The 1153433-nt window shown below is 41.5% G+C and overlaps 2 protein-coding genes and 1 pseudogene across 5 annotated transcripts; 2 read left to right on the forward strand and 1 right to left on the reverse strand.

Moving 5' to 3' along the window:
• Positions 1 to 122930: 122930 nt before the first annotated feature.
• On the reverse strand, positions 122931 to 939530 carry NBEA (neurobeachin). 4 transcript variants are annotated; one of them, XM_065403529.1, is made up of 59 exons: positions 939270 to 939530; positions 819670 to 819901; positions 811735 to 811835; positions 811391 to 811486; positions 798510 to 798631; positions 779569 to 779695; positions 755653 to 755772; positions 745146 to 745292; positions 727915 to 728112; positions 725071 to 725204; positions 712326 to 712434; positions 706156 to 706308; positions 705520 to 705688; positions 677016 to 677095; positions 676028 to 676090; positions 675823 to 675920; positions 667502 to 667594; positions 659636 to 659744; positions 638392 to 638473; positions 638065 to 638188; positions 637464 to 637656; positions 636172 to 637191; positions 629742 to 629959; positions 627679 to 627832; positions 616232 to 616240; positions 612628 to 612808; positions 610008 to 610138; positions 608561 to 608668; positions 606727 to 606895; positions 604330 to 604425; positions 585271 to 585709; positions 566677 to 566831; positions 561804 to 561930; positions 552832 to 552959; positions 527494 to 527555; positions 514687 to 514751; positions 495330 to 495438; positions 491117 to 491283; positions 422817 to 422941; positions 397781 to 397924; positions 375032 to 375168; positions 295849 to 295966; positions 292914 to 293016; positions 274060 to 274175; positions 260631 to 260743; positions 250735 to 250875; positions 220326 to 220445; positions 203661 to 203813; positions 184195 to 184362; positions 157491 to 157553; positions 157079 to 157168; positions 155126 to 155318; positions 150326 to 150397; positions 145898 to 146053; positions 144494 to 144664; positions 129632 to 129733; positions 125568 to 125764; positions 124323 to 124474; positions 122931 to 123021 (listed from the first exon to the last, which is right to left on the reverse strand). In XM_065403529.1, exons 1-59 carry the CDS (start codon positions 939528 to 939530, stop codon positions 122931 to 122933), a joined length of 8874 nt encoding a protein of 2957 aa, XP_065259601.1. The 4 variants fall into 4 exon arrangements, with proteins under 4 accessions (XP_065259601.1, XP_065259610.1, XP_065259619.1 ...); XM_065403538.1 differs by lacking the exon at positions 616232 to 616240; XM_065403547.1 differs by lacking the exon at positions 157491 to 157553.
• Positions 371320 to 372399, forward strand: MAB21L1 (mab-21 like 1). The gene has a single exon (XM_065423744.1). The coding sequence runs from the start codon at positions 371320 to 371322 to the stop codon at positions 372397 to 372399; it is 1080 nt and encodes a 359-aa protein (XP_065279816.1).
• Positions 409781 to 410406, forward strand: LOC135891834 (apelin receptor B-like; annotated as a pseudogene).
• Positions 939531 to 1153433: the final 213903 nt, after the last annotated feature.

Genomic DNA, 1153433 nt, shown 5'->3' on the forward strand with positions numbered 1-1153433 from the left:
ATATTTTTCTGTATATTTTACAAAAGGCAAAATTCATGTAGACAGAATTATGGTTTCCTTTGACTATCTTTTCCAGAGAAACCATTCCAATACCTTTGTGAATAATGTATATATTAATTTAACATTGCTGGCTCTTCTATGCTACTGCAGCAATGATTTGAGCTATTAAAGGAGGTGAGTGGGTCAATTAGGTCATTTGGTAACTAACGAGTGAAGTACAGAAGATAAATGTATTTCTTTGTCAGGTTTACTAGATCAGATTTGACTTCAGAAAAGTGTGGTTAACAGTATGTTGCCTGACATTTAATTCAGCCAAGATGGAGGACTGGGGGCTACAGGGAACTGAGGGTTTGGTGGATCTTGAGGACAGAAGGGATTCAGAAGCCCAGATGGGGTTGGCTGCATTGAGAGCATGATCCTGCTACAGAGGAAGACAAAAAAAGCCCCAAGGTCACTGCCGAGGGGACCGACAGGAAAATTCCTTCCTGACCCCAGATATGGTGATCAGTCAGACACCAAGCCTCTGAGCAAGAGCCAACCAACCAGCCAAGCACCTGAGAGATGAATTCTCATTATCACTGGCTCGTTCCATTCAATGTCCCATTTCCAGTTGTGGCCACCTCTAATATTTCAGAGGAAAGAGACCTTCTCCCCCACCCTCTCCCCAAAATACATCCTGGATCTTTCCTCTCTGCTATCCCTGCATAAGAACCAGAAAGCTTTCTATATGGCTTTTTGTCGGGCCAATGCTTATGTGCCTGTTTATGTGCCTACTATGACTATAGCTACTGTTTTAAAGGCCCCAAGGGCCATAACAGGCAATAATGAACATGCACCCCAAGGCCCAGTGTCTTGTTACAGGGCCGTATAAATACTTAAAGTAGATAGAAATATTACATTTGTGAATAGTATGCCAACAATCTTCAGCAGGGAAAATAAAACCAACCTTTACCAGTGTGAAATGTGTGAATTTCCACCTAGAGATAGCATCCAGCAATGTAAGAAATTATGCTTTTATTGCAGTCAGAGTTTGCAAAGCCAGTAATAAATTCTGGATTCACTGCATGTGTGTAAAAGGCAAGGAAAAGAGAGTTTGGGAGCCCTCTCCCTCCTCTTGTATTGCTGCATGGAGGCCATCAAAATCCCAGGGCTTGTGCTCCCAGAAGGTGATGATAGGGAGGTAGAGCAGAACTACAGCCCTTCCACACTGGCTGCGTCCCTGGGGCTAATGAATGCTGCACCTACACAAAGGGAGGGTACACAGAGGGCTCACCTCAGCACCACCTGAGGTGATTCCCTTACTGGTGAACTCAGTAGGCAGTCTGGAACTGCACCCTTGCTCTTGCAACCAGAGGTTTAAATGCCACGGAACAACATAGTCTCAAAGACGTTTTCCATGTCCTCTCTCAACGTGTTCCTTTCTGTCCCACTCACCAGCTCCAGCAGTGCAGTATTCTGATTTTTAATAACTGTTCTAGTTTTCACATTCCTGTCAAGGCCGCAGTTTTCCCTCACGTGTGTCAGAAAAGCCTTCCATTGTTTCCCTACTAATCTGTAGAGAATCACAATGTTTTACATTTGGGGTTTTCTTAATTGAAAAGCTGAAAACATCTGTGGATGCTTAATTATAATACATACATCCAACAGTGTCTCTGCAAATTAGAGAGTGTCATCCTGTTCTCAATACAAGCCAGAAGAAATTACTCCTCTGCCCTCAGTCTTTCCAGGCACACTCAAATTGCTCAAGTAAAGAAGAGAGAGCCCTCATTGAGTGCATGTATTAATATGCTCTATAGCCTTGTATAAAACTTAGGTGGTTGCCATTAAAATTCACCCTGGAACCTCAGGTAGGGAAGCTTGTAGGACCCTGTCTAGAATTGGAAGGGGATGTTACTGTGACTGCCTAAACTGGCAATTATTAAAAAGTCAGTATAAAGCCTGGAAAGGTTTAGTTTACAGCTGCATCCCTCTGTATGAATACAGACTGGCAAGAAAGATGCTAGAAACTCAGTATGTTCCAGAAGCTTGTGTGGGATGGAGACCAGTATGTAAAACCGCAGCCAGAGAAAGCCAAGCCACAAATAACAATGTGGGATTGAGATTTCTTAAAACCAGCAGTTCACAAATCAAAGAATATACCCAATGAGGAGTTACAAACTGAAACAGCACGAGAGAAGTCTGGAGAGCTATGAACTGGAGAAAAGAGTTCAGGCTGCAAAATTCTAGTAACCACAGGTAGTGGAACTAGGGGTGCAGGGGGAAGGGGGAGGTGCTGTAGCACCCTCTGACTTGAAGTGGTTTCCATTATATACAGGATTTACAATTTGGTTCACTGGCTCACAGCATGCCCACTATACAAATTGTTCCAGCACCCCTGCTAGTGACATACAATGCTAAAGCTTTTGCAGTCCAGTAGCCAGTTAGTGTGATACTGTTTGTTGTGTTGAATTCCTGGGAAGTCTTCAGATGACACAGTCATGGGTGCTATTAACAACCTAGAGAGAGAGGGACTGCCATCCAGTACCAAAGCCCTCTACCACATGGGAAGTCTGTGGCAGACCCCAGGCATGGAAACTAGCTATCTTAGGTCCCAGTTCAAAATAACACTAACTGTAAGAGCTGAGATTAGAATTAATGGATTTCTCCTGACTCCCAAAGTAGTGCACCTCTCTCTAGTCCAAACCTTTTCCAGACCCTTCTGCCCTGATGGATGGATGTGAGACTTTGGATGGAACAAGAATTCAGGTGTCCAATAGAAAGACGCTTGCAGTTTCTTATTTTCAAAATTATAAATTTAAAAAGAAATAAGACAGACAAGAGCTTCAGGCTCCATCCTCTGTGGAAGTATCTAGACCTCACTGACCACAGCATGTTGATGTCATGAATCTAATAGAAATTTGGCTAAATCAGGAACCTGAGTGGGATATTAAAAGACCAGGTTATTACTTTTATATACTTCATCAGGAAAACTGGCCTTTCACCTTTCTCTCAGCTTTGAGTGACTCCCCTGGCTGCAAGGTTTGTTCCTCAATGACACAGGTTCTGGCTATTGCATTCCACATTCTCTTTACCAGACATTCATTTATTAACTCAGCTTTGGTCAGATTCCTGTTTGACCACATAATTCATACTTACTCAAGATATTGCTTTTGCTTGTCTGTAACTTCCTTTATGAAGTTGTTTGGATTGTCCATGGCCAGTGTTTGAGTTATTGGAAGAGGAAGTAAATTAACTGAAATTACCCTATCCAGCCCCAGAAGGAGAGCATTCAAACAGGAATCCAACCTCAACCCATTTACTAACATATTTATTTGAACTCAAAAGATGTCCTAATGTGTATAAAAATCACCTGAAGGACTTATATTCGGTTTCAGGTTTCATGGTATATGCTATGTTACAGACAAATTTGGCGCCTTGCCCCAGTGCACTGCCAGCATTCCACAGCTTATTTGTACATGTACCGAAAAGTACCTTGGGCTGGATAGCAGAATACTATTAATTCAAATTTATTTCTTCCCCAGAGTGAATTGGTATTTCACAGCTGAACAGAACTTCATGCGCCTTTCTCCTAAGGCGGGGAAGTGTCATTCCCCAGTTTTACAGACAAGGTAATTTAGTTGGGGTTGGTCCTGCTTTGAGCAGGGGGTTGGACTAGATGACCTCCTGAGGTCTCTTCCATCCCTGATATTCTATGATTCTAACTGAGAGGACACAAAATGTCAGGGTGTCACAAGGCAGGTGGCCCTCAGATCGTCTATTAAACACATCAACCAACATAATAACACACACATTCTAGACAATCACAGTCAACAGCAATAGCAGAATCCTCACAGTTATTACACAACAGGGTACTCCATACCCCTGACAAACTGCTCTCTGAGATACTTAGAGTAATGCCAATGAACCATACGTTTGGTCCAGCATAATCCCCACCACCAGGGCCGGCTCTATGCACCAGCAAAGCAAGCAGGTGCTTGGGGCAGCACATTTGCAGGGGCGGCATTCGGGCCATCTTTTTCGGGTGAGGGCGCTCACCCACGTAGACACTGTCCCGGCCCCCAAGCTGACGCCAAAGTCCAGGTGGAAGAGCCGCAGTGGGGGGCAAAACCGGCCCCAAGACTGGGGTCCAGCAGCAGCAGCGCGTCATACATGGAGGGCACCCTGGGGCTGCTGTGGTTCGTGCCGCTGGGCCCGGGCGAGCCATCCGGCGGGCTCTGACACGTGAAGCACGGGACACTTGGGCTGGAGGCTGCCCCGCGGGGCGCACGGAGCCGCCTGCAAGTGCCGCAGGGCGGCCGCCCCGCAGCGGGGTCTGGGCGAAGCGGCCCGAGCCGCCCAGAGGCTGCATCAGGGCGCCAGGAGCAGCAGTGGGGCCATAGAGGGGACCGGTGCCCGGGGCGCTGCCGTGCGGGGCCCACGTCCCGCTCTCCGGGACTCCGTTCCCCGCTGGCCGCTCCCTCTGAGGCTGCCCTGCCCCGGCTCCTCAGCCCCCTGCTGGGGCGGTCCCCCAGCTCTGCCCTCCCAATTCCCGGCCAGTCCTGGAGGCAGGAATCCCAGCTGGAGGGACCCTGGGCTGAGGCACTGCCCGGGAGCCCCGCTGCTTACCCCAACCCTGCCAGCGCCAGACCGGCTGGAGGTGAGGGGTGAGCGGGCAGAGTGAGGGCCCCCCTGGGCGCCGGGAAGGAGTCGGGTGGATGCAGCCTCCGCCCCTGCTAGTGTCATGAGCGGGATGCTGATGACCCGTCCTGGGAGTGAGTTACCAGTGACCCAGGGCTGGGGCAGCAGGAGGGTGCAGGTGGTGGGGGGAAGCCCAGGGCTGGGGTGGGGGGCAGCCAAAATTTTTTTTGCTTGGGGCGGCAAAAAATCTAGAGCCGGCCCTGCCCACCACCACCCAACAAGCTCTTTCCAATTCCTACCGCATCATGAGCAAAAACACTCCCCAACCTCCTCTTACTTCTTCACCCATTTGCCCAAACATACTCCCAAAAATGTCTGGGCCCAGATACTGGGCTCCTCCCCCATCCTCAAAGGAGAGAGGCCAGACACAAACCCAACCCATATTAAACTTGGATGTCCCTCCACCATTGCCTATCATTCTTCAGCCAGCATTTCCTCACTGCACAACTCAACCCTCTTCTCCCCCAAAGCTCCTTCCAGATGATCTGCACCAGCTCCTCCAGGGAAGGCTGTGTCGGGGGCTGTTCTGAAATACCACCTCACACCCTGCCTTACAGACAAATGTGCAAAAGACCACACCTCCTGTTGCTGATATGCTGGACTGGAGAAATCTCCATATCCCCAGTGGGCCCTCTCTTGACATAAGATAATTGATACTTTCAGCATCCTCGCTAACTCCGCCTGCATCTACTAAGCCCATGGGCATTTCACCAGCAGATGCTCCATTGTCTCCAGGAGCCCCCTGAACACTGCTCTTGTCTGGGACACACACGGTCTTGTGTTTTCATGATTTTTCCGGACTTCCCTCACAGACATATCTTTATAATTAAAAGGGAAATTCTTGGACTGTAGAAGTCTCAAAACTCCCTAAATGACTGAATCATCTGGGCAACCGGCCAACTGCAAGGAGTCATATACCTGAGACTTCAGTACCTGCTGATACATCTTCCCCCCCGCCCGGTCTAGGCTTCTCTCACCTCCTCTCAGCATATCTGCCATTTCCATAAATATTGGAGCACCCCATCAGGTATTCAAGAAGCTGGTTCTGACTACTCTGCACCCATTGAGGTTGCTGCCTCCCGTGGCTCCTCCCCGCTACTGTCCTACTTCTCCCTCCTTGACATCACAGGCTTCTCTTCCCACCCACCCTCCAATGGTGCTCATCAACCCCTCTGCTGTAGGCACTGAGTCCAAACTAGAACTATATTCTGAATGTGACCGTGTTGATTACTCAAGAAATGCTGCATCCTTTGCAGATAAAAATGTAGTCAAGGTCCTAAGAAACACCGCTGCATGTCTCATCCCCATGCCCCTGTGTTCCTCTCCTCAACAGACCAAAGACCTCTCAATAACTAGATACGTCTCCGACCCCACTGAAAAAGAAAAAACAGCGTCGTCTCTCTCCCAATCAACTATGGCAAGGGCGCCGTATATATGCTGACCAAGTGAAGGAAGAGCGGAAACAGGTATTGATGTATCATTTGTACTCTGTAAAATATGGAGGGGGTGTGCCTGTTCCATCACCACTCCACTACCCACTCACCTGACCCACGCTTCTCTCCCAATTCTGTTTTGCAGTCACTTCTACCAGGCAGTACTCTAACCCAAGATTTTCAAAATGCCTGCCTGCTGCCTACTTTGCAGCCCTTCCAGAGACCATTGCCACCCATCCCCCTTATTAACCATATATGACACTTTACTCTTCATCAAATTTAATTAGCCCCCAACACTTGCTCATACAACTGAAGGCAATTCCTCAGTCTGGCATTCTCCTCAGGGTTCATGACTATGATTGATGTGACATATGCAAAAGCTACAACCAGAGGTAAAATAACATGGCCCTGACCCCCAGCTCCAAAATTTTCTCTGCCAAGAGCCTAACAAGAGGATCTACTGAGAACACAGAGCAATGGGCTCTAAGGACAGCCCCACCTCACTCCTGACTCGGGGGGATAGCCAGGGCCGGTGCAAGGAAGTTTCGCGCCCTAGGCGAAACTTCCACCTTGTGCCCCCCCCCAGCCCTGCGGCAGCTCCCCGCCCACCCTGAGGCGCCCCCCCCCCCGTGGCAGCTCCCCACCCGCCAGCCCGGGGATCCGTGCGGCAGCTCTGACCCGGGGAACCCCTGGGCTGCCGGCGGCGCGCTGACCCGGGGGTTCCCCTGGGCAGCCTGCCGGTGGCTCAGACTCCCTCTCCCTCCCAGCGCAGTGGCCGCTGTAAAAATAAATAAATAAATTGGGGGCGCCGCTTTTTGGCGCCCCCAAATCTTGGCGCCCTAGGCAACCGCCTAGTTCGCCTAAATGGTAGCACCGGCCCTGGGGATAGCCCCCGGCCCTAGCCAGCCATTAACCAAAGGATAGGAGGCAGCCCCTTTATACAAAGGTCTGCAGCCTGTCGATGAAGAGCCCGTAGTGCTATAACACATCCCACAGATACTCTTGCCACACCCAATCAAAGGCTTTGTTTTCATTGAAGGCATCACCCTTGCCAGGAACCTACTTCCCCTGCCTCAAACACCTCTGGAAAATAACATTGTAAGTCCACTATCAGCCTAACCGTGACTGCCCTGGCCTGTGCTGGAGGGATCATTACTGGAGCCACCCCACCAGGCCACTTCATAAAAACCTTTGCCAAGGACTTAGAGTCTGTATTCTGTAGGGTGAGGACTCTCCAATTTTCTAACATCGACCGCCCCCGCCTTTGCTCAACAAGATCAACAAGCCCTCATTAAATGACCTCTCTAACTTCCTCCTTCCCAGCCCCTGATTATACACAGCCATCAACACCTGAGCGAAAAACAATGGGAAAGTCTGGTACAGTTCACTCTTCTGCCCATCTCTACCTGGGGACACCCCTTTCGGGAGATCTTGACTTTCTTACAGAAACCTCCTGATACTGAATCATGGTGCACAAACCTTCTGATTGATCTACTGTGACTTTGTGGACTACCACAGAATCCAACAACGCTGGCTGCTCTCTCTTATCCCTCTGTACTGATGTCTGCTGTTGCTGCTCTTCTCCCCCAAGAACTTGGTGTAATAAATCTGTATCACATCCAACATCTGTTCAGGGTCTCTTTCATACCTCCCTTCTGCATTTTTCAAACGGAACATATCCCTCACCTCCTTCCTCTCATTTTTATAGGCAAAAATCTGGTGCCAATTAATCTTGGCTCTTACTCTAACAGCTGCTGCTATCCCTTTATTTTTGGTCTTATCCCTGACATGAAGACTCCTACATCCTCCTCCCCATTCCTGAGACTGTCACTCTTACCTCTGACATTTGAGTTGGAGTGCTCCTGCCCCTCCCCTCCCACCGCCTGTCCCATGTTCCTGACGGGGGAAGAAGGTGTGGTCGAGGCCAGGACTGTGAGGAAATCCTCCCCATAGAGTAGCATCACTCAAAGACTATGCAGCTGCTCATGATACTGGCTCAACACTTCTTTTAACTCCACCATTTCCTTTTCCCCCTTTCCATCCTCCCCCGGCCTTCCTGCCTCTGGTGTGCTAAGTAGTTCAACCTCTGTATGTACAGTTGATATCTCTCCATTTTCTGAATCCGCCTGTCCTTAGCAAGATTCATGAAAAACTGATTCACTTCCTCCTTCCTACTTGCCCAGTAGCCCGCCAAGGAGGAATATACTCTGAATCCTTAAAATTAGAAAGGAAGTGAAAAACCCAGTCCTCTTCCCCGTTCTCCATCCAGTCACTGCCACTCATTAGTTCCAAGAGCCTCAGATTCAATATCTAAAATCCCTTCCCAAACCAAATGACTGTATCAAAATGCAAAATTACCTCCACCAATAGATGATACTTGGCAGTCTGGAACCCTAAACGTTTCACTCCTTTCTGTGTGTACAGTTGGTCAATTGTACTCTTCCTTCCCCCTCAAAAAATATATACCCACCACCCTTCCCATCCCCTTTCTTCTGAGACTTGCCCTTCAAATCCTCTTCCAAAAAAACCTTTCAGTTCAGCTTTTTACACTAATGTACACCGCAGTTGAACATCTTCTCCCCTAGTCCATCACAATACCCCTTTCCATCCACCTCACTGCTTCCACTATCCTGTACCTGAACAAGCCATCGCCAAAAATAATGGGAGCGGTAAAGAGTAAAGCAGTAACATCCTCCAACAATAGTGTTCTCTTCCTTCCCGAGTTAGGGTTTCTGTAAATATTAATGAGCCTGGACCTCGTGCCATCCTTATAGTCAAAGTCTATCATTATCAGTCTCCAGGGTGCCAGCTCACAAATCTGCAGCTGAGGAATCTTGAAGGTGTGGAATGCTATACCCATGCCGTTAGTTACACTTTCACCCACTGACTATACAGGCCACTCTCTCCTTCAACTAGATCTGGGCTGGTCTACACTGAGAACTCACATCAGCTTAGCTATTTTTCTCAGGAGTGTGAAAAATCCATATCCCTGAGAGAAGTAGCTATGCCAACCTAATCCCCAGTGTAGACAGTGCTAAGTCAATGGAAGAATGCTCCTGTTAAGCTAGCTACCACCTCTTGGGGAGATGGATTATCTACGCTGACAAAAGAACCCCTGCCATCAGCACAGGTAATATTTACACTGAAGTGCTACAGTGACACAGATGCAGCACTGCAGCTGTAGTGTTTTAAGTGTAGACATACACTTTTCACAGCCTTTTCACAGTCTATTTCAGCGTGTAATCGAGTTTCCTGCATCGACACATCCAAGTGATGCAGGTCTTGTAAAACTGCTAGCTTCCACACCTGTGCTTTTGTGTTCTAATATTATTTGTACTCAATGCTCCCACCATCACAGAGTCCAGTTCCCCCATGCACTCTGTGGGTCATAGAATCCCCACACACCAGTCAAAAGAGGCCATCAGAAATGCTCAAAGGAAGTTTAATAGACAGCCCCCAAAATCATGCACTTTTCCATCCCCCATCCTCAGTCTCATGAATTTTTCTCCTTCCTTCCCTCTTCAGTTGGCTACCAACTCACCCGCTTCTTACTCTGTGCTTTCTTATGAGAGCTTTTCAACTGTTTATGTTTCCCCAACGCTTTTGGATAACCTGGGAGCGGGGAGGTAGGCTGTGCCAGTCATACAGTCTCCTTCACTGGCTGGCAAATAAGTGTTGATGGCTGTGATTCCACCACTGGACAGGATCAGTCTTCAGCAACCAAGCCAAATGCCCCAGCCAACTCCCCCAGTCTTTTTCCCCAACCACCCACATTTTTCTCCTCCTCTTTTCCATCTCCTCTTGCTTACCTACCAATGCCTCCCCATTTCTAGCCCCTTCCCAATACCCACCCACCACTGATTCCATAGCCTCTATTGCTGTGATCAGGGTGCTGTATGCCCCTGTACCTTTTGCTAGCCCATGGGCCTCCATCTTCTCCAACCACTTGGCCTGAGTGGGAGTAGGGTGACCCGACATCCCAATATTGGGTTTTTTTCTTATATAGGCAATTATTATCGCCCCCCACCCCTAGTCCTGATTTTTCACACTTGCTATCTGGTCACCCTAGGCCTGAGGAGAAAATTTATTGCCCTGTCCAATAGGTAAGAAAGCAGATCCTGGAAGAAGAGGAGAATAGCAATAACCCAGGACTCCTGCCCCAGAGAATCCCCTTCATCCAACTAGGACCCTCCAATAATCCATCAACCTCTACCCCGTTCAAAGCTCCTCTGTATGATGGGGCCTCTGGTGGATGCCCCTCATCCAGAGCACAAGATGGAATTAACTGCCCCTGGGGTGAAGCGGGGAAGTGCCATCAGGGGAATAAGTAACAGGGAAAGATGCATAGAGAGCAGCCTAGAGGGAGATAGAAGAAAGGAAACCCCTCCCTCCCCACAAGGCACCCAAATCCACTGCTGGGGTTCTACCAGGAGAGCTCTCTCCTTGGGGCCCATCACGGTCCACCCCACTTGCTTCTGCTCCAGCACTGAACCCTTCTCCTTCCTCATCCCACCCCTTTCTCCTCCTCTGCTTCTAAGACTCACTGGAGTCTTGCTCCCTTATCTCCCTTCTCAGCTGCCTCCTCCCCAGTCCTACAGCATGCTCTTTATCACTGCTCAATACCAATGTCCTCTGTCGACTCACAATCTTCCCTAATATGCACTGAGGATAGTCCCACACCACAACATTCCCCCTCTGCTTTAGCTCCACTGCCCCAAAACTTTCCATCAGAGTGTTATTCCTACAACAGAGGTTGATTTCCCTTGACCCTGGTGGCTGAGCTGGGTACAAAGGCACAAACCCCATGGCTTTCAAAATGATTTTCTATTAAGAGATCTCTCTCTCATATGGGTGGTGTTAGGGAATGTGGAGCAAATGAACCAGGTACCTCCTCGCCCATCTCAAGTTATTTGTCTCAGTGCCCCCACTTCCCTTTCATCCATCCCGTTTCCATCCCTCCCCCTCCCAAAATTGGGCCCCTGTTCTGAATGCTGACTGCCATCCCTTCCTCCTATTTGCTTCAAAGCCTCTGCATAAGATCCCACCAGCCCTGCATCACCCCACTTAGTAGTGGCAAATGCAGTGTTTGATTGTAACCTCTTGGCCGTCATCGTCCTTTTTTGCATTCGGGACCTTGGCTCCTGAAAAGCCTGAGACTGTTCATTGCTCTGTTGCTGCTGCTGGGTCCATACCACAACAACCTCTGCAGATGTCCTGCTGTCCCGGAGAGCCTGAGCAGTAGAATTCTCTGTCTCAGACCCATCTTCCTGGGTCAGTTTTTTTGTAACGCTCCACTTCTGCTTGGCAGACTCTTATTCCCTAATCTAGGCAATTATCCTCTGTTTATCTAGTTGCTCCTCCTTCTCCAGCCCCACTGCTTCTCCTCCTCCATTTCTATGTCCACTCTGGTTTGTCCTAACCTGTTCACTTTCCTCTGCTCCACATCCATGTCTCTCCTCAGTGTCACTCTCAAACCAAGCTCCGTATGAGCAGCAATCACCTTCATCACCACCTCCATGCTGGACTTCCTCCGGTCACTGGTGACTCACCCGGCACCTGGGATGCAATTTACCGCACCCCCAGATCTCTGCAATTCCTTTGCCGGTCTCCTCTGCCACCACCACGTCACTGCTTCCTCCATCATCTGTTACTGCCACACCTCACGATGCCATCTCCACCATCAGAGGAGAGAGAGGGGGGCCCAGCTCAAGTATCTTCCCCCCCCACACACACACTCCCTGGCTCTACCTGATTCAGTTGCTGTTGCAAACCCTGCCCCACTATGGGATTTGCTGCAGCCAGTGATGCCCTTCTTCCAGCCCCAAGTCTTGTGGCTATTACTGCTGTAAAGCTCTTTGCCCATTCCAGGATCTTCTTCCCCAGCCTCTCTAAACTACTAGCCCCCATGAAACCTAACATCCTCCCTAGTCCCCTGAACTGTTCACTGCTCTCAGGAGCTCTCTGGTTTACTGATTCCAAGAACTCTCCCTGATATGGCAAGCTCCCCAGAGAAACTCTTCTCCCCTCCCCCAGGCTTGGGAGCCCCAGCCCTCCTGAGCTGCCCCAAACTGCTCTCCATTACCTCCCTTTTGTGTCCTTCCATAACTGCAAATGCTTCCAATGCCTCCTTTTGTCCTCCTCCTTCTTCCCTCCTCTGCTTGAATGACAGTCTTGCAAGAGGGAATCAGGCCTTCCCTGCAAATCCCCTGGGTCTCCAGAAGCCATCTTGTCCCTCTCATCCAAGTCCATGGCATTCACCCAGCCTATCTGTGACAGGCTCTGCTGGGCATATAAGCCAACCCAGTTCCACCTTGAGTAATTAATTGCCTTGGTGTCTGGGCAGCTAAGGAATACCTGGGTGTAAAAAAGGGTTATGAGGGCAAGCACCTAAGGAGCAAGACTTCTCAGCGGAGCTCATTGTTTCATTAGCAAAGAGAGAGGCTGAATGCAGGATATGTGGAAGTGAACTTTATTAAAACCTGTGGACTTTTAATAAAGTGGAACGTTATTAAAGCCTGTGGACTGTTCTGTCCATGTGGCTGAGATGCTTCTACCCCAAGGCCTCACATTCCCTGTTTTCTTAGTGTCCCCTCAATAACAGTCCCTGCAGGGAACTTGGGCCCTCTGACTCCAGTTCCACTGATCACGATACACTCACCAGGAAAGGGGATCTTAGGAAAGGTGCTCCTAGAAGGAAGAGGTTCTGCAACAGAAGTGCTATGAGTGTCAAGTCCTTAGGGAGACATGGTCCCAGTGAAAAGGCCTTACCAGACAGCAGCAGCAGGTGCTACAAATCACAAAGGAACTACACTCTGCTCTGGGGAAGAGCTGCAGTGATTTGACCTCTTCAGGGGGTCTTGGTTCAGAGAGGGAACAAGAAGCCTGACTACAGCGAGGGAGCCTCAATCTAGAGAGTCTTACTAGTAAGGATGGAAGAGATGGATAGATTTAAGTGGGGCAGACACTAAATTAGCTCCTTTGCCTACGGTGCTGGGGGCAAAGATTTGCTTTCATAGCCGCTTGACCTTTGGCTAAATAAATTAGATCCCTGAAGGGGGCGCTGTTTACTACATAAAAGCCACATTGAACTTATTGGAAGCTGAGGCAGGGACACACCCATGGTTCTGCACCATGTGGCATGGCACACCAGCCTTGACACAATGGAGCACTCCAGGGGTAAGTAACACATAACACATGGGTCATTTCTGGCATAGCTCAGAATAGAAGCTAAGTCTTTAATATGGTAGAGGCAGCTCTCATCCCCCTTGTCAAACTGCCTTCAGAAGGAGTGTGCCAAATTATGTGCTGGATGACACAGCCAGGAAAAGAGCCCAAGAATCATGATTCTTGATATTCTTTTGCTGTCTAAAAATAGTTGGGTAATCACAGGCAAACATTTTGTGATTAATCATCATATAAGAGATTATCAGGATAATTTCACATGGTCATTACATCAAGATTTGGTAGAAAGATGCAGGCTGTCCAAGAATGGAAGATTAGCTGAAGAAAACAAATTAGATAGGTTCTGAAAAAAACATCCTGGAGAAATAAGCTGAATGTTTTTTAAAAAGGGTAAGGGTTTTTCCTGTTAAACTTTGCTGCAACAAAGGAAGTATCCATAAGTGACAGTAGAAGCCACAAGAATATCATGGAAGTGCAGTAAACCCAGAAAGATTTTAGTAGAAACAATATATCAGGAAAAAGTGTCAGAGTTGATATATTTATTTTAAAAATAGCTGGAAACAAATATTGAGAGCAAAAGGTCCTTTTGGCACAGACTGGCGGATAATGCTTTAGTCTGTGTTGCCTCTTCCCACCAGAAGGAATGCACTGCTCCTACCCTCCCTCTACCTTCCCTTCCCTGCCCTGATGCAATGAAATTAGAAATAAAAATGGCCAGTAGTGGACTTCCTGTTCTGGGTCGAAAAAAGTCAAAACATTTATTTTTGATATTTTGACACAAAATGTTTTGTTTCAACATTTTTTGACACAAAATGTGTCAATCATCAAAAAGAAACGCTTCAATGTTTCCAAAATTGAATGGTTTAGCATTTCAAAAGGGCAAAAAATCTTTAAAATTTGCCTTTTTGTCTCCATTTGGGACAAAACAAAATTCTGAAATTGCATTTTTTTATACAATGGAAATTTTATTTTCTAGCCAGCTCTAATCAAAACCCTACTATCTTATCCTTACCAGGAATAAAAGCATGGGAAAAACTAATATTTTACACATCCTTTTTAAAAAAAAACAAAAATCCCTCACACCCTTGATATAGGCAAAAAATATTATTTTTCAAGCCTATATGAGCAGTTGCCTGACTAAAGACTCGACAGGCTCTCTCAAGAATGATACCCTGCAACACACAGTTGAATACTGGCCGTGCTGCCTGTCCACATGCCATATGGCAGCAGAAGCTGGCATCCTCCTTTGGCACTTACATCAGAAATCGCATTTGATCCAACCCACCATGACTGACTGTGTTTATCACCATAAACCATGTGTGCCAAATGACAAAAACCTAACCTGCAGTAACCCTGTAACCTGATTCACAATATGAATATTCTGAGAACAGACCCATTGTAGCTTTTAAATGAAAGCATCAAGTTTGGTGCGGTCTAATTTATTGCAAATGAGTGAAAGGAATTCTGCTTTATTTTTAAGTAAGAAATTAGGCTGCAAAAAACTGTAGCTCTGTCTTGTCAGTCCCATGGATTTTGCCAGGATGAAACCACCCCTTACAGTAATGTTATGAGCCTCCAGCTGCCCATCTGTTCCAGTCTTAAATTATTTGATAATTGTGTCTTTAACTACTTCCCTTGGTAGCCTATTCTTTAACCCAATAACCCTTTTAGTAGGGAGATAGAAAAATATTGCAGATATTCAATCTAAATCTCTCATTCTTACATTTTAATTCATGTCCACGTTTTTTCTCTTTGCTTTTCTTGCTGAGCCCTCAAGTTTGTGGCATAAGTCATTATTAATCATAGCTCCCTTCCTTTATTGGCATTCTTTTGTTGTAATAACTCAAGAGCCTTTTTTCTTTTGTTTTATCTGTATGCAGGACTTTACATTTTAGGATATTTGTCATATGTTTGCCCACTTCCCCAGTCTGTCTGGTTCCTCCTGTAATTTAATATAATAATACAATATATGGAGATATACCTATCTCATAGAACTGGGAGGGACCTTGAAAGGTCATTGAGTCCAGTCCCCTGCCTTCACTAGCAGGACCAAGTACTGATTTTTGCCCCAGATCCCTAAATGGTCCCCTTAAGGATTGAATTCACACAACCCTGGGTTTAGCAGGCCAATGCTCAAACCACTGAGCTATCCCTCTCCCCTTTGAGTCTTTCTTCAAATGTTTCAGTTGATCCTTCATGATATCAATGACTATGAATATCCCAAAGCTTGTACTAGCTTCAAGAGTATAAATATAAATGTTAAACCAGAACTGGTCTCAGCATTATTACATTTTGTGATGACTTATTGCCAATATTTACAACATTCTGTAATCCTTCCTCCCACTAGCTTTCTGACCAGGTCTACAATCCGGCATTCATCTCGATACCTTGATCATTTTTATTTTGTTAGGTTATGGTTCAGAAGTTTACCAAGTGTTTCACTAAAAACATTGTTGGGCAACTTTTGATGAACTATCAGTTATATTAGATAAGATCTGTCTTTGTGGCTTTCAGTCAATTCTTTTCTTTGGAAGCCTGATCCAGCAGCTAGAGGAATGTACAGTCTGAAGTACTTGGGTCTATCCCCAATTTCAGCAGACTTGCTGAGAAACGTTGGGCATTTATGTAACCACTCTCTGCCTTAGTGCTCCCATTTGTAAAGTGGGAATAGTAATGCATACCTAATTCAAAGAGGTATGTTGTGAGCAGTGGTATATAAAGATTAAATGCATCCTGGATTCAATCTAACCAGAGGGGCAAGGGGAGGGATAGCACAGTGGTTTGAGCATTGGCCTGATAAACCCAGGGTGGTGAGTTCAATCCCATTTAGGGAACTGGGGTAAAAATCTGTCTGGGGATTGGTCCTGCTTTGAGCAGCGGGTTGGACTAGATGACCTCCTGAGGTCCTTTCCAATTCTATGATAATCCCATCCCCTCACAAATGTCCATAACTCATGTGCATTTGCAATGTCTCTCCCAGTTATCATTAAGGTTGAGCTAGAGTGCAAGCCAGAACTCAGCCTCCAAACTTAGAAATAAATAAACAAACATTTCTAAAAATATAACCTTACCACTCCTGGGAAAAAGCCAAATAACCCAAAATTGCCATTCAAAAGAAAACCCAAAAAAGTACTTATGTTTAAGCAGGGTCTGAATGAGCTCTCACTGGACAGCTGGGGGGAAAAGTTGCACTGGGGAAAAAGATTTCAGGAGAAGACTGTGTTTGCATAGACATGCCTACTCTGCTTAGGTGCACAGCATGATGGATCTGCTTTGCCAAAATGATCAATCCTAGCTGGTTTGGGGTCACAAATCACTCTAGTAATTAAATGTTGTTATATTTATTTTATGAGTAGAGGGCAGCAGAACTGTGCTTAGTATGCCCTCATTGAAGGGGATCACCCTAAACTGAACCTTACTTGCTGAGCAGGGGGAGTAGAGATGACAAATCCCAGTGAAGATGAGAGTAGGAAGAGACATGTTCCTTTTCTGTGTTGAATGACAGCACTGATTAGACTCAGTTGAGAGTCCTTGGGTATGTCTACACTACAAAATTAGGTCAAATTTATAGAAGTCGATTTTTTAGAAAGCGATTTTATACAGTCCATTGTGTGTGCCCCCACTAAACGCATTAAGTCGGCAGAGTGCATCCACAGTACCGTGGCTAGCATTGACTTTCTGAGTGGTGCACTGTGGGTAGCTATCCCACAGTTCCCGCAGTCTCCGCCACCCATTGGAATTCTGGGTTGAGCTCCCAATGCCTGATGGGGCAAAAACATTGTCGCAGGTGGTTTGGGGTACATGTTGTCAGTCGCCCCTCCCTCCATGAAAGCAACGCCAGACAATCGTTTCACGCCTTTTTTCCGTGCGGGTGCCATACTGCTTTCAGCAGACTGTGCAGTAAGACTGCTAACTGTCATCGTTGAACAACTGCTTCCGCTGCCACTCTGCTCTCCTGCTCTCCTGGTGCCATGAATCTACCTCGCAGGTCCTCTATATGACCGTCGTCATTCACTGCTTCCACTGCAACTCTGGTCTCCTGCTCTTGTCTCACCATACCATGGCAAGCGTGCAGCCCGCTCTAATCAGCTAATGGACACCGCCACTGTTGTGTCCTGGCAGCAGATGGTGCAGTAGGTCTGCAAAACTGGTCTTCCTTTCAGTGTGGGAGGACTGCATGAGCTCAGAGAACATTTCATCGCGAGTGCGTTTTTTTCGCCTTCTTATCTGCGCTAGCCTCTGGGATGGAGATGATGGGGGAGCATTGAAACATTTGCAGCTGCAGGAGGGAAAAAAAGGGAGAATAGTATTTAAAAAGACACATTTTTTTAGAGAACAATGGGTACACTCTTTCACGGTGAACCAAGCTGTTAACATTACATAGCACATATGCTTTCGGTACAAGGTCACATTTTGCCTCTGAATGTCCCCTTAATAAAATTCCCCTATTTCAACCAGGTGACCATGAATGATATCACTCTCCTGAGGATAACACAGAGAGATAAAGAACGGATGTTGCTTGAATGCATTCCAGTAGCTGTACTGGCCACGAATGCATCCTAAGTCTTCAGGGCAATTTAATCATTAAACACGCTTGCTTTTAAACCATGTATTATATTTACAAAGGTACACTCACCAGAGGTGCCTTCTCTGCCTTCAAGGTCCGGGAGCCTGCCTTGGGAGGGTTGGGAGGGTATTGTCTCCAGGGTAATAAACCGTTCCTGGCCGTCGGGGAGAACGCTTTCTCCGCTTGCCTGCTGTGCGCTACCCTCCTTCTCCTCCTCATCATCTTCCTCGTCCCCAAAATCCTCATCCCTATTGTGTGAGACTCCCCCTTTGCAGGAGTCCACGAACAGGGGTGGGGTAGTGGTGGGGGCACCCCCTAGAATTGCATGCAGCTCATCATAGAAGCGGCATGTCTGGGGGTCTGACCCGGAGCGGCCGTTTGCCTCTTTGGTTTTTTGGTAGACTTGCCTGAGCTCCTTAAGTTTCACACGGCACTGCTGCGGGTCCCTGTTATAGCCTCTGTCCTTCATGCCCTTGGAGATTTTTTCAAATATTTTGGCATTTCGTCTTTTGGAACGGAGTTCGGATAGCATGGATTCATCTCCCCATACAGCGATCAGATCCAGTACCTCCCGTTCGGTCCATGCTGGAGCTCTTTTGCGATTCTGGGATTCCATGGTCACCTCAGCTGATGAGCTCTGCATGGTCATCTGTGCTGATCAGCTTGCCACACTGGCTGGCCAAACAGGAAATGAAATTCAAAAGTTCGCGGGGCTTTTCCTGTGTACCTGGCCAGTGCATCTGAGTTGAGAGTGCTGTCCAGAGCGGTCACAATGGAGCACTCTGGGATAGCTCCCGGAGGCCAATACCGTTGAATTGATCCACACTACCCCAAATTCGACCCGGCAATGTCGATTTCAGCACTAATCCGCTCATCAGGGAGGAGTACAGAAATCGATTTTAAGAGCCCTTTAAGTCGACAAAAATGGTTTAGTTGTGTGGATGGGTGCAGGGTTAAATCAATCTAACGCTGCTAAATCCGACCTAAACTCGTAGCGTAGACCAGGGCCTTGTTTCCAATTGCTCATTCCTAGATCTGACATCATTGCTGAGCAGCAGTAGGAGCTAAGTCTTAGACCTCGTGGGGACAGTGAAAGACAACATAAAGACTGTACTGGCTGTAAAGTCCCCCACTACCTGCTGAAATCACCAAGAGCTGGGTAAAGTGGCGGAACCTCAGACTGTGGTGTGGGAACACCAAGCAGCGATGGCAGAAAATTACCACAGTGAGCAGCAGCCAGCAGCGGCAAAGAAGCAGTGGCCAGTGGTAGCAGCACGGAAACAGTGGCAGCTGTGAGCCAGGTGCAGAGGCACTGCTTGAGGGCCACCCCTCCTGGGGAGGGAGGTAAACCCTGTGAATGTACCTCTGAACTCTGGGTCTTTGCTAACCAAGGAGAGCCAACTGTGAGTGGGGTGCAGCATAGGGAGGAGTGGTGTGTTAAGAGACATTCGTTCATTGGATTTTCCCACCACATGGTGGGAAACTGAAGCAAAGGGCACTGCTCAACTCACTGTGGGTTTTGGTTTGCTTATGATCACAATGTTTTAAATGTGGTTGTGGTGTTTTCCCAAATTAATGCTTGGTTCCCGTTCCCTTTTAATAAAAGTTCTTTTTTGTTGCCTACAGACTCAGTGCTTGTGAGTGGGGAAGTATTGCCTCTCAGAGGTGCCCAGAGATGGTGTTAGGTTTTCCCAAGTTACTGGGTGGGGGCTTAAGCCAGTTCTGTTTTGTAAAGTTAAGAGGAATGCCTAGATATTGAACCTGGCCCTTGCTGCTGCTCGCTCCACCTGGCAAAAGGGTTACAATTGTATGACAAGGCACAAAACAGGTGAACAGTCAGCATCAACATTCCCCCCTCACACCCCAGAAAAATCCATACACAATATGTGAAATAACAGTAACAACTTCTTGCTTATTAATCTCACAGAATTTAGGAAATGCATGAGAAACCTGCATCAATGTTCGCTGGCTTTTGACTCATCGCTACGCCTTCAGTGCCTTTCTCCTTGTGCCCCTCAAGTCCTGAGAGCTTGCTCTTCTCCTCCTACCTTGGCCCCCACATGATCTCTGAGGGTCCACCCTCCTTTTCCATAGCCCACCTCTAGGCTCTGTAGCCCATCATTCCTCCTCTTCTCTCCTACTTCAAACCCTGATGTGTTTTTTCCTGATCCACTGTCCCCTCTTTTGAGCCATGGGTCCCTTCTGCCATCAGCATACTTTGACTTCTATGTCTGAGGGGGCAGGGGGACTTTGGAAGCTATGGCTGGAAACCACCCAGCCTCCGGGGTTCAGGGTGGGGCCGGGGCTGCTTCACTCCCACGTTTGGGTTTCCTGTTGACTCAGAGCTGGACCCACTTGGTAACATGCTGCTGCCAGGCCCCTTCCCTGCATGGCAGCTGGTGGCGCTGAGCCAGTCAAATGACCTCGGAGGCCAGGCAAGCTGAGCCTGGCAGGGAGAGGCAGGAGCAACAGCTGGTCACTGCAGGGAGGAGTCTTTACTTTCTGGGAGGGCCATGACGTGAGCTGTTCAGGGAATGGCTGAACCTTTAAATTGTGTCCCCCCATTATCAATGTATACAGTTTTGGGGGCAATGCCCCCCCAAATAGCCACGCAATCTTACCCGTGCCTTCTGCTCTGATTTCTTCTTAGATCCCTTTTTTTCTAAGGCTCCTCGGGACTGTATAGAGCAGGCGGAAAGGACAAGAGACCCTGCAAGGGTTGTGATTAGAGTTGTGTGAATAACCGATTTACAACTTGCAAATTGAAAAAAAGTGTTTTGGGTTGAACGAAACGTATTGTTTCATTTCATTTTCGGTTATTAAAGCTTTAAAAAAAATACAATTATAGGAAAATCTGAACTGAAAAGGCATATCAAATTAAAATATCAAAACGTTTCATTTTTGGAAATGTCAATATAAAATATTTCATTTTTTTTTCAGATTTGTTTCAGTTTATGTTCAACCAAACCAATTCAGTGAATTTGACCTGCATTCACTAAATGTTTAGGCTGACCCAAATTTTTCATTTTTCATCAATAAAAAGTTTAGATCAAAACATTTCATTCAGCGCCAGTTGTGATTGAGACACTTAGATCAGTTACATGCAGGGCAGGCTTGCTGATGCCTGAATAACTGTCTCCTCTCCTCATGCCCCCAGGCTTACAACTTGTAAATGTGACCATGGCAGGGGAGTGAGACACCAACCCTAAGTCGTTTCCTCCTCTTCTGGTTATGACAGGCTAATAAAATAGAGAAGGAGTCATAGGAGGGAAGAGACAAAGGAAGTTCTACTGCTTCTGCTTTGGCTTGATGACAGTCTGCATGAGCTAAGCCTCTCCCGGCAACTGCTGCCATCCTTCTAAAAACAGGCAGCACCACTGGCAGAATAAATTGTGAGGCTAGGTCAGGGCCAAAAAGCAGCTCTGCTGTTGTGGATGACACACTGGTAACTGAAGTGGGGACCCCCCAGTGCTAAAAAGTGGTGTTGCCAACTGTACAATATTATTTCTGAACGTGCCTGGGACTGGCAGTAGTCTTGCAATGACATCATAAACTCCAGCTTAGCAAATCTGAGCCTCCCCCACCTGCCCACCTCCTGGGGCTGATCAGCTAGAGAGAGCACACACTCTCTCTCTTTCTCTTCAGCAACTAGAAGCTATTGTTGCAGGAAGGGAGGAGGAGCAAAACCCAGCAGCTCAGGGTGGCTTAATCCCATACCCCATGAGCAAAAGGGACAGAACCTTTATCTCTCCTCCTCCCTGGCCAGAGGATGGTGAAGAGCCCTTGGAGCTGTCCCTCCCAGCCTGGAAGTGGGGGTGAAGAGGAGGAGGAGAGGTGAGGCTGGGTGGTTGAACTGATGGGAAGTGAGGGCTGAGTGGGGGCAGAATTAATTGCTGGACATGGGAGTGGGATGTAGTGTGAGTGTGATGGAGTGTCACCTTCACATGGGAGTGGGATGTAGGAGTGAGGCTCCTGCAGCAGGGGTCAAAAATCACCTTACCCAGTATATCTGGGAGAGTGGGAAACACTAATTGTCTCACACATCCACTGTGTATGGGCAGGGAGAGTTCAAAACTCAAAAGAGAGATTAAAAAAACACTATCAAATCTTATCTGATGGCTTTTTGGCCAGTCTCATGGGGATTGATCTGTTGGCAATGCTGAGCATGAGCCCCCTACAACTTGCACTACAGGGACAGGTGCTGTTGGTAGGGCTGCAACAGACCCATATTCTCTGTGGTTCAAGCACAAAGAGACACACACTGGCCCATGGATTAGGTGTGCTCTGGCCCTCTGGCCTGCCAATTCTTTATTGTACTTCCCAGTCCTGCATGGGGCACCCTTAAAGCTCTTTGGTTTCTAACCTTCTGGGTCCAAGAGCCCCCCCTTGCAGTCTTGGGCCCCGCTCCATGGATCGATGGTGCCTGAGTTAGACTTTCTCTGGTTGGGAATCCTAATTCATGTCTCTAAAGTAAGCATTTTCAAACCCTCAGATGAAAGGCTCTGTATGTAAAAATTAGTAGCATTGTTTGTGGTATTGTGACTGGAAGCACTAGTGGGGGTGTTAATACTTTTGTAAGGCCAATATTTTCAAGTGTCCGCTCACCCTGGGTATCCAGTATGAGAAATCTAGGTGTCTCAAATTCGGGCACCCAGAATGAACGGCCATTTTAGAATGTGAGCATCAGTTCCCCTTGTGGGATAAAGCCTTATTTTTGCATCATGCCTCTAATTCTTTCTTGTTATTGCCAGGTAGTGCATTTTAGGGGACTTAAAAACCAGGAGGAGCATCTGAAGTCTTCAGCTTCATCAGAGGAGCTGGTGAGGAAAGGCAGGGATGGTGAATCAGTGATTCTACAAGCTGTTGGTCAGGCCTATAAACCTCTTGGCCAGCTCAACCCATGTTTTGTGCTGTAATGTCACAGAGCAATAAAAGGTGCCACCAGCTGTTTGGTTAGGGAGGTAATCCATAGCACCGGGTCAGACCTAATGCCTGAGATGAGTTTGAATGAGCAGGATTTAGAAAAGAGGGGCAGACAGAGAGCTGCTGAGAGAGAGGGAGTCAGTGAAGTACAATGTAGCATAGCATAGTATGGATTGGAAGGCGGAGCTTAAGGGAACCAGAGGAGCCAAGGCAAGGGAACAAAGGAGGTTTGTGTACTCTTTGTCCTATTGCTCCTGTCCACAGAACAACCCCAGGTCAGGGTTAAAGCTGACCCTTTGAAGCATAGGAGCTGTTTCAGAATCAGGGGTTTGTGAGAGAGGCCAGAGAACCAGAGGGAAATACGCTGGTGAGATTGTTCCTGTTAGCTGTGAAATATGAAAGGACCCTCACACACATGGACCTTTTAACATAGCCCCTGTGTGATACAGTGGGGAGAGCCAGCAATGCTCTAGGGAATTGAGCAAGTGCATTTGCAGGGTCGTGTCTTGTAAACCTTTGGGCCACTTAAAGTTAGGCTCCTTAATCCATATTTTTTGCTGTAGTGTATACATTTGTAAAATGAAGTGTAATGCCAACGCCCTTGGGTGGGTCATCAGTAAGGCTAAGATTTTGTCACGGTTATTTTTAGTAAAAGTCACGGACAGGTCACAGGCAATAGAGAAAAATTCATGGAAGCCTGTGACCTGTCCCTGACGTTTACTGAACAAACCTGTGACAAAATGGGTGAGCCTGAGCCTTGTGCCCATGTGGAGATCTACTGTGAGAGAGAAGGGCGGGAGTCCAGCACCCACTGCCACTGCAGCTGGCAGCTCTGGGGTGTGTCCCGTCCCCCCCAGTGCCCGCAGTGGCTGGGAGCTCCAGGGTCCCCCAGCTACCTGCGACGGCTTGGAGCTGCAGGGGCAATGCCCCCTGTGGCAGCTCGGGGCACCAGGATCAGTGGTTGGGGGCTCCAGGGTCCCCCCCCCACGGCGGCTGAGAGCTTTGGGGGGCTGCTGACCCACCTGGGGTGTCAGGCTTACAGAAGTGTTCATTGAATTGCCATTATTGTATGCATTGGTAGCAATCTTGATGACATTTCATGTATCTTTGGTGTTACTTCATTTATCTTTTTACCCTTTGTTTTGGTTTCTGTGTCATTCTTATTTTCCTAGGCCCCAGCCCTAGAAAGAGAAATGCATGAGCAGGGAGCCTTGTGCCCATGTGGAGATCTAATCTCTTTGCAGGATTGGGGCCTTACCATGTTGATGGGAATGCTCTTAACTAATGGGCAAATAAACGGTTATTTAATGGACGCTGTTCGAAAGAAGTGCTGTCTATTGTCTTGAAGTTGAACCTTTGCATGTGTTGTAATGCCCTGCTAGGAGTATGCAGTGGATTACAAAATGGGGCATCTGATGTTGCTGGGATTTGCTCTTTGGGGCTCCAGTTCTGCAGTGGACTTCCCACAAGTTCAGGGATCGGCCAGCACAGAACCCTTCTGACTTCAGTAACATTCTGTGTGGGTGCAGGGATCAGCTCCCACCGAGGATCAGAGCCATAGAGCCTTTCTGGAAACATCCCTTCCAAACATTTCCTGGTGAGGTGGGCTGTTAAAGTCCTTCAGCTGAAAACTGGCATAGAGGAAGTTTTAGTGATAAAACAAGAGAGGTGATCTTTATATTGCTTTCATAAATAGCATACTCAATACCTTCGGCAATTACCATGAATGTATTACCTTGTTATTATGGTGATTCAGAAATGGATGGTTTTGGTGTGATCTTGCAAAGTGCATGCCCCCCCCCCCCCCTTGTGTCTGCACTAGGGTGACCAGATAGGACCAGGTATAGTTGTGTACATAAGACAAAGCCCCTAATATCGGGACATATGGTCACCCTAATCTGCACAGACCCAGTGAAGTAAGTGGTTCTTATATGGGGTTCATCCACACAGAGCAACTTGCAAGATGGGAGCAAAAAATAGCAAGTATCAATAAGGGCTTTATTTGCTAGAGAAGCTAATGATTTTGTGGCAAGATATCAGCATATTGTACAGTATAAGAAAGAATGTTTTATGTGAATGTAAAGAAAATAAGGTTTAAGTTTACTGTACTGATCTGGGATAACCCCCAAGTGATCTGCAGTGCAGATACAGTAAATGAAACATTTAGAACCCCACATGATCTAGAACATGTTATAAATAATTTCAGAAAAATTAAAAGAGGTTTTGTTTCTGGCCGGCAAGTCCTCTGAGGATATTGATGAATGGGTGATCTGGGTGACTCATCAATTTGCTCACTTTTACTGTTAGCTCATCCTCATCCGGACCTACACCCCCCTCAGCTGCCTGCTGGGGGCAGGGGCAGAGCGAGCTGGAGCCCTTCTCCCAACCCGCATCCAAGCCTGGACAGGCAGAGGGCCACCGCTGCCTCCGAGCCAGGCCTTCTCAGGCAGAAGTGGCTCTGTACCGCTCCCAGCAGAACGTACCAGGGGAGAGGCGCAGGGAGAGAAGGACAGGCCAATCTGGGGGAGGAGACGTGACCCCCCCATACCCTGCCTACGTGTTGCCGGGGTGTGAGGATAAATACATTAACGATTGTGAAGTGCTTTGAGATTTATTGATGAAAAGTGCTATATATGAGCTAGGTATTATTACTATATTACTGCACAGACTGGTTGTGTTAGCAGCTAAGTTGTGCTAACGAACTGTAGCCTATAGCTACTGACAAGCCAGCCAGCTCAAGTTAAAAGCACCACCACACTTGAGTTAAGGGATTTTGTATGTGGCTGGGACTTGAATCAGGGGCCACAGTTGAGTTATAACTTGAATTAACTCTGCAGTGAACACGAGACCTAAAACAGCCTGGTCTTGCCCCCATGGAAGTCAATAGCAAAGCCCTTTAGTACAACATGAAACAATGTTGGAAAGTGAAGAATGCTGTATACAGTTGAAGCTGAAAAGGGAATTTGGGCAGGAAAAAGGAAATTGGGATCTTGTCAAGACAACAGGGCTACATTATACCCCCAAAACGTGCCAGGGGTTCATTAATGACCACAAGGAGTCAGTCTCTCAGTTTTGCATGTTATCGAAAAAAACAAGGGCTGCTGATGGCAAAACAACTTTGCTGCCCCTGCCTCTATTGGTCCCACTAGAGGCAGAGGAGTTGTAGCAACCTGTTAGAATTTGTCCTGGCCCTACAGGCAGGACAGATTTGGCAGGGTTTACTTGATTAAATAAACCTCTGAATGGATCCTCAGCTGAGGCCATCTGGCACCAAAACTGGTAGCTAATTGGTCCAGAGAAGTAGACATACAAATCACCCAACTAAAACTGCATCAGTGCATGGAAGCTTTTGAGTATTCGCTAGTTTTATTCCTGACCCTGTTGATTCTCAATTATCACCCAGTTTTGATGTCTAAATGCTTTCATTGATGTTTTCATTTCTGCTCTGGCTGACCTGCTCTATTTTGCTAACCCTTTCTTTCCCTGTAAACAAAACCACAGGTTATTAAAACAGTTTCCTAGCTAAAAGTAGGCCTTTTAACATAGAGTTAAGCAGTTATACCCTCTATGTGGACAGATACGTGTGTGGTACTTATTTAACTTCTAAAACCAGGCAGCAGTTTGGGCTAAGGGGAAATATTGAACTTAGGTGGTCACAGACAAAAGCCTACCATCTAGTAATACTAGGGTTTGCCCTACCAGGATGATCCAGGTACTGGGCACATGGTACAGGCAGTTGGCATCAAGCTGGTCATACAAATTCAAGGATGTGTTTAGGGTCCTATTTAACGAATAGGAGAATGTTAGGTTTTGTTTTTTTTTCTTATCATTAATAAAGTTGTGAAGACCATGTGCTGTGTCTTCATTTGGGGGTGTCCTCAGCAAAGGAAACATTTTGAAGAGGGAGGCTTTTATTTAACAGCTCAGATGGGAATTATTCTTCCTAGCTTGTCATTCCCTTGTTCATCTTTTGTCAATTTCCATTTGATCACAATCTCTACAGCTCCATTCCGTCCTCGCCCTCTGTCCAAAACAAAACAAGATTTCCAAAAATGGAAGGCGTGAGGAGAACGACAGACACAAGAAATGATTTTCTTCCAGTGTTTCATGATTTTTTAAAGTGCTTCTTTTGATTTCTCCGCCTCATACCCATGCAACTTCCCCCTGTAAGCAAGAACAGATGTTGCAACAAGCAGAGTTTGCCCTTTGACCTTAAAAGTTCGTTCCTCCTATTCTATGATGCATGTTTGGATTCAGAGTGAAAACCTGCAAGATACACCAGGAAAAAATACTGATTTTCCTTAATGTTTTTTGCAAAATGCCAAATTCCACTTGCTTCATTTTATTTACAGACTTCTAAGTTCCAGAATTTTCATACCTCTAAAAGGCACACAGATACCATGGTGATGCATGCGGTGTAAATATGCAAAGAACATGAAATAAATAGGGATCTCTGAAGTTATTCTCAGAAGAGTCAACCTATTCTCCTTTCCAATGTGAACATTAGACTATGGATGATTACGTATTATCTGCTCTAATATACTTAAACACACCCTTGTAGATATAGATATGTGTGTCTGACAGAGCTGCACCAGTTTCTTCCACACACCTAAAATGATTTGAAAAAGCATCAAATTTAAAATAATGCTGCTTCCCTTGCTACCCCATGCTCCTCCCTATGGTTTTCCTTTTCTCATCACATAGATTCCTTCCCTCCTGTGGCTTCCTCCATCTCTCCCTGGCAACTGGCCCCTTTCTGCTTGCAGAGTGTGACCTCTCCTCTGCTCAGGGCCCCCCTCTTTTTCTGGCTGCCTACCTCCTCTGCCTGCATCTAGTTCTAGGAAGGGGATGGGACAGGTTGAAGCTAGGATCCAGCTGCCTGCATCTAAGAAAAGCAGCTGGCAGGCTAGGGTTGAGGGGTCTGCTGCTGAGCAGCGGGCAGACATGCTGTCCTGGGATGCTGGATGAGAAAGCATTTCTGTGGGAAGAGTTTTCAAAATCCTGGATTGTCCCAGCTAAACCAGGACTATTGGCAGGAATGCTGGTGGTTTCCATTCTCCTATTCACTTATCAGAAGGAACCAAGTGAGAGCTGATGGGGTCAAGATTCCTTGGTGCTTCTGTTTGATAAAAAAACATGAAGAAAAGCCAGGCAGGCAACTTAAAAGGTGCTCTGGCCAAATTCTGCTTCCTAGCATCATCCCCTATGGAGCACTTTTGCAGCCAGGGCAGGAGTCTTACAGCTTCCCCCCAATTCCTCTTGTCTTATCTCTGCTCATCTCTCCAGCTGCTACACCCCACCTCCAGTACCATGGAGTCCAATTAGAACACTGAGATGGAAAGAGCTCAGAACCTCGACTTCCCCCATCACTACCACTGATGGTGCTGGCTGAATAGCATGGTCAGTCACATGCAGCTGGAAAAGCTGTTCCCTTTCCCCAAGTGATATCGTGTACTCTAGGGAAAATGTTGGCCACCAACCACCGTCCTAATATTTGAGTGTCTAACTCATGGCACTTTTTCTTGTACTTTGTCCAGTCTAATTTTAAATGGCCCAAGCAATAGGGCATCTGCTCCCTTCCCTTGATAGACTAGTCCACAGCCTAATATATTTATCTGTCAGGAACGTTTTTCTGATGTTTAGCCTAAATTTCCATTCCATCCTATTACTCCTAGTTACACTCCTTTATACCTACATAAATAATTCCTCTTTATTCTTTTTGTTTTTACCTTTCAAATATTTATAGACTGTAGCATCTCTCCCCACCACACACCACTCCCATCTTCCTCTCCCCATACCCGTACTTACCCTTTTGCCAAAATATATACATTATATATGACATAATAGGCAACATATATTAGCTAGATAGATCTCTTGATGCTAAATATATTTCTTCCAGAGTTTTAAGACCCCTTTGAATATGTATGTGTTCTTTGTTTACATGTGCGCCCTGTTAAAAATCAATACTTAACAGATGCAGCAGGGCACCTTGGAAACTAATTTTCTTTAAAATAAAAGAGCCCTTTTTGAAGAAGAAGAAGAAGAAGAAAAGGCTAGAGATTAGAGTTGGCAGCTCTCCATTGTGTGACCATGCATTGTCAGGGAACCCAGCAAAATACTTTCTTGCCATTTCCTTTTGATTTCTCTGTGTAAATCTGCTCTCACCTAAAGCTTGACCGCATGATGGTACATACCCACATTAAACTGATTATTTCTGTCTGAGCTGGGTGTAGAATAGGCACTCTAACTACCACATAAAAATGTTCCTCTTGGAAATAGCACCATTTGACTGCAGGAATATATATTTCCCCCACTAACACAGCAATATTTTTTCAATTAACTTCTTAAAATCCAGGCAAATTATAGGCGAGGATAATGCATTCTAACATTCATCTAAATGTCTGGGTAAGCGAACCCTTGTGATTCACATCAGAACACATATATACTCTACTCCAAATTCCACAAACTCCAGTTAAAATAAACTGGATTCAGCACTTCCCATCCTATAGGGATCCAGGCCATTTCTTGCAAAATTTACTCTTCAAATATTTACTTACCTTGAAAGTAGCTTATTATTTATTGAGCACATTCAGGATGCAGGACCATGTACAAGAAAGGAAGACATGATCCAGGGTCTGTGGAGTTGACATTCTACAGTAAGTTAGATCAACAATACAGTTCAAGCACAGAATATAAGAACAGCTGAGTTGGCCACTAGAGGATTCCCCCTGCACAGGCGAATTCTCTGGTTGCACAGAGCTGCCATCATGTCTACTACGCCACCCTATTCCTGATGGCCGGAGAATAGGCAGAGTGGCCTGTGTGGCTCCAGGATGGGCTATAGGGAACAGACACCAATTAAATAAGCTTGGGCACCAAATAGCCAACTGGATAAATCAGGATCAAGAAGAGACACAGGACATCTTTGCACTTCCCCCTTCTCCAGCTTCTCAGCAACAGGCAAGGATCTACACTTTCCCCATCCCTGGAGCTGCTGGAGCAATGGGTACCTAAAATCCACGAAGGGCTTGTCTATACCAACACTTAGTTTGCACAAAGCTGTGATGTAAATCTAAGGCTAAGTCTACACTATACAGTTAAGTTGATGCAAGTTATGCTGACGATCATAAACTGCTATTATTACATTGCTTGTGCATGTTCACACAACACTCCTTGTGTCGGTGGAGCACATCCACAGTGGGTGCTCTAGCATCAAGAGAGAGAGCAGTGCACTGTGGGTAGCTATCCCACTGTGCAACTCACCACCTTCTGTTGCTAGGAGTTGTGGGAATGGGAATGCACTCACAGTGCATCATGGGTGTGGGCTCACCATCCCAGGATGCAGTTTTCTTCAGTCCCATCATTCCATGGGCTTCCGACTATGTTTCACACTGGTTTTCAACAGCCCCTGTAAACTGTGTGCCCGCCATCTCTGCCTGAAAGCATGGATCCTACATTGCTCTCTAGTCCTGGGATAAGTGTTATGAACACAACGCGGCTGATCACGCAGTATATCATGAGTTGCGAAGCTGAACAGGAATCTGTGGTGCCTGCCCTGCTGCGTGCCATGGAAGGAAACAATTTCAGATTACGTTTGGCATTCCTGGAGCAGTTTCACATGGTGGACCGTTCCTATTGGGTTCAGGAAACAATCTACAAGTGGTGGGATCTCATCGTTATGCAGGTATGGGATGATGAAGGGCTTGTCTACACTGGTGAAAAAACACCCGCCTGAGTGCAGCAAGTTTCAGCCCCATGGAGGTGGTTTTTTTAGAGCGCTGGGCGAGCTCTCTCCCAGTGCTCTGCCGCGACCACACAAGCGGCAGCGCTTTAACGTTGCCAGTGTAGACTAGCCCAAAGAGTGGCTGCAGAACTTTCAGATGCGCAACCTGGAACTTCCTCGAACTGTGTGTGGCGCTCGCCCCTGTCCTGCAGCACAAGGACACCAAAATGAGAACTGCCTTCTCGGTGGGGAAGTGTGTGGCGATCGCCGTGTGGAAGCTGGCAATTGCAGACTGCTACTGATCAGTCACGAATCAGTTTGGAGTGGGGAAGTCCACTGTGGGGATTGCATTCATGCAAGTTTGCAAGGACATTAATCGCATCCTGCAATGAAGGACTGTAACTCTGGAAAATGTGCATGAAATAGTGGATGGCTTTGCGGCAATGGGATTCCTTAGCTGCAGCGGGGCGATAGATGGCATGCATATCCCAATTTTGGCCCCAGACCATCTTGCGAAGGAGTACATCAATAGAAAGGGGTACTTCTCTATGGTATTGCAGGCGCTTGTGGATCACCATGGTCATTTCACTGATATCAGCATGAGGTGGTTAGAGAAGATCCATGATGCATGCATCTGGCCTGGACAGAAAGCTGCAAGCAGGGACTTTCTTTCCAGACTAGAAGATTCCAATGGGGGATGTTGAAATGCCCATAGTGATCCTGGGAGACCCAGCCTACCCCGTATTCCGATGGCTCATGAAGCCTTACACCAGAAACCTGGACAGCAGCAAGGAACACTTCAGTAATAGTCTGAGCCAGGGCCGCCCGGACGATTCAGGGGGCCTGGGGCAAAGCAATTTTGGGGGCCCCTTCCATAAAAAAAAGTTGCAATACTATAGTAACATGTATTTGGAAATGTAAAAAATAACTAGTGAAATACATTCAAAAATTAATTTGTAATAATTTGAAAATACACTAAATACATTATTTAAAAACATTAAATGCTTTAATGGTATGTATACATTTGCAATTACATAATGGGCTGTTGCTGGGTGATGGTGATGGTTGGTGCCAATGGGCTGTCGCTGCCTGGGGGTGGTGCTGCTGTTGCCCAGGGCTGGGTGGGGAGCTTGGCTCTGGGTTGGGGGGTGCCTGGCTCACAGGGGCTGGGCTCAGGGCTGTGGGGAGATGGGGTCAGGGGGGTGTCCGGCTCAGAGGGGCTGGGCTCGGAGCTGGGGGTCAGGGCTGTGGGGAGATGGGGTCAGGGGGTTGTCCGGCTCAGAGGGCTGGGCTCGGAGCTGGGGGTCAGGGCTGTGGGGGGGATGGGGTCGGGGGGTGTCCGGCTCAGAGGGGCTGGGCTCAGAGCTGGGGGTCAAGGCTGTGAGGGGGCTGGGGTTGGGGGGCTACCCGGCTCAGAGGGGCTGGGCTCGGAGCTAGGGGTCAGGGATGTGAGGGTGATGGGGTCGGGGGTGTCTGACTCAGAGGGGCTGGGCTCGGAGCTGAGGGTCAGGGCTGTGGGGGGATGGGGTCAGGGGGGTGTCCGGCTCAGAGGGGCTGGGCTCTGAGCTGGGGGTCAGGGCTGCGGGGGGATGGGGTTGGGGGGTGTCCGGCTCAGAGGGGCTGGGCTCTGAGCTGGGGGTCAGGGCTGCGGGGGGATGGGGTTGGGGGGTGTCCAGGTCAGAGGGGCTGGGCTCAGAGCTGGGGGTCAGGGCTGTGGGGGGGATGGGTCCGGGGGGGTGCCCGGCTCAGAGGGGCTGGGCTCGGAGCTGGGGGTCAGGGCTGTGGCGAGATGGGGTCGGGGGGTGTCCAGCTCAGAGGGGCTGGGCTTGGAGCTGGGGGTCAGGGCTGTGGGAGATGGGGGGTGCCCGGCTCAGAGGGGCTGGGCTCGGAGCTGGCGGTCAGGGCTGGGGGGGGGATGGGGTTGGGGGGTGCCCGGCTCAGAGGGGCTGGGCTCAGAGCTGGAGCTGGCCCCGGGGCCAGGGCTGGGGCCGGCTCCAGCTCTGAGCCCAGCCCCTCTGAGCCGGGCACCCCCCAACCCCATCCCCCCCCAGCCCTGACCGCCAGCTCCGAGCCCAGCCCCTCTGAGCCGGGCACCTTACCATGCCGCTTACCCCCTTTCCCAGAGCCTCAGCGCACCGTGTCCAGGAGTGGCCCCGGACAGCGCTGCAGCTGCGTGGTGTCTCCAGCAGGGCCTGAGTTCCCGCCGCTCGGCCGCAGCTCACAGCCCCGCCCCCTTACCAGCTGAGACGCTGGGGGATGGGGGAAGACAGAGGTGGGGGGAGCCTCCAACATACTCGTGGGGGCCCCTGCAGGGCCTGGGGCAAATTGCTCCACTTGCCCCCCCCGGGCGGCCCTGGTCTGAGCAGCTGAAGAATGACCATAGAATGTCCGTTTGTCAGAGTAAAGGCTCGCTGGTGCTGCCTTTATGGCAGATCAGACCTCAATGAGGAAAATATTCCCATGGTCATAGCAGCCTGCTGTACGCTGCATAATATTTGTGAAGCTAAGGCTGAAACATTTCTTCAAGGGTGGAGCATGGAGGCGGATCGCGTAGCCACTGATTTTGAGCAGCCAGATACCAGGGCTACTAGAGGGGCACAAACAGGTGTTATTTGAATCAGAGAGGCTTTGAGGCACCATTTTGATAACGAGACCTAGTAATGTCTCTTTCTCTAAAGCATTCTGCCATGCTTTGTTTACTTGCCGCCTGGAATGAACTTTTTGATGATTGCTTCCTGACTCTGATTTGTAGTCTACAAGTGTGCCAGTTGCCACTGAGTATTAATTCCAGCAGCAACCACTGTGTGTAGGAGACATATAAAGATTAATAAAAATGTACTCTCTGAAAGAAAATCAAACAGCAATAACCAATACACAGAAAATGCTTTCTTGATAGGGGTGTGGAAGCAGAGCAAGGCCTGACAGGGATTGGAAGGGAATTTCAAATGCAAACAGTCTTTTCTCCGACAGGGACAAAACACTGAGAGGAGCACCCTCTTGATGGAGGCCCTCATAGTTGTGTGCAAGTCATTGGGGAATCTGTCCAAAGGGGTGGAGTGAATGGGGTACTGCGAAGGGCTGAGAAGATGCAAGGTATCTGTGGGAGGAGTTTAGGGATGGCATAGCAATCAGTTCTGTATGGGCTGCAGGGGGGCGAGCATGCAAGTGTTCTGCCTGCAGCACGATTAGGGACTTCAGCATCTCTGTTTGGTCCTCCATTTCTTTTATCATTCGATCCTGGCCCTCTAAAATTTGCTGCTGGCCCTGCTTCCTCTCCTGGCTGTCTACTCTTAATTTTTCATTAATTGCCTCTCTCCACGCCCTATGATCTTGATCTGCGGTGCCACACAATTGAAGCACCTCTCAAAACATGTCCTCCTTACTCCTCCTTTATCTGGCGGAGGCACTCCGCCAGTATGTATGGGGTTGCCTTCAAGGCCACATCTGCAAAAGCACAAGAAACAATAAACAGAGGCGTGATTGTGAGTGCACTCTCAGAATTAAATCATAATAGTTAAATACACCTCTTTCTCACTGTCCCTTGGAAGCACAGAGCTTGGCGAATGAGCTAAACATGGTGAGTTTGGCCCCAGGGGGCGGGGAGGGCAGATCCAAGATGGGGGGAAAGATCTAGATTTTTTTTATGGGGATCACTGAAAGCAACTAGGGACAATATTGTAAATCCTGCCACCATTTTCCACAGGCAGGGGTCATTGAAGCTGATATCTCACTCCTGAGGTTAAGCAAGGATGCAAGGGTGTATTTCCTGCATGCGTGCAGCTTCAGACCGGGTCCCTATGCTGCTCACCCGTGTGCCACTTTGGTCACTGCACAAGTGATTGCCGACTGGCGTGGGAAAGTTTCTTACAGCAGGGAAGGAACAAAGCAGCTCTGCCAAGGAACCTTTGGCATAAGATTAGTGAGTACCTCCAGGAAAGTTTCCTAGAGATCTCTCTGGAAGAGTCCCATGAAATCTCAGCATGCATTAACACACTTTTCTGCAGGGCCCCCACTGTGTAGTTGCATAGGGGAATGGGAAGCAGACACAAACATAGCTAGTCTTGTACATTTCTATCCCTTAACCCACTTCTAGCATATAACAAAGCAAAGGAGAGCTCTTCCTCATGTAACCGAGCAGTATCAAATAAAAAAGATCACTTACCAGAGCTCCCCTCTCCAGCATCATGTGTGCCATAGACGAAGTGCTGGGACTGGCTTGAACCATCTGGGGTTGAGAAAAGGTCCTGGCTCACCACAGTCCCTGATGACCCTTTTGCCTGTCCCATCTCATCCTCCAACTCCACTTCCTCGGCCACCACTTCAGCCTCATGGTTGAGGTCACTGTCTACTGTCTTCAGTCCCCTCGAAGTATCCATGGGGCTCTTGGCGGTGGAAGTGGAGTCGCTGCCAAGGATGGCATCCAGCTCCTTATAGAAGCAGCAAGTCTTCAGAGCAGCACCAGAGCGATGATTTGCCTCCCTTGCTTTCTGGTATGCCTGCCTCAGCTCTTTGAACTTCGGATGGCACCGATTCATATTCCATTTGTAGCCCTTTTCTAACATGCCCCGAGAAATCTTCCCGTAGGTGTTGAGGGTCCTACAACTGGAGCGAAGCTGGGACTGCACAGCCTCCTCTCCCACTGAGACAGCAGATTGTTTAGTACAGACACACAGGAAATTGTTTAGTACATGGAGCTGCCATGGTCAGCTGGAAAGATGCAATGTGAACTGTCCATGCCGAGCAAACTGGAAGTGGAATTTCAAAAATCCCCGTCCCTTTAAAGGAGCAGGAGTGGATGCCTGTGTACCTGGCTGCAGGGCAGCGGGGTTCAACTGCTGACCAGAGTGGTTAGGATGGGCATTGTGGGACACCTCCTGGAGGCCATTTATGGTGATATAACCAAGCACAGTGTCTACACTGACACTGCATGGCTCTAACTTTGCCGCAAAAAGCTCTATGCCACTCGTTGAGGTGGTTTTATCTTGTCAGCATAGCAGGAGAGTTAAATTGGTGGGAGGAGCATTGTAGTGTGTACACTTCCACTGTTTTGCCAATGAAAGCTGACTTTTGTCAACAAAACTGTGTAGTGCAGACAAGGCCTAACTCAAACTAATTGTGCTGTGAAGACAAACCCTCAGTGTCTGTGTGGACCCTGTTGCCACACACCAAACATTCTCTAGTGCACAATAATCTACTCCCATTTCAAAGTGAGGTTCAAAGCGCACAAGAGAACTTTTAGTTCACAATAGCAGGGTCTGTGTGGACATTTGGTGTGCAGCAGACCAGCATACTCACAAGGATTGTTTGTGTCAATGCAAAGAGTGGTGCACCAGGAGTAGGTGTGGCAATGTGCCACTGCCATCTGGCACAACACCTTTTGGGAACTGTGATGTTTTGGGGATCACCCAGAGGTGCCTGCCTTGTAATTTTGCTGTTATGGTACAGTACTCTGACACCAGTAGCCTACAAGCACAAAACCCTACCCTGGCTTCCACCTGCCTAGTTACTTCTTGCATGGTGACCTCAACAAAACCTTCTGGTCCTGAGTCTCCCCATTCTATCTCCCCAAGTTTTTAACTACCAGACATTCAGACTTTTCTCCTCTGGAGTGAAACCTGCCCCCAATTATCAGTTCACGTTCACACACACACACACCACAGAATTTGCACAACAGAGACCTGCAAAGATGAAATAGTAAGGAAAAGCAAACATATACAAGTTAACAGAAAACAAATATAAAGACGTAATCTCAGCTTTACGCTTCTATATTAGCAAAAATCCGCGACAGTTGTGCTGCTGTAAGGTCTCCCGTGTAGCCACTCTTTGCCAGCACGAGAGAGCTCTCCTGCTGGAATAATTAAACTACCCCAACGAGCAGCTATATCTATGTTGACAGGAAAGCATCTTCTGCCGACAATCTGTCCACAACAGCACTTTTGCTGGTGAAACTTATGTTGGTGAGAGGGGTGTTTTTTCACACCCCGACCGATAAAAATTTTACCGACAAAAGTGGTAGTGTAGACAAAGTCTACTACAAGTTACCTATGGCCTCTTAACAGTTTCCCAACATGCCCTCTGTCCTAGAGGTGATTCAGGCTTTCACAGACAGCACCCTGGTTAGATGTTGGTTCTCAGTTTCTTGATATGAAACCTCAAACCCAAGCCTGGTTTTAAGAGTTGTTTTTCTCTCCTTCCCCCCCCCCCCCCTTTCTCCTGGCATGATAATTCATGGTTGTTCAGAGTAGGGTGACCAGATGTCCCGATAAAATCGGGACCGTCCCGATATTTAGGTGTTTGTCCCGCGTCCCGATCGATCTTCGGTCGGGACACTGCACTCCGCATTTTTTTTTTTCTCCGCCGGCAGCACTCGGCTGTTCTCGACTTTTTTTTTCTTCCCCTCTCCTCTGACTGCCGGCAGCACTCAGCTGTTCTCGGTTGGTTTTTTTTCCCCCCACTCCTGAAAACCAGAGGCTGAAGGTATGCATAGCTAAGGGAGGGTGCATAATCTCCTCTGACTGCCCGCAGCACAGTAGGGAATTGGGAGAGGGAGCTGTTTGTGTCGTTACACCGGCAGCACTCGGTTTTTGGGGTTTTTTTGCTCTGCCGGTGACCCCCCCCCTTGTGTCCCGATATTTTCTTCCTGTCATCTGGTCACCCTAGTTCAGAGTGAGGGAAACTCCCTTCTTTCCAAGACTGGGGTTTTCATTTGTTTCAATGTTTTTCCATTAATGGTCCACCATTCCGTGTTCCTAGCCTGACAATGGACGGATACTTTAAGTTTGTTTCATGTAAACAACTAGCCTGGGAGATGCCTCTCCTTGCCTGATTACTTCACCCCCTGTTGCAAGGTGAAGCTGTAATTGCGCCACAATTACTATTACACTTTTCTACACATACGCTATGTCTACACTACCACATTTACAGTAGCGCAGCTGCAGATGTCGCTGCACCATTGTAGCGCTTCTGGTGAAGACGCTCTAAGCCAACAGGAGAGAGCAATCTCCTGTCAGCTTAATACATCCTCTGCAAAAGGTGGTAGCTATGTTGGCGGGAGAAACTCTCCCGCCAACATAATGCAGTCTACACTGGCACTTAGGTCGGTAGAACTTATGTTGCTCAAGGGTGTGGATTATTTATGCCCCTGGGTGACGTAAGTTATATCGAAGCAATTTGTAATCTTCAAAGTCTTACTGTTTTTTCCTAATGCCCCATCAAGGCCGATGGCCTGTTGTCTGGTGGGTTTTTCCCAAGGACCCACTCAGTTGTAATTGTTACATAGTCATTATTCCTAACTTTAGCTACAGAAAAGATGCATGCATACAAATTGGATGATTACATTCAGTAAATTATAACCATTTCAATGTTACCTTACAAGACCCATCTTACATAAAATATATCTCAGTTATGCCATATCCATATCATAAGCGTATTTCCATAAAGAATATGGGGTGGAGCGTCACATGCATATCCTTATTTTGGCACCAGCCCACCTTGTCACAGAGTACAACCACAGAAATGGCTACTTTTCTATGGTTATGCAAGCATTGGTGGAGCACTGCAGACTCCTCACTGCTATGAGTGTGGACTGGTCAGAGAAGGTGCATAACACTCTCATCTGTAAGAACACGGGACTGTTCAGAAATCTGCAGGCAGGGACATTCTTTCCTGACAGGTGAATTACCATGGTGATATTGAAATATCAATAGTGATCCTGGGGGGCCAACCTAATCCTTGCTCCCCTGGCTCATGAAGCCATACACTGGCCATCTCAACAGCACCAAGGAAAGATTCAGCTACCAGTTCAACAGGTGCAGAATGACAGTTGAATGTGCCTTTGGTTGACTGAAGGGATGCTGATGGTGCTTACTCACTAGATTGGATCTCAGCAAGAAAAATATTTCAATGGTTATAGCTGTCTGTTGTGTCTGCATAATCTCTGTGAAGGAAAGGTGGAGAAGCTGTTGCCTGGGTGGAGGGAGGAAGTAAAGCAACTGGCTACTGACTTTCAACAACCAGACACACCAGCCATTACAAGAGCTCAGCATGGAGCTATGCAGTTGAAGGAGGCTTTGAAAGAGAATTTTAACTGTCAGTCACTGTAACGTTCTGCGTTACACTGTTCCGTAGACCTGGAATTTGAGTGCTGCTAGGAATTGTATAATTCTTGCTATGCATTTATAAATATGACTGGATATTTGCCAGAAGCTATGAGCTATGTGGTGTTTCCTGTACATTTACATGTACTATGTGCTTTAAGTATTGCTATGCATTCTACAATATATGTTGTGAATTAAGAAAGATACTTTTATTCTCCAAAAATAGAAATTTATTGAGTGTCAAAAACAGTGCAGAAGAACAATGTGCAAACTACTCCCTCCCTGCAAAACAGGCAATGTGATACAAACTTTTAACATAAGTTAACCGAACGGAATTTTAAAACTGGAAAAGCAGCAAACATGTCTGTCCATTTCATTCCACAAACGTGGTCTATTGTGGATACACATACACCATCTGTGGTTCTCACATATGTGAAGCTATGGTTTTCCTTGCTTTTCCCTGGTATGGCATGGTAGTAGGGTGACCAGATGTTGCGTGGAAAATATCGGGACCGCTGCAGGAGGGTGTCTGTTACAGCTGTCCCCCTGTTGGATTCCTTTTCCCCCCTTCCTTTCTGTTTGTGCTGAGTGGCCGCCCCCCCCCCCCCCCACCATGGAACTGACCAAAGTCACAGCCTGGCCCTGCTCATGAAAATGGCTTGTGCAGACTGACTGAAGCCATTGCTCTGCTCAGGGAGGTGGGGGCTTTTTCGCTCCTTTGTCTAGCTTCTTTGTTCGGACCCGGCTCGGTGTAGGGTGCTCTGCCCAGGTATGCAAGACCTAAAGTGGCCACATAGCTGAGCATATGAGTCATACCTGTGACTCAGAACTTGCCCAGACATGTCCTGTGCCTACCTGCAGTTTTCCCTGCCTTCTCTCCTCCCCTGGATTAAGGGGAACCAATCAAAGTTATTGGCGGGAAACTTTGCCCTTAAAACCAGACATTTTCTGATCAGACCCCCGGAGAAGGTCCTTGCTTTGCCACCTGGTCTGATCAGCTAGGGGTCTTTGGGGGGCCCTCCCCACTCTCGTTTGTTTTTGAGCGTACCCCCGTTTTTAAACTCCCCTCCCACGAACAACGAATTTGTGCCTGGAGATCTCCTGATTATTGTAAGCGAATCGAGTCCTCTCTGCGTCCTCTGATGCTGAAACTGCTGTTCCTGCTGCTGCTTTGGGGATTGGTAAGGAAAAACCTCTTGCACACTCCCCTTGTTCTGGCTGCTGGCTTTCTTTCCCCAGCAGGCAGACCCAAGCTAACTCCTTGGTCTGTATCTGTAATCTGCTTCCAGCTCCGCAGCGCCTTTGCTGCTAGAAATAAGCCTGCTTGCAGCCACCACTAGTTAACTCCCCCCCCCCTCCTTGAAGCTGTATCCTGGGCACACACCACTCTGCCCTCTGGAACTACCCCTAGTATAAGGTGCACCCATTAGGTTAGATTTAGCCTTTAGTCTAGATAAATTGTAATTTCATTTTGCATAGTTGTGGTTAAGTTAGGTTTAGAAAATTGCTTGCATTGTACTCTGTAAGTTAGGCTTAAATAATTGTTGCATTGTGTTTTGTTACTTGCTAATTTGTGTAGTCTTGGTTAAGTTAAATCATAGATAAGATTTTGCTGTGTTCTGTATAATTGTCTCTCTGCAGTTTAAATTTGCAGCCTGTCTGCTCTCTGTGTGTGTGTCTCTCTCTCTCTTAATCCCTTCCCCCACATGCTCACCCCGCTCCTACTGCTGCCAGACCTCAATTGTATTACTGAAGTCTAGCATAAAACCCCATTGGTTACCCTTTTTCTCTCTAACACCCCTCACATTTTACATTTACACCACTGTGACACATTTTTACCTAGAGTTGTTGGTTATTTAACACATTTTACCCCTAATTGTTAGTTGGTTATATGCTGCTGTGACACACCCTTTACATAGAAATTGTTAGCTACCTGTTACATTTATACTTCAGTGTTAATTGGTTACCAACTGTATTGTACCCCACTGTATTGTACCCCACTATTGAAACCCCCTATCCTATTTACTAAAAGAAACCCCTCCCCAATTGTCTACCTTAACAAACCCCATACCCCTCACTATTAAATTTTCCCTGTTTTTGCATTTTCTTAATAAAGTTTATTTTGCACCCCACCAGTGCAGTAGTTGTCCCCCAAGATCCCCTACCTGCTGGCAGGGTCAGAGAGACACCCTTTTAATTGTTACACTCACCCATCCGGGTCTTCAGTGGCAATTCGGTAGCGGGTAATAAATCTTGCCGCCAAAGACAGAAGCACCCTCCGCCAAATTGCCGCCGAAGACCCGGACGGGTGAGTGTAAAAAAAAAAAAAAAAAAAACGCCCAAAACAAAATAACTGGACAAATGGCATCCTGACCGTACTTTGGTCAGGACGCGGGACAAACTCCTAAAAATCGGGACAATCCCGATTTTATCGGGACGTCTGGTCACCCTACATGGTAGGGATAAGGATGGAGCCTGTGATTCCACATAGTTTGTTGGGGATGTTGGGAGCCACTACCATGGCATTCTCCAAGGACTGCAGAGGGCGGGAAGTCTGGGATTTTTGAACCTATAGATCAACCAGGGAATGCAGCATTTGTATTTGCTGCCTAAGAAGGCCCATTATGTACTGATGGACCTCCCTCTCCTTTTCCTGCTGGGACTTCCAGGCCTGTCTCCTGTCTGCTCTTTCCTTCTCAATACTGTCTGCCATATTGGCCTCCCAACCCTTTGTTCAGTGAACCTTTGTTCTTGCTGAACATTTCCTTTCTAATACTCTTCGTTTCCCTCCACATCAGAGTCAAGCATTTTGAGGGTGCATAGGGGGCACCTCTCAAGGCTGCAAAGGCAGAAGCTGCTGATAAAAGCAGATGGATGTATCATAGGATTTACAATCACAATGGAAAGGGAACAATAAGTTTCAAAACTCCCTTCCTCATTCCCATAAATACTTTTAATAAGACATGCTTGTTGACAATACAGTTTTGGAGCACCTCTGCTGAGCATTGCTTTCCAGCCCCAGCCATGGTAAATGTAGCCTGCCAGGACTGGAGGGAGAGGGGGGAAAGGATTTTTGGTTGCATGAAGCAATAAAAATTCAGTCCCTATTCCACAGATAGAAATATAGGGCAATGGCACTCAGTATTGGCACTATTTTCCACACAGGGTGGTAGTTTTAGCTGATATCCTACTCCTGAGGGTAACAAAGACATGAGAACACAGCTGTTACTGGCATCCCAAAGCCACCCAGGCCTTCATGTCACTAGCCTGTTTATTTAAATGGTACCAGCCTCACTCATCGCAGAGTGGTGCAGGAAAGTGTTCTATTGTGGAAGAAGAAATAAGGCAGCCAGCCCTAGAAACCTTTGAGAGAGGATTGCAGAGTAGCACCCCAAAAGTTTCATCAAGATCGTTCAGGAGGACACAAGGGATATCCCTACTGCTCCGCGGTAAAAGGCAGATGCCAACTGTACCTCTGTTTGTTGTACTTCTATCACTTCTCATATGAGTAAAACAATGAAAAGCCTTATTAACTTGGAAAAAGAACAGGAGTACTTGTGGCACCTTGGGTGGGGACATCTTTAAATTTAAACATTGTAAAGAAAAATGCATGCTCATTATGACACGTGATGATTACCTGTTCTGTTCATTTCCTCTGAAGCACCTGGCATTAGCCACTGTCAGAAGACAGGATACTGGGCTAGTTGGACCTTTGGTCTGACCAAGTATGGCTGTTCTTATGACATTTGGGAGTGCAATCCAGATAAGTGAGAGACTGTTTCACCCTTGCCCCACAACCTGAAGTGCCTCACAGTGCTTTGCTGCTGTAGTTCCCAACCTGGGCTGCTCTCAAATAGACTGTCAGCCACTCAGGTTACACCCTGAGTGTCTGTGTATAGCTACAGCCCTGGTCCAGCAACTCTGACCCCAGCAGCTTGTTAACAAACACCAGCCACAGTCTGGCTTCCAGCAGCCTTGGTTACTATCTGTAGGGTGATCCCAACACACTCCCAGTCTCAAATTTTCCCCCCAAAACACATCTGTTCTGCATCACCGAGCCCTATCTTGGACAGTTCAGATATAAAAGGTCTGTTGCCCCTCTAAGGGGATCAATATACAAGAGTTTGCCACCTTAAATGGAGTTACCCACACAGTTCACAACACTGACTTAGTTTTGATTAAAGAATAAAAAAAATTATTTAACTACAAAGAGTACAAATATAAGGCCCAAAAGTCAGATATGGTTAAAGGACTAAAATTTAACAAGCTAGACTTGGTTCAAGATACAATTCTTACCACATGCTCTCAGCAACAGGGCTGACCAAATTTCAGGTCAGGATCTCTCCCAAAGTTAAATGGGCTGCTTTCTTTTGTTGTCTTAGGTGAAAGAGCGAGAAATGGATATGGAGAGATAAATTGAATGTGTTTTTGCCCCTCACTTTTATAGTTCTGTCATGCTTTGAAATGTATGTTCCTGAGGGATACCCCTAGAATAAAGTTCATTCCCACTGTGAGGATGGAGACGAGGAGTTTGGCAGTGAAAGAGGGTTCCATCTTGTTGTTTGTTAAGATTCAGATCTGTTTGTTCCTGCCCCCCCCTTCCTTGGCAAAGAATGGCCATTTAATAGGTGATTGCTCATCAACTTTGATGCCACCTGGCTAGAGGTATCTGCTTGTCCTTTGTTTTTGAGAAGCAGGTTTACCTACTCCCCAGGCTTGTCTGCTATATACACTTCAGTCATGCTTTCAGCTTATGTTTATACCTTTACATACAATGTTACTACACACATTGCCTCACAATATTACTAACCAGTGAGTTACTAGTTTTCAAATGATACCTCACAGAGATTATTACAATCGTGTGTATGTTGTGAATACAGGGGCTTATTCCGGCATAGACACACTCACTTACCCAAGGTCCCTTCCCTTTCATCAGGCTCATCCATTCTTGCCTGGTGGGACTGGCTAGACTACAGCAAAGTCTCAAACAGGCCCTGATTCATGGCATGACTGGAGCCCCCACCATGTCTCCCCCCACCTCTTCCTCCACACTGTTTGTAGGAGGGATCTCTGTCTCAGGCTCCTTCAGGGTATGCATGGTGGTGTGCTGGTGGGGTCTCCCCCAAGTAGGTAATGCAGCTGATTGTAATAGCAGCAGGTCCAAGGCTCAGCAACAGATCTGTTGTTAGCTTCCCTGGCTTTGTGGCATACCTGGCGAAATTACTTCACTTTTGCACGGCACTGCTGCTGATTCCTGTCATCCCTTTGCCTGCATCCGCCATGCAATCTGTTTATAATTGTCCATGTTTTTATGGCTGGTTCGTAGCTGTGCCTGCACAGCCTCTTCTCCTCACAGGCCCAGGAGATCCAGTGCCTCTTGCCTAGTCCTGGCATGAGTGCATCTAGGGCATGGAGTCATCATTGTTGGTTGGGTAGTTGCACGCAACAAGGGAGAAGGGAGCTAGGTGTGCTCACCAATCTGGGCAATCAGGAAAAGGCTTTGCAAAAACGTGCGGGGTTTAAAAGGGATTGGTTGCTTCTAATCTCTGTAACCCATGGGCAGTGGAGTTTATAATTGTGACCACACACTGTTACAGGGAATGGATCATTGTGGGACAGCTGCTGGAGGACTGTTAGGGCCGATACATCCCATGCAGTGTCTATCCTCGCACTGTGTCAACATTAGTAGGAGGACCACAGCTCCACACTGTTCAGGGCGATGGTTGTACTGCGTCACTGTAACAGGGCATTTACGTCAGCTGAAGACAAATTTGAGCATAGACACATGCACAAATAGGGCAATGCAAGGTGACTTATTTTGACCTAACTTTGTAGTGCAGACTAGGCCTGTGTGTTTGTATAGACAAGCCCTAAACAAATAAAACCCTATCAAATGTATGTTATTAGCCCATTATAATATGTGCTAATGTCATGGAATTGCAGTATTGCAGTTGTATATTTGGGAAATTAAGTTGTTATAAAACAAAGCATCCAAGTCTGTGAGCAAGACAAAGCATGTGAGCAGTACCAACATTTTGAGGAGAAGGATGGTTTATTTACAATGTAAACAAGACTCAAAATCATTTAGAAAGTCCTAATAATAAGGCCACAACACAACATTTCAAATGGTTTACCATATATGGTAGTGGCATAAAGTACCACAGGAACTCACAAAATGAACTGTTCACATCACTGATTAACGTTCAGCTTAGAAGCCATAAAGAAGCATCTGTCAGCACTGAGAAGATTTCTCTATTTGGCTGGCTTTCACTCTCAGCTACATGGTTTGCTACTGGATTGACCACAAGAATGGGATCCAGAATCTCCTAAATCCTAATCCCATTTTTGTCACTGACTCGCTGTGCGACATTTGGCAAGTCACTGAGACCCACATTTTCAAAGATGTACATGCCTCAGCACAAGCGTGAAACCCAGATTTGCGATCATCAGTGCATTGGATACTCAGGCCATGTCTACACTACAAAGTTAATTTGACTTCATGTAAGTCAACATCGAGCCTCCGATTTAAGTAAGTCGATCTTGCATGTCCACACTATGCTCATTGTGTCGGCAGAGCGCATCCTCACTAGCAGGGCTTGCATCGATGCATAGAGCACTGCACTGTGGGTAGCTATCCCACAGGGCACACAGCCAAATGGAATTTTGTGTGGGGCTTGCAATGCCTTCTGGGACCAAAACATTGGTGCGGGTGGTTATGGGAACATGGCATTAGCCTCCCATGATGCGCTTACCTCCCTCCCTCCCTCTCTGAAATGAACGGCAAACAAACCAAGCCTTTTTCGTGCCTTTTTTCAATAGCCTGGGTTATCCACGCAGACGCCATAAGCACGGACCTCGCTTAGCTGTACACTGTTGTTGTGAGCATTATAAACACCTCACGCCTTATCCTGCAGTATTTCCACAGCCGAGACAGGGCCTACCGCGCAGAACAATGCGATGCCACGCAAGTAGCCCTGCCATAGAGTGGAACAATTTGCAGTTGCTGGCAACAGTCGCACATCACCTTGATGTGGTTGTGCACTGTTTCTGGTCCCGGGAAACAAGCACTGACAGCTGGGACCGCATCATTATGCAACTATGGGATGACAAACAGTGGCTTCAGAACTTTTGAATGTGTAAGGCCACTTTCCAGGAACTGTGTGAAGAGCTTTCCCCAGCCCTGAAGCACAGCAATACTAAAATGAGATCTGCTCTGACAGTGGAGAAGCGAGTGATGATCGCTGTGTGGAAGCTTGCAACACCAGACAGCTACCGGTCAGTGGGGAATCAATTTGGAGTAGGTAAATCTACCATGGGATCTATTGTGATCCAAGTTTGCAGGGCCATTAACAGACTACTGCTAAGAAGGGTAGTGACTCTGGGCAACGTGCAGGACATAGTGGATGGTTTTGCCATGGATTCCCTAACTACAGTAGGGCAATAGACCAAATGCATCTCCCTATCTTGGCACCAGACCACCTTGCCAAAGAATACATAAACCGAAGTGGTACTTCTCAATGGTGTTGCAAGCACTGGTGAATCACAGGGGCCGTTTCACTGACATCAACATGGGATGGTCAGGAAAGGTGCATGATGCACACATCTTAAGGAACACAGGTCTGTTCACAAAGCTGTAAGCAGGGACTTTCTTTCCAGACTGCAAAACAACCATTGGTGATATTGAAATGCCAATCGTGATCCTGGGAGACCGACCTTACCCCTTGCTCCCATGGCTCATGAAGCTGTACACCAGCAGCCTGGACAGCAGTAAGGACCGGTTCGACCATAGGCTGAGCACGTGCAGAATGGTGATGGAATGTGCCTTTGGATGTTTAAAAAGTCGTGGCAGTATTTGCTTATTCAGTTGGATCTCAGTGAAAGCAATATCCCCATTGTTATTGCTGCCTGCTGTGTGCTCCATTGTATCTGTGAAACAAAGGGAGAAACGTTTCTGCCAGAGTGTGTGTGTGTGGGGGGGGTTAAGGCAGATCACCTGGCAGCCAATTTTGAGCAGCCAGACACCAGGGCAATAAGAAGAGCACATCGAGGGGCTCTGCATCTCTGTGAGGCTTTGAAAACCAGTTTCAGCAATGACCCTATGCAATATCACTCTCCTGAGGCAGCAAGGGAGCAGATGCTGCAAGCATCTGGGTACAGACCTGGTCCTTATGCTGCAATGCTGTGTGCTGCAATGATGCCAGCAGAGTTAATATTGGAGTGGCGTGGGAAAATGTCCTACCATGGTGGATGAAATAAGGCAGCCTTTCCCAGAAACCTTCTGCAAAGAATTGCAGAGTACCTCCACGAAAGCTTCCTAGAGATCTCCATGGAGCATTCCCAGGCCATCCCCGTGCACATAAACAGTCTCTTTCAGAGAGCACCCTCTGCATAGATGGAGTGGCCACCGATACCTACTTTTTTATTCAGATTAAACATAAAAATAATAGCACGTAACCCCTACAGTTTGATTGGAAATGTGCACTCACCAGAGGTGCCTCACGCTCCGCCACCAACTGTTCATGTGAAAGGATGGGCTCCAGGGTTAAAAACAGTTCTTGGCTGTTGGGGTGAATGGATCCTCCACTTGCCTGCCTCACATTCTCCTCCTCCTCCACTTCCTCATCAACAATGTCCTTCTCTTTGTTGCTCGAGGTCGCCCGGGGCTCCTGGGAGGTATCCATAGAGCGTTTTGGGGTAGTGGTGGGGTCGTTGCCGAGTATCGCATGCAGCTCCTTATAGAAGCGGCATGTCTGTGAGCAGAGCCAGAACAACTGTTCACCTCCCTTGTCTTCTGGTACGCTTGCTGAAGCTCCTTTATTTTCACGCGGCACTGCTGTGTGTCCCTGGTGTAGCCCTTCTCCCCCATGCCCCGCGTGATCTTGGCATAGATGTCAGTGTTTCTTCTGCTGGATCGGAGCGCTCCCTGCACAGAATCTTCTCCCCACACGGCAATAAGATCCACCATGTCCTGTGTACTCCATGCTGGAGCGCATTTGCAGCCTTGAGTCTCCATGATCAGCTGTGGTGGTGAGCTCTCCACGCTGATTAAACAGGAAATGAAAATTCAAAAGTTCCTGGGGCTTTAACAGGGGAGCGGCTCTTTCCTCTGTACCTGGCTGACGTGCAGTGGAGTTGAAAGTGCTCTCCAGAGCGGTCAAAGCAGAGCACTGTGGGACACTGCCTGGAGGCCAATTCATTCAAATTACACAACGCAGTGTCTACACTATCCCTATGTTGACCCATAGATGTTGAATCAAGTGCTATGCCTCTAGTGGATGTGGAGTACAGAAGTCAACTTTACAGGCCACTTAAATTGGTGGAAGGGATTTGGTAGTGTAGACACATACATTATTAGATCAACTTAACGCGGCATCTGTCAACCTACGTTTGTAGTATAGACCAGGCCTCAGTTTCCCCAACTATAAAATGGGGTGTAGAAGCAGAGGTAGTACCTCTGAAAGCCAGACAGTAGCACTCTTTGTGTGGTTCTCTTTTATGGGTCCTCATTCCACAGCCAGCTGTCACCTGTGCCTCCAGGTAGACACTAGAAAATGGCAGCAGCCACATCCCGGGACACTGCTTTGGCTGGCGGGCTAAAGCAGGTAGAGGGTAGCCATGAAGGCTAATGCCTACTTCAGCATATTAACTCCGCTTTGATGGATTGGGCAGAGGAAACCTCTTTGTCCAACAGTTGGAAAGGCACTGCAACAACATATTGAGGACTATGGAAGGCTTGACAAGGCACCAAAGACATCAGTGGCTACCACTTCAGCTAATGAAGGCCCCAGTTGTCATGGTCTTTCATGCCCACTGATCTTCGACTTCTGCAGCCAAGAGAGTGAGACTGCCCCCATGCAATGGTCGTCTCATTTTAAAACCCTCATACTCAGGCATTCGCTCATCATCATGATGGATATTTGTAAAACACAGTATACAGAAAGGGCAAGGAGGTATTATAGTGATTTACAGTATAAACTAGTACATGAATCAACTGCTAGAGAGTCTGCAGGTTTGGTGAACTGGTTGAATCATTACTTAAATTTATGTAGTTACCTGACTAATTAGGTGAAATGTTGCTACAAATAACTATTTTAAAACCTGCACTAAGAGTAGTTCTTTAATGAACAGAGCTCTGATGATTAAGATACACAAAACTAAACTACTCTTTTCAGAATAGATTGTCATGGTAAGGGACCGAGGAGCGGGATAAATTTGGACTCTGTGTCGCAAAGCTTCATTTCCTTTCAACACCAATTAGAAAATACCCTATACTTTTCTTATGGGATAAGCAACACTAATTCTTTCCCAGTTACAGATCCGATTTCCAATTTCTAGAGAAACTTTGTTAACAGTGATTTTTAAATAGCCTTGTTGCAAATTAAGGATGAACCATAGGTTTGTTTAAATACAAAATAAAAAAGATTTTGAACATTTGCTTTTAAGCTGGTTCTAAAGTTTGTGATTAGAAGAACTACTATAAAAGAGCAGCTTATACTTGGGCACGGTCATTTTAATATGTCACAATGCTACATTTACACATACCTTCCATGTTGCTCACCACTTTTATTTATGCTTCAAACTTGACTCTGTCTTGATTGAGTGAACAAGATTTCTTAGATTTTTTACTCCTTTTGCTTACAGGAGATGCCTGTGTAATTGCAAACAGATACGGTGTCCCTTTTTCAATTCTCAGGCTCAACTGCTGTGTAACATTGCTGTGCACTGTTCTAAAGTCGTTATGTTCCACTCTCGAGATGGCTGTGTTTCAATTTATCTATACATATGAATATAGTTGTTTCAACTGTTGCTTGTGACAACTCCCAATTTTATCCCCCTCAAAATCTCTTAGAAGTTCAGAGCCCATCAGTGTATATAAGAAGTTCTGTTTATGTTGGGCATGTCCCTTACCTCCTACTTATTAACATTATATTTAATCTGCAATTTTGCTTCCCAGTCCCACAGGGTATGTAAATCCATTAGAGTTCCTCACAACTTCTCTATAGTATTTATTCACTTCCACAAATATGTATTTTCTGCAGATTTATCCAACTTCCTATTGACGTCTTGACATTAATGAACAGCCATTCATTACTGTCTTTTCCTATGCCTTAACAAGCTGATCAATCCTTTCCCACTTCCTTTTGTCCCTCCATAGGTTAAAGAATATAGATTTTCCTTTACAGAAACCTTACTGGTTTAAACTAATCAAGTTATGCTTATCCAAATGCTGTACTATTCTGTCTTTACTATTCCATCCCAGAAACTGAAAGGAGGCTTCCAGCTGGTATATCCTGGAATCTCCCCCGCTTTTTTGAAGATAGGCATTACATTAGCGACTTCCAATAGCCAGAAACAGTTGCTTTACATTGTACAGCCTCATCAGTAGTTCCACTCTTTCACACTCTATTTCTTTCAGACTTCTCAGATTAATACCATCTGCTTCTGGTAATTTACTGCATGTGACTTTCTCAAGTTGTTTCATAATTTGCTCCTTAGAGACTTCAATCTTGGTTAAGGGCATAGTCTGTTTTCCCATGGAAAGTGCCTTGGAATAGAAACTCCTCAGACAGATGCAGGGAACTTGTTTGACTTCTTTCTTACTCAAACATTTATTCAATTTACTCATTTTCCGATGGCCTATAGTCACACACCCAGCTTTCTTATTTCTAATCAAATAAATAATTTTGAATTCTTTATCTTGAAATCTTTAAGTAGTTATTCTTTATCTCATCTCTTTCAACCTTGAAAGCTATTTGGGTTCCAGTCTATTCTATTTTGAATAGGTTCTTATACCACACTCAGCACCATCGAACTAAGTGCCTTCCAATAGTGCATTATGCAACCTGACTGAGAGCTATCATGTATTGTTTGCCCTCTCATCTCTTCCCAAGGGGAAAATCGTGTGCAATGGAGTGTCAGGTTTTGGTAGGATTTTCATTTTTTTTTAAATATATATGTTGCTATGTACGTATGTTAGAGAAGGCAAGGTCAAAGAAATGTGCCTTACACTTGGAACAGAAGGTGGTGAGGTTTGTGATGCTCCTTAGTTTCTGGGGGAGATCATTCCACAGTCTCTGACTGCTCCCCAAGAAAATTCTGTCTTCTGCCCAGATGAGCTTCACCCTGGCTGTAGAAAGTTCCATTGTACTAGAGGAGCGTAGTTGTCAATCCGGATCTTCCTCCTAGAACTTTAGGCAGTTTTTAGATTCCTTGAGCCCAGGCTATGGAGCACCTTAAAAGAAGGACCAAGCCCTTGTACTTCATTCAATATTCTATATGAAGCCAGTGTTGAGAATAGAAGACAGGGCAGATGTCACAGAAGCCATTGTTGCTGAAGAGACGTGCTACAGTGTTCTGGACTAACTGGAACTTCCTACATGCAAAAGGCTTCGCGCCCAGGTATAGCGCATTGCTGTAGTCCAGCTGAGAAGTGACAAAGGGATTAATACCTGAGGCCAAGTCATCTCTGCCAGGATGGGATGGGGTCTCTCAGTGAACCAGAGATGGCAGAAAGCATTACTCACAGATGCTGTTATGTGAGAGCTTAGAGTCAGCAAGAACTACAAGCATATGCCTAAACTATGGATGAATTGACGAATTGAGGGTATGTATCTTCAGCCAAAGGAAACTGCATGGTGTCTGCAAACTCTTCAAAGTGCTTTCCTCTGCCCACCATATCACCTCCGTCTTACTCAGGTTTAGCTTCAGCCAGTTATTCTTCATCCAGGAGTTAATCTCGTCCAAGCACTTGGCCATCTTATTGGTAGTGGTATGGTAATATGTGGTGAAGGAAGGGCCTATTCATAGAGTTTATCCAGAACATCCACTTTTTAAATAGTTTCTTCTCCTCCAATACATTTGTGATTTACCTTCCATTCAATATGCATTTTGATTTTCAGTCTGAAGCATGCAAACTTTCTGCACCTCCAATACAACATTCGTAAATATCCTTTAGGCAAGCTGATTGGGGAGTTTTCTTTCTTTGCTCCCAATTCCCTACCCCCATGTGGTGGGGGCAGATGCCCCAACCCCGTAAACAGGGGTTAAAAGCAGCTGCAACTAGAAAAGCTGGGCTGATTAAGGAAGCAGCCACAGCTGTGGCCAGCTCAATCAGGGCCCAGCTGGCCCTTATAAGATGGCAGTGGGCCAGGAACTAGAGACAGACTCGCTCTCTAGCTTCTGAGAGAGAGAAGGACCTGGCTGCCTGGGAAGCTGAGGCGGGTACCTAGGGTGGAGCAGTGCTGGGGAAGGGCAGAGGGAGCTGGGGAGCTCCGGCCTAGCAAAACCCCAGGCTGCAAGTCTAGTTAAAGGCCTACAAATAGGTACTGGGGCTGTAGAGAGGCAGCCCAGAGATAGGCAAAGGCAGCAGGTCCTAACCCCCTTGCTGATGATGAGTGGTTTACAGACTGCAGTTGGCCCCAGGGAGTGGGGGCTAGATGATGACTGGCAGTAGCCATTGTGGCAAGGTGGGTTTGGAGGGTTGGGGGTTACCCAGAGTGAGGGGGTGCTGCAGTGGGCAGAACCCCAGGGCAAAGGGCACCGGGGTCCGGGAGGGACACGGGGGCCAGTGGCAGGCGAGACATCAGCCGGCCTGCAGAGGGTGCTCCGTAGCTGGGAAAAAACTAATTCCCTAAATGACCAGCAGAGGGTGCCACGCCGGTGAGTCATCACCCCGCCACACCCCGTCTTTGCCTTTAGTTGACTGCCCTTCTGTCTAGATTTTCCTAATTTTAATTCTTTTAAAATGTATCATTTTCTTATTATTAAAAGCAAGTTTAACTTTCTATGCTTTAGTGCCTCAATGAACTCCTGGAATTACATGAGGAACTTCTTCCTTTCTCATAGGCTCCAGAATGAACTGACCAAATAATTCAGTCACTTATGTTCTCAGTAAACTGCTTATATGTGCCACTTAACTAATTAATATTGGTTTATTAAAATCATCCAGTTTTATTTCTGAACCAGACAATACTGCAACTTCTTTAATCCTTTTCTCCTTTCTTAAAAACCAATAATCAACCACATGTTAAGATACTTTATGATGTCCTGTATGCATAACACTGCTGCCTTCTTCTCCTCACAACCCAGCCTGTCCTTCCTGTATAATGTGTAGTGTGGTAAAGTACCTTCTTCTCCTCAGCAGGCTCAGTCCTTTTTAGCCTTGGAGACACAGGCTTGGGCAAGGCAAATCCTTGCAGGTAGCCCAGGATTTGGCTATTCCTTTTCTCATTCAGCCCCTTGTGCTTGTTTATCTTCCCTTCTGGGGACAGAGTGCAGCCTTCCTTGGGTTCAGAGCCTTGCTGCTCCTAACTTACCAGCAGCTTCCCTGGTTCTCTCACTCTCTCTTCCCCCTCCTTCCACGCCGGGAAGGGTCTAAAAAGGTCCCAAGCAGTTGGAGCCAGCTGAACCTAATTAGTTCCCTAGTAACCCCTTGCCCAGCTGAACCTTATTTCCCCATGGTTCTCTCTCTTCAGTGGCTTGGGAGAGGCCTTTTTAACCCCCTGGGACTGATTACTACCCCCCTTGTAGCTGTTTGTCCTGGGTTTGCCACAGTAGTCAGGGATAACATGTTCTCCATGGAGATAGGAGCTAAATTGTTCTCCACTGCCAAAGCCAGGTTTTCCAGCTTGATTCATAGCTTTGAGTATGATCATAAATGCATTTTATTCCTAACAGCCTGGGTATTACTACTAATCTCATTTAGTTCATCTCTTGGTCATGCTTATATTATCTGCTATCTAACCTGATGCCACAGCATCTACTGACTGCTTAGCTGGCTTGGAATCTTGAGGGAAACAGTGAACCATAGCACGAGACACCTGACTTTAGAAGCAATTTGTATTGTAGAGAAACCTCAGGACTCCTATTATCTGAGATGGTGGAACTTAATTTTCAAGTTCATACAGGTGTGTAACGAACATCCACACTGGGAGCACTCTGCTAGCTCATCCTTGGAACTGTGCACTGAGGTCAATGAGAGCTCTAGCTGTTCAGCAATTTTCAGGACCAGGAACTTACAAAGCTGCATAGGCCTTGGGCGTGGTGCACTGACTACCCACTCTCACCGTTTGTACTGTGTTCGGTATCTTACAAGGAGATGGTTTTCTCCATGACAGCGTTTTGTACCCACAGATGGAGAAGGATTCCCAACCCCCAAAAAAGAACATCTTAACAAACCACAAATAAAACCATCCATACCCCACTCCCTCAAGACAAGCTTTGGAGAACACACAGGTTTTTCAATATGGCCTGAAAGTCAACAAATCTGGGCTCTAACAGATCAAGAGGCAGGGTGTATGTTCAAAGTCAAAGCACCCTCATCAAAATCTTTGTCACCACCAGCCATCTCTCACTTAAATGGGGAGATGAAGGGGACATTAGTGTTTCAACTGATCACAGCTGTAGTGGTATCAGATGGGGAGAAAACCAGTCTCCAAGTTAACCAGAGTTCAAGCCACTTAAAGATTTATACCATCAAATCCAATTCCTTAAAACATTACTCAAGCAATTTGGAAGCCATCAAGTGCTCCAGAGAACAGGTGTAGTGTGATTCCTGCAAGAAGTACCACTTAAATAGGCAGCTGAATTCTGAACTACTTCTGCTTTACAACTACAGCAGATTAAATTAGTGAGCCTTGCTCACTAATTACTATGTATTAGGGGGTTTCACTAATTTGCATTCTTTACTTCTTAACTAATTGAAGGCAGGATTGAATAAACACTAAGCAAAATGCAGGCAGCTACTGCCAGAAGAACAAAAATTAAAAAACTCAAAAAACTGAATAATACTGAATTGAAGTAAACCATAGAAATGCAGGGCTGGAAGGGACCTCAAGAGGTCATCTTCCCCAGTCTCCCATGCAGAGGCAGTACCAAGTATACTTAGACCAGCCCAGAGAGGTATTTCTCTAACCTGTTCTTAAAATTCTACAATGATGGGGATTCCACAACCTCCCTTGAAAGCCTATTCCTGTGCTTAACTCTCATTACAATTAGAAAGTTGTTTTTTTAACTATCTAACCTAAATCTCCTTTGCTGCAGATTAAGCCCATTACCTCTTGCCCTACCTTCAGCTAACATGGAGAACAACTGATCACAGTCCTCTTTGTAACAGCCTTTAACATAGTCGGAGACTGTTATCAAGTCCCCCTCATTCTTCTTTTCTCAAGACTAAACATGCCCAATTTTTTAACCTTTCCTCACAAGTCAGGTTTTCTAAACCTTTTATCATTTTTGTAACTCTCTTCTGGACTCTCTCCAATTTGTCCACATCTTTCTCAGTATGGTGTCCAGAACTGAGCACACTACTCCAGCTGAGGCCTTACAAGTGCTGAATAGACCAAGACAATTATCTCCTGTGTTTTACATATGACATTCCTGTTATTACACCCCAGAATGATATTTGCGACTCTATATTGCATTGTGGACTCATATTCAATTTGTGATCCACTATAACCCCAGACCCTTTTCAGCAGTACTACCACCTACGCAGCTATTTCCCATTTTGTGTGCATTTGATTTTCCTTCTTAAGTGTAGTACTTTGCACTTGGCTTTATTGAATTTCATCTTGTTGATTTCAGATCAGTTCTCCAATTTGTCAAGGCCATTTTGAATTCTAATCCTCTCCTCCAAAGTGTTTGAAACTCCTCCCAGCTTGATGTCATCCACAAATTTTATAAACATACGCTCCACTCAATAAAGGAATAATAAATTGTAGGGCTGGAGGGGATCTTGCGAGATCATCTAGTCCAGCCTCCTGCACTGAGGCAGGAACAAGTAAACCTACATCATCCCTGACAGGTGTTTGTCCAACCTGTTCTTAAAATCCTCCAGTGACAGGGATTCCAGCACCTCCCTTGGAAAGAGTGTGGGTCAATCCAGAAATAATGTACTCAACATAAACACAATGAATCATTTATAGAATCCTTTTCTACAATGCCAGGCATTATTCACGATGTGTTACCAATTGTACAACCTTGGGGTCAAATGTGGTCCTCAGATACTCCACTGAACTCCCTGAAATCAATGGGGTTGCATGGATCCACTGATGATAGAATCTAGCTTATAGGACTACAGTATACTCTCGACTATCCGAATAGTATGGGGGACGTGCATTTTATTTGGCTAATCGGGAGTTTGGATAACCGAGAAGGCTGGAGCAGCAGCACAGGGATCCTGCTGCAGCTCCGCTGTCACGGACCCACTCACTCATTCCCGTGACAGCAGGGCTGCCGAGGGCTCCCTGGGCTGTTCCTCCTGCCCTCAATTATTTCAGGTGCAAGATGCGGTGGGGAGGCTGTGGTCCTGGCTGGGCAGAGGAGAGACTCCCAGCTAGGACTCTGCTTTGCCCCACCAGGACCGCAGCCTTCCTTGCATCTGCAGGAATCAGGTGTCATCAGCCCTGCAGCAGCACAGGAAACCCCCTGCAGCACGCTGCCACAGCCCCACCCACTCACTCCTGTGACAACTGAGCTGCAGAAGGCTCCTTGCGCTCTGTCACAGGAACCATTCAGCAGCAATATGGCCTCCTCAGCAGCTGGGGGGTCTTTGCTCTATTATCTGAACCTCTGCATTTGCAGTATCCAAATCCCTTCCTTGTCCCCCAGCATGCCCCCCCCAGATAACAGGGTTCAGAAAATCAGGAGTAGTCTGTATACAGCGATTGCCATACAGCTCATCAGCTGTCCATCTGTTCGGTATCTGATCTCAGGCACTGACCAGTACAATATGTTTCTGAGGAACATACAAGAAGCCCTGGAGGAGGCAGTTATGGCATAAATTGCTTGCAGCTGAATTTTTTTCCCAACTCCTACTATTGAAAGGTTGGTTTATGCTTTGAGCTATGAAAGGATATAATCCTTCCAAAACTCTTTTAAAAAATGTTTATTGGAACGTTTTGGATGCTCCTGTGTCAATAGTTATCCAAGCCTTTTCTGGATCTTGCTAAATTCTTGCCCTTGTGCTAGCTTGTGGCAAAAAATTTGCAGATTAAGGAATACTTTTCATGTATCATTTTGAAATATGCTCCTTTCAATTTCATTGAATCTCCCCTTATGCTTGTATTATTAGTAAGGGTGAATAATAGTGCCTAAACTACCTTGTCTATACCATTCATTGTTTTATATACTTTTATCAAGCCCCTTCACATTCATTTCTTTTCTAAAGTAAACAGTCAAATACTTCCAATCTCTCGCCCTATAGACTTTTCCCTATTACTTTAATTTTTCTTGTCCATCTCTGGATCCCCTCTATTTCTGCTATATCCTTTTTTTAAATGGGATAACCTAAGTTGAGCACAATATTCCAGGGGAGGACATCAAGTCGATTGACATAAAATGGCATTATAATATTTTCAGTTTTATTCTCCATCCCATTTCTAACATATTGCTTACTTTTTGACTGTTGCTGAACATTGGGCAAAGGTCTTAATTGTGTTCTCCATAATGATGCCCAAATCTTCTCCCTGAGTGTGCTATAGTTCATTTAGAATCCAGCAAGGTGTATGAGTAATTCAAATTGCATTTAAGAAACAGATATTCTTGAGGACTCTGTATAAATACTGTATAACATACAGATAAATGTTCTGTAGAAGGACAATCACATGCCCCAACTCTCTAATTTGTGAGAATTAATCCAAAAACCAAATACCTGCCTTTATTATGCATCTCAAACACCTTACAGTAGGGCTGTATAAGAAACCTTCTCATCTGAGAGATGCAAAATCACATTAATAGTTAATGAGGAAATTACAGCCCTAGCTCTGGGACAAACAAAAGGGCAATTACTTTAATGGTCAAGGCAACCTTTAAGGGGATAAAGCCAGGGATATTCATGTTTTATATTCCCTTCCAAAGTCAAACTGATGATGGACACAGTCATTCTGTTCTTTCCTGTTCTCTTAGAACAGAATGAAGTCTACAGGTAACAAAACATAGCTCTGAAATTAAAAGGAGTATGAAGTTATAAATTGAAAGTCAGTGTCAAATACTTCTCCAGCATCAACCTAGACACAGACAGAGAGAAGATTAAATCTGTGGGAGAACTGGAGTATATTAATTAAGTGTCTGACATTTCAGAACATGTCTTGGGTGAATATAACCAATCTAGTCTTCATGGATTGATTTTGTGATCATGTGTTGAAATCTAGTGACCAGTATCCTAGATAAAAATCTTTACATGTATATTACTTAGAGAAATCAGGAAATACGCATCATATAGATCTATGCATTTGTTAGATTTAGCCAAAATGCTAAATTTTTGCACTGTAAACCATGGCAAACAGCCATTCTCTTTCTGGAGTTACTGAATTTATCCTGTATCAAATGGAAGAGCAACTGTGAAAAATCTTTACATAAACCTGACAGGATTCCATCAAAGCCAGGTGCTTTGGCAAGAGAAAATTTGTCATCTGTTCTCTGAGTTTCTACAACATTAATGCCATTTTGATGTAAGATAGAACATTCAGCAGAGACAAGAACTGCCGTTTAACTTAGTAGGAATGGAAACCAAAGGTGTTCTGGGCATTGTAATACTATTTTTACAACACTTCAAAAAGAGTATTTATTATACATACATATATATGATAAACATACATTCAAAAAACTATCCTAGAAGAAGCTGCAAGGTGGGGAAGTATAGTTATTCCCATTTTTACAAATGTGGAACTGAGGCATGGATGGTATGTCTACACAGCTGTGGGAACAAGGCTCACAGCCCAGGCTGACAGACATGCTAGTGGGGCTCATGTCAGCCCACTAGATATAGTAATTTGAATGTTTGGGCTCAGGCTCTGAAGTGCACCCCTTCCCCCACTCATTAGGCTTCAAATTCCAAGCTAGAATATCCACATGGACCCAAGTCCATCCACCCAGACTTGCTCCAAACAACTGTGTAGATATCCCCAGAGAGGTTATGTGACATGCCCAAAGTAAAACAGGAAGTCTTGTGGTGGAGCGGGGAATTATGCATGGGTTTCCCAAGTCCTAAACTAGTGCCCTAATCAGTGGACCATCTTTCCTTTCAATCACTCTTTGCAGCTCAGGTGTTATTTCACAACATGGCTGCTTTCACTAGAGCTAGGCTAACTTGAGAGAAGTTAACTTGAAGGTCGATAAGTTAACTCTTCAGTAAAGACATACTCTCACTGTAAGCAGCTTATAGACTCATAGACTTTAATGCCAGAAGGGACCATTATGATCATCTAGTCTGACCTGCACCTTGTAGGTCACAGAACCTCACCACCCACTCCTGTAATAGACCCTTAGCCTCTGGCTGAGTTACTAAAGTCCTCAAATCATGATTTTAAAATGTCAAATTACAGAGAATCCGCTATATACACGAGCTTAAACCTGCAAGTGATCCAAGCCCCGTGCTCCAGAGGAAGCAAACTCCCCTGCCCCTCGGGTCTCTACCAATCTGACCTGGGGAAAAATTCCTTCCCAACCCCAAATATGGCAATCAGTTAGACCTTGAGCATGTGGGCAAGCCCCACCAACCAGACTAAGGCTACTTATGTTAAGGTCACTATTGTTCATTATTCGGAAGAGTTTTATTTTCTTTGAGCCACAGCCTTGTTTGGATAGTAATTTTAGAACATATCTATAGTGTCTTGGCTAGCTTGTCACTGACCTTGTTATAGCATGCCTTTGGTCTTGCCCAGGTAGTAGACCCACCAACAGTCACACGCATTGCATGATACTTACATATTTGGCAGCCCTGTCATGTCTACCCAGATAAGAGAGAGCCTCCCTGAGCTCCCCCACCCCTGTTGAGAGGAAGTTGTGCTAGGCTGGGAGTCAGGAGGTTGTGAGTTTATGTCTCCTTTCCCACTAACTTAGTGGTCCCCAACGCGGTGCCTGCGGGTGCCATGGCGCCCGCGTACTGGCTGGCGGACGAGCATCCGCCGAAATGCCGCCAACAAGCAGCGTCATCCAGAGGCGTCGCCGCTGAAATGCCGATTTTCAGCAGCGATGCCTCTGGATGACGCTGTTTGTCGGCGGCATTTCGGTGGCGACGCCTATTGACGTTGCCACTTCTCGGCGGCATTTCGGCGGATGCTCGTCCGCCGGCCACGGTCCGCGGTGGCTCGTCGTTTGGCGCCTGCCAGAGAAAAAAGGTTGGGACCACTGCACTAACTGCTATCAACATTTCTGTGCTGTTCACAGCCCTTATTACTGAATAAGGCTACATACCCACTAGCTGGCAAGTATCATCCACCTGTTTTACAAATAAGGTAGCTGATAGGTTACAGGTGGTCACTCCTAGCAGTACTGGGAATAGAATCAAGGTCTCTAATATGGCCCACCAAATTCTTCTCCACTTTGCTACATTGCCTTTCAAAATAAACATTCTAAATCTGTGTGCTTGACTTTACTATCCTCAAACACTGCTCTGCCAACTTGGCCACACCCTGCTCCGAGAGCCAGGAACAGTGGAGAATGGATTCCTGGCGCCTATCTCAAAAATAGTCCTGTGGCAAAGCGTGTGTTGTGTTTCCTCTAGTGACTGTAGCATATTTCTATTACCAATCATTCCTTTAGCTCAGATGGAATAGGTCAGCTGTGTACCTTAGATGCTGCTGAATTCAAATTCTACTGATGACCCTTCTGGTAGAAAAAGTAGTATCTGCTCATGTAATTTAAAGACTATCATAATGCATATTTATAAAGAGGCAGAATTAAAGTAATATGTATGACCTGGATTTTGTCATTCTCTAATTTATTTAAAACTTTTTATTAAGGCAAATTATAGTAATAAGAAGGTAGCAGACTACATTGTACATTACTTATTCAGGATCAGGTTAATATCTTGTGTAAGTAGTTGGTGTGAAAGCTTTTTCATTACAAGGACAGTTCATATTTTACAACACCACAATTCCATAGGAGGAGAAGTCACATTTTCCCAATAATATGCAATAAAATGTCTAGTTGGTCACAATAAAGAAGAAATGAGTCTGTTTAAAATGCAGATCTTTTACTGGAGCATTAAGAAAGCAAGTCAGGGGATCTCCAGGAAGATGGCATTTTGTCATAAGATGAATCTCTTTAATAATTTTGTCCCCAAACCATCTAATTCCTAGACACAATCACCACATGTGCAACTATGTTCCCCTTTCCCTGCACCTCCTCCAACAGAGTGCCTCCCAAGTAGCAAAAGTATGATGCATCTTAACTGGAGCCACATGACATTTAGTCATTTAGACATTTAGTCACATGACAAATAGTCATTTCTACATTTTTTCATTATGAGCTACACAATTTGAAGATGCCTATTCCCTTTCCCATATAGAGATCCACCAGATCAATTTCTTTGTCCAAAGCCCTCTCCCGTCTTTTCATTTGGGTTGTTCTTGTTAACATCTTTTTTAATCAAAACTGTATATATCTTAGAAATGAAACCTTTTGTTACAGCTTACTTCTGTGTCAGCTCGTCATATGTGGGATAAAGGTCTGTATAAAGCTATTTTGGATGCAGATTTCACAATAAAGTGTTTGACTTGTAAATACTGAAGATATGATATCTTTATATTATTTACGTTATTACATCTCTCTTGGTATGATTTCTAATCAGGATCTAGGAACAGCTGTCCGAACAGAGTAATGTCAGCTCCTACCCACAACAAATAGTCACTTTGATATTTCCTAGGGATAAATTCCTGATTACTAATGAAAGTAGCTAAAGGAGAGGGCCTCAGTGATGGGAATTTAGAAAATTTATCCAAAGCTGCTAAGGTGGTCTGGATGGATGGGTGTTTTTAGTTTTTATTTTATTTTTGGTGACCTAAATTGCTTTTTAACCCAACAATTACTATGAATAGCTATATTTGAGCTCCAGCCTTGTTCATGTTTTACCCAGTGTTTGGCTGGTCTATTGTTAATCCAATTGATCACATCTTTTAATTGTGATGCATAATAAATACATAAAATAATAATAGTATAAATTAGGGAAAGCTAGTCCACACCATTTTGTAGGTTTATACAGAACTTTAGAACACGCCCTTTGACTTTTTATATTTCCATATTAATTTTAATAGCACATCCTGCCATGTTTTTTTAATGTCATGTCTGGGACACCAACAGGGATGCACTGAAGCAAAAATAACAACTTTGGAAGGATTTTTGTCTTTACTGCGGCTAGCCTAACTAGCCAAGAAATTTCATATTTGTTCCAGTCCTCCAAGTCTTTTATTATTTTATTCCACATCGGAGGGTAATTTGTTTTAAAAGATTTTTATGTTTCTCCACAATATTTTAGAGTCCTTTACCCATTTAAATGTATGTAGCAGACAACAGCTTGTTTTGATCCTTTTGGGAATATTAATTTCTAAAATTTCAGATTTATCAGTTTAATTTGAAGCCTGATACCTGCCCAAATTCCAACGTCAGTTGTTCTATAATTTTTAACAAGGCTTCTGGATTTGGCTCCATTGTCAAAGCAAACATTGGGTGGGGGGAATAATGAGCAACCCTGTCTTGTACCCCTGGACAAATTAAAATGAGGGTATTGATGACCATTAACCAAAGCAGATGCACAAGGATGAGTATAGAGGGCATATATGCCCCTATAAAACTGGTTTCCAAAACCAAACCTTACAAAAAATCTGTCTGATATATTTCCACTACAGCTGGTCAAAGGCTTTCACAGTGTCCAGAGAAAGCAGTGCACAGGTAGAATTGCTAGAATTAACAATACAGATCAGATTCAGAGTTTTTCTGATATTATCAGAAAGTTGGCTGCCAGCAATGAAAAGGGACCCTGGCGGCTCCGGTCAGCGCCACTGACTGGCCATTAAAAATCCGGTCAGCAGCGCAGTGGGGCTAAGGCAGGCTCCCTGGCTCTGCGTGGCTCCTGGAAGCGTCCAGCATGTCCCTGTGCCCCTAGGTGCAGGGGCAATCAGGGAGACTCCATGCACTGTTCCCGCCCTGAGCACCGGCTCCACAGCTCCCATTGGCCGGGAACTGCGGCCAATGGGAGCTGTGCGGGCAGCGCCTGCAGGTGTGGGCAATGTGCAGAACCCCCTGACTTCTCTGCCTAGGAGCTGGGCATGCTGGCTGCTTCCGGGAGCCGTCTGAGGTAAGCACCATCCAGCCAGAGTGGAACCCCGAATCCCTCCAGCACCCAACTCCCTGCCCCTGCTCGGAACCCCCTTCTTCACCCAAACTCCCTCACAGAGCCTGCACCCCCTCCCACACCCCAACCAGCCTGGTAAAAATGAGTGAGAGTAGGGGAGAGCGAGGGGGGGGGATGGAGTGAGCGGGGTGGGGCCTCAGAGATGGGGCAGGGCAGTGGCGGGGTAGGGATTGGGGTTGGGGTTGGAGTGTTCGGTTTTCTGCAATCAGAAAGTTGGCAACCCTATTTATTATCCATGTTAATTGAAGAAACGAGTCTGTATGATGCACACTTTTTAAGCTCTTTTTCTTCTTGAGGAATGACCACCATTTTTGCCTCTTTCCACGACTTTGGAATCTCATTCCCCTGCAATACGTAATTAACAATTCAGTTAAAATAGGGACCAACACTTGGTTTGGAGCTTTGCTATACTCCCCAGAAAATCCATAGGGACCTTAAGCTTTATTGGATTTTAAATTCTTAATTACAGTTTCAACTTCCTCTGCAGCAATTTTCCTATCAAGAGCTGCCACATCATCCTCTGAGAGCTGAAGTAGTTTCACACCTCTCAAATATCTATTTTTAAGTTCAGGATTCAGCTTTTCGGAATCATACAAAGGATGGAAAAAGTTAGCACACATTACTAAATTTCCCTTCCTATTTCTTATTAGAGGGATGGCTGATTTTATCCTGTTTCTTTTTTAACTTTTGGACTAATAGCCTATCAGCTTTATTGCCCTTTTCATAATTTTTTTTTAATATATTTGTCTTTGCTCAGCTGTACCTGTTTGTAACATGTCCATGTTCCTTCTCATCTCATTTATTTTCTTCTACGCCCTTTTACAGCCTGTAGGTTTATGTCTACTTTCCAAAACAGAACATTCTTTAACCAAACTCTCTTTTTCAAGAGTTCTCATCTCTGGTATGATGCTTTATTTATAAGGATCCCCCTTACTACTGCCTTTCCAGCATCCCAGAGAAAACTTTTATTAATCCCTTTCTTATCATTTTCTTCTATACATGTCTGAAAATTTTCATCCAGCTCTTGGATTCTAAAGGAATTTGTGACATTATCCAGTGTACAATCTGAACTTATGGATAGTTGGGTCCCCTCAATGCTCCAACAAGGGATGCCTTTACCTTGCTTTGAGAACAACCACTCCTGGTCTACTCACACACAGCCTCCAGCATGTAAATCACTCCCAGTTATGAGTGCTTGGGCCAGCCACTTGTGAATTATATTAAAGGGCAACACTAGCAAACTCCCAGACTTTCCCCCAGAAATGTGTGTCTTGTACTGCCCAGCACACTCCTGGACAATACAAGCTCATATAAAGTCATTTATTAAGAGAAAATGATATGCACCAATCTTGTTATCCCAAATGGAGTTTCCCAAACACTTCAATCCAAACACACTGGTTTAGATAAAACAATGAAACAAATGTATTAACTACAGAAAGGTAGATTTTAAGTGCCTACAAGTCACTGGGTAGCAGTGACCATGAAATGGTCGAATTCAGGATCCTGACAAAAGAAAGAAAGGAGAGCAGCAGAATACGGACCATGGACTTCAGAAAAGCAGACTTTGACTCTCTCAGGGAATTGATGGGCAGGATCCCCTAGGAGGCTAATATGAGGGGGAAAGGAGTCCAGGAGAGCTGGCTGTATTTTAAAGAAGTCTTATTGAGGGCGCAGGAACAAACCATCCCGATGTGCAGAAAGAATAGCAAATATGGCAGGCAACCAGCTTGGCTTAACAGACAAATCTTCAGTGTGCTTAAACACAAAAAAGGAAGCTTAAAAGAAGTGGAAACTTAGAAAGATGACTAGGGAGGAGTATAAAAATATTGCTCGAGCATGAAGGGGTGTAATCAGGAAGGCCAAAGCACAATTGGAGCTGCAACTAGCAAGGGATGTGAAGGGTAACAAGAAGGGTTTCCACAGGTATGTTAGCAACAAGAAGAAGGTCAGGGAAAGTATTGGATCCTTACTGAATGAGGGAGGCCATCTAGTGACAGATGATGTGGAAAAAGCTGAAGTACTCAATGCTTTTTTTGCCTCGTTCTTCACAGACAAGGTCAGCTCCCAGACTGCTGCACTGAGCAGCATAGTATGGGGAGGAGGTGAGCAGCCCTCAGTGGTGAAAGAACAGGTTAAGGACTATTTAGAAGTCCATGGGGCCGGATCTAATGTTTCCAAGGGTGCTGAGGGAGTTGGCTGATGAGATTGCAGATCCATTGGCCATTATCTTTGAAAATGTGTGGCGATCGGGGGAGGTCCCAGATCATTGGAAAAAGGCAAATATAGTGCCCATTTTTTAAAAAGGGAAGAAGGAGAGTCCGGTCATCCTCACCTCAGTCCCTGGAAAAATCATGAAGCAGGTCCTCAAGGAATCCATTTTGAAGCACTTGGAGGAGAGGAAGGTGATCAGGAACAGTCAACATGGATTCACCAACGGCAAGTCATGCCTGACCAACCTGATTGCCTTCTATGATGAGATAACTGGCTCTGTGGATATGAGGAAAGCAGTGGACATGCTACATCTTGACTTTAGCAAAGCTTTTCATATGGTCTCCCACAGTATTCTTGCCAGCAAGTTAAAAAAGTATGGATTGGATGAATGGATTTTAAGGTGGATAGAAAGCTGGCTAGATCATTGGGCTCAACGGGTATTGATCAATGGCTCAATGTTTACTTGGCATCAAGTGGAGTGCCCTAGGGGTCGGTCCTGGGGCTGATTTTGTTCATCATCTTAATTAATGATCTGGATGATGGGATGCATTGCACCCTCAGCAAGTTCGTGGATGACACTAAGCTGGGGGGAGAGGTAGATACGCTGGAAGGTGAGGACAGGGTCGAGAGTGACCTAGACATATTGGAGGAGTGGGCCAAAAGAAATCTGATGAGGGTCAACAAGGACAAGTGCAGAGTCATACACTTAGGACAGAAGAATCCCATGCACCGCTACAGGCTGGGGACCAACTGGCTAAGCGGCAGTTCTGCAGAAAAGGACCTGGGGATTATAGTGGACAAGAAGCTGGATATGAGTCAACAGTGTGCCCTTGATGCCAAGAAGGTTAACGGCATATTGTACTGCATTAGTAGGAGCATTGCCAGCAGATCGAGGGAAGTGTTTATTCCCCTCTATTTGGCACTAGTGAGGCCACATCTGGAATACTGCATCCAGTTTTGGGTCCCCCACTACAGAAAGGATGTGGACAAATTGGAGACAGTGCAGCGGAGGGCAACGAAAATGATTAGGGGGCTGAGGCACATGACTTATGAGGAGAGGCTGAGGGAACTGGGGTTATTTAGTCTGCAGAAGAGAAGAGAGAGGGGGGATTTGATAGCAGCCTTCAACTACCTGAAGGGGAGTTCCAAAGAGGATGGAGCTCAGCTGTTCTCAGTGGTGGCAGATGACAGAACAAGGAGCAATGGTCTCAAGTTGCAGTGGGGGAGGTCTAGGTTGGATATTAGGAAAAACTATTTCACTAGGAGGGTGGTGAAGCACTGGAATGGGTTACCTAGGAACGTGGTGGAATCTCCATCCTTAGAGGTTTTTAAGGTCCAGCTTGACAAAGCCCTGGCTGGGATGATTTAGTTGGGGTTGGTCCTGCATTGAGCAGGGGGTTGGACTAGATGACCTCCTGAGGTCTCTTCCAACCCTAATCTTCTATGATTCTAAGTCATGAGGCATATAAATCAGAATTGGTTACAAAGAAATAAAAGGTAAAATGCAACTAACACCTAATTTAACAAGCTAAGTAAATACAAAGCAGAGGTCTCTCTCGCCACATGTTCCAGCAGTCCCATTGGCTGAACCTCTTTCAGTCAGTTTTTCCGCCCCAGTCCAATGCTGCTTCCTTTGTTCTTCAGGTGTTGATGATGCTGTGGTAGAAAGCAAGGGACGGATTATTTGGGGCCTCTTCCCTCTCCTCTTATAGCCATTTCTGTTGGGCAAGAATCACCTCCAGTTGATGTTCAGGAGACAAAAAGTTCATGTGACCAGGAACCTTAAGCTGCTTCTTTGTCAAAATGTAAATTTTTGCCCACATCCTCTCTCCTGCAGAAGAGTGGCCATTTAATCAGGTGGTGGTCCATTTGATCTCATTGGCACCTGGCTGAGGCGTTGGCTAGCCCTTTGTCTCTGGGGAACTTGTTTGTGACTGCCCTCTGGAACATGTTGGAACATGTCTTGGTAATATTATACAGTGGAATCGTCTATCTCGGGGTTCTCAAACTTCATTGCAGTGTGACCCCCTTCTAACAAAAAACAATCCTACATGACCCCAGGAGGGGGGACCGAAGCCTGAGCCCATGTGAACCCTGCCGTCTGCATTGGGGGGACAAAGCCAAAGCATGAGCCCCATGCTCCGGGCGGGGGGGGGGGGAGGGGGCAAAGTCCAAGGACTTCAGCTCTAGGCAGGCAGCCTGTAACCTGAGCTTCACCACCCAGGGTTGAAGCCCTCGGGCTTTGACTTCGGCGGTGGGGCTTGAGCTTCAGCCCCAGGCCCCAGCAAGTCTAACACCAGCCCTAACGACCCCATTAAAATGGGGTCACAACCCACTTTGGGGTCCTGACCCACAGTTTGAGAACCACGGTTCTATCTTTACAGATAATGTTGCCACACTTATTTTACCAGGACAATAAGGATCAGCAAATCATGAATTTTCAAATGATACCTTACACAGTAAGCTTTGTACAAAATTTAACATAGTCTTGTAAAAGGGATGAACATATGGGTACAGACTGTCACAGGGTCATACAAAAAACCTCTGTTCAACTGCCAGTCCCTTTGTTTTTCCAGTGAGTTCCAGTCTTTTAATCTAATATAGGCAGGGGCATGATCAAAGCAGGTTATAAAATCCCAGATTATTTTTGACTAAATTATCCAAGGACCTAGAAATAAAAATTATATCAATCCTAGAATAAGGTCCACGAGTAGCAGAATAATATGTAAACTCCCTGGCATCTGGATTCATTTCCCACCAGGCATCCACCAGACCCTCATTTCATAAGTGAAGGAACAAATTTCTCCTTGCTCCTCCTGAAATCTCTCATTGTATATTTGATCGATCCAAAGTGGGATGAAGTACCTCACTAAAATCTGCCCCCTAGAATAATATGCCCTTTCCTAAAACTTCCTAATTACAAAAATTAGAACTTGACCCTTGATTGGGATCATGCACATTGGCTAAGGTGAACAGTTTACCTCTCAAGGTCTCCTTAATTAAAATATACCCTCCGTATCTATGAGTTGTGCTGAAATAATAAAACAGAAGTGTTTAGCAAAGAGTATTGCCACCCTTCTTCTATTAAATTGCCCTGGAGAGACACATGGTAGCTGTGTCCAAGAAGTATCCAGATATTTATCATAATTTTTCTTCGTGTGTTTCCTGTAAATATATTACACTAGAAAAATCCTTTTTCTGTGAGCATAAAACCCTTTTCCTTTTTGTTGGGTTGTTCATCCCTTTAACATTAGCAGACATGACATTAATAAACTCACCCATGAGTACCAAGTCTGCTCTTGCCAAATATATTACCTTTTATTAAAAGCATTGAGACCACCCAGCCAGATTCCATATATTCCTTTATATTTGTTCCTCTTTTTTAAATAAGACATTTTTTATACAGTTCCCACCATAGGAACAGTAATTTTAAAACATTCACATATATAGTTTTTTTCCTTTCCTTAACACCTATGTTGTTGTACCCTGATCCTGAGTCTGATTTATCATAATATTTCTAATTTTGAGCCCCATTTTTAAATTAATATATTTTCTATGAAAACTTATTACAATATTCAACATCTGTTTCTGTTCTCTTATTCCCTGTTTGCCTGCGTCCTCCCTCCCTATGCATTCCTCCATTGTCATATGGTGCCTTTTTGCTGTGGGAACCCAGGCTCTCCATACTTCCTTCAGGGGCACATTGGTTCCCTGCTGGAAGGGGATTTCTTTCTTTCTTGTTTTCTTTCTTTCTTTCAATATATTCTTAAGAACCAAGTCTTATCTAATCTTATCAAACCTCTGTATAACATTGGGCATTATAATATTATTATACCACCTTTGGGTTCATTATTCTTAAAATTTTCCACCATTAGTGACCCGTCTCCAATGAATATACATTTTGGAATGTTTGTGGTAACTGTAAAGTCAAACTTGCTTCAGTAGAGGAAATCTGGGTCTGCTGTTATTTTGTTATTAACTTCATTTATAAAGCACAGCATTAAATTAGTTATAATGTTATACTATTTAAGTATACTGTAGCCTCATAAAGTGAAATATCTTGGGTGCTATACAGTCCAGCTTCCATTTAATTATATCCCTTTATCATTATAACCACATGGATAGAATATCCATTATGTATTGTAATGTCTTAATCCATATACTAATCTTGTTCGTCTGGCTGAGGACTGTTCCTTCTGCTCTCATCTTCGTTCTGTAGTCTTGATGATCCATCTTTTTGACCTCTTGTGGCACTCTTTGATCTCACTGATTTCCAGTGAGTTCTTAGTGACCTGTAGGAGTCGGACCACTGCTTTTGGTACCATTCAGATTATTCTTGAGCATTCTCTAATTCTTCTGGGTTAATTTTGCAACCTTATTGTTCTTGTAATACTTTTTTATGTTATGGATAGAAACATATAACACCCCCTCTTAAATTAACACATTTGTTGGTGGACTGGATACCGCTGATCATTGTTATCAGGCTAAGGAGCCTTTCATCTGTAAGTCATCAGTGCTCGATAGGGACTGAAAGTTGTTCCCATCTAATGGATGTCTGCTGTATGAGATGATATTGAAGGGACTCAGCTCTAGGTCCCACATCACCCTCCCCACAATAAGCCTTGTATAAACTGACAGGCTCCACAGAGGAGCCAGAAAACACACACACACACACACACTCTCACTCTCTCCCCAGAGGCATACTGACAAGGCATTGGGTATGGGACGCTTGCCTGCTTCTGGCTTGTAGATAAACAGAGGACTTCCCTCACCAGGACTGTCAAGCCGATGCCTTTCATCCTCACTAAATCACACACGTTTTTAAACTGGAGATTACGGTTGTATTCAAATTTTAAATATGCAGCTGAACTGATTTCCATAAGATGTCACACATGGAGCTGTAGGAATCTTGGCAGCTATGGTGTAGCTGGGAACATGCCATGTTGTAGTGTAATGGGTTTTCCATGCCTCACTGCAGGTTGGACGTGAAGGTGGTTTGAGAGAGGCTGGAGGAAGTAGAAAGTGAATGAAACAGTATTTTGGGGTGTGGTGGTGCCTGTGGCCAGCTCTAGGGGAACAGACACTCCGGGGGGGGGGGGCGTGTATTAAAAAGGAATTTGGATTTAAAGACAATGAGGTCTGTTAAAGGGGGGTCACTAGTAACTTTCACACCTTAGAGCATGTAGTCATCCATAAGACCTTTCATAAAGGCAGAGTGTCCAACACCGTATATGGCAGGTAATTATTTTTAATTGTAAACTTTGTTCCAGTAGGACACAACTAATGCAAGTTGGGACGGAGTGAGGAGTTGTACCTATGAAACATGTATCTGTTAAAAGTGTGTCTTGAACAGCAAATTTTAATTTTAGTGATTTCACTGGTCTGTCTTTGTAAGTAAAACCAGCTTGATAGCTTATTAGCTGTCTGTTGTGATGAGACTAAGTAGTTCCAGTTGGAGTGTTCATTGTCCCACACTGGCACAGGGGAGAGCTTTCAACAGCCCCATAGCTCTCTCCCTGCCTCCTTTCCATTCTACAATGAATAACGCCTCTCTTTGCTTTTACACCGATTTTATGCACGGGAGGAGGGAGTTCAGTTAATAAAATGAATGAGGGCCAAGTTTCCAAACAAGGAGAGACCCATGATCAATACTCCAAAATGTGCATACATAAAACATCCCCCTTCCTTTGTATGCTAAGTGCAGTTGAGCATATCAATGGGTAATAATTTGCTTAACTAGTCATTTGTGGATGCAGTCATCCAACTTGACTCTGCAGCTACTCATTATGTGTGCAAGTTTAAATGCACAGGTGTATGTATTTTACATATGGGCCTCTGTTATCCTTTTAAAAAACAAACAAACGGTCCCTGAATATGACAGATTAGATATCAGTTTCACCCAAATGAGTATTTTTTCTACAAATACATATGAAATTTCACTGTGGTGCAGTGCAACTTTAGGAAAGTTTTTTCCAGATGTATTAATGATGAAGTTCTACAATATTTCCCAACCATTTGTGAAAATATTTTGCTCTACACATGAACTTTTTATAGTAACTAACATGTCAAAAATGTTTAAAACTATCAACATAAAATGAAAGCAGAAAAAGGTGGTTGATGTACAGCAGAGACTGTACAAGACACAGATGAGAATGGGGTAGGATAGTTAACTGCAGCCCTTATATTAGAGCAAAAGTGAATTTAGAATCCCTAGGTAATACATAGTGGAGGCAACACAGATTAGTAAAATTATACCATGAACTCTAAGTGGCTGCCTTGTACACCTCTAGAGTCAGAGCTGATCTGAGGCAGGATACTGTCACTGCTGCAGCACTGGTTGAATGAGCTCCATTTTGACCCTCAAGTGACAACTCTACAGGGAGTAACACTGAAAAATGCATGAAGACAACCATTTTAATGTCGTTCTCTTGGACACAGGGAGACCTAATGTGTCGGTGTCACAAGAAATAAAAGCTGCATGGACTTTCTTAAAAGGCTTTGTGTGCTTAAGATAAAAGCCAAGGACCTGATTAGATACACTTTGTGAAATAAGGGACTATAAGGGCTGCACAAAGATTGTTGGATGAGACTTCACTACTTGACTGTATTTGCCTGGAACTTGCATATCAGTCACAATGTCACTTTTCCTATATGTGCGCACACAGTTCACACGCAATGTCACTTCTTAACATTGTAATTCTGCCAGTATTCCCCCACCCCTCCTTCACACACTCTGAGGCATCAGAGTTCCCCTAATCATTGGGCTAGACACAGGTTTTGCTACTGTACATTTCCCTGACCTCTCTAAAGATGGTGCTACAAGTACTGCTACCACATATTGTTCCTCCTCTGGTTGGGAGAATGCTATGCACAGCTTCTCTGAGACTGACTGGTTTGTTAATATCTTTCCAGTTTTATGTCTCATCTTCTTGGCCCCAGGCCTCAGGAGGTCATCTAGTCCAACCCCCTGCTCAAAGCAGGACCAATTCCCAACTAAATCATCCCAGCCAGGGCTTTGTCAAGCCGTGCCTTAAAAACCTCCAAGGAAGGAGACTCCACCACCTCCCTAGGTAACGCATTCCAGTGCTTCACCACCCTCCTAGTGAAATAGTTTTTCCTAATATCCAACCTAGACCTCCCCCACTGCAACTTGAGACCATTGCTCCTAGTTCTGTCATCTGCCACCACTGAGAACAGCCGAGTTCCATCCTCTTTGGAACCCCCCCTCAGGTAGTTGAAAGCAGCTATCAAATCCCCCCTCATTCTTCTCTTCTGGAGACTAAACAATCCCAGTTCCCTCAGCCTCTCCTCATAAGTCATGTGCTCCAGACCCCTAATCATTTTTGTTGCCCTCTGCTGGACTCTTTCCAATTTTTCCACATCCTTCTTGTAGTGTGGGGCTCAAAACTGGACACAGTACTCCAGATGAGGCCTCACCAATGTCGAATAAAGGGGAACGATCACGTTCCTCGATCTGCTGGCAATGCCCCTACTTATACAGCCCAAAATGCCGTTAGCCTTCTTGGCAACAAGAGCACACTGTTGACTCATATCCAGCTTCTCGTCCACTGTGCCCCCTAGGTCCTTTTCTGCAGAACTGCTACCTAGCCATTCGGTCCCTAGTCTGTAACAGTGCATGGGATTCTTCCGTCCTAAGTGCAGGACTCTGCACTTGTCCTTTTTGAACCTCATCAGGTTTTTTTTGGCCCAATCCTCTAATTTGTCTAGGTCCCTCTGTATCCGATCCCTACCCTCTAGTGTATCTACCATGCCTCCCAGTTTAGTGTCATCTGCAAACTTGCTGAGAGTGCAGTCCACACCATCCTCCAGATCATTAATAAAGATATTAAACAAAACCAGCCCCAGGACCGACCCTTGGGGCACTCCGCTTGAAACCGGCTGCCAACTAGACATGGAGCCATTGATCACTACCCGTTGAGCCCGACGATCTAGCCAGCTTTCTATCCACCTTACAATCCATTCATCCAGCCCATACTTCTTTAACTTGGTGGCAAGAATACTGTGGGAGACCGTATCAAAAGCTTTGCTAAAGTCAAGGAATAACACATCCACTGTTTTCCCCTCATCCACAGAGCCAGTTATCTCATCATAGAAGGCAATTAGGTTAGTCAGGCACGACTTCCCCTTGGTGAATCCATGCTGATTGTTCCTGATCACTTTCCTCTCCACTAAGTGTTTCATAATTGATTCCTTGAGGACCTGCTCCATGATTTTTCCAGGGACTGAGGTGAGGCTGACTGGCCTGTAGTTCCCCGGATCCTCCTTCTTCCCTTTTTTAAAGATGGGCACTACATTAGCCTTTTTCCAGTCATCCTGGACCTCCCCCGATCGCCATGAGTTTTCAAAAATAATGGCTAATGGCTCTGCAATCACATCCACCAACTCCTTTAGCACCCTCGGATGCAGTGCATCCGGCCCCATGGACTTGTGCACGTCCAGTTTTTCTAAATAGTCCCGAACCACTTCTTTCTCCACAGAGGGCTGGTCACCTTCTCCCCATACTGTGCTGCCCAGTGCAGCTGTCTGGGAGCTGACCTTGTTCGTGAAGACAGAGGCAAAAAAATCATTGAGAACATTAGCTTTTTCCACATCCTCGGTCACTAGGTTGCCTCCCTCATTCAGTAAGGGGCCCACACTTTCCTTGACTTTCTTCTTGTTGCTAACATACCTGAAGAAACCCTTCTTGTTACTCTTAACATCTCTTGCTAGCTGCAACTCCAAGTGTGATTTGGCCTTTCTGATTTCACTCCTGCAGCACTGAGCAATATTTTTATACTCCTCCCTGGTCATTTGTCCAATCTTCCACTTCTTGTAAGCTTCTTTTTTGATACCACTGCACCACAGAGGCAGCTCCTCAGCTTTGTTTGGTAATTCCTGTAGCTGAGTAGACCAGTTAAACAGAAGTTGCTGATTATTTGAACCCAAACTACTGCCACTAGAGAGATAACTTTATGTAATCAATTAGGGTAGACTCTGTCACCCTTACTTATGTTGAGTAGCACATCAGTGTAACTACTTGGCAAGTAAGGTACTACTCAACATACTTAATAAAGTTGGCACAATCTATCTTTTAATGCAGACCTTGGAAGATTTAAATGCTAGGGAACATACTTTAAAAGGGTAATGTCAATTTGACAGAACTGAGTATTCACTCTCTTTAAAAGCTGTTTCCTTTGTAGACTTGAAGATGAGAATTCCCTTAATATGCTTTCCCCATTTTCCAGTCACTGCATGGGGGAATTATTTCATATTGAAAATGTCCATGACTTCTTTTATGACCCAGATATAAACAACTCCGTGCATAAGTGCTGTGGGAAAGAATGTGTCTGCACAGATTTATTTGTGAGTGTAACAAAAGATGACAGTTGCACTATTTTTAAAATACCTTTTTTTTACTTTAAACTATCATGTCACAGGAATTCTCACTTTCATGGCTGCAAAGAAGAAAGCTGTAGCCCCAAAATAAATCAGTGAGTTTTCAGTCATTGTTAACTGCTATGACATGAAATATATATTGCAGGACATAGGTGGCGGTGTTAGCCCCTTTGTGATAAATTTATGATGTGACTTAATTTTGGGAAAAATATCTGTAAAATGTACAGAGAATGATATACTCAATAGGTGTTTTAACAGTCCTGATGAATTTAATGGGGAATTATTTCTCTGCTTCAGAGTTCAATAGGATGGTTTAAAATCACTTATAAAGAGGGATATTATTTTCTGTTAAAGTCTATAGGTGTTTAAAGAAATTACATGCAGTCTTACTGATTTCATCTAAAGTACTTTTCCATAAGGGTTTGACTGCCTCCCCTGTTTTCGGCCAACTATTCCATCTACCTCAGACTTATAGAAACCTATCCCTAAGCAGCTACAAACAGCTTTAAAATAAACAAATAAGCAAAGCTTTCAAAGAGAAAATTCTTCCTCCTGCCTCCAAATCATAGAAATGTAGGGCTGGAAGATACCTCCAGAGATCATCTAATCCACTCCCCCACTCCCCTGTGCTCAGGCAGGACCAAGTATACCTACACCATCCCTGACAGGTGTTTGTCTAACCTAGTCTTAAAAAACCTCCAGTGACAGTGATTCCATAAGCTCCCTTGGTTACCTATTCCAGTGCTTAACTATCATTATAGTTAGAACGTTTTTCCTAATATCTAACCTAACTCTCCGTTGCTGCAGATTAAGATTATTACTTCTTGTCCTACCTTAAGCTGACATGGAGAACAAGTGACCCCTGTCCTCCTAATAACAGCCCTTAACATGTTTGAAGACTATTATCAGGTCCTCCACTCAGTCTTCTTTTCTCAAGATTAAACATGAACAATTTTTTTAACCTTTCCTCATAAATCAGGTTTTCTAAACCTTTTATCTTTTTGTTGCTCTTCTCTGGACTCTCTCCAATATGTCCACATCTTTCTTAAGGGGTGCTGCACAGAACTGGAAGCAGTATTCCAGCTGAGGTCTTACCAATGCTGAATAGAGTGAGACATTACCTCCTGTGTCTTACATATGACACTCCTGATAATATACGCCAGAATATTAGCCTTTTTTGCAACTCCGTGTCGTATTGACTCAGATTCAATCTGTGATCCACTATAACCCTCAGATCCTTTTCAGCAGTACTATCACCTAGCCCATTATTCCCCATTTTTAGTTGTGCATTTTCACTTGTCTTTACTGAATTTCATTCTTTTGATTTCACAACAATTCTCCAATTTATCATTTTGAATTCTAATCCTGTCCTCTAAAATGCTTGCACCCCTCCCAGCGTGATGCCAGCCACAAATTTTGTAAGTATACTCTCCACTCCATTATCCAAAGCATTAATGAAAATATTGACTAGTACTGGGCCAGGACAGACCCCTGTAGCTCCCACTAGTAAAGTCCTCCCAGTTTGACAATAAACCATTGATTAACACTTTTTGAGTATGATTTTTCAACCAGTTGCGCACCCACCTTATAGTAATTCCATCTAGAACACCTTTCCCTAGTTTGCTTCTGAGAATCTCATGTAGGACTATGTCAAAAGCCTTACTAAAATAAAAGCATCTCATCTACTGCTTCCCCCAAATTCACTAGGCCAGTAACCCTGTCAAAGAAGGAAGTTAGATTGGTTTGGGGAATTATAGACCAGTATCTTTCCAGGTATCAAAGTTAGGCTGACAGGGCTATAATTCCCTGCAACTTCTTTGTTCCCCTTTTTAAAGATAGGTACTAAATTTGCCCTTCTCCAGTCCTTTGCGACCTCACCCATTCTCCACGAGTTCTTGAAGATAATCACTAATGGTTTTGAGCTTGCCTCAGCTAGTTCCTTAAATACCCTATGGTGAATTTCATCAAGCCCTACTGATTTGAACACATCTAATGATGCTTTAAATTGTTCTTTCCCTGTTCTGGCTTATGTTCCTTCCCCCTCTTGGTAATATTTATTTTGTTAAGCACCTGAGTACAATTAACCTTTTAAGTGAAGACTATGGTGACCAGATGTCCTGATTTTAGAGGGACAGTCCCGATATTTGGGGCTTTTGCTTATATAGGCACGTATTACCCCCCACTCCCCGTCCCAATTTTTCACACTTGGTATCCGGTCACCCTAGTGAATACTGAAGCAAAATAGGAATTAAACACCTCAGTTTTCTTAGTGTCATCTGTTACTAGCTCCCCTTCCTGCTAAGTAGCAGATCTATACTTTCCTTAATCTTTCTCTTGTTTCTAATGTATTTCTAAAACCTCTTCTTGTTGTCTTCTATGTCCTTTGCTATATGTAACTCATTTTGTGCCTTAGCCTTCCTGATTTGGTCTCTACATGCTTGTGCTATTCTTTTGAGGAAGTTCTCCCACAAGGAACACGTGTCAAAGGCCCAAGATGGTCCAAATGTAGTCCTGGGCTAGTAACAGACTTCCTAGATATGAAAGTGTCATAACTGTAAAGTCTGATACCATTGTGGTCACCAGGGCTAGAAAGGGAGCTTTATAAATGGGGTAGTCTCAGTAGAAAGCATTTGCCTCTAGCCTTGGATGGTTCTGATATAAGGTTTTAACGTCTTGGCATTCAGAGTATAGAAAATATATTCTAGGTCATGGTTTTAATGGCTCCTTCTGGATCAGGTACAGATGGACTCCTAGTAACTAAAGGACCAGGGTTTTCAGCCAAAGAATATAAGAAATAATCCCATTTTAAAAATAAAAACTCCCTAAAATATTCCTTAATGTTTTTTTATAATATAGGTGATGTGCGTGGAGTACATTGGATGTACTATAACGGTTTCATTAGTATGTATTTGGGATAGCCGAATCATTCACAAGTGGCAAAACTGCAAGTGAGTTTATGGAAATCATCCCAAATGATGGGGATACCATTGGTTCACTATTGACTCAGAGAAGAGTGCCATCTACTAAATTACCAGTATCACTTCCTTCAGTACATAGGCATTGTAGTGAGTCGGTGTGGCTCCCCTCCTGCCCAGGTGAGGGAGAGCCCGTACAGACGCCCAAGTGGGCGGAGTCACCGATGCCTGTTCCCGCCCCCCGGAAGTCAAGGGGCAGGACAGGAAGTATAAAAGCTGACCGCCAGAGCTCAGTGAGAGCCCAGCCACCGCAGGGAGCAGACGTACGGCCGGGAGACCTCCGAGGCCGGAGGCCGTTGCCCTAACTGGCCGGAGCTGCCCCGGGCCCACTACGAGGAGGAGCCGCCGGAGCCCTCCCGCTCCCAGTATTGGGAGGAGCCGTTGGGACTCCCCCGCACCCACTGCGAAGGCGAGACACCACCAGAGCCCCTCCGCCCCTGCTGTTACCCGAAGGAGCCGCCCGAGCCCAATTACCCGGACTTCCCCGAGGAGCTGCCGGACCTGCCGCCAAGCCCCGGCCGAGAGGAGCCCATGCTAGTGGACTGGCCTGGATCCGGGGCCACGGACGAGGTAGGCCCTGAGGGGGGACTTGGAAGTAGCCCGGGGGTAGCCGACCCCGGTCAGGCTGCAGACACATGTGAGCCGATGTCAGTGTGTTTCGATCAGGATACCCCACTGACTCGCAGCGGCAGCAGCCGCTACTAGGGCCTCGGGCTGGGACGCAGTGGAGTGGGTGGGCCTGCGTCCCCCCCTGCCACCCCACTCTTGGGTGGCAGGTTTCCCCCTCACCCAACGCTCAGGTGTAGGAGCCTGGGCTTACCCCAACTGGTATATTGTTGCTCAGCCCCTGCCCCAAAGGGCCTGAGCTGTGACTGTTTGTGCCCCGCCCTGATCCAGGGCCTGGGCCTCCCCAGCTGTTATATTGTTGCTCAGCCCCTGCACCAAAGGGCCTGAGCTCGCTAACTGTTTGTTTGCTCGGCCCCTGCATCAAAGGGCCTGAGCTCGCTGAACTGTTACTGTTGCTCAGCCCCTGCACCAAAGGGCCTGAGCTCCCTGAACTCTTTGTTTGCTCAGCCCCTGCACCAAAGGGCCTGAGCTCCCTGAACTGTTACATTGTTGCTCAGCCCCTGCACCAAAGGGCCTGAGCCCCTGAACTGGGTATTGTTGCTCAGCCCCTGCACCTAAGGGCCTGAGCTCCCTAACTGTTTGTTTGCTCAGCCCCTGCTTGAGGGCCTGAGCCCCTGGACTAATTGGTTGTTTATTCCCTCAGTAGTGAGTCAGTGTGGCTCCCCTCCTGCCCAGGAGGGTTGAGCCCCGGCACGAACCTTCCACAGGCATACTTTGGAGGACCCATCCTGATACTAATTTGTGAAACTGACAGGTTCATAATGCAAGGTGGAATGGATGTAAGCCTCACTAATTTATTATTGATTCTGAATTAGTGCTGAAATAGAAATGCACTCTTTGACCAAAACAAACAGCTGTTTTTCTTGCAAGGCTATCTATTTTCTCATTTAAATACCCCAAATACATTCCTGTGTATTTCCCCTCATGGTCCAAAGGAGGAAGATTAGTTACCCGTATGTGTGAGCTGCACTGGAGTGTGTTTTGACCAGAGCTTATGCTAGGAGAGGCAGCAAAGAGTCCTGTGGCACCTTATAGACTAACAGACGTATAGGAGCATGAAGTCACATAATACGCAAGGGGTGAGATTCTGGGCTGCACCTCAAAGAGGCATGGCATGCAACTCACAACCCAAAGAGGAGGCGGCTTTTAAGGCAACTTTGTGCCCTTCTGATCCTGGGCTATTCCAGGGGCTGGAGAGGCCTCTGGTATAACTTAGACATCTCTGGGGGACTGTCTAAATTGTGGAAGCCTCCCTGGGCTGCCCTATGGGCTGCAGAGCAGCCTGGAATCTCTGCAGTGCTGTGTGATGCTGCAGCCCCACCCTTGAAACCCCCTTACAGCCCAGCCCCCAGTATGCCTGCTACACTGGGACTTGCAAGGGACTCATCAGATCAACAGCTTTTGGCTGTCTTACATAATGCCTGCGCCAGGAATTGTCCAATTGGCTGGATATGGAGTTTTTAATGGTACTCTGGCCCTCTTACATGACATATATTGTTAATGTACATTCTGCTACACTAAATATAGAAACCAGTTGCTTACGCATGCATCCGAAGAAGTGGGTATTCACCCACGAAAGCTCATGCTCCTATACGTCTGTTAGTCTATAAGGTGCCACAGGACTCTTTGCTGCTTTTACAGTTGCTTACCCGTAACTGCAGTTCTCTAATTGTAGCTTCTTCTCACTTGCTCCTTGCCAAATATCCCCAAACCTCAGAATATAATTGAAGAAGATTCAGAACTGATTGCATATCCAGTATCAATAAATACAGTTCTTCAACAAAATATGAATATGAGAACTTAGAAGCCAGTTGTTCAGATCTATACTCCCCTTCTTGGGGAATTACTGTATTTCTAAAACCAGGGAAGAGAAAGGCGAATGTTTTAGTTTCCCCCCCGAGCGCACAGAGGGACCAGGATTTCATTAGTTAAAGGACTGAGAAACAGCTTTGCTGTAACAGTCATCTGGTCTGACTTGGTAATATGCTGGATGGTTTGGTGGTGATCTAAGCAAGATGAAGGAAACAGAGGGTAATGAAACTTAGGCTGAAACATACCATGTAAATGCGGCACTACTATGTCCTGAAAGGTAGTGCAGGAAATATGAATAAACAGTTCTTGTAACTCACAAAATGTATCTGATCTAAGAGTGAGCATTCGGAAAAGCCACCTTGAAAGACAACAAATTCAGAACAGTCATGCAGAGATGCAAAAAGTGAATTCACTTATTTGTAGGTGACCTTGTTTACCTACCTTAAAGGTGACATTCCAAACTGGAGACTTGCGGTATAGAAGAAACCCATGCAGAAATAATATGCAAAATGAATAAGCAAATTGTTTTTTTAATTAATACTCATCTTCACAGATGAAGAAGATATTCAAGTGCAGACAAATATTTACTGGTCATTGTCTTCATTTGGTATTCAGTAATCCCCAACTTTTAAAAGTTTTTCATCCATTCAAGAAAGAGAAACAATAGCATGCAATTTAGCTGGTCAGTCTCACATCAAGAAAACCAAATAGCAATCAGAATAGTCAAAGGTAAACTGTTTTCAAACACTGCCTAGGTTGAAAATTATTTATATAAATTATTTGGTTAATACTTAGAGGTAACAAATAAATTCACAGATGTCAGGATTGGTTCCCACATGATTTGTGAAATGGAAAAGTCCCCACATTTACCCAATACCTTATTCACAATAAATACCTAATGCATTGCTAATGTTAATCACATCCAGAGGGATCTTCCTCAATATCTTAGATTTACGGGGAAATGACAAGAAAAATATTCAAAAGACAGAGGTGCTTCGTTTGTTCTCTGCTGAGGCAAAAGCTTCACTTACAAGGCAAAAAGACCACCTGCAACCAATGAAGCTATTTGCTTTGGGAGTGGTACTGCAGTCCAGCTAGATGGACCTTTTGGTTACTTGGCAATACAAGGCTGAAGATATGAAGATGGAGTCCACCATTGCAAATAATGGGTTTTAGACCAGCATTGTATATCAGCCTTTTATACGTGAGAGAGAAAAAAAAAATCACAAATTCTGGCCAATTAAATTCCTTGTTGGAAAAACAGCATTCTTAGCAGCATGATAGCAGCAGGCACCATATATAGCTATCTGTCATTCATGTTCTACACCATCGGTCCTGAAATGATTCGATCAAGCATTGCAACCTTGAGTAAGGTACCAAGATACTAAATGAAGAGGCTAGCACAGAAAGTGTGACTGACCCTTAAAAAAAAAAAAGAGTGAAAATGTAGGTCCAGATCCTCAAAGGTATTTAGGCACCTAACTCTCATTGATTTCAATTGAAGGAGCCTAATACCTTTGAAAATCTGGGCCTTAATTACTTAGCATATGTCCTTTCTCTGTTTTTTCCCAGAGCAAGCAGGCAGGAAAGAGAAATCATTGATGGGGTCTGTGGGTGAAAATATTTCAACATCGGATGTTATAAATACTATAACCAAAACATTAGTGAGATCAGATTAAATTTCTGTTGCAAATGCTCCCAAGTGCTACAAGAATGAGGCATGAAATAAAGAAATAAAATACTTTGGCTTAATAGTCTTCAATATCATTGAAGGAAGAACTATATCTCTCCATTGTCAGTTTCTTCAGGTTATTTTAAAGTTGAGAAGTTGGTTTTATAGTTTCACTCAGAAGGTAGGAATTCTTTGCAAATTAATCCACACAAGCCATTTCTATCATGTGTGGAAAAGATGCTTTTCAAAATGAGTTTAGACCTCTGTTGTTTGTTAAGGTTGAACAAAGTCATTGTGCTGTGGCAGCAAAATATTTTATATATTTCCTATTAGCAAGGGAAAAAAATAAGGCGAATAGCAAAATTAAAGTTAATTTTATATTGATTTTCATTCCTTTCACTTTTACAAAAATGTATAAAACTCATTTTGACCGCACACAAAATCTACTTTAATTCTCATTTTTGTGAAAGTAATTAGGCTTGCTGCAGTACCATAATTATTTCATATACACAAAGGAATTGGTTAGCAGTCTAATATGTGCTTTTGATAGGGGAATAACAGAATTACTATGGTCCATATTTGAAGACTTACAGATGCTGTGTGCTACATGGCACAGGAGGAAATAATTTTAAAGAAAAAGAAATTGAATGCTTCAGAAGAGTCCTTCATTAGGGAAATGCTGCAGACCCACCACACTAGTGATTTTGGTGCGTCTATTCCTGGTAATGGCTATCATGACATGAAAATCCATCTATTTGATTAAAGTAATAGCATGATATACAGCATTCTTCCCTGAGGCCATATAAGTGCTGCTTATCTGGATGCATGCTCTAGATCCCAAGGCCCTGAGCGTGGTTAAGCCAGAAACAGTTGACTGCTGTTTTTGCTAAGTGTATACACAGCACAATGGACATTGGCTTTTTATTCAAAACTTCATTTTCTTGCATTATAATATTTTGCATCTCTCCTTTTTCTTAATTTTGCCTCTTTACCTCATCTTCCTCCTCATGTAATCTTAAAGTGAAAACACATGATTGCAACCCAGCCCCTGTCCATTTACTCAGCTGCACCTACTTATTCAATTTAAATTGGAGGGAGAGTTTACCAACTTTTAAAAATAAATCCAGGATCAGTGCAGAGTATTGTATAAACAAAGGTCTAATTTCATTTCTGCTTGGCTTTAAAGATTTTTTGGAGGGAGAGGGGGGATTTACAAATGACCTTTCTGCTAGAAAAAACAGAACATGGCTGTTCTTTACTTGGAATCTTCCCCTTCGAAGGCCATGATAAAATTAACAGGCCCGGAAACAAAACTGAGAGTTTAAATTAATGGCTTCTGGCAAACTGTCAGCTGATATTAACTCTATCATTCAACACAATGTCAGTTTAAGAAGCTTCAGGATAGGGCATTTGAATGTTAGACTCTTGATTAACAGATTAAATGAATTCCACTTTATCTTTCAATGCAGTGCTGTAAACCAGGACACCTGATTGGCTAATCCTCACTGACTTTTTGGTAACTATCCCTGCTTTTATCTTGGATTGCGAGTGCCAAAATATATAGTAAAGCAGATAGTTACTAGAAAATAGTAGCTAGACATCTGGTATTCCAACTGGCTAATTTAGATTCCATTTATGTTAATACTGGAATAGGCTCACATCACAGAATCCTGATTTGGATTTCAATACACCCTACATTTTGGATGTGGTTATTGTTAATATTTATATCATGGTAGAATCTAGAGGCTCCGCTGAGATTAGGACCCTCTTGTGCTAGCTACTGTACAACACATAGTGCAGGCAGTCTCTTCCCTGAAGAGTTTACAATCTAAATAGATAAGATAGAGGAACCAGGCATGGATAGAGAAAGTGACTTGCCCAGGCCTAGTCCTGTGCCCTAGGCCAGGGCTCAGCAACCTATGGCACACGTGCCAAAGGCGGCACGCAAGCTGATTTTCAGTGGCACTCTGCTGCCGGCCTGGGGTTCCGTCTTTCCGGTTTTTGCAGTGCACTGTGCAATCTTGTAACTTCCTTCTGTAGCTTTGGCTGTAACACCTGGTCTAATTTCAGTTGCTGATGACTAATGACATGCAGGAGACCAGGCTAAATAAGCTGGTGGTCCCGTCCGGCCCTGGATCCTCTGGCTTATCTGGCCCCCATCACTGCAGTAGCTGAGTAATTCACTATTTTTTAAGACACTTACCCTCCCGGCAGCCATGCAGGGCAGGGCAGTTGTTCCTGTTGTATAGAGGGAAAACTAAGGCACAAAGGAGACATCCGCACAGTGATAAAAAACTCAACGCACCAAGTTTCAGCCTGGGTCAGCTGACTCAGGCTTGCAGGGCTAAAATTAGCAATGTAGATGCTGCGAGACCCTTTCTGGGATCTCAGAGCGTGAGCATCTAAATCACTCTTTTCAGCCCCGCGAGCTGGAGCCAGTTGCTGCCTGTTTATTGCAGCGCAGACATATCCAAACAGGCTGAGTGACTGGCCCAAGGTCACACAGGAAGCCTGTAGCAGAGGAAGGCAGGGGCAGTGAGTTGTATGGGCCCGCGGTGCCCGGCTCCAGGAATATTCTGGGCCCGGGGGCCCAGCTCCACCAATGTGCGGAGAGGTTAACAACTGATCACTCGGAAGCCTGTGTGCAGCTTAAAGTATCCAAATACGTGCCAGACATTGGAAAACTCAGCAAGGAAAAGCAAGGGCAAGGATCACACTAAGCTGATAAGATCTGCATTTTAATTTAATTTTAAATGAAGCTTCTTAAATATTTTTTAAAAATTATTTACTTTACATACAACAATAGATTAGTTATATATTATAGACATAGAGAGAGACCTTCTAAAAACATTAAAATGTATTACTGGCATGCAAAACCTTAAATTACAGTGAATAAATGAAGACTTGGCACACCACTTCTGAAAGGTTGCTGGCCCTAGCCACTGGACCATGCTGACTCCCACGACTATATCTGTAAATCTCAAATGCAAGCATTTTTCCATAGTTAAAGATGCATTGAGGTTTGCAGATATCATAGGGATTAAATTATTTACATAGTGAGGGCCATTTTCAAAATTCAGATCTTAGTTTGGATTTTGAACACCCTAGGATTTGGGTGTGTGATTAGATATGGGAGTTTTGTACAAGTGTCTAATTCCTTGTACATCAGCACAAACAATTTACGGGTAGACTTTGATGTATTTTGGAGGAGCAAACATCAACCTCTCATGATTGAAATAACTAATTTTTAAAAATGTTTTCAGGGGACAAAACTTTAATTATTCCTGTGTCCAAAAAATCCATGTTGCAAAACATATTTTAAAATCATTTGCTTTCATTTTCCTTTCCTTCTGTGGACTAGAATATTCTCCCAAATCACTTCATTTCTGTCTTTGGGTAATTTATCATGAACTTGCAGGATGATTAGGGATCTTTCTCTGGAGGGGGAAATAAACATTTGCTCTCTGTGATTTATTTAATATTCCCAAATGTACTACAGCCAACCTACTTCTCCCTCTCATCTTTTCTTTCTGGCTTGATCAGTTGCACAAGGCAACAGATGTATATTTGCAGGTGCTAAATGCAGATTTGTTTTCTGCAGGTCTGGTGAGTGGGATCTTCCTTTCCATCAGTCTTTATGGCTTTAGTTTCTACTGAAGAGCTCCTCTTTCAGTCACCCCTTTAAGTATTTTTCTTTTCCTCCCAAGCAGGGTAATTTGTGTTGGTGAGGCCACGACAGTTCATTAACTCCTATCATAAAAGTCATTCCTCTATTCCTGTTAAATCTCTTCAAGATATGTTCTCAGTGGGAAGCACATCACTTTGAAGAGCATGCCATCTTACCTCACTCCTTAGATCTTGTGACCAGATGTGATTAGAAAGTCATTTTCATGCATTCCCCAAGAAATGTAACTCTTTTGACCATGCTTCAAACCTGTAAAACATTGAATACTTTAAGTCCCTTTGTCATGGTGTATGCACATCCCACCCCCGTTTGGGGCAGGACAGGGTGGTGATATCACCATGGTTAGACTCTCGGGCAGCCCTTGGGGAGACCGCAGTACGGCCCAGAAGCCGGGGTTACAGCCTAATGGCCAGAGACAATATGGCGGCCCTCAGACACAGGGCAGCATGGCCTAATGGCCAGAGTCAATATGGGTAGGGAGGCCCAGGCCCACCCAACTCCACTTGGCCCTGACCCAGGGCCCTAACAGTGACAGAGAGATCTGTCACTAGGTCAGCAAGGAATCCCACCAAAACACGCTGACCTCACTGGGGTGGGAGATACCACTCACTCACCCTTCCTGGGTCACTTCTTACAGTAGTTCCAGAAGCTGCTGTTTGTGGGGTGCCAGAGTATCTGAGCTCCTCAGCGTGGATGCTCCTCTGGGGCTCCTTGGGCTCCAGGCCTCCAATCCAGCTCGCAGGGTCTCCGGCTCTTGCAGGCAAAGGCTGAGGCAGGTTTTCAGCTGGAACTTCGGCCAAAGGTCCTTTCCCTCTTGCAGTCAACCCAGAATGATCTGGGCTGCTCCCTTTTATACTGAGGCAGCAATTGGAGCATGCTTAGCATGGTCTGAGGGGCAGGACTTCCATCGCCCACAGTGTGGGGTTAACTCTTTCTTCTCCAGTGTGGGGTATGCACACCCCATCACACCCTTGTTGAATCAAAAAGCATTGCAACACTTGACACTTCTGTAGTGCTTTACATTTAAGAATGTCAAGGTACTTTACAGACATGAATGAATGTGTGGAAGGGAAGTTACCATATTCATTTAGAAGATGGGGCAGCGACAGAACCAATAGGTTAAGTGAATTGCCAAAGATCACACAGCAAGACAGTGGCAGTACAGTAACTTCAGTCTGATACTAGTCTTCTGACTGCCACTTGTCTTGTCTTAACCACAAAGCCCCATAAAGGGGCATTCCTTTGGCCTTTCCAAGAATTGATTTATCTCATAAAGATGGTTTGTTATTTATCCTCGTGCTCTAAATCTTGCTGAGCTGATAGGCGGTAGATATCTGGCACTGTGGTGAGTTCCTGCTCATTGAATCTATGGAAAACTCGTACATTACTAAGAATAATTCCTGGTAAGTCTCTCGCTCCTTGCATAGAAGCGTCAGAATCAAATAATTCCATTCTGCTGGGATTCTCTCACTAATCAGTGCTGTGAATGGTTTCACAGCTCTTTGTTTCTGTCAGCTTAATTGTTATTGAATTTCAAGCTCACGGGAAAGTATTGTTGCTTTCTCAATTAAAAAAAATACTATGGGTAACCAAGCCACTACTATAAACTGTTTCAGCAACATTGTTTGGCCAGTACAAAGTAGTATGCTACTAATAGAGAAGCAGACATGCTTTCAAAGTGACCAGAGACGCAATTTTATTACATTGCTTATGTCTCATTCAATAACCTTCCGTGGCTATATCTAAAGTGGGAAAGGTTTACAGGTTTACTTACCTTAGACGCTTGTTGTAGATAATGTTACCTAGGTATTTGCAGTATCCTATATACTATATTGGCCAAATAATATTATAGAGAGATTGTCCAATACCCTGTAAAAAGCAACAGAGGGTCCTGTGGCACCTTTAAGACTAACAGAAGTATTGGGAGCATAAGCTTTCGTGGGTAAGAATCTCACTTCTTCAGATGCAAGAAGTGGGTAAGAACCTCCCTTGCATCTGAAGAAGTGAGGTTCTTACCCACGAAAGCTTATGCTCCCAATACTTCTGTTAGGCCTGGTCTACACTAGGAGCTTATATCGAATTTAGCGCCGTTACATCGAATTAACCCTGCACCCGTCCACACCAGGAAGCTACTTAGTTCGAAATAGAGCTCTTTTAAATTCGACTTCTGTAATCCTCGAAAACGAGAGGAGTAGCGCTAAATTCGAAATGGCAATATCGAATTAGGCTAGGTGTGGATGGAAATCGACGGTAATAGCTCCGGGAGCTATCCCACAGTGCACCACTCTGTTGACGCTCTTGACAGCACTTAGAGCTCGGATGCTCTGACCAGCCACACAGGAAAAGCCCCGGGAAAATTTGAATTCCTTTTCCTGTCTGGCCAGTTTGAATCTCATTTTCTGTTTGGACAGCGTGGAGAGCTCAGCAGCACTAGCAACGATGCAGAGCTCTCCAGCAGAGTTGGCCGTGCAATCTAATAGAAAGAGGGCCCCAGCATGGACTGATCGGGAGGTCTTGGATCTCATCGCTGTGTGGGGCGATGAGTCCGTGCTTTCAGAGCTGCGCTCCAAAAGAAGGAATGCAAAGATCTATGAGAAGATCTCTAAAGCCATGGCAGAGAGAGGATACAGCCGGGATGCAACGCAGTGCCGCGTGAAAATCAAGGAGCTGAGACAAGGCTACCAAAAAACCAAAGAGGCAAACCGACGCTCCGGATCCCAGCCCCACACATCACGTTTCTACGAGGCACTGCATTCCATCCTAGGTGCGGCCGCCACCACTACCCCACCAGTGACCGTGGACTCCGAGGATGGGATATTGTCCACGGCCGGTTCCTCCTCGGAAATGTTAGGTGACGGGGAAGATGAGGAAGGAGATGAGGAGGACGAGGCAGTCGACAGCGCTTGCACCGCTGATTTCAACGACAGCCAGGAGCTCTTCATCACCCTTACCGAGATCCCCTACCAACCGTCCACAGCCCTTACCCCGGACACCGAATCAGGGGAAGGATCAAGCAGTGAGTGCTTTAAACATCTAAACATTTCATTTTAACATAAGTGGAATATTTATATTGTTAAGAATGGGCTTTTCAGTCACTCAGTTAAACATAGAAACTTTTATTTATAACAAAACAGGAATAATAACTATATCAGTAATTTGTTGTTCATGATTTAGTTGGCTTAGTAAACTTTTTACTACTAACTATGTATAGAAAATCAAGTACTGTCCGGATATTCATGATTAGTCCACAACACGGCCCCTCCACTCTGTAGTCCGTTATGCTCAACTTAAAGGAAAAGGCGGTCAATGTGCCCGGGAATGGACAGACAGTCCTCCTGGGATAGCTCCGCATAGCTCTCCTGGAGGTACCGCTCCAGCATGCGCACGAGGTTCAACGGCAGGGCAATCTTGTTTGGTCCCCCGTGGTAGCACACGTTCCCACGCCATGAGTCCATGAGGTAGTCGGGGATCAGTGCGCGGCACAGCATGGCGGCATATGGCCCAGGCCTCTGCATGCATTCACGCAGCATCCTTCCCCTCTCGGTCTCCGAGATCCTCATGAGGGTTATGTCACACATGACGCCCTGCTTTAAATTAGGGAGGGGAATGTTAGTATTTGGACTGCTTTACAGCCACGCGGTGGAGGCGGCAGAGGGGCAGCATACAGGGATCTTTCCCGGGGACAGCCGCGAGGTGGTGGGACAGGGGCAGAGCTCATGCTTCCCTGATTGCTGCCAGCAGAGAGTGGCCTTGCATTCAGTGCGAAAGGAGCCCAGTGCTACTATTACATGTTTAAGCTGCCACAAGTCTACGGCTTACCATGTTTTCCCGCAGCAGAAGTAGAGGTGTCCTGCAACGCTTCTCTGATCGCAACTGCAGGACCCCAGACACATAAGGCGAGGGCCGAAAATTCGACCTTGTCCTGAGTGCGCATGTGAAAGGTGCAGTGCATGGTGTTGTTCACAGAGAAAGACTATGCTCTTTGTTAGCAACTTCATTTATCTGTCTCAGGAATTTACTCCCTTTTTCCCATTCCCACAGACACATCTGCGACTGTCTCCCAACCCAGCCTGGCATCACACTCCCAGAGGCTAGCGCAGATTAGAAGAAGGAAGAGAAAAACTCGTGAAGACATGTTTTATGAACTTATGGAGTGCTCACGAGAGCAGGCAGCCCAGACGACACAGTGGAGGGAGAACTTGTCACAAATGCACAGAGCAGTCATGGAACGGGAGGAGAGGTGGCGCCAGGAGGACCAGCAGGCTACTCAAACCCTGCTTGGACTAATGAGGGAGCAAACGGAGACGCTCCGGCGCCTAGTGGATGTTCTGCAAGACCGGAGGCAGGAGGACAGAGCACTGCTGCTGTCTATCTCTAACCGCCCTCCCCCGCCACCAAGTCCCACACCCCCCTCACCAAAAGTACAAAGAAGGAGGGGCGGCAAGGGCCGTTAAAACTGTCAGTCGGCCACTGCACACTGCTGCAGCAATGGAAGGCTCTCGTTCCAAACTTTGAAAAGTCCTTTCCTACCCATCTCACACTAGCCCATGTCCAAGTTTCCTTCCCCCCCCCCTTTTCATGTGCGGTTCGTAATAAAACATCTGTTTCTGTTAAGTACTGTTTCCGAGAGTGTCTTTTGGAGGGGATTCTGTCTGAAGGGGGGGAAGGGGTTTGTTACTTGGACAGGACAGTCACCTGTAGCAGGCTACAGAGGCGGGGGCAGGTCCAGCATCAGGACACATACACAGCACAGTCACCAGTTACCCTGGTCAGTCTGGGAGGCGGTTTTCTTGTTCTGGGGTGCGAGGGGGTTGATCTGTGACTTTGTGTCGGGGGAGGGCAGTTAGAGATCCTATGCCGCGGTCCTTATCCTGGATCACAGAGCCACGCAGCAGGGGATCTGTTACCCTCCACCCCCTGCCAGAAAGTCACTTGGCCGACACATACATCCAGTCCCGCCCAGGACTGCTGGCAGGCTGCGTTGAAACAACCAATGCAGCACTGCGGAGCCTGTCATTCCCGGACTTTAGAAGCATCATTTGCATCAAAACAGTAAGCCCGCCCCCCGCCACAGTCTGCGTCCCCGGTTTAAAACATTCCCGCGAAAACAGTAAAAAAGAGAACCTTGTTCATTAACAGAACAGAACAGATTTTATTTGTTGGGAAGGTGGGGAAGGGGGTATGTAACTTGGAAGGATAGTCAACAGTAACTGGGTAAAGAAACGGGGGCAGGTTCAGCATCTGTGTCCACAAAGTAAAAAGTCACTGGAGACCCTGTTCAGTCAGGAACCTGGCTTTCAAAGCCTCCCTGATGCACAGTGCGTCCCGCTGTGATCTTCTAATCGCCCGGCTGTCTGGCTGGACGTAATCAGAAGCCAGGCTATTTGCCTCAACCTCCCACCCTGACATATAGGTCTCCCCCTTGCTCTCACACAAATTGTGGAGCACACAGCAAGCAGCTATCACAATGGGGATATTGGTCTCGCTGAGATCACAGCGAGTGAGTAGGCTTCTCCATCTGCCCTTGAGACGGCCAAAAGCACACTCCACCACCATTCTGCACTTGCTGAGCCGGTAGTTGAATAGTTCTTTCCCTGAGTCCAGTGCGCCAGTGTAGGGCTTCATGAGCCAGGGCATTAGCGGGTATGCAGGGTCCCCGAGGATGACTGTAGGCATCTCCACATCCCCAACAGTTACTTTGTGGTCCGGGAAGTAAAGACCTTCCTGCAGCCGTCTACACAGACCAGAGTTCCTGAACACCCTAGCGTCATGAACCTTGCCAGGCCATCCAACGTAGATATTGGTAAAACGTCCCCGATGGTCCACCAGTGCTTGCAGCACCATGGAAAAGTAGCCCTTCCGGTTGATGTACTGGCTAGCCTGGTGGTCCGGTGCCAGGATAGGGATGTGAGTCCCATCTATAGCCCCACCGCAGTTTGGGAATCCCATCTCGGCAAAGCCATCTCTGATGAGCTCCACGTTTCCCAGGGTCACTACCTTAGATAGCAGTAGCTTGACGATTGCCCTGGCTACTTGCATAACAGCAACCCCCACGGTAGACTTGCCCACGCCAAACTGGTTAGCGACGGACCGGTAGCTGTCTGGCGTTGCGAGCTTCCAGAGGGCTATGGCCACTCGCTTCTGGACAGTCAGGGCTGCCCGCATCCGGGTGTCCTTTCGCTTCAGGGCAGGGGACAGCAACTCACACAGTTCGAGGAAAGTCCCCTTCCGCATGCGAAAGTTGCGCAGCCACTGGGATTCATCCCAGACCTGCAGCACTATGCGGTCCCACCATTCCGTGCTGGTTTCACGGGCCCAGAATCGCCGTTCAACAGTATCAACAAGACCCAGTGACAGCGAGATGTCCTGGGCGCTGGGTCTCATGTTCTCAGAGAGGTTGGAGCTAGTGTCCGACTTCATGCCGTCACGGTAGTGCCGTAGCCTCCTCTCATGATTGATCTGCAGCTGCCTCTGGTACAGGTGGAGGAGAAGCTGCGAGGCGTTGAGAACTGCCACAACTGCAGCGATGGTCGCAGCGGGATCCATGCTCGCACTGCTGTGGCGTCCGCGCTGTCAGTAATCAGAAAAGCGCGCGAAATTATTTCCCGCCGGCGCTTTCAGGGAGGGAGGGAGGGAGGGAGGGCTTGAGTGACGGACGGATGACGACAGGCGCCCAAAAGCACCCTCGACACATTTTTTTACCCAGAAGGCATTTGGGGCTCGACCCAGAATTCCAAAGGGCAGGGGGGACTGCGGGAACTGTGGGATAGCTGCCCACAGTGCACCGCTTCCAATGTCGACGCTTGCCCCGTTAGTGTGGACTCACAAAGTCTCACAAAGTCGAATTACTGTCCTTAGTGTGGACACACACGTTCGACTTAGTAATATCGATTCCACATAGTCGAATTAACTAAAATCGAAGTACTCTCGTAGTGTAGACAAGGCCTTAGTCTTAAAGGTGCCACAGGACCCTCTGTTGCTTTTTACAGATTCAGACTAACACGGCTACCCCTCTGATACTTGACTCCAATACCCTGAGGATTGATCCACATAGGGTCAGGTTCACAAAAAGACTTAGACACCAAAATCCCACATGTAGACACATAAGTCCCAGGTTTCAGCATCACTGCCGTCCACAAAACCCCTGCTTAGCTGCAACCTAACCCTGTAGGCACCTAAACTCACTTGTCGCCTAAATTTCTGCTGTAAACGCTCCCTAAGTACCCAAGTTTCTGCCACTGAGCATGTCTCCTGCACCTCAGGCAGTCATCAGGACACCTAGCTCTTGTGAAAGCCTCAGCATGATCCTTAAAGGCAGGGCAACATCAATCTTGCCTGCAGAGAGGTGTGAAACCCAGATTCAACTCTCTTCTCCTCATCAGGCAAAGGGAGGAAGGGAACCAAAGGGTCTCCCATATTCTGGATGAGTACCCTACCCACTGGGGTAAAGGGAAACTGCCTCCTTTGTCATTTTGTGTGTAGTTACAAGAATGGCTTAGGTACCTAAGTTGCCTGACTCCAGGAGCCGGGTTCCCAATTGTGGATTGCTAGCAGAAATAGGCACCTCCCTGAAGCCTGTGCTTATGTGCTGAACTCCCTGAGAGTGGTGGGGCTTAGACCACAGCCCTCTCATTGGTATCTCCCATTGGTTAGCTTAGATGGCTCCACCTCCTCCCCCCAGCATGTTGGCTTTTTTAGAATATAGATCCTAGGTGCCTATTTCTCCTCAGGTGCCTATTTCTCCTCATGCACTGCATAGGGAGCCTAGGCACCTAAATCAGGCTTTGTGGATTTCAGTAATTTTCTAGCTCAGCATCGCAACACCTAAGTCCAGGTGGATCCAGGCCATATGGCTTAGTGAAGTGATTTGAGATCCTTAGATTGAAGGCACCACTGAAGTGCAAAGTGATACACCTCAGGGACACTACAAATGCTGAGGCAACCCTTAATTAGTTATCAAAGGCAGTTTGAAAAATTGTAAGAGTCATCACTGTAATTTGAAGGGCAGTCTGTGCCAATAATTCAGTCCTATGGCCTAATTCTGAATGCTCAGGCACTCGTATTCTGTGGAAACCACACTGGGCTGCCTGCGATGGGCCCTATCCTTTCCTTTGTGCAATGACACGGCCCTTAGTACTCTTAAGGGCAGTTCCCATGCTAACTAAGCAGTCAATGCAGAGAACCAGCTGGGTGGCAAAATGGGTTATTGAGCAGGCACATCTCTCCCCTCAGCTCTGAGCTATTTGAGCCTTACTCTGCCACCGTCACCTGCACTGTAGTCCCTACTCACAGCATATGCAGTTTAAGGAGCGGCTAGTATCTCCTTCTGGTTTTCTTGCATTTGCCATTCTTGACAGAGACTATCCACTATGGATGCAATCAACTCCAACCTCGGGGTCTACATGTGGTGTTTGGAGCAGTTGGTGAGACAATATGGGTAAAAGTGCCAGCAGTATGTGGATGCCCTCCCACTTTTCATCTCCTTTATATCAAATGTAAATAGCACCATCTCCAGCTCTCTCAATTCCTATCATCAGCACCTGGATGAAGAGCAGCTGGCTAACGTTGAACCCCAGTAAATTGAGGTGATGCTAGTAGCATGAGGGAAACTCCTCTGTAAAATCCCCTCTGTTGAGGGCTACTGCCCTAAGTTTATTAAGTTAGGTTCCGGTGGACTCCTCAGTGTTACTGGATCCCCAGATAACCATGGTGTTAAGAAATGTCTGTGTCCATCTGTGACTGGGCAGTAGATTGTGCCTGTCCTATCAGACACAGATCTAACCAGAGTGACCCATGCATTTGTGGTCATCAGGCTCGATTATTACAATTCCCTGTACCTAGGAATGAAACCACACATCCTAAAAAAGCTCCACTTGGTACAAAATGCAGCAGCCAGCTTAGCAAAATGCACGGCTGTGAACACATCACCCTGGCACTTAGCAAAATGCATCACTCTGGTGCTTAGCTTAGCTCTCTGCACTCGTTTTTTATTGTTTACAGAGTACAGTTCAAGTGTCTGTCTTGTAATCAAAGCCCTCCTTGGGAATGGCCCTGGCTACCTGAGAGTTCACCTCCCCCATGGCAGCTATATTCCCCTGGAACAATTAGACTGTTGACTAGTCTGGGAAGGCATGTGTGCACGCTCTCGCTCTCTCTCACACACACACAGTGGCTGGACTTGGCCTTCGGAACACAATCCTGCAAAATGGAGACCTGCACCTGGACCACACCATTCAGAACTAAATGCAAAATTCATTCCTTTGACCCTGCCCCTACTCTCCCACATTAGGGAATTCCTGGCTCCCAGGGTTGTACTTATTTGGTGTGGGAGTAGGGCATTGTAAATGGTTGGTTCATCCTCTAGAAGTTGATCCTGTGATATCCACTGCAAATTGGGGTGTCTCCCTGTAAGGCAGTAGTGTCCCTCATTTCCATCAGATTACCTTATTTTACCTAGGTCTCCCCAGAAGGAGGGCTTCTTGGTTGCTGTTGTGCAACCTGAGCTGAGCCCCGCCTGTTCTGTTTCTTGACCTTGTCTCCAGCTTGCCTTGCTTCAGCCCTGAGGCACTGAAGCTCTCGTGCCCCTTTTAGGGTCCCTTGTAAAGTAATGTAGCTTTTCCATTCAATCCACAGCTTGCATACAAGTGCACTTTACACTCTTTCATATGCGAAGAGCCACCATATACTTCCAACCTGAATAGCTTTTATTTAAAGTGATGGCCCAGCACACATGGCCCTGCCATGCTTATAACACACCTGTGTCCACACACAAAAGAGCTTGCAAGAGGGAACAAGCATTATCAGCATTATTGCAAAGGCCCTTACTCAGAGCATGGCTCACCCATGTAGTATGTTGCACTGGGTCATTCGGCACCCATTGTAGTGCTGGAATAGACTGAAAGCACTAGCACTTGTTCTTGGGACGCCTAACACAGTCTTACAATGCCCATTCAGTTACCCCTCTGTAGAGTGTATCCTGTACTCCTGAGTGTGTATTTTATTTTGAACAGCTTATGTGACTTTATGCACATGAGATTTGTTTTACAAGGTGCAATGCTTAAAGAGTTAAGGATTTTCTTGTTTATGAACATAAACCGAAGCAATTTATTTGACAAAATCCATGGTATTTTATATACAGTACTGACAAATTCTATACTCATTAATTGGGTTCACATTTAAAAATGGCTTGGTACTGTATTTTGCTCATTATGGCTTGCTAATCCCACAACCCGCTTGCTTTGGGGCCCCATTTAGAGAACTGGGAGATGAGTATGCACAATACAGAGGAACTTGAGGAAGTGATGTGTGGGAACACCCTACATAGCTACAGAGGGTCAGCTGAAATGTTGTCATTTGCAGTGGTCCAAGTCCCTAGTGTAGACAAGTGTAACAGTGTGGGCCTGTCTCAACTAGTAGTTTAATCATTTTCAGCACCGGGTGAAGGGGACCTGCTGCTGACATGTGTCTGCTACTCTCTTATATCCAGGGCCATTATGAGCAACAATATATCTAACATGGAGATTATGGATAGACTCGAAAAAAAGTGGAGAGGTCAACAAATCTGGCAGCGTCTGCACAAAAGAGTGAAGAAGTCAGCAAATCTGCCCCTGCATGTACAAGTTTCAGATTGCAGCTATCACTTCTTTTGGACATGAAAACCCCAGATGTTTAATATAGAGAGCAGTTTTATCCTTTCGTTGCTAGCCCTCATTCTCCCATGCCAGCAAATGTGGTTTATATTGTCTGTAGCACTGAACATTGTTGACTCCTAATAATGTGAGGAAAGAAAGAAGGGGGCATGTGTTGTGTTTGGGGTTTTTGTTTTTTTACTACTCTGCGATAATGTTGATAAGGCTACTTTCATCTTTAAGCAGTTTGACTGGATGAAAGAAATTCTGACTGCGTGTATGTCTGAATAACTAGCATCAGCTCATAAATGTGAATAATCCTCATCCTCTCCTACTGGTTTTATGATCCCTTAAATTATATAGCCTCAAGTATTTTTCAAGTATTCCATGTTTCTAACCAGGTACTTGGTGATGGCGAAATGTCCTGTTTTCATGACAAGGAGGGTCCAGGCAGTAGTGAATGGATTTTGCTTTCCTAGGCCTGTATAAGTAAAGATGGTTTTCATCCACTTTTTTCTAGGGCAGAAATATGTCACATTCTGCACCCCTTCTCCTTTATATTTACAGTAATGAGTACTTAGGATAAAATTCTCTGCTCCACAAACAGCCTACACAATGCCTCTAAAGCAGGGAAGTACTACTTTAGCTCTCAAAATACTTAAGTGGTACACAGACCTTTGTCAGTAGAGTTAATGGAGGATGACACTTCTGGTTTGCAAGATCTTTTGAGATTTCAGGATCTGTCTTTGTTCCATTCTGGAATGAAAAAAACCTTTCAAATATTTGAGTGACAATTCAGTTGTGTCATTGTCCATTTCCAGACCAAAACCTGTGCGAGTGCACATCTGGGCTCTGGTCTGGATAGTGCAGTACCCAAGTTTAAAGCCCTGATCTCCCTGAATCAGAGCAGAATTTTTCTTCCCAGATTACTCTGAATCAGGGCTGGCTCTGGCTTTTTTGCCGCCCCAGCGCAGCAGGGGAAGGCGCCGAGCCCGGCCGCGGGCCGCTCTCCCCGACCGGCCGGAGCGCCGGGGGGAGGGCGGAGAGCCCGGCCGCGGCTCCGCTCTCCCCGGCAGCCGGAGCGCTGCGGGGAGGGCGGCGAGCCCAGTCGCGGCCCCGCTCTCCCTGGCGGCCGGAGCGCCGGGGGAGGGCGGCGAGCCCACTGTGGCTCCGCTCTCCCCGGTGGCCGGAGCCGAAACGCCGCACCGCGCCGCCCCCCTCCAGGTGCCGCCCCAAGCACAAGCTTGGTGGGCTGGTGCCTGGAGCCGGCCCTGCTCTGAATTAGGTAGAGTAGGGTCTTGAACTGGGGTCTCCTATATTCCAAGCCAGGGCACTATCTGCCAGGAATAGCAGGAATTCCTTCTACTGATGAAAATGTCACCGAAATTGATATGTTTAGATGAAACAGCGTATTTCAGCTAAGAAACATCATTTTATGGAAATGTTCTGATCAGCTCTATTCGGCAGACCCTCATCATAGGATGAGCTCATCCTTAGAGAGTAGGTCATGCTTCCCCTCCAGGGCCGGTGCAAGGAAGTTTCGCGCCCTAGGCGAAACTTCCACCTTGTGCCACCCTCCCACCCAGCTAACCCCGCCCCCCCGCGGCAGCTAACCCAGCCCCCCACCCGGGAAGCCCGCCACTCCGCCCGGGGAGCCCCCCCCCCCCCCACAGCAGCTACCCCCCTCTGCAGCAGATAACCCCGCCCAGGGAGACCCCCCCCCCCGCGGAAGCTAATCCCGCCCGGGGAGACCGCCTCCACGGCAGCTAACCCAGCCTGGGGAGACTCTCCATCCGCCCCCCGCCCCGCGGCAGCTAACCCCGCCTGGGGAGATTCCCCACCCCCCTGCGGCAGCTAACCCTGCCTGGGGCGCCCGTCCCAGCTCACCTCCGCTCCGCCTCCTCCGCTGAGCACGCCGGCGCCGCTCTAATTCTCCTCCCCTCCCAGGCTTGCGGCGCCGATTGGAGGAGACTTAGAGCGGGGGCTGAGTGCTCAGCGGAGGAGGCAGCATGGAGGTGATCTGGGGCAGGGAGCGGTTCCCTTGTGCGCCCCTCCTATCCCCCGATACTGCGGGCGGCCCTCCCCGTGCCCCCCCCAGCTCACCTCCACTCCACCTCCTCGCCTGAGCGGGCTTTTAGGCGCCCCCCAACCACTAGGCACCCTAGGCGGCCGCCTAGTTTGCCTAAATGGTTGTACCGGCCCTATTTCCCTCCCATAAAGGATTAAGACAATAATCAACCGGGGTGTTCTGGGCCCCACAGTCCCAGCAATCTGAGGAGGAGGAGCTTCAAATTCAGTCCTCCTTTTCCTTTGATTCCAGAATAGAGAACTGCTTTGTGAGTTCTTCTGATTTCATTCAAGCCCAAACATTTTTTTTGGCCAGATATTCTCTTTTGTCAGGCTCTTGGTAGAGATTCTTTATTATACTGTATATCAATGGATAAAATTGCTAAGGCAATCTGTCAGAATTCAATAATAACTATCCTCGCTTTCTTCTCATCCAATTCCTTTGTGGCCATCAATGGAGTTCTGAAGCCAGAGGGAACTAAAAAGCCACTGCTTTCAGTGTACGCTTATGTGTGGGGGTATACTGATAGTTTGTTGTGCTAGGAAGGAGAGCTTATGAGTGCCTCTGGCAACTGGCGATGTGTCCTGAGCTTATATAAATTTAAAGATAGCAATAGCAAAGAAAGGGTTTTCTTTAGCTAAGCCCTGTGGTAATAGTAGAAAAAATAAACTGTGCTACTAATGTATAACCACAAAAGGAACCTTCATTCCTAAACAAACAAACAAATACTACAAAGCCCACCAGCCCAAGCTATTTAATAAAATGCCAGTAGAGTAACTAGAACTAGCAGTAGGAATTGTGATGCATTATTCTAGGTCAGCTTTTATACTAAGCACAACCATTAAGTGAGAGGATTGGTCTGTAAGCAATAAAAGTCAAATCGTCTATTTTGATAATCCCTCCTGCTTTTTACTCCTGTTATTCCTGCAGCTAAGAGGGAGACAGTTGGCGTCCATCACAATAACACAAATCTATTTTTTGTAAAATTAATGTATTTAATTTTAAAATGATATAAAGAAATATTGAAGACATGAAAGTGGATTTCAATGGAGTTATTGTGGATTAAGAATAGTGTATCTGAGGGAAGAATCTGACCTTAGAGATTTAGTGGCAGTCCTAACCTAAGAACAGGCAAACCCACTAATAACTTTGTGGATACCTCCCTAAATGTTGGGTTGAATTCAGGTAACTGTATCCCCTACCCTTCTCCCCCCTCCCACACAGTATGATTGGTACAACAAATAAAAGTAATGTATAACAAAGGTTTATATAAGACAAATAATTATTAAAACAGCACATTAGATTTTGAAATTCTTTATTTAACTTTCTCCAGCTATTTAATGCATGGGATCCACTTTATCTCTGAGGCCACAATCTTGGAATGAGTTCCGTGTGGAAGGATCCTGTAACAAAGATAGGTTATAAAACACAAATTCAATTGTTTAACCGATTAATCAGTTATCTCTAGTAGGTCACTGTTCTTTGGATTTGTTTTCCTTAGGTAAAGTATAGCCTGGAGAATTATTATAAATCTATGGGTTAGCCAAAACAGCGTTTAAAGTAGAAAAAATTACAGGCAGCAAAATAAATATAGTTAGATCATGATGTTCACACTGTCAAAAATTGAATTTAACCTGGAATGTTACAGTTTTCAAGACAAAATAAATCAGTGCAATTAATTGAATGTCTTATCGCCATCTTGTTACAGGGACAAACTTTTATCCTTCTTCTATACTAGTTATTGTAGGTGATTTTTTTAGGTATTAGCAAGAAACTACGGTTCCTTAAATGATACTCACTATTTATTTCCACTCAGTTTTATGTGCCAATGGAAATATGGCACTGCTCATAGCAGCTCAATCAAACAACTCTACAGTAGAATTTAGAAATTTAGGCAAGTTACTTAATTACCAAAATGTCATTTCAATTCAAAATTATCTAGCTCAGGTGATACTCATAGCCAAGCTTTGCCACTTGTACACACACGAGACATTAAACCCAAACCATAATACACCTGTCATTATTTTGAAGCTAGTCTAGTTTCTCTAAATTTCAGCCAGTACCATTATCTCTAATGCCACTTAAATCACACACATTCAAATAGTGGTAAAATCTTTAGTTTATGGGCCAGTTCAAATCTCTTTTGGTCATAAGAACGGCCGTACTGGATCAGCTCAATGGTCCATCTAGCCTGGTATCCTGTCTTCTGTCAGCAGCCAGGTGCTTTGGAATGAATAAAACAGGCAATCATCCCCTGTTGTCCATCCCCTGTCGTCCACTTCCAGCTTTTGGCAACCAAAGGCTAGGGGCAGCCAGAACATGGGGTTGCATCCCTGACCATCTTGGCTAATAGCCGTTGATGGACCCGTCCTCCATATGTCTAAGAGTATGTCTGCACAGCCTGCAGGAGTGAGCCTCCCAGCCAGTTTGATAGACTAGTGGTAGTAGGGCTTGCACTAGTGTGCTAAAAATAGCTTTGTAGACAACCGTTTGAAGTTGTGGCTTGGGCTGGAGCATGGACTCTGAAGCCCATGCTGCAACTTCAAAGTGCTGTCTACATGGCTATATTTAGAAAGCTATCTAGTAATTATACTTTATGGTCCTGTACCAAATATTATAGCTTGATCAACTGTATTTCCAGTACAAATGTAAGCAGTCTGAATGAGCTCTCCCCTGACATCTAGTGATGAGCTGTGGAAGAGGACTTCAGGAGCTGTGCATGGGCACACCCACCCTGCCTAGGTGCTCAGCATGATAGGATTGCTTGCCCAAATTATCACTTTTGGCTGGTGTTGGTGTGACATTGCACTCTATATGATTTTATAAAAATATGCTAATGAGTGTGAATATAATGTAACTGGAATATGCGTCATGCAAAAGGTCTCTTGTAAGGTATCATTACTAAGCTTATAATCTACTGAGTGTGGTCATCCTATTTGTATAAATGTATCACTCTCGTATCTGAAACTATGAAGATGAAACATAACTCTGAGGTCCTACTGTAGTTATGCAAAGTGTGGGTCATTAATGGTGGTTTGGAATCTTAATGGCTCCCATTAACCAGCACAATTGACTGTGGATGGCTCTGTTTTACTTGTAAGTCTTCCTGTATATGTGTGTGCTGGCAAGTGAGTAATGAAGTCTTACAGTGACATGTGATCATGTCACCTGAACTGAAATCCATCTTTAACCTGGTGCTTTTCCATTGAGAAGGAGGGGTGGGAACCCAGAGGGACAAAGGATTCCCGCCTTATGCAAAAGATATATAAGTGGGTGGAACAAAACAAATGGGGCAGCCATCATGAGAAATCCCCTAGCTACCACCTGAGCTGGAACAAGGGCTGTACCAGGGGAAAGGATTGTGCCCAGACTAGGAAGGCGTCCAGTCTGTGAAAGAAACTTATTGAAACATCTCTGACGGTGAGATTTTATCTGTATTCAGTTTTATTACTGTACTAGGCTTAGACTTGCATGTTTTATTTTATTTTGCTTGGAAATTCACTTTATTTGGGGGAGGGATAGCTCAGTGGTTTGAGCATTGGCCTACTAAACCCAGGGTTGTGAGTTCAATCCTTGAGGGGGCCACTTAGGGATCTGGGGCAAAAATCAGTACTTGGTCCTGCTAGTGAAGCCAGGGGGCTGGACTCAATGACCTTTCAGGGTCCCTTCCAGTTCTAGGAGATGGGTATATCTTCATTTATTATATTATTGTTCTTTCTGTTACTACTTGGAACCACTTGAATCCTACTTTTTGTATTTAATAAAATCACTTTTTACTTATTAATTAACCCAGCATATGTATTAATACCTGGGGGCGGGGGAGAGCAAACAGCTGTGCATATCTATCAGTGTTACAGAGGGCGAACAATTTATGAGTTTACCCTGTATAAGCTTTATACCGGGTAAAACAGATTTATTTGGGGTTTGGATCCCATTGGGAGTTGGGTGTCTGAGTGCTAAAGACAGGAACACTTCTTAAGCTGCTTTCAGTTAAGTCTGCAGCTTTGGGGCTCATGGTTCAGACCCTGGGTCTGTGTTGGAGCAGACTGGCATGTCTGGCTCAACAAGACAGGGTGCTGGAGTCCCAAGCTGGCAGGGAAAGCAGGGGCAGAAGTAGTCTTGGCACATCAGTTGGCAGCCCCCAGGGGGTTTCTGTGATCCAACCCATCACAGTTGGATCCTCAGTCTCCTTGCTATTGGGCCGTGAGTAATACGGGGTTGTTATCCTTGTTGTGTGAATCAAGGGCTGCAGAACTGTACTTGGCATACCCTGATTGAGGGACTCACCCTCAACTAAACAGGCCTCACTAGACAGGGGACTTGGGTGCCAAAGCCCAGTGAGTTGAGAGAGGGTGGGGACAGGTACTTGGTGGTGTAGGCTGTGCTTAAGGTCATGATACCATTTGACCATTCCTCTCTCCACTGTATAATAAAAGAGCTAATCTAGGGTCAATTGAGAATTTTATTATACACTGCAGAGCTGAAGCAACTGATATCTAGTCTTAGCATTAGACCTGCTTTGGGACAGTGTCTCTGATGCAAAAGACTGCCCAGTGTGCACCAGCAGTGAGGCTCCCCCACTAACAGCTGAAATCACTGAGAGCTGTGTTAAATGGTGGGACCTGTGATCGGCTGGCAGGACAGCCAATGGAGAGGCACGGCAATCAGCCAGCAAGGAGACCATCGGAGAGGACCAGAGCGGAGCCCTACAGGGAGGCGTAGCTATCAGCCAACAAGGCGGCTGGTGGAGGGGTGTGGCAATTGGCCAGCAGGCGGAGAGGAGCAGTGCATAGGCTGGCAGAGACGTGTAGCAATCAGCTAGCAGGGTGGCTGGCAGAGAGGTGCGGAGCGCTGATCGGCCAGCAGGGCGGCCGGTGAAGAGGAGCAGCAACCAAGTGCCTGGGCAGCAACGCGAGTAAGGTGCCTTCTTAACCCCGCTCCATCCAGGGTGGGAGGTGAACTCTGCAGCTGCACCTCTGAACTCTGGGTCTGCACTGACCAAGTGGGGTGCAGAGAAGGGATGGGCACGTTAAAGGGACTTTTGGTTACTGGACTTAAGAACCCAAGAGAAAAGGACACTGCCCAACTTACTTGGGGGGTAGGTCTTTTGCTCATGATTTATGTTTACAAACCCTGTTTGCCGTGTTTTCCCAAATTAATGCCGAGTTACTTCCGTCCTTTTTCCCCCTACACTCAGACTCCGTGCTTGTGAGAGGGGAAGTATTGCCTCTTAGAGGGGCCCAGGGGGTGATGTGTAATTGTCCCAGGTCAATGGATGGGGGCTTGAGCCAGTTTTGTGTTGTATTGTTGAAAAAGAACCCCTAGATACTGAACCCGGCCCTTGTTGCTGCCCACTCTGACTGGCAGAAGGGTTACACAAATGTATAGGCATAAAGTTTACCCACAAACCCTTGCTGAATTGCGGTCTAGATACTTAGCTGTTGATTCCATTCAATCTACATCTCCTGGGTGTGAAGCACAGAAGCAGCATCAGATGTTTGACATATTTCAAAGGTTTAGGCCTAAAGTATGCCCAGGATCTGATTTATATGAGAGTGTGTATAACAATATTATTCATAAGCTCTATATTTGCTGTGTAATCACTACAGCCCATTTGCAGTATCTGGGATTTATTTAACTGTGACCTGTAGACTGGTAATGGGCGTGTTTGAATTTTGTACAACCTTCTGTAGGTTGATGGAATGTGGTCAGGAGAGTCTCTGGTCTTCATATAGCAACTGTTGTTTTGTGCTAGGAGAAGAGCCACATTATCACGTCTTTTCATGTTGCTCTCTAGTTCATCATTATTTAACAAAGAATACATTATTTCAGGACATAGAGGGATTTTATTTATAATCATTTACATGTGTTAGCATCTGATGCCAGAATGATGTTAAATTTGAACATTCCCAGAGCATATGCAAAAGATCTCCTGTCTGTATGCATCATATTTGGCACTTAGGAGGCTCATTACACTGGAAAGTAGCCATTCTTTTTGGGGTAATCTACATTCTATCCAGAATATTGTTGAATATTTATCTGCTTGACATTTATAAGATTGCTTGTTGTATCTTCAGTGTTTTCTCCAAAGCCACTTACTTTTCAATCAGCCCAAATGTACATTTCCTTTATTATAGGGCTTAGCTAATCTGTAAAGCCATGACTTCTTTTATTTATTTATTATTATTTACAGTCTGAGGTGCTTGAAAGTCCAGAGTTTTTTCAGTAGATCCCTTCCAGACCTTATTATCAAATTATGCGTAACCATTCATAGAGCGAAAATATGTATTTGATGATTGAAGCTCACTTTTAATCTTATTCCAAGGTTTTACATTTATTTTCAATTAAATCACTGAATAATAAAGAATTGTCTTACTTTTTCTCTCATTTTGAATACTGCATGTTGTGGAGCTGAGAGTATTTCTGTGCGTTATCAAATTAACAACAGATTGGGTCATACATTTGGAGGGTTTCTAGAATAGCATTTGATTTAGCCCAGTGATACTCAGACTGAGGCTCGCGAACTGCAAGTGGCTCTTTAATTTGTCTCTTGCGGCTCTTTGCAGCATGTGATATTAAAACACTGTGTGATTTAATTATTAACCAATCTAAGTTATTAATCAACCAGGCTGCTTTTATTACGTTATTAAGCATCTGTAGGTGATAAAATAATAATACTTGGTCAGTTATTTTGCTGTGAGTCGTGTATGTGTGTGTGTGAGTGAGAGAGAGTGTGTGTAGATATAGATAAGCTAAATATTTCCCCGTCATACTGTTTAAATATGAATATATAGTACTATAATAAATGAAAGAATGAATTCACATACTGTGGCTCTCTTGGGTAATGTTGATCACTAATTTGGCTCCTGAACCACTGAGGTCTGAGTTTCACTCATTTAACCCAAGTATTTGGGTCCAAATCCCAATTTTTCAAGTACAGTAAATTGTCAAGGTCATTTAGGCTTGAGTGCCTTTTCTCTAGCTACTGTTATAATGCCTGTAAGAACAATACCCTAATATTATTAAAGATGGATTTGTCTGTTGTTTAAATCTTGGTTTAAACTTGGCTGAGATTGGGATGTGTAACCTGGGACATCATCCCATCAATATTTGAAGCACTTATAAAGTGAGACCAGTTGGGCACGAAGTTGGAACACCACAGTGGCCTCTTTATGTTTCAGAATGGAACCACATTTGTCTAGCTTCCCTTTAATTTGCAGTTACTTCATAAGCTACTGTACTGTATTGCTTGCCCTCCAATCATGACCATAAATGGCTTCCAATCTAAAATTTGGGTTTAATTTTCTCTGTTCTAGTTAATATAGTGAGCACTTTTTAATTCTACAATTTTCTACATTTCTGGACATTCTAAAAACCAATTTTGCACTGCCACAATCTCCCTAGGCACCCTGGGCTACATTCATGAAGGGACTTAGGCCTTGCAATGCTGAGCAGGGAGTCACATAAGCTAGCCAGTTGGAAATGCTGAGGAGTGGGGGATGGGCCTATCAAAGGGAGATAGGTGCCTAAGTCGAGGCAAGAGGGAAGCACATATCTTTGCTTGGGATTCACAGCCAGGATCCAGATTGATCTCCTGGACTTAGGTGCCTTAGCCAAGGGCAGGCTTTTGTCATGAAGAACAAAAAAGAGCGAGCCATGTCATGAAAAACACCTTTATTCACATAAAATTACATTAAAAACTATTTAAAATGTAATAACATTAAAATAAACAAACAAAAAAAGATATGAATAAAATGGAGCAAAACATGTTTGAAGTGAACGTTAAAACATAGATCACTAAAGCATCAGCATCACCAAGTTCACTCAAAGTACTGTTAACACACCAAGTCAACCGAAAAGGGTCCAGGTTACATGGCAATTTAGAAAAGGTGTAATCAGTCCACAGCTGCACCACAATCAGTGTGTGGAACACACTGCTCTACCCCAGCCACCCTGTTCTGGAGAGCCTTCCAAAGGTGACCGTTTTGCTTGACCCAGCAAAAAGTTGGCCGGGCAAGAAACCTGCTGAATGTGAGCAATGAATCTTATTCGTTCTGAGAACAAACAGGCTTGGAAAAAATGAGTCCCAAACTCCTGAAAAGCTGCTGTAAAATAAAAACCAAAAAGCAGAATCAATATAGGGAAAAAATGAAACACCGTGTCTGAACCCAAGCAGAAGGGGCACACCTCCGAGATGCACAAAATGATTGGTTGCTACAGTGCTATGCAGGACCCTCCACTGTAAGTCACTGAAGCATTTAGGAAGAGGAAGCATTCCTAGGAAGAGGAAGAGCATTTAGTATTTGTACAGTGTCCTCCAAGCTGGAGACATGGAATCACCCAAGGACAGGGGCAACCTCCAGGCTGTATCAGGGTAGCGGGATGTTGTACCTACACACGTGCCACAGAGCTGCTTTTTGGTCATGGTTGCAAAAGGAAATCCTTCCAGGGCAACAATCTGCCTGGTTGCACAAGGATCTTGTCCACAGAAAGGGAGACAACTAGTGAGGGGAACACAGGATTCCCTCTGGAAGAAAATCCCTGCAACAACTTTCTGCAAATGCTGAACGGCTTGCTAAGGGAGTGCCCCTTGGAATGTTCTCAAGTTGCAATGGTCTCAAGTTGCAGTAGGGGAGGTCTAGGTTGGATATTCGGAAACACTATTTCACTAGGAGGGTGGTGAAGCACTGGAATGGGTTACCTAGGGAGGTGGTGGACTCTTCATCCTTAGAGGTTTTTAAGACCCGCTTGACAAAGCCTTGGCTGGGATGATTTAGTTGGGGTTGGTCCTGCTTTGAGCTCTGGACTAGATGACCTCCTGAAGTCTCTTCCAACCCTAATCTTCTATGATTCTAATTCAGTGAGGACATTACACAAAAATTGCATAGATTGGCTTCTGGTCTGAACAGCAAGAGCTGTCACCGACTTCTGGCTTGACTAACTAGGAACAACCAGTTGGGGCAGTTTGGACGACCCAGCCTGAGTAAAGGCTGAAAACAGTCTCCTAGAGGAGAGAGCTTCAGCTGGAAAAAGTTGGTTAAAAAACAGTGGCTCTTCCGAGAGCCATAAACTGGAAAATGCCTGGTCTGGGCATGCATGTCACAGAAATCACCAGGCATTAAAAAGACCATTATAGAATGGATGCAAAGGTAGACTCTGTAACTGGCCAAGTGTCAACAAAAATAGGTGAGCGTCAAAGCCCATCCCCCCCAACAGTACAATGGAAGAGAGAAAAAGAAAGGGACTTCCAGCCAGCAGGGAGTCAGAATTCAGAAACCTCTGAACAGACTGGGGGCAAAAGCCACTCTGCTGACTAAATCAATGAGCCCCTGGCCTCCTTCATCTAATAGCAGGACCCCAAAGCAGGGCAAAACCAGTGTAACTGTTACAAAAATGGTAAATGTGCCTCTGAGTCCAGTCCAAAAAGCCTGGGGGAGGATCCAGACACAGTAGCCGATACCACAACATTGAGGCCATAAGGTTGTTGGCAATCAAAACCCATCCCTGGAAGGATAGTCCAGGAAGGAACCAGTGCCATTTCTGCAGGCGGCCTTGCATCTTCTCCTCTGCTTCCTCCCCGTTCCATAACATTTTTTGTTCAAATCTGAAAAAGACCACCAGGATCTCCCCCATTGCACTTGTTGGGGCAACAAAGGGGGACCGCTACACTGCCAGGAGCCCAGTAAGCTCAAATTGCTCTTAACCCAGTTAATGCGGATAGTATATGCCTGTTCATACACTTGTAAACAAGTGCAATGTGCCTGCATGTCACAGTCAGACGTGATAAAAACTGGGATATCATCAACATAGGCCGACAAATGAACCAGGAGAGTGTCCGGCATCCCAACACAAACGCCAGTCAGACGGCTTTTGAGGATGTGCAGGAATGGCTTTAAACTAAGAGCATACAGCATTCCAGACAGAGGACACCCCGATGAATGCCTCTGAGAACTGGAAAAATAACAGGAGTACTTGTGGCACCTTAGAGACTAACAAATTTATTAGAGCATAAGCTTTCGTGGGCTACAACCCACTTCTTCGGATGCATATAGAGTGAACCATATATTGAGGAGATATATATACACACACATACAGAGAGCATGAACAGGTGGGAACTGGGAAGCAGCAGCTAAGGCCTCCACATTAATTTTTGGGACACTAAAAATGTTAAAGAAATATATGAAGATTTTGGATTTTTTATGGAAAGTTGAGAAGACCTTTCAGCCACTTGATTATGGCTAAGTGAGTGTGTGTGTGTGTGTGTGGTGTGGATGGCGACTACTCACTGTAAAAGACGTTTAAAACACGCTTTAAAAATGGCCACAGCAAAAACAGATGTTTGAAACTTGAGATAGACACAGTCCCCATTAAGGCTTAGGGCCCCAACTCTGCAAGGTACTTACATACATGTGCAATGAGGCTAAGGAGATGTTCCATAGAAGTTGGTGGACCTTTATCTGCTTAAGTACCTTGCTGAACTGGGTCCTAATGGCCTTTGGCAAATCAAAGCCAATTCTTTCAGTGCAGCCCATCAACCATACCACGCAATTGTGACATGACCGGTGGGGCATAGCACCGAACGACCAACTACTGCAATTCTATCTGTGTGGATGGACTCCTCCACTGGTCAGAGCCTCACTGTCACCATCTGGGCACAGGATCTGTGTGTGCAAGATTAGGGCCATGATACGAAATAATTTTGAGCTGCTGTATTTTATTTCCAAGCACAGCACTGGAAAACATTGCTCTGCCGCCATTAACTGAAAAGAGGGCAAAAACTGAAATAAAATTAATTAAATTGGTAAGAAATGTGGTGGCAGCGGTAGACCATAATATTAAGATGCATAAGTTAACAAATAAGTATATATTAAAGAAATAAGGTAATTGTTTATAGTTTAAAAGTTTGGTAATCGTAAGTGTGCCTACAATGTTGGCACACAGCCAAGGACAGTGACTTGGCAGTTTAAGCAGGTTAGCCTATGGCTGGTGTGTTGGTAGGCAGAGTGTGGACTGAGGTCAGATAAAGGTCACTTCAACACTGCAGGGAGGGGTTGGTCAGGTATGCTCAGTAAATTTGTTGTGCAACAGCTTTGATTGACCGCCAGCATTAGCAGCTCTGATTGGCCTATAAGAACATAAGTATAGACTTCTCAGAGAGGGTCTGAAGGTGATTGTATGATAGGTATGCTAATGCTAGGATTGAAAAACAAGCCAACCAAAACAGGCCATAACGTGTATATAAGGCAGAGAGCAGGCAGGCAAAAGTCAGGTTAGGAGCAGGAGAAGAAAAAGGTGAAGATCAGAGAAACCTAAAAGAGCAAGGAACAGCAAGGCAGAAGACCTGAAAGAAGAAGCAACTGCAGGATGATGGCAGTAGCAGTGGGCTGCTGGGACAGAGCAGAAAAGGATCCTGAGACAGAGCAGAAGGATCCTTAAGACAGAGCAGAAAGGAAGAAAACTACGGCGAGTAAGCATGTGAGCCATAGTATAGGACGGGGTCGGCAACGTTTGGCACGCGGCTCGGCAGGGTAAGCACCCTGGCGGGCCGGGCCAGTTTTATTTACCTGCTGATGCGGCAGGTTCGGCTGATCGCGGCCCCCACTGGCCGCGGTTCGCCGTCCCGGGCCAATGGGGGCGGCGAGAAGCCGCGGCCAGCACATCGCTCGCCCGCGCCACTTCCCGCCACCCCCATTGGCCCGGGACGGCGAACTGCGGCCAGTGGGGGCCGCGATCGGCCGAACCTGCCGTGTCAGCAGGTAAATAAAACTGGTCCGGCCCGCCAGGGTGCTTACCCTGGCAAGCCGTGTGCCAAACGTTGCCGACCCCTGGTATAGGATATAGAATAGAAATAGGGTTAATGAATGTTTATGATTGCGATAATAAATGTGTGTTTGTGTTATCAATGTTACATTGTACTATATGTATAAAGGTTAGGGTTTATTAAGATTATCCTGCATATGACTGATCACCATGTGCAGAACATACCATTCAAGCCATTCCAACAGTATGATATTATGGTCTTGGGTTCTTTAACTTGTATACCTTTTTAAGGGATTCATATTTATATTTTAATTTAGATTTAGATTAATTATATGAGGAAAGGTTGGTTATATTAAATAAAGAAAATACTTTGTTTTGGAAAAGTACTGCATTGGTGTCAATCCTTTAAATGGAGGGCTCTATCCGTGTCCTCCTAGGGGTGAACAGATCTAGTCTGTTCTGGGGAGTTTCCTGAAGGGCATAAGGAGATCCTTGGGCAGGCCCCCTCCTTTCACCTTGCAGGAACAGATTAACATGTCAACATCTTGGAAACCCAGAAGTAAGCAAAAGGATGGCTACTCCGGGATCCTTGAGTCTGTTCTCTGGGTAACAGCCACAGCATGTAATTTTTACAAGACAACTACCTCCAGTTTTTTTCATTAACTCTCAAATCTTGGAAATTAAATATAAAAGTTGCAAAACTGGGTATGCAAAAGTCAGGACATTCTGTTAACACTGCTACATTGCACATATGTAATAACTGTAATTCCACTTTCCTTTGTTGAAGTGTAAGCCTAAGTTTTATCCAGTATATATATATATATATATATATATATATATATATATATATATATATATATATATATATATATATATATATATATATATATATATATATATATATATATGTGTTAGTTTTCAATGTCTATTAATACTGAATAATACTCTAATGTTCTGAATACACTGCTCTACAGCCAAAATGCTTCTGAAATAAATGTAGTCAAACTTTACTAATTCTGGGTCACTGAGAACGAAAATGATGCTTAAAATTGTTGATTGGCTCTAGTTTTCAAGATATGCTATTGGGTCAGTATATACGACCCTTGACTTGGGAATGGCGGAGAATAAGTGAGTTATAAAGGGAAGGGATCTCAATTTAAACCAGAAATGACTAAAATACATCTTTGACTGGATCTAGGAATAAATCTATGACTGGGTTTGGACAGTACTTGCTTTTTAGGCAAAACAATGAATGATGCAATCTGAAGCTGGTATTGCGTCATACATGACATGAATTGCATCATGTTATTCCTAGAAGTCATGGATGATGCAATCATAACGAAGCTTACATCACTCTGCTGAACAAATTGCCCTATATCAGCTCTAGAAATCATATAGTGTCGTGCTCTCTTATTTGTCAGTGTTTGATTTTGCAAAGGGACACATTTCTGTTTAGCCAAAGTGAGCAGAGATGCCTCGTACTTGTGTGAACAGTGCAGATAAGTTCTGCTATGTTTGTGGTGAAGTGACTTTTGCATCACAAAAGCGCAGTATAACCACTATGGTTAAGAAAGCCTATCACCTTTATTTTGGCTGCAAAATTGGAGATCAGGACAAGAGGTGGGCCCCACACATATGCTGCAACACTTGTGCAACAAATCTTGGCCAGTGGTTGAACAGGAAAAGGAAATCTATGCCTTTTGCAGTGCCAATGATTTGGAGAGAGCCAACAGATCATACCAGCAATTGTTACTTCTGCATGGTGCCTCCAGTTGGGAAAGGTGTGTCAAAGAAGAAAAAGTGGACTGTGCATTATCCAAACATTCCATCAGCTATACGCCCAGTACCCCACGGAGAAGGACTGCCGGTTCCTGATGCACCAGAATCATTCTCACTTGAGTCAGACGAGGAAGAGGAAGAGGATGAAACTTCTGGTCCTGAACCATCAATGTCACAGGACCCACATTTTCTCCCATCCTCCTCCTCTGAACCACACCTCATAACACAAGGTGAACTGAATGACCTTGTCAGGGATTTGGAACTACCCAAGAGTAAGGCAGAGCTGTTGGGCTCCAGACTACAGCAGTGGAATCTCCTGGCAGGTGATGTTAGGGTTTCCATGTTCTGTGACCGTCAAAAGGATCTTGTCCCATTCTTCTTCATGGAAGGTGATCTTGTAGCCTGCAACAACATCGATGGTGTGATGGTAGCCCTCAACATCGTTCACGATCCAGATGAGTGGAGACTGTTCATTGATTCATCGAAGACGAGTCTTAAAGCTGTTTTACTGCATAATGGCAATGTTTTGCCATCAATTCCAGTTGGTCATGCAGTCCATATGAAGGAAATCTATGACAACATGAAACAACTTTTGAGGTGCATAAACTATGACCAACATCAGTGGCAGCTTTGTGGCGATTTGAAGGTTTTTGCTCTCTTGCTTGGTCTGCAGAGTGGATACACAAAGTACTGCTGTTTTCTCCGCAAATGGGATAGTCGTGCAAGAGATTCCCACTACATCAAGAAAGATTGGCCACTCCGACAGTCATTGGAGCCTGGGAGGAAAAGTGTTCAGCATCCACCACTTGTTGAATCAAGGAAGATTTTGTTACCACCCTTACACATCAAGCTGGGTCTGATGAAGAACTTTGTCAAGGCCATTGACAAAACACAAGCAGCTTTCAAGTACTCCGTGGAAAATTTCCAAGGTTAAGTGAAGCTAAGATAAAGGAAGGTGTCTTTGTTGGTCCTCAGATTCGTGAACTTCTTCGAGATGATGCATTTGACCAGGCACTGCGTGGCAAGGAAAAGACGGCATGGAAAGCCTTCCAGTTAGTGGCAATAAATTTTCTCGGAAACAACAAGGCAGACAACTACAGGTTGTTGGTGGAAAACCTCCTCAAGGCATACAAAAGCCTTGGTTGCAACATGTCACTCAAGATACATTTTTTGCACTCTCCTCTAGATTTTTTTCCACCGAACTGCGGAGCAGTGAGCGACGAGCACGGCGAGCGATTTCACCAGGACATTGCAACAATGGAGAAATGCTATCAGGGCAAATGGAGCCCATCAATGCTTGCAGACTATTGCTGGACAGTGACAAGAGATGCTCTATTTAATGAATACAAGAGACAAGCCAAGAAGCACCGAGTAGACACTGAATAGGACTAAACTATGTACAGAATAGTTTTTTGCCTTTTGTTTCATAATAAATTTTATTTATATAACCCTTTTGCTGATTTGTAAAGTGTTACATAAACAGGACAGGTGAAATATTATCATGTAAAGCAACCATAAACACATGAAAAGACCTAGGTTTACAATTTATGATTAAAACTCTACTATCTACACAATATACATAGACATCAAATGTAAAAACTTAAATATCTTAGAAACAGTAGCCAATCAGTTGTTTTAATTGTCATATTTGAATTCAGCACATCAAAATACATAATAAATAGCACATTTTATCTCTGAAGCAGACGACTTCTCAAAAATTGTACACCAGTGATATCAGCAACTGAGCTACAATTAGTGGATTGAAAAATGTGGGTGTAAACCACATAGTGAGGCTGTTAATAAAAACTCATGTGCATGAATCTCCTTTAACTTATTTATATGTACTAGTTTTCTTGTAACAGGAGGAGGGTTCTCTTGATGTTATCAAAAGTCAGCCCTTATCTTGATGTGTCTGTTCCAGATGCTGTTATCCCTGGCAGTCTGAGGGCTTGCTTCAAACATCCTGCTTTCTTGTCAGCAGGGCTGAGGCAGTATATTATAACAAGCATTCTCCGTAACAACTGTTCACAGGTAGTGTTTTTGGATTTACAAGAACAGTTTGTGAGAATCTCTGTCGGGATAATGATTATTCATCCAAAGTGTTTTCAATAAATTGGGTCTAGCTAGTCTTTCCAAGGGTTCAAAAATGAGGTGTCTTCACTTTCTTCTCCCCTTACTGGCTTAAGGGAAATAGATAGCATGCTTCCGTAACTGCCCCAGCCCTGGTAGGATCTGGACAAAGGGTCTAATTCTGGTAGCTATTGCACCATTCACTAGCTACAACTTTCTTTTATAATCTGAATCCTTTTTCTAGTTACAGTATCTAATGTCAGAAATGTAGCCAATTTTGTAATATGTTCCTTGTGGTTAGTATACTAACTACATCTTTCTGTACACAGCTGAGAGACAGCCGTGCCCAGTCCACGGACTCAGAGTCTCAAAGGTATTTTGGTGCCTAACTCCCACTGAAAAAAGCAGTTACCTACCTTCCACTGTAGGTGTATGCAAGCCTCCTGCACAGTTGTTGGATTTTTCCCTCAGCTGCATCCGTTAAGGCAGCGTGAGTGCCCCCTGGTGCCTTACACTGCTGCACACAGGTATAAAAGCCCCACTGCCCCAACCTCCCCCCCAGCTCCTTCCTGCTGGAGAGGCTCTGATAGAAAGGGGAAGGAGGGTGGGTCATGGAATGGAAACGAGCAATACATCTCAAAGAACAATAATTCTGGAAAGGTAGGTATCCATCTTTATCCTTCGAGTGATTGCACATGTATGTCCAGTCTACCATAGGTGACTCACAAGCAGTTCAAACTGGAGGCAGGTTCAGTGTCTACTTGAACAGAGATTGTAGAACTACCCATCCAAATCTGGCATCATCATGACTCATGAGTGATGGCATAGTGGGAGGTAAATGTGTGGATCAAAGACCAGGTTACCGCTTATAAATGTCCAGGGTGGGCACCCAGCCCAGAAAGGCCGCAAAAGCTGCCTGTGAGCTAGTTATGTGAGCCACCACTTTTGATGGAGGTTCCATATCTGACGAAGGTTAGCATAGATTAATACAGCCCGTAATCCATGAGGAGATTTTCTGCATGGACACCAGGTGGTCTTTTATTCTGTCTGAATAGCTGTGAGGATGACCTGAACAATTTACTCCGATCCATATAAAAGGCCAAAGCCCTTCTAATGTCTAGAGAATGTAGTTTCTCTTCACATCTATTTGAATGAGGTTTCAGAAAGAAGGTTGGTAAGTAAATTTCTTGATTAATGTGAAAACGGAAACTATCTTAGGGATTTAGGATGAAGCCAAAGGAAGACCTCATCCTTGGAGTATACTGTGTAGGGAGCGTCCAACACCAGGGCTCCCAGCTCTCCTACTCTTGAGATAATCGTGACCAAGAAAGTCACTTCCATAGATAAGTGTAATATAGAACAAGTTGCCAATGGCACAAAGGTGGGACCCATCAACTTTGTTAGATCTAAATTTAAACTCCATTGTGGAACAGGACTATGAACCTGTGGGTATAATCTGTCTAAACCCTTTAGAAATCTAATGATCATAGGGTTAGAAAAAAATAATCTGTTATCAACCAGAAGGTGGAAAGCTAAGATAGCCACCAGGTGAATGCTGATGGATCTTCCAGCAATCTCTTGTTGTTTCAGGAATAGGAGATTGATTCTGCATATCCTAGCCTAAATTTGGGCTGGGTGAAAGCCTCTTTGTACAGATCAAATGGAGAATCTCTTCCATTTTGCAAGTAGAGCTGGTTGAAGGCATTCTGCTATTAAGGAGAATTTATTGTACTCCTTTAGAGCAAAGATGTGCCAAGGAAATTAGCCACATAGCATCCACACAGTCAGGTGGGGAGGGCCTGTAAATTGCAATGGAGGAGGTCACTATTGTCCTGGGAGATCACATCCGCATCTCTTGGGAGTGGCATAGGGGGTCTGACTGATAGGGCTAGTAGTGATGAAAACCAATGTTGGCAAGGCCACGCTGAGGCTATTAGTATGATGTGAGCCCCATCTTGTTTGATTTTGGGCAGGAGCAGAACTGAAGGGAAGGCATACAGCAGGCCTTTTGACCAATTCAGGAGGAACGCATACAACAGTGACCCCTGTGCTATGACCCACCAGAGAACAAAAAAGATGACATTTCTTGTTTTCTTTGGTGCAAACATGGTCACTTGGGAAGTATCCCACGGTTGGAAAAAGGCATTGGACACATCCAGAGACATGCTAACAATCTGCCCCCTGGAAGGTAGGCTGCTTTGAGGTTAATGGACCTGGCTATGCAAAAGTTCCAGAGTGAGACTGTCTCTTGTTATAACCTCGTTGACTGAGCTCCCCGATCAGTTTACATGAAACATGGCTGTTGTGTTGCCTGTGAGTTCTAACAAACTCTGCCCCTGATACACAGAAGGAATGCCATACAAGCTGAAAGGATGGCCCAGAGTTCTTTGATATTTATGTGGAGAGCGAGGTCTTGGGACAACCAAACCCCCTAACTCTGATGGGGGCCAAAGGGAGCTCCCCAACCAAGATCTGATGCATCTGTGACTAGGGTGAATGTCTGCTGAGGAGGAGCAAAGGGAACTCCTGTGCAAACATTTGATGGGTGTGTCCACAGGTCCCAGGAGGAGAAGACTTGAGCTGGTACATAATCTACCCTGTCCATGTGATGGAGGGCTGGAGTATAGGCTGAGGTCACTATACTCTCTGACGTGCAGTCTGGTGTTCTGGAATACGCAGGTGCATGCCACATGTGCCCTAGAAGTGTGAGGCACTTTTTAGCCATAGCGAGAGGATGCAGCTTTAGGTTTAGAGCAACGATCTGCAGTGCATCGAACCTTTTTGCAGCAGGAATGCCCTGGCATGTGTGGAGTCTAGCATTACCCCAATTAACTTTATTCTCTGAAGCAGTGTCAGGATAGATTTTTCTGTATTGATTAGGAGCCCTAGTGAATGAAAGGCTGACTGGATAGCAGCTTCATGGAGAGCACATGAGATCAGGATCGGCTCCTCACTTGCCCATCATAAGGGAATACATGGATTTCTGACCTGTGCTGGAAAGCTGCCACCACCACCATCCATTTCATAAAAATGAGGGGCTGCTGCAAGCCTGAAGGGGAGAACTGCAAATTGATAGCGTGGATTGTTGACCATGAATCTGAGGAACTTTCTGTGGCTGCGATGAATTGCCACATGGAAGTAAGCATCCTTTAAGTCAAGAGTAGTGCACCAGTCCTTACTCTCTAAGGAAAGGATAATGGAAGCAAGAGTAACCATCCACAATTTCATTTTCTTCAGACACTTGTTTAATTGCCTTAGATCTAAAATAGGCCTGAGGCTTCCCTTTTGCCTTCGGAACAAGGAAGTATCGAGAATAGAATCCCTCTCCTTGGAAATGCAGCAATGAAGAGGAAGAGGCCAGTGGTTGCTGAGGGCAGCCCTTGTCCAATTCTTGCACAGGAGAGTCCCAAGTAACTGATTCCCCTTATACAGTACTGGTACTGGCAGAGGGGGAATAGCAACCGTGATGCTCATGCCCACCCCCAGTATCTACTACATGCTGTAGAGTGTGGGATAAAGCCCCAAGGGCACCAAGATGGGTACTGGTATAATGGTGGGACCCAGCTGTGCACCAGCCATTGAGCCTTAGGTTAAGATCTGGACCAAGGTGGGTAGACAACCAACTGGGTTTTCTGGGGTTACTCTGTTCTGGAGGCATAAGATCCAACTTTAGAAACTGAAGAGGCAGATGAGTCTACTTCCTCTGACCACGAGGGAGCTGACCCCAACAATACTGGGGAGACCAGTTGCAAATCAATGACAGAGGCAGCGTTGAGCTCATTGCAGGCTTTCCCCTTGATGGACTCTGCTGAGATGCTGCAACTGTAGAAGCCACCAGTACTAACTGGTGCACCAATACTGGAGGAGGCACCTGTGGATCCAACACACCCATTCCTGGTGCTAGGTGGGAATTTTGTCCCACAGGGAAACCGGTACAGACAAGTTCAGTAGTTCCTGCACTGCCTCGACTACTTTGGGTGTATACAGAACCATCAAAGGCTCCTGAGCCTGTGGTACTGGGAGTGCTACTGATCCTGGGATCAGTCTCAATGGGCTCTTTGTAGGCTATGGAGTCAGCAATACCTCTTTGTGGGGTGGTTATGCTTGGGGGTCCCTCTTCTTTGAGTGCTCCTCTGTGTCTTTTGCAGCACCCAGTGCCTTGCTTGCAGATCATGATAGCGCATGGTACTGAGGCCTTTGAAGATTTATGAAGCCTTATAGTTGGTACCAGTGAGGCTGGCTTGCCTGAAGACTCAGCTACAGTGGGCAGAGCACTCCTGACCGACTTGGACGTGCTCGGGACCCATTCAGTGTTGGAAGGTTCCAATGGAGGGCGAAGCACAGACTCCATGAGCAAATATTTCAGGCTGGCTACCCTGTCCTTTTATGAATGGGGCTTGATCCCTCTACAGATGTGACATTTGTCACCTACATGTGCTTCCCCAAGACATTTCAGGCAGCTGGGGGTTGCTGACTGGCATTGGCTTGCCACAGGCCTTGAAGCCAAGAGAGCACAGCATGAGTCCGTTACTGGACCCACTGCTCAAATGAGCCCCAGAGGGCAGGCTACACTAAGAACTAGACTATACTTATGATAAGCTAAACTACCACAAGAGGACCTACATACATAAGAAGGTGAAGAAGATTTTTGAATCACAAAGCTCACAGCTACAACAACTGTCATTGGTGGTAGGCTGGACTAGAAGGGGGTTGGGGCATGGGGAGGCCCTTTATATCTATGTGCAGTGGTGCAAGGCACCAGGGGGTGTTCACGGTGCCCCAACAGTACTGCTGAAGGTAAAAAGTTCTGACAATTGTGCATGAGGCACGCATACACCTACAATGGTATGGACATGCACAATCACTTGAAGAACCAAAGTCTCCTCATCTTCCAGGGAACAGCTATGATTGGCCAGCTATACGGGCCCCTCCGTGATGTCAACCACACCTCTTTTTATTAAATGAAAAGTAAGACTTTCCTAATGGAATGGGGGAGATTGTGGCCCGTGAACCCAAGGAAAGGCATTGGTGAGAGAAAGTGGGGATCTGTTGTGAGGCAGTGGTGTAATGTAATTGTAAGCCAGTGTCTGGATGAGCTCTCCCCTGACATCTCATGATGAAGCAGGGGGAAAGACGTCAGGAGCAGACTGTATTTGCATAGACAAACCTACTCTATCTAGGTGTTCAGCAGACAGAACTGCTTTGCAAAAGTGATAAATTTTACCTAGTTTTGGGTTCCAATTCACTTAATATTGAATGCAGGAGTAATTAAATGTTATTCTTATTGTATGAGTAAAGGGCAGCAGAAATATTCCTAGCATGCCCTGATTGAGGTGGCTCACCCTAAACTGAACCTCAGTTCCTAAGCATAGGGTAGCACTTCCAAATGCCTAGGAAAGGAGGAATAAGTATTTCTATGTGAGGATATGGATTTTAAAGAGTTTCAGATACCATTTTACTGTCTCCTTTGCAGTGTTTAAAGGCACAACTGATTGGATTCAGTTGAGAGATCTTGTTTTTTTTTTCTAAATCACTGATGACCAGGGCTGTGGGATAAGTCTTAAATGTGGTATGAGGACAGGGTTGCAGTGAAAGAAAATGAAGAGGCAGCAACAGAGAAGTTCCCCCTACTCAGTGAAATCACGAAGAGCTGAGCTAAGTGGTGGATACTCAGAGTGAAGCATTGCAGAAGTGGCAGAGAGTGGCAAGCAGCAGTAGTGATTACAGCAGCAGAGATAGCAACAGTGAACCAGTTGCCAAGGCAGTGGTAGCAGCAGAGACATTGCGTGATGTGCCCCTCCCATTTTCACAGCTGGGAGGTGAATCCACATGAACTCATCTCTGAATTCTGGGTCCTCGCTGACCAAGGACAACAAACTGAGTGGGGTGCAGCAGAGGGAAAGGGAAGTGGTGTGTTAAAGGGACATTCAGACATTGGACTTTTACGCTGCAATGTGGGAAAGTGAGGCAGGAAATGACGCTGTCCAATGTACTGTGAGATGGATGTTTGCTTATGGTAACATGCTTTCAAATCATGATTGTGATGTTTTCACAAATTAATGATGGGCTCCCTTTCCCTTTTAATAGACGTTCTCTTTTGTTATCCACAGACTCACTTCTTGTGAGTGGGGAAGAATTGCCTCTAAGCTGGTTTTGTTTTGTATTGTTAAGAGGAATCCCTAAACAGAGAACCTGGCTCTTGTTGTTGCCAACACCCCCTGGCAGAAGGGTTACATGGTATAAAATGTGGGTGTGTATTAAAAAAACAAAGCAGGAGCAGGGGAAATCATCAGTGATAAAGGAAGGCTTTTTAAAAAAAAAGAAATAATATAGAAAACTTAAGAAACAAAACAACACAACACATTGAACCAGAAATCCCGTAACCTCGTAATTTTGTTGGTATTACCCTTTTCCCCTTCTTCCACCTTTTGTGAAACCCACTTGTGTCTGGGCTCATTTGGATGGTTTTTCAGGACAGGAACTTCCATTCTGTATTTGCACAGAGCATAGTACAGTAGGGTTTCTAGGCACTGCTGTAACAGTAAGAATTATTGTTAAATGGTCTTTTGTTTTATCACTTTCCTCCTAATGGCACACAGTTAACTCGCTGACTATGAAAATGATTTTTTTTTCAAATAAATCTCACCTAATCTAATGTGGACAGTCTTCTTGTAACAACATTCAACATTCATAGGAAATCATTAAATCAGAATGTCAAGTAGCTGTAAAACTACAGTATATTTTTTAAGGACTCAGCTTAATAAACGAAATAGCAGTTGACTTTTTTTACTTGATGGCACGCTGAGGCTGTGATTTTGGGTACTTTTTTGTGTTCATGTAACCAGAAGGTTACCACACTTAAAAAAAAAAATCCAGCCTCAGAAAGGCCTACCAACTTTTCAAAGGGTTGATAAAGGAAGACAATTACCACAAACGTGTACTATATTGTAATAAGGTTTTTGACATGACTCTAGTTTAGATAGATCAGGGGTTCTCATACTTCATTGCACTGGGACCCTCCTTCTGACAATAGTTACTACTTGACCCCTGGGTGGGGGGGTGTCGGAGCCTGAGCCCCTCTCCCCACCCCCCCGGGTGGGGGGAAAGGGAGCTGCAGCCCAAGCCCCAGTGCCCTGGGTGGGGGGGAGGGGAGCTGCAGCCCGAGCCCACTGTCCTGGGTGTGGGGAGAGGGGTGCTGCAGCCTGAGCTCCACTGCCCCAGGTAAGGCCAGAGCTCGGGCTTCAGTATCAGCTCTGGGTCCCAGCAAGTCTAATGCTGGCCCTGGCAACCCTGTTAAAATGGGGTCGTGACCCACTTTGGGGTCCCAACCCACAGTTTGAGAACCACTGAGATAGATAATTGCTTGCCAGATATTTCTGTTACAGTTGTCTATTGTTTTTATGCTAACTGTCAGGTATTGAGAGATGCCAACATGGCCTTGATCAGACTCCATTGAAATGCATGCTATCTGCTCACAAGGATCCAAATGACAGGACTGCAGCCATAGGCAGATTTTTAAATCATAAGTTTACTTTCTTCAAACTTTTCTATTTCTTCTTTTTGCTGTTCAGAACAACTTTATTATTTTCTCTTTATGTGTTGGTAATCTAAAGGATTAGAAATCAAACTATGTATCTAGAGTTCTTCACTCCCTTCAGAGACTGAGACCACAACCTCCAAGATATCCATTTTTATAGACACTGATTATAATAGAGAACATTTCTTAAAACTATTATTTATTTCCAGTGACGATGTGGATGTTTTGATGAAAAGTTCAATGAAATAAAAAACAATCACTGAATTCTTTGCATATTTTATTTTTCTTTTTTGGATTTCCAACTCACACACATCTGGCATATTTTACATCTTTGCAATAAAACATGGTTACAATAGCTTAAGGAATTTATATATCCAAAATATTTCACCATGATCTCAAGATGAAATGAACTTGTCTTCCAGATGTTCAGTATTCTCCCAATTCTAAGCTATAAACTCAAGATATTGCTTACAGACTGGTGATGAATAACTTAATCATTACGTTGATTCCCCATGATTTCAGAATCTTTTAAATACAAACAACAATGAAGAAGGAATTCAGTGCTAAAACTTACTAATACAAGGTGGATAACAAATAAGTAATCACATCAATAAATAATGATATGTTTCTGGTGCAAAGTGCCAATACAAAGAATCCATTATCATTTTAAATAAATGACTGCAAGTGAGTGTAAATTCTGAGAAAATTACATTCCTGTTACATGCCTCATAGCCCTACCGACACAATATGTACATCTATGACAATACAGTCACCAAATATACAAAGAAGAAACATGAAATAAAGTGTATATACCCCTGGGTGTGTAATTTGATCAGTACAATGTGTGGAAAATTTTTCTGATAGTCATCATTACAGTATTGTAAAACATGAAGTGCCTTAGGCTGAGAATGTGACTTCCGGTGAGATTTTCAGAAGAACCTAAAAGAATAACTTATCTTTGCAATAAAAGCTAAGGTTGTTAAACAAACCAAGCTATTCAGAGGAAAAATAAGAGAAAAATGTAACTGAGGCCCTCTTCCCTCAGTGGACCATATGCCAAATGTGATGAATCCAGAAGTATAGCACTCTTGCCTTGTTGGGAGTCATTAAGCACTATAGAGCATTACAAGACTCTTGATATAATGAAAATCAGAACCTTTCCACTATGCTCCCTTTCTGACTTGTCTATAAGTTTAAAAGGGAAGAATTTAACTTTCATTGTATAAGTATGGCAAATGATGGCTTCTTATCCAAATGCTTCATGAGCAAAACTCCACTTGGAAGAGAATGAGTTTAGATTTAAAAAGTGAAAAACATATTTTGGTGAAAATGTCAAAATTACTGATTGCACCCAAATTCAACCCTTTAATGCAAGCTGCACCCTTAGACAGATCTCCAGTTTGATTTGTGTGAATACCCCTGTTCCATCAAGACATCAGGTTTAAAGTACATGCAAGTTGTAACTCCACAATAAAATTAAGAAACATTTTTGTTCTTTATACAAGGTTTTACTTTTACAAAAGTATCCCTTCAAAGTTAAGATGTGCATCTGATGTACAAAGTATCAAACATATTTTTTTTTTCTCAGCTTGAAAAGAGACTGGAAATGGGATGCATGTTAGATTCACAGACTAAACATCGTAACAACTGGACACAAGGTTCCTCAGAATTTTCGAAAGTCTCTTGTGGCGCATCCTACTACCTTTTCTCAATAAACAAAGATATATGAAATAATTACCAAAACATCTCCTAATTCATATAATTTACATGATACAAGCTTGCTTTTCAGCAGCTGGTGTTCAGTTGTGAAAAAACACACAAAATAAAATGGTTGCTGACTACAATGTACAGCTATTGCTGGGTGTAATGGAATGTACAACGGAGGTCAATGCAGACGTGTTTTTCCACCAGAGATTACGCCTTTCATTGTAGCACTTGTGCTCTCAGCTTTACCTTGGCTTTCAGTTCTTCATTCAGCTTCAGTATCTGTTCTGATGCTCATAATGCCACCGATTGAAATCTATATTAAAAGCTACAATGCTACCAGAAGCCATGCCAGTAATCAGAGTTCTGAAAAAGGTAAAAAGATAGATACTGAACTTGTTACATTTTTTACCCCTATATTAGTCATCTTTTAACTTTCAAAAACTGCAGGTTTTGAATATTAAAAATAGCAACAGAACAGGGGCTTCTCTTTGACAGTTATATATAAATGCATATTGCACTAATTAGGTGTTCTTAAAAAGTTTCATACTGAATATACTCCTAGTTTCTTTCTTTAGCAGAAGTAATTGTGATGAGTTTCTAGTTACAACTGACTCCTTTAATTGTGAGTCTGAGTTTTTCTTATCTGCCTCCTACAACTGGATCTTGGATGTCAACCAACTGCTGATACCAAACAATACAAAATGCATTCTATCCGTCCCACTTAAATCGTGCTGAAAGTAAGCCTGTGCTTATGTGCATTGCTGAAATGGGGTTTCAGAACCCAGCATTAGAATCAGAAGATAGAGAAATTAGTCTAGTAAAAAGAATCTGCTATATTTGCTTATTGTAAACAAGAAGCTATAGAATGCTGTACAGCACTGTAACATAAACTGGCAGAATTCCAAGAGTAAATAAGCCTCATTTTGTAAGTTAGTTTTGATTTGGCTGAGACAGAAATCTTCTTTCAGATCATCAAATGAAACACAAATAAATTGAGTAGGTATTTGATGTATGGATATTTTTGGTGTTGTATCAAACAGTGGCGCATAGTATAAAAATTCTAAAAAGTGTAAGAAAAATAAGCTGAAATGAATACTATACGATTTTTAAAAATCTATGTATTCTTCACATTTCATGAGTGTGAGTTTTGCTGACAAACACCATACTGGCAAATGATGCAAAAACTAAACCCACTTACAACCCGGTATAAATACATCATTAAGACTTACATTTTAATCACACTAAAATAGGAGATTCAGAGATCAGGCTCATACATCCCTGCACTGGCCAATGATAATACAATACTCACTCAGGCCCTGATCCTGCAAACACTTATGCATATGCAATCAAGCCAGATCCTTAGCTGCCATAAATCAGTGTATCTCAGATGAAGTCAATGTAATTTTCCTGATTTACACTAAGGGAGGAAATGGTGCATGGGACTATGTGTCTGCTTAAAGTTAAGCAGATGTATAAGTGCCTATAGGATCAGAGCCTAAAATGTCAATTCAGCTAGATCAACAGGAAATAACTGAGAGCTTAGTTGTATCACATATTTTAAATTAAGTATAACAGTAGTTTGACATGCTAACATCAAGGAAACAGTATTTAATAGTTTTGTTTAATATTTACCGGATGATTTTAATTCTAATGCAGCAACTCACCTCTGATCATGAGACAAGTCCATTGCTCTAATGCCAGCATCACAGCCAGGGTAAATATAGAGCTGTTTAAAATCACAAGCCTGCCACACTTCCACTACTCCATTGTCCCCCCCAGTCACCAGGTTCTGTCCATCACTGCTCAGGAGGATGGCCTTCAGAAGAGACAAACAAAACCGGTAACTTCAGTTAATATTGGGGAAAACTGACAAACAGCCCCACAAATAGCTTTCACTAATGGAGTGTATGTTTATGTTTCTACCCACATTTAAAGGTTAAGAAAAATACTTAAAAATAACAACAACTGTTTAGGGACCCCAAATCTTCAATAAATTACCTGTGTGCCTTTAACATGAAAAATAAATAAATTTCACCTGCGACCTACAAAGCTTTTAAGTGCCAAGACTTGAGTCCAGCATGCAAAACTTGTGTTTGCCCTGCAGTATTTGATGCCATCACTAACACCTAAGGCAGAGTAGAGATCTGCATTCCTTACACTGCTTCAAGTGCTACTGATAGAACAGGGCCTGAATTCATGTCTTTGCTAATAAGTAAAGAAGGAATTAATTTCAAACAATTTTGTTTTAAAGACATATTTCCCGCTGAAATTTAAGTCTGAACTTAAATTCCAGGAATCATCTGGTATCATAAACAATTTGTTCTTACTTATTTTGAAAAAGCATGAGTTCACTGCTGACTTGAGATGGACATAAAAGGATATCTATTTGAACATTACATTTTCTGAGAACAGCAATTTTATACGTGTTATTTTCTCAGGGGTGAAAGTAAGATAAAAGACTTACCGACATGGGCCCCCGGAAGGGGCGGGGCCTCGGGCAGAAGGGGTGGGGCTGGGGTCAGCCTCCCTAAGCCAGCCCTTCCACGCTGCCCGGTCTGTGCCGACTGGGGCTCTGGCGGCGATTTAAAGGGCCCGGGGCTCCGGCCACTGCCGCGGTAGGGGCAACAGCGGCCGGGAGCCCCGAGCCCTTTTAAATCGCCAGGCCCCAGGGCAGCTGCCCCTTTTGTGCCCCCCTGTCGGCAATCCTGCTGGTAGGGTGCCTACCCGTCGGTGCTTTAACGTGGGCTGTGTACGGGCCGGTACCGGCGGCCACTTCTTACCGGTATGCCGTACCAGCCCATACCGGCCCACTTTCACCTCTGTATTTTCTCTAAGTAACATTGCAAATACATTCCATTTATTTTAAAAAAGGAGTGCAGTGTCAAATGGTTGTTTGCATTTAGATTTACCCTGGTTGAGTCACTGATCTCCATCTGAGCTAAGAGTTTGCCATTAATGCTGAAATTGCTGAACCGTCCTCGCTCATAGTAGATGATGCAGTGGCCTTCACTAGATACTGAAATTAAGCGAGGGTACAAGCAGTTTTCAGTCCCTTCAAGTGCTCTCAGCAAATCTCCAGTAATTGTGTGTACCAGACAAGGACCTTCTGTACATTGAAAACAATAAAATATATTATACAGATGCTCATGTCACAAACTATATGCAGTATGCATACAGACAATATGTACAGACATAGGAAGACATAGTCCTTGACCTAAAAAGATTACAGTCTACAACAACAACAACAACAAAGCAGGTGGCAGCAGATGGAGGAAAAAGATACAGCATATCAGCAGAGTGCTATTTTTTTTATTTACTTTACCTGTTAACTACTTTCAATTGTGAGTATTTTTACCCCTTTTCTAATAATTAATCTTTGCAAACTCATCCCTTCCTCCTCCTAGCTGTTCAGAAGTCTGTTAAGCTGCATTCCCCCTTGTTAATGTGAACTCATTCCATCCCACCCCCATCAAACAGCCAAACAGATGGGGCCCTATCAGTGTAAGGTAGAGAAGGCTCCCTGGGGACAAGGTAGCCACGTCACCACATGTTCCTCCTGCAGTATCTGGCAGTTCCTGTAGGTCTCCTCCCCGCATGGATGTATAACATGCACAGATTTTAATACTGAATTATTATTACAGTGGATGTAATAAAAAAGTCAACATTTGTGACTCCCTAGTGATGGTGGTAGATGGTATTTTCTAAAGAATTTTTAATGGTGTGCACTAAATATGCATTTTCTTCAGGTAAATTTTATTTAATTTGTATGCCATTTTTTACTGTTGTTGGTAACAAAAAGAAAAGTATAAAAGCAAGAACATACTTTTTAAGTGCTGGGCTCATCAATTTCCATTTAAGCAATTTTTTTCCAAGTGAGGTGGTGAAAATCTCTTTGGGAATCTAGATATCGGTTCTGCGCTAAGAGAAATAGTCTCTTCTGTGACAAGTGTAACAAGCCATACTCCTTAAAAGGAGCACAATCTTTCTCTTAAAGAACTTGGGCCCTGATACAGCAGCTGGATTCATGAGCCCCACTAACTTCAGTGAGCTCCAACACATGGGCCCATGGGTCTGCCCATTTAGATCCAGTTGCAGAATCTGGGACCTTGTTTGTGAATTCTTTGGGAAAGGGACTATGTTTTCCTCGATTTTTGTATAGGATCTAATACAATGAAAGTCCAATCCTTACTGAGGCCATTAGACACTACCTCAATAGAAAAAATAATAGTCTCAAACTGCTGTTTGTCAACTTCAGAAACAGTAAACGAAATGCAGGAAAGTTGTGAGATGCAGACAGAGCCAGTTTTAGAACAATTAAAAACTAGATTACTCAAAAGAAAAGAGCAATACATTAACATTTAAACAAACTGACAAACTGGCTGTTTCCTTGGCCCACATGATCCATCAGGGAAGGAGAAGAAAGAAAAGAAGGAAATCATGTGATTCAGGAATCTGGCCTAAAGAAATGCAGACAGACCACTCATGTCTATGCTTGAATAAGAACATAAGCAGATATAGGGAAATTCTCTCAACTTGATGTGGAGGACTTTGGTTGCTAGACTCCCATTAACTCTGCCTCCTTGCCTAATCATGCCAGAGTGCATTATTCTCTAGGGCTGTGTGTCTGTTACTATAGTGAAATGGAGTGCTAGACAGGGACATGTGAGATTTAGCGAGAGAGCTGAGTCCATGTAGTGTTGTTGTGAAAATGGAAGCAGAGAAACCGGAAAGGAGGGAAACTGCAGGGGAAGCTTGAGAAGAGGAATCAGTGAGAAAACATAGATGGGAGAACTTGAATGTATATACCATAGGGGCTGGCGTAACTAAGGGAAGACCATGAGAGAGAGCGCTCAGGAGAGCAGAATTTGATGGTGGGTTTCTGGGACTAACAGTGTAGACCCCAATTCCTCTTAATCAATGAGGGATATATTCTTTATTTGATATGTAGGTCTTTAGTTGTCCAGCACCCAGTGCCTCTATAAAGAGCTGCATTACTAAAGCCTTACATTTCCATTAGTGTCTAATGAAGCTGCGGATAGTCTACCACAGACCTCAGCCATAATAATAGGAGGTTTGCAACAATACAGTTCAAAAGGGTACAGTCCTATGGCATTAAAGCAATATGAAACTGGCTTATGGGCTAAGAATTTACATCACATCATTTACATCAGCAAGAAAAAACTTCAGGGTAGGTTCCTAGTTACTGTGCTTTATCTCATGAATTTCTTGACCTAGCCTACCCTTCTTATATAATAAGTCATTATTATCATTAATGACCCATTAGCATTTCCTGTTAGAATCTACAGTATTCAGAGGTTTCAAAGTCAGCTATGAAAATAAATGTTGAGCTCAAAGTTGTCATAAAATGTATCAGTCCAACAAGCTTAATTGTGAATGTATGGGGCAGAGTAATCAACCTGGCCTTTTCGCCCTCAGAAGCAACAACCCTTCTTAGGAATTAGTGGAAGAATAAATTCCTATGAGGAGACATGGATGAAAGAGGCATCATCATGAGGCGAAGAGGAAGAGGGTTGGATCTGTGGGAGAAGGAATATAGGAATTCGAGGAGGAGGTGATGGGACAGAAAGAGAAATGAGGGAGAAGGGATCATGAAGAATCAATAAAATAATGTGGAGAGAAGAAGAAGAAAGAACAAAAAAAGGGAAGTAAGGGAGAACACATAAAATAACAGAGGTGAATAGGAAAGGATAAGAAGAAAAAATATGCTGCTTTTCAAGTCAAGAAAAGAAGATAAATGAGAGCGAGCCATGCAAAAAAGATTGTAGATGGAAATGAGAAAGTAAGAAAAGGAACTGAGATAAATGGAATGAACCAAATGGAAAGAGTGAAAAATAAAGGAATGCAATAATACAGTGTTTCCCAAACTTGGGACGCCGCTTGTTTAGGGAAAGTCCCTGGCGGGCTGGGCCGGTTTGTTTACCTGCCGCGTCCGCAGGTTTGGCCGATCGCGGCTCCCACTGGCCGCGGTTCGCTGCTCCAGGCCAATGGGAGCTGCTGGAAGCGGCGGCCAGTACGTCCCTCGGCCCGCGCCGCTTCCAGCAGCTCCCATTGGCCTGGAGCAGGGAGCCGCAATCGGCCGGACCTGCGGACGCGGCAGGTAAACAAACTGGCCCGGCCCGCCAGGGGCTTTCCCTACACAAGCGGCGTCCCAAGTTTGGGAATCACTGCAATAATGAATTGTCAAGCGAAAACACTCAACATTTAGATTAGAATGTTTATTCAATTTGATTACTGTAGTTCTTTGGCAGACATCTCTTCGGGGATGGGGGAAAAGGACGGGATGGCTATTTTGAGAACTTATATTCCGGATTCTACAGACAAGTAATTGGAGAAATAGGCAAACAACTGATAATTCAGTAGATGGCTCAAAACTTTCTAGTGTAAGAGGGCAAATAGGAATGCCCAGGCTCCTGCTTCTTTGGAGAACTGCCCACTGAAAAAAAGAACATTCTACATGTTGACATCTATGCGTGGACCCATGCACAATCCAACAGGCTCTACTTCTCTTGCCCAGGAGAATGGGGACAACCCAAATATGCCTAACTTTTATTTAAAATATGTCAACTAACTTGGGGATAGGGGCATTCCTAGCTGGCTGTCCCCACAATCCTACGTTTCTATCTGATCTTTTTTATCATTATACCATTGTGTACAGTGCTACTATATGAGTTTCTACCTACTAGTATTCTAAGTCTGTGCACTGGAATAGGGGATGATGGCTGGAGAGTAATGTTTTCTGATATACTAAGTGTGTTTGTGTCTAAGTGTCATATGTATCGATAGAAAATATTATGTTCAGAGTTAGCAACTGCTGAGACTATCAGAATTAAAATGTCTTGGTTGAGGAGACTTAAAATAATTAAATTGCACTTGGTTTAAGGGAACACTGAAAAACACTCACTGAAGGAGACTTTGAAATTTTTAAAACTTAAACTGTAAAATGACTTCTGACCTTTAGCACCACTGATAACAAGTCCCAGCTCTGCACAGACCGATACACAGACAACTTCATGGTCATGACCAGTTAGAACAGCTCTAGGAGCAGGATAATCACCTGTAAAGAAACAATAGTAAGGAATTACAAACCATAAATGTTTCAGCAACAAAGGAGGAGTTTTGCTGCAATTTGTTTTAAATCATTAAGCATCAGAGGAAGGTGCAATCTGCATAAGCGTCTAATTCTTGGGTTTTCTGTGCAGAATTGCATTTAAACCTCATCAAGACTCTCATAAAGCAACACTCCAGTGCTCACTTGTTCACATAATATACCTCTATTATTTAGTAACAGTGGGAGATGTGCTGTGTATGCTGCACAGGAGGACGATAAGGTACTGGAAATCTGTGCTATGTATTCTAACTATACTGAAAAGAGAAATGCATTCCAGAGACACATGGAGTATGGCACTATTAAAGGTAATAGTAACACAATGACATGCAATGTAACAAAGCACATGCTTCTAGAAAAAAGAAACTTAGAAAAATTATGGTGGATTTCTGAATCCCTTCATGATTTTGTAATATACGTATTTCTGAATGCCTATTACATCAAGATTTAAAATACAGGAAAACAAACAGCTGGACGTGTAATTATGAATTTATTTACAGACGTGTGTGTGTGTGTGTGTGTGTGTGTGTGTGTGTATATATATATATATATATATATATATATATATATATATATATATATATATATATATATATATATATATATATATATATATATATATATATATATATATATATATATATGACACAGGTACTTCACACACTGACAGTCAGCTACACATATTAAAAAAGAGGTTACTTACCTGTACAGTAACTGGAGTTCTTTGAGATGTTTTGTCTCTGTGGGAGCTACACCTCAGGATCTGCAAAGATTTTTTGTCAGCAGTGCCCACAAGTTCATGCCTGCCCCCTGCATATCCTCATGCTCCAGTGTGAGGGTATATAGGGATGGGCAGACCCACTGCTGCTCAAGTTTCTTCTCAACCATGAAGTCCAGAAATAAGACTCTGCAGCAGAGGGGAAGAGGAGCAGATGAGGAGCACCCATAGGGACAAAACATCTTAAAGAACTCCTGTTACTGAACTGGTTAAGTAACCTCTCTTTCTTCTTCCAGTTGTTGTTCCAATAGGTGCTCCACCTCATAAGACTCCTAAACAGAGGAGGCAGATTCAGTAGATCGAAGAACAGCTTTGCTACAGGGTCACATCCACCCTGGAAGCAGGTACGATAGTGTAGTGCTGGGAAAACGTTTGAACAGATGACCAGGTGGTGGATGTGCATATGTCCATGATGGGTATATTCTGAAGTAGGGCTCTGGAGTTGGATTGAGCCCTAGTGGAATGAGCAGTCACTTTAAGTGGGGGATGCAGTCCAGAAGCTTCATAACAAGCTAACATGCACCCTGAAACCCATTTTGAGTAGAAATGGGCTGTTCCATCATTCTTTCTGTGAAAGAGACAGTCTGGGAAAGCCGTGAAAGACTGAGTGCTATCAAGGTAGAAGGCAAGAGACCTACATGCATCCAGGGTATGAAGACGAGCCTCCTTTCTTGAAGACTGAAGCTTGGGGTAAAATACTGTCAATTGAATGTCCTGACTGATGTGGAATTCTGATGAGACCTTAGGCAAGAAATGACGATGGGGACATAGAGTTACTTCATCATAGTAGAAAATTGTGTAAGGAGGGTCAGCCATGAATGCCTCAAGCTCTTTCACCCTCCTGGACAAAATTATGGTTATAAGGAATGACTTCTTGAAGGATAAATGAAGGAATGAACAGCTCCCCAGGGGTTCAGATTGAGGTTTTCTTAAAGCACTGAGAACTAGGCTAAGGTCCCAAGGTGGAATAGGCTGCTTGAGGTGAGGAAAAAGGTTAGACAAACTCTTAAGGAACCTAAGAGTGGTAGGGTGTGCAAAAACTGAAACCCCTTGACCTGTGGATGAAAATGGCTGTGGATGAAAGTAATGACAGCTAAATGCACCTTAATGGAGCTCATTAACAAACCCTGTGTTGTTGTTTTTTTAATTCAGCTGGTAATTGAGTATGTTCCTGAGGAGAAACTCGTGAAGGATATATAGATCAATTGGCACATCAGGCTTGGAAACGCCTCCACTTTTGCAGGTAGTTTTTCCTCCTGGTGGATGTTGCTACTGCTCAGGAGTACAGTTTTAACTTTGAGAGAACAGTCTAATTCTATGCCTGAGAACCATTGAGGAGCCAAACCTTGAGGTGCAGTGATGAGAGGCTGGGGTGGGTTATGGTGCTTGATTCTTGTGCTAGGAGATCTGCTGTCAGAGGCAGATGAAGAGGCAAAACTGATACGGGAACCATGCTTGCCTCAAGCTTGATGGTGCTATGAGGATAGCTAATGCTTCCTCTTGTTTTACCTTGTTCAGAGCCATGAGGATCAATGGTGTTGGAGGGTAAGCATACTGCAAGGTGCAATGTCAAGGAACGAGGAGGCTGTCCCCCATCAGGTTGCGACTGTAATCTCCCCTCGAGCAGAAGCATTGGCACTTTGTGTTGGATGGCACTACAAAGAGAGCTATCTCTGGGATGCTCCAAAACTAACAAATCATCTGGAAGACCAAATTGCTGAGTTCCCACTCACAGTCATGGCAAAAGTGTTTGCTCAGGGAGTCTGCCATGCTGTTTTGCAGTCCCATCAGATAAACTGCTGAGATGTCTATGTGCTGGGACATGCAACAGTTCCATAGCCTTATTAACTCTGAATGTAGGCACTGGTATCTTGCTCCTCCTTGATGATTTATATAGTACATGGCCACTCTGTTGTCCAACATTATTTTGGCTGAGTGGCCCCTGACGCTGGGTAGGAAGTGATCAAATGCACAGCAAACTGCCCTGAGTTTGAGAATGATGATGTGGAGTGACAACAATTAGGGAGTCCAATTGCCTTGGGCTGTGAAATCCTGGAGATTTCTTTACCATCCTGAATTGCTGTGTAAAGATATAGGTGTTCAGAGCCTGAGGTCCAGGACTGGTCTTCAACCTCCTTTTTTCTTGGGAACCGGGAATGCGCTTTTCTTCCTTGGCTGGAAATGGAAGAGGTGAGGCATGCTGGTTGAAACTGGGGACAAAGCCTGGAAGCAGCCAGTGTCTGTAATGTGATTCTTTGTGAAATGGGTTTAAAGTGGAAAAAAAAGCTGCAAGTAAGGTATAAACTCACCCTCCACAGCATTAACCTCTCCTATCAAAGGGGGAGGTGTACAAAACTGGCAGGTGATCTGGCTTTTCAGCTAGGGAGAGCAGATATCTGCGAGAAGCAGAAAGAGGCATGTGCTGGGTGTATCTGACCAGGGATTTGCTAGAGTTTGAGGTTGAGTTTCAGTGGTTTCTTTGTCTATGTGGCTTTTATATCTCCAAGGGTATGATGTGTGGGGTGGAATAATCTGAGGAGATGATGCAACAATCTTATGGATTTTCCAGTCTGTTTTCCCCTTCTGTGGGTTCTTCTGTGAAAGAGGACGGTGACAATTTGGGTAATCAGCATATGTACAATTCACGAATTTTGTTTGAGATTATGAACTGCGGCCCAGATTTTCAAAGGTATTTAGGTTCCTAACTTCCACTGATTTCAATAGCTCCTAACTTCCATAGATTGATTTAAATGGAAGTTAGAAGCATAAATATATTTGACAATCTGGACTTCTGTATATATAGTTGTGTCAGACTGCAAACTCTATTATGAATTTGGGCTTTGTCTGCCTTCTGTCTTTGTACCTCCAGGTTGGACTGGACTTCTAAGGGATGGTGACAAAGGGCTAACCACAAAAAAGTCATTAAATCTTGATAGTCTTCTATTCCAGTGCAAGCACACTTAGACAAAGAAGGTGGCCTTACCAAGAAAACTGGTCCACCCAGGTAGATGGTAACTGAGCAACAGCAATCATCAACCTAGAGGATGATGATTACCTGACAAGTGGGGATTGGAACTGTATAAAAGGAAGCTGAGAGAGAAAAGAACAAGCAACTGCATCCATGCGCACAACCCAATGATTCAGAGGAGAAGTCAAGTGAAGGAGATGAGATCCTGGACACTCTCGAGGACTCTGACCAAATCCCAAAGAACACCCAACAGCGGTGAGGAAACTAAAGCAGGGAAGGGCACATAGCATATTTATTTCTGGACCTGTTCATCTCTTGTGCTCTCTAAAGGATAGAGTAATTGCTTTAGAATTCTTTTAGCAAAGTCTGTCTATTATGTGCTTCAACCATCATTAAATGTAAACCAGAGCGCTCACAGGGATGGAACTCTGCGAAAGGGTGTGCTTAAACTACTGGAGAGTCTGAGAGATCAGCACTTGTCCTGGGTGCAAGGTCCCACATCTGTGAGGGGAAACAGACAGAGTCTGTGCCCATGAAGAGTGCCATGGAGCTAAAGACACAGCAGCTGGAGCCTACCAAGATCAAGGAAAGTTTAAAAGCATGCGGGCCCGCCGTGTGGGACCCACACACAGCAGCCTGGTGAGTGTCCCGCAATCTAGGCCCAAGTGTTTATTTGGTTGAAAAGTTACTGTGATTCAGTATTGCCAACTTTTGCGATTTCATTATGACTCTAGTGATTTCAGGTGTTTTTTACCCGTCTCATGAAAACATGAGGAAAAGATGCCAACTCATGAATTTTCCCTTATTCAAGATGGCCACCATCTCCTATTACTGTCAATGGGGCTAAAGCCAGCAAGATACCCACCATTTCCCGACAGTTTATGTGCATGTGGGAGTCCGGCTGCCTTTAATAAAGTTGGCTGCTACTTTCTACTATTTTCAATGAAATTGAAGCCATGCCCACATGGCTTCCATGCTATGATTCAGGAGGATAGAGAGGACATGGACTGTGAGGAGCTGCGGAGACACTATGAAAGGTAGATGAGGAGAGTGAGGGAGAGCAGGACCCAGGGGGAGCAGAAGGCAGATTTAGGAGGTGCAGAAGGGAGGTTGAGGATGTGGGAGGCAGGAGGATGCAGATGACAGTTCCCCAAGTCATGGGGTAGTGGTGAGTAAAGGGATTCCCCTCTGAGCAGCCAGGGTAGGCAGTCTGGAACAGACTGAGAGTCACAGGATTTTGGCACCTGCAAGAGGAGCTCTTGCAATGGTACAAGAAGCAGCTCTGATCCCTCGATTTCTCCTCTACTTGGGATCCAGGTAGAGATGAAGCCCCAGGGAGCAGTGAAGAGGGAAGTGCTACTGGGTCTGGGGAAAGGGAGAAGCACTTGGGGGCAGCAAGACAGGGGATCGGGGGAGTCAAGACAGCAACAGGAAGTGTATGGCAGTCCCCCTGTCTTAAGGGTGAGGCGAGGGTAAGTGGAGTCTCCATCTGAAAAACCAGGGAGAGGTTTGCAGTTTGTGTGCATTAAAGGTTGACTTTCAACCTGAAATTATCACACACACATAGCCAGAAGAGCAGAGGAAAGTTAAAAAGTCAAAAGACAGACTAAAAATATGGCTTGATGACGTTTTTAAAATGTTTTATGATTTATGGTGCCAATCTCATGGGTTTTTTGGGGATCTGACTCATGATTTTTGATCTCTTGATCAAATTATTATAAAGTATTAAAGGTAAGGGGAACTACACAATATCATTAGACTGTGACCAAACTAATAAATGATTAAGTTAAATGATCTCATGTGCTTTTAAATTCTGAAAGAAAAGCAGAACACAATTTGTAACAAGATTTTTTCCTCATACTTTGCCAAAGACAGCAGTATATTATCTGTAACATGTTATTCTGGAATAGCAAAACATAAGAACACACTGAAGCTACAAACATTTAATTTTAAATCAGCAAGACAGAATTAAATGTAGAAAAACAAACATTTTTATAATTAAACTGGATGTGATCTATGATCCTTTTGATTTGCAAACATTAAAGCCTATACAGACTGACAGTGTCCCTAACTGCAGATTTAAAAAATCCTATTTTTGAATATACTTCATAAATCTGTAAAATGAAGTCACCGAATTTTATTATTTGGAGTAACAGTTAAATGGTTACAAAAACTACAATATTTCCCCTTAGGGCTCAAAGAAAGAAAATAAAATTATAGTCAGTGATATTTTCTACTGGGAAAACTGCAACATGGAGAAGAGAACCTCACCCACATTACATTTCATTGCAAAAAACAGATGTCATGAACCTCAGCAATCATTCAAAATCTAGGAAAATATTCTGTCACTGTCACATCACAACTGATAGATGCAGCTAGAGGTTAAAGGCTATGGCACAGAGGGAGCTGAAGGTGAAACTACCCCACTATGAATTGAAACACCATCACTATAAGCTCATAGTAATTTTCCCAATGTGGCACCTCTGCAAAAGAATCATTATGGGGTAAACAAAGATAAAATGCACATAAGACTGAGTACTCTCTTCAGGCAACTGAGTTCTTCAGCAAGGTTTAAAATAAAAGACATCTTCTGTTCTCTATAACAAAAATGCAATGCATAATGCATCTGTAAAGCTCTTCTGTGGAAGATGCCATGCTCTTACAGTAAAAAAAAGAAATATGAACAATGTCATTATTTGTTCTGATGCACTGGGTTTTCTCGCCATTATAATGCCACTTACAGGAAGTAATATATACCTATTGCTATGGGGAAATGTCTCCTACTCTTCTTTTGGAAAAAAGGCCTGATTTAGAGATAGGGTCAAATTCTGTTCACATTTCATCACTGACTTTGATGGGAACAAGACCAGGCCTATAACCGAGCTATAGATGTTGAATTCAATAAATACGCGTATGATACAGAAGCATCTTATCGCTGATGCCTTTGTAGAAACAAACCACATAAAATAAATGCATCAAAGGTGCTGTTTTGGAAGTTGATAAAAATAATCATCTTTAGTTTTTTTAGTCACAAAAGATGCACACATTTTGATAAAATTACCAGGCTACATCTGAAAATGATGCAGCTATCAAGTTAGGGAAAGTTGCCCAATTACAATGAGTTGATGTTTTAGGAAGAAAGATTTTTGATAGTATTAAGTTCAAGACAAGCTTCACAGTATCTCGGCTTGGCAGAACTGTTCCATTACTTGTTCAGAAACATGAATATTGTAGAGCTTTAGACACCCACAAAAATCACCATAGGCAATGGACTGTGAATATTGCATAGGTGGAAGAAAGCTAAAAAGAGGAATGTAGTGTGCTCCAATACAGAGAGCACAGGTCTCGGAGTCAGGACAGATGGCTTCTGATCCTGGCTGTGCCACTAACTTGATAGGTGAATTTGGGCAAATCACTTAACTTCACTGTGCGATACTGTCCCCATCTTTAAAATGACAGGTAGTGATACCTTGCTTTGAGATCTATTGATACAAATATTATATAAATGCTAAGTACTTTTTATTGCATTACTTCTGATGTGTGAGATGGAGCACTGAAATTAGTGGCTTATCTCAACATCAGAGCCCCAAAAGGGCTCACTTACCATAGTATATAGGACAATGGTGGAGGCATATTTTGGTCACCATGCGAAGATGAGACTAGGTGAAGGTAAGCAAATAGCTTCATGCCAACCTTCTTTGGATTGACACAGTGGAACACTGAAGGGGCCTGATTTACAATGAGGTTCTGAAGCCTAGTTTCTGTTATAGCCACATTTTGGATGAACAGAAGCAAAAAGCCAAGTTCAAAAACTGGGATTTAAATTGCACTAACATGTAATCATTTAAATAAACATTTACACATGCAAGCAGATAATACATATACAAACATATCTGTGCAGGCATCTATCTATTTGTGTCCACATGATGCAAGATGTTTTGGGATATGTTTTTAAAATTCTGCCCTTTCAAGATTTAAACATTGCAAATATAGGGTATTAAAAGAATCAAAATATAAAGGAAAGTTTTAGTGGCTCTTCTGAGTCTAAAATAATTCCTCTTTCAGATATAAGTTCACAGAACCTTTTAAATCTGGAACGTTCATCTAGAAAGAGTTTAAAATTTCCATTTGTGCATTAAATCAAATCAATTTGGTGCATAAACGGAAAATTTAAAACTCTCCAGTGTGCGACTGTGGTCACCCAGAACAGACTATGGAACATATAACAACTCAGTGCCCAATTCACAAATACGAAGGAAGCATCACAGCGATACACTCCACTATTCCTGACGCAATTATCTGGCTTATCCACCTAAATGTGAAATTATAGTTGCTGCTCTACATCTACATCAGCCATATGAAGAAGTTTAAAATTGTTGCAGAAACGTTAGTTCTAAAGTCAAAGATTATAGCTTGAGGAATTCTCTATAGAGCTAAATAAGAGTGCAGGCTAATTTGCCTAGGCTCCTTTATTGAAGTTCCCAGCATCCCTTTCAAGCATATGTACAGATACAATGTATACTTAACACTTTTAAGAAGTATACATTATAAGAGGTGCACAAATTGAGCTCTGGGCTGATAGACACAATGTATTTATAATGGTCAGTGCAACCAGAGTTAGAAAAAAGCTGGGTTAACTCACACTTCTTGTAACTATCCTGTTGGAAGCTACGGTATGTAATGAGAAATGTCAAGTCCCAAGATCAATGAAATTTCAGGCCCTAGGGACAAACTAGGAATAGCATTGATCCTTTTAAAGAACACCAGTCAGAGGCTGAATGTAATATATTGCACAGAGAGGCTCAGGAGGATAAGCGGCCAAGTCCAACCTACCTACCTGACAAAAAATTCAATCAGCTTTTAGCACTAGCTGCCTGCTCTGCTCTCCTTTCTTTCATGCAGGAGTGTGGTTCCAATTAAAGTGTGCAAATTAATTTTTATCACTTCCAAATTAGTGTCTGAATTTGTGTCTGTTTCAGATGAAATCATCTGTCCCTCACTTTTCTGAAATTCTATCATCTACTTAGGTCTCTATTCAAAGACAGATAATTTTCTATTTTCAAAATCACCTGTTTGAAAGAGACATTCAATAAAGTCATCATAGCATATACAAATAAAACAGCGGTAACAATACATATTGAACATTAGCGTGTATCACATAGTCTTTGGTATGCCTTTTATGAGGAATAATACAGTTACAGTAGCAATAAGCCAAACAAATACCCAAAAAATCATAAAAGAGAAAAAAAGAACAAACTGGTAATTGGATTTAATGCTGTCCTACAACAACTCTGCAGTTATGAGAGACTAAACACAAGAGGTTCACATTTGTTCTTTATGTTTTTAAAACATGAATATCTCTGCTGTATTGTACATGTAAACAAATCTTTACCATTAAATTAACTGTACCTTTACAAATGAAAACTTAACTAATAGATTTCTCAACCCTAATACTAAACATTAATGGAGAAGATTTTCAAAGGCAGTTAGGTGTCCATCTCACAATTGTGCCTTCTCGCCTTAATCTATTTGACGTATATAGGGCCTGATCTTGCACATACTTAACACTCAGGCCTGGTCTACACTGTGTGGGGGGGGGGGGGGAAGGGAATCGATCTAAGTTACACAACTTCAGCTACGTAAATAGCGTAGCTGAAGTCGATGTACTTAGAACTACTCACTGCGGTGTCTTCACTGCAGTGAGTCGACAGCTGACACTCCCTCATCGACTCCGCCTGCACCTCTCACTCCAGTGGAGTACCAGAGTCGACAGGAGAGCGCTCGGCGGTCGATTTATTGCGTTTAGATTAGACGTGATAAATCAATCCCTGCTGGATTGATCGCTGCCCGTCAATCCTGCAGGTAATGTAGACAAGCCCTCAGTGTAGTAATGAGTAATTTTATGAGGTCACTGAGATTGCTCCACTTACCTTGGAGTAAGTGTATGAATAATTTGGCCCATATTGGACCAGAGTTGGCTCTCACTCAAACCCATAGACAGACTCCCACTGAGTTCAGTGGCAGCTGGATAGCCCATAATGAGTGTTTCAGACCCATTTGAAAACAGTTTGGAAATATTTCAGACTGTCCTGAATCAATTTTCTTCTACCCACAGACATATATAATGTGATGATCCTTAAAAACTTGCTACTTGCCTCAGATAACTAAATAAAGTTACTTAGTATTTATAGTATTCACTATAGTAATTTTAGGGAGGGATAGGGAATAATGCAGATACTGAGGCAATTATATTTATTATTTCTATTTTTATGGGAAATCACTGCATTTAAAACTTTGTAAAATTTCATTTTCCTGACAACACAGAAAATAACTGTGACAAATGCAAATTTAAAGCAAAAAAAAAAAAAAGCCTTTTTGTTATGGATTGCAGCAACATATTCTAAGTTATAAATTACTTAATAAATTTTGTGTAGTGAAATCCTTGTAAAATTGTAACAGAGATCCCCATCCCTCTTTCCAAGTGAGCAAGTTCTTAACCACTGAGCTGGAGCAGCACATTTCAAGACTCTTACCCAAACCAATTATTTCCCATTCCTCTGATTTAAACCAGAGCTGATCTACTAGTTCCCACACAGACAATCATGAACTGAGGTCATCTGCTAAGCACAATGTCTATATAGATTGTTTAGTAAAGAGTTCTGCACGAGTTTGACAGGTTTGACTATTGACATATGTGATGTTTACTCAGGATTCCAACTAATACATTAGATTCTTATGAACTGTAGCCAAACCAGTAAGGAGTTCATCCTGACAATCTATTCTCACAATACATTTGGAAATAATCTATTAATTGCCATAGATATGTTTTCTTTAAGTCAAAACATGGTTTATGTTTTATATATAAATACACACACAATGTTTTAAAATATATAATTGAAAATATTTAATAAAATATGGTGCTTTAGAAAAGAATGTTTTTTGAAACAACTAAAGTTCCTTTTGGTAATTGGATGCACTGAAGCTGAAATTGATAATTAACTGTCTTTCAGTTTAAGAGATCATTATAAAGTCAAGCACCTAGCCCACAATTACAATAACCTGACATTTTTCTTTGAATTCTTCACCTCCTTACAGTCTGTGATATAAAATATCTTATCTGTGTCTCCAGATGACAGCTCTTAAGAAACTAATCCTTTTCTGAAAATATCATCTACATCTTTCTAGGGAGCCATTCTAAAGATATTAACTAATTGGATTTAACCTACACTGAACATCTTACTTTCATTTTTCCTACAAGATAAGTCCTAATCTACTGGCAATAAATGTATAAGAAATGTTGATGCAACAAAGAAATATTTCCTAACAGAATTATTTCATTAACTTAACCCTTGTATCTCCAATAACAAGAATCTTTGAGAGGATCGTAAAATGTGTATAAAACACCATTAAAGAATTGTGAAAATTATTAGTGGGAAACAGTAACTTATTTGACAACTTGAAGTCATGGCTATAAGGGATAAAATCTTTCTTGCTAGAGACCTGAATATATGATTGTGAATGAAAGCACCCTGCATTCACATTCTATACACTATTTGTACAAAATATGCCTTGTGAGGTATCATTTGAAAGCTAATAACTTGCTGGTCAATAATATCATGGCGAAACCGACACAGCCCCGACTAGGCAAAAATTATTAAACAGGTCTAATCTGGACAAAGGAATGTGTGTTTACCTCAATTTACATGGAATTAGTAAACAGGGTCCTTGAGACAGCAAGAGGGGAAAATGGCAGCAGACAAGCCAAATCTGCATTTTAGCTGTAGGATTTGATATGTAAAATATATATATATTAGGTGTTGGAACATGTGAAAAGATGCCTGCTTGTCTGTCAAGGAAAGAGAACAGCCAGGTAAACAACTTGATCAGCAATGGGATCAGATAAACAATTTGGCCAGCAGTCCAATCAGGTAAACAACTGAGTTAGCAAACTAATCTTAGTGGTAGGCAGAAAAGTGTTTATACAGTATATAATGAATAACTTTGTAACAATGTATTTTAGGTAAGCAGCCGAATGTGGGGGCGCACTTGCATTTAACCCTATTGGTGGACTGATCACTCACTGAAGCAGCAAATAAACAACATTTACTACTTCAGCTCAAGAGTCTGTCTGTGAACTTGTGCGTTCTGGGTAGTGAGAAAAAGAACTGGTCAGCATACACAAGGGAGAAGAAAAAGCATGGAGACACCTTCACCACCAGACTCCATTTCACCTTCTTTACTGTTTGAAAAAACCAGGGGTAATCCTTTGAGGGGTAATCCTCAGAAGACTCTACTTCAAAGGGTGACTGGACTATAAAAACGAGGGGCAAAACCACCCTGAGGGCTCTTTTCCTATCACTCTTTCACCTAAGAAGACAAAAGAACCAGCTCTTTGACTTCATGGGAGATTCTGACCTAAGAATTTGGTCAACAATATTGCTGGGAACGTGTAGTAAGGATTTTACCTTGAACCAAGTCTAGCTTGTTAAGTTTAGCTACTAGAAAGCATTCTATCTTTATTTCTCTTGTAACCATTTTTGAATTTAATGCCTTATACTTGTACTCACTTACAGCCTCTCGCTTTGTAGTTAAATAAACCTTGTCTCATTCTTTAATCAAAACTAATCCAGTGTTAATCTGAACTGCTTAGTAACTCCATTTGAGTTAGCAAACAGTTGTACATTGACCTCTTATAGGGCAATGGAGCTCCAGTATCTGGATTGTCCAGGAGAGGGCTGGACAGTGCAGAACACACATTTGGGGGGACAATTTGAAACTAGGAGTGTGTTGGGGTCACCCTGCAGGTAATAACCAAGATTGCTGGAAGCCAGAGTGTGACTGGAATGTTGCTGACGGGCTGCTGAAGTCAGAGTTGCTGGGCCAGGGCTGTAGCTATACACAGACACTCAGGGTGTGACCTGCATGCTGTTAGGCTGTTTGTGAGTGGCCCGGGCTGGGAGCTTCAACAGCAAAGCATTGTGAGGCACCCAAGGTTGCATAGCAGGTGGTGATACAACCCCTCACTTGTCTGGATTGCACCCTGGAATGTGACATTGCTATCTGGATGGTTAAAAGAAGGATTCAGGGACTGTGTATAGAGTTTTAAAATGCAATAAGCCCTTTACCAAAGGGCAGAAACTGATTTATCGCTTACCGACATACGTTCAGGAAAAACCAAAACAACTGTCAAATGGACTCTTAGGGAAGTTGCCTGTAACCCATATAGGAGAAGATGTAGAAGGCAATCAATTTTTCCCCCCAAGAAAGGATTTCCATTAGCTGAATCATATTAGATTAGATTTAGATTTTGGCCTCCTCTAGTGTCTCACAGGTTTGGCAGCTAGGCCAAGTATTTTACCATCTGTGCAGTCTCTTTCATACATCCAATGATACTGTTGTATTCAAATTAGCTATGGAGTAGGGGTGGTGGTTGGTTGAGTTATCTATGATATCTGAATGGTCTAGGACTAAAGACATGCCTTACTGTAGCTGTACACTGCATGCGTTTAATTCATAAAGTCAAAATGACTGAGAACTTAAAACTGGATGGTAATAGACTCTGAATTCCAGTGATGGTTGAACCTGATGATATTTGAACAAAAACAATTCTCAACCACACTTGTAGCTCTTTCCATCGCTGCACAATAACTCAACATTCTACATTTCAGTGACACACAGAGTGACAATCCTCGAATAGTATTATATAGATAATGCCATAGACATCTTCACAGATTTGTCCCTTCCATTTTTATCTCTGCTATCAGACCTCTACAGTGACATTCCCTGGACGAGAATGTGTGTATATTATATATGTACATACTAGCCTCCACTATAGTTCCAAATCTGAGATAATTAATTCCTTCCTTTTATTTAACATAACTGTGTAAAACTTTTTAAAAACTCAGCAAGTAACACAAGCAGAATAAAAGTCTGGGAAATGCACAAATATTGTAAATATTTTCACTTTGGGCTCTTACCATATTCAACAAAATGTCTATGAAATTCTAAAGAACACTCACAGAACTGTTCTACAATTTTACAAATTGCATCTTGGAGTCCATTAGTTTTTAGCTGACAGAACAGTAAACATTTTTGCTCCCATATTGAAACATCTTGATTACCTGAATGATCAACAGAAAATTCCTCTAATTGCATTCTTAGTATACATTTTAGCCTTTTATTATCTATTTTCTCAATAGGGACACAGCAAATGATTACTGAATATTTATCTCTATCTGATTTACTCTTGTCCCAAGCTGTTCTGGTGCACTGTCAAAAAGCTGCCCTTTTCCACCACAGAAGAATAACATAATAATAATAAATCTAGCCTTCCCTCACAAATCACATGGAAACTTTTACTGACATTTTATTTTTCCCTATTTTTATTCAAACACACCACTTCTATAACAATACTGTACTCCCCTTTAAGACTGTTCCTCAGAGTTACTCATTTGATTCCCCAATATGTGTGACACCTTTGTTTGTGCAGATTAATATCTGCAATACGGCGTAAAAAGAAAAAAAGGGTGGGGGAGGAGATGACCTTACAAAATAAGAAAAGTTAATTAATTAAAATGGAATGGAAACAGTTACGGGGAAGGAGAAATCAAAATATGGAGATACATGTCCTGCCTCTTAAGGGTACAAAGCCAACTCTTTTTGTTCCAGTATGTTGCAACAGGATGATAGAGGTGATAGGAATAATTATGAATTTAAGAAAATGCTCTCAAGTTATGATTAGGCCTTGAAATGATTTATCAGAAATATTTTTACTACACATAAGCCCTTTAAATATCTATAGTCACTTTTTTCTGAACTAATTTCTCATCACTATTATACTGTACTTGCAATTCACAAGAATAACATATACATTTTATAATTGTTATTGATGTTAATGGAACAGATTTAAAAATCAAGGTACAGAATATAAAGTTAGCAGGTGTTTATCACAATATATACTTACTGCTATTTGGATTATCTCCTATAATATGGTGTCGGCCACTCCAGTACCAAAGAAGCAAGGTAGCATCACGAGATCCAGAGACAATATAGCAATCACCACCAATATAGGATTCTGATCTGGCAAGGCAAGTAACTACATCCCAGTGGCCAAAAACAATCTGAGTTAATTTTCCTGCAGTAAAGAAATTACAAGTTTGGTTTCTGTGTGTATTCGTATTCTTTTTTATACAACTGACAACAAGCAAATTTAAATAACAGTGAAACCAAATAAATTTAATTCAACCATGTTTTTGGCCCTTTGGGACATTTGTAGCCAGCAGTAATTTCAACAGCCCAAAGGCTGCTCTAACTTGATGCAGGATGGATGGCCCCGTACAGAGGCTGCTCAAGGATCAGGAAAGTGCAAAGGTGAGCTTTAAACTATTCACCTTTGCACTTCCTGGACCTTTGTTCTGTGCAGATCAGCCACACCCCAAGCCCTGATCTTAAATGTTAAAAGAACATAAAAACATAAGAGCGGCCATACTGGGTCAGACCAAAGGTCCATCTAGCCCAGTATCCTGTATTCCGACAGTGGCCAATGCCAGGTGCCCCAGAGGGAATGAACAGAACAGGTAATCATCAAGTGATCCATTTCCTGTTGCTCATTCCCAGCTGCTGGCAAACAGAGGCTAGGGACACCCTCCCTGCCCAACAGTCATTGTTCCATGAGCTTTTAACTTCCTGCTGTGCAAAATGATTTCACCTAGTCTCATGAATGATTGTCAATATATATAATCAAATGAACTGTTCCATAACGATATTACAATATTATACTGAAAGAACCTATATTTGTTGCACATTAACATCAACTGCAGGCCTACAACGTTAGTCATCTTTTTCTAATACTCCAATCAGTTTTTAAGTAATACGGGCTCCAAATATCTTACAGTGGAAATTTGATCAGAACACAAAACAAAAACAAAGAAACAAAAAATTCTACTGACTATGGGTAGTATATTGTGTAAATTTGCTTTTACATTAGATCAACGAAACAAAGAACCACTCACTATTACTAAAACCAAACAACTGAATGTAGAGTACATGTAAAACAAATCAACCCACCCAATCAAAATAATATTGTAATATAATAAATAGCTTTGGTTCACCTTTTTACACAAGGAAACAATTAATTGATATCACAGTGTATATCTTTCATTAGCAAAACAGTAAACTTTTTGCTTTTCTATTACATCCATTATCTTCAAAATAATATCCGTAAGCTATTACAAGCAGATCTTTATAAAGAAGAGTTTCTATAATTTCTTGGGTGGTAAGCACTGTACATTAAATACAGTTACTGTGACTAACAGCCATATAGTGACATAGGAGCCCATAAGAAACAGGATATTGTGTTTACAGTCACCTGTTTCTGTAGAATAAACCCGAAAGCTCTTGTCCCAGAAGCCACAGATAAGAATGTAGCGATTATCTGCTGTGACCACGAAACAATGTGCATTGATCTGGATGCTCTGATCCACAAGGTCTGTGATCTGCCGTTTGTTCACACCAGAGTTATTGGCTGTAAAGAAATGCAAAACACATTTATGAATAAGCCATTCCAACACCTTCCTGTCATGCACTTAAGGGAGAAAATGAATACATTTAACTTTCAATGAACTGTGAATCTGTTGTTCAGTAAGCATTCTGAATATAAACATTTGGAGCTGTCTATACTGGATGTCAGAAATATAAAATTATTGTGAGTCTTCAGGTTTTCCTTTGAATAAGACAAAAGATTTTATATGCTGTGAAAAACTGATTCTTGATAAACTGCCTAACACATTGTATAATATGTGCTAATATTTTAAGTACGTTGCAGAAGTATTCTCCGATAAAACAGCTATACACTGAACTATGGGAAAATGAAGGCGGTCCATTTATAATCCCAATCCTAACAAAGAAAATGTATGGAGTCAATTCTTACATAAGAATGGCCATACTGGGTCAGACCAAAGGTCTATCAAGACCAGTATCCTGTCCTCTGACAGTGGCCAATGGCAGGTGCCCCAAAGGGATTGAACAGACAGGTTATCATCAAGTGATCCATGCCCTGTCACCCAATCCCAGTTTCTGGCAAACAGAGGCTAGGGACACCATTCCTGCCCATCCTGGCTAATAGCCATTGATGGACCTATCTTCCATGAATCTATCTAGCTCCCTTTTGAACCCCGTTAGAGTATTGGCCTTCACAACACCCTCTGGCACGGAGTTCCAGAGGTTGACAGTGTGTTGCGTGAAAAAATACTTTCTTGTGTTTGTTTTAAACCTGCTCCCTATTAATTTCATTTGGTGGCCCCTTGTTCTTGTATTATGAGGAGGAGTAAATAACACTTCCTTATTTACTTTCTCTATACCACTCATGATTTTATAGACTTCTATCATATCCCCCCTTAGTCATCTCTTTTCCAAGCAGAAAAGTCCCAGTCTTATTAATCTCTCCTCATATGGAAGCCATTCCATAACCCTAATAATTTTTGTTGCCCTTTTCTGAACTTTTTCCAATTCCAATATATTTTTGGGGGGGATGGGGTGACAACATCTGCATGCAGTATTCAAAGTGTGGGCGTACCATGGGATTATATAGAGGCAATATGATATTTTCTGACTTATTATCTATCCCTTTCTTGATGATTCCCAACATTCTGTTCGTTCTTTTAACTGCTGCTGCACATTGAGTGGATGATTTCAGAGAACTATCCACAACTCTCTCTTTCTTGAGTGGTAACAGCTAATTTAGACCCCATCATTGTATATGTATAGTTAGGAATATGTTTTCCAATGTGCATTACTTTGCATTTATCAACATTAAATTTCATCTGCCATTTTGTTGCCCAGTCACCCAGTTTTGTGAGATCCTTTTGTAGCTCTTCGCAGTCTGCCTGGGACTTAACTATCTTGAGTAGTTTTGTATTATCTGCAAATTTTACCACCTCACTGTTTACCCCTTTTTCCAGATCGTTTATGAATATGTTGAATAGGACTGGGCCCAGTACAGATCCCTGGGGACCACCACTATTTACCTCTCTCCATTCTGAAAACTGACCATTTATTCCTACCCTTTGTTTCCTATCTTTTAACCAGTTACCAATGCATGAGAGAACCTTCCCTCTTATCCCATGACTGCTTATTTTGCTTAAGAGCCTTTGGTGAGGGACCTTGTCAAAGGCTTTCTGAAAATCTAAATACACTATATCCACATGCTTGTTGACCTCCTCAAAGAATTCTAGTAGACTGGTGAGGCATGATTTCCCTTTACAAAAACCATGTTGACTATTTCCCAACAAATTATGTTCATCTATGTGTCTGACAATTTTGTTCTTTACGATAGTTTCAACCAATTCTTGGTGGTGTATCCTCTGCGGTGAACATCTCATCTTGTGTTGTGTGGCCTTGATGTAAACCACACTTCCACACCCTGGATAGCTAGGTGGGATGGGCATTGGTGCAGTTGCAGAAGGGGAAGATGGTCTACGCCTATAACCCCTATTCCTTTTTCTCTGTAGGTCCTGACAGGTAGACATGGCAGAGTAACAGAGGGATTATTGAGGCCTGTAGTGTTTCCTGGAAGGGACTGGGGTGTACAACTCAAGGGACTTTAGAGTCATCCTTGAGTCCTTTAGCCCATGGAGCTTTGTCTCTCTCTGTTCCGAAAAGAATGAGGATCACTCAAAGGGCAGGTCCTGGACAGTCTGTTGGACCTTGTGCAGAAGCCCAAGGACTGTAACAAGGAACTCCTATGCATGGAAGCCATGTACCTAGCAGCCATATGAGCCGCATCCAGAGCAGCTTATAATGAGACCTTTGCCACCGATTTTCCCTCGTCCACTAGGGAGGAGAACTATTGCCTAGCATCTTGTGGCAGCAAGTCTTTACATTTCTGCATGGAGTCCCATGTATTAAAGTCATGTCTGCCCAACAACATCTGCTAATTTGCAATTCTGAGTTGTAACCCCCACCCACAGAATAAACTCCCCTATCAAAGAGGTCTAATCTTATTGAGTCCTTTGATTTTGGGGTTGCACCCTGATGTCCCAGCCTTTCTCTCTCATTGGCTGCTGATAGTATTAGGGACCTGGAGGTGAGGGGATGGGTGTAAAGGAGCTGATAACTTTGGGCAGGTACATAGCACTTTTGCTCAGCCCTTTTTGAAGTGGGGGGAGGGGATGCAGGGATCTGACATAGACTCTTAAACAAGATCCATAATGGCCTCATTGAGAGGAATGACTTTAGAAGGACCTGCAGTGGCTAAAATATCGAGCAGGCTGTGGGAGGACTGTTTTACTACCTCCATCTTTATGCCCAGATTTAAGGCCATCCCATTTGAACAATTCCTGGTGAGCCTTATAGTCATCTGGAGGAGGCAACATGCCACCTCCTGAGACTGCCGTGTCAGGGGAGGAGGATGAGGAGGCCAGCACTGGTTTCTGATGCTCTTCCTCCCCTTCTTGATCTACGGGATCCTGTTGTGCCTGCTCCTGAAGTCTGGTAGCAGCTCAGTACCGGAGTTGGGAAGAAGTGCCCACCTGGTGGGAAGGTGAAGGACGCCTTTTTTGAAGCCACTGAATAGGAGCACCTGGCATATGCTCTGGAAACTGGGGAAAAATACCACAAATTCCAAAAGGGCCACAGGATCAGTGTAAGACCCCAGTGACCTCCTGGCCCACCACTTGATGGTACTCCTGTGACTGGATCCATGGAAGGGTGGGAACGTTTGGAGGTGTAATGAGTGCAGATTTGAGGACAAGAGACCCAATCTCCTACTCAGAAGAGGATGACTCTTTTTCTAATGACCACGGGGGTGCAACCCCTGATGGTGCCGGTGATTGGTGCCCAGGTGGAGAGGTTCGTAGTGAGGCCAGCATCGCAGGTTTCCCCTCTGATGGTACTGTTGGGCGAGCTGTCATGGGTAGGTGAAGTTTGTCCAGTACTGAGAGTTGTAATGATCCAGCTGGTTCCCCTGTGCCCGCTGACAACAATAGCAATAGCTGTTTTACTGCCAGCCAAACCAGTACCAACAGCGAGAGGAAATCCCTGGCAGCCGCAAATGCCTCAAGCATAGTGTTGGTACAATGCAGTGTCGCAGATATGAGAGCTTCTTCTGGCTCTGGACTCGATGGTACCCGTGTAGGTGCTGGAGTCAACGTTACCAGCTTCTGCGGTAATGAGGCAGAGGAGTGTTGTGGATCACCCTCTTTTGGTAGTCTGCTTTTTATGACTCTTCCTAGGCACCGGGGGATTTGGATCAGTGCTGGGACTCTAACACAGTAGAAGCAGCACTCCTTACTGACACTGGGGCATTCAGTGCTAAGTGTGACCAGCCTGGCTCAGATGGAGATCTCAGTCCCACCTTCATGAGCAGAAAGTTTAACCTGGCTTTCTCATCTTTTTCTATGTGAGGCTTAAGTCCTTGCAAATTTGGCAATGGTCCCCAGTATGAGCTTCCCCAACGCACTTGAGCGCGAGTCACTCAGGGGCATAGCTTTATTACAGGAAACGCAGGGCTTGAAGCCCAGTGACTGAGGCATCCCTTAGCACCGGGGATTGACAAAAAAGCAGATAAACACAGAAAATCTACCCTAATGGGTACCACTGAGAAATAAATATTTCTGGTGATTGTGCCTGGGGTGCGCACACACCAATAGTTGAATGCACATGTGCAAACACTCGAAAAAGAATTAATATTTGCCTGTTTTCTGTGTAAAATGAAGCACAACATACAAATATAACTTAATCAACAATTCTTGAAAACACTGTTTTCAAATATATAACCATACTTTTATTTTTGACATACCAATCAATGGATCCATTTCAATGGGAAGATGATGGGCTTGATCCAAAGAATATCCTGGGGCTCCCCTGAGGCCTACAGATGAAAGGAGGAATAAAACAAATATGGAACTTGCTTAAGAAATTTTCACATTGTTTTTCCAGTATTAGAATTGTAAAATGATTATACCCCATAAAAATGCTTAATCTCCTAACAATTCTTGTTATATCTATTTTTAAGATTCCTTTTTCCATGTGACAAAATATATAAGTTATTTACTCAAATAAATAAATAAAATTAAATACATATATATATGCTAACTTTGAGCCAACATCTGCTGTTGCTCACTTCAGCAAATCAACTCCTGATTTACAATGGTGTAATCGACCATTATGTTATATATAAATACTGGGACAGAGCCTCACAGCGCCATCACAGTGGTACAAAAGGGGAGGGAAACTGGCTTAAACAGCCAACTGGAGATTCCTTTTCTGAAGGGAAATCCATGAGTGGTGTAAAACTGGCATAGCTACCTCTATTCCAGCCACTGCTAGTATAAGAGATATTTCAGGGGCCTAGCCAGGGAGTGCCGCATTTAGCAAACCTAGTCCACACAAGTGCTACTAGAGAGTCATTACTGTTGGTGCAATGTAGAGCTATAATTAAAAAGTCATTATTTGCCAAGCATCACCATTCAGTGTATTGGACCAGAGTTTCCTCCTATGCTTAGAAATACATATCTTGAATATGTGTGGTTAACTGTTGGTAGTTCTTGGCTTTTACAATGATGACCCCATATGTGTGTGAAGAAGATAACATTTACACATTTCTCTGAACTGATTGTTCAATAGTGAGTGATGGAGCTAGTAATAAGATGAAGCCCCTCTCCCATCACACATGGATAGTTTATATTAACATACTATTCTGACAGAGTAGATCTATCTTAAATGGCAGTATAAAAGTACAAGTGCATAAATTCCATCCGTTTGGGGAATAACATTCTAAACCCATGTTGGGTGGAAATGTTCTGCTCATTGAAACTGCTTCATTATTTTTTCAGTTTACTTAAAAGAAAACTATAATTAAAAAGAAAATGATATCTAATTTGCTTTGTGCTGCAAACTGAAATTGTGTAAAGAAAGCAGCACTTATCGTCTATAATCTGTGATGTTTTAATCAGAATTGACATTTCAGAGTTTTCTACTATTTGTGGCCAATTTACTGAAAATACATTTATCAAATCCTCTAACAAGTACAACTCTGGACCCAGCGAATCAGTCATGTTGCAAGATCTCAAGCTTGGTATCCACAATTGATTGGGAGAGGGGACTAAGATTTAAATTGGGATATAACATGACGATCTTTTCCATGCCAGACCACTAGACTGTTTGCCCTTACAGTGTATGTAATTTATATTTATATATATATAAAATGTCTGGAAAGTGACGTATAAATATATATATTTATTTCCTTTTCTTCCCAAGTCTCCATAAGAGGAAATGGAGACTACTGCAGAATATGAATATACACACATACTATAACGGGGTTCAAAAGGGAGCTAGATAGATTCATGGAAGATAAGTCCATCAATGGCTATTAGCCAGGATGGGCAGGAATGGTGTCCCTAGCCTCTGTTTGCCAGAAGCTGGGATTGGGTGACAGGGCATGGATCACTTGATGATAACCTGCCTGTTCATTCCCTTTGGGGCACCTGGCATTGGCCACTGTCAGAGGACAGGATACTGGGCTTGATGGACCTTTGGTCTGATCCAGTATAGCCATTCTTATGTTCTTATGGTCTAGGCAGGGGTCAGCAACCTTTCAGAAGTGGTGTGCCGAGTCTTCATTTATTCACTCTCATTTAAGGTTTTGCGTGCCAGTAATAGTAAATAAGGTTTTTAAAATGTTTAAGGAGCTTCATTTAAAATTAAATTAAAATGCAGAGCCCCCCGGACTGGTGGCCAGGGCCCGGGCAGTGTGAGTGCCACTGAAAATCAGCTCGCATGCCGAAAGCGGCACGCGTGCCATAGGTTGCCTGCCCCTGGTCCAGGTATACTTAATCCTGGTTTAGCATGGGGGATTGGACTGAGTCACCTCTTAATTACCCTTCCATCCCTACATTTCTATGATTCTATACAAGACTTAGAATATTGTGCCCCAAGCCCCTGAGTGTTTTAGCTTGGGTTTCTTTAGATGCATTCTGAAGTGTATCTGCCTTGGTGAATTAGATATGGTGAGGTAGTTTCAGAGATAATATACCAGTAGTAGTATTGCTGTGGAGTCTCTTAATATAGAGCGAGTTGCAATGGTCTAGTCCTGAGGACACTTCAGTGGTAAAGTCCTAATCTGATAGGGAGAGGAAAAGTCTCCTGATCAACCAAAGATGGCAGAAAACACTATCTGCTGGTGTTGTGATGTGTGTATCCAGGAGCATGGTATATCAATGTCAGACAAATCATCCTCCTTTCTTATACAGGAGTTTGCTATACCAGGCTGCAAACATTAATGATTTTTTCTTTTCTATATTACTGAGCCACAACTTTTAGGCCCTATTTATCACTGCAAATAATCCTCACAAAAGGGGTGGGATGGAGAGGCAAAATTGGTGGAGCAAGACACTTGTGACGGAGGTAGCACAATTTGGGTGCAGGATAGTTGGTGGGGGGAAGGCAAATGACTCTTTCCAAGGTCAGAAGACAAACCCAATCTTCTGTAATGTCAACAGACATTTGAAACTTACTATCACCATACCTTTTAAATTAAGAATCTTCCACTGACAATCCTTATATTTAGTAATAATATAGTCAGTTTCTACTAATGAAATAAATCTCTAGAGTAGCATGTCATAAAAGTAAGAGGGTCCTCAATTAACCTTGTAAAATCAGTTTCACAAATCAGTAGTTTAACACCTCACCTTAGAAAGCTAGAGACTTAGTATTAATGCACAATGCACAAACTATTATGGAAAAATTAAGCTGTGTTTACATCTTATGATGGTACCTGAGTATCTCTGTGCAGTTTTATGTTCATGAACCTATTCTAAATGCTAGATTGTTGGATTATTATTGTTGGAATAATTAAGTAAAAAACACTACAATTAAATGATGTCACAGTTTTATAATAGAATACACACCTTTAAAAGTTCTTTTATAATTTAAATCTAAGTAGGCAAGAGAGACTTTTTAAGATTGTAAACCAAACCAGCAAGAATTAGAAAATTCAGCATTAAGACTGATACTCTGTCCTAAATTATGCAGTTGTGAAGTAACAGAAAATGGCACATACAGTGTAAAAGCTAAGAACAGTGTAGGATTTATTTTGGATTTCTTGACTGTTTTGTGTACCCTTCTCTTTTGCCTTATTTATTCAAAAAGCATTGTGGTATTTTAGATAAGTACCAGGGTCGCACAAAGGATGCATGGTTTAGTTCACATATGGTTTGTGAACTGAATTCTGCATGTTAGCAAAGAGGTTCATGTTTTACGTGGATGTAAGTGAACAAAATAGTTACATGAACCTCAAGGAAAAATCAAGGCCTATAAGGCTTCTCTTAACTAAAGCATGGTTGCTAGGGAACACCTGAGGTTTCCTTAGCTACCGCACCAGCTATTATTTACCTTTGTCTCACTAAAGTGGTGGGAGCGGGTGCGTTTCACTACTCCCACTGTTCTACTGCCCACTAAAAGATCCTTTTAAGAAATGGAGGAGTCAGTAACACATACTAGGAGGTTCCCCAAGGGGCCTGCTAATGGGCAAGGGTGGTTAGCCAATGTCCCCAGAAGACTTGAAAAACTTACAGAAGACTAACAGAACAATGTTATTAAAATTAGTATTAAAGTACTGTAGGAGACTGACTTGTTTATGGTCTCTTACACTGGGTTTCTCAACTGCCAGTGTCACAAATGATTGTAAGCAAATGACTCTTTTAGCCACATGGCCACCACCTGTAGCAGGCTTAGATTACTAATTCTGAACAGAAAACATCTTTTAAATACATTTCCATTTCACAATTTATATACATCAATGACTACTTCTTACCCTTCAAACTTTTACGCTATAGGGCTGAGCAAAATTAATATAATTCTCTTTTAAAAAGAGATGTGTAAAACTCTGGATAAACTTTGGGTACCTCTGAATGTGGAGGTACCTGATATAATACTCAAAGGTAATAATAAGTCAGATACCTGGATTTGCTTAAACTACCTCTAACCAGATAGCTGTGCAACACCATTTACATGTGTATTGCACAGTGTCAGAGCACAGAAACATTTAGAATAGAAGGGAATGTTGAAATAGATTGATGACCACTTAGTTGTTCACAGGGGTAATGATTAAGTTCTTCTACTTCATCCATACTGGACACTCTGTAAGTGGAGCCAAGGAACATAGTCCTTTAGTTTTTGCTTGTACTATTGGCTCTTGTGACAGACATCTGAATATAGCTGACACTCCCTCAAATAGTGAACAGTGATATACACATACTAGCTAGCCCAGCACTATGTATTCCTGAAAATTGTGGCATATTATATATGTGGTGTCAAGAATAATAGTACTGTCCCAAAAATGTTACATTAAAGACTGATACCGATGTAGCAACAAAGCAATTGGCTGCCAAGCTGATGTGGTGGCTTTAGGGAGGGTGCTTCTTGGAGTGATACCATGGAAAATGGACACTGTGAGTACTCAATATACAGAGGGATAAGTGGGTAAAAATTTGTTGCCTATCTGTAGGCGAGTGGGATTAACCCAGCTACTCTACTTGAAACTTAAAAGATGCACTGCTTACAGAATGTTTAAATAAGAGATCTATCTATGAGCACATACCTACTGTGTTGTGCCATCTATTCACTGCAAAAAGTCTGCTGCAAGTCACAGTTACCACTGCAGGAATGGTAAGGTGGGGAAGCGTGTTGGCTGCCACGTGTGTGACAGGAGAATTTGATGGAAATTTCAGCACCATTATAACATCCTGCTGCATCTGATCTTTAAACATGAGTGGACTCTGTGGAAGGAAACACTGTTGAGTAGAAAGGAGAAGAGAGCAGAAGAAAACAGAAGGGATAACACAATTAGTGAGGAGGTCTGAGGGAAAACAAGGTTAAAATGAGTAGGCAAACGTGTACATACAGGGAAAACAATGCTATCTGCACTAGCAATATAGGAGGGAAAACTATTGCTGGATCATTACATGAGGACAAATAGAGAAAAGGTTTGGTTAAGGTCCATTAGGTTATCATTGCAGGTTGTAAAGTGATAAATCAGCATTAATTCAAAAAATCAAAATACAAAATGATCAGAACAGTTAATATTCATACACTGTAGAGAGGAGTCAAATAGAAGAGTCAGTTAACCCAATATTACATCAAAAACATAAAATTATATAAAGTCCAATGGCTGAAACAAGAATTTTTAGAGGAGGAACTCAGAAATCCCACAGATGATTAGTTATTTTTCTAGTGCATTGTAGATTTAAGTTAATCCTTTAGAGAATACTACATGAATTGACTTTACTTTTTATTCCTTACAAATCATATTAAAAGATATAAATGATTATAAAATCAGGGTGATAATTCTGTATGTAAAACATAATTTTTTCTCATGGCTAGTAACATTTTTATCATCAGTGAGATTATATGAATCACAGAACTGGAAGGGACCTCGAGAGGTCATCTAGTTCAGTCCCCTGCACTGGTAGCAGGACTAATTATCTAGACCATTCCTGACAGGTGTTTGTCTAACCTGTTCTTAAAAATCTCCAATGATGGAGATTCCACAACCTTCCCAGGCAATTTATTCCAGCGCTTAACCACCCTGACAGTTAGGAAGTTTTTCTTAATGTCCAATCTAAACCTCCCTTGCTGCAATTTAAGTCCACTGCTTCGTGAAGCCCAATTTGCATGTATTAGATGTCTTCATAAATTAACTGCTGTATCAACTAGGATGAATTCTAGGAATTTTCTGAATCTACTGATTTAAACTGCTGTCTAAAATACATTATCTACATTTTTAAGATCTAAAATATCTAGCTATCATGTAAATTTGCAGGTACTGTTTAATTAAAAAAAGAGCAAAGCTGAAATTTCAGAGGAATTGCCATTTGCACAATGTGATTTTCCTTATGGGTAATAGAAACTATGAAAGCTAATGAAAATATTATGATCTGTTTACTGAAACTTCATAGGAAGTTTCTTGCCCTCAGATGTTTAAACCAAAGACACTAATAGGGACAGATATCAGTATTTTTCACTTTGGCTACATAATATAATTCTTTGTAATGAGCACATAAAAGAGTGCGTTGGTAATTAATGCTGAAGTTCAAATTGAAATTACAAGGACATGATGTGTTCTTTCACAGGAATGGACAGAAGGGTTCTAGCATGATTTGAACTACATTTCTTCATTCCTGACAAGCAGCCAAGGTTCATAAATCACCCTGGAACGTTTCCCCCTTTTTTTGAAACAAAATGTTCAATATGAGAAAAGCATGCAGTCATTTTTATTTCATGCAGTTATACTCAGCAAATACATATTTATGAAGATAGTTTTTAAATCCAAGATTGGGCAACAGAAGTCAGTGACTGTAGGAAGTTAGAGCTATTCCAACTTCCACCGTGCTGTTTAAGAGCCTGCATGCAATTTCTGCACAGAGTAAGGGCTATGGCATTGTAGGCAACTCAGGGCATGAAAAGAAAGTGTTACTTAAATAGGTATTTTATGACCTATAAAGGATCCTCAGGTTGAAAGGAAATAAATTCTCAACCAGCAGTTATATCTCACCAGGTGCATGGCAGAGCTCCGAGGCGGATGTGGCTCAATAAGCAACTGAGATGGCGTCTGTCCAAAGTTCTGTATCTGTGCCTCCATGGCCTGCAGGGAAAGGAGAGTGATTGTCATAATCAATATGCATCAAAGAGATAGGTCAACACACTATTTGACAATGCAAGCAAATCCTAAGTCAGCCATGAAAAAAGTCCAGAAAATTCACCGGGTGCTCTTCTCTCAGGCTGCAGACTCATCCAAGTGTTAGTATTTTGTAGACAAGCTTTGCTTCTCCTTTCAAGCATGCTTCAGTTAACCAAATAACCGTTCTTATTTCCAATAGCTGGGGTTACATGTGAAAATGTTAACCTGTGAGGACATGCAGTTAAGGTCTTGAGAGATTTCTTTGCACCAAATACAACACATATACCTTAATAAAGTCCTTTGTAAGGAGGAAAGTATGAGGATCTCTAATAAAATACGCCTCTGGGATCTTAAAGGGGGGGAAGCAAATTGAGAAATAAAATTCATGGATAATGTATAAGAAAAAAAATAATCACAATTTCACTAACACAGCAGTTAAAAATAAAAAATACTGGAAATATATCATTTCAAGATACACTATAGCTACAAGAGTTACAATAAAAGTCTTTAGATAATGATCTAACTTCTAGGTAGTATTCTTTTACCAGATAAGACAATATTTAGTTTTCAGTTTATTTTGGATGAGTTTTCACACGACAGAATATCGACTGTTGTAAAACCATGAAATATATACCGGTAATTAGTAATTTCAACTTTAAATTTCAGGACCAAATGCTGCTCTCAGTGTACGACACAGAGTAACTCCACAAATAGTAGAAACTGGCCCACAGACTGAGATGTTTCAACCACCTACACAACCCACTCAGACATCTAAGTGTTTTTATGATATATTTAAAACAATTGCTGGCATTTTTTTTTATTACTGCCTCCACTAATGATACTATTTAAGAACTCTACGCACCTTTCAGATACCCAGGCTGCATTTCAGTGGATTTCAGAAAATCCAGAACTACACTTTAATTTAAGCAGCTGATTTTAAAAAATACTAAGTAGTATATACCCATATATTCAAAAGGACTGTGCCATAAATAATTTTCTTGTTTGTGTCAATGAGTTTCTCACCTTAGCATGTAAAGAAAACAGCACATGAAAAAGCCCCCTAAAATATAAACCACATTGATAAATTATATTATTTCTTCTAAAACAATTTAAGAGGCAGTAGAACCTCTTCAATGTGCAGTCTGATTAAATATACTCTTTATAATCCACACAAAACAACTGCTGGCCTCTCCCCATTTCTCAAAAAAGAGGTTGTAATAGATGCCATAGGTCATCTCCTAAAATGTCGGTAATATTTAAAAAATATATTACAATATATTTGCTAATATTCAATGAATTATGACAAATAAAATACTGACGAAATAAGAATCTAAGACAAAGATTTATGATAGCAAAGGATGGAGAAAGGAAAACCAGGATGACTTGTTCAGATGACAAGAGATGGACACTTAAAATTTACCTGTCAACAGTATCCATTATTTTACAACTAAAGATATCCTAGTAAATGCTCACTACCTTTACTTTATGCTACTGATCTTGAGAACAATGAAGTTACTGGTAATCCTGGCAGTGAACTGAATGAGTACCGGGATCAAGACCTTAATCTGTAAACAGGCAATACTGGGTATTGTTGTCAGCTTCTACTCACAAAGATATTAAGTACAAAAACCCCAAACAATCCTAAATTCCTTTATGAATGATAAGTATTATCTTTTTCTTGTGAAAATGTCTTTTTTAAAAACATTTGGAACTTTTTAAGGAAATGAAACTATATAAATAGCTTTATTTAAAATGTATGTAACATTACTATGCTACTGCACCAGGGGCACCATAAATAATAAGAATTTGCAGGTCTGTAGCTCTTGTTCTTCTACACAGCTCAAAATACTTTAGAAAGGTAAACAAGTCTTATCATCCCCATTTTATATATGCGGTGAAAACAGACACAGAGAGGTTAAATGACTTGCCTAAGGATACACAGCATATCTGCAGCAAATTTGGGAATAGACCACAGTTCTCTTGATTCCTAGCCCTGGGCTCAGTTTACTAGATCAGTGTTTCCCAAACTTGGGACGCCGCTTGTGTAGGGAAAGCCCTTGGAGGGCCGGGCCGGTTTGTTTACCGGCCCCGTCCGCAGGTCCAGCCGATCGCGGCTCCCACTGGCCGCGGTTCGCTGCTCCAGGCCAATGGGAGCTGCTGGAAGCGGCGCGGGCCAAGGAACATACTGGCTGCCGCTTCCAGCAGCTCCCATTGGCCTGGAGCAGCGAACTGCGGCCAGTGGGAGCCGTGATTGGCCAGACATGCGGACGGGGCAAGTAAACAAACCGGCCCGACCCGCCAGGGCCTTTCCCTGCACAAACGGTGTCCCAAGTTTGGGAAACACTGTAATAGATCATAGCATACACAGATCAAAAGCAGATTCCCTAGAACTTCTCTAGTAACTCAAGCAACAGGCAGGAATAGGAAATAGCTATTATAAACAATTTTTGTATAACTGGTGGGGCACTTACAGTATTTCAAATTAATCACAGGACCTGTACAGAAAAAATAGAATTGTTTTTTCTTAATAATCACATCTCTTGCTTTGTATAATGTTCCTTAAAATTCTATTCCAATGCATCATTTTCCTTTCTCCCATCCACCAAGTCCTCAGTACCAATGTACAAAGCACTACCATCACTCCTTGAAACACACAATCATTCTAGCTAATTTAATATTTTTCTTATAGAATTACATTTACTTTTATTTCACCTTCAAAATGTCCTCAATGTAGAAAGAGCATTAGCTCTGAAAGCACTAGCTTACCAAATTTAACGTCTTTGAAACAGCAAAACTACAATTATATTAGTGTTAGCTTACTTAGTAAGGCATTGCAGGAAAGCAATTTGAGGAACTGAATTGAGACTCCCTGCTGTTTTTCCACACATAAAACAAGATTTGTACTCAAACACTTCAGGGAGTATTTGGTAGTGTATGGCCAAGCTTTTATATCACAGAAAGCAAGGTCTTATATAAAAGAAAACAAGGTCTTAAAGGAAGGAATTAGGGGATACCTGTCCCAAAGCTGTTAGTTGTATTTCACAGGAAACAAAATGAATCTGCTAAATTACATGCAATTTGCAAGTTGAAAAGGACATCCAGCTCAAACACCCTCATTTATGTAACCAGGAAAAATACAACTTTATAACGTTCAAAATAAAAATATTGCTTCTCATAAAGTAGCTAATGGTTAAACATGCTGTACATATATTGTACATCAATATAGATACATCTTAGTTACAGTAAGTAATACTCTAAAAATTATGTATTTTGCTCATGAGCAATAGATGCTTGTGTTTATATTTTCACATTTACAGACATACTTGACATCTGCCAGGGCACTGGGAAGCTGAAGGTGCTCTGCACCTTTCAGGATCAAGCCCTATTGTCACCTTCCTGAAGAATGAACATGCAACTATGTTTGTCTCTCTCTTAGTGTGGCCGCTGACTTTGGCATTTTGGGTGAGTATTTTATTTTCACATAAAAGAAGCAGATTTCTATTCTTCCATTAAATGACAGAGGGAATCTTTGTTTCTTCAGGTGTAATAGGTAAAAAGGGCACATTTATTAAATGTCAAAAAACCCAAAAACTCAAGTTTTTCTTTGACATTGGTTTCTTCATTACTGACTGAACTTGTAAACACAAACAGAAACATTTTATGGTATAATGGCTTTTTATTAGTTATTTTCCTCCTATATATTTTTAAGATGAACATGGAGAAACACGGGGACTATTATTCAGGAAGAAGCCACTGGTCCATCTAGTCAACTAGCCCCTCTTTGATAATAATGACCAACGCTGCCTATGTAAAACATGAAGCATAAATCACTTTAATGCATGTAATTACGGATAACTAAATAGCATGGAAGGAGTGGGAGAATTTCTTAAAATTACTTATATTTTTATTTACAAATAATAAAACAATGACGTTTCTGGCTACAGAGCCACTTCATTTTCTTCCCATTTGTCAATTATTCTAATGTCAGAAAAGATTACTGCCATGTTCAGTTAAGCTTTCTAGGATATATTATTTCACCAAAACTTCATTATGTTTCACCTAATTTTTCTGCACTTCTTTAATTGTTAATTCCCATGATACTGGTGAGTCCACAGAAATTTTGTCCTACATGATCCTGTTGCAAAGTACCTTCGCTTATGCCAAAATCCAGTGCCCATCTATTGCATAGAGAAAGGGAAGGATATCTGTCCCAAAGGTAACTTGAAAAGGTTACTTGTCCTTAGGCATGGTTTGTTGGGTAGGTATTATGTTAATAAAGTGGCATCCGATGGAATGACTGGGACTTCAGCTAATACATTTGAGCAAACCACTAATAATGCAGTGGAATTAATCTGGAATCTGAAATTAATCCTACCAACACTACAAGAAGAAGAATTCAGCGTGGACTCCTCCTGACGGTCGAAATGACAGACTGGACTTCTACATAGAGTGCTTCTGCAGACGTGCACAGGCTGAAATTGTGAACAGCCAGCATAACTTGTCCCATAACCTCAGCTGTACAGAACGCAATGCCATCCACAGCCTCAGAAACAACTCTGATATTATAATGAAAGGGGCCAACAAAGGAGGTGCTGTAGTCAGAATGAACAGGTTGAATTATGAACAGGAGGCTGCCAGGCAACTCTCCAACACCACATTCTACAGGCCACTATCCTCTGATCCCACTGAGGGGTACCAAAAGAAACTACACCATTTGCTCAAGAAACTCCCTGCTATAGCACAGGAACAAGTCTACATGGACACACCCCTAGAGCCCCGACCAGGGGTATTCTATCTGCTACCCAAGATCCATAAACCTGGAAACCCTGGACGCCCCATCATCTCAGGCATTGGCACTCTTACAGCAGTATTATCTGGCTATTTGGACTTTCTCCTCAGATCCTACGCTACCAGCACTCCTAGCTATCTTCGAGACACCACCGACTTACTGACGAAACTACAATGCATTGGTGATCTTCCTGAAAACACCATCCTGGCCACCATGGATGTAGAAGCTCTTTACACCAATATTCCACATGAGGATGGACTACAAGCTGTCAGGAACAGTATCCCTGATGAGGCCATGGCACACCTGGTGGCTGAGCTTTGTGACTTTGTCCTCACTCACAACCATTTCAGATTTGGGGACAACTCATACCTTCAAGTCAGCGTCACTGCTATGGGTACCCGCATGGCCCCACAGTATGCCAACATTTTTATGGCTGACTTAGAACAACGCTTCCTCAGCTCTCATCCCCTAGCACCCCTACTCTACTTGCGCTACATTGATGACACCTTCATCATATGGACCCACGGGAAGGAGGCCCTTGAAGAATTCCACCAGGATTTCAACAATTTCCACCCTACCATCAACCTCAGCCTGGACCAGTCTCCACAAGAGATCCACTTCCTGGACACTACAGTGCAAATAAGTGACGGTCACATAACCACCACCCTATACCTAAACCTACTGACCAATTAACGATGTGCCTCCAGCTTCCATCCAGGACACATCACACGATCCAATGTCTACAGCCAAGCCCTAAGATACAACCACATTTGTTTCAATCCCTCAGACAGAGACAAACACCTACAAGATCTTTATCAAGCATTCTTAAAACTACAATACCCACCTGTGGAAGTGAGGAAACAGATTGACAGAGCGAGACGTGTACCCAGAAGTCACCTACTACAGGACAGGCCCAACAAGGAAAATAACAGAACACCTCTGGCCATCACGTACAGGCGCCAGCTAAAACCTCTCCAGCACATCAACAATCTAGAACCTACCCTGGAAAACAATCCCTCACTCTCACAGACCTTGGGAGGCAGGCCAGTCCTCGCTTACAGACAGCCCCCCCAACCTGAAGCAAATACTCACCAGCAACTACATACCACAGAAACACTAATCCAGGAACCAATACCTGTAACAAAACTCATTGCCTACTCTGTCCCCATATCTACTCTGGCGACACCATCAGAGGACCCAACTGCATGAGCCACACCATTAGGGACTCATTCACCTTCACATCTACTAATGTGATATACGCCATCATGTGCCAGCAACGCCCCTCCGCCATGTACATTGGCCAAACCGGACGGTCTCTACGTAAAAGAATAAATGGACACCAATCAGACATCAGGAATGGTAACATACAAAAGCCAGTAGGAGAACACTTCAAGCTCCCTGGACATTCCATAAAAGATTTAAAAGTAGCTTTAAAAGTAACAAAAAAACTTCAAAAACAGACTTCAAAGAGAAAATGCAGAACTAAAATTCATTTGCAAATTTAACACCATTACTTTGGGCTTGAATAGGGACTGGGAGTGGCTGGCTCACTACAAAAGCAACTTTCCCTCCCTTGGTATTGACACCTTCTCATCCATTATTGGGAGTGGGCTACATCCACCCTGATTGAATTGGCCCTGTCAACACTGGTTCTCCACTTGTAAGGTAACTCCCTTTTCTTCACGTATAATAATGCCTGCATCTGTAATTTTCACTTCATGCATCTGAAGAAGTGAGTTTTTTACCCACGAAAGCTTATGCCTAAATAAATCTGTTAGTCTTTAAGGTGCCACCGGACTCCTCATTGTTTTAATATGTATTTGTTTTCATACACATTTATTTTTGTATTCAGTGAATAGTGGCACAGTATTTCTTAATGTGTTCTCTCACACAGCCAGCATGCTTAACAGCCCCTAAGCACTCTGTTCTGCAGAGCAAACATGATTGACAGCCCATTGGTGGATAGCATACACAGCCTGAAAATGTTATTGTTTTGTACTAATGGTGTGAGATATTGCTTTTTTATTTGTGTCTACAGCTGTTAAATGGCATCAGTATCTTCAGGACGTTTGATAAATTAGGTTAAGAATATTGATTTCTGTTTTATTATTGCACATTTGGAGGGGAAGAAGGGTTGCATTTTACAGACAAGCAGTGACTCAGCTAGTCTGGATTCTTCAGTGCAGTTGGTTATTTGATCAAGTGAATGAAACATGGGCACAGGGGTGGATTTAAGTGACAGGCCACAACTTTAATAATTTAACAGTGGGAAGGGGCATTATCTGGCCCTCCACTCTTCCTCCAAATCAGATATTTTATTGGATATAGTGTGAGATTAAATGGCCTCAAACCAAATAACCAATAATTTGGGATTGAGCCATTTCAGCCTAACCTGTAGTGCTCAGTCCACAACTAAATCCCCTTGCCATCCCTTTGTGAGTGGAAAAGAGGGTACAAAGAGGGACCTCAGTCTGTGAAGATTAAAGTCTTCCCTTCTCCTTACAGGCAAAAAGTCCATCAGCCACATCCTGGGTCTCTGGAAGCTGTCTCTTACCACCTTTATCTGCACTGGATACTGGCATAGGCGGTGGGTGGCTAAGGTTATGGGGGGCTCAGACCCTCCAGTCTCAGGAACATTGCTACCAGAGTGTTCTGGAGTGCCACTCCTGCACTTGGAATCCAGGATGGCGCTATGCCCTGGCACTTCAGGAAGTGGTCATTCCCCACAACACACACACACGGGCAGTCAAGCCCAGAGACATTTCTCCCTCTCCCTCATGCTAATTTGCCAACAAGGTAAAGGGTAAGGCTAGAACACCACCTTAAAATGCTCAACGTCACTCTTCCTCCCCCTCCATGTGATGCTGGAGACCCTGAGTGAGGCCAATAGGAGTGTGCTGAGCTCTCAGGTGAGTAAGTCATTATCTGCCCCCAATGGGACAGCCCTCTTCATCCTGATTGCTCCATGGGGAGGGAAGGCAACCTCATGAGAGGGGGACTTGGGAGAGGGTTCCTCTTCCTGACAGCTTTAAGGGGGTGGGAATAGTTCCATGGAGGTGCTCTTCTTCCTGACTACTCCATGAGGACTCCCCTTCAGAAGAAATGGCATGTTCATACTCTGATAATAATCATGTCCCACTATTTCCTCCACCACATCATCCCCCTGCTTCCTCAGACCCTATCATCCTATCATGTCCCCTGCTCCATCAACCCCTCTGCTTCCACCAAACCATGTTCCCATCAGCCCTCTGCTCACCCCATCAGCCTCCGGCAAGAAACAGGATGGGGCGCTGTCTGCATGCACATAGATGTGGTGGGTTCCTCCAAATCTGTGAGCAGTGAGAGTCCACAGGTTGAAGCAGGGAGCGGTGCAGACCCACAGGACAGAAGAAATGGCTGTGGGGTGAGTGGGGGGGCAGGCTCAACTCCTCCCAAAAATATTTTCACCAGCTGCCTATGGATACTGGTGGCAAGTTACAACAAAGTTAACATTCCTATATGTCTTTCCTACCATTAAAATTTCCATTCTTACTCTTTTTAAACTAGAAGGTGCCTTCATGATGCTGCAAAGGTGGTGAAAAACCTTCTGGACACCCTGCAGTTTGGCCCACTGGAAAAAATTCCCTCCTAATCCAGAAGAACAGCGATTGGTCAGATCCACAGCATCCTAGAAACACAGGTCAGCATACCTGAACTACAAGGAGAGAGAGTGAGGCAGCAATGGCAGCAAGATGCCCCCTGGACACCCAGGACGGCTTTTAATTGACAGGGTGAGGCTGTGTGAGAGCCATTTAGCTCTCCCAACTCTCCATCCTTGAGGATCACTACTACACACACTTTGAGACAGGAGGAAGAGCTAGGCTCCACCATGTCTGAGTATGAGCACTTCCCATTTTCTTCCCTGGCTGGCTGACTGTACAGAAGATAGGTTTCAGAGTGGTAGCCGTGTTAGTCTGTATCAGAAAAAAGAACGAGGAGTACTTGTGGCAGCTTAGAGACTAACAAATTTATTTGAGCATAAGCTTTTGAAGTGAAGAATCAGATTGACAGAGCCAGAAGAGTACCCAGAAGTTACCTACTACAGGAGAGGCCCAACAAAGAAATTAATATAACGCCACTAGCCGTCACCTTCAGCCCCCAACTAAAACCTCTCCAGTGCATCATCAAGGATCTATAACCTATCCTGAAGGGCGATCCTTCACTCTCACAGATCTTGGGAGACAGGCCAGTCCTCGCTTACAGACAGCCCTCCAACCTGAAGCAAATACTCACCAGCAACTACACACCACACAACAAAAACACTAACCCAGGAACCAATCCTTGCAACAAAGCCCGTTGCCAACTTTGTCCACATATCTATTCAGGGGACACCATCATAGGACCTAATCACATTAGCCACACTATCAGAGGCTTGTTCACCTGCACATCTACAAATGTGATATATGCCATCATGTGCCAGCAATGCTCCTCTGCCATGTACATTGGCCAAACCGGACAATCTCTACGCAAAAGAATAAATGGACACAAATCAGACGTCAAGAATTATAACATTCAAAACCAGTCGGAGAACACTTCAACCTCCCTGGTCACTCAATTACTCCAACAAAAAAACTTCAAAAACAGACTCCAACGAGAAACTGCAGAATTGGAATTAATTTGCAAACTAGACACCATTAAATTAGGCTTGAATAAAGACTGGGAGTGGATGGGTCATTATACAAAGTAAAAACTGTTTCCCCATGCTAATTTTTCCCCCTACTGTTACTCACACCTTCTTGTCAACTGTTGGAAATGGGCCATCCTGATTATCACTACAAAAGTTGTTTTTCTCCTGCTGAGAATGGCTCACCTTACTCTCATTACAACTGGTATGGCAACAGCCATTTTTTCATGTTCTCTGTGTATATATATCTTCCTACTGTATTTTCCACTGCATGCATTCGATGAAGTGGGTTTTAGCCCACGAAAGATTATGCTAAAATAAATTTGTTAGTCTCTAAGGTGCCACAAGTACTCTTCTTTCTTTGTACAGAAGATGGAACCAAAGAGTCCTGTTGCCAGCTATATAAGTCATCACAGAATCCACCCCTACAAAGGGGGCAGACTTGGCTGGAAGTGTAATGTTAAAGCATACATTATGTAATTGCTTCTGAGGGAGCAGTGCCTCTACAGAATATGGTGCAGTCTCAGTTGTCACGCAACCATGAACTCTCAATGGGTAGGCCATCCATGAGGCTTGTGGACTCATTGTCACTCAGCCACTAGGGGGGCAAATTTGAGCTAGAAAAAGTTGTTCAAAATTTTGAAGAATTCTATTCAATTTTTTAAAAAAATTCCTCTCCAAAGCAAAAGCAATTTGCTTTTTCTAAAATGTTACAGAATTATACACTTAGTGGGTGCTATAAAAAAATCTGAAGCCATAATTTATATTATGCTCATGTATAATTCCTGTCCCATGATAAAATTTACTGAAACACTTTTCTGTTCATTGCTGCTGTGCCAAATGAAAAAAAACCTGATCTTTCAACATCCACTCGAATGTGTGTTAAGTTTATAAAGGAAAACCCTACTTTCTTTGACCATTCAATGGCTGAGTACAGTACATTAGCGGAGGATTTCTCTGCTAACTCTAATACAAGCTAGATAAAAGAATTCATTAATGCTATATCCTAGTGTCAAGAACAGGTAAGACTGTGAAAGTTGGTCAATCAGAATATTCCATTTTCAGATAATCGATAATTTTGCCCAAAAATCACTTTCCTCTTGTTATTCAAATCAGAAAGGGAGGATTACCTTGAAATTTGATTTTAGATGAATGTAGGTGGCAGTTTCTCATCACCCAGCCTGCACCTCATCAGACAACAGACTTCAAAATCCTCCTCATTGCCCTGGCTCCAAAACTTATGGTTATATTCCCAGGGCTCGATGCAGGAATTACTAGGGGATGCTCTATGTTCCATGTTGTGCAGGTGTCAGACTATATGATCTTTCCCTTCAGGTGTTTAATTCATGAATCAACTCCTCTTAAAGGTCCTCATCCTTCAATGCAATCTACACGCGTGGACATTGTTTCACTGATGTGGATTGAGAATGGGGCTTATTACTTTTTGTGACTGTAATGAATGGCAGAAGGCTCCTAGAACTACAGAAAAGCATCTTTTTGTATTTACAAATCAAAATAAAATAAAATAAAAATATTCTTTGTGTCCTCCCTGCTGTACAATTCCTGCGAGTTACTACTTGAGTCCCTTGGTCATTAAAAGATGATACTTGGAACATCATCCTCCCTGGATGCTCTGATTACTTCTGCCTTTCCTGGCTTTTCTGCAATTCCACATCAAATTCAAGTTCCTCATCTTTAATTCCAAAGTCCTGCATAACATTGTCCCTGCCTATCTCTCTCCTCTTTCATTTTCTCCCTTTCTCCCCCTTAACTTCTTAGGCCTGGGCTACACTAGCAGGGGGGTTCAAACTAAGATACGCAACTTCAGATCCGGCAGGTAATATAGACGTACCCAACAGTACTTACTCCTAGTGACACTCTTTTCACCTGCTTCTATTTGCTGAACGACTGAAGAGATAAATGGCTAATAGTCTGGAATGGGGTGAGGAGGTCTAAAAAATGTCTGCTGCCACATTTTTCTCAAAGCCACCTCCTCCTATTTGTCTTCCAAGAGGTGGACTTGCAGGTCGGTGTAGTCTAAAAAAATGGCTGTGCTGGAGCTGCCTCCTCCCCACTTGTTCCATCTTCCCCTCACACTTTTGGAAGAGAAAGAGGAAGGAGCAGAACTGAGTGCCACTTTCCCTTCTCCACTCACTTTAGAAAGCAGCAGCATTCATCTTTACTTTCACCTTGCTGGATGCTGGTCCAAATGCTGCAAGAAGCGGAAAAGATGGCCACAGATGAAATGGGAGAGTGACAGTCTTTCTAAAGACCTCCAAGATACTGCAAGCTGGGTGACTGAATGCCTCTGCACTCCTGAGGCCAAAAAGGTCAGTGAAAGCCTAGCCCTGCTGTTCCCTCAATTGTTGCATCAGCAAGAGCCAGGAAGACAAAGAACTCTAAGTGCCCTGATCTTGTTTCAGGCCCTTAATGAATGGTGGGAGTGAAGCCAAGGCTCTGGCATGGTGTTGTCTCTGCCAATTTGAATGGAGTGTGATGTTACCAAAAGTGTCTATGCCCCTAGATTTGTATTAAACTGAACCAGGGATCCCTCCCCATGCTGCAGATTAGTGAGGTTTTTCTGTATGCTGTCCGAGAGCTATTTAATTGTATGTTTGGGGCTGAGTTAGAGGGAGGAGTTTTGTTTTTGGTGTCTGCACCAACTTTAGTTCCATTTAATAGACCCTATTGCCTTTGGTTTTGCTTGAGACTTTTTTTTTAGGAGCTCAGAGGCCTTTGGGAAGGGGCACCCTACCCATAAAAAACACAATATTATTATAGTAATACCAGCAGGAGGTTTCAATTAGACTTTGAAACTTTACCCACTCTTTTCTAATTAAAAATGTTTTTCAGTGGCTGTGAGGTTTAACAGTGCTTGCTCATAGCTGTGCTATTTTTTTATTTTAAAAGCATAAATGTGAGCTTTAAAAATTATTTAAAATTAACCATAAAAATATGAAAAGTTTCTGCAGGACAAATTTGGAGAGGAAGTCACTTTCTTTTTTTAATTAAAACAAATTAAATGTCTCCATACCTTTGCCCCTTTCTTTGATCTTATCTCCATCAACTCTATTCTTCATTCTCCTTTTCCTTTTCCACTATGTCTCCAATTCAATTTCCCCCATGCCATTTCAATGTTCTATTTCTCTTTCAATCTTCTTTCCTCTCTTGCCCATCCTTTCCTCTCCCCTCCCCACTTTTGAAGATGGTCATGAACCTGAGTTAATATGCACTAATTAGTTTTTCAAAAAAGAATAAGAGACAGGACAAGTGTAGGGGATATAAGAAAAAAAAGAGATGGGTGAGTATTGCTGCCATTATTTGTTTAACATCTGTGACTAGCTCTAAATTCCATGCCAGTTGTTGTGGTAGCAAAACTGCAATAAACTAAGGCCCTGATAATAATATATAAATAATGATTGCTGAGCATACCTATTAACATCATTTGCATCATATTTTTATGGATTCCAGTCCATTCAAATAAGTAGAGGAACCTGAATGTATCAGATTTTCCAGACAGACTACAACAATGATGATCTTCTAAGGAAACAATCAGGCCATAATGAAAATTTTCCCCTGATAATGAATTCAGTTTTTTAACGCAGCCCTATAAATAAACCGCTAATTTAAATTTATACACAAAAAAGTCATTGGCCTGAAAGCTAAGGACAACCTATAAAAAAAGAAAAAAACAATTCTAAAAATGCAATGGATCATGATGGGAGCCAATCTAATTACAATGGTAAACTCATCACACAGACTGACATTGTGACAGAGTTACTGCCAATACATTTGGATTCACACTATGGTCATTACAGGCTTGGCAGTGGAACACAGCAAAATAGATGTTACTGATGGAAAAGTTTTAGATCATCCAGTCTATCTTCCTGCCAATGCAAGATTGTTCCCTATATTTTCTAGTGGTTGTTCATTCTAGTTTTAAAAGACCCAAATAATGGGGATTCCACAATTTACTTTGGAAACTATTTTACAGCCTAATTACATCTAACTGTCAGGAAGTTTTTTCCTGAAGTTCAGCCTACATTTTCCTTTTTTGAATATCTTTCCAGATGGTGATATATACTTCTGGTGGTACAATAAATAATTCCTCTACCTTACTTGGTTATAGCAACCTTCAGATATTTCTAGATTTTTACTATGCCCCCCCTTTACTCAGTCACCACTTGTCAAGCTCTTTAAATCTTTCCCATAAATCAATCTTTCCTGTCCTCTCATCATTTTGATGCTCATCAATGAACTCCCTCCAATCTTTCTAATAAGATTACATCCAGAACTTAATAAAATATTACAGATGCTGTTGCACCACAGCAGGAGAGAGAGATGGACTATTAACTAATAGGGACTTATTCACCTCCATTGGCTAGGGCAGCCAAAGAGGGCATGAATACAACAGCTCTCTTTAGAGAGCCCTGTTGGTAGAGTTTGCATGGAGTCCCAGCAGAGAGGATAATAGAGCCGCAATTGTGAGTAAACAATGGGACTGATTTTTGTGCTAGAGCTTTTCTGGTAATTTCTATAGGGAAGGGAATATTTTGTTCAAATCAGAATAATATTATTTTACACAGTTTAATTTTACTTCAGGTGGTCATAGGCCAAGTACATCTTTGAATTTTTGGTATACTATAATCTTTAGATGTAGATATATAAATAAATGAGGATACAGTGTCAAATCTAGAGAATACTTCCTTATGGGATAAGAGATTAATCTAATATCTAAACTAATGAGTAATGTCTCCCGTCATGAGTTAAGTAACTTATATATACTTTGGAAAGCTGTATCGTATGAGATATACACTATATTTTATTCCACTTGCTTTACAATTAAGAACATACTCTGTGGGGAAAGCCAAGAAAACAGAGAAGCAAATAAGAGAGCTGGCCTTTTGAGAGTTTGCAGTAATACAAAAGAAATGGTACTTATTCATGAAGGAATGTATTTTAACTGTGATTTTTTCTCTTCTGGTTTATTATTGAAATAAAACATGATCACCAAAGGCATTATTTTTTAATGCTTGGAATACACAAACAGACACAGTTAGTAAATCAAAGTATATAATAGCCATATTTTAGTATTTTTTGGTTTATAAAATAAAATTATATAAAAAATGAAAATGTGATTTAATGTTCAACTGCTTCTAGTTGCTTGTTGAAAGAATAGTAGTAAAACCCATGACTGAAAACTTTTTCTTGCTAATGAAATCCAGTAAATCACGATAAAAAATGTGGCTCTCCTACTCTACTGTTTTGCTAATCTTTCCTCTCCATTTTGGTGACAGTAAACCGGAGTGAAGATAGTCTATAGTTTTGGAGTATCAATATTTGCTGTAGGTATATGGTATAAACTGAAGGGAAGGAGAATATTAGGGCATTCTTGTGGGTCCCATCCTCTCACTAGTGCAGGGGTCAGCAATCTTTCATAAGTGGTGTGCTGAGTCTTCATTTATTCACTCTAATTTAAGGTTTTGCGTGCCAGTAATACATTTTAACGTTTTTAGAAGGTCTCTTTCTATAAGTCTATGATATATAACTAAACTATTGTATGTCAAGTAAATAAGGTTTTTAAAATGTTTAAGAAGCTTCATTTAAAATTAAATTAAAATGCAGAGCCCCCCGGATCGGTGGCCAGGACCTGGGCAGTGTGAGTGCCACTGAAAATCAGCTCACGTGCCTCCTTCGGCTCACGTGCCATAGGTTGCCTACCCCTGCACTAGTGTTTTCCTCCCACAAGTCTCATCAATCTTTCCTAACACATCCCTTAAATCTTGCCTTCGCCTTTCTCTCTGACCAAAGTGCTGAGACTGTGTCAGATCCTACTGTTTCATGTTATACTGGCAGAAACACCCAAATCTGGTAGTGCTGGTAAGGCATGAGTCAGCCCCCAGCCTTAAATTCATGTATCACAGGCCATAAAAGCTATCTTAGAAAATAGGCAAACCTTCAAAACAAAAAGCCAAAAAGGGACTACTTGGGAAGTGCTACAGAGTTACAAATACTGAAAGGTCAGTCTTAAATATTCGATCTGTGAGACCAGAATTGTAACTTTTCTGTATATTTATTATAGTTTTATGGTTTCATTTTTTAACGTAGGCTATACCGTTATTTTAAAAATAAAAGCACACAGTAATTTTCAGGGAGCTTAAAGAAATAATTACATTTGGATTATTTCCAACAAAACATTCTTCAGAAAATCCACTCTCTGTTCTTGACATAAATTGAAAACTATAATATAGATATGCTCTACCCAGGCTTCAAAATGGCATTAAAAGGGCACATTATCAATATGTTTAAAATATTTTAAAAGTTCATTTTTACAGCTCCGTAACTGAAATTGCTATACACTTAGACTGAGTAATATCTACTGCAACAAATTAATATATGCAAAATGTGTTGAATAATAGTTAATTTATGCTGTGGTAATGACTGTGTAATATATCTGAAATCTGTGCTAATCAAGAAAAAGGAGCCCCTTCTAGCTATTTCCACTACAATCATCAGTCAGTAATTTTCACCCCACCCACCTTGAGTAAAATATGACTTGAAGTGTCTGGTAAAGTATTTGCTGCTAATTTCTCAAATCAATAATTAGTACCTCTCAACAGCATGTAATAAAAAAATCTAAAGATGAAGAAGCAGTTTTTATATATAAGATCTGAATTGTTCATATTTTTGTAGTAAAAGCTGGACAATAGTGGAATTATCTGTTTCACATTGATTGTACTGATTATAAATCTAATTTTGAGATAACACGCTAAGATGGCTCCAGAGAGGTATAAGAAGTGGAAGATCAATGATGCTCTCTAGAAGTGGTCATTTGTTACATGACTATTCATTACAAATAATATTCATTATAAATTAAGCCCTCTTTTTGGTTAGTGAAGAACTCTTTTCTTCACTTCTTAATTCAAGAACTCTTCCTGATTTTCTGCATTAATTCATCTGCAAATAACTATCAGCTACATGAGTTATGTGCAAATTCTTCACTTGGAACATTTCTGTGTTATTTGTGTTGTGTGGTGGGTCATCTAAGTCAGATAGCATTGCTCACTTTCCTCTTCTGTGTGGATGACAAACTTTTTAAACAGGGGAATAATGAGTAGCAAATAAACTCCATACTTTTGGTTTAACTTTTTGGATAAAATCATGTGTGCTACAATTTGTGAAATTATTAGGAATCGTATATTTTCATGACTACCTCAGTTCTTTGAATACTCAGGAACAACAGGTAATAGGATTCAGGAATTACAGTGAATTGGGCTCAGTGCTTTTATTCGTGAAAATATTCACAAATCAGTATTTTTCATTATTTGACCATTTCTAATGTACTCAATAAAGGCACAATGGAGAGTCACTAATTAGTGTGAATTAATGTATTCATACTAGAATAATATTTTGGTTTTAAGGTTATTTTGTGTTCTGAACTCTATGGATCAGATTCTGATTCACTGGTGTAAATGGCCATGTGTTACTTATACTGACTCCCCATTGAATACAGAGACTGGTTTGAGAAATCTGTCCTGAATTCAAAGTCTTCTATGGGACTGTGCCTAGCAACAAGAGCAAATACCATTCCTTCTGAGACCACGATCCCTTTAACCAGTGAAGTTCCACCAGAACAACGTAACTATGGATTGATAAGAAAAGGCTCATAAGTGCAGGAGGCAGATCTTTCACTGGAGCTGGACCTAAACTTTGGAACTCACTCCCTGAAGAGATAAGAATGATCACAGACACAACCACTTTCATAACTAAATGCAAAACTCATTTGTTCAATTTGGCTTTCCCTGGATAATTTCTTCACACTCACATGCAAACACACACAAAACACTCTGAACTAATAAAGGTATTTCTCCTACAATCTGGATGTATGGTGAAAGAAGGAAGGTCTATTTCAGGTGCTTGGAAGACACAAATTCACAGTGATTTGGATGTGGAGCTCTTGCTAAAGTCAACAGGATCCACGTATACATTCCCCAAAGCAGAGCTTAGCCCTTAGTGCAGGGGTGGACAAACTATGGCCCGCAGGCTGGATCCGACCCGCGGGATTGCCACCCCCAGGGCATTGGCCCTGCGCCGCTCCCGGAAGCAGCCGGCACCATGACCCTGCAGCCCCTGAGGGAGTGGGGGGGGCAGAGGGCTCTGTGCGCTGCCGTCGCCTGCAGACACCACCCCCCGCAGATCCCATTGGCCGGGAATGGGGAACCATGGCCAATGGGACCTTTGGGGGAGGTACCCGCAGGCAAGGACAGCACGCGGAGCCCTCTGTCTCCCCTCCCCCAGGAGATGCAGGGACATGATGCCGGCCGCTTCCGTGAGGGGCACGGCACGGGGCCAGGGCAGGCAGGGAGCCTGTCTTAGCCCTGCTGCGCGCCGCTGCCACCCTGGAGCCGCTCCAGGTAAGCGGCACTGGGCTGGAGCACGCAACCCGAACTCCTCCTGCACCCTACACCCCAACCCGCTGCCGCACCCCAACCCCCTGCCGCACCTCGCACCCCTCCTGCACCCCAACCTCCCGCCGCACCCCGCACCCCTCCTGCACCCCAACCTCCCGCCGCACCCCGCACCCCTCCTGCACCCCAACCCCCTGCCCTGAGACCCCTCCCGCACTCCGCACCCCTCCTGTGCCCCAACCCCTTGCCCTTAGCCCCTTCCTGCACACCGCACCCCCTCCTACACTCCGCACTCCCTCCCACACCCCAACCCCCTGCCCCAGCCCTACATTCATGGCCCTGCATGCAATTTCCCCACCCAGATGTGGCCCTCAGGCCAAAAAATTTGCCCACCCCTGCCTTAGTGCATAACAAAATAATTGCCATTATCATTATGGCTTTTGCATGTATAAGGGTTTTTCCTGTACATCTTCCTTCAATTAAGTTGGAAATAAGTGGATATTGACACCACTGACAATCTCTCGGTTACTTCACAACTATCCATAATCGTTTCATACAATGACTGCTCCCAGAGAGGAAGCAAGGAGCATCCCTTGTATGGAGGCAATTAGGCAACATTGAACATGTAAGTGAACAATATTGTGGGTACAATTCAATGAAGCAGATCCAGAGGGGTGGTTTTGATATTCTGTCAGATCAAAGAAAGAGATCACAGAAGAAAAAAGAAAAGAAATAAGAATAACTCAGAACAAGAGCAAGAACAAGCACATGCTTGCAAGGGTTAGCAGTGGGTGTCGTTATGTAAGTCTTTTATTTTATTCGAATGGTAAGTGTGTTAATTTTTTCCTCATAATTTTTCTAGGTTCAGCCAGCAGGAAAGGCTACCATTCCAACTCTTTGTTAAAGATATATCTATCTTGATGGTTCTTGACAACCCTATCATGTCAGCTCTCTGTAGTAGCAAAGAGTGTTTCAGCAAGAAAAAAAAAAGTGAAAACTGACATGCTCTACTCTGCTTCCTGTGGGCATATTTCACTATAGCAGATCCAGAGGGATGCTTTGTTGTTCCTGTCAGATCAAAGAAAGAGATAAGAGAAGAAAATATCATCTAAAATATAAAACCCAGAAAGGAGGGTAACTGAAAAGCACTGCAAGACCACCACATCATTATGACTTTTTTAATCATTTAAATACGCTAACTATAAAGTCCACAGTAAAGAAATAAATATTGTATAGGCCGTATGCTCTACTAGCTGCCAGCAAAACTGTCCTTCTAGGATTAGTTTATGGGCATGGAAACTGACTGTCAAATGCTAGTCATTTTAATCATTTTTCAATTTGGCTGTGTGGGCTGCAGGTATGCTCAGGTATTTTGACAGGTGACTGCTCAGAACAAATATCTGAACCCAGTAACTTCTTCATATTCGTTTGTTTTTTCTGCAAATGTACAATTCATCTTTTGCTGAACATGCCGTACACATAAAGGCTAGCAGTTGTAATGCACTGCCTATCTACATTTGCGACTGAGTATGAAAAAAAAAAAAAAGAAGAAGAAAAACCAGCTAGAATGTGCATACAAACCAAAAACTGTACAGTATAATGCTTCACTTGGTTTTTTAAACACTACTAATGAAGAACAAATTGTGTGCTATCAAAGTAGATGGAGATCTGGCAATAATTTTAAACAAAAAAAATAAACAGTAAGCCAAAAATATTAACTTTCTGTGAGTTTCTACAAAAAATGTGCTTTCGATGTTACATGTGACTAGTTTAATTACATTTTTAGTCATCAAAATGAGTATCTCCACTTAATCATTTTCAGTTTAATCCACAAGGCAGTACTGAAAAATTATTCACATGGTTATGTTCAATGTTTTTTTTTTTTTTTAATGAAATGTATATTAGTGTGCTGTTCACGCTTCAATCACACAATAATTTATGAAGTGGAAGAATAAGGCCCTGGCTTTTCAAAAATAACTAGTGCGTTTGAGTTCTCCCACGTCTGGGTACCAAACTTGAGACACATGTTTTCAAAAGAATGGGTGCTTGGAACTTCTGAAAAATCATGTCCTTTCAAAGTTTCTCAAGTTGGGCACCCAAAAACAGAGGCACCGAAAATCCCTAGTCACTTTTGAAAATTTAGGCCATGAGATTTATATTGATTAGCCTGTGAAATGGTCATTCCTAGGAGAATATACAAGTACAAATAATACAGTAACAATTTTAATTAGTGTGCTTTAGGTATCATTGTTTTATGCATTAGCATTTTTAACATCAGCTCTTTGAAGTCAGCTGAACCTGTCCAGAAAAAAGAGTTTGGATTATGATCTAAACCAACAGTAAAGACAATTCCAAATAACATCTAATGTCCAATATAACTGCTGTTTACATATTAAAAAGAGATACAGACTTTGTACCGGAGATGTTCTGTCATGTTTCTCCACAGGAGAAGGCTGTGATAGTAAAGTTCATTATCAATTACAGCTTTACACGTACAAGATGAGTTAAGCTGTCATAATTTTCTCAGACAGAGATCCTGTGCTGTCAAAGAATGTCAATTTTTAATCTGACACAAGGAAGAAAATTATCTGTTATTCTGACCCCTAATTTCTTGACATTTTAATGCCATAATTGCTGTGGTTAGTGCTGCAACCATGATTTCACCTGTCAAGTAAGAATGAATCAATATCCTTAAGCTGTTCCTCAAATTTTAGCATTTATTTCACAATTTAAGGTTTTTTTTAATACAATAGAGATCAGTGATATACAGGCACACCTGCAACTGAGAAATATTAAGATTACAACAACAAAAAAATTTCCCCTTAATTTGGGCCTGACAATGTTAATTTTTACTACATAGTTCTTCCTCTTCTCCTTTTATTATAATATGAATACAATTTTGCAATGTGCAGAATAAAAGAGAAGCTACTCAAATTGCTAAAAAGACTCTCTTTCAAGTATTTTTATATTTTAAAAGTGGAAGACTTCCCACTTCAAATTCAACAGGGCCTAAGCCAGAAATTTAGGACTTGGATTCACTTTGGGGCATCCAGGGACACAGTTTTGGTTTGAACTAATTACTACTTGTAATGCATTAGGGTGATTTCTCTCTCTCTCTCTCTTTATATATATATATATATATATTTGGTGGCACCATAAAATCTGAAGAATAAGTTTCAGTAAATGCAGCATGTATATTATTGAATAGTAATTCCTCTAATTCAGTGCAGATCTCAAGTTCTCAAAGGCTTATTTAAATGAAGAGACACATCTTGACATAGTTATTGTTAATTTAAATTTTAAAAATCAGAGGTGGGCCACACCCATCATGATATTAGGGTGACCATCTTTTCAAAAGGCAAAAGCGGGACACATACAGGAGCCCTGCCCCCTCTGTGACCCCACCTTCTGCTCCTCCTCTTCTCCCGTGGCCTTCCCCCAGCTCCTCCTCTTCCACTCAAGGCCTCACCCCTTGGCCATGCTGGAAGCCAGAGTCCTGGTAAGAGCTGCCCAGGGAGCCTGGGCTGCTGTGGGGAGCCCTGGAGCCTCCACTTGCCCTGGATGGGGTGATGGGGTGCCCAAGAGTAGCCCCGGCCCATGTCCTCGCCCCTCGGGGTGCACAGCCCAAGGCAGGTGGAGGGTCCAGGACTCGAGGGCTCCCCACAGCAGCCCGGGCTTTCTGGGTGGCTCTTACTACTGCCCAGCTCTGGCTTCTGGCCTGGCCAGGGGGCGAGGCCTCAGGAAGAAAGGAGGAGCAGGGGGTGGAGCATCATGGCGAGGCGGGGCTAAGGCCCACCTCAGCTCCCCCACTAGAAAGAGGCTGGCGCCCCCCTGAGCCTCGGGCAAGTACTGAGCAGTGCCGCAGGGAATCCAGGACAAATGCTGTCCTGAAGTCATTCAGCCCAGGACCAGGATTTGAACTCTGCACTTCGGGACTGTCCCACCCAATTCGGGATGGGTGGTCACCCTACATGATATTCATAAAGGGGCAGATGGAGGGACCACTAATAACGGGGCCAGGGAGGTTCTTCTGCACTAGATGGTGATAGAGTATGGGGAAGATGCATAAGCATGTGCCTTCTCCCTGTGCTGCATGGAGCACAACTTTCAAGGGGCTCCGAGTGTAGCCATATTTGTCTGTGGGGAAAAGGGTCGCTTAAAGACAAGGATGGGCCATGGTTTTCTCATTGCATGTATCCTCTGGGGTTTTTTCACCCCGATAGAGGAGTGCTAAAGCTACTCTCTAGAGAAGGCTGAAGCAAGACCGCCTTCAAATAACTCCACAGGATTGCCCAGTTGGTATATACAAGGATACCAGTATTTAGGTGTCTAACTGCCACTTTTGGCACCTAAGTCATTTAGGTGACACTGGGATTCACAAAACCCCTGCTGAGCAGCTGCCCAACATCCCTAGGGATCTATGTTTCTGCTATTAAAGCCCCTGAGGAGGCTAAATTTCAGCAGCTGGATATGCACACAGTCACCTCAGTTTTGATGCTCCCCAGCAGCTCAGTGCCTAACTCACACCTACGCCCAATTGTGATTCACAAACTAGGCACTCCCCTCCCAGTTTAACTCTGGGGCCCCATCTGGTAGATGTGCTCAGAACATACTTAAACTTACATAAAATGTCCAGAATGAGGAATAAGAAGTGGTGGTGGCCCAGTACTTAGAGAATTTACCTAGGAGACCTGGGGTTCAATTCACCCCTTTGCCTGATGTACAGCAGAGATTTAAACATTGGTTCTTTCACCTTCCAGCAGAGGCTAGAGCTAGGCTATAGATGCATTTTAATTCTCTCTCTGTGAGTTATTACTGGAGTATTTATACACAGTGGAAAAAATTCAGCTGGAGAGATTTAGAGAGCCCTGTCATAAAATTCCCCATAGACCACTCCCTTAGGAAAAGGGAGATCCAAGTTCTAATCCCTGCTCTGCAAAAGGGAAACTGAACACAGGTCTTCCAAGTCCTGAGTAAGTGGTCTAACCACTACGCTAAAAGTTATTAAAGGGCTATTATTACAGCTCCCCATCCTTTGCTTTTCTTGAAAAAGTGCTGACCTGTCTTAGGCACCTAACTCCAGGAAAGGGTTCATGGCTGAATCCCAAGTGGAGAAAATCACCTCTCTTTGGCCCAGAGTTAGGCACCTGGCATCCTTTGATGGATGGGGTATAGGCCTCACCCCTCTCCTTGGCATTTCCTATAGGTTAGCTCAGGCAGCTCTCCTCTCAGCATGACGTTTTTTGTGAATCCCATTCTTAGGCACCTAACTCTCCTCTTGCCTTGCATACATAGGTGCTGGAACTAGGGTGTGTGTGTGCTGCCACGCTGCCTGGCTTGAAGTGGTTTCCATCATATACAGGGTTTACAGTTTGGTTCAATGGCTATCAGCACCCCCACTATAAAAATTGTTCCAGCACCCCTGCTTGTATAGGGGGCCTGGGCACCTCAGTTTGTGAATTCCACTTGGCGACAGGGCACCTAAAAGTTAGACACTGCAATGCGGAACATGGCAGCACCCAAGTCCCCCTTGTGAATGCCACCCCCAGCGTTCAACTGAGGCACTCAAGCTGGGTGCTAAGCCAGGATTTCTGCAAAATAGCAAATATGTGAAAATAGTGTGCTCAGTTGTGTGCACAAACTGGCAACTATATGGTCAGTTGGGACACTAATGTACTTTCATAAGAGTGAACATTATCAAAAGGTGACAGAGTGCTAACTTTGTTGTGTTCCCAAATGACAGAGAGGGTCATGGATTTGGGTCTGGATCTTGAACCCTCCTCTAAAATTGGGGGGGGGGGGGTGTTCAAATTTGAGGCATTGGGCCATCTATACTGAAAGATAGCACAAAAATAATTAGTTAGGTGTGGGGATCTGGTTCTCTCTTGCTGAACACAAAAGTGTTTTTACCTAGAAGATATTTTTTTCCCTAAACAAAGGCAGGAGCCGGGGATGCAGGGCAAATGATGATTTAAACCCCCAGCTGGGATGGAGGGGGAAGAATGATTGGGAGGTTTTTATCTCACCCCACCGTTCTGCTGATTTGCTGCTCTCACCTTTCATTTGTGGACAAATTGACATCAGGGGGTGGGGAAGGCAGTAACGAATGATCTTTTATTCAGCCAACCTGTGTTGATTATGTTGCTTTGTGATCAATGGCAGCTCCACTGGGCTAAAGTTTCTGGTTGACCTGAGGTCCGAGGCATCCACCATGCATCCTTTCATGCTCTGGTTTTGGCTGATCACCACCTGGCGTGAGGAACTGTTTCTATGTGGTTGGATGGGGACTTGACTTTTACAATGATAAAGATTAGAGATTCATGCCCAATTCTTCCCATGAGTTGGGAGCTTGCTAAGGGACACTTATTTGGAGCCACATTTCATTGTGAAAAAACTGCTGGGTTCCCTGTCTGTTTTGAGACCTGTGATGGCCATTGTTTTAGGAGGCAACCATAATAATCTAGTCTGTTTCCCTGATAACAGGTGACGGGATTTCAAGCTAAAAGTAATGGTCATTTGCTTAAACCATAGCCGATGCTGAAGTCTGTTCACCAACCTCCTCGTTGCAGCAGAAAAACTCAGTATTTCCCTTTATTTAGAAAATGAAATAACTAGAGTATCTCCGACATTGTGGGGTCGGGATTACAGGTATAGCCTGACTTTTAACAGCAGATATTGTATTGAGAAAATGGTCAACTTTTCTTTAAAAAGATCTTTTATATTCAACTATTACCAAGTTAAAATATCAAACACAACAGTTCACAACCTGCTGTGATATAATACATATGACAAAAAGGAATTTGATTTTCTAGTGTTTATATATTTATATTTTATGGGGTTTAAAACACATTTAAAATGACCTTCTTGCTTATATATTGTTTGGTGGACTCTCTGCTAAAATCCATTGTTAAAATAAGAAAAAAGTATTTAGAAACATAAAAAGTCCATTTTTTTACAGAAGAAAGCAAATCATAACTAAAATGTGCAGTTGTAATAAAAACATATCATCCATGCCTGAACCACTAATAAATACTGATCCAGATATCAAACACCATTTTATTGGACAGAGAACCTATATACCATTTATACTTATAGTTCAAATAAATCTGAAAAGCCTCCAAATCTGCCTGTATAAATCCATATGATCTTGTATGTATGATCACATATGGGCGAAAATTGAACAAGAAGGTATTTTTACTCTGCAAAGAATACAGAGCAGGATTAGTATTTGAAGTCTTTTAGAGGAACATGTTATGTGTCTAGATATTACAAACTATTTATGAAGAACTGAAGGGCATTCAGATTTCTTTTCTATTTTAAATTGAACATTTTGCTCTCAGTATCACTAAAAATAACCTTTCACGTGAAAATTTTCTTCTTGTATGTGGAATGAAGAAGAAAATGGAGCTGTGAGAAGCGGTTTAGAGTGCACAGGGAAGCACAAGAAAGAAGAGACATATATGTTAATGACTAAGGGGGCATGGGTTAGACATGCATGTGGGAGCACAAAAACATCTCCCTGATTTTAAAAAAAAATCCTGACAATAAATTGTGCATGTAACTAAGCTCACAAGAGAGTTGAAGATGCTCATCATGTCACAAGATGTTAAGCAAAGCACACTGACCTCAATCCTACAAGCCACCCTTTGTGGGGAGGCCCTTGAAGTCAGACACATAGGTCTGTCCATGCAAATCAGGGCCTTAAGTATTGCATTACCTCTATTATTGCACAGTTACTAGTCATATTGAACTACTAAGTATTGCACTCCTTTGCTTTCATTGCATAAGCATCTTATTTATACTTTCAAAAATTATTGTTCTTTTGTGCATGCAGATCTGCATTTTATTGCCTCTAATTATGCTCTAAGTCTCTGGAATCTGCAAACAAAATTATGCACGTACTTAATTTTAAGCACTTGAGTAGTCCCATTGGAGTCAATGGGTCTCATCAAATGCTTAAAATGGGGTATTAGAATAAATGTTTGCAGGATCTGGTCCTTAAAATACACCTTCTGAAGTTCTAGCTCTAAGAATCTAATGATCAGATTTTTTAAATGTCTCTATTCTTGGTTAGCAATCTAAATGGTAAAAAGACATTAAAATGCATTATTCCAAAAAATTAGCCTCACTGAATCCAAATGTTTCTTTGATGGCTGTTTCTTTTTCACAATCTACTAGTTTTCTGTCTTCAAGATTAAAACAAAAAAACACAAAACAAAACAAAAACAACTCATCTCCCCCCTGAAAAAAACAATTCCAAAGCCTGGTAGTGTATAAATTATTACTGTTTTGCATACAACAGATGGTAGATATCTGGGGGAATGGACGATTGTGTGTATAGCTTCATCACAGCAGCACTCATCTAGCAGCTGTTGTATCTTCACACTTTTCACCTAATTTTTAATCATTTTACCCAATGCATGAATGATATTTATAGCAATAATTCTTAATAATTTTACTAAAAACAAGCACATTGACTGTAAATAAAACACATATGAGGATAGCAACATGATTCTGCCCAGATGGCTAGTGTAAACATATTTGAACAAAATACCCGCACAAAAAATCCCACAAAACAACCCAACACACAAAAAATTAAACCTAAAAACATCCTTTAATGGCAACATTTGATTGTACATTACAAGAAAAACTAAAGTAATTTGAACTAATTCTATTTGTCAGCCTGTAAAGTATAATTCTATTGATGCACATAATTGGTATTGCATTATCTGGAAATGTTAGGCGTTTTCCTCTGACTCATGACCACAATGCAAAGTAATCTTTTTATTTCAACTTTTCAGTTTTACTAAGTGATTCTATCAGATGCTAATTGTAAAGATGGTTAATTTTGTAGAGCAGAACTTGCACTATAATAAATGGATTGCATATTAACTGTATTGTATATGATAGTGCTTCTTAGCAAAGAAAATACTGCCCAGCATCTACACCTCTTTGACATTTAAACATACTTGACTTTCCTTTTTTGGAATCACCTAGGATCCCAAGTTCTGAATAAAGTCAATAAAATCAAACCAAAAAGGATTTTTTTTTAAACTAAAAAAAGATGATACATTAATGATGCCTGGGAGATGACGGCAGTTTTTAGAATGACATGATAGTAAATGCTTACCTCCCTGAGGACAGGATCAGTGATACTGTCCAGATTCACAGAGCCTTCATATGTTAGATAGTGGAAAACATTGAGTGCACGCACTGCTTCTGGTCCTCGTTGCTTGTAGCCAAAAATAAGGTCAATCCATTGATGAAGCTGGCATGATACAAACTCACTTTCCAGCGCCTGGAAATGAAATTCAAAGTCAGGGAAAAATACTGTTTCTCACATTTACATGCTTAAATTCTGTTTTCACTTTTCTTATTGCCTGAAGAAACTGTACTGTACAGCGCTACAATTCTTGTTCATATTTACAGTATATATCTGAAGTCCTTCAAACAAACATTAAACAACCACTCAATGAATTATATTGTGAAAAAAATTAAAGGACATTACTCTTATTTGTTCAGTTGTTAATTTCCTTTTCAAAAACAGGGTTTGGCTAACTATGATTGTTTTAATTAATTCTAGAGCTGTCCAATAAATTTCTTGCATAATCTGTCTAAAAAATTGATGGAAAACGGGGGAAATGAGCAAAGATATCCTGACCCACAGCTCATTTTCCAACCAGCTCTAATTAATTTTAAACCTATAATGGAAAAGACAGGAATACAGTATTAGTTTTAAACAGCTCTATAGAGAAAATAAGATGTTTTTGAACTCCAAGTGGGGGTTGTGGCTCACTGAGCAAGGGCCCTCTTTTCTAAGTAGTCTCAAAGAAAAAAATCGCACCCACTCACCAATGTCTGTCCAACATAAGAAAGATGGGTTATGATTGGTAACCCCTCTGTGCAACACAAGTGGTGAGGAGAAGGTACTAAACTGCAGCCATAGAAGTGATGATCGCAATGAAGGTTGAGCTTGGCCTCTCCATTACAGAGAAACATCTACTTACCTTTAGATGCCTGCATTGGAACTTTGAAAGGCTCAGAGAAGACATAGGGTGCTCTTAACTTCCTTCCCCTAGCAAACCACTTACCTTGCTTGCCCACAGGCTATTATCTGGAAACATATACAGTTCTCTTCTACAGGTTCTTAGTGTGTATGTAAGCATTAAAAGGTTACATTAATGGATTTGTTATACCAGTTACTAGGACTGGTTGAAAATTTTCCAGTAAAATTATTTTTGAGGGAAAATTGTTTTCAACTAAACAAATGGTTTTGCAATAGTTGCCTCCTTTCTGTCAAAATTTTGATTTATTTTTGTCAAAAACAGTCAAAAAGCAAAATATTTCAATTTGGATATCCTGCCATGGTGCCTCCTTGGAGTTATAGTTTGGTATCATCAATACTAGTGTAACCATCCTGAACTTTGACTTCAGAATAAAATGTTCAGTTGTTGAAGGTCCAGAAGGGGTCTCTGTCTTTTTGGGGGACCAAGAAGTAAGCAGAATAGAAACCTCTTCCTTGATATTGAGGTGGCATTCACTCTATTGCCACTCACAGGAGGATGGAGTCTGCCTCCTGGCGAAGAATCACCTCATGACAGTGATCCCTGAAGGGGATCCAGGAAGGAAGTTTGCATGGATGGAGGGAGGGAAAGAAACTCTATGTAGTATCCTTGATGGATAATTTATAAGACCCAACAGTCTGTCGTTATGGAGTCCCAACTGTGTGCAAAACCTGCAGGGCATCCCCCAGAATAATGTGGGTATATTGGATGTCACCAATATCGGTGGGTGGATCTTGACCACGACATCAAAAAGCAGCCCTTAGCAAGTGGCTGGGAACGGGAAGAGTTCATGGCAGCAGAGGTGGCTGAAAACAGAGGCCTCTGAATCCTTTGTGGTTTACACAGGAGGTTGGCTGGGCGTTGCTGGCAGAATGCCCAAGTCGCCGGTATGGGGAGAAAAACTACCTATATTAATTATACTAAAACTTTAACTATGCTAATATGTACAATAAACTATTTACAAATTTGTTTAGAGAGTAATAATAAAAAAAGCTGGAGAAACGTGTGGATGCAGGGATTCTAACTCAGGCCATACAGCAGTAAGAAGGAACTGGAGAGGTGTCAGCGTGCATTGCTTCTTATGCCCTCGGTCTGGAGCATGAGGTGAATTACTGTGCATGTGCAGGCCAACAGACACTGCTTGCTAGAATATCCAGACTTGCACACATGGCACGCACACGCACCTACGTGTGGAATACACGTAGAACTCAAAGAAGAATGTTAAGTTTGGATGCAAACTTCTACAAAATTCAGATCAAGTGTTCTGTTTCAGGCCCATCTTATGAGAACATGCCTGAGTAGGGTTGCCAACCCCCCAGGATTGCCCTGGAGTCTCCAGGAATTAAAGATTAATCTTTAATTAAAGATGTCATGTGATGAAACCTCCAAGAATACGTCCAACAAAAATTAGCAACCCTATGCCTGAGCCACAAAATCCAGAACTGGAAAGTTTTTGGAGATTTGGATCTGACGATCCAGTTCATAACCATTCTTGTTATATATGTGATCTGCATTCACTACTGTAGCTCCAGTAAAGGCCATTGGCTTGTCCTTGCCAAGAATGTTAATGGACATAGTCTTATGAAATTGTTATCCATTACCAAAACTGCCAAAACATAGGTTAAACGCAAAAGGAAAGTGAAAGTCATACTATAAAGCTCAACAAGCCTATATGTGAAAGAGTGGTTGATGCTAGAATGGGCCACTGTTTGAACAAACATAGCTACTGTCATTTGGTGCTCGGGAATCTTTTGTGCAATGTCATAGCCCTGGTCCAGGTCAAGCAATCCCGTGCTAGAAACTGTGCTTGGGTGTTAGAGACCCATTGATCTGAAGCAACTTCTTGTTAGCCCTGGAGATCTACAGGACATAGGAATTAACATTATTAGCGATATGACAAAGGTGGTTCTTTTATTCAAGCAAGCACATCTGTCTCATGATGAGTGTTGTGCTCCATGTTGGCACTATACATTCTCTCTCTCTCTCTGCCCAAACCTAGATATGGCGCTCTAGCGCAGTTAAAAATATAAAGCATTGTGATAAGGCTGTTGCGTACATTAAATGCTGCACTGATTTATGCTGATAATCTGAAAGTGGCTTGAGGATGTTTTTCACTGTATGTTTTATTCCTTTTTGCTTAATATTTTGAATATTTTATTCCTTATTCCACATACAGAATATGAATTTGAAGAATTCTTCTGAAGAAGAAAATGTAGAGGGCAAGAACATAATAGTTTTAGACCCAGCTTCTCAAAATGCAACATTAGTATAGCCACATTAAACAATTTTTTAATATATAGCTGCAACTCAATGAATTGTGTCATTATCTGGCTGAATGTGTCCGGCTAGCTTTAAAAGTGAAGATATTTACTTATCTGGAGTAAAGGAATTAGGCTCTTAAATTAGCAATTCTAAATAACCTATAATCATCTTTAATTTCTTGAAAATAAAAACAGCATCAACATAATTTGTTAACTAAACACTTAAATCAGGTTTTCAGTTAATCACTAATTATAGGGGGAGCTGGCAGCAACCCCCTATATTTAGGTTGCTTAACATTTTCCTTTGTCTGACTATGCCGGAAAAAAGACAGGAAGCACCAGATGTGGTTTTAATTAGGCCACAAATTTATTCTTAAAAATCTGGGAGTACTCAGAAGATAAAAGTGCACAGTGCAGGTAATTCCACATACATTTCTATATACTCAAGGGGCTGCTGTCAGCCCTCTCTCTTTCCAATCCTGGTCCCACCCATCCTGCTGCTGGGACCCTTCCACCACTTCCCTCCCTTATGAGGGTTAGGGGAGCTATAAAAGAGGGGTGTTTGAATTTTTTTAAGTACATCAGAAGCAGGAAGTCTGCCAAACAATCACTGGGGCTACTGGACGATCGAGATGCTAAAGGAGCACTCAAGGAAGACAAGGCCATTGCGGAGAAACTAAATGAACTCTTTGCATCAGTCTTCACTGCAGAGGGTGAGGGACATTTCCACATCCGAGCCATTTCTTTTAGGTGACAAATCTGAGGAACTGTCCAAGATTGAGGTGTCAATAGAGGAGGTTTTAGAAAAAATGATAAAACAAACAGTAATGCACCTCTACCCCGATATAACACGAATTCGGATATAACGCGATAAAGCAGCGCTCCGGAGGGGCGGGGCTGCGCACTCCGGTGGATCAAAGCAAGTTCGATATAAAGTGGTTTTACCTAGAACGCGCAGGGCCGGCGCGTCCATTTAGGCGACGTAGACGGTCGACTAGGGCGCCAGGATTTGGGGGGACGGCAATTCGGCGGCGAGGGGGTCCTTCCGCGCTCCGGGTCTTCGGCGGCAATTCTGCGGCGGGTCCTTCACTTGCTCCGGGACCCACCGCCGAAGTGCCCCGAAGACCCGGAGCGCAAAAGGACCCCCCCGCCGCCGAATTGCTGACGACGACCGGGAGCGCGGAAGGACCCCCGCCTAGGGCGCCAAAAACCCTGGCGCCGCTCCTGATAACGTGGTAAGATTTTTTGGCTCCCGAGGACAGTGTTATATCGGGGTAGAGGTGTAAATCACTAGGACCAGATGGTATTTACCAAGAGTTCTGAAGGAACTAAATATGAAATTGCAGAACTACCAACTGTGGGATGTAACCTATCATCTAAATCAGCCTCTATACCAGATGATTGGAGGATAGCTAATGTGACACCGATTTTTAAAAAAGGCTCCAGAGGTGATTCTGGCATTTACAGGCCAGTAAGCCTAACTTCAGTACCAGGCAAATGGTTGAAACTATAGTAAAGAACAGAATTATCAGACACATAGATTAACACAATTTGTTGGGGGAAGAGTCAACATGGTTTTTGTAAAGGGAAATCATGCCTCACCAATCTACCAGAATTCTTTGAGGGGGTCAACTAGCATGTGATGTGGACAAGGGTGATCCAGTAGATAGAGTCTACTGAGACTTTCAGAAAGCCTTTGACACGGTCTCTCACAAAAGGCTCTTAAGCAAGGTAAGATGTCATGGGATAAGAGGAAGGTCCTCTCATGAATTAATAACTGGTGTAAAGATAGGAAACAAAGGGTAGGAATAAATAGTCAGTTTTCATAATGGAGAGAGGTAAATAGTGGTGTCCCGCAGGGATCTGTACTGGGTCCAGTGCTGTTCAACATATTCATAAATGATCTGGAAAAAGGGGTAAACAGTGAGGTGGCAAAATTTGAAGACAATACAAAATTACTCAAGTCCAAAGCAGATTGCAAAGAGTTACAACGGGATCTCACAAAACTGGGTGACTGGGGAAGAAAATGATAGATGAAATTCAATGTTGGTAAATGCAAAGTAAGTCACATTGGAAAACATAATCCCAACTATATATACAAAATGATGGGATCTAAATTAGCTGTTACTGCTCAAGAAAGAGATCTTGGAGTCATTGGGGATAGTCCCCTAAAAACATCCACTCAATGTGCAGCAAAAAAAGCTAATGGAATATTAGGAACCATTAGGAAAGGGATAGATAATAAGGGATAAAATATCGTAATGCCACTATATAAATTCATGGTACACTCACACTTTGAATACTGCATGCAGTTCCAGTCACCCCATCTCAAAAAAGATACAGAGACGGGCAACAGAAATGATTACGGGTATGGAACAGCTTCCATATGAAGGGCTGTCAAGGCTCCTTCCCCACTCTGAACTTTAGGGTACAGATGTGGGGGCCTGCATGAAAACTTCTAAGCTTAACTACCAGCTTAGATCTGGTCCGCTGCCACCACTCCCAATGTGCTAATTCCCTTCCCTGGGTAGCCTTGAGAGACTCTTCACCAATTCCCTGGTGAATACAGATCCAAACCCCTTGGATCTTAAAACAAGGAGAAATTAACCATCCCCCTCCTTTCTCCCACCAACTCCTGGTGGATCAAGATCCAACCCCCTTGGATCTAAAAACAAGGAAAATCAATCAGGTTCTTAAAAAGAAGGCTTTTAATTAAAGAAAAAGGTAAAAATCATCTCTGTAAAATCAGGATGGAAAATAACTTTACAGGGTAATCAAACTTAAAGAGCCCAGAGGAACCCCCTCTAGCCTTAGGTTCAAAGTTACAGCAAACAGAGGTAAACACCCTAGTAAAAGGTACATTTACAAGTTGAGAAAACAAAGATAAAACTAACACGCCTTGCCTGGCTGTTTACTTACAAGTTTGAAATATGAGAGACTTGTTCAGAAAGATTTGGAGAGCATGGATTGATGTCTGGTCCCTCTTAGTCCCAAGAGCGAACTCCCCCAAAACAAAGAGCACAAACAAAAGCCTTCCCCCCCACCAAGATTTGAAAGTATCTTGTCCCCTTATTGGTCCTTTGGGTCAGGTGTCAGCCAGGTTACCTGAGCTTCTTAACCCTTTACAGGTAAAAGGATTTTGGAGTCTCTGGCCAGGAGGGATTTTATAGTATTGTACACAGGAGGGCTGTTGCCCTTCCCTTTATAGTTATGACAAGGGCGATTAAAAAGACTGGGAATTCTCAGCTTGGAAAAGTGGGGAGATAAGGTAGAGATCTATAAAATCCTGACTGGTGTGGAGAAAGTGAATAAGGAAGTGTCATTTACTCCGTCACATAACACAAGGAGTAGGGGTCACCCAATGAAATTAACAGGCAGCAGGTTTAAAACAAAGATAAGGAAGTATTTCTTCACACAACGCACAGTCAAGCTGTGGAACTGGTTGCCAGAGGATGTTGTGAAGGTCAAAACTATAATGGGCTTTAAAAAAGAATTAGTTAAGTTCATGGAGGATAGGCCAATCAACGGCTATTATCCAAGATGCTCAGGGATGCAACCCTATGCTCTGGGTGCCCCTAGCCCCTGACTGCCAGAAGAAGGGAATGGATGACGGGGATGGATCACTCGATGATTGCCTGCTCTCAGGAGTGGCGCCAGGGTTTTTGGCGCCCTAGGCGGGGGTCCTTCTGCGCTCCCGGTCGTCGTCGGCAATTCTGTGGCAGGGGGGTCCTTCCGCGCTCTTGGTCTTTGGGGCACTTCACTTCCCAGACCGAGTGAAGGACCCGCCACAGAATTGCCGCCGAAGACCCGGAGCGTGGAAGGACCCCCCGCCGCCGAATTGCTGCCCCCCCAAATCCTGGTGCCCTAGGCGACCACCTAGGTCACCTAAATGGAAGCGCGGCCCTGCCTGCTCTGTTCATTCCCTCTGATGCACCTGGCATTGGCCACTGTCGGAAGACAGGATACTGAGCTAGATGGACCATTGATCTGACCCAGAATGGCCATTCTTATATTCCCTGATGTACAAATCAAAGGAGCCCCAAGCCCCCTTTTCTCTGCTCCTTTAAAGGATGCCTCCTTTAAATCTTTTACCAATTAGTTTTATCTGATAACTGTATGTGTGCCGTATGGAGTACCTGTGCTGGACATCTGCCACAAGCTTACATAATGAGTTGCGACATTAAAGCCTCACCACCCTTTCTTAACCTAACAGGTCTCTAACCTGCTGTGGGTTAATATTCAGCAGGGGGACTTTTCCTGGGCTAGAGAATTGCCTTTTGTCTGTCCTAAGAAATTTTATTCACATTTTACTGAGAGAGAAACTTTTGAAAATCATCACTTTTCTTCTCTCACTTGCGTTTCTCACGAAAATGGTGGCAGCCTGCAAAATGAGAACTGAATACAAACATTCTGAACTGCTGTGCTTGTGCTTCTGTCAAACCAGTTGCAGCAGCCCCACCACCACAAACTGCAGTGGCCAGAGCAGCTATAGCAGGGGGAAGGGGAAGAAATCTGGGCCAGGCTCTCCCTGACCATCCCACAAACTCAGTACATGGCCCTAATAGCGCATCTCCCCTCTGGTGCACCACATGGGGCAGGAGCTCCCCCATCTCCTGGGGAGAGGGAAAAGGAGAGAGAGGTGGCCCCAATTCCTCCAACCCAGCACTTCGCCCTACTAGTTCAGCATTCTAAACCAGGTCTTACTGACAATGGCAGTTTTGAAGAGATACTATTTTCATGTGGATGGCTTGTTCTTTAATAACTTCTATATCATACTAAGCATAAATGAGCTTTGTTTTAACAGGATAACTACCTTCTACTGCAGCCAGTTAATGTACTTAATCCTGGAGCTCACGTTGCAGAAGTATGTGCTGCAGTGCAGAAAATTCAGGGTTCAAACCAAGCTAATGATGTAAGATGTGATGCAGCTAAACAAGAGAATTTTGTTTTTACCTCTTTCATTTGAAAAAAAAAAATCCTAGGAAGTGACATAGAAAAATACATTAAAAGAATGTTATTTAGGCTGCAAATAACTGTCCGCTTGTTTGTAGGCAGTATGATAACACACTATTTTTTCCACAGGTCCCTTGCCTTACTCAGTGCACAGGATGGATTCACAACAGGACAAAATTAAGGTTGCACAGGCATCCATAAAATTGGCATTTCATAATGTCTGAGTGCTTGACTTCGCAACATAAATAACATTCATTTAACTTTTTTGCGTGTAATTATATTTCAATCACATATTTCCCTATCTCTTTTCCATTTGCTAGTTCTACATATTTACATTTTTCAAAAAGACTGTGGTGTGTCTGTATCTGCACCTTACTTATTTAATAACAAAATAGTGATACTAGGAGTCTGTTTTATTCACAATAAGCTGATTATCCTGGGGTACTGAAACTAGGAGTGCTCGAGGTGCAGCAGCTTGAAGTGGCTTCCATCATATACAGGGTTTACAGTTTTGTTCAATGGCTCTCAGCACCCCCACTATACAAATTGTTCCAAAGCCCCTGTGATCATCTCAGGGGAATTGGCCAGGTCTGAGAAAGCAGCAGAGGCTGTTTAAAAAGGGGACAGTAACATTATAAAATGGAAAGGACTGGGCCAAATAAGCATATTTGACATATTACCATCTCTACTATTTTCCCCTCCCCCACCATTGTTGGAAGAGTTGGGTGTGTATGTTTTAACTCGCATGGTCAGTACTTACTCAGCAGCTCATCATTCCAGAGTAAGTCTTACTAACACTGGCAGTTTTGATGAGGTCATATTTTCACATGGATTAACTGTTCTTTAATAATTTCTCTATTTTACAAAGCACACATGAGCTTCTTTTTAATAGTAGAATTTTATATCTTTTGTCTGCTTTTTTTAAATTCAACAAGCATAGTTATTATACTGAGTATGTGAGAAATCCCATTAAAGTGCTGTATGACTAAATGTGATAGGAGCTTGTGGGAGATTTGTGAGGACTTGAATCTTTCATTATTTTGAATTAGAGACTTTAGAGTTCCCAAAGGATTGTAAGTTTTCAAACAATTCCTAACACTATTGGCATTGGATATATCTGTGTCCCTACATTACAACACCTTATATAAATTTGAATTATAATAATATAATTCTTCTACTAGTTAGAGATGGGCAAAACATTGATTTTTTGGTTTGGTGGCTAACCTGAAAAATTAGAAACAAAAATTTGTGTTGATCCAAAATAGCTAAATTTTTAAATGAAACATTGTTAGGTGTTTTCAGAATTACTTCTCCTCCCCATTTTTTTTTTATTCAGATGAAACTATTTGCTGAATTTGACCTGAATACACAAATATTGTGATCAAACTGAAACTGGAATTTTTGGCAAATAGACTATTTTTTCAAAAAAAAAAAAAAAAGCATCCAGCTTTACTACTAATACCTTTAAGTTAGAAAAGTATGAGTAGAGATTAATTCCAAATACATGACATTTTCAGTGTGAAGAATTTGGGGACTTCTGTGCCCTAAGTCAGCACTTGCATACGTAGCTCATTTAGATATTTTTGTGGTGGCAGATCAATATCTGGAAGGGACAATACAAGGCCGAATTCTGTCCATTTTTTCTCAGTGAAGTTCTAGAGATGCTGTGTGGCAACTTCAACCTGTATTCATGTATAATATAATCAAGTGGGGAAGTACTGGGTCCATTGTTCATTGACATTAGTAATGCCTCCCTTTGGGAGGGCAGGGTCTCAATTTTCCTTGAACAAGCAGATGTTAGGGCCTTGCTCAACAAATGTACTATTGACTCTGACAATTTCACCAGTTATTGCCCTGACTACAGTCTTCCCTTTTTGGTACAGATTATTGAAATGGCTGTGACAAGGCAACAGAGGTATCCTTTGGAAACCTCAGATATCCTTTCAACCTTTTACAATCTGGATTTGGCATAGGGATGACTTTTTCCACTGTCAGTCTTGATGTCCTGTTTGTCTACCTCTCTTTGTACTGTACCTTTACTAATGCTATTCACGACACAGACTCCTTTTCCCTAATTTGGTCTACCAAACCCACAACCCTTTTCTCTTTTGAAAAGTCACTACTTATGTAATACCAACAATGTGTGTGCCAGTTTCCTGGAGGATATGTGAAATAGTGTAGGGAAAACAGGGTGAAGGAATTTTCTGTGTTAATGTAATCATTAATTTCCAGGTACAACTGTAACATAAGGAGTTTGGAGCGCAGGTGGTATTCTCTTCGATTCTTCCTGTCAAAGGTAGGGGCCCGGGCAGAGACAGATGCATCATGGAGGTGAATGCCTGGCTGCGAAGATGGTGTCGCCAGGAGGGCTTTGGCTTCCTAGACCACGGGATGCTATTTGAGGAAGGACTGCTAGGCAGAGATGGCGTTCACCTTTCGAGGACGGGAAAGACCCTATTTGGACACAGACTGGCTAACCTAGTGAGGAGGGCTTTAAACTAGGTTCGACGGGGACAGGTGAGCAAAGCCCGCAGGTAAGTGGGGAACATGGAGACCTGGGAGATGGGTCGGAAACCAGAGGGAATGTGGGCTATATTGGCAGAGAGAAAGGAGGGTCAGGACAAAACTGGGAGGAAAGATCAAACCAGTATCTTAGATGCCTATATACAAATGCGAGAAGTATGGGTAATAAGCAGGAAGAACTGGAAGTGCTAATAAATAAATACAACTATGACATTGTTGGCATCACTGAAACTTGGGATAATACACGATTGGAATGTTGGTGTGGATGGATACAGCTTGCTCAGGAAGGATAGACAGGGGAAAAAGGGAGGAGGTGTTGCCTTATATATTAAAAATGTACACACTTGGACTGAGGTAGAGATGGAAGTGTTGAGAGTCTCTGGGTTAGGCTAAAAGGGGTAAAAAACAAGGGTGATGTCATGCTAGGAGTCTACTACAGGCCACCTAACCAGGTGGAAGAGGTGGATGAGGCTTTTTTTAAACAACTAACAAAATCATCCAAAGCCCAAGATTTGGTGGTGATGGGGGACTTCAACTATCCGGATATATGTTGGGAAAATAACACAGTGGGGCACAGACTATCCAACAAATTCTTGGACTGCATTGCAGACAACTTTTTATTTCAGAAGGTTGAAAAAGCTACTAGGGGGGAAGCTGTTCTAGACTTGATTTTAACAAATAGGGAGGAACTCGTTGAGAATTTGAAAGTAGAAGGCAGCTTGGGTGAAAGTGATCATGAAATCATAGAGTTTGCAATTCTAAGGAAGGGTAGAAGGGAGAACAGCAAAATAGAGACAATGGATTTCAGGAAGGCGGATTTTGGTAAGCTCAGAGAGCTGATAGGTAAGGTCCCATGGGAATCAAGACTGAGGGGAAAAACAACTGAGGAGAGTTGGCAGTTTTTCAAAGGGACACTATCAAGGGCCCAAAAGCAAGCTATTCCGCTGGTTAGGAAAGATAGAAAATGTGGCAAAAGACCTCCTTGGCTTAACCACGAGATCTTGCATGATATAAAAAATAAAAAGGAGTCATATAAAAAATGGAAACTAGGACAGATTACAAAGGATGAATATAGGCAAACAACACAGGAATGCAGGGGCAAGATTAGAAAGGCAAAGGCACAAAATGAGCTCAAACTAGCTACGGGAATAAAGGGGAACAAGAAGACTTTTTATCAATACATTAGAAGCAAGAGGAAGACCAAAGACCGGGTAGGCCCACTGCTTAGTGAAGAGGGAGAAACAGTAACAGGAAACTTGGAAATGGCAGAGATGCTTAATGACTTCTTTGTTTCGGTCTTCACCGAGAAGTCTGAAGGAATGCCTAACATAGTGAATGCTAATGGGAAGGGGGTAGGTTTAGCAGATAAAATAAGAAAAGAACAAGTTAAAAATCACTTAGAAAAGTTAGATGCCTGCAAGTCACCAGGGCCTGATGAAATGCATCCTAGAATACTCAAGGAGCTAATAGAGGAGGTATCTGAGCCTCTAGCTATTATCTTTGGAAAATCATGGGAGACGGGAGAGATTCCAGAAGACTGGAAAAGGGCAAATATAGTGCCCATCTATAAAAAGGGAAATAAAAACAACCCAGGAAACTACAGACCAGTTAGTTTAACTTCTGTGCCAGGGAAGATAATGGAGCAAGTAATTAAGGAAATCATCTGCAAACACTTGGAAGGTGGTAAGGTGATAGGGAACAGCCAGCATGGATTTGTAAAGAACAAATCATGTCAAACCAATCTGATAGCTTTCTTCGATAGGATAACGAGTCTTGTGGATAAGGGAGAAGCTGTGGATGTGGTATACCTAGACTTTAGTAAGGCATTTGATACGGTCTCGCATGATATTCTTATCGATAAACTAGGCAAATACAATTTAGATGGGGCTACTATAAGGTGGGTGCATAACTGGCTGGAAAACCGTACTCAGAGAGTTGTTATTAATGGTTCCCAATCCTGCTGTAAAGGCATAACGAGTGGGGTTCCGCAGGGGTCTGTTTTGGGACCGGCTCTGTTCAATATCTTCATTAACGACTTAGATATTGGCATAGAAAGTACGCTTATTAAGTTTGCGGATGATACCAAACTGGGAGGGATTGCAACTGCTTTGGAGGACAGGGTCATAATTCAAAATGATCTGGACAAATTGGAGAAATGGTCTGAGTTAAACAGGATGAAGTTTAACAAAGACAAATGCAAAGTGCTCCACTTAGGAAGAAAAAATCAGTTTCACACATACAGAATGGGAAGAGACTGTCTAGGAAGGAGTACGGCAGAAAGGGATCTAGGGGTTATAGTGGACCACAAGCTAAATATGAGTCAACAGTGTGATGCTGTTGCAAAAAAAGCAAACGTGATTCTGGGATGTATTAACAGGTGTGTTGTGAGCAAGACACGAGAAGTCATTCTTCCGCTCTACTCTGCTCTGGTTAGGCCTCAGCTGGAGTATTGTGTCCAGTTCTGGGCACCGCATTTCAAGAAAGATGTGGAGAAATTGGAAAGGGTCCAGAGAAGAGCAACAAGAATGATTAAAGGTCTTGAGAACATGACCTATGAAGGAAGGCTGAAAGAATTGGGTTTGTTTAGTTTGGAAAAGAGAAGACTGAGAGGGGACATGATAGCAGTTTTCAGGTATCTAAAAGGGTGTCATAAGGAGGAGGGAGAAAACTTGTTCACCTTAGCCTCTGAGGATAGAACAAGAAGCAATGGGCTTAAACTGCAGCAAGGGAGGTCTAGGTTGGACATTAGGAAAAAGTTCATAACTGTCAGGGTGGTTAAACACTGGAATAAATTGCCTAGGGAGGTTGTGGAATCTCCATCTCTGGAGATATTTAAGAGTAGGTTAGATAAATGTCTATCAGGGATGGTCTAGACAGTATTTGGTCCTGCCATGCGGGCAGGGGACTGGACTTGATGACCTCTCGAGGTCCCTTCCAGTCCTAGAATCTATGAATCTATGAATCTATAACACACACAACAGTAATAAAATATCTTTAAGATATATCATGCTTATTATTATAAAACACAATTTTCAAGGGCCATTTCAGCATAATCATTCTTTTATGGCTGGCACTGCCATGCATGTTTCCAGCCTGAAATACAAGAAAATAAATTTAAAAATAAATAAATAAAATGTTCATGATTTTTGTCTAACGGGAACATAGCAATAATTAATAACTATTATAGATGTTTATTCTTAAATGACAACCAGCTATTACCCAGTGCGTTCTCTGTCCATAATTCAAAAATACACATAAACAAAGTAAGATTTTATTTGAGGGAGGTCTGGAATTAAATTTGTTTGGGGCTCTGCTACATATGATGGAAGCTTCATCCTCAAATGGAGACAGTCTACCGCCCAGTCACATTTTTTTCTTCATGTTTTGTTCTTTTTGGTAAAAATATTTTTTAATTTTTTAAAAAAAAGATGGTACACCCAAATGGTGTACAAATTGTGCTGATTCCTCCTAGTCAACATTTCTAAGATCCAAACTTTTCTCTCTTCAACACAGATAACACTCTAGGTTCAGACCCCAGACATTTCCTGTCTTGATTACTATAATAACCTCTTCTCTGGCCTTAAAACATGAAACATATTGCAATTTGAAAAGAATTGGTTGTTTAAGGAAGGTGATTGTCTAATAACGGTTGAGCAGAATTGTATTCAATGCATTTGGAATATTTTGGGGTCATCTCTTTCCACAGGAGGATGTTTCCTCAATGGGTTTCTCTATATAGTAAGGTTAATTAGACTTCTTTTGCTATGTAAAATGTGTTTTTTCAATAATAATTGTGTGCAACTGCAGCTGTCATATTTAGATTTAAATCACTCTGAATTAGATGTGTTTATTTTGTGTTAAATAAGAATCCTGACAATAATACAAAATAATATAAAAAAATTACCAACACAGCAAAATGAAATTTTTTCATGTTCTATTTACTCAGTTCAAAATATTGTCAACTCCTATCAATAGATGAAAAATAGGCACTGAACCACCCTACCTACCAAAACCCTAGTGCACCAAGGTTTCAATTTATATATTAAATGTTTGTTAACCATGAAATAGTACCCAAGCTTCTGAGTAGTCATGAAATGATTCAGAAATGTAAATATTAGCCAAAAATTGTGTATATAAATCATTCTACAGAAAGGATTCATCCTTAATAACAAACATAGAACAGTAACAAAATATGAATTACAAAAACCAGAAACCGAGTGGTCTTTCTAAAAATGTCATTTATAGAAAGTGCATTTTATGCAACGCTATTTATAATTTGTAATATAATACATACATGTTCAACCATCAAAATATCATTATAATTAATGTAAATTACAGCAGATCACATCTTTTGTTTTTAAACTATGAAATGCTTATTAAAAAGTCTTTGCTTCACTGTTTCACAGTAGAGTTCTTTGCCTCAATTTAACATGCCTGACTTACTGGCTGAATATGTTCTATTTCTGGCTCTCAGAACCCCCAGAAGTCTGCTGGGATTGAGAGGCTGAGTAAGACTACAGATGCACATCTGTGGAAGTTTTTTTTTTTTTTTTAAATGGTAGATTATGATTGATGAACCCACCATTAGGGTAATGTTATCAGGGACACTTACTGCTTCTGTCCTCTGTGACATCACTGAGGTCAGACCATAATCATGTTAGCATTGAACACAATGCTTTATTAATGTTTCATGAGTAAGTCAGTAGTAATCAGTCTAGCTATGTATGGATAAATTAAACTGGTACAACAATCCCTGATGTATAAATCGAGTGCTTTTAGAATGTACCACAACAGCTCTTAAAAGTAACCTGACAATCACTTTTCCAAGCTTTCTAATTAGACCAATTTTCACAAGTTTCATGGCATTTCTTTCAATGGAAAGCCATTTCCACCACAGTGCACATATTTAGTAAATATGAAAAACCCTACAAAAAACCCTCATTTCCCAATTCTAAAAAGCCTATTAACCAATAGATTAGATGGGAGCCATCTCTCTAAGTCAAATTCTGTGTGTAATGCTGAAATAGTTGATTTGTTTATTTCTATTTATTTTAACAATCTATGAATGCATAAGCAAGTTGTAAATAAGTGTTTCTGTCCACATACATAGAATTATAATTTATATATGGCTATGGTGAGCAAAATGTATATGAATATCTATAATGCTGTCAACTAGAAAATACTGAATACCCACACTATGGTTTGTGGTATCACATAAGGATCAATCCAACATAATGGAAAGACTCCCCATTGACTTCAATGGGCTCTGGATCAGGATCATAGTGTCTTGAAATAGCCTCCAGATTTCTGTGGCTTCCCTGTAAATATGTGCAGTAACAATTTTGCTAAGCCTGCTGAACAAATTCCAGCTCTTGGGGCAAACTCACCAGAGATAACGGTGCCACCCTCATGCTATATTTTTCTTTAGACAGATTTTTGTAAGACAAGCCAAAGTTTTGGGCTAGAGATGGGCAATTTGAATAATAAATCTGCTGAACAATCCAAATACATGTAGAATCAGACAATAAAGATGGGTCTCCTTCCATTCCTCTCACAGTTCAGAATTGTTTTCTACAGTACATTTTCTTGTACACTGTCTAATCCAGTTTTATAAGTGCGAAGTTATAGGGGCATTAGAAATCTATTCCATAATCTAATAGATTTCAATATCAAGTTTTTCTGATAAATCCATCTGCTTTTTTCCTTTCTAAGCTCAATCCTATTATTTCAAATTCCTTGGTGTTTATACCATTTTTGCAGATGTTTTCCCTGCCTTAACTATTAGCTAGCCCACTACACACATTTAGCTTAAAAAAAAAAAAATCTCCTCATTCTCTTTAAATAGTCCCACCCTCATTCATGTTGTTTCTCTTCTCTGAACTCGCTCTGATTTGTCAATATCCTTCTGCCTTTTAGTTGCCCAGAAATGAATGCAGTATTCCAGGTGCAGTCTCACCAGAGTCATATAAAGGGACTATCTATGTGCTCTATGTGTAATGATTCCATAGACAGGGCTCAAAATTGCACTTGCCTTTTTTGGTGCCGAATGGAATTGCATATCAAATTTGCTGTTCATTATCACCCCCAACTCCCTTTTGGCATTACTGCTTACCAGATTTTTTCTTCCTGTTGAATATCTATTTATCCCTTTCAAGATGAATGTCAAATGTATTTTCTGCCCGTTATTCAAACTTCTCTACCCCCCTTTTTATTCTTTTCTTACATCTCCCAATTTAGTATTATTTGTAAATTTCATTAATATGCTGTCCTGCTACTTCTGGTTCATTGAACTGTATATGTTGGGGCTTGAGAAACCCAGGCTGACTAAAGATTCTTCTCCATTAGCATTGGCAATCCAAGACTATTTCCTGCCATGCTATTGCCAAATAAGGACGAGGAAGGCCTGCTATCTGAAAAACGGTATGGATTTGTGGAGGACTGGACTTAATCTTTAACAGCTATTAAAGCACTCACAGTGGAATAGATGTTGGGATGAATAAAGGTCATCCAGAAAATATCTCCCATCAAGAATTGGATAAAAACAGTAGGATGCTAAAGTCAGGGGAGACAGGTAGGTTAGGATGATATGTGAATTGGATAATTCTTGGATTTAAGAGTCTGATAAGTATTCAGTCAATTTAAGTCCCTAATTCAACTAATCCATAAATCCTAAAATTAGCCTATCTAGTAGTCTGAGCATACCTATGGATGTACAGAGTTCATTTTTTTCCTTGGCAAGCCTAACATTTGGAAGGTGTTTCCAACTTTTAGCTCCAATCCTTTATTAAATTCATAGCTTTGTAAATGGCATAAATACCATACTTTAAATTCATGCAAACAGCTGTTTTCTCCAACAACCATTAATATCCCAGCACAAAACCTCTACAGAGAGCACCCCTTAAGGTATTTTTCCAAAAGCAGAAACAAAATGGCAGCATAGAAATCACAGTTTAGCACATCATGCATACATTCAATCTGTTTCTCATCACATATTGTCTTTGTTCCCCATTTAAAATTTTACACCTTTAAACATACAAAATGAGAGACAGATTTTAATATAAAAGAATAAAAATTATTTCTAAAATTTCATGTAGGAATTGAATAATGTGTGTGTTTAATTATTTTCTCCAAAAGGTGGCGGTTTGTTTATTTTCTTTCAGTAAGGAATCAAAGAAAACGGAACTGCTGCTACTCTCATTGAAGTCAATAGTTAAACTCTTCTTGACTTTGATGAGATTAAGATTGGGACCCATATATTGCCATTGTCTGTGGTAACTATTAACTTTTATAAAGAATGTTAAAATAACTATGTCTATAAAACAAAAAATTCAGAGTCAGATATTTTAGAAGGAAAATACCACTTAGTGTCTCCCTAACAGTGCAAGACTGTCCTCTTTCATATGTGTCTAGTGTTTTGTTATAAGATAGGATAGGTGTTTTAATATTCAGTTATTCTTTTGAACTTTAGAGGGCTGTTTTTATGTGAATCCCAGAAGCACTGTTCCCTAAAAGATATATTTCTAGGAATTAAATTGCAGCATTGGTAACGTCAATAAGCTGATGGAGTGGCATTCCTGCTAAAAGGTGTTTTAGGCAATGGTCTCCAAGCAGATAGATCTATACACCTCTTGGGTACACATATATTGAGGGAATCTGTAGGCACAGGTAAGTAGTGGGTATTTTGATTCAGATCCATTTCAGGAAAATAGTCAGGAATTAAGTTGTTGAGAACTGTGATATAGTGTATGAAATACCATCCTTTTAAAAAAAATGTTAAAATATATATCTTATTATTAATTTTATCATTAACAAATAGTAACATATGTAAGAAAACCTGCTAATATAGGCAGATGAAATAAATATAAATAATTTTAATTAACATAGATTTTAATTCTAGGAGAAAATGTGTGTCAAAGGTCAGACTACGTTTCGAAGGCTCGGTTTATTATGAACAGCCTTGCAAAATATAAACAAGTGTTGATCATGTATGCAGAGAAAACACAGATCTAGGTAATGGAAAACACTACTGAATATGCACCACTAAAATTCTATTATTATTTCATGAAAAAGCATAAATACACATATCAATACTACTAATCAAGCCACTTTGTCACCAACATAATTTGACAGACACCCAGAAGGTGAAATACCATGGCTGAAAACAGAGAAGAATAAACAGTCTCCTCTTAAAACCCCTATATCTTTTCCATTGAAAGTATGTTAATTTATTGAAAAATACTTTTTTTATGCAAAAAAAGTATACATTATAGATTAAGGTGTTTCATAGCTACAATTCTGCACACTTGGTAGTGATTTGTGTTGGAAGGGTACTTTTGCAAAACCCATTCAGAAAATATAGTACTTGGCACAGTAGCTCAGTATTCCTGCATAAACAATTAATTCCTTTTGAATGGAAACTGAACAGCGTCCAATCATGCAAGGAGCTGAGTACTTCCTGCAAACTCCCTTTGTGTTTATTTGCAGCAAATGTTCAGTATTTTGCAGGACTGGGCTCTTAATTCTTCAGGATATTTTACATTGTCCAACTGAGGCCCATCAAATTGCTTTCTCCTGAGGGAGCAAATAACTGAATTTACAATTCCATTATTGGTCCTCATTAAAGAAAAATCATTGTACAATAAAGAGTCCTATTAAATAAGAGCTGAATGGAAACTCCTCCCTGACTTTTTCTTCTTGCATTTTAACCCTAATTCTGCAGAGGTGAAAAGCCAATGATATGTTAGCTTGTTAAAACACTGAACTTGTTACTAAAGCTTAACTAAAATCCCTCTTACCATCCTGTTGATCCGGACAAAGTCTTCAGGCTTCTTTGCCCAAGGGGGAAGCTCAACATCATTTACAACAACTTCATCCTCTCTGACACCTAGATTATATCCGTTACTGTTGACAAACATCTCTGGTAGGTAGTAAAACTCTGGAATTAACTCCTGGCAGAGAGAAAGCATAGCGTGTTACCTTGCATATGTACAGAACAGCTGCATGATACTTAAAATTTTCAGAATTTCTGTTTCTCATACAATAACCTTATAAGAAAAACAATCTTTCCTATTTGCACAAAATCATACTTGCATTATTTATATTTCTGTGGACAAGAGATGTTTAAGGAAGAATTTTTATAATATTTTTTCTTGTACTTAACTTTGAGCAGACATTTTGTTATAATATATTGAACAGTTTTTGTCTTCCTTAATCTTGTTTCAATAAATGATACGAGTCACCATTTGTTAAATTAAATAGGTTAAAAAGTAATCAGAGATCTTCCACTTCTGTTTAACAAAACTATTTAAAAAAGGAAGAACCTGTGAAATCTTTGTGAAAAAGGAGGTTATATTTTAATCCTAATTTTTCTTTGCTTTTTTTTTTTTCATATTATCCATTGCATTAACAGATATAACACAATTTTATGGATAAAAAGATGGCACATAATGATAAACAAAAACAGTTTCAGGTGAGTGGACTTTTCTATAGTCAGCAACATTCAAATATGGAAAGGAAGCTGTCAGAATGGCAAAATGTTTTTAAAATGTAAATACATGCAACTTGAATTATGAAAGCTCAGTAAACAGGAAGCAAATCTGAGCTGGTATTAATATTTAGGTAGTGCCCACTGTGAAGTTTATCACCGTTGGAAGGAAGTCCTAAGCTGAAATTCAATGATTTTGACACCATAAATATCTCAATTTGTAGGTGCCTATTATTGAAGCAGCTGGTGCTGAATTGCAATAATAGAAAAAGCTACAGCTTTAAACCCCACCATCTTTTCTCTAATATCTAGATAGGGATTAAAATCACTAAATTACATTATTAAAAGCATTAGGGCATTCTGTTGTGTAACATGATCAAAACTGATGACACAGCACCTGAAACCTTAATCTCTTTGTGGTCTTTTCAAAAGCTGCAGACACACAGAGCATAAAAAAATCACTGCAGACACTAAAGTATCTAATTAAATCTGATCCGCCACTCTACAGAGAATAGAGCAGTTAAAGCACTGAAGGCCCTTTCAAGTTTTACCATTAAAAACAAATATATGAATATTTACATAAAAATTTTAAGTATTTTTAGTGGAACAACTTATTTGGTTCTCTTATACCATTCATGCTGTATGACAAACAGTATGATTCAAATTAGACTAAAAAACACAACACTAATTAATATTTAGCCAATGTAAAATAGTAATTAAATGAGACATGCCTGAACATGCAATATGCTCATTATATAGCTTGTAACTACATAAAACAATAACATTTTAAAGAAATATTTCACACAGTTAACAGTAAAACAAATAACGTAAAAAAGATAAAAATCCTGAATATCATACTGGCTTAAACACAGACTATTTGGCTGGGAATCCTAACTTGTTATATTACCACCTCTAGTTTGTTTACTTGAAGAGTTTTCTAAAAATTCACTCTGATATGGTTGAAAACAAATTGTCCATTCTCCTTCTGACTTTCATCCCATTATTTCTTAGATTCTTGAAGAACCCCTATTTGTCCATTCTCACAGGGACAGCACGGGGCCTGATTATCTTTCCAGAGCTCAGCAAAACTACTCCTAACTGTGGACTAATGAGTTGCCGCAAAGCAGCGCATGCTGTAGTGCAAATCACAGCCCTCAGAGGTCCTCCAGATGCCTGCTGGCCTAAGAGTGGTGAAAGTATGTCATCTCAAAATAATTAAAATGAAATGGAATACAACAATGGAAAAACTGACTTCTAATTTTAAAAAAGTCTTCATTTAAATTTTGAACAAAATCCATGCAGTGCATATTGCTGATTTTTTGACTGGCTATAACATTTTTATATAGTTCGCTGTTCTATTAAAATATAAGAAGACATATAGTCTCTGCAGCTTCTCAATCGTAGAGCCAGACTGGGAAACTCTTGCAGCTGATGTAACTGTACATTTTGCATTATCCAAATGAACGTCCAATCTCTTTTTGAACCCTACTAACCTCTGGCCCTCAATGATACCTTGTGGCAAAGAGTTCTACACAATTATATATTAATAAATTACCAATTTAAAATGTGATGCCATTCACATTAATTCAATGTCTCTTTGTCCCTGTAGGGTGAGAAAGGGTCAACAGGAGCATCTTATTTACCCTTTATACAATTTATTATTTTGTAGTCATTTAGCATGACCTCTCTTATTTATCTTCTCTGGAAACTAAGCAGTCACAGTCTTTTAATCTTTCTTCATATGTCAGTCTCTCCAGGCTGCTAATCCTTTTCTGTTGCTCATCTCTAAACACCTTGTATTCCTGATAAATTCTTTTTTGAAACAAGGTGAGCGGACTGATCATAGTATTTCAGGTCAGGGAATAATATCCATGTATGTAACAACAGTATGATATTTCCAGAATTATTTTCATTCCTATTCATTATTTTGTTTGCTTTCTTGACCACTACCTTGTGGCATCCCACCCACTCTTAACTTTCTGCCATTTTGAAAACTGACCATTTATTCCTACTTGTGTGTTTTTTACCTCTTCATCAGTTTCTAATTTAGGACAATATTTTACCTCTCCCCATATAACTATTTAGTTCCTTCAAAGCACCTTCTGAGGAACTTTATTAAAGGCTCTTTGAAAGGCCAAATGAATGCTACCTTGTTTTCCTTTGCTCACTATTTTGTTGACATGGTTATAGAATTCTAGTAGATTAGAGAGGTAACATTTTCCTTTACAAATGTAATGCTGGTTTGTCCTTATCATATCATGTTCATTTATGTTTTATAATTCCATTTTTAAATGTTGTTTCAACCAATTTTCCTGATAGAGAAGTCTGGTCTGTAATTCCCAAAGTCACCCCTAACAGCTTTTTTAAAGACAGATGCAACATTTGTTACACTTCAGTCCTGTTCTTTGTTATTTGGATACTAGACATATTCTAAAGTCTTCTATCCTTTGTGATAATTACTTTCTATATTGTTGGCAGCTAAAGATAAAACCTAGCTAAATTTATCAAATGCTTCATCCCAAATTTCTAAATAGTTTTCATCTGGAGAGAACAACTTGGAACTCAAAGAAACATTTGAATTTTTATTTCAGAACCAATCATATGTTCCATTTTAATACAATGTTCTTCCGTGTTATATTGTACACATTCAACTTGAGCATTTAATTGTCATACTTGGTAAAAAGCTTTTAACTGTCCTTCCCCATTTGAGATTATAATTCTGCTTGTTGAGGACTAGACAGAAACTCCATTTGGAGTCTGTCAAGATTAAACAAGATCATGGCCAGAAAGCAAAATCAAGTATACCATTCAATTAAGGTGAGCACATCACCCTGAAGGACATGCCCTAATCTGCTAGGATGGAGATCAGGAGAGGAGTAACTAAACCCAAGTCTTGCACGTGGTAGTACAGAATACTATCTACTTGAGTTGTCCAGTGTCAGACTAGGATATACCCTTTTAGTTTATTACATGTGGATATTGGAAGCAGATTATTTCCAAGATGTGCATATCAAACTTTATAATCACATGGTTTGGACCTATTAAGCCCTGTTACATTTTGTCAAATATATATCACCCAGAAAGAAACTAAATACGAGCATTTGTATTGACTTCAAGGGGCTTTAGATGGAACACTAAAACCTTAGCTAAACCAACAGTATCTCCTGCTTCTCATTCATTTGTATGGATTCTGTAGTTTTCCATCAAATAATGGACTGCTACAAACCCCTATTTCTGCCCAGTAGAAAGGGAGCACTGGGGAAGAAGTTCATGTTTAAAGTATCTTGGAATACCAGTCAAAAGCATCTGGCAGATCAGCAACGGTGTATCTACCAGAAGTTGGCACCAACGGCTCTGTTGTCTGTTGATGCTTTCTATAAACAGATTGCTTCAATCCAAGCTATGAAGTTTCTCACTGTTCGAAGAGGCCATGGTTTAAGAAGTTGATCTTTTCAGAAAAGCCACGAATATAGGATAAAAATGCTGATAAGAGCCAAATCTAAAAGTATTTTCTTCCTAAACCAAAGCAGCTTCAAACAGTACATGAGCCTATATAGATCAGGATGAAATGGCAAACATGATATACTGTAACACAAAAAGCTTCCCTAACACCTATACCAGCTTGTAGGTATCAAATGTGGCAATAGGGGGGAAAACATTCACAAATCATAAATATTAAATAAAAATTGACTTATTAAAAGTATTTATATACCTATGGATTTCCTTTACAAATATGTTCTTTATTTTATTTTGTACAACTGAAATATACTTTTTCATAGACTAACATATGCAGGATAGTTACTGGCTTCTTGACTATTGCCAAAATGTAAAAGGGTCCAAACAAATTTTTCAGATGGCATAATCTGTCATGTATTACTTCTTGCCAAAATAAATATCTAGCGTTCAAAGAGTTAATAAAACTAGGGATTCTAGTGATCTAAATCCATTTGAGGTCATTTCTATCTAGTACGCCTTGACATCTCAGAAACTGGTAACCTCCTCTGCTCCTCTTTCATTCACACATCTAAGAAGACAGGTTAGCTTTCTATCACTTAATAGCCAGCTACCTTTTAAGCAGCTCTAGTAGCTTAGATTTTCTCAAATGAAGAATGATGCAGTAAAGCTATGAAGGAGTGTAAAAATGGTAAAATAAATTTTATAACAGACATTTCATGTCTGTAAATGTGATCTCTAGTTTATTTTAATAGCTATACTAAAACCCCGAGGTATATTTAATAGTATTATATGCCTTGTGTCTTTGTATGAAAAAACATCCCCAAACACATTTTCTAATTTACTAGCATGTGACAAATCCAAGGTGCTTAGGAATTAAACTTTAAAAGTATGTCTTGGGGTGATAGAAGACCACTATTAACACTATCATAATTGTATACCACTTGCATCAAATCTGACATTTCAGTTTAATATGTTTTGCTAAGAGTATACCATTTTATGGCCTACTAGTAAAATCAAATCCAACACAGACGTTTTCACTTTTCTAATATAATTCACTTCAAGATTTTAAGCTGCTATTTCTTTCTTTCTTTTTTTCCTAAATGGTTGATCCCCTGGCATCCATTAATTCCACAACCGCCTCTTATTGGGTCAATGAGTCAGTCAGGAGTACCTCCATTAACTGTATTAATTTACACTATGTCACCTTAATGACATTTTGTCATAGCTACCTTTCCTGACACCTACATACTCTATTCAAAAAGTAATATAACAAGTTTGAGAGGCAGTAGGAAACATTAGTGTCTGAATAGTAAGTTCTTTGGATGTCAGTGTTACCAAAAACTGGAGGGGAGGAGGGAAGGGGAAAAAAAGATGTGAAAGTTGACTGGCCAACTTATGGTCATTTCCGGGTGACTTGTTTCCTGAAAGGTCATTCTACTAACATTCATTCTTCTTCCAGCTTGCACTGATTACCACAGGAGAAGGTCGACATTAATAAAGAGAGACACAATAAAATAAACTATTTTATCCAGGTTCTCCCTTGTGTGTTACCATGCTGATATAGCACATGCTGTATTAATTCTGTTCTATTCAAGTCAGGTGAATGGGTCTCTTTGAAAATGAACCCAAACAGTGCAAATACACTGAGCAAAAAATGTGTAAATAAATCTTTAATCATGCATTTCACATAATTCTACAATATGTTAGCTTTTTCAAAGGTATTGCACCTAATCCACGGGATAGCATTAAGTGCAAATTACTATTTGCTTTTTACAAACTGATCAAATTACCACAGCCTTATTTTCATTATCTCAATGTGAAACAATTTAGCTATTGAAGAAACTGCGAGAAAGAAAGTGTGTCATAACTGCAGTTTTTCAAATAAATACACATTGACAGGTAAATGTCAGATGGCTATTTGGTGTGATTTAAGCACTATATTTTTAAAAAGAGATTAAAATATATTTTAAAATATTAAGGTTGCACCTGGAAAAGTAGAGCAGGCTAATGTTGTGGGCTTTCTTTGTTTGTTCTGCTTTAGAATTTCAATTTACAAACCTACATTGACAATTAAAAATTACCTGATTCATCCTCTCTCTCAAAATAAATCTCAATATCCTATCAACATATTCATAATATAAACTGTTAGACTTTTTATCAGACAGTGTGATAAAGAATTTTTAAACGCATGTATTTTTCTGAATGTACATACATTACATGAAAGCCAAAGCTATGGTAACATTCCAGCACATACTACTACTAATTTTAAAGGATATATATGCATATATACGTTATTTTTGAAGAATTTTGTAATCTCTGCCATTTTAATTTGCTCAGACCAATAGGTTTTCAGCTCAGATTCATTTAAAAAAATGAAACCGGTGCATTTACTATAGTTACATTTAACATTACTACCAATTTTCGAAGATTTTACTGGTTTGAGAGGTATTTTATATCTAATACACATAATGGTGAATATCAGTAGAATTAGTAAAACTTTTATAGTGTGCCCATTGTATGGTAAGTGGGATTACATTAACAAGTAATCTCCTCCAAAGAGCCACATATGGAACTACAGGGATCATAGGTGGAGCTAGAATGAAGTTTTAGAGAAATTTGTTGCAAACTCTGATATAGTACACACATTAAGCATCATATTTATTGTACATGCAGATACATTCACAAAGAATTTTTGCCTCTTTACATGCTATTTATTTTCATCCCACCTCAGTCCAATGACTTTCAGACCTACTGTGTAAAGAGTGGAAATTATGAAGCAAGAGAATGGGGATGTTTAGATATTTCAAATTGAGAGAACTCCAATTACTTTTAATAAACCTAGTTTACTTCTACTAGAAATCTCCACCTCCCATCTTCCCCCCCGAATATATGAAGACTAAAAAACAGCATCTTAAGAATGTGACAGTAAGACTAACAATCTAAATTAAAGAATAAAAATTCTGCAAGAGTACTTGACAACATGGGCCAAAAGTATGCAAAGAGATCCAAGCAGTAACAAACAGATCTCAAGAAATGGGATATTTCTAGAATTAATAACAGTTCAGCTTCCTTTCTTTTCGTAGAATACACCTTGAGTCGTCACAAGAAATTCATCCTGATGTCATGGCATTGAGAAATGCACCTCATTAAGGTCTTAAGCCATAAAAAACAGCAACAATTAGCTGCTACATTCACTCTTGATTTATCACTAATAAACAGACTTTAGAGATGGAAAGGTCCTAGAGGATCTATCCTCTTGCCAAGTCATGATTGCTCTAGAATATATTTCCTAATGCTTTGCCCAGTCTCTTAAGAAATAGGGCCTTGTACTACTTCCACTGAGAGTCTGTGGCACAATCAAATAAATTTCACTGTCAGCAAGTTCTCATATTATGTTGCCCAAATATTCCTTTTATAAACATCATCCCATTACTCTTACTTATATCTCTTTGTCCATGAGAAATTCCTCTTTTTCTCTGAAGTTTTCACTCTTTATCTGAAGTATTTGTATATGTTATGCCCCTCCCTTTAGAATCACTTAGCCAAACCATATACATATCTTTTAATTTTTCTCTGTAAATCAATTTGTCCAGCTCCTTAAACATTTTGCTGCTCTTCTTAGTACTTCCTGCAATTTGTCTGCATAATTAAAGTAATGAGTTGTCCAGCAATGAAAGCATAACAGTTGCTTTATTCAGCATCTATAAAAAACTCTTTTCTCTAGAACCATAAGATCTGTGTAACAGAACTGAAAGAAAAACAGACTACTTACGGTGGAATTTTGATACAGTGATATGTTAGCTATTATAATGTTAATCTTATAACTTGGCTTCATTAAAAGCCCTCCTATTGAACTGGACAAAGTCTTTGGACCAGGAAGCTCAATATTGTATAACAAGGAATTTTTACACACTGTTTACCCTAAGGACATGTTTTGTACTGTAGCACCAGTATTGGCTTTATGTAAGTCAGGGGTCTCAAAGTCCCGGCCCACGGGCCATCTGTGGCCCGAGAACCTCCCCACTTCAGCTGAGACCCATGCAGCCACACTGCCGGTTCTGTATGCTGCAGGCACCGCCCACCACAGCTCCCACTGGCTGGGGGAGAGGGACAGGAGATACCATCACTAGTCGCCGGGCAGAGTCAGCATCATTAGTTGCCAGGCAGAGTCAGCCATGGAGGCAGCATCACTTTTTTCCACAATGAATATAAACAAATCAAAACACCGAACACAACTATCTGATGCACACCTTGCTGCAATCCTGAAGGTTTCAACTGCTCAGTCACTGAGGCCAAACATCAACAAACTGACAGAACTGAAGCATTGCCAGGTGTCTGGCAAATATTAAAAACTCTCTGGCAGGCGAAGAATTGTATAATTATTTCTAAGAAATTCAAAATAAAAAATATAATATAAATGTTTTCTTTTCTGAACACCATCCTCAGTGACATTATTGGCCCACTGGGAGGATTTGAGAACTGGCACTGGCCCTAAGGTAAATTGAGTTTGAGACCCTTGGTGTAAGTATTCTATAAATACATTGGGTAAAGCAGTATATTGAATAGTGGTACCAAATATGCCAGCAAGTTTGGCCCAAAGTATGTCTAATCTAACTGTAAAAGGCTTTTATCACTACACTATCAAACTAGTGTATTGTAATTTACTAAATATGCTCCTCTTAAAATATCATCATATTCACGAACTATGTGAAAAACACCTCATGTCAATATGTACTTTTAATATCATTTGAATACTTACCGGGCAATTCTACTTAAACTAAAGATGGAAAAAATCAGAACTCCAGATCTGAAAACCTTGAATTTTGAGTAAGTTCTGGTCCTCACTTCACAGAATTGGCTATCATCTCTGTAATGGGTGGAGCGAAAACCCCAGGTCCCACTCCCTCCCCCCTTCCCAGATTCTGGGGGAAATTTCATTTTGAGTCCAAATTCAAACTTTGCAACTCACAGGACCATCTCTTCTTTAAAGTACATAAATAGGATTCCCAAATGTAGTGACAGTGTGTAAGAAATATTTGGCACAAGCATTAATAATACATTTTCATAAGGGCATGCTAGCAGTAATAGTTTAACCATAAAGTTACTAGAAACTAAAGAGGATTTAATAGTAAAAGAAAAAATTGAATGTTAAACATTAAATTTTCAAAGCACCTTTATGGGATTTTAGCCACATAATTTCCATTTGCCTTTAATTTGGGAATTGTATAGCTAAACCTCTGTGCAACTCGATGACATTTTAGGTGGTAAACAAAAAATATCCGTATTTTGAAACTGCATTATGTTTTCTATAAACTAGAAGAAAAGGTTACTTGCCCTGTGCAGTAACTGTGGTTCTTTAAAACTTGTGTCCTTGGGGGAACTTGACTTCAGGTGCAGATGCGCCTCTCAAGCCCTTGATTACAGATTTTTTTGTTGAGTGTGTACTGGGCCTGCACATGCATCCTATACATCCTCATACTGTGCACCGACATGATATGTGAATCACCGTCAGTTTCTTCTCTATCCAAACCTCCCACAGAGAAGAGTCCAAAGCAGCGGGGAATGAGGGCAGGTAGTAGAGCACCCACACAGACACACATCTTGAAGAAAAACAGTTACTGCATGGGGGAGGAATCTTGTCTTCTTTGAGTCGTGTCCCCTATGGGTGCTCCACTTCAGCTGACTCCGAAGCAGTATCCCACAGGGAGGAGGGAGCTTCGGAATTGAGTCCAGAACTGATGATAGAACCAGAATTCCCAGTGCCACATCAGATCTAGCAGCATGGATCAAGGCACATTGACTTGAAAATGTATTTATTGAAGCCCATGTATTGCCCTTACATATCTCAGATACTGGAATATTTTTGAGTAATGCCATGGATGCTGCTTGCAACCTGGTAGTGTGCACTATCACCCTGTGGGAGCGCTGAGCACTGGCTTCATCATAACAAGCAACAACAGACCCAGAGATCCAAACAGACAGTTTCTGGGTGGAGATTGTGAACCTTTTGGATCTGTCTGCTATGGAAACGAACAGTCTAGATAACTTCTGAAATTGCTTGGTTCTATCTACAAAGGAGGGTCAAAGAGTGTTTGACATCTAATGTATGAAAAGAGTTCTCCTACTGAGACTTATGTAGTTTGGAGGAAAACATCGGTAGATAAATGGTTTGGTTAAGATGAAAGTCCAATAATATCTTAGGTAAAAATTCAGGATGGGATCATAAAGAAACCTTGTCTTTGAAGAACACCATAAAGGGGGGTCTGCCATTAAGGCCTCAATTTCCCTGACTCTATGGGCCAACATGTAGCCACTATAAAAGCTGTCTACATGGATAAGTAAAGCAAAGAATACATTGCCATCAGTTTGAATGTAGGTCTTGTGAGGCATCTAACTACAATGTTGAGATTCCACTTCATTGGGGAGGGGTCTTTGACTTGGGGGTAGAGGTTCGCCAAATCTTTAATAAAGCTTGAAGACACAGGGTAAGCAAATATAGAAACCCCTTTTTTCTGGAACATGAAAAGCTCACATTGAGATCAAATGAACCTTGATTGAGCTAACTGATCATGCTGATTTCTTTAGGTCCAACAAGTTAACCCATGGTAGCTGAGAGAGATGAGGATTTGGATACGAGCTGCTGGCATTGATACCAGTGGCTGCATCTCTTCCACTTCTACAGGGAAGTGACTTAGGTTGATTCCTTTCTATAGATCAGTAACACTTGTACTTCCACAGAACACCATCAAGGAACCATGCTCTGAGGTGGAGGACCCCCTAAGTTGGGGTCACGTAACTGACTTGTGTTTTGGGAGAGGAGATGGGAGGTGGATCCTGCTCTCCCATGCTTGTTGATATAGAACATGCAGACTACATTGTCCATCGTGATTCTGATTGATTTGCCCCTGATGAGGGGTAGAAAATGAAGGCAGGCATTCCTGACTGCCCAGAGTTCCACCAGGTTGATGTGGTGACTGGTTTCCTGAGGTCACCATCTGCTCTGAGCCATGAGAGTACTGAGGTGAGATCCCCATTTCAACAGGCATGCATCCACTGTCATGGTGATTGTCAGAGTTAGATGAAGGAAAGGAATGCCTGCACCAACAATGAGTTGATCTTTCCACCACTCTAGGGAGTCCTTTACATGAAGGGGAACCAAGACTTGTTTGTCTAAGCTGTTGCTGATCAGTGAACAGACCTTTTTGACAGTTCCTTACTGAGGTACAAGGACTCCCTTAAATGGTCCTGACCAGATTTAATAATGTTATGAATCTGTCCCTGGGGAGGTGGGCTCTGGCTGTCAATGAATCCTAGGATGCCCCTATGAACGGTATTTTCTATAAAGGGCTTAACATGGATTTTCTTACGTTAAGCTGAAGACCCAATTTCAGGAAACGAAAAAGGGCCATCTGAGTGGATTACAGTACTGCTTCACATGATCAGCCCTTGATCAGCCAGTCATCAAGTTATGGGAAAACTAAAATTGCCTCCTGATGAAGGTAAGCAGCTACTACCGCTAAGACCTTTGAGAACACCCTTGGAGCTGAGGAGAGGCCAAAGGGAAGTTTTCGGTATTGAAAATGATCTTAGCCTATCGCAAACTGTAGGTATTTTCTGTGAGATGCATATATCACTACATGGAAATGGGCATCTTGTAGGTTGAGAGCCAATACCCAGTCTCCTGCCTCTAGTGAAGGGATGATAGCTGCCAAAGTCACCATCCTGAACTTTTGAGACTTTATAAATTTGTTTAGTAGTCTTAAATCCAAAATTGGTCTCCACTGTCTGTATTTCTTTGGCAAAAGGAAATACCTTGAATAGGTTTCAGAGTAGCAGCCGTGTTAGTCTGTATCCGCAAAAATAACAGGAGTACTTGTGGCACCTTAGAGACTAACAAATTTATTAGAGCATAAGCTTTCGTGGGCTACAACCCACTTCTTCGGATGCATATAGAGTGAACCATATATTGAGGAGATATATATACACACACATACAGAGAGCATGAACAGGTGGGAGTTGTCTTACCAACTCTGAGAGGCCAATTAAGTAAGAGAAAAAAAACTTTTGAAGTGATAATCAAGATGGCTCAGTACAGACAGTTTGATAAGAAGCAAGTGTGAAAATACTTACAAGGGGAGATAGATTCAATGTTTGTAATGGCTCAGCCATTCCCAATCCCTATTTAGCCCTGAGTTGATTGTGTCTAGTTTGCATATCAATTCCAGCTCAGCAGTCTCTCGTTGGAGTCTGTTTTTGAAGTTTTTCTGTTTTAAGATAGCCACCCGCAGGTCTGTCAAAGAATGGCCAGACAGGTTAAAGTGTTGAATAGAACTCCTTCCCTTGTGAAGAGCGTGGACCAGCTCTAATGGTCCTAATTAAAGGAGGGAGTCTATTTCTTGTCTCAGTGAAAGCTCGTAAGGAAGGTCCCTGAAGAGGGATGGGGAGGGGGGATGGAATGGAGAGAGGGACATAAAGTGGATGGTGTACCCTAATGTTATGACCTCTATGTCTCTGATGATCTGCTTCCATGCCTGATGGAAATGGGAAAGACAGTCTCTATATTAGGGGAGATAGGCAAAAGTCTGCAGCTGTTGAACTAGAGACGTGGGAGGATTTGAACCCTTGGCTGATGAATCAAAACTTTTTGATGATGACTGGGTACTTGCAGGAGGATGGGCAGCTCTCTTCCTCTGGAACTTATGTCTCTTGCTGGGGGATTCAGTGGGTCTTTGAAACCATGAGAATTAAACCAAGCAAAATATCTGGGCAGTTTGTGACCTACTAAATCTTCTTTTATTCTTAGGTGTGTAGAAAACCAGAGATAGTAAATTTTAATGTGCGAAAAGACTCATCCATGGTCTCTGAAAATAGCTTCAGACCATTGAAGGGGAGGTCTTCTATAGTGTTCTGAACTTCTCTCAGGAACTCAGAGTTGGAGCCATGACGCCCTGCACATAACTACCACATGGAAATGGATCAGGCTGCAGTGTCTGAGGCATGTAAGGATGCTTGAAGCAATGATCTAGCTAGTAACTGATCCTCAGTGATGATGGCCTGAAATTGTTCCCTTTGCTCCTGCGGAATATGATCAATAAAAGCTGTAAATTTATTGTAATTTGTGAAATTGCATTTAGCCAAGATCGCTTGATAGTTTGTGATCTAGCATAGTGAGGTTATGGACTTCTGTCCAAAGAAGTACAAGCAATTTTGGTCATAGTCATATGGGACAGACTTGCTTATCTTATTCGTTATTTGCATTCATCACTATAGAATTGGAGGTGGAAGAATAAGAATTTGGAGTCCTTGGATGGGACAAAATACTTTTTATCCACCTGTTTTCAAGTAGGCAGAACCATAACAGATGTTTGACAAACAATCTTTGCCGGGTTCTCGTTAATAGGTAATGCAGCTCCAGATGGTGTTTCTCATTGTAAAATGTCAAGCAACTTGTATTGTGAACCCTTGATTCTTGCTATTCGAAGACTATTTTAATGAGGTCCTGAAATTGCTGGAAATCATTGGCCATAGATGGTGGTGGACGCATGACCACCTCAAATTGTGATGATGATCAGACAGGAGTCTGAGGGGTGGCCCCTTTATCTGCCCTAGCCTCCTGTTCCTCAAATGTCTCCTTGTGCTGGGGTCTCTATTGAGGAGAAGAGGACTGAATATCACTGTTGGAGCTGGTGGTCTGGCAAACTGTCTGCACATATCTCAGGGACACCTATATGGCCATGCAGGGGCCCATATGGGAGATGAGGTGGCATCCTTGGTTGATCCCACCAGCCATGCTGTTGTCCACAAGTCTTCTCTGTGGGTATCAAAGAGTGGGTTCCTATGTAGATGTGTAGGACAATGGACAAGACTGAAGGGAGGTTTACCTCCTCCCCCTCAGTATCCTTGAACGGGAAGTAGGGGCACCGGCAGAAAATGCTAGTGAATCAGGTGTTACTGGAGAGTGATGGTAGCCTCAGAACTAGAATCTTGGTACCGAGAGGTGTTTGGTACCTACGAGCAGTGGAAATTCTGTTTCATCTGCCAATTTCAAGTCTTCCAAGCACCTAAATTCCTGTTGTACCATATGGAGGACTGGTACTAACACAGTAGTCTACTTGGGTATTGCCACAGACAATACCATACGTTTACAACATACTAAAGTTGGTGCCGATGGTGTCTGATGCTTCTGTTTGCATGATACCAAGGGCCCTGACTGGGCAGGTACTGATGATGGAGCTGTGCTTGATAGCCCTGGTCTGGAGGAGTTCTTATCCCTACCTTCCTTGTAATGTATAGATGGTACCAAGGATCAGTTGGATGGATCAGTCCTTCAAGCTCCAGGATTTTCCAGCCCCATCAGTACCAAGAGGAATCGGTTTCCTCTATGGAACTGAGCTGAGAGGTCAAGCCCAATATAGCCTTGGTGCATGGCTCGAGGATGTATAGGACGCATGCGTGAGCCAAAGAGACTCTGCTAACAAAAAAAAATTCTGATCAGGAGAGGCACATGCACATATGAAGTGGAGCACCCCAGGAACACTACTCAAAAACGAGGGCCTGATCATGGGTTCTGGTGAAGAGTCTGGTTGCAGCTTCACAGTCTGGATGCAATCTACAACCACAGAAACTTGAGTCTTGGGGCAGCCAGGTAGCTTTCACCTTGTGGCAAAGTCTCTTGGACTTAGCCTCCTGACTGTCATATACATTAGATATACTAAGATGACATTATGGGAAGCATTCCTTCTACAGTGATCTAGTGGGATGGATTCCTCGAATAACTGAATGACAGACAGATTGCTGGGGACAAGACTGAATGACTTGTGTGGCCCAAACTCATCAGTTCAGACTGACATCTCTGAAATCTTGTGACTAACCTGAATCTCAAAGCATAGAAAAGTTTATTCCTTGAACTTCCTGAGTAGAGAACTGATTGGAATGCCCCAGTACAATGGTGTACCAAAGTGGAGGTTTATATATATTATATATACACCGTTCCTGCTCTTTGCAGGGATGAAAACATCTGTTTAGTTTTGGTAATAACTTAAATTAATAGGCAAATATAAACTCATGCTTCAGAACACTAACATAAAAGTCTTTTAAAGTGTTTCTGACTTCAACATGTTTCAGGTCTCTATCACCAATCACAGGTGGGGAAACTGAGACACAGAAAATAACTTTCCCAAGGTTACACACAAAGAACAAGAAACATAACTGTGTAAAGTGAAATATTTGAGGACTTAGTCAACTTAGACTGGGTTTAGTTGAAAAGACAAAAGCAAAACACACTTTAAATTTGAAGAAACTGCTACATATTTTTATATAGAAGAAGCTCATTTGAGATTCCAACCCAACAAGCACTATGTTCCTCACTTTGTACTATATAGTATCTAAAACATCACAGATATCCAATGGAACACACACAAATAAACTAAGCCTCTTCCATCTCATTGTATATTTGTTTCCTCAAGCTAAGGCAGAAATCCAATCCATAAAGAATGTTGTAGTACCTAGATGTGCAGAACAAATGGTATATAAGATCACACACTCTTCTGAGACACTTGTAATGTTCACGCAAAAAGAGGTCCAGAATAAAAAGAAACTAGCACCTCTATAATTCCTTTGTTTTGTCAGGTCAATTCAGATGCCTAATATTAATGTAATCTTGGTGTTTATACTTAATAATCTCAGTGGCAGTAATGGAACAATAAAACCACTTTAAAAATTGCTTTAAAAAGAAAAGAATGCACAATTAATATGGATGCTCCAGCCTTTGAATACAACCTTATTACTAGAGAAAATGAGAATCAGGAAAGGATCTTATTGTTTAAAATATTGGAAGATATGGGCTTCCTTTTGACAAGGTCCCATGTATATGTACAATAACCCTTTGTATTTAACAATAGGTAAGTAATAACAACAGTAAAATTACCCTGCTCTCCAGCTGTTTCTGTATATTGTGTAGATGTTGGTTTAATCTAATGCGTATTGTTGCATAATATCCCCAGGCATAGTCAAGTAAAAGCTAAAGCTGTACAAAAAAGCCTACATTTTAAATGGGTCTTGTCATTAATGCTTTATTAATTGCCCCAGGCAATGCAAACCCAGAGCTAGGCGAGCTATAACAATATGACACTTTAAGGTCAAATCCAATTTCTGCTGCGTTTTATGGACTGGGCCAAATATTGAGTTAACAGCAGGAAAGAACAATTTATTGGGCTTTTTTCATATTCTGATTAACTGATCTAAATTAGATCAGATTTTTTTGTGGAAACAAAACAACTTTAAACCCTCAACATAATAGAATTGTTGACTGTTTTCTATTATGGCAACTGTATTTTCTAACAGTCACCTTCTACTTAAAGTGTGTATAATATACTGGGTTTTTATATAAAGGGACTAAATAAAAAAAGCTTCTATGAGCCTATGTGAAACAAAACATCAGAAATGAAAATGCATAAACTATCGCTCCATGTTATTTAACACAACACATTACATGAATTAATATATGTAAAATTAAACCTACCTTCACATCTGAGGTATCTCTTTGGCTGTTTCTCCAAGATCTTGCCACTGAAGAGAAGGTTCGATCTGGATGGTCAAATTTTGCATCATTTGCATTAAGAAAGAATGTTGTGAAGGGCTCCTATGACCAAACAAATGAGTACACATATAATACAAGAATACAGCAGAATGGATCACACAGCAGTTTCCTAATGAAATATGAGACATTTTTAAATTTATAATTAAAACATGAGTAGAATAATAATTGGCATTTCATTTTACACACACACACACACACACACACACACACTCTCTTATATTGATAATGAATTTTGCACCATGTAAATCTGATTGCTGGAATGGAAGGATACAATATTGCATACTCTGTCATAAGACTACTGTTGCCATGATAATTGGCAGGCAGGTATGCTCTGGTACTACTTCCATTGAAATCACCATTAAACACTCTCTTTGTTACATATATAAGTATGCCTGGTCTGATCAGCACAAGACTGTGCATTCAAATTAAATCACATGAAAGCACCTATAAAGTTTTTATTTTAATATAATGCCACAGTCTACTCTTGTTTTCTTCTCAGTTGGTAGGATTGGGTGGAGATATGGGGACTCTTTTGACAGGTTGCTAAGATGGGGGGAGGTCTGGCTTTATTGTTATTTTTTGGGCAGCTGATTGAATGAGGTATGGATTTTATTTTGTTCTATGAAATATTGATTCTTTGTTCATGGTAATGAGTGAAATATAAAGATAAATAACTCAGAGCCTAGGAAGGACACTAACAATGAAAATAAATGAATGTCATCATTTTATTTTTTTTATATTATGCTATTCTGAACAGTTATGATACACCCTACCAAACCAGGATTCTACATCTTCAAGAAATATGCTACTAAGGGTTAGCTCTATTTGTTATCAGTACGTTATCTGTGCTGTGGAACTTGCATCAGAACAAGACTTGTGTACAACTAACTCATTGTGTAACCTATATACACATCTCCCTAATTCCCCACTTATTGTTTGTGCCTCTGACTTGTGTCATATCAACCATTAAATAAAATAGCAACTATTAAATTTAAACATTTTTACAAAAATGGACTGCATCCCAGAAAAGCACTAATTCTCAAAATGTGTGATAGTAGATAACTGTTGGGGGGGGGGGGGGGAGGGGAGTCACGATTGAACATTACATTCTAGTGTGATGCTACCAGGGCGAAGATTTCCTTACTGGTTCTCAGCCTGGGAGCCTTGCCTTACTCCTCAGTGTCTGTGAAGATGAGTATGAAATTAACCCATCATACTAAATAATATATGATATTCTTGCTGTTGTCTAGCAAATAATTCCAAATGATGGAATTTTTATTCCATCTTTTTTCTCTTTTAAATGCCTAGGAAATTATGCACACACAAGAAGACATTAAAATAATGCAGGTTGCAAAGTGAAGGCACTCTAAAGCCTAGTTATGGCAGGTTTCCCCATGCATCTATGAAGCTCCCAATAAAGTCTGAATTAAAATAATCACATACTGTTTTGGTTGCAGGACCCTAATACATGTTGCACTCTAAATGGTCCAGAGGATTCCCCACCTAGTTACTGTGGGAGTCAGACAGCATGCGGCAAGTGAGGCAGAGAACCACATATTACAGCAGGGGTAGTCAAAAGGAGGACCACAGGCCAAATACGAACCGCCAGACACTTCTGAAGGGACCTCAAAATCTTTTTATTTATTTATTATCGTTATTATTTTTGTATTTTCTCTGGAATCTGGACCTTGACTACACCTTGACCAAAAAATTTGGACTTTGACAAAATTGACACCCACATATTAAAGTGAGGATAAAAAATATTCAACACTGGCACATTTGCTGAGCATTGTCATAACACCAGACTGAATCAGGATGCAGATAGGAACAGAGTTAAACTTGGGAGGGCAACTTTAACTTTGATGTGCCCATCAAAGCACTTTGGATTGCTTTACTTGGCGACCTTCATGTATGAAATAAGTACCCAGTAGATTAACATTACATGTTTTAATTAAAGAAAATTCTTATTTTGGTTTATAATTGGAAAAGCATTCTGTAATACTTACAATGGCAAGTTTTGCAAACTATGTCACTTTCCATCCTATTGACCCTGTGAACTTTAGATCTGATTATCTCTGCTTTCTAAAAGCCCCAGCCTATCTTTTTTTTTTTTACATTTATACTTTAATTTGATTTGAAGACCATTGAGAAACAGTTTACCGATGGATGCTGAAATCCGAAGCAGCTGATGGATTAAAAAAAAAGCAGAAGCCAGAAATATGATATAGTTACAGTAAATTATGTAAAAAGATTAATCCAAAATTCCATGACAACATTATTTTAAGCATCTGAGACAAATATACAAAAGCAAGAAAATTCAGAGTCAAGGATTAAACCTGTAATAGTTGAGCACTACAGGGTGCCCTATTATGTTATCCTGCTATGACCTGTTGTGCCTATCTTTTGGATTTTTAATTCTTAACTGGAATTCAGAGCTTTTCCTAGGCTTATTTCAGATGCTTCACTTAATTTTAAGGTGATTTTTATTATCTGGAAATACATGTGGTTAGAAAATATAAATATAGTTCATATCTGTATACAATACGTTCATTCAAATTTTGTTCTGTGCTACAGATTACTATTTCATTTAAAATTTTTCTGTCTGTGAATGCTACAAAGTTGCAAAATGTATTTCATTATAAACCCATTTCAGTTGTTCGTAGTATTCTGAATAAAATTGATACCACATTCACTGGCGATGGGATAAGAGACTTCTGCAGCACTTGATTTCCACCCTGTGGACCACTCCCTTTCCCCTCCAGAAGTTCAAGAAGATGTGTTTTGAGCAGACCCATTCCCCTCCAGTGGACAGACACTGGTGTCTGGGTCATGCAGGGGAAGGCAAGAGGAGGGACAGGGTGAAATCTTGTCCCCACTGAAGTCAATGGGAGTTTTGGCATTGACTTTAGTGTGGCCAGAATTCCACTCAGGACACATTTAGGCTGGAAACAGGCCCAAGGGTCATCATTTTGGCCATCACTATTTCCCAGCTCTCTTCCTAATGGATGTCATTGGGTATCATCTGCTACATGACTCATTGCTCATTGGTGGTTTGGGGAAAAACTGGCCAGGTTTTCAGATCCACTTAGTGGATTGCCTATTGGGGTTGGGAATGGATTTTTCCCTACTACAGGTTTCCAGTGCCCACTGGGATTTATTGCTTTCCCAAAGCAGTCTAGACAAGGGGTTTTGGATTAAGTTTGGATGATTATAGGGATACCTGGCAGCAACCACTATATTTCCATTTTAAAGGATTACTGAGACCTTTTCATTTGAGAAATGTTAGCAACTCCATTGCTTGCAGAAGGTCGTTGATATTCAGTTGCGAGAAACCCCTAAGGTTATTGCAGTGCCTTTTCTTTGTCCCATTACATTTCAATCAGATTTAGCTGTGTTGTGAAGTGTTACAAATCACCATTTCCTTTTCCTCTCTTGTGTTCCTCAGAACAATTCTGGCAGCCTGACAAAATCACTAAACATTGTAATAGACTGGATCCTACCATTGCCATGCTGCACTGTGAATGCCTGAGAGCTGCCAGAGCAGCTGTGGTGTGGGGGTAGGAAGAAAAGAGTCAGGGTGGGCTTCCTTCAATGACATCCCCACTTCCCTGGACCCAGCATCCCATCTCATGTGGCATGCACTTTCACAATTCCCGGGGATGAGGAGATGACAGAGAGCGAGCGAGCTGAGGCAGGCTCCCTCATCATCCCCCAGACCCAGCCATTGCCCCAGTGTCCTATCTCCCACACAGGGACTTGATTTGGGACAGGTGCTCCCCCACTCCTGGTTGGAAGGAGGTAAGAGAGCCACACCAAGATCCCCCATAATCTCTCAGACCCAGTACATGGTCGCAGTAACTCATACCCACCTCTGAGGGCACCACAAGGACTAGAGCTCCCACGTCTGGGAGTGGGAGAAAAAGAGGCAGGCCAAGCTCCTCTTGTCCACCCTCTGAACCAAGCATATGACACAAGTGTTCCATCCCCCTATGCCAGGATAACAGCTTTTTTATGCTGCCAGCTAATGTAGTTAGTCCTGAAACTCAAGTAGTAGACGTCTGCCACAGTGCGGAAGGCTCAAGATTCAAACCACACTGATGATAAAAGGGGCTGGGGGACGGTTACAGTCATACAGAATAGAAATTATTTTTACCTAGGAAATTACATGTAAAAAACTATGTTAAAAGAATATTATTTAGGCTGCAACATAAAATACTCAAAAGTTAGGGAATCTCAGGTTCATGGTGACCCCCACAACCTAAGTTCAGCTCACGCTTTAAGTATATGATCATAGACTATTTTTTCCAGAGGTCTCCTGCCTCATTCAGTTCACAGATTGGACACACAAAAGGGCCAAATTAAGGTTGCATCAGTAACCATTAATCTGGCATTTCCTAATTTTTTAGTGCTTGACTCTGCAACCTCAATAACACTCCTTTAATGCAGTTCCTCACAGCATCATGGAGGCACAGTTGGGGCAAAGAAGACTAGGATTTATAGTTATTGGTTGTATGGTGGGAGTCCCCAAAACCTCCATTGGACACAGTTACTTGAATAGTGTGAGAGTTGGGTGGGTGTATATCACCTGTATCTTGTGTTAAGGTAATAAAGTTGTGGCCCGCCATTTAAAATCCATTCTAATGTCTGCCTTTCAGTTACCTGCATATCCTGAGCAATTCTGTGGAGCTCAACAACATTTACTTGCAAAATCCTACATCTCCCTGTCTAACACAGTGCAAGCCATTTTAATGTAGTGCTTAGGTTGCAAATCTACACACACAAACATCAGGACATTAAAAAGTTAAGATATATTGTCCATTTCACACATATGCACTCTTTTTGATTACTGAATAGGCTATTGTTGTACACTTTCTACTGAGAGTACAATATGAGGAATTTAAAGATGCTCTTACTGACTTAGGCCTGATCCAATACCCACTGAATTTAACTTAAAGCCTTTTATTAGCTTCAATGGACATTGGATCAGGTCTTTAACTTTTCCAAATACCCTGTCTTATTTGTTTACTGATAAGAATCAACTATTACAAAACAAATTTAAAATTTTAATTTCTACATCTGTTCTACTGCATTACAAACAGAAGGCGAGATCTACACTATCTGGGGAGTCTCTTTGTGTTAAAGCTAACTTGCACCACTGTATTATATCAATGACACCACAGGTGCACATATTCTAAGATCGACTCATACAAACTGGCGCTTTTCCACCATAGTCAGATATGAAAAGAACTTGCAGGTTAAAGGTCAACTCCAATGAGAACAACAGGGCTGTGGACCTGGGAAAGGAAAACTTTTTATCTCATCATCCCAATGGTCATCACAGTATATTTCATACAGAATAATGGATTTTATTGAAACATGTCCATAAATTGTGTTAATTTGGGCTGATTTTTATTATACTAGTAGTATGTACCTATAAAGCTGGTGGGTTGTTTTTTTCTGAAACCTATCGTTAGGTTAGTTAAATCTCTATTCAAGAGCACCTAACTACAGCCTATACTTACATTTTAATGAAAACAACACAAAAAGACCAGGGGCTGCTAACAGGGAGTTTCGCAAGGGAGTTCTCCAGGTGAAGGAGGAGCTAATACAGCATCTGTGGGGTAAGTGACTGTCTGTAGTGTGTGTTTGTTTGTGTTTGGGGGTTACTTGCTGTGTGCTGAGCTTGTGTTTGTTTGTTTGGTTGTTTGAGGGACCGTGTGCTCTGGCTGGCAGTTGGAGGCAGGTTTGAAAGCTCGAAGCCTCTGGTAATTGGCTGAGCCTTACTCAGTGGGCGGGGCATTCACTCAGGCCAGGGCTTTATAAAGCACCTAACATTTATAGGTGCTTTATAAAGCCGCGCACAAGCGACCAGGGAGCTTTGCGACCAGGGGCTGCTAACAGGGAGTTTCGCAAGGGAGTTTAGAAGGGGAGTGGGAAGGGAGTGCGAGTCCCTCGCCAGCCGTAACCCCATCCCCGTGGCCCCCCCCTAAAACCTATAAACCAAACCACATTCCAAAACTTCCTTCTGTAAACCACCCTTTCATTAACTAGGATACAATGCAGGCAGAAGCCCAGCAGCAGAGTGGGGGCTATCCAGTTTATTGCACCGACTGTTGCATGTATGATTACCTGCCCTGTGGGCGGGTGGCGTATGTGTGCAGTCGGTGCAAGGAGCTCCTGGCCCTCAGAGACCATGTACGGACTTTGGAGGCCAGGGTGGCGGAACTGGAGGAGCTGAGAGAGGCAGAGAGGTATGTTGATGAGGCTTTCCAGGACACTGTAGAATTGTCCCACCTCCGCTTAGACAGCACCTGTGCTGTTAAGGAGGAAGAAGGGCCCAGGGAAGTAGAGCAGTCAATGGGAGCAGAGGGAAACTTTCCCGTAGTTGGGACCCTCCTTCCAGATGGTTCTGGGGTTGCCTCTCGCACTGAGGTTGCCTCTCCGGGGGAGGGAACTCCAGTTTCTAGGAAAAGGCAGGTGTTAGTAATGGGAGATTCGATTATTAGAAATGTAGATAGCTGGGTCTGTGATGACCGGGAGAACCGTATGGTGACTTGCCTGCCTGGTGCGAAGGTTGCGGATCTCTCGAGGCATCTAGATAGACTTATGTGTAGTGCTGGGGAGGAGCCGGTGGTCGTGGTACATGTAGGTACCAATGACATAGGGAAGGGTAGGAGAGATGTCCTGGAAGCCAAATTTAGGTTGCTAGGGAAGAGACTGAAATCCAGGACCTCTATGGTGGCATTTTCAGAAATGCTCCCAGTTCCACGCGCAGGGCCAGGTAGGCAGGCAGAGCTTCAGAGTCTCAATGCGTGGATGAGACGATGGTGTAGAGAGGAGGGGTTCACGTTCATTAGGAACTGGGGAAACTTCTGGGATGGGAGGAGCCTATACAGGAGAGATGGGCTCCACCTAAACCAAAGTGGAACCAGACTGCTGGCACTAAACATTAAAAAGGTTGTAGAGCAGTTTTTAAACTAGGAGATGGGGGAAAGCCGACTGCTGCAGAGGAGCGTGTGGATCGGACACAGACTTCCCTTAGGGGAGAGTCTGATGATAGAGAATCTCCAGGTTATAGTCAGGAGCAGAGGACTGAAAAGTATAATGTAAGGGCCGGATCAGATGATAAACAGCCACATAAAAAAGAATCTGGCACATCAGAAAAAGACAGGCTAATAAACAGGGACAAGTTTTTAAAGTGCTTGTACACAAATGCCAGAAGTCTAAATAATAAGATGGGTGAACTAGAGTGCCTTGTGATAAAGGAGGATATAGATATAATAGGCATCACAGAAACCTGGTGGACTGAGAGCAATCAATGGGACACAATCATTCCGGGGTACAAAATATATCGGAAGGACAGAACAGGCCGTGCAGGGGGAGGAGTGGCACTATATGTTAAAGAAAGTGTAGATTCAAATGAAGTAAAAATCTTAAGCGAATCCACAGGTTCCATAGAGTCTCTATGGATAGAAATTTCATGCTCTAGTAAAAATATAACATTAGGGATCTATTATCGACCACCTGACCAGGACAGTAATAGTGATGATGAAATGCTAAGGGAAATTAGAGAGGCTATCAAAATTAAGAACCCAATAATAGTGGGGGATTTCAATTATCCCCATATTGACTGGGAACATTTCACTTCAGGACGAAATGCAGAGATAAAATTTCTCGATACTTTAAATGACTGCTTCATGGAGCAGCTAGTACGGGAACCCACAAGGGGAGAGGCGACTCTAGATTTAATCCTGAGTGGAGCGCAGGAGCTGGTCCAAGAGGTAACTATAGCGGGACCGCTTGGAAATAGTGACCATAATACAATAGCATTCAACATCCCTGTGGTGGGAAGAACACCTCAACTGCCCAACACTGTGGCCTTTAATTTCAAAAGGGGGAACTATACAAAAATGAGGGGGTTAGTTAGACAAAAGTTAAAAGGTTCAGTGACTAAAGTGAAATCCCTGCAAGTTGCGTGGGCCCTTTTTAAAGACACCATAATAGAGGCTCAACTTCAATGTATACCCCAAATTAAGAAAAACAGTAAAAGAACTAAAAAAGAGCCACCGTGGCTTAACAACCATGTAAAAGAAGCAGTGAGAGATAAAAAGACTTCCTTTAAAAAGTGGAAGTCTAATCCTAGTGAGGCAAATAGAAAGGAGCACAAACACTGCCAACTTAAGTGCAAGAGTGTAATAAGAAAAGCCAAAGAGGAGTTTGAAGAACGGCTAGCCAAAAACTCCAAAGGTAATAACAAAATGTTTTTTAAGTACATCAGAAGCAGGAAGCCTGCTAAACAACCAGTGGGGCCCCTTGACGATGAAAATACAAAAGGAGCGCTTAAAGATGATAAAGTCATTGCGGAGAAACTAAATGGATTCTTTGCTTCAGTCTTCACGGCTGAGGATGTTAGGGAGATTCCCAAACCTGAGCTGGCTTTTGTAGGTGACAAATCTGAGGAACTGTCACAGATTGAAGTATCACTAGAGGAGGTTTTGGAATTAATTGATAAACTCAACATTAACAAGTCACCGGGACCAGATGGCATTCACCCAAGAGTTCTGAAAGAACTCAAATGTGAAGTTGCGGAACTATTAACTAAGGTTTGTAACCTGTCCTTTAAATCGGCTTCGGTACCCAATGACTGGAAGTTAGCTAATGTAACGCCAATATTTAAAAAGGGCTCTAGGGGTGATCCCGGCAATTACAGACCGGTAAGTCTAACGTCGGTACCGGGCAAATTAGTTGAAACAATAGTAAAGAACAAAATTGTCAGACACATAGAAAAACATAAACTCTTGAGCAATAGTCAACATGGTTTCTGTAAAGGGAAATCGTGTCTTACTAATCTATTAGAGTTCTTTGAAGGGGTCAACAAACATGTGGACAAGGGGGATCCGGTGGACATAGTGTACTTAGATTTCCAGAAAGCCTTTGACAAGGTCCCTCACCAAAGGCTCTTACGTAAATTAAGCTGTCATGGGATAAAAGGGAAGGTCCTTTCATGGATTGAGAACTGGTTAAAGAACAGGGAACAAAGGGTAGGAATTAATGGTAAATTCTCAGAATGGAGAGGGGTAACTAGTGGTGTTCCCCAAGGGTCAGTCCTAGGACCTATCCTATTCAATTTATTCATAAATGATCTTGAGAAAGGGGTAAACAGTGAGGTGGCAAAGTTTGCAGATGATACTAAACTACTCAAGATAGTTAAGACCAAAGCAGATTGTGAAGAACTTCAAAAAGATCTCACAAAACTAAGTGATTGGGCAACAAAATGGCAAATGAAATTTAATGTGGATAAATGTAAAGTAATGCACATTGGAAAAAATAACCCCAACTATACATACAACATGATGGGGGCTAATTTAGCTACAACGAGTCAGGAAAAAGATCTTGGCGTCATCGTGGATAGTTCTCTAAAGATGTCCACGCAGTGTGCAGAGGCGGTCAAAAAAGCAAACAGGATGTTAGGAATCATTAAAAAGGGGATAGAGAATAAGACTGAGAATATATTATTGCCCTTATATAAATCCATGGTTCGCCCACATCTCGAATACTGTGTACAGATGTGGTCTCCTCACCTCAAAAAAGATATTCTAGCACTAGAAAAGGTTCAGAAAAGAGCAACTAAAATGATTAAGGGTTTAGAGAGGGTCCCATATGAGGAAAGATTAAAGAGGCTAGGACTCTTCAGTTTGGAAAAGAGAAGACTAAGGGGGGACATGATAGAGGTATATAAAATCATGAGTGATGTTGAGAAAGTGGATAAGGAAAAGTTATTTACTTATTCCCATAATACAAGAACTAGGGGTCACCAAAAGAAATTAATAGGCAGCAGGTTTAAAACAAATAAAAGGAAGTTCTTCTTCACGCAGCGCACAGTCAACTTGTGGAACTCCTTACCTGAGGAGGTTGTGAAGGCTAGGACTATAACAATGTTTAAAAGGGGACTGGATAAATTCATGGTGGCTAAGTCCATAAATGGCTATTAGCCAGGATGGGTAAGATTGGTGTCCCTAGCCTCTGTTCGTCAGAGGATGGAGATGGATGGCAGGAGAGAGATCACTTGATCATTGCCTGTGAGGTTCACTCCCTCTGGGGCACCTGGCATTGGCCACTGTCGGTAGACAGATACTGGGCTAGATGGACCTTTGGTCTGACCCAGTACGGCCTTTCTTATGTTCTTATGTTCTTAAAAGAAGCCAGGAGGCTTCAAAAATCAGCTGAAGGAACAAAACAGGAAGATCTAGCTTCACAGGATAGAAGTTTGAAAACAAATGTCCTGCATTTCCTTTGTTTTTATGTTACTGTACATTGTCTGGGTACACCGCAAGAAGGACAAGAGACTTCTTATGGGTTTTAATCAGGCCGCAACTTTATTATATAGATGTCTGGGACTACCTGGCAGATAAAGTGTTCAGTGCAGGCAAATCCATGCTTATTTATATCAATTCTCTGGGGCTTTCACCAGCCCCCCCTTTGTTTAATCCATGCTTATTCAACTCAGTTTTCCAGGGCTTTCACCAGCCCCCATTTGTTTCCATCCAGGTCCCCCAGCCGACCCATGGCTTGGACCTTACCATCCACCAGCCTCGTGAGAGGGTTTAGGAGGTCTATGAGAACGGAGGCGGTTGGCTCCCTGCCGTTCCTGTCAGAGGAGTCCCCGAACCCCCTCCCCCATTCTGTTCCTTTATCCAGGACCTCCTTTTAAGTCTTTTACCAGGCCATTTATCTGGTCACTGGCTGTCTTCCCTATGGAGTACATGCACTGAACATCCGCCACAAGGAGGCGCCAGCCATTTGCTTGGCTGCCTCCCCCCCCGACCTTGCCAGGTTCCCAGACATCTGCCAATGGCCTCTTGGCTAGCAGCCCTACTGGAGAGAAAGAACCCATTGTCCCATGTGTGATCGTCAAGGGGCACCAGCAGCTGCATTGTTCTTGACCTGGTACTGCAGCAGTCGCCCTTAACGGAGGGCTGCATAGGCGACCCATTTTCTGGATCTTTGAATTGACAGGACTCCTTAAAACAAAACAAAATAAACAACTTGTAAGCTGGAGCCAATAATGTGCATTCCGCCAACCACATGACATTCTGAGGTTCCAGAGAGCCCGTGGCTTATGTAATCTGGCAAACTGGAAATGAGATGAGGCGTCTGCTATGCCATTATCCATGCCCAGCATGTGCTTGGAAGAAAAAACAGATGTTGAAGGTTAAGCATTGGAGAATGCCCTTACCAAATTTCCAATCCTGTGCGATTTGGAACTGTACCACTGCCATGTTATTGCGCCAGAGGCACACCCTTATATTGGCCCCAAATTAATAACCTTTTTTACCTGCACAATGATACCCCATTAAATTGAGTTACAAAACTTTTCCACACCCACAAGTCTTACTACATCTGTATAGTGACTCATACACAATTGTGTGGTCTGGCTATGCCAGCTGTTGCCGCTGCCAGCCAGGCACAAAAACGCCTTCCCCGGGACAACAACCCTGCAAGCAAAGTTCAGCTCCAAGCCCTGATAGGTTAATGTAGTGTAAAGGTTTTTGTTTGTTTAACCCAACTGTTTAGCCAGGGCCTGAAATGTGCCCAACAGGTGAAAACAGTCATTTGACCCAGCTCGCCCTGCGAACAAAATTATGCAAATAATGCACTATTTGGTTTAGTTCTGCTGGCCACACCACTGCCCAGTGCAACATTGTACTGAATTTTTGAAAGGCTGCACAGGATACTGAACAGCCCATGGGCATAGCCTTGTGGAAATAAAATTGCTGGTGGCAGGTGTCTTGCAAACATGCCTGTATTTACAGGGGTTGCGGAAACGGCCACCATTATTAAATGCCCAGCAAATACTATTATGGGCCCGGGGCCCCTTTTGAGCTTGTTGCGGTATGAACAAAGCCCTGGTGTCCTTGGTGTTATGCCCTTGAACCACAGTGTCTGATGCCGCCTTATTCCAGTTTGTGTTGCTGCCCTTAATGTAAACTGCTTATGACATGCCCCCAAACATATTGGGTGCCCGCCTAATCATATTCGTATAATTAACAAAGGCCGGCTGCTGTCTGGGTCGGCCTATACCATAACACCCACCTACATGACGAGGGCAGCCTCCGAAATTTTTTCATGTTCTAGCCACCCTTGGCCTCTTGGGCAGTTCGCTGTTTTGCTTGCCTTGTCCATGTTTACTGTCTGTGAACACCTTTCTGTGCCATAGGGATATTACCTACACAAATTGCCTGTGAGTGAATTATATATTTAGTTGCACTGAGTAGGTGAACTCCCATCAGGTAAACTACCCCGGCATAACCGTACCGAGGACTGCATGTAGTGAGTTCTGCAGAGCCCTGCTCCCCCATAGTCCCCCCGGGAGTGTCTACTCTGTCCCCTGCGGTTACATGCCCTGATGGCCGATGATTTACCATGTGCCCCTTCCCTGTCCTGCTGCTGAAACTTGAGCCCATGTTGGGCCTACCCTGTCACCCTGTGCCGACCCCTCACACCTAGCTGCCTGAAGCTGCTGTTGTAATTGCAAATTAGCTTGCAGCAGCTGTGTAATACCGTCAGTGCCCCCCACTGAAGGTGACACCCCTAGGTGGGTCTGCCCAGGCTTCTCAAACTTCCACTCCTGGGCCCAGAGTATTTAATACCCCAATGGGCTGACTCTTGTTCCCCTTAGTTGAACTCGCTGAGTGACTGGTTGAACACGGTCCCTGCACCTGGCTGTGGCCTCTACAACTGCCACCCTTTGCCAGGCTGGAAGGCCAGATATCACCTCTGCCCAGGACCGGCTCTACCATTTTTGCCGCCCCAAGCAACAACAACAACAAAAAAGCCGCCCGAACTGCCGAAGCAAAAAAAAAAAGCCACCCAGATTGTGCCGCCCCAAGAATGGACGAAATGCCACCCCTTAGCATGTGCTGCCCTGCCCCAGGCACATGCTTCCTCCGCTGATGCCTGGAGCCAGCCCTGCCTCTGCCACCCATTTCCCCAACCTCTGTGTGGTTTAGATTACACTCACCCCCAGGATCAGCATTACCACCATCCCTTGTGTTAGGTGGAAGAAAACATCCTGTTTTTAGGTGACCTTGTGCCCTTTGAAGTGTTGTAATGCTATGGAGAAAACCTCAGAAACACTGTCACTGACCATTTGACCACCCCATTAATGCACACAGCCTGCTCACCTGAGTGCGTGGACACTTTCCTATGATCATTTGCCTCCCTTAGTCCATGAGGCTGCCCTGGGTTATGCCTTGGGTTATTAAACACACCACCCTGGGCAGTAGCAGTCCATGTACTTGTGAGCCCCCTTGCCTCTGCTGCAGTACTGTCTGTCTTGGGTTTCCTTCCAGTCCATGGGCTCCCTTGGGGCTTCCCTGCCTGTGCCTGTCCCCTTTCCAGCAAGGTATAGGCACGTGAGCAGCAAGCAGCACACAGCCATGAAACAGTAAAAAAATCCCCCCCCCCTGCTCTGTCCCTATTCTCCACCCCCCCCCCCCCCCACGGTAATTGTCCCTTGCCTTGCTCCCTCCCCCTCCCAGGAGATGCCCAGCTTGTTCCAAGTGAAATAGAGACTTGCCCCACCCAGGTTTCATACCTTTATGCACATTCCTGGGGGAGGGAGGGAGGGTGAGTCATCGCGGCAAAGCACCTTTTGCAGCAGTTTCTGTCCTTTCTCTCTTCCCCTCCTTCCCCCTCCAACCAACCACAAAGCAGAGCTGCCTTCTTTGGGTAAGCCCAGACAACTTTTGCCCCACCTTTAGTTGTGGTGCAGTCATTCTTACTGAAGCAGATAACTTATATGGCACAAAGTCTATGAAAATATCTAGAGCAAGGTCTGACAAAAACAAACAACTGGGATCTGGGGCAAAAATCTGTCTGGGGATTGGTCCTGCTTTGAGCAGGGGGTTGGACTAGATGACCTCCTGAGGTCCCTTCCAACTCTGATATTCTATGATAAAAGATAAAAGATAGTCTGGCTTCAAATACAGGGCTGAAAACTCTTAGCTCATGTATGAGATAACTTTGTGGTGCTTGGTGTACTATAAATATCAATGCTTCTGTGATGGAGATTTGTACCAGCTTTGTTTCAGTTTTTGAAGAATGACAGGCTGAGGAGGAACACAGTAACAGGGAAAGAGTTACCCACACAAATGTATGAGTTTTTTTATGCCCCTTAGTAGTTGGGATGCATGTGCTCATAACAAAGACAAGTGTGCATCATGACCTGAAATACATGGGTTCAGAACAAAAGATAAAGGGGTACACCATGATACCATAAACAAACATGGTAGAAAGTTGATTAATTAAATCCAATTTCAAATGCTATATACGGTACCTTTTACTGGTAAACAAATAGGGAATGAAAGGATGGCTTTAGAGGAGTAATGTCGGGGAGCACACTTTCTACATAACATGACTGTAACATAGCTGACTGGGACTGTCCTCAGAGATTGGTATCATATAGAACCTTTTTCTTGTAGCACATTAATAAACCTGACTGAGACTGGTTCTTTGATCTCTTGAATATATTCATAACAAAATAACATACTAAAGTGTGGTCAAGAAATTGACTAACAACAGATTTTGCTGAAGTGTCATTATAAGAATTTTATTTTATGAATATTCTTTATATTTAAATTACCAAAACATGCAGTTCTGTATAGGAGTTATTCAACTCATTTGTCACACCTAGAAGTGAAGCCATATAAAAATCCATGAAGTATGAGAATGGGGCCCTTCTACAGTTTTTCACACTGAGCATCCTCTGCCTTTATCAAAAATTTAAAAATTGATCATGAATTTCCCTAATACTTTCATACAAGTGCACTTTATAGATTTAATCATAATATCTGGAAATATCTTCATTATGGCCAGAAATTTCTTCCATGAAACCAACTAAACCTACCTTCCATCATAAACCAGCAAACAAAAAGAACCAAGGCTACACTTGAAATTCAGGGCCACAATGAAGACATTCAGGATGTATGTAAAATGCATACTCTACGCTGTCTGATTTTTTTTTTTCTCAAGGCCAATAAAACTCAGGTAATAAAACTTGACATTCACCCCAACAGAAGTCTAGATATTTCAGATTTTCATATTGGGTAATATTGCTATTTCTCACAACCACTTTAGGCTGTGCTTTTCCCCCCTTTGAATAACAAGTGCTTCTTAAGTTAACTAATAATTTCATATAGAAAGATATGAGCTATTTTTGTTACTGTGGTCCAATAGTTTCCATCAAACTGAACAGTACTACAGTAATTCACTTTGCAATTACTATGTTTACTAATTTAATCATTTTATTTTAATAGTTGCATTTGAAAAACAACATTTTATTACACTCTATACTGTTGACTAATATATGATTAGCATACATATATATTATGCTGATAAAACTACCCACAATATATATTCCAAGCATTTAAGTAAACATGTTATTATGCATTAGTATAGCAGTTATAAAGCCCAAATTGGCCTGTACCTTTGTTGTAATCCTGTATACTTATGCTAAGTATCCCATAACACCTTGCATTAGCTGAAGTAAGCCTTGGCTTGAGTAGATAGGAAAACTCTCAGGATATTATCAGAATGCAGTCTAAAATGTACAATGTATTAGTTTAAATAGAAGTTAACTAGACATTGACTGCTTTTATTCTGTTTAGCATTAAAAATTCTTAATTGTATAACTTTTCTTCTACATTATCTTGGCTTGGGAGAGTTTCTGGGTCAGCTGCACCACTCTCAAGAGTGGATGTAAACAACTCTGATGAGGCCTCATCATGCTGAACTGCTACTCTGAAGCTGTATCGATTTTTAGAGTGTTCTTGGGAGATGGGATGAAGTGTCCCAGAGTTTATATCAAAAGCTTTTAAGGTGTATCGGGGCAGTTGTTTTTACTATAATATGTTCCGCTTATTAGCATCCCCTTGGTTTCCAGCAAAAAGTTGCTATTATCCGACAGTTGCCCAATAGGTGCAAGACAGGCTTGCAGGGCTGCAGCCAGGGAAGGAAGCACTGGGACTTGCCTTCGTGGGCTGCCCGTGGGTGGGACAGCAGGGAGGAAGAGGCTGCAGCTCGGATAACAGGGCCTGCCACAAGAAGGGGAGACCGTGGGCAGGGCAGCAGCAGTGCCACTGGGGGTCTACAGAGCTGCACAGAGCCTCTACCTGAGGGCTGGGAGGGAAGGTTGTGGGTAGGACAACAACGAGGAGAAGTACTGTGCAGCTCTGCAGACTCCCAGCAACCCCAAGCCTTGTGGAAAGCCCTGGCACCCAGGCTATATCCTCTTTCCCCATTGCTGCACTGCCCAGAGCTTCCCCTCCCAGCCCACAATGCCAAGATTCTGTCCGGGGCTTCCTCACTGGGCAGGATGTAGGTACTCGAGGGCCTTATCTCCTGTGCAGTCCCAGGGCACAGGCAGGTTTGCAGGGCTGCAGCCAGGGAAAGCATGTCCCACTGCTTCCTTTCCTGGCTGCAAACCTGCCTGCAGCCGGGGCCTTTCTTCCTCCAAAACTTCCCATAAGCTGCATGCCATTGCCAATATCTGTATGCCATTAACACTAAAGTCAATGAGATGGGATTAGTTCACAACAAAATGCTGGTATTAACTGGAAGTTGTGAATATCAGACTTGCTCTGAAGTGGCATCTACTGTCTTGTACTGCAGAGGTGTCTAGTGGCCTCAGTCAGGGAGTAGGCCTCATTGTGCTAGGTCCTGGCAACGGGAGAGGAAGAGAACAAACTACTATTTATAGGCATCACTGAAGAGTGAGTTTTAAGGAGGGATTCAAAGGATGACAATGTAGTAGTTTTACACACTTTTACAGGGAGATCCTATCATGCACAAAGGTACTTGAGAGAAAATTGGACTACCAATGAAGGTTTGGATCATTACCAGAATGGAGGTGAAAGCTATTGACACCATAAGAGTGGATAGAGTCAGGGACAAGATCTGAAGGACCTTGAAAATAAGAAAAGTCCAGTATATTAGAGAAGGGTGAACCAGTGGTGGAATGCAGAGAGGGGGTGATTGTCACAGTGATGAGCTAGGGAGATTTTCTTAACAGCATTGTTTTGAATTGACTTGAGGGGAGCATGATTGCATCTGTCAGTGCCAGAAAGGAAGAGGTTGTAATAGACAGGACACAAGTAGAACACTTACCATTTCAAAAAATGAATTAAGGATAATACCTAAAAAGAATAAAACAAAACCCAAACCATTGTGTTCTGCATGCAAATTGCTAAGTCCAGAAGTCCCAATACATATCTGATGCCCCAAAATCATAGTTTTATGGCAGATTCTCTCCTCAACCTCTCATACAGTCTTTGATACTGTGGACCTCTCCCTCTTCTCTTTTCTTTCTTTCCTTTTATTTCGCTAGGTTTCTGCTACTCTGTACTATCTTTGTTCTTTTCCTACTTTGACCACCTCATTCCCAGCACACTTTGGTAATTCCTCTTCCTCCTCCTTCCCCCCTCATTTGTTTCTTCTTTTTCTTGCCGTATCCATTCCTTGGGCAACTCAATCTGCTCCATGGATTTAGCTACCACATTCACCTCTCTCTCTCTCTCTCTCTGTCCCTTCTGTGTAATCCTGTATCTCCAACATCTCCTCCTGATGTCCCGCCAATTTTTCAATCTACAAACTGAGCTCAACTTTACTCCCTGTGACCACAGACAACTCATTTACACTCCTTGACCTAAGATTACAAACGCCTTGGTATATTTCACTCTTACCTAGTCTTCTTCCCACACAAACTCTTGTCAAATCTTATCCCCATCTCCCCAAAACACCACTTCCTCTATGTCCTAACTAGTAAACCCGTTTTATCCCTTATCTATCAACTTAAGGCTCTTCTTCTTTGGTTCTATGCTACAGCCAAAATCATCTTCCGCAATTACCATTCTGACCATATTACCCCTTAGTCCTAATGCCCTTTTACTATCTCTTTACACATCTGTTCCAAAGACTTTATTCTTACTTTCAACACTATAGAGAACTCTGTTTGATCACAGTTTGAGTTTCTTCTTTCTCTTCTCCCTTTTCACTTTCCCCTCTCTTCCCTTCACTTCCTTTGTTTCCTTTCATTCATGACTGTTTTTTTGTTTTTTTGTTTTTTTTGGCATCCCATTCCCTGTGCTGGGAACACTCTATCATCCCTATATGCGCTCTCTTCTCTAAATCTGTCCTCAAAATTCACTTCTTTTGGCTATCTTGACATCACTGATCTCCTCTTTGGCACTATCTGCCCCCTCTCTAACATATAACTACATTAAATATTTTAAAACAAGAGAAAATCATGAAACAAACAAAATAATTATCTTAATCCTTGAAAATAACTGTCCTGTGAGCAGTTTTTTTTCATTCTTTCCCTTGTTTCCTCTTTCTCTTCCTTATGGTCTTATTATTTCTCACTATGTTATTTGTCAGAGTTATATGGCAAGACCATCAAGGCAGGTACCTGGCCCTCTTCTTTCTTAGTTAGTGCTAAATAAACAACAACAATAATAATAATGATAAGATATTAGCTTAATATAAGAAATGAGTACTACTTTGTGTATTGTACATTCAGTCAATAAGAGGAAGTTACTCACCTTGTGAAGTGATGATGGTCCTTCGAGATGCGTGTCTCTATGGGTGCTCCACTGTAGGTGTATCTGCGCCCCTGTGCCTCTAATTGGAGATTTTTGGTAGCAGTGTCCGTTGAGTTGGCACATGTGCTCTCCCTCCCTCATGGTCTGTCTAGAGGCTATCAAGCGCTGCATGGTTGAACTCCCCTCAGTTTCTTCTCTATTGCAGAGCCCTTATGGAGAACTCTGAAGTAGAGGGGAGGAGGGCGGATACACACATCTCAATGAACCATCGTTACTGCACAAGGTGAGTAACTTCCTCTTCTTCTTTGAGTCGTGTCTCTATGGGTGCTCCTCTGTAGATGACTCCCGAGCAGTACCCACCACTGGAGGCTGGGACTTCGGAGTGGAGTCTGTTACTACAGAGAGTACTGTGGAGTCAAAGATGGCATCAGATTCTGAATTTCCAGTGATCGCATAATGTTCTGCGAGAGTGTGGGTGGAGGCCCAAGTTGCTGCTCTGCAGATTTCCAAAATAGGGACATCTTTAAGGAATGTGACCAAGATAGAAATTGACCTCATGGAGTGCATACAGACTCTGGGCGGAGGCAGTAGGTTGCACCCTTGATAACAATGATTAATGCAACCAGAGACAAATTTGGATAGTGTTTGAGCCAATACTGTGCAGCGTTTGAATCTTTCCACAAATGAAAGGAAGAGTTTATGGGACTTCCTGGAGTCCTTAGTCCTGTCCAAGTAGAATGCTAGTGTTCTTCTAACAGTTAGCATATGCAGAATCGCCTCCCTGATGTTACAATGAGGTTTTGGGGAAAAAACAGGAAGATGGATCTGTTGATTTATATGGGAAGCAGAGGCAACTTTAAGGAGAACCTTGGGATGCGGCCTCAGAGTTACTTTGTCTTTTAAAAAGACTGCGCATGGTGGGTGTGCCATCAGGGTTGGTATTTCTCCTATGCGGCTAGCTGAGGTGATGGCAATTAGAAATGCTGTATTCATGGACAGGTGTAAGAGAGAGCAAGTTGCAATGGACTCAAAGGGAGGTCTAGTCAAAGCCCTGAGAACTAGGTTAAGATCCCAGGCTGGAGTGGATGGTCTCACATGTGGGGGAGAGATTTCCAATGCCCTTAAGGAATCTATGCGTCAGTGGGTGAGCAAACACACAGTATCCATCTACCTGGTGGTGGAAAGCCATTTTCGCTGCAAGATGTACCTTAAGGAGATGAGTGAGAGTTTTGATCTCTTGAGTCTAAAATGTAGTGTAAAATCAGAAGGAGAGAAGATGAAGTTGGGTTTATGTGCTTAGGATGACAACAGACTTGGAATTGTTTCCATATTGTAGGTAAGTACATTGAGTGGTCAATTTTCGGCTGTATGGCAACACGTCTTTCACCTCATCAGAGCATTCTGCCTCTAAGCCTTGGAACCAAGGAGCCAAGCTGGAGGTGGACTCGCAGGTTGGGGTGAAGCATCATCCCATTGTTTTGAGAGGAATGGGCCGAAGAGGAACCAGAGGATATATTGCCTTCTGTGTCAGGTAAGGGAACCAGACTTGTCTTGGCCAGGAGGGGCAATCAGAATAACTCTCGCTTTGTCTCATTGAATTTTCAACAGATAGAAGAGGAAACTGGGGAAAGGCATATAAGAGGTCCCCGTGATGGTAGGATGAGGGCATCTCCCAATGAATGTTTCCCCAAGCCGGCCCTGGAGCAGTAATGAGGACATTTCTTGTTCCAGTAAGTAGTGAAGAGATCTGTAAGTCAGGGCTCCCCAAGGGGTGAATATATCTTGAAGCACTTCTGAGTTCAGTTCCCATTCGTGGTCATGAGAAAAATTCCAAGTGAGACTGTCAGCAGTCACTTTCTGTATCCCTGGCAAATAGACCACTGAGATGAGCACACTGTGATGGTTGCACCAATTCCAAAATTTGAGCGCTTCCGTGCAGAGGGAGGGAGGGAGATCTGGTACCCCATTGCCAATTTATGCAAAACATACAGATTATATTGTCCATCATGACCTTTGTGTGTGTGTTCTTGATGAAAGGCAGAAAGGTGCACAGGTGCTCCTGACAGCCCTTAGCTCCAAAAGCTTGATATGGAGGGTCACTTCTGTGAAAGGCCACTTGCCCTGAACCTTGTGGTTGTGTAGGTAAGCTCCCCAGCCTATTAGGGAGACATCCGTCTGTGAGTCTGTTTAGTGGGAGGAATGTTCTCGCTTGTACTGCATCAAGGTTGATGCTGATAAACTCCAGTCACTGTACTGGGGTTAGTGCACCGCTACAATGGAGAGAACCCTAGAGAATATCCTGGCTGGAGCAGTCTGTACTGATAATGGTCCTGTCCAAAGGTTAACCGTAGGAATCTACTGTACGATGGTTGTATCGTGATATGGAAGTAGATATCTTGTAGGTCGAGGGCTGGAAATCACTCTCCTTGCTCTAGAGCTGGTATAATGGCTGCTAGAATGACCCTCTTGAACATCTGCGCCTACACGTATTTGTTTAATGCCCTTAGATCTAGAATGGGCCTCCAACCTCCCTTCGCCTCGGGGATCAGGAAATAATGGGAGTAAAACTCCTTGCTCCTGAGTTGCACCAGGTTCTATGGCCCATAGGCATAACAAATGATCTATTTCCTGATGAAGTAAGTTATCATGAGAATGGTCCCTGAAGAGGGACGGGGAAGGAGGATTGGGATGGGGGAGGGACATGAATTGAATGCCGTAACCCTTCAAAATAATCTCTAGGACTCATCTGTCAGAGGTGATATTCTCCCAACTGCTGTGAAAGAGGGCCAAGTGACTTCTGAAGGGGCGTGACAGTTGTGTAGATGGCAGCTGTGTTGCAAGGTATAATTGTTCAGGCCCTCAACCAACCCGTCAAAAGAGCTTATAAGAGGCGGTCAGAGGTTGCAGATTGGGGTGCTGACTGCTTCTGCTTTTGAGCCCTGATCCTCTTACGCTGCAGCTCGTAACAGTGCTAAGATGGTGGGTATTGAGGAGGTTGTGACCTGTGCTATGGCTGAGAGGTATATCTACTCTTCTGTCCCGCAGTGTAGATTCCTAGGGAGTGTAATGTGGCCTGTGAATCCTTCAGGATGTGGACAGAAGAATCTGTCTTCTCGGAGAAGAGGTTGGGCCCTTCAAACTGGAGATCTTCTGCAGCTCTTTGGGCAACCCAGAAATGTATAGCCAAGAAGCCTGCCTCATTACCACTGTCATGGAGACTGGGCAGGCCGCTGTATCAACTATGTCCATTGCTGTCTCTAGCACCAGCCTGGGTATTAACTAACCCTCTGTGAAAATGGCCTGAAACTGCTCCTTTTGTGTCTCCGGTAAATGTTCCAGAAACACACTGAGTTTCCCATAATTAATAAACTCATATTTGGCCATGACAGCTTGGTAATTTGCAACTCTGAATTGTAATGTTGCAAACAAATATGCTGTCCTCCCAAGCCTGATCACATGGGGTCGACTTGGCATAATGTTGCTTGCCTCGTGCATTAACCACATCCACTATGATGGAGTTGCGTTGCAGATGTTGAAACAGGAAGTCTGCTTTTTGGGGAGGGATGTAGTATTGTTTTTTCATCTCTCTTGCTCATAGACTCATAGACTTTAAGGTCAGAAGGGACCATTATGATCTTCTAGTCTGACCTCCTGCACAACACAAGCCACAGAATCTCACTCACCCACTCCTGTAACAAACCCCTGACCTATGTCTGAGCTATTGAAGTCCTCAACTTGTGGTTTAAAGACTTCAAGGTGCAGAGAATCCTCCAGCAAGTGGCCCGTGCCCCCTGCTGCAGAGAAAGGCGAAAACCCCCCAAACCCTCTGCCAATCTGCCCTGGAGGAAAATTCCTTCCCGACCCCAAATATGGCGATCAGCTAAACCCTGAGCATGTGCGCAAGACTCACCAGCCAGACAGCCAGGAAAGAAGGTTGCTGGTTGATGCGAGGGAGGCTGGTGTCTGCCATATGACTCCGGCAGGATCTAGAAATGCCTCATTAATTGGGAGGGAAATTCTGGATAAGAAGGTGGCGTGCAGAATATCCACCAACTTGTGATGTGTATTTGCCACCTCCTGTAAGGGAACCTGCAGCTCATCTGCCATCCTCTTGATAAGATCTAGAAAGTTCTTAAAATCATCACTTAGTGATAGGGGCAAGGCATTACAGCCTCATCTGGTGGAGATGAGGAGAAGTTTGCTGGAGGGGTAGCTTCCTCTTTGAGCCCTTTGTCCTGTTCTGAAAAGCTTCCTTCTCCCCAGGCTCAGGAGCTCTGGACAGCCAGGCTGTAGGATACCATCTGGTGGATTCTTTCTGAAAGCCACTGGACGGCCGTGACACTGGGATGTGTATGTTGCCCAAGGATTGCAATATGGCCATTGGGTGAGGGAGGAGAGAGCAAGAGCGGTGGGGTTACGCCAGAGGGCCTGTATCATAATCATGGGTCGGCTCAATGGAATTGAGGAGGACCCTTGTATTGTGACGGTGGGCCACGATGAGGAGCCAGGGAAATGACCTCCTGGCTGCTATCAGACTCGGCACTAGGTAACGGCAGCGCTGACTTGGATATTGGTGGTACATGGCCCAGTGCGGAGAGTGATTCTGGGTGCCAGGATGTTCTCAGTACCGAGGCCCCGGTACTGAATAATGGGAATTGCGATTCTTCCCCAACCATCAGGTCTCCAGGGTACTGGAGCTCATGCGGTACCGTGGCTAACTCGGTACCACAGAGGAGTGTCTGTGGTACGTTGTCAGTACCGATGGTTGAGAAGGTGCAGAGTACTCCCTAGATGGGAGTTTTGTCACAACCGGTACCGAAAGTTCTCTCTGTGCCACACATTTAAAGATGGCATGGTAACTGTCCTTGTCCTTGGGGGATGGTACGGCTGCCTCAGAGCCTGAGCCCCTGGCTTCTCCAGGCGGTGCGGCAGAGCTCATAATGGAGGCCCCCTTCTGGGTACCGTGCTTCAGAGCTGCCGGTGTCGTCGGTACCGAGGTGGCCGCACTGGGGAACCCCTCTGGCTGGCCAACGACTCAGAGCCCTTTTTTTCTAGACTTTACAGGGGGAGACTGTTGGGTTTTTTTCCACGACTCTACCCCCTTTGAAGTTAAAGGCTCCGGGGATGATCCGGGGTCAGCACCAGAGTCCCCTGGAGACTGAAGTGCCTTCTCCATAAGGAGGAGTTTTAACTCCAGCTCCCAGGTTCTGCAAGACTGCATCTTTAGCTGGTGGCAGGGGAAGCATTTCTGAGGGATATGGGAGTCTCCCAGACACCAGTCACAGTGGGAGTGCCTGGCTGTTATGGGAATTGACTCCTTGCAGGAGAGACATCTCTTGGAGCCCAGAGAGCTGGGCATGCCCCTGGGGGGCATGGGGCTATCACCCTCTAGCAATGAGGAATGCAAAAGAAAGGTCTTCTTTCCTACTCTTCTTCTTTTCCTCTTTTTTTGTTAACTGAAAAAACTTAAGAGTCTTCTAAATTCCCTCTCCCACCCCGGGGAGGGGGGAATCCCCCCAGACAGGGCAGGAAATTTAAACAAAAGTTCTTTCCCCCCCCCTTTAATCCCAACGGAATAAAAAGGAAACACTAACTTTTAAGGAGAACAAAAGAAACAAAAACAAATACTACTTATGCTGATTATGCAGATAAGGAAGGGACAACTGCTTGCTCTGTTTGAGGCCAAAGGTGGTTGAGAAGGAACTGAGCAGGGGTTCACCCGCGCAGTGCTAGATAGCTTGTAGGCAGACCATGAGGGAGGGAGAATGCATGTGCGGGCTTAATGGACACTGCTACCAAAAAATCTCTGGTTAGAGGCGCAGATACACCTACAATGGAGCACTGTAGCGGGGTGGTCACCCGCTCCTGCCCTGAGGGGTTTAAAGACAGCCCTGGGAGAGGGCTGTTGCAGGGGGAAGCAGCTACTAGACTGATTGGGGAAGCAGCCGCAGCTGGGCCACGCCCCAATCAGACCTTAGCTGGCCCTATATAAGAGGCTGGGAGCCAGAAGCTCATCAGTCTCTCTCTAGCTGTAGAGGGAGACGGACCTGGCTGCAGGGACCTGAGCAGAGTACCTGAGTAGAGCAGGGCTGGGGAAAGGCAGAGGAGCTGGGGAGGCTCCAGCCTGGAAAGCCCCAGGCTGCGGCCTACCAGAAGGCCAACAGGTACTGGGGGTTGCAGAGGGCAGCCCAGGGGTAGGCAAAGGCCACAGGTCCAAACCCAACCTTGCTGGTGATGAGTAGGCTGATACTGCAGTCTGCCCCAGGGCCCGGGGGCTAGACGATACTGGCAGTAGCCTTATACTGAGGTGAGGTGGAGATAGTGGGGGGGGGTTCCCCGGGGAGGGGAGACCCTGAGAGAAAGGGGTTACTGCCAAGGGGGCACCACCCCAGATAACGGGGCACCGGGTCACTGGGAGGGACACGGGGGCCAAGCGGCAGCGGGACACTGGCCTGCAGAGGGAGCTCCGGAGGCTGGATGAGCTAATTCCCAGAGACGACCAGCCAGAGGCGCCGCAGGGGTGAATCCCACTCGCCTACAAGCACCCATAGGGACACTACTCGAAGAAGCAGCAGTCTTCAGATTAAGAACTTTCAAACAAACAAAAGGAGCTCTTTTCTTGAATACAGGCCAAAATTAGTAGGCAAACATGTTTTTAAAACACTGGAGGAAGACAGTGTACAGGAACCATATGTGAATCACAAAATATATTCACAGTACATGAATAATTTAGCAACATTTAAGAAGAATATAGCGATCATCAAATATAGCAGTTTAATAGCCAACAAGTTCTTTCCCTGGGGTTTGGGAGAACTATACCCTGAATTTGTAGTGAGATGAACTCTTTGATCTAATATATATTAGGATTTTAATTTAAGATATATTAAAGAGGTTATTTGGTAAAATAACACTCAAGACTGGCCTCAGGTAAATTGCTTTACCCTAAGCAAAGATAGATTTTGGTATCTTCCCTACTAATTGCTCCCTGTCTTCCTTTTCCCACCAGCTCACTCAGAAACTTACAAGGTCCTCTGTCTTCATTTCCTTCTCAGAACAATATCTCAGCTTTTGATCAGTCATGTGTAAGAAGTACTCTTCAAGTTCTTGAACACACTCCAGAATGCTAAAGATTCTTGGGCATATGGGAGGTGGACACTCATTGCTCATGACTAAGCAGAAACCAGGATAACACCTTTTAGAAGGGAGTTGGTGGAATAGACCACCACCAGAAAAAAGTATGTTGGAGCTGGCCCAACTGCAATGGCCAGTGCAGCCTGAGCACTATTCTAGTGTTTCTTCCCCAGACATATTGCCTTAAGTACCTGACTACTTAGCCTATGCCTAAGGCTACTCTTGATTATAATGATAAATGAAGTATGAAAAACGTTCAGGAAACCCTGTCATCACAAGCAAATGAAAAAAATATAAAATAAAAATACCATTATTTTCTGATCACTTCATATAAATGTATTAGTTACTCCCATCTTAACTCCCTCCAGCACAAAAATGATAATATTTAGAAAAAGTAGAAGTACAAGGAGAAAGAGAATAATATTTCAGTGATTGTATATTTTTAAAAAGTATAATAGTGGTCATCTTGAAAAAAGTATAGCTTTTAGGTTTTTTTCCTCTGTGGACTGAGATTGTGTGACAAGAGTGTATATTAAAAGTTCTACAATCAATTAATAATTTACTGCTAAAATGGCACAAGGAAGTGGGTGTTTGTTTTTAAATAGAACAGTATGTGTGCGTTGGTTGTTTATGACTGAGTGTGGGTAACTTCATTGATTAAAACAGTACGTAGAGCAGACAGGCCAGTGCAAGTTTCTCAGGCAGCTCTGCCAATGCACCTCAGTCTCAACATGCAACAATCCACTCTCATTTGAACAGAGGCTGCCAAACAGGCAAAGTCATGTGATGGTTTGGAGATCATATAAAATTGACTACACAGCTTATGAACATTGGTTGATCACATCCGATGTCCTGATTATGACAAAGAGGTCAATGCAGCATCCAAAGTTTCAGAAAAAGGTGTAACTTCCCCAGATTGCATCAAGTCAACTGTGCTGTACTGTATACAGGGTGAAAGCGGGGAGGGGATATATTTCCTGACCCCTTCAGAAAATTATCTCAAGTCACAGAATTTGATTACTTTCGTTTACATAACTACACATTATACTCATAAAATTATCCAACCCTTTAAAAAAATCCAGTTAAAGTTTCTTTCAATTAGAAGGGCATTTAATCTCACAGGCTAATTATGTGCTATGTCAAATAGCATTTATTTGTTCTAAATTTGCCAGCTATTAATTTCATTGAGTAACTCATTAGCCAGGGAAAAAGGAAGGCCAGTGGTTTTTTTTTTTTTTTTTTTTTTTTTTTTTTAACTATCGCCTTTGTAATTTGGAACACAACTCTTCTCCTTTCTAAACTAGAAAATCCCAGTTTTAAAGCTACCATATTTTAATCTTGCCATATCTCTTTTTCTGCTGCCCTTCAACATTTTACTTACTGTAGAATTTTCTTAGGGCCAGAGGACCAAAACTAGACCATGGCTCCTGAAAGTAGCATACCATTACCCAATGGAATTTCACTGTTCCCTTTTCTATCCACTGAGCATTCTATTTGCTTTATTAACTGCTAATGAACATTGGATACAGAGCTTCATTGAGTGATCCCCAATGATATCTAAATCTTTTTCCTTAGGGGATCTAGCAAATTCATGGCCCGTAAGTATATATAATAGAAAGTTTAGAGTATTTTTGCCAAAGTCCATTTCATTGCATTTATCCAATTTGAACTTCATTTGCTGTTGTGCTGCCCAATCTCCCACAGCATTTATGCCTATCTGGAATTTTGCACACTCCTTCACATTTTTTATTAATCAAAACACTTTAGTGTCAGCTGCAAATTTCAACAAACTTTTATCCAATTCTCCAGTCAAATCATTAATTGACACTACTTCCAAAGCTGAAACCTGGAGAAACAGGCATTAGAGGAAAGATGATAAATATTTTCACTCGTAACCTAAGCAGGGATGAGTCCTATAACCACAAATCTGAACACCCTATCATTGCCAATATGGGAAATGCACACCCTAGTCAGCAGGGTTGGATTTTGATGGTGGCAGGAGCAATAAAGGCACCCCTTTGGCTTAGGGAGGTCTTTGGGTCAGGGAAGCATCCTCATCCTGTTCCCCTGTTCCCCTCCTCCCCTCACTCTGCTGCTTGGATTTGGGTGGTGCCTGGTATTTGTGTTGGGTGGCGAGGGAGATAGGGTACATATCGCAGTAGTGTCTGGGATGGGACAAACTTTGGGCCATGGTCCCTGACTGATTTGTTCCCACCACCCCATTTTGGACCATTTAGGGAGCTTCCTGGATTTGAGCTGCCAGCTTCTGATGCCCTTAAGTTGCTCCACTCTTTCCTTCCTTCAGATAGATTAACTGGATCTCCTGGGATGTCAAGGGCTCAACTAATCACTTTTTTCAGGCCTTCAAGAGTTTTTCCCACAAGGCAGAACTGGCAAAATGTTTTGTGGGTGTTTTCAACTTCTTCTTGACACAAAAGAGGCCTCGCTGGTTCAATTAGAGTACTGATTAATGCAAATTGTGGCTAGTTTCTAGTGAAGATTGCAGGGTAGCAAGGTCATTTTGGGAACCTTCCAACTGTGGAATAACCAATCATTGTTCTGGGGCATTGGCATGGAATGGCGGATATATGCAGTCTTCCATGTTTGTGCATCTTGAAGCACCTCTTAACTCAAGTCTCCAATTTCCTTCAAGGAAAGAGGGGAGTAGTCTGGCTTTCCATGTCAGGTCCCATTGGCTGGCTGTGACACAGGAGTGGCAGCGTCTCATTTCCGATACATTCTACACAATCTGTTTTTGTTGGGATGGAGTGCTGTTTTAACTCAAGTTCAGTAATTCTATAACAGGGATCGGCAACCTTTGGCACCCTGTTCTATAATAATTTAATTTTATAGTAATTCAATGAAGTTGAAGCCGTTAATCCATATTTCTATGTCTATGCCTCATTGCTCTAGTGTTCAGGCTGGATCCAAACTTTGCAGTTTGGGCCCATTGCTTGATCCATTTATAAAGATTTATTTAATTTATTTAATGCCAGGTTTCCAGAAATGAAAGAACATTTCAGTACCCTAATGTGCTGTGCACATTTCAAAATATCCAAAAATATACACTTGTTTTTGATTCATTTGGAAACATAAATTTTATTTTTCTGTCAATGGGAATAAACCTTCAATTTCAGTGGCCCATAATTTTATGTCTGTTTTAGTATAAAACTTGAGTTCTATAATGACTGCACCACAGTTAAGGTGGGGCAGAGATTGTCTGGGGCTTACCCGGGAAGGACAGCTCTGCTTTATAGGGGGGGTGGGGGAGGGAGGAAGGAGGTCAGAAACTGCTGTAGAAAATGTGCTCAGTAGTCAGCTTTGCAGCAATGACCCCCCCTTTCCCGCCCAGGAATGTGAGGTCCGGAGGGCATAAAGGTACGAAACCTGGGTTGGGCAAGTCTCTTTGTTCACTTATACGGCCCTCCATGGAGGGCAGTTGTTGCAGTACTGGGTCAAGGACAATGCAGCTGTTGGTGCTCCTTGACGATCACACATGGGACAATGGGTTCTTTCTCCCCAGTAGGGCTGCTAGGCAAGAGGCCATTTGGAGATGTCTGGGAACCCGGCTGGGTTTGGGGGGGAGGCAGCCAAGCAAATTGCTGGCACCTCCTTGTGGCAGATGTCCAGTGCAGGTACTCCATAGGGAAGGCAGCCAGTGACCAGATAAATGGCCTGTTAAAGGACTTAAAAGGAGGTACTGGATAAAGGAACAGAACGGGGGAGGGGTTTAGGACTCCTCTGATTGGTACGGCAGGGAGCCAACCTTCCCCCGCCCCGTTCTCATAGCCTACCTTAACCCTCTTACGAGGGTGGTGGATGGTAAGGTCCAAGCCATGGGTCAACTGGGGGACCTGGATGGAAACAAAGGGGGGCTGGCGGAAGCCCTGGAGAATTGATTTGAATAAGCATGGATTTGCCTGCACTATACACTTTATCTGCCGGGTAGTCCCAGACATCTATATAATAAAGTTGCAGCCTGATTAAAATCCATAACAAGTTTCTCCTGTCCTTCTTGCGGTGTACCCAGACAATTCCCCCACTGGTCTGACAAAGCCTAAGGTGTTTATTGTTGTTGGGTATTTTTTGTTTACTTTATTTTTTAAATTTCCTGACATGTTGCAAAGCCCACCAGTACCTAAGTTATTAAACTGAGAGGGTAGCTTGAGTGGGTTGAACGTCTTTTACTGTTACATGCATCTGACGAAGTGGGTATTCACCCACAAAAGCTCATGCTCCAATACGTCTGTTAGTCTATAAGGTGCCACAGGACTCTTTGTCGCTTTTTACTGTTTAGGAACTTTTCTTTGAGTTGACTTTTCTTTATTGAGTTAGTTATTTGTCCTAGTTCCCTCCACACTTCAAGTTCTAAGCATGCATCTGATTCTTAGGGCAGGAGGACCTAGGGATGTGGCTAGTGATTAGCAGACAGAGTGCAGATGGAAAATTTGTGAGGCTTTTACATGACTAGACATTCATCGGGAGGATCTGATTGGAATGTATTTATATAACTTGAAATATAGGTACCGGTACATATATACTAGAGAAAGAAACACAAGTAAACATATTAAATGAAAAGCAGGATCCAAAAAACTACTTACAATACGAACAAGCCAGGACAGCGTAGAAGTAGATGTTGAATAATGGGTGTTGTAGTGATAAGGTGGAGTCTGATCATCTTCCCAAGTCTCGTAGCGCTCGGCATAGAAAACTGCTCTCTTTGGGTTCAAAGCACCAATGGGCTGCAAAGAGATGAAAAGATGAATAATTATAACAGATGAAGGGTAGTATGCTTTGGATCAGTGTGTCACTTTTATTCTGCATACATTAGCTAAGATTCACTGTATATGAAATTCAGCAGCCAAGTGTAGATAACTTATTCCACATTGTGCTAATCCATTTAGATTACTGAGATGGATTTGGAATTTTATTTCAAAGGCTGGATCTACTAAAACTCTCATAACTTTTCTTTTCTTTTCCTTTTATTAATTGACAAATATATGTGATCCACATCTGCAAAGTTTCAAAGACTTTCTTGAAGTCAGAGTTGTTTCCCAATTAATGCAGTAACATTATTCTGGAAATACACTTTTAAATGGCATTTAAAATGCATTAAGACCAAACTAATATTTCTGTTATTGTCATTCACCATAATGATACAGCTTAATGAAAAGTGACTTTTGCTCACACGGGATACTTTGTAATGCACATTTCATGATGAAAAGATTTCACGCAGAACTGGTGGGTGGTGTTTGGTGATCCTAAACAGAAATACTTGAAAACATTCATAGTCCTGCAAGACAGCAGCTACACTCTGACTGAACAGAACCAGGTTTCACAGAGAGAAACCAACAATCTTCTTACTTAAAAGAAATATGAATACTTTGTGAGTTTTAATTTCTGTCATAATCCTTTGTAAAATATACTTGTTATGGCTGCCTGTCTATATTATGTGGCTACTGTGGGAAAATACAGAAAGGTACTGGGATAAAGAAAATACATTGGGATGGAATATATATCAAACTGTGAGATAATACATGTAAAGTGATCTTAAATATGTATTTTTCAGATAAGATGTTACTAAATTATTTATCTAAAGTATTAACTGTAACAACAAAAGCAATAGTAATCTGCTAAGAACCGTCAAGGATTAAATTTTAGTATTAAAATTACTAAAATGTGGTTTCACGTTCAGAGGAACACACATTACAACACACTAGGATGAATAGTTCCAAAACGTATTGACATTTTTATTTATTAGAATCCCAAAAAACTACTTCATGTACATTACAATGATACAAATAATTAAGAGTTTTGGTGTTTTTATAATAAACCCCTATTAATCAGCGATTTACAACTTGAACATAAGTATTTACTCATGGATTTTGTAATATTTTTACAAATATTACAACTAGAAGTTGTTCAACATTATTTTGAACTAATCAGCACATTTCAATATATACTCAATATCCAATATTTTATATCAAAGCTATAACCTCAAACTTATTTTACTTTATTATTACACTTGTATCTTTTATAGAAAATTGGTCTGGCCATTGGAAAAATGAAAAATGTGTGCTCCAAATTTCATTCTGGAGCATATTTTTCATGGTTAGTTTAAAGTCATCTTACATTTGGAAAGAGTAGACTATCAAACCAGTACGAATGCCATCATCATTATGTTATGTATATCACTAAAAGCTATTACTAGCAGAGTTTTAATTAAGTATTTACTGGTTCTGAATTTCCCGGGTCTTTTGAGATGTCTGCGTGTTAATAAGCCTGAAGTAGAGCACATTTGTTTCACAATTTACATAGTGTAACTAACTTCAAAGATAGTTAATATTGTTCAATTCTGTGAATAATTATACTTCGAGTCAATGCTGTACCAGCATTTTGGTTTACCCTAAACATTCTGAGTGCTTAATACTTTGCTGTGTCATGGGTATGCTAATAGCTTTCTCATATGTGTAAAATGTCTGAGTAATCCCTAAGGATCAGCCTTATCTGATACAGATTGCACTGCAAGGCCTCACATAACATTCTTGAAAGAGAAGCATGACCCATTCCCTAATCTCTTCCAGCCGTCTTAAACTACTGAAAAAAGAATAAAATAAATATTTACATTTTGATTTTACTCATGTGTCATCAGTTATTCAATCTCTTCAGTCTTTTACAGTTTAGCTCTTGTGTCTAAAGAAAATGCTCAGACATTGTTACAGTATATAATTTGCAAAAATCTTTGCTTAAACAATTAATTTCTAGAAAGAGTAACTTACTAAATGACTATTTTCTTTTCCTATTGATTTGACATACTATAAAAATACACTTCCAGTCACCACAGAACTTTACTAATTCTCACTAATGTCCGGGGTCACTTTGTGATTAAGTGAATTCTGCAAAAGGGTGAATGAAATAAAAAGGTACTGACTAGGAGCAATCTCACTGCTGCCAGTTAGGGTTCACTTCCCAAATCCCTATGGCTATTTGAAAATTTTAAAAGCTTTATTTTCAATTGCAAGGGTATAGTTGATGATGCTTGTTAACAATCAATGCTCATTCCTTCTGAGAAGCAAATACAGAATGAGTTAGTGTGACAGGATTTTGTATCTTCCACAATGTAAAAGCCAGTGAGAGTTCTTAATCCACTGTAACAGCACTGGCAAATATTGGGGGCTTCAAATGACAAAGATGTGACATATCAAGGTTTTATTATAAATATGTGCAAGATGGCCTAGTTGGGAGTGAATGTGTCGAATGGTTAGCGTAGGTTGGGAATCAAAGCTCTAGAGTTCTAATCCTATATTTTCAACTGATTTGCTGTTGCATAGCCTTCACCAAATGAATCACAACCTCTTTTGCCTCAATTTCTCCATCTGCAAAATGGGTATAAACACAAGGACTTTTGTGAGACTTAAATGATGCTTGAAAACTATTTTGAAATATTTTAATGGAAACAGTTATACACTAGCAAGATGCTATTATTCTCTTTAATGGAGATTTACACCTATATTTCAAAGATATATTTTTGATGTGAGCTTCTATGTTTTTGTCACATTTAATGTAAAATGTACTGATGCTTCCATTTCTCCAAGCAGCTGACAATATGATTTCCAAGCATCATAGAAAACATTGATGCAAACACCACTGTGCTTCTGCGGTCTTTTACGCTGAAGAAGTGATATTTCAATTTAGCAGTCTGATATTAGCTATAAGGTTATACACTATTATTTTCATGTCATAAAGAGACAAGCTACTGCTTCTAGAAGATACATATTCAATCTACTTCATTAAATTAAAAAGCTGTGTTCTGAAGACTACACTTATTCTCGTCAATATTCTTTTCAGACTTAGAATTCAGTTTTCTTTCAATTACCTTAAGGTTCATTGGATTGGGAGGATCTGAATCACACCTAATGTGTTTGCTGAATAAAATGGATAATTTAGGCAAAACCCGATTGTCACTTCCTGCATGAAAAACCATGGAACAGAACTTCTCATGTAGAAATCTCCATGAGGAATCCCTTGTCCCAGAGAGGGAACAAAGGATGGAGGGAGAGAGATGGGGTTTGCTTCCATGTGGAAGGTGTCAACTTGACTCTCACTCTCTACCCTTTACAGGTCACAGACTGCATGGTGGAAGGATGGGTCAGTAGTTGGGGAACTAGCCTGGTACTCTGAAGACCCATATTCAATTTCCTACTGCATCACAGACTTCTTGTATGGCTATGGATGAGTCACTTGGTCTTTTTCTTTGCCTCAGTTCTCCATCTGTAAAATGGGGATAGTACTTCCCTACCTCAGTTGGTGGTGCAAAGATAAGTCCATAAATACTTGGGAAGTGTACAGATTATGCCGTAATGGGGGTCATAAAAGAACCTTGACAGTTGACTTTGTGTATTGACAATGCCTCCATGAGCTCTGGGGAATGTGGCCAAGCACTCCTATATCTTTCGAATGAGTGTAGCATAAGCTTCTCACTCTCACTAGGCCATCTCTGCTGACCAGTGGAGAAGGCACAGCAAGGACATGGCCCTGACCATATCCCTCTCATTATTTCCCTCTTTGGGGATGCTAGCACTGCTGTGAAAACTACCCTTGAGAAGTTCTAATGCTTGCTGAGTGTAAGAACGGGATAGTTACTAGTCTAGATTATCTATGCAAAGGGTACAGTTCAGAATCATCTTGGAATTTGCTCCAGGGTAGAAATCTGCCATTTATTTAAACAAATTTTCTCTTGAAGAAAGTCTCTTGATTTTGCTAACACAAGCTAAAATTTTCAGATGAATCTGCAGAACACTTAATGAAACAACAAAAATATGATTTAATATCACTTCCATCCTTAGATTCCCCCCCCCAACATGTCTAATAGTCATGCAGAGAGAGATTACACACCATAGCTGCATATGTGGCGAGGTCCTCCAGACATGGATCTCCCCTCACCGCACAAGAGAGGAAGTGAATGGGATCAGTAACTTCCTAGGCATTGCCCCTACCCCAGATTTCACAAAGAGTATCTATAGAGCCCCCATTATCATGCCATATGAGCATCTCACAACATTTAATCAATTTATCAGTAACAGCATCCCAGTGAGTTAGGGAAGTAGTATCTCCCTTTCACATACAGGTCACTGAGGCACAAAGGGATTAAATGACTTTCCCAAAGGTCACACAGGAAGTGTAAGGCAAAGCTGGGAACCCAAATATCCTGAGTCCCAGTCTAGAACCTTAGATGCATGCCTAGTCTAGCAGTCTAATTTACTCGAGGCTAATTCATTGTTCTGACACTTCATGTGAAAAAATTTATTATAGAAATTGTTACAAAATGGCCGTTTCATTTAAATATATAGTTTCCTTTGTTTTATAAAAAGAGCGTCTTCATATTTCTTTAACTTTCTATGTTTAAAAACCTCTTCTGCATAGAGTCAGATCAAATAATATCTAATTATTCACTCTACATGATGTGTTTCTAAAATCTACCAACAAAGTAATCCACTATTTTACTACAGCCAAAATCTTATCTCTGCAAGTTTGTAAAATAAAAGATACTATAGCCAACTAATGTCCAACCATTTTACTTTTAATGTACTATACTGCACAAAAAGCTGGTTGTTACAACCTATTTTAGTCAACACAATTTGTGCTGAATTTTTTCCATTAAAAACAAAGTGAGTATTTGGTTTAACATCAGAAAATTGCTGCTATTTGCTCCATGGCATGTTACCTGGATAATTGACTAATCTCTTTTGGTTTCCAGTCTTTCAACCAGTGTATTGCTGATAAATTTAATGCTTTTATCCATTGGACATGTTATGCTAACTCATGTGGTATTTATAGAAGTACATTCCTCAGTACAGTAGTGCCAAATTTATCCTCCTATTGGTTTGGTCACTAAAATATTGCTGTTATATGGTCCTGACCTACACAGTATCTATGTTATTTATTTATCTGCAGTTCTAATGCATGCAACAATGTGGTATTTGATTGCCAAGGAAATAATACCATGTGTAGATTTAATTTGGCTCAGTCTAAACCAGTTGATTTTTTTTAATTGATGTAAACAACACTTTAAGGTAGAAAATTTTAAAACTTAATTGAAGAACTTAAATGCTAAAAACTACTTTAAATTTATCCAAAAATATAAGCTGTTTTATGGCTAGTAGATTAATAAATACTTTTTTCTTTCAGCATAAACAACTCATTCAGATTCTGAAGTATAGGAGTTTTGTTCAATACATTAATTTTTAAAGTAAGAAAGGTAAATGCTTAATTTTATGGCTTATACAAGACTGAAATTTAACTCATTTCCCTGTTGGTGGTATATTTACATGTGGTAAAGGGCAAAGTTAAAAATAAAATGAAGAAATTTGTGCAGCTTAGGTCTGGTTAGAAAGGCTTTTGCTAACCACATAAACTCCATTACATAGTATACAGACATTTGGCTGTATTAAGAGTGGTTTGCCTTGAAATACTCACACTTGGGTGCGTTCATTTGAATTATTACATTTAGAAGCCTTGAGGCATTATCACTTCCTTTTCTTAAAGTGGCACAGTAATATGGGAAAGTGGTTATGCTTATCATTATCTGTCAGTCAAACACCTTCCGCATTAACAAAATATAATTTTTTCCATTCAATGAATGGGCGTGTGATGGCTCAAACACATGTCAATATTAGTAGGACTTTGCCTTAAGAAGAAACCATTTTATTTAACAGGATGCATGACTGGAAGTAAATGAGGAAAAATTCCCATTTACACTTTAATGAGCAGGGACAATGTAGCTTGTCAAACTCATGCACTCACTGTAATTTAGGAATAAACGTCATATAATTTTACACAAACAGATCACATTAAATTCTAAGTGCTATCCTTAAAGAAATTCAGTGTACAATATGACCTGAACACACATTTCTCATGTGAATACTCACTGCCACTGGTATTTTTGCATGGGAAATCTCAATAAATGGGAAAAGAAACAGATCACCTGATGGTTTGGTAGTGAAAAGATAATCTATGTATCTATGACAGCCTCTTTCATTAGCTTTTCATCCTGTCAAACAATAAATATAACCTTTAACCTTGTATATGTAATGAATAAAACTTGAGCTTACACTGTCTAATCAAATGAGGGGTCCAATATATCTTACAGCTACAGCACCTTGATTGCCCCCATGCCCTTTTTTATAAATCTCCAATTAAGCATATAAGGAAAAAAAAAACAAGGCATAGAAAATTTGACAAAATGCTATGAACAAAGAGAATGTGCCTATTTTTAAAATAGTATTTAAATGTAATTGTTTGTGACTGGACAAGCAGTTCTTTAAACGTACGAAGATACTATAATGATAGGTGCAATACAGCAACCTGAACAATACAGAATGGAAACACTGACATATAATGTAAGCTCAAAATTATTTCGTTTTATGGAAATGTAAATATATAACTATGGTACTAAATAAATGTAAAAACAAACATGACTTACTATAATACTATTTATACTTGTCACTTATATGGTGAGCAAATTACCCATATAAAAATTATTTTCCACAAAATATAAAACATTAATATTATATAACATACCTGACTCAAAGCAACAAAGATATGGAAATGTAAGGTAGCTGAATTTTTATTTCCTTGCTTTTGTGGGTTTGTGACAGGTATGTTAAGTGTGTAGCAACCGTAATGGCTTGTGGAAGAAAATTTTAGGGTATTAATTTCCTACAGGTTTTTTTTTTAAAGGATGGGGACTTGGGCAATGGGGTTGAGGGCAGACCTGTGAGAAGGTAGAAGTGCAGCTGCTACCAGAGAAGATTTTATCCATCGGTGGCTATGCAGGAAGTCCTAATTTGCCAGCAGCAGTGCAGGAACACTTCTTCCTTGTAGATTAAAATCTGACAGAAAGGGATAGCTCCTGATGGAGAAGATTTAACATGTGCCCAGCTCCCCATCAATCTGACCTGTGTGCATAGCACAACCTTTCAGCTGTAATGTGAATAATGACTAAAAATTAGCAACTCAATTTTTTTAAACCCTACCCATTGCACTAGACCTACTCAGGATCCACCTCTCTACCAAATTTTGTGGAGACAGACAATGAAAGTAGGATTGCCAAGAAAAAATTTCAGACACAGTCCAATGACAGACTTCCTACTGAAAATGTTTGAAGAGTAACGAGACAAAAACTACACAGAATATTCAAAAGGCACAAAAACTAACCATGTGTGAAATTTCACATTGGCTAGTCAACTACCTTCACAGAAAAATAAAAATCTATGCTCCATTTTAAGACCATTTTGAAATGCAACCTATTTAGTTGCTACTAGGCGCCACCAGAATAATGTATTAATGAAATCTTATAATTACTTTCCTTTTATCCATAAGAACCCCAAGTGGTTTGCAGATTACATATAGGGATGGCTTTTCCACCACTGATTACACCCCACATCTTGGTTGCAATGCAGCAGCTATTCTGCTTCAACAACACTATATACAATGGATTTCAACAGAGGAACTGCTGAGCACTCTGAACTTTTCCAGTTTGAACTATAGGGTAATTTTAGATTAACAGGATATAATTATCCAATTTGGGCAGTATAGGATTCTGGGGTAAAGTATTATTGTGAAAAGTGGGAAAAGATTCTTTAATATGAACACAAGTAGTCAGGGACTTGCTTTTGAATCTACTCAAAAAGAACAACACAGCACTCCCTAATACCACAAAAAAATGCTAATTCACTAACAAGTCACTACTGACTCAGAAAGAAAAATGAACCTACTAAATCAGTAAGCTACTCCTGGTAACACCTATGTTCCTTGATGAGATCCCATCCAAATATGGACTCAATCAGACCTAAATTGTTTAAAAAAATCTCATGAAACCATACTCTGGAGTAATCTCAGTGCATTGTACTATGCAAACTGCTGCATGCTGCTGCAAATATTAAAAAAGGAAATCTGAGAGATTTTGAAGAGATGAAGACTCTTATTCATATGTTTTATCATTATCATAAACAATATTGAAAAGTGAAAAACTATTTTCCCTTTCTTGGGAATGACTTGACATACTGGTACTATCAATGCTGATATCCTACTATTGTAGATTTTGTTGTCACTCTTGATATAAATTACAATCTCATTATATACTTGCGAAGAATTTCTTTGGAAAATTTTAAATAATATTGTGAAAGAGCAGAGTGCCCTGCAACCAGTTTGTTTAGATCTGGCCTTTTTAAAATTTAATTTAGGTATTTATGTTTTTTTAAGAAAAAATGGGATTATATGCAGGTTTACCATCAAATCAGTCCCTCCAGCTGCTTTATCTATCCAAGTACTATCCATACATGCCAAGTGCAAAATTAGTCTAGACGTGTCATGAGAGCAGGCTTCCCAACAAGATTACAGTACTTCTGGCTTCTAGAGGTACTGCAAGGAAAGTCCTTCTAGCATTTATGCTTCCAATCCCCTCTGTATCAAGGAAATTCAGAGATTCATGGAAATGAAATAAATATTTAAAAGTTAACTACATGTGTCAAGATATGTTTATTTCTATTTATCTTTCTCTCATTTTGTAAAATTGCTAATAAAATATCTTTTGTTTACAACTATTTGGATGAGATCTTGATATCTAGGAATACACACAGCTACCCTCCTGTAGCCAATCAATAAAGGACATAAAAACATCATAATATAAAGATTCAGTCTAAAACAGAAAAGTCTTATCTAGGTGACATCCTAAAAGGACAAATTATGTGCCATAGAAATCACCTTCTACTTATGAAATTATTTTGTCATTTACTCTTTTAGCGTGCCGTGTAATGGCATCCGAGGTAAGGAAATCTATCTTTATAAACCTGAACCTAAAATAACACAAGCGCAAAAATGGTTCTGACACAAGTGCCAAATGTTGTCTTTAACAGGGCATGTTGGGGACTTTATGCTTGCTTTCCTAAATCTATATTTGAATTTTTACACAAGTCCATAAGGCTGAAAACTAATGATTTCAGGAGCTATGGAAACCTTCCTTTTTATATTTACAGAGGTTTAATATGTCTCAAACTAGTGTTGCCACTGCACTCATAAAATACATCAGACACCTTAAAAATAAGTTCCCATTTAACACTTATTTGATATAACAAAACAATACCAACCTTCCATAAGAAAAAATATCAAAATAACATAGATTCATAGAATATCAGGGTTGGAAGGAACCTCAGGAGGTCATCTAGTCCAATCCCCTGCTCAAAGTAGGACCAATCCCCAGACAGATTTTTGCCCCAGATCCCTAAATGGCCCCCTCAAGGATTGAACTCACAACCCTGGGTTTAGCAGGCCAATGCTCAAACCACTGAGCTATCCCTCCTCCCATGAGCCTTCATAAAATAATTATCTTTTCCTGCCAAACTTATTAATTCCACCTATTTAGTAACAAAAATTTTAAATATTCTATTTCATTAAGAAGTTTGGCTAGATTTCTTTAACATAAATGGTTGAAAATTACCTTTGAAAGATCCCTGAAGTTGCCTGGTAAGGTCAGGTCCAATTCCTCTGATTCGTAGTTCGTTAACACCCATGGAAATACAGGGTATTGGTTTAGATCATTGTACGTTCGTCCTAATGAAGAAAAAACAATCTTGTAAAAGTTATGAAATATTGCCTATTTATGCTACTGATAAACAATCCAGTAGTAAATTATCTTTATATTTGTTGTATCTTATGTTCCCAATTATCTGCTATTATATTAATACAGTTATCACCTGAAGGGAAAAACATGCTCCCAGTTGCATGTATGTGAATTAAAATTGAGAAGACAGCAGCCACATAGGTTATGTGTAAGAAGAAGAGACGAATGTTCAGAGGTGGCAAAAAAACAACAACCACATGCCACTTAATCCTATTTGATAGCCTCCGTTAGTAACACTAAACAACATTCTTAAACATCAGTTGAAATTTAAAGTTGGAAAAATCATTTTTGTTTTTGCATAAGTGTATCCGTTGTGAGGAGTGTGATACAGATGGTAAGTAACAAATAAAAGAAAGGGGTCCACGCTGCAAAGTTCAGAACTGGATCTAGTCTCTTCCAAAGTTTGGGAGTTTGAATCTCAGGTTTTGAGGTTTGGGCCCATTTCTCATAATATTGGTTTATCCTAAGGGTTAATTGCACTCCATCTCCCACGATGGTGGAGGGTGCCTTTCCTGAGAAACAGGTGAAATTCCACTGCAGTGGTAGGAATGGGACTGGAGGTAAGTCTGGCACACTGCCTGCCCAGCATGAAGCCCTGTTCTAATGAGTTTTTTAACATAGTAGTGCAAAGGGAGTAGGAGATCCGCAAGGAGCTAGGAGGATCTGCTACTATGCAGATTCTCTTATCTTCCCACCACTGGGAAGATAAGCCTCATGGAGGCTCCTGCAGCCTGCAGGCTTAAGTAGCTTCTGCAAGGCAGCTCTGTGCTTGCTTCTCAATTCAGGGACAACTGCGCTCCACTCCTTGCCCCCAGTATATGTCCAGCATCCAGCCCATCTACTCAGGCTGGGTATTAGGCTCGTGATTTGAGCCTTAATAAATTATATATTATCCTCTACACGTTGGACTTAAAATCATGGAAGAACATTGTGGAGAACTATCTGGACTACATACACAAAGTAATGTCAATACCATACGCTGTAGTTTAATCTAAAGCATTGAATGGAAGGAGGGAGGGAGGGTGGGTATGTATAGGTGTGCATGAGTGTGTTGTAACCCAAGATATCAACCAAACTTCTATTACAATAATGTTGATCTGGGCACAGTGGCAAATGAGAACAGACACAGGAATGGATTTTAAGCAGCAGCCCACAACTTCATTAAACTTAATGTAGGGGAGGAGCCCTATCCTTCCTGTCACACATACTCTCACACACCAGGCACTTTAAGTGGTTCCAGTGTGGGGGTTATAGGGCTCCTATCATATAATCCATAATTCAGGATAGCTTCTCGTCTGCCTATCCCAGGACTCAACTCACTCATCTGAGACCTACCACCCTCACCCCCAATCTCACAAGTGGGACAGAGGGTATTAAAGGGGGACCTCATCTTGTGAAGATCAAGGTTTCCCCATAATCCATGAGCACAAGGCCCAACAGAAAAAATCCTAGGTCTTTTACTTTTGCGAATCATTTAAACCACACTGGAAACTGACCACAAGTTGCGACGAACTAACGCTGCTACCACAAATTACTAAATCTTTATTCCTATTTAACTTAACTGCACCTCCAGGATGCTGAGGGAGAACGGTTGCTGAAACAGAGCAAAGAGAGACTCCACATGGCCAGGATTAGGGTTTAAACTAACGAAAGGAGAGGAGCCAATCTGCTCCCTTTCTCCCACAGCTGGTCAATGATTAGCTAGAGATTCAGGAGGAAGAGGGAATACCCCTGCATCTCCCCAGCATGTATTCTCCTCCTCCCATCATCTGGAGCTGTCTCAGTCACCACCAGCCCTATCAAGTTTCCCATCCGTTGAGATGGGTGGGTGGAATTTGTTTTAATGTTACTTCCTAACTATTGTCAAGATTAAAAATCTCCTCAAAAAGACTGAACTTTACTCTAGCCCCAAAGCATCTCCCCCAAATCTAAGAAACAAATCCCCATTACCACAAGTAAGCAGTTCAAATTAGCAAAAGCAATTTGTAGATCCAATTTATAACAATAATTTGCAGTTAAAATCAATCAATTGGAAATTCTGAATGAATTGCCAACTAGAAGATGGTAAATATGAAAGAACCTTATATCCATGTCAACTAGCAGCTAGTAGTAGTAAGAAAACCCTCAATTATATGAAACATTAAAAAAAACAAGTCTCTTAATCCTGCACCAGCTCCCATATTGACTTACTGAGAATCACATAATATGCAACATGATTCTTTAAAAAAAATCATGTAATAAATACACGTGTGTGTATGTATGTATTAAATTAACAGACTGAAATAACCTACATTAACAATCCCCAGTCCTGCTGCAGATTTACAGCCCTGTCTCACTAACTGCTTCCTTCCAGATTCTGGACAGATTCCTGGGATACAAAAACCAGCACAGGGAAACACAGGCTTCCTTGTTCTGGGCAGTCCCACAGAAAAATCATGTCTGCTTTAGTGAAATATAAAACTTTCATTGCTCCACAAACACCCTATTTTTTCAATGAATGTTGATGAACAACAAGCATTTCTCTATTTTTACATACAGTCTCACTGATACCAATAAAAGTAGGTATTAACAGTTTTGTGTTATTTTGTACTTTTAATAAATCAGTGTTATATCAGAAAATATAAAATTAATTTAGCTACAAATAGAAATTGGAAAGGAAAATTGATCTAATGCCTATATATGTGCAATGTACAAATAAAGAGGAAATAAATACAAATATAGTTCTCACATAATCTCAACAATTACTACATCAGTGAATATATGCTCTGATAAGACTCCTAGAGCAGATGAACATTTATCAAACATATGATTCAAGGAGCATACAAGAATTATCAGCATAAAGGAGAGAGGGGAAAGGTGCTCAGTGGCTAAAGCACAGGAGTGAGTATTAATAGTTTTAGTTTTTCCTCCCTGCCTTTGCCAAAGTTTTGAAGCAACACCCTGGTATAGTTGCTTGACTTTACTGTGCCCTCATTTTCCACATTTGTAAAATGGGATATTAATTTCCCCTCCCTAAAAGGGTTTAATTAATTAATATTTGTAAAGCTCTTGGAGATCCTCAAATGAGAACATAGGAACATAAGAGTGGCCATACTGGGTCAGACCAATGGTCCATCTAGCCCAGTATCCTGTCTTCCAACAGTGGCTGGTGCCAGGTGCTTCGGAGGGAATGAAAAGAACAGGCAATCATTGAGAGATCCATCTCCTATTGTCCACTCCTAGCTTTTGGCAAAGTAAACAGAGGCAAGGGGCACTCAGAGAATGGGGTTGCCATTGATGGACCTATCCTCCATGAACTTATCCAGTTCTTTTTGGAAACAAGTTATAGTTTTAAAAGAAAGGTGCTGTAGAACTGCAAAGAATTTTATTATTTTAAAATAAATGTGCTGATGTTGTATTCCCATATCATAATCTTGATTGAAGCCAATGGGACTACTTGCATGAAATAGTTAGCAGTTTGAGCCTGATGTTGGGCCATCACAGGAATCTTTCTCCCTGCTTTCCTCTGAACTCTCTGTACTTCAACACTACTGTACGGGTTGTTCTTTCATAAATGAAGAGGAGTATAATTATGCCATCCATAAAGCAACTCAAGGAGCAAGACTACAATAAATGATAAAATATTTAAAATAAAATAATTTAACTACTGAATCCATAAATCACTCATATAATTTATTCTAACATTTATTTATACATATTCACTGAGAGGTAGTATGGCCTAGTGGATTAAGAAAAGAATCGTAAATCAGGAGACCTGGGTTATGACTTGCCGTGTGGTTTTGGGCAAGCCACTTAATCTTTTTTTGTTTGTTTCTGATCTGTAAAACAGGGAGGATAATATTTCTGTCTCACCCTCTCTGGGGTGTGTTGTATTAATTAGTTAATATTTGTAAAGTAGTTGAATATATAAAATACTATATAAACACTAACCATGGCTGGTATAAATGTTATTTATAAAAGGTTATTCAATACTCATTCAACAATTTTATACTATTAACATATAAAATAAATTGGATAAATGAATGTTAATATACATTGTGACTGTAGACATAGTATGTACAAGATGTTATAGGGTACTGTATTTATGGATATCTGGATGGACAACAGTGATTTAGTGATATTATGGGATTATATATCCATAATTCTAAACATGCATAAATATCACTCAACTCCACAAGGAACAGTCTCCTGATTGATTTTGATCCTGCTATTATCATTTACTGACTATAAAGAGCAGACAATATTTCATCATACCACCACTTGTTTGGTGTTTGTACATAAGAATTGCCACTGTTTTGTTGAATAATTATAAAACATAAACCTGTACTGCTTTTGGTAGACATTGTACCTTTTCAGCAGTTGCAGATTTTTCACCAGCTAAGCTTTTAGAGATTAATGTTAAAGACTGAATATTAAATATTGCAAGCCTATGACACTAATCTACTTGAACAATAAAACTGAGGTACAGTAAATGAGATCTCAGAAATACTGGATATGTTTCTTTATTAAAAAAAACTTTTTAATTAAACCATCCAATTTAATGTTTTTATATGGCACTTTAGTTTTGAAGGTAAAGTGATCTAGAGACAGCTGACAAAGAAATTATAACTGCAATTCCGTGGTGAAAATGTTAATGACAGCAAAATATTGTTTAATTAGATGATTGCAGCATCTGGATTAACACTCTTTAAGAGCGATGTTCCTGTGCTTGTCTGCTTCTTCACACTTTACAGACATTTTGTCATCTCTAGGTCATTAGGAAAGAATTTTTAATGATTTTTCTAGAAGCAAGCAGTTCGAGTTACATCTAATTAGATGACAATAATAAGCCCAACACATGCAGTAGCTAAATATATACATAATTAACCAGTGAGGGCTTGTACATCACAGGGTAAAAAAGTGGAAAATGCTAAACAGGAGAAAAAAGAGGAAGGGGGTAGAAGTTGGTCTACATTCATTACCTGGATGTACCATTTCCCCCCACAAACCTTCAAAAAAGAATAATCCCCAGTCTTTACAGGAAATCATTTAAAAGGAACTCTGTACATAAGTACTCCCCATATTTGTTAGAAGCCATGGCATACAGGAATTTTTTTTTTTAAATGTACGGTAATTTACATACCTTAAAAAAAGCAAAAATCAGTTAAAAGTCTGGGGATTAGATTTCAAATTTAACACGTTAAAACCTGGGCACCACAGAGAGACCACAGCACAGATTTGTAGTTATAACACTCTCTCCCCAATTCTGATTCTTGTATCTTATTTTTTTTCATTATTTGAAAGGTTCTCCCACCTATATTCTTACCAAGTGAGAATAGTAAGAAAAGACTTTTTTGTGTGTGTGTGTGTGTGTGTGTCATCTAGAGTGGTCAGTTTACACACATTCTGTTAATATATCATAAGGCCTTTTTTCCTGTGAATCTGGAGAAAGAACACCAAGTCAATTAGCATAGTTACTACTCCTTCAAAACTAAGGAATCCTTGAGAAGGGGTTGGAGGGAGTTTGACCAGGAAGGCTTATGTCTACAAAACTAGGACAAAAACCAGGGGCACGTATAAAACTGAGACTGATTGATAAATAGCAGAGTGCAGTGTTTACCTTTGGAGAAAAAAAATCCAAACTCCCTTAAAAAAACCAAAAAAACCCCTAGAGCTGTAAGCATGATGAAATATGCTCAAGTCAGAAGAGGGGGCAGGGAAGAGGTGAAGACCTTAAAAATGAATAAAAAGGCAAGAAAATAGGCGGCTTGGAGGTTACAAAGACAGGTTGAAACAAGACGTTGGAGATTTTAGAAAATGAAGAGGGCAATTTTGAATTGAATTTCCAGAGGGACAGGAAGCCAGAGAAAGTTATGGAAATCATGTGTCCTTGAATGTGAGTGCTCTGGACCACTTAGGCTTAGAGAACAGTGATTTAGGAAGAGAGAGCTACAATAGTTGACACAGACAGTGATTAAGGTCTGAGTAAAGATTGTAAGAGAAGCAGAGTTAAAGATGAAAGTGGACAGTGTTTCAGAGGAGGTGATAGGCAGACTTACAGATAAGAAATAAAGTGGCACAATGAAGGCGTTTCAACGAAAAGTAATCAGTATATGAAGGATTGATAAGGAAATTATGCAATAGCTAGGAACTGAGAATGTGAAGACAGGCATATTGTTTCATCAGGGAGAGTGTTGAGGATCAAGTCGTAGATTTTGGTGTTTGGTTCAGTGATTCTGTTGCAGAGACAGCAACCAATTATCCAAAGCTAACAGTATTACAAGTGGGCAAAGGAGATCTTATGTAAAAGGCAGAGTCACAGATGTCAAGAGAAAGGAAATGGGTTTGTGTCAGAAATCCCACTGGTGAATGTATCCAGCAGTTCCCAAGGCTACTGTGTTTGAATTATTGCAATGAAGGATAATATGAGAACATGTGGATGATTTCTTATGGTTTCATAAAGTGCTAGATGCCAAAATTGGTATAATGGCAGGAAGAAGGATAAGCTACAAAAGAGTGGACAAAAGAAGTAAGAAAAATACTTGCTAGTTGAAATCTATTGTTTGTGAGAAGAGGAAATATAACCAAAAGAGCTGTGAACTATTTACCAGGATACAATTTGGCAAACATCCATGCTACTTAAGTGGCTAACGTGTGACTCAGATGAAATGAACAAGTCAGTTAGCAGATGCACAGTGACAGAAAAAAAGATTTAATGGGGGGTATATCTCTCAGTGGTTAAAGATGAGGATATTAAACAGGATGGTGCCATTTAAACAAACAGCTAATGGTCTAAAACTAGCCCATCACTGTCTGCATGAACATTCTGGGTAAAAAAGCTTACACCTTTAAAACAAATATTTCATATTTGTTTCCACTGTGAAGGACTATAAATCTAAAAGTAAAAGAGAGTGTTAGAAATCACACTTTCAGAGAGAAAGCAAATAAAATATGCAATGTCTCTATTTAGCAAGACATCATCTTTACCACAAGATTTTATAATTATATTAAATGTTCCAAAGTTGCCTATGAAATTGCACACATCACATTTTGTTTTAATTGACTGACTCACAGAGCTTGTTGAAGGTGCTCTCCTGCCAGCATTGGCTATACCTTTTGCTTGAACCTTGTGCATTTGGACAGTTATCATCTCTACTGTTTTCAATGTAGAGAAAATGTTTTGTAGGCAAGAGCATTCCCACATGTTTTTAAGTCTATAGTTTCTTTTTGAACTGAGCAGTTGATTAGGCTGTCAAAGATAAATTTTATTCTCTCTTTCAAGACAAAACATTGAGAACATTCTATGAGCAGCAGAAGAGAAGGCAGAGAATATAACAGCTTTTGGAACTGAAATGTATTCTGTAAATTAACAGTTTTGCTACTTACTAAATGAACTTTCAAAATGTAAGAAAGCAAGATAAACATGATTTCACAATGATGCAGATGCATTTGTGGTTTTTCATATGTACTTTGCATGGAAGGCCGCGCCTATTTCATAATAATTTTGCACCATTTGACAGCTGTTATAGAAGAGATTAAGAAGATTTATCATGTCGCAAGAGTTATAGGACTATAAGAGGTGATAGGACTACAGTGTATGAAGGCTGGAATGAGCCATTTTCAACAAAGAAAACACTAGTAGGAAGGATCTGGCCTTTTCTTAGGTACCTTTGGGGGGGTGGGAGGGCGCGTTAGGAGACGGTATGGTGGTACTACATTTCCAGCACAGCACAAAGGCTAACATTACCCAACTTGGAAAAGTGAAAAGTGATTAGAGAATTTGTAGATCATTAAGGAAGACTCTGGTAGTAGTTCCAAGCAATGCAGACAGGTTTCAGAGAAGGAGCAGCTTTAATTAATGTGCTGCATGAAACGGGAAAGCTCCTCAAACATTAATTGCTTAACACCCTATTCACATCCTACTCTGGGTAGTGTGCACAGGAGCTAATGAAGGGAACTCATTTAACATAACATGCATTATGGTCTTCTTTGAATCCTTTACTAATCAGCACATTGGCTCCCCACGTGAAAAATACAAATTGTGTTAACATGTGTGGCATCAAGACGTCATCAGCAAGGGTGAGAGAGTTAAGAAATACATTAGTCAATCTAAGATTGACCAAAAGGATCAGGGAACATAGCTTATCTTCTTCTGAAGACCAAGATCTTTACACAGGTTAGGCAATATTACATGCGGATGAAACATCCCTTATCTAAATTTTAGTTTGAATGTCTATTACAGAAAGGCTTAATTAAAGTTGGATATTAATCATCAAAATGTGGGAAACATTTGGTTAGACAAGAAGCACTGCATCTACTGCACAGTGAGATTGTGAGGCTATGTCTACACTGGCAATTGAACGAAAAAACTTTTGTCTTTCAGAGGTGTTAACCCCTCCCCCCACCCTGAAAGACAAAAGTTTTGCTGCAACAAGCACCAGTGTGAACAGTGCATTGTCGGCAGGAGCGCTCTTCTGCTGACAACGCAAACTCCACTAGTTGGGGGTGGACGTTTTTTGTCTGCAGGAGAGCCGACAAACGGCGCATGACTTTTAGTGGCATGGTTGAAGAGACACAGCCATGTCACTAAAAGCTGTGTAGTGTAGACATAGCCTGAGGCAGACAGAATTTGCAAGCTTTCAGAAATGTGATGAGTTCACAGCTGGGTGAGTACAGGTGTGTCACATCACAAAAAGACACCATCAAAGTAGCGATCAATTCTGTGTTCAAAAAAAGGAAAGAAGAAGATAACAGAAGCACACAGACAAGCAAAAATAAGAAAAACAAACCAGTATTTCTTCAAATCTTGCATTCAGTAGCAGCTGGGTATCTAGAGTGTAAATGTAGGGCCACACTGTTACAAGGGAGTTGAATGATGTGAAACCAATTACAGAGAAACCTTCCTTAAGTCCCCACCCAAATGACTAATAAAAAAAGCCTGTCTAGCTGAGGTAGTCTTTAACTACAGGTTAAATAACAACTTTACTGGAAACCCTTGGGATACTTTAAAGAGGTCTTTGAAGTTTGGAGCTTGTCTACTGAGGGAGACAACTGTCAGTATAAGTATCACTGTGATTTCTATACCACTTCAGACATAATCATGTCTTCCAAGTCTGGATGTGTTGGTGATATCTGTAAGCATAAATGAGTGGGCATTTCAAAACTGATTAATAATGTACAGTGATTTATCAAGAATATGCTTTAAAAAGGAGCTTTGGAGTGTGTCCACTATCATTCTTTGACAGGGTAACAAGCCTTGTGGATGTGGGGGAAGCGGTAGACATGGTATATCTTGACTTTAGTAAAGCTTTTGATTCCATCTCGCATGACCTTCTCATAAACAAACTAGGGAAATGCAACCTAGATGGAGCTACTATAAGGTGGGTGCAAAACCGGTTGGAAAACCGTTCCCAGAGAGTAGTTATCAGTGGTTCACAGTCATGCTGGAAGGACATAACGAGTGGGGTCCCGCAGGGATCAGTTCTGGGTCCAGTTCTGTTCAATATTTTCATCAATAATTTAGATAATGGCATGGAGAGTACACTTATAAAGTCTGCAGATGATACCAAGCTTGGAGGGGTTACAAGTGCTTTGGAGGATAGGATTAAAATTCAAAATGATCTGGACAAACTGGAGAAATGGGCTGAAGTAAATAGGATGAAATTCAATAAGGACAAATGCAAAGTACTCCATTTAGGAAGGAACAGTCAGTTGGACACACACAAAATGGGAAATGACTGCCTAGGAAGCAAGTATCAGAGGGGTAGCCATGTTAGTCTGTATCCACAAAAACAATGAGGAGTCCGGTGGCACCTTAAAGACTAAGGCTAGGTCTACACTGCAGCGGGGGTCCGACCTAAGATACGCAACTTCAGCTACGTGAATACCGTAGCTGAAGTTGCGTATTTTAGGTCGGCTTACCTGGCGGTGAGGACGCGGGAAAGTCGACCGCTGCCGCGCTGCCGCCGACTCCGCTGCCGCCTCTTGCCGAGGTGGATTTCCAGAGTCGACGGCAGAGCGATCAGGGATCGATTTTACCGCGTCTTCACTAGACGCGGTAAGTCGATCCCCGATAGACCGATTGCTACCCGCCGGATCAGCGGGTAGTGAAGACAAAGCCTAACAGATTTATTTGGGCATAAGCTTTTGTGGGTAAAAAAATCCACTTCTTCAGATGCATTGAGTGAAAATTACACATACAGGCATAAATATATATTGGCACATGGAGAGAAGGGAGTTACCTTACAAGTGGAGAACCAATGTTGAAGGCCAATTCAGGGGTGGATGTGGTCCACTCCCAATAATTGATGAGGAGGTGTTAATACCAAGAGAGGGAAAATTGCTTTTGTAGTGAGCCAACCACTCCCAGTCCCTATTCAAGCCCAAATTGATGGTGTTAAGTTTGCAAATAAATTGTAGCTCTGCAGTTTCTCTTTGAAGTCTGTTTTTGAAGTTTTTTTTGTTGAAGAATGGCTACTTTTAAATCTGTTATTGAATGTCCAGGGAGATTGGCTCACTACAAAAGCAATTTTCCCTCTCTTGGTATTGACACCTCCTCATCAATTATTGGGAGTGGACCACATCCACCCTGACTGAATTGGCCTTCAACATTGGTTCTCCAATTGTAAGGTAACTCCCTTCTCTTCATGTGCCAATATATATTTATGCCTGTATCTGTAATTTTCACTCCATGCATCTGAAGAAGTGGGTTTTTTTACCCAGAAAAGCTTATGCCCAAATAAATCTGTTAGTCTTCAAGGTGCCACCAGATTCCTCATTGTTTTTGCCTAGGAAGGAGTACTGCGGAAAGGGATCTGTGGGTCATAGTGGACCACAAGCTAAGTCTGAGTCAATGGTGTAACGCTGTTGCAGAAAAAGTGAACATCATTCTGGGATGTGTTAGCAGGAGTGTTGTAAGCAAAACACGAGAAGTGCTTCTTCCGCTCTACTCTGCACTGATTAGGCCTCAACTGGAATATTGTGACCAGTTCTGGGCACCACATTTCACGAAGGATGTGGACAAATTGGAGAGAGTCCAGAGAAGAGCAACAAAAATGATTAAAGGTCTAGAAAACTTGACCTATGAGGGAAGATTGAAAAAACTGGGTTTGTTTAGTCTGGAAAAGAGAAGACTGAGAGAGGCCATAATAACAGTTTTCAAGTACGTAAAAGGTTGTTACAAGGAAGAGAGAGAACAATTGTTCTTTTTAACCTCTGAGGATAAGACAAGAAGCAATGAGCTTAAATTGCAGCAAGGGAGGTTTAGTTTGGACATTAGGAAAAAACTTCCTAACTGTCAGGGTGGTTAAGCACTGGAATAAATTGTCTAGGGCGGTTGTGGAATCTCCATCATTGGAGATTTTTAAGAGCAGGTTAGACAAACACCTGTCAGGAATGGTCTAGATAATACTTAGTCCTGTCATGAATGCAGGGGACTGGACTAGTTGACCTCTCAAGGTCCCTTCCAGTCCTATGATTCTATGATCCAAAGGGGCTAGAAACAGATGTTATTTACAAAAGCTGTTGACAGAGTGATACTAAAAACATAAGAAGGAAATTATGGAGGAAGGATGGTTTTGTGGTTAATGCACTGGACTAGGACTCAGGATATCTGGGTTAGATTCCCAGTTCTACAACAGACCTTCTTGCATGGCACAGGGCAAGTTACTTACACTCTGTGTCTCGGTTTTCCAGCTATATCATGATAACACTTCAATAGGTCACAGGGGCCCCTCACTCTCTTCTATTGAAGCTGGTGTACTTTGTGTATATATTTTAATATTTATTGAATCATAGAGAGACTGACAGAATGACACTAGAGCCTGGTGATTAGGGCACCCACCTGAGAAAGGGGAGACACAGGTTCCATTCCCTACTCCAGTTAATATTTAATTATTTATACAAAGAAAGTGGAAAAGTTTCAACAGGAAAGATTGAGACCTACTCCATAATATCTTCCTATAGCCTAGCAGTTAGGGCATTCACTTAGAAGGTGGAAGATCTAGGTTCTAGTCTTTGCCTCACGTCTGGCAGAACTGGGATTTGATCCTGGGATTCCCGGATAAGTGCTCTAATCACTGAACTATTGGGCAAAAGGGGCACACAGTATAACCACCATATTTTCCTCCTTCTTCTCCAGTGATTTTGTGAATGGTGCCTACATCTCCTTGTGAATCTAGCCCTCCCCCCCCAAAAAAAAAATTTTGGAGCCAAAATTATTTGGTGAATTCATGTTGGATTTGTGAATGGTTTTGGTCGGCATTTTTTTGGCAAATAGATTATTGGTGTGAAAAAATTCACCCAGTTCTAGTCAGAGGAAATGAACAGGTGAGGTGTTAAACCTGGTTTTAGATACATGAGTTCCTTCAGCTCTCTGGCCTGAGGAACATATTAGGGAGGACCATCTCAAGCATGAAAATGAAAACTAAGTCAAGCGGTGTGTCAACTGCAACACTGGAGTACAAAGTGATGTTGATATGCTCGGTGGAGTTAATTTTATTCCCAATTAGAGCTCATTGCTGTGGGATACATGAGAAAGTTTCCCTATGGTGAGATTCATGAGCAATTTATATGATATGCTGCTGGAGAAATAACAATGACCAATGTTCGGTACATTTTTTGTATATCATTCAGAAAGCTGCATCTTTTTTACTTTTCAAATCACTCCTGTTACCAATATATAGAAAACAGGAAGATGGAAGTGGGATTGCCACAATTACTGTTTAATTAGTGACAAATGCCAGAAAAACTCTTATTTTACTAATAAAGAATGGCTATGGAAGTTATTTCTCATTTTAAATACCTAATCTGATATTATAATTCAGTACAAAGAACTAAAAGAGAAAAGATGCTGTAAACTAATCATACCACAATCCAGGTGACAACTGTACTAGGCGGAATACTGTTGTTATTCTGCTGTCTAGTTGCTGTTGCTGAGAATGACGAAGTAGCGAAATTACATTTTCCCATTATTATTTCCAGACACTCTCTGGCAATGGTTTGTTGACTCTAATAAAGCTTCAGACAAAGCTGTCAGCAGAGGAAATGGCAGAAGCAGAGCAAGGAACAACCTTCACAACAATAAATGAATCTAAACCCTCAGTGATAGGTTGTGCATTTTCTGATAAAATTTAATGTGAGTGTTTCAGAATCTATCATAAAACTGCAGCTGAATTCCAGAGGGATAAATATATTCTATCAAGTCACGGTACTCAAGATTTTGACAAACATAAACATATTATGAGGGATTAAAGAGTTAGAACCTTACCTGCTATAGTATTGAGGAACATCAAGTATTCAAAGTTAGAAATCTCCCGTCGCTGCCAGCGCTGAGTCATGTTGGAGGACTTATAAAGCTGTCTGGGAGTTGCCAGAGATATTCTCCTGGGAATTAAATGTAAAGAATGTTTATTTTAAGAGACTCGTTAAATTTTAAAATACAGAGCAAACTTATTGGTAGGATTTACTTGACAGTGTCTCAAAGCCTTTTTATTTTGTTTAATGAAGTCAACAAAACACTACCACTCTTATTTGAACAATGAATATTTATTATATAAAAATCTCTATATATTTTATTTTAGCAGTGCTATAGCATTGCTAAAAATGCTAAACCCTCTGAGCCTTGGTTTTCCAGTTTTAAAATAGGATAATACTATTTCCATATATCACAGGGTTATTTTGAGGATAAATACATTAAGGTGAATGAAAGATGGCTTGGAGTGCAATATATTCCAGAACCACAGATGGAGGATATTTACACACCAATGAAGTTAGTGAATCCCCTCCCTGAAGCCTGCCTATCCCTGCTTTCAACCCCAACAAGCTCCAAGAGCACCAGAGTCTTTATCTTATATTTACTGTAATGGGGGCAGGGTTTGTTGAGGAAAGAAAAGAGGGGGCTGTGGAAGAAGGCAGGAATTATTCCTTTTAGCTGTTGGAGTTAACCGAATTCAAAATTAAGAGTGGTGTTTGCTTGCAAAGCCTGAGAATTGAATTCAGGGCAAGCATTTATTAATTTATTGTTATTATTTATTATTATTATTATTATTATTATTAAACTTTTATGCTGTGGTAGCATCCACAGCCCAATTCAGGTTCAGAGCCCTATTATACAACACATTGTACAGACAGAGTTAGACACAGTCACTGTCCCAAACAGAGTTACCAAAGTATACATTTTAGCTCCAATACACAGCCATAATAACCCCCATATTTATGACTTCCAGACTTTATTACTGAGATTCCTATCTAGTAATGAAGCTACACCTCATAAAGCTCTGTTGGTATGTCTATAGTCAAAACTCTGGTGTGGTTTCCACCGCCAGGAGAAATATGCTAGCACTCATTGCCAAAAATTGTAGTGTAGCCATGGTAGCAAAGGCAGCAGCTTGGGCTAGCCATCCAAGAACATACTCACGGGGTCTGGACAGGTTTGTACTCAGAGCTGCTACTCCCTCCTGCTGCTGCATGTGCTACTGCAGCTACACTATTTTTAGTGCACTAGCTCGATGGGAGCTAGTGCACATATGTCTCCTCAAGCTGGGAATCACACCCCAGCTCCTAGTGGAGACACATACTCTAAATGGTATAAAACATAGCAGACCATCAGCTTAGCAACACATACAGGTTGCCACCGTTAATAGTCAAGTCTGAAATCTCTGTCCCTCCATAGGAATAATGCTAGCTGTCTAAGAGATCGCTTTGTGCTCCATGAGCATGAACGTCCACAACAGCTACATTTCAACAGAAAAATAAAAATTGTTGACTAAAAGGAGGAGATTTGAGAGTGCAGGAAACAGAACTTTCACAGCAGCTTGACCAAGTCTCTGGAACTTACTCCTACAAAAGAGTGTCTGTGTACCTCACCACTTTCAAATTTAACTCAATACTCCTTTCTTTGACTTAATTTGTCCTGAATAAGTTCTTTACATACGCAGATACACATGCTCTTTCACACAGAAACAAATAAATCCTATAAACTAAGCAAGCTATGTCTCCTACAAGCTAGAAAGGAAGAATGAGATTGTTATTTCTATTCTTAAATACTTTGGAAATGCTCAGGTATTACAGTTCTAAGGCCCATATTAATAACTAGGCATATGGAAATATTGTGTACATATATTTTACAAGTGAAGAATATAATTATGTATTTACAGATCTCTAAAATGAAGATATTGCTACTTGACAAAATATACCTTTTAGAAATACAGTATGATCACATTTATGATAGACCGTTTTATGGTACTGACCTCAACCTTAGCTATATTGGCCCCTGGCTTTATGGGTGTTTGTATAAGTTTATACTTAGGGACTTTTATATTACAATTTGTGACATCTAGGCCCTTTTGGACACAGTTTAGTATATGGATTCTTGACTCAAACACTAATATCTCTGCTACTGTAAAGAGTCCCGCTCAGAGATTTCTCAGTCTGTAGATGGCTGAAATAATAGTCCATAATGGCTCCAAAGGAACCAGTCAGGTCTAAAGATGTTAATTTAGCTAACGTGTATTCAGGCTTATGTGTATGCTGCCCTTTTAAAGGAACAAAAGGCAAAAAACTCAAAAAATTCAGTGCTGCCAAGTCAGCAGAACATCTATTATTTATTCTATTAGGTTGAGGAGCATCCGGATCCATGAGCAATTCCTGGACAGTGTCCATGTGGAGACAGCTGAGGTAGCTGTCCCAGTACACAGGACTGCTGACACACCACTGGTGGAGGAGGAGATGGCTCAGGGTGGACACTGGCAGCTGGTTACTACTGGCAGCGGGCAGTGCACCACCCCTGCCCCGAACCCTCCCACCATGGTAATAGGTAACCGTTATGCTCTTCTTGATACAGGAGAGAAGGAATCACCCCCTACAGTAGAGGAGGAGAAGCCTCGTACCCCTAAGGCTGGGAGGTCTGCTGCCACCACTGCGAATAGAAACGTAGGGTAGTGGTGGTCGGAGACTCTCTTCTGAGGGGGACGGAGACACCCATCTGTCGCCCTGACATTTCATCTCGGGAGGTATGCTGCCTGCCGGGGGCCCGTATCCGAGAAGTTACGGAGGCATTGTCGAGGATTATCCAGCCCACTGACTACTACCCCATGCTACTCATCCATGTGGGCACAAATGATACTGCAAGGTGTGACACTGAGCGGATCAAGAGCGACTACAGGGCTCTGGGAGTACGGGTGAAGGAGTTTGGAGCGCAGGTGGTATTCTCTTCGATTCTTCCTGTCAAAGGTAGGGGCCCGGGCAGAGACAGGTGCATCATGGAAGTGAATGCCTGGCTGCGAAGATGGTGTCACCAGGAGGGCTTTGGCTTCCTCCACCACGGGATGCTATTCCAGGAAGGACTGCTAGGCAGAGATGGCGTTCACCTTTCGAGGAGGGGAAAGACCCTATTTGGACACAGACTGACTAACCTAGTGAGGAGGGCTTTAAACTAGGTTCGACGGGGACAGGTGAGCAAAGCCCACAGGTAAGTGGGGAACATGGAGACCTGGGAGATGGGTTGGAAATAGGAAGGAACATGGGCCATAATGGCAGAGAGAAAGGAGGGTCAGGGCAAAACTGGGAGGCAAGATCAAATCAGTATCTTAGATGCCTATATACAAATGCGAGAAGTATGGGTAATAAGCAGGAAGAACTGGAAGTGCTAATAAATAAATACAACTATGACATTGTTGGCATCACCGAAACTTGGTGGGATAACACACGATTGGAATGTTGGTGTGGATGGGTACAGCTTGCTCAGGAAGGATAGACAGGGAAAAAAGAGAGGAGGTGTTGCCTTATATATTAAAAATGTACACACTTGGACTGAGGTGGAGATGGACATAGGAGACGGAAGTGTTGAGAGTCTCTGGGTTAGGCTAAAAGGAGTAAAAAACAAGGGTGATGTCATGCTAGGAGTCTACTACAGGCCACCTAACCAGGTGGAAGAGGTGGATGAGGCTTTTTTTAAACAACAAACAAAATCATCCAAAGCCCAAGATTTGGTGGTGATGGGGGACTTCAACTATCCAGATATATGTTGGGAAAATAACACAGCGGGGCACAGACCATCCAATAAGTTCTTGGACTGCATTGCAGACAACTTTTTATTTCAGAGGGTTGAAAAAGCTACTATGGGGGAAGCTGTTTTAGACTTGATTTTAACAAATAGGGAGGAACTCGTTGAGAATTTGAAAGGAGAAGTCAGCTTGGGTGAAAGTGATCATGAAATCATAGAGTTCACATTTCTAAGGAAGGGTAGAAGGGAGTACAGCAAAATATAGACAATGGATTTCAGGAAGGTGGATTTTGGTAAGCTCAGAGAGCTGATAGGTAAGGTCCCATGGGACTCAAAACTGAGGGGAAAAACAACTGAGGAGAGTTGGCAGTTTTTCAAAGGGACACTAAGGGCCCAAAAGCAAGCTATTCCGCTGAGTAGGTGTAATGATGCTGGTTCTGGCGGGATCCAACTGAGAGTGCCAATTCAGGATAAATTGCTTAAAGCAGGGCAGTTACAGCCCAAGGCTGGGGTTTTTCCACCTCTAAGGCAAACCAAACCAGCCAGACAAAGAGGACTTTGGTCTCACCCCACTGGCTAACCATAAGTCACACAAGCAATTCCCTTAGACACTCCAGTTTCCCAGTATCACCACCAGTGCCACTCGTTATGGGGATGAATGGTTATGAAAACCAATACCCCAGTAAAAGAAAAAAAAGGTTCTCTCGATCCCAAAGGACCAAGCCCCAGACCCAGGTCAATATACAAATCAGATCTTACCCACAAATCACGCTGTTGCCAATCCTTTAGAATCTAAAATCTAAAGGTTTATTCATAAAAGGAAAAAGATAGAGATGAGAGCTAGAATTGGTTAAATGGAATCAATTACACACAGTAATGGCAAAGTTCTTGGTTCGGGCTTGTAGCAGTGATAGAATAAACTACAGGTTCAAATCAAGTCTCTGGAATACATCCACAGCTGGGATGGGTCATTCAGTACTTTGTGTAGAGCTTCCATTTGTAGCAAAGTCCCTCCAGAGGTAAGAAGCAGGATTGAAGACAAGATGGAGATGAGACATCAGCCTTTTATAGTCTTTTCCAGGTGTAAGAACACCTCTTTGTCCTTACTGTGGAAAATTACAGCAAAATGGAGTCTGGAGTCATGTGGGCCAGTCCCTGCATACTTTGCTGAGTTGCAAGGCGTACTGCCTTCTCTCAATGGGTCAATTGTATAGCTGATGGTCCTTAATGGGCCATCAAGCAGGCTAGGCAGAGCTAACACCAACTTGTCTGGGATGTCTCCCAGAAGCATAGCATAAGTTTGAAATACAGACAGTATAGAGCCAATATTCATAACTTCAACTACAAAATTGATACACACATGTAGACAGCATAATCATAACCAGCAAACCATAAAGTTGTCTTAGACACCTCATTTGACCCCCTTTATACAAGATTTGGTGCCACTACAAGACTTTGGTTGCAACCATGTTCTAAATGGTCCCAGTTCAAATCAATAACGTGACAGTAGAAAAGATAGTAAATGTGGCAAAAGACCTCCTTGGCTTAACCACGAGATCTTGCATGATCTAAAAAATAAAAAGGAGTCATATAAAAAATGGAAACTAGGACAGATTTCAAAGGATGAATATAGGCAAACAACACAGGAATGCAGGGGCAAGATTAGAAAGGCAAAGGCACAAAATGAGCTCAAACTGGCCACGGGAATAAAGGGAAACAAGAAGACTTTTTATTAATACATTAGAAGCAAGAGGAAGACCAAGGACAGGGTAGGCCCACTGCTCAGTGAGGAGGGCGATACAGTAACAGGAAACTTGGAAATGGCAGAGATGCTTAATGACTTCTTTGTTTCGGTCTTCACCGAGAAGTCTGAAGGAATGACTAACATAGTGAATGCTAATGGGAAGGGGGTAGGTTTAGAAGATAAAATAAAAAAAGAACAAGTTAAAAATCACTTAGAAAAGTTAGATGCCTGCAAGTCACCAGGGCCTGATGAAATGCATCCTAGAATACTCAAGCAGCTAATAGAGGAGGTATCTGAGCCTCTAGCTATTAACTTTGGAAAATCATGGGAGACAGGAGAGATTCCAGAAGACTGGAAAAGGGCAAATATAGTGCCCATCTATAAAAAGGGAAATAAAAAGGACCCAGGAAACTACAGACCAGTTAGTTTAACTTCTGTGCCAGGGAAGATAATGGAGCAAGTAATTAAGGAAATAATCTGCAAACACTTGGAAGGTGGTAAGGTGATAGGGAATAGCCAGCATGGATTTGTAAAGAACAAATCATGTCAAACCAATCTGATAGCTTGCTTTGATAGGATAACGAATCTTGTGGATAAGGGAGAAGCGATGGATGTGATATACCTAGACTTTAGTAAGGCATTTGATACGGTCTCACATGATATTCTTATCGATAAACTAGGCAAATACAACTTATATGGGGCTACTATACGGTGGGTGCATAACTGGCTCGATAACCGTACTCAGAGAGTAGTTATTAATGGTTCCCAATCCAGCTGGAAAGGTATAACAAGTGGGGTTCCGCAGGGGTCTGTTTTGGGACCAGCTCTGTTCAATACCTTTATCAATGACTTAGATATTGGCATAGAAAGTACGCTTATTAAGTTTGCAGATTATACCAAACTGGGAGGGATTGCAACTGCGTTGGAGGATAGGGTCATAATTCAAAATGATCTGGACAAATTGGAGAAATGGTCTGAGGTAAACAGGATGAAGTTTAACAAAGACAAATGCAAAGTGCTCCACTTAGGAAGGAACAATCAGTTTCACACATACAGAATGGGAAGAGACGGTCTAGGAAGGAGTACAGCAGAAAGGGATCTAGGGGTTATAGTGGACCACAAGCTAAATATGAGTCAACAGTGTGAAGCTGTTGCAAAAAAAAGCAAACATGATTCTGGGATGCATTAACAGGTGTGTTGTGAGCAAGACACGAGAAGTCATTTTTCTGCTCTACTCTGCGCTGGTTAGGCCTCAACTAGAGTATTGTGTCCAGTTCTGGGCACCGCATTTCAACAAAGATGTGGAGAAATTGGAGAGGGTCCAGAGAAGAGCAACAAGAATGATTAAAGGTCTTGAGAACATGACCTATGAAGGAAGGCTGAAAGAATTGGGTTTGTTTAGTTTGGAAAAGAGAAGATTGAGAGGGGACATATCATCAGTTTTCAGGTATCTAAAAGGGTGTCCTAAGGAGGAGGGAGAAAACTTGTTCACCTTAGCCTCTAAGGATAGAACAAGAAGCAATGGGCTTAAACTGCAGCAAGGGAGGTTTAGGTTGGACATTAGGAAAAAGTTCCTAACTGTCATCGTGGTTAAACACTGGAATAAACTGCCTAGGGAGGTTGTGGAATCTCTATCTCTGGAGATATTTAAGAGTAGGTTAGATAAATGTCTATCCGGGATGGTCTAGACCAGGGGTCGACAACGTTCGGCACGCGGCTCGCCAGGGTAAGCACATCGCTCGCCCGCGCTGCTTCTCGCCGCCCCCATTGGCCCGGGACGGCGAACCGCGGCCAGTGGGGGCCGCGATCGGCTGAACCTGCCGCGTCAGCAGGTAAATAAAACTGGCCCGGCCCGCCAGGGTGCTTACCCTGGGGAGCCGCGTGCCGAACGTTGCCGACCCCGGTCTAGACAGTATTTGGTCCTGCCATGAGGGCAGGGGACTGGATTCGATGACCTCTCGAGGTCCCTTCCAGTCCTAGAATCTATGAATTTCTGTGGCTGAGGTTTCAGATCCACCTTTCTGCCAAATAGTGTTAAACCCCTGTTTTATAGTGTCTACTATATGCCTTATTCTTGTCCAATCCACAATTTTCCCAATCACATTTTATTAGTGAAAAATAACAAAACATTATATTAAGTGTTACTTTTAAGTAAAATAAACAATATGCAATCAAAGTGGGAGGCTCTGAAAAGTTTGACCAATCTATGAATAAAGATATGTACATTTTACAACAGTGACTAGTGATCTGATGTGCCACAAGTTCTGGATGCCCACCTTAAGACACTTTAAAGTGGCTGATTTTCAGAGGATGGTTGCTCAGCACTTTCTGAATATCAGGCCTCTTTAAAAGTGTCAAGTTGGGCATCCAAAAATATTAGTAATTGAAAATGTGAGCCATATATTTGCACACAGAGATATTTACATACCTGCATATAGAGTGGACTCAATTTACAAAAGCAGAGAATGAGCATTTGTATGCTTAATTTGAATGCACAGTTACCCTGACTTGTGCATATAAATTACCAGTGGTTTGCGAAAAATGGTGGTGCTTACAAATGCAAATTAGACATGCAAATGTCTGTGCAACTACCTGCATACTTATTTGAAAACCTTAGCATCCATCTCTCTACAGCAGCTGCTAAACTGTTGCCAGTTTTTATATCCTTATTTCTCTACAAAATCCAGGGAATCCAATGTACAGTACATCTAACAAATATGCAGCATACAGCGCTCAGATTATTTTATAAGTGATTTCCATTCTGTTGTGTGTTCCCACACACAGCCTTCTGAAACAATGTGAAGAATTGATTAAACATATTAGTAACTTATATTAAATTATACATAGATTAATAATTAGTTTGTAAAGTGTATGCTCAAACCCTAAGACACTGTGTGTACTATCAGACACAAATAAATATATTAATTAATTAAAATAAATAAATAAAATATTACTACTACAAATAAAGATCAGTACAATCTACTAATTTATTTTAGACTTGACCCAAAGTCCCCAAGGGATTCTCACAAATCTACAAAAAGTCCACGAGTGCTACATTTTCCATATCTGATTCAACTGAAACATGTAGGAAAGCAAATGTACCCAGAAAGCTCCCTATTGACTATATATCTGAGGAATTTCAAAGAGTGTAAGTTATTTCAGCAGGGGCTGAAATAAATTATGCACAATAAATTGGTTCCATACCTACTTGTTTCAGGTAGCACAGGAAGAACCTAATGCTGTATGTTTTGCTAAATCCATTCATCTTTGATCAAACTACACCTCTTTTCGGAAATGCTATCACAAATGTGGAGATGGTTATATGGATCTGCTATCCTGGCTTTTTGGAAGATATTAAATTCCCATCAGATCAATACCTTATTGTGCAGATTGCAGGCAGACCACTGATATACAGTAAGATATTCCAACTTTTAGAGCGGTACCATGTTCTAGATAGATTTACTAAATATCCTTATGACACTTTGTAGGAAAAAAGTTACTACATAAGTGTGGTAGAGGCTCTTTTATTCCATTCATTTTCCACTTAATTATCTCCAAAGCTGTCTGATACAAAATCTCCATAAGTACCTCACCAAAAAGACAACACCTGGGAAGAAAAGGCTTGGAAATGTCACAGGCTCTTTCTGACTGAGGAATAGTCAATATTCACTCTTAATCAAAGCTGTAAAAGGCTCTTTATGCTAAGATGACATCCAATTTGATTTTTTCCACCTCTCCTTTCACCAAAAGCAATGTCTACAACTAGCTTGATTGAGGTTTGGAAATCCGTCACTAAGTCACTGATGCAGAACATGTGGCAGCACTGAGCTGACAGTGAATTGAGTCACCATGCCAGCTGAAAGAGATGTTGTTCTTCATCAACATCTGTGATGACTTTATCATTTGTATTTTCCCCCTAACAACTGGAGGTATTGTTTTATATTATGGACTATGACCCATACAATTTCAGCTTAAGGTGCAAGGACATCTTTAACAGTGAAGTACAATAAAGCATCTCTTATCAATTCACTTTGATTTTTGCACTCTTACAAATTAAAAGTTACTAAATCAAGTATTTCAATTCTGAATTAAAAGAAAGCTTCCATGCTGTGACATTACAGTCTAAACAACTTGAAATAAAAACTGCAACAACAGTCTACCCAATGGTATCAGACATCTGCGCCACAAAGAAATTATCATCTTGGTATCATATGTGAGACTCTCGGAGCACAAAGAAACTGACTGTATCAGAGATGGGTGACCTTGGTCTCTAAACCAGAGGAAGCAGAGTGACCATAGTACTCAGGATTGACATGTAATGCTGAGTCCTTAGAAAACATGTGAACTTTATTGATGCTTCATGGACAACTTTGAAACAAAACAAATACCCCCACACATGCAATCATCATTATTAGTTATTGTTATAACATTTATTAATATGATTTACTGATATTCACAACATTTACTTGTCACATAACACATGAACCAGGGATCACCTAATTAAATTAATAGGCAGCAGGTTTAGAAACAAACATAAGAGACGGTTATTCACCCTGTGCAATAACTGTGGTTCTTTGAGATGTGTCCCCCTAAAGGTGCTCCACTCTAGGTATGCTTGTTCCCTAGGTGCTTCAGATTGCAGATTTTAGGTAGCAGGGTCTGTTCATCCCAGGCATGCGCTGCCCACAGCCTCATGCCCTGCCCCAAGGCTATAAAGAACTGCCTGGACAAACTGTCCTCAGTTCCTTATCTATTGCAGAGCCCATTGTAAAGAATTCCGAAGCAGAGGGGAGGAGGGTAGGTATTGGAGCACCCATAGAGAGAGACATCTTGAAGAAAAAATTACTGGACAGGGTGAGTAACCTTCTCTTCTTCTTTAAGTAGTGCCCCTATCGGTTCTCCACTCTGTGGAGGGGTGTGGCTTTGGAGTTGAGTGTAGTACTGAAGATAGAACAGGAGAGCCAAATATGGCATCAGAAGCTGAGGCATGAGTAACAAATGTATGAATGGACGTCCAAGTCATGGCTCTACATATTTCTGTGATGGGAACGTTCTTAAGAAAGAGAAGTACAGAGGGATCTTGTGTTTGCTTGGTGAATAAACAGTCCTGAGCCCACTTGGAGGCAGTGCATGTGAAGTCTCATGTGATTTATTACAAAGGTGCCAGCTGCCATATATCCCAATATTCATGCATCGGTAACTGGTTGAAAGATAGGAAACAAAGGGTAGGAATAAATGGTCAGTTTTCAGAATGGAGAGAGGTAAATAATGGTGTCCCCCGGGGGTCTCTACTGGGACCAATCCTATTCAACATATTCATAAATGATCTGGAAAAAGGAGCAAACAGTGAGGTGGCAAAAGTTGCAGATGATACAAAACTATTCAAGATAGTTAAGTCCCAGGCAGACTGTGAAGAGCTACAAAAAGATCTCACAAAACTGGGTGACTGGGCAACAAAATGGCAGATGAAATTCAGTGTTGATAAATGCAAAGTAATGCATATTAGAAAACATAATCCCAACTATACATATAAAATGATGGGGTCTAAATTAGCTGTTACCACTCAAGAAAGAGATCTTGGAGTCATTGTGGATAGTTCTCTGAAAACATCCACTCAATGCACAGCAGCAGTCAAAAAAGAGAACGGAATGTTGGGAATCATTAAGAAAGAGATAGATAGAAAGACAGAAAATATCATATTGCCGCTATATAAATCCATGGTACACCCACATCTTGAATACTGTGTGCAGACGTGGTCACCCCATCTCAAAAAAGATATATTGGAATTGGAAAAGGTTCAGAAAATGATTAGGGGTATGGTACGGCTTCTGTATGAGGAGAGGTTAATAAGACTGCGACTTTTTGGCTTGGAAAAGAGACGACCGAGGGGGAATATGATTGAGGTCTATAAAATCATGATTGGAGAAAGTAAATAAGGAAGTGTTATTTACTCCTCCTCATAACACAAGAACTAGGGGTCACCAAATGAATTTAACAGTTAGCAGGTTTAAAACAAACCAAAGGAAGTATTTTTTTTCACACAACGCAGTCAGTCAGTCTGTGGAACTCTTTGCCAGAGGATGTTGTGAAGGCTAAGACTATAACAGGGTACAAAAAAGAACTAGATAAGTTCATGGAGGATAGGTCCATCAAGGCTATTAGCCAGGATGGGCAGGGATGGTGTCCCTAGCCTCTGTTTGCCAGAAGCTGGAAATGGGCAACCAGGGATGGATCATGTGATGATTACCTGTTGTGTTCATTCCCTTTGGGGCACCTGGCATTGGCCCCTGTCAGAAGACAGGATACTGGGCTAGATGAACCTTTGGTCTGACCCAGTATGGCCGTTCTTATGTTGTTATAGCTGGAGACAATTTCTGGCTCATGTGTGAGGGCTGACTTGGATTGTAGAGACTAAATTGGCTAAGGTTATGAACCTGTGTGAAGGGAGGAATGCTTTAGCCGTTACTGCACAGAGGTAAGCTCCTATGAACTCCGGACCTTGCTCGGGGGTTAAGGCAGACTTTCAGATGTTTAATTGTAGCACAGTCTAAGAAATAGGTCTATGCCCCTCTGAGTGGCCATTAAAGCTGCATTGAAGGACTGACTTTTGAGCAGGCAATCATCGAGTTATGGGAAAATCAGAGTTCCTTGTTTGCAAAGATGAGCTGATACCACAGAAAGAACTTTTGAGAATACTCTGGGCACAGATGAGAGACCAAATGGGAGCACCATGTATTGAAAGTGCTCTTGAGACAGAGTGAAGTGTAGGTTCCTTCTGAAGGAGGGGTGGATTGCTATATGGAAGTAAGCATCTTGAAGGTTGAGGGCCGAGAACCAGTCCCCTGGTGCAATGATGGAATTGTTGCAGCAAGAGTTACCATTTTGAACCTCTGAATCTTTACAAATCTCTTGAGTAATCTTAGCTCTAGAATAGGTCTCCAAGCACCATTTTTTTTTTTTTTGGAACCAGGAAGTACCTGGAATAAAATCCTTTCCCTCTGTGTTACGTGGGAACTGTTTCTATAGCACCCAGATTCAGGAAAGGGTCAATTTCCTGTTGCAAAAGGTGCTTGTGAGAGGGGTCCCTCACAAGGGATAGGGAAGGAGTTGGTATGAGGGGAGGGAGGTAAAGTGGATAGAGTATCCTGTTAAAATTATCTCCAACACCTACTTGTCCACAGTGATATGTTCCCAGTTCTGATGGAAATGAGAATGGTGGTCACCGAAATGAGGCAGACGTGCAGATTTTTGCAGCAGATAAGAATGGGGATGCTAACTGAGCACCTTGATCAACCCATCAAAATTGGTATTTTGAAGTTGTGGGTTGTGAAGGACATGCCTGAGAAGTTGCTGGTGGGATGAGATCTCTGTGCTATCTGGGACTTACTGAATTCTAAATTCCCAGAGAGCACAAGTTGGCTCTAGAGTCTTTTAAGGTATGCAGGGATTCATCCATTTTTTCCCCACAAACAACTTCAATCTGTCAAAAGGAAGGTCCTCAACTGTATTTTGGTCTTCCCTTAGAAAACTAGAGAGCTGAAGCCAGGAGGCCCTCCTCATGACTATCGCCATGGAGACAGAATGAGCAGATACATCAGCAGCATCCAGAGAGAGGCCTGCAGAGATGTTTTTGTGAGCAGTTGACCCTCAAAGATGATCACCTGGAACTGCTCCCGCTGGTCTGTTGGAAGATGCTCAATATATGCATTCAACTTTGAACAGTCAGTATAGCTGTATTTCACCACGAGGGCTTGATAATTGGCAATCTTTAATTGTCAGGTAGCCAGTGAGAATGACTTACACCCAGACAAATCAAGATGCTTTAAGTCTTTATTGTATGGAGTCGATTTAGCATCATGCTCTCTGCCATGTTCATTCTCAGCATCAACCACAAATTCAGAGTCCTTGGAGAGGCCATAATATTTTTATCTGCCTTCTTACAGGTGGGTGGTACCGGACCCGGGCTATGCCAAATTATTTTTGCAGGGCCTATCAATCCCTCATGAATAGGTAGCACAATGCAGGCAGGTGATGAAGTGTGCAGAATGTCAAGTAATTTATGCTGCGACCTCCTCCAGTGGAATTTGCAAAGAGTCTGCTATCTTTTTAATGAGGTCCTGGAATTGTTTATAATCATCAGCCAAAGACAGTGGAGGAGGCATGACAGCTTCATCTGGGGAGGGGGAAGAGATGTTAGTTGTAGAGGTATTCTCTTTGTCCAATCTCACTTCCTGCTCCTCAAAGGTCTCCTCTTGTATGATCAGGAACACTAGAGAGGGAGGCTGGTGGGGACTGCCTGCTCTTCTCCTGGCGAGAAACAGTAGGGGCCCTAGAGATAAACTGTCCAAGGCACCCAAAGGTGGCCATATCAGCCAGGTGGAGCATGACTCTCACAAGGATCGCCCAACTCCTTAGAGGTCTCAGGATAGAGATTTCCTTGATAATGGAAGGGAGAGTGCTGGACAGAAATGTGGGAGACTGAGGAAACGTCCCCATTGTCTTCCTCATCATCATCACTTAGTGAGGTGGAGCAATTATAGAGAAAGGCAGAGAGTCGGTTGGTACTGGGCAAATCTTCAGGGATTGAGAGGTAGGTCAGTACTGCAACTGGGTCGGTACCGAATAAGAGATTCAGGTGTTTCTGTTACTGCCAAGTCCTGAGGAAATTGAAACTCTTGAGGTACTGGAACAGTGGACGGTACTAATGAGACAAGCTGGGCAGAGGTAACTGTGGCAGAAGGTGCTGATGGTACCAAAGGTCTCATGCACTATGATGAATGATCAGTAGGTGTCGGTCTGGTCTTTTGCAGAGCCAAAGTGCTGCGTACTGAGGTCCTAGTAGACTCTGTTAGTACTGATTTAGAAGAGCTGGTCTTCTTCTCTGCGCCAGTCCAGTCACCTGATGGTACCGATCTTTCAGAGCAGGAACCTTTAGAATCCTAGGCATGCTGGTGGTCACAGTAGCTGAGGAACCTGCAGCCTTGTGGGTACCAAGTCGGAGATGGGTAGTTGCCAAAGCAGGACTGCTTTCTAGAGTCCTTTTGAGAGAATTCCAGGGATTTCCTCTTTGATGCTCTAGGGGAGTGTTGCACCGAGGAGGTGGAAGCAGTCAACCTGTTTGGAGATTGTTTTGTGGGGGGAGTACCCTGGTTGGAGTCAGAGGCTGATCAAAGCAAACTCTTCATCATGAGGAGATGTAGTTTAAGTTCCCAGTTCTTTCTGGCCCTCAACTTTAATTGCAGACAAAAATTACACTTTTGGGGAATGTGTGACTCCCCAAGGCAGTGAACTTACTGGGAGTGTCCATCACTGATTGGGATAGCCTCTCAGCATGAAAGGCAACATTTAAACCCAGCAGAACTGTGGACACCCTCCCAGGGTTTAAGCTCCCCTGACGGGGAGAAACAAAGAAAAATAGATGGAGGGACAATGGTCCTTATCCTAAAAGTATAAGTACAATCTTTTAAAGTTTTTTTAAATTATAAAATTACTACCGCTAACTAACACAAAGGAAACTTGAAGAACTAATACTAACTATTAAGAATGATAGAAAATTACAGTTAAGGTAAGCTCAACTCAGATGCTGCTGAAGCTCCGTCTCAGGCTGAGGCAGTTGAGAAGGAACTGAGAGTGGTTCACCTACGCAAATCTACATAATCTCGGTGGAGGGCACAAGGTTGCGGGGGGTCCATGCATGGGCCAAACAGACACTGCTACTTAAAATCTCTGATCTGACACACATGGAGCACAAGTGGACCTAGAATGGAACACCCATCGGGACACTACTCAAAGAAGAAGGAAGAACTTCTTCACACAATGCACAATCAACCTGAGGAACTCATTGCCAGGGGATATTGTGAAGAAGTTTCTCACTTTGTGACGTAACGATGGTTCTTCAAGATGTGTCCCCCTATGGCTGCTCCACTGTAGGCGTATCTATGCTAGGCACAGGGGTGCAGATACACCTACAGTGGAGCACACATAGGGACACTACTTGAAGAAGAATGCCAAAAGTATAACTGGGTTCTAAAAAAGAATTAAATAAGAAGGATAGGTCCATGAATGGCTATTCGTCAAGATGGTCTGGGATGCAACCCTATACTCTGGGAGAAATAACAGGATCCAAGATTTTAAAAAGTGACTTCTCTTTTATCCTCAATTAACAGGTGCCCAACTTGAGATACTTTAATGGAACCAGATTTTCCCAGGTGGGTGCTCAGTACTTTCTCAAAATCAGGCCCCATTAAGGTGTTTCAAGATGGGCACCCAAAAATTCAGCCACCTGAAATCACTAGTCACTTTTGTCCTAGTCATGGTTAGAAATGTGTGAGGAAGGAAGAGTATACATCTTGTTCATTCCTATGGCTATTGGGGTTTTTGTTTTTAATTATCTTATTAACACTATACATCCCTGCTCTGTAGGTGAGGACCTTAATGACTGGGCTATTGGCTGTTCTGGAGTGGGTTCTATTTCACTTCAGCCACCAGGCTATATAGTATTGTGCGGTGGGTCTCTCTCAATCTCTCTTTTTGAAGCTGCTCTACTTTGTCCACAATGCTTGCATAGTCATTGGGCCAGAAAAAAAGAGTAAGAAAGACTACAGCCCCGATGGTTGGGGCACTCACCTTGGGTGAGGTGGAACACCTGGGTTCCAGTCCCTGCTTCAGTGTAGGGATTCAAACCCAGGTCTCCTACCTTCCAAGTGAGTGCCTTAGCTATGGGGCTATTACATAAAGAAGGGGGAAGGCAGCATCACCACCTCTTCCTCCTCTATTTTTGTGAATCTTCCCCTTCATTTCCTTTGCTTTTATTAAGAATACTCAAAATGAAACATTTTGTTTCAGATTAAAATGAAAGGTTTTGTTTGACCTGAAACAAAAATTTTCCAACTTTTTCGATTCACCAAAAATCCAGAAAAAAATTGGTTCAACCCAAACCAGTTGTTTTCCCCATTATTTTTGAATAATCAGCAAACTGAAAATTAGTTATTTGCACTTTCAGGACCTTAATTTTATACCTCATCCTCATTGTAACTCCTGGTAACACAACGCCTTCTGATACCATATTGCATTGATTCAGTGCTGGTTAAGAGGTAAGAGTTTCATCTACTGAATTACTACTACTACTTCCTGCTGCACTTATATAATAAATGATTATGGACAACGTTTGCAAATCTGAGTGCCTAATTCCATATTCGGGTACCTTAATAAAAGTGACTTATTTTCAAATATGTTGAGAACCTGCAGCTTCTACTGACTATGTTTGGACATCACTTCTGAAAACCATGCAGCTGAGCTACTGTACTATAAATATTCTCCTTCATTCCAGGTTCTCTCATATTTCCAGATAATGACTTTATTATTATCAATATGGCCTGATTTTTTAATAGAAGGTTGAAAATATTTGCCAATATGATTTTCACATTGCATTAGTGAATTATGTACATATAGTTTTATAAGATAAAGACAAATACTCCAACAAAGTGCACAGCTAAAATACATGAGTTGTGTATTTAGGGAAATAGATATGCATGGATCTGAAGACTGCAACAGAATCCTTAGCCTCAATCAGTAGTGGGCTTGGTTCTTTGGAATGATCACTTCCCTGCTCCTCCACCCAAGATAGCATTATGCTTTCTCCGCTCTCCTCCCACATTGAGCTCTAGGGTTTAGAAGTAATTAGGAAAATCACAGATTCCTCTAGTACTGTACAAGGGCTTCAAGGGCCTGTTTAGGCTCTGTAGCTCAGAGTGTGCTGATAATGGAATCTGCCACTCCCAGATCACGTGTGTGCATGTATTGCATACCAGACCATTAACAAGTCTTCCCTTACAGAAGACACTCAGGATTCAGGCGGGTGATGGAGGATAATTACCCTCTGTGGCTAATCCACCCGAGTACTCAGTGTGGGAGTAAGCATTTTATCTGGCATCCTCCCAGAAGAGGTTGGGAGAGGACAAAAGACCCGGGCTGCACTCCGTAAAGGCAGAGGAGGGAGCAGGCTTGGAGTATCAGAAGCTAGGACTGCAAAGGAGTCTGGTCAGGCGGCTGCAGCTCCCAGCCCCAGAAAAGCAGGTGAGTCCCTCCTGACCCAGGTGGGGAGGGTGGGAAGGGAAAAGCAGCGAGCAACCGGGGGGGGGGGGAGTGGATTGTGGTGGAGCCTCAGGGGAGAGGCAGAGCAGGGGCAGGGCCTCAGGGGGAAGACATGGGGCAGGGGAGGTTCCTGCACTCCTGCTGGAGTGTCTGGTTTTTAAATATTACCAAGTTTGCAAACCTAGGAGGCCTGGATGTGAAGGCAAAAGAGCATCACTCCCTGGTGTGAGGGTTGATGCATGCATGCAATCAGGCCCCAGAAAATGCCAGAGGGAAAGATGAACATTGGTCTTTCCACAGAAGACAACAGCTGGTAGGAATGATGGGGAGTTTTGAAGGAGGGTGAGTTGTCTCAGAGGCTTAGTGGAGCTCTTCAGATAATGTAGGTAGTGGAAATGGAAGGCTCCTCTGTGTGTTTTGACAATGCTGTGAACCTACGTGCAATTTGTTAATGCTTCGAGCTGGTTTTACTATGTATTTTTATACAGCATGTAGATTTGTAAACCTGAGCCTTGAGTTTGCATATTTTTAAATGTATTTCCCTCTTAATCCTAGAAGCAGGAGAAGAATAATTTAGTATAATCAGAATAAGATGGGGAAACTTGGAAAGTGCAAAATACTTTATATACTGATGGATGGTAAAACCAAAACCAAAAATGTTTTTTGCCACTGGAAAAGGCAAAAAAAAAAACCAAGCAAAATTGTTTGGCAAAACCAAAACATGCCCAACCTCAGTTCATATCTTTAGTTTTAATACTCAAAGCAGCACATTAATTTTTGCAAAAATGTCACCTCAAAAACAAACAAGCACACAGTTCTTTCAATGACAGGTTTCAGAGTAGCAGCCGTGTTAGTCTGTATCCGCAAAAAGAACAGGAGTACTTGTGGCACCTTAGAGACTAACAAATTTATTATACTAATAAACTTGTTATTATTATAACTAATAAATTTGTTAGTCTCTAAGGTGCCACAAGTACTCCAGTTCTTTCAATGTTTAAATAACAAACAATTTCAATCAGCTTTATTCTGTTTGCTTATTGGAGTGCGCTCATTTGCTAAAATGGTAAAAAAAAATTGCTGATTTAAAATACTTTTATATAGTGCTGATTTTCTATAACATATCACATAATTAAGTTAAAAATATTGCTGCTCAAGGGACCCTGAAGTGATGGGAATTCCAGACCCCTTGCAGTAGTAATGTTTTAATATTCACAAATATCAACCATTCTGAGTCTGCAAGCATATAAACACAACACAGCATCAAATATTTTAATGACATTACCTTGCTTGTGGCAAACCATAGCTGGTCCCCACTCCAACACGAGGTAAGCTGTACACAACTTTTTTTACTGTTGCTTGGTCAGGAAAATTAAACATAACCGAGGCTGTGATAAGAAGAAAAAACGTGACTTAAAACACCACAAAAGAACAGAACTCTGTTTCTTTACCAGATAATTCACAATATATTTTCAAAAGGCTTCTCAGAATTTATTTGGAAGGGTAATCCAGCTACACACTTATCTTCCTGTGAACCAAGGGTCTTTAAAACTTTCAGTATTCTCAAGGCTGGAGAATGGGTACTTCTGAAAATGTTCTGTGCTCTGAGTAACACAGTGTAAAGCTAATTATCTTCTTTGGCACTAATGTGTATCCCCATCTTGCAGGAAATATAGATTGTGTGTTGCAGGAGAAGGGTGGTATGTCACACATTCAAGTCTCTCGTTAGGTTGTAGAGCCTTCCAATGGGTTGTATGGAATTTAGTCCAGTGACTAGTGCATTCAAAAACTGCCAGACCAGGGACTGGCTGACTACCTCCCCTCTTCAGTTGAAGGGCAGAACTTATATCACTGCTCCCTCATGGTGACAAGACTGTTGACACACCTCACCAACCATCTGTTCCTGAGTCTGCTTCAAGGTAGCATTTACACCTTCAGGAAACTAATTGTTTGGGCCCATGCATACTGTTTGTTGAAGGGGAACTCCTGACATGATTCCAACACCTATTTTTAGGTTTGGCAGAATTCTATTTTTATTATTTTATAATTTCAACACATAATATCAATGTTGAATTTTAAGCTTTTTTCTATTTTTTTCTCCTTACATTTTTACCGTTGTGTAAAATTCATGCATTTTTTAAAAAAAATTATACATTTTAACTTTTACAAATGTGGTAAAGTATGGGGAGATCAGACAATTATTTAATGACAGAAGATGTTGAAATTCAAAAAGTTAAAGCTTTATAACCATTAAAATACAAATTATCAACATCACATGTCAAAACATACAAAGTAAACAGCCTTAAAATCAAAGTCTAATAAATTCTCAAGAAGCACTTTTCTTACTTTGCCTATCTGTAAATTTTGATTATCATCAACAGAAATATTTTTCATTAATGTGTGTGGGTCCAGTAAAATTGATGTTTACCAACTTTTATTGATAAAACTCTAATCCTTCCAAGCCTAGCTATGTTCAGCATGAAGGGAATTTTCCCCCTCAGAAGACTGGTGAGACAGTGGTGTTTTAACACTTTGCAGTAGAGAGTCTAATAGGTGCTACTGATTATATTATGCTTTTGTGGTAAAATCATTGTATATGGTTGCTCTGTGTGCATTTGGGGATTGCGTTCTGGAGACCCACTTAGTGGGAAAGATTTTTCTGGTTTGTCAAAATAGCAGGAGTCCACTGGAGGTATTGTATCCCAAACGTGAACACAGAGCTGGAAATGAGATAGCTATGGTATGCAGTGAGTATTGAAGTACAGTTGGGCTTTACTATTGTGCACAGTTTAAAGCATCCGTAAGTCTGAGTTCAGTTCTTCACATGAGAAATGCATTGGTTAGGGGATTTTGGTCTTTTTCCATTGGGTTGGATTCCAAGTTGGTTTCTGTTACTTTGGGAGATCAATATGTGCAATATCACAGAAGTGGTATGAAAAATGATTTACTTTCATATAAATTCTGAAACTCTACATCTTTATTTATTTCAATAAAGGTTGTGGGCCAATCAAGCTAACTAGACACTGTGTGGAGCAAACCTAGCCAAATAATTCAAAACAAACAATTATTTGACAAATGTCAACTCTTTTACTGTTTTTGAATTATTCATGAACAGAACTGCAAATATTTCCAATTTATTCATTATTCAAAATTATTCACTTTTTTCAACAAATAAATTCTAGGTCAGAAGATCTTTCCTTAACAGTTCATTGTGAATTGTCAACATTTGTGCTGTTATTGATTAGCTATGTAAATTACATGCTATTGTGTTCACTAAATAGGCAACTTGGACAAATAACAGTACAATTTTCAAACTGTATTTTAAAATATAAAATTTGAAAATTTCACTTTTGGCATATATCAGCCATTCAGGCTTAAAATTCCCTTTTTTGAGTATTTGCACTAGTAAAGCTATTGCACTAGAATATTTTCAGAAAATGAAAGCAAAGGGTATGAGGACATAGCAGAAGCAAATCTGTTTAAAGTTTTGAACAATGATGCATGTGTGACCAAGTGCATGGAGTGAACAGATGAGCCTGCACTCTGGTCACTCAGCTGTTAATTAGTTCCCCCTCCAGAGGAAGCTGACTGGGGTAATCAGACTGGCAGGTTGGGTGAGATAAACATTCAATTAGCCATCAGCCCAAGTCTCATAAAGAGGCACAGGAAGGAAATGCCAACGAGGGGGAAAGAGAGAGAGAGGAACAGGGCTAGCTAAGCCCAGTCATATAAAAGCTTCAGAAAAGGGAGACCTCTATTCCACCCAAGTCCTGAGGAGAGGGCCAAAAGCACTGCAGATATTGTAAATAGATTGTAGCATGGGGACTAAAGTGATATTGGTGGAGGGCACTTGAAATAAAAGGTCACTGAGTGCACACCTCGTGCAGTCTGTGCAGCTTCTGCTGGGACGAAGATAGGAGAGGAGCCATGCTCTGGTACAGTATGGGAAATAATAGCAGCATTTACCAGCTTCAGTGTGTAGTCTTTATTCATCAAAACTTGCTGTCAGAGTGCCAGATTAAAATCCATATTAATGGCCTATTGGCAAATATTTTCTATATCAAATGTAGTGAATAAATACAAGTGTGAGGGATTACTGAAGGAAAATAGCATTTTTCAAAACAAACTACAAAGTTTTAATTTGGGGATGAATGGATACCATCCATAAAAACTACCAGCAGATACCTTATACCAAATAAATGAACAACATAAAGACATACTTCTATTTGCCATAAACACTTCCAAAGCAGTGTTCTGGAGAAGATAACGTCTTGAAAAAACGGCTCGAATCTCGCTGAACATCCATTTTCCATGAAGGCCTTCTGTGTAGGCAAGAACCTAAAATAAATAAGGGAAAACAGACACTTGTTAGAAGATGTTTTGACAGTACCACAAGTTTTATGCTTCAACAAAGTCAGGGTAAGCTTATCTTGTTGAACTTTATGGCACTCAAAAACATTAAGTTCAAAGGTGGACTGAAATGTTTTTAAAAGATAAAGCCTGGTTATAGTCAGAGATGTGGCTGTAAACATGGCACCTTCATAATGTGTATATATGCTTCTCATGCGTCATATTAACTTATTTTACTTAGGCAAAAAATGTCCTGCAGTCAAGCACGGGGGAGTGAATAAAGTTCACTTGCAGATAAGCAAGTTATAGTCTATTTTGCAACATGCATGAGACAGAATTGCCTGTTAAGTTCTGAATCCACAGTTTTATTGTTGATGATGTGTTGTATAAAATAAAGAAATAATATGACTTGACAGTCAAATCTCTAATTTGAGTTTACAGGGCTATGAGTTAGAAAAATCCATGAACCAATATATGAGAATAATTGAAGTGCAGATGTCATTGTTACAATAATTTTTCTAAGATTAACCACATTTTATTATTCAAAATCATTAACAAAATATGGTGACATGTATTTCTCTGTAATTTTAAACACAATATGAAGATATTTTAAAACATGAGCTGGAAAGTAGCACTGCTTTTCTAACTTGCCAAGTCCCAAATTTAAGGTTCTGTTTGCTGTAACACTTATTGACAAGATACCTAGACCATTTCACTTTTCTGTCATTCCTCAAACTGCTTGAAGTGATGTCTCTTCATATTAGTGCTTAGATATTAATGATGCATCTTCATATATACAAAGCTGCTTAGTTCAGTTTTAGAATATTCCGTTTATGTTCAGGTTACATATATTTTATTAGAATACCAGAAACTAACAGATTTTTGTTAAGCATTTCTTTTCTTCTTTGCATAATAAAAATGACCATCCATTTCAGAAGGAATAATAATAATTGTAAATCAGCTTCTGAAACAGTCTCAGATATTAGCTGTTTCTTAGAAGAAAGCTGGACAGGAAGAGCAGTGAACTATGATGTTCTTCATGGTCCGTGTAGGGTTGATTTGGCGACAAGACCAAGTGCTGATGGTACTGTTCTATTTTAGCTCAGCTGTGCACAATCCCTAACACTCAGATTCACAGAGAGTTGGAGCAGTGGCTTGTTGGGCTGACTTTGCTTGGCGTTTCCCTGGATGGATGCCAGGGGCTCCTTGCCCCTTCCAACCAATAACAGTCTTGCTTGGTGTCAAGTCCCGTGGTAAACTTCCAATGGTTAATTACATTCAGTGTCAAAAATCTGCATTGTATTTATACTTTGATCTTCACTGACTTCAACTTCCAGCTACTGGCTCGTCTAACTCCTTTGTCTGCTAGATTAAAGAGCCCTCTAGTATCAGATATTTCCTTCCTGTATAGGAGTTGTAGACTGATTAAGTTGTCTCTTAACCTTCTCTTTGATAAGCTCAATAGACTGTGCTCTCCTTTTGTCTTTCATTGAGATCAGATGCTAGGGTATACTTGACATCATGTATGTGGAAGCTAAGGTCACCAAGAACAATACACCTCAAAGATTCCAGCACCACACTCATTTTCATTTACTTGCATCTACCACCCTATAATATACAATTTTTGTTAAATATGTGTGTACTCAAGACTCTGGGAGGAGATAAGGAGGCAAATCTTTGGATTTTAAAAGCTAAAAGTAGCTAATGGACAGTAGCTACTATAACTGGAATATTTTTTTATCGGATGTGTAAAATGTGTAGAGTTGTAATGAGGGCCCTGTATATGCCGCAGCTAGTGGCTTTGCCACAGAACTCATCCCTTAACACAAAATTGTGCTCCAGCACTTCAGCTTTCACTAAAAAAAAAATAAAAAAAAAATTCTAGCCCTCACGTGAGACTTGTGGTGGGGCAGAGTTAGGAAAAATATTTTATTTACTGATATTACTGGTCATTTAAAATAAAATATTTCAGTTACTGTGTCTTGGCATATATAAATATTCAAAATATTACAATATTTTGTACAATATTAACAATATTTATCAGCATATTATATATTGACCATACCTTGATATAGCATTACTCCTTTTTTTCTTCTTCAAATTATTCAAACACAACCACACAACTATAACCTGATATACATATATTTAACCATTCCTATTAACTTTTTTTATTGGGAAGCTGAATGTTCTCTTGGGGCAAAGGTGTTGAGTGTCAGGAGACAGAAAGCATGGGAAATTAGAGGAAAGCAGGATGTATTCAATTATTGTCCTCTATTTCCTTCCTATCTATTGTTGTTATAAACATAAGATTATTGTGTCCATATCAGAGCATCTCAATTATTTAATAGACAAAATCCCACCATACATGTCATCAGTCCTATTCGAGTTCTAGCTCAAGCATTTTATTTATTTCTTTCAGGATGGACTTCCAAAACATTTTTACCATCTAGCATTCCGATATCATGTGTAGGAAACATGGCTGTTTTGCATTTCATACAAATAGCTGGGGCAATATTGTATTTTTTTTATCTAGAGATGGAGAAGAATAGTACCAGATAGTACTGAACGTGTACTTTCTGGCTAGTGCTGGATCCACTACTTACTGTCTGCATTATATCATTCCAGCCATTCTTTTGTTATTTCACATTTACAGTCTGCAATTCATAACTTAACAGATTCATGCAGTTTGTCTCCTAAAAACAGAGTCATGAAGTTGGAGAGACAGGGTGGGTGAGGTAATATCTTTTATTGGATCGACTTCTGTTGGTGAGAGAGACAAGCTTTCTTGTGTCACAGAGCGCTTGTCTCTCTCACCAACAGAAGTCGGTCCAATAAAAGATATTACCTAATCCACCTTGTCTCTCCAATATCCTGGGACCAACACTACTACTATAACACTGCACAGTTATGAAGTTGTATGTTCTAGAGAGACATGTTGATTACTGAAACTTCAAGCCCTTGTATGAAATTTTCAAATGAAGAATACTTTGTTCCTTTCTTTTCTGAAAATGTTTTTAATAAGGTAAACAATCAGTATAAACTCATTGTGCTTTTTTTTTAATATCACTTACATCAATTTGTTTTAAGGATAGTCCATTCCTGAAGAAATCATAGACTCATAGCCTATAAGGTCAGAAGAGACCATCATGATCATCTAGTCTGACCTCCTGCACATTGCCACAGGAGGCAACAGAACCTCACCCACCCACTCCTGTAATAGTCCCCAAACCTCTGGCTGAGTTACCGAAATCCTCAAATCATGATTTAAAGACTTCAAGTTACAGAGGATCCACCTTTTACAGTAGTTTAAACCTGCAAATGACCTATGCTCCATGCTGCAGAGGAAGGCCAAAAAACCCCAGGGTGACCCAGGGGAAGATTTCTTCCTGACCCCAAATATGGCAGTTAGCCCCTGAGCATGTGGATAAGACCCACCAGCCAAACACCTGGGAAAGAATTCTCTATAATAACTCAGAGCCCTCCATATCTAGTATCTCATTTTTCCTTCAATTTATGTGATATTTGTCTCAATATTAAAATAATTCCTTATGTAGACCATGCTTGAAAGCACAATTTTTTTTATTTCTGATATTACTGAGATCTGCTCTTTTTATCTGGTCAAGTGCCTCACACATGCTTAGGTTTGGAAAGGTTACATTTTTATCACTGTATCGATTTCACTGTACACACAAACTGACAAAAATTATTTACATCAATAATAATTGAAATTTACAGACAGGCAAAATAGAAAAATGCTGCTTGAGAACTCACTAGTTTCATTTAAGAGTATTTACTTTGTATATTTTGACATGTGATGTCAAAAATTTGTGTTTTAATGGTTATAAAGCTTTATCTTTTTGACTCTCAATGTCTGTTGTCATTAAATAATTGTCAGATCGTCCCCTAATAATTTCCTACAATTGTGTAAATTTAAACCAATAAAAAGACAAAAATAGACTTAAAAATAAACTTCAATATTATCTACAGAAATTAATTTAAAAAATAAAATACTGCCAACCCTACATACGCTCAACTACTATGTACATTTTAAAATAATAGGCATTGTCTTATGGGTGCTGGAATTTTGAACTATGTAACAGAATTATATAATGAGATTGTTTGTCAGTTTCAGTTCTTACCCCCAATGGTTTCTCCTGATTAGAGATCCATTCTAGTTCTGCCCTGATTTATGCTGCTCATAGTATCTCTTGAAATTTGGTAGCACCAGGCCTCCTATCTCAGTTGGACATCCCAATAATTCCATTTTGATTCATGGTTTCTGTTACAACCATCAAAATCTCTGAATAATTTTTAATTGTGGTAAAATATTGTTTTCAGTCTGTGAAGGGAATCATGGAAAATGTATACAGGACCATGGGTAGGACATTCATTTTAAGTACTTTAATTCTATCAATCAGTGTCATTGGTAATCATGTCCCCTTGCCTAGGTCATAGTAAATAATTTTCATTAATGGCTCAATATTTAGTTTAAACAGCTCCACCACTTTAAGTGATACATTAATGCCTAAATATCTAATTTATTATCCACTATTTTCAGTGGAAATTCTTCATTTTTTATGTATCTTTTGCAAAGGCACAGTATCTCTGATTTAGAATAGTTAGTCTGTTCCATTGATTCCTGACCAAACATGTCAATTATTTCTAGTAATATTGGAAATTTATATCTTATATGAAAAGCATAAGATTGTCAGCATATAATGCAACTTTGTTTTCTATTCCCAATACACTTATTACCTGAATTTCTTCAGTATCCCTGAACTTTTGTGCTAATGGTTCGATAATTAAGTGAAATAAGGTTGATCAGCGATAATCCTTGTCTTGTTCCCCTGCATAATGGTATCAGCTCAATCTTTGTAATACTTCCCCAGATACATGACAGAGGGTTTTTATAGACTATTTTAATGCACTCCTGAAAGTACAAAACATTTCTCTAACATTCTGAATAAAAATGGACATTCTACTGTTAGTCCCATAACATTCCAGGGGGCACCAGATTGTTTCTGATTCTATTTTACCCATTTTTCAGAATATTCAGTATTGTCTTTACCATGTAATACCTTCCCCATCTTTCCCCACCATAACCCCCAGATGTCTGTATCCTACACAGTATTTGTTTATCAGCTGCCCTTCAATTACATTCAATATCACCCCTAATTATAACAACCTTAATTTATACATTTCAAACAATCTAGTTTCCATTTTCTCTTTATATGTTGTGCTATATTTTCTGATATTATAATTATTATTATCCTTAATAATTACAAACATTAATATTACTTTTGTACCGTTATTTGTTGAAAACTCTTACCTAACAATATTCCTTCTAATACATGTAACAAAAAAATTACTCTATATATGTTTGCCATCAAGGCAGTACTTTTCTTACAACACAAACCACTGTATTTTACCATATTCAAAAATCATTCCGGTTCCCCTTCCCCAATATTTAGTGAGCCCTCAGTTGAGATATACTTATCCTGAATCTAATCAGTTCCCCCTACTACGTGGTCTACCATATTTGGTTCTGGGACTGAGGTCAGGAACTTTTGGGCTTCCCCTGTGTGTAGAAAATGTGGGTTTGACCCAGCTGAAATATTTTTGAGATTGCTGGAAACATCAGTGCAAACTTAAGCTTCTTCCTAAGGAGCTATTTGCAGACTTTTGTAAATTAAGCCATTGTCCACCATACATTCATACAATAATCTTGATAGAAGAATCCTCGTTTGCCCTCCACTCTTAATTCTGTCAACTTCCTGGCTGTATGTAAAGAATCAAAACCACGTCTTCTGAAGTTGTGTAGTCATACTATGACTGGATGTAGTCTAGCTGGATTTCTGTTGTGTGCTGGTATGCTGATCCGGTGTGCCCTTTCAATCAAAGCTTTAAGGAGCCATGTTTCTAAGTACCATATGGAGTATTTGCCTTTGGTCCCCATTGGCAGTCCTAGAATCCCAGATCATCTGTTTTTTCGGTCAGTGTTTTAACGTGAGACTCCAGACCACAATTCTCTCCACCCAACCTTGCATGTTCTCCTCAATGTTGATAATTTGAGAGTCCATATCTGTAGTGGCTACCACTACATCATTTTACTACCCACCAGGGCCACTTTGTCATTTAACTTTTCTTTGAACTTGCTGAAACAGGTTTCTAGCACCACATTTAATTTGAAAGTAATCAGTGCTACTATTTTACTAGCTATCCCCGCAACTGCTGATTCTTCTGACTCCGACTCCTTGGCTTTTTGTTGCCCTCTTTTCTTTTACTCTCTTTCTCCCTTCTTTGTGTTTTTCATCCAGAGCTCCCAACCATCACCCAAATTTCTGGGATACACACATTAACTACAAGTTCAGGAGGAAGGATGGGGAGAGACAGCCCTCAGTTCCTGTTCATTCCTCTTTTCAGCTTCTTGGCAAAAGAGGAAAACTTGTCTCCTGTTGCCATGTTACCAGTGTGCTTGGTTGGGGAAAAGTGGGGGTAGAAGTGGGGGAGAGATGGCCCCAGGCCTGCAGCTTTGCCATCTTCTGGCAAGGGTTGGGGATGGGCCGCTGTAACAGAATGCCTCCCTATATTCACACTCTACATATCTTTGTAATAATCTTTGTATAAAATATGCCTTGTAAGGTATCATCTGAAAACTAAACTCCCTGGTCAATAATATCATGATGGAATGTGTGTAGCAATATTATATGGAAAGTTATACATTCCCCTTGAATGATGTTGGTAGCACATGTTCAAACCCATGTAGCCCCAGTTAGGCAGGATGCGTCAAACAGGTCTTAAAAAAAGGACTGTGTGTTTACCTCAATTTACATATAAGTTATAAACAGGGTCCTCAGACAGTGAAAGGGGGAAGACAGGTGACAAGGAAAATCCACATTTCAGCAAACGGAGGTGAGACGAAACAGCGTGCAATCTCTTTCACCACCAGACATCATTGTTGCCTTTTTTACTGTTTGAATGAACTTTAACTAGGGGTAATCCTCAGGAAAATGCATTTCAAAGGGTGACTGAATTATAAAAGTGAGGGGGAAAAATACCCCAAGTTAGCTTTCCCTGTCCATCTCTCTCTTTTTCACCTAAGATGACAAAAGAAACAGACAATGGAATTTAGGAGCAGATTCTGACCTGGGAGCATGTGATAAGAATTTTATGTGAACCAAGTCTAGTTTGATAAATTTAACATTAGAAAGCATTCTATCTTTATTTCTCTAGTGACCATTTCTGACTTTAACACCCTATACTTGCACTCACTTTGTAGTTAAATAAACTTGTTTTATTCTTCAATTAAAACTAATCCAGTGCTGTTAATTGTTTGGGTAACTTCATTTAGGATAGCAGACTGTTGTATACTGATCCCCTTAGAGGTGTAACGGGCTTAATATATCTGGACTGTCCAGGAGAGGGCTGGACAGTGCAGAACACATGTTTTGGGGGAAAATATGGGACTGGGAGTGTATTGAGGTCACCCTGCAAGTAGTAACCAAGGCTGCTGGAAGTCGGAGTGTGGCTGGTATTTACTAACAGGTTGCTGGGGTCAGAGTTGCTAGACCAGGGTGGTAGCTTTACACAGATACCCACGGTGTGACTTGCATGCTGTTTCGCTGTTTGTGAGGTGCCCAGGTTGAGAGCTACAACAAAGCATTGTGAGGCACCTCAGGCTGCAGAGCAGGGGCGATACAGCCCCTCACTGGTCTGGATTGCACCCATTCCTTTTCTCGTCTTCCCAACAAATGAAGTTTGTCTCCAGCAACTGTGTGCTACCAGTGAGTTCGGAGAGAGAAAGAGAGGTGTGTGCACGTGCGTGTAACCACTGCCTTTCATGCTATATATACCGGCAATGAGGCAACGACCTCTCATTCAGCTCTCCAACAATACTGATGCCATTCCGCCAGTGGGTGGGGCAGGGAGTCGCTCAATCCACTCTCATTGTCATCTCCACTCTTGCTCCCTTCTGCCCTATTCTCACTTGCCCCGTTCTTCTGGGCTCCCCTAGGTCTTAAGCTTAGGTATGAGATCTAGTGGGGGGCTTTGCTGAGAATGCTACGGGTAATTAGGGAAGGGGAGAATGGGAGCTCACCAAGTGTGCTTCCTCACTTGGCCATGACAGGCACATCATCTCCTAGCCCTCATGGTTGTGAAGATAACCTTGAAAATATGAATGTGGTGTAAACTAATGCAGCAAAGTTTGCCTGAGTCTGAAACAATAACTCTGATAGGTGGGAATGGCATCATGCATTTCAACAAGGGCCCCATGGACTTCACAATTAATGAGCCAGAGAATTTGGCATTTTTCCAAGTTGACACAAAATGTAGCACCTTTGCTGTGGAATTTGCTATTTTTCTGTAGCCAGGTGGCTATCATTTCCCCTCACCTCTCTGCCTTGTTAGGACCTGCTTGCAGCTGCCTCTTTCTCTTCACATTTGTCCATAAGAGTGAGTTAATTTGACTACAGTGCCTGAAGCCAGAACCAGAGTCCAAAATTCAAGAACACCTTTTTTGTGCATGCATAAGCAGAAAAAAATGGGTGGAACAAGGGGAAACCATCACAATCACTCAACGTCATGACCTGACTCCTATCTTCTAGGTACAACAGGAAACCATAGACAACAAGGCTTTTCAGTCACAGAAGTAACAATCCAGGGTTATGCATCCGAAGAAGTGGGTTGTAGCCCACGAAAGCTTATGCTCTAATAAATTTGTTAGTCTCTAAGGTGCCACAAGTACTCCTGTTATTTTTGCGGATACAGACTAACACGGCTGCTACTCTGAATCCAGGGTTAATCATTTCTTAAATTGCTGGGAGGCCTAGTAGGACCAAAATGGCCAGCTGACTCTAATCTAAAACCAGAAGACCATTCATAACTAACAAATATGACCAACTCCAAGGAAGATTATACCCCAGACTGGAACCTACCCAATAAATCACTAATGATGAACTGTATCTGGAATTGAATAGATACTGCTTCTCAATCTCCTGCTCCAGAAAGAGAAGTTTGTGACTTGGTGGTAATTGACATGAATGTTTGTTCTAAAAGCTCTGCTCTAGAAATTATTTTAGGGAAGTTCTCTAGCCTGTGTTACACAGGAGGTCAGAGTACATGATCACAATGGTATATGGTTGCCAACTTTCTAATTGCACAAACCGAACACCCCTGCCCAGCCCCCTGCCACATCCCTTCCCTGAGGACATGCTCCTACCCCGGCCCTTCTCTGAGGCCCCACCCCCCACTCACTCCAGCCCCCCTCCCTCCGTCGCTCACGCTCCTCCACCCTCACTCACTTTCACTGGGTTGGGGTATGGGGTTGGGGTGAGGGCTCCAACTGGGGGTGTGGGCCCCAGGATGGGGCCTGAAATGAGTTCAGACTGTGGGAGGGGGTCTGGGGTGTGAAAGAGGGTGAGGACCTTGGATGGGGGTATAAGAGGGGGCTCTGGGCTGGGACCAAGGGGGCAAGGGTGCGGGCTGTGGCTGGGGTTGTGGGCTCAGGGGTGGGGCTGGGGATGAGGGGTTTGGGGTGCGGGAGGGGTCTCAGGGCAGGGCAGGGGGTTGGGATGCAGGCTCTGGGATGAAGTTTGGGTGCAGGAGGGGACTCAGGGCTGGGGTAGGGGATTGTTTGGAGGAGGGGGTGTGGGCTCCAGGAGGAGGCTCAGAGCAGGGGCGGTGTTGGGGTACAGGCTCCGGGAGGGAGTTTAGGTGTAGGAGAGGGTTACGACCTGGGGCAAGGGGCTGGGGTGTGGGGGGGTGTGCGGGGTCTGGGAGGGTAAGGAAAGGGGTTATGACCTGGGGTAAGGGTGCGGGGTCTGGGAGGGAGTTTGGGTGCAGGAGGGGGTTCCGACCTGGGGCAGAGGGTTTGAGGTATGGGCTCCTTACCCCAGGCAGCTTCCAGTCGGTGGCACAGCGGGGCTCTACCTTGGCTCTGCGTTGCTCCCGGAAGCGGCCGGCATGTCTGGGTTCCTACATCCCTGCAGCTCTCATTGGCCATGATTCCTGGCCAATGGCAGCTGCAGAGCCAGCGCTCGAGGTGGGGGCTGCGCGCAGCGCTTCCCTGGCAGGTCCTGTGCCTAGGAGCCACACGGACATGCCAGATGCTTCTGGGAGCTGCGCGGAGCCAGGGCAGGAAGGGAAGCCTGCCTTAGCTCTGCTGCACAACTGACCAGACTTTTAATGGTTGAAAACGGGATGCCTGGCAACCCTACAATGGTCCCTCTTGGCCTTAGAAACTATGAATCATTCCAGAGTCAAGAGTTTTTCTTGAAGAGAAAGAATATTTAAGGATCACTGACATTCTCCCCTTTTTGAGACATATTAGTAATGCCTGTCAATAATGACATCACATCTGCACTAATGGATTTGATAAACAGTTTATGATCCTAAATATTGTATATACTCTTAAAAATCAGAAACAAAAACAAGCAAAACAGCTGAAAATCATTTTATCCATCATCTCCCAAGACACTGAACAGACTTAAGTCTTTAGGTCTAGCAAGAAAAATACAAATACTCTTAACTAAATAGAGAAAATAACTGTACTAATATATGTCAACATATAAGGGAAACAAAATATATATTTTTAAAAGACAAAAATAATTGCTGAATAGATGAAAACATCATATGAATAAATTCCTGGAAAAGGGAGAATACAAATGCAAGCAGCCAGTAACCACACAGCTTAAATGAAACTAGTAAAACTGCTCTTTATTATCCAGAATGTTTTCATTGCCATTTCTGGATTTTCCAGGCTTATAAAATGTATTTGGGCCATTTTGGGATCATCCAATCTTTTTGCTTCAGTTCCCAGTCACAATAAAAATAACTGCTTGTAAGATCTCACCCATTATATTGTTTTATTTTCTGTACATATTTTTCAGTCCACAACTGTTTTATATCTACATATATTTCTAAATCTGCATATATTGACCTCACTTCCTTTTGATCAGATTGTGTTTTTGCCTTTCTGAACTGCCTGGGTTTAAGGTTTTTTATTATCAGCAAACCTTAATAGCCTTACTCCAATAGTCTTGGAGGACTGTGATCTCCAAGATGAGCATATTATACTATGTGCTATTGCAATTCCTCAGTCCATGTCAGTTTTTAAAACCTCTCTCAGAACGTTTTTAAACAAATATTGGCACTGTTGCTTCATTTTTCTCCTCCTCTTTGGGGTTTTAAAAAAATGCAGATATTTTTGTGGTTTTGGTTCTTTTTTTCCTTGCCAAATTTTACTCGGCTTGTGTTTCTCCTTCCAACACTATTTTTTTAAACTTTCAAGAGGTCACCTCCCAGTGTTAAAATATGAGGCTCTGCTCACTACATTCTTTTATAAGTTTCTTTGATTGCCATGTTCAGAGTACTTATCCTTTTATATCCACTAAAACAAGCCCACTTATCGGATAAATTCAGTACTGGTGACTGACTTTCTCTAATACCCACATTCATTTTTCAGTGAGTCTGAGAGCTACCACCATATTGGCCATTTTTATCTCAGGCTTATTTCCTCCTTTTGTGAGCAAGGTGTTTTTGTTAACCTTATGATTGTATGTTCTGTGGAAACATTAGCTAGGATATGGTTGGGAAGCAGCAGCAGCATGTAACTAAGTAGATTGCCCTCATTTGAATTATTAGACTAAACGTCTATTTCTAGATGTGCAACAGTCTTCTTGAACAATAAAATCCTTGTCAAAATAGTCCACTTACATATCACTAAAAAGAAGATCTTAATTATTCTAAAGCCATTATTTCTAATTTAGCTGCCACTGTGAAACACTGATGTATGGTACAAAACAAGTGAATAATTGTTACTGACCTTGGGTGTTATTGTCCTTTCGAATACTGTGGATTCTAAAGAATGATTTTGTAGTTTAATTTGTGGGCATTACACATCTGTGTGCATTTGGAGCTTTTGCCCTCTGTATGATCGACACACAAATCACCAATGCAGATAATTCTTGGAATGCTGGGTATGGTATGAAATTCCTGGAAACTCTTAGTATCACCAGAGAAAGATGGAACAGTGTGGACATCACCACCTCAGGGAAGGGAGATATGTACTGTTTTTGTTTCCTTTTCCAAATCAAATTCTAACAGTAAATCCTTCAGACAGACCTTTAGTAGGATCTTCAGCTTAAGAATTCTGGAGGAGGCTATGTGATAACAGCACATGTGGAGAAGCAGAGAACAACTGGATCCAGCTAATGGCATAAAAAGCTATATGGCGCATGGTCAAACTTTAAACAGAGGGGTTGAGGGAAAGGACTGTCATTCACAAAGTGCAAAACAGAGAGGCTTGAGGAGGATTAGCTCAAACCGAAGCAAGTTGTGTTCACACCCCAAAAGGATTTTGTACTGGGATCAAGAGTACAACATTAAGTTGGACTCAATTCTAGTCAGAAATTTGAAAAGATCAGACATTTCAGTTGTGACTAAACATTCAGTGCTGCAAGGATGACTTAACGGGCTAGTGGTAGGTGCTAGACTTGGGATCAGTAAGGCTGCATGGCTGTCAAAAAGGTCACGGATTCCGTGACTTTCCACAGCCTCTGTGACATCTGCAGCTATAGTGGGTGGTGTGACTGACCCTGGGGGCCAGCTGCTCATGTGGCCTTGGGGAAAGCCACACCGCTGCTTGGGAGGCCCCGGGCAGTTGGCCCCGGCGACTGCTCAAGCAGTGGCCGGTGCGGCTGGCCCCAGAGACAGCTTGAACAGCGGTTCTAGAGGCGGCTGGAGCAGCATCCACGGGGGCAGCCGGAGCAGCCTCTGCTTGAGCGGCCCTGGGGACTGCCTGAGCAGCAGCCGGTGGGGCCGGTACCAGGGACCCCCAGAGCAGCGGCGCCCCAGGGCATCTAAGATTTAGTCAGGGGTATTTATAGTAAAGGTCATAGACAGGTCACAGGCCTGTGAATTTTTGTTTATTGCCTGTGACCTGTCCATGACTTTTACTAAAAATACCCCATTACAAATCGTAGCCTTAGGTATCAGTACACACCATGCAACTCAACTACACTGAACGCTTCTGCTTCAGCATCACATTTTATGAATCACACCCGAGGTTATTTCCAGATCCTTCCCAATATCAAGGATTTATTTTTCTTTTATCCCTTAGATAATATTGTGACCAAGTGGGAATTTGCAGTAATATTTTTGTGAATGATATGCATGGCATGACTTACTTGCCTAGGGATTGCTACGCAGCAGATGCAAAGGGTTTAAAAAGCTGCTCTTGGGGCACAGCAGGATACATGAGATGTATGTGTCATGTAGCTCTACTGTCTGGGGCAGTATGATTGGGTCATTAAAGGACTGGCTGACTTGAAGGATCCAGAAAGACAATGGGAACCCCAAGGACTGAACAATTGACACCTAATAACAGTAAATTTCAGCAGGCCGAACTTGTGAACTCTGCAGGGATCCTGCAGGAGAACAATGAACCAAAAGGTGTCAGATGACTGTCTTAAGAGTTGGCCTTTGGAGAGACACAGAAGCTCTCACCTGGGACTGAGAGAGAGCAAGGGTGCATGCCAAAATGGATTCCACTTCACTGTGGCTGGGTAGAGCCCTGACAATGGATATCTGTCTTAACCTTTCCTTCTCTGTGCTAACCTAAGGACTTTCCAGTGCTGCATTCCAGTTGACTAAGTGTGTCCACACTGCAATGTAAGCCCAGGCTCAGACTCAGGCTCAGGCTCAAGCTGTAACCACTCTTCTGTCAACATACAAATTTCTTGGACTCGGGTTTAGACCCAGGTCCTAGGATACTGCCAGGGTAGAAGATCCAAGTCAAGGTGGGACCCAGGGTTTGAACCCTATCGTTTTGCAGTACAGACATCTCCCATGGACTCAGGTCTTTAGAGTTCGCTAAAAGTATCCCAGAATGCTATGGGCCAACTTCCTTTGTCCCCTATCTTCCAAGAATCACCAATAGACTCCTGGTAAACAGAAGCACCTTTCGCCTTTCTAGAACAGCAGCTTGGCATTTAACCCTTCCATTTTATTCTGACTGCAGAGCTGCAAACACACCTTAGGAGAACCTTCTGCATTTGCAATGGATAGCAACCAGAAAAAAATCCTTTAGAAAGCATGCTGCATCGTGGTCGTGGGAGCACAGCCAGATTTTGGTTAATCTCTGGTGCAAGGTCAGCCAAACAATTGATTTTAGTAAGAGTACCAGGAATGACCATGCACACCAGCAAACAGTGAAGAAGCTGACAGTGTTGGAAATTTACCAGGCTGATGACTAGTACAGGGAATGGATTAAGCAACTCAAGATTGAGGATTAGAAAACCAAGAACCGGAATCACGCTTCTGGCAACTCACCAACACCATACCCATTTTATGACTGGGTGCCGGGGACTGTGCTGAGCACTGAGCTGGTGGTGCACAATGACCTGGTCAGCTGCAATGGCAACCAGCTAGCCCCAGAAACCAGCATGGGAACCAATGGTAGCCAGCAGCAGGCCCTGAAAGAGGCAAATGAAGTAAGTCTGCTGATGAAACCAATTCCAGAGGAGGCTTTGCCTCAGGAGTGGCTGCAGCACACCCTGAGGACCTATTTGGAAGAGCTTTTTGATGCACCCCAGGAGGAATAGCCCGCTGTGAAACCGGCAGCAGAAATGGAACAGGAAGAAGCTGCCCTGGACCCTGATAAGTTTCTGGTTCCATTTTTGGGTTTACTAATAGGAGTGGGAGGGATTTCCATGCTATGATCCAACGCAAAATATGTTATATAAACCCCAGGCAGCAGTGTGTATCTGCTAATGGAGAACAGGAAATGCAAACAGTCAAACAAGCATGTAAAAGTGAATTTTTTTACTGGCAAGGTACACATTTTTGCTACTATATTCCAGTCTGTTAAAATAAGAAACTTACATTACCTTCTCTGTACATATGCTGCTAAGAGCTTCAAATATATTCATTTTGAAATGCAGTCCATTTCTGTTAAATGTAGCCCCTGCATTCTATGGGTGGCAAAATCATTAATCCGAAATATAACCAGGCACTTGAATTCAGTCTAGAAATTTGCAGCGGGGCAAGGGAAATGGCAATGGAGTTCTGTGCGTTTGCATGCAGTCCTAACAGGCTGTATCGTCAGCTGTGGAGAAGCACTAAACCATGTGGATGCTAACACAGCATCATGTTGATTCCCTCATGAATTCTGACCAAATCCTGGGTGCTGAAAGCTTCATACTCTTCCAGTAGCAGGAACTCCAGATAGGTATGCACATTTCGGGAAAGGGCTTATTTTTCAGGGCCACCTCAGTAGCTCATCAACCCACTGCACTTGTAGATGTTCTATTTAGTCACCAACTGGGCACTATAAGAACTGTTATTTCGTCCAATATGTGCAATGCCTGAAATAATAGAAAAAGCTTATATAGCACAGTGTGGCCACCAACCTACACCCAAACTCAATTTTTTGGGGGGAACCCCTCAAAGTTGTGATTTTTAACTTACCATTCTCTCAGCACTTCCTTCACTGTGATTAACCTGGCCGTGTCCAGGGAGCTTTTGTGGTCTGAAGCAGCCCTCTGCCAGCATAGTGGAGTTCAGTTGTAAAAAGTAATGTTTTCTGTCCCTGAAATTCCAGAATGATTTTTTCTGTGCTCCTGCATTGAGCTACTTTAGACAATAACCCTGTGTCTTGTTCTACTCCAGGCTCCTTCATCTCTACAAGCTGCAATACCTCCAAAGCTTGCCCACACTGCAGAAGTCTGGCTCACCGTACCTTTGTGGACTGTTCCAAGAGGAAGTGTTTTGTGGTTAACTTATTGTTGAAGTTCTGGACAGTGCCAACAAGCAAGCTGAGTACCAAAAGCAAAGGGACTTGTGGTAAGAGGAAAGACATGCCAAGAGGCAAGCAGAAAGGCTCAGGCTGGCTTCACAGCTTGAGGACAGGGTAGCAGTGTGGAGCAGACACTTGCTTCACAGTTTCTGGAACAGGAGCGGCAATTAAGGGAGGAAGATATAGTGCAACAGAGAGAACAGTTAGAGCGGCAGCTGTCTCTTATGACCACAAGAATGCAGACTCCTGCTGCACCCGCACCATGGGCTGCATCCCCTCTGCAGTGCCCTGCATTCCAGGAACAGGTTGGACAACTCCATGGCTGGGAGGCCCATACAATCAGGCCCTAAAAGCAACCCCATACAGGTCTCAGTGCTGAAAACCTCTCGTGTGGGCGCCTCCACCCACCTGCCCTAGAACCAAGTACGTGGCAAATATGGAAAGAAGGGAAAGGTGAATGCAATAGTAGGGGGCTCTTGTACATAGTGTCACTGTTTTCACTTATTTATGCACTTTGTTCTTGGTTATGTTTAACGCTTTTGGTGTTGCTCGTGTGCTAATGGCAGCTAGCCTGTCAGGCAATGGTTTCATATTGTACTTTTCCAATAAATGTGTAAAAATAAAGGGTTTTATTTTATAAAGAAATATTACTGCCATCACTGCAACACACCATATAGTGTGTATTTCAGATAATAATGGTAAACACATGATCACGGACAACTGGGAAGTTGTATGCAAAATCCATATCTCAATACAGCTGTATACATCAATCCACACATCAATTACTGACATCAGACCATACTGTTTCCACCACCCACCCCTCATTTCATAAGCGGTCATGTCATTCATAAGTACAATGGATGGCAATCAACCTCCCATCTCCTCTCCCCCAAGGAATCAACGCCCCGTCCCAAACACACACACTCATAAAGGTACTATTCTCCCTCTTCCGTTGGCCCATGCAAGTCCCTAACATGGGAGCACAAAGCATCCCTGATTTCTGTTGCCTGGGGGCATCCAGCTCCAGGTGTGGTAGATGCACTTTCTGGGTGAGTGTACCAGTTCAGTGGCCCCTCACTGATAGGTCCAATCAAGGGGAAATGGCTCGCCTTTGGCTTCACAAAGATTGTGAAGAGCACACAGTAACGTGGAGAGCATTAATGGCACTGGAATCCAAATGGGTGTGTAGACATTGCCAGTGGGATTTCAATCTAACAAATTCACATTCAACCATCATTCTACACCTGCTGAAAGTGTAATTAAACCTTCTTTTGCCAGGGCCTCTGAGATCAGGGTACAGTTTCAGAAGCAAAGGCAAAGAGGGTACATGGGGTCCCCCAGAACAATAGTAGGGACAATAACTCCATCTATGACAATGTCATGTGGTGGGAATAGTGTCCCAGCCTGTCCATGAATGTAGACTTCTGATTGGCAGAAAACCTTGGCATCACGAACTTTTCCATTGATATTCATAAATTGAATATCTCTTTGGTCCACAAGTGCCTGCATAAGTATGGCGTCAACATTCTGGTTTATGTACTCATGTTCTTCTTGAGGAAGGCAAACTATGGGCACATGAGTCCCATCCATAGCCCCAGAGCAGCTTGGAAACCCCATTCTCTCAGGAAGTACTTCAGGAATATCATTTGTCTCTGCCACCTTGGGGTAAACCACATGCCTGATTGCCTCAGAAACCTCCACCACCACTTTACCCACAGTCAACTTTCCAAAACCAAGCTGGTTGGCAATGGGCCTGTAGCAGTCTGGGGTAGCCAGTTTCCAGATGGATATAGCAACCTGCTTCTGGACCAGCATGGCCGCCCTAATGCTGTCTCTACACTGGGGAGGGTTGGGGCAAGTTGCTCACAAAGCTCCAGAAATGTATCTTTCTTCATGTGTAAGTTCTGGACCTAGTCCTGGTCATCCCGGGTCTGCTTGTGGCCTTGCTCCAGGAGCATCAGGCCATATAGGTGGCATCAGCCGCTATACCAAGTCTCATACGCAGCATCAGCCACTTTGAGTCTGCGATGACTGTGTCCTCCTTCTCCTCCACCATTAGCTCTGTCAGGTGCCTGTGGTGGGTCAGAGGACACCACCAAACTGTCCACTAGCATCTCACAGAAGTTCTGTCTGTCTCCTGAAACAGGTGTGAAAGCCCAGGCAAGAGAAATTCTTGAAATGGTGACTCCTCCATGTTGTTGGCTCCAGTTGCCGGAAGCACACAGACCAAAATGATGTGTTGGTGGGCCAGTCAAACTTCTTGTAATGTGCAATATGGATATTCAAGTTTTCACACACTGCACCATAAACAAAGGGCTAAAACAGCCATATTTCAGGAGCGTGCTAGAACGTCTGGGGTCTGGCTGACTGGACTCAGGTCTGTCTACTGCACTGGGGACACCAGAGCCCTGGGTTTGGGCCCAGGTAAAAAAAAATCATAACCTAGGGTTGGTAATAAGTGTAGATGCTCAAGCCTTGGATTCTCAAAGCCAGGATTCATCGACTTGAGTTCAACTAACCTGGGTCTTACATTGCAGTGTAGACATACTCTAATAAACCCTACTCTGTTTTGAAAGGCTGCCTGGTGTCACTGCATATACTTGCTGAGGTGCATAGATCCCTAATAAGGGCAAAAAGTCTCTGGATAGGAGTCTAACTCTGTTGAGCTGGCTGGGTAGAGCTCATGGTATCAAACAGGCGTGCTGGAGCCCAGAGGCTCTGTCTTGGAAGTGTTAAGGCTATATGGCCTACCCTTAAGGAACAGTGAGATCCATCAGGGGTCTGGCACACTGAGGGGGTTTCTCCAAGGGACTGTTTAAAGGTTGGGGCATAGCACAGATCCTGTGGAGCTGTCAAATGCCAGGAGTGCAAAAGGAGCAGACACAGATATACTTGTGCAGAGGGTGAAGATACCAAGGTAGTTATAAAATCTGGCATAAAAACACTCCCAACTAGCATCAGTAGCTTGAGAAGTAAGGAGGTATGTGATTCTCAGAATGTTCCTGTCCCAAACACAGCAACTACAATGAATGCTAGTCTTAGAGGAACAATGTATTCTACATTTTTGCAAAACTTGAGTGCTAATTTATTTCCTTCAGGGACCAACATGATAAAGGAATTTCTAAAGACCCAGAAGTTTACAATTATGCAAACTTTTAAAAATTATAATAAAAGAGGACAACTAGACATGAATAAATATAAGAAAAATGTGAAAACTGAGTTTGGTGAAATATTAGCAGTTTCAAATCAAGACAGATAGTAAAAAAAGGAATTGAGGAATAAGGGTTATTTCCCTCCTTCTATAGTTGTGGTCTTGATGCTGCACAGCAGATATTTAAGTCAGATTTAATCAGTGCAGGGCCCCCAAGAGCTGTGATCTATGGATGCAATTTGGAAGCAAGCTGAAGACAGCAATTTTTCTACTGCATAGGCTAACTTTTTCAAAATTATGTTGATACCATCCTTGCCTATATAATATTTAACACCCCCCCCAAAAAAAAACAACAAACAACAACAACAACAAACATTCTCTGTTGTGTTGACTAACTTCATGTATAAAAGTAAATGCACTTGCTTCACTAATCCCAAAATTTGGGACTACCTTGTGATCAATTTCTTTCTTTCTAGATTGTAGCTGTTTTTAAAATTATCACATTTGTTGTACAAAAACAAATGCAATACCTAATTTATAAAGAGACATGATGTTAGATACCACATATATGAGATCATCCTTACCAATCCCCGATCCACAAAACAACTTCCTCCAATGCAATGTAGCCAAATGCATGAATGGGGAAAAACTTAATTCTGCATAATGATTCATAATTGAGATCCACAAAACTCAGAAAATTCAAAGTTCTGTGGTTAGAACCTCAGTTACACCATAGATCTGCTCATCTGAGAGAGGAGAGGGCAAAGATGGCCTTTGCTCTACTACCACGAGCTGTTGGAGGCCTGTTTCTGTCCAGTGTAATTCAGAGCTGCTTCAGAGCTGCTCTAAATTATGCCAGCTTGTAATGGACCCCAACAAACCATTATGCTGACCACAAATCATTGGAATGAAGGGCATTCCAGCTACACCTCCTTCCCCTGACTCGTCCTTTAGTTCCCCATTTAAAACAACTCCATAGCCCATTTTGCACTGCTAGAGGAGTACAAAGAATGTCTAGCATGGGAGGAAAGCTGGACTATGGCTCCTACAGCAAAACTCAGTGGTATTTTCTGTTACTGTATATGCTAATTATTTTCATGCCTTATTAAATTGTGTGCAAGAAGACAAAGCAATGAATATTTTGAGACTCTGAGTATTCTGATATAAGTGCTAGTAAATTTCCAAACCATAACACAATTATATTTTGCATTTCATTTTCCTTGTTTTGCTTAAAAAGGAAATAAAAATATGCATACATACACATTTTTAACACACATTTACCATATAAAGCACCAATCACACTGCAACTAAGCACTGCACAGTAAAATCAATGAAAAACATTGTAACCTCAATATGCAGAAATCAATATATAATATAGAACCAAATGATTACATGAGGAAACACTACATGATTTTATTTCAATGTTCTCAGTATGTAATCAGTCAAATAAATCACTCAAATTAACACAGCTGTATTTATGTGTTTGTACAATAGGGTCCTGGGCATGATTAGGCACTATCGTAATATAAGTAATAATATTTGTATGTACAGATATCCAGATATACTGTTTGTACACTCAGATATTAATTTATCAGCTTGGTGTTTAACCTGAACCACTGAAAAGGCCAGGCTGCCTGGATCCGTGAAACATTTTCTTCAGGTCCAATCCTGAGCCAGGCTTTACTCATGAAAACAACAAGGGAGTGCTGCAAGGCTGGTGAGAAGGGTGGAAGGAATTCTCTGTCTTAAACCAGAAACAAATTGCAGGGCATCCATCCAGTCCAGCCATGTTCAGCTACTTATAGGTATGGATGGGGAATAGTACAGATTACCTATTACTCCCTCCTGTATGCACTTGTAACCATGTGGAAGTGTGCTATGTGCAGATCCACAGGCCATAACCTTTGGCATACTCATGACCTTCCCTGTGGTGAGCTGTGGAGCTCCAAATGTGCAGATTACTGCAGCACCTGTCAGGATGCAGAATTACTTTGCATGATCTCTTCTCTGTTTATTCCCACTCTCAGACCCTCAGCAGAGATTCAGCTTCTTAGTAGCTTTTGGCTCTTATGTGCCTTTGAGCAGGTGTGCTGTTCCCAAACTTCTCTCAAACATAATCCCTACATGGTGTACAGTACAAATTCACCCTTTCCTAGGGTTTGATTTTATAAACACAGAAATTAGCAAAACAAAGTTCAGCTCAAACCTTCTCCTGGGCTTGGCTTTTCCTAGCATTCCTACCTTGGGACTGCTGAAACTCACAGCCTAAATTCTCTCTCAATGGCCTAGATTCCCACCTTCCTTCTATCCATGTGGGTAACAAGCCAACTGGTTCAGTGAGTCAACAAAACCCCTAACATTGTATGGGAAAAATATACCATCTGCAGAATAACTGGTTCTAGCTATTGATATTAAGTCTCTGACTTTGATGAGCACTACATTCACTCTAAGAAAAGAATAAAATGTACTATGCAATAATTTACATACTGTAGACCTAATTCTGAAAGGTGCTGAGCATCTTCAACTCCTACTGACTTCAATTGGAGCTGAGGGGGCTCAGCAACTCAGAGGAAGAACTCAGCATCATGCAGGATCAGGCTTCACGTTACTGAAAGACAAAGAAATCTGAACACACAAGAAACATTAAAATATTTTGGTTATGTCAGAAGTTAAAGACAAGAAAATTGACCTGTAGTAAAATGTCTTATACCCTTCAACATATGAGGGTATGCGCCTCTAAACTATTTGTGCCTAGGTGTTTGAGGACACATAGCATTTTCATTTTGTGATTATCTTTGCTTTTGTTTTATTACTGTAATGTTATTCCATTCTAAGTTTTATTTGTATGTGTGAATGTCATTATTACTAATGGAATACTCTAATACAGGTCAATTACATAAGAAAAATCTATCATAACTAAAGAGATTTGAATCAATTATTTGAATGTTTACAATCTATTAAAGAGCTGCTATTCAGTTTCCCACACACACGTGCATTTTTTAAACATACAATTCTGATTGCTAATTGCCATTCTCATGTGACTATTCTCAATCACTATACTCCATACACAAAAGTCTTGCTGTGCATGTGGCTCTGGGAGAAATGTGTTTTTGTTCATAAAGTCTGTCTTCAAATAAATGCCTATCTACTCATGCATAAAAAGAAATCCATGATAAGTCCAAACTAAAAATAATTACCACTTCCCACTCAACATTTTAGCACCAGGACAGGTTACTTTCATAGCAGTCTTAAAAAGAAAATCCAACACATGCCAGCTGACAATTGCAAACTAATCCCTAGCCTGCTTTCTATTTCTTTTTATGAACTGCAAAGCAAGGTCCAACAGACAGCCTCTGATGCATCTCAGGTCCAGTACATGCTTTTCAAACCTAATCAAGAGGGTGTAAAAATGTATATAAAAAGATGAAAGTGCCTTTGCCGTTATACATATGGCAAAACATAGGGAAAGGCTGAAAAAGAAGTGAGATGTTTCATAGGGGAAGGTTAAGTCTGATGCTAATGCTTATTTAAAATGGTGACAGTCTGGAGTAGTGAAGCCTTGCTGGGCTGCTTTAATTTCTCCCTGGAATAGCTCTCTCCCAACCTTCTGCAGCACATCAAAGTCTCTGGAGCTCAATTAAAATTGGATTATATTGAAATGCTCTATCTATGGGACTGTGTGCTCACTAACACTTTTCTCTCAGTAATACTCCAGATGACAGTTGCCCATCCCAATTTAAACAGTTGTCATAGAGACCATGAACTAAAGCAGCAGTAACTAACGATACAAAGGAAAGGTAAATAGTAGGATTTCTGTGAATGAAGGGATTGGTTTTCAGCAGCACTGTTTACACCATAAATGGCTAAATACACCAAATATAAAAGGCTGTAACGCTCTAAGCAAAGAAGCAAAGTAAATGAAATAGCACAGATTTTCATTTGTTTTCCCCCCCAATAACTAGACAAGTGTCTTGCATGTGGACATGTTTTAACTACTTAAAATATCCAGAATTAAATGACTCTCTCTAAGGAAACAGCAGATAAGGTTGTAGACAGACTATAGACAACGGTCTGTAAATTAAAGATGTCAATAGCTACTTTATAATTACAGGTTCAACATGATAAGAATAATCACCAGGTAAAGTATTTCAATAATAGATTATAAAAGATTATTCATTTTTAAGAGGTACAAAGGCTTTGTTTCCACGACTAACTATAAAATTGGTAAACCTTTGATACAAATGTATGAAAATTATAAACACAGTTTGAATCTACTTAATTAATTTTGTTAGTAACACACTGAGCTATACAAAATACAGCAACTACTGATAAAGTCTAGTGTTTTGAAATTACAGATCACAAAACAATTAAAACCAATTAGAAAGATACTCTAGTTGAATTTTGTTACATTCTATCAAAGCCTGTCAATGCCACCAGCAAACTCTGGAAGCTTCCAAAAAGCAAAATAAGGAAGACAGTTTATATTTCTGGCAGCACCAGAGAGCAATGTATTTAACAGTGTAGATTTCTTGTCATTATACTATTTTCTCATGTACATGGCATGTTTCTGGCACTATAAAAATCTTAACCTTTCTTGTAATTAGTTTATTGAGAGTCCTAAGGTTGGTTTTTTACTCCCATTGTTGTTGATCACCATGGAAATGAACAATTATTGGTATTTTTCTGTATTGCTCTATTTTTCTTGCAAGCCCTCAGTAAGCATGCTTCTTGCTCTCTTGGGAAGATAGTGTTAGGATTTTGAAGCCGCAACAAGGCAGAGTACAAAGAGTGCAGGCCAAAGGGGATGAAAACAAAAATATGTCAGAAAATCTAAAAACTGCACAGATCAAAATTTGTCAAAACAAGGCCTTGGTTTAAACCAACAAGAAGGGCCCCTTCAGCTTGGGCCTTGACAAAGCACAGCCTTTTTTATTTTATTTTTATTATTATTTTTAGACCAGCTGCAGAAAACACCATCTAATGAACCTGTCTGGGGCTGCTGTCCCCATCCTGTCAGGCATGTCAGAAAATGACAAGCACTGGGGACAGGCCGCCGCCAGTCATAGACAGGTCTGCCAGCTGGAGAGTTCAGCCCCAATCTAATCACACCACCAGAAAATAACTTTCACGCTTTCAGCCTGACAGGACGGGCTCCAGAAAAAATAATAATAAAAATTAAGATAGAAATAATGCTTTTTGTTTCAATTACATACCTTTTCCACAAAGAAATTAAACAGAAGATACTAGGAACCAGCATTTATATGGCATTATACTAGAACCAGCCAGCATTCACGCTGGTTCATATTAATGGAACCGCGTGTTCTTGACTTTATTAAAACAGAAGCATATGTACAAAAGCTAACCATAACTATCATACAAGAAGTCAAAATAAGACTATATATACACTGTATCTAGACCTTCAATTGCCTCTTCCTCTCTCTACATGCACATATGTGTGAGTGAAAACACACACACATACGTGCTGTCACTGGTGAAGCTCGACTTTTGAAAATTTGAGAGTACTCATATTTGTATAATTTCACTTTCTACAGATAGTGTTTCTCCAAATGCAAGGATTCCTACCAGGAATGGTGGCTCTTTGAGTATATTGCCACTGCAGATCCACACTCTGGGATGCAAATGCCCACAATGCCATTGAGTCAAAACATTCTAGAAAGTAATGATTGGAAGGGCTGTTTGAGCTCCCCAAGTGGAACAACATTTACGCCTAATAGTAAAAATGGGAGTAGAGTCCCTACCCTGAACATTCTCAACTCTTTCGCACTCGTTCAAAGATTCATTCAAAGACTCTGAAGAATTGAGGCATGAAGGTGGGGAGTATCTCTTTAAGGCAATATACTCTCAGAGAACCACAGTTACAGGTAAGTAACGTTTCTGTCTACTTCAAAAATTGCCTCTGCTGATCTCCACTCTGGGAGATTAATGAGCAATAAACCCCCAAGAGGAAGAGCTGACAAGTATTAATTTAACAAAAATTACAGAAATGTTCTGCACAAACAAGCCTTAGACTGAAATGCTGAATAAAGAGTGTAGCGCCTCAAACTATATGAACAGAGCAACATGTAGCCGTCTTGCAAATCTCTACTCAAGACACGTTGCAGATGTGCCACAGAAGCTTGCCTTGGAACTGGTGAAGCAGGGGTCTAGCTAAAAGAGACTAGCTAAAAAGCAATAGGTCTAAATAAAATAATCTATTTAGAAAATCTGTAGATGGAGATAGCTTCCAGTAGTCATTAAACTAGGGTGACCAGACAGCAAGTGTGAAAAATCAGGACAGGGGGTGTGTGGGGGGTAATAGGAGCCTATACAAGAAAAAGACCCCAAAATCGGGACTGTCCCTATAAAATCGGGACATCTGGTCACCCTACATTAAACACAAAGAAAAATCTAGAGATTACTGAATGTTCCCACTCCCAAACAGTAACTCTATGCTCATTTAACATCTAATTCTATACATTTTAGCATTTTCAATTCAGCAAGCTGGTTACATGGTTTGGAAAAGAGAACAGGGAGAAAAACTCACTGGTTCAAATGAAACTCAGTAACTACCTTAGGAAGAAATATGGAGTGAGGAGGTAGGACCTCACTCCCTTTCATGTAGGGGGGAAAAGAGAAACATGCTGCCTTTAAAACCTGTGACTCAGATTGTCTGTCAAACAAGTAACCTCTGAAAGATTCTGGCATGACATCCATCTTCAAAAAGATGGAACACCATGGCATTATGTGTTTTTCACAAAAGTCAACAGTGTGTCCTCTATTTTGTTCATGAGAAGAACCTTATTAAGAGATGTCATTCTGATAATCTTGAGTGCGAGGAGGTGGTTTGCCTTTCTTCTTCTCAGGAAAGAATGAGATGAGAGAGCCTGTGCTTTTTAAATTGTTATGACTTTATCTGATCAGTTTTGGTATTCAGATCTTTTGGGCAGGCCCTGAGAACCTCCAATCCTGTTACTGATAGTCTAGATCGGTTGTCTCAGAATCATAGCAAGATTTCTATCCAGTCATGAGGGGTGTCCATTTAGCAGCTTGGATTCTTGAACTTTCTGAGATATAGGTACTGAATGGTCTACAGAGATACAGCAGATCCTTCTTTAGATATACAAACTGTTAAGAAGAAAGTCTTATGCATTAGTGGAGGACATTTTCTGACTTCTTGTCAAGTGAAAATATATTGCCATTTCTAATTGGTTTCCTAAAATTTTGAATTATCTCCTTTATTTAAGAGCATTATTAGCCATTTTTTCAGTCAGTGTATATACAGCTGCTGATTCTATATACCTCTACCTCTCCTGGGTCATGTTTTTTGTTAGAGGAGTTAAGCATGCCGTTCCTCCAATTCATTACTCTCCACTCCATCTTGGTATCTAAACGTAGGTTTAACAAGATTATTATAGCCTGTTTCAATCCAGGAAACAAAGGTGTTATAGACAGCAAGCTTTAAAAGTGGCCTTTCTGGTAGCTATCCCATCAGATAAGAGAGTGAGTGAACTGCAGATTCTGATGGTTGATCTTTGCCTTTCATTATTTTATGGATAAGTCTATGCTCAGAGAGTAGGTGACACTTCCGGTGAAGCCTATAATATAGAGTAAGACGTGAACTGGCCTTTAAGAATGATACAGGAGAACAAGCATGGGATCCCAAGTCCTGAGACCTCTCGTTCAGAGGGGACAAAACTGTCTGTATCAGGAAGCCACAGGCAGACTGAAAGTAAAAACTCAAATGGGAATGGCTATCCTCAATTTAAAATATGAGGCACAGTCTGTGAGCAGTCTAGATGGAACTGTGGGATTATGCTTCCTTTTGGGTGAAAGTGCCAATCACATCTGAGAACCCAAAGAAGGGACAACAGAAGATTTTCAGTCTTTGGATGGGTATGTTCAAGTTTTTGAAAATACAGATTGAGAAAAAAAAACCTTCCTTTTGGAGATTAGGAAGTAAGAAAGCAGAAAGCTGGATACTTCAGAGGAATCCCTTTATATTGAACTCAGTTGAAGAGGAGAGCAGCTAAAAAGTTGCCCACTTAATATTTTTAGGAGATAAAATGATGCTGTACTAGACAGAATGACATGGAAAGCAGATAACCTGCTGTACATGTTGGCTGGTGCAGTTTGACGTGCTGAGGGCTAGCAAATATTGGTGGATTTCAAAACTGCTGTACACACAGATATTCTCCTGTGATTAGATGTGAATAATGGTACTTTGCATTACTGTTTAATCACACACAGGAATCACCACTAATCCACCAATGAAATGCATTCACCACTGGGGTAGAACTCAGCAGCTGCTGAACAGTGTGTAACACCACTACACACAGGAGCGCCGCCAGCTTTTCTGCCGCCCTAGGCAGCGGAAGGTCCTGCCCCGAAATGCCACCTCCCACAGAGGCGGCGGAAGGTCCCGCCGCCAAAATACCGTCGCGGTTGCCGCCCCCCAAATTGTAGTGCCCTAGGCAACCGCCTAGGTCGCCTAATGGGTTGCGCCGGCCCTGACTACACAACAGTGTGGGTCACAAAGTGATAAAGGATATTATATCCTTCTGAAAAGGCGGGAACTTTAGGTAGGCAGAATATAATTACTAAAATTGGAATTTGGCCAGAACATCAGAACTAACACCTCTGTAGTTGTGAAGGGTACTATGGGATCTTTAATGTCCGCAAGTGGTCAGAATATCCATTTTATGTTCTATCTGAAAAACAGATGAGACATAAAAAGGCATTAGTTTGAAATAGCATTTATAGACGCAATCTATTTTTCCGGTACACGGTATCTTAATCTAAAACTTCCATGTACTGTTTTGTCATTAGCTTCCGTGCTGCTGCATTATGGTAGCATTATTTAATTCATTTCATTCAGCTAGAAGAAAGGAGAGCTCTGGCCTCCTGACCCCAATTTTCACTTAAAGAAACAAATTTCTTTTTTGCAAACTAACTCAATTTTTCTCCTGTCAACCTTTAGCCTCGCTTTAAAATATTAACCTTTTTTTAGCTTGATAAGCACTCAAGTGTCTACTATCCAAATTTAATGTTAATCACTAATTTTTACCTTTTGATAATGTGATTTTCAATGTTAGCTACCTCTCTCAAGAACTCTGAAGTAATTTAAAAAAGAAATGTCCCTTTGGAACTTAGTAATATTTCACCATTTTTGTACACATTCAAAATATGTAAATCTAATTTAATTAATAGTATTTCTTTTGAGCTTTATTGCTTTTTTTATATTTTGTTCTCCAGAAAGTAAGCTAGAAGATACGCCATTGCTATGACGGAGGAAAACAGGCAAGTGGAGTCAAAGTCTGAGGACATATTTCCAAATGGATGGTTCTGCAGTGAAAATAACTCAACAGCATGGGAAAACAACATCCTTACTTTCCCGCCCTTATGCCCGCAGTCATTATCCAAAATAAGCATATATTTGTATAAAAGGGAGCAGGCATAGCTGGAGGAAGACTGAAGAAGTAAAGCAGCCATTAAATCAGCAAGCAAGTTTTCTTCTCACTTTTACGCTGGTGCTGCACTACTGATTCATTAGATGAGCATAAGCAGTATAACTGAGAGGAGAATTCAGCCCATGTTATTGCTATGCTTAAATTATTTAATCTATGCTCATTTAAGTCCACAGGTAACAGATATAACAGCAATTTTCTCTAAACCTCTCACAAATGAACAACTCCTTAATATGCCATATCAATTACTGCAAATATTAGCGCTGATTTAGGGTTTGATCCTGAAAAGTGTGGATCCCATTGACTTTGGCAAAAGCTGAGAGTACCTTGAAGGATCTATACTGAATAAAACCGTAACAGGAACACTTTGATTTGGAGAAAATGCCCAGTGCTAGAAATGTGAGAGGGGCAATTTTGTTTTGCCTTTTGACAGTCCAGAGAGAACTGCAGAGCAGATACACCCATTTGCTTCAGAAGGCAAGGATATGCAAATTTCTCTTTACTGGCAGTGGCCTTTTACCCTTGAAAGCCAACATTAACATATAGCTTAAAGATTATAGCTCATAATCAAAAAAGCGACCTAATATTAATTTATGAAATAGCTCACTGAGTCAAAATGGAGACTCACTGTTTGGACAGCTTAATCTTCCAATGTATGTATACAAATGAAAAACACGTGCCACAACAATGATTTGTAATGCATTTACCAAGAAAAGTGGAAACTGTATTTTAAAAATAAATGATATAAAAAGAGATTATTTTTAGAAAACTTTGAAAAAAATCAGGTTGTTTGCCATTGGAGCTGCTTAAACAAACAGTAAAAAAAGGGGAAGGGAATTTTTACAAATTTTTAATGAAAAATGTTGAAGTTTCATTTTTTTCTTATTGTTGAAAACTTTCAACCACCTCAGTAAAAGACCTGAAATTTTTTGATGATCTTTTTGTCAAATTTAAGGGTATTTTCCATCAAAAATGGAATCTTTGAAGGCAAAAATCATTCAAACTCAAAATTCAGGAAGCTTCAACAAGGTCTAGTTGCAATCTTTCTTTATGGTCTTAAGGAGGACAACATTCCCTGGACAGTCTCTAAATTTTTATATCTTTCTGTCGCAAGATCCTACACATAGTGATCTGTCTTTCTGCAGCAACAAAGGCAGCTAAATAAACCTAGGTGAATGTAAATAATGCCCTTATACACATTTTAAATGCTGTAAAAATGATCATGGGGAATTCCTGTGGATGAGCTGTGTTTTAAGCTGAAATAACCCATCTGTCCATTGGGGAGGTAGAGGTGCTCTTCTCATGGGAAAAAATTATGAACGGAAACATCAGCAATATACACAAATATCATAATATAAAAGTATTCTATTTTAAAAATTAACCCAAAATGTGAACATTGAAATAAGGCTAGGAGAAACCTGGCAGCAGTATGATCTTGAACAGGTTTTTGGAGACAAATTCAATGGAAGGAGATGATGGTTATGGCAGACTATCAGTATGCCCAAGGTGTGGAACTAAGGGGTTTGTATTCACAAAGGATGGGAACGTTTTCTGTGATGAGTGACAACTGTTCAAATTAAAACAATGATTCTCAGCTTGTGGCTTCAGCTTCTGGGCATTATACATAGCTCTGCTCAAGTTCATTGTTTTGATCAAAATTCTTAGCCAACTTGACTTCCGTCATAAAAGGCCTGATCCAAAGTCCACTAAAGTCAGTGGGAGTACTTCCAGTGACTTCCATAAACTTTGCATTAGACCCAATGAGAGGAACGTTGATTACAGAAACAACCCCTAACACAAATAAAGCAAAAGTGTGGGAAGCAGCACTAAGATCCCTACCTGCCTTTCTAAGCAGAAAGGGAGAAAAAGAAAATACATCACCCATCCTGTTCAGTAATCAGCAGGGCTAGGAGGAGGAAAGGGGCAATTTTATAGTATTGAATGGAGACGCAAAGGAATCTTAATACAATGCCCTGACCAGGCCTCAGTGTTTCTGTGATTTATATCAGATCAAATGCCTTCAGTTTACAAGTAAAAGGATGAGTTTTTTCTAAAGACATGCAAACTCAATGAGGAATCTGAAAGTCAAACTGGATTCTTTCTTGCTTGCAGATCATCATGAGTAACTGTGACCCAACTGACATGTATGACACATGTACCTGTGGTATAGCGGAGATGCACAGAATGTACAGTAAATTCTTAGGGATGACAATTAGGGGGAAAATAGTTTTTTGATGTTTGATTTTACTTGTAAGCTGAGTAAATGTATTTCTCTGTGACTCCAGGTCAAAGAGACAAACATGGAACTCCATGATGCTATTTTGTGTGTCACTTTTCGTAGTAGAAGGGGGGGAATCCTTCCCTCCCTACCAACTCACAGGCCTGGAGGATTTTCTTTGAAGTCAGAGAAATGTGGTTCTGCTGGGTGGTGGCGGGGAGAGTGAAGCAGGATTTGGGGAGCCCATGCAGCAGGTGCTCACCCTCTGCATGCTCTAGAGTCTGCTATGCAGGGGCTCCCTGCAAGCCAATGTGCTGTAGAGCTTTGAGGATGGGATGAAGTAGGCCATGGGACAGGCCCGGGTGATGAATCCACTGGCATATCTCTTTCCAGAAGGGTTGGAGACATCCACTGGCCTCTCTCTTTCATGAGAGTTATGACTAAGGAGCAAGATTCTTTCCCACCCAGCCCCAAGGAAATCTGCTGGATACAGCCAAATACTCAGGATGTGTGCTGGGGGAAAGGTTTTGGAGATTTCTGCAGCCTAACCTCCTTGGCAAAACATTAATTTGGCTTTAAAAATCTGGCATGTCTCTCCAATTTGAATTTGTTTCTGATATTTAGCTCCAGAGTTAAATGAATTCTTGCTAGGCTTAGAAGGGTTGTTTGATTGTGCACTCGGGATGGATGTAGTTTTCGGCCTTTCAAATATGGAAACAGCATTCCAAACTATGAACTAGTAACTGAACATAAAACTGAAAATAATCTTAACTACTGAGCACAAAGGGACAACTTGTCTGAAGGAGGGCCCAGTTTCTAAATGAAAGAAAGAATGGTTTCAGCAAGGTGTTTTGATTGATGTCTGAGCGTGTGACCTTGTGGACTGCTAAGGAAACCAATCAAGTGATGGAATTTGAGCCTTCGGTCCTGTCTGGACCTCATTTGGTTCCTTGACTGGTCTAGTCTGCTAGGACTACCTGCCCATAGACTCTTACTAGTTTAATTATATGGAATGGTAATACTGAATACCATTTCTGTCTGGTGTTTCTATCAGTGTCTGTCCTCGTTCAAACATGTCCTCAGCAATATAATGTTAAAGGAATCCAAGAGCTAGCTTACTTTCCTTTCTAAAATTATTTATTTATTAGTGTTTGCCCTGCTATTATGGAAGCTGTTTCTGAATAAAAACCTCCTTCCTCACCACTCCTAAAAGCTTCTCTTACAGTCTCATTCAGTGAACGTGGTGTTGGATGCTGGAAATCCCATATTTTGCCCTGATTCCTAGGGTGGATGCTGTACTCTAGATTTGCCCATTACTACACATGAACAGAGTGCTATTTGTAAAGGTGCATAACTTGATCAAATCAAAAACAGGTTTCATCAAAGAAACCCCCCAAAAGGCACCTTCCTCATCAAGGGCTGTTTCCCTATCAAATTTCAACTTTCCACTTGCAGCAATTCCAGTGCTGAAGCTCGTTGGAAAATGTCATTTTTTAAATAGTGGGGAAATACATTTTCACTCCACTCTCCTTATACTTCAAAATGTCAGAATCATTCTTAATCAAACTTCCCAACCACCCTCCACTCCCCCTCCCAAAATCCACAACCCCCTCCCCTCCCGCCCCACAAAAAATAGCACTCCATCAAACTCAAACTCACCTTAGGAAGAGACCAAGTCTGTAAAATTTCAGCTTGAAAGATGAAAGTTTCGGAAAGTTATGAATGTTTAAAAATAGTATCATGGAGTGGAAACTATTATGTAACCTTAACTAACGTGGTCACTGCCATTCTAAAGAGAACCTTATTTACTAGAAAAAAATATGCATTTGCACGGAGCAAAAATTTAAGTTTCATAATATTCACAAACATTTAAAACAGCAGAGAAAATACTTGGTGATTTATTTTATTCTGTGATAGAAACTGTTGCTATTTTGTTAGAAATATGCATACCGAAATTAAGAAGGGCAACTGAATCTATTGGTCTAATGCTGGCAACTCTTACTTAAACAAAAATTTTCATAGACCTCAGTGGAAATTTTACCTAAGTAAGGACTGTAGTTGCAGAATCATTTTCTGCCTCTTCATTTTTACAGTATATGTTTAAAATAATAGAAAATGCTTAATACTATGACACAATTTTGTCTTTCATAGCACTACCATCACTAATACTACAATAGGTCCCTGACTACCTTTGTGTTCAGAAGAAGGTCTTCTACACACAACTATTATACATACCAGTGTTACACTTAGAAGGGTGCAAATGCAAACACTGTGTACAGGACAACCAATACATTTCCCTCCCATCAGCCGATAGAGGCATCTAGTGTGAAAGCTTGGGGGGGGGGGGGGGGGAACAGTAGCTCCAAAGAAGAAAGAACCTACCATTGGTTTCATGTTGTGGCTGCTGGAACACTCAAGGAGTAATAGCCATTGTGTGTTTATGGAAACTGGGAGTTGACTAAAAAGTGCCCTGTCAGTTTTCTGCTCATTCTTGCCAGTTGCATTAAAATGCAGCCCTGAGCAATTTTTTTTTGTCTGGAATTTCAGGAGCATGGAGTACAAAAGAGCTGATGAGCAATGAATGCTTCACCCTTCCTCAATTAATCTTGTCTCCCTACCTTTGCTTTTGCTTTCCCTCTACATGAAGGTAATAATGACACCCTCATCCATTATCCTTTTATCCCTGTTATTCTCGTGAAATTGCTTAATAATATGTTACAGATTCGTCTTCACTCACATAATTCTTCCTGTCATTTGCAGTATATCATCCTGCAAACATACAGCCCACTTTCACTGGCCGTTCTTTGAAGATTATTGTCAGTGACATCTTCAGGATGCGTTTGGAATCTGGAGCATCATTTCCGTTGTGATGGGGAATTACACTGACTTATCTGTCATTGCCAAAAGCACAACAAGCAATTCAGTGTTAATGCAAAGGTAACACAGGTTTTTATCATGCCGCCAGAACAAGAGCGCTTGTAAATTTATGCTAATATGGCCCTTTTATAGTTTAATAACCTTCTTCTCTACTGGAAAAAGGCACATATACATGCATGCACACACACACACACACACTGGTAGTTTAATAATCTGTGTCAGAGTGTAGTAGGTAATTGTAGCTGATCCTCTTGTAATTATTTATTTTAAATCTTTTTATGAAGGCTAATCTCGTAGCACAGCAGATCCCCAGTTTTGTTATAGAGAAGTAGTAAGAACCAACAGAACAGTCTCTATTTCTAGTGGCAGAAATTAACTGTAAATTGTTCCTGGAGCATGAATTCTTTATCTCTTAGTAAAATGATGACAGACCAGGAAGAAGAAAAAAAAATGTCTATGGCTGCTGATTCAGTTTGCTTTCCTCACCAGAAGATCAGCAATACTAGAAACGAGCAGTTTTCCCTGATCCAGGGTGGCATTCCAGAGGGACCCAGGCTATCCCGCATGCATGCCAAATCTGACAACACATGACAAGCCGGTCGGCGTGCAGTAATTTGACTAATTATACTGGATTAGAGCATATTAATGCAAGCTGTTTTCTCCAGAGTTAATGACCTGCTGACTGGGTTCTGTAAGGCCTCACTAGGTCTACAGACAGCTAAAAAACAAAACCCTGCTTTCTAAGCCCTCGTCATTTCACATCAGCAAATGAGTATATCAAACTACTGAGCAGCAAAATTCAAGCGACATTTTGTCTGCTACAGACCCATGCCGTCTTCCCTAACTTTCCACCTCAAGGGTTTCTTTGATATAAAATTAAAATCAGCTGGGGGGGGGGGGAGTGAGGGGCTCTGCAAAGCAGAGTCCAGAAACTGAGGAAGAGATGCCTTTCTAGATTTTTTTTTTTTAAAGGAGTAGGAGTGGACTCTGGATATAGTGAGATAAAAATAACTATCAGCCCATATTGCATAGACATGTGATTTCACTATGATGTTAAAGTCTACACTTTTCCTCATATAACTCAGTACTTCAGAAAAATTTAACTATATAATATAGTGTTGTCACCACAAGATATTATTAATGGCTCTAGAGACACTTTCATTATAAGTCCCTTTTTTGCTTGTAACTTTTGGGGAAAAAAATATTCTTTGGGCTGAATTTTTTATTTGCTTGTTTTTTCTGAGTGCAGTGTTTCTGTTTTGTTTTTGTAAATTGTTTAACCATTCTGAAGAATTGAATATGAATTAAATACATTTTCCATACTTGACTGGATCATTTGAAAATAGTTTCATTGTAAAATTTAAAACTTGCTATACATTTAGATCTTAATGGTGACGAGAACTTTTGATACATCGGAAATAATATGATTTAAAATTCAGTTTTTTCAAGAACCACATACTGTGCATGCACGCTAACTGATTTTTCAAAAACTCAGTAACACAGTTAAGTGCAAAGCCCCAGTTATGCACCTACAATATGGAGCATCACATACTGAAATAAAGAAATGTGCCTTGCATGATTAGACTTAAAATAAACATTTGACTCAATATCTTATGTATACATGTGAAAACAAATCTGAATCTCACATAATGCACAGTGAAAGGCTATTGTGTTTATATTCAGAGTTTTGAATATTTTAATCTTATATTGCATATTGAAAAGATGGATGTACAATATGAAAGTGCAATTGGGTTTGTTGGGAGGATTATGCTTACATCCCATACTAAAATAAATGTATGTATCATCACTCACTGTTTTACTTTTCTTTAAAAAAAATAAAAAAGCTGTAACCTATTAATGCAACATTATGCATTGGACTATACATGCACAGAAGTAAGGAAACTGAATTGCAACACAGACACATTGAACATATATTCATGGCATAAATTTAACAGTATATGCATTGATTCAAAATATGGAATGTACATGTGTGCAAAGAACCATAACTATGAAATTCCTGACTTTTACACATTTAAATTCACATCTTTCACATTGCATGATTGAGTAAAAAGTGTAAAATAATTAATCACATCTTTAACATATGTTGTACACAGTAGGCCAAATTCTGCTCTCATTTGTACAGGTGTAAATCCACTATAATGGAGTCAATGGAGTTACTCCAGATCTACACTGGCATAAATGGGATCAGAACTTATCTAATGATTTGAGTTATGCCATTGAAAGCCTTTCAGCCAAAGTCTCTCCTGATTTAAACTTACTGCAACTCCCACTAAAATTAGAGGAGCTTTGCGCTGCATAAGCCAGAGGAGAAATTGAGCATTTGCGACTTCCATTTGGAAAAGGCACTGAGCTATTCTCTGCTTTTAGTGTGTGACAGAAGAGGGGTCAAGGAACATCTGAAAAAAGTCCTAAGAAAATTAGATGGTTTGGGAGATTGCTAATTGGGTAGGGAATTTCACATTTAACTTATTAGTTAAAATACAGCCAGGGAGCCAAATCCTGATCTTGCCATTGACCACAATAAGACCTACTGACCTTGGTCTGTAGTGACTGAAAATCATCATCATCTGATTGGTGTTGACTAGTCTGTGTAAAATGAGTTGGCGATTATACTTCACTTTACAGTAGACAGGTGTCCACAACACTAAAAGTACTACCACAAGTGGCGTGGCACTTTTTTGCACTCTTAGCAGAGAGTCCAAGGATTGAATAGGTATGAAGACTACTAAACTCTTACCCCAAAGGGGGTTCCTTCAGATCAGTGGTCAAGCACATTGGTAGGGAAGTGTGGGAAAGCTTGCTCTGCTGCTGCTCAGGCATAAATAAAGGACATTGGTCTTTGGGGCTGTCAATCCAGTACCTTTCAAGAGAACTAAATTAGCTGTACACACAAAGTGTACATATTCCTTCCAAAAGGAATTAAAAAAATTATTCATCCAAAGCAGACATTTAACACTCCTCTACATAACTATGTAATCAATTTTATACACAAGTTACTATGACAGCAATAAATTGTAATTACTTTTTAACATCTGATTCTGTATATTTAGAAAGAAAAAATACTGCAAAAGAACAAGATACATGATGGCTAAAAATGAAAACATAATTCAAATATCATAATATCTAAAAAGAACATGTATAAACTTATAAGAAAAGCTCAGTATTAGATACCATTAAACATTACTAGAAAATCAGACACAGTAATACAGGATGTTTATAGAAGTTCTGAATGTGAAGGCACTGTTAATCTAAAATTCAAGCTTTGTAACGGACTGAAATTTGGTGGCTGCACCCATGCAGCCTGATTACCATTGATACCTTCAAATCTCTGTCACATTGGCCCCAGATGATGTTCCTGAAACTTGCACAGAGGCATAAATCATGTTGTTGTCTTTCCTCCTGTGTTGTTATATAAATTCTGGCAGAGGGACCCAATGTTTGTGACACTATGGGCTGCAGTGACAACTTGCCAAGAGCCCAATGCCTGAGTCTAATTTACATATAAATTTCCATGTTTTACTTACATATATTTTATTTTATTTTAATCTTCCTTGATAGATAAATAGAAATTACTTGCTGTTTTAGTTCATCAGCAAAAAAAAAAAAAAAAAAAAAAAAAGGGCAGTAGATTAGCTTTGTTCCTAACATGTAGTGGCTGAGGAACCCACTTTTGTTCTGCAAATCACACGTGGTCCACAGGGGACACACTGCATTGACTTGGAATATGAGGATCTCTCTGGAAGTCAGTGATATGCACTGAGCATGTTCAGGAAATCCATTATTTTATCTGAGGATAAGTTATGTTCATAAGACCCCATGATATCTTGAAATTGATAAGCTGCAGAAGGCCATACAATTTTTCTGTAAAAGGCTAACTTATGAGTACTTTTGTCTTTGAATTTACTGATATTTTGCCAGAAGCACGGCCAGCTCATAAGCTGCAGGTCCTGAAATCTTAGAGTTGGGTTACCATTATAAATTTAGAAAAAGAGCCTCCATATTCAGAACAACATTTTGGGCCATCATGAACATGGTGGAAGGTTCCTTTAACAGGCAAATGCCTGGAACCAGTCTGTGCCACAGTAAAGTTGATTTTTCAAAACAGGCCTACTGAAGCGCCAAGATTTGTGACTTTCTGAAGTCTTACATTATGTGGAAGACCTGATTCATTTTGGATGAACAAAGGTCATAATAGCTTGACTATCCTAAGCAGGCTGCTATCTACTACAATTTGCCACTTATTTACTTAAAAGTACTTCATTCACTAGAGGCACCAATTTCTGCAAAAGACCAGGTTAACTGGAAAGAAAACATTGTTCCTGTTGTAGCCGTTCTAATGTAGCATCTGGCACAGTGGACCTTTAAAATCTCTATCAAAAAATAAAATACATAAAAGTAGAGAGAGACAAAAAGGTTTTCCAGAACTTAATTTCAAGAGACATCACAAATGTAACAATCAAAACAGAAAATCAAATCCCTTTTTGAATGAGAAGTTGACAGATCGAGTTTAAAGTTATTTCTTGTCAGTTCAGAGTACATTAATACTTCACAGACAGTTGAGTATTTAAAAAAACAACGTAGATTATTTAAGGATGTTCAAGGCCTTGGAGCTACCCTTGTCCAAATGTAAATAAAGATCTGATTGACTACACACACAGCCAACATTAAAGCACAATAACCATTTATTATGCAGAGTTTACTATTGGAGCTAAACTCTCATCAAATTAGATTCATAATACAGGTAAAGGACTTAAAAATTAATGTTCTGAGTGGGATTTTCAAAAACATTAATTCAGTGGACAAACAACACATGTAGAGTTTTTTTATCTGGCTTAATAATGAGGGCAATAAATAAAAACCACTAGAAAGTTATAGCATCTGAAAGACAACAAAAAAGACTCACAGCAGAGACTCCATTAAACATTTAGCTGGTATTTTCCATACACTGATCCAGTGAAAAAGGGCAAGCTGTAAAAATGTGCTTCTGAGAGTTTCAAACCATATTGTACAGAAGTCACATCAAATTAATACTGAGGACCATTTAAAGCTTTTATTCTGAAAAGCTTTTGAAAAAGGATTAAACTATGAAAACTCACATGATACTAAAGTACCTATTAATGGGTTTAGGGGGGGAGGAACAATGAAAGTGTTATTTTTAGATAAATCGTTACTTTGTATGTAGCAGCACAAAGCATTTGCTAAAGAGATACTGCAACAGCTCTCTAGCAATATCCCACACATTTAAATACTGGTTAGAAAGAGAATTTTTGTTGTTTATTAGGAACAATCTTAAATGAAAGAAGTGCCATTTTTTGTTAAACAATAACATAAAAATATTGACAGTTCATTTATTAAATTCACTAGCACTCATGTTCAAAACATGCACAAGCAAAACCAGTGTAGTGTGACCTTTAAACAATTGCATATTTATGTAGAAAATACTACTGGATGTTTGTAGCCTCGAGTACACACATGATATTCTCAAGACTTCTAACAAACTACTCTTATTAAAAAAGTTCGCACTGCACAATACATTTAACATGCAGAAAATTATGTTTTCAAAAATACAACAGAAAACAGCATGAGCAGTGAGAAGAAGGAGCTGGGTAGTTGTCATCTCATCAAAAATAATGAATGCTCAAGAGGTTTCTAACTTAATGTCTTCCCAGTCATTTGTCCAATAACAATGGGCTACCAGGAAAGAAAAGAGTAGGCGTAGAACACACTTCTTCATCAGCTCTAGCTAGCACCTGTAACCTCTAAACAACTATGTACCAGCTGAAATCTACATCACAACATCCCCAAAAGACAACTGGAAATGTTGTTCCTAGCCTGCTGTGCCTCCATTCAGTTAAGGGATGCACCACATGGTGGATGACAGCTTTGTGTCTACCCCATCTTGCAGCCTCCCCTCCTCTCTCAACACAGTCATGCACACACAAAACAGTCTTATGGCTAATGATGCAAACATGAAGTGTAAAGTCTCCTTAATTTGACCCTTGTTAAACTCCTAATTGGATTGAGGCGGGCTCAGAGTGGAAAGCAACCCTGGATTATTCAAGAAAGCTTTTACAAAATGAAGACCAAATTACAAAAGGCTTCCACTCTGGCTGCAGGACACCACAAAGAACAGGCAATGAATTGCAGCTGTCACTTAAGTTAAAAATCTAATCAATTGCCTTTTTTAAACAGGTAACTTTTTGAACAGGTTCTTCATTGTGATACTCTTCAGAGTGTGCTTGACCCAAATTTAATAAGCTGCTATTAAAGCAGAAGAGCAGCTGTAGAGCAAACACTGTAGAGTGATACTGTGCATTCAGAGTCTTAATGATTTTAAAATGACTACAACCACTGCTTCATTCAGGAGGAACAAAGCTCAGGGCTCTTTGCTCAACAATGTCTTAACACAAACTGTCTGAACAGACAGCATTCATTTGTCCTTCATGAACCCAAAAGGTCAGCTGCATTGCTGAGAACATCTCAACAGTTTAATTGTTTCTTCTGTAGGAAGACAGAGGAGAAACTTGGAATTCCTTATATATGAAAACTAGCCTTTTTCCCCAAGGAAATATACAGCTTAAGTACAGAGACAAGGGGTGCATGATATGCAGACAGGTGTAAAACATGAAGTAATTATAGAAGCTCAAATTAGTTCCTAGGCCTGAGGCAAAAAAGAGAACAGTGCCTTGACAAAAGGGAATAGCAAATAAGGATAGCAAACAAAAAATGGCTTGAATGTGTAAATTAGCAAGAAAAATGAGACAGAAAAGCAGCTTTACTCTACTATTATTCACCACATGAGAACAGAGCAGCTGAACATGATCAAGAGGGCTTTGGAGGAGAGAGGCAGGCATCAACACTGAAACGAAGCCAAAGAGTGGCAGGCCCGCACTTTCTAGTCAGTCACTCATTATGTGGTGAAGTGCTCTTGAGAAGTGCCTCTTATACTTGACCTATCATATTACTTCTTCTGTAAACACATAATCCCTGCTTGTTAGGTGGTGTCAACACTAGCATTCATTCACTGTGGTAGTCCTTTTGTGTATAGACACTTTAGAAGTGCTGCCAAAACCAAAGAATTGACACCATAATAAAACAATTTGAATTTCAACCAGGTAAACAGATCCTATGCATTTCTGTAAAAAGCAGTGTGTAGAGCAGTACATCAATTTTCCCTTATTTGAGACCAAGGTGTTTTCTTTTTGCAAGACTATTTTCTCTGTGTGTCTTTTTAGAAGTGATAATGAGTGCCTAGTAATTAAGATGTCCTAATGAACAGATCTAAGGCCAAGAATAATATCCAGCGCAACTTATTTATATTGTGTACGTAAATAAAAAGAATTTAAATATTTTCAGTGGGGGAGAAATGTAGAAAACCCCAATAAAGACGAGCTCAATGAGTTTGTGAAGAACTTAATGTCATCAACATGATGTATGTGGCTGGCATGAAAATTATGAGAAAAGCAAAAGAGTGATTGAGATTTTGTCACATAATTTCATCAGATCAGCCATGTATCATTTAAACTTAAACTTAGATTTAAACTTCCATGCAATGAATGAATCAATCATTATAAGTAGGTATATAATGCAATATTGTGCAGTTATGAGTATTTTGTTTCTTGCTACAGAACCAAATTCAGATTTAAATATCAGTTCAATTTCTTCTTATTTAATCAATTTAAAATGATAAATGATCAGTTCTGTGTTTCTAACATAGGATAGGATACTGTAGACAGGATAGTGCCTTGTAATGAGTGAAGTGCCCAGCACACTTTTGGGTACCATATAACGAAGGCTGCAAGTCTGTCATGGAGGTCACGGAAGTCATGGATTCCCTGACTTTCCGGGACCTCCTTGACTTCTGCAGCGCCGGTGTGGCTGACCCCAGGGCTGCCCAGCTGGGGCAGTCCCGGGGCCCGCCGCACCTGCTGCTGCTCAGGCAGCCCCAGGTAGCTTGACCCGGGGGATCCTGGGCAGCCACCTTCACTCCGGAGCAGCCGCCTTGCCCCGAAGCAGCCGTGGGGCCCCGGGCTGCCCCCCTCCTCCTGGGAGCAGCCGCGGGGCCCCGGGCCACCCCCCACAGGAGCAGCAACGGGGCCATGGAGGCCCCCCCAGAGCAGTAGCAGTGCCCTGGAGGCTCCCAGAGCACCTAAGATTTAGTCTGGGGTATTTATTAGTACAAGTCATGGATAGGTCACAGGGCCATGAATTTTTGTTTATTGCTCGTGACATGTCCATGACTTTTACTAAAAACACCCATGATTAAAACATAGCCTTACATATGACTAATCAAATTATCATTACCTTTCACTCAAAATATGATAAGAGTTAAACTCTTCTTTTGTGATAGAATAGCAATGAAAAGCACTGTTACAATAGAAGTATCTGGTTTTATACAGAGCCTTTTACAAGAGATCCCAAGAAGATTTACAAAAGGGTAATGAAAATCAATGGTACTCTATTTTTCACAGCCACTTCATCACTGAATACATCTGCACAGAGCCACAAAATAATCACACAATTGTTCCAATTTGCATCAGTCTGGTATGATATGCTATTGTGACATATCATTCAAGAATAATATATCATACGTTGAACAAATGTCATCATCCCCTCTCCTGGCCCCCCCACATCAACACTAAGGCAGGGGAAAACTATGCATCCTCCACTCCTATCTGCAGGTGGATTTAACAAGTACATTTCTTTATGCACATCCACTTGGGTATGCATTTGAAGGGAACTTCAACAACTCCAACACTACCGATCTGTTTGGTTAACGTATTTATCAGGCAACACAGAAAGCTTTTCTGTGTTTGGTCTTCAGTTTGCCCTGCCTGAGATCCACAAAAGTGAATGGAATGTCAATGAGATGTGCACACTCTGCAGTAGCTTCTGCATCTTGTTCAAATATCTTTGACCAAATTCTCTGCTGGCATAACTCCACTGACTGCAATGAAGCCATGCCAGCAGAGAGTTAGACCATTAGCTTCGCTTCCAACATAGATGTGCCTATCCTTGCCTCGTCGAACGTCTGTCGTTATTACTTCCTAACTTCCACCTCGCAACCTAGGCCGTTCTTATCTTGCAGCTATTTCTCATTTCCTCCCCATTCTTCCTATTTTCTTCTTTTCTGGAACCACCTAATATGGACCTTCCTTCTTTGTATTCACCAAGCATCTTCACTTTCCTCCCACTTTTCTGCTAGCTTTCTACTGCTGGAATTTACTTCAGCATCAGGATGTACAAGCTTCATATATAACATAATACCAATCAGATTATTTACTGTAGCTTCTGTCCCTTCCCCAATGCTTTTCATTCATCTATTGTCATGATTCCTTGCATTTGTCTAAATTTGACTAAAAACTCCTCAAGATTGGGATTTTGTCTTTTTTATTTCTGTGAGACAATGCAGAAATGTATGCTAGTCTATAAAATTAAACAAGGACAATAATAAATAATGTAGGATTGAGAGTGGATGGCTCACAAGCAGTATGTTTAGTAACACTAACTTAAGTACCTGGTAGTGTCAGGCAATACAGGCAAATACAGCAATTTACAGACTCGGCAATAGCTCACTCATTATTGAGCATTAGAACCCATTTTAGTGAGGCAGGGACTGTTGGCCAAGATTGTCAGTTTTATTCTCTACCTTTTGTGTGTGTGTGTTTGTTTTTAAGAAGTGACATGACATTTTCCCCAGTCATGAATCTTGTCCCTTCCCACCTGATCCTCATTTCAGTCCCCCTTTTTCACCTCTCTCCACTTTCAAACACATTCTTTCCCCCCATTCTGATAAAGTCTTCCCCTACATTTCCTGCTCCTCCATTTCTCTCTCATAACTCTTCCCTATATTTCCTTCCCTGGTTTCATGCTTTGAGCTCACTTTCACACATACTCTCCAACCTAAAATTGGAACAGTCATCTTTAGCATGCTGCCAAATGCCTTTTCTCCTCCTTCAAACACACATATCTCATTAGGTGTTCCTATCTTGATTTTATTGACAATGTTTCCATAATTTCCCACTCTGCAGTTGTTATCTCATGTATGTCTGACTTACCCTGTAAGCTCGTTGGGGTACAAACCTTATCTTTTAACAAGTTTCATAAAGTGCATTCTACACAGTGCCTCATAATTAACAACCACTATTTAACTTCTACCTGCACAGTCTCCAGACATGGACAGATGAGGGTCTCAGCTTAACATCTTCTCTGAAATAGCAGTCTCTAGCAAGCAGCAGGCAGCCACCTGAACTTAAATTGGTTTAGTTAAACAGATGCAACTTGTATGTGTGGACTTTTTGTATTGGTTTAAGACTAGTTATATTGGTTTAACTGGTGCCTGTAAATTTACCAACATAAGCTACATTAATGGAAGCCGGGTTTAAACTGATCTAAGTGTATCCACACACAGAAGTTGCACCAGTTTAAACTAAATCAGTATAAAATCATACCTTTAGTTAAACTGATACGTTATGTCCACATCAGGTCTTAACACGGCACTACAGAGTCAGTTCTAGATGGGAGTTCAAATAGCAGTATGCAGTTTGAACTTACTACATACTGTCCAAGAAACAAGCATGCTACTGATCTTCAAGGTCATTGAAACTAACTGCCAAGTTCTGATTAATCACAGTAGGTGAATGATCATCTATTTTTACATTTAACTACTTGTATGTAAAAACTATTTTACATGAAGGTAAGTTAGAGAGTAAATTATATGCACTGGCCCAAATGCAGCATGGTGTAAGTGGTGCATCTCCCATGTAAACATCTGGGTTAAATTAAGCGAGACATAAAAAGGGTTCAATAAATGTTAGGTGTATGTTGGTCGTAAAGTGGTAAATTAGTGCACATGCACAAAACTATTATTATTGTTACAAAATAAGAAAAGCAGGAAAAGGACTACAGAGTCATTCAAACTCTCTCGTGTTTAATGATTTATCCACAATGGAATGCGGGGGGAGGGGGAAGAGAGAGAGAGAATAAATGACTATCGTCCAGTCACTAGGGCACCTACCTGGGAGGAGGGAGACAAGGGTCCAGTCCCCCTGCTCCAATCAGTCTTTCATTATTAATCCACACTGGAATAGCTGCAGTAGGAGAGCTAGATGGAGCCCCATATCAGAAAACCCATAGTTCAGAGATTAGAGCATTCTCCTGATATGTTCAAATCCCTTCCCCCCAGCTGATGGGGAAGAGCTGAACCGGGGTCTCCCATAACCCAGATAAAGACGCTAACCACTGAGTTTAATGTTATAAAGTAGGAGATGGCTGCACCACCACCTCTTTTGCTAGCCATACTTTGAATGGGCCCCAATCTGGTATGCAGCCTCTGAGCACCCCCAATGGATCAGGCCCCACATGCAAATTAGGTGGAAAATGCCTATCTTCCCCCAGTTTATGAATTACTCTGGGGCAGGGGTGGGCAAACGTTTTAGCCTGAGGGCCAAATCTGGGTATAGAAATTGTATGGTGGGCCATGAATGCTCACAAAATTGGGGGTTGGGGTGCGGGAGGGAGTGAGGGCTCTGAGCTGGGGCCAGAAATTGGGATTCAGGGTGTGGGAGGGAGCTTCAGACTGGGACTTAGGGGTTTTGCGGGTGGGAGGGGGATCAGGGTTGGGGCAGGGGGCTGGGGCATGGGGAGGTTGAGGGCTCTGGCTGGGGGTGCAAGCTCTGGGGTGGGGCTGGGGATGAGAGGTTTGGGGTGCAGGAGGATGCTCCAGGCTGAGATTGAGGGGTTCGAAGGGTGGGATGGGAGATCACGGCTTGGGCAGAAGGTTGGGGTGCAAGGGGGGGCTCAGGGGTGAAGGCTCCAGGTGGCACTTACTGGAAGCAGTGGCATGTCCCCACTCCAGCTCCTACGTGGAGGCGCGGTCAGGAAGCTCGGCGTGCTGCCCCATCTGCAGACGCCGCCCCCGCAGCTCCCAGAAGTAGCGGCATGCCCCCGCTCCGGCTCCTACGCAGAGGCGTGGCGCAGGGCGGCTCTGTGTGCCACCCCGTCCACAGCTGCCGTCCCTGCAGCTCCCAGTGGCCACGGTTCCTGGACAACAGAAGCTGCGGGGGGCGGCGCTTGGGGTGGGGACTGCATGGAGAGCCCCCTGGACCTGGCTGCCCTACGTGTGGGAGCTGGAGCGGGGACATGCCGCTACTTCCGGGAGCCGAGTGGAAAGCCCCCGACCCAGTTCCCCAGCGGGAGCTCGAGGGCTGGATTCCGGACATGGCCTGTGGGCCGTGGTTTGCCCACCCTTGCTCTGGGGTTTATGCAGGAGTTAGGCATCCATTTGCCTAGAATGAGGCAGTGGTGCACATGCCCAGAAGCAGAAACTTCGGCACCAAGTGAGTTTGGTTGCCTATAACGTTCAGTGACAGTTTTGTGGATTGCAGTGGAGCCTATAACTAGGATTTAAATGCCTAAATCTGGGGTTTAGGCACTTAAGTATCTTTGTGGATCCTGGCCTTAATCCCCTAACTATTCCTAACACAGAAAAGGACCAAATTCAGCCTTCACATAAACAGGTGCAGTTCCCACTAATTTTAATTGTACTGACTTAAATGGGAGTTTAATTCAATTGATTAAAATTTGGTTTGCACAAAATACTAAATTGGTATAAGTTGCACTGACCAATTTAAACCTGAAGTAAATGAACCCCACCATTTAAGCTGCTGCTTACATTAAATATCACTTTTTCAAAATGAAATTTGTAACTGTAGAAATATTTTATAGAATGTTTAAATCCTGACATATGTAACAGCTGAAATTCAACTAAACAAGAGTAGATTATTAAAAACACAAAATTACATTACATTATTTTAATGAGGACCATTTAATTACAATTATTTTTAAATATGTAAAGTTCTCTTTCCAACTAAGAAAAAAAATGATCTGTACTAAGCATTTCTAATACACCCATTGTTCTAGTATTACATGCCATGTTCTTTTAACACAGGAAAACACAAAAACGTTAAAGAACTCCCGCAATGGACCTTATGAAATGTGCAAAATATTGGTTTTGTCTGTGAAATGAAATGAAGTTCTGAGGAATTCAATGTCAGGTATGTACTGCTAAATAAATGAACCTCTTGTAATACAACCTACTTTACCTTTTAAACACTGTTCCCGGCATCAGTTTAAGAAGGTAATATGAGTCTGATCCCCAAAAATAAAAACCTATTACCTTTGTTTTGCCAGTGAAGGTCAGATTTCACACCAATCATTGTACCAATGATCTTGTGGAGAATGTATTCAGAACACACAGTTTTATAAATGGATGAAAATCAGAAAATGCCACCAACCAAAATATCCCCATAGCCAGAAAACAAAATCTACTTATTGTAAACATTTTAGTAGAGCTTTTAATTATATTTGTGAGCCAATACAATAAACCAGTCAATCAGCTTTTACATCTTATTTTTATATACATCTCCTACAGCTTTGATTCCCAGCTATCTAATCTATCTAAAGGTTTTATCTATCACTCAACATCTTAGTATCTAAGCACCTTCCACATACAATCAACAGCAATAGTGAAGTCTGGACTTCATGGAGTCTCTAACATTTCTCTCCTCTCAAGGTCAAACTCTGCTTGGGATAGGGAAGTTTTGTTTGCTTTTGGGGGCGAGGACCACCTTGGGAATGGAATGGGATGTTTATACTGTCACTTACTGTGGAAAGGCAAGGCCATGAGCAGACTGGAGATTTGTTAGAGAGGTACCCCTGAAGGGGTAGCTTAGGAAAGCCCTCTTCTACAATGCACTTGTGACCTAAAGATTTCTCTTCACCCATGATGAGCTAGCATGGTCCTGTGACTGTTCATGTGCTCAAAAAAAATGTAGATGAGGACCACTCTTATTGTGGTTATACATGTAATAATAAGAATATGAGGTATATTTCTTTAACAGCAGGTTTTCTTTCCTGTCTGAGTAACAGTGTTCATGAAGTGCATACTGAAATGAATTTTTGGTTCACTTCCCCCAATCCCCTCTTTCCTATATACAGAATTACAACTTTCAGACTCACATCCTCTGCATCAGGTAAGCTTTGCAGGACCATCTCTTTAAGCACTGAGGTGGCAAGATTTAATAGATTCGTCAATTATAAAACCAGACGGGTCCACTGTGATGATCTAGTCCAACCTCCTGTATAATGCAGGCCACAGAACTTCCATGAATTAATTCCTGTTGGAACTACCACATATCTTTTAGAAAAAAACACCCAATCTTGATTTATAAATTAGCAGTGATGGAAAAGCCACCACAACCCTTGGTAAGATGTTCCAATGGTTAATTATTCTCACTGTTAACAATTTGGACCTTATTTCTAATCTGAATTTGTCTAGCTTCAGTTTTTTAAACCTTTTCATGTGTGCCATGTTTATTTTGTATCATTATTATTTCTTAATCAAAATGTGTGGTACCAACTCAACTGCCTTACAGAAGTATATTACATAAACACTGTTACCTTTATCAACCTCAGCAAATGTACTTTGATGTAAAACCACAAAAGTTAGTTTGATGGGGTCTATTTCTATAAATCTGTGTTGACTGACATAAAATATATTACCTTCCTTTAAATCTTTTAATCAAGTCCCATATCAGCTGTTACATTATTTTGCCCAGGATCAATGTCAAGCTGTCAGGCCTGAGTTGTTCTGTTTACCCTTTTTAAATATTGACATAACATTAGCTTTCTTTCAGTCTTCTGTAACTTCTCTTGAGTTCCAAGAGTCACTGAAAATCAACACTGAAGATCTAGTGAGTTTTTCACTCAGTTCTTCTAAATGTCTTGGATGCAAGTTATATAGATCTGTTGATTTAAAAATATCTAATTTTGGTAACTGCTGTTTAATATCCTCCTGAGTTACTACTGGAATTGAAAGCATTTCATCATCATCATCACCAGATGATAAGACTCTATAAAACGGTTACTCACCTTCTCATAACACTTGTTCTTCGGGATGTGTTGTTCATGTCTACTCCAGTCAGGTGCGTGCGTGCACATGTGCACAGTAGCCAGATAATTTTTCCCTTAGCAGCATCTGTGGGTCGGCCTGCTGGGTGACCGCATAGTGCATGGTGAAAGTGTGGATGGAGGACCACGTCGCCGCTCTGCGGATTTCCTGAGTGGAGACCTGTGCCAGGAACGCTGTTGATGAAGCCTGCACCCTGCTAGAGTACGCAGTGATTGGGGGTGCGGGAACCCCTGCCAGCTTGTAGCACTCACGGATACAGGATGTGATCCATGACTAAATGCATTGTGATGACACAAGCAAACCTTTTATTCTGTCCACCACTACCACGAATAACTGGACTGATTTTCTGAACGGCTTCATTCCCTCGATGTAAAAGGCTAGCGCCCTGCGGACATCCAATGACTGAAGTATCTGCTCCCTGCCGCTGGAGTGCGGGTTAGGGTAGAATACCGGGAGAAAGATGTCCTGGTTGATGTGAAACTGCGACATCACCTTCGGGAGGAAAGCATGGTGAGATCTGAGCTGAACTTTGTCCTTATAGAACACCGTGTAAGGGGACTCTGAAGTTAGGGTCTTGAGTTCAGACACCCTCCTGGCCGAGGTTATTGCTACCAGGAATGCCACCTTGTAAGAGAGGTAGAGCAGGGAGCATGTCACCAAGGGCTCAAAGGGCGGTCCCATGAGTCGGGACAGGACCAGATTGAAGTCTCAGGCCGGGACAGGCTGACAGATGTGAGGGTATAGCCCAGGGGTCGGCAACCTTTCAGTAGTGGTGTGCCGAATCTTCATTTATTCACTCTAATTTAAGGTTTTGCATGCCAGTAATACATTTTAACATTTTTAGAAGGTCTCTTTGTATAAGTCTATAATATATAACTAAACTATTGTTGTATGTAAAGTAAATAAGGTTTTTAAAATGTTTAATAAGTTTCATTTAAAATTAAATTAAAATGCAGAGCCCCCCAGACCAGTGGCCAGGACTCGGGCACAGTGTGAGTGCCATTGAAAATCAGCTCACGTGCCGCCTTCGGCACGCATGCCATAGGTTGCCTACCCCTGGCATAGCCTATTGAGCCCTTTTAAAAACTGGCTAACCATGGGGTTAGCAAACACTGACAGGCCCTCCTGGCCCAGGTGGAAGGTCGAGATGGCGGCTAAGTGTACCCTTATTGATGACAAAGAAAGTCCCTGCTGATTGAAATGGAGGCAATAGTTGAGAATGAGCGGTACTGAGGTGAGCGTCGGGGACAAACGGTGCTGTGTCGACCAGATTGAAAATCTCTTCCACTTGGCAAGGTAGGTGGCTCTCGTAGAGGGTTTTCTGCTGCCAAGGAAGACCTGTCTAACCTGGTCTGAACAGGAAAGCTCCATCGGGTTCAACCATGGAGCTTCCACACCGTGAGGTGAAGCAACTCGAGGCTTGGATGTTGAAGACGACCGCGATCTTGTATCAGAAAGTCCGGGAAGAGCAGCAGGGTGACTGGAGCTTCCATGGACATATCTAGGAGAGATGTGTACCAGTGCTGGCAGGGCGAGGCTGGAGCTATCAATATAACCTGAGCTTGTTCCCTTCTCAGGTCTATCTGGGGAAGGCCCCAGTTCCGGAAGATTAAGTTCACGACATCCAGTCGAAGAGACCTCTCCTGGCCGTGAAAGCACCTGCTGAGGTGATCCACCAGTTCGTTCTGTACCCCGGGGAGGTGTACTGAATGTTCTACACACAAGTTCCACAGAATGAAGGCTTCCTGGCACAGGGGAGAGATTGCACCCCCCCTGTTTGTTGATATAGAACATTGCTGTTGTGTTTTCTGTCAGGACTGATACGCACTGTCCCGTTAAGTATGCCCGGAAGGTCTGGCACGCTAGGCGCACCACTCTCAAATCTCTGATGTTGATGTGGAGAGCCAGGTCCACCTGAGGTCAAAGAACTTGAGTCCTGCGGTCTCCTAGATGTGCTCCCCAGCCCAAGTCTGATGCATCCATCACTAGCGAAAGAGACGGTTGTGGACTGGCAAAGGGGACCCCCTGAGCATACCTCCTGAGGGTCAAGCCACTACAGGAGAGAGTTGAGGACCGGGTAAGGCAGGGTCACTATCCTGTCCAAGGTGTCCCGGGCTCGGCTATACACTGACGCGAGCCACGACTGAAGAGATCGAAGCCTGAGTCTGGCGTGCTGTACCACATAGGTACACACAGTTATGTGTCCCAGAAACTTCAGGCAGTTTCTTGCTGTGTTGGTGGGAAACTGTCTAAGGCCTGGAATTATGTTAGCCAGGGCCTGAAACCCCGCTTCCAGCAGGTATTCCCTGGCTTGGGTCAAGTCCAGTACTACCCCTATAAACTCTATCCTCTGGACAGGGGAAAGTGTCAATTTTGCTTCGTTTAGAACGGGGGGGAGGGACTTTTTGGGCCGAGGGCCACATCTGGGTGGGGAAATTGTATGCAGGGCCAGGGCAGCAGGTTGGGGTGCGTGAGGGAGTGCGGGGTGTGGGAGGGGGTGCGGTGTGCAGGAAGGGGCTTAGGGCAAGGGATTGGGACAGAGGAGGGGTGCGAGGTGCAGCAGGGGGCTCAGGGAAGGGGGTTGGGGTGCAGGAGGGGTGCAGAGTGCAGGAGGGGGCTCAGGGCAGGGGATTAGGGTGCAGGAGGCATGCGGGGTGTGGCAGGAGGTTGGGGTGCACAGGGGTGCAGCAGGGAGCTCAGGGCAGAGGGTTGGGGTGTAGGAGGGGTATGAGATGCAGGCAGGGGGCTTAGGGCAGGGAGTTGGGGGGCGGGGTGCAGGAGGGGTTCGGGCTCCGGCCCAGCGCCGCTTACCTGAAGTGGCTCCGGGGTGGCAGCGGCACGCACCGGGGCCAGGGCAGGCTCCCTGCATGCCTGCCCTGGCCCCACGCCGCGCCAGGAATCGCTGCGGCCCCTGGGGAAGGGGGGGCGAAGGGCTCCGCGTGCGCTGCCCTTGCCGCGCCTCCAGGTACCTCCCCCGAAGCTCCCATTGGCCACGGTTCCCCGTTCCCGGCCAATGGGAACTGCGGGAGGCGGTGCCTGGAGGCATGGGCAACGCACGGAGCCCTCTGCCCCCCCGCCCAGGGGCCACAGGGAAGTGGTGCTGGCTGCTTCTGCAGAGCGGTGCGGGGCCCGCAGCGCCATGGGGGGCAATCCCGCGGGCCAGATCCAAAGCCCCGAGGGGCCGGATCCAGCCCGTGGGCCGTACTTTGCCCACCCCTGGTTTAGAAGGAGACCCAGGCTGTCAAAGGTGGCTCTGATGAATTTGACATGAGTTTCCACTTGGGTCCTGGAGCAGCCCTTGATCAGCCAGTTGTCGCAGTACGTAAATACCTGTCCCTGGTGCCTGCGCAAGAACGCGGCGACGACTGCCATGCACTTGGTGAAGACTCGAGGTGCTGCTGACAGGCCGAATGGAAGGACTGTTATTTGGTAGTGAGTATTGTTCACCACAAACCTGAGGTACTTTCTGTGGGGCTGAGTGCTTGTGATATGAAAATATGTCTTTCAAGTCGAGGGCAGCATACCAGTCTGCTGGATCCAATGAGGGGATGATGGATGCCAAAGAGACCATGAAGAACTTGAGTTTCTTCACAAACTTGTTGAGTTCTCGCAGATCCAAGATGGGCCTGAGGCCGCCCTTGGCTTTCGGTATTAGGAAATACCGGGAATAGAACCCCTTGCCCTTCTGCTCCTGAGGAACATCCTCCACTGCCCCTAGCAATAGGAGCGACTGCACCTCCTGTATAAGGAGTTGCTCGTGGGAGGGGTCCCTGAAGAGGGTTGGGGAAGAGGGGTGGAAGGGTGGGAGGGCACAGAATTGGATGGAGTATCCCCTCTTTACCATGTGGAGCACCAAGCGGTCCGAAGTAATACGGGACCATGCATGGTAGAAAGGGGATAGTTGGGAGGAAAAGGTGGGATGGATCCAGATCTCGCTCTGGTGCGCCGTTCTCGACCGCCCTTCAAAAGGCTGGTTTGGCCCCTGAAGACAGCTTGGATTGTTCCGAGTCCTGGCCAGAGGGTTGACGCGGCCTTCTCCTGCCGCTCTGATTCCTCCTTCTGGAGCCATCTTGGTGGTTCTGATGACCGAACCGCTGAGGAGGCTGTGGACAGAAGTGTCTCTGCTGCATTGCAGGGGTATAGAGGCCCAGGGACTTGAGGGTGGCTCTGGAGTCTTTAAGGCTATTTAGCCTTTTCTCAGTTTTCTCTGAGAAGAGAGTCTCACCCTCAAAAGGCAGGTCCTGAATGGTTTGCAGTACCTCTTAGGGGAGGCCAGAAACCTGCAGCCATGAGCCCCTTCTCATAGCCACTCCTGTGGCCATAATCCTTGTGGCCGCATCTGCCCCATCAAGTGCCGCCTGAAGGGATGCCCTTGAGATCAATCTCCCTTCCTCAACCAACGCCGAAAATTCGGCACAGGAGTCCGAGGGGAGCAACTCCATGAATTTAGCCATCACCAAGCCGATGTTGTAGGAGTACCTGCTGATGATGGCCTGCTGGTTGGATATTCGGAGTTGTAATCCCCACATGGAGTAAACCTTTCGTCCGAACAGGTCTAACTTTTTTGCATCCCTATTCTTGGGGGAAGGGCCCTGGAAGCCTTGTTTCCCCCGCTGATTAGCAGCATCCACCACCAGAGAGTCAGGCTGTGGATGAGAATAGAGATGTTCATAGCTCTTGGAGGGAACAAAATACCGGTGCTCATTACGCTTTGCGGTAGGTGGCAGCGAGGCTGGGGTCCCCACAGGGTCTTATTCATGTCTGTAATTGTTTTAATTAATGACAAGGTGATACGGGAAGGACCAGAAGGGGCCAGGATGTTGACCATAGGGTCTGCATCATCTGCAACTTCCTCAGCCTTAATGCCCAACCCCTGGGCAACCTAGCGCAGCAGCTGCTGCAACACCCTGGAGTCTTCCAGAGCTGGGGCCACTGAAGTGCCTGCCAGGGCCTCATCTGGTGAGGAGGAGGCCACCAGGGGAGGTGGTAGCTCCCCACCATCCCCACCCGAGTGATCTCATGAACCCGGAGGGACTGCAATAGGGTAGCCTGGTCCCAGTGCTGCGAGAGGCACAGGGCTGGTACTGGCGCTGGGCCCCACGACAGAGCTGGTGTCGGCACCTGGTGCAGCATGTGCACCGGGGTTGTTGTAGGAGCCATTGCAGCCAGCACCAATAATGGAGGGGGTGCCCACAGAGTCCAAAAGGGCCACTGAGCCAGATTATGCCAATGAGAGGGCCACTGCATCAGGCCGGACCACCTATGGTGCTCCTACTATAGTCAGAGCTGTATGAGTCCGACTCCAATTCGGAATAGGAGGACCAAGGTGGAGCAGCTCCTCCCGAGGTAGAGTATTGAGAACCAGGAGACTGACTGCTCTCCTGTGATGGAGGCACTGCCATGGCGGGGTGCCGAGATGATGGGGATCAGCGTGCCATCATCGCAAGCTTCCCTTTAGACTGTCCAGGGTGCCAGGATGGAGCCTTCGGTGCCAGCGTGCCCTCCTGTCTCAACGGCGAGAATGGTGCTGTGAGGCTGAGCAGGTCCTGCACCGCCATGATAGCCTCTGGGATGGACGGAAGCGGCAGGTGCTCCAATGGGTTTGGTGAGTGAGACAGGCCCAGACTCAACTGCCTCGCCTGGGCAGGAGTCAACGTGGCCGCACTCTGAGCCTCGGAGCCGTTGCCCGACTGAGGTGCCACTGATGGCTGGTCCCTGAGTCTTGCTGAGTGGGATCTGCCTCTCTCTGACCTCTTTTTCTTCTGCGCCAGCAATTGGGACCAGTGCCGAAGGCTGGAGTGGCCCCGAGGGGCTCCATGACGGTGCCGAGCTTCCTTGCCAGTATCTTTCTTTGACGCCGGAGCTTTCAAGGATGGCACCGGCGTGCTTCTCACCGAAGATGATGTGCTGGAAGCGAGATCCCAGGCACCTAGGTCTGACTGAGGTCAGAGAGCTGCCTCCATGAGGAGAATTTTTAGAGGCTGCTCCCTCTCTTTAAGAGGAATTCCCGACAAATCTTGCAGTGGTCTTTTTGGTGACCCTCATCCAGGCACCGTAAACAAGAGGTGTGGGGGGTCACTTTTGGGCATGTGCTTTGCGCAGATCTGGCAAGTCTTAAAGCCCAGGGATCGTGGCATGCCCTGGTAACAAAAGGGGGCGAAACCGGGGAAACCTCCTGTAACTGAAACTTATAGAAGAACTAATATACCATACTAACTAACTATACTGGAAACTAACTATGTACAGCGTAAGTAATTAAGGAACTGCTAAGCCGCTCGCCGAAGCAAGAGCAAGGGGAAGTTCGAGCTACCGTCACTGGTGATAAGAAGGAACTGAGGGGGTAGTGGGTCAGCAGGGCTCTATATTGAGCGCCATGAAGGCACGACTCCAGGGGGCGCCCAGGACAACCCACGGATGCTGCTAAGGGAAAAATTCTCCAGCTACTGTGCACGTGCGCGCGAACACATCTGATTGGAATTGACGTGAACAAGCACTTGAAGAAGAACATCCATTTTCTCCTGAAATACAGAACAGAAATATTTAACGACACTTCTGCTTTTTCTGCATTACTGACAATTCTACCATTTCAATCTAGTAAAAAACCAATACCATTGTTTTTGTTCCTAATGTTCTTAAAAAGTTATTGTCCTTAACTCTGCTGGCCATAGATTGCTTTCGTGCTTTCCTTATCAATCTTGAGAATTCCCAGCTTCTGATTTATATTCATTACTATCAACTTTCCCTTTCTTCCATTTGTTATTATTTTTATAACTGCCTCACTTCCCCTCTAAGCCAGGTTGGTTCTTTAACTAGTGCAGCCTTCTCTCTTGATTGTAGCTTTTTGGGTTTCCAATACAAAGTTCTTAAACATTTCCCAATAATCATTCATATTTTTTGTTAAAAGTCTTTCTCCCAACTGATCCGGCTCATAATTGTTTTCAGCTTTGTGCAATTGGTCCTTTTAAAGTTGCAAGTATATATACACATTATTGGTTCAGACTTTATTCTATTTTCACTCTGTCATTGGGCCAGGCTTCTCCCCAACTTCAAAGCACGCGCTGCCACACCCAGTCTTTTTCAAGAAGGTTTATTTTCTTAACAGAGGATAATGAACAAACAGAATGACTTGTGACTCCTTCCTTAGCCTTAGGTGCTTCAAGGCCACCTCTTCCAGGGGTCTCTCGCATTCCTGCTCCTGGCACCTTCCCAGTTTCAGTCAGCTCTGCTCCCTTCCTGGAATGACAGCCCCAAAACTGCTTCTCTGAGCCCTGGTTCTTACTCCAGGGACCCACCACAGGAGCTAACTCCATTCCAGTGTGGCTTTCCATCCCTAGGGCGCAGCCTATCTCTGTCCATCTTCTCCAACTGCCTACTAGCAGCCCTTTATAGACCTAGGTGTAGCCTCTCCCTCTTTAATTGTTTGGATAAGACTCACCTGCTCTAGTTCAGGGGAACTGGGCTTATTCTATCCACAGGGACCAGCTACCCTATGACATCCCCTGCCCCACTTTCCAAAAGAAAAAAAAAACATTTATTTTCCTTCCTGTGAGATGGACTCCTCGGGCTACTCTCATCTTATTCAGTGCAAAAAACACCTTGCTGCCCCGACATTCTGCAACATCATTCATTACAACATTTTAGGGCCCAATTTCCTTTCTTAAACTAACCAAAATATTCCCCTTAGTGGTTTAACATAATACCAATATTTCAACCACCATTTCCCACAAGTCCCGCCCAGTCATAGAGTGTTCTCTGAGTCCTAGAGGGCATAGCCAGGTCCCTCTCCCCAAACACAAACTCTCAGTCTCAATCACCCTGTGTTTTGTGCAGTAGGGGCTGCATGCCTAGACTCTTCCATCTCTGCAAACAGAGCCTCTATTTCAGTCTGAAGTTCATGAACCATCAGGAGTAAATGTTCTCCTTCCTCCTCAGTGAACTAGAGATGTGTGGCAAGTTGTTCTTTCTCGAACTTGAGGTTCTGCAATTCACTCTCCACTGACTTGAGGTGGTCTGTAAGCTTGCTGGCCCTTAGGAGGGGAGCCATAAAACAAGTCCATGTTATCTCTCTTCCTGCATTGGACTCCTGGTTCCCACCTCCATCCCCTATCTGGGCCTCCACTTGTTGGGGTGGTCCTGTTTAAGTCCCCAGGCTCACTTGTTTAACAGATAGTTCTGCCTGGGTTCCCACAGTCCTCAGTTAAATTTGGGATTCTGTTTAGGTGCCCAGAGTATCCTGCGGGGTTTGAGATTTCATTTGGTTCCCCATGATGTCCTGACAAGCCAGGGACTCTGTCAAGCCGGGGACTCTGTCTAGGTCTCCATCGTACCCGGTTCATTTTTCCTTATCTGGGCCTGGGCCAATTATTCCTGCCAGGCCAAACACTGTTGCTTCTCCCCCTCAACCCCCACCCAAACCTGTGCTAACTCTTGAGCTAACATGACCAGTTAGTTGATGATTTTCCCTCATGAGGTGCTTAGATCATCCAACTGATGTTAGAACTTTCTAAACTGATCCTTCAGTCCTTGGAGAAGGTCATGATTTCCCTCTCAGCCTCCCTTTGACATCCTTACTCCAGTCACTAGCCCTTCTTACTTCCTTTCCTAGTCGATTCTGGACCTTCTCAGTCTTGGGCGGTTGTTCTAGCCCCTGTTTCATGAAAGTCTCTTCCCAGAACTGTGGGCCACAGCAGACACTTGATAACCCAACCCCTGAACCTCCAGCTCAACTTCTGTGGTGGGGTAGATGTAGGTCTCACCCTGGATACAGGAGACATATACTGGGAGGTGTCAGTCGAGACTATTTACCCTCACCTGATCTGCCTGAACCAGAGTGTACCCATAACCTGAGTCTACAAGTCACTTAAACTACTGTTCCCTCCACTTTAACTGCTACTACCACTGGCGGGGCCCCCTGATTTTTGGTTCCACTATAGTAATAGTTTAGGTAACTGGGTAAGTTACCTAATGGGTAAGTCCTTTTAATAACATATTAATGTTACACCTGAAGCAAATCATGGGGCCCCCGGTCCCCTCTCACCAGAATTTCCACTAAACTGCAGGGCTATTCAGGTTCTTGTAGGTTCTGTGTGTCTCTCAAGTTTTGGCCACTCAAGGTCTTTTCCCCTGGAGAGCTCCCCTCAGTTTACCATACTGCTCTGGTTGCTCGTCTCCTTTGGCCTCAAAGAAGGCTTCAGCTCGTCCCACAGCTTCCCCAACTGAGGCCGCTGAAAGTGGCGTATCCAGCTCTGTGCCCCTCCAGGCAGAACCTTCAGGAACTGCTCCAAAATGATCTGATTCAGGACTTTCTTCACTGAACTGGTCTCAGGACAGAGCCACCATGTTGAGAGGTCCTGTAACCACTCCCCATGGTCATGCCCCTTGTGGGAACGTTTCTACCTGAAACCTGCATCTATATGCCTTAGGAATCAGCCCTAATTGGTACAGGATGGCTGCCTCCTATCTGCACTAGATAGGAGTTCACCTGTTCATCACTTACTGACCGGTTTGCTGCCTGTGCCTCACCCATCAGAAATGGGGCTATGATGGCCACCCAAGTCAATTCTTCCCAGTCCGCTGCCTTTGCCACCAACTTGAATGTCAGAGGAAGGCCTTCGAGCTTTGCTAGTCCCAGAGCCAACCAGTCCACAGTCCCATCACCAAATGTGTTACCGGTGTGGCTTGGTATCCACTCCTGTAATTTGGAGTTGACTTCTTCCCACCTTGGTTGTGCAGCAAATTAGGCCTCCTGCTGTTTCTGTTGATTTTCCATCAATTGCATCAGCAGGGCCTGGGGCTGCTGTTGTTGCTCTTGCTGCTGTCCTGCCACTAACAGGCAGATTACCAACTTCATCTTTCCCCTTATTACAGGGCAGGTTGGAATCTAGCTTCTGGTACCAAGTGTCATTAGCACCACAGGAGCTAGCTCCATTCTAGAGTGGCTTTCCCTCTCCAGGACACAGCCTGTCTCAGTCCATCATCTCCAACTGCCCACTAGCTGCCTTTTATAGGCCCATGTGTAGCCTTGCCCTCTTTAACTGGATGGATTGGGCTCACTTGCTCTGGTCCAGGGGAGCTGGGCTTAGCCTCTTCACAGGGACCAGCTACCCTGTGACACACTAACAAATGTGGTCAAATTATGATCACTGGTACCTAAGCAACCTCTAATTTTTAGTTCTGTGGTCAATTCCTATTTATCCATTGAGGCGATTTACCTGTGTTGCGTGAAACTCTTTTTGAGTTAGGAAATTGTCATCTATAATATTTAGAAATTCTGAGGAATCTCTAATACTGACCACATATGTCACTCATATTGCAGTCCCCCATGATCGTGCAGCTTTTTCCCAACAATATATAGATAGGTGTTTCAGGAGCCAGTCACCCTACCCCCTAGTGTGGTCTCTAGGAAATATCAATTAGTACCTCATCATATGCTTTATCTGTAAGGACGTGGATCTATAAACAGTCAGATAATTTTCTTCTGAGTTGTCAGTGACTGAGAAACAGTAATGTAATTTTTGACATTGTCACTCCTCCTCCCCTTTTGCCCCTCCATCCTTCCTAAAAAGGTTATAACCATTGATTTTTAACATTCCAAATGTGCAAATCATAGCAGCAGGTTTCAGTAATACCGACTAGATCAAATTTTTTGTTAATAATGAGCAATTCCAATTCTCCTTGTTTGTTACCCAAGCTCCTAGCATTGGTGAATAAGCGATTAAAGAGCATGTCCTTTGTTTTCTTGGTTAACTTTCTTCTTAGTATCTCAATTTTGTGCTAAATGAATTCTCATTTGACCACTCTTTTCACCCTCACCTTCTGTTATTGCTTTAACATCCTTCTGACTAGTCTAGCCAGCCCGTCCCTGAAGAGATTGGTTTCCCTTCCCCATCCAATTTGTATATTCCCTGCTCCCCACAGAAGGTGGACTATTGTTCCAAAAAAACCAAAGCCTTACACCACTCACCTAGCCAGTGATTCACTTCCAGAATCTTCTACCGTCTGTCTTCGTTCATGGGGCAGGAAGTATTTTGGAGATCACTTGGACATTCTTCTCCTTCAGCACCTTTCCAAGTTCCCTGAAGTTGTCTATAATCTGAGAGATATTCCGCAACACAGTTCCATTAGTACTGATATGCACCATCACCAGTGGATCCTTGCCTGTCGACTTCAGAAGCCTATTTCAGCCTTAGAGTGACATCCTGTGTCTTGGCTCTGGGAAGACATCGGCCTGTTGTCTGCCTGTTCCTTGAAGAATCGTTCTTTTCATTCTTCTGAGTATTGACTCACCAACAAGGATCATCTGTCTTCTTTGGATAGTTGGAGGTCTCTTTGTGGGCAATCTTGATTTTCTCACAGGCTGGGATGAGCAGCCATCCACAGGTGCATCCCAGGAAAGGAACACCTTTCTGTTCCTTTCAAACATCTGGATCTTCACATATATTCTGCAGTTTCCACACTGAGGACCTGGTATTGATTGGATGCTCATAGCTCTGTGGAATTCCTCCTGGTCCTCTTCCCTCTCGTACTTACAAGCTGTACATCCTTATCTGCCTCCAGCCATGTAAAATGCCCCCTAGTCCTCTTTCTGGTGGTTACAAACTGCCAAGCCTTCTCTCCGATTTCCTCTCGCTTTGATTCTTTGGTGGCCAGTTCCTGTCTTTCTTGAATCTGGGGCAGCAGCGCTTCCCAAATCTGATTGTCCTGGAATTCTTCAGCTTCTCTAATGCTTTTCAGTGTCTGTACTTGCCCTTTTAAGCCAAGAATCTTTTCTACCAGAACCACCATACAAAGGAAGTCCCTTCTGGCTTCAGGGAGGAAAGTAAACATCGCACTTGGGTTGCAGGTCATAACCACTGTTCCAACACTGGCCATCACAGCATTGAGCATAGAACTGTAACTAAAAAGAAAGCTTCTCACACTCGCTCTCCAAACTCTCTCTGAAACTCTCCAGTTTACTACCCCTGTTCAGAGCCCCTGAATAAGCACCTGAGACAGGTTTTTTTGTTGGTTTCTTGGTAAGAACCATGTGGCTCAGACCCTCAGATTTTTGATCAGTTCCATTCTTTGACGTCTAAGTGGTTAATCTCTCCCTCGTCATGGAGGGGTGGAGCTGAGCAGGGAGGTTTAGAATAAAAAAGTCAGTTGCTTGGTGAACCTCTGAGCTGTAAACAGGGGCAGGAATCAGGAGTTCTGGAGGGAGTCAAAAACTTCCAAATCTGAGTACAGAGTTTGGAGGTGAAGAAAGGGGAAGCAAGCATTTAGTTCAATGACTGAGTACCAATGATAGTGTTCCAGCAGGAGTGACTAGTCTGTTAGGGCAATAAATGGTGGTTCGGGCAGACTATGTGACAGGCCCTGGGGCTACTGTACCTTACAGTCTCATGACTGTGGAGGCACCTTGGGGTCTTTGACAAGAGGCTTAGAACCAATCCTGAAAACTTATATACAGCTTACAGGAGTAGTCCCAATGATGTCAGTGGAATTACTTTCATAAGGGACTGATGAATGAAGATCTTAATTAGGATGGGTGTGGAATCAGATCAGTTTGACACAGGACAGAACCCAGGCTTCAATGAACGGTTGTTTGTTTGTGTGTAAAATTGCAGGGTATTTTTCTTCCAACCAATGGGTCTGTCCTCACTGAATATACAATCAGGTATCAGAACTTAGCATGCCCAATAAAAGTACCATTCACTAAAAGAGCTATAAAAGGAAACTAAACCAAACTGGTGGAATTCAGATCAACCTTGAGGTACTGAACCAGTAAAGCCCCCTGGACCACTGCAAAGCCCATGACAGCATGCAAGAACCACATTAAGGAAAAAAATACCCCAATAAATTACAGTTTATTTGTAATTGAGATTTCATTTATTTTAATTTCTTTTACAATTCAGTACAAACAGAAAACGTAGAAATTTCTCATTTTACTACTTATAAGTTTTACACAAGAATTTCTTCAGTGATTTAAAGATCAATGATACACATCTATTCCTTCCCTAAAAGTTTACCAACATAAAATTCAATTATTTACATACAACTTCCTTATAAATGGGGCTTTCATGAATTCCTGCTAATTGTATTACACAACTCTGGAGAATCAATGCTGTAAAGTGACATTCCGCTCCATTTTGGGAAATGGCAACACATTTTACTTTCCTGTATTTTTCTTTTTTTACAGGCATGCTTACCCAGTCTCTTCAGCCTCATAATTAGTTTATGATACACTGAAAATCAAGTTGACTCAATCTGTCTAAGAAAACTGAAATAACGTCAGATACCCCCACACTTGTCCAAAAAGGTATGCATCATATAACCGTTTTACAGAAATCTCAAGAATCAGACAGGAGCAGAATAAATCATGTTGTGAACAAGCTGTGTTCCAGGCTTCATTAGTTATAATTACCCCCAAAATATGCTCAGCAGAATGCACACGTGTCATCTGGGAGTGACACACAATAGAGCGGGCAACTTATAAACTCCTCCAAGCACAGAAACAGTCCATAAAACAACTGGCTTGTGCATTTGGATTCATGTGATAATACCCCCTATTGCATAAACCACCAGATGACACAGATGGGGCAAATCCAAACATGCAAACGTTTCTTTTGTATAGACACTGGACTTCATTTTAATCCATTCAAGCACCAACTGCATAAAGCTGTGTATGAAACACTATGTTTTGTCCTTTTTATTCTCCAGATTGTTCCACGGTTGCATAAAATATATGAAACATGTATAGTTACTAAATATTTAAAACATAATGCTTATAAGAAAAATTAAGAATTGCTAAATATCCTTATGCGGCAACAAAAACATCCTAAAAAGGAAAACATTTCTAGTATCTATTAAGCAGCATGCACATTTAATTAAAAAAAATTACCAAAACAGTTAAGTACTAATTGACAATATTCATAAGCAGTGTTCTCTCCTCCTACCCAAAAAAGAATTGGAATTGAAGAAATATAGTACTGGTATATGGGTTTACAACTACTTAAAGTACTATTAGGGGGCCAAACTTACTAAAACACTATAACATTAATTTCATTTTCAAATCACAACATAATCCAGTTCAAATTTCCCTGCCTGTTTCTATATTTATTCAGTGTCTTGTGCTCCAGTCTACCTCAGATACCTCCCATTCCTTCTCATCATCTGGCACATGACTTTTCTCTCTTCTTACATTTTGGCCACTGTTTCTGTGAAAGCTTTCTCTACAGCTCTTACAATTTCTAGCGGGGTGGGCAAACTACGACCCGTGAGCCGTTTTAAGCCAGCCCGCAAGCCGCATCAGCGGCTCGGCCCCGCTCTGGCGCTCCGGCCGGGACGCTGGGTTGAGGCTGCACCACGCGGTTTGGCCCCGCTCTGGCTGGGGCACTGGGTCTGGGGCCACACCATGCCACTCGGCCCCGCTCCGGCTGGGGAGCTGGGTCTGGGGCCGCACCACACCGCTCGGCCCCGCTCCAGCCGGGGCACGGGGAAGAGGGCCACACCATGCGGCTCCTGGAAGCCGCGGCATGGCCCCGCTCCGGCTCCTACACATTCCAATGGGAGCTGCAGGGGAGGTGCCTGCAGATGGGGCAGCGTGCAGATCTGCCTGGGCGTGCTCCATTCTGGGCGTTGGGTTGGGGCTGCATCACGTGGCTTGGCCCTACTCCGGCCGAGGCACTGGGTCGGGGGCCGCACCACGCAGCTCGGTCCCATTCCCGCGCTCTGGACGGGGCGCTGGGTTGGGGGAGGTCGCACTACACTGCTCGGCCCTGCTCTGGCTGGGGCCGCACCACGCTGCTCGGCCCCACTCCGGCTGGGGCAGTGGGTCGGGGCCGTACCACGTGGCTCCCGGAAGCCACGGCTTTGCCCCACTCTGGCTCCTATGCACTCCAATGGGAGCTGCAGGGGAGGTGCCTGCGGAGGGAGCAGCGTGCAGACCCGCCTGGCCATGCCTCCATGTAAGAGTCGGAGAAGGGACATGCCACTTCTTGCGGGAGCCGCTTGAGGTAAGCGCTGCTCGGAGCCTGCACCCCCTAAGCCTCTCCCCATGCCCCAACTCCCTGCCCCAGCCCTGATCCCCCTCCTGCTCTCCAAACCCCTCGATCCCAGCCTGGAGCACCCTCCTACAGGGCAAACTCCTCATCCCCAGCCCCACCACAGAGCCTGCACCCCAACCCCAGTTTTGTGAGCATTCATGGCCCACCATATAATTTCTATTCCCAGATGTGGCCCTCGGACAAAAGGGTTTGCCCACCCCTGATTTATAGTATCCTCTCTCAGTATCCCCATCTCATTTACTTTCTAGGTCTATTCCAACCTCACACTGAACACACATTTTCTTTCTCTCTTGCTTATGTCTCAATTTCTCTAACCTGTCCCCTTTTCCTGTTATTGGTCTTATTACTAAATGCTTCAGCATAACTGTTTACTGTAATTTCCCATATACTGTCCACTGTCTCATAATTTTAATAATGTAAAGATTTTCTAAAAAAAAAAAATGCTTAAATATTTTTACTACAGTAGGTTAATACATTTTCAGAGTATTCATGACAATTCAGAGGTAATTTAATATTCTCATGCAAATATAGTTCACAACACAAATTGATTTTACTGCAAAAGAAATGTGCACATTAAAGAGTTTTCCAATATATTTTAATTCTTTTAATAGAAAGTAAACTAGAAAAATACAAATGTTTATACATGTGTGTGCGCGCACACATTCACTCCTATATACAAATCCATATGCACCCCAGTATGCAAATATATGGATATACATATGCACACACTCATATAAAGACGTGTGAATGTATGCATGTGTGTATACATACACACAGATATATAGAGATATATAGATATATTATTTTTGCCTCTAGTGTGTTATTCATTCATTCTATAGCACTGTGAACCCATTTCCCCTGTAACATAAATTACAAAATTTCAAGACATTTTAGAGATGCTTTATATTAATTCTTTCATGTTCATTTCCATTAAGAACATTCAAGTTTACACTGGAAAATTAAGCTCTAAGATTTCAGTTCAACAATGTACATATACATATGCTTAACTTTAAGTACATGAGTAGTCCCACTGAACTCAACAACACTACTCAGGTCCTTAAAGTCAGGCACTTGCTTAAGTACCTTGCTGACGTGGGTCCTAAATCAGAATCATATGTTTAGAAATGGTCACATGAAATACTAATTAGATAAATAAGTGTTCCCATGCCTTTTCATAATATTTAAGCACAATCAAGGTTTATTTAAAATATCTGGGGCTAAATTCGGCCCTCAATCACATCTGTGCATCAAAGGGATTGCACGGGTATAAACAATGGCAGAATATTGGCTCTCTATATCCATTTAACAATACAACTGAAGGGTCAGTTTAAGAACTCATGCACTCATTCTGGCAAACTGCATATAATGCTCACAGGCAGAATGGTGTCAATTTCCTATTTTTAAAGCAGCAGAGAAGCATGAACAATTTATGACTATGAGCTTCTATGGCACCGTTTGAAATTTTAGCTCTCCTCCTCCCTTTTTTTAATAAAAGAAACAGATATTGAAACTCTCCTGGCTAATAATTTCATTCTGACACTTGAGTTTAAAAGGTTAAGTTACTATCTGAAGAAAGGTAATCTGCCTGCCTTCATAGCAGCCTACAAGATCTGCAATCTGCATAGAGAGGGGCATTTGTCATCATTAGCTGAGCAGTGACAGCTGGCACCCAGGGTGTCCCAGATTCAAGAAGTGGCAAAGAAAAGCACTCTCTTAGTTTAAGTTGCCAGTAAGTATAGCATGCTTCATAAGGAGCAAGACTTTCTTTTTGTAATACACCACGATGTAACAACAGTGATACATCTGCATTTTCTTCAACACTGGGAACACACTGATATCATACAATCACCAGATGCCTTTAAACAACAAGATACAAAGTTTTAATATGAACAAACATGAAAATGGCTAAATCTTTTTCAAAATTAGGATACTATGCTTTTCTTCAAAGATGTTTTAGACTGGTTCATAAATTCCATATACAGGAATAATACATTGTGGATAAAACCCAGTTTTCAGAGAGATGTATATAAATGTGTCTTGAAAGCACTAATGTCCAGTCACTTAAGTCAGACAGGTTAGAACGTATGAAAAAAAATTGGTCTCACACTTGGAATACAAGTGAATACAATAGCTGAAAGCTTTTATGACTACTTGATCGAGCACGATTTTAATAGCATTATTAGAAACTAAAAACATGTTCTTAGTGTCTATTTAACAACTTGCAACAAGATTTTTATCAAACCGGTTACATGAGATTTCGGAAATGTACTCGTGTTTAAGATTATTTTACTAACAAATGTATGGATGTAAGCTCTAAAAAAGAAGTCCAATTCATACCAGCATCAATAATTAAAGTTATGAAAGCCTAGAGAAAAGGTACATAAACATTAAATGTTCCTGAACTGATGATTTTTTAAAAGTAAAGCTATATAAAGTAAAAACTACACACTAAAATGCCTTAACCTTAAAAAATATCTTTGCAAGAAGAAGAAAATTACAATGCTCTACAGTTTCCTAGGTTTGGCAACATAATCCATAATGCTAGGTTTTGCATTATTATGTAAACTAGTTTTTCACAAATAAAACTAATTTTTGTGTTAATGTAAAATCTATGCAAATACATGCAGTCATTTATCAGGAAAGCTGACAAGCATTCCATATTGGAGAGGGGAAACGAAACTGCCTCAAGAATAGAGGCAATTAATTATTTCTGTATTTTCCCTTCCTCTGTCTTGAGGCACAAAAGTTATCCATCCAGTTAAAACAGCAAATGAAATAAAGAGATTTTTTTTATTTAAAACACATATGGCTTTTGCCTGCAATACTGATCACCACAAGGTCTACAGATGCCCGTGGCTAAATTGTACACTGGCAGATGCACACAGGGGAGAACTGTGCTAATGCAGCGTGGTGAGCAAAACAAATGAAGTACTGAATTTTCTGGGGGGAAAAAAAATCTTTTTTTCCATTGAGATATGCAGTTTGCCTACCAAGTGTAGATTAAGTTAGCAATAAATTTAACCTGAAAAATACTCCCTTAGTCTAGTACACCAAAACAGCTAAAAGAAACCTAGCAAAAAAGTGTGTGTGAAATGAAATAAAATACACGTACACACACTAGTTGTAAGGAAGGTACAGTCTCTACGTAATGGGTTTGCCAGGATAAACAGTTATACAGTTTTATTCTCACAATTAAAGACTAATAACACATAATGAACACACTCAATGAATACAATGAGACAACTGTTATCGTACATATTTGCCGTTATTTTTACTTATTTGAGGAGCAATCTCTTGAGGTGCTGTTGAAAATTGCAAGCATTAAGGCTCAATCTAGCTGATGTGATATTACTTACATATACTTCCTAGTGCCAATAAGAATTCTGTATTTATTAGCTGTTTCCTTTTACAAGTTTATTAAAAAAACATGCACGGGTCAAAGTTAGTCTTTCTATACCTGAGAAATTACTTGCACAAGAGAACAAAAAAGCACGGATGGTAAAACATTTACTGGAAATTACTCAGAATCATTTAGACTGCTATAACTTTTCTCCTAATAGGCCTGTAAACATGCGTAACATTAAAATTACTGTTGCAATTACCAAGCAAAAACTTTAGTAAAGAATGTTATTTACATTTTATTTTTCTTTAATGAAAAAAAATATTTATGAGTACCCATGCCACATTACATAAGAGAACTAAATTTAACCCAAAAATCAGTTTTAAGAAATGAGATTCAATTAATAAGTGTTTCTCTTTTAATTTGTATAAAGTAATTACTTCAGATCAACTGAAAATATTATGTTTCTGAAGAAGAGGGAAACAACATTAACATTCACATCAACAAAAGGGAAAAAGTTACTTCACAATGTGTAAGTATAAACACAAGATAAAAACGTAAAACAATAAAAGTTATATTCACAGCACCATTTAAACCTTAGTGAGATGGTTATTTTTGTTTGTTTGTTCAGTTTATGAAGAAAACTTTGTCAGTACTATTTCTGACTTATCAATTATGCCACAAATGCTTTTTCTTACTTTGGAATGTACTAATATATTATACTATTATTATACATTCGTACTAATATAGCCTAATTTTTTTTCAATAGCAACAAAGTGTAGAAATTTCTGTAGCTCGGTAATACCACACACTTCAAGTATACTTGATTTCTGAATTAATAGCATACATTTTACCTCTACATAAATTCTCATCTTTGTTATTTTTGGTGATTTTTAAATGTATCATTGAGTATGACGAAATATCATGGATTGTCCCTTGTCACAAAAGGCCTGTTTCGGTAGGCCCCACCCCAATACTGTGCTGACAATGGACATGGGGATTTCTAGTACTCCAGTTAAAATTGCACTCCCAATTTTAAAGGAGGGTTGGAGTAATTTCACTGCTCCTAATAGAATTCACCTCCTCTCCAGATACTAAATCATACTTCTAGAGAGACTTTTACTCCACTAGTTCAGAAGTGGTGGCGGGGTTTTTTGCCTTCGGAACGCAGCAGATTACAAGTGTCAGGTATTTTCTAACGAGACCTTTAATCTCATCGCTATTCAAATTACACAAACTGGACACTGTTATACAACCAATATTACTCAGCATATTTGTCAGGAACAGAGTATAAATGTTTCCAACAATCACATCAAGTTGTTCATATCTATGTTTCTCAAGAGGCACTGCTTCTTTTTAATTTATGTTTATGAGATCACATCCCCCAAGCCTCTTTGTGACAGTGCGTGCATGCGTGCGCGCACACACGTCCTTTAGTACATGGAGCTTATAACAGGCTAAGGAAGAAATTTTGTGGGAGCATCTTCCTAAAACATGGGCAACATGTCACTGCCATTTTCAGGCAAAACTCCTCAATGACATCAGTAGAGATTAATTACATCAACGGGAGTTTTTCCTGAGAAAGGAGAGGACTGGGCATAACATACTTTTTCCACAACAATGTTCACATATGAATGTAAAAGCTTTTCAAGACAAATATAAGACACACAGGTAAATTTTTAGATATAGTGCATTTCATATTTTATGTGGAATTAACTCTCAAAAATTATTCCATTTAAGCACAGAATTCTGTGCGGGATCAAGGCCTAACTGTAAACCTTGAGAAGACCCATTGGATTTCAATGAGAATAATCACATATTTACTGTTAAGCAAGTATATGTGCACAATCAGGGTCTTCCTAAGGTTCAATTAAATGTATTTATCATTCATGACCAATTCACTCAGCCATCTGCATCCACATTATTCTGGGGGAAAAAATGTGGAAACTATACACTAAATACTACAATGAATTACCAGTTTCTCAAGGCTACACTAAAATATGTAGAGCATGTATTCTTACGCCTAAATCTAGATTAAGTGAGATGCACAGAGGGTTACCATACTTGACCTATATATTGCAAGGTGAGGGAGAACAGGTTGATTCTCCAGGTAGAATGACTTGGTATGCACATATTATTGACAGCATTAAAAATATCAATGAACACAGGCTATGACAAAATGTAGGTGAAGAGATGGAACACTAATAGCCGTTTTGTCTGATTATTAGGAATGCTGAGCACCTGCAGTTTCCATTGGCCTCCATTGGGAGTTGCAGATTCTTAGCACCTATGAAAAATACGTGATTTATGTTTGCTAGCCAATGTAAAAACAATTTTACAAAATACCTGTGACAAGGGGATTTATGTTCCTGTAACACTGTTCTCTTATTTGGGTTAGACTAATAGATGTTGAGCAAACCACAGAAGGTGAATACACAAGCAGAGTAATGTCATAATATACACAATTATACATTTTTAAATGTTATTGCACTTTGGTTTTGATTTACTTACATTCTCTACTCCTTTGGTCTTTCCATCACACAGTAAATTTCAGAAATATAAATGATCAAGAGGAAAGGTTATTTTAGACATGCAGTCATTGGAAGCTGCTCATCCAACACATACAGCTTTATTCTCAAGGTCAGTGCTGAATTCTTTCAGTTGCTTAATCATATACAGCATGAAACAGTAATGAGAATTCTGCAGTGTTGGATGACCCACTACAGATGTAGTAGATTAAAAGGCGCTAATCCCTACTGATTCCATATTCCTCCCTGGGTTCAGCAGAAAAGAGCATTCTTAAAGTAGGAAACCTTTAAAAAAAATCAGTGTTGGATTGCTTAAATAAAATCCTGTGTACTGAGAAATGTCTGGTTTTGATGAAGCTGATATAGAAATGAACCAAATAAATAATACAATGCATTTCTCCTATATGAAAGTTTTTGCAGTTTCCAGCGAAAAGTGCAACCTGCAGTTGTGCAAAATGTGTGTTTGCTCTTGAAATATAAAATGATAGAGAAAACAAATTAATAGTTGTTTTTACATAAGAACATACAAAACAGGGAAATTTTAAATTTTAACATTTTTTTTCTGTAATTTCCAGGATGACAAACTCCAATACTGACAAGATAATTTATATTCATTCTGAAAATTTATTTTTTAGTGAGGGGAATAATACATCAAATTGTGCTATTAAGATTCTTTAGCAGTCACAATTGTAATGAATAGCTTGTACTGTAAACATTCAATTCTAACTGATTATTTTTCATCTCAAAAAGATAATTATTATAAGGCTCTGCACAAAACTGATTATATTAAATGGTATGCAAAGAGAAAATATTTGTATACATACATTCATATATAAAACCTATTTGCTATATAATCATGAGTATTATTGTCATTAACATGAAACTTTTGGGGAAGCTATAGGAACTTTTTCCTTTTTAAATTTACTCTTTATTCATTCCTATGTTTGAAAAAGAAGTCAACAGTAAATAAATAAATAAATAATAAAGTACCTTCAAGTTATATTACAAGAAAAGATTCTTCCTATCTGATTTTATATAAAGTGGCATCTAAAGCAAACCCTCTAAAAATGTGTGTCCACTTTCTCTAGTGTAAAAACATAAATGTATGTGGCTGGCAGGATGATACAGATAAAATAGGGTGCATTAAAAGAAATTAAGAGCCAAGAAATCAGATACGTTCAAATCAGCCTTCAAACCTACTCCAGCAGCAGGGATAAATAATTTAATAAACTCAACTTCATATTCTTTTTCTTTCTCTAACGCAATAAACAGATATTAAAAAAATAAAAGTTTACATTCATGAATAGTTGTGTGTAGAATCACAACTATTATATAAGAAGAGATACAAAGAAATATCAATATAAGCACTTAACGTATGTGCTTGTACATTCTAGCTAACCTATACTTTTTTTCCACATGAAAGAACGGTATTGCTGAAATTTATGATCTGGCAACTGAAATTTTCAAATTAGGTTTACTGAAACACAGAATCCCTGTATTCACACATTTTTCAACACAATTGGGCTTTTTGGCTAATAAGACTGCTTAAGCAATACATTTTGAAATGTCTAAATGTAAAATGCGTTTCCAGCAGATGTGGTAGTAGTGGGTAGACCTAAGTAATTAGGAAAACATACCTAGAAAACAGTAATTTGGGAAAACTTACCTCTCTTTATTTCATAGGCCTCCAACTCCTAACATCACAAATGATCAATCATCATTTTAATGAGATGATTTTAATCTCACTCTTCCAGTATAAATCATTATCTCTAAAAATGAAACTGAGTGACAGAAAAACCCACTCTATAGTTTTATAATTTACTAAAACCATTTTAAATATAGGATTGCAAAGTGAACAAACTCAGATAAATGCTCAGAAAACATTCCTAAAATGAACAGATTTTACCATGCCAACAATTAAAGGGTTCATTCCTTCATTCATGGATAAAACTTTACACTGGTGCAATGAAATTAATGGCAGGCTTTAATAATAAATGCAACCTATGTAACATTCAATTTTATGTTTTTGCATATTTGCAATAATCACCAAAATGCAACTACTAAACATAATTATGTAAATTGCTCACTTGCTTTTAGGTAAACCTTTATATTTTATTTTAAAACTTTTGATTCAGCTAAGATACAACCTTAATTTTTTAACAGATTGTACTAAATAATTAGCAAATTAGCACAGTGGCTGAAAGTTCAAGAAATTATTTTGTTTTTAGAAATAGCAAAAATCTCTCTCTCTCTCAAATATAACTTTAATTTAACTGAATTAGTTGGCAGATGAACTAAATTAAATGGAAGGACTTTGGAGTATGTGTCATCTCCCCAGAAAGCGGCAGTTACCATGACAAGGATGGAGGAAAACACATGCCTTTGTCTGAAGTGTTTAACTTTCAGTTTTAAACAATGATGATGTCTAAACTCCACCGGAAGGATTTATTTTTTAATTGTGTGGAAACAGAGTCAAACAAAAACGAAGTCAATTATTTTTACATTTTCAATGTCTAAAAGATGTCACTGTGTCCCACGCAAGCCAGGATTAATATTTTGGGGCAGCTACTTAGTAACAGTGATAACAGATCTGCCTGTGTTCTTTTGTGCTGGTTATTGTCAGATCCAGATGCCCAATGGGGGAACGAGATGGAGTAAAAAACAATACAGCAAGTTCAGTTTTCTTACTAAGGAAATCGCCGGGAGCTGACTTCACTTTGTCGGAATAGGTCGACTTGGCCTACAAATTTCCCTGCAGCTTCGCACCGGGCTTTTTCCCCCTTAAGTACCAGAGACAGTTAAAGAGCACTCAAATGCACCAAAAAAAGCCTGCCTACGGTTTCACTTCGGACCCGCTCCCCCTCCGATTCAAGTCAGATTGGCCACTGTCCTCAACGGAGCTGGATCGGGCCTTTGGAAGCAATTAGGCAGAATGGAGCGTCTGGGAATCTCCCCCACCCCCAAGCATGTCTGTGCCTGTTCCCGCTGCAGCCTCTGTTCACAAGAAGCTCTCCTGGGAACCGATGGGGGTTGACCTGAGCGAGGATGGGGTCCTCCATCCGTGCAGCCGGGTCCACCTGGCCACATGTGGATTGTATAGCCAATACACATGGGGGTGGGGATTGCGGCACATGCACCGCTTGCATTACCCTTACTGTGCATAAAGACCTCAGGCTTCTTCGTAATAGCGGGGTGTTCTCTCTCCCACGCACACAGCTACGAGTTACATTGGCGCATTAAAGTTGAAACTCTACATATTAGTGGAGGGGCTAGTAGCGCCGAGGGGAGAGGCGAATACACAACCACCGCCACCAGGATGCGAACAGGGGGGAACTAAACATAATCGCAGCAGGAGGCAGCGATGATCAGAAAGCATCTTCTGCCCCCTGAATTAGGCCAGGGCATGTACCAGGGTGTGGGGAGGGCAGAGGGGCGACCGCGTGTGTGGAGACGAGGAGCGATACATTGGTTTGTGATGTGAGGGATGAACTGGGGGCAGCTGAACGACCCATTCCCTGGGCTGCAGTAGGCGGCAGCTCCGCTCCCGCCTCCTCCACTTGCAGAATGAGCTGCGCGCCCCCCTCCCAGGCCACAGAGCCGCAGCAGCGTCAGGCTCTCGGACCCGGGAGAGTGGCCTCTTGGGGATTTCTTATTTTCAAAGCGCAGTTGTTGAGAGAGCACCGGGGCAAAGCATTTTGCTCCCAAACTATATGGCTAAAACTGGAAATAATACCCAGCCCGCTCAGCAGAGGGTCAGAGCCTGCCTGCTCACCAGCCCAGTTTTCGTCCCCTGGACATGACACTTTGGATGAAGTGAAGAAAGCTGAAGAATATGGAAAGTAGCTATCCCTTATAAAAATAGCAAGAACGTGCTGCGGGCACATTAGGATGCGGTTGAGAAGGGGAAAGCCACTTAAGGGTGAGCTGATGTCTGCAGTTACTGGGATAGGAGTCTAAAGACAACCCCGGTTTCATTTTATTCGTGCGTAGAAAGTTACAGACGCCCACCAAATTCTTCATCTGGATTAATAGTCCCCGAAATACAGGAGCGTCTGCACTAACGCTACATCGAGCAAGCAAAGCACAAAACAAACTCTTCTACACCTTTGATACAAACTTTGCCGCATTAATAGGTTAGTGACGGGAAAACGTTAATGGCACGTAAGACATCTCTCTGCAAGACGATAGATGTTTCTTAGAAAATAATTTCAAGGGCCAGTAAATTTAAAAATTAAGAATCTGAGTAATAAATTACAATTTCTTAAAGACACTAGAGGAAAAGGCGTGTGCTATAAATATAAACCTTGTTTCTTCTTAAAGGAAAGCACGGAAGATGCTGCGAAATATGTTTGTCGTTCCAATATTTGCAAACAGGAGGACCGATTACTGAAACTTAAGATACTAAAGAAGAAATTTGTTTAATTATATATCACACACACGAAAACCCAAACTGGCAGATTACTTGTCTACCAGCATGTCTGCACTCGCTAATGTCCCTCCCGTGTGCACATTTATTAAAACACAGCTTGCAAATAGAGTTCACATTAAAATAGACTGTCCAGATAAGGGGATGAATAGATATTTATTTTGCAACGATGTCCAGAAAGGCATCTGAACATATATGGCGTTGCAATATATTGGAGACATATCCCATATAAAAATGAAGCTAAGCACTAGTAAATAAGATTTACACTAAGTATCTGCTACTTCTGAGACGGAATATGAAAATAAACTGTTGGATGCGTTTAGCAAGATGTCCTTCATACGTTACAAATATATATATTTAAAAAACAGGCAGAGAGAATGCAATATCTGCATAACCTTAAAATCGATTATACCCCGTCAGAACATGCTTTAAAACAATTTAATTAGCGGGTGCTGTGTAATATTTTATTCCTGCAAACACTACATTGCCGAGAATTTATGGCCTTATACACTGGCCAATTCATGAGAGGAAATATTCTGACCTGCAATTACAGACAACTATCAGGAGAAAAGAACACCATGATTTGACGCCAAGAGCGAGTTAATGAATTTACGTATCTGTTCTTTAAAGAGTAAAGCCCCGTATATAGCTCACTAGTTGATGGATGTCCATTAATACACCTGCATTCACATTTCAGCCTTAAGGAGACAAACAAAGATTTGGTGCAGAACACCACAGTTTTGCCAAGTCCTTTCAAAACATCAATACACTTCAAGTTACACCAAAAAGCCAGAGATTCTTCTTGATTTCCAAATGTATAGGTGGCTTGGGTGGTTTTCTGCCAGCAGCCGCCTACCTTTAGTTGGTGTGTACATATATACATGTATATATAGCCAAGAGACGGATTAATTAGCCGGGTTTGAGCTGAAGGAGGCTGCAGTGACGAGACCAGTGGCGATTGGCCGCCCGCCTGCCTGGCCCTGCCTTTATAATTTCCACACGAGAGCATCTGGGCTCTTATACTAACCAACAGCCAGCTTCTCCTTACACACACACACACACACACACACACCGACACCCTGCACTTTTTCCACCATCTGATTAACAACCCTGCACCCACACAGTGATTTCTACAGGAAAACATAAATACATACGAAGAGGGTTTATTATTTTGACTACTGGAAGCCTTGCTGTGTCTCAGTTCAACTTTTGTTTTTATTGCTGCTGGGGAAGTGCCGATCTCAATGCTTTGCTCTCACTCAATGATCCTTTAAAAAAAGAAAGGAAAGAAAAATATCGCTCCCCCCTTCGAGGCGGCTGATCTCAAAAGGCAGGAAGAGAGCATCTGAGCAGCAGTTGCCACCGCGTATTTTGAAAGACATTTGTTACGTTTCAGAGCGCTGCAGCCTGTTTCCCCTCTGACGTTGGCTCCAGCCTTAGCAGCCGCATTGGATCCCACAGCTTATTGCGAGACTCCGGTATACAATCCGGATCTCTGCCCCAATATGATCGCGGCCCAGGCCAAGCTGGTGTATCATCTGAATAAATACTACAACGAGAAATGCCAAGCCAGGAAAGCCGCCATCGCCAAAACTATCCGAGAAGTCTGCAAAGTGGTTTCGGACGTACTAAAGGAAGTGGAGGTGCAGGAGCCCCGTTTCATCAGCTCTTTGAACGAGATGGACAACCGCTATGAGGGCTTGGAGGTCATTTCTCCCACAGAGTTTGAAGTGGTCCTTTATCTGAACCAAATGGGAGTTTTCAACTTTGTGGACGACGGCTCTTTGCCGGGCTGCGCCGTGTTAAAGTTAAGCGATGGGCGCAAGAGGAGCATGTCCCTTTGGGTGGAGTTCATCACGGCATCCGGTTACCTTTCTGCTCGCAAAATCCGGTCCAGATTTCAGACTCTGGTGGCCCAAGCCGTGGATAAATGCAGTTACAGAGATGTGGTAAAGATGGTGGCTGACACGAGTGAAGTGAAACTGAGAATCAGAGATAGATATGTCGTGCAGATCACTCCGGCTTTTAAATGCACAGGGATCTGGCCAAGGAGTGCTGCCCACTGGCCACTTCCCCACATCCCCTGGCCGGGACCCAACAGGGTAGCAGAGGTCAAAGCTGAAGGATTCAACCTTTTATCCAAGGAGTGTCACTCTCTAGCAGGCAAGCAAAGTTCAGCCGAGAGCGATGCCTGGGTGTTGCAGTTCGCAGAAGCGGAGAACAGACTGCAGATGGGCGGCTGCAGAAAGAAATGCCTCTCTATCCTCAAAACCTTACGGGATCGTCATCTGGAACTGCCGGGACAACCCCTGAATAATTATCACATGAAGACTCTGGTTTCATACGAGTGTGAAAAGCATCCCCGTGAATCGGACTGGGACGAGTCTTGCCTGGGCGACCGGCTCAACGGGATTTTACTGCAACTCATCTCCTGCCTTCAGTGCAGGAGGTGCCCACATTACTTCTTGCCCAACTTAGACCTGTTTCAGGGAAAACCTCATTCAGCCCTGGAAAATGCAGCCAAACAAACTTGGCGACTGGCTAGGGAAATACTCACCAACCCGAAAAGTTTGGAAAAACTTTAGAGGGCAATTAAAATATGGGCCTAACCGATTAGTCTTCTGATTTTCAGATAAAGTTTAAACTTCCTGTTCGAAAAGTCAAATATTTCCACTTGAGAATGCTAATAATATTCTCTTTAAAAGGAATATTGCTTAGGCTCTTCACACACACACAGACACACACACTCACAACAACAAACACTATGACATGTCTTCATCACAGTTTTGAAATTCCCCCTGAAAAATGTATCTTAACACCCGGAAACAAATTCGGCTGTAATTTAACATGATTGTGACCATTCTGCCTAGAAACGGCACCAATGGATTATAACAAAACCCGGTATTTTTATGTAAATCCCTCTGTGAGTAAAAGCTATTTGGATATGCCATCTGAACAAAACCCTAATGTACATTTTAATTTGTATCAAATATTGTGATCTCACATTGTCTTTGAAATTGTGGATGTTGGTGTTTTGTGATTTGGTGAACAGAAGTTAAATTGCCATTTCGGATACTTCAGGACATTTTCTGCTAAAGAAGATACCATTTAAAAAGGTAGATTTTATCATGGTACTTTTGTTAATTGTCTTTTGAAGTGTCTGAACTTAAAAGTTTACATTTTTCGTTTCATATATATTGCTTGTTCTATTTCTAACATTCCATAAATATACTTGAAATGTTATTTAAATATATTCAAAAGAAATTTGGATTCTGCTTATATAATAACGCTTGAATATTGGAATTATATATTTGAAAAATGCACTTGAAATACACTGGATAATGACTTTTTGTGATTTAGATTTTAATTTCTGTTGCTGATTTTATTTAATTACAAGCTAATAAATGAAGTAAAATAAATATTGTTAAGCGTTTCAAAACTGCATCAAGTTTTCTATTTGAAAATCAGGCCAATGTAATGTTTTGCAAACCATAAAGGAGCAGCCCTTTCCTTACAGACTAGTTTTGTAGGAGAAGAAAATGTTGGTGTATCATATGCACCACAATTTCGTGTGGTAATTAACAGAGCAACACTTTCTACAGGCATCAGAAAATAAATTTACTTTTGAAAGATTCACTGTACTGTACTAGGTTAATGTTTCTGCATGGTTTTGAACAGTACTGAGGAAACAAAACATAGCACTGAAGCAAAGGCTACTGAAAGAGCAATGAGTCTGATTCCTGACAAAAATCAATATTTTGGAGCAAGTAGTAATAAAGAAGAAAGCAAAATTTACAGGTGAAGGGGTCAAGCCAGTAGCAATAAAATGAAGAACAATATAACTTCCGACCTACAAATCCACTATGGATGTAACAAGATTGCAAGTTGCATCTGTAGAAATCAACTCCCTGTGTTCAGAGGGTATTCAGAGAGAATAGCATGTGCACACCCATAAAACTGTAAGTGGTCACAAATTGTCTGTTCATATTCCAGCATATGATTATTCAGAACGTATATTTCCTTAAAGTATTTTAAGATTAAAATACAAAATAATATACACCAAAAATAGCAACGTATATCATTTACTTAGTATTTTAATAGTCAACAAGTGCTGAACTAGGCAAATTGCCGATATAATGTCCAGTTGTAAGAACTCATAGTGGGTAAGTATTAGTGAAATCATTACAATGGCTATTGTGCAAGAATCTTTTTTTATTTAGTCCTACGAGCACGTTCCTCAATGTCAGAAATTATTCCTCAATAGAAAACCCACTTTATTAAAACACGTTTTCAAAACTGATAATTGCATTTTTAAAAAGTTATCATTGAAAATCATTTACAGTGAAGGTCTTTTTGAAAGAAACAATATTGGAGTGACTTTAAAAGTATCTCCTGTTTTTTCTCCCCTACTTATGAAACTTGTAAAATTGTTTTGTGAATGTATAGAGAATAAAAAGCAATAATAAGTATAAACTACATGTCAGAAAGGTGACCTATAGATCTCTATAACAATCCCCCACCACATCTATGCTCGATTTTAAAAAAAATCGGATTCAAATTTTTATTCTCAACGCTAATACAGGTCAAATATATGTAAATCGTTCTTAAACTGATTGGATCTACTTCTCTTGCAGATGTCAACGTGTTTCGTAATATTAAACAATGCAAAAAATTAGATATTTCCCAAGAATCAGCTCTTGTGCTCAGGCCCACGATAGCCATTTTCTTTTTCAGAAAGAGACTATTAATTTCAGTATTTGAACAGATAACATTTATTAAAATATGCAGCATTTTCCTATTTGGAAACTAACGTTCTTGAAATAAAGGGATTCTATAAAATCCACTGCAAGAGAAAAGCCCATCACTGTGTCTTAGGGGACCGCAGTCTGGGACCGCTGTTACCTCAAGGGATTTCAGAGCAATTGGCTTAACTGCTAAATCTGCCCATGTTCATACAAAGGCATTCAGAGAAAGATTGTTAAAAATGTGCACGCTGTAAGTAATAGAGGATTTGCCGTCATTAATACATTTCGCTTTTTAATAAAACACAGTAAAAGCCCACAGGAGTAAGAGGCGTTTGGAGGGACGAGGGGACCTTCCGCACCCTAGGATGTGCTTTCCGATTATGTTCTCTGGGCAGTGTTTAACATACAAATCGCGTTCAGACAATGCAGACTGTAAACACACCCAGCCCACGAGGTAACGCACTCTACTCACTTTGGGGTCAATCTTCTTGAAGGCCGGATCATCCTCATCCACCTCGAAGTAGATTTCCGTGGTGGTGATGGAGAGGGTACCTTTGGCCACTACAACAGGGGCGATGAGCTGTGCCGGCGTGCTGAGAACCACCGGGCCTGCAAGACAAGGGCAGGGGCGTCAGGCCGTAGCAACTCCAGCCGGCCCTCCCCCATTCCTTACTGAATGCAGGCACCCAACAATCCGCCTAATAAAGTCCATTTGTAAGTTGCTTTATGTCTTTCTTGCCAGTGCTCACCACTCTGCTCTCTCCTGAATAGTCTGACAAGAGTTTGTGAGCGGTAGGGTGAGACTCCGAGATGAATCAATGACCAAAATTCAGGGGGGGGGGCTAGAATGAAAAATTACTGCCCTCAGAAGCGGGTTCCTTCTCCTTTCGTGACCCTCTTATTCCTGATTAACGCTAACACTGTTTAGATACAGGAGGTTGCAAGTAGCAGTGACACGTTACATATAGTTCTCAATAAACAGGGTCAGCCGGTTCAGGCGAAGGGAGTCCCAAAAGCTCATAGTTTCCACAAAGTCTGGGGATTCATCTCTAGCTATCTGCGCTTCCCTGGGAAAAGCAAATACAGCCGTCTGTACTTTTATAGAAGCCGAAAACATTCCCTTTCATTAGTATTAACTCCGAGTCTACAGCTTAAATCAGAAGACATCACAAAAGAAAAACAAATAGACACACGTGATGTCTCCAAAAGCAGCACACAACCTTTTATACCTTTCCAGCAAGATTTTTATTTCAATGTCTCATCGCTAAGAACTTTAAAAATAATGTTACCAAAACATTTTACACAAAATATAATTCTTTGCGAGCCGTGTGTGTATTGAGGAATGGGGGTGGGGTAATTTGTATTCTAACTGCCAGCCTTTACGGCGCACTGTGGGAGGTTTTAATTTTAGGAAATCATTTCTGCTTTAATACAAAGAGGCACTGATCTTTAATCCGAATTCAGTAAATCTGCCGTTAAACTGCTAATGTGATTTAGGAAGCTCACTTATTTTAAACAAAAATAGATTAAATATAAAATTCTCTTACAGTCCACAACTAACTTGCAGGGGAAATCTATATCTAGACACATGAGGTATAAGTAATAAAGGCTTACTGGACATTTTGGAAACTCAGTGAAACCAAGATATTTTATAGATACCCCACTTTAAAAGCTATTCATTTCAATGTAAAAAAAAAAGATCCTGGTCATATTTATGCAGTTAAAATGTTCTGTACAAAAATCGGGATAGCGTGCAAGTGACCACCAGCCTGCTGTATTTCCAGTTGCAATCCCCAGGCACTGACTAGACTCGCTGGGGTGAGTGGTGTTTCGGCACACTGGCACGGACAGGACAAGCTTTGGGCTTGCTCTGCACAACAGCACCAAGGCTAACAGGCACCGGTAAAATCTTCTCCTCCTCCCACAATATTTGACATACACACACACTTACAATCAGATGGTGTAGGCAACACTTCACATTACTCACTTAGCCCAACTTAGTCGTGTATCAACGCATCTGTCAGGTGAAACACCCAATTTGAGACTGTATTGCACAATGTATTGTCATTTCCTTTGCAAAATAAACGAAGGGGAAGGCACGGATTATTGTGTGTACAAGAGGGAATCTAAAACTCACTGTTTCACTGACAGCTTTCAGCAGCCCAGTGTGGCAGGCTAGATAATATTGGTACAAACTCTAGTTTTCCTTCATTTTATTGTTTTCTATCTCCTAATAAACCAGTGTAGCCTCCTGACTCCAGTCAGCTGATGTGAATCACATGCCGCGGGTTTGCTTTGCTCCTGTCCCCTTTTAGCCTCCATCTTCTCTCCGTTATTCTGCTGTGGGAGCCGAGCCCAGCCGAGCCGAGCCGCGCCGCTAGGAAACCTGGCCTCTCTGCAAAGGGCAGGGTGATCGATCTGCAACGGCGCTTTAAAGGCTCATCAATCTTAATCTAGGTTGCTCAAGTAATTATGCCCGATTCTGTTGTACGATTACAAGTGGATTTGGGTTTCTATTCCCTAGGCTCCTCTTCTTTGTGTTTATAGAAGGAGGCTCTATCTATACGGACAGCAGCTCCCTGCCCTGCAGAACCACTTGCCCTGTTAAACAGACCATTCCCACCCCTCTTTTAACCCTTACCCAACAGTACCACCAGAGCAGCCGTGTTGCCCTCCCTACTCATTATGCTATACACACAGCAATGGGTTTACGGGCCTTTGTGCTAAAAGAAAACTGCGTTAAGATGATGCATATTGGAAACAACTTGATATTCTATCATTTTAAGGAGGCGTTAGTGGGCTTTACTGAATCCCAGAAGGAAGATCATCTGTTTAATCCAATTACCTCTCTTTCCCTGGTGTTATGTGAATAAAATAAAAACAAAGTTACTAGTATTTAATGGTCAAAAGGCCAAAGCCTATAACCAGAAATCTACAAGGACAATAGGCGAACATCGTGAGTAGATTCCTACGGGTACGTGTGTGACTGTGTGAGAGTGTGTGTATAGAAACACACACACTCACCCTGGTGCTACAAGGCAGGAGGGGTTCACTTCCAAGACTGTGATTTAACTCAGGGATCAGTGAATTTCAGATTTTTATTTCCAGAGAAAGACTCAGAGCTCCTTAAATGATAAAGTGATTTTGACCAAAAAATAGTGCAGCTGTATTCAAACGACATTCTACATTTGTAGAAACGTAATACAAGTGAGCTATGCAAATACTGTTACGAATAACCGTTATTGTACTTTCTAAGGAAAACGGATAATTTTAATGAAATATTTTTCCTTCCAAAGAGAGGATGAGGGCTTCCCCTGAATAAGGTGTAAGGGATTTCTTATTTTGTTACAGGGAAAATAGATTTTAAAATTCCTGCAGCCGTCTCTCCGCCCTCCCCCCCAAAGACGACACAAAATGAAATATTCAGTCTTATTAGTGTGTCATTTTTACACTAGTCCTTTGGAAATCTCCAATTACAACTTCCAATTCCATAGCACGTTTAAGGAGCACTGAGTCTTTTTGTTGTAGCCTTCAGGGAGCAAACCAGCCACTGAGAGAATACGAAATTAATCCACTACAGCTATAGAAAGAGAGGATTATGTTTTAATCCCCTTTGGGACAGTCTCTGGATTTTAAGGATCCGATATTAAAATGTTTACATAAGGCATAATCAAAATACTGCAGATTTTCCATATGGTACCCAGTTATCTGGAAGCTTTGGGTTTTTCCAAAACACAGCCGACCATCTAGTGAAACAATAGCGCGACACACCTGACGCCAGAGTTTGATGGGCTCATTCGGTTTTGGAGAGAACGAGTTACAGCTACCAATCGAACCCAGTAACAACCTTTGGGATTGGAGAACTGTGCTTTTGGTTTGGAAGCAAATATTCATTTCAAGCACAGTCATAGTAATAAAAACGCGCATAGTAATGAACCCTCCCAGGATATACCAGTATGATATGTGGGGCATTAGGAAGCAGTTACAAAAGTGAATATTGCTAAATCTGCTCCTAATGCATGTTCAACTGCAACTAAAAATACGATGCTCACACCTGAGCTCTAGAAAGACGGGAACTGTTTTCCTGCACTATTTCACTATACAATTTGGGGATTGTTTATGGGTTGACAGGCCACCACGCCCTGTTACCGCTAGAAAGGCAGAAAAAAAAAGAACAGTGGAAACGCTTGTCAGGAATTTGGATGCTTAAAAGGACGGAGAATATCTTTTCAAGTATAATTTAGTTGAACATTTCCAACCATTTTGAAGTAGACCGGGGGCCAACAGTGTAACGGAGGAAACGCAACGAACACTTACAGTTAAGAATTCACTTTAGATCCACAGGTTTTTTAATCGGCTCACGTGTACGACTTTCCGCCTTGTGTGTCCCCTGTGGTAGGCACGTGTGATTTACATTTCTAAAACAAACGATGTAGCGAATATACACTTTTAAAAAGTAATATTTGTTTTTCAAAAATAAATACTTGTGGGATTGGGCGGTTCCACTGAAAACGCAGAAATCAGTATCTGTTTTCCCCCTTCGTTAACATTTTGATATACAGGGAGTTGGTTTCTTGTATTATAAGGCTAGCAAAGAAGGTCAATGCAAATGAAAAGTTTTACGAGCTGAGGGATAGCTTACAATTTACAAAAACAACATCGATAAAATTACTTCTCTGGAATCTGGCCTTTTATGAAAGCCCAACAAGAGTAACATTCTGAAATATTATCTTAAAGATTTCAGCTTTCTCAGAAGTGCTTTGAGGTGGTTGTTTTTAATGGTAAGAGCTAAAGAGAAGTTGGTGTTTACATTGCAGGTGTATTTGCTAAAACGAGAGTGCTCAATAATTCCTAGTGGAAATATGTTTTCAGTGCACCTGTTGGATTATGAAAAAATATTTTCATAGCTGGCACAGTTTTATAATATTAACCTCAACAGGATCATTTGAGAGTTGAAAACAGTAGATAAAGGACATTTAATTTGTATGTGGGTAATTTAAATGGAAAATCTGGTTTTGTATAACTTCAAAGTTATACGCCTTTTTGTATGCCATTTTAATTTGATGACCTGGTATTACATATATAATATACAATAAAAAAAGTTCTGGTAACAACAACAGAGACAGATTTTATACATATGAAGTAGATTTTGCTATTTTAAAATAAAAATCCAACCTTTTTTTTTTAAACGTTGTGTTCAGTTGAAAGATGGCATCAGAAACTGTCATTTATCTGAACTGTAAATCTACTATGCTTTTCATCATTTAAGTTCTTTAAATCTGAATGTGCACTTGATCTAAACCTCTCAGAAATTAACTAAAATGTCTAAATACAAATAATAATAATAATTCATGCCTTAATTGTAAAGAGCAAGTAGAGCAAATTGACAATGTCACAATTTAAAATAGTTCTAAAACTAGATATCTGAAATGGGTTCACACTTTAAAATAACTGGTTTAAAATGTGCACTGAAACTTTTTTTTTAAATTTAAAAAGTAAAAAATCCAAACCCAACTATATAATCACAGAATAAAGATAGAAGCAGAAGTAGCTTTAGGCGCCAAATAAAAAATAAGGGAAAGGGATCTGGAGTCAAGGGAACCAAAAATAATGAAAAAGATATAGCTAGCTAGCTAAACTGTACAAATATAAGGAAATTTATATTACTGATGTGCAGAATTCAAAGATTTAGCCATCTTTGTTCCTATGACTTTTATAACTCTGACCCCCAAAAGCATTATCAGAAAAATTCTTCAGTCAAAATCCTGAAATTTCTCACATCAGGAAGTCAGACCTCATTTATTATAAGGTCAGGAAGAAGTGGTAGATAATTTCCACTCAATGATACTTCTTAAAAAGCTAAGGCCATCTTATAGGACACTGTACATTCAGCACCCATTAAACAGTGTTACTAACAGATTTCAACACACACTAGTATTGACCAACTTGTTGATTGTAAAAATAACCAGATTCTAAATTTGACTACTGTGCTTTCTTCTTATCTCTCAATCACCAGTAAACATTAGTTTAACCCCTCCTCCCCACTACAACCCATTATGTCTAGTGTTTGTCCTTGCCTGCTAATTGACATTTTTTATATTAAGGGTGGGGAAAGTTATATGGTGCTTCTTTTTAATGGACATTATCAACCTGAACAGATAGACTTCAAATTCTAAAATTTGACCCAAGTTTTGTTTCCATTTTTGCACTATTCAGGTACTTTTAAAAACAATTAAGAACTGCTTTTATGATCTTTCCAAAGGCAACAATGAAACAATTTTAGCAGCTCAGCTCTCATGAGTAGTGTCATAACAACAAACAAGTGTATTTGCATGAAGGGTAAAAAAAAATTGTAAAAAAAGGTTCAAATATTTCAATAGTGAATGAAGTAAACAGCAAGTAAATAATCTTATTTCAATTATAAAAATACTTAAATAATAATAATTAATGGAGATATCCCATCTCCTAGAACTGGAAGGGACCTTGAAAGGTCATCGAGTCCAGCCCCCTGCCTTCACTAGCAGGACCAAGTACTGATTTTTGCCCCAGATCCCTAAGTGGCCCCCTCAAGGATTGAACTCACAACCCTGGGTTTAGCAGGCCAATGCTCAAACCACTGAGCTATCCCTCCCCCCCATCTCTTTGAAGCACAATGGGACAAATTCTGCCATACGGTGTATATGTATGTAGCTCCCATTTCAGTGAGAGCCACATGTGTACCTCCAAAGGAAGATTTTTCTCTGAATTATATATCTTCTGTGTATTGTTTAGAGAGAAATGTAAAAGAACGCTATTTTTTCCTGAAAATGTTGTGCTTTACGATATTCATAGACGTATAGTCCTGTTTATATTGTTCAAAATATGGTGTAAGGCATCCATGATATAAGGCTTCATCCGGCTCCCATTTAAGTCAATGGAAAAACTCCATGATTTGATGGTGCAGGATCAAGCCACTGATGAATGAGGTCCTGGACACAGGGAAAATACATTATGAAAACATGCCGAACCATGCACCTGCTGATAACTGTCCAGAGTTACATCACCTGGCAAAACTCACGGCTGCAGACCCAGGGATTAACACTGATCCTCCATTACCCAAGGAAGTATGAAGGCCATCCAAAAGTTATGCAATGGACATTCTGCTGGGCTTGATGGTATTCCACCCAATCTGCTCAAAGGTGCCTTGGAACCAGTGAATATCAGCTTGCATCAACTATTCTTAAAAGTGTGGGTAACAGAAAGTACCACCTGAATGGAAAGACAGCATCCTAATGTCCCTGTATAAGGGCAAAGAATCTTGCACCAAGTATGGCAACTACAGGCTGATCTCATTATCAATCCCTGGAAACGTTTTCACTCCCCTTCTACTTGGTAGGATGCAGCCATTCTAACAGCTATTGGTGTCCACAACAATCAGATTTCACTGTTGTGCATCAACAATGGACGCTTTACCCTCTAGCTTCTGGGTGAGCTGCACCAAGAATTTAACTGCTTGCTTCATGTGGCATATATCAACATCAAAGAGGCTTTTGATTTGGTCGTCAGGGCAGCACTTTGGCTTGCCCTGAAGTAGTTGGCTTTCCAGATGTTCCGCTAAATCTGGTGTGTGATCTTCACACTGGTACCGGTGCAACAGTGTGCACTGGTTTGTGGCTTTTGCTGTGTTTCTACACAACCTTAGGTACGGCAGGCATACATTCTTGCCCCGACACTATTCTGTTGAGCTATCAACTGGATATTAGGACTTGCCACTCCACATGTTGGAATCAAGATTGGTCAAGAAGTGTTCACCAACCAAGATTACACTGATGACACTGCCCTGCTTGTGGAGACATAAGAGAATTTCAGCCCTACCCTCCAAGGTCTCCAAGATGCCACCTGAACTACGGGGTTAAAGTCTCATGGCAGAAGACCAAATTTCAGAACCTTTGGGGTGGGCCAGAAAACCTTCCAATGCACGTAGGGATGAGTATCATAGAGAGCACTACTGAGTTCAGCTACCTACTCTCCAAGCAGAGTTCAAATGTTCACAGCAAATCTGATGTATTTTGACGAACAGGTCTCACCACCTCCTTCATGAAGTCCATGTCTTGCTTATGGATGCAAAAATGTTTTCACTGAGACCATAGGCAGTGGGTGAACCAGCCATTGGGGCAGGCTAGCTCCCAGCCCCTCCCCTTCTGCCCGAGGCTCCTCCCCTGCCGGAGCCCAGAGCACCCCCACTGTGGCCGCCGGCCCCCCTGCTCCAGCCCTGGGCCGCCCGATCACCCCCAGAGCCCACAGCCCTGGAGCGCCGGGTGGGCAGCACATAGGCAGGGTCACACCGGGCTGTTTGGGGAGGCTCAGCCTCCCCCAATCTATGATACCCGCCGCCCATGGCTGAGACAAAGTTCAGGATCTATCAAATCTTTCTATTATATGCATTGCTATATGGGTAAGAACCTGGATCTTCTTATAGGCAGACAGGGAGTGACTAGAAATTCCATATGTGCTGCCAGCACCAAATCCTGAGCATAAAGTGGTTTGACTTTGTGCAAAATTTCAGAATCTCACAGAAATCTGACCTTCCTTCAATCACTCATTATATTCAAAGCAGCATTGCATGCTTGTCAGCCATGTCACCAGAATGGACAAAAACACCCCAGCCACACCAGGCTCTAGAAAACTCTAATGATTCGTGAAGGGTTGTGTGCCCTGATCCCAACTGGTTCTGCTCATGCAGCTGTCTCAGAGATTGGTGTATTTGCAGGATTGTGCCAGATCTGAGAACTTTACTACATGATGCCTGGTGCGGCACCATCAAATATGGTCACTCTGGCTAGCACAATGGTTCTCAGTAGACTGTGTGTGTTTGATGATGATCATCATGCCTATAGTGTGCTGAGCTCACTTCAATCAGGCACTCTTTCCCCACCACAGTGGAAACAACCAATGGCCTGTCTAAAGGATCACCACTTCATCAATTTATGGGGCCTAGCTGAAGTATGTTTTGTCCCACTAATGCAGTTAAAGCATGGTTCCAATTTGTGTGTAGATGAGATCTTAACGATGTCCTTGAACTGAGCTAAAGCCTTGAACAGTTCACACAGACTTAGCACAGTTCAAGGACATGGTTAAGATTCTGTCTCAACTGCTGCCAGATGATCCTGTATCAGCGATTGCCAAGACTGTACTTAATCATTTGCATCTGGCCAGGAGCTTGTAACTATTCAAGATTTGGAGCTCACTGTCATGATTCATACATTTATGACCTCGAGATTAGACTAATACAATGTGCTCTGCATGAAACTTCACCTAAAAACCGTACGGTAACTGAGGCTGGGACAAAAAAAGAGCAGCTTGCTTGTTGAGTAGTATTACACCAGTGTTCCATGATCTACACTGGCTGCCTGCTGGCTTCCAGAGAGAGTTTAGTATATTGTTTTTGAACTTGAAAGCCCTAAATGATCTGGGACCTACCTATCTTTGAAACCACTTCTCTTCTCTTGTGATACTATTGCAGTTCTCTATGAGGAATATGAAGAAGATGTTCATCAAAAAGTGAAAAGGAAAAACTTCACCTGATTCTGGGAAAAGGGAGCGTGGCAGCCAAGGTGGCATCATGCTACATAGCAACCTGCCCTGGATAAGAAACCGAGTCTAATAACAAATGGACACAGGATCAAACACCTCACATACCATGTAGCAATAACTTCGATGGGTTGCAGGGCCGACTCTGGCTTTTTTGCCACCCCAGACAAAAAAGCCTCCGGCCGCCTTCCCCCCCCCCCCCCGCGGGGGGGGGGGGGGGCGGTGAGCCCCGGCGGGGGCTCCGCTCTCCCGCCAGGGGGAGGGCGGCCGGAGCCCCGGGGCGAGGGCGGCGAGCCCCGGCGGGGGCTCCGCTCTCCCCCCGGCGGCCAGGGGCAGGGCGCCGGGGGGGGAGGGCGGCGACTCTCCCCCCGGCGGCCGGGGGCAGGGCGCTGCGGGGGAGGGCGGCGAGCCCCGGCGGGGGCTCGGCTCTCTCCCCCCCCCCAGCGGCCAGAGCGCCGGGGGCTGGGCGGCGAGCCCCGGCGGGGGCAGGGCGGCGAGCCCCAGGGGGGGCTCGGCTCTCCCCCCGGCAGCCCGAGCACCGCGCCGCCCCCCTCCAGGTGCCGCCCCAAGCACCAGCTTGGTTGCCTGGTGCCTGGAGCCGGCCCTGATGGGTTGTACCTGCTTCTGAAGAGCTATCTGTGGGGTCTGTCTTTTTCTTTGGCAGCAGTAGTATAGCTTGTCATGCCAATACGCTTACTGAATTGAATCAAATTGTGAGGACTTCAACTTTGGAATTGTGAAATAGCCCATTCCACTACCTTCAGGCCATGTGCAAGGTTTTTATTTCCTCAAGTTGTGGAGAAAGAAAGGGTAAGATAGCAGAGGAATAGTATGCTCAGGAAGTGTGGGGTAATTTGACGGGTTACTTGCTGTGTGCATGTTGGATTTTGGGAGAAGAAATGAGCTGTTGAATTTGTGTATGTTATATATTATGTACATGTTTGTAAAAGGTGTCAAGGGTATAGTAGAGTCATTATTTCAAATTTATTTTAAACTGAAAAAGTTGTAAAAGTGCCCACAATTTCCCCTTTGCAGACTAACTTTAGGGGACTGTCCATGCAGCAGCTGAAATTTTACTGACAGTTGTTTTTGAACACAGTTGACGCTTGCATGATTTCCTTGACCAGTGAGGAAAGGGATTTTGTTGGAGACCAGTGGCAGGCAGACTGTGCTGCTACCTCCTTGTCCTTGACTACTTTTTATAAAACAATGTTCAGAAAAAAAATCCCTGTCCATACTGGTCAGTAAAACTCTGACTATAGTACCTTAACTCTGTTTAAACACAATTGTTGCGAACATAATTTCAGATTTAGGTCACAGCCCTGCAATCTAATCTGTGTAGGCAGATTCTTACACCTGTATGGAGCCAATGAAGTTGTTGGGCTTTGCCTGTGCAGATCAGAGTGCATAAGGCAAGGCTATAGTTTGGATAAGGCCTAGACAATGCAATGACATAATGAGTGCCCTGAGACAGTGATTCTTGGGGAGCTGGGAGACTTTGCTTGCTTGCTCATTTGCAGAGACAGTATTAGAACAATCCTGCACCGATCAGAAGTAGGAGAATGCTGTCCCCTAGAATCCTGGCTATCTGCTAAGTAGGGGAGAGCCCTAGGGACATGAAAAGCTGTCTCAGTACCCCAACCCTGATAATAAGTCCAGAGTAACCAACTCGTCAGTTGGGAGGCAAGGACATCAATAAATCCAGATGCCATTTTAGGAGTTAGGGAACACAGCTGCCCAGGCATCAGTCCACTAGGGAGCTCAGTGTCCAAAATGGGTGGATAAGAATACACATTTTTTAGGGACTGGGTGGAGGAGAAAGGCATGGTAAGAGGAGCTCTTCAAAGTTGTGCTTGGGAGTCAAACTTTGATAGAATATTTTGGATAATGTGAAACCAAATTGATTAAAATGCTGAAATGCCTAAAAATAGGATGTTTCTGAAATTGTTGCTTTTGATATTTTCAAGTAGGAAACGACTATACAGCAGAAGTTCTGTGTGTGTGTGTGTGTGTGTGTGTGTGTGTGTGTGTGTGTGTGTGTGTAGTTTATGATTGAATTTAAATTCAACATTGAATACATTTTAAAATGCATTTCTCTCCCCAAATTCAGTTTACAATTATATAAAAGACAGATTCAGTAAAAATCGTACTCAGGCTCTCCACCACCTATGTATTAATTTTTTTAACAAGGCTTTGTAATCTTGTAATTGTACCCCTAGTGTGGAAGCAAGACAGTTTTTACAACAGAATCTGGTCCTATGTAAGGCTCCTAAAATCTTGTCAGAAATGTAAATGAAGGATAGAAAATATCCCTTACGGGCTAAATGATTTACTTGCTTATTTTAGATAACGTTACATAGTTTTAACATAACAGAACTTTTGGAACTGTTCCAATTTTCTCTCAAGAAAAACAATTTTAATTGGAAATTGCTCAAAATTGTAATGATTTCTGTGATTGTGACTGAAACGAGACAAACAAGTAATTTTACATAGGCCACCAAATAGATGTCGGTAACTTTTGCTTGCTATCTATCTTGTCTGGATTTGAACAGAGGATCTGGAAATGAAAGGTCCTGTATCGCATTAATAATACTACAAGCTGTCCAATTCCCATGATCCAACTTATTTTTCATAGCCCAGGGCAGGAAGTCAATGCATCCACTATGGGTATGTCTACACAGCAAATAAAAACCTGTGGCTGGCCCATCCCAGCTGACTTTTCCTCTGCAAATATTCTTGGAGCCTCATCTACTCCCATCTTTATTTCCTTTCTCTCATTCATGTCCAGATATTACTCACTATTTAGAGACTGGTCAAAAATATTGCCTGAACTACTTTGTCTGTCTGGTCCTAACTGTTAGTTCTGAAAGCTTACAAATGCCATATTACGGTGCAGATGAAATGTATGCACGTCATTGGACAACTCCCGTGACTAGAGTACCAGCATTGAGGGGTATAGCTTGTTCTGAAAAGATAGGTATGGGGAAAAAAGAGAGAAGTGTTGCACTGTACGTCAAGAATGTAGACACTTGCTCTGAGGTCTAAGAGAATGTGAGGGACAGACATATTGAGAATCTCTGGGTGAGGATGACAAAGGAAAAGAACAGTAGCAATGTTATGGTGGGGGGTCTATTACAGACCATCAGATCAGGAAGAGGAAGTGTTACAAGCAGGTAATAAGATTAGCTAACACACATGAGCTAGTATTAATGGGGGACTTTAACTGCCATGATATCTGTTGGAAGATTAGCACAGCAAAACATAATATGTCCTGCAAATTCTTAGCATGTATATAGGAGACAACTTGAAGAAACAACTAAGAGGTCATCCATTTTGGATCAGGTTTTGACCAACAGGGATGAATTAGTTGCGAATGTGAAGGTGGTTGGGAACTTGGGAGGAAGTGATCATGATAGAATTCAAGATCCTTTGGAAAGGAGGACATGAGAACAGCAAAACAAGGATGCTGGACTTCAGAAAGGTAGATTTTAACCGACTTGGAGAAATAGTAGGCAAGGTCCCATGGAAAGACCAATTAGGAAGAAAAGGAGTTGACAGGGGCTGGCAGTTCTTAAAAGATGTAATATTAAAGCTGAACATCAAGCTAGTCTGATGCAGAGGAAAGATAGGTCAGTGGTTTGAGCATTGCCCTGCTAAACCCAGGGTTGAGAGTTCAATCCTTCAGGGGGCCATTTGGGGATTTAGTTGGGGATTGGCCCTGCTTTGAGCAGGGGGTTGGACTAGATGACCTCCTGAGGTCCCTTCCAACCCTGATATTCTATGATGAAAGAATGCAGATCGTGATAAGTAAAGAACACATCAAAGATCTTCTGACCAATTTGAATAAATTCAAATCAGCTGGACAATTTAGGTCACAAAGCTGGAGGATGTTTGCCAATACTTTGGAGGATAGAGCTAGAATTCAGAGGTATCTTGATAAATTCGAGAACTGGGCTATAGACAACACAATGCAATTCAGCAAAGACAAAAGTAAGGTGCTACACTTAGGAAAGAAAAATGAAATGCACAAATACATAAAGTGGCAAAACTAGCTTGGCAGCAGCACTGCTGAGAAGGATCTTGGAGTTGTGGTGGATCACAACTTCAACATGAGTCAGCAATGTGATGCTGTTGCAAAAAAAAAAAAAAAAAAAAAAAAAAAAAAAAAGGGGGGGGGCAACCTAAAATTGCATTAGTTTAACAGAGGCATATCATGCAAGTCATGGGAGGTGATAGTATCTCTCTACTCGGCGCTAGCTAGGCCTCAGCTAGAGTACTGTGTACAATTTTGGTCACCAATGTATAGAAAGGATGTAGAGAAACTAGAAAGGATCTAGAGACGAGAGACCAAGATGATTAAAAGGATGGAATGCAAGCCATATGAGCAAAGGCTGAAGGAAGTGGGTATGTTTAGTTCGGAAAAGAAGAGAGTGAGGGGGGATATGATGGTAATCTTCAAAGCCTTGAAAGACTGCCATAAAAAAAATGGAGAAAAGTTGTTCTCTTTTGCCATATAGGGCAGAACAAGAGGCATTGGGTTCAACCTACAGCATAGCAGATTTAGATTAAATCTCAGGAAAAATTTACTAACTGTAAGAACAGTAGGACAATGGAACATACTGCCTAGGGAGGTTGTGCAATCTCCTTCACTGAAGGTTTACAAAAGGAGGCTGGATAGCTATCTGTCTTGGATGATTTAGACACAACAAATCCTGCACCTTGGCAATGGGTTAGACTAGATGGCCCTTGTGGTCCCTTCTAACTCGAGGATTCGTGGGACACAGAATCTTTCCAAAGGTTCACTAAGGCCAAATTCTGCACACAGCTCTTATTGAAGTCAATGGGAATTGTACACATGCAGCAGAGGTATGAATGTATTCCTAAAACTTTAAACCCACGTAATCCAAGTGGTTTGAAATTTATTTTAATCTGTTCTTCAGTTTCTAGTTTAGCTTTTAGCTTAAAAAGGTTGTAAAGACAATACTAATGATCAGTTAATACATATTCCACATTGGAAGTATAAACTTATCATGAAGTAACATACCAATATATTTTTCATTATGAAAAAAATAATTTACTTAGAGTAGAACAAATTATTAGTAAATTTGCATATTTAAACTCCTAAATGAAATTACAACATTAGAAAATGGAAAAGAAAAAAACTACTAAGGATACAGAAGAGTTAGGGATTATCACTTAACTACAATTGGTTTGATTGCAATGCCATTGATTAACAATTTATTATTAGAACCTGGCTACAATAGACTGGGCTATCTCAGTCATTAGTTCTCACAAACATGTGACTTGCCTCTTGAAGTGAATGGTCTGGGAAGGAAAGGAGCTAAAATTGAAACAGAAAATGGTAAAATATTTAATATGTAAATACTAAGAAAATAAAAACAAAAGTTTTGATAATTGAACACACCACAAAATCCTGTTAAAATACTCCTGCAATTGAAAATCTTGAGACTAAACACAAATTTTCTTTGAATCCATCACACACACAAAAATGAAGTAATTCTGTGTGAGCAATGAAATCCACTACATCACTGCTACTAATTAAAACCCAAACAAATATTCTGAAGAAGATTCAATCTAAGTTATCCTCATTGTGACATATGGAATACTAGGTTTATCTAATGACTAAGAAGCTCCAGAATGCAATTATTTAAAAAATACGACATGTCATGTGTAATTTATAGAAGTATGTTCTACAACAGGGATCGGCAACCTTTGGCATGTGGCCCATCAGGGAAATCCGCTGGCGGGCCGGGACGGTTTGTTTACCTGCAGCGTCCGCAGGTTCGGCCAATCGCAGCTCCCACTGGCCGTGGTTCGCCATTCCGGGCCAATGGGGGCTGCGGGAAGCAGCGGCCAGCACATCCCTTGGCCCGCACCGCTTCCCGCAGCCCCCATTGGCCCGGAATGGCGAACCACGGCCAGTGGGAGCTGCGATTGGCCGAACTTGCGGACGCTGCAGGTAAACAAACCGTCCCGGCCCGCCAGCGGATTTCCCTGATGGGCCGCATGCCAAAAGTTGCCGATCCCTGTTCTACAATGATTTGTGCAGTATGGTTGATGAAAAGTTATGAAGGAAAGTCTCTGGAATGAAAGATACTTAAGATCCACTCATGTGAGTGTTTGCAAGTTTGGGCCCATAGTCTGTTTCAACTTTCCTTAGCATTTTTCAGTTTTGTTTTAACTTTGAAAATCAAGGTATTACAATATTTATATTTTCTGAGTGAAAAGTTTTCTAATAACTAATGTCTCTCTATATTTAGAGTTGCACTGTTTTAATAAAATGTGTTTTTTTTAAACTGATTGAGTTAAATGTGTCCAAAAGCCTGTGTGGGCACTCTTAATTCTATTTTTACTTGGTTTATATTGATTTAGTTTAACTTAATTCTTCAGTGAGTCAAGCTAAATCAATATAACCCAGGTTTAAATTGAATTCAGAGTGTCCATATAGGGTTATGGACCCATTTAAGTAACTCATTTTTTTTAAACTGACCAAGTTAAAGCAGTCCATCTTTGAATACAGACAGGCCTAAGTGTGGGTCTTCTCTGAAAAATAGAAGTAAATGGCATTGTGGAGTCCTATATTTACTGTGTTTCAACAACTTCCAGATCAAATGTGTTCAGTTTACAAATAAACATGTTATTTTCAGTGGTAAACCCTGAAAACTGAATCTGAGATCTGAAAGTCAAGCTGGGTTCTTTATTTCTCACTCCACCACCAGTTCTAAAGGATCAACAGTCCCAATGTGGTCCTTAATGAGACTTTGTGCAAATCCATGGCCTTCAATGCCTGCGTCACAGAGTTAAACTCTTCAGGGAAGGGTCTGTCAGTATTTGTACAGTGCCAAGCACAATGGAGTCCTAGGGTTGCCAACAGTCCCTTATTGAAAGGGACATCCCTTATTTTTTCATCTCTGTACAAGATTGGGAGTGGTTGAGTTCTGCAAAAAGCAGCAAGAAATACCCCAGGAGAATTTAGGAGAGTACTACTTATTATATTATTAATTATTATTATTATTACTACTACTGATGATGATGATGATATCGAGAGGAAGAGTGAGCCACGGGTGCTAAGATATCAGCCCCTTATTTTTAAAATACAATGTTGGCAACCCTAGTCCTCATCATGATAGGTCTCAAATATTACTATAATATAAATAATACTCATAATAAAGGTTTGTTCCTGTATTTGGAACTTTGTACAACTCTGTGCATAGTTAAGAGTTGAGTGAAATTCAGAATTCCTATCCACTGGGAAATTCCTATATTTCAGTATTTGTTTTCATCCCAAATTGGGAGAGAAAAAAATTCAACAAATTCTAATTCGGAAAGTCAAAACATTTCATTTTGACATTTTTGATCAAAACAAAACATTTTGACATTCCCTATGTCAGAATGTTTTGGGTTGTTGAACTGATTTTAAATGCTTCATTTTGAGTCAGTTAAGTATTAAACTACACTTTCCCACAGTGGTGCATTACCTCATGGCAGTTGTGGCTTGGAAGTCTGATGTCCCCATTTTCCCTTATGGGCCAGGAGCCCTAGGTGGACTACATATCTCATAATGCATCCAGAGTCATGGGTCCCACAATGCACCATGTAGCTTGATCAGAGGGAAATCTGAATTGCATTATGGGAGATTTAGTTCTCTGGGGAGCACACCCCTCAGGAGAGAATGGGGGCCCAAACTACAACTCCCATAAAGCAATGCACTGACAGGGAAATGTAGTTTAATATTTGGTTGAACGGATTTTAAACAAAACATTTCAGGTTACTTCAAAAAATGAAATATTCTGATGTATGTCAAACCAGAACATTTAGATTTGGCAGAAACTGCATTTCCCCATAAGAAAATCATTTGTATGGACAACTCCCAATCAGCTCTATTCATAACATATGAACATATGAAGAGAAAGATAATTTACTCCACTCTTAATTGTGTTTGCTCTGTTAACAGGAATAAAAGGTAGTAAACTTACTTTAGGGTATGTCTACCCTGCAATAAAACACTTGTGGCTGGCCCTGAATGTAAATGTTCAGTCTTAGGCTGGACCCCTGTCTCTGGGACTGTCTAGGTTTGCCAACTTTCTAATTGCAGAAAACCAAACACCCTTGCTCCGCCCCTGCCCCGCCCCCGGCTCACTCCATCCCCTTCCCTCCGCAGCTCATTTTCACTGGACTGGGACAGGGTTAGGGAGAGGGTGAGGGCTCTGGCTGGGGGTGCGGACTCTGGGGTGGGGCTGGGGATGAGGGGGCTCTGGGCTGTGTGTGTGTGTGGGGGGGAGGGGTTTGGAGTGTGGGAGGGGGCTGTGGCAAGGGGTTGTGGTGCAGGAGGGGAAGGGGGTGCAGGCTCCAGAAGGGAGTTTGGGTGCAGGAGGGGGTTCCGAGCAGGGGTAGGGGGTTGGGGCACGGGAGGGGGTTCAGGCTCCATGTGGCACTTACCTCAGGCAGCTCCCAGGAAGCTGCAACAAGTCTCTCTGGCTCCTAGGTGGAGGATGGCCAGGGGGCTCTGCGCACTACCACCACCTGCAGGCGCTGCCCCCGCAGATCTCATAGGCCATGGTTCCTGGCCAATGGAAGCTGCAGAGCTGGTGCTCGTGGTGGGGGCAGCACACAGAGCTCCCGTGGCTGCCACTGAGCTGGAGGGACATGCTGGCCACTTCCTGGGAGCCATGCGGAACCGGGCAGGGAGCCTGACAGCCCTGCTGCGGCCAACCAGACTTTAATGGCCCGGTCAGCACTGCTGACCGGAGATGCCAGCGTCCCTTTTCGACTGGGTGTTCTGGTTGAAAACTGGACATCTGGCAACCCTAGGACCCTCCCCGTTGTGGGGTCTCAGATCCCAGACTCTAGCCCAAGCCTAAACGTCTACACTGTAATTTTATAGCCCCACAGCCCGAGCCCAAGTTACCTCACCTGGGCCAGCCATAGGTGGTTTCTTGCACTGTAGATATACCCTAAGTCACTAAAGCAAGCAGATGTGTCTCTTGGTGTATTTCGGTGACAGGCGTAGAAAAGGCATAGACAAGGTGTAGAATTTTTACGGAAGAGAACTACACTTCTGTTTTTTCCAATAATAGAAAGCATGGCTGGTCTTGCTTCTTTGGGGCATGCTCTTGGCAGGGCTGTGGGTTCTAATTTTTCTCATGCAGAAAAATAGTTAACAGTTGTCTTTTTTATTTAGGTTGCTAGGACTTCTGTTTTGGAATCACCCTGTGAGCATGACAATCTTTGGAAAACAGTTTTCTTATCTAGTGTAAAATCATGCAGTAAATAATTCTAGGGATTGGTGGAGCTGACACAGCATCAGGAGGATGTTTTCTGACAATTAACTCCTGCATGTATTTTCTCTCCACTGCCCTCCCCCTTCCCCTCCTACCCTTGACTTAGTTTCAAGGATTTGGGTTAGTTTGAGGGTAAAAATGAAATGATGGGAGTTTTTTTGTTGTTGGTGTGTGCACATGCGTGTATTGCTGCCGCATTTCTTGCCACTACTTTCATATGGTCGGAAAGCCTCCCCTATATTATATGGTACAGCAGTATTTGTCCTACTAGAAGTGACAATTGCAGAAAGGAGACTAAGTAATACTTCTGAAGTCCCTTGATGGTGCAGCTGAGACACTACCTGATATTCTACAAGAGGCCAAAGATGATGGGATCCACTTTTTATAAGATGGCACTGACTTGTGTTTATGACATTCAGATTTACTTATGGAAGTGTCTTGTAAGCATTCAGGCAAATTGCTCACATTCCTAAGGCAGATTTCCTGGCAGTGTTTAAGATGTTAATTTTTATCAATAACCATAATCCAGATTTGAATTATATAGGGCAGGGGTTCTCAAACTTCATTGTATTACGACCCCATTCTGACAACAAAAATTACTACACGAGTCCAGAAGGGGAGACGGAAGCCTCAGCCTGCCTGAACCCCGCCTCCCTGGGAATGGGAGGGGCAAAGCCAAAGCCCCAGGGCTTCAGCCCCAGGCAGGGGGCCTGTAACCTAAATCATTTCACCCAGGGCTGAAGCCCTCAGGCTTTGGCCCCAGGCAGTGTGGCACGGGCTTTGGCCCCAGCAGGTATAAGCCAGCCCTGTCCGATACCAGACACCTCTGTGTTCTTGGGGAACCAGGGTGCAGTATCTAGCCTGACTCATGAAAGACACCCCCTCCCCCCAGCCTCTGCTTAAACCAAAACCCATCAGAGGAAGAAAACTTGCAGAGAGCAGTGAAGGGCGTTGGGAGACACACCTAGACCCCTCCTGACAAGGGTGACAAGAGTAAGGCATCTCCATTAACATACAGAATGGAGAGCAGAGACAACTCCCCTAGCCTCATCTGCATGAAAGATGGGACAGAAAGACATCTCAATTTACATACAGAATGGAGAACAGAGAACCACACTGAATTCTGGGACCAGAAAAAGCAGGGACGCACTGCATCATGGGAATCTCTGCTCCAGATGCTAATGAACCTATGTCTGCACACACCCAGCTCAGCAATTATCAGACCAATTCAAGTAATGAATCCTTAATTGATATCCAAATACTGAAGCAGCCTAGTTGCATTGTGAGCTCCCTGGAAGAAAACACCACCCATAGCCAAGAGTGATCAGCTACTATTGTCTAGTCTAAAGAAAACCCTTGAGTCATCAGCTTACCTATAAACAAATCTATTGTTCTCCCTTGAACAATTGTATTTTCTCTACAAAAATCCCTACTCACCCTCTAGTCAGGGTTCTGATGCTTAGGCCTGGTCCACACTAACCCCCCACTTCGGACTAAGGTACGCAAATTCAGCTACGTTAATAACGTAGCTGAATTCGAAGTACCTTAGTCCGAACTTACCGCGGGTCCAGACGCTGCAGGCAGGCTCCCCCGTCAATGCCGCGTACTCCTCTCGCTGAGCTGGAGTACCGGCGTCGACGGCAAGCACTTCCGGGATCGATCCCAGAAGATCGATCGCTTACATCCGGACCAGGAAGTAAGTATAGACGTACCCTTAGATCCAAACTATGCATCAGTTCCACTGGAACTCCATCTTCTCCTGACTGATCGTGCTGGGGGCTCTGCCTGTCTCCAGCACTCAGGACCCTCCGCTACCACCATCACTTGGGAACCCCGACCAGTTCAAGCCTCATGGAGTGGGTGAGATCCCCCCTCTTTCTCTCTCTCTGTTTTCCTTTCTACCTTAGGTATTAACCTTTAATAATGTATGTTATGTTGGTTTAGCCCTCCTTGTTTAGTTATCACTATTATTCAATAAATAACTTTTATGGTTAACTTGGTTGCTTTTCTCTCTCTTGCTGAACTTTACTCTTCTGTGTTTTTAGCTTCCCCCATTCACTCTACAGCAACGCTTCTTTTATCTAAGCTAAAGATCCCTGCAGCGCCCAAAATACTGTGGGGTTTGCTCATAAAGTAGGTTACTGCCAGTACAATTGTGTTGGGGGAGTGGGGATAGGGATGTGCTGAATCTGGGACACATAAGGGTAACAGCTTGAAAGTGCTGCTTGACCCAGTCCATGGAGACCAGGGGCATATAAGGAGAGTCAGCTTGAAAGTGCTGCTTTCTCCAGCCCAGTGAGTCCAGAGATATATAAGGGGTCAGCTTGACAGTGCTGATTGACCTGGTCCGCTCAGACTTGCTCTGTTAATGTACGTGTGGGTGTTCATCCAGTTCTGGGGCGGGAGTATCCCAGCCCTAGGGACCCTAGGTCCTGCAGGATAGCTCCCATTGGGAGGGGACTTGCAGAAGGGAGAAGTAGAGCTCCACATGAAAACACAAGTGACACAAGCAGTACATTGACAGGATTACAGAACCCCCTTCCCCAGAGGAGTAACCCGAATAAATGAGCATACCCCAAAGTAATGGGCACATCTGGTAACACTGTCGACCCCATTAAAATGGGGTCGCGACTCACTTTGGGATCCCAACCCACAGTTTGAGAACTGCTGATATAGGGAAAGAGCTGAACTCTTAGGGATGAGGGTCATACTCATCTGCATCTCTGAGACCAGAAACATAGAACCCCCCTCTGAAGTGTCAGTTTCTTGAAGGATAGGACCATGAGGCATGCCTTGCATCTCAGTGTTTTGACTAGCAGGACAGTGTCAAGTATGTAGAAGAGCCTACAGTTTGCAGAGGAATTATAGGGACTTTCAAGATGCATAACAGCTTTATCAGATTACCATGCAGGTTCAATCAACATTTCAATATAGCTGCGTACTGTAGCCTTTAAACCATAGCAATTGTATATAAGTATTTATCTGGGGTGTATGTCAAAGGTGGAGCTTGATAGAGATGCCTCCAACCTCTCTCTGCTATTAAATGAAACCTACCAAAGGAATCTAGATTAAGCTATCACATTAGTTGTCTAAAATTACTATTTTACCAAGGTGAGACAGCAAGGTGTTCAGTGATGGGTACAAAAATGGACATTTTTAAACAGATAAATATTGAGTTGACATACTGACTGTTGATGATTATATTGTTTATTAGTTGGTCCCAACATGAGTGTTTTTTATAATTTAATTTCAAACTGCTAGACTAACTTCATTCATTATTTTTTGTCATTCATGCATGATCTAATTTCTGACTTCCAATTTCCACTGCCTGTGACATCAGAAAGAAGTACTGGAGTAAGGAGAACTTAATCTTAAACCCAGTGATGTTTCAAGTTTCTCCTTCAATATATCACAAAATCCCCATTTCCCCAGTCATAGCGCAAATTAACAAATATATCTTCCATAGTAAAATTTATCGTTTAATACCCATACCTCATTCCAGGCACATTTCTCATATTTTCATTCCACATGAGACAACACACTGGAGAATGTATTAACTCCAAAAGTGTCATTATTTCAGACATCTTCCACAACAAGTAACATGGTGCTTCAACGCAGAACATGTAAGAACTCACCGGATCACAATTCCAGGAGTAAATCTAAGACATGACCACCACCACTCCAATGGAATGTATTGATACGAAGAGTTCTACTCACTCCCAACTTGCATTCTGACCAACAATGTTCATTCTTTAGTTGCAGCTTCACCCCTTTTCATTCTCTGCTTGCAGCCAGGAAGCCTCCCCTTTCCCATCCTATTACTGTGACAGAGAGTATATGCCGCTCTACAGTCCCTCTGGTTTCACTGAGAGGTGGCTGCAGGGGAGAGTGCCAGAGCAGAGAGTCCTCAATAACTTCCCTTGATCTAGTGATAGAAGTGGCTGTGAAAACTGGAGAAATGGAAATACACTCAACAATCTCCTGACTTAAAAAAACAAGTTCTGAGAGTATTTTTCCTCCTCGTTTCAACTGTTGTGGTCTTCCACTCTGGTCTTTTAGCAGTTCAACAAGGTGCAGTAGGAACAGTGCCCAGGGCTTTGCTTAACCCCCACTGGGCTGGCAGAAGACCATTGTAGAAGGACTTATAACTTAATCAGTTACCTCAACTCACAGTAATAGAACATCTATTGGACCCAGAATATCAGTAATCTGGTCTCAATGTAACTGTGGGCACTATTAGAAGTCCATTACATAACTGTCAACACAGGGGACTGGTTACAGAGGTTAAAAGTTAAGATTTTTACATCATCTATTTATTGATACCATGTTAGTGATAAAAAAAAAATTACCTGCAAGGTTGTCAATCTCTTTCTCTTGGAGCAGACTGACAGCATCATCATCCCCTTCCAGCATGAGCTCGGTTTCTGCATTCTGATTTACCACAGCCTGACTTCGGAAAGTTTTCTTTGACTTTACTACATCTTCTTCAGAGCCTAAATACAAGTTAAAAATATTGTGAACTTAGTTGAGTATTTATTTTTTTGTAAAAAACAGCAACACATCAACTATAGTACTACCATAAGTCCTGTACATTAAAAAGAAAATAATATTGTTTTTTAAAAGTACTTATTTAAAAAGGTAGAACATTTGAAAGAGATAAATTGTATGAAACTCTTAGCAAGGATTATGGAATGTGCATCCTCAGTCTGTCTTTTGAATAAACTGTGACTTTGAAACAGGTTTTGCTTTTTAAATACTCTTTCCTTCTTTTCAATAATTCATATTTTGTTTGTCTTCTACATTTCTCCTTCAGCTTCCCCAAGTGGGGGTGCATGTAGCAGGAGTTCTTTCACTTCTGGAGTCCTGCCTCCCAGTAACCTCCTGGATACAGGCCCGACCAGTTCCTCTCTGAGTGAAGAGATGCTGTTAGGTATTTGGAGCTTCAAGGGTTTCTTCTGATTTGTCTGTAATTATTTCACTAAGTCATAAGCAAAGGAGGGACAGGATGGAGGAGTGAGAGACAAAGAGGATACATTCAGCATGGGGTAGCAATGAGATGTGACCATTTCAGGTGTTCAGGAGAGAGACAAAAAAGGAAAGGTGAAAGGGGATGATTTTCTTAAATTAAAAAACAAAACAAAAAAGCCCTGCAAAAATCTTGGTACCAAGAAGACACATGCCAATTACACATTGTGTGTTTTATCCCTTCTCCCCTGTCTACATCCATTTTTGTCTACTTAAATTGGCAGCTTTTCAGAGCATCTTACACTTTAGAGAGACACATAGTAATTTTATATAGTGCTCAAAAGTGTGCTAACTTGGTTTAAATGAGAAAATTATAAATGTGATTAACTCTTCTCAAAACAAGTATAGAGATATTAATAAAATTTACTTGAAAGAACTGGAGATGGCTAGTCCAGACAAAGCATGCTGTACTCTGGTATCCTTTACATAACATTGTGAGGTCAGCAAAACAATTCTTTCACAATTTGAGACAAATCATAAGTCTTTTTTCCCCCAGAGATAACAGACTCATAGCAGTTCTCAATGCCAGTATGCTTTCTGTTACTATCCCCACTTTTACACAGGAAAATTAATAAAAAGGTTATATATCATATACATCCTCACTTATCTTTATACATCTCCACCTTGGACTCCTAGATATTAATCTTAGAAATGAACCTACTGTTATTGATGGATACACGGGAGTTACTAGCTTCTTTTTGAGTGTTTAGCTCTGAAAATGGAACCTCCTCTTTGGGGTTTTCTATCTAAGGATTACGGCACCCAAAACAGAGTGATTAATATTAATGTACTGTATATCAATCTAGAATTTATCATTTCCTAATTTGGTTGTCAGAACTAAGAATCAAGTCTAATCTTCCCTAGGTGTAGTATAATTTAGACATTTGTTTCCTATTTGGCTGGACCTTTACACCCATGGCAGAATTCTCATTGACTTTAGTGGGATCAAGATTTCACCCTATAATTACTGGTATTATTTTAAAGTAGATGTAAAGTGATGGGAAGAGAACCTTGAAGACTGAAGTCCACTGTTCACCCACAGAACAGATACAGCCCAGGCACCAAAAGCATATTGCCTCACCCTAGATTAGAGAGCAGTATCTCTAGTTTCCATGTTCTTTCAATTGCTGCCATTTCAGTTGAGATTGTACAAAAGGGTTTCAATTAGCATCAACTGCAATGATAGTTTTTATGATGTCGCCTGAGCAACTGGGGCAAGACCATCAACTCATTTTGCATAGGCCACTTAACATCTACCAGATGGCAACAATTTGCTGTTACTGCTGACCTGGTTTAAATTTGAACCAATGATCAAAAGGTGAAAGTCTTCAAATATCTAGCCAAGTACTACAATTTTAAAAATAGAAGTCCACAAAAAATGACTAGACACAGACTTCGGAAAGGGGGAGTAGTGTAATACAGTAGCCTATCTAGTTTAGGTCACAAGTGCACTGAGTGTTAACAGCTAAATTAGAACTTTGTGTATATTTGACCCTATCATAAAACACATAATTTAGCATCACTTTCCACAAGTAGTCTCTGCTTTGAAACATCTTAGTATTGGAGTAGTGACAGTGCTGTAGACCATGCCTGAGATGAACTGACAGCATGGCAGGAGGAAGTGTGCACAGATTGTTCCCCCGCACTCTTCCTGGCTCTAGTCTATGTTATAAAAGCTTCTCACTTTCATAAGAACCGAAATTCTCGAAATGTAACAGTTGGGTATAATTGCAGATTAATTCCAGTTCACCAAAATTATTTATTTATGTGTGAAATTATTGTCTCATAAACCAACAAAAGTGTACTGCTGGTACCATGAGAACTTGAAGGCAAACCTGAGAAGCAGAGGCTGAAATCTAGCCTATTTTAACTTGCCTGTCACACTGCCGGCAGTTATCCTGTTACAGAAATACTACAATACATCAACATAAGAAATGTAATGTAGTAGAAGGTACTAAGTTAGTTTGGCACATTTGGATCTCAGCAATTTAGATAAATCTTTCTAAAATCAATTTTGTTTTACAATATTAAACATACATTTATCTACAAGAAATATAGCAAACTGTGCTGCTTTGGTTTGATAGAAGCTGCTTTGGGTTGTCTGTTCTTTAAATTTATCACTTTGTTGAGTGCACCTTAGTTTTGCTGTACTGTACCAAACATTTATCTAAATGAAAGTGTATGAGACCCAAAGTTGCCCTTCAATCACTATATCCTTTATGAATTAGAGTTCCATTTATCAAAATTACAGCAAGAAGAGGTAAGGTCTCGGAGGGCTGTCTCATTACAAGGCTTGTAAACACTGTCCTTACAAAGAAATGGTTTAACACCTAACAAATCAAAAACTGATTGGGAACAGAATTTATTTGAGATCATCTATCTTCAGAAGACTTGCCGTCTTGAGAGCACTTCTTGGCCTTTCTACCCATTCATCAAGAAATTAACAAGCGAATACCACAGACCACCAGATCTCCTTGGATCCTGAAATGTGAAATATGTTTAAAACAGATCTGTCACAGATGTTCTATTTTTATATTCCTGGGATGACTTCAAAAGTCCTTAAAAATAAGAGAACCTCTCAAAATAGGAGTAAGAAGGAAAACAGCTTGTCTTTAAAAACAGGCAACAAACTGAATAAAAAATTACTTGGCATGAAACTATGTTTCATACTGTTTGCAATGATATAAAAAGAGTGAGGAATAAATGAATACCTTATATATTATATCTCAGCATTTTAGTAAGGATTCTAAATATTTTTATCATAACTTTTTTCAAGCCCCAACAAAACTCCTGTGTAAATAAACTAATTATAGTATTCCCTCATTATAAGACAGTTCTCAGGAGACAAGAAATGTGTGTTCTAAAGATACTCTGAATAATTAGGTAGCTAGAATGCAGAAGCTTTATATTAAAGTTACTTTTTAATGAGGTTCCATTGGAAAATAGATAGTAAAAAAATTAATAAAACAAAGTGTTTTAAAGTATGGCAAAATTTTTAAAATGTGGATGCCCAGAATTGAAGCCAACCAAAGCTATGGGTGCTCAAAAGCTTGGGTAATAAGAGGGCTAATTAAGGGGCTAAATATCAGTTTACATTGCGATTTTCAATGACGCCAAAGGAAATGAGGTACTCAACTCTCACTGAAGTTTAGTGAGAGTTGGATGATGTACTTTCTTAGGCCAGGTCTACATTTTATTGCACGACAAACCAGAGTGTGAATGTGCAGCGCACCAGCACAGACACTGTTATAGAGCAGTGAAAGTTTTGGAGTACAACAAAGGATATTATTGTACAGTAAGTTGTTGTGCTGTAGTTTCATATGCTGGCTTGCTGCGCAATAACTCACCATGTAGACAAGCCCTTAAGCTCCTTTGAAAATTCCAGCCACAGGATTCTGGATTCAGCAGAGCATTTAAACTTATGTTTAACTTGAAGCACTTGAGTAATCCCATCCCTATTCAGAAAAACACTTAGACATATCTTTAAAAATATGCTTAAATTCATTGGCTTTATGTGCCCAAATATTCTGTTGAATAAAGATGGAAATACTAAAGTACTTCAAGTTAAGCATGCGCTTAAGTGCTTTACTGAATTGAAGCCTGGGTACCGATCTCTAGGCACCCAAGCTTTAAAATTTTGGCCTAAATTCTTATATTTAAATCCTTACATAAGGTTACTGCAGTTTCATGTTTGCATAAAGTGGATGTCTTAAGAATCATACCCCTGAAAGAAAAATGAAAATTCATTTACAAAATTAAGTTTTTCCGACAGCTATTATTTAATCAAAAATCCATTTCTGTCATCCCAATTACTATCTTGGGCATTGTTCATAAGTGCATAAAATTCACATTGTTAAAACAACAAAAGGTGGCTTCCTATAGTAGTTACACTATACGTAAAAACAAGCAGAAAGCTCATTTTTAATAAAAAATCAAGAATATGTACTAACTCCCACTCCCATGAAAATATACATACTTTAATATTTCTGAAAAGCTGCAAAACTACAAACTTCATCTGTGTAAGGTTGAGAAAGTTGTTTTTTCTTTCTTTTTTTTTTTTTAAATAAAGAATGGGGATCAACAACTTGGGAATCCCCTCAAAATAAACATCTAAAAAATTCTAGGAAGACATGAATGTCTCAAAATAGATACAGACTCTATAAACATTCATTGTAAACAATGAAATGTAAAAATTCATATCTTTCTTCCTTTAGTAAATAATCTATTTTGTTTAGTTGCAGAGATTTTTATTGTTGTAACATCTGTATTTTCCTTCTCCATTTTCAATAAAACTAGTAAATTCCAAGTTGGATTCTTCTGGTCACAGCAGATATTACATATGAAGTTAACTTGCTGAGTTCCAACCCTACAAACAAGGTCTTTCTGGAATAGGGTTGCCAATCCTCCAGGATTGCCCTGGAGTCTCCAGGAATTAAAGATTAATCTTTAATTAAGGATTATGTCATGTGATGAAACCTCCCGGAATACATCCAACCAAAATTGGCAACCCTATTCTTGATTAAGATTTAAACATGTACCGTGAACATAATTTGTGGTTCATTACAAGGAGTACTATAATGTTCAGGATAAATGTAAAAGAAAAAATTCTGAACTATATACATCACCCACTGCTTAATATCTATTAAAACACAGTATTTTCAAACATACCTCATTTTATTTTAAATATAAAGGGAAAATATTAATTTTAAAAGAAGTTTGCTTGGTAGGTACGGTACTAGCAAAAGGAAACAACTGCTTCTTACAAAGTTGATTCCACAGTTTACTTCAGTGAATTACAGATAAGACAATTTATGCAGAGAACTCGCTTTCATCTTTGAAGAGAGTTGGCAGAATGGAAAGTTAACCCCATTTTAATGTTACCTAAATGTACTGACAGGAAATTCTAATGTTTCCAAACATCTGGAAGTCAGCTTCATGGGATGGTGCTCTTCTTTTATTTAAGAATGTTTTTTCATATATTGTCTTTTACAGCTTTATGTGGCTTCTAAAGAGCATTTTGACAGAAGTAGTCTGTCCACTTTACAGCAAAATGCTGCATTTAATTAAAAATTCTCTTTTATAGAAGGTAAAGAAAAGTTTTTGTGAACTTCAGCTCCCCTGGGAAACTTTCTAAAAAAAAGGGTGGTTTTCCTCCTCAAAGTGCACTGACATGTACTGCTTTGTAAAACACTACTTTTTGTTGTTGCATTTTTAGTCTCTAAGATGGTTTTTAATTTCCAATTAAACAAGGGAACTAAGGAATTAGTTCCTCTCAAGAGATTATGTCATATGTGATGACATGAACCATGAAACGATATCATGAGTAAAATATAACAAATCTCATAAGTTTGAAAGACTTGGGTAGGTAAAATGTAAGATTATTTCAAAAGCAGACAATTAAAATGTTATCTACCATTTTTATGTTAAGCCACGCTCTGCAAGATACATGAACATACTACAGGAAAAGCTTCAGAGTGTAAGTGCATAAATGATTTTTTTTCCTGATTTATATATTACATAGTTGAGAATCCTGCCCCCAGTAACCATATTCAAGAGATTAGCTAGGCATTGGGGATAATTGTGGGGTCCAGGCTGTGGAGCATAGCTACTTAATAGCCCATTTGCTCCCCCCTCGCCAAGACCAGTAGGACTGGCGAATCTCCATGCTCCCTATCTCCCATACATATTAAACCCTGCTGTGCATTTATATGCCTGGAGCCCCTGGGGAGCTGGATTGACTGCATGTAAAGGGTGTGATGTGCACTCCTGTACATGTTCACAAAAGCTGCCCTCCTCTTTTTCCTCAGCAGATCATCACTTGTGCTACAATAGGGCCCTCCATACCCGCAGAGAGGGTTAGGATTTGCCCATTAGAGTTATTATATTATAATTTGTTTCTGAAACTTCGTAGCACTGACGGACATAGAATTATTTCCTGGGAAGACCATAATGGTGACTATTCTCAAGGAAGCCTGTATCTTAATAGGCTGAAGTTAAGTATTGCCACAGGAACTTAAATTATATTACATTTTAATGATTAAAAATCTCTGAAGAAATGAGGGAGAAAAACTATCTGGACATGAAAAATTATTATATACTTATAATGGATACTGCACTCTTAACAAAAAGATAAATTTAAAAAATATCAAATTGTTAAAAAACAAAACAACAACAACTGGTTTTAGGATACCACTACATACAAAACCGGAAGGCTTCTCTAAAAAAGGTTGTCCTGCTTTTTTATAGCTAATAGCTTATGTTTTGCTCTTGCCCTCTAACAGTAACATACTATACTCTTTGTCACTGTGTAGTTTGTAAATTAATACTTTATTCTTATATACCACTTTTTCTTTTGTCAAACTCAAAACCTTTTACATTAGTAAGTACATATCACCATTGTAATTGTTACTCTTGGGAAACAGAGCTGCAGAGGTTAAACAACTTGCCCAAGGTCAAAATCAGTGACTTATGCACTCAAATGTAGCAGATTATTATTTATTGTAAAAATTATCATAAGGAAAGTCATAACATTTGTATGCAGTGTTGTTATAGCTGTGATGTTCCCAAGATATTAGAGAGAGAAGGTGGTTGAGGTAATATCTTTTATTGGATCAACTTCTGTTGGTGAGAAGACAAGCTTTCCAGCTCCACAAATATAAGAGAGCAGAGCTGAGCCCCTTACTCTACTTCCTGGATTTCTTTCAAGATCATCCAATATTTGGATTGGGTATAGAATGCAATTTGTCACTGGAACTTCCTCACATGGTATGGCTGAAGAATAAGCCCATATTGTACGTAACTCATGTCAGTTACAAACTAATATGTCTTACATAACATAAGAACGGCCATACTGAGTCAGACCAAAGGTCCATCTAGCCCAGTATCCTGTCTTCAGATAGTGGCCAATGCCAGGTGCTCCAGAAGGGATGAACAGAGCAGGTAATCATCAAGTGATCCATCCCCTGTTGCTCATTCCCAGCTTTCTAGCAAACAGAGGCTAGGGACACCATCCTTGCCCATCCTGGCTAATAGCCATTGATGGACCTCCATGAATTTATCTAGTTCTTTTTTGAACCCTGTTATAGTCTTGGGCTTCACATCCTCTGGCAATGAGTTCCACAGGTTGACAGTGCGTTGTGTGAAGCAATACTTCCTTTTGTTTGTTTTACACCTCTGCTGCCTATTCATTTCATTTGGTGACACCTATCTTTTGTGTTATGAGGAGGAGTAAATAACACTTCCTTATTTACTTTCTCCACACCAGTCATGATTTTATAGATCTCTATCATATCCCACCTTACTCGTCTCTTTTCCAAGCTGAAAAGTCCCAATCTTATTAATCTCTTCTTATATTGAAACTGTTCCATACCCCTAATCAGTTTTGTTTTTGTCTTAAAATCAAACCACTTTGTGTACACTGTAGTCTAGTAAATTACAGATAGCATTAAACTTTTCTGCTATTTTAGGGATCACTTAGAATTCTATGTATTAAATTATTAAATATTACACATAAGAAAATTAATTTCAAGCAATAGAAACAATATCCCTAATTGTGCTTGCAACCATTTTACAAAAACTACAGTAATAACTAAGAGGAAAATAACTACATAACACCAACAGTTATTGCTCAGTGGAAAGGACATCAAGGACACTTGCAAGTAAGAGAATTGGATCAATATTAACACGATTTTCATTTCATGCTTCCCCAACTCCAGTAAGCTGACAATATACTCTGATTATGTGAACTGCCTGCAAGTAACATAGAAAAGGTTATTAGAGCAAGAGGTGGAAATGAAATGCACTTTTTATATTGACAGGTCTGCTAATAGAGTGTACTGATTTTCAAAGCCATGCAATGCATTTTCACAATTTGGTTTTGACAGCAAAAAAGGAATTTCATTTATTCCTAATTCAAAATATTCATACATAAGCAAAGATTTCTTAAGAAAGACCACCAAAGAGGGTATTCATAAATAGCAAAATATTTCAAATGTAATACAATTAAAAAGTTAAGAGAAAATGTGATTGAATTTAAATGTGGTACTACATAAGTATGAGAGGTAAATATTATAATCCTCTTAAAGTGAGTATTGAAAAATGCATTCCATGCTTTTGAAAGAGAATTTGATAAAATGGGTTTTTTAAGATTAAAGATAAATGGTAGACGTGAAATCCTTCTACAATTAAGCTTGGATTTTGCCTTGATAGGCTTTAGTTTTGAGTTTGGAATATTTAAAACAAGCACACCAGCACAAGTTCTACAGAAAAAATGTGCATTCTGTATTTTTATCTGTCTTCGGAACATAGGGACACCAGGTCAAAGTCACCAGAGTTGTAAGGGGCCACCACCTTGGAGTTGTGCCCATTTATGCCAGCAGTTAATGTGACTTGCTGCTAACAAAACTTATAAATGAAAAGGAAAAGTTGCTGAACTTGGGAGATATAAAATGAATATAAATAACTTCAACCCCCCACTTTAGAAATATCAAAACTTAGTACAGACAAATAACTTAGTGATAGTGCTGTGCATAGGGTTGCCAGGTGTCCGGTTTTCGACCGGAAAGTCCGGGCAAAAAGGGTACCTGGCAGTGTCCAGCACTGCTGACTGGACACTGAAAGTCCGGTTACCTGCAGTAACCAGCCTCCACCACTGGGGGGGAGCAGTAAGCACAGTAGCTACTGCTGGAGCCTGGAAGAGCACACAGGAATGGCTCCGGAGGAGAGAGATAGTGGCAACACCCATGCCTGCCCCACTCACCCCTCCATCCCCAGTATGCATGCTCTCCCTCCCCCGTCCTGCCCCACTCACCCCTCCAACCCCTGAGCACGGCTCTCCCTGTCCCATCCTGCCCATCACCCCCACCCTTGAAGTGTGGCTCTCCCTCCCCTGCAGTGCCCCACTCACCCCCATGAGGGCAGCAAATGACAGTGTGTGGGGGGGTAAGAGGAATGGGTGGAAGGGCCTCGGGGGAAGAGACGGAACGGGGTTGGGGAGGTTCTGGAGCTCAGTGTCCAATTTTCACAAATTAGAAAGTTGGCCATCCTAGCTATGCAGTGCCATGTGAGAAACATGTTTTGGTTTCAGTCCTGAAATCTCCCACTTTTCCGGTACTGCCGATCCCCAAAGTTCAAGAATCTTGAGTGCCCCCCCAAAAATGAGATTGCCCCAAAATAATGATAAAAAAAGATTAAACTATTTTTCCACTGTCTTCCATGGTTTTTGCACGTCCCCAGTGCATGTGTGACAATTACAGTGTTGACAGCTCTCACAAATGTATAGTATGGCAATTTTCACCTTTACTACAGGAGATGTCTCTATGAGATCCCATCAAGATCAGGGCCCCATTGTGCAGCACAAAGTAAGGAACAGTCCCCGACCCAAAGAATTTATAATGCACTGCAAAAAATGGTAGTGACATTATGATGTGAGAGTAGGAACTGGAACTCACCAAACTCATCTCATATAGATACTAGCAAATATCCATGAGATGGGAACAACTTTTAATCTCTACTGTGGGTAGGATTCAAATTGGTGATCTACAGGTGAAAGGTGCTCTAGCTTACCAGCAATGCCTAGTGACATTCAATAATTGCAAATGTTGCACCTTCAAGAACGAGGTTTGCTTTCTGGAAAGATAAGTTTATCCAAGTGAGTTCTGACCTTTTGGGAACTTACACAAGCAGGGTCTCTGCTCTTTGGGCGTATGCAAAATCTCTCTTAGTCAGCTACACTTATTCTTAAAGGACCAGCGTCCATTAATCAAAGGCAAATAATAAAATTAGAATAGTAAAGCAAACAGCTCAACATCCAGATTCACTTTTAAATACAATGTTTTGCAATATAAAATCATTCCAACAATAATTCCAGGGTCCTTGCACTAACTTTTATACATAGATGCAAATTTTATTTTCACTCTCACATAGGTCATCAAGGTTTGACTCCACAACCTTCATTATCCACAGTACAGATCATTTCCACTTCCTGTACAGCAGTAGCTTCTGGGAGAAAGCCTGTTCTTATCCTCTGCATGGGCCAGCACATACAGGGATGCACACACAGATCCAGTGCTTTTGTGAGACGACAGAAGAATGCTGGACATCAGGATTCTTGGTTTCTATTCCTGGCTCTGAAAGCAGTTTTCTAGTAGTTACAGAGAGCATGGACAAATATAACAGTGTCCCTGTCTGGGACTGAACCCAGGATCTCTGTAAAGGCATGAGCTTCTAGCACTTGAACTAAAGAACCAGGGTTGAAATCTTACTTCACTGCACTCAATAGGTGTTTTGCTATTGACTTCATTGGGACCAGGATTTTAATCCAGATCTCTTAGCACGGAAACAGCAGCAGAGCCATAACCCTCTCTATGTGGTCTAGCTGCTAATGGGTCACACAGTGTTAGTGTGAATTATAAAATCACCTAATTGACATGTTCTTTGAAATGATGTGTGGCAAGCGTACAAGATCTGGCTCAGTTGTATTATAGCCCTGGGTTCTATTCCCAGCTCTGCCTGAAGTGACCATTTGCACAGTTTTGGTTTCACAGTCACCTGTGAAATTGGTGAATGGTAGTTACCTTAGAAGGTTTGAATCCTGGGCTCATAACAAAGATTGTTAACCACAAAAATCTGAACAGCACAGAAATATTAGTAGCAGTCAGAATTGGGATTAGGGGTTTGATTTACGGTGCCGTCTCCTAAACTATAGAGCATTGTTTGTGAGAGTCTCTCTGGTTTTCTAGTTTTGCTTTCCAGAAATCACAAGAAAGATTAAAACTTTTCATCTTATTGTGAAACAGCCTGAAAAATCTCATTATTCCCATTATATTCATCAGGGCCGGCTCTAGGTTTTTTGCCGCCCCAAGCAAAACAATTTTTGCCCCCCCACCACCTTTTTTTGGGCTTTTACACACGTTTGCACTTTGCAATGTTTTGTTTTATTTTGTTTGTTTTGTTTTTTGTTTTGGCTCCCCTGGTGTGGGGTCTGGAGCGATTCCACTCACCCCCCAACCCAAGCAAACTGGAGCCCCCCTTGTTCCCTTTCTGTTTCTCTTCAAGCTTCGCTCTGTGCTGGGAGGCAGGGGGTAGGGGTGGGGGTATTCTGGAAGGGCGGGGAGAAGTGATGTGCCTAGGTCAGGGGCTGGGATTCTGGACCGGGGTGTGCCTGCGGCGGAGGGCAGGACCCTAGCCCAGGACAGCCTGGCCCTCAGCGGGCTGGGCTGGCAGTGTGGCTGCCAGGGGTGGGTCTCCCGGCGCGCCACAGGGGGCAGGGGCGGGAGCCCCCTTTATAGACGACGGGCGGTGGCGGCAGGACGCAGTGCGGGGCCATGGAGGACACAGCTGCGGATCTTCTGGGCAGCAAGCCCTACTATTACTACGGGGAGGCGAACAAGAGCGGGCCAGCATGCAGTGCGAGTGGCTGGCGGACTGGGAAGTGTCCTTCTCGCTGCTGCCCATGCTCTACATGCTGGTCTTCATGCTGGGGCTGTCGGGCAACGGGCTGGTGATCTTCAACGTGTGGCAGGGCCCGTGGGCCAAGCGCCGCTCCACTGACACCTACATCGGCAACCTGGCACTGGCCGACCTGGCCTTCGTGGTGACACTGCCGCTGTGGGCCGCCTACACGACGCTGCACTTCCACTGGCCCTTCGGCTCGGCGCTGTGCAAGCTCAGCAGCTACCTGGTGCTGCTCAACATGTTTGCCTCCGCCTTCTGCCTGTGCTGCCTCAGCTTCGAGCACTACCTGGCCATTGTGTGCTCGCTTCCGCGCTCCTGGACCGTGCGCCTCCGTGCCTCTGCGCTGCTCTCGCTGGCCACGCTGTGGCTGCTGGCTGGCCTGCTGGCCCTGCCTGCCCTGCTGCTGTGCGACACGCAGCCCAGCCTGGCCGACAACCGGAATGCTGCCCCCAGAAATGTGCCACCCCAAGCCAGTGCTTGCTTTGCTGGTGCCTAGAGCCGGTCCTGATATTCACAGGAGTTGGCAGGACCACTTTCCAGGCTGGCTGGAAGTGAGATGCTGTTGAGACAGCATGCTCAGCTATTTGAAGAGAGGGATTGAGTGCTTTCTTGGGTGGCAAATGGAAAACCAATGAAAAACTCTTCAAGAGTTGAACACAGTTTTCTAGCTAGAAAAGAATGACTATTATAAATGAAATCCAGGGCCCTATATAAATAATAGGTAAGGGAATCCCTAGGTATATAAGGATAGAGAAGACCTGCTGTAGAAAAAGTCAAGTCTTAATATAATGTGCATCATATTACAAATAAATATTATATTATGTGTTTTGAAATATGCATGACATGTTGGCTGATAGATCTCTGTAATAAAGTGTGTGTTTCAGAATGTTTCCTTAGAAATAGGATATTCCTTCTGGTAAGTACAGAACATTGATAACCCCCGGGGTGCTTCTGAATACCATACGTGTATAATCTCAGCTGAAGAAAAGCACTTTGCGGAAACACATGAGCATCTGATTTGTCCCACAACACTGCTGGCTTTTTGTGAACCAAATGTAATACCATAATACAAGTGGTACATGAAGTAAGGTGCAGATCCTGAAACTCACGCACTTGTGTAGTTATGCAATGCCCAATGGGCATATATGTGAGCATGTGTTCCAAACAGCAAGATGGTATTTCCTATGTACACCTCTACCCCGATATAACGCGACCCGATATAACACGAATTCGGATATAATGTGGTAAAGCAGTGCTCCGGAGGGGGCAGGGCTGCGCACTCCGGCGGATCAAAGCAAGTTTGATATAATGTGGTTTCACCTATAACGCGGTAAGATTTTTTGGCTCCCGAGGACAGCATTATATCGGGGCAGAGGTGTATTTCTAGGATTATGTTCAAATCCTACTAGTTTTAGTATCCCATAAATATAATTTTAACTGGTATTGGTTTTGAAGTAACAGAGTGGAAATATTGGGGGGGAGGGGGCGGAGCAACAACAAAACCAAAAAAAAACCCCAAAGCCACTTCTTACTTTGTTGAAAATAAAGATATTAGCCCCGATATACAGTTCCTCCATTTCTTCATTCTGTGCAGAGTTGTTCTGTTCGCTTTTTGTCAGCTGAGAAATCTCATTATGCAGGAGATATTTCCCAGAGACTGTTGCAGTCCACTAAAGGTTGTTTTTTTATGCTATTGGAGCAATGTAAATGGGCATTAGGACTTGTAAACTGAGACCACTGGGTAAACATCCATGCTGTGCCTCTTAGAAGCAAAATGCAAAACTCACAGCCAAGAGGAGTGGGGAACTAAGGAATTTTTAAGCCATTATTATATGCCCTCCTGATCCTAGGTAGCTGTGAGAGCTGCAGCCCCACCAATGACATACTCCTCTCTCCCCTGCTCATCTTCTCTAAACCAGAGCTTGTAAGGATGTCCTCTGAGGACAGCCTGCTGCAGTCTTCCTCAGTTCCTGTGCCAGGGGAATTCTTTCTCACTCAGATCCAGGGCTTTCAGGGTCCCTTTTTATACTCTGTCCCCTTTAACTGGCATAAAAGGGCTAAATTGTTCTGAAATGCTGTATGCATCAAGAGCATGGTATAGGGAACAGGGAATGGAGCTAGTAACCTTACATTTTTTGTCTATATCAGCAGGCTAGAAATACATTCATGAGACCCCATGAGCTCCATCTGATGCTAACTGTATTTGGTGGGCTTTGTTCTCTGTTATTAAAATCAAAATCTTTGGGGATGCTTTGGGCCCAAATAGTGCTTTCTTAATCTTCCCCCACTCAATCCAGCTAAGGTCGAGCCCCTGTGTCCTGTTAACACACCCATTCACATAAAGCACTTCTATACAGGAAAACCCCTTTAGGTGGAGAATTTTCATCCTCCATCTGAAGCAACAGCAAAGGTAAAACCACAAAGAAACAAACAAGCACCAAACAAAACCTGCCTAAAGAGCAATTGAAACATTGCAGCCAACTCGTTACTACAGTGAATGAGACTCCTGCAACAAAGTGGAGGAGGAGATGAAGAAGAAATGGGGGTGGGGAAAGGAATTTTAAAAATATAATTGCTTTATACTTTAAATTGTTGTTAAAACTGAGTAGGGGTGCTCTTATTCTACTGTTGAACTGTGTTTTTAAGCAGAAAGATGGGAGGTGTGAAGGGCATACTGGAAATCAGACTCTGAAGTGCTACTCAGAGCCCGCTGTGAGTTGCTTTCAGGATGTCAATCTCCCACTTCCAGAACACTCTCCCAGGCATCTCTATGGAGTGCTTTGCACACAGAACCTTCTCCCCAGGCTTAATGACTTCTATATTTGCTACTCAGCAATACAACTGAATTCAAAGAACAAGAGTACGCTCCATACAATTTTAAACACATTTTAAATCACAATGCCTTATTCTTTTTCTTGGCACTCAAGCTATCCACGTTGATAAGAATGGAAGGTGTCATGGGTGTGTTTGTGCATACGTGTATACATAGTGGATGAGGAAGGAAAAGGAAAAGCAGCAGCTAGAAGAACTATGAGGCTGTTTATTATTGTTGGTAGTTTTGGTCCTTTCAGAAGTTTCACAGCCCACTGAATTTGCTTTTGGGTAATTTTTTGTTCCTTTTGCACATTTTGGAGTTGACTTGATTCAGCTGAAGGAAGTCAGAAGCAAAGGTGGCCATATCATATGCTGGCAAAAAGGATGAACATTCTACGAAGTGGCATCTATTATAGAAACCAAGGGATAGGTCAAGGCAGAAGGTATCAAAAGGTGTCAATTTCAGAAGATGTCAGAGGAAACATTTGAAACATAAAAGGCATTTGAAACAAAATCAAGATATTGCAAAAGTGATTTTCAGTTTTGACGTACATTTTGGATATCTGACAAGACCTGGACTTTGGATAACAGAGATTCTGATATGTAAAGCTTGGAAAAAATCATTAAAGTAATTTGCATATTTGCTGGACATTTAGTAATGGGCAGATATAACCTCCTGATTCAAGGGGTGCAGTATATTAAACTGCTGATGGGGCACTGACCAGCATCCTCCATCCTGGCACTGCAAACCTAATCCTTGCCCACTGAGGAAAGAGGAGCCTGTCCCACACTTACCCTGCATCGGTGGATCTTGTCCCACAGGTCTGGGCTTGGCTCCCCACTGCTGGTCTATGGGGTCACAGCACTATTCATGTTTCACCCCAAGGTCAATACATCCAAAGTGGGGAGCTGAGCCCAGTCCAATGGGACATTAGTCACTACTGTGGGGTGAGTATGGGGCAGGGTTGCTCCCCAACCTGTCCCCAAGTCTCCACTCCACACTCGACCAAGAGAAGTGTATGTTTGCCTGTTTTTACAGCCTTGGTTTCATGATTTCTGTGGATAAAACTGAACCCATGATCAGACGCTAAAGTTATCCCTGGCAGTTACTGAGACCTAACCATAAAGTGACTATGAAAATTATTGTGCTTCGAGTAGCTAATATTTTCTTAGGTAAACACAGGAAGTAGATTTTTACACTTTACAGTTATTGTAAAGTAACCTTAGAGTGCTTCTGCAAATCAGGTCCCCTTAGCTAGTCAGAGTACAGGAGCTTCTATAATGAGAAAAAAAATCAGTATAATTTTGAATGTTTTTTGTATTATATTATGGTAGGTTATCATTTCAAAGGAGATCATCATCATGGCAGATCTAGTTAATGAGAATATAGTTAAGAGGTTTTGGGGAGTTAGAAATCACTAGGAAGAGATCTGTGGCAACATCCTGCATATTTTTTATTTAATTATTGTTACAACTAAGATCTTGCATTGCAAATCTGTTTAATAATCCCTCTTGAAAACTTTAGACTATGATTGGATCTAGGTTTCTTAAAAATAATTATATATATGAAGCATCCATGTATATATGATAATTTTTAATGGGTCTCAATTACAACATAGTGTCTTTCTTAAAACTATATTGGGAAGAAATGTATTGGAAGATTATTTGGAGAAGCAGTGGATGGCACTGTTGGGCTATAATATAAGGCTGCAGATGCAAATCTCAAATCACAGTATTTCAAAATAATGCACATTTTTATATGCCACTTCAAGACATACAATTTAGGCTTAAGATGGTTGAATTGATGTTGGGCATAGCACAGTTGGATGGAGAATGCAGTTAACATGTTTAGGGGATGTTGGATAATGATGATTTTTTGGGTGAACATATGGGAGAATCAGCAAAATTCTTGATTCCAATATTTTGGCCACTGTAGCTTTATTTATATTAAATGGGATATCTGACATTGGGGAACTGGCTGCAAACAAAAAAGACTTGGTTGATAATTGGACTAATGGCGGCAAAAAGTCAGACTGAGAAAATGGAAAGACAATGCTGCTCCAACTGAAGCGGAATGGTTTACATGCCTGTCTCACATGGCTTCCTCTGTAATGATCACATTTAGATTGAAGAACAGAGGGGACTTATTTGATAACATCTGGAAACCTTTAATGCATTAGTACTACTACTACCACATACATATTTTAAAGTACTCTTCATTGTAATATCTAGATTAGTATCTACATAATATCTACCCATAAAGCAGATGCTACTCCTTAAAACTGCTTGTAATTGTCATCTTGTACTTGTATATAGGTTAAAACTAAGCATGCATTGCACTACAGATTTTCTTTGTAGTCATTAGCTTTTTGTTTCTTTCCTTTCTTTTATACATGTATATGTGTAATGTTTCTTAAATAATTCAATTGGGATTGGAAGGCTCTTGGGCCATGGCTATGGGTTGTGTATTTCTAGTGGCCAACATTTTTTGTATTGTGTGTGTTACTATTTTTTTTCAGATCAAGCACTAACCTATTTTGAAAAGTGGATACCTAAAACATTTCTGTTGCTTGAGCGTTTAGGCGAAAGACAAGTATGAATTATAAGAAAAATCTGATTATCCATGAACAGAATGACATCAGAGGTGTTTTAGGAGGACCTTGATTATATGAAAACATATTGTGTACAATATACCTAAAATTGCTCACAACAAAGCTTTAAAGATATCTGGATGGTGTTCTTTAAGGTATTTTTCTTCTGAAGATTACATTCTTAACCTCAGTCAATTGCTTCTTTTTTTGTTTTGTTTTCAGTCCATGAAAAGTACTAACATAAAAGAAAAGGCTTGATAATAAAAACAAATGAATTAGTATTAAATATAAAAGCTAAATTACCATAAGTTGTGTCAGCCTCATATTTCATATTTCTTTAATTCATGTTTACTAAAATATTACATATATTTCAAAGTTTGAAATTTATTATTAATGTGCTGTCTTACCCTGAAAATTGACTCTAAAATGGTGTTTTGGAGATCTGATTCCATAACAAATCTGCTCAGTTTACAAGTAAAAATATCCCCCCCCCCCCAAATGCCTGCAAACTTGATCAGGGATCTGACAGTCAAGTTGGGTTGCACAGGTATAATTCTGGAAGAAAACGGAGTTTCACAGCTATAACTGAAGTCATAACTTGGTCTGTCACATCTTTACTACTAGCAATAGATCACTCTCATTGTAAGTATATGCTTGCTGAACGTAACTGTAACTAGATTTTACCTATCTTGTGAGGCTGCTACTGAGATCTTTAGCTAGAGATGATTCTATATCAAATACCTTTAAATTTGCTTTTGATAATGTCCAATTTACCTAATAAATTAGCTTTCTCTAAGATACTTTTTGGATTTAGACTGTCATTGGGGCAACCTCTGTGGACTATTCTCAGAGACAAGAGGAAGAAACATCTGTTATCTGAAGAGATACTGAAGGCAGGTAATAAGGTACCAGACCTGGAGCACTAAGTGAAGATGTGAAACTGAAGGATGCTCATTGCTAAAATGTGCTTTCAAGAGACTGAGTGCAATCAGCAAAGGGCTTGAAGAAAGTGTAATGATTGCTAGGAGTGACACGAGAGGAAGCCTCAGGTTACAATTTTTCTTGAGTAGCTGAGATAAAAAGTTATAGGGATGGACAATTTACATAGCAGCTTTCCATAGGCAGACTAGAAGTTGCTCTGAATGGTGGTGGTATTTTACCAACAAGAAACATTTTTACAACCTTACAGCAGAGCAAAAACTAGTGATGAAAATCTTGACACTTTTGGGTAAGGGAAGACAATTAAAATAACATTTAGTTACTCTGACAAGCCAACGTGCAAGAGTGTGGAACCTCAAATGTGGAGTGCCCAGAAACTAGGGGGGAAAAAACAGCTCTCAGATAGTCATGATTAGACATGGACTCAAAAGTCCAGACATTTGTTTTAACAGTGGGGCTCCTGAAGAAATGAAAGCAAACTGATTTTCAAGTGTTGAACACACACAGCCCTCACTGAAACTTTGAGCATTGCTGACAGGTCCCAGAAAAAGCCAGGTGTAATAGCCTCCTTCAGCTAGAACAACTCTTGAAATCAGGTCACTTTTATTTAGCTGCCTAAATATGAATTAGGGGCCTCGCTTTTGTCACACAGGGTTGAAAGCTGTTGCCATATTGCTCATTTAAAATACAACCGTAGTTGCACTTCAAAGGTTGGACATATAATTGGCAGGTTTTTCATTCTTGGGATTCATGGCCCATCATTGTGACCACTATAATCAACTTAATTGGCCAAGTTTTCCTGAGCACAGGCAGTAACAGTGGTTCAATACATTTTATACAAATGTTCAGATACTTGGGCACCGATCTATTCATCTTTACTTTCTCTAGTGCAGGCTGCGAGTATGGTCTTTGCTGGACCTGGTCTATGAATTTTGTAATGCACAACACCACAACTGTTTGTGGAAGTTAAGCTTTTGGGGAAGCAGCCCCAAGAGCTTGAATAAGTTCCCTATTCTGCTCTTTAAATGTCCTTTGGGACAGTACTCTGTTTCACAGTCCTAGCTGGGTACTGTAGTGGCTCATCTAATCCTGCACTGTTTGTAAGATATTAAATTAACCATATCAAAAGGGCAACTTCTTACCACACATATGCTTACATATTCCATCATATCTGCACACTAAATGACAGAACTTAGAGTTTACTGCTTTTTACTCATGTTAGCACTGCAGAGCCCAAAAAAGTATGGGGAAAGGAGATGGATTCTATTCTCTCTTGTGCATTTCTTTTTTTATTTATTAGTAAGACTCAGTTAGTTCTACCTGTGCAACTCCATTAGAGCTTCAATTTAAACAAAAAAAACCCTTTCAAGTGTAAAACCAAAACTTCACTCAATATTGCCAGCTATTGTATAGGATATTGGTATATTTACAAAAGATACTTCTTAAAATCTTACTAATTTTACACTCAGATGTGCAAATTATTTTAACAGCCTACAAACACTTTTGGCTTCGTGTATAGTATTCACAAAAGTTAGAGATGGAAGAGACCTAATAGATCATCCAGTTCATCACCCTACACTTGCAGGCATTACTGTGAAACAGAGCACTACGTAAAGGGTAGTTAAAATACATCCATGGGGATTTGTTTTAAACTTTACATTGCTTCAATTTATTGAAGTGTTTTTACTTATTTATTAGCAACCTCAATCATTTACAATAGTTTGTACCAAACATGGAAACCTCAATATGTATAAACTGGTCAACAATGAGCCTATCGTTAAATACTAGGCTATATTGATAACACTTATAGAAGACTTCTTAGAATGTAATCAGAGTACACCTAGATAGATGGATGAACATTAAAAAAATAATAGATATTTCCTATAGAAAGTAGCCATCTCCACTATCAGAATAAGCTTTACATTCCCTTACCCCCCTTTTTAGTTCTTTAAGGAGGAAACAAACATTCTGATATTGCTTCTCTAAAACAGGTGTACAGACCACAGACATATTTGCCATTCCCAAGACTTTTCTACTCCTTTATGACTGCAAGCGTCATATTATTACAGTATCCAAGCATCCACCATCAACACGGATTTAATTCTAGATTAGTTGTAGAGCAGTCTCTTTTATTCATCAAGGTCATATCTTGATGGCTACACAAGCTCAGATAAATCAAGTGTTAAGCAGGCACATCTCCAAGGAACACAGAAACTCTCATCTGCAATCCTCAGCATATCTTATTATTTATTGCCAAAGAAATGACTGATTAATTTTGTCATCTTTGCTCTGTGTTTTTTTGCTCGGCTGAAGCTGCCTGCTCTCTTTTGCAATGCCTGATCAGACCTATTTAAGTTGATGCCTTTGATCGTAGACACAGAGGAGCTTGCTGACTTAGGCTTTGACTAAACATTCCTCCACTGCAATATTTATGTACAAAACCCTGTCTGATAACTGACAGTCAATGTAGATAACAAAAAACGTATAAGATATTTTCCAGTATACTCATACCCAAAATAGCATTTACTGTACTAGTTATCAGTCTAGATTTAAGGTTGCTATTGAAGTAACATTTAAAAAAAACAAACTCAGTTTTTTATCAATAGTTCATTTCCCACAAATAAAATATTTGAGGTCAGGGAATAACCTGTTAGTTGGAAACTGCATATTATGATTTAAAAAAACTGCTTTCAAATTCTTGTGTACAGTGACATTATATTGCATTTTTTACATTAACAGCATTTTACTATTAAACTATTCCAACATAAAATTATCAAAACAAAATGAATAAAAAAATACAATGAAAGTAAAATACCATGGAAAAAAATTCTATGCCTCCAGCTCTTTATTAATCACATTCCAACACCAGAGGCTGAAAGTACATCAAACTGCACCAAATCCTTTTCACATGACAACCTCATAAATTATTCAACTCATTAGTATCACCAAAGAGGCATAAAAATAACATCAGTGTTAAGGATGTTTTCTCACAGAGAAAGGTCAACTAAAAGTTTCAATATTAAAATCCATATGCCCAAGCCTCTGAAAAGTAAGTACATCAAGGTGGAATCTATGGGTTTTAACTTCAATGCATGCTGTTCAAAATTCCTCCAGAATGCCACACCATACTTTTAATTTATTTATGGGAAAGCTGCATATCAGATACATTTACTGCCAACAAGATAACTTCCATCTACTGTAATTTGAAACACAACCAATGAGAGTTTGATTTGCACTGCCCCAGCAATACTTCAGCTTTATTCACCTGCATGTTAAAGGTAAATGTGTATAACTATATGGGGTTCCCTTTTGAATGCTGAAATGTAACAGAAGTGGCACATTAAGTTGTGGTGTGGAGGGGGAAATAAGAGGACATCGTTTGCATTATAAGGGCATGAAATAAAGTCCACTGGAGTAAATGGCAAAACTTCCATTAACTTAAAAAATGGTGCTGAATCAGGCCTTAAGAGGCCAATGTTAGGGATTGTAAACCAGTTTCCTTCTTGCTTTCAGGCTGGTTTGAAATCAGAATTTTTACATATTTAAATATTAACAGCCTTCTCAAAATTGCAATTCTGTATTAAAGTAGAATAGAGACTAGGGCTAAAATTAATATTTCTGAAAAGGAACATAATTGTTACAGCAGTTCAAACTAAAGATTTGACATCTGCCTTGGACAGTGGCTCTATACTGGATGCCTCAAAGGAAGGTGGGGGAAAATAAATACACCACTGTGTCAAATGTGCAATACTATATGCCATAAGGGAAAATTAGTTCTTGACCCCATCTATTGATCAGCTTATGCCCTGAAGCATTACAATTGACAGCCTTTATATTTTAATAAATAATATACTAGCTAGTACAGGGGTGGGCAAACTTTTTGGCCCGAGGGCCACATCTGGGTATCGAAGTTGTATGGCAGGCCATGAATGCTCACGAAATTGGGGGTTGGGGTGCAGGAAGGGGTGAGGGGTCTGGCTGGGGTTGCGGGCTCTGGGGTGGGGCCAGAAATGAGGACTTCAGGGTGCGGGAGGGGGCTGGTGTGCGGAGAGGGGGTGAGGGCTCTGGCTGGGGGTGCCGGCTCTGGGGATGAGGGGTTGGTGGTGTAGGAGGGTACTCCTAGCTGGGACCAAGGGCTTCGGAGGGCAGTACGGGGATCAGGGCTGGGGCAGAGGGTTAGGGCGCAGGCTCTGGATGGCACTTACCTCAAGCAGCTACCGGAAGCAGCAGCAGCATGTCCCCCCTATGGCTCCTATGCAGAGGCGTGGCCAGGTGGCTCTGCGCGCTACCCTGTCCGCAGGCGCTGCCCCTGCAGCTCCCATTGGCCATGGTTCCTGGCAAATGGGAGCTCAGGGGTGGCGCTTGGGGTGGGGTAAGCATGCAGAGCCCCCTGGCTGTCCCTATGCATAGGAGCCGGAGGGGGGACATGCCGCTGCTTCCGGGAGCCACGGCACACATGGAGTGGGGAAAGCCCCCAACTCCACTCCCTGGTGGGAACTCAAGGGCCGGATTAAAACATCTGCAGGACCGGATGCAGCCCCAGGCCACAGTTTGCCCACCCCTGAGCTAGTATAATTTTACATGCTGATCTTCATTTAAATGTCTAATCTTTCTGAAGCTTACTACGAGTTATTTGCCTCAATAATATCCTGAAGTGATGAGTTCCACAGATTAACTATACAGCATGAATTATATCTAAGAGTCAAAACTTCCAATGAATTTCACTGAGAGCTCTGGCTACAAATGAGCTGCATGATTTAGCTCCTATTTGCATAAAATGATTTTCCTTGCATCAATTTTCAGTATGTGGCTTTTAAAAACTTACACCCAAATATAGTGGAAATTAATACTGGGACCACTTTATTTTCAATTAGAAATATAAATTAAAAAGGTGGATAGGAACCTATCCTGAAAAAAATGCCTTTGTGGATGTCTACAGAACTGCACAAGACCTAGGTCTGAAAAATGTATCTCCTTCTAGATTCTTGCACCACTAAGGTTCATTCTGCTGTCCAGAGGCACAACCCCAGGCTCCAGGTGTCCCTAAAGCTCTAACTGCCAGAAGCTGGGACTGGATGACAGGGGATGGATCACTCGATAATTGCCTTGTTCTGTTCATTCCCTCTAAGCATCTGTCAGAAGATACTGGGCTAGATGAATCATTGGCCACTCTTATGTTCTTATAAACCCCTGAAACTAACTCTCTGGTGTCACAGGCGAGTCTTGTAAGCATGTCCCAATAAAAGACTGTCCACAAAAGCCTGCTACCCCTCCAGGTGTTTGGAGATTAGCTGTGAAGTTCCTCGGTTCAACAGAGCAGGGCCAGCAGGGTAAAAATCCAAAATCCGAAGCCCCACCTGGAGTTGAAGCTGAAGCCTGAGCAGCGGAGCTTTGTGGGGGGGGCCCTGTAGCATGGGGCCCCAGTCCACTGCCCTGCTTGCTACCCCCTAACGACAGCCCTGTCTTTTACATGCAGATAACCAGTGTTGTGGCAGAGGTGGGCCATGGAGTTATAGCATGTCGAGTGGGCCTCAGAAAGAAAAGGTTGAGAACCCCGCGATAAAGTGCTTGGCTCATGACTGCCCAAAAGCACTGAGCACAACTGTTAAGCAGCTTTGTCTAAACAAGGGTTTATTGATGTATTTCACAATTTGCAGATAAACATTACTCCTGGTTTAGATTATGTATGCCAAATTAATGCTTTCAAGATTTTTACAGACAAATTATAAACCTCATTGAAAAGAGGTCTTATATGGAAGTGTTATGCTATATCATCTCACTGGCCTTAGGCCAGGTCTACACTACCGCGGTAGTTCGACAGCTGGCAATCGAAGTTCCGGGTTCGATTTATCGCGTCTGGTCTGGACGCGATAATCGATCCCGGAAGCGCTCGCCGTCGACTGCGGTACTCCAGCTCGGCGAGAGGAGTACCGCGGAGTTGACGGGGAGCCTGCCTGCCGCGTGTGGACCGCGTCTGAACCGCGGTAAGTTCGAACTAAGGTATGTCGACTTCAGCTACGTTATTCACGTAGCTGAAGTTGCGTACCTTAGTTCGAATTTGGGGGTTAGTGTAGACCAGGCCTAAGAGTCATACTCTGCCAAGCAGGAGAGTCAGGTTTGATTCCTTATCCCAGTCTGAATCCTAGGGCCAACGGAGTCTGGGAATGCTTAAAAGGCAGTGGAAGTGCTAATAAGGGGTACCACAGCATAGGGGGGTGGCCTTTATGTATACGTGCGGCACTTTTTCAAGCCAATAGGTATAATTGAAGGTGGCACCGCCAATGACCCATCACCCCCCCAGCTGTGCCGTTGCTCTAAACCTCGTTCTGCTACTGCTGAAAGAAATACTGCTAAGCCTTTGGGAACTAGGAAGAGTGAGTGTTTCACAGCATCCAAGAGCAATTCCTCTGGCCCAACAAGAAATGAGGCTGAAAGAATTCCTGTTCCAGCTTCCTAAAACCATGATGTGAGAGAAAAAAAATGACAAACCTCAGCACTCTAATATGGACATAGAAGTCACCAAAATAGCCCTTTATTAAAAAGGGGGTGAGTTAGTACTGACCATATTCCACAGCAGCTTTGAGGAGGGCATCAGAATGAGTGGATCCGAAAGCATTGCGAACAAATCGCCTTCGCCGGCGCAGATCATCCTCCCAATAATCCAAGCGCCAGAAGTCATGCAGTTGGCTATGAAATAGAGAACACATGTCAGTACCTACCAGAACTTGCAATGTATTTACATATAGCATATACATATAATTTCAATACTGCTCCTATATTTCAGTTGCATTAAGGAAAATGTTCCAGCAAAAATATATATTACAAAAATGTGCAATATTCTAACATTTTTACTTGTATTTAGGCATTAAAGAGCTCAGCCCTGCCTGTCTCAAAATGCTCTGTCTACTGCTAAAAACATTAATCACAGTGAGCCCATTAACAAATGCAGCATCAAATTACAAGTATTAATGGCGCAGCTTGATTTCTTTTACAGTGTTTTTAACAAGGTTAGTAAATCATAGAATGGATCTCAGTGCAAATAGTTTGCAATTTAATGACTATGGTCCCTTAGCAGACTGAACTTAGAAGTATAAAATATTGCCCACTTGAATTTTGTGGAACTATGATTAAACTAATGTGCTGAAATATTCATTGAAATAATTCCCCACTGCCCCCAGCAACCTGAGAAAATTGCAATTTTATTCATTATTAATAACACTGAATTAGAGCTGCAAAAAATTTCACCATGTGGTAATTGTCTTGGTAAATTATTATTCCAACACTAACGGAGTCCTTGGATGATTTTATAGCTTCCAGCTAATACAAGCCATTAACAACCATGACCATCTTCATGTTACGTTGCTTTTTTGCATTCAGAACCAATATTAAAATTCCACAGATTGAGACAGAAACCATTGTTAATCTATATCCAACTGAAAATGCAAATTCATGTCATCATTTGGTGTTCAATTTAACTTCATTACTAAATATGGGACTGGATGGCTGTTTAGTAAACATCCAAACAATATTAGTACTAAGATCGTGGTGGAATATTTTATCAACCTGTCCAATGACAATGAAAGACTGTGCTTTAAATGACTGCATGCCTTCATTATGAGGAGTTGTACTGGCAGCCACTCCTAGAGGCATCATGACTGTGTGCAAAGGCATAACAGACCCCTTCCACAACCTTTTAAAGGGAATGCACTACATGTTTGCCCATTCACTGACCCAACTGTACTGGCTGGTGCAGTGGATTGTATGTTAGCACCAGGAGTGTAACCCTGTAATTGTTACTAGACTCACATGGCTTTTATGTGCCAAGATTGCAAGGACTGCAATGTGTCTGACCCCTGCTTAGGGGCTCAAAGGCTCATTGAGCAGAAATGAGGGGACAGGTACAATCTAGGCCTCTCTTTCTCTGTTTTGATACAAATGACCTTTATTTAGATTTATGAAACAGCATCAAATCCACACACACATTTTATCATATTATCTTTGTTAATAACCAATTAAAAGATTTTTTTACTGTGTGGAGAGAAGAAAGAAAAATATTTAATGAGTAACTAATGAAAGATTAGCAAATTCCCTTTCTTGTTCCCATTTAAAAATATAAACATAATGGAACAGGAGCAGCAAAGGCCTTATTTAAAAAAAAACAAAAAACACATGGATTTTGTGGCTGTTCTTTGTGAAAATTTGTTTGCTACCACCTAAAAAAGGGCCTTCGATTTGAGAAGAATGACATAATATTGTACAGATAAGAAATCCATACTAAAATTAGGAATATTCGACTTTTGAGATATATTTTGATTTTAAATCATGTTCCATGGTGATAGAACATTAATCAGTTTGAACAAGGAAAAATACTGTATTCTCTTAACCAATAATAAAGCAAAATAGCTTTCAAAGCAAGTGTTTTAACAAAGGGACAAGAAAAAACAGGTAAGATTGTTATGGGAAAATACCCTGCTTAAGGGCCTCATAATAAAATAAATTAACACAAGCTTGAAACCTGAAATACAAAATCTTGCCTTAAAATCAAAAAAAAAAAAAAAAAAAAAAAAAAACACCCTGAAAAGAATCTTAGGGTTGGTTTTACCTTGTTTTTGATCACAGAGTAAACAGCTTTTCACAGTACAACAAATTTTTCCTCCCTAGATTTTCCTTTTTTCTGTAATGGTGCTACAATGTCACCAATCTCAAGCTACAGCAACCCCCATCCTTCCAACAAGCAACCCTATAGCTTACAATCTCTGCTGATCTAGAACCAGTTCCACCCCACCAAGGTACAATGGGACATGAGGATGCACACCACCTCAGAGGATTGAGCCCCAATGATTAGGCCCCTAGCCATCAAAATATGGCTGGCAAGGGTCAGGTGGGAATTTTGCTGTGTCTTCATACAGGATGATGGATGATCCAGACAAGATTCCTACCTAATGCTTTCCAAACAACGATTTGATTCAACAAACTAAGAAGCAGAAGACTCTTCATTGGAGAGATGACAGCATGGCTTTAATGAGGCTCCCAGCCTTTTGCCAACCCTTGGAGAGAGACTGAGTTCATAACCACATTGTTATTGTTTACATAGTACTATGCAACATTAGCACTGGCTCACTCATGACAGTCTATAGTGTAATTAAATTAAAATTATTGTATAATGAAAAATTATCTTGCATTTAACAGTGTACTTCACCCAGTGGGATCCAAAGCACTTTACAAACTATATTACCTGTACATACTATTCCATCAAAGAGAGTATATTAAGAAAACTTTAAGGTTGCATAGTGTATTCAAAAGTTAGAAAATGCCAAAGTTAAGGTTGCACATGTGACCTCATCTCTGTCCCCTTGTGCATATGCCTTAGAACATAGTTTAATTTTAACATGATCACACATTATTTCTCAAATACAATATAATTCTGCATAAATGTATTTACAGTCTTAAAGACACATTTAGCATCTTGCATTTGTTTTCATTCTCATAACACGACATTTACATATTTAACTTCTATAAGCACTATATATGGAGAAATTATATTTTCCACTCTTCTCTTATTCAACAGCCACTGAACTGCCTTTGCTCAGCTCATATTTTCTGGGGTAGTAGGGAAAATCACCTTCAAGCTGAGTCTAATTCATAAAATTTCAGCCTGAAAGGTTAAAGTTGGGGAAAGTTATAAACAACTGAGAATTGAGATTATAAAAGAAACCTTAACTATAGCAGTTACTGTGCTGCCCTTTGCTATAGGTTGCTAATGACAACAATGTATTACCTATCACATGACAAAGAACGGGGGGGGGGGGAGGGGAGGGAAAGAAGGAGGCGATATTAAGCTTCCTATTACCTCTGAGCAGGGGATATGCTATAGCTGCGGGGAGAGAAACTGACTAAAAATCTGAAATCCAAGGGGGTGGAATTACAAAGTTAACACATATGGAAATTGAACCAAGGAAGAGAAGAAATACTCTTGGGGAGCAGGCAGGAAACTACCACTCTGGCATTTTCTTTTTCAAACCTCTGTGAAACATAAGTGAGATAAAAAAAAGTAACACAGAACCAGGAAAGCAAATCCTGCAAAAATAGCAGATTTTGGATCACTTAATACAACAAAGAGCTCAAGTTCTGGTGGAGTCTCGGGGGAGTTAATACTGTAAAAGTAACTAAACTGCTAATTATTACCATCTGAAGCAAGGATGTTGTCAAGGCCTCACAGGCAGAAAATAGGTTGTGCTATCATGTTGGGGCATTAAGCTGTTTGTGTAGAAGTTGGTAACTGACTTGTAAACTAAGGGTTTCTGGATCTTAACCTGTTATGCTCCCAACCTACTGTCAACTCTCTAAGCAAAACTTTCAATATGATGATAGAAACCCCTCCTTGCCTTATTGCTGGAGACAACAGAGGTATGAAAAACAGATGGGTTAACATACAGTAACTTCTGAATTGTTGAGTTTCATCATTGTAAAAATCATTAGGGCTTCTTATATACTATTGATATATTGGGGGGGGGACTGTTCCCCCATATTCTATTTTGCCATATATTTCTTGGGATCAGAGTAAAGATATAAAGAAGAAAAAAGCTATGAACATAATACTCTTCAACTTATTTGCTCTAAAAGTCTGGTGCTAAAGAATGCATCACAATTAAAGTTTCAGAGTAGCAGCCGTGTTGGTCTGTATCCACAAAAAGAACAGGAGTACTTGTGGCACCTTAGAGACTAACAAATTTATTTGAGCATAAGCTTTCGTGGGCTACAGCCCACTTCATCGGATGCATAGAATGGAACATATAGTAAGGAGATATATATAACATACAGAGAACATGAAAAGGTGGGAGTTGCCCTACCAACTCTAAGAGGCTAATTAATTAAGAGAAAAAACTTCTGTAGTGATAATCAAGATAGCCCATTACAGACAGTTTGACAAGAAGGTGTGAGGATACTTAACATGGGGAAATAGATTCAATGTTGGTAGGGCAACTCCCACCTTTTCATGTTCTCTTTATTATATATATCTCCTTACTATATGTTCCATTCTATGCATCCGATGAAGTGGGCTGTAGCCCACGAAAGCTTATGCTCAAATAAATTTGTTAGTCTCTAAGGTGCTACAATTAAAGTTGCCTACCATCTGGATTACATACTTGGATGTCATAGTGGTAGTCACTTTAGAAATACTTAAGATACATAACATTGACCTATGAAAAAATTTCAGGAGTGAACAATCTTTAATGACTCTTAGTGGCCAATACTTCAGCTTAGCTCATCCAAAAGATGGCAGCACCTCAAGCAGAACTGTTCTTCCCTAACATCATGGTAGGCATTGGTTCAATCCTGACAGAGGAAGAGTACCAGTGAATCATCAATAACCCTTCCTGCAACACCCGGATTTTTCCTAGAGGTTCTAATTATTGACCTGACCTGATTTCGCAGTGCCTGAAAAGATATCTTGAGGCGGTCTGCCAGCAAGCCTCATTGTATCTACCCTGTATGGTGTATTGATATGCAACAAATCCTGAATTATATTTTATAGACAGACCCAATATTTTCCATGTTCAGTAAGATGGCAAGACATATATACATCCCAGAGCTATATAAGCATATCTTGTATCTGTCCAAAGGTATATAAGCCTGTTATCTGCTGCTACTTCTTTCCTGTTTCTTACCTGTAGCATTCTTTCTTACCCATAGTTATTTATCTTTTCCTGATTACTAGCAACACTATCTCTACTTCCTAATTTATACTGAAGCAGAAAACAAACCCACAACTGACAATGAATATTTTACCTTTTTCAAAGTCTTAAAGATAACAAAGTTAAGAGGCAGTGCTAGCCACCTGGGGTCCCCAAACAGGAATATTTTTGCCCTCTCCTCCTTACTTATACCTCACCCACGTCCTAAAGATACTAATTGCATTATTCCCACAAATCAAAAAAATATATATATCAACAACACATATTAATACACTCATTTAAAAGTCCATGTTAAATAAGATGAATGGTATTTTGGGGGTGATACTAAATTGGGGTCCCCTTGAGCTGCTTGAGGCCCTAAACAATTGCTCAGTCTGCTTATGCCTAGAGTCACCACTGTTCTTGATAAAAACCAACAGAGGGTCCTGTGGCACCTTTAAGACTAACAGAAGTATTGGGAGCATAAGCTTTCAAGGTTCTTACCCACGAAAGCTTATGCTCCCAATACTTCTGTTAGTCTTAAAGGTCCCACACGACCCTCTGTTGGTTTTTACAGATTCAGACTAACAAGGCTACCCCTCCGATACTTGACACCATGCAAGGCACTGTTCTTGATGTAATGGAAGAACTGACCACCTAAAAACAATGAAAATAAAAACATGATATAAATAAATAAATGGAGATATCTCCTAGAACTGGAAGGGACCTTGAAAGGTCATTGAGTCCAGCCCCCTGCCTTCACTAGCAGGACCAAGTACTATTTTTTGCCCCAGATCCCTAAGTGGCCCCCTCAAGTATTGAACTCTCAACCCTGGGTTTAGCAGGCCAATGCTCAAACCACTGAGCTATCCCTCCCCCCCATATATAGAAATGCATTTAATTAAAGTTAAAACATGAGCTGGATTAGAGACTGGAATCATTCCATACCTTTAGAAATGAAGAATTATAAACTCCTGTACTTTGTGCTTGAAAATGAGAGTATGTAACATTTTAATTTAAAAACACATTAGTAGGGTTGCCTAATGTAATTCCTTACCAAAAGGAAACTGAAAAATAAAAAAAATATATACATGACTCAAAGCTATGCTTACTTCTGTGAAATCCTGGGAGCATAGAATCAAGTCACTTAGTTCATTTATTTTAGTGAAAAGCACAATATTTCAATAAGCCAACCTTTATTAATAATATTTAATTATTAATATTTTTTATTTCCAGGGCTAACTAGATTACGTGCAATTTCTCAACCATCCCCCACTCCCCAATTTTACATCAGTTAAGTGACATTCAGCATCAGGCCTGTTTTAAGAAAAACTGCGTAGGTATGGATATATAATAGAAAAATGCATCATTGTGACAAAATATATAAATTTGCTATTTAAATTCTTGTAGAACCAAGAGTTTATAGTCTCCAACAATGGAACCAATGTCTGGTAGTTTGGCACAGTACAGCAGAGGGCAAATTTTACATACTTCAGAAAGAAATAGATTTTTCACCCTTTAGTTGGCAAAGAGCATTTCAAAAGTTAACTCTATAAGAGATGACCTGGAAAAGCCTTCGTGACAGATTTAACTGTAAAAGTATTTTTTTTTTTTTTGGCAAACCACAAAATAATTTAACAATACATATCTTTATTATCCTCTAATAAGAAATAAGGGACTGCAGCAAAATGGTGATAATACAATGTTATCTATAACTACAGAACACCTGTAAAACATTTAATTTAGAATGGTGTGGTATATTTAATTTAGAAATCAGGAAATTATAAACCTCTATGAGCGTGTTGCTTTGGAGCTCATGATAAATCACTGCATGGACTCCAGCAGGAGGCAAACCAACAGAGATTTATTGTGGGCAGTCATCCCTTTTGGGGTGGAGGGGTGTCAACAACAATAGTCTCATTTAGTCCATAAAAGGTCCTGAATATAACAGGGAAACATAATACCTCAGGTCAAAAAGGGAACAAAATAGTCCCAGGTAATAAAATAAAGACAACAGTCCTGTGTCAGGCCTACCTTCCCTCAAGCAGACTCTGGCATCTAACGATCTATGGCTAGGCCCTTGGCCCCAGTCAGGCCCTCCTTCAGAAAGTTAGCACAAGAGATCTGCTCTTGCTCCTAGCCTCCCCTCAATGGAGCTGGCCTAGCTCTCTTCTTTTAACCACCTCCTTCAAGCCTGATAACTCTTGCAGGTGCAGCGGGATGGGACTGATTGACCCCACAGCAGTTTATCAACCCTTTCCTGACCAGTGTAGGGTTTATACAGTCCATCAAAGCCTAACTGAATTTTAGTTTTATAGCTTTTATAACACACTTGGGAATGACAGGAAATGTTAGCAAGATTCTGTTCTTGTGGCAAGTAGGGTTGCCAACTTTCTAATAGCACAAAACCGAACATCCTTGCCCCATCCGCTACCCTGCCCCTTCACCAAGGCCCCACCCCTGCCCCGCCCCTTCTAAGGCCCCACCCCCGCTCACTCCATCCCCCTTCCCTCTGTCACTTGCTCTTCCCCACTCTCACTTACTCGCTCATTTTTGCTGGGTCTGGGGTGCAGGATGGGGGTGCAGGCTCCAGGGTGGGGCCAGAAATGAGGGGTTCAGGGTTTAGGAGGGGGCTCCAGGCTGGGGCAGGGGGCTGAGCTCTGGGGGGAGGTGAGAGCTCTGGCTGGGAGTGCGGGCTCTGAGGTAGGGCTGGGAATGAGGGGCTTGGGCGGGGTGTGGCAGGGGGTTGAGGTGCAGGCTCCAGGAGGGAGTTTGGGTGTGAGAGGGGCTCAGGGCTGAGGCAGGGGATTGGGGTGTAGGAGGGGGTGACGGCTCCAGGGTAGGGCCAGGTGGGGTTGGGGTGCAGGAGGGAGCTCTGGGCTGGGGCCAAGTGGTTCGGAGTGTGGGAGGGGCTCTGGGCTGGGGCAGGGAGTTGGGGTGAGGGAAGGGGTGTGGGCTTTGGGTGGCACTGACCACAGGCGGCTCCTGGAAGCGGCTGGCATATCCCTCGGCTCCTAGGTGGAGGCGCTGCCCCTGCAGCTCCCATTGGCCGCAGTTCCCAGCCAATGGGAGCTGTTGAGCTTGCACTTGGGGGGCAGGGGCAGCACGCAGAGCCCCCCGGCCATTCCTCCGCCTAGGGGCCGCAGGGATGTGTCACCGCTTCTGGCAAGCCCTGCGGAGGAAGCCTGCCAGCCCCGTGCCAACTGGACTTTTAACGGCCTGGTCAGCGGTGCTGACCTAAGACACCAGGGTCCCTTTTTGACGAGGTGTTCTGGTCAAAAACCAGACACCTGGCAACCCTGGTGTCAAGTTCTATTAACGTTATCCCTTGGTGTACATGACATTGAGAAACAGATAGCCCTATTCAGACTTAAGCATACTGCATAGGTTGTGTAACCTATGCCATGTAGCCCTGAAATTGCACTTCAGTCCTGACCTGAACCCAACTGTCCTATAGCACTACTGGCCCTCTCTCAATCAAAGATTTCTAAGCATTTCAAATTGAGTTGCACAGCTGTGATGCATGCAGGAACTGACACCATGATGATAAGGCAAAGTATAAAAACCTGGATAGATTACATAGATAAGAGGGATGTCTAATGAAGAGTAGATTGAAAATGTGAAGGTTACTTACTTGTAATTGGAGTTCTTCAATATGTCATCTGTACATTCTTACTCTTTAGGGATGCACTAACGGTGCAGCCTAGACCAACTCCCAGGCTGCACTGTTGGTACCTCCAAAGATAATCAAGAGCAGGAATCAGTAGAGGCCACTTGATCACCACTATCTCATGTCACTTGTGATGAAAGCCACAATTGAAATTATGTTTTCCCACAGTCTTAATAGTTCCACAGTTTCAAAAACGTAATATCTAGAATTACATTTTTTTTTTAATATTTACATATTTACTCCAAAATTTTCGATTTGGGCCATTCAATAAAATGGAGAGAGATTTTTTGTGTCTCAGAAATGTACAAGCTAAAATGGAAAGTGTCCTACTTTAATATAGTTTATTCAAGGAATAAAAACTTTATCTTCTGCTGCCAGTATCTTCCTATATGCCTAAATCCCCTGATATATTCTTATTTCTCCTTTAAACAATTTTTCACCTTGTGAAAGTTCAGCACAGTGGGAGGGAAGACAAATGTGGCTTTCAGATTGAGAGCCTTGAGATTCTGGGCTGTTCCAGAGAGTCAGTATGGTCTTTGATGTCAATTTATAGCAGCCTTCCAAGAGCTGCCTACTCTCTGCTTCAGACGCCCACGTGGTGCTCACTACTATATCCTTGCCTGCTCCTGCCACGTCCCCTGGGCCAAGGTTAGTGGGATGGGCAGCAGCCTAACATAGTGTGTGAACATATACTGTGAGAATTCTCCCATGGCTCCTCATGTGCTGTTTATGCCACTGAAACAGTATACAGATGACCATATATGGAAATATATAGAGGGTGAAGCAGAATCCCTCCCACTTTGTGCAGGTCATATATGCACACTGGATTCTTTGGGGAAGGAGTTGTGAAAACATTTCATACTCTGTTAAGCCTCCAGCACATTGCTTTGGTTCGGAAAGAGAGCATGTTTTTTTTTGTTTTGCCTTTAAAAAAAAAAAACTTTTGAATCTCTATTGTCATTTGTAAGAGGAAGGAGAGCAAGTCTCTATCCATCCTTCAGCCAATCAGCATGGTAGCTCTGTGATAGCAGCTTCACTGCTGTGAATTGTGCTCCCTATTATGCTGCTGGTGACCCTTCATGTTTGCATGGGATGCTATAACTTGTAGTTTGCTGCATGTCACCTATAGTTAGTGCAACTGGATGCAGATGAGCATGGAGAACAGTGCCAGTGCACAAGTCCAAAGAGATCCCTAGGCAGGGGATTGGCTGCCAGATGGAACAGATTAGGTTTGGATACATTGTATTAAGGAAGAGGAACAAGCCTGCAGGCAGGGGAGAAAGGAGAAGGGAAGTTGTTTGGGAAAAAGTGTGGGCCACTGCTTTAAAAGGAGGCGATCACAAAATCCTCTCTCTTTATAAGGTGGGGATAACAGTACAGAAAAAATGGAGAATTGCTGAGCTGCAACAATCTTAGGAATCAATTATATTTTTCCATAATATAAACAAGGAAAAAGAAAAAAATCCAGTCAATACCTGTGACGGAGTTTACATGATAAGAGGTTGTGTGAGATGAAAGAAAATTATATATTGGTGACAAACGTTTTCCAATAGAAGAATGAAGAAAAGAAATCTTTTAATGTATTAGCAATGGCTGTTAATGAATACGAATTGTTCCCTTCTGCTTCCTAACAAAAATAATACTTTAAAGTATAAGAACCACAAGTTAACTCTTACACAGCACACATTGCATTAGGTATAAACTAAACTTTAATTCCATCAGTCAGAATATCTAAAAAGCAAATGAATTAGGTAAGAATGATATAGTAGGTGGTAGTTCAGAAATATAAATCAGTAGATAATGTGATCATATTAGAATAATTTATTTCTGACTGCTGCTTCATTGAGAAACAATGACTGCTGCTTATGCCAAGCTGGTGTGACATGTTACTCAAAATCACACACCATGTTGCAATGACTTAAAAAAAATAAAGAATTATTGTACATAGACAAAGACTAATTTGAAGCATAAACCAACATGCCTAGGTTAGACAATTTATACAGGGAAAATGTTTTAGTCATAAAAATCACAAAAGCTGGGTTATGATTTTCAAAGTAAGATTCAGAGAATGTCAGAAATATGGTCTTGGAGACTAGAAACATCAATACAGAGAATAAAGACATTTATGACTCTGATATGACCCCCAATTCAATGCAAGTTTGAAAAGAATTCAGGGAAAATACCACCAAAGTAGATTAAGGATCATCTTGGGCAAGCTTATAACAGGAACTGTTTGTGGTTTTATTAATTAAATAAGCACAAGGATATTAATTACTGGTAAAGCACCAAGAGCATTTTTGGCATGGTACAGGACACAAAAGACAACACAGTTCTATCCAAGAAGAGCTTACAATTTAAACAGTCAATGCTAAATACACTAGGAAAATGAGGGGAGGATTCAGTCTTTTTAAAAATTGTTATGAATATAATGGTTGAGTGACAGTATTTTTAATTAGGTGGGTTAGAGATAGGGAGCTTTGTGAAAGAGGCTGAGTGGAGGCATTCCAGGGGAAGGTACATGGATGATGCAAGGAATGCTGGGTTAAAGGGTGGAGCTAGCTGAGAAGTGCTTGGAGTATCTGAGTGGTGAGTAAGTAGCTGGATGAGGTTCCATCAGGCATCAAAGAGGAGGGGATGAAGAAGAACATGGGGAAGTTGGATGACTGGGGACTTTCGGGAAATGCCTTGGGCAGGGGGTGGTTACTGGGCCAGCAAGGTGGGTGGTGGGTTGCTGAGGTTGTGGGAGTTAGTGAATGGGAGTCTGTGACAGCCGGCTTGGATGGGTGGGTGGTGCATGGTGTTGGTGAGGTATGTACTGTCTCCCCACTTTACCTTCTTCCTAGTGTCACCATTGCTGTCTCACTGGATAGTTATTTGTCTGCAAACTAACAATAGGAGCAGAGAGAGAGAGAGAGAGAGAGAGAGGAGGTAGAGCGCTCCCCTGGTAAACTGAAGAGCAAGTGCCACTGAAGCGCCTAATGTAGGAAGAAGTACTGTGCAGAAAGCCCTGCTGGATGAATTACATCCCTGTAGAATTGCAGGAAGGAATTATAGGGCTGCCGAATGAGTGAATGTCATGACAGATAAATTACACTTTGAACATCCTGTGTAGGGCTGCCAAGATGTGAAAGAAGGAAACGTGAAGCAGGATTCACTGACGAAATGAGAGCAAAGATGTATGCAGAGACAGAGTCTTGAATGTGAGAATAAGAAGCTTAAACTTGGAACAAAGGACAAGACAAAGTTAGTGGTTCAGTGAGGAGAGTGGAATCTGGTGGGGCCTCACAGGAGACTGCTGACATTCAATATTTTCATTAATGACTTGGATAATGGAGTGGAGAGTATGCTTTTATAATTTGAAGATGACTTCAAGCTGGGAGGGGTTGCAAGCACTTTGGAGGACATGATTAGAATTCAAAACAACCATGACAAATTGGAAAATTGCTCTGAAATCAACAAGATGAAATTCAATAAAGACAAGTGCAAGGGAAAAATCAAATGAATAACTATGAAATGGGGAATAATTGGCTAGACAGTAGTACTGCTGAAAAGGATCTGGGGATTTTAGTGGATCACAAATTGAATATGAGCAGCACTGTGATGCAGTTGCAAAACAGTCAAATATCATTCTGGTTGTCATATATAAGGCAAATATAATGAACAGGATATAAGACGCAAGGGTTAACCTTTGTGCTCTATTCAGAACTTGTGAGGCCTCAGCTGGAGTATTGTATCCAGCTTTGGGCACCACACTTTAAGAAGGTTATAGACAAATTGGAGATAGTCCAGAGGAGAGTTATAAAAATGATTAACGGTTTAGAAAAGCTGACCTGTGAGGAAAGGTTAAAAAATGGGGCATGTTTAGTCTTGAGAAAAGAAGAACACGGGGACAAGGACAACAGTATTCAAACATGTTAAGCGCTGTGATAAGGAAGATGGAGATCAATTATTCTCCATGTCCACTGAAAGTAGGACAAGAAATAATCAGCTTAATCTGCAGCAAGGGAAATTTGTGTTAGATATTAGAAGAAAAACATTCTAACTATCAGGATAGTTAAGTACTGGAATAGGCTTTCAAGTGAGGTTGTGGGAGCCCGACATTAGAGGTTTTTTAAACAACAGGTTAGACTTGTTAGGCATGGGGAGGCTGGACAAGTGTTTCAGCCACAGAGACAAAGATGACCAGTCAGATTTTAGAGATGTGGAGAAGGAATTGGCAGGACTTGGTCACTGTCTAGATGAGATGGGGAGGAGCTGGTGTTCAGGCCAGGGAGTTGAGACAAAGCAACCTCAGAGACAATGGGCTGGGGAGACAATGGGCAGAAAGAAGAACTGAGTGGGGGGGCGAGAAAGTGACAATGGAGTATGGAACCAGCAGGAGGAAGAGGTTTATAAAGGAGGCAGGAGTAGGAAAAAGACAAATAGCTAGGGAAGCAGGAGGAAGATGTGTGACTCAGGGCAGGTCTTCACTACGGGGGGGGGGTCGATTTAAGATACGCAAATTCAGCTACGCGAATAGCGTAGCTGAATTAGACGTATCGGAGCCGACTTACCCCACTGTGAGGACGGCGGCAAAATCGACCTCCGCGGCTCCCAGTCGACAGCGCTTACTCCCACCTCCGCTGGTGGAGTAAGAGTATCGATTCGGGGATCGATTGTCGCATCCCGACGAGACGCGATAATTCGATCCCCGAGAGATTGATTTCTACCCGCCGATTCAGGCGGGTAGTGTAGACCTAGCCTCAGTAAGCAGGTGGCAAGAGATAAAATTCAAGGAGTATAACAAATATACTGACTGGAGGCAAAAACTGAAGAATTATCCCTTGGGGGTGGGGAAACAGCTCTCTGGGCGGTGAAAATTGTTTGAAACCAGAAACTCTAGATAATATGCCACTGTCTCATAAATTATTTCTTTTCCTCAGGTCAATACTTTACCTTAATATTGTCTTTGTAGCCAGTCAGTGTATATATATCTATACTATACTCAGAATCGTGTATGGGACGTATGGGACTGTAATTTCATCAAGAGGCTTTGATGACATCACATGCAATTACCAGAACTTCAGGAAAAAATGCTTTTTATAAAAATATTAGGTAACATATGTTAAAAATCCTAGATTTCCACCCTGGCTAATGCTGCCCTCTCCCATCTTTGCAGCTTCCCATTGCTGCTGGCCTCCATTCCCTCCGAGTGGCTTCTAACTTTTTTGACTGCTGAGCTGGTAGGATCCTTTTTAGCACTGGAAGCTCTTGTTGTTGGTTTGCAAGGCTGTTCTTCAGGGAGAACAGAAGCAGTTGATGTAGCAGAAAGTAACCGTTGGTTTTTTTTAAATGTTCCTTCCTCCACCACACACATCCTATCATACTAACACAGTATATTAATGCAAGTGAATAAAGCTTTTTCTAAATTTCCCACAATCTCCTATAGATGAAGTAGCAGAGAACTGTTTTAGATACCTGGCTGAATTGTGGTTAAGCAGTGAATTGGAACTCAGAAGATCTGAATTTAATTCTCGTCTTGGCCATAGACATCATGTTAAGCATGTTTTATATTCAACGTAGCCTTCTTTAGAATGTAGCAATGTCGGAGTTGTTCAGATTATTACATCAAACATGTATTACCTCACACTTATCACCAGTGTGCCAGCATGCTGCCCATTCACCAAGCCTTGTTAGGTGTCTGAAATTCCTCACAATTGTCCTGATTCAAAGCCCAGTGAAGTCAGTGTAAAGACTCCCATTTATTTCACTGGGCTTTGACTCAAGACTTATTGTCTCTAGTCTTGTGTATTCTAAATAATTGTGTTTTCTGCAAATTTTCCCACTTAGTGTTTATCCCTTTATTACTGGTAAACATATTAAACATTACAGGCCCCAGCTCAGAAGCTCAGGGCACCCCAGTTTTAAACTATTTCTTCCTTTATACAAAACAGTATGAATAAAAACCTGACGGCATTGAAGTCAATGGCAAACCTTCCACGGACTTCAACAGGGCCAGTATTTCACCCTAAGTTGTTAGTTAAGACTGGTGGATAGAAAACATACCATAACACACCCTCTCAAAGGCAAAAAAATGAAAAGTTAAGGAATCCAATAGTGACTATAGACTCCTCCCAACCCAGAGAAACAAACCTCAACACTAGCACATCTACCACACCACGTAGCCATTTTCACAAAGACCAGGACCTTAGTAAAAGTGTTGAGCAGAGTTTAGAGTTCCACTCCTTCTTCACAACTTGTTCCCTAGCACGTATCTAGCCCGCTTCAACAATTCTTCTATTCCCAATGTTGGAAAACAGAACTAGCAGACATAACTTGTTATCCACTGGCTACCTGCCATGCATAAGTTGTCAGTTACGTTGAACATACTATTATTTTTCTTTTTGTTAATTAGTAAATTAAGTACATATCCCCAGAGGCAAACCCTAAATCTCTCATGCACGGATTTTTCATTTTTTACCATCCACAGTTTTTAAGCTAGAGTGGCCCAGCAAACATGAGACTTAAAATGCACACAATTTAAAGGCCCATTTTAACTTGCTTAGAACTCAAATTATTTAAAAGAGTTACTTAAAAAATCCGATCTTTATTCAGAGATTTTGTTCCTTAAATTGTGTGTTTTTGCAAATATATTTATTTTCACACAAAATAAAGAAATTAACTCTCAATCCATTGTTTCAACTACACAAACAGAACCTAACTCAACTATGATGTTGCTACCACTTCTCTACAATTTTTCTATTCGGTCTCTTAGCCACTATTTAATCCATGACAGTACTTTAGCTCTCTCATCAAAATTACTTAGTTTCCTAAGTTCCTCTTGTGAGGGACTTTCAAAGGCCTTTTAAAAATTCAGATAAATTATGCCCATTGGTAGGTTCTTCTTTATGCACTATTTTGCTGACATGTTCAAAGTATTCCAATAAATTCAAAAGGCATACTTTTCCTTTATAGAAATTGTGCTGGTTTGCCCCTATCATTATATCCATTTAGATATTTTATAATTATGTTTTAATTACCATTTGACTCATTTACCTGGTACTGAAAAAAACCTTACTGGACTGAAATTTCTAGGATTACCCCTAGTGGAAGATAGGTACAAAATATGCTACCCTCTAGTTCAGGGGTCTCAAACTCCCGGCCCACAGGCCATCTGCGGCCCATGAGCCTCCCCAATGTGGTCCACGGGGCTCCAGCAGTTTTGAGGCCAGGTCTCTCCCTTAGCCCCACCTGCTGCTCCCGGGCACTCCCCACTCAGGGGCCCCGGCAGCGCAGCGGAGCTGAGCGGCGTCTGCCTGCTTACTTCAGTGGCTGCTGGCCCCTCCCTGCAGCCCAGGGGTGGGGCGGGGCTGTGCCTCCACACGCTGCCCCCGCCCTGAGCACCCCTGTGGCCAATGGGACGCTGCGGGGGCAGTGCCTCGGGGCAGGACCGGTGCAACCTATTAGGCGACCTAGGCAGTCGCCTAGGGCACTAGCATTTGGGGGGCGGCATTTTCTTTGGCGGTGACCGCGGCAGCCGGATCTTCGGCCGCCCCGGTCGTTGTCAGCATTTAGGCGGAGGGAGCTGGGGCAGGGGGAGGGCCGCCTGCAGCAAGTAAGGGGGGGGCGGCACGCAGGGGAACTCCCCGCCCCAGCACACCTCTGCTCTGCCTCCTCTCCTGAGCATGCCACCCTGCTCTGCTTCTCTCCCTCCCAGGCTTGCGGCGCCAAACAGCTGATTGGCGCTGCAAGCCTGGGAGGTGGGAGAAGTGGAGCAGTGACGGCATGCTTGGGGAGGAGGCGGAGCAGAGGTGAGCTGGGGTGGGGAGTTGCCGCCTGGCTCCCCGGGCGGGGGGGAGCTGCCGCAGGGGAGGGGGGAGCTGCTGCAGGGCTCGGGGAGGGGGCGGAGCAGAGGTGTGCTGGGGTGGGGAGCTGCCGCACGGCTCCCCGGGCCGGCGGGATGGGGAGCTGCCGCAGGGGGCGGGGAGGGGGGAGGGCGCAAGGTGGAAGTTTCGCCTAGGGCGCGAAATATCCTTGCATCGGCCCTGCCTCGGGGCAGAAGTGCGCGGAGGCCCCCCCGGCCTGCCCTGCCTTGGAGCCCAGGTAATCGCCACACCCTCGACTCCCTCCCAGAGCCTGCACCCCCACATACTCCTTCCCAACCCCAAACTCCCTCCCAGAACCTTCAACCCCATCCCCACACCCCCCCCAGCCTCCAAACTCCTTCCCAGAGCCTGCACCCCCTCCCATGTCCCCCAGTCCCCAAACTCCATCCCAGAGCCTGCACCCCAGCAGGGCCAGCTCCAGGCAGCAGCGAAGGAAGCAGGTGCCTGGGGCGGCCAATAGAAAGGGGCGGCACTCCGTCCGGGTCTTCGGTGGTACTTTGGCGGCTGCTCAAGCGCGCCGCTTTAGCCTTCAAACATTTGAAAAAAATCAGTTTCTCTTTCTTACACGTTGTTTGATGATTTTTTTCATTGCAGCAGTGCCCAAAATGCAAGGTGCTTTCCAAACGTGTAAGATATGATGTATGCAATAAGGATCTCAAAGGGTTGGGTGGCCTAGGGGTTAGCGCACCTGTTTCTGGGTCCTTGCCTCTCTATGAGGGCAGCAGAGATGCATGTTCCTGACCTTAAGCTGGGAATCTTCAGCTTTCCACCTGCATCTGGGCCTCAGCCCTTAACAGGGTGTGGTAGGGGGAGCCTGGCCCTCCCTCTGCACTGGGTCTCAGCCAAGGGCCCTGTGGGAAGCAACACCGGCAGGATCCTCTCTGCAGCAAGTCTAAGTTCTCTTCTCTGGGCTACTTCCTACCAATAGGTCCCTTCTATTTAGAGCGTGGCCTCTAATAATAATCCAAACAGTCAATTGCTCAACAAGATAAGAGTCCAGAGGAGCAGGGCCCTGCAGGAACGGCTGATTGTTAAAGGGGGTGATGGTTAAAGAATACACTGCCTGTGGGCCTTAGCTGCTCTGTGGTCTGCTTTCAGACTCAACCTTTGGCCTGGCTTCCTGCAGATGGATTCCTCTCTCCTGCAGCCTGTCCACCATGATGTGTCAGGCCTTCTAAGCTCCCTTTTAACCCGTTCCTCCAGTGGGAGCATGCTCGGCAGGCCTAGGAAGGCAGGGCTACCTGGGCCCAGTATTGCTTTTTAACCCCTTCGGGCCCAGAGTGGGGTTTATATACCCCATCACAGTATTTACTCCATAAAGGCTGCACAAGAAGTCAAAAGACAAACTGACAAAGAGTGAGAGAAAGGGATACTACATGCTTGCAGACTGGTCAGGGTGATGACTAACATTGTTAGTTCCACCTTTTATTTATTCATGTATTTATTTTTAAACAAACCGATGTATCTAATTTTACTTTTGTCCAAGTGGAAACATGAAATTGAGAACTTCTGAACTGCGGTTAACCATATATATCTGGTAGGCCTTCCCAAGCTGGATTATATAATAACTAGTTTCTGATCATCAACCAGAGGTGAAAATAAATTGAAGTTATTTACAAAGCACTGAAGGGTTTAAACATGTTGCATCAAGTCCTAAATCCCAAGAGTCCGAAGAACAAACTGTTAATAAATATACTCAAGAAAACAAAGGAATACAATCAGAAGACTCAGACGGTCTATATTTCCATACAGAAATATCTCTCTAGACTAAGACTCTCACTCCAGAATGTCTGCCCTGTTGTTAATGGGTAAATATCTGAAACAAGATTACTTATTCCAAGTGGCTCACTTACACAAAGAAATGGTGACTTTAATGAAAGAAAACTGACCATTCATAAATAGATACACAAAAGATAGTACAACCGGAGGGTAAAGGCCACATCTCTCTTTGAATGCTAACAAAAAATTAGCAAAAGTGCACCTGATGAAGCACTGGTCACAGACAATATTTAAAGATCCTACATAGTCCAACTAGAGCTAAGTACTATTATTACTAAAGTTAATAGTGGTATATTGATTGTTCTGCACATTTCAGAGCCACAGCTGGATGGAACAATACAATTTTGTTATAGTTTAGTATTCAGGTCCTTATTTGATTACGCTCCATTGACGTCAATGGGCAAATGAATAAAGAGATGGAATAAAAACTAAGAATGGATTGTCAGAATTTGGCCCACTAAAATTCTATACAGAATTGTCAGGATTTTTTTAAAAGATAACAAACACATATTAAGTATAGTAGAATTGAGGTGTAGTTAAGTGGGAAGGGTACTTAATATTAATGAAGATATGGTAGAGTCAGGGTAGATTGATTTAAATCATAGTGATTTAAATTACTTTTAAACCATGATTTTAATCATGATTTAAATCAGGAAGCAGGAAACCTAAATCATTTTAGTTGCATTTTGTATATGTACTTTTTAGTTACTTTACCAACCAATACCTTTTGTTAGGAATCATTAAAACATGTTTTGCAATTAAATATAGATTTCATACTAAATTGGGTGCTTTTCCCCCCCCCCCCCGGCTAACCAGGAAAATACACTATATATGCATTTATTTAAGCTATATATAGTGATTTCCTGTGGGCAAGAGAAGCAAGGCAAGGTCTTGAGCCAATCAATGGCCTTTGAATCAGCCATGTTCTGCTTGAGAGCCCAACATGAACCCCTCCAGCTTTTGTGCAGCGTCCTCTCCAGCACCAGAGATGCATAGTGGGCTGTCCAGGTGTCCCAGGCATGGTCGGTCTTGGTGCAGTAAACCATGGCACACCTGAACTTGTTGAGCTGGTCATGGGAGCCCAAAGCAGGTAGCCATTCATCCGACCTGAAAATGATGTAGAGCAGAGGCTCTCTCCTACTTTGTCACAGTGAGATGACGATGCTATGAGATGCGTAGGAGTCAAAATGGTCCTTTCTTTGTTTGCACAGATCCCCAATAATGTCAGAAGATGCAATAAGAATCTGGTCACTGATGGGGTCTCCTAGCTCGATCTGCCTGTTAATAACCATTTGTCCAGATACGGGAAGACAGTGTAGTGGTTGCATCTCATCTGGGCCATCACCGAGACCTTTGTAAAGACCCATGGTGCTGTCAGCAGCCCCAAATGGGAAGTACTCTGAAATGGCAGTGCTTGTCATACTTCAAATCTGAGAAACCTTTTGAATATCCACATGAAAATAAGCATCTTTCATGTTGAGAGCTACAAACCATGTGTTGTTCTTCAAGGAAGGAATTATTGATGCCTAGGTCACCAGAGAATGGAAGGCTGTATTTAGACTGCTAAGAGAATGTAGAGACTTGTCAGTCTGCTCACTGAAGATATTAGACTCATTAAAGGGCAAGACCTCGATGGTATTCTGGGCCTCCCTGGGGAACCCCAAAGAGTGAAGCAACCATTCATGCCACATGGCTATGGCTCTGGTGATGGCTCTAAACACAGTGTGCATCCACTGCTGCCTGGAGTAATGTCATAGCTGCCAGCCTGCTTTCACTGATGAGGGCTTGGAACTAAGCCCCATCCTTCCATGGAAAGTTTATCTCTGAAGTCCTCAAATTTGGAATAAAATTGTGAAATCGTACTGTGCTAACAATGCCTGATGGTTACAAATTCTGAATCAGAGGCTGGTTGATGAAAATACTTTCCTCCCAAGATGATCAAAGCCTTTAACTCCCTTGTCACTTGATGTTGTCTTGGGGTGCTGCATTCCTGTCCCTGTCTGTAGCCATTAAGGAGCTGGGCATTGGGTGGGTAAATAGGAACTCTGTCCCTTTGGCTGGTACAAAATAGCATTTTTCAGCCCTTTTTAGAGTAGAGGCACAGGAGGCAGGAGTATACCATAGTCTTGGTGGTTCCAAAATGGCTTTGTTCACTGGGAGGGCCACCTTCCTAGGGCCATAGGGTTTCAAGAAGTCCAAGAGACTATATTGAGTATCACGAGCCTCCTCCAGAGGGATCTGGAGCTCAGCTACCACTCTTTGCAAAAGCTTCTATTGCTGCCTGTGGTCATCAGGTGGTGAAGGGGATGATGGAACAATTGCCTCATCAGGTGAGGAGGAGGAGGAGGAGGATGTACCTGTCAGAACTGTCAGGACCAGTTGGTCCCGCTCAACTTCCTCTGTAGACTCTGATACAGCTGGTTGGTATTGGCTGGAAGAAGAGGGCAGTGTGATTCCTACACAGATGTAGGGCTTCTAGTATACTGATTCCATGGAGCCCAGTAGGAAGGATCAACCAGCCAGAGGGCAAAGGATACCAGTGGTCCATGGGGCAGTCATAGCCAGAAGGAGGGCAGCTCCAAGACTTCCTATGGGATCTGTCTGGGCTTGTCTCCCTCAGGGGGAAAGGCTTGTCTGGAACATTGGAATTGTCTGATGAGAAGGTAGGTTCCCACTGTTCTGCTGGTGGAAAAATGCTCTGACTCGTGGATGTGGTACGAGATGATCCTCTACTTTTTAAGGTAGTTTCTTCTGGTATTGAAATTTCTCTGAGAAGGACCAGGCCCAACAGGACAGGAGACTGTGGATAGGGTAAAGCGTAAACATCCTCCTGTGAGGTACAGATTTCAGTCCTTCCTGGAGTTGAGGAGTCCCAGGGGTGGGGACCAACCGAACTGGTGTGTCCAGTGACCTGATATTCAGAGGATCCCACCCAGGATGTGCTGTAACTGCCGAATGGGGGTCCAATGTGAAACCCCAGTGGAACTGGCTGGTGCCAGTTATTCAGCCTGTGAGATGGAGATTGAGTTGGTACAGTCAGATCCTTTTTACTTTGCAGCTTCCCTTCTTGGACCAAAGATTTATGTGGACCTAATTCCTTATGGTCCGCATATGAGGATTCATCCGACTTGGACCAAGAAAGGAAGAGATCTTTTTTCTTAGAGGCAGATCTGGATGGGGATCTCTCCTTATGCCTATTATCATGTCTCCTACTTTCATGAGAGGGTTTCTTAGATTAACTGTTTTGGTATCTACTCTGGAGCTCATGCTCAGAGGGGTGCTGCTTAAAATCTGAGGCTGTGCTATGTGGGGAGGGGGGTGTCTCCCCAGTCTGGATCTTACTGGGATCTCATAGCATTCTCCGTGAGATGTTTCCATAAATGGAGCTTTCATCCCTTACAGGTTCGGGGAGGGAAGCAGCAGCAGACACTGCACTTGGTGGCAATGTGAGCCTCCACAAGGCAGTAAAGGCAGCGTAGGTATTAGTTACTGACTGAGAAAGAAAGGGGGCAGGAGATACACATCTTAAATTGCCAGACTCTGGGCATAATCCTTCTCCCTCGGGAGATGCTTCCCATGTTGGAGAGGAATTAGACAAACTACACTAACTATAAAACATTAAAACACTACATCTACACTTATTAAAACTATTTACAATACATATTTACAGATTCTGAAAGCAGAGGAAGATCATAACAAGACAGAGCATTCCGACTCATGCTATGCAGTTGTAAGGAGGAACTGGAGAGGCACCATGCCACCTTTAATCCCTCAGTTCAGAGCATGAGGAAAACAACTGTATAAGTGTGGATCAATTGAACTACTTGCTACAAATCTCTGGTCTTTGGTGCATGGAGAACATACATACCCAGGTCTGGAATACACATAGGCATCAGCACTTGCAGACAAACTTATATGTATTCTGATTCTTAATTTTTGTACATTATTATTATTTTAGAACAGGGTGAATGATGCATTTCTTATTTTGCTAGATTATTTTTTATTGTGCTTTGTGCCAAGTTTTATTTGCATAAAAATTGGAATTCAATAAAAATGCTCAAATAACTCACTTTTTTAATTAACTAAAATGACATTAAATTAGTTGAATACATAAGAAAAAAGCTTGTCAAAAAGTTTACAAAACATGTTTTGTATTTAAAACTAGCAGTTATTAAACAAAGGAAGTATTTAGTAGTTAGTGACCTGAACTGATTTTTTCTGATCACCAAGTCTTTCAAGATTTTAGAATTAGTAGATCTCATCCTCTAACATCTAGTTTTTATTCATAGATTGGAAGAGAAGGAAAATAAGCTTTCCTGCTTTTTCGACTCCCAATTGGTTTGTTAACTTTGCGTGAACTAATCATTGCACTGAGCTAAATGAATAATGTGAAATGAAGAAAATATTCTCTCAATACCTGCAGAAGAGGCTAGTGCTGTCAAAAGCTGGTTTAGCACTTAAAACTCTCATTCCAGGTACTTAGCCAGCGACTTTCACCAGTTAAGTGGTTTGACTTTCTTTAAAATTTGGCAGCAAACACGTACTGCTTAATATTATTTTTTGTATTTAATTTAAATGATTTCCACAGATTTATGATAAGTTTTAGGCCTTAGCATATATTCTCAATTTCAAATTTAATTGTAAATAGATTTGTTTAAAAAAACCAAACTTGTACTTAATTTAAATAACAAAAATCTGATTTAAATAAAAGAATCTGACTCTCTTTTTAAATAATTGATTTTTATCTACCCTGGTTAGAACAACATTGATTATCAAGGTAGAGAAATAAGGAAAGTAGCTAAAACATTACTGTATAAATGTGCCGCCAAGTGGTGACAATATTATTTTACTGCTTATGTAACTCGCATGCCGCAATAAAGGAGGAACAAACATGGCTGCCCCCTGAATACAATATATAGAGGTCCTCAGCATGCTATCCACATTTTCAGCATCACACAAGAATCTTGGCAGCATTTTGCCATTTTACACCTATAATCTCACAAGAAACCTATTAAGCAGTATGGGGGAGGGGGGAAGTAACTAAATTTTAACAAAATATTTCCTTTATTTGTGATTAGTAGACAATTTTCACTCAAGTTAATACAGTTTGCATTTCTATAGTGCTTTCCTTCTAAGAACTTCAAAGTGCTTTTCAGATATTAATGTTGGGATTCACAAACTGGTTGTTGGGACCCCAGCTTGGTCACAAGAGGGTGGGCGGTTGGTTGTGACACACCCACCAAAACCTAATCTCCACTAGCACCCCATGGGGAGCAAGGCAAGGAATGAGAAACTCTGCCCAATCCCCTTTCTGTTGTAACACTGTTCTGCCCCCAATCCAGCTTCTCCTTCAGGCAAAGTTAATGAACACACTTGAAAATGTAAACCTAAGTGACTTGCTGAACGTTACAAACTCACAAAGTCTGAGGCATTCAGGAATAAAGTCTGTGGCATCCCAGTCTTGTGCTTTACTCAGAAAAAATAAAGAACAATGCTTTACCTACATATTTAAATATTGTTATTCTAAAACTATATCACACTGCTTATCATTTCTGTCTTATGACAATTTCAGAAAAGCCATAATGAATTACTCTTTTAAACCTCTATAAATTATTCAAGCTGCAACAGTTTAATGACAGCTAATTTATAAGCCTGGCAATGTGGAGAAATAATTAGTCTCCTTGATGTTTACCTACTTACACCAACAGTACACAAAGTCTAGTAAATAATAAATAATGTTTTGCATGAGAACTTATTTTAATTTCCATCGCACACAGTTCGTTAAATTTTAAAATCTAGTATAATTCTGAAACTTTGCAATTTTTACAAACACTGCATGAAGCCTGGTAATTGGAAGTTGCAGAACAAACATTTTAATTCCAGGAATCTATAGGATGGAATTTGCTGCCCAATATTTTGTAGGACAGAATAATTTCTCTCTCTCTCTCTCTCTCTCTCTCTCTCTCTCTCTCTGCTAAAGTATCATACTCAGGTACAAAATGTTTAAACAATGTTGAAGTTAGGGTGATCAGACAGCAAATGTGAAAAATCGGGACGGGGTGGGAGGTCCTATATAAGAAAAAAAACCCAAAATCGGGACTGTCCCTATAAAATCCGGACATCTGGTCACCCTAGTTGAAGTTAAGATAAATATTCAAAAGCAAACAAATTCTGCATTAAACTTGACATTGTTCTTAGGAACTGAAACACCAACACGTTGCACAACTCTTTGGATGGTTCTTCACTAATAAATTGTATTAACTGGTAGGCAAACAGTTATTCTTACCAACAAATGTAACCCATGCTGATGAAATAAATATTTCCCCAAGTGACATATCAATCAGTGCTGTGGAATGTTCTGATAAAGACCATATTTATTACAATATAAAGTAAATGATAAAGTAATTTTAATTTAGAATTTTCTTGTTCTTGTGAATTTTTGTTGGAGCTGAGAAAGCAGCTTGGCAAGCAAATCAAAACTGTTCTATTTATACTTTATTATTGCTGACAGTCCTGAGATTCTTTAGAAGTACAGAAACAGTCTTCTATAAAACATCCTGAAACATTATCAGCATGTCCTAATGATTTATTTTTGGCTTTGAAAAATATTATGGGAAAAGGAGTGAACATGATATATTGAAAAAATATTAAACAGAGGAATATTATTACTTTCTTATTTTCCTGTCTTTAGAAATCCTGGTATTTATTTCTTTAAAATAAATAAATACATTGCAATAATGTTTGTCTACAAGGTATTCTGTAATATTATACAGTTCAGGATATATTTTTCAGCAAAGCTCTTTTTTTCCTTTTACCCATTTAACCTAACCATCAAATAATCCTCTGTGTGACAATCATTAGACATAATTGATTTTTCCCCCCGACTTGTATAAATCAGTAACATATGACCATCTGTATTCTCTTATATTTTCAATGTACTTTCAGAGTAAAAAATTCCTTTATAGCTGATATTGGATAGTATGACTTCTTGCTAGGATATGCTTTTATAAATATAATACAGAACATATATTTAGTTATACATCCTTAGATTATTTGAATAGATGCTTCTAGATAAAGAAATGTCAATAGGGACAATGAAATAAAAATACAATTAGCATGTTTTCATAAATTAGATACTTTTCAAGGTGATTATCATCATAATGTTTTCTAATTTAGCTAATTTTGTTCCTTTAAAGTTCATTGTTCAATTTATTAAGGCTTTGATGCCATAGTTTGAATGGTATTAGATTAGTAATTAGGACAACAGTTTTAAAAGGGAGATTTAAGGGATATTTAGTACATAAACACCCCAGGTCTCATCCTGTGCATAGTAACTTAATCAATTTCATGGTTCCTTTAAAGAAAGGAGTTCTCTGTGTTTACAGCAATGACATAGAAACATGGCTAGAAAATCACAGGGTCAGACTTAAAAATTCCCTAATCCAGATTCCAATTGCTTGACCTAAAACAGAAGTTATTTTTGAATCTACATATACGGAACGAGCATAAAATGATTCACACAACTGATAAAAAATGACCATAGCATTTCTTCAAAAACAGACTACATTTTTAAACCTCTAGAAAGAGGAAAATGAATAGTGAAGTATTTAAAGGTTCAATAACTTTTTGTTATGTATAATTAAGACTTTGAAAAAGATCAAGTTATTTTAAACAATCTGTATTTGTTCTATAAATTTTTTAAGATAGTATCCACATTCAGGCCCTGATCCTGCAAAGATATATACACCTGCTTAACCTTAAATACATACGTAATTCCATTAAAGGGAATGAAACTACTTGCATGATTAAAGTTAAGCATGTTTATAAATTTACAGGATCAACAATATTTTGAAGTACTGGGATTTAACTCCATCACAATTTGAAATTTCAACCCCCCAACCACCAAACCCCGTCCCAACCAAACAGAAGGACCTGGAACTATCAAAGGAAACAAATCAAGTAACAAACCAAATGGGTGGGTGAGGGAGCCAGAGACTTCATGGGTAAGTCTACACTGCAATAAAATAACCATAGCTGGCCCAGATCAGCTGACTTGGGCTCAGGACGCTTGCGCTGGGGGGCTACAAAACTGCAGTGTAAACATTTGGGCTCGGGTTGGAGCCAGGGCTTTGGAACCCTGTGAGGCCTGAGCCAGAACATCTACACTGCAATTTTATAGCCCCGTGAGCCCAAGTCAGCTGACACAGGTCAGCCATGGGTGTTTTATTGCCATATAGACATAACCCATGAAGTCCAATAGGAGTTTCCCTATTGCTAATCAATTTTACATGAAAGGTGCTCAGATACCATTGAGATGGGCAGCACTACCAAACTCTTAGATAAAAAGTAGATCGATATTTTGTCATTCATGGATTCCAGTCCATTTTGTAGGACTGTTCCTTACATCATTATCACTGATGTCTCATCAAACTTGTTCTAAAATAGCGCTAGTTATGGTGTCCTTAAAATGGCCAATCCTATGTGACTAGTCCCAAATCAATGGGACTAATCATGTGAGTAAGGATTGCACGTCAGGCACATATTCTATTCCATTGCCCAACTGCTTTGTTAATTTTTCCTAATGTCTAACTTTAACTAACATAGCTTCAGGCTATAGCTTTTTGCTCTATTAGCAACAGACTAAATAATTCAGTTCCTTCATTTATTCCATTGCTCTGAAGATATTAATAGACTATGATCATGACCTTGGGGTTTTTTCTAGACTATCTACATTTAGCTGATTTAGTCATGCTTTTATGTCATCCTCTAATTTTGTTGCCATATTTGTGCTCTTCATAGTGATTTTCTATAGCCTTCCTCAACTGTGTCCTTATACTGCGCGCACTCCAAATACAATGTACAGCATAGCTATTTACAGTTTTAAGTGTGTTCTCTGGTATACATTAGATAGGTTTAATTTTGGTGCTGGAAGCCCACTGCTCCTGTTCCCAATACAGACTCTGTCACAAACATCCTGTGTGGCCTTGAAAAGAAAATTGCTCCATCTTGCTTTCTCCCTTCTGTAAAAAAGACACAACACTAACAAAGTAGCTCACAGAGCTGTTGTGAGGATAAATGGAGGGAAAGTGCTTTACACATGTATAATACTAGAGAAGTATTATTGAGCCTTCAGCCACCACACTCACAGTGACATGTAGCAAATTCTTTGCCGAGAGCATTAACAAACAAAAGCAGATAAGCTACCAGACACCCTAAATAATTCAGTAGTCTGGCAAATCCTGGAAAATCATATACTGATCTTCCCAATTATAGCATTGTCTGCAACTTCCCTTTTATTGTTAGTCCATGAAAGCTAGTGCAGTTCAGGGAAACTCCAGCAACACCTTTTCCCTGTCAATATTTGGATCTCTACCACTTAGGTTTCAGGCCAGGACATGATACAAAAATGGTAGTGTTGGTGCTGACTGATGAATTCCTGCCCATGGGCAGCAAACAAACACCTCTGCAGCCTTTAATCCTGTTGAAAATATGGCATGGATAATACACATGAAACATCATTACAAAGCAAATGGGCTTCACAAGTTGTATTCATTCATGAGTGAGTGAACACTAAAGTGTTCAGAGAGAAATCTAGAAAGCCGTGATGGTCACCTGCTCCTCACCAACCAGGCCTCTATCATGCAAATAACTGCAAAGCTCAATACTCAATTCCATCTACAAGCAATTACATGAGACCAGTCAGAGAAATCATCAGACAACAATGTCTCATGCAACAAACGTACAAATTCAAATATGTCTCCCCTTCTCTAAGGTAGCCTTGGCCATTAATAAGATGTCCCAGTGACTGGAAGAGCTGGGTTTAGTAGCTGGATTTAGAGAAGTTAGTTCAAGATAAATCCAGGGAAAACACAGGTGGTGGAAATAGGAAACAATTTGAGGAATCACAGGGTGAGCTGACAGCAAGCTGTATATTTCTGACACTAATACTTTCCATCATAAAGGATTCTGAACAACGCTAGCACTTCCATTGTTTGCAACAAGCCTTTGAAATTCAGCAGGGGGAAAGCACTTGGGCTATAGAAGTGCCTTTTCTTAGCCCTATGAAATTCCATTCAGGTTTTGCTGAGATATAAGAACATAAGAGCGGCCATATTGGGTCAGACCAAAGGTCCATCTAGCCCAATATCCTGTCTTCCGACAGTGGCCAATGCCAGGTGCCCCAGAGAGAATGAACAGAACAGGTAACTATCAAGTGATCCATCCCCTGTTGTCCATTCCCAGCTTCTGGCAACCAGAGGCAAGGGACACCATCCCTGCCCAGACAGTTGAAAATCAGCATTTCCCTTCTCTTACTTGGGTTCCTCAGGAAAAAAAATGTTGGGAGCCTGCCAAAACAATAACTGATCATGAACATTATAAGTCTGAGCCCACGGTGACACCACAGCAATAGTAAAGATTACTTAGAAATGCTGGAAAGTGTGTGTGTGTGAGAGAGAGAATTTAATGATAAAGTCTTCAATTACTTGATCACATACAGTTTTTGCCACAGGATTCCAGCCTCATTCAGCACTCATGATGTATGCAAAAGGGGCAGAATGAAGGTTGCAAAAGCAGCCATAAATCTGGCATTTGCTAACTTTCAAGTGTGTGACCTTGCAACTTACATAATATTCTTTTAACATAGGCTACGTTGGTGGGGTGGGGGGTTGTTATGTAATGTACTATAACTTCACCAATGTTCAAAGGAATCAGACTATAAACCATAAAGGTGGCATTAAGTCTTGGTGTCATGCTGGACTCCTCACTACACCTAGAAATGCAGATTGTCACAGTAACAAGGAATGCCGCCTTCAACCTTTGATCAGCAAGAAAACTGTGCCCTTTTCTTTCAGACTTGTGGCTACGTACAATAATGTGTGTTTTTATCATCTCTAGGTTAAACTATTGCTCTAGGCTCTATAGACTCACTCTACCTGGAGCTGAATGCAACTAACCCAAGAAAGCTCATGCTGGTGCAACATACAACTTCTCTCATAAGCAGTAACAGCCAACACAAACATCACACCTATTCTTCTCAATCTTGGTTGGCTCCCCAGTCCTTTAAGAACTGAATTTAAAGTCCCGTTCCTAACCTACACAGCCTTTAACAGATGGGGACCTACCATATAGCCTCAAAACTACTACACTCTGCAGGAAAGTTGCAACTGGAAAGACCCAGGTTTAGACTATTGGGCACTATTTTATTTATTTCTTCACATTTAAAAAAAATACAACTATAGGCACTCATTCTATAAAAAAAAATCATAACAAACATAGCAAGGCCCATAAATATATACACCTCCACCCACATCTTCCCCAACATACTTTTGCAGTGTGCCTGGAAGGTTAACAAATCTGGGCTCTGGCAGACCAAAAGGTAGGATTGAGTTCAAAATCAAGGACTCCTCACAGAGAACACCCTACCAGCAGCTTCCTCATGTCCAGCTCAAGCACCACTGCTGATCTCAACTGTGGCAGTACACCATGGAGGGAAAGGCAATCTTTCAGATAAACCAGGTCCCAAACTATTTAGCGCTTTAGAGGTTAAAGCCAAAACCTTGAACTTTACCTGGAAGCTTACTGGAAGCCAGAGTAGATCACTGGTTTCATGTGCTCCCAACATGTGAGTCTGCTGAGTAAGCAGCCTGCAAAGTTCTGCACTAGCTTCTGCTTCTGAATGGTTTCAAGGTATAGCCCCAAGTAGTGCAAATACTGCAATCTAATCTTGAAGAAACAAAGGCATGGGTCATTATGTGAAAGTCTGCATTGGAGAGAAAGGTTGCGCTTGTCTTGCACGGACGATATGGAGAAAAGCACTCTTGGCTACAGCAACTACCTGAACATCCAGGAGCAGCATAGGTTCTAGCACTACCACCAAACTGTTTTCCACATGGCAGTCACACCCCTCTATGAGGGGTACAGATATAAGTCCATACAACTCTTTACCTTCTTCCCCCAGCCCACCAACATTACCTCAGTCTTTTCTGATTGCAACTCAATCAGCTAGCTCTCATCCAAGCCCCAAGTTCATCTAGACACTGGGTAATTTGTTTACTGCTTGGTCAGACAGGGCAGTGTTCTCAGCAGCAGGACCCATGGCATGGAACTCCTTCTTAAATTAAAGTAAGCCCAAACTTGACTGTGTTCAGATCAAAGGGTAATAAGACAGACCTATAAGTAAAGTAAATTTCACTGGTCTCGGAGCAATAAACTACTCCGTGGGTATAAAAACAAAAACAAAAAAACCTTTGCGTTGCTTCAGCATTTAATTGCCAAAAAAAGCACAAGGCATTTGTTACCCAACTAGCCTCTCAGTGCCAAATGGCAGATGGGACACGGTTCTATAGCTCCTATCAGGCCTGACACACTCACTACACCTAACATATTGCTGTAATAGTATTTACCTGCAAAGATGTCATGTGAAGTATCAAATGAAAACTGGTGAGACACTGGTCATTAATATCACTGCATGAGGTTCGTATGGATGTTGCATAAAGTATATATGCTGGAAATATGTTCCTAAAATATGTTTGTGGGCAGATTTGATAAACAAGTTTGTTCTGCACAAAGGAATGTTGATTTGCCTGTTTGCCTGTGTATATAATGTAAATTGAGCATGGCAATGCCAGAGACATTGGGCAGCTCATTTGCATCTGAGGTAAACAGCAGTTATCTGGAAGATGAGGAAACAGCATGGCATCAACACACCAGAGGACACACTGCATTGTGAACCCCAGCGGGTCACCATGACTCTCAAGATAAAGACCGTGAACTTTGGGGAATATAGGGAGAAGCAAAAGGACATCTTGTTATGTCAACATGGAGGGAACAAAGAGGTCAGCGCTCTTTGAATCTATGAATGGTGGATCCCTAATTATGTAGGTTGGTGATGCTGAAAAGCAGTTGTAGGTTAGAAAACTGCTTTTGACAAAGCTTGGAGCCTTCTAAGCTATATGTAGTTTCTTAGAAGCATGTTATACTTTTGTTTCATTTGTAACCATTCTGTTTCTATTACCTCTGTTTAGTATCACTTCAATCTTGTTATTTATTAATAAATTTATTCTTGTTTTTATTATAAATTCATCTCAGTGCTGTTATATTGAAGTGAGGAAGGCATCCTCATTTGAGCTACTAGGCTGGTGTGTATTCTGTCTCTTTAGAGACAGTGAATGTGTCGTTTCTGTGGATGCTGCAGAGAGACTCTTCTGGAGAATTCAAGAAGTGAAGTAAACCCAGGGTTAACCTGCAAGGTAAAGTTAGGACTGGCTGAGTCCTATGGAGTTTGTTTGGCTGGCTAACAGACTGGGATGGCAGGGAGCTGCCAGACAGCAGAGCACCAATAAATCCCTCTTTTGCTAAGGCATAGGGTAACAGGGTGACTTCCAGTTCTGGACACCCCCAAGAAAATGTCACATTGTTTTTCACCTGCGTTCACTTTTATGTCATAAATATTCCTTAACTGATTTATCAAGTAATTACTGGACTGTTCTAACTTTATACATTTAAACTATTTGCATCCGTGCAGTGAATAAAAATGTAAATCGGTAAACTTTAAACTCAAAATGAACGACTGGATGGACATTTTCTAAACTAATTGACATCTGTACCAAGATTTTTAAAACCAGTTCTATTGTGGAGAAAATATTCACATCCAAATTCTAAAGCCTTGAAAATAAGGATTGATAATGGAAGTACTGGCAAAATATTGACCAATTACTGACAACATAGGAGTAGAATTAAGCAACCTGCTTTTTTATTAATCTGTGCTCATATTAACTGTGCTATTTTTGTATTTCTATGAGTTATTTATCTTGATATCAGAAAATAAAACAATGTAATGAGTGCTGGAAAGAACCCATTATATAACACTAAACAAACAAGGAAAAATGTTGGGAGGCATAGACTTTAGAGGCCAGTTTCTATGTATCTGTATTAAAACTGATCCAAATTCATGTATATGCTTACCTATATTATGAATGGAACAGACAAAAAAAAAACTGTTTGAGCAGAGAGTATAATTTAACCTTAGTCTAGGACTAAATTAAACAGAAAATTGGTTATCAACAGTTATAAGTGAGTTATAAAGCTGTTCAGTATTATGGTTTGTTGCTAATGTAGAAAAGGAATTTTGAATCAGCCCTAGCTATACTTCAACTGACGAAAACAATAGAGCCTAATTCCTACGCACTATTATTTCTTATCAGCAACACATTGTCTGAAAATTGAGTGCAAGTTTTGAAAGAGGATTATTATACAGTACTAATTCCAAAGCAAAGGTAAAAAACCATAAACTGTTTATAATGCATATATTTTTAAGACAAGATTTATGGAAGGAGCAATCTTACTGCTATACTTGTATCCTGTTCAGCATTGTCTCTGAAGTGCACAGTAGGTAAGTAGCTATTAAAATATTATAATCAAAGAACCTTTAATTTAAAATGGTTTGTTAAAATTATGACTGACTCTTTTCTATATAACTGAAAACTATGGAAGAAAAAGAAGTGCGAGGTGAAACAAAAGAAAAAATTAGTACATTTAGGCAACAGTTTATCCATTTACAAACAACACCACTTTATCTGTTCTCTTTTCCTTTACAAAATCCAATAAATTGCCATTATATTCCTTTTAAATGGTTCCATTACAAGGATTCTGTAACAACAGACTAATCTCTTGATAATTATAATAAATGCCTGTAATCAAAGCAGGAACCATTTAAAATAGGGAGAAAGGCTGTTTTCCATCAAACTCATTGTAGTTCTGTGACCTTTTGAGCATTAAGCTACATCATACGCCGCCACCTATATCTGCAACATAGCTTTCCAAGCCATCTTACTCAAATAAAAATAAAAGGGATGAGAGCACAATGGAAATGTGAATTGACACATCAAAGTTGAAAAGTAAAAACTCTTAAACATTCTAGAACATTTAAAAAATAAATTCACAAGCTTCCAACTGGCTCAAAAATCTATAGAATTTAGATGGAGACCCTCGTGGTTTGATTTGGAATGTAATGCTTCTTCGAAAAAAGTGGCAAATGATATTTTAGAAAGCCATTCTACATCTGTATGAGCTGTATACCACTGCTAGGCTTAAGAAAGTATTATTTTCCTAAAAGACAGCACATCTTAACACAAAACTTGGTATTGTATTCACATGAACCAACAATGATTTCCAGAGATCATTTAAGTAACTGAAGGCTGATAAAATTACGGGAAATGACTATATATGATCAGAATGGCTTTCATCTGCATTTTGTTAGACCAAGCATTGATTTCACTTTTCAGCTGTGAACAGCAAGAGGCCAGCTGTGGCCAAGGGAGGGAGCAAGCAATGCACTAGGGTCACAATAGAGGCTGAGTTGTCAGAAAATTTAACACTTTTAATGATTAAATCTCTGCAAAAATCTTCAAGTTACAACCATTTGAAAATTATATCCAGCGGGTCCCACAAACTGTCACAGAATAGTGGATTTAATTTATGACAAAGTGAAACCTTTGAACTCTAGTTATGTGAATAAACAGAATTATAAGGAGAAAACAAACAAAGCAAGGAAAATATAAAATATACTGCCTTCAAGGCAGAAACAACTACATTTTACTTGGTATTCCCAGATGTGTTAAAGGGAAATTTATGACAGCATACTGAAAAGCAAGATTCCCATTGTGAAACCTTTCACATTTATTTAACTAAGCACAATCATTGAAAATGACCTTTATCCAAACCTTTCACAGCTGTCTTAAAATGATCTAAAACTATTGCCAGATATTCTTTAAATAACATTACTTAACACAAAGTCATTACCCAGGGGCCATATTACACTACTGGCAAGTAAACATGAATCCATTTTCAACAACACGCTACAAAGTTTTAATATTGATAATACACTGAACACCCCTTCTTAAAGAAGTGCCAAACAATACAAATCACCACAGTATTTCAGTTCTAGTAATAAATATGATTTTCTTGGTTTTGGCATCTGGTTTGCCACTTAATGAAAGTCAATGGATACAGAACAATGAAAAAAAACACAAAAAACCTTTTCAGTTTTGCATTTAAAACTCTGTATACTCAATAAGATGTCACAATTATTACAAGCAAAGCTGTTCTAGCAACATAATTTGAAGAGGCATCCTCTGCATTTTATTTCATGAAGAAAACTCGGTGCAGCAGCCAAAGGACAGCACACTCAATGGTTTGCATAGTTTTAATTAAGGGGATGCTGAAAGTAAATTGGTATCACTGTTTTCATTGCAGTACTATACTATTATTCACATAAATTTAAAATTAGACACAATGTTTGATTCTTAGGCTTACAAAATAGTGTATCAAAATGTTGAACATCTGAATCTTTCTCCTCTTTCCACTTAAACACTGAGCATTAAGGCTAAAAGACTGCCTTAAGGGGATGGCCTCTTGCAGGTCAAGATCAATTGACTACAGCTAGAGAAAAAATTATATTTGAGGATCCAGAATAGAACAGTTCACTTTTTTAAATAGTAAAATTGTAGTTAAACTGGGCACACAATGAAAAAAAAAGATTCTACTCTATTAAGAGGATGATTAGTTCAGTAAATCATGGCTTTCAGATAAAGATGATTATGGTAGCCCCTTGATGTGAGAGGAAGAAGGAGAAGGGTACAGGAGGTTCATTTCACCACAAAGTAATTATGCTGACCCGGAATGTTACCATTTATCATGGCTGAAAGATGACACTCACTATTAGCCAAGGGAAACTGCTACTCAAATGCTTCCATCTAGATCAATACACACCACATTTTTCCCCAGCAAAAAGTAATTATACAACAGAAAACTTCACAATCAATACCCACTCACGCTAACTTACAGTCTGTGGTACAGACATAAAGGTATGGCACTGTCAACTGTCATTGAGGGCTACAGCATTAGACCCAGTTTAAGGTTGTTTTCTTTCTCTCATAACATAAGACATTGCAGTCTATTTTCAGACATTCTGTATGCTATTGCTCTTTTCTGAATAAAAAAAAATTACCCACATGCCTCCTTACAGAAAACAAAGTACATGTAAATCATGATTACAGGCCTCAATTATAATCAGTAACTAAAACAGATTTACTTATTAGTATTTTTTTTTAAAGCCTAGCATAACACAAAGTAAAATAAAATCAATCTGTTAGGCAAGAAATCAATCCGCGTACTCACTGAAAGCTAAAATACTTCCTGGAGCATTAGTTTCTAAAAGCTGCAGTTGAGAATCTGACCTTTATGAACTCCTGAGATCAGAAAATGGAGGAATATACCTACCTGAAATATTAAATTGATTTTTTTCAGCATTAAATATTTATTAATGTTTGTTTAGACACACAAACACCTCTATTAACATACCAGGATAGTAGATAAAATTAGGTTTTAGGACTTCAGGAATTGTTTGAAAACGCATCTAAATGTCAGTTTTGACAACTGCTTTCAGGAAGGTAGAGCTTAGTCTTATAAACCAATCTAATACATCAGGAAAGGTTAAAGGGCATGAAAAAAATCACTACTTCAGTGAAAAAAAATTTGACATCCAATTTTCAAGCTGATTTATCAGTGGAAAGCTAAAATTGATAGTTTGCCATTACTGGGTAGCAGGCTGTCTAAGAAAGCTGTTATAAAGCCTTTCATTTTGATTTAGCCACATGGATCAATACAAACCTATACTGTTTCAATTTTAAAAATATTGATTTTCTGATATAAACTCAGTACGAGAACATTTATCATCAGACGTATTGAAAATAATATTGAAATTTATTTCATAAACTTTATTTTCTCAACAAAATATACCGAGTGTTCTAGTGAGATTCGGCTTTTATTCACGTAGCATCTAATCATTGTTAAATGATACTCTAAGTAAAATAATTTTGTATGTTCACTTTAAAGTTTGAGTTGTACTGTAAATGTGTAAGGGAACTCATATAGGAAATATTAACAAAACTTTCAGTCATTAGACTAGGATATTTTATTTTCTGGTCAATTATTTATGTGCTAATCTTTTCTTAAAATGATGTCTCAAAATCTTCAAACTAGAACATTTTGATATACTTAATATTTCATTCCTCCACATCAAGACGTCCTAGAAACAGCTTAGCATTTCACATTGGCAAATTTTTCCAACATCAGAAGATTAGAAAAAAAAAATTAACAAGGCTGTCCAATAAAATGTGAGTATCTAAAAGAGGTTATATTTCTCAGTGTTCAAGGAATTCTATGTTATGTTTCTTTAGTTTTGTTCATATTTAATATTTTTATTTGATAAAATCCCTTTCAAACTGATGAAAATATTGAGCTCACAGGAAAGTCATGTGGGACCGTGGAAGAAAAAGATATTGAACTTTAGAGTTCTATGGGTTTTTTTTAAAACTTATTTTTGTTTTCAAACCCACAAAACATGGTAATGTTTGGGACAAGGTTAGATGCAATTGCCTTTTCAAACCTTTATATTATTTTAATGAAAAGTGCCTAAAAATGATCATATGACCCTGAATCAGAAGCGTCTTTTCTGCCAACGGCAGCAGAGCCAAAGAACACAGTGATTCAAATGCCAAAGGATACACAGCAGCACCTTTGAGTACCACTCCATCCCTGTTGAGTTTAGATGCCAAGGCCTTGAAAACACTTGATAAACAGGGCAACAACATGGTAATAGGAGACTGAATACACTGCAGGAAGAAATAACCTCTCCGGATAAAAAAATTCAAGGTATTTCTAACTGATGATAAAAATAAGAAACATAAGAATGGCCATACCGGGTTAGACCAGTGGTCCATCTAGCCCAGTATCCTGTCTTCTGGCAGTGGTCATTGCCAGGTGCTTCAGAGGGAATGAATAGAACAGGTAATCATCAAGTGATCCGTCCCTTGTCGCCCATTCCCAGCTTCTGGCAAACAGAGGCTAGGGACACCATCTCTGCCCATCCTAGCTAATAGCCATTGATGGACCTATCCTTCATGAACTTATCTAGTTCTTTTTTGAACTCTGTTATAGTCTTGGCCTTCACAACATCCTCTGGCAAAGATGTTTGATGATATATTTATATTTAATGTTGAAGTGCCACATCTGATTATGAACTCAAAACAACAAGAAATGTTCTTGCTAGATCAGTAAGAAATTGGACAGTGAGAACACCTGTTAGTGACACAAAGCTATTCATATTAGCAATTGCTAAAAACGATTGTAAGAAACTCCATATTAATCAAGTTGAAGTTGAGGCAAATGAAACTGCTCAAATAAATGCAATACAATCATTATAAGAAAGAATATTCTAAATTTTTTTGTTTAAGATGGTTTCTAAACCAGTAGGGTCTTCTAAGAAGGAGTACCTAAGACTCATGGATAACTTTCCCAGTATGCAGTAGCACTCAAAAAAGCAAACAGGATTGTTGGATGTATTAGAAAATAATACAGACATTATTAACACCTTATATAATATACTATGGTGTGTCCATAATATGAGTACTTTGTTCAGCTATTCATCTGAAAACCATACATCACAGACACTGAAATGTCTGACAAGGGCAAAGAAAAATGTTGGCAATAAGGCAATGTGTACATAGGATAGAAGACTACAGAGACTGTGATTATTTAACTTGGAAGAAGGAATGAAAAGTGAGAGGAAAAAAGGGAAGAGATAGCCTGACTGAACTAACAAATGAGGACCCACAAAACTGATCAAACTACTTTTTGCTGTGTTCCACAAACACTAGATATGGGCATGCCTGAAATGAAATGATTCAAAGCAACCCCCCCCCCAAAACCACCCCAAACTTTCTTTGTAATAAGATAATCAATTAATACTAATACTTAGCTCTTCTCATCCATAAATCTCAAAGCACTTTACAAAGGAAGGAAGGATCATTTCCCTGTTTTACAGATGAGGGGAAACTGAGGCACGGGGTGGAAGTGACTTGCTCAGTGTTAACATAAGTGGTCAGTGGCAGAGCTGAGAATATAACCTCATTCTTTAGGGCATAAAACTGATCACCTGTGATGCTCAAGAAGGAATCTCGCTCTCAAATAGATTGTACAATCAGGTGTATTTTTGGCAATGGGTAGGGAGGGAGGGAGAGGTTTGGTGGTTGAGGGTGGTTTGCCTTCCTCTGAAGCATTATGAACACATGTTCTGATTTGTTACAGCACTGACTACATACACTGTTTCTATTTTTATATCTGTATCTTGATATGGCCAGATTACAAAAACGTTGACAAATGAGATTAATTACTATTCTAGTCGACGTACATTATACAATAGAAAAATGTTTCAACATTGTACTGATATCTAGAAAAATATAAATATGAAAAGTACTACTGCACATGATCAAAAGCTATTCTTCAAAATTATAAACCTGGATAGTTTAAAAACTATATTTTAATAATTGTGTGAAAATATTTCCCAATAATCATATTATTTTTGTCCATTGTTTGGACTGATTTCCCCAGTTGCTAGATTTCTGTCTGAAAACCAGCAACACAGAAAGAAAATATCCTTACCGACAACCTGTGTGCCAGTGATCACCAAGATAAGATCAGCAATGGCAAACAACTAAGAAAACAGAGCATCTGACAAAGTGAGTATTCACCCACGAAAGCTTATGCTCCAATATGTCTGTTAGTCTATAAGGTGCCACAGGACTCTGTCGCTTTTTAGAGATCCAGACTAACACGGCTACCCCTCTGATACCAGAGTTTAGAGTGAAAAAGTTAACAGATCCATTTTCTTTTGAGACATTCTTAGACCTAACTATATTCAAAATAAAGAGGAAACATCCTTCTAAAAGGGAATAATGGTGGTTATTCTGTGTAATGGTTGTAACATGCAAATACAACAGCTACATCAAGGAACAAAAATCAGACAGCAACTTTATAATGCTTAAGGGCTTCATATTATATAGCACCAGCATTAATGGAAAAGTTAATGTAGCATTGAATAACAGTGAGCAGCTCAGCTGCTGCTGCAGAGCATTTAGATCATGGAAATAATGCATCATTTTTCTTCCCCTATTGCTTTCATGACCAGTTTAAAAAATACATAAAGTATTTTCTACATTACCCAATTAATCTCTCAGAAAACGTATACCCAGACACACACATTATGTTATATTAGAGACCTCTCGGGGGAGAAATAAGAGATAGAACTATCAAAAGTCAAATGTTTAAATAATTTCAACCACAAAATTCAAGGAAATTAAGAGACAATGCTGAAGAAAATCTGGAAAACTACACATGCTGTTTACAAGTGTAACGTGTACAATGGCTCGACTGAGCACTGACATGAAACTTGATATTTTACCATAACTCTGCCTCTTAATTTTCTTGCTTGTGTGCATTGAAATTAGTCATTTAACATTACTTAAATCATTGTTCTGTAAACGTATTGCCATTGTTTTATATCTAGAATTTAAAAACAAAAGTATACTTTGCATCTTAAAACTATCTTAAGTGCATGTGCGGGTGGAAATGAGGAACCTTTGAAAATGTGCAGCAGCCATCATACTGAATAAATATGTAATTACAGAATTACTGAAACACAGAGATCGATCCCATACTGGTAACCTTAAGCTTAGGGGAATAGTGCACAACACACATACTTGCCCTTTTATCAGGACCGGCTCCAGGCACCAGCCCAGCAAGCAGGTGCTTGGGGCGGCCAACGGAGAGGGGCGGCATGTCTGGCTGTTCGGTGGCGGGTCCCTCACTCCCTCTCGGAGCGAAGGACCAGCTGCCGAATTGCTGCCAAAGACTGAAGCAGCAGAGGTAGAGCTGCTGCCGAAGTGCCACAGATCGCGATCGCAGCTTTTTTTTTCTTTTTCTTTTTGCTGCTTGGGGCGGCAAAAACCCTGGAGTCGGCCCTGCCTTTTATATTAGAGCATAACAGATTCATTACCAGCAAAAAATAAGTTTGAGAAAATGAATTGTTATGAAAATTATTAAGTTTAGTTTTGCACCCATCTATCAGTCCCAGGAAATCCATATATTACTGAAGAGACACACCCAAGTTATGCTGCTTTCTACTTGGTGTAAAATTATAACATTGTTTTAAAGTGAAATTCACTCAGTGCAAAGGGCCAACACAAGGTGCTCTGCACTCCTTAAGGTCTTCAGTGGGGCTGTGAGGGGGAAGAGCCTCTGAAATTCCCATGTGTTGTGAAAGGGAGCATAAAATCAGGTCCATATCAGTGGGCATGCACAAGCGGGTTTGGGGATAATCTGAGGAAGGAGACACAGAATCCATGACTACACAGATCCCGTGACACTAAACAACTTCTTATCACTGCTGGTTGAGGGGACAAAAAAGAAGGGAAAGTAGTATTTAAAAGATGAGGAAAAGTTGAGGCATGATATCATTCTTCCCTCCCTCCCAATTTAACCAATGACCCTCAAAACTCTGCTGGGTCTTGGCACAAAATTATAAAATTTATTATTGATTTTGTGGACATTAGAAGCTGCAGCAGAGTTTATATTTTCCACAAAATCAATGGTCTGACATCAGCACATAAAGAACTTCAAAGCATAAGGTTTCTGCACTGAAGTTGGACTGGCAGTACTTCTCTTCCATGGACCAGCAGTTTCATCCTGCCATGTTCTGCTGCTGCATCTCTTGTCTCACTGGAAGAGCAGAGAGAACCAGTGATTCTGACAGTGCTGCACTCCTATCTACTTTCTGGGTTGTGAAGAAAGCACCACTGATCTGACTTTAGTGGATAAGAATTGAGCACATTTTTGTGCTAAAAATCAGTCTCGGGTACATTATACTTTCAATGGTAATTTCACACCTGAGCATAAAAACTGGAGAATGACAACCCTTGCTTCAAGGAAAAAAACAGGAAAATGACCTGTTCTGTTGTTCTTTAAGATATGTCCATTTCACTTCAGCGTGCATCAGAGCTGGCGATTTTCCCCTTAGCTGTACCCTTTGGTGCCGCATGCACCCTTAGCACTCTCATGCTGATGTCTGATTATAAAAGGCGGCACTGCCCCTAAGCCCCATCAGTTCCTTCTTAACAGATAGAGACTCCATTATAGAGGGGAAGGTAAAGGGCGGGTAATGGAATGGACATGTTTAACACATCTCAAAAGAACAACAGTTACAGAACAGGTTAGTGACCATTTTTTTCTTCTTCAAGTGATTGCATACGCCCATTCCACTTTAGGTGACTCTCAAGCATTCGAACTGGAGGAACATTTCAGAACCTACCTGAACAATGACTGTAGAACTACTTGTCCATATTTTGCATAATCTCTGGATTGTTGAGCTATAGCACAATGACCTGTAAAAGTATGCACCAACGACCCTGTTGCAGCTTTACAAATGTCCCTAAGAAGCACCTGAGCCAGGAAAGTGCAGGAAGCTGATTGGGCTCTTGTGGAGCATGCTACCACCCTGGTTGGTGGAGGTACTTTGGAAATGTTGTAACACAGATTTATTATGCAGGAAGACATCCAGGATGAAATCCTTTGTCAAGAGCCCAGGAGGCTTTTCATCCTGTCAGCAACTGAAATAAACAGCTGAGATGATGATCTAAATGATCTCATCCAAGTAAAAAAAAAATACCCTTCTGACATCCACAATATGAAGCCGTTCTTCATTCTACTAAGAACGGGGCTTAGGAAAGAATGCCAGTAAGTATATTGCCTGATGCGGTAGAACTCTGAGACAACCTTAATTAGGAACTTCAGATGAGGACAGGAGTATACTTTGTCCTTACAAAATACTATGTAAGGATCCACGACCAACACACATAACTGACACCCTTCTTGTGGAGGTAATGGCCAGCAAGAAAGCTACCTTCATAGATAGATGGAGGAAAGAAGAGGTAGCCGTCAGTTCAAAGGGAGAATAACATTGCCCACCAAAATCAAGATCCAGGGAGGAGTGGGATCCAGGATATGGGGATACTACCTGTCTAATCCCATTAGGAATCTGATTGATATAGGGTTAAAAAATAGTGACTGGCCAACCAGTTGCAGGGAGACAGATGTCAGGTGAACTCTGAGGGAACTAACAGAGCGGCTTTGTTGCTTAAGGAAAACAAATATCTAAAACATGCTGGACTGAGGCCAAGACTGGTGAAAAACCTTTCTACTGCACCCATAGGGAAAAACACTCCCACTGAAGGGGAAGTTTTTTTGGCAAACCAGTAAAGTGCCGGAAACCACTATGGCTTATTGTTAAAGGCAGCCTAGTCAGCAAGCTGTAAATTGGCCATTCAGCAGTCTCAGCTTGACCAAGGCGGGGGGGGGGGAAGAGTTTGGGGTGCCACAGAAAGGGCAACTTGACCCTGCGTCCTTCCTGTTAAGAATTGTGTTGAAGTTGCTGATACATGCATTTTAAAAGAGCAGGATGTACCACAGGAATTGTCTATTGGGGTCTCAAGGCTGCAAACTCTGGAAAAACCCACCCCTGGTTAATCAATAATCAGAAAGAGCCTCTTGCTTGCCCATTGGAACTGCTTGCTTAACAAGTTTTCTTTAAGGGACATGTCATTCTATTACTAATGTATAAATAAGGGGGAAAAGCTTGAGATAGTTGGACTCGTTTGGGGACTCTTTTTGGACTCTCCCTCTGGATACATCTTGCGGACCCCACCGGCAGACGGAAGATTTGGCCACCGGAAGCCTGCCGCTGTTTCACTCGAGAGCCACATGCAGCTTTGGTAATTATCAAGGGTTGGGGGTGTTTTACTAATCTGTTGCGGACGTGTGTAAGTGCTTGAGACTAAGTAAAGTGTAGCTTTAAGTGAAAGCACTCTTGTGTTGTCCTGTTTGTGCCAGCCATCTATCGGTCGGATGGCCGTGTCTGCCCTGATTTATTTCCTGACACCACCTTGCACAGAGTAAAAGTTACCAAGAGCTTTGGGTTGAAAGAACCCCGGGTAACACCACTACAACAGGTAAGATTACTTGTAGATGACTTCCTCATTTGTATGTCCACAGAACACCCCACCTCTTCAGGCATTAACATTGGAGCATCCACGCCCTGCGATGGAGAGTGGATGGGTTGGGATGTAGCATTTGACCTTGGTCCTAGAAAATTATGTTGGGATCCCAAAGAACAGCCAATGGAGTCCTGACTGATAGTTTCAGAAAAGTGGAAAACCAATGCTGGCAAGGCCAAGCTGGTGCTACTTGTAAGGTCAGTTCTTTAATATGAGGGAGAAAAACAACATGCAAGATGAATTGAATGCAATACGTGGAGAACTAGATCTTGATGCAACCCCGTAGTCCTTGATTCCAAGTTGATAGGACTATAGTCCTCAATTCATAGTTCTTACTTAGGTGAGCTCCCAACATAAAGAAGTGTCAATAATGACAGTCTTTGTGGGCACAAGCAGGGTAAAGAGAACTCCCATGTCCACATTGTCTAAGGAGGCTAGGACTCCTGCAAGCACATGAACCGGCATGTCTAGTGGATGATGAGACAGGGAATTAACCAACTTTAACCAGCCCTGCAAATTCCTGAGATGAAGCCTGCTGTGCCAAATCACGTACATGTAGGTCATGTGCCCAAGGAGTGAAAGATGGTTTCTTACTGTTGTGAGCAGATGGGCTTTGAGAGCTGCACAAATATTTAGCATTGTGTGGTACCTGGCTTATGACAGGAACACCCTGGCCACTGTACTAGAGAGCAGACCGACTTGTCCTTGTTGATTAACAAGCCCAGATATTTGAAAAGGAACTGGCTCCTGGCCACACGGATACCTACTTGGAGTTTGGACTGAACTCATGCCAGCCAGTCAGATGGCAAGTGAGGGAGCAGTGAACAACTATGGATGAGTTGTTGGGACATGTTAATATGTATATCGACTGATACGAATCCCAGTTTTTGGTCTCATAGTTTATATAGAGATGGGTTACTATAATGCAAAGGGAAGCACCCATAAAGTGCAATTCTACCCATTAAAGTGACAGGGTATGTTCTGGCTTGTCAAATCTTTACTAGTGGTGATGATGACAGATAGAAAGAACCCCTACTTGACTATTATGGTGAACTTAAAGAGCTAGTAGTTAGTAAACCAACCAATCATTAAAAGGACCTCAGCCCAGCCTTTAGGAGAAGTAGTTTGATTAACTGACAGAGTTTAAAAAGTTTAAAATTTATTTAATTATTGTTTGTATGTGAGTGTGTGCATGCATGAGTGGAGCCTAAAAGCGTGCAGACCTCCTTATTCAGCCTAAATTGGGTTCTCATTTAAACCCACACAATCCTATTAGCCGTTTTTTATTTGTAAACAGAGCAAATGTGACACACAATCAGTTAAACACCTTTCAGAGAAGAACCACATTTTAAAAATGTGGTAAAAGTGCCCTTTAATTGCATTATCTCCTGCGATTAAACATCTTGTAAGTGTTGCCGGGAGCCACAAGTTACAGAATTAGACATTCTGTTGGAAGGTACTGTCCACTGTGACCCTTTTCATTTCAACATTACCATTGTTTCTAGAGAGTGGAGTTTGTCTGTATTCCCAAAAGGTAGTGTTACAAATGAGCTGTATATATTGTGAGGAATTAAAGATAAGAGAATGTAAAAGATTTCAGAAATAATTTTCTGAGATTAGTACACATAGAAAATCCATTGATTAGTTTTAAGTAACTGGAGTTCTCTCAATATATAATACACTGAAAGAGGCACACTTTTCTTGATGTGCGAACCATTTAAAAAAGTGGATTTAGAACCATCCAGATTGGTTAAAATTTTGATTTAGGGTGGTCAATGATACCAAGACTGCATCTATAAAAGGAAGTATACATACCTACACCACCTATCTGGAATCAGAAAAAGTCCAAAGAAAAAGCAGGATAGAGAGAAACTGAGTACGGATATTTGGAGACAAATATTCTACATTCAGATATTCCAGTTTTCAGTAATTAATCTATTTTTCTCCTTTATTAAATGTGTCTCTCCAGATGCACAGTATTGGAGATCAGTCAGCATTAAACTCCGCTAAGAGGTTTGAGGAGTATCAACTAAACATGGACAGCAAAATTGCTTTGCTAAAGCAGACATATAAGCAAACTTGTGCCTCTAGACAATAAGTATGTAAAAAAAAAAAAAGCTTTGCATTAGTGCCGTGTATATTTGGGATATGGAAACTTTGAAATGCATTCAGCTATCTGTTTAGACAAATGCTGACATGATATTATTTTCCCTTTGGACTGTCCTCATATACCAAAAAATGATAAGACTTTGGAAAAACAGAAAAACAAAGTGTGCTCTGTACATAATTAGAGGAGAATGACCTCTCCTTAAGAAATATGAAGGAGGAGGAAAAATGGAACTCCACAACCACTGAGGGCAAAAAGCTGTTACCTACCTTTCTTTTCTACTGGAGGTGTGTGCATGCCGTGTGCACAGTTGTCAGAGATTTTTCCCGAAGCAGTTCTTGTCGGGGCTGCGTGAACACCTTCTGGAGCCCTTGTATTACTGTATGCAAGTATAGAGGGCTGCGCTATTCCTACACCCATCAGTTCCTTCCTATCAGAAAGACTCCGATTGAGAGGGGAAGGAAGGCAGGTCATGGACTGGACAGCTCGAAGAACAGTAGTTATAGAAAGGTAGGTGACCATTTTTCTTCTTCGAGTGGTGGCACATGTCTATTGTAGATGACTCACAAGAAGTTCAAACTGGAGGTGGGCTCAGAGTCTACTTGAACAGGGACTGTAGGACCACACATCCAAATCTGGCATTGTCTCTAGATTGATGAGAGATGGCATAATGAGAGAGAAGTGTATGGACTGACACACAGGTTACCACTCTACAAATGTCCAGTATAGATACATGAGCCAGAAAAGCTGCAGAAGTTGCCTGCGACCTGGGTGAGTGAGCCACCATTTTATTTGGAGGTGCAATATCAGCCAATCAGCATTATAAACAAATACAGCTGGAAACTCAGCTGGGTGGCCCTTTACTTTGTCTGAAACTGCAGCGAAGAGCTGAGATAAAGACTTGAAAGGCTGAGTCCAATCCAGATAAAAAGTCCACGCTCTTCTAACATCTAGACTATAGAGCTTTTCTTCCCTTTTACTTGAATGAGGCTTTGGAAAGAAAGTGGGTAAATACATTGCTTGATTATTGTGTAAACTGAAAACCAATTTAGACAGGAATTTTGGATGAGGTTGAAATAAAATCTTGTTCCTAAAGAAAACTGAATAGGGAAGCTCTGATTTGTAAAGCTTGCAGCTCTCCAACTCTCCTAGCTGAGGTTATAGCAACCAAGAAAGCCACCTTCATAGACAGGTGTAGCAGAGAACAAATTGCTAGCGGCTCAAAGAGGGGACCCATCAATTTTGCTAGAACTAAATTTAAACTCCACTGTGGAACCAGGCTGTGAACCTGTGGGTATAATCTGAGCAAACACTTTAGAAATCTGATGGTCATAGGATTTGAAAAAACTGATTGGTTATCCAAAGGAGGGTGGAAAGCTGAGATAGTTGTCTAATGCAGTGCTTCTCAAAGCCGGTCTGCCGCTTGTTCAGGGAAAGCCCATGGCAGGCCGGGCCGGTTTGTTTACCTGCCGCGTCCACAGGTTCGGCCGATTGCCGGCCCAGGCCAATGGGGGCTGTGGGAAGCAGCGCGGACCGAGGGATGCGCTGGCCGCCCTTCCTGCAGCCCCCATTGGCCTGGAGTGGCGAACTGCGGCCAGTGGGAGCCGCGATCGGCCGAACCTGCGGACTCGGCAGGTAAACAAACCAACCCGGACCTCCAGGGGCTTTCCCTGAACAAGCGGTGGCCCGACTTTGAGAAGCACTGGTCTAATACATTCTGATGGATCTAAGAACTAATCCTTCTTGTTTCAGAAACAAAAGTAGTCCAAATTATGGCAAATTGGATCTTGAGCTGGGGGAATGCCTCTTTGTATGGACCAAACAGAAAATCTCTTCCATTTAGCAATAAAAAGACCTAGTTAAAGGCTTCCTACTATTTAGAAGAATTTCCTGCACCTCCTTAGAGCAAACTCGTTTTGATTTTGTCAGCCATGAAGCATCCACGCTATCAGGTCTGAAGGGTCTGAAGGCTGGAATGAAGGAGAAAGCTGTGGTCCTGGGAGATCACATCCACATTTCTCGGGAGTGGCAGTAGAAGTCTGACCAATAGGGCTAGTAGTTGAAAACCACTGTTGCCAGGGCCACGTTGGGGCTATTAGAATATGGTGAGCTTGACACTGGACAAGACTTTGGGCAGGAGCGGAACTGGAGGAAAGGCATACACAGCAGACTTTTTGACCAGGGTAGGAGGCAAGCATCTGTCAGTGAACCTGGGTTGTGATCCACTCAGGAACAAAAAAAAAGACATTTTTGTTTGTTCTTGTTGCAAACAGGCTACTTGGGGAGTTCTCCATTGCTGGAAAATGGACTTGGATACATCTGGGTGAAGAGACCACTTGTCACCAGCGAATGACCTGTTCAGGCAATCTGCCAGCATGTTTTGAACTCTTGGAGGGTAAGCAGCTCTCAAGCTGATGGAACTGGCAATGCACAAATTCCAAGAAGGATTGCCTGTTTGTACAACTCTGATGAATGCCCCCTGCCCCATTTGTTTACATAGAACATGGCTGCTGTGTCGTTTGTGAGTACCAGACAAGTTCCGCCCCTTGATATTTGGAAGGAATGCCATGCAAGCGAAATGGATGGTCCAAAACTCCCTGATAATTTATATGAAAACTTAGAACCTGAGTCTGAAGGGGACCTAAGTGACCTCCCCAGCCTAGACCCAATGCATCTGTGACTAGAGTGACTGACTATTGTGGAGGGGCAAAGGAAACTCCCTCACAAACATCTGCAGCTTCTACCCATCAGTCCATGGAAGAATGTACTAATAAAGTTTGCAGATGACACGAAGCTGGGAGGTATTACCAATACAGAGAGGGACTGGGATATCCTACAGGAAGATCTGGATGACCTTGTAAACTGGAGTAATAGTAATAGGATGAAATTTAATAGTGAAAAGTGCAAGGTCATGCATTTAGGGATTAACAACAAGAATTTTTGTTATAAACTGGGGATGCATCACTTGGAAGTAACAGAGGAGAAGAAGGACCTCGGAGTATTGGTTGATCACGGGTGAGTTTCTTGACCAGCAAGGAAAGTCAGCACCGATAGGTTAAACCAACTGACTGCTTTGAAAGCTTCGGATGTAGATGGCACTGGAAAGGACTACCAAGTCTGCAGTACTGAAAGGTCCACTGATCCTTCAGGGATTTGTTTTAATGGACCCTTCCTGGGCTCCAGAGTCAGCAATCCCTCCTGGCTTATGGACTGGCCCTGGGAGTGCCTCTTCTTGGAGCACACCTCTGAGTCCTTGCCTCCACTCGCTGTCTTCATTGTAGACTTTAAAGTCCTTGGTGCTGACTCTTGGGGAGACTTAAGTTGTCTTTCCTTAGGTGCCAGCAATGAGGATCTGCCTCTGGACTCAGAACACCGACACACTTGGTACTCATTCTGAGCAGGAAGGTTTTGATAGCTGGTGAAGCACAGGTTTCAGAGTAGCAGCCGTGTTAGTCTGTATCCGCAAAAAGAACAGGAGTACTTGTGGCACCTTAGAGACTAACAAATTTATTTGAGCATAAGCTTTCGTGGGTTACAGCCCACTTCATCAGATGCACAGAATGGAACATATAGTGAGGAGATATATATACATACAGAGAACATGAAAAGGTGGGAGTTGCCCAACCAACTCTAAGAGGCTAATTAATTAACATGAACTGTTGTCAGCAGGAGAAAAAAAACTTTTGTAGTGATAATCAAGATAGCCCATTTAAGACAGTTTGACAAGAAGCTGTGAGGATACTTAACATGGGGAAATAGATTCACTGTGTGTAATGGCTCAGCCATTCCCAGTCTCTATTTAAGCCTAAATTGATTGTATCTAGTTTGCATATCAATTCTAGTTCAGCAGCTTCTCATTGGAGTCTGTTTTTGAAGCTTTTCTGTTGCAAAATTGCCACCTTTAAATCTGTTACTGAATGGCCAGAGATGTTAAAGTGTTCTACTACTGGTTTTTGAATGTTATGATTCCTGATGTCAGATTTGTGTCCATTTATTCTTTGCGTAGAGACTGTCCAGTTTGGCCAATGTACATGGCAGAGGGGCATTGCTGGCACATGATGGCATATATCACATTGGTAGATGTGCAGGTGAATGAGCCCGATGGTGTGGCTGATGTGATTAGGTCCTATGATGGTGTCACTTGAATAGATATGTGGACAGAGTTGGCATCGGGCTTTGTTGCAAGGGTTAGTGTTTTTGTTCTGTGGTGTGTGGTTGCTGGTGAGTATTTGCTTCAGGTTGGGAGGCTGTCTGTAAGCGAGGACAGGTCTGTCTCCCAAGATCTGTGAGAGTGAGGGATCATCTTTCAGGATAGGTTGTAGATCTTTGATGATGCGCTGGAGAGGTTTTAGTTGGGGGCTGAAGGTAACGGCTAGTGGCGTTCTATTATTTTCTTTGTTGGGCCTGTAGTAGGTGACTTCTGGGTACTCTTCTGGCTCTGTCAATCTGTTTTTTCACTTCAGCAGGTGGGTATTGTAGTTTTAAGAATGCTTGATAGAGATCTTATAGATGTTTGTCTCTGTCTGAGGGATTGGAGCAAATGTGGTTGTATCACAGGCTACGTCTTCACTACAGGAGGGGGGGGGTCGATTTAAGATACGCAAATTCAGCTACGCGAATAGCGTAGCTGAATTCGACGTATCGCAGCCGACTTACCCCGCTGTAAGGACGGTGGCAAAATCAACCTCCGCGGCTTCCCATCGACGGCGCTTACTCCCACCTCCGCTGGTGGAGTAAGAGTGTCGATTCGGGGATTTATTGTCGCGTCCCGATGAGACGCGATAATTCGATCCCCGAGAGGTCGATTTCTACCCGCCGATTCAGGCGGGTAGTGTAGACCTAGCCTTAGAGCTTGGCTGTAGACAATGGATCGTGTGGTGTGTTCTGGATGGAAGCTGGAGGCATGGAGGTAAGTATAGCGGTCAGTAGGTTTCTGGTGTTTATGTGACCATCGCTTATTAGCACAAAATGTCTTATTAGCACAGTAGTGTCAAGGAAATGGACCGCTTGTGTGGATTGGTCTAGGCTGAGGTTGATGGTGGGATGGAAATTGTTGAAATCATGGTGGAATTCCTCAAGGGCTTCTTTTCCATGGGTCCAGATGATGAAGATGTCATCAATGTAGTGCAAGTAGAGTAGGGACATTAGGGGACGAGAGCCAAGGAAGCGTTGTTCTAGCACAGGCTCCATAAGCAGGTACTTGAGTCTGGCAGCCCTGTTCTTTTTTGATCGGGGTTTGAACCCTTTACAAATGTGAAATTTGTCACTCACATGCCTCTCCAAGTATCAGAGGGGTAGCCGTGTTACATCCGACGAAGTGGGTATTCACCCACGAAAGCTCATGCTCCAATACGTCTGTTAGTCTATAAGGTGCCACAGGACTCTTTGATGCCTCTCCAAGACACTTAAGGCAGCTGAGGTGAGGGTTACTCATTGGCACAGACTTGTTGCATGAGTAAAAGGCCATGAAGCCAGGAGAACGAGGCATTAGTTCAGTACCGAGCCCAGTATCCAGCTGGGAACTGGGAATCCTGCTCTAGAAAATTACAAATACAAAGATCAGAGCTCCAACAACCATCACTGGCAGTAGGAAAGAACTGTCGGGAGTTGGGGTCCTTTATACCTGCATGCAGTGGTGCAAGGCATCAGAGGGCACTCACACTCCCCTGATGGGTACTGCTGAGGGAAAAATCTCTGACAACTGTGCACGAGGGACACACATACCTACAGTGGAATGGACATGTGCATTAACCCGAAGAAGAACAAACTCTTGAAAGAACTTGGAACTTACTATCTGCCTGGCTAAGGATGATAACCACTAGAAAGACCATTTTAGTGAAACAAAATGCAATGGGCAGCAGGCATTAGTTAACGGATTAGAACAGAGGCCCCACCAGTATACTCAACACTCGTGGACAACTTCTGGTCCTACTGAAGTAATGGGCAAGACACCTATTGAATGGCCCTCTGATTTAGGTTTAACTTCAGATCCCATGATTGTACCTGGCATTTAACTGGAGTATGTATATAAAGGAGTCCTGAAGGAACTGATTAGAGGGAAGCAAAGAAAGATCTTACATACTTCTTCCTGGAAAACAGTAATGGTTGTCAAAATATCTTTTGAAAAGCCAGTCATAGCATTTTTAGATAATGAAAGAAACTATTCCAATACTACTGGAACATGATATGCATGAGGAAGGCCTTTGTTTTGTATGAAAATAGCAATTTGAAAGAGTCCAGCAGAACCTTCTGCACTTTGAGAAAAGCTACTTTTTGACAAAGCAGGCTGTAATACCCTTTCATGATTCAGGTATTATATACAATCACAGCTGAGCTGCCTGTAGAATCTACATTTGACTTTAAAATACTGAGAATATTGCAGCCAGAACCAAGCATACAGCCTGTAGCTCTACCTACCCATAAAGAAAACTGAGTTTCTTAAGCCTAGACACATGGGGGATGTATTTCCCTCAAACAAGCCTCCAGCCGAGTTTAGGCATCTATGTCTTTCTATGGAAGATGATGTTTACTCAAACAGGCATAAGGAATAAAATATATGCAAGGTGTCACTAATCCAAAAGTTGAGGTGCAAAGCCAAACCATATCATCCATCTGATGAAGCAAGAGACCAGTATAAAAACAATGGGACTACAATAATTTCTATGTAAAAATTATTTCCCTGTTCATAATGCCCCTCTATCTGCATTGAAGTGAACATAGTGCTCCATTCTCGTACAGCTCGAAGCAATACCTTTTAAAGTAAGCCTAGTACTCTTTTCTTCATTTTACCAGACTAGCTGCTTTTGTTAGCAGAGTTACTATATAGCAGAGGTTCTCACTGAGGCCATAGGCAGAGAATTTGATTATCATACTGTAACGACATCTAACTTGTGATTTTTCTGCATTTCTTTCATTCCTAGAATATTCAACTGCAATTCTATGTCTTTGATACACTGAATATCAACACCAAGGAAAGACCTTTAAAGATAAAAAACAATGTTCACCTGGAAAGAAACAGTTCATGTTTCATCTAGGCCCACAAGGAGACAACATACTTTGAAGCTTTCTGATGAATCAGATAAGCTACCTTTTTACTATCCATCTCAACTTGAAAGGCTATTATGGAAGAAATTATTTTTCCTCAGTGTACAGTCTTCCACAGCTACAGCAGTTAGCTATGTAGTAGTGCAGAATAGCCATTGCTTCATGGAAGGTTTTTTCTCCATCCATCTCAATGGTAGTCATCTGAGGTTAAATCGGTATAGTTAGCCAATTCAATGTTGTTCCTGGTGGACTCACTTCACCTCACTGCAAGCTGCTTTTCTTTTCTGCCAGGTTTCAGTCAATTCTGCGGGGCGGCGGGAGCGGCAAAGCAAAAAAAAACCCTGTGGGGCAGCCGAAGCAGCAAAGCGCAAAAAAAAAAAAAAAAGGATTCCAGGGAATGCCGCCGCCCCTTATAATCTGCCGCCCCAGGCACGAGCTTGCTCAGCTGGTGCCTGGAGCCGGCCCTGCATGGAGAGAAAAGGCCCAAAGTGATTTGGGTGGGAATAAAGTTATTTTATGTTCATGATGTGAAACTATTCTGACAAAAGACACTGTATATACAGGTATTGTGTTTTCCTATTTTAGGCCTCATCGGGATGATGAGCAAACCTAGGTTGGGGGGGGGTGTGTTGTTATGAGCTGGGTGATACCTCATTATGGGCTGAGTTAAAACATCATTCAAACTGATTTGAACTGAACATGCCCTTCATTTAAGACAGTTAAGGGGCCACACCTAAAACAAAGCCTAATAGAATCTGCCCAGAAACTAGCGCCATGTAGGCAGGGGTTTCCACTGGATATTGTGACCAGGGATTTATGAGGGTGTGTGAGAGAACACACAGAAACTGAGAACAGGCAGAGGGAGAGGTAAAAAGCAACAAAGCCAAGCAGAAGCTGGTGAGTACAGTGTGACCTTGGAAAAAGCTAGAGAGAGAACTTTTGGGTCTATCAGCTAAAGAGCCTTGGTGTTGCAAGCTAAGAAACTGCTCCTCTTGTTTTTGGTTCCTCCTTAGTTGAGAGAAGCAGGATTTTGTACATACCTTGTAAATAAACAAGATTGCATCAAAGAAATACCTGTCCACCAATTTCTCCTCCTAACTGTAACATCCCCAGAGCCCTGAACTTTGACTAGCTGCTCAGGTCGAAAAGGGGCAACACTATAATATACGAGTCACTCCGGGTACAAATTACATCCCTAATATAGCAAAGGGATTCACCTACACAGAGTCCCTATGGCCTGGTCTATACTAGGGGGAGAGGATTGATCTAAGTTACGCAACTTCAGCTACATGAATAACGTAGCTGAAGTTGACGTACTTAGATCTACTTACTGTGGTGTCTTCACTGCGATAAGTCGACGGTTGACACTCTCCAGTCGACTCCGCCTGCACCTCTCGCCCTGGTGGAGTACCGGAGTCGACGGGAGAGTGCTCGGTGGTCAATTTATTGCATCTAGACTAGACGCGATAAATCGACCCCCGCTGGATCGATCGCTGCCAGTAGACAAGGCCTTAGTCTACATGTGAGAGCTTACAGCTATGCAAATGTACTGATGCAGCTGCACCAAGTAATTAATTTGTACCAGGGCTTGCCAAGGCTGAGCCCCGGCACCTGTAGGCTTGGCAGTTGATACCCCCCGGCACCTTTGGGCTTGCCACGTCAATTATGAAAGTAAAAAAATAGCTTGAGTCCCGGCACCTGTTTAATTACAAATTAAGCACTGGTTGCGCTACTGTAAGATCTCTCGTGTAGCTAATGGGAAAGAGCTCCCCTTTCAACATAATTAATCCGCCCCAAATGAGCAGCGGTAGCTCTCCCACCAACATAACACTGTGCATACTAGCGCTTATGCCGGTGTAATTTATATGGCTCAGGGGGGTGGAATATTCATCTCCCTGTGCAACATAAGTAGTAGTGTAGACATTGCCTCAAATACTTCAATAAATTCTTCTCAGCAGATTTCTGTAGATTGGGCCTAAGAAAATTCACTTCTGATTATTTTGCTTCCTCCATATATATATTTTTGCTGTTACCCACCGGTGGATTCGACTCATCTTAAAATTAATCTTTGCTAGACATCAGGGTAATAGATTTAGAAAAAGCCCTACAACAACAAACAAGCAAGCAAGCAAGCAAACAGAAAACACCGAAACCCTTTCTCCTCCCAAATTTGAGAGGAACTAAACGGGGAAAAATTAACTGCTAGACTCTTAAAATTAATAAATATGCATGTGTTATATAATGAAAGAAAAAATGAAATAGTTTACTATTGGAAATTATCACTAAGAATTTTTTTTACATCAGTCTATTGGTATAGTATACACAAAGCACATTTAAAAACTGATTGTTTATAGTCTCAAATTCACCAATAATGTGCATATTCCTTTGTGTCTTTTTCTGGTTTTCCTAATAATCCAACAAATTAGATAATTTGTTACATAGCAATGTTTTAGAATATTGAATGTATAAGCCATATTTATGGCATAAGGCAGTTTATTCCTGAAGCTGCAACAATCATTAGATTCTGATGTTCATCTATTTTATTGAACTACCCGCAGGGAGCTTTATGGGAATACTATCATGTCAAGGTCACAGGATTAAGTGAGCAGTGATGACAGTAAACAAACCTTTTCTGTATATTCTAAAAGGTTTTACTGAGTTACTTAAAATGCCATAAACATAAATAGTCTTCTATCTCTACAATGCATCCATGACAGATGACTTCAAAATACAGCACTCTTGGGCAATGGAGCTTTACAACCTAACCAATAGCCTTTATTATTGACAAAAGATATCAATATACTCAAGATCACAAATATCAAGAGATGGTTGCAGTCTAAGTTATCCTTAAACATTTTGTGTGCAAACAACATTTGTTTATATTATAAGCCACTTTGTGAACAGATAATAGTACAACAGACAAGACGAGAGCTTGTATAGTTTACACTAAATTCACATAGAAAAATAACTGCTCTAATTAAATCTGTACCTGGACACAAATGTATACATACCAATTAAAATAAATAATAATACTTTGCATACGTCAGCATCTTCCAACGAAATATCTTTAAGTGTTATATTGCTTGGAAGGATTTAATCTCAATACCTCTCAGAAGTAAAACAGACAGTAGTATACCTGTTTTATCAAAGAGGAAATTGGCACAAACAAGTAAAATGACCTGCTTAAAGTCATATGAAATCTGAGGCAGAGATGGGAATCTTCTGAATCTTAGTCCTAGGTTTAACCTCTAGACCATTCTACCATCCTACCTAAAAATAATTTAAATGACCCTGGCTAAGCTTACCCTTTTCACTCTATTCCCATTTATAAACATGAAAATCATAACAAGTGACCTCAAATTATTTTGGGAGAACACAATTAGACAAATAATAAATTATAAAAATGTTTCAAATGAAAAAAGTACAAGAGTAAGAAAAAAAATGCCTCTAAGCAGCCCAGAAAGATTTCCTCATCAGTCTAATAATGTGGTATTTCCAATGATTCCAACACAAATGCCTGAGAAGTCTGCCAAAGAGCCAGATGTTACTGTTTGAAAAATATTTTCTATAGCTTGGTATTTGGATACTGTAATCAGCATCTAAATAAAGAAAGAATGATAGAATGTGACAGTGCTACTACAATCCTAGGCACCTCTTACAAATGTGAAATTTCTTAAGCTTTATATATTTTCATGTGCTAAATAACAATGAGGACAATGCAGTGTTCAAATAAATCCATTTAAAATCACAGAATAAATTAAAACATTTGCATTTCTGCATAAGTTGCCGCCTTAGAATTTTAAGACCTTCTTTTTGAGATTTCCCACAATTTATGCTTCTTGTTTTTCACATTCCTTCCCTCAGCTACTGAACAAGATTTGGAGAATATGGGAGACTTGTCTGTATCATACAAAGTGCTTACCAGGGTGGCAACTGAAAAGGCAAGAGAGACCATGAAGAAATAGAGAAATGTTCTGGTATCACCTAGATATGTGAAGTTAATTCTTTAAATCCTGTCAGACAGACATCTTACCTTTTTCAATACCTTGGTCTGTTAAACAATCCTACCCTGGGTTAAAGCCTTAAATTGCCCAAAAGGGATGCAATAGGTATCTTGCTTGCGTACCTAAGGAAAAATGCATGATTTTCCAGGCCTCCTGATTGGTTTCCACCAAGTTCTGTTATGGGGGGAAGGGAGAAAGAAGAGGGCACCTGTGAGAAAAATGGTTGCAAGATACTTAACTCCTGATGTGAATGCCAGCAAATCACACCAAGTCCCAGAGTGGAGAGGAATTAGGAGGCAGTAATGGAAAGGGGCAGGTAGCTTTGATAAGTCCTAGTAATAACAGAAGAGATTAGTTGATATGACGGAAGCTGGACTGCTGCACATCCTTTTCCCTGTTGCTGGACTGAAGGAGGAGCAGAGTTCTTGCGTAACTTGCTAAGCATGAACCTTGGCCTTTCTGTTGACAGAGAGTTGTTTGTCACTCTGAAATACTGTATGAGGATTTAAGTTTTTCCTTATGTCAGAAGCTTTTCCTGACTCTGAGTTGTCAAGGGCTAATATTTCTTTTCTTCTTCTGCCACCTTCCACATGTTCAGATGGGAAAAGAACTGCCTTGTAGCTGGCTATCTTACCCCAGAGTAAAACTTGAGATTCCCAAATTAGTGCTACCATGAAAAATATTGGTAGTTAGTTGTATAAAGTCAATGATAGAAAGATTTAGATTTTTGTTGTTGTTGTAGGTAAAGGCAGAGATCTGTAGGTCTACTGTTTTCACAGCTTGGAAGGAGAGAATATTGGTAAGGCTTATCTCTTTGTGCCAGTCTTGAAATAAAAAGGACTGATCTGCTTCCAAATACTAGGCAGTGAGAGGAAATGCATTAAAGATTGTGTGGTGTGCAGAAGATACTGTAAAGGAATAAACAGAAATGAAAGAAAATAACCTGAGTGGAAGAATGGAGCAGCTGTAAGCTCCATCAAAACAAACTCTGGAAATGGGGAAGAGAATGAAGAGATTTAAACAGCACTTCACTCTATCTGCAAGCAATGGCTGCCAATGGAAAGGAAGACAATCAGAAGGTAACCTTATTTCGGCCAAGCCCTTGGTCTCATCAAGAGTGTACACCCTTTGGAGAGGCAGGAGACCAAAACAATTGAAGAAGAGTTTGAGGGAACAGGGAAGCTCTCAAGAGAGTACAGAATGTAGCTCAAAGAGCCCAACTGTTCCACAGCACGTGCCCATAGGAAAGTTCCGCTCACTCTAAGGCAGAGGCTAAAACAGAAGCTGGATAGGCTCATTGCTCTGGGAATCATACAGCAAGCTGAAGAAGCAACAGAGTGGGCACACCCATAGGTCATTGTATAAAAAGAGACTAAAACGTTCACATATGTATAGACCCCAAAGAAATAAATGTGTAAAAAGGGAATATCTTCCACTAGCTACAAGGGGAGAAATTTGAATCGAAATGGCTGATGCCAAATAGCCTTCTACACTGAATACATCAGCAGGTGCTCTTAGAAAAACAGTGCACACATGTGTGCACATTCAACACCCCCTTTGGGAGACACTGTTTTTGCGGGCTTGTATTTGGCACCCAAAGGGTTTCACTGGCAAATAGAACAGATTTTTGATGATATATGGGTTTATATAGATGATGTTTTGATCTGGGAAAAAGCATAGAAGAGCATAACCAAAGATTCTGGGTAGCTTTGGAAAGCCAGAACTCTCAGACTAAAGTGAAACAAACAAAAATATGAATTATGTGTAATGGAAACAACATACCTGAGAGAGAAGTTAATACAGCAAGGTATACAGGTAGTTCACAGTAAGGCTGAGGCTATCATCAACATGCCTGCCCCAACAGACAAGAAAGGGATACAAAGATGGAATGGAAAACTATGTATGGAAATTTAAGCCTAATCTAGCTGCTTAAACCCAGCAACCTAATGGATTTGGGATGCTAAATTTAATAAAGATTTTGAGAAACTGAAGGAGTTAAACAGGCCACCGTCCTGAGGCACTATGGTGGAAAATGCAAAACTAAGTTGTTCACAGTTGCCTCCAAGGAGGGTACTGGCACAGTCCTCTTACAGCTTTACGGTTAAAACTGCAGAACAGAGGCTTATGAGTCATGGGTACTAACCAAAAAAAAAAAAAAACACGGAGTCTCAGAGGAAGAGGCAGCTTTGGCCTTACTCCATGAGCGTAAAAGGTTTCATGTCTTTGTTTATGGAAGACCGGTGTTAGCTGAAATTGCCCATAAACCACTTATTACCATTGCCAAAAAGGACTGGCAACTATCCCCCTGAGAATATAGAGATTATTTTTTCAATTACAAATATATGATTTGCCAATCTAATACAAACCTGAGAGAGATTTGGTGGCTGCAGATACCCTCTAGAGCATTTGACAAAAGTAGAGTGGAGCAAAGTCCAGTGCTAGTCACTATATATGCCAATTTGATTTAAAAAGACCTATCCAGTCTCAGATGAAATGTGAACTGTGATTGCCAGAGCAACAGCTCAGGATGAAAATCTGCAGAAAATGATTAAGGATATTAGCACAGAGTGGCCAGCACAGCATGTTCCCAGCCCCTATCACCAATTCAAGGGAGTATTTTCAATACTAGATGCAATTTTGTTTAAAAGCACCAGGATTGCAATCCCTAAGGCTTTACAGAAAAAATATGTTGAAAAGGATTGAGAAATGTCTTACCTGATAATTTCCTCTCTGTTAGCAGCTTCTCTCAGAATTAATTACTCATGGACTAATGCCCCCCCCCCCCCACCTGTATTTGGAGACTGTCTAATGTTGTATCTGGAGGCTCCAAGACTTAAGTTCCAGCCACCAGAAGAGTTCTAACACAGCTGTAGAAACACTCCAGCAACAAATTATCAGCATTAAGACACCTTGATATGATGTATTAAATTAACCTTAAATATATATATATATATGTCTTCATCTTCCTTTATAGACAATTTTTAATTTGTATTTTTGTTATTTGCTAAACTACAAAGGTGGGTTTAAATCAGAGAGAAGCTGCTAACAGAAAGAAAATGATCAGGTAAGAAATTTCTCTTTCTATTGCACAGCTTCTCTCCTCATTTGTTACTCATGGGAAGTAGCCAAAAGTGAATCCCAGAAGTAGGGAGGGAAAGAATAAACAGAGTTTAATTATTATAGTGGAATAATTGACAGGTATGACAGTTCCCCCATATAAAGAAAGAGCTAAAACTAAGGAGTTATGTGGGCACCAACCCAGAGCATCTTCCTCCCAAAGGATGTCCTTGCAGAGGAATGGTAACTTCACAAATCTTTCTCAGATGAGGCTCATACACTTTTCCCCTCAGTGCCTCTAGGCACTTCTGTGAATAGTTTCCAAGATGCCTTGCATGCCAGCTGATGCAGAATTTTAATATCTTTCTTGCAGCAACTCTGAAGCCCTAAGGCCTTGGCATTTTGGATATGAGATGAACAGAGTACTATTGGCATATGTATTCCGCATGCTTGAGATATATCTTTAGAACTCTAGGAATGCCCTTTTATGCCACAACTTTCCAAGGGTTAGAACAAAATGATGGGAGAATTATCTCCCTGCCATGGTAGAAAAGAAAACCTACCTTGAAAAGAAAGGTTTCTGGAGTTAGAAGAATAACCTTTTTCTCATGACAAAAGCAGTGCGATTCTTGTAAGGATATGGTAACTAATTCCAAAACTTGTCCTTAGGAGGTGATTAGAAAGGCCTAGCTTGTCTAAGTTGTCAGTGTGATTAAACTTAGCCCCTGATACTCAGATTGGAGGTGTAGCGAGGCAGTAACCCCGCTCCTGCCCTGAAGGGCTTAAAACAGCCTGTAAGAGGGCTGTGGCAGGGAACCAATAAGCCTGGGCTGATTGGGGAAGCAGCCGCAGCTGGGTCACGCCCCAATCAGGCCGCAGCTGGCCCTATAAAGGGGCTGCTAGCCAGAGCTCAACAGTCTCTCTCTAACTGTGGAGGGAGATGGGCCTGGCTGCTGGGGAGTTTAGAATAGGGTATCTATAGTGGAGCAGGGCTGGGGGAAGGCCAAAGGAACTGGGGAGCTCCAGCCTGGAAACCCCCCAGGCTGCAGGCCTTGTTAAAGGCTGAGAAGGGTACTGGGGTTGCAGAGGCACAGCCCAGGGTAGGCAGAGGCAGCAGGTCCAACCAACCCTTGGCGATGATGAATGGTATACAGACTGCAGTCTACCCCAGTGAGCGGGGGCTAGATGGAGACTGGCAGTAGCCACTGAGGCAAGGTGGGGATAGGGGGTTTGGGGGTTCCCTGGGGAGGGGAGACCTAGAGAGAGGGGGTACTGCAGTGGTCAGAACCCCTGAGCAGAGGGGCACGGGGTCTGGGAGGGACATGGGGGCCTGCGGCGGGCAAGACATCAGCCGGCAGAGGCGATCTGGAGGTGGAAAAGAGCTAATTCCCTGGACAATCAGCAGGAGGCGCCGCGCCAGTGAGTCGTCGCTGCACCACAGAGGATCCAATGTGCTGGGCTAGAAAATGCTGCCTTGGCTGGTATCCACATTTCTATGGTGCTGGGCTGTAGGACATCAACCAATCCTCCTGGAGAAACTCTAGTGTAGCTAAGATCACCAGATCTTTGGGATTATTATATTTGTATTACAACAGCATCTAGAAGTCAGGACCCCATTGTGCTGAACACTGCACAAACAAAGAGGCAGTCCCTGCCTCATACAGATTTCTATTTCTCCTCGCACCAGAACTGTAAATGTGACCAAACCAATGAATGAAATATCCTGGTTCAATGGAGGTTAATGAAGAATCCATGCTGAACTATACTTTCTCTTCCGATACCCCGGCTGTTAACTGTAGATGTTCCCAGTCTGAATGAAGGAGTCCCTGATTCAAGAGGTCTGGTGTTTTCTGCAGGTACAGTGTTGGCTAACAAGTCTAATGTGCCTTCCGGACCAGTGGAGGACTACAAGAGAACTTCAGCTATCCCTCTTCCTCTTTTCTGTATCCTTTATGTGAACTGTCTTGAAAGGCAGCAGATCGTTCTCTACCCAGGACTTTATTTCCATTGCCATGGAGAAGCTTTGACCTCTGATTACTCCCTGGTTTCAGAAAGGATATAAGCAGTCATGCCTCAATCATATGTAACCCTTTGGGGTTTAGAGAGCATGGCCCCTTTAAATCTTTTTCCTAGGGGGGAGAGGGAGAGTAAGAAAAAAAGGAGGGAAACTCCAGGGGGTGGCGCTAGAGCTCCAAGGAGGGGGAGAGGCAGCCTGCAGGCCCTGGAAAAGTGAAGCAGTAGAGAACCTGCCTGAAGCCTGAGAAGGACAGGGCCGATCGGGGACAGCCCAGGACAGGAGCCAGGAGGAGCACAGTGTCGGGGAGGAATTGCCCGAGAAGGACAGGCCGGAGCTGGACCCAATATCACTGCTGACCAGACCTGCATGGGGCTGTGAGTACTGGAGCTTGGGACTCTGCATTGGGAACAAGGAGGGAGGTTGCTAGATAGTTAAGTGGGGAGGTGGTCGCTCTGTGTGGCTTTGCAGAGAGCGGCAGAAGAGGGCACCGGAGGGGTTTGTTGGGGAAAGTTCACTGGCGCCGAAAATGACCAGGAGCACCCAAAACTCACTTTTTGGAACTTTGCTCAGGACTCCTGAACTCTGTGTGCAGACACATTGCTCGGTGTCTGCCCTTCCAGACTGTGCTACCACTGGGCCTGTGGGGCCTTGGTTTGGATGCAACCCTGTTTTACCCTCCCTTATATTTCCCCTTGTTGTTTTTCTCCTCTCATCCCTCTGTAAATAAATATTTCCCTTGTTATATCCATTGTACTTTTCCTGTGGGTGTGGGTGTTCACTCTGGGGGGTTGGAACAAGTGCCCCTGGGGTGGAAGGGATTTCTCCTGCTGCATTCCTGTGCGCGCTTTCTCTTGGCCAGACCAACTGACATCCTGGAAAAGACTTGTAGGTGGTGGTGGACTTTTGTCTGTGCATGTGCAATTCCTGGCTGTTTACAGGGGGGGAAGTAGTCCACTATTCATCCTGGCACAGGGACCACACAACAGAGGAGAGGTACTGCTACACATACCTTGACCGTGGAAGTAGCTCGTTAGATGTCCCCAGGAGCCTGACAGGCTGCCTACCTGCTCTCTCAAGCGGTCTAGGACTCAACTAAGTACTGTAGGAGCAACCTGGCTTTACTCAGGAAGATTTTGAACATGGAAATGGATTTTTCACTTTCTGCCCTGTAATCCCATGAAGGTGCAGCTTCATGGGGAGTGAAATCCTCATGTGCCTCTCTCCTGATCACAGACAGCCTGAAGTGCTCCTAGGGCTTTAATGTGGAGCCACCCTGTGGAGTGGGGGATGGGTGGAGAGAGAGACTCAATCCCGCCTTTCAGAGTCTGAGCCTCTTTCCCTGGCAGAGCAAGATTTTATGGCTGATGATCAGAAGACACAATTCCCATTCAGCTGCTGTCTGAAATCTGAGCCCCCTTCCCTGGCAGAGAGGGGGTCCTTGGGCTGAAAGCCAGACAGACACAATTTTGAGTAGACTGTAGCCTGAGGTGAGGTTGTGGAGGAGGAACAGGCTTCTCTGCATGCCCAGACACACTGCAGAGTTGGGGGAAACGTGGTAAGCATGATACTGACCTCTGCAAGAGAAACTATGTGTAGGAGAAAAGCCCCAGCAAACACTCCCTTGGGGGGAGCGGACAAAGGAGAAGAGGTTTTACCCCTGATTTTCACCCTGCTTGTTCATTAACAATTATCTGATGTTCCAGAGAGATGTATTACATGTCCTACAGCACCAAATGAAGCAGGCATATCAAAAGGAGACAAGGAAAAGTATGATACTAGTAGATCAAATGTCCTGAGGCACAATCTGGTGACAACTAAAGTATTTAGCTGAAGCAGGGAGATGCATTACAATGTCCCTGCAATTAGAGAAAGAAAACCCTAAAAAAATTAGAGATTCTCTTTAGGTAAGCACCAAAAATTCAGAAGGTGTTCAGAATGAAGGAATTAGCATTCTGGAAGGAAGCTAGAAATAAACTAAGAAATACTGGAACTGCCAGGACTGACAGCCACGTGATATATGCTGATCTCATATTTTTATGATGAGAATGATCCAATCCCATTACGTTAGATGAAAGGTGAAAAGGAGAAAAAGTGTGTCTTTATCTTTTTGCTATGATAGAATCAGTTCTAGAACTAAAAATTTGGATCTTTCCTCCAAAAGACCTCAAGTTCTTGGCTTGAATCTCTAGGGTTAGGTCCAAGTTATGCAATCCAAAATAGTATGTTCCTGTCATTGGAGTAGTTGCTGAATTATCTGCAAAATCTGCAGCATCATATGTTCCATAAAAGCCAAGAGATTCATGAGGGCTGGATCTGGCTCCAGAACCGTTTCTTCTAGTCTGCAGCTCCCTCTGCAATTAACAAACGGATCAGGACCACATCTGGCTCCCTGCTCAAGTTAGAAGGGCTGGGAAGGAGCTGCAGCTGAAGTGGGTGGAGTTTAGGAGAGAGCTTGAGCAGGGTTAGGCACAGGCACTTCAGTGTTCCTGTCTTTCCCCTTGGTAACAGCCACACAGGTGGTGACAGTGCCGGAATGCCTCAGAGCCTGAGTTTACGGAAGGTTCCTTCCCCGACCATCCCCTGCCTTTTCTCTGCGTTCCAGTCCCTTTTGCTGTGAGCCATCAATATCTGGCTCAGAGGAGGAATCTTTAAATCATCTTCCTCCTGCTTCTGTAATTGTCAAGTCCCACAGGTTCAGAGAAGTGCTTCCCTCCCTCAGCCCTTCCCCTTCCAATGAACAAGCACTCAGAGGGGAATGCCCCAGGGGAAGAGGGAGGAAGAGAGAAAAGGGAGGAATAGGGAGGTTGAGAAAGTGGGAGAGGATGCCAATGAGCAGAGAAAAGAAGGTGAGTGTGTGGGTGTGAGAGAGAGAAAGAGAGTAGACTTGGGAGGATGAACAGCCCTAGTGCTGCATTAATGGACTGAAGAAGAGAGGTTCCACAAAATGTAGTAATTGTCTTTATTTGCTTTATTTAACTCTGATCTCTAGGGAGGCACATTCTGCAGCCAGAGAGGACTAAAATTAGCCTCTTGTCAGGGAATACTTTTCTCCTGTAGCTCCTAAGTGAAAAGGTAATGTGGTCCTCACTACAGAACAAGTCTGACAATCCTGCCTTACAGCATTAATGATTAATGTGTGTCTGGTATCCAAGATTACCAAAGGTGGTTGTAAATAGAAAAAAGCCTAAATCCAATTTGTGTATGTATTACCTAGTAAAGTCTGTTAAATCTAGGTAGAGGTCAGCTTCAAACAAATTGATTTTCTGAACTCTTTTTTTAAATGACTACTTTCTCATTACTGCAATCCCCATGAGAACATCAAACAGCTACTTTCAAAACGCCTCTGATGGATATTTAACGTCAACATTTAGACCATAACTTGAACCTAGAGTTCTTCATACGCTCTGGATCCGCCATGATGAACATACCTGAAAGTAAACTCACCACACCTGAGGAAAAGCAGTAACCTTTTTTTTTTTTAAAGCTACAAATAGAAGGTATAATAAAACACTGAATAGATTCTTATTAAAAAAAAATCTGCTATTTTGTGGCAGGGAAATGTAAAGAAAAAAACCAAACAAATGCTATTTATTCATGATCCTACAATACTTTCCTTTTGATGCAATGGAGTTTGTCAATATACCAGAACGGAAGGAAACAAAATAATTTTGCCTATACTAAAACTGGAGTTAAAAACATCTATTTGTGAAGTGGAAAAAGATAAAATTGATACTTAAATATTACTTACAGCCTTTAAGAGGTGTTAAACAATATAATATAAATGATTTCCAAAAACATATTATTTCTCTCATATAGGTAAAGCAGAAAGGTATTGTTGAGTAAATTAGTTTTCAGACCAGCAGTGCTAGGTTACATAATCCTTATCCATGCTTGTGGGAACTTATTCTCTCTAGTGGAGTAGTCAAGTAAATGCTTACTAATGTAAGTTGCCTACAGTAAGAAGCTATGCAAAAGGTAATCTGAACTGCAACTCACTTCTGATTTTATGGCTACTTTTAATGCTAATCATGGTCTACTCTTTGTAGAGTGCAATTAGCATAACTGAAATGTTTTATGTGGCATATTATTGAGTTTATCCATACTTATTCTTGTTTTTCAGACCTTTCAAAGACAGATTATGTTAATATATTCAAAATTCATACTTTGTAAATACTACAAAAGTTCACTCAATCTTGAAGCATCAAACTTCAAAAGCAATTTGTCTAGGCTTTTCTTATCCTATTCTTTGGAAATCTTGTCTGCCCTTTCTGAATCCTAAGACAATAGTCATTCATTGTTCACATTTTTCCTCATGGTGCTTCCAGTATTCAACCTCATTCTGTTGAATCCTAAGACAATAGTCATTCATTGTTCACATTTTTCCTCATGGTGCTTCCAGTATTCAACCTCTATTATCAAAAAAACAGACAGCTAACACTCTGGCAACCCAAGAGTAAGCATATCAACGATTGGTGGTTGCTTTCTCCAAAGGCAGCATATGCAGGGGTACAAAAACTGGGAAGATGTAAGGTAAGAAGAATTTATTATATTGGATTCCAAACACAATAAAACTTGTATCTATTCTACATCTGAGACACACACCATGAAACCAGATCTTACTTTCATACCAAAAACATTTCTGCTAAAGACCTTTAAAATAGTCTTTGGACATGTATTATACATACTAAACATGAGGCTAGCTTGGTTCTAGAGAATCCAAGCTTCCAGGAATCATACCCACTCCTGAAAAGCACTTCCTTACGCATCTAGATGCCAAACCTCTTGGATCTTCCATAAGTTTTATTGTGTGGAACCAGTGGACAGGTTTCTTTCACATGTTCCTTCTTGGGCCAATTGCCTACTCCCTATGTGTAGTGTCAGGGCCTCTTTCAAATACAAAAGATCTTCAGGAAATAAGTTTTTCATTCTGCATTGGGAACTGAGGAAAAACTTTTGCCATTAGAAATGCTACACTGACAACACAGGTCTAGACATCCCATAAACCATATTATGGTAGCTAAGGAACCCCTAAGTATTCCCTAGCAACTTTGTATTAGGAATTACCTGGCATGCCAGTTAGCCCGTGGCAGCTAGAGAGTATATTTGTGGAGTCCCTTGCTATCATGTAAAGACTTATGGAGAGTTCTATGCCCCTGCAGTCACTATACAGGCACTGGCAGTGGAACATTTTCCCGTATCTGCTGCCAGACTGGGAGGTGTCAAGCCCCTCCTGGTTCCCCAGTGACTATTATGGCTTTGAGGGAGGGGCAGTGACCCTTACCTGGTAAACCTAAAACTGTAGATTAGGGGAGCAACCACTTCTCCACGCCAAAACCCAGGAGAGAGGCTATTTGGCCCCAGGAGGAAATGGTAGATCACCTATCACTTCCAAGAAGACAACTGTCTCATGGCTTGTGGAGATGGTGGCCTACAGCTGTGCAAACAGCATCAGCTCAGATTTGTAACATCATCAACTTGAGTTGCTTTTCACAAAACTCAACAGAATTGAAACCCACCTCATTTTGAGCAGGGAATTTAAAGGAAAACTTAAGGTCAATAAGCCCAAAATTACACCTTACTTTTAAAAAAATATAAACTGCTGTATATTGTTCTCACTAAAGTCAGCATTTTTAGTTAAATAGGAAGCACCTTCCCATTCACAGAAATATTAAGTCTAAATAGAAATGCAACATCTGTTTTTTTACTTCTTACTTGCACTGGTTGTGTTGATTCCTCCATTATGTACTTGAAAATAAATGATACACATGCAAACATAGTGACAATAGGGTGAGAATAATATACACAGTATTTATTAGATACCTTAATATTTATGGTTATATAATATTCTAATGAGGATTAACTCTAAATCCCTAGAACATATATTAGAATCTCATTTACTGTATTGTCAATTAAAGAACAGATAATTTAGTACTATTATATTTTGGACCAAATTTTCAAAATATGTCTGCAGAAGTGAGCATGCACTTTTCTCACACCCAACTTGGGCATGAGATACGCTTGGATACACATGTGCATATGTGTGACTTGTGCCTACAGAGTTTGGTTGCACACACTAGGTATTGACCTTTATGTTTGAATGTGAGGATAAAGATTTACCAATGTATTGTATCAAAGTATATATTGATTATTTATACAGAAATAGTTTAATAGATAGGGCACTAGACAGGTGAGCTGGGTTCTATTCCTTGTTCTACCACTGACCTTCCATGCAAGCTTAAACAAGTCATTTTTCCTCTCTGTGCCTCCTCCCACCCTTCATCTCTCTTTTCTATTTACATTGTAATGTCTTTGGGACTGGGACTGTCTCTCACTACCTGTTCATACAGCAGCTAGCCCTATCCTGGTTGGGGCCTCTAGGCCCTACTGGAATACAAATAATAGTGCTACATGATGAACAAGCATAAGTATCTACAAATTATCTAAAACAAATTTTAATAAAATACTGTGTTGATGGGCTATGGAGAGCATTGCATCTGCACATCATGTACTAGAAGAGGAATCGCCCCACAGGAAGACTTTTGAGGGGGGAAAAAAAAACAGATATAAAGAAGACAAAAGTTCTCTTGAAATGATTCCCACCATCAGCACATACAATTTTCAATTGTACGAAAATGGCTGATTCATTTTAAATTTTGAAACAAATGTTTATAATTACACATTTATGATTACAGCGTACCTGTGAGAGACTGCTCCCCACGCACCATGTTTGTTTGTTAGGATATTCAGTATCTTCTGTTTCAGCTGATTGGCTGTAACATGATCGCGATGTTTAGCAGCACTTATAAGATGGTCACACATCTTTTCTTCCTCTCTTCTATCAGCAGCATATTGAGCACACTGTGACTAAAAATTAAAAAAAAAAAAAAAAAGTGAATAGTAAATAGAATAATTTAGGAAGTGCCTACAAGTTGCTTAGGAGTGATTTTCATATATCTAAATTCTCCTTTCTACCTACATCTTAGTCACCTTTGTTCTCACCAAACTCAGCATTTCTAGGTAAATAAGAAGGACCTTACCATTCACAGAAATATAAAGTCTACACAGAAACACAATATCCATTTTTATACTCCTTACTTGCACTGGTTGTGTTGATCCCTCCTCCAGGGGAAAATAAGAGGATTAATGCTATGTTAAGGTTTAGAAATTAAGCCATCAAAAGTGAGGAAATGCATAATTACAGTGAAAACACACGTAACTCTGCCTCTTTTTGCTTATGTCTTAAAATATGGCCTCTTTTTTAGATCATTATAAATTATTTGCCAATTAATACCTTATACAATACATTATACTCTGGAATTTCTTATTCAATATTGCATACAGAAAGCTACAACACTGTACCAGACAGACTTAGCTTGACTTTTAAGTCTTAGTAAGATCTACAAAACAAGATCTTAATAGTTCACAAGTTCCGTACTTTTATAATTATGGATCTTAAAGTGGATCTCCATTACCTTTGAAATTAAATGTCTATTTCCTTAATCTCTATATGTTACAACATGGAAAAAACACCACAAGTTACATACAAGTAAAAACAGTTGGAAAAAGTGAAAAGGGATTAAAAAAAAAAATCTATCAGAAATACTTGAAACTGAAAACAAAGCTAGAAATAATTATTTGATCATGTTGCTTTCAAAATCCATCTCTCAAGGAATTTCAATAATTACTGCCGTTTCCGTTATAGACTGATTGTGAAAAAGATTGCATTATCGAAATACTGTTAACTTTAGTTTCTATCTTCTAATACCTTTGTTCTGTTTGTAGCATACAGAATTACACATTTCTCTACTTTAGTCTCAAAAAGAGACTGCATTCAAATTCTCAATACTCCTTTTAGTAGGGATCTGTTTGAAAAGTCTGAATAGGGCAAACATGTCTATGGCAATTAAAAAAAACAATATCACAGTTTTCTTACAGAGATATATCATAAAAAACTACATTATTCTCAAATTATTTTGGATAAATTGTGTTGGTTATTTAATGTGTGTGCGTGCAATTATCATTCCTGAATAAAATCCTGCATTTTGAATTCGGTGTTCTTAAGTTTATGCATTCCATAACAATTGATTGTTTCCCATTTTAGAACAATTTCAACAAAGATTTAATACTACCTAAACAAAATACTATATAATATTTATTATACCAGCAGTTGCAATTAAGCTAACATTGTACTGGAGACATCTTATTGCATTTCATGAATTCAGGTGTGCATACTTCTATAGACTAGTGTTTTTATTATAGAAAATGGCAGTACTTGGTAAGATTTTAACTATGTCCTTCATCTACTGTATTTAAAACTATTACTGAAAGGCATCTATTTCAGACAGGAATTACATTACTTTCAAGGGGTTAATTCATTTTTTCAATTTATCTTCATGTACAGGGAAGCACCAATTAGTACAATGATCTGCCTCAGTAATGAGGTTAATATTTCACCAGCTCATTGGACAGTAAAATTAAATTTTCATTTTTCTTCCTGAACAATTACAGCGGCTAACAAAATGAATGTTAACTGGAAGCAATCATTCTGGAAAAACTGGACTCTTTCAATAATAGCCATAGTCATAAGACAAAATTGACTAGTGTTAACTTTACAAACCTTATGCTTACATCTACACACCCACATGCACCCACACTGTGTCACTATATAACTTTAGTCAAATAGTTGCATCAGTAATGATACAATTGAAGTCTGAGAGGTAAAAGTGTGATTACTTGACTGGTAAAATACCTATTCACTTTTTTCCTGAAGTGAACAATAATTAGCCCGCTCAAAATAATCAAATATTTACAAAATAAATACATTTAAATATTGTTTAATAAAATAAAACTGATTTATAATTTAAAATGCAGTAGATGGTAAAAAGCTTTCACACATCTTTTAAGTGGGATGCATGCTAATATCATATGATGCCTATGGAACATTATTACAACATCAATATGTAAAACTGTTTCAGACTCTAAGCACCATTTTATTTTAGTTATATCTAAGATTCATACTGGTACATGATTATATTTAATTTTTTTATTTTATTTACTTAGAGATTTTTTTCTTGTCCATTTCAAACATATTTCTCAGGTTTTTCACAAGACAATAAGTATAATAAAAAATGTTAGAGAGAAATGTCTTGGTTTCCTTACTAGAAAATAAGATTGACTTAAGGCTGTTCCTTTAGGGAATTTAGTTAATATTCTAAATCTTATTTGCTAACAGAAGCTGAATGTTAATTGAATTTTCTCATTTTGTCTAGAGTTCTGACAGATCTTATACCTCAACATATTCTTCAAAGAGCAGATAACTCAATCTTCTATTGTCATTTTAGGTTACTGTATGATGCCCTGATAAATATCAAATGTTATTTATTGTTGAGGCAATATGAAACTTCACTCTGACATACACTTAATTGTAAATGTGATTTTATCTAAGCTCAAAATATCCAGTATATGTTTGGTAATAAAGTTGTTGCAATCCCATCTGACAAGTGTCTGCTGTCTGGCCTGACAAAATGAAGTAAAGGTTATATGTATTCAAAATGACAACAAGATATCTCTGTGTCTTATATTTTTCTGCTAGGTCAAGGAGCACAAGAACTAGTACATCAAAGTGTAGGTTTTAGAGAGCTGCTTCGATGAGATAAAAACCTCATCAAAATTGAGATTACTGGCTTCTATGTCTTGCCAAAAGGTGCTTGTTGGCATTCCCTGACAGATGAATATGTTCATACAGCTATTTATTATCTTCAAGGCTACCAAATCAATCAAACCTAATTCTAATGCCATGCTACCCAAACATTAAAACATGCTTTTGTGTATTACGGTATTTTATATATGAGCATATAGACACACAAACATATACACATAGGCAAAAACAGGAATAATCAAAATTTCTATATATTGAAATATCATAGATAAGCTTTTTTAATATCAAAACATACTGCCTGATAAAACCATGTTAAACAAAAAGATTTTTAACATTGTTGTATCAAAAGTTCTCAAATATATCAAAAGATATGTTAAAACAGGAAAATGAGTAATTCTATGTAAACAAAGGGAAAAAAAGTTCAAACATTCATTTAAATACACTTTTTAAAATAGTCTTTAATATTTGTACAGTATTTTGCTACAAAATACTTTAAAACACTATAGTGGGTTATATGCTACATTCCTTACTGAAGAAATGAATGATTCACTATGTACTACTTCTGTTAGTAAGGATTATTCACATTAGTAAGAGTTACAGGATCCAGCTCCTGCTTTTCATCGTCCAAAATTAAAGACAATAGACATTTCATATATTATCCTATCTCCAGTAATTACTTATTCTTACTAGCTTAGCAAGTAGAAAAGATACTTAATATCTTCCAATTTATAAGTTATACCTGGTAAATAAGATGAAAAAGTACTAGAAAGCATTGGTATTGGTAGTGAAAATACTATACTATTTATAGATCAATATTTATTATTTTTCTTAAACCACCTCAAGTGTGCTATCCTTTAGTTTTATTTATTATACACAAAACTCACATTCTATTGATAAAATCCAGCAAAAATAATTTCACTATTAAATGTTGTTTGTTTTTTACTACTTGCAATAAAATCAGACAAGTTCTTTGTGAACCTTAAAGATCTGCCATATCAAGTTAGTAGGCATTCTGATTAAGGGGTTTCTTCAAGCTGTAAATATTTTCATGCATTTCAGTGAAGGGATGAGAAGATAAACTAGTTCCTTGTGTTTGACATTTACCAAAGCTTTTAAAAACTGGCTTTCAAATGCCTTCAACGTAAATTTCTCTCTCTCTTGGAAAAAACAAAACTTTATTGTATGAGGTTACAGTCTAAGTGATGGCTGAGTGAAAACAGAAAAGCAGGAATTCATCAAATCTTGAGCTTACCTCAAATTCGGCATGTTTGTGTACATCTTCAGCTCTTTGTCGGTTCAAAATAAACTCCGCCTCATTTGCAACACGCACTATGTGGTCTTTCATTGCATGACATAATAATCTAAAACAAAATAAAACACTTGAAATCCATCTTCATATTTGACTTTCGTCAAATAAATTATTTCAATAAGCTTGCCTTAAAATGGAAAAAGTTTAACATTTACCAAATGAAATATAATTGCTAAATTAGTTTACATTAATAATGTAACTTTTTCAGAAGAGTTCATTGTAATTTCATGTATTTGGGAAAACACAGAGAAAACTCTCTACAATGAAAGAGGCCTTATGCAGTGAGTTTAGTATCAGCTAGCTAACTAAAGGAAACACTGCTTACAAAAGTGTTGTACTTTGGACCTGCTTATAGTGAGACTGCAACCACAAATATAGCATGAATATAGGAACATTTTTTATTGGAACAACTGCTTAACTGTTACTGGTATTTCATCTAGCTAACTAAAATTTGAATGCCCACAATGCATATAAGATGCAATGTCTTTTTATTTTTATGTAGAACAGCTGCAAAAATCAAAGAAATGCAAAAAAAAATGCACATGATATAACTGAAACTACTTGAATGCACCACTGTTAAAATACAAGTATTGCCAAAAATCAAATAATCATGAGACTCCTGCCATAAAATCAGATTATTAATTAATACATAAATCATTTTGGATTTTTTCCAGTTTGCGTTTGGTTTTTGAACTTTTTGTCTGAACTCAGGTCATATTTTAAAGCTTTTCTCTTCATCCAAGAGGGCTAGAAACTCACTTTTTACAAATATGAAAGCTGAGATTAAATGAAAACAGATTTTCTCATAATCAGAGGTTTCCAGTAGCTGGGGATTTAAGAAAAATATCATGAGACTCATGATAAAATTGTAAGAATTGGCAACACTACATGACATAATAATTGAAAAAAAACTAGATTGAGAGCTCTTTTTCAAAAATGACTATGCTCTCTCTCCCCCTATTATAGTTAGGACAAGCTCTTTGGGTGGGAATTTCAAAAGTGCTCAATACTCACCTAATTTTGCTCTCATTGAAGGCAATGAGAGTTTTGTATATTTGTCCCATGGGACGGTGTCTTGACATTTTTGAAAAGCTCATTAGGTGCCTATTTGCATCTTTAGGTGCCTAAATATCTTTAAAATCTAGCCCTGAGTGAACAGAGAGCAGTGAGATTTATTCATGGTTATTACTAGATTAGTATTTTTCAATTTATCAAAAGGAGGATGTGTCTCAGTTTTGTGAGACTCCTGGAGAGGGAAAGAGGCTCAAAGCAACTGCTTCAGGGGATAGGTCAGTGGTACTTTACCAGAGATTTCTGAAAAACAGAATTGTGTTTAAAGTTTGTTGCCATTTCTATTCAAGGAAACGGGACTTTGTACAGTTAATAAATAAACTATGAAAATACTTTACTTGGTGTCACTGATTTCTGCTTCAAACAGGAAACCGGCCTAAAAAGCCCCAAAATACGCTTCCATTCAGCAAAGAGGTGGCAGCAACAACATCATTATCGCTCTTGTGTCTGAATTAAATCATAGTCCGCTAGCTCTTATCCAATCCCAAATTCATGTTGACACTGTGGATTTCATTCAGCTATTCTAGCTGGGTCAGATGTGATGGAGATGAAGAGCTGCGTGTCATCATCATATTAAATATACTGCAGCGCATACCAAACCAGCAGCCTCATGTACGACTTGAACAAGAGAGGTGACAACGTAGGGGAGTCTTCTCGGGGGCATCAGTTGCTAAGGAGCAGTAGGAGCAGTTGCCCCCCACAACCCCAAACTTTTCATAGCTACCTGGTAGCCAGGCTGTGGTGTCTCCCCCAAGCCTGCAGGGAGTGCTGTTGGGCAGGCTGGGGTAGGTCACCTAATCCTTACATTGTCACAGGAAGCAGCAGCAGCAGTCTGGGCCAGAACTAATCACAGAACAAGCCATGCCCTGATCCAAGCCCTGCGTCAGCCATTGGTGAGACACCCACCCTGGCTCACTGTCTGCCCACATCACCTCCCTGCTCCCCCCACAGCAGGTGAGGCAGGGAGAGAGAAGCAAGTATGCCCCCAGACCCCTGAACTTTTCTCAAATGACGTCCCTGACTCCTGTGGCATTAGTATAATTGCTTACAATTACTATTTGACGTCTCTCATAAAGATAGCAATGTAGCTGGTATGGTTCAGGTCCCTTGGCGCCAAGAGAGCTGGGGTTGCATAAGGTTTTACAGGAATCACCTGGGTCTGATATCTGCATAATAGTTCACTGGAGGGTAGCATGTGAAGTCTCTACTGAGAGCTGGTAGCCCACTGGTCATCATAATGATTGTAAAATGTATGGATGGATATTTAAGGAGTTATGTATCTGTATTGCAAATTATGTTCTTAAGGTCTTGGAGTTAAGGCAGGTCACCAGGCGGTGACACACCTCAGAGCTGTTCCATTCAGGCAGAGGGTAGCAGACACCTATCTCCCTGTCTGGTCACTGGTGTATTACATACTTCACCCAGCATGGCTATTTCTAGACTGAACCATGTGCCAACTAAGTGATTGTAGAATATAGAAGAGAGGAAATCTACAGGAAGAAACAGTCAGCAGGAGGTGTCCTGTTTATGAAGTATATCTTGGAGTACAAAGAGATACGACTTCTTCACCTAAAAGGCAAACAGACAGTGTACTTGTCTCATGAAAGAACAATCACAGCCAGGCGGGCTGTAAAGCACTGCAAGGATTTTGGTGGGCAATAGCCTACCCTACTAGACACGAGAGGATCTTGTTAATTAAGACAAGGCTCTAGAATGCGTATTATGATTTTATTTTACATATAATCATTTGTTTCCAATATTTCTACTTCCTACTACTTGAATCTCTATTATTTGTTAAATAAACTTATACTTGATTTCACCATAAACACATCTAAGTGCTGTGAGTTAAGGGGAGTGGTGACCTGAGGTGGAAAGCAGGGTTGTAACTGTTTCTTTGGAAACAGCATATTGGTGAATGCTGAGTGTCCAATGAAACAGGGGGTGGGCACTCCAGGGAGATGATCAGAGGGCTCAGATGTTGGACTGTGCCTATCACTACCCTGTAGAGTGACAGCGCCTCCTACGAGGCCTAGAGGGGAGTGCTTGTGTTGCCTGTGGCCAGTGGAATCAGGCAGCTGACACATGGCAGGGACAGACAAGGCTTCCTCATGCAAGTGGTAGCGAGGTGCCTCACAACCCTGGGCTCCCCCAGGAAGCATCACAGCAGGATCCTAAGATTGTCCACAAATAAAAAAAATGAAATTGCATTATAAACAGCATCAAAGGCTGCCAACAGATCAAAAGTCATCAGTGCCTGCATCTGCTGCTAGCAAAAGATCATAATTAATGCACACACAGATCATACACAAATGCAAGCAGTGCAGTTTGTACCCCATATTTAGACCTGTCACCAGACTGACCAGGGTCAAAGGAAGTCTGAAGAATAAAGATACTGCCAGAAATTGCCCCAACATAATCTTTTTGGTGACTTTAACCAAAAATGGGAGATGGGATGCTTGTAGGGAGTTACACAGATTATCAGCATCAAAAGTAAATTTACTGTGCATATGGCCTGCAATGGCTTCTTTAAAAACTGAAGGAAAGGTGCCCTCCTCCTCTCCTCTTCCTGCTAGAAAAACTTACAATATCCCGTATAAGGGAACCAGTTATTTCTGGTGTCTTTTACAGTCCAGGAAGGACAAGAATCAAACCCACACGTTGTAGCATGAAATTGCCCCAGCACCATCATATCCTCAATGAATAATACCACATGAAATTAAAGCAGAGAAATCATCACATTTGTATCCCCCAAGACACTATTCTGTTTCCATAGCAGTTGATAGTTCAGTCCAAATTCAAGCAATCTTGTCTGCAAAGCAACATGAACACTCTTACAGCAAGAAAAATATGACACAGCAATCAGGTGAAGACAGCAATACAAATGCTTCAGGGTTTAAACCTCATGCTTCAGGCTTAAGATGATCTCTAACTATTAATGATCAGGATGACACCTAGTGTGTGCATGGGGGGAGGCAGATTATCCTACATGTACCAACTGTGGGGTCCTTACATCTTCCTTTGAAGCATCTGATATGGGATGCTGGATTAGATGACCCTTGTCTCAGATTCAGTATTGCAATTTCTGTGTTCCTATGGTGTAAAGAAGCCTTAGTATAAATGAGAACCAGGTCCTCTATATGTGCAGGATTCTCACTCTTAAGAGTAAGTAGAGCTTGCGGGGGGAGGGAAGAGGCATGTCGCAATATAGAAAGAACTATGATAAAACATAACAAAAAGCAGTTCCAAAAGTCACTGTTTAACAAAAACTATTTTTTGTAAATGAAAAGAGCCTAATAAGAGTTAATAGACAAAGTCTCCAGGAGTTCCCAGCTCTCAACTGTTAATTTTCAGAAATATACAATTCTAAAAGAAACAAAACTCTAGGAGAGTTTGGGCACCTTGAAACCAGGTACTGCAGTATCAAGAGACCAAACCAGGCTGGTCTTGAGATGCTTCATATGTTTATAGGCAGGGCTGGGTGGTTTCCTTATATATGTCATAAATTGGAATATCCCTTAAGGCTAACAAATGCAGTACTTCTGCCTCAGATAGTATGAGCCATGATATGACCTCCTGTAAAAAAGGCCTGCCAGCTCTTAGTATGATAGTAAGAAATACAGTTGGACAGCTAGTTAGACATGATCACTTTTGTGACAAAAGTGCCCATTGAGCAGATGTCAAATGAAAATAAAAGAGTCTAGTAAACCTTTTAAGGACTTTAGTCTGCTCCAAGTAGAAATCAAAAGAACTTTTAACATTGAAAAACCTTATCAGGAAGGGAATCTGAGCACAGGAAAATGTTGGCAGGATGATAGGCTCATTAAGATGAAAATATATCTCCAATTTAAAGAGCCCATAGCTTGCTTGTAAAATCTAGTCTAAGGTGATTCATTCACTAGAGTCAGAAACTTATTCACACTGCAAGCTAATTGTCACCAGGCAAATGACCTACCATTTAAGAAACCTGAGCTCACACCTTATACATCACAGAAGAAGTTGTAATTGCTTTTTTCAGGACCAGGCTGGGCATCCATTCCAAAGGCATCCATTTCCACCTACATACCATCATCATCAAAGACCACCTGTACCTGATGCCCTCCCAAGTCAATGCCCTGTACATCTCCTGACTCTTCCCCTGAGGAAGAGATTCAGTCAAGGAATGAGTCTCCTTCTTAAACTTACCTATCCTAGCCAAAATCCAGAGTAGATGTCACTGTTTTGCTGCTGCTCTATTGTGGAGCGACTATCTGAGGTCTCAGGTGAGTTCTTCTCATTACCAGCGTGCAAACAGCTTTGATCTCAACAGGATGGAAGTCAATCCTAACTTGGCAATCATCAACACTAACTGTGCCATGACCATCACTTGGGCTCTGAGGGTCTTGGTGTCAAGAGGGTGATGAATCTGACTTTCTAGTCATGTTTGTACAAAGGCAAATAGCGCTGCAACAGCCCTGAAAGCTACACCAGACTCTGGAGACAAGTCTGCTGCTTTATACCACCCTAAACCAGGTTTCTCTCAATAAAGCACAGAGGATCAGCAGACTAAATTATTTTTGTTCCATCTCTTACAATAGAATCACAGAACATAGAAATGGAATAAAAACTATTTAGTCATCTATTTTCTCTTTCTACAACAAGGCAGGTTTGTTCTTTATTGTATATTTACGAATATATTGCCCATACATATTTACATCCCACATATATTTCATAGAATGACAGAACTGTAGAGCTGGAAGGACCTCAAGAGATCATCTAGTCCAGCCCCCTACACTGAGGCAGGAACAAGTATACTTGGGCCATCCCTGACAGGTGTTTGTCTAACCTGTTTTTAAAAACCTCCAATGATGGGGATTCCACAACCGCCTTTGGAAGCCTGTTCCTGAGCTTAACTACCCTTATAGTTAGAAAGTTTTCCCTAATATCTAATTTAAATCTTCCTTGCTGTGATTAAGCCCATTATTTTTTGTCCTACCTTTGGTGGACAAGGAGACCAACTGAGCATCATCTTCTTTATAACAGCCCTTAACATATTTGAAAACTGCTATCAGGTCCTCTCTCAGTCTTCTTTTCTCAAGATTAAACATGCTCATTTTTTTAAACCTTTTCTCATAGGTCAGATTTTCTAAACTTTTCAACATTTTTGTTGCTCTCCTCTGGACTCTCCCCAATTTGTCCACATATGTCCTAAAGTGTGGCACAATATTCCAGCTGAGGCCTCACCAGTGCTCAATAGAACAATATAATTACCTTCCATTTCTTACATGACACTTCTGTTAATACACACTAGAATTATATTTGCTTTTTTTGCAGCTGCAATACATTGTTGGCTCATATTCTATTTGTGATCCACTATTATCCCGGATCCTTATCAGCAGTATTAATGCCTAGTCAGTTATTCTCCGTTTTGTAATTGTGCATTGTTTTTCCTTCCTATGTGAAGTACTTTGCACTTTATTAAATTTCATCTTGTTGAAATCAGACTCATTCTCCAATTTGTCAAGGCTGTTTGATTTCTAATCCTGTCCTCCAAAGTGCTAGCAACCCCTCCCAGGTTGGTGTCATATGGAAATTTTATAAGCGTATTCTCAACTACATTATCCAAATCATTAATGAAAATATTGTACTGTATTAGACCCATGACACACACATGTGGAACCCCACTAGATACACCTTCCCAGTTTGACAGCAAGCCATTGATAACTTGTTTTAGTAGTCTTTCAACCAGTTATGCACCCAATTTATAGTAATTTAATCTAAAACACGTTTCCCTAGTTTGCTTATGAGTCTGTGTCAAACGCTTTACTAAAATCAAGATTATCACTTCTTTAGCTTCCTCACATGGACTAGGTCACTAACCTTGTCAAAGAAGGAAATCAGGTGTGATGCGATTTGGTCTTGACAAATCCATGTTGGCTATTGCTTATACTCTTTTTAGGTGCTTGCAACTGATTGTTTAATAATTTCTTCCAGTATCTTTCCAAGTAGACTGGCTGGCATATAATTCCCCAGAGCCTCTTTGTGCCCCTTTTTAAAGATAGGTACTATATTTGCCCTTCTCCAGTCTTGTGGGAGTTCACCCATGCTCCATGAATTCTCAAAGATAATTGCTAACTGTTCTGAGATTGCTTCAGCTAGTTCCTTAAATATCGTAGGATACATTTCATGAGGCTCTGCCAACTTGAATACATTTAACTTATTTAAATATTCTTTAACCCAGTGGTCCCCAAACTTTTTACCTTGTACCCCATCTTACCCCTTACTGGGAGGAGGGATGCGGAGAGGGGTAAAGGGTGCCAAGGCTGGAGCAACAGCTGGGGGTGAGCACAGAACCCAGGCATAGTGCCAAGACCCTGGGCACAGGGCCGGCAACCAAGACCCTGGGCACAGGGCCGGCAACCAAGACCCCGACTTGAGGGCCAGGGCCAGAAGTGGAGCAGGATGGCGCTCCCTTCCTGCCCTCCGTGGGGGCTGGCCCACCCCCTCCCCCCGAATGTTCCTCGTTCCCCCCTTAAGGGGGCACACCCCACAGTTTGGGGACCTCTGCTTTAACCTGTACTTTCCACATTGTGGTTTATGTTAATATTAAGTATTTCAGCACAATTAGCCTCTTTAGTGAAGACTGAAGCAAAATAGGCATTAAATACCTCAGTCTTCTTGATGTCATCAGTTATTAGCACTCCTTCCCTGTGAAGTAATGGACCTACATTTTCCTTTATTTTTCTTTTGCTCATATTGTATTTACAGAACTTACTACACCTCTACCCTGATATAACACGACCTGATATAAATGAATTCAGGGAAATGGGGGGCTGCGCACTCCGGCGGATCAAAGCAAATTCAATATAACACGATTTCACCTATAACGTGGTAAGATTTTTTGGCTCCCGAGGACAGCGTTATATCAGGGTAGAGGTGTACCTTTTAGGTACCTTGTTAGGTGAAATTCATTTTGTGCCTTAGCCTGATTTTGTCCTACATGCTTATGATATTCTTTTGCATTCATCCTTAGCAATCTGTCCATGTTTCTACTTTTTGTAGAATTCCTTCTTTGATTTTCAGGCAATTAAAGAGCTCCTGACAGCACCACATTGGCCTCTTATTAGTCTTCCTATCTTTCCTTTGCATCAGGGTAGTTTGCTATTGTGCCTTTAATATTGCCTCTTTGAGAAACTGACAGCTCTCCTGAACTCCTTTTTCTCTTAGATTTTCTTCTCATGGTACCTTATCTACCAGTTCTCTGACTTGGCTAAAGTTTTCTATTTTGAAGTTCACTGTCTTTATCCTGCAGCTCTCACTACTTCCTTTCCTCAGGATAATGAAACTGTTTCATGATCACTTTCACCCAAATTGCTTCCAACTAATTCCTCTCTGTTAATCAGAATCAAGTCTAATGTCTAAATTTTGTAGACAGTTAGGTCCACTCCAAGTCATAATTTAGGTAGCTATTGTTTAATCCTTCTTCATAAATTAATTCTTCTAACTTCCTAAACCAGTTGCTCTTCTTTGAATTTCTAGTGTGTTAATATCTTCCCAGTAAAAAGATGAGTAGAATTGAGTACAATATTCCTGGAGACAGAGAGAGAGAGACTATTACCTCTCTGTTCCATGGCATGGTGGCTATCTGCACTGAGCATAACACTGTGCAGGCTGTTTAGTTTAAGTCCTTGCTTTTACTAAGGACAAGGATGTGACAGAGTCGGATATATCTGTATCAAATTGTGAACTCCATTTTTTATGGTGAACTCCATTTGCATTACGTGCTGAACACAGGTCTAAACTTTCTAGAGGCGACTTACTGAATTGCATTCCAGATAGCTGCTCTGCCCAGGAAAGGGGCTTAACTAGTATGTTGAAGCCATCAATACAGTAATCTGAGGCTGTCAGCTTTGAATGATTCAACTACTGACCCATGGAACAATGGGTTTTCTACAGAGAGATGGATTAAGCATAAAAAGGGGTGGTAGTAGGGGGGCAACTATCAGAACTGAAAGCCTTGCAAGAACAAGAGGGCAGGAGGAACTCTGCCCACCCTGAAACGCCAGCAGACTCTGACTCACAGAAGGGGTGAGATAGACTCGGGGAGGATGCATCTCAGGACTCTGTTGTTTTACAAAGAGCTGTAACACTCAAGTGCTTGTAAATGTAAAGTCATTGTGGTTAAGAAATTCCTTTGCTAAGTCTGTGTTCCTTGATTTCCTGCCAAGTTGACCCCAAGGAGGTTAAACTAGAAACCCAGAGTGCCCACAGCCTTCGCTGAACTCTGGGGAAATGTATGCAAGTGACTGGGGAGCTTGGGAAGTCTGGTGTGCTTGTTTCAGGGGCTAGAACCACTGGATTACAGATCCCATAGCCCAAGAAAGGACTCAGGCAAGTGATATGAGCCAGGGAGTGAGCCTTAGAGTCCCAGAGCTAGAAACAGTGAATAGACTTTGCGCAAACTCAGTTGACTTGGAAGCATGTAGGACCATGTGGTTAGACTACTCACAAGAGAATGGTGTCCATATTGGGTCAGGTTGCGACAGTAGTCATTAACCCTCCTACCCAAATGATGTCTTCAGATATGAATTTTCACATTCATCAATTTTCTTTTTAAGTTTCGCTATGTTGCAGTCAGTTCGTGCAAGCAAATATCTTGCATAGAATGGAAGTGAAGAGAACTCTTAGTTTTTTATATTGCTGTATAGTTATGATTATGTCCCCCAATATGTCTGGATGTTCCAGATAAGTTAAAAAGGCAGCCTATTCCTAAATAGCAACAGTCAAAATGTATTACAGAATGCACATTTGATATAGTTTAGCTAAGATCCCGCTCCGTGTCCCCATTCCTGAAGACCTGCCTGCTTACTTGTCCAGAGGAATAGATGTACTTTTATCAGATGCTCATTGCTGAGATCTGCCAAGATGCAACTTAGACAAACTTTGGAGCTTACATAGAGTTCTGTGTAAGCTTGAAAGCTTTTGTATCTCACCAACAGAAGTTGGCCCAATAAAAGACATTACCTCACCCACCTTGTGTCTCTAATCTCATCTCTAAACAGTCAGTCCACAACAAACTTGATACACCGCTCTGTCCTTTGCAACATACAACAACGCTATCATCATCAAGCTAGCCCAGTGCTTGGGCAACCTTAACTCATGGATGAAGAAGAGCAAACTGCAGCTAAACCCAACCAAGACAGTGATTATGCTGGTTGACAGAGAAAAACATTTTAAGGAATTTGGAGCCATCATGCAGTCTCCTCTGCTTTGAAATGCCAATACACAATTAGTCAGGTTAGTCCACAGTTTAGAAGTGCTCCAAAATTCTTCACTGATACTGAGCGCTCACATAGAACGTGTAATTCAGTGACACTGCTAACATCTATGTATGAGTAAGACACCGTAGCGCATCCGCGCAGCTTATGATGTGCCTTATTAATAAATGACTCATCTCCTGACTTGGACTATGGCAGTGTAATGTGTATGGACATGAAATCATCAATCCGGAGGAAAATACAACTAGTGCAGAATGCAATAACTCAGCTCCTCAAAAACACAGGCTACTGTGAGTATATCAAACTTGTCCTCTGATCATTACACTGGGTCCCCACTCTTCAGAATATCATGTCTACTTCAAGATCTTTGTCCTTATCTTCAAGGTTCTTAATGATCTGGAGCTGGGGTAACTAAACGATTACCTAAAGAGAGGCTTTGAGTTCAAGACAAGGTTTATAGTAGATAACTCTGTTTCTCTGGTGTCTGAGGCATCCATTACTGCCTACAAAGTTGTCTTGGCCACCACTTGGCCTTCCTTAATTATGCCCTTATGCTATCCCCTCTACTGCATGAGAGCTCTGCGAAGAAGGATGTCACCTTGTCCCATGTAAGAAAGTCATTCTTGGCCAGCAGGGCCTGGCAGTTTGCCACATGCAGTGAAGCTGAGGAGTATGCCTTCCTCCCAAATAGATCACTCATTTGGGGACTTTGTCTTTCGGTGCACCTTTGCTCAACCTTGATTTCTCTTGTACAGCTGACACAAACAAAGGGCCTGGATTGGCATGAGTGCAGAAGTACTCAAACCCTAAAGGGGGAACCTAGTACCATTTCTTGACTCATTTTGCTGTTGGTATTATAGTGGCTCACATCTGCCACAGGGATTTTAGCTGGATCTAGCAATTCCTCATCAATAGGGAGAGTAATCCTGATTGACCAGAAGCTGACAGTATGTCACACTGCTTGTGGGATTTCTCTGATATAACCAAAAAGTCTTTATCTCTGGGGTTTCAGCAATCCTCACAAGGAGCTCCTGGACCACTTTAAATACATCCAGTGCCTGTACTGATGCTGGAGATACCACTTTATCCAGCAATTATCATCTTTTTGTATGGCATTTGAAAAGCAATGGGCTGAGATCATAACTGAGTTTCAAAAGTCATTCTAATACTTCTGGATTAACTAGATGGATCCCCCTGGTGCCACCACTGCTAGCATGAATGGGGCAGTTGTCCATGATGTGTTGCATGGTTTGTACCTCACCACAGTCACAATTTGGCAATTCTTAGATTTTCCATTTGTGGAGGAAATTCCACACCTTCTGTGCATTGTCTGAATGCAGTTAAATGCAGTCCAATGGTCCTGGGATTCTGGCTTCTCTGTACTCCTTTCATTGGCTCGTCAATCAAGTCTTTGTTTGGGATGTCACAAGTGGCCTCCTGATTCAAGCCAGTAAGTGCTGGCATCCTTTCTATTGGCCTGAAATGTTGGCGTGTGTATCCAGAAATGTGTCCTGGATCTGAGTTGGGAGGGTGGCAGTGAATTGAGATCTTGTATAAGCAGGTCCAGAGAAACCAGAATCTTCTTGTACTCCCGGACCACACCATTGTCTCACTTGATGTTGGCAGGTGTAATGCCTGCCAAAACTAGAAGCCACAATATTGGCGTTGATTTGAGAAAGCCACTAAACATTTCTAAGCATGGCATTAATTTTAGTGTCAACAAGATTAGCATGCGGGCTGTTGCACCAAATTGGTGCACAATATTCCACTGTTGGCAAGAGCCTAGCTTGTATTGACGTTTGAAGTGTGTGTGCATCATATCCCCAGCATGTGCTAGCAAGTTTCTGGATGATGTTAATCCTTGTCTTTATCTTCTTTAGGTGTTGTCAAGGTGTTGACTACAGCTCAGCGTCTGATTGCAAGTAACTCCAACGTACTGTGGATTGTGGACACACGAAAGAGGCAGACCACAAAAGTCCACTTTCAGAGGCACTTTGGCTTCATGGGTTACTCAAGTGGAAGGCAGAGACAAGTGTTTTTGAAGCACTGGGTTTCAGTTGCCAAGCTTTGAAATACATCTCAAGTGTCTGGAGGCCGTTGTTCATGACTTTTTCTGTGGCCTTCAGAGAGGACACTTGTGTTGTTAGTGCAATGTCATTTGCAGAGATGAATTTACAAGATGATGTGACTGGAATGTCACTGGTATAGAGATTGAACAATGCTGGTGCTAATACATATCCCTGTGGGAGGCTGTTGTTCAGTCTCCGTGATTTACTGGCAGATGTGCTAAGGTGTATGGTAAATCTTCTGTTATTCAGCATCTAGGTGATGAATCTGATGGTTGATTAGCATGGGAAAGCTAATGATAACTTCAGCATGAGACCTTTGCGCCATACAGTATTTTATTCAAAAAAAAAAGGGTCCATGAATGCTGATGTTTGTAATTTTCACTGGTAATCAGATTCTATGTAGCTGGTTAAGGTCACTGCAGTTGCGACCAGTTCTAAATCCAGCCTGCTCTTTGGGGACCAGTTGCTCCAGTGTCAGCTGTAACTTTAAAAGTAGGAGCTACTCCAACAGTTTATAGCAATTGGTAAGGAGGGAGATGGGCTGGTAGCTTTTTGGGTCAGTGACCTCTTTTCTGGGCTTAAAATGACTATAAACTTGACTTCCTTCCACTCTTTTAGTATTATACTAGAAGAGTGGATGTTGCCGAAGATGGCTGCCAGCCACTTTCTTGCCTTTGGACCAAGTTCTTCAAGAATTCTGGATACAGTCTGTCCATTCCTCCCTATTTTCTGGATTTAGTGTTGGAAAGACCCTTGGTCCACTTCATCTACTATGTAGGGGACAGAAAGGGGTGAAGACACCTGGTGTTGATTTAGTGCACAGTAAAGTTGTTTGTGGACTTGGCACCTGATGTTTTAGTCATCGGCACAAGGGAGTTGGCAATTAACTGTGCAGAGATGGCATGTGCACTTAGTTGAGGTAGTTTGTAGGCTGCTGGAGCCACACTTCCTAGAAGACGGAGGAGCTTCCAGGCTTTGTGGCTTGACCCAGTGAAGTCAAGCACCATCACAGTTTCACACCACCTTCTCTTCTTGCCGAGTTCAAAGATTCAAGCAATGGCATTGCAGTTACAGGGCTTTTGTTGGCTTGATATTGGTGGAAGAGTGCCTCGCTCTATTCTGTTGAACAAGGAGTTGTGACATCACCCAGGGTACATCTGAACCATTGAATAGTTGTGTCTCCTCAGTTCTCCAATCTGGGGTGCTTTTTACACTGCTTTGCGGTGTAAGCAACCACTCCTGGTTTGCTCTCCCACAGCCTTCAGCATGTAAATTACTCTTAGTTACACTGCATGGTTGCTATAGCCAGCCACTCATGGATTACACTGCAGAGTAATACCAGCAAAATCTCCGGTCCCAGACTTTATAATATAAAAATGATATGCACAAGCCTTGTTATCCCAAATGGAGTTTCCTGAACACTTCAATCCAAACACACTGGTTTAGATAAAACAATAAAACTAGTTTATTAACTACAGAAAGATAGATTTTAAGTGATTACAAGTAATGAGGCATAAAAGTCAGAATTGGTTACATTTATTGGGAAATAAAAATAAAACACAACTTATATCTAACTTAATAAGCTAAATAAATTCAAAAGCAAAGGTCTCTCTCACCATATGTTCCACCAGATTTTACTGGCTAAACCCCCATTCAGACAGGATCTCTCCCACAGTCCAATGCTGCTTTTTTTTGTTTGTTTGTTTCTTCAGGTGTTGTTGACGACGTGGGTAGAGAAATAAGAAGAGAGAGATGTTTTGGGGCATCTGCCGTCTCCCCTTATAGTCCTTTCTCTTGCACCAGAATCATCCCCAGCTGCGGTTCAGCAGATAGAAATTCTGTTTGGACAGGAATCTCAAGCTGTTCCTTTGTCAAAATGTAGATTTTCATCCACACCCTCTTTCCTGCCAAAGAATGGCCACTAAATCAGTTGATGATCCATTTGATTTCACTGACACCCGACTGAGGGGTCAGTTTGTCTTTTGTCCCTGCTGTGGCTCCTAATAGAGCCCTGCACCTTCTTGGATATCTGTTTTATATCAGTGGATAAAAATTTGAAGGGCTCTACAGTATTCTGGAGCTCATTTCTTTGGATTTGATGAGACCTTCATGGATTGATCTAGAAGGTAGAGTTTTAGCTTCATGACTTGTGCATTCTAGTAGAGAAGGATAAGCACACTGAACATCTGCATGGAATATGCAATTCTCCTAGGCAGAAGAGACACTTACTGTCTCTAGCCTTCAAGGCAATAAGTTCATCACAGGATGGACATGGCTTGAAACCTTCAGGTTTTGGTCCACCATGTTAAGGAGCCCACTACAAGGGGCTCTATATGAGGTGGTGTATGGGGAGGAGGTTGTCTGACCAGTAGCGTTATGTCCAGACATGTCAGATTAGTTCACAGCAGTCAATAAAGAGTTTGGAAGGTTTTGAAGAAGTTTAGCCTGAGCTAAAAATTAGCAGGTTGGATACTCACCAGTTTCCATCTTGCTGCCAGGGGCAGTAAGAAGGAAGTGAGGGAGGGTTGCGAATATCCCATTCTTTCTGACTTCATATGGGAGCAAAAGGTGGCACAAGATGATGCCCAGCCTGGATGGAGACTGCTACTAAAAAAGCTCCTCTATCACATTCATGAGTTGCACATGCACCTATAGTGAGTTCCACATTTATACATACTCAAAAGAAGAATAGTACAGATAAATGCTTTTGATTGAACTATGGTTTTCTTAAGGTCATCAAAAGACTACTTACAATTTTTTGTGCTAAATACTTTTCACTGGTATGTACTGTGTATCATTGGTAAAAAGTTTCATCACTTTCATTATTGGCTATCATTAGTTTGCTCTGAGCCAATGAATTTCCAAATAATTTTACACGTATATTTCGGCAAATAAATGGACATTTGAAATCCTAATTTTCAGGGAATGATATAACAACTATTAATGGGGTTCTTGATTTGTGAGACTAGTACCATCAACTCTGCATATTCCCAATGTGAAATGGATTAAAGAGGCATGCATGAAGCTGATACTTTACAATCAAATGCACAACTACAAAATGGTGAATAATTGACTAGGAGGTAGTAGTACTGCTGAAAAGGCTCTGGGGATTGCAGTGGATCACAAATTGAATATGAGTCAACAATGTGATGCAGTTGCAAAAAAGGCTAACAACATTCAGAGGTGCATTATCCAGAGTGTTGTATATACGGGTATGTCTACACTACCATACGGGGTCGATCTAAGATACATGAATAGTGTAGCTGAAGTCGACGTACTTAGATCTACTTACCGCGGTGTCTTCACTGAGAAGTCAACAGCTGATGCTCTCCTGTCGACTCCGCTTGCGCTCCTCATTCTGGTGGAGTACTGGAGTCGACGGGAGAGTGCTCAGCGATAAATCGACCCCCGCTGGATCGTTTGCTGCCCGCCAATCCAGCGGGTAGTGTAGACAAGCCCTAAGACATGGAAGGTAATTGTCCTGCTCTACTCAGCAATGCTGAGGATTGATGGCTGGAATACTGTGCCCAATTCTGGGTGCCAAACTTTAGGACACATGGGCAAATTGGAGAGATTCCAGAGGAGAGCAACAAAAATGATAGAAGATTTAGAAAACCTGACCTATGAAGAAAGGTTTAAAAAAAAACTATGGCTGTTTAGTCCTAAGAAAAGGAGACTGTGGGGGGGACCTGATAGTCTTCCAAGGTGTTAAGGGCTGTTATAAAGAAGATGATGATCAGTTATTCTCCTTGTCCACTGAAGACAGACCAAGGAATAGTTGGTTTAATCTGCAGCAGGGAGATTTAGGTTAGATATTAGGGAAAACTTTCTAACTATAAGAGTAGTTAAGCTCTGGAGTAGGCTTCCAAGGGAGGCTGTGGAATCCCCATCATTGGAGGTTTTAACAACAGGTTGGACAAACACATGTCAGGGATGGTCTAGGTGTACTTAGCCTTGCCTCAGCACCTTGATGACGTTTCAAGGTCTTTACAGCCCTACATTTCTATGATTCTAAGGACTGAAAAATTTTGCAGTGGCAATGTACAAATTGATATTTAATGAAATTTTCCTAGAAATTTGTCTTGCAAATATTAAATGTATGTTATAACCAGAAGCTCTTTTTATACTGAAAACTACGAAAATAGCGCCTATGAATAATACTTAGCAATTATGCAACTTTTTAATTTTAATTGTCAACCATGAACTAATCCTCATAACAACCCTTTGAGGTAGGTAAGTATTAGCTCAATTTTACACATGGGAAAACTGAGACAGAGGTAATGTAACTTGTCTAAGGTTAGAGAGGGAGTCAGCAACAGAATCAGAAATAAACTCAGGAGTACCTGGGTAGTAATCCCATGTTCCTAAAACTGGAAAATAGTGCCAGAATGTCATGTAAATCATGACTAGACAAATAGAAGCGGTTCAGACATCTATAGCACAACACTACCTTGAGTAAGCTAAAATACAAATATACTTATACATATTATTTAAAGACAGGACACTATTTATCAAAACTCAAGCAACAGGAATGTGGGCAATCTGTTTTTATTTTAGGAGTCCAAACTAATTATTATAATGAAAAGTCTTGTTTCATTATATTTCCAGTGAAGTCATTATAGATCACAATGGTGCACAAATGTTTTGATGCAGAAACAAGAAACAGGAAATCAAAATTAGGAAACCTTTTAATAACATCCATATTTTAAAACCTGAAGGTGTAAGACTGAATGATTAAAAATTATGAACTACTTCCCTTGTATTTTTAATTTTGTTAAAAAAAGATGAGCTAGACAGGGTTTATTTTGGTGAAACTGTTGATTTATTAAATAGATCATTCACAATCTAATTCAGACTTTTTAACTATTCTTAGTCTTCATTTTGCACTTTAATAATTTAAAATCCAGTCATTATTGCATAGTGATGATATGCAATTTTACATCCCATTAACCGTGCTTTGTTTTAATTATAAAGATCCTTTGTTAAATTCCTTTAAATGATCCAGTTTATAATTTCAGGCTGTCCTAGGGAGCACTTTAATTCAGCTGCACATTCATCAACTGTTTATGTCCTGTTAATTGTTGACAACTGCACAATCACATTCTCTAGCTGTGATTGATGAATCACATTCACAAGTTTAGCTATTAAGTAGAATAAATATTTATAACAATTTCCACTTAAAGGATTGTTATCTTTATCCCCAGAAGGGTAAATTAAAAACTGATCTGCTAACTGTGGAGGAGAACAAGTGTCCTAGTAACACACACACTCACCCACATATTCTGAAACATACCTTTGACAAAAATATGTGGAAGAAGATGTACCTACAGATAGTTTGTTTAGGCATTCATTTGGTTGGACCTAAAGAGCAAGTTCTTTAATACTGCTCCTTTTGCTTTGAAGGTTACTGCTAGATGGATGTACACAGCCCACTGATATTTCATGGTTATTACATATGAACTTAAAAAATGCAGTTTTGACATTTGTTCAGCACTCTCATTTTATTAACGAGTGTGCAATAATCAGATCTGATTTTACTATCAGATGATGATGCTGTAAACAAACAAACAAAATATGTGGGTGAGTTTTCCAGCTAAAATGGTTACGTTTAAAAACCACGGGAAACAAGCCAAGAAATTTGGACAAAACTATAGAAACCATGTTTACTGTACAGTTTATTATTATTTAATATTTATACTACAATAGTCTTCAGTCAGGATCATTGCCCCATTTGTGAGAGGTGCTCTACAAACACATATAAAGACATGGTTCCTGCCCAGAAGAGTTTACAGTCACATGGGCCAGATTCTCAGATGATGTATATCAGTGTAGCTCCATTGCCTTCAAGGGAACTATGCTCATTTACACCAACTGAAAATCTAGCCCAAGTGTGTAAACTTAGTTTCTAGATAGAGCTGTTTTCTGCATTATTTTTACTATGTTTACTAGTCATCCCATGACAAGAATGTACGACTGAACAGCATATGAGTATATCATACAATTAGACCAAAAAAATTATGCTTCATCAATAAAGATAACATTTCAACAAGGGAAGATTTGATGTTTCCGTCTTGTTAATGTCATACTACCAGTAAAAATGAAACTATAAAACAAACCGGCAAAAAAATCTTCAACAAGTGTATTATTATGAAGATTTTTGTTCAGCACCACATATAACACCATCAGAGACACCTAGGTTTAAAAGGCTTCTACTCCCTGGCCAATAGAAGCTATACAGGCAATGGAGGTGATGACTACATCTGCCTTGACATATCTTCTGCCAGCTAAGCCAAAGAGTGCCCCATTATTGCTCAGCTGGCTGGACAGAGAGTACTGAAAAATGATGGCACAGAACAAAAGATAAAAGCAGACACAGACCAAAGTAACGTTAAAATTACTCTAGTGTTAATAAAGTAGCTTAACTGCTTGTAAAACTAGGTAGCTCACATAAACTTGATGTTCAATCTGTTTTATGTAGTACCTTAGACAGCACCAAGTAGTCTAGATAAAATAATTTCTCATGAACTGAGAGTATAAGGAAGTGCATCTGCACAATGAATACTGTGCTCCTAAAACAGATGGAGTGGCAGATGGGTTTACAGATTGGGCTCCCTAGATCCTCTGTGTAAAACAACCTTGCTACTCAGTAGGATAATGGCTCAAATCTCAAATAAACCTCAAACCTTTACACAGCACACAGGGTGTTTTCAGTCAATTAATAAGAGTTTAACATTTTATACCTTACTAAATTAAATATTTGCTTTGCACAGTATTTGTGCAGTAAATTTCTTTTAATTAAAATGGCCTTTTCTCAAGTCTTTCTGGAGCAGATGGTGAGAAAGTAGCATCACCCAATGGAATGAAATGCAAAATGACTACTTATCCAAAAGCTTTAAAATTAATTACCTTCCTTCATTGATGAGCTCAATAAACGCAAGTCCTGCATTCTTCTGAATAGAATTCTGCCATTCCTAAAGGGAAAAAAAATACCATGTTTAAAAAGCAGCAAGGGATTTTAACAGGAAGCCTGAATTTGACCTTGATGAGTGTCGGAGGATTATCTGATCAACATTTTGCATGGGATTGTCTGCCCACCATATGCTTTGTCTTTTAAAATACACCTTCGTACTTCTGTAACATAATAACTGAAATTCTATCAGTGGTCGACGAGCAGCCAATGTAACAATTAACTGAAATATTATGCTGAAGTACATAACAATTTAGAGATATGCAAGTTTCTAATGCCAGTAAATGGAAGGGTTCAAAAGAATACCATAAAACCAGATCAAGAACACAAATGAAGTCTCTGCTAGGATAAGAGAGCAAGAGCTCAACTCATCCTACTGTCAAATCTGCTTTTTGCTTAGAATGAAAATTTCCCATGTGTGCTATGATCTACCCTGCTTTGAAATGGGAATAGATTAAAGTGCATTAGGGAACTTGTGTGTGTGGCAGCAAAGTCCAAACGCACATTTAGTGTGCAGCAAGTTAGTGTGGGATAGATTTATACCCCATCTCACTGCAAACTAAGTATTTGTATCGATAAACCCTTAGTTTCAGCCCTTCCATTGGCTGGCATTAATTCGGTGCCTATCATAGTCTTCATTACTGAGCAAGGCCTAATGCCTCAGCCTTGGGAAGTGATATCTTACAAATAAAGTAACAGAAGTTGCACAAAGTCACTTCTTGTGCAATTGGTACTGACATAAGTCTCTAATACAGCAAATCTTATCAACATAGTCACAGTGTCTTTCAGAATTTCAGACATTTCTTTGTGGCTGTCTGTAACTACTGGACAAAAGGCCCCTCCAGAGCCAGCAACAGAAAACTGGATTCCTGATTCACAACATTCCTCCGCTGTTTAACAAAAAGAGATGCGTAACATCCCTCTTTGTTGGCTGATCCACGCAAGATTATTACTGCTACCATCTACTCTTAGTTCAAGGGATAGAGGTCATAGAATCATAGAACCACAGGGTTAGAAGGGATCACAATGTTCATCTAGTCTAACATCCTATCAATATTCAAGATTTGTTGTGTCTAAACAACCCAAGACAGATGGCTATCCAGCCTCTTTTTGAAAACCTCCAGTGAAGGAGCTTCCATGACTTCCCTGGACAGTTTGTTCCACTGTCCTGCTGGTTTTACATTTAGGAAAGTTTTTCCTGAGATTTAATCTAAATCTGCTATGCTGTAGTTTGAACCCATTGCCTGCCCTCTGTGGAAAGAGAGAACAATCCGAAGAAGTGGGTTGTAGCCCACGAAAGCTTATGCTCTAATAAATTTGTTAGTCTCTAAGGTGCCACAAGTACTCCTGTTATTTTTGAGGATACAGACTAACACGGCTGCTACTCTGAAACCATCTTTCTTATGGCAGTCTTTCAAGTAGTTGAAGACAGCTATCATATCCCCCCTTAATCTCCTCTTTTCCAAACTAAACATAGCCAGTTCCTTCAGCCTTTATTATTATTATTATTATAAGAATATGCCAACACTTGAGGGTTACAAAAAAGATACAAATAACAGAATACCATAAACTCATGGGTGGATTAAAGGTATTGATGCTATAGGCCCATGTCTAAAGCCTCAGCTCTTGAAGTAATATGATTACATCAGAATCTTTCACTCTTTAATATTTTTAAAAAGTCAATTTCTAGCTCGTGGATGCAAAAAGCTTGAAAATATGAACCAAGCAAAACTGATACAGTGATGGCTGCCCAACTCTGCACAGAGCCTGAAACAAAACCTCAGTGTCCCACTGTCCCATGCATCTCACTGATGTGTTAACTATAACCAGAAGCAATGAAGGGGGCACTACCTACACCACTCCAATAGAGGACTCTGTGTAGTAGGAGGAAAGAATCCACTGGGCCTCAACCCACCTTTCTACCAAGCAGATACAACCTGTTTGATGGGCGACGTACTGGGGAGTCTCACTACTGCACTCCTGCATCTCCAGCAGGAGATAAGGGATCCCTGATGCTCTACTGTCATACCTTGGGGGGACAGGGTGCCTCATGTTTCTGCTCCTGCTATCCCCGCTCCAAGGTAGGGAGCGGGGCAAGACTCAGGGGCAGGGCCATTGGGATGCCAGATTGCCTTAGTCCAATCCTGCCTACAAGGCCTAAACTTGAGTAATACAAAGCTTTAATTCCTTCTGCTAAGAAAGTATGGAAAATAACTATTAAAGATGACTTACATTACCATTAACAAATCAAATTCTATTAACATGAAAAAATATTCTCCTCAGTTTCAACCAGTGTCACTTTAGAAATTGAATGTAGTCAGTGTCCAGTCCCAATATGCTCTAAATATTCAGTAGCAGCCATTTCCCATGTATTTGGAGGGAAGCAAAGAGATGGGAACAATTGAGACGCTTTGAAGAAGCCAGACCTAACTGGCCCTCCTGCTCTCATCTGATAGGAAACCATTATTATAATTGGTCCATCCTCCCACTTTGCTCTGCATCCCTGACTCCTTGATCCAATCTCTTTTCTCAAGGGGGAAGAAGCAGTAAAAGACTTCCTGGCAGGAAGTTCACAGTACTTCTGTTCATTTGCTTACAGAAGTGTGGGGTGTGAGTAGAGTTAGGCTGGCAGCATTAGGCTAAGAGGTGTCATTAACAGAGATTTGTACTTAAAAATAGTATGCTATTATTGCTTCCATTTAGCTGAAACCTTAATTTTTGAATTGTTCAGGGACTGTATTTCTCTATTGTCCTTGCATTTTTTACTTTTTATTATTTGTTTGACTGTATTTCCACAGTGTTTCTTTTAAACCCTCCATTTTTATTCTCTTTTTAAAAAAAATAAGGGCCTGACACTCCACTGTGCTCCCTGTATAGTGAATCATACCTGTGCAAAGTGGATGTAAAATGCTACCATTCTGATTTGGTAGCATTTTACAGCACTTTTCACAGGTGGAAATGACTGCACAAGGTGCAAAGCACTGGAGAACCATCCCTACAGTTAATATCAGTTTACTGGATATGGTCTTCCAAGTTAACCTTTGACAATATCTTGCTTTTTGATATTACATGTGAAAAGCTCAGTGATATTTTGTTTTAAATTTTATGATAGTAGTAAAAGTAAAAGGTAACAATAACAAGATTCAACAACTAAACATTTTCTGATGATAAAGATTAGAGACCCTTAAAGTCCTCCAGTGTCTGTATTTTTCTCAACAGACTCTAGTAAGTGAATAAGTAGACTTTAGGAGTTCTAAAAATCATCTTGTAATTCTCATTCCACTGTAAAAGAGAGCTGAAATCTCAATTAATGTTATCTTTATTGTAGTCCTCTCTTTTCTGTCTCCCCAGTAACTTAGTTAATCTGAATATTTTATTTCTTCCTTCATTTTTATTGCAACATTGAACCTTAATTGAATATTCAGTTCTAAGATTTTAATAACCTAGTTAATTCTTCAATTACAGTACCTTAATCATAACTTCTTTTCAGAGAAACAATTCAATTATTTTGGTCCTTTTGTTTCTGTTCCTTGAACATGCCTGGAAAAAGAAGTCTATGAGGTCAACTCTATAGTTGCGACCTTCCTTTTCTTGGGGGCAGGTTCTCTGGGTTTTATAAAAACTCTCCTGTCTTCATGAAATTCATGTGGTTTAACCTTGATTTGAATTTCATGTTGCAAGATTTCTTACTAATGGGGTGGTCACATCACATCTCTAAAATCATGACCTAAACCATCTTCAAAGTAAAGGCTCACAGGAAATTTCATTTTGATTACAGAAAGTGTTTCCCTGAGGCAGAAAGAATGGATGTGGAGAGGGAATTAAGCCTAAATAAACTTGTCAATACTGATCAGAGTGAGGATTAGGATCTAAGCACTCCAACTCCCTCCCATTACCTTTACCCTCCGCCATCCCCTCTCCTCACACTCATTCCTACTGTTAGGGTAGACATAAGATAGAAAAATATGGACCTGAGCAATTATTTTTCCAGGTTCTGCAGCTAGCTGCTGATGAGCGAGAAGAGAAGAAAAGACACGAGGTTACATGTGGGCTAGTCCTCCATGTAAATTTTGAGCCAATTTTAGGACTCTTATCAAAGACAACTCCTTGTGCTTGCCTACACTCATAATAAATGAGTTCCAGAATGACTGACAACATGCTCCTGGAAGGCAACCAGCAAATATGGGGACCTCTTGGGATATTGGGTAAATCACAGCAATGAAAGAGAGTTAGGAATTTTTGAAGTGAAATCTATATGAATCTCATTTTTCAAGTGAGAATTTTTTATAGATGGCACAAAGATACCATGGGGGGGAGGGGTACATTAGAATTCATGGCTACAGTCTGGGGAGACTAAGGCCTCAGCCGCCTTCTATCTCCTTGACCTGCAGAGAAACTCATGTTCACCTTTTTCTGTCTCCCTTTGAAGCATAGAGAGCCATTTCTCATGGAGTCTGCAATTATACTCTGGAAAAATTGACAAATTTAAATGATAGATTATTAACTCTAATTTCCACTATGGAACGATTGTGCATCTCCACAATTTCAAGATTTTATCTGGTTTACATGGCTGCACAATTAAGTCAGGATTTTCTGAAGTGTAGCAGACTACACTTGTGAGGTGGAGGATGAGAGCTAATAGGTGAGACTCCATGCATTCTGTCCTCCTGGAACCAGCTAGCTCTTTCCACTCTTCAGGATGTACCACGTGGCTGTTTCCCACCTGTAAGGTCTTTGCAGGATATATCCAGTATGAGCCTTTGCCACTCTGGTATATAAGACCATTCACAAATACAAATGTTCTGATAGGGCAGTCAGTGAGAAATATCTTGACAGATTAGGAAGTGAAGGGATAGAAGGTACTGTAGCTTTCTCTTTTAGGACTGGTCCAGCAGGGGCATAGAGGATGCCGAGATCAGGATGTCATTGAGATAGGCATAGAGGTATATCCCTTCCAGATAAAAACTGGCCCCTGGAACAACCAGGATCTTCATGAAGACCCAGGTATGAATGAGAGACCAAAGACAAGAGAGTGCTGATCACTGAGGGCAAATCAGAGAAAGTAACAGTGCCATGGGTGTAGGGATGTACAGGCAGGTGTCCCACAGAACAATCTAGCAAAGGAAATTGGCCAGTATGAAGAAATGAATAAACTCTGAAACTTACATTAACAGAGGCAGATGCTCAGGAGATGGAGGTCGAGGATGGGCCAGAAGACATTCCTACCATGAATAAGGATTTAATGGGAGGAAAGTCCCACTCCTCTTGCTTGCGGTTAGACCAGGCAAATTACTCTTTCCAGAGGATCCTGAATTTTAGAGTGCAAGGCACAGGTATTTGCGTAAGTCTGAGAGAGATAAAAGGCTTAAAGGGAAAAGAAGCTCTCTGCTTCCTCTATAGAAGGGAAGAACTAGCTCTGTCAAGATTAATTTACATACTATAATTCAATCCAGTGCCGATCTGTACAGTGCACTATACTTTATTGTTTTGGAGTTTGTGATCTGGTTTTGGAAATGATATTAAATAGTGCATGTAAATATATTTATGTATGGGTGAGAGACTGTGAAAGATATAATCTGGGAAAAGTGTGTCATCCTGATAAAACAGCTTGTGAACACCGGGTAGTGAGCCCAAATTCAACTAACAAACCAGAAATTCTGTCACAGTGACCAAACATTCTGAATAGATTTTGTCTTGTTTTGCTTTGGGTTTCTTATACAAATATTCTGGACCCTATGTGGAGATGACTGTTGAATCAGAACTGTGCAGCAGCTGAGCTGGGTGGAGCTGACTGATCTGTGGCTGCCTGGTTCTGGTGCAGTGGGGCAAGACCTGTTAGTGAGGACACCGCTGTGCTGCAGCAGACAGGTTAAGGGAAGCATCTTCGTAGCTGGATTCTAACTGGATTCATGACAGAGATTTAGATGGGTGAGAACTATTTTGTGAACAACAGTTTTGGGCCTCAATAAGCCAGGCAATTAATAACTGGAACTTTGGAGTCAACCATTCCCTCCCCAACACTGCTGGGGTTTTACTAACTTCATTGTATTATGTAAATAGGTATTTATCGTGCTTTTCCAAATATAAAGTATATGTGGTTTCCCATTCCCAAGAATTCCTCTGTGTTTTCAAGTAGGGAATAAACACCTATAAAAGTCACCAGGGGATATACATCTTGAGACCCTAAACCCTGAGAGTGGACAAGTTTTAAACAGTGGCTCATTTATTTATTTTAAATGTGAGACCTAGACATCATCTGAATCTGGCCCATACCCTCCTCTCCCTATACTTACTTTCAAATGAGGTCCCAAAGCAAGTTCTTCCACTTCTCTTCTCTTCCAGCTCCTCCCCTAACTCTTTCTGGTGTCAAAGCAGCCTCTTGTTTTTATAGATTGTCCTCCACCCCCTTTCAGGGCTGATCCAGAACCTGAAGACTGAACTACAACCATCTATCCCCCTCTGCGCTGCTAACCCATCTTAACTGACCTACTTAGCTGAGAACAGTCCAGCATTTTTCCCCTGGAGCACTTCACTGGATTTGAGCCACATCCTTTCAGGACACATAGGTGAGAGAAGTTGTCTCAAAGGGTTCCTACATTGGCTACCTCCCACATCCCCACTCCAAGTGTAATCTGTCTGCCTGGTGTCATTAGCAGTAACAAGGGACAGGTTCCGATGATGTCTAACACTTCCATTTAAAATAAATAAAATGAGCCCCTACTTAAAACATATTCAGACCCATTAGCTCTCTACAAGGGCAGTCTGGCTCTGGGGGTGGCTTTACTTTTTTATTCATGTCAGGCTTAATATTGCAGAGTGGGTCCCAGCTTCAGTCTCTGCCTGTTCTGGTCCACTGTAGTGTTTGTCCACTCCAACACACCCCTTCAAGGATCTTGATACCCTTATAGGGAAATCACTGAGTTTGGATTTTGCACCCATCTTGGTGTTCCAGTTCCTCAGGAAAGAAGGACTTGTAACAGGAGAACCATTCCTAAGGTACCCCTTGGAAAACCAGAATCTATAGCAGGTCAGGCAGTGATTGGAAGAGTTGTGCAGTAACAACTCAGGTTGTTTGTAGTAATCGGAGGTTGTCAAATAGTTTATGAGGAGCAGATACATCTTGCACTTCAGAGACAACAAAGATCCCATCACCGACCCAAGATCCATATTCAAAGTTATGTTTGTGACTTCCTGGAATATTCTACTTGTACAACTGAATCTTTAAAATGCCTCAAGGAGCACAAAGAGTAAAGGACAGGCACACCTTTGTACAGAATATAGAGTAAATAAATAAATACATAATAAAAATGGACTGTTTATTTTGGAAGAATACTGCAGCCTAACAGATGTCACTATTAGGAGGATCATCCTTATATACAGCAGCCTAAATGTATAGATTCTTAATTACAAACCATTAGCTTCAATTATTTCCCCTTGTAGAATGCCAAACAAATTCCTCTCCCCTCCTTGATGTTTACATGCTTCAAATATTTGTAAATGATTTTCATGTTACAGTCCTGTCCAAATTATACACATTTAAATCGAATCCTGCAAACACTTAAGCATGTGCTTGATTTGAAGTCAATGGAATTACTCATGTGCTTAAAGTGAAGCACATGTCTAAGTGTTTGCAGGACTGTCACATGCTGTAATTAATTACATGCTTAAGTGTTTAAAGGTCTGGAGTTAAACCCTTATAAGTTTAAAAGAAGTATCTATATCAGAAAGTTGCACCAATTTAAATCTGTTTTTAAATTGATATAGAATGCAAATACCAGTGTGGACACTCTAATTTTGCTTTAAGACTGGCTTACCTAGGTTTATCTTAAACCTGTTCCTAACTGACTTAAGCTAAACCAAAATAAATCACTCTCAAACTGAAATAAGAGTGTCCACACCAAGATTTGCACCATTTAACTAAATCAGTTTAACTGATACCTGAATAAAACCAATGCAGCTTTTTTGAATAGCCAAAGCCCTACATCAATCATTCTTACTTAAGAATTTTTGTTGTTTTTATATACATTTCCTCCAACCTTCCTACATCTTTTAGTGTTAAAATGACCACAGATAAACATAGTATTCTAAGTGAGATCTCACCATAGTCTTAGAGAGGGGCTATACATTCTCCAATCCACTTTGTGTACACTGCCCAATATTATTTTGACTTTTGAAACCATAATGAACTGAAAACCATATCTGCTTTACTGTACATTCACTCCAGTGTTTGCATGCACTACGTTCAATTTGTCCACTAATTCTGTAATTCTCTCTCTAACACTATCAACGTAATCTGGCAAAATTTCATTTTTGTAAACCATTTACAGTGCCACAGCTTCTCAAAAACTATTTTCAAAACCTATTTACACCTGTACCACAAGACTGAAGTTTTGAAATGTTCTCATCTCTATGAGAGTCTCATAAGAAGTTTTATTTGTTAATTATAAGTAAATCATTTTTGCTCGTTATATGTGAAATTTCCCTCATAATTCCCCAGATGGCGTCTCTTGGGAGATCTTATATGCAATGTGTAATGTCTAAAATCCAAGGCTTTCCTTAAGAAAAGGAATCAGGAACAGATCTTTTCCTTGCAACACTAGTTGCTCTTAAAATGCTTCCTTTGAAGACCCTTGGGTTATGATCCTGATTAAACTTAAAGCACAGTGGGAAAAATCCCTTTTAGTTAATCAGGAGAATAAATGAAACAAAACTTCAAAACTGCCAATTATTTGAAGTTTGCTAGCTATTAAGAATTTCAATTTGTTACTTTATACTTTTAAACAGGTTAATTAGTAATGTATTTTAAATAAAAAATAATGTCTTAGTATTTAAGAAAATAAACCTCTCTTGTTGACAGATAAGGTACAGAAAAATGTAAGTGATATCTGATAAGGCTTTATTATAAAAACTTGAAGAATCCTATGGGATAAAATCACTCAATTTATGCAGAAGCTGTACCTCTGAAGAGGGGAAACTTTAAAAGAAATCTGGGAATAATTAGAAGCTATTGTAGTATTGAAAAAAGATTGGAAAAAATATTGAAATCTAAATCTGCTACATATCAAAGAAGAAAATATAATGAAAAAACTAATGTGAAGCACTTTTTAAAAAAATTGCATGGTTTGAGAAATCTGCCACTCAAAGCAGCATCACAGCTGTGACATATAGCACTAGGCTATAGGGAACAAAGACTATAATCAAGCACAGATCTTGTCAAAAATAACACATCTTCATCATTTTTACAAGAAAATATACTGCATTCAGCATGAGGATGCCCGCTTTATATAACATGCAAGTCATTACATATTACCAATTTTCCAGAAAAAAAAATATTTGAAGAACCATTTGTGTTCTATGTAAATATAAAAAGAAAATAAACCTAAAATTAATTTAGTTTTTAGTCTAATGAAATGGGTGTTGTTATGGCTTGTTAAAAGAAAAAAATAGAGAAAGATATACCAAATATATAGAGAAGAGAAAACAATTATTAAAACCAAATGATGCACTATACCTATAGAAGTTCCTTAAAGCTTAAAATGTATTTTTCACAGAGACTCAAAATTCCTTTGGGGGAATGGACTTGATTGCATATCCTTCAGTCTAAAAGGCTACCCATATGAAATGAATTATCCATGACATGTACCTTCAGACATTTGTAATGTGATATTTCATGTAAATTTAGACCATACCTTGGACGTGAGCCACTGGCAATGTTAAGTTTATTCAGGAGCTCAGATAAGAAAAAAAATTCTGACATCCTCGCTAATCTGTAGTCGTTAACATGGAATTTCTAACATAAAGAGTATAAAAGCATCTAATTTGCTGTAGCAAATGAAAGGAAAACAAACTTTGCATTTCCCTTTCCTTTTTCAATGTCTAAAGTTACCCTGTTCTATGCAAACAAAATCTTACTTTTCAAAGATTTCTAGATCATCATCTGTCTTTTGAAAGACAAAAATACACATGGCAAACTTCTACAAGTAATTGGGAGAATGTAATACATTTTGAACACCCATTTTAAATAAAGATTTGCTCATGTTATCAAAAAAGCCATAGTTACAACATAAATATTTAAAAAGTACACAAAACATATAGTGCTTCCAATCTGTATTTCTCAAATCATCTTATGGAGAAGGGCAGGTACCATTATCCTCATTTAATATAAAAATCAATGGCAGCATTAAGAATGGAACCCAAGTCTCCCGACTCCCAGTTTTGTGGCCTACACAGAGAACCACAGTATCTCCATATATGTAGTTTCTCAAAGTCTCTCTCCTCTTAGCCAATATTTTCAACTATTTTCTTCATATTCAAATTATTTAATATTTATTTAGCATACCTTTTTGACAGCTAGTTTTAAAATTAAACAGAAAAGCAAGTTTATTAAATTACTTTATATCAAATATTGGGACTGCAAGTCTGGTGGCACTACTTGGTATCATACAGTGTTCTGGGACCATGCTGGTTAGATTCATTGTAGAAGTAATATATTCAGGCTTGATAAAGAAGAAGAGAGAAGAGTTGCACCTCTACATTAGAACCCCCTGTTGACCAATTCCTATCAGAACATTTCATACCAGTCTGTCAGAAGGCAACAATGTAATGTTACAACAGCAATCTCAGAATTGCCTAGTGACAATGGGGTTCTAAATCTTCTTAATAGGGATGCAAAGGGAACAATCCTTAAATGCTCAGAAATGTCAGGTTTGGGGGACACACAGTAAAAACTCTTCTTTATGTGGGTGATTGGGTAGAGAGAAGAAAGCTTGTTTAAACAAAAGCATTACAATTTTTGGTAAAATAGAAACTGAATAAATAATTCTAATTTTTCTAAATCTGTGTACATCCTTTTTCACCTTTAAAAACTGGACAGTTATATATTTTGAATCATTAAATAACTTTTCTAAAATACATAAAAATAGCAAATTGATTTAGCTACATTTGTTAATAGCTTCACTAAGAAGTCTAAAGAAAAAGCATTGCAGAAAGAGCTTAAATTTCTCACTCTTCCTTTCAATCAATATTTGAGGCAAAGTTTCATCTCTAGGGCCCTTAATGGCAGGAATTCCTGGAGCCAGCAAATGAGTAATGTTAAACCTATGATTAGATGATGAGGCCATCAAAGACACTAGACCCTAATGCTACATTCCACTTTATTCCTGTGATTTGCAGTAAAACCAAAGACTAAGGGAGAAGGCATTGTAAGTTATTCCTTCCCTCAAGTAAAGGCTTCAAAAGCTGTTAAAAAAAAGCAGCATGACATGAAACTCAAAGGCCTTAATGGATCTTTTGGAATTTCCCTTGAACCCAGGACTTAACCATTAGGTAACAAATTTTTCAAGTGCCCTGCAGGAGAAGGTTTGAAGTTCAAACCCCACTGAGGATTCCTGCCAGTGATGTATTTTTCTTTAACTTCTCCCTAACCAATATCCATCTTGGCTAAAAGAAAAACAAGATCTAATGATTTCCTTATGGGTACAGGCTTGAAGAAACGTAACCTACGGACTGGCAAACAGCAGGTAAGTTGAAAAAAAAAAAAGCAGCTACATTCAGTTGTAAATATTACTAAGTTTTAGCTCTCTGTACTTTTGACCAGTCTTCACTTAAGCTGTCACTAGATACTGTACTCATTGTTTGGGCATATTTCACATATGCACAGTGGATTCTACAATACAAACTAAGAGCAAGTACAAGCTTAGTAATAGTGGTTGGTGTGTGTGTGTGTGTGTGTGTGTGTGTGTGTGTGTGTGTGTGTGTGTGTGTGTGTGTGTGTGTGTGTGTGTGTGAGAGAGAGAGAGAGAGAGAGAGAGAGAGAGAGAGAGAGAGAGATACAGGCACCTCATTTTACACACTACTCTGTATGAATTTAATTGTTATTTACGCATTTGTGTGTGTGCATTTGTTAAATAATATGAAATAATTAAAGCTTTGGAGAAAATTTAGAAGCTGTTTGGGATTGGGGATCTATTAGGGTAATACATATTTGCTGTAGAAAACTAAACAAACCAAAGAATATTTGTTGATTCTTTAATACAACTATATTTTACAAGATGACAGGTATGTATGAAATTTAGCCAGTAACACATTTTAAAGTTAATTAAAATCCAGGGGTGAATTATCAAAAGCACCAGGAGTAGTTATTTCAGTTTCAAAATATTTTTAATGATTTTGTAGTCTCAGTTTTTTCATCTTTTTAGATTTCTCACAGAAACACTCAATTATGTTAAATAATTTGAATGTATGATATTGGAAAAATGGAAAATTAAAAAAAATCCAAGCATCTGAGGGATCATTAATAACCATTTTACCCAGCTTTTTAAATACTGACTGAAAGCTTACATCAAATGTGCAATAACTTACCATCATGTATCCTAGAGGTGAAAGTTAATGCTATTACATAATAACATTTTAAAAATAACTAATTCAGGAAAATGAAAGTTTCATGTGAAATTATGACCAAAAATTCTGCATAACAGGATAAAGTATATAATGTATATGCATATATATTTTACAAATAACTGTTTACAAAATATTACTTTGCATGTCAATATGAATGTACTGCTGCTCTACAACATGTACCAAGAAATCACACTTTACAGAAAGGTGTGAGAAATGGCATTTGTATTTGCATCATATTCAAATAGAAAGAATGAAAGAAAAAAATAAGCAAGAATAACAAACTCAAAATTTAGTAATATGTCACTGTGTGAAGAAACTAATACAATTAAAGCCAAAAAATGTCTTACCTGTGAACAAAGCAGCATAACAAGTTCAACCACAGAAGTACTCGACTTCATACACACAAGGCCTGCAATAAACAAACAATCAAAAGTGAATTAAAAAGGTTACATATATCAAGCTGTCAAAACTCCGTGGTTTTATACACTCTATAAAACTGAATTTATTTCCTTAAAACCAATGCAACATGTATTTTCAAGCATTCAAATTTACTGAAACAAGTTTGAAGTGAAAACGGCCTTAAGAACTTTTGAGTCAGATATACATAAATGTACAGAAAGCAGCACACAATTGTTTGGAATCATCATTGTAATGTGTAGGTTAGAGTTCTGTATTTAATCATATTTTATATTTAAAATAATTTTTTTGAGGGTTAGCGCATTTCAGTGACTAGTAGAAAGCAATCTTACCCAAGAAAACTTCATGTAGAAATACATTGTGAATATACCACAACAATCTTTGGAGGCCTGAACCTACATAGACTTATGTATATGAATAACTTTAGTCACATACTCTCGTCTTTGCAGGATCAGACCCTTGTTTAGTAACTAGTTAGATTTTCTTTTGGAAACTTCCCCTTCATGTAGTTGAAAATATAAAATATTTAGTTAAGGAAAATACGATTGCCATAATAGCTGTCATTTGTTTAATGTGCTTCTGAAATAATACAATTAACTACAGGCTTCCACTAAAATGTCTTAATATAATTAAATATTACTTTGTTTTCCCCAAAATATGGGCTGAAGATGTAAAGGAGAAATACATTTCCTTAGTTACAGTGTCAGTAAAAATAAAATCAGCACTTAGAATGAAGAATGAATTTTGTCATCTGTAATTCTTAGATAATTTATAAATTAAAGCAACATGAGCATAGTTAAATATACAGAACTTTATACTTAACTCTGAATAATTATTACAATATAATGTGTTCATATTTATTTGCAGCTTCAGAACTGTAGATTTCCTTTTGGAGAGAATCAGTGTCACATTTTGCATGTAAAAGATACATTTTAAATAGTGGATTGGCCATTTGAAATACAATAGGTATTGGAGGAGAAAGGCAAATTTATTTTGTTAATTTTAAAAATGGTAGTTTCAAATTTTAAAATTAAATAGGATATACATTCATTTTAATGGTTTGGGACATAGACACGCTTCCTAGGATGCTGAATAAAAATGTCAAATATAGAAAAAGTTTCTTCATAGCACTAAATGGAAAGTTGAACAGCAAATGGATTTGTTTTAAGTAGGTTTCAACAAACAGCCCTTAGAGACAAAAGTACTCCTACACAATAGCATGTATATTTATTGCAGGTAGTGGATAAATACTCTTTTGTGCCCGCTTTGCTAACAACCCCATCCTTATTGTATTGTAAGACAGAACAAGCTGTAAGAAGCCACTAGTATTCCATTTTATCAGTTCTATGAGCAGACAGTTAACTAATGAAATAAGATGTAGATGTGAAAAGCTCATTTAGGGAGACAATTGCTGTAATTGATCAGCTATTCTTATGCTCAAGTGCTAGAGGATCAAAAAGATTAATGGGACACTTTTCACCTGCAGGCTACTTCAACTATGTGAAACCTGACAAAGAAAAACTAAAGAGGATGACCAAACTATACAGCTAAATCAACACAATTAGCATGGATATTCTGAATATTTGCACCTATATAAATCCACTTAGGTTCACAGGAATTCAAAATTCTATTTCTGCCACATATACATATTTCCTTTCAAAATTAAAATATTTGTCTTATAGTGTGTGATTTAGGCAAAATAAATTATAAAAAAGAATTCTTCCTAAAGTAATTTTCTCAAAAATTACTTCTTGAACTATTAATTGTCCTTTAAAAAGAGAACAAATGTTTCCAGTCATCACATACAATTGAGTAGAATAAAGACAAGATACCTACATCAGATAAGTAATTAGGTCTTCTGCAGTGATTCCTCTGTATATCTTTGATACATTTTCAAAAATAAACAGAGTGAACTATTTGGAAAATATTTTGTACACAGAACAAATATGCCCATTTGTTTCATTACATTAGAAATGTCTGAAGTCCAAAGGCATTTTATAGTACACCTCTCCCCCGATATAACGCTGTCCTCAGGAGCCAAAAAATCTTACTGCGTTATAGGTGAAACCATGTTATATCGAACTTGCTTTGATCCGCCGGAGTGCACAGCCCCGCCTCCCCGAGCACCGCTTTACCGCGTTATATCAGAATTCGTGTTATATCAGGTCGCGTTATATCGGGGTAGAGGTGTAGTTAAGTCACATGCAGAGCTCTCACTGACATGGACAAAGTTTGGTGTGTGGAACAAAAGTAGAACAAGACTCCATCTGACAGAAAGTCAAAATTATTATTCATTATTTCTATTATGCTAGTAATTGGGTATCAGGATCCTTTTGTATTAGGCAGTGTGCACACAATACAATACCTGCCTAACTTACAATCCATATCAATGCAAATGTAGCTATTTATAATATAAAAAGTTACCATAATTTAATCAAACTTTGAAAAATCTTCCTTGTATTATTATTGGCTTAGTGAAGCGAGGCCCCACACTCTACTTCATAGCATTTATCTGTTTATCTGGATGTAATATGATAACTTTGGAACACTGTGTCTGATCAATTCCAAAATTTCAGGTAGAACCCTATTGATTTGGGTGAAAAACAGAAAAAAACAGACTGGGGAACTGAAGGACCCAGAGCCCCTGACATCTGGTTAGCACACCAATCAGGACTGTAATTGTCTATAGATCAAAGGCAGTTGATGACAGCTATTAAACACCTTTCATCATAACACTGCCCCCACCCATCTCATCCCACTATATTTTAAAAAGTTGACACCCTGAATGACTTATCTCCCAGACAGAAAAAAGGAAGTTATTTAACAAATTACAAATTGTAAATATTTAACCATTTACACATGAAAACAGGTGAGGAGGGAAGGCAGTTCACAGGAAGCCTGTGTCTGGGTGTGTGTGTGTGTGTGTGTGTGTGTGTGTGTGTTCAGGGAGTGGAGGTATGCAAGGAGCCTCTGCCTACTGAATAGGAAGGCTACTTGTCTGGTTTTAACATAAAAATATAAGAGCGGCCATACTGGGTCAGACCAAAGGTCCATCTAGCCCAGTATCCTGTCTTCTGACAGTGGCCACAGCCAGGGGCCCCAGGGGGAATGAACGGAACAGTTAATCATCAAGGGATTCATTCCTTGTTGTGCTTCCTTGGGGAGAGTGTGTTGGCCCCCAGGCTGGGTGCAGGGCGTGGAGGGTCGCTGGGAAGAGGAGACATATGGGGCGGTCACGTGTCCTCCCCATTAGATTGTGCCCCACCCCCCCAGTCTGGGGAGGCACAAGTCATCTATGCATCATTCTTATTTCAAAGTGATTTTTAGAAATTATACAGTCGTTACATTGGGTACAGATTGCTACAGCAAATTAGAGGGATAGAGGCATTACAAAACTGTGGCTTTTGTGACGGTGGAAAACACACATCTCTTCTCCCCCCCACATAGCTCCAGTGATAAAATGTGTTGTAATTTGAAAGAAATAACTGTTGCCTATGTTTTTCAGCTGTAGATGGGTTGTCCCTATACAATCTATATCAAATGCTATTAAAGAAGCTTAACATAATTATTAAAATACAAGTAGATACTTCCTGCATACATCAAGGTTAAAAAGGTCACTGTTCAACTGAATAGACTACATGCTGTCTATATTTTCTCTTCTTAGTACTTTCCTTCATCGTCTAGTCTCAGTTCATTAAATATAACCATCAAGTTCAGCAGCTTGATGGCAACAATGACCACATGTATGGACGCAGTAACTGGGGGCACCAAGTGCATGACCTTAGCTAATCTGTAATAAATGATGTATGGCTAGTAATTAGTTGGAAATGCTCTGGTTTTTCAGTGCTCTTCGGTTGCCTCTTAATATAAGCTAATTATATTTTTTTGCCATCACTGTGACCTATTAATGCATAAAAAAGATTAATTTCAACTTTACTATTTTAAATTATGTCTGTGGCATTAATACAATGAAAGCTTCAAAACTTTAAACTCACTATGCTGAACTAGTCAATCTGTATGAATTTCTTTTTCTGAATAAATACAAAGGAGGTTGATAACCTCATTTAAAAAAAACCTTATGAAATAAGATCATGGTTTTGAACATCTTTTTATTATTATTAATACAATATGTGTAGGAGTCTAACTGAAATACCATCACTATTTCGTCTGGTCTTTATCAAGGTTTGTCTGCAGTTTCTTTCAATTATTTTACTTTGGGTTAACTTAAAACCTTACTGAACTACAATCAATTGTAATATTAGCATGAAAAATGTTTTATATCCTTTATGGAGCTTAGAACAACTCTTAATAAATCAGATCATTAGAACCTGCACATAACTTTAACTGAATTACAGTTTCTAATTAACTGAGCAAGTCTCAGGTATGTTTATGCAGAAAGTGAGAGAGCAGCTTACTTATTATAGACTTAATTCACATAAAAAATTGGACACTCTCACCAACCCATGGCATATACTCAAAACTTAAGACGCTCTATATAGAATATAAGCATGTGTGAAGAAACAAAGGTATATTAAAATGATTAAATTAAATTATATGCATTATTTTTATTACCATGTGGAAACTGCATGAGATTAAGAATTTTTGGAAATGAACAACATTGCTTAAAACTCAAATATTGAAAAAGAACTTGAACGGAATACACCTTTTCCTTTCCTCTTCTAACTTCTTATTGGCTATTTTTGATTCCTTTCCCACTCATATAGGGTCTTTCATGTCCTTGTAACAAACCTAAATTCCCTTAGTTTATCTGTAAGGATTGCTACCGAGTATCACAAGACACTCCCCTTCCACGGGAGCTGCACACTCTTTCTCCACCACAAGTCTTGCAGTCCCTCCTGGCCTGTGTATCCAGGGATGGAATGGAAACCAAACATGGATCTCTCTACCTGACACAGTACAGATAATTACAACTGCCCAATTGTATTCAGCCTTTCCATTGTATTTTATTAGTGTTTATTAGAGATGGTTCACCAAAGTGGTGATGAGATCCATATTAGATTTAGTCAGAGGGGTCGTATTGGTGACTGGAGCAGGATTAGTTTTGGGTTTAACAACATTAAATCTATTACAAATGTTTTTGGTTGAAAATGGCAAAATGTTTCAAAATTAGCAGGTCTTGTAAAATTTCCTCCATCTGAGGCCAAAATCTTACGACTGTTTATTTGAGGAATTCTGGCCATATTCAAAGTGGAGCTAGAAAATAATCTTCAAGTGTTTGAATTTAGGAAAAATAAAAATTGTATTTGTGGGTTCAAATCTGTATCCTTCCATTTCCCACTCTAACCTGACATTCAAAGGGATTTGGATTCAATGCTCTGTCTCAACTGTAGTATTGACTATGAGAGATACACGGAGGGTAAGCCAATACTGAAGGGATAAGGGATGTATAGGGAAGACAAAGAGCTCAAGAAAGAGTGCAACAACAGAGATGGAAATGAGTGTGATATGTATAAAATTAGTTATTATTTGAAATGAGACAGCTTTACTGTTGGACAGGGAAAAAGTGTGAAAGGTTATTGGAAGGCTGAGGTGACTTAAGTCAGCTCACAGAGAAACACTGAAAGAGGTACTTGCCTGTGCCCAGCTCTGGAAAAACAATGAATTAAGCAGTACTTAATCAGTAGCCAGCAGTGGAGAAATCCTTCCCTTTTCAACTAACCCATATGACAGTTTTTATAGAAATATTGTTAACTTGGTACTGGTGGAATACTAGTGGCTCCCTCAATCAGGTGGGCTGTGCCTTCTCAAGGGAAAAGACAGAGAAGTATTGGGGAAGATGATACAAAAGGCTTACATTGAAAGCTGGATTTCAGAACTGACAGTATTGCATAGTTTGTATGTAATTGGGTTATGTTGGTGGGCTAGATTTGCCAATAGTGTAAAGCCTGTCAACCATTCAGTAACGGTGGAAAATCTGCTGGGGAAATGCCAGTAGTGGCACAAATCAGCTACAACCTCACAAACTGGGGTGGGAAGGAGTCACTGCAGTCCAAGAAGTTGGCACCGATCAAAAATGTGGCAGGTAGAGTCAGGGTCAGTTATTGAGCACTGATCTTGCTGGCAGAATTCTTATGGAAAGTCCCAGTGCAAATTAAATCTGCCCCTATGCTAGGCACCATGGGAGATGGGCTGCATAAGCATCACAGCCTGTCCCCCCACAAGGGGTAAATCCCCAATGGAGTGCAAGAGGCTGCTAATGAGAGGTGTCATTTAAGTGAATATGAATTTGACCCAGTGTATTTATAGTTAATAAAAATTGTTATGTTTACATCTCAGTCTCGTCTGGTCCTGGTACCAAGTACTGTGCAACATGTGTAACTCTTATTCTCTGAAGCTAGTATCCTATATATAGAAAAGCCATCACCTTGTTTCTTAGACATCAAACAGGTCACTGAGGAAGTCTCTCTCAAAGTTTGTGGGGATTTCTGGAACTCCTATCTTAAGAACACTATTGTGAGCATTGATAGGTCATGTAAATAACACAAATTGCCTCAAATTGTCAGTTCAATTTGGGCTAAGATGTAAGAAACAGATCCTAATTCTAGTCTTACAGGAAAAAAGCATGTGGATTTGTACAAGATTCAAATACTCTTTCTAAAAGAAAGAATACCTACATATTCTTAGCCACTCTGGTTACTAAAGGGAACCTAAAGTAGAAACATAACATATGTAAAAGAGTAACAGAATGGCAAAAAACCACTACAACACAGTGATTATAGGAAGGTGATTTAGTACAATATATACAAAATTTACTCTTAAAAAATTACAGGCTTTCACACTATCTCATGAGCTATAACGATGCAAATATTACAGAAGTTGGTGCCACATTACTCTTAGGAATCCAGTCTCTCACTAGAATTTTTGTCCAAGATACATTAATGTGAATGGAAGTTTATATATATATATATATATATATATATATATATATATATATATATATATATATAATATATTAAGTGTTTTCTTCTCCATTTGATGTATGAGAATTTTTATATATATATATATAATTTATATATATATATAAATTCTCATACATCAAATGGAGAAGAAAACACTTAATCCATTAAAAAAAACCCACACAATTTAATTTATAACATTGCAAAAAAAAAAAAAAAAAAAAAAGTTTTCAAATATCCATTTTGTCATTTCCCAGATCTGGTAATTCTTCAGTAAGACATCAGTTACTGATGTTCTTAATGTGTTGTACTTGTATTTGTGTTTCCCTCTTCTAGTAAAAATAGTTAGCTCTGGGCACTTCTGAAAATATTTTGCAGTGATAGATTGTATTGTCTTCTCCAACTGACATAAAGGGGGCAGATCTTCAGCTGGTGTAAACTGACATAGCTCAATCAAGAATCTATTAATATGACACCCACTAACCACCAATGATACAAAAAAAATCTCCCCTTTTATAGGAGAATAGCACCCTAAAAGTTAGTTTTAAGGCACCAATTTAGGTATCGACTGAAGTGAATGAGACCACCTTTGGAGTAAGGTGCTACTTAATGTGAGTAAAAGTATCAGAATTTGGCCCTAAATTATTAACAGCAGAGCAACTAAATTCACATGTCTCAAATCTACTCGGAAGTCCTCTTTCAGCACATCTACACCAACAATTAAAAACCCAATGATCAGACTTTAATATCTTCTCATTCATATTCACTAATATTTCTTGGCACACTGTTGATCTACCACTTTTGGACAGAGTTCAAACGGACAGATAAGGGGTGGAACCAGCTGAGCTGCAAGCAGTTAGCACAGCACAGTCCTGAGGTCCTCATGCAATTTTATAGATCCATAATTTTTTTTAAGACCATTATGATTCCTGCACAACACAGACCACAGAAATTTACCCAGTAACTCCTGTATCTAGCCCCATAATTTGTGGATGAACTAAAGCTTATCTTTTAAAAAGACATCCAAACTTGAGTAAAGACTCAGTAATGGAGAATTTACCAACCCAAATCTCAGTTATTTTGAAATATTTATTTCTTGTGTTTCAGTTTCCTTTATTTCAATGACAGTAACAGTCCTGGTATTGTTACCAGCTCCCCAGAAACCAGCATTGACATCACTTTGCCTCCTTCATTTGCCATTCTACAGTTGTCTCCACTGATGGACTGAAATTCTTTTGCCCTCATTATTTATTATTTGTGATTTGCCATTACAAAAATCAACAGAGGGTCCTGTGGCACCTTTAAGACTAACAGAAGTATTGGGAGCATAAGCTTTCGTGGGTAAGAACCTCACTTCTTCAGATGCAAGACGTGAGGTTCTTACCCACGAAAGCTTATGCTCCCAATACTTCTGTTAGTCTTAAAGGTGCCACAGGACCCTCTGTTGCTTTTTACAGATTCAGACTAACACGGCTACCCCTTTGATACATTACAAAAATGTCTCCATACACCAGAGGTTCCCCAAATGTTTTTTGCTGAACCCCCTTTAGAGATTCATGACACATGTCTGCCTCCTTTGGCACAGGGGAAAAGGGAGACTTAGATGGTGGTGAGTTCAGAGTCCGTGTGAAGAGGAAGGTAAAGGGGAAAATCCCCATATGACCAGCATGTGTGGGTAAGAGACTCATGTGCCCCATTCAAATCCCAGCTGCTCAGAGCGGCAACTGATGCACGGTGGCTCTGCAGCCTCCATGTGTGCATGTATGCGTGAGGCCATGATGTATGTGGGGCCAGGATGTATGCTTGGGGTATCTTCTTTATACCTTTGTTGCAGTCCTTTTTTATTGTATAAAAATGTATCCAAATCGGGGGGGGGGGGTAGTTTGTTTTAATTTGTAAATAAAACAGGCTTGATAACTTCCTAACATTTATGCTCAAGTAACATTGGCATGTGGTTAGATAACTTGTTTACCAAGTTTAAAACTGGTGCAATTTGAAACAGCTCAGTTACTAACCCTTCAACCACCAAATTGTATCTTAAAATGGAAAATAGCATTTAGCTAAGAATATGCATATAATTATTTTAAGTGTGGTAGCATAGGGCGAGCGAAATAAAAAACATGATCGACAGATTGTGAAATTAACTATGTATTACTGCTATTTTTTTTTTTTTAAATACCTTTCAACAAAAACTTTCTTGGTGTTATCCTTCCAAACTTTTCTAATTCAGGATTTAACCACACCTTCTCTGATCAGCAAGTCTCAGTTTTCCCTGAATATGTTTCTTGAATCTAGGCTCTGCCCAAATGTTTATGCTTTTCCCTCCATATCATTTATAAAATCTAACTTTTTTCTTCTCTGTCTAGATAGCAAAAACTTTCGTGATCAATCTTGATTACTGCGAGTCCTGTGGCACCTTTAAGACTAACAGATGTATTGGAGCATAAGCTTTCGTGGGTGAATGCCCACTTCGTCGGATGCATATACATATACATGCATCCGACGAAGTGGGCATTCACCCACGAAAGCTTATGCTCCAATACATCTGTTAGTCTTAAAGGTGCCACAGGACCCTCTGTTGCTTTTTACAGATCCAGACTAACACGGCTACCCCTTTGATACTTGATTACTGCAACGTCCCCCTTTATGGTCTTCCTGCCACCCATATCTTGACTCTACCTCAACTTCCTTGTAAAATATGGATGCTAATATTTTCTCCTGCATATCTTAATCCAATCACTACAATGCAAATGATACCAGTTTCAAAACCCTTTTTGTGTGCATCTATACAACTGTTTCTTAAAGTATCAACTATTCTGTTCACAAACCTTGTGAACTTAGTGACCAATCACTCTTTCTGTAATCCCGATGGTTCTTTTCTAACCTCATCACCTTATTTTCTTTATACCCCTTTTTGTGTCTTGTGTGAAAATAGATTGTAAGCTTTTTAGATAGGGAACACTTGTAATTTATCTATACTGTAAGGTGCCTAACAATTTTGGGTGCTGTAAAATAATAATGTTAAGTCTGGTTAATGATATATTAATTAAAAGAAAGATGTGAGCAAGTCCATACACTGGAGATGCTTGGAAAGTATAGTTTTTCCTCTGGAGCTTTGTCTCCACGACTCAAAATACAGATGTCAACATGGACCTCTTTAATATAAGTTTTAATCTATTGGGACAGGATAACTTTGGCTCGGTCTATTGTGGATGTCCCCAAAATGTCCAACAGCCATTAATCTACACAAAATTCTAGATTCTTAGTAAGGCAAAACTTTACTGCCCTCCCATGAATCCAGACAGTGAAACTGTTATACACTGTCATCTGAGAAAGAGGGGGGTGGGAGGGGAGACACTTATGCACAAAGGATCATAATCAAAGTCACCTTATTTTATATACTAGGTTGTTAAGTGAGAATGACTATAGAAGGTTACTGACTAAACAACAGCTAAAAATCGGAAATCACCATCTTGTCCATAGGGCCAAAGGGAGGCTTGCACAAGATCTTTAAGTCACAATTTAAACTATAGCTTAGGACAAACTCCAAGATAGAGATCTGTATCTTATAAGAGCCCTTAAGAAACTAATCATCAGCTTGGGAAACCAGTGAAAAAACAACAACCCTATATCAGATACACAGAGGTCAGAAGCCCAACCTTTTGAAACACTGATAGTCAGGTACATACCAAAAACTTCCTGCAGAAGATCTAAGACTTTGTTCAAGGCACACACACACATGGCTGTCTCTTAGGAAAATAAAAGAACTTCTTCCAAATCATGTAATAAGTAATGGATGCAATGGGACTCCTTTCTCCAAGAGGGTTAACCCCTTGCACATGAAGTCATCAGAGATAGGATCTGGAATGTACTGAGACAGGAGACTGGGAATCTGGGTAAGGAGTCACTGCTTGTACATGAACAGCTCGAATGTTGACAAACCAGGCTCTTCTTGGGCAAGCAGGAACAGTTCCATCTGCCTCAATCTTTGAGACAACCTTGACTAATGGGAAGCTGGGATAGGAGGGAGTCAGATAAAGCAAGCCCATGGACCAAGGGACAAAAAAGATTCTATGGTGGGCCACAATAGACCACATCTAGGTACCCACTACAATTCTTCTGGAATTAGGTACTCATCACTGACATAAACAGGTCATATATGGGAACTCCCACCTGGACAAAGGGGTTCTAATAATAAGAGGGAGTGACCACTCCCTAGGAAATACTGCATTTTAGTTTAGCCTGCATGCAAAGATGGTCTGACCACTATGAGGGCTATTAGATGCTTTTCTTTCCACAGGAAGAGGATACTCAATTCTCTTATTAACCTGGGATGCCTGGTTTTCCACAATGATTTCAACATATCAGAAAACAGTTCAGTTGTCTGATCAGATCACTGCTGCTGCTACTTTTTTCCCCTTTTGTCTCTTTGACGCTGATCAGAGCCAATCTCACTGTTCTATGTGAAATTTTACAATAAAAGCAAATGGCCATTTATGTGCAATTTAAACTTTCTCGGAGACAACTGTCCTTATGCCATCCAGAACTCCACCTGTGCCCTCTACCTCAGACTGGGCATAATCTTGACATGAGAAGAAATTAAGAAAGTTGTGTCCAGATTGGTGGTCCTGTGAATAGCAAGCTTTAATAGATGTATATGAATTTGGAAGTAAACCTGAGGAATGGATTATTTACGTGAGACAAGGACAGGGAAGTGGAAACTCTGCTGGGTGATAGCACCTAGAATTCACAAACTGCTTTTAGTTTCATAGCTCTCACTTACTAAGGGGAAGACTTATTTATAATTAGTCTGGAAGTGCAATACAATTGGACAAGACTGAGAGAGTTTAGGAGACCTCATGAGCCAGGCCAAGAAAGTCCTATTCTCTTTGGTCTTTTCCACAAATGACTGAGTCTCTGGAAGAAAAGACTCCAGGGGTAAACATTTAACTCCCAACAGGAATACAAGATCTTTAATTCAAATACAGATGACCAGGCCAAGGACGTCCTATTCTCTTTGGTCTTTTCCACAAATGACTGAGTCTCTGGAAGAAATAATTCCAGGGGTAAACATTTAACTCCCAACAGGAATACAAGATCTTTAATTCAAATATAGATGACACTTCAATGTACATAGTATCAAGTTGTGGCTCTAATAGTGAAGTAGTTTTAAGCCTACTGATTGGAGGAGCCTGACAGAAGCTAGCTTGTCTATACATGGAAGTTATCTCAATATACGTTGAGATGTAAATTTAGACACATTCAATTATACTGGTATAACTCTGTGAGTTGACACTTATTCTTGTATAATAGTCCCTTTTACCTTCCTCTTCACTCATTCTGGAATAAGAGTGTCCACCTGGGTAGTTGTACCAGTAAAACTTTCCTGTATAGACAAGCCCAAGTCAAAGGATATGAATTATCATTCAACATGTTTCTTTCCACCATCTCTAAAGGCCCTAAAGCAGTTTCTTAATTTTCTACCTTCATCACCAAACCTTTGAGTCCGTTTTCAGCAATGAATTTTGTTTTTATATTTAATCTATTGCATTTTAGACTTATAAACAGTGTAAAATAAATTCTATATCCATAACACCTCAACTGTACTGTTTTTCAAGTTAACTTGAAGTTGGCCAAGAGTTTTTCAAGTTCTTTCCTGGTGCACATCTTGAAGGCAAGTAACAAAAGCATGTACACAACCAACAGGATGTATTGCAGGAGTGTATATAAAACACATGGACAAGCAAGGGAGTTTTGTACTGTTGTAATGTTTAATTGGTCACCCAATTAAAGGTTTCAATACATGTCATAACGGCAAGTGCTAAACAGATATTGGTTTAAAGGCACATGGAAGGGAAGGCTGTGAAAAACAACCACTACCAACATCAGTTTTGGAAAACCCCTGGGTACTGAGGTCAGGCTGAAGGTAAAGGACTATTTTATTGTATTATAGAAGAAATGTTCCAGAGCAAAACCTGGCACTGGGATGTTATTCACATCCTATGGGTTTATCAAGGCTAGATAGTTCTCTGGGAGCAATTGTTAGGATCCCTATGTAGATTGATTCTATTTTAAACCTCATGGGGGTGAGGAGTGGGGCAAATTTTACCAGTCTAACCATTTCAAGTCCAAAATCAAGCAGAGTCCCCTGCTGGGTTTTGAATGATGAATTAAGTGGAATAAGAGCTGGAGAACCTCTGCCTGCAGGGAACTGCAATCACAGCATGAACATCCTTTAGATGCTGAATAAAATTCTGGCACAGTGCCTCATTTTTCTTTGGACCTCGACAGAGGAGGAGAAAATAATATAAGTAAAAAAGATGCTTGTCCTTAAAAAATTCTACTACATTGTCTAGTGTTATCATGAAGCAGTTCCCCTTGTTTGATGTGATGAGTCCACCTACAGGTTATGTTAGAGTAGTACTTACAAATCAAAAGGCTTGCTCAGAAAGCCTTTATAAAATTATTTTCTGGGAGCAACAACAAGTATGTCTCTCCAGGTTTGCTCCAGGATGAGACAAATTGGCAGAAAAAGAAAAACAAATTAATTCTGCATAAAAGCAGAAGGCTAGGTCGCTGCAAGAGAAAGGGATGGGGCGGGGGGAGGGAATGCAAGACATCAGTTGGCTAGCGGAATCCTTGGTCTGACCCAGAATGGCCATTCTTATGTTCGTAAGCCACTCACCCTAAACGTATCAAGACCAAATGAGTACAAGTATTTCCTTCTTTGAGAGAGTTACTGACCTAGTGGATAGTGGGGAAGCAGTAGATGTGATATATCTTGATTTTAAGTAAGGCTTTTGACACTGTCCCACATGACATTCTTATAAGCAAACTAGGGAAATGTGGTCTAGATGAAATGAATATAAGGTGGGTGCACAACTGGTCGAATGACCATATTCAAAAAGCAGTTATCACCGCTGTCAAACAGATGGTATATCTAGTGGGGTCCCACAGGGGTCTGGTACTATTCAATATTTTCATTAATGACTTGGATAAAGGACTGGAGAGTGTGCTTATAAAATCAGTGGATGATGCCAAGCTGGGAGGGGTTGCTCACACTTTGGAAGACAGGATTAAAATTCAAAATGACCTTTACAAATTGAAGAATTGGTCTGAATTCAACAAGATGAAATTCAATAAAGACAAGTGCAAAGTATTACACCTAGGAAAGAAAAATCAAATGCACAACTACAAAATGGGGAATAGCTGGCTAAGTGGTAGTACTGCTAAAAAGGATCTGGGGGGTACAGTGGATCACAAATTGAATATGAGTCAACAATGTGATGCACCTACAAAAAAAGCTAATATCATTCTGGGGTGTATTAACAGGAGTGTCATATGTAAGACACGGGAGGTAATTGTCCTGTTCTATTTGGCACTGGTGAGGCATCAACTGGAGTACTGTGTCCAGTTCTGGGTGCCGCACTTTAGGACATACATGAACAAATTGGAAAGAGTCCAAAGGACACTAACAAAAATGATAAAAGGTTTAGAAAACCTGACCTATTAGGAAAGATTTAAAAAAAAAAATGGGCATGTTTAGTCTTGAGAAGAGAAGACTGAGGGGGAACTTGATAGTCTTCAAGTGTGTTAAGGGCTGTTATATAGAGGATAGGGATCAATTGTTCTCCATGTCCACTGAATGTAGGACAAAAAGAAATGGGCTTAACCTGCAGCAAGGGAGATTTAGGTTAGATATTAGGAACAACTTTCTAACTATAAGGGTAGCTAAGCTCTGGAATAAGCTTCCAAGGGAGATTGTGGAATTCCCATCACTGGAGGCTTTTAAAAACAAGTTGGACAAACACCTTTCAGGAATGGTCTAAATTTAGTTGGTCCTGCCACAGTTCAGATGGCTAGACTTGGTGACTTCTTGAGGTCCCTTCCAGCCCTACATTTCTATGAAGTCCTCAAGGAGGTATTCTACTATAGTTTTGGACACAGATACCAATCTTGTCCAGGTTTTCCTCAACTGCTTGAGAGCTGAAGAGTGACAACTAGCTTGAAAAAGAAACTGGGATACGCTGTCCAAGACTGCACAGGGCAAACAGGGCCTGAGAAATTCAAGAATGTCCCCATGTCCAAATTTCTATATGTTCAAATTTTCCGAGTACTCCCTTACCTGCTCTCTATGAAGAGTTGTTTGTATTAAGTCTTCCTTGTTTCTTAATCATAAAATTTCCAGTTTTGTTAATGACATTTTAAAAACAAAATTCAGCATTTCAGCCAGCCATTCTCAATACTTCTTCCCAGCAGTTCTTACTCTTGAGATTTCTTAATGTCAAAATTTACTTTCCTGAAATCAAATGCCTTTTTAGAGCTCTGTTCTATTAATCCATTCCTTATTATACCGAATGAAAGTAATTGGTTTGAGGCTTTCATATTATTCTCTCATTTTCAATCAATTGTTTGCTATTAGTAAGCAACAGATCCAGGATAGGTTCTCCTCTACTTGTTATTTTGAATCATAAAGATGTATTGTTAACTGGTGTACTAGTGATGAGACAGAGTCAAAGTAGCAATTGACAATCCCTATCCTCCTAAAGTTAGACTCGGACCACATATGCCCTCTTCTTCGTCTTTAGCCTAAGTGATTAGCCTCTGTTACACAGTGAAAAGCATCTTTGAAACAATCCAAATCATAAGACCATGATGGACTTTTTCAGCAGAAATACAATTATATGTGAAATCAATTACTGTAGCTTCACTTTTCAAAAAAGCGCCAGATGATGTGCATTTTCCAGTAGCTATTTGAAACTCTGATTTGCAATATTTCCTGCCATGTTAAACACGTTCAGAACATACATTTCTGGGTGGGAATCTTAGCAATTCAGGAGTTAAACCTAAAAGATCAGGACAACATACTTTGTTCCCTACTTCACGGAATTCCTACAACCTAATTAAATGACTCATCAAGCTAGTACAGGGATCGGCAACCTTTGGCATGCGGCCCGCCAGGGTAAACACCCTGGCGGGTCAGGCAGGTTTGTTTACCTGCTGCGTCCGCAGGTTCGGCCGATTGCGGCTCCCACTGGCCACGGTTTGCCACTCCAGGCCAATGGGGGCTGCGGGAAGTGGCGCGGGCTGAGGGATGTGCTGGCTGCGGCTTCTCGCAGGCCCCACTGGCGTGGGACAGTGAACCGCAGCCAGTGGGAGCCATGATCAGCTGAACCTGCGGACGCGGCAGGTAAACAAACTGGCCCGGCCCACCAGGGGACTTACCCTGGCAAGCCGTGTGCCAAAGGTTGCCAATCCCTGAGCTAGTAGTATATCGTAAAGACACAGGGCATTCTTCTATAACTATCCTGTAGCAGGTGCTCAGAGAAGATTGCACTGTGGCTAAAATAAGCAGAGGTTTCTGCTATGACAGTTTTCAGTTCCTGCATATCCAAAGATCTGTGAACTGTCAAATAGTGTTTTCTGCCAAACAGAGTGGAAATTGTAAAGTCCTGAATCTTGATTCTGTTGAATGGCAAGCATGCACATATGCTGATTTTTACTGCCTCTTTAACCTTTCATCATTCTCTGATCCAGATTTATGGCAAATTTGTAATACAGTATCTCTTCATATTTATTTGACTTGTCAAAATGTCCTTTTGTAAGAAACATTTCATGTTCTAGTAGCCTTTTAAGTGGTATGACTGTACACAGGGAGGCTGTTTCAGTAACACCTCTTTTGGTAATCTCAATTAGGGAAAGAATTTTGCATAATTGATATTTATGAAATTCCAGCAGGCTGTACACAACACTTTAAGCTAATTCATCAGCAACTTGTTACTGTTTCGGAAGGGGCTGTAAAATGTGCACAGTAGGATTCCAGTCTGCAGTGATATTTTCTGTTTGGAGCTTTTTAAGGGACTTTTTTTTGTTTTGTGTAATAAACACCTGCTGATTTTCATGTGGTTGGAACCAAATCCTGCAAATTCCATTTTTTATTACAAAAACTCATGAAATACCACATGAAAGCAATGTGCAAAACATTCCACATGTGTAAAGCCACCCTCATCAAATGCTCTAATAATATTCAGTTGTTCAATGCATTGTTAGTGACACTGAACACTCTTCAGAAGTTCGGAAGAAAGTCACTTATCTGTACCTCAAATTCTTGTTCCAATTTTTAGCCATATGAGACTTGTTAAAGTCTTTCAGAGACAGTAGTGTTGTTTTGCTGGGATTTTGCTGCAAGTGTTTTATAGTAGATTCAGAAGATAAAGGAAAACAATAAGCAGTAAGCAAAAATAACTGTTTGGTTGTGCAAGTCAATGGTGAAATATACAGTTCTCCCTGACCAGCTTCTAGGTACCTTAACAGCTGAAAATTTTCCAGGCCAATATATTTTGGGAATTTAAAAATATGGTTCTGAGGATCTATGAACTGAAGGAGTGCCCAGAATTGGGCTCTGGTTGCTTTTTGCTACAGAAAATGGCATAAGGCATAATCTCCATCTCGTCAGGTATTTTAGAGTGAAAGTTCTGTTATGAGTTCTGACAAAGCATTTTCTCTCCCCCTTTCAAGATGGTCCCTAACTGGGCTCTTTGAACTCTGTGAACAGTGACCAGTGCAAGTTTTGTGGAGAAAACAAAAAGATGAGACACACTGCTGATTGCTTGGCCTGCTGGAGTGTTATTAGCAAAATAATTTGATTAGCTGAAAGAAATAGTTCCTGGGCGTGTGAAATAAAATTAGGAGTCTGGATGTGGCAGAAGGGGGAAGAGAGAAAGAACAGTGTGCAGCAGAGGAGAACTGGGGGCTAGCAAGGAGATAGTCAGCTTGATAGCATCTGTGCTCCAGACCACAGGAATGACAACAACAACAAAAAAGCCTTGAAAAATCTCAGAGAGAAAGGTGGAGAGAAATTTTGAGCACACAGGACTTATCAGTTTTTCAGCAAAGTGTACCAAGGAATTCCCAGATTGTCACAGTCTATTGGCAGAAATTGCTAACCATGTATATGCAACCACAAAAGCTACAAGTCATGCAGGTTTTAGACCTGGAAATGGAACAAACTGCACAGGTAGCCTCAATAAGTTTTCTCCTAGTGATAGGAGAGGGCAAAGTGTTCATGCTGATTCTTTTAACTCCATCAGCTGCTATGGATACCACTGATCACAATGTGCTGCCATATTTGAGGAGCGGATGGTACTGCTGCTCGTTACTGGCTAAATTCCTTTCTTTGGTCTCAAAGGATTGTTTTGGGCAACTGCTCCAAGAATTCTCCTATGCAGGGTTCCACATGAATCTTATTGTCTCATCTCTTGTGCAATATGTACACAAGGCCATTTGATAGGTTAATGAGGAGGCATGGGCTGTGCTGCCATCAGTATGATATTCTCTGTTTCATCTAATTTGAATGGTGCAGTGGAATGTATAACAGTATTTGTAAGAAAATGACCCTTGGAGAAGGACTACCTGGTTGAGGCTCCATTCAGACAAGACTGAGGTAATGATGATTAGGAAATCAGAAAGATTGGTAAAGATTATATTCGTATCCCTCACTGGAGGAGTGAAAGCACCATATGTGACAAAGGATCACAATTTAGGAGTCTTGTTAGATCCTAGGACACTCCAGTGTAGCTATACTGAAGAGTGCTTTTTTTTTTTTTTTTTTTTTTGGCATCTATGCCCAGGAAGGAAGGTGTATATCAGGGGCAGGCAAACTTTTTGGCCTGAGGGCTGCATCGGGTTTCATAAATTGTATGGAGGGCCGGTTAGGGGAGGGGGTTGTGGCCCGGCCTCCACCTGCTATCTGCCCCGGACTCCTGCCCCATCCAACTCCCCCTGTTCCCTGAAGGCCCCCCCCCCCGGACCCCTGCCCCATCCACACACCCCTGCTCCCTGTCCCCGACCACCCCCGGATCCCCGGTGCCCCATCCAACCCCTCCTCTCATTCCTGATGGCCCCCCCGGGACCCCTGCCCCATCCAACTACCCCTTCTCCCTGTCCCCTGACTGCCCCCTACCGCCTGTCCCTGACTGCCCCCTACCGCCCCATTCAACCCCCCTCCTTCCTGACTGCCCCCATCCACAACCCCGCCCCCGACCACCACCCTGAACTCCCCTGCCCTCTATCCAACCCCCCCCCCCCTGCTCCCTGCCCCCTTACTGTGCTGCCTGGAGCACCGGTGGCTGGTGGCACTACAGCTGGGCCTTGCCGCCGCCACCACGCAGCACAGAGACGGGGTCAGGCCCGGCTCTGCAGCTGCGCTGCCCCAGGAGCTCATAGCCCCGCTGGCCAGAGCATTGCGCCTGTGGCGGAGCAAGCGAGCTGAGGTGGTGGAGCAAGTGAGCTGAGGCTGCGGGGGAGAGGGAACAGCGGGGGAGGGGCTGGGTCTAGCCACCAGGGCCAGGAGCTCGGGGGCTGGGCAGGATGGTCCCGCGGGCCACAGGCCGTAGTTTGCTCACCTCTGGTGTATATACTTTTTTTAATCAATACAGACCATTTTAGAGTTATTCAAACCACTGTCACCTCAAGGCTAGACTATTGTAATGCACTTTACCTGGGTTGCATCTGGAGACCATCTGGAAACTGAAGACATCACACTATGTGTCTGCCCAACTGTTAAACAGAGCTTCACAATGAAAGCTCCGAATCCCTGACTTCTGTTATCTGGCTGTTTTGGGGTTGATTCTAAGCTGTTGGTTTTAAACTTTGTAACTCGTTGCATAAGGTGGCACTAGCCAACATGTCTGACAGGCCTGAGTTTGTAAGTTGGGTGGCACTGATCTGGCTTGTGGTGTCAATTGTTCAATGTAAATTGAATTTGACATAATCAATTAGTAGCACTAAAATAGTAGGCATACACGTCCCCGTGCAAGGTAGAGCTATCTCCAAGAAGAGTTTTAACCTACATAGTGGTTTAAGAAATCAATGAATCACATCAAGATACAAACAGTAAGAAGTGCAAGACACTAGGAGAAAAAAAGTTTATTGGGAAGAGAGACAAAAAGGGAAAAAGTACTACTTTACAAAGCATGCAGAAAACCAGTATATCAATAAACACCTCCTGCATCCCCAGTCAGCAACTACACAAAGTCCTTGTGACACCAGTGGTCTTCCTAGAACATGTATGAACAACTAAACGTTGTGAGATCTCTGCTTGTCTCTGGCTCAGTCCTGACCACAGCAGCCAGTTCCCCATATCTCTTCTCAAAACGTAAACCACATTGTACTTATTATCTGAGCATGGACTGGAACTGTGCTTCAAGTTATTAACTGAGGGAAATCCTATGGTCTGTGTTAGACAGGTGGTCAGACCAGACCATCAGTGGTCCCTTCTGGTTTTATAATCTATAAATCTATAAGTTTAAGACATATATGACAGCATGGTGTAGTATACAGGTTTTTATCATCCAGAGTTTGAGATTGCTGCATTAACCAAGAAACCATGAATGACTTATGCAGGTCTTCTCAAAAGGGTGCCAATAAAACTTTTATTGAACCACATCAGATATTATGCACATATCTCATACAGAAATTGTTTTAGAATTGGAAGTAGAACTGTGCAGGTCATGGAGGGAGAGAACAATTATAACTAATATTTTAGAAAGCTCTAACCATAACCTAAAGTAGCCTAATATTGTGAACTTATGGTTTGATATCTCATGATCTATCAGGGATAAAATGGATGCCAGGTATCAATGAATAGGTATCAATGAATATGTACTGAACACTGTAATGTGACATTATTTGGTGAGGTAAGGAACACACATTTATAGAACAGATTTTTTTTTTTTAAGGGGGGAGAGTATAAGGGGAGAGTTTTTAATTTGAAAGTAGTGGCTGTTTGAAGTTGCTCAAAGATTTGGAATGCTAGATGCTGTTTCAGCAGGTATATATTAATAAACAGAGTGCTAGGTAAAGTGGGTTATAAATGCACCCATGACTCTGTAATTTATTACATGGATTTCAACAACTGTGCAATTACTAATAAAACCCAGACACATAGAAGAGCCTAGATCCATCAGGGCTGAGGGCCAACATCTTCTATTGGCATCAATGATAACTGATGGTGTTCAGCACCTCACAGAATTAAGCTGTTGGTAGTTATGGTAGTCGCTTTAGAACCATGCAAAAAACAAAACAAACAAAACAAACCAGGCATGCAGATTTTGAAAGACAGCAAGAACAGGAATTAAATATTTATGCTTCAAACTTGAGTAATTAAAAGGAAATATGTTTTACAACATACAATAAACAGATTTATGTTGATCAATTTGAAAAAGAGGCAGCAACTCCAAATGAGATGAAATGAAGTTTATTTACTACTTTGTAATCTTGTTATAATTAAAATCTTTAAACATATAAAACAATAGATCAAATTCTTACAAAGAGAACAGACAAGCTAATTGTCGTTTGCCAATAAAAGATTCAACTTACATTATCAAGACACTACACAAGAATTCTGTGCACTAACACCCTAGCAAGCATTCCATTGGTATACTCCACTCAATAGAGTCAGTGGAGATGCCCTTTGAAGGGACAAGGGGATGATAATCTTTTAAATAAAGAAAAGCTAGGAAATTATTCTGAATAGAATTTTTTCCATTTATATAATTACTCTGATTGATCTGTGCTTAGGTATCAAGATAATAAGCACTATATACATATCCAAGATAGACAAATTAACTCCTAAGCACGTTTATTATATCTAACACTACAATAAACAAGTAGTTTCTTTTTCCTTTATAAGTACCATTGAGTGTGCCTAAGACAGCTTGCTTGTCAAAAGCCATTATTTTTATTATTTTCATATCTTAAAGAGGAAATAGTACTCCTTGATCAACAACTATTAAGTAGACAAGAAATACCTTTTTGCATTGAGTGGAACATTTTCAAACATTGGTGCCTACAAACTAGGCACCCAAATAACTGACCTTACTTCAACAGGAGTTATGAGTTCTAAGCATATGTGAAAATGAGGTTACTTATGTAGGTGTTAGCATATAATTTAGTTGCTTAACTCTGGATGTCCAATTTTGAAAATTTTGGACTGCCCAGGTAACAACTCATCGCAAAAGGGAAATAAATGAACGATGTATAGATGTGAATATTATATAGATTAGATATGCAACATTAAGTTACAGGACATGATTAATTATCTTCCCTTGGGTGAAAAGAATGATTATCCAATGTGGAAGAATTATTTTTGCTGCCATTCCATTAATACATACGGGTAACAGACACTCTTGGATTAAGAAACTTTTGTTCCATCTACTTTTCAGACCTTTCTAGTAAGTCTGAATAATTATCTATATCAACAGCAATTTCTTTCTGCTGAATATAATTGCATATTTTGATTAAAGCTTTGACAATTAGAAGAGACCAGCCTTAAGAGCACTAGAGAAATAATAAGTAAATCAAACGGTGTAAGGGAAGGAGTTTAAAATGTAATGCAGTAGGTCAAAAATGAAATTCTCTCTTTTTTTTAATGAGATGAATATACTCCTGTTCAGCGAAGACACCACCAAGTGTAGATTCAAAATTTGGTCTCATGTAAAATTGTTAAAAACTTGTAGTAAAAGTTTCCTGGGTTCTAAATATCTATTTATTGAAAACTCCACTCTTTTGTTATAAAAACACAAAAGCCCCAGAAGATAATAGCTGTTGTGTCGAACTATAAAATGTTTTGCTTTATTTCTTTACGGGCAAACAGCCAATAGATGAAACACAAAGCAACACATATTCTCTTTCCCAGAGCTTTGTTAATATCATTAATGATGCTGATGTACAGTTGTGACAACCAAAATGTGAACCTTTATCTTACTGCAGAAAGCTCTATCACCATGAGATCACATTAAAAAACTGCTCTTTACTGCAACAAGGAATATGTAATGACAAGATAAATGCTACCTCTTTAGGTTGCACTTTGTGTGTGTTGTGAAGTATTATAGAGAAAATTCCCATGAGTGCTGCCACTGATTCAGTTGCATTGCTCGGAGCCTAACTGTGGTCAGGACTCCTGCGGCTTCTGACATTTAAATCTCTGTCACTTGCCAGAAGCTGCTGGAGTTCATGCTGGGGCTCCCACCATTGCTGGCACCAATACAGCTAAACCAGTGCTAGTACCTGTAGGAATTTGTCTTAAGAAAGGACCTAAATGAAACTAAGCCAAGCCGGTTTGCACTCTGTAAGAAAGAGTGAAACCAAACAATATCTGTCAAATATCTGCTATGAACTGTGATTTTCGTTTTACTGATTTTAAGAGGTTAATTCAAATAACGTTGTAACCAAAGTTGCAAAGATGTGCCACCAGTAATTTCACTGAAATAAGGTATCTAAGACAGGAACCCAGTGAAGCAGCTTAGAATCACCGCAAATTACCGGGAAAATCCCTGGCCAGTAGCTTTACATGTATTTAAGTCAAACCAATAGTTTCCTTTCACAATTGTAAAACTATGAGACAATAGAAAATATTTGAACCCATGTGGGGAATTATTGCATTCAAATGGCTTTCCTTGTGTTACAGAGTAACTAGACAAATGACCGTACTGCACCTTTCAGAGGGGAGAAGGTTGTCCGACTGGCCAAGGGCAAGGGAACAGTGTTCTAGGGCTGTGGGGGAGGGGGGAAAATGAGGTCAGAACTGCTGCAAAAGTGGGGAATGGGTCAGACTGGCGATGGTGACTCATCCTCTGGGACTAGAAGGGTTGAAAAGGGGCAAGCCCAATCCAGAGAAGCCCTCTTCCACAGAGCAGGTGAGGCAGCACCCACCCCCTGCCCCCTTTAGGTGGCAAAGTACCAGGTTTGGTTAGGACCTGCTGGGCACTGCGCTAGTCGCCCCTTTATAGGGGGGCTGGGAAGAAATTTTTCCTTTACCACCAGATTGATGGAGTTGGTGGGGTTTTCACCTTCCCCACACTGGGTTCAGGGAGCCATTATTAATGTGAGACATGAAGGGAGTTAAGCTATATGTTGCAACTCATTATGTAACTGTGGGGCAGATGTCCAGTGCAGAAACTCCATAGGGAAGGTGTACAGTGACCAGATAAACGGCTTGGTAAAGGACTTAAAGAGTGTGTGTGTGTTCGGGGCTCCTATGAATGAATGGTATGGCAAGGAGCCAACTTCCCTTTCTTGTAGTCCACCTTACCCCTCCTATGAGGGAAGGGCGATGGTAAGGTCCCAGCAATGGGTTGGCTGGGGGACCTGGATAAAAAAAAAAGCAGGGGGGAGGGCTGACAGAAGCCCCCTGGATAGTTATTGAATGAATATGGGGTTACCTGCACTGTATACTGTTATTTGCCGGGTAGTCCCAAACATCTAATAATAAAGTTGCAGCCTGATTAAAATCATATCAAGTGTTTCCTGTCCTTTTTTTTGGTATAGCCGGACAACAAACATAAGGCCAATTGCCCATCAGCCAGAATCATCAGACTCAAATACATTGAGCATTAAGGATAGAAGAAGGGGATATGGTGGTTGGCTCTGGGCAGTGGGAAAATTACGTATTAGTATTTGGGTCATACGTGTGCAGCAGAGAAGGAGTTTGGCTGGAGAATTTGAACACAAATTTATGTTTTTCACAATAGCCCTTATGTAGATTGTTATATGTATAAACTTTGCTGCTTTCCATGAATATCTTTGTTCATTGCAAACAGTAACTATTTGCATATTGTGAATAAAAATATTGTAGGAAGTCTATTCATTTGTCTTCCCAACACTTTACGACCACTAGGAAATCAAGACAATATGTAAATATGAACTAAAAGCCTTTTAAATGGTTCTGAGAATGTTCCATTCAATAATTACACTTCAACCCTCTCCACCCCAGACCATATTGCAAAATATGTAAAATAAGGTAACAATTTGCCTATGGAAATCCATCTGTACACGATGGGGAGTAAGAAGGGTTACTTATCATGGAATCTTCCATTTCTATCTCCATACATTATCTATCTTAGCACACAGTCTCCTTCCTTTTTCTCCCAGGTTCAATTATTTTAATCTGCTCTCTCATTTTTCTAGTCTCTTAAAAATCAGACTGAGTGACTTACAGTACTCATAATATTTTAAAGTTAATATATAGAAATTAAAGTTAATTATGTTGTGTTTGTTTGGAAGCCAGGATGAACAGCTTGTGCATGTACCCAGGGTGCCACTTACAAAACAAATTAAGAAACTGGGAATAAAAGTAGTCAGTTTTCATGGATCGACAGGCATTACTCAAATAGAAAATAAGTTACAGGAAATGAAACTATATCTACCTAAATTTATTAATGCACCACTGAATAGTTATATAACTTCCTCTGAAAAGGAAAGATTAATTCACAGCTCACATGCATATAGCATTTTGTGCCTTATGCACAGAGTAATAGCCAAAATATTAGTAATTTAATAATGGTTCAGTACCTTCAATCAGCAGTTCTTGTCCATGACTGCCCAACAGTGTACGGGACAAGAAAGGGGCGAAGTCTACAAAAATTTCACGCAGGAGTGGGGCCACTTTTTCTAAAGCTCTTTCAAGCTTTGCAGTGATGCTGTAGAAAAGAAAGCATGTGAATTGAAGGCAAAGAAATATCAGCAATTAAATGATATCACATTATGTCTATTTACTAATTAAGGCTGTAAGTATCAGTGTGTCTTCTGATAATGGAATGACTGTGATTTGATTAACAATACAGTGTTTAAAAAGCATTATTTAAGTTAGTAAAGAAATTGTAACACTCATGTCCAGCTCAGGAAAATGACTGTCTCACTAACTTAGCAGGACTTATAAATCAATACAAAATAGAAAGCATTTTATTCTCATTTTTAAGGGAGGATGAGAGAACCCCAGGCATCAAAATGCAAGTCCTCTTCATCTATCATCTCAACTAATGATGTATGTTTGTTGTGCTTAAAAAAACCCCACCAAAAAAAAAAAAAAAAAAAAAAAAAAAAAAAAAACAAACCACAGACCCTGATTTTACTACAAAAACTTATGGTAAGATATAAACCTCAATGAGTTTACCTTTTAAGTACAGAAAATTCAATTAAAAGGTGAAAATACTACAGCATGGAAAATATCCAACTTTTAAGTGTTCTCATTGTATGCAATTTTTTCCCAAATGAACTTTCACATCCATGAGGCAAGGACTCTCAATACTGAAATAGCCAAACTGGATGTGCCTGGTTTCACCAGAACTTAATTGTCCCCTTTATATCACCTTCCATAATGAAGAGTCTAATATAATTTGTCTTTGTTGTAATGTTTATCCTGCTTTTGTATTATACAAGTGAACAGAGTATCAATAACTGAAGTTTAAATATCTCTAAAATATGCACGAATGTGCACTGGCAGTTGCTCTGCAGCAACAACTTTGCATTCTCAGTATTTCATAATTTTTCTCAAACTTCAGAAGCATGAAGAGGAGAATTTGTAATGGTTAAGACCACCTCATACAAACATTCTTGCTTTCTTGATAAACTTTCAGACAACAAAGTCTAGCTTTGAGATGTTAGGCAAAATGGACCAAGTGATAGGGATGGGAGTCAGGAGACCTGGATTCTACTCGTTGGCTTTGCCACTTACTAGCTGTGTAACCTTGGGTAAGTCATATCACCTCTGTGCACCTCAGTTTTCAGACTCTCCCTTTCTCTGGCTTGTCTATTTAGATGGTAAGCCTTTTGGAGCAGGGACTATTTCTCAATATCTGTTTGTACACAACCTACCATTGTGGGGGCTTCTAGGTGCTACCCTAATATAAATATTAAGTAATAATCCTCTCTCTAGAGCAGTGGTTCCCAAACTGTGGGATGTGCCCTCATAGAAGGAACGTTTGGGGGGCACACAGCAGGGCCCAGGCCAGCCCCCATGGGGGGCAGTGAGGGAGCGCCACCCAGCCCTGCTCTGCCCCCAGCCCAGCTCCGCCCTCAGCCACAGCTCCACTCCATCCCCAGCCCAGCTCTGCCCTCATTCCCTCTCCCCTCCCAGCGCGCTCTGCCTCTAGCCCCAGATCCCCCCCATTACCCAGTTCTGTCCCCAGCTCCGTCTTCAGAGCAAGCTCCTCTACTGAGCCAACTGTGCAGTTATGGAGGGTGGGGCATGGACAGAATCCATTAGTGGTAAGTGGGGCACAACAGGAAAAGTTTGGGCACCACTGGTCTAGAGTTCCAAGTTTATCAGATGCTATTAAATACTCAATATGTGCTATTCCATCGTGACTGAGTTATTGTAGTCCCTTGGGCTTCCCATGCATGTAACTCCCCTCCCAATCAGTGGCTTGACAAGCTACTTCCTTCTCCTCTTTCAAATCTGTACTAAAGATTCAAAGTATTTTGTGTTTCCCACAACAGATGAATCATTAGTTTAAAAACACAACAGGAAACTAGGTTTTTCCTCTTTTGGGCCTTTAGTAGTCTGTCTTTGGACTGCATGCCATTGGGGGCAAAAACCATCTTCTTTTTGCTTCTTTTACAGCACTGAGAACATTATTGTTCTTAATTATTTAAGTGCTGACATTTTAAGTACAGGAAGAAACTAAAATTATTGATGATACCTGGAATGATGAATTCTGAGTTTTCAAAGGCATCCACTACATATAGAACTATATATAAATAAAGTTCATATGAAAGCCTTTAACTTATAATAAATAATATAAAACAGATGACGTTAATACAGATCAGAAGCTCTCTTCCAACAACTCAAAATCATTTTGATTCTTTTCTTGCAGTGCATTGCACTGCTGTTTGTACTAGCTGAAATTCAGATACTGGATTTGAAGAACTCTCCAGTTGCTGCTAGAGATAAGGAAACAAAAACAGAACAGTGCTGTAACAGGGTGCTGGCTTAAGAGGCACTGAACCAGCCCGTTAGCTCAGAACCTGCTAGCAGAGCTCCCATCAAGGGGAACTGGCTGGAGAGGGCAGGGTGTGGCTCATTAAAGAAGCCTGAGAGCAATCACCTGGGAGCCTTCTGAGAGGAAGGCCTATAAAGCTAGCAGGAAGGAAGTAGGTGGGAAGGAACAGGAAAGTGAGGACCTGTTACTCCCAGCTGCTGTAAGAGCAAGCTGTTCCCTAAGGGGCTACCTGACTGGTATTGAATTGTATATAGCTGTATATACACGTGGTGGTGGGAAAAGACTGGGAAATAAAAGGGCACTGGTGTTTGAAAGAGTCGCCTCCGGCTAATTTGTACAGCTAGCCAGGAAGTGCTCGTCTACACGTGGCGGCTTGTCTGGGATCCACTGAAGCCAGCGAGCACGGTTGGTGGCCCGGCAATGGAGGAGACGCTGAAATGGCTCGTAGAGCAGCAGAAACAAACCCAGCAAGCCCTGCAGACTTCCCAGCAAGCCCTGCAGACTTTCCAGCAAGCACACCAAGCAGAAAGACAGGCTGCTCTGGCCTGGCAGGCCGAGCAGCAGAAAAGCCTGCAGGACTTCATCCGGGAGCAAAGCAATGTCCATGGGCAGCTCCTGCAACGGCTGGTGAGTCCTGGGGCAGGGGAGGGTGCCCGGCCGCCGGACTGGGGACTCTGTAAAATGAGCCCGGCGGATGACCCGGAGGCCTTCCTAGGAACTTTCGAGAGGGTAGCCGCGGGGGTCGGATGGGACAGGACAACCTGGGCCCTCTGACTAGCCCCTTATTTGACTGGCGAGGCGCAAGCAGCCTATATGGCTTTGGGGGAAGAGGCTGCCCAGAACTATGAGGCCGTGAGAGCAGCCATTTTGGACTGAGTAGGCTTATCAGCGGAAAGGTACAGGCAGAAGCTCCGGTCGGCCCGGTGGACGTCTGCTGTGTGACCACGGGCATTCACCCAGAGGTTAAGGGACTGGGCCACAGGCTGGTTGAGGCCTGACACGCGTACAATGGAGGAGATAATGGACTCCCTGATACTGGAGCAGTTCTTGCAAAGCCTCCTGGAGACGGTGCGCACCTGGGTGAGGAGACACCAGCCAGGCACCGTTGAAGAGGCGGTCCGGATAACCGAGGAATATATAGAGCCTGAGGGACCCCGGGGGGAGGACCGGCAATGGAAAAACAGGGAACTGGGGCAGAAGCCCATGGACTCCTTCCCCGGGAGAGGCAAGGAGAAAAAAGGGGAGCCCCGAGGAGCACCCGAGAGGCCCGCCTGCCTAACGTGCTGGCGGTGTGGAAAGCCGGGGCACGTTAAACAAGACTGCCTGGACATGGAATGTGACTGGGTGGACTTTTGTGCTTGGACTGAACGGGCAGGATGGAAGTGGGGGTTGGGGGTGTCCACTGTGCCTGTGAAAGTGGGTCGGAGACCCCAAAACGGCTGTGGTTGACACCACCCCGAGATGCACGCTGGTGCGAAAGGTGCTGGTTAAGCCACATTGGCTCACGCTGGGGGAAAGAATGGCCCTCGGGTGTGTACATGGGGACAGGAAGTCCTGCCTGGTAGCCCAGGTATCCCTAGAAGTGAAGGGTTGCTTCGGGTGGAAGGGGGTAGGGGTCCTGGAGAAACTACCGTGTCCAGTAGCGTTAGGCCGGGACTGGGCCCCACTACCGGGCATGAAACAATGGGGTACCCCGAGAGGGGGGGTGGACCCCCGGAGAATGAGGACCCCAGGGCGGGAGGATGGGCCCTGTCCTGAGAACCAAGACAAAACTCCTAGACAACAAAGTCCAGAGCGGGGAGACCCGAGGGAAGCATATATGGGGGAGCTGGTCGGTCTGGACTCCACCAGAGAAGGAAGGGGTATGGGGGAACACCCCCTGATCCCGCTCTCTGTGGAAGAAGCCCCAGATGTACTGGGACAAAGGGGGAAACTGAGGCATGGAAGGTCCTGCCCAGCGGTGGGATGAATGTTGACACCCCCCTCGGAGGGGCAGGAGAGCCCCGAGCCGCAAGGAGAGCCGGGGGAAACTGAGGTCCCGCTAGAAGTTGAAAGAAACCCCGATTCCCAGACAGACACACAGGGGGAGCTGGGGATAGGGGGCTTGCCACACTGCGATTGGTGTGACGACCTGCGGGCGGAAGCAGAGATGGGGGGGGCACCACTCCTGGAGAAATGCTCCTTCTGTGGGAGAGGGATGGAGAAACCATCTGGGGTGCTGGCTGGGAAGGACCCAGCTGGGAGCGGGAAGGGCTCCCCGAAAGATCCTCCTTTGGGGGAATGGCGGAAGGGCCGAGGGGCCAAAGGGGGCCTGGGGGCGCCGTTCTTAAGGGGGAGGGTGTGTAACAGGGTGCTAGCAGAGCTCCCATCAAGGGGAACTGGCTGGAGAGGGCAGGGTGTGGCTCATTAAAGAAGCCTGAGAGCAATCACCTGGGAGCCTGCTGAGAGGAAGACCTATAAAGCTAGGAGGAAGGAAGTAGGAGGGGAGGAACAGGAAAATGAGGAGTGAGGGCCTGTTGCTCCCAGCTGCTGTAAGAGCAAGCTGTTCCCTAAGGGGCTACCTGACTGGTATTGAATTGTATATAGCTGTATATACGTGGTGGTGGGAAAAGACTGGGAAATAAAAGGGCACTGGTGTTTGAAAGAGTTGTCTCCAGCTAATTTGTACAGCGAGCCAGGAAGCGCTCGTCTACAAGTGCAAAACCCACCAATTTTTATTTTTGTTTCACTGTAGATATGTTCACAACTCCTGAGTTTGGAGTTCACTTCACCTTGAACACGTTAAGCGAAATTTGAGTGTACCAAGCTGAGGTCTGCAAGTTTTGAAATGTATATGAACTCTTGTGATCTATCCACATAATAGGGATGGGAGATTTTGTGGCCTGTTACTCAACATTGTTCTTGATGACTTTGAGAGATGCCTTGGGTTCTTCATGTTTAACTGATTAGCAGACTCCTGCTATCTTCACTCCTCACGGGGGTTGTCAAATTAAGCTGGCCTCCACAAAGATCCAAAATATATTTTCAAGGGAGTGTGTGACCTACTGTCTGTTCCCTTACCCAAAGACACACATAGCAGTAAAAGGGCAGGGGGACAGGCTATTCTGGTTCTCCAGCTGCCTGCAACAGCCACTTACCTATTCTGTGAAGCTAGAATAGCTCAGAGTACAATAAGGAAACCCCATGTAGGGAGTAAATATAATCCCTCTTCACTTCTGAAATAAGGGACTTTTAAGAGTGTTTTGCAATAACTTGATGCTGTCTTTTCCACTCAATTTGCAGATGTTCAGGACAAATTGGAAATACTCTAATCCTTCATGTATTTTTTTCAGTTTAGTCCAATTCAACAGTGGATCAAATTTAAAGTATTTGAATTGTCTGACATACACGTGAAAGACTCTGCATCATATTAAAAATACCCTGTACCATCCAGTTCTTCTCTTCTGAAGTTGTTCAGAAACTAGAATGATGAGGGCCTCAAAAGTACATATATAGATATGATAGACAGGATCCCTGTTTGAATAAGTGGGTCAACTAATAAAGAGACTGTTCCTGCTCTCTCTGAAGTGAATAGGAGTTTGCCATTGACTTCAGCAGGAGCCAGAGTACACCCCAAATTGCTACCAGCAGGTAGAATAAGTAAACATTTGCCTGAAGTAGTACAGAAGACTGAGTTCCCTATCCATGATCAAAAGTAACTGAAGCTTTCTCCCAATCACCGGTCTCCATTTCTAGCTATAGGTCATACAAAACTCTTCAGGACAGCATTTTATAGAAAATGCACTAATTTCATGCATCAACAAAATAGTCTCAATAACCTACATTCCATTGGCCACTTAAATAGATTTATAAGAATACAGAACCTCCCCTATGTAACATTACTAACCTGGAGTTGATGATAATAGGAAATGATAAAATATGGAGATTACATACTACTCCTTACATAGACAAGACATTTACAGCCCACAGTATATTGAATCACAAAATTAATACATCTCTGGAGGCTTCCCAGTAACACTCTAGGAAGCTTTTAAAGTTTGAGGAATTAATAATTTCTTATTTTGCAGACTGAAAGAAACACAACCCAGAAATATAGGGGAAAGTCTGGAAAAATTAGACTGGAAATGTATGTTTTAAGATGGAATAAAGTAGATTGAAATGAAAATGATTTCTTAAATGCAGGGAGTTGATAACTTTTTCCCCAAAGCAAAAAGTATGTCACCCTGGGGAGAGGTATTGCTACTTATTAGTATGGTTGATTACACAGGAAGTATGTAATAAATTCATCTCTACAATTAATAATCAATTTTAATCATACAGTCACAAAGAGGGATTGAAGACGTTTTCTTTAAATTATCTAGAAGGTTATATAATCCAAAGGGGAAGACAGAAAAACAAACTAAACGACTAACTGGCAAAATGCCAGCTACACAAAGGTGACCTGTATTAAAGGTTTTACTAGATGGAAAAGTAACCAGGAAGAAAATTAGGTATGCAATTAGTTTACTTCAAACTGTACAACTTCCAGGCTTAGATGGATTGCCTGTCGGATTTGATTAAACCTACCAAGAATGGCTATAGCAGCTTTTATTAAATATACTTTTATACGGAGTACTATATCTCAAGGGAAGCTAACCATCTGTCCTGGAATATCTCCTTTAGCTCAAAGCATATTGCAAAATAAATATCCAGATTCTCAAGACCTATATGTTTCCTTAACAATGACTCCAAAATTCTATCTAAAATCTTACCTTTTTCAGTAAGGATTTATTATATGGCAGAGCCACCAGTTTATACTTGGAGAAAGCAATGCTGTATTAAACGGTAGTCAAGAGAATCTACTTAATCTAAAAAGTGTGCAACACACTAAAATGGAAGATTTTTTCAAACACACAATGACGACTGCAGTTGAGCATTTGCATTGTTTCTATAGCATCAAATTGCTTTGTTTCAATAATGTCAAAACACTTCATTTTGATAAGGAAAAATGTTTAATTTCAATGAGGCAAAATATAGAATATTAAATAAATATATACAATAGACTATAACTACAGTATTAAAATTGATATTTTAATATATCAAAGCTGAAACACTATGAATCAAAACAAAACATTTTGACATAATTGAAATGAAATGTTCCATTATCACATGAAATGATCAATTCAAAATAATTTGTTTATCTTTTAACCGTGGACAATTTCATTGAAATTGACACATACCTGCAATAGGTTTCTATTACGATGAAACTGCATTTTCTGATGCAAAACTGTTGCATTGGAAATTTTTCAACCAGCTCTAATCAGAACATAACTGCTGGAACAGAGTTCTAGTTAAAAATAAAGTTTTAGGATATATTCTGGATCCAAAGTGTTTCTTAATAAGCATTGCAACAGTATTGTTTCTAATGTGCTAGTGGAAAACATTATGACTGTTGCACTGGTTACAATGGTTTAAAAATAAACTCCTTAGAAGACCAGCTTTAATTATAAGATTTGACATAGTTTGATGTCTGAGCACTTCAAAGACTGGTTTTATCCCTTCTATTATACAGTAAGTAATTTGTTTGTTCTGCAAAGGTTTCTATTTCTACTTGGCAATGTGGGCTCTTTTAGAAGTTTTGTATGGAATTTTCTTATTAACAATATTAAATGTTGTAAACCGTTAGGCAAATGTTGTAAAACATTGGTCAGCACTTTTTAATAATTAATATTAATTTTAATAAAGTATTAGAGCCTGAAATTATTTTAAACAACTTATTTTAAAGCAACATTTTTTCAGTGAAATGTAACACTAAAATGTTAGCACTTAAGGATATTATTTTGTATGACTGACTATATTAACTATAGTTTTTTTGGCGATCATATTAATAACATATCTTGACATGATTATATGTTCTATCCATCTTAGGTACTCATATAGTTGCCATCACTATTGTATCTGAGGACCTCACATACATCAGCGCTCATATCTTCTCTGTGAGGTAAGGAAGTATTATTATCCCCATTTCACAGATAGGCAACTCGGGCACAGACACCCTAACTGATTTGCTCAGGTCACAAAGGATATCTGAAAAAGCAGGAAATTGAATCCAGATCGCCCATAGCTGCAATCACTGAACCAGCCTTCCTCCCATTCTAACATACCAAACTAACACATTTATTGGTGTATAATACCAATTGGGATTTTGTTGTGGAAGTATAATTCTATTCTAGTCAATGTAGGTGTTTATACTACACTCATCACCATAGTCTCTGAGGGCCTTCCACTAGTGCATTGTGCCATGTGACTAACATAACCACTTAAAACACTACTGCAGTGTTGTGATTAATTGTTAAGCTATATCTAGAAAATAATAAAATAAATAAATACATAAAATTGAACTCACTTCAAGGCTAGAAGTATTTTTTAATTATTTTAATAACTATTTTGCTTCCTCCCAGGATATTTTATAAATTTCATTTTTGCATTATTTTGGTTATTGCCTGTGTGATTTTGTTGTGCCATGAGAGAGACAACTGAAATAAAATTATAAAGTATGCACACCTCATGTTTTCAGCTGAATCCTCTGGCATTGGAGCAACAGTTTGTACAGCTGGAAGGTTTTTACTGGTAGCACCATTCACAAAGCTAGAGGATGAAGAGGAAGAGGAAGATCCTGAATCCACTGCACCTGTCACCAAAAGAAATTTAGATTTTATTTCAGTTTGAAAAATACAAATTTTAAAGATTTTAAATACAATGGTGTTTCCTGTCATGGCAGTCTATTTTTAAATAGGTAATAAATCTTATCCATTAAAAAAAATTAAGAGCTTTAACATATAAATAACAGAATGATTTACTATGCTAATAAGGCTATACATTTTTGATATTGCTCTACATATTTACAGTTAAGTTATGTCTACTGCTAAATTAGACAGCCCTATGTTACAAATTAGAATGTATTTTAACATAAAAATGAAGGGAAACCACAGATCAAAGTACACTAACATAAAATGAAATGGCCTGAAAATAGGTAAGGACTCAGTCACTGAAATATATATAATTAAAAAAAAGGTTCAAAAGAAAAATGTTCCTTCCTCCTAATTTCATTGCCTTTTTAATTCTTTTTACAGATCAGTGATTAACTCTGCAAAGCTACATATTAATATGAATATTTTATATAGCAATTTTAATTCTCAAAAGCCCTTTTACAAACATTTAATAGCAGTTCTGGAGAAAAAGAAACAAAATAAAAACAAGTCTTACCTCTTGTTCTCAATGATCCTAAAAATAAATTCCACAGGCTAAAATATTTTCACACCATTGTATGAGACAAACCATCATCAGAATGATAAAGCCATATTCATTATAAATTTGTGTGGAGAATGAGAGAGTTATGTATATTTTCTTTCTTTTTTTTTAAAACAAGTATCACATACACCTAGGGTGACCACATGTCCTGATATTAGGAGCTTTTTCTTATATAGGACCCCATTACATCCCCCCTATACCCCGTCCTGATTTTTTCACACTGGCTGTCTGGTCATCCTATACAGGGCTTTGGAGCGGAGCCCGGAGCTGGAGCGCGGAGCAGTGGAGCAGCAGGTTTTTGCCTGGAGCTGGAGCGGAGCCAGAGCACAGCTCCAAAGCCCTGATCCTATATGCACCTCAGGTTACCTCCTTGGTATTCTCTTGCCTGACTGCAAGGACATAACTCAAAAGAGGTTACATGGGAGGAAACTAAACAATGACAAAGGTAAGGTACACTCTGAGAGAATACCAATGGTCCTTGAGGAAACAATGGGGAAGCTATTAATTGGGGAACATCCCTACCTGACTTCAACCAGGCTGGAAAGGTTTACTTCATTCCAGACCTGAGTTTAGGATCAAAGGGGATATTAAAATCCTAAAAGATGTTGCCCTAAAAAAAGAAGGTGGGTTGTCAGAAGCTGTACAGGAAAGAGATGCTAACACAAACACAGAAACTGCAGTAAGCAGGCTGTCTCTCCCAATCCAGAGGTGAAGGTAACTGGGATGAAAAGAACTTACAAAAGCTTTCAAGGAAACATTAAGGTTTAGATAAGGGAAAATAGGCATATAGGCCTTTATTGTTTTTACCCTTTGCTCTGCATGCTATATACCTTTGGATAAATAAAAAATGCTTTGTTTTCAAGAAGCTGTTTTCACTATAATTAGCCACTGTCAGAGGCTCCCAGAGGAAAAGGGCTTTCAGATGTCAAACCCAGTTGGGCTTGTCCAGTTAAGACAGCTGGGAAACAGGATGGCTGTGCCCAGAGATCCAGTCTAAGAGTGGTAGGAGTGCCTGGGTATACCCAGAGAGGAGTCAAGGTACTGAAATCTGTCCCCAAAAGGGTGCAGTTGAGACATACTAATAGAGGTCTAAAATCGAAGCTTGTCCTGTGACAGCGGTGATAACAATGGTATGTTGACTGTGACATGATGATTTGGAATGTAACAGCTTGTTTTTGTATTTTGTTTTTTAAATAATTGTCCTAAAGACCTTAGTGCAGAATACTTTTCTAAGATGAAGTTATATCCATGTGGCATTTGTGGCATATTGTAAAAACTACAAGTAATAGAGGATTTGGGGGGACATCTAGTGTCTCTAAATAACTGAATAGCATTTTTCGCATCTCAGTAAATTATTGCTTAGTTCATTTTACAATGTAGCATTTGTTTCACTGGCTTTTTACCAAGGGATTTTTAAACACCGCAGCAAGTATATAAACTGGACAGCATCTGGATACTTTGGGCAAACATGCCTTAAGAACAGACCCATATAATTCATTATATTAATTATTGCAGGTATATGACTGAATCACCTGAACTGTAAATCCCACACTTCAGCTAATTCAATGACAAAAACAAAGCAACCCCCCCCCACAAAACCCCAACGCAAACAAACAAAAAAACCATCATGACTTGACTCTCAATGTAAGCAATATGTTTATATTTTCAATGCGTCAGATATATCCAACAGCTTCTGATTTGCAATTTATCATTGCCACATATACACCTTTTAAAACATGGAAATCTTTTGGAAATGGAAGGAGGCAAAGAACAGCTTTTAAACTATTTGCTGAGATCAGAGAGTTAGAATAAATATTCATTCTGGTGAATTCAGGCATAAAAAGCTTTACATAAAGGAACAAGCCCAAAATGGCAATGAACTTCCTTACCCAAAGATCAGTTAAGAAGCTCAGTACATTTGTAGTTCTGAGGAATTAAATGGGTAAAATTTGCTGAAATACTTTCCAGTCAATACTTTCCCAAAAGTCTGCTATGACAAGTCTGCTAGACAAAAATGGGTATGATAAAAAGAATACACAGAAGGTGTAACTATGAAAAACTAACATTTACCCACAGTCAACACACTGTGGCATCTGATACCGCAGTATTTCCCTGTACTGTACTTAGAATCATTGTGCTTTCTTAATAGCAATCACTGTACAAAGAAGAGCTATTCAGTTGATTTAAGGTATGGAGTGCTTAAAGTTATGATGTGAAGATCTGAGGCCTAAAATATCATTTGGAGAAAAAACTTCAATATAGGACTGTCTTATGGTATATGGATACCTAAAAAGGGGATTACAAACAGAACTTGAACTAAACAGAAACAGGTAAACAAATAGAAATGTTTACAAAAGTGTTAATTTAATTAATTAATTTATAAAGCAGTTTTTTTCTCAAAAGATTAATTAACATTTCTACTAGCAAAGTCCTGTTAGCAAGAGTTAAAGGTGACCTACAAAGGAAAAAGTGAGTGCATTTCCTATTTTATTTTATGAAGCAGAAAAAAGGCTGAGAAGATTTCAGCCCTCTTTCCCCCCCCCCCCAAAAGATTTTATTTTTCTCAACCCTTGACTGAAGTTGAGGAATATTATATCATTGAACTAACTCTCAACTATCAATAACTTCCTCTCTCAATTCTATTTCATTGCTCAGATATCTGTGATGTCATAATCCTACCCAGTCTCCTGTCATCCATAGATTCTTCCAGGGTAGGCAGCCTCTGAACTTCTAATGTAACAAATAAAAATTGAAGGCCTTCCTTATAGCATTATAACTAGGGTTGCCAGGCATCCAGTTTTAGACTGGAACGCCTGGTTGAAAAGGGACCTGGTCAGCACTGCTGACCAGGTCGTTGAAAGTCCAGTTGGCCGCCCACAGCGGGGCAGGCAGAGTGCTTGCCCTACTCCGCCCGGCTCCCAGGAAGCTGCTGGCATCTCCCTCTGGCACCCAGGCCTATGGGCAGCCTCGGGACCCACCCCAAGCGCTGTACCCACCCCAAGCACGGTCTCCGCAGCTCCCATTGGCCGGGAACCACAGCCAATAGGAGGTACAGAGGCAGTGCCTGCAGGCAGGGGCAGTACATGGAGCCACCTGGCCGCACCTCCGCCTAGGAGCTGGAGAGAAATATCGCCGCTTCTGGGAGCCACCTCAGGTGAGCACCACTTGGAACCTGCACCCTGAATCCCCTCCCACATACCAACCTCCTGTCCCAGCCTGGAGCCCCCTCCTACACCCCAAACTGCTCATCCCTGGCCCCACTCCAGAGCCCACACCCCCAGCCGGAGCCCTCACCCCCTCTTGCAATCCAACCCCTTGGACCAAGCCCGGTAAAAATGAGAGAATGAATGAGGGAGGGGGAGAGCGAGCAACATAGTGAGGGGAGATGGAGTGTGGGGGGGCGTGGTCTCGGAGAAGGGGTGGGGCAGAGGCAAGGCCTCAGGGAAGGGGCGGGGAAGGGCAAGGGCGTTCAGTTTTCTGCAAACAGAAAGTTGGCAACCCTAAGTATAAAGAAACAAACAAGCCCCTACCTCTCTTTTTAAACCTTTATAGGTTATCTCTAAGGTGAAATTAAACTGTTACTTGAAGAATGATTCATGTTAACATTGGTGGGTATTCATTGAAAGGTCTTATGAAAGAAAACCATTATGACTTTTATTCACAAATACTAATAAATAGATTTGGGGTCAAGAAGGAATATATTCCCTCTTCCACTCTAGGGTATATTAGCAGCAACATAGTAGGGTTTTTGCCTTCTTGGGGTGTTAAATAGGGAATATCTACTAGCATTAAGTGTATATATCCCCTACAAATATGCTATCACGGGAGAGAGGAGGCGGCAATGGGGAAACTCACTCATTTCTGTTGTCATTCTCAATGCTTCTAAGACATCATTAGGACTATATATTCATCTGTATAAGGTTGAATAATTTCCTTAAACAATAATGGTGGGGATACACATACAGCAAGAGGAAATTATGTCCTTCTTAGAGGACAAAAAGATATAATTGAGCTTTCAAGGTTTTTATTTTTAAAAAGGTATAATAATAATAGAAAGGAGATAACTGAAGAAAAAATACAACACAAAGAAAAAGATGAGGTTCACAAAAATATTTAAGGACGATACCTGTTGTATTAATCATACTTTTTGGTGTAGCTCCTGTAGCAGCAAATATGTTTGGTGTAGTACCCGGTGGCAGAACACCTCCAGCAGTGGCAGCTCCAACTGTGGTAACAGCTAGACTACCTGGAGGCGGTTTCTTTACAGGTACGACAACACTCCTGCAGAGAAAGAAATGGCAACTTAATACAGCACCACAAAGGAGTGACACGGTTTTTTTTTTTTTTTTTTAACCACTTTTGATAAGAAATACACAAGGAATCATACAAATGTAGGGCTGGAAGGGTTCTTGAAAAGTCATCAAGTCCATGACCCTTGTGCTGAGGCAGGACAAGGTAAATTTAGATCCTCCCTGAGAGGTATTTGTCCAACCTGTTCTTAAAAGCCTCCAATGATGGGAATTCCAAAACTTCCCTGGGAACCCTATTCCAGAGGTTAACTATCCTTATAGTTGGAAAGCTTTTCCTAACGAAGTAAATCTCCCTTGCTGCAGAATAAGACCATTACTACTACTTCTACATTCAGTACACGAGGAGAATGACTGATCAACGATTTAACAATTATAGAGGACAGGTCCTCTTTGAAGAGTTATCAGGTCTCCCCCCCTCAGCCTTCTTTTCTCAAGACTAAACATGCCCATTTTTTTGTTAAACTTTCCTTCTAGGTCAGGTTTTTTAAAACCTTTTATCATTTTTGTTGCTCTGCTCTGGACTCTTTCCAATTTGTCCACATTTTTCCTAAAGTGTGGCATCCAGAATTGGAAACACTGCTTCAGCTGAGGCCTCACCAGTGCCGAATAGAGCGGAACAATTACCTCCCATGCTTTACATATGACTCTGCTCTTAATATACCCCAGAATGATATTAACCTTTCTTACAACAGCATCACATTGTTGACTTGTGTTCAATTTGTGATGCACTACCACCCCCAGATCTTCTTCAGGAGTAATACCACCTAACCAGTTTTTTCCCATTTTGTAGTTGTGCATTTGATTTTTCCTTCCTAAGTGAAGTACTTTACACTTGTCTTTATTGAATTTTATATTGTTGATTTCAAACCAATTCTCCAATTTGTCAAGGTCATTTTGAATTCTAATTCTGTTCTTCAAAGTGATGGCAACCCTCCACCCCCATCTTGGTGTTAACTACACATTTTATAAACATTCTACACTCCGTTATTCAAGTACAAATGAAAATACTTGAATGGTACCAGACCCATGAGACCCCTCTAGATACACTCTCCCAGTTTGACAGCAAATCATTGATAACTACTCTTTGAGTACAGTTTTTCAACAAGTTGTGCACCTGCCTTATAGAAATTTAATCTAGAGTGCATTTCCCTACTTTTCTTATGAGAATATCACATGGAACTGTGTTAAAAGCCTTACTTAAATCAAGATATATCATGTTTACTGCTTCTCCCCTATGCATTAGGCCAGTAACTCTGTCAAAGAAGGAAATTAGGTTGGTTTGGCTTGATTTGTTCTTGACAAACCTACGCTGGCTATTCCTTATAACCCCTACTGTCCTTTAGGTGCTTACAACCTGATTGTTTAATAATTTGTTCCAGTATCTGTCCTAGTATCCAAGTTAGGCTGACTGATCTGTAATTCCCCAGGCCCTTTTTGTTCACCTTTTTAAAGATAGGTACTATGTTAGCTCTTCTCCAGTCCCCTAGGACTTCATCCATTCCTCATAAGATAATTACAAATGGTTCCAACAGTGGCATAGCCAGGATCTAAGAGCAGGGGGAGCAAACATAAAAAAGGTGCCCCCCTTGGCTCCTCCTCCGGCCATTCCAAGCCCCCCCTTGGCTGGCTCCTCCGGCTGTGCCGTCCCCCCCATTGGCTGCCGGCCGCCATGCTGCGCCTCCCCTTGCTCCTCCGGCCACGGCTGCCGGCCGTGCTGTGGGCAGCCTTGCTGCGCCCTCCCCCCCCCCCCCCCCCGCTCTGCCTCCTCCGGCGGCACCTGCCGCCCCGGCCTATTGGCTGCGGGCCACCCTGCTGTGCCCCCGCCTCGCTCCTCCGGCTGCGCTGTGCGGGCCGCCATGCTGCGCCCCCCCACTCTGCCTCCTCCGGCCGCGCCCGCCGCCCCCCCCATTGGCTGCCGGCCACGCTGCTACGCTCCCCCTTGCTCCTCTGGCTGCACTGCCCCCTCCCCATGGTTCCTCCAGCTGCGGCTGCTGGCCGCCTTGCTGCACTCCTCCGGCCGCGGCTGCCGGCCATGCTGTGCGGGCCGCCATGCTGCGCCCCCTCCCGCTCTGCCTCCTCCGGCCGCGCCCGCCGCCTCCCCATTGGCTGCTGGCCACGCTGCGGGCCGCCCTGCTGCGCCCCCGCCCCCGCTCCTCCGGTCGTGCCACCCCCTCCCTGTGGCTCCTTCCCCTGCACCCCACTAGCTACGCTACTGGGTTCCTTAAGTACCTTAGGATGAATTTCATCAGGCCCCGATTACTTGAATACATCTAGCTTATCTAAATATTCTTTAACCTGTTCTTTCCCTATTTTGGTTCGTTCTCCCTTGTTGTTAATATTAATTGTTTTGAGTACATGGTCACCACTAACTTTTTTAGTGAAGAGTGAAGCAAAATAGGCATAATTATACCTAAATATTTTCTTAACTTTTATGGCTAGTGCAGTCTCATTGATCAAGCATGACATTGAGAGCTAGGAACTTTCAAATTCTAATCCAGGTCCTGCCACTTTGTGGTCATGAGAATCTCAATTAATCTGTTTCAATTGCAACACCTGTAAAATGGAAATCTCTCCTCTTTCACAAGGATGTTGTGTGGTCTAATAATTGTCATTAGTGTCTTTATAGCACTTTGCATTTTCAAACTACTTTATAAGTGCAAATACTGCAATTATTGTGGCAATGCAGTACATACTGCTAGTGCACATCTGTACAATCTTAGATGAAACTGAAATTGAATAGATGCCATTAGATGGTCTTATCAAAACCATCAAAATGATAGCTATTATAGACAATATCTGAATATAGGACCTGATTCTCCACTGCCTTGCACCTGATGCAGTCAACTATACCTATAAAAAGCAGTGTAAATGTACCAGAGTTCTGCATTCACACTTGAGGTGGTGTTTTATATCCACTTTGCTCTCAACAGTGCCAAGGAGGAAACTGAAAACACAATGTGCAAGACAGTAAAGACTCAATTCCACAGTGTATATACTATACTTAATTTTATTAATTTAGAATTAAATTTAAAATTTATAGTTTAAAAAAAGCTTGTTGAAGTATTGAAACTTTATAAACTTTCAAAAAAAGAACGTAGAGACCACATACAAGCAGTGATTATTGTACTGATACAAGTACATATGCATCGCATCTGAAGACAGTATTTGTCTTCATCCTATTTGTAACTAAACAGTCTGATATATGCAGTTCAAAATTAAAAAAGGAAAATACCAAAGGGACACTTAAATAGTGCTCTTCTTAACAAGAGGTCTCTGTCTGGCAGATATGAAATCTGTCTACTTTTAATGTCTCTCTCTTCATTTTATAGAGAGACTATTTCTGTGGCCCCTGATTCATAACAGAACTAGAAAGTGAGGAACAAATCTGAAACAGAAGGGATTTTTAAATGCAAGAAAAAGAAAAAAAAGATGCTTATCATTTTCATTATACCCACATGCTTTTTTTCCTGAACACATGCACTTCATTTTTCAACTAAAATAGGCATAATATTGTAGTACTGAAATAAAAGAACAAAAGAATGTAGCTATTTAGGGTAATATGTCAGCTTCCTGGCTACAGTTCTGCACTTCAGAAAGTGCTTTTAGTAAGGATTTCTCAGTATATTTCTTAGTAAACCTGACAAGACTCTTTCAGAAAAGAAGTGTGTTTTAAGAAGAAAGTGTAGCTAGATCTCTGATTCTCATTTATTAAATAAATGAGGTCCAAGGTAAACGTATAGACCAATATTTCGCCTCCCCTTGCAAAAAAAAAATTCTTTAATATATTGCACCTCAGAATTTGTTTTTATTCGGGACAGCCCAACTTTCTGGTTGGAGAGTACACCCGTCCGGTCTGCTGACAAAAAAAGGAGATGGATTTTTAATCAAACTACAAAGAGTCCTTTGAGACTATTGGGTTGGCGTGTTTTTAAAAAGGCCTGCTTCCAATGGTTTGACTTAGAGGTTGAGTAGGATACAGAAGAGAATAGAGCTTTAGGAAACTCCATGTATACTAGGTCTAAGTACAGAGAGTCCAAAATTAGAATGGATGTTTGTTTACTGTCTGTGTCCAACAGACGTCATTAAATAGTGTGCCCTGTGCTGTCTCTGTGCCTCATTTAAACCTAAAACTCATCGGGGAATGCTGACAGGTGTCAGGTGCACTTGGAGATAGTGATTTGCTAACTTCTCAGTCATCTTGCTTAGAAACAGAAGATTAGACACTGGGTAGTACTGGAGAGATAGGTTGCATCAAGAGTTGGTTTCATTAGTACCAAGCTTGAGTAAATGTGGGTGACAGACCACTCTCTTTCAACGACACTGACCATAGGGTCAACGAACCTGATATTAATATCAACCGGTTAGCAGCATCCCAGGGGCTCTTAGCTATCCTTTAATAGCCAGGGCCATTATGTGTCAGAGTTGTCAGTGGAGAATCAGATTTCCTGTGCTGTACTGTGCCATGTTCTGAGAAAGGGTGCTGCATGCCATCTGAATGTGATTGTTGAAAGCTGGAGACTAGAGTAGCCATCTCAGACATGCATGATTATTTCTGTAAAAATAGGCCAAGATAGTTCCACAGAGAAGGCATAGAAATTTAAAGTATTGGTTGTGCCTTTCCCTCTCCATATCTGTAAGTATTTTCTGCTCTTGGTGTTGAGTATCTATCCTTCATGTTTTTTCTGTGACAGGTCATCTGAGAATCTCTATAATCTGTGGGACAAAGAGTGGGAAGGGAGTGTTTCTACCTAGCATGCCTTTAGATCTGTGAGACTTAACTTCTTGGCTTAGTAGGATTTTCCATTAGAAGTTTTAAGAAGGTAGGTGGGAACACACATTCTATGGTGGGCAATCAAAATTGGGCCTTTTGCTTGCTAAGAAGTGGGAAAGAGCTCAGATATCAGCTAAGAGGAAATGATTGTCTGATCAGGATGAGGATGCAATGCTCTGCACATCAATTGATGCCTTCTTTGAAAGCAAGAGAAAAGACAGTCATGTGGTTAACAGACTGACTGGCAGCTCAGGAGATCTAGGTTCCCTTCCTCTGTAAATAGATTTCCTACCTGGGCTTTGAACCATCTCTCTGTGCCTCAGTTCACCATTTGTAAACATGAAATACTGCCCTAACTCACAGGGATGTCGTGAGGGTATATCCACAAAAGCCTGGAAAATGCTCTAATACTATGGTGATGAAGGCATAGAAGTACTAGAAGCATAAGTCTTAGTTAATAAGTGGCCAATGTGTCCCTCACTAAATGTTGGCCATCTGGGGCACTGGTCACTTTTCAAAGGTAGAAGAATGCGTGTTCTTCAGTCTCTATGGCTTTGAATTGTATGTTCAGTCCAAATTTCAACCAGACAGAGGCAGTGATGGCGTTCTAAGATCAGATGCCATTTCTTGTGTCTTCGAGGCTCTCTGTTTTTGATTATTTTGTTTTCAAAGTGGGTCAGGAGCTCTAGATTTCACACAAGACTGGGGTCTTACCACAGGTCCCAGGACCATTCAGCTTCTCCCTCTGCTGAACAACAGTCTTCACCACTCCCACCCAACAGTATCTATTGCAGAACAGGCGTCCCAGGCATGGTTACAGCTCCCTGTCTCCTCCTCATCTATGTGAAGAGAAGAAGCGTTTGCTGATGCTAAGCTCTCACATAGCAGCATCCATGAGTAATGCTCTGGTTGTCTATGAAAATGTCCCATGCTGGCTTCCCATAGAGTACTGAGACACGTTTAAGGTCTCGGTCCTAAGTACTCAATGGCCTGGGCTGAGCCTACCTGAAAGATAATCTAAAGGTCTGGGTCACGGACTGTGTCCAATAACTCCACTCCTCCTTAATGGAACTTCCTATTGTAAGGATAAATCTGTGCAGGAGTCTGAACTTTCTTGGCATGTGGTCTGAGACTGTGGGACAAACTCCCATAGGAATTAAGGACCATTACAAACCTCAACATCTGCTCCTGCAGTTATGCAACTTTGCCTTGTCTAACAAACACTAAGCTGTGTGTACATTTAAACAGACACACAAACACCCCCCCAACCAAAATCCTACCACAATAACACAACAACGTATACACAATTTTCCCACTGGAGAGAGGATGAGAGAAGGAACAAACCACACGGTAGATCAGAGGTGGGCAAACTACGGCCCACGGGCCGTATCCGGACCGCGGGACCCTCCTGCTCGGCCCCTGAGCTCCTGGCCCAGGAGGCTAGCCCCCGGCCCCTCCCCTGCTGTTCCCCCTCCCCCGCAGCCTCAGCTCACTGTGCTGCCAGCGCAATGCTCTGGGTGGCGGGCTGCGAGCTCCTGGGGCAGCGCAGCTGCAGAGCCCGGCCTGACCCGGTGCTCTGTGCTGCGCGGTGGTGTGGCTGCCTCCAGCCACCCGGTGCCGCTGTAGCACCACCAGTGCTCCAGGCAGCGCGGTAAGGGGGCAGGAAGCGGGGGCGTTGGATAGAGGGCAGGGGAGTTTGGGGTGGTGGTCAGGGGACGGGGGTGTGGATAGGGGTCAGGGCGGTCAGAGGGCAGGTAACAAGGGGGTTGAATGAGGATAGGGATCTCGGGGGGCAGTCAGGAAGGAGGGGGCATTGGATGGGGCAGTGGGGGGCAGGGGTTTTGGGGGCAGTCAGGGGACAGGGAGAAGGGGTGGTTGGATAGGGCAGGGTCCCGGGGGGGCAGTCAGGAATGAGAGGAGGGGTTGGATGGGACAGCGGGGGGCAGTCAGGGGTGGGGGTTCCAGGGACAGGGAACAGGAGGTGGTTGGATGGGGCAGGAGTCTGGAGGGGGGGGCATCAGGGGGCGGATAGGGGGAAGAGGCTGGGCCACGCCTGGCTGTTTGAGGAGGCACAGCCTCCCCTAACCAGCCCTCCATACAATTTCTGAAACCCGATGCAGCTCTCAGGCCAAAAAGTTTGCCCGCCCCTGCGGTAGATGTTCGTCACATTACTTAATGCATCATTGGAAGGCACTCAAATACTATGGTCATGAGAGACAAAACAAACTGGGCCTCTGACAATGCTGATACACTGCCCTGTTTTATTTTATATAGGTTCTTATACTGCCAGGCCTGGACTGCACAGTGGGCCTCCCTTGCACTTTAAACGTGTTGCATTGAAAAGTGCTTGGTGTTGACCTAACTTTGCTCCCACTGAAGACAATAAGAGTTTTGCAATTAGCTGCTATGGGAGCAGAGAGAGGCCAAAAGTGAGCACTTTTCAAAATCACACCCAGAATCTGTTTAGTGATGCAGAGAGAAGAAGAAATATCTTCTGACATGTACCGTAATTTAAATGCTTCATTCTGGTTACCGGATCATATGCTCCATTGTGGTGCTCCCTCTATATTGTCAACAAAGATCTTGTAAGATCCTGAAGTGTCTGCTGGGCCAGTTGTTCTTTTTATATCTTGCAGCCTGTGGGACTTTTTCAGGTGAATGACTTCAGGACCCTCTAAAACAATTCTGATCCCCAGGAACTTCCAGAGTGTATGACTGGTAAATTTGCTGAGATCTTACAATGGGCAAAACAGGATCTCAGAAAAGATAAAAAGATATGCTAGATTAAAAGATTGCTGAAGCTTAGGAAAGGAAAGAACAGTCCAGAATGGAAACATAGGAATTGCCATTCTGGATCAGAATTGAGGTCCACCTAGGCCAGTTATGGCTCTAGGGCAAGCCGTTCCTTTGATCCATCACTCAGTCGCTCATTAAGCATCCTTTCATTTTACAGGCCCATATCTGTACTACACTTAGAATCCTGCAACTGACCCCACTTTTAGACTGCATACCCAGGTCACAGGACCCGACGCCCTCAGAAGGTCCAACTGGATTCTGGCACCTGCTATAGACTTTTTTCAAGACTTGTGACCAGTATGAAAATGCAGTGTCAGAAAATAGTTTGTTCAAAACAAATTATTATTTATTTTTCCATAGGAACATAAATGGAGAGGAAGGGCTAACTCCCTTCACAAGACACATCCCTAGTGGTCTAATATATGTGAACCCATCTACGTGAGAGATATAGGATAGATGATCAAAGTCACTGATATTTCTTGATATGATAAAGTACTTAGCACCTCCTGAATTTCTAAATGAACTTGGCACTAAAGAGATGTCTCAAAGCATCAAGACATGCAGTTCTAGGCATGCTAGCACATTCAAACACAGCCTGATAAAACAGGGTAAAAAGAGCACCATATAAACCATTGCATGCCTATGGAATAAAGCTCGGTAAATTGGAAATACAGGAGTGACAAACTGCAAAGTTTTAGCCACCAAGTGTTCAGACATTTCCTATTCATATATTGTTATGTACTGGTACATATGAAAGACCATAAACAAAGGGTAATCATAAATGGTAATTGTATCAGGTTACAAGGGTGGATGTGCATGAGGTGGAAATGCGCATCCAATAGAAAGTGGTGCAGGTGGGTGGGTGAAGAGTTGTTTGTTTTTTAAATAAGCTGGAATGAGATTAATACCATGTAAATTAATTTCTCAGGTATAACTCTCTATGAGGTGGTGAGACAACGCTGAAGAAAAACAATTAAAAAGGGGGATAAGAAAGTTATGAAACAGGCAGGAAACAAAATAAGTCAGGAAAAAAATAAGCTAATATATTCAGTGGAAAATAATCAAATCATCAATAATAGCGCAAATTGAAAAGCAATAATTTGGCCAAAAACAAAGGAGTGCTAGTAAAAGGTGAATGTACACAATATTGCAATAAGACAACATGACAAAAAAGCCAGTGTGATTTTGAGTGCACATCCAGTGGCACAACGCTACATACTGTCCTTTGGAGAAGCAATAAAAATAATTAAGGGCTGGAGGGACTGAATTATGAGGAAAGACTGAAAGACCTAAATGCATGTAACTTGCTAAATGATGTCTAAGGGGAATATGATAACACTACAAATATTTGGAGGATGTAAATATCAAGGAAGGAACAGAATTATTTAAGGTGTTCTCCAAGGGGATACGCCTACACATACTGGAATAAAAATAAGCTGCTGGACTACCATAATAGTGGTGATGGGTGTTACTATGGTACTCATGGGCAAGCTCAATCAAAAGGCAGTGACATAAATGCTACTCCTAGAATCACAGTGGATTATCAGTGTATTCCCAGCACCTCTCTCACTACACATAAGGCACATATGACAGTGGAGAAGCATATATTGTCTTTCAATTGTGTCTTTCATTTTAAAAAAATCTGATTTTGGAGGGTTTTTTGGTCAAAAATTTTTTTCTTCAATTTTTAATTTTTCAATGAAAACCCAAACTTTTGTTTTTTTTCATGAACATTTCTATGTTGTTGAAAAAGCTATCTTCCATCAAAAACATTTAAATGGAAAATTGTAAACCAGAAGAACTGAATGCAAGGCTTTAGAATTGACGTGCCATTTAAATCTCAAACATACGTTTATTATGGTAAGACTATAACTCAGTATGTACCCATAGCCAAAATATGTGCAATAGTGCAAACAATTAAATGGGTACCAAACCTCTCCACTTTTTCCAAATTATATGGGTACCAAACCTCTCCACTTGCTATCACATTTATCTTTTCTTACCCACACACAGAAAATCTGTTATTATATAGTATTACTTTATAATTTCACCGGAAGATTTAGGGTGACTTAAATGGGAACAGACCTAGGCCAACATTAAGAACCGTTGCACACATTATTTCTTTCAAATGACTTTTCAGTTGATGGGAACGTTTTGAAAATGATAAAGTAAATGAGAAAGTTCATTTAACCTGATCTGAGTGCACTTGTACACTCTATACCAATAAAGATACAGTACATAATTGTGTTTACAGGTGTCCTTCAATCCACAATTACCCTTTGAATTCACACCCACTTTTTTTCCTCCTTCAACCAATTAGAATCTGTTCAAATTGGAAGTTGAGTAAGGATTTTGGGCTAGAATTTTAAAGATATTTAAGCACCTAAAGATGTAGACTGGTGTCTAGTGGGATTTTCAGAAGTGCACAGGTTCCCATCTTTCATTGATTTCAGTGGGAGTTGGGCAACTAGATGCTTTTAAAAATCCTACTAGGCACCTACCTGCATCTTTAGGCACCTAATGTTTTTAAAAAATGTTTTCTAAAATCTGGCCAATAGGCCTTTCCAATACTGAGTGTAACAATGCCTAAATACCTATAAAATCTGGGTCTTCAGTACTTAGAAATGTACTTGTGATATTTACAGATCTGTGGTGTGTGTGCAAGCTGCACACTGCTATCCTACCCAAAAAGATATGATTTGGCATTCAAACCAACTGAATGATGTTGAATAGCAGCAAAAATGTCAGACTTCTTTCTCATTTGTTCCAGGACTTCAAAATATGATAGGAATTTCTGCATAAATATAGATGCAGAAATGCTTCTTTTTAAAATGACTATCCAAAGTGTGGAGTGTTTATAGCACTCATTACACAATTTAAAAAGAAATTCATAAGTCACAAAAGCAAGATGACTCGAAACTTCAGTAATTTCAGTTTAGGAACTTTCTAGCAGGAAGACATAAGAACGGCCATACTGGGTCAGACCAAAGGTCCATCAAACCCAGTATCCTGTCCTCTGACAGTGGGCAATGCCAGGTGCCCCAAAGGGAATGAACAGACAAGTTGTCATTAAGTGATGCATGCCCTGTCACCCAATCCCAGCTTCTGGCAAACAGAGGCTAGGGACACCATTCCTGCCCATTCTGACTAATAGCCATTGATGGACCTATCTTCCATGAATCTATCTAGCTCCCCTTTGAACCCCGTTGTAGTATTGGCCTTCACAACACCCTCTGGCAAGGAGTTCCAGAGGTTGACAGTGCGTTGTGTGAAAAAATACTTCCTTGTGTTTGTTTTAAACCTGCTACCTATTAATTTCATTTGGTGGCCCCTTGTTCTTGTATTATGAGAAGGAGTAAATAACACTTCCTTATTTACTTTCTCTATACCACTCATGATTTTATAGACCTCTATCATATCCCGCCCAGTTGAATCTTTTCCTAGCAGAAAAGTCCCAGTCTTATTAATCTCTCCTCATACGAAAGCCGTTCCATACCCCTAATCATTTTTGTTGCCCTTTTCTGAACCTTTTCCAATTCCAATTTATCTTTTTTGAGATGGGGTGACCACATCTGCACGCAGTATTCGAGGTGTGGGCGTACCATGGATTTATATAGAGGCAATATGATATTTTCTGTCTTATTATCTATCCCTTTCTTGATGATTCCCAACATTCTGTTCGCTTTTTTGACTGCCGCTGAACATTGAGTGGATGATTTCAGAGAACTATCCACAATGACACCAAGATCTCTTTCTTGAGTGGTAACCGCTAATTTAGACCCCATCATTGTATATGTACAGTTAGGATTATGTTTTCCAATGTGCATTACTTTGCATTTATCAACATTAAATTTCATCCGCCATTTTGTTGCCAAGTAACCCAGTTTTGTGAGATCCTTTTGTAGCTCTTTGCAGTCTGCCTGGGAGTTAACTATCTTGACTAGTTTTGTACCAACTGCAAATTTTGCCACCTCACTGTTTACCCCTTTTTCCAGATCATTTATGAATATATTAAATAGGACTGGGCCCAGTACAGATCCCTGGGAGACACCACTATTTACCTCTCTCCATTCTGAAAACTGACCATTTATTCCTACCCTTTGTTTCCTATCTTTTAACCAGTTACCAATCCATTAGAGAACCTTCCCTCTTACCCCATGACTGCTTATTTTGTTTAAAAGCCTTTGGAAGAGGGATCTTGTCAAAGGCTTTCTGAAAATCTAAATACACTATCCACTGGATCTCCTTTGTCTGCATGCTTATTGACCCCCCCCAAAGAATTCTAGTAGATTGGTGAGGCATGATTTCCCTTTACAAAAACCATGTTGACTATTTCCCAACAAAGTATGTTCATCTATGTGTCTGACAATTTTGTTCTTTACGATAGTTTCAACCAATTTGCCCGGTATTGAAGTGAGGCTTACTGGCCTGTAGTTGCCAGGGTCACCTCTGGAGCCCTTTTTAAAAAATTGGTGTCACATTAGCTATCCTCCAGTCATTTGGTACAGAAGCTGATTTAAATGATAGGTTACAGATGATAGTTAGTAGTCCTGCAATTTCACATTTGAGTTCCTTCAGAACTCTTGGGTGAATACCATCAGGTCCTGGAGACTTATTACTGTTCCGTTTATCAATCTGTTCCAAAACCTCCTCTAATGACACCTCAATTTGGGACAGTTCCTCAGATCTGCCACCCAAAATGAATGGCTCAGGTTTGTGAATCTCCCTCACATCCTCAACAGTGAAGACCGATGCAAAGAATTCATTTAGTTTCTCCACAATGGCCTTATCTTTGAGCGCTCCTTTAGCATCTCGATCGTCCAGTGGCCCCACTGGTTGTTTAGCAGGCTTTCTGCTTCTGATGTATTTAAAAAAAATGTTTGCTATTACTTTTGGAGTCTTTGGCTAGCTGTTCTTAAAATTCTTTTTTGGTCTTTCTAATTATATTTTTACATTTCATTTGCCAGAGTTTATGCTCTTTTCTATTTTCCTCATTAGGATTTATCTTTTTAAAGGATGCCTTTTTGCCTCTCCCTGTTTCTTTTACTTTGTTGTTTTACCACAGTGGCTCTTTTTTGGTTCTCTTACTATGTTTTTTTAAATTGGGGTATACATTTAAGTTGAGCCTCTATTATGGTGTCTTTAAAAAGTTTCCACGCAGCTTGCAGGGATTTTACTTTTGGTGCTGTACCTTTTAATTTCTGTTTCACCAACCTCCTCATTTTTGTGTAGTTCCCCTTTCTGAAATTAAATGCCACAGTATTGGCCCACTGTGGAGTTTTCCTTACCACAGGGATGTTAAATTTAATTATATTATGGTCATTATTACCAAGCGGTCTAGCTATATTCACCTCTTGGACCTGATTCTGTGCTCTACTTAGGACTAAATCAAGAAGTGCCTCTCCTCTTGTGGGTTCCACCACTAGCTGCTCCAAGAAGCAGTCATTTAAGGTGTCAAGAAACTTTGCCTCAGCATCCCTTCCTGAGGTGATATGTACCCAGTCAATATGTGGATAGTTGAAACCCCCCATTATTATTATTATTATTATTATTATTGAGTTTTTTATTTTAATAGCCTCTCTAATCTCCCTGAGCATTTCAGAGTCACTAACACCATCCTGGTCAGGTAGTCTGTAATATAGCACTACTGCTATATTCTTATTAAGACTAGTAATGTATCAAACAAACTGCAGAATGTGATCACCATATAGAATCACTCACAGTTTCACAATGCCCAGTGTCCTGGACTGATTATTTCTGGTGTGACAAACCACATTTAGAAAATATATTCTGATACTAGTAATAATTAGAACTGAATTTTATGGTTTTTTTGCCATCAAAATGATGAGAATGGAAGAAGGAATTACTGGCACATTATGTTCCATTACAGTTATAAGTCTAGGACAGATAACCCTCAGTGCTTGCTTTTAAACATGTCACCCTGGATGTTATTTTCAAGGAGTTCAGTTTGATGTTAAAAGACATGTCATAACTTTGAGAATCCAGGCTCCAGTGTCCCAGAAATCTGTTTATATAGCTCATAATGTAATTACAGCTACCTTAACACAGATGAGGCAGAAGGCAGCAATATATTGAAAACTAATTGAAAAATGCAGTTGTCCAGAAGCACTTGCAGGGAAGAGGTCTCTGAAAAGCTACGCAAAGCTTCAGAGTTTGAAGTGAAATTTTTGATGTTGTCACTCTCAATCTATTGAATGGCTGACAGACAATCAAACCCGTCTGGCTGGCTGGCAGCTCATTTTGCTGGCAGGTGGCAAACAATTAGACACACCAATTTGTGCCTCCTGATGACATTAAAGCATGAAACTAAGTTGTATGCAGGGCCTAGTGATTTGTGTGAAAGCATTTCAAAAATAATACTCTTTGCCGTGGCAACTCATTTCAGACTGCCACCTCCCATTATAGCTTTGAGCAGTGAAGATGACAGGCTTGAGTTACGTGCAGCGCAAGGCCGCTTCTGTTCAATCCGTCATCAGCGCCCCTCGAGACCTCAATCCCCTCCTTTCATCAATATCACCTCATCATTTACATTCGATAGTACTTGACCTGCTGCATACATTAACTACACAGAAGTCCCATTTGATAAAATGTGCTGGAACATGTTTTGTGCTTTTACATTTCATTTATAGTTATACAAGTTCTAAGAAATAATGCACTGCAACACATATATACGTTACTCTAAGCAAGTACCATTGCCAATTTTGTTATTAAAAAAGAAATATTCAGTGTTATAAAATTGTATTAGATAATAAAAGTGAACACTGCTTTGAATTTATTTACATGAGTTTTGGTAAATTTTCATTTGACCCCCCAATATATATAAGAGGTTGCAATTTTAAAAAAAATTGCTTTAAAAGCACACAGCTCTTCAAAAAATAGTTTAATTATTTTACCATTATTCCAGTGGTTTCTTTTATAAGAATCACCATAACCCCCAATGTAAGAAATATTTATCTTGTAGCATCTGGTAATGTACATAAACTTTCAAAGAAAATACCATGTAAAATATCAATTGTCTCCAATTTCTTAAATAAACTAATAAACAAAAATACACCTACAAATCTATTACAGATTTTCCAACACAAATAATTATTTTAATACTTTCCTTCTAGACAAAAAAGGTTTTTAGGTATAGCCCGGAAACACCAGGACAGAGAACAACTAGCCTGCAACTTACTTCAGTCTTTCAAAGATAATAGAGGAAGGATAGGAGGAAAAAATTCACAAAGCATTGCAACCTAAAATACAGACGTATTGTTTCTAAGTGGCTCTTAATGCATTTCTATGCCAATCTCTTACATATACTTTTAAATCTACTATCAGGTATTTCTCAGCCCATGGGTTGTAACCCCCAAAACAGGTTTCAGGAAAGTCAAGGTGACCCTCTCTTTTTCTCCATTTTATAGTCTTCCATTTATTTTTTTAGAAAAAAAAAAATGTCTCCACGGCCTATGTCTCCTTACAGCTAGGAAGATAACATTGAAAACATGAACTAAGTGCAAACTGATGCCATGCTACCTGCCTGAACCTGCGGGCAGCCCACATTAATACTTTTGGATATGACTGTTCCATTCATCTCTGCCTAGGCCCTATGGACTCTGATACTGCAGCCATGACATTTGGCATTTTTTCCAAATTGTCATGGAATTCAGTATTTTTCTATTCTGTCATATATAACATTCTGGTTTGTCTCCCTGCCCTGCTGGGACCTCCCTGCAGTGGTCTTTTGGTCTCCCAATTGGAAGTTAATTAGATTACAATGCATGTTCCCTACACTGTTCCATGGAACCAGGCAGCAGGGTGTCTTTTTTCCTCTCTTCTATGGATCTATCTATTGCAGCTTTCCTCTATGGCAGATTTAGATCAAAGCATGCACCAGGATGCTTGTCAGGAACCACAGTACTTCAAAGGAGCCACTGCAGCAGATGACAAGGGAACCTGAGCACGCATAAAAGCATGGAACACTGAGCTATTTGGGAACCAAGAATCCATCTTTACAAAAGAAAACCTTTAGATTCTTCTAGTGAAAGTTTATGGGTTTACAAAATCAGAAGACAATTTTAATAGCAATACCATATACACAAAAACCCTCTGAGCATTTCCCAGTAACACCAAGTGTAATAGCCAAAGCTGCCCAGCCTCACATAACTGGGGAAAACACTGAATGCTCCCTGTGTCTCAGATGGGGGAAATCTGCTGCTGCCAGTCAAATTAAAGCTGTTCACTTTTTCCAGTGACTAATTTATAATAGCTACAAGAATTGCTGTTTAGCCAAGTAAGGACAACTAGTACTACTTAGTACAAGTGAATGAAGATACAGGTGTGTCTTCTTTTTCCAACTTTTAATATCTGTCTGGTGTGAGTGGGAAGGAATCAAACACAAGAACTTCCTGTTTTGCTGTCCACTGACAGGATATGCTACATTCCTTGCTGAATACGGCTCTGCTGTTACAAAATACTTTACTGATCAGCACTGGCCTTCTCTGAATTATTCTTTCTAGAGATGGAATGTGGTATGTGTCAAACTGGGATTTGTCAACGTGCATCAGGAGCACAGTCTTGTTGCAATCAGGAGCACAGTCTTGTTGCAACCACTTACTAATATGCCCTTCCCATATTAGTAAGTGGGAGGGAGCCCTCAGCTAAGGGGTGCCCCAGACATCCCTGATGAGGGTAAGGGGAGGATGTTGGTATAGAAAAGATTGAGAACCACTGATCTACACTTGGACTAAATCCTGAGATAATCTGCTTTGACTAGCAGGCAGTGCATTCAAAGCTTGGGACTCAGTCTTTTCAGTCACTCTCTTTCACTGAGCTCTCTTGCTGATTAAGGGAGTAAACTGTGCCACACATAAACCTAGTGCAGCACATGCTGTCAAGTGCAGCGTTACAGCAATGCCACCCTGCACAGTAAGGGGTAGAGTCAATGGTCTGCCCATTTCCCCACTCCATTACATCCCGTCTCCCACACATGTACTGAGCGATGCAGATAGCCAGTGCAGGGGCACCTCCTCACGCACCTGTGCCACTGCATTAGCCAGGACACAGTTTGACCCTGTACTATTAAGAAAATAAAACCAACAAAATACTTAATGTCTATACAACATTAATAAAGTTATTAAAAAGCTGACAATTGCATATAACCTTAGGCCCTGAATCTGTATTGAGAACCATTAATGTAGATGCACAAGTTTGCCTGGAGTCTCACAGAAATTAATAGGATTCTGTGCGGGTGAAGATTCTGATGAAGACTTAGAGCCCACATGCAGTGCTACAATCAAAAAGGAAATTTAATATGTTAAAGTTCGAGTATTTACTATTTCTTAGGCAACTATCATGTAATTTGTAAATAGCGTACATGCTGTACGGATAAATGTAAAAGAAGACAGCTTTGAATATATTTGGGAATATGATGGTTGCTCACACAGAAAAAACCACAAACCTCAAAGGTTTTTCATCTATTTTTCCCCCTTGAAACCAACCCAAATTACCATATGTAAGTTGATGAATGGGAAAAAAAAAAGCTTCTTCCTAATAAAGTAGGCAATAAGTAGATTGTCTCTCTGAAATGATCAAAAGAACGAAGATTTTTTTGGGGAAGACCACATTCCCTTTTTGATATTCCATTGTCCCAGTCCATTGTCTGCCTCTCTTTTCCAACAGGTACAATCTCATTGTTTATTAATTAGTTCACTGAGGCCGCTTCCAACAATTTTGTCTTATCAGCTTCACTATACTTGTGTAATGAAAAGTGCTTCCTAACATCATATAATAAGTTTTTATCCTGCAATTTTCATTTATCCTTTTTCTCCTTACTATTTACATTAACCTGGAACTATTGACTGGATTTTGTTTCCATTAACATTTTATGGACAATAATTTAATCCTCTATTATGAGAATTTTTGTGTGTATTTCATACATCTGTAGCAGTTTTCCTCTATCATATTTTAAACCTGAAATACTTATTTTTGAAGTACCCTCAGAATTTTTTTTCAGGATGTGGTTATACGAATCGTAAGTAATATAATTTCTAAAGCACTATTTTACAGTTTTGCCACACATCAAAGCTCGTGCTGGATTGTTTAATTATTTGTTTAATTGATTCTTCTCTTGCATAGGTTAAGGATGAACACACAATACAAGTAACTCCTTTTTTGCAGGATGTTGTCAATTGCATCTCTCAACACAACTCCTATATTAAGACTTATGCAGCTGGTGTGGTTGCCTCAAATTAAGCTACTTTAACCAGTAGTGTGAGCATTTTCAGTCAACCATGAGAAATAAAAAAAAATATGGCTCACAATGTAAAATGTGTTCCCTTAAAATATAAAAAAAAATTGGGCTTAAAACTTTAAAAATGAAATACAGGAGTCAGTCTCAATCTTGTTTTTATGGAAGTATGCACACAATCTGGCATGACTGATTTCACTACTGGAAGAAGACTGGTATGACAAACATTTGGAAGCATTTTGTTGGGACTTCACACAGCCAGTCTCTTGTATATAAATAGAGACTTTTCCCCATTCAAAATATGGTTTTAAAAGAGAAAAAAAAGTTTTATTACAACAACAGTTCTTTAAAACAGGCTTGTTCTTCCAGCACCAATTACAGTTTTATTTGGTGCTTAGAGAGAAAAACAATGTGAATAACTTTTGCAGATACTGTATGGTCTGGTTTTAGTAATGCCATGAAGAAGTAAAGCAACTGTATTTTCTTAATACTATCTAATCTGAATTCACACTGGACTATCAACATGTTAACAAATAAATACTCCAAATCTCAGCATTACAACAATATAAAATAATTAACTCAGCCATATACCTGTCAAAGGAGTGAAACTGCATGGGAAGAATTGACTGAGCTTCCCTCTTCAACGCAGGATCTGGGTAAGGGATAGGATCAGGACCACACTCTGCAATTTCAATAGGGGCTGCCACAAGGCTTTTTAGTATCTCCTTGACATTCATGCCTTTGCTTTGGCTGATGCTGGATATTGAAGGTGCAGGCTTCAAGATTTCACTGGGACTTTCTGTTAAGCTTTCCTGAGATTTCTTTACCTCAGAAGACAAAGTAGACAATAATTCACTCATAGCATCAGGGCCTGTGCTTGTTTCTAAGTCTGTCCCATTTAAGATGCTGGGCATCTGCTCCTCTCCAATACCAGAATCTGTATGAGGAATGGAGCTTTCCAGCTGAATATCTTCAACTGGTGTTGGTGTTTCTTTTTCCTTGATATTCTCTGGAAATACAGCAGGAGTCTCTGTAGTGAAAAAGGGTTATAAACAATATTTAAAGCTTAGTCTGGAGTTGTATAACAAATATATCACTGAAGCTTTATAAGATAGAAGCTATCAAGTCTTAGAAAGCATATAAATCTTAGCAAATTAACAACAGAGAACCCAACCCTGCAGTGCACACAAAACTTTCATTGGTTTCTATGGACATTTTCTGCGCATGAAGGGCTGCATAATGGAGCCCAGAGTTGTGCTACATAATCTCAGTGACATTTTAAAAAATACAACCCACTCCTTATAAAGTTATTAAATGGCAGGACATTGCATGCTAGAACATAGCTTGACATGTTTATTGTGGTAGTCTAAACTCACTACTCAGCTACAAATCAGATGTCAAAACATTAATTTACATACATTACCAGTAAGGACACTGGAAATATGTGCAAAAAAGTTATGCTATTTCATAGCTTTAAAATCTCTTCAAGTGCTTAATATATCTACTGCTTTCAGGACAATTTAAACTTCCATTTAAAAGAAAATTAAGTGTCTAGCCTTTCTGGTATCCTAGATAACATACATATGTGAACCAATGCTGTGAATCCTTCTTGAGTCTGTAAACAAGACAGACAAATAATAGCTCAAAACTCCGGTAGGGTTTTTTGGCACATCTTGAGAGAATAATGAACACAACTTTCAGATCCTAGGTTGATTCAAATCCCAAATATCAACAGAAACTGAGGGCATGGGGGAAGTGAAATTTTGAAAAATGTCCAGGGCCCCTATTAATAACGTCTTGCAAATGTCTGCTTTTCTCAACTATTTACAATGAAACACACAAACAACAACTTCACTATAAAAGCATAGCAATCTGATGCTCTCATTGGAATCCGGCTAGAGCTGTGAAGACCTGCCTCAGATGGTCAATATTTCAGATTACGCTTCAGGGAAACACATATTGTGGTTATCTTTTCAATGCCAGAAAGCCTGAACTCAAACTGAATATTTGTTTGTTTATGATATCAATTTATTTTTATTAAGGACACTTGAGATAAAAACCCTGAAAGTAAAATTTGAATAGTCTGTATATAAATTATGGCCTCTCATGTACTTGTTATTTGTATTTGCCTTTGTGATTCTGAGAAAATGGTAAATCTGGTTACTTTGGAAGATAATGTCCTGCAGTATATGTAAATAAAATTCTGCTTTATTAAGGGTTCTAAATAAAACTTTTTTTAACAACGTAACTATCAGAAATTGTATGTTAACAGTTTAGGACTTAAAATTGTAATAGACAAGTGGACTATAATGTCAAAACATTATAAAAGTATATTAGGTACAAATATATTGTATCTTTATTTACACACACACACACACACACACACACACACACACACACACACACACACACTATTATATATTATAAAAATATATTGTGACAGACCCAGACAAGTGGGGTACAGGAGTCTGGTCGAGGGCAAATATACTGGTCACTGGATGAGTAGTTTTCTGTTCCCTGAGTGACCAGAGCAGGGGCTGCACTAGAGTAATCAGGAACCTGCTAGAACCAGTTAAGGCAGGCAGGCTAATTAGGACACCTGGAGCCAATTAAGAAGAAGCTGCTAGAATCAATTAAGGCAGGCTAATCAGGGCACCTGGGTTTTAAAAGGAGCTCACTTCAGTTTGTGGTGTGAGTGTGAGGAGCTGGGAGCAGGAGGCGCAAGGAGCTGAGAGTGTGCTGCTGGAGGACTGAGGAGCACAAGCGTTATCAGACACCAGGAGGAAGGTCCTGTGGTGAGAATAAGGAAGATGTTTGGAGGAGGCCATGGGGAAGTAGCCCAGGGAGTTGTAGCTGTCATGCAGCTGTTACAGGAGGCACTATAGACAGCTGCAGTCCACAGGGCCCTGGGCTGGAACCCGGAGTAGAGGGCGGACCCGGGTTCCCCCCAAACCTCCCAATTGACCTGGACTGTGGGTTCTTCCAGAGGGGAAGGTCTCTGAGCTGTTCCCCAACCCACATGGTGAATCTCTGAGGCAAGAAAATCCGCCAATAAGCGCAGGACCCACCGAGATAGAGGAGGAACTTTGTCACTATATATATATATAAAAACAAAAACAAAAACAACATACATGTACATACACCTCTACCCTGACATAACGTGACCCGATATAACACGAATTCGGATATAACGCTGTAAAGCAGCGCTCTGGGGGGTCCAAGAACACTGTTGCTCTGCTTAAGCTGAAGCTGCTTTATTGGTTTCCTATGAATATCCTGCTCCTTGGGAAGATGAGTGGGTCAAATTGACACAATCTAGAGCGGAGACTTACAGTAAATATTCATGTTGACTAAATTCTGAAGAGAAAGAGACTATATATAGTATCATTCAAAAGTAGACACACTAAAAGATGGCCCATAGTTTGAATTTTTATCTGGTTTACAATAAAAATCCATAATCTACATGTATAAATGTAGGGAATTTAGTATTATGATATATTGCTTCCTGTATAAAGGAATTTCTCTGAAATTGCAAAATATCATACACACAGTTTTCAGCAATCACCACTGGGGTTATTTTAAACAAAGTAAAAATACCTCTTTATTCTCTCTCTAAGCAAAAGTCAAGCCCCAATGCCAGTGCACTTTCTGAGGTTCAAACTGAAGGGTGAATTATACTTTAATCTGGCTTTCTAATAGCAAAGTATTTCTACTCAGATACATATAATTTTGATATGCAGCCATTACAACATACTTGACTAAATCACAAAACTGGGAAATGTTAAGATTCTAACTTAAAATTACTTATTCATGCATCTAAAATTTAAGACTGAAATATACCATATTTCCCAAAATATCCGCAAACAAAAGAGAGCATTAAGAAAGTTAACTTGCTGTATTGTCCCCATTTTTTACAGACCTTTGGTAACATTTCAGCTATAAGATTAAATTTGATTTATTTATGAATGCAGTCTAGACCCTGATTATTAAACTATAATAATTATGGATTGTTATTTACAATAATTTAGATAAGAAAAAAGCTTTCAATAAAACCACTGTACATACAAGTATATTAAAAGGAATTGTACGTCCAGTGAGATCAAACTTTTATCCTCATTCCTTTATTGCCATTCCACAGTATCAATTCCATAAGAAACTGATTGCTTTAAACCAACTGAACAGTGTCTTTGATTTATTATTATGAACAGTAATTTCTGCATAAGACTTACATTTTATAATATTTCTTATTGTGTGCATTAAAACTATTTTCCAAAATATCACAGTCCCAATCAGTAATATACTTTAAATGCTCCAAAGTTGATTTTTATTTGTGGCCACTCTGCGCGCTGCCTGTGCCCGCAGGCACCGCCCCCGCAGCTCCCTTTGGCCGTGGTTCCTGGCCAATGGGAGCTGCAGAGCTAGAGTGCAGGGCCAGGTGGGGGGCAGCACGCAGAGTTGCCTGTCGCGCCTCTGCCTATGAGTAGCTGGGACAGGTCGCCACTTGTGGGGAGCCTCCTGAGGTGAGCAATGCCTTGGATCCAACACCCTGCACCGCCTCCTGTGCCCCAACCCGCTGCCCCGAGCCCCCTCCCGCACCCAAACTCCCTCCCTCTTAGTTAACCAGCATTTTTCACTTAGCTGCACCCCCCATTCTCCCAACATGCTGGATAAAACAGCTTTTACTGTATTTAAGTGCCAGATATGCTAAACATTCGTATGGCCTTTCATGTTTCAACTACCATTGCAGAGGACATGCTTCCACACTTGATGACACTCATTAAAAAAAATCATGTGTTAATGAAATTTGTGAATGAACTCCTTGGGGGAGAATTGTACGTCTCCTGCTCTGTTACCTGCATTCTGCCATATTTCATGTTATAGCAGTCTGAGATGATGACCCAGCACATGTTGTTCGTTTCAAGAACGCTGTCACTGAAGATTTAACAAAATGCAAAGAAGGTACCAATGTGAGATTTTAAAGATAGCTACAGCATTCAAATCGGAGAGGAACAAGGTGTGGAGCATGCTTTCAGAAGTCTTAAAAGAGCAACACTCCGATGAGGAAACTACAGAACCCAAACCACCAAACCCCAACCCTCCCAACTAACCTTCTGCTGGTGGCATCTGACTTAGATGATGAAAATCAACATGCATTGGTCCACGCTGCTTTAGAACATTGTCGAGCATCATCAGCACTGATGCAGGGGTCAACCTGTCCATACACTGACAAGTGTCCACGGTAAAATTTTGAAGTCTGTGGGGGGGCACTCACGGGCGGCTCCCTGCAAGCGGCTCCCCATCCCTGCTGTTGCTGGTGGAGGCGCCGCCAGGCAGCTCTGCATGCTGCCTCCGTCCCCACTCCCTCCACAAGTGCTGAATCTGCGGCTCCCAGCCCATTGGCCGGGAACCGCAGTCAGTGGGAGCTGCAGGGGCAGCGCTGGCTGCGCCCTCTGCGTAAGAGCCGGAGGAGGGACATGCTACTGCTTTCTGGAGCTGCTTGAGGTAAGCGCTGCATGGAGCCCGCACACACACACACCGTGCCCCACCCCCCTGCCCCAGCCCCGATCCCCCTCCTACACCCCAAACCTCTTGGTCCCAGCCCAACCCCAGAGCCCGCACACACACACCCCCCGCGCCAGCCCAGAGCCCCCTCCTGTACCACGAACCCCTCATTTCTGGCCCCACCCCAGAACCCACACCCCCAGCCCAGAGCCTGTACCCCCTCTCTCACCTCAATCCCCTGCCTCAGCCTGGAGCCCCCTCCTGCCCCTGCCAATGTCTGTCACTAAGTCCGGTAATTTTGTCAAGTGTCAGTCTCACAACATGGTGGTGCTAACCCCTGCATGGATGTGTGTACTCTGGAAAGGTGGCTGAAGGATGAAAGGATATATGGCACATAAATATCTTGAAAAGCCAGCTACAACAATGCCATGTGAATGCCTGTTCTCACAGTCGTGAAGTAAACAAGAAATGGGCACCATTATCTTCCATAAATGTAAACAAACTTGTTTGTCTGAGCAATTGGCTGAACAAGAAGTAGGACTGAGTAGACTTATAGGCTCTAAAGTTTGACATTGTTTTATTTTTTAGTAGAGTTACTTTTTGTACATAATTCCACATTTGTAACCTCAACTTTCATAATAAAGAAATTGCAATACAGTACTTGTAATGGAGGAATTGAAAAATACTATTTATTTTGGTTTTTACAGTGCAATAAATAAATATAAAGTGAGCACTGTACACTTTATATTCTGTGTTGTAACTGAAATAAATATATTTGAAAATATAGAAAACATCCAAAATATTTAAATAAATGGTATTCTGTCATTGTTTAACAGCACAATTAATTGCACAATTAATCACAATTAATTTTTTTAATCACAATTAATTTTTTTTTATTGCTTGACAGCCCTATTAGAAAGTTTTAAAGATAAATTACAATTTATACACAGGACCAAAGAAACCAATTGTTTTAGCTATAGCACTGCATGTCAAAGCTTTATTACATTCCCATTGATTTTCTTTCAGAATACTTTTGTCTTCTATGGACTGCAGGATTGGAACAAAGAGTATATCTTTTCACACAATGCAGTCAAATTATATTTATCCAATCCTCTTAAATTTAGAGTGGGTGCTCTTAGAACAGAAGAATCTTGAGTAGTTAACCCAACTTAGCTAAATGAGAACTTAAACATGAACAGCAGCAAAAATATAACTGATTACATCTGTCTATTGTTATAACATTCTGACAGCCGGCTTGTAAATTTTCAACAACCCTCATCAGTTTTCTGTAGCATTAGGCCATGTCAGTAGACAAAGCAGGAACATTACTAGACCTAGTGATCTTAACCCTGTCAGAAGTCGGCAGTTGGATACCAGATGCCTCTTTCTTACTGTTTTTCATTGTAACTAATGAGTTCATCTACTACATTATGGAAAAAATATGGGCTTAAGTTAAGTAAATGACATGATGTCTGTGTGGTGACCTCATCTGTCACATTCCTTCCCTAAAATATCTTGTTTTACTGTGATTTATGAAGTGCATTGCCATTTTTTTGCCTATTAAGTTATCTAAATAGTTCTTACACTATTTTTAAAGTGTCTAAATAGTAGGAAACAAATATATAGGCTTCCTATTATCACAGACACAAAAATTATATTCATGTAGGTAAATATATAAGGTTTTACTATTCCAACAAATTGACATTAAAAAGACAGTTTGCTTTTATCTTTACCCCAAGCTTCCCAATTCTAAATAATTAATCCAGGGGTTGGCAACCTCTGGCACACGGCTCGCCAGGGTAAGCACCCTGGCGGGCCGGGCCAGTTTGTTTACCTACTGCATCGGCAGGTTCGGCCGATCGCGGCTCCCACTGGCCGTGGTTTGCAGCTCCAGGCCAATGGGGGAGGTGGGAAGCCACGGCCCGCACATCCCTCGGCCCGCGCCGCTTCCCGCAGCCCCCATTGGCCTAGGACGGCGAACCGTGGCCAGTGGGAACCGCGATCAGCCGAACCTGCCGACGCAGCAGGTAAACAAACTGGTCCGGCCCGCCAGGGTGCTTACCCTGGCAAGCCGTGTGCCAGAGGTTGCCGACCCCTGAATTAATCATTTGTGTATACAACTCATTTTGGATTTATTGCCACATTTATTCTGTATCTTTATTACATACAAAATAAAGTTGAAAGTTTGCAAAAGTCAAATATCTGAAAGCAACAATTTTCAACTGCTTACAGTATGGCCAAATCAAAATCACTGTTCATGAAGCTAGCAAATGCAACTTCCCGATCCATGGGCGGCAGGTATCATAGGCTGGGGGAGGCTGTGCCTCCCCAAACAGCCAGGCGTGGCCCCACTGATGCTCCACCCCCAGGCTCCCTCTGTTGCTGTGCGTTGATTCCGGCTCAGGCTGGGGCCATGCCACCCACCCTTCCATGGGCTGGAGGCGCTAGCCAGGGGCAGGGACTGGCAGCTGCGATGGGGAGGCTCTCTGGGCTCCGGCGGGCGGCAGGCGCAGAAGGGGCAGGGCCTTGGGTGGAAGGCTAGCCTCCCCCAGCCAGCGGTTCACGTGCCACCCATGCCCCAATCCCACAACTATCCCAACACCATATGTCAAAGTCCTGTTGCAAACCATGGAGATGCCAGAAAAAAAGGTGTCTCAACTTTTTTCTTTTTTTTTAAATAATGCAAAGTGTTAGGCAACCTTAACAGGAGAGTTGTTTCCTCTCTACCATAATTAAAAGCAACACCATGACATTTTTTCTATTAGCCCTTCTATCCCCACATAGAGAGCACCGTCAATGAATGGTTCCTGGCCTGCTGGTCACAAGGAAAGAACTCTCAACACATCCCTTTCCATTGTCAAGTACCAGGTACTTTTCTGTACCTGTGGAAGAAGCAAGACCACCACACAATAACCACATCTACCTACTTGGTTTTTAACCTACAAAGAACACAAGTAAATGACTCAAAATTACAGGAAACGTGTACAAAGCGGTTATGATAACAAGTGGAGTTGTGACAGAAACATGCAAAGCAAGTGAACACAACAGTAACAGAAAATGACAATGGAACAAATGTCTAACAGAGAGCTTTTATCCAACGTGACGAACTACTCCAACTCCACTTTTATTCATCTCTCAGTTCCCGGTACTGGAAACTTCATTTTGTATCATAGGCAGAAGTTACAATGGGGAGTGGTGAGAAATCCTTGCTGTCTGGCCCTGGTCTTAGCCTGAGCAAGTTGCTGCACCAGCTGATCAGTCTGCACTGATCCTGTCACTGGCAGCTAGGCTTCCCATGTGAGTTTAGTATGACTGTTTGCATGTGTGCTACTTATTAGACATGATCACTCTTTAGCTCCATTTATTGAGACAGTGCTCGTTTGCTCTCTCACTTTGGCTATCTGGGCACTGCTATGCGACTCATTTTGCTTTTTACTCTAATTAGATCTCATTTGCCGCTGGGCCTATTTAAAGAATTTTTTTTCTTTGCTAACTGAAGGACAGTAGGGAAAGGAAAGAGGAAAGGAAGAGCCCACTTGATTTACTTGACTACTTTTATATGGGGGAGGGTTAGCTCAGTGGTTTGAGCACTGGCCTGCTAAACCCAGGGTTGTGAGTTCAATACTTGAGGGGGCCATTTAGGGAACTGGGGTAAAAATCTGTCTGGGGATTGGTCCTGCTTTGAGAGAGGGTTGGACTAGATGACCTCCTGAGGTCCCTTCCAACCCTAATATTCTATGCTTTATTCTGCTTCCTCTACAGGCTGAGCGTTTGGTTTTTCATAATCCTTTCTAGACTCTCGCAGACAGGAAAGGAGGCCCCATCTATCCTGAGCTAAGACCCGTATTAACCAAGCCATTTCTGTGTAACACAGCTCCTAGCCCAGTGTAAATGAGGTCCTCAGTTTATGTAATCAAAAAACCTAAAACTTGACTCTTCTCTGCAGTGCAGAATTTCAAATATACATGAGTTGCAAACCATAAAGGTAGTGTTCAAGGGAACTTTCCTGTCTTTACCAAATAATATTTTAAAGCATCTGCTGTCATGGCACTTGGAACACTGGACAATCACTTAAAACATCATAAAAAGAACATAAAATTTAAGAAACAATATAAAAGCCAATGTGGTTATTAAAACACAGATAAGGGGGGTATTTTCCGGTTATTAACAGCTACTGGAAAAAATGTTTTTTTACTATCTCATTTCCTCCCTCAGCGTGCCTTACCCCCCATTCTCTGCAGTAGTGCTGCCAAGCCTTTTCCACCAACAGCATCTGCTAAGACATCTATACACCAGTTGTGAGCACCTACTCCTGGTTGCCAAACTAAACAGCAAAAGGTTTCAAAATTCTTCAAGGCCTACAGGTCAATGGAGAAGTAACAATAACTGCAAGACATAGGAAAACTGAATACACACGGGAATACTATATTTGAGTTGTAGAAATTCCAGCAAATAGAGAAAAAAAAAAGAGTATTGAAACATGTTTTGTTTGTATTAAAAACCTACATGATTACATGTTAAGGACAAATGACAGTGTACATTTATTGTGAACTATTATTTCCCTTGCTTTTGTAGGTTTATATAGTAGCTGACGTGCAAATTCAAAAAAATACTTGTATGATGTGGAAATAATTTTGCAGATTAATTAGGGAATTTTTTTGGGAAGTAAGATGAGGAAAATAGGGAGGAATCCAGGGAATGTTTCTCAGTTATTTGGACAATGACATTGTCTCCACAAACCTTTGGTGTAGGAGGCTAGTTGTAACAATGACCTCCTTGAAGAGCTGGGAAACCTTGCAAGTTAAACAGTTTCTGAAGAACAGCCTTCATGCAATGTTGAGATAACAGAGATTTGAGACCGTGTGAACCAATCTCCACATGATAAGTCTAGAGATTTGAGATAGAAGTATGTTGTGGATCTACTACTGAAGCTAGCACTTCTCTGGTTGAGTGAGCCATGAGACATTCGGTACAGGGACAGCAATTTTGTAGCTTCACTGGATGCATAAGTATTATCCACTTAGACAGTCTTTGGACCAAGATGACTTGAGTCACAGATATTTCTGCGAAGACAAGTAGTCTGCTGAACTTTCTACGATATTTAGTTCTGTCTAAGAAAAAACCAATACTTCAAACATTCACAGTGTGTAGTTTCATCCCACCAGTCTGCTAACAGGGCTTTGGGAAAAAAAACAAACAGTGATATGGACTGAGGTGAAAATCTGATTCATTTTTGGTAAAAATTGGGGTTGAGATTTATGTACCACTTGTCTTTGTGGAATATTGTATAAGGTGGTTAGCCGATGGTATCTGCAACTCCAAGACACTCGTGGGTGAGGTAGTGTCCATTAAGTGGTACAAAGAACAAGAACACCTGGGTTCAAAAGACCTTTCCATGATTTTATTCAACATCAGATTCTAGTCCCAAAGTATTGGCTACCAGATGGGAGGTAACAAAAACTTGTTAAGTTCTTTATATTTTACCTTCTCAGGATGACAGACACTATGGTTCTCTTTCACAAGGACATAGTAGGCAAAAATATCAGCTAAGTAAATCTTTAGAGAAGCCAGGGATAATTTGGTTACACCAGAGACAGAGGAAACCTATGATAATTAGATCTGGACACAGGGCCGCCCAGAGGATTCAGGGGGCCTGGGGCAAAGCGGGGGAGCGGACCTAAAAAAAAGGCGCCACCCGCTGTGGCGCTTGTACATACCGGGCGGTGCTCCGAGGCGGCGGCGGGTCCTTCAGTCGCTCTGCGTCTTCGGCAGCACTGAAGGGCCCCCTCGACGCTGAAATGCCGCCGAAGACCCGGAGCAACTGAAGGGCCCCCCGGCGGGTGAGTAAAAATTAAAAAGGCGTCTCTAGCCAGAAAGGGATTCTCGGCCAAGGCTCGTGGGGCCCCTGTGGGGCCCGGGGCAAATTGCCCCACTTGCCCCCCCCCCCCCGGGTGGCCCTGTCTGGACAGGAAACTATCTGGAGAAAACTTTTCAGACCAATTCTATTTAGTAGCATAACACTTCCTAGCACATGGCTTTCTGGACTCTATCAAGACTGCCTGGATCTCCTCAGGTAATCATAAAATGTCTTGTCCTAGAAACCCAGCAGCCATACTGTCAGGTTAAGGAACCTGAGATCTGGATGTTTTTCTACTGACAGCAGATCTTGACATGGGAGAGACTGAATGGATGATCTTTGGACAGAAACCAGCAACTCTGAAAATCATGCCAGCTTGACTAAAAATCATTCTGAGTCTGTCCTGCTAAACATTTCCTAAGTATTCTGGGGAGGAAAGGAAACAGAGGGGGGAAAAAAAGCATAAAGGAGCCCTTTTTCACAGTATAAAATAGATGCATTTGATATACTGTGAAACTTTATCAGTTCTCAAGCAAAATGTGGAACACGTGTTCTGACTTGTAGAAAACGTGTCCATGTCCAAATGACCCACCTTGCAACTAACAAACATGCCACTGAAGATCTAAGTGAAAGCTGATCATCTTTCCAGCTCAGGATTTTGGCTATGTTTTGGGGAGGGAGGCCACTTTTCTCCACATAGAAGACTAATTTTCTTCTGAAACCACTGAAGCACCCAATCTCTCCCTTTTCTGCCTATTCTATTAAAGTGATACATGAGACCCACACTGTTTGAGAATCTGTGCTGGTTACGCTCTGATCTGTAGGAGAAAGTAATGCCCTGAACTCTAGTAAGTTATATGCAGAGATCTAATTCCTGAAGCTTCCAAAAACCATAGACAATTAGAGTCTAAATTTGCATCCCAATTTAGATGAGAAGATATGTACCTATCGCCACTTGAGGAACCAGCTGAGAGGACATCCACTACAAGACATTCTCAGTCGAAGTCAACCACAGCATACAGTCTTCCAGCTGCTAAAAGGGTAACGTTACCATATCTGAGATGAGAATCTTTGTTTTTTGTACTAGATGCACAAGGGTCGCTCCCACTAACTTGCGAAGGTGGTGATAAAAGGTACAGACCACTATCAGGCCTATTGACTTGAGTTAGGACAGAGCCCTGTTAGGTTCTAGGGTGGTCCCTATGAAGGAGAGAACCAAAGTTGAGGCCAAGATAGATTTCTTTGCTTACTTGCAGATTAAGAGATATGAATAGGGGAACTCGTATATCTGAAATGAATTATTATGCTGTAAGATCTTTCGAGTCAGTTGTCAGATACAAACACACTGGCAGGATCTAACAACGTAGATGAGCGGCAATCCTAGACTAGCACTTGGTGAATACCTTGGGAGCTGCTGTCAACCCAAAAAGTTCTAGCTTGTGGGGCAGTGGTCATGGCCCACAATGAACCTGAAGTACTTCCTGTGCCTTTACCTTATTGAAAAGTTACATGCTAAGGGACAACTAATGTCATCATCTGAACATCGCTCAGTGAAGTCCCAGATTGTACAACAATGGAAATAGTGACTCCCTCCAGAGCCACTTTAAGAGAATCATAGGCTCAGCACTCTGAATTTGCCAAGGCTGAAGGTATGTCCTGACCTAAAAGTGACTTCCTAGTTCACATTATGCAGGACGACATAATTAAAATCATCATCCTGCAAGAAACCCATATAAAAGATGTCACCCACGAATGATGCTGATATGTTGCTGGCTGCAATCTTGCTGCCTCCCTCAGTCACCGAAAACGTTGCTTTTCTACATACATCGAGCAGGGCACTGAGGGTTATGATATGATAATCACCAGGAGCGCGGAACGTTCACCATCTCAATAAGAATTGGCAAGATAATGGTGGTTGATGCGTTAACCACCAAATACAGACTGCCCTTCTCTCCCATTACCCACAGTGTTTCACGCCACAGATTGGGAATGGCTGGGTCACTCCAAAAAATAATTTTCCCTCTGTTGATATTCACCCCTTCTTGTCAACTGTTGGGAATGGGCCACATCCACCCTAATTGAATTGGCCTCGTTAGCACTGACCCCCCACTTGGTAAGTCAACTCCCATCTTTTCATGTGCTGTATTTTCCACTCCATATATCTGATGTAGTGGGTTATAGTCCACGAAAGCTTATGCCCAAATAAATTTGTAAGTCTCTAAGGTGCCACAAGGACTCCTCATTGTTTTTGCTGATACAGACTAACACGGCTACCCCTCTGAGATCTGTGAATAGTTCATGAAACTGACTCAAGTGGCTAGGGACCTTCACCTAAAGCAGCTCCTGCTCAAACAGGCCATATGGTCTGCTTCAGCAGAAGATCATTGTCAGATCAGAGGTCACCCTTGGGTTCCAAGACTGCTGCCACTTCACGCACCAGACCAGGTGCCTCTATGAAGAGATGGAGGAGCTGTTTCCCATTGGTACCATAAGACCAATTGAGATCACTCCATGTCTCATGGGGACTCTTCCACACACTTCCTGCGGAAGGCGGACCGGCACAGGGATAGTGCTGGTGCACAGGATGGTGGGGGTACATCTAACCAATCCCAAGTACTGAGTAGGGAGGTTAGAGACCCTGTACCCTCAACTCGGGTTCTGGCCATGGGGTATCCCTTGAGTCTGCTACTGACAATAGTAATGCCAGCACTAACTGTTTCCACACTGGTGGTATACCAGGCAGCTACAGATCTCCTCTGCTTTTCCATCCAAACTTCTCCTTTGGTGCAGGACTTTGCCAGGGCTGTGTTGTTTATAGCCCCATTAGATGAACAGGTCACTGAACCCTTGTCTGTCAGCACCACATCCTGGTATTCCTTTTCCACAGTCTGTGGAAGGAGGGATAGTCCTGGGCTCAGTGCAAGGAACCTCAGCACCATGAAATTCCTTGGCACCATTGCAGTCGACACCATAGATGTTACCATGTCGGCTTTCACAGCCCTGAACTTTGGCATGGTCAGCCACTTTGGTACCACTGATGACTTCAGGGTTGATACTGCTTCCAGAGCCAGTGTACTTTGTGCTGACAGTACCACTTCTATCATTGTTGCTGGTCCCTGCCTCATTCTGGGTGATGGACAAGTCAAACTGAATACTCACTCCCTCAGGACTTGCTCCACCTTTATATCTGGAATTCCAAGGCTCCTCGGCATCGAGGTTGGAATCTTCCTCCTCTTGCTCTCCATCACCCAACCCACATCAAGGACCATTTATGGAGCATTGCAGGCACAAGGATTGCACTTATCCCATAGTTGGGACATGAGATCTTGCCCCAATGCCTCCAGGCCACCAATGCCCTATCCTTAACAGTGGCCTCAATGGAATCTGTGGGACACTCCTACGTCATGGAGGTCACACTCCTCAGCTCACTCAAAGGGCTGGTCCACACTGGGGCGGGGGATCGATCTAGGAAACGCAACTTCAGCTAGGAGAATACCGTAGCTGAAGTCGACGTTTCCTAGATCAAACTAAGTTTACTTACTGCAGGTCCACGCGGCGCAGGCAAGCTCCCCCATCGACAGCGCTTCCTCCTCTCGGCGAGCAGGAGTTCTGCAGTCGACGGGGGAGCGCTTCTGGGATCGATTTATCGCTTCCAGATGAGACACGATAAATCGATCCCAGATCGATCTCTACCCGCCGAATCGGGAGGGTAGTGTGGACCTACCCTAAGGCAAGGTTGCTGCACAGATTGGTGGCAGGAACTGTGGACCCACCACAGGTTCAGTGAAAATTAGTGTCTGATCTAGATTTGAATTCCAGGGAGGAGCAGTGAAAGCTACTGCTATTTCTCCAAAAGAATGAGAAAGGTTTTAAAGTCTCCAGAAGTGTGGCCATCCTCTCTGTGTCCTGTTATGCTTTACCCAGAACATCCCCATATAAATATTTGCAAAAGATACTCAAGATACTGTATGACTTTCCATTGTAAAGATAAGTATGTGATGTGTCTTTCTGCTTAAAGACAATACAATTTTAATTGTATCATTATTCTGATAGCAACATTTCCTATTACCCCATATGGTACCCGTGAAGGCCTTGTTTTTATTTTTTCCTCTTCTTCTTAAATACTTCCTGTCTTATCATTAAGATAATTTAGAATTTATGAAAAAGTGTTGAAGTAACCACAATGAAAACTGAAATAATCCCTGTATTATCCAGATACAGCATAGGGGATGGCAGTGCAAATTTGCTGACAAAGCGTACCTTTAATTAAATATTACCATTGGGGTGAGCCACATTGATACTATCATCAAGAAGGCTAACGGCATTTTGGGTTGTATAAGTAGGGGCATTGCCAGCAGATTGAGGGATGTGATCATTCCCCTCTATTCGACATTGGTGAGGCCTCATCTGGAGTACTGTGTCCAGTTTTGCGTCCCACACTATAGTGGAGGATGTGGAAAAATTGGAAAGAGTCCAGAGGAGGGCAACAAAAATGACTACAGGCCTGGAGCACATGACTTATAAGGAGAGGCTGAGGGAACTGGGATTGTTTAGTCTGCAGAAGAGAAGAATGAGGGGGGGATTTGATAGCTGCTTTCAACTACCTGAAAAGGGGTTCCAAAGAGGATAGATCTAGATTGTTCTCAGTGGTACCAGATGACAGAACAAGGAGTAATGATCTCAAGTTGCAGTGGGGGAGGTTTAGATTGGATATTAGGAAAAACTTTTTCACTAGGAGCATGGTGAAGCACTGGAATGGGTTACCTAGGGAGGTGGTGGAATCTCCTTCCTTAGAGGTTTTTAAGGTCAGGCTTGACAAAGCCCTGGCTGGGATGATTTAGTTGGGAATTGGTCCTGCTTTGAGCAGGGGGCTGGACAAGATGACCTCCTGAGGTCCCTTCCAACCCTGGTATTCTATGATTCTATGATCATCATTAGAGAAATACAGAACAGGTTTGCATGCTGAGAGCATCCAAAGCAAAGCTCACTGCCAAGTACAATGATGAAGAAAATTCTTGGAGCCTACATCTGACACTGGCTATAGATGTCCACTCGACACATCTTCCAACTGCATATAGGAAAATGCTTGACACCACTAGAGTCTCTCAACTGCTCAAATATGTCTAACTAAAGAAAATACATATACATATCCAAAAACACAACCTAAGAAAAATACCCATATTAAGCTTAAAGGAACCCATATATTTAAATAACTAATAATTTTCCCCATCTGTTTTCAGGCTAAATAGAAACTTGAGTAATTAGATTCTGCCTACCAAATTATCCTGTAGTTTTCATTGAATAATTTATTATGCAAGAGTGAACTGATGTGCCAATACAGAGGGTGAAAGATCAAAGTGTGGGAGCAAAGTCAAAAGTGTACTATCATCCGAGTCTCAGTTAGTCTTGTTTAGTGAATGGATGGAAGTTTAGTGGTTATACTACTACTAAAGGTGGATTGCTTATAAGCAGCGAGTGTTTCTTCCTGAATTACCAGTGTTCCAGCCCTGAAGAGCCCTGACATAATTCCAACAATAGTGATAAAACATGCTGCTAATATGTCACCAAACTTTCAACACAATTATCACAATAGGCTGGCAAAGAACGAACTCTTAATATACTCAGTGTAAGGCCTGGTTAATACAATATACATGTTCAATAAATATATGACTAACAAATAAGACAAACTTCGTACCCATTTCTGAAGGCAAAATTATTATTGTAATGTATGGTAGAGGAGACATGACGGATATAAAAACAGCCTCCTCTTAAATATTTTGATGTACTCTATATGTCCGCCCATCCACTCTATTTTAAGAATCTATACCCCCCCCTTTCTTTTTTTTTTTTTTTTTTTTTTACACTTTTGCTACTTATATTTTATTTTATCTCAAGAACCATACTGCATATAAATGGCAAAACCAATCTTTTCTATGTTTGCTATCTGGCTTTATTTCAAGTGCCATATTTTGTACAAACAACAATATTAATCTTGTTTATATATCCTTTTTATTGCATAAAGTTTAATAAAACAAAATTTTAACATTGTCTCTGGATTGCTCTGTATGTTTTGATTTGCAAGCAGATGTGGCTAAAAATGAAATATCCTAATGCCTGCTATATAAAAAGGTGCTATAAATGCGGAACAAGAAGATAATGAGGAAACAGGATTCAAATATATTTTAGGGTTTATTTTGCAGCACTTCTGAATTAACAGCATACAATTCCTTTTATAAACGGTGGATAAGTATGCCAGTTATGTCACAACTAAGAATATTAAATTAGCACACTAAAGTGACAAAAAGCTCACTGAATGATCCTGAAGTAAAAGATATATATATTTGTTTGTTTATTTTTGGCAATAATGGGGAAACTTTATGGGAGGAGAAATACTGAAATTCAGGTGAGAAACATTTGAATTTGAAATCAATTAGTGAAGTCAGTAAATTACAAAGGTTCATAAATGAGGGACGGAGACATACAGAACTTTATCTAATAGATCAGCGTTTCTCAAATGCAGCCCTTGTGGCCGCAGGTGGCCACCAGGGGCTTTTCTTGCGGCCATAGGCTCCTGGGCAGTGATTGGGGGGCGGGGGGGAAGGGCGCAAAGCAGCAACTCTTCCCCTGGGGCTGCCAACAGCTGGTGTGAGTTCCCCACCTTCCTGGAGCCAGTGGAGTGGTGGGCTCCGGGCACACAGCAGCAGGCTCCAGGTTTGGGTGCCAGTCCCAGGCTCACTATCCCCCCACATTGCCCCTGGCCCCTGCTGCCTTCCCTAGTCCCCCATCCATCCCCCCATTGCCCTGGGCCCAGCTGCTGTGCTACCCACCTCCCCATCCAGGGCTTAATTTGTCCCTGGCTTGCTGGGGCTCAGTAAGTCTCTGCTGTAAAAAGTGATATTTGTATGTTTGTTAATATGTCTTTTCAGTGTCTCCCAGCTAGCTAGCAGACTTACTAGCTAGCAAGTCTTAATTATAAAAAAAAGCGCAAAACAAACAACAAAAAAGACATGCAAACATGCAAAGCACCTTATTTGTGTTTCTATTCCATTTTGGTCCAGTAAAAAAATAAGAGACTACTGTACATTATTTCTATCATTGAGTCTGCAGACAAAACCCTACATAAATAAATAACAATGATTTGGACATATATATGTGTTTTTGCTAAAGTTAATTAAGTATTTTAGGAAAAATTGTCAGAGTGGCCACCAGCAAGAACTGGTGACCACACTCCAAGGCCACCAAACATTTTTTTGTGAGAACTCTTGATTGAAGGGTTTAACATTGTAAAGCATTTGGAACATGAAAAGCACCATATAAGTGCTAAGTATTCTTAGTAAAGTAGGAAGTCAGCCTATTCCTCATATTTTATCAGAAGTAGTCACAGAATTAATTACTAGTTTTTTCTTTGTATTTATCATTCTTTTTACTCTTTGGGTTTTTATCAGAGTGACACAGACAACATGATAATCAGAGAAAGTATTGTTGTACCCATTCACTTTTTGCACTTCCACCGTAACATGTGCACACAAGTTGGAAAATTCACATGCACACTTGGCTCCAAATGCACCTATTTAACTTTGTACATATGCAAATCCCTGACATTTGAAAAACGTAGCCCATGCATATGCATATGCATATTTTCTATCTGAAAAAACAGCCTGTATTACAAAACATTTGCTGTGACTGCAGAAACTGTCTCTCTCCAGAATAGCACAGTACAGCAATTAACAACATATAAAATAAAACTTTACATTATATACAATATAAAGGTTTACATACAAACAAAAAGGGAAAGAAAAAAGAAGAAAAGGAAAGGAAGAGAGAAGACCTGTACGAAGTGTGAGGAAAGGGAACACTAAAAAAGTAGTACTAAAGGTTTAATTTATTCCCTGTATGCAATATTTTTAAAATAGGTTTGATTTGTTTTCATAACTAAAGGAGGTATTGTTGCAGCAAGAAGAAAAAGAATAAGCCCAAACCAAAAACATTCAAAATTTCCTTCTCAACTCTCTCCACCTTAACACTACTTTTCTGTTTACCTACTATTAATTAATTTAGTTGGTGTCACTGAAATGAACAAATGGTAGTAGAAGTGGGAAAGATACTTCCAAAAGTAAATGTAGCCAGGAAGAAAGCCTTGTCTTAAGGGTATCCTCATCAGGTGACAGTCTGATCTCCATGTAACCTGAGGCGTATGCTTATTTACCAAGAATTACATCACGGTTAGTTATTTAATTACATTACACTAAATAAGGACACCCAAACAGGGTAGGAGATGATGATAATATTACCTTTGTAAAATGAGTGGGCAAAGCTCTGCTCAGGAATTAACTTGGCAAGGAATCCATGGTTCAAACTTGGGTGAGGGATAGATGGTATGACCACAACTGTGGAGAAAATCATGGAATCAAATGTGAGCCAGCTAATAACCGCCTGTGATCTGGTCCACTGTGGATCCATGACAGAAGTCCTATCTCATTGAAACATGCAAATATGGCGCTATTAACAAAAATGCATTTCTGAAGAAAGGAAACAAGTTATGTATCAAGAGATAGGAAACATCAGACCAATTAGTAGGGAATCATAAGAACAACATTTATAGGGAAAAAGACACATATATAAGACAAACATGGCTGAAATAGTTAATTGAAACAAGCAGTTTCCTACTCCAGCACCACAACATATGACCAGGAAGGACACATTAAATACAACATAAAATTATGGTTTCTCATAGCTGATCACTTAAATATAAGTTTATTAAATGAAAACAGCCAATGAGGACATGGATTTTTTTTAAACTTATCGTACAAAGGTAGAAAGTAAGCAAGCTAAGATATAACAATGAATTAGATAAAATGAATAAAAGTAGGGCTGTCAATTAATTGCAGTTAACTCAAGTTTTAATGCAAAACAAATTAACTAGATTAAAAAAAAGCTGTGATTAATTGCAGTTTTAATTGCACTGTTAAAACATAATAGAATACAAATTTAAATGTATTATAAATATTTTGGAAGTTTTTCTAGGTTTTCAAATATATTGATTTCAATCACACCACAGAATATAAAGTGTACAGTGCTCACTTTATATAATTTTTGTATTACAAATATTTGCACTGTAAACAAAAAATAGTGCAATCTACAAGTCAACGCATGGAGTGACATATGAATGTTTAGCGTATCTGGCACTTAAATAACTTGCAATGACCGCTAAAACAGTGCCATGCAAACACCTGTTCTCCCTTTCAGATGACACTGTAAAAAGCAGTCCCGAAAATGTAAACAAACGTGTTTGTATTAGCAATTGTCTGAACAAAAAGTAGGACTCAGTGGACTTGTAAAACTTTAGAGACTACATTGTTTTGTTTTTGAGTGCGGTTGTGAAAAAATAATTCTACATTTGTAAGTTGCACTATCATGATAAAGAGATTGCACTACAGTACTTGTATGATGTAAATTGAAAATACTATTTCTTCTGCTTATCTTTTTCACAGTGAAAATATTTGTAATAAAATAATATAAAGTGAACAGTATACACTTTGTATTCTGTATTGTAATTGAACTCAATATATCTGAAAATGTAGAAAAATATCAAAAATATTTATAACAAACAATAATAGAAAACCAATTTAAATGTAATAGTGTGGTTAAAACTGATTAATGACAACTATTTTTTAATCTCATGATTAATTGCAATTTTTTAATCATTTGACAGCCCTAAATAAAAGCAAATAGGACATGAATTTCAATTACACTATACGTGATATGAAAATCAGCAGTTCCAAAAACTAAAACAGCAAATCAAATTCAGTACAAGAAGCAACATATTCATGAAAAACAACATGCAGAGATTTGGCCACTGATTTCTAATCACTCTTTTCCAATATATTTATATGGCTGTTCTGAGAGAGAAAGCAGAGCACAGTCATAAACCAATCCATTTCAATGGCTTAAATAGCCATTGGACTGGCAAACTGAACATTACAAACAGTGGAGGAACGCATTTGGATTCAAAACTCTTGGCAGGTTCTGCAGCTGACAGATAGTGCCCCCAAAGGCTGAGATACCAGTTCCCAGGGAAAAAATAAGAATTCACACTAATCAGGTAAAGAATGCAATAAAGGCAACAATTCTAGTATATTAGACTTCCAGGGGCTTTTCAATGCAGACCCAAACTAGAAAGGCAGCAGGACTCAAGAGAGTTAATAGTCCTTGCTATATTAGCTTTTCACAAGACTAAGTTTAAACAGAAGTAACTTCAACTAGGGAGCTAGCTGTGTTTGCTGATTACAAACTTCAGACAGTGCATTTAGAATCAGAGAGCTGCTCACAGTAGACAAATGACAATTTTTAGGTTTACTTTGACAGGTTAATATCTTGTCATTTCACAACTTTAAATTCACAAGGGCTCTCCTTCTTTGAATGTACATATAAATTAAAAAATGGATGCATAAATACAGAATAAGCAAATGAAAGTAAGTTAAACCCTATAAGCAGAAGCTCATAATTTAAATCTAACTTATTAACAACCAACATATATTAAAGAAGCTTGGAGAAACTAAAGAACAACAAAATAGTCTCATTAGCCTTCACACCTTTCATACAATTTAAAAGTTTTTGTAGTCAAATATTTACTGTTTCAAGGAAATTCTAAAAACAAAATGAAAAATAAGTGGGAAAAATAGATGTACCTGTACTTGTTGGTGAATTTATTTCCTGTCTGATATTTCTACCTGCCTGGCTCCCACATCTTGCAGTCTCCCGTTGAGGTTCTAGTATATCACGGTACTTGGAGACCATCAGCACAGAAATAAAGTAAACTACTGCCAAAGCCAAAAATTGAGCCTGTTTGCTATCATCCTGAGTGAGAGAAAAAGGAACACATTATCATACTTGACACTTACACAGAACTTTTAAATCAAGATAATCAATATGTTTTAGAAACACCAACCTTTTTAGGTGTTATACCTGCTTACTTGCTTACAATTCAATTATTGAATTAGCTATATGCTAATTGGAATGTTAAAGTCAGTGGTTATAACCTATTTAGGAAGGATAGTGTGGGCAAGCGGGTAGGGGGAATAGCCTTCTGTGTCAAAAATAGCATTGTCTGTTTCTGATGCACTCAGAACAAAATTAGCTTGAATGCTTATGGATCAATGTCCTAACAGACAGACATCAAATAATACCCCATCCTATGCTTTGCTATAGACCACCAAATCACACTAGGGAACAGGGTGACCGTCGTTTTACCTACCAATCTATAACATATAGGAAAAAACTGTGTAATCATAGGGGACTTCAATTTGTGTGCCATATGCTGGCAGTCTCACGTGCCAGTACTAGAGCATCCTTAGAATTTGTAAAAAATTATAGGTTACAATTTCCTAACTCAAAAAGTGTTGCAGCCAACACAGGGGAATCCTTTATTAGACTTCTCCTAACAGGTAAATAGTAACTGATCACAGAACTAAAAATTAAAGTTAGCTTAGGTACAAGTGATCATGACTTGATCACATTACAATGTGAAAGAAGACTCAGGTCCAGATCAGTAATATGTATACACTTGGTGTGTTAAAGCCAGTTTCACAAAGCTGAAAACAATTATGAGCCAAAATTAGCTAGGAGTGTTTCTCCATTACTGATAATTTTTAAATCAAGATTAAATATTTTCTAAAAGATATACTCTAGCAATTAATCTTGGAGTTCTATGGCCTGTGATATACAGGAGGTCAGACTAGATGATCACAACTGTCCCTTCTGGCTTTGGAAATCTATGAATTGATGAACGGGTAAGCCTGTACACAGAAAGATTAGGTGACTTGCCTAAGATCTCAGAACAAACAAGTGGCAAAGTCAGCAATAGAACGGAAGAATCAGAATTCTATTCACTTGCTCTTACTTCCAGACCACACTATAAATTTGTAGCATAAAATGAGTGAAGATATTATATTTCTGTGCCATTTACGGATGCAGTACCTATTCTGAGAAGTCTACATCAGCATTTGTGGTTCAGCATGCATTCCCCTAGAATACTGCCAGAAGGGATACTAAAGTCATTTAGCATAGATGGGTTATATAAAGCTACTCAGCACCATAACAGAACTGGATCTTATATGATTATAAATGTTGCATCAATAAGGAGGTGCAACATTTCACCCCAGAGGTTGCTGCATTTCAGAGATTGTTGAAGTTTTCCTTGCATGTAGTTTGCATATCCGTTTCAGCTTGTAAAGTGCAATGAAATTAGGTAAGGCATCTTTCTTACCAAATAAGATCACTTTTATTAAATGCTTCATTTTGTAAGAAAAAGGAGAAAGATAGATTATGTAGAATCTGGCCATTTCTTCCCCCCCAAAAATGGAAATCTGAAGCCTTTTTTGGAGGTGAACACAGATTTTAAGCCCATCCAGCTTCCAAAGCTGTCCTTTTTTTTTTAAATGCAAGTTATTTGTAACATCAATCTTTCTTTTAAATATTAGTGAATATATTGCAAAAAGAAAAATCATGGTCCATATTACTCACCACATCACGAAAAACAACTGCTCGCAGACGATTAATGTCAACATCCTGAAGAAGTCTATCAGGATCCTTTATTGGGGAAAGGTTACCAGGAACATTTTCCAATGGTGTCTAAAAATGTAAAATTATTTTTCCAAACTGTATGGAGATTTTTATTCAAAACATTTCTTTGATCCACAATAAACAAATTAAATACATTAGTACTAACCTGCAGACAAAAAAGGCAATATTCAGATATTGGTTCTACAAACATAGTGATGCTTTACTTATTTTAATGCATTAGTACTGAATAGTCAGATACAGAAGTGTTTATATTCTTCAAAATCAATGTTTTAATCCTACTGGACAAATGCACCACTCTTTAGTAGTTAGCATATTAACTGTACCAAGAGGAGACTAATTTTTTTTGGTACTATTAATAAGAAATATTTCCTATGCACATGATAGGCTAAAAATGTGTTTGTATAAGTGAAAATAACTTAGAAAATTCAACCTCATTCTATTTTATACTGAGAATTATTATTACAGTCCCATGCAGGTCATGCATGTTCAGTATTCTACTTACAGTAATGTGACCTGTTTTCTTTAAACAATAAACACTGCAATCCAAATAACAATTAACATATAAAAGTGTTCTGTTTTCTACTGTCCAGTGTTTGTCTTGTGTTGAGTTTGGCAAAATTGCTAGAATGGATTTTTGGTATGGTTTTATAAAATAATCTAGTGATATTTGTGGATATAAGTCTTATCTGAAGCAGTATTTTGTGGCAAGAGTCTATATTGTGAAAGTAGTAATGAGATTATCATGATAAGTGAATTTGGGCTGGATATACCAAAGCATCATCTTTGAGACCAGGGATGGTTTTTGTGTCTCTGTACATTTAGTTTAGGGCCCTTCAACCCCCAAAACTGTGACCAAATTGGAAAATATTCAGAAATGAGCAACTTAAATAATGACACCAAAGTGACTGAAATGTAAGTGACAAACAAATTTAGACCTCATTCTTGGAGTCATATCCACAAAGACAGACCATGATTTACACATAGAGCCCTACTGAAGTTAATGGGATTCTACAAGGATGCAAGAGTCCACCCACAAAGATCTGATTGCAGGCTTTGGCCATGCATCTCATGAGGCTTTAGAAATCAAAGAAATATGTATAGATAGGTCAAATTGCAATAGAGTGGGGGAGAAGATGTGCTCTCTGGAGCAGAAGTAGGAGAGAGAGAGTAAAGTATTGGAGAACAGTTCTAATCATGCCATTAAATTAACTATTTTCTTCCTTTTCATTTTTTTCTTCTTTCAATGAAAAAGAAAATGTTTTCTTTTGAGAGCCAGGAAATGGGTGCCAATTCAGCTTCTGTTTTAAAAGAAATCTAGAAATTAACTACAATCATCTCCTGCTCATTTTAAGCACTGGTACAACCTATATTAACAACATTAGATTACCTTGGTCATTGCTGTTGCAGTCATACCCTGAAGAGTCTCCTGAGTTTTACTGCTGATTAGTGAAGATTTGTTCACCCTATCTCTCTGTCTTTGTCGACATTCTAAACAGTTTCTCACAGCAACACAACAAACTAAAAAAAGATGTAATTGAACATTATCATTAGGTGATTACAGTGTTACCATTTAACAAAGTGCCTATACCTCCAAAGAATGATTATGTCCCAGTAGCAATTGTATAAATAAGCAGGCATCACAAATCTCTTAAATTATACTCTGGTGATACTGAGAAAATATTATGGTGACTTTTCCAATTTCATTCTGTTTTTAGTTAATCAGGTTCCTTAATTTTATGACTATCTGTCTTAAACAAGGCTCATATTTAAGGCTACAAGAAGTTTGAAAAAGGCAAATTATTCCCTGTAACTGGAGTTCTTAGATTATGATCATGTTGTCCCTGTTGATCCACTATTTTTGGAAGCATACTCCTTAGTGTTGCCAAAGCCAACCTTAACATTTTTTGTGGCTAGAAGACAGAAAACAAAAGGTAGGAATCAATGGTTACTTTCCGTCACGTCAGAGATTAGCAGCAGACTGCCATAAGGTTCCACATGAGGACTGACAATAGTAATTATCAGTGATCTGAAAAGGTGGGAGAACAGTGTTGTGGCAAAATTTGCAGCTGACAAAAATTATTCAGCTCAGTCAAGAACTGAGAAGACTATGAGGAATTTAAGAGAGACCTAGACAAACTAGATAAACAACATGCAATATGATGGGCAGATGGAATTCAACGTTGACACTTAGAATAATTTGAACTACGCTTGCTGCTTCTAAGGTCCTACATTAATTGTAACAATTTATCAAAAAGTGTTGGGCATCACTGTGGACAGCTCAGTGACTTTCTGCTCAATGCACAGCAGCAGACAAAAAAAAATCCTCCCGAAAACCAAAAAATAATTATATAAATATAGAATGCATAAGGAATAGCATGGAGAACACCACAGAAAATATTATAATGCTCTTATATAAATCAATGGTACAACCTCACCTGGAATAGTGCGCTCAGTCTTGGTCACCACATCTCAAAAATGATATAAAGGGGTGACAGGTGACAAGAATAATTAGCAGAATGAGAAGACTCTTACTTGAACCAAGATTGAAAAGATTGGGACTCTTACTATAAAGTGATCCAATTTTCCATTTAAAAATGGGACGTGGGAGCCAGAAGGTAGAGGACACCCTTTTTTTGTCTTCCCACTTCTCCATCAACTTCCTTTATTCCTCCACCAAAACATTTCCTTGTAATATCCCCAAAGAAGTGTCTCATTTTTTTCCACTTTGACCGTATGACTTAACTGTAGGATATTGGGGGTAGGGGGACAGGAGACTGCTTCCTGCAGCTCCAATACTTATTTTGGGAACTAGTTGTCAATGAGGTCAGGTGCACTTACTCTCACAGATCATACTGTTTGGTGTAATAGCTTATAATAGACCTTAGCCAAACTCAATATCTTCCAATTCAAAATATAGTCTAAGGAATCTGAAAGAAATGGGGGAGAAGTGTGGGCAGGTTTGGTTCTGAACTAGCAGTGAGAACTCTGAATAAACCTTGTCAAGAATTCCCTTTTAGGGATCCCTACACTTAAGAAAATGATTAGAAGTAATAAAGCACTGGAGGACAGTTGAGAAATAGTTAATTAAAGACTGGGGAATTGCTCTTCTGAAATGAACTGTCTTTAAAGCAGGGTTCTTTGTTCTATTGAGGTTCTATAGCTCACCCCACGCCACTGAGTCTGGATCCTTCAAGGTCGCTTTCATTAAAAACGTTTTTTTCACAGTCAATATCTAACAGCTTGTGGAAAAAATGTATATAGTGTTGTTTATAGACAGCATGAAAATAACAAAACAGAATTTGCCATCGTATTGCATGTTGTTCATGTAGTTTGGTTAGGTCCCTCTTAAATTCTTCTCAGTTCTTGACTGAGCTGAATAATTTTTGTCAGCAACAAATAATGCTGCAATTCATTTGAAAAGACAACATTTCCAAGACCTGCTGCCAACGGCAATGGGAAAGATAATGAGGACACATGGGGTCACAGTTCTTCATACCTTTTCAAAGAATGTTTTCATTTACAAAACTGTGTACACATAGCCCAAACTATCACTGTTTGCTAGATGCTTTACAGGCACATGGCTGAGGTGTATTCTCCCAAAAGAGGGGATCTGCAGAGGCAATTCTCAGAGAACCAAAGACCATGATGAAAAATCTTACAACAGAAGAGCAGCACAGCAGATCAGTGTTTGAGGGAAACAGTAATTTTCTTCCTTTCATTAGTTTTCTTGTATTAATATTTTACTGTCCTACAACATGCTTTACAATTTGAATTTCATCAATGACAACTTTAAATCTGGACATGTGATTGATTCTCATCTATTTTTGTGTTTCAATAGAACCACCATAACTATTGTAACAAGTCAGTAAAAACTCTGTGGTATTTTAGTCTACCACATCATAGTCAGAACCAGGTTCATTCCTACTTTTATTCATTGTAGCCTTAGCTCATTGATCTGTAAGTAATTATTTAATGCACACTGTCTGTGTTTTTCTATACAGACTTACCCAGCCTTAGGCACTGTCGCATTAAGCCTCCAGAAGACATGTTTTTTTCAGCTTCAATCTCACTGAAGTTTAGAGAACTGGCAAATACCAGTACATCAACCATAGCCATCAGACGGCTCAGGAAAGTCACTGCTGTCTCTGCTGACATTCCTTGTGTCACTTCAATATTTTCCAATTCAGTCTTTAAAAGAAAATAATTATATTAGACTTAACAGTTTCAAACAACAAATATAGCACACCCACATCTCAATTTTAATTGTTAACAATAAATAAGTAAATGAGAAAAATTACAAAAAAACTATTTCCTATATTTAGGGTTGGCAGAATTCGGGTTTTTTTTTATAATTTTGATGTTTATTGTTTTATATTTTAAGACATTTTTCAATTTTTTTCTATTTTTATTTTTATAGTTGCTGGAAATTAAAGGGGCGTAGGGTTGGCTTAGGGTAGCACTGGCTGCAAGGGGCTCCCTGTGTAGATGAGGGATTCAAGGCACCATTGCCCATGGTGCAGGGGAGGCTGTGGTCCTGGCTTGGTGGAACAGAAACTCCTGGCCAGGGTTGCAAGGAGGATGATCCCCTGGCTATGGGATGCTGCTGCTGAACAGTTCCTGCCCAGGGATGACTGTTACATTCCTGGCTGGTGAGTGAGTGAGCAGGACCATGACAGTGGAGCTGAAAAGGGCTCCCTGAACAGCCGTGGGGCTGGTGACACCCAATCCTGGCAGACACAAGGTACAGGGAAGTCTGTGGTTCTGATGGAGCAGGGCAGAACAGAGACCCTCAGCCAGGGCCGCGAGAAGTTGTCATTGTCCCCAGCCACGGGTGAGGCCACCCTGCTGCTGAATGGCTCCTGCCTGGAGCAGGGTGGCCTCCTCCTTGCAATCTTGGCTAGGGGTGTCTACTCTGGCCAGGGCTTCAGCCTTCTCCGCACCTTGCACCTGAAGGGATCCAGCATCACTGGCTCAGTGGCAGCACAGAGACCTCTCTGCAGCCCCGCTGTCATGGCCCCACTCCTGTGACAGCAGTTGATGCTTGATCCTTACAAGCACAGGGGGAGGGAGAGGCTGCACTCCCGCTGACTTTCACCAATCACTCTATTTTTCACTGGTTTCAGTATGTCAGTTGAAACCAACATTTATCAAAATCTATTGATTAAAATTGAATCCTGCCAAGCCTATCTATATTTTTTGTCAATGCAAATTACTTATGAGTGAACTTAAAAATAATGGAGTGGGAAGATGAATTCACACTTGCATGCTGTAATAGGTATTATGAAGTCTAATATCTGTGAGAAAATTACTACTATTTACATAGAACCAAATTGTGGCCCAGCTACCACAGCTGTACAAGGCATAAGGGAGTGCATGACACCCCTGTATGTCTCTGAGCAATCTAACTGCATGACAGCACAGGAAGGAAAATGGGCTCTGCAAAGCTGCTATGTCTCCACCTGCCCCTACTCACACAGATGGGTGGGAGAAATGGAATGGGGTGGGAACTGAGCAGAGTCTTTGCGTGTCACTAACGTGTAGTTGGAGCCGAGGAATGTATGCTGTATTGGGCATAAACCTAGCACAGTTTACTCCATCCCTGGATCAGTTTACTCCATCCCTGTTGCTCCAGTGAGGGAGGAAATCATGCCAGGTTTGTACCTGGTGCAGCATACATTCCACGTGGAATCACAATCTCCATCTTGGGCTGTTCCCTTAGTCTAGGCTCATGGCAAAGCCACTCCTGAGTATGCAATTGTTTCATAAATGTAAAAAAGGATTATGATTTAGGGTAACATTTTCAAAAGTGCCTAAGTGACTGGAGCCTGAGCCTCATTTTCAAAAGTGAGTTAAGCTCTTAGGGACAGATTTTTAAATTCAGTTAGGTGTCTAAATATGCAGATGGGCTTCTAGTGGGATTTACAAAAGTGCCTAGGAGGCCAACTCCCATTAAAATCTCTGAGAATTTGGTGCCTAGGTGCTTTTGAAAATCCCATGAGGTGCCTATCTGCATCTTCAGGCACCTAAATACCTTGACTTTAGGAACCTAAGTCTCACTGATAATCAATGGGACTTAAGTTCCTAGGTCTTTTTTTGAAAATGGGACTCAGGTGCTTGTGAAAATTTTAGCCTTTTGGTTCCAGTTTCAGGGATTCTGTAAGACAAATGAGCTTAAAATATATTATTTTGTCCTGTCATAAACCTTTCTTTCCGTAACAAGAGTAGAGAAAATTCTTTTAAAACCCTTTATTTCCCTATTGCTGAGAATTTAATGTCCTCAGTGAACAGTAACTTGTTGAAATAGTTGTTTAGGTTTACCAACATACCAACAGTGCCGATAATGCCAAACAATATTAAGAAAACAATTGTTCTGACACGTGAAAGGTATAATGTGTCTTTCTGTCATCAGAATGATAGATAACATTGCAAGACATGTCAGTTACATGGGTATTCTGGGAAGGGTTGTCACTATTTAAAATCTGTCCAGCAAGACAAAACAAATGATATGATGACAATTAGACCTTTGAAACACCATTTCCCTTTGAAGGACTGCCACTAGCATTCCTCTAGGCAGTTATTCCCTGTTATTTTATGTTATTTTTCTACCGTGACCCCCTTGTCATAGTAGAAGAAACATTATTAATTCACATAGAAAAGTAGCAAATTGTTTATATATAAAACACTTACACAAATGAAATTTAAACTGAAGAAGCCGTATCTGAACAGCAAGAAGCCGTGCCAGGGTGTGCATTAGTAGGCTGCTGGTGCAATTCTCAGGTGGTTATAGAAACATGGCCTTTGGACTCACCTCAATAATCACCAGAAACATGCACCAATAGTCTATTAGTGGACTCCCTGTTTTGGATTATTGCTATAATACAATTAATTATATTGTACTATATACATTTTCTTAAGGGAGTAGATCTTTTACTTCCCAACGTGAAATGTCCAGGTTTATTTTCACATGAAATAGTAAATCCATGTAAAAGCATGTTTTATAGTATAGTTTTTACATGATTTTTGCTAGCATTACATAGAAGAAAAAAATAGGATTTTCTTTAGGAAATCTCCCTAAATGCTGCCAATTCACTATAAAGACAATAAATAGCCTTCTATTAGGTCTAATTACTATAATGAAATCCACCTCTTAAAGGTAACACGCTAGTATGTATTCTAACTACATTTCAGAGACGTTTTCTTGTTTAGCAAACTGTTTTCAGAAGCTAGAATGTTTTAGAATGGTATGGTAAACTCATTCTTATTATGTAAATTTTAAAAGGAATAACTAAATTCCCAGATGGTTATATGGGTCCAGAGTTTGAACTAAATCAGATTTTCACAGCAGACGGACACTTCTGCAATTTATATTAGATCATAGGCTTGTCTAACTTTGACTTGGTAGTTTACAATAAGCAGCATATAATCATTAGCCAATGCATTAGATTACACTAAGAAACATTTCAGGAAAAGTCCATAAATGCACCTAATTTACTCCTGACCATATCCTATAATATGGCGTGAATAATTAAAAAAAAAGCCAAAATGTCAAATTATCAAAAATAATAAAGTTTGAAAAACTTAAAAACTGAAACTTACAGCAGTAATACTAACCTTAGAACCCTGGACATGCAATAGACAAAACAGACAACAGATTACAACAATAAAAGAAAAAGGAAATTATTAAAGGTAACTGAAAATACAATGTAAAATTGAAACAAAGTAATATCTTGGAATCATACCTTTATCTGATTAATTTATAATAGGCACTAACATTGCTTCTTAGAAAGTGAACATTTGAAAACAAAGACTTCAAAAATAACTGAACTGCAAACAGTATGGACGTTAAATCTAATCTTTTAATTTTATTATACAGTTCCTTTCCACATTGATCCATCCAAACTGAAATACATATTTTTAAATATGTACATGGAGAAAACGTATAGTATGTTAGTAATGTATACCCACAGTAGAATTTTACTTGTTATATAAATCACACAAGTACATGACATAATTGTGCCATTTTCCAGTCAATTGAAACTGAAAAAAGTAAATCCAGCCTTAGTATTTATGATTTGTGAGATAAATCATATGTACAAAATTAATTGACAAAACATACATATAAATCAGAAGAAAAAAATGCTTGATTCTTTAGCCGCAATGCTCTTTGGACTGGAGCACCACAACATACCTTGTTACATACACCAGAGTTGTGCACAATTTTCAAACCTAATCCCAAACTGTACTAAACATTTGAATGATTTTGAGCCACCAGTGGAAGTCCAAGTTTTGGATCACCTCAGGGAGTTTGAGGCTAGTCCCAATGATTAGCAGTTCTGCAAGGTTTCTTTTAGGTTTTATTTTCAGTCAGAACCCTCTCCCCACAACAGGCCTGTCATTTAGTTGTCAGGAGCCATATTTTTAAAACTGACTAATGATTTTGGGGGCCTTTAAGATTTTAATTCCCCAACCTGTTAAACCTTATAGGGTGGATGCTGAGCAAGCGGGGCATCTAAAAATTGAGGGACCCAAAAATCACAAGTCATTTTTGATAATTTAGGTCCTAACTACCTTGGAAAATGGAGGTGAAAAAATAGAAGACTACTGCACCTCCAGCACTGAAGACAATTTAAGGTAGTCAATATTAAAATGTAATATATTACTAACAGTTACCACACTAACAAATTTATTTGAGTATAAGCTTTCGTGGGCTACAGCCCACTTCATCTAGTAAAAAACTAGTTTTTAAGAATATTTTAATACTGTCATAATTTAGATAGCACATTTTTGAAACCAAAAGCATTTCAGCTATGCTACGCTAATAGTGCCATTGCAGTATCAACACCAGCAAAATGAGAAGGAAGTTTTCTTTTCTTTTTTGGTAGAAAACTGTGTCTAACCATCCTTTCACATATGGAAGTTCAGGTCTTGGTCTGGACTCTGAAGCTTAAACCCATCTTTGGGACCCAACCGCATTTTTTCTTTAGATTCCTCAACAGGTGAAATCCGGGTCCCATTACATCAATGTCATAACACCCACTGATTTCAATGGGACAAGGATTTGACGTTAGGTTCACTGAAGCTCTGTTTGATCCCAAACCCTTCAATTTTCTCCTTTAAGCCACATCCTTAAGTCCATGGTTATGGCTGTCATTTTATATTAACTAATGACTAGCTGGAACTGTCAGTCTGTCCACACCATGCTTTAACTGGCAACATCTGTTGCTGTTAAGAAAATGCATTTTTCATAATCCTTACTCCCTTTCCTGAAAGCCCTTTGTCTTGTTTTGCATTTTCACATTTTGTCTTTTATGGTTGCAAAAATTTTGGGGCACACAGAGTCTCTTATTTGTATTTATAAAGTGTCACGTAAATTTGAGACACCAAAAATAGTTTAAGTGCTAAAAAGATATATATTAATATCTCCCCGTGCAAGGTCTTTGAAGGATTACCTCAATCCCTGCTAGCCCAACGAGCAGTAGACTAGGACTGGGAAATGAACTCTTTCTGGCATATCATCATAAAACAACATTATTAGATCAAAATATATGCTTACCATTTTTATTTATTTTAGTATTTTCATTTATTATTTCATATATCCTATTGGAAATTAAAAGGCACCTATCCTTGGCTCTAGGCAATTTTTATACTAAATCACATGCAATGCCCCCAACAAACAAAAAACCCACCAGCAACTACGTTAAAAGCAAATTGTTAAAGTTACAATGTCAAGCACTCAAGTTAAGAAACACAGAATATTTTGCCTGTGACACTTTATTTCAGCCCTCTTGTATGTATGCATTATGATACAGTCTTTAATTATATGATCACCTACTATGTTTTCCACAAGTGCCCTGCCTCAATTGACTGAACAGATGGTGCTCACTTAATAAGCAGAAATTCAATATTTTGTTGTATCTTCATTTCTTCAAGGTTTATCCCTAGACCTTATTTACTCCACACTATCCAAAAATTGCTCTGAAGACAGCATTAATAATTTCCTCATGGGCTTCTCTACGGTGCTCCTCACTAGAGTGTTTCACAAACATTAATGAATTTATTTTCATAACTCTGTGAGATGAGGATTATGATCATCCACATTTTACAGATAGGGAGCTGAGGCACAGAGATGTTGAGGTCCACAAGTATCTGCTAACTTTGGGTGCCCAATTTGAGACATCTAGAACCTGATTTTTCCAAATTCTTAGCATTATATAGAACTTCATATGTTCAAAGCACAGCTCCCACTGAGGTCAGTTGCAGTTGAGAGTGCTCAGCTCTTCTGCAAATCAGAACCCAGGTTCTCAAGTCAAGCACTCAGAAAATGAGGTATACACAGCACATGACCAGCTGTTAAAAGCTGGGTTAAGCAACTTGCCTAGCATCACACAGAATCGAATCCTCCAGAGCAGCATTCAACTACCTTAACAAAGAGACTGTCCTTTCCATTTCTGTAACCCCCCTGCCATATTCCCAACACACCTTCCAACTTCTGCAACAAATGGAGTAGGGGTCCTAAAAAAAACAGTTTCCTTCACTACACAACCCTGATTCATTCCCAGAGCAGGTCCATCCTCTGAACTGAATGAAGCAGGGATGCTGTGGAAAAAACAGTCTGTGATCACGTAATTGGAGACTATCATAACGCATATACACAAGAGGACTGAATTAAAGTAACATAGGTAACCTTAATTCTGGAATTTCCTGACTTTTGGATGCTTGACTTTGCAACCTTAATAATGACTTTTTAATATACAAAGGGTTTGTGCGTGTATAATTTCTTAGGTTTAAAAAAAAAAAAAAAGGCAAAAAACCCCCCATATTAACAACCATATAGAAAAGGTACAGACAAGGGCAATGAAAAGAATTAAGGGCATTGAACAGCTTCCTTAAGAAGGGAGATTAGAAAGACTGGGACTAATTCAGTTTGGACAAGAGGCGACTAAGGGATGTGATAAAGGTCTATAAAATCATGAATGGTGTGAAGAAAGTGAGTGTTATTTACGCCTTCACATAACACAAAAACCAGGGGTCACCCAGTGAAATTAATAGGCAACAGGTTTAAAACAAATAGAAGTCCTTCCTCTCACAGTCAACCTCTGGAACTCGTTGCCAGGGAATGTTGTGAAGCCCCAAACTGTAAATGGATCAAAAAAAGAAATGGAAAAATTCATCATCAGTGGCAGTTAGCTAAGATGGCCAGGGATACAGCCTCATGCTCTGGGTGTCCTTAAGCCTCTGACTGCCAGATGCTGGGACTGGATGACAGGCTCACTGGATTATTGCCCTGTTCTGCTCATTTCCCTTGAAGCACCTGGCATTTGCCACAATTGGAAGACAGGTTATTGGGCTAGACGGACCATTGGTCTGACCCAAAATGGCCATTCTTATGTTCCTCAGCAGGATAGGGACCATTCAATCCACTGCACAAACCTCTGCCACCTCAACCAATGGAATAACTGATATCAGTAGTCAGTTGCCATCTGCTATGTGGACCAGCACTAGAGGAGGATGGACACTTTGCCAGTTTTCACGGAGAATGATAGAGGAATGGTGGAGATTCAGGAATTGTGGGTCCCATTCCAAGCCCCGGAGAGGAGTGCATTCTAATGGGCACAGACTCTTCTGTCCATTTCCTATGTGACCCCTTCTGCCTCTCCCCTCCAATCTGTCCCTGTCCCAGTCCTAACCCTCCACCACCCCTCATCCCAGTCCCATTCTCCACATTTCAGGCTTTTCATCCCAGTCCCAGTCTCCTTGCCCAGCAAGTCATATTCTCCCTCCACCACCCCAATTTCCTTCTGCCCAGGTATTTCCAGTTCCCTCCTCTCAATTCCTCATCCCATCTTTCTCCCCCACCCTGACCTCCAGTTGTGCAGCTCCCATCATCCCTGTCCTAATCTCCATCCCCAGGATCCTTGTCCAATCTCATTTCCCCCCTCCACCATCTCCTTGCCCAGTTTCTTTGCCCAGAGAATCCCAGTTCTGCCCTCGCACCCCGGTTCTTTGTCAGATTGATTTCCCTTCCTTTTAACATCTTCTCCCTGCCCCCACTGGTTTTCAGTCCCAGTCTCTCCCCCAATCTCCTCATCAAATTTCAGTGTACCCCAACAACCTACTGGTTCCTTCTGTTTCCCTCCCCAGCTCCCAATCCCCCTGCCCAACCAATCCCAGTTTCCTGCCTGCTCCCAGACCCAGTAGCCTTCCAGCCAGTCTCAGTCTCTATTCCAGCTCTCAGTCCCAATGTCTGAACTTTTAAAAGAAAAAGTCACTAGAGTTTTACCAAGAAAAGGTTGCAAGAATTTCTGAACATGGGCAAAACAATGTATTTTCCCCTACTTTTGTTTTCAGAATTGACTGAACCAAAAATTCAATTTGAGGCATACATCCAGCATGGAAAATTTCACCCCAAGTCATTAAAGTTTGGCAAAGTTATAAGCCACTGAGAACAGGGTCTTATAATGGAAAATGTCAGATAGTGTCTCCCCCTCCCTCCTGCTGCATGGCCTTGAGGGAAAACTGTAGCAAGCCAGTTAGAGAGTTCAGCAAGTAGTGGTATAAGCAGCCAAAGCAGGAACCTTTGGTCATTTGCACACTCAGAGAACTTTCTACAGTTTTGACTGGACTTTTTCTGCCCTGGGTTGATTGGCTGCTTGCTCCAATCCTTCCCCTATACCCCCCTTACAATCTTTTCACATCAGCTTCACTCCACATTTGATGCTGTTACCAGGACCTGACTCCATCATCTCTCTTATCTCTTCCCCTCCTAAATAACCTCACCCCCTCTCCAAAAAAGGGACATTTACTGCCACCACATAATTCACTATGGTTTCGTGTTATACCCTTTTCCCCACCCTGTGTCAATCCTGTCTATTAGATTGTAAGTTCTCTGGGGCAGGGACCACCTACTATTCTATGTTTATACAGTGCCTAGCACTCTTGATTGCCCCTTAGGGGCCACCATAATAAACATGATTAATAATAAATCATATAAAAATACCATATTCAAACTATGTTGTAAAGTTATTTTTAAATTTACTTCAAGGTTCTGCCGCCATGAAGGAACCACTCTTGTCTTGCTTTCATGAATGGTAAATGATACCTGAATTTATTGAAAATGTAAATGTATTTAATATCAAGTGAATGCAGGAAATGGGAAACAGCAATGTGATCTCCATCTTAAAGATTAGTTTCAATTTTTATTTATTTATTTTAACAAATGAACCCGATTTAGGATTTTACTTTTGGGAGAATCGTTTTCTTTTCAAAGTTTTTCCTTATGCTCTAATTTCACTTTTCTCAAGGATGTACTAATTTGGACGATGATTATGAACTGAATGTGAGTTATGCAATAGGAGCAGGACTGAGCCCTGGCTTACTTATTTTACCCTTAGACAGTCCAGGTTGGAAGAACACTGCGGTTCTCGTTGTCTCCATCTTTTAAACTTTTCTCTTTGAATTTCTACTTTCCCTTCTTCTGTATCCACTGCAATGCGGGATAGACACAGGGCTTTGCTGGAGTGTTTTAAAATTAAAACTGTTGATATCAGCTGCTCTACGCATCTCTTGGCATACAATACTCTGCTTTCAGCTGATCCCTACAGATTCACAGCAGATTGAATCATTGCAGAGCTCTCTCTTTCAGAACTGGAGAGCAGAAAATTGAGTCCAAAGCTGACACCTGATGTAACTACACAGAGACCCCCAGCTGTGGCTTTAATGAGCTAATTTTGACTAGACTGTACCTAGTTATGCAAATAAAAAGATAGCAATACCACAATGAAAATGTAGGTGAGTACAACATAGCCATTCTTATGACTGAGCTTTCTATTTCATGATGATTGCTACAGTGGGCAATATCAGAACAAAGAGCACCTCCAAATCCACTCCACTGATTATGAGACTTGTCTTATAGTAATGCAGCAGAAAGCGGAAAGGATCCTGGGGAGCTTTTGAATCTCAAAGGCAGTTAGCTCCTGTTCTTACAAGCTGAAAACCAGCTTGTAAGAAAAAAAGTTAATTAAAGACAAGGCAATATTAGTGTAGCCAGGTGGTGAATTAGCATGTGATTATTGCAACCAAGAGTCCTGAACTGTTCTTGGTCAAATCTGAGCCTATTCTCAGGTCTGACTTTGTGTTTTCCTATCTACTGGCTGTATGCATACTAAAGGAAGAAGTTTCCAACTTGGGTGCCTGAAATAGTTGATCATATTATGCTTCCACTGAAATCAATAGCATTTACAGATACCCAGCACCTCTAAAAAAAATCAGGCCACTTACATGTTTAATATGGAGTTAGGTGCCTAACTTCAGGCAGTAAAGTTTGACATTTTTTATCATATAGAAATTAGGCACCTTAGATCATTCCAGAGTCCTTTCAGCAATGCAAAGAGCCAACCAGGACTATACTAAGCCACCTCAAGGAAATTCTTTTGTTAATATGCTACACACCATGTTGTGTATTGGAGAACAGCTGTGGTTACTTTGTTATAAATTTATTAGGTCTACGTTACACCAATTAACTGTAAAGTAGAGGTGGTTGGGAATTTTCCAACAAAAGATGGTTTGACAGAAAATACCCATCTGTTGACCCCAAAATGTTTCCAAGAACATAAGAACGGCCATACTGGGTCAGACCACAGGTCCATCTAGCCAAGTATCTTGTCTTCTGATAGTGGCCAATGCCAGGTGCTTCAGAGGGAATGAACAGAACAGGTAATCATCAAGTGATCCGTCCCTTGTCACCCATTCCCAGCCTCTGGCAAACAGAGGCTAGGGACACCATCCCTGCCCATCCTGGCTAATAGCCATTGATTGGCCTATCCTCCATGAACTTACCTAGTTCTTTTTTTAACCCAATTATAGTCTTGGCCTTCACAACATCCTCTGGCAAAGAGTTCCACAGGTTGGCTGTGGGTTGTGTGAAGAAATACTTCCTTTTATTTGTTTTAAAACTGCTACCTATGAATTTCATTTCATATCCCCTAGTTCTTGTGTTATGAGAAGGAGTAAATAACACTTCCTTATTTACTTTCTCCATACCAGATCTCTATCATATCCCCCCTTAGTTGTCTCTTTTCAAAGCTGAAAAGTCCCAGTCTTATTAATCTCTCCTTATATGGAAGCTGATCCACGAGAGGACCTTCCCTCTTAACCCATGACACCTTACTTTGCTGAGGGACCTTGTCAAAGGCTTTCTGAAAATCTAAGTACACTATGTCCACTGGATCCCCCTTGTCCACATGCTTGTTGACACCCTCAAAGAATTCTAGTAGATTGGTGAGGCATGATTTCCCTTTACAAAAACCATGTTGACACTTCCCCAACAAATCATGTTCATCTGTGTGTGTTTGACAATTCTGTTCTTTACTATAGTTTCAACCAGTTTGCCCAGTACTGAAGTTAGGCTTATCGGGCTTTAATTGCCGAGATTGCCTCTGGAGCCTTTTAAAAAAATTGGCATTATATAGGCGATCCTTCAGTCATCTGGTACAGAAGCTGCTTTAAATGATAGGTTACATACCACAGTTGTCAGTTCTGCAATTTCACATTTGAGTTCCTTCAGAACTCTTGGGTGAATACCATTTGGTCCTCTCTTTAGCTTTTTTCTTTGCTCCTTCCTGCTCAGGACCTAAATGAAATTCAAGCTTTAAATGCTCAACTCCTGCATTGCTAATGGGAAACAGCTAAGTGAAAGATATCCTCTTCCCCCTTTTATAAATGGTAACTAGACTCAAGGGAAGAATAATTTGTATCCTGTGGCTCTTATTAACTACTATCAAAAGATCAGATTCTTAAGAACTGATCTTTTTAACAGGTACAACATTCTGGATTGTAAGGGAACTAGGAAGCTCAAGAGACACACTCATCATATAGATCAAACCAAAGAGAAGCCTGAATTTATAAAGGGACTGAAATGTTTGTGAGGTTCAATAAATGAACTACAAACACCAACTCCTCTCTCTTTTTGAGACTGAGTAAATGCTGGATTAAACATAGCTAGGTAAAAAAAAATCTACATCACAACTATGAAACTAGAAAAGCAACTAACTACCTTTCTTTCCATCATAAACTAATGATCAGATAGGATGACAAGTGTTAATTATTTTTTTCTTTTTTGCCAAGGGACCATGTCCCTCTTCACATTTCTTTATGTTTGGTCAAAAGATAAAATACACTGGGAGTCAGATTCACTAATGCTGTTGAAGGAAGGCGTAAATTAAAAGTACTGTGCCACAGGGTTAAATCACCTGAAGGAAGTCATGTGATATTAATATTTTAAAGCTTCAAAATGGGCACACAGATTTTCAGTGAGAAGTACTATAAATTCCTTGATACATGTCAAAAATATTGTTGAGAAATACAGTTACGAAGCAATGAAGTAAAATACACATAGCATATGAGTTTATTCTTTTTGATAAACTGAATAAGCACATATCTACTGTGATCTACAACATGTGTATGTATTATCCCATGGTAGCAAGTCTAACATCCATGTCTACCCAGATTCCTTTATGTCTTTACACCTACAGTAACTCCTTACTTAAAGTCGTCCTGGTTAACGTTGTTTCCTTGTTATGTTGCTGATCAGTTAGGGAACATGCTTTAAAGTTGCACAATGCTCCCTTATAACGTTGTGAGGCTACATTAACAAAAATGTGTTAACTCTTGAGGGCTCAGCCGAGTGCTAGTTCATCATTTAGCAGTAAGGCATTCCCTGGGACATATCCCACCCTCTGACTTCACCACCTCAACCAAGCTTCATAATCATCATTGCTGTGTATAGTATTAAATTGTTTGTTTAAAACTTATACTGTGTGTGTATATATACGTATGATATAAAATATAGTCTTTTGTCTGGTGAACATTTTTTCCCTGGAACCTAACCCTCCTATTTATATTAATTCTTATGGGGAAATTGGATTCGCTTAACATTGTTTCGCTTAAAGTCGCATTTTTCAGGAACATAACTACAACATTAAGCGAGGAGTTACTGTACTTGTTTCTAAACCTCCCCCACCTGCATGGCAAGCTCTCTCTATTACTCATTGCCCCCCTCCCAACTTTTTATTCAATGCCACTTGATCAGCTTTCATCTGGGGTAGCATTTCAGCAGTACTGTTTGGAACACTTCAGAGTTATAACCTCTCTGTTTTAAATCCAGTTCATTTTGTAATATCTTTAAATATAGAACGATACCACACAAGTAATTGAGAAATGACTATACCCATATGTGTAATATAAGGATGCATTCTAAAGGGTTTCCTTTATTAAAATAAACTCCAGCTCAAAGAGAAAAGCTTGAGCCACTTACACGTGACAAGTTCTTGGGCTAAATATACATCATGTATGTACTTACATTTTAATTAAGAAGTGTGTTGTACAAATTTTTTTGCTGTTACTATTCTAACAAGATGACAAAACTGAATGTTTTGTAAGGCCTGGTCTACACTAACCCCCAAATTCGAACTAAGGTACGCAACTTCAGCTACGTGAATAACTTAGCTGAAGTCGACATACCTTAGTTCGAACTTACCGCGGTCCATACGCGGCAAGCAGGCTCCCCGTCGACTCTGCGGTACTCCTCTCGCCGAGCTGGAGTACCGCAGTCGACGGCGAGCACTTCCGGGATCGATTTATCGCGTCCAGACCAGACGCGATAAATCAAACCCGGAAGTTCGATTGCCAGCCGTCGAACTACCGCGGTAGTGTAGACCTGGCCTAAGGGAGTTTGCTATAGTCTAGTTAAGAATTTTTTTTTTAAATATTCAACCTTTTAATTTTGAAATGTCGTGGAACATAGAGCAAAATCACCTTCATTAAGAACATCTTATTGTTGCAAACCAGGATATTATAAACACCACACTATTGAAAAGATAAGGGTAATTTATAAGACTTTATCGGATGTTCATGTATTATACACAGTAAATAAAGGGCAACTCTGAATTACAGGACTAAAGGTCTATAAAGTGGTTTTGCAAGGACATAAATCATGATAGCAAAGCTAGAGTCACCAAGATCCAGGGATGGAATTATAGCCAAGTAATTCAAACCGTGCCTGTGTTATATTTTATATACTATGAGGATTCCACATAAAGCATCTTCATTTTCAAACAAAGCCCCAGCTGCTTGTTTTGAAAAACGTGTTCGAGTGCCCTTCCTCTAAACACTACCAGAGCAGCTTTCCTCTTAAGACGCAATGCTGTGGTTTTCCCCTGTACAAGTTAAGAAGCAGCTTCCTTTGCAATGTAACATTCTAGAAGTCTTTCCTTTAACATATTTGATGTCGTTCTTGTGACTAAAGTGCAGGGTGCAGTCATACTTGTGAATTACAACACTTTTTGTTCACAGCAAATAGAACAAGAATAAAGCTGCTTGTCATTTGAGATGATGCAAATAATATAGGTACAGTGTATACATATCCATTGTCTAAATCAGTATCATATGATTCTGTTTAGACAGTTGCTAGCCCATTAATACGTTTGAGTGCCAAATACTATTGGTCCAGCTAGTAGAGCAATAGTGTGAAACTATTTTTAGTTACATAAATACTGGTGATAAAGAATATAGGCAAAGAAGTGAGGGTTGTCCAGAGGCTCGAGCAGGAGATAGAGCTTAGGGATCCCTAAGCGCTATTATTGGCGCTGCTGCTGATCTGTTGCATTACTTTAGGGAAGTCACTTAACCCATTTGTATCTCATTTTCCCCATCTGAAAATGTCATTAATAGCCACAGTTCCTTACATGAGTGTTTGAGGTATAACACTGTTTTTACTTAAAATGTTTTTAGATCTTCAGATGAGATATTGAGAGCAAAACATTGCTATTACTAATTAAATTGCATTTTGCATGCTAAAGGAGGGGCCTTTTCTTCACCCTTCCCAACGCAGCACCTTAAAACACTAAACCTTAACAGTTTGGTTGATATTGATCAAACTTTTGGAAGAAATCAGTTGTGTCTTCTCCTGTTAAAAAGAAACCTATTCAGTCATAGACAATCCTGTGTTACTATTCTTAACAGTAATTTTTAACATGACCACTAGATGGAAATATTGTACTTACAGTTGGAGATGTGGCTGCAGATAACAATGGTAAAATCCCTCCACAAGCAATGATAATATTGTCTACCATCTGGGAAATGAGGTGGATCGTGTTGTGCACAAAAATAATGTTTTCATTGCTATTGACAAAGTCCATTACAGATTTTGTAGAATGACTAAAAAAATAGGGGGAAAAAAAGATATTAGAACACCAATGTTTTTTAAAAGTTTAGATTCTCTGTTTTTTGAAACCCGAACTTGAATGTTTCCTAGTTGTATGGTATTGTCTTTGTAATAATAAAAAGATAAAATGAAAAATATTTTAAAATACTGATAGGAGCTAGTCTAGCATAATAACTTAGTGGTATTTTTATTTCATACCAGACTATAACTATTTCTATACTATCCGTTATAGAGCCCAGACTCTGCCAACCTTATTAACACTGTTTAGTGCCTTACTTCACAAACAATTCTGTTGGAACCAATGGGACCGCTCACGGAGTAAAGTACTGTACTGTCCAACATGAATAAGGGTGGCAGAATTTGGCACTTAATGATATCTTTTAAAGCAGCTCTGATAATAACGAATGACCAGATTGTCTACAAGAGAGGTCTCCAGAGTGATCTGTAGACCACCAGCAGTCCACAAAGCACCTGCTGGTGTTCTTTAGAGAGTTGGTTGGTCACAAGTGTAAGCTTCTCTTTATTTCCACTTGCTATATTCCACTAAAAGATAGTTAAAAATATAGAACTGTGTTCCTAATATTAATTTTCCATGTTAGTAATAGCTGTAGATGACACAGGGATCAAATGATAAACATGAGACACAACCATCCCCATGATTGCAAATAGGCAGGAAAGTGTCCATAGGACAAATTACTTTCAAGATGTAATTCACATTATGAAAATGTTTAGGAGCCTTTGGTCTATTGATGTTATGTGCTTGTCCATAACACAGCATGAGTAATTAAATTACCCAGTTCGTGAAATTAGTGGCCAGTAAACAAACAGTATTGGCCTTAATTGCAGAAGGAATTACAAACTAAACTTCTAATTTGCCTGTGAATTTCAGGGAAACAAAGGGGGCAAAAATAAGGTGATTGGTATAAAAAAACTACTACTACTGACTATTTTATAGTAAGGTCACACAAACGTGGAAATTAAATTTAAGCCAATTGGTAATCAGATTTAATTAAGTGAATTCTCAACTACTGATAATACAGCATTACAGCCTTTGCAGAATGAATTATGCCATTCTGGGAAATAGATTAAATAGTGCCTGATGTACCGCTGGACTTTGACTACAAGTAGTAACTATTAAGGTAGTTTCTTTGCTTAACTAAAAGGAATCATAACAGAAGAGTCATCAAGGTGAAAAGCAATGTATTTAAGCAATACATTCTTCTTTTTTAAAATGGTAAACAGATGCTTTTTAAAAAGGCACAAGATCACTTGCACTATTTTTTAAATTTTAAAAATGTGTTAAATACATAAATGAATTAGGATGCTATGACAAAAAATATACAGTTAATAGCAATGTGGCCATCAAGGCTAATCAAGACAAAGCATGTCTTTATTGTTTTACAATTGGAAATCTTTACAGAAATGAAAACTTGTTTATAGGCTAGCTGTGACTGCCTACTAAATTCTCTTGGAGGAGTCTCTGTATTAAGTCATAAGATAGATGAATTATTCAAACACAGGATGAAGACTGGTGTGTGGAACAAATATTTCTGGATTAAGAATGCAAACACCTCCAAACGCTAGTAGTGGCTACTAAAAATAATGGCACAGATATTTGTCATCCCCATATTAAATGTAGTGGTTACTAATAAAAAGTCCATTAAGATACAGTAATTCAAAAAGGATAGGTGAGATACTACAGTTTTTATCCCTCACAAAGAATAGGAATTAACTGAGGGATGTCAGATACTACAATAAGGTAAGTCTGGTAACGCTGACTTTACAATGGAAATTTACCTTTAAAAAAGTAGTTACCAATACGTCTTGTATCTAATTATGTCTTTACTTCGCTGATAAACACATATATAATAAAGTTAAAAATAAGAAATATAGCTTTTCTACCTTCTCCAAACATGTACATCTGTTTCTAATGCAAACAGCAAATCTGTCAGCAGCCTCTGGTGCATTGGAGACCATTTAAACTCTGGAATACGAAACATAGTTGTGCGTGGACCTGGACTAAACTGGCGTCGTTGTTCTTCTGTCATTGGCATTCCTCGAAATCCCAAGTCAACTCGCAAGTCTCTGTCTTGCTGGGTAACAGACCGACCTTGCACAGCCTATGTTAACAAAAAGTTCAAAGTTTGTGTTAAACATATGCAATGAATTCTAACAATGCACATGGATAAGATTTGGAGAAGGAGGGGCTATAATTGGAGCTGAAAATAAAAAAAAATAAAATATACCAGTAGTTCCATCCAGATAAAGTTGGTGTCATTTGATGTAGCCTCATTGAAACTACTCTGATTTACGCCAGCTAACAATCTGGCCTCACATCTGGGCCTTCCTTTCAGTTGTTTAGTGACATTTTGCATTTCAGATTCCTCAACGTGCACCCTGAAGGGATTTTGTTTGCAGTGTGTTTATTTTTGGCAAGTTGATCCTGTCTAGATATTTTGAGGGAAGTGAGAGAGACACTCTATACCTCGGGGGAGCGCCCTGTAACCCCCATATTTATATATAATTGTGATCATGCACATAAAGCATGCCATGTGAGGTGTCAGGGGAAAGGTTATGATCTGCTGAAAGCCATTGTTCTATTTAAATATTGCATATGAAATTATAAGAATTGAGTTGTATGGTTTTCACTAAAATATGCTGTGGGTGTGGGAAGTGCCCAGATACTAGCTCACCAGATATAACGACAAGGGAGGTAACTAATGCCTGGGTGGGTGCTGAGCAGATATCACCAGCCATTGTCCAGCAGAGGAGTTACAATTCAATGACTCACTCACAGGAGACGTTGTGAATCAGCAATGCCCACCAGACATGCCTGGACTTGTGTTCTCCAAGCACATGGGACTAAAGGTATAAAACAAGACACAATGGCCCCATGCTTGGCCTTTTCTCCTCCACACCCCCCACCTATGCTGCAAGCAACAAAGACACTCGGAAGACTGAAGACTCCAACAGAGGATACTGGCCCAGGTTTCAAGGGTGAAACCTGTGTACTGTGATCTGCAATATCCAGTGGGGTGAGAAAAACTGCTTAATCTAGATGTTGCCCAGTCTAATAGGGTTGAGAGTTTAGACTGCATGCTTATATTTTATTTTGGTAACTAACTCTGACTTTTTGCCTATCATTTATAATCACTTAAAATCTATCTTTTTGTAATCAAACTTATTTTACTGTTTATCTTTACCAGTGAGTTTGCCTGAAGTATTTGCTAAATCTGCTCAGGTTTACAAAGGCTGGTGTATATCCACTATCCATTGATGAAGTGGTGAGCCAATTAATAAACTTGCACTACTCGTCTTGAGCAGTCCAAGATGGCATGTTCCTGAGGTACAAGGCTGGAGCTGGGAGGATTTGGCTGGTGTCTCTCTCGGTGTGATTCATGAGTGGCTTTGGGAGCATTCATGCAATCTAGCTGGGGTGTGGGGCTCCACATGCGGTTGCGCTGAGTGATAACAGCACCTGGAGGAGTTTGCAGCTTGTCACTAGCAAAGCATTGTGAGAGACAGCCTAGGCTGGAGAGCTAAGGGGGCACAGCTGTCCCACAGTCCCAGGCTGTACCCCGGGGATCCCGTCACAGGGGGTATTAAAGTATACTTTTTTTAGAAGGATCATCATCATAGTCTTTTTTTCTCAGAAGTACAAATCTAGCTTTCCAGGTATCTTGTACCTGATTGTGTCTTAATTGAGCAAGTTTTCTGGCGTACCAGGACAGCCTTTAGTGTCTCCTAGCAGGTGGCTGATTTGTGGGTTATACAATTTTAATTTCTAGGTAGTCCTGAGCGGTTTTTACTTGGTGAACACACACAAAGGAGAAAAAGGAATTATTTAGTGTGATACACAAGATTACTGGGAGGAAAATTTTAGAGAAAGAATTTAAACCGAATGTTAGGAAAATCTTCCTAATGATGAAATCACCCAAAAAAGAAATAGTAGAAGTCACATTGCTTGGGATTATTTTAAAAGCAGACTAGACAATACAAAAGAAATTTTATTGTAAGGAATAATATTGCATTAGCTGAAGATGGATTGGGTGATCTTTTCTTTTAGTCTTTTCTATTCTAAATGAAACAAATTTAGAACAAGTTGCTTTAAATGGCATTTTAGTTAGTGGATTTTTTTAATCACATTCAATTGCAAATTCCTGAATACTGCATGCTGATTGTCAGGAAAAAAAAAGACATCGATGGTGTATTTATTTTTGCATTGTAAAAAGCAGAATAGTACAGAAACCCAGCTCTAAAGTTCACTTGATCTTTAGTCTGAAATGTTGTAACCTCCATTTTGAGAGCAGGAGAAGGACACATTGTTAACTCAATTGTCAAACTGGTCTGTTAAGATCTACATTTCTGCTGCTTGCTATTTTATATCTCCTCAGAATAATTTTTACAGACTTGATCCTACACCAGTGAAGTCATGGGATTTTTACCATTGATTTGAATGAGACCAGGTACAGCTCCTAAAACCTGGGAGACAACAGTAATTAAAATAAAGTATGTGGGAACAAAAGGAGGAGGAAATTTCACCTAAAAATGGAATTTGGAAATATCAAGAATATTTACACAAGTTGGAGAGATCTTTCAGTCTTGAATTCTGGGGCCATAGTTTTCCTAGTGATTATATAAAATATCTGTACTGTGGTTTAGTCTTTTTCTGCATCACATACTAAACAAGTATTTAGTATTTAGAATAAACACTTAATTTTAGTAGTTTTTAGTACCCTCAGTAAGGATAAAGGTGCCATTGTGCTGGGGACTTCTAACTCCAACATAGATTAAAGAGATAGTCCCTGGCCTGATGAATTTACAATCTGAACAAAAAGGCAACAAGTGAATTTATCAAAGGAGGGGGGAAGGGAGAGACAGGAGAAAACACAAGAGTAACAGTGACAAGATAAGATAGCGTAGCTCTGCCTATTTTATTATCTCTCTATATGTATAGATCCATATATAGATATTGGTTAAAACAGGAAAGAAGAGGAATATATCCCTACGTCCTTCTCCCTTTGATATTTTAACCAAAAAAACCTACACTCCACAATAGAAACAATCTGTTCCCCATTACTCCCCTATTTCTCAGTCCATTTGCTGATTTTCCTGGAATCAGCAGTCTTTGTTTGATGATTTAGACGAAGAATAAAAACCATCTGGCAACTGAAAAAAATCACAGTTTGAACAGCTTTGACACCTCCTTCTTCGCTAAAGGTTTTGGTTTTTTCTTCTCTATTATGCAGAGTGACTTAAAAAGTGGCAGATCCTATACCTTGCTTGAGGTGCTGCAGTAATTTTGAGAAGGTTTTCACCAATTTGAGAGTTTGCATACAAAAGAACCCATGCTCCCTCTCATGGCACTTGTCAATGCATAAGTCAATGTACTGTACCTACATGCCAAATGCAGGAAGTGGAGGAAGAGGCTCAGTATCTCTGCTCACTGAAGCTTAGCATTACTCTTTTTCAGTCTCCTTGTTAAAGGAACGTTCTTCTCCCTGAACAGTAGGGGTAGATACAGGAAAGCCATAGTCTGTTACTTTGAGAGGAGTACTGTAGTTTTTGTGGGGAGGGAACTGCCTTCTGGAAGCCCTGAATTCTCAATATCTGAGAGAGACTACTACAGATTCTGGAGTTCTTCATGCAGCAGTGTTCTTCAGAAAGACAAAGTAGCCTTAGATGTCTGATCAGATGATGACCATTGTGCTGCTACAGGTATCAGTATTCCTCTCAAGATGTTCCTGATGCTATGTTAAGTGGTGCGTGCTGCAAACTACTATACAAAATCCTACCAGGCCAGCATCTGTATCAGCTCTACCTGTCATCCCTAGTTTCAAGGGACTTGGTTGACTACTGAATCCATCTGACCACCTCTCTAGAGGAGTAACCTGTGTACATGGCTGTTTGCAGAAAGTTGTTTGTTCATTTTAAAGCTCTCTCTAAATCAGACTCTCTTTTTGCCAAGTAAGTCTTTACCAAGAATCCTTAAGTGGATGTGGCAATCGCTAGAGTGGCAAGGTGATGTCATCCATTTCTGCACTCTGGAGATTCTCAGCAAAGATCTCAGTGTCTTTCTGTAACACTGAATACAAGAGCTTCCATGATGCCAACAATGTATGCACAATCCTGGAAGTGAAGTCAGGCTTATCCTCCCACTTGAGCAGCTTGAAACAATCTTTATCCTGTACCTGAGGATCAGGTAATTCTGGGACTGTCAGTATTCCTGTAGGGGGAGGGGAAAACTGAATTGAAGTGCTGTCTGTTGAGACACAGCCTCATGGTGGTGGAGTGAGACCAGTGGTGTAAAGCCTGGCCATGGAGGGAGACAGTAGGGCTGGAAGGTGGGCAACAATAAGGCAATCCAAACTGGAAATTGAGTTCCTGTTTCCCATGCATATGTGAATTGTTGGCCCAAGTTGATGACGTTTGCTATAGTCATGCAGAGGGCACAGGAATGTGCCCCGGTGCACAGCAGGTAAGGGGAGCAGCAGTGGCGAGGAAGAGAGGAGAGGAATAGTGACTAAATGAAGTTGTTCTGGCCTGGAAGCTCTTAGAACTTCAGCAGGGCCAGCCTAGAACCTAGGAGGGGCTCTAAGTCTGGTGGGCTCCTTGGTCCTACTGTGAAATCCGCAGAAGAGGTGGAGAATTTCCAAAACCCTAGGCGCTCCTGACCTACTCAGCAGAGCATTGATTGTGTATCATAGTAAAAGAGATTGATCTGTTTTCTGCCTAGAATTCATAGTCATTAACAGGGCTTGGGAAGAGATATCTTGTCCGCTACCTTGCTCCTTTTTTCCTGAGCATGATCCACAAGATACCTTGAAGGAAAAGAAGGATTTCCAGTGGCTACCTTTGGTAGTCAGGTAAAGCTTTCCCAGCATAGTCCTTTGGGGGTCAGAGTGTCAGATATGTTGAAGCCCTTACCAGAGACCCCAATGCAGAAACACAGACACAGACTAAGGATGTGAATAATTCTCTTTGAGCACAGTCAGGGAAAGCCATATACTGTGGGAGTTCCATTATCAGAAGAGTTTCTCTGTAGTTTAGGAACTTCTTTTCTCTATGCTTCACTGCATCAACCCATAAGAGTACAGATCTCCTCATATGTTGGAGACAGCAAGGACTGGTAATGATTAGGGCTCCGTGTCTGTCATGGAGGTCGTGGAAGTCACAGATTCCATGACTTCCCACGACCTCCATGACTTCTGCAGTGGCCAGTGTGGCTGACCTCAGGGTCACTCAAGCAGCTGGCTTCTGAGACCAGGGGACAGCCTCACCAGCCGCAGCTAGAGCAGCCGCGGGGACAGCCAAACCAGCCACTGCTAGGGCGGCCCCAACAGCGGTCCTGAGGCAGCCGGAGCAGCTGTGGTCTGCTGGCCCCGGCACTGGTTCCTGGGTGGCTGGCCAGAGTAGCTGCAGTCCGCAGCCCCCAGAAGCTGGTGCTGCAGACAACGAGCAAACCCAGCAGAAGCCCCCCCATGTGACCCCCTCCAACATTTAGTCACAGGTATTTTTAATACAAGTCATGGACTGGTCACAGGCCGTGAATTTTTATTTATTGCCCGTGACCTGTCCATGACTTTTACTAAAAATACCCATTACTAAATTGTAGCTTTAGTAATGATGAGATAGTAAGGCTCTTATATGCATAGGATATTACCACCAAAAAAGTTTTGAGTACTGTCTCCAAAGTTGAAACTCTACCCAAACGTTGATTGGCACAGAGAAACAAAGAGAATTAAACCATAAGAAACACTGGAATTTATATTTTATTATACTCTGTCTTACCAAAAAGCCTAAGTAAAATACAGCATGGTTGTAGCCATGTTGGTCCCAGGATATTAGAGAGACAAGTTGGCTAAGGTAATCTCTTTTACTGGACCAACTTCTATTGATGTGAGAGAAATGGGTCCAATAAAATTATTACCTCACGCACCTTGCTTAAGTAAAATACAAACATTTCTAGCCTTAAAACAGAAAAAAAGAATTTAGATGCATACAATAAATGTTTATAATTATTAGTCACATTGTCCACAAGAAATAAATCATGTGGGCTAATAATATATTTCTCCAACAAAATTTTTAAAGTGATATTCCATAATTGCAATGAGTGAGATTTTCTTATGGTAAAATAACATCATTAAACATGGACCAACCATTTTGAAAATAAAAATGTTTGCAAGACATATTTCTGATATGATGCTAAAAAGAATACCTTTAAAAGTTGGCCACAGCGGTGATTAGATATACTTTTGTGATTGGATTAATTATCCTGTAATCAAATACATATATGTCACATACGGATATAATTATAGCACCTCTAACTTACTTGGGTTGTAGTAGTTGTCTGGATCTTCCTTATCTCCTTCCCTGCTTCTTTACCATCATCAGATCTTTCTGTATCTGATATTATACTTCCTGCATCAACATTAGGTAGACTTTTGCTACCAGAAGACTCTGTCTCCAGGGTTGTAGCTGTCATCTCAGCATATTCTAATCCTTTGGATGATGAAGCTAACTCCCTTTCAGAAAGGTTGCTCATTCCATCTGAAGTTGTATGAATCTTGAACTCCTTATCCTCTATTATACTTGAAGTACATGTTATATCTACACTACCAGTCATGTGAGCAAGCAATCCAAGATCATCACTTACACCAAGATGCATTTGAGTCTCTTGTACATTTGGAATAGTAATGTGATTACTGGAAAGTTCAGGGAGAAGTTTCTCTTCTTGGTTGGGTATTTTATCAAAAAGAAATGAGGTATTGTTAGTAGAAGGTTCATCTTTCTCATCAGCCAGTGTTATCAAAGGCCCATTATCCTTCTCTTCGCTTTTCTTAATGATACCAACACTACCATGGACATTGTTTTGGAGTTTCTCAACAGCAGCACAATATACGTTATCTAAAAGGGATTCAACTTCCACGAGGGCACCATTCTCTCCAGTTACCAGAGTCTCTGGTGATAAATCCATATCATCAAGCTTTACTTCTGTGGCTTCTACCTTTTCAGCTTTTATATCAACTAACAGATCATGAACCTCAACATGTACACCCCCTCCTGGTCTATCTGAACTTCCAAGCACATCATCTGACACCTTTGTAGCCATGAGCAAGTCCCTGGTATCTGTGCTGACAGGGTAATCTGTTTCACTTTCTGGGCTTTGGCTTTGTGAAAGGTCTTCTATCTCTCGAATTTCCAGTCCACCTTTTGCTCCTGTTGTCTGAGATGAAAGGCCTGAGATAGTGCTCACATTCCCCTTTTTCCCCTTTTTTATGTTCTCTTCCTCTTGCCTTTGATATTCTTCATACATTTTTGCTAGATACTCCTTGTGAGCTTCATAGGTGACCTTAAATGGAACATGACAGATCATAATTTCAGAGTAAATATATACTTTATCAACTGGGGGGGGGGGGGGAATCAATAGTATAATTAATGTATAGTTCATTAAACATTTCACAGCAAAGAACTCACACTAATAAAGAAAAATGCTAAACTATCATGCCCTATGCTATCCACAAGATGGCACTAAATCACTTTACATTGTATCTACTGTATTACTGGCCCCTTTGGCTTAGGGAGATATTGGGATCAACAGAAACTCCAGAAACTAATTCTTACCTTGGAATGTGCTATAGAAAGAGTATCCACCCAGACCCTCCAGCCTCCCCATTCATATTTTATTGCATGATACAAGAGAATACGGAAGATGTTGTACACCATCTCTGTGATTTTCTGTTCTTCAGAGTTCTTAGGGTTAATATATCCCAGAGAAAACATCCAGTCCTGCCACACCGAACACTGAAGTAAACATCTAAAGTAAAATAATTAGGTCAAAATATATCCAAATGAAATTCAACTTTTTTTCATTTTTTAAATTCAGATGAGTAAAACGGGATAAAAAAACAATTTAAATAGCCTCTCTCCTATGAGCTTCAATGTAATCTTAATAGATCACTTATTTTTGTTTTAAATTCATGATCTTAAAATGTTGTTAAGTAAAACATTGTGAACAAAACAAAAATATCTATCACTGATTTAAAATTAACTACTGGATGTTCATACCATTTGTTTTAACCACATATTTATTGCATATTATGTAAAACTGCACATTACAATAGTCAAGACTTTTATCCAAAATTTCTTGTGTGTTAACGACATTGAGTGTGGCAACAGGTGACCTATTTCTGTTATTGGGAGAAATAATATTTGATTTACATACCTTCTGTTTTCACGACTATTACTGAAAAGTTTTATCATATCAGATAAAAACAAACGCCGAACTTCCATCAGCTCTGCACTTGGTGTGGAATTTTTTAACAATGTTGCCACCACTTTAAGAATCACTGTAAAAGAGCAAATATGTTACATAACACATTTTTAAATCCCATCCAAAAACCAGCTGTTGAAATCATAAAAGTATTGAATAAAAGCCAATTTTCTTTGAAGTATTCAACATATTAACTGCTCTTGCAATGTGAAATAACACTTGCTTAAAAAAACAACCTCTCGCCATTAATTTGAAACAAACACAAAATAATCTCCTTACTTGGATTCTGAATTTTCACTGTAGAATCTGGCTCTGGATGTGGTTTATGAACAACTTGAGTGCATACTTGTTCTGTCAAAATCTAAAACAAACCAATTATTTATTTACCATCTATTAATTTTATAGCATAAACTTCAAATTTCTATTTGATCTTATTGTGCTGTGGTTTATTATGAACAATGGAACAATGTGTGTGTTAGGCCTTGATACAAAAAATGCTTTAGTAAAATAATAATATTGCTGCAACGATGCAAAGGAAGAAATAGATTTTAATGACAAACCAATCCTGAATCCAAGGAATCAAGTTTTCATTATAATATATTAACAAATAAATGTATTCTGGGACAGCTATGAACATTTTAAAACAGTTTTTAAATGTTAAAGCACCCCCTCTTTTCTGGTTCCAATCCACCTTAACATCTAGATTATTTTTATTAAAGTTCAGTATCACCGCAGAACATTTTGCTGTAAAACTGTCAAAAATTCACATATTTCCACTACAGATAGGTGTCTCATATGTGAACATTTTGTAAATGAAATCTTGACTGACTTTTGTGTAATAGTATTATTAGTTTGAATATACAGATCTGTTCAAACCATATGCTGCCAAAAAGCTGTATGGTTTCAGGTACTGATTCAAATTAAAGAAAGCCACAGTTAATAGAAATTTATATACAACTACGCATATGGCTCAATACACAAAGAATCCTGTAGAGAATCTAAAAACTTTCAGCATTAGTATTAAATTAATGATGCTTAGTGAAACTGTGCGATGAACTTTGAATGGCTAACGTACAAATCTCAATTGGAAAAACTGACTTGAGTCTACTGAACCATGATGCTGGTTAAATAAAGTAGTTTTATTATTTAAGTTTAAGATTCATTAGGGAATAGTGGTAAGAAATGTAAGAAAATATTTTTACAGTTGGTAATAAGGACAAAAACCAAAACAAAACAAAAGCCAAAACAAAACAAAAACAACCACCCTTGATGAACTTCAAAGGGGCTTTGGTTTATGTTATTCAAGACAAACATTATGTATTTTCTTCATCTAACAAAAGGTCTCTCTGTAACTGTACTGAAGTCAGGGGAAATGTTCTCTACTATATCAAAGCTTGATGATATTGACAACTAAATTGGTTATTTGGAGTGTAGGGAATATATTTTACTTTTGTAACGTAAAGAATGTAGCTTCTTGCTCTCTTGTAAGTGTTAGTGATATGTAAACTATTATGTAGTTTTACTATGTACAATTCAAACTATGTTTCACCCACATTTAGTTATACTTCAGAGTCTGTGTTAAGTAACTTCAAAATTCAAATGCTGTAAAGCACTTTGGGGTCCTTCATAAACGTAATATATGGCAAAAGTGAAAAGAAAAGCTGTATATTCAATAGATTTTACAGAGGTACAGAACATGAAATGTTGCTCAAACTTTTGAAAACTTATCTCAGGGCACATCTTTCTAAAAATATCTGTATTGATCACGGGGAAAAAAAAGTCAGACCTGCATTACAGCCCCTATGAGGGTATGTGCACAAGTACATGTATAATTAAGATTCAACATATAATCACAGTTATTGTGTACACAAATGAAAAGTGAACTGTGCAGCTGATCATTTGTATGCAGTTACTTTGAGTATGTAAGAAGTAACAGCACAAATTAAAGCCCAGTCCAGCAAAGCCATAAACACATGGTTAACATTAAAAGATGCGTTTTTACCAAAAATATTTTATTAAGACTATTCATAGTGATAGTGATACGGTGCTCACAGATCAACCCCTCTGTATATCAAAAATGAAATAAAAATAATCTCCCCAACTACATAGCATCCAGGAACTAAAGAGAAATTAAATACTTCTGAGGTTGAATAAATTAACTAATAGTCAACTAGAATAATAAAACTACTTGCACGATGTCAAAACTTTTTCAGTAGCTACCCAACTGCCCCCTTTTCTCTCCTGTCAATCAAACTACTGGTCCTGAATCCAGGCTGTATCGTTTGCTAGAATACAGACACCCCCATACAAAGTCATATTAGCCTCAATTTTTGATAGAAAAAACAATTCCAGCTTTGTCAAAGTTGTTTTCACCTAATATTTAAATCATATTAGGGTGGATAGAAATTAGATTTTTTTTTTATTTAAATCAGATTTTTTTGATAAAATGTTGAGAAAAAAAACTATCTAAAGATAGTTTTAATTAAGATACATTATAGCTCAAAGATATCTCATCATGGAATAGGGATTATAAATTCTAATTCTATAGTATGAGACAATATATTCAAGTAATGTTTAAGAAAAGTTTTGTAAATGAGTTCCAATAGTTCATGGATTAGGGACCCAATCTTATGAGGTTCCAGAGGCTTCTGTATAGATTATTTAGGTTAATCTTTCTATCTATCCAATGGGACTCAGTGCTCAGTCTAGAAGATACCATCAGAGATGCTTAGTTTTGCAGTTCCCAAATTGTGGATTTGTGTCTCCAGAGATAACATGCTTGTTAACAGCAAAAATGGTTTTAAATAAAATAAATAAATAAATAATATATAGAGAGGTGAGAAATAACAGACCTCAACCCTATTGTCCCTCCGCAAATTTGTGTGCACAGAGTCGATCCCTTTCCTCTCTCTAAAAGTGCAAAGTTTCAAAAAGTTAAATGAATAAAAGATTGTTGGGGGTGGAATAGATCTGGACAAGGAGAAGAAGTCTGGAGATAAATGTGAGAAGGGAGGGACAGGCAGCAGAAACAAAAGTGAAACTGTTTGAGCAGCATATTCCAAAAGTCTTGAGGTCTTTCCAAGTGTAGCCTTCATTGATTTGAGATCTACCATACAATTCTCTCACTAGAAGGGAAAACCTATAATGGCAGCAGGCCGTAAAAGAGACCCAGTTTGGGAATATTTTAATGAAGTCCCTCTACCTGTGGGTAAGATAGGCATGCGTGCAAAATGCAAACAGTGCAACAAAGAAATACCAGGCCTGGTGCCCGAATAAAACAACATAATGAGAAGTGTTCCTTCTCAGGAGGAAGCTGCATTGAATATGATGAAATTAACATATCTGAACACGCAGGATCTTCAGGTTGGTAAACTTTTTTATTTCATACTTCTTTCTTAAGGACTGCCTGTCTTCCTTCTGGACTATTCTTGAATTCTCATGTCTGAGCAAAAAATATAGCTGTTACTCTATGGTACTATCATTTTAGATGCAGTTGTGCTAAAAAATAAATAGCTGAAACAGGCAGATCTTCCTTTTGCAACTTCACCTTTAAAGTAGTACTGAGTGTTAGTGAATGCAATGAGTAGTGCTGAATGAGCAGTATGGTAATAATAATTAAATAACTGCATTGACTTTTTTTTTTTTTTTTTTTTTTTTTTTTTTTTTTTTAAGGAGAATCCATCCTCAACATACAGGATTCTGAAGACTATCCTGACAAGATCACCATTATTTTATATAGTTTCAGAGTTATCTGCCAATGATCGTGTTTCAGTCACATCATGTATGTCACATAGCCACAGTATATAACCTGTAGCAAAAAGAAAAAAAAACCTCCATCATCCAGAAACCACCATATATAGATTTGTGATTACAAAAAGAGGTAATTGATGAAAAAATTGCCCGGTTTGTTTATACAACAAACTCTCCTTTCCATATGATTGAGAACCCACGCTTCATTAACATTGTTCAGTCATTAAGACCAGGATACAGTCCACCCAACAGAGCAGATATCATATGCAAATTTCTAGATAAAGTGTATGAAAGAGAAATTGAGCAGCGTGCAAAAGGTCTAGAGGGTGAAATTGTTAACCTGAGTCTTGATGGGTGGAGCAATGTCCACAACGATCCCGTTGTATGCGCTTGTGTGACAACAGAAGAAGGGGATGTCTTCCTTACAGAAACAATTGATACATCAGGAAATGCACACACAGCAGAACACTTACAAGTAGCAGCAGTAAAAGCTATAACAAACTGTGAAAAAAAATTCACATGTCTAGTACGCAGCTTGGTCACAGACAGTGCTGCAAATGTATCCAAGATGAGAAGAAATTATTTAGAAGAGAGTCGCAAGCTAATAACGAATAACTCAGTTGCAATGCTCATTTGATACACCTCCTAGCCAAAGACTTCAGTGTTCCAGAAATAACAGCTAATGTTGTTGAAATTGAAAAATACTTCTGTAACAACCACTTTGCAGCAGGTGCTCTGAAAAAAGTGGGAGGAACCAAGCTAACTCTCTCACAAGACGTGCAATAGAACTCAGTAGTGGACTGTTTTGAGCACTATATCAAGAACTGGCCTAACCTGATGACAATTTAGGAACAAAATCATGAAAAAATAGATGGCACTATCACAGCCAAAGTTCTCAGCATTGGGCTTAAGAGAAATGTTGAACACATGCTGAGTACCCTGAAGCCTATTTCTGTAGCCTTGAACAAAATGCAGGGAAATAGCTGTTTTATTGCTGACGCTGTTGAAATTTGGAAGGAACTGAGTGAGATCTTAATAAGAGAAATATGCAATGACAGAGTTAAATTACAAGCATTAAAGAAACGAATGGGACAAGCATTATTTCCAGCTCATTTTCTTGCAAATATTCTCAATACTCGGTACCAGGGTCAAATCTTAAATGCTGAAGAAGAGGAGTTGGCTATGACATGGACATCCAGCAATCACCCCTCCATAATGCCAACTATAATAAACTTCAGAGCTAAGGGTGAACTATTCAAGAAATATATGTTTGCTGATGATGTTTTAAAGAAAGTCACACCAGTGAACTGGTGGAAGTCACTTAAGCACTTGGATTCAGAGACTGTTGAAGTGATAATCTCACTTTTAACAGCAGTAGCTTCTTCTGCTGGTGTAGAATGAATATTTTCTTCCGTTGGACTAATTCATTCCAAATTGAGAAATCATTTGGGACCTGAAAAAGCAGGAAAGCTTGTTTTTCTTTTCCAGATTATGAACAAACAGGAAAATGAAGGTGAAGACGACTGAGTTAGCTGCAGAAGCCAATATTTTAAGTTTTTCATGTTGACCTGGCTGACAGTCAATTTAATTTTTGTTTTTAAAAAATATATATTTCATTTAACTATTTTAGTTAAAAACAATTTTAATAAAAACAAACCAGATTTTAAAAAGCTTGAATGCTTAACTAAATTCAAAAAATCATATGCTTCTTTTGTTAAAATATTATATGTTTGTTGTTGAAGAAAAAAATCCAGAATACATAACGTCGTTGTTTCAGTTAAAAAAAACAATTTAAATGTCTGTCTTGTGATGATTAGCCTGTTGAGTTGGAGATAGTTCACCTCCCAATGACTTCATAAATATCTGCTTCAATTACCTTTGGTAAATGAAATAACCAAACAATCATTCATTTTCTGATATAGCTGTAAAATTAATCTGAAAAGTTTTCAAAATAAATCACTGTTTAAAAATGTATAGTGTGTCCCTTCTAAAAATGAAACCTACATCTATCTCTGAGTTATGAAGAATATGTATTAAGGTTATAACAACCAACAAGAATGCATTTTTATGTAGAAATCCATGATTAAAGAGAGTCTTCCTGACTAGTAATTTAAATCAAATCCACCCTGAATAATATCCATAAACTATCCTAGGTGTTTCTTAAAAGTGGGCTCTATCCTAGATCAGGAGAAAGGCATAATCACATGCCTTAGGATACATCTACACTGGAGTTGGGATCATGCTTCCCAGCGTGGGAGACAATACTAAAAATAGTATTGTAGACAGAGGTAGCATGGGTAGCAGCTTGGGTTAGTCACCTAAGTACAAACGCACCTGGACCCCCTAGGTATCTATATAGATGGCCCCAAGCCACTGCACATGCTACCCCGGCTACACTACTGTTTTTAGCAGGCTAGCTCAAGCAGAGCCCACACTTAAAAAAACCCACCTAGGATAGTTTAAGGACATGATTAAATATTAGGTGAGAACTTTTGATGTAAGACACAGCTGGAAGAGTTTTGCAACAGAAATTGGTGCAGTATAGTGCAGATGCAGTGTAGACATAGCCATATTGCGCAGATAGAGTCCTATGATTCCTCATCATAAGGAAGACAGGATCCCTTTCCCATTCCATAACTTGTTCCTGTGCTGAGATGACAAACTGTTTTGTATTGGGGCAACAACATACACCAGTTACAAAGTTGTGTATGTGTATATCATCAGTGATGTAATGCATCTTATTCTGCATGTAAAAACAAATCACAAATTCAAAGACATTAATGCATGATTCATTATAAACTCAGAACTTTTGTCCTTTGGAAGTTAATGCCACCAAAGTAGCTTGAAATACCAATGCATCTAGAAGCTGATGTACTCAAAGTCACCTGAAATGTTCAAGACCAACATATAAACCTGTCTTGCTCAAAATCACTGCTGGCTGGACTGGGATACCCTTTGGAAAGAAACTTCATGAACTTCTACTAAGCAGCCACAAGTGCTACAGAAGCATATTCATACGTAAAGTGGAGCAGATCACCTCAAGCTATGTCTATGCTAAGAATTAAAGGCATGATTTCTACACATATTTGTGCTAGCCCTCATCTGAACTAGTACAATAAAGACAGTAGTGTAGCCTCATAGCACAGGCAGCAGGGCATGAGTTAACTGCCTAGCCTACAAACCCGCCTGAGCCCCATGAGTAAGTACTTGGGAGAGTTAGGCCATGCCACCCCTGCTGCTGCCCATACTACCATGGGTACACTACTATGTTTAGCATGGTAGTTCAGATGAGAGCTAGTGTGTAAGTATGTGTACTTGAGCTGGGAATCACACCCCAGCTCATACTGTAGATGTTGCCTAAAATATCCTATGTGACGCTTCAAATGACAGTACCTCAATCACTAATATTAACAAATCAGGGCTCCTACTCTCCTCACAACCACTCACCCCCACCCTTCAGTTCCTCAGTGTGTTGACTTAGCCACTTAATGAAGAAAAATAACTTGAAAAGGCACCCTAGAGATACTCATACTTAGTTAAACCTCCAAAATAAGAGATTTAAAATCTGCCTCACATGTTAATGCAGGGCCAAATTAAGAGAAAAAGCAGTCACTATTCACCCTTTCATAACTATTATTCTTCTAGATGTGTTGCATGCGTCCATCACATCGTAGGTATATGTTCAATTTTCCCTAGTGTTAGTTGGAGTGGCGGCTCCACCCATCTCAGGCTCCTCCTGCTTAGATAGGAGGGTATAAAGGGCAGAGCCACCGCAACCCTCCTTTAGTTCCCTCCCACCAAAAGCCCAATTGGAAGGATGGTGGGTTGTGTAATGGACTTATGCAATATCTCTCAAAGAACAACAGTTATGAAAGGATGAACAACTGCTTTTTCTTGAGTGCTTGCATGTGTCTATTATACTGTGGGTGACTCCGAAGGTGTTATTAAAGGCAGTGGGGCTCAGAGTCTCATTGCAAGAGGGACTATAGGACTGCTTTCTCAGTAAGTGCATACAGTCTAGTAAACGTACAGACAGATGACCATGTTGCTGCTCTGCCGATGTTCACGATAGGGACATGTCCCATGAATGTTGCAGAGGCTGAATGCGTTGTCTAGTTGAGTGCGTTGTCAGCTTCTCAGGATGTGCTGTGCTTTTGGCAGTGTAACACAGTGATGCAGTTGGTAATCCATTTTGAAAGTCACTGTGCTGTAATTGATTGACCTCTAACTCATTCCGCATAAGAAACAAAGATCTGGGAAGATACCTGGAAAGTCTTTGTCCTGATCAGGTAAAACGCTAAAGGTCAACACACATCCAAAACGTGCAGGTTTTGTTCATCCTTGTAAGCATGCGTTTTGGGAAAAAAACCAGCAAGTATATAGATTGATTTAGGTGGAAATCAGATACCATCTTTGACAGAAACTTAGGGTGAGGCCTAAGTTGGACCTTGTCTTCATAGAAAATGCTGTTTGGAGGATCAATTTCAAGGGCATTCAGTTCACCTACTCTCCTAGCCCAGGTGATGGCTACCAAGAAGGCCACCTTTGCTGAGAGGTGCAGAAATGAACAAGATGCTAAAGGCTTAAATGGAGGGCCCACAAGAGCAGACAAAACTAAATTCAAGTCCCAAGGTGGCACCGTATCGCGAAAAGGTGGAAACAGTCCATCTAGACCTTTGATGAACCTGGTCACAATAAGGTTGGTAAAAACAGTTCTACCATCAATTCCAGTATGAAGCGCTGAGACTGCAGTCAGAGGCACCTTAATGGAGATGAGTGTTACACATGACTCCTAAAAATGCAAAACATACTCAAAACTTGATTAAAAATTTCTGTACTAAAAGACACATTATGGGTAGGGGCCCAGGCAGAGAAGCACTTCCATTTACACTAAGGTAAGTAGTTCTAGTGGAAGGTTTCCTACTATTAAGGATGCATACAGTGTTGTAGCCATGTTGATCCGAGGATATTAGAAAGAAAAAGTGGGTGAAGTAATATCTTTTATTAGATCAACTTCTGTTGGTGAGAGAGAAGCTTTTGTGCTACACAGAGCTTTTCTGTCTTGAAAGCTCGTCTCTCTCACCAACAGAAGTTGGTCTAATAAAAGATATTACCTCACCCATCGTATGTCTCTACTATTAAAGATGATGTTCTGGACTGCCACTGAACTGTGTTCCTCCTCTGTATTTAACCACTGATGAACCAAACCATGAGGTACAACACCTGAGGATTCAGGTGCAGCACGTGTCTGTGATTCTCAATTATCAGGTCTCTGATTAGTGGTAAGAGCAAGAGTTCCCAAGTGGACAGCTTGAGTAGGTTGGAATAACATAATTGCAGCAGCCAGGCAGGAGCTATGAAGATCATTTTACCTCGATTTTGGTTCAGCTTGAAAATGACCTTGGGGATTAGAGGTACTGGTGGGTATGCATACAGCAGGTCCTTGTCCCAGAAAATAGTGAAGCTGGAACAGCAGTGTTGAGAGACCATTTGTGGTCTAAGCTGAAGGATCTGCTCAAGTGATCCGCCAGGCCATCTCAAACACCCAGCAACTAAGATGCCCTGGGAACGACCAAGCTCCATATGCACAAGTTTCAGAATTTGTTCCATACTGTCTTGACCTAGTGTCCTAATTTGTTCATGCAGAACACTGCTATGGTGTTACTGGTGAGCACATGTGCAGTCTTGCACTGAATGTGAGGCAGGAACTGCTCTCAAACAGTTTTTGTGTGCTGTAGTAAGATGAGGCCCTGCAACATAAACCCTTAGACCTCATACCAGGCCTCTGAAACAAGGCCTGAACTAAAGTAATGGTCAAGACAAGACTGTTAGCATAAAGCAAAGTTAAACTGTGAGCCAGAGGCAGGCCCTTCTCACAGAAGCTGGCAAGAAAAAGGCTGAAGTTGTAAAAATGCACGTACCTAAAAGATACTGGACACTAGAGATATAAACATGTGCCAGGATGGTAACAAGAACACTCCGATACTTGCACATTCCACACATAACAAGGAACAGGCTGACCCATCCTAAAGATGGGCAAAAGGGTAATATGATGGATAGAGTTGTTGGTTCGAACCAACATGTACCAGGAGAGAGGCAGCACCCTAACACATAGAGGGATTGTACCTCAATATGTCAGGTGTGATGTGTAACTTGTTTGTACCGGTGTATAAGAATGCACCCTTGAGTGGATGTCTTTGTCTGGCCTAGTGGTAAGTCCCACCACTGACTGAGCCGGTCCATTGTCAGGGAGCACATATGTACAAGCAGAACTGTAGACCTCTGATATGGGGAGCTAGAGACTGTGTTTCATTTGGCAATAAACCTGGTTGGGTGCCTTCGTACCTTATTGGAGTCTGTGGTCATTGGGGGTTCTCTCGGGGTCTGCTGTGTCAGCTATCTGCAGAGCCGGGGCAGCACAAAGAGGGAACACACATGCAGCCGACTGTTATCATTGAACAGAGCAGAGCACCACACTGGTGACGTCTGACAAGACGTGCAACTTAAGAACATGTATGTGTAAATGGGCCTCATGGACAGGCTGAGCCTGAAGATTGTCCATGTTCACTCCCCACCCACCCCATGGCTGAAGTATGTGTTACCAAAGTAATAGAAGGGGAAGTAGAAAGAAGGTGATTCCCCCCCGCACACGTTGTCTTGGCTCATCCACCAATTCAGAGATCCCAACGTTCTGTCCGGGATATATACTAGCTTGTCAAGTTGGTGAATATGAAGATGACAGACTGACTTCAGCCAAGGTTGCACTGCTCTGAGGTGCAACCTGGCATAAGGGATCACATGCAGTTGTGAGATCTAGAAGCCTAAGGCAATTCCTCTCTGTGGCTCATGACTGATCCTTGAGTGACACACACAGAGAACGAAGTGATTTTGGCACACCAGCAAAATGCTTGGACTACTATTAATAATTATTGACAAGCAGCCAAGTCAGTAAGCCTTTAGTGGGCCTGTACAGTAGCCTTAACAAGAAGCCAGGAGGAGAGGGAGTTGAGGGGGGAGCTGGCCCTGTGTCCTTCCTGATAAGATCTCTGTTAAAATTGCTGAGTTATGTATTTTAGAAAAACAGAAAGGTTATCTATATCTGCCCTTTGAGATAGGTTTCTCAGGGTTCTCAAAATATGCAGGCTCTGCAAAAACCCATCTGTCTAATTAATGGCTTTAGGACACCTCTTCCTTAAACTTAGAAATGGTTTGCTTAAGAGTTTTTTTTTTTACTGACATGTTATTGTTACACTAACCCAAATAAATAAGGAGCAAAAGTATGGGGTAGGTGGACTCTTCAGTTACACTTCATAGACATAGCTTAGGGTCCCCAACAGCAGCTGAAAGACTGGCCAATCGGACAGCTGTCATTGTACCACTCAAAGACCACTCCAGACTTCAGTAATTATTGATTTTTGGGGTGTTTTAGTAACCTGTTGTGGATGTGTGTAAGTGCTTGAGACTAAAATAAAGTGCAGCTTTAAGTGAAAGCACTCTCGTATTGTACTGATTGTGCTAGCCACCTACTGGTCGGACAGCCATGTCTCCATTGATTTATTTCCTGCCACCACCTCACCAAGAGTAATAGTTACCAAGATCTTTGGGTTTTAAAAGTCATGGTAACAAGAGATCCTATATAGCGTGGAACCTGGCAAGAGACAGAAAAGCTCTGGCAGAGGTCTAGACTAGGACCATTCCAATTAACTCTATTATTTGTAGAGGTGATAACATTGACGTCTCTTTGTTTACACTCAGGGCCAGGTTGCTGAACAGTTATATAGTCTGACAGACAGTGGACTTTACTTGGTGCCCAGAACAACCCCAAACCAACCAAGCATCCAGGCAAGAGTACACATGAACATCTGCCTGGCAGGGGTAGGCTGCAATTACTGCCATGCACTTGGTGAAAAGCCTCAGTGACAATAACAAACCTAAGGGCAGAACTGTGAATGTTAATGATCCTCTCATTCCACGCACCTTAGGAATCTCCTGTGACCAGGGTGGTTTGCCACATCGAAAGTAGGCATCCTATAAATCTAATTCAGCTTAACAGTATCCTGAATCAAGGGGAAGAATAACAGGAGCAAGGGGCACCATATGGAACTTTAGATTTTTTTATGTATCTGTTTAGATTCCAAAGGTCTAGGATCAGTCAGACTCCTCTGGCTTTGGTTATTAGAAAGTATGGGGCTGGGGAGTGGGAGGAGGGAAATCCCTGCCTTGAAGAAGAGGCGGCACTTCAGCTCCCAAAGAACCTAGAGTCTGCACTTCTTGAATTAGTACAGACTCTTGAGAATGGTCCCCGAAAAGGGACCGGAAAGTGGCATGGGAGTAGAGGAGAGAAAGAGTTGTAGAGTATATCCCAATTCCACCATGCTTTGTACCCACTTGTTTGAGGTGACAGCAAGCAGGGAATGTGATAAGCTTCTTCCTGAAGGGAGGAGAAGGGCCAGAAAGATCTGGCAAGTTAAGCCTGCTGTCCTCAACATAGGAATCAAACAGGGGCCTTTGAGGCTTGTGGCTGCTGGATGATGTGACTGAGGATATGGGAGCTGGAGGCTTCCTGCTCCAAGAGTTTTGCTTGCATGTAGAATGGTCAGGCTGTCTATAGGACTAGAATTGCTGACTTCACGGATATTGAGGATGATATTTTGTCCTCTTTGTATCCTGGATGTACAGACTTAACAACTTCAAGACTGCTCTAGAGTCCTATAGTGTGCATAATGCCTCATCCATTTTGGATGAGAATAAGGCACAGTCCTTTAAAGGGAGGTTCTCAATCATCTGTTGTACTTCTGATGACTGCAACCAGGAAGAATGGTGCACAGTTACTGCTGTCACCATAGGCTTGGCCACAGAACCTGCTGCATCATCAAGAGACCAGATTTTCCTTAGCAAGAGACTGGAACGGTTCCCGAGAGCCTTCTGGCAATTTATTTGCAAACTGAGACATTGCCTCACAATTAAAATAGTCATAACGGGCCAATGGAGCCTGATGATTGACAGTAAGAGGGAAATTCATTGTGGAATAAATCTCCCCCCAAGAGATCTTGGTTTTTTTGCATACTTTTCTATGGGGATACCCTTGTCCCTGGCCTTGATGATATCTGTAATTTACTGCAGCTAATAGTGAGCCTGGAACAGCATGTAAGTAAAACTGCTCAAAACCTTGGGATAGAAGCTGGTGTTTACAATCCATTCTTTTATCCACCAGTGGAACAGATGAAAGGGTTTGCCACAGGATCTTAACAGGCCACATGATGGCCTTACTTATAGGTAGGGCTACCTTTACAACAAACTATTCTGGTATTCTCCTTCACCATCTCTACTTGTATTCTTCTGAGGAGCTCTTGGTAGACTTTAAATTCTCTGGTACCACTGAGAACACTTCCAGTTCCAGACCCTCATCCTAAAGACAAGGCAGTGTGACACTGGGAGGAGTCTTCAGAGCCTGGAACTGTGAGCATGAAAGGCTTCATAACTATTGGAATCATGCAAAGATATGGAGTCATTACCAGAGGTCTAAAGACAGACACAGAGGAGACAGATGAATATATTAACGGGCCTAAGGTTGATGGGCCCACAGCAGACTATACTAGAGTCTACAAGTGTGGTACCTGTGACTGTGCTAGAATAGCTTCTTCACCCTGAATCAATGGTGATGGCAGTACCAAATGGCATAATAGATCTCTCACTGCCGTATAGGACTCCACAATTGTTGACACCAGTATAGGTTGTCGTCCCACTGTGATCAGTGATGGCTGATGTACTGTCATAGCCGAAGAAGTAGCTGGTCTTGATGGTCCCCGGGGGGAGGATACTGGAGTCAATGCTTCAGGTCTATGGGTGTCAGCGTGAGCCGGTACCAGGGAGCATCAAGCCAAAGAGCACACTTTACCCTTGGTACCAGATTGACCTTCTGTAGGAAGTCCCATACCATGAACCTCAAAGAACCGGATTACAGCTTTTTCTTGTGTTTTTGAGACTTGGATTGTTCTGTGTCTTAGGTCTTGAAAGAGCAATACTGGCAATGGGAATCTCCCAAGACTTCTCTCTGTTGGCAATGCCAAGGGAGCACACCCGGAAGGAGCTGTGAATGAGCTCCCTCACCATGACCAAGAGGGTTTGGATGCCAGACAAAGAGCCACTTCCATAACAATATATGGAATACATGGAAAGTTGAGGTGCTCCTCTCAGCGTTTTCATTCTGCTTTTTAAGCCCCAGCAGATTGAGCACCTGTCTCTTAGATGGTCTTCAATGCAGCATGTTAGGCAGCCCAAATGAGGGTCACTGGTAGACATTGGCTTTCAACAACCAGAATCAGGCTTGAAACCCTGAGACTTTGTTATAGGCTCCACCAGTACCAGGCAAGGCCCAGAGGCCCACCTGATTAGAAGAATGAAGAAAAGAAAAAATTAAACAAATTAAAAAGTAGAAAGAAAAAAAAAGTACAATGTATGAAGAACAGTGCCATTAGACAAAAAGTAAGCTGAAGTACTCATAACTTTGTTCTGAATGCTCCAGTTACTGACCACAAACAGTAAGAAGCAACTGAAGGAGGAGTGGGGCAGCTTTGCCCTTTATGTCTTTCTCCCTGAACACAAGGAAGCAGGGATGGATGAAGCCACCCCTATAGGTACTGCTAGGGACGACTCTCCAGCATTGGTACATGAGACGTGCCCACACAGTGTAACGGACACATGCAATCACTCAAAAGAAAATAAAGCTTATATAGCAGTATTTACATATCCTCTGTGTTTTGAGAATTCATAACATATTTGGGCAGATACCACTCTTAAAACAATCAGTTCACTAATGATCCAAATTCTATTTCAAAACACGGCAAGCCCATTTGTTAACCGGTAATCAAGCTTGTACCAGTTATAAATATTTAATATCTTTGTTTACATAGAATCCTTTTATCATCACCAATCATTTAGAAAACACCACAAATGTGTGTGACACTTTACAAGAGATAGCAGAACAAATTCCCTGTCTCAAAGGCTTACAATACAATCAGTCTTAGGGCAAATATCTTTTACATATTATGTAGCCTTTCATCTCAGTTCTGATTACGTGCAATTATGGTACCTCAGAGTATCTGAAACTTTCATTCCATTATTTTAGATCAGCCTCTCCTGCAACTTTGAACTTTTTTCAAAGAAATGTAGGCACTGCTATATGGAAAGCAAGAGTCTTCACTGGGTCATTTAGCATCACTTACTTTCAGGAGCTTATAATTATGACAAAAATTTGTGTGTTCAGGATCAAAGGTCAATACCATATTTGTAGATCATAAGAATGATTCAAGTCAACTACCATGTTTCATGAACTGACACATTTAGACACTCCATATCTAAGGTCCCTTATTCTTTTGGTGCATGCTTGTAACTCTGAACAGAAAGTTAGTAGTATTAAAACACAGATCTAACAGCATGAGACACACAACAGTTCAATTATCCCAACTCAACTGTCTCAACCTAAGCAAATTGTTTTGCCTTTTTTCTAATTGGAGATTGATATAGCTAATCCCATCAAACTTTAAAACTTACATTGCAATGGTACAGAAACATACCATGGGGTTTTTTGTTCCAACCTGGAAAACTTTTCTGAAAGCTTGGCACAAAAAGATGAAACAGCAATTTGGTAAGTCTTTCTGGCTTCATAAAAGGAGTGTGTGTTTAAGGCCATAACTAGCAATTTAAAGACAAGTAAATTCAAGAGGTTTCTTTCTGGTCAAATCCAAAAAACTACTGCAGAATATTTCTCTCACTCCCTAGAAAAAGAGCTTGCATATTATTACTCCATATTATTTCTCATTTTACAGTGGGAAAACTGAGACAATGAGATTTGCCTGAGGCCACACTGTGAATCACTGGCAAAACCAGGATTAGAACTCAGGAAAGGGAAGTAATGTTAATGTAACTAGAGGTTATTGAGATAAGTGGTCCCTTTCTGAATTCCACTGTGGGCACACTTGTGCTCCATGTACCTGAGACTGGAGAATATTTGCTAGTAGTGTCCATTGATCTGTGCTCCTGACCTCCTCATGCTCTTTACGAAAGGCATAAGGGACGAGGCAGACTGACCGCCTCTCCAGTTCCTTCCCTACTATGAAGCCAGTCATGAACTGATGCAGAGGAGGAGAAGGAGGGTGGGTAGTGGAATACAAATAGGGACCACACATCTAAAAGAACTCATTACAATAAGGTAAGTAACTTCTTACCTTTCTTCTTTGAGTTGTGGTTCCTATGTGTATTCTCCTGAGGGTGACTGACAAGTAGTACTTAGAAAGGAGGTGGATGTGAGGATGCTTGTGGTATAGCTGCTTGCAGGATTAATGTCCCAAAGGATGCATCAGTGGCAGAGTCCTGGATTAAGGTGTAATGTCTTGTAAATGTGGATGGAACTCCATGTAGCTGCTCTGCAAATATCAAGAAAGGGTACCTCTTGAAGTGATGCTATTGAGGTTGCCTGAGCCCTTATAGAGTGAGCTCTTACCCATGTGAGGGAGGAAGCTGTGTCAACTGAAAGGAGGATACAGCTAGAGATCCTGTGAGAAGACATGGCTTGTGCTCATACTTGTTCTGCTACGGCAATGAACAGTCTAGGTGACTTCCCAATCTGTTTTGTTCTCTGCAGGTAGAGTGCCAATGCTCATCACAGCTGGAGGGAATGAAGTCCGCACTCCTCACTAGAGGCATGGGGCTTTGGGAAAAAACACAGGTAAGTGAATTGAGTGGTTTATATGAAATTCTGAAACTATTTTAGGACTGGATTTTGGGTGTAGTAATAGCAAGACCTTATCCTTATGGAATATTGTGTTTGGTGGATCCACCATTAAGGTCCCTAGTACTCCTACTCTTCTGGCTGAGGTGATGGCAACAAGGAAGGCAATCCTCACTGATAGGCAAGACATGGAACACATAGCTAGCAGTTTTATGGGAGGTTTAGCAAGTGCTCAAAGCACTAAAGTAAGATTCCCCTAGGGGGATTGGTTTCTTCACAGCTGGAAAGTTTCTGACCAGATTTCAACAACCTGACTTATCAGGTGCTAAATATCAAGGAACCATCTATTGGCAGGTGACACACACTAATTACTGCTAGATGAACTTGCAGGGAGCTAAGGGAAAAGCCCATAAGCTTGAGGATAAAAATATAATCCAAAATTGTGGGAATATCAGGTGCCTCTGGAGACATATAGTTTTGCTGGGCCCAGACAGATGAAGGTTTCAACTTGGCTAGATTATATTTTCCAGTGGAGTCTTTTCTGTTACTAGTGAGAATAATTTTCCCAGCTTCAGAACAGGAATGTTCTAGGCTCAATGCCCATCCAAATACCATGCCATGAGATTAAAGCATTGGGGTTGTAATGTCTGACCCTGCCATTTATCTGGATCAAGAAATCTGAAAAGATCTGAATGTTGATAAGTGGATGGGAATGACATTTGTCGGAGGTTTGGAAAGCATAATTGTCTGGGCCATCTGGGGGCAATGAGGATGACTTGAGCCCTGTCTAGTTGAATTTTCCATGGAACCAGAGATAATAGTTCAATGGGAGGCATAACTGAAGTGATTTGTCCAAGGTAGAAGAGGACTATTGCTCACTGGAGCAGTTTACTTTACATTTCCTGTTTCTCAGTGAGTGAAGATGGTGTTTATTACTGAATCATGTAATTCCCACTTGTGATAGGTGGCAAAATGCCTGCTGAGGCTGTCCACCAGCACATTTTGGGTGTCTGGGAGGTACACTGCAGATAGGGTTATGTGGTTCTGTATACACCAGGCCCATAAGTTGACCACTTCTAAAAAGAGCAGGATGGAATATGTCTCTCCCTGCTTATTTACATAGAAAATGGTAGTTACGTTGTCCGACATTATCAGGATGTGCTGTGATTGCGCAGGCACAATTGTGGATTGTGCAGGATGTGTAGGAATGTTTTGTTGTAGGGCTCTCAGTTTCAGAAGACTGATGTGCATTCTGGCTGCCCGAGTGATCCTAGTGCCATGTGATTGTCTATGTGAGCTCCCCTATCCTACCAGGGAGAGGTTTGTAATTATCATTGTTGGGTGTGAGGGATAGAAATGGAACTCCCATGCACACATGTCCAGCATCTCTCCACCATTCCCTCACTTAGAAGGAATTGTCCCTATGGTATTCATGCTGTGTACATACCGTTTGGAGCCAGCTTACAGGCAATGAAGGCTGAGTCTGGCATATGGCCCTGGAGAGTAAGGTACATTACACATTAAAGTTTGTGTGTAAGCAGGTCTATCACAGTGCCCATGGCATGAAATCTGTCTGTGGGGAGTGAAATCTGTGGAGAGGTAGGCCCTCACTTTGACTGAATCCAGTGTCGATCCTATAAAGTCTATGGCCTGTGTCGGAGTCAAGATAGACTATTCCATGCTTACACAGATTACCAGGGATGCTAGAAGGTGCATCAGTGATGAAGTTGACATTAAAACTTCCAGGTGAGACTGGCTGGTTAGAAGCCAGTTGTCTAAGTATGGGAAGACGGTGGAGCAGCCTTGTCTGAGCTGAGCTGCTATTATGAAGAACGCTTTTGTGAAGACTCTGGGAGCTGTAGCGAGCCCGAATGGAAGCACCCTGTATTGATAGTTGTGTGGGCCCACCACAAAGCTGAGGAACCATCTGTCAGAGGGATGAATATTCACATGAAAGCATGCCTGTTTCATATTAAGAGCCATGAACCATGTGACTTTTTGTAGGGATGGTATTATTGATGCTAATGTACCCATGTGAAATTTCAGTTTTTGAATAAAAACTATCAGTTGACACAGCTTGAGAACGGGTCACCAGCCTTCTTTCTTCTTGGGAATGAAGAAATACTTTGAATAGAACCCTTTTCCTCAATATTGAGGGGGTATCTGCTTGTAACAGGGTTCACTCCCCCCCCCTTCCTGGGGCCCACTTGCTGCCCCCAATAAAGCTCAGAGAGGCTTCAGGGTTGCGAACCACCTGTGTCTTTATTTATATAAGGTTCTCCCACCACCAGTGTATCTATATACAAGCCTTGCAGGATTAGTCACCTCCTTTACAGGCAGAGGTAGCCTTCAGCTAGGAGGCCTCCAGTTCCCTCCTTACTGACTTCTCCCTGGCTGCCCCCCGCCTTCTGGCTCCCTCCCAGCCTTTATAGCTCTTGGCTTGTCAGGCCAGCAGGTGTTGCCAATCCTCAGGCCAGAATCAGGCCTTTTCCGTCAGCCCCAATCTATTTCCTCTGATTGGAGCTGACTGGGCAGGGGCTAATTAGGTGTTTTTGCACCAGCACCCTGGTACACTGTTGTATTGCTCCTCATTGGAGAAGAGATTGTACCTCCTGAAGGAGAACTGCCTTATGAGACTGGGTCCCTGAAAAGGGACAGGGAAGAGGGTTTTGGAGGAGGGAGGCAGAGAAACTCTATGGTACAGATGGAATGGATATCCAGCATGTACTTGTCTGTTGTTCTCACTGCCCAGTTTTGGGGAAATTGGATGGATTTCCCCAATGGATCTCAGTAATAGGTGGAGACGGCATCAATACCAGGTTGCAGCTCTCTGGCGTCATGTTAAAAATATCTCTTGGCTGGAGGGTGAGGCTGGGTAGTGGAAGATGCATCTTTTGTTGTTTGCGAGGTGGCTTGTATGATGGAGAGTGATAAAAGCATTCAGGTAATCAACTCACAATCTTTGACAGTACCAGCAGTTCCTGAGCTTTTGGGTCTCTGTGTTTCATTTTAGGTAGCACCAAAGTCAGCCTCTGAGTCAATGTGGAGGCTGCTACTGAAGGACTTTTGCGCCTATGAGTCTTTTGAACATGCCTACACAGCTTAGGAGGACCTAATTTCTTATGGCTCAGACATGAGGGCTCACCTGACTTGGAAAGAGTCGAGGCGGGTCTCTCCCCTTAGATCGTCTATGAGGAGATCTGTTTTTATGTTTGTAAGAGTGCCCCTTACTCCCATGAGGGGGCCAGACAAAGGGCTCGTCCCACTCGATTCCAGAGTCAGACACAGAATAGGGATCTTGCTACCTGCTGACTCTGGCCAACGTTCAGGAAGTTCTCCCTGGCCTGGGTCTGAATGGGGATTCATTGCCTGCTCCATAACATGTTTCTGAAGTTGAAGTTCTAATGCCTGCTGAGTTAGGCTGGGAAAGGAGTGTCAAAAATTGCATTTGGTGGAGCAGAGGCAGCACTGATGATCACTGCTCACCAAATAGAAACGGGGGCAGAAAATGCAATTTTTGTAGCCCAGACTCTTGGGCATCCTCAAAATCCCATTCTGGGAGATTGGGAGCACAGGGTTGGGAGTCTAAAACTGACTAACTAGAACTATCAAAACACTAACAACAAAAACTAAGAAGAATTTAAAATTTTAAATATTTACAGGAAGAAGAGAAAGGATCAGCTTGGGACACTGGAGGTTTCTGACTCAGGTTATGAGGTGGTAAGAAGGAACTGAAGAGGTGGTTGGTCTGCCTTGCCCTGCCCCTCATACCCTGGGTGCAGAGCATGAAGAGAACAGGGACACAGGCACGGACCAACAGACACTACTCGCAGGAATTCTTGGACCGCATGCCTGCCCACAGTGGAATACACCTAGGCACTCAAAGAAGAACTCCTCACTCCCAACTTTGTGCTCATTCCTCCAGACCACTTTGCCTTACTGACAGAGGAGCTGAGCATATACTGCTTCAACTGAGTTCAACTGCAGCTTTGAGCGTTCAGCACTTCTGAAAAAAATCAATGCAAGGTGTTTCAAATTGGGCACTCCAAAAATTCAGAATACAGTTACTTTGTCAAAATTTGGTTTAACTGGATTCCTCAACATCACATACAAAGTCTGTGACATATGCAGGGCTACAATTGAGTCCTCTCAAGTCACAGTCACCCTCCTTCACCACAACAGCACCTTTCTCTTCCTGCAATCCTCTGCCTCCTTCTGTACATACCTTACAACTTCTATAGAAAATGAGGCAGCAATCCCACACACAACCTAATTCATTATCTGATTGTAATTCACCATACAATTTGTTCCCTAAGGCCCAGTACCAGGAGGTGGGAAGCTCCTACACTGTATATTGCCACCAGCGAAGGGTATGGATCACTGGGGTCATTTGGTGGGTCCCTGGAGGCTGTCAGGAGAAATTGGGCCCCACTCTATCTCAATTGATCTGGCATACCCAGGCTGTCTACTCATGGGGCTCCCAATTCAGTGTGTGCTGATGCTCTTTTGGCAACAACATGGACCCAGCCTTAAATTAGAGCATTCATATTCAGTTATTATTTTGGCACATTGCCAACCACACAGGCTAGAGGAGGAAAATGGAAATTTTCAACAATTTACAACTAAACAAAACCCCAACTGACTTTCACTAGAAAAAACAAATGAGGCATTTCTATGGCCCCAGGGATTTCTCCCACTGAATTTCAAAAGACTGCTGTAAAAACAGAAGGTGTTAGAACTCTCAAAGGTTCTTTTATAAAGGAATTTTTTAACAATCTAAATAAAAGGTCATTTCTAGCTCCATCTATAATGCCATAGGTATATGTAAAGCTTTACAGACAAGTTGCAAAAATTATAACAGTGCTTATGAAAAAAATCTAAATAAACATGATAAGTACTTGCTTGATTCAGAGAGGATCTTTTAAAATTTCAGATTTTAATAGAGTCATAGTGACCTGAAGATTGGAATCTTTTAAATACAGATTCATATAAACACATTTTTTGCAACAAATGATATTATTTGTATGTTTAAGTAATTTGTACCTCATAAAGTGTGTTATATGTTGTAACGGTCACCGTATTTGTATGCAGCATCAACCTCTCTCCAAGAAGAGTGAAAAGACTATGGGTATGCATGATTTCAACCTTTCGTCTGGAGGAAAGAACATAAAAATACAAAACATAAAACATGTTGAAGATTTTAAGTAGATGCAAAACCAGAGAAGGAATGTATTTTTTTCATGCTATCAAAAAACATTTTACATCAAACTTGGACTTTATAATATCTATGCTTTAAATTGTTTATTATTCTTTTATCATGTAATGTTGCATATGACTTTAAGCTATTTCTGAAAATTCATTTAAACTGTTCTGGCCATACTGAATGGTTATGAGAATGCAATTTTATATGCAGGATGGGTTCTTGTATGTAACCACCTTCTTGCCCTCAAAGATGTTCATCACAGACACTTTCCTTTGGTAGAGGACAGACAGACTAGGCTGTACCCGTCCCCCACCAAATCTGTCAAGGATGTCCCTACACTGGACAGATGGGTGACCGATGAGCAACATGAAGTGCTGCCTTTCCCTCACAGGACTCAGTGTTATGCTCCCATATGTCTTCCAAGAAAGGCACTTTAACATTTATGGGTTTTATTACCATTGTCAGTCTCTGTGCACAGCTTTCTTTCATACAGACAATAAAACAGTCCTCATATATCTATTAAAACAATCCAGTATGAGCAATACAAAATTCTGAAGAGTTGTGAAATTCCAGCTAAGTGTAATACTGTTTTAGCATATTGTAACGCAAGTCAGAACAAACTATACCTTAAAAGTAGAGAAGGAAGAAGCTCTGGTTCCCAAATAAAACATCAGGGAAATTCAGCCAATCCCCCAAATTGTATTCTGTTTAAACATGTATATAGCACCATAAATATGCACAGTACTTATTGTATAGTGCCATAAATCTACACAGTGTTTTAAGAAAAAAAAATATGGAAAATGAAGTGCAAACTCTCTATCCAGAAGCATTTACAATTTATATGGAAGAATAGGTACAATATGGATTAAAACAATACATAATAGATAAAGAGTGCTAGTGGTCATATCTGAAATGCTTAGAATAGAAAAGTTTTCATGACTTTCCTCTATGGAACTACAAAGGCAAGTTGGACAAAGTGTTCTGGTGGTATGTAGCCAAATAGGTCTAATTTATTAAATTCACAGATATTTCTGTCAATTTTTGCAGGGGAGAGGAGAATAAATATAATATAGCATGCTTTTGTTATTTTTTTCCAACTTTTTTAAAGTTTCTTACAAAAAGCCACATAAATAAAATATAAAATATTAAAGTTGCATGATTAACCATTTAAGAGTCAGGAAATGCAATCTTAGCTATGCCTCTTGTGTATATTCATTACAATACAGTCTTCAGTTTCATAGTTACATACCACACTATTTATAAAATGATAAAATATAATACAAGTTTCAACGACCTTAAATACATGTGTAGCATCTTGTAGTTCTATGTACTGTTCTAAACATAGCAAGGAGCACATGAGTCATTTATATGAACACAATACAGGTATATGTAACATACTACAGATTGAGGATACAAAAGACTAATAGTGAAAATTTACTGGCTTATATATACACTACATGTGCTCAAAGCAATACTGGCTTTATAGTTAATTGACTTCTCACCAACACTGCTTCCAAGGAAGGGTTTGCTGCTCATTGAAAGAAAATGTATAGTACCTAGGCATTTTAACAAGTTTTGTAAGCACCTATCTTACAAAGGAGAACTTACATAGAACTTTGATAAGAATGGCCATACTGGGTCAGACCAAAGGTCCATCTAGCCCAGTATCCTGTCTTCTGACAGTGGCCAATGCCACGTGCCCCAGAGGGAATGAACAGAACAAGTAACCATCAAGTGATTCATCCCTTGTCGCTTCTGGCAAACAGAGGCTAGGAACATCATACCTGCCCATCCTGGCTACTAGTCATTGATGGACCTATCCTCCATGAACTTATTTAGTTCTTTTTTGAACCCTGTTATAGTCTTAGCCTTCACAACATCCTCTGGGCAAGGAGTTCCACAGGTTGACTGTGTGTTGTGTGAAGAAATACTTCCTTTTGTTTGTTTTAAACCTCCTGCTTATTAATTTAATTTGGTGACCCCTAGTTCTTGTATTATGAGGAGTAAATAACACTTCTTTATTTACTTGCTGTACACCAGTCATGATTTTATAGACCTCCATCATATCCCGCCCCCCCCCTTAGTCATCTCTTTTCCTAGCTGAAAAGTCCCAGTCTTATTAATCTCTCCTCATACGGAAGCCTTTCCATACCCCTAATGATTTTTGTTGCCCTTTTCTGAACCTTTTCCAATTCCAATATATCTTTTTTGGGATGGGGCGAACACATCTGCACACAGTATTCAAGATGTGGGGGTACCATGGATTTATATGGAGGCAATATGATATTCTCTGTCTTATTATCTATCCCTTTCTTAATGATGGCCAACATTCTGTTCACCTTTTTGACTGCTGCTGCACATTGAGTGGATGTTTTCAGAAAACTACCCATAATGATTCCAAGATCTCTTTCTTAAGTGGTAACAGCTAATTTAGACCCCAACATTTTAAAGGTACACTGGACCACTGGGGCTATGAAATTAGTGTAAGGAAGAAAAATATTATGGGTTACCACACTTGTGCCACAGAATTTAAGGCCAGAAGGGATAACCAGGTCATCTACTCTGATCTCCTCTATATCAGTGGTGCGCCCCCCTTTACCGTTAACGGAATCTGTCCACGCCCCCCACCTCAATTACTGCACAGCCAAGGCTTCCTCAGCAGCAGAGCTTGGGCTGAAGGCGGAGCTGGGGGTGGAACTGGTCTGGGGGCAGAGAGGGAATGAGGGCAGAGCTGATCTGGGGGCGGAGCAGGGGGTAGAGTGGAGTTGGGGCATGGGACAGAGCGGGGTTGGGTGTGGAGTGGGGCAGGGGATGGATCTGGTCGGGAGGCGGAGCAGGACTGGGGGCTGAATGCGGTTGGGGGTGCAGCTCAGCTGGGGGTGGAGTGGGACTGGAAGTGGGTGTCCCTCCCCTCCCCTCATGGGCGCTGGCCCGGGCCCTGCCACGCACCCCCTGAATGTTCCTCTGTGCCCCTTAGTGGGGCTCACCCCACAGTTTGGGGACCAGTGCTCTATATCACAGGCCATTAAACACTATCCAACCATCCACAAACCAAGCCCAACAACTAAAATTAGACAAAAATATTACAAGAGACTAAATTATTCTGTGCCACAGGCAGAGGACAGGGACTGAGGTGCATCAGTTCTTGAAGCCTCTGCAGTGGCATGGAATTAATGTAGTAACATATACCTCAAGGATCCTCACAAGTGACTCATGCCCCATCCTGCAGAGGAAGATGAACACCCCCCTAAGATCACTGCCAATCTGACTTCATGGGATTTCCTTCCTGAGCCTGAATATGGTGATAAATTAGACCCTGAGCACGTGAGCAAGACTCACCAGCCGTGCACTTGAGAAAGAAAATTCTCAGTACCACCCCAGTACCAGCCCATCCAATGTCCCAACTGCAAATGTGGTCGTCTTACATGTTTGAGACAATGTATTTGAGAAATAGTATGTTTTCATAAAATTAGACTATTGTGGTATGCACTTGCAAGGGGACATATTTATGGCAATGTGTGCACCTTTAATTTTGAAATTTCCTGACTTGTGCTTAAATGTGAAAGTTAACTTTCTCTTAACATATATTCTGTATAAAAACAAAAATCAACTATATACAATTGGGGGGAGAGAGGACACACAACTTTGTTGACTTTGTATTAAGGTGGTTAGACAGAATAGCCAACCAACAAAAAACAAATAAGAAGGAAAGAATCAATTAAGTCACTTGACATATCATCTATACTCAACTCATCCATTAGTTCCCCTTCTCAGCATCAACTCTCTTGACCCTTCTGCTAAAGAGCCAATGCATACCTATGACTATAGCAATGTTAATTGGTTTTATGTTTATGTGTTTTAATTATTAATATTAATGCAGCTTTTGTAAGTTACATTGTGTGTAGCTGCATATCTGGCTTTGTACTGATGTGTGAAGAATTGCAAATAGTGTCATTTTCTGTAATGTTTAGGAAAAATGTATGAGAATGAGTGATTTATGTTAGAGATTATTCTAAAGTTATTTCTGTACTTAAAAATTACAGTGTTAAAGTCAGTGTGTGCATAAACATAAGTGTATTTTATGGTGACAGTTAAGACTACATGTTTAGACAAACCACCTCTCCATCTTCTGCTACTACCAGCAACTTAGTGCAAATTTCACTTTATCTCCATGCTCCCATAAAATAGACCTGCTCCTCCCTGCCCCCCACAATCTCACCCATCCAAATCCCCCACATAGATCTGTTCACCTCCTCCTCTTTCCTCTCCATGGTACTGTTTTATAGTGCACCATATAACAGAACATGGGGTTGTGAGTGGGGGGACGGGGTTGGGATAAAGGCTTTTGGTTGGTGGATGAAGAGACCAAGGTTGTGTGTGGGGAAAGTCAAGCTTGTCTGCACTGAGGCATCAAGATCTCCCCATGGCACTACTGCCTTGATGGGCTAGGAGGATGGAGTGGCTCCCCTCCACCCTAGGCCTCAGCAAAGCCCTAATTCTTTCTAGCTCAGGCCTCACATTGCACACAAACGTCTTTGTCCCTGGGTCTCACAAATCCCTAATAAATCTCATTTCTCCAAACTCTTTCACAAAGTATCTCCCCACAAGTCCCAGCTCTTCCCTGCCCAGACTCCCTCCCTTGCTCACTAGGGGTACATGCAGATTGTGGCTGCTGAATCAAGCTTGCAGTGTCAGGAAAAAATGACGTGGCTGACAGAAACCTGCAGTTCTTCTGGCTAATCATTGCACTACTCACAATTATTCTTTGGAATAATAACTGTTTAGTTTTAAAACTTCAGAAGTGGTCCAAGTCCAAGATATCAGAAAAAATATGAGATAGACACGCACAGGTATGCATGTGTGTGATTTGGTGTTTATGAGGATTGTGAGTTTTTAGCTATTCAAACTCCCAAAATATGAGGTGAACAGGACAAATTTCAAAATGGGAGCATTTTAAAATATTTCAGCTGTAAAGATTCACTAAAAAAATTTACAGAAAATTCCTTTATGAAGAGCTATCACATCAAATTTGGAAAGCAAATTCAGTAACTAAAGTGCAAAACAGAAGGGATTTTATTTCTTCTCTAATGATGCGCTGATTTGTATTTAACTATGGAGGCCCTACGGATGCAGCCATAATTGGCTGGATTCTCCAAAGAGCCTCAGGGGTTCAGGCAACCAAAATTTTCAGTGGGAGAACTCCTTTAAGCACTTTTATAACAGGAGTACTTGTGGCACCTTAGAGACTAACAAATTTATTAGAGCATTAGATGCATCCGAAGAAGTGGGTTGTAGCCCACGAAAGCTTATGCTCTAATAAATTTGTTAGTCTCTAAGGTGCCACAAGTACTCCTGTTATTTTTGCGGATACAGACTAACACGGCTGCTACTCTGAAACCTGTCATTTAAGCACTTTTGAAAATCCCATTCTTCATTTCCTATAGTGTTCCTGGGAAGCAACAGAGCTTGCCATTGATTTATTAGCAGAAAGACAATTTTGTAGTCAATTAACTAGACTGGTCACAACATGGTTATTGGACAAATCACAACTGCTTCAGGCCTTTTTACGCATTTTTAAACTGGAAATAACTCCTGTCTAGCACAACTGTTTTGAGGTTTTAGCCAGTAATATTTATAAAACCCTTTGAGATCCTCAGGTGGAATGCAAATTAGAAATACAAAATACGATTAACAGCAGCAATTTGGACTTAATAAATCCCTTGAGAAAAATTCCATTTAGGCATCTTTTCCACAATTAACCATGTCTCAGTTAAGTGAGTGTCCTTTATTGATCATTCTATCCTGGAGCCCCTCAAGAAAAACCAGTGTGTCTACAAATATCCTGTCCTAGATTGATTCCTACTTTTCTAACCACTTCCTCATTTCTGATGAAGGCATTACATCTGGAACTTAAGCCCCTTCCACCATGGAGTTGATCATTATTTTTCTTCTTCATCTACATTCTCTTTCTGGAATATCATATTGCTAGTTTCAGCCTTGGATGTCACTCTAAATTACATGTCCATCAAATAAAGGTCCCATCTATCTACTTTTCTTGTTCATGTCAACTCCTCACCAGATCATAACTTCCTACTATCAAACATTTTGAAAGACTGAACTTTTGAGTAAAACATACTACCTGTTCTGTGTCTTATTCCACAGCAGATTTCCTTGAATTAGACTTACTTTTCCCAGGGACAGAAATCTTAGAAACACTCTTTATTCAAAATATTTTTCTTCTCATAACTCAATTGTATAAGTAGCCAATCACCACCTCTAAAGTGTCAGAATTAATCATCAAGTTGAGCTAAAATCCTTATCCTTGCTTTAACCACATCCCACATTAATAAAATTCCCTCTTATAGTCTTCCTAAATTGCTACTCTGAAATTTCAGGTAATACTGAAAACTGAAGCCAGATAACATTCTCACTCCAAGAAAAAAGAACATATCTTCTTGTCTACAGTCATAATCACTGACCTTCTTAATCCAAATCAAAATTATCCTAGAAAAGCATACCTTTAAAACTTTTTTTTCTTTTTATGTTACGCGGATCAAAATCTAAAGCATTTTGTGAGTCGTGTATGAAGTACAATAAGCTATGCAAATGATCAAGTGCTTGGCTCTGCTGTGTCATACAATTTTCCTTGATGCTACTCTACCATACCTACTATATCGTGCCATCAATACGGTTGTAGCTACTTGAATGAAATTAGGGAGGCAGGGTAGCCTAAATGACTGAGCAGAGGGCTTGCTACCAGATACTCTTGAGTTCTCATGCTGGCTCTGTCACTGATGCACATGTGTAACTCCATGCAAATCATTTAGCCTCTGTCGCAGTATCATCATCTGTAAAGCGGGATTAATAATTTATTCAAACTCGCAGGGTGTTAAGAGGATTAATTACTCAGTGTATGGACATTGTTTTGAAAATGTAAAGCACCATGTAATAGCACATTAGAAATAATTTGGGGCTAGTAAAATAGCATTTGGGAAACTAAACAAAATCTGTCTACATGGAAACAACTAATTCTAAATTTCACTTATTACACTTTCTACATCTTACTTCTCTATTTTTATCACTATTTTAATTTTTATCACTATTTACATACTTTATTTGCTGTTCCTTCTGTATTTGTATAACACAGTAATAGCTAATATTTTTTATGAGAATGTTTTATTATTCCTCAATTTTATTTATTTCCATCATCTTTTTAAATGTCTTTATGTAATTCCTCCCAGATGTTTACTCCTAATGCAACTGAACATGCAAATGACTGACCAACAATCTTTAATGATCCATAAAACATTGAGTTTCATATCTACTGTACTTTCAGAGATATACGGCCGTATGAGAACAATACATTTAATTTATAAACGCCATTACTGGGTGTTTTGTTTTGTTTTCTAAAGCAATTTTGGTTTAAGACTTATTTTCACATAAACATTTAAAAGTTACCAGACAATGTTTTTTATCTTTTGAAATTACTATTTTGTAAGAAATTAATCTGAAAATTAGGTATTTTTCTTCACTGCGTATCTATAAAAATAACAGAATCTGCAAATTACTCATCATAGACACTGCAGTTAATGCATTCTAAGCACTTTCTAGATGTCATGTTTTGTATTTTAAACTGAATATTACAAAAAACAAAACAAATTATAATCATTGTATGCCAATACAACTACTTCAGACAGTACACTTACTTGTGACCCAGGTGTTTGAGAAAATATCCCAGTACCTTCAGAGCCTGCACCCAGATACTTTCACTTTTGGAAGCCAGTAATTTATAAATGACTCTAAAATGAAAAAAAAAAAATCAGTTAGCATATTCTCTGTTTACCACCAAACACCAGACATTTCCATGGAATCATTCATAGTATTGTGAAAGTAAACAATAAAATAGTAAGAAAAGCGCTAAGAAAGGAACATACATATATAAGTGAAAGGAAGTATGGTGGGATCACAAGCTATGCTACTGGGTTGGGGTCATGGTCTCTTTAAGGTAGGTCCTAAAATGGACGGGAAATAATTTCAGTTTCAACCAAATGAAATTAAACCGTCAAAAGGCTTCTTTCTTTGACTATTGGTCCAAATGAAGAAAAACAAACAAGACCTCCTTCAATCTAATCCAAGGTTCCACAGACACAGGGCTGCTTCCTTCAGCCAAGGTTCCAGTTGGAACAAAAACAAAACAACATTCTACAGTCCTTGAGCAGTAGGACAGTTCTGCTGTGTTCAAGATGAGTGATTAATTCCCCAATTAGGCCTTTAAGCTAGCCAAGGCCAGGTTCAGGAGTTTTATGAGACAGCAGGAAACCAGAGAGCACTCCTCTACCTAGCAAAACTTCACACTAACTCTCCCAACCTGGAAGCCCCCCCCTTTTTTTTAAATGGTTTCTGCCATGGGCAGTGGGTATAATAGGCCAGGGAAGGCTTAGTCTTCCGTAGTGCTGCCACCGACCTGCCGCTGGACACCTGAGCCACGGTGGCCTCGCCCCTTCCCCAAGACACCCACCATCTCCTCCACTCCTGCTCCCCCGCCCACTCCCCGGAGGTCCCTGCTGCTAGCTACATCCCTCCTGCTCAGGGTGGCAAGAGCCAGCGAAGTGAGGAGTCTCGGCTGGGTTCTCTGGGGGTGGGACCGTCAGGGGCGGCAGGAGCTAGCGCTTGGGTGGCGAGCGGCTCGGCCTGGCGTGGGCAGCGGCTCGGCTGAGAGAGGGCCTTCAGGGGCGGGAGGGGCTGGTGCTAGGTGGGCCAACCAGGCGATGGGCCGGCCTGGCACTTGGGGGGCCCGGCGGCTTGGCCCGGCCCGGCACTGGTGGTGGGGTCCAGCGGCTTGGGCGGAGGAGAGCCTTCAGGGGCAGAGGAGCCATGACTCAGCTGGGCGGGGCATCAGAAGCAGGGGGGACTGCCCAGCACTTGGGGAGGCTGACAGCTCGGCCTGGTGCTCGGGGGAGGGGGAGAGGGAGAGGAGCGGTGGGTCGGGGGGATTGCTGGTGGCGGCAGCTCGGACCAATGTGACTGGGGTGGGTGAGTGGGGGCTCCTGTGGTCGTGGGGCCCCCTCAGGGCTTCTTCTTTTACTGGGGGTGGGTTCAGGGCTCCGGCATGCGGGGGGGGGAGGGGGTCCTTGGGTGGAAGAGGCAGGGCTGGCTAGCTAGTCTCCCCAAAGCGGGGGTTCACCCACCACCCCATGGTTTCTGCCACTTAACTCCACCTTGCAGCAGACTATGAAGTCATAGATACCAGTTCTTTTCTCCATGACTCGCATCTTAGGCGGTCTTTCAGGGCTAGCTTCCTTCTTTCAGCGCAGTGAGGGAATTTTGCTGTTTTTTGGTCTGCACACAGATTGGGCACATATACCCAATCTTAAGAAGTTACACTTAATTATGCAAATACTAAAACTATTTATCATACGCAATATACACACCGTTTAAGGGTGACCACTGTATATATCTAGAACAGTACATTGTCATAGATTCATACAGTATCAGGTAAGACAGGACATTATATCATCTAGTCTGACCACCTATATAATGCAGAGTACAGAATTTGACACAGTTACCCGTGTTGAGCCCGATAACTTGTGCCTGACTAACATCTTCCAGAAAAATAACAGGAGTACTTGTGGCACCTTAGAGACTAACAAATTTATTAGAGCATAAGCTTTCGTGGGCTACAACCCACTTCTTCGGATGCATATAGAGTGAACCATATATTGAGGAGATATATATACACACACATACAGAGAGCATGAACAGGTGGGAGTTGTCTTACCAACTCTGAGAGGCCAATTAAGTAAGAGAAAAAAAACTTTTGAAGTGATAATCAAGATGGTTCAGTACAGACAGTTTGATAAGAAGCAAGTGTGAAAATACTTACAAGGGGAGATAGATTCAATGTTTGTAATGGCTCAGCCATCTCTATCAAGCATTCTTAAAACTACAATACCCACCTGCTGAAGTGAAAAAACAGATTGACAGAGCCAGACGAGTACCCAGAAGTCAACTCCTACAAGACAGGGCCAACAAAGAAAATAACAGAACACCACTAGCTGTCACCTTCAGCCCCCAACTAAAACCTCTCCAGCGCATCATCAGAGATCTACAACCTATCCTGAAAGATGATCCTTTACTCTCACAGATCTTGGGAGACAGACGTGTCCTCGCTTACAGACAACCCCCCAACCTAAAGCAAATACTCACCAGCAACCACACATCACTGAACAAAAACACTGACCCAGGAACCTATCCTTGTAACAAAGCCCGATGCCAACTCTGTCCACATATCTATTCAAGTGACACCATCATAGGGCCTAATCACATCAGCTATACCATCAGTGGCTCGTTCACCTGCACATCTACCAATGTGATATATGCCATCATGTGCCAGCAATGCCCCTCTGCCATGTACATTGGCCAAACCGGACAGTCTCTACGCAAAAGAATTAATGGACACAAATCTGACATCAGGAATCATAATACTCAAAAACCAGTGGGAGAACACTTTAACCTGTCTGGCCATTCTTTGACAGACCTGCGGGTGGCTATCTTAAAACAGAAAAACTTCAAAAACAGACTCCAACGAGAGACTGCTGAGCTGGAATTGATATGCAAACTAGACACAATCAACTCAGGGCTAAATAGGGATTGGGAATGGCTGAGCCATTACAAACATTGAATCTATCTCCCCTTGTAAGTATTTTCACACTTGCTTCTTATCAAACTGTCTGTACTGAACCATCTTGATTATCACTTCAAAAGTTTTTTTTCTCTTACTTAATTGGCCTCTCAGAGTTGGTAAGACAACTCCCACCTGTTCATGCTCTCTGTATGTGTGTGTATATATATCTCCTCAATATATGGTTCACTCTATATGCATCCGAAGAAGTGGGTTGTAGCCCACGAAAGCTTATGCTCTAATAAATTTGTTAGTCTCTAAGGTGCCACAAGTACTCCTGTTATTTTTGCGGATACAGACTAACACGGCTGCTACTCTGAAATCTTCCAGAAAGGCTTTGAGTCTTAATTTCATAGAATCATAGGACTGGAAGGGACTTTGAGAGGTCATCTAGTCAGTCCCCGTCACTCATGGCAGGACTAAGTATTATCTAGACCATTCCTGACAGGTGTTTGTCTAACCTGCTCTTACAAATCTCCAATGATGGAGATTCCACAATCTCCCTAGGCAATTTATTCCAGTGTTTAACCACCCTAACAGTTAGGAAGTTTTTCTAAATGTCCAATCTAAACCTACTTTGCTGCAATTTAACCCCATTGCTTCTTGCCCTACCCTCCAAGGTTAAGAACAACAATTTTTCTCCCTCCTCCTTGTACCCTTTGGCACTGACTCTGTGTGTGACTCACCCATGGGGAAAAATTAATGGGTGCTCTGCACCCACCGGCAGGCAAGCTCCCCTCCCCCTTCTCTTCCCCCTCAAGCGTGCTGCGTCCCCGCTCCTCTGCCTACCTCCCAGCATTTCCCGCCTGGCCGCTGTTTGGCAGCGTTAGCATGCTCTGGGAAGGAGGGGGAGGAGCGGAAACGTGGCATGCTCAGGGGAGGAGGCGGGGCCGGGGTGGGGATTTGGGGAAGGAGTTGGAATAGGGGCAGGGAGGGGGTGGAGACTTTGGGGAAGGGGTTGGAATGGGGATGGGACCTCAGGGAAGGGGTGGAGTCGGGGTGGGGACGGGGGCAGAAGGGCGGGTCGAGCACCCACGGGAAAGAGGGGAAGTCAGCGCCTATGCTTGTAACAATCTTTTATGTACTTGAAAACTGTTATCATGCCTCCTCCCTCTCAGTCTTCTCTTCTCCAGACTATACAAACCCAGTTTTTTCAATCATCCCTCATAGGTCATATTTTCTAGACTTTTAATCATTTTTGTTTCTCTTCTCTGGACTTTCTCCAATTTGTCCACATGTTTCCTGAAATGTGGCATCCAGAACTGGACACAATACTCCAACGGAGGCCTAATTTGCGTGGTGTGGCTTATAAGACTCTTGCTAATACATCCCAGAATGATGATCACTTTTTTTTGCAACAGTGTTACACTGTGGACTCATATCTAGCTTGTGGTCCACTATGACCCCCAGATCTCTTTCCACAGTACTCCTTCCTAGGCAGTCATTTCCCATTTTGTATGTGTGCAACTGATTGTTCCTACCTAAATGAAGCATTTTGCATTTGTCCTTATTGAATTTCATCCTATTTACTTCAGACCATTTTTCCAGTTTGTTGAGCTCATTTTGAATTTTAATGCTATCCTCCAAAGCACTTGCAACCCCTCCCAGCTTGGTATCGTCCGCAAACTTTATAAATGTACTCTCAATACCATTATCTAAATCAGTGATGAAGATATTGACCAGAACTGGACTCAGAATTGATCCCTGTGGGATCCCACTCGTTATGCCCTTCCAGCATGACTGTGAACCACTGATAACTACTCTCTGAGAATGGTTTTCCAACAAGTTTTGCACCCACCTTATAGTAGCTCCATCTAGGTTGCATTTCCCTTGTTAGTTTATGAGAAGGTCATGCGAGATAGTATCAAATTTTATAGAATTTGAAGATATCAAGAGATGGGGAATCCACCATTTACACTGTAGATTGTTCCAATAGTTAATCACCCTGACTTAAATTCATATTAGAAATAAGGAATAAATGTTTAGTCTGGCTTCAGCTTCCATTGGTTCTTGTTATGCCTTTCTCTGCTAGTTTAAAAAACTCTTTAAGTACCTGGTATTTTATACTTGTACACTAATGAAGTCTCTTCTCAATTCCCTCTAAAAGAAACTATAAAGATTGAGCTGCAAGCCTCTCACTTTCAGGCCCTCAAATAATTTTTGTGGCTCTTTACTGCATCCTCTCCAATATTTCAAAAATGTTGGTATGAGAACAGAACACAGTATTCTAAAATTGATATTACTAATGTCTTATACAGAGGTAAAATCACATCCCTACTCCTAACTTCCCTGATCCAAGGATTTCATTAGCCTTTTTTTGCCACAGCATCACACTGGGGAGCTCATGGTGAATTACTTGTCCACTGGGATGCCTAAATCCTTTTCAGTCACTGATTTCCAGAATACATTCTGTAGGCAGTCTGCATTCCCCCCCCCTAGATATATGACCTAGCATTTGGCTATATTAAAACACATATTTCTGAAGGGGCCCAGGTTACCAAATGACCCAGATTGCTCTGTATGATTGTCCTCATTATTATTTACCACTCTGCCAATCTTTGTGTCATCTAGAAATCTCATCACCAATGACTTTATATCTACTTCCATATCATTGAAGAAAATGCTGAACAGTGTCAGGCCTAGTAGAGATCCCTGCAGAGCCACCCTAGAAACACCAAAGATGATTCCCCAATTAACAATTTTTTTTTAAATCTGTCATTTAGCTGTTCTTAATCAATATTACATATTTTAAAAAAAAATCAATGCTGTATAGTACCAAGTCAAATGTCTTACAAAAGTCTACATGTATTCAATCTATGCTGGGGTGCCGGAACCAGCCTCCCCACTTTTAAAAGTGGGAGGGCCATGCCACCTTTTAAACATGGGCATAGTTTGGGGGACAGGGGGCTGCATTTCCCCCCAAACTACGAGTCTCAAGCAGGCACGAGTGTAGCCCCTGACAGTGGTGGCAGCCTCTTCCCGGTGAGGGGGGCCTTAGCTCCTCCTCACCATGAGGCCTGGCCCCTATCCACGGCCCCGCCCATGCTCCTTCTCTTCTCCCTGAGGCCCCCACTCCCTGGCCAGGCCAGATGCCAGAGATGGGCCATGGTAAGAGCCACCCAGGGAGTCCGGGCCGCTGTGGGGAACCCTGGACTCCCCACCTGCCCTGAGCAGGGGACTGGGGTGCCTGAGAGCAGCCTCCAACCCGTGTCCCCACCCCCCAGGCTGCGCCGCCCAGGTAGGGTTGCCAGTCCTCCAGGATCAACTTGGAGTCTCCAGGAATTAAAGATTAATCTTTAATTAAAGATGATCATGTGATGAAGCCTCCAGGAATACTTCCAACCAAAATTGGCGACCTTACGACCAGGGCAGGGAGAGGGCTCAGGTCTCCCCACAGCGGCCCGGGTTCCCTGGATGGCTCTTACCACTGCCCTGCTCTGGCTTCAGCTAGGGGGTGGGGCCTCTGGGGGAAGAGGAGAAGGGGCAGGGCCTCGTGCCCCACCACTTCTACCAAGGTTCCAGCGCTGTTGATCTATGGCTTTATCAACCAAACTTGTAATCTCTTTAAAAAATGGAGATAAGGTTTGACATGCCCTATTTTCCATAAAACCACATTGACTGGAATTAATCAACTATCCATTCTTTAACACTTTATTAACTGAATATTGTATCAGCTTTTCCATTATTTTGCCTGGGACTGATGTCAGGCTAGCTTGACTAGCCGGGTCAGACTGCTTGACCTTTTTTATATTGCCACAGTATCACCACTCTTCCAGTCTTCTGGAATTTCACCAGAATTCCAAGATTAAAAATTAACACCAGTGGGCCAAAGATATCCTCAGCCAACTCTTTTAGAATTCTTGGGTGCAAGTTAGCCGAGCTGATTTAAAAATATTTATTTCTAGTAGATGCTATTTAACATCCTCCCTATCTTCCCATTTACACTCTAGAGAGATTAGGTCACAAGATAAGTCAGTATTTGTTTGAGCCACTATGGTTTAAAAACATATTCTATGTATGAGGATAAAGCAAAGAAGAATTAAACAGTGAAAGTATGTTGGCTTTACTAGAAAGTCAACTTCAGACATTACTTTACTCATTTTCATCTGGACTGTTGGGGACCAACCCTGAAATTTGCCAGGATGACCAACTGGATGACCTGAAAGGTCATTCCTATCTTTTTCTTCTCTTCTATGAGACTGATTCTTTTTCATGCGTATACTCGGTTCCAATGATTAGACTTCCTTTTGACTCTAAATTATACCAGACCCTTTGTCTAGAATAAATAAAAACAAATAACTTTCAAAATCAAATGCATTCCCAGGTTACCTAAACCATGATCTGTTCACCAGTTGTTACTCTTACTCTCTTCCCATCTCTCCTTTCCATAATCACCATTTCTTTGGCCATTTATGATGACTTAACTCCTCCAGCTCAGCTGCTGGCCCTTCACCATATAAGGGAGTCTCCTCTTAGAAAAGTGTTGGAACAGAGCCAGAAAGAAATACTGAACAAGTCACAGCTGAACAAAAGTATGGCAGAAAACTAAATTCTGCTAGCAATAACTAGATGTATCCCATCTCTTGATTTTGATTGTTGGCATTGTTAATTAAACCGTTTCAAATATAAAGACTTCCATGAAGATTTTAATATTTTTAAGACATTGTTTGACTAAACTATCTTAAAAAGCAGATGTTGTGGAGGTTAGTAGCTGTTTTTTTACACAGTATCTCAGTCATACTGAAATTATTTTTCAGAATATCACAAGACAAAGAATCCACATTAAAACACATTTATTATTTTAAAATATTGACCTTTTTTGTTACTATATTAGATATAAGAAAATGCCAAGATAGCACTGTTTGTCTTATTGTAGTCAATTATAAATTACTGACAAACATATTTACTGTAGAGACACTATTTTTCAGCTTCTGGATAGAATAGGAATATAAGTTTAACTCAGAAAAATGTTTTAAAAAATGACTAAAATTAGTCTACTGTAACAGTTAAAAAAAGGGAACCTTCATACCCATATCTGTATCTTTCAGTGTACCTTGTGAGTGGCACATTATATTCCAGATTGAATTGCAAATAAAAAAAATAATTTATCCCCAAACGTGTCTAGTTTTATAAACAGGACCCCAGCTGAAATATTTTCACTTAAATCTCCCCATGATGTGTTATAAAAGCTTTCATGTTTTGAAAGAATAAAATGCTAGATTTAGTATATTCCATAAATGTATTTGTACTCCAAAAGCAAGCAATCGCACTTTTTATGTATGTGGGAAAGGAAGCAGGTTGGAGGGAGATTAGTTTCAAAAGTATATTGTCATTTCTCCATCTTACCGTATCCCGTTTCTTTGATCAAATGCAGGTATCATAGATGCTGGATGTTCTGACATTAGAGCCACTAGCAACTGCAGCACATCATGAATATTTTCATCCTGTGTGACAAGCATCAAAATCTTTTAGAAAATATTCTTAATTGAATGCTTTCCATAAAGTTGGTACAATTGATTACAGTAAAAGATAAGTAATTATAGAAACCTACCTCATGCATTGTTAATAAGTAATTTAATATACTCTGCAGCTCATCTTCCTTGACTCCTCTATCCTAAAAAAGAATGGATATTTCTTCATAGAGAGCTTAAATTCTTCACACTCTGCCTAAGAAAACTTTTGACTACAAAGTCTCTCTAAAATAGGATACCATTAAAAACTAACAACGCCTAGAATTATCTTATGAATGAAGTACCAGCTAAAGTCAAAGGGCTAAATTCTCTCCTCCACTCTACCCATCTACCATTTGGACAGTGCAAAAGAGTGTCCCTGTCCCCACTGTAGGGGATTTGTAGTGTGTGGGGGGGGGAGTCTGCAGCGGACAAAGCTAGCATTGCCAACTACCGCCCATTCCCACAGTTCCCAAATAAAGGTGCATATCTGGAGAAAGAAAGAATGAGAGAAGAGGTGTGGGCAGAACACACTGAACCTTGCACACTGGTTATTCTCAAATGACAGATGATCCACTGCTTACAATGTGTCATCTGGGACACATAACAGCAGCTCAAAGACTACTCTAAACTGCACCAGGGCCAGACAGAATCAAGAAGCTGTAAGTAACTTCCTGACAGACCTCTCCCCTTCTTGTACCAATTAGATCTCTACCACAGTGCCCCAGAGTAGAGAATCTGGCCCAAATGCTTTAAAGGACTCTATAGAGCAGGTTAGGAGTCTGTACCTTTTTGGTCTAAAAATAAATGTCTTGAAACAGATATAAGAGCAATGTAGTATGACTGATATGAAATATCCTAAAAGTTCATTCATTGTAGGTGTGGGTTGTTTTGTTTTGTTTTTTGGGGGGGGGAGTTAAGAAGTATTATTGGCACAGACCAATTAATAATATTAATAAGGTTTAGACAAAATAATTGCCAGGAATTATGTATCTAGTGCTTCATTAGAAACTACTCAATATCTACCTTGGACCTTCAAGTTTGTTACATTTATCAAATTGCTAACATTCTCAAATAAGATTATTTTACCTTCAATATAAGCTGTTTCAAAAACAGAAGCATAAATGCTCGTAGTGATATGATTTCTTTCTGTGATGGCCGAGGACCTTCTGGAAGAAACAAAAAACACCACCTTTTAAATGTACTATATGTACCTGCTCTTTGTGACAGCAGCATTTTCAAGGGATTGCATTTCCTGCAGTAGATTGAGTACTGTGCTAACTACACGAAAGTTAGCATCTGCAAATAACACAAACTTTTCAGAATTATATGATGTAGAACCAAAATTCCTGATGTGATAATGTTTCCTTTTCAATGAAAAACTAATCACAGTTTTTACAGAGACACAGAAACATCAAATGTTAGGCAATGAAAATCTAATATGGGCTAACAATAACCAAGCCATCAAAGTTATACCAGTTGGACGGAACACTATACAGAAGGGTTTTGTTTTGTTTTTTTTAATTCTAACCTGATTGTGGCATTACTTGCATGAAAGACTAATCCTATATAATCAAAGAGAAATTGCCAGTTCAATAAAATAATAGATCCATGCCAGCTAAAAAGACATTGTCTACAATAGTTTATAACCAGTATTTCTCCATTCAAACAAGAGTTCTTAATAAAACAGACTATTAAAAAAAAACTAAAAAACTCAATGGAAGTTAACAATAAGATGCAATAAACATCACTGTCTATTCATTTGTCCTTTCTTCTTTTTGATTCCCCATTCATCTCCTATACTAGTATATTGTATGTTAAATTAGAAAACTCCCTTGCATCTTTCCCACCTTTTTGGTGATGGCTAGCACACAATTTGTGAGGTATAAATAAAATAGCCTAGCTTACTTTTTCAGGAAAAATTTAACTTGCACAAAATAACATTCTTTATTTCAGTGGCTGTATTTCTGTCCCATTTCATGGATGAAACATTATTAGGAACCACTGTGAAGCACATTTTCTAGTCTCTGAGCTCTTTGTCTGAAATATAGTCTCTGCCTTACACAGGGTATTTGAAGATATGGACATTGTTATTAGATCCAACCCAAAAGAAGCAGTCTTTTATATAGAGAAAAATATTTTTATACACGTGACCTCTTCCCACATAAAATGCAGAGATGAATTTGGATTTCAAGGTAGTAGCCTGCAACTACATCAACTGACGCATTAATTATTATAGTGATACTGTGCTCCCAGCCAAAAGGTCCTACCATGCTATATTCTATGTGCTTGCATCATTGTGGTCAGAAAGCATATCCCTAATTACTTCAGATATATGTATCTCCTCATGCCTCTCCATGTCAACCCACATAAGTTCCACTGGCGGAGTAGTGTTAGTCTACTTCTCCATACTGTGGAAGCAGTATTCTCTCCAAAGTCTAGACTAAGGCACTGAACCTCCTCCTGAGAGATTATAATGAAAGAACCTCAAAACAAAACTTAAATCATGGGAGATAGCCAAGGGTGTGATACTGATGAGAAGAAAAAGACAGGAAAGATTTCTAGGAGAAACAAATTTTAAGGAGTGATTTGCAGGAAGGTGTCCCAAACTAACAGGTACTAGGAACCTAATCATAGAAAAGTTAGCTTCATATCGATGTTCCAATACTCGTTAACATATCTAGAGATGTGAGTGAGTCATTCAATGTTTTAGCAGATGATGATCAAAACTCTGTTTGCTGTCAGGTTATAGTCCAAACACTGAAAAAAAACATTCCCTCCTTCCACAGTTTACTACTACTTATTATTGGTATTCTGGTTGCCTAGAGCCTAAGGCTCTGTAGTAGGCACCATACAAACAGAATAGAAACAGTTCCTGTCCAAAACAGATTGGGACAAAGTCAGACTAGGCAACTGCAAGAGAGTGGTCCTGTTTGATTCCAGGAAGTGGACGAGTGCAAGCCTGCCCGTAGCTAACGGCTCCTCCCCCAGCCTAAGGGGGGGGAGCTCCTGACCCTGGGACTCAAATAAATACGGGGGACAACAAAAGAGAAAACAAGTACAGGTATGAAGGTCAAAGGGTCAAAAGTATGGAACCTGAACGGGACACCGAGCAGAGAACTCCGGACTGCACCCACTGCTCCTCAAAGGTGTCAAGGAAGCCAGCAGATGCGGCCCAGAGGAACTCTGCCCGGATAGGTGAATGGAGAGAGGAATGGAAATAGGCCCCACAGAGCACGCCCTCGGCCAACATGCTCTTCCAGGTGTTATGAATGACCACTTTGGCCATCGTTAGGAGGAGGTTGACGAGGAGGTCTCACAATTTCATGGGGTCATGGATGGGGTGTGCATAAATTAGAAGGTTGGGGGAGAAGTGCTGCCAGAACTGCAAAAGCAGGTCCAGGAGGAGCCGGAAAAGGGGCGGCAACCAGACGCACTCAAGGTAGACGTATGCCTGGGTCTCCCTCACGCAGCAAAAGGAACAGGCATCAGGTATAGAGGTGAACTGCACCAGGTATATGCCTGTGCTCACAGCTCCACGAGGGAGGCACCAACTGGAATACAGACTGGCCCACCGGGGTTCCTTACCCTCAACAGATGGCAATAGGTCCCGCCACTTAGTATTGGGGCGGGACACGAGGGTGAGGAAATGGAGAGTATGGAGCATGAGTGTGTACGTATGTGCCCTTGGCATGGTTTAAAAGCGAACTGACTGCAGATCGTACAGCCGGCTCCAGGTATGATGGCTGGGGGGAAGGGCTCACGGGTAGGGGTGCAAGAGAGTGGTGGAAGGCAGATATGTTAGCCTTAGAATGATAAAGGCCTTTTTCCTATAAGCTGGAAAGGGGTTACACCTCAGGACAAATAGGGACATCTGAACCCAATAAAGGGCTGCCTGAGACCTTTAAAAACCCTTCCTTTGGCCAGAGAAGGGGAGGAGAGACAAGCTGCTGCAGAGCTAGTGGCAGCAGGGATATAGGCTTCTCTGGGGTGAGAGGCAGTTCTCCTCCAGATAGGGGAAACAACCAAAACTGAGTGCCCTTTTTAGGGGAAGGACCGACACCTCAGCTAACAGGTCAACAATACTGCACCCCCATACCCAGCAAGGGGACAGGGAAAATGTCCCCCGTTGTTGTGTTTGAAAATTGGTTTCTTTTTGTTTGCTGGAGGAGCACTCCTTGTGCCTGCCCTGAGGCCTACCTTGAAAATACTGACAAGAGACCAACAGAGGAGGAAGACACCCACTGTACAGTGGGGGGCTTATTTACGACAGCCCCCAGCACTGCCAGAGCGGGAAATGCTAGGAGGTGTCTTGCCACAAGATGATCACAATCTAAATTTAAAACAAGACGACTCAACAGGTGGATAAAACAAACAGATGGGAGGAGCACAAGGGAACAGTAAGATAGTTATGAACAGCAGAATAAGCAATGATCACAGCAGTTACAGCACACCAGCTGCTTAATACTAGACTGGGTACAACAATACTGGAAAGTAGGGAAGCTAAGTAAATTGGATTCTGCTGCTGTAAATTTGCCACTTTTATGAGTCTCATTTGGCTTTGATGCTAGTAGAGCAACTAACGCAGACACAGCCTTATTTTCTGGAATGTAGTACTGCCATCCCCAGAGTTCAAAAATAATAAATCAGACCTCAAAGACTATGAGGTAACAAAAACAAACTACCACCATCATCTCAATTTTTGAGCCAAAGGTTAAATCATAGATTTCTGATTTTTTTTAAAATCATCCTCTCTGTCTCCAATGTGAGAGACACAATTACAGTGTTGTCCTCTTTCACAAGTTTATCAAGAGTAATCCAATTCTGGCCCCTGCTGCGGGACCTCTCATTAGAAGACCCAAACAAAACCAGGGTCCTATTGTGCTAGACCCTGTAGAACACATAGCAAGAGGTAGTCCCTGCCTGAAAGAACATACAATCTAGTGCAAAGCATGGTGATGAATTTGTCACGTGGGAGCTGGCACTAGGACCAGGCAACTCAAATCGTTTAGTGGTATGAAACTTCCATTAGATGGGAGTAACTGTTAATCTCTGCTGAGCTGAACCTGATTCAAACTAGTGAACTACAGGTGAAAAGCTTTATATCTCATTAGCAATGTCCTGAGGCCAGAAAGTGCCCAGTAAATGCTAACACCACACCTTAGAGAATGAGGCTTGCTTTCTGGTAAGATAAGCTTATTAAATCACATGCTGACCTTTCTGGAGCTTACACAGGCAGGTTCTTCCATTCTCTGGAGATAGGCAAAATTTCTCCCTTACATTGCACTCAGTCTCAAACACTCTATAATAAGTTGCCACCTCCTGCTCTTAAAGGGACAGCTCCCATTACCCAAAATATAAACACTAAAAACACAACAAGAAAAATATTAGCACAACACCCAAATTCACTTCTAAATACTTTTTGCAATATGAAATCATTCCAACAATTACTTCAGGCTCCTCACATTAACTTTTATGCATGTGTGTGTGTATATTTTTTCATACCCCACATGGGTCACCAGCAGGGTTTGATAAACAGCCTTTAGATCCACTGCACAGACCTCTTCTACTTCAGCAATATAGGAGTAATTGATTGTAAGGGGGGCAGCATGTGTGTGGAGGAGTATGTAGCGGGAGATATGACACATACTTTGTTAGCATACTACATAAGTATTTGTGAGACGGCAGAATGCACGGCATCAGGATTCTGAGCTTCTATTCCTGGATCTGGGATCACAATGTGATCTATTGGCTATAAGCAGCATAACCAAATATAACTCCTCTGTTTGGGTCTTCTGCTGGGACTGAGCATAGGGCCTCCGGATTTAAAAAGTATGAGCCTCAGGCTAATAAACTAGACTTTTTAGCATTGAAGCAATAGCAGAATCATTAATTCTTAACACGTGGCCTCTCCACCAGAGGTGACAGAACCAGAGGGGATTAGTGCGGTTCTCAGAAACACCTAATTTAATTTTTTTCTGTAAGATTATGTGACAAAGTGGATCAGACCTGGGTTCATCAGATTGGAGACATGGGTTCAATTACCAGAAATGCCAGAACAGATTTTATGCAAGTTGCTCATCTGTGAAATGGGTGAATGATAGTAATTCTCTCCTCCCCCTCCCCGCATCTCTTATTCCCCAAGGTAACAGTATGACGTTTTGGGTTCAGAATAAGGGTTGTGAAGGGCCCATTAACAGCAAAAGAGGTGGATGAGAGTTCACGGTTTATAAACTTGTACATTCCCCTAGATTACAAAGCACCAGTAGGGAAAAGTCTCTCTCTGATTTTGTTTCTCCAAAGTCATGGGAAGACTAGAGCTTTTCATCTAATGCCTTGAAGCAGGAGCCAAAATCATGTTACTTATTATAAATTTGTGAGAGTTAGTAACACTGAGAATAAAAGAGGTGGCCTGTCCTCAGAAATGAGACAGACTTTTCTTAACTTGCGAATATTCTTCTCTTCCCCCCTTTTTCTTGTTTCTCTCACTTCTTGCTGTGGTGGACAGACGTCAATTATTACAAGTTATTTTTAATATTGGGTAGATATGAACTTGAATTTTAAAGAATATTACTACATAGTTACCAGCATGTTATAGCCAGTATGCTTGAATATAAAAATACATATTATGTTTAGCTAGTTATGTTACAAATTGTACAAGCTAATCAAAGAAATTCTAGGGGGGGGGGGTGTTTGTCTCCCACGGAAAAGCAAATGTTAAGAAGACAACCCCTCCTTAGCCAGAAAACCTTGTTTATAAACACCCTAAGAGTATTTATACAAATTCAAAAGAGCTGCATTTTAAACTTTATCTTGGTTTAACGTTCTATGCCAATTTCTTTTATTTTATGTTTTGAAAAATGGATGTAAGCTTGTTTATTGTGACTGATGTTTTGTATAAAAATATTTGATAGGACTCTTAATTGTAAAGACTGCAACTGGTAAACAGAAGAAGGACTTCAAAGAGAAGCAACACTGAAGTCCTTATCAAAGCATAAAACGTAGGGGTAAAGTAGGCCTATACCAACCCACTCCTCCCCCTTTTCTCTTTTCAAATAAAGCCCTCTATTTGTGTCCTTAAAACTCCAGGAAAAAGATGTGTAGTTTGAAATGTTTTAAATCTTTAGGTTATTTCTTAAATGTTGAAATGGAAAGCACCTTTGTGAAATACATACTTACAAATATGTTAGATAAGTACAGAGCTTCTAGTATCATTGCTATATACATGGTAAAATGCTTTACCTATCAACATGGAATCAAATGATCTTGCTAAACTAATTACAAATGTAAGAAGACATTTAAGTATAGAATATTTGTATTAATGGGAAAATTAATTAATTACTGGTAGCACTCAAGCAACTCACTCACCCAACTCAGGAAGACAAGAAAAATAATTGCTTCAAAATTATTATAATGAATCAGCAACCAAATTGAGAACTATTTAAGCTAAAGACTTTCTCAGAGTTATTTTAAAAGACTGTTCAAATAAAAACTTTTACATAAAAGTACAAGTGTAATTGGAAGAAGAAAGGCAACAAAAATATGCATATTCATCAAACAGACTGCATATTCAGAAACTGAACATGTCACCTAAGCCAACAGCCTAAGGCATGGAGGCAATGAAAAAGTAACAGCAACCAACTTGAATCTAAATAAGTCTGAAAGAGGTGTGTTCTTCTATAATGTCAAGAAAATAGGAAGAAAAGCATAAAAACTCTAGACTCTCACCCACCCACAGGCCTGCTGCTACCTGGCTTAAACAGCAAGCAATCATCAATGCATCCTGCCCATCTCTACAACAAAAATAGAGAAGGATTCACAAAGAAACCAATCCAAGAAAACTTCCCCAAGATTTCAACACTGATTGTAAGAGAAATTTAAATATGACCGTGCCAAAGGATTAGATTTAAAATTCGTAAAAATTTAATTGGGATATGAAAATACTATTGCAACTTAAAATACTGACAGTTTCTCCAGTCACCAAAGGCTAGATTCCCAAAGAAACTTAAGCATCCACCACCTCCCTAGGTAACCCATTCCAGTGCTTCACCACCCTCCTAGTGAAAAAGTTTTTCCTAATATCCAACCTAAACCTCCCCAACTGCAACTTGGGACCATTACTCCTTGTTCTGTCATCAGGTACCACTGAGAACAGTCTAGATCCATCCTCTTTGGAACCCCCTTTCAGGTAGTTGAAAACAGCTATCAAATCCCCCCTCATTCTTTTCTTCTGCAGACTAAACAATCCCAGTTCCCTCAGCCTCTCCTCATAAGTCATGTGCTCCAGCCCCCTAATCATTTTTGTTGCCTCTATTTGTCTAGGTCCCTTTGTATCCTGTCCCCATCCTCCAGCGTATCTACCACCCCTCCCAGTTTAGTGTCATCTGCAAACTTGCTGAGAGTGCAGTCCACGCCATCCTCCAGATCATTAATGAAGATATTGAACAAAACCGGCCCCAGGACCGACCCGTGGAGCACTCCACTTGAAACCGGCTGCCAACTAGACATGGAGCCGTTGATCACTACCCGTTGAGCCCGACGATCTAGCCAGCTTTCTAGCCACCTTATAGTCCATTCATCCAGCCCATACTTCTTTAACTTGCTGGCAAGAATACTGTGGGAGACTGTATCAAAACTTTGCTAAAGTCAAGGAATAACACATCCACTGCTTTCCCCTCATCCACAGACCCAGTTATCTCCTCATAGAAGGCAATTAGGTTAGTCAGGCATGACTTGCCCGTGGTGAATCCATGCTGACTGTTCCTGATCACTTTCCTCTCCTCTAAGTGCTTCAGAATGGATTCCTTGAGGACCTGCTCCATGATTTTTCCAGGGACTGAGGTGAGTCTGACTGGCCTGTAGTTCCCCGGATCCTCCTCCTTCCCTTTTTTAAAGATGGGCACTACATTAGCCTTTTTCCAGTCATCCGGGACCTCCCCCGATCGCCATGAGTTTTCAAAGATAATGGCCAATGGCTCTGCAATCACATCCGCCAACTCCTTTAGCACCCTCGGATGCAGCGCATCCGGCCCCATGGACTTGTGCTCGTCCAGTTTTTCTAAATAGTCCCGAATCACTTCTTTCTCCACAGAGGGCTGGTCACCTTCTCCCCATACTGTGCTGCCCAGTGCAGCAGTCTGGGAGCTGACCTTGTTCGTGAAGACAGAGGCAAAAAAATCGTTGAGTACATTAGCTTTTTCCACATCCTCTGTTACTAGGTTGCCTCCCTCATTCAGTAAGGGGCCCACACTTTCCTTGACTTTCTTCTTGTTGCTAACATACCTGAAGAAACCCTTCTTGTTACTCTTAACATCTCTTGCTAGCTGCAACTCCAAGTGTGATTTGGCCTTCCTGATTTCACTCCTGCATGCCTGAGCAATATTTTTATACTCCTCCCTTGTCATTTGTCCAATCTTCCACTTCTTGTAAGCTTCTTTTTTGCGTTTAAGGTCAGCAAGGATTTCACTGTTAAGCCAAGCTGGTCGCCTGCCATATTTACTGTTCTTTCTACACATTGGGATGGTTTTTTCCTGTCATCTCAATAAGGATTCTTTAAAATACAGCCAGCTCTCCTGGACTCCTTTCCCCCTCATGTTATTCTCCCAGGGGATCCTGCCCATCAGTTCCCTGAGGGAGTCAAAGTCTGTTTTTCTGAAGTCCAGGGTCCGTATTCTGCTGCTCTCCTTTCTTCCTTGCGTCAGGATCCTGAACTCGACCATCTCATGGTCACTGCCTCCCAGGTCCCCATCCACTTTTGCTTCCCCTACTAATTCTTCCCGGTTTGTGAGCCGTAGATAAAGGTATTCACCTCACCTGTGGGAAACACTCAGTTCAAGTCCTCCCTCCATATGAGGGGAAGAATGGATTTGAACTGGGATGTGCTACTCCTCAGGTGAGTGCCCTTGCCACTGGGCTATAGGACAGTCTGATGTGGGGCTCCTTCAATCTATCCTGGTACATGAATCACTCTGGGGCTTAGGCATCCAGATGCCTGGTGTGGGGTTGCAGTGTGCATGCTCACAAGCAGAAACATAGATGTTTAAGAAACTTTTACTGCAAAAATGTAGGTGATGAGCAAGTTTAGGTGCCTATAGTGTTCAGGGGCAGATGAGCTGGGGTGTTGTGAACCCCAGTGGGGCCTGATTCTGGAATTTAGGTACCTAAAATGCGAGCTAGGCACATTAGTACTTTTGTGAATCTATCCCCACATGGTTAGACCACATGTTGCTGGAGAGGAGATAGGGCTCAATGGTGGTAAGCAGAGAAACAGTGGGATTTAATGGATTTAAGATTCTCAGTATTTGTAATTGGCCTGTTTTAAATTTAGTTAAGATAACGTACTTTGTCCAATTATAAACTGGCTGGTTATTAAAAACAACTAGACAGGTTCCACCTGGCCAGAAGCAAACTTCTTTTGCCCACTGTCTTAGTTATCTAAGGATAGACAGCCTGGCTTCACAATAATTTTGAGAAGTAAGACCTTGTTCTTAATTTACCAAGAGAAAAGTGCCCCACCAAAGGTGGGGTTCACACTCAGAAGTGTAGTCTCTGCTTAAAACTCTTCACAGAGAGGCATACAGAAGAGATTGTAACAGAAGTAACTAGTCCCAAAGCTGAGCCATTCTTTTTAGGTGACAAATCTGAGGAACTGTCCCAGACTGAGGTATCATTAAATTAAATTAAATTAATGGAGATATCCCATCTCCTAGAACTGGAAGGGACCTTGAAAGGTCATCGAGTCCAGCCCCCTGCCTTCACTAGCAGGACCAAGTACTGATTTTGCCCCAGATCCCTAAGTGGCCCCCTCAAGGATTGAACTCACAACCCTGGGTTTAGCAGGCCAATGCTCAAACCACGGAGGCCTGGTCTACACTACGAGTTTAGGTCGACTTTAGCTGCGTTAAGTCGACTTAAGCCTGGACACGTTTACACGACGAAGCCCTTTCTTTCGACTTAAAGGGCCCTTTAAACCGGTTTCTTTACACCACCTCGACGAGGGGATTAGCGATAAAATCGGCCTTATGGGGGTCGGAATTGGGTAGTGAGGACGGAATTCGACATTAGTGGCCTCCGGGAGCTATCCCACAGTGCTTCATTGTGACCGCTCTGGACAGCACTCTCATCTCAGATGCACTGGCCAGGTAGACAGGAAAAGTCCCGCGAACGTTTGAATTTCATTTCCTGTTTGCTCAGCGTGGAGAGCACAGGTGACCATGCAGAGCTCATCAGCACAGGTAACCGTGATGGAGTCCCAGTCCCAGTCTCAGGATCGCAAAAGAGCTCCAGCCTGGACCGAACGGGAGGTACGGGATCTGATCGCCATCTGGGGAGATGAAGCAGTGCTGGCCGAACTCCGAAACAGTAAAAGAAATGGCAAAACATTAGAAAAGATCTCCAAGGCCATGAAGGACAGAGGCCATAACAGGGACGCACAGCAGTGCCGCGTGAAAATTAAGGAGCTAAGGCAAGCCTACCACAAAGCCAGAGACGCAAACGGAAGGTCCGGGGCTGAGCCGCAAACATGCCGCTACTACGAGGAGCTGCATGCCATTCTAGGGGGTGCAGCCACTAGTAGCCCAAGCGTGTGCTATCAGTCCCTCTCTGGAGACAGGGAAGCGGGTTCGGCGGACGAGGAAGATGAGGATGGAGAGAACATCATAGATAGCTCACAGCAGCAAGGAAGCGGATAAACCAGTTTCCCCAACAGCCAGGATATGTTTGTCACCCTGGACCTGGAACCAGTAACCCCCGAACTCACCCAAGACCCTGTGGGCACACAGGGGACCTCTGGTGAGTGTACCTTTGTAAATATTACACATGGTTTAAAAACAAGCGTGTTTAATGATTAATGATTAATTTGCCCTGGCAATCGCGGCCAGTACAGCTACTGGAAAAGTCTGTTAACGTGTATGGGGATGGAGCGGAAATCCTCCAGGGACATCTCCAGAAAGCTCTCCTTCATGTACTCCCAAAGCCTTTGCAAAAGGTTTCTGGGGAGGGCTGCCTTATCCCGTCCGCCATGGTAGGACACTTTACCACGCCAGGCCAGTAGCACGTAGTCTGGAATCATTGCATAACAAAGCATGGCAGCGTATGGTCCCGGTGTTTGCTGGCATGCAGACAACATCCATTCCTTATCGCTCTTTGTTATCCTCAGGAGAGTGATATCATTCACGGTCACCTGGTTGAAATGGGGCGATTTTATTAAGGGGACATTCAGAGGTGCCCCTTCCTGCTCTGCTGAACAGAAATACTCCCCGCTGTTAACCACGCGGTGGGGGGGAGGGGTGAAGTGACCATCCCAGAGAATTGGGTGTGTGGGGGAGGGGAGTTAGTTGGGTTTGTGCTGCATGTTAAACCTGAAACCGCAGCCCCTCCTTTTACATTGCAAACCCATTTTAAATGGCCAACCCAACGGGTGCTTGGTATGGTTAATGAGAGCAGTACTGTTTTAAACCATCCCCACTTGTTAACAAGGTTAAAAAAGCCAAAAGACTGTGTCTTACCATGGCTGCCTACAAGCTGAAATCTGTGGCCTGGCACTGCGTGAGTGATCTCTCACACCAAACCGGCAGGCCCTCAATATAAGAGTAAAAATGCGACCTTGTAACGAAAGCACATGTGCTGTGTGATGTGAACAGCAAAATCTAACGTGAAAGAGTGTACCCATAGTTCTCCAAAATGTATCTTTTTTAAACAACTCTCCCTTCTCCTCCACCAGCTGCAAATGTTTCACCTTCACAGAGGCTAGTGAATATTCGAAGAAGGAAGCGAAGGACGCGTGACGAAATGTTCACTGAACTACAGACTGCCTCCAACGCTGACAGAGCACAGCAGAATGCGTGGAGGCAGTCAATGACTGATTTTAAAAAAGCCCAATATGAGCGAGAGGAGAGGTGGCGTGCTGAATCGCGGGCTGAAGAGGAGAAATCGCGTGCTCAAGAGGAGAAGTTGCGTGCTGAAACGCGGGCTGAAGAGCAGAAGTGGCGTCAACTTGTACTCATAAAGCAAGAGTCGATGCTCCGGCTGCTGGAGCATCAAAGTGATATGCTCCTGCGTATAGTTGAGCTGCAGGAAAGGCAGCAGGAGCAGAGACCGCCGCTACAGCCCCTCTGTAACCAACAGCAGGAGCAGAGACCGCCGCTACAGCCCCTCTGTAACCAACAGCAGGAGCAGAGACCGCCGCTACAGCCCCTCTGTAACCACCAGCCCTCCTCCCCAAGTCCCATTGCCTCCTCACCCAGACGCCCAAGAACACGGTGGGGGGGCCTCCGGCCACCCAATCACTCCACCCTAGATGATTTCCACAGCAATAAGTTTTAAAGTTTTAAAGTGCAGTGTGTCCTTTTCCTTCCCTCCTCCCCCACCTATCCCGGGCTACCTTTGCAATTATCCCCCTAGTTGTGTGCTCAATTAATAAAGAATGCATGAATGTGAAGTAACAATGACTTTATTGCCTCTGCAAGTGGTGCTTGAAGAGGGGAGGGTAGGGGAGGTTGGGGTGCTTGGTTTACAGGGTAGTAGAGTTAACCGGGTGCGTGGGGGGGGGGCTGCGATTTCATCAAGGAGAAACAAACAGAAGTTTCACACCAAATCCTGCCCAGTCACAAAACTAGTTTTCAAAGCCTCTCTGATGCGCACCGCGCCCTGCTGTGCTGCTCTAACCGACCTGGTGTCTGGCTGCGCGTAATCAGCGGCCAGGCGATTTGCCTCTACCTCCCACCCCGCCATAAATGTCTCCCCCTTACTCTCACAGATATTGTGGAGCGCACAGCAAGTAGCAATAACAATGGGGATATTCTTTTCGCTGAGGTCACAGCGAGTCAGTAAGCTGCGCCAGCGCGCTTTTAAGCGCCCAAATGCACATTCCACCACCATTCGGCACTTGCTCAGCCTGTAGTTGAACAGGTCCTGACGCCTGTCCAGGCTGCCTGTGTATGGCTTCATGAGCCATGGCATTAAGGGGTAGGCTGGGTCCCCAAGGATCACGATAGGCATTTCAACATCCCCAATGGTTATTTTCTGGTCCGGGAAGAAAGTCCCTTCCTCCAGCTTTCGAAACAGAAGAGAGTGCCTGAAGACGCGAGCATCATGTACCCTTCCCGGCCAGCCCACGTTGATGTCGGTGAAACGTCCCTTGTGATCCACCAGGGCTTGCAGCAGCATTGAAAAGTACCCCTTGCGGTTTATGTACTCGGTGGCTTGGTGCGCCGGTGCCAAGATAGGGATATGGGTTCCGTCTATCGCCCCACCACAGTTTGGGAATCCCATTGCAGCAAAGCCATCCACTATGTCCTGCACGTTTCCCAGAGTCACTACCCTTGATATCACCAGGCCTCTCATTGCCCTGGCAACTTGGATCACAGCAGCCCCCATAGTAGATTTGCCCACTCCAAATTGATTCCCGACTGACCGGTAGCTGTCTGGCGTTGCAAGCTTCCACAGGGCTATTGCCACTCGCTTCTCAACTGTGAGGGCTGCTCTCATCTTGGTATTCTGGCGCTTCAGGGCAGGGGAAAGCAAGTCACAAAGTTCCATGAAAGTGCCCTTACGCATGCGAAAGTTTCGCAGCCACTGGGAATCGTCCCAGACCTGCAACACGATGCGGTCCCACCAGTCTGTGCTTGTTTCCCGGGCCCAGAATCGGCGTTCCATGGCATGAACCTGCCCCAGTAACACCATGATTTCCACATTGCTGGGGCCTGTGCCTTGTGAGAGGTCCATGTCAATTTCCTCATCACTATCGTCGCCGCGCTGCAATCGCCTCCTCCTCCTCAGCTGGTCCTCCTGGTTTTGCTTTGGCATGTCCAGGCTCTGCATATACTCCAGGACAATGCGCGTGGTGTTCATAGTGCTCATAATTGCCGCGGTGATCTGAGCGGGCTCCATGATCCCAGTGCTAGCTATGGCGTCTGGTCTGAAAAAAGGCGCGAAACTAGTATCTAAAGACCAGGGGAAGAAGGGAGGGAGGGAGGGAGGGAGGGGCGGGCGACTGACGACATGGCGTACAGGTACAGGGAATTAAAATCAAGAAAGGTGGCTGTGCATCAGGGAGAAATACAAACAACTGTCACACAGAATGCCCCCCCCCCCCGAGATTGAACTCCTAAGCCTGGGTTTAGCGGGCCGTTGATTTGACGGAGGGAGGGGGGAAGGAAATGAATAAAACACAAATCTATTTTTTACATCTTAAGACGACAGTGCAGCATGACTGATAGCCCTCGGCATTTTCTGGGTGCTTGGCAGCCAATACTTGGCAGCAAATAGTATACTACGACTGGTAACCATCATTGTCCAACGAGGACGGTTAAAGGCAAGGGGTTGCTGCTGTGTAGCAATGTAGCCCCACGTGTGCCAGCCACATGTCTGCCAGCACCCAGATCGCCCTCGGCCTTTTCTGGGTGCTTAGCAGACAATACTTGGCAGCAAATAGTATACTACGACTGGTAACCATCATTGTCCAACGAGGACGGTTAAAGGCAAGGGGTTGCTGCTGTACAGTAGCCAGAAGGATCGGTAAAGGCGCTCAGACTACAATAATCTATGAGCATTTCAGGCAACCTCTAAATTTACTTGCTTTCAGACCTGAGGAAAGCTCTTCTTTCAGATCTGCTGAGCACCCAGATTGCCCTCGGCCTCTTCTGGATGCTCAGCAGACAATACTGACAGGACGGTTACCAGTCGTAATAAACCATCTACTGCCAAAAGGCAAGGGGCTGGTGCAATGCAGCCCTACGGCTGCCAGCCCCACAGCTACCAGCATCCCGAGCGCCGATGAAGGCTACTACTCATGCTGCACCGTCTACCGCCAAAAGGCAGTAATCTGCTGCTGCTGTTTAGCAATGCAGTCCCACGTTTGCCGGCACCCGGAAGACATATGGTGACGGTGAGCTGAGCTGAGCGGGCTCCATGCTTGGCGTGGTATGTTGTCTGCACAGGTAACCCAGGTAAAAAGGCGCGAATCTATTGTCTGCCGTTGCTGTGACGGCGGGGGAGGTGCGTGACGCAATGTACCCAGAACCCCCCGCGGCACTGCTTTGCATCATTCGGGCATTGCGATCTCAACCCATAATTCCAATGGGCGCCGGAGACTCCGGGAACTGTGGGATAGGTACCCATAGGCACCCATAGTGCAATGCGCCGGAAGTCGACGCTAGCCTCGGTACTGTGGACGCGGTCCGCCGACTTCATGCACTTAGAGCATTTTATGTGGGGACACACACAGTCGGCTGCATAAAACCGGCTTCTATAAATCCGGCTTCTATAAATCCGACCTAATTTTGTAGTGTAGACAAGCCCTGAGCTATCCCTCCCTCCCATATATATTAGAGGAAGCTTTGGAACAAATTGATAAATTAAACAGTAATAAGTCACTAGGACCAGATGTTACTCACCAAGAGTTTTGAAAGAACTCAAATGTGACATTGCAGAACTACTAACTATAGTATGTAACCTATCATTTAAATGAGCTTCTGTACCAGATGACTGGAGGATAGCTAACGTGATGCCAATTTTTAAAAAATGGCTCCAGAGGTGATCCCGGCAATTACAGCCTAACTTCAGTACCAGGCAAACTGGTTGAAACTATAGTAAAGAACAGAATTATCAGACACCTAGATGAACACAATTTGTTGGAGAGGAGTCGACATGGCTTTTGTAAAGGGAAATAATACCTTACCAATCTACTAGAATTCTATGAGAGGGTTAACAAGCATGTGGACGAGGGGGATCCGGTGGATATAGTGTACATAGATTTTCAGAAAGCCTTTGACAAGGTCTCTCACCAAAGGCTCTTAGCAAAGTAAGCTGTCATGGGAAAAGAGGGATGGTCCTCTTGTGGATCAGTGACTAGTTAAAAGATAGGAAAGAAAGGGTAGAAATAAACAGTCAGTTTTCAGAAAGGAGAGAAGTAAATAATGGTGTCCCCCAGGGGTCTACACTAGGACCAGTACTGTTTAACATATTCATACATTGTCTTGAAAAAGGGATAAGATGGGGTGGTAAAATTTGCAGACAATACAAAACTACTCAAGATAGTTAAGTCCAACGCAGACTGCAAAGAGTTACAAACTCTTTGGGATCTCACAAAATTGGACAACAAAATGACGGATGAAATTCAATCTTGATAAATGCAAAGTAATGCACATGAAAAAATATTATCCCAACTATATATATAAAATGATGGGGTCTAAATTAGCTGTTACCACTCAAGAAAGAGATTGTTGAGTCATTATGGATAGTTCTCTGAAAACGTCTGCTCAATGTGCAGGAGCAGTCAAAAAAGCTAACAATGTTAGGAACCATTAGGAAAGGGATAGATAATAAGACAGTAAATATCATAATGCCATTATATAAATTCATAGTACACCTACATCTTGATTACTGTGTACAGATATGGATTCCCCATCTCAAGTATATTGAAATTGGTACAAGTACAGAGAAGGGTAACTAAAATGATTAGGGGTATGGAACAGCTTCCGTATGAGGAGGGATTAAAAAGACTGGGAAGTTTGAAAAGGAGAAGAATAAGAGGGGCTATGATAGAGGTCTATAAAATCTTGACTGGTGTAGACAAAGTGAATAAGGAGATGTTACTTATACAAGAATGAGGGATCACCCAATGAAATTCATAGGCAGCAGGTATAAAACAAACAAAAGGAAGTACTTCCTCAACCACCACTTAGTCAACCTGTGTAACTCATTGCCAGGGGATGTTGTGAAGGCCAAGACTATAACAGGGTTCAAAAAAGCACTAGATAACTTAATGGAGGATAGGTCCATCAATGGCTAGTAGCCAGGATGGTTAGGGATGTACCACCAAATCAATGTATTGCTGTTGCAGCCATTACTTATTGAGAGTGACCCAGAGAGGAAAATAATAAATTTTTAAGCTTTTCTTCACAGGTTTCTGAAATTAAAAATTCAGGTATCACTTAGTGCCTTTTAAGAAAAAAAGGAGTATGGATAACTGGAGAACGAATAGGCTTACGACATCTTTAAAAAAGGGAAGGAGGAGGATCCGGGGAACTACAGGCCAGTCAGACTCACCTCAGTCCCTGGAAAAATCATGGAACAGGTCCTCAAGGAATCAATTATGAAACACTTAGAAGAGAGGAAAGTGATCAGGAACAATCAGCATGGATTCACCAAAGGCAAGTCATGCCTGACTAACCTAATTGCCTTCTATGAGGAGATAACTGGGTCTGTGGATGAGGGGAAAGCAGTGGATGTGTTATTCCTTGACTTTAGCAAAGCTTTTGATACGGTCTCCCACAGTATTCTTGCCACCAAGTTAAAGAAGTATGGGCTGGATGAAAGGATCATAAGGTGGATAAAAAGTTGGCTAGATCATCGGGCTCAACGGGTAGTGATCAATGGCTCCATGTCTAGTTGGCAGCCGGTTTCAAGCAGAGTGCCCCAGGGGTCAGTCCTGGGGCCGGCTTTGTTCAATATCTTCATTAATGATCTGGAGGATGGCGTGGACTGCACTCTCAGCAAGTTTGCAGATGACACTAAACTGGGAGGAGTGGTAGATACGCTAGAGGATAGGGACAGGATACAGAGGGACCTAGACAAATTAGAGGATTGGGCCAAAAGAAACCTGATGAGGTTCAACAAGGACAAGTGCAGAGTCCTGCACTTAGGACGGAAGAATCCCATGCACTGTTACAGACTAGGGACCGAATGGCTAGGAAGCAGTTCTGCAGAAAAGGACCTAGGAGTTACAGTGGACGAGAAGCTGGATATGAGTCAACAGTGTGCCCTTGTTGCCAAGAAGGCTAACGGCATTTTGGGCTGTATAAGTAGGGGCATTGCCAGCAGATCGAGGGACGTGATCGTTCCCCTCTATTCGACATTGGTGAGGCCTCATCTGGAGTACTGTGTCCAGTTTTGGGCCCCACACTACAGGGAGGATGTGGAAAAATTGGAAAGAGTCCAGCGGAGGGCAACAAAAATGATTCGGGGGCTGGAGCACATGACTTATGAGGAGAGGCTGAGGGAACTGGGATTGTTAGTCTGCAGAAGAGAAGAATGAGGGGGGATTTGATAGCTGCTTTCAACTACCTGAGGTAGTTCCAAAAAGGATAGATCTAGACTGTTCTCAGTGGTACCTGATGACAGAACAAGGAGTAATGGTCTCAAGTTGCAGTTGTGGGGAGGTTTAGGTTGGATATTAGGAAAAACTTTTTCACTAGGAGGGTGGTGAAGCACTGGAATGGGTTACCTAGGGAGGTGGTGGAATCTCCTTCCTTGGAGGTTTTTAAGGTCAGGCTTGACAAAGCCCTGGCTGGGATGATTTAGTTGGGAATTGGTCCTGCTTTGAATAGGGGGTTGGACTAGATGACCTCCTGAGGTCCCTTCCAACCCTGATATTCTATGACCACTATCATTTTTTCTTTCCAAGATTTTTAAGATTTAAGATTTTTAATTTAAACTGCAACATTCAGGGATTCACTGTTAATAAGTCCTTACCTTGATTTTGTTTTAAATATCCATATAACACATTTTGAAATGGTGCAACTTCAAATAAAAATGTAAATAGCAGAAGCATACCACCGAGGTTACCTGGGCAACTTGAGGAATACTCAATTTGTAATACAATCATTAAAATGCACCATCCATCATAAAGAAATAGAAAGGAGTTAACTATCTTCTTTCCTACAATTTCCACAGAAAAATAATTTAAGAGGGAAGGAATATAACTGTTAGGAACCTTACTCTCAAATGCCTACTGCTAAATGTCTTTAAACACTATGGCTATAAATATCCAACCTTGTGAAAATCTCCTGTCTTGACATTTTATCACATGAGATTTAACAGAACAGAGTATGATTATAGCAGAATGGCAGCTCTGCTGTAGTTTAAAGTTAAGACCAGATTTCTGTTTAAAGTTTGACTATTCTAAGTGCTCTAAGATCTGTAATGTTACTTGAATTGCCTTGAAATTTGGTGCGCTTCATGGGAGTACAGGGGAGGGGTTCCTGAGATGTGGTTCCCCCACCCCAGCTTTTGTTAACCTATTCTGGCAATGCTTTTTTGCACAGAGGAAGAGATCAAACCAGGACTCAGATCATTGCACCAAAATTTCCAGAGTTCAGGAGTTACCCCAACACAGTGCATGGCCCAATGTGCCCTTTGGGGGAAATCAAATTAAAATGTGGTTTGGAAAAAAGTGATGCGTGCGTCAAGCAGTTCTAAGGCTCATGCCCCAGACAGATTACACTGGGCATGCATGGACAGGGGAGTTAACAGAACTTTTAGCCTCCAGCCAGTGTCAGTTCAAGTGCCACCCAGGGCAGGAATCTGGAAAAATTCACACAGCATATTGCTAAAATATGACTGGAAAGTGTTTTGCTTTTGTTGGGGTGGAGGAATGTAATCAAAAGTATTTTTGTTAAAAAAAAGTGAATGATTGCTGGCCGGTGAGGCAGGAGGAGGAGTGTGGGGAATAAGGTTGAAAGGGATGTGGGGTGGCATCGAGGGGGAGGGATAAATGATGATGGGTGGTAGGGGATGTCAGAGGGGCTCAAGTGAAGGAGAGAAGGAGGGACACTGGGGTTGAATTCAGCAAAGAGTTTCAACTGGGGGAAAAACTGCAAAAGAAAAAAATAGAACATTTGTAAAAAATGTTTTGAAAGGACATTTGAAACATTTAGAAGGTCCTGAATATTTGTTTTGTTTTAGTGAGAATAAACAAAACAATTCAGCTTCGGTTCAAAGCGGTTATTTCCCCCCTACGGTTTTTGGTTCTGCCACTGAACAAAAAAAATCAATTATTCACTCAGCTCTACTCTTGAACTGCCATAGGAGAAAAACCCATCCATTATGATTGGTTGGTGGATTCTTGGTTCAGAACAGTTACAAAACACAACTTTAAATGGTAAAACTCACAATTTAAAGTATGGTTTCAGAGTAGCAGCCGTGTTAGTCTGTATCTGCAAAAAGAACAGGAGTGGCACCTTAGAGACTAACAAATTTATTAGAGCATAAGCTTTCGTGGGCTACAACCCACTTCTTCGGATGCATACGCCCCCCCTGGCTGGATTTCCTTCCATGTTGTATTGCTAGTAAATAGTAAAAAAATCACTTTGTAGATCTGTCTCAATGTACAGTGTGCTGATGATGTGTGTTCCGAGGTGCTAAATTTCTAAAGTACCACATCCTTTTTTTTTTTTTTTTTTTAAGTGTTGATTATTTTTTTTAAGTGTTAATTTCAAGGAGCATTGTTCCTTGAAATTACAAAGCAGTATCCAAGCAGCAGATCCAAAATATTTACAAAGCTACATAAACTAATCAACCTTTGAAATAATTCAAAGTGCTTGCAATTCCCATTTCAAGAGACGTATACAGAGATGACAAATATAGTTTCTGTATTGAGAGACTTCTTATATAAACTTACAAATCCATTGGCTCTAGACAATATTAATTTAACTAGAAGGTCACAAACCCACCCATATTTTGCTTCTGAAGACACTACACAGGAATAAAGCCTTAAAGCAGGTTTTGTCTGTCGCTGATATTAAATCAAGCTATTGTACTAATATTAAAGAAAATGTATTTCCTTACCTCCCCAAGTAATAATGTCCATAAAACAAGAAAACATTAAGCTTTGTAAATGTCTAAAAGAAATAGGTTTACAGTTTAATGAGACATTTCATGCTTCCAAAGATAAGTTATTTGAATGCACTGTAACATCCACAATGAATTTCTGAAATTGGCAAAATTTCCATTAAAATTTCCTCCGAATCTAAAAAGCCTTATGTCAAATTAGCTCAGAGCTTCAGTTGTCTCTGACAATGAAATGTCTTGTGCCATTTTCCCATACTGTGACATTTTTCAGTTTCTTACAGTAAAATTACTAGTCACAGACAACAGGCTTCATTCTTTCATCTTGAAATACCAAATGCCACTTAAAATGTAGTGATGGTAACATTCAAGCACTGGAATTCTTATGATAAAAATATTTTCATTTTATGAACCTTGCTTTGTATTTTTGTTATACAAAGCCACCCACCCATTTCACTGAGCGGGAAACTTGATCAGACCCACAGTATGGTGGACAGCCCCAGAGATGGGGGGACCACATGTCTGGGAACATGGGGGGGAGGGGCTCCTACTCCTTCAGAGATTCTCTGCCTCCCATTGGCCAGGCAAAGGGAGATGGGAGCTGATTGACCCCTCACTACTTTCCCCCCCCCATTAATTTAAACATCTATCCAAGCTTTTTAAGCCTCTTGCTACCTTTAGCTGCCTCACCCTCCTTCCCTGTAGTTGTAGTATAAGAGATGTGGTTTTTTCCTGTCCTTTTCCATGTGGGGGAGGGGAGAGATGATTCAGAAGTGTGAGCACTTATTTAAGCTGTTATGGATCTTATTGAGAAGGACTCAAATCCATCTTGGTCAGCAAGTTGGCAAGAATTGAAATGGCAACTACTATGGTGCCCCTTTTTATAGCCTCACCCTCAGAACATGCTGGAGTGCTGAAGGGAGGGGTTAGAGAGGGATGCATGATTTGGTCTAACAAGCACTACTAGCAGAAGGGCTGCATTGTTCATTAGCACCAATCACTCATGTTCCAAAAGTGGGAATATTCAGAAGACACTTAAAGAAGAAATAGAATTGCCATCATATAGAACCGTACTGACGGTCTCCAGAAGGGTCATCAGAAAAAATGTAACCTCTAGATCCATAGCACAGACTTATACCACTTGAGCTAATGGAGTAACTAGTACAGAGGTGGGCCAGCTATGGCCCACGGGACCTTCCTGCCCAGCCCCTGAGCTCCTGGCCCAGGAGGCTCGCCCCCAGCCCCTCCCCCGCTGTTCTCCCCCCCCCCCCCCCTCGCAGGCTCAGCGTGCCGCACTGCCGGCGCAATGCTCTGGGCGGCCGGGCAGCGCAGCTGCAGAGCCGTGGCCTGACCCTATGCTCTGTGCTGTACGGTGGCGTGGCTGGCTCCAGCCACAGCCATGCTGCCAGCCACCGGTTCTCCAGGCAGCGCGGCAAGGAGGCAGGGAGCAGGGGGGTTGGATAGAGGCCAGGGGAGTTCGGGGTGGTGGTCAGGGGGCGGGGGTGTTGATAGGGGTCAGGGCGGTCAGAGGGCAGGGTATGGGGGGGTTGAATGGGTGCAGTGGTCCCGGGGGGCAGTCAGGAAGGAGGGAGGGTTGGATGGGGCAGCGGGGGGCAGTCAGGGAGAAGGGGTGGGTGGATGGGGTGGGGGTTCCCAGGGGAGGGCATTCAAGAATGAGAGGGGGGTTTGATGGGGTGGCGGGGGGCAGTCAGGGGTGGGGGTTCCGGGGGCGGTCAGGGGACAGGGAGTAGGGTGGGTGGATGGAGCAGGGGTCCTGGGGGGGGGTCATCAGAGAACAGGCGGGGTTCGATGGGGCAGGAGTCCCGGGCCATCAGGGGGCAAGAAGCAGGGGAGGGGGATGGAGGCGGTAGAGGGTGGGGGCCGGGCCACGCCTGGCTGTTTGGGGAGGTACAGCCTCCCCAACGGGCCCTCCATACAATTTCCGAATCCCAGTGCAGCCCTCAGGTCAAAAAGTTTGCCCACCCCTGAACTATTAGCAGTAGTAGGCTATTATCCTCTATGTGGACAAGCCACTGGAGAGGGTGGTGAAGTAAGTGTCCCTTAGTGTGAGAGGTACATTAGCCAACTGGTAGCACAGTGAAATAAGTGTTAACCATTTTCATAGTCTTTGATGAAACGTGCTGACCTTTAGTGAAGCCAGCCACAAATAGATGCAAGGATAATCTGAAAGATTTGGCCATGTCAATGCAATATTGAAGAGCTCTGGATACAGCAAAGGTTTGGAATGGGGCTTTAGGAAGAACACAAATAAGTTGCTTGGCTGGTTTAAGTGGAATTCAGAAACCATCTTGGGGGTGAATTTTGCATGAAGCCTCAATACCACTTTGTCCCAATGGAACAAGGTATAAAGGAGTTCCAGCATGAGTGCCTGAAGCTCATTCGCTCCTCTGGCCAAGGTGATAACCACCAGAAAGATCACTTGAAAATCAGATGGTGAACAAAGCACTCTGGGAAGAGCACGGATGGGTGGAACTCCATAAGCTTCAAAAGGACAATGTTGAGGTCCATCCTGAAGTAATTTCCGTAACCAATGAATAAGCATGCATTAGGTCTTTAAGGAATTCAGATACCATTAGATGAGGGAAGACCAAGAGTGGCTATATCAATGGATGATATGGCTTCTAGATGGACTCTGACTGAACTAAATGAAAGCCCAATATACTTTAACTGCAGCAAATGGTCCAGAATCCCCAGTATTGGAACCTGCCCCAGCTCTAGGCTGTGTTGGGCCACCCATATCAAGAACCTTTTCCATTTGGAGAAGTTTTCCTCCTGGGAAGCTTCTTGCTCTGTGACAAGATTTCCTTGATGGGTGAGTGGCCATCCCTTTCCATGGCACTCAACCAGTCAACATCCTGGTCATCATTTTCAGCAACTTTGGGTCTGGATGGAATGCTTTATCTTGATTTTGTGACACCAGGTCTGGGTGGCCAGGGAGCCTGATCAGGGGTTGTGTGGACAACAGGCCACGCGGTCAGTAGGGAGCTGTGAAAATGAATTTGTCATGGTCTCATCTGACCTCAGCAATGATCCTGGGGATTAGCAGAATCCATGGGCGAAGTGTAAAGGTGGCCCTGATTCCCCTACAAAAGGAAAATGTCTGGCACAGATCCTTTGGCTCCTATCTCCTCTGGAATAGAAGCTTGGGCACTCAGCACTGTGCTTGGTGGCAAACAGGTCTATCATTTCCATTGATGGAATAGTGACCTGGTGATGGATTTCAGCAGTATCCACTCTGATTCTTGACAGATTGCCTGATTAGGAAATTATGAAAATGTTCTTGGCTCCCAGAAGGTGGAGAGCTATCTGGATTATACCATGCAGCTAGCAACAGCTCCATAGTTTGATTGCCTCCCTGAAGAGGGAGAAAAAGATGGCACTCCCTTGCTCATATGGCATATTGCTGAGGTACTGTTTGTCTGTATCTACTCTACAGAATGTTATAAGATCAGAAAGAATGCCTTGCATGTGAGTCTGAAGACTTTTACGTGCAGTTTCATGTCCTCTGGGATCCATGTTCCTGTATCTGCAGGGTGGTCCAGAGGGGGTCCCCAGACTCATCTGTGACTTTTGCACTGGATGGCAACGGGGTCATGAATGACACTCCTTTTGAGCACTGTCTGGATGCAGCCACCAGGTCGGTACTGTGAGGGCAAAATACCAAATTAAAATAGTGCTCAATTGATGCTCTGTGGGGGAGTATACTTACCTGACCCAGAGTTGTAGGGACGCTGGGCAAACTCTGGCAAGCAGCATCACATATGTACATTGGACATATGCCCTAACAACACGAGGCAAGTATGTACTGTTGTCGCTGGATGCAATACCATAGTGTTCAGTTATGACTGAAGTGCAAGCTATCTGTCCTGTGGTAAGACAGCCCTTGGTGTTGTGAAATTTATCCTGGCCCCGAGGAACTGTGATTTTTGTTACCCTTCTCTGCATCTTTCCAATTCTAATATACCTTTTTGAGATGCAGTGACCAGAACTGCACACAGTATTCATGGTATGGGCATACCATGAATTTATATAGTAGCATTGTGAATGCTACTATATAAGCATACTTCTTTTCTATCCCTTTCCTAATTGTTCCTAACAATTGTTAGCTTTTTTGACTGCCATTGCACATTGAGGGGCTGTTTTCAGAGAACTATCCACAATCTCTTTCTTTAGTTTTAACAGCTAATTTAGACCCCCATCATGTTGTATATATAGTTAGGATTATGTTTTCCACTGTGCATTACTTTGAATTTATCAACATTGAATTTCTATTACTATTTTGTTCCCCAGTCATCCAGGTTTGAGAGACCCCTTTGTAATTCCTCACAGTCTGCTTTGGACTTAATTATCTTGACTAATTTTGTATCATCTGCAAACTTTGTCACTGTTTACCTCTTTTTCCAGATCATTTATGAATATGTTGAACAGCACTGGTCCCAGTACTGGTCCATTAGAAACTCCCTTATTTAGCTCTTTCCACTGTGAAAACTGATCATTTGTTCCTACCCTTTGTTTCCTATCTTTTAACCACTTCCTGATCCATGAGAGGACCTTTCCTCTTATCCCATGACTGCTGACTTTGTTTAACAGCCTTTGGTGAGGGTCCTTGTTGCTTTGTGGAAGTCCAAGTATACTATACACACTGGATCACCTTTGTCCACATGTTTGTTGAACCCCCTCAAAGAATCTTAATAGATTTGGGAGGCATAATTTCCCTTTACAAAAGCCATGCTGACTCTTTCCCCCAAAATTGTGTTAATCTAGGTGTCTGATAATTCTGTTCTTTCCTATAGTTTCATCTAATTTGCCAGGTACTGAAGTTAGGCTTAGTGGCCTGGAATTGCCGGGACCACCTCTGGAGCCTTTTTTAAAAAAAAATTGGTATTATGTTAGCGATCTTTCAGTCATCTGGAACAGAGGCCAATTTTAGTGATAGTTTATATACCACAGTTAGTAGTTCTGCAATTTCATATCTGAGTTCCTTCAGAAATCTTCAGTCAATACCATGGGGTCCTGGTGACTTATTACTGTTTAATTTATTTCCAAAACCTCCTGTACTGACTCCTCAATTTTGGACAGTTCCTCAGTTTTATCACCTAAAAAGAATGGCTCGGGGTGGGAAGCTCCCATCTTCTGCATTGGAGACTGTTGCAAAGAATTCATTTAGCTTCTCTGCAATGGTCTTGTCTTCCTGACTGCTGAGCTTTTAACACAATAAGAATATGGAATATTTTTTTAAAGAAGTGAGCTACGTTGTCTCTTTTTAAATTTTTAAACTTTTAAATAACTGTATAATAGCCAGTGAGTACATTTTTGCTTTAAACTATATACTAAACTACACTTTGATTAAAATTTGGTGAGTCAGAGAAGCGTGATAAAAACACAAAGAAAGAATGCTACAATTCAAGAGCTGTTGTTATAGGAATTATCTTCTGCCTTTACTGTAAGTAATCCTCTGAGACATAAATCCAAGACTACAAAATGATTTTTTAAAAGAAAATCATTAAAACAATTATTAAAGCATTTGTTAAACTTTAACACAATGCCTTAAAAGGACTGGATAAATGGAATAGCTAATATGGACTGAAGCAATTCAAGTGCAAAAAATTAATCAGATCCATCCAAGTATTTCTATATTTTTTCAAAATTGTAATCAGTTAAGCAATTTTTAAAACTGTAAATAAAATAGAAAATTTAGAAATTCTTGCATTCCTTTTCAGTATTTCATAAGCTATTTGAAGCATAACACTATCCATTTTTTAATTTTAAACTGAAAATTAGGTATACTTACACTTCTAAGGTCTCTTATAAAACTGCCAACATATTCATTAGCAGACAGGCTTTAAAGGCATCAACATTATAGTGCTACTAATTTGCATCCAATTATCTCTCATTACTTGCTTTGGAAAGGCTGAACTTTATTAGCATCTTGATGCTGATGGAAATACAATACCTGATAGCACATACTGTAGCACTCAACAAATACTGAAATACTGTTAAGTGTCCCATAGCTTTGAACTCTAAATTGTTAAGAAATCTACAGACTGAAAGCAACTGCATATTATCTGAGCTTGACTGGCATATTCTGAAAACCCCATGACAGAGTCTGCAATTTGAAGCAGATTCAAGAAAGTTAGGTACATTATGGAGAATAGGTCCATAACAAGTTGTCATGTGAGTATGAGGTGGATTTTCTGAAGAGGAAAAAACCCTTCGATATCCAATTTAAAGCCCTGAATTAATTTGACACATTTTCAGACCATAGTTCAGGACTTACAGACACTATGATTTTTGGAATCTAGCACCCTCAATGGATGGTGTTCCACGAATAGCAACATTGGAATCTGTAGTGTAGCCAAAGATCAGTTTGGGGTTTGTTTGATTGGTTGGTTGGTTTTACCACACAGTCATCTCACCGGGCTCAGAACAGAGTAAGATGATTTATGATAATAATTCCTGAACCTAGCATACTCTGCAGCCTCTGCCCCTCTGGTACTGCCAAGGTTCTACATCCCAAGGAACCTGACTGAGGGACGCAAGAGGCACCTCTATGGGTGCATCAAAGTTTCCAAACTGTGAAGTTACTGAAGTTCCCACTTGGTCTTATGCTTGAAGCAAGACAATAATGGGAAATCTCTGAGGTGGGTATCTATAGAAAAGCTATTTCTCTACTTAATCACCAGTTACCAGATGTAGTTTTCATAATTTACTATTATATAGACTTCTCATTCACTTTAATGGAAAATGTAAGCACAAAAAAGTAATTTGCAGTTTTTTATCATTTTATCATAGAAAGAAAACTAAGCATAATGTAGTGGAATGAGCAGAGGGCTGGGAACAAAGAAATCCTGAGGTGTAATCCTAGCTCTGGTAGTGACTCCTTTTGAGATCCTCTGCCTCCTCACTTCGAAAGTGGGGATACCTCTCTATGGGATGCTCTATCCCTGCAATTGCATTATTATTCATAAACATAAGAAATGGAAAAAACCGTATTATGCCAACAGCTCCCTGACAATTTATGGTTATTCCAAACTATTCATATTTTTCCTTAATTTCTGTATTCTCAAACTAAAAAATGTCAGTGTGATACTATTATAGCACAGAAATAAAATTTCTCTTAAGTTTTAGTTTGTCAGCAGGATAGGAAAGATCAGAGGATGAGGAGGAATTTAGTAAGCTTCCAGTGGCTCTCAGAGACTTTGAACCAAAAGTTTGCTTTACACAAGAGTAGTCCATTAAATGCAACAGGAGTACTGCAGTACGTAAAACCTGCACATATACTATAGATTCAATTTAGCCTCTTATATATTATTGTGGGTTTTGCATTTAATTACTTACTGAGCTAAAAACCTGTATATAACTAAATGCTGTTAAATTAGAGTAGAGAGAAAATATTACTGAGTTTAAAATACGGCGTTAGAGATCTCAGACAAAAATCAGAGCTGTCCACGCAATTTTAAGGGTCACCTATGACTGTAGTCTATCACTACGCAAAAGTGAAATCTTGTGCAGCGAAGGTTCCTTTTGCCTATAAGACAGGCACAATGTAAAATGCATTTTCTGAGAGTACTGTAAAATTATTACAAACTGCAGCAAATCAGAAGAGAGGTATTATAGAAATATAGAACTACAGAATTATATCTTATGTGAGGGATGACAAGTTAATAAAAATCAGAAAATCAAAAATTTCTGATTTTTTTTTTTTAAAACGTAGCACAGGTATCTATGAAGACATCTAAAAATTGATTATTTTCAAAAGTACCCAAAAAGAGATGCATAAAGTGCAATAAAACATCATTTAATATTTCATGAAAGTAAGTATTTATGTAGTATTTAAGCTGTCAGCCAGCTTCACACATTGGCACCTATTATCAACTTTCATCTAATTCCTTGTTTAACGGCTACACGAGCTCTCACATGTTTCCATTGCTGTTATCGTTGTTCATTATGAGAAAGTTGTATAATCAGTTTGTTATAAAATTGAATTGTACTGTATTGTACTTACCTAGTCCTTTAGGAGTAATGCCACTGCTATCAGCAGGATTAACTACCCAGTAGTAGTATTTCAGTGTGTGCATTAGCTGTAATACTGTTCCTACTCTGCGTATGGTGGTGTAGATAGTAGCAGTGCCAATAAATTCAGCAGACAGATAGGTATACAGTGAAAGCTGCACCTGAAGAATAAAATTATAGCCCACAAATATAAAGTTAAATCTTATTTTCATATTAAATAGAGATGTTAACAGTAAGTGAATTAAAATTATTATAGAATGAGTGATTTTTTCCCCCAATGGCTCATATTTTGGCTGCTTAAAGTATGATTTTTCAGATTTTGCATTTCGTTTTCATTCATACAGTCTTAAACCACAATGCATGAAAAAAACTGCAGGTTGATTATTACTGGGGATGAGTAATCATTTATATCATATTTCCTAACAGAAAAGATGAACAATTAAAAACTCAGTATACATGTTAGATGTAAAACTGCAAATTACAGGATTTTTTGCCTTTGGTTTACAATTACAAATATTTAATACTGCATTTTAAAAAAGTAAGCTGCATTAATTACCATAGGTAAAGGAAAACTTGTATGTCACTTTACAGTACAAGAAGCAACAACACATTTACACTGTACACATACCTTTGCAGGGGTATGTATCCAAATAGCAGGATTAAAAAGGATGTGATCACACAATTGCTTCAGTAAAGGTGCTCCATGTGACAATCCATCCAGATATTTTGCAAAAGACAAAAATTGCTCCAAAACTGCCCTGGTTATATGAACTCTAGATGACTGAACAAAGAAAAAAAATCAGAAAAAAATGTAAACTCGGTCTTAATACACTTTCATTCAATCTTCCAGCCTTACTCTAAAAGGAGAGATTTGAACTGGGGCAATATTTACTAAGCACGAGTAAAATGCTACATTCTTATTCTTAAAGACAAGAATAAAATCAGACAAATACATATACATTCTCATAACTCATACTATTGGTCTTTCTCACAGAGAAGAAAACTATTTTTTGGTCCATACAGTTTCCCAGTTCAAAAGATGAATATTGTGTTCACTAATAATTCATCTCAGTAATGGTCAAGATTTAAATGCTCCTTTTTGCTTACTGATAAGGTGTTTGAATCTTATTAACTTCAATATTTGCTTTGAAACTATGCTCAAATATCTGCAGCTAAGATTATTTTTTTCCTGTTTTCTCCATTTTATTTTCCTCCATATCATAGTCAGTCTTCCACTCTTTGCAGTGTTGTGTCTCGTTAATTCCTTTTGAATTCTTCAGCATTTCTTCAGTGCTGTGAACTACTTAAATATTTTATGGTGGAACATTTTTTCCCCAAGTTAATGGGTGTCTCAATACACAACTGAGCAAGCAGGCTTTTGTTTTTAAACCTATAGAGTAGTTTGAATTTTGATTTTTTTTTCTTACTACCTTTTTATTTAAAGAAGCCTTCAGTTTCATAGCATACAGTGTAAAATCATGGATGAAGTGCTATTTTCTCACTTGAAGTGATATGACATGTAGATCCATTTTACATTTTTTTTAAGTAAACAAGAGAAAACAATAGTGTTGAGCAGCAACACAATGCCATTGTAAGGGTATCAGTTATTTTTAATGTTCTATGTCTATTAACTGAGAAAATATGGTATATTCCTTAACAAGTAAAAGATTTTCTTTTCTAATTGTCAATGCTGCAACTCAGCCTGAGATTTGAGACTTAAGATAGGTTCTTTCTTCTTCATTTGTATTATTGTAGCACCTAGCGGTATGTCTACACCGCATTATAGAGCAAGGCTCTGGAGCTCAGGCTCTGAATACTAAGGAGTAGGGTGGGCTTCAGAGCCTGAGATGAAATTTCAAAGCTCTATCTATACAACTATTTTTAGAGTGCTAGCACAAGCCCACTAGCCCCATCTGTCAACCCAGACTTGGAGGCTTGCTTCAAAATGTTGTGTAAACACACCTTAGGAGGCTTAGTCATGGACCATGACTCCATTGTGCTAGACACTGTACAAACACAAAACAAAAAAATTGCCCCTGCCCAAAAGAGCTTACAATCTAAGTATAAGACAAAAGATAGCAGAGAGAGAGAGAGAGAGAGAGAGAGAGAGAGACAGACAGACAGACAGACAGACAGACAGACAGACAGACAATGGAGTATAAAGGAAACAATCAGACAATATTGGTGATAGGCAGTGGTCACAGCACACCAGCAGCCTAACGGTTATCAATTATTTTGTAGGCATTATGGCAAATTAGAGTTTTGAATGTAGATAATCAGGTAGCTTTGTGCATGTTTATGGGGAGCTTCTCCGAAGCATGAGGGGCAGCATGGGAGGAAGCATGAAGGTGTTTGAAAATTTAACAAGTGGGCTATGGGGGCTGGCATCATGCATGGACCAATTGGAGGCAAGGGTCAACCTCTTGATCACAAATCAGGTGGTAGGTAGAGTGGGAATAATGCATCACCACCAATAAAAACATTTTGCAACTGACACATAGATAAGAGTTCATTTGATGCGCAAGTCAGAAAATAATCTCTCTCCATTCTATTCGGTCATATGCATGTAAGTGTAGAGAAATCTACAATAAGAATAGTGAGGCTAGATGTGAAATGAAAAATAATAATTCTTCTCTTATAGCTGCAAGTTTGACAGGAGCATTTACCAGGTAAGTAAGAGAGGATGTTATTTACCTGTAACTGGAGGTTCTTCAAGATGTGGGATCCCTATTTGGATTCTAAACATGGGTGCACATGTGCGCCATGTGCCAGCACTGGAAGGTTTCATAGCAGAGTCCATTAACCTGCATGCGTTGTGCGTTGCCTCGTGCTTCCGTCCGAGGTTATAATAGGCCATGTGGGTTGACGCCTCTCCCTTGCCCTTCTTACTGCTGAATATTCCGGTGTGGAGCAGAGGAGAAGGAGGGCAGATATTGGAATCCAAATAGGGACCACACATCTCGAAGAACCTCCAGCTACAGGTAAGTAACCTCCTCTTCTCCTTCAAATGATGGTCCCTATATGGATTCCAAATGTGGGTGAGTGGCAAGCAGTGATCAGCATGGAGGGTGGGTGCGAGAATGGGGGTGAAAGTACTGAGTGCAATACAGCTTGGCCTACTCCTGCATTTGCTGCTGCTGCTTGGGCAATGGTGTAATTTGAGGTGAAAATGTGCACAGGCGACATGGCTGCTTGAGCCTGGTAGAGTACGCCGTGATGACATCAGGTTGCCTCATGTTGCTGAACGTGTAGCATTCCTGGATGCACCCAGAGACCCATTTGGAAATGAGTTGTGAGGAAAGGGTGTGGCCCTTGCATAATTTGGCAATTGCTAACAGAGTTATGATGATGTTCGGAAGTCAAGGGTTTGTTGCAGACATCAAGGGAGTGGAGGAGTCTGTCCGCAGTTGAGGTGTAGGGTTTAGCATAGAAAACTGAGGTGTATACACTGATTGAGGTGGAACTTGGACACCACCTTAGGAAGTAATTTAGGGTGTAGATGCAAAGACACTTTGTGTTTGTATAATATGGTGTCTGGGGGCTCAGCCATCATGGCCACTAGTTCACTGACCCATCTAGCCACGGTAATGGCCAGTACGAAGATTACCTTCATGGAGCAATATGAAAGGGAGGACATCACCAGGAGTTCAAAGGGCGGTTTTCTGAGAGCAGTGAGAACAAGATTAAGGTCCCACAAGGGTGTGAGTTTTTGTAATGAAGGGAAGGTGTGGAGCAGGCCGTTTAGGGAACAGACTGTAGTAGGGTGTGTAAACACAGAAATGCCATCCATTGGGTGGAGGAAGGCACTGAATGCCACCAGGTGGACGCATATGGAGCTGAGGGTTGGCCCGAAATCTTGAGTTCAAGAAGGCAGTCCAGGACAATAGGTATGGATATCGTCGTGAGTGGGTATTGCTGATGATGTGCCCGGGAGGTGAAGTGCTTTCATTTCACTTGGTAGCAGGCTCTGGTGGATGTTCTTCTGCTTTGGGTAAGGATACAATGCACTGGGGTGGAGCAGGCCCTGCCAGAGCTTGAGCTCCATCCAAAAGCAAAGCTGTGAGGTGAAGAGGGCTAGGATGCCGGAGCTGGCCCTGGTCTTGAATGAGGAGATCCGGCTGTGTGGAGAGGCAGAGCGATGTGCGGGCAGACCATTTCAGGAGGTCCATGAACCAGCACTGTCATGGCCAAAATGGGGCTGTTAGTATCATTCTTGCTCGATCCTGATGAATCTTGCAGATGACTTGCAGGAGGAGGGAAAGGAGAAGGATGTCGCCCTGAGTCATCTCCCACCATCCCTCTGGAGCAATAGAGGGCAAGTTTGCAGTTCTCACAGATGGCGAAAAGGTCCAAACATGAGGTGCCCCACTCATGGAAGAGGTATTGGAATGTGGTGTTGTGCAATTCCCATCCATGGGAAAAAATCCTAACCAAATTTAATCTCCAAATAATGAAGATTAAATCAGGGACCAATTGGGCTTTATATGACGGCTGGTATATTCATTTGGAATTTGTGACCTAATGTTAGTTTTCTGGAAGGAATCATTCGTCAGAGCATCCTTTCCTATTACTGACCAATAAGTAGAAAAATGGTGAAAAGTCTTGATAGTGGATCTTGCAAGTCCTGGTGGGTGGGGAGAGGTGGGAAGAAAAAAAACTCTTGCTCTGGGGGACTGAAACTTTTCATGCACCCTGTGTCTTACGTGTTTTAGATTATCCTTTAAACACTTTCAGAAACCTATTGCACACTTGTAGGCCTAGATCATCATAATTAAATTAAAAGTAACTTCCAAAGGGACTAGACAAATTGAGTTTTATCTTCGTTCCAGAGGCTTCCCTGTGTTTTACTAACAGGGCTGGCTCCAGGCACCAGCTTGGCAAGCAGGTGCTTGGGGCAGCCCTCCGGAGAGTGGCGGCAGGTCCAGCGATTCAGCGGCAATTCGGCGGACGGTCCCTCACTCCCGCTGGGAGCGAAGGACCTTCCGCCGAATTGCCGCTGCAGATCGCGATCGCGGCTTTTTTTTTTTTTTTTTTTGGGCTGCTTGGGGCGGCCAAAACCCTGGAGCCGGCCCTGTTTACTAACCTTGCACAGCCTTCCACAGTACAGAAGCCATCTGGCAAGGAAAGCAACTGAATTATGAATAAAATGCTCTTAAGAGAAGTGTGTTCATAAACTTAATCACTTAATGATTTGCAAATGCCTTGAAACATGAGGATTTGTAGTCCGTCTTTAAAAAAAAAAAAGTGTTATCCTATCTAAAATAAACTGTATGTGGCCATTCTGGCACCAACAGCACTATCACAGATGTTTTTCAGCTCAATTCATGCAGCTGGTCAAACTTGATCTGATGCTCAGAATGGAAAAGAAGGTGGAAATGATACCCTTATATATTAGTCATTGCCTTCTTTGAATTTCAGGTTGGAACTCACTTCTCCTATGGTGATAAACCATTTTTGATGTCCACCCTCAGAAACCAATGGAACCAGTAAATTTTCAGGAGGCTTTATGTGAAAATACTGTTACATTAAGGGACCCACATTTATGATTTAATGGAATTTTATAACACATTTTGTTCCCAACTATCAATGAAGTTTCCTCTTTCACACCTTCATCATAGGTCACCTAAGTTTACAGTAACTGGAATAGGCAGTAGGGTGACTAGAGTGCTAGTGGTTCCAAGTCTAGGGCTCATTAAGGTGTTTTTAAAGTCTTTTGCCTTGGCAGTACAAGGAAAGAAACATTTATTTTGCTCCATAATAGCATCTACTAAGTTTCAGTCAGTGATTTCGTTTCAAGTGGTGGACAGCTTGGCTGTTCTAAACTGTCTCCACTTGGCTGCTGATACAAATACCTTCCATTATGGGGAAAATTACTTTGAGGACTAAATTTCAAGAATTTGGTCTGAACTATCTGGCACCATGGGAGCAAGGTAAGTTCTGGAGGGAACAAATGCTACATCTGTGCTTGGAGGTGTTGGGAGCATTTGTTCCAACAGCATAGGTTTGGATGATATGCTCTTCTTGGTTGGCAACTACTTGTAAACAAGTACTAGGTCTATTACTGGTAGAGAAGTCCATTCCTTCCTGAGTCAAGGAGGCAGCTGGTGGAGCACATCTGACAAGAACTCCTCAGGTTTCGGATTCATTACTCATCCAATCATAAATAACCAAAGCTTAGTGAACTTCAGGACATGATGCAAGACTCATTTGTTTTTCCTAGATATGAAGGAATGGGAAGACTTTGGAAGGAGACTGCTCTTGATGGTAGCCCATTCTCTATTATTATTGTTTTGTTAATTAATGGTTGAAGGGACATTACAGCATTTGTCTATTCAAAACTGTATATTTAAGGAATTTTCAGGGGTGCCTAGAATAAGAGATAGTTACTCCTTTTGATGTGGATTGTATGTGTAAATAAAATGAAATTATAAAAATAAACAAAAACTGGAGGAACTTTTAAAGAGTGCCCACTATGTTTAAACTTGGCTTTCCAGTTCTACACAGGATTTGAGGGGTAAGACTTATCTGAGCTTAAAGGGAAGTTACTAATAAATATGAGGAAAGAGAAAAGGGATTTCTGAACATTAGTATATGACATGAACTATCAGGCCGGAAAAGAAGAAAAGCATCCTGTAAACAGCATACAAAATATTAAAATTACAGAACTTCCTAGATACTTACTAACATGGAGAACTAAAAGACTAGTAGCACAAAAAAATACATGACTGAAAATACTGTATTCAGCTAGGTTTTCAGAATGATAGTATTAATACAAAGAATAATATTAATACAACTTACCTTTTCAAGGAGGTAGCCAATGACTAAAAAGCCTTTTCCACCCAGCATTTGTTCTTGCATGGCTACTGAACTCTTAAGAAGTTCGACCAGGAAAGCCAAAAGGGTGGCACTGCATGTAAAGTACAGGCATTAATCAGATTTAAAATGTTCTAAAAGCCATCTTTTGTGTTTTCACTAGTCATCAGTTATTAAGTGAGAAGAAACAAGCTTAAAGTGAACTTTATTTTTAAGTATGAAACCAGCATAAAATGTGAAATTTCTGAATAGTTTTTAGTCAATTATTCACATATTACATTACTTTTGCAATCATATTCAAACTAGGAGTGATGATCATCTATGTCAACTCTCCTACTTTGGCCAGGACTGCCCCAAGTTTTAAACACCCACTTCCAGAACTTGCTATCAAAGTCATGGGCAGTTGGATGAGGCAGGAACTGATGAGTGAGATCCAGCTGACAGACCTAGATTGGTGTAGACGGAGGTTGTCTCAGCAATCTTTTAAACTTCAAAATCAAGAGAAACCTTGTAAATTTCAGACCAAACTTGTGGCCACTTTACACCATCACTCCAGTCTCTATGGTTACTACTAAAGCGGATATGTATTCATGCAGGCAATACTATCCAGAACACAGCACAATGGAGCTGTGGTGTTGAGTGTTTCCTTCCTCCCAAACAACCCTGAGGACAGACTCCAGGCATCAATATCTGGCCACACAACATGGTCCAATGTGCACCTTAGTATGGGCTAAAGATCAGTTTCACCTGTTGGGAAAAGTGTAAAGAAGAGACCAGTCCAGGAGAATCAAGGAAACCAGCCTCCAGGCCAGTAGTGCTCAGCCCCTCTCTGTGAACAAGGTGCTTAGCTGGGACGAAGAGACAAAAAAAGTGGTCACAAAAGACTACTTTTTGAAGGAACAGAAGAAAAGGTGGGAGAGACTATAGAAGACAGACTTGCCAAAAAAAGGTGAAAATATATATTGTGAGGACCCAGGGTGATAGACAGAGGGATGTGTGAGAAACCAGTTAATTGAGAAGAAGAAAAAAGCAATTAACAAAGCAGGGTCAGAGCAATGTAGCAAGGAAAAGAAATGCATTAATAAGGTGGAGTCAGAGGAAGAGAAAGAAATGCATTCACCTGTTGTTCAGAAGTACACAGAAGGGGAAAAATAGGAACTCATGGCAGAGATTAAAAAGAGAGGAGCACATTTTTTTCCACTGGATGATTTTTTAAATAAGCCAGAGAGCTATTGGATTGTTGGAAATGAACTGTAGTGTACCAAAGGCCTTAAATATAACCCTTCTAAAAATAAAGTAACAAAAATTCATTCAAATTTAGAGGCAAATATCTATTTGTCCCCATATATTTAGTTTGTTATAAGAATTCTCCCTGGAAAATTAATTTGTGTACTGGCAACTGTGGAAGAATGAATTAAAGATAATATCAACCCTACACTTTACAAATTTAAATTTTACTTAAAGAATCTAACTAAAGGTTCTACTGCTTCTCAAACACAACTTTTTATTTCTGAAAACATTTTGAGACCAGGTAATCCATGTCAGCACCAAAAAAATTATCGGCACAAGGAGGGAAACAGGAAGCAGTATTCCTGGTGAGGAGCGCTGAGATGAAAGTACACAGTGTAGTCAGAATGCATGCTGTGAATAGGATCTAGTGTCTTGTCTTGCTTTATTATTGTACAATAATCAGTATAAATCCACACACGGTATCCTCTACAAATTATCAGCAGTAAAGAACACAGACAATATCCAATTACAGTACTCAAAAGCTTTTAATCAAATCAGTCTGTCAAACTGTCATTCATTTCAAATCAAGTAAAATTCATCAGCTTTATTTTTTATCCTGATAGAAAAGCACTGTATTTTATTAAGTATATCTATAGTGAACAACTTTACTCTTTAGCAGCTCGAGAGGCAAACTGTGTTTTACAAAAAACTGACATATACAACATTCCAGATTGACCTATATTTAGAAATATAATTGTTTAAACTAGTCACAACCTAATATGCCAATCCTGCATAGATTTTATACCTGTACTTAATTCTATGCACTGGGAATAGTCCCCTTTTCTTCAACAGGACTGCTCACCATGTGTGTAAAGTTAAGGAAAAGCATAAATCATTGTGAAATTAGGCCCTAGAATTATAATCATGAATAGGATTGATATAAAAATCAGAAATTATTATTAGAAATTGTAATGGTTGATGGACTATTTAATATGGGGGTAAACTGGGACTCAGAACACCTGTTTTTTCCCCAGTTCTGCCAGTGACCTACTATGTGACCCTGGGCAAGTTACTTCACCTCTCTGTGCCTCTAACCATTTATTTGTCTTGTCTATTTTGATTGTAAAATCACTGATAAAGACTTACTCTTACTATATATTCATACTGTCTTTAGAACAATGGGGCCCCAGTTTCGTATGAGGCCTCTGGGCACTACTGTAATATAAATTTATACAACAACCACCACCACAATAAACAAATATGGTATTTTATGGGGAAAAGCCATTAGTACCATATAGAGTATAAATCAAATCTTTGAGAGAGAACATGTTAATGGGCCGCTGCATACCTAAAATAATTAAAATTACAAGTACCAGAGAAATTAGAGGTTAAATGGAGCCATCTCACATTCACCTAAAGATATAACCATCAAGAAGTTTGGGGCAAATTCTGTATAAGACAACAGAACTGACTACATTTAGCTAGTTAAACATAACTAGAGAAAAAATGGTTTATGTCTATTACTAAAGAGAACACAGAGCTATTAAGGGGCGTCTAACATGTCAAATGATATAAAGGATCTGTAAAGCCACTTCACAAATATTTGTTTTTAAACTGCCATTGCACATATAGCATAGAAATGAAATGATTAAAGGAAAGGACAGAAAAATTACATGCTTGGCCTGAGTTTGTTGTGGAAGTCTTGCATACACGTTTCAGTCATTGGCTTGGGAAAGGGACAGACTACATTAAATAACAGCTCCTGTACAAAATATTAATTAAAGAAAAGAGGACAGAGACAGGCCTCTCCTCTTTTATACACTGTACATTATCTAACATGTATGTTTTACACTATGGAAAGTTTTACCTGCCTACCTGAAGGATCTAACTATTACACAAATTTGAAAGTTACTTCCTTTCAACCCCCCTGTAAGTTTCACTTTAACATTTATTGAGACTGACTTCCCAACCAAGCATAAATAGTACTAAAATAAACAAGTAATCACTCTCTCTGACACTGAATTCTAAGGGTCTTGTTTGAGAAGGTATCATCTCAGAGGATTAGGCCCCTAGTTTTTAATACTGTATATTTCTAGAGCTAGTCAAACTAAGAGTTAATTGTATTAAGTCGGCCATTCAAAATGTTAGCAAATGAGCTATAGCTGAAGACTTTAAAGTATAACATTTATTTTATCAGCAGAACCATGAAGCCAAAAAGAAGCTTTAAAAATGGTTACTGTTGACATAATGGCCTTCTAAACAATATTACTTCCATCTTCCAAGATGAACATTTTTCAAACAGAATTTAACAAACTTACCAGTAACTAAAATGCATCAGATTGCTGCAGGGCTCACATTAAACTTGCAAAATTCTGTGCACTGCCATACAAAATTTCTCTCCATTCTTGCCTATTTCCAACTCCCCTAGATACAAAGGCAAATATAAAGGATACTTCAGCCCATTCCTACATCTCCTCTATACCATGTCCCACCTAGAACACATCAGGTTGCCTGCACAACAGCTAAAATATACGATATACACAATGGCAAGTATGCATGTAAACGAATACAGAAGAAAACAGATACTGTGTTTTCTGATGAAAAATGTGTTGAGCTCAGGACATCAGGATACGTTTCCAGCAATACTTTTCAATCCACAGCAGGAAATTGCCACACTTTTCAATGAATCATGCTACTCCTCTTATTCGGGAATTAGCAAGTAATGGAGAGAACAGTCTCTGGAAGATTATACGTACTTTATCATGATAAATACCTGGAACTGGTTATATGAATAATCTACTACAAACTTTTTTTCCCCCCACAAATGTACCAACGAGTGTACTCTTGGAAGGGTAAGAAAGCTTTTAATCAGAAAGGTGGAGATATTTATCAGAAAATATATGTGCTATGGGAATAACTTATGGGTTCAACAGGGAGACTAAGATATCCTTTATATTTGCACTTGCTGGCTATTTTTCCTATATAATTTAGGCACAACATAATTTGTTTTGTCATATGCATTATAAAGTCAGTACATTAATTATTTAACTTCTCTATAAACTGATTTCCTTCATGCAGAAACATGATTTAATATGAATCCCTATTATGTGTAAATCATCTTCTGTTACCAAAAAGCTACTTAGCAATGCCACCCCTTAAACAGAAGGATGATAGTTTTACAGCTTACAGTCATAAAAACACAGATTTTGGATAATGGGTTTCATAATTCCAGAATGTGATAATCCTCATTCTTAAAAAAAGCAATAACTTTTGCTCATAATCAAAATAGCTTCTTGTATAGTTCCTTCAAGTTGCATATTCAGACCGCGAAACATTTTCAAGTATAAAGACAATTCATTTGTAACATTTGAAGATCCCAGCTGTATGGTCTATACTGAGTGAATCAATGAACAATAGGCAACTTTCTTTAACAAACTCTAAAATGAATGTTTCCCCCTTTGAGAGCAATTTATTATTGCTTTATGGATCCAAAACATTTGATTAACTGGCAAACATGCTCCTAAATGGGCTGAAATATCACCATGTCCCTTACAGACCAGATCACCTAACAGACGTATCAGTTATCCATATCAAACAACAAATGCTTCAATAGAAATCTGGGGGGGAGGGGGAAGTAGAGGGGGAGTTTGTAATATAATAATAATACATTGCAGAGATAATGAAGCAATGGATAAACATGGCACGGTCTGTATTAGTGAAGGAGAGTTCTAAGTCTACAAATCAACCAAAGATGGTAAAAGAAACTTTGGCCACTGTTGCTTTCTGAGACTCTATGGAAATTGATTCTATAACAACTTGAGAGGGTGAGCCATTGATTCAAAATAGAAAATATCCCTTAATAGAGGGAAGAGTCATGCTGTGCCTAAATTCTTCTATTTTTCCCCTGCCCACCAGCATTTCCTCCATAAATTTAAAGCTAGATAACTGTCCCCTGGAACTGTACATTATTTAGGCAGGTGGATGTAATAAAATTATAGAAGTGAGGTTTGATGGAAACAGAAGGAAGGAAGTGCTGTTGCAAAGGTCTTACAGTCTCCACTAATAGTATGACATGTACATTGAGCAGGAGATGTGAAAGGATGGAAAACTGCAACATTCTGTATCTGGTTAACTTTGGAGAGGATTCATTAAAAACTGATCCCATTCACATTTCATAATTCCCAAAGAGGAAACAAAAGCACCAATTGATCTATTGTATCAAAAGTTGTTAACATATTCACTAGTATTTGCTAGACATAAAGAGAGAAAATTAATATAAAGGAAACATATATATAGTCCTACACCTAAAAGCTGTGTTCAGTTTTGACAAAGAAATTTACTAAACTACCTGGAGTTAACTTTTCCAATCCACTGACAAATGTGATTTGGGGATAATTATAAAGAAGGTAACAAACTGGCACAAGTCTGTAGCATCTCACTTTTTCAACAAGAGTTAATCCTGTTGGGAAAGGGTTAAATGAGTTTTGCTGACTCACTGAAGTAGGTGACTCACCACTTAATCTGCTTCACTTTAGAAGTAATCATGCCACAGGGAGAAGGTTTAAGCTGATCTTCATTACCTTATTGTTCATTTCTTCGTTAATAAGATCAAACACATGAAGAGGCCTTGTTCGGACCTTACTTACTGTGTTGATTGTGTTTGTAGTGCAGGTTGGGAAAATTACCTACTTACTAGGGTTACCATACGTCCGGTTTTTCCCGGACATGTCCGGCTTTTCGGCAATCAAACCCCCGTCCGGGGGGAATTGCCAAAAAGCAGAACATGTCCGGGAAAAATACCGGCCGGGCACTTCCTCTCCCGCGGCTGCTCTGCTCCTCCCCTGACTCAGACTTTGGCTCTGTTTAAGAGCCAAGCTGCCCGAGCCAGCGCTACCGGCTTCGGGCAGCCCCCTTGCCTCCGGACCCTGCGCCGCCAGAGCAGAGCAGCTGGAGCCGGGGAGGAGAAGTGCCCGGCCGGCGGCTGGGGTCTGGAGGCAAGGGGGGCTGCCCGAAGCCGGTAGCGCTGGCTCGGGCAGCTTGGCTCTTAAACAGAGCCGAAGTCTGAGTCCAGGGAGGAGCAGAGCAGCTGGAGCCGGGGAGGAGAAGTGCCCGGCCGGCGGCTAGGGTCCGGAGGCAAGGGGGGCTGCCCGAAGCCGGTAGCACTGGCTCGGGCAGCTTGGCTCTTAAACAGAGACGAAGTCTGAGTCCGGGGAGGAGCAGAGCAGCTGGAGCCGGGGAGGAGAAGTGCCCTGCCGGGGGCGCAGGGTCCGGAGGCATAGGGGCTGCCCGAAGCCCGAGCGCTACCGGCTTCATGGTTTGCTGGGCAGCCTCCAGACCCTGCGCCCCCCGGCTGGGCGCTTCCCTTCCCGGGCTCCAGCTGCGCTGGGGAAGCGCCGGCCAGGGGCGCAGGGTCTGGAGGCTGCCCGGCAAACCGTAAAGCCGGTAGCGCTCGGGCAGCCCTTTTCGCGTGGCTGGGAGGGAGGAGGGGGAGTTAGGGCGGGGACTTTGGGAAAGGGGCGGGGAAAGGGTGGAGTTGGGGCGGGGGTGGGAAAGGGGCGGAGCCCGTGGAGTGTCCTCTTTTTTTATTTTTTAAATATGGTAACCCTACTACTTACAGAGTGCAAAATAGAATTGTACTAGGACTCTAAAGCTGAAGTCATCCTGCTGTGCGTATCTGGAAGCATCCCTTTGTTCAGCAAATTAAATAGACTTGTTCAGATTTAATCATGCCTTCTAAAACATGTTAGTTATAAAATAGGAAGGGCCCCAATGCTTCCTATTACTCAATGGTGGAGCAGTGGAGACATTCTGGGCTGTGCATGTGTTCAGATAAGATCTTAACCAGGAGCAACTAGCTAGGTTAGTCTCCATATGCTCCCTCTGCTTTTCTAAGTTCCCTGTCCCCCTTCCACTTGCCTTCAATGTGTGTGGAGGAAGGGAGGGAAGGAGAATGCTTCTTCCTCTTTCCCTTCCCATCCTCTTCCCCTTTCCTTGTGCTTCAGGCTAGGGAGAAGGGTATCACATTCTGGATCCAGCCATCAAAGCCTGACCTCCCACCACTGCTGCCACTGACTGTGGGACTGGTACTGGACCCAAAGTGATTAGCTCCTCCCTGCAGGAGATGGAGTGGAAGGGAAATTGCTACTATCCGCTGCCTGGCAAGTAGCCATTTAGAGCACTATGTTTCAGCCCCACCCTTCTCACCCACAATCTGGTTGCTGGATCTCCTTCAATGCCAAAGGCTAGGCTGATCCCCAGTTTTGAGGTCTGAAAGGGACTTTTCCCATATAGCAAAACCGGTGAACTGCTATATGGGTTTTTACCGTCTGTCCAGCATGTCTGTTTTGGGGGTTATATTACAACTGTCGTGATGTTGGCAGGTTGGTTGGTACATTAGAAAGGTCTGATTTGAGGTCCCTGTAACTCAGTGAGCTGCTTGGACATACATTGGTTCTTAGGACAGTACTGAGGTATTAGATGTCTCATGCAGCATGCAACTCCCCTCCTTTCATGTCTCCTATCTCCAGCATTAGAGAAGTGGGATGGGACCAGACTGACTTCCAGTCTGGGTCCCTGGCTAGGCTTGAAGGTGTAGAGGGAGCATGGCCTTCATATCCACCCACAGGTTTGTAGTGCCTGGGGCCATTAGAGCCAGTGGAGAACTGCAATGGAACAACCCTGTCAGGTAGCTTGGGGCTGTTACCCCAGGAAAGGTAATAGTTTTAAATAAAGTTCCGGTCTCCATATTTAATCATATTGCGGTGTGTCTCTCTCATAATTTCCATGACCACATCAATGGGTGGGACATATTAGTGATAGAAAAAATTTCCAAAACCCAGATCAGAACAAGTATGCTCTTAACAGTGTTGCTGTAGACTAGCAGATTAAAAGAAAGAAACCTATGGTAAAAGTTTGAGACACAAATGACATTTCCTATCTTCACCCCTCCCCATTTTGTTCTTCCCGTGCTCCTAAAGCTATCCAATACATGAGGTATAACTGCAAACTGCAAAGACAGGAACAAAGAAAAAACAAACACAAAAAGCCTAGAAAAATCACTGATACTGCAAGATATTTGATTGACAAAGGCAGGGCAGACACTGGAAACTATTCAGAGGTGGAGATAAAGAAAGAACAGAAACATGGATGCAAGGCTGTCATTTTTTTTCATTCACACTTCTCTCTCAAGAGGCAGACAACATCATTTCAATCTGGACTGACTGAGCTAAAAATACAGAAGAATGCTATTACTAGAGGTGTTTGAAAAAGGGGATGAATTTTAATTATTTTTTTTTTGCAACAAATTCATCTCTGCTTTGTCTAAAATCAGTATTTAGAAAACTTTAACAACTCTAGTTATTTTATTTACTTCCCACATATGTGATATCTTTCTGATTCTTCTTGATTTCCTCTGTCTAAAGTATGTAGTCTGCAATCCTGGACTGCCATTTCTAGAATAAGTGTATGAAAGATTGGGTCCAAGTCTTATTTTGCCTCTAAATGCTTTAACCCTAATCTAGTCTACCAAACAATTTAAATCCTCCTACTTCTTTCAGGATTTTTCTCCAGATGTACTGAATCATTATCAGCAAAACCAGAAAAATCATCTGAATTAGAATTGGTCACCTATGATTTGCACAGGAATTGAGTTAGCATAGAAGATTACACTTCATACACTGTCAAATTCAATATTAATGTCAATGATGAGAAGTACACCTGAATTAATACCAACAGTGACACAAATATAAGAGCATTGCTGAACAATGTTAATCCTCTGATATTATAATCCCAATATATATTATCAAAAGGATCTACAGCTGTACCACAAAATATGTAGCATAATACCTCTCTTGCTGGTAGATAAATATCTCTGACAAACTGCAGAATTTTCTACTATAACTACTATCTCTGAGAAGCAAGAGGAAAAGAAGAAATTGTTAGCATTCAAGTTCCCCCTTCTGAAAAAGACACTGAATGATGGATGGTCTAAAATTAGACCAACAACTGAGTTTAGTGTAGACTGCAGTTCACATTGTTCTGCTGCTCTCTTCTCTGAGCAGATAAGTACAAGAATCTCTACAGTGTTTAGACAGCAAAATTGTTGGATATTTCATTACTTGGCCCGTTCACAAGGCTGGAACAGATAAGACAGAGCTATGGGACAATAACAAACTGAACAAGAATATCAGCAGGCCATTGGGTTGCTGAGGTAGGATTGCCCAGCACAGTAATTAAACATTTTATTCATACTAAATCTATCATTTTGGGGGAAATTAAGGTATCAGTATGTCAAAGAGAATAAAATTTAATGTAGGAACCTTGTTGGGACCATAAATCTTTACCAAGCCCTTTAAATCTAGAAAAATAGATTTCAAAAGGACTTGAATTTATTAAACAGATTTTGATTCTTTGAGAAAATAAAAGGGAAAAAAGGTTGGAAGCCTACAATATTTGTTTTGGAGCATCAGCCCTCCTTGAGGCCCCCCAGCTACACACAAGGCAAGAGACATCAGGGCCCACTTACAAAAGAGTCACCCAATTTGCCCCCCCCCCCCGCCAAGAAAGAGAGAGAGGTGAAAGCAATTGTAGCCGGTCTTTACAAAGCAAAAGGTTTGGTGACATCAAAAGTCATTTGGACTTACTTTCTTCAGGGAGATAATACACGTTATGTTCTGGCCTATTTGCTTTTTACGAAGATGGGGCTTAACTGTTTTGTTTGAAAGAATGCTATTTTGTTAAACATATTGTAATAATCTCTCTTTATAAATTTACATAGGACAGACAAGGTAATGATTACATTTATGTTTAAACAGAAAATAGGCAAAGATTAAAAATTTGAATTAGGGAAAATCAATTATAAAATTTTGAAAAAGTAGCAACTGGGTAAAAAGTGAAATACACAAGAAGCTAAATTTTACAAAATAGAAAATAAGGAAAGTTAACAAAAGTTATATAGGTAAGGGACGCTCTCCTCTCCATCACAATCCTGCCACACAGCAAGCCTTAGTCTCCCTAATGTCTATGCCTCCACATCCTTCCCTCTCTAGTGCCTTTCCCCATCTGACTTTTCCATTCTCCTCAATGTCCCTTCTCCCCTTCTTTCATTTTCCTACATCCTTGTTTATTTTAATTCCCCTATCCTGCCATAATCCTCATCCCACCTCTATCCTATAAAAAAGTAAAATAAAAATATAATGTGTAACAATCACCAGCTCGATCATTTTTGTTACATCTCCTTCCCCAATCTGTCATCTGTTTGAGTCTTTTTTATTATTTGCTCTTCAGAACAGTGACTGCATCTTGGTACAGTATGTTTGCATAGTGTTTAGCGTGATAGGTTCCAGATTCTGATTAGAAATTAAATAATAATCTGATTCCATAAGAACGTCAATACCTTAAAAAAAAGGAATGTATTGCCTGATTCAAGTAGAGCAAATGTCTTTCTCGTCAAAGTTACACTAACTCCATAAACAGCCATATGCATTTAAAATTGGATTTAGTGTTTTCACTAGGGAAACCACAGAGTGAAAGAGGGTTTTCTAAAACTCACATTATAATCTCACTTAAGTGCTTCAAACAGAAGAGTCAGGGCAATTTATTATTTTACTGTCTATAAAATAAGTTTAATAAATTGAATATAAAGTAGGTTTTGTCATATCTAAAGCTTCCTAAAACTAGAATGGGTCATTTTGTTTATTTCTATGCTATTAAGTTCACAGATAAATAAATACTCCCTTCAGTTACTTCAAACCAAGCATTTTTTCATTTCTGCATTTACAAACTGCAAAGTAAAATTCACCATGTGCAAAGCACAATTAAATCTATGTTAGCAATAAGTGAGTATCCCACCTACAGAAGTACACAACTACTCTATCTGGGTAAAACATGGAGGGATTAGCGCAGGGGCGGGGGGCAAATCAATATCACGTGGTACAAACAGAGTATAGTTATTTCAGGGAAAATCCAGTGATTAATTTATATCTATGTACTGGAAAATATACACATTGAATATAGGAATTTTCAATACTGTTTTTGGAAATCATTTCTATTTCAGTACCCAATTCAAGTGAAAGGTGCTTAAGTCACTATAAAGGGAGCATACAATTTGCCACTACATCACCACACTGGACTTGCTGCTAAAAATAGAATGAAATATAGGAAATTTATCTTACAACTGAAATGAACACAAAATTTAAGATTTTCCACAGTCTGTCAAAAGTTTGGTGTTCCTTTAACACTATTTTAACCATTCTTCAGTTAACCACTCTTTCAAAAATACCACTGAACTTATAAATAACTGAAAGTCTGATTTCCCATTTATTCTAATCCTGAAGTGCATTTTCTGTGTCTAAGAATTAAAAACATACAACAGAGCAGAAAATTTTACAATTTATACACTTCCTAAAGAACTATCTAAAATGACTAGAAATTATTCACAGCTATTAATTACAATAAAATACACAAAAGAGTTGATTAAAAAAACCATCTGGCCAATGTTCCGGGCAGGGGAAGAAGGCCCCTATGCGATTAGCCCTAGAAAGAGGTTTGAGTTGCATAGCCCTTGTGCAGACTCTAAACATTCAAATCCATGAGGGGGAGTGCTCCTACCCACCCAGCAAGACATTATTTTCTAGAAGATTCTTCAATATCAGCATCCCCGTTGTACATATCTTACACATGGGGAAACACAGAGGCAATTCTCAAAGTACACTGTCATATCTGTGCTGGCTGACTAACAGCTCAAGCCCTTCAACACTAATGATATGCACTGAGCCACAGCCATCATTCTGCATAACTCAGAGCTGTGCCTATGGCTAATAGACCAGGGTCCTCCTCTCTATCCTGATACAGCATGTGCAGTCTTCTCCAACAGATTTATTCACCAGAGCCATGTCCTTTGTTAATTTGGGATAGTAGGCCAACTAAAGGAGAATTTTAATTAAGCAAGATCTACAGCATTAACAAACTATACATATTTTGTACATGCACCCCTGGTAGATTGAACTCCATGTTTAGTGCACTACATTAGTTTCATTTTCCTATGGAATTTCCTTTAGTTTAAAAGCATTCTTCAGCACGATATTATACAGTACCATGGTAAATGCCTTAGGTGCTGACTCTATGCTCCGGGACTCTCACACCCATGGGAAAAAAATAGTGGGTGCTCAGCACCCACCAGTCACAGCTGTTTGGCAGCTGGGGGAGGGCGGAGAGCAGCTAGAGCCAGGGGCCTCGGGGGAGGGGTTGGAGTGGGGATGGGAAGAGGCGGAGCGAGGGTGGGGCCTTGGAGGAAGAGGCAGAGCAGGGGCATGGCAGGGGTGGAGCACCTCCAGGAAAAATAAAAGTCAGTGGTAAATGCCATTTAAAAAGTTGATGTTTTCATGCTAGAAACAGAAAGAAGAGCGCACATAAGTCACTGCATTTATATTAACCAAATTACCACAAGAGAAAGAAAAATGTTGCTAGCATACTTTATATAAATTGCTTGAAATAAGCTTACCAGACAGTTGTTTCCATTTGACTGTCATTTAGTTGTCGATTGTCTAACTGGGCAAAGAGAGGAAAAAGAACCTGAATCCCTCCAATCGAATGAATTGCACTGTGAATTGAGTGGGTTACTATAGCTTTCACATCCTAGATTAAAAATCAAAAAACAGTTTCTCAGTGTTAGTTTGTATTTGCCATTATCACATTTTACCATAAATGTCTAATATTTAAAAAGTAGTTACCAATGGCGCTTCAAAGACAAATGATTTACTGTGCTTTTTATTTTCTGTCAATTTAGTTTAAATGCTATAATCTCTTTTCATAACTTAAAGCCATCCAAATCTGTAAACAAACACCACAAAGTTATGTTTCACACAAAGTCTATACAGGTAACACATACTGTAAGGTTCCTGTGGCCATTTTGCCACAATAGGTGTTATTAAAAAATTAGGGCTGTCAAACAGTTAAAAAAAATTAAGCACAATTAATCGCACTATTAAACAATATTATAATACTATTAATTTAAATATTTTTGGATGTTTTCTATATTTTCATATATATTGATATTAATCACAACACAGAATACAAAGTGTACAGTGCTCACTTTATATTTTTATTACAAATATGTGCGCTGTAAAAAACAAAAGATAGTATTTCAATTCATCTCATACAAGTACTGCAGTGCAATCTCTATCATGAAAGTTGAACTTACAAATGTAGAATAATGTACAAAAAACTGCATTCAAAAATAAAATAATGTAAAACTTTAGAGCCTACTCAGTCCTATTTCTTGTTCAGCCAATTGTTCAGAGAAACAAGTTTGTTTACATTTGCAGGAGATAATGCTGCTCACTTCTTGTTCACAATGTCACTTGAAAATGAGAACAGGTGTTCGCATGGCACTGTTGTAGCCAGTGTCACAAGATATTTACATGCCAGATGCGCTAAAGATCCATATGTCCCTTCATGCTTCAACCACCATTCCAGAGGACGTGTCCATGCTGATGATGGGTTCTGCTCAAAAACAATCCAAAGCAGTGCAGACCAACGCATGTTCATTTTCATCATCTGAGTCAGATGCCACTAGCAGCAGGTTGATTTTCCATTTTTGGTGGTTCGGGTTCTGTAGTTTCCCCATTGGAGTGTTGCTCTTTTAAGACATCTGACAGCATGCTCCACACCTCGTCCTGCTCAGATTTTGGAAGGCACTTCAGATTCTTAAACCTTGGGTCAAGTGCACTAGCTATCTTTAGAAATCTCACATCGGTACCTTCTTTGCATTTTGTCAAATCTGCAGTGAAAGTGTTCTTAAAAGGAACAACATGTGCTGAATCATCATCTGAGACTGCTATAACATGAAAGATATGGCAGAATGTGGGTAAAACAGAACAGGGGACATTGAACTCCTTGGGGGAGAATTGGGTCACAAATTGAATTAATGCATTTTTTTTTTAAACAAGTGTCATATGCATGGAAGCATGTCCTCTGTAATGGTGGCTGAAAGGGCATATGAACGTTGGCATATTTGGCACGTAAATACCTTGCAATGCCGGCTACAAAAATTCCATGCGAACGCCTGTTCTCGCTTTCAGGTGACATTGTAAATAAGAAGAGGGCAGCATTATCTCCCATAAATGTAAACAAATATGTTTGTCTTAGCGATTGACTGAACGAGAAGTAGGACTGAGTGGAGTTGTAGGGTCTAAAGTTTTACATTGTTTTGATTTTGAGTGTAGTTATGTAACAAAAAAAATCTACATTTGTAAATTACACTTTCACAATAAAGACATTGCACTACAGTACTTGCATCAGGTGAATTGAAAAATACTATTTATTTTGTTTATCATTTTACAGCGCAAATATTTGTAATAAAAAATAATAATAAAGTGAGCAGTGCACACTTTGTATTCTGTGTTGTAATTGAAATCAATATATTTGAAAATGTAGAAAAACATCCAAAAATATTTAATACATTTAAATTGGTATTGTATTGTTTAACAGTGTGATTAAAACTGCGATTAATCGTGATTAATTTTTTTGAGTTAATTGCATGAGTTAACTGCAATTAATCCACAGCCCTATTAAAAATGCTTTAACCATAGAATGCTTTAGTTGGTCAATTTTAATGTTAAACTGGACCTATTCAAACTTCTTGGTTTCATTACCTATATATTTCGCTCAAAATGACTGGGCTGGAAAATAAGGCAAGCATTAAACTGATAGCCCTCAACATATAATTTGACAAACTACTGTTCATTGCGTAATACACACATTTCTTTAATGCATCATTAATAATTTTGGCTCAAGAAAACAAGTGAAAAAGTAGCGAGGTGCGAATGATAGCTACTCATTTAAAAACAAACAAATGTTACTCTAGAACTAAAGCAATGCTAAATGAAAACAGCAATGGCAGCAGCATACTAGATCATCCTACAAGATGTAGATTGGGGAGAGATTGCAGAATTTTTGTGTTAGCAGAGTTTGGCCTACACACGAGATACTTCTGGAGAAGTATAGTTACATACATCTTGCTAAACAATGCACCTCAAACAATTAATAGGTTATATAGTTGATGATAGCCATAGAAGCGACAGTGTTTGCTGTCCTTCATGCTGAAGGAAAGATACAGAAATGTTAGCCAGTACAAAGGGAAGGAAAATCCATGGGTTAAATGGAGAAAATGACAGCCTCAGTCAGATGAGGTGTCAAAGGGGCTAATGGATACCTAGGAAAGACTACACACACTAAAAGATACTACTACTAATTAGAAACAGACCCTCAATCACACTTTGGCAGCCTGTATTGCTGTAAGCTACATTAACAAAAACATGAAAATAAAGAACCAATATAAACAAACCTGAAGCATAAGAGCATGCGGAGAGTGTACAAAAATGGAAGGGTTTTCCTTTGGCGAGGATTCAAGGCATAGTTGAGCATCAGTAGCCTTAGCATTGTAAGTAAAGGCAATACTACTTGCAAGTTTCCCATCATATAGAACTTGTTTGTGGTGCTCAGCCAGATGAATATCACTCTCAGATTTAAATTTGAAAGTACTCTGGAAAAAAAAAAGTGACTTGAAACGTATATATTTTAAATGAATAATAAAAATTGCATGTCACACGATCTGTTTATTGTATTATATGAAGGAAGGGCAGGCAAGCAATACAGAATCTATCATTAAACTATATTTTGTATTTTCTGCTGGTTTTGAAATGTTTTAAGCCACAAATTTATATCTTGAATGTTATTACCATTAGTAATGTAAAACTGGGATAGGGTAGGGAATCATTTTTTCAACCTAAAAGAACAAATCAAAGTATTTACTACACGCTACTATTAGCATGTCATTTTGTTCATTTATCTGGTATGATTTATTCTTCTAGGCAGCAGCATTAATGTTTTAACAGGTTGCAATTAATCTATGTTTCAGAAAATGCATCACAAAAAGCAGATATAAATCTGTTAATATTAACAGTAATACAGTATACACCTTCCAATTATTCAGGATAATAAAAGTTTAATGATCTAGAAATTATTTGTATTACTTGTTCTTTATTTGCGAATCTTTTTTTCCAAACTAAACTCTTAGTTTGTTATACTGGCAATCCATGTTAAACAAAGATCATTTTTCAGTGACACCATTCAGAATTGCCAAAGATATTAAAAATTGCTTACATACTGTATGTATGGGGTTGTGTGTTTTCAACAGATTTTCATATGTTCTTAATCTTGCTTCTTTGACTTTTTACCAATTACATTACATGTTTACCAAGGCCAAAGAAAATATTTTAATGGAAGAGCTTATACATGCATACTTCCCATGGCTTCTACCAATATCTTTTGGATTTAATGGAAAGGGGTTTTATAAAACAGCATGCATCCCATGCTTCATTAGCTAACAGACAGTAACACATTCCCAGGAGCTACTGATGTGAAAAACTACTTACAACAATAATAATAATAATAAAAAAAAAAAAAAAAAAAATTCCAAATGTCAGATTTCAAGAATAATGATTTTCAAAGTTAAGGGAAGACTGAAAATCTGTATTACTCTTAAATATATTGTGATTCTTATTTGATTCAAAACCATGTTTTCTGGCAACACTGTCAAACTGACCAAGCATGAAGAGATACATTCATTTCCTTCTGCAACAAGCTGTCAGCTTTACTTGACTTACTACTTTAGCATGTTATAATCATTTGACAGCTGCGGGAAGGCAACTAGTGGCAAAACACAGTATCCATAAAAATAAACTAAAATTGTTAAAAATTACCATTTAAGTAATGAAGTTTGAATTTCAATATAATGATTTCTAAAAACATCATTTATATTAAATAATCTGTTCTGAAGGCTAATCAAATTCACATTGCTCAAACTGCATATAACCAACCACATTATAAAATGTGCAACATTTTTATCACTTTCTGTCCTCCTCAACTTCTCCCATTTACACCCCCACCAGCATTCCCACCCAGTGCTGTATGTAATAATTAGATCAGGGAACTGGTGGCATGCTATCCAAGTCCACTGATGTCCAGGCTAGTAGCAAACAAAGACAATTTGTAGGAGGCTCCTCGCCCCCTCCCCACAAATTGCATTTTCTTACAAATATACGGCTATTCTTCATGTAATTCAGCTAATTTTTGCTGATAATGCTACCTAGACCTCACTTATCAGTTAATAAGCATAGTTATATTACCTCACAAACATCTGCCTGAGAAAAAGGGAGTACGTCTTTTTAAAAAATGGGACAATTTCTTTAAATGTACAGATAATTAAAGTATTCTATTCGTTGCCCCTCCCCCAGTGTCAAAAGCAGTGGTTTACATATTGAGCAAACCTACATTTGCCTTTTTGTTGATTTCACAAAAAATGTGCATTCCAGCTTTTGACATATTTTACCACCATATGAAATCTCTTCCTAAACAGAAAAAAAAAAAAAAAAAAAAAAAAAAAAGCCATACCCTTGAGTTTTTTTCATGGAGCAAAAACCCATATTTTTTTTTAAATACTTTGCCAAATTTCTAGGTTTTGCAGCTATAAGCATGTCAGACAGTTTAATATTATTATTTGATCTTTACATTTTGGTAGCACTTAGAGGCCTAAATCAGATGGATTTAGATACAGAAAAATGGCAAAACTCTACACCATTTTTGTCACTAAGTGGTTATAGATTTTTAACATAACTCTTTAAAGTAATTTCAGTAGCTTCTTATTAGTCTAATATCTACAGTTTTTGAGCATTAGGAAACTTGTTATCCAGTTCAAAGTTTACCAGAAATCTATACTTCTAACCACTTCAATCTTATATCATTGAATAATGGAAAGACAAAAGCAATTTAAACTGAAATTACAAGAAACATTTGACTTAATAGTTGAGGAGAAATAAGGGCTCAACCAGGGAGAGGAAAGTAGGAATGACAGATCAAGGAAAGAAGCCCTGCATTCACACAGCTAGTATCTTATTTTAAAACAAGTCCTCTGATAACCTTGTTAAAATACTACTAATTGAAAAGGTGAGTTTTGTTTTGTTTTTGTTTTTAAATTAAATACTTACCTGCTGAGAAAAAACCAAATGAAAAGGAATGATTGAGGATGAGTAGAGAGGAAAAGAATGATTGTCCAACATTTTAGGATCTTCCAACCCATTTGGACTTTTTCATTATATTGGACCCAGAGACCAGAATAATTTAGTTAGATCTAGTGTGAACACTCCCTATTACTGTTTGCAGCAGGTTCTATGAACATTTTATTCAGAATTCAATGCCCTGAATTTCAAAAAGGTTTAGGTTCAAACAAACCCATTTTATTAATAAGTTTAAGATCTGTGCTGCCTACTGGTTTACACTGGTTCAAAAGGGAATTAATGTTCTAGATCACTGCCTGAAAGCCAGACACACACAAGTTAGACATCTCTCTTGCACTTTGTCAGGCTTCTGACAGCAGCAGACAGGAAGCTTTTGCCTGAAGGAAGTGATCATAACCTGGAGCTCCCATAAGATCCACACTCGGAATCATCATCAAGGTAGGGGAAGAAATACAATAAATGCTTGTACATAACAATACTTTGTTACCTATATTGCTAATTGTTAGTCAGGGCCAGCTCTAGGCACCAGCATTCCAAGTGCTTGGGGCAGCACTTTTCAAGGAGCGGCACTCTGGCCTTTTTTTTTTTTTCGCTTGAGGCGGCAAAAAACCTGGAGCCGGCCCTGTTGTTAGTATCATGCGGGAAGAGACTCACTGTAGCACTGATGTCCCACTTGGTAAAGCAACTCCCATCTTTTCATGTGCTGTAATATTTATACTGCTTTCTGTATTTTTCACTCCATGCATCGGATGAAGTGGAAAGCTTATGCCCAAATACATTTGTTAGTCTCTAAGGTGCCACAAGGACTCCTCATTGTGTATGCACACAGAAAACACACTGACTATTTATATTGCACTAGAGCAGGGGTAGGCAACCTATGGCATCCGTGCCGAAGGCGGCACACGAGCTGATTTTCAGTGGCACTCACACTGCCCAGGTCCTAGCCACCGGTCCGGGGGGCTCTGCATTTTAATTTAATTTTAAATGAAGCTTCTTAAATATTTTTAAAACCTTATTTACTTTACATACAACAGGTTTAGTTATATATTATAGACTTATAGAAAGAGACCTTCTAAAAACATTAAAATGTATTACCGGCACGCGAAACCTTAAATCAGAGTGAATAAATGAAGACTCGGCACACCACGTCTGAAAGGTTGCCGACCCCTGCACTAGAGCAAATGGCATAAATCTGTGATGTTGGCTCATGGAGAGCTTCCACGTCTTCACAAGGTGTGGCCCTTTCCCCATACATGCAGAGAGAGCTGCTCTCATGTTGGTTTCTATTCACGTTATCTGGGCTGAATTTAAAAAAAAAAAAAAAAAAAAAAAAAAAGCATAGGCAAGGGCACAAACATTTTAAAAGGTAAATTTAATAGGATAGCAGTAATTTCCTAAAATATCCCACACTGTAGCATCTGTTGATCCTGCTCAGAAAAGGTTAAATGAGGTCTGTCTCACACAAGCCAAAAAGTCATTAATCCTTGTGGGAACAAGAGGTGGGAATGGCTCCATGAGAAAAGAGGATGGAGGGTGTGGGCTGAGGTCTCCCAAAAGAAGAGCTGTAGCTTCAACCTTCTCCCCAGGCTTCATTGCTTCTAATCTTGGTTCTCTTATTTGTGTTTTCTTTATTAATGAAGACAAGCACCAGGAATAGGGTAAATTTGCAATTTAAATAATATGCATATACTTGTATAGCAGTTTGGGAGAGGCGCCAGATTACACTGCACTGGAAAGGGGTGAAATTTGTTTGTGCTGACTAACTTTTAATGATGTATGATGAGAGTCTGAAGAGTTTAAGAGATTATGAGTAGAGCTGGGCAAATTTTTTTTGATGAATAGTAAATTTGCCAAAAAATTGATTTTTCAGGGCACTGAAACTATTCACAAATTTGGGTCAAATTCAGTGAATAATTTGTCTATTTTTTTTTCCTGAAACGTAACACTCAAATCACATCATTTAACCAGGATGATTTTTTGTTTTGTTTCAGTGATAAAAAAGTCAGTTTTGATTTGAAACTGATCTTTTTTCAGGATTTTTCAGCTCAACTGCCAAACCAAAAATCAATTATTTGCTTAGCTCCAATTTTGAGAAATTGTGGGGAGGGGTGGTTAATATTTATTTAACTTTTTTGTACTGTTGAAATAGAATGTCACATGTTGTTCTCTGTTTTAGGCAGAGAACTAAAGAACTGTACTGAGAGCCCTCAATTGAAGGCATGGAGATTTTTAAAATTTCACAAAGAACCTTTCTCCCAATCATTCATAAGCACTTAGTGTTAAATACTGTAGATGTTTCTTGTTTAAATAAAAATATTTTAACCAATCCAAATAGAAATTCTTCCCTCTTCTCATTTATTTGCACTTCTGCCACTCGTCAGTCCTCCAGCACAAACAGGGAAAGTCAAGAACTAGCATATCTAGAGTGGAAAAAGACAGGGACGAAAAACATTTCAAGCCTATTTTGTAAAACAAAAGCAGCAAAAAGGGCACCATTATATTTTCCTTTGCAAGTAACATTTAAAGGATTATTTATAAATTCTGTTGAAAAACTAGAAGGGATTCACAGAAGTTTCATATATTATATCCACAACAATTAAGTAAAAGTGTTAAAATTGCAAAGTCAAACAGTTAAAGTTAGGAAAAGCCAGAATTAAAGTTCTTTGTGCAGTCTGGCCTCCTTGTGCATCTGAATTATCATAGCCTTTAGCATGATCACATGCTATTCTTTTCCACAGGACCCAAGTTTCACTGAGTGCACAGGACAGATGGTGATCAGAGAATGAGTTAGGACCTTTTCTAACTTATGATTTTGCAATCTTAAATTTCTTCTAATGTAGTTTTTTGTCTGGAATTTCCTAGGTTTTTAAAAAAGGAAACTGAAAACAAATTAAATTCCATCATGTGGAACCTTTAGATCCACAGCACAGACCTCTGCTGATAGCAGTAAAGGGCTAAAGTGGGTCAGCTACTATAAGGCACACATTTGCAAGCGGGTTTCACAGGTATTTGCTGACAGCAGAGGAATGCTGACACTCAGGAATCCTAAATCCCATTCTAGGTTCTGAGGGGAGTGTACTCTCGTGGTTCCAAACCCTTCTGCGTCTGTCCCTGTAAGCCGGACCACATCTGCCCCTGGCCCTGACAGTTTGTTCTGGTCCTATATCATGATCACTGGAACTAGAGTCAGAGGGCCCACATTCCCTGGATGGACCATCATTGATGAGACATCAGTGGAACTGGGAAATGTGGCGAGTTAGGCTGGAAGCAACTCAGCCACATAGACAAAGCAGTGCACAGGATTTAATAAAGTTTTACTTAATCTGTATTCAGTGTCACACTGTGTGAATGAAACATGGTGGCAGGGCAGAGCTATGAGATCTATGAAGTGCAGCACCTGGCACCATGAGCCATGGAACTTAGTCTGAAGCCCCCTGGAGCCCTGGATTTTGCAGACACAAACCTAGCCCAATGATGAAGCCAGTGGAAGGAGGAGTTTAAGCTGTACGTAGACCTCGCCATGCAGAAGGATGACAACAGCAGGCAAGTAAAACTTTTATTTTACCTTATTGGGCAGTAAGGCAGAGAGGTCTGCAGCACTCTGAAGCTCAACATTACTTCAAGCCTCAGCGCAATCCTAGGAGTCTGAGGGACATACTGCTCCCCAAAGCAGAAAAAAAACCCTGAGGAGCAAAAGGTTTTTCTCTAGAAATCAATGCAAAGGAGAGAGGATTGATTCCCATATTACAGCCTTACACACACTGGCCGTTACATGTAATTTTGAGGACTTGATGGAATCCCTGATTTGGGACTAGGGTGACCAGACAGCAAGTGTGAAAAATCGGGACAGGGGCTGGGGGGTAATAGGAGCCTATATAAGAAAAAGACCCAAAAATCGGGACTGTCCCTATAAAATCGGGACATCTGGTCACCCTATTTGGGACAGGATTGTCTGCAGGAGTTGAGATCACCACCTGTGGAAGTGGTTGTTCCATGAAGGTGATCTCACATTAGAGCGATGCTTAGACATGGGGCATGCAGCAGAAGCCTCAAGAGAAAAGATGAAAGCCAAGAAGGCATAACACCCCCAGAAGTACAAGCAATGAGACAAAAGCAAAGAAGAGCCAGCAGTCATATGCACAGTTAGATGCATTTACTGTGGGAGACAGCCTAAACGGGCAAAGGAGAAGCACCCCACACTAGGACAGAATTGCAAGGAATGGGGCACATTGATCCATTTTAGCATTGTGTGCAAGAGCAGAGGAAGGTCTTCAAAAGATTCAGTCAGAGTTGTACAAGAGGGGGATGGCACAACAGAGAGCAGCGATGACATTCTGACTCTCTCGCTGAGTCCAAGAGCATATCAGGTTCAGGTTGTCAGGACAAGAAAGCAACAAGGAATACTACCAATCTCCGTGCATACAATAATGTTAATAGTGTAATGCCCTGTACCATTTCAGGTGGATAGTGGGGCCTCCTGCAACATGATTCTTCAGGGTGAACTAGATTCAGACATACCCATGAAAGAGAGCAGACCCACTAATTTGTACGAGAGCATAATGCAGCCTGTAGGAAAATGTGGTCTCATACTAACTGACCAGAAAATATCAGATGCCACCAACTAAAGTTTTTAGTGGTGGATGGAAAGCACCACAGATTCCTCTCAGGAAATACAGCCAAGCAAGCCATGGATCTGATCAGGGTGCAGCATCAGAATTTTACAGTTGCAGTGCAAGAAAGCAAAAAGGGGAGTCCCATGCACAATGGAGACAAGTTTAAAAGCATATGGGGATGTTTTCAAACGCAACAAGTGCCTCAAAGGAAAGCTGCAATTGGAAGTAGACCCCACAGTGGAACCCATGTGCTTACCATGAAGACAAATTACAGTGGAACTACTTAATTCAATACATGAAGAGCTCAAAAATCTGCAAAGCAGGTAGGGGTATCATAGCACCTGTAGAGGCCAATACAGTCTGGATAAGCAAGATGGTGGTGGTAAAGAAGCCACTGGACCCAAAGCCACTGAACCAGTCACTGAAAAAATGCCACTATCCAGTGCCCAGAATTGACAATGTCTTGCCAGAACTTTCCAAAGCCAGAAACTTTACATTTTAACGTGAGGAACACGTTTTAGCACAAGCCTGGATAAAGCGTCCAGCATGCTGACCTTCGCAAGACTATTTGGTCTTGCTACAGATAGCTGTGCATGTCATAGTGCATAACCCCAGAATGAGAAGTGTTCCGGAAAAGACTCACCCAACTGCTAGAAAAGCTGCCTGGGGATTAAAATAATTGCAGATGCTAGCCTCACTACAGGTGCAGGGAGCAATGATACAGAAGCTGGATCTGGAGGAGACCATGACAGAAAACTGCAAGCTTTTCTACAGCGATGCAGGTTTAGGAACATAAAACCCAACCCAGAAAAAATGTGACTCAAACAGCTTGAGATGACATAGATTGGACATCTGCTCACAGAAGGGGGAATGAAAGCAGATCCCAAGAAGATCAATGCAGTCAGAGGCTCCAGTGGATGTGAAAAGGGGTACAGGTCTTCATAGGAATGATAAATTTTCTGATTGCAGCAGCAGAACCCATACATCAGCTCACAAGACAGAACGTTGAGTGGGACTGGGCTGGTCCCCAAAATCAAGCATTTGACGTGTTGAAACAAAAGATAACAGATGCCCCTGCCCTGAAGTACTACCAGAATAGAGATCAGATATTGTACAGGAAGATTACTGGTACATGACACCCTGAGCAGGGCATACATACCCAGTATCACCAATCTGAGCACGCAGGATGGAATTACATTTTGAGGACACAGAGCTGTCTCTCCGCCTCATTACATAAGAATGTCATACCTGGATATTTACAGCTGTCTTAGATGGGCTTGAGTGTGTGTTTACTGGCTGGGAACGAATACACAACTCCGCTCCTTGACAGAGAGGTACGACACCTGCCAGTTGTGTGATAACTGCCAGCTGAAAGAGACTGTTACCACATGAGCTGCCCTCCTGACCATGGGAATAGGTGGAAATAAACTTATTTACCTTCAAAGGAAAGCAGTACTTGATTACAGTGGACTACTATTCAAATTTTTGGGGATGTCAATGCCCTGCCTGATACAAAAAGCAAGTCAGTGATTGGCAAACTGAAGGCCCACTTTGTGAGAGATGCATTCCAGAGTATTCACCAACAACAGACCCCAATTTCCCAGAGAAAAATTCCAGGAATTTGACCACCACCCCTCCTCCCCAGCGTACACACAGATTAATGATAATGTAGGATCAGCTGTGAAAACAGCTAAGAGACTATTAAACAAGGTTGTTTCTTGTTGTTAGCATTTTTGGCACACAAGAATACCCCATCACAAGGGTACCAAAACAATCCAGCGCAGCAACTATAGGACAAAGGACCAAAATCCTGATACCAATGAGGGGAGACCTGTTGCAGCCAGAAAGATGGAGATACCACAGAAAGAAGATGGCCACCAATCAGAAAAAACAGGAACCAGAGTATAACAGCTCAGTCATAACCTACAAGCCGTGGAGACCGGCTCTCCTATGAGGATTCAGCCATTAGAAAGACACCAGAAAGAGTGGACTAAAGGAATCATGAAGGGGGCAGTGTCATCTAGCTCACACGAGTTGACTACACAAAAGGGACAAGTAATCCAAAGGAACAGGAGGCACTTGCAAGCCAACAGACACCATCCAGGGAAAACCTACAGAAATAGAGATAATCACAGAACCAAGACACAGAACCATCTGGAGGCCAACGTAACAGGGAGGGAAGAAATTCCACAGAGTAGTAGTTTGATGCCAAACACTAGCTAGTTTCTACTGAACATTCGTGAACTGAGATTTTCAAAGGCTTTCGACCAAATTTGGGTAGATTTTCACACAAGAAAAGGCACGTCCCTGATGCCAGAGCAAGTTTGTTTGTTTGTTAACATAGTTAAAATAACTTATTTTCCCTAGTCAAGTCCTTCAGAACCATTTGCTGAAATAACCCAACAAAATTCAGCCACAGGCAGGTACCTGGGATGGAAAATTTCAACCTAAACAGTTAAAGTTTAGCAAAGTTATAAGCAACTGAAAACAGGGTCTTACAAGAAGCAACCTGTTGGTTTTGCTTCTTTTATATAACCTGCTAGGTTCCACTACAGCAGTCTACCAACTTCAGGAATAAGGAAAGAGGCCTGATTACATAGTGCAATCATCACATTAATTCTGTTTATCACCTAAATTAGCTAGTTGAGCTGGGACATTTCTAATTTCAGCAGAATTATATTTCTACAATAGACAGCGATATTCGGCCTATAATGAAAACAAAACAAATGTTTTAACTAATTAAACCATCATACTACACTATTTCCAGTTCTTCACACATACCAGGATTAGTGTTATGCACAGACTAAGATCAAAAGTGTATGATAAAATTAACCATAGGGGATGTTATTTCAACATTACTACTACTGTATTTGAGATTTGATAGTCACCTCACCAAAACCTGCTGCATGGTTGATCACTTATGAAACATTGTGGTTGACAGTAAAGTTAATGTTTTAACTTATTCAATTTTATTTCTCATGTGCAATATCTTACTATGATTCCTGCAAAATTGTACAAGAAAAGTGAATTTTTATTGGAAATTTTTGTACTACATTACACAAATTCTTAGATTGAAGGTATAGACTAATTTTATCATGCAACAATTATGAGATATAGGATCATATACTGTAAATCGTTGGCTGTTTGTTATCAGTGAATGAAGAATGTCATATTTAATTAAGCTAAGTACTCCACAGCCTCTCAATACTGCTCTGTGATGCAGTCAGTATAATGTTTTCAATCAACCAAAATAAAAATATTAATCTAAAAGAGGAATATCATTAACATTAAAACTGCAATGCGTCATCCAAAGTAATTTAAACTATTTTCTACACAAGTCATTATTTAAATTAAATAAGATAAAAGAAAGATCCTTACCAGTAAATGTACCTCACCAAATACATTGCCTCTGTAGATCCACAGTGTAGGAGTTTTGTGCCATGCCTTGCAAGCCATAAAACAGTTAGTAGTAAAACCATTAGGGGAGGCTTGTACACTCCAGAACCAAAGGCTTATAGATGCCTCACCCCCTATACAACTCCTATTCTGACTCTTAAGAATGGAAAAGAGAAGTTCAGTGCGGATCTGCAAATGCACTACATTCAAAGAACTCAATTTAATGGAATCTAATCTTCCTTTCTCTATCATAAACTGCCTCTGCAGATTTTCTCTCTATATAAGACTATTCAGCAATATCACAATCCAGAATGAGGAACAGAGGACCAGCAAGATCAAGCAACAGATTTCCGGAATAAGAATGCTCCTTTCTTGAGTGCTTGACTGTATGAAGCATAGCTTCTTTTTCTTCCCATTTAAAAGAAAGGGTTAGAACTGAGGACTTGCTATGGCAGCCATGTGCACCATGGATGGTCTAGATCAGGGGTCGGCAACCTTTCAGAAGTGGTGTCCCGAGTCTTCATTTATTCACTCTAATTTAAGGTTTCGCGTGACAGTAATACATTTGAACGTTTTTAGAAGGTCTTTTTCTCTAAGTCTAATATATAACTAAACTATTGTTGTATGTAAAGTAAATAAGGTTTTTAAAATGTTTAAGAAGCTTAATTTAAAATTAAATTAAAATGCAGAGCCCCCTGGACCGGTAGCCAGGACCTGGGCAGTGTGAGTGCCACTGAAAATCAGCTCGCGTGCCGCCTTTGGCACGCGTGCCATAGGTTGCCTACCCCTGGTCTAGATAATACTTAGTCCTGTCATGAGTGCAGGGGACTGGACTAGATGACCTCTCGAGGTCCCTTCCAGTTCTATGATTCTATGATACCTAGGACCCAGCAAAGCAGAAGGATCAGAAGGTCTGGAACACTACTTCTCTTTTCCCCCCCTCTGTTCTGAGGCTCACGCCTTTAAAAAGGTCCTCCTTTCTCAACACCAAACTGCTTTGACTGTCCTCTATGATCCAAGGATTTCTGCTGAAAAGTAAAAATGGAAAACTCAGCCTAGTAGGGCATATCCAGGTGAAAGGCCAATTCTTCTGTCAGCAACACGTTCAGTCTATGAATCTTATCTTCCTCATTCTTGAGATGAAGGCAGTGCCACTTTAATGGACTCCAGTCAGACACAGGGGGTCTGCAATAGATACCTTGCTACTCCAAAATGAACACATCTTGAGCCTTTTGTGCATTCAAAATATTGCTGATTGCACCAAGAGCTCAGCTGTGCTAAACCAATTTTTAAGCTAGTAGTTGATTTGCACTTCTTATAAAAATGTTCTTTGTGTAACAGAGTAAACAGAAAACAGAAGAGATACGGGGAAAAGGAAGATTAAAAGTGAAGAATTCTGTGGAGATGGTATTTCTAAGGAAATGTAGGACACAGCGGCTGGATCAGACTAATGTTCCATCTAGTTCAGTAACCCATCTCCGACAACAGCCAGTTCCAGATGATTCAGAATAAGGTGAAAGAAAACCCCAAATGGACTATGGAATAATCTCCCCCCAGGGAAAATTTCTTTCTAGACCTAGGAAGTTAGTGATTGGCTTCTAATCTGCAGAATGAGCATTTATGTCCTTTACAATATTTTATCCCTTCTAATGTAGCTATCAATATTTTTTATTATTTATAAACATACTGGTTTTCACACAACTGAACTCTAGGCATATTTTCAGTTTTAATAGAGAAATCACTAGAGCCAAAGTGTTTCTAAACTTGTACCAGTCATATGTAGAGGCATTAACATCAGGGTGGATTACAATCAATGATTTAAAAAAAAAATTTAAAAATCAGATTTTTTTTATTTAAATCAGTTTTTTAATAGGTTTTTTCCTCAAAAATCATTGTATCTAAAGATAGTTTTAATTAAGATACATTATAGCTCAAAGATATCTCATCATGGAATAGGGATTATAAATTTTAATTCTATAGCATGAGACAATATATTCATGTAATGTTTAAGAAAAGTTTTGTAAATGAGTTCCAATCGTTCATGGATTAGGGACCCAATTTTATGGGGTTCCACAGGCTTCTGTATAGATTATTTAGGTTAATCTTTCTATCTACCCAATTGGACTCAGTGCTCAGTGTAGAAGATACCATCAGAGATGCTTAGTTTTGCAGTTCTCAAACTGTGGATTTGTCTCTCCAGAGGTAACGTGCTTGTTACCAGCAAAAAATGTTTTTTAAATAAATAAATATATAGAGGTGAGAAATAACAGACGTCAACTCTATTGTCCCTCTGCTAATTTGTGTACACAGAGTAAAGCCCTTATCTCTCTCTAAAGTGCAAAGTTTCAAAAAGTTCAATGAATAGAAGATTGTTGGGGGCGGAATAGATGTGGACAAGGAGAAGAAGTCTGGCGATAAATGTGAGAAGCAAGGGACATATGCTTGTTTTGTTAAAATATTATATGTTTGCTGTTGAAGAAAAAAATCCAGAATATATAACGTCGTTGTTTTAGTTAAATAAAACAATTTACATGTCTGTCTGGTGATGATTAGCCTGTTGAATTGGAGATAGTTCACCTCCCAATGACTTCATAAATATCTGCTTCAATTACCTTTGGTAAATGAAATAACCAAACAATCATTCATTTTCTAATATAGCTGTAAAACTAATCTGAAAAGTTTTCAAAATAAATCACTGTTTAAAAATGTATAGTGTGTACCTTCTAAAAATGAAACCTACATCTATCTCTGAGTTATGAAGAATATGTATTAAGGTTATAACAACCAACAAGAATGCACTTTTATGTAGAAAAACATGATTAAATCGAGTCTTTCTGTCTAGTAATTTAAATCAAATCCACCCTGATTAATATATTCCAATGATTAGGGTGACCATATTTTCCCAAAGGGAAAAAACTCTCCTCCCTGGCATGTGGGGCCAGCCTGAGACCCCCTGCCACCCACCCGCTCAGCCCAGCCTGAGCCACTCTCCTGAGCCCTTCCTCCCACCCTGTACCCCGCTGGGGGTCACACCCCACTTTTTGGCAAAACTGTGCATTTGTCCAGTTGATCAGTTGGCAAGAGCAAACAGGACAAATGTCCAGTTTTGCCAAAAAAAAGTCAGGACAGCCGGGACAGCACTTAAAAAAGGGATTGTCCCACCCAAAACGGGACGTATGGTCACCCTACCAATGATCTATAAGACGTATAGGATTGAGAATAATATGGTGTTACTGAGATCCAGTTATTTAGGGATGTCGATACCAACATTGTATTTTCTGTATATATATAAAAAATTTTGGTATTAATCATTAACAGATAAATGTTCAGAATTGAGCAGCCTTTTATTTGAGCATCTGAGCATCCTCATCACTGTTTTGTAAAGTGGCCTTAATTCTGAATCTTAGTATATTTATGACTTTGGCATCCTTCTTAATTGTCTGGTATAATTTTGATAGCACCTCAGGCACACATGTTTTCTATTTTTGTTCCTATCTACCTGACTTGCTCTTTTTTTGTGACTGCTAAGAGATGTTCCTGCTGCTAGGCTTTTTTAGTACATTATCGATTTACAGCAGTATACTAATCTATCATGTCACCTTGCTCAAAAAAGTAAGGGTTCAAATGCTTTTAAACCAAGTCTAAGAGAAGAGAGTATGCTATCTTATATAAACCTTGCAGTTGTTAAAGTAACAAGAATAAAAATTATGAATACATGGGGTCTCAGAACACACAGAAAGACCATTTCTTCAGTGAGGAACCAGACCTAAATATTTCAGAGTGGTAGCCGTGTTAGTCTGTATCAGCAAAAAGAACGAGGAGTACTTGTGGCACCTTAGAGACTAACAAATTTATTTGAGCATAAGCTTTTGTGGGCTAAAACCCACTTCATTGGATGCATGCAGTGGAAAATACAGTAGGAAGATATATATACGCACACACACACACACACACACACACACACACACACACACACACAGAGGACATGAAAAAATGGGTGTTGCCATACTAACTATAATGAGAGTAATCAGTTAAGATGGGCTATTATCAGCAGGAGAAAAAAAAACTTTTGTAGTGATAACAGTAGGGGGGGAAATTAGCATGGGGAAATAGGTTTTACTTTGCGTAATGACCCATCCACTCCCAGTCTTTATTCAAGCCTAATTTAATGGTGTCCAGTTTGCAAATTAATTCCCATTCTGCACTCTCTCGTTGGAGTCTGGTTTTGAAGTTTTTTTGTTGGAGATTGCGACTTTGAAGTCTGTAATCGAGTGACCATGGAGGTTGAACTGTCTAAGAGGAATAAAGGAAATTGGTTTGGGGGCAGTATGGTAGTGGACACGGGAAAACCTTCTATCATTTCCAAAAGCCACTTCACTGAGGTAATTTCTCAGCATGCCATCTAGAAGAAGAACTGTATTCCTTCATACTTCTCAATAACTTCCCTTATTCCTCATCAAAATGCTTCTCCTGTGACACCCCAAAACTATATTGTGCCAGTTTTACACTTTGATAATATTATCCAAGATGGTGAAATAGCTCAGAGATAAGTAAATACCCCCAACCTTTGTCTAAAATGTATGATCTTTACTTTGGGGTTTTTGTGCATCTCAATTGTTTTTCTATCCAAGCACAGACATGTAGAGTTTGAAAAGCCACCACAAAAATCTCTTCTAGTGTTTCCAGCCCAGGATAATAACTACAGAGTTTTCATATAGCTGGGCAATATCTGGATACTTATCGGAACTGACCTACAAACCTTTTGAGAAGTTTCCAGAATTGTGTGTTCTATATGGCAGACTACAAATTCTGCAGCTTTTTTTTTTAATTGAGTTTTTAAATTAAATATGAAAATAAGTCATACAGTCAGTACCCATTTACTGTGATATTATACTTCATTATACACTGTCACTACATTTTCTAGTTCTCTGTATAACAGCAACTTTATATACAATGCATAATAGAAGTTGACAAGAAGGAATTTTGAGATTTTGGCAGCTCAGAAGTGAAACAACACTTTCAGCATGGGGGATGTGCACCAGACCATCTGGAATTGTGAGAGAAACCTGGTAGTTGTATGATTCTAATAAAATGATCAGCAGTGAACGAATTAAAGTTAGTATTTAAACTGTCTGCTTTTGTTTTTGGAGTTCACAGATCCCAGAATGATTATTCCACACTTTCTGCAAACTCCAGTAGGAATTGTTTAATTGATTTATCCTTAACGTTGGCAAGATTATCGTTACAAACATCAGGATTAGATATCTAATTTTTCTATAAAGGAAAGCTTGCATCTCATTGCACAATATCACTGCAAGTGTTGACCAATGGATACCACAACCATAATAAATGAGACAAGATCTCGGACTCAAAACAGTGAACTAAAGCAACTTTCATTCCACTAAGCATTAACATACAGTCTACTAGGTATTGTGTTTTGTTTCACTGCTAGTGAATATGATTGTTTCGAATTCCAGAAAAACCTACACATACCAGTCACATAGGACATATTTCCTATTATCTATGTACCTCACATATACTCTCCTATTCATATAATACACATAGCATGAGAGACATTTATAGTCTCACTGTATATCACGACAACTTTGTTTTTACAGGATCATTTTCCAAATGTAATACCAAATGTTAATGGAGTTTAAATGTATCTTACCTTATTTTCATCTGTTAATTTAAATTCTGTATTTTGCACATACATAGCACCTGACTTCTGAGGGACTCAAAGTGCTTTAAAAACAATACCAAAAGTTTTACCATTTTACAAACGGGGAAACTGAGTCTCAAAAAGATTGACACTGTCACCAAAGAGTCTGGAATAGAATCCAGCTCTGTCTCCCATCCTCATGCCTTAACTGCTGCAGTTAGACAAACCAGCTAAAATAATGCTATTTACAGTTTCCACAGAAAATAATAAATATTGCTTTTATCAGAGAACAAAGTAACGTATGTACCGTCAATTTGTCGAAAATATTAGCGTGATGGCATCAGCACAACCATGAAAACCAAAGGACCACTGATATTTCAACTGCAGAACCATTTTAAACTCTGAATTTGCACTTTATAAGAGTAGAAGGTAACATTTTGATCAGTCTTGGTCTGTTACCTCTCTCTGAGTTTGGGGTACAAAACAATAAAAAGGCTTGATTTCCCTTGTTTGGAATAGAATATAATTGCAATTTCACATGATTTCTTTTTGACCCAAACACACATTGTACACTCAAGTATGCTTCAAAGGAAAACAAAATTTAGTGAATCTTTTAAAAAGCTGGTTGAATTTCTGATTGGTAAAGACACAGATGTGGAAAACACAGATGTGGTTTATATTTCATTGAGAACATTTCACAAACCTCTACTCAAGCAGTCCCAAAAGAGGTGCAGTCAAACAAAATCTTTGGCTAAAAAAATAAAAATACCTCATTGTGTTTTTAATTGGAAAACTATTTTTATATTTGTGAAATAAATTAAGTTATTACCTTATATCCAGGTCCTAACTGATGTATTGCAAATATCTGTGCTGGATTGAGTGCTTCAGTGAACACATATACTGCTCCAAGTTGACCACAAAACACTCTATTTGCATCAGCTGTCTCTGAAGAGCCAAGAAAACATTTATCATAGCTCTGTATAAAAAAGAAGAAATTTTAATGAATTTAAAATACACAGTGGATATTCAAAGAAACAGTCCTGGTTTATTTTTTACCAACAAAATAATCTAGTTTATTGAATAAAGTAATATCGAGAAAAGAAAAAATAACTTTAATTAGTGTAACCCTCTCTGGAGCTGGTTGTTCCTGTCATATTACTCAGAGCCTCAAAAGCAATAGCTACAGAGGCTGAGGACTAAGTTTCCAAGATTGCCTAGAGTTCAGGGTGAAGATTGAACAAGTTGAAAGCTACTACAAGAACCATTCATAAACCAGAACTCCGAGACAACGAGTTTTGTTTTACTTTCGGTTTTGGCTATGGTTGGTTTTGGCTGTTGTTGGGTGGACCAGAAACGTTGAACTCTGTTCGTGGTTACTGCATTGTTAAAGGATGTCAGCCCATGAGACCAACTATGCAGGAGGCTGAGGAGGACAGGCTACCAAGAGCCAACCTAATTTTCTATTGGACTCCAGACCAGTGAGCCTCAGGAAGAAACTACCCTTTTAGGGCGAAGACCTCATAAGGAATCCTATGTCTATTTATTTTATTTGTGCGTTTTAAGCCAGCCAACAATTACAGTGCTGCATCACCCAGTAAAGAACTGATTCTCAACTCACTATCTGCCCAGGCGGGCTTTGGGAGGGAGCAGCAAGGTTTGGGCCCATTGTAAATGCTGGGAGGAGAAGGGTGTAAGATATTGTTATTTTATTATTCTAGTTACTTCTTCTCTTTCCTTATCCCTTATCCTTTGTTCCCTGTACCTAATAAAGTTCCCTCTGCTGTTGTACTGTTACTTTGGGAATAGTGATAATTATTTTATTTTTTGCATATTGTACTACAATCCTAGTATATTATCTGTTAGTAAACATTTTCCCAAGGGAAAGCCTGCTTGTGTTCCAGGCAATAAGGGGCACCTTGGTTGGAGGCATCAAGTTCCAAGATAGAGAACTCAGGACCCAGACTCCTAAAGTGAGAAGGGAGAAATCACTCCAAGCAGCAAGGAGAAGGCTTAAGACACGCCTCAGGGCTGGGATTACATTAGTTATTACAAGCATTTTTCTATTATGACTGATTGCCATGGTTGGTTTTCATTCACATTCTTCTTCCAGTAGTAAAAACAAATAGCCAATTCAGAAGTATCAAGCATTCTCCTACATTTGGACCCAGAACGCATGAAATATTCAGATTTGTCTCCTTTTATTCTAGAATTGCAAATAGGTATTCAGTCATAACTACACACTGGTGTTCAATGAATTAAAAAAACACCTTCTTCCTTGCATATTCTTCTTTCTGAGTTAACAAGGAAAATAATTGTTTATCATACTGAATGAAAACTTGTACAACTGCTAACTGTGGTATGTAACCTATCATTAAAATCAGCTTCTGTACCAGATGATTGTAAAATAGCTAATGTGACACCAACTTTTTAAAAAGGCTCCAGAGGTGATCCTGGCAATTGCAGGCCAATAAGCCTAACTTCAGTACCGGGCAAACTGGTTGAAACTATAGTAAAGAACAGAATTGTCAGACACTTAGATTAACATGATTTGTTGAGGAAGAGTCAACATGGTTTTTGTAAAGGGAAATCATGCATCACCAATCTACTAGAATTCGCTGAGTGTGTCAACAAGTGTGTGGACAAGGGTGATCTAGTGGACATAGTGTACTTAGATTTTCAGAAAGCCTTTGAAAAGGTCCCTCAGCGAAGGCTCTTCAGCAAAGTAAGCTGTCATGGGTTAAGAGGGAAGGTCCTCTCATGGATTAGTAACTGGTTAAAAGATAGGAAACAAAAGGGTAAATAAATGGTCAGTTCTCAGAATGGAGAGAGGTAAATAGTGGTATTCCCCAGGGGTCTGAACAGGGACCAGTACTATGCAAAATATTCATAAAAGATCTGGAAAAAGGGATAAACAGTGAGGCAGCAAAATTTTCAGATGATACAAAACTACTCAAGATAGTTAAGTCCCAGGCAGACTGCGAAGAGCTACAAAAGGATCTCACAAATCTGAGGGACTGGGCAACAAAATGGAAGATGAAATGCAATGTTGATAAATGCGAAGTAATGCATATTGGAAATCATCATCCCAACCATACATATAAAGTGATGGGGTCTCAATTAGCTGTTACTACTCAAGAAAGAGATCTTGGAGTCATTGTGGATAGTTCTCTGAAAACATCCACTCAATGTGCAGCAGCAGTCAAAAAAGTGAACAGAATGTTGGGAATCATTAAGAAAGTGATAGATAAGACAGAAAATATCATATTGGCTATATATAAATCCATGGTACGCCCACACCTTGAATACTGCGCGCAGATGTGGTCACCCCATCTCAAAAAAGATATATTGGAATCGAAAAAGCTTCAGAAAAGGGCAAAAAAATGATTGGGGTATGAGGAGCGATTAAGAAGACTGGGACTTCTCAGCTTGGAAAAGAGATGACTAAGGGGGGATATGATAGAGGTCTATAAAACCATGACTGGTGTGGAGAAAGTAAATAAGGAAGTGTTATTTACTCCTTCTCATAACTAAGGCTACATTTTAGTCATGGGTATTTTTAGTTAAAGTCATGGACAGATCATGGGCAGTAAACAATAATTCATGGCACGTGACCTGTCCATGACTTGTACTATATATCCCTGACTAAATCTTGGGGGTGGGGGGGCAGCCCAGGGGTGTCATGGGGGGCAGCCTGGGGGTGCAGAGGGTGCTGGGTGGGTGGCCCAGGTGCACTGCAGGCACTGGGGGGGCAGCCTGGAATCCCCACTGGTGCTGGGGGGGGGGGGGCCTGGCAGGGCTGATAGGCTCCCTACCTGACTCCTCACCTCCCCGGAAGTGTCGACATCCCCCTCTCTCAGCTCCTAGGCGGTGGCATGGCCAGACAGCTCTGCGCACTGCATCCACCCCAAGCGCCAGCTCCGCAGCTGGCATTGGCTGGGAACTATGGCCAGTGGGAGCTGCGGGGTGGTATCTGCAGGCAGAGGCAGCGCATGGAGCAAGAAGCTGAGGGAGGGAAATGTCGACACTTCCAGAGAGCCTCCCGAGGTAAGCACTGCCCAGAGCCCTCACCCCCTCCCGTGCCCCAACCCCCAGCCGTGAGCCCCCTCCCACACCCAAACTCCTGCTGCTACTGGGGGTAAGGGGTGCAGTGGCCTGAGACTGCTCCAGCAGCAGCTTTCAGCCGACCCAGAGCCTGCCTGAGTTGCTCAGGTGGCCCCGGGGCCAGCCATACCGGCCGCTGCAGAAGTCACGGAGGTCCAAGAAAGTCACGGAATCCGTGACAAACTTGCAGACTTACTCATAACACAAGTACTAGGGGTCACCAAATGAAATTAATAGGCAAGATTTAAAAGAAAGAAAAGAAGGCATTAAAAGAAAGAAGGCATTTCTTCACATAATGCACAGTCAACCTGTGGAACTCCTTGCCATAGGATGTTGTGAAGGCCAAGACTATAACAGGGTTCAAAAACGAACTAGATAAGTTCATGGAGGATAAGTCCATCAATGGCTATTACAAGAAACAATTTCCAGTGTTTTTCTGGTGTTTACTGCATGAATACCAATTTCTTCTAAAAAAATCACTAGTGTTTTATCAGAGTTAATTGATTAAAATAAAAAATCAGAAGCCCTGTATACATTGTACAGCATCTAAGATGATGAAACACAACCTGACTGTGCCCTCTGGGTGATACAACAATATCATTTAATAACGGTGGATAAAATAATTGTTTTTTAAATTTAAAATGATTTTATTTACACTATTTTTATTTAAATCAAATAAGTTTATTTTTAAAAAATAAACCTGTTTAAAATTCAATATAAAATATGGTAACATATGTCAAGGTATAAACTTGCTATATATTCTATAGATTAGAAGAGACCACAAGGGTCATCTAGTCTAAGCCATACCAAGACACAGGATTTGTTGTGTCTAAACCATCCACGACAGTCTCCTTTTGAAAGCCTCCAGCGAAGGCGTTTCCACAACCTCCCGAGGCAGTGTGTTCCATTGTCCTACTGTTCTTACAGTTAGGAAGTTTTTCCTGAGAATTAATCTAAATCTGCTATGCTGTAGTTTAAACCCATTGCTTCTTGCCTTGCCCTTTGCGGCAAGAGAGAACAACTTTTCTCTTTTTTATGACAGCCTTTCAAGTATTTGAAAGCCGCTGTTATGCCCCCTTAATCTCCTCTTTTCCAAACTAAACATACCCAGTTCCTTCAGCCTTTGCTCATATAGCTTGCATTCCATCCCTTTGATCATCTTTGTTGCTCCCCTCTGGATCGTTTCCAGTTTCTTCACATCCTTTCTATACATTAGTGACCAAAATTGGACACAGTACTCTGGCTGAGGCCTAACTAGTGCCAAGAACAGCAGTATTATCACCTCCCGTGACTTGCATGCTATGCCTCTCATTAATGCAACCTAAAATTACCTTTGCTTTTTTTGCAACAGCATCACATTGCTGACTCATGTTGAAGTTGTGATCCGCCACAACTCCAAGAGCCTCCTCAGCAGTGTAGTTACCAAACCAGTTATACCCCATTCTATATTTGTGCGTTTGTTTTTTCTTCTCTAAGTGTAGCACCTTACATTTGTCTTTGCTGAATTTCATTTTGTGGCTAAAGCCCAGTTCTCCAATTTATCAGCATCCCTCTGAATTTTAGCTCCGTCCTCCATAGTGTTGGCAACCCTCCCCTGCAGCTTTGTGTCATCTGCAAATTTGAACAGTATGCTCTCTATTCTTACATCTAGGTCATTAATAAAGTTGTTAAACAACAGCGGATCCAGAACTGATCCCCATTTGAGGCCTCCTTCCATTAATAGTTACTCTGTTTGTGGTTGTTGAACCAATTATGTATCCATTTAATGGTAGTTTGCAAAACCTGCATTTCTCCAGCTTACTTATTAGAATGTCATGAGAGACTGTCGAAAGCCTTGATGAAGTCCAGTATATTATGTCCACTGCATTCCCCCTACCCACCAAACCAGTTACCCTGTCAAAGAAGGAAATCAAGCTGGTCTGGCACAATTTGTTAATGGTAAATCCATGCTGGCTGCTAGAGATTATCCTTCATTCTCCAGGTATTTGCAAAATAAATGTTTTATACATTGCTCTAGTAGCTTCCCAGGTATCGAAGTCAGGCTGTCAGGTCTATATTGCCCTGGCGCCTCCTTTTCCCCATTTTAAAGATGGGCAATATGTTAGCCCTTCTCCAGTCTTCTGGGACTTCTCCTTAAGTCAGGTCAACTATAACCACTGCAGTCCACACTATGCTCGGTCGGTGGTACATGTCCTCACCAAGAGCGCTTGCACTGACAGCCTTCAGACCCATGCAGCAACAGGCAATGTAAGCAATGCAGTGTCTACTCAGACAATGCATCGACCTAATTACCTCAGCTTAAGCACTACACCTCTCATGGAGCTGGATGTCAGAATAGTGGGCGACTTACATCAGTGGGAGGGATATTTTAGTGTAGATGCTTACAGAGTTAGGTCAATGTAAGCTGTCTTATGTCCACCTAACTCTGTAGTGTAGACCAGACTTAAGTCCACAGCAGACTACTGCTGCACAGATTCACACCCCAGCTTGCCGTGAACTAAAGTTGGTGTAGAGAAACACACAGGCAACACATCTCGAAGAACATCAATTACTATAAGGTAAGTAACCTCTTTTTCTTCATTGAGTGATTATCTATGACTTCCACTCTTAGAGATTGAAAAAGCAGTTTACAGATGGAGGTGGGTATTGAAGTCTTACATAAAGACAGATCTAAGTACTACTCTACCAAAGGCTGTATCTTTTCAAGTTGCCTGTCCAATTACATAAGGTTTTCTGAAAGTATGAACAGAAGCTCATGTGTCTGCCTTACAAATTTCTAAAATGGAGGCATTATTAAAGGAAGTTACAGAAGCATCTTGGGCCCTTGTACAATAGGTTCTAATTACTAATGGGGGATCCTGACCTGCAAGCATATAGCACAATTTAATGTCTTGAAATTCAATTTGAAAGCTTCTGAGAATAAATCTGTTTACCTTTAACTCTCTTGGCATATGACACAATACATTTGGAAGAATGCCTAAAAGATTTAGTTCAATTTAGATAAAAGGCTAAAACTCTAGATATATCTAAAGAATGCAGAGTCCTTTTCATTCTACTGGCGTGAGGTTTTGGACAAAATATTGTTAAGTTAATTGACTGGTTAACATTACACTGGTCTTAGGTAGGAGACTCAGATAAGGCCTTAATGAAACCTTATCCATATGAAAAATTATATAGGGAGAACCTGACATCAAAATATTAAATTTACCCATGCTACATACAGAAGTAATCACTACTAAAAATACTGTTTTCACAGACTGAAGACTTAACAGACAGGTAGTTAAAAGCCCAAATGAGGTTTTCATTAACCTAGCCAATACAATAGTCAGATCCCATGGAGCATGTGGATCCTTTATAGGTAGAAATACTTTAGCCAGATGCTTAAGAAATCGTTTAGTAATAGGATGAGAAAATATATTATAACCATAATCTTAGGATGTTATGCAGATACAGGTGCTAGATGCACTTTAATGGAAAACATTGACAATCTAGAGAATTTTAAGGATAGAAGGTAATCTAAAATGAAAGTAACATCAGTTTTTTATTATCATCATCTATTAAAACTGCTTAAGAAAAGGTTTTTAGTCTTATTCAAGCAGCTAGAATCCAGGCTGTCAGATGTAGGGATGCCAAGAGGAAGATTTGTCCCTTTGTTCTGTGATATGAAGTCAGCAATCAGAGGAAGGGTGATCAGTGAATGTATCAACAACCTGATCAGGTCTGGAAACCAATATAGCCTGGGCCATGCTGGTGCAATGAGATTTATGGAAGTTGAGTCTTGACTGAGTTTCACTGCAGAAGTTCTTGGAATCAACTGTACTGGAGGGTAAGCCTAATGAAAGCCTAGGGACCGTGAATGCATCAGCTATAGAGCCTGGACTGATCCCTGCCTTTGAGCAATACCCTGACACTTTTTGTTGACGTTTGTGGCAAACCAATGCATGTGAGATCATTTCCATTTCTGCAATATTAAACAAGCCACAGTTCTCTTAAAAGTCTATTCATGATCTGATGGAAACTTTCTGCTTAGTTTAGGTCTGTACGAATATTTAGAAGACCTAGCAGATGAGCTGCTTTCAGAGACACTTTATATTGTATACACCACTTTCAAAGAATTTGCACTTTTTGACATAAGGGTGTTAATCTTGCCTCTCCTTGGGTTTTTTTTAAATGTAAAATATGGCAGAGGAATTGTCTGTCATGACTTGAATAACTCTGCACTGGATTAGATAAAGAAAGAATATATGGGCCATGTGAATTGCTCCAAGTTCCAACATATTTATATGTAGAAAAGCCTCAGACCATAATGCTTAAGACCATAATGGCTTAATCATGTTGGATATATCAGGTTGTCTCTCAAAGAAAGAAGACTGCAGTGGTTGAAAGGGTTGATGTGACCCAGGGACCCCTTCGTGCCAACTGGCAGAGAGCACCAGGGGTGCATAGGGTTTTACAGGAAACCCCCTGTCAGATATCTGCATAATAGGTCACCAAAGGGTTGCATGTGAGATCTCTACTGAGAACCAGTAGCTCACTGGTTGTCATAATCATTGCAAAACATAGGTACAGATAATATTTAAGGAGTTATGTATCCATACTGAAAATTATGTTCTTAAGGTCTTGGAGTTAAGGCAGGTTACCAGGAGGTAACTGATTCCTATCTCCCTGTTCGGCCATTTGTGTATTGTATGCCTTACAAGCTATACCTAATTTGCATACTGAGTCAGATACAATTTAAAAGATTGTGAAATCTACAAGGGAGGAAATCTACAGGAAGAAACCAATAGTTGGGGTGTCCTGATTATGAATAAAGACAAAGGATTGATGTGGTTTGACTTGGGGTGCAATGAGAGAGACACAATTCTTCATCTAGGAGGCAAACTGACCGCATGTTGGCTCATGAAAGTTGGATCACAGCCAGGCTGACTCAAAAGCCCTGCATGGATTTTGGGTGAGGAATACTCTAGAATGCATGTTATGTTTTTACTATATATGTAACCATTTGTTTCCAGTACTTCTAGTTGAATATCTATACTTTGTTAAATAAACTTAGACATGTTTACAATGAAATCTAGTATAATTGCTGCTTATTAAGCAATGCTTGATGAGAGCTAGAGTCAGTATAAATAGCAGCATAGCTATGGTAGCACCGGGAGTGGCAAAGGAGGCATGGGTTAGTCATGCTGAACACATACCCACTGGTTTCAGGTGGGTATGTACTCCGCACAACTCAGCCATGTCTCCACTGTCACTACCTGTGCTACTGTGGCTACACTTCTATTTATACTCATACAAGCTCTCATCAAGCAAGCACAAGCATGTGTACACAAATAGGGGAATATCATCCTTTGATTGCCAAATAGGTTACGTCTACACTACAAGCAATCAGGCTAAACGGGCAAATGAATGACAGAGACAGGGATGGATTTAAGTGGCAGGCCTCAAATTTACCACCACATGGGAGAGATCACTATATGACCATCCCCACTCTCACATACCTGGCATTTAACTGGGTTCAGAGTGGGGTTACCAGATCCCATCATATAATCAAGAACTCGTAATAGACCTTCCATGAGACGTGGGAGGAGGGGGAAGAGAGTATCAAGGCAGGAACTGCAGTTCACAAATATTTCAGGTACCCCCTTTTCCTAGAGGAACACGGTCCACCTACAAAATCCCAGCTTTCATTTACCCCTGGGAGCTGGCCCTTGTAGTTTTGGTCCTCACTGAACACCAGCCACAAATTGCAATGAGCTAAATAAACAGTCTTACCTTTCCTAATCGTAAACTATCAAAGCTATTTCCTTTCAACCCAACCGTGCCCCCATGACTTTGTGAGAAAGTCAAAAAATAACAGCAGAACTCGGCCAATTTGGCCCAATGGACCAAACAGGCAGTGAATCAGACCGCAGCTTCCTGAAGAACACAGCTCTTGTTCTACAACTAAGGGGAATGAGGAAGGGACTGCTGAAAACAGCAAGAGGCCTTTGAAAACCCCATGATGAATTTAAATAGATCAGGATGAGGTGAAGGGGCGCATGAGAGCCTAACAGCCCAGCCAAAGGAGTTGGAGGACATCAGGAGGAGAAGGGGCCTGGCTGCTGCTTCACCAAGCATGCACTCTCACCTCCACTTCACTTCCACATGCTGTGTCTCATTGAGGCAGTCCAATCGACCACACCTCCCATTGAGATGGGGATGAAACATGTTGCTATATTAGTTAAAAGACTTGTTTTAAAATTGATCTTAACTCAAAACAATTAACAGATTTATTTATGAATTTTCATTTATTTCATTCGGCAACCAAAAAGTAGTGCTGTAATTTTGTGGAGAATATGTTGCATTTTACATACACAACAAAAAGATTGAATCCCTGCTTTAACACAAAAAACATGTTTAACTGTGGTGCCACAATTGGCACTTCATTAACATCACGCCAACTGATACGAGGCATGAAAGACAATCTTGTTATTAAGAAACAGGATTCAGAGTACAAAGATCTGAGTTCCTGGACCTGCCACACACATCGCAACATGACTAAAGGCATGTAATTTAATTTCTCTTTGCCTCCGTTTTCCACCTCTCAACTGGGGATATTTAATCTTTAAAATTTATTACAAACGTTTCAGTCTGGACTGAACACAGTACAAGAACTCCAGATATGCAACACAAGTGAACTAATTTTTATTATGAGACGTGTGTGGTAACTTGGCTGAATTAGACTCAAGATTTTCTGTTATTCAGCTATAATGTTTAGATTGAATTTTAGCTATTTCAGGAAAAACCTATATTATAAAATTAATGTCCCACAGGTAAAAAAGATAACTTCCAATCCATTGTGTTATCCAGGGTCTGTATATATTATAGTACATTAAAATATTTTCTATAATCTGAAAACACATTGAAGTTTATGAATTTCATATTAATATCTCTACAAAATAGTCTCAACATAAGAGCTTATATGCTAATAAAGATAAGAAATAAATCTAACCCCAGAGAGATGATTTCTGTTAAAATATAGAACTAAAAAAGGAATAATTCGAGTATAAACCCAATTCTTGCTTTTTTTCTTTTTAAAAAATTTAAAAAAACATTTTAAGGAAATAAACATGCCTGTTATTTATACAATCCTATTTTTTAACCAAATAGGAATGTACAAATGAATTATGGTTCTATGCATGCACTTAAGAGGATAGAAAACAGTAACTAAAGAAAAGGAAAGAAAAATCTCTTACATCGTTCGTGTTAACATGCCAAGCCATATCACCATAGGATACCAGTTGACCATTAACGTAACACCGAATTTCACTGTTTCTCCAACGATTGTAGATGTGCACAATGCTGATCATGTACCACTAAAAATAATTTGAAAAGATATTAATGTTATACAGCATTATTATTAAACGCTAACCATCAATATATCACGTTTGACTCCAATCCTGTAAAGTAGTGTAGGAGTAGGAATCCTTGCATCCCCAAAGAGTCATTTTAAATCAGTAAGACTTCACATGGGCTTAAGTACCTGCCCACTGGGATCTCTTTGCAGAATCAGGTCCAAAAATTGTACATATAATCACTATATAGATGTGTTTTTTTAAAGTACAATTTAACTAAATTTTGTTCTGCACATAAAACATGAACAAGGAGGTTCAGATAAAGAAAATTAAGTTTTAAACTTAGCTATAATAGCCTTTTATTTTATAAGATCTGCATGTCTAAAGACCATTTAATAATAAAGCATATCATGTTGAATATTGTATTAAAACATATTCTGTTTAAATTGGCCCCACCCAGCAGGTGATTCGGATTACTCTGTGTGACTACCCTGTTCTCAGAATTACTAACCACTTGGCCAATATGTGTGTAGTCATCCACTAATTTTTTATCAGAAGTGATTTTATCTTCCAGATCACCGAAGAAAATATTGAATAGCACTGTAACTAGAACCAATCTCTGTGGAACATTACTGGAAACAGCCCACCATTCAATGATAATTATCCATTAACAATTATTTTTTGATATCTGTCAGCCTAAAGGAGGAACAACTACAGAAGTTACTCAGCAACTCATACCTGAGTGTCCATGGTAAACAAGTTTTAGTATACACATTTAAAAATCATCTAAATCTGTCCTTCAGAATAAACATAAAACCAGACCTCTGGAATAGAATTTAAAGCTTCAACTCTTCAGTTTGCAACTCATCACCTAGTCAACTTTTTTGTTTGCTTATTTGTTTTAACAATGCAGATACAGATAACAGTCAATTGGTTAGAGTTGGCCTGTCTTGAAAGTAACATTCCATGTTTTGGGAAGCATTACATGTCTTTTCCAGATTGACCTAGATTAAAAATGTATTCACTAAATAGGTAAGCATTCACTAGAAGAGAGATCAAGCAGTTGTGTGATACCAAAGGTCAATCCATACTGAAGTAGTTGTTGGGTTTTTTTGTAAAATTACTGCTTATTTTGCAAACGTTGGCTTTAACTTCACCTAGTGTGGGGTAGCTACAAATGGTTCAGCACTAGCTGTGAAGGAAGGGGCATTTTTTTTTACCCTTCATCAGGTCACTTCATACACAGTATTAGTGCCAGGATACTGGTGTTTCAGGAACAAATCTTCCACTACTGTATTAAATGACCCCATCTTATTTAGAACAATATTTCGTATTTCTATCAAGTGCCATTGATTGAGCTTACGAGTGCTAACTATCAAGATTACTTGTCTTCGCTGATAGCTCTTGTTCAGGGATAATCCTCCATACTACCTTTTATGAGTAAAATGGTATGCTAGAGGAACGTTTAAGCACTGTATCCCTTAGATCCACATGAAAATAAGTGGGGCCCAAATTCGCAGTCCATTTTGATCAATTTCACGTTTTCAGATGTTTACATCTGAAATTTCAGTGTTGTAACCCTGGGAGTCCCGACCCAAAAGGGGTTCATGGGGGTCACAAAACTAATGTAGGGAGGTTGGGGGATTACCACCCTCACTTTTGTGCTGCCTTCAGAGCTGCAGAGCTTCCTGAATCTGGGGGAGATTTCCAGAGGTGAAGGTGGGTCTGATCTCCCCTGTGCTGCTGGGAGCCTTCAGAGCTGGTAGCAGCCACAGAGCTTCCTGCAGCCGGGGAGGTACCCAGAGGTGGGTCTGATCTCCCACCAAGAGCAGCTGTGCAGGAGAAGAGGAAGTCCCATCCGTCCCCAGCCTGGCGGATAGCAGCTGGAGCCCAGTGAAACAAAGGAGACCCTGGCTGACACCCCCACCCCTGCCCCTCCCCCACCCCTCCAACAGCTAGATTTCACAGGGGAGGTCTAATTTCACGGTCTGTGACATGTTTTTCATGGCCATGAATTTGGTAAGAACCTAAAAATAAGATATGTATCCCATGAGGTTTAGCCTGGCTAGCAAAAGGCTTCAGAATGAATAAAAACTTGTCAAGGGCAGAATAACTATTGTTAGTATAGTAGAACCTCAGAGTCACAGACACCTCAGGAATGGAGGTTGTCCGCAACCCCGAAATGTCCGCAACTCCGAACGAGACATTATGGACTTCAGCCACTGGGGAGAGGGGGTTGGGGCTGCAGCCGCAGGTTGGGGTCAGGGCTTCTGACCCTCAGGAGCACCAGGGCTCAGGGCTTTTGATCTGGGGTGGGATGGGGTGCGGGGCTCGGCTCAGGGCTTTAGCTACGGGAGGGAGCGCTTGGCTGAAACCAGTGTTCCCGTCATAGCTAAAGCCCCGAGCTCCCCACGGGGCTGAGAAGCTGGGAACAGAGCCACAGGGCTGAATCCCCGAGCCCCAGCGCTCCCTCCAGATCTAAAGCCCTGCGCCCTGGTGCTCCCAAGAGTCAGAAGCCCTGACACCCCCGCACCTCTTCACCCTAAGGCTGCAGTCCTAACCCTCCCTTCCCCCCAGCTGAAGCCCTGAGCCCCAGGGTTAAATCTCCAAGGCAGTAAAGTATTTGCATGCATGTGTGTGGGTGTGGGTGTGCGTGCATCTCCACTGCTACCCGATTACTTCTGGTTCAGAGGGTGTCCAGTTGACCGGTAAGTCCAGAACTCTGGTGGTCATATATTTGAGGTTCTCCTGTATCTAAGGGCATATCTTCATTGAAGAGTTAACTCTAGTTATCTACACTTAAGCTAACTCCTCTTGAATTAGCTTAGTTCAAGTGAGAATGGTCACACTGCAAAGCACTCAAGCTGCACACTATTGGATTAGCAGCACAAAGTAGTTGTATCCCTATTTCCTAACTAGCCTAAGCATCAATAGCACTTGAACTTCAACCAACACCTTCTGACAGGCCAGCTAGCTCAAGGTTAAAGCAGCACCTTAACCAGCGGTTTTGATGTGTGGACAGGAATCAACACTTTTGTTATACCTCAGGCTAGCACTGTAATGAAGACAAACCCTAAACTGAAAGGTTCCTTAAATGTTCCTATTCTTGAGGATATGACCATCCAAGATTCTCTCTGCTGATGTAGATATGCAGTTTTTTCTAATTCCAGCCAACTCAAAGTTTACTTCCTTTCTAGTAAAAATCTTGAAAAACTATTTTATGATACTTGCTCAATATGGAGAAATTTTTTTTTAGATCCACCCTTAAAAAGTGACCTAGCATGATAAAGCTGAAAATATTAGTATAAAGCTAATGAAGAAAATTTTATTACTGGACAGACTTCAAAACAATTACATTATATACCCATGCAATATGGGCTTTTCTAGGTTGACCCGATTTCATGGTTTTCAGTGGATCTTCACACCAGCTGCTAACCTTTTGATTTACAGAATATCCAGTGGATGATTTTCCCCTGAGTGAGTCAGTGTCTCAACTCTAAAGATAACCTTTTAATATCCTACATAAGTAATTCCAATGTGTCTGGTCTAACTGCATCTCTAAGCCTCTGCCAAATTTCCTTACGATCATTTAAAATTAGGGTCTTTTTCAGACTTGGCCACAGACCAATAACTACAGTAAATATCTACAATCCAGAAAAAGTATTCTAATTTAATCCATTTATAGGATGCTTATATGGCATCCAAGTGCCAGACCGTGAAGACAAAATAGTATACATATTATGAAGTAAATGATTTGAGTATAGTTAATTTTAAAATTCCAGAAGCTAGTTGATAATATTGACATTAAAAAAATACACTGAGAAAAAATTGTTCCCCATGCAGCCTCCCCTTTTATATCCGTTTGAACTCAACAAGTGGCTTTTATTAAGTCCTACTTTCTCTAAGTCAATGGGGGAGGAGGGCGGAAGCTTCATGGGTGAAGTGTGACCTGTCTCCCCACATCCCTATCCCCTTTGTTGTAGTTAAACATCCTTTCCCAAATAGGAGATTTAGATAGAATTCTTTCTCAAACTATAAAACGATGCTTAACTGACTGAAGGGGTTACTCTTCATTAAAAGTCTCACGTCTGCCTCCATGTCCACATAACTACAAACTGTAATGAATGATGATCACTAAGTGTTTGCAAGATGTGTTAATATTCAATTTCTGGTCATACAAAACCAAATAAGTTAATTTTAAGATGTCATAAGTTTCTGAATGTGTTTCAAGGAGGACTTGCAAAAGTTGTCTAATTTGAATGTGCCTAACACATGTCTAATTTACCTATATCTTAAAGTCTTGTTTGAGTGGTGAAAGTTTTGTCTAAGTTTTTTTCTTGATGCTTCTAAGTACACCTCTACCCCGATATAACGCAACCCGATATAACACAAATTCGGATATAATGCGGTAAAGCAGCGCTCCGGGGGGGCGGGGCTGCGCACTCCGATGGATCAAAGCAAGTTTGATATAACACGGTAAGATTTTTTTGCTCCCGAGGACAGCGTTATATCGGGGTAGAGGTGTATGAAAAAATTCAGTCCTAGGCTTCTCACGCTCCATAAGCTAGCCCTCATGGATACAGTCTAAAATTTCACAGGCAGCAGTTCCCATATTGTTCTTTACGCTTTTTTCTTCTTGAAGTTAAAAAAAAAAAAAAGGAATAAACATGAAAAAAAAACTTGCCCCCTTCAGGCTGCAGAGAAAAGTTTGGATTATTTCACATTTATCTTAATGAGTTAAGTAGTACAGGCTTTTGAATAAAATATAAATGTGCAGGCCTGATCAATTGTGATCATTAAACATCCAATGGCACTGTATATAAGAGATGGGATAATAAATGCTACACATCCTGGCCAATTTTCAACTTGGATAATAACCTTCAGCATAGCTTAATTCCCCCCTACAGTTGAAACTAGAAAGTTTCTTTCTTTTTAATATAAAATCATCATTCACTTTCTGTTCTAAACTGTAATGTTGCTGTGCACTGTTAAATTCTTTCCTCCCTCGTACGTGGATGCATTTAAGTGGTAGGTGTCCTGATTCTTGGACATATAGTTTGTATGTCACAACTGAATTCTTTTGAATGAAAAAGGATTATTTGGAAATGAAGAAATATTAAGTTTAAAATCAATTACATGCTGAATGCCCTGCTTACACTTGCCAACTGAAGTGTTTGATATATAATCCTAAAATTGATGGAATTTTAGTAATCCTATTTACGGGCCACCTTTAACCATTTTTCTCATACATCTATTGAAAGCACTAATATTCCACTAGAGCAGCAAATGTAGACATATAATAAATTAAATTGATCAAGTACTACAGAGCAGCCATTGTGGATTCTAGAGTGAGTGGTGATAACTCCTGCTATGGAAAAGATTGTGCAACCGTATGTATTAAAATCACTTGAGTTTATAAAAAAAATTGCAAACAAGTTTTCCATTCTCTCTAGCTCTGCTCAAAGGTGATTTTGTTAATTCAAAAAAAAAAAAAAAAAAAAAAAAAAGTTTAAGCAAAATGTATTCAGTGGATATTCATTTTGGCAAGGAAAGAAAAAAACACTCCAAACAAAGTTCTAACCACATGCTGATTTTGTTGTTTTTCCCCCCCTCTTTACAACAAAAATAAGTCCTCAGTGAGGATTAGTGCAATTTATTTCCTTGCATGAGAGAGAGATTTTAAATAAGTTATATTTAAAATGAAAACTAAGCACACATCAGTGAACATCTGTTAACATTTAGCAGACTAATTAGAATTGCCCCTCTGTGACTTCACACCAGTTATTGTTTCAACATAGCTTTGTAGACCCACTCAGAGACTCCTACTCTACCTGAGTGGAGTTCTGCAGGGTTGGGGGATATTGCTAGGACAATCTGCGTGAGGGAAATTGAAAATGTCTGAAACAGAGTGCAAAATGTTTTGACCACGCTACCTTAAAATCAGGAACAGGATAAAATTACAAACGCATAATAAAAAAATCAAAACCAGCAAACCCTGTAATTCGGTGAGTGTCCCCGAAAATTTTATTGCATTCTATTATAGCTTCAAAACAAAGCTTTCATTTAAAATATATGTTCTAACTTTTTCTGTTGTGAAGATACAGCCATCAAACTAAGACTATGGGCTCACAAGGAAACACCACAATTTGCAGAAAAACATCTCCCGGTCGTACAACAGCAGCACTGCTCCCCTTCTCTGTCTAAGAAAAGTATATATGCAAACTCAAACTCCAGTAGGGACAATTTAAATGTTAACATTATTGAGCATGGACATTTTTTCTTTTAAAGAACTTTTCTTTCAAGAACTTTAGCATAAAGAGTTATATTTAATACAAAATAGTATTACACAGTTAATCTTATACCCCAAGAAAAGCAGTAGTAAGGGTTCATAGAATCATAGGGTAGGTCTACACTTTGCTTACCGCCGGACCCGGAGGTAAGCAATCGATCCCGGAAGTGCTCGCCGTCGACGCCGGTACTCCAGCTCGGCGAGAGGAGTACACGGCATCGACGGGGGAGCCTGCCTGCTGCATCTGGACCCGCGGTCAGTTCGGACTAAGGTACTTCGAATTCAGCTACGTTATTAACGTAGCTGAATTTGCGTACCTTAGTTCGAAGTGGGGGGTTAGTGTGGACCAGGCCATAGACTGCAACTTGAGACCATTACTCCTTGTTCTGTCATCTGGTACCAATGAGAACAGTCTAGATCCATCCTCTTTGGTTCCAAGAGCTAAATTAATTAAGCCACATTGCATATACAGTAGAACCTCAGAGTTATGGACACCTTGGGAATGGAGGTTGTATGCAACTCTGAAACATTTGTAAGTCTGAACAAAGCACAGTTTGGGCTCCAGGCCTGGCTTCAGCAGCAGCTGAGCTCCCCACTCAGCCCTGGCATGAGTTTGCAAGCTTGCCCGCTCCCGGCAGAGAGAGAGAGGGGTGGGTGGGTGTGGGGGTGTGTGCGCAGCATGTCCTCCCATCCAGGGGATCGGGGGTAAAAACAGTGCATCTCCCTCCCAGCAGCAGGAGGGGGTATAAAAACAGTGTGAGGGGTGAAAGCAGTGCAGACCCCAGCACCGCTCCTGCTGTGCTGGCTGGCTCCAGCTGCCTTGGGCTGGCAGCCCCAGTGTCTTGCTGTAAATGGCTGCCCTGCAGGTGGGGCAGCCCAAATGTGCCTACCTTTAAGATGCAATACAGGTACAGTATTTTCTTTTCTTTTTTGGTCTCTCCTGCTGCCTGATTGCTTACTTCCAGTTTCACTTGGTGTCCAGTTGACCTATAACTCTGGTGTTCATATCTTTGAGGTTCTATTGTATGTAGTATTTTCTATTCCTGTTCTTGTGGCTACATGTAAAGCTTAACATATCAATAAAAAGTAACAGAGTCATGTGATGTTGGTCATTTGTTTACTTAAACATGAGGGCTAGAAGTATGTTTTTTATAAAGAAAAGCTTGAAAATGTGAATCAAGTGCAACTCATGCAATGATGGCCTTCCTGCATCTGCAGACAGCCTCCAATACAGGTAGGAGTCCACCATATATACAGACCAGGCCCTTGCTGTTCAGTGGGGAAGCTTACATGCCCCACCAGGCTCCACTTGATAGTGTCTCAAATGTCCTTTCAGGCTTCCATCATCCATTCTGTCCTATTGGCTTCACAGGTTAGTTAAGGATAAAAAAGTCTGGTAATCTCCCAAATGCTGCTCATCTGTGGCACCAAAATGAAACTGTAGTCACAGTAGGGTTGAACAGATCTTTAAGATATTATCATCTCTCTCCTTTTCTATATGCTGTAATCAGCAGAGAAATGGTTATGGGCAGGAAAATAATTGGCATTTAAATTATTCTAACTGAAAATTTGAGTCAATATCCCTTTCAGGTGAAAACTGTAGTTTACACTTCTTAAAATTACTGTCAGGCTCTTTGCAGACTCAGGCACCACTGAATCTGTTTGCATTCAGTTTACATTTTAACAGTGTTCTTCTTTACATCCATAAGAGAAAGATTTACTAAAATAAATTAAAACCAAGATGCTTGAGAATCTGATGGCAGCCTCCAAAAAACAACAACCCCACACCACAATACCAGCCTAATTAGAGCCCCACTAGTTTAAAAAGGAGAGAGATGATAACCATCTACAAATATTTAAGGGATAGAAACACTAAGGAAGAAGAGGAATTAGCATGAGAGAGGGTATAACCAGGAGCCTTGGATTAAAGTTAAAGGAACATTTTAGACTGAATGACAATAGAGAGATCTACTACTCTGTAGAATAATTTCCCAAAGGAAGCATTGGGAGCCCAAACACTTGGCATACTTTAACCTAGACAGGGCAAAATTCTAATAAAAGTACAAGATACGAGAGAATGCAACACTCATAGGGAGAGTGAATAAACAACCTGCCAGATCTTTTCTATTTCTAGTGTGAGATGGCATATGACCTGCACCCAAAAACAATGAATGGCTAGAGGCAAGAGTGGACAAAGAGAGGTACCACCCCATGAAGTTCCTGCCAGGTCCATCCCCCTATTGTAGTGGTGGAATGGCATCAGGAAATTGGCTAAGAGACCAACAGACTTGCATTGGGAGTGGAGGTGCAGTAGTGTAACTTTTGAACAAAGACGAGGTGTTGGTTACCAATGAATGGATTGTCACTGGAGGGGAGGGATGCCACTACAAAACCATTAGCTAGGTTTTGCTGAGGGTCACTGGCTGAAAAACCACTATTCTAGATTAAAGTTCTTGTCATTTTCTACTCTGCCGAGGCCTTTCAAGCCTTATGGCCACCGTCACACAAATCAAGGCCCTGTTTCAAGGTGTGGCACAGCAAGCAACATACATTGGAGAACTGCCATCCCGATATTGAAACTGAGAAACATACAGCCATTTCAAACTATGGTACTCAGGAGCTAGTGTCACTCCACACTACAATCAGTATAGATACTCTTCATACCAAAGAGCATAGTTTACAAGAGTGCATTAAGAGACTTGTGTGATTCAAAACCATACAAAGTCTTAGCTCTCAATCGTAAGGGCAGAGAAGCAGTGAAGACGGCTGTCTGCCTTTGTATGGGTGCTCTAACTGCTATGCTGCTCCTACTTCACATGATGTAGTTGCACAGTATATAGGGAACTGTTCTGACAGTTTATATGCCCAGTAATCTCTGTTCTATAGATCAGCAGTTCTAAAATTGTGGATCAGGACCCCAAAGTGGGTCAGAACCTCATTTTAATGGGGTCACCAGGGCTGGCTTAGACGTGCTGGGTCCCAGGCCTGAAGCCTGAGCCCCACCACCCGAGGCCGAAGCTTGAGTGTTTCAGCCCTGCGTGTTGGGACTCAGACTACAGGCGCCATGCCTGGGGCTGAAGCCCTTGGGCTTCAGCTTTGCCCTCCCACCCCAGACGGGTCAATGGGGCTCGGGCATGCTCAGGCTTCGGTCCTCCCTTCTGGGGTCATGCAGTAATTTTTATTGTCAGAAGGGGGTCACGGTGCAATGAAGTTTGAAAACCCCGGCTATAGATCATAAATGCAATGGGGGGGGGGGGGGTAGTGTCAACTGCAGGCAGAACTTAGGTGACAAAAAAGGCTCATTAGGCCAGAGGAAAAAAGTGCTCCTTCAGCAGCTGGCCCAAATTGTAATGTTCCAAAAGAATCCAAGCATAAACACAGTCTAATTCTCATTCATCCAAGAACAATTTTCTTGTCCCATGAGAAAAGACAATTCAAAATGGGGAGAGGGTCCAATAAAGACAGGTCTCTAAATACCAACAGGCTGACGACCTAAGAGCATGCATACACTGGTGATCGGATGTCAAGAAATACAGGCAGTAAAGCACTAACAAGAGTAGCTCTGCTGCCACAAGTGCAGACTCAAGCACTTTTAGACTCTAGGAGGAAGCCTGACCTTAAGCTTGTTACTTATACAGCAGTTGGGATCTGGTGAACGTGTCTTTATGTAGCTTCACCTGTTTGTGCAATAGATGTTATGGATATGCTAATGACTCTGAATTTGCTTCAAGTTACCACTACACCTAAATGTACACCATAGCATCAAAATAGCTTCAATCTGCCAGCACTGCCAGAAACGCATCATATGCGTTGTGCTGAAGCCAGTGCTAAATTTGTAAGAAAAGAGGTGCTGGGGCTCAAGCAATTTTATTTACATTCATAACTGATGCAGAAAGCCCAGAGGGGCTGGGGCTATGAATTGCCAAACCTAGAGGTGCCAGGACTCGGCCTTGACAAGTCCTGCACAAATTAAGCACTGGCTGTAGCACAAGGAGCGAGAGGTCATTTAAAACATCGGGTTTCCTGAAAAAAAAAAAAACCTAATAAACAGAGCAGAGCAATAAGAGAAGCATTAAAACAAAGCAAAACTGCACAAGAGAGCTAGACAGCAGTAATACAGAAATACAGCTACTTCTCTAATTGAAAGTTGCTGCCTTAATAGCCCACATTTAAAGAAATACAGATTTGAAAATAGCCAATACTCCAAAAAATAAGGCAAGAGACGCAACAGCAAACAATAATAATTTTGAGAGGAGCTCATAATAGAGGGAGAGACCAAGGAAAATGTAATTGAGCTGTCAAAGTAAAAGTAAAGAGAGTCTCGAAAACAAGTACTGGAGTTGCAGTAGACAATGTTCAGTGCAGAGCTCTTGCAGGGAGTTCCTATATAGGCTTTGGCTAGAAAATAACTGACAAGGTCCTAGAGGGAGCTGAGGCAATGGAAGATGGAATGGAACATAGGAGCTGTCCCTGCTCCTACCAGTGTTTCACACGCTGATAATTTTAAGACCTTGTCTTGGGCCTCAGCTTTGTAGTGCAAGAGTGAAAATCCTGTGTGCATAGTATTGTTAAAGAATGATATTTAAAAGGAAAAAAATTATATTGACAAGGAAAGTGACCAAATAATTTAAATGTTGTTCAGTTAAAATGAAATGAGAAAAGGAAGTTAAAAAGGTGGATTCACTCTACTACTTTCATCTCATTCAGCCTGCATTGCTGGGTTCTGGAAAGCATGGCAACAGAAGCTGGCTTCTCAGGCTCTCAAAAATAATTAGCGCCACAAGATGTCACACTTTTTAAGTGAATTGTTCTGCAAGTAGTGCAAAAAGACATATCAGTCTGTGATACTACATCTGTATGTTATAATCTCCAGATAGAATAGGATAAGTTAAGAAGCTCACTCTATAATATGACAATACCCTGCTGAATAGAAGATTTAATGATTATATTACTGCATAAAGTTTCTCTAAATAAAAAGCTCACTGTTGCAATGATTCACATTTTATTTCTTATATTCACATGGCCATGATTTATAAACTTGTAAACTTTCAAAATCAAATCAGTCACCCTCAACTTAGATTTTTTTTTTTTTTTTGGTATTTCAATTTGTCACACAACAAAGATTTCAGTGTGTGGATGCAAGTGTGTTCAAAAAGTATCTATGAGCTTAGTGCCAGTGAAATTTAAACGCTCAGTCCAGGTGAACACACACACAAAACAAAGATAAGTGCTCCAGAATTCCTTCATTATAACAAATGTAATGTGTTTCTCTTGGATAGTACAGCAGCAGCATGTTAGAGGTTGTCATGGGCTAACAATTACGGAAGTGGCTCAAAAATAAAATGATCACAAGTTCAGGAGCAATTTTTATAAATGAAGGTTTTTTTAAAAGTGTTTTTATTTATTTATGTAGGTGTCCAAAAAAGAGGGAGTCCTTTATAGATATGATTCTTAGTTTGAAAAATTGTGTAATCTTTAAATAGAAATACTGAACATCAGTGTTCACAATCTGGATTGTGTCTTTTAAGAATATTTCTAGGGCCTTTAACATGTCTAATTATATTTTAGTAAAATCTCCCTTTTTATAGTTCACTATTTTTATTACATATGCTTTATATTTGCCTTGCTGTTTCACATATTTTATACATGTAATATGTATCAAAATGCATTAATAAAATTAAAACCAATGGAGGTATTAATATTGGAAAAGGCTAGCTTTCATGAATTTTAGTGATGTTTAATTTTAAAACAGTTCATATTTTACCAGTGAGGTGGAAAAATCTGAAAATGACAAAAAAATATTTTTGTTAGTCAAAATCAGAGACAACTAGGAAGATCTTCAGAGGAATGTGATCTCATAGACTCATAGACTCATAGACTTTAAGGTCAGAAGGGACCAATATGGTCATCTAGTCTGACCTCCCGCATGATGCAGGCCACAAAAGCTGACTCACCCACAACAGAATCTTCCAGCCTGCGACCCCTGCCCTATGCTGCGGAGGAAGGCGAAAAACCTCCAGGGCCTCTGCCAATCTACCCTGGAGGAAAATTCCTTCCCGACCCCAAATATGGCGATCAGCAGAACCCCGAGCATACAGGCAAGATTCTACAGCCGGACCCTCATTTTACCCGCGATGGCCCGTTAATGCCTGTTTGACTAAAATCACATTATCCCATCAAACCATTCCCTCCATAAACTTATCAAGCCTAATCTTGAAGCCAGAGAGGTCCTTCGCCCCCACCGTTTCCCTCGGAAGGCTGTTCCAAAATTTTACCCCTCTGACGGTTAGAAACCTTCGTCTAATTTCAAGCCTAAACTTCCCCACGGCCAGTTTATATCCATTCGTTCTCGTATCCACATTACTACTAAGCTGAAATAATTCCTCTCCCTCCTTGGTATTAATCCCTTTGATATATTTAAAGAGAGCAATCATATCCCCCCTCAGCCTTCTTTTGGTTAGGCTAAACAAACCGAGCTCCTCGAGTCTCCTTTCATAGGAAAGGTTTTCCATTCCTCGGATCATCCTAGTGGCCCTTCTCTGTACCCGTTCCAGTTTGAGTTCATCCTTTTTAAACATAGGAGACCAGAACTGCACACAGTACTCCAAATGAGGTCTCACCAGCGCCTTGTATAACGGAAGCAGCACCTCCCTGTCCCTACCAGAAATACCTCGCCTAACGCATCCCAAGATCGCATTAGCTTTTTTCACAGCCACGTCACATTGCCGACTCATAGTCATCCTGCGATCAACCAGGACTCCGAGGTCCTTCTCCTCCTCCGTCACTTCCAACCTATGCGTCCCTAACTTATAACTAAAATTCTTGTTAGTCATCCCTAAATGCATCACCTTACACTTCCCACTATTAAATCTCATCCTATTATTGTTACTCCAATTTACAAGGTCATCCAAGTCTCCCTGCAAAATATCCCGATCCTTCTCCGAATTGGCAATACCTCCCAACTTTGTGTCATCCGCAAACTTTATCAGCCCACTCCTACATTCGGTTCCGAGGTCAGTAACGAATAGATTAAATAAAATCGGACCTAAAACCGAACCTTGAGGAACCCCACTGGTGACCTCCCTCCAACCCGACAGTTCCCCTTTCAGTACTACCCGCTGCAGTCTCCCCTTTAACCAGTTCTTTATCCACCTCTGGATTTTCATATCGATCCCCATCTTTTCTAATTTAACCAGTAATTCCTCGTGCGGCACAGTATCAAACGCTTTACTAAAATCTAGGTAAATTAGATCCACCGCATTTCCTTTATCTAGAAGGTCTGTTACTTTCTCAAAAAAGGAGATCAAGTTGGTTTGGCACGATCTTCCTTTCGTAAACCCATGTTGTAATTTGTCCCAATTGCCATTCACCTCAAGGTCCTTAACTACTTTTTCCTTCAAAATTTTTTCCAAGACCTTGCATACTACAGAAGTTAAACTAACAGGCCTGTAGTTACCCGGGTCACTTTTTATCCCCTTCTTGAAAATAGGAACCACATTAGCTATTTTCCAGTCCATCGGTACCTCCCCCGAGTTTACAGATTTATTAAAAATTATTGCCAAGGGGCTTGCAATTTCTCGCGCCAGCTCCTTCAATATTCTAGGATGAAGATCATCCGGTCCACCCGATTTAGTCCCATTTAGCTGGTCAAGTTTGGCTTCCACCTCTGATACTTTAATGTCAATTGCCCCTCCTTTATTCCCCTCTGTCCCGCTCCCTCTATTCCTAAGCCCTTCATTAGCCTTATTAAACACCGATGCAAAATATTCATTTAGATATTGTGCCATGCTTAGATTGTCCTTAATCTCCACTCCATCTGCAAGCTTCAGTGGCCCCACTTCCTCTTTCTTTGTTTTCTTCCTATTTATATGGCTATAAAACCTCTTACTATTGGATTTAATTCCCCTCGCGAGGTCCAACTCTACACGGCTTTTGGCCTTTCTCACCGCATCCCTACATGCTCTGACCTCAATAAGGTAGGTTTCTTTGCCGATCTCTCCTCTCTTCCATTCTTTGTACGCTTTCTGTTTTTTCTTAATCGCCCCTTTGAGACGCCCGCTCATCCAGCTGGGTCTAATTCCCCTGCCTACTGACCGTTTCCCCTTTCTCGGGATACAGGCCTCGGACAGCTCGTGCAACTTCAGCTTGAAATAATCCCAGGCCTCATCTGCCTTTAGCTCTCTAAGTATGTTAGCCCAATCCACTTCCCTAAGTAGTTGCCTTAATTTATTAAAGTTGGCCTTTTTGAAATCGTAAACCTTAGTCACAGTCATAGTTTTATTTCTGTTAACCCTTCCATTTAGTTTAAACCAAATTAGCTCATGGTCACTCGAGCCAAGGTTGTCCCCTACAACCATTTCCTCAACGAGGTCCTCACTACTCACCAGCACCAAATCTAAAATGGCATCCCCCCTCGTCGGTTCAGCTACTACTTGATGAAGGAATTCATCTGCTAGCACGTCTAGAAACATCTGAGCCCTATTATTGTTACTAGCATTTGTTCCCCAATCTATGTCTGGGAAGTTAAAGTCCCCCATGATCACACAGCTCTTATTAGTTTTTACTTCCTTAAAAACATTAAATAGTTCTCTGTCCGCATCCAGGCTAGATCCCGGTGGTCTATAGCACACCCCAAGCAGTATCTCAGGGGAGGCTCTAGTAGTTCTTTTACCCAGTGTAATTGTTGCCCAGACAGACTCCGTCTTATCCATTCCATCACTTATTATTTCTTTACATTTTAGCTCATTATTGACATACAATGCCACACCCCCACCTTTACCTTTTTTCCGGTCATTCCTAAACAGCACATACCCTTCCATACCTGTACTCCAGTCATGACTACCATTCCACCACGTTTCGGTTATTCCTACGATATCAGGTTTCATTTCTTGGACCAGGAGCTCCAATTCCTCCATTTTGTTACCTAGGCTTCTCGCATTGGTGTATAAACATCTTACCGTATGCTGTCTATCCTTTCTCCCATTAGTTATGCACTTTGGTACGGACCCTGTAGTGTCCATCTGCCTCCTCCTTCTTATGTCCAATTCCCTACCCCTACCTATATCTGTGCTTTTCTCCTCGCCCTCTTTTTCAGTGTTGGAATCTGGCGTGGAGATCAACTGGACATCTCCCAACCGTCTCCCCCAAGTTCCTAGTTTAAAGCCCTTTTGATGAGATGGAAAACTTGTCTAACAGAACAATTCTATGTTGCCCATAACTTGAGCATGGATAGCTTAAATGTGGTTCAGTAAAGAATAAAAGCAGTTGTTCTTCAGAGATTGAGGATAATAAAGTTTTTGCCAAAAAATATCTATGACAAATAAATCCTTAAGAGAATCACTGGAAGATAAGATTGCCTACCACTGGGAAGTCAAAACTGGCATTTCAGTAGTTAAAAACACCCATCATCAATCCACCAGTTTTAAATTACAATTTAACTAGGCAGTTGCTTTGTCAATAGGTGCATCTTCTGAAGGTCTACATGCACTTTTTATGCTGGAGGAGCATCTGATCACACCTGGAGTGAAATCTCTAAACAAGGCAACAAGAAATCCAGGCACAAATTGAAAAGGACAGTTTGGATTTCTTATGCTGGAGTTGGTAATTGTATTTGGTGGTGGTATATTCCCCCAATATATTATACTGCATGTGCACATCATACATATACACATTATTAATGGGAAATAAAAGATGCATATAAAAATCTCATTAGAAAATACCCAACTTTATCTGACAAAGTCTTTCTTTTCAGCACCTCCTATATACCAACACATGACACTGAGGCTGAAAAGTGTGATCTCTGTTGAATACAAAATTGGTAAGCAATCATCCACACCTGATACACTTGGCAAATTAGTGAACACATGATCACCTGAAAGTGATATTCACGCAATGAGGCATACATACACCTGTTACTAGTTCAAAGTTAGTAAAACCTCAGACTGAACACAGAGCCAATTTTGCATAAACTAAAACTGACATTTTTCAAAGGATAGCCTACAGCAAGATCAGAGTTACAACCAAACAAACTATGCTCATTTATGGTAAAAATGAGTGAGATGACTTCTTCTTGATAAAATAAAGACTGACAGTTCTAGCAGTAATAAGAAAAGAAACAATCACTAAGACCCACAGCATTTTGCTACTGAAACCTTAATCAAAAGGTAAGCGATTTTGTTTTGGCCTGGGATTGTAATACATGTATAATTGCTTCCAAAAAGCACAAACAAAAGAGCTGAAAAAGGATCAAGTCCCAAAGAGACTATGGCAAAATCAAGGAGGATTTATTTGAATTCAAAGAAAACTAATTTACTATTGATTGCGACTATAGATTTGTACTTTCAAAGCTAATCTATATCAAATCTGCAAATCTTTAAATCAAGACTTGGTATCTTTCTAAGGGCTTATCTACATATGGGGGAGGGAGTAGTGTATGCCTGTGGATTAGGTTTGTGTTCACAAACTGTTGCAGAATAAATATTCCAAAATAATTGTATCCACATGGCCGCGTTTTATCTGCATTGCTCTGAATCAGTGCATACACATGACAGTGACTTTTTTCAAAGTAAGCACTCAGCATTCTGGGCAGGTATCCATAGTGCTTTGTGCCCCGGCTGTGACACAGACCCCATATTTATCATAGTTGTATCATTATATGATTATGACATAGTTATGATGCATCTTGTACAAGATGTGCCATGTAAGGTGTCTATGAAAAATTGTGATTTTTGAATATGATTATCCTATTTGTGTGCATGTATCATTTTTATATCTGAAGTTATGAATATTGACTATGTATCTGTATTTCAAATATGGTTACACCTGGGTAACACCCACCAGGCAAGATGCTTCCAGTCTAGACAGCTGGTTGTGAAGGGCCTGTTCAAGGTAATGGGCCATTAAAGGAAATAGTAGGCCTTAGGAGAAGCTTATCCCCCACCTGGTGAGCCTTCCTGAGAACGCTCCAGACAGCCTATGAGTAATGGCTGCTATGACTCAGCACAGCATGCAAGGGCATGTGACCAGACCAGATGACCTTGAACTGCATTTTGGTATCTGTATTTTTCCACAAACCGGGCTGGAAACTTAACTTGGAACAAAGGGTTCCTGTCATATGGAAAAACTATACAAGGTGGGGTGTGACATCATCTCTTAGCCTCACTCCCCACACAAGAGAACTCTTGAGGAACAAAGACGGCTAGTCCCAGGCTACAGGGATTTCTAACCTATATATGGAAACTTGGTGGACTGCTTGTATCATCAATCAGGGTGAGAAATTGCTAATCCAAATCCTTTCTGTTTAGTATATTAGGCTTAGTTTGCAGTTTTTGTTTGTTAGATAATCTGCTTTGATTTGTTTGCTATCACTTATAATCACTTAAAATCTATCTTTCTGTAGTAAATAAACTTGTTGTTGAGCCACATTTGGTAGAGGAAGAAGTGGAGGAAATTGGACAGCTACCCATGGATACAATTTTTCTGGAGCAGCTTCACTTGATTCAATGCCATTTCTGGGCTTGGGGAACCAGCACTGACCATTGGGAAAGAACAGTGACCTGGTCCTTGGATGGGCAGCAAAGGAGGCAAAATTTCAGACTGACACATGTCATGTACATAGAGGTCTATCCAGAGCTCACCCTGAAGCTGCACTAGCATCACACCAACATGAAACCTTCCCTCAGTGTGGAAAATGTGTAGCCATAGCCATCTGGAAGCTCACCATCTCCAACTGATACTGATTAATAACTATGCAATCTGGTGTTGGTAAGATTAGTTGTCAGGGCTGTTGCCATGGAGGTGTGTGCTGCTATAAAGAAGTTGTTGATGGAATGAGTTGGAAAGCTTGACAATGCACAGGAGATTATTGATGGATTTGCACTGGTTGGGGGTTCCTGATTTATAATGGGGCCACTGATGGGAACCTTGTGCCCACTCTCCCCCTCCACCCTGCCCCCCCCAGGCCTCAGGGTTTACAAACAGAAAGGGGTATTTCTCCATGCTGCTCCAAGGCATGGTTGATCACCAGTATTAATGTGAGATAGCCTGGAAAGGTTTATGATGCTAGCATCTTTTAAAACTCACACCTGTTTTATTTAACAAAAATTGGCATTTTTGCTCTCAGGACTTCTATGTACCATAATGGTGTTGTGAGTCCCACTATCATTCTGGGATAGCCCGCTTATCTTTAACTTCCCTGCCTTATAAAGCCTTTTATTGGACACTTAGGATGGCAGAAAGAACCTTTATAATTATATTCTGAGTAGCTACAAAATGACAGTGAAGTATGTATTCGTAAGGCTGAAAGGAAGATGACCTTGTCACACAGTGAGGCTGGAGACTCGTGTCACAACTGCTTGCTGTGTTTTGCATAACATCTGTTAGAGGAAGAGAGAGCACCTCACTGACAGGTGGGAAGCAGAGATGCAAAGAGTTTCAGGCAGCTATGAACAACCAGTGAGGCTTCCTTTGCCAATTACAGCAAATCATCAGGGCCACAGGTCAGGGATGCCCTGTGCTCCTTTTCTGAGGCTAGGAGTTGAGGTGCTGCAATGTAATTTTATTATGCACTTTGGCATGGTTTCATAACTCTGTATACAGTTTTACTCAAACAGAAGATTATATGGTTTTTAAAATGTGTTATGTGACTGCTTGGGGTGTTTATCATTTATGGAATATCTGGTGATTTATGAGACTTTAGTGAACTTTTGTGAAAATAATTTTTACTACTCAAATAGCGCAAATAATAAACACCATTTATAGAACAAAACTGCAAACATTGATTCCAACCACAACATAAAACAAAGCAAATGTTATACAACATTACAATGAAGATGTGTAACAAATGCCTAGAAGTTCTGAGTTTGTACAAATGTTTGTGCTGTACTGGTCACACACGTGTAGGTACGAGATTTCTGCCTGTTGTCTTTGCCTTCTGGTATAGGACGGTGTGGGAAGAAACCATCATTTGCGGGTGTTGGAGTTAAGGAGGGCTCCCAGCATTCACTGTTTTCAACATCCTGGGTGATGTGGAGGAGGGAAGAAAGTGCCTGTTTGAACTTTAGAAATGGTACTGCTGCTCCCAGTACACATTGTTCTCCATGGGCTGCAGGACATGGTAAGGGTCTTTGGTTGCAGTGCTGAGCCAAAACATCCTCCATAAAGACTAATTTTTTACATCAGGTCCAGAAGCTGTTTTTGCCCATCCCTATCTTTCTCAGTGGTTTCTCTGGTCAATTCTGTGTCGTCTTCTCTCTCAGCAATGACACCTTCTCAGTCCTTCTGTCTCTCTGCAAGGAGAACATCCCTCCACTCTTCTGTTTTCTTAGCCCTCTTCTGGGATGCTGACAAGAGTTCCCAAACATTTCAGTTTTGGTCTTTTTTTTCGTGCCCCAGAGATTTGCTAGGCATTTTGCAATTGGTGACAGTCCTGTCCTTGAGTGCCATGCACAATCAGGCACAGGAGCTGGGGAAGCTGAGAAACCAAAGAAGTATTTATCGTAGTATTTCAAGTCTCCAGGCTTCAATGATAAACTGTTGCTTTTGCCTCAGTTTTGGAATACTATTTTCACAGTCTCTTCCTAGTCTGGGGAGAATTTACATATAGTAAGACATTTGCCATCTTAATTGCCTTTTGAATAGTAACCCTACTCCTATGTTGTTGTGGAGATTGGCTGGGTGTGCAGCACGGGTTGGGGATTAGGGCTGGTGTTTTATGTTCGGCTAGCAGGCTGAGTGGACAAACAGTAGCATTTGAGATTTGCATAGGTTGGGTGGTTGACTGGGAATCTGCAGGGGGAAGGTTAGTAATTGCACATGCACCTGTGCAGTCAGTCCTTCTATTGGAGGATGTTATCCTCATATGAATCACGAAGAAATAGACAAAGATTGTTAAAAAGGCAATGGGCAGACCAGAAAGATAGGCAGATATGTTACTCGCCAGAAGGGTCCCCTGCCCTGCCTCAGAAGTGCTGCATGACTGGAAGGGGAACCCTACCTATACAGGAAGCCCCAAGAAGACTGCTTTACCTTGAAACATCATGCCAAAATAGAGCATTGTCTTTGCCTTAACTTCTGTTTTATATCACCTGCCAACCTGCACAAAGTGTACAGCAAAATAAATAGCATTCTGCTGTAACTGTTTTGAACTTAAGGAGTTAATGCTGAGAGTTATTTCAGCTACCCAAGTCTCTCATGAACTCTATTCATTTTTAGTATTTCACTTTGGGAAATATATCTCATAAAATGCTAAGCTAGCTGAAATTTCTGGGTACTGCTCAAATTGTGAAGCGAAGAGTTTAGGGGGAGAGGGGGCGCTTTTGCATTTTTCTTCCTGTAACCGACGTTTCAATAAACATGCCTACATTACAAGGGCTTTTTAAAAAAAATATAGAATGACTGCAGAGCAATAGCTTGACCAGGGGCAGAGAGTCCAGTGGTCAACCAGTTGGGAAAAGGAACATGAAGAGCACAGGAAAGGAGTGTTGGGGGTGGATGCCAGTAAAGCAAATAGCTGTGGGAACTGAAAATATCAAGGAATAATCCCCTTCAGATCTTAAATTCCCAGGCACAGATACCAATTTTTAGAACACAGCATGGTGGGGAGGGAGGGCTGGAAGCTGGCAAGGTTTGCAAAGGCTCTTAACTCCTGGTGGTGCCCACTGGACAACCAGAACAAAAGATTTTTGAAGTTACCCATACAATTTTATTGTAATATAGGACAGAATACTTACTGGGAGAGGTCTCCTTCCCAGCACTATCATGCTGAGTGTCCACCTGGGTTTTGGGAATTGTTTGCTTCTATGGGTTTGCCTTAGGTTTTCATGTGGGGAAAAGATCCTGGCTTCCACGGGAAATCCGGTCAGGGTAGGAGACTGTGTTCTCTTTGATGCCTTCAGTGCTGTCCATGACATACCAGGGTGTGGTGTCCTTCTTGGAAAAAATCTGATCCTCAAAGTAGGGGTGAGTACTTGGAGCACTGCCAGAGGTCCTGTTTCTGTTCTTTGTGGGGGAGGGGTGTTCTCCATAATTCTGCAGCTGCCTATTCCCAGTGTTGCAGCAGTGAGAAGTCCAAAGAGTGACCCCTCTTAGTTATTTGCTTTGATATACACTAGTATATCTTCACATTACGGTATCTGTTAAGGCAGGACTGAATTGTCTCCTCTCCCCAGATCACAAGAAAATCCCTGACCCTCTCTATGGCTCCATGCTCATGTAATGCTCCAGAAGTGCGTCGTCACAAGTTGGGTGGTTCCTGGCTAGTGGTGAAATCCAGCCAACCCAGAGAAGTAGAGGGGACACAGGGTAACACATTATGGCCCTGGTGTAAAGCAATGTAGTATGGGATGGCAGTGGGAGGACTGAAAAATTAATCTGATATATAGGTGCATCCACACAAATTGAATTTAATCTATTTTCAAAGTGGATTATCCAATTTGCACTAATTGGCCAGTTAATTTGGAAGAAACTTGTGTCATGTGTACGCAGGGCATTTTAATTTAAAAAAGAATGAAACACCCGACCCAACCGTGTGTGTATGAGCCCTAAATTTTAATAAAAGTTACGGGCTTGATGCATATATTATTGGGTTAGGTTCTATGGCCTACGTTATGCATGAGGTCAGAATAGATTATCACAGTGTTCCCTTCTGGCCTTAAAATCTATGCAATTACAATTTGCAAGACACGGAATACCACAGAGTCTGATTACTGCCAATAGATCCGGCAGGAATCCATTAGGGCCTACCAGTTTGTGTACACACCTCAGAGTAACAGGCTAGACAAATGAGCTACTCACACAGGAAAACAAATCTGACAAAGATTTATTCCTTGCCCCTTTTGGATCACAAATACAGAGCAACAGAAGGAATGAGTTTGCCGGTACGCATGTTAATGAGCAAACAAAGTTTTTACTTCACATAACATCTCAGTATCCCAGCAAAGCATATACCAACACTACATATACCCTTGGAAGAAAGGCAAAAAACAAACAAGTTTACCGTAACAGACATATAAAGCTGTTGTGCAAACTGACAACTGGATAACCAGTCCAAATGAGAATGAAAGTTAAAAAACTGGAAGCCAACAGAATCATTATCCCCATAGAAGCATCAGGATTACATATTGTGGAAATGAACAGTGGAAGGTGCTAGAGAAATGTTCATGTTACTAGGAATAAGAGACATCCCAAATCTCTACTGATACAGGAGAAAGGTGAAAGCTTGTTTCTCCATGGAACAGATAAGGCAACAAAAATCTGCATCACTGCAGGCAGACTCATTACAGGCACTAATATCACCAAAGTCCCCAAATGCAAAATAAATTCAGTAAATAAATTTCAGTATTTTTATTCTGAAATTAAATGACCTAGGTAATAAAAAAATATTTGTTAGTTATATTAAAATGTTGACAAATTCAAAACAAAAAGCTAGGCTCCAGAGCAATAAAGAAAGAGGACAAAACTGCAAAATATTACTACTGGACAGGGGCAGCTAATTTTTTTTCCCCAGCATCTTTCCACAGGTCAACTTTCCAAAATTTACTGTATGAAAGCTGTATCATGAGATCAGACCTCTGGAGATGCAGATGACCAAGTGTGTCACACCTTTGCACGAGTTACTAAGAACTCGCTAAATGGAGGGCAGAGTTGTTTGAAAATCCAACTACATTTCAAATATTTCTTAAAAAACAGATGAAGAATTTGCCCATCATCAAACAAAATTTCCTTATTATAACAGCTCAAGCAGTATTTAAATATGTAGCAAACCTCAATTCCAGAGATTCCAAGTGAGATTAAACTTCATCCATACTGTACATCCCTATGTGTTGCATAGTATTAATTTAATTTCCAGGAACCTTAGAAATGCATACATCAGCCACTGCGTTTCATTTCATTACTCAATATTCCATTTCAAAATTGGGTGAGGCAACTGTCAGTATGGTTAGCTGGATATTTTACTTCAGCTCTCATCAATGTACAGTTTAATAATAGATTCTTTGAAAACAAAGGGCCAAATATTTAGAAGAATGTTGAAGCTTACTGAACAGAAACATATATAGCTTTTAAAAACAAAACTAAAGCAGTTCATCAGGATTATAAAAATACCCTGACAATCCTTCTCTGCGTGAAATTCTAATTGTTTCAACAGTATTTAAGCACTGGGGCAGGGACTGTCTTTTCATTCTGTGTTTGTACAGCACCTAGCACAATGGAGTCCTGGTCCATGATTAGGATGCCTAGGCGCCATGGCAAATAAAATAAACAAACAAAAACAAAAATAAGAAGAGTTAGCCCTACATATGGGTATGTATTTCTTCATAAACCATTACTATAGACCTCCCATGGTTTCTTTTGCTGATGCCCTGTTCTAACTCTGACATATAATTCATATGACAGAGAGTCATAGAAACTAGTTATAAATAGGAAGTGAGAAATGATCACTTTTACTGTGACAGAAGGGAGTCTATTTCCTCACAGAGGTACTTGATCACACTTTCATAATCATTCTTCATTGTGAACACTATTTTGCTTACCTTGCGTGGCTGAAAATCATACTTCACACAATGCTGAAAACCTTTTCCTTTTGATTTCAACGATGTAACTATTAAGCAGTTGCCAACGAAATGAGCAGAGTACCCAACTCCTTTGCTAGTGCGAAAACTGAAAAGAAAGAATAAATAAGGACAAAATAGTATAAAACTCTCTGGGACAAAGGGAATTTTGGGCACAACCCCCATTAAATCTTTACAAGCAATATAACTTTTGAAGCACAAAGCAAAATATTTTCCTTTCTTTTAGATAATTATTAGCTGATGTATCAGGGAAAATAGATTAAATAAATCTACACACATTAATCTAGGTATTTAGGCAATATTAAATCTCAGTGTCTCAAAAACAGCAGTTATTCTCATAAAACTGCTGGGAGGTAGAAAATATCATCTTCACTTTACAAAGAGAAATGTCGCACGAAGACATTAAGGGCCAGATTTTTTTCAAGAATTTAGGTACCTAAAAATGCAGATAGATGCCTACAGGTAATTTCAAAAGAACCTAGGCAGCTAACTTCCATTTTGGGAGTCAGGCACCTTAGTGCTTTGAAAATCCCATTAGGTGCCTACATTCCTCTAAAAATATGTCCGTAAGTAACCACTAGGAACTGAACCCAAATATCCTGAGTCACTGTTCAATGCCACAATCACAAGATCATTCTTCCTTTATGTTACATATTATGTATCATATCATATATGTAGGTCAACAATTAGGTGCCTAAAATTAGGTTCCTAATCCATATTCAGACACCTAAACAGAAGTGACCTGATTTTCAAAAGTGATGAGCACCTACTAACCCCTCAATGCGCTATGTCCTGTGACATTATCTCCTCCCAATTCTGATTTCTCTGACTCCCTGTATCATCCTGTCCCCTACACATCTCATCTAATTTCTTTTCCCCTTTGCTTTCTAACATGACTGAATTATCCTATCCTAAAAAAAGCCTCTTTTACCCCCATCTGCCACTCCATCTACCATCCCTTTTCCTCCTCCCCTTTAAATCCAGGTGCTTTGACAATGGTGTTTTTTCCTTTGCCTTGACTTCTCCTCCCCCCGGTACAATCCTCTTAAGACTTACCATAAGAATACAAATGACAGTGCTTTTTAGTCATTTCTATCTTCATCTTACATTCATCCCTGTGCTTTCAATTGCCATTTGCTCCCTCTTTGGGCGTTCTCGTTTTTAATATTCAGCTAACTGTTCTACTTTCCACAACTTCGTCAGGAGCTCTTCCGTCTTCTGCCCTTGCCCGCTTTTCATCAGTGTCCCAATGGATTTTGTCCTTGGTCCTCTCTTCTCCTTCTACAACTTATTCCTTTGGAATCTCAACTGCTCAGTCCCACATATGCAATTCTGTCAACTACCAACTAAAGATTTAACTCAGTGAAAACCTCTATTTCCTCTCATCCAAACTCTCTTCTGTCTCTATCATTATCAACAGCTCAATTATCCTGTCACTCATCAAGGCTCACAAGCTACATGCCATATTCCAAGACAAAAAACTATGTTAAAATGCACTTAAGGTTGAGACTACACATCAGTAACTTAAAAGGGAAAATATATTACGGGGATTAATTATCCCAAATGCAAGCATTAAAACCCAAAGAAAAGAAATCCAAACATATTAAGGTATGGAAATACACAGTTCAGGCAACCAAACAAACTTCACTCTTCCTGATAGCAATGCCATGACAGCAATACAATTATGAAAACACATTAGTTTTTGTGGTCCCAGATTGCATTAAACTGATTTTTAAAAGACATTTTTCATATATTTTAACCCCATCATGGTGTTCACTACAGGACAGAGTCAAAGTTGTTTGGTTGCCTTTTACTGTGCACAAATATGTCCAGTCTTCCTCATAGGGCTGACTCATTACAACTAATACAATTGTTGCATACAAGATAGTTCCTGACCTGACCCTAACTGTATTATAACAATTAGATAGTTATTAATAAATTAGCTTAATTACAACCTACTTTAATCAAATATAGCCTAAGCACAACATTTCAATTAACTTTAACTCTGTGGAAAGTTTGAAGAGCCTATGTTAGTCTGTTAAGAAAATCTGGGATGACAAAAAGACACGCAGATTCTACATTTCTTAAAGGATGCAGTTTTTAATTAGTTTTTAACAAACTAATTAACAGCTTTGCTTTTCAATTCTTAGAAAATTCATTCTGTACTCAAAGAGTAAGTGTTGTAAGTTTAGGGAGGATATGCTACATTTTCCATGCATAATAAAGATAATGAATCCCTGCTTTAAGCACAAAAGATCACTCAACCTTTACTACAGAGTCACAACCAGCCCCTACACAATTACAATTCGTTCTCTCTCCCTTATATATTCATAGATTATTTAGGCCAGAAGAGACCATTGTGATCATCTGATTTTAGTCTGATCCCCTGCATAACAAAGGGTATATGATTTCCCTGTAATAATTTCTGCTTCATGTCCAGTAGCTGTGCTTGCAGTAAAGCAGCTCTTTTAGAAAAACATCTTGTCTTGATTTAAAAATGTCCAGTGATAGTGAATTTACCACAACCTGTAGTAAGTTGTTTCAATGATTAATTCTCCCCACTATTAAAATGTGGACCTTATTTCTAGTCTGAATTTGTCTAGCTTCAAATTTTTACTGGTAGACTGGTTGGCTGCTTTAAGCCTAATGCATTTTTTATAAAGGACAGGACTGTCTGTTGTTCTGAGTTTCCTCCACTGAGCTGGCAAGCTCAGATTCTGATAGGATGATCTCTTCCACACAGAATATGCTTGAGTATGCTCAGTTTTGGCATTCAAATTTTTGTGAGATTGCACTCCCCACTAGTTCATACGTATGGGGTCTTTGCCTAGGCAGCAGGAAGAAAGGAATCTTAGCTCCATTAAGGGCCCTCCCCTTGAGTTGGGAGAGGGGGAAGCATCACCTGAGCTGGTGAACTGCCCAGGGGGGCTCAGATAAGCCATTGGCCCCTGGACACTTTTCTGGGGAAGGTATATATGCCCTGTCCTCTCCTGTAGTATACTGTGGTACTGTTTCTTGAAAATTAATCATGCATAATCACTGGAGGGCCTCCCCACATAAGGGGTCTCACATGATGCAAGCACACAGAGGTCTGCAATGCATGCTCAGAGTCTATAGGAGCCATCTTGGTAACTATCTATTAAAGAGGGTTGTGGTTTAAAAAGACAGTTACCTTTTCCGTAACCGGTGTTCTCTGAGATGTGTTGCTCATGTCCACTCCATGTTAGGTGTGTGCGCTCGCCACATGTACTGGTGCTGTAAGTTTTTCCCTTAGCAGTATCCGTAGGGGACCAGCTCTGGCGCCCTCTGGAGTGGCACCCACATGGCATGATATAAGGGGCGCCGCCAGCTCCCCCACCCTCAGTTCCTTCTTGCCAGAAACTCCAACAGTGGGGAAGGAAGGCGGGTTGTGGAACGAACATCTCAAAGAACAGCGGTTACAGAAAAGGTAACTGTTTTCTTGTTTGAGTGCTTGCTCATATCCATTCCATATTAGGTGACTCCAAAGCAATACCCCTGGAGATGGGTAGGAGTTCACCGACGTGTAGATTGCAACACAGCTCTGCAGAACCCAGTGTCACCCCGACCTGCTAAGTGATGGCGTAATGAACAGTAAATGTGTGGACGGAGGATCACGTCGCAGCTCTATAGATGTCCAGGATAGAGATGTGCACCAGGAAGGCTGTCGAAGCCGCCTGCACTCTCATCGAGTGGGCTCTAACGATCGGCGGCGGCGGAATCCCTGCCAGGTCATAGCAGGTCCTTATGCATGAGGTAATCCAATTCAAAATCCTCTGCGAGGACACCGGGTGACCCTTCATCCTATCCGCTGTAGAGATGAAAAGTTGAGTCGATTTATGGAAAGTCTTGGTACATTCTAAATAAAAAGCCAAAGCCCTCCGGACATCCAGGGCATGAAGACGCCTCTCTTTAATGGTCTTGTGTGCTTTGGGACAGAACCCCGGGAGGAACATGTCCTGGTTCATATGGAAGGCGGAGACCACGTTTGCCAGGAAGGCCGGGTGGGGCTGCAACTGAACCTTATCTTTGTAGAAGACCGTGTACGGCAGTTCTGAGATCAAGCCTTTAATTTCCAAGACCGGTCTCACCGATGTCACCGCCACCAGGATTGAGACCTTCCATGACAAATGGGAAAGGGAGCAGTAACCCAGTTGTTCAAAGGGTGAGCCAGTGAGCCTAGGAAAGGCCAAGTTAAGATCCCACTGCAGGACAGGAGCCCGCACCTGTGGGAAGAGTCTCTCCAGCCCTCTCAAGAATCTGACCGTCATGTCATGGGAGAACACTGTCTGTCCTTGGATCGGCGGGTGAAAAGCGGAGATCGCCGCAAGATGCACTCTAATGGAAGAGTGTGCCAGGCCCTGGTTCCTCAAATGGAGCAGGTAGCCCAGGACAGCCTGTATGGAGGAATGGGGGAGAGACGCCCTGTTCGGATGCCCAGCAGGAAAACCTCGTCCACTTGGCCAGGTAAGTCAGTCTAATTGAGGCCTTCCTACTTTCCAGGAGGACCTATTGGACTCCTTCCAAACAGGTCCGCTCCTCCGGGTTCAGCCACGCAGCATCTATGCCGAGAGGTGGAGGAACCCGAGGTTGGGGTGTAAGAGCCGACCGTGGTCCTGTGACAGCAGGTCTGGTCGGCTAGGCAAGGGACCAGGGAGGTGCCGCTGACAGGCTCATGAGCATGTCGAACCAATGATGGCGAGGCCACGCTGGGGCAATCATGGTAACCTGTGCCTCGTCTCTCGATCTTTGCCAGGGCACTGCTGATGAGTGGAATCGGAGGGAACGTGACAGAAGGAAGGCATTGGAGAGGGAGTCCTTGCTCAGACTCTGTTGAGAACAAAACCGGTGGCATTTCCTGTTCTGTCTGGTAGTGAACAGGTCTACTTGGGGAGTTCCCCACCTTTAGAAGATCATGCAGGCTACCTCTGGATGGAGCAACCACTCGTTGTGAGAGGAGAAGTCCCTGCTGAGCTGGTCTGCCAGCATATTCCTGACGCTGGGAAGGTGACAAGCTTCCAGGTGGATTTCGTGGCTGATGCAGAAATCCCACAGGTGGAGTGCCTCCTGACAGAGAGCCGAAGAGCATGCTCCCTCTTAGCTGTTGATGTAGAACATCGAGGCTGTGTTGTCCGTCAGGACTTGTACCACCTTGCCCGACAGGTGGGGCAAGAAGACTCCGCACGCCAGCTGGACTGCTCAGAGTTCTTTGACATTTATGTGTAACCATGCCTCCTCCGGGGAGGTTGCTGAGATGTGCCCCCCCAGCCGAGGTCCAAGGCATCGGACACCAACTCGATGGAGTGAGGAGGGCTGTCGAATGGAACTCCTTCCAGGACTGTCCTGTGGTCAGTCCACCATCTCAGCGAAGTAAGTATCGCCTGGGGAATGGTAACGATCTTCTCCAGGGGGTCTCGGGACTGGCAATAGACTGACGCCAGCCATTGTTGCAGGGGCCGCATCCAGAGCCTGGCATGGCAGAACATGTAAGTGTATGCTACCAAGTGGCCCAACAGGCGCAGACAGACCCTGGCTGTAGTCAGAGGGAACGCGGAGACTTCCGCGATGAGGTTCGCCAACATGTGGAACTTTTCCAGCGGCAGGAACACTCTGGCACAGGCAGAGTCAAGAATCGCTCCAATGAGCTCTATCCTCTGTACTGGCACTAACGTCGACTTTTTGTTGTTCACCAGTAGGCCCAGGGAGCGGCATGTGGCTGGAAGCACCACAACATTCGTTTGGATTTGAGACCTGGAGCCACCCTTGATGAGCCAGTCGTTGAGGTACGGGTAGATCTGGATACCCCGAAACCTGAGGTAAGTCGCTACCACCAACATGCACTTGGTAAACACCCTCGGTGCTGTTGCCAGGCCGAATGGAAGGACCATAAACTGGTAGTGGTGGGGCCCCACCATAAACTGGAGGGAGCGTCTGTGTCCTTGAAAGATCGCTAAGTGGAAGTATGCGTCCTTCAAGTCGAGGGTGGCATACCAGTCTCCCGGATCCAGGGAGGGGAAAATAGAAGCCAGAGACACCATGCGGAACTTTAGCCTCTGTAGGTACTTGTTGAGATCTCACAGGTCCAGGATGGTCCGCAGACCACCCTTGGCCTTTGGGATTAAAAAGTACCAGGAATAGAACCCCTTGTTCCTGTATTTGAGAGGAACTTCTTCCACCACACCCAGCTGTAGTAACCCCTTTACCTCCTGCGCGAGGAGACTCTCGTGAGGGGGTCCCTGAAGAGGGACGGGGAAAGCAGGTGGGCAGGGGAGGTAGAAAGGAACTGGAGGGTATAACCTCATTCCACTGTGGTAAGGACCCAGCGGTCCGAAGTTATAGTAGTCCACACGGGGTGGAAAGGGGAAAGATGGTCGGAGAACTCTGGGAAAGATGGATCCAAGGAATAGTCTGGTAGGTCGCCTTTGGGCACACCCTCAAAATGACCATAACCCTTGGCTCATTTATGGGGCTGGTCCTGCCGAGGCTGGCTCCCCTGGCCCTCAGACTGCTGCAGTTTGAACAGCTTAAATGCTGAGACTGGCATGTAGAGACCAGGGTTTTCAGGGTGGTGCAGGAGTCCTTAAGGCCATGCAACTTGCTGTCTGTTTGCTCCAAAATAGGGCCCCAACATCGAAGGGCAGGTCCTGCAATGACTGCTGGGCCTCGGTGGACAACCCAGAGAGGAGCAACCAAGAGACTTGCCTCATGGAGATAGCAGAAGCCATTGTGCGGGCGGCAGCATCTGATGCCGCCCGGAGGGCCATCTGGGCCACAGTCGTGCCCTCATCGAGGATCACTCAGAACTCCTTCTTGGAAGCCTCAGGGAGCAACCCTTCGAATGTGGCCATGGCTTGCCACATATTAAAGTCAGATCGGCCAAGGAGGGCTTGGTGGTTGGCCACTCTCAGCTAAAGGCTGGAAAACTAATAAACCTTATGTCCAAAGAGATCCAGCCTCCTCGAGTCTTTATTTTTGGGGATGGTCCTGGGTTGTCCTTGCCTCTCCTTGTGGTTAACCACCTCAACCACAAGGGAATTAGGGGCTGGTTGGGAGTATAAGTACTCATGCCCTTTGGTTGGCACGAAGTACTTGCATTTGGCCCTTTTAGAGATAGGGGCCAGGGACGATGGGGGTCTGCCACAGGGCATCAGTGATTTTGGAAACCCCTTTGTGAAGAGGGAGAGCTACCCTGACAGGAGCTGAGGACGTCAAACAGAGTCCTAGGGCTCTTCCATTCATCTGACCTGATGCCCCAGGTTAGAAGTGACCCTCTTCAATAGTTCCTGGTGCACTTTGGTGTCATCCTGAGGAACTGGGTGAGGGGGGACCATGATAACCTCATCTGGAGACAACGAGGATGATGCCAGTGCCGTGGGAACCTCCACGTCCATTGGTGGTCCAGCAGCTTGCTCCCCTGGGTCCTCCTGGACCTGTGGGGACTTATCTCCCGAAGCCTCGAGCACAAGAAGGGGACAGGATACCAAGGCCACTGGCCTCTCCAAGGTGGCTCTTACCCAGTTGGTGCCGGTTGCTGCATCCCGAAGTTGAGCTGTCCAAGCGAGACTGATTTGGTTGGACTCTCGGGGACAGACGGTGTTAGGCGGATCTGCAGCGGATACCCAGCGATCCACGCCTCATGCTACTTGACCGATACCGGGACATCGAACGGGACTGGGAGCTACTATGTGCCGGTTGCCGGGAGGATCGTCCTGAGTAGGGTGACCTCCTTCTTGGAGACAGGCGAGGACGGACTGGCAGGCGAGGACGGCCCTTGGAGAAGGTCGGGGCCAGTCCCAGAGTTCTTGCTGGGTGGCACGTGCCTCAGAGGGTCTGCGCCAATCTACCAGCAAGGTACGCCACGAGTCCCTCTATCGGTGTCCCCGGTGTGGGGACCGAAGAGGGCGCCGCTGAGCCTGCCTCTCCAGTCCTGAGGTGTGACGACTTTGGGCAGACGAATGCTGGTGGGACGTCCCTCTCAATGGGGATCGGTACAGCTGAGGTGGGGACACACGCATAGGTCCCAAGGTGGGTTTTCCCCAAGACGGGTATTGCGGGAGCTAGTGTGGATGGCATCAGGATCTCTTGAGATGCTCGAAGAGCTTCGGGCATTGACGGCACCTGAAGCTGGCTAGGGCCTGCACCGCTATCTGTGGTTGCAGGCGAAGCATGGGATGGGCTGCACCACTCAACTTGAGGTGGAGCCCAAGTTCCCAATGGGGGTGTTGAGCTGCCCGGCATGGGTCGTGGCTCGCCCCTAGCCCTCTCCTTTCCCTTATGGGAGGTAGGAGATCTTCCCCTCCCAGTCTTTTTCAGCTTCTTCACCGGAGCCATGGAGGGGGACTGATGTCAGCTGGTGGTTGGCGCTGGTGGAGCACTGCACACAGAGGCGGCGGTTCTCAGTGCGGAGTTGGACCGCTGCTCCAGTGCCGGAGTGAGTGCTGACTCCATCAGGAGCGCTTTCAGACGGATTTCGTGCTCTTTCTTCATCCTAGGTTTGAAGGACTTGCAGATACGCATTTGTCACTTATGTGCCCTTCGCCCAAGCAGCACCTTAGGCAGCTGATAAGTGGATCACTGATCGGCATAGGCCGTTTGCAACGATCACAGGGCTTAAAGCCTGGGGACCGGGGCATGCCCCATCCCCTGGCTGAGTCCTGTTCAGGACTAATGAAGAGTTGAGAACTACTACTAAGGATAACTAAGAACTACTAACTATATACAAATACATTACAGGCTTTCAAAGTTTGCAAGAACTGAGAATGAAACAACACTAGCCGACGCAGCAGAAGTTCCAGCACCGTCACTGGTGGCAAGAAGGAACTGAGGGTGGGGGGACCTGGCGGCGCCCATTATGCTGCGCCATGCAGGTGCCACTCCACGGGGCACCAGAGCCGGTCCCCTATGGATACTGTTAAGGGAAAAACTTCTGGCACCGGTGCATGTGGCAAGCACACACACATCTAATATGGAATGGACATGAGCAAGCACTCTAAGAACTTTATATTCCTAGTCTGACTTGGGGCTCCTGAAGTACAAAGGCTGCAGCATACTCACAAGGAAGATACTCTCAGCTGCCTGGTCGTGCTAGAAAACACAACATGGTGTCAGAAGTGACCACATTCTACAAGCAGTGGCTGCTTTTGTCAGGAGCACGGCGGATTAGTAAATTTTGTAAACTGCTACACACAGACAAGAAATGCAATCCACAGAACCAGCAGGAGCCAAACAGAAGGTACAGAGTACTGAAATACAGAGAGTACACAAACATGAAACCAAAAATAAAGCAGTTAAACTAGAAAATAGTATTTAAAAAATCTGAACGTGGAGGGTTGCAAGCCACTCTGACCTTTATCTTTTAATTGGTAATCTTGCTGAGAATTGGAAGAGAAAGGAACAGCGCTACCACGTCTTTATGAAAGCTTCAGAAGCAAATAAAAAAAAAAAAAAAAAAAAAAAAAAAAAAAAGAAGACGAGGACATAAGTAGCCATTTTACTGCACAGAGTGGGAGAAGAGGCTCTGAAAGTTTAACACACATTCTTACAGCAGCCAACTGAAAATGCTCCCACACTGGATGAGGTATTAACAATGCTTAGGAACTATTGTAACTCTAAGAAACATATGAGGTCTAAACAATACCAGTTCTGGTCTCACACACATCTAGGAAAAAAGTAAATAGGTAAGTATGTCACAGAGCTGAGGCAAAAAACAAGAAATTGAGTCTCTGAAAATGACATGCTCCGAGATAAAACTGTGTTCAGTGTCACTGATAAAAGGACAAAAGTAAAGGTTGAAGCAGCTCATTTTGACTTGCAAAAAGAGAGATTTGCAGAGCCTCACAAACCACAAAGAAACAAAGAGAGATCATGTGTGGGTGGCATACTGACAAGCTGATGCAGGCTCTTTCACAAAAGAGTATTCAGAGCAGCCTGGTCAAGGCCTAGCCACTTCACAGAGCAAAGCAGACACACCAAAGCTCACACAAAGAAACTGAGCACACTTTGTGGAAAGATACACCCACCCAGAGTCTGCCCAGCTTTTGGAGTAACATGTCTCTAACATGGAAAATTAAATTACTATTCATCCATGTTATAGTAGCAAACTTACACAAAAGACAAAGCCACAAATCTCTGGCTGAAATAGAATGTGAGCAATCTCATCTGGTAGATACAAGTATCCACACTCCACAGAACCTTAGTATTCTACACTGTATATGGGGAATGTACTTAAAGTTCAAGCTTAATACTGGGGCAGAAGCTAAGGCTTTACCAATTCACCTTTTCAAACAGATACCAGGTCTCATCCAGATAAAACTGTCTGATGTTGCACTTATAACATACGGCAGTTCCAGAATAGACTCTGAACAGGACACACTAACAGCAGCAACAGACAAGAACAAGCTCAGTCCTCAGTTCATCGCCACTAAGGCTACTTCTACATAGCAAGGGATATGAATCAATGTATAGTGCAAGCTCAATGAACTAGCACAAGTATAAATAGTGTAACCACGGCAGTGTGGGTAGTGGTGGCACAGATTAGTACTTACCCCGTAGAGGTTCAGGTGGGTTTGTACTCAGAATGCCTAAGCCGTGTCACCCCTGCCCATGCTACCATGGCTATGCTATGTTTATAATCGCACAAGCTCTCATTGAGTTAGCATGAGTATGTGTACAGGAGCTGGGAATCACATCCCTGGTATATAGTGCAGAAATAGCATCAGGCATCCACAACACCACTTGTAGGCAGAGAAGCTTACAGAGAGCCACACCTAATACATGGAATAGGTATGCTGCACACCAAGGCACCTAGCACTGAATTGACTGTGCAATATCCAGCAGTATTCACGGGAACAAGAGAGTTCTGTGGGAAGCATCCCATATATACAAACCCATCAGTCACCCGTCATGCACAGCTGCAGAAATATACCTTTCGTAGTGACACACATTCAAAGATGCACTCAGGCAGTTAGAAAAGGAAAGGGTCATAGCCAAAGTGAACGTACCCACTCCATGGGTTATCGGCTTGGTGATAACTGAAGGAAAATAGCAAGATTAGGATTTGTTTGCATCCCAGAGACCTGAATAAGGCTATACTGGGCCAGTATTATTCCATCCCCACACAAGCAGATGTTCAGTGCCAACAAGCTCGTAAAAGGATATTCACTACAGTAGGTAATAAAGATGGATATTGGGAAATTACATTAGCTAAAGAGTCATCTCAATGGTTCACCTTCAGTACACTGTGGCACAGATACAAGTTTCTCCATCTACCTTTTGGAATAAAAGGCAACTTGTGAAGTATTTCAACAAAAGAATAGTGATACATATGGAGCGATTTCAGGAGTCCATATAATAGCAGATGACATGATAATAGCAGCATCAACTCAGGCAGAAAGTGATCAGATACTGAAGAAAGTGAAGGCAAGTGTCAGAGGGCTCACAGCACATTAAAGCAGCTGTGGGAAATACAGAAGAAATACTATGACCAGCCTTACTCCTGGCATGCTCGATAACATGATGGTGCTGGCTTCCCCAATAGTTAGGAATGTTGAGTAGTTACACTATACTGCACAAGCTGAGTTGATAGCGTGATAGAAGATAGAATGATAAGTAGATAAAAAGATAGCCTATAGAGCTAAAGATTAAAAGAGCGCTCTAGACTTCTTCCTGACCAGGTATTTTATAGGATCCTGACGCTATGTAATTCAGGCCCAACCTACTATACCCAAATCTTATTTCCATACCCTAAGAAATTTATGGGTACCCTTATCCTATAGGTTAGTGGATATTTGGTACCTGAATTATTCAAGGGAGATGGGGTGTACCTCTCCAACAGGGGAGCAGATATATTTTTGAAGGAGGAAAGAAATTGTGAACTATCTGGGAACACAACTGGAGGGTGGAGGGAAGTCAGCCAAACTAATAGCTGGTGCCTCCTTGTGGCAGATGTCCACTGCCTGGAGCTAGAATTCAGGATGTGACGGAGTGTCTGCCGAGACTGATCAAGCCCTTGGACCACTACCCCTTCCTACTTCTCCACGTGGGCACCAATGATACTTCCAAGAATGATCTTGAGCTGGTCACTGCAGACTATGTGCCTCTGGAAGAAGGATAAAGGAGTTTGAGGCACAAGTCGTGTTCTCATCCATCCTCCTTGTTGAAGGAAAAGGCCCAGAGCTCCAGTCTGAAACTGGAGAAAAGCCTGTTGAGAGTCTTTGGGTTAAGTTTAGAGGTGAGAGCAACAAGGGTGATGTCGTGGTGTGCGTCTGCAATAGACCACAAAACCAGAAGGATGAGGTAGACAAGGCTTTCTTCGGACAATTAACAGACGTTTCCAGATCACATGCCCTGGTTCTCAGGGTGAGAGAGAGATCACTTGATCATTACCTGTTTGGTTCACTCCCTCTGGAGCACCTGGCATTGGCCACTGTGGGTAGACAGGATACTAGGCTGGATGGACCTTTGGTCTGACCTAGTACGACCATTCTTATGTTCTTATGATTTGATAGCGGCCTTCAACTACCTGAAGGGGGCTTCCAAAGAGGATGGAGCTAGGCAGTTCTCAGTGGTGGCAGATGACAGAACAAGGAGCAATGGTATCAAGTTGCAGTAAGGGAGATCTAGGTTAGATATTAGGAAAAACTATTTCACTAGGAGGGTCATGAAGCACTGGAATGGGTTACCTAGGGAGGTGGTGGAATCTCCATCCTTAGATGTTTTTAAGGCCCAGCTTGACAAAGCCCTGGCTGGGATGATTTAGTTGGGTTGGTCCTGCTTTGAGCAGGGGGTTGGACTAGATGACCTCCCAAGGTCTCTTCGAACCCTAATCTTCTATTATTGTAAGTACTCATTCTACAGAGGCTCCAGTTCCCTTATAAATTGGAACTGGAAGTGGATTTAAGGGAAGGCATCCACTGCAGAATCTGAGGAATGGGGTTGGGGCTCCTAATGTCTAGTACAGCAAGAAGACAACCCCACTTCCATAGTCTCTTAATCCAGCAATGATGACCTGTACTTTATGAGTTATTGCTGGATAGTTTCCAGATAAATTAATAAAGTTGCTGCCTGATTAACCACATTCCTTTTATGTTGTGTTTCTTCCTGTCTGTGAAGGACAATTACTTTCTTGTATGGCCATATGAAGAACCTGATGGGCTAATGTAAAAAATTAAAGTTTTCTTTTTCATTCATGAGAAAATCCACTGGTTTTATTAATATCTTCAGTGAGAGATGACAGAAGAAACCGAGGACCACGCCGCCGCCCTGCAGATATCCTGGGTAAGGACCTGGGCCGGGAATGCCGCTGAGGAGGTCTGCGCTCCTGTGGAATGTGCCATTAGTGCAGGAGCTGGTACTTTTGCCAACTCATAGCATTCCTGGATACAGGACGTGATCCACAATGAAATCCTCTGTGACGAGACCGGGTGGCCTTTCATCCAGTCTGCGATTGCCACGAACAGCTGGTTCAGCTTACGGAATGGCTTTGTGTGTTCACTGTAAAAGGCCAACGCTCGAACGTCCAGGGAGTTTAGCCTTTGTTCTCGACTGTCTGCATGAGGCTTAGAGCAGAAGACCACTAGAAAAATGTCATGGTTGGAGTGGAATTGGGACATAACCTTTGGGAGAAAAGCCGTGTGAGGCCTAAGTTGCACCTTGTCCTTATAGAAGATGGTATACGGAGGGCCAGAGGTTAAGGCTTTAAGTTCCAACACACTCCTTGCTGAAGTGATGGCGACTAGGAAGGTCACTTCCATGATAGGTAGAGCAGTGAACAAGTCGCCAGGGGTTCAAACGGGGGTCCCATTAGCCTGGAAAGGACTAGGTTGAGATCCCACGCTAGGATTGGTTGCTTAATATGCAGGTATAGCCTGTCCAGACCTTTCAGGAAACAACTGACCTTTGGGTTGGCAAAGACAGAATGGCTGGCTGCCAGGTGGACCTTGAGAGACAATACCAAGAGGCCCTGCTGTTTTAAGTGTAGTAGGTAGTCCAGGATAAGCGGTCTGGGTGCCTCCATCGGATGAGCACGACCCTGAGAACACGAGATTAAAAACCTTTTCCACTTGGCCAGGTAGGTAGCCCTGGTGGAGCGTTTCCTGCTACCAAGTAGGACCTCCCTAACAGACTCCGAGCCCATGAGCTCCATTAGGTTTAGCCATGAAGCTTCCAAGTGGTGAGGTGAAGAGACTTGATGTCAGGATGATGAAGCCAACCACACTCTTGGGTGATCAGGTCCGGAACCAGGGGCAATGAATTGGAGCATCCACTGACAGCTCCTGGAGCATGGCGAACCAGAGCTGGTGAGGCCAGGCCAGTGCTACCAGTATGACCACTGCCTTGTCCCTGTGGATTTTGAGCAGAATCTTGTGGATGAATGGAAACGGCGGGAACGCATACAACAGATGGTCCGTCCAAGGGAGGAGAAACGTGCCTGCAAGAGAGCCCAGACTGATTCCAGAAGGAACAGAATCAAGGGCATTGTCTGTTGCTCTTTGTGGAGAACAGGTCAATTTGGGGAACTCCCCACCTCTGGAAGATGTTGTGCACTACGTCTGGGTGGATAGACCACTCGTAATTGTGGAAGGATCTGCTGAGGTAGTCCGCCAACTCGTTCTGAGAACTGGGAGGTAAGCCACTTCCAGGTGAATAGAGTGGGCTATGCAGAAGTCCCACAGCTCGAGGGCTTCCCAACATAGGGGAGAGGAACAAGACCCACCTTGCTTGTTGATCTAAAACATCACAGTCGTGTTCTCTGTCATGATACCCATGCACTTCCCTCACAATTGGGCTTGGAAAGCTTGACATGCCCATTGGACTGCTCTCAACTCCTTGATGTTGAGTGAGAGCTTGTCCTGCAACCAGAGACCTTGGGTCTGTAGTTCCCCCAGGTGAGCACCCCATCGCAGTGCCGATGCATCTGTCACCAGGGATAGAGCGGTCTGGGTCTTGTTGAATGGGACTCCCCCACATACATCCTGAGGGTTGAGCCACTAGTGTAGAAACTCGAGAACCTGCACAGGAATGGTGACCACCTTGTCCAGGCTGTCGCGCCCCGGATGGTAGGCCAAGGCCAGCCAACCTTGGAGAGGCCTGAGCCTCAGACTCGCGTGCTGTACCACATATGTACATGCTGCCATGTGGCCAAGGAGCCTTAAGCAACCCCTTGCTGTGATAGTAGGGTACTGTCTGAGGCTTTGTATGATGTCTGCCATTGACCAAAAATGAGCCTCTGGCAATGATGCCCTGGCCTGACCCAAGTCCAACACTGCTCTGATAAACTCTATCCTCTGTGTTGGGGATAGGATTGATTTGTGCTCGTTGAGTAGGAGACCCAACTTGTCGAAGGTGGACCCTGTGAAGCTGACCTTTCTCTCCAGTTGGTCCCTGGAGTGTCCCCTGAGCAGCCAGTCATCGAGGTACAGATTTACCTACACCTGCATCCAGCGTAGGAAGGCGGCCACGACCAACATGCACTTGGTGAACACTTGGGAGGCCGTTGACAGGCCAAAGGGGAGAACCGTGAATTGGTAATGGTTGTAGTTGATCACGAACCTGAGGAATCGTCCGTAGGCAGGAATTATAGAGATGTGGAAGTACGTGTCCTTGAGGTTGAGGGCGGCGTACCAGTCTCCCGGATCCAGAAAGGAAATAATTGCAGTTAATGAAACCATGCGGAACCTCAATTTTTTCCTGAAGCTGTTGAGGCCTTGCATGTCGAGGATGGGTCTGAGACCCTCCTTGGCTTTGGGGATTAGGAAATAATGGTAATAGAATTCCTTGCTCCTTAGCTCCTGAGGAACCTCCTCCAATGCTCCTGCGGTGAGGAGCTTTTGGACCTCCTGTATAAGGCAATGCACTTCAGAAGGGTCCCTGAAGAGGGACGGGGAAAGTGGGAGAGAGGGAGGGGAGGAGCAGAATTGGAGAGAATATCCCACTTCCACCATGTGAAGGACCCACCAGTCTGAAGTAATCTGTGACCAAGCACAGTAGAAGTGGGACAGGTGGTTGAGAAAAAAGGAAGAAGGATCCAGTTTGCTGGCTGGTGCGTCAACACCAGGCAGGTCTTCAAAAGGCCTGCTTAGAGCCCGACGATGGTTTTGTCGAGCCCTGGCCCTGGCTGGGTGGAGGATGAGGAGGCTTGCACCTGCCATTCCTACCCCACTTCCTGGAGAAGTCCTGCCTGCGCCAAGGAGGATAGAAGCGCTGCGGGAGCTGGGGCTTAAAATGGCAGGGGTATGCGTGCCCAACGATTTCATTGTCACCTGTGAATCTTTTAGGCTGTGAAGCCTGGAATCTGTTTGGGCCTATGCCATCAAAAGGCAGGTCTTGAATAGTTTGTTTAACTTGGGCGGGGGGGAGTCCAGACACCTGCAGCCAGGAACTCCTCCTCATGGCTATGCCAGAGGACAAGATCCATGCGGCTGAGTCCGCAGCGTCCAGTGAGGCCTGTAAGAGGTCCGTGCCACCACCTTGCCCTCCTCCACTATAACCGCAAACTCTGCCTTAGAGTCAGAAGGCACAAGCTCCTTACATTTCATCATGGAGTCCCATGAATTAAAATTGTATCTGCTGAGGGTTGCTGGCTGGTTAGCGATCCTCAGCTGGAGCCCTCTAGTCAAGTAGACCTTCCAGACAAAGAGATCCATCTTTTTGGAATCTTTTGGCTTGGGAGTCAGGCCCTGTTGCTCCAATCTCTCTCTCTCATTTACCGCCACCAGTAGGGCTGTTGGTGAGAGAATAAGTACTCGTATCCTTTAGAGGGTACAAAATACTTCCTCTCCTTCGCCCCTCCTTGGTTGTCGGGGGGATGGAGGCAGGGGTTTGCCACCGAGATTTTGCGGTGGCTTTAATGTTTTTTATAAGGGGCAGTATTACCCTGGATGGCCCTTGAGGAGCTAAAATATCAACCATCGGGTCCTCCGACTCAACCACCTCCTTAGCCTGGAGCCCCATATTGTGGACAGTCTTGTGCAGCAGGTCCTGTTGTGCACTATCATCAATAGGGGGCAGTCCAGAGGAGGAAGACCCCGCAACTTCTTCGTCTGCAACTGTACAGCCTTGGGACTGTTCCTATCTGAATAAATTACTTCCCATTCTGATGCAAAGACTAATTCTCACACTAATCGGACTACTTAAGTCCGTTCTATTTGCAAGGGTGGAATCTGACAGGGATACATTAAGCATGTTAAGTGTCCCTGCTCCTATTTATTAGTGTTTTGTATGTGTGTGTTTATCCCTGGCTGATGGAAGAAAGTAAAAGGTTGATAAGCCCTCTCCATGGCTTACAGTTTAAAAAGAGTTCAGTTGAGTAGAAGTGATGAGTCCCAATGTTAATCTGCTTCTAATGATGAACAAGAAAGGGAGGTTGGGGAATTAAAGGAAATTTCTCATCCAGAGTGTGATTGGGAAAAGTGCCCTAATCTGTTCCTCAAGATCAAGCTATTCCCCATCCATCCTACTCTGCATCCCAAAAAGGACTCTATTTGAACTAGTCATCCTTCCTTCACTTGAGCACTCCCACAAGTTTTTGTGCCCCAAATGACTACATGTAGTTTTACTAGATATGTCCACATAAATATCAATGTTGTGTATGGTTACTTGTCTAATGTGCCCTCTTCTGTACCCGATTTATTGAATATTGTTACATTTTTTCTATTTTATAAACTTACGGAAAGTCAAGACAGATAAGAAACAACTTTAAAACTTCCCTTTTATAGTTATCCAAAATAGGCAGAAGATTTAAACATATTGTAATATTTGACACATTGATCAGTAAGGAAAACGATAAAAAATACATTATTTTCAGATACTGTGTAGGAGTGGCCTTTTTGTTTGTGTTTGTTTGGTGGGTGTAGCGAGATGGGGGTGGGGGAACCCGCATACCTGGTGAAATTATATGTACATTGCTGAACGTTCTATAACTTAAGAAGTTTTTGTGATTTAAAAAGAGTAGAAGCAGAAAGTAAAATGGAAAGATACAATGTATAAGATAATGAACTAAGTAATGCAGAGAATTTGATAACACTGTGGATCTTTCACTAACACTGAGGCTATTTCTCCTATTCATAGATTTACTGTCTCCTATCTTTTCCCATTCCAACTAAGGCTACCTAGTTTGAGCAAATACCCAAACTGATTTCCTCTTCCTTCTAAATGAAACAACCCATGTTTTCACCACCCAGATGAAGCACCTGTTTAAACTGAATAAAAATAAATTTAAAATACTAACTGCTATAATAAAACCACCATCATCATTTATCTCTGAGATAGTACTATTTACAAAGGAGTCATTTTCTTCATAGCAGAGATAGGGAAACTGAGTAAAGAGGTCTCCTTCCATTTTCGGCATTCATTGTTAGCATACTATTAGGAACTACTGCTTACATTTCTTTTTAATGGGACCTGTTTGGTGGTGGAGCAGGCATTTTCCTTTTTGAGACTTTATCATTCCATCATCAAAACCTTAAAGAAGCCTATAATAAATGTGTAAAAAGCAGCGCTGGGAGCACAGCAAATTTCTCTCATAAGGTCATAGAGCTATGAAGATCAGTGGAGCCTTAAATGTCTCTAATGAGAAAATATTACACTACAAAGGCACATCCCCAAATTGTACTGACAGGAAACAATTTCTTAACAAATTAATTCTTAAAACACAGTACATTTTGTTTTATGGTTGATCTAAAAGGCATATTGCTTGCATTGTTGCATTTCAAACCTTGTTAAGAAATAAATAGCATAGACAACCTTAGAGAACTTTCTAACAAAGTAAAATTTATTAAAATCTGGAAATGCTGGCAAAAAAAAAAAAGCTTTGACTACTAATTTGTATTTTATAATTAACTATTTATAAGGAGACCAAAATAAAATAATATATACGAGTTACTTACCAATAGAGATAGGGCTTATCCTTATCTACATTAATATTGTTTAATGGATCCATACGAAACCAGGTGTTAAGAGTAAACCCATTTTGGTAAGGCCACTTAGCAATAGGAGGTAATGCAATTGCCTACAGAAAAGGAAAGAGTAAAAATTACTAATGTAAGTATGTGGATTTGCAGTGTTTAATCAAATACAACTATTTTGAAAGGACCCACAAAAATGACAATCACTGCACTATAAATGTTTTAATGTTTATTTACTCTTATGAGATTCTTGTTTTCAGTTCTCCAACTACATAAATTATATTAATGGAGGACTTGAGGAGATATTAATAAAACCAATTAAATTATATATTAATACCTTACAGAAGGGGTAGAGTAGAAAATGCCAGGGAGTAAATTACTTTTATGGGTGTTAAAACACAAAATTCAACTTTTGACAACTGCAAAATCCATTTAAATGCCAGGAGCACATTATTCATACTAGATAACAAGACAAAAGATTCAATAAGTTACATTTTTTTTAAATATGCCCTGTAAGGATTTGAAAACACTATACTGCTGTTTCCATGGCATTTGAATTGATGTTATATAGTGAAGAAGTGGAGAAGTTTAATAACTGACTCTGAGGATAAAATTAAATAAATGTTAGAGAGTGGCCTGTGTGGAAATCAAAGGATGTGATTTGATGCAGTGTCATGGATGTTGGTGTTTATGAAAAATTGTTTCATTTTCTAGGCTGTGACTGACTGAAGACTGAAGGCTTGTTGTATAGAGATATAATTATTAATTATAATTAATACAAGATATAAAACCCTTCTTTTCTCAGTATGGTACCCACAACTAAAGCAAATCACTTTAATGGCTTTTTGGAATTAAACGTTTATGATACTACAGATTATTATGGCAAAGCCCCAATTATGAGTGCTTTCTTCAAACAAAATATAGCATATTTCTAGATAATAGAAATTAGGGAACATCAGCCTTCTGTACAACTATCTGCACACAATATTTTCTCACTTTTTGTACATGATATAAGAAAGTATATAGAAGGAAGTATTTTGCTAGGTAATTAGGTCAGTTTAATTCGAAAACCAAACAGTCTACCTTTTTCAGTTCTATCAAGGTCATTTTAAGGAGTATGTTAGTCAAACAAACATTTTTACATTGGTTTTATTTAGTTTTTATCACTGATCATTACTAGGCTTTCCCTCTGCCCACTTCAAAGCAGCCCCACCTTGGTGCATTTTCCAAAGGGACAGAAGAATGTGTGAAGAGGGAATGAGCAACAGCGAACAAATATGTATTACTGAACAAACTAGAATAACTAGGATTCCCTGAGCAGGGAAAGATTAATACATTTCAATAATTTAACAGAGAAAGTTCGCATTTGTGGTATCCTAATTAGGGAATATAGAAATGGGCAGCAGCTTGGAGGACTGCCTAAGAGCAGAATAGGTTAATCACATGTGACACTCCTCCCGGGAAAGATTTAGAACTGCCACAACTCCGACATAAGGTAGTATGTAATAAACTCAGTTTGCATGGGGGATTGTAATTTATTTTCCTGCTTTGAGGGGATGGAGGAGGAACATCTGATACTACAAACAATAAGGGAATACAAGTAAAGTATTATAGTCAGACAGAGTGGTGTGAAACTATACTGAGTTCCTTGGGGAAGGGAGTTCCTCCAGAAAGGCTCTACTATACACAAATACAGAATACCTACCACCTATTATTTACATAGCATCAAAAAGCATGCTATGTGCACACTTCTCAAATGTTCTCCATTTTGAACGGTGTCACTCTTTTTAGTCCTGAATACAGTAACTCCTCACTTAACATTGTAGTTATGCTCCTGAAAAATGCAACTTTAAGCGAATCCAATTTCCCCATAAGAATTAATGTAAATGGGGGGGTTAGGTTCCAGGGAAATTTTTTTCACCAGACAAAAAACTATATATTATATAGCAACAGAGGGTCCTGTGGCACCTTTAAGACTAACAGAAGTATTGGACCATAAGCTTTCCTGGGTGAATGCCCACTTCATCAGACGCAAGTAATGGAAGTGGGCATTCACCCACGAAAGCTTATGGTCCAATACTTCTGTTAGTCTTAAAGGTGCCACAGGACCCTCTGTTGCTTTTTACAGATTCAGACTAACACGGCTACCCCTCTGATACTTGATTATATATTATATAGATATACACACAGTATACGTTTTAAACAAACAATTAAATACTGCTCACAGCTATGGTGATTGCGAAGCTTGGTTGAGGTTAGAGGGTGGAAGAGGGTAGGATATTTCCCAGGGAATGCCTTGCTGCTAAATCAGTGATTCTCAAACTTTTGTACTGGTCACCCCTTTCACATAGCAAGCCTCTGAGTGCGACTTCCTCATATAAATTAAAAATACTTTTTTTATACATTTAACACCATTATAAATGCGGGAGGCAAAGCGGGGTTTGGGGTGGAGGCTGACAGCTCGCAACCCCTCATGATCCCCTGAGGGGTCCCGACCCCCAGTTTGAGAACCCCTGTGCTAAATGATGAACTAGCACTCGGCTGAGCCCTCAAGGGTTAACACATTGTTAATGTAGCCTCTCACTCTACAAGGCAGCAGGAATGGAGGGGAGGGGAGATAGCATAACAGACAGAGATGGACACACACCTTGTGTGTGGGAGAGAGAGAGAGATGCACACTGCCCCTTTAAGTAAGCTGACCCACTCTTAAGTGCATTGTCTTTTTAAGTGGATCAGGAAGTTGAGACAGCAGCTGCTGCCCCAGGCTCTCTGCCTCTTTCCGTCTGTGTCCCCACCCTGCTCTATATGGAGAAGGGGTAAGTGGGGTGTAGGAGCAGGGGGGAGGGGGCACCCTGACATTAGCCCCCCTCCCTTTGCCTCCCCTGCACGGCTCGGGGAGCAGCTCCAAGGCAGAGGGCAGGAGCAGCACATGGCAGTGGGGGGAGGGACAGCTGAACTGCCGATTGATAGCCTGCTGGGCGGCTGCAGCACAGGGAACTTAGGGGAGCGGGGAGCTGATAGGGGGGCTGCCAGTCCACCCTGGTTCCAAGCCCCCACCAGCTAGCTGCAACAGGCTGCTCTTCCTGCAAGCAGTGGACAAAGCAAGCGGCTGCCAAATGACGTTAGACGGGAGCATTGCACAACTTTAAACGAGCATGTTCCCCAATTGATCAGCAATGTAACAACAAAACAACGTTAACCGGGATGACCTTAAGTGAGGAGTTACTGTATACCACAAAAGTTTAATTCTATTGTTGAAAATTCACAAATTCATAGAAACGTAGGGCTGGGCTTGATGACTCAAGAAGTCATCAAGCCCAGCCCCCTGTGCTGAGGCATGACCAGATATACCTAGACCATCCCTGACAGGTGTTTGTGGAACTGGAAGTTTCTAAGCCAACCTCCTGCGAAGCCTATTCCAATGCTTAAACTATTCTTGGAGAATTATTTTTTTTCTAATATCTAACTTGAATCTCCTTTGCTGCAGGCCATGGCCATTGCTTCCTGTCCTACTTCAGTGGACATGGAGAACAATTGCTCATCATCCTCTTTATAAAAGCGCTTAACACGTTTGAAGACTTATCAGGTTCTTTCTCATTCTTCTTTTCTCGAGACTGAACATGCCCAGTTTTTTTAACCTTTCCCTCATAGGTCAGGTTTTCTAAATCTTTCATAATTTTAGTAGCTCTCCTCTGGACTCTTTCTATTTTGTCCACATCTTTCTTAAACTGTGGCTCCCAGAATTGAATACAGTACTTCAGCTAAGGCCCCACCAGTGCCAAGCAGAGCAGGACAATTACCTTCCACATCTTACAGACAACACTCCTGCTAATACACTCCAGAATGATAGAGGAGATTACTTGCAACTGGAGGATAGTCAAGATGTATGGTCCTTATCTGTAGTCCACTGTGGGGTTACGTATTGTGACAAAGTCAGGCCAGATGTCTGCTGGAAGGCAGATGTGTTAGCCCTAGAACTTTAAAGGTCCTCCTCCCTACCAGCAGAGACAAGGTTACCTCAGGTCACTTAGGGAAACCTGAGTCCAATTAAGGGCTGCCTGAGGCCTTTTAAAACCCCTCCTCTGGTGAGAGAAAGGGGGAAGAGAGAGACAGACAGACAAGCTGCTGCCAGGCTAGTGGCAGCAGGGAAATAAGCTGCTCCAGGGAGAGAGGCTGTGCTCCTTGCCATAGGGGAAACAGCCAGACCTGCTTGCCTGCTAGGGGAAGGACTGACATCCCAGGGCAACCAAGAAGACAACACCCTGCACCAGCAAGGAGGCAACGAAAGGTATCCCCTTGGGTTTTTTTGTTTACAAGACTGTTTCCTTTTTGTTTGACCCTGAGGCCTACCCTGAAAATATGACCAAGAGAGCACAGAAGGGGGAAGGCAAACCCTGCCCTGAGTGGGGCAGATTACCCCAGACCTGCCATCACCAGAGGGGGAAGTACTAAATCTGTCGAGACGAAGGAGATGCCTTGCCACAGTATGTGTATCATGCACCCGGAGATGGAGAATTTGAACATAGTCTGCGCATGTGCCCTGGCTCACCTCATGCCTCTGACTGACAGAATAAATGGAGAGGTGGACTGGCTCTTTCTAGATCCTTCTCTACCACGAGTCAGATAAGATCCGAAGCAGAGGAGAAGGGCTGGTAACGCAAAACAGATAGGAACCACTAATCTCAAAGAACCTCCAGTTACAGGTAAGTAAACTTTTCAAGTGATGGTCCCTATTGTATTCCACTGTGGCTGATTGACAAGGCTATCTAAGGAGGAAGATGATGCAAGGATGTAGACAATAAGGCTGAACAGAGTACCACCATCCCAAATGAGGCATCAGTAGAAGAGTCCTGCACCAGGACATAATGTCTTGTAAATTTGTGAATGGAGCTCCACATGGCTGCTTTACAGATGTTCAGGAGGAGTATTTTCTGAAGAGATGACATAGTTGTTGCTTGCACTCTGATGGAATGAGCTCTTATCCCATTGGGGAGGTGGGGGAAGCTGACAAAGTAGAATGCAGGCAGAGATCCATTTGGAGATTCTCCAGGTGGAGATGGCATGGTCTCTGACTCTTTCTGCTATAGTGATGAACAGCCTCAGGAATTTCCTGATTCGTCTTAATCCCTGTAGGTAGAAAGCCAAAGCCCGCTGAACATCAAGGGAGTGGAGTCTTAGTTTCTGTGTAGAAGCATGCAGTTTTGGGAAGAACACAGGTAAGTGAATCAATTGGTTATGGTGAAATTCTGAAGCTACTTTAGAGGTGAATTTGGAGTGCAGACAAAAACCTCATTCTTATGGAAGATAGCGTGTGAAGGATCTGTCATCGCTCTAAGTTCGCCAACCCTTCTCGCTGAGGTGATGCCTACAATAAGAGAGATATGAAGCAAGTAGCTAAAGGCTAAAAGAGAGGGTTTTGTGAGTACTGACAGAACAAGGTTCTGGGGTGTAGGCTTCTGAATAGGTGGGAAGATTCTTATTAGGCCTTTCCACAATATTGGTCAGTGGATATGTGAAGACCAAGTAGCCCTGAGAAAGCGGATAGTATGTGCTGATCGCCATTAAGTGGACTTGCAAGGAGCTGATGGACAAACCTGATGTCTTTAAAGATAGTATATAGTCCAAGACAGGCAGAACATTCGTAGCCTCTGGGAGAATGCCTCTTTGTTGGGCCCAAGAGGAGAAGCATTTCCATTTAACAAGGTAACATTTTCTAGTAAAGTTCTTTCTACCATTGGAGAGGAAGTCTTATATAGCTGAGAAGCATGAACATTCTAAGGATGATATCTATCCAAACACCACGCCCTGAGTTGGAAGTGGCAGATCTTACAGTTCCACTGGGTCAGGAGTTTGGGGAACATTAACATGATGATTGGTGGTAGGGATGACATACATAGGAATTTGGGAAATCAGAAATGTCTGTGCCAGAAGGGGGCGATCAAAATGACCCTCACTCTGTTCTGCCAGATTTTGTGTAGAACTCATGGCAGGAGCGGTAGCAGGGGCCAGGCATAGTTGAACTGATCCAGCATCACCCTGGGAGTAATGTCCTAGCGCTCCTCTGGAGCGATATGTGATGCATTTCCTGTTTGCTTGAGAGATCCCTGGTTGGGGTTCCCCATAGGGTGAAAATATTGTGCAGTATCAAGCTGTAGAATTCCAATTATGGTCGACTGCAAAATGTCTGCCATGGGACTCTGCAAGCACATTTTGCTTCCCTGGTAGGTAGGCTGCCATTAAAGTAATTTGATTGCTGATATAACACTTCCAGAAACTGGCTGTTTCTGCATACAGGGAGGCAGATATTGCTCCTCCTTGCTTGTTGACATAGAAGACAGGCATAACGTTGTCCTTCCTTCCATTCATCCACGCTAACTCACATGCCTTCTGTACGGCTCACAACTCCCAGATATCGATGTGCATCATGACCTCGTCCAGGCACAGTGTGGCTGTTCATGTGGATTCCCCAAACTAACAGGGATGTATCTGTAATGATGTTCCTGTCCAAAGAGGAATGGAGAAAGGGGATATACATGCATACCTGATGAGGATTTGTCCAGAGTAGGGAAGACAGTACCTTGGCCAGAAATGTCACCATGAGGGTCACAAAATGTTGGCTTAGGGAGTATACCAACTACAGCCAAGCTTGAAAGCAACAAAGGTGGAGTCTTGCAAACTGGGTGATGTAGGTGCACGCAGCCATCTGACGTAAAGACGGGCATGGCTTGACTGGTACTCGAGGGTTGTTTGTGATGTGAACTATGATATTGTTCACGGACTGGATCCTGTCTGTGGGCAGGTATGCTTTTGAGGTAATAGAATTTAAAGGATGCCCCCAATGAAGTCCAGAGATTGTATGAGGGTGAGAACAGATTTTTCTATGTTTACACTGATTCCCAGTAAGACAGGAGGTGTAGCATCATGGAAATTGATGCATAGGCCTCCCAGCAGGACTTAGCAACAAGGAACCAGTTGTTGACACAGGGGAAGACAATGAGACCATGACGCTATTCTGTGGAGAGATGCTCTGTACTGAAAATGGTCAGAGCCTACCATGCATCTGAGAAAGTATCTGTGGGCGGAATGAATGTCTATGTGAAAGTGGGCATCCTTCATATCAAGAGACGTGAACCCTTATTGCTGCCAACGTGACCATGCAAAATCGGAGTTTACTAATGAGATGGTGGAGGTCAAGGACTTGTCTCCAACCATCCTTCTTTTGGGGTAGCAGGAACCCTCTCTTGTTATTGCAGAAGGACATGTTTATAACTCCTTGCTGCAGTAAAGAGTTCACTTCTTGTTTGAGAATACTCATGAGACTGGCCCCTGAAGGAGGAGGTATGGGGGTGTTGGAGGAGATAGGAATGCAAACTATCTTATAGCCAGAGTGGATGACATTCACCACCCACTTGTCTGTTGTTACCACACTCCGGTTGTTGAAAAGAGTGCTAAACAACCCACAAATGGTGTGTGTGTGGGTGCGGGGGTGTCAGGAGGTGTTGGACTTAGAGTTTCACGGCTTGAGTGCCCATCAAAAATAACTGAGGTGGAGGCTGACACGGAGATGCCGAGACTGTTGCAGAGGGTGTTGGGAAGCGGGACTTTTGAACCCTCTCTCTCACACATCATGATTCGTAGGGTCTCTGCCAGAAGAACTGCTGAGCCATATATCAGATTTGGTCGATGGGCTATGTAAACATCCCCTTAGAGGCAGGCATGTACATCTCCACCGAGCAAAGAGTAGCCCTGAAATCCTTCAGGCTATGGAGGAATTCATCCATCTTCTGGTTGAAGAGGTGCAATTCATCGAAGAGGAGGCCCTAGATAGTGTCTAGGGAACCCTGATGCATGGAGCCATGACTCCCTGCATATGACATAGCTCTAGAAGAGGTATCAGTGGCATCCATTGCAGACTGGAAGGCAGTCCAGGCTATCAGTTTTCCGTCATGAATCAGAGCTTGAAAACGAGCTCAGTCCTGTTGTGGAAGGCTGTCAGTAAACTCTCCAAACTTGGCATTGTTCAGTAGCGCCCGGTAACTGGCTATCCTGAACTGGAGGCTGGATGGTTGGACCTTTCTTCACAGCAGATCCAAGCATTTGCCCTGTGTGAAAAGGAGTAGACTGGGGATCTTGCTGTCTAGCCCTTTCAGAAGTGACATGGACTACTAGTGAATTGGGATCAAGATGAGAAAACAAAAATTCTGCACGGCGGCCAGCACCTAATAATGCTTCGCTGCCTCTTTGGAGGTTGGCATGCAAGTGGCAGTGGTATGCCAAAGTATCCTAGCTAGCTCCAGTATGGCTTCATTAATGGGGAGAGCTATTCTGTTGGGTCAAGAAGCATGTAGAATGTTTAGGAGTTTGTGCTGAGAATCTTGGATCTCCTCAAGGGGAACCTGCAGCTCTCCAGCAACTCTGCAGAGAAGGTTCTGGGACTGCCTAACGTCATAGGGGAGGGGATGTGGAAGTCACCATTTCATCCAGGGATGACAATGGCAGTCCTGCTGGTTCCCGTGCAACCACCGGATCTGAAGCATAATGTTCCTCTTCCTCTGTCAGATCCAGGGGCAAACCTTAGAGGGGAGGCAAGGGGTGACACCCTGGAAGAGTGGATCAATTCTGCATGGGTTACTGGTTCCAAGGCCCTCAATATGGCTAGTAAGAGGGATCAATAGGTGGTTGCAGTGGTCCCCATAGCGTGGGGTACCAGCAGCTCTGAGTTAGAGGCAGCGGAGGTTGGCCCCAAATGTCTGTGGGTCTTCTGAGTGGTGGAGAATATGTAGGGTAAGGAAAGAGCAGTTCATCCAATGATTCAGAATCTCCTGACGAGGAGAAGGCTGATTCCAGTTCCAGTGGTGGTACTCTCAATGCCATTGGTGATAAGCTCCTTCCAGAGGTTGATTCTCTTGGTGGTGATATTGTCTCCCCGGAAATGGAGGGGCCTGATGGAGGAGGGGATTCCAGATCCGGGAGAGCGAAAATATCCTGTGGGGCTGAAACAGATTCAGATCTCCCTGGTGTGAGAGGGGTTCTGCTTGTCTGACCCATCCGAGCCAGTGATAAGGGTGGTATCTGAAGTTGGCGGTGATCTGACTTAGTCAGTGCTGATGCATCCTGGAGTTTGGGAGTAGTCAAGGATGATGGCACCAACAGAACATGGTTTGATACTGGACTTTCTTGTCGTGCCTCTGGGACTTAGTACATCCTAAGTCCTCATGGGCTGAGCTGCAAGGCTTGTTTACAGCCAAGTCAGACTTCTCTGAAGTGGACTTTGAGGAAGAATTAATATCATGCTTATGAGAGTGTTTCCTAGCTTCCCACCATGGTGTCTGTGGGGGTAGATACACCCACAGCAGAGCTGGACTTCGCAGCAGGAGGTACACTCCTTGATGAATCAGGCCAATGCACAGGGGGTTGGGAGTTTCCCTGGCCTGGGTTCAGTTGAGGTCTCGTGGCCTTCTCCATGAGGTATTTGCAGAGATGAAGTCCCTACCTTTCTTGGGTATGGCTGGCGAACAATTGGCTGATACTGCACCTTGCCGCAATAAGAGCTTTCCCAAGGGAGTACAGGCAGCTCTGTTGGTCGTCGTTGATTGAGAAGGATCGCGGGCAAGAAGCACAGAGTTTGAAGCCCAGAGACCTGGGCATGGTCTGGTACCCGAACGGAGTATGGGTGGGAAAGGGTGTCCCCCTGGAGATTAATCTCATTTTAAAGATTAAAAATTATTAAAACTATTTACAAACTAGATTATTTTTATTTTGTAGGATGAAGTTGAAGCTGTGGACGCTGACCCAGACCATGTGGCAGTGAGAAGGAACTGGAGAAGCGGTCAGTCCGCCCATCCATTTAACCCCTCAGTCAAAGGCACCAGATGAGCCAGTGCACATGCGCAGACCAATCGATGCTACTTTCCAATTCTCTGCCTCAGGGCACTATGGTGCGCATGGATAAACCCACAGTTGAAAACAACAGGGACCATCACTCGAAGAACTGCCTTTTTCCATCAAATTATTTCCATCAGAAATAAAGAAAATTATTAGCACCAAACGAATAAATCCCACACCATTTATAGGTTCTCCATATGAATAATTTTTGTGTCTAATTTCAGAGCCTGTCATACATTTTGTCCCACTTTTGAGCCTTGGCAAGTTGGGAGTAAAGGCTAGTGTTTTACATTTATATAACGAGACAGGTGTGTGTCCTGAAGAGTTTACAACCTGAGCGAGCGGTCCTCCGAATACTCCCACGCATTGGGCTTATTCTCTTAAGTAAGCCCATTGACTCTCTTAAGTAAGTCCGTATTGTCCCTAAATAAGAATATGATATATGCAGAACAAAGATTTTAATTTTGGTGCATTTTTTCAAGGTGTTTTTTTAATCCCATCCTTTTATTTTTATATATTAGGAAATATATCCTCATTTTTATTTATTTATGTGCATAAGATATATATATAAAATCTTTCCTAATTTTCCCCATTATTATTCATACTTACTATTCTTTTATCCTCCTATGGCCTCATTGCAAATATTATTCAAAATGCATCAAGATCGTGTATGTGTTTTATATATACACCTCTACCCCGATATAACGCGGTCCTCAGGAGCCGAAAAATCTCACCATGTTATAGGTGAGACCGCGTTACATCGGGGTAGGGAGAGAAACCACTCCCCGCCCCAGCTCACCTCTGCTCTGCCTCCTCCCTGAGCGCGCTGCCGCCGCTCCACTTCTCCCTCGCTTCCAGGCTTGTCGCACCAATCAGCTATTTGGCCCAGCAAACCTGGAAAGGGGGGGGGGGGGAGAAGCGGAGCGGCGGCGGGGCGCTCAGGGGAGGAGGCAGAGCGGAGATGAGCTGGAGCGGGGAGCGGTTCCTCCGTGCCCCCCATTACTTGCTGCGGCCCTCCCTGAGCCTCTCCGCCCCAACTCACCTCCGTTCCGCCTCCTCCCTGAGCGCGCCGCCGCCACTCCGCTTCTCCCTCACTTCCAGGCTGCCGCGCCAATCAGCTGTTTGGCCCGGCAAGCCTGGGAGGTAGGGAGAAGCGGAGCGGTGGCGCGCTCAGGGAGGAGGCAGAGCAGAGGTGAGCTGGGGTGGGGAGTGGTTTCTCTCCCTACCCCGATGTAACGCGGTCTCACCTATAACATGGTGAGATTTTTCGGCTCCTGAGGACCGCCTAGGAGGGAGGAGAAGTGGAGTTGCGGCGTGCTCATGGGGGGAGGTGGCGGCGGTGGAGCGGAGGTGAGCTGGGGCGGGGAGCGGTTCCTCTGCACCCCCCCCTTACTTGCTGCGGCCCCCCTGCGCCTCAGCTCACCTCTTCATCTGTAAAATCAGGATATCATCATCCACCTCACTTCACACAGGTTTTGTGAAAATAATGTTTGTGAACCACTCAGATACCATAGTGGTGAGCACCATAGACAAGGCCATGAAGAAATAAATACATTCTGTATTTAGAGCAGGTTAGTAATAAGGCCTAGGACACACACTGAATGAGGATAAAACAAAATATTGAATAGCTGCTCATTTATTGAGTAACACCCATTGTGTGCACTGAATGAGACAGGGTTCTTGTGGAAAAATAGTATATGATCATGTAATTAGAGATTGTATCCCTAAGGCATATACACAAGGGGGCCAAATTAAGGTTGCATAGGCTACCTTAATTCTGGCATCTCTTAATTTTTGAGTGCTTGACTTTACAAGCTTGCTAATTTTCTTTTAATGTATTTCTGTGGGTAATATTACATATACAGTATTTTATATATACAATATATAATGTGTAATATATGTACCAACGCACACACAGAATGAGTGAGTATACATGAGCAGGATAAAGTGTTTATCATTAGAGATTTGGATTGGGCATTACTCTCAAAGCTGCAAATGAGGTATGCTAGTCATCTCAAACAAGAGTTGAGAAAACTTTTATACTCCACACCACAACATACTTTAATTTTTAAGTATCATATATAGCAAACATATGTTAAGAATTTATAAAAGATACTGGTATGGTTTTTCCTATTCTTCGGTCTATAAAGGTATGTACCTTAGTTACCATGAGTCCAATTTACAGATCTCAGAGAGCCATACCTGTATAAATGATCTAAAGCTGCTTTTCTTGAATAAAAGTACCACATTTTGAGGTCAGAAGCGAGTGCCTGCTCCAGCTGGTTACTGAGAATCATCTCTTTTCACCAACATACAGCTTCCAATTTAAGCCATGATGGTGCATGAGATATTCCACCTTGATCCTGTCCAGAACTGAAAATTGCTTGTCCTGGGACTCAGGCAGATGTATTTTGGAGAGTGTGGGAAAGGGATAGTACACAATTTGGGGGGGGGGGGGGGGATGAGCATAGCATTTATCTGGCAATTTGCTCTTAAAAACATTAGCAGTAGTCTCAGGTGACATTATTTAGGTGAGGCAGTTAAAGGCACATGATAAAAATTTAGAACTGGGCTATCACCATCATAATTGTGTATGCATGTGTACACGCACGCACCACACACACTTCTAATTTATTATATAGTATCAGCCTCTTATTTTAATCATTTACTATTATTGTAAACTTTCTATTTAAAAAAAGTGTTGCCCCCCAATACTTCTCTCCTAATCAATCTCATGCAAAATATCTCCTTTTACTTTTGACATTAAGTACCTTGGGGTATGGTATCACCTCAGTATTATGTCAGTTCTGCCAAGCTTCCCTGAACATCCAAGACCTAGTCTATTCTGAAAAAATTATACTGGGTAATGTTTTCCTCATTTCTTTATTAAGAAGGATATCCAAACCCAATAAAGTAATGCATGCAAGAAAGTTATTTTATTGTTCCCAGAAATAGAAGCATTTTGGTTAAAAACTTACTGCAGCACTACAGCCCGGGAAGTTGAAAAAGGTATCAGGACCATGTCTCTGTGGCATCTGATTAAGGACTGACAATAGTTTAACTGCATGTCTTGGCTGTTAAAACAACAGAATTGTAGAAATGTCAATGCAACCAGTTAATAATGATATTCTATAGCTATATTAGCCACTGGATAGTTTTCAAACAAGCCAGTAAATTAATTCTAAAACGGTTTTTAAAAACTTTTAAAACAGTAATTCAATTAACATAAAAAAAATCAATGTCATATGCCGCTAGAGACCATTTATGTTAACCTCAGGCACTAATGCACTGACATTTAATACTTTATCTGGCCACAACTTACCCAGATTCCATTTTCGCCTCGAAGCATGCTGAACAAAAGCTTCAACTCCTTGACAGTGATGCTGTAGCTGGCAAGAACCCCCAACATATCAACTAGAAGATCTTCAAAGGAAAATAAAGTTATTCTGAACTCTGAATTACACTGTTTGTCAAAGAAATTATTTGCAAGTACAAGCTGAAAATGGCAATTTCATTAAATGTAAACTTTATTCACAAATATTAAAATCAAATTGTTTCCTTAAATATTGTATAACAAAATATGAATTAAAGAATGTCTATCATTCCCATAAAAATCATTTATGTTTAAAATACACATATGATTACATGCCCATTTTTAGAATTACCAGTTTTTAACAAAACAGTAAATAAGTACCCAAAAACAATCTTTTATGTTTGCAGTTTTATCACAATGGGTTAGGAACCTATTGCTGAATATTTATCGCCTTTGTATTGCACATTTTAGGATGTTTCCTCATTCTTCTTGTAGCATGTTTCTAGCATTTGTGAGCGAAGATGTACAAATCAGCATTCTTTGAACGGTTTGCTACGTCATCTTGCAATTTAATTTCTCTGCATTCTTCTTTAATTTGGTACCCAAGTATGAAAACTTTAGATTTGACCACAATGCAATGCCAAACAATGGGGGGGGGGGGAAGAGGGGAAAAGAGGCTCTGCTAAAGTCCATCACTACAAGTGACAAAAATTACTACAGAATAATTAATAGACGACATATCCTCCATTAGAGCATTTCAAAAACCAAGAAACCTATACAGATAATAGGAACAAAAATAAATTCACTTTTCAGAGAAAACAGCATTCAAGATTAATAAATAGATTTTAGACTTTTTTTAAAAAATGAAAAATTTATGCTCATTTTAAGGTTTTGGATAGTTTGGGAAATCCTGGTTCTTTCCATGCTCTCTTTGCTTTCCCTCAAAGCCCAATACTTCTAAGGATTGCTATTAGTGTCCTCAGGTGCCATTTCAGCAGGAGGAAGGATAGTATAAGTTGTGGCCCTCAGAAAACACAAAAGGCTATTACAATTTCAAGGAGCAGCTTCCAGTGTACAGAGGATTCAGCCCAAACAGATTAAGGCAAACTAGGGCCCTTATCCACCAATATTTTAGACATGCTTCTACATCCTGAGGGTCATTCACTAGCCAGACATCTCCTTCTCCTTCTTTGTTCTAACAAAACTCAGAATTTTCCTCTTCCTCCTCATGTCCAAAGAACACCTCTCTCCTACTCTGTTTCCATGGCTGGTTTGGGGTCATAAAACTGCCTGGGAAATAACTTTTCAGCTGCTAAGGAAGTTCACCATATTTCCCTTCAATTTACGAGAACATTTTGCATTACAGCTGGAAGATATAGGACAAGTTATAGCTAAAAGATACCTAAACATTTTCTCTAACTAGCCTTTTTCAGTTGATCATAACTACTAAACTTTCACTTTCTGAGCTGAAATTTTTCAGATCTTGTATCCAGGATTTATTTTTTCTGAAAATGTGAGTGAACATTTTTTAGTCATTTAGTAGTTTGTAGATAGCAAAAAAAACCCTTCTCTTTTAAAAAATGTGGTTTTGTCTGTGTTTAAAACTGCTCTTATACATCAGCAGGAAGGTGTAGAAACTTGAAATCAGTCTGGGAAATGGTAAGATGTGTGATTTCACAGGTCTAATGAATATCTATTTGATTTGTCTGAGTTAGAATAGTTTACATATTGTACTTTAAGCATTTTTTTTAAATGATTTCCTAATGTTCTAACAGCACTGACATGTGCACAATAGTACCTTTATAAAAAACCTTGTCTTATTTGATGCACATATGCATACTGAATGATGCAGGACTCTGAAGGAAAGCCCCTAAAAAGTTTTCAGGAGACAGTTATAGGACTGTATCCTAATTACAGGATCACACACTGTTTTTTCTACAGAACCACTCCCTCCTCCTGTGAGCTGGTTGAATGGTACATAGGTGCATAGTAATTAGGAATAGGGTCCTCTAGATCCATGCATCACTTTAAAGTGAATTCCATTTGAAATTCCCACAGTATGCACTATGAGTAATCCACTGAAGCCAATGGATTTGCTCTGAATTTGTACCACTGAAAGAGCAGATTATAGCTCTCAATGAGCAAATTGGAGCATGCAGTGAATGAGGCCTCATTTAGTGCACAGGTTGCATGATGGACAATTGATGATGCACAAGTTCACTCACTGAACAGTGAAGATAAAAAAAAAAAAAAAAATCCACCTAAGCACTTATGGCCACTTTCACCATAGAGTCCAAGCGCCTCCCAAGTATTTAAATAAAGAAATAATAATAATGATCTCTTTTTCCTTTCCCTGCCTGTAGGATAAATCACTTCATTAGTTAAGAGGGTTTTTGTAAATGTACCCTGCAAGAGTGGGTATGTGGGGTTCTGCTTGTGAAGAGCTTATTGAGGGAAAACAAAAATCAAAGAAATATTTTAGTTTTAAAGTGATGACGTGTGTGGTCTCTTTTCATCTTATGGGAGTCCACATCCATTTCCTATCAATATTCTGCCTCATTCACTCATACCATCACCTCATACCATCCAGCCTGCATCCTGATTGCAGCAGAAGTCCTGAGGAAACAACAGTATTTGGTCTGGTAATTAAGGACTGTAACACGCTGAATTTTCAGAAAGGGGCAGAGTTGAGATTGCAAGTCAATTTTGGCCCTGACTTTTGAGTACTCCACTTTGCAACCTTAACCTGCTTCTAAATTTGTTTCTTTTTTTATTATGTGTGTGTACTTTGAGGGGGGTTTTTTTAGAAAAAGAAATTGTGTAATATGGATGTATCTGGTAGAGAGCAGAAGATCCCTCAAAAATTCCATTCATCTTCGATACCTATGTTATCACACTACCAACAGAACAGACACACATTTTAAAATTCTTTATCATTCAAGTTACTACACATGTGCAGAGTATATTTTTAATAATCCTTATGATTACAAAATTAAAATAGATCTTCACTGGACCGTCAAAATACATGTTCTAGCCAGGGACACACTCCATGGCAAATTTCACATATCTGCTCAAACTGCTGCTGACTATAGAGCTTTTCAAAAAAGTTGCTTTTTATAATAGCAAAATTATTTTTCACCACTCCCCTTTTACTCAAACTGGGGTGAAGTGTTTTTATTCAAACTTAAAAACACAGCAACATCACATACACACTGAGCAAAAAACATTGAAAGGTTCAAGCCCAGGACTTTGTAAGTAATAAGCAAATGAAGAATGTCCTTAAAATGCAAACTCTTGGGACACGTATTATTGGTATTGCTACATGCTCCAGTTACAAAGAGTTAGATTAAATTAGATTCATTTCTTCTTTTGATATAATTGAAGTTAGCTTAAACTTTTTTCTTGCTTGGTTTTTGATTAATAAATCCTGGTACTTACATATCACAAGTCTTGTTTGAAAAGATTTAATCCATACTTAGTATAACCATACTAATCCACTCACCATATAGGAATGACAATGTCAAAAAGCATGGCTTTTCTGAGGTTCTTGTCATTTTATGTGATACTAAGTCATAATAAGAATACCACACAGGTTTAACATGTATCTATAGTCTCGTTTTGTAAATAAGACTATAAATTATGGGGGGGAGGAGAGAAACCTTTTCTCCTTATTTTAATGCATTTCAAACAATTAATGTAATAGGTTTTACTTGCAGTAACTGCCACCTCATGTACACTTGTCAAACTGTACTTAGGGTTGCCAATTTTGGTTGAATGTATTCCTGGAGGTTTCATCACATGACAATCTTTAACGAAAGATTCATTTTTAATTCCTGTAGACTCCAGGGCAATCCTGGAGGGTTGGCAACCCTAACTGTACTTAATATCTTATATTTACTCTATAAACACAACTGAAAGAACCTTAATTCAGTCATGTAAGGAACAGCTTAAAACTTTAACATAGCTCAGTTGTCTCTGAAGTAACATTGAGCATAGCATCTGGATAAGAGAGATAACATGGCATTTCCCTTCATAGTTCATCTGCATGGAAGGCATTGGCAACACAACTTCAGAAGGAACTACCTTGTGCTTCCTTAAGTTTAGTAACCAAGCTTTACCAGATGGCTGTGAAGTTTAACTTTCACTTAATAAGGCAATCAGGTTTTCCACTGTTTTCAAATGGATACATTTCCAGGAACAATTTCTGTTAGCAGCCCAGCTGCCTCTATAGCATTATTTGGTGGGAGCAACTTTAGTTTAACTTTTGCTTTAAAATAGTAACTGTTTCAGTGCTCCAAATTCAGTTCAAGCAACTTTCAAGCAGCTTAACCACCTGCAGCATAACAACTGAGCTCCTGGAGGTGAAATGGGTCTCAATGAAGGAAAGGCAACTGTAAACTGTACTTTGCGTGACAAGTTAGGCTAGCAAACACCAGTTCAGATTTTGTTATTACTAATATACTATCCATAGAAACAGTTGGGTCAGAAGACTTACCTCATTAGTTCTTACCCAAAAATTTAGGGACTCAATTTTCAAAGTTCTCTGAAGGAAAATACTTTATAGCTGTTAAGGCCATCCACCAATTATCTATCTGGTCATTATAGTAATCTTTTGCCCTCAACTACTGATAAAATGGCTCAACATCCCTTCCTGTAGTATAATCTTCAGATTGTCAGGGTATCTAGATGACCTGTGACAGACAAAGTTTCTGGGAAGGAGACAAATACCAATGGCAGTCATCCCACTTTTCAATGCAATTGATTGCAGAGAAATGTGTTCCTATGCAGAAGCTGTCATGAAGATTAAGATATTATTTCCTCTGCCATAGCATCTTCAAAAATCTTAACACATGAAATGGTTTAAGTAGATGGCAACCTCATGTATCTGAATTGCCTCCACACAAATGAAGTCAGCTTTTTCCCCCACTATGAAGTATTTTCCATCCACTTTGTATATAGAGAATGGACTGGGACTTACTGTAGATTGCATGACACAATGTAGACAATCTTTTCTACTTGATTTACACCAACTTTGATCACAGTATTTCAGGAAGTACTGAGAGCGATAGAGCCATAGTTAATGAGTTGCAAGAAGGATACTTGTACTTTACAAGCCAGGTTGGAATATTAGGCCCACCACTATTTTGTGACTATTTTGGAAGAAAGTGGTATCAACGTCCTAGAACTAAGCAATGGTTTGGCCCTTGTTCAAAAGATCCTCACTGAATGCTTGGAAACAGACAATTACTATACCACCACATTTTTCACCTCACCATTTTGGGAAAGTGGATAGGAATGATTGTAGCAAAGCAGCTCTGGCACCATCTGGAGTCCTCCTGTCAACCTTGATCCCTATACATCAGGCTAGCTTAGGGCATTTGTTATTGTTAGGCAATAGCCTCCTGGTGATGATCAGCTATTAGGTACCCATGTTCATTCATTTTTGATTTGTTAGTAGCCAATGCCACCATTGACCATGAGGTGGTAGTGATACATCTGCAGAAACTGGAGAAGTAGAAGCAAAGCAACTAACTCTGGTGTGTCTGTTTCTTTCTTTCAAAGGTCCAATAGGTGACTCATCCACCCATATGGCTCTCTCATGAAGGGTCCAGCAGAGTTATTGTGGACAGGAATTAAACAGCACATACATGGGGGTTTTACTAGTGACTGGCATACATTCTGAGCTGCAGTGCCATCAGAATTCTGATACTTTGTTTTTTAATCAGATCTGTAGAGTAGTTTCCACTCTTCCACTTTCATAGGAGCAGAGATAAAAGCAAACTTGCCTAAGCTCTCTCTTAAAAACCTTCTCTAAAATGCTGCTGATAGGCAGAAAAAAGCATTCTTAGTAAAATTAATGGAGTAGGTATCCACTCCCTTTACTGATGAGGTATGCCAGTCTTTTATCAATACTTGCAACCTCATGGGTCTTTGATTCCCAACTGCTTCTAGATCCCAAATATTACACTGTCTTCTGCCATCTTCAGTTACTTAGGCTGTTTCTACTCTTTCCCTATGATGGTGCCAACATCATAGTTATATGTGCCTCATCAGAGTTACCCTTGAGACTATTTGGAAAGTGGAGAACTCAATGGCTTGTTTGCTTTCTTAGTGGAGCAGGGTTTTGTGAGCACATTACATTTACTGCACTCGTTTCTTATACGTTTCAGTCAAGGAACCAAAATGTTAGTTTTTACAGAATAATGCCCTTTACAGGTAGAACTTGACTGCCCCTTTCCTTGTGTACCATTTTAACACTTTGAAAGGTTGGTCACAGGGCATATGTAATGGTGCATCTTTGGCCGTGTGACTATATTGATCTGCTACTGCTTGAGTTTTTGGTTCTTCACACCACAGAATATCGTCTACTGGCTTAAGCATTTACTTGAAGGGGCACAAGACTATGCAGCATGTTTCTCAGAGATGTTAGCAGCGGGTACCTATTACTGCTACTTAGTAGCAATATGATTTGATGGATAGTCTTGAATTATGAGCAGCAAATTCACTCAGACTGAAAAGAAAAAATCATTTACTATTTTAAAACATACTTATAAGGACCCAAAATGTGCTAGGCATCTCACAAAGGCACTTACTCTGAACATATTAAATGGGGCCGTTTATGAAGATTTAGTATTACATTCAATTTTATATTTACTAAACCCACCAAGATTCACAAGTCTCAGTAAACACATTTTCACACTGCTGTTACCATCATCCTTTCCCCAACTCCTCTCTTGATTATAGCGTCTTCACTTAAGGACTCATCTAAATTTAGAATCAAAATTCCTTTTGGCAGGTACCATATTTTTACTTCTTCTGTAAAGCAGCCAGCACGTATCTGGTCACTAAAAATAAAATAACCACCTATATATCCTTTCACTTAGCAACTATTTGTAAATCAGCTAGAATTTATGGAAAGAAAAACTATTCAACCCTTCAAAAATTTCACTATTTTTTAGGTCAAGTACACTACTCTCAAACACAGTACTAAAATACATAAGATCAAAAAGTAAGTTACTGAACCCTAAGCTGATGAAGACAAGATGGCCTTTTGAATTTCTCCTGCACCGCCCCAACAACTGTAATGAGTGAAAAATTAGTTCTGTAAATCCTACTGATCACATTCTAAAAGTGGAAGCTTAGCCTACCCTTCTAACCAGAGTATCTCAGATTACTTTCAAGTAAGAACACAGAATAATCATCAGATACTGAGGGTATGAATAAATTGGAAGCCTCAGACAGGCAACATCTTCTGTAATCCCAGACTCTTATAGATGTGCAAATAAAGTATGCTATGTTTTAGTAGAAGGAAACAGGGAATACTCAAAAAAAAATAGACAAGATTAAAAACGGATATAAGCCATCTGACATGAAAATTAAAGAGAGGCTATAAAGAGCACAGATGTTTTAAAAGACAGGCAAAAATTGAAGTATAGAAACTAAAATAAAACTGCTTAATACAGTCCAAAAATACAATATTCAATAAATATGAACATTTCTAGTGTTCTCTTGGTTTTTATCACAAAGAATATTGTACTATTTATTATTTAAGTGGGCCATAATAATGGTTCAATTCTTTTACTATGTAATAATTCATAGCAATGAATATTGTTTTTAGAAACTGAGAATAAGTGTCAGAGATGCTCTTATGAGATATATTGAAAGTTGTCTTATTTTGTCACTAAGATCAGGCAGTAATCTATTTTCTTTTTAAAAGAATTGTGCATACTAACTACCGGTAAATTATTTCAACATTAGTTCTAAAACCAGAGTATTTTACAATCTTTGCCCATTACATTTCAATAACGTTGATTTAGTACTGTTGACTCAGTATCAATACTAATAAAATAATTTACTGTTTTTGAAATGTAAATAATGACTATACTTGCAACACTTGAGTGTTCAAGAACACTGAATTTATACATATCAATCAGTAATTTATACCTGCAATCATGTCGTCCACCGTACTCATCTTCAGCAGTACCTGTTCAATTAAGCCAACTTCTGTGCTGGTCTGTAAATTACGGACACTCTTTCGTAGAATGGCTGTGAACATACTCCAGATTTCTGCTTGGCATGTTACATCACAGTGTTCTAAAAGCTCTGACATACACGTTATGCTCTCTGCATCCTGGATTATAAAGTTCATCTCTAGATCAAACTCTCCACCAACCAGCTAAAAAGAAGAAAAAACAAATGTTAGTATGTGTAATGTATAATTTGAGTATTACTGAGGAGTTGAGCACTGAGTCTGAACTGGTTGGCACCTTTTCAGATCCTTATTTCAACCAATATTGACTACTTTTTGAGCGTTAATGGAGACAATCCAAATAAATTTGATATCAAAACTCACATCCCAGTGGCAACAGATCAGGAAGATAATCAGGATGGCAAAAGCACAGTGGCCACTAAGTTCATATAAGAAATTAACTTAAATTTTCCCTCAGTATTGGATAGCACACTTTCAGAAATAAAAATCTCTCTGCAGTCCTCCTTACGGCAACTAATTCAAAGGGCAGATTGACTCCAATGAATACAAGAATAGCAGCATCTGAATTGGCTCAGAAATCAAAATATCTTTGCAATCCTCTTTAGACCAACTCACTCAAAGGGCAGGTTGACTCCACCAAACAAGTGCACTAGTAGCAGCATTAGAATTGGCTCAAATAATAGCACACACGTGTCTGCAGCTCTTGGAAAAGAAAGCTGCCTACTCAAACGATAAAGCTGGAGATATGTCAACTCAATGTATTACTTCTGAGACTCCCTGAAGTAGAAAATTCCAATCCAATGAGCTTTCTTTCTGAATGGATCCCAAAATTACTTGGTGTATAGGTAAAACTGAACAAACAAAAAAATGGATAGAGCCTATTTGGCTCCAAATACAACCAAAGGAAAGTTCATTCACCCCAACCTGCAAATATCTGCCTACGTAACTGAAGAGAGGCAATCCATGAAAGAGAGCTTACTCAAATGAGGAACACTTGTCATTTTTTTCGGAATTTTTCTCCTCCTTTATAGCAGCAGAAAATTTCATTCAATCCAGGAACAAAACTACACAGAGATCAGAATACACCTCTACCCCGATATAATGCGACCTGATATAACACGAATTCGGATATAACACGGTAAAGCAGTGCTCCGGGGGGGCGGGGCTGCGCACTCCGGTGGATCAAAGCAAGTTCGATATAACGCAGTTTCACCTCTAATGCGGTAAGATTTTTTGGCTCCCGAGAACAGCGTTATATCGAGGTAAAGGTGTATTACACATATTACCTTATACCCAGTAACGATAAAGATATTTGAAAATACAAATATTTCCTTATAAAGACTCCAAATATAGTCTATAATTTGCTAAGGAAAAAAACAACAAAAAATCTTAAGGCACAATACTATATGTTAAATGAAAGATATTTTTAAAAGTATGCGCTGTGTGCTTACTTTCAGTGATTACATGTTGATAGAGAATAATTTTATGACAACCTAACTTTTCATAGTTTGATTGAGAACAGTCTGCACTTTCCACAGTCTATATAGACTATACAGTAATTAAAGTGGCCAGTATGAAACAATAGGTATGCCTTTTTCACATAGGTAGACCAGCCTGCACATTCGGTATTCTTTCCTTTACAGTTGTTAATCCTCAGACCTGACTACTACTACTGAAAGTGATCAACTCAGGTTTCCATTAACTCAAGGATTCATCTCACCTAACCAATTAATCACTAACAACCAATTTAAAATAGTCTAATGATGTAGTTTAGAATTTACTAAATGATAAATCAGTTGACTACCAATTTGGACTCTAGAGATATCCAAGTTAAATGAAACAACAGATTGATTTGAATGTATTATTAGTATTTGAATTTTAGGTTTATTATGAGATTGAAATGAATGTGAAAAACGTAATTATTTAGAATTTAAGCAATCATTTATAATGGATGCCTCAGGTAATCATATTTTTTCAAAGAAAAAAACAGGAGCACTTTTCTGGAGACTTTTTCAGTCAAGTCATGAAATAGTCATGCAAAAGACTAAAGTGCACTTCTCAAAAAACGGCGGGTTTGTTTTGCTATTTCTGACTATGTAACACGTGCATATTCTAGGTGGAGGATTTTTCCAGTAAATTAGCGTTGTGTATTAGAGTAACTTACAATAATGAGTAAGTGTCATTAACATTCTTTTTGAACAAATAGCTTTGTACTGTTCACATCGATTCAAATTTTCTCAGCACACCAAACACTACTGAACATTTGTGCCTGCTAATTTCTACTCAGCATAGCAATACTGTACACAGAAGTTAAAGTAAACTGCAATAAGAGGGGAAAGTGTCACTGCATGAAGGAAGGGGCGCTGGGGCTGTGGGGTGGAGGTACTGCTTACAGAAGCAAAGGAAGAGAGAGGGCTCTTTTGCTTTGTTTTCAGCAGAAGGGGCAACAGTGCTCCTACATAACTTTAATCCCTAGCATTTAAACATTTTCACTTATAAAAAACCCAAATGATTTCTGTTCATGCAACATCTTAGAGACAAGGATTTAGTAAACTTGCTGCATTTTAAAGTATTGACAAGGCAGGTAATGTAAAGCCTTCTATTGGGCTAAAAATAATTTGAACTATGCACTACAATTATTAAGGCAAGATACTGCTTTTAGCTGATGTACAGATTACACCTGAAAGGAAGACCTTTTGGGACAGAAGACTGCAGATTTGTGTATTTATTTGTGTAAAAGGCAGCAGATGGTTTAACTTGCTTGCTTCTTCCTCAAATATCAATGCTAATACAAATATTTTTTTATTTTCCCAAAGGGCAGTAATAATTTAGTATTCCCACAATGACTTTTTAAGTACTATTACAGTCTGTCATGTTAACTGGGTATATAAATATACATTATTTAGCTATGAAAAAGATGCATACATTATAAGTTGGCATAAAACTTTTTTATTGAAAAAGACGCACATGATTATTTTATTGGACAAATTGATAAGTATGCAGGAATTGGTTCAAGAGGTAAACATACCTGAATCACTAAATAACAGTAACAACAGGGTAGATAAAAATCCATGATGAAAGAAAAATAATTTTTTAAAATCTCTATTTAAGTTTTATTTTTAAGTTTAAATTAAACACATTTTTCTGTTTTAAAAACATTTAAAATATTAGAAATTATGAAAACTTATACTAAGGCCTAAACTTAAATATTAGAATTATTTAAATTACATAAATATTAAGCAGTATGTTTGCCATCAACGTGTTAAAGAAAGTAAAACTACTGAACTGGAAATAGTTGTCCAAGCACCTGAAAGAGACGGTTACTCACCTTTGTAACTGTTTGAGATGTGTTACTCATATCCATTCCAATTAGGTGTGCGCTCGCCGTGTGCACAATCGTCGGGAGATTTTTACCCTAGCAACACTCGGTGGGTCGTCTGAGGAGCCCCCTGGATTGGCGCCTTTATGGCACCGGATATATGCCCCGGCCAACCCAGTGCCCCCTCAGTTCCTTCTTGCCGGCTACTCCGACAGAGGGGAAGGAGGGAGGGTTTGGAATGGATATGAGCAACACATCTCGAAGAACAACAGTTACAAAGGTGAGTAACCATCTTTTCTTCTTCGAGTGCTTGCTCATATCGATTCCAATTAGGGACTCCCAAGCCTTACCTAGGCTGTGGGGTCGGAGTGAGATGTCGCAGATAGAAGGACCGCTGAACCAAATGCAGCATCATCCTTGGACTGCTGCACTATCGCATAGTGGGCAGCGAAGGTATGCACCGATGACCAAGTCGCTGCCCTACATATCTCCTGTATGGGCACATGCGCCAGGAAAGCAGAGGATGAAGCCTGAGCCCATGTGGAGTGGGCGGTAAGGTGCGTAGATGGGACACCAGCCAAGTCATAGCATGCATGGATGCATGATATGATCCAGGACGAGATGCGCTGGAAGGAGACCGGAAGGCCCTTCATCCGGTCTGCCACAGCAACAAACAGCAGTGACTTTTTCCTGAAGGGTTTCGTTTGCTCGATGTAGAAGGCGAGGGCCCTGCGAACGTCCAGGGAGTGCAGCTGTTGCTCCCGTCGAGAGGCCTCGGGTAGAAGACAGGGAGGAATATGTCCTGGTTTACATGGAAGGCAGTCACCACCTTAGGGAGGAAGGCCGGGTGGGATCGCAGCTGTACCTTGTCCTTGTGGAACACCATATACGGTGGTTCCGATGTGAGTGCCCTGAGCTCAGACATGCGCCTCGCCGAGGTGATAGCTACGAGGAAGGCTGTCTTCCAGGAAAGGTACAGGAGCGAGCAGGTGGCCATTGGCTCCAACGGGGCACCCATGAGTCTGGATAGGACCAGGTTAAGATCCCATGTAGGGACCGGTTGTCGAATTCGTGGGAACAGGCGGTCCAACCCCTTGAGAAATCTGCTGACCATGGGATTGGAGAAGACCGAGCGCCCGTTTTCGCCCGGGTGGAAAGCCGAAATAGCTGCCAGGTGCACCTTGATGGAAGATATTGCCAAGCCCTGCTGCTTTAAGGACAGGAGGTAGTCCAAGATGATAGGTACTGACGCCTGTAGGGGGGTCGTATGATTCCGAGCGCACCAGCAGGAAAAACGCTTCCACTTGGCTAAGTATGTGGACCTGGTAGAGGGCTTCCTGCTACCCAAAAGGATCTGCTGAACCGAGTGAGAACAGCACAGCTCAGACTGATTTAGCCATGCAGCATCCATGCTGTGAGGTGGAGAGATTGCAGGTCGGGATGACAGAGTCGACCGTGATCCTGAGTGATCAGGTCTGGCCACAACGGGAGTGGAATCGGGGTGTCCACCGACAGCTCTAGGAGAGTAGTATACCAGGGCTGTCTGGGCCACGCCAGGGCGACCAGAATCAGACGGGCTCTGTCCCTGCGCAGCTTGATTAGGACCCTGTGGACTAGTGGGAATGGAGGAAAGGCGTAGAACAGGTGATCCTTCCACTGAATTAGGAAGGCGTCTGACAGGGAACCCGGAGAGCGCCCTTGGAGAGAGCAGAACACCTGGCATTTCCGATTCTCGCGAGAGGCGAATAGGTCTATCAGGGGAAAGCCCCACTTCAGGAAGACAGAGTGGATGACATCCGGGCAAACCGACCACTCATGAGCCTGGAATGATCTGCTGAGGTGGTCCGCTAAGGTGTTCTGGACCCCTGGGAGAAACGACGCCACCAGATGGATCGAGTGGGCTATGCAGAATTCCCACAGACGAGTGGCCTCCCGACAGAGGGGGGATGACCAGGCTCCCCCTTGTTTGTTGATGTAAAACGTGGCCGTAGTGTTGTCTGTAAGGACTGCAACACAATGGCCTGGAATGCGCTCTCGGAATGCTTGACACCCCAGGCGCACTGCTCTGAGTTCCTGTACGTTGATGTGCAGGGATAACTCTCTTGCCGACCATAGCCCCTGTGTACGGAGGTTCCTGAGGTGGGCTCCCCATCCCAGGGATGACGCATCCGTGACTAGGGATACGGAGGACTGCGGAGCGTGAAATGGCACCCCTTCGCACACTGATTTGGGGTCCAGCCACCAGCCTAGAGAGGCTAATATCCCTGGCGGGATGGTAACCACTGTGCTCAAGCTGTCCCGACCTGGGCGGTATACTGTTCCTAGCCAGGCTTGGAGTGGATGTAGTCGCAGCCTGGCGTGCCTGGTCACAAATGTGCAAGAGGCCATGTGTCCCAGGAGGCATAGGCATGTTTTCACAGTCGAGGTCGGGAAGCTTTGCAGGCTGTGGACGATGTTCCCCAGGGATTAGAAGCATGCCTCCGGCAGAATTGCCCGGGCTAGGCCTGCTTCTAATACTGCCCCTATGAATTCTATCCTCTGGGTTGGTACCAGAGTGGATTTCGTGACATTGAGCAAGAGGCCCAGCCCATTGAACATGTTCATGGTGAGCTGAACATGAGACTGCACCTGATCCCTGGAGCGACCCCGAAAAAGCCAGTCGTCGAGATATGGGAACACTTGGACCCGTTGTCGACAAAGGGAGGCAGCCACCACAGCCATGCATTTGGAAAACACCCTGGGGGCCGTGGATAGGCTGAAAGGAATGACGGTGAATTGAAAGTGCTGTTGATTGACCACAAAGCGATTGACCACAATGGGACATGTTAAAGTATATTAATTTTGTCCTCAAATATGTATTTCAAATAATTTGAAGAGAATAGAAGAAGTCATGAAAGAACAAAGATTTTATAAGCAACAAAATATTGTAATTATCAATGACCTCCTGTTATACTTATCTGCCTCAGGACATTAGCTTTGCTGGGACAGAAACCAGGACAGAAGAAACTATAAAAATTATTACAACAGCTGTCTGCTTTCTACTAATTTCCCTAAGGAAGAAGATCAGTTCTCACTAAAGTCTCCAGGACCAGGAGTCAGATTTTCCCAACACTAGAAATGGGCAAACCAGAAACTCTACCTAGTGCAAAAGGATACTACGGGGTTATTTTTTTAAATCACTATTAATCTGGAATAGAATAATATTGTTTCAATGAACAGACAGGGCCAAACATATCTGACACTTCAATTAAGTCAATATAGTCACAAAAGAGATTAATTTGGCCCATTGTGTTTAAGCCTGTAAAACAATTACTACCAATGCTTAAATAATAATTAAAAGGTAACAAATAAGTATGAATCTTTAAGGGGATTGTCCCAAAACTCTTGGAGAATGTGTGCCCTGGGCTCTCAAACGCTGAAGCTGCAGTAAAGGAATGTCCATTGAATCTATTCACCTCCCCCTTGCTCTAGTGCACCACCAGGTCCTGAGTATGTAAGGCAAGTCCTTAGACTGCAAAGAAGTGGATGGACAGGAAGTGTGCATCAAGATGGGTAATCACAGGGTACATCTACACTGCAAAAAACTACCCCGCACCAGCAAATTTCAGGGCCTGGGGCCAACTGATTCAGGCTCACACTACAGGGCTAAAAATAGCAATGTAGACACTCCCACTTGGGCTGGAGCCTGGGCTCTAAAACTCAGAGAACGGAGAGGATATCAGAGCTCAGGATCTAGCCTGAGCACTAATGTCTACACTGCTATTTTTAGTCCTGTAACATAAGCCCTGCAAGCCCAAGTCAGTTGACCCAGGCTCCAAGACTTGGTGCCACAGAGTTGTTTTTGTTTTGTTTTGCAGTGTAGATGGACCCACATTTATTTGGGTAAGTAACCATTTGTTCTTCCTTTAAGATCTGCCTGCATGGATCCCCTCTTCCCCTGGAAGATTAGGCAGCATCTGTGGGGGATCCACTGGGGACCTCAGAAGTATTAACTGAAAAGCTATTACAGGACTGCTCCTCTGAACTGGGCATTAGATCTAAAGATTAGGTAAAGAGAATAATGCTGTTTGAGGGTGTATTCAGAACTCCAAACAAGCATCTCTAGACATTTCCATTATAGATAAACTGCAATATTATATCCTGGAGGCTGCCTAGTACTTAGATGAGTGTGCATTAATCCCCGTAGTTGGGGGGGGGGGAGGAAGGGGGAGAGGGAGAATTGCCAGATCACAGAAGTTTAGTATACACATCATTATCTATTTGGACAGACCTCTGGTTTTAGTTGCATATGCCAAAAAGTCTGTCCAACTTCTGTTTGGTCTGGCCTTGTTTTGTTAACAAGGGGTCTCTTTTACATATAAAACTTGAAGTCTTACGTCTGCTGGATGTCACTGACGCTTAGAGAAAAAAAAACAGTAAGAGCTATTGGCATGAATCTCACGAACTGTTCAGGCTACTTAACTATGAAGAACACCTGTTTTACATAGAGATAGTACATAACTGCATTAGCATGAGGTTCAGATCCCATGACAGAGATGGTCATCCACCATAGGGAATACCCAACATATATTTAAGAAATGTCAATACAAGATAAACCTAGAACAACCACCCACGCACTAGAAGCTGGAAGGTTGGAAATACACCCAGATCAACTCTGACAGAGCTCAAAGAGTTATATGACTGTTTTACTTGCAAGTATATATGCAAAATTAAAATAAGATGATTGTCTACTTGTGTTTAACCCTTTCTGAGCTGCCCAAAGGACAATCCCTTCCCATTTCATTAGACCACTTTCTGGTAAAGGCTTCCTGTTTCACAACAGAATTTTTTTGGACCTCAGTAGAACATGTTTACTCAAGCTATTACTTTGTGAGACTTCAGATCTGAACAGAGACTCTTACCTGAACCTGAGACAGGAAATCTGCAAGACTGGTAATCAGGACTTCCACTTCTGTTATCAGTTCAAGGATGGAGAACCACAATTGTGGTTAGTAACCCTAGACTGGCTCAACATCTTGGCTCTATCCTATGTGACTTAATAGTTCCTCTTATACATTCCTTCCGATTCTGATCCCAATCTAAAAGAGGACTCTGTCATATACTAGGTCCTGCCTGCCCCAAAACAGAGGAAAAGAAACCAGGCATTTTCCTTGGTGGCAAAATGATCTGAGACTTGCCACATCTTCAAAAGAGTTTGAAAAACGCTGTCCTTCCATTACCATCAGGGCATCAGTAATAGACCTCAGATAGCTGCAGGAACCACAGACCTTGATATCAGTCCCAACAGCCCCAAAACAGATAGATAATAAATAAAAGAAAGACTCTGGAAAGGACCAACACACAATAGAAGGGGAAGGAGCCCATGAGGGCTGAGTCACAGATTCTGCCTGCACCCATGCACAAACCAAACTTTTTTCTTCTTAATTAGTAGTAATGACTGTTATAAAGGAATGGGAACAGGGAAGGGAGATAAAAACAGACTATGGTAGTGTCATAAAAACAGCGCGCCCACTGCTCCTTCGGGCAGTTAGAAAGAACTGAAGAGCCATTGGAACCACACCTTTTTATATCCTCCAATCCCAATGTGAGGGAGGTGGTTAGAAAACGAAGGTATGTCTACATTGCGATTAGACACCCGCTGCTGGCCCATGACATCTGACTCGAGCTCATGGGGAACAGGCTAAAATGCTGTTAAAATGCAGTCTTGGCATTCGGGCTCAGGCGGCAGCCCAGGCCCTGGGAACCTCCCACCTCACAAGGTCCCAGAACTTAGGCTGCAGCCTGAGCGAAAACACCTACTCTGCCAATTAAACAGCCCCTTAGCCCGAGCCAGCTGGTACAGGCCAGCTGCAGGTTTTTAATTGTAGTATAGATTTACCAGAACAGCCCCAACAAACACTGCTTGCTAGAAACTTCAAGCTCCCCTACTAACATTTCCAATCCTCAGCTAAGAAGTACTACCTCAAGGAGAGAAAGGTAGTTTCTGTTTATACAAATCTTGGCTTCTCCAATAAGATTCTTCTACTAGTAACTGGGCTAAGACCATCAGCTTACTAGATGGGCTTATAACTTTTAGCCCCTCAAAACTAATGAGATGATTCAAACCTGCAAGCTAGATCATCTTAGAAGATTAGGGTTGGAAGAGACCTCAGGAAGTCATCTAGTCCAACCCCCTGCTCAAAGCAGGAACAATCCCAACTAAATCATCCCAGCCAGGGCTTTGTCAAGCCGGGCCTTAAAAACCTCTAAGGATAGAGATTCCACCACCTCCCTACGTAACCCATTTCAGTGCTTCACCACTCTTCAAGTGAAATAGTGTTTCCGAATATCCAACCTAGATCTCCCCCACTGCAACTTGAGACCATTGCTCCTGCCACCACTGAGAACAGCCTAGCGCCATTCTCTTTGGAACCCCCTTTCAGGTATTTGAAGGCTGCTATCAAATCCCCCCTCACTCTTCTCTTCTGCAGACCAAGTAAGCCCAGTTCCCTCAGCCTCTCCTCATAAATCATGTGCCCCAGCCCCCTAATCATTTTCGTTGCCCACCACTGGACTCTCTCCAATTTGTCCACATCCTTTCTGTAGTGCGGGGCCCAAAATTAGACACAATACTCCAGATCTGGCCTCACCTGTGCCAAATAGAAGGGAATAATCACTTCCCTCCATCTTCTGGCAATGCTCCCACTAATGCAGCCCAATATATTGTCAACCTTCTTGGCAACACTGTTGACTCATATCCAGCTTCTCATCCACTGTAATCCCCAGGTTCTTTTCTGCAGAACTGCTGCTTAGCCAGTCGGTCCCCAGCCTGTAGCAGTGCATGGGATTCTTCCATTCTAAGTGCAGGACTCTGCACTTGTCCTTGTTGAACCTCAGATTTCTTTTGGCCCAATCCTCCCATTTATTTATGTCATTCTGGACCCTATCCCTACCCTCCAGCGTATCTATCTCTACCCCCACCTTAGTGTCATCCGCAAACTTGCTCAGGGTGCAATCCATCCCATCATCCAGATCATTAATGAAATTATCTTCACTTCCCTCACCAATCCTCTTTAGCCCCCAACCCTTTACAAAGAGATTGGATTTTATTTCAGAAGGGGTCAGGGAATGTTTTCCAGGCATAGGTGGTCACATGGTTTACAGAGGAGACTGAAGATATGAAAGAGGAAGTTAGTCATGAGGATACGATGACATATGGCATATAACACTGCTCGACAGCCAAAATGCTTCTGAAATAAATGTAGTCAAACTTTACTAATTCTGGGTCACTGAGAACGAAAATGATGCTTAAAATTGTTGATTGGCTCTAGTTTTCAAGATATGCTATTGGGTCAGTATATACGACCCTTGACTTGGGAATGGCGGAGGATAAGTGAGTTATAAAGGGAAGGGATCTCAATTTAAACCAGAAATGACTAAAATACATCTTTGACTGGATCTAGGAATAAATCTATGACTGGGTTTGGACAGTACTTGCTTTTTAGGCAAAACAATGAATGATGCAATCTGAAGCTGGTATTGCGTCATACATGATATGAATTGCATCATGTTATTCCTAGAAGTCATGGATGATGCAATCATAACGAAGCTTACATCACTCTGCTGAACAAATTGCCCTATATCAGCTCTAGAAATCATACAGTGTCGTGCTCTCTTATTTGTCAGTGTTTGATTTTGCAAAGGGACACATTTCTGTTTAGCCAACGTGAGCAGAGATGCCTCGTACTTGTGTGAACAGTGCAGATAACTTCTGCTATGTTTGTGGTGAAGTGACTTTTGCATCACAAAAGCGCAGTATAACCACTATGGTTAAGAAAGCCTATCACCTTTATTTTGGCTGCAAAATTGGAGATCAGGACAAGAGGTGGGCCCCACACATATGCTGCAACACTTGTGCAACAAATCTTCGCCAGTGGTTGAACAGGAAAAGGAAATCTATGCCTTTTGCAGTGCCAATGATTTGGAGAGAGCCAACAGATCATACCAGCAATTGTTACTTCTGCATGGTGCCTCCAGTTGGGAAAGGTGTGTCAAAGAAGAAAAAGTGGACTGTGCATTATCCAAACATTCCATCAGCTATACGCCCAGTACCCCACGGAGAAGGACTGCCGCTTCCTGATGCACCAGAATCATTCTCACTTGAGTCAGACGAGGAAGAGGAAGAGGATGAAACTTCTGGTCCTGAACCATCAATGTCACAGGACCCACATTTTCTCCCATCCTCCTCCTCTGAACCACACCTCATAACACAAGGTGAACTGAATGACCTTGTCAGGGATTTGGAACTACCCAAGAGTAAGGCAGAGCTGTTGGGCTCCCGACTACAGCAGTGGAATCTCCTGGCAGGTGATGTTAGGGTTTCCATGTTCCGTGACTGTCAAAAGGATCTTGTCCCATTCTTCTTCATGGAAGGTGATGTTGTAGCCTGCAGCAACATCGATGGTGTGATGGCAGCCCTCAACATCGTTCACGATCCAGATGAGTGGAGACTGTTCATTGATTCATCGAAGACGAGTCTTAAAGCTGTTTTACTGCATAATGGCAATGTTTTGCCATCAATTCCAGTTGGTCATGCAGTCCATATGAAGGAAACCTATGACAACATGAAACAATTTTTGAGGTGCATAAACTATGACCAACATCAGTGGCAGCTTTGTGGCGATTTGAAGGTTGTTGCTCTCTTGCTTGGTCTGCAGACTGGATACACAAAGTACAGCTGTTTTCTCTGCGAATGGGATAGTCATGCAAGAGATTCCCACTACATCAAGAAAGATTGGCCACTCCGACAGTCATTGGAGCCTGGGAGGAAAAGTGTTCAGCATCCACCACTTGTTGAATCAAGGAAGATTTTGGTACCACCCTTACACATCAAGCTGGGTCTGATGAAGAACTTTGTCAAGGCCATTGACAAAACACAAGCAGCTTTCAAGTACCTCCGTGGAAAATTTCCAAGGTTAAGTGAAGCTAAGATAAAGGAAGGTGTCTTTGTTGGTCCTCAGATTCGTGAACTTCTTTGAGATGATGCATTTGACCATGCACTGCATGGCAAGGAAAAGACGGCATGGAAAGCCTTCCAGTTAGTGGCAATAAATTTTCTCAGAAACAACAAGGCAGACAACTACAGGTTGTTGGTGGAAAACCTCCTCAAGGCATACAAAAGCCTTGGTTGCAACATGTCACTAAAGATACATTTTTTGCACTCTCATCTAGATTTTTTTCCACTGAACTGCGGAGCAGTGAGCGACGAGCACGGCGAGCAATTTCACCAGGACATTGCAACAATGGAGAAACGCTATCAGGGCAAATGGAGCCCATCAATGCTTGCAGACTATTGCTGGACAGTGACAAGAGATGCTCCATTTAATGAATACAAGAGACAAGCCAAGAAGCGCCGAGTAGACACTGAATAGGACTAAACTATGTACATAATAGTTTTTTGCCTTTTGTTTCATAATAAATTTTATTTATATAACCCTTTTGCTGATTTTTAAAGTGTTACATAAACAGGACAGGTGAAATATTATCATGTAAAGCAACCATAAACACATGAAAAGACCTAGGTTTACAATTTATGATTAAAACTCTACTATCTACACAATATACATAGACATAAAATGTAAAAACTTAAATATCTTAGAAACAGTAGCCAATCAGTTGTTTTAATTGTCATATTTGAATTCAGCACATCAAAATACATAATAAATAGCACGTTTTATCTCTGAAGCAGACGACTTCTCAAAAATTGTAGACCAGTGTAATGTATAGGGATTCAGTACTCTGATTAGTTTATATAATAAACACTCAGAATACATTTTGCAGTTACGTATGAGTAGACTTGGCAGAATTTGATTTTTTTAACTAATTTTGATGGATAATATTGACATTTATTTTTAAGCATTTCCTCTATTGCTATTTAAATTTTCACAAGTGCACAAATGTATGGGTTTTAAGCATGTTTTCATTTTTATTAATGTTGTGGGAAATTAAGAGGGGGGGCCCAGAAAATTATTTCAAGACAGATGTTGAGATTCAAAAATGTGTAGCTTTATAACCATTAAAAACACAAACTGTCAACATCACATGTCAAAATATACAAAGTAAATATCCTTAAATCAAACAAGTTTTCAAGCAGCATTTTTCTTACTTAATCAAAATCTGTGGATAGATAATTATAGATGGAAATATTTTTTCATCAGCTTATGGGTGTTCAGTGAAAACATTTACTGACATTTAACCAATAAAAATCTAATCCTTCCCAGACAGCTTATAAGCACCTCAATAATCATAGCACTAAATGCCTAAAAGTTCACAAGAAGCAATTATTCCTATCTTTTCGCACCACCTAGAACAGTGATGCCCAAACTTTTCTCTCACACCTCCTCTTGCCAATAATGGAATAATAAAGGGCCGGGAGCGGAGCAGGGGCCAGAGCTGTGGCCAGATGGCACTCCCTCCCCACCTACTCATGGGGGCTGGCACAGGCCCACCCAGACATTCCTCCACAACCCCTTAGGGGGTGTGCCCCGCAGTTTGAGGACCACTGACCTAGAACCTCAAACACATAATAGCAGCTTTCAGTCTGACTTAATTTGGGATGTAGATCATCTCAAAAGAAGCAATACTATATATGTAAATAATAATGTCCTATGCTGCCCTTATTATAGACGGGACTGATGGCAACACCTATTAAGGTTGCCTGATTCTTCTCATTATGAAACTCTGTTTAAGAGTTGTTTATAACTTTACCAAACTGACCACATGTGCTGAAATTTTCCATGCTGTGTGTCTGTCTCAGGCTAAAAGTTTTTGAAAGATTTCACCCAAAATGGTTTAGCTTTTTCGGAGAACAAGGCTAGAGGGGAAATAGTTGTTTTGCCCATGTTAAAAAAAAGTGTGGGTTTTTTTTGTTTTGTTTTTAGATTAAGGCCCTCATGCTTTGGAGCAGGAATGTGAAATGGGCAGGTGCTGGCCTTTTGCCATCCTATGAAAGTCCAGTTACAAGGCTTTGAGAAACCACAGTTCACACATGCTCAGTACAGACTTGCTAGAATGTAACAGCTAAAATCTCCAAAATATCGGTCCTCACTGAGCACGTTTAAGTCACCCAGCTCATACTTGTGACCGGACTGTGCACACCATCTCCCACCAGAGCAACTGAGTGTAGTAAGATGAGGCCCTAAATCATAAACCCTTGTATCAGAGGCCCAGTATGAGGCCTAAGGCCTGAACTAAAGTAATGGTCAAGGCTTTGCTAACGTAAAGCAAAGTTAAGCTGTGAGCCAGAGGCAGGCCCTGCTCACAGAAGCTGGCAAAGAAAGGGCTGATGCTGCAAAAGGAGACATACCTAAAAGTTACTGAGCACTAGATATCAGAACATTCGCATACTTGCACATTCCACACAGATAACAAGGAACAGGCTGACCCACCCTAAAGACAGGGTCAAAAGGATAATACGATGGATAGAGTTGTTTTGTTCGAACCAACATGTACAAAGTGAGAAGCGGCACCTTACTGCGTAGAGGGGTTGTACCTTGCTACGTAGAGGGGTTGCAACTCAATACGTCAGGAGTATTGTATAACTTGTTTGTACCTGTGTCTAAAAATGCATCACTGGGGCGGTGTCTTTGCCTGGCCTACGGGGCAGTGGAGAGTCCCGCCACTGACTGAGCTGGTCCATTGTCAGGGAGCACATATGTACTAGCAGAACTGTAGACATCTGATCCGGGAAGCTAGAGACTGTGTTTCGTTTGACAATAAACCTGGCTGGGTGCCTTCATACCTTATCAGAGTCTGTGGTCATGGGGGGTTCTCTCGGGATCTGCTGTGCCAGCAATCTGCAGAGCCGGGGCAGCACACAGAGGGAACACACACACGCAGCCGACTGATATCAACATTGAACAGAGCAGAGCACCACACCGGTGGCGTCTGACAACACTGAGCATGATCCATCCCATCATCATGGCTCCTATTTGTGACTGGACTGTGCATGCACCACTGATACCAGTCAGCTCTGTGTTCTTGGGGAACCAGGGCGCAGTATCCAGCCTGTCTTACTCATGAAAGGAGACACACACCCCTCCCCAGCCTCTGCTGGAACCAAAACCAATCAGAGAAAAGACTTGCAGAGAGCAGTGAAGGGCGGTGGGAGACACACCTAGACCCCTCCTGACAAGGGTGACAAGATTAAGGCAACTCCCCTAGCCTCATCTGCATCAAAGATGGGACAGGGAGGCATCGCCATTAGCATACAGAATGGAGAACAGAGATTCCAAGGCAAGAACCACACTGAACTCTGGGACCATAAAAGCAGGGAAGCACTGCATCATGGGGGATCTCTGCTCCAGATGTTAATGAACCTAGATCTGCACACACCCAGTTCAGCAGTTATCAGACCAATTCTAGTAATAAATCCTTGATTGATATCCAAAATACTGAAGCAGCCTGATTGCATTGTGAGCTCCCTGGAAGAAACACCACCCATAGCCAAAAGTGATCAGCTCCTATTGTCTAGCCTAAAGAAAACCCTTGAGTCATCAGTTTAACCATAAACAAATCTAGTGTTCTCCCTTGAACCATTGAATTTTCCCTACAAAAACCCCTACTCACACTCAGTAAATGTTCTGATGCATGGATCCAAACTCTGCATCAGTTCCACTGGGATTTCATCTTCTCCTGACTGATCGTGCTGGGGGCTCAGCCTGTCTCCAGCACTCAGGACCCTCAGCTACTACCATCACCTGGGAACCCTGACCAGTTCAAGCTTCATGGAAATGGTGAGATCCCCCTCTCTCTGTTTTCTTTTCTACCTCAGGTATAACTTTCTAACCCTGACTTGTTTAATCAGGTATAGTTTTCTATATATGATTTTTGTAACCTTTAATAGTGTAACTGTTATATTGGCTTAGGCTCTCCTTGTGTAGTTATCACTATTATTCAATAAATAACTTATGGTTAAGCTGGTTGCTTGCCTCTCTGAACTTTACTCTGTTGTGTTTTTAGCTTCCCCATTTACTCTGCAGCAACACTTCTCTTATCTTCTCTTAGGGGACTTACAGAAGGGAGAAGTAGAGCTCCATATGAAAAGACAAGTAACACAAGCATTACATTGATAGAATTACAGAACTCCCCCCTACACCCCAGAAGAGTAACCCTAATAAATGAGCATCCCCCAAAGTAACGGGCAAATCTGGTAACACTACCTCCCTACCGGAAGGGAGCATGCTCCAGTCCAAGGAGGCTATACAACTTTAATATTAAATATTTTGAACGCTTGATTTTGCAAGCATAATAACGTTCTTTTACATAGGCTGGGGTTTTTTGAGAGCAATATTATTTAAAGTAGTGTATTTTCACACACACACTGCTAATGCTGAAGATTTTACTGATTATTATAACCTTTGAGTTTAACATAGTACTTAATAATTGCAGTAAGAACTATAACGACAAAGATTGCGTCTTTGAATAAACTACTTAATTTTCCCGCAATTAAAAATTCAGATTTTCAAACAAATCCACTTACAAAAGTTTATAAGTTTTCAAAACAACACTTAAACCTTTTGTTCTACAGCTCTTTCAAACACATGCAATGTAACATGTCACTTGATTCATTTTAATGACAAAGCTGGTCTCTGTGCAACAAAATTCAGTTTAATATGATTAAGGTTTATTGATGATGTCATGCATCCTCAAGAGCTTTGCAGACAAAAAAATTAATCTATTGACCTGGCTGTTTCATATTAACTAGCTGAATAAGATCATCTGAGATATAGGAGGGCTGGTGAAAGAGGAACATATAATTATGGAATTGTGAAGGACACAAGCATTTTAATACAAACAATAAGGTGTTTAGCCAATACAGTTTTTACATTAAAGTCAAGTTGACAAGAAAAAATTTCCAGCTGTCTTGCTTGATATCAACTATGACTATCACAAGCAGAGGTAATGATTACTGAAGTACACAGAGTATGTCTAGATGCCCTCTGAAATTTGGCTTGCAATGTCGTCCTCTAATAATAAGTAGGTTTGAAGCCTTTAAGATTAGATGACTGTATTCTTCTGACTTTTCTCCCTGTGGGAAATACATGATCCTGGGTGGCCTCTTTACTTTTCTTGTTCATGGAGTAATGTACATAATTTAAGAATCTGAGATGATCCATGTTTAGTTGTGTTTGTCCCCCAGAAATATTCAGGTTGTTAAAATATTCTGTCTTTTTTTATTTATAATAGATCCAGGAATTTCTTGTTCTTGATCTCATTCTAGGCCAAAGAAGCTGTACTGCAGTTTCCCACTTGCTTTGCTTTTCTTCTACACTGACCCAATATATTTCTATGCTTTTCTATACTATCAAATTTTGTATCACTTGCGGCGTAAATTCTTGCCCTCAGTCCTTCCAATCTTATATAGTCAATGTAAACATGTAAGGTCTCGTAATCATCCCACCAAACTTCAGTTATGCCCACTGATCATGCTTTCCATTATTGTCACTTCTAGCTCATCTTGCTTAAAAGATGATTACATCCCTAAAACCAGTATATAAACTGTTAGAAGAAACTGTGCTACTGTTGCAGGGTTCTGCTTTAACTGATGAAAATAGCTGTAATATTGTAATGGTTTGGCCAAAACTATATTCAAGTGCGGATAGGCCTATGAACTCACCTGCCTAATGTATGTTTAGCATTTGTAGCCACTACCGACATTAAGAACTGCACTGAGCATCCTTGGGGATTCCTTGGCTGTCACAACCATCCTGATTGAAAAGCATTGCTATCCATGAATACATAACAAAGAAGTTGCTTATTTCCTGTTTTCAGACAGTATCTTAGGTATTTATACAGTGACAACCATTGAAGTATCTAATGTTCTTTCCTCTACTGTTGTCCTTTCAGCAGAACCTAGGGCTGTCAATCAAGGAATACATACTCCAAGTATTATTCCAGATCCATGAAATTTTGCTTCTACAGGCACTGAATTGAAATTGGAATATCCATCTTACAGAATCTGTCTGATCAATTTGTGCACTTTCACAATGAGACTAGAGTCAAGATTTTCACAAATGGGTGCCTATAGTCAGCCTCCTACAAACAGGACTAAGTGGCCTGATTTTCAGAAAAAAATGGAGCACCTGTGTGCTCAGCAAAGTCAGTATTTTAAGTACATTATTATTGTTATTAAAAAATGAGAAGAGGCTGGGTGGGGAAGTGAAGAAAGCATGGACTTCAATGGAAAGTTATTGCTATCAGTTAGCCAACTGAATTAGGCAGCAAAAAAACCTGAAGCACTGGGTGGGGGGTAGCGGGCAAAAAGGCTTGCAGGAAGCAGCAGCTGCTATTTGGGGCCCCTAAGCCTCATGAGTTTACTGCTCTACTATTGAAAGACCTAAATATCAGTGACAAATACCTCAAAATGTAGATAAATTGTGCAACAAAGGAATGCACTTGCCATGTGGGACTTCTCCTGTGCAGTTTAGAAGTCCCAAATGCCAGCCACCTCCTCATGAAAGCCTCTGCCTGTTTCCACCAAGGCACGGTTTTAGTTTCTTAAAATTCTCATACTCCTGCAATTCTCCCAGTGGTCACTCACTCGTCCTAGAGAATTCCTAAAACAGAAGTGGACGGGCTCAGAAATTGGTAAATAGAAGATAAATGTCTTTTTTCTATGCTGCACAGAGCGAGTTATGTGGCCTACTAGCAAAACACTAAATTATACAGCCATTTTCACAACTGCACAATCACATTATACACCAGGCTGTAGGTATACACATTCATCCATCCCTTTAGTCAGTTTTCCACTCCTGCCCTTCCTGAAGAAGTGAGGGATAGCAGCTCAGAAACTGCAAGTGCAGAATTTTGAATGTATGAAACTTAAAGATCTGCAGTCACTTGTCACTAAAGGAGAGCAATACTTAGTTTGGCGTTTGGGAAGTGAGTTGGAATTTGGTGGTGGAGAAGAATTTAGTTATGGAGAAGAATTTGGGAATGGGATTGTGTGGACCCTGATTAATGAGAAATACAAGGAACAGGGAGCTAATCAGAGGGTGGGGTTCTGGAAACATCTGACAGTTCCAGTCTCTTCAACAAAGGAGTACATTGCAGTTGAGAGAGGACAAACAGAAATTGGGGCTTCTGTAACAGAGGAAAGCAGGAAGATTTGGCAGTAGAATAAGGTAGTTTGGGTTTACTTGTAATGAGGAGAAAGAAATGGGGCCGTTTCAACAGCCAGTACACCCTAGAGCTTGGTCTATCCTCTTCCAGTGCTATGGAGATGAACTACCTAGACAGGGGCTTTTTTCACAGATTCTTTTCATGAAGTTGGCCCCAACAGTATGCTGACATAGGAGGAAAAACTGCAACAAGACTTTTAGAGCAGGGGGAAAGAACTTCGTTCCATCTAAATTTAACCACTTTACAGATTACAAATAAAATGTTGGCATATGAAACAATTCTATTTAATTCTCTGCAGCTGACTTCATTAAGCAACAGCCAATTACTGATTGATGAGAAAAAAATCCTTAGCCAGCATTCCTTCTACAACAAAGCTTTTATAAGAATTCCAGCAAGCACCAAAATTTCTGTAACTGAAGTAAACTCATTCATGAAGCTTTTAGAAAAGGCATTACAGCAGAACCTTGCTAATTCTCATTAATGACTGGAAGACCCATTGTACAGTTCTGAATTTTGTGAATTCGTGAGGACGCAAATACACAAAAAAGCATAATGCATCTCTAAGTTTACTTTGTTCAGCCGATAAGTGCATTTTTAATTGGTAGCATGCTAGTAAATGTGCTATATTTTCTACAACTAAGGTAACTGTATCATAGTAACACAATACAACACTGCAGAATAATTCTGTTCGGTCTCTGACCAGAAGTGGAGGAACCACCAGATTGTGTGTATAAAGTGAATTACAGAAGGTGAGGTTTAGCAAAATTCAAATTAGCAAGGCTCCACTGCAACTGTAATGTAACTCCTCAGTTAAGGTATTTTCTGTAAATAACAGATGTTTCTAGTAATTATTGTTAAACAAAATTCACATTTTCATGCAAAACCAATCCATACGTTTTCTTTCCAAAACCAGTAAATGTATATTAATGTTCAAATTTTTTTCACCTGAAATCTGATTAGGACTTCAGCAGAGAATTTCTTAACACCTTGAGGGAGGAGAAGGATTCTATTTTTTTAAATGTTTCTAAAATTTAAGACAAATTTTTCCAAACCTGCTCATTGCAAGTAGAAGCACTTCTTGAAGCAATGCCATAGATATTGCTTGTGCTCTTGTGGAATTAGCCCTTATCCAATGAGGGGATGGAAGAGCTGATAGAGCAAAATACAGTATATGCCACATTTCCTGTTTGTTTGGGAAGCGAACAGGTTCCTGGTGGGGATCTTCCATAGAGCGAAAATATTGTTCACCAGAGTCGTGTAACTCCCATTCCTGGTCAAGGGCAAAATGTCTTCTGAGACAGTCCGATGCACATTCTCCGGAAGGGAGACTGCCGATAAGGTGATATGATTGTCAATGCACCAGTTCCACAAACTGACTGCTTCTGCATACAGGGGCATAGATCTCACTCCTCCCTGTTTGTTGATGTAAAAGATGGTCATGATGTTGTCCGACATCATGAGGGTAGGTGACCTTCAATGAACGTGAGAAAGGCTTTGCAAGCCCTTCATATTGCTCACTGTTCCAAAATATTGATGTGTATCCTGGACTTTTGAGATGTCCAGATGATGTGAGCTCCTCAACCCAACAAGGAGGTGTCTGTAATGATAGTTCTGTCTGGTGGAGAGTCAAGGAAGGGAACACCCAAACATACCTAGTGGGGGTTCTTCCACCATACAGGATGCACATCAAGGTGGTGTTACTTTGGTGGGAATAGTCACTCTGATGATGATGGACTGCTGGTTTGGAGAGGACACTATTTGAAGTCACACCTACTGGCAACGAAGGTAGAGCCTGGCAAATGGCATGGCGTAAGTGCATGAAGCCATATGACCCAGGAGAGAGAGAGAATTCTTAACAGGTGGTCAACTAAGTTCCCTGTGAGCTGCACGGCCACGCACCAGCCTATTTAGCGCTGCACAGGCACTCAGGGAAGTCTTTGAGTCCATGCAGTTTACTGTCCATCTGCTCTGCGAACAGCGCCTGACCAAAGAGGAGGTCCTGCATTGACTGCTGAGCCTCAGTCACCGGTCCCGTGAGGAGCAGCCAGGATGCCCTCCGCCTGGAAGTGGCCAAGGCCATGATACAAGCCTCAGTCTGCTGCGTCCAAGGCTGCCTGGAGGGCAGCTCTGGCCACCGCCGTGCCCTCTTCAAGGATTGCCTGGAAATCCTTCCTGGTCCCTTTGGGCAGCGAGACCTCGAATTTGGCCATGGTCTGCCACATGTTGTAGTTGTAGCGGCCAAGGCAGGCTTGGTGATTGGCCACTCTCAACTGAAGGCTGTAAGATGAATAAAATTTTCACCCAAACAGATCCAGTCTCTGAGTCTTTATTCTTGGGTGTAGCCCCGGGATGATCTTGCCTCTCCCTCTGATTAACAGCCTCAACTACAAGGGAGTTTGGGGCTGGATGAGTATAGATCTACTCAAGGCCTTTAGCTGGCACAAAGTATTTGCGCTCAGCCCTTTTTGAAATGGGTGGCAGGGAGGAGGGGGTTTGCCATGGGACATTAATAATTTTCAATACCCTCTCATGTAGGGGTAAAGCCACCCTGGCGGGTACCGTGAAGCAAAGGACATCGAACAGTGAGTCCTCAAGTTCCTCTGCCTGGAGCCCCAGGTTAGAGATGACCCTCTTCAAAAGCTCCTGATCAGCCTTGGCATCAGCTTGCAGAACTGAGTGAGGGGAACCCGTAATAGCTTCATCTGGCAATGAGGAGGATGAAGCCGGTGCCGAGGGATCTACCACATCCCCTGGTGGTCCAGCTGGCTGCTCCCCTGGGTCCTCATGGGCCTGGGGGGGGGGGGGGAAATCTTCCTCCATGGGGCCTCCACTTCCAGAGGAGGGCAGGATGCTGCAGCCAATGGCCTGTCCAAGGCCCCTGCCACTGACCATATGGCCTGCGAAGGCTGGGTAAACCCCCAAGAGTTTCAGGGGTACCACACCGCTGGCCATTGACCAGGGGCCCATGGGGTCGGTTGTGGTGCTGATTATGTCAATGGTACCGCTGGTGCTAGTGCTTGTTCCGCTGACAATGACTGCTGTTCAGCGCCGGAGCGGTAAGCAGAGTGGTCACTGCAGAGTGGCCATAACCGGCTGGACCTGCGGCCCTCCTCCTTGAGATGCAAGCTGCTGTGACTCTACGTCAACCTGTCCGATAACGTGGCAGTGGAAGGAACCGGAGAGGCAGTTGGTCTGTCCCACCCGTTAGTTCCTTAGTTGGAGGCATGAAGTGAGCAAGGGCACATATGTGGCCCAACAGACACTGCTTTCAAAATTCTCTGGCTCTGGGTGGATGCGTACCCACAGTGGAATACATAGGGACCAGCACTCAAAGGAGAACAAAAGCTTAAAACTCTCCTCTTTGCCATAATGCCTACAAAAAACTGGACAGTGTTTAAGCTACTGGTGGAGACCACTGGCTATCATGCTGACCAAAATTGTCTCACTGTTTTCTTGTATTCCCCAATCTATATTTTGTCTGTTGTGTTATCCTTAAACTGTAAGGTCTTTGGAGCAGGGACCTTATTTTCATTCTGTGTTTGTACAGAGCCTAGCACAATGGGGTCCTGGTCCATGATTTAGGCTCCTAGGTGCTACAATAATACAAATAAATCAATACAAACAATGAAGAGCTTTTAAATTAAGACCAAGTTTTGTAGCTTTCACACAAGATAGCAGCTTGAATTAAAGCCTATGGGGGGAATCTAGTCTTTACCTTGATTGTCCAAACTCGTGTGAAAATTACAAATTGCCTAATCTTTACCAGGATTTTACCTGGAGTCAGCTGACTTAAGTTAGATAATTTGAGTTAACACTTTTTTTCTTTGCAGTAAAGACAAGGCCCTAACACAGGGTGGGCAAACTACGGCCCACGGGCCAGATCCAGCCCATCAGGGCTTTGGATCCGGCCCACGGGATTGCCATCCTTATTGCGCCACAGGCCCCACACCACTCCCGGAAGCGGCCGACATCAGGTCCCTGTGGCCCCTAGGGACGGGGGGGGCCAGAGGGCTCCGCGTGCTACCCTCGCCTGCAGGCACCGCCCGCCGCACCTCCCATTGGCTGGGAACGGGAAACCATGGACAATGGGAGCTTCGGGGAAGGTGCCAGCAGGAGAGGGCAGTGCGAGGAGCCCTCTGCCCCCCCCCCCCCCCCGCCCCGTCTTCCAGGGGCTGTAGAGATGTGGTGCCAGCCACTTCCAGGAGCAGCATGAGGCAAGGGCAGGCAGGGAGCCTGCCTTAGCCCCGCTGCATGCCGCTGCCACCCCGGAGCCGCTCAAGGTAAGCGGCGCCAGGCCGGAGCCCGCAACCCAAACTCCTCCTGCACCCCAACCCCCTGCTCTGAGCCCTTTGCCGCACCCCTCCTGCACCCCAACCCCCTGCCCTGTGCCCCCAACCTCCTGCCGAGTCCCCTCCCACATCCCTCCTGCACCTCAACCCCTGTCGCACTCTGCACCCCCTCCTGCACCCCAACCCCTTGCCCTGAGCCCCTTCCTGCACACCGCACCCCCTCCAAATCCCAAACTTCCTCCCGCACCCCAACCCCCTGCCCTACATTCATGGCCCTGCATGCAATTTCCCCACCCAAATGTGGCCCTCGGGCCAAAAAGTGTGCCCACCCCTGCCCTAACACCATAACCCTGCAAAAAGGATGCGCATAGATCCATAGGGTTGTAATAAACATGATGAGAGTTGCACCCTATTTATTCAGCTTATATTATTTTAATTCTGCATTTAATTCCCCTCTTTCACTCATCTTTTTCCAATTTGCTAAAATACGATTAAGCACAAGGACAGGAAAAAGTCGTAAAGTAGTGGAGGTCAATGATACAAAGCTAACCAGAAGAAGTGAATTTTGAGTAGGGAATTAAAAGAGGAGAGTATGTGTGCATGAGAGTACATTAGAGAGTGTTTTTGCAAGGTGGAACTAGTTGGAACTCATCTGCAGTGACTTTTAATTGGCCTACCTTCCTAAATGGAAAGCTAACCTACTTATCCAGCCTGGACTCTCAACATTTCCTACTACTACTATTTCCTGTCCCTTCTTCCAAGATGTGACAGCAGGAGAAGCAGCGTACTTCAAGCTAAAAGTACTTATGCAGCTACATACCAGGAGTAATACAGTTTAGCAAATTTGCTCATCATTCCCTCTAATACTAATAAACTCATCTGGTAGATGCTTACTTTTGCTCCAAAAATATATTATGGTGGGATTGCATTTTATCAATTGTATACCGAATATTTCCAACTGAAAATAAGTATATCCAACCTTTCTGAAGCTTAGAGCTATGCAGAAATTTAACTGAACTACTGCCCTGGAAAAGACCGAACACAACCACAATTTCGTAAACTTGTGCTGTAATGAAGTACATATTACCAAAGGTGCTCTGATTATCTCAGGAGTTCTCCAGTTTTCATGTGCCTTTTGCTTTAAGTAGTATGCACCATGAGATCATTGAGAAGGGGCTTATCTGTGAATAAGCAGGGTTAATACAGGGTAGTAGCTGTAAAATGGGGTAAAGTACTTTATTACTAATTCACAGTGGATAAAGTACCTAGTTTTTCATCATGCCCCAAAATATGCCACTTATTCAATGCACCCCATGTCCATATTTGAAAGTAGCTATGTAGGAATAGAGCAAACTTGGAATGAGCAGTTACACTCCGTTATGAAGGAGGACACAAGTAAACAGTGAGTTGGTTATAACTTCATTCTCATGAGGCATGATCAGTAAAACTTAACTATTTCAAGAGAGCATAATTCCACTGGTGAAGAGTTAAGAGATCTTTTTCCCAACTAATTTTAAACAATTACAATACAAATTGTTTCTTAAAACATATAATCTGTTCCTCGTTTGGTTTCCTTAATTAACATAATATGTGTTCATTATTAAGACTAGGATTAAAGATAATATTTCAATGCAGCAAATTAATCTCAACATTTCACAGACTGACATCTCTCCAAGATACTTTGATGTTGTGTCCATTCAGCATTCACCCATCTTATACTGTCTGAAACTCTAAGGGACACCCCCCCAACAATGCACCTGTATGTTATAGTTTCCATGGCTGGGCTTGAATTTAACAAGGATTTTGCTGTGTTCAGGATAAGAATTTTAAACACTCCTATTGGCTGAACTAATGAGATCAGACAGCTCCATCTGTACTGGACATATTCTCTTTAGGGTATCATATGTCTGGAAGACTCTAGGATATACATCTTTAAATATGACAACACAATTATGGCAAATTATAATATTATTTACAAGGGCAAATATCAGACACAATAGGAAATAATTATTATTCACTATACTGAAATCAAAATATTTCAGATGTTTTACTGTTATCCATCTATAAATGTATAATTTTCCCAGAAATGCAAATTCCTTTTGCTTCTCTCTGGCTGAAATCTCAATTCTGACTACTGCACTGACTGGCTTCATGTTTATTAGCAGAAAGGATGCTGCCTCTGCTTTTGACTTCAGAAGTTGTATACAAAAATATAAAAATAAAGAAAATGGGGATATCATATGACAAAGGGAATTTGTACATAAGTTTAAACTACTATCTCCCTTTCTGACACCTCTCTTCTCTAGTCTTAAGGGTCTCATCTCTAAAATAACTATCATTTTTGTTTGGATCGTTTACATTTACTGGCACCTAGCTTCTCCCTCCCAGTTAAATTTTTACACGCAACTGGCACATAACTGTACTGAAATTATTGTGTTGACACATGCCTTGCTGGCCCGTGAAAAGGAAGAATGGGAAGGTGAGATGATGTGAAAGGACCAAAAGTCACTTAACACTTTATTCTTCATTACTTAAAGTTTGCCCATCATTCTATACAACTAAGTAAAATCTGAAGGCAAAACAAAATTAGTGGAATTACAGAAAGGTGCATGGGGGGCATGAGTTGAAATCGGCAGTGTATCAGCCTTGCTTCTCCTTCAGGCTTCTAAAATCCACTTCAATTTTTCTATACTTTTTTCTCTTGAATCAATCAAAACTACATAAATAGCCACATCAAGATATAACTCTAAGCACTCTTGAGGATGGTTAGGTGTCTTCTCATTTCACCTTTCAAACCAGTTATTACACAGTGTAATAAATGTTTTAAAAGTAATTTCATCAGTACTGCATTCTTTTATCAGAAAAGTTTTAGTAATGTAAAACAGGAAGAAATGCCATAAAAATATTTTTTTCTACTCTTGTACATTGGGATAAAATAGGAATATTTGAAATACTCAGAGTTTAAGACCAGAAGGGACTACCAGATCATCTAGTCTGACCTCCTATATATATATATATATATATAAAAATCAATCACAGGACACCAACACCACCCAGATACCCCCATGCCAAGCCCAACAATCAGAATTAGACCAAAATAGTGCAGATCTCAGGAGACTTAACTATTACACGTCACAGGCAGAGAACAGTACGAGATGCACCATGCCCAATGCCTCTGCAATGGCATGGTACTAATTAAGTGAGATATACTCAGATGATCCTAATAAGTGAACCACACTCCATGCTGCAGAGAAAGGCAAAGAACCCCCAAGGTCACTGCCAATCTGCAGGAAAATTCCTTCCAAATCAGTCAGACCTGAGCATGTGAGCAAGAACAGACAGCTAAGCACCTGAGAGAGAAAATTCTCAGTGCCACCTCAGAGCACCAGCCCGTCCCATCCAATGCCCCCCTCTCCAGTGGTGGCTCCATCTGATGCTTCAAAGGAAGAAGACAAAACAATAATAAAGAATACATTCCTTTCCTGACCACCTACTGGTGACTGGCTGAAGCACTGAAGCATGAGATATTATGAACACGAAACACGAATTACAAGGGAATCACAAAGATCTCAAGCCCAGCCTCCGAACACCACAGGCAACCCCATCATACATTCCCACTCAAACATTTGTCAAGTTCTATCTTAAAACTAGTTGTTTGCCCCCACAACTCCTACTGGGAGGTTGTTCCAGCACCTCGCTCCTCTGAGGGTTAGAAATCTCTTCTAATTTCCAGGCTAAATTTATTCATGGCCAATTTTTACCAATTTGTTCTTGGGGCAACATTGTCCTTTAGCTTAAATAGCTATTCGCCTTACCTGATGTATCTACAAATAGTAACATCCCCTCTCAGCCTTTGTTTTGCTAAGCTTAAAAGAGATTAAACTGTTTCTTCTCGTGAGAGAGGCTCTCCGTTCCTCTGATCATCCTAATAGCTGTTCTCTGCATCTGTTTCAGTTTGAATTCATATTTCTTGAAAACAGTACACAGTTTTCCAGGTAAGGTCTTATCAACCAGTGCCTTATACAATGGTATTACTTCTTTATTTTTACTGGAAATACCTCATCTGATACATCCTAGGATCCCAACTGCCTTTTTTTGCAGCCAAATCACATGCTGGCTCATTGTCATGCTGTAATTGACCAACATACCCAAAATTTCCCCCCTCCTCTGTAGCTTTCAACTGATAAGCACGCAGCTTACAGCAGAAATTCTTGTTAGTCTCTAAGTGTATGAGCTTGCACTTCATACTATTAAATTTCATCCCATTTCTATTAAGCCAGTCCTCAAGGTTATCCAGTTATTCCTGTATAATATTCTGATTCTCCACTGAATTGACATTGCCTTCCAACTTCGTATCATCAGCAAATTTCATATGAAGAGCCAATTAAAAGTAAAAAAAGCCACTGAGTTGGCAAAAGTGATTTGTAAAAACTAAATTTGCATTGCAAAATTATTTTCTACTTTAAAAATGTACATTTATTTGAACTTACTATTTAATTTTAAAAAACAATCTGAAATATCACAAAATTTAACAATAATTGTTTTTGTTTATTTGGCACTGACATTGAGAAAAAAATCCCTCCAAAGGTTTCAGAGTGGTTAGAAGGGTCAATTACAAATTCCAATGAAAACTAAGTGTCGTTATGCAACAACTGACCCCACCAAAAAAAAAAAAAAAAAAAAAGCTACTTAATATATAAGCCTTGGAGAAATCAATATTAAGCAGCCTAAGAATAAAATTTATTCAGCTGCTCTTTTTTTTATAATTGCTGACAATGAAAAATTAACATTTTACCTGCCAGTTTTTAAAAAGTGAGAGTATACAAGTAAAATATTTCAAGGATGTAAAGGCATTAAAAATTACTGAACAATCTTGATCATCAGCACTTCAGTTACATGAATGGTTCCTCTAAATAGGGTCATGTCCTCCAATGTTTATTAGAGAATAAATCTCCTTTTATCCATGCTTTATAGAATATACACCATAATATTTGTATAATCAAGATTGTACTGTGCAGACAGTTTCCAATTATTTTACTAAATGACCAAACAGCTCACTATTCATCTAGTTCTACCATAATAACAATATTTCAATTTCAAAAGTTTAGGGCTTCAGGGGTCTATTTTCCCCATCAATGCACACACAAATCTAACATTAATGGAAGTTACATATGTGCATCAACAAGAGAAAAGCATCTTTTGCATTATACCAATGTCTCCAGCACCAACCGGATTTTTCCAATTTCAACAGGTAGAATAAATGTTCTGTTTGTATCATTTATAAACACATGTCCTCACTCTGGTTCTGGTGGGCTAAATCACAGAACAAACTGGCTGCTTGCCAGTTCACGATATATTTAGGAAACACGGCAAAACAGAAGAGAGGAAGTACAGCAATGAACAATGACTGGCTGAGCAGACTTCAGAAACCATTCCATGCTGTTACCCCCACAGTCTAATAGGGAATGCTGGTTGAGAGCTAATAATATTATTGTAAAACTGAAAAAGCTACTATCTTAAAAATCAAATGTCCTCCTCTTCCCATCGCCTTTTTTCCCACTGGTAGTTCCCTCAAGGCTATGTACCTGGCCCCTATTGTCCTCTGTCTTCCCTTAATCTTTTCTGTCTGTTCTGCCAAGGCTCTCGTTCAGGCCATCATGTTGCACCTGAATTCCTACTCCAGCTACATTGTCCACTCAAAACTATTCAAACTTCTGCTGCTAGGATCATTTCCCTCACTCATTTCTTCAACCACATTACCCTTTCTTTGCATCCCTCCCCATCTCCCTCTCTGCCACTGCCTCAAACACGATCTCCTTGTCCTTATCTTTAAAGCCCTTCAACACGTAGCCCCACCCTCTCTACTAGTCATCAATCCTTCTGAGTCTGAACTAGTGAGCGACTAATTCTCCATATATAAATTGCAACTTCTGTTTTGCACAAAATGATTTCACTGGTATTAAAGCATGGTTCTCATTAAAACAAATTATGCAAAAAAAAAAGAGAGAGAGAGAAGGAGAAGGAGGAGGAGGAGAAGAAGGAGAAGAAATTGTAACAGACTCCATATCTTCCTCTGTCTTCGTCCTTCACTGAGAGGAGAACTCTGGGCGCCAGTACTCCACATCAGAAGGGAGCAGGACTTTAAGAGAGCCTTCTCCTTCATGGGTAGAGAATTCCTGGCTTCCCCACAAGTAAGAGAACCAAACCTTCCTAGCAACCCCAACAACATAAAAGGAGCAAGAAAGTGCCTCAGTTCATGTATGTCACCTTCATACTGAATTATTGCATCTCACTAACTCAGCCACTGTAGGCAAGAAATTAATGAAGAAAATTGGCGGCAGCAGCTGTCCCTCGATACAAGGATGTCGTCTGCCAGGGGGGAAAGTAATTGCTGAGAATTAAGATGGCTGAGGAGTCCAATTGTGCTCTACAGGTTTTTCCACATGTGACAGGTGGTTGCTTGGAGAGAGCACAACTGCTGGACGGGATGCTGTACCCTATCCTTCCTCCTCATTCTCTTGAGCAAGACGATTCTCTTCAAAACAGGCTGAGGCTTGATGTATGATGTGACACCACTGCAGTCTATTGCCAGCCAGCTCTTCCTAATTCATGGGATCATTGACTCCCTTCCTTAAGATATACTTTCAAGGTGTCCTTCTAGCATTTCCCTCTGTCCCCCGGGGTCCTCTTACCATGATGAAGTTGAGAAAAGAGGACTTACGCATCTTCTGAAGCATCAGCCATCCGCACACAATAACCAGGACAGCGAAGATGTTTCATAATCTTTGCTTCAACACTGGTGACGTTAGCTGCAGAAAGAACACTGGCATTGTGGTGATGGTCTTCCCATCTGATATGGAAAACCTTCTTAATGCAGCACTGTTGGTACTACTCCAGATGCTTAAGATGGCTTCAGTAGGTCACCCATGTGTCACACCAATAAAGAAGAGTGGGGATGACTACTGCATTGTAGACCAGGATTGTTTCTATCTGCAGATCTCCGTCAATAAATACACGACGGAACAACTTTCTGAAGGATACACTGGCATAACAGATTCTACGTTTAATCACCACATCAAGATTGGCTGTCTGGGAGAAGAGGCTACCCAGGTAAGAGAAATGCTCAACATTTTCCAGGAATTCAACACCAATCACAATTTGTGGTAAAAGAAGGGCCACTTGTACTAGGACAGGCCTGGTGGAGAACCTTAGTCTTCCCAATGTTGAGGGAAAGTGCCAGGCTATGATAGGTGCCCGAGAAGAGATCTAGGGTGGATTGCAAGTCAGCCTCAGTGTGCATGAGGATAGCACAGTCGTCAGCATACTGAAGGTTAGTAATAACAGTCCTGGTGATTTTAGTTTTAGAATGAAGACACCGCAGATTGAAGAGCTGGCCATCCATGTGATACTCAATCCCAATTCCAGAAGAAAGGCAGTCATAAATAAGAACCAAGATTACAGCAAGATAGATGGGAAAAAAAGGTTGAGGCAATAACACAGCCCTACTTAACAGCAGTATGGTTGAACGGGTCTGTCTCCAACCCATTACAGAGGACAGTGGCAGTCATCCCCTCATGAAGTAGCCTGAGAACACGAATCAACTTCAATGAAAAATGGAACCCAGACAGCACCTTCCATAATGCTTCAAGATTAAGGCCTTTGATTCCATCAATTAGGTCAATAAATGCCATAACAATGGCTGGTATTGTTCTCTACACTTCTCTTGGATCTGTCGTACAACAAAAGTCATGTCGGTGGTGCCCCAAGACAGTCTGAAACCACACTGGGATGAAGAAAATACAACTGATATAAAACACAGCAGATTGTCTCTAGAATGGATCATTTTATGGTTTATCTTACAGTGGTCACCCTTAAAAGGTCAGCACTTTATCGCAGTTACCGTTTAGTAATATTTGAAAAACCACAGTATTTCCCTATAGTGAGGATATGAAAATAGTGCAGCATGTGACAAGTGCTGTGTAGTAACTGTGGCTAACCATTGAACTTTTAAGAGTGACTGCTATTTAATAAGGCTTAATGCATACCAATACACAATGTATACTCAAAAAAAGGGAGCTACATGTTTTCTAAATGTATCCAAAATAATCACCTTTGAGTTAAATACAAACAAAAGCAATATCAGAATTTTTTCCCCCCAAAAAAACTACCAGCATAGCTATATGACAGGGGTATAAAACAAAAGTGCCTCAGCAGTACCGAATGCTGCTTCTGGAATAGCCTTCACTACACAGTATTATTTATTAAGTGCCATGATTATGCTTGGAGTGAACAGAAGAGGAGAAGGCACTAAATCCCTGCACGACGGAACGTTAACTGAAATTAGACAGCACAGTTTGAACATACAATACACTGGATTACTAGATAAAGGCCTCATCTAAAAGCAGTGCAGATTTTTTTTAAAAACTTAAAATATTTAAAGCTAGATCTTTAAATAAACTACCATGTCCTATTTCATAAGCATATTTAACTAATTATGTTTCCTTAAAGATCAAATTAGGTAGGATCTCAATTTTCTCTTAAAGTTTAACTGTAAATATATAGTAGTTCAATACCAGTGATCATAGCTGATTATAAAGTTTCATATTTTTAAAAAATCCTTTTGTCTTAATGAAATAAACAAGCTATTAAATACTTTTAAGTATTATTTAAGTAAAAGTATTGTAGAATTGGCAAATCTAAAAATACTGTCGGAACACAACCGCTCACTTAATAAACCTTATTAATATTCATTTTGGTTTCACTTCAAATTCTTGACAGGCTACTCCATTTCCCTAGCAGCAAAGTCTTTGCTTTTTGTATGTTGTATGTCTTGTACATTGATGTCCCAATTGTATGTCGTTTTAGGTGACTTTGGAGTCTAATTAAAATAATAATTTTACTAAAAGGAGACTGAACAATTTTTTACCAGTTACAGCATATATTAGCATAATGTAATTCAGGACAACATGACAAACATATGAAAAGGGCTTGGAGAGAAAAAATAATAAAATGTCCTATTGTTATTGAAAAAAAATCAAACCTACACTCTACTGGCATTCCTCACACAACACAGTATTTTAAAGTTATGAGCAGCAATCTCTCTGGAGTACCTTCATCTAACTCACCTTTCAGATTCTAGACCAAATTACAATACTAGAATATTTCTCAAACACAGTACACATCTCCTTTCAGCTCTCTTATTTCACTGCCACAAACATAATTTCAACTACAATTACATTCATAAGATCTATTTAGCTTCAGTTTTGAAAGGAGTTTAAAATGTTACAAATATCTTACTCAATGTTATGTATTAAGCATCCCCAGTGTACTTAGAGCTGTACGTACAGCACACAGATTCATTAATGTCTGAGAGGCTCCCAATTACTATAGCAATAGGGATCGTACAAATACTTAGACAACTGATCACAAAGTCTGGTAGGGGCACTTATAAGTAGCCAAGAATAAGTGGTGGATATGGCATGCTCTTCTAATTATATTTTGCGTTTCATGTTCATGAAAAATCTTGTCTTGGAGCCTGAAGTCCATAAAACAGGTATTGAACTCACAGTTCCCTACTTTGTCTTGTCAACATAACACTGCCCTGAGTGACCACTTTGAGGGTAATTAAATTTCCATGGCCCATTCAGTAATTGGACACTCTACTGAAAATGCTACCATGAAGCAATACAACTATTGGCACATGACTTAAGGGATATGGACGTTTCAGAATTCACTTTATAATGAATTGAGAAAATTCCTTTTCAATTTATGTTTTCAATTTTTAGTACTTCGATCCATTAATCTATACAGGTTACTTAAATCTATTTTTTCAGAGAAAATATTGTACTTTTAGTATGACTTGTATGACGAGAGGCCAAAAATAGAGGGTCAGTTAAGTATGATCTGAGAATTATTATTTATTTGTATTATAATACCTGGGAGCCTAGTAAAGGAACAGGACACCACTGTGCTAGGTGCTGTACAAACAGAACAAAAGGATCGCCCCTGAACCTATCTAAATATAAGACAGATGGATTCACAAAGACATGAGAGTAAAAGAAAAACAGTGTGACACTATTGGTCAGCATGATAGTCCGTGAATTCAGCACACACCAGTGGCTTAACCACTGTCATGTTTTTGTAGGCATCACGGCAAAGGAGAGTTTTAAGGAGGGATCTGAAAGTGGATAATGAGGTAGCTTTGGGGAAGTTTACAAGGAGTGCCTTCCAAGCATAAAGGGAAGCATGGGAAAAAGCACAACTTTGCTTGTTTGAAACTTTAACAAGTTGGAGGCTGGCATCATGGCGAATTGGAGGAGACAGTCAACATTTCAATAACAAATGAGAAGCGATACATAGGGTAGGGATAAGGCATGAAAGGGCCTTCAAAGTGAAGACAACCTTACATGTTTTAGGTGATAGAAAGTGGATGCAAAGAAAGGGGGCAACATGGTCAAAATGACAGATTATGAAAATTAGACAAAGTGGGTGATGTAGTATCTTTTATTGGACCAACTGCTGTTGGTATAAGAGACACGCTTTCAAGCTACAGAGTTCTTCAGGTTTTTGCATTTTGAATGGATGAGCAGGAAAGGTTACATTTGTCAAGGCCAGAGAAAAAGATATTGCATTAATGGCGATGTGACATGATGATAGCCTGCATGAGTGTTTTTCTGTGTGGATGAATATGAAAGGCCTTAGCTTAGAGATGTTATGCAGGAAAAAATCTGCAAGTGTTAGACATAACTCGGATGCAAGGACCTACAGAGAGGTTCAGAAGATGGTTCAGAAGACTGGAAGTTGGATATGTAACTTTCACCTCTAAGTTGTTAGTTCAAATACAGCTCAGTTTGGTAGAGATCACCAAAGCTTGAAAAGAACTACTTCCCATGAGCAAGTGAAGCTTGCCCTGTGAAGTGAAGAGACGTACAGCAGGAACTGCAGAATCTCAGCATTTCTTTAAAAATAAAAATCTCTATATTTTTGGCCAATACGGTTCAAACGATAACCTTCCAACTAAGTGTAAACCAGTGCACTGTTATCTTTAGAAGTCTACAGCTAGGCATTCCAATGCCTCTACTGTTGCTCAATAGCTTTGATAGTAAGCAAGTGAAATTAAGATGACACTGGTCAGTTTTACTACAGTTATTTACCCTTTGGACAGCAGAGAAAAAGTCAGAAATCATGTAAATCATGAGGAACAGAGAAGCAGAGACTAATACCTGTCTTTCAAAGCTGTCAGAAGGCTCTGAAATAAGGACAGAGTAGCAAAAATCCCTCCCCTTCTCTGCCCTAGATGGATCTGGAAGCAGAAAAAAGGATGAAATTGCTTCTCCCTACCAGAAGCAAGAGCAATGGGTTTCCAATTTGTAAGAGACCTATTAGCCGGAGATTAACTGGACAAAGTCCCGTATACAGCCCCAAACAGGGTCCACTGACAATATACAAGTAGAAATCCCACTACTTTCTGCATTCCTAGCATCTACAGATGGTAGGGGGCTAATAGGTTTCTCGCCAGTTCATTGCCAACAGACCTCACTAGTAGGACCCCATTCTTATCTTTCATATATACCTCTGAGTAGTATATTTAATAGTCCACATTTTGAATCCTATTATTAATATGCTGGCTGTTTCCTTAATTCTTGAATTTTCCCCCTTTTCTCATTTGATAGAGCCTGAGCCTGCAGAACTTGAAGACAGTGTAAGACCCATCTTTTTTCTCCAAGCTTTTATACAAGGGAATGGGGTTTAGGCTATTTTTAGGTGGGAGAAGTTGTCTTTGACATTGTACAACATTCTGTCTATTGTTTAAAAATATTGTGCATACTCCCAGAGACTGGTCTTTATATAAAAAGTGATCATAAAATGACAAGGTATGGAGTCATGAACAGAGAATGTATGAAGGTACATTTTAAAACTATAGATGAAAATACCTGTTTCCATAATTTATCTGCCAATACTTAAGTTTAAGCTTCTGTGATTCCCTTGCAAGAGCAGATAACTTCACTGATATTTAAAAGAGCTAAAGCAGAGAGGTAGGATAGTCTGTGATTATATCAAATAATGGAGTCAGGAGATATGGGAGTGCTATCCTTGTTTGTCGCATATACCTCTGTCATAACTATAAAGGGAAGGGTAACAGCTCTCCTGTGTACAGTACTAAAATCCTTTTACCTGTAAAGGGTTAAGAAGCTCGGGTAACCTGGCTGACACCTGACCCCAAGGACCAATAAGGGGACAAGATACTTTCAAATCTTGGGGGGGAAAGGCTTTTGTGTGTGTCCTTTGTTTAAGGGGTTGTTCGCTCTTGGGACTGAGAGGGACCAGACATCAATCCAGGTTCTCCCCATCTTTCTAAACAAGTCTCTCTTATTTCAAAATTGTAAGTAAAAGCCAGGCAAGGCGTCTTAGATTTACTTTGTTTTTCTCAACTTGTAAATGTACCTTTTACTAGAGTGCTTATTTTTGTTTGCTACACTTTGAACCTAAGACAGAGGGGAGTCCTCTGAGCTCTTTAAGTTTGATTACCCTGTAAAGTTATTTTCCATACTGATTTTACAGAGATGATTTTTACCTTTTTCTTTAATTAAAAGCCTTCTTTTTAAGAACCTGATTGATTTCTCCTTGTTTTAAGATCCAAAGGGGGTTTGGATCTGTATTCACCAGGAGTTGGTGAAAGGAAGGAGGGGGGAAGGGTCAATTTCTCCTTGTTTAAGATCCAAGGAGTTTGGATCTGTATTCACCAGGGAATTGGTGAAAGGTTTCTCAAGGCTTCCCAGGGAGGGAATTCTTGAGATGGTGGCAGCGGACCAGAGCTAAGCTGGTAGATAAGCTTAGAAGTTTTCATGCAGGCCCCTACATTTGTACCCTAAAGTTCGAAGTGGGGATACAGCCTTGACAACCTCTGACTAGTATATTTTCCAGTTCACAGTTTCAAGGCTGGGCTTAACCTGCTGGTTTTTCATTGGTTTATGTTAAATCAGATAGTGCTTATCAGTGGAATAACCATTCCATTGAGTTACTTCTCTGTGCCTCAATTCCCCTGTATATAAAATGGAGATATTTAGCTACTTCAAGGCTGCACTGAGACTTATTTCATTCTAAACTGATTTGAGATTCCTTAATTAAAGTTGCTATAGAAATGCAATTACTCTTTTTACAGTATATATGAAATAGTACACAATATTCCCTGTCTTACACTACTTTACTAGAAAGGTTATTTGATTGTTTTTCTGTTACTATAATTACCAGGTAAATAAAATCTTGGGAGGTAAGCTTTCACATAACATTGTATTTCTTTATATTTTTGAACTACACATCGGTGATTTGGAGTTCTTAACAGTTTATTTTTTTAAATCTCACTTCTGTTTACCTTTAAGTTCACTCTCATACAACCTCTTCTGAAGGACTGGAACCAAATGCATAATAAAGAAAGAAACAAAAATGTGCAAGAATTTATAGTTGGTCATTTCCTACAATTTTTTAACATAATTCTTTGCATATTCAAATGCAAAACTGCAATGAAGCCAATCAAAATTGATTATATCTAAACTAATGAATATGTATTAAAAGCACTCCCTAGTACGGAGCATTAAGACATCAGTATTGCTTTTTTCAGTACAATATTTTGAAATTAGTTTAATTCTGAGATAATTAGTTTTATATAAAAAATATACATATTGAAATAAAACTAGAAGCAACATATTACATGCTCACATCAGCTGTTACCTTTCAATATTTAGTATTTCTAGAATTAGGTCATTGACTTTAATAAGGGGGCTTTAGGCTAAATGCGGGCACTAGCATTTCATTACTGGTGAGAGTAAGCTTGAATACTACGAGTTTCAGAAAGCCAGAGAATCTTGTGTTGATGAAATGATGGAGGCTAGGAGGCTGGTGTATCCTGATGTTTATTTCTTTCACTATTAACCCTCCTAAAACATGGAAGCAAAGAATTCCTCTGAGGATCATGTGGGTATTGTATGTGGTCTATTTCAAATTTACATTTTCATGAAAAAAAGCATGTACTTGTTAAGCAGGTATATGCCTCACTGATTCTCAACTATATCACAACTTCTAGCCATTGTGGCTGAGCTCCCCCAAGAAACATGTAGAATACCTCTTCTGTGCCATCAAATGCTCATGTGAACCAGTACATTGATATGTATTCACAGGATATTTTAACATATATTACTACCTCCCTTGTCAAAACTCATTACAATTTATTCATGCACCTATTTTTTTACATCAGACTTCGCCCATTACTTCTCAAGAAAGATCTCCTCATTCGGTATCAGTGTAAACCTTTTAACAGTTTTCCTTTTTAATAATCCATCACAGGCTTCACTAAATCAAGTGCTTTCTTCAACTTTTGAAAACTTTATTTGTACATTACATAATCATTGATACAAATTGCCAGAAGGTCCAAAAGAAGTAAAACGTGCAAGTGTAAGTACTCCAACCTTCTTTCTTTATTCAGTTATTTCAACCTGTTTCATAGACTTCACACAAATAGTAAAGTGCTCCTTCGGTCAAAGCTACATGAAAGAGAAATTCTAATTTACCACACAGCAGTTTTTGGGGTTTATTTTATTAAGTAGCAGTAAGTTACTTCACATATTAAAGAACTACCACCTTAATTTCAACACTAAGCACAAGACCCATAAATACTCACCTCTACAGTTGTTTTTATATACAACAGTGTTCCCTAAAAATAGCTGAATTACTTAAAACTTGTAAATTTAAAGGCTACACTGTCAAAAAAAATTAAAGGAAGGTGTCTTTCTAAAAGCTCTCTCTAAGCTATACATAATCATAGTCAAGTAGACATAAGACATACGTATCATAGTAAGTCAAGACAAGGAATTATATAACAGAAGACATGGATGACTGAGCTGCTCATCTATCACATTTTACAATAAATATTGTTGCTGCCCAGATGGTTATATAGTTTCTTTACCAACGATTAACATGGAAGCATTATAACCTGCTATTTTTCCTTCCAACTACTTAATTTAAATCCTCAAATCTGAAAATCTAGGAAGAAAGTCATTGTCCTCCTTTGCAAATAAATATTGCAGAGAAATTATTATAAAAGGATGACAGCAAATAAAGCTAACATTGATATATATGATCTGATATGCGTAATAAAGCTCAAATTGATATGATATATTTAGGGACAATAACACATGCTTCACACAGCACTGAAAGACTGTTGAGATTTAACTACAAAATGAATGTCTAATAGAAATCTTACGTCTGGACCAGATCAGTCATTACCAATCTGTGATTATGATTTGAAAATACATACAGAAAATGCATACCTGACAAAAAAAACTATAACTATTCTACTGGAATTAAAAAGCAAACATGTGGATTTACCAACTCACTATTAAATACAGATTACCATCACATTTAAAATAGTTTCTTTTAGCTCCACATTAAGTCCCAGAAAATTATTATTTTAGGTCAATCCCCATACACTTATCAATTTCTAAAGAGAAATTTCATTCAAGTGAGTTACTTTCAAAAGATTTTTAGAAGACACCACACCACAGGTTGGGACATAAACATAAAAATGTGGGGCTGGAAAGGATCTCAAGAAGCCCAACCCTCAGTACTGACACAGGAACCAGTAAATCTCCACAGTCCCTTGCAGGTGTTTATCCAATATGGTCTGAAAAACCTCCAATGATGGGGATTCCACAACCTCCCCTGGAAGCCAATTCCAGAACTTAACTACACCTTTAGTTAGAAAGTTTTCCCTAGTATCTACCATAAATCTCCCTTGTTGCAGAATACACCCATTACTTCTTGTCCTACCTTCTGCAGACACAGAGACCTGACCACAGTCCTCTTTATAACAGCCTGTGATGCTGTATGATAGAAATATGACCAAGTATATCATTGACATTGCCACTGTGAGAAAATTGCAACAAATCTTGTACAAATCATGTCATGTAAGGTGTCAATGGAAAAGTTATGATTTGCTAAGTATGATTATCTTGTTTATATGCATGCATCATCACTGTATCTGAAATTATGACTATTGGCTATATACCTGTATCACCATTGTGTTTAATCCCGGGGTAACACACCCAAGGTAGTTTAGATTCAGTCTAGGCAGCATATTGTTTGCCCAAAATGGACTTCACTCTCACAACGGGCCATAGAAGAAACTCATTCTGCCTAGATACATCTTCCTGTGACTCAGCAAGCCATGTAAGGGCATGTGATATGCTCATGTGACCCTGGACTCCATTTTGTGCCAGTAACTTTCCACAGATAGGGACTGTGAGCTTTGTTTGGGATGGTAAAAATCCAAGCACATGTTGCCCCTTTCCTATTCTGATTCTCTGGACTATGGACTTATAACTAAAAGGAGCATTCTGAACTATGGACTGAGGACCTTCCAACCTTTTGGAAGTTACCAGAGAGACTTTACAAGCCAGCAATCTATAACATCAATACAAACCTGATAAGGATTTTGAAATCAAAGTATGTATATAATCTATTAACCATTTTAACTGTCTTCTCCTTTTCTTTATTAATAAACCTTTAGATTTTAGTTACTAAAGGATTGCAAGCAGCGCGATCAATGGGTAAGATCTGAGTTATATCTTGACCTGGTTATGCGAGTGAACTCTTGAGAGCAGAACCACCCCTTGTTTGATTAAATCAGTTTTCAGTAACTACTCATCATAAACTCTAGTGTCTGGATGATGAAATACGGGCTGGAATGCCTAAGGAGATTGCATTTTTTACTTCTTGTTAACCAATGTGTTGAGACCGAAGTTTACTTCTGTTACTGGTGAAGGGCCAAAATCCATGAGCTATGTAAAATCCTGAAACGGGCTATGTCAACAACTTTTTACAGGCCCAAAGTCCAGAGGTTTGGTCAAGAGGCCGAGAGGCTTAGCAAACAGTGAACAATATTAGCTAAGAAATGCAGAACAAACAAGAGACAACCTTGCTTTTTACTAAAATAAGCATGGTCAGCAAAACGTCAGATGGGGAGTGGTAATTGGCATCTTATCTGAAGCTGCAAAACAGACCAAAGGAATGAAAGGGGCACTGTGTCTGAGTCTGTGTCCGCTCCTCTGGAAGAGAAGATAGCCATGATCTCCCTACACTAGGGTTACCATACGTCTGGTTTTTCCCAGACATGTCCGGCTTTTTGGTAATCAAACCCCCGTCCAGGGGGAATTGCCAAAAAGCCGAACATGTCCGGGAAAAATACCGCCGGCAGGGCACTTCCCCTCCCGCGGCTGCTGTGCTCCTCCCCTGACTCTTCAGCTCTGTTTAAGAGCCGAGCTGCCGGAGCGCTCCGGCTTCGGGCAGCCCCCATGCCTCCGGACCCTGAGCCGCCGGCCGGGCACTTCCCCTCCCGGGCTTCGGGGGCGCAGGGTCCAGAGGCATGGGGGCTGCCCGAAGCTGGTAGCACTCGGGCAGCTCAGCTCTTAAACAGAGCCGAAGAGTCAGGGGAGGAGCACAGCAGCCGGAACCCGGGAGGGGAAGTGCCCGGCTGGGGGCGCAGGGTCCGGAGGCATGGGGGCTGCCCGAAGCCCGAGCGCTACCGGCTTCACGGTTTGCGGGGCAGCCTCCAGACCCTGCGCCCCCGGCTGGGCGCTTCCCCTCCCGGGCTCCAGCTGCACTGGGGAAGCGCCGGCCGGGGGCGCAGGGTCTGGGGGCTGCCCGGCAAACCATGAAGCCAGTAGCGCTCGGGCAGCCCTTTTCGCGTGGCTGGGAGGGAGGAGGGGGAGTTAGGGCGGGGACTTGGGGGAGTTAGGGCGGGGACTTGGGGGAGTTAGGGCGGGGAAGGGGGTGGGAAAGGGGTGGGGCCAGGTCCCGTGGAGTGTCTTTTTTTATTTTTTAAATATGGTAACCCTACCTACACACCAACCTTGAGTTCATGGAAGAGGTTCAAGCATGTCAGTATGAGATACGACATCCTCCCTCTCACAGATGCATACCCCTCCTCTCTTCCAGATACCAGTGTCTGCCTTTAGAAACACAATTGAAAAGCAATTTCTATTGCCATGTACTTTTCAGTGTCTTTTTGCTTTATCCCCCAGGTATGTACCTGCTGGACAATCAGAGGAGCTACTTCATTCCTATGAACCCCAAATCAGAATTCAACATACATATTTTATACTAATACACTTTATACATTGTTTTAAAAAAACCCTTTGCTCATTTTTGTGGCTCTCTTCTGGACTTTTTAATTTGTCCTCATCTTACCTAAAGTGTGGTGCCCAGAACTTGACACAGTCCTCCAGTTGAGGCCTCACCTGGGCTAAGTAGAGTAGGACAATTACCTCCCTGTCTTACACTCAAGACTGTTAACACCCCTGAATGACATTAGCCTTTTTTGCAAATGCATCACATTGTAAACTCTTACACAACCTCTGGATCCTTTGAGTCAGTACTACTACCTAGCCAGTTATTCCCCATTTTGTAGGTGTTCATATAATTTTTCCTTCCTTAGTGTAGTAATTTGCACTTATCTTTATTGAATTTCATCTTGTTGAATTCAGGCTAATTCTCCAATTTGTCAATGTCATTTTGAATTCTCATCCTGTCCTCCAAAGTGCTTGCAACTCCTCTCAGCTTGGTGGCATCTGCATATTTTCTAAGCATATTCTCCACACCATTGTCCAAGGCAGGACCAAGTAAACCTAAACCATCCCTGACAGTTGTTTGGCAGGACCAAGTAAACCTAAACCATCCCTGACAGTTGTTTGTTTAACTTCTTCTTAAAAATCTCCAATGGCAGGAATTCCACAACCTCCCATCATCAGACTATTTAGGGCATTGCTTTTAGTTGCCTGTCTGGTCACAGGTTTACAGCAGTGTTTAGACTCAGTCAGCAAAGCCAGTCTTATTAAACACAGGAGGAAAAAGGAGAGAGATAGGAAAGAGAAGAAATAAAATGGGGAAGAAAAGGGACACACAAGGGGGCGGGGAAAAAAATCTCATATCCCAGATAGGATTCAGCCAAAGCCAGTACAGATGGAAATTTTATCTGGGTCCCTCTCTCTGGCCCAGTTTGGTGAGGACATCTCTCAAGATCAGGACGACAAAGGCCCAATGATGTTATGGCAGATCTCAGGGTTCCAGGAGACAATGGGGGTGGCAGCCATCACAGTGACGCTCACTCCCCTTCACCTTTTCTCATTCAGCAGTGGTGCCGCTTTGCTTCACCTCAGCCAACTTTCTCAAAAAAAGTCTTATTTTTAGGAACCCCAAAACTGAGTGATGGATGGAAAAGCCCATCCCCTTAGTCTGTTTGGTCCACCAATGAGGCCTTATTTCCACCACACCAATTTTGGTTCATTGATTTCTGGTCCCTCACTTTTCTTGATTACCAGACGTGACCTTAACACAGTCCCTTGCATTATATCAGAAGGACTTTTTGTCTGCACTAATTTGGTGGGTCTGTATTCCTTTTACCTTTTCCAATCAAGATTTATTGTTATGGGTTATTGTGATGCTGTATGAACTTTCACTTTTACAGTGACCATACAATTAAGATAATTGGTAGGCCCAATTAGAACAGAACTGTGTGAATAACTGATTTTTTGGTTTTGGTTCACTAACAGTTCTGGAAAAAAAATCACTTGAACAGAAACCAAAATTTTATGGAATTTTTGGCAAATTGAAAAAGTTGAGAAAACTATTTCAGGTCAACCAAAACATTGTGTTCAACCCAAAACAAAACCTTACTTTAATAAAAATTATGAAAAAGGCATATTGAGTCATTTTTTCTTCTATAACCAATTTGGGTCAGAAAACCAGAGTAGATCAGCTGATCCATCTCAGAGCCAAGATAGCTCCTCCCTTAAAATTAACCCTTTGGCTCTCACAAGCTCTCCTTACAATAGCATTCCAGCCCCTTACAGCAGTGTGTTAAACAATGCTGGCTGTGGACACTAAATTCACACTATTCCCTAACGACGGCACCTAGTTTCAACAGCTCCCTCCCTCCCACTCATTTTCTCCTCTTCACCAGATAGAGTGCTAAGGTGCTACTCTTGTTTTCCTCTACTTTAGTGACTGACTTTTTCCGATATTAAGGCTTGCATCCTTCTGAAATGAAACGACAGAAGATTAAGACAGAAATATTTGTTATGAACATTTTTTTCTGACTCCTGCTTCCAACATTCAGCATTTAAAAAGAGGAAATACCATGGCATTTATCATATACAATTTGTCAACCTAGTCTTTAGTTTACTAGCTGGAAGAACAAGAAAGGAGGGGGGGGTGCTTAATGTCACACTTAAGTACAGTACACACAACTTTACTTGAGGGCATAACTAAGGCTTTACCTCTGCTATTGTAAAGCATAGCCAAAAAAAAAATACTGTGATAGTGTGCAGCAAATAATTGGTTTAGACTTTCAAATATGCAAAGCCTAAGAAAATAAGCAGCTAAATGAAAAAGTTTCCAGTCTATAGTCTTTAATGTATAGTGGAAGCGTGGCTAAATGATGATGGATGATGTAGCCACTTTATTTAACGACACAGGCGCTCAGATTAATTTGGCTCCAAAAGCTTTCACTTGATAATGGTTTTAAACAAGAGTTCAGATTTGTAAGCCTAATTTACAAGTATTGTATGTTGGGTATTGTGATAGATGCATAATTGAGCTCTAGAGTCAGAGAAATCCCAATCAAAATAGGTATTCGCCAAATGTTGAGAGCTAGCAGTTTTTTGACAGGGTAACAAATGGATCTCAAGCCCTCATGACAAGGACCAGTGTTATTTAAATTACTGTAAGCCACCCCATTGGGCTAGGTGCAGTACAAAAATCATAGGTAAACATACCCCTGCTTATAACCTGATAGAGATTATTATCTAATAAAAACACAAGTGAGGGTAACAAAAATAGGAAGGAAGGGAAGAGGGATGGAAAGAATTATTATTAATGAGATCACATTTCACACAGGCTGTGTGCCCAACTTGATAATTTAAAAAAAAATGTTTAAATGATTTGGAACCATTTTTAAATCCCCTAGCAAACTATAACCTTCTTTGCACCTTAACATTTCCTCCACCCTTCAAAAGTAACCTGGGACATGTCACCTATTATTCAAATTTGCTCTTTTTCTCCCTCATCTCTATAAACCATACCCAGCCATGATTCTACCATTTCATTTCTTAGGTCAAAACGTAAGCCCATTTAGAGTTACCTTGGAATGAAGGCCAAATGATATTAGTTAGAATTCAGTCACCAAAGAAAACATTCATTTTGATGAAAAGTTATAGGCAGGGGTATACTTTGTGTTCAATTTAGGGTTGCCAACTATCTAATCACACAAACTCAAACACCCTGGCCCTGCCCCACCCCTTCTCCGAGGCCCTGCCCTGCTCACTCCATCTGTCTCTTGCTGTCCCCCACCCACTTTCACTGGGCTGGGGCAGGAGGTTGAGTGCGGGAGGGGGTGCGGGCTCTGGGCTGGGGCCGAGGGATTCGCAGTGTGGGAGGGGGCTCCAGGCTGAGCCTGGGGCACGGGGTTGGAGTGCAGGAGGGAATGCAAGCTCTGGGAGGGAGCTTGGGTGCAGGGAGACTCAGGGCTGGGGGACGGGGTTGGGATGCTGGCTCCAGGAGGGGGCTATGGGCTCGGGCAGGAGGTTGGGGTTCTGGAGGAGATGAGGGCTCCAGCCAGTCAGCACTTACATTGGGAGGCTCCCAGTCGGCAGCACAGCAGGGCTAAGGCAGTCTCCCTGCCTGCCCTGGCCCCGCACCACTCCTGGAAGCGGCTGGCATGTCCCTGCAGCCTCGGGGGGTTGGGGGCGAGACATGGGGCTATGTGCACTGCCTCTGCCTGCAGGCACCGCCCCCGCAGCTCCCATTGGCTGAAGTTCCTGGCCAATGGGAGCTGCGGAGCTGGCGCTCAAGGCGAGAGCAGCACACGGAGACCCACTGCCCCACCCCCAGGGGCCACAGGGACATGCCGGTCACTTCTGGGAGCGGTGCAGGGCCAGGGCAGGCAGAGAGCCTGCATTTGCCCCACTGCGCCACCAGACTTTTATTGCCTAAAATCTCCTGATTTGGCTTCAGTAGCCTCCGGGAAATAGAGCCCAATTCCAGGAGACTCCCGGCAAAACCCAGAAGGTTGGAAACCCTAGTTCAATTTCCGTGAGCCCCCTGCTGAGGCCAGACAGCATGGAGGAGGAAGCTCCCTGATTCAAACACAGAGGAAATATGAACAGAATCTCTGGGGGGCAGTTAGGGAGAATAGACTAGGACAAGGAACCTGGGAAGGATGGAGAGACTAGGGTTGAACACTGGCCTGGCAGGGGTGGGGAGAAGAGAATTGTGGGGAGGGGGGAGACTGGGACTGTCTGGACAAGGAGATGGACAGAGTTGTGGGAACAAACTGGAACTGGGAATTACTGGGGGGGGGGGAAGGAGGCAGAGGGAGAGGATATAGATGGTGAGAAGACCATGGGGAGGAAAACAGGAATGAGTTGGCAAAAGAGACTGGTACAAAGAGCTAGGCCAGACTGGGGTACATTGACATGGGACAAGGAGCTCAGGAAGGGAGGCTGGTGCTGGGGGACAGTAGGAATATGGACAGCAGAGGTAACTGATTGGATAGAGAGTCAGAACAGGGGACCTGGAATTGGCTGAGCAAGGTACCTGGAAAGGGGAAGGGGTCCAGGAGGAGTCATTCAGAAAGGGGGACTTGAAGGAGAAACTTGAGGAATGGAGACTAGAACTGGTTAGGCAAGGAAAATGAGGCTGAGATGCAGTCATGGGTAAGGAAGAGAAAAGATTGAGACAAAGACAAGTTGGAGGGGGATGGGGCAGAAGGGGTCAAACCTTGGGAGAGGGGTGAAATCAGCAAATGAATGGAATGGAACCCCATATTCTTGAGTCAACATTCCTATCCGTGAAATGCACTGGCAAAGTGCCATGTTCCCCTCTAGTGCTGGTCCACAGAGGGGATGACAACCTAATACTGCTATCAGTTACTCCATGAGCTCAAGTGGCAGAAGTCCATGTGGTAGATCTATAGAGATCAACCCTGTTGATGAACCACAGGGACTATCACTATGCCGCCACATAACGGAATGTGTTTTTTCTGTTTGCCTGTTTATAAATCATGGAAATTACACACACAAAACAAGTATGTTAAAAGAACATTACTAAGGTTTAATGAGGAAATTCGTAATTATGTCTTCAAAGCAGGGATTGAATAGTGGGAAGTAAATAAGCAGAAAAAAATATTGAATAGCTGCTCATTACATTAGCACCATCCATCCTGTGCACTGAATGAGAGAGGGCTGTGTGTGTAAAAAGTACTACAGGATCACATAGTTGAAGACCATATCACAGTTCATACATATAAGAGGACAAAATTAAGGTTGCAAAAGCAACTTAAATTCTTTCATTATCTAAATATTTAGTGCCTGACTTTGCACCTTAAACAGAGAGGAGGGGGTGGAGAGGGGTTTTATAATAATAGGCTTGGCAGAATTCAATTTTTATTAAGAATATTTTAATGTATTTTAATTTCCACAGTTTCGGGAGATTAAGGGGGAAGTCTAGGGTACTGTTGTAGTGCTGCCAAAGGCCCTGAGATACCTGGCTGCAAGGTGCAGGGGAGGCTTAGGTCATGGCCCAGCAGAGCAGAGACCTCTCAGTAAGGGGTGCAAGGATGATGATGAACCACCAGCGAAGGGAGAGGCCACCCACTGCTGAATGGCTTCTGCCTGGGCACAACCCCCACACACACACCCTCATGAGTGAGTGACCCCATGACAGCAAAACTGCAGAGGGCTCCCTGCGTGGCTGGTACATGCAGGGCAGGCTGCCCTGGACTATCATCAATGGATATTTTGTCAGTTTGTGTGTCAGGTGAAATCAGTTGTTACTGATGACTAACAATTTAAATCAAATCCCGCCAACCCTAAATACTAGGTCAGCAAACATCCACAGCTAATTACCAAAGAACAGATGAATAGTGGACTATATGGAAAAGTTCAAAGAGAGCAGGCAAAATTACTTGAACACTGAGGTCAAATACAGAGATGAAGGAAAGAGGCTGATCACTCCAAGATGAAATCTAACAATGATGGTGCGCTTGTATGATCAAAGTTAAGACTATACCTGAATTTTCATTTTAATGGGATCTTTGTAACCTTTCAGTTATGAATACGGAGTTAGGGAAATAGGCAGATAGAAATTTCCACACAGTTAACAATACAGTATTAATGGTGGATATCTAGATTTCTAGTAATCACAGCCATCTAGAAAACTGGGTGAGGTCAGAGGGAAATAACTCAAATGTTTGTACGTGAATGGAAGGAGACTGGGAAATAAAATGGAGTAACGAACTACTGATGCAGGAGGTCAAACCAGATATTGTAAGGATCACACAAATATGATGGACTAGCACTCATGACTTGAATATAGGTATTGAAGGCTATGTGCAATTTAGGAGAGAGAGGAATAAAGGTGGACGGTTAGCAACATACATCAATGAAGCAGTAAACTGTAAAGAAATAAGAAGCAATAGTATGGACAAAATCTGTTTGAGTCAAAGTCACTTTGGGCAAGGATTATAAAAAGTTTTATTGGGATAGTGTTAGAGGTCTGTTATAGGCCCCAGGGTTACAAGCAAATATGGATAGAGATCTCTTTAATACTATTAGCGAGAAATTCTTTTGTGAATTGTGTCATCACAGGAGACTAACTTCCTGGACACAGACTGGAAAATAAATGTGGGCTAATCGTGGCAAGGCCCAGTTATTCCGGGAGGTGAGAGATGACCATTTTCATCAAATTCTCACCAAACCAACCAGAGGTGATGCAATTTCAGACTTGGTTTTGGTAACTAGTGAGGACATCATAGAAGAGCTGGTCACAGGAAATCTTGGATTGCGTGATCACAAGTTGATTCAATTTAAATTAAATGGAAGGATAATGAAAAGTCATAGTTGACTACCAGGTTTTGATTTCAAAAGGGCAGGCTTTGGGAAATTAAGGGAACTAGTTAAAGAAGTAACTGGACTGAAGAACGCAAGTCCTTCAATGTGGAAGAGGCTTAGATTTTTTTTTTTTTAAACCAACTGTACAAAATCTGAAATTTGCATCCCAGGCAAGGGTCAAAAATCGAAGAGAAAGGCTCCAGACCCAGCTGAATGAATGACCACCTCAATGAAGACTATTAGGAGTAAGCAGAGAGCCTATCGGGGGACAGGCCTCAACAGCCCTGGAGCTCACTTCCAGTTTGTTTTAGGTTCCTAAAAGCTCATGCTTCAGGTTTCAGCCAGCCGAAGGAATATCTTCGGGGGGGGGGGGGGGGGGAGGGTGTTGTTTGTTAATTCCTTCCTTTGATCATCAGGGATGGCTGTGGTTGCAGTTGGGACACTGTATGGGGAGAACCAGGGCTCTGAGTTGGCACCACACATGCTTTCTTGTAGGTGCTTGGCTGGCTGGTTCTTGCACTTATGCTCAGGGTCTCATTGCCATATGTGGAGTTGGGAAGGAATCTCCCCCAGGTCAGACTGGCAGTGACCTTTGCAGGGGTTGCCTTCCTCTGTAGCATGAGTGTGCAGGTCACTTCCAGCATTATCAGGGTATATTTCACTTTATTATTTCCCTGCCACGGTGGGGGCCTCAGGCACTAGTCCATCTCAGTCCCTCCTATTTTCTGCCTGTGGCACATAATAGTCTAGTCTCCTGTGGGCTGTAGTACTTTGATCTAACTTCGATTGTTGAGTTTAGTGTACTCAGAAGATCAGACTAAATAAACTGGTGGCCCTTGCTAATTTAAGTTAATATCAATAAATCATATGTTCAGCTAAAGCTGACCCCTTAGTTTCTCCAGAATCCTAAAGAAACATGCATACAGACTTATCTACTGGTGAGCTGTCCATTAAATAATCACATTTGCATATACCAAAATCTCCAAACATTGTCCTCTCTGGAACAAACAAACATCAACCAGGGTATAGCTGTGGCATCCTTCTAGGCAACACTCAAGAATGTGTGTTATTTTAATGGGGATCATTTTGCCTATTTAGAATTGGTGTGGGTACAGAAAGTGGAATAAAGGGTCTAGGGTTTGTGATGGAGTGTCAGCTCTATGTTTGCAGGACAGCATTGCTGGCAGTGTTACTATAAAGTTCTATTTTTGTAATATTTCTATTAGGCAACTACAGGCCATCAGGCATTGGGCACCTGTGATAAATAAAGTGAGGGGGATTGCTCCCTTTGATGGACACCCAGCCAGCCAGCTAGCTGTAAAATCCCTCTTGGTAGCTATTCTTTACTTGCTTTACCTGTAAAGGGTTAAAAAGTCCCACAGGTAAAGAAAATAAAAGGGCATCTGACCAAAAGAGCCAATGGGAAGGCTAGAATGTTTTTAAATGGGGAAAGAAACTTTCCCTTTGTCTATTGTTCTCTGGGATGCAGGGACATGGAGCAGCAATGCTATAAGCAGGAATGCTGTGTAAGGTTTGAACCAGGTCTGAAAAAGTATCTTCCATACCTAGAAGAAATAATTTGGATAGGGAATGTTTAGACAGACACTATCAGGTTTATTTCTTAATTTGGCTTCTGGATCGCCTCTGTGCTAACCCCTGATGCTTTTGTTTGCTTGTAACCTTTAAACTGACCCCCCAAGAAAACTAGTTTGGGTGCTTAATTTTTGGAATTGCTCTTTTAAAATCTAGCAAATGCCTAAGTTCCAAATGTATTTTCTCTTTGTTTTAAAATTTTTTACCCTTTTTAAGGAGGATTTGGATTTGTGTGTCTTAAGAGGTTTGTGCATATGCTGTTTGATTAGCTGGTGGCCACAACTAATTTCCTTTGTTTTCTTTCTCAGCTCTTCCCCGGAGGGGGGCGGTGGTGAAAGGTCTTGAGGGGACCCCACAGGGAGGAATTCCCAAGTGTTCCTTCTTGGGTCTAAGGGTTGGTTGGTTATTTTTTGGCATTTGGGTGGTGGCAGTGTTTACCAAGCCATGGTCAGGGAAAAGCTGTAACCTTGGGAGTTTAATACAAGCATGGAGTGGTAAGTACATCTCTACCCCGATATAACACTGTCCTCGGGAGCCAAAAAATCTTACCACGTTATAGGTGAAACCGCGTTATATCGAACTTGCTTTGATCCGCTGGAGTGCGCAGCCCCGCCGCCCTGGAACACTGCTTTACCGCATTATATCCGAATTCGTGTTATATCGGGTCGCGTTATATCAGGGTAGAGGTGTATTAATTTTTAGAATCTTTGCAGGCCCCCACCTTCTGTTCTCAAAGTGCCAGAGTGGGAATTCAGCCTTGACAGCACCATATAAATATCTTAAGAAATAAATACCCTGAAATCCATCTTTTGACTGTCAACTGCTCTGTAAGGACTTTCTGTGGCGGGGGGAGGGGGAAGGAGAGAGAAGAGACAGTGTTTATTCACATGCTGGACCTTGACTAAATGTGTCTTCATTTCAAATAAACATTAAATGTGCACATTTTAAAGTTGACTGTTTAACAATGCACAATACTTCAGTGTGTTAAGGGGAAACACAAACACTCAAATACATTTTTAAGTAAGAGAAGGAGTATAAATTAATGATAGAGTAGTGAGAAATTTTCATGTAAATGGTATTTCTACAAATACAAGAATGCATATTTTTGAGCCCTGTTGATTTTCTTCTCCTTTAAGAACTAGAAAGGGATAGGAAAAAGATCTATTCTGCTGATGTGAAAAACCACCATTACACAAGTCGCAAAAACAGAGTGGTCCTCAGCCGGTTTCTTGTTTGGAGGCAAAGAGTTATCACTCATTGGCAGCAGTATATATTCAGAGATTAATGCCAGAAAGGACCATTGGATTATCTAGTCTGACCTCCCTGTATCTCTCAGTTATCCCTATATCGAGCCAAATAACTGGGTTTGAATAAAGCATATCTTTATCAAAGCCAGTCTTGAGCTGAAGACATCACAGGACAGAGAACCACCACTTCTCTTGGTAGTTTGTTCCAATGGTTAATCACCCTTTCTGTTAAAACATTCTGCCTAATTTATCATTTTGATTTGTCTGGCTTCAGCTTCCAAATTTGTTTGATGGCAAATATAAAAAATCTATACAGAAGAACACCTGTACTGAAAGTAACGCTCATTTCATTCTCAGACAATAACTAAAATATTTTAAAACCTGTGACATTGGTTTAAAAAATGTTTTGAGTTTTGTTTTATGCAATATAGATTATTCCTTTCACCTGAGCACTACAATTCTATGTCCACCATTAATGACTGCTAATCCCACACACAAATATTTGATTTTATAATATTTTGCCAAACTCTGAAAAACAAGAGATTCAGCAGGTTTCAACTGTCTAACACTTTCTTCACTCAAACTTGTCCCTTCCATGCCTTAGTGGCTACAGTTAGTTTACAAACCAGCATTGTGTAGAAGTAGTTAAAATTTTTCCTTACAGTGTGAACTAATTTATGTTTCTCAACACTGAATTTAATTTGCCATGGTGTGGCACAACTGCTAGTTTTATTAGGTTCCCTTCGGTCTTCTCTAGTCTCAACAAGGCAGATTTCATAACATTATTTAGCACGTTTTGCCACCTATTGTTCCTCTTCCTTTTCTAGATCAGTATGAATTACAATCTGGTCCTAGTACGACTCTCTGGGACCTTTTCCTGTTAATGTTTTTCCATGTTAAAAATTTTAGTTATTTCAGCCCATTGGCCTAGTACTAAAATAAGCATGATTGGTCAAATTCCCAGGACCAACCTTTGCATTATTAAAACACTAGAATATTTGCTCCCATCAAATTCCCCAGTTAGTAGCATGTAAAATGGCATATTTCATCAGCAGTTCAGCTACTTCCTTCTTAAACTCTTCCACAACTATAGGATGAATATCATGGATACACTGGAACTGCCATCTCGGATTAGACCTGAGAGTCCATTTAGTTCAGCATAGCGTCTCCAACAGTGGTCAGCACCAGATGTTTCACAGGAAGGTGTAAAAGTACATGGTAATCAGATGTAGGATTGTCTGCCCTAGAGAAGAGTCTCTTCCTAACCCCTAAATTAGGAGGACTGGGGTAAGCCCTGAAGCACAGGATTTTATATAGCATCCAAAAACTTTTTTCACTATATTTACTGTAATTCTTATTATCCATACAAATGGTCAATCCCTCTTTGAATCCTACTAAGCTGTTCCCTCAATGATATTCTGCGGAAATAAGTTCCACAATCTAATTATGCATTGTGTGGCAAGGACAGGAGACACTGAATGTGGCTTAAGTAGGCCACGACTTTATTTTTAAATGTCTGGGAATAGCCAGCAGATAAAAGTATACAGTGCAGATAATTCCATAATCATTTGAATATATACACCTGGGCGGCTTCCATCAGCCCTCTCCCTTACCCATCCTGGTTCCCAGCCAACCCACTGCTGGGACCTCAGCATCCCCCCTCCTTGAATGAGGACTAAAGTAGGCCTATAAAGGAAGGGGGCTGGCTGCCTGCCAGACCAGTCATAAGAGCCCTGAACCACCCTGTTTCCACTCCTTTAAAAGAATACCTCCTTTAAATCCTTTACCAATGCATTTTATCTGATCACTGTAACCCTTCCCTACAGAGTACCTGCACTCGACATCCGCCCTACATTTTACATAATGAGTTGCGACATCACCACCTAATTCCCATTTCATGCTCTCCTCAACTAATCCCCCAGCTGTGGCAACAGTGAAAAAGCCCCCACTTCACCTTGGCCAGTCTGGACGTCAAGGAAAAATTCCTTCCTAGCTCCCGAGAAACGAGCGACCAGCACAATGCCCACAGTGGAGCCTGAAAAATCCCAGTATTTCACCAGTTCCATGGGTGGGAGAGTAGGTGCTGTGCCGCCTGGTGCAGGTAAAAGAAGGCTTCTCCTGCACTGGCATGGACTGACAGTCCCTGCTCTCTTCTGGTTATCTGGGGATATGGGTCAGCATCCCCACGCTGACCTGGTCTACAACAGAAAGTCACTACCTGGCTCTCTAGGGGCACACACTTTTCCAACAAGCCAGACAGCCCCCACCACCTACCATGTGGTGTGGTCATTTTATCAATTTTGATTTTGCCACTTTTCAATTTCATTCTGTTTTTTATGAGGCAAGAAGAACAAACTCCAAATTCACATTCTCTATACTATTCATTATCTTGTATGATGTCCCCTCTTGTTCATCATCTTCCTAGAGTAAACAATCCCAGTCTTTTCACTGTCTTAAGAGAGTTGTTCCACGCATTATTTATTTTCATCACCTATCTCCAACCCCATTCTCTATATACAATATTTTTAGATGTGGGGTGACTGTGACCAGTACAGCATACAGTATTCCAGATGAGGCCTGTACATATTTATACAATAGCTTTTTTATTTCCATTCTGTTCCTTATGCTTCCTAACATTTTGTTAGTTTTTTTGACAGCAGCTATGCACTGGGCAGAGGCATAACAAGGGTAACAAGAAAACATTTCACAAGTACATTAGAAGAGAAAGATCAAGGGCAGGGTAAGCCCATTGCTCAATGAGGAGGGAAAGACAACAGAAAATGCAGCAACGACTGACATATTAAATGTTCTTTTTGTTTGTTTTCATCAAAAAAGTTAGCAGTGGTTGAACAACTAATATAGTGAATATCGGTGTAAATGGGATATGATCTGAGATTAAAATACAAAAGAACAAGTTAAGAATTATTTAGACAATTTAGAGGTCTTCACGTTAGCAGGGCCTGATGAAATATATCCTAGAATATTTGAGGAACTGGCTGAAGAGATCTCTGAGCCATTAGTGATCACCTTTGAGAACTCAGAGGATGGAAGATATACCCAAGGACTGGAAGAGGGCAAATATAGTACCTATCTGTAAAAAAAGAGAATAAGGACAACCCAGGGAATTATAGGCCAATCAGCTTAAGTTTGGAACCCGGAGGAAAATAGTCAAACAATTTGTAAACATCTAGAAGATAAGTAATTAACAGTCAACATGGATTTGTCAAGAATAAATCATGTCTAGCCAACCTAATAGCCGTCTTTGACACGGTAACAAGCCTTGTGGAGAGAGGGGAAGCACTAGATACAATATATCTAGACTTCACTGATATAGTCTCACATGACCTTCTCATAAACCAGAGAAATATAGCCTAAACAAACCTACCTTAAAGTTGGTGCACAACTAGCTGGAAAAGATTCACAATTAAGCTGGAAGGGCATATCAAGGGGGGTCCTGCAGGGATCAGTCTGATTCTATTCAATTTCTTCATAGGTGATTTGGATAATGGCATAAAGAGTACAATTATAAAGGCTGGTCGACACCACTCTGGGAGGGGTTGCAAGCGCCTTGGAGGACAGGAATAGAATTCATAATGATCTTCACAAACTGGAGAAAGAGTCTGAATTAAATAGGAGGAACGTGAACAAGGACAAATGCAAAGTACTCCACTTAGGAAGGAATAAGTGGAGTAAGGAACCATACACTTTGGGAAATATATAGACAAAGTGGAGAAAGTCCAGAGGAGAGCAAAAAAAACAAAAAACCCATTAAACATTTAGAAATCATGACCTATGAGGAAAGATTTTAAAAAATGGGTTTGTTTAGTCTAGAGAAGAGAAGATTGAAGGGGGACATAATAGTCTAAGTATGTAGAAGCTTGTTATAAAGCAAAGGGTGATAAATTGTTCTCTTTATCCACTGAGGACAGGGCAAGATGTAATAGACTTAAATTGCAGCACGGAAGATTTAGTTTAAACATCAGGAAGAACTTCCTAACCATAAGGATAGTTAAGCACTGAAACAAATTACCTAGGGAGGTTGTGCAACTTCCATTATTGGAGGTTTTAAGAACAGGTTAACCAAACACCTGTCAGGGATGGTCTAGAAAATACTTAGTCCTGTCTCAGTGCAGAGGATTGGACTAGATCACCTATCGAGGTCCTTTCCAGTACTACACTTCTAAGGTTTTATGATTAATTGAGCTATCCGATGCCAAGGTCCTTTTTCCAAGGTGATTTAAGTTAACTTTGAACCCAGTAAGGTCTAAGAGTAATTTGAAGTTTTCCCTCCAATGTGCAATACTTTGCATTTATCAACATTGAATTTCACTTGATAGGTTTCCTATTTACTTAGCTTGGTTAGGAGCTTGAGGTGCTCATCTTCTTCTTTGGAATTGACGAACCTCAAGAACTTGGAACTACTTACAAATTTTACTCCCACACCATTAAACTTACTAACCACCACCAGTCCTAAGAACAGAACTGCGTGGTTAACAATTATCAGTTTGCCATGATGAAAGTTGACCATTTATCCCTACTCTGCCGGTCTCTTAGCCAGCCATCATATCTGGTTCTGGCCACATGTTGGTCTTTACTTTATTCATTTGTTCAGCATCTGTATGTTTAAATACCCTGATATTTTTCAGTTACATTTTTATTACCTAAAGCAATACGTATTTCCACAAATTATTTATATTGGGGCATATGGGTCCCACTGTGCTGTGCACAATATAAACACACAGCAACAAAAATAATCCCTGCTCCAGAGAGCTTACAGCCTAGTAAGTAAAACAATACATTTATATTCTGGTAGTACCAAAAAAAGCTAGTCAGGATATGAAACCCATTATGCACAGCAATTTAGAAAAATATAGAAGACAACCCCTACCCTGATTAAGTTTATTTTCTCTGCAGTATATTTATCTGCTTTAGTTGCTCCCTCGTCATCCTGCAGAGCGGCACGACTACATATATAAAAATTCATTTTTAAGGTTACCTTTGGCTATGTGTACTTCAAAACCATAACATGACATTTTCATTTTATAATTTACCTGCCATACTTTATGCACCTTTCTAATGGATTCACTTTGGCCATATTTCCAACTTCTGAAGGATACATTTTCTGTGCAAATAATCTCTTGGACCTTGATATTTAATCATCATTTTTTCCACCCTTCTAGCTTCCTTTTATTTGGGAGGATGCATGTCTTCTGTGTCTCAAACATGGTCTAAGAATTTTAGTATACTCACTTGACTTGAACTAAATTACTCTTATAAAAATATCCTTACTTTTAAATTTTATTCACAGAATGAGTATTTGGTATAATCCTTCCTTTCAAGCATTTTTAACTTAACCATATTGTGGTCACCATTTTCAAAACTGAACATTATCAGTAACAAAAACATTTGATCCAATGAGGTTTGAGGTGACCTTAGTCAATTCAATAATACTCTAGTTGCATGACAAATGTGGTACCCAAAATATGAGAGAAAACTCACGTATTTGTCAGAGACAGTTATAATCTGCCCAGAAAAGGTCTTCACACTATTTCTAGAGTCTAACTATAACTGAGCATAGCGTAAGTGTTCAGTTCTGATCTGGTGGCAAATTGCCAGATAATGTGATCTCATCATCTCCCATTTCCCTCAGGGTTAGAAAATGTTTCTCACTTAATGGAAAGTTTGGGTCTGAAGTGTTACAATTTTATTACAGTTGAAATTGAGAGCTATGGTTTCACTTAAGGTCCTGAAATGGAAAGCGTTGGGCAATCTTTTTTTCCCCCACTGCTTACAACTTTGCCAAACCTTAAGCATTTATGCTGAAGTTTTCCATGGCAGGTATCTGCCTCAGTCAGGTGCAAGTTTTGTGTTGTTTTTTAAAGTGTGAGCAAAAATTGTTCAGCCTTTTCTGACCACAAAAAGTTGAGCAAATCATTTTTTCTCCAATTTTAAACATTTCTTTGGAGATGCTCTAGCTCCATACTTAAGAGCAGAAATTTGAAGTTTGGCAGACCGCTATCCTGGTGACAACAATGTGTCTTTTACCATTCCTGTAAAAATTCACTCAAATGTGGCTGAGTTAGGAGCCTCCATTAAGTATCAAATGCATAAGTTTTCAGAGTTTGGCACTTAAATTGTGCAAATATATTCACATGTGATTCTGGGCAAGTCACAAACTAAACTTTTCCCCTGAGTGTTCCTCATTTTTTGGGCACCCAACTTGAGACACTTGGGGTCTAATTTGCATTAGCGCTGACCACTGAGCTGCAAAATTCAAGTCTACTGGAGCTGTGCTTTGAACATATGAAGTACTATAAAAATGCCAACTACTCAAAAATCAGTCCCTAGGTGTCTTAAACTGAGCAGCCAAAATTGGTGAACGCTTCTTACATTTTGGCCTTAATCTCTGTTCTACAGTTCCCCATTTCTAAAATGGGAATTCCGTTACCTTGCTCGCTACAGGGGGATTGTGAAGATAAATTCATTAACATTAATAAAGCACTCAGATACTATGGTGACGAGCACCATAGACAAGCCCAGGAGAAAATTAGTATTTCTTTATTCTGTGCACAGTTTGGATGGTGTGCAGTAAATAATACATGTTGCACACTGAATGAGGATAAATAGATTATTACGCATTCATTGAGCATCACCCATCATGGGCAACGAAAGAGGCAGGAGTCCTGTAGAAAAAAATAGTACGTGATCTTGTAATTAAAGACTGCACCGTAATGTTCACATGGAAGGTGCTGAATTAAGGTTGCACAGAAAACCTATAAATGCTGGCATTTCCTAAATTTGAGTGCTTGACATTTCTTTAAATAATGTTTTTGAACTGCAGTATTAAAATATATTACTTCTTGCTGAATCAATTTTTTTAAAGGCACTTTTAAGTTAGACCATTTCTAAGGGTAACTTCACTGTGGTACATTCGAAAGAAATCCTTACAAGAAGAATCATGTTGGCTGATCTGGGGCATATGGTCAAGGTAACATTCATTAGATACCTACCAGACACTTGCTGAAGTGGGTACGGGTATGAGAGTTATTTGACCAGGAAGAGTGGCAAGAACAGCAGGTTGAAAGTCAGTATAAAGTCAGTAGCATTATAATTTAGAATGTATATTTCACAGACTGACACTTCAGGCTCATTCATTAAGTACCACCCTGTGACAAAGTGGTAATGTTTTCTCAGAATACTGTGTGCCTCAGTTTCCTGTGTGTTACTCAAGTATTCAGTTGGTGGGATAAAGGTGTGTGATCCCTAGAGGAAAGGTGTGACTGATGATTGGCTGCCAGGGATAGAGAATAGCTAACACAACTGATGGCCGGGCCCTCCTCCTCTGCAAGAATCAGCTGGAGGTGTTGATGCAGATCAGATGACCTGCTGGCCTAGGAAAAAGACAAAGGGAGGAGGAGGGGCAACAGGCGTGATGGCCACAAGGCAGCTGGAACTGGTTCAATCTGGGATTTTGGGTCTCGGGGGACAGAGCCCAGGGTTGGGGCTTTAGACTCCCCATCCCCTCCCCCGCCCCAAGATGGACTTCGCTGAAAATTCCTGATTTCTGTGCTAGCAAGATCTGTCCTACGCTGTGTTCCTGTCAACTAATAAACCCTTCTGTTTTACAACACTGGCTGGAGTCACTGCTGACTGCAAAGCTGAGATGCGTGGCCATTTGGGGTCATAAAAGGCTTCCCAAGATGTCCCTCCCAAGATGTCCCTTCTCGCAGCGGAGAGCTCATGGGGTGAACGGGGTGCTGAACACTCCAAGGGCAGACCCAGGAAGTTCTGAAGCCGAGCAAGCTCCTTATGCTGGTGAAAGAGTGCCCTGAGAGGAAGTCACACTGCACCAGAGACATGGCTGAGCCTCATACAGAGCGGTTCCAGAGTACATAGAACTGTGACCTCCGTGACACACCCACTATTGGACTTTTTCAATAATCAGAATTATTTTTTGTTAAATAAAGGTTTTTCACAACTTGTGCACAGTACACACTTTTCCCAATATTTTTTCAGCTGAGAAAAAACTACTTGCACTTGCAATGTAAATTATAAGCGATACCCCTTACCAATCAAAGGTTATTTGAAATAATTGCCTGTTATTTTAAACTAGATGAGTTTGCTTCGGCATTATTTCTGCCTTATAATGCCACATAAATGGCATTATTTCCTTTTACATAAAATCTTTGTGTTTTTATGTAATCTTGCACCCATGCTGATTCAAGTATCAGTTGTGATGGGAATACTAGAATGAAACCATTAACTCATCTTAGAGACTAGTAAAAATAACATCCAGATAGTGATGATTTTCAAGCATAACTTTCAAGATTGGATGTGCTGCAGATATGCTTTAGTAGAAACACTGCTTTGGACTTGAAGCCGGAATTAATACAGGGAAATCTTATGGTTGTATTATGTAGGAGGTCAGACTAGACAATCACTATGGTCCTTTCTGGCTTTAAAAAGAAAAATAACGAATAACTGATCTGGAATGGATTAAAGACTATGAACAAATGTGAAAAAACTATTCATGCCCTTTGTCAATCACCTGTAACATCCAGCCCTTTCTTCTAGCCTTTCAGTTTGGATTCTTATGTAACACCTACATTGACTTAGTTCACTTACATTGTCAGTTATATTTAGGCTTGGAATTAGATTTTTTTTTTTAAACCAGTGAATTACAGATAACGTCAATTTCCATGAACACATGCAAACCGATGAAAAGATATTTCCATTGATGATCTAAATTTACAGAAAGACAAAAAAAGAACATTTAAGGATGTTATTTTTACTGGTCTCTAAGAATAATTAACGGCATGTCAATATAACAGTTAATATACTTAACTATGAATATATAAACTTTTAATTGTTAGGTTTCAGAGTAGCAGCCGTGTTAGTCTGTATCCGCAAAAAGAACAGGAGTACTTGTGGCACCTTAGAGAAATTTGTTAGTCTCTAAGGTGCCACAAGTACTCCTGTTCTTTTAATTGTTATAAATCTTGAACTTTTTCTATCTCAATGTCTGACATTAAATAACTGATCTTCCCCCTTTTGACACTTCCTATAATTTTCTACAACTGTGAACATTCAAATTGATAAAAATTAAAAAATGCTTTAAAACATTGATATTGTCCAACAAAATGATTTAAAAAGTCAAATTCCACCAAGTCTAGTTATACTGGTTAAAGACTTTGTGGGTTACCCTTTTCAGCTCAAGATAGTAGTGTGAATTACCTTTCAGTGCAAATGGTTAATTTCTTGAACTTTCAAAATGAAAGAGCAATTGACTGGGAATCAATAGATCTAGGTTCTACTCCCAGTTCTGTTACTGACTTACTGTGTGACCGTAGGACGGTCCTCTCTCTATGCCTGTGTTACCCCCTGCCTATGCTTTATCCATCTTGTCTATGTAGATTGTAGGCTCTTTAGGACAGGAACTGTATGTTTGTATAGCCCCTGGCACAGTGGGGCTCTGTTCTCATTTGGGACCTCTCAGTACTACTGTAATACAAATACTAATAGACATTTTTGAACACTTTCCTCCAGGGTTCCCCCCCCCCCCTCAAATGAACAGGCATTAAAATAAGTGAAGACTAAAAGACATGCTCCAAGACTCAACTCCATTCTCCAATATTAAAGGAACACATTCATTTTAATTCAAAGTGAGACATTTATAACAACTATTCAATTTAAGGTCAAGTTTAGGTCTATACATCCCACAACTAATTCTCAAAGTGACAGTTGAATGAAACTGTCCTTTTAGCCCTTGATCTCGGCTTTTTCAGAATGTTTGGCTCCTAAGTTCAGTCATATCTTTACACTTACAATTGCAAATAAATAATTTTGAATTACCACAAGACACTAAATTATGCCCTCAATAACCATGATGCCATTAAACTAATTATCACTGCCTCTAATACACGCGCTGCTCTGCCTCTTAAAAATCCTGCAGTTAGGCCAGACCATAGCATTAGGAAGCAGTGTTTTACTGGGGCTTCAGCAAGTAGAAGAATTTTATATTCTTCCTTTTTGAAGAAGAGGATTTGACCATTCAAATAGCCCTTATTAAAACACAGAGTGACAAAGTCATCAGCCTAACAGACAACAAAAGAGAAAGTAAAGTATATGCCTTCCAGATTTAAAGAGTTAAGTAAAAATATTTCAAATGGTCAAACTGAGCCCAAATTACTTCCCTTAAATCGTTTATTTTGCATGGACACCAAAGGGGCTAGAAGCCACTTTGCCATAACTCTTCCCTTTGGCACAAGATGAAAGAAATGGAGAGGAAGCTTGCTTAATCTCTAGAGGGAGTGACTTACTTGGTTCAACAGTGTCCCCTTCAGCTATTAAAGAATTTGATCCGATCTATACAGACTTGAAAAGATGGTAACTGACGTTTGACATGCAGGAGGATGAGGTAATATCTTTTATTGAACCAACTTCTGTTAACAGTTGGTTTAATAACAGATATTACCTCACCCACCTTGTCTCTCTAAATCCTGGGACCAGCACGGCTATAACACTGCATGCATTTGGTGTCCATAAAGCAAGTGTTCGTGCTCAAATGCTACGGTGATGAATACAGTATAAAAGCCTAGAAAGATGGACAATGTTTCAGAAAAGTAATATTAACTAACTAGCAGTGTTCTGTGATGTCATAAATACAATAGGAAAGTATGAGTAACAAAATGTCATAAGAAATTAGATGTTACTTTTCTGATATTTTGTAAGTCATGCAACATGAAAAAGGGTTTTATGTCCTCCAAAGATTTTATATCCATGTTTAATTTGCCAAAGAAGAAATCATAATTCAATATTTAAAAGTAACTGATAAGGTACTTCAGAGGTGGGTTACATAAGTTGTTGAAAACTGTTCTCCAGTTTTAAAAAGGGTTGACAGAAATTAAGTAGGTCCATAAGTTAAAGGCATGTCTCAAAAGTGATGTAAAAAAGTAATACTCAAGCTAAATATAAAGGATTTTGTATTTTATAATGAAGAGTAAACTTCAGAGATTTTTTTTTTAAACTTCAGAATTGAAATTTTGTAAATTTTCCAAATCCAATAAATGCAGTATGTTTAGGCTTGGAAGGATTAGTTTTTTATTGGAAATGTCAACAAACAGTGATTTCACTGCGCGCGCGCACACACACACACACACAAATCTCCACCAATAATAGAAATTTACCGATAGGCAACGTAAGAAAAATGCTGCTTGAGAACTTGGTTTGATTTAAGAATATTTAATTTGTATATTTTGACATGTGATGTTGCCAATTTGTGTTTTAATGGTTATAAACTTAACTTTTTAAATTTCAACATCTACTGTCATTAAATCATTCTTACCTCCTCAACTTCCCACAACTGTGAAAATTTAAGTTGATAAAAAAAATTAAAAAATTTAATGCTTTTGCAAAAACATGAACATTTAAATAGAAAATTGAAAATATGCTTAAAAATAAACATTGATATTTGTGGAAATTATGAACAATTAAAAATAGAATTCTGCCAATCCTATATGTTTAAGAACTTTAGGCTTCTAGTTTAGTCATTGGATAAATCCCTGAGGAAAGACTATGACAGTTGAAACTAAAAAGATGACAAACTAAACTATGCAGTCATGAACATGACAAAGTGGGGAAATCTTCAGATACAGATCGAACAATATGACTGAAAAATTAGCACAAAACAGTTTAATAAAGTTATTTCACTGACATTTATATGAAAGACATACCCCATTTTAAAAGCAGAACAGGAATATATATTTTTTTCTTTATGACAACAAAGCTAACGTCAGCATAACAAGATTCACTCCAGTCTAACTCAGGCAAAGCTAAGATTTTTAGTCCCATATAAGTATTGAATAAATGAAGCCCCAAGAACAAAATCTTATCATAGTGCATGAAGTCACTCAGTCAAGATTTTTCATCTTTGTAGTATATTGGCACCCTGTATGGCCTCGCAAAGAAAAAAAATAGTGTCTCTATTACATGATCAAATTATGTAAATTGTATGTGCTGTCTGTAGAAAGTCTTGAGTTTGCTGCTGACCTCTAACTGGTGTGGCCTTTTATCTAAGCGTTTGCAATTTAAAGTAACATTCACACCTGAAATTATTTGTGATTTAACACAAAAAACTTCAGAACAAGAAAACTGGAAATATTAAAATCATGCATGTGTGCAAGATACTGCTTTTCACAGATAAACAGAAATAGCTAGGGTAGTTCTCAAACTTTTTTTTCCCCACGGACCACTTGAAAATTGCTCGGCGGACCGCTTAATGATCTTTCCAAATGTTGTTTGCACCATTAGCTAACTATTGTAAAGCACTTTGGATAAAAGCGCTATATTAAAAATCCCTTAATTAACTTTTTTGTTCTACAAATAAAAGCACACAACTCATTTTAATATCAGTAGTCTTACCTTTCTAATGCGATGGATCTGCCCTCTCCCCGCCACTGGGGCTGGGAAGGAGGGGGGGGTCTCTCCCCCGCAGCCACAGCTCTGGAGCTGGGGACAGTCACCTCTTTGGCCGCCGCAGCCCTGCACATCCCAAATTCCCCCCACCCCCTCTTCTCACCCCACTGCGCGCCCATTCTCCCCAAGGCCACCACCTCACCTTCCATGTGCATCTTCTCCAAGGTCCAGGCACCAAATTAGTGGAGCCACGCCTGTGTGGCTCCACTAATTAGGTGGGTAGCCTTTCATTCTCTTGTGTGCAGCTGCCCAGGCGTGCATCTTAGAGGGAACTATCCACGGACCACCTGAATGGAGATTGCGGACCACGGTTTAAGAACCTCTAAGCTAGGGTAACCAAATAGTTGTAGAGTATAAACTTAAAACAAACTTTTATTCAATACTTAGAGCAACAGAAAGAGGAACAAGTCCATGTTTATTATTTGCCACAAACATTGGTTCTAGATCATACAAAATATATTATATGTCAGAGTCATCACCATCTTAGTAGACCTGTACCTCATCTTTCAATCTAAAGAACCAACTAAAAGATTGCTTGTATAAAATCAGTGTGAAGAACAGATAAATCAAACTGAGAATTTCTCTTGATATCAGTGGAATGTTTCCACTTTTGGCAACGTAGAGATATAGGGTAAAATTTTCATAAGGGACTATATGACTTTGGTCACCCTGTTTATCTGAGAATAAAACAACTTGAGGGATACAACTTCTAACCACAGATATGACGAGGAGAGACCATTTGGTCATCCAGTTTGACAATCTGCATTCTTAAACATTCTTTAATTTATAATGAAGGCGCTTTAGCCAGTTTTTAATATGGATTCCAAAAATATGGTCCAGATTATTGGCGCCTGCTCTGGACTATTTGCACCACTTTATCACCACAAAGAAGTTAAATACCTTTAAAAAGCTGGTGGGAATTCTCTTTGCATAGGAGATTCCCAAGTAGTGTGAAACGAAATATGCATGTTTTATGTCACCTCCTTCACCAGTGTAAGTGGCAAGCTGAAGGTGTAACAAACAAAGATTGCCTTTAAAGCCACACTATTGCTCACATACACCAAGCAGAGATCCAAGGCACAAAAGGATCTCTGCCTATCTCAACAATGGCAGCAAGTTAAGTTGATTCTAGAGACCCTCAGCCAACGTGTAAATCTAAATACAAAATGTTTCAGTTATGTTGGCATCTGTACTGTAAGTTGTTTAGATAAAGTGAATTTGCTGCTACTGAATTCAACAGGAACAAACATTCAGTGTTATCCTTATACAATGGTTCATTTAAACGTTTACTAACAGTAGCTATTTGTATATTGCATACCAAAACAATGTTCTTAAAAGAATGTTAGGAATGCAAAGAACTCAAAAGTTAGGAAGTGCAAGAATTAAGGTTACTTAAACAATTTTAATTCAGCCCAATTCTGTCTATGCATGATAGTCTTCAATTGCATGATCACATGCTTTTTTAAAAAAAGAACCACTGCCTTATTCCACAAATTATACATTCAAACCATAGCTACCATTGACTTCAGTTGCAGTTGTAAGTGTTCGGTATTTCTGCAAATCTGGACCCACGTCTCAGTTTGGGTACCCAGAAAAAGAGAACACAAAACACAGCCACCTGTGAAGAGCTTCGCTTAAGTGCCTTTCTGAGAATCACATGGGAACTTTGTATTCAACCTTTGCCTCTCCCACAATACTCTAGGATGATATTCCACTGCCTTAACTACAAGACAACACACTTTCTCTTCAGCCTTGTCTACACATGGATGTCCAGAAAAATTAATCCAATTTAATTAAAAATGTGAATTTGAAGTGGATTAGTCAAACCACACTGGCAGTTATTCAGAATAAAAGTGGCTTTAATTGGGTTTATTTTTATTCACTAAACTGAAATAAGCCCACTTTAATTCTGAATGAGGGTGTTCACACAGGTTTAATGTGGTTTAATTGATCCACTTCAAATGCACATCATTAGTTAATTAAGATTAACCTTCCCAGATGTCCACATGTAGATAAACCCTTCCTGCAGCCTTCCTCCCCGCTCCTCGTTCAGTACACATCTTCCAACTTCTACAACAAACAATGCAGGGGTTCTACAGACAGTAGCTTGAATCACTAAACCAACCTGATTAATTCCCTGAGCTCCATCCATCCTGTGCACAGTGAGACATGGGTCCTATGGAAAAATACAATATGTGATCAAGTTATTAATGACTATCATCATGCATCCTCTGCACCAGGGTATCAGAGGATGCACAGGCAACCTGAATTCTGGCATTTCCTTGTTTGAGTGCATGACTTTGTCAATCAATATGGTGCCACATTATGGATTTTCCCTTTAAATTTGCTTTTTAAAAAACTTCAATAGACAAAACTATATTAAATGAACGTTACAGTTGCAATCTTCTTTGGGCAAAATTTATTAATATTTTAAGTGTAATAAGCCAGTAGGTTGTCTCAATGCTGTGATGCAGTGTGCCATACAAGAAAGTTGGCTTCATTTGACTTCAAATACTTATCTCTAGATTAGACACGATACTTGTGTAAGGGAGAAGGAAAGAATTACCATATTTACTAGATCATAAGCCGGTTTGTTTATAAGCTGACCCCCCCCCCCCAAGATGGATAAGTAAAAATGGAAAATTTGTATGACCCATTCATAAGCCGACCCTATAATTCAGGGGTCAAACTTTGGCTCCCGGGCCATCAGGATAAGCCGCTGGTGGGCCGAGATGGTTTGTTTACCTCAAGCGTCCGCAGGCACGGAGGTAAACCTAAGTAAACAAAATGTCCCGGCACGCCAGCTACTTACCCTGACAAGCCGGAGCAGCAACTGGTGGGGAAATTTTTTTTTGGGGGGGGGGGGGAAGAAGAGAAGCTGAGGGTCAGGGGAGTAACCCCTGTGACCACCCCCCCACGACCCCACCCCTAACCTGAGACCCCCACTCTCCCCATCCCATCCCTTCCCACCTTATCTGGGGAGGGCCAGGGGAGGATGTCTCTGGCCTGGCTGGAGCTGCTCCGGCAGGCTGGGCAGCGCGGCCACAGCCTGCTCCGGCGGGCCAGACCAGGCGGCGTGGCCACAGCACGTTCCAGTGGGCTGAACCGGGCGGCACGGCCGCAGTGTGCTCCAGCAGGCCAGGCGGCGCAGCCACAGCCTGCTCTTGGGGGTGGGGTTGAGCGGCATGGCTGCAGCCTGCCAGCCCCAGAGCTGCAGCTGCTTCGGAGGCTGGGAGGAGAACAGCGTGGCCAAAAGCGGAGAGACTCTGGCCCCACCTCTTCCCTTCTGGCTCTGCTGGCTGTCCTTGTTCCCTCTGTTGGGGGAGGAGCTGTGTCCCACCTCTCCCTCTCTATACCTGTTCATAAGCTGACCCCCTTCTCTGGTGCTTCCCTTCTTTACTAAAAAAAATCGGCTTATGAACGCGTATATACGGTATTACTCAAACTCGTAATCAAAATTCTGGCAATACACAAAATGAAACAGATGGAAGAAAATGGGGTAGAAAAAGCTCAGCATGACACAGCACGTGAAAAACAGATGCAAGGGAAAGGTTACCTCTTGCTCCAACCTCCTTAGCAAAATCTATCCCACAGTTGCATCTAAAATGGTGTTTATCATCTTCTGCCCATTCACAATGATCTTCAGTTCTAGCCACAGAGTATCACTTACATTAAAAACAGCGATTTATGTCTTGAAGCATGCTTTATCTTGCCAACTATGTTTTCTCCAGAAGAGATTCTTTTAACTACTGACCATTGTCCCTGAGTATTTCGGCAAGTCAGTGATTTAGTCTTGAGAGTTATGAACTTTACATATGGCACTGTCACAGCATATGACAGATCAGAATCATAGCTAAGAATTATGTTGTATGCATTCTATACTAAACTGCAAAGCATAAATCAATATCAGATACATATTACCACATCTTTAGATCTTAATTACTAAATGTCCTAATTTGTAGCAGATAAAGATTTTGGGGAGTTTTACTTCCATTTTCTGTACTTTAGATATATATTGACATTACATTTGTTAAAGATAAAATGTGCTGGGCATCATCTTTATGTTCTCAGTTGTACTAGCTGTCTTACTATGGCAGCTCTCAAATCTGTGTTCATTGCTTGTAATTACTTCCAGCATTTCCACCTGCTTTCACTGTCAGCTGCCCTCACATTACGCTTATTAAGCACAAACAAAAGGATCTCAAGTGTCTTACACGCCTTTGTGTTTCACTGCTCAGCGACTGTTCCAAATGACCTTGCTGTAATAAAACTAGAAAGATATACAATGGTGTCTTTTGCATAGAGCCAGCTGGCTTGGTTTTTACTCCATTTTGTGCACACTTCTAGCACCACGCTTCTGAGAAAACTAAATCTGTATGTGGAGATTTGACAGATTTTAATAGCTAACAAAACCATTTGCATACAGATGACCATACTTTACTAGATTAATACATAAATGTTTAGTCTGGCAAAAAAAAAAAATCTTAAAGAATCCAAAAAGTACAAAATTCACTGTCTACAGAAAGCCCTTTTATCAAGTTTTTTATATTAATTAGCTTTATCATGAAATAAGCAATTTTTTACTAGAATTACAGTCCGCTCTTTAAAAGAAAACTGAAGTAATAAAATTATCATGTCAGATATTTAATATTTACAGATTATATTTAAAAGTTCATCTTCCTAACAGTTTTTAGAGAAGCCACTGACTGTTTCACTCTCTCTGTAAGGGTTGATATGAATGGTCTAAAAAGCTGCTGCTCTGCTCATACTTCCACTTAAAAATTGTTAAGACTCATTCAACTCTTCAGAAGTTGTGTTTAAAAAAAAAAAAAAAAAAAACCCACACACGAAAAAAAAGTGCTTTGAGGAGAACTGCAATTATCCATGAAGAATTTGGAGGGTGGAGGAGAGGGAGTTCATCCCTTTTTATACAAAACTGTGTAGGGACCTGGGTTCAAAGTCTTCATAGGCATGGTCCGGAAGCACACAAGTCTACTCTGCAATTTCACTAAGATGGTTCTTACTCAAGAGAGGCTATGGAATGGAAAACTAAGACAGATCAGGACTGAGAAACATTTAAAGAGTTATGTGGAAAGCTTGCACACTAGTTCACCGTACAGTCATTCATAAATATAGGAGCCTCAATAGAAAGGTATTTGAAGATGAAATTTACATATCCAAGAACACAAAAAAAGCAAAACCACATACTGTGTTTCTAATGATGGTGAAAAGTGCTCCCAAAACAGTTTGATTGGAAGAGAGGAAAGGAGAGAAAAAAACAACACTATAATTTCCTTATTTTTACTCTATCCTCCCATAGCTTTAGTAGCACCAGATAAGCCAGAGTTTAGTAGGGCTGATATTCAGCTACATATAAAAGGCACGTGCAAACACAAAAATAGAAGGAGGTTTGGAATCAGTCAGGTTTACATTATTGTTTATGTCAGTTATGCTTGAAATCCCTCAGCATGCTGATGCAATTCCCCAAGATGTCTGAGATCAGAAGATATGAAGGTGCAAGCAGGCAACTATTACTATATGCAAAACTAGAATTTTAGAATAATGCATTAAATATTTTATATTTGAAATGGAAATCAATGTATTAAATTGTCATTACATACATCAGTACTTAAGTTGTATACATTTGAATTATACAACCTGGTGTTTCAAAACAGTAGCCATTAAGATCTACATTCCTGAAACATATAGACCATTTAACTCCATACTTATGAAACAAGTTAACAATTCATAGTAATTTTGAACTTTAGAATTTTCGCTTCCTCCTAATTGCTACAAGATAGGTATATGTGAACTATAGTACCTGGAAACTCACTGAAGAGACACAAATAAAAGTCTGAAAGTCATGCACCTCTGTTGACAACAATGTTCATTTGCACTGAATAGTAAAAACAGTACAATACCCAAGGCTATGGTCCCAGAGTCCCTTAACAGCAACAGAAATTATATACAAGAATGTAAGTGCAGGAGGAAGGCAGAACTGAAAATAAAGAGACATCAGACAAATACCAGCTTGGCAGACAGAAGTCCATTAAAGATTACAAAGCAGTTACCAGTAGAATGACCTACACGTGACAACACAGTAAAAGGAACTTATTGTCCCCAAAACAACAAAAAAGTACATTTGAAGTAGAGTAGATATGTTGGGAACTATATCAGGAAGACAAAAGTACAACTCTGGAGACATCTACAAATATTCTCAATTCATCCCTGTCAGAAATAAGGTTACAAATTCTGAACAAACTGCACTCAAAAATTCCATTAAATTTCTTTTATATTATCCTCTCATATATACACAAGTTAAAATTGTGCAGCTATAACAGAAGTAGCCATTTCACCTCTAATAACTATGAGACCTTCCACTTGTGAAGGGGGAGTTTTCTTGCCTAACTACCATGACATAAGAATACTTTATTTTTGCATCAGCATACATGATTATTTAAAAAAAATCTATCACTCTTATGAGTCATGTATAACTGGTATACATAAGTTATAAAATATTTATCAAGTTAAAGATGAGAAATGTACTTTAAAAAAAAAAAAACACTGTGCAAGCATCAAGAAAGAAATAACCGAACATTTGAAAAGCAGATGGGGCCAGGTGCAGTACACAGATACAACTGCAATACTGATGGCACACTAGTAAGGCAGCTTAGATGGATGGAAGCTAAATGACAGGGAAATTCTCAGAAAATTGAGAAGGAGAACAAACTCAAGTCAATATTCTGACATAAGGAGGTGCAGAATATGGTATGAGCCGTGGGAAATGCAGTGTGACAATTTTGAATGCATTAGCAGGGAAGGTTCAAGGACTGAATCTAACAGGCCAGAGAGGAAGATGAGAAAAGATATAGCCGTTATGATGACAGATTAGCACCTGGGCAAAGAGGAATAAGAGATATATACAATGAAAATAAATTTAGCAGTAGCAAACCATAGGTGGAGAAGAGGAGTCAAAAGATAAAAGCAGGGCTGGGATCATGAAGGAAGGAGAGAATAGCAGAATTGCCAAAGGCAATAGATAAAGGAGGAAGCAGATTTTGAAGACTCATTTTTACCATGTTGAGCTTCAGTTGACCATTCTGGAAGATTGAAAGGAGAAAGATAGTGGTGAGCAGTTAGGATGAAAAAGAATATCGGTGATTCATCATAGAGGGAGTAGAAACAACTATGGTAGCCAATTAGTTCATTTTATTGTCTATTTATCATTTGTTATTTGGGATTATGGTCAACTCATAATATTTCATTGACTTCATTGAAAACAGAATTTCACTCATGGTGTTCCGCAATGAAGATAGCAGAATAGAAGTAGTACACATAGTAATCAGAAAGATCAATTACTGTAGATTGTTGAAACTGATGATGATTTTTTCTCTTCTGGTCACTTGTGGGTTTATGTTGTTAAAAGCGACTACAGTTACAATAGCACTTTTGTTAAAATTTTATAAATCTAAAAAAATACATTCAAATCAAAAACAATTTCCTCTGGAACAGACACTGCTTCATTGTAGGGCTGTTTACGTACCAACCCCAGATTTTTAAATCACAAGTCATTTTGATTTGTTCAGAAAAGTATATTATTTTTTCCACTCTCCTCATGTACAGAATTGTCTGAATCATTATTTTGCTCATACTTCATCCCACGCACAGTAAAAACTGCCTTCAGGCACAGGCCAAGCCTGGAAAATTTAAGCTTGAAAAGACAAAAGTTTCAGAAAGTTATGGACCATTGAAAACAAGGGGGTACAATGAAAAAGACTCATTTCAGCTATAGCAGCTCTTGCTGCTTCTGCTATAAAAGAAGTTTTAACTTTCTCATAGAAGTCGATTCTGTGGAATTAACTGTCTATGCAAGTGCTAATGCCATCCATAACAATAGGTTCTTCAAAGAGATTCTTTAAAGTTATAATACTGCCAGATCTAATTTTTTGTTTGTTTTGTTTTCATGGCAGAATGGCGGTCCCCAATCTCCTTTGACCTTGTTTTAATATAAAACAGGTATTCCTTCTGAACGCGTAAGTTACTGCACTTATCCGTTCCTATACTCTTTAATCATGTAAAATACTGCAGATCACATTACTGTATTTACAAACAATAGCAACAAAACATAAAACCATCAAATAATATTACTACTACCCTAAAATTAAGTATTAGAGAACAACTTGTCTATCCCCCACACTTTCACACTTACAAATAGGCATGTGCCAATGTGTCTCTGGTAGCCCTATCCTTGCAGCTGTTTCTCAATTCTCTTAGAACAGATCTTCCTGTTAGATCTTCTGAGATAATGTCACCTCACCAGGATTTCTGAGTTACTATATTGCCACTGTCAGAGTTTAGGGCAACTGCACCTGTCTTCCTCCCTCCCGCCGTGATCCATCAGGGACACCCCCACTTTTTAGGCTTCTGGCTCCCAGCTGCCACCTCTCTTGGGAGGCGATCTGTCTCTCTATCCATCCTAACCAGATGTTTTTCAGGCTGCACAGTTCCCTACCTACACTGTTATTACTCCATCAAGCCAGGCTGCCTATACAGGCCAGCATCTGCACTTCCCCTCTGCTGAGACTATACACAACATAATTGCCCACAGTTTAAATTACCACATAGTTCTAAGGAAGCACATTTACTCTTAAGGTGAAAGCATTACAGAGATTTTAAAAATAAAAAACTACGCACATAGTAATAAGTTTACCAAAGATCACCCCCCAACTCCAGCAGGGACTCTTTAGGAGTCAGTCCTTCAAACCCCAGAAAGGGTTTTTTTCTGTGGTTACAAGTTCATAATAGTTTTAGCTCAGACCAAGCACACCAGCTGGGTAGATCAGCTTGTTGTTTTACATAGCAAGGGCCTCTGATCTTCAGATTCCAGGAACACATAATCAGTACACAATGGTCCCTTTTAAAGTCTGTTTTTTGCATAACCAGTGGAGGGCTTTTGCATCCACCACACCCTCAATATTTCTCAAGAATTCCACTTCACACATATTGTCCCAAGAGACCATTCCTGTGCACCAGATTTTTCAGCATTGTTTTGATCATCCAAGCTCATTATAATACATAACTATGATTTTGGCATGGGTATTTTTATTGAAAGTCACAGACAGGATGTGGGAACTAAACACTAAATCATGGAAAGGTACACAGGGGTCTGGCATTAGGGGGTAGCAAGCAGGGCAACTGTCCGGGACCCCACACCACAGGAGCCCCATGAAGTTGCAGGCAGCAGGGCTCAGGCTTCATTTTCGAGTAGGATTATATTAATGCAAATTAGGAATTTTTTAGTTCGTGCCTGCAGCGGCCACACAGGGGAGTTCCAGCCCAGCACTTGGATGCTCACTGCTATTCACACCGCTATAGTCAAAACTCTGGGGCAGTGTAGACATAGGCTCAGTCTTCTAAAAGCTATATGTGATACTAACTACTATGAACAGATGGTTAGTTTTGGGGAAAGGTTGTGAGTGGATGCATCATTGCATTTATTAGTACTTACAATTGAAATGTTATGTAAATAAAATGTATTATCTTCTTTCTCCTCTGTTAGGAAGAAAGTCACCTTTGCTGAATAGTTGGATTTTTGCAAATATAGGGCTTGAGCCTCTAATATAAAATGCAGCCTCCAACATTTCTACATGCGAAGACAAATCAAATGAAGTTGGATTAAATTATTATTCCTATAGTAATTCTGTCCATAAATCAAAAGTAGAAAAAACTGCCGATCTTATGTAATGTCAATTCACAGAGATAGGAAGACTGTCACCACTCAAAATATATTACAATTGTAATAAAATGAAACAAAGAAAAAAGAAAAGTATTGAAGACATGAGGTACAATGCACAACCTCCAGCACCATGAGACAAAAAGCTTTAATTTTAAATTGAGATTCTAGTTTCTCTTTATTAACTTTCAATATTTAAGTAGATCTGAACAAGTAACAAGTAATGCTTTTCTTTGTTAGAAGCCCCCTAGCAAAATTATTTTGAGATAGAAGTTTGTGGCAAATAGGAATTTTACAGCAATTTGTAAGGCATTTCAATTGAATTTGGGCAAAGTAGTATAAGAAAAGTGTATAACACTCTGCTATCATAATAAGCAAGTCAAACTATACTGTGCAATCTAATGGCTTTCAAATAAGTGTAGAATAAAGATGGCTTTCAAATAACTGTACAATTTTCATTTATTAGCTATGAATACCATCTAATAACACAAACTTAAAAATCCCTGACTACTTATCTAGTTGGAAATAGGCAACACTTAAAAATATTGTGGCTGGAGCTGAAATTAATATGGGGTCTGTACTCCTTATGCACGAAACAGTCGCCTCATATCAAAATATCACTGCATACCAAGTATAGGATCAGGTCTATGGTTTAATGCTTGCTTACTTGTTTTCACAGCAGTTTCAGTTTACCTACATAATCCTTTATGCTGGGTCATTGTGGGTCCTACTTTTTTATACAACAGCATAAATCATCTCATAGAATACAAGTAATAACAGCATGCTTACACTGTAGAAATTAATACAAAGAAAATATATTTCCATAAAATTATATAAACCTGAAAGAGATACACATTGGTATCATGTTGGTTTAACACCCAGGCTGGGACAACTGGAAAGTGTACCAAATGCTATGCAGGTCCCTCAAAGACAGTGGCCCTTTTAAAACGTGTACATTACCCCACCTCCACCTCCCCAGGGCATTCATTAACGTTGGACTCGTTTAACAGCAAGTGAAAACAAAAGACAATGAAGATTCTATGACACTAGTTACTGTACAAGACAATAATAGGCTTTACTTGCAGTGCTAGATTAGGGAGTCCACCTTTCCCCCATGTTACTTTTTCATATAATTTAGTTATGTTATGGCAGAAATAAACAGATGATGCTGTTACACATAGTATGACAAGTTTGTTCTTTTTTCTTACTGTGCAAGCAAGTTTTTAGGTTTGGACTAAAAGGTTGGATTTGTTTTCTGATGCAGGTTCTTCAGGTTCTGCATGTTATATTTTCCTCTTGTCTCCTACAGGAGACATGTCTAGCTCTTGCAGGCCTCCAAAGACTTGAGCTCAGATCAGGGAATACAAACAGCTATGAAAAGATATCTGTGAAACTTAGTTAGAGCACTTAACTCATTCATTTCCTTCCCTGTAAATGTCTACCACACCTTTTCCTCCCTACAGCTCAACAGCAGAAGTGTCACACTTATGTAGGTATTTTGTTACAAGTCTCCACACAGACTAGCATTTCAGAATATCTATACATAGACCTGCACCAAAAGAACTAAAGGTATGACAAAAACAATAAGGAGTCCAGTGGCACCTTAAAGACTAAATTTTATTTGGGCATAAGCTTTTGTGGGTAAAAAACCTCTGAAGAAGTGAGGTTCATCTGAAGTGAGGTTCTTTTTACCCACTAAAGCTTATGCCCAAATAAATCTGTTAGTCTTTAAAGTGCCACCGGACTTCTTGTTTTTGTGGATACAGACTAACATGGCTACCCCCTAATAAAGGTATGACAGGTATTTCAGTTCCAGTCTATATGCAGACAAGGCCTCTCTCTGTGCATCAGTAAAATGGGAATAATGTTTGCCTATTTCAGAGGAGCGTTAAAATAAAATCATTAATATTTCTAACATGCCCATACTGCAGTGATGAGGGCCATAACTAGAGAATACCTCTAATGAATGTGGAATTATTTTTACCCAGGATGTTACAATAATTCTAGATATTTCACCTTGTAACCTTCACAAGAGAATAGTTTAAAGCATAAGGTATATCAAACTAATAAGTTTACAGATATTCAAGTGCATCCTGTGATGCATTAAAGAAATCCTATCAATTTGTAGTTGAAGGAGCACAACATCAGAGTCTGCCAGAGTATGAAAACGACAGTCATACTAGCCTGTAGCAGGCTGAATCCCATCTCATTCTAAAATATGTTTATGCTTTATTAGTACTTGAATGGACAACCATCAAGTTCTCTAATGTTGTTACTCCTAGGACTTTGTTTTTTTCCCCTTAATTTCTTACACTTCAAGTTTTTGAAGCTTTACTTACTAGCTCCAAACAGTAATGAAAGGAGAATCTTCTCTTTCATTAACTCATTATATAATCAACTTCTATAAATATTAGCTCTAAAAATACTTGGCATAGGATGTACTCACAAAGGATGTTTGCTCTTACTTCTACATTCTGTACTAACCATATAATGCTTTGTATTCTTGCCAGAATTACACATGACACTTACAGATTACCAGTTATTATTCAGCAGTTATATAGATAATATGAATAAGAGGGACTGGAAAAGAATGAGAAATTGACAGTGCGTATGAACTAAGTTCTATAGAGAGAACAAAAGAATACAGACAAAACACTGAAGTCCACCAATGACCTTCCTATTACAATCTCAGGAAATGATTTTGTAGGACATGCCTAGGCTGATCTCAACATTTGGTCTTCTCTCGTTGCTACAGAAAAGAGTGAAACACCCATATTCCAACCAATATGCTCTAAGAAACTCTCTCCTAATTTAAGTTTTGTGAACCTGTTTAACTACATGCAAAGATCACTATGGTAAATTAATTTAATTAACACTCAAATACCACTGGGTATTCAAGAAACTGACCATTTCTGTTGGTCTTAATTTTACTACTCATTCAGAATTCACACTTTTAAAAAAAATTATAGCGAGTGCATTTTCAGAGAATGCAGTTAGTTTTCCCAGGCCCTAGCACCACCTCCTGATTTAAGGCAGATTTGATGATTATATCACGGCAGAAGCAAATGGATTAATACCTACCAATATAAAATTACAATCAATCTTGAACACAAAGTCTGGGCAGAGTACTGGAGCATTCATTCCAGTATCCTGTTTAACAGTGGCCAACAGCAGATGTTTTACAGAAAGGCAGAAATACATCCCAACAAGCAAACCAATTGTGCGATATTATAAACCGTTTCTTCCTGGCACAAGCTGGTGATCATCTTTGGCCTTAGGAGGAAAACTCAAAGCCCTTGCTTTTTTCTCTCAGATATTTTAAGTGCAGATTCAAAGGGTTTAAATGTGAATAAGAACTGAAACTTACTAAAATAGCAATTGCTTCAATATCTCGTGATAGAAAGTCTAATAGATTGTGTATAACAAAAATACTCTTTGTTCTATTTGAAATTAGTTGCCTAATTTTTTTAATGCCTTTTTGCTCCTGTATTTTGCTTAATTGGGCCTCTCAGCCCCATTTGTTACTCATGACATATGGCTGTGCCTCAAGGCAACATCAGCACAGGATATAGGATGAGCATGCATGGAGACAGGGCTGCACACCAATACATACACTTCCACCTCACTTAACGGAAACCACACCTACTAGTATCAGATATTTGCTGGTCTATGCTGAAATACATCTCTCTTTCATAAATACACTTAATACTTCAAGTAACTGATTTCAAAACTTGAACGGTTTTAAGAGCTATGTAATGGAGGGCAGGATTTGTTTTTTTTATTATTATTATTAATAATAAACACTAGACTTTCTTACCTGGAGAAGCTTATTTATCAAGTACCTCTATGACACCCCAGACAGTGGGACCAACAACAGCAGCATCCAGCACCAGAGCCCACATAGGACAAGACTACTTTATGCAGGATCCACCTCCCAAAAAATGTTACATATGCAGGTGACTATTAAATCTAAAGTGACTTTTGTTCATAAAACATGCCCAGGTATCTGCCTTAAGTAACTGCAAGCAAGTATCGCCTTCTAAATTCATTATTAATTGTACGGTAGAAGAACTCAAAGGCCCATTCCACGCTGCGCAAACATAGTTGTCGCCTACCACCCCACACTGGATACCATACAGGTTATCAAACAGCTACAATCCATACTCGATGGTTGTTAGTAACCCACTAACAACCCCCCAAGCTGCTTTCTCTCCCCTGCCCCTTTCTTTCCTCCCTAGGACTGCTGGCAGAAGGGGAGGCTCCCGCTCGCTCGTCCCCAGCACCTGAGCCTGGGGACCCCATCCTGAAAGAAATCTTTCCTGAACCCTCATCAGCCTTCAAACAACCCCCCAATCTCATAATCAGAAGCAAGATGATACTAAATAAAGAGTGTATTAGAAGTGGCCATGCTCTTCCAAAACAAGCATCAACGAGGGGGAAAGTTACTGAAAGCACACAACAGTGCTGCAAATTGCATCCAAGCAAAATTCTGTGGTAAAAACAATGTATTGGCATGCTATGGAAGCAAGGACATCTCAAGGTGGACGAACAGCTGCCTACACCTAAAAATTGTTTAAGAGCCCAATTCACTTGAGTGCTGCATTGGATTGACCTCTGGTCTCACCTGTATATGCCTCAAAGGTCTGGGGAACTTGTGGATAAATTTGGTCCCATACAATACACTTAAAACCCTGTGAATATGCAACATATAGGGAACCTATCTAGCTGGATTTGAATAGGGCTTGTGGAGATAGAGAGGCTAGTGGCCTGAAAGAGATGGAAATCAGAGACCTTTTTAGACTGGACCACATTTTCTGTACTGAATAGAATATATGGAGGAATAATCACAAGCCTGTCTCTCTGTAACTCCAGGTTGAAACTGTGGCTATAATAATAGTTTCTTCACAAAAATATGGAACAACAGACTCACCAGTTATGAAGAGGGGCCCCAGAGGTTTTCTGGCAGAAGCAGTTCATACATTGAAGAGAATATTTCCTAGGACAACACCAATAAATCTCCCCCATTGCAGCACCCACACCCCCAACCCATCCATTTTGATGAATCTGGTCTCCTTTCCAGGGGCCATCACAGCAAAGCAACTACCTCAAGCAGCCTTGCTGGTATGCAAACCAACCCTTTCAAAAAACTGTGTTACTGGATCTTCACAGAAAGGGTAGAAAGCCATTATGACAGCCAAATGCACCCTGACCAAACCACAAGGCAGTTTTAACTGTTCCATGTGTCAGATATTCAACATCTGAAGCAAAGGAACATCCCTCCCATGACCTCCTTTCTCAGGTCCACTCTTTCAGCTGATCAGATAGGGAACCTCTTCCAATTCAACTGAATTGGACTGTCTAGTCAAACTCTCCTGCTTTCCAACAGAATCTTTTCAATCTCAGCAGAACACATCCAATTGAGTGTCCCAGCTGGCCAGAAGTCAAGCTGGTGACCTGAGAAACTTCTTACTGGCTGGAGATTAATCTCAACCCTGCAGCAACAGATCTAGTAGTTTGGAAAGTAGAGCTTATTGATACCCACATCAGACAACAAAACCGTCAACCCTTAGCCAGGGTTATTGATAGCATTACCCTCACTGACTTCCACAAAGATCTCCTACAATCGATGGATTTTGAGAGAACATGTAAAAGAATTCCTGACACCGGTTTGGGGGGGCTGGATGGGGAGCACTATTAGTGAGATTGAGTCTTCCTCAGGCCTGGAGCAAAAAAAGAAATAATTGGTATTATCCTTGGATGGAAAAACCTAGCTGGACTTAATAACGCAAGATAGAGACTTTTATACGTAGACTTTGAGCAGTGGAGTGCAAACTCAGCTCTAACAGTCCACCAAAACGCTGTCCTTCCCTATCAGATAATACACTCAAGTGATCCAACAGTGGATTCTACACTCAGAAAAAGAAAACTCCCTACCTTAGTTGACTAGATCAAAACCCATTGTGATGTTCATCAGAAACTGAACAGATTTATATCTGACCAGAAGCAGGAAGCCTTACAGGCCAAAACAAATAAACTCTAAACTTCAGTACACTGATGTGGAATCTCATCCACTGCAGAGTTCATAAACCTAGTAGAGAATGCAATCAAGGTGAAAGGACCACTGTCCACAATCTGGGACTATTGTAGCAAATAGCCATGGAGGTGAAAAAAGTTTCCTTGACGGCCAAGTCCTCCTTTTGTCTTTTGTAGTCAAGCATCTTGAAAAGTCTTGAGCCACAATGTTACAGGTGTTCAGTGTCAGGACTCTGGTTGTTCACCCATAATCAGTACCAGTTTGGGGGACTATCAAAGCCCCAATGGCTCCACCTTTTATAATTGGGTGAAAATGAATTGGATTAGTCATTCTTTGTTTCTACAAAGTTCCGAAGATTGGTACACTATGCACAATTTCTTGAAGGAAAAAAATTTACATGTAGTCAACTGGGCCTCAAGAGATTCCCCCATCAGCAGGCAGCCCTTCTTCCATTGCAGCCCAGAGAGTGGCGGATTAGCCACTGGGCCAACAGGGCCCACAGGTCTCAGCCAATTGGGGTGCCACCATGCCCTGACCCCACGCACCCAGCGCTCCTGCCTGGAAGTGGGATCGGGGCATAGGGGCTTCCCCAGCTCCACGGCAAGAGTGCTGGGGGACAAGCCCCCATGCCCTGATCCCATTTCCCCGGCAGGAGCGCTGGGGGGAATTGCAGGAAATGGTAGGAAGGGGCCCCCACTTGCTCTGGCCCAGGGCCCCACAAAACTGTAATCCGCCTCTGAGCCCAGCTGATACCTATGCCATATAGGCTGCCTAATCTTTTTTCTTCTTTCAAGAAAAAGCAAGTAACTCCCAAATGGCAGAAAGAAACCAGTGAGGGAAGCACTGAAGATACGGCACGCAATCCAAGTTTGTGCACCTTCGGCAGTTAAAAGAAACTGAAGAGTAGCTGGGGCCACTCGCCCGCCCTTTTATACCATTGGAATCCTCTCTAAGAAAAGGGGGAGGGAAGGTAAGTGGCCCAATAGAAGATTTTATTTTATTTTAGGGTTGTTGGGGCTTAGGGTTAGGGTTAAAACAAGAAGATTCAAGTAGCTTCCAGCACAAGCACACAAACGGGAATGTGCAGAGATCACTTTAAGAACTGAATTTCTGGATTCTTCCCTATTTAAGACAAGTCTGGTTCAGGCCAAGGGGCAGAAATATTCCTCCTATAAATGTATTTCTTTAAATGTTCCTATTTTGTTATATTTCTGCTTCTTCATTCCAAATTACATGTACAATTTAGAAGTTTGGGGAAAAAAATATCCTTAACTTTGTCCTTTTTCAACTGGCAAGCCAACTGACTCCCTACATTTTAAATGGAGCTGCAGTGCACTTTTTTTTTTTTTTTTAATATATAATATATTTTGAATACAGCTACCCAAAGTGTCTGGAAACTGTTGAATGACATGCAAAAAAAAAAAAAAAAAAGATTCTTTAAAAAAAAAAATCAAGAGGGATTTCCCCCCCCCCCCTTTTGAAAAAAGGAAGCACTTCCCTCTGGAGAACAACCCTCATCAGATTAAAAGTAAATTATGTAGGACAAATCAATTTTTTTGCCTTTACAAGATTGTCAGTGTCTAACTCAAGTCTTAAAAGCCACCTGGCCAAAATATAATTTGGAAAGTATCTAACTCACTTTGTAAACAAGCTATAACTCATTTAAGTGGTGTATCTATCAGTATAACAGCTGTTCTAAGACCCATATAGTTTTGCTGGATCTACATAGGCAGGCTGAAATCAATTTTCCACAGTGACCATTGAATGAGATGCTATTTTAGGAAAACCTATTACAGGAAAAAGTGAAGCAAAGCCAAAATATACCAAGAGAAATGTAGCACAGCTTTTTAAAAAAAAATAATAATAAATGTTGTAGCTAACACTACAAAACAACTGGTTTATTCCCTTAATTTAAGGCGGTGTGATTATAATGGTGGCATGGAGAAAAAGGGTTTAGTTCTCTACCTGTATGGAGATAAGTGTTTTGAGTTCTGTATAAATATAGATTAAAACTAACAAGATCTCTGATCCTAAAGAAAGTACAGATAATGAAGTTTCCTTTCATATTCTCCAAGAACATTGTTATTCATTTTAGAGGGGTTTTCCCTTTTGTTTTGTTTATAAAAAGGATATTTTAAGGTGCATGATAGACCTCTCAACTGCATCCTGAAAACAAAGTGTTGATAATACATTAAATTATATTCTTTTCCTAGAAATGTCAAAACTACGATGTAAAATGTATAACAAAACTGATAAAATTAATTAAATGTTATTCCTTTCTGTCCATACCATAGTATTTGCATACCCCACTATGACTAATAGACTAGAATATGAATAGAATATCATTTATTTAAATATTTTGGGTGTTTTCTACATTTTCAAATATATTGATTTCAATTACACAGAATACAAAGTGTACAGTGCTCACTTTATATTTATTTTTGATTACAAATATTTACACTGTAAAAACCAAAAGAAAGTATTTTTCAATTCACCTAATACAAGTTCTATAGTGAAATCTCTTTATCATGAAAGTTGAACTTACAAATCTAGAATTATGTACAAAAAAATTGCATTCAAAAATAAAGCAATGTAAAACTTTAGACCCTACAAGTCCACTCAGTCCTACTTCTTCAGCCAACCTCTAAGACAAACAAGTTTGTTTACATTTGCAGGATATAATGCTACCCACTTCTTGTTTACGTCACCTGAAAGTGACAACAGGCGTTCGCATGGCACTTTTGTAGCCGGCATCACAAGATATTTACGTGCCAGATGTGCTAAAGATTCATAGGTTCCTTTATGCTTCAAACCACCATTCCGGGGGACATGCATCCATGCTGATGACGGGTTCTGCTCAATAATCAACCAAAGCAGAGCAGACCGACACATTCATTTCCATCATCTGTATCGGATGTCACCAGCAGAAGGTTGATTTTCTTTTTTGGTGGTTCGGGTATTATAGTTTCCACATTGGGGTGTTGCTCTTTTAAGACTTCTGAAAGCATGCTCCACACCTTGTGCCTCTCAGATTTTGGAAGGCACTTCAGATTCTTAAACCTTGGGTTGAATGCTGTAGCTATCTTTAGAAATCTCACAGTGGTACCTTCTTTGCGTTTTGTCAAATATGCAGTGAAAGTGTTCTTAAAACGAACATGTGCTGGGTCATCATCCGAGACTGCTATAACAGGAAATATATGGCACAATGTGGGTAAAACAGAACAGGAGAGAATTCTTCTCCAAGGTGTTCAGTCACAAATTTAATTAATGCTTTTCTTTTTTTTTTTTTTAAATGAGCATCATCAGCATGTCCTCTGGAATGGTGTCCAAAGCATGAAGGGGCATACAAATGTTTAGCATATCTGGCACGTAAATACCTTGCAATGCTGGCTACAAAAGTGCCATGTGAACGCCTGTTCTCACTTTCAGGGGACGCTGTAAATAAGAAGATGGCAGCATTATCTCTCGTGAATGTAAGCAAACTTGTTTGTCTTAGCGATTGGCTGAACAAGACGTAGGACTGAGTGGACTTGTACGCTCTAAAGTTTTACATTGTTTTGATTTTGAGTGCAGTTATATAACCAAAAAAAAAAAATCTACATTTGTAAGTTGCACTTTCATGATAGAGAGATTGCACTATAGTACTTGTATGAGGTGAACTGAAATGTACTATTTCTTTATCATTTTTACAGAGGAAAATATTTGTAATAAAAAATAATATAAAATGAGCACTGTACGCTTTGTATTCTGTGTTGTAATTGAAAGCAATATATTTGAAAATGTAGAAAAACATTCCAAAGTATTTAATAAATTTTAATTGGTATTTTATTGTTTATCAGTGTGATTAAAACTGCAATTAATTATGATTAATTTTGGAGGTAATTGCGTGAGTTAACTGAGATTAATTGATAGTCCTAATTTCATTTTATTTGAACCTCATATCCTTGATCACTGTCAATCTGGCTTTTAGGCTAGATATCACATGGGGAAATGCATTGGTTAAAGTATAATACAGGGTAGTGCTGGGCAGACACAATATTGTAGACAGATGTTATTTTGCTAACAACAACAACAGATAGAGATAAAAGATTAAAGCCCTTCACAGCCCCGTCTCACCTATAAATTTTCTCCTCCTGTATCCTCTCAACACCTCTGAGTAGGGTGGATTGACTTAAATCAAGGTAATTTAAATCACCAAGTGGAAAGCCTCGATTTAATTCATTTGTTTTAATCAACTTTACACCTTTCTTTAGAACCCAATTAAAATACAAATGGAATTCTCGGTTGATATAAACATTAACACATGTTGATTTACAGCTAAATAGAGCCTTTACACTAGATTTTGTATATCTTTTTACTGCCAAAGATATACTATCATGATATTCATTTATTTAAGCAATTACACAGGAATCTGAAAATATTACGCTATCAATTGTACATTTTAGTATGTTAGAAAATGGTGAACGATATTGCTTATTTACTAGATAATTAATGTTTGGTCATGATTTGCATCAAGCTACACTGGGATGATAACTGGAATTTAAACACAAAACAGTGTATTAAATTTTTATTAAACACAATAGCCTTAAAAATGTTGTAGAAACTTCTTTTCAAAAAACATTTCACATTTACAAATAAAACAATTTCTTAAAGGAATAGAGGGAGTAACGATAGCCTGTGAATTAACCTGATTTTTCCAGTCATTAATTGCTGGGTAAAGAGGACAAACTTTTCTACATTAGTCATTTGGAAAGAAAGTGACCATTAGCTCAACCTCTGCATTTTGAATTCAAGTATTTTGTACTTCAGTTTCAAGATTAGTTTTAACTTTTACATACTAAAATTAAGTGAAAGGAGTTGAACCACCATCATTAGTGTCCAAGCGGTAGCACATTAACTTCTTTTTATACGTTATTTTATCTGACACTTTGCACAGATTCTCTTAAGACTAAAAGGAATTCAAAAATGATATGTTAATGTTCTGTATGAAGTTTTATGGAAGAGCTCTTGGTTTATGATGGCATAAAGTTTCAACCTCTCTTCTATAAACAGAAATCTTGAGTAGAGTTTTCTACATTCTACTGGCCTACACAGGAAAGTTTCCACAGAGACTCAAACTGGATTGGAGCTTTTTGGTATTAATGTTTACAAAGGAGACAACAGGGGAAGGTTTGGGGTGGACTGGAAAATAAGGGCTCAGTGGGCACATGAACTTGAAAAGGGGTCCTCATGGTAAGGCTAGCATGGGGTTCTGTGTGTGGAAGAACAAAAATGACTGCAGAACTATGCTGGAGCCAGATAGTCAGATTGAAGCATAGGCTCTGGAAGCATAGACCAGAACAGGCAAGAAAGCTGAAGCTCCCACCCCAGCCACGTCTGCTGTCAGAGTCCTTTCCTGCAGCTGTAGAAGCAACTCAGTTCATTCCTTCTCAAATGACCTTCATGTATTTGGGGGAAGCAGGCACAAGCTGGATAACATCTTCAACAGTCAATAACATTCAACCCCTAACTCTTCTTAATAATCTGAGTTTGCATAATATACACACACAATTCTGCTAAACGGAGCAGCAGTATTGTTCACTGCTCAAGAGACCTGATCTTAATTAAAAATCAAACTTTGTTCATTTTTATTTATTGTAACATTCTGTCTACCTTTCTTTTGGTTCCCTCCCACCATTCCCCACAACATCTTTGTAGCTTCTTTCTTATCCTGTGTCCCTTCATACTAATTTCTCCCTTTATCCTCTTGTGTTCTTTTCTATCTTTCCTTGTGGTTTCTCCCTCTGGAACTTCCATGTTTTCATTAGAACTAGTCCTTCCTGTGGGTGATCTTTCTTATCTTCTTCTTTCCAATCCCCAATATCACCCCCATTTTTTTCTCTGCATTCAGCCCCCAAATCTCACTTTACCTCCACATCCTCTTCAATCTCTTCTTTCTTCCTCCACACCCTGCTCTCACCCACTGCCACGGAAACACCTATACTTAATTCATCTATCTCAATTATTCTTTCATGAATCCACCTTATGCACACTATGTCCCTCCCTCCCCCAGTCAAACCACCACATCCATGCACTGAGTCCTTTATTTACTTTAGTAGAAGAGGGGATAGGAGGCATTTGTCAACAACATTGCCCCTTAAATCTGTCATAGGTAGTTCTCATAGTAATCCTCTGCCACCACACTACGTGTAGTTCAACGAGGCCAAAAACAAAACAAAAACAAAACATTTTCCTTATGTCACCAATGGAACTATTTTTTTTTAATTTCTGAAAATTAATCCACTTTAAAGATGGACTAGCCATGGCACACTCCTTTAACCAGCTGTTCTGATATTCTCAGCGGAAAAATCATGTCCTCAATATCCATATGGTGAGAGCTGTTTCCTGACTGAAACACCCATTGGTTATGATGGCTCAGGGCCAACTTACATGTCAGCCCTACAACTGCCTGGGTTTTGGATATAATAATTGTTTAGAATTCCCTGTACAATACTACAAGTGATCTCCCTGCTAGATCTTTGTGCAAGCACTGAGACATTTGTCCTATGTGACTACTGCTATTCTAATTGATGAACAAAAAAAATACCCAAATGAAAGAAAGTAGACCATACATACTTCTGACAGACGATTTTGGTTATACCATATCAGGTACATGAAGAAGCAGTTCACATTATAAGGTACTATACTTACAAAGACCAGAAATAGATCACTACATCAAAACACTGAATTGGGGACAAATTTAATCACAAAGGTGAATAAGAGCCCAGGACGAGTGGGCAGAAAGACAAGCAGTTGTCACATGAGAACGAGATAATCATGGAGGTACACACAATCTGGATCTACTGCAGCAATTGTTTTTTTATGGTGGGAGGAAGCAGATAATGGCTGATCTCAAAGAAAAGCAAGTATGGCAAATGGTAGGTGGACTGATCCCCCTTCAGGAAACATCAGCTTGACCCTCGATGACATGCCTGCCTCTCACTGCTGCACTGATAATTCCACTGAAGTCACTATTGTTCCTTCTGCAGCAGCCTGCATTTCATTGGCATAAACTCTAATTTTGAATTAAATTCATGTTTAAGGGGAAGAAAACAAAAATTCCAATTCTGCCTTCTAACATTCTGAGTATGGATACTCTGAAAAATATCATTTAATTTATATAGGACTGCTATCCTTGGATGTGAGGGAAAGCATGATGGATACATGTTTTTTATTGAAACATACTTTTTTTTTTAATGAAAATCAGATTTTTTTTAGTTTATTTACTTCAGTTAATTTTAAAAATTAACCTGCATAAAATTTAATTTGAAATTATGACAACCTATGTTGACTCTTAAATTTACTATAATCTACTAAATCTTTTATATTAGAAAAATGCTGCATCAGTTGAGCCCTACACAAATTTTAATAGAATAATGAGGGAAATGAAGGTTTCTTACCTGTAACCAGAGGTTCTTCTGAGATGTGTGGTCCCTATGGGTAGGCATGCTCCATGCACCTAAGACTAGAGATCTCTAGCAAGCAGTGTCAGATGGTCTGTACCTGCAAATTTGCTCCCTCCATGCTCCATACTGATGATATAAGGGGCAGTGTGGACCAATGCCTCTTCCATTCTCTAAGAATCAAATAGGATCCAAAGCAGAGAGGAAGGAGAGAGAGTAGTGAAATACAGATAGAGGTCTGTGACTACAACTCCCAGCATCACCACACATGTGGCGTCTCCACTTGCCATCACTGTAGAACTTTCCTCTGTCATCAGAATAATATGAAGTCAAGACACTTTAATATGAAGCGTCAGTACCAAGTGGTAACTGGGCCCTTGCGAGCCCAGGCTGATTCTGCAAGGCATCTCAGAGCAACATTTGGCCTAAAAGTTGTAATGAGCAGGACCATCCGCATGTGAAACATGCCCTGACGTTCACTAACTCATGCCTCCAGCTACTGGGTTAGTAGTGAAGCCCTCAACACTTTCTATGGTGGATGAAAGTGCTACACTTGACAACAGCATAACAAGTGTATGCAGGCATACCAGTCGTCTATTACCATAGAGGGTTGCAAATGCATGCCATTGGAGTTCAGGAGAAAGGGCAAGAGTGTAGCCATCACCATTAAAAACTCGTGTGTGTTATGACGACACAGGAAAGTGCTTGCATTCGCATATTCTCTCTCTCTCTCTCTCTGTATAAATATTTTTTTCTAACAGTGTGCATGTATATATTTGACTAACACAATCCATTAGTTTTCCAACAGTTCTCTCCCTGGAGGAAGTCACATGATTCGTGGCTCTTGACATGGAAGATGCTTACTTTTCTGTGGGATGGATTAATGTCCACATGCGTTTCCCTCGGGTTCCTGGAAGGACAGGGGCACTACCAGTTCAGAGTACTCCTGTTCAGGTTGACAACAGCACCCAGAGTCTTCATGAGGGTTTTCAGTGGTGGCAGCCCAGATAAGATTAAATGGCTACATTGCTTTCCCAGACCTGGATGATTGGCTTCTAATAAGCAGATCCAGCTAAGAGGTCCAGTCAGTGAGTCTTTCCTTGCTCCACCTTCTGGCATTCTTGGGAATATGTGTAAACATGCAAGTCCACCATGACTCACGTGAAAACTGTAGACTTCAGAGGAGCAACTCTAGACTTGATCTTGGTGAGGACCTGTCTCCCTGTGGACAGATTCCAGGCCATAAAGAGCCTCGTAAGACTAAGTCACTCTCAGACCTTGACCCACAGTCAAGGTCTATCTTTCCCTGGTAAGCCACCTGGTCTTGTGTACTTATCTAATGTCATTCACCAGACTTCACCTCCATTGCATATGGGCCTGGCTTCAGTCTGCTTACTCATCAGACGGAAAAAACATGAATACCAAGGTAACAATCCATGCCAGTGGCTTCCCTTGTATGCTGGACAAGCCTGGAGCAGGTGCATGGTGGAGTTCTCTCTTTGCCCCCACCTGATGCAACCATAATCACAGACGCATCCCTCATAGAATGGGGAGCCCATATGGACAATCACACTGCACAAGTCACACTCAATACTATCCTGGGACCTGTTTGCCTCCCAGACAAATAAGAAGTTCAATCTATTCTGCTCTAGAGCAGTACTAGGTTGGGATCCCAAGGGCAATGCTCTTCTGCAGTCCTGGACAGACCACCCAAGGGTACACTTTTCCTCCCATTCTATTGTTACCACAGGGTCAATGAAAGATTTTTAAGACAAAGCTCAAGTCATTCTCATCGCACCCAATTGGCCAAGACAGTTTTGGTTTCTGGACCATCTATGAATGTCAGTCTGTCTGTCAGTCTGTCCTCCTATCAGCATCCTGACCCTCCCCATATCTGGCAACATAAGAAATCCCAGCCTGGTCCATCTTCATCTTGCGGCTTGGCACGTGGCTGGGCATCAGTCCTAGAGTGTTCCTGTTCGGAGGCCGTCCAATCTGTCCTCAGTCAAAGCAGAAAAGATTCCACCAGAAAAAGTGCTATGTAGCTAAATCAAGTCAGTTCTTTTTCAGGATGCAACAGAAAATTGTACCCAGAAATAGTAGGTGTTCCTGATATTTTAGGCTACCTCATCACCCTCACATTGGGAGTTTCCATTAGCTCACTGAGGATCCACCTAGCAGCAATTAGCACCTTTCATCCTCCAGTTGAAGGTTTTTACTCACCCCAAAAGTCAGATTCCTGAAAGGCCTTAACCTCTGCATTTTGAATTCAAGTATTTTGTACTTCAGTTTCAAGATTAGTTTTAACTTTTAACCTTATTAGGACCCTTCCACCAGTGGTGAAACCAATACTGCAGTGGAACCTCAATCATGTACTTTCAATACTTACCAGACCACTCTTTGAACTGCTGGCCATGTGTTCATTAAGTTATCATGGGATAAGAGGGAAGATCCTTTCATGGATTGAGAACTGGTTAAAATTGCAAATTGCATTCCTTGTTGCCATCAGATCAGCAAGAAGGGTGAGTGAACTGGAAGCACTTGGGTTCCAGATGTGGTGTTTGGCAGATCAACCAATTTCACAAGAAGGTTTCCCTTCGTATCCAGCTGAAATTCATATCTAAGATTACTTTTGAGTTTTTCATGTAAATCAACCTATTCCTTACCAGTGTTTTTTCTAAAACCTCATGCTTCCGAGGAGGAGAGGAGACTTGCTCTCTTGATGTCAGATGGGCTTTAGTGTTCTATCTGCAAAGAACAAAACCAATCTGGAAAATGCCCAGGACCTGGGTTATTTGTAGCTACAGCTGAGTGATTGCAGGATCAAGCATTATCTGCTCAGAGACTCTCTGAGGATATCTGGCTGTATCTTTCTTTATCAGATTGTGTGTATCCCTATCCCAGATAGGTTGAGTGCCCATTCCACTAGAGCACAGGCAACCTCAATAGCATTTCTTCAAGAAGTATCTGTATTGGACACTTGTAGGGGGGCAATGTGAACATAAGAACAGCCATACTGGGTCAGACCAAAGGTCCATCCAGCCCAATATCCTTTCTACCGACAGTGGCCAATGCCAGGTGCACCAGAAGGAGTGAACCTAACAGGCAATGACCAAGTGATCTCTCTCCTGCCATCCATCTCAACCCTCTGACAAACAGAGGCTAGGGACACCATTCCTTACCCATCCTGGCTAATAGCCATTAATGGACTTACCCTCCATGAATTTATCTAGTTCTCTTTTAAACCCCGTTCTAGTCCTAGCCTTCACAACCTCCTCAGGCAAGGATTTCCACAGGTTGACCGTGCACTGTGTGAAGAAGAACTTCCTTTTATTTGTTTTAAACCTGCTGCCCATTAATTTCATTTGGTGGCCCCTAGTTCTTATATTATGGGAACAAGTAAATAACTTTTCCTTATTCACTTTCTCCATACCATTCATGATTTTATATACCTCTATCATATCCCCCCTTAATCTCCTCTTTTCCAAGCTGAAAAGTCCTAGCCTCTTCAATCTCTCCCATTCCAAACCCCTAATCATTTTAGTTGCCCTTCTCTGAAATTTTTCTAATGCCAGTATATCTTTTTTTGAGATGAGGAGACCACATCTGTATGCGGTATTCAAGATGTGGGTGTACCATGGATTTATATAGGGCAATAAGATACTCAGTCTTATTCTCTATTCCTTTTTTAATGATTCCTAACATCCTGTTTGCTTTTTTGACTGCCGCTGCACACTGCGTGGACATCTTCAGAGAACTATCCACGATGACTCCAAGATCTCTTTCCTGATTAGTTGTAGCTAAATTAGCCCCCATCATATTGTATGTATAGTTGGGGTTATTTTTTGCAATGTGCATTACTTGACATTTATCCACATTAAATTTCATTTGCCATTTTGTTGCCCAATCACTTAGTTTTGTGAGATCTTTTTGAAGTTCTTCACAGTTTGATTTGGTCTTAACTATCTTGAGCAGTTTAGTATCGTCTGCAAACTGCCACCTCACAGTTTACCCCCTTCTCCAGATCATTTATGAATAAGTTGAATAGGATTGGTCCTAGGACTGACCCTTGGGGAACACCACTAGTTACCCCTCTCCATTCTGAAAATTTACCATTTATTCCTACCCTTTGTTCCCTGTCTTTTAACCAGTTCTCAATCCATGAAAGGATCTTCCCTCTTATCCCATGATAACTTAATTTACAGAAGAGCCTTTGGTGAGGGACCTTGTCAAAGGCTTTCTGGAAATCTAAGTACACTACGTCCACTGGATCCCCCTTGTCCACATGTTTGTTGACCCCTTCAAAGAACTCTAATAGATTAGTAAAATATGATTTCCCTTTACAGAAACCATGTTGACTTTTGCCCAACAAGTTATGTTCTTATATGTGTCTGACAATTTTATTCTTTACTATTGTTTCTACTAATTTGCCTGGTACGGACGTTAGACTTACTGGTCTGTAATTGCCAGGATCACCTCTAGAGTCCTTTTTAAATATTGGCGTTACATTAGCTATCTTCCAGTCATTGGGTACAGAAGCTGATTTAAAGGACGGGTTACAAACCATAGTTAATAGTTCCGCAATTTCACATTTGAGTTCTTTCAGAACTCTTGGGTGAATGCCATCTGGTCCCGGTGACTTGTTACTGATCAATTAATTCCAAAACCTCCTCTAGTGACACTTCAATCTGTCACAATTCCTCAGATTTGTCACCTGCAAAGGACGGCTCAGGTTTGGGAATCTCCCTAACATCCTCAGCCGTGAAGACTGAAGCAAAGAATTAATTTAGTTTCTCCACAATGACTTTATTGTCTATGTGCTCCTTTTGCATCTCGATCGTCCAGGGGCCCCACTGGTTGTTTAGCAGGCTTCCTGCTTCTGATATACTTATAAAATATTTTGTTATCTTTTGAGTTTTTGGCTAGCTGTTCTTCAAACTCCTTTTTGGCATTTCTTATTACATTTTTACACTTAATTTGGCAGTGTTTATGCTCCTTTCTATTTACCTCACTAAGATTTGACTTCCACTTTTTAAAAGATGCATTTTTATCTCCCACTGCTTCTTATACATGGTTGTTAAGCCCTGATGGCTCTTTTTTAGTTCTTTTACTGTGTTTTTTAATTTGGGGTATACATTTAAAGTTGGGCCTCTATTATGGTGTCTTTGAAAAGTGTCCATGCAGTTTGCAGGGATTTCACTCTAGTCGCTGTACCTTTTAATTTCTGTTCAACTAACCTCATTTTTGCATAGTTCCCCTTTCTGAAATTAAATGCCACAGTGTTGGGCTGTTGAGGTGTTCTTCCCACCACAGGAATGTTAAATGTTGTTCTATTATGGTCACTATTTCCAAGCGGTCCTGTTATAGTTATCTCTTGGACCAGATCCTGCGCTCCACTCAAGACTAAATCGAGTATTGCCTCTCCCCTTGTGGGTTCCTGTACCAGCTGCTCCAAGAAGCAGTCATTTAAAGTATAGAGAAATTTTGTCTCTGCATTTCGTCCTGAGGTGACATGTACCCAGTCAATATGGGGATAATTGAAATCCCCCACTATTATCGAGTTCTTTATTTTGATAGCTTCTCTAATCTCCCTTAGCATTTCATCGTCACTATCACTGTCCTGGTCAGGTGATCGATAATAGATCCCTACTGTTATATTCTTATTAGAGCATGGAATTACTATCCAGAGAGATTCTATGGAACATGTGGATTTATTTAAGATTTTTACTTCATTTGATTCTACATTTTCTTTCACATATAGTGCCACTCCCCCTCCCCCAGCAAGACCTGTTCTGTCCTTCCGATATATTTTGTACCCCAGAATGATTGTGTCCCATTGATTGTCCCCACTCCACCAAGTTTCTGTGATGCCTATTATATCAATAGCCTACTTTAACATGAGGCACTCTAGTTCACCCATCTTATTATTTAGACTTCTAGCATTTGTGTACAAGCACAAAACTTTAAAAAAAACTTGCCACTGTTTATTTGTCTGCCTTTTTCTGATGTGCCAGATTCCTTTTTATGTGAATGTTTCTAGTCTGATCTGGCCCATATTTTATCCTCTTCCATCCTCTCCTCCTGACTAGAACCTAGAGAATCTCTGTCAATACACTCTCCTCTAAGAGAGGTCTCTGCAGCGGACGTGGATCGGACAACCTTTTTAATGTTAAGTGCCAGCAGTCTGGATCCACTTTGGTTTAGGTGGAGCATGTACCTCCTGACGAAAGCCCGCATACCCATTTGAAAACCACTGTGCTAGACATAGTGCACTTAGCATTTTTAAAAAAGTCTTTACTTTTCTGAAGGCCATGACACAGATATACATTTTTCCAGTACAAAACAAACTGACCACAAATTATTGTTTCTTCAACACACTGAGCTGTCGAATCCAAGATAGCTGTCTTCATGGAGAAACCCAGGTGTCACTTAGCCCTCTCAGTAGCTACCTTGAGCCTGGTAAATGGATGTGTTATCAGGTCCCAATCTGGCTTCTTTATGGCCATGGTGGAGTCCTGCAATGCCCTAGTAAACTTCCAACAGCCTAAATACCACTGAGTGCATGATACTGCATAGTTACTGTCAAATTAATGTGCCAGTCCACAATCAGATGCAATTTCCTGTAAAAAAATAAAGGAAAATCAATCATCTTTCCTTTTTCAAACACTGACTTTTGGAGTCCCATGCCAAAGCCTAAGGGGCAGATGGTCAAATCTATTGCTACAGACTTCAAACTACTACGGGTAACAGATTTCATACCAATGAAAAAATCCCCCACTTTTAAAAAAATCATGTCTGTATATAAACACACAGTATAGTGCATATGATTTATATGAATTTGTAACAGTTTTAAATACGAAGTAAGGATGATATCAGCAAGTTAGGAAAGTAGTATATCACTCAATGTAGGAAAGAAAAGGGTTACGTTACCTTAGTTTAATAAAAAAATATACTTTGTACTTTGTGTGTAAAGTGCAGGTTTTGTTAGCTGTCATTGAAAGGCTTTGAAAGAATATGGCTTAATTGGAAAAGCTGGACCTGATAGGTAACTGATGAGAAAGAAGGAAGAAGCAGTCCCAATTATCAGGGATAGTTAAGAAGAAAGGATTGTGGATAGTAACCAGCAATGACCCCAAACAAGTCAAAACTTGTTTTTTAGCTAAGTTAACAGGCAATGACATCACTTGTTTATTAAAGGGCTCATTGCTAACACCTGCCTGACCAATCTGGATCCGACCAACCTGGATCTAAGCACCCCCAGGTTTAGCCCTTTTATAAGTATTTTGATCAAATGTTTTGTTACTATTTGGATGTAGTAAAGTCAGCAAAAGTAGGAGGATGGTGCCACTTTATCACTTTTAACCTGTAGCCCATGAGGCTAGCTTGCCAGCCTGCTATATTGCATAATATGTTTTCTTCATTGGTTTGATTGATAATAGTGTTATTTTCTTAGGGTTTTGTTTATATTAAATTCCGTATATATTACTCATAATAGTTGACTGTAATGCAAGGAACCTACAGGCCTGTATCCTGTATGATTAAGCTACAGCAAGTTAGCATAAGTGTTTGTAACCTTTGGCATAGATAAATGGCCTAACAGTTACCCCTTTGTCTTTGGGGAACTGAATGGGTAACCAAACAGAGAACCTAATGTGTTTACCAGGAGTCTGGAACAGACCAGTAACCACAGGGTACACCCCAGAACATGGAAGTCATGATTTAGGCCAAAGGTAATGGTTTCAGGGATGAGATAACGGATATTAACATGTATGAATATATGTCATAATATGTTAGCTTATAGAATAAGTGTACCCAAAGATTTACCTGGGTGAGGAAATAAGATTTGGGCATGGTAGGTTGGGCACGGATATGAATATTCAGGGCATTGCCAGGACCCTATAAAAGGGCAAACAACCAGGTAGAGGGGTCGCTCTGTCTATCTTCTGTTAATCTCTCAGTTCAGCTTTGGCAATATAGCTTAGCTACTCAACACTAACCTGATCTCTATCAACTTGGGGAATTTAGACCATCAAATTCATTGGGCATGTCAGAGATGAGGCCAGTCCTCTATCTCCCACTACTATGTCTCCAGGGAAGGGTGTGAGTATGCTAGTTTAAATAGTCTTTTAGAATAGAAATGTTACCATCGGGGACCATAGAATTATATTACATCTTTGTGACTCTATTTTCTCTCTCCGATTATCCTTTCATTCATTTTAATAAAGATCTTGACATTTTGGTATTGTCCTCAGTATACATATCCTTGCCACACACCCCAAGAGTCCACACACAACGTAGAACTCTGGGTTTTCTAATCCTGTAGCCTGAATTGGGACAAGAAACAAAATATCTTCTGGTCAGATCACTGGCAAGCCATAATAAACTAGCCCCATAAATTCAGCTCAACAAACCCAATGGTTAACACACTCACCCAGGATGTGGGGGAGCCCCACTCAAACCCTTCCTCCCCATCTTTCTGAGGCAGGAATTGAACCTGAGTCCCTCTCATTCTAGGTGAGTGCGCCAACAACTGGGCCAGAAGCTATACATTACTACCGATAAAGGCTTTGGGGCATGTTCAGAGCAATTGTACAAATATCATTTGGCCTTTCAATTTAATAAAGGAATTTATGGTTGTGGTAATACTGTGCATAAATAATAATAATTCCAACACTCAAAGTTCAATCTATTTCTATATTCAAATGAAGACAGGACACTTCTCGATCTTCTGATGTTTCTTTTCCACAAAACAAACCTGAGAGTCTTCAAGGAAATTAGAACTATGAAGGCTATTTCTTTAATGTAAGTTTTCTAAAGGTCTTATGCCTTTATTACATACTACAATTCCCACATGATGTTGCCGTAGCTTTTAGATTTATATTCCCCCAGGAAAATATTCCATGAGATCACAGCTATTCTTGAATAAGATACTATAGCTGAGCTCTTATGATGGCCTCCTTGCTGCAAGCAAGAACACAGGATAGAATGTAGAACACCAATACAATTTACAGTCTTTTACACAAGAATTTCAAAAACTAAATGAAAGCTATTTAAAGTATAATACCAACTACAAATTCAAACTGAAAATAAAGTGCAATTTTTGACAGAGTAAACAGTCAAAACAGCTTACTAAACTAAGCAATCATTTAAAGATGCCAAACGATGGCTTTGAGATTGGTTGCCTAACACATGAGGTAAAATTTTCAAAAGTGTCCAAGTCCCATTTTCAAAAGGGACTTAGGCCTCAGTTATACTACAAACGTTTTGCCCGCATAGCTATATCAGCTGGGAGTTGGGGGGGAGGGGAAATTATCACACTCCCAGCCCAACATAGCTATGCCACCAAACCCCACAGTGTAGATGTAATGATGGTAACAGAAGAGTGCTTCTGTCAGCATAGCTGGTATTGTTTGTGGAGGTGGTGTAGCTAAGCCAGCAGAAGAACTCCTTCTGCCATCTTACATTGTATCTACAGTAGTGGGGCTCCACTGGCATGGCTATACCACCCAAGGTTCTGTGAGGTAGGCACACCTGTAGGCTCCTAAGCACTTAAGTCACTTTTAAAAGTTGGGCTACAGTGCTTTTTAAAATGTTACTAATGATCTAGTTCAACTACAAATTATTGGGTTCAACAGTATTCACTAAGTATATGGGAAGATGTATTGCCTGTTATGCAGGAGGTCAGACTTCATGAATATTATGTTCCTTTCTGACATTAATCTATGAATATATTAATCTAATCATTTTTTTTAAATGAGTTTGTAGTATTTCAGGTACTACATGTTCCTGAGTTTCCCTGCCTATTTATATGCATTTACAATCATATCTTCTCCATTTTCTTTACATATTTCTCTCCCCCATGTTGCTTTACTGGAGACCCACATTAAACCAAGACCGGACAGAGCAGTACTGGGCTAGGAAAGCCCCATCCCTCAGCAGCTGCAGGGCATGCTCCAGGTGGAGGGATAGTTTAAAAGGCCTCTGGGATAGCCCAGGGGGAAGTACACCAGGAAGTGAGGCAGCTTTAAGAGGAGTGGCTGAGGCATTCTTAAGGCTACTCTGGAAGCAGTGATCCAGATTCTCCCCCACTCACCCTCTTTGGGCAGTGGAAACTCACAAGAGACTGCAAAGAACAGGACATTGTCCTACTAACAGACTAAAGAGATACTCCAGAGTCTGTAACTACACCCCATACAGGGGAGCCACAGCCTGGTAGGAAGCAACCCGGGGGCAGCATAACTTGGGCTATAATAGCGAGTAGTCCAGATATTGTAACGCCCCCCAAGAGCCCTGGGTTGGGACCCAGTGCACTGGGAGAGCCCACAGCTCCCTACCTCTTTCAAGAGGGATTGAGGCCCACTGCACACAACTCAGCTGGGGCCCACTATAGAACAATCAGGCCAGAAAATGTTGGAGCCACTCCCTGACCACTATCAGACTCATCCGCTACAGAGGGTAAAACAGTGTGGTGGTATTATAATCTTATTTTATATTCTAGCACAGTGATTCTCAACCTTTCCAGACTAATGTATCTCTTTCAGGACCCTGATTTATCTTGCATACCTCACTTAAACTACTTGCTTACAAAATCAGACAAAAATATTTTAAAAAGTGTCATAGCACACTATTACTGAAAAATTGCTTAATGTATTTTATAATTACATGGTAAAAATGAGAAAGTAATTGGAATATAAATATTTTACTTACATTTAAGTGTATAATATATAGAGCTGTATAAACAAGTCAGTCTGTATGAAATTTTAGTTTGTACTAAGTGTGCTAGTGCTTTTATGTAACCTGTTGTAAAACTAGACAAATATCTAGATGAGTTGATGTACCCCCTGGAAGACCTTTGCATACCCCTGGTTGAGAACCACAGTTCTAGCATGTAGTCAATATATTCCAGTGTACATTATGAAGAATGCCTTAAAATATACAATATTAAAAAATATGTCTGATATGCACTGGACCTCTAAGTAGCACCCTGTAACCCCCATATTCATCATTTGTATATTGTTGTGATATTTCATACAAAGCATGCCACTAAGATACCATATGAAAGGTATCTGCTGAAACTCATTTTTATTTCAAAATATGTATATTGTTATTGTGTATGAAGTTAGGAGATTTTGCTATATGGCTGTTATTGAAATATGTTGCGAGTCTAAGAGACGCCCACTGCTAACTCTCCAGTGACTAAAAGGGGATTGATCCACACCCAGGCAGGCATTAAATCACCATTGATCAGCAGGGGAATTGTAAACGAGATGTACAATTCTGGAAGAGAGAGTTGCGCAAGCACCACACAATGGGGACTGCTCAACTCTGACTTAGTAAGGCCCACCAGGACATGCCTGGGCCAGTATCTTTCCAGGGCGATGGATTGAGAGCATAAAATAAGGGACAGTGGCATCATGAGACTCTCTCTCCTAGCCCACCTATTCTGAAGGCAACAAGAACACGGGGAAGACAAAGACTTTGAACTAAGGAGATTGGTCCCAGGCTGAGAAGGAAATTCAGCCTGTGTATTAAGAACTATAACCTACCTGCAACAAACAGTGGAGGTGAGAAAAACTGTTTGATTCAAATCTTGCTTAATCTGAAAGTTTAGGATTCAGAATGAATGTTTACTTTTTATTTTCTTAGGTAAATATCTCTGACCTTTATGCCTATCACTTATAATCACTTAAAATCTATCTTTCTGTAGTTAATAAACTCATTTTAATGTTTTATCATTACCAGGGAGGTTGTCTAAAGTGTTCAATGAATCTGCTCAGATTACAAAAGCTGGTGCATAGCCACTATTCTTTGATGAAGTGGCAACCTAATTAATGAACTTGCATAGTTCAAGAGAAGGTCTTGAGCAGTGTAAGATGGTACATTTCTGGAATGCAAGGCTGGAGGCTCAGGGGATTTGCTGGTATTTCCCTGTATATAGTTCATGAGTGGCTTGGAGAGCATTCATGCAATTTAGCTGGGTGTGTGTCTGCATGCTGGTAGCTGAGTGATAACAGCACTTAGAGGGGTTGCTGCTTGTCACTAGCAAAGCATTGTGAGAGCGCGCCCAGGCTGGAGAGTCAAGGGAGCACAGCGGTCCCATACTTACAGGCTGTACCCTGGGGCTCCCATCACAATGTCAACTTCAGTCATCAACAAACTATGAACTCACAGAACATTTGAGGGAAGGATTTGTGCAGGAATGGACCTTAAAAAAGGGTTACAGATTTCAAAACTTACAAAATATTTGTCGTTATATTACAAGGAAATTCTGCTCCTTAAGAATAGGTGTCAAAATTCACCAATGACAGGGGGAAAATAAGATGAAGTTTCAGCAAGTTTTCATTAGATCAAGCCTGAGGGAAAGGTCAGTACAAAAAAAAAAAAAATACCTGGGCATTATTTTAGTTCTGTTTGTTAACACCAGCACCACTTATTAAGCACCTTCCAAACACATCAATTCCAGATATTCATACTTTAGTAGAGGTCCTCCCTCAGGGTCTTTCTGCTTAATCAGAGTGCAGCCACAGTCCTGTGTTTCAGATCCGTTTATTAATAGGGATAGAGTCACAAGTTTATCATCATTGCAAGATCAAATAGATTGGCTGTGGGGGAAAAAAGTCTTGTTAATGATCATTAGCAAAGATGGTACAAAATGGACACACTGTACCTAAGTAAATGGATTTCAGGATATAAGTCATTTTAACTCTGAATTTCCATCCTTGAATAAAACGAAGTTAAGCTGATTGTGCAATATGTTAATACCTTTTTCCATAAGTCACCAGTTTGCTAATAAAAAGTCATATGGGACTGCAAATTCAAAGTGGAGATCTATTCTAAAGAGTATGTAAAAATGGTCCCTAGCTACTCAGCAGATATGCTTGTGTATAAAGAGTCATTTGTTTAGTTTTTCCCAAAGTGTACATTTTAATTACTTTTTACTGCAGTCAACCCTGTATACCCAGCACTTCTCAAAAGGTGAATTAGGTTCATTTCTAAATCATGCATCATCATAAAAACTAATAACTAATTTCCATCTGTCAGGCCACCAGTGTAAACCCACTGAAGACAACAGAGTTGCACAGGCCTCAACTGCACAATAACCACAGGGAGAATTCAGAAAAACAGTAAAGATTTGTTAGGTGCTACTTCTCCCTCCATGCAACTTAAAAAACCCACTACTGTCTTTACAGTTATCCATGCAACTAAAACTAAAATACTACCTGAAACCCTCCAAGGTTCCATCTTCAACTCTGGAAGTACTCTTCAGTACCCTAGCTTATTGGTTCCTCCTCTCGCTCTCTCTACATTTGCATTCCCTATGTGGATTTACTGATAATTCCACTTGAAGGCAACAGGATGCATACAAAAGGCCTAGAAGTGCCCTCTGAGCAGCTAGCTTCCCTACCCCATCTTCCTTCAACTCCTCACTCACCAAAGTACTACTGTAGATGTCCTTAAGTTAGCAAAAAAGTTTCTTAACTTGTTTAGAGAAAAGGTTTCTATACCAAGATGGCCTGCCCCTTAAGGACCAGAAGGACTGGGAGGCAGCCCCAAAACTTCCCTGCAGTCTCCCAGGGATCCCTTATCCCTGCCTTCCAGGGTGCAATGAGGGCAATGATAAGGTATCCCCATGGGATGTTGGAGTACACAGCATTTTTCACTTGGGTTAGTAGGCTTCCTCAGGCTAGCAGGTGTAACGTAAATTTTTCAAGCCCTGTTTTATCTTATTAAAGAGATTTCTTTGTTTGTTGTCCATGTATTTTCCAGTGCTCCTTCGGGATTTATGACTGAGGTCAACAACTAGAGAGTAAGCCAGTAAAACCTACAATTCAAACATATTGTATAGGTGAGAGATCCTGATATTCTGCCATACATATTGAAGTATTTGGAGGCAGGAAGGACGGTGCACACAAATGGAGTTGGGCTTGGCATATTCTGATTCATGCATATTTCTTTGACTATTTTTAACCAAACCTTTGCAGTTCACCTTTAATACTCCAGAATCCTATAGTTTAAATATAGACAGTAGTACATCCCTTTAACTTATTTCATTTTGTGGAAATGCCACCAAAAACGCTTACATTTTCATTTGAGTATTGGTACCCTTGTTTTCCTCCCTTTTCTTTTGGTATGGTTAAGCTTTTCAAAGGTGATCTAGCCACACAACTTGCACCAAAATCAGTAAGTCACACGGCAAAATCCTCTAGTCATTCTGAAAATCTCAATGTGCTTATTTACAAAGTTTTCCTAAAAATATTATGATTAATGCTACCCATAGGAGAAATAAATCTACTTCTAATTGTATAGTAACATTGGCAAATGAATTAAGATAAACAAATATTTGCATGTGCCCAAAAACAAGATTCTAGCAGATTAAAGAAGTACTATAGGGGATGGTGATGGGGGGAGGTGGGAGAGAAGAGTAGCGAGTTTAGCAGAGAAAACCCTGCTCCTCAAGTCTAGGAAACAACTTTCCCAGTTTTAAATGTCAAACAATTTTTGCTGATAGCTGCGTCCCAAGCCATGATTGAACCCTGCTCTACAAGGAATCAGTCAGGTACATTCTGCACTACCAGAAGCTTCCAGAGCTATCATATAGTTTGGCAGCCACTCTGATCAACCTTGCTTGAAAATCCATACAAGATTTTGGGGTATTTTTAGGATTCTATATCTCAAGACCATACATTTTAAGAATCTGCCACTATCACTGCTGAGCATTTTTAAATATCAACATTCATCCCATCTCGCCACCCCATTCCCATACTCATTAAGAGTTTGCATGATTTGGCACATACAAAATCAAGATAGAAGAGTTTTAATACATGAAATGCATTTATTTAACATTTGCAATATCAACCAACACCTATCCATATTTGAATAAGAGGGGTAAATGACGAGGGAGCTTGGGGATATAGAATAGATCTCAATTGTCATTTGAGAATGACCACTAATGTGAAAAATATGCAAATTATAAATATATTTAACAATTATAGTAATTTGAATCAAATATTTCATTTTGGAATTATAAATGATTATTAGTGTTCTTTCTAGAAGTACAATTAAGTGTCCTAATGCGAGTAATACAGGTCACTACTTGTCTTTGCCACTGTATTCTACAAATGTTAACGCTGATTTTGTCAGGTCACTGCAATTTGTTTAACTTCCAAATACTTGGAGGAGTAAGATAAACATTGTTTGGTACAGTTTTTGGAAATGACTTGAAACAATTATGTATTCATCCACACAGCAGTGGATCATGTAGGGGTGGCGGCTGGATCCAGTGCACCTTTCCTCACACATGCCTCAAGAGATGCTCGTTTTATATTTCCTATAAATGCTTCAGTTTTCTGTTGTAAGAAGTTGAGCTTTGGCGTTGACCGATACCTCTGCCAATTTTTGCTGCTCATGATTTCTGCCATGCTTCTGACATGGTGGCACAATTTGATTGTAGCTTACAGCCATGAATTTGGTTGACTGTTCAATTACATCAGGCATTATTGCATTGATGTCACCAGCAAAGAGCGAGTGTATCCAGCTTGCAAAATCTTTGGCACAGTGGTTCCTGTGGGAGCCAAGATAGGATGTTACTGTCTCTTACACTGAGTGTGCATGGTACAATGTTCCAGTGTTGCTCAGCTGAAGCACAGCAGTTTGTTATAGTTCTCCCTTGGAGTGCAGGATTCCATAGTTACCAGAGATGTTAGACCAGGGATCTCAAACTCAAATCACTACGAGGGCCACATGAGGACTAGTACATTGGCCCAAGGGCCACATCACTGACACCTTTTCATATAAAGGTATCAAAAGCAACCCCCACCCCCCGCTGCTCCAGCCCCGCCCCCACTCCACCCTTTCCCCACCCCCATTCCAACCCCTTCCCCAAATCCCCACCCCTGCTCTCCTGAGCGCGCAGCTCCCCGCTCCTCCCCCTCCCTCCTGGAAAGCGCTAAGAGCCACCAAACAGCTGTTTGGCGGCGGGAAGCACCTGGAGATAGGCAGGGACATGGCACACTGGGGGCTCGGCGGGTGAGGGGAGCTTGGTGGTCACAGGAAATAACTCTGCAGGCCGCATGTTTGAGACCTCTGTGTTGGACCTTGTTCAAGGTAACCATTACCATCTTTTGCAACCATCACCATTTGTTGTACAAGGATATTAGCTTCCCCAGCCAAGATAGCCATCTATTCTCTGTTCATCACCACAACTCCCTGGTTTACTTCAGCTGGGGTGTTTTCTGCCTGTGATAACTACCTTGTGTTTTAGAGTGTGTTGGAGTAACTTCTTCTCTTGAATGAGTTCTGTACAAATGTCGTCAATCATTTACAATTTTCTGTAACCATCAAGACAACATTCTGTGGAGCTAGCTGTATACATGTAAACTGATACTTTCTGCTCACTTCTGTAGCTCTGCTAGATTTTAGACACTCTGAGCTGAAGTCTTTGTACCTATCAAAGACAAGGTATACATCACCTGCTGCTAGTTTGCGTTCAATGTAGTCTCTGAAATTGGTCACACAGTCCTTGATGATACCACTTTCTGGCCAATGTACTTACCTAAAGCACTGCAAAACCTTCAATGACTATGCAGGTGACTTCTTGTGAAGTATGTCAAGTTGACAAGTCTGTCTGCAGCTACTTCTTTAGGTTAGACAGCCTTGGGAATCTTCATGTCATCAGTGAACACTGATGTTAGTACAGGAGCCAATACATGGGCTTTTGAGTCTCAGCAGTACACCAAAACCAATCTATAAGCTAGGTGGAAGATTTATCAGGACACTTGTAATGATACCGTCAATGAGAAGAGCTAGCAGAGTTTTATCTAATTTAGAGGATAACTTAGCAAGCAATGCTAATTCAGGATCACTCAATTTGCAACAGTATCTTTCTTCGTGCATATGTTGTAGCATGTTTTATCTGGTACAATAGTTCTGACCTACTGGACAAACTGTTTTCCAACTCTGATTATAATGTCAAAATAATCATCATCATCGTCAGTGACTAACTTGAGCACATTTTATGCCTTACTTCTGAACATAATTATACCTGCAGTGCCTGGAGACAACAGCACAAGAAGTTCCTCAAAGTGATGTGACATGTGCTTGATCAGTTATCTGCATGAAAGCTTCTGGCCTCCATGGGCTTGGTAAACCAGAAACAACTCTGTAGCATTTCAGATCAAAGATATTGTCCTGTGTTACAACTGTAACCAGTGACTCAAGCGCTGCATCCATTTCCTCGCGGTGCACTTGTGCAGCATTTGCAGCTGCTTTTACTGATAACTGCCCAAATTTGAAAATTAATCATCATGAGTGAATGTAAGACTTTAAGTGAGCATGCTCACAGTACTAGAATATGCCTTGTGTCTTGGTTCAGGGGGATAAGGGGACATACTAGCAAAATATACTGCTAATACAGATACTGATACGGACATAACATATGCAACTCCTAGCTAATTACATAACAAAATATCATGACGTTTTCATTAAAAGTAATGAAATTTAATGAAAGTGGTTTCACTGTCCCCTCGCTTGTGAATCAGGACAAAGGCATTAATAAGTTCTCATATTTCAAAGTGCTCAACAGTGACAAGGTGTCATGGGGCAGTTTCTTTTGAAACTAAAGTCTTGACATTTGGAATCCACAAAACACACTGTATGGACACTAAAACAAGGTACCGCCAAAAATTTGCATTTGCCTACTATACTAATAACCCTAAGTATCATTTGCCTTGTTACCACACCATGGTGTCAGATATTTGCAGTTTTTACCTGCACAGAGAATAGGAAATCGTGGTTACTATATGATAGGTTGACAAATGATATTTTAATTAGTTCTATAATGTAGAGTGCATTATAATATTCACCTACAGGCTAGAATAAGGCATGTATTACACCATTGCAAAGTGTGCACTATAGCTAAAGCCTTCTGAGCAGCTAGACATTATTAAAAGCAATGTGGTCCAACATGAATGCCTCAATCTAGATATAATGATAAAACAAGATCTCAAAGCTCTAAGCCATCAGGGTGAAAGCTGGGCACCTATTTTTAATAGGATAGGACTTTTATTAAAAGTCACAAGCTTTCATCCATTCACCCAAATGCCTCACCTACTAACAAACATAACTTGTGTCTTGGCTAAATTGACCTCTACAACTCACATACTTTCATCCCAATCTCAGACACTGGATGAGTAAAACTGTACAATTTGGGATTGATCAAATATGAAAACCTCAGTGCCAGCAGTTTACTGGTGACACTCCCCCTCTAGAAGTCGAAGTATCCTCACATTCATATTCAAAAGCAGGAATTACCAGACCGATACATGTACAAAACCTGCATGTGCAAGTGCTGTGGAGGACAAGCACCTACCCAGCCCTATTCTGTATGACCTCTGAGGAAAAAGTGAAACTACTAAAGAGTGAGATTATTATTCAGACCAGCATGATCCTTTAAATGAGTCACCTGGACTTCATTCTGTCAACTACCACCAAAACATATAGTACGGTCACCATGGACACACTACCCTTGTTCATCACCAGGAAGAGATCAACCCCCATTTATACAATTCCACCCTCCACTGCATACATCAAGCTGAACCCATGACTATTAGGAATTGAGAAAATGTGGAATTCAAATACAACTGGTTTTGCTCCCACCGCAGCTTTGAAGGTGATCACTAAAATGAGTAATAATTTGCTGTATAGTTTTCTGAGCAAGGGCTTAACAACCACTTGTTTAAAAATAACTTGTGTCTCTGCCTTTTCAAGTGAGGAATTAACCCACCGACGGCACAAAGTTTCTCCATATATTTAGCATGAAGGACAGTTTCAACTCCTTAAGCAAATCCATCATCTCAGAAAACAAAGCTAGGTCACAACAAAGCAGACAATGCATTTCTTCCCTACTCGACACTGTCCCTACAGACAATGAGGAACAATAGTTTTTCCATGCATTTTTTACTTCATTGGTTTAAATAGTTTTCAAATATTAGTGAAATAAATATCTAAGGAAAAATACAACAAATTATGTATGGGAATGAAAACTCTGGATCTGCTTTTGTCTTCATTAAACCAGTGCAACTCATTGCTTAAAATTATTTACTCATGATTTACAGTAGGGTAGATGAGAGAAGAATCAGGCCCTTAGCATAAAAAAGTGCTACAATGCAAAAGACTGAAAACAGTTTACAATCCATAGTAATGACTGGAGTTAACAATTGTTGCAAAATGCTAAATTCCTCTAACGCAACTGTAAGCAGTAATTTTCAACAATGCCACAGCATCTTTTTATTACAGTGCTAAAAAGAACTTCTCACTAAGATATGTACATACTATTTAGCTAGGATTTCAATTTTCAGACTAAACAAAAAATACTAGCTGTAATTTTTCAAGACACGGCATTTTGTTTTGAAAGCACAAGCAAGCCTCCAGAAAACTTTGTTTCTTTAAATGAAGTTTCAATCAAACCCATGTCTTAATCACACGGTCCTCTATAAATTATAGCCTGCATCACTTCCTGTTCATCCTCTATTATTTACTTCTTGGTCACACACAGCAGTACGTTAAATAACACTCTGCATGCGCGGTAACAATTAGAAATTTGTATACAAACAAAGGAAACCGTTTTTTAAAACCTTTTTGTGAATTTTCTTTTTCAAAAACTGATTTCCTCTCAAATATATACTATCAGTTCAAATAAACCTATATGTACCATGTTTCTAGGAAGTTACAAGGATCTAAAGTAGCCAAAAGTACACTAACACAGAAAATAATTAAACACAGAAGCTGAAAACCTGAAATCACTATTGTACTGGGCCAGCAGCATCACTACAGTGAAGAATGAGATTAGTTTCTTGTTTAAACAATGGTTTGTCCAAGTGCTCCAAAATCCATATGCCTACTCAGATTACCCTGAAAACTGTTGTCCCTCATTGGAATCAGAATAGGATAAGTAGTCTAAATAAGAGGTCAAGAGGATCCCAAGTTTCAGTAACCAAGAAAAATCACCTCATATCAATATTTTATACCCCTTATAACTTTTTTCTGTTAACACCTGGAGTTCATACTATGCCTATGAATCTGCCAATCTGATACTACATATTCATGACTTCTTAGCTAGAGTCTGGCATCAGGGGCGGCTGTTTTTTGCCGCCCCAAGCACGGCAGTCAGGCGGGCTTCTGCGGCATGCCTGCAGGCGGTCCATGGTCACGCGGATTTGGCGGCGTTTCTGCGGGTGATCTGCCAGTCCCGCTGCTTCGACATACCCGCCGCCGAATTGCCGCCAAAACCGCAGGCATGCCGCCGAAGCCCGCCTGACTGCCGCCCTCACAGCGACCGGCAGGCCGCCACCCGCACGCTCTTGCTGCGCTGGTGCCTGGAGCCACCCCTGTCTGGCATCCATTGCCGCTTTAGGGAAACTATGCTTAACAAGTTACTTAGGGTAAAAGCTGAATCTGCAATGTGGCTTGAGCCAAGTTGATAAGTTAAAGTCATTTGCACATATACAATAGCACTGGAGCGCTGTTGCAAGCCTGAGTGTATGCAGGCAGCTTGATGTCAATGAGAGTTTCAAGGATGATATGATGTGACCATTGAACCTGAAGAGCATCCATATACTGCGAGTTTGAATCCTGCCTTTTGTTTCTTTCTGAGCATGTATGTTGTGCACATTAGCTGCTCTCTGCCAGCATCCTGCAGGGGCTCCTTCTGGAAGTTTAATCTTGAGAGCAAAGCTTCTGATTTTAGAGCCAGTATTTCAGAGGTCTCTAAAATCCACATGCAGATGTAAATTTTACTTTAGAAGCATTCTCAAGGAAAATAGTATTAAACGAACAGAAGGAAGATGAAAGCGTCTAGCAAGTACCAGCACAAGGGTAATTTAATCATGCCACATGTTTCTTGCCCATCTCCTGAATAATGGGTCTGAGTGTGATCCAAGAAAGGAAGCAGTTGCAAATCTCAATGTCAACAGGTTCTACAGCAGGGATAGTCAATATGCAGACTGCAGGCCAAATCCAGACCGATAGACACTTTTGAATGGACTCCAAAATCTTTTTATCATCATTATTGTTATTTTATTATTTTCCCTAGAGTCTGGACCTTGACAAAAAATAATTGACTACTGATGTTCAGCAACCATGTAGAATGGGTAGAGCTCTATTTTAAGTACTAGTGTAAGGTCACAGGTTGACATTGACTAAAGTGACAGGACACAGTCAGTATGTTTATGTTCATCAAGGAAACGAAACAAAAATACACCAATCAATTTTACCTTTTCAAAGTGCTGCAGATTCTGTGAAAAGGGAGGTAAACAAAATAGACACTAGAAAAGAGTTAGTCACATGGTCAACAGTCATGGCAAACCTCATTTCAGGTTATGCAACTATTCAGTTCAATAACTAGTTGTGTCAAGGTTGAAACACCAACTGGGAGTAGAAAAAATAGGGAAGCTTATTTTCCTCTTCCAATCTATGAATAAAAATGGAATGTGATGCTGAGATCTACTAGTTTTAAAATTTTGAAGGGCATGATGTCCAGAACAATCAGTTTATTTCACTAACTAAAGATAATATTTTGCTTAATAAATCTGTTTTAACAACCGCATTTTGATAATTTTTAATGTATCCAGCACATTTTAGAATGATTTTTTTTATAGTTAAATAAAACTTTCTAAAAAATTTTCTGCATTTTAATTTCCATCCAAACAGAGCTTCACACAAATAGAATTAAAAACATCAATCCAGTGAATAAGAAATGTATCATTCACCATATTCTGACAAAAAAATGAAAAATTAAGTAGCTGAATAAACATGTCAAGCTATGCAATACCTTAAATGTGTATAGATGGAGCATACCCCCCCGGTTAGTAAAAGAAGCACCAAACAGTGTAAAGGCTATATTTAGTTGCAAATCAATGTTTTAATGGTTACCAACCAGTGAGAATCAACCCTTCTTTAGACAAATTGAAAGTACAAATCCAAAACAAGATTAAAATAATTTGAATCAAGTTTTCCTGCCTGCTGATTTAAATCATGATTAAAATTGGCTATTTAAATCAATCCACCTTGAGATTATGGTATATTGCAATACTATAGCTTGCAAGCCAATAAAACTGTATCATCATAGTGCCTACAAGACCCAGTTGCAGATCAGAACCCCTTTTTGCTTGGCTCTGTCCAAACACAGAACAAAAAGACTAAGTATCTACTGGAGTGAACTAAAGACTGCATATGGACTTAAAATGTAAGCTTTTTTCCTCTCGATTGTTCATACAAATTATTGTAGACAGTATAGGTACACAAAACATTTCAACTAAAGAAATATGTAAGCGTGGTTACTGAATAGTGAGTCTTTGTGTCAAATGTTATATAGGTGCAATATTTAACATTTTTAAGTCACTGCAGGCCTAGCAGGTCTTAAATACATTGTCAATTTTAAAAAAAAGTTTAAAGTAAAGTAGTTTCAGGTACTTCCACTGGCTTGTCTCCTTCTAGTAATTGTGGTTTTATAATCAACACAGTGATGGTTGCTTTATAAAACCCTAAAAGAGATTTCCTCCATGCCTCGTTTTCTGTGATGTTTTCTCTATTCTATTACTGGTATGAAAGACTCACACAAACAAGGATCAGTTAGTGGGGGGGAAAACTATATACAAAATATAACCTAAAAACGGAAAAGCCATTTTTCTTCTTTAATCTTTCATTTATAGTAGAATTAAGTACTACTTGTAGCAGTAGAAAAATTTGGACATGTTTTATTGTTAACTGCCCCCCGTCAAAAAAAGAACAGGAGTACTAGTGGCACCTTAGAGACTAACAAATTTATTTCAGCATAAGCTTTCGTGGGCTACAGTCCATTTCTTCAGATGCATAGAGTGGAACACATAGACTGAAGATATTTATACATACAGCTCTGTATGTATAAATAGCTTCAGTCTGTGTGTTCCACTCTATGCATCTGAAGAAGTGAGCTGTAGCCCACAAAAGCTTATGCTGAAATAAATTTGTTAGTCTCTAAGGTGCCACAAGTACTCCTGTTCTTTTTGCAGATACAGACTAACACGGCTGCTACTTTGTAACCTGTCCCCCTTCAATTTCTTTACTGAAAACTAGGAAATAACTCCAAGACTTGTTATCTGTTTTCTCACCTAAGTGTATTCTAGCATGCAAAAGTTTTCACCTTTTCTGAAAAGACCTTGGTTCAAGTTAATGTAAGGGAATTAAAATTGGGCGAGTATGTTTAGAAGCCTTTGGGCTAACAATATACAACCACCTCAGGAAAGAATGGTTGTGGGAGTAAGGTGCGTATCCCTCAGTTATGTATTAACAGATTGCCAACCTCACATCCATTCTGGGTTGAAAGTGTGTGCAAAAAACCCTTGAGTAAAGTGATATGGGTAAAATCTTACACTGTTAATAAATTCTACATTTAGAGTTCCCACTTCAATATTAGCACATTGTTCCTATGCAGCATATCATTACGATTTTTATTGAAATTCAAGGCATAGATATGAAATATTCAAAGGATCTCCAAACACTTTACAAATATTAATTATCACATCTGTAAGAAGATTATACCCATTTTACGATAGATATTGAGGTACAAAGTTTAAGCAACTTTGCTTGGTATGGAATGTAACCTTTGGAGGTCCTAGTTTACTGTCCTGACCTTTTAAAGTAGGGCTCAAATTGGACAGAGTCATAACAGTTCAGTGACCTGCCACATCTTGTTCTCCAGAATATCAGAATCAAAGTTTTTAGCACCACTAGTTGGAGCAGAACACCTTCAGAGTGTGAACAGAAAAATCACCAATCATGTAGTGATGTTTGACTGGGTTTGCAGAGAATCTGAAGCAGCTCAGTGATATGAAGTTCCATTCATTTTCTGACGTGTTTACTCAAATGCCCAATGATGAGAATTTTAATGTCAACATTGTGAAACTTCAACTGTTAATCAAAGCATGGAAGTAAGGAGAAGGAAGATCATATTATGAAGACCTACACAATCTTCTGCACACAAAATTCCATTTTGAGTGGATGGTGCTTGGGAAAGTACCATCATTTCTCCCCTTCCCATAGCCTGAATTGTGGAGCCACATGGGAGGAGCAGAGCTGGGGGTGGGGAGGGGGAGAACATCTAAGGCTACATCTACACTACGTGGGGGGGGTCGATTTAAGATACGCAAATTCAGCTACGGGAATAGCGTAGCTGAATTCGACGTATCAGATCCGACTTACCCTGTTGTGAGGACAGCGGCAAAATCGACTGCCGCGGCTCCCAGTCGATGGCGCTTACTCCCACCTCCGCTGGTGGAGTAAGCCCGTCGATTCGGGGATCGATTGTCGCGTCCTGACGAGACGCGATAAGTCGATCCCCAAGAGATCGATTTCTATCCGGCGATTCAGGCGGGTAGTGTAGACCTAGCCTAAGTCCCACTAAGGGAAGCCACATCTGAAAAGCCAAACAGTGCATCTGACCCTGAGCCCTCACCACCTGCAAAACAATTATAGGTAAAGTTTTCCAAAAGCACCTCAGTGACCCCATTTTCAAAAGTGACTTAGGCATTTAAAATCCTAAACCTAAGGGCTGGTCCACACTAACCCCCCACTTCGAACTAAGATACGCAACTTCAGCTACGTTATTAACGTAGCTGAAGTCGAAATATCTTAGTTCGAACTTACCGCGGGTCCACACGCGGCAGGCAGGCTCCCCCGTCGACTCCGCGTACTCCTCTCGCGGAGCAGGAGTACCGGCGTCGACGGCGAGCACTTCCGGGATCGATCCGGGATCGACTTATCGCGTCTAGACAAGATGCGATAAATCGATCCCAGAAGATCGATTGCTTACCGCCGGACCCGGAGGTAAGTATAGACGTACCCTAAGTGAAAGTCAGTGGGATTTAGGCTCTTAAGTCACTCTGATGCTTTGCAAATTTTTACTCTGGGTCTCCTGCAGAGAAACAGGGGCCTTGTCTACTTTGGTCCAGCAGAATTTCTCTGCAAACTCAGGCAAACATCACTGAGTCCACTTTCGCAGGTTTTATTTTATTCCTAATCATGAGGACTGGAAACTTTTTTATTAAAATGAAAGCTTAAATTCTGATCCTATCATGACGACTCTGGGAGGTGGACCCCTAAAGTCATGTGCCTATATTTCCTCTACCTTAATTTGAAACCCTCTGATGAGGGGCAAAGCCTGGGGAGCCCAACATAGCATTTATCATATTTTGAACATCTGCATATTTTCTCAGCATAAGATTTATATTTACATTACTAAATGGGCAGAAGTGTAGTTTGGTATTCAAAACTAAGAACCCAGTATATTATAAAGTGACTGAGTTTTTTCTAAAACGAGAAAGTAGTAGTCAGCAAATGGATCCCTCTAATGGGAACCACCTATTAAGATGCATACTCCAGTTAACCAGCATATAAAAATACAGTCCAGTTAGCATTGCTTCCCTCCATGTTCTGTCACAACATTCCAACCCATTCCACCACAGCCTTCAGAGGCTCTTGAAAAAGATTAATCTCTTAACAAAATTTACCTATTATAACTTGATCACGTATGGAAGTGGTTCCTTCCCTACAAAAAAAGTCTCTGATCCCAGGTTCTAGTTCTCTGAGGTGTTAGCCCCACTCTCCCCCATGAGGAGTCTGGTGGCACCTTAAAGACTAACAGATTTATTTGGGCATAAGCTTTCGTGGGTAAAAAAAACCCACTTCTTCAGATGCATGGATCAAAAGAAGTGGGTTTTTTTATCCACAAAAGCTTACGCCCAAATAAATCTGTTAGTCTTTAAGATGCCACCGGACTCCTCGTTGTTTTTGTGGATACAGACTAACACAGCTACCCCTCTGATACTCTATCCCATGAACTCCCTCAACATTCCAGCTCCCCCCCAGTTTGACCCTAGGACCACAGCTACCTCACATCACCCTCCAGATATCCCATTTCCCCACCATCACCAAAAACAGACCCTTGCTGCCTCTGGATCTCCCATTATGCCTCTTCAGACATTCCAGTTCTCCCCCACAACCCTTCAAGTTACATTTATGTTCTCTGCTCCATCTAGGGTTGCTACCTTTCAATTTGCTGGTAACTGGACCCCAAGACCCCACCCCTGCTCCACCTCTTCCCCCCCCCAAGACCCTGCCCTCCGTCACTCACTCTGCTCCCTCACATCCCTGTCGCTCACTGGATCATCTCCACCTCCCCCACCCACCCAAACTGTGCTCCCTCTGCTCCAGGGCTAGGACGGGAGCTGCTACAGCCTGACAAGGAGCCTGCCTGCAGGTAGGAGGCAGCCCTGGCTAGGCAGGCTTTTTGACTTTCTGGTTGGAAACCGGGCACCTGGCAACCCTAAATGGCACCTAGACACAGAAGCCAAAAACCAGACTGTCTGGGTAAAACCTGGATGGGTGGCAACCCCTAGCTCCACCTCACAACAGACTGAGTACTTTTTTGGGAGCCACCATTAGGCAGACCATGCCCTAAGCAACTTAAGTGAGCTTCAGGTGCGGACTTCAGAAGAGCTTCTGTGCCTTGGCTCCAGCTCCACTTTCCCCAATGGTCCCACCACCATATCATATACACCATGGATATATACTCCAGACAATTATGTAAAGAGATATATACACAAGGAGAAATTGAGAGAAAATCGTACGTTTTATGTGATGCAGGTTCTGGTTCCAGCTCCATAGTTCAGATTGACAGTTCCTTTATAATCCATATTTTGATATACACCCTCATGTATATGAAGGAGTTATTCACCTTTCCCCCTTTCTGTTTAACGATATACAAATTGGATGTTGATGTAAAAATGTTTGTAACTTCAGCTTTTTATTTTCATGTTCGTTTGTTCTTTTCAAAGGATGGTATAGCTTCTCTTCAACTGTACTGAGTAACCTTAACAGTAAAGTTTTTGAATTTTTATACCTTTCAATGAGGCTGAGTAAAGGTTGCTTTGGAAACTGTAACCTGTGAATTTCTTGACTTATGTTTTGATTCAACACTAAAGTGATACATTAATGTGAATATTGTATTAAATATTCCATGTGTTTAAATGAAAACCCATTATTAGAAATCCAACACTGGTGTAGAATGGCTATTCATTCTGAAACAAACATTAATTTGAAGGATTAATTTAAACAAATGCAGTTATGCTTATTTTTTTTTAAATTATGTGCACTTCTAGACAGACATGAAATAATCATCTATTTGGAATGCCACTCTGTGCTTTTTTTTATTATTATTATTATTATTATTATTATTATTAATGAAAGCAAGCATACTAAGAAGTACATTATTACTTGTAACAATTATTTTCAACCTTAAGAGCACATTCCACAAGTGACTGCACTCATGCCAAGGTTTTTTACATAGATATGTAAACACAACATTTGATAAAGAGCACTACCAACTTTCTGGAAAATATTTTACAGTATATTTCTATGCTTGGAAAACAAACTGACAGATTAACCAGATCTGGCTTTTTATAGGACCATCCATCAGAACTTTCAATACAAAAGGAAAGTTAGAAATTGCCAAACACCTGAGTTTAGCCATTAAGTATACCATCAGTAATATAGTGCTATATTCATGATTTTATACGCTTTTTTTTGTTCTCTTAGATTTATAAACAAAGTTTGTTTCCAAATACACTCTAGCAAGAGAAACGGTCAGTGCCAAGGGGGATAAAAAGTTCATTACCTACATTGAACTATCACTAGGAGAGCCATAATATAGCATAAGGCTTGACAAATCCACTCAAAGGGGAGAGGAAACTTCCGCAGGGATCTTACCTCATCTGCTACTGCAAATTAAGCTCTCATTTAAAAAAAATGCATCCTAGCTTTTACAGTTAAGAAACCCTTCCAAGTGCAAATAAAATGTAAACTAATGAAGCATTTACTTCTAAAATCTGGAAAACGCACACCCTGAAACAACAACTTTAAGATACCTTAGGCTCTATTTCGCACCCCACAAATCCCCAGTGCAGATGTGCTACACTGCACCACCCTAAGATGCATCTGTAACCGGCAACCCCCATTTTACATCAATGCCATGTATCTACATTAAAGGGCTGCACCAATGTAACTACACTGATGTAGTTATACCTGTACAAGTTTCTCTTTAAACACTAATTCTACCTCCAGAATACAATCTGAACAGTTCTTGTGTGGGGGAGAAATCCTCCAAGGCTAAGGAAGTAGTTCTTCCTCCACAAGAACCTCAGAGCTTTGATAGCCTCCATACCAATTTTATTGCCACTAAATATTTCTCCTCTTAAAGTCAGTAGATTCCCCAGTCTCATTCACCAAATTGATCCTGTCCAATTATTTTCTCAAACCTTATGACACAGAAGAGCAAAACTTTAGTTACAGAAGGTCCATGCACCACCATGAAGGGGATCAATAATCCTGCTCCTAAGAGAGCTATGAACTGCATCCAATTCAATATTATAAAGCTTGTCTCCAAGTCCATCTTTCTTAGCCCTTTAAAAAATTCTATATGTCTAGAAGTTATGACAGGCTTCAGCCATCCTCTTTCTACCTGGTTTCAAACCTTAAAACTTACTTTGAGCACTGACAGCAACATATGCACTCTGGTTAGTGACCTAACAGATGCTTTGACAATCAACATAGCATCTTCTATAATGACCATTAACTAGCTACGCTTTCAGTTTCAAGATGACCTTTCATAAGAAGTATGGGGAAAGGAGTAAATTTGATACTAAACCCCACAATTGATAGTTCAAAACTAACCTATATCAGCACACATGGAGGTAAATAAAGGTCCTGAACAGTTTGACTCCACAAGACAAAACTTCAAAGGAAAATATCCCTATAGTAAATCTTTGACTAAGGAACAGATAAATGTTTTAATGTACCAGTTTTTTAATTCCGGAACATTCAAACCAGTGCTGGGATATCAATAAATATAAATATAATTAAGGGCCAAATTCTACCATGACATATATGGGATTGCAAGAGTAAAAATGAGGGTAGAATTTAGCCTGTGTGCGCTGTTTTGTTGCTACGGAGGGCACCATTACACACCCAATATTCCCACTCCAGAAGTACCTGGTGACAGTATCTTCCGTACTACAAGATACAACGGTACTATGTCACTGCAGTGTCAAAAGTTGATTTTTAAATGGTACACTTTGAACTACTTCAGACTGGATCACTTGATGGGAAATGCGAGAAATGCGGCATAATTTTGGAATACTCAAACAGATTTTTCAGAGTTAATTTAAGGTAATCAATTTATTCAATAACTTATATGTAGGCAGCAGTTTATTTTAAACAATTGTGAACAGCAACAACACTTAAACCTCAATCTTTGTATCTTTCCCGTATGCCACAGATGAGCAGAATTTCTCAGTCAAAACCTAGTCCATTTGAGACAAATACAATATAAAAAGTGATTCAAGGGCATTTTTAAGTAGTTTATTCACTTTTAGTTAAATGTAGTGATTAGAATATTTGATGGTTATGTTGTAGTTTTACTTTAATGCTCTCACATCAGGATTTCCCAACATTATAGCCGGCTCAGCATTAATTCAGGGACCGCAATTTCTCAATTCTATGTTATGTTTGGATACAGAGAATATTTTCATCATACAGACTGTATCACAGATGTCATTTTTCAAGAATCAGAAGTTATTGTGACAGCCACCTATAAGGTAATAAGAGAAGCCCAACCTACTGTAGACTCCCTTAAATAAAACAAAGCTAGACACCTCCAAATGGCTTGTGTACATGCTACGGGATAGTTAAAGGCAAGATTAATGTCAGAGACTGGCACACTATATCATCTAATCCAAGAAGTCATTGAAGACAGCACTTTAAACAATGCCCATTCACATTAGCGCACACAACTAAAGGACGCTCATTCATAAATAGTATAGTATAGCATAGCAACTATAAATTGTTTTCCTCAACCTCAAGCTTTTCCTAAAAAAATAAAAATAAAAAAAATAAATAAATAAACCCACCTCTAAAAATAAAGAAACTCATTTCATTTTAAATACTTGGAGCTAAAAATCAATAATGCAGCAGCAGGGGAACGTTGGTAGTTTACAGGATCATAATTTTGTTTTCTAGCTTCCAGGCTCATTCTGTTTGTTTTACTTGTGAGCAAATTAACTTCCAAAATATAAGCATAAATGCATACTAGTCATGCAGTGCACTGGAGAGTGTTAGATTATATTTCCACATCAAAGAAAGATGATATTCTTTCTATGCTATTGTATGCCTGAGTCCATCTGTTAAGCAATGACTTATCCAGAATGCATAGCTACTGCAGTAGCTTCCCAAGTGGTTTTATGTTCACGTGTGTCCCCTGATGTTGAAAGCATTACTACAACCTTTATTCATATTTCTAGATTTAAGTGCATACATTTCAACAATAACTAAACAGTGGATAGATCCTGTAACCAAATATTTTAAACAAACATTTTATGACTTTCCGAGAAATATCACCAAACCAAAACCAAAACCAAAACCAAAACTTAACGTTAGTTTGTGTATCAGCAATTAGGCTGTCAGATTTAAGCTTCTTCCCTTTTGATTAGCAATACCAACAAACGAGGTTAAACACAGGAAAAAGATTAAGCACTCTACACTTATGTCGTGATCTATCTGAAGCTACTAAAAGAAATCACTTCATGTTATTTCCCTATTCCCAGTGCTACTGTGAAATGAATGGATAATATCCAGTAAAGTGATGACTACCAAGTTCTGACAACTTATAACACAATAGTTTATCTGAAAGATTACTTGTAAAGACAAAAGAGCTTGAAAAGAGAACAGAGGAAACTCCTATCAGTTGTCTGTCTTTGACTTGACATATTCACAAAACAAGAGCTTTAACTCTTGTGCATCCATATAAGCCATAAAGATTAAAATGATCTAACCAACCCACGTCGCTCTCTGAATGCTGCAGCTCTTCCATTCAGCCTGGGTTAGGGTCAAATGCAAATAATTGTCAAACATCGGAAGAATACATGGTTTTAAAGTGCCAGATACAATTTTATCTCTGTGCATGCTTTTGTTACAAAATAAACATTTTAAACTTGTTTGTTAGAACGGCAGTTTAAATTAAGTGCCCTTCAGTCTTAAGCAGTGGCTTTCTATCCTACTTCATAAGTAAAATAGAGGATATATTTCGTTGACTGAACTGCTTTCAAAAGCTTTGCTGCAGTGAAGCTTGCATTCAGGAGCAGCACCAAATTACACATAATTGAAAGTGATTCATTTTTAGATCCATTTTTCCCTCTCTTTAGACTTCTGTAGATTTCCCAGGCTTTAGTGTAGGTAGCGCAAAAACATTAAGTCATACAATCTTGCAGTAACTCTTTCATACCATGAAGTGAGTGAATGACCAAGGAGCTACATTGCAACATCCTTTTCTTGTTTTGTGTTTTATACCCACATGTAATAATGATTTTCATCATACAGACCATTTTGACACCCGTAATTCTGGAGGCAAGAATGCAGTTTGGTACACTAGAACGGGATTAAGACGTGAGCAAACGAATCCCTTACAACAGATTGTAGCAATCAACACTTATTAAAAGGAAGCAAAAACTCTCCTCAACATATCAAACCCGATTAGCTCCGAGTTAACAGGGTTAAATCTTTCACACATTTGCATCTCCAAGGAAAGATACCAGCTCGTGCTGCTTTTCAATCTTATACAATTAAAAACAGATACAACATTAAATGCCCCTTTTCTTCAGAGGAATAAGTGGTCAGGCTTTCTGGCAGTTTGCAAGCACCTGAAGTTGTCAATTACTGGTTCTAATATACAACAAACAAATTGCACCCACTCCACTTCCACAACAGAAGACAGGGCAGGGGAAGGAGAAGGGAGATTAGACTGTAAAAAGTACGTGTTTGTTTCACCAGCTGAGGTCCTGTGAGGAGTTTAGGCTGAGCAGAGGGATGAGGAAGGAGCCATTAGGTACACGGTAGAGCGAGTGGGTTGCATATGGATGAGTGTGCGTCTCACAAACCGGCATTGTGGGGAAGGGTGGAGTATGCCAGGGTCTCTCCTGGGGTGGAGAGGGAGCAATGGGTGCATGTAGGGGATTGGGGCGGGGGAAAGGGGCAATCAATGGATACGCATGGTTTTAGGATTAGGGAGGGAGCAGTGGTGGGAATTCGCATGGGGGGAATGGGTGGGGTGCGTGTGGAAGGGAAGTCGCCAACTGGGGAGGATGCGTAGTAGGTGCCTGGGTCCCTCGGGGATCGGCAGGGGGCGCGGGCTGCCCTAGCCCTGCCCGCAGGGGTGCCTATGGGGAGGGGTGCCGGCCCCTTACCAGGTTGAGCACGGTCTCCACGATGTCCCGGTTGCTGACCTCCCCGACCTGGATGAGTCCGATGAGGACGGCGAATTTCATGCGGATGTTGCGGATCGGCACCGACGGGTTAATCATCCCCGCGGGGAGCACCACGGACCCGGAGCCCGACGCTCGCAGCTCCCCCATCACCGCGGCGCTGCCGCCGCCTCCTCCGGCCCCGACAGGGATGAGCCCCGCGGGCTGCGGGTCCGGCCCTGACACCGGCTTCTCACTCGCCATCTACCCCCCGCGCCCTCCGGCACCTGCCCCCGGCCGAGCCCAGCCCAGCATCCACCGCAGCAGCGCCCGGCGGGGCCGCAGGGAGCCGGTCCGAGGAGCAGGGACCGTCCCGGCAGCCGCTCCGCTATAATGAGGGATTATTATGGGCGCTGCTGCCCCGTTAGCCGGAGCCCGCCCGCCCGGGGCCGCCTCCCCGCAGCGGGGCCGGAGGAGCAGGCGGCGCTGGGAAGCGGGCTGGGCACGGGTCTGCGAGCCGCTGGCTGCGCCGCCGATACCGCCGCTGTTGTTGTGGAACCGGAGCCGCCGCCGCCGCTCACTCCGCCATGTTGCCGCCCCCTGCCTGCGGTAGCCGCCAGGGCGCCTGCGCTGAGCCCGTGGGGGGGCGTGGCCGCCTGCGCACCCCCCTCCCCCCCAGCTGGAGACAGGTGAGCAGGTGCGTCGGGGCCCTGCCGAGCCCGTGTTCTCGCCGCTCGCCTCTGGGGCTGGGGTTACAGCCTTGATTGGGGCCCCTGACTTACTGATAATGACCCATCCGCTGTGAAGTCATCTACAGGCCCCCTTGCTATCGGGGTGCTGGAACAGTGTTTTATAGTAGGGGGTGCTGAAAGCCATTGAACAAAACTGCAAACCCTGTATATGATGGAAATCACTTCAAACCAGGGGGTGCTGCTGCCACACCCACAGCACCCCTAATTCTAGTCCCTATGTGTGCTAGGCACTGTGGAGGTACAAGATAAGCTGCTCACCCCTAATAAGCCCTGCCTCTGCTCCCTGACTGAAGTTTTAAAAATCTGATTTTGAAACCCCAACCCCTCCACTTTGTCATACCATGGCTGAAAGTTTAGGGAACATCACCCAAGCAGTTTCAGAAACAGGGATTTAAAGCTCAGTGAATGAAGCAACAAAGATTTTCCTAATATTCTGAGCTTTTGTTTGTTTGAGAGAGAGAGAGAGAATATGCTCAGCCAGACCATGGGTCCATTAAGTTCAGTATCCTGGCATTGACAGTGGCTAGCACTGGCTATTTAAAAGGCAGAAACTCCTATTGTAGGCAGTTATCAAATATCCTGGCCTCAGGGAAAGCTTTCTTCCTAAGCTTTCAGTGGTTAAAGGCTGGGTTATGCCCCCAAATTTGAGGGCTTATATCCCTTCCCAAGTTCTTTTTAGTATTTATTTTATAACACTGCGTGTTCTTGTAATGCATATGACTGTCTAATCTTTATAAATTCTGCCAAGTTCTTGGCTTCAGTGATATCTCATGGCAATCAGTTCCTTCAAGCCTATTTCTTAAGCTAGAGCAGAGGAAAGAAGTGTCTTTTACTTGTTCTGGGCAAGCTCAAGTAACAATTATTTGAATATGTAAAGTTATATACACATTAGATCTTTCTCACATACACATGGGAGTAGTTCCCACTTTGTTCAAAAACACTAATCAATTGTGTGGGATTCAGCTTTACCCTCAGCCTTAGTTGATTATAGTTTATCTCTTAGAACATCTTGATTCCAAACCTTAAAATACTCCTATTAAAATGTTCACTCCCACTTCTCTTAAATCCAGATTGGGTTAAAAAGCTGCATCTGCCACAATTGGTCAGCAGAACTCAGCATCTCCCTGAAGAATTCCAGCACCTGGTGATAAGTGGATCAGTGGGAGTTAAGCACCTATTTATATTTGTGAATTCTACCCAATGGGCATAGCCCAGATGCACATGACCATGAGGAGGGTACATCCTGTTAGGGAACCCAGTCTGTCTCCTTCTGTATGGAAGAAGCAAAAGAGAGAAAACAACAAAAGGTTCAATGGGGGGAATAGGGAAACAAGTAACAGGTATAAGTAACAGAATCTTTCCTCTTTCTATACCACCACACTCCCCATCTATTTCAAAGACCCTAACTATTCTTCATATTTGAGTAGCTTCATTTTAAAACAACAAAATCCTAGTTTGGACTCTTATTGTATAAACTTTCTTATTGCAGACTGTTTATGACAGATTGTGCTTTAATTTATTCTCTTGAGCTTTAGATTACAAAAAGCAGTTGTGTGTGTCGGCACTGAATTTGTAATAGTTATTGTCCTATGCTTGATCAAGAGTTGCAAGAGGAAAATGTGTTTCTGAAACACTGTATAAGTATGATTTTCAGTTCAGGAATTGAACTGAGGCAGAACAAGGTTGACTGCTGTTTCCTCTCTTAAAGTAATTAAATATGCAGTACAGAATATAAGGAAATACTGTGAGAGAAGGGAGGAAAATTCCCCACATCAGCTTTTAATTACAGGCCTCTTTTAATTCTGAAGATCACATTAGTTTTTAGAAATACGTTTATGAAATGAGGTCTTTTTTTTAGCTGGATCAGTGTATAGAATAGTTGTCTTTAATCAATACTGTTTGCTTTTTGATAAGCAACATTTAAATGTGATGAGTGTTCATCAACTAATGTGAATGTTATTGTAGCACTGACTTTCTGAAAGAAAAAATCTAACACTAAACTCTGCTCTAAACTAATCTCAGCTTTGGTGTTTATTTGCTGCTTCCTTTGCACTTCATCATATTGCAAATTAAAAGGAAAAAAATAAGAGAATATCTAAATTTTTCTAATTAGTGCTCTCTTTGATTTTGGTATAGGCTGTGCACACAGCTCCCATTGAAATCAATAAGTGTTCCATTCATTGACCAGACACAGTAACCAAGGTGTTGCAATGCTCAGTGCCACAATAAGCTACTAGAAAAATCACAGGCACAATGCTGTGATGCACAAAGCCTGAGTTAGTATGATGAATGGGGAGAGAGAGGCACATGATCTACAAAGCTAGGTGGGGAACTGCTTATGTTAGTCATTGTTAGTCATGATGCTGATGAGATATATGCTAAGCCCCACCCCTCTCATGGTGACTGACACCTAAGTGTGGGCTGCAACAAGGCAGGTGATCCATGAAGTGGGAGAAGATAGATGCTCCTCCATCTAAGTTAAGTATGGGACCTGATCCAGTAGTTGTGCTCAGAGGCTGCTTAACTATACATAAAACAGCCCTGGAGGAGCTCCCTTATAACTTTTAGCCCAGTGGTTAGAACACTCAGCGGGAATGTGACAGACCAAGTCCTCCCTCTCCCTAATGAGATGGTATTTGAACAGGGATCTACTACCTCTCATGTGAGTGGTCTAACCCTTTGGTTCGAGGCTAGTCTACTATGAATCTCTCCTATTGAGGTTATTCCACTTAACTCAGTAATTGAAGCATAGAATATCAGGGTTGGAAGGGACCTCAGGAGGTCCCCAGACAGATTTTTGCCCCAAATCCCTAAATGTCCCCCTCAAGGATTGAACTCACAACGCTGGGTTTAGCAGGTTAATGCTCAAACCACTGAGCTATCCCCCACGCCCCCAATTGAGCTAGAGAGAGTGTGACTCTATAGTCCAGGGATTAGGGCATTCACTTAAAAAGTGACAGATTCCTGTTCAAATCACTTCACCTCATGAGGCAGAGAGGGGACTTGAATGGATGGTCACCCACATGCCAGATAAGTGCTTTAACCCCTGGGCTAAAGATTATAAGGGAGGTCCTTGTCTTTCTCTGGGTATTGTGTGTGATGTGTTAGGAGGCTGCTGAGCATGCCAACTGGGTAAGACCATACATGTGACTTAATTGGAAGAGTGCCTTGAGTGCAGGGGACTGGACTAGATGACCTCTTGAGGTCCCTTCCAGTTCTATGATTCTGAGTGGTAACCTTCCCCTTTTATTTAGTTTGCTCTGGGACTTATGCAGGAGATAGGTACCCATATTCCTAGAGTGAGACAGCAGTGCACATGCTCAGAGGCCAAAACTTAGGGACCTAGGGAACTTTTTCTGCAAAACCTTAAGTTCCAAGCAAGTTTAGGTGGGAGCTGAGTGACAGTTTTGGGGATCACAGTGGCATCTAAAAACAGGACTTATGTGCCTAAGTACCTTTGTGGATCCAGGGCCTAACTCCCAATCTTGCAAGATGTTCTGGGCAGGCAAATCCCTGCACTTGCACAGAGCCCCAGTGACTTCAGTATGCAAGATCAGTGCCATAGTTATTGGATATGATGGGATATGATACTACCCTGGAAAATCTCTGGAACAAACAGCCAGTATGCAGGGAGAGCACACTCACTGCTACACTCCTTAAGGGATGCAGTGTACTTATCCATACAGGCTTGTGAGAAAGGGGAGGCAAGGACGTGGCCCTACTCCCTTTCTGTTTTGTGGCAATATGCTCTCCAGTGACACATGGAGAAAGCAAAGTCTCTGTTCCTTGAATATGCCTTTGCCTGCCTCCCCTTTCTCACCACCAAGCCAGGAACTTGGTGGGGGAGGGGGAGGCCTCCTTCTATCCTTCCCCTAACTTTGTACAGCTTTATAAAGAACTGTCAGAATCTGGGCCACAAATAATGGAACTGTTCAATTTAATAAGGACATTAATTTTGCTATGCTCTGTCTCAATTATAAAATTTTAATGAAATACAAAAATAGTGGGCTGTTGCAGCTCAGAACTGAGATGCATTTGAACTACACAGAATCTTCCACTGTAGCATCCAAATGCCAATTTTTTCAATCTTTCCTCATAGGTCAAATTTTCTAGACCCTTAATCATTTTTGTTGCTCTTTCTCTGGACTTTCTCCAATTTGTCCATGTCTTTCCTGAAATGTGGTGTCCAGAACTGGACCCAATATTCCAGCTGAGGCTTTATCAGCACAGAGTGGATTGAAAGAATTACTTCTCACGTCTTGCTCACAATAATCCTGCTAATATATCCCAGAATGATGTTTGCTGCTTTTTTTTTTTTTTTTTTTTTGCATCGGTGTTGCACTGTTAACTCATATTTAGCTTGTGATCCGCTATAATACCCGGATCCCTTTCTGCAGTACTCCTTCCTAGGCAGTCATTTCCCATTTTGTATGAATGCAATTGATTGTTCCCTCATAAGAGAAGTATTTTCATCCTATTTACTTGAAACCATGTATCCAGTTTGTTCAGATCATTTGAATTTGCACCCCCTTGGTATCATCTGCAAACTTTATAAACTCTATGCCATTATCTAAATCATTGATGAAGATATTGACCAGAACTGGACCCAGGACAGCTCCCTGCGGGACCTCACTCAATATGCCCTTCTAGCTTGACTGCAAACCACTGATAACTACTCAATGGGAATGGTTTTCCAACCAGTTATGCACCCACCTTATAGTAGCTCCATTTAAGCTATATTTCCCTAGTTAGTTTATGAGAGGCTCATGTGAGACAGTATCAAAACCCTTACTAAAGTCAAGATATACCACATATACTGCTTCCCCCATCCACAAGGTTTGTTACCCTGTCAAAGAAAGCTATTAGGTTGGTTTGACATGATTTATTCTTGACAAATCCATATTGACCGTTACTTATCTTATCTTCTAGGTGTCTGCAAATTGCTTAATTATTTGCTCTATTATCCTTCCAGATATTGAAGTTAAACTGACTGGTCTGTAATTCCCCACGTTGTTCTTAGTTCCCTTTTTATAGATGGGCTCTATATTTGCCCTTTTCCAGTACTCTGGAATCTCTCCTGTCTTCCATGAGTTTTCAGCGATTATTGCTAATGGCTCAGATAGCTCCTCAGTCAGCTCCTTGAGTATTCTAGGATGTATTTCATCAGGCCCTACCAACTTGAAGACAGCTAACTTGTCTAAGTAATTTTTAACTTGTTCTTTCCCTATTTTAGCCTCAGATCCTACCTCATTTTCACTGGTGTTCACTATGTTAGATATCCAATTGCTACTAATCTTTTGGTGAAAACTGAAACAAAAAAGTCATTTAGCATTTCTGCCATTTCCACATTTTCTGTTATTGTCTTCCCCCCTCCTTGAGTAATGAGCCTACCGTGTCCTTGGTTGTCTTCTTGCTTGTAATGTATTTGTAGAAGGGTTTCTTGTTATCATTTATGTCTCTAGCTAGTTTAATCTCATTTTGTGCCTTGGCCTTTCTAATTTTGTCCCTACATGCCTATGTTGTTTGTTCACTCACAAACTTAAAAGCCAGGAAATAGAGGCTGAAGAATGAGATGCTAGACATTTCAGTTACAGGAGAAACTCACTATGATTTCACTAGAATCTTTTAATTTTATTGTGAAATATTACCCACATAATTCAATAACAATTTAAAAATAGCTCATGTCCATGTGGAGTTGACGCTATTGACATTTTTCTCTTCTGTTTTTAATATTCTGCATAATAAAATAGACTGAGTTTGTTCTCATGACTATGACTAGTAGTAAGTGCCCATACCATTTCATCTTTTAAAAATTTTAAACACACACACATACAAACCTGGAAGTAGTTAAGGTAACCAACTACCTTAGGCCATCAAAATCTATACATTTTAAAAAATCTAGATAAAAATATTTATTCAGTTTGTTGGTTTTCGTGAAACATTGTTTTATTATGGTACAACTGAAAAAAAAAAAAAGATTTATATAAAAATGTGAACAACCAGGTAGAAATGATTCTAGCTTTCGGGAGTCAACAATCTTTTCTCCTTGTGTGAAGGTTCAAGAGGGAAGGAAAAAATGTAGAGTGAGAGTTCTAGTAATAACAAACCTCTCTAAAAGCTATGTCTACAAAACCATATTCCCACATTTTTTCAAGTTCAGTAGTAGTATTCTAAAAGTAGGCAGAATGAAATAAATAAAACTGCTTGTGGAGTAGTGTGCTATTCAATCTTGGTAAAGGTAGCAGACTCGGGTCTATAGGGAACAACAGAAATTACAATGTAAACTCTCCTTTGACTCCTTTTTGTAATGTGGAAAATTAGAAATGTCACAGACTAATTATCAGGTCAATAGAAAAACCTATCAGACTACTAGGTCAGGCAGCCCACTGGTTAAAACACTGAAGAAAAATGTGACAACATGAATTGCCAGAAACTAGGGCTGTCAAGCGATTAAAAAAATTAATTGCAATTAATCGCACTGTTAATAACAGTACCATTTATTTAAATATTTTTGGATGTTTTCTACATTTTCAAATATATTGATTTCAATTTCAACACAATATAAAGTGTACAGTGCTCACTTTATATTTATTTTTAATCAAAAATATTTGTGCTGTAAAAAACAAAAGAAATTATATTTTTCAATTCACCTCATACAAGTACTGTAGTACAATCTCTTTATCATGAAAGTTGAACTTGCAAATGTAGAATTATGTACAAAAAATAACTGCATTCAAAAATAAAACACTGTAAACTTTAGAGCCTACAAGTCCACTCAGGCCTACTTCTTTTTCAGCCAGTCACACAGACAAACAAGTTTGTTTACATTTGCAGGAGATAATGCTGCCCACTTCTTGTTTACAATGTCACTTGAAAGTGAGAACAAACGTTCACATGGCACTGTAGCCGGCGTTACAAGATATTTACGTGCCAGATGCACTAAAGATTCATATGTCCCTTCATGCTTCAACCACCATTCCAGAGGATATGTGTCCATGCTGATGATGGGTTCTGCTCGATAATGATCCAAAGTAGTGCAGACTGACGCATGTTCACTTTCATCATATGAGTCAGATGCCACCAGTAGAAGGTTGATTTTCTTTTTTGGTGGTTCGGGTTCTGTAGTTTCCACATTGGAGTGTTGCTCTTTTAAGACTTCTGAAAGCATGTGCCACACCTCGTCCCTCTCAGATTTTGGAAAGCACTTTAGATTCTTAATCCTTGGGTTGAGTGCTATAGCTATCTTTACAAATCTTACATTGGTACCTTCTTTGCATTTTGTCAAATCTGCAGTGAAAGTGTTCTTAAAATGAACATATACTGGATCATCTTCCAAGACTGCTATATGATGAAATATATGGCAGAATGCGGGTAAAACAGAACAGGAGACATACTATTCTCCCTCAAGGAGTTCAGTCAAAATTTAATTAACACATTTTTTTAATGAGCGTCATTGCAGTGCTGGCTACAGAAGTGCCTGTTCTCACTTTCAGGTAACATTGTGAATAAGAAGCTGCCAGCATTATCTCCCGTAAATGTAAAAAACTTGTTTGTCTTAGCAATTGACTGAATAAGAAGTAGGACTGAGTGGACTTGTAGGCTCTAATGTTTTACATTGTTTTGTTTTGAGTGCAGTTATAAACAAAAAAAATCTACATTGGTAAGTTGCACTTTGATGATAAAGAGATTGCATTATGGTACTTGTATGAGGTGAATTGAAAAATACTATTTTGTTTATTGAATATGAATATATGGAGATATACCTATCTCATAGAACTGGAAGGGACCTTGAAAGGTCATCGAGTCCAGTCCCCTGCCTTCACTAGCAGGACCAAGTACCGATTTTGCCCCAGATCCCTAAATGGCCCCCTCAAGGATTGAACTCTCACCCCTGGGTGTAGTAGGCCAATGCGCAAACCACTGAGCTATCCCTTTATTATTTTTACAGTGCAAATATTTGTAATAAAAATAATATAAAGTGAGCAGTATACACTTTGTATTCTGTGTTGTAATTCAAATCAATATATTTGAAAATGTAGGAAAACATCCAAAAATAGTTGTTAAACAATAGAATACCAATTGAAATTTACAGTGTGATTAAAACTGCAATTAATCGTGATGAAAGCCAACAACACAGTTCCCTTAAAGCAATGCAACCTTAGGCCCCCACCCAGACACCCAAATCAAATACAATGAGGATTACTGAACATCTTATTCATCATATAAGAAAGTTCTACCAATCCCAAAGGATCGGACACATTACCTCCCAGGTTAATGAATATTCCAGTTTACAGCCAATCCTTATTAAGTCAACTAAAATTTATTTTAAAAAAGAGAGTATTGGTTAAAAGATGAGTGTAGATATAGACATAAGTACAGTTCTGAGATCAGATCCATGGTAGAGATGGTGAGCTTTGTAGTGACAAAGAGTTCTTTAAGAATTAGTCCATAGGTTATAGTCCAATGTTCATATTCAGGGTGATCCGGATTAGGACTGGAGATCTCAGCCTTATGATTTAAGCTTCCCCTGCATGGAGCATCAAGCAGATCTGAGATAAAAAGTATCAGGACCCAAGGGGTTTTTATACAGTTCCAGGCCTTCTCTTGACAGGTTGGATCCCTTAGGCCAGTGGGTTTCAAATTTTTTTTACTGGTGACCCCTTTCACATAGCAAGCCTCTGAGTGCGACCCCCCCTTGTAAATTAAAAACACTTTAGTATATATTTAACACCATTATAAAAGCTGGAGGCAAAGCAGGTTGACAGCTCATGACCCCCCATGTAATAACCTCGTGACCCCCTGAGGGGTCCCGATCCCCAGTTTGAGAACTCTTGCCTTAGGCGAACAATAGGCAATCATGGAGACCTTAAAGTAGACCTATTTCCTAAGCATCACCGGTAGTTAGCTACACAGATTAACATAAGGCAATTGCCTGTTTTACACCAAATTATGCACAAGAGTTTATTAATTAGAATATGAACTCAGCCTTACCTATTAAAATGCTACAATAAACAGACATTGTTTTAATCCCCTAGTATCTGAACTCAGTTATAATTGTTCTTAAATTATTTTTGTCTACATGGAGATTGTGTAAAATCAGAATGCTGAGTATTACCCTATTATGAAACATTCCTTATGACATTATCACAAGTTACTAATTACAATTATATCTGTTGGAGAAGAGAGAAATCTGGTATGAAAATACCTTTGCATCTGTTAAGGTAATTTTAATTGGCAGACAGAATTTATGCAGTATTGTATATTTAATATTTTAGCAACCTAGAAGAGAATGAAATGTTTAGACAGATGATCTTTGCTGGCCATTGTTCTCTGACTAGGCTTCTGAGCATTGCCAACAGCAGGAGACACAAGTATAGCAAACTATCACACTTCATTGCAAGCATTTCCCCAAACAATTACCGTTAAATTACAGCTATGTTGAAATAGCATTTACAATGTGCCAAGATGGGAGTGGAAGGTTTAAAAGTATGAATAGGCTTGTTTGTGTGAATAGTTCATAGATGTTTTAGTGCCTAATTGTATCATTTTTTATAAATTGCTGGTGTTTCTGAATTTCATTGAAATTGGCAATTTGAGCCTACAGTAGCTGAGTGAAAATGTTTTGGCTGTGTATGGAATAACAGATGCTCATAAAAGGCCTGATATTGCACTCACTGAGGTCAGTGACAAAGTTCCCTTCAGTGGTGCATAATCCGAGCTAAGCAGGGTAGTTTGACAAACTTTTTTTTAAACTATCAAAAACAGCTTAACATTGCTGACCTATTTACTTGTCTCTTGGCTTGTATAAATATTTTGAAATTTTCCTCTTGATGTGTATTCAGCCATTGCTTCTGTGACTTCATAAAAAATGGTTTAAGTTTCCATCCTGCATCATGATTCAATAATGCAGATCCATACTGACTTCAGTGGGACTCCAAGCAGACAGACACAGGTCTATGCAGGCAGACCCAGTGCAGAATTAAGGGTCTTGATTGGTAGCCAAAAGAATCTTAAGAGCAAAATCATTATCAGCTTGAAGTGGAAGAATATCATAAAGACAAGAGCCAGTTTCTGTTTTTCCATGTATATCCATGCAACCCTATTGATCTCATTCACGTTTCATGGATGAAAATAAGAATATATAAGAACAGCCATACTGGGTCAGACCAATAGTTCATCTATCCCAGTATCCTGTCTTCTGACAGGGGCCAACAAAATATTAATCTTAAAGCATTAGCCCACTACATAACAATAATAACATACAAATAATATCCTCATACGCACACAGTTCAAGCAATAGTATCATATTCAGTGCATACATGAAAACCTGCACAAATCTTAATTCCAATCTTTCAATGTTACATTTGAATAAGAATCTAATAATGATAGATCCGTCCTTATTTATTAAGGAAGAAGCATTGTCTGCAATGCAATGAGGAGAAAACTGGGTGCTGAAAAGGAGAGATCTCCTGAAAGAGGCACCTTTCTGTGAGTAGAAGGTAGTGCAAATAGACAGTAATTTACACCACAATTACTGTGACCCCTGAGTAGGCCAGAAAGCAGCCCTCACTGGGATGGATCAGCTCTGCTGTAGAAACCCTTGGAAAAATTATTTTAAAAGGGACAAGTTCTATCTACTTATCACTGGGGGCGAAAGCCTGATCAGTGGTGCAAGCCCTATGTGTTTAAGAGCAAACCATTCTCCTTCTGTGCTTACTGGAACTCAATATCAGAAGAGCAAGAGTCACTTCAAATGAGTTTATTTGCACCATGCTCAACAGTGCATAGCTAATGAGCTGAGTTTATCTAATGCATCCTAAATACCAGTGATGACAGGCTATGGTAAAAAAAATGATATGTAATAACTGAAGGGCAAGCTTAGAAGATTAAATCAGCTGCAGTTCTGCTTCTCTGTGTGAAATACAAAAAGATATACTCTAGCTGCCCCAGCTGTGGTGACATCAGATCCCCAAGCTTAATTTTATTTGCAAAGAAAGTAATCAGAGAAGATAATAAAAGATGAATAACCTTCAAAGTTAAAAGTCTCTGGAAGAAGAAAGGAATAGAATAAGATACTAGAGTATGACCTCTGACTCTGTTAAATAACAGAGAAAGTCTGCATGAAATAAGAGATTATTTGATGAAATTGGAGTTGACGGATCTATCCTATATCCAACACTTAAGTTAAAGGTGGAAGTAAAGATTGGCTTCCGTTTGCAGCCACATCAAAACTGAACACATTCCAGGCCACCTGTAAAGAAATTAAAGATGGCACTGATGTGTCTAGCCTGCTGCTTGAAGTAGAAAAAAGCACATAACTGAACTCTATGGAAGATGATAAAAAGGCCAGTAGTCATCCAAGAAAATAAGTCAGAGTTGTGGTTCTTGAAAGGGTTTATCAAGCTTTTTTAAAAAAAAAAAAAAAAAAAAGTTCTCAAACCTCGAGGGATTCTGTGTACTAGTAAGAGTGAGAAATTGACAGTGCTGAGCAATCAAATATAGTGTGTCAAATACAGTTGGATGTGGGCAGTCAGATCTAAACAGTCAGAGCTGTGGGGGTGACCAGGCCCGGAGGTTAAAGCAGAACTGAGTTGAAGTAAACAATCAGGGCTAGTTGGGGGAGAAGGGAATAGTCAGTGCCAAGAATCAGAAACTGAATGCCAGAACCAGTGAATGAGCCAGAGATGTGGTCAGGAAGCGGATCCAGGGATCAGAGCCAGGGTGTCAAGGATGAAGAATTAATTAATGATCTGGAGGGTGGCGTGGATTGCACCCTCAGCAAGTTTGCAGATGACACTAAACTGGGAGGAGGAGGAGATACGCTGGAGGGTAGGGACAGGATACAGAGGGACCTAGACAAATTAGAGGATTGGGCCAAAAGAAATCTGATGAGGTTCAACAAGGACAAGTGCAGAGTCCTGCATTTAGGACGGAAGAATCCCAGGCACTGCTACAGACTAGGGACTGAGTGGCTACGCAGCAGTTCTGCAGAAAAGGACGTAGGGGTTACAGTGGACGAGAAGCTGGATATGAGTCAATAGTGTGTCCTTGTTGCCAAGAAGGCTAACTGCATTTAGGGCTGTATAAGTAGGAGCATTGCCAGCAGATCGAGGGACGTGATCATTCCCCTCTATTCGGCATTGGTGCGGCCTCATCTGGAGTACTGTGTCCAGTTTTGAGCCCCACACTACAAGAAGGATGTGGAAAAATTGGAAAGAGTCCAGCGGAGTGCAACAAAAATGATTACGGGGATGAAGCACATGACTTATGAGGAAAGGCTGAGGGAACTGGGATTATTTAGTCTGCAGAAGAGAAGAATGATAGGGGATTGGATAGCTGCTTTCAACTACCTGAAAGGGGGTTCCAAAGAGAATGGATCTAGACTGTTCTCAATGGTAGCAGATGACAGAACAAGGAGTTATGGTCTCAAGTTGCAGTGGGGGAGGTTTAGGTTGAATATTAGGAAAAACTTTTTCTCTAAGAGGGTGGTTAAGCACTGGAATGGATTACCTAGGGAGGTGGTGGAATCTCCTTCCTTAGAGGTTTTTAAGGCCCAGCTTGACAAAGTCCTGGCGGGGATGATTTGATTTAGTTTAGATTTAGGGGGAGGGATAGCTCAGTGGTTTGAGCATTGGCCTGCTAAACCCAGGGTTGTGAGTTCAATCCTTGAGGGGGCCACTTAGGGATCTGGGGCAAAATCAGTACTTGGTCCTGCTAGTGAAGGCAGGGGGCTGGACTCGATGACCTTCAAGGTCCCTTCCAGTTCTAGGAGATAGGATAGGAGTTGAGGATTGGTCCTGCTTTGAGCAGGTGGTTGGTCTAGATGAACTCCTGAGGTCCCTTCCAACCCTGATATTCTATCATTATGATTCTAAGAAGGGTAGGAACTGGAAGGAGCACAAGACCAGGCTGGGTTGGGCAGGCACAGACACAGGAAGCAGGATCAAACAGCTTTGGCATGAAATGCATTGAGCAGCTCTGGCTGCTGTGGGGTCAAGTAATAGCTTAGCTCCACCCCTCCAGCAATCAGGAAGTGCAGTGAATCAGGCAACTCCTGCCAGAATCACCTATACCCAGGATGTTGCTAAGAGATCGAGTCTGCTGGCTCCCTGACATGCTGGCACTGTGTGGACAGTGTGACACAGTTATTAGTTGAGATGTCCCTGCAACCTGCAGGAAGAATAGCGCATGCTATCGTACATGCCCATATTACTGTAAATGGAAGGAGGCTGAAGTTATTTCATTGTAAATAAATAAACTTGAAATTAAACAGAAGCCAACGGAATATTATCGTATCTTGAACAAGCTGGATTAGCTGAACCTTAAATGCTGTCTTTCATTTATTCCAGAAAGTTACATTAGAAAAATATTAAGTGAAGCACTCTATACTCCAGAAATACCAAAGTTAAGGTTTCATAAGAAACCATAACTACTCCCTTGGGCCTATGCATTCTGATCCAACTGAATGATTACCAGTTTTCAAATAATACATTAGAATATTTTGCTATTTTTTTATAATCTTGTAGGGCACATTTTGTAAGGTGCAGAGCAAATGAGGTAGGACTCTGCTGGGGATCTTGCCTCATTCATTAGGTATCTTCATACATAATTGCCTATCTTACGTACTCTGATTTGCACAGTAGTAGAACATGCTACCTATGTGTAAATAGCTTGTAGAAAAAAAATCATATTATTTGAGAAATAGTATGAATGAGTCAATGGTATGAGCATGTACGCTGAACTCCCCTTTCAACACTGGGAGTGGTCCCCTCCAGGTCAGGGATGAGTCACATTGATGGGGTAGTGTGGGGAAGTTTTCACTGCTTCTGTCTCTCTTCTGTACCTGTTTTGTAGACAAATAAAGGTGCTTTATTTCAAGAGCTGTCAATTTGTTCTTTATCCTGAGCATAGGATTGATCTAAAAAATAAATGAGATATTAAAATATATTGTAGAATTAAAAGAAATACTTTTTTTTTTGAACTTTTAGCATCTTCTGTGTAACATGCCGTACACACTTGTGATGAGCTGATCCAAAGTGTGATTTGGCTTCATGGGCTATGGATTAAACTTTTAGGCCCCATTCCTGCAACTGATTTTGTGCGAGTGGACTGTTGCACCTACACTAAATCCCAGAGACCTCAATAGGCAGTGGTCCTCTCACACATCAACTGCAGAATCAGGGTGCCCAAAACAGTTTGGTAATATAAATACATACATAGTAAGGCTAGTCCCTGCATTAAAAAAACCAAACAAACAGAAAACGAAAATGTACAATCCAAAGGCCGGATCCTGTAAACACCTACTACCTGCCATAATGCTTGCTACTATGAGAAGTTCTATGATAGCATAATTGGCCCGAAATAGACAATATACATACATGAATAGGGGGGAAGTGCAACATGACAGTTTTTCGGAATGGAATGCAGGGGATAGGTAAGAAAAATCAAAAATATAAAAACAGCAGCTTTTTTGGTTTAAAGCTTTCATAATTTTCACCCACTTGTAGGCTATTTTAACACTTTCCTATTTTAACATGTTATCCAGTTGTCACTAATTTTTAGCCATTTTCTATTTATCATCAACTCTCTTCAGTTCTCACATTTGCCTTTATATAATACGACCACACAAAAGTCCCCTCCCCATTAGAAGTAACTTATTGTGTAATGCAAGGGAAGCAATTGTATTTTTAATGTATTTTGTCCATCAACTCAAAGTTATATGAAAATAACTCATCGCCTGAGGTCCCAGTTCTGCAGTTGACTGCATATACATGCACCCCCAAAGAGTCCCACTGACTTCAATAAAAGTATGCCTGTGTGCAGTCAGTGGAAAGATCAAGCCCTTAGATATTAAACCCCTTCAGACTGTGGGTACGTCTTCACTACCCGCCGTATCGGCGGGTAGCAATCGATTAATCTGGGATCGATATTGCGTCTCATTAAGACGCGATATATCGATCCCCGAACGCGCTCACCGTCGACTCCGGTACTTCACCAGAGTAAGCGGCGGTAGCGCAGTCGACGGGGGAGCCACGGCCGTCGATCCCGCGCCGTGTGGACCCCAGGTAATTCGATCCAAGATACTTCGACTTCAGCTACGCTATCCGCGTAGCTGAAGTTGCGTATCTTGGATCGATTCCCCCCCCCCCTAGTGTAGACCAGCCCTGTGATAGTTGAACACTGATCCACTCTCCTTGAGCAACTGTAAGCATCCAGAAGGCATGTCCTTCCCTCTCCTCTATGCTACACTCTGTCCTTTGCAGTCATAAAGCCAATTACCAAAATCAATACAGCACCATGAAGGGTAGTCCTGAAAATTATAAGGTAAAATAGTAATACTTTATATGGAATTTGGGATGGGGAAGGCATTTTATACTATAGCTCCTAGGTTTTCTATCTTAATTTATTTTTGTGAAGGCAAGTAGGAGGGGAGAAGAAACCCCTTGAAATAAAAGGTATTTTGTTTGTCATATTATTAATAGAAACAATCAAAAGGAATCACTTTGGACACATTCTCTACTCATTTATTTTTGTAGTTCAAAAAAGGCTCCAGATACCCTCAATTACAGGTTGGTAGGCCTAACTTCGGTACCAGGAAAATTGGTTGAAACTATAGTAAAGAACAGAATTAACAGATACATAGATAAACATCAGAGGGGTAGCCATGTTAGTCTGGACAATGATCCCTCACTTTCACAGACCTTGGGAGGCAGGCCCACAGACAACCCGCCAACCTTAAGCATATTCTCACCAGCAACCACGCACCGCATCATAACAACTCTAACTCAGGAACCAACCCATGCAACAAACCTCGATGCCAACTCTGCCCACATATCTACACCAGCAACACCATCACAGGACCTAACCAGATCAGCTACAACATCACCGGCTCATTCACCTGCAGGTCCACCAATGTTATATATGCCACCATGTGCCAGCAATGCCCCTCTGCTATGTACATTGGCCAAACTGGACAGCCACTATGCAAGAGGATAAATGGACACAAGTCAGATATCAGGAATGGCAATATACAAAAACCTGTAGGAGAACACTTCAACCTCCCTGGCCACACAATAGCAGATGTAAAGGTAGCCATCTTACAGCAAAAAAACTTCAGGACCAGACTCCAAAGAGAAACTGCTGAGCTCCAGTTCATTTGCAAATTTGACACCATCAGATCAGGATTAAACAAAGACTGTGAATGGTTATCCAACTACAGAAGCAGTTTCTCCTCCCTTGGTGTTCACACCTCAACTGCTAGCAGAGCACCTCACCCTCCCTGATTGAACTAACCTCGTTATCTCCATACTGATTTATACCTGCCTCTGGAGATTTCCATCACTTGCATCTGAAGAAGTGAGGTTCTTACCCTCCCAATACTTCTGTTAGTCTTAAAGGTGCCACAGGACCCTCTGTTGCTTTTTACAGATAAACATGATATGCTGAGGAAGAGTGAACATAGCTTTTGTAAAGGGAAATCATGCCTCACCAATCTACTAAAATTCTTTGAAGGTGTCAACAATTATGTGGACAAGGATGATTCAGTAGATATAATGTACTTGGACTTTCAGAAAGCATTTGACAAAGTCCCTTACCAAAGGCTCTTAAGCAAACTAATCATCATGGGATAAGACAGACGGCCTTCTCAGGGATTAGTAACTGGTTAAAAGATAGGTAAAGGGTAGGAATAAATGGTTTGTTTTCACAATGGAGAGAGGATAAATAGCAGGATATGCTGATTTACAAATATTCTTGCCATAGCTTTGATAGTCTAGGCTAACTGATATGAAGTTGGCCAACACAGCAATAGCCATGCTTACTGCTGGCAATCATTGTCAGGCCCTGGTTTATGCTCAGAGGGAGGATTTCCCTGGTTATGCTCTGCAGGCTCTGCTGGAGAGGTGAGTAATGGTACCTATTGAGCAGTTCTGGTCTGGCTGCAGGTTTGCCTCACAGTCATTACTACTGTGGTACATTTAGGTAGCTCCATCATTGTATATTTATGTAAATTCTCACCTACTCTCCCCAACACACATGCACCATTTTTTTATTTTAAAGTATTAATTTAGGGCTACCTCATAACATTACAATCTGCCCGGTGTAAGGGGCATTATGGTGTTGTGCTGCTGCTGCTGGAGCAGCCAGGGTTACAAGCTCCCTCCTGGTCTCCCCACTACTCTGTAATGGGAGTGGTTGGAGCGATGAATGCCAGGAACAGTTCCTGGTGTTGCTCTCTGCACTTCTCCGGAATCTGTCGTGCCACAGAGATCATGTCATTTGTGCCTCAGGATGGCCTGAAGCTACACTGTGATTCAGGGAGGAGTTCCTCAGCAAGGGGGAGAAGGCGGTTTAGTAGGTTCCGGGCAAGGATCTTCCCTGCGATGGAGAGGAGGGCAATACCTCTGTAGTTCCTGCACAAAGATTTGTCCCCTTTCTTGAATATTGTAACAATGTATGTATGCCTAACAATTGCCTCCCGAAGCAAGTACACCTCTCAGTTAAGTCAGGGAAGAAGGGCTCATAGAGGGCAGTGGAAGTGCTTCAAAGACATACTGAAAGTACACCTTTAAAAAGGGAGTCATCAACCCAACAAACCGGGAGGACTTGGCATAGGGTGACCAGATGTCCCGATTTTATAGGGACAGTCCCGATTTTTGGGTCTTTTTTCTTGTATAGGCTCCTATTACCCCCCACCCCCGTCCCGATTTTTCACACTTGTTGTCTGGTCACCCTAACTTGGCATGCCACAGCTCACTTTAAGGAGACATGCTCATAAGACAGAGAAGCGACAAAGGAGGAAAGAAAGGGCACAGCAGTCCAGCCAACAAATACGTCTCCTCCAAGATTACATGTGTCACTTCTGTGGGAAAATCTGCAGGGCACGAATTGGGCTCCTCAGCCACTTAAAAACCAACCAATGAACCCCTTTGGCAGAGATCATCCTCGCATCGAGGGATAGCCGAAGAATGGGAGTAAACTGTGCCAGGTCAATACCTAGTGCAGAATACACTGTCTGACACACCAGCGTAACTCTACTGCTGGGCACACTTCTCACCCACTTCTGCAGTGGAGTAAGAACTTTATGCATCCTGAATTCCCTCCCACAGTTACCTGTGGTGTGGGTAGCTGGTGCAGAGAGGTATGGAGTGCCTTGCACACCTATATTGCCCTGCTAGCTGGGACACGATTCAGCCCTTACGTTTCACAGATTTCTAAATAATGATCCGATTGTCCGTATTAATATACCTACAGCTAATCCTGTTGAGAACTGTGTCCAGTTGACCACTTTAGGAAGAGTGAAAGGGCATCAGGAAAATCTCCTACTTCACTGTTATGTTCTTAAAGTCACCAGAAATTGTTGCTGGATTTTAATATATATTTTGATTACTATTTATAGGCATTTTTAATGACACTTTTCACCATAGTATCCGTGAACCTCGCAAGCATTAATGGATTTACCCTCACAACACTCCTATAAGGTAATGGATGATATTATACCATTTTACAGGTGGGAAACTGAGGCATGGGGAGTAATGAATCCAGATTTCCTGAGACCCAGTCTACTGCCTTAATCACAAGACCATCTGTTTTCCCTTCCTAGCCTTATTGTGTATTTCCAGGTATATGTTCTTCTACATACAGGTATTAAGAATGGAGTTAGTCACACATTTTCAAAACTGACCTCTGTTTCTGAACCTGTAATTAACTAAATTACTTAAATTGCAACCACGAATAGTCTAAGTCCCTGATTTGTGGGCTCAGCCAAGTAGTTACAAGTTTAAGTGAGTTAAACTGGGCCACTAAAAGAGAGGCCCAGTTAAGATTAGGATGAAAATTTGGTCTTTAGATTTCATCTTAGTTCTGTAAAGACCCATCTGTTCTTCTCTGAGATTGGCAGTTACTTTTAAAACCAAAATTATGCAAACAATTTAAAAGAAACAAAAGTAACTATATATGATAATTTCGCCAAACGTATATAATTTTTCATCACTTTTTCCATAGTGATGCAAATGTGTCAAAGGTAAAGTAGCCAGTATGTACATCATGCATATCCTTATAATCCTGAAGAAATATTATTCTGTAAAAACTGCTTTTGCCTACCACATACTTTATTCCTCTGAAATATTTGCATCTATTCTTTCAGATTTATGGCCCTATCCAATCTTCATGTAACTCAGTTTAACGTACTGTACACAAATGAGTCCTGTAATCTGGCTCTTTTATGTACATTACAGTAAAGAGCTGTTATGTCCTTTGTTGATTTTTTTTTTTAATTTACACTAAAAATTATTCTGAACCATTGAGTTTTGCACATAGCTAGTCTTTAGAACAGGGGTCGGCAACCTTTCAGAAGTGGTGTGCCGAGTCTTCATTTATTCACTCTAATTTAAGGTTTCACGTGCCAGTAATACATTTGAACGTTTTTAGAAGGTCTCTTTCTCTAAGTCTAATATATAACTAAACTATTGTTGTATGTAAAGTAAATAAGGTTTTTAAAATGTTTAAGAAGCTTAATTTAAAATTAAATTAAAATGCAGAGCCTCCTGGACCGGTGGCCAGGACCTGGGCAGTGTGAGTGCCACTGAAAATCAGCTCACGTGCCGCCTTTGGCACGTGTGCCATAGGTTGCCTACCCCTGCTTTAGAACATGTATTTCTATTACCGTTAACCTGATTGTCCCTCTTTCTCCATCCACCTTATTTTGTGTTATCCTATTCTAGTGTCTTACATTAAATAAGAAGCTCTTCAAGGCAATGGCAGTGTCTTTCTTTGTGTTTATATAGTAGGGTGACCAGATGACAAGAACAAAATATCGGGACACATGGGGGGGCAGGGCCCAAGCAAAAAAAAAAAAAGCCGGAGTGCCGGCGAAGCAAAAAAAAAAAAAAAGGCTCACCAGTGTACTTCTCCAGCCCCGAGCCAAAATATTGGGACAAATGGCGTCCAGACCATACATCCGTCAGGACGCAGGACAAACAACTGAATATTGGGACAGTCCCGATTTTATCAGGATGTCTGGTCACCCTATTATATAGACTAAGCACAACAGGCACTGATCCAGACTGGGGTTTCTGCGCAGTACTGTAATACAAATGCTAAGTAACAATAATAATTTGTAAATTATCTCCTTAGGCTGTAAAAGATGTGATCTGCTGGAACACAGGGTTAGGTTCTTGAATGTGGGGAAGAGAGATTTCTCAGCCTGATTCTGAAACTCACTGCAGGAACAGAAATCTCTGTCGCGAGGAAGGGGGTGGGGGGAACTAATTTGTTTTGAGTAAGGGTTTTAATTTATGTACCAACATTTATTTTATTTTGGATAAGTTAATTGGGAAGGAAAGAAATTTAAAATATGTAAAACACTTCTGTAATGTGTGAAAGAACTCAGATTTTGTGGTAATCAGTGTGCAATAAAAACTTAGGGCCAAACAGAGGCAGGGATGGGTTCCATATAGGCTGTCTTCGAAGCATTCTTAATTATTGCTGGAAGTATATCTAATAGTCTTTGTGAGGCAACAGTGTAGCACAAGCAAGTGCCTGGTTAATGCAACACTATATAGCCACTCTCTATAGGGATCTCTAGCCACTGTTCATCCAGAAAAGGCAGCTAAAGTCTTTGCTAAATTTCAAAAGAAGCATCCTTATACAGTACTACTTTACTATAATTTTCATGATATTAAGTTCCAGATTCTCAACTTGGCATAACTCCCCTGAAGTAAGGAAAGCAATACCTACTTACACTGGCTAATAATCTGGCCCAAGCCTTTTCCCACAGTGAACTGATAGTACAAATGTAGCTAAGTGTTAATTAAAAGAAACATCTAGTGTGTAAACATTACAAATTGATCACCTTCTGTGTGGAACTTAATTTATAATCATCAATGTGTACGCGAATATCTTGAACTTAACTAGAACACTTTTTAGCATAATGAGGGGCAGGGGATTACAGAGCTATTAATAAATTTATTTATTACAGGTAATGCTAGTGTGGAAATCTTAAGGCTAGATCATCAATAACAATAATAGAATTTTATCCGCAACAGCTGCAGCACAGCGGTGCCCTTTCTCTCCCTCACCTCCCCCATCCACCACCAATGCATATTTCTCATTATGTGTATTGATGCTACTGTGACAGTTTTGGGCAAAATGGAAGACCCCATAGGTTGTGAAGTGACAGTAGTAGCTTTCTTTTGCTATAATAAATAATGAATGCATGCATTTATTTATTAAATTTTCAGCTTGCTCAATATGGTGTAGCAGAGTGTGTATGTTGAAAGAGAAATAATAAATTAAACTTAGACACTGAAGCAAGAACTGCTATTACTGTAAGCTCCACCAGGTTAGTTATTATGTTCATCATGGATTTATGGGTATTAGGATGGAGTGTCCAATACTGCCCTTTGCTCCTATCACAAAGAACAAATGTTATTTTTATAAATAATTGCCACCACAAATGACTCTTAAACATAGAAATAATGTCATGCAAGGGAATTTCCTGACAATGCAAAGGTAATAAGCAAGGTAATAAGAAATTAAGGTGATATTTACACCCATTAATCTTCAAAGATTAGCCCCCTACTCTTACGATAATTAATTTAATATCCTCTCTCTCTCTCTCTCTCTCTCTCTCTCTCTCTCACACACACACACACACACACACACACACACACACACACACAGTTCAAATAGTCTCCCATTCAATACATGCATGAAAACCCACACAACTTTAATTACCAACCTTCCAATGTTACATTTTAAAGTAATTTATCATTAAGTATAAATTTAAGATTACAACTTTAGCATCTCCATATATCATACAACAGAGGATTAGAAAGTTGACATTCAAAATTTTACATTTTCAAAACTACAAACTTCCATTACATTTACCCACAAACTTTAATCAACACCCATATTTACATATTAACTTTTTTCAAAACTAAATCTCCTTAACTCTACATTTATATAGATATTAATAAGTGTACATTTAAAATGCTCTTAAATGTAACACTATATAAAAAATATGAACCAATTGAAGAGGTTTGAACCCAGCCTCTAATTTTGTACCCACAATTGACTATAGATGCAAATAGAAATTTGCATACAAAATAAGATGCCCCTTTACAGATTTGGCCATATAATTAAAGAGTCTTGTGTGCAGTAACTTTGTCTTAATTAGTCTGTCATTTAAAATTCCTTAAGTAATATCAGTTTACTAAGTGGTTTCCAGTGAATACTTGTATTTATACATTCAATAGAGAAGACAAAAAAATAGATGGCAAATTACCTGTTGTATTTGCTAACTAGAGGATGCCCCTGTTTGATAATTCCTGAACTATTTCTAGGTAGTTTGCCAAATTTCCATTTATAAACTCAATTAGCTTCTAGAATTACAAAATTTGCTAAGAAGGAGGCAAGAGTCTTGAAAGATCATATTGTTCTAATGGTATGGTAATTTTTGTTGACAAAAATTATGCTGCAGTTGCTCTACATACAGTATGTAATTTTGTACAACTTCTGCTGTGAATTCAATTCCAAAAGAAGAAACGGTTAGCTTAGAATTGGAAAAATCTGAAAACAAATATTTATGGGATGAAAAGGTTTACAAGCTTCACATTTTACTTTTGTCCTTTTGCGGAGGTTATAAAATAGTAAAGAAAAACATAATAATCAAGCATTACAATGAAATAAGCATAGACATTTCTAACATAAAAGGTCTCTGACCATCAAGGTCAACATTTTAAAATTTGTGTACCTAAAGTTTGGCACCTAAATCCATATTTTGGATCTAAATAAGTGGCCTGACTCTAGAGGTGTGGTACACTCAAAGCTTCCAGTGACTTCAAGGAAGCTGAAAGTGTTCAGCATGTTTGGAGAAAGTCAGATTACTTACAAGTTTGGGTGCCTAACTTCAGGCACTGAGTTCAAATATTTCGGCCCTAGTCATTTCCTGCTAATGCAGCATTGTTCCTTACACCATATTCACTAATGTAATTTACAAAGTGACAGGGTTTCCACCAATTCCCCTTAGCAACTATGCCATAGTTTAATGCACTGATTCCCAAACTTGGGACACCTCTTGTGTAGGGAAAGCCCCTGGCGGGCCGGGCCGGTTTGTTTACCTGCCGCGTCCCAAGTTTGGCGTCCCAAATGTTGGGAAACACTGGTTTAATGACAGGTTTCAGAGTAGCAGCCGTGTTAGTCTGTATCCGCAAAAATAACAGGAGTACTTGTGGCACCTTAGAGACTAACAAATTTATTAGAGCATAAGCTTTCGTGGGCTACAACCCACTTCTTCGGATCTCATTGTTAAGAAAGTCAAAATAGCAGAAAACCTCACTTTGGCTATTACTCCAACTTATGGCGACTTGGACCACCTTAAGCAATTCTTCTCCTTGTGTGTAGACCTTACATTTTCCCCCCCAAATGTTATCATATTCACTCTTATTTATCATTTGCTAAAAAGTATCTTATCTTTCATCATAAATCTATCACACCAGCCTCTTAATAATTTGTGAGACAGCTCTGAATTCCCTGCAGTTTATTAAAGTCTTTCTGGCATTGTGGTGTTGAGATCTGAAGGAACTATTCTAGATGCTGTCTTGGCAGTGCCAAATAAAGAGGAAGAATCACCTCCCTCTTTCTGATGTGATATCTCTACTAACTGAAAAAAAGTCAGCAACCTTAACTATGTTTTAATGTTGTCTGGTGATGTCTCATGCCCCTTTCCAGAATACTAGGTTCAGCAAAACTCATACCTCTGAAAAACTGGAAATACAGAGTTGGAGTGCATGCCAGAAAACTTAACTCTGCCCAGTTTGGGCAATGGTCCCGTATACCCATAACACCTACTCTCACACTGCCTTTGTAGATAGTTCATATCACTCAGGGAGTAAGGCACATGACCTCTGTAGTACAGAGTTTAACACCTCTTTGATATGACAAACTTTGTGTAGAGGTGAGCTGTACTGAAGAGGAGGTTCCTACACCTGTTCTACACACTAACACTGAGCCTGTTCTCCAAAAACAAATGCACATTTGCTAAATTTTACAACCCCTTCACCTTTACCAACAGGATTCCATCTAACACTATGTTTTCACTTACCCATCCTTAAATCCACAGACTACTCTCATTCCCTACCTTACAGCTGACAGTCCCCATGATAAGATAATGCATATGCCCCACTATTCATAGAATCATAGAAGAAGAGCAGGAAGAGACCTCAGGAGGTCATCTAGACCAAACCCTTGCTCAAAGCAAGACCAACACCAACTAAATCATCCCAGCCAGGGCTTTATCAAACTGGGCCTTAAAAACCTCTAAGGATGGTGTCAAGGTGTCACCCCCACTCTGAACTTTAGGGTACAGATGTGGGGACCTGCATGAGATAACCCCTAAGCTTATTTACCAGCTTAGATCTAGTAGCTGCCACCACCAAATGGTTTAAACAAACATTTATGGGAGAGCCATTTGGAAACTCTGCCTTCCCCCAAATATTTCCTAAGTCTTTAACCCCCCACTCTCCTGGGCACATAAGACTTCTTCCCTCACCAATTCCCTGGTGAACACAATCCAAAATCCTTGGAACTCAAAAGAAGGAAAAATCAATTATCCCCCCTTTCCTGGCAGGATTTGAGACTAATTTCCCTCCCCCCACCAATTCCTGGTGAGCCCAGATCCAAACCCTTTGGATCTTAAAACAAGGAAAAATCAATCAGGTTCTTAAAAGAAGACTTTTAATTAAAGAAAAAAAAGGTAAAAGGAATACCTCTGTGAGATTAGCATGCAAGATACTCTCACAGACAACAGATTCAAAACACAGAGTATTTCCCTCTGGGCAAAACCTTAAAGTTACACAAAAGAAACCCAATTTGATTCTCCCTCTTATGCAAAAGAAGTCACAAAAGAAAATAAAAATAATCTAATACATTCCTTCTCTAAATACTTACTACATTTAAGAAATGTTAGTTGGCTGATTCCTGGATCCTTCACTCCGGCACAAAAACTTACTGAACAGACAAAGGACATTTTTCCCTCCTCCCTCTTTGAAAACATCTTGTCCCCCCATTGGTTTCTCTGGTCAGGTGTCAGCTAGGCTATGTGAACTTCTTAACCCTTTACAGGTAAAAGAGGAATTAACCCTTAACTGTCTGTTTATGACAGATGGAGATTCCACTACCTCCCTAGGTAACCCATTCCAGTGCTTCACCACCCTCCTAGTGAAATAGCTTTTCCTAATATCCAACCTAGACCTCCCCCACTGCAACTTGAGACCATTGCTCCTTGTTCTGTCATCTGCCACCACTGAGAACAGCCGAGCTCCATCCTCTTTGGAGCCCCCCTTCAGGTAGTTGAAGCATGCTATCAAATCCCCCCTCACTCTTCTTTTCTGCAGACTAAATAAGCTTCTCCTCATAAGTCATGTGCCCCACCCCCCTAATCATTTTCGTTGCCCTCCGCTGGACTCTCTCCAATTTGTCCACATCCTTTTTGTAGTGGGGGGCCCAAAACTGGACGCAGTACTCCAGATGTGGCCTCACTAGTACAAAATAGAGGGGAATAATCACTTCCCTCAATCTGCTGGCAATGCTCCTACTAATGCAGCCCAATATGCTGTTAGCCTTCTTGGCAAAAAGGGCACACTGCTGACTCATATCCAGCTTCTCATCCACTATAATCCCCAGGTCCTTTTCTGCAGAACTGCCGCTTAGCCAGTCGGTCCCCAGCCTGTAGCAGTGCATGGGATTCTTCCATCCTAAGTGTAGGACTCTGGACTTGTTCTTGTTGAACCTCATCAGATTTCTTTTGGTCCAATCCTCCAATTTGTCTAGGCCACTCTGGACCCTATCCCTACCCTCCAGCATATCTACCTCTCCCCCGAGCTTAGTGTCATCCATGAACTTGCTGAGGGTGCAATCCATCCCATCATCCAGATCATTAATGAAGATGTTGAACAAAACTGGCCCCAGGACCAACCCCTGGGACACTCCACTTGATACCAGCTACCAACTAGACATCAAGCCGTTGAACACTACCTGTTGAGCCTGGCGATCTAGCCAGCTTTCTATCCACCTTATAGTCCATTCATCCAATCTATACTTTTTTAACTTGCTGGCAAGAATACTGTGGGAGACCATATCAAAAACTTGCTAAAGTCAAGATATATTATGTCCACTACTTTCCCCATACCCACAGAGCCGGTTATCTCATCATAGAAGGCAATCAGATTGGTCAGGCATGACTTGCCCTTTGTGAATCCATGTTGACTGTTCCTGATCACCTTCCTCTCCTCCAAGTGCTTCAAAATGGATTCCTTGAGGACTTGGTCCATGTTTTTTCCAGGGACTGATGTGAGGCTGACCGGTCTGCAGTTCCCTGGATTCTCCTTCTTCCCTTTTTTAAAGATGGGCACTATATTTGCCTTTTTCCAATCATCCGGGATCTCCCCCGATTGCCATGAGTTTTCAAAGATAATGGCCAAGGGCTCTGCAATCACATCAGTTAACTCCCTCAGCACCCTCGGATGCATTACATCCAGCCCCATGGACTTGTGCATGTTCAGCTTTTCTAAATTTTCCTTAATCTGTTCTTTCACCACTGAGGGCTGCTCACCTCCTCCCCATACTGTGCTGCCCACTGCAGCAATCTGGGAGCTGACCTTTTCTGTGAAGACCGAGGCAAAAAAAAGCTTTGAGTACTTCAGCTTTTTCCACATCATCTGTCACTAGGTTGCCTCCCCCATTCAGTAAGGTTCCCACGCTTTCCCGGACCACCTTCTTGTTGCTAACATACCTGTAGAAACCCTTCTTGTTACCCTTCACATCCCTTGCTAGCTGCAACTCCAATTGTGCTTTGGCCTTCCTGGTTACACCCCTTTTGACACAACCTACAGAACTCAGCACAGAAATAAGGCATACTGGATCCCTCAAAGTACACATGCACCTCTTCCTTTTATTACACACTTGAGAGCGTCAGAGGACAGGGCTGAGACCCCTCCCTAAAGGACAGGGACCCCTAGATCATTTCATATTATAATCCCAGCTCTGCCAAGTTTTGCCAACTAATCCCTCCACAGTTTTACAACTACACCTAACACAATGAACAAAGCTGGAGTGTGTGCCAGTAATCCAGTGACTATTGCCAGCTCTAGGGGGCACAAAGTTAAGATTGCATTAGTTTATACTGTGATTCTGTATTTTCTGGTTTTCAAAGGTTTGAGTTTTGCTGAACAGAGACCTGATTCATGTCCTAACATCAAGACAGTTTTATTCCATGTTGGTTACAATAACTTTAAGCATCTCTCTCTCTTCTTATCCCCACCTTTTCCCTCCATCCTCTGCAACATATAGCTCCCCTAAAAACCTTTCCAGCTAACCTTCTCTTTCCTGTCCCATTAATCATTAGCACTTTAGGAGTCACTCATTGCTGCCTGGCACCCTCTATTGCTGTGTACACACATCACAGGCAGCAGCTTACAAGAGGTTATATTCTTGGTTATGTAGGTCAACCTATAGATTAAACCAGGCCATGCACCCCCATTATCCCTCCTCCAGCATGGCCTGGTCCCCAATCCAGTCAGGCATCCCCAGTCTGCATCTCCTGCAAGCTAGCTCTGGCTCCCATACACTATGGCCAGTCTCCCTGCCCCTTCCTCCCCATACACATATGCAGGGGTGGCATGTACCCTATCTTTGTATTTCCTGGTTTTTAGAGGTTTGAACTTGTGTTATATTTAGTGCCCCTCTAGATCCTGACTCACATGGGGGAGCAGGGAGAGGGGCTCATACCTCCCCAGAGGGACAGGACCCCCCATATACAGGGTCACAGAGTGGCAGGAGCAGGCATCGCACACACATAAAGGGGCAGAGCCCCCCATATCCTGGCACACACGTGGGGGCAGGATGAGGGACTCAGGCACCCAGAGATCCTAGCTCCAATGTGGTGGGGCAAGGAGATGGGCTCAAACAGCAGTCATTCTTGCATACCTGTGTAGAGCATGTGTAATTTAATATCTTTCAGAAAATATTTAGAGGTGCTTCTAAATTATCTGTACAAATTAGCAGGCATATTTCCCAAAACCCTCTTTGAGAGAGGCAGATAGTAACAACATGCCTATAGATCAGTCTCAGTTTTCTACCAATGGTAGAGTTCACCTTTTCAGTGCCTGGGTTCAGTTTAGGTTCAATGACCACAGCATGTCCCCTTGAGCCACCAAATTACTGTGACAATTGGCTGCCTATAAATCCTCTTGACTAGTCTTGCTTCACATGCACTTTCCAATCTCTTTGGTTTCATGAGTGTTTAATACGTGCAAATCCAAAGAGCTTAATTCTTCCTTTAATAATATTTTCAATAGTGCTTCTTCAAAGGGGCAGTGGATGCCATGCACAATGTGAGATAAATGTCAAGCAACTTAGATCAAATGGGGGATGATCAGAGCCATGGTTTGAATCCCAAATTAGTGGGGGAAATTTTGTATAAAGAACCTATTGATTTTTTTAAATGCTGTTTTTTTCAAGGGGGCTGTATCTTGGGAACCCCTTGCTTATATTATCCCAAATTTGGACAACTAATTTGACCCAATACCCCCAGGAGGCAAAACAAATTTAAAGATAATTAGAATAGGCATGCAGATTTTAGAGCTCTTAGAGTCATCCTTTAAACAGAAAGTGCTTCTCCACCTTATATATAGCAGAGCTGGTGCCCCCCCATAATACAATATTTTGTATTAAATTAATAATCAGTGACTGATTTTCTATATTAAGATTCCCAGCACAATATAATCCAAGAAAGGGGGACATTTTAGGAAGGGTCTCTACATAGCTATCCACAGCATAGGAGGCTCAAAGAGGTGTGAAATCGCCCAATAATTTCATTCATCTGAGAACATCTAATTGAGAGCACCCCGTGGAGAGGAATACAGCCTGAAACAAGAGTTCTGAAATATGTGACACACTCCATTCATCTCACTGGGTGTTCTCATCTCTCATCCCTCCTGCTTCCTCCACCCACCCACCCCTGTCAGTGCTTGTTGAGCCTGTCACATTCACCACGCGTGCTCCTCCTGAGCCCCTCAACCCAGTTTCAGCACACTCCAAGCACGCCTGTTCTCGGCTCCCTCTTGGATCTTGGGGCACTTATGGGGGGCATGGCAAGGGGCTCAGACCCCCTCAAATGTTTAATTTATTTTCTTTTCAGAAGTAATTTGATCCCATTCTGAATTATCTGGCGTACTCAGATTACATTTCCCACAAGTAAAAAGCCCCTCGACAGAGGCAGATAGCAACAACGTGCCTACAGTTCAGTCTCAGATTTCTGCCAAAGGTACAGTTCAAATTTATAGTCCCTGGGTGCAGCTTAGGTTCAGTGACTACAGCATGTCCCCTTGAGCCACCAAGGTCACATGTAGATGCTGTGACTACAAACTCTCTTGGCTAGTCTTTCTGCATGTGCTTATTGCTATTGGTTTGGTGTATGAGCATTTAATACATTCAAATTGAAAGAGCCTAATTCTTCCTTTAGTGAAATTTTCAATAGTGCTTTCCCAAAGAGGCAGTGGGTGCCATGCACTAGGTGAGATAATTGTCTAGCAACTGAGATCTCTTGGCGAACAATCAGAGCCATGGTTTGAGTCCCAGGTGTGCACAAAATTGTTGGTAGACTCTGTCTTTGTGAAATGCTCTTTTTTCTAAGGGGCAGTCTGTCAGGAACCCCTTTGTCAAATGACCCCAAATTTGGATCACTGTCCCTACCTCACACCTCTATGAGGCACAGCAAATTTCAAGACAATCAGAGTAAGCATGTTAGTTTTATAGCTCCTAGAAAAATGCGCTTTAAACCAGAATGGGTTCTAAACCTTACGTATAGCAGAGCTGGTACTCTGCTGTAATACATGCTTCCCAAAATTGTTCTGTCTTTTCTTCCCCTACTATATCATTTTTGCAATTTGATATATAGAGATAGTATGAACCAAAACTTGGATCTGACTACCAACAGAGTGCTGGAAATTTGGATCCAAATCTCAGATTTGCAGTCTGAGCTCAACTCTATTCACATCTGATTTTCTGTCCACTACCATTCTGTAGCTGATGCAAATGATGATGAAAGTTACCAGTCAGGTTAAGTGAGTCAGGAAATAGGGGAAATTACCAATGTAGTTTAATTTGCTCTGACTTGGCATTGAGTGGGTGAAACTTACACTGATTGGAGTGAGTGGAAGGGGATGGATCATTTGGTGATTGCCTGTTCTGTTTATTCCCTCTGAGACACCTGGCATTGGCCACTGTCAGAAGAGAGGATACTGGGCTAGATGGACCACTGGTCTGACCCAGTATGGCCATTCTTATGTTCTAAATGAGGGCTGAATTTGCCCTTAGCCCAAATTTACACCACAGTTTACATGATGGTTCAGTTTGGCCCAGAAGTTTCCCATATGCTGAATGCATTTATGCCTAACTGAATTTGTGTCACCTTTCTTTTCTTTCCATTTTGCAGCTTTTCTGGACACTTCTTTTCTCCAGCTGAACTCCTGTTGCATGCTGCTACACACAGTTCTCTCTGACACCAGTACTGCTCTCCAAACCATTCCCCACCCATGCTAATGCCTGCCACTATCAGCAGCCCAGCACAACTTTCCCCTACTCTTCCCCACTGCAGTCTGCCATCCTATGTGATCCCACCATGCTCCTCCGACATTTATACTGCAGTTTACCACTTTCCACAGCCCCACATTGCTTCCTTAATCACTCTCCCCCACCACTGCATCCTGCCACTGTCAGGAGTGAGGGCCTGCAGCTGGGTGATGACAGCTGAAACCCTTAGACAGCTCTCCTGATTGGCTGAGCAGGATTGCCAGGACTGCTCTTAAGCCCAGCAGTAGCACTTGCCCAGTGGCTGCTCAATACTTACACCCACAGCTATGATCATGCCTGTGTGCACTTTGTTCCCTGCCTTGCTACTTCCCTGCTTGGTTTCTGACTCCTGGATCTTGAATCCAGCTCCAACCAGTAGGCAGCACTGCTCATGACCCTGACCAATAGGCTAAGCTGCCCACACCCCAGTCCAAGAGAGTTTGAGCAGCCCAACAAACAAGAAAGAGGTAAAGGAGGGGAGTAGGAATGAGTTAATTACTGGAATGGATACTGCTAAAACCCGAATCTCTCTATTGGAGATAGTGGGTGCCCTACAAAACCTACAGATGCAGGTAGACATCCTCCAGGTGCAGAATGCTACAGTGCAAGCACAGGCCATATCACCTATGACTCCTCCCCCTCAGGAAACTAAAATTCCCCTGTTGGACAAGTTTGGCAGCGATCACAGCCAGTTTCAGTTTTATGAACCCCAGTGCCAGCTCCTATTCCTGCTGTGCCCACAATCCTCCCCCACTGACCAGTTTCAGGTGGGACATATCATTAGTCTGCTGACTGGAGAGGAATTGGCTGGGACCTCTCTGCTTCTGGAAAATTGTAGCCTGTCCTGAACCAGTTGAGGACTTTGTTCAAGACATGATAGTAATTTCTGATGACCCCAAGCTGTATGCACACAGCCAAGGCTGCACTCCAGGCCCTGTGGCAGGGACGTCAGCCAGTTGCTAATTATGCCATGGAGTTTCAGCATCTGGTATCTGACACTGTATGGAATGAGGCTGCACAGTGCTACCACTTTTGTCTCAGCCTTGAAAATGAGATCAAAGACAAGCTGGCACTGGTCGAGTAGAGCCAGTCTGCATGCCTTGGTCGAGCTCAGTATTAAAACTGACTACTGCCTGATGGAACGCTACCTAGAAAGAAGGTTGATGTCCCAATCCCCACTGCTCTTGTCAGGTCTGATCCACCAACCCCAGCACTCTTATCCCAGGCTGGCCCTATCTCTCTGATGCAGAGAAAAACCAGCATTGCGCGTTGGGCCTATGCCTGTACTGCAGTGAACAGGGACACCTCACATCAAGCTGCTCTATGAAAGCCCAGTCCTGCATTTCCAGTCAGGATACAACAAAGCCCAACCCTGATAGAGGGGTCTGGACTGGTTTGGCGTCTTCCCCTTCGCTCCGATACTTCATGCCAACACGGATCCATAAGAACAGCCATTTTGTGTCAGATGAAAGATCCATCTAGCCCAGTATCCTGTCTTCTGACAGCGGCCAATGCCAGGTGCCCCAGAGGGAATGAACAGAACAGGCAATCACAAAGTGATCCATCCCCTGCCACCTACTCCCATCATCTGGCAAACAGAGGCTAGGGATACCACTGGGACTTTGGCAACAGCTAATCGCAATCTGACACCCTGCCAACTCCCACTCCTTCTCCAGCACCCTGCTATGTTGGAGGTTAACCTAGAAGCCCTAGTGGACCCTGACACTTCAAGCAATTTTTGGAATTTGCCCAAGTACACAACATCCTGACCCAGCGTAAGACTCCTTCCAACTTTGTGGAGGCCATTGACTGATTGCTTCTGTCTTCAGGCCTGTTCACCCATCAAACAGCCCCCTTAGAAGTCATCATGCTTCAAGGTCACAATGCAAGTTGATCTGCACACCACACCACAGACTAGGCTGCTGACATATACCAAGTACACCAAGAGCTCAAGGAGCAATTGAGATCTGTGAAGTTATACGGGGCGATGTCAGCAAACCAGTGAAGTGCCTGAACCCACTATTGCTTATTGCTAAAAGCAGCCAAGTCAGCAGGCTTAGCTTATCCAAGGAAGGAGGGGAGGGGGTTTTGGGTGCCACAGAAAGGGCAGCTTGACCCCGCGTCCTTCCTGATAAGAATTGTGTTGAAGTTGCTGATACATGCATTTTAGAAGAGCAGGATGTGCCCCACGAATGTCTATTGGGGCCTCAAGGCTGCAAACTCTGGAAAAACCCACACCTGGTTAATCAATAATCAGAAGGAACCTCTTGCTTGACCATTGAAACTGCTTACTTAACAAGTTTTCTTTAAGGGACATGTCATTCTATTACTAATGTATAAATAAGGGGGAAAAGTTTGAGGTAGTTGGACTCTTTTGGACTCTCCCTCTGGATACATCTTGTGGTCCCCACCGGCAGACGGAAGACTTGGCCACCGGAAGCCTGCTGCTGTGTCACTTGAGAGCCACACTCAGCTTTGGTAATTATCAAGGTTTGGGGGTGTTTTACTAACCTGTTGCGGACGTGTGTAAGTGCTTGAGACTAAGTAAAGTTTAGCTTTAAGTGAAAGCACTCTTGAGTTGTCCTGTTTGTGCCAGCCATCTATTGGTCAGACAGCCATGTCTCCCCTGATTTATTTCCTGACACCACCTCGCACAGAGTAAAAGTTACCAAGAGCTTTGGGTTGAAAGAACCCCGGGTAACAAAGGAAGCCTACAGACACCATGCTGACCAGGGCCATCTGACTTCCATAAACCTAGCTGTGGGGGTACAAGGTCTGGCTATCTACCCGGAACCTCAAGACAGTCCATTTGTCAGCCAAAGCTGATCACCAGTATCGGGTCTATTCAAGATTTTGAACAGGTCAGTCCTGTAGCCTTCAAGCTGCAACTTCCTGCTTCACTCAAGATCCATCCAGTATTTCACATTTTCCTCCTTAAGCCCCAGTGGTGAGAATAGATTCTTGAATTGCTCCAGCTGACCACTGTTGCCACACCTGGTTTGAGGGCATGAAGAATACTTAGTCCAACAAATCCTTGAGTCCTGGTGAGTTAAGAGAAAACTCCAGTACCTGTTGGATGTGGAGGGCTATGGCCCAGATGACTGATTTTTAGGAATTTGTTGAAAAAAATTCACACCCCAGACCTGCTACAGGACTTCCAATGGGCTCATCCTGAGGTTCTAGGGCCCCGAGAGACATCCTCATAGTGCGGGTGGCACTGTCAGGAATGAGGGGCTACAGCTGGGCCTGGGATCAGCTAACTAACCGCACCTGAAACCCCTAATCAGCCAGATCATCTGACTGACTGAGTGGTATTGCCAGGACTGCTCTTGGGCCCAGCAGTAGCACTTCACAAGTGGCTGTTCAGTGCTTATGCCTGCTTCTGCAATCACTCCTGTGCCTGCCCTGTTCCCAGCTTTGCTCCAGTCCTGTTCCTGTCTTGCTCCAGCCCTGTTTCTTGACCCATGCCCCGACCACTATGCCAGACCATCCAGGCCCCAATCCATGACAGTCACCTTGCATGGCTTCCCCCAGCCACTCCCACCCACTGAGACCTGCCATCCTCCACAGCCCTAAGCTATTTCTCCTCAATCTCCCCAATCAAAGCACGCATCCCTGACCTCTCAGTGAAGCCTACCACCCCCCATAAATTCCGTGTTCCCTCCCCACATCTGTTTCTCCTCTTTTTCCTACTCATTATGTCCACCCAACCTTTAGGGTTCCCGTATCTCCTCCACTCTGTTTCCTCTCTCCAAACAAATATGGGGTATGCCCCCCAAACGCTCTGTGCCATTTCTCCCAGCTCTTGATGTTCCTACTGCATCCCTGCTTTTGGGTCCAGTCTTCCTTATGGGCAGTTCCCTTTGCTCTCACACAAAGTATCTTCTCTTTCCCCATCCTATTTGGATATCCTCTCTCCCTGTCCATTTGCTCCAGCTTATTTATGTTGTTCCTCCCTGTCAGCACAGCCACATGGAAGGAAGCTGGATGCTTCACTTTGTCTTTCCTTTCTAGTTGCATATAAGAGCTCAGCAGTAAGACATCTTGGCTCAACAGCTTATCTGCAGCCTCCTGGGGAAAGGAAGAAGTACTGACTGTTGCTGCAGCAGATAACAGCAATTTTTGGACTTGGATCAACCTCCCAGGTTGTCAAGTGCTATGCATCTCACATGTATGGCAGCCCCTCTGGGAGGTTATGCATCCAGCAGGACTGCAGGTATTGCTCACATGATGGTGACTATTTTTCAGGCAGCCAGGATTCTCTGCCTCCCCTCTCACTGCTCTTGCAGACAGAAAGCATGGGGATGTGGCACACAGCTGAATGATGACAAAGGAAGTGAAGAGAGAGCACTGGGCCCATCAATGCCAGGCATTCTCCTCTCATCTCCAGCTGCCCTAGGCAATTTCCATTGTGAAAGTGCTTAGGCACCCCTCAGCCTAATCTCCCAGCTGTCTCAAGCACCCTCTCCCAATTCCTGAAACACCTCGCTAACCCTTTAGCCAGCCAGTTGCTCATGGTACCTTTCACAACTCAACACACACCTTCCCCATCCATCCTACTACCAAACCCCATCCACCTATGCCCCAAACACATCCTCCCCAATTGCCTCCTCCCATCCTTCCTAAAAGGATGGCTTTCGCACACTGTCTCAATCACTCTACCATCTATTTCTGTGGAATGTGCAGAGGAAAGAGATTCATATCATAGAATCATAGGACTGGAAGGGACCTCAAGAGGTCATCTAGTCCAGTCCCCTGCACTCATGGCAGGACTAAGTATTATCTAGACCAGTGGTTCCCAAACTTGTTCCGCCACTTGTGCAGGGAAAGCCCCTGGCAGGACGGGCCGGTTTGTTTACCTGCCGGTTCCCGGGGGTTCGGCTGATCGCGGCTCCCACTGGCTGTGGTTCGCTGCTCCAGGCCAATGGGAGCTGCTGGAAGTGGCGGCCAGTACGTCCCTCGGCCCGCGCCACTTCCAGCAGCTCCAATTGGCCTGGAACAGCGAACTGCGGCCACTGGGAGCCGCGATCGGCCGAATCCGCGGACGCGGCAGGTAAACAAAACGGCCCGGCCTGCCCAGGGGCTTTCCCTGCACAAGCGGCAGAACAAGTTTGGGAACCACTGATCTAGACCATTCCTGACAGGTGTTTGCCTAACCTGCTCTTAAAAATCTCCAATGATGGAGATTCCACAACCTCCCTAGGCAATTTATTCCAGTGCTTAACCACTCTGACAGTTAGGAAGTTTTTCCTAATGTCCAGTCTAAACCTCCTTTGCTGCAATTTAAGCCCATTGCTTCTTGTCCTACCCTCAGAGGTTAAGAAAAACAATTTTTCTCCCTCCTCCTTGTAACAACCTTTTACGTACTTGAAAACTGTTATCCCACCTTTATCTGCTCTCACTATGGTGGGAGAAGGGAATCAGTTGCTTTCAAATATCAGAAGCTCAGACATGGAGCCACACAAATCTTTGCAGCTCTCTTCCCTCGCTTCATATCCCTTTCCACGGGATGCTGGAAATTTGAGTGGCAAATTGTTATCCGCCCTGGCTCAGCCCTTCCTATATCCATGATAGAGTTCAATCTGTGTAAAAACAAGGTAAATGAGACCAGAATCAGGTCCTCTCTCTGCCAGGAAGAGCCTACACTGTGAAAGACAACACAGTGGACATGACCCATGTTGTGTATCTAGAGCCAGGAAAAAGACCAGTCTTCTGCCTGCACTTTGTGTCACAGGTTTATTACAGTGATCCTTTCTTATGGTTGTCATAAATGAGACATGTTGCTTTAGTAATCTTTGGGAAGAGACTTTTCAACCCCATGAAGACAATTAATATGCTGCTGTTGTTTTGCACTGCTGCACCTGTGTTTTTTAAAAAAAGCAAATACTGGGTAATAATAAATAAGACCAGTTATAATCATTGCTAAATCCAAATGCAAACTGGCAATCTTCAAAAAAAAGAAGCACTGCCAGCTTGTACACACATTCACACTATTTACCAAATGGAATATTGACTGACATTACCATCTCATGTCAACAAATCTGGGGGGGAAAACATTTATTTGGCTGGGAAATAACTGATTCTTTGTTGTTTTGGAGCTGCAGAATTAGGTGGAGACATTACTGTTCACTGTGTAATATCCACTGTGTCTATGTATTGACTGATTAAACGTTCCATTATTTTGTTGTGAGAAATGGTACATCTACACTGAACTGCTGGGATTTTTTGTTTAATGAAATATTTGTGTATCTTCTCTATAAGCATCTTGCTGTTTAGATCACAGAGGCTTGGTCTACACTTGCCCCCCAAGTCGAAGTAAGGTACGCAAATTCAGCTACGTGAATAACGTAGCTGAATTCGACATACCTTACTTCGAACTTACCGCGGTTCAGACGCGGTCCACACGCGGCAGGTAGGCTCCCCGTCGACTCCGCGGTACTCCTCTCGTTGAGCTGGAGTACCGCAGTCGACGGCGAGCACTTCCTGGTTCAATTTATCGCGTCCAGACCAGACGCGATAAATCGAACTCGGAACTTCGATCCCCAGCCGCCGAACTAGCGGCTGGGTGTAGACGTACCCAGAGAAACTCTTTATTTTCTCACATCTGTTTATACAGAAATGGTTTTAAGGAGTGGTGTCAATCTTTACATATTCATTGATTTCTCAAAAATTAAGGTTTTTTTTTTTCAGATTCTTTTTGCGTGAATGACTAGATATAGGGATTCCCCCAAGTACAGTACCTTAAATTGCAGATTTCTGTTTATTGGGGGGGAAAATTACCATCAGTGCAAATACGTATTTCCCATACCTACATTATCAGGTCAGAATTCGAGCATTAGAAACAACCAGTGCATTGATTTTTGCCACTAAGGGTTCTTATTTACTCCTACTGATGACATTACTTCATTGGGAACTGAAGACTCTCAGCATCTTGTAGTATTGAGCCATAAGGGCCTAATCCAAAGCCCATTAATTTCAATGAGAACTTTTTCATTTACTTTAATGGGTTTTAGATCAGGCCCTCAGTGAGATTCATAGAGTTTAAGGCCAGAAGGGACCATCAGACCATCTAGATTGACGTTCTGTATATCCCAGGCTATTAAATTTCACTGTTATTTCTGAATTGAACCCAATAACCTGGGTTTGACTAAAGCATATCTTGCAGAAAGGCTTCCAGTCTTGATTTGAAGACATGAAGAGATGGAAAATTCAACACTTTCCTTGGTCATTTGTTCCACTGGTTAATCACCCTCACTGTTAAATATGTGTGCCTCATTTTTAATTTGAATTCGTCTGGCTTCCGCTTCCAGACACTGTTTTTTGTTCTGTCTCTCTCAGATAGATTAATCAGCCCTTTAGTACCCAATATTTTCTCCTCGTGGAGGTACTTATATACTGTAATCAAGTCACCTCTCAAATTTCTTTCTGATAAACTAAGCAGATTGAGCTCTTCAAGTCTTGCTGTAAAGGCATTTTCTCCAGCCTTTGAATCATTTTTCTGGTTCCTTTCTGCACCCTCTGGAATTTTTCAACATCCTTTTTAAAATATGGACACAAGAACTGGATGCAGTATTCCAGTATCAGTCTCAACAAAGCAGTATACGGAAGTAAAATCACCTGCCTATTCCTACTCACTAGTCTCCTGTTTATACATCCAAGGATTGTATTAACCTGTTTTGGCACAGCATTGCACTGAGAGCTCATGTTCAGTTGTTTGTCCACTATGACCCCTAAAATCCTTTTCAGAATTACTGCTTTCCAGGGAACCGTCTCTCACTCTGGAGATATGACCAGCATTACGTGATCCCAGATGTATGCCCTTGCATTGGCTGTATTAAAAAACAAACAAAACAAACCCAAACATTGTTTGAATTTGTCCAGTTTTCAAGTGATCCTGATCGCTCTGTATGACTGCCCTGCCCTCATCATTATTTACCACTCTGCCAATCTTTGTGTCATCCACAAATTTTACAAGCAGTGATTTTCTATTTACTTCCAGATCATTTATTAAAATGTGGACTAGTATTAGGCCTAATACCAGTCCCTGTGAAAGACCCCCATTCGATGATTCCCCATTGATGACTACACATTGGGATCTGTCACAGTTAGCCAGTTCTTAATCCATTTAACATGTGCTTTGACATTATACAGTATGTTATGCGATACTAAGTCCAGCACCTTACAAAAGTCTATTACATCTACATAATTACCTTTTATCAACCAGACTCGTAATCTCATCAAAGAATGAAACCAGGTTTGTTTCTGAAGATCCATCAGTTTGTTGGAGCATCAGAGAAAGAAGTACAAAGACAGAAAAATAATTTTTCCTTATTTGTTTTCAAATTACTTGTGGGCGGCAGGTGCTTCCTCCAGACCCCACTTCTAGTTGTTTATATGCTTGTAGTATATGAGGGGTTGTCTGAGTCTACACTAGGAGTTTATATCGAATTTAGCGCCGTTACATCGAATTAACCCCGCACCCGTCCACACCACGAAGCTATTTAATTCGACATAGAGCTGTCTTAAATTCGACTTCTGTACTCCTCGAAAACGAGAGGAGTAGCGCTAAATTCGAAATGGCAATATCGAATTAGGCTAGGTGTGGATGGAAATCGACGGTAATAGCTCCGGGAGCTATCCCACAGTGCACCACTCTGTTGACGCTCTGGACAGCACTTCGAGCTCGGATGCTCTGACCAGCCACACAGGAAAAGCCCCGGGAAAATTTGAATTCCTTTTCCTGTCTGGGCAGTTTGAATCTCATTTTCTGTTTGGACAGCGTGGAGAGCTCAGCAGCACTGGCAACGATGCAGAGCTCTCCAGCAGAGATGGCCGTGCAATCTAATAGAAAGAGGGCCCCAGCATGGACTGATCGGGAAGTCTTGGATCTCATCGCTGTGTGGGGCGATGAGTCCGTGCTTTCAGAGCTGCGCTCCAAAAGAAGGAATGCAAAGATCTACGAGAAGATCTCTAAAGCCATGGCAGAGAGAGGATACAGCCGGGATGCAACGCAGTGCCGCGTGAAAATCAAGGAGCTGAGACAAGGCTACCAAAAAACCAAAGAGGCAAACCGACGCTCCGGATCCCAGCCCCACACATCACGTTTCTACGAGGCACTGCATTCCATCCTAGGTGCGGCCGCCACCACTACCCCACCAGTGACCGTGGACTCAGAGGATGGGATACTGTCCACGGCCGGTTCCTCGTCGGAAATGTTAGCGGACGGGGAAGATGAGGAAGGAGATGAGGAGGACGAGGCAGTCGACAGCGCTTGCACCACTGATTTCCCCGACAGCCAGGAGCTCTTCATCACCCTTACCGAGATCCCCTACCAACCATCCACAGCCGTTACCCCGGACACCAAATCAGGGGAAGGATCAAGCAGTGAGTGCTTTAAACATCTAAACATGTAATTTTAACATAACTGGTCCACCGTGGTAACACACGTTCCCACGCCATGAGTCCAGTAAGTAGTCTGGGATCATGGCACGGCACAGCATGGCGGCATACGGCCCTGGCCTCTGCATGGTCTCCCGAAGCATTCTTCCCCTCTCGCTCTCCGAGATCCTCATTAGAGTTATATCGCACATGACGCCCTGCTTTAAATTAGGGAGGGGAATGTTAGTATTGGGACTGCTTTACAGCCACGCGGTGGAGGCGGCAGAGGGGCAGCATACAGTGATCTTTCCCGGGGACAGCCGCGAGGTGGTGGGACAGGGGCAGAGCTCATGCTTCCCTGATTGCTGCCAGCAGAGAGTGGCCTTGCATTCAGTGCGAAAGGAGCCCAGTGCTACTATTACATTTTTAAGCTGCCACAAGTCTACGGCTTACCATGTTTTCCTGCAACAAAAGTAGAGGTGTCCTGCCACGCTTCTCTGATCGCAACTGCAAGACCCCAGGCACTGAAGGCGAGGGCCGAAAATTCGACCTTGTCCTGTGTGCGCATGTGAAAGGTCCAGTGCATGGTGTTGTTCACAGAGAAAGACTATGTTCTTTGTTAGCAACTTCATTTATCTGTCTCAGGAATTTACTCCCTTTTTCCCATTCCCACAGACACATCTGCGACTGTCTCCCAACCCAGCCTGGCATCACACTCCCAGAGGCTAGCGCAGATTAGGAGAAGGAAGAGAAAGACGCGTGAAGACATGTTTTATGAACTTATGGAGTGCTCACGAGAGCAGGCAGCCCAGACGACACAGTGGAGGGAGAACTTGTCACAAATGCACAGAGCAGTCATGGAACGGGAGGAGAGGTGGCGCCAGGAGGACCAGCAGGCTACTCGAACCCTGCTTGGACTAATGAGGGAGCAAACGGAGACGCTCCGGCGCCTAGTGGATGTTCTGCAAGACCGGAGGCAGGAGGACAGAGCCCTGCTGCTGTCTATCTCTAACCGCCCTCCCCCGCCACCAAGTCCCACACCCCCCTCACCAAAAGTCCAAAGAAGGAGGGGCGGCAAGGGCCGTTAAAACTTTCAGTCGGCCCCTGCACACTGCTGCAGCAATGGAAGGCTCTCGTTCCAAAGTTTGAAAAGCCCTTTCCTACCCATCTCACAATAGCCCACGTCCAAGTTTCCTCCCCCCCTTTTCATGTGCGGTTCATAATAAAACACCTGTTTCTGTTAAGTACTGTTTCCGAGAGTGTCTTTTAGAGGGGATTCTGTCTGAAGGGGGGGAAGGGGTTTGTTACTTGGACAGGACAGTCACCTGTAGCAGGCTACAGAGGCGGGGGCAGGTCCAGCATCAGGACACATACACAGTACAGTCACCAGTTACCCTGGTCAGTCTGGGAGGCGGTTTTCATGTTCTGGGGTGCGAGGGGGTTGATCTGTGACTTTGTGGCGGGGGAGGGCAGTTACAGATCTTCTGCCGCGGTCCTTATCCTGGATCACAGAGCCACGCAGCAGGGGATCTGTTACCCTCCGCCCCCTGCCAGAAAGTCACTTGGCCGACACATACATGCAGTCCCGCCCAGGACTGCTGGCAGGCTGCGTTGAAACAACCAATCCAGCACTGCGGAGCCTGTCATTCCCGGAGTTTAGAAGCATCATTTGCATCAAAACAATAAACCAGCCCCCCGCCACAGTCTGCGTCCCCGGTTTAAAACATTCCCGCGAAAACAGTAAGAAAGAGAACCTTGTTCAGTAACAAAACGGAACAGATTTTATTTGTTGGGAAGGTGGGGAAGGGGGTATGTAACTTGGAAGGATAGTCAACAGTAACTGGGTAAAGAAACGGGGGCAGGTTCAGTATCTGTGTCCACAAAGTGAACAGTCACTGGAGACCCTGCTCAGTCAGGAACCTGGCTTTCAAAGCCTCCCTGATGCACAGCGCGTCCCGCTGGGATCTTCTAATCGCCCGGCTGTCTGGCTGGACGTAATCAGAAGCCAGGCTATTTGCCTCAAGCTCCCACCCCGCCATAAAGGTCTCCCCCTTGCTCTCACACAAATTGTGGAGCACACAGCAAGCAGCTATCACAATGGGGATATTGGTCTCGCTGAGATCACAGCGAGTGAGTAGGCTTCTCCATCTCCCCTTGAGACGGCCAAAAGCACACTCCACCACCATTCTGCACTTGCTGAGCCGGTAGTTGAATAGTTCTTTCCCTGAGTCCAGTGCGCCAGTGTAGGGCTTCATGAGCCAGGGCATTAGCGGGTATGCAGGGTCCCCGAGGATGACTGTAGGCATCTCCACATCCCCAACAGTTACTTTGTGGTCCGGGAAGTAAAGACCTTCCTGCAGCCGTCTATACAGACCAGAGTTCCTGAACACCCTAGCGTCATGAACCTTGCCAGGCCATCCAACGTAGATATTGGTAAAACGTCCCCGATGGTCCACCAGTGCTTGCAGCACCATGGAAAAGTACCCCTTTCTGTTGATGTACTGGCTGGCCTGTTGGTCCGGTGCCAGGATAGGGATGTGAGTCCCATCTATAGCCCCACCGCAGTTTGGGAATCCCATCTCGGCAAAGCCATCTCTGATGAGCTCCACGTTTCCCAGGGTCACTACCTTAGATAGCAGTAGCTTGACGATTGCCCTGGCTACTTGCATAACAGCAACCCCCACGGTAGACTTGCCCACACCAAAGTGGTTAGCGACGGACCGGTAGCTGTCTGGCGTTGCGAGCTTCCAGAGGGCTATGGCCACTCGCTTCTGGACAGTCAGGGCTGCCCGCATCCGGGTGTCCTTTCGCTTCAGGGCAGGGGACAGCAACTCACACAGTTCGAGGAAAGTCCCCTTCCGCATGCGAAAGTTGCGCAGCCACTGGGATTCATCCCAGACCTGCAGCACTATGTGGTCCCACCATTCTGTGCTTGTTTCACGGGCCCAGAATCGCCGTTCAACAGTATCAACAAGACCCAGTGACAGCGAGATGTCCTGGGCGCTGGGTCTCATGTTCTCAGAGAGGTCGGAGCTAGTGTCCGACTTCATGCCGTCACGGTGGTGCCGTAGCCTCCTCTCATGATTGATCTGCAGCTGCCTCTGGTACAGGTGGAGGAGAAGCTGCGAGGCGTTGAGAACTGCCACAACTGCAGCGATGGTCGCAGCGGGATCCATGCTCGCACTGCTGTGGCGTCCGCGCTGTCAGTAATCAGAAAAGCGCGCGAACTGATTTCCCACCGGCGCTTTCAGGGAGGGAGGGAGGGAGGGCGTGAGTGACGGACGGATGACGACAGGCGCCCAAAAGCACCCTCGACACATTTTTTTACCCAGAAGGCATTTGGGGCTCGACCCAGAATTCCAATGGGCAGCGGGGACTGCGGGAACTGTGGGATAGCTGCCCACAGTGCACCGCTTCCAATGTCGACGCTTGCCCCGTTAGTGTGGACTCACAAAGTCTCACAAAGTCGAATTACTGTCCTTAGTGTGGACACACACGTTCGACTTAGTAATATCGATTCCACATAGTCGAATTAACTAAAATCGAAGTACTCTCGTAGTGTAGACAAGGCCTGAATAAAACAGACAGACAAAAGAAAGGTTCTTTCCCCTCCTTTTCCCTTATGAGAGAGGAGAATCCAAATGAAAACAAAGGAAGACAAAGGTACAGGCAGTATTATGTCTCAGGCAGTATTTTTGGATTCAGCTCTTTGGGCTGGGTCCATCAGCAGGTCTATTGTCTTTTAGTGGGGTCTATCTCCAGCCCTTCCTCTTGGGGCATGTCCCAGACATTCTAGTATCTCATCTACCCTTGGCATTCAGTAGGTGTCGAATTTCAAGATGGAATTAGCCTTCTTAAAGTCAGTGTAGTACCAAACCAAACTGTCCAGTGTAGGAACGAGAACTATGGGGCTCCTGCATTCACTTTTGGATTTCACAATTATCCCTGTCTCCAGCATTGCTCGCATTTCCTCTCAGACTGTATCCCACATCCTCTGTGGCAATGGTTCAGGGTTCTCCCTGACTAGCTGGCCTAGGGTGGACTCTAGATGTTGTTGACCAACTGTGTTCTCCCTGGACAGGTGGAGAATCCAGTTACAAAGTACTTGATGAATTGGAGGAGCTGCTTCCTTTGAGCAAGGGAGAGCCACTCACTCCTCAGTACTATTGTCGGGCTTGGCTGCCAGATACTTGGGGCCCTAATGCAGGTTCCGTTGGAGAGAGGGTTCTCAGCGTCTTCCAAGGTTTGGGAAGATTCACATGATAGACCTTGGTTTCTTTTCTCCTCCCGGGTAGTCTTATCTCATGGTCCACAGGCTCTACCTGCCTGACCATTTCAACTGCACGCTGCCATTGGGCCATTAATTTGGACTTGGCTGAGGGTAGTAGCAGAAGGACATGGTCTTCCAGGTGGATATGGGAGGGGGGGAGAATAAGCTAGAGGTCTATAAAATCTTGACTGTGTGAGAAAGTGAATAAGAAAATGTTATTTACTCCTTCACATAACACAAGAACTAGGGGTCACCCAAGGAAATTAATAGGCAGCAGGTTTAAAACAAACAAAAGGAAGTACTTCTTCACACAATGCACAGTCAACCTGTGAAACTCTTTGCCAGGGGATGATGTGAAGGCCAAGACTATAACAGGTTTCAAAAAAGAACTAGATAAGTTCCTGGAGGATAGGTCCATCAATGGCTATTAGCCAGGATGGGCAGGGATGAAACACCATGACATGCTATGATTGTCCCTAGCTTCTGTTTGCTAGAAGCTGGGAGTGGATGAAAGAGGATGGATCAATTGATGATTGTCTGTTTTGTTCATTCCCTCTGGGGCATCTGGTATTGACCGCTGTCGGAAGACAGGATCCTGGGCTAGATGGACCATTGGTCTTACCCATTATGGCCATTCTTATGTTCTTATGTGGAAAGACCATAGTTGCACCTCTTACATTTTAATTCCTGTATGTGTTGGGCCTTTCTCAGATTCCCTCTGGTGAACACCCATATGTTTCTGAGTTGTTCCCTTAACACTATAAGACATATTGGGTTGTGCCTAAGGCTCCCTATGTCTTGTTCCTCCCAACCTTCTCATAGGAAGGCCAAAATTCCTTGTGGTTGGCAACCATAAAGCAATTCAAACAGAGAGAACCCTGTAGAGCCTTGCAAGTCCTCCCTTAAGGCAAATAGGAGTGATGGGAGTAGCCAGTCCCATTGTTTGGGGTTGTCACTGACAATGTGCCTCAACATTCCCTTCAGCATCTTATTAAACTGCTCTACTAGGCCATCGGTCTGTGGGTGATACACCAAGGTTTTCAAGGATTTGACCTTCAGAAGGAAGCATAATTCACTCACTAATTTGAAGGTGAAGTTACTTCCTTCATCTGTTAATATTTTGCAGGGAAATCCCATATGTGAGAAGAGCTTCAAGAGTTCTGGAGCTATCGCTGTAGCTTTCGCAGAGTACAGAGGAACAGACTCTGGGTACCTGGTTGCGTAGTTGGCGATCGCTAATATGTTCTGATACCCTGCTGCAATTTTTTCTAGGGGCCTGACCATGTCCATTTCAATTCTTTGGAAGGGTGAATCAATCAAGGGCAGAGGGACAAAAGGTGCCTTAGAAATCCCTTTGCTGCTGGCTAGCTGACCCTCCAGGAAGCAGGAACAGTATTCTCTCACCTCATGATGCATGCCTGGTCAGTAGAATTGGGCTAATACTTGAGACAATGTCTTCTCTCCCCTCAGGGTCCAGTGCGTGGGATGTCATGCTCAAGCAGCTGGGCCTTCACCACTCCCATGTGTTGATCCCTTTCCACCCGATACAAACACTCTTTCTCGAGTGCAAAGTATGGATACTGCTCACCCTGCTGAGGGTCTGTTACCTCATCATTTCCAGAGGCCAGTTGTTCATATGCACGGCTCAGTGTAGGGGCGTCCCTTTGTTCTTGCACAAAATTCATGCCTTGTAGAAGGGCTTCCAGGTCCCGACTGCTTTCTTCTTCTTTCCCTGTGAGGGTCAGCAGCTGTGTTGCTTGGGATGTTCTTTCCTCAAAGTTCAGAGGGGTAGCCGTGTTAGTCTGGATCTGTAAAAAGCAACAGAGAGTCCCGTGGCACCTTTAAGACTAACAGCTGTACTGGAGCATAAGCTTTCGTGGGTGAATACCCACTTCGTCAGACGCATGTAACATGCGTCTGACTAAGTGGGTATGCACCCATGAAGGCTTATGCTTATGCTCCAATACATCTGTTAGTCTTAAAGGTGCCACGGGACTCTCTGTTGCTTTCCTCAAAGTTCTCGGTTTCCCCAAGGCTTCCGAAGCTCCAGGGGACTTGTTTGAATGATTGGCCTGGATTCTCGTTTGCTACCTGGGCTTGTGCATTAATGACTTGCCAGAAAAAGTGCTAGTCCCAGCCTACGATTATGGGGTAGGCCAATTTTGCAGCTAGGGCTACCATTTTCACTGTGCTCTGGGCTCCCACTGTCAGTTGTATACACTGGCAGAGGTACATTTTGATGTCACCATGTGTGCACTGCAGGTGGATCCTATTCTTAGGAGTGACCTCACCTCCTATCATGGAGGCTTGAACCACCATCTAGCTGCAGCTGAAGTCTGAGAGTCCTTGAATCATCTTCCCTTGGACCATCACCAGTACCATCAACTGAGGGGAAGTCTTTTTCCATGCCCAGCTTTCTGCCATTCATCCCTGGACACATTAGCATTCCTTAGGAGGGCACTCCCTCTCTTTGTGTCTTGTCTGCCCACAGGAATAGCACATTAACAGGCTGGCACCATTGGCACCTTTTCTAAGTGAGGGTGAGCCCAGGGGGTGGTGGGTGAACACTTGTCTGTGAGTCCTGCTCCAAGTATTTGAGGTGCCTGGCAGTCTCACTGGCAGTGTTATATCCACGCCTAACCCCCAGTCCTCTCTTGGACTAGCCCTGGTCTAAGAGCTAGTCTGACCATCTGGGGTGTTCCCTTTGGAGTCAGGCCCCTCAGAGGGATTGTTACTGATTCTGGTTCACCCTCCTGGTTCTCTCGCCATTCCATCCCCCACCCAGCTGATGCCTTGTGTGATTCTGCCTCAACTGATCCTTCAGCTTCTACAAAGTCCTCCATTACCTTTATCGCTTCTGATAACATCCCTGGGTGGTGCTGTAGTACCCACTCCCTGCCTTTCATGTGTAATGTGTGTGTTAATTGTTCTGTCACAATGGCCTCAGCCACTTGGGCCCCCCAATTGTTCCTCCAGGTGAAGCCACTTCCAACAGTGTTCTTGCAACCATTGTGCTACTATCCAGGATTTTCCCCCCTTGGGATAGCTCTCAAATCTAATTTGTTGATGGTGGATTTCTTTGGAGATAGCCAAATAGTCCAAAATGGCTGACTTTACTTATTTGTAATCTTTTGCCTGCTCCAAATCCATATTACAATAAACCACCTGTGCTGGACCTGTTCAGTATGGGGCCAGAATCAAAGCTCACTGTTCTGTTTGCCACAGGGCTGCTAGTACCACCCTCTGAAGTGTAACTAAGAAGGCTTCAGGGTCATCATCTGGCCCCATCTTGTTTATTTCACTGGTCCTGGTGGGGAAATCCCTTTGGTGGAAGTGTGACTTGGTGGGACTCCCTGGGAGTGTAGGGCTGGCACTATCCAGTGTATTGTTTCTTTTTGAAACTCCTGCTGCAGGGCCATCAGATCACTCAGCAGCTATTGTTGCTGTGTGGTCTGAACTTGCTGCTGGGTGGTCCACTGTTGCAGCAATTGCTATTGGAACTGGTGTTCCTGAGCAGCTTGCTGCTGCTGCTGCATCTCCGCTAATCACTTCTACCAGTGGTTTTCAACCTTTTTTCATTTGCAGACACCTAAAAAATTTCAAATGGAAATGAGGACCCCTTTGGAAATCTTAGACATAGTCTGTCAACCCCTGGGGGTCTGCAGACTACATGTTGAAAACCACTGACTTATATCACTGCTCTGGTTCCCTCTTGTGTGGCGCAGCTGAGCTCTATCCCCTCTACGGTTGTTTTTTAAACCCTTTGCGTCAGGCATGGTTATGCATGCATTCTTCCTCAAGTCCCTTCCAGACCCCACTTCTAGTAATTTATAATGCCCCCCCCCCTCCAGTTCATAGCATACGAGGAGTTCACTGAGTAAAACAAACAGATAAGGGAGAGAGCAGGAAGGTGACCTTTCTTTTATGAGAGAGGGGAATCCGAGGGAAAGGAAAAGTAGCCTGTCTCTCAGGCAGTCTTTCTGGATTCAGCTCTTTGGCTGAGTCTAATCAGCGGGGTCCATTGTCTTTTAGTGGAGTCTTCTTCCAGCCCTTCCTCTTTGGGCATGTTGCTTTGTAGCTGGTCTGCACAGCTTTGGGAGCAGAGAGGCCTGCAACTGTCTCTCTCTTGGCTGATCTGTCTCTGTTGTCAGCCATCTCAGGGGTGGAACAGCCCTTCTCCTGTCCACCGCCCTTTCCTGTGGCACGTCTTCCCTTTCTAAGCTGTCCCCGCCCTTCAGACAGAACAAGCCTTGCAGATGCATCTCATTAGAGCTGAACAGGCCCAGAAGAGCTTGTTAGTTACCCCTACACCAGAGTGAGGGCATGTCCTATCACATGCCTCTAAATCCTTATTTGTTATATAGGTCCACATTGTCATTCTGAACTAGGGTCCTGATTCTACTCTCATTTACACCAGTGCACAATGAAGTAATTCCACTGAACTCAACTGAGTAACACCAGTATGAAAATGATGTAACAAAAGGAAAGTCAGGCATAATGTGCTGCAGCTTTTCTGTAGATATAAGAACCACATGCTTCAGTGAAAATAAAATTTACATTGATTTTGGACTAGATTGGAAATAGGATTAAAGGACTTTCCCCTCTAGGATACTGGTTTCATTGCAATCTATGGTGGTAGTGAGCAAAAATCATTACCATCTAATTGTTATTCAGTTGATTATGGGAAACTAGTGATCCTGAATCAGTTCCCAGCAGATGTGTGGTCATATCACAGAAACCACAGTAATTACTACTAAATGGTAGCTTTGTTGGTAGTTTCAGCAGAAAGGCTGAGGAATGTGTCATGAAGACAACTATCCTTCCGTGCCAAGAAAAGGTTGCTCAAAATCAGTAAAGGCACCTTGATTGGACAGTATGAGGAAGCATGCACGGTCAGTGCCAGTGATATGCTTTATCAGCCATGTGGCTAAATAGAGGATTTCTGCCTTCAATGTTATACATTTAGTACCTTTCACAAGTACTGAAATTGTTTTTGTATATCTGTATAAAATGCCCTTAAGAACAGCGTAAGAAGTATCCATTTTTGAAGGTTTCATATGCAAAAGGCAAAACTAAACAACAAAATTATGCCCTTCTCCTGTCCACTAAACAACAAAATTATGGATTATTAGGGGATTTAACTTTTTAGATAAAGGTTTCCCAGTAACAAAGATGTTACTAGGTACTATAAATAAGGTAGAATACAGTCCACTGCAATCAGCAACTATTCAGCTTCTGAGGCTACGTCCTCACTACGGGGGGGGGGGGGGGGGGTCGATTTAAGATACGCAAATTCAGCTACGCGAATAGCATAGCTGAATTCGACGTATCGGAGCCGACTTACCCCGCTGTGAGGACGGCGGCAAATCGACCTCCGCGGCTCCCCCGTCGATGGCGCTTACTCCTACCTCCGCTGGTGGAGTACAAGCGTCGATTCGGGGATCGAATGTCGCGTCCCGACGAGACGCGATAATTCGATCCCCGAGAGATCGATTTCTACCCGCCAATTCAGGCGGGTAGTGTAGACGTAGCCTGAGAATGTTAAAAATTATGAATGCTTAGTTCAAAACTCTGAATGCTATTTCATTTATTTCTGTTTCTTATTAGTATAACACAAATAATTTGGACGCTACTTGTATTATGTTAACATCCTCAGTGTTAAATGATGTGTACTAAAATGTTTTGAAGAGTAAAGATGTTGCAGGTACAGCTGAATATATCCAGGTACCTTCTGGAATGTAAATCAAATTTACCTACTTACCCCCTTTATCGTTTTCCCAAAATATTGCTAAACATTTTGGGTCCAGTGTGTGGTATTAGGGATTGTGCTTTTAAGGGCTGAGCTTCCCAGACAGAAACTCTGGGCACAGCACTGAGAAGCTTTTGTTGTTATGCACAGCCAGTTGGAACAGGACACAGAATAAAGTAGAGCTCTTGCAAGCACCTTAAGCACCAAGTGATCACTGAACACCATATTGTACCAGGAGCAAAAAGGAACTAAGAAAATACCTTGAATGGAAGAGTGAAGCAATTAAACGCCCCACCAGAATTGAAAAATATCTGGAAATGTGGAAAACAATTGGAGAAAGTATAGACTGCACGTCACTCTGTATCTGCAAACAATGGATGCCAGCAAAAAGGAAGGCAGTCTGAAGGTAGCCTGATTTCTGACAATAACTAGTTTTGAAGCACTTGATGTGTTCAACACTCTTCAATTAACTCCAGCAGAGAAGGCTAACCATGAAACTGTATTATAGAAATGTCAGGGTACTGCACTTATATAATGAGAGAGAACCAAATGAGAGAGATTTTTTAAAACAGAGTACAAACTGAAGGTTAAACCACAGAAGAGTCTGTGATTGATCTAAGTGCAAAGGACCAAGCTTGCAATTTTGGTGGGGGCTAACTAGTTCCGTATAAGAGACCAGATTGTGATTGCAATCTGGAACAAAAATCCGAGAGGTTACTGGAAGACCCAGCATTAACCCTTGACAAAGCAAATAGAATTTGCCATGCAAAGAAAGTCACCTAGTCCAGAATGAAGCTTATGGAGGGGTTCTGACACTGTAGATACGATTGAGAATCCAAAATGTACAAGCAAAGAGATCTGAGGCAAAAAAGCATGCAGAGTTCAAAGTCCGAGTCCAGCAAAAACAGCACACGGGCCTGCACACACTGTGGCAATCAATGCAAGCCAAAACAATGCCCAGCATATGGGAAAAGATGCAAGAAATGCAATGGATTACATCACTTTTCAAGAGTTTGTAAGCACCAGCAAAACATGCAAAGCTTGGCCAATGAGGACTAAGACAGCTCAGATGAATCCTTCATAGGAGCAATGGACAATGATTGGACTATCGACCTGAAATCAAATGGGACATTTATTAATTTTAAGTTGGACACTGGTGCACAAGACAATGTGTGTCCAGAAGCAGTGTTAATAGCACTAAAAGAAAAGTATTGGAGAGTAAATTGGGAAAACTTAGGGCTTGCAGCAGTGAGCTTATCCCCACCGAAGGCATATGTGAACTAGATGTATGGGTAAGTAACAAATTGAAAAGATATAATTTGTAGTAGTACCGGGGAAAAGAGCACCCATTATTGGATTAAAAGTGTGTCAAGCTCTTGGTCTTATCAGTAGGGTGCACTGTTTGGAGGGGAAGGGGATCAAAACAATTGAGGAAGAGTTTGAGGACATCTAGGGGATAGGGAAGCTCTCAACAGAATACAGAATAGAGCTAAAAGAGCCCAACTGCACCACAAATCATGCCCCTAGGAAAATTGCCCTCACCCAAAGGCAGCTCCTAAAAGTGCAGCTGGATAGGGTCATTGCTCTGGGAATCATAGAGTGAGCAGAAGAGCCAAGAAAGTGGGTACACTCAGTCACTGTAGAAGAAATACAACAACAACAACCAAACAAAACAAACAAACAAAAAGAGAGAGACGCTTGCTTATGTATAAACCGAAAATAATTAAATAACTATATGAAAAGGGAACATTTCCCACTATCTACAAGGGGAGACATTTTTGGGGAGTTAGCTGATGCCAAATATTTTTCTACACTTGATATGTCAGCAGGATACTGGCAGGTGCCCTCTCCCCCCTTTTTTAAAAGCACATATTTGTGCACGTTTAGCACCCCCTTTGGGAAATGGCAGACTGTTGTTTGAGTTGTGTTCAGCACCCAAGGTGTATTTTCTGGTGAAAAAACAAAATTTTGGTGGCGAGGGAGGAGAGGGGGTTTACTAAGTTTTGCATAGATGATGTTTTGATCTGGGAAAAACAGTACAAGAGCATGGCCAGAGGCTCCAAGCAGCTTCGGAAAGAAGCAGAGCTGATGGGCTAAAGCGAAACAAACACAAATGTAAATAATGTGTAACAGAAATAGCACACTGGGGAGAGAAGTTAACACAGCAAGGAATATTGGTAGATCACAGTAAGGCTGAGGCCATCATTACCATGTCTTCCTTGTCTGTTGAGGCAGGCCTTGCAACGGTGAACTGTAGAGGGAAATTTGTGCCCTATCTAGCAGCTCAAAGCAGCAACCTGAGACCTCTACTGTGGAAATATGTCCAATGGGCCTAGGATGCAACTGTTAATCAGGGGTTTGAGAAATGGAAGGAGTTAATTAAAGAGCCCTCAGTCCTGAGATACTACGACAGTAAGTACAAAACTAAGTTGTCTACAGATGTTTCCAAGGCGGTTACTGGCCAAGTCTGCTTAGAACATCATGGTGAAAATTGGAGACCAGTGGCTTCTGCCTCACAGGGGCTAACAAAAACTAAGTGTTAATACAGTCAAGTAGAGGAGGCAGCTTTGGCCTTAGTCCATGGGTGTAAAAAGTTTTGTGTGTTTATTTATGGGAGGCCTGCGTTAGCTGAAGCTGATCATAAATCGCGTATTACCATTGCCAAAAGGGGCCTGGCAAATGCCTCTCTTAGCATACAGACATCAAATCATATGTTTGTAACTGGAAAAAAATGCAGATTGCATAAAACCTGGGAGATATTTGGCTGCAGAGAAACTCTCTAGAACAGGGGTTCCCAAACTGCTCCTCTGGGGGGACGTGAGACATTTCTGGGGATACACAGGAGAAATTGTGTAATGGTGGATTTTATTTATCAATTATTTTATTTAATGCATTTTCATAATAGGCTACTCAGACAAAGTTGTAAAACTCCATGGGAATTTGTTATATAAAATATAGTAGTTAATTTACCATACAAGATGTATCAGTGAGAACACAGATACACAGAGATGCTGGTGTACAGGGCCCTCACCTCCAATCACCATACAGCATGGGTTCAGTTCCCCAGCAACTGTTCAGTCTAACTAATCTCAGAACTTCATCAGGGTTTTTGTTTTCGTTATATACGTCACACTAGAACTATATCTGTATGTAACAGTGAAATATGGACAGATGGCTAAAGACAGGTAGTGTTAAGAAGAACACACAAAGTATCAGTAATGAGAAGGATAGGGGTATGTGCACATCTGGTAGATCTGGAAGGCAGTACACAATAAGAAAAGTTTGGGAACCTCTGCTCTAGAACATTTGAAAAAAGAGAGTGAAGCAAAGCCCAGAGCTAGATTTTGTACATGTCAATTTGATAAAAAAAACCACCTGTCCAGTCTCAGATGAAATTTAGACTTTGATTGCTAGAGCTGCTATTAGGACAGGATGACCTGGAAAAGCAAATTAGTTTGCAACTTAATTCCAATTCAGCAGTTTCTCGTTGGAGTCCTTGCAACAAAGCCCGTTGCCAACTCTGTCCACATATCTATTCAAAAAACTTCAAAAACAGACTCCAATGAGAAACTGCTGAATTGGAATTAATTTGCAAACTAGACACCATTAAATTAGGCTTGAATAAAGACTGGGAGTGGATGGGTCATTACACAAAGTAGAACTATTCCCCCTACTGTTACTCACACCTTCTTGTCAATTGTTGGAAATGGGCCATCCTGATTATCACTACAAAAGTTTTTTTCTCCAGCTGACAATAGCCCACCTTAACTGATTACACTCGTTATAGTTGGTATGGCAACACCCATTTTTTCATGTTCTCTGTGTATATATATATCTTCCTACTGTATTTTCCACTGCATGCATCTGATGAAGTGGGTTTTAGCCCACGAAAGCTTATGCTTAAATAAATTTGTTAGTCTCTAAGGTGCCACAAGTACTCCTCGTTCTTTTTGCTGATACAGACTAACACAGCTACTACTCTGAAACCTGAACATTACTGGTAAGTTTAGGCTTTGTCTACACTGGCACTTCATTGGCAAAACTTTTGTCATTCAGGCATTAAGAAAATACCCCACCCCAAACGACAAAAGTTTTACTGACAAAAAGTGCCAGTGTGAACAGCGCTTTGTCAGCAGGAGTGCTCTCCTGCCAACAAAGCCGCTCGTGGTGGGTGGAAGTTTTTTGTCGGCAGGAGAGCTCTCTCTCCTGCCCACAAACGGCAGCTACACTGCGCTGCTTTTAGTAACACGGCCATAGCGGCACAGCCGTGTCGCTAAAAGCTGCCTAGTGTAGCCATACCCTTAGTTGTTAGGTTAGTTATAAGTATTTGTAATTTTGTGTTATATTAATGTTGGGTTGTTTAGGTGTTAAGTTTTTACTTGGGAAGATGTGGTATTGTGGTCTGTACTTTTAAGGGGCTGAGCTTCCCAGACAGAGAGTTTGGACAGGATGGCTGTAAAGCTATTGTTATGCATGGTCTGTTGGAACAAGACACAGAATAAAGCAGATCTCTTGCAAGCACGATAAGCACTGAGTGGTCACTCAACACCATAAAGGGTTTGGATCTCAAATGACAAGGACCATTGCAATGAATATGACAAGGATGTCTGTTTATTTCAAAGGGAGCTGGGATCAGCAAGAAACAGAACACAGTTCTGATCTCACATGCACCAATTTAAGTCCACTGACTTTGATAAAGTTACTCTTTATTTAGGGCAACATTCTGCCTTCATTTATTCCTGTACTACCACACTAAGGATATGTCTACACTGGCAGAGTTATAGCGCTGGCAGTTCCAGTGCTGCTCAGAGAGTGCTGAAGGGAAACTGCTGTTGTGTGTTCACATTGTCAGCTGCCTGCGCAATAGCGTGTTCACACTTGCAGCGGTATTTGGAGTGGTGCACTCTGGGCAGCTATCCCACAGAGCATCTCTTCCTCTTCTGCTGCTAAGAGTTGTGGGAAGGTGGAGGGGATCACGGGGCATCCTGGGTCCTGTCCCAATGCCCTGTGATGCATTGTTTCACATCCCAGCAATCCCTGTGCTTTGGTCCGCATTTGGTGCCGTCTTTCAATGGTTTGTGTACTGCGCGCTCTGCCTCTTCAGTCTGCAGGAACGGATCCCAAACTATTGACCAGTATGCTGCTCACTCTGACTAACACGTCACGAAGTGGCAGTGGAATTATTCCTTAAACTACAAAGGCAAGAGGAGTGCAACATTGATCTCGCCACATGTACTAGCTATGACACGAGATTGCTTGTGGCATTCATGGAGGTGCTGACCACAGTGTAATGCTGCTTTTGGGCTCAGGAAACAAGCACTGAGTGGTGGGATAACATCGTCATGCACGTCTGGGATGACGAGCAGTGGCTGCAGAACTTTTGGATGAGGAAAGCCACATTCATGGGACTGTGTGATGAGCTCACCCCAGCTCTGTGGCGCAGGGACACAAGAATGAGCGCTGCCCTGCGGTTGGAGAAGCGCGTTGTGATTGCACTGTGGAAGCTGCCTACTCCAGACTGCTACCGATCGGTCACTAACCAGTTCAGAGTGGGAAAGTCGATCATTCAACTCGTGTTGATGGAAGTATACAGAGCCATTAATCGCATCCTACTCCGAAAGACCGTGACTCTGGGCAAGGTGTGTGACATTGTGGATGGCTTTGCACAAATGGGCTTCCCTAACTGCTGAGGGGCGATAAATGGCACGCATATTCCAATTCTGGCACCAGACCACCTAGCACATTAATTGGAAGGGGTATTTCTCTATGGTTCTCCAGGCACTTGTGGATCACAGAGGGCATTTCACAGACATTAATGCAGGCTGGTCCGGAAAGGTGCATGACGCATGCATCTTTTGGAACACGGGCCTATTCAGGAAGCTGCAAACAGGGACTTTCTTCCCAGACCAGAGGATCATTGTAAGGGAAGTCGAAATGCCCATTGTGTTACTGGGAGACCCTGTCTACCCCTTAATGCCATGGCTTATGAACCCATACACGGGGCACCTTGACAGCAGCAAGGAGTGGTTCAACAACAGGCTGAGCAAGTGCAGAATGACTGTTGAGTGTGCTTTTGGCCATTTAAAGGCCTGCTGGCACTGCCTATATGGGAAGCTGGACCTGGCCGATGACAGTATTCCTATGCTTATAGCCGTGTGCTATATGCTCCATAATATTTGTGAAGGGAAGGGTGAAAGCTTCATTCAGGGCTGGACTGCTGAGGCTCAGCGCCTGGAGGCTGAATTTGAACAGCCAGAGACCAGGGCTATTAGAGGGGTGCAGCGTGGGGCCATAAGGACGGTTTGAGGCAGCAATTTGAAGCTGAATCCACTAATATTTGTTGATGTGCTCGGAAGTGTAGTGCTTGTAATGCTAGGAGGTGATTGTGATTGGTGCAGATGATGTACTATGAAGGTGTAAGATAATTGTCTGTTGCTTTGCAGGGCTCTGTTTGCTTTCAATTAATAGAATACAGATTGCTTTCAAACCAACACAATTCTTTTATTTAAAAACAACCACCAGAGGACAGAGACAAACAAAAAAACCATATCAGCACTGAGGGGGATGGGGAAAGGGAAGGTCCCAGGAGGAGGTGGGGTCCGGGATGGTTAAAGATTTGTGTATGTCCAGGGATCATATCCAACCTTCTCCTTTGGAGTACAATGCAGTGGGTACTGTACTTCAGAAGGGCTAAGCTGCAGAGGGATGAGTGTTGAGTGCAGTGGGTAGTGGAAGTCCGCAGTGCTGGACCGTGAGGGGGAAGGAGTGGAATGCTGCGGGTACAGACTGGAGCCAGGAGGTTGACAAGAGTGTGTTGGTGGTGCCTGTGGGGCGCATGGGAAAGTTTTGTGACAGTGGCTGCAGGGGAGGGCGGGTGCGGAGCGGCTCGCTTTGCAGGGCTAGTATTGCCTGGAGCGGGTCTGCTTGGCGCGCCATAATGTTTAAGAGTCGCTCTGTGGCTTCATTCTGGTGCACTGCATTCTCCTTTTGATCCTTCTTCTCACTGTCCCACCACTCATTCAATTCCTGGTTTTCGGCTGCGAGTGCATAACCTCATGCAGAAAGTCCTCCTTAGTTTTTCGTGGCCGCTTTCTAATTCTGCGCAGCCGTTCAGCTGGCGATAACAAAGAGGGAGGCTGGGCTCCCCAGGTCATCTCTGTGAAGCCAAAATGCAACATTTTACAGAAGCAGTATTGTTTGAAACGCACAGAACACTGATTCAGTGATTTAAAACACAGACACTATTCACATACCTGTCACTAACTGGCTGACCCCAGGCAAGCACACATGAGCCACAAGACCCCAAAAATGGTGAGTAGCCGCAGGGGCAGAGGAAATCAGTGTTCCCGGACCCTACTGTACACTGGGCACATGGCTCTTGGGGAGAGCCAGCACTGTAGGGAGGGCCTGAATCATTCCTGTCCCCACATTTTCCACAGGCTGTGTTCATTATGGAAGATATCTCACTGCTGAGGGTGAGCAGGGAATCAAGGGAGGGTCTTTTCCAAGCCTGCGGCTTCCACACTGGCCCCTATGTGGCTTGCCTGCGCGCAGCAATGGTTCCCCCTCCCCCACAGTGATGGCAAAGTGGCGCGGGAAAGTTACCCTTAATGGGGCAAGAAACAAAGCAGCTCTGCCAAATAATCTATGGCAGCGGATTTCCCAGTATCTCCATGAGAGTTTCCTGGAGATCTCTGAGGCAGATTCCCATGAAGTGAGGGAGTCAATCAACAGCCTGTTCCGTTGTTCAGATTAGGCATGTGGTGGTACGCACATCATATAGACACAAGCCTACTTTCTGCAACCCTCCTGCACCCAACAACTTGCTTCAGCGATTCCCAAAATCAAATCCACTTACCAGCGGCGTCCTCTCCTGTTTGCACTTCACCAAGCTCCGACTGCTGCAACTGGCTAGCCTCCTCCGGGGTAGAAAAGAGCTCCGGGTTGCATGCATCTCTGACCTCCGAGTCGTCATCTGCCTCTGGGTTCCCCTCCTCCTCCACATCCTCGTCCAAGATTTCCTCCTCCTGGCTCGGTCCACTCTCGACTGGCATGCGAGCCACCGAACTATGCACAATGGCCGTCGCAGTGGAGGTGGGGTCGCCACCGAGTATCACGTCCAGCTCTTTGTAGAACCGGCAGCTCGTGGGCGCAGCACTGGAGTGGTGATTTGCCTTCCGCACCTTGTGGTGGGTGTTCCGCAGCTCCTTTACTTTGACCCTGCACTGCAGTGTGTCCCGGTCATGGCCCCTTTCTGTCATGCATCGTGAAATCTGTCCATAGGTATCATAATTCCGACGGCTGGAGCGCAGCTAGGACTGGACAGCCTCCTCTCCCCAAAGGTTGATGAGGTCTAGCAGCTCAGCATTGCTCCAAGTTGGGGATCGCATGGTGCATGGAGCAGGCATGGCCACCTGGAAAGATGCACTGAGACTACTGCATGCATCACTGAGCAAACAGGAAGGGGATTTTCAAAATTCCAAAGGAATTTACGGGGTAGGGATGACGGTCGGTCACCTGAGGGCAGGGCAGTAGAATTCAAACGTATGACCAGAGAGGCAAGAACAGCCATTGTGGGGCACCTCCTAGAAGCCAATCATAGCGCTGTAATCTACCAGGGTGTCTACACTGGCACGGTGGTGCTTGACCCCTGGTGCAGAAAGCTGTACGCCTCTCGTCGGGGTGGTTTTTTTACAGCACTGCAACTGTGCAGTTTCTGTGCACTAAGTGGCTTGGCAGTGTGTACACCTTGGGAGTTACAGCGCAGAAAGACACTTTACTGTGCAGAAACTTGCCAGTGTAGACAAAGCCTAACTTTAATAGCTTGTACCTTTATAACTTCACAAAGTTTGGGTGGGAGAAAGAAAGATTTCTAGGTGCAGAACAAGGATGACTAAATTGTGTGTGTGCACATAGTGAAGGGCAATTAATCACCAAGGAACCTTAAGGCTTCTGAAAAAGATTAAAAGTGTATTGGCTTGGTTCTCTACATATAGTTTGGTTACTGCAGAATATATCAGTGACTTTCCATAATTTTTCTCATGATTTCCATAACAAGTGGAACACTATTACTATGATTTTTCTATAACATTTCCCCCAGGCCTTCAGCTTTAGTAATACCACATTTTTTTGTTCATTAAGTCACATTCAAATGCCCATATTTTGTTCATATTTGATATGGAGATTTCACAATGGGTATGAAAGGTAAAATTGTATTCCTCTCTCCTCCCCTGGCTATGCTTTTTAAAAATATTCTCTCTCATAATGTTTACACACACAGCTTCTGTGGCTTGTTCTTTTATATTACCCACATATCCATAAGGAAGAGGTAGAAATATATTATGAGGAATTAGTGTAAATTCTCAAGTCTGGCATTGTACCACAGACTGGTCATTTGGAAAATCCATTTTATTTGTGATGAAGTAGAGGATCAGGGTAGCTGATACAGACACACTAATATATGACTGATGAGGATATCTGAGACAGCAAAAGTCAATGTCAGCCAATGTTTTGCTTTTATGTTTTGTCTAGTCTCAAAGTCCCATACACTAGAATCAAACAAGCTAATAGGGACTGTATCTGAATGATAAAACCCCATGACATTATAATTACATTTTTGTGATATCCAGACAAAGCATGTGCCAACTCTGCACCATGTAAGGAAAGCTTGGAATCTGTTTCTTAAAGCCAACAGTTTCAGATTTTGCTGTGTGATTGTATAAAGAATGGCATGAACTTTAACACTAGGAAATCTTATAAATATCAGAAAAAGAATGACAACTACACTTTTTCATGCAGCAAAATTTAAGTGAACTATAAAATTAAAGTGAAAAATATTATTTGTGTGGGAGTTGAGTTCAGTTAATGAAGCTGAAAGGTTTTTGCCCTCTGCATATTTGTTTGTTAGTTCTCAAAAGACAATTATTCACAACAAATAATTTGACTGCTCTACTACAGAATTTTCTTCTGAATAAAGTAGTGCTTGTGTTTGTATATACAGTACACCACAGTGAGCTTCACTTTTATACTAGGAAGGACTTTGTTTTCTGTTTAAAATTTTCTTCATTAATTTTTCAACACCACAACAAACTACTATCTTCCAGTGGCAGATTAGAATATGTCTAAATGATCTATATCAGACTATAAATTCCATTTTGTTTTGTGGACACTATTTTGATAGTAAGAATACACTGTGTCTACACGTTTGCTTGTTACTCTCCATTTGGTGCTGAAACCTTTGTGGAAGTGTCAGGACGAATTCTGACACCTAGAAGAAGGCTAACTATACAGTGCAATCAAGGGTCATTAATAGAGCTCATGTCATGGGGCAAGTACACCCCATCCTCCTTTGGGGCAGGGCAAGGTCATTGCAGCCCCAGGGTTAAGCCTGCCTGACTACTTTTCGCCTCAGTGGCCAGCATTAATATGGCCACCCTTGCCTTTAGGGCAGTACAGCCCAGTGGCCAGCATCAATATGGCAGCCCTTGCCTTCAGGGCAGTACGGCCCAGGGGCCAGCATCAATATGGCTGTTCCCCACAGTGGGGCTGCATGGCCTGGTGGCCAGAGTCAATCTGGCTCACTCTCCTGTATGGGACTTCATGGCCTAGTGGCCAGTGGTGGAGTGCACGATCACCCAGGGATGGGTGGCAGCCAGGGTAGGGGGAACTGGGCCCTCCTTGCTTCACTGAATCCCAGCCTCTGTCCCTGGTAGTGGCAAGTGGTTCATCACTGAGTCGGCAGGGAACTGTCCAAAACATGCTGACAGCCATCAGGACAATAGCTAGTTCCCCCCCAGGCTACTTCCTACCATATCTCCTGCGGCTGTGGTCTGGGCATCTTCAGGGTCTCCAGATTCCTTGGCCTGTGCTGCTCCCAGTAGTTCCAAACTCCCTTGGGCATCCGTAGGTATCTGGACCTCTGCCTGGGTCTTGGTGCCTCTAGTTCCCACAGTCTGGGGCTTCAGCTGCTCCCAGGCTGGAGCTCACAACATGCTTCCTTCCTCTCTGGCAGTCAGCCCAGACTGAGCCGAATTGCTCTCTTTTATACTGCAGCTCCAGCTGGAGCATGCCCAGCAGGGATGAGGGGGTGTGGCTTCCGCTGCCAAGAGCGTGAGATTAACCCCTTCATCTCCAGTGTGGGGCAAGTACAGCCCATCATAGCTGGGCAGAGAAAAGTAATTCCATTCCATGGAGAATTTTGATATTTGAAAATATGGTTTAATTCTATTTTGGAACAAAAACTAAAAAATTCAAAAATCTCTACCATAGAGAATGGGGCACTTCAAATGGCAGACTGCCCCAAGGCAATGTACCTTAGAAGCCCTGGGGTTTGTTTTGCCATAGCAAGCTGCCTGTCAGCCTGCTGAGGACTCTGGAATTCCAGGCTCCCCAATAAAACACCGGCAGGAAGCCGAAGAGCCAGGTAGATGGGCTGTCAGGAAACCAGGCAAAAATCAACCAGTCTCCAGAGCACTTAGATTTCACCAAAATTGCCAAAATTACAACAAAACATTGTTTTGCCAGAATTTCTCTGACTAGCTGGAGTTGTTAACCTGCAGGGTTTATCACTGAAATTCAAGCAATCTAACCAATGAGCTAGCTGCCATTTGAGGAACTAGTTAAACTAGGTGAGCTTGTAACCAAGCAATAGATCACCTGACAAGGAACTTGAAGTCACTGAGGAGAATCACCTGACGGGGGAGACTGGCAATTTATAAAAGAGAGGATCTTTGACTGGCTATTTTAGAGAGGGCAGGGAGCAGACTTGGACCAGGTGCAAACAAGGTTGTGCAGGAAGAGAAAAGGAATCCTGGATCCCCTGAAAAGACACTGACCAAATCCCAAAGTCCTCGTGCAGTAGTGAGTTAACCGAGGCAGGGGTTTTCAAGCAGGTATACAGCATCTCTGGAATAAAGGATCAGCCAGAACAACACTCATTTACTCCTCAAATTGACATGTGATCGTAACTGCCCAGGCAAAACCCTGCTAGAAGGGTTTGATCTTCTGGAAACCTACTTGGGTTTCCAGGGGGAAGATGGGTGATACCTGGTAAGATAACACACATAGAGTGTTGTTTTATGATATGTTTTCTCTAATGCTTTTATCCTGTATCAATGTACAGTGCTTTGTGAAAGCTGGCTGTTCATTGCTAAGCCCTGTTAGAGTCCCTGGGAGAGAGCAGAATGGCAGGCCATGGATTAAAGTCAGACCTACTGGGATAAGCACCGTCAATTACAGGGGGACTGTAAGCCTAAATCCCTGGTCTGGTGGGAGCAGGATGTGGGTCCTCCCACCTCACAGAGTAGTGATGATAGCTAGCGGTCTGAGACCTAAAGTGCTTGAGCAGACCACGGAGAGGGCAGAGGTACTGCTTACCCTGGAACTGGGACAGGGTATTTTACTTATACAAAAGAGTCATTCTGAAAGAGTAACACACTACTCTTGTATCTTGAGTACTCTTACTATCAATGGCCTTTAGTAAGTCAGAGCCTCTCTGCCTTAGCCCACTATGCCTCCTTGCAAGTTCCCACATGGTTGAGCTTGCTTGTTTGGATTTCAGCTTAGGTGTGTGTGGAAGTGCACAAGTACCACCTTCACAGCATGCTCCACTTTTCACCCTGGTACTGTGAACTCCTTTCTATGTGTGCATTATGGCATCATGAATTGGAGAGACTGAGGCAGAGATAGGGTGGTGAGGTTGGCAGGTCACTGCTGCATTCTCCTGCTCCCTTCTCCCATACTAGTGAGAGAACCTATTGACTTGGTAACATGGCTCCTGTGCAGAGATGAAAGGAGCCAGGTGGGGTTGGCAACATAATGAGTATGAGGTGTCTCCATTGATAGCCCTTGACAGATCTGGGAGGATTTGGGGTTTGGAACATTTGGATCCTTCCAGCTGGGTAAGGGAGGCTAATCTGTAGAGCTATTTGGAAAAATTCTGCAAAATGTTTGTTGGAAATTGCCCAAAATCAAAGTTTTTCAGAGACAGATTTTGACGAAGTTCTGACAAAATACAGGCAGAGGTACATCAACACTCTGCCTGACAGGCAGGTTTTCATGCCTGGTTTCCTGCCACCTCATTCATCCAGCTCCTTCTCAGCCCACTTGATTGGCTTCTGTAGAGCCCAGGCCTCCATGCTTGTGGCTACTTGGCAGCCCAGGTTTCTAGGTTCCATTTCATTTAGAGAATTTAAAAAAAAAATCCCCTGACTTGGAACAATACCAAATTTCAAAATATCAAAATCCTCCAGAATGGAAGAATTACAAGGAAACTCATTGAATTTCTACTCCCCTAATGAAGTTATTTCCAAGGTGAAGCGCATCACACCCTTAGTTTCTTTGCTGAATACAGAGAACATAGATTGAGTTTAAGGGTGGAGTCCTGGACCCATTATGCTCTGTGGGACTTTTGTCATTGACTTCAGTGGGGCCAGGATTTCACTCTAGGACCACAGTAAATCACCTTGGTACTAAACTGTGAGACACTAGTAACTAAGTTCAGAAAGGATGTCTTCCTTTGTTGTACTATGTTAAACAATAAAAGAATTTTAAAGCTGTTACATTTCCTCTCTGTGATATGATCGTTTCCTAATTTGTTCAATGAGAATACTACTTAGCTTCTTCACAGTGTCCTGTATTATGCTCTTATTTTCAGTGTGCTCCGGGTTGTAAAGGCATCTACTATGTTGTTGGAAGAAGAACGAGGAGCACTTGTGGCACCTTAGAGACGAACAAATTTATTTAAGCATAAGCTTTCGTGGGCTAAAACCCACTTCATCAGATGTATGTTGTTGGAGTTGTGCAGCATGTTACAGAGGAAATATACAGCATACTCTCTAATAGAAATTTTACTCTTGTTCTGTCTTGCTTTGTTTTACCTTAATCTAAAATGAGTTATTCGAAGTATAGGTTTGGTCTTTGTGTATAGACAACAGAACAGAATTCTGCTGTTGAGGTTCAGATCTAAAACAAAAGAGTTTACAAAAAGTGAAGAAGCAGTGAAGAAAGAACTTGATAAAAATTGCGGGGGAGGGAAAGTAAAGTAGTGGCCCTTATGGAACTATGGAAAGTGTCCAGTTTAATTAAATAGTGGAAGAATTTGGATGATGTTTTCTAACAACTGAGCAGTATTTTTATGAAAGTGCTGTTGAAGTTGGTGGCAAGAAAAAACGATCAGTTCTCATATTGCTAGGATAAAACGATATTTTCAAATACATTTTCTACAACCACAGGATGTGTATGAGGATAAGGCCTTAATAAAGGTGCAGTACACTGAAAACAAGATCGTAAGTCATATAGCTACATACAACACACAAGAGTATTGTGAAGATGAAATATTTGCATAGAACTTGGAAAATGGAAAGTGCTGCATACCACAAATGCTAAGTATTTTTGTATTAACAAAATAATTTAATTGCTTAATCTTAGTAGGTTAGGGTTGCCAACCCTCCAGGATTGGCCTGGAGTATCCAGGAATTAAAGATTAATGTTTAATTAAAGATTATGTCATGTGATGAAATCTCCAGGAATACATCCACCCAAAATTGGCAACCCTATAGTTTTTACCACCAGTTATTTCACAATTCTTGAAACACTCTTAATGAAGGGTCCAAGTACCTTTTAATTATTAAGTGACAAGACAGGGAAAGATTTGAATTGAATCACTTAGCTATTGATCAGTTCAATGTATCAGACTGCTCTTATGTAGACTTTAAACCCTTTTCTCCATTTGGAAGAACGAGCACTTGAAAATAGATTTTATGACTGGGCTAAAGTGAACCTCTCCAGTGTATCCCAAAGTCATCCAAAGGGCCAAACAGCAACTACTAATTAAATGTTTGTGATCATTTGGCTAGTTTTTGTGCTTCTGAATCACCAACTTCTAAGGCTGAATTTGACACATACTGAGAATTTCTTTTTGCGATTATCTTCAGAGTAATATATAATGGCCTGGGAAGATCTCTTCTATATTGTTGACCAAAACTGTGGAACTACCAGAAAGGAAACCAGACTAAGGGTTACTAGAATAAATGTGTGGTGGAGAGAGCATATAAGAAATGTGGAGGAAATTGTTGTGACACTGGTGTGTTGTGGAGCCTGGAGGACCTCTGAGGAAAAACAGATCACAAGTATATTTTATACTACACACACGTTTATATATATATATATATATATACACACACACACACACACACACACACACACACACACACACACACACACACACACACAAAACTGGTTCCTGAGGCCACTGTTGGCTGCAGCTATGAGTTCTTATACTTGCAGATAGGAAAGTAGGCAGCGTCAATGATGATCTTGGCAGTAACAGCTCTTCTGACTGCAGGGTAACAATTTATGACTGCTGTACATGGAGACACCACAGTCAGCAGCCAATTGAAAATGTGGCATCAAGGATAGAATTCATAATGTTTGATTCCAAATTTACAGGTCTCTACCCAGTGATATAAGAAAGAAACTTATGGTAAATAATACCATGTGTGGTTTGATAAAAGTTGTAAATCCATAATCTTTTAAGGTGAAGTTGTAGTAAATGCATATGACTTTTTTTTAACTGGTCATAAATGCATCGTCTTTTTTAAATGCTGTCTTTCAAAATGATAAACAATGTATATCACAAAATATTGTGCCTTTCATTATACAGAAATATACATGGAGTAAAGATACTACAGATCTGAGAAAACCAGGTAACATATTGCTTGCAGCAGAATAGCAGAATCTCTATAAATAAAAAGAACAAAATGAACTGTACTGGAATCTGGGTTTGACAGTTTATATAATCTAAATAAGTGGTTTACACAAAGATCTGCTTCTCCTTCCCTGTCTAGGTGCAGATTAGATTCATGCAAAATTTATCTTTTTTTCCTTATTCTTTTCTTGCTATTCCTTGTTCTTTCTTTCCCCTTTCGAAGTTTCTTTTTAATTGGAGGTGTGAGTGTGTGTGAGATGTGAAGTCTGTCAAAAAGCTGTCTTGTGTTTTAACCTGATGGTGGCTTTATTGCCATCTTCAGTTCATCTGGCAGGAGGTGCCACAGTTGTGGACCAACTGAAAAAAGGCTCTGTCACCCGCTTGCACCAATTTTATCCTGTCTGTGGCAGTTTCATTCTCCCTTCAGACAGCATCTTCCTTGGTAAATCATGGTTCCAGAGGGAGAGACAATCTTTGAGATAGGTTGGTCCCAACCTATTTAAAAATCATATGTCACCCAGTGCAGAGATCTGAGTGCTCAAGTGCTATGCTCCTGTCAGCAAGCATGTGGCTACCAGGTGCAGCAGTAGCTACAGCTTCTTTAGAATTGATGGATGCATTCCCCACTACTGTGCATTACTATTACAACAGCTGAGCCCAGAGGACACAAGTCTGTATAACTGATATGTTTCTTAAAACACTTATCACTTTGTTGTCTAAGCAAAATACAAGTAATATTCAGCATAATCTTGTTTGATATGGTCAACACATGGTTTCATGATTTTCAACCCTAAATCCCCATTTTCTTCCCCATTTGCTCTCTCTTTTCCCACCCCCACCCCCAGTCACACTCAGGTGCTAACCAATAGAAGAGGTAATTGCAGGGGAAGGCTTTGGCAAAGAGATGGGTTTGAATCTCTATCTGAACCAAACCGAGCTAGGTCTCCATCTGATTTCTTCTGGCACAGCGTTCAACAGCTTGAGTTCTGCCATTGAGAAAACTCTGCTCCTAGTACCTCAGGAGTCTAAACCAGGGTTTTCTAGGGTCATTATTCCTATGGAGCATAGTAACATGGTGGTTTGTATATAGTGAGATAGGATTTCACAGTCTCGAATACTAACTGATTTAAAGTCTTGTAAATTAGGGCCAGTACATTCAAGATAACTGTTCAGATCTGTTTGTCCCCATTTGTTGGAGATGGGAGGAGCATTTTTGTTTCCAACACTTATCATGCCTGAACATAGGGTGCAAACGTGTTAAAAAACAATAACTCTGACAGCCACCACAGCTAACAGTAATATCAGTAAACAACACATTTTGGAAAGTAGCCCTCCCAATTTTGTCTTGAAAACGTGCAGTATCGATTTCAGATTCATAACCCCATTTGACTGTCTTCTAAATGTTTCTCTGCAGATTTCTTACCCCAGAAGAGAGAGAGAGGACTGCAGTGCAAGACAGGTAGCTTTTCTGGATACAAAGCTGCAGGGATATTTGGCCCTTAGGATTTTTCTATGCTAGAGTTACCTTGATTATACTTAACTTCATGTAGTTGCCTTGAGTGTACATTTCATGTCTCATTGTGCATCTACACACAGCATTCACATATATTCAGCACAGTCACCATTACGCTTTTCATAGATACTAGCACTCAGCTCAATTTATTTAATAATAATGCTTTTCAGGTGCACATCCTAGAGTTTCTGGCTCCACTCCAAACTGCAGTGTATTATGGATGACTGCCTTCTTAAGACCTCATAGAGGCTTACAGGAGGAAAGATCAGACTCTCAAACCTCCCACAGCCCCTACTCTGGATAGTCCCATAATTCCTCTAGTATCTACAAATCGCTGGGAAGCTAAATGGGTACCAGTTGCAAGTTGCTTCTGTCACCCACCAACTTCTTTTGGAAAATTTTGATCTCCTCTACCATGGATTGTCATGTCAGGTTTACCGTTTTCTGGGTGTCATGAAACTGTGCCACAGATCAACAAGTCATCTGAAGTGGCAGATCCGTAGTGTGTGTGTGTGTTCTAGCTTTGCTAATGGAGAACCTGAGTGCAAGAAGGTGAGCAAGCAGATAAGGCCCACGAATGTAAGATGAGCAAGTGCCTGCATGATCTCCTGCTGGACACAATGTGCATGGTCAAGCAGCAGTTCTGGGCCAAGCCCCCTCCCATCCCCCCCACATACACACAATGCAGTGGAGCTACTTTGTTTTGCAGAGCTGGGATAATGAGCAGTGCCTACAGAATTTTCAGATTAGGACGGCCACTTTCTTGAAACTCTGTGAGGAGTTAATATTGGGCCTGCAGCACCATAGTAGGAAGAGAGCCCCAATATCTGTGCTAAAATATGTGGCAATGGCACTATGTGTATTGGCCACCCTTGACTGGTATCGGTCCATTAAGAACCAGTGCAGTGTTGGCCAGTACACTTTGCAGTGGTGGTAGTTAAGGTTTGTGACACCACAAACATTGTGTTTCATGGGTACATATTAAAGGTGGCCAAGATCTCAAAAATTGAGGCATTTTGGCAGCTAGGCTCCTGAAACATGCTGGTGAATCATTGGTACCCATTGTCTGTCCTGTATCCCCCATATTCCCCCCCCCTTAATAAGTAGTCATTAATAGAAAGTAGGCCTTGATGGACCACCATGGATATTCATGGACACCTATTGGGTGCACAGGTAAAGTGCATGGCAAGAAGGTTTTCAGGAACTCTCACCCTCTGAGACTAAGCATGTAGGAACTCTTCTCCCAACAGAACAATATTGACTTAGAGTCTCTGTTCAGAGGGAGGATCCAGCACACCCACTATTGCTTTGGGTTATGAAGTTATTGCTTGATGTCAGGTAGAAGATGGTTCCACTACACTCATAGCAGATGCTTGGTGGTAGCCACGTATGCCTTTTGTAGGTAGAAATCCCCATGAAGATGCCTGCTCCCTTGTAACAATTGCTCAGTGAACAATGTCATTTTGATCATGGATGCCTGATGCAACCTTAACACTTGTGAAAGCAAAGGGAAGGTTTTTCAAGTCTGGATGGACTTTGAGGACAAGTCACTTCCAGCTGCCTGAAGGCAGAGAGCAAGTAGAGATGCATACCCCAGATTAGGAACAGAACTGCTAACAGTCATGCATAAGAGATGCCCTATGCTCTCACCTGCTGGTGACTTTGTGTGGGCATACACTGGGGATTTGTTATGGCCTTCTTCCCCTTTTATCAGGTGAATGAGCCATTATTATAAGCGATTCTTGTTTCCTAATTCTGGTTTTTGAACATTTTGAGACCATCAAGTTTAATGTACTTAAAACAACTTAGTTTAGTTTTTGCTTAGCTGTTAGCAGTTACTTATTCTCTTTTTACTGGTGTCTCTGAAAACATTGAGACAATTGCTTATTGGGAGTGTCAGTAACACATCAAATCATCATATTGCTTGCTGCCATGACATAACAGCACAACTTTGTAAAACTACTGTCAGTGCACAAGTCTTACAATGAACCACACAGCAGTGCTATCAGACCTATCTAAACCCACCACAGATGTGAAATGCCTGCTGGTGTAACATAACAGCACAGTGATAAAACTTCGTAGAAATACTGCAGGTTTCCCCAACTATGTATGATCAGTTCAGGTTTGCATGGTGTGTTAGCTTAACAATAACACACATCTGGCAAACAAGAGAGTCATTGATTTAGAAAGTGCTCAGGCATACAAGGCCTCAGAGGTAGTGGAATTGTATTTCCCCAGGGTACAAGTTCTGTTTTTCTCATCTCCGAATTGGGTGGAGTACATAGGATAAGATTGTGAAAGGTTGCTATTGTAAAAGTGCCCACCTCAAAGTTCTCCATGCAGAGTTCTCCGTGTTTTGGAATGTGTGGCAGCAGGGAGGTGAGGTTGGGCCTCGGCAGTTGGGCCTGGGCAGGAGGTTGAAGATTGCTGTGCAATTAATTCACTTACACTGCCAGAATCATGTTCCTTGTCTGTCATGTATGCACTATGTATGGCCCACTGCCCATTCATACTATGGGTTAAAGTTCTTGTGTGAGGGTCAGAACCAATTGCCGTGCATGGCATGTGAAAGCAGTCATTTTGGGCTTACTGCAAAGATAACTGTACTAGTGCTCGCTTGGTTTTACAGACCGTATATAAAATTGGGGTTAGACATGCAGCTTGCATTTCCTGAATTCTGTGCAGATATGGGAACAGATTTTCAAGTGCTCAGCACCCACAACTGTGGACAAATTTTCAAACATAGCTTAGTTCTCCTTTAGGCACATAATGGGAAGGTGGAGGGGGTGAGAGGGAGGGGACCAGGTGGAGATGTAGGCACTTCCATCTTCAAATAAGGCCATCTCCACTATCACCACCAAAAAATCACTGATGGTAGCTTCCATAAAATCATGGAGAAATGTACTCTGGAGACCACAAACAATGAAGTTTAACAAAGAAAAAGGACTTACTCGTTTGGGATGGCACCTTGTCCACTGATTCCTTTCCCTCTCTACGTCTAGGAATGGTGGGCCTGACATCTATGTTTTCAGGTTGAATGATTCATGTTACATTAGAGAGATCAAAAGAATAAAAATAAAGTCTCCACCTAAGAACACAATATATGGACCAGGTTCAGACTCTATGTCTGTAACTTGCTGCATAAAGGGTCTGATGATCTGCTGCTGAACACATTAGGCCCGATACTCCACTGCCTGCACCTGGTGCAGTCTCTTACACCTGTGCAAAGTGAGCGCAAAACACCATTCTGATTAGGTAATGGCTCGCACAAGTGTATGTGACTATACAAGGTGAAAGGCAGTGAAGAATCATGCCTAATATTAGTAATGTAAAGTAAAGATATACTACACAGAACACAAAATCATAGGAGTTATAGAGCTTTTCACACTACAGAGGTACATCCACTCATTTCTTGGTGACATTCTTGAAGTGCCTTAGAACTTCTAGTACTGATGTGTAGCAGTAATATCCTTCTGGTCAGAGAGAGCGAGAGAGAGAGAATGACACTGGGGTTTTTAGCCTTTGCCAGCAGAAAGTAATTCTTGAGCTATCTGACTGGCTAAATGTCAACTATTTTTGATGAACAATACTCCACACATATGTTGGCCATCAGTTTAGTGCAATACATCAGGCTAGATTTGGCTGGAACTGGTCTCTTTTTCTGAGTTGTTCCTTAGCGAGATCAGCATTATTTGGATAAATGTCCTATACAGTGCATCAATATATAAAAACTCCCCAAATTATGATTTGGGATTCTCAGCCTGCTGAGTCACCATTCTAGCTCCAAGAGGCTTTCTTTTTTCAAACACTAATTATTTATGTACCACATCGTAGGATCTCTTGTTACTTTTATTATAGCTCAAGCCAGTTTGTGTTTGTCCTATTCTACAATTAGCAAGAGATGCAAAAACCAGTCAAGTCATTAGAGCAAATTAAAAAGTCTAAGAAAATGTTAATTAAAAAAAAATTATCCTGAAGCATGTTCCTTTACATTTGAATCAAAGTTGTGAGAATACCAAAGGCTTAAACACTTCACCACTAGGGAAAGCATTTAAAAGAAATTTTTAGTTTGAAGTTTACAAAATATTGACAAGGATTAAAAATGATAGCACTACTACCTGCTTGGGATTTAGTTTTCATATGACAGCTAAAGTAATGCAATGAAAACACATTGCAAATGGGTTACTATAAAACTGAAAATGTCATTTTGTAGGTTGAATCGAAGAGATTATACAATACTTTATAAATGCTGCATGGAAGAGAATGTAGGTATCTTTCTCTCTGTATACATGTACAAGCACATAGAAATTAATATAAAAATTAGATTTAATTCTCTATTTTCTCTTCATTTTCCTGAAGCAAAACTATGCGTTTTGTTCAGTCAAATTTCCTGTCTTTTCACATATTATTACACGATGAAGAAATGTGTATTTCAGTTTTTAAAGAAAGTATCTGATACTGAATGTGTGTATATACACTCAGTATTATACAGTTTCTTTTAAAACTGAACTTATTGCACAAGTAATAATTTTGCTTCAGGAAAATCAAGGAAAAAAATCCCATTATTTAAATCGCAATTACCAAAATATGTGCTACTCTCTACAGTTTAGTCCAATTATCATAAGATAAATATGTCTTCCATTTTATATGACTAGTGTCTCTTCAGGTAGTTAATTTCGACATCTCTTAAATCTGTGTGGTTGACTCAGAGAGTTATGACTCAATATTGGCAGGTAGGAATCTTGCACAAGCATAATTTACATTAATGAAATGCTTAGGATATTTTTGATAGAGCCGCCAGAGGACAACTAAGGGACATCATATCAAAAGATCACTATGGGTTTTTGTATCTAATCCAGTGAAGATTCTTAATGCTTCTCTTTAGTTTTGCAGTGCTTATCACATCATAGTTACTTTTCTAAGCTTTCATACTGTATGACATGTATTTTACTTACTAGATTTCTCCTGTTGGCTTGTACTTACAGTCTTATCACAAATAGGCAAGAGAAATATTTTATATTCCTCTGGCATTTTAAGGACATAGAGATTTTGAATCAAAAGTTCAACTTTAAGTGTCATCAAAGCTGAATAGAATTTGATCTTAAAACATTCAGATACATTTCGGTTTGGGGAGGGAAATAATAACAATATGAAAACCCTTAGTGTGTTGCATTTGCTCCAACTGAACATGGGATGGTAGAATAACAGAACTGAAGTCAGCTGTAGAATAGGATCACTGTAAAGAGGTGATAATGACTTGTTTCGACTTGGAATTCGTTGGCTCACTTTTGAGATGGTTTTTGCACTTGCTGGAAGTAGCTTCGGAAGCTCAGACTGCACTGGCCTGTGTTTACAAATGCTTTTCAAAATGCGCCTAGTTCAAAGTAGCTTGGACGTGTGCAATTTTTACAATCAGTTCTTTAAGGATATGCATTAAAACAAAGTACCACTAATGTGAAATGGAAAATCTAAATCCAGTCCATGTTTAGAAATAGATAGATAGGCAGGATGGGTCCAATATTTACAGTCTAGAATAAGCAGGACAGAAACCAATATGAAAAGTCAATATTGTGAACCTCCCTCATTGCTACAAGGCTGAGGCCCAGATCCACAAAGGTACTTAGCTGCTTAAACTCCAGATTTAGGTGCTTCAGTCCCAGTTTTAGGCACCACTGCAATCCACAAAATCCCTACTTGGCTGCCACCTAACTCGGTAGGTGTCTAAATTTTCAGGGTAAAAGTCCCCATGGCATCTAAGTTTCAGCTTCTGGACATATGCACTGCTCCCTCACACTGGGGTGTCTAGCTGCCTGTCTGCCGCTTAAGCCCCAGTGTGATCCACAAACCAGGAGAAGATAGGTGGAGAAGCTCTGAGCTCACCTACCGCATCATGCCCTAATCAAATTGAGGAGGTGGTGGTGCCAATCTATGATAAATGTAGGGGTGGGGGGGAGCTCCCTTTTATGGACACCCAGCCAGCCAGTAGCTATAAAATCCCTCTTAGTAGCTGTTCTCTAATTGCTCTATCTGTAAAGGGTTAAAAAGTCTCACTGCTATGCAAAGTAAGTGAGTGGGTACCTGGCCAAAAGAGCCAATGGGAAGGCTAGAACTTTTTTTAAATTGAGAAAAATCTCCCCTTTTGTCTGTCTGTTGTTCTCCCAGGGAGAGGCAGACAGGGCAGCAGCTATGCTGTAAGAATCTTGGGCCAGGTATAAAAAAATCATCAGTATCATACCTAGAAACTACTAATTTAAAACCCCAGATATGTAAGTAGATCAGAAAATGTCTAGGAAGGCACGATTAGGTTTATCCCTTTTATTTCTTTATGGTTTGTGGATTCCCCTGTGTTAACCCCAGGTGTTTTTGTTTTGCTTGTAACCTTTAAGCTGGACCTCAAGAAAGCTATTCTTGGTGCTTAATCCTTGTAGTCGCTCTTTTAAAATCTAGCAATAGCCTGAGTTCCCAGATGTATTTTCTTTCTTCCTTTTTTTTAAAATAAAATTTACCTTTTTTAAGAACAGAATTGGATTTTTATGTCTTAAGAGGTTTGTGCAAATGTTGTTTAATTAGCTGGTGGCAACAGCTGAATTTCCTTTTTTTTCTTTTTCTTTCTCAGCTCTTCCCGGGGTGGGGGGGAGGTGAAAGGGCTTGAGGGTACCCCACGGGAAGGAATTCCCAAGTGCACCTTCCTGGGCTCTCAAAGGGGTTTGCACTTGGATGGTGGCAGCAGCATCTACCAATCCAAGGTCAGAGAAAAATTGTAACCTTGGGAATAATACAAGCCTGGAGTGGCACGTATTAATTTTTGGAGTCCTTGCGGGCCTCCACCTTCTGCACTCGAAGTGCCAGAGTGGGGAATCAGCCTTGACACCATCTTATAACTTTTAGCCCAGTAGTTAGAGCACTCACCTGGGAGGTGGGAAACCCAGGTTCAATTTCACACTCAGTCATGGGAGCCAGTGGACTACACTTTGGGACTCCCACTTTGCAGGTGGGTGCCCTAACCACTGGACTACAGAATCATTCTCATACTCTTTCTTTCTGGCCCAATGACTCTTTAAGTGTTTATATATCCTGGAAGAGCGTCAATAGGAGAGATTGAGGGAGCCCCATATAAGACTATCCCATAGCTCAGTGATTAGAGCACTCTCCTGACAGTTGGGAGACCCTATTCAAATAGTTTCTTCCACTCAAATAGAGGGGGGAATTGAACTTGAGTCCCCACATTCCAGGTGAGTGCTCTAACTACTGGGCTAAAAGTTATATGGTCTCCTACTTCTCCTCCAGCCATTTTGTGTGGAGTGAGGCAGGTGCCTTACTCATTATTGCAAGAAATTACTTAGGTGCCTAAATTGCCTAACTCCTGGAGAGGGGTTCCTGGCTCTGCTAGCAGAGATAGATGCTTCCCATCAGCTCAGACTTGGGCCCTGAAATCCCTGTGGGGATATATCTCTTCTCAGTATCTCCCACTGGGTAGCTTAGGGAGCTCCCCATGTAGGGTGGAAGCTTTTGTGGATCCCATTCTTAGGCACCGATCTCTCTCCATTCATTGTCTAGAGTCTAGTCACTAACTCAGACTTTGTAGATTCCAGGGGTGTTTCAGTGGTTTTCTAGGCACCCAGAAATTAGGCTTTGCAAAGCCTATGTCCTTTTGTGGATCTAGACATGGCTGTATATTGTGTATTAGGAGGATTAAGGCACATTTTGGTCATGTGCAAACCCAAATTTTTTGAATGACTTTGGCCTTGTATTCCATACATGGGGGTGACAGAGTGCAGTAGTCCTGGCCAAATACCATAAGACACAACATTAACTGCCTATCCAGAGCTCCCACAGAAGTACAGGGCAGAAATGCGAACAGAGCTGGTGACTGAAAGACCAGCCAGGCACCTCTAGAAAATCAACTCCCTCATAGGCCGTCAGAAAACTCTTTGAGCTGGCAGAGATCTACATCTACATGTTAGAAGGCTGGGTTGTAGCCTGAACGGATCCTTTTTCTGTTTGATCTCTATTACTGTAAAAACAAACAACACCCCCCGTAAAAAGCCCAACCCCTTTTTGTTTCTTTTGTATAAACTGCAATTGCAACCTCAGGAATAAAACCTTGGGAATATACTGTGGAGCATATGGCTCACTGCACCAGTTTACATTCTGCAAATCGCTGGGATTGTCAAAGGAGTGTTAGCTAGCAGTAAGTATCAGAGGGGTAGCTGTGTTAGTCTGGACCTGTAAAAAGCAACAGAGAGTCCTGTGGCACCTTTAAGACTAACAGATGTATTGGAGCATAAGCTTTCGTGGGTGAATGCCCACTTCGTTGGAAGTGGGCATTCACCCACGAAAGCTTATGCTCCAATACATCTGTTAGTCTTAAAGGTGCCACAGGACTCTCTGTTGCTTTCAGCTAGCAGTAAAATTGCCCTTTCCATCAAAGAATCTCAGCTAGCACAAACCAGTTCTGAAACATGTCTCAATCTAAGCATGCCATATAGCAGAGTACCATAGATTGCCCATAACATCATATTGCTGAGAATAGTCATTAACACACAGATCCTGAACCTGCATCCCTTTCAAAAATCTTGGGTTTTTAATAGTTTTTAAAATTAGAGTGATGTACAGAATTTTAAATTCCGTGAACTACTGTGCACAAAACCTGCATACTACAGTCTGCTGTTCCCCCACTTTAGGAATCACACTGTTAATTTGAGCTGCTTGCCTTGACACATCCCTACATTGAACTTGTTTACTGCTGAAAAGAAAAGGAAAATATCATTCCTATAAAGATCTACAGGACACCAACATGGAGGAGTGACTTTTATCTTCTGCTTCCTCTAGTAAATTCAAGGAAGAAGGGCGTCCATTGCCATTGCAACAAAAGATAGAGGTTAAAGAAAAGCGATTGTCTCCTTATAAAAACAGAACTGCAAGCAGCTACAGCTTGTAAATAGTGTGCAACTTTAAGATACAGAGCTTCTCCTGGTCATTTGGTATTTCAGCAATGAAAAGGAAAAGGAAAACAAAGAATAAATCCTCGCTAAGTGTCTTGGCCCCTATTGTGTATACCTCTCTCCAGCTGCAATGGGCTGAAGGAAGTCCTGTTTCTATACTCAATGGAGCAATGCTAAATAATTGAGCTAAGTATTTCCAGGGCAGCATGAGCATTACCCAGCCATATGTGGCAAGCCAACCCTGACTGATGCATATTAAATCTCATTATAGAATTTATGAGCGTAGCATACAGAGAAAACCAAACCAACCCAAAACCTATATATATATATATATATTGTAGCTGATGCTGAAGCTTCCAAAATGTTCAAAGAAGAGTTCTAACAGCTTTGATGCGTTTGATTTGTTTCCTGACCATAATGGTCTCTTTTGAAAGTGCTTTCCTACACTTGGGTCAAATTGTGCCCAGCTCTGCACAGACGCATGAAGAAGGAGGGAGGTACCTTTGTGCAAGAACCTAGCAGCAGGACTGCTCCCACTTAAGTGCTGCCAGGGGTACCAGCCACCTCAAAGCAATGAGCTGCACCTCCTCTTCATCAGTCAGGGCTGGTTTGAAGTGGGAGGCTGAAGCATATCTCGTAGCCTCTAATATTTGCTCCTCCAGCGCCCCTGGAGAAATTTCTGCTGAGCTGTCCAGAATTCCTGCTGTTGCAGTCTGGGCCTCCACACCTCCTTCCATTGTGGTCTGTGGCTTCAAGCCAAAGCCTAGCCCAAAATGGATAAAGTGAAGCATCAGAACCAGGGCACAAATCTAACAAAGGCAGATTTACTAGCCTTGTTGTACCCACACTTGTTGGAGTGAGTGTGGCCAACTGGATTGGAAGTCAAGAGCCCTATGTTCTATTCCCAGATCTACCTTTAACCTACTGTGTTACCTTAAACAAATCACTTTGCCTCTCTGTGCAGTGAGATTTAGTAGCAGTGCTGCATCCTGCAGAAAAACATTGTGCTTTTGGAGCATCAAAGTTCCAACCATAGATGGGTTTGTGTGCAGATGGAAGGGCTTTGTATTTAGCTGGTGATTTTACAAACCGATTTATGGAATAAACACTCCTGCAGCAGGCAGTTCATTATGTGAGGGGGCCAAACTGTAAAAAACAAACACCTAAGAAGTTCACACAGATAGGTAATTGTAGCATGAATGGGTAAGTGCATGAGTAAATAGGTGAAGGAGAGCAATATTATACATTTAACTCATACAGTTACTTGCATGGTCATGGCTACTTTTAAACACCTATTTTGAAAATTTGGCCTCAAAATGGTTAACACCTAAATGATAGTCTTGCTAAACAAACTAATTTTTAGGTGCTTGACGTCATGCAGGAAGGAATGCTTAAATAATACATCTCTATTGACCTATGGCTTCCTGAGTATGACATCAGTTTGTTCAGTTACTTTGTTAAAGTGAGAGAACCACAAATCCTGATTTGACAGGTTTCTGGTTTTATGCAAACCATTCACATAGATTTGAAATACTGGACTGAGGAGCCTTGAAGTTTCAGAATTTACCACTCATCTCATTCATGCTCATCACTTTACTTATCCCTGTTGGAGTTACTCAAATACAGAACAGGTTCATGCTTACGTATTGAACTGGATTCAATGTTATATCCTTAGTCCCACAAGAAATATTTGCTATTAATAAACAGCAGCCCAAAATAAAGGGTTAAAAATACAAACCTGCTCCCATTTAAATCAAGAGCAGAGCTCCCACCTACAAGAATGGAAACAGGAATCTTTTGTGTTTTATTGTCAGAAGTGGCCTGAATAATACATTTTCTTGCACTTAATTATTTTTAAAATACAATTTTGTGCAAAACGTTGAACTAAGAGGCAACAGATACCTTTGCAGGGTAGATTGATGAAGACAGTTATTGTACATCTTTTAAGGGATCCGAACACTTATCTCCATATATCTAGAAACCAGCTCTGGAACTCTGTCAACAAATTACCTTCAAGTCAGTTTCTAGGATACTGACAAAAAGAGTGAACAGCACAGTCAGATTACATGTAACGGTCACATCTCCCATCTGACAGATTGCACAATAGAGGTTACAAATTATCATGGCTCAGGACTGCATTTCAAAGAACTTTTACCACATAAGGACTAAGTTCTGGAAATAAAATAGGATCAGAGCCTGAGAATAGGATTTTCTTTTATACTTGCTGCCTCTGCCTGTCCTGCACCTATTCTATGGATAATGACAAGCATTGTCAGCCCAGCACATTTAATGGACACTAAATTAAATAAAACAAAGCACTGAAGTAGGGAAAATTTGTTAGTTTTTTGTTACATCATTAACTATATCACATTTTGATGAGCACATGGGGTAAGATCTTGCAGTTTCCTCTGCGTTGTAGGGAACATTTTGGAGTGCTTCAGTAATTTAACAAAGAACTCACTATAAAAATCTATGAAAGTTTTGTTGTTTCTATATCGTTCCTTGAGCTTCATGTTAAGGATCATTGTCCTGGCCAGAATATCACTAATAAAACAATTAGTAAGTTTCCCTTTATCAACATGTGGTGTTTTGTGCTGTGTCAAAGCATAGCTGCTCTTTATAAATGAAACCAATAGAGGTCTGATGCACTAGTACAGAAACAATACCTCTGCTTTAAGGAGAAAAACTTCTCAAAAGCACCAGGCTTTTATATAAGAAATTGATAGAAATACTAGAAACTCTTCTGATCTCTCCACAGTCACTTGACTTTAAGACTTTACACTATGTGGAACAATACAACTGCAAGGGGATTCATATGTAGATGGAGTGATTGTGGCACCACATAAGAATACCTCAGTTTCATCATCCTTTGGCACGACTAACTAGTAATGCCTCCAGCTCTAATGGCACTTTTCATCACTTGATCTCTTTATAAAATGGGTAAATATAACTATTCAAATAGCTTTTTTCCTACACACATCTCAAATTTAATGCATTTCCTTGTGGAGTTGTATATATGAGGTACTTTGATGACCTAAATTCTAAAGAAAAAAACTTGCATCCAGAAGTACATCCCACCTTTCACTTTGCTCCCAGACCTCAAGCACTAGCATAGCTATGAAATAGTTGTGAGCTGGACAAGCATTCTGGTAGTGTGCAGATGAGCAATCCAAGCTACCATTCTGGCTCAAGATGCAAACAAAATATGATGCAAAGTAAGTGGTCTTTTGCATCCTGATGATACATAGCATGTTCTTAGCTATTTCATAGCAGTTCTTGTGCCTAAACGGTGTGTGTTTTCAAAGAGACAAGTTCTTTTCTGTATCCTTTGCAGATACATTTGCAGGGTAGATTGATGAAGACTGTAAGCTTTCATAGCTTTATTATCCATCTCCTGATGTGTATGTCATTTCAATCTTTGTTTCTTTCTGCAGACACTGATTTCACCAACAATTACCTTCTTTCATTGTATTGTTTAAGATATGTTACTTCCATATTTCCAAGTGATACAATGACTCTCAAAAAGGGCAGTTAGTCCAAAGTAAGTATACATCCATTTCAATATACAATTTCTTATAAATAGCCAACAGTAAAATAATAAAGCAGCATTATGTCAAGACCTTCCTCCTACACTGGAAGGGATGCAGGCTTTACAAAAATTATATATGGTAAACACCTTCTTTAGAATTCCCCACTGCTACTATCATCCATCCTTGTCCTTCTGGAGGCACCCTAACTCCCTAGTGGACTAGAGAAGTGCTTCATTATATCCTTCTGGCCAATTACCATCTTCCTCAAAGATAAGAATATCTCCCGTGTTTAGCTTGCTGTAATGTATGCCCGTGAGCAGGCTGTTGGACCACATCAAGTATTTGGTCACCTGTCAAGCTACAGAAATAATACAGCATCAATCAGTCTAGAGAATTAAAGGAGCCTTTTATTGTTATGCCCCAAGAAAGAATTACAGTTTGTGATTTCCTTTGTCTGCACAGTATATTGAATATTAAACATTTCCCCTTGTTCTCAGGGGAATGGGTAAGAAGGGACACATCTCCTGAAGAAGAGCTCTGTGTAAATCGAAAGCTTGTCTCTCTCACCATCAGAAGACTGAGGGTGGTGGGGTAATAGGTGCCTATATAAGACAAAGCCCCAAATATCGGGACTGTCCCTATAAAATCAGAACATCTGGACACCCTTTATCTGCTGTTCTTGGAGACTACAACTAAGCTCAACCACATGTGCCTGCCTCCATGCCTGATAGAAAAGCATTCTTATTCTTTATGGAGTATTTTTCCATAACATATTGGGATTCACAAGCAACCTACATTTCAATCTGTACTTCATTCTGTGAACATAAGCTGAGTATCCTTCAAAATCCATTTACTATATGTATGTTATCAGTTATTTGTGGGGATGGTTTTTAAGGATAATTTTACTGTAATTCTTTAGCTCTTTAAACCCTATTATTTAAAAGGAAACAGTATTCTGGAGATTTGTGAATAATGAGAAAAATAATTAATTGACTTTTCAGTGACTTCTAAACAGACTTTAATTTTGATTGCTGTTTCATCTATTTTTGCTCTCTTTTTGTTAAGCAGAGTCCTGTGGAGATGAAAGTTCATATAAAGCTACATTTTGAGCCTGTTGCCAAGAGTCACTTAATTACAAAACAAAATTTGGTTTAGAAGGAAACTGTATCTGTTTTCTTTCCCCCACCAAAATGCAAACAATTGCAAATAGTGAATGAGACCCAACCCTGCAAATACTTAATGCTTGTGCTGAAGTGTTTGCAGGATTTGGACCCAAATTTGTAAAATTCAGTCAAACTAAGGAACACAAAACAGGATTCAATTCACTGAATAAATATTTCATTGCAAATTGTTCGTTCAACTCTATTCAAATAAACCATTTGAAAAGTCTAAGGAATATTTTAGTTGATTTCAGTATTATTCTGTGTTTGTGGTTTCATCTTTTGTCTGACTTTTTTGTTATGTTATATTAAAAGTGAAACAGATTATAATATTAAAAACACGGGGGGGATAGCTCAGTGGTTTGAGCATTGGCCTGCTAAACCCAGGGTTGTGAGTTCAATCCTTGAGGGGGCCACTTGGGAATCTGGGGCAAAATCAGTACTTGGTCCTGCTAGTGAAGGCAGGGGGCTGGACTCAATGACCTTTCAAGGTCCCTTCCAGTTCTAGGAGATGCAATGGGATATCTCCATTAATGTCTCTTAACACAGCTTTGGCAGAGTGAAGGGGTTTTAAGACAGATGTACAGGTCACTTGTGCCTACATTAAGGCTCTGTTACATTTCAGAGTTATAAAGGGCCCGTCGAAGGTTAACGTCTTGAGGTCGTCCCCTTAGGGTCGGAGCAGGCACATTGCTTACCTCCTGTGTCATTCTCTGGGCAGCTGCAACCCTGTGGTCTGGTCCTGAAGTATAGCCCTCCAGCTGTGCCTTTTAGTAAGTCCACCCTATCTGGGGGGATATAAAGCAGTCCATACAAAAGGAAAATACTTCCCTGACCCCATTCTTTGTGCTAGGGAGAAGTAAGCAGTCTTTCAGGCCCTGCAGGCAGCATCAGTTCCTGCTTCATAGAGAGAGTAGATATCAGGGCTTAATCATGGAAGAATTTATAAAAAGAAAACCAGCCCGGCCTATCTTCTTCCTCGGACAGCTTGGGCAGATAGCTTACGCAAACCACAGGTCAGTTAGTGCCATCAGGCTGCCAGTCTGGAGGCTCTGAGCCCTGACTCTCCTTGCTTCTGCATGCCACTTCTACGGCACTGAGTTTCTTCTTTTTTAAAAGGGAAGAACTCACAGGTGCGGCAGGTTGGGGCTGATTGTGTCCACAGGAGTTCCTGAACACTTGCCTAGCTGGTGGTGGGGCATCTGCCCTGCCATCGGACCCTTAGTGTAAATAAGAACTGAGGCTCACAGAGTCCTCTTTTGCTTCTAAAAAAATCCTTGCTACTGTTACTGTTTACTGCTGAAGGTTTCATATTTTAATTTGCTTTTAAAGGCTTCAGTAGAAGTATGTGTCTTGGTTCACCTGTTAGTTTCAGCGGTTAAACTAATTGTCTAGCAATCACAGTTAAGTAATACACACATTCACATACTGTTGTTGGCAGCCTAGCACTTGGAGTTTTAGGCTATGTCTACACTACAGCCTATGTTGGCATAACTTATGTCCCTTAGGGGGTGAAGAAACCACCTCCCTGAGCAACATAAGTTACACTGACATAAGCGCATATGTGTGTGACGAGTTGGACCACCCATCTGGGATGCAACTTGATGTACTGGGGTTCCACTGAGCCTCTCCTACTCCACCAGCCTGGATTCTCTCTCCCTGTTTTGCTGAATTAGGCTCTCCGGCCTCTTGCAGCACACACACACAGGTAGGGCCACACCCAGCTGCAGACACAGACTGAAGTCAGCTCTGTGTGAGAGGACTCACCCAGCACTCACGAGCACACCCCTTTTGGGAGATAAACCCAAAATAATATTGTCTTGCGCTGTAGAGTAATCTATACAATGTAAGCTCATAAATTCGCCCTCTCCCTCAATATGGAGGAAGATATGCATGACTTCTTGCCCCTGCCCCCCCAGGTAGAAATTACATAAACTGGGTTTAATAATAAACAAAACAAATTTTATTGACTATAAAAGGCAGATTTTAAGTGGCTAAAGAGATAGCAAACAGAACAAAGCAGATTACTAAATAACTAAAACAAAACATGCAAACTAAGCTCAATTCACTAGAGAAATTGGCTACAAATAGTAATTTCTCACCTAAATACTGTCAAAGGCAGATTACAGAAAGTCTTGAAAGGCAGCTGCACTGACCAGCAGCTTGAGACTTCAGGTATTATTACTCACAAGCTAGACACCCTTCTAACTTGGGTTCAGATCTTCTCCCCCCAGCTCAGTTCTTGTTTACAGGTGTTTTTCAGTGTCTCTTTGGATGGGGAGGCAGAGGAGAACCATGATGATGTCACTCCTCTTCCTTATATAGCTTTTGGATATGGCGGGAACCCTTTGCCTTCCAGTGGAAAAACACCGGCATTCCAAGGGATGAGGGTCCAGTACCAGGTGACCCAGGCCCATGTCTCTGCAGGGCTGCAGCAGCCATTAATTGCAGGCTGTCTGGAATGTCCACAGGAAGACTAAGCCCTTTCACAGTCCATTGTCTTTGCTAATGGGCCATCAGTCCTGTCTGGCTTTTCATTGTTGTACCTGAAGGGCTAGTTGTGGGTGACACCCAAAATAGCACATTTGAAATACAGATACATGGTCAATATTTCTAACTTCAGATACAGAAATGATACTGGTATACAAATTGGATAATTACATTCAGGAAATCATAACCTTTCCAATGATATCTTACATGAGCCATCTTGCATAAAGTACATCCCAGTTATGTCATATCCATATCATAAGCCTATTTTCATAATGAATATGGAGTGTAATGTCACAATATGCACCATGCTATGTCAACGGGGAGCTTCTCCCGCCGACATCGCTTCTGCCATTCGCAGAGAGCTCTCTCCCATTGGCAGAGTGTCTTCACCAGATGCGCTGCAGCAGTGCAGCTGCATTGGTACAGCTGCACAACGGCAGCGCTGTACGTGTAGACATGGCCTTATAAGGACAGTGATCAATATAACGGGTTTTCCAGTCGACTCAAGGTAAAGTAATTTTATAACTGAATGTTAAGAGAAGTTTCAATAGGGTGTATAAAAAGGGCAGGATGTAAGATAGGCAGCACTCTCTCCCTTGAAATACCTTTTCCCTGTTTGCATGGGATCACCTGACTTTAATATGAAGAATCTGCAGTTTTAAAAAAGAAAATTAGTCGTAAGTGCATGCATTGTCCAATGAGCAAAACAGACATGTCCATCAAAGATACAGCTGAACTTTTCAGCAAATAGGAGGTCATGGGAGTTAATTATGCTTTTTTCCTCCTACCATTTAATAAGAAACAAAGTTACCATGGAGACTGACTGGATAAGGCATTCTATTTTTGGTACAAAACACCTACTAGAAGGAACAAACTTAGTGAGGCATTTTCAAAGGCAGCAAGATGAGTGCTCTGTGGAAGAAAAGATTTTGGTTGTTCTTTGCCATTTTCTTCATTTGCATGTGCAGGATAGTGGATTTTCAAAGAGAGCTCATCTGACCTGAGAGTGGTACCCACAAATAGATGATACAACAAACTCACTCTAAGGTGGGAAAATACAGTATATTAGAGCAAAGGACACACCCTTTTGTTTGAGGGGAAGAAAGATACACTTAGCAAATGTACATTGTATGTACAGCACGGTGGAGTGCCCTGACACAAAGAGAAATAACGTTGCTCACAGATACTGTCCTGTCTCCTGCTCCACAAGACAGAGACACACGGTCTCCTCTGCCTTCATGAGTAGGAGAACACTGGAATCACAGAGTTTGCTTGAGGCAGCTTATCTATGCAGGAGATGGCAGTAGTTCATAGGTATGTACAGAGCACCTTTAGCACACTCTCTGGTACAATGTACCCTGGTCACTGGGTGTGCCCCTGGGACAATGGCCAGCACAGCTTTGGCAGAGCAGGGGAAGGTAATATGGGGCTGTGCACTACTGAGAATTTTGCATTTTTCAGGATACACTGTACTAGTCACTGGGAGATAACTAGAGAGGTTGGCAGCTCCTTCCAGCTCAACCATCTTTATCATAGGCACGTACCATGATCTTAACATCCCAACGCTGTGTTTGCAGTAGTGCATTGGCCCCTTTTCTGCTCATCCAGCCCAACTAGAGGCACTGCTTTTGGTCAATACTTGGGTTTAAAATTCTTCCATTCTAAATGCCATAATTTAGGTCTATGTAGAGATATCTACAGACAAACAAAATGTTATGTCAAATATTGTAAACAACATTGCATAAAACCATGAGAGCAGAACAGTGATTTCCAATAACACAATCCAATTTCTGGTGCTGATGAGCCAGCAGAGCAGGGGATCCCTAGAACAACGCTATGTAGAAGAAGAGAAACAAACAACAACCAAACAAAGCCATAGTAAAGTTTCACTGGCATGAAGTAAAGTGGTAGGTTACAAGGAATTTTGGTACTGGTAGTAGGGAAAACTGTATCCGTTTTGTGAAAACAGTAAGCATCAGTTGAAAAGGCGTGAGATTACCGATTCATCAATGGTCCAGAATAACACACCACTAATGGAAGAACAGCATTTATTCAATAACCGTTGCCATTCTGAGAAACCCATTGAATTCTCTCCCTACCCCTCCTCCTCGGCAATATACTGTTTGTCTCGGGTAGTCTAGAAAATGCTATCACCCTTCCTGCACTAACACATACTGTGTATGTTGCCAGCAGTGGGTACAGAATGTGCATTGTGTAGGCAAAGCTTTAGTTCTGGCTTTACAATATATATTCCAAATATATTCTCCCTTTCATATACCCACTGTACATAATAATACGTGATAATGCTAATAACACTTAACCTTGATGTACTGTTTCAGAGCACTATACAAAGAAAAGTGCCTTGCATGGTGTCAAGTATCAGGAGGTAGCCGTGTTAGTCTGTATCCACAAAAACAACAAGGAGTTCGGTGGCACCTTAAGGAGCATCTGAAGAAGTGAGGTTTTTTACCCATGAAAGCTTATGCCCAAATAAATCTGTTAGTCTTTAAGGTGTCACCGGACTCCTTGTTGTTTTTATACAAAGAAAAGCACTCCAGCAAAACGTCCCCAACCCAGGTCTCCAATGACCTCTTCTTGTTTTTAGTTATTTTGCTAATCTATATACACTCCATCCTTTCCCATGTTTCTTTTCTCCATGTTATGAAAATGGTTCTGAATGCTAACACAGTATTTAATGCAATTGCAGCCTTTTATTTTAAAGTAATTATATAGGGCCAAGTTCTGTGTCCCCTTTTCATATTGAGTAGCACCTCACTATGCCAGGATTCTCATTGATTTCAAACGAACTACTAGCAGGCTAAGGCACTTCTTAACAAGAGTAAGCTTGGCAGAATATGGGCAACAGTGTGTGTATCAAGTACATGACTGAAAATATATCAGTTAATTTCCAGGTTAAGGGAGCACTTGCCAACTGCACACGTTTAGACTCAAGAGCATCTCTTCACATGCACCATTCATGTATAAGCTGCTGCTTTAACCAGAGAGAGATGACTCACCCCTCAAAATGCATGAAAAAAATACACAAGACAAGATAGTGTTCTCTGGATTCATATGATTTTGAGCATTACTGGAACAACGTTTTTCCACTTTGTTTGACTGTAGAAAATGAATAGAGGATTTATGATGTGTGCTACTGTGTTAGAAACAGAACTGAGCTCATTTAACCGAGAGCATGTAGCAATAATATAGTTGAAATCATTTTAATTATTGTCATTGGAGAAGGAGTCAGGTTTTTTTTCATTAAAATCTCTGGCTTGTTACATTGACTAATCTAGGCATTTTAAAATCAAATTACTTACTGGTCTCCTGCTGATCTTTGTGAAAACTTAATATGAACATCTGGTATCAGGATGATGCAACACAGCTTAAATTTATATGTTTATTACATTTTTCTTTACATGCAAAGGGACAAATCCTGCTCCTCTGAGGCCTAGGAGTGGAAGGAGGCATCTGAATGGCACTGTTTGTATAATGCCTTCTGGGCATGTGGGAGGGAGGGTGAAAGCACCTGATGATACACCCTATAAAAGAGTGTAGCCAACGCTACCCCCAGGGCAGCCATGACCATTTATTGGCTGTTTAGCAGCCTTTATAACACACTCTAACAACTAATTGCTCCAAATGTTGCTGTGGTCCATTCCTCTCTGCATGGTACAGGTTCTTGCTGGCTGCCTATTTCTCCCATTGATGGTGGTAGGGCTGAGGACTCTTATCCTTGTCAACAGCCCTTCCGTGTCACCCTGTAAATAATCTATGTGGATGTAGGATTATATACAGTATGTGGATAAAGATTTGGGTGTCATGGTGGATAATCAGCTGAACATGAGCTCCCAATGTGATGCTGTGGCCACAGGACTAATGCAGTGCTGAGATGCACAAACAGGGGAATCTTGAGTAGGAGTAGAGAGATTATTTTAATCTTTATATTTGGCACTGGTACCACCACTGCTGGAATACTGTATCCAGTTCTGGTACCTACAGTTGAAAAAGGATATTGATAAATTGGAGAGGGTTCAGAGAAGAGCCATGAGAATCATTAAAGGATTAGAAAACATGCCTTAGAGTGATAGTCTCAAAGAGCTCAATCTATTTAGCTTAACAAAGAGAAGGTTAAAGGGTGAGTTGAGTATAGTCCATAAGTACCTACATGGGGAACAAATATTTAATAATGGGCTCTTCAATCTATCAGAGAAAGGTATAACACAATCCAATGATTGGAAGTTGAACCTAGACAAATTCAGACAGGAAATAGGGCATAAAATTTTAATAGTGTGGGAAATTAACCAGTGGAACAATTTACCAAGGGTTGTGATGTATTCTCCATCACTGACAATTTTTAAATCAAGATTGGATGATTTTCTAAAAGATATGGTCTAGGAATTATTTTGGGGAAGTTCTATGGCCTGTGCTACACAGACTAGATCAGTGGTTTTCAACCTGTGGTCTGCGGACCCCTGGGGGTCCACAGACTATGTCGCAGGGGTCCACAAAAGGTTGTTGTTACTATAGAATAGTGGTTTTCAACCTGTGGTTCACGGACCCCACATGGGGGTCCACAGATTATATCTAAGATTTTCAAAGTGGTCTGCGCCTCCACTTGAAATTTTTTAGGAGTCCACAAATGAAAAAAGGTTGAAACCACTGGACTAGATGATTGCAATAGTCCCTTCCAGCCTTGGTATCCATGACTTGTGCAGTGTGCAGAGATGTTTATTCCTCCTGTTTTGGTATTTGTCTGCATTACAGATAACTTCTTTCATGTTCTGGAACTAGAACAAGTGTAATATTTCTATGCAAAGAACTTTTCTACTTCTCTGGGCTTCCCACTTCTACTTCCTTGATCTCCCTTATCCTCAGTCTCATTTGCGTCTTAACATCCTCACTCCCCAACAAATAAAGCCAGTGTATATACAGGATGGCCAGGAGAAGACTTCCAGCACAAACATCAGTATGTGCATTCTTACAAATGAAACTCCTCCAAAACATTCAGGAAAACAAAATGCGGTTGCACAAACGTCCACACCCACATCCACAAAATCACTATTGATCAGGTCAAAGTACAATTCAAAACTGGCAAACATGTTTGGGTATAATTTCCCCCAATGATTAGCCCAGCTCTTGTGGATTTCCAGATACAGAACAAAATACTTTGCACATTGCAGATACATTATAATCCATGCATTTGTTAGCGAAGATTTGAAAATAAAAGGAAGAGCCTTTGATATAAAAATCACACAGAAAACATGACAATTTCAGTAAAAAGAATGAGAGAAATAAAGCCTAAGCCAGGGGAACCTTGAGATGGGCTCTCTTAAGTAAAGACTTCAATACATGAAGTGCTGTATAGAATGCATTTGATTCCTTGAGGAAATGTAATTTGCCCAAACCCCATTATCATCCTTCCTTTCTTTTTGTTGTTTCCGGCTGCTATTGTAGCCTCTTTCTGTCTTCCCCTGGTTTGATAGGGATGAATGAGATGCAGTGATTCATTGCATGGCCATTACATATTTTTGGCTATCTCCCATTGAGAACCCAAAGAAAATGGGCCAACACGTTCAAACCTAAGTGACTAAAGTTGGTTCCTAAATTAATATAAAAGTAGTCTGATATTCAGGGGTGCTGAGCATCTGCAGCTCGGACTGACTTACGCTTGCATTGCTTCTGAAAATCAGGTCACTTTTACTTTAGTTACCCATGTTTTGGCCATAGCCCCTGTGTGTGTACAGTATTTATAAGGCACATATCGCCTTGTTATCTAATTGATGTAAGATCTGTTATCATACTAGGTGTGCTAGGTAATATTTTCTTCTCCATTTACACGTATCATTCCATTGCCATTGAGACTTCTGTACCTCTTTTAGCAGCTTCAATTAAAACGTATTTAAATGTATTGTATTCAGTCTTTTAATAACAAAAACCTTCTTCTTTTTTGAAGCATCATTATACTTGTTTATAGAGGGAAACGAAACATAAGATGTTTCTGTTCTATAATTGCACCCCTGTCCTAGCATTTATTTTTCAGAGAGATTTTTGTTTTCTTTGACTTTTTGTTCTGTTCTTGAAAGCATATGATAATCTAACTTTGTTCTCCTACTGATAGTGTTTTCAAGTGGCTGCAGTTATAAGTAGCATACCTGCTGAGATGTTATTTACTTAGAACTGAAGTTCTGTTATAGACAGACTTTCAGAGACAATACAAACAATTATGGATGGGCAAATGGATTTAGAGAAAATACGGACAGAGCTAAACCTCTAGGACAGTCTCGTGGGTTAAGGCCCAGCAAGGACCAGAAATCTGACCAGACTGTGTGATATCTTGGAAAAATCACTTATGCAGGAATTTTCAAAAGACTACTTTTGAGTACTCCCCAGGGATTTGGCTGGCTAGTTTAGGATACTCAGAAAACAAGGGGGAATCTTCAAAGCAGATCTTAGCCACCTGTTTTCTTTTAAAATTGGGCCTCTTTTGCGGGTTTGGATGCTCAGGCCTCAGCTACCTGCCTAGCTACTGGGATTTTGAAAGCTTTAGTGTTGGATCCCATGCAGACAGAGTTGGTTGGTCTCACTGTTTCTCAATGTCCCAGCTCTCTTCTGCCCTCCATACCATTCAGGGTCACTGCAGACACTTCAGTAATTCTCTCTAGAAGCTGGGACAGCACACAGACCTCTCCTCCTAAATGAGTCAGAGGGTTCGACAGGCGTATCCACTAGTTTTCAGCAGTACTATTAAAGCAGGTTTTGACTTGCAGAAAGAGACTGTACACCAGACAAGGGGCAGTTTCTATACACTATGAGCCTGTTCCTCAGCTGGCATAAATTGGCATCACTCCATCGAAGTCAATGGAAATTAGTTGATTTACACCAGTTGAGGATGTGATCTTATAACCCAGGTGGATGCATTTTGAACCACCACCACTTAGAAAGGAATGCATTTTATTTTGCTATCCAGACCTCAGAGGCCATCACTGCAGTGTGCTAGGACCAGCAGGCTCTCCCAGTATAACTAGCACTGCCAAATAAACCCTTCTTCTTTTTGGTTCTTATTAAAGGGAGTTGGAAAGGGGTCTGCTCTGAAAACGTGGCAGGTTCTGAGGGCTCTAGTCACAGCCATGGAGACAGCCTAACACTGGAGCACACTCCAGCACAACTCTCCTGATTGTTCCACAAAATTATTTGAAGACCATGTGAGAGATTGGGGGGGGGGAGGGAGGCATACAGGGGCATTGTCTCCCCTCCCCCCAAACTGTATATGTTGATAAACGATTACTTTTTCTACGCACCCACGAGTTCTTATATGAAGGGCAAAGCCATCTGGAATCCAAGTGACTTTCCTATTTCTGCCCCTCACAGCAGGTATCACAGGATTTGCAGATGATGCAGAGAGTGATGCAACAATATGCAACTGCGCAGACGTCTAGCTATTTCCAGTTGAATTAGATGACATGTTATGTGTAAGAGCACAAAGATGGTTCATTGTGTGGCACACAAATTCAATGTTGTCTTTGTGGAATGCTGTAAAGTAAAGTAAGTCAAAGTGCTTTGGGCTTTCTTATTATAATTGGGAAATTGTACTCAGTTTTTGTGGAGTGAAGCAATCATCACGGTTTTCCCGACATGCAGACAGCTTCAGGTCTTAAGCATCAAGAGACTGCGCAGCCCAGTGACATGCATTGGGCATGTAAATGGAAAAGTGTGTTTGCAGTAAAAACGCAATACACTGCCATCATACAGCATCTTAAAGAACTCAGAGAACAAGGCAAAAAGTGGTTTCTCTAGAAGCAAGTGACCTTTATCATCACATGTGTGGAGTTTAATTCATTGCATGCTTGATTATCTTTCAGCATATTATGAAAGTTGTTCATGCCTCTCACAAAGCACTCCAAGGCATCAGTACCACACTTGCAAATGCTTTGTCTATCATAGGAAAAATGAAAGTGTACTAGTGAAGAAGACTGGAATGAAACATGGAAAGGAATCCCAGAATTCTTCCAAGACAACATTGCAGTGCAGATGAAGACACACTTCAACCAACAAAAAGAAGAAGAGTTTAAAAAGCCTTGGCAACTCTTATGGACTTCATGTCCCAATAAATTTGGGTCAAAATAAGTATGTAGAAGAGGCAACAAGTGCGCGTGAAATGCCCATGACTGTAAGTGCACCTGAAAAAAACAGGTGGCATCAGAAGTTATCCCTTCCTGTTTTGGAACCCATAATTGCAGAGTTAGAGAGACGATTCTCAAAAGAATTAATGGCAATTTCTGAAGCTTCTGATTCAGTGTTAAGGTGTGACAAAAATGGCAATCAGCCACTCTTGAAGAAATATGCATTCCCACTCAACATAAATTCTCACCTTGCAGCTGGAGAAATGGATATTTTTGACAGTACTGAATCTCCTATTACCTTTCAAAGAATTAAAGAAGAAATATCTCAGATTACATACTCAAACTATTACAAACTCATTCAGTTAGCTCTCACATCGCCAGTTGGGACGGCCACATTGGAACAAAGCTTTTCTGCAATAAGATTAATTAGAAATGGGTTGTGTTCAATGATGGAGAAGAAAGAGATTTTCTTCACTGGCTCTTCTTCACATAGAAGCTGATTTAACTGCGAAGCTGATTCCTTAGAACTTTGTGGATGTTTATGCTACCTGAAGGGAAAAATGATTGTATCTACATTAAGGTAAATACAGTATTTCTACATTAAGACAATGTTTATGTATCTCTAAAACTAAGGAGACATGATTCATAGTTACATGAAAGTGCTTGATTCTGTTTAGTGGTAGCTTGTAAATGTCAAATAATTAAATTAAAACAAAAAATGAAGGGCGATTAAATAATAAACTGTGTTTGTGATTTTAAGTACATTGTAATTTAAGTACCTCTGATAATAATCAGTAAATTCAAAAATCAGAGCTATACTTATTAAGCCCTCTGCCCCCCCACAAATACAGAAGTCAAACTCCCCTTATGTTGAGGACTGGAGAGAATGCCTTACAGTGAGACTTGAAGAGTTCAATCTGCTTAGTTTATCAAAAAGAAGATTGAGAAGTGACTGGGTTTTTCATCTAGAGAGAAAGGCATAACAAAAACCACTGGCTGGGAGCTGAAGCTAGAGAAATTCAAATTAGAAATTTGCCAGAAATATGTGACATTGAGGGGGATTAACCATGGGAACAAATTCCCAAGAGAAGTGGTGGATTCTCCATCTCTTCGAATAAGACTAGATACCTTTCTTGGAGATTTGCTTTGACCAAACACAAGTTGTGGGTCTCCATATAGGGGTACTTGAGTGAAATTCTAGTGTTTTACATACACAGGTCAGACTACAAGATCTAATAGTCCCTTCTGGCCTTAAAATCAATGAATCTATGTCCAGAAAGTGCAGAGTGTCCACTCCAGAGTCTGCTTTAACCGTGGCATTATGCAAATAAGCCATTAAGGTGGATTCACAGTGTGGATGAGTCTGAGCACCCGGTATCATACACCTTTAATAATGTCCAGAGGTATTTAAACAAGCTGGAATGACAAACCACTTTTCAGACCCCATCTAGAAAAGGCAGTGAACTGTGCCACTGTAATCTCCTGTCACTCACCCTCCACTGCCCCTTTAGTTTCTTTGAACTGCAACCAGCACAGCCAATATGCATAGCCTGTCATTTTTAAATTCCATCCACACAGACAGAGAAAACAATTTTGGTTACTGCCAGAGCACTAACTTTAAAGGAGCAGCACTGGTAAAAATAAATGATTGTGTTGTAACAATGAATACCGCTATTTCCCATAATACGTATCCAGTAAATGCTCTGTGACTTACCTTCTGTGACTAGCTCGTGCTAAGCACATTGCTGGCCAATGAATGCGCTTAGCATAAGCTCACATATTTTTTAGGGCACCCAAAGGGTGCACAGGGCTTAAAGCACCCTGTGTTCAGCAAATTCTCTGTGGGCATGGGGCAGGGCAGAAATGCCCAGTCGGTGCACATTAGCATATGTAAATTATTTATTTAGTAAGCTAATTAGGCCTAGATGAGAAGTGTAAAAGCAGGCCGTTTATTTATGTTAGGCCCCGGCCAACCAACATTGGTGTCCCATTGCGCTAGATGTTCAGTATTGCCAACCGCAGGTATTAAAAAATCATTAGTCAAGCCCCCCAAAAATCACGAGATCAGCTTAAAAATCTATATATCTAGCCATCACAGCCATGCACATCAACTTTGCACTACATAAAGCCATTACAATCATGTTATATCTTGCTGCAGGCTGTATCTCTTACCTTTATTCTCCTCAAAGGGGACTAATTCTGGAGTACTTGGAGAATCTCTGGGTGCTTCTGAAAATTCTCTTTGGTGCCTATATTTCACAATTACAGCATGATTTTCTTCCTTGAATCTCTCAAGTTTCCTAGTGCCCAGCAACATGGGAATGCCCAGGTACAAACTGAAAATCCCCAAGGCACCTAACTCCCATTTGAATAATGTTTCCTTTAATATTCTTCCATACCTCAAGAGCAAACAGATATTTTCCTTTAGAATGACCATCATTCTTGTGTGATCATTTGGGGATCTGTCTGTACAACTTATGAATTGTGGTTGATATTTTGATCTTTTCCCATGAAAACTGCTGTGTCAATGAATGCCTCTATGTAAATGTGGAATCCATCATGGCCTTGGCAGGGCCTATCACATACCCAGGAGACTAAGGACAATGGAGAGTAGTTAACCTTAACTACTGCACTGTCACCACACAATGGGTATGCTAAGGAGGTTGGCTGATGCTTGGAGAACCAGTTTACTCCAACCACTCAACAGGGAGCAGTCATTTAGAGAGAGGAAAATTTCCAAACAAGTTAAAGAGATAGAGATGACAAAATAGGGGTTTAAAAGGGACTCATTGGGAAAGGCTTTTTAGAGAGACACGGGAAGTTTGGGGCAGGAGAGGGGAACAGGTGGCATGCTTTTGCAGCAGGATGAAACAAGATCAAAGAAAACAAGCTAATTTAGGAAGAGAGAGGCTCAAATGGCTCAGAAGTCAAGCCATAAGCTGTGGTAGAAAGATCCTGGACATCCTCAGACAACCCTGACCCGGCTCAAAGAATATTCCACAGTGGTGAGGAAACAGAGACAGGGGTTCATTATTTTTTATAGATCTGTGTATTTCTTATGCTATTAAGTAAAGAGCCATGATGTTTTAGAATCCTGTGCAAAGTCTGTGAGTATATTAGACCTATCACATGTTCCTGAAGAGGTTAACTGTAAATCCAGAGCACCCTCGTACTGCAGTTCTGGAAGAGGGGTGTTCAAGCTATGGAGTGGGGAGGGGGACAGCGTGTCTCCATGCGCTGCCCGTGCCTGCAAATGCCACCCCCTCAGCTCCCATTGGTCGGTTCCTAGCCAATGGGAGCTGTGGGGAGAGTACTGGGGGCGGCGCATGGAGCCGCCTCCCCACCCAGGGGCCGCAGAGATGTGCCAGCAGCTGGCTGCTTCCGGGAGTGGTGCAAGGCCACGGCATGCAGGCAGCCTGCCTGAGCCCTGCTGCGCTGGGGCTCCCCTTAGCCCGAAGCCCTGGGCTGCAGCCCCTAAAGCCCCTGCATTAATCCGGCCCTGGTCACACAGGAAAATATTTTTATATGCAATCATCTGAAACCTGATAGCTTTAAAAACAGAATACTTTGAATATTTCATGTCTTCTTTTCACATTTAATCAAAATGGATTTAAACAGATTCTTGAGATTTTGTGACATTACATTAGTACCCTTGCAACTTTATTCTACTGTCAGAGGTTGAGACTGAGGAACATTACTGGCTCCAGTGGTATTCTCCATTTAAAGCATAGGCAATTTCTCAGACCAGTAGAAGTTTCAAAATGGAAGAAGCTTTTCAAGACCAACTGCTGTCTCCCAAAAACTGTTATAATGCATTGCAAGGAGCTTCCCTCCGTTGTGCCAAAACTTCTCCTGGGGTCCCAAGTGGCTGCACTGCCACACTACACCCCTGTACACAGACCAGGACCTAGCCCATAGTAAATTACCTTCAATTATCACAAAAATAAACATATTTAAAAAACCAACAAAAACATAACTACTCTCCAGCACTAGCCAATAATGTGGAAGTGCACACTCAAAACCAGGCTTCCAAAACCCTCATAAGAACTCTGATTCATACAGTGTAAGAAATAAAATATTTCTATTAACAAAATTTTCTATGTTTTCAGCAATACTTCCATACAGTTGGAATTCGTTGCACATCTGCTATATTTAATCATATACATGATCCAAGTAACTGCCTTTTTAATGACTGTCCAAACCCCACTTTCATGAAATGAATTTCATACCAAAAGGAGCATTTATCTCAATACGTTTACTGATTTCATCTAGCATTTTTCATGAGACACTAAGGTCTCAATTCATCTTAATTTTACTTACTTTGTGTGGGTGTAACATCATTTTTCTACTTATCTTCTAGGAGATTTGTCAGTTGGACTGGACACATCAATGTGTGGGTGGAGTTTCAACAAACACATAGTTGTGGGAAGATTTCTAACTTACTAATGGATAGAAAAAGACAAGCAGGACATTTTGTTGCTAATTTTTAGTGCTATTCATCAGTGACTGCCTGTAACTGTCAATTCGGTGTGATGTTAACTAAGGGCAGCAGGTAAAGTTCAATCAACCCATTCTTCCAAATTGCATTTCCTTTTATCTATTTAATTAAAAAAAAATCCTTTCACCATTTTTCTTTTTCTGAATGTGAAATACATGTCAGGAGAAACTTTATATTCATTCATGAGAACTTCTGATATTCAACTTCTGGAGGAAAAAAGTGCAGCACCTCAGTTCCTGTAAGCTTTTGCTCTCTTTGTAAATAGGGGGCTGGGTTTCAGAGGTGCTGAGCACCCACATATCCATGTGGACTAAATGAGAGTTGAGGCTGCTCAGCACCTCTGAAATGTCCTAGTTGTATAAAATTAACAACTGCATGTGGCAGCAAGAAACAGTTTGGCTTCATGGCATGATAAGAAAATTTCACCACGGGAAACCACTTTGGGAGAGCCAGATATTGTCTTATGTTATTTTTAAGGCCTCTTTCTCTGTGAAACTGCTGCCTCTGCACTCTCTTAACTCATTATTTGTGCCTAGGGACCCCAGGCATAGAGTAGGGCCCCATTGTGCAAATGCAATTGTCTGTTGGCTTTGCACATGCTCAGTTGATGGGTCAAAGTGCAACCTCCAGATATGTCATGAAAAAGAAGTATAATTTCAGCTCAGAAGTGCTGGAAACAACAGGACAGTGGTTCTCTAAATGCTGCTAGTTCCTTTTTAGTTAAGGTATTCAGAAGGGAGGCCTTTTGTGCATCTCACGAGCAGTGTAGTATTTAACTTTATATGAGCTGTGGGGGATGAGTGTGCACAACATTGCCTCAAGAGGCCCTTGGCTCATCCTCTGCACACCTTAACTATGCAGGAAAGTTAGCTCTATATCCACGTACATATAACATGCCCTTCCTCGGATGCACGTATGGGACCGGATCCAAATCTCATTGACATCAGTCTTCCCATTCACTTCAATGGACGTTGTATTAGGTCCGTTCTGAGCATATTAGATCCGTTCTGAGCATTGTTACAAATTTACTGTGCATGCTCACTGTGCAATTTTCAAATGTTCATGAGTCAGTCAAATCAAAACTAATCTTCACCTGAACAGCAAAACACACTTCTCAATGGAAGGCTATTCCCAGACCCTATTTCACCTTTCTACCCCTAGATACTAGAGCTGTTAAGAACATTATTATTAATCAAGAGAAAAGTATATTTTCACTCTCCTAGATTTCAAAAATAACAGGTTTAGTTTGGCATTAACTTTCCAAAATACTTTACCATTGAATAGAAACCAGGCCTGAAAAGCCTAGTAGATGACAGTTTCTGAGATTAGACAGCTTGAATGGGAACTGTTACATGGCAGTAATTAGAGTTTTCAGCCCCATTCCTACTATGATAGAAGTATTGTTCCACAGGTGATTCAGAGACTTTGCACTTCTGTTGATCTTAGGTATGCTTTTATTAGTATACTCCAGCTTCTGTCCAATCAATTTGTTGTTTTCCTGCTGTGTGCAATATTTGTATTGTCCCCTCTCTGGGATGTCTGGACATGCCTCCTTTTCCCCAGTCAGACATCTTATTCCAGGGGATGAGATGAGGGTGAAGTACAAAGCAGCAAAAAGGAGCAATCACCTGAAGAGTCCCCATATGCTGAAGGAATCCTAAGGAAGTTGATTCTGCTGGGCTTTATGGGCCCTTTTCTTCACTATTGCAGTGTAAAGGAGCTGTAGCGGAGCCTACGATCTGTCCAAGTATTTTAAGAGAAGAAAAAAAAAAGACCCCCTTAAAAAAAAGCAACATTGCAGGTCTTCTTTATATGTCATAAAGAAGGGGAAATGGCCTTCTTCTTACATTTCCTTTCAGCTGTGGATTTAAATAACATTTAGTTCAGATTCTTTATTTGAATTAAAGGAAGAGAGTATGCTTAAATGAACAGTTTGGGAACTTTTTATGAACTGTACACTTTATAGTTGTTTATAAATGCTTGGCATTGTTCCTGAAGAAAAGATGAATGCCATGAAACCTAAAGAGCTAACTGAATTTACCAGTCCTGTCCACACCTGTGAGAGCCTTAATGGCCAAGAGGAAATGGGAGGAGAATACAGAAGTCTGATAAACAATCAGAGACTTGAGTTCACCAAATTATTCCTGTAGTTCCTCTTTTCTTCTCTGTATCTTTCTTTCCTTTCATTTTCTTTTAGTTTATCTGGTCTGTTCTTGAATCAATTGTTGTAATGAACTGAATGAAGGAGGCTTTTATTTCCATTAAGTTGTGAAGGATTCCATACTTGTGTTTTCAATCTCCACTGCTGAATAAAATAATCAAGGCTCTGATATCAAAATCAACTTGTGTTTAAGGCCCTTATAGAATCCAAACTGTTAACTAGCGTGATGCAGGAAATCAACATGACATATAAGCTGAGCATAGTCTATAGATTTGTGGGCTTGAAAGAACAAATCCTGATTCATTACCAGAAATTGTTTCAAACCTTGCTGCTGTTAATTTCAATGCAGCACCACACTGGAACAAATCCACTAAAAATGCCAGGAGTTCACCTTCATTCCCCTTCTCCCTTAAGGATTTCCTTCACCTGAGTCTACTATCTTCACATTTTATTTTGCCACAGTTGTTCCTTTTCTTCAACTCTGTTGCCTGCTAGAAACATTGTGCTACCTAAATGGAACACTTCCCCCCTGGATATCTGCAAGAATGTTTGCAGTGAAAATTCCACCCAGCTCTTATCTTTCAAAACACTGCCTTTTACTGGCATTTTTCACATAGGGCCAAATCTTTAGGTTCCCACTTACATTAGGTGCCTACTGTGCGTCCCATGTCACCTCCCACATCAAGAGGTGATAGGGAGATTGGGCCAACAGAAGGGGAATTCTGCCTCTGTGACATGCTCACCCTCTTCTTCTAACCTTGCAAAAGTCCTCTGAAGGTTGGCTCAGCATAGTTGAAGGACTGAGGAACTGGCTGGTCTCAGGATTCTTACTACCATGCAACCTTCACAGGTGAGGGCTATATTAGAATATGCTCTTTCCCTCCCCCCACTCATCATGCTGTGGAATCCCCTTTTAAGGGAGTCTTATGGACAACTGGGGTATGGAAGAACCCCAGCAAGTATGTCTCTGGCAGGAACTGTGCTTTCAGGAGGCTGGCTTGAGCAAGCTGGGCTTGATGATAGAGAAGATGCATGGAGCATCCATGTGGTTGCTCTGACATTCTGCTGATCTTGGAGAATTCTTAGTTAAGGGGATTGAACACCCCCCCTTACCCCGCCACCAGCTTCTTCTGTGGTGGGAAGCCATGCCCTTGCCCTCCCAATCTTCTTCTCTGAGGGAAGTTTGAATAGAAAACTCCATGAGTTGAAAATGAATTCTCTCACTTATGTGGATTGTTCTTACACATGGGAAAATGAAGCCCTCTGTATTAAATCTGTTCTTGTTCAGGCAAACTCTTGTTCACTTCAATGGGAATTTCCCAAGTAAGAACTTCAAGATTCAGCCTACAGTTATTGGGTGCAAATTAAATCCAAAATCCAATATAAGCATCCATTGTGCTTAGTTTTCAACTGCTCAAAATGTTAAACCAATCTTCCAGGGTTTTTGATTGGTGCTAGTTTCCATGACAGTTTCCATTTGAGAATTTGGCTGCACTGTTTTAGAATCTGCATTCTATCCCTCAATATTTTTAGAGCAGGTCTGGCCTAATGACTATTTGTGAGGGGTTTTTTGTTGTTATTGTTGTTGTTGAGCCATTGTCTAAATTTTCTGTGAATTCCCTATTTTCTTTTTCCCATTCTACAACCAGACTCTCTCTAATACTGTTTACCCCAAATTTAAACAAGAACTGTTAAGCTACTCCAGGTTAATCCAAGCATTTTCAGTCCGTTTCTTAGACTGGGTGAGGGGCTGTCATTATGCACTTGTGATCAGAGTTGGGCAAATACAGCAAAAATGCATTAGTAAATATTCTTGAAAATAAAAACCCCAGAGTTACAGTAGAACCCAAGAGTTACAAACACCTCTGGAATGGAAATTGTCCATAACTCTGAAATGTTTGTAAACATTATGGTTGTTCTTTCAAAAGTTTACAGCTGAACATTGACTTAATACAGCTTAATACAACTTTACTATGCAAAAGAAAAATGCTGCTTTTAACCATCTTAATTTAAATTAAACAAGCACAGAAACTGTGTCCTTACCTTGTCAAATCTTTTTTTAAAAATTTGTTTATGTTTAACACAGTACTGTACTGTTTGCTTTATTATTATTATTCTTTTGTCTGCTGCTGCCTGATTACATATTTCCAGTTCCAAATGAGGTGTGTGGTTGTCTGTCTGTTCATAACTCTGGTGTCCATAGCTCTGAGGTTCTACTGTACTTCTTTGTAATTTACAACCCTTTATATTGCTTTACTGATAAACATCCCCTTAGGTGACCTTTTTTCCACAAAGCAAAAAACACCATGACTAGCACTAGTAGAATGCTAATGTTGTAAATATCATTCTTATGAATGGCTGACTATTTGAACCATTTTTCTGCTGCTGAATTTAGCTTTCTGCTGCTGAATGCATCTTCAGTCCTTCAGCCAACTTTCAAGCAGCTGAACAGGTTTGAAAAGGCAGATTTGGTGGCAAAGAAGAGGTGCAGTTCTCTGACACAAAGAAAAATCAGGCACACTATATATTTTTTACAATGCATTATATACAGTATCATTGAGCAAATTAAATTATGCACCATACAAACTGTAATTGAGATATTCAATGTTATGCACCTTTTTATTGTATGAATGTCTCAATCCCCAATTAGTTAGCACAATAGGGGTTCTACTGTGCCAATAAATATTTATGAGAGTGTTTGCATCGGCAGAACTCCTGTAGCCATTTTGAAAAGCTCTTTTTATTATCCTCAAAATAGATTAATTTTACAATGTTTGTGGATAATTTACAAACAGGAAAAGGATTCTGTTTTCTTAAATAATTTTATATTAAATAAATACATAAAATCTTAACTTAAATAAGCCTTAAATAATTTAATCATGGAACAGAAACAACGCCATAGAATTTACCATTGATGGCCAATTATATGGTGTGAAAACTTATAGGGATCTGTTTACAAACTATAATTTTTACAGGCTATAATTTTTTCTCACACAGCAATTACACAGTGACAAATTAATAACAATCACAACCTCTGTGTGTATAAATTAAAAACAGAAGAAAGGGCTCAATTCATTGTGTTAATTGTTTACAACAAATGATTCAAAATGGCCATCTAGTGATGTTCTTTCCTGATGTCTCTTCACATCACATCCCTCTTTCTTTCTTTCATGCTAAGGCCAGTCAAATTTTTCACAGTATGCATACTTAACAGAACTGATCCCCTTGTTTGCACTGACTAAAATGGTCAAACCGGGGTGCCTAAAATTAGGCTCTGAAATCCACATTTAGGCCTCTAAATAGAAGTGATCTCATTTGAAGAGGTGTTGATCACCAGCAGCTCCCATTGACTTCAATGGGATTTTACAGTGGCTGCAATGAGACACAAGTGACTAAGTTTTTCTCTCAGTTGTAAGAACATAACATAAGAACGGCCATCTTGGGTCAGACCAAAGGTCCATCCAGCCCAGTATCCTGTCTACCGACAGTGACCAATGCCAGGTGTCCCAGAGGGAGTGAACCTAACAGGTAATGACCAAGTGATCTCTCTCCTGCCATCCATCTCCACCCTCTGACAAACAGAGACTAGGGATACCATTCCTTACCCATCCTGGCTAATAGCCATTAATGGCTAGTAGCCATTAATCCAAAGTAATTCCACTGCTGGTTTGCAAAAGATAAAATAGATAAAGCCACACAAACCCATTTTGACACATAAGCCCTCTAACACATACTGGCAAGGACTTCAGTGGAGTTACACAATGTAACTAGCAGGAGAATTTGGCCTGTCATGTTCTAGCTGTCTCTGCCCACTCTGTTGCATAACCTAATGCAAACTTACAACAAAAAATGTTGAGATACGTTTTAACAATGAATACATGATTCCCTTTTACAGTATCGTGTGTAAACGATGACTCCTTGTAGTTTACATTCCCCCAGAAAAATCTCCTTTTAGACTCAAAATTGCTTTTTAAAGGTACATGACCTCTTCAAATATCCCTCTTTCCCCAGTGCATTTCCTGTCTCAGGGCAAGGCTTACACTTTTCAATATTAACCCTGTTCAAATCAAAATAGTGACAAATCTGCTGCCTAGTAAACGAAAGGAGTAAATCCCATAAATCCATTCATACACATAAGCTGTACAAAGATTCTGGCAGTGATATGTGCTTCCTGTCGCATGTATCTCTACCATCCCGGTTGAGGCAGTTAAGGACTCAGTATAGCAAGCCATTAAATCCCAACTAAAGAATACCAAGCTACGGTAGTTAGAGACTCACATACTGCTAATGCTGTGCTGATCTCCTTCTGGCCACATTCCATGTCATCTTTTAATTCCTTTTGTGAAACATGAATGTCAGCTTTCAATTGCTTTGGACAAGGATCTTGGCTCGATTTTAGTTCTTCCAGGATGACAGCTACAGTCTCTATTTGAGCAGGAACTATACACCATCATCATCTCAATTTCCTTCCCTGGAAATATTCCACATTGCTGATGCCAGTTGTCATAAGCTTCTGAGTACTCAGTTTGGACTCTTGGAGTGACCTATTTCCTTGCTGGGAAAAAGTGAGTGGAAACACTCAATATTTCTTGTATGTTAAAATGTTAAGGGACAATTTACATTGTATTATCACTCCTAATGTTTCACTGCTAAAAGATCTAACCAAATGTTGTGTGAATAAGAATGGTCCCTTCATGCTTTTAGTGCTGAGCTCTCTATTAACCTTTGACACTCATTGACAAACTTTTGGATTTGCTATTTACTGTCACTGCTGTATAGTGGGAGTTATTGGACATACTGGGACTGAGGTCACTGGATGATGATATCCTAGTGGAGTGTGCCAATAACTCTGTTTTAATTGATGTGTGCTTTATTGGCAGATAAAGGGCCTGATTCAACTCCCACTGAGGTCAATAAGAATCCTTTCACTGACTTCAAGAGGAGATGAATCAGGCCCAAACTGAGGACCAGTAGTAGGCTGGGCCAGTATTTCATTCTTGAAGTCAATATTCAGTACTCATTATGAGTATTGTAGCTATATATACCTACTTTTCCTGCAGCTAGGTTTCTGTCAGTAATTGGGAAGTGGGCAGGCATGCCCAATAGTTAGAACAGGAGTCAGACCCAGTCGTTAGAGCCAGAGTTGGTAGCCAGGAATTGGAGCTCAGGATTAGAGCCAAAGTCAGAAGTTGAGAATCTGAGCCAAAGTGTCAGAGCCAGAGGCCAGAGCCAAGAAGTCAGGAACTGGAGCCAAGGATCAGGGCCAGGTTACCTGGAGCAAGGTAAGGCAAGGCTGGGTCCAAGGCAGGAACAGGGCTGGGAACAACAGATACAGAAATTATCACAGCTGTGGATGAATGCTTTGAGCAGCTGCTGCTGCTGGGCTTAAGAGACGGTCTGCTGACTCTTCCAAACAATCAGGCGATGTAGTCAATCAAGCAGCCTACTACAGGCCAGCTGTGCTCATTAGGTTACCCGGTGACTGGCTCTGCTGCAGAAACTGATTCTTGACAATTTATTCTATTACAGTATTTGGACTCAGATGTAATATCTCCATAATCCAAATTTTTTTATTTAATTATACAAATATGCTAAGAATTGCAAAACTGCTATTTAGTATTCTGAGTGAACTAGTACTACTTCTGTTGTAAAAAAAGAAAAGTTTCTTAAAAATGAACTCACATTTCTTTAATATGTTTATTACTGCATAACACTAGGTTGCTTCTTTGGCAACAATTCAAAATTATAGCTCAGTAATACTGAATGGAAGTGACCAAACTATTTATGAAGAAGTGTTTGTGTCACTTATGTTATTACCAAATGCTGCACAGTCATCATGATTAATGTTAATACAATAAGATTAATGTTAATACAATAAATAATTAATTATGATGTCATTATTTTAAAGAGTTACTGGATTTTTTGTGAATTAGCACTTCTTAATCTTAGTTCTAAAATATGATATTCTGAATCGATCTATATCAATCCCCCTGGGTACTTAATCATATATACAATGTATGCATTAAAGGGTAAAATAATTCTATACTGAGAAAATGCATTCACTAGGTCAGAATCTGGAGTCCAGCCAAGTTGCATGCTGTACAAGTGAAAATATTTGTTATGGATGATATGGAAACTCTTAGAGTTTCTTAAAACACAGTTGGGGTTGGTCCTGCTTTGAGCAGGGGGTTGGACTCGATGACCTCCTGAGGTCTCTTCCAACCCTGATATTCTATGATTCTATGATTGTTGTTGGGGCAGAGTTCAGGATAGCTGGGATTCTTAACTGCAACTTTCAGCTTTTTCAAATGTTTAGTTTTCTTTTAATTTAACATTAACTCTGAATTTACAAACCTTTAAAAAAATAAATACAATATTCTGGTAAGTGATTTTACTTCTAAAACTCCAGCGTAATGAAGTTTATTTTTCTGTAAATAATATGTCGTTTCTGATAACTTCCGTAGGGTGATAGACAACGTATTGCAACGATAAGCGGTAATTGCACAGTTGAGTGATCATGGTATTGCATGATGCAATGCACAACCTCACACTATCCTAAGTCTTTTCTTTATCTTTATATTTTTCTTCATACATATTTAGTGGTATATTTGCCAGTTTTACTTTTATACAAACTAATGAACCAAATTACTAAAATAAACAGTGAAACTCTTTGGCCTAGATTCCCAGATCTGGCTGAGGAGTACACAGCACTCTCAGGAAGATGTATAAAAAGTATCAAGGTGCCTTGATTCCAGCAAATCTCTAATGTCTAACTCATCAGCTACACCATCTATTCTGGAATAAAGGATGATCATTTTCCATATCCTTTATTTATGTTAGCATAGTCACTTCTACTAAGTCCACACTCCTTGCCTTATTGTACCTGAATGCCTCAAGATTTGCTTTCACTTTGAGGTTGAAGTGGTCAGCACTTGGTGAAGAACTGGAGATGTCAGCTTTGCTTTGAGCCCCATGTCTTGAAGGAACAATTTTTGCTGAATAAGGCTTGATTTGGGGTATTTCAGATTGGGCATTAAGGCTGGGTTAGGGTTGCCAACTTTCTAATTGCACAAAACCAAACACCCTTGCTCCGCCCCCTTCCCTGAGGCCTGCCCCTACCCCGCCCCTTCTCTGAGGCCCTGCCCCCACTCACTCCAGCCCCCCTCACTCACTTTCACTGGGCTGGGGCAGGGGATTGGGGTGCGGGAGGGGGTGAGGGCTCTGGCTGGGGTGAAGGCTCTGGGGTAGAGCTGGGGGTTTTGGAGTGCAGGACGGGGTTCCAGGCTGGGGCCGAGGAGTTTGGAGTGTGGGAGGAGGCTCAGGGCTGTTGCAGGGGGTTGGGGTCTAGGAGAGGGTGTGGGCTGTGGGAGGGAGTTTGCATGCGGGAGGAGCTCAGGGCTGGGAGTTGGGGTGCAGGAGGGAGTGCAGGGTGTGGGCTCCGGGAGGGAGTTTGGGTGTGGGAGGGGGTTCCGACCTGGGGCAGGGCGTTGGGGTACGGGTGGGCGTGCCGGGTGCAGGGTCTGGGAGGGAGTTAAGGTACAGGAGGGGGTTCTGACCTGGGGCAGGGGGTTCAGGGAGCGGGCTCTGGCCAGGCAGAGCTTACCTTAGGTAGCTCCTGGGCAGCAGGGCTAAGGCAGGATCCCTGCCTGCACTGGCTCCATGCGGCTCCCGGAAGTGGCTGGCATGTCCGGCCCCTAGGCAGAGGCATGGCCAGGCAGCTCTGCGTGGTGCATGCTGTCTGCACCTCCAGGCACTGCCCCCGCAGCTCCCATTGGCTGCAATTCCCAGCTAATTGGAGCTGCAGAGCTGGTGTTCAAGGCAAGGGCAGCACACGGAGCTTCCCTGGCCGCCCCTGCGCCTAGGTTCCGCAGGGACATGCTGGCCGCTTCTGGGAGCTGCGCAGAGCCAGGGCAGGGAGCCTGCCTTAGCCCTGCTGTGCTGCCGACCGGACTTTTAATGGCCCAGTCAGCAGTGCTGACCAGAGCCGCCAGGGTCCCTTTTTTATCGGGCATTCCGGTCAGAAACCGGATGCCTGGCATTCCTAAGCTGGGTGCCTAGCTCCCATTGATTTCAGTGGGAGTTATGTACCTAAATACTTTTGTGAATCCCACCCTAAGGGCCTGATCCAAAACCATTTGAAGTAGGTGATAGTCCTTCCATTGAATTCAATAGGCTTTGGATCATGTCCTAACTCAACAAAATTGGGAAATAGTACATGATGCTTGTTACCTGAAAGGAAACTATTGACAAAGCAACCACCAATAGGCCCAGGGCAGGTCTGTTTTCCTCTTGGGTGCATGTATTTCTTCCACCCTCCCCACACAACTCTGTGCAATGTTAATAAAAAAGTCCAGGCCCTGGTATAACATAACTCTAGTCCAACATATATTTTAAATCCTGTAAATACATTCTGGTTTCCTGACCGATTAGTTGCTTTACATGTTTCCCTTCATTTAGAAGAAAAGGGATATTGTTGCCTTTTTGAATCCAAAACACCTTATCTTTTTAATTTCAAAAGCATGATAATTTCTACATCAGCTTCATCTGAAAAACAGGTTATAAAGCTATAATCCCACTATGACAAGCGCCTTGCTTTTTGCATCTAACTGACTCAATATCAACCACAGACCTATTAGTATTTTCTCTGCGCTCATAATATGGTGAATGAAACAGAACCAATTCATTACAGTAACATGGATGACATTTAAAACTCAAGAACAAATGATTCAGAGAAAAGTGACACCAGCACTACCTACTTCTATTTTATTGACTCATTATAAACAGGATATATAGCTGTGGAAAATCTCCCCCTCTAGAGATTTGAACTAGGGAGTCCAGAATCCATAAGAACAGCTCCATCACCTGCGTTAAAGAAGAATCTCCACTAGCTATCAATAGACCTAAGTGTCTAATTCACAACAGAGACAAGGTGGGTGAGGTAATATCTTTTATTGGATCAATTTCTATTGGTGGAGGGGACAAGTTTTCGAGCTTCACAGAGCTAAATAGTTCCTTTAATATCCTGGGAGCAACACAACTACACCAACACTGCAAATACTAACTCACTACAAACCTTTAATGCATTAAGTTGGCCTCTCTGTCTGGTCATGGAATATCAAGAAGTAGATAATATCTTCAAAATTAATTGTTAATACAAAAGCATATGGTGAATATGATTATTAGAACTGGCCAGAACATTTTCAACATTTCTTTTCATTGAAGCCAAACATTTCATGGAGAAGTCAATTTGATGAAGGTCTCTTCAGAGTAAAAGACTCTCCCTTTTGCCTGGTGGGATACATGAGAGCCAGATTCAAGTCTCTGCTGTACCTGATTTAGAGTGATTTGGGATAAAAACTCCGCTCTGAATCAGGTGGCTCAGGGATTTGATTAGAGCATGGGCTTGGAATTAAAGACCCAGGTTCATCAGGCTTCTGTCAGAAGACTGGTTTGTAGGCAGTCAAGCCAAGTGGTCAGAGTCCAAATGCCCAAGCCCAAGGTCAAAGCAGAATCAAAATCAGGGCCAAGGATCAGAACCATAGTCAGTGTCCACATGCCAGAGCCAAGGATTCAGACAGAGTCGAAGCCAGGAATTGGAGCCAAGGGTCAGAACCGGGTTATCTGAAGGCAGAAGTAGGGCTGGTTCCAAGGCAGAAGCAAGGTTAGGACTGGACTTAACAAAGCTGGGTGCAGAGCAGGGTTTGGCTGGGTGCAGGGCAAGGCATAAGCTAGAGCAGTGCAGGTGCAAGAGCAGGACTTATAGCAAAGCAAATCAATAATATGTCAAATTACTTGAAGTAATCTGTTGCTGCTTACTGAGATGGATGACAAAGATACATTCTCCAGTGACCTGCAGCTTATTTTGCTATGTACACCTAGAATCATAGAACCATAGGGTTGGAAGGGGCCGCAAGGGTCATCTAGTCTAATCCCCTGCTAAGATGCAGGATTTGTGGATTTAAACCATCCAAGACAGATGGCTACCCAGTCTCTCTTTGAAAACCTCCAGTGAAGGAGCTTCCATGACTTCCTTAGGCAGTCTGGTCCATTGTCCTACTGTTCTTACAGTTAGGAAGTTTATCCTGAGTTTCAATCTAAATCTGCTATGCTGTAATTTGAATCTATTGCCTCTTGTCCTGCCCTTTGCCAACTTTTCTTCATCTTTTTTATGGCAGCCTTTCAAATATTTGAAGACCACTGTCATGTCCCCCCTCAATCTCCTCTTTTCCAAACTAGACTTACCCAGTTCCTTCAGCCTTTGCTCGTAGGGCTTGCATTCCATCCCTTTGATCATCTTTATCAGTCCCTTCTGAATCCTTTCCAGTTTCTCCACATCTTTTCTATACATTGGTGACCAAAATTTGACAGTACTCCAGGTGAGGCCTAACCAGTGCCAAGTAGAGCAGTACTATCACCTCCTGCGACTTGTATGCTTTGCCTCTGTTAATACAATCTAAAATTGCATTTTTTTTTTTTGCAACAGCATCACATTGCTGACTCATGTTGTGGTTGTGATTCATCACAACTCCCAGATCCTTCTCAGCAGTGCTGCTGCTAAGCTGGTTATCCCCCATCCTGTACTTATGCATTTGGTTTTTCTTCCCTAAGTGTAGCACCTTACATTTGTCTTTGTTGAATTTCATTTTGTTGTCTATAGCCCAGTTGTCCAATTTATCAAAATCTCTCTGAATTTTAGCTCACTCCTCCAAAGTATTGGCAACCCCCCCTGCTTTATGTCATATGTAAACCTGATCACTATGCTCTCTATTCATACATATAGGTAATTAATAAAGATATTAATAAACATCACACCCAAAACAGCTCCCTGTGGAACCCCACTTGGGACCTTCCTCCAATCTGACATCATTCATTAATAATTACGCTGTTTGCAGTTGTTTAACGAATTATGTATCCAATTAATGGTAGTTCCAGCAAACCTGCATTTCTCCAGCTTACTTATCAGAATGTCATGTGGTACTGTGTCAAAAGCCTGGCTAAAGTCCAGGTATATTATATCCACTGCACTCTCCCTATCCACCAAACCAGTTAACCTGTCAAAGAAGGAAATGAAGCTGGTTTGGCATGATTTGTTCTTGGTAAATCTATGCTGGCTGCTAGTGATTAGCCCTTCATCCTCCAGGTATTCACAAATTGAATGTTTTATACATTGCTCTAGTAGCTTCCCAGGTATTGAGGTCAGGCTAACTGGTCTATAGTTCCCCAGCTCCTCCTTTCCCCCCCTTTTTTAAAGATGGGCTTTAATTTAGCCCTTCTCCAGTCTTCTGGGAACTCCCTTGTCATCCATGAATTTGCAAATATTATTGCCAGTGGCTCTGAGATTTCTTCAGCTAATTCCTTCAGTACCCTCGGGTGAATAGCATCACACCCCACTGACTTGGATTTATTCAATTTGGTCAGAAGATCTGACATGTTCTTTATTTATCCTGATTTGCAGCCCTTCTCCTTTATTGTCTATGGTAACTTCGCTAGTCATCCAGTCACATGTTATTTTTTGTGAGAAGACAGAAGCAAAGTAGGCACTGAGCAGCTCTGTCTTCCTGTCATCTTCCATTACCAGCTCACCTTCTCCATTGAGCAGAGGACCCACACCATCCTTAATCTTTCTTTTTTTTTTTGTCTGACATATTTGAAGAACCCCTTTTCATGATCTCTAACATTCCTTGCCAGCTGTAACTCATTCTTTGCTGTGGCTTTCCTGATTTTGTCCCTACACGCTTGTGCTGTTCCCATGTATACTTCCTTAGTGACATGCCCCTCCTTCCATTTCCTGTATGTATCCAAAGCTCCTTGTGCAGCCACATTGGCCTTCTGAGGCTCTTCTTATCTTTCCTCTGCATCAGACTAGCTTGATGTTGAGCCTCTAGTATTACATCATTTAGGAACTGCCAGCCCCTTTCAACTCCTTTTCTAATTGGTCTTTCCATGGGACCTTGCCTACTATTTCCCCGAGTTGGTTGAAATCTGCCTTTCTGGAGTCCAGTGTCCTTGTTTTGCTGTTCTCATGTCCTCCTTTCCATGGGATCTTGAATTCTATCAGATCATGATCACTTCCTCCAAAGTTCCTGATCACCGTCATGTTTGCAACTAATTCATCCCTGTTGGTCAAAACCAGATCCAAAATATGTGACTCCCTAATTGTTTCCTCAACTTGCTGAATCAGAAAGTTATCCCCTACACATGCTAAGAATTTGCAGGACATATTATGTTTTGCTGTAACAGTCTTCCAACTGATATCAGGGAAGTTAAAATCCCCTATTAATACTATCGCATGTGTGTTAGCTAATCTTGTTACCCACTTGTAGAATGACTCATCCACTCCGTCTTCCTGATTTGGTGGTCTGTAATAGACCTCCACGTAACAATTCAACTGTTCTTTTCCCTTGTTATCCTCACCCAGAGACTCTCAATAGGTCCGTCACACTTCCTCTTGGACCTCAGAGCAAGTGTATATATTCTCAATGTATAGTGCAACACCTTTTTCCCCTCATACCTATCCTTTTGGAACAAGCTATCCTCCTCAATGCTGGTACTCCAGTCATGGGAGTTGTCCCACCAAGTCTCTGTAATGTGAAGTAGGTCATAATTTTCTTCATATACCATGACTTCCAGTTCATCCTACTTGTTCCTCATACTCTTTGCATTTGTATACAGGCATCAAAGATATTTTGCAGACTGTCCTGGTCAAAGTGAATGTAAATTGTTACCAAATCAGAATAGTAGCATTTTACACTCACTTTGCACAGTGGTAAATGCAAACACAAGGTGCAAGACAGCAGAGAAAAAATCCACTATCACTATTCAACAAGCAAAAGAAGAGAGTTAGTTTTAGTGCCCTGACCAACCTTATGGGACATTTCTTCCCCAGATGAAGTGGTAATAATGAAAATTCTTATAGCAGTGTGTGAAGTGAGCCTTGCACATAACAGCTGCTTCATTTCTTTGCATATAAGCAATCAGGTACTTCAGGTACTTCAAAACACTTTGGTTCATTTGATTAAAAATGAATGGAGGTAGAAACAGTTCTTAATGTTTCAGGGTAACAGATCCTTCCAGTCTGTTTACACATTAGTTCTATACCGCAATGGCAGTAATCAGATTATTGTAATACCACACACGTGAATTTGTTTAGTTTTACCGTAGTGTTTTGCTCTTTCTTACTATCCCTTTCACTTTACCCAATTTATTTCCTGCCAATTGCATGTATTCCTCTTAGTGTCTCTTGTTCCCCTTTTCCTTCTTTTTAATCCATCCTCTTTCCTTCATTGTGTTTTGATCTCTCCTCTCTTCTAATGTTCCTTCTGGCTCCTTCCTCCCCAACCTCTTCTGCCTCTCATCTCATTAGTCTCTTTTTATTTTTCCTGCCCTAAATCCACTTTAAATCAACAGGAATTGAGCACACTCAGCACCTTATAGGATCAGCTTGAAGGCAGTGGAATTAATTCATGAATGATTCTATGAAAAAGCACACATGACAGCAGGATTGGGGCTCCATGTGTTAAAAATGTAGTGATTCATTTGAATGACAACAAATTGAGAGTTTTAAATAAAACCCACTACCATTACAGACTACCTTTAAAATAGAGAAGATAATACAAATATGCTTCACCAACCTCAGGTCACATACAGGGGAATATTGACTTGTAAATTAGAGTCCTGGGAGCTCCCTTATTCTTTATTGAGTGTAGGAGAAAAGCAAAGAAACATTATTAATAATAATAATAAAGAAACTGGGGGAGAGGAGAGGAAGGAAAGAGATTTTAAAATGACACAGTTTAGACAGAAATTTATTTTCATGAAAACTAGACTTTGACTGCTTCTTCAGAAAAAAAATCATAGAATCATAGAATATTAAGGTTGGAAGAGACCTCAGGAGGTCATCTAGTCCAATCTCCTGCTCAAAGCAGGACCAACACCAACTAAATCATCCCAGCTAGGGCTTTGTCAAGCCAGGCCTAAAAACCTCTAAGGATGGAGATTCCACCACCTCCCTAGGTAACCCATTCCAGTGCTTCACCACCCTCCTCGTGAAATAGTATTTCCTAATATCCACCCTAGACCTCCCCCACTGCAACTTGAGACCATTGCTCCTTGTTCTGTCATCTGCCACCACTGAGAACAGCCGAGCTCCATTCTCTTTGGAATCCCCCTTCATGTAGTTGAAGGCTGCTATCAAATCCCCCCTCACTCTTCTCTTCTGCAGACTAAATAAGCACAGTTCCCTCAGCCTCTACTCATAAGTCATGTGCCCCAGTCCCCTACTCATTTTTGTTGCCCTCCGCTGGACTCTCTCCAATTTGTCCACATCCTTTCTGTAGTGCGGGAACCAAAACTGGACACAATACTCCAGGTGTGGCCTCACCAGTGCCGAATAGAGGGGAATAATCACTTCCCTCGATCTGCTGGCAGTGCTCCTACTAATACAGCCCAATATGCCGTTGGCCTTTTTGGCAACAAGGGCACACTGCTGACTCGTATCCAGCTTCTCATCCACTGTAATCCCCAAGTCCTTTTCTGCAGAACTGCTGCTTAGCCAGTCGGCCCCCAGCCTGTAGCAGTGCATGGCATTCTTCCATCCTAAGTGCAGAACTCTGCACTTGTCCTTGTTGAACCTCATCAGATTTCTTTTGGCCCAATCCTGCAATTTGTCTAGGTCACTCTGGACCCTATCCCTACCCTCCAGTGTATCTACCTCTCCCCATACCTTAGTGTCATCTGTGAACTTGCTGAGGGTGCAATTCATCCCATCATCCAGATCATTAATAAAGATGATAAAAAAAACAGGCCCCAGGACCGATCCCTGGTGCACTCCGCTTGATACCAGCTGCCAACTAGTCATCGAGCCGTTGTCTATGAGGGAAAATGAGGGAAAAGAATGAATAAGGAGGTTCCTATATTTTAGCTCCATATTTATCCATAAATAAGTTACTTTTTGCCATGTTTTTTGTTTAGAATATGGTGTTAGAATGATTAGGCTTGTGTGCTGTGTGTCCTGAAATAGATGGTTGGTTATTGTTAGCACAATCCCCCGATTCCCCATAAGAGTCATTCCTATATAGATAAAAAGAACAGGAGTATTTGTGGCACCTTAGAGACTAACAAATTTATTAGAGCATAAGCTTTCGTGGGCTACAACCCACTTCTTCGGATGCATCCGAAGAAGTGGGTTGTAGCCCATGAAAGCTTATGCTCTAATAAATTTGTTAGTCTCTAAGGTGCCACAAGTACTCCTGTTCTTTTTGCGGATACAGACTAACACGGCTGCTACTCTGAATCCTATATAGATAGTAACCATGGTGCCATATTTCTATTGTAGCTTTTGTCACTGCCATGTCTTATAATATCTATCCATTGAGATAAGAATATGCTCCTTTGCATTTGATAAACCACCCCATGGAACTTTTTTACTTGCTCCAGCTGATAGAGCGTCTTTGGGGTTTATTTTACTAAGGGGTAAATTTGGGCTTGTACTTCATTGACATGCTCTGAGGTGGAAAAGGACATGGCAATTCTCTTTCCATGGCCATACAGGACTCAGAGTGCTGGCAGCAGTGTCCCCTGAATGTCCCTGGGGAGACTGGCTCATACACATATGCTATGTACTTAAATGCCAGCATTACTCAGAGAATACTCTGCTATATATTTCATTCACTTCAAATGCAAACTATGCCATTCCCCAGCTATTGTAATGCTTGGATGAGATCACTTCCTGCATGAAGAGCAACTGTATGGAGCTCAGTATGGAAAGACAGAAGTGATGCTACTGGATAGACATTTGAAGAAGTTTTCAACACCATCCCATTGCTTTTATAGTGGGCATCTGCTCCACCATCACCAAAACAGCTTTGAGTTGCTGTGCTCCTGGATATCTCTGTGATACTAGATGCCCATATGGCAAAATCAGCAGGAAAAGCCTTCTCCTACCTGTGGCTGGCCAGAAGATGGAGAGCCATCCTGTCATACGCAGACCTGGCTCTGGTTATCCATTTATTAGTGACTTTCAGACCTTATTGTAGCACACTATGCACAGTCCAGGCATGCTAAAGGAAATACAGGTGGAGTCGTTTCCCTGATGACAAACACAGGTCAATAGGAGCACTTCAGCAGCACTGGCTGCTCCTTGAATACAGTCTTAGTTTTGATCTTCAAGACTTTAAATGGGCTATAGCCAAGTTGTCTCAAATACTGCCTCTCGTTCCATGACCATGATCTCCTGAGGAACAAGAGAGAACAAGAATACAAGCCCAAATAAGTAGGGCCCTACCAAATTCACAGCCATTAAAAATGTGTCACGGACCATGAAATCTGGTTTCCCTCTGTGAAATCTGGTCTTTGGTGTGCTTTTACCCTATACTATACAGATTACACGAGGGAGACCAGAGTTTCTCAAATTGGGAGTGACGGTATTGGTACCCTTACTTCTGTGCTGCCTTTATAGCTGAGTGACCGGAGAGTGGTGGCTGCTGACTGAGTGCCCAGCTCTGCAGGCAGCAGCGCAGAAGTAAGGCAATGCCATACTATGACATCCTTACTTCTCTGCTGGCGGCAGCCACTGCTTTCCTTCTGCCCAGCTCTGAAGGCAGTGCCACCACCAGCAGCAGTGCAGAAGTAAGGGTAGCAGTACCACAACCCCCCCTACAATAACCTTGCAAACCCCCCCCCCCCCCACAACTCCTTTTTGGATTAGGACCCCTACAATTACAACACCATGAAATTTCAGATTTAAATAGCTGAAATAATTAAATTTACAATTTTTAAAATCCTATGACCGTGAAATTGATCAAAATGGACCATGAATTTGGTAGGGCCCTACAAATAAGTAATATATCCTAAAGAAAACCTATCTACTTCTGGATAGGGCCAGAGAAGAAGAAACTGAGGTCTTTGTGTTCTATATTCCACAATGATGGGTGTTGTATAAAAACCTTATAGATGAACAAATGGACAAAAAGCTCCCAATGTCATTAACAATGACACATTTGCAGCATGCTTTTTATACATGCAGAGTTTTATTATGAGGGGGGAAATCCTTTTAGTAGTCGTTTGTGTTGTATCATGTAGGTCACAGCAGAGTTTGGCCTCTCTTGTATAAACATTCTACACTGATAATGAAAACTTTAATCCAAAATGGAAAAAATCTTCTACAAAATGTGCAAACACAGTCATAGGGAAACAGTTGAAAGCCATAACAGCTATTCTGGGGAAACAGTGATTGATGTTTTGTGTAATTAGAATACAAATCTCATACTAAATAAGTATGCAGTCACCAGCCAATTAATTACTCAAATTCATTATAAAGAATGCCAGGGCCACAATTAGCTATTGCATATTCACCTCTCATTCGAATTGTCTAAAAATATGTAACACTAAAAAAGCAATACATTTATTTATTTTGATTTAAAATATTTTATAACCACACCCTGTCATAGGCTCTAGGCACTTTAACTTATAATAAAAACAGCAAGTGATGTATATAATAGAAGCACCACAATAGTGTAACACTGGCATTCATTTCTGCCTTCAGCGACACTGATGGAACTAGGAACGCCATTGGTTCCAAAGGGTTCCACCAATGGCTGTGAGGGATCCAATGGGATTCCATGGCAGTAAGTGAGGGCACAATTTGGTCCTGGAAAATTAAAGCTATACCAACAGCACAGCTTATCATCTTCTTTCAAGAACTTTCAGGGAAAGCAACTTCCTCAGAGCGCTCCACAGGGACACCTTGACAGATGTGATTCTGGTAGCAGTCTAGGACGTCCTTTAAGAAAGGCAGAATGCACAGTGCTTAAAGGCCTCCTTGCTGCAGATATAGGCCTAGACATATTTTTATCCTCAACTAGATGGGAAGGTTATCAATGGACGGGGAAATTGACCAGACTAGCCATTGCAGAATGAGTTGTTCTGCCATAACTATTCTGGCATAGCTCCCCATGTGGACATTATTCTGGGATAAAAATCATTTATTCTAGAACTATTACTCCATTTTAGAAGTGCACTAATTATTCTGGAATAAATAGACTTTTGTTCTGAAACAGAGTGTCCACACAGGGAGCTATTCTGTAATAGCTATTCCAGTCAAATTCCCCATGTAGACAAGCCCTGAGAAAGACAAGTGAGAGGGTAATACAGTGGGAAGGACTGCAGTTTCTTTTTTTTTCATTCCACACGAAGCATTCAGAAATATGGCAGAATGTGTGGTGCCTGAGAACACACCAGGGCAATTTCCATTCATTCAATACTTGTCATTCTTAGATGGAAAATTCATAAATGAGCTCAGGAACCAGAGATCTGTGCAATGTCTTATGCGTAAAGGAATCAAACTATGGAGGGCTAAAAAAAGTGATGAAATGTCAGTTTCCTTTTGCTGACAAGGCCAGTGGATACTGAACTGTGGGGATTCTGTGTTTATGAAACACTAAGTAGTGATAAAGAAATGGTGTTATGAATGGTCCACATCTAAGCAAAAAAGATCCAGGAGGATTTTAGACTCTGGAAATCATTTTAACAAATTTAATTGGAATAGTAATTTGAGAGCCCAAATGTTTCCAGCAATCACATACACTGTGGTCTTCAGATATTACAAGACACAATCTATCTTGATGTTGAGTGACAAGGAGGATAGTCTGTGAGCAGTAGCCTAGGTACTCAATGAAACTGTGGTTACTTAGTGGTGTCACCTTTTGAGCCTACTTCTTGCTTTTATTAGCTGTGACCATATGGAGCTCACAGATGGCAAATAAAACAGTTACATCTTGTTCAAATAAGTGGGGGAAAGAACAGTAAATAAATTGCTGGCAAAAATCAAGATCAGTGATGCATGGGGTACGTGTCAGTGGGGCCTCAATGTCAGATAGACCGTGGCACTTTTGTCCCTTAGGGAGTTTTCAGTTTTAAAATTTGAATCTACTGGACTTAGAAGTGAGAAAGGATCTGACACTAATTGCCTGGGGTGAGAGGGAAAAAATGAGGCAGAAACTCATTCCCTGCCTTCCAACCCTCAGGCATTTCCTCACTTCCCATTCCTAATGAGAGTCTCCTTCTCTCCTCCCTTCCCTAGAAGATTACCTGTGGTATTTTCTCTCTACACCCCTTCATTCCCCCACCCACTATGAAAGTGCTTGCTCAGTATTCCCCATTCTATCTGATTGGTTAAGGAGTGCTTTTCTGATTGGTGTGCTCGGTTGCCTCTGCCTGAGCCCAGGGACAGAGTGAAGCACTGACTGGTATGGTCCATTTGCAAGCACAATGGTGCCAATGTTTACACAGCCAGAGTGAGTAGGATGTGAGGATCAGGAGGCCAAAATTGCATCCTCACTAGTTAGAACTTGGGTGGGCCCCCATTCACAGCACTACCAAGTTAGTTGTTGAACTATGATGATTAAAGGCATTCTCTCAGCGGAAGGATTTAGCAGCAGTAAGGTAATGAATGTGGGGGTGCTTGATCTTGAATATTGATCTACATCCCAAAATGTGTATAGGATTCTTCAGGCAGTGTGTTGGATTGTCAGGGGAATAGACACTTTCAGCGCTCTCCCCCCAGAGGCAAGACCTGGGATTACAAGCTAGTACGGCTGAATAGGTCTAACCGCCAAACAGTGGAGCAGCCATCACAGGGGAATACTTTAGGTGGCTGGGCTGGCAAACCGGGGAACCCCAAACAGGCTCAGTGTATGTCTTCACTACACAGTTAACCTGTGCTCTTATGGGGGTTTTAACCCCAACCCCCCTACCATCTATACACAAAAACTTCAGGAGGTGCTTTAAGTCTGGGCTAGCTTACCTGGCTGGGGGTATAGGTTGGAACCTGGGTGCTGCTTTCATTCGGGCAAAAACCCACCTACTTTGCAGTGAGGATGCAGGAAAAACAAATCACTCAAGTTCTTACAGTCCTCCAATGCCCTTCCTACAATTCCTCCCACAGTCCCACTATTAATACAATTAACTGGGAAAGAAACTCAGAACATCTCAGAGCCATGGGCTATGCCCCCCAAACATATGTGGCTAACTGAAGAAACAGTGAGGACGGTAATGTGGCTATGCAGTGGGAACACTCAAATCTGGGCTAGGCTAACCTGGACAATCAGTTCTAGGTGCTAGACACCCTGGTTAACTGCGCAGTGAAGACATACCCTCAGGCAAAGGAAGCCTTCACACCTAGGCCCTGTAACAAGAGCCATTGAGATATATGATACTGAGCTCAGGTTCACACAGGGAGGGGGAGGCTTGGAGAATCCTTGACCAGGGTGAGGGGAGGAAACAGTTTAGGGAACATACTCTCTAGAAGGCAAACTGAGATCAGGATGGGTCCTACCAGCTCCTGGGCTTGCTAAAAGAACATCTGGTAGGTCTGTTCTGTTCCCATAACTCAAGAGGGAAGCCTGTCTATCTTAGCTGGTAGTGAAATGTAAGATTATATGAGTTAAGACTGTTTATTGTTTTGAAATCATTTTCTTTAATGCTCTGTTCCATTTATTAAACCAATCTACTTGTTTTAAGTCTGTCCATCACTATAAGATTTGTCAGAAGCTCCTGAAGAGTTCCCCATGTCCAGTCAGACCTGCGTGGTAATAAGCGGTTATCATGGAGTGAGTGTTCTACCCAGATCTGGGTCTAAGAGTGGGAAAATGGCAAAAATTCCTTCTCAAATAAGGAAGGAAGTGCACTGAGAGAGCACAAAGGAAACAGATCTGAACAGCTCTGTTATCATGACAAATTGAAAATACAATAAAGAAATAATGGATTAAAAAAAAAACCCGTTCAGCACCAATGGATAAGAATATTGGGTGAGTAAAACCATGACGCCTAAGTATTGCAGGCTGTGGAAGTGCAGAAGTGAGGAAATGCACTACATGTTACCAATTATAATCACTTTATACTACAATTCTCAGACAAATGAAAGATTTCAGTGGTCCAACCCGTGGGTAAATAGTTAAAAGAGCTTAGCCAAGTGGAGCAAGACTCTGAGATATCAAGGTTTCCCCTCACATCTATTCACTAATTTGCTTGGTTTTCTTGGCATTCTTTAACCTATTCAGTGTTCAAGTTAGTTCTTCATTCAAGAGCATGGGCATTCACAATGGTGGGTTACATTAACCTTATGCCATTTGATGCACAAAAAACTAGCTATGGTTAGAATTAAGTCAGATCAGTTGGAGACAGGATATGTGCAAAGAGAAGCAGCATTTAGCAACTATATCTAGAAAGAGGCGTGTGCATTGTTTGGATATGTGTGCTGGAATGGCCTCCTTGTTAATTGGCAGTTTATATTTATGCCTGTGTCTGTATGCAGTGTTTTGCATAATCTATTCTCCCCCTGAGAGAGAAATATAAGACAATGTAGCTGATAACTGAATTAAAGAGAGAGAAGACCGAGAACTATTGGAAACTAGGAGCTCTACCCTTCACTCTTACTCAAATAATTTGCTACTATAGGTATATCATACTCCATGTACTGCATGCCCTTTTCTACAGATAGGAGTCAGCACCGGTACAACTACACCAATTGCTTATCACCAGTTTCTGTATAGGGACTATTCCTGACCATGGACAAATGGTAACATTTACAGAAGTGCCTAAGGGCCAGATTTTTTAAAGGTATGTAGGTCCTAAAAATCCAGGTAAGCACCTAGTGGGATTTACAGAAGCACCTAAGTGCTCATCTGCCATTGGAACCTGAATCTTTAGGTGCCTAAATACTTTAAAAAGGTAAACAGGACTTAGACTCAGTTTCATGTTTTTGAAAATTTTACCCAAAGCCTTATCAAGGATGCAGTAGACTGGGAAATCCCACTTGATTGAGACCTTTCCTAGGGAACTGAATTAAGCCCAATGAGACATTTAGAATGCCACAATGCTGCTTCCTTGAGATGGCTATTCTGAGGAGTTAGGACTCCTGGAAGTGGTACTCATCTACGATATTCATGATACTAAGAAGCTGTTGGTGTTTTCTCTCCGCTAAATGAAATCTACAGCAAACATGGTTTAATGTCCCCTTTCAGGTCATTTCAAATGTTCCTTAAAATTAACTCTCTTCAGGCTGGCAGGATCACCAGACTTTTCAGAAACTTGGTTCCATTATACGTCTGTAGTCAATTGCATTTTGCCAGAAGTTTTGGAAATAGCACACTGGGCCTTTGTTGGTAGCAGGCCTCTGCTACCATTGAAGTCTTTGTTATTTATTTATTTCAATAAGTGCCCATCTAGATTATTATGGGTGTGTTTATGATAGCTGCAATTTACAACTTCATAATATCCACTAAAATAAATTGCTCCCTCTCATGGGGTCCACTCACCACTACTGGCACCTCCTCCTGGTCACTCTGGGGTTAGCTCTTTCCAGGTGCTGTGCCCTCCTCTGGCAGTCTCTCCACCCATCTTCTTCTCTCACCCTGCAACCCCTCTCGCTCTAGGAGCTGCAGCTTCTTGTTTGTGACTTGGCCTTCCGGCTAGGTCACTATGGTCCTCCTCTTCAGGGGTATAACCAGGGCCGGCGCTTCCACTAGGCGACCCTAGGCGGTCGCCTAGGGCGGCAGGATTTGGGGGGTGGCATTTTGCCGCCCTCGGCGGAAATTCGGAGGCAGGGGGTCCTTCCGCTCCAGATCTTCGGCGGAAATTCGGCGGCGGGTCCTTCACTCGCTCCGGGACCCCCGCCGCCGAAGACCCCAGGCCCCCTGAATACTCAGAGGAGGAGCGCTGCCGCCTAGGATGGCAAAAACCCTGGCACTGCTCCTGGGTTCCAACATGAACTTCTTTCTACCATCTGCCCTGCACCACTTCCCCAGTGGCTTGTAGGGGAATCTGGGTCCACCCTCTACTCTGGGGTCCAGCTAAGGGGCCCTTTCATCAGGAATCAAAGTCTGCCCTACCCCATATCTTGCTGCCTTTCCTACCTTTCTGGCTGTCCCCCTTCTCTGGGTTTGCCAGCCCAAACTCCTTCCTTTTAGGGAGTAACTGTAGGTTACCTATCTACCTCTAGCTTCTTTTGTTCCAGTCCAACTGAGCCTTATTTAATCAGGGGGAGGGATAGCTCAGTGGTTTGAGCATTGGCCTGCTAAACCCAGGGTTGTGAGTTTAATCCTTGAGGGGGCCACTTAGGGATCTGGGGCAAAATCAGTACTTGGTCCTGCTAGTGAAGGCACGGGGCTGGACTCGATGACCTTTCAAGGTCCCTTCCAGCTTTAGGAGATGGGATATCTCCATTTATTTTATTTATAATTCGTGCTCCCTGGTTCCTCCTCCGGGTGCAGCCTGAGCAGTTAATTGGCCCACCTGGACACCTTAATCCCTTCAAGTCTTGTGTGGGGTGGACACTCCATCATATTCTTTTGCCAAAATCTTCACAAATAAATCCCACCCCTCAACCCTACTATGGGATGTGCATCCCCAAAACTCCTCAACCTGTCCCCATACCCCAAAACTGAGCTTATAGGTTTGCTATGTGAAAAGTAAATCCATCTGAGCACCATTTCACATACGAAAAGGCATCCTCTGTGCTAGCCTGAACTAACTCCCTTTGAAGTGGATGGATAGGCTCCCATTAATTTCAGTGGGAGTTGGACTGAGCCCTTTTATCAGGTATACATCTTAATCAGAACAAGAAGTCACCCAATGGGGCCTCTTGATTGAGCAGATATTACAGTATGTAAATTAAAGACCTTCTGTTAGTTTAATCAGAGGCTATGCCTACACTACCACATTTGTTGGTAAAATGTTTGTTGGTCAGGGTGTGAAAAAAACACTCCCCTGACAGACATATGTTTCACCGACAGAAGCGCCGGTGTGGACAGTGCTATGGTGGCAGGAGATGCTCATAGCTATCGTCACTCATTAGGGGTGATTTAATTATGCTGATGGGAGAGCTCTCTTCTGTCAGGGGAGTGGCTACACGGGACACCTTACAGAGGCGCAGCTGCAGCAAGATTGCTGTGCTGCTATAAGGTCTGTCGTGTAGACATAGCCTGAGACTTCTTCTCTTTCCTCAATTAAGCACAACACAGTGAAATAGAAATTGATCCCAATCGAGCCAAGAGTTCACCAAAGTCTGAGTTCTAATAAGACTTTTTGTGCAAAAGTCTGTGACGTCTTTGCTAACAAGGTACAGCAGCAGCCTTAGAAAAGTCTTTTCATTTTGGGACTGGCTCTAGAAAGATTCACTCCTATTCTTTGGTCATCAGCATGGCCATGCACACTGCCAAAGTAGGATTCAAGAAAATCGGATAAAAAAGATAAGTTGGAATTTAGGCTCTATTAGAAAGTATTTAAAATAGCCACCGTGTGTAGTGCCTAGTTAGAAGCTACAGTATCCCAAAACAAGTAGTAATTGAGGAGGAGAATTAAAAATAGTTAACAGAGTCCTAAAGTGAATCGATTACTATAAACAAGAGGGAAGTACTAAGAGCTTATTCCAAGTTTCTGAGTGAAAATTGGCAGTAATTTGGATTAGAGAAACTTCTCAAGCCTGTGATATGATCTTTAGTGGACAGATTTTACAACATACCTGAGGGGAAAATGGAAATAACTGATTTTGGGGAAGATACCTTTAGTTTTCTCTAACTTTGTGAAGACTTTTCACTGCTTTCATAAACTGTCAGAAGGATTTTCACTGACTCAAATGTAATTTGAAGGGAGGTGAGATTTTGTTTTTAAAGCATTGTGTTTTATATTCCATTTCCCTAACTCTGGAAACAAAATACAAATACAATATTCCTTAAGCAAAATCCCATTACCTCTCTTCAATCTCAGTATATGTTTTTGTGACCTGAGATTCTGATTACAGGAACAATAACGTGGCAGCATAGCTGTCCTTCATTAGTGAAATCCTCTAGAAAACCTTTTATTTCACAACAAAATATTCTCCCATGCCTAAATGTCACTATGTCAAATTAACTTGGTTTAGGTGAAACGAGTGGGAGTGGGGTACATGGGAAGGTACTGGAACCCCTGTGAGGTTAGCCTTTCATTTGAGAACCCTGGTAGCCTTTCTTTGAGACCTAGGGAAGTTGGCTTTGATGGGAGGTCCATATAAACATAAGCCGTCCAGACCGGGAAACTCGAGAAGTGTGCTGCTTGCTTGGAGATAGAATTCAGGATATGATGGGGTGTCTGCCGAGACTGATCAAGCCCTCGGACTGATACCCCTTCCTAATTTTCCATGTGGGCACCACTGATACTGCCAAGAATGACCTTGAATGGGTCACTGCAGACTATGTAGCTCTGGGAAGAAGGATAAAGGAGTTTGAGGTGAAAGTCATGTTCTCGTCCATCCTCCCCGTGGAAGGAAAAGGCCCAGGTAAGGACCATCGAATTGTGGAATGCATGGTTGTGCAGGTGGTGTTGGAGAGAGGGCTTTGGATTCTTCGATCATGGGATGTTGTTCCAGGAAGAAGCATTGCTCTGAAGAAATGGGATCCACCTAACAAAGAGAGAGAAGAGCATCTTCACAGGCAGGCTTGCTAACCTAGTGAGTAGGCCTTTAAACTAGGTTCGCTGGGGGATGAAGACCTAAGCCATGAGGTAAGTGGGAAAGTGGGATACCAGGAGGAAACACAAGGAGGAAGGTGCAACAGGGGAGGCCTCCTAATTCATACTGAGAAAGTAGGGCTATTGGTAAGTTATCTTCCATATATGAGCACAAGAAGCCTGGGAAACAAGCAGGAAGAATTGGAAGTCCTGGCACAGTCAAGGAACTATGATGTGATTGGAATAACAGAGACTTGGTGGGGTAACTCACATGACTGGAGCACTGTCATGGATGGGTATAAACTATTCAGAAAGGACAGGTGGGGGAGAAAAGGTGGAGGAGTTGCACTGTGTGTAGGAGAGCAATATGATTGCTCAGAGCTCCAGTATGAAACTGGAGAAAAGCCTGTTGAGAGTCTTTGGATTAAGTTCAGAGGCGAGAGCAACAAGGGTGATGTCGTGGTGGCCATCTGCTATAGACCACCAGACCAGGAGGATGAGGTAGATGAGGCTTTCTTTGGACAACTAACAGAAGTTTCCAGATCACAGGCCCTGGTTCTCATGGGGGACTTCAATCACCCTGACATCTGCTGGGAGAGCAATACAGCTGTGCACAGACAATCCAGAAAGTTTTTGGAGAGTGTTGGGGACAACGTCCTGGTGAAAGTGCTGGAGGAACCAACTAGGGGCCATGCTCCTCTTGACCTGCTACTCACAAACAGGGAAGAATTGGTAGGGGATGTATAAGTGGGTGGCAACCTGGGCAGAAGTGACCATGAGATGGTCAAGTTCAGGATCCTGATGAAAGGAGAGCAGCAGAATATGAACCTTGGACTTCAGAAAACCAGACTTTGACTATCTCAGGGAAATGAGGGAAAGGAGTCCAGGAGAACTGACTGTATTTTAAAGAAGGCTTATTGAGAGCGCAGGAACAAACCATCCCGATGTACAGAAAGAATAGCAAATATGGCAGGCGACCAGCTTGGCTTAACAGAGAAATTTTCAATGAGCTTAAACACAAAAAGGAAGCTTACAAGAAGTGGAAACTTGGACAGATGACTAGGGAGGAGTGTAGAAATATTGCTCGAGCATGCAGGGGTGTAATCAGGAAGGCCAAAGCACAATTGGAACTGCAGCTAGCAAGGGATGTGAAGGGTAACAAGAAGGGTTTCTACAGGTATGTTAGCAACAAGAAGGTCAGGGAAAGTGTGGGACCCTTACTGAATGGGGGAGGCAACCTAGTGACAGATGATGTGGAAAAAGCTGAAGTACTCAATGATTTTTTTGCCTTGGTCTTCACAGACAAGGTCAGCTCCCAGACTGCTGCACTGGGCAGCACAGTATGGGGAGGAGTTGAGCAGCCCGCAGTGGTGAAAGAACAGGTTAAGGACTATTTAGAAAAGCTGGACATGCACAAGTCCATGGGGCCGGATGCAATGCATCCGAGGGTGCTGAGGGAGTTGGCTGATGTGATTGAAGAGCCATTGACCATTATCTTTGAAAATTTGTGACGATTGGGGGAGGTCCCGGATGATGGGGAAAAGGCAAATATAGTGCCCATCTTTAAAAAGGGGAAGAAGGAGAATCCGGGGAGCTACAGATGCGTCAGCCTCATCTCAATCCCCAGAAAAATCATGGAGCAGGTCCTCAAGGAATCCATTTTGAAGCACTTGGAGGAGAGGAAGGTGATCAGGAACAGTCAACATGGATTCACCAAGGACAAGTCATGCCTGACCAACCTGATTGCCTTCTATGATGAGATAAATGGCTCTGTGGATATAGGGAAAGCAGAGGACATGATATACCCTGACTTTAGCAAAGCTTTTGATATGGTCTCCCACAGTATTCTTGCCAGCAAGTTAAAGAAGTATGGATTGGATGAATGGACTATAAAGTGGATAGAAAGCTGGCTAGATCGTTGGGCTCAATGCGTAGTGATCAACAGCTCGATTTCTAGTTGGCAGCCTGTACCAAGCAGAATGCCCCAGGGATCGGTCCTGGGGCTGGTTTTGTTCAACATCTTCATTAACAGAGAAATGATCTGGATGATAGGATGGATTGCACCCTCAGGAAGTTTTCAGGTGACACTAAGCTGGGGGGAGAGGTAGATATGCTGGAGGGTAGGGATAGGGTCCAGAGTGACCTAGACAAATTGGAGGATTGGGCCAAAAGAATTCAGATAAGGTTCAACAAGGACAAGTGCAGAGTCCTGCATTTAGGATGGAAGAATCCCATGCACAGCTACAGGCTGGGGAGCTACTGGCTCAGCAGCAGTTCTGCAGAAAAGGACCTGGGGATTATAGTGGATGAGAAGCTGGATATGAGTCAGCAGTGTGCCCTTGTTGCCAAGAAGGCTAATGGCATATTAGGCTGCATTAGTAGGAGCGTTGCCAGCAGATCGAGGGAAGCGATTATTCCCCTCTATTCAGCACTGGTGAGGTCACATCTGGAGTATTGTGTCCAGTTTTGCCCCCCCCCCCTTCCACTACAGAAAGGATGTGGACAAATTGGAGAGAGTCCAGGGGAGGGCAACGAAAATGATTAGGGGGCTGGGGCACATGACTTCTGAGGAGCGGCTCAGGGAACTGGGACTGTTTAGCCTGCAGAAGAGAAGAGTGAGGGGGGATTTGATAGCATGCTTCAACTATCTGAAGGGGGGTTCCAAAGAGGATGGGATCTTCTATGATTCTATGAAATACAGTCCTACTTGTAGCAGTGGCTCCAGAACAATCTTTTCCTCCAAAATCATGTGATTTGGAGTAGTTTGTGGCTCTAATTTGCTATATCAATGAGTCACCCTCTTCAGAAATCAGCCAAGAGTGTCTGGGAGAGGTCACCAGGGACATTATGAATTAATCAAGGAGACATAGGAAAAGTCAGCCGGAGAGTACTCAGGGGAATTAAAGGCTTAGGCAGAGCTCACATTTTACTGCAAGCTCCTGATCCTGCTGCTGGCACAGGAGACCCAGGGCCCTACATACTGTCTGTGTGGACTTCCAAGGGAGCTCTAGAGATCAAAGGAAGAGACCCCCTTCTCAGGACAGAGGCACCCAAGCCTGCCTTCCTCAAAAAAAAAAGACTTGAGGTCCCACAGTCCTCAGCACCTGGTTTCCACCATCTCCAAGATGGCTGACAGTTGTGCTTTTAAGACTGAAGTGTTTGTAGCCACAAGCTACTCAGTATTCTTCACTAACCCTTCAGAGGAATTGGGAATTACTGTTTAGGTGTATCCATTCACTAGGGAGTGTGGATTGTGGATTTTATTATTAATTTACTTACAATAGAGCGGTTTAGCCACCCCTTTTTTGTTGCAATTTTCTATTATTTTCAGTTTCTTGTTAGTTTATATAAAACCATTCAAAGTGGGGGTGCCTCTTTCTGTGTTTTCCTGCTCGTTTTGTGTGTTGTTTTGTTGATTCCTTCAATTATAAGATTGATCTCCTTTATGTGAGTGGGAAAGGACTAAAAATGTGAAGGTAATTCGGGGTGCCAGAGCTGTTCCCTCAGGTGGAAATACCAAACATTCAGTCTGGTACCAGAATTGTCCTACTGGAGAACCCCCCCAAGACAGATGCATATTTCCTGCTTAAAGCTCAAGAATTGTTGCCCAGAAACCAGAGGCCTATCTTAGAGGCAAGTGCACGGAGTCCGTGTGAAGATGGTGTTACAGTATGTATGTTGATGGTGGGGAGGAGGGCAAATTAATAATGTAGTAGAATGAATTTTCACAGCACTCCGATTCTCGTTGTTTTTCTCTCAGTGGATTACAAAGATGGTGCTGAGATTATTTTTTTTTAAAACAAATCTGTTCAGCTCCTGACCTTCACTGCTGTTGAACAATTTTCACCTGGCATAAGCATCCCTCTCACTTGCTGAGAGATGAATAAAAAAATGTGTCTAGTACGTTAGAAAAAAAAGAGTGTATTTTTTGAAGGAGACGTGTGTACTTTTTGATACTCACTGCTGACCTTGAAGCAGATTATATAGGACAACTGTAGCTGCAGGGAAGCTCATAGCTAGTCCAGTTTCAGTCACTGTCAGCAAGAGTCATGTTGGAATGCCTTCCAAGGCACTACTTGGTTTAAAATAACTTCACATTTTAGAATTTTTGCTTTTTGCATTTCATACTTTGTTAGCTGATTTTCCAAAGTACAGTGACCCTTCCTTCCATCCTATTCCATCCCATCCCCTAGCTCTCCTCTTCTCCCCTCCCTCTCCCTCCTCTGGTTTGTTGTAATACCAACATACTCTTAAGAAAAAGCTTGTGTCTCATTCAGCAGAGCTCTACTATTTTTCATTAATAGAATGTTTAAAGCCACTATCAGTCATGACAGAATGGTAGGGGAAGAGGTTATCTTATAGTCCTTTTGTGCGGCTTGAGATAATAAATTTAAAACCTGTAGATAGCTGCTCCCATACAGGATTACATATATCATAAAAAGGCTTGGGAATGCTAAATGAATAATCAAACAGGTCAAAATGTGAAATGTGAGGGAAAATATCTGATGAAACTCCAGCCTTCCACATTTCTTTTCACTATAAATAACAAGTTTGTCTGAATTAACATAGAAATCTTTCATTCTCAATGCAGCCTGGCACAATATATGGGTTTCCAACCACCTTTGCCTTAACTCAGAATGTTTTTAATATAAGCTTTGCAATACACAATAAAAAGCCCTATTGCAACAAATGCATGCATATATTTTAAATATATAATATATAATTCAGGTTTTTTTGAATCACCTACATACAGGGATGCTTAAATTTATAGGATGAAATATCTGTAATCCACATCCTTCATCACACCCCTCCTTGGGGTTTATAATGTCCTTATTTGTCCTGTTCATCATACAGACCCTGATTCTGCGAACAGTCACTCAAATACTTCAATTTACACATGAGTGTGAAGTTAAAACATACATAATTTTTCTGGCAATTTGAGATCTCAGAGTTGAGGTTTCTTGTGTCAGAGACCTGTATGTGCCTCTATGTATTGCCGATAAAATAGTAAAAAAAAAAAAAAAAAAAAAAAAAAAAAGATAAAAGATATTGTAAAAAACCTACAGCATTATTCCTTTTTTTTTAATATGCTGTCATTTGGGGATGGTGCAGAGCCAGTGTGCCCTGCACTGCTGTGTAGGAAAATTGGATTCTATCCTTAAACCTGGACTATTTAATCTGGCTGTGCTGCTGAGTCAGTCTGTGGGGTAGGAACATCTTGCATCACTCAGCAACCTTCCATTCATTCCACACATCACCATTCTCTCATATAGAGCTGAACAATATGATCTGAAACAAGTCCCGTCCAGTCTCCCTGGGTTAAAGAAACAGAATCAGAAAACTAGTGATGTGATGGCAGGATCCCAGGTACTGAGAAACTTGTTTCTCCTTGAGGATGTGGATCCAAGACTGGAGGAGGTTTTAAACTTACTGTGGAAGGGGCACTCCCAGAAAAGTGGGATGCAGGAGACATCTCTAGAGGGCAATAGAAAGGGGCAACGGGTGGAAAAATACCTATAAAACTCTTTCCATGATGAAAAAGTATTATAAAAAGTGAGAATGCTGAAGAGAATATTAAAATCCAGCCCAATAATTGAGCTTTATAGACAGTTAAATATTTTAGTGTAGACAGATAAATATTACAATAAATAAACCCTTTCAAAATGAATATGCTTTATCACTGCAGTAAAGTGCTGGGAATTGATTTTTTTGTTATATCTCTAAGCACTTGTCTACCCAATCCCCAAAGTAAACTAGAATGAACTGACTGTGATTTCCCCTGTTATCTAAACAAAATGGACACCTGATTGAATCTTGAAATGGCAAGGTTAAGGACTGCTTCATCAGCTTGAAGTGACATATGTAAGTTGCCCCTGCTGCACTGTGTATGACTATTGATATTGACAAAAACTTGAGCTGTAGAGTTGCAAGCTAAACCTGAATCCACATACTTTCAAAGGGAATTAAACCAATCAAATTATATCAGCTAAATTCTGATACTTGAGATGGATTTTAAATGTAAACAAAAAGATTTGGATTTGCCTCATGCACCGTCTTATTTGCTGGATATAAATGTAATTCTTTCTCCATGATATGCAGTCCAATATGAATGAGTTACCTAAAACAAGCTATTCTAGAAAGGCCTTTTATGTTGTGTTATTGATGGACATAAGCTTTTGGTGTTTTTAGTTGAAAAGGAATTTCTTTTGTAGTTAAATGAAAGCCTGATTTATTAAGGTTTTGCAATGAGTTTATGGTAGGCAATTAGTTCTGTTGCTAGGCAGCGCTAATAACAGTTTTGAAGTACAATTTGCTTAAATGTATTAAAATGGCTTTGCTCTAGGCTTGGAACAGTTTGAATTACATTCAGGGAGTTTCAGGCATTGCTATTTTAATGAATTTGAACTTTGCAAACTATCTGGATAGTTTAGCACAACCTTGAATGAACCTAATTCTTTTTGCATTTAAAGAAATGTGAAACTCAAAGATGATAGAAAAAGTTATGGTGATGTTTGATACCTCCTCATCTCTTGCCTCCTAACCATTGCTCATGGGTAGCTTCTCTGGTACCGTCAAGAATGCCAGCATCACTCTTTTCTCAAAATCCTTCCCACTTAGGCTCTGTTTACATCATCAGCTACTGTTTAAATCTTGGCTATCTCATTCTTAAACAGTTTTTTAGAAAAAGTATTTTTCATGTATATAAACTCCTTTCCCTGTCATCCGTCATCCTCCTTTACCCCGTCATACACCTGATATTTACAGCATGCCATCCTTCTCAGTTACTCGGCAAAGTTTGCTGGAGTATCAGCATCTTGCTTGCTTGCTTTCACTCTTACCTAATAACAGACATTCCTCTGCCTCTGAATGTAGTGATCCTTACTAAGATTCAGTCACTGTCTCTATCCTATTCTATCTATTTCAGCCCTCTTGGTCACCTTTTTTTTTTTTAATAAGCCTTTGTTTTATTGAGTGTTTTGAAGTGTAACCATAGTAGATATGTTGCTGTCTAATATATAGAAAACAATTTCATGACAGGATTACAAATGGATACATATCATGAGAAATGACATATTGCTGAACTTCTTTCAAAGTTTACAAAAGATGGTTATTAAAAATTTTTTGTGTCCAATTCTACCACCCTTACTCAGGTTGAGCAGTGATTAAAAGGAATCCCATTAATTTAAATTTTGATGCTGATATGAGTATAGGTAGCAGAATCTGGCCCTTCATTAAAAATATTGTTCATTACATTCCTTCATAAAACCTATTATATAAAAAATAAGTGAATATATGTATGTCAATGGGGGAGAAGAAAGCAGCAAGCAAAGAGCTATTTGTAATTAAGATATACATATCCATTTAGTAAGGGGTTATCATACATTAGTAAGGGGTTATCATACATTACTGAAATTGAATATTGGGCCATATCTTCATCTGATGTGAATTTCCATAGCTGCATCATCAGTGGAACTATGCTGATTTGCATCAGCTGAGGATCTGGCCTATTGTTCTAAGAACTGCTTAGAGTAAAGAGTCCAAACACCCAATAGCTAATTTTAAAGAAAAATACTTTACAATTTAGGACTTGATGCCCATTGAAGTCTGTGAAAATACTCCCACACCTCCTGCAATGCACAGATTTGCCAATGGCCTTCACCTTCATAAAACAGGCCAAACAAGGAAAACTAAAATTATGAATCAGTATAAAATGATGTTCTAATGATAAGAAGATAATTAAGTTAAACTTTGCTCTGGCAGCCTCAATATCAGTCTATCTGGCTCATACTAGATGATTAAGCTAGACGATCTGTCTCTCAAAATATGCATGTTTATAAAGAAATAATTAGGCTCAAAATGTAGTAATTTCCACTATTAAAATAATAGGATTCCTACATAGAAAAAACCTGAGAGGGTACAAGCAAGGCAATGTGAAGCAAAGAGTTTGTTGTCGGGATTACACATAAAAGTGAGCTTTGTAAAGAAAGTCCATAGGTATTAGTCTATTGCCAAACTGAATCTTGAAGTAAGGATTCTGGGGCATTTTCTGAGACCTCTGACTTCCTATGTTGCCTTTGAGTCTTGGCTTTCTCTGGGTTGTCTGATTACCAAAGGTCAAACAAAATGTCCCTGAGAATAACAACGAATTTAAGTCCCACATCTGTTGTTTTTTTCTAGTGAAGCTTTGATGGTTCTTCACGAGATATGAAGAGTAATCTGAAGAGATCCCAATTTTAGAATTAACAAGCCTCGAAGGAGGAGTCCCGCTTGCACAAGATAAAATCTTTTTTCTTACTGCAAAGGGCTCATAAGCGATAAAAATAGTCCTAGGATTCCTATGATCTGACAGTTTTCTGCCCAGAAATCTCACGGCAGAGGTAAGAGCAATCGGTCCCTATGTTTCTTACCAATTCAAAAGATATTGACGCCACTGCACAAGAAAAACTTGTTGTCAAATGCATCCATTTTATAGTGCATTGTTTTGTTTTCCATATGTTAAATATTCCATTATATCCAGTGTAGTGGGTTTGGTGATCAGCTATCAGGTTTTTAGGTCCTTCTAAACTCTGGGGAAGAGACTCTACTCCACATTTTTACCTAGGGCAATGACAGAAATGTACAGTGGTTCAGCTCTTTCATCACTTTCTATCTCCATCCAACTCACCAACTTCTGCCTCTGTCATACTTTTAAACTATCTCCATCACAAAATAACCAAGCTGACATCCCATTACTTGGCTCTGGATAGATTCTAGACCTGTTCCTTCAACCTGTATTGAGAGGGATGTGCACTGTCATACCACATAGTATTTAAGGATCCCTCCACTGCATCTTATGTTGGCAGATGGTTGTATTTTTATTGTGGCAGGCGCTATGCCTGCCACTGCTTGTGCCTTTTTGCCAGAAGACATTCATTGTTGCTTAATTTGGACATTCTTATTTTTTAACATTAATCATTTTAAATTGTCAAGGAAGTCACAATCAATGCTCATTTTGGCCCCCATGAGCTTTCAAGTGTGGTATTCCAAATGCAAAGGAAGGGAGAGAAGGAACAGAGAAGTTAGCTCTAATTGTATCTTTTTCACCTGCCCATTTAAACAGATAATAGCCCTTCTGTGATTTGGTTCCTTGTGTAATTATCATTCCTTTATAATCCTGACCCTCCTGATGCCACATCCTTCCATTGGCTTCTCATACATGTCACTTTGGCCCATGTGCAGCCGCAGAATAATGTATAGTACACCATCTTGTACAGGATAGGGCTGTTACGCCATCAAGGACTTCTGATGACATGAACACAAAGCTCTGGTGGTTTATTAATTGGCATATTCTGTCTTTGGCATATTTTGCTGCATTTGAGCCATCAAAGCTTTTTCACTCATATTCAGGGGCTTGACAGTTTCATGGTGAGAGCTATTTACATTCCCCGAAGTGAATAATAAGATTTTTTTTATTTTGTGCTTTGCTATCACTTTCTTATATGTACTCTCCTGACATTACTTTCCTGTTATGACATACTGAAGAGTAATAACAAAGTAAATATCAATTTTTATATTGCATCTTTCTAAACTTTTTTATAACTGTTCAGTGCTGACATAAATACTGAACATTTAATAAGAGTGTGAAGTTTCACAGTTTTAGAATCTTCTATGTATTATATAAAAAGGGGCTTCTGTTTTTTCTGGCTCAAAGTAATTCAGGCTTCCAGGCTTTTGTTATCAGATAATTCTCTAGGGCTGTATCATTTCAAATTGCTTTTTGGCCTTGAATTTCTTTCTCTGCTCCTAAGCAGCATCTGCCAGTGCATGAAGTTGGTACACCCTGTGAGGGAGGCCCAGCTCTCCCTGTATAAACCAGACATCAGCTATCACTCTGGTAGAATGTCCGTGTAGTATCTTGGAAAGTGCTAAGATAAAGTACTGCAGGACGTAAGTGCTTTCTTCTCTATTTCTTATGTACTGGCTAGTGTTACAGTTTGTTTCCATCCTGGAGAGTGATTTACTCAGCTCCCTCTGAAGCTATTTTCAATATCATTTAATGAAGTGGCTACTTGGGGCATAATGACTTTGTTATGACTAGCAGCTCTAGCAGGAAGGAATATGCTGCTTCTCTGAAGAAAGATGAAGGTACCTGCTTATTTCAATGACGGTGAGAAATACCTCTTCACATTTTCATACTACTATATTATAGTAAACATGAAATGTTACAGAAAGGACAGTGTAGTGGTCATCACCTCTCTATTAACAATGCCTAACATTTTCCATTTTCAGTTGCTTACAGCTTTGACAAACTTTACCTGTGTAGGCTGACATTTGCCCTAGCTAATCTCTGGCTCCCTTTTTTAAAGTTTCAGCAAAAACAGTTTTCAGCCATTTAAAAAAATTAAGTTGGTGAATAATAAGTAGTGTTGTCCCCCTCTCTCCTCCATCTGTTCTTTGAACAGCTCAAGCATTTTCATTTGGCGTCAGGCTTCACATCTGGCAACTCCGTCTCAATTTGGCCAAATCAAATCTCAATTTGCACATGCACAACAGATATTGCAAAATGAATATGTAGTTCTTTCAGGCTATGTCTACACTATTAGCTGGGGTTGTGATTCCCAGCTCGCATACACATACTTGCACTAGCTTTGTGGGAGCTAGTGCAAGTATAAATAGTAGTGCAGCTGTGGTAGCATGGGCAGAGGTGGCACAACTGAGGTGGGCCAGGTACAAACCCACCTGAACCCTGTGGGTATGTCCTCAGCCTTCCTCAGCTGTGCTGCTGCCGCCCATGCTACCACAGCTATGGTGCTATTTAGACTTGTGCTAGCTCTCTTTGAGCTAGGCAAGTATATGTACACAAGCTGGGATCACACCCCTAGCCTGTAGACTAGATGTAACCTTAGGGTTTTCCATCCATAGATCTCAAAGTCCTTTTCAAAAGAGGTATGTATCATTATCCCCATTTTATAAATAGGGAAATTGAGGGCATGTCTGCACAAGGACAATGAGGAAAGTGAAGCCAAATTAACTACAGGTGTGAAGTTAAAGCACATTAAAACACTGTGTGGATGCTCTGACTCAGGAGTAATGTGGCTTTAGTTCATTTTAGCTTAATCCTCCTTCAAAGAAGGGTAAGCCTAACTAAACTAAGGCCACTTTACTTCTGAATCAGAGCATCCACACAGGGGTTTAATGCACTTTAACTAATACACTTTTGTGGAGAAGGTGGCATTAATCTGTAATAATTTTATAAATATGGGACCTGGCTATTAAGATGGTCCATGCATGGCTATATAGGGTTATGAAAGTGTGGGAATGTATTGGCTGCTTTTCAACTCATAGTCCCTATGTGTATTTCACACAAGGGTACGCATGCACCCCAGGCGCCGGAGTTTGGACATGTTTAGTAAGCAGTGTCCGTTGATTAACACATGCACAATAGATCTCCACTCGTGCTCTGAATCGAGGGCCAAAATGGCAGTTCAGACCAGAGCCTCTCCAGTTCCTTTTTACTGCCACTTGGCCTGGGTGGAAATTCCGTGTCTGCTTCGATCTTCCTCTTCTGTGAACCTATGAATATAATTTGTAAATAGTTTCATAGTTTAGTATTTTAGTGGTTTTATAGTTAACATAGTTTAGTTCTCTCCACCCTGGGGCACTTCTCCCTCTGAAGAGGGGCTATGCCAAGATGTCCAGGGTTCAAGAACTGTGTCTTCTGCCCTTGTTCCTTCCCCGTCAGTCATGACCAACAGTGCTGCCTTTATTGCCTTGGGGAGGCTCATATTACCACCAAGCGCAACACCTGCCACTCCTTCCTCCCTGAAATCACGAAGGATGAGAGCTCCATCTGTGGAAGCACCTCATGGAGCAGACTATGAAACTCCATTCAGATTCAGGCTGGGCACACCCCTCTGTACAATGGCCTCAGACAGTGAGCAGTGCCCCTCTGAGCATGAGCTTCGGAGTCTAGGCAAAAACTCTTAAGTTTAAGAAACCCTCTCATGAGAGTAGGGGATGTGAACATAGGCATAAGGACAGAAATCTGTCTAGATCTGTCTCTAAAGAAAAGCATCCCTCCTCATCTTGGTCAAAGTCAGGTGAACCCTTTCATGTGGGTCCTAAAGAATTAGGCCTGCATAAGCCTTCTGTCCAAGAAGGAGAGGTGCAAAAGAAGAAGGATCCAACGGTTCTGGCTCCACCCTACAAACCTAAGGAGCAGTACCCAACAGTGCTGCCTGGGAGTTCAATGCTGGGATCCCATTTGACAGCTCTGACATTCACCCTGTGGTATTCCCTGAACACAAGATCGTCAGATAACTCAGATATGCTGGTACCCTCCTCAGGAGTGTCCCAGAGGAGGGTACCTCACTGGAGGATATCTTTGCTTTTTCCTACCCACAATTTTCCCTGCTATCAGGTCCAGCTCTTCTTAGAGTCATCACTATGCCCCCGGAAACTACCTTGAGGTGGAGAATATCACCCCCAATTACGCCCACAACTAATATCCCCCACCAGTACTGTTGGTGCCACTGGTAGAAACGGAGCCTATCATCTCATCAAGTGAATCTGATGCTCCAGATGAGGCATCCTCCCCAAGGGAAACAAGCCCAGTCAGAGACCGAATAAGGTACTGAAGCCACCCATCTCTTTCTGAATACAGCTATGCAGGGGATCACTAGTACCCAAAGCCCTGAGGTCCTCCCTCTCTGGTCAGACTCTACTGGTCTTATTGGGGTTCATGGGAGCCATACAGCAGATGCCCGGGCTGCATGCAGGAATCACACTGACCCTCCTCTCCCAGCCAATGCCAACCAGATTTGTCAGAATTTGTGGAAGATGAAGCGATCAAGTCAGATCCACTGGATCCAACTGGCATGTCATCCTTCTCACCGGATGAGGAGGTGGATCCATCATTTCCCTATCCACTCGATGCCACAAACAGTACCAGGAGTTGTTGCAGAGGGTTGGCAACTAAGGCTTGGTCTACACTAACCCCCCAAATCGAACTAAGGTACGCAACTTCAGCTACGTGAATAACGTAGCTGAAGTTCGAAGTACCTTAGTTCGAACTTACCTCGGTCCAGACGCGGCAGGCAGGCTCCCTCGTCGACTCCGCGGTACTCCTCTCGCCGAGCAGGAGTACCGCAGTCGACGGCGAACACTTCCGGGTTCGACTTATCGCGTCCAGACAAGACGCGATAAGTCGAACCCAGAAGTTCGATTGCCAGCCGCCGAACTAGCGGCTGGGTATAGACGTACCCTAAGTTGCAAATACCTCTCAAAGAGGTCCAAGATATACAACAGGGTCTATTGGACATTCTCCAGCCTTCTGGCCCTTCGAGGGTGGCCCTTCCAGTTAACCAAGACATCTTGGAACCTGCCAGATCAGTGTAGCACACCCCTGCCTCTTGGGTCACTACCCCAAAGAAATCTGAGAAATGGTATTTCATATCAGCTAAAGGGGCAGAGTTCTTACTCTCCCATCTGATACTCCTTAGTAGTGCAAGCAGGTACAGAATGGTCCAGGGCATAGTACTCCAAGACTACCCCACCAGACAAGGGTGCTAAAAGCCTCACCCTTTGGGGTAGGAAAGTATTCTCATCGGCTAGTCTCCAATTCATAGTCACTAACTACCAGGTGTTGGTAACAAAATATGATTTCCTTAATTATGCCAAGTATACAGACTTTAAAAACAAACTTCCCCAGGAAAACTCTGTTCCAAGCCCTCATTGATGAAGGCAGGCTGGTGGCCAAAACATCTCTTCAAGCGGCAGTTGACACAGCTGATACTGCCTCTAGAGCTCTTGCCACAGCTGTAGTCATGAGGCATGAGGTGTGGTTGCAATTTTCGGGGTTCCCCAGGGAGGTCCAGAATACCATTGAGGACCTTCCCTTTGATGAGTTTAACTTTTTAATGCAAATACCAACAAGTCTTAGCACACTCTAACAGACTCTAGAAAACCTTATACTCCCTGGGCATTTACACCCTGACCCTGAAGAGGAAGCACCATAAGCAACCCTATTGATCCAGACCACCTCCTCAGGCATTCTATCACCAATGCTCATCTGAACCTCCATATAAGAAGCAAAGGACTCAATGACTCAGCTATGCAGCTGCTTCTGCCTCTACAACCACCACCCAACTCCACCCACCATCCAACGGGTTCTTTTGATGCTCTGCTCAAAGACTAGTCCTGACAATGATGACAGGCCTCATTTCTTTCCATACCTTTGATGGTTGCCTTACCCACTTTGCTCTCATCTGGGCAGCAATAACTACAGGTAAGTGGGTCCTAGACATCATCCACCAAGGCTACTCAATCAAGTTTCTCGCCTCCCCACCACAAATCCTCTTTCTGACCCCTTTTCAGGGACCTCTCTGACCAGGAGATTCTGCATCAAGAGGTAAACTCTCTTCTTCAGAAAGGCGCCACAGAATTAGTGTCCCCTCAACATGGGAGGAAGAGTTTCTACTCCCCATATTTCTTGGTCCCCAAGAAATCAGGAAGATGGAGACTGATTTTTGACCTATGCCAACTGAATGTATTAATCCGAAAATTCAAATTCCATACGGTCACATTGGCATCAATAATTCCCTCTCTGAAAAAGGGCATTTGATTTGCAGCCCTTGACATGAAAGACACTTATTTGCATATATATATTCACCTATCCCACAGAAGGTTCCTGAGATTCCTCATTGGGCAGGACCACTTCCAGTTCAGAGTACTTCTATTCAGACTAGCTATGGCATCCAAGGTCATCACAAAGCTCCTTTCAGTAGTGGCAGCGGAATCTCCAACCAAGAGATTCCATGTCATGAGCTATATAATAAAACAGGTCACCCTTGAGCCTCAAACCATACTCAGGACTTGCTTTTCCCTCCTTGGTCATGTTACATCATTTGCCAGGCTTCATCTCCACTGCTTACAGACCATCTACTCACCAGAAAAAAGCAACATAAATGCCAAAGTAACAATTCCAGCCAAGGTTTTGGTCTCACTCACCTGCTGGACAAAGCTGGGAAAAGTTGAAGTGGGATTTCCTTTCCTCACCCCTACACCTAAGGTGACTTTAGTCACAGACACCTCCCTATTTGGCTAGGGAGCTCATATGAACAATCACACTACAGAAGCTACTTGGACCCCTTGAGAGGCCAGGATGCACATTAATTTACTGTAATTAAGGGTGGTCCATTGGGCCTGCAACGCATTCTTCCCACTCATCCGATTCTGTCATATCCAAGTAATGTTGGACAATATGACAACTGTCTTCTGCATAAACAAGCAGGGGGGGAACAAGATCCCTGGCCCCTGTGTGTAAAGATGGTTGACCTCTGGAACTGGTGTATCAGATATCATATCACTCTCTCTGAAGTATATCTACCAGGCACACAGAACTCCCTACCAGTCTCAGCAGATGTTTTCAAGAGACCATGAATGGGAGATTCACAATTCTGTTCTCAACGACATCTTCAACCGATAGGGAACACCATCCTGGGATCACTTTGCTTTGCAAGAGAACAGGAAACTTCTCCTGTACTGTTCCAGAGTGACTCTTGGCTGAGACTTGAAGGACAATGACCTTCTTTTACCCCAGGATGGACCACCTCAGATATGACTTCCCTCCCATCCCACTGATACAACAATTCCTGCAAAAGATCCATCACAACAGGACTTGGGGCCTCCCCATTGAGTCCAACTGGCCAAGGCAGTTCTGGTTCTCAGAACTCCTGAGGATTCCGACCCATCTGCCTATTGACAGCCAACCATTTCTGGATCTGCTGATGCAACACAATGGCACGCTCAAGCATCCTAACCTGGGGCCACAGCAACTCAAGGTTTTTGAATGGACATTATGTGCAGAGTGTTCGTGCTCAATAGCATTTCAATCCAACCTCAACCAGAGAAGGAAGGATTCAACCAGAAAATGTTATTTAGCCAAATGGAAGCATTTCACCTTTTGATCACAACACCATCAGTTATCTCCAGAGTCCACTGTGATCCAGGCTTCTACTACAGATACAGCTGTGTGGACAGCAGTCTTACAGACCACGATAACATCTGCATTTATGCACACACCTTCTGTTTGGCCCCTGCTTTAAACTAAACTCCCACATGGGGAATATACATTGGGACCATCAAACAAAGAAGAAATGAAGGTTATTTATCTGTAGCTGGAAGTTCTTTGAGATCACTGAATCATAGATTAGGGTTGGAAGAGACCTCAGGACGTCATCTAGTCCAATCCCCTGCTCAAAGCAAGACCAACCCCAACTAAATCATCCCAGCCAAGGCTTTGTCAAGCCGGGCCCTAAAAACCTCTAAGGATGGAGATTCCAACACCTCCCTAGATAATCCATTCCAGTGCTTCACCACCCCCGTAGTGAAATAGTTTTTCCTAGACGACCTCCACTGCAACTTGAGACCATTGCTCCTTGTTCTGTCATCTGCCACCACTGAGAACAGCCAAGCTCCATCCTCTTTGGAACCCCCCTTCAGGTAGTTGAAGTCTGCTATCAACCCCCCCCTCGCTCTTCTTTTCTGCAGACTAAATAACCCCAGTTCCCTCAGCCTCTCCTCATAAGTCATGTGCTCCAGCCCCCTAATCATTTTCGTTGCCGTCCGCTGGATTATCTCCAATTTGTCCACATCCTTTCTGTAGTGGGAGGCCCCAAACTGGACGCAATACTGCAGACGTGGTCTCACCAGTGCTGACTAGAGGGGAATAATCAGCCAGACTATGTGGCTCTGGGAAGAAGGATAAAGGCGTTTCAGGTGCAAGTCGTGTTCTCGTCCATCCTCCGTGTTGAAGGAAAAGGCCCAGGTAGGGACCATCGAATTGTGGAAGTAAATACATGGTTGCGCAGGTGGTGTCGGAGAGAGGGCTTTGGATTTTTCAACCATGGGGTGTTGTTCCAGGAAGAATGATTGTTAGGAAGAGATTGTATCCACCTAACGAAGAGAGGGAAGAGCATCTTCTGCAGTGATCCGCTCAAGGTCATTCTTGCAGTATCATTGGTGCCCACGTGGAGAAGTAGGAAGAGGTAGTGGTCCAAGGGCTTGATCAGTCCCGGCAGACACTCCATCACATCCTGAATTCTAGCTCCATGCAAGCAGCACACTGTCTGGATGGCAGATGGATGACTCAGTCCCCCTTAGGAGGGAGTCCCCAACCACCACCCATCTCCCCCTCTTGGGAGTGGTGATTGTGGAACCCCCATCCCTACGACAATGCATCCCATGCCTTCCAGTCGATGGGGTCTCCTTCTGTTCCCTTCCCTCAGATGATTCTTCCAAACCATTCTCCGCCGTAGTACCTGTGTAGAGAGCCTGAAAACAGTTTCTTACCTCTATCTGCATTGAGGATACATGGGTTCCCCTCTTTCTTCTTCTGGAGGTCACATGCAGCCAATTTCCTTCCCCGTTATGCACTGCCCTCTCTGATTCTTCAGCATGCTGTGCGTGCAGTATCAAACGCTGACTTCTATCCAGAAAGTCTTCATTTTCTCTGATCAACACAGGGTTGATACTTGGGTCTCTTGTCCTTTAACCTTCTCTTCCAATATGGTGACCAGCTTGCACTTCATACAGACAAAGTCACTTCTGTCCTGTGGGAGAAAGACAAACATGGCACATCCTGTGCAGGTCACAACAGCTGATCACTCACTATCCATATTGTCTTCCTTTAAAGAGTGACAATCAACACCTCTCCAGTTCATTTTTCTTACAGTGAATTTTGATATGATCCTCAGCAGAGAGGATGGAGAGTGGGTAGTGGAATTCAGATAGGGACCACACAAGGCTGGGGACCGACTAGCTATGTGGCAGTTCTGCAGAAAAGGACCGGGGGATTAGAGTGGACGAGAAGCTGGATATGAGTCAACGGTGTGCCTTTGTTGCCAAGAAGGCTAATGGCATATTGGGCATTAGTAGAAGCATTGCCAGAAGATCAAGGATAAGGTTTAGGTAAGTGTCAAGGCTGCTTCCCCACTCTGAACTTTAGGGTACAGATGTGGGGGCCTGCATGAAAACTTCTAAGCTTAACTACCAGCTTAGATTTGGTCCGCTGCCACCACTCCCAATGTGTTAATTCCCTTCCTTGGGTAGCCTTGAGAGACTCTTCACCAATTTCCTGGTGAATACAGATCCAAACCCCTTGGATCTTAAAACAAGGAGAAATTAACCATCCCCCCTCCTTTCTTCCACCAACTCCTGGTGGCTCAAGATCCAACCCCCTTGGATCTAAAAACAAGGAAAATCAATCAGGTTCTTAAAAAGAAGGCTTTTAATTAAAGAAAAAGGTAAAAATTATTTCTGTAAAATCAGGATGGAAAATAACTTTACAGGGTAAACAAACTTAAAGAGCCCAGAGGACCCCCCTCTAGCCTTAGGTTCAAAGTTACAGCAAACAGAGGTAAACACCCTAGTAAAAGGTACATTTACAAGTTGAGAAAACAAAGATAAAACTAACACGCCTTGCCTGGCTGTTTACTTACAAGTTTGAAATATGAGAGACTTGTTCAGAAAGATTTGGAGAGCATGGATTGATGTCTGGTCCCTCTCAGTCCCAAGAGCGAACTACCACCAAAACAAAGAGCACAAACAAAAGCCTTCCCCCCCCCCCACCAAGATTTGAAAGTATCTTGTCCCCTTATTGGTCCTTTGGGTTAGGTGTCAGCCAGGTTACCTGGTAAAAGGTAAAAGGATTTTGGAGTCTCTGGCCAGGAGGGATTTTATAGTATTGTACACAGGAAGGCTGTTACCCTTCCCTTTATAGTTATGACAGTAAGATTGGATGCAAAGAGGCCTCTGATTGCTAAGTACCTTTGGGCAAAAGAAGAATATGTTTGTTTTGATGAAGCTGTTTGAGTCACTTTAATCAGTTGCTGGTCACAAGTTCCTGGAGGGAATATTCTTTCAGGTGCCAGATATAGTTGGGACTGGTGAGGGAATTAAAGATGGAAGCAGGGAGCTGCCACCCAAGGATCCAGTCTACCAGAGATCTGTAGAGAGGTGAAGGTAAAGAAACACATCACCTGAGGAGTGCACTCAAGAAGGACTACAAAGGGGTCTAAGGCACCACTCACCCTGTAACCCATGACAAGATGGTTGGTGAAAGGGGGGAGAGGGCTGTAGTGTGGTGAACTGCAGAGTTCCACTTTGGAAGAAGTGCAGGTAGAGGCCTGTCACTTGGAAAGAGTGCCCACGGAGAGACTGGGAGAGAGATCACAGGTGCAGCTCACCCCTGAATCATGACAACTTTCAATTCCCACCTTTCGTTAATTTGGCTTAACTTTCCTGAGTATCCTCAGGCAGACAAGCCCTTAGGCACGGAGACTTACACAGTATCAACCAGCAGGCTAGTAGCAGAGTCAGGAATAGAACCCATCTCCTGAGTCCCAGGTCAGTGCCCTACTCACTGCAACACACTGTGGCTTGCTCAACATCACAATTGCACTGCACATGATCCTAGATCCTTCTGGGCATTGTTATGAAGCAGCCTCACAGAACTAAGCTTCAGACCAGACACAGATACAGTGATGATTCTTCCTGCTGCTGTTTTGCCCTCCATCATACTATTTTCCCTTTCCTGCCTTATTCAGTACAGTGGATGGATGATGAATAAGACAGGGTTATGTACAATAATAAATACGACTGATTATTAATTATTTGTAGTACTGTAGCATCTCAGGGTCCAAGACCCCATTGTGCTAGGCGCTATACAGGCACAAAATAAGAAGATAGTCCCTGTCCCACAGGGCTTACAATCTAATTATAAGACAAGAGACAGCAGATGGATATAGACAGACAGGGAGTACCAGGAAACAGTGAGACAATATTGGTGATCAGGAGAGGCAGTGGTCACACCACACCAGCAGCTTCAACTTTGTCAAGTTTTTTGTAGGCATTATGGCAAAAGAGAGCATTGAGGAGGGATTTGAAGGTGGATCATGAGGTAGCTTTGCGGATGTTTGTGGGGAGCACCTTCCAAGGGTGAGGGGCAGCATGACAGAAAGCAGAAAGGGGCTTGTTTGAAAACTTAACAAGTGGACGATGGAGGCTGGCATCATGGGCTTATTGGAGGAGAGCATCACCAGCTCCATAGCAAATGAGATGATAGGTAGGGTGGGGATTGACTGAAGGCTTATCTACATTTGAAACATTAGAGTGGCACAGCGGCAGCACTGCAACTGCACCACTGTAGTATTTAAGTGTAGACATTACCTATGGGAGAGGTTCACTCATCACTGTGGTTAATCCACCTCCCTGAGAGGCAGTAGGTAGGGCAATGAAAGAATTCTTCCATCAACCTTGTGCTATCTGCATCAGGGGTTAGGTCACCATAGCAACATCTCTCAGGCGTGTGGCCTTTTTACACCCCCCGAGCATCGTAGCTGGGTCAACCTCACTTTTTAGTGTAGGCCAGGCCTGAGAAGGGCTTTGAAAGTGAGTAAAACCAGCTTATGTTTGATGCAATAGAGAACGGGGAGCCAGTAGCGGGATGCAGAGAGTGGGGTGACATGGGTGACGCAATGGGATAGGAAAACCATCTTTGCATCAGCATTGTGAATGGATCTGAGTGGGACATAACTGTATTTGTCAAGGCCAGAAAGAAGGATGTTGCCGTAATCAAGACATGAGATGATGAGAGCTTGGACAAGAGTTTTAACTGTGTAGGTGCATCAGAAAAGCTGTAATTTAGAGATGTTAGGCAGAAAGTTTCGGTAAGTTCTAGATATAAACTGGATGTGAGGAGCTTGGGAAAGGTCTGAGTTGAAGAAGATGCCCATGTTACCAGCCTTCTCAGGGAGGGGGAGGAGAGCATGTGACTGGATGAAAGCTGGGGATCCCAGGAATGGATCCACTTGTGCTTTCACAGCCCCCTCCCAAAGAAGGACCTCTTCCTTATTCACTGGGAGAGTGAGGTTCCAAGAAGGATGGTCTTGTGCTTAAGGTACTGGCCTGGGACTCACGGAACTTGGCCTCTACTCTAGGCTCTGTGACAGATTTCTTATATGATACTGGGCAAGCCACTTAGACCAACATTTTCAGTGATGTTCACTAATTGTGTGTGCTTCATTTCTTGCATTCCTGGCTTGAGGTACCTAGCTTTCAGATGTGCTGAGCCCTCACAACTCACATGGATGTAGGTCTTTGAAGTTGGGCACCCAAAAATTTCAGTCACCAGAATTAGGGGTCATTTGTTTGCATCTGTAACATGGGATAATAGCACTTCCTTATCTCACAGTGGTGTTGCGAAGACAAATTCACTAATGTTTGTGAAGCACTCTGATACTACACGGGGACAAACATTCAGTATGTGCGGTATTCTTTTCAGGAAAGAAATGTTCATGTAGCAATCAGATGGGCTGCAGCAGAGTGGGAGTAGCCTCAAGCTGACGCACAGCCCTGTGTACTCTGTAAGCCTCCCTGCAGGGGCCAAACAAGGGAGATAATTGATTAGGACTGGGTGATTAACCAGTTAACAAGGGTATCCTCCTCGTCCACTGGGAATGGTTAAAAGGGAGACAGGAAAGGAAAGGGGAAGGCTAGGCAAAGAAGCCCAGGATCTCATAGAAGTGAGACCGCTCTCTCCTCTACCCTTCACCCTGTGACAAGGGGGTACATCTAAAATTGGGGAAAGCATTATGGTGATGGGACATTGTGACAGAGTGGGAATTTCCATGGTCCTTGGATGAGAATCATATGTGCCTATGTGCCTAGTTTCCCCTATGTGTTGCATGTTTAACCAGGTGGTGGGGAAAAGGTGTTCACCATTGGCAGAGTCCCAGCAATCCAGGTGTGACTGTTGCCTGGCTGCCAGGGTCCCATGCCCATGGAGAACCCAGAAGACAATGCCCCAGACATGTGGTTGTCTAGTAACTAATGACCATGGACTGACGACCTCCTGCCATCCCTTTCCCCCCCCATGCAGGAAGCTAGCCAGTTCGGACCAGCTGGAGAACAAAGGAAAAAGGTGGATGGTCAAGTGAGGATGTTTTCCCCAGAAGAGGAACAAAGGATGGAGGAGGGAGTTTTGTTAGTGGAGTGTGGTCTGCTGGATGCAGGGACACTTGTGGACTGTGAGCTGCGAGAGGGCCCTGGGCTCTAGTTAGACCCAGTTGGACTTGGCTGCAACTTTTCTGCTCTCTATGCTAACCCAAGGATTTCCTGCACTGAGTTCCAGACATTTAGCAAATTGTTCTGTTTTACATCGCGGTCTGAGAATCACTCCAGTCTAAAGAGGTCAGGTTTGCATTGTTCCCTTTGTGTGTGCAAATCTCCCCCGTGGGTCCAGCTCAAGTGGACTCACTGAGTGGAGCTTATGGAGTGAGGCAGGTGTGCTGAAGGCTCAGAAGTGTGGGCCCAAGAGGTGGTGAAACCAAGTGGTTTACCCCAGCAATAGAGTGCAACCTTCAAGGAGGGCTGACACACTGAAGGGGTCCTCCCAGGGACCGTTACAAAGCCATGAGAGAGCACCGGACCTGTGGTTCCATGACAGACACGAAGCTGTATGAGACATTGTAAAGGAAGTGTGTTGTGGTGAACTTACATAATAGTGTGAAGACTGCTTGCAAAGTGAAATCCAGGGGGAGGGAACCCACCTGAGCTCACCCCATCACAGGAGGGAGCCCACCCCATCACAGGGCCCAGGTCTGCAGCCTTACACATGATGATTTTGATGAGCCACAAATGGAAAGACCCTTATGAGTAAGGGCTGCTGGACTGAGCTTTTTCACGTTAGAATGATCAATGCAGTTTTCCCTTTAAGAAACCTAGAAACTGACTCTTCATTCACTATTTTCAGGGGTTGCTTATTAGGTCTAACTTTACAAGAAGTATAATCCTGTATTTTTTTTTGGTGCTCAATCCTGCAATCCTTGAAGTCAACAGCAAAACTCCTGATGGCTTCAATGGTTCCAGATTGGGTCTTTGATTTGTAACTAGTAGTTTATTTTACTGTAAGACACTCAGGTACCTGGGTGATAGGACGATAATGCTACACTTCCATAAATATGATAAAGTGCACACACATGCAGAAGACAAAACATTTATTTTAATATTTCTGTGAATTAGTATAAATGAACCTCCTCTGTTTAGTGACAGTCTCCTCTACACTGAACTTCTTTCTAGTAGTAAATTATGCAGCTGAGTGGCAGTTCTCCTAACTAGTAACTTTCAAATACCAGTGTTCTTATATATTAAAACATTCAGAATTTGAATTTGAAATCATTTCTTGGGTCAGATAAATATTTGTTTCCAAATACTAACCGGGTTATACCTGTATATGCCCAAGACTAGCTGCTTTGTAGGCTGATGTAGCAACATTTTTCATTTTAAGAGGGAAGTGATTTTAGCCTCGATGACATTTTTGGATAATGCCACTGTGGCTGATGGTTCATTCCCAGAAAAAAATGCTGGAGGAAAGATGTAATTACCCATTAGTTCTACAAACAGGCAAACAAACGGTTAAGTGATACTGAGAAGTTGTACTGGCTTGCTTTATTGCCATGATATTATTAGAAGTGGGTTACTTATAAAACCTTGCATGGTTCTTTGGCTTCTACTTTTGAATGGTTTTCTATTCTGGGTCTTTCAGCTGCTGATAGATAAATATAGGGTTCTGAACTGAGATGGAAATTTAAGTCTGCTATATCATCTTTTAAGTTATCTACCCTTTTATTACTTAGAATGGCTTTGATGTTCATTATGTGCTAGGCCTATGTCTCCAGGGTAGATAAAAATCAATGATTTTAAAAAAATCCAAGATTTTAAAAATGTAAGTCATTTTTTAAAAATTTAAATCACATTGTTTTGATTTTATTTAAATTGTTGTGTCTCATTTTAAAAATAAACCTGTTTAAAATGAAACCAGAATTTCTTATAAAATCTCTTACAACATTTAAATAAAAATAAATATGTTGATTCCATGACTGAGCCTCTGTCAAACACTTTGAGTTACAGGCTGCTTTGCTATATAAAGAAAAAATCAGGGGAGAAATAACTAACTTTTGAAGTCAAGCTTTATAAATATGGCACAATAGGTCATGTAAGGGCTTGAACCTGTGGTGTCCCAGTGATACGCTACTGGTGCAAGAGAGTAGCTAAGTCATTACAGGTGTTGGGACCCAGCACCTGACTCTAGGAGACACCATCATGTTTCTCCTCAGGATCATCCACTGAGCCCACCAGGATGCTCTCGTACTCATTTCTTATAGCTTCTCCTTACCTGAGCTCTGATTGGCTTACTTCTCAAATTTTGAATATTTATGAATTCACCATGGAAATTTGCTCTCCAGCTCATGGAAAAACACTAATCTGCCCAGTAATTACCAGCCCTTGCTTCCGGATAGTTCTGGGCACCGCAAATAAATGGCCTTTCTCTGTCTCCTTGCATGTGTATGTAGACAGAGATTAAAAAAAAAAGAGAAATCCATTAATTTCTCAACTGCCTCCTTCTCTGTCTCTAATTAAATAAAATACCGCAGTGCAAATGGCATGTGGGTTATACAGCAGAAGTCTTGGATTGATGTTTTCCTGGGGGAGTAATGTAACAAGGAAGAAGGAGCAGAACGCACAATCAGAAAGGAGCAACACTGGTGTCAAAGCAGGACACTGTGGGAAGAAGGGACAACATTCCTCAGAGTGCAGCCTCTTGTGTTGATTTCAAAACCTGGGCTCTGGAGAAGGGAAAAAAGATGCCATAGCTGCAAGTTATAAAAAAGACCCTATTTGGGAATATTTTTAAAAGAAATTCCTGTACCCCTGGGTAAAAAAAATGAACTTGTGCCAAATGTAACCAGGGCAACAAAGAGATGCAAGGCCAGAATGAACCAACATTATGAAAAACGCTCCTCAGAAGGCAATAACTTTGAGCATGATGAGGTGAATGTGGGTGAACAATCTTGATCACGTGGTTAGTAAACTTATTTTTGCATCATTCTTATGCACTGCCTACCTTGCCATTTTATGCTAGTAGGTGATCATTTAGATTATTGTCATAAATTTCTGTTTTGGGTGGATTACTTACTTATGAATTTCAAAATGTTTGTGTTCAAAATATAACTGATATCCTTGTGGGAGTATTAATCAACTATGTTTTCACTATTACTGCTGGACTTCTGAAATGATTTTTTTATTACTCAATATACTCAAACATCCTAGGTGAAGTTTTCCTGTTTAAAAGCAAAGTTTTATTAGGCATTTATGAATTTAACATTTAAGAATGTTTTTTCAAGCTCTTTAGTATGTTGCTAGAGATAAGGATCACCGAAATCTATTTAAACCTTTGTGATTTATTAACTCTCCCTATAAAACTGGGTTTAGAATAAATTATATCATTTAAACAGTGGTACAAACAGCTGCAGTAGGAGGAATCTTTCATTTACAATCTACTTTTTTTTAAAGCAGTACACTGAATAATAGTGAGTGAGAGCCACTTTTTTACCATTTTGTTTCTGGGTTCAGGTTAGACATCAGGGGTTATGAACATTCATTATGTGCAATATCTACAACTTCAGAGTCATCTGCTGGTACCACCAGCAGTGCTGCAACTAAAAAAAAAATCTGTCTTTTGTCTTGTTCAAAACAAACATTTCATTGATGAGATTCAATCATTATCACCAGACTACACCCACCCGGTAGAACAGACATTGCTGGAAGATTGCGGTATGCTGCGTATGAGAAGGAAACTGAACAGTGAGCAAAGAACATTGACAGGAAATTTGTTAATCTGAGTTTTGATGGGTGGAACAATGCACACAATGATCTAGTAACATGTCCTTGTGTGACAACAGAAGATGGGGTTGTTTATCTTACAGAAACAATTGGATACATCAGAAAATGCTCATACATCAGAATACTTAAAGGAAGTAGCAGTAAAAGCTATAACAACCTGAACAAAAATTCATGTTTCAAGCACATAGCTTTGTTGCAGACAATGCTGCAAAAGTACAAAGATGAGAATAAAGAAATCTAGAAAAAGATAATAAAGGGAACTTGAAACTTGTAACATATGGATGCAGTGCTCATTTGATGCATCTTTTAACCAAAGACTTAAGTACAGCTCGAGGAATAAAGGAAAATGTTGTTGAAATTTCAAAATACTTATGTAACAACCACTTCATGTCAGCTTCACTGAAGAGAACGGAAGGATCCAAACTAAGACCATGTCTACACTAGCACTTATGCTGGCAAAACTTTTGTCACTCAGGGGTGTGAAAAAACACACCTCTGAGTGACATAAAAACACACCCCTGAGTGACATAAGTTTTGCTGGCATAAGCTCCTGTGTGCACAGTGCTATGTCGGCAGGAGAGTGTCTCCCGACAACATAGCTACTGCCACTCATTGAGTTGGTTTTATTATGTCGATGGGAGAGCTCTCTTCCCTCCGCATAATGCGACTACACGAGTGATCTTACAGCGGCACAGCTGTATCGGTACAGCAGTGCCACTGTAAACTTAGTGTAGACATGGCCTAATTCTCCCCCAGGATGCACAATAGAAATCAGTTGGTGAGTGTTTTGAACTATTTATTAAGAACTGGCCTATTCTCATTACAATTTGTGAAGTAAACCATGACAAAATCGATGGAACTATCACAGCCAAAATACTCAACATTGGACTAAAGAGAAGTAGATGATATGCTGAAATCTATTTCCATAGCCTCAGACAAATTAAAGAAAGATTGGTGCTGTATTGCTGAAGCTGATGAAATTTGGAAAGAACTTCAAGAGAAATTGAAGAAAGAAATACCCAACAAACTTAAAGTGCAGGCAGTAAAGAAGCGGATGGATCATGCACTTACACCACCTCACTTTCTTCCCAATATTATCAACCCAGAGTACCAGGGTAGATGCCTTACTGCTGAAGAAGAAGATGCTGCTATGACATGGTCATCTAATAATCACCCATCAGTCATGCTAACCATCATAAGTAACAGGGTTGGAGATGAACTGTTAAAGCAGTATATATTTGGTGCTGATGTTTTAAAGACAGTCCCACCACTCAATTGGTGGTAGTCACTAGCTAAGCACTTGGAACCAGAATTTGTTGATGTGCTACACCAGCTTTTGACAACAGTAATCACTTGTGCAGGGACAGAGAGAATATTTTCTTCATTTGGACTAATTCAAAGTTGAAAAATCTATTGGGAGTTGAAAAAGCAGGAAATTTTGTCTATCTTCTAGTCTATGAATAAAAATGAGGAGGGAGGGGATGGATATAGACCGACCGATGGGGGAGTACAAGGAAACAATGAGATAATATTAGGTTTCAGAGTAGCAGCCGTGTTAGTCTGTATCCGCAAAAAGAACTGGAGTACTTGTGGCACCTTAGGGCTGGTCCACACTAACCCCCCACTTCGAACTAAGATATGCAACTTCAGCTACGTTATTCACGTAGCTGAAGTCGAACTATCTTAGTTCGAACTTACCGTGGGTCCACACGCGGCAGGCAAGCTCCCCTGTCGACTCCGCGTACTCCTCTCGCGGAGCAGGAGTACCGGCGTTGACGGCGAGCACTTCCGGGATCGATCCCAGAAGATCGATTGCTTACCGCCGGACCCGGAGGTAAGTATAGACTTACCCTCAGAGACTAACACATTTATTTGAGCATAAGCTTTCGTAGGCCCACGAAAGCTTATGCTCAAATAAATGTGTTAGTCTCTAAGGTGCCACAAGTACTCCTGTTCTTTTTGAGATAATATTGGTCAGCATGCTAGGCAGTGGTTTCAGCACACCAACAGCCTAACTCTTGTTAAGGTTTTTGTGGGCATCACAGCAAAGGAAATTTTTGAGGAGAGTGTTGATGGTACATCACAAGGTAGCTTTGCAAATGTTTACAGGAAGCTTCTCCCAAGTGGGAAGGGTAGCTTTGGAGAAAGCATGAAGGTACTTGTTTGAAAATTTAGCAAGTGGGTGATGGAGGCTGGCATCATGGGCTGATCAGAGGCAAACACTGGCAGCTTGATAGCAAATGGGAGATGATAGATTGAGAGGGAATATCCCATGAAGGGCCTTGAAAGTGAAGACAAGCAGCCTGTATTTGATGAGCTAGAGACAGGATGTTGGGATCCCCAAGATCTTCTTCCTCTTCGGTTTCCAAAAACTCAGTTTGATTCCAGAATTCCTCATTCAGGTACCTTTATTTGGCATGCCGCAACACTCTGCCCAAGCTGGCCAGGCTCAAATGCAGGGTACATCATAAATCCAAAGTTACCCAGCAAAACTTTTCCTTATATACATCTTTACTAACACCTGCATTCCTGACTATAGACTGCATTACACACTTCATGTCTGCGTTTACTTTTCAGGAACCAATTCCTGATGCTATATGCTCTGTCCATGTATAACCTAATCTCTACGTTCCAGGTTTATCTTGTCCATTGACCTGTTCCTGCCTGTCTTCACTAGACTGACTCCAGCTTAATGCTTATTATGCCCTTATTTACAACTTTATCTTCCTTACACCTTCCCAATTATGCCCACTGAGAAAAGAGGTCTTACTTATGTCAAGTTACTCTTGTCAAGTTAGGCTTACAAGGGGGAGCCAGTGGAGAGAAGCAAAAACAGGGATGACATGGTCAAAATAATGGGCTAGGAATGTGCTAAACCAGCTTTTGTCAGCGGTAGCCCCTTCTGCAGGCACAGAGAGAATATTTTCTTCATTTGAACTAATTCATTCAAAGTTGAGAAATCTATTGGGAGGTGAAAAAACAGGAAAATGTGTCTCTCTTCTAGTCTATGATTAAAAATGAAGAGGGAGAGAATGAGATCTACTAGTTTTAAAAGTTTGAAGGACAGCCCAAGTAATTTAGAAGACTGTTGTCTCATTTTCAAGAGACTTAGATGAGTAGGATGGATGGAACTAGCTCAGAACCAGTGGTTCTGAATGGATATGAATGGGGCACAATTGCAGTTGTCAATGAGATATGATCACACTTTGGACAAGAGTTTTAGCATTCTGCATTAATAAGAAAGGCCTTGTTTTAGAGATGTTTTGAAGAAATAATCTGCAAGATTTAGCCATAGCCTGAATGCTAGGACTAGAGAGGGGTCCAAATCAGAGATGATGCCCAGGTTACAGGCCTGAGAGACAGGCAGGATGTCACCATTGTTGTCCGCAATGATCAAGAGCAGGGAGGGCTTGGGGTGTGAGGGAAGATTAGTTTCTCTGTTTTAGCCATATTGATTGATGTACCGATTGCTACATGTCCATGAGGAAAATCAGAGAGACAGGTTGAGATTTTAGTTTGGACAGAAGAGACAGTTTTGGAGTAGACAGGCAGATCTGTGAGCCTTCAGCATAGAGAGGGTAGCCAAATTTGTGTTTTGAGAATGAGATTACTCAGAGTTAAGGTGTGGCAGTTAAAGAGAAGGAGAAAAGGACAGAACCTTCTGGAAACCCCACAGAAGTTGGAGGGGAGACAAGGAGGACTCTTCAAAGGGCACACTGAAGGAGCGATTACAGAGGTGGGAGGAGAACCAGGAGAGGACACAGTCACAGAAGCCAAGGGAGAAGACAAGATTTGAAGAAAAGGATGGTTGAGAGGTCAAGGAGGATGAGAATGTAGTACTGGTTCCGAGCTTTAGCTAGAACAAGATCATTTGACACCTTGGAGAGAGTGGTTTCAGTGGAGTGCAAAGGGCAGAAGCAAGATTGGAAAGAGTCTCGGATGGAATTGGAGGAAACTCCATGTAGTGATTATCATACCCACAGAGCCTGATTGTAGGCCCACTTTAAACTGGTGTAAATCAAGAATAATTCAATTTAAGCGAGCACAGAAACATGTGAAACCAGAACAATGAGAAGAGGATCAGGCCCAAACTGAAAGTGTTATGGAGGCAAGGGCTCAGTCCTGTCCATATTGAAGTCAATGGGAAAACTCTAAGGCCTAGATTCTCAAAAGTAATTAGACTCAGACTCAGACTTTAAGGTCAGAAGGGACCATTATGATCATCTAGTCTGACCTCCCGCATGATGCAGGCCACAAAATCTGACCCACCCACTCCTCGAATAATTCTCTCCCATGACTCAGCTGTTGAAGTCCCCAAATCATGATTTAAAGACTTTAAGTCGCAGAGAATCCTCCAGCAAGCGACCCCTGCCCCATGCTGCGGAGGAAGGCGAAAAACCTCCAGGGCCTCTGCCAATCTACCCTGGAGGAAAATTCCTTCCCGACCCCAAATATGGCGATCAGCAGAACCCCGAGCATGTGGGCAAGATTCTCCAGCCAGACCCACATTGACCATTGATACTAATTACCAGCGATGGCACGTTATTGACTTATTGACTAAAATCACATTATCCCATCAAACCATCCCCTCCATAAACTTATCAAGCTTAATCTTAAAGCCAGAGAGGTCTTTCGCCCCCACCGTTTCCCTCGGAAGGCTATTCCAGAACTTCACCCCTCTGACGGTTAGAAACCGTCGTCTAATTTCAAGCCTAAACTTCCCGACGGCCAGTTTATATCCATTTGTTCTCGTGTCCACATTAGTACTAAGCTGAAATAATTCCTCTCCCTCCCTGGTATTTATCCCTCTGATATATTTAAAGAGAGCAATCATATCCCCCCTCAGCCTCCTTTTGGTTAGGGTAAACAAACCGAGCTCCTCGAGTCTCCTTTCATATGACAGGTTTTCCATTCCTCGGATCATCCTAGTAGCCCTTCTCTGTACCCGTTCCAGTTTGAGTTCATCCTTCTTAAACATGGGAGACCAGAACTGCACACAGTACTCCAAATGAGGTCTCACCAGTGCCTTGTATAACGGAAGCAGCACCTCCTTATCCCTACTAGAAATACCTCGCCTAATGCATCCCAAGACCGCATTAGCTTTTTTCACGGCCACGTTGCATTGCCGACTCATAGTCATCCTGCGATCAACCAGGACTCCGAGGTCCTTCTCCTCCTCCGTTACTTCCAACCGATGCGTCCCTAGCTTATAACTAAAATTCTTGTTAGTCATCCCTAAATGCATCACCTTACACTTCTCACTATTAAATTTCATCCTATTACTATTACTCCAGTTTACCAGGTCATCCAAGTCTCCCTGCAGGATATCCCGATCCTTCTCCGAATTGGCAATACCTCCCAACTTTGTGTCATCCGCAAACTTTATCAGCCCACTTCTACATTCGGTTCCGAGGTCAGTAATAAATAGATTAAATAAAATCGGACCCAAAACCGAACCTTGAGGAACTCCACTGGTCACCTCCCTCCAACCTGACAGTTCACCTTTCAGTACGACCCGCTGCAGTCTCCCCTTTAACCAGTTCTTTATCCACCCCTGGATTTTCATATCGATCCCCATCTTTTCCAATTTAACCAATAATTCCTCATGCAGTACCGTATCAAACGCTTTACTGAAATCGAGGTATATTAGATCCACCGCACTTCCTTTATCTAAAAAATCTGTTACTTTCTCAAAGAAGGAGATCAGGTTGGTTTGGCACGATCTGCCTTTTGTAAAACCATGTTGTAATTTGTCCCAATTGCCATTGACCTCAAGGTCCTTAACCACTTTCTCCTTCAAAATTTTTTCCAAGACCTTACCTATTACAGATGTTAAACTAACAGGCCTGTAGTTACCCGGGTCACTTTTTTCCCCCTTCTTGAAAATAGGAACCACATTAGCTATTCTCCAGTCCAACGGTACCACCCCCGAGTTTACAGATTCATTAAAAATTATCGCTAACAGGCTTGCAATTTCTCTCACCAGTTCCTTTAATATTCTCGGATGAAGATCATCCGGTCCTAATTCCCATAGATTTCAATGGAAGTTAGGCATCTAAATACCTTTCAGGATCTGGACCTATGTGACTTCAGTGGAAGTAAGACTGGGGTCATTCCATATAATTATAACATAATAAATAATTTTGGAAATCCCAAATAATTAACAGGGTAATTTGGGTAGAAGAAATACTACAAATAATACAGTGGGTGAACGGATTTGGCGTGTTACCTTCCCAGATCTGAGTTGAGAGGGTTTTGTTGTGATTTCAGTGGGATTGCTCATGTGCCTAAAGTTTAGGCACTGCATAAGCCATTGTTGCAGGATCAGGCCTAAATGCTCTAGCCAAGTAATGTATTTGGGGTGAAATTCTTAAGCTTTTATGTACCCAATTAGCTCATCACTTAGGAGCTGATTGTCAACTGGTGCAAACTGTCATAGCTCAACAGAGTTTATGATTGGGCCCCTATGGATTAATTGGGATTTAAGTAGCGTCTCTGGATAGTCTTTGTGCAGGCTGTCTGCAGGAGGGTGAATTCCAATCTAACTGAATATTGTTTGATTTTACAATATATTGTTCTTTGTGTTTTATGTGTTCACTGAAATATCAGTTTAAAAAATAAAAGAAAAAAAGAAGTGAGTAGTTAAAACTTCAGCCTCATTGGGATTAGTTAGAAGGCAATGATTTAGCAAGGCAGATTTAGAATAGATTTCTAACCATAAGGGTAGTTAAGCTCTGGAACAGGTTACCTAGGGAGGATGTGGATTCCCTGTCACTGGAGATTTTAAAGAACTGTGTGGACAAACATTTGTCTGGGATGATTTACCGATACTTAATCCTGCCTCAGGGTGAGGGGATGGACTGGTCGGTCTCTCAAGGTCCCTTCCAGCCCTACATGTGTATGAATCTAGGTTTGCTCCTGTTGAAACCCTACTGAAAAATAAAAGCACACCTAAGAACAACTTAAGGCTTCTGTAGCCAATGACAATAACTTAATGTTCTGTATCTGTCCTCTCAGCTCTTGTTTATCATGCTAACCTGCTGTACATTGCAGCCTGAAGGCGGGAGAAGCAGCTTTCACTCATCCCGCCTACACCGTGTCGGACTGTCAACTGCCAACCCTTGAAAGTAATCATTATTGTGGCATGACAGAAAGACATTTACAGTTTACTCAGGTGGGTATTTGGGCTGTTTACGTTTGAATGTTGCCTGCAATATAGCAAATATAAAAATCTCAAATCAAAAGTGTGTCTGAAAAGTGCAAGTTTTACACCAAACTAATTTTTATTGATTGAACTCCTTTCCCAGTTGCTGTGAAGCTAAAATGAGTTGGTGTAAATATCTAGGATGAAAAAGCACAGCTTGCAACCATTCTGCAATTCTGATTATCTAACGCCCACATTTAATAACTATATCCTTTATTTAATGGCAAGCTGATTTAAAAAAAAATGTGTGTAAGTTCAGTTTGAATTCAGGCTATTGTACATTTCATTAGAATAAAATTGCATTTCTTTAGTTAGCAGACATTTTGCGGCAGTCAGGGTTTGTTAAATTATTAACAAAAGGTAATTTTAATATTTTTATAAAAGCAAAGAAATAACTGAACTGCATTCAGGAGTAGATCTAAAACAGCCTCTAAAATGCATCTAATAGTTGTTTATGTTAAAAAGCAAGTTAAACATGGGGTTTTTTTTGTCATCTGTATCATTATAGGCCAAATTCTGCTCTTGCATACATGTGTGCTACTCAAATTGAAGTCTTGTGCTGATTTTGAAATCTGAAATCATAAATAGTCAAATGTCTTCTGTGGAGCAGGGAAGATACTATTCAAGGGGATCAGAATCTGACTCCTGGGTGAGAGCTATCCCCATGTATCCAGAGCCACAATTTGGCTCTCTATACTATCAGCATTAACTGAAGCCCCGATTCACTGAAACATCCCTATTCAGCAAAGAACTTAAGCATATATTTCACTTTAAACACATTATTATATCTCATTAAAGCATTGGGACCTAAACATGTGTTAAAGTACTAACAGGGATGGACTTAAGCATGAGCTTAGATGCTTTACTGAATAAGGACCCAAAGAGTAACCATTAGGTGGAGGGAATTTTATTTACATTTTTCTTGGCAGGTGCATGTGATTTCAGATCTTTCAGCTCACTTCAGTACATAGTTGTTGACTCCATATTTGATGATAGTGATCAAAAAAATCAGAGTAAAACCAGGAAAAAAGATTGTCAAATCTCATCCTACACTTAGTTTCCCAAGAAATAGCTAACACACAATAACTAGTGTTATAATTGCTCCTTCCTGTAGTGTCAGATTAGGTCAGGGGTCTTTGAAGTGCTTGGCAAAGGGACTTAGTTCCTGGCAGAGGGCACCAAGGGTGCACGGGGATTCCCTGGGTAAGATATATGCATATTAGTTCACCAAAAGGTGGCATGTGAGGTCTCTACTGAGAGCCAGTTGCTCACTGGTCATCATAATCATTGTGAAATGTAGGTATGGATAATAATTGAGTTATGTATCTGTACTAAAAGTTCATGTTCTCAAGGTCTTAAAGGTAAGACAACTCACCATAAGGTGACATGCCTTGGAAAGGCTCTTTTCAGGCAGGAGGTAACAGATGCTGGGCTGTATTTCAAACAGCCCTTCTGAGTTTCCCTCCTTACAAGAGCAATGCATCCCCTGCCTCCTCCAGGAGCTGGGGCTGTATTCCAGACAGCCCCCTGTGTCTCTCCCTTTAAGATATGCATCTCCCAGCTCTCCTCCTTGATCTGGGGCTGTAATATAGGTCAGCAGCAAGGCCTTAACCAGCTCCTCCTTCAGCTGGCCCCTTTTCCCCAGTAGTCCTCAAGCTGATAGAGTTGCGCAGGCAGCCTTCTCCTGCTGGTATCTGAGGGAGAAGGCAGCATATATGCTAGTCCCCTTCCCCAGCTCATCCCCTATTGGTTGGGTGAGAAGGGAGTCTTGCCCTGCCCCACTCTGTAAGGCTCCTGATCCCAGGTCCTTAAAGGAACAGTAATGAATTTCTCTCCATAAAGTACTACTCGCCCCCACAACTGCTTCCTCTCTACCCATATCTCCTATTTCTCAGATCTTTGCCTATATCAGACTTCCTCAATTCTTAAAGAACCATGACTATGGGACGGGATTGCTGACCCTTGGCCTTACTACCTTTAAAGGAAAACCTAACCCCATCACAGTTCTGGACAATTGTGGTTGGAATGGTGGACCGCAAGAGGAGAGGTGTGGTAGTAGTGAAAGCAGTGGACTATCCTAAACAGCTTTTTAATGGATACTACAGATTTTGGCTGTTTGTCAAACATAGTGCCCTCAGTCCACCAGGGTTAGGCAATATTTTTACTTCCTGTTATTAGGTGAAGTGGGTTAGCAGGCAACAGTTTTAATGTAGGCCAGGGCAAAAGCAAGGCGAGAGGTTGATTATATTGTAATAGAACTTCCCTGGATGTATTCCTGTTTGAACTGTAGCATATCTTTTAGAAAAATATCCAATCTTGATTTAAAAGTTTCCAGATATAAAAAATTCACCACAACCCTTGATAAAATGTTCCAGTGGTTAATTACTCTCCCTGTTAAAATTTTGCATCATATTTCTAGTCAAATTTTAGCTAACTTCAACTTTGTCTACTAGATTGAAGAGCCCTCTATTATCCAATTGCTGTTCCCTATGTCAGTACTTCCTGTGATCAAGCTGGTCCTTAACATTCTCTTTGATAAGCTAAATAAATTGAGCTATAAGGCTTGTTTTCCTATCCTTTAATCATTCTCATGGCTCAGCTCTGAATTTTCTCCAATTTTTCAACATCCTTCTTGAATTGTGGATACCAAAAGTGGACACAGTATTTCAGTACCATTCATACCAGGGCCAAAAATATTGCCCAACATCCAGGGACGCATTAGCCCTTTTGGCCACACTGTCATACTGGGAATGCATGTTTGGCTGATTATCCACCATGAACCCTAGGTCTTTTTCAGAGTCACTGCTTTCCAGGATAGAGTCCCCTGTCATGTATATATGGACTACATTATTTTTTCCTAAATGTACAGCTTTGCATTTGGCTGTATTAAAACACTTTTGCTTGAGCACTAGCTTACCAAGCAATCCAGATCACTCTGTATCAGTGACTTGTCCTCTTCATTATTTACCACTCTCTCAATCTTTGTCATCTGAAAACTTTATCAGTCAAGATTTTTCAAGGCGAGCGATAAAAATTTTGAATAGCATAGGACCAAGAACCAATTGCTGTGACCCCACCCTAGAGACAAATATGCTTGACGATCATTTACAGTTACATTTTGATACCTGTCAGTTAGCCCATTTTTAATCCATTTAATGTGTGCCATGTTAATTTTATATTGTTCTAGTTTCTTAATCAAAATGTTGTGTGGTATTAAGTCAAATGACGTACAGCCATTTAAGTATATTACATCAACACTATTACCTTTATCAAGCAAACTCATAATCATATCAAAAAAGTTATCAAGTTAGTTCAATAAGGTCTAATTTCTACAAACACATGTTGAGTGGCATTAATTATATTACCCTCCACTAGCACCACAATAATGCTGCTATATGGTAGAAGTGGCGTCTTCCATCTAACCACCTATTTTCAGTCATTTATGTTCTCCCTCGTCATGTCAAACTAGCCAGGCTCCTCTCATTAGGTTTCTGCAGGGACTAAGATGGTAAGAATCTTATCCCTCAAACTGATAGAGCTGCTTCATGGTGAGTGGTACTTGTCATTTCTGAACCCCTGCTCTGCAGAAGACAATAGCAAGTAACCTGTGTGGTGATGGATCCATGAGCCCTCCACCAGCTCCTTTTCTGACCTGTGCTCCCCCACAAAGCCCTGAAAACCTGCACAGCTGGCTTTTTGGTGTAGCGATGGTGTAAATCCCACCTAGGAGCTCCCCAAATCCTAACTGTCCCCACCACATGCAGAAGAACCACACTGATTCTGCTGCATTTGGTGTAAAGAGGCTGGATTGGGACCTAGGACCTTTCCTATGGATTTAATATGTCTGCATCTGTAGTTTGACTAAAGGAAATTTTGCTTTTGAGCAGACTATGGGGTAATGATTGTCTAAATACTCAACTCAGGGTGAGCTAAAGTCTGTGACTGAGCAAAACCTCCCTTGAGTTTGAGGAGTGCATAGTTTGGCCCACTCACTGTCAGGAATCAGGGCCTGCAACAGAGCTAGTCTCCAGGCAGCCTCATCAGTACAGTTGGCCTGCAGCAGGCTGCCTGAATGGCCGCACCATGTGATTGGCTGGCTGTGGGGTGGGGGAAGCAGGCCAGCTCTTAAATCATCATTATCAGCAGCAGCAGCTCACTGGCTGCGCAATGCTCATGCCCACCACTGCACCAGCAATGTTTTACTTTGTTACTGGCCTGGCCTGGCCTCTGCCCTGTCCCTGCCTTGAACCCCTCCTTGCCTGCTGCCCTGCTTGCTCCAGTTCCTTCCCTCTGGTTTGACCCTTGACTATGGCTTCCAACTACTTGACTCTGACCTCAATCCTTGGTACCTGAAGCCTGCTCTGACCACAACGGCTGATGCCTGTTCCGATCACTAGGCTAGACTGCCCTTGTCCTGGTTGGCTGACATTCACTAATGGCTTGATCCTGCAAGGTGCTGAATACTCCAGCTCAGATCCAGCACTTAAGTAAAAGCTTAACTAGAAGCACATGAGTAACCCCATTTACTTCAGTGAGATTACATGCTTAAGTGCTTTGTGAGATCAGGACCAGAACTCTCAGCATTTTGCAGAATCAAGCCCTATGACATTGAGATAGGTTGTAAAACTACTGCAATAGTTGTAAGTTGCAAATGCCTCCTCTCAGATACTGATTTCAGGAGAGTTATTGGTTTCATATCTCTCCCTACCTTTTCCTACAGTAATTTTTAACCTGTTTTCTTATTTTCCTGAATTCCAACTGCAATCAATATTCAGGTATCCACCAGAATCAACACAAGCAAAATAGAAGAAATACTCATTTTTTGTCATCTTTATTCGTTAGTATTCTCAAAAGGAAATTATATTCGGTTATAAATAAATTACAAAGCAATTATTTAAATGTTTGAATACACTCACACACATTCTGAGGAATGAGCTTTTTTATTTTTTAAGAAATACGATATATATACACTCGTTATTCATTTGTGTAAAAATGACTGTTCCTCGGTAAATGAGCACATTGTGCACATTTTGTTCTCACCAATCTCTGCCTTTTGAGATCTCATGCTCAATAATCCCTTTCTTCCTACATCTCATGGATTAAGACTTCTCCTCCAGCGTGACAGACTTTAAATAACCTAATGACTAGGTGCCTGCAAAATCCCTTTGCCTGTGTTATAAATAACAATATGTAGTCCTCAGTGAATACTAAGAATGTAAATCAGCACTGCTCTTGCTGTTTATAGTATCAGAAAAAACCCGCAATTGAATTATAGCCTTATGTTCAACCATGGACCATGAAATTAGTAGGTAATACCAATGTACTGCAACTCATACCCTTAAAAAAGGATCAGAATTGAAATTATGGAAAACATTTTTTTAAAAACAACAACTATTCTTTGTAGCCCATTTGGACCATCACTGCATCATTTGTGACAGCAAAGGGTGAAAAATCAAATCTGCATTTGATTGGCAACTGGTTATTAACTACTGAAAATGCTCTAAAACTGGTAAATAGCAACATAAACCCTACTGTATAATTTCACTTTAAATTTTTCCTTTCTTCTTATTCTTTTATAACACATCTACTGTTCACTACTAGTGGTACGTCTTTTAGATAGTAAGTTCCTAGAGACAAAGAGTAAGATTCAATTCTGTTTAGTTACATGGGTATAAATCTCAAATAACTACTGACTTCCATGATGTTACTCTAGATTTACACCCGTGAGGTATAATTGAGGAATCTGCCTGTGCAATTTATGGATTCTGTGTGAGATTATGAACTCTCTGTATGTGTCTTTACCAAACTGCACACTCCATTTTGAAGGTGTAGCCTTTTGTCTTCTCTGTTTTGTCAGGGAAGAGGTCACCTTGGCAACAAAGTCACCTGGCAGAGGTCTATGATCCCCTGAGTGGGCTGAGCAGGACATCACCTGACAAAAATTATAAAAGTTTATCACTTTATAAAAGTTATAAAAAGACATGAGCTGCTTTACTCACAGTCCCATTTTTCTCCCACTGAAGAGGAGGAAGAAACAACCCAACAAGTAGGGGCCTGATGAGGCAGAGGACCCTGCCTATCTTCCTGATGGTCCCCCACCACCAACCAAGGGAAGGGTGAACTAATGAGGGGCATGTGTTTAGAATATTTATTGTTTTCTAAGAGATCTGTACTGTCTTGTGCTTTATCTGTTATGTAAAAAAGCAATGATGTTAGAACTCTGTGCAGTGTGTAATAGGCTTTACAATCACTATTTGCATCCTGAGAGAATTACACTGTAACCCCAAGGCTCACACCTGGGGTGGAGTTCTGTGTTTAAGTAACAGGGGAGTCAGTAGGGTCAACACTGAGCCCAGGAGTGGGTAGCTGGCCAGCAGGTTCCAGCTCTCACACTAGAGGGTCTGTACCTGAGGGTGTGCCTGGGGACCCCAAGTTTGGCGCAGTGGCTGGGCTCTGTTCAGCTACTGGAGGCTTAAAACACCTGGTGATCCCACCACAGGATCTCCTCACAGAAATCTAGTGAGAGTCCAAGAGAGGGCACTCGACTGGGACCTGTGACGACCAGGAGAACACTGAGCAGAATTTGGGCCATCTATTGTTATTTGTGTCGTGTCCTGTTCAGAGCAGACTTCTGGTATTTAAATAGTAATAAATAATAATACCTTGTCATCTGTTGACCTGTGATCCGGTCTTGACTTCAGAAAAAAGGATTTAATTAGCTTGCTATTATGTTATAGGGTATATTGCTGACAAGATATATATAACGCTGCTAAGAGGTATAATACTGACAGATTATATTAAAATGCTTTGTAAAATAATGTGAGCTGAAATGTAAGTAAAAGAACTCAAATGATGAATAATAATGGGCTTTGCTATAGCATAAAGTAATTAGTGCGAGGCCTAATGAGGTAGGCTTGATAATTAGTTAGCTGAAGTAGGCCTAAGGGTTTGACATAAGGTCATAAATGGTGCACTTTCATGCTATGTGACAAACAAGTTAAGTGCAATAAAAATAGGTAACTGCATAATTGCACAAATAAGCTTGAAATAGAGTATTTTTAGGTATTTTTGCAAGTACTGTAACTATAGAGATAACCGCATTGATGCATAGAATTTATTAGGAAATTAATTGACACAAATAGCCCATGTTAACAATTGCAAATAGGATTGCGGTCAACCTGCATAACACTGTGACCCCAGAAATCCCCCCCATGCCAACTGGCAGAGAGCCCCCCATATTGTAGCTCACATCAGGACTCATTGCCCCAAAACATTGTTGTCATAATATATATCCCAAAGGTATCATGTAAGGTATCATATGTAAACTGGTGACATGCTGGTCCTGAAAGTCATGGTGTGATGTATGTACAGGCTGTAGAGAATGAGTTATGGATGTGTCCTGGAAATACATTCTTAAAATGTGTCTGGAAGACAGAGTGGGCACTCATTGGCTCACAGGTCTGGGTGTCCTGAGCAAGATGTCACAACCACACATGGACAAAGGGCAGGACCAAGGTTTATTATGGTAACTGAAATGGTCAAATATGTGTAGGTAGAATAAGATAAAAGATCTGAATATTTGCCCTGAAAATTGGGTGCATTGGGTCCCTGAAACAGTGTACACTGCATCCGCTATCTTTGTTTTCCATGAATCTTAGGAATGTGTGAGTATGCCAATAATCCTAAGAGCTATTTCACTGTTTGTGATGTTTGGTTATATTAATGAGTGGACTTATTTGGATGTTAAGTAAAGTTTTTATCTATATCTGTTGTGTGTCTCACCAATCCTTTACTCAACAACAATCTTCTATGAAGCTGCATGGGAAGGACCTGTGTTAGTAACAAGTATAATTTGAAATTCTTATAATTCACCAGGCTACACTTCTTTCTTATAGGTAATAGGCCCAATTCTCTTTGCTATATTCATTGAAGTATGCCTAGTTAGTATCCTGTTACATGAATAAGAACAAAAGGATTTGGTCCTACACATAGTTTGTTTGTGCCTGCCTACTGTATCATAATGCTAAAATCAAACATGTTTAGCCACCAGCCCTCATTCTTCTTCATTTTTTTTTATATTTTCTTGACTTTGCAGGGCCTAATTTACAGTAACCAGAGCCACTAATGCACTTTCTGTACAAATAATAGGCAAGGTCTAATGAAATCCCATCTTCATTTGATCTCTACATCTCCATTAACAATTTTAAAAGGAGTTTACTTACTGTAACTGGAGATTCTTCAAGATGTGTGGTCCCTATCTGTATTTCACATATGAGTATGCATGCACACCATGTGCCCAAGTCCTGAAATTCTTCAAAGCAGTGTCTGTTGGCCCACACATGCTCAGTAGCTCTCCTTGTTCTCCTGACTGAGGTTATAAGAGGCAGTGTGGTTTGACACCCCTCCAGTTCCTCGTCTTACAACAAATCCAACAGGTTCCAAAGCAGAGGGGATGGAGGGCAGGTAGTTGAATACAGATAGGTACCACACATCTCAAAGAACTTCTAGTTACAGTATGTAACTCCACTTCTTCTTCAAGTGCTGGTCCCTATGTTTATTCCACACATGGGCGATTAGCAAGCGGTGTTCAAACTGGAAGGAAGCCAGTAACAAATATGCTGCTGATGCCCCTGCTGTGTCCGCAGCCAAGGCATGAACTAGAGTGTACTGTGTCACGAACATGTGGATAGAACTCCAAGTGGCCACCCTGCAGGTGTCCTGCAGCAGAACCTCAGATAAGGATGCTGTGGAAGCAGCTTGTGCTCATATGGAGTGAGCTGTGACACTTGCTATCTTGTCGCACAGTAAGATGCATCCCAAAACCCACTTAGAAATCCTCTGGGAAGATAAAGCTAGCCCACACGATCTCTCTGTTATGGCAATAAACAGTCTCAGTGATTTTCTAATAGGTTTGGTTCTTTGTGGGTAGAATGCCAGGGCATGCTAAACTTTGAGGGAATGAAGTCTTTGTCTTTAGAGGAGGCATGGGCTTTTGGAAAAAAAATACAGGCAGTGTTTGATTAATGTGGAATTCAGATACAATCTTGGAAAGAAATTTGGAGTGTAGTTGGGATGTTTTCTTTATGAAACATTGTATAAGGAGGATCCGCCATGATGAATCTAAGCTCGCTGACCCTCCTGTGATAGCCACTAAGAACACCACCTTCATGGACAGGTGCGTCATGGCACATGTTGACATGGGTTCAAAAGGTGGGCCTGTGAGTGTCAACAAGATGAGGTTAAGGCTCCATTGAGGTGTAGGTTTAAGCACAAGTGGGAAGGTCCTGATTTGACCTTTCATAAACCATGTGTTAGTATGGTGAGTAAAGATGGAACATCCTTCCACTGGGGGAGGAAGGCACTTACTGTTGCTAGCTGTACTTGCAGTGAACTAATAGCAAGACCTGACGTCTTCAGGGAGAGGAGATAGTCTAGGACAATTGGGATACTCTGTAGAATGTTGGTGGAGTTGTGCCAGGCTAAAAAAATCTCCATTTGGCCAGATAGCAGGTTCTAGTCGAGTCCTTTCTACTTTGGTTAAGGCTGTTCCAAAGTGGTGCCAAGCATGAGTGTTCTACTTCCGACATCCATCAGGCTGTGAGGTGGAGTGAGCTCAGGTTGGGATGCCTTATTTCCCACCCCCTCTCCCCTTCCTGGATTAGCAGATTTGGGAATGGGAGGATCCTGATTGGTAGGCAGGCAGACATCATTAGAAGTTCCATGAAGCAAAACTGTCTTGGCCAGTAGGGTGCTAGGAGAAGGATGTTGGCACTGTTTCAATGTATCTTCCCTATGACTTGTGGAAGTAGGGGAATGGGAGGAAAGGCATATCTGAGGCTATTCATCCAAGACAGCAGGAGAGCATCACCCTGGGAGTCCTGACCCATGGCTCCTGGGACAATATAGAGGGAGCTTTCTGTTTGTTTGGGACACAAAGAGGTCCCATAGTGGAGATCCTTATTGTGTAAATATTTCACTTAGGACTGTATCTGGAATTTCCCACTCATGGTCTGCCAAGAAGTTTCTGCTTAGTTTGTTTGCAAAGGAGTTGGGAATACCAGGGAATCATAGAATATCAGGGTTGTCCAGCACCAATCCCCAGACAGATTTTTGCCCCAGATCCCTAAGTGGCCCCCCTCAAGGAGTGAACTCACAACCCTGGGTTTAGCAGGCCAATGCTCAAACCACTGAGCTATCCCTGCCCCCCTATGTGGCCTGTCTCGTGATGCCATTCCTGATGTGCCAGTTCCAAAGTCTGTTGGCTTGAGGCAGAGGGGGCGAGATCTTGCTCCTCCCTGTTTATTTATATAGACCACCGTGGTGATATTGTCTGACATTATCTGTATATGGAGTGAGCATATAAGTGGAAGGAGGGCCTTGCAAGCAAGTCAGATGGCCCTTAGTTCCAGTATGTACCCTGGCCTCTCATGGGGTCCAGGTATCCTGACCAGTGTAATTGTCCAGGTGAGCACCCCACCACAGGAGGGAGGCATCTGTCACTATGGTGGCCATGGGCATGGGAGGGCTGAAGAGAACCCCCACCATGACCCTTTCCGGATTTGACCACCAAGCGAGGAAGGAGTTAATTCTGGTGGGAACTGACACTGTGGAGTTGATGTGGTCCTTGTTCATTTGACAGATTGACTGGAGCCAAGCTTGCAGACACAGCAAGTGGCATCTGGCAAACGGCATAATGTAGGTGCATGCAGCCAGGTGGCCTTACAGTGAAAGACACCTGTGGAAAGTAGTTTATGGTCTGTGGGTAATGCGTGAAATCAGGTTGCTCATTGTATGAAACCCATATGCAAAGAGGAATGCTCTGGCAGAAACCAAGTCTGTCCTCACCCCTATAAAGTTTATTGTCTGCTACCACAGAGAAAACCTTCGTAAATACTTTGGGTGCTATTGTGAGCCCAAAGGGGAGGACCTGAAATTGGAAATATTCTTGGCCAACTGTAAAACACAGGAAGTTCCTGTATGATGGGTGAATGTCCACATGGAAATACATATCCTTCATGTCAAGAGCTGCAAAACCACATCCCTTCCTGAAGGGAGGAGATTATTGATGCCAACATAATCATCCAGAATTTCAGCTTTCGAATAAAGATGTTGAGTTGCCAAAGGTCAGGCTCCTGGTACTGCTGGTGGTGATCTGGGGAACAGGCAAAGAAAGACTGACCACGTCATCTGGGGTTGATGAAGAGGGATCCGTCAGTACCTTTGGCTCCAGTTCTGGCTATTCCTCTTTATACACCAACAGAACCAGTTGTCGAGAGGAGGAGAAGTGGTACGACTCCTGAGAAGGGCATGGACTCTTGCCATATGTATCTCACAGACCCCAATAAGGCCAGAAAGATGGATCAATCGGTTGCTGGGGACCCCAAGAGAATCAGTACCAGTGGTCCCGGGGGGGGGGGGGGGAGCCATACCCAGAGAAATGGCAATCATAACCCCTTGACTGTCTGTTGGGGGTCGAGTGTCTCCATGGAGATACTGGTGCAGCCATCTCCTCTAATTCATCCAAGTCTGAAAACTGTTCCAGTGGTAGCAGTGGGGCTGTTGGTACTGGGACACTCCTGCCAAATGGCTGGAGATAGGATGGCTCCTGGGACATTGATATAGACTCTTGTTTCAGAGGAAGGACATCCCTCAGGAAGGCAGCATTGGAAAGAAGTGGAGACTGTGGATAAGGAAGGAACATATCCTCCGGTGTTATGTATATTTCTATATGCCCTGGTGTCCGAGGGGTTCCAGCAGTCACGTGTGAAGGACCTGGCACATCTGTGGCAGACGGACATTCTTTAGCTGAATGAGGTGGTACCGACAATGGGTCTGGACCAGCACTGGTAGATGGAACCAATGAATGTCTATCCTTATGTTTCAGTACCAAGGTGACTGACGGAACTGGCAGATCTTTCTTTTTATGTATCTTGCCTTCTAGTCTGGGGATCTTCAGTAGAGCTGGCTCCTTTGGTTCCATATGTGATGTCTCACCTGACCTGGATAGGCTCAGAGAGGAAGCATGTTTCTTATGGACAGCTCTTGAAGGAGATCTATCCTTGCACCCCTGAAAATGCCCTCTATTCTCATGGGGACCCTAGAAGAAGAGTCCTTAGGCTTAGATGTTGAAGGCTCTGCTCCAAGGCATGTGCTTGGAGGGGCATTGCTGGTCAGCTGAGGCTGATGTATAGGGAGGTCTCCTTGGCCTGGACTGGAGAGGGGCCTCATAGCCTTGTCCATCAGGTGCTTTCATATGCATAGCTCCCAGGCTGCTTGAGTTCTGGGTGGGAAGGAGTGACATTTCTGCAAAGTGCACAATCTATGTGCCTCACCCAGACAGTACAGGCACTGTTGATGTTTGCCACTGATGGAGAAGGAGCAAGGGCAGGAGATGCAAGCCTTGAATCCTGGGACTCTGGGCATAGTCCTGGAGCTGGGGAGGGGTTCCCCAACTGAGGGAAAGAAATTCTCTGTGCTAACTATAACTTTAACTACTAAGCTAAAATATATAACCATTTACAAATATTTTCTTTCTTTGCAGGTTATACAACTAAGTGACAGAGGGCACGATTCTGACTCAGGCCATGCAGCCATAAGAAGGAACTGGAGAGGTGCCGACCCTCACTGCCACTTGCACAAGGAGATCTACTGCGCATGTGCGGGCCAACGGAAACTACTTTGAAGAATTTCCAGACTCAGGCTCAGGGTGTGCACACATGCCCACGTGTGGAATACAAATAGGGACCAGCACTTGAGAAGAAACAGCCACTATTCCTTCCTAAAGCCAATTCTTTTTTTATGTACTCTTATTCTCAAAGTTTATAACTATTTTATTTTTCACTATTAGCTTATGTTTTCAGTTGCCTATAATAGTGCTTTAATCCACTAACACAAATGAATCAAACAATAACATCACTCCAAAACGTTAATAGCAAAAAAATCTTGAACTGCCTTTTCAAACCATCCCAAACATTTGCTGCTTGAATATTATGGGGTAGAGAGTTTCAGCAAACTCGGGCTAGAAAAACTGAGAAAATGCAAATTGAAATGATTAGTAAAGTAGGGTTAGTAAAGTAGGGTTAAGTTTAATTAAATGTGCATAGATGTGAGCCAAATTCCTGAATATATGTATAGAGGATGTCATTAAAATTCAAAGGTTAATAATAATATGATGGTATTTGGCACTTCTATAGCACTTTTCGTTTGAGTCTCTGAAAGCACCTTCTGAATATTAATTAAACCTCGATGCTCTGTGATGTAGGTGAATAATTATATCTCTATGTTAAACCTGGGTAAACTGAGGCTATGAGAAGTAAAGTGACTTGCCCCAGTTCAAATACTGAGTTATTGGTAGCATAGATGGAGCCTAAACGATGAATTCACAAAATTCAAACCCAGGCGGATTGTGAATGTATTCACCTTATGAACTAACTTCTCTCACAGATCTATTCTTAGAACCTAATTCAGAAGTTGCACACAATTTACTCTTCAGGTCTGAATTTGGCCCTTGCAACTTGGAGAAAAATATTTGCAAAGACTGCAAGATAAAGCACTGGGAAGATTGATAATGTTTTGCTATGAGAGAAACAAGGTGGGTGAGACAATATCTTTTATTGGAACAACTTCAGTTCATTAAAGAGACAAGCTTTGGAGCTTGCACAGCTTCTTCTTGACCCGAAGAAGAGCTCTGTGTAAGCTCAAAAGCTTGTCTCTCTCACCAACAGAAGTTGGTCCAATAAAAGATATTACCTCACCCACCTTGTCTCCCTAATATCCTGGGGCTGACACAGGTACACTGTATACAATGTTTTGCTATGTCAATGGTTCGACTCAGTTGAAACCACTGGTCTGAAATGAGTATATTGAAACTAACTATTTAAATGGAACAATCAACCCATTAAACTGTAACATAATGAAATGGGCTGTCTCAAGCACTTCCACTGAGATCTCAATAGAATAACTGTAGCATAACCAAGTGTCTCATACACTAAGTATCTGAGTGCATTATGAGGGACTGACTCATATGCTTGGGATAGAGTGATATTGCTTTGTTCTTTTAAGTGAAGATTAAATAACCACAAAAATCAATTATAAAGCAATGGTAATGGTCTTATTTTAAGTCACAAACACTGAAAGCAAAATATGCTATTACTTTTCCCAGACCAAAACAGATTGTGTATTTGGCCTTAACTAGTGCCTTTACAATTCACCCCTTTCTGCTGAGGCATGAGAGGACATATGTATATATATATATATACTTTTAAAGGGACATTGGCAATATTAAAAAACGTTCTCTCTCTGGACATCTTCTACTTGTAATTATTACAAGTAACAATTAACTTGCTATAACTGAAAGAGACATAGAAAAAAGGGGATCCTTTTCAGTTTGTTTACTTTGTACAGTTGAGAGAAAAATACCCTCCCCCATCTTTCTACACATGGGGAAGAAGGGCAAGAGAGACATGGGGTTGCTGCGATTGATGGGTGTGGCAGGGGGCATGTCAAGCATCCACTCCCATAGCCATTTGTTTGGGAATTGACAAAATGCTGGATCCCCTCCCTACACCACCATTGGCTCACGGGAGAGAGTGCCAGGGCCCACATGGTAGTGGAGCCATTGCATGGACAGCATAGAGACCTGCTCCCATCCCTTGCTTTGGAGGGGAGGCAACCCCTCCCTTTTTAGCTACAGCAGGGGTTGGCACTGCTGGGGGAAGGAGGTGCACAGGAGTGGCCATGGACTGTAGAAGGGGTATCACCTCTTGTGCCCTTGAGGTCCCAGTGCCATCTCCATGGATGCATTATGAGTGGTGGCCTCAGAGATGGGTGAGGTTTTCTTTACACATCATTGTCAAGGAATCAAGGATTGTCACATAGTAAGGAGAGAGAGTGATAGTTTCCAAAGAACTTTGCAACAGAGGTGGCCTGCTGGCAAGGCAGTGATGCTGAGGAGGGGAGCTGGAAGATAGCTGCTCCATCCCAGTTTGAGGAACAGATTGGACAAGGAGATCTCAGTGAACAGGAACCAGGACCCCGGTGAGAACCGTTCACCTTGTGGCTGGCAGACAGTTGATTCACCCCATTTGCCAACAAAGATTCACAGGTGATGCCCAGCCAGTTGTGGAACCTTGGTTCTGACAGGCATAGGACTAGTCAAGAAACTGAGGCAAGCAATGCCTGCAATGCCATGCTTGACTAGAATGGGGTGCTGCAAGTCAGGCATGCCCTGTTAAGGTAGCTGTCACCATCTTTAACACATACAGTTCACACTTATAATATCTATTAATCATTTATAAATAGAACCTTAATAGAAAGTGTGACCAAGTAATAATATATATGATGCTGGGAGGGGCTATAGAGTTCTGTTTGTTTATAATTGAATAGAACATTACAAGCAGAATAAAGGTATGTTAGAGCACATTTCCTCTCTATTTTTCTGCATGTCCTTTAGGTTAGTCAAGAGGCTGCTTCTTCCTAGGATTTTCAGGAGTCCACCAGCTGCCTGCTCCCCTATCATCAGTCTTTTGAAGGCTGCCTGATATGCCTGCTGTCTTGCTGATCCTGAAAGTGTCTTCAGAGGTGGATGTCTTGCTGTTCCTCAATCCTCTTGCAATTGACATTAGTGAGGCAGAAAATCTTCCTGCTCCCCACTGCTATTGCTGAAGCACTCAGCTGGAGCCCGGGAGATTGGTCGCATCCTCAAATTACAGCAAGTTGGCAAACTCTCCAGCTGTCAGGTGCAGGCTGGTGTTCACTTTAGAACATATGTGACAAGTTGGGATTGCTGTGTGCTGCTCATGCAGCCACTCCAGCAGGTGCAGAGTAGAATTCAAATGAATCAGTACCTCTTGTTGTTTCTGGTGGCAGGGAAGGGGACCATTCTGCACCTACAATACCTTAAGATTTGTGCTAGGAACAACTAAAATGGCTGCAGAGCTTATGTCCCACTGTGAGTATCCTGACTGTATTGTTGCTTCTCAGGTACACCCCCACAATTAATATCAGCCAGTGTGTGAGACAAAGAAGATGAACAAACCTCTTGTCATTCTCTGTATGCACTTATTGGCACCCTTATGAACCCAGAAATTAGCTAGTCAATCAATCAGCTTGTTCAACAGATTGTGTACTGTACACAGACCCAAACCACATATTCACAGAGTCATCCTGTCAGGAGCTGCTAATATCTTCTCCAAAGCTGATCAAATAATCACTCAGTTGTTTTCCACTCCAAAAGCATGGACCGTCTTGTCAGACATGTTTGGAAAAGCTTTAGCAGAACTTAGAGTAGCTTTGGCAGCTGTTGCTGAGGAAATGGAACCAACATCCACATGCAGAAGCATATCTTCTTCCATACACAAAAATAACAATGTCCAATATTCTTGCAACCATGTAACAGAGTAGCAAAAGTGGGATGGATCTGATGGTACTTAGTGGAGCATTCAGTAGAGTTTCCCCAAGTGGCTGAGTCATGTACTTGGTCCCACTTCCTACTCCTGGATTTCTGCCCTTTTCATGGACATAGGGAAAGATAATTGTAAGACAACAGAAAATCAGCATAATAGGACAAAGACAATAGAAAGTCTGATACTCCACTCATTATTACCAGGGGTAATACCAGGGGTAATTACCATTGACTTCCATGGAATTAATACTGAGTCTTTCAGAAGCAAGTGACAGAATGTTGTCCAAGATCCCTGCTTTGAAGATCTAACAATCTAATTTTAGCTGAGACATGATGAGTGGGGCTAACAGTTAGGGAAGGAATGTGGAGACAGTGAATGTGCATTGGATGGCTCAATTGCAGGTCTTTAATTTAATTATAATTACAGACTATTCATGGGCATCATGAATATAGCTAAGGCTGTTTGCTTTCACTGAGTGCCAGTAGAGACGAGATGCCCTGACATTTTCGCATCAATTACCCCGCTAGCTTTCTGCCAACGTATGATACAAACTGTGTAGGCGATGTCACTGGTGTCAGCTACAAAAGCTCCCAAGTGCAATGCTTTTCTGTCTTTGCCAAATTAAACAATGTACTGCTGGTGGGATAGGGACGTGCACCACCTCCTACCACAGCAGAGGCTACTACTGCTACCAGCTGCCTAGGGGAAGCATGTGAGGGGCTAGTAACAGCATCGCTCCCACTCTCCTTACCAGCTACTCTGGGCTCTCTGTCAGCAGTTGCAACAGGACCCTCTCCCAGTTCATACAGTTCTATTGTGCTGCAACAGGAAATGGACATTAACATGCTATCTCCTCTTGCGCTGCCACTACTCAATCTCACTTAGCCTCTGGCACTGCCTGAATATAGGAATTGCAAAGCAAAAATGAATTCTGTTTGTGCCTTTTACAGCTAGTTTTCTTGCGGTGTTTAATGATAGACTCTGAGTTTTTCTTATAAGAACTTATTTTGACAGTTTGGCTCGAAGTCTTTAAAATCTGCATTTATGTATAATTTTTTTTTAAAATCTTTGAGGATTTTTCAATTTATTTTCCACCCAAAGCTATGGAAACACAGAAGCCCTTCTAACATGCAAGAAGAGAAGAGAATTATCTGAGTCATAGCTGGTTGCTAAGTGGGTAGCAAATTAATGTATTAGGGCACCTGCCAAAACCAGACATAAACCCAGATTATGTCTATCTAACAGGGTGCATGGCATGTTCCCGCACCACTAGCTTGGATTGACAGCTAGTGCAGAAGCTGGATAAGACCATTAACCCTTGCCTTCTTTTGGGTGTCTGTCACCACTGCTGGTGCTGCCCTTCAACTCAATTCCGCTTCTGCTCAGGATGAGCACTATGAAGGATCCTGGTTGTGTCCCGCAACTGAGAGAGTGCAAGTGGGGAAAGGGTCCCCGGCATCCTCTCCAATTGTGCAAAGTGTCTGCTGCAGACAGACTAGGGGATTATTTTTCTGACCTTGCTGGAGCAGAGTGATTCTGCTAAAATGACCTTCTGATCATATGGATTAGGTTCAGCCAATCAGGGATACAGGGAGCATGCGATTTACCTTTGGTGATGGTTCCCAATGAAGCCAGGCTGAACCTGACATACAGTTCACCTTTTATTTCATATGCGAAGAGTAAGGATGAATGCAGGTTAAGATGAAGAAATGGAACTTTATTAAACCCAGTGTATTGCTCTGTCTATGTGGCTGAGTTGCTTCCAGCCTAACTCCCTGCCTTCCCTGTTTTCCTGGTGTCCTTCTCCGGAACATGGACCCCAGTTCCACTGATCATGATACATCTTCCCTACTTTACAAATGTTTTAATATAAACATTTTAAAACAAATAATTGATGTCCAGATGCCCACCCTATGTCCCTTTGGATATGCTAGCACATAGCTGAACTGGAGTCTTGCCTTTACCATACACTCAGCTGGTTATCTAATCTTTGGGACAGTTTGGTCTCCTCAAAAGGTGACCACATCAGGAGTGACGTGTCTCTGTCACCCGTCTCAGAGTCTAGCAAACTATCTTTTTGTGGAGTCTCCTCCCTCCCTGTTGGGCTGGCCTCCAGACAGTCCTCTATCTCTCCATTCTGTGATGAGCTCTATATCGCTATAGTCTCTGGTGTTGTGTCTGCTGGCTTGTAAGTGCCTCCTGTTACTTTGGATCACTCATCCCTCTTGTGTAGTCAACTCATATAACCTGGGTGCCACTGCACCTCTCATGACTCCTTTAATCCACTCCTTCTGGTGTGTCTCTAATGGCTGGATTTTCACAGGAATGCCTCCCTCCAGGGCCAGTAGGTATTTGGCTGACATGTTTGTTTGCCTTCTCCTCTCAGTGATGTCTCCATCTTTCTGGGTGCAACAGGTCTCCCCTCATTGTCACAGGGTTTTGATCCTTCGTCCCATCAGCGCCTGAGCTGGATTGGTTTGGCACCGCTGGGATGGAGTATTCCTGTGTGCCAAAAATGCTAACAAGGGGTCTGAACCAGAAGAAACAGCCTTGTGTAACAGCCTCTTAGCTGATTTCACCTTGCCATTACTCTGTGGGTAGGCTGGGGAGGAGGTGTGGTGGACAAACTCCCATTTGCGTTCAAATTTCTTGAATTCTTCCCAGGCAAACTGGGGGTCCATTGTCAGTAAACACAGTGTCTGGAATAGCATATCTTGAAAAGTGGACCCTCAGTGTGACAATCATTGACTTGCTTCTTATATTAGGCAGGGCATCGACCTCCCAAACAGTTTAGTAGCTGTCCACTGTAATCAAGTACTGCTTTTCCTTGAAGGTAAATAAATCCACTCCCACCTTTTCCCATGGTTGGGTGGGCCACTCATGAGGTAATAGAGTCTCTTTCTGCTGACAGTTACACATGCCTGGCAGGTGTCCTGCCCTTCTGTCAAAGAGCAGAGTTGGGTATTCATTTCCAGCCAGTAAACACACTCTTGGGCCCATCTAAGACAGCTGTTAATGCCCACGTGTGCAGGGAGGCATGGTATTTACCAGGTAATATCATGGCTTTTACCCCCATGAGAAAAACTAGTTAGTCCCAGTTTAAAGTAATTTCTGTTTTAAACAAACTGTTTTATTAATGCACACATTACTCTTAGTTTAAGTTACACATTCAAATTTTGGTTGCATAAGTAGATTCATAGATTAATTTCGGATAGTACAAATACAAAGCAAAATTGCAGTGGCTGTAATACTAATATATGTAATTATAATATTGGACATCAGAATGTCTGTATATATTTTGGTTCAGTATTTTCTTAAGGAAGGAATACATGTCACAACTCTTTTCATTTTTCAGTATTATATAAACAAAAGTCAAAAACATTTGATTTATATGAAAACAACAATAATGCAGAGTTGTAGGCTTGAAGCATTAAGCAATCAGAAGCAATCAGTTGCAGACTACCAGTCCAGGCTCCCTTTGGTCATGAAGCATTCTGTAGCAGAAGACCGACTTTCACGTACTGGATAGACTGAGGCTAGGTCTACACTGGGGGGGGGGTGTCGACCTAAGATACGCAACTTCAGCTACACGAATAGCGTAGCTGAAGTCGGCGTATCTTAGGTCGATTTACCTGGCCGTGAGGACGGCGGCGAGTCGACCGCTGCCGCTCCCCCGTCGACTCCACTTCCGCCTCTCGCCACGGTGGAGTTCCGGAGTCGACGGCAGAGCGATTGGGGATCAATTTTATCGCGTCTACACTAGACGCGATAAATCGATCCCCAATAGATCGATCACTACCCGCCGATATGGCGGGTAGTGTAGACGTACCCTGAGAGTGTGCCTCAGTTTTGAATGGATGTATCCAAAGTTTGAAAAGATTCATTCTATGCTTGCTGGACTCTGATGCAAGATTTAAAATTCCTTGTAGGTTTGTATTGTAGCCTTAATTAACATTTTGAATGTAGACAAATGTTGTATTTAAATGTACTTAAAGCAAAAATATTTCTGAATAGTCAATTATTTATCTGTATTTGAATTTGTTCAGTATGCTGGCAGCTTTCAAAGATGTATATTCATTTGTCCTAGAGCTTGTAAAGGCCTCTGGACTGATTCTGGTCTGTCTCATAAATACTGAAAAAAAGCATTTTTTTTCTGTATAGTATGTACCTGCAAAATAATTAGAATATTAGTCTATTTAACTACCAAAACAGTTTCATTCAGCTGGTTTACACAATGGTCCATAAATATTTCTACAATGTACCAAATTGTGTTGTGTTGCAGCTATGCAATTCCATTTAAATCAGTACATCTGGCCAAATGTTCTTAGACTATGTATTAGAAGTTTGTTATAGTGTCAGTCCAGTTTAGTGTCCTATTCATCTGAAATACAGACCACTGGAAGGTTATGAATGATGTGTAAATCAACGTGAAATCAATAAAGACAAGAATGTGCGAATCACCAAATGAAACATTACAGATCTGAGAACAGGAATGTTTTAATTAAATCGATCAGGAGAGTTTCAGAATTAGGAGGTCGGTTTCTAAATAAAGGAGCAATTGTGGCTTTGCCGCAGCTCTGTGAACAGGGCACTGCATAGCTGTGCTGCCCCAGGAGCAGAGCAAGAATCAGCAGATGACTCAGAAGGTTCCGCTCGAATATTATATCTTTTTTGTTTCTGTGTCTGTCTTGTCTATTTAGTTTGTAAGTTCTTCAGGGCAGGGACCATCTACTCTTGTGTTTCCACAGTGTCTAGCACAATGGGGCCCCGATCTTGGTTGGTCCCTAGGACCCACCATAATAAATATGACTAATAATTAACGGTTCCCCCCTTTGCTTCAGTGGGAGAGAAGTAATCCGTTCCAGTCCTATACTTGGTGCAGAGTAGTTCCTCCTCCATCCATGCAGCCTAATTCAAAGTCCAGTGGAGTCAGTGGAAGGACTTTGGATCAGGCCTTAGCTGCAATGCTCTGACTGGTGGATTGGGTGTGGAGATTTGGCTGAATTCAGACTCCGCACTCACCTGTTTGGGAAATGCAGAAGAGTAAGGGAACTAATTTAAACTCACAAACCCCCAAAATGAGACATGCCAAACCTATGGAAAAAATGCAGAAATTGGGCTTGTTTTTGGCTTAATTGACTTGTGTTGCTTGTTGGCTAGTTTTTGGCTTGTAGCTTGTTGCTTCTTTTTTTTTGATCAGCTCCTGGCAAGCAGGAGAGCGGGGGGGGGGGGGGGGGGGGGCAGCAAGCAGGGGCAAGGGGGGGCAAGCAGGGGCAAGGAGGGGGAGAGAGTCAGGGGTGCACAGTGGGCCCACCACAGTCCCAGACTGCACGCCGGGGGGATCTAGTCACATAGAGTGTTGGGGTTCTTAGGGATTGGCTTGTTTTGGCCTTGTTTTGAAATGGGATTAGTTTGATTTTTGGCTTATTGTGAAAGTCGGTGTGCTTATTTGCCACATGAAAGTTGGCAACTGTGCCCCAAACTTTTATCCATTGCCCTCAGCATCTCAAGGAGTTAAACTAATCAAAATGGGCAGATCACAGTTCCATGTTCATTGAAGAGGACCGATATACTACTAGGTGGCAAGTGTGAAGCACAACCAGATAAAAATCCTTCCATTTTATTCTGGATAGAGGGTCACATGAGAAATAATTATATATCCCTTCATGTCTGGCAACCTTAAATAAAAGTCTACAGTGATTTTTTAAAAGGATCTACTTCCGGCCTTTTAAAGCCAACTACTAATTAATACAATGAGATCATGGATAAAGAAAATCCATTCTATACCAGACGTTGACAGCACTTTTAATATGTCTCCTGGTCAGCAGTGCCTGCCTTAGTGGCTGTTTGTCAAAGAGGGGTAGACATCTGTAAAGTTCCTGCAAGCTGGTAGTGATCTCAGACTGAGAAATGACGATGCGAGAAGCATCCATCTCTGAAAAATCATTTTAAAGTGGCACATATATCATCTAGATTTTGCTTCCCATAGAAACACAGTGGAATTTGCGTCTGTAGTAACAGTGACTGTACGGATAGCAATGTTTGAGCAGTTAACTCTTTATAGCCTTTTCTTTCACTTGTATCCAGGTTAGAAATCAACCAAATCACTTCACAAAAGTCTGAATACTTCTCAGCAGATAGTATATGCTGGTACAAGCCTGCAGCTCAGAACACTTCTTTAGACAATGCATTAACTAGCAGACCTGAAGAAGAGCTCTGTGTGGCTTGAAAGCTTGTGTCTCTCAGCAACAGAAGTTGGTCCAATAAAAGATATTACTTCTGCCACGTTGTCTCTCCAGTGCACTAGCAGCATCATTCCCCACAACAATACTTCCCCTCAACTATTATCTTTCATGATATGGGGATTCTTGCTACAGTTAAGAGAAACAAGTATTTCATCTACATACATAAATATAGATGAATTACTAAAAAAGCAGACTAAGTAAATAAATTAGAAAAATTAGTATTAGGTGGTTCCATTAATTTGTCACCTCTTGTGGAAGCTTTGGTTATTTCACTTTGGGGCTATTTCTGAACCTGACACAACTCACCACTGTAGCACAATTCTTATTTTCTGCTCAGAAGGAGCATGAGTAGGGTTTTGAAGGTCAGTGTAGCAGCGCATTAGCAGTGTTACGTGGGAAGGTAATGCGACAGCTGACCACACTCCCTTCTGCCTATCTGTAGCCAGTGCATCTAGTTCATCACATTCATGTGTAGCACAATCATAAAAAAACTGAAAACAAAACACATGGCTAAAACAAGTCTTTTATGTTAATAAAATCTTTGTGTAGCTCAGAAACATAATTTGAGATAAGAACAAATGTTATTTAAATAAAAACAAACAAAGGGAGAAGTGGAATGAAAATTAATTTTCTTTTCCATGAAGGAAAAACTGTCAAAAAACCTAGAGAGAAGAGGATGTGTCAGAAAAATCTATTGGAAGTGCAGTTCTTTAAAAATATAATCCATAAGACTGCAAATAATCAACCTTATAAAAATGAGCACAAAGATCTTCTCATTAAGACCTGTGGGTTGCAGACACTGTAATGTGTAGGTCATAGATGACTCCCTGTGTCCTAACATAATTTCAATATCCTGTTAGGCTCCAACACAATTGCTGCCAGGCAACCTAGTTTATGGCTCCTGATAGTACTGTAATGTTCTATTATGTATGTCTCAGGCTATGCTAACCACATTGATCTTCCCAAAGGGATACTTCAGCAGGTATGTATCATGAGTGGTATTATAACTGATTAATCTTTTAATTGTATAGCCTAAAATAGGATGATAAAATACTAGATTTATAGATGTTGTTGCATTGTGCACAACTCTCACGTCCATAATCCCCATCTGGTGTGAAGAAAAGTAATTTGTTTTTCCCTAAACATGTCAGGGAGTTAAATGCATGTTGCTTATGGTCTTGAAGCTTTGAGGCACATCTAACAGCAATAAGAGGAACAATCCTACACCAAAGCTTTTTGTTTCCACGGAAATTGATTTAGGCTGGGCTGGGAGCTAGACCTTTATGTCTTGGTTAGGTAGTTTGTCCTGATTTGTTAGTATTCTTATGCTAGGATAGTCATTTCAAATAGCGCTATAGGCACAGACTCTCAAGATTAAGAGTCACCGAAACCTGATCACTAGAACTACCACGATTTATTAATGATTAGAGCCAGGTCCAAGACACAGAGCTGGGATCCAGAAAATGATGAATTTTCCCAAAGTCATGGAGTGAAATCTTGGCTCTGTTAAGGTCAATGGCAAAACTCTCATTGGGCCAGCACTTCACCACAGGTGTTTAGATCAGGCATTTTGGTTCAGCCCATTATACAGGTGGGAGAGCCCAGCAGTTAAGATCAGGAGTTAGATTTGGACCCAGATCTCACCCAATTTTCAGTGTTTTCTGATCCAGGATTTTGGTTCAGGCCCATGTCTGTTAGTTGTCTTCTTCTGGAAGGAGAAGAGTAATTTGCGAACACTACACTCTGTACTATGGTCATGTAAATCTCATTTCGTCTGGGAGCCAGGAACTAACAATGTAAAACATTCCTGATCAAAAAGGACTTTCAAATATTCCTGTCAGTTATTGTCCTTTTACTTACATTCTAAACTGCATAAAAGAACATTTCTTAATGCATGCTGTATCATTCATTTCTTAATGCATGCTTTTTCATTTCACGTACTTTGGTTAACAGAACATCTCTGATACAGGAGAACAATTAAAAGCATATTAGTCACAATTAGGTATTCAGCTTTTTACAATAGAGCAGGCATAAAAATACATCAGAGCTACGGAAGTGTGTGGGGAGGAAGGATTTTATCTGCATTATCATTTTTCAGAGTGTCCTGAAGACAAACTCAGCCTTGGTATAAGTGAGTGCCTTGATTTCAACAGGTTGAATTTCCTCAGCAGTGTGTATAAAATACAGGTTAAAAAATAGAAAGGCAGATTGCTTGGCCCTTACATGGGTGGACAGTGGTGAAAGATGGTATATGGAAACGCTCCTCTTCCCCAAGAGCCAGAAGATGCACAGTGCTGTGTTCTAGGGAGTGTACGGTTACCTCTCTTCTTCCTTTCTTCAGGCAGCATGGCACCCCATGGGATCAGGAGGAGGCTGGGCCGTAGCGCTGCCCCAGTAAGCAGGGCTGGCCTGCTGGGCAGGGGATACTGAACCCCACAGAGCAATGTCATAGCAGGCAGACCTAGGCTGTGCGGGCAGGTGCTCTCAGACAGAATTCATCCTGGTGCTTCCAGAGAGCTACTGCAGCTCCGTGCCATCTCTTACCAAGCACTGTGAGCAGAGGACAGTCTAGCCCATATGAAACAGAATTTAAAGGGGCAAGTATTTCACAATTCCTTTCAAAATACAATTAACTTGTGAAACTGATTCATAGGGTAGGTCTCCTTCTGCAGCTCCCAAGCACACGGGGTCCACAGCAACACCCAATTAGACAAGGCAGTATAACCCTCCTGCAAATGCTTGTGGGTGAGGAGGGGCATGGTTTTATCACCATCCTCCCTTTTTGTTCTCTCTTGGGTATGTCTTGCCCCTCATGGGCTGTGATTGTGCCCAGTAGCTGGACGGGGTGGATATGACACTTCTGGCGGTAACCAGGGTTCTGAGTCCCCTCACTAACATCTGCCCTTACCATAAGGGGGCATTGTCCATGCCTGCCTGGGCTCCCTTCCTGATTCCACCAGGCACAAGCAACACAAGCACTTCCCCCTCAGTCTATATAGCCTCCGTTGCCCCTCTGCAGGTCAGTGATAGGCACGGTCCAACCCCTGAGCCCGCCGAGTGTCCATCTGAGCTGTCCAGGCCCTGGTCCACTGGACACTCACTGCATGCACAGATCTGTTGCTCCCAAAGGAGAAGTATTCCAGCTTACCAGTTTCACCTCAGACCACTGCTGCGCTTAACACATAGCACTTAGATTTGTTTTCACTATAAACAAATCTAAGTTTATTCACTAGATTCAAATAATAGCAAGTAGGCAGAAGTATTGGAAGCACTGGTTATATCTAAAACAAAATCACAATACACCTTCGAGAACCTAGACTTTACTAACAAGACATTCTTCTGTCTCACCCAAAATCTTTCTCCCAGTGTTACCCCAAAATTTGGACCTCCAGTGTAGGGAAGTTTTCCCTATATGTATGCCTATTCATGTTTGTGTCTTGGCTTACATTGAATTTACTGTGTTTTATAGTGTTGTGTTTGTAATAATGTAGTTGGTTGTATAATGTTGTGGTTAATGAACTTCATTTTCCAAGATGGTGTCTGGCCTGAAGGAGTGAACAACAACATAGACTCCATCTTTGCTACCCTCCTTCACAGACTTTCGCACCCTTTTTTTCCTTTGGCGGGAAGCAGAGACTACCTCTGAGGAGACTGGCGCAAACCAGTTGGAATTGGAACTTTCGTGCCATAGAGACTACAAAAGGACTGTGCACGCTGCCAGTCAGGCAGTCCATCAGAGAGGCACTTTGCACGGGCTTCGGAGGATTCCTTCACCAGCCACCTGATCCATATCATTGATTGAGACATCTAACACCTGAGTCTACTTACCGGTTCCTGGTTCCAGTGACTTGCCTATATCATCGGTTCCTGGTTCCAGCCATGAAGGTCCTGTGTTCCTCCTGTCCCCAGCAGCCGCTGGAAGGCAGTTGCAGGTCCAGGATCCAATGCACACTGGCAGCAAAAGGACAGACAGTTACCTACCGTCAGCAGCTGTGTTCATATCCAGTTAATCTGTTCATCTCGCAAAGGTCCAGAGGAAACCTACAAGTACACTTTTAGGGTTTTACTTTGTATTTGCCAAGGATCATTTGGGGACCAGGCTTCAGGCCCATTTTGGGGCAACCACAAAGTTGTTTTACTGTTTATCTGCTTTTCCACCCCCTCCCTTATATTGTCAACATTTCCTCAATAAATCCCAGTTTTGTTTTCAAAGTAGATCATTCTGTTGAGCCTTCTGTTACTTACCTGGCGGGCTGTGGGAGGATTGTTGGTTACTTACTCCCCAGGCAATAGAGATACTGGTTTGCCAGTCCAAGAACCTGGCCCTGTTACCGAAGAACCCGTAACACCAGCATTCCAGTAATGGCTTGCCTAAGACTATGCAATTTGCTTTATTCAAAGGGGTAATGAGGTAGTGGTCCGCCTTATAGGAATTGCCAGGGTGTTACCAGGGGGTAATTGCCAGGGGGCTTGTCTCCAACCCGCAGAGGGCTCCCCAGATCAAGCTAATCTTGCTAACTCTTGAAAGGACACGGATACAGCCTTTCACTCAAGGATGGACACACAAGCAATAATTCTTCAAAAACAAAATAATTATTTATTGAAAAAGAAATGAACAATTACAGTGTACTTCATTAAGCAAGAAAAAGCATTACAGCATACACTATATAGTATGTAGTAAGGCACAATTACATTTAAAGATCATACATTAGAACAGCCTAGTAAAATAAACAAAGGCCATATGGCTGCTACAATGTTAACCTGATGTTATAATACATTACTATACTTGATACAATGCAATAAAAACCCTTACACATACATAGAAAAGAACATTACAATATTATAAGACAAGAAAAACAATTACCACTTAACACTATCATTCTGTTCACGTGGGCCAGATCATAGAATCATAGAATCATAGAATATCAGGGTTGGAAGGGACCTCAGGAGGTCATCTAGTCCAAACCCCTGCTCAAAGCAGGACCAATCCCCAACTAAATCATCCCAGCCAGGGCTTTGTCAAGCCTGACCTTAAAAACCTCTAAGGAAGGAGATTCCACCACCTCCCTAGGTAACGCATTCCAGTGCTTCACCACCCTCCTAGTGAAAAAGTTTTTCCTAATATTCAACTTAAATCTCCCCCACTGCAACTTGAGACCATTACTCCTTGTTCTGTCATCTGGTACCACTGAGAACAGTCTAGATCCATCCTCTTTGGAACCCCCTTTCAGGTAGTTGAAAGCAGCTATCAAATCCCCCCTCATTCTTCTCTTCTGCAGACTAAACTATCCCAGTTCCCTCAGCCTCTCCTCATAAGTCATGTGCTCCAGACCCCTAATCATTTTTGTTGCCCTCCGCTGGACTCTTTCCAATTTTTCCACATCCTTCTTGTAGTGTGGGGCCCAAAACTGGACACAGTACTCCAGGTGAGGCCTCACCAATGTCAAATAGAGGGGAATGATCATGTCCCTCAATCTGCTGGCAATGCCCCTATTTATACAGCCCAAAATGCTGTCAGCCTTCTTGGCAACAAGGGCACACTATCGATGGTCACAGGATGAGTGTGGTGGGTCTCACACAAAACCAGACATCCAGCTTTATTGACAAACACACCCAGTCATTCCTTCTTGCTAGAACTAAAATAACACTACTCTCACTCTTCTCTAAATCCCTGTGTCGTCTCTGGGGTCCTTCTGCTCCGTCAAGTGAAAACGGTTGGCAGGGCTGCAGGGCATCTGGTTGCTCCTGCCTTCTCTTCAATTGCCACCTCAAACTGCTGCCTGTGAGGCTTTCGTTTCAAGTGTGTTCCAAAAGCTGCTGAATCTGGAAGCTTCTTTGTTGCTGCCTCAGAAGCTTCTACTGCTGTTTCTCCAGGTAGTTGCTGCTTGATCTTCTCCGCCTGGCTTTTCACACACACACACACACACCTGGATGTTGGCCTTATATACTGGTTACTCTCTCAAGTCCAGCTCATTAGCATAGATAATTAGTCTGTCTGAGCCAATCAGATTCCAGATATTAGCATAATTGCTATTTCTGTATAGCTCCTACCCATTATGTCATCCTGTTTTTAGCTAGCAAAGTTCGTCCCCTGGCACCATCTTGGGTAGAGCTCCTCCCCTGATGCCATCTTGGTAGAGCTCCTCCCTATGACATCATCTTTAGCTTTAGCTCCTCCCCTTGAGGTCTTGGGAGAAATGTTGAGTCATTCCCTATTAGTTGATGGAATTTTCCATACCTTAACCCTGTGTCTTTCATAGAGGATTATTGCCTCCGCCATTTTGGATTTCTAACTATAAACTATTACTAATTACTATTTATCAAAAGCCTTAATCTTAAAACTAACTGCTGTTTTATGCAAGTCAAAGTGTCCTGATACTGTCACCACCTCAATTATGTCAATTGGGAGAGGTCAAATTTTTATGAACCCCTTCTGAAGTTTTTCTTTGCCAATCTTTATCAAGGTGCTGCAAAGTTTTTCAAAACAGCTAAAAGCAAAATCTCTCATTACACCAGCATTTAACAGCCAGGCCTTCTGTGGCCGTCCATTCGTAAGACAACCACTCTGGCTGCTTGTCCCCTACGTGAAGGATAGTAGGTGTCTCTCTCTGCATTCTCCTGCTATACCAGACTAATTCTTTGAGCTTAGTCATAAACAGGACACTCCCCTGCTGCATGTTCCACCAACCACAGTCCCACCTTCAGAGCAAGAGGGAAGTAGACCAGCTATCAGTACACCAAGATAAATATAACACTAGTGGAAACACTAAGAAAACATAATTACTGTGCATGGCAGTATCCTCTCCTTAAACATTTATACCTTGGATGTACCAAGGCAGATCTTTTTAAATGTGAAAAAGGTATCAGAGGACTATGGGACCTGGCAAAATTTAACTTCTACTAGAGGAGAAAAAAATAACATATGAACATGCTAAATATTTTATAACTCAATTTAATAGTTGTAACATGCTATAAATGGCAATATTTTTGCAGAAAAACTAAGATATTTAGTGGCAATGATAAATGTGCTATGCTAGCAAGGAGAGGGCATAGGAAAGAGCCTGGGGACAAAAAACAGGGGAGAGGGTGAAGGGCTCTAGAGGTTCCTCTAAGGCAGCAGTTCTCAAACTATGGGGCAGGCCTCCCAAGGGAATGTGTCAAGAGAGGCGTGGGAATGCGTCAAGGAAGGCACGAGCTGTGTGCTTTTTTGTTTGTTTATCTGAAGAGCTCTGGCTGTCAGCCCCAGGTGGCTGGAGCTCATGCAGAAGGGCTATGCACACCCGGGAGGTGGGGATAAGGGGGACAGCCAGAGCCCTGCCACCCCATGGGTGACAGCCAGAGCTCCGTCATCTGACACGGCTGCAACTACACTGCATATTCCTACCTGATCAGTTTCTCCACCTTTAGTCTCTGTACCATCTTGCCAATGACTGTGTTCTCTGTCTGCAGCAGTTGTGTGGGCATGGATATCAAAAGCTTGCCAATATGCATCCAAGAATTAAATGTGTTAATAAGCACAGATGTTACTTTTTTATACTTTCCAACTTATTCATTCTTTTTCGACCTCTATTTTGTAGATAGCAAAATAATTCAAATGGCCACTTAGGAAAATAATTGGTGGAACAGGTGTTTTATTTTTCAATTTATCCACAGTGAGATAGTGGAAGTCAGCAACAGAATGTGTATTACCCAACGCATTCACTGTAGTAAAAAATCCTTATAATTTAGAGTAGCCCAGAATAAGTGGACTATTGAGGAGGATATGGCAGTGCAATCTGAATAGCAAGAGAAAATGATGATGCAGCTGTAGAAAACCCTAAACTCTATAGCTAGATATTCCTGCAATGGAGGCTAAGGTGACATGAAAGTGGCTAGGCAAAACTGACATTGAGAGAATTTGCAACTTAGGTAAAAATCCTAATATATTTGATTCAAAACCGGGTAGGCAAAAGCTATGCTCATTGCCCACAAGAACTGCCACTAAAATAATAAGTAATTTAGGCAATTTACCCTGCTACAACATCTGGAGTGGAATGACGCAGTCCAATAGTAATAAAGGAATAGAAGAAACAGCATTAAGAAACAGTGCTAAAGAACCAAGGCAGGGAATACCAGCAAATTGAAATGGGAAAATGTCTGTTGTATGTTTCTCTTCTTATGGAAGCACTACTGGGAGGATTTCACAGAGCAGGATCATTTCCAGGGCCAGGGCCGCCCAGAGGATTCAGGGGGCCTGGGGCAAAGCAATTTTGGGGGCCCCTTCCTTAAAAAAAAGTTGCAATACTATAGAATACTATATTCTCGTGGGGGCCTGGGGCAAATTGCCCCACTTGCCCCCCCCTCTCCCCGGGCGGCCCTGTCCAGGGCCCACGAGTAGCAGGACTGCCTCCACCCTCCACAAATGAAAGTAATTTAAGGAGCAGAGGAACTGGCTGTTGCTACCCAGTACTGGGGGGATTGAATATCAGTTGCATCATTTGGTGTTTGTCTCATCTGATGGTATTTACCTTGCTGGTGTTTGTATTGACTCTCTGAACACTTTGGCACTGATTTATGTTTTCAGGCAGCTGCGTCTTTTGTGTTGCAGGTTTTAGAGTTTTCATTTTTTGTCTGGCTACGAGGATGTGGGTTAGACACAGACCTGCCAGTATTGTACTATTCCTACTAAAAAGAAATTAACTGATGGTTTAAGGGAAGAATAGGGATAATTTCAACTGTGCTCAGAAGCCCTGCTATTTGTGTATGGCTGTTGTAGGTCTTCTTTAGTCCTAATATGCATTGCTATTTGTTATTAAAGTCTTTGATATTTGTTTTCTTACTTTATTTTGTTGAGCCTCTGTTAACTTTCATTCTCAACAGCTGTGGGGTTTTTTATACTTTTCCAGGGGTATCATTTGCTATGGTATAGACGGGCAGTTCCCCCCCACTCTCTTGGTTTGCTCCCTCCCTTACTTTTCATAGCTCCTCACCAACCAGCACTATGTTGTGTCCCCAGGCCTGCAGAGGCTGCTGGGCAGGCCAAACTGGGGCTTCTAATTTTCATGTTATCAGTGCTGCCCTTTTCTCCCCACTAGCTGGAGAGCGAGCAGCAGCAGCCTGGGCCAGAGCTCAGTGTAGAGCGAGCCAGACCCCAATCCCTGACCTGGAGCTGGCAATCGGTGTGATAACCCTCTGGCCTTCTTCCCCTCATCTCTGCATTCCCTGGGATAGGACCAGCACACCACCTCCCTGTCGCCCACTGGAATGGGACCAGTCCACCAACCCAATTTGCCGAGGGGACGCAGAGGTGGGCATGCTGAGAAAACGTTTTCCCTCCCCCACTGAAATTTTCTGAAATTATACCCCTGTACTTTTCCCTCTGAAATTTTTGATTAATCAACTCTCCAATCTCTTCTCCATATCCTTTACATATCTGTCCAATATATGTAGATCATGAGATTTTGTCCCAATTACTTTCATGCATTGTTTACTGACGATGGCTGTTCCCTAATGTGGTATACATTGCTGAAAATAAAAGCAGACACACTGCCTATGCATACAACTCAATAATGTAAACATACTCTTAGAAAAAGATATAGCATGACTTTGTAACAAACAAGGAGAAATGGCAGGACAGGAGATGCTGAATGCCACTGGGATTAGTTAGTCTGGAGTTCACATTAGTCTTCTCTGTCAGTGATTGCTGGGAGATCTATTGCCTTTCATTTACTTCCAGCTATGGGACCCCTAGTAGAATGGTAGAGCAGAAAAATGACTGGCAAATAAAGCATGGTAAATTGAAGGCTAATAAGGAAAGTATAAATTGACTTTGTTAGTGGCTCCAATATAGCCGTTTGGATATTGGTTGGCAAGCTATGTCTCTGTCATACAGTAGGAAGCTTTTGATTATAATTGGGCCAAAGAATTAAATATTGCCAATGAGCTAGTTCAGGGGTGGCCAACCTGCACCTGAGAAAGAGCCAGAATTTACCAATGTGCATTGCCAAAGAGCCACAGTAACACATCAGCAGCCCCCCGCCAGCTCCGCCCTTTGCCCCCAGTGTCTCCCACCTGCCAGCAGCACAGCCGATCAGCACCTAACCCTCCATCCCTGCGCCTCCTGCCTGCCCCGATCCGCTGTTTTGTGGTGTACAGGAGGCTCGGGGGGGAGGGGGAGGAGCAAGAGCACAGCAGGGGCGGGGGCCTTGGGGGAAGGACTGGAGTGGGGCCAGGGCCTGGGGCAGAGCCAGCGGTTGAGCAGTGAGCACCCTGTAGCACACTGGAAAGTTGGCGCCTGTAGCTCCAGCCCCGGAGTTGGCGCCTATGCAAGGAGCCACATATTAACCTCTGAAGAGCCGCATGTGGCTCCGGAGCCACAGATTGGCCACCCCTGAGCTAGTTTAAAAAACAAAGGTTGGTTCTTCAGAAGCAACAGCCACTTGCTATTAAATTGCCTGTCTTGACCTGGCATCAAGTGAAGATTAGAGCAAGGGAAATGACGATTAGATCAACAAAGTAGAATTTTTGATAGTAGATGAAAAAGGAGAAACAAGTTAAATGCAGATTAGTAGAGATGTTTAGAGGGTCACTTCAAACCTCAGCTCCACTAGAATTTAGCCTTGGGTGGTACACTGGCAAGCCATGGTTTATACACTTGAACGATCCCTGAAAATTGGCTGTGCTGGAGCTCTCTTTTCCCAGTCAGACACACTCACTTTTCCATCAGAAACCACCTCTTCCCCACAATGAACCCTGAGATTCAGCCAAACATTTAAGGTCCTTCTGAGAACGGAGCAAGGGCCATTTCAACATTACTAGATCTTTCACGTGCAATTGAAAAACCTGGGCTCCTAGATTTCTGGCTTTGACAATGGATTCTGAAGGTGTGGAACTGTTATTTTATCTGTACCCCAAGTATGGTGACAGTACATTTGGAGTGGTATTTCAGAGAGTTTATCTAACACAAACCTCCAAGTGAACCTGAAGGGATTGATTGATGTGCAAGCCCTGTGAACCACACTGCAGGGTTCAGTCTGCATTCAACGCCCCGAGGAATTTTGCATAAATTTCTAACTCAGTTACTTGGAGAATGTGAAACAAAAAAAAAGTTAACAATTCTTTTCCATGAGCCTGTCTTCTGTGGGACTGATAAAACAACATGTAGGAGTGTACTTTTCCGCACCCTTAGAATTCACTGTTAAGAATAGAGATGTAAAGAGCTCATGCTTTTCACAATTCAGGGTTATATATAACTCACGGTCCATTTATTTCAAACTGTCAGTACACTAGGATGTACAGAAAACATGTGAAGTCACTGAACAAAGAAACATTTTTTCTGATATATTAAATAAGTGTATGAAAACTGGATACATTTTATCTAGTGGAAATTTGACAAAGTGAGAACAATTTTAGTTCCGCTTTTTTTCTGAGTTTTATATTCACAAAGATCAGCAATCCATTATCAGTTCTGCAAAAGTACCCACAGGACTTATTCTAACAATAAAACAATGTTTAAAAATCTAGTTAAGATTGATAGGTAAGTGCATCACTGTCACTTATTACATCATTTCCAAACCCCAAACATTTAAAAGCAAGGAAATGAACAATTGAGGCTATCTTACACCTCTCACATAAATGTTAACACACTATGCTTATCATGCACAGAGGAATGCGTATCTGTGCACAAGTCAACACCCTGGATTCTAACACATGGAGGTTTTCTTCAATAAGATTTATTTTTTACATAAATACAACAGTATACAAAGTTGCAGAAAGAGCAGATTGGATAAAGTCTATAGAGAGAAACTTCACTCAGTACAAATGTCACAGCTAATCTACCAGGCAGTGCTCGGCAATGCATGGGTTCGGTTTGTGGCATCATCTCTGTAATGGCAACTGGAGCTGGTGTCATAACTTAGTTATGCCTAATTGGTGCTGCCAGCTTTCAAGAGGTCACATGCAATGGCCATTATCCTTTCTCCCAAAACAATTTCAATATACACAGTTGCTCTAAGGTATCAAAATACCAGTCATGACACAGTCAGTAACAATTCCTAGTGCAAAAGGGTAAAAAATTATAGGGAAAAGGGACCGATTACATTTTGTTAATTTAAATTGTTGATGTCAGTCTTCCACTTAGGGCTTGTCTATACAACAGAGACATTGAGCACAGAACGCTGGAATGTGAATACACACTGCACCAGGCTGCCATCTAAGGAGATGTCTAAACTGCATTTTAAAACCTCTGGCAGCAAGTCTCAGAGCAAGTCTCACCTCTCTCCCCAGGCTTTAGAGATTGAGCTCCAGCCCAAGCCCACACAGTAAGTGACCATGTGGACTCTGTTACCACACATGAAAAGTTCTGAAGTGCACCTAAAGAGTCCTATGGCACTTTTAGTGTGCCGCAGCAGGGTCCACACGACCACTTAATGTGTGGCAAGCTGGTGTGCTTGCCATGCATGAAGTCTCCATATAGATACGCCCTCAAGTTTTCTGAGCATGGATGAACATTTGAAATCTCTGTGTGCTGCCTTTCTGGTACAGAAGTATTTCCATTCCATGGGTAGGCCTGTCAGTGTGAAACTTTGAAATAGCCCCATGTGTACCCAATATGGTGGATATAAAAAAAATTCCATGCCACGTTATTGCCCGTAGCTTTTCACACCACATACATGAATGCCATTCACAATATGTACTATTATTTGGTCCACTTTGGCCAATATCTGTTGAGCTGAGCCAAATTTAAGGTAACAAACCCTGGGGAAAAATTAGCAATTTTGGTTTCAAATAAGCATTCACAGATTTGGAAAATGAATTCATTCATTTAGCTGTGTAACCTGGATCCTAACTATTGGCATTTATGCCACATTCATCACTATGGTGCTTGAGCACCAAAAGCTTGATCCAAATGCTACTGAAATCAATGGGAAACTTTTCACTGATTTCAATGGGCTTTGGCTCAAGCCCCAACTTAAGGAGCAGTGTTCTATTTTGAATCCTATCCCTGGCAGCCACTGTGAGAGGACTATAACACCCATCACAACGTGCACGTGGGATCTGTATACCCTGGCTGTCACAACTTTTAACTCGGAACTGCACACACAGGGCCCCAAACTTCAAGTCCTTGATGTGCAGTGCTCCCATTGAATTAAACAGCCATTTTGCACACGGCATGCTTCCAGAATTGGGCACTAAAATACAGTAGCACAGTGCAGGGAGACAGAATATAGGCTGTAGCTTTCATGTAACGCTATTGACTGAGCTCCAGGAGCCTAAACCAAAGCACAGTGTCTTCAGTGATGCAATGCTGATTTACATTAGCTGAAGGTATGTATATATGTAATGTTTCTTTGAATCACACTAACGTTTTTCAACTAAACTTTTAAAAGAATACAAAAAGCCCCATCAAATTCGTACCAAAATGCATTTAAAAAATAAATGCAAACCTTCAAACTCCCAATCTACCTGCATAATTTGTAGATGTTTCAAACTTGTGATCACTCATACCCATTTTCCTCTGCAATAGTAAAGTCAAACACTAATCTCATTAGGCCCTATCAGTCTGATGAAAGTTTTTATCTGCTGCTTCTTTCCAATAGAACAAAGGAGTGAAGGTCTGCTTCTCCTCTTACTTACACTGGTGTAAATCAGGTCTAATTCTATTCAAGTCAATCTTTTTCTTAGTGTATGCGCAACGTGCCTCAGGTGGCATGTGACCAGGATTTGTCACCGAATTTGGTCTGCTGGTTGGATCATTAGGTTCCCTGGCTTGGGCTGGGTACTGATGGGAAGTGCGTCATGAACGTTGATTCATGCTCCCCTTGAAGTCAATGAAAAAATGGTGTGAAAGTAGAATAAATCCAATTATGTCTTTTTTCCTTTAGAATCTGAATACTTTAAAGATATTTGTTTTCTTGGCTTGAAACTGGCTGAAGTGAAACTACTAATTAAAGTGTTTTGGGTTTTGGCAAGAGGTCTTGGTTTCCCTTGGTCTGACATCATCATCTTCCTTAATTAAAGCAAATTCAGTCTTATCACTATTTTTATGGGGGTGGAATGAGGCATCCAAGTGTTCTATTCTATTTCTATTCCATATCCATTCTTATAAGGGCCAAAGTGTGTACTAGGAGGCACTCATTACTTTCTTGTCATAATTTCCTGCCAATTAGTCTTTGTCATAGTATACTATTCTCTTTAAAAGACTACACATTTGTTGCAATTGTTTCCCCCCCTCTAATCTTCAATCTGCATAATAAATTATTACACACAGAATTATCTCTTATAATGACTGATGGGAGTTCTTCTGTTAGCCAAAAAATCCATAAGGAATATTTATTCAAATTCTAATTAAAAATTATTTTCCTATAATAAATGGGAGGCTTTTGTTAGCATGAAGTAGACTACCATGTAAATTCTAAGTTATTTGGATGGATTTATTAGGGTGGCATTACCTAATTATGAATTTTCAATAAGTTTGAGGAGTGCATTTAGGTTTGATTAATGTAGATCAACAGTACTGAATAATACAGCCTTGCATCTATGAATACCTTAGCATTCTAACTGGTTTCCTTTCCCTTGTTTCTATTCAAACATGTACTGGTAATTTGGACTCCCTTATGCTCATTTAAGTGCTGACAGCAATTCTATCACTGCGTAGAGAAGTCTAAGTTGGTTAAAACAAATTATTGAGAAGCTAGAAGAAGTTGTAAGAAGATAGAAGGTGGTTACACTAATTTCCTTAGAAGGGATGTAAGATGATCTAAGGGATTGAGATTGTCTGAGTGCTGGAGGATACAAGTTAGTATAAGGAGGCCTACCCTTATGTATCACCTCTGAATTTGGCCCCTTGAATTTTATCCAGGTTTCAACCACACTCCTCTTGAGAAGATAATGAACTTCAACTGTCTCTTACCTTACCAATTCCTGAATATTTATAAAGAAAATCGCAGCTGCAGAGAATGGCTATTGAAAGATCATTAGATCTCTAACCCAAGGCTGTTGCCTATTGTGATGATCTGCTTTCAACTCAGAGGAACAACCCTTTATTCATTTAAAGAAATTGGAGGGTTAGAAAGGCTTCCAGGCTTCCAGGCTGGGGTACCATTTACAAGGACACAAACAGTTCTTTTCACCCAGTGATATGTGTATGTACATACCAGGTATAGTGATTGGGACCCATTCCAACATATGTGCTCTTCTAGCTCATTTAAAAGTAGAGAGCCAAATTCCAAGTTATACTATTGTAAAATTGTATAAAATCTATTGAAGTCACGGAAGTGACTCCAGATTTAGATTAGTGTAAGTGAGATCAGAATCTAACCCATGGTTTCTCTGTTTGTAGAAAGTAGTATAAAGATGACATCTGTTCAGCTTTTCTTACATGGTATATGTTGAAGCAATAATTCTGGTTTACAAAGGTCATCTCAGAGATCATTGATTACAAAATGATCATTCAGAGATAGTCCTCTTATAGAAGTAGTATGCAAGAACACACACACACACATAAACTGTGTTCTTTCAGAAAATTATATATCATAGAATGGGCATTCTAAAAAAAGAAGTGGAAAAGGTATTGTAAAGGTAAATATTTCAAAAGTGAGCAATTTACAGTATCTAGTCTTCTCTTCCAATGAACACGAATTATCAGTCCCATAATAAAAGACCCTAAGGCAACATTAACTTATGTCTTGACCATTCACTCTTACTCTCATCTGTTCAACTTGACCTAATCATAACCCCATGATCATTAAATGCATATACACAATCACAGGAATCTCTTGACATTACAATTGTGTTCTCTAAATAAAGGTACATTAATTTGCATGGGTAACTCATGCATTTATAAGCCTAACCAGGCATTAACCTTTAACAGCAAAAAAAAATTGAAAAAAACTCCATACATTGCAAAAATCAATGGCATTTACATTGTTACCTAGTTACAGTGTGGGTGAGAGAACAGAGTGATCAAGCTTTTGTTGATGTGCACTTTGGCAAACCTTAGCAGAAGCAGAGGGGTAATAGACAGGGTATGTTATATATAACTCCAGTGTATGGATTAGGAATGATTAGGGCTCTACCAAATTCACAGCCATAAAAAATGCATCACGGACCGTGAAATCTTGTCTCCTCCCGTGAAATCTGGTCTTTTGTGTGCTTTTACCCTATACGATACTGATTTCAGGGTGGAGACCAGCATTTCTCAAATTGGGGGTCCTGACCCAAAAGGAAGTTCTGGGGGATCACAAAGTTATTTTAGGGGGGTCGCAGCATTGCCACCTTACGTCTATGCTGTCTTCAGAGCTGGGCATCCAGAGAGCAGCGCTGTTGGCTGGGCACCCACATCTGAAGGCAGTGTCCTGCCAGCAGCAGTGCAGAAGTAAGGGTGACAATACCATACCATGCCACCCTTACTCCTGCAAGGCTACCTTCAGCGCTGAGTGGCCAGAGAACGGCAGCTGCTGACTGAGGGCCCAGCTCTGCACAGAAGTAAGGGTGGCGATACCATACCATGCCATCCTTACTTGTGTGCTGCTGCTGGCGGCAGCTCTGCCTTCAGAGCTGGGGTCCCAGCCAGCAGCCGCCACTCTCCAGCTGCCCCTACAATAACCTTGCGACCTACCCAAATCTCCTTTTTGGGTCCTTTACAATTACAACACCATGAAATTTCAGATTTAAATAGCTGAAATAATGAAATTTACGATTTTAAAATCCCATGACCATGAAATTGACCAAAATGGACTGTGAATTTGGTAGGGCCCTAGGAATGATAGATGAGTACAATGTGTACAGCTACAAGATAGTGCCATCTTGAACTTTTGAAATTTGCTCTCTGAAAAATTATCCTTTAATCAAGGGAAAGCCATTCCTTTCACTCTTTCTAAAAAATACCCGTGCCCTTCTATTAGGCATGGCGTTTTCCAAAGGAGAGAAAATGAAGGAAGTTTTACGTGACTGCAGGTTCCCCTGATGTTCTGTGGGTGATAGTGCATGCCAGCAGACAGTGCAGAGGGTATAGGAACAGAAAGCACTTCTATAGTATGCTGCAACTCAGATTCTCAATGTATTAACCAGGTATCTTGACTCTTCAAAATCCTGCTATGTAAAAGTTCCTCATGTCATAGCTCTCCAGGGCTGGCTGGCCAATTGATACACAAGTACCGTGTCACCCATATGACTTCATTAAACTTGTCACTAATAAATTAAGATAGAAATTTCTGTTCAGGCAAATGGATTTCAATTTAAACCTTATTTGCTGATGCCTTATGAGAATAATGAAGATGAAGGGCAACAAAGACATAACGAAATGCAGAAAGTGATTTACGGTATCAATGAAAAACCTCTCGGAATCATTCAAATTTGTTTCATAGGCATATACAATCCTGTCAGAGTTTTACAACTCCTTCCCGAGAGAAAATGCCAGGCTTTTGGAGTCACATACCAGCTACATGATATGACATGATCTCTTCTATTGAAATAGTCTGTTCATTCATGAAGAGGAAACAGCTAGTGAAAGTGGAACAGAATACAAGAGAGAGAGAGATAAGTGAGAGGCAAAGAAGAGCAGTATATACAGAAAAAAGCAGAGTTGACCACCTTCATTTCCGGTGGGGATGCATTCTAATTCATATTTCTGATTGGTTATTGTTATTTTATTTTTGAATGCAGTTTTTTTTTTACATAATTCTACATTTGTAAGTACAACTTTCATGATAAACAGATTGCACTACAGTACTTGTATTAGGTGAACTGAAAAATACTATTTCTTTTGGGGGTTTTTACAGTGCAAATACTTGTAATCCAAAATAAATATAAAGTGAGCATTGTACACTTTGTATTCTGTGTTGTAATTGAAATCAATATATTTGAAAATGTAGAAAACATCCAAAAATATTTAAATAAATGGTATTCTATTATTGTTTAACAGAGTGATTAATCGCGATTAATTTCTTTAATTGCTTGACAGCCCTACTATTTATCACATCTTCACTTATTGCTTAATGTGCCTATTAGTAAAATAACCTTGGAAAATGGTGTATATACTAATTGTACTATATAATTCATGAAATAACTGATAATTCAATGCATGTTAAGCCTTCTCCTACATGTTATTTAAAAGGACTAATACAACCTAAGACTCATCCCTTTTTTCTCTCCTCCCTGCATGTCTTGAGTGGCCAATATCTATAAACCTTACCTGGAGCAAAGATAATGTTGAAACTATCATGGTTCCCCCTGATTTCGTAGCTCCAATAGTACTTTCTTCCAGAGCAATTTTGTGCTCATTGGCCACTCTTTTGAATAAGTCTTGGAAGTGGGTAAAGTTATTTGCTGTGGTTGGTGGTGGAGGCATAATAGCCTTGTCCGGTGAGGAGGATAAATTGTTGTTGGTTGGCGAGGTGTCAGGAGCAGTGTCCTCTTCCTGCTCTGCCGTGGGTTCATCCCCTGTCTCGGTCACTACAGTCTCAGAAGGTAGTGGTGGGGATCTGGTGTCTTCCCTACGTGGGCTGTGGCACCTGCTGTGGTGTCTTTTCTAAGACCCCCAGGGGGTTCAATATGGCCAGTGACCAGGATAGGGCATGGATGATGCCATCCATGGGTGGCCATACCATGGTGGCATGTCCTGAGTGTATGAGGGTCATGGTCGTATGGGTCCACTAGCAATAGGTGTCCTGATTGGGGAGGAATGGTGAGAGGAGACTACCCCGTCAACCTCCTCATCTTCATCGCTCGAGAACTATTGGAAATAAATGTTGGCATGGTACCACTGGCCCTGGTGAGACATCTGTGCCTAAGAGAGGGGACTCCGGAGTTGAGAAGCCCAACTAATCCTTGTGGTGCAGAAAATGGCATGGTGCCGAGAGCCTTGGAGCCGGAGGGCCAGGTGACGATTGCATCAGGAGTGCATTGTGCTGAGCTGGTGCCGGTGCAGTTTGTGTTGGCGCTGTTGCACTAGCAGCATTGGGCTTCTGCATGGAGACTGGCATGGTTGCCAGTGCTTTCTCCTTTGGTGCTGCCAACAGTGCCGTGGTGGAGGTGGGCAGCTTAGAGCCGTTAGCCTCGGCACCTCAGCACTAGGTTCCAGTGGCGTCCGCTGCACAGACGGAGCCAGAGGTGCCCAGAGTAGCGTAGGTGCTGAGCCACAGTGCAGCCGGCACCGATCAGAACAATTTGGTCGGCGACTGTTTTTTTTTTTTTTCTGGTCTGCTCTCTATGAGGTGAAGAAGATGGCCATTTTTGTGGGGGTTTTGGCCTTCAGGGACCTTGGCGGTGAGAAGACCAGTGACCTATGCCGGGAAGAGGATTCCAGCCCTGGGTCAGAGGCTGGTTTTAAGGACTTCTCCATCAAGATGAGTTTAAGTCTCAGGTCTTTATCCCTTCGTGCTACAGCCTTCAGTTTGTTAAAGTGGGCACGTTTCTGAGGAATGTGAGCTTCCCCCAGGCAACAGACACATTGAGTGTGTCCATCTGACACAGGCATTGCCTCTCTGCACATTGTGCATCTTTTCAATCCTGGTGAACGAGGCATTTTCTTAACCTAATACTAACTGTACTAAGGGATGGAAAAATAAAACTTTTTTTAAAATAGGGGACATAACTCTAATATCTGAAACTTAACTTGTCTAAACTATCCTAACTCGCTAATTTATCTATTTGAAACAAAGGTGTTCAATGGGACTGTTGAGCTCTGTCTCAGGCGGGGATGGTTGAGAATAACTGAGGCTTCCGGGTCGCGCGCACACTAGATGAAGCAGGCACCACACATGCGCAACCCGTAGGGGCACTGCAGCAAAACTCTCTGAGAAAAGGCGCAGGGACCCACCATCGCCTGAAGCAGAGCACCCACTGGGACATCTCTCAAAGAAGAAACAAGAATGCAGCCTGTATACAATCCGAATCCTGTCTGGCACACGTTTTCTTAACTGGATTGGCCATGACTTTAGCACCATACAGAATGCTATGGTGCTGATAGTGACAGAGTGGGATAGGTTTGTATCAAATTATGAACTACTTTTTATATTATGTGTTGAACACATCTCAATTTGCCCAAGGCAAGCCTATTGGATTGCAGTCCTGACAGCTTGACATCTCACTGAGAGACTATCACTGAAAACCCATCAAGATGGCAAGCTAGAACCATTGGATTTGATTCTCTCTCAGTTATTGGATCATCCACTGTAATAATGGTTTTTCTACAGTGGCCCATGGTGGGAGGGGACTGGAGTTTTCCAGCTGAGCCCATGGCCCATTTGAGAGTGGGGTGTTACTTTGAGCAGAGGGATCAACCATCGCCACATGTAAAGAGGTCTTTCAGGACAGGGGGACATGAGGGACTCTGCCTAGCCTGGAATGCTGACAAATCTTGGACTTACAGGAGGGGTGAGATCAGACAGGGGTCCGAACGTTTCATGGCTCCTTGGTGTTTTACAAAAGTTTGTAATTCCTGAGTGCTTCCAAGAGAACAGTAACTGTAGTTAAGAAATTCCTTTGCTAAGCCTGTGTTCCTTCCTTGCTTTCCTCCACATTGTTCCCGAAGGAGTTAAACTGGAAACCCAGGGTTCCCACAGCCTGAGTGGAGCTCTGGGAAAGTGTGTGTAAGTGACTTGGGCTCAGGAAATCTGAGGCTTTGGTTTCAGGGTCTAGGATGTCTGGATTAAACTATACCCAGACTCAGCTGAATTGGAAGCTGAATGTGGGACCCAGTGACTGGGTCCATTCACAACACTCTGGTGTCTGTTCAGAGGGATACTAAGCCAAATTGTAACTTTGCTATTCTCTTGGGTGTTTGCTAGATGCATTAGACATACTTTTATTCTGACATATTAATATCGCTGTTTGGACTACAGTTCTTCTTGATTATAAATGTATAGAATAAAGAGACAAACTCTGTGGTGCTGTTGTTCTCTCTCCCAGCAGTTATAAAGATATATTTTCTAGCCTCCTAACAGCTTCGAGACTCCTTGTTACTGTAGTCTCCTTAGCTTATGAGCCATGACGAGCAGAATTTACAGCGTATTTAGGAGTATAGGTCAATCCATCTCAGCTGTTTGAAGAACATTTAGGAAATATTATTAAGGTCACTAATCAGAAATTGAAGTCTCACGCCCTATTGAAAAAGAAAGTTTGAATTATTGTCTGGAATTAAAACTTGTCAAATTACTTACCAGTGTTATATGGTGATATAATAAATCAAATGACTGCAGTTAAGATGTTGGATGTATTACAAATATTTTACAACAAATTTTGTATATTTATTTTATTTTGAAGCAGTAAGGAACTCTTCAATAACATGCAGACATCCTACACATTAAATTTATTATCTAAGCAGAAAAGAAATGATTACAGGTTAAATATGGTTTAGAAATGTATAAATGAACAGACTACAAGTATATCTGATGTAACTACATGATAATGAATATTGGTTCTGGGTCACTTCATTTCATGAACAGACATTTAGGGGTAAATTTTCAATAAAACATGTGAAAATTTATAGGATATTGAACATTAATTACACCCAAATCCCTCTGTAAAATATTAAAAGTAAGAATTTTATGGAAAAATTCATTTAGATACATGACTGCTATCAGTTGAAATTAATTAGCTTAGGGTCTCATTCTGATCTCATACTAGCTTAATGCAAGTGACATCAAAATAATTAATACTGACTAATACCAGTGTAAGATATCAAACCTAGACCATAAGAAAGGAAAATTGGAATGGTTATTTATAAAATACTTGTTACATGGTTGGTCACAGGATGCATTACTGAGGCCCATACTTCTGGTAAGTAATATATTTACAGTAAGAAAACCTTAGAGAGAAAAACAAATCCTTTTTTGAGTTACCATAAGCTACACACTCTAACATTTCATTTTTCAGATCATAAATATGAGTCTAGAATGCAGGGGAATTTGAACAAAAAGCATTCTGCTTAAGTAACTGTTTTGTAGTTTCCTTAGTTGTTGGCTAGTTGTAAAACCTATTCTTTGTGGGTTCACACTCGAGAATAGAATATTATCTTCCTAACAACTCCAAGCCACTGACTATAATCTTTAGCTCCTCAAATGTCCATTTGCAAGCACATATTCCATACAGCATTCACTGCCTCCTCCCCTACATTGCCAGCCACATTCGACTGATTCAATCAAAATTAATATATATGCTTTAGCTCAAACACAAGATATGGGCTTGATACAAGAAGTATTAGGTGAAATTCTTTGGCCTATTTTATACAGTAAATCAGATTAGATTATCATAATGGTTTCTTCTGGCCTTAAAAATCTACGAATTAGCTAACCATTAGGAACTACAAAAACACAGGTAAACATGGCAGCAACTACTATACTCAGGTGACTATAATGAAAACTACTTACCACACATCTATTCAGTGTGATAATATCTTCTTTTTTCTCCAAAAGTGATATAAAACCTAAAAAAAATTGGCACCCTCTGCAAAGAGATGTACAAAGATTTTTGACCCACTGAGTAAATGAGTCAGTGATTGTGTAGTACTACAGGGTCAAGAGAGGCATAATTGGTGGGGATTTGAGATTTTGGTTATGTTTTGCTATTGTAGTCAATGAGTCAATAATCATGTGGAGATATATGATTCTGATATGGCAGGATGCAATGTCATTTACTTTGCCTTGCACATGAGCCACAATGCTCACATCTTAACAATTACACTGATTTGGAGATGTGGATCAGAATTTTGCCTATTTCCCTTAAATATCAAAAGGAAACATATAATACATAATAAAACATACATAATCAACATGGAAGTTATATAACCAAGGCTGGTACAAAATAGTAGGATGTAGCAGCCCCTGTCTAAAGCTGTTATCTTGTTATACAGAATTTCAGCTTTTGTTTAAAAACAAAAGTAAGTCTCTAGGTGTTATAGTTGTGAAAAAACCCACCACCAACAAAATTCTGTAAGTGTGAACTGAGTGTAGCTGATGTGCAGATGTCTATCTGAGTCTGCAGAGAGTCTGGAACAACAGATCTGAGAGGTTTCTACTTCCCCATTTATCTCAGTGAAGTGTTAACTCAGATGCCCGCTGATAATTTAAATGTCGACATTGTTAACTCTTCATTTCTCCCCCAAGCCATCATTTTGCAAACCCATCTCACATCAGTGTTTTGATCCCAGGAAGAAAATACATAGTTAAAATCACATTTTGAGTTAATTCAAATGCTGAGCACGCTGGGGTAGTAGTAATGCCGGCAGACAACATGCTTGCTGCCACCAAACTCCTTCAAGTGCATTTCAATTCTGCCCTGCCAGTTCTGAAACTCTCTTAATTTTTTAAATCATTTTTATAATCAACAAACTACACAAGTACATGACAAATGCGTAATGTCAATCATGCTCATTCGTGTAGCTTTTTGGAAGGGTAGCATAATAGTAGTCCAGAATGACTATTAATCAACCAATTGTCTTGTATGACTTAAGTAAAAGTATGAACTTGATTCTACAGAGCTGCAAGGTTAGTGTGCTAACATAGGAATTGCTATACAAGATCAGACCTGTGGTCTGTATCATCCAGTATCTTGTCTTTTACAGTGGCCAGGCACTTCAGAGAAAGGTGTAAGGAAACCCTATAGTGGATAACTATAGCATAATCTGCCTACAAGGAAAGAGTCTCCCTACTCGCCATAAATTAATGATTGGCTTATATCCTGAAGCAGAAGATATTGTATCCCTTCTAAAATATGTATTTATCCTAACTAATGTAACTGTGGTTACTCTCCTTATTCATGTAAATCATAGAATCACAGAACTGGAAGGGACCTCGAGAGGTCATCTAGTCCAGTCCCCTGCACTCAGTGCAGGACTAAGCATTATCTAGACCATCCCTGATAGGTGTTTGTCCAACCTGCTCTTAAAAATCCCCAATGATGGAGATTCCACCACCTCCCTAGGCAATTTATTCCAGTGCTTAACCACTCTGACAGTTAGGAAGTTTTTCCTATGTCCAACCTAAACTGCCCTTGCTGCAATTTAAGCCCATTGCTTCTTGTCCTATCCTCAGAGGTTAAGGAGAACAATTTTTCTCCCTCCTCCTTGTAACAATCTTTTATATACTTGAAAACTGTTATCAACTCTCAGTCTTCTCTTCTCCAGACTAAACAAAGCCAGTTCTTTCAATCGTCCCTCATAGGTCATGTTTTCTAGACCTTTAGTCATTTTTGTTGCTCTTCTCTTGACTTTCTCCAATTTGTCCAGATCTTTCCTGAAATGTGGCGCCCAGAACTGGAAACAATAATTCCAGTTGAGGCCTAATCAGCGCAGAGTATTGCGGAAGAATTACGTCTCACGTCTTGCTTACAATCTTCCTGCTAATACATCCTAGAATGATGTTTGCTTTTTTTTTTTTTTTGCAACAGTGTTACACTGTTGACTCATATTTAGCTTGTGATCCACTATGACCCCCAGATCCCTTTCCACAGTACTTCTTCCTAGGCAGTCATTTCCCATTTTGTATGTGTGCAACTGATTGTTCCTTCCTAAGTGGAGTACTTTGCATTTGTCCTTATTGAATTTCATCCTATTTATTTCTAAATGTCTAATCCTCATTTGGATCCTACTAAAGACTGACTTCAATGAGAACTTGTGGAAATGAGTTACAGGGGTTAATGATCCATGGTTTAAAAACAATATTTTTAATCCATTTTATTTTTTAATTTTACTGAATGTCTCTTTTTTCTTGTATGAAATGCCAGGAAATAGGAATGCCTTCTTTACCTTGTCTACGCCATTCATTATTTTGTTTAATCACTCTCACGTACTTCTTACTTCCTCTCTAAACAGTCTTCATCTTTCCAGTCACTCTTCATATGAAGGTATTTTGCCTTTATTCATTTTCATTGCCCATCTCTGAATCCCTTTTTTATTTCTGCTGCATCTATTGTAACACATAGCATTCTAGGCGAAGATGTCCCAATTAGGTGGAGATGTTCCATAGGTGTCACCCAAAGGTGAAGGTGTCCCAATTAGCTCCCCTTATATAGAAACCAGAGACAAAGTCAACAGAGATTTTATGTTCATGTATAGACCATCGAAGATAAAAGGATTCATAAGGGAGCTCACTGATACCTTGTTAGCAATGGTGGTGAAATACCTCAGGCTTGTCAGCCTGGGAGTTTTCAACATGCATATTGAGAAGGCCACAGATGCAAAAGCCCAAAAACTCACCTTCTCACTTGTGTCCCTAGGATTTTCATTGGTCATCTGTGGTCCAACCCACATAGCCAGTCACACCCTGGATCTGATTTTTGGCTAGATGTCAAGATAGATGACATCACAACCTGCAGCAGAACTGGGCAGCAAGCAATGAGAAGAATGATTGTCCTACCTTGCCATAAAGATCACGCACATTCAGGAAGGTTTCTCAAACAGCATGGATCTGCTCAGATACTACAGTGATGAGAACAGTATACAAATCTATATAGAACAGAATACACAGGGATGTTTTTACAGGGTAGTGGGCTAGGCTTACTTGAACTACTCCCACATCAGTTTCAGTGATGCACCAGCTCATATATTTAAAACAGCAATGCACTTCAAATTAATCAGCATAAGCACTCTTGTATTTGTACAAGAGTGTGTCTATTTTGCCTTTGTGCCCAGGCATTGTGATTTTTGCTAGACCTAGTAAAAACAGAGCTCCTCAGCACACAGACTGTATCTAATTTTCTGGTTATTTTTTCTTATTTTACTTCCAAAAAAAGGTGAGAGAGTAATATTATTACTGCATATCTTTATGACATATCCATTTCAATAGGTTAGTATCCCGTAACTAAACAGGCTCTGGTCCTTTCACAATATGGTCTGTTATATGCCTCTTTAAGTACCTAACCCATATTGTTGGAGTTCTAGAGCTTCTAATATAAAATAATAAAAAATTATTAACAACAAAAAAGTTAACTGAATTTATCAAGCCACACAAATGACTTGAATTTTGGGCAAAGATTCAGGATGGCAGGTGTTTGCCCATCAGGTCAGCAGAGAGCTGACAGAATGAGAAATAACCAAGCAAGATAGGGATCAGCTAAATGAAGGCAAAAAAAACTTCCTGCATCAAGAGCTCAAATAATTAGGTCCAAAAGGTTTCTCACAACCCAACACTTCCCTGATCCCTCAGCAAAATCCAGCTCTCACATTAATCCAAAGCCCAGCGAGAATGAGAAGAAAAGATTCACTCCACTTATAGCCTTTTTTGACAGCGCTCAGTCACATTCCTATCAGGTTTAGGTTCCTTTGCAATCCCTGTAACAAGTGCAGACATCTGTGTTAGACATTCTGTTCAAGGAGAGGTTAATCTTTTCATTAATCTGCTTTATGGGCTCTAGACATCTTTTTCATTCTATCTCTATTCAGGGAAGGAAGGCCTAATAGGCCTCTGGACAATTCTGCTGTGCATTTGAGACTGAAAATGAGGCTGATCAAATACCCATGTAGAGGGGTTGCAGGAACTGTGATCTGGGGTGCCTGTGATAGTTCTCAGTGAAAATGCCAAGGTCAGGGCAGGCTGCAAAAAGGAAAGCAGATTCTCCCAAAGACTGGTGGCTAACACTAAAGTTAGAATTACCAACCAGTCACAAACTGTACTCCTGATCCCCCACACTGATTATCAAGAAGCAAAAAGAAAGAAAAGAAAAGAAATAACACAGACCCATTTATTGCATGGTATGGTGTATTGGCACCCTTCCTTCTGTGCTGCTGCTGACATCCCACTGCCTTCAGAACAGGGTGGCTGGAGAGCGGCAACTGGCCGGGAGCCGAAAGGTGCCGGGGCTAAGAACTGCCAAGCATACAGGTGCCCTGGCTCAGCCCCCACAAGCCCAGGCACAAATTGAGCACTGCTTACTGGATTTTAAGTTCTTGCAGTAGCATCAGCTACGATTGAGCTTGGATGCCACCCATTTTTTCATTAGTGATGGAAATGGAGCCAAAAATTAATGCGACTGCGAGTAAACATCGGAAAGTTGACAAGAAAACCGAGCTTTTAACCCAAACTGGATAGTGGATTTTTTTTTTATTATGATACCTCATTTAAACACAAAAAACTTTGTGTTTAATATGTCAAATTTAATCTGTCTGTAAGGTCATCAATGTGAGGCGCCACGTTGAATCAAAGCACAGTAACTTCAACATGGCCTATCCTCCTGGCAGTGTAGCAATAGGGGGCCAAATTGAAAATCTGAAGTCTTTGTATCACACTTCAAATGTCATTCTCACAACATCAGTGACTGTACAGGAAAAAGCAACAACTGCATCTCTTTAGCTAATGTTGGTACTAGCTAAAAAGAAAAAGCCTTTCCTGTATGCCGCGCTTGTGAAGGAGTACACGTTGGAAATGCTGGAGGAGCTTTTTGCGGGAGATTAAAAACAAAGATGACATTGTGAACGTGTAAGAAAGTTCCACTGTCTGATTCCACAGCAGTGTGAAGATTGGAGGTAATTTATGAAGATCATTTGTCAGCACTTCTTTCCGATTTAAAAAACACCAAATACATGTCTCTTGCCATGAAGGAATCAAGTGATTTAAGTGACACACGCTGTTTGTTAGATTTTATGATGGTGAAATTTTCAAGGAAAATTTTTTGTGCTTAATACCATTAGAAACCTACACCACAGGAGAAATTGTTTTTGAAAAGGTAAAAGGCTTTTTTGAAAAAAAGGGTTTATATCTGCAGAAAGTAAATTTTCTTGTTACAGATGGAGGTCTCTCAGTGACAGGGAAAGAGAAGGGCTTTCTCTACTTCCAAGCCTAAGTACAGAAGAAAAATATGTGGAAATTGATTAGATTAGGAAGACTTGCTTGAAATAAATAACTGACAAAAGTCAACTAAGTAAGAATAGTAATAACTAAGGCAATTTAGCTGAGAGGCTTAGCATACTAGCAACCTCAAGTTTCAGCAAACAAATAATACAATTATGTTTTATGGGCAGTCAAATATGGAAACACAATGGTAACTGGCATAAAGGAAACAGTAAGATCAACTGGCAAAGAGCAAGAGATATTACAGATAATCAAAGATTTATTTGAAATATAATTGGTAAGTGACACTAGCTATTTATTGCTCTGGAATGTTTAATAATTTGTTAAAGATGATTAATGGAAACCTATATTGCTACACTACCAAAATATAATTGTCCATTGCCCAAACTGGACAGACCAGTCTACTATGTTAGGGCCCTAACTCTCATTCAAATCAAAGAAAAAACTCCCATTGAGTTCAATCAGCGATAAATGAGAGCTGTAAGACTGCATCTAAATTTGAAACTAAATATGTACCTCTTTTGAGAAATTTCTAAATTATGTGAAGGAAGTAGTGAACTGACTGCCAAAAAAATAAAAAGATTAGAAGAAGATTAGAAGATTTGGGTTTGAAGAGACTTCAGGAAGTCATCTAGACCAACCCCCTGCTCAAAACAGGACCAACCCCAACTAAATCATCCCCGCCAGGGCTTTGTCAAGCCGGGCCTTAAAAACCTCTAAGGATGGAGATTCCACCATCTCCCTAGGTAACCCATTCCAGTGCTTCACCACCCTCCTAGTGAAACAGTGTTTCCTAATAGCCAACCTAGATCTCCCCCACGGCTACTTGAGACCATTGCTCCTTATTCTGTCATCTGCCACTACTGAGAACAGCCAAACTCCATCCTCTTTGGAACCCCCCTTCAGGTAGTTGAAGGCTGCTATCAAATCCCTTCTCACTCTTCTCTTCTGCAGACTAAACAAGCCCAGTTCCCTCAGCCTCTCCTCACAAGTCATGTGCCCAGCTCCCTGATCATTTTTGTTGCCCTCCGTTGGATTCTCTCCAATTTGTCCACATCCTTTCTGTAGTGGGGGGCCCAAAACTGGACGCAATACTCCAGATGTGGCCTCACCTGTGCCAAATAGAAGGGAATAATCACTTCCCTCGATCTGTTGGCAATGCTCCCACTAATGCAGCCCAGTGTGCCGTTAGCCTTCTTGGCAACAAGGGCACACTGCTGACTCATATCCAGCTTCTCATCCACTGTAATCCGCAGGTCCTTTTCTGCCGAATTCCTGCTTAGCCAGTCAGTCCCCAACCTGTAGCGGTGCATGGGATTCTTCTGTCCTAAGTGCAGGACTCTGCACTTGTCCTTGTTGAACCTCATCAGATTTCTTTTGGCCCAATCCTCCAATTTGTCTAGGTCACTCTGGACCCTATCCCTACCCTCCAGCATATCTACCTCTCCCCCCAGTTTAGTGTCATCCGCGAACTGATTTAGGATCTAACCCCAACAACTACTTTCAAGAATACAACTTGTTACTTTCAGAGCAGTAAGAAGTAATTTCAAAGGCCCCATAGGAGCTGGGTGCCTAAATGCCTTTGAGGAACTAGGCCGAAGTCGATAGGGAAAGAAAGGCCTTAGCCAAAGGGACTGATCCTTTTCTATTTAAGTGAATGCGAGTTTTGCCTTTGACTTCAGTGGGACCAGATTGGGACCATAGCTTTATCTATAAAACTACTTTCGAAAGACTTCATAAGTCAATTAAAAAAAATTCCATTAAGGATTTGCTCTAGTGAATTCATAATTACCAGCAAGAATTTGTTACTATCATGATGATAAGCTATGTCATATGGACTGTATAATTTACTAATGAAATACCGTCTCCTTGTGACTTTATTGCCCTCTCCTAATAATTAATCTTCTGGATAGGTTACAAAGTGACAGGCTGTAATTTTTATGTAATATTTAGAAGTTGATCACCCACATTTAGACATTTTGATAAGGTTATAACACAGCTCCCTAATATTAATTTCCACCAAAAAAGAGTTATCTCCTCATTGCACTTTATCCACCATTTGCTTTATGTCTTGGATTATGTAGCATATTTATTGTCAGACTATGCCAAATTTGCCATTCCAGGGAAATTTTCTGAGTGTCTCTCTTAGTCATGATTTAAGGTGCAATGACTAATTTACCCTTTAAATATAATGTACAGTAGGGCTCAATTTGGCAGTGAAAAACATGGCAATGATGGTGTGTCTTCATCACAGGTGTGTCTTCACCGCAGGTTGGCCTAGTCCTGGTGAGAACAGCCACACTGCAAAGCCTGACCTGAGTTAGAATCATAGAATATTAGGGTTGGAAGAGATCTCAGGAGGTCATCTGTCCAACACCCTGCTCAAAGCAGGACCAGCACCAACTAAATCATCCCAGCCAGGGCTTTGTCAAGCCAGGCCTTAGAAATCTCTAAGGATGGAGATTCCACTACCTCCCTAGGTGTGTCCTCCCTAGTTACTGTGTCCTCATTGGTGCTGCACTCACTAGGGCACATCCCATGGTTCTTTGTGCTGCAGTGAATTGTGGGAGAACTTGTCTGTCCATCTGGGCACACAGGTGAAATTGTGGCAAGGCACTGGAAGTCTATTAGCACTTGAGAGATTTAGCCTTGTCTTCCCTGCAAAGTGAGTGGGTTATCTGTTCAAGTGAAAGTAGAACCTGAGATCTAACCCTCACCCCCAGCTGGTCCAGCTAGGCTGAGTTGAGAGCATCATTAAACTTGGTTGAGAAGTTTTTGTGTGTGGATGAGAGGAGGGTTAGAGGCAAAACACAAGGGGAAGCCTGGGCTAACTCTGTAGTGAAGACATACCCTGATTTCCAGGGATGATCCACTGCACATTACTTTCAGTAGTTTGCCAGGAACAAATGCAACTCCACAATCCCTACCTGGCCATCAATCCCCATAACATAGACATATGCAGGAGTGAGTTGTCTTGCTTTTGCAGGAGGGAAGTAGGGCTGGGCAAGGGTTGGAAATGGAAAGAGCCCACCTCCTGCTCCATTACTCCACATGCCCTATCTAGTAGACAATGTGTCAATGGGCACTGCAGGCCTCACAGGTTAATCCCGGCACTGATTTAGAGCAGCGGACACTTCACAGCAGCACATTTTGTTGCAGAATCTCTGTTAGGATTGAATACCAAATCAGAGATTATTTCAACTAACCAGTTCCGCTCTAGATTGCTGGGCAGCAATAGCACTCGTTTGGTAGAAAAAAGTATTCTCCTATTAGTCTGTATTTAACACACTTCAGGCATAGCCAGGAAAGCACCTGTAACAATAAGAGCTGAGGACAGATGCTAACACATATGTTTTCTGTTACAATTTTAAATGTCATACCACTGTAAAAAAAAAAAAAAAAAAAAAGTAATCATGACATGGCCCCCTGGTGCCCTGGTAGCCACACTCCCTGTCAGAGGGAGGTTTAGGAGAAACAGATATCATTAGACTGGCAAATCCTAGCTCAGATCTTTAGTGGCATCTCCTCTATGAGAAGGTATTGTGTGAAAGGATCTCCAATGATATAGAGGCACCAGACTTGTTAATGTCTACATAAAATACGCAGAGTTGCCAACCATCCCTGGACACAAAGGCTACCAGCTACATGATGAGTTATACAGTTCAGTAGCATAACTGTGTGCCCCAACTACATTCTGCTGAGGAGTGACTAACAGTAGGTGTGGGGAGTGGATGAGTTGCTCCTATATCACATCACATGCTGTGAGGATTTGCCACTCCCACCAGCAACAAGACTCTGCCACTACACTGGGTAAAGCAATTACTTGCCTTCCCGGGTCATTCAGAATATGGAGTAAGACTAACTTCTACTCCTCTGCACACCTGGAGGTCTGACAACACAGACGGACCCGTGGTTACATTCCTTATTCATACAAAACTCCCACTAAGTTTAATGAGACTTTTGCATGTGTAATGCCTGCAAAGTTAGGCCCTTACCCCTTTCTGCAGACAGAATTACCGAATTAGGCCTTTGATTGTATATACTGCAACACATAGACATAGTCCACATTCTCCTATTTATTCAAATCTGTAAAAATAGAATATTTCACATTCTTCTTTCTGACTTTTTCTATATTTGTCCACAAGACACTCTATTATTATGAACACAACTAAGCGGTAATTTGTTTCTGCCTACATGCTTTTCAAACAAAGATTGAATTTCTCTCTCTCTCTTGCCGCCTACATATCTACTCATGTATATGTCTAGATCTATTATGGTAGGGGCTGGTAGCACCACCTATTATTAACATTGTCCAATGCTTCCTGTTATAAGATTGTGTTTTTGGTTGCTCATAGCTTTGCCAAACTTTAACTGTTGGGCTGAAATTTTCCATGCAGGGTGTCTGTCTCAGGCTGAATTTTGGGGGGGGGGGAGGAAATTTCAGCAAAAGGGTTTAGCTGTTTCCAAGAATAAGTCTAGGGAAAAAACATTGTTTTGCCCATGTTAAAAACATTTAGCAAAAGATGTAGCATTCCCATGCTTTTGACCAGGGACTTCATATTTGACAGCCTTGGTGTCTGGGATGTGCCATTTGCTATTCCAGGGAAAATCTGCCCAAATTTGGCCAAGTTAAAAGCCTTTGAAAAATTGCAATTTGCACATGCTCAGTAGAAACTTCTTAGATTTTAGCAGCTAAATTGCCCAAAGATTCCAGCCATACTGGATACTCTAGCTGGCCACTGAAGAGGATTTTCCCTGCAATTGCAGCTTGGGCTGCTGCAGGCCATGCTGGGTCTGGGTACCTGAACTGAGAGCAGGCAGCCTGTCTCTCCTATGGTCTCAAAGACCTTCCTAGTGGATGTAGGAAGCAGGAAGCTGCCTGATTTGAATGCAGAGGGGGCAACAGCTGGACCTGTGAGTGGGAGAGAAGGAAGTAGATTGGCACAAAGAGCCTATGCAGGAGGAGAGTGGGTGGCAGAAACTGGGGGACAGTCAGTTGGGTTGAGGGAGATCAGAACTGGAAGCTGAGGAAGGCAATGGGGGGAGCACTGCAAGCCAGTTGGTGGGAGTAAGACAGATTGGATGAGGATCTGGGGGGCGATACCGAGGCTGGCTGGGCAAGGAGACTGGGACTGAGAACCATCAGGTAAAGAAAGGGAGGGAGATCTGTTGAGTCACTGGGGTGCAAGGGGAGAACTGGGACTGGCTGGACAAAAAAGACTGGGACATGGAACTGAAGAAGGGGACACAGAAATTGCATAAATGTTCTTTTCATGTAGTTTTTTGGTATGTGATTAGATAGATAGATAGATAGATAGATAGATAGATAGATAGATAGATAGATAGATAGATAGATAGATAGATAGATAATCTTTATGGTGACTTGTCTAGAGATTTAATAAGTATATTTTATATCCAAGCATAGGAGCCAAAGTTGTCACTGTGAGCCAAAGAGACTGCAGTCAGAAACCTGGGAGACAGAAAGGTTGTAGGTTTAAATTCAGTATGAGCTACTTCTCCCATTCTATGACCTGAGACAGATAACTGTGCATGACTTTCCAGGGTCTCAGTAAACTTCTAGCTATGAAATTAGATTTTTTTTTAAATGCACATTTTCACTGAAAACCACAAATAGAATCTGAGTTGAACTTTTTAGGGTAAATAAACCAGGAAAAAAAAAAAAGGAATATGCCTCATAACATCAATGTAGTTACAGGCCAATTTGCATTTCCATTATAAACTATGTTTCTATAATCCACAACGGGGATTATCCCCTCGACGGGGACAGGTGAGCAAAGCCCACAGGTAAGTGGGGAACATGGAGACCTGGGAGATGGGTCGGAAACGAGAGGGAGTGTGGGCTATATTGGCAGAAAGGAGGGTCAGGACAAAACTGGGAGGAAAGATGAAACCAGTATCTTAGATGCCTATATACAAATGCAAGAAGTATGGGTAATAAGCAGGAAGAACTGGAAGTGCTAATAAATAAATACAACTATGACATTGTTGGCATCACTGAAACTTGGTGGGATAATACACATGATTGGAATGTTGGTGTGGATGGGTACAGCTTGCTCAGGAAGGATAGACAGGGGAAAAAGGGAGGGGGTGTTGCCTTATATATTAAAAATGTACACACTTGGACTGAGGTAGAGATGGACATAGGAGATGGAAGTGTTGAGAGTCTCTGGGTTAGGCTAAAAGGGGTAAAAAACAAGGGAGATGTCATGCTAGGAGTCTACTACAGGCCACCTAACCAGGTGGAAGAGGTGGATGAGGCTTTTTTAAGTAACTAACAAAATCATCCAAAGCCCAAGATTTGGTGGTGATGGGGGACTTCAACTATCCGGATATATGTTGGGAAAATAACACAGCGGGGCACAGACTATCCAACAAATTCTTGGACTGCATTGCAGACAACTTTTTATTTCAGAAGGTTGAAAAA

The sequence above is a fragment of the Emys orbicularis genome, chromosome 1 (assembly GCF_028017835.1).
Source record: "Emys orbicularis isolate rEmyOrb1 chromosome 1, rEmyOrb1.hap1, whole genome shotgun sequence".
Taxonomy (NCBI): domain Eukaryota; kingdom Metazoa; phylum Chordata; order Testudines; family Emydidae; genus Emys; species Emys orbicularis.

What these genes read in the sequence shown, in the direction of transcription:
- NBEA (XM_065403529.1), bottom strand. Translation starts at nt 939,530, where the DNA reads ATGGCGAGTGAGAAGCCGGTGTCAGGGCCGGACCCGCAGCCCGCGGGG. An exon ending in TCCCGGGCTGTAGTGCTGCA is followed by an intron (nt 798,632 to 811,390) that starts GTAAGTTTTTAA and finishes CCTTTTCTGTAG; the next exon opens with GCAATTGCATTACCTCCTAT. An exon ending in ACTTATTAACAATGCATGAG is followed by an intron (nt 675,921 to 676,027) that starts GTAGGTTTCTAT and finishes CTTGTCACACAG; the next exon opens with GATGAAAATATTCATGATGT.
- MAB21L1 (XM_065423744.1), top strand. Translation starts at nt 371,320, where the DNA reads ATGATCGCGGCCCAGGCCAAGCTGGTGTATCATCTGAATAAATACTAC.